The sequence below is a fragment of the Cylas formicarius genome, unplaced genomic scaffold (assembly GCF_029955315.1).
Source record: "Cylas formicarius isolate icCylForm1 unplaced genomic scaffold, icCylForm1.1 PGA_scaffold_10__41_contigs__length_53128322, whole genome shotgun sequence".
Classification (NCBI taxonomy): domain Eukaryota; kingdom Metazoa; phylum Arthropoda; class Insecta; order Coleoptera; family Brentidae; genus Cylas; species Cylas formicarius.
In genome coordinates this window covers 41978705-43065130 of record NW_026844214.1, presented here as the reverse complement: position 1 = coordinate 43065130, position 1086426 = coordinate 41978705, and the positions used below count along the sequence as shown (strand labels likewise).

The following is a 1086426-nucleotide window of genomic DNA, read 5'->3' as shown; positions in this document are numbered from 1 at the left end:
CTAAAATATCTAATTATGAAGGTCAGCCGGTGAATGTAGTCCTGCTGCTTTGCAAAAATTAATAGTCCTGGAAGAAGTATAGTATGCAACACGTTGATAAACATCTTCAGCCATTCGTTTATTAAACACTCGCTCCGCCAAGCTCTGCTTGTGCCAAAAAAAAAACTGCTCACTAAACTGGCTTTTATCAAACCTGCTGTATAATATACTATTTTAAATCGGAATGTTAAGAACAGTGCATTTTTTCTCAATTTTTCGATGTGCATTTGTTTATTTAGCCTGGGAGATTCTGGCCCCGATTCGACGAAACGTATGACAAATCTTGCAGGTGGGGCGTTAAATTATAACCATATTTCTAGGGTCCCAAATTGATTGTAATTATAATATAATTATAATATATCATTAGTGGATTTCTTCTTCTGATCTTACTTAAAAAACAAAATTTGCTCTAAGAAAAATTCTCACTGTGTGGCAAGTGCGCGTTTGAACAGTTTTTTTATTCATATAGAATTTATTTTAACAATCATTAAGTTTATCAAGGTTACTAACATTATCATGTTTAGAGTAAAAAGGGGTCACTATTTTTTTAATTTGTTTAATTTTTGTGGACTAAATAACTAACATTTTTTTGCGTTTTGAAGGTTTACTTTATTTTAAAGCTAAAATAAATGTGAACTCTTTGGGAACAACTGAGCGGACCATTTGAAAAAAATTATAGCAGTTTTATCTTTTTATCTTTCAGGGTGTCCAAAATATGGCACGAAATATGGTATTTAAGAAACGAAACATGGTGGCATAATTCTGTTTACGGCATATTCATGAAAAACTTACACAGGGTCATTTTACAGACTGGAGTAGAAAAAAAGGTTTTTTTCTATTCCCTGCTTTAGTTTTTCGTATCTGCTTGCGCGCTGGGTTATATATTTTTTCTACTCTCCTAATTATACACCGATCTAGTGTGCGGGAAGTGTCACTTTACCAGGTGAGTTTCTTGCCCCACGGATGCACGCCGCTTCGGCAATCGGATGTTTTCGGAGATTTTACCGCACGGCTTGAATTTTCACGTTTGGCAATTCTGAAGGTCATGTCATGAATGTATTCGTGTTGTTTTGTAAAAATGTATCCAAAAACTAAGGGTCGTAGAAAAAGTATAGTATGCAACACGTTTGGTAAACTTTTTAAATGCCGTTTACCGCACTTGTTGCATAATATACTATTAACACGACGTTTCGACTAGAAATTATCATTACCCGTTATCAAGTGAAAACTGGACATTGGACAATGGAAGTTCGAAGCGTAGAATGGACCAGAATCAATCCTTGTCTACCTTTAGAGAAACCAGTATGGGTGTGCCGACTCCGGGGTAGCTTGACGCAGTCTTAAGGGTAAGTTGGGATACACAGAGAAAAAGAAATATTTTAATTAATTATAGCACCAAAAATGAAAGCGTTTAAGGGCTTACTGGTTGATCAGAGTCTCTGAGATACAATTAGGACATAAAATGTGTCGTGGTTCAAGACCAGGAAAAAAGAGGAATCTGCACATCTATCTACAACTATACTGAGAAAAATATATATTTAAATAAATAGTTTGAAATTTGCCGGCCTGACGCCTGATGCAGCTCCAGTATCACGATAAAACTTTGTCTCCTTTTAAATATGCATCTTAATAGGCTGCGAAAAAAAAATTGAAGTCTTGCGTCGTATGATTTTTTATGGACAGCATTTTAAACAAGACATGTCCGAAAAAATGTCACACATAACGCAAATTGAGTATAGAACAGTCATAAAGTTTTTGACAAAAGAAGGGTTAGCACCTAAAATTATTAAAGAAAGGTTGGATAGTGTGTACGGCCAAAGTTCTCCTTCGTATTCTGTAGTGAAAGAATGGGCAAAACGTTTTCGAATGGGGCAGGACTCCCTTGAAGATGATTCAAGAACTGGTCGACCAGTGGAGGTCGTAACGGAAGATATTGTTGCGATTGTGGAAGAGGTTCAGAAATTACTAAGCTTTCTGATACAAGTGTTCGTCGAATACTGCATGATTATTTAGGTATGCATAAGGTTAGTGCAGGATGGGTCTTTTTTGGAACTCTGTAGGTCGGAACCGAAGCCTGTGATAGAAACTATTGTGACGGGAGATGAAAATATGGTTCTCTATTATGACCTTCTATCGAAAAAGAATCAATGGAGTGGCGTCGTAAGGGTGAAGCACCTCCAATAAAATTCAGAGTCTGCCAGTCAACAAAAAAGGTGATGGCCACGATCTTTTGGGATTTTGAAGGAGTTCTTTGATAGATTTTAAAGAAACTAATACCACTGTCAATGGTAAATATTACGCAACCATATTACATAAATTGCGATGCTGCATACGTGTAAAACGTCGAGGAAAACTGACCAGAGGCGTGCGTCTTTTGCACGATAATGCACCTGTCCATACTGCTGGTGTTGCACAAGCTGCCATTTTAGAGTGTGGGTTCCAACAGATCATCCTCCTTATAGTCCAGATATAGCCCCCAGCGACTATTATTTGTTTGGATATTTGAAAAAGGACTTACTTGGACGGCGGTTTAACGACGAAGTTAAGTTAAAACAGGCTTTTTTAGCTCATTTTGCAGACAAACCAAAAGATTTTTTTTTAAAGGGATTGAGTTGTTAATAAAGAGATGTAATAAGTGTATTGAAGTTTTATTCAAAAATAATAAAAAAATGTTACTCTGCTTTGTTTCTTTCGTATTCAGGCCTGGAAATTTTGGCTTCGCCCTCGTACGTAGCAAAAGGCTAACCAATTTAGACATGTGGCAAGGCGAGCCAGACACTGTTAATTTAGAATAAGCAGGAGATAATTTATTATAAAGTAATAAGGGATTAACAAAAGGGAAAGTGAAGGATGAGCGCAGAAAAATAAAGGTGAATTTTTTTAATAAGCTATTAGCTCATTTATGAGGTACTTTTTAAATTTTATGAAAAAGTCGTGTTCGATGTTGCGGTGAATTTTAAGAAGGATCAGATTGATATGAAGACGTTTTTTTCATGTGCCATGTTTTTTCAAATACAGTCTCTTTCGCTTTTATGGTTGCTGTTCCTCTTTTTAATTTTACTGCAGTTGTTATCGTTGGCGTTAAGGTACCCTCAAACCAACGCGAATTATTCGCAGCGGCAGCAATAGCGAAAATTCCGCGACGACAGTGGCAGAGAAAATCGCCTAGAACTTCACACCGCACAGAAGACAATGTACTCCTCATCTGATGAAGAAGAGGCACTTTTGTTACTTGCATTAGAAGCTAAAGAAAATGTGAAGTAGGTATATTTTTTGCTACACAGTATTTATTTATTAGTAAACGATTGGTGCTGATGTTTGTAGGTTCATAGTATAAACTTTAAACGAAACAAGTATGGAGAATTTCATACATTGATGCCAGAACTCCGAAAGGATAAAAAAGGCTTTTTTATATATTTCGGAATGACTAGTGACTATTACCTGATAAAAAATATCGTGAAACTATTTCAGCTGAAGAACGACTTGCCTTTACATTGAGATAAAAAAATACAAATTAAGGAAAATTAAGTTACCTATGTATTTTGAAACGAGGCAAGTGGGAATTTTTGTTGATACTTGTTATTGTTACTGAATGGATTAAAATAAATAACAAAGTTATTGATTCCTTGAGACTACTGAGACACATTTGTCAATGAAATATAGGTATTATTGTCCTGTGAAAATCTAGATGAAGAACTGGTATCTCCACTTTCAGGTTTCGGCACTGGTGCAACATTAGAGTTATGTAAAAATCCAGATAAAGTGCTGGAAAGAGAAGAGCAGTTCCTCATGATGCAAAAGTTCCTGCTCCATGATGACTTGAGCAATTTTCAACTTATTTATCCTTGAATAGTTGAATAGTATATAGTATGTAGGGAGGTATGTTAATAAAAAACAGTTTCAGTACTACCTACCATTTACATTCAAATTTTTGTCAATCTCATCTCATATTTTATCTTTCTTCCTAATGTTTTTGTAAACATCATGTTTTAAATATTGGGTATTTTTTTTCTTTTGCTTGCGAACCAAGAATCGTGCGATAAAAGCGCTGTTGACAGCAAAACTAAATTCGACACCAAAAAAACGCTGTACAATCGCAGTTACTAATTACACACCGATCAAGCGTGCGGGAAGCGTCACTTTACATGTCAGTTTCGTTTCCCACGGATTCGAGCCACTTCGGACATTTCCGGGATTTTACCGCACCGCTTTGGGAACAATCGGACGTTTTCAGAGACATTTCCCACACCTTGAATTTTGACGTTTGTCAATTCTGACAGCCAAGTCACTGAATATATTCGTGTTGTTTTGCAGAAATGTATTAATACACAGAAAAATGTTATGCAATATATCAGACAATTTAAATACTACGGACTATAAGCTACAATTAAAATCTAGTGGACTATTCTGTAAGTAAAGTGACATTAATAATTTAAGTTTCGCACAGAAATTTTACATACCTTTCGCATAAACTTTAGTTGTTTTTACAGTTTTTATATTAATATCTTTCCAAGACCAATTGTACCATTTTCAAATATCCATGTCTCATTAGTACAAACAAAAAAAAATTGAAGGTTAGGACTTGCTTATCCTTGCTTATAGGATTTTAAAAATATAATCCTCTAAAAAGCTCTCTCCTTTCATGATTTATCTTCCGATTACAGTCTTGTTCTTTAAATAATCTACTTAATGATCAAATGTAAAAGTTAAATAAACAACATAACAATGTAATCAACATAATCGGAACGATAAACGGATACGTTTAATAGAAAGTAGTAAATATTTTCTTTGAATGGTACGAAATTTAGTAATTCGATAATCTGTTATTATTTTTAATTTGTTAAATTGTGATTTTTGAATTTTATGACTTTTGAAATTGTGATTTGTGATTGTGAATTTTTCGTGATGGTCGTATAAAAAGTATAGTATGCAACGTTTGGTAAACTCTTTATCTCACTCGTTTATTTGGCACGAGCGGAGCGCAGCGGTGAGTCAAATGCCGTTTACCACACTTGTTGCATAATATACTATTTAGTTATTTCTAAACTGTGTTAACGTGCCTTGCGACAGTGTGCCAACTTGTTCTAGTGAAACAGGATTTACAATATAACCTACTTTTTATGAAAAACAAACAATGATATGCGTAACTTAGTGCCTAGCACACTATTTTAAATGGAAATCTAGCTACAAGTTGTGACCAAAAGGCAAATAAAGAAATTGAAATGAAAGAAAATATTCGCATATTTCTAAAGGAACTAAAAAATTGCTTACCGCGATACCGAAAACAAACGAACACAAGGGACACATGGAAAACATGTGAGGTGAGCTCAATTCGGCCCCGTATATTACAGACGTAGAAAATTTTTGAACCGCGACCCGTATCGCAATGCCGTGCATAATTTTTCGACGAGCTACTTTTAAAAAATCATTTTGCGTTGGCAGATTTCCCCCTCCCCTCGGTACGGATGGCAGTGTGTATATGCGGCATGTGGCCCCGCGTCAGCCCCCGGGGGATACCGAGCGAGTGCACTTCCATGTCGACATTATTCTTGATTTTCCGATGTCGACCTCCCCCGCCGCCCCTCCTGACGGGAGAGCGTTCAGGATTTTCGTTTCGCGATTTGGCGGCGCGTTCGACCGCGTAGGGGTTGGGGGGAGTGGTGCCGTCATCGGAAAACATGCCACCTCCCCTCCCACATCGCAAAAAAAAGCGTATAATTTTACTCGCGACAAAAGAGGAAATTATACAGGATACAGGGTGTCCCGAACTGGACGAAACTTGGTATTCGATCATATATCAGTGTGTCCAAGGTAAGGGTGTCTATCTTGGAGATATTGGAATCTAAAAGAGATACGGAGATAGTTAAATTAGAAAAAGATTGTAAAATTGAAATGTTAATATAGTGATGTGGGTCCGTATAGCTATAAGATAATAAAGTTGCCCTACTACGGTAAAAATAGATGCGCCGCAGGTGGCTATGATATTTTCGTTGAGAAGCTGTGGATCTTCTGCGCATGCGTCACTGACTGTGTTGCCACATAGTCGTAACTTTTCTGAAAAAAATGACTAATTTTTATAAGAAATCCGAATATAATTGACAACGCCGAGCTGCGTAGTTGCTATTGTCAGAGAATACAACAGTCTGTGCCGTTGTTGTTTTCATTTTTGGTCTTTGTGATTATCGTTTGTTAGTTTTGGTTAGTTTAGCATTGCATTGCATAACTTGTGGATGTATAAGAAAAATCCATAATCCCAATAGTTGAAATAAGAGAAATGAGGATGTTTGTTTGAAGTGCTGGATTAAATCAAATATATACTAATTATATTAATTTATTAATTCCCTAAATTATTAAATTATTATTGACTTGTTTTACACTAGTATTTAATTTTGTTTTTCAATACCTACAGTTTTTTAACCAAATTGTCCATAGGCACTTTTCATAATTACATATTTGGAAGGCAATTACTAGACTTCAGATGTAGGAATGAGCGTTCTGGCTTTAGGAGGTACTTGAACCTTTTTTCCTCTTAGACGTTTCCTGTGCGACATTTTAGTACCTCAAAGTTATATTTAGACTTTTAAGAGTGGCATTTCGTGATTTCGACTTTATTTACATTTTCAATGGAGGTTGAACATATAAATTTATAAAAACAAACAATTTTCAGGTACAAATTCGGGAAAAAATAGTTGGTTTCGTCTCTACAGGGCTTAAATAACAAAAACGCCAAATTACTTACAGAATTATACCAAGGACGGAGATCTGTGCGCAATACCGCATAACATTATTCCTGCACTTGTCGCTTGTTTTGCCTGAAAATTTAATGGTATTTCGACATATTTTCAGAAAATACTGCCGTAAAAATGCCGTAACCAAACATTCACCCGAAAGAGCAACCAAAATCAAAAAGGCAATATCCTCTCATGATGTCAAGCTTGTCAAGTACTCGCCGGAAAGAGCCCTTGCTTTTTTTATCGATGCAAGATTGACCAAAACTCACATATTTTAATAAAAAAGGGGCAAAATTCCGAAATGCTAACATTTATCTGAACTACAACATTCTCTTTAAGGCTAAGAGGGAATTATAAAAAAGGACGCATCTGCTGCTTGCAAGTTTGGAAACCAGACGCCTATAAACCATACCGCGCAAAGAATAGTAGATTTATAAGCAACAATTTAGCAATGAAGAAAATCATTCCAAAACCGATTTTTTAAAGTTTTCTATTTGCATCCTTCCACTTCAAATGACAGCAGAAAATGTTTACAGGCATCAGAGCTGGGACAAAATGATGAAAGTACGATTCAGCATGATGATGATCATCAATATATGTCTCTTATAAATGATATCATCACTATCGATATCCTATGTCACTGATAGTGATTAAATAATTTATTTTATTTTGTTAAACATTTTCAAGCTTATTTTAATTTGAATTACTAACGCAGTACATTTTCTGTAAACCTTCTGGACACTAATAAATTCACTTACAAGCAAGTACCGAACTACAGTTTTTGTTGGAGTTCGATATAATGAAATAGAAACGAAAAAAAATATTATCGCAAGTTTGCAGGGAGTACTTTTACAGTGCTCGTTATACAGGGTGGTATAAAAACTGGAGATTTGTCCTCAAAAAAAGAAAAAAAGAGTTCATATAAACGTAGGTACGGAAACGTAGTTTTGCTTAGTGGCTTTTTACCAATATATTAAATATTTTTACAATTTGTACAATGTTAAAGGGCTAAGTCCGATACTGTCTCGTACTTTCAATAAGGCACTAAAAGTGCAACTTTTTTATTTGTTATTGTATTTTTACTCGTTTCGAGTGAACAATAAAACTTATCAAACTCACAAAACGTCTTTTTATGAAAGTTTACGTCGAGGAAATTAACACTAAACAAAATGGTGAACACGATAACCATTAGCTTGCAGGTATGTAATATTTAATATTTAACAATCTGTATCTAGAAAACTAAGCATTCCCACAAGATTTTTTTTTCTACTTTTTTAAAAAAATTTGGGTGCCAAACTTCCAACTGAGCGTTAGTCCCTGTTTTTGGAAACATCCTGTATCGAAATAGAGAGTGTAACCAAAAACAAATAAGAGTTAATCTCAAGATATTGTCGAATAGGGTATCATTTTTTTTGTTGGTGCGTTTTTATCTATAAAGAATTGTCCGCCCTTATTTTTTTTTAAGTACAATAAATATAGATCAGCCATTTGTACGTTATTGCTATTGCTTTTTATAACTTGTTCCATATTGTTTAAAGATTGTTGAGTCCACATTAAATGTATTGATGTTGAATTTGTAGTATATTTTGGAAAACTTTATATTTGCGTTTTAATAACATTCACCAAAATCTAATTTCATTTTACTTATTTTAAATCAGCTCATCGCCTGCATTGATGATAGATTTTATCTCCTTTTTTCCTTGCTAACGTTCGGAACGCTAAAACTGCTTTTCGGATTCGATGTGGACTCGCAGAGTAATCGCAAATAGTATAGTTTGTGCTCTGGTCTTTGTGATACCTTTTGCTGTTCAATATGCATTATGCAATATTATGCAACAAGTGCGGTAAACGACATTTGACTCACAAGTTTATTTCACACGAGCGGACCGAATGTTTATTAAACGAGTGACTTAAAAAGTTTTTCTACTCCCGTCTGTAAAATACCTAATTACCACGTCAGATTCGTTTCCCATGATTCCCAGCCACTTCGGACATTTCCGGGATTTTACCGCACGGATTTGGGAGCAATCGGATGTTTTCGGAGATATTTCCCACGCTTTGAATTTTGACGTTTGTCAATTCTGAGGGGCATGTCAGTGAATGTATTCGTGTTGTTTTGCGAAAATGTACCCAACGGTCATAGAAAAAGTATAGTATGCAACACGTTTAGTAAACTTTTTAAGTCACTCGTTTATTAAACACTCGTGAGTCAAATGCCGTTTGCCGCACTTGTTGCATAATATACTATTACTGAACGTGTTGCATACTATACTTTTTCTAAGACCGTTAGTTTTTAGGTGCATTTTCGCAAAACAACACGAATACATTCACTGATATGACCGTCAGAATTGACAAATGTCAAAATTCAAAGCGTGGATAATATCTCCGAAAACATCTGATTGCTCCCAAATCCATGCGGTAAAATCCCGGAAATATCCGAAGTGGCTCGGATCCGTGGAAAACGAAACTGACGTGGTAAAGCGACCCTTCCCGCAGGCTAGATCGGTGTGTAATTAGGAGAGTAGAAAAAATATATAACCGAGCGCGCAAGCAGATACGAAAAACTCATGGTAAAGGGTTATAACTCTACCCTTTTATACACTCCATTGATCTACCCTTTTGAGAACAAAGACTGTAGTACTCTGCAAATTTGTTATCTTGCACCTAGCACTTGTTTTATTTGAAACTGCAAAAAAAATCTAATGAAATAATTAGGATTATTAAATTATTTTAAAAAAAATATTGGTATGATTTACCGCTTTCTTGGGAGGTGGGGGGGGAGGTTCCTTTTTAAAAATAATAATATCTAACTCGTTTCGATGCAAGTAAAACTGGACACCCTGTATACCGAAATCGAGCAAAACGTCCGTAAACTTTTCGGGGTGGCAAGGGGATGGGTGCCCGGCATATTCAGGGCTGCAGCCGCCGCCGCCGACGCTCGAGACCGGAGCGCGGGTTGCTAAGCGATGGCCTTCCGGGTATAGAGGTCTCCACTCTGGAGCACGCTCGTCATCAGCATCGTCGACATCGTCAAAGAGATATTTTCGACGAATTTTGCACAAAGGAATGCAGATAATATGAACCGGGGGTATATATACGCAGCCGGAGTCACTCCCCACCTTAATGGGGAAATATTTTACCGGCTTATACAATATTGCGTGCCTTTGTCAAGAAGCTACGCTTCATAGAGCGCGCCCGATGCGCCCGCCCATATACCGAAAGAAAGGGAACTGCTTTCAGACTTGCAGTAACTGAGATTCTCTATCTAGACCTACCAGATCTATGTAAATATTGGTAAATCTATAAATTGGAGATAGAGAAATAGATATATCCTTTATTGACCACTTTCTGCTGTAAAAATCATACAATGTGGCAAGTCATGTTTTACAGGAAAAATATATAAAATGTAAAATGTGGCTTACGTAATGGTAAAAAAAAAACAAAAAGCAAGACTAGTACACATTCAGGAAGAATTATATGCTAAATATCCCAGAATAAATCAAAAGGTACATGTCAGTAGATAGCATCCTCTTAAACTTAAAATGTCTTCTTGCCAGTCAATCAGTTTTTTGGGTACTATAATCATGATAAAATGAGTTCAGCGCGAGCGTGTCTTTGTCGTGATTTGCAATTTTTGAATGATAGGTTCACGATGCTCTAGATAATCTGCTGACGCTGTTACTACTACTACCTTCTTTTGCAGTTTAAAAGGCATATCAACTGCAACAAAGTTACCCCACCTTAATTAATGTTTCCTTAGTGATTATTTTTTAATTCACGGATTCATGTGCTTAGCCCAGCATAAACTATCATCCAGTTTAATCTCCAACAGTTTTACACTAGCACCCATCACTAAGCCATTATATGTCGAAAAAAAGGTGCTGTTTTATCGGGAATAAATGCAAGGGCGTTGTTAGAGAACCATAGCCATAACCAGTCGCATCTTCTACTTGTTTTATTTTCTTTAATAATTGACGTATTGTCTGCATAATCTCTGCATAAATCGTTAATGTATACAGTCAAAAGCTGCGGACTCGGAACAAAGCTCTGTGGCACGCCTATCCATGCTTCTTACTTCTGATATTTCATAATTATCCACCATACATGCGACTTAATAAGATACAATGAAAGTCTTCGTTCACTATATTTGTTCAATTTTTCAAGCAGGAAGACGTGATAAATGCAGTCGAAGTCCTTACTAAGGTTACAAAAAAAAGATTCACCCCGCTAAAAGCCCTCCACCATGTCTCCCACAACCCAATCGTAGTGCATTCTAGTCCAAATTCAAACTACACACTGCATATATAATTCTTGCTATATAAAAATCGTGATAATCGTGAAAAATTTAAATTTATGAGACCAAACCTCTTATAAATATCAGTTAAAGTCCGTTCATAGATATAAGAAAGTGACTAACTGATATGAATTAAGGAAAGACTCGGGCAATCTGTAAGAATGAAATATGGCCGAACAGGTCCGTACTTTGCTTAGAATCTAAATCTAAAATAAAATTACAAATTATTTTTACTTAAAATTATACACATAATATATCAATATCACTATCGCTATCATCGCCTATTCTAATTATTATTTGTTCTATATTATTTGCAATATGGATATACGATTGTTCTGCTTTTTCTATATGTTTAACAGAATTTGCCCAACTTTGTGGAGGGATGTTAAAAACTTCGGTTTCTATAAGTTTGAGGACATGGGAATTAACACGGGGAAAAACATTGTTACGACGAATGGCAGATTTCAGTTGGTGCCAAACATGTTCAATGGGATTAAATATACAGTGGTAAGGTAAATATACAGTGGTAGGCCTCAAAACTATATGGCCTAGATTTTTTACATAATTATCACAGACGTATTTACGTATTATTTAGACGTTTTAGTCAACTGTCTACTGCGATAACTTGCATTGTCCATTACAATTACGCTATTAGGAGGAATGTTTGGAGCTAGTTTGTTTTTAAACCAACTTTCAAATAAATCAGCGGTGGTGTCTTAATGGTAATCCAGAGAAGAATCTTTTTTTCGCAGACAGAGGAAGTCCATCTGGAATCCAACCATCTTTAGAGCCAGCATACAAAATAGTAATTCTTTTACCTCTTTTTGATGGCGCATTTGTTTTACACTTATCAGTTGAGTCAACCCAACCCTTTTCCGGGGTATCATAAGTGGCAAACAAGGTTTCATCCAAGTAAATAATTGGCCTTTGTTGTTCTCTGTAAATCCTAATTTTTTCTAGATATTCCAGTCGCCATTTCCGAATTCTATTAAAACTTGCCTTTTGTCAGTTTTTTTAAATCTAAAACCCATGTGATGAATACACTTCCATAAGGTAGTTCTGCCACATTTAACACCGGTTTCATCTTTTTCAAGCCTCCTAATTAAGATATCTAATGTAGGCACGCTTTGTTCCTCGTATAACTGGTAAATTTTACACCGTATTATATCTTGATCACTTTCATTTACACTCGAGAAAATGTCAGCATCGCTTCTTTTTTTCCTCGCTGAAATGGGATTATTCACAATTTTCCGTACATTTGATGTTGGAATTTTCGTCAATGTGGCCGTTTCTTTTAAAGATGCTTGCTTGCTAGCACCACGTTCAATAAGAGTCAAATAAACATTGTTTATAACTTCCTTAGTCGCAATAGAATAGTATTTTCTACATTTGTGCGGGAGCATCTCCTGAGATACACTAGAATCGCACATATTTTGCATAATTCGCACACGATTCAACACAAGCTGTATTACACACGAAATAAGAATGATTACTAATAAACTTAAACTAAGGAGTATACCAAACCAAAGAATATTAAACACAGGTAGGTATAAAATTATTTTCTATTACGGACCACAATTTTACCTGAATTTAAATTTCGAAACTTAAGCTAAATAATCTTGTTTCATTGCATGTTAATGACCACCCTGGGATAATCCCATTCAAAAGCAATTGGTCACTTTCTTATATCCATACATACCTAATAATAAAACCTTAAGCTGCGAAAAATTATCGGGACTGTGCCTATTAGATCCGCAGAGCCGTTTACAATCCTTCAGATTAGCCAAATACAAAGTACGATCGAGGCTAAGCTAGTCGCGCCATCTCGTGACAGGCGCTACGGGTACTGCCATATACCGGCGATGAGTACGCCGCACGGTGGGCCAGGGAGAGCTCAAACTATTGAAATGAACCCATAATACATTTCGTACAATGAACGTTTCTTTATCACATACTAGTTAAGTAAGCCATGAACCTTTACAAAACAAGCGATTTAAGTCGCCTTGTTACCATGGAAACCTCAACAATAATTTTGTAACGTGGGTTGTCAGTGTGATTTTGAGAATGTTTTATTTATACAATTTTCCGGGTGAAAAGTGGAGGGAATTTTTTTAAAGAAATAAGCTTTTGACAAACTTGAAAATGCAGTAAAGCCAGTAAGGCAAGTTTTGAGACTCATTTTATGCTTAGCTCTCCTTAAAAAATTCTAAATTGTTTTGATTCATATTAAAATAAGGGCCCAAAAAAGTATGTTTGTACTTTATTTAACAATATGTGACAATTTTAGCATAATTCGGGGATGGTGTTGATACTATGTATTAAAGTAACACGTTGTGGTGTTACGTGTAAGACACAATCTTGCTCCCACCTGCTCCATTTTATAAAAATAATTTTTAAAGAACTTACCGGGTGGGCAAAAAAACGGCGAAAAATGTTTTTCGTTATTAAGTTTTGACTTATGTTGCCAAATTTATTGGAAGAAATCGCACATATTTTTTGTCCTCCATCTTAAAATCCAAAATGGCAGTTAAATTCAAAGTTGATTTTTCATAGAGGTCCATTTATTTTTATATTTTGAGAAACTTTATAACATTTTTTTAATTACTATTAAAGCTTTATTTAAGCCACACCGCCCGTTTAAAAATATTAATTGTTAAGATGGCAGCCTAGCTCAGATCAAAATGAACGCTTTTACTTTATCTCATCTATCTATTAACAACAATTGAACTAAAATGTGCCTCTTTTTTAGAATTTAAAAATCACTCACTCTATAAAGTCTTTATATGAAGCTCGTCAAAATAAAGTATCAATAAAAGAAACTTTACTTGGGAGTATATGTCAAGATTATAGGAATCAAAACCAAAAACTTATAAAATCTTTGACAATTAGTTATTTTTTACAATTTCGAAGAAAATGGCAGGCGAGAGGGCAAACTGAAATAAAAATAGACTTTTGAAGATTTTTGCAGAATGGCTGGAAACAAATGTAACAATACCGTGCAATAAACCAAAAACTTCCACGGAAACAACTCCGAGAATGTGAAACCAATGAACAGTGCAAAAATGAGTTTAAGAGCTTCGGGTAAACCAGCAGCGGCAAATTTATTAGCTCAACTAGCAAACACATCCAACGAGTCAGTTCAACATTTAAAACTATCAAATAATAACAATAGATCAAGTCAACCCAAGATGTCTCCAGAAAAAGCACCGTCTCTAATAGTAGATACAAATCTTTCTAAGCGACAATATCAACTGTTACGAACCAATACCAGGGCAAACAATTTAAATTTATGTAAACCATATATGATATTCGAAACGATAAACAATCCTGTTACACCTCGGAAATCACTGTTACAGAATACTCCGTTTATGTTCCATTACAGTCATTGCTCGACCATACTGTATCCAGATTGTTTTCAGTTCTTGTTATATATATATATATATATATATATATATATATATATATATATATATATATATATATATATATATATATATATATATATATATATATATATATATATATATATATATATATATATATATATATATATATATATATAGTTTTATTTTGGCCAGTAAATGGGGATGTGATGGTAGTTCGGGGCAAAAAGAGTACAAACAAGGTTTTTATGAGGGTGATTTTTCTGATAGTAATTTGCTTATGACCTGTTTGTTTCCTTTAGAATTATACTCAAATAATATAAATAACGAAAAAACACTTATATGGCAAAATTCGCGTCCTTCTTCAACTGTTTATTGCAGGCCTATTGAAATGCAATTTTTAAAAGCAACCAGTGAACCATCTAAAAAAGAAAAGAGTGACATGGATAAAGGAATACAAAATCTTGCCACAACTCGGTTGTAGTAAGTAAGCATTTGACTATTTCCATACAACTCGAGTTAATAATGTCAATGATTGATGGCAAAATGGTTAGTGCCTTGACAAATACATAGTCACAGAAGTGTTACATATGTGGGGCCTTACCTTCGCAAATGACTAGCATAGATGAGGTACTAAAAAGACCAATAAGGGATGACTATTTAAATTTTGGAATGTCTACCTTACATACGTGGATTCGCTGTCTGGAATGCCTGCTTAAGAAAAGCTATCGTTTAAATTTCCAAAAATGGCGAGGTATTGGAGTGGACAAAATTGTAATTCAAAACGAAAAAAGAAAGTTTAGACATCGTTTAGACATGATAGTAATGGGTGTTTTTTTTCGATGTATAGAACTTTAAGTTGGTATTACTGTTCAAGATGGCGACCGATTTAACGGCTGTCAAGTGATTTATTCTCAGTTTGGTTTGGCAATTCATCATGGAACCATGGAACGTTTTCCCATCACGTTTACTCTTATTGATAACTCGCATCCCCAGAGACGCCGTACGGTGCGTACAGAAGAAGCTATTGCTGCTGTAGAGCGTAGCATTGAGGAAGACCCGAATGAGTCCATCCACCATCGAACACAGGAATAGATCTGTGCCCATCCATTTATGGAAGATTTTGCGGAAGGATCTTAGTTTGCGTGCTTACAAAATCCAACTCGTGCAAGAATTGAAGCCAAATGATCATCAAGTAAGGCGTAGATTCGTCGAATGGGCCCAAAACGAGAGTGCCGTTGTTCCCGATTTTCATAAGCGAATTTTGTTTAGCGATGAAGCACACTTCTGGTTGAATGGCTACGTCAACAAACAAAACTGCCGCATTTGCAGCGAAGCTAATCCTCAAGTGTATGTCGAAACACCGTTACATCCAGAAAAACTAACTGTTTGGTGCGCTTTATGGGCTGGTGGAATCATTGGTCCGTACTTCTTCAAAAACGATGATGGCCAGAATGTTACAGTCAATGATGATCGATATAGAGCTATGATTATTAACTCTTTCATTCCTGAATTGAATAACCATGATGTCCAGGAGATGTGGTTTCAACAAGACGGCGCAACATGTCACACAGCTCGTGCCACAATCGATTTATTGAAAGACACGTTTGGTGACCACCTAATTTCACGTTTTGGACCTGTGAATTGGCCTCCAAGATCTTGTGATTTAACACCGCTAGACTACTTTCTGTGGGGCTATGTAAAGTCATTGGTCTATGCGGATAAGCCACAAACGCTTGACCATTTGGAAGACAACATTCGAAGTGTTATTGCCGATATACGGCCACAAATGTTGGAAAAAGTCATCGAAAATTGGACGTCCAGATTGGACTACATCCTCGCCAGCCGTGGCGTCATATGCCAGAACTCATATTTAAAATGTAATGCCACTAGATTATCTTTCGGATAAATAAAATTCATGGCAATCAAATAATCCATCGTTGTTTTATTGCAACTTAAAGTTCTATACATCGAAAAAAAAACACCCCTTAGATCAAATAACCAAGGTGTTGGTACAAGTAATGATGGAAATACCGCAAGCAATTTTTTTAAAAATTTTATATTATCTGCTGAAATAACCGGTTGGGATCAAAATTTAATACAACTATTTTTTGTAATTTTACATGTGATTGCCAATCGACTTAGCATTGATATTAATAATTTAAATCATATTCTTTGGAAACAGCCAAACTAGTTGTATTTCTTTATCCCATGTACCTATCGGACAATTATCGGACGAAGCTTAAGAAGCTCGGAATAAAGAGTACAGACGATACGGGAACATCATTCAAGAGAAATGAGCAGAGTGAACAAGTTTAAGAAAATTTATTAAAATCATTTAATCGAAACCCTTCATCTTTTAGTCACAGTGATGATAGTAGTAGCAGTGAAACAGTGAAAAATAATTCGTCTTTAAACAGTTCGTTAATATGATGTTTTTTAAGTTAGTTAAAGTGTTTCTTATTTATTGTTGTTATATAATTAATATATGAATTTGTTTTCTTTTTTTTATACAGCGAGAGTGTTATTGTTTTGGGCATTTCAATAGTGAAAGGTATTATTATTTTGTAATTTCTTTTCATGATTTAATTAAAAACTGTTTGTAAATATAGATTTGTTTTGTGAACAACCTGTATAATAATTATATTGTATTAAAGTTTGAGGTTTGTAGTAATTTTTTCTTTTTATTGTTGTGTTTTTATTAATATTAAGTAAAATTTAGTGGCATTACAAAAAAAATCGACTGTCAAACTCCTAGGGTTTCCCTGGCCCACTGTGTGGCGTCCTTTTCGGCCGCGTTAAAAGCGACGTTTTTAACCCCGCTACATCTCGCGCCCCTTTCGACCGGTCGATAATAATTACCGGACCCGTCATTCATAATTAATGCCATACTACGCCGGGTCAAAAAAATATTTGATCGGCCGTTGTTCGCGAACAATACGTAAGCGTAACGGCTATACGCAATAAAGTCACATCGTCGCCTACTCCGGATCACCTGCATGCGATCAGGGGGAAACACCGGCACGTGACTGGCACGTGACCCCCCCTCCCGATCAATTTATTAATAAAAGTGCAAAAGCCTCTTCTATCTGTTGGACTATATACCTGGTCCGCCCCCGATGCGACGGTCTGACAGGCGGAATTGAAATTTTGTCGACTCATCTCGTCGTCGCGAAGGGGGCCGGGCGGGGCGCTTGGGCCCCGGGGGTGTTTATTGCCCGTTTTCGAACTTTGTTCTTTGCGAGACGCGGAGAGTATACAGGGTGTGTTTTAATAAGCGTCCGACATATTTTTGTAGGTTGGCAGGTAAGGAGAATTGGTAATATGTATTATACACACAATAGGGCATTCTAGAATAAATTTACTAACCCCACTAACAATTTTAGCAGCTCAAAGATTTATTATTAGATTGCGGATATTCTACGGGTTACATTAAGTTTTATAAAAGTTTTTACATTTTTGTAAGAAAACAGCAAGTTTTATAAGACCAATAAATACCAATAATCTTTAAATAATAAACAATTTGATATTTGATATGTTTCAGTTGCATTTTTTGGAGTGTTCATGGATAAAATTTTTTTCGAATATAGTATCTTCCCTTCGTTTGTTGAATTCAGCAAACTCAGTTGGTTGGTCAAGGTTATAAGTTATAACATGAGGTCATAAAAATGATGTTTTGTTTCTATTTGGCTTTAATTGTAATTTTTTAATTGACAGAAAATTAAGAATTTTTCGTTGAAATTTTTAACTAAATGTGTTAAAAATATTAGGTTGTGAAATATTATAGAAGTTATGACGATATTTTTTCGGACTTTTTGAAAAAAAGGTTTTTTACTTAAAACAGAATACAAAAAATTTCCACATAACCTAAAAAGTATTTTTCAAAATTGGTGAAATCTGGAAAATCATTTAGAAATGTGTGAAATCTTTGTAGAATCCGTAAAATTTGAAACAGGTGGAATCTTTATTAAATTCGTGAAATCTCTGAATTGTGTGGTCTGATGTAGCTGCCACTTTTGATTGATGTTGTCCCCTATTAAAAAAGTCTGCATACACTAAATATTTTTTCTCAGGAGGTCACAGCTTGCAATATTCGTGAGTCTTAAATAAAAACAAATGCTATATTTATTTCCAATAACTTGATCTTTAACATGTAAACAAACAACATGTCAAACTCCAATAAATACCAACACTTTAAGTTTTATAATATTGCATGCAAAACTTTTCCGTTACTTTATCTATGAAACATTTGGTGTCGCTTACTCAAGGTTTATTAAAATGGCGTTCTTAAAAACCTTATAAATTTTTTCTCTTAAGGTTTTATAACACACTGCCTGAACTATGTATAAATTTCGAAGCACCTAATAAATATTCTACAGCTACTATGAGACCTGAACTAATTTCTAGCACAATTTTAAAAAGCATATTTAATTTAATTTTATACTGTGAAGTAATGACTGCATAATCGACACTTGACATTTGCACTCTAATAGTTTTCAGTTGCTTTCTCCTTACTTTTAGTTTTATGACTGGCACGAAGGTTTTTAAAAATACCTTTTTGGTAACTCATAAAACTATAAGTATTCTAAAATTACCTTAGATTTTATTGCGAAAGAAGTAGTGGTACAAAACAACTAGTTAAGACGAAGCTTCTGAAACTTTTCAGTTAAGCTTTGAAAAAGAAAACAGAAGGATTGGCGAAACGTCAGCAAGTTTCAACAGGAGGAATCCAGAAGATTTGTAAATAGTAATTAAAAGTTTTTAATCTGACTTGAAGGCCAAACCTGGTGAACATGGCGTCCTTTTATGTGGCGGGTATTGTTATGTATTTTCGAATTGATATAAATACCTTGATATAAAGGAAGCGACAGCAACAAACTTGAAGATATATTTCTCCAAATATATATTCTTTAACATTGATCTGCATATTAATTGCAAAGAAAATTTCATGAGACATGGTAATCAACTTTCGGTTTTGATGGAATTTACTTTGTGCTTAAAACGAGAGACTTTCAGTTTTAGGAACTTTTCAGAGCTTCTGAATTAATTTTTTAAAGACATTTTCACAATAATCTCATATTAAAGAATTATTGCGGTCAACTTTACAGTACATGTAAAATACAATGGTAAGGACACGAAATAAAATACATTATAAACAAAGAAAAAGGTGAAACAAAATGGCTGCGCTTTTTGGTGTTTATAAACAATAGTGGTTACGAAAATTGTATTCCTTGCCATTATAAAACTTATTTATGGTTTATAAAGGTAACGACAACCTTTTAGTTATAAATAAATGGAGAGTAAAAGTAAAGAGTAAAAAATATGGGACTAAATGTTGGTAATTTTGGTTTTATAAGAGTAAAGAAAACGTTAACATTATAAAATATATATGTATGAATTTTTATTGGAATATAATATAGTAATATATAATATAATATAATAATGTAAACAAAAATCAACATCAAAATCCTAAAAGAATTATATATATATATATATATATATATATATATATATATATATATATATATATATATATATATATATATATATATATATATATATATATATATATATATATATATATATATATATATATATATATATATATATATATATATATATATATATATATATATATATATATGATGACACTATATTCCGGGATATCATCCGTTCGCTCGTTGAACTCCGACTGGAATCCTGCATCCGACTGGAATCCTGCAAATCTTGCATCCGACTGGAATCCTGCAGACGTTTCGCCAAAATCTCACTTGGCATCTTCAATGCTCGCGCTCCGAAAACACTTCGAACACAGTGTTCGAAGTGTTTTCGGAGCGCGAGCATTGAAGATGCCAAGTGAGATTTTGGCGAAACGTCTGCAGGATTCCAGTCGGATGCAAGATTTGCAGGATTCCAGTCGGATGCAGGATTCCAGTCGGAGTTCAACGAGCGAACGGATGATATCCCGGAATATAGTGTCATCACATTTTTCCATCCGTGAATCAATACGTGAGAATAATATATATATATATATATATATATATATATATATATATATATATATATATATATATATATATATATATATATATATATATATATATATATATATATATATATATATATATATATATATATATATATATATATCGCTACCATATATACCTGGATTATCAGAAAAACTCCAACCCATTTTCAAAGAACACAAAATTGAAATAGGACACAAAAGTTATAATTTACAAAGAACTTTTCTCTTCACTAAACTCAAAGCAAAAATTACAGTTGAAAAAAGAAGTAATATAGTGTATGAAATTCCATGCTCTAAATGCGACAGTGTATATATAGGACAAACAAGCCAATATTTAAAAAATAGAATCAACGGACATAAGTATGACAAAAAAAACAAAACAGCTCTTCATACCCATTGCGAGAACGCCAAACACATTTAATTTTCAAAAAGTCCTACTAACAGAACCTAACACCAAAAAAGAGAACTTTATGAAAGTATAGAAATCCAAAAGGACAAAAAATCAATTAATAACAAAATCGATTCTAAAAACCTTAACAAAATATATTATTGAATTTTAAACTAACAAAATTAAATTATCCAATATATTTACTAATAAAAAACATCCGTACCTGTTTTGCATGCCATTAAAATCTGTATAAAATATTCACTGACAAATTATTTTTATTTTGAATATATTAACACAATGTCAAATGTCATCAATTGTCAATATGTCATCTATACGAATATTTTGAAAAAGATCGAAATTACGATCGAAACGTTAATAAATATTTAGAAGAATCACATTAATTGAACGAATACCCAAGAGAAATTGAAGAATATATATATATATATATATATATATATATATATATATATATATATATATATATATATATATATATATATATATATATATATATATATATATATATATATATATATATATATATATATAAATGTAAGTTAATTTGATCTTTTTTTCCTTATATGAATTGTTTAACTCCTTTGTCTTTAAAACGAACGCATGGATTATTTCGAACCAAAATATTTCAAAAACTGATTCTCATATCGACCTCTAATACGATGACCTTATATAATAAAATATAATATGGGGCCGCAAAAAAAGTTACAAAAAAGAACCAATTAAAATTTTTCCTGTCAGAAAAGAAAAAAAAACATAAATATTAAATTGACAACCTCCAACTCGAAGACAAAGCTTTCTTTGTACTATAAAAATACTTGAGAAGTCGTACTGTGTAATATCAAAAACTTATTTAATAATACGATATACAGGGTGTTTTATAAATAAGCGATAGTTTCAGAGACAATTCTTCCGAGCGATTTTATACCCCAATATGTAAAAATGTAATTTTGGAAAAGAAGAGTTTTCAATATATGGGATGTCATTTGTAAAATAAAGGGTGGATACGAATGGCATGTCATTAATTACAGTTTACTTAATCAGTAAAAATGGACAATCTGCAAAAATTATAACTATCGTATTAAAAGTTGTGCACTCAGAAAGTCGTCACATAAATTAAGTTGCAAAATTGAAACTAATGAAAACATTAATTTTTTTAAACTTTTTGTTAACAGATTCTTGCTGTAGATAATAAAATAAATACTGTAAAACTCATCGATATCTAAATAGCTTACTTCTTGTCTCGCCCAATATTAAATGGGACCCGAATATACTTCTACAAAATATTGTCGAAATAAACATCCAAACTGAAAATTGCAGAATTGACGGACTATTGCCGATAACGTTTATAATTAAAAAAGAAATCGATCAAAGTTTTAAACCGTAATATTTTTTGGGCGCCATCTTAAAATCCAAGATGGCAGTTAAATTCAAAGTTGATTTTTCACAGAAATCCGTTTATTTTTATATTCTCAGAAATATTATAACCTTTTTTTAATTACACACAACGTCGTAGCAGTTGCAAAAATCGGATAAGCCCTTTTAAAAATATTAATTGTTAAGATGGCAGCCTAGCTCAGATCGAAATGAACGCTTTTACTTATTTCATATATCTATTCGGATTTTTCACAACAATTGAACTAAAATGTGGCTCTTTTTGAGAATTTCAGATTCACTTGATTTCTATAAAGTCTTTGTATGAAGACCGTCAACATAAAGAATCAATAAAAGAAACGTTACTTGGGAGTATATGTCAAGATTGTAGGAATTAAAACCAAAAACTTTAACTTTAACTGTGGGCCGACAAAAAATAAATTTTGACAGTTTAAGCTATGCAGGGAAATGTAAATGAACGAAACAACTCCGCTTCTTGATCTGGATAATAAAATAAATACTGTAACACTGATCGATATCTAAATAGCTTACTTCTTGTCTCGCTGGATATTAAATGGGATCCGAATATACTTTAACAATATATTGTCGAAATAATGACACATTGAAACTGAAAATTGGTGTTAACGTTAATAATTAAAAGCTGCGATATCCTATTGTGATACTTAAGTGATCGTTCGAATGGAATTTTAATATTGGTAGTGATATCTAGTATTGAACTGAGGTGGCTTTTACTTGATGAAAATCCATTTATCAAAATAAATAAGAACTAAAAGTTCAGATTTTCACGAAATTATATGACATGACAATTGTTTCGACAACACCCTGTCGACATTTGATAAAGACACGGTGATGTCGAAACAATTGTCATGTCATAATATATTTTCGTGAAAATCTGAACTCTTAGTTCTTATTTATTCTGATATCTAGTGTTAATAATTAATAACCTGTATGCACCTAATCTTGTTATTACATTGCAGTAATATAATACATATAGAAAATTTGCATTTTGTATCAGCATTTTAGGAATATCGAGACGGGGGGTTATATAGGACGCCCCCCGTTCGATGCACTTGTCGTCGAACGCGCGCGTTTTAATAACTTGTTGAATAATTGAATTCCTGGGTGGGCGTGAAAAGTCTGCGTCTGACATTTCTATTTAAACGTTTTAGTCGCACACTCGACACGCGCGCACCTGTCTTTACTCGTTCCGGTACAGAGACATATTTTTTTCGAGTTCGCGAACAGATTGTAGTTCCAAGCGAACACTTTGTTGTCGTTTATACCTTCTGGGTATTTTCGACAGCTTTGTCGTCTAAAGTATGGATCTGAGGAACTTTGAATCACCGCCATTTTCTAGTGATTTTCTTCCTATATGTACACAGTCACAGTGTACGTTTTAGAAAAACAGAAATTTGCTGAAAATTTGATCACTTAGATTTTTGACTGCTCTGTCGATATAAAATGTTTTCAGTATCGCAGTGTTGTCGCATCTATCGACAAGTAACGACAACTGTGTTTTTTAAAATAGGAGAGAATGTATATTTATTTGTTACATTACATTACAATTTACAGAGTAAACACAAGTATTATATTACTATTCCTACTAGATAATAATTAGAAGAGGGTTTACATAAAATAATAATAAACTAAATAACCAATCAAGAAAATACAAAAAAATCAGGACATCAAAGTATGACTAATTAATAATTCGTATGCTGGAGATGACCTAATCTTAGGACGACCAAATAATTAACTGAATATGGAATCATAAACATCAATATGGAGTAATAGGAAAACATCGATAAGTAGTTCTCTAGTCGAATTAAAGATTAGGTGAAATATGTCTATGTGACTAAAGTAGCGACTGTAGTTCTTTGGCATTTAAATGTATGGTTAGTTTAGTATGGTTCTTAAAAAGAGTCAATGTGAAATATATTTTTTGTTTAAAAATATTGGATTTTCCAAAATATTTATACTTTCTAATATTTGGAGACATGTAAGTTTATTAGAGAATAGTTTGTGAATCAATGAATGTGTGAAACCGATCTTGTGGAGTTCAGATTTATTAAATAAAGACGCCTAGGTATTTCTTCGCGGTAAAATAATTTAGGTTTGGATAGCGATAACCAAGATAACGTATAAACTTTTTTAGGATGTTTTCTATTTTGTCTATGTACTTAAAATATATTGGATTCCATACCAAAACACATAATAAATCCTAAGTTTAGGTAAAATTTATTAACTATTGTTTGAATATGTTGTTCAAACAATAAATTGCATTGCATTGCATTACCCTGAGATCATTGACCTTTTTTGAGCATAGAAAAGGTTATTTGAAAGCACTTATTGGTGTTAATCTTTACTTTCTTTTTTTCATCAGCTAAGCATGCAGACTTGGAGTATTGGAAACAATGCTTTACATCTTGTACGCACGAGTAAAAGAACATTGTTAAATTTTTCACCCCGCTACTACTTTTTGACTATTTTTGTATATCTCTAGCAGTTTTCCTGAGCACTCGTTTTCTGTAGAATAATGTCCTTGCGATGTATAAGGTGTTTAAAAAAATCACGATTTTACCGGTTCATACAAGATTCATTCATTCAGTTTTTGCATCTATCGACGTCAGTGATTTCTGTGGAAGTTTCTTTGAAAAAATCGCTTTGATTGATTTAATTGATGGGTAGATAGCTATGTAATATCATCTTCTTAAAAAACAAACCTTTGTTTAAAAATACGACATTTTGTTAATTATTTATTATTTATGAACATTGTGCCCAAATTAGAATAACAAATTTGTTGGAAATGATCACCATTGTTCTCCAAACATTTTAAAATTAAAGTGTTTACAAAATAAATTGTTGTCTTCGGGATTTAACTCGCCTATGCAGATAATTTCCGATATTGTATTGGGTGCCAAATTGTCAAAACTTAAATAATTATTTATACTATTTCAATAAGAAAAAGCATATCTCTATCATGATAAACATCCTAGTTATGTTTCCGTTAAAAAATGGTAGTGTTTTCAAATTCCGAAACAAAAATTATAAGTAATAAGTAAGTAGGTAAGTAATAAATTGGTTTTTAACGCCAACTAGATGCTTGGAGAAATATAAAATTACCCTTCTTGTGCAATATTTATAAAATTAGATTTGGGGTTATCGTCCCTTTTGATCAAATCCCTTTCAAAAATCGTAGTTATAAGTATGTACTTATTTTGTTTTAATACTCGTTTTGCATCCGCCAACAAGTCACCCGTCAGAATAAGCGAAATCAAGTAGGCACGGCGAATGACTGCTATAGCCAATTTCGCCCTGACATATACAATATATCCTACGCCCTCGGAATTTCAATGCCTACTTCCCACCGACGACGCCGGGCATCAACTAGATTATTCAATGTAATTGAGTGTTCATGTCGCTATCAATAAATCAAGTCGGCGAAACGTATAATCCGTGGTCACGTGTGTCGCATTAGGCGACCTGCCAATATAATAGTTTCTTCTTTGCCCCCTCGCTCTTTACTCTGTTTGTGCCACGGATAATAAAAGTTTGTAAACGCGCGCGCCTACCTGATTGATATACGACGGGAAGAGACTGACGCGGCGAGTTTATGAAAATAAGGGCGACATCGCGTCGGATTTTTTACAATATTTTTGACAAGCGTCTATAGATACACCCATATAGCCAATAGAGATATAAAACAGGAACTTATCAAGGAACAGTGGAAAAAGTTTTGAGAAGTTCCATTTGACATGCGCATGCGCGAGCTTTCATCCAATGACACTGCGGCATTTAACAACCAACGTGGTTGCTGACAGATCGTCAATAAGTTTGGATGCGGCATTTTTTTCGGCAATATTTTCTCAAAATATAATTCAATGTTATCGGAAAACAAATTTTTTGTCAAGATAGTATACAGATAGTTTACAGATACAGACCGATACAGATACAGATAGTATCTGTATCGGCCAGTGGTCGACAAAGGGAGCAATGAGCCATTATCCAACAGTTGTTTGTAAAACTGAATGTGTGAAGTTAAGGTAATTTGGCTACTGTAATTCAAAGTTCACGCAATAAAAACGAATAATGACAATATGTTATAGTACGTATTTATAATTAATTAGATTAGGGATTCAAGTCAACTCTTGTAACAAATATTTACATTATAGCATTAGTTTTACAGTCGCATAGACAGTCATAACAAAAGAAAACCTATAACAAGGACGGCTAATTTACAATATCTTAATGTCACGTTTAAAATTTGAGTAGGTTGGTAGATACGGTCTGAGGAGTAAATGATGCCGGAAATCTGATATACCAGCCCAGTGCAATCTGTGAAATCTGTTAAATCTCTATTATCCGTAAAATCTTGGTGAAGTGATAAATTATTTCTTTGAGTTTTTAGCAATCTCCCTAAGTTAAATCATCTTTAAATAATAAACAATTTGATATTTGATATGTTTCAGTTTCAGTTTCATTTTTTGTAGTGTTCATTGAACTAATGATCGATAGATGAACATTTTTTCGGGGATATTATGTTTCCTTCGTTCGTTGAATTCCCCACCTGACTTGGCATTTTCAAGGTCATAAAAATGCTTTTTTTTCTATTTGGCTTTAATTTAACTTTTTAATTGACAGAAAACTCAGAATTTTTAATCGAAATTGCTAACTAAATGTACATATCCTTTTCAATAACAAAAAGGTTAATTAATACTGAAGAAAAAAAATTAAGGAACAAAATTTTGAGAAAACATTGAAATTTTATGGAATTTATATTGACAATACTCTTTCGCATTTTTTGAAAAAAAGTTTTAAGTGTTTTTTATATAACATTTTTACCTAATACCTTTTTAATTAAAGCGGAATACAATTTCCACATAACATATAAAGTACTTTTCAAATTCGGTGAAATCTGGAAAATCATTTAGAATTGTGTGAAATCTTTGTAGAATACGTAAAACTTAAAACCTGTGAAATCTTTGTGAAACCCGTGAAATCTGGTGTACCTACCAATTTTGGTTGGTGATTTAAATATCAAAAAGTCTCCATACATTTTTTTTTCTCAGTAGATGACAGTTTGTAATATTCGTGAGTGAAAAATAAAAAAACAAATGCTATATTCATATCTAATAACTTAATCTTTAGCACATGAAAAAGCAATTTCTCGAACTGATGGTTTATTAACGAAAAAATATTTTATTAGTTGGTATTGGTATTAAAGAGTGGCGCCCTCGCGGGCGTCCAAGCACTTAGGCCACCAGATGGGCCCGTTGTGCCCCCAGGCCGCTCTAGAGGGCGTCCAGAATGCCGCCCCTCCTATAGAAGGTCAGCAACTCCTTTAGCCCAATACCGTGCACTGAGTCCGAATCGATCAGGGCCGTTCCGAAGACTCCCAATCTTGCCCATGTCAAGGCAGGGCACTCGGTGAGCAGATGATACGGGGTCTCCTCCCCTTCCATGCACCACCTACACTCCGGGTCGTCTCTAATGCCTAGCAAGCAAAGATGCCTCCTAAGCCTGCAATGTCCTGTGTAGGCCCCTGTTAGTGCTCTACACTCCCTTCTGGTCAGTCTAAGCAGCTCCCTGGTCCGAAGAAGGGCGGGCCCATCCATCATAAGCCTCGCCTGCCTCATTCCCGGAGCAACTCTCCAGCCCCCCGCGGCCCGGTCTCTCGCCCAGGGTTCGAGAGCTCCCCGCCTCACACACGGGGCGATCCCCAAGCGGGGCTCTAGCCCTATATGCCTATGCGAGGAGCCCTCCCTGGCTAAGGCGTCCGCTGCCTCATTGCCCCGGATACCGGTGTGATCCGGGACCCAGAGCAACGTGACCTTTCTCTCCTCAGCCACCCTCCTCAGTACCCCTTTGCACTCCTTTATCAACAAGGAGCGCGTACGCACTGACTTCAGCGCCATGAGTGCAGCCCTACTATCCGAGCAGAAGAAGACTCTCCTGCTTCCGCAGTTGAGCCGAAGCACCTCTCTGGCCGTCATCAATAAAGCGAAAATTCCCGCGTGAAACACAGTGCAGTACTGACCCAGAGGGACCGACAAGCTTGATCCCGTTGTCTCGCAGTACGCTCCAGCTCCGGCCAGATCTCCCATTCTGGACCCGTCCGTGTACCAGACAAGTCCATCTCAGGAGCCGACTCTGCCCTCTCTCCAATCTTCCCTTGATGGAAAGAGAAAGGTCGATTTATCAAAGAAGGTCATCTCGGGGATCATGACGTCACTCGGCATGCCCATGACCCCGCGATTTATTAGTTATTTATTGAACAAAATTGTATGAAAAGAATCTCCATACATTTAAATAAATATAACGAATAATTTGTGCTTCTATCTTCTTGTATGTGCTTATTTTTTAACAATTTAATATTTTGTGGTATAACTCCTTTATTATAGCTCTGAGCCTATGGCGTACTATGATTTTTCTTGTTACTTTGCTTGGGATATTAATCCATTCTTCTGTAACTCGGGCATTAAGAGCCTTTTTCCCCTGGGCTAATATCAAGTGACTGAGGGGGGATTTGCAGTTGTTGCCGAACATTATGATTGTATTAAGTATTCCTGTACCAGTTGAGCTGTATGCTTCGGATCATTATCCTGTTGAAACATGTAACGGCCCCCTAGTCCCCATTTTTGAATGCTAGGGTTGAATTGTTCTCACACTGTGTTGAGGTAAACATGCCCATCCATAGAAGCATCTATAAAAATAAAATTTCCTATACCAGATGCTGACATGCCTCCCCAAATTAGAACATTGCCGACACCATGCTTTATCGTCGGGCACATATGCTGAAGTGAATATCACATTTTCACAAAACTCTATAGACTTGTTAATAACTTATTTTGGAAAATCCAATCCTTTGCCTTTGTACCCAGCGCTGTGCAAACAGTTTCTCACAGTTTGTGGATTGACCACCTTTGAGAAGTCATTCTTCTAACTAAGGATGCTTCTTCAATAATTTAGGTTTTGGATATATTGGAGTTGCTAATAGGAAGTATTTATTTATTTAATTATTTATTTATTTATTTTATTTATTTATTTATTTATTACAAAGGTGCCCTAACATGAAGAACTAACTTCACAATTTACAAGGACCCACTAACAATTATACCATTATTTAATTAACAAAGTAAAACTTATAAGTAAGTACCTACCTATATCTACGATAAGCAGAAGATAAAAAAAAAATAATAACAATCAAACTTACCAAACTAAACCAAAACTAACACTGTATATTAAGTGCGTGAATTACAAAAAACAAATGTGAAAAAATAAGGAAAACAAATCAAAAATTAAAATAAATTAAAAATTAAAATAAATTTATAGAAAAACCCTAATTGCTTGATTTCGAAACGAATTAAGTGATAACGCAAAGATGTCAATGTGCGAAAAATAATTATTGTAATGTCTATGTAAAAGAGATATTGGGGAATTGTTACCTAAGTTTGTATTAAATCTAGGCACGTAAAATAATGAAGGAGTTCTTGTTATAACGACTCTGGCATTGAAGGATAGTTTTTCCAACAGTAAAGGACAGTCAATCCTACTATTAATAATATTATGCAAAAATATAGCACTGGAGATAATTCTTCTAACAGATAACTTCAGTATATGGTAGAAATTAAGACTAGCTTCATACGAATAAGTTAGTAAGTTACGGTTAAATCTAAAATTTAAATGGAAAACAAACTTTTTTTGTATTCTCTCGATTCTGTCTATATATTTATGATACTGAGGACTCCATATCACACCGCCATAGTCAAGGTGAGATCGAACGTAGGAATAGTATAGAATAATATAATATTTACAAAACTTCTGCATTCCTACTGCGTCAGTTGTTGTTGAGTCGAACTTGCTGACGTTTCGCCAATCATTCTGTGGGCTTCTTCAGAGCCAATTTCAGTCAAGCTCTGAAGAAGCCCACAGGATGATTGACGAAACGTCAGCAATTTCGACTCAGCAAAAACCGACGCAGGAGGAATCCAGAAGTTTTGCAAAAAGCTTTCATGTATATCAGAAAATATTTTGTTTATGGAGAATTTTTTTGATAGATTTTTTGAAGAAGATATTAATATTCCTTACAAGTAGTAATTGATATTTCTGGATCGTATATAGATTTCATTGTACTATTTGAGGCTAATCATTTAAAGTAGACAATTTTCAGGTTCGTTAGTAAAGGTGGATCAAAGTGACAATTTCATGTAACCAGACTTTAATGTTTAAGTGCAATTCCTATATAACATATTTTTTAGTTCTTTATAGCATATTTTATGTAGTTGTTCGTGTAATTATGGCTATAGGCATGGTTAATGCCTCGGCTCCAGAAAGGCCACAATCGAATTTACTTATATAATTTGAAATTTGAAAAAAAAAATAGCATTTTAAAATCACCTTGTACGTTTGAAGATATTTTGATATTGATTTCTTCATATTTTGGTTGTTTGTTATAAAACCAATGGTAAATAAGAAAACCTTAAAAAATATTAATATTGCATATACTTGAAACTAAAACATAGGACTTTCCACACTAATTATCGTACAATTTATAATGATGACCTCTTGGTTTTAAATCTATAGCATGTTTAAATTGCTATTTTAAACGTCTTAATAAATATTTTGTGATGCTTATTTTATTATTTGCGTCGTTATAATTTGAATGTTTTTCATTTTAATTCAAATGTAGAAAATACTTTTGTTTTAATAAGAAAAACTAATAAAAATTATCGTGCAAATGTTAATTTCAAAAAGATATGTTAGAACCCTATAGCGATTTATTCAAAAGCCTCAATGAAGCAAAGTTATAATTAGTTTTGATCAAGTCGTTTTTTTTAAATTTTAAAACGTCTTTCTTTTCTGAGTGTAGGAGGCTTTATAAGAAAATAACATTGTTTAATTGTTAAATTTAAAAACATATATGTGGTCACCACACCAATCAACGTCCGGCTGCATAGGTTTGTTAGGTGTAGTTTACATTGCATCAAGATGGAATTTTTTTGGGATAAGGACAACAACCGAGAGATGGGATCATTCCTACAAATAGAGCAGAGAAGAGAAGCATTATTATCTATAAACTTTTAAGTGGGTAAATAGCTGTCCCGAAATGCTGTAGGCACTGTGTATTTGTGTATATTTTAAATCAATTTTCATTGGTAAAATTATAAAACGAATTAAATGTTGGTGATATCTATGGGTTACGTACGGGTACGTTATAATCAGCTATAAAACTACCATTATTTTTGACGCAGTTTTGACCGGAAACAAGGTTGTTTTATATATACTGCTAACTTTTCCAGACACCTCGTACAAAAACAAAAATCAGGAAACTCGCAGCGCGTCGACATTCTCCCCACCCTCATATTTCATGCGCCCCTGGGCGGGTGGGGGAGGAAAAAACGCGCGCCGTCACGGTAGTCCGCGGTGCATGCTCCGCCCATCCGGTTCGGACCCCGCCCACCCAGGGGTCCGGTCCCTATTGGTTCGCCTCCCACTAATGTCTCTTCCTTGCATCAACAACATATTCACAATTCAGTATCAAATCAGTACTCATTAAATAAACAGTGCGGTGCGTCACACGGTTTCGAAGGTATTACAATACAGGCATACCGGGTAGAGGCATACGGCCGCCACACGCATACACATACGCGCGTCATGTTAAACAGCCTCGGCTCAGTCGGTAAGTGTTTATATGACGGTGGGGTGGGGTGGAACGCGAGATAGACACTAATTGACGTTAAAGTCTTTAGCGATTCAGCCATATTATATAACGATAGGCTAGTTAAATGGAGTAAATTGGACGGGCCTCGCCCTCATTAAGGCAATATTGTCCGACTACGCTGGTAGGCCACGCAATTAAGGGCCCCGCCGTGGGGGGGGAGGAGGGCGCCGTTTCGAGACCCGCGGGTTTTTAGTTGGGGTCGCGGCGACGGCGACGACGACCACGGCGCCTACGACGTCGACTGGGGTGCTTTTCTTGTTTTTTTACGGTTCACGCGGTATATATACGCGCCGGGCGGATCTATCGGATACGACACGCATGTCCGTTTCGCGCGGGAGTGAGGGGGGTATGCAAGGAATTAAAAAAAAATGAATTAAAAAAACGGGATATATACTTGAGGTAAGGTAGTGTTTTTATATTATGTTATAGTGTTTTTACTTCAAGCTTAAGTTTCATACTGGGCAAAATTTAGGTACCACGTTGTCCAAGTTCAGAAGGTCGCCTTTGCATAAGCCACACTAAGGTTTAAATCGCCCTGTATAAAATGCCCTGTTTTTCTCAGTGTACCAAGTTCATTTTATAATGCAATCTAGCCACTGCAGCTGGTACCTTATTTGAAGTAGTCGAGCACTATTGTGCTACTGGAGCTAAGAAAATTTTTAGCAAAGGGAATATTGATATCAGTCCTTTTTATAAGGTCATCTTGTAACTGCAGCTGATGCCTATACTGCTAGTACTACGAATGATTTGCTGCAGGTTTCTTTTAAAAGTGAATTCCACTGTTATCCACAGATGAAAGTGATTGACTGGCGACGTATACGATATAAATCCTATTTACCTAACTATTGGAAAGTTGCAAATGTACAGGGTGCTTCAAATTGGAACCTTTTTAAAGAAAACCTTCCCCTTCTTTCTATAAAAGATAGATGACAACTAATGTCAGCGTTGGGAGCTCAGTTTTCATGAAGCATCATCTAATTGTAAAAACCGCACATGTGTATCTAGTAGCGTTTCAGAGTTATAGCAAGGTTTTTGAAAATATAAATTTTTAAAAAATCGCGTAGCTTTTTTGTTATAGAAGATTTTGCGCTTCTATGAAAACATTTCCAAAGCACATTTTACGTAGAATTTAATGGTGTGAAGATAATATTTTTGTTCGAGAGTTGTAAACAAGCATGCTTTTGGCGGAGCTGCCATAATACTGAAAAGAACTGCGAGAATAATGCAGATACAGTAAGCAATTTGTATTACGAGCAATACTCTGAAGGAAAACACCTTCTTAAAGACACTTTCGGAAGATTGCGACGCAAATGAACTAGTTCCAATGAAATATCCAAAAACTATACATGCAGTTAAAAATAGTTTTCCAATGTGAACATAAAAGATAAAAACACCAAGAAGACTAGCAAGGACTAACGATAAATCAACTTAAAAGAAACACATACTTGCCACAAGGTACGCAGAATAGTGCAGGTGGTTCCCAGAAAAATGTACGCGAGTACGCGTTTCCCATTGATTCTTTGAAAACTAACCAAAATAATAAGTTGGCCACGTATTTGTCTTCTTTACTAAGGTGGCACTGTCCAAATCCTACTGGTTCAAACTTCTGTTTTTTCCACTACTATGCTACATTTTAGCAGAGGTAATTTTAAGATGTTTTCAATATCTGTGATATAAAAAAAAGTATTCGGTTGATAACTAGGAAAATATTAAAAACATTAAATTCTCCGTAAAAAAGTGCCCTGTAATTTTTTCATGGAAACACTAAGCTTTTCATAAGAAAAAAATTCTAGCCATTTTTTAAATGCACATTTTCGTGTGACGTTCTTACATTATATTTTTTATGAAAATTGAGCTATAAACACCTACATGTGTTTTCGTCTATTTTCTTTAACATTGGGAGTTTTTAAAAGTGACCAAAATTTATTCAAATGTAAATGATGTTATGGTTTATTCTGATCTTTTTTTTTATTATTGACAAATATGGGAGATTTTTTTTTAACGAAGAATTGTAATTTTTGGAAGAAATATTTCAGATTCTACGACTGTTGACGTTAGTATTATATGCCAGCTCTATACAGAGTGTAGCGGGTAATATTTTTGCAAGTCATATATTTGTTGGAAAAGAGCGAAATAGATTTAGTTAGAAATAATGGCAGAATCCAAATCTGAAAAAGTAATATATTTTTTTACGCATGTGTGTGACATCGTGCACCTCTTGCACATGTACCACTTTAGAATTTAATTTTTTTGGTCAGCAGTTTCCAACATTTGAAATTAATACACCAAACTGTAAGGCAAAATTTAAAATTATAACACGAAATTTGGAAAAAAAAAACAAATTTTTCAAGATTGAATTATTATTTTTGTTTTGTGTTCCTTCTACGCCAAAAGTTTTTACTCCATTTCTATGCCATCTGTTTCCAGGTATCAAAGAAATGTGCGGCGAGGACCTGAAACGTCATCAGGGCGAGCTAAAAGTGTTGGATCAGCCGCGTCTTGGCGGCCTCTGCGACGGCACTTTGGGCGGCAATTTGGGAGGCCCGCTGAGCAACAACGGGTCCAGTGATGGCGACAAGCCGTCGAAGCAGAAAAGGCACCGGACTCGATTCACTCCCGCTCAGCTCAACGAGCTGGAAAGGTGCTTCTCCAAAACCCACTATCCGGACATTTTCATGCGGGAGGAGATCGCCATGAGGATTGGATTAACCGAATCCAGAGTCCAAGTAAGATTTAATTACATAGTGGCTGGTTTTTCTAAGACGAGTGACCAACAAGCAATCTTAAGCTATTTTGTTGGCAGATAGTGGTGGTTTATGAGCAAAAAGCATACCACGATGAATATAAAATAGTCACTGCACTTTTGTATTCTTAATAATATGGAAAAAAACCAACATTTTACGAAAATTACGAAAATGAGCAAGCAGACCTAATTATAAAATTTGAACCAGGGATACTGAGTAGAGTTAATGATAGATAGAGATAGAAGAATATTGCTTTCGAAAAATCGTTGCTGGGCGGGGCGAGTTAATCGCAAGTAGCTCGAATCAGCATTTTATTTCAAAAAGAAGGCGCTTCGCGGTTTCTCCTAGAGGGACGCATTGTTTTCCTATCGTGCACCTGCGGACCACTATGGAATTTTCGCAAAGTAATTTTATTCTGAATACACCCTGTATAAAGTGTCCTTCGCATCTCGTCGAACTTAAAAGGCAAACTTCGGAAAATATTAAAATTTGTACGGGTAATTACAATTTAAAATGATATTTTTTCAAATATTTCGCGTCCCCTGCATTATTGACTAAACCTTAAACTCTCTCTCGACACAGTTTACGATACTGTTCATATCAAATTATCACATCTTTAAACGTTTTCACTTATCGCCAATAATTCACCCACAAAAGCGGAAATATATAGGATCTATTAGAATTTTTTTCCCACAAACGACTTACCCTGTATATAATTCCAACAATGTTCGAAATAGAGGATATAGCCTTGGATCTCCTTAGTTTCCTGGTATAGGAATTTTTCCAATTAAGTAAATAGTTTTCAAGAAACTACTTGTTTTCTGAAACCATGCAGTACGTGGTAATAGTAAATGACGTCATCGCGTCTAGATTGAGGGCGAGAAATGGTGATTTTCATTTAAATTCTTTCAAATATCTCGAACAGCATATGTGATAGACGAAAACCGTAAATCGAAAAATTGTAGCCCTTGACGGGGCCTATAACACTGTTTGAACGGATTAGCTATTTTTTGTACGAATTTTGATTTACGGATATTAATTTACTCTTTAAAAGAACAATTTTCAGGGTCTTTTAGATTTTTGTTCATAATATATATATAATGTATATAATCGAAAAAATGCTTGAAACAAAAGTTATAGTGCCGGGTCTCCCACGTATTACGGTTGCAAAATTTTTCCGATCGGATGAATGGTTTTGGAGCAAAAGATGTTTATCTGGATTCCAAAATAACCAAAAAAAAATCAAAAATTAAAAAAAATACTTCGCGTTATTTTATTGAGCCCAATTTAAAGAGCCTAAATGCGGGTCCAGACTTCTACTTTTGTCCCAAGCTTGAAGTCGGTAGCTGCAAATTTGGGGCACCTATTATGTTTTTTAATATTGCACGGAATATCGCGAACACCCTGTACAATACTTAAAACCCTTAAATACAAAAGTTTTAGCTGTCCATATGGGCTATATCATCATGTAAAAGAAACTGACATCTGAAACACATATTTTTAATTATTTGCAATTTTCAATAATACCCACTTTTCAGTTTTTTTGAATTTGCGGCGCACCCTGTATATTTTTGAAAAATTGTCAAGCATAAAAGTTTATGGGTCTTCTTCGTCTTCTGGTTCAAGAATTTTTTGGTCCCGTAAGCGGTTTTATTTTGTTTTTTGTAGACCCTTGCACACGCGATTTTTTATTTTTTTAGAATACTTCCCGACCCCCCAGCCCCCCCATTTCCAATAGGTTCTGTCACGGGGCGAAGCGGCATATATGTGCCAAATAAGAAGTCGATTGCTTTAAATTTCGGACACTTATCGTGTTTCATAGCTATGTCCAAAAAACAGTCGAAAATCGCGAAAATCGCGAAAAAAAAAATGGTTACCGGCGTCGGCTCAGGTCCATTTCTCATAAGCTTATGTGCGTCGTCTAGGGTTAAAAAGGAGGCAAATTTTAAATTTGTAGCTCCAACGGTTCGGAAGTTATTCAGGAAAAACCCAAAGACGAGAACGGAGAACGGACAGACAAAAAAAAAATGTTTTTTTTTACGGTGATCATTTCTATACCAACGACGATCCCATAGGACCTACCGTTATCGAGATATAAAATTTTTATACTAGCGTAGAACAAGGTAGAGTATAGCAACATTTTCAAATTAAAGTCTTTATTGCAGATTTTTCTGAAAATGGTAACTGTAACAGATGACGCAATAAGGAAGATAGTTAAGCACCTGAATTCTATTGTAATTGATTGACTTATGGAATAGAGCCTATCTATCTTTTTTTTAGAATATGAAAATCTTATCAAAGTGTCATATATGTAACTTTTATTGTGGCAATAGTAATCAGTAACAATCTAGCTGCTCATTAGATATTTCAAAACATAAATATTTTATAATTTCGCCAAAATATTAATGAAAAACGTGAAAATCAAATATATACAAATAGTCCCAATTTTCGGCGCGAATAGCACCAAAACTAACCAAAACTAAATTATTATTTTTTTACATTGTAAGCTTTAGAATCCACAAAAATACTTAATTAATGAATAGTGAAATCTATATTAATTACAGGCGCATGTATACGGGCCTTTATTCCCTTGATAGTGGATAAATCAATTTTTCTGAAATTATTCTAGGAGATTTTTATTATTCTTCTTGGTTTTCGTGTTTTTTTTGTCATCAGTCCTTTTCTTTTTTTTTCACAGCAAATGAATGTCTTGTAAAATGCATATAGTTATAGGAGAGACTGACTGATGAGAGAGTTTCAATTTTCTGTGGTTTGATTCATATTTTAAATTTAAAAATAATCTTACTTCCCAGCATCCTCAAAATAGTAAGAAAATCTCCAAAAACACAAGGGGGACTCACAACGCAGTCCGTTACTTTGAGCCCCAGCAAAATCAACCTTTCACTTATAAAATAAGGTTGTAGATCAATATTATTATAAAATGTAAATGTTACCTGTGTTTTTACGACGATATTACTGCTATTATTATTCACAAGAACGCTAGCGCCACTATCTCTTTCTAATGCCAATACGGTGTTCTTCATTTAAAATAAACGAATAACGTAAAAAGGTAACCAAGTCCTTAGGTTTTACGTTTGATATTAACTTGATGTTACCGTTGGAACATTACTTTTTTTGTGTTCTTTTTCTCGTTTCGGAAATTCAAAAAAGTACAAAAAAGTACTTCTTTCGGGCTCCATTATAATCGCGATACGAATTCCTTTCGGGAAATCTGTGAAATAAGGTCTATGCGCGTTCATCCGTCTGCGTATTCTGAAATTTGTTGCGTGATTGCCCCTTGAAGTTTTGTATTCACACCTTTACCGGATTAAGTTTCTCATCCGCTGGCATTAAGTTGTAATCCGCTTTAACAACTTAAGTTGGACGCGAATTGAATTTTGGCGAATAAATAAGATTCTTGGGAATGAAAATTTGAATGCGAAACACGGGTTAACAGCTTCCCCACAAGAACCGCCCCCGCTGCAGCCGTCGCGGATAAAGGGCAACGGCATTTTCTAATTTTCGAATTTGTTGATAATTGTTGAAAAAAAGTTTTCAATTTGTAAATGGTAATGTAGTTTATATAAGTATGTATTTCCGATTTTTATTGCTTTTTCTTCCTTACAACTCTGTTAAATCCTTGCTACTCAAGTTGGTTTAAACGAGACACTTACGATTTTGTTTTCCCATAATTGTTTTGTTTAAATGTTTTTTTACTTTAACTAACTTGCAACGCATCGAACATGCTATTCTCGAGTTCAGAAAAGATGGCCATTACGTTCTATCGCAAGCCATGGCTGTCGAGGGAATTTATAGAGGAAGATATATAGATATACAAAAGACTCGAATGTATTTACACGGTACAAAACCATAAAAAAATCTTCACGAGCAACAAATTAAAAATTCTAAGCAAATTTATTGCGCGAATTTGTTCTTCAGATCAAATAGATAACATAAAAAACAATTCTCATAGTTCACAACGCCACAAAAAGCAACCGGATTATTTTATCGATGAGAACGGGAACCGATCGATCAGGAAGTTGTTGAGAATTTTGATAGCTTTTTTATAGAATCTGCGAACAAAATCATAAATAAAAATAAATTATCAATAAAAACCAAGAAATATATAAAAACAATATAATAACAAATTTACTTTTTTTACGCGTGAGATATTCGAGGTTATTTTGTTTGTTAGTAAAAAGCATTCAGCTGGCGAGGATGGGATTACATGCTCTCTTATCAAGTTTGTTGCTGACACTCTGGTAGCACGCATGACGTATCTGTTTAACGTATCTTTCAGAGGAGCTTTAGAGGCAATTTCAAGCTAGGAAATTAAGTTTAAAAATTTTAATTTCTATAACATTTGCTATTAAGGAAACGAAGTACAAATATTTCTATAGTATTTACTATTAAGGAAACAATTTAGGTACAAATATTTTTATAGTATTTGTTATTAATAAAACAATTTAAGTACAAATATTTCTATAGTATTTACTATTAAGGAAATAATTTAAGTACAAATATTGCTATATATTGTATGTACTTACTATTATACAAAGTATTTTACATAATTTAATATTATATTTCCTAAAGTATTCCAATGTGTTAAATGTATTAAAAAATGTATGTAAAATCCAATATATTAAAAAAGACTATAATGTTTTTATATAATTTTCTTTTATCTCGTTTCGAAGAGAATAGTAAGTCTTTGTCTCTCTTTTTTGATTTTGGGAGAGCCTTTAATGTGATAGATATAGAATTAATGCTCGATAAATTCAATAACTGCGGGATGCGCGGAATTAGTTATTGTTAGATAAAATTCTCCGTCACGGGAAGAGAACAAAAAACCAATTTAAAAAATTATGATATCTCGGTTAGTTCATCGTATGCTCTAGTTTATCAGTGGAGTACCTCAAGGAAGCATCCTGGGACCGCTTTTATTTATAATTTTCTTTGATAACATTATTCAAGTATTTCCTAGTCATTACGTTGCTGCATACGCGGATGATGCGGTCGTCAAATGTTAGTTTTGATATTTTTTTCAAAATATCAACCTGCGTGGTAAGTAAAATGATAACTTTTTGCAATGAAAATGGACTTGCTTTAAATGAACCGAAATCAGAAATTATGCTTTTTAGCTTGACAGATTTAAATAAGAGTATTTTTGTTAAATAGAATAGTAAAACGGTTAAACAATCCAGAGTTGTGAAATATATGGAAGTTTTTATTGCAAACACTTTACATGGACTAATCAGGTTGATGCAGTACTTAAGAAATGTTCCCTTCTCTATATATTTTGCCTATGCCTATGATTATGCCTATAAAAAATAATATATCAGATAAAATAAATAAAAATAATAATAAATATATCAGATGACCAGAAACGGTCAATATGATTTTAGGGTCAATTTATACTTGATGTTGCCTAGACACAGACTAAGGTAGCAAATAACCCGATAATTCTACCAGGTAAACAATATAATAAAATTCCCACTGAGGTTAAAAAATACAAAAAAGTAGTGCCGTTAAAAATGCTTTTTATGCTGTGGATGAATATCTAAATCGCAACGCCTCCGAGCTTATACTTTAGCTATTAAATGCTACAATAATAAGTCGTTAGTATAGTAGCTCGGTATATATGAAACTTGAGAAAATTAGGGACTACTTGCAATCATTTAGAATAATTTGCAATTTGTTGCAATTTTTTGGATTTTTTTATATTTTTTTGTCTGGAAAAAAATTGGATAAAAAAGAATTAAAATGCGATTTTTTCTTTAGTTTTGCCTTGTTGAATCTATTATGACAAATAAAATTACGTAAGTGAAACCTTAACCTAAAAATTACTTCAGTTTTGAAGTTTTCAAGGGGAAAGGCGTGACAATATGTTTCTCTTCGATCAAGAAAGCAAAGAAAATATTCGCCAAGAGATTAAACAGTCGACACAAGCGTCAAAAAATTCCAGTACAATTTGCTGTTGGGTGTGCACGAGGAAACAATTTCCACTAAAATTCATTCGTTGCCATGGCGATCTTCCAAAAAACACGGTTTGATTGGTTAAACATTTCAGGTGTGGTATATTCAAACTAAAGACTTATTTAAAAAAAAAAAAGAAATAGATCAATTTTTTCTATTTTGGGAATAATTCCTATCTAAATGATAATATTTTAATATATTTAAGTACCTAATCGGTATTGTTATCACATCATTATTTTATTGTAATTTTTTTATTGACTAGTATTTTTATGTTTAGCGCAAATATTATTAGTATAGGTATGTCATATATTTAGTTGGCACAAATTTTTCATTCTAATTCAAAATTTTTAACAGTTAGCAGCTATTAAAAACATTATACGTGAATATCAATATCGCTCTCAGTTCTCTAAATTAGTTTAATTAGTTTGCGTAACCCTTTATATTTAATTTTAAATTTGAAAAGTTTTTTCTGTAGTTTTATCTCCATTTAGCAAAACAAAAAGTAGCAACAGTATGTTGGAATAATAACGGTCGACTAAAAAGTTGGTTTGTGAAAACCATAAAAACATCTATCAAACGTCTATCAAGTAATATCACAAGAGACTATTGATACATATACAGTGCAGCCTCAAAAATGGATTTAGCTTGAATTCGCTCTGTAACTTGTAAAATTGTTTAATAGTACCCAAGAATTAGAGATACTGCGAGGTCTGCAAAAAATTCGGAAATGTTTTTCAAAAACGTTTTCGGCAGGGTGTTTCACAACACCCAAGCTCGTTTTTCGTAGTAGAAATAAAGAAAAATATACGGACGTAGCGAATGGTATCCCTGTAAACGCCCGGCAAACCGTTAGTTATCACGATAAGTCCGGGCAAGAAGCTTCCGTCGGGCCTTTTAAAAGTTACGACCTTTGATTCTTTCCTCCGGACAATAAAGTGCCCCCCGCTCCCGGCCGTCGGGGGGGTGTTGCGCGCCTGGGGATGAGGGTGGAAGCCAGCGTGCTGTGCTCCCGGGATCATACATCAACCCCGAAGCCCCATTAGGGATTAATGATGCCAGCACGGCCGAAATTAACTTCCTGGCGGCTTACCGCGGCAATAACGTTAACATATTAACCATTTGTTAGAATAACAATATCGCACCCCGTCTTATATAAACGTATACCGTGCCCATGGTGTCTGTGCGTGTGCGTGGGTGCGTGCGTTTGGTCGCTGGATCGGACTTTAATAACGATCTGTTTTTTTTTTGGCCCGCTATGTGCGAATACTTCTTTACTCCTTTGCTTTTTTGCTGATTCGGGAGTTGAAAGTGACGCGAGTGATATAGGGCACTGAGTTTAAATATGTACAAAATAATTAGGTAAAGTCTGTTCATAGATATAAGAAAGTGACTAACTGATATGATTTAAGGAAAGAACCGGGCAAGCTGTAAGAATGAAATATGACCGAACAGGTCCGTACTTTGCTTAGAATTTAGTTATTTGGGGTTTTGTTAGGAAAGATACTAAACAATATTTATTTATTTATGTATGTATTTATGTTTAAATATAAAATAAAATTATGAATTATTTTAATTACCTCTACTTAAATTACTTAAAATTATTCACATAATATATCAGTATCACTATCGCTATTATCGCCTGTTCTAATTATTATTTGTTCTATATTATTTGCCATATGGATATACGATTGTTCTGCTTTTTCTATATGTTTAACAGAATTTGTCCAACTTTGAGGAGGGATGTTAAAAACTTCGGGTTCTATAAGTTTGAGGACATTGGAGTTAACACGGGGAAAAACATTGTGGTGCCAAACATGTTCAATGGGATTAAATATACAGTGGTAAGGTGGAAGCCTTAAAACTGTATGCTTTAGATTATTTGCATAATTATCACAGACGTATTCCTTTTGTAGGTTCAAGCTTTGTAGAACCTCAATTAATTGCTTTTTGGTATAATCTTCGTGAAAATAAATGTCGTTATTATACATGTAGTTTTGGGTTGTTGCTTTTGTGTCACATGAGGAATAGGTTTTAGTCAACTGTCTACTGTGATAGCTTGCATTATCCATTACAATTACGCTATTAAGATATGTTTGGAACTTTCAAATAAATCAGCGGTGGTGTCTTCATGGTAATCCAGAGAAGAATCTTTAATATTTTTCGCAGACAGAGAAAGTCCATTTTGAATCCAACCATCTTTAGATTCAGCATGCAAAATAGTTATTCTTTTACCTCTTGTTGATGGCGCGTTTGTTTTACACTTATCAGTTGAGTTAACCCAACCCTTTTCCGGGGTATCATAAGTATCGAACCAGGTTTCACCCAAGTAAATAATTGGCCTTTGTTGTTCTCTGTATATCCTAATTTTTTCTAGATATTCCAGTAGCCATTTCCGAATTCTAAAAGATTCCATTAAAACTTGCCTTTTGTCAATTTTTTTAAATCTAAAACCCATTTGTTGAATACACTTCCATAAGCTAGTTCTGCCACATTTAACACCGGTTTCATCTTTTTCAAGCCTCCAACGCAAACTAAGTAGTATACCAAACCAAAGAATACACAGATAGGTATAAAATTATTTTCTATTACGGACCACAATTTACCCTGAATTTAAATTCCGAAATTTTAGGTAATAATCTTGTTGCATTGTATGTTAATGACCAGCCTTGGATAATCCCATTCAAAAGCAATTGGTCACTTTCTTATATGGATGAACAGATCATATTTGTTTACATTGTTAATGGTGAAAATATTTTACCAACATTTTAAAAATTCGCCGCCCTACGACAAGTTCACAGAATAATATATAAGTGGCCTCACTGGAGGCCACGCGCGCTATTATCTATCTTCTTCCCCGCACCTCTCTTGCTGCTATTGAGAAGCGGGATCCGAACGCGGTGGCTTTTATTTTTCAATGGGTTAGTTTATACATACTGGTAACAGATTAGAGAATTAAATAAGAAACCTTTTTACGTCTTTTGAAAGGAAATAAAAGAAATTTTTTCACTATTTTTACACATAATGGGCCATGCTAATGTCGACATAGCTACACAATGAATGAATGCACAAGGTTGGCAGAATCAACGAGAAGTCCCTTTCTAATCTTTCAAAAACTAATGTAGGTATATGAAGCTCGATACTGTTTAAGGTACCTATAAAGTTGCTGATGACAAAATTTTAATGTTTGTTATCCGGATATTTTTAGCTTTGTGTGCATAAATAATAATTTTTAAACAATTTGCTAGAAGAAAAATGCTCTTTTTAAAAGTTAAAAAATATTGGTTTTCGAGTTATTTGAGTTTGAGAGTAATTTTCATGCGCCTTAGGATACTGGACAATGGTTGTTCCAGAAACAACTGGGAAGTAATTGCAATTTATTTAAAACTTAAAATTTCTCATTCTGATTCAATCAATGGCATTTGTGGTCTAAATTCCATTTACATGTAATTAATCAATTCATTTAATTAATTTATATTAAATTAAATTCCTTTTAGATATCTTAAACCGTTTTAAAAATATAAAAAAAAAACATTTTTTTCTACTCTAGAATATCCAATTATGGAATGAGCAAGTATCAGTTTAAGACCTTAGTTTTGTTACACACGGTCACGAGCTACTTCGGACATTTTGGGTACTTTAGCATGGCTTTCGGAGCCATCACGTGTTATTACATTTATATCTTATAGTAGGTGCTAAAAACATATTATATGAGGGCAGCGCCAAAATTTCCCGGCCTAAATATGAAAGAAACAAAGTAGAGTAACAATTTTTTATTATTTTTCAATATAATCCCCCTTAACTTCAATATACTTATTACATCTCTTTATTAACAACTCAATCCCTTTAAAAAAAATTCTTTTGGTTTGTCTGCAAAATGAGCTAAAACAGCCTCTTTTAACTCAACTTCGTCGTTAAACCGCCGTCCACGTAAGTCCTTTTTCAAATATCCAAACAAATAATAGTCGCTGGGGGCCATATCTGAACTATAGGGAGGATGATCTATCTGTTGGAACCCGCACTCTAAAATGGCAGCTTGTGCAACACCAGCAGTAAGGACAGGTGCATTATCGTGCAAAAGACGCATGCCTCTGGCCAGTTTTCCTCGATGTTTTACACGTATGCAGTCTCGCAATTTATGTAATATGGTTGCGTAATATTTATCATTGACAGTGGTATTAGTTTCTTTAAAATCTATCCAAAGAATTCCTTCACAATCCCAAAAGATCGTGGCCATCACCTTTTTTGTTGACTGGTAGACTCTGAATTTTCTTGGAGGTGCTCCACCATTACGACGCCACCCCATTGATTCTTTTTTCGATAGAGAGTCATAATAGAGAACCATAGTTTCATCTCCCGTCACAATAGTTTCTATCACAGGCTTGGGTTCCGACCCACAGAGTTCGAAAAAAGACCGCGCGCACTCGACACGGCGTTGTTTTTAGGAACCCATCTTGCACTAACCTTATGCATACCTAAATGATCATGCAGGATTCGACGAACACTTGTATCAGAAGGTTTAGTAATTTCTGAGATTTTCTTGACCTTTAAACGTCGATCACTCAATACCACCTCTTCCACAATCTTATGACCTCCACTGGTCGACCAGTTCTTAAATCATCTAGGGACTCTTGCCCCATTCGAAAACGTTTTGCTAATTCTTTCACTACAGAATACGAAGGAGAACTTTGGCCGTACACACCATCCAGCCTTTCTTTAATAATTTTAGGTGCTAAATCTTCTTTTGTCTAAAAATTTATGACTGCTTTATACTCAATTTGCGTTATGTGCAACATTTTTCCGGACACGTCTTGTTTAAAATGCTGTCAATAAAAAACTATTTGACGCAAGACTTCAATTTCGCAGCCTACTAAGATATGTATTTAAAAGAAGACAAAGTTTTATTTATTGTGATACTGGAGCTGCATCTATGTCACCTGGGAATTATTATTGATTGCAAACTAATGTTGGATAAGCATATTAATTGAGTATGCTCAGATACAGTTAAGTAATTTGGTTATGTTGCTGGAAAATGTGCAAAGTCACAAATGTATTATTTGTTCTTGGCAAGCTTTCATTTAGTAGCGTGGTTTGGAGCTCACAGTACAGCAACTACAGAGATCGCTAGGGTTTGAAATCAAATTGAATAAAATTGACTATAATCCTACTCGTGAAAACTTTAATATTATACCGTTAACTATATATAAATATAACGCTCCCACCATTTTGTAAAATATTTCATTAAGTGTCACTTTAATTAGTAAAATAATTCATATCCCCTGTAGGAGAACTAGTCTTGCTCAAAATTCTCAACTCTGTAGAATTGTGAGAATTGGAATTGTGATTCATAACAGCATATCTCAATACCGAAAAATACATTTAAAAAACTGGTAAGTACTGCTGTACCACACCTTCCTCATGATCTGTAGACATAGTTTATGTTATTCTTTGTTACTTAAATTAAGATTAAGATGTGTGACTGCTATACTAATTCTTATGTATCATCTAATTTTGTGGACACCGCAGAACGTTTTTTGAAACGCCCTATTTTGTCCATATCCGCAGAGAAAAAAAACCGCCAGCACGAAAACAAATCGAGAATAATTATTATTAAGAAAAACGGCCGCTGTGCGATGCTTTTTAAAATCGAAAAAATCCTCTTTTCGCGCTCAGGGGGAGGGGGAAGCCAAACTTTGAAATTAGCCCGTCACGCCTCATCAAATATTTAAATGGGCATTTGAATGTATAATGACGCGCGTGTAACTTTTGCGAACGCGAGGGGCGAAGGGGGGCATTGCCTTGTCTCGTCGCGCCGCTAATCCCAGGGGGGGCCTTGGGGGGAGGTTGATGAAAGCGGCTACGCCACCCCTGCACATAAATCAAACGCAACGAAGGCATAAGGCGCTAGAGGAGCGCCATTAATGCATTGATATCCCGTCGTACGGATGGGGTGCGGTCATGTTTGTGCTCTGATTTTATACGCCTGTTTTGCTACAAAAAGACGCTCGGTATGCGCCGCAAATTGGGCTTTAAAACGCGTCGGGGGGCACGCTGATCATCCAAAAAAGGGACATTTAATATTGAAGACTTTTGTATATTTGGATTTTCGTTAATAATGGTAATATTAATATGATAATAAGGACGATCAAATATCAGAAGCTAAAAACTACCGTCCAATTAATTGTTTGACAACCATGTACGAAAATCTTACAACTATAAGTAGCAGATTGTGTTCACCTAGAAACAAGTGGAATGTTTCCAAAAAGGATGTGCAAAAAAAAAGCTACGGGTGTAGGGAACATCTCATGTTGACTGAAATTATAACAGAAGAGGCGAACCGAAAGGCCTTTGATATTGTGCCACACTCGTGGATTCCAAAGGCTTTCCAGCTATATAAAACAAAACCCGATGGTTCTAAATATGCTCCAAATTGCAATTACAAAATGTAAAACACACCTAACAATCAACGCGAAGGAAAAAACAGTGAAGCATTATCACCTCTCACTTTCTGCAAGGCGCTTTTAACTCTCTCAAACAAAGCAAGAAAAAGCGCCTGGTTAACCCGGTTTTATGTTAACAAAGCATTTAGTGACGATATACGGATGCAAGGATCCAATTTGGTTTGGATAAGTGCGCCAAAGTAATAGTAGAACGAGGAAAAAGAGCAAAAACTCAAAATATGCACATCGATGAAGAACGCTAAATCGCAGATATGGAAGAAACACAAATGTACAGGTACCTCGGAATATTGGAAAACACTGGAGTAAAAGATCTAAAAATAAAAGATAAAGTATCCAAGAAATATTACAGCAGGGTTAAAAAAAATCATAAAAATTCAACTTACGTTGAAAAACAAATTCATGGCCATATGATTACGGCATTCTAAAGTGGAAAAAGGAGGAAATATACAATCAGAGAAAGCTTAGGAAGAGGACTTATCAGCAATGAGCACACTTACCATTTGTCAATTATAGAGATTGTAAACTAATTAAGGAAAAAAAAAGATGACGGGGTCGTGGAGTTAATAAATCAGAACGAAATAGAGAGAAAAGAAAAATATACACTGATAAATAAAGGCCAAAAACTAACAAAACAATATACAAACAAATCTATAAGTAAAATGAACGGAACCACGGCAACCCAAAAAGCGAAAAAACTCAAACAGCGATGCAAGAAGAAAATTAACGAGGAAACAGTACAAAGATAGAAAAGCAAAGAAATGCTCGGACAGTACACCATAGCAGTCGATAATGATGGTGTGGACACGAAACAAACATTCAGATGGCCAACTAGAGGAATATTGAAAGGAGAAACAAGATATTTGGTAGTCGCTGCCCAAGACCAGACCATTTTAACCAACTATATCAGGAAAAAGATATTCAAAGAAAAAGTAGACGCACGATGCAGACTAAGCAATATGATGAAACAATTAAGCACATCATCACAGGCTTCCCAGTTCTAGCAAGGAAAGAATACCTCGAACATCATAATGAGGTATGTAAGTACTAGGTACGTTATAGGGGTAGAGGATGCTTAGAATAAACACAAGCCAAAAAACGTTGAAGTCAGAGGGGAAATCGCAATAACGTGGAACGCACAAGTACAAACAGACGGGGCTGTGACCACATAAACCAAATATCATAATTAAAGACTTTAACAATAAGATATGCTTATTTATCGACGTTGCCTACCATCCGATTCCAAAATAAAAGAGAAGGAATCCGAAAAGATCATAAAATACCTTTAAATAGAAGTGCAGAGAATGTGGGGGATTAAAACAACTATTATCCCAGTCATAATCGGAGCGACAGGAACCATCCATAAAAACCTCGCGGAAACACTCAATAAAATACCAAGTAACACAACAAAAACACGATTGCGGTATTGCAAAAAACTACTCTCCTTAAGACAGCCCACATAATCCGACGTGCCCTAGAATAGGCAGATATCAACCATTGATTCTAGAAAAACGGAAGGCAATTGCCGAGAACACGGTTAGGAATAGCAATAAAAATAAGAATATTGATGATTGAATGAATCTGGCGCCCTGCGCCTGGAGGGCTTCGCACCAAAAACAAGTGCAAAAGAAGAGGCATAATGTTTTGTTACTTATCTAGCCGGCATTGACGCAATCGGTGTTCGACAGGAATTAAAATAATAATAATAATAATAATTATTATTATTATTATAGTAATATTAATAATAATAATGTACTTTATTGTCTAACAGATATAATATCCATTCACAAGATAAGCAATTCACTAAGCATATGTGGTCAACATAAGTAAATAACAAAATAACGAATGAACACCAATAAACAACATAGTAAAAACCAATCCGAACCAAAGCGTTATATTTAAAAAAATATAAAAAAACAAAACTCAAAACCACTTACTCGAAATAGTGCAGCGAAAACACCACTAAAATAATCGCCAAAAGTGTTTGTGCTTTTTCTTAAAGAATGAATACTGACAGTCGGCATCTTCGAGCTCGTTAGGTACTGACATAGAGGATTTAATTTTTTGTTAAATTAATGTTATTGTAATCTGTTGTTTTTTTTTATTAAATGGTGACTTGCAATTTATTTCTTGGATAAATTTTGCCTGTATTTGTTAAATCGTAGCCCTAGACGAATTATAATGTACTTTATGAAGGAAAGGAAGACGGTGCACACTTACCGCCTTTCTCTCGAGTCGAATGAAAATGTATCAAGAATTATGCTAAAAGTGTCAAAGTTTTATTCTGTTTTTGGATTCTGCGGTCAGTGTCAGTTTCATTAGGATTTATGATATCAAAACCTTAAGGTTTTTTTTTAATCATTCGAATTTTGTCAAAACGTAACGTAATTTTCATTTCTCGTGTGCTTAAAAAGCAATTAAGTTAAGTAAGCGGAATTTGCAAAAAGGCAGCGGAGATTTATTAGGGGTTTATAAGATACTTCAATTTTAATAGTTTTATAAGAAAACTATTGATGTTACAAGTTTTGTAAGCCGACCAATAAATACCAAAATATCTATAATTTTTATAATATTCCATCCAAATGGTTTGCTTTACTTTAAATAGAAAGCCTTGGGCGTTGCTTCAGGTTTTTTAAAATTACTCTAAAGCGATGTTAAAATCCTAATTATAACACTTTTACTGTTGGGGTTTTATAGCTTACTCCATAAACCTTTATAAATCTGATATTTCAGAGCTGCTATGAAACCTGGACGGTGCTGTTTTTTCAACTTCTTTCATTTGACGCAATTTTAAAAGGCATGTTTACTTTAATTCTAACACCTAATCTATATATTTATAGATCACCAAGCATACTTTTTTCAGTAACAAATAAACAACAACTGAAAAGTGAGGTTATGCTTATATAATTGAAATTTGACATTTGCGCACTAATCATTTTCAATCCGTTTTTCGCTTTTTTTTGGTTTTATAGCGGTTATATCTGTATCTAAGCATCTTATAAAACTGTATAAGTATTTCAAAATCACCTTAGATTTCATGGCAAGACGAATAGTCCTATAAGATACCTAGGTCAGTTATATAAAAATTTCTAAGGTGTTTAATATAACTTGAAAGTTCATATAAAACTAAATTTTTAAAAACCTTGTGAACATGGCGTCCTTTTAGATTGCGGCCAATGTTATAGTTTTCCGAATCGACAAAAAAGTTAGGAATATTTTAAGCAAAGCTGATGACAACTTTTTAGTTACAAATAAATGGGAAGTAAATATTTTATATTTTCTTTAAATGTTAAGTTTCGCGATCAATCAATAGGTTCTCAGATTTTAGAAAATAGGTAATCGAAACGTAACCGTTACGATTATAAATCAAAAAAATGTTAGGTGAACAATCAAACAGTTTACTTTAGTTTCACGTATTTATTTACTGTCATCTGACGTTACCGTCCAGGCAATTTTTCAAAAATACGTTAAAGAATAAAAGTCACGTTCGCTTTAACCCCTCTGCCGTCCCAAAATCGCGGCGGTTTTGCACTCCGTCGGCGGTAACCTCGCGGGTCTTACCGAGAAGACGGAAACTATGTCGCCTCCACCATATAGTTCCAATTTAATCACGGGCGGTTAACCGATAAACTGCGGGGGGTACTTTTCGACCTAGCCGACTAATTTGAGGACGTCCAAATTACCGTCCCTGCGGCAATCCTCGTTGACCGCCCCAAAACAGATGGACAGAATCACCTGGCCGCCGCTTGATCGAGACTTTCATCTGCCTCGCGTTTTAATAAATCGTGATTCACGGATTAGAAAAAGACTGCAAGTCACGTTGTAAGCGATGCGGCGTTAATAAAACGAACGCGGAATTAAGGGGGAAGGGGGGTCGAGCACGCACCCCCCTGTAGGTACCTAACGCAGTGGGATCGACACGTATAGGACTTACTTAAATTTATGTATAACGATTAAATTACGGTTCGCAAATATCGGTTCGTGTGCCGCTCGGGGATCAATAGGCCTTAAATTGGGGTGTTAAATGTTATTAGATGCGGCGGACGTGGGGCGGCGGCGGCGGCCGTGTTCTCCGCTGAGCGAATAATGGTTTATTTCGCAATATTTGCGATCGCCCTAGCTTATTAAATAAATGAAATAACAATTACTATTATTAATTATTATTCCTTTCCTATCGAAAATACTATACAGGGTGAGTCAACGATAGAGCAAAGTTCATTATCTCATTGGTTTCCATGGTAAATACAAAAGATGTAAAGATTAGATACATTAAAGATACATACCTAAACCTAATTGTTTTTCCAATGCCAAAGAAAAATGCGAGCCATTATTTTTGATATTAGCCTTATTTGAAGGTGATGTAAAGATATATGCAACGGCATTTGTATTAAATGCTTGGTGTTCAAAAAAGCGAATATATTTGGATAATTTCAAATTGAAAAATTTCGATTTTCTTAACTGGCGCACTATATATATTATTATTATTTCTGAAAGATCTTATATAACCTACACCTATTTTTAATACAATCTACCTTTATAGTATATAAATTATAGGCACTAGCGGAGTGTGTGTTTAATAAACGAGTGGCTTAAAACGTTTGCCAAACGTGTCGCATACTATACTTTTTCTACGACCGTTGATTTTTGGGTACATTTTTGCTAAACAATACGAATACATTCTTCATTTCATTTTACCGCATGGATTTGGAAGCAATCGGATGTTTTCGGAGATATTTCCCACGCTTTGAATTTTGACGTTTGTCAATTCTGACGGGCATGTCAGTGACAGTGTCAGTGTTGTTTTGCGAAAATGTACCCAGCGGTCATAGAAAAAGTATAGTATGTAACACGTTTGGTAAACTTTTTAAGTCACTCGTTTATTAAAAACTCGCTCTGCTCGTGTCAAATAAACTCGTGAGTCAAATGCCGTTTGTTGCATAATATACTACTAAAACGGTGCAGAAGTTTACCCTTTGTTCAAAATCACGGTCTGGAAGTTCTTGATGTAGTTCTATATGGAACGGATAATGTCTTGTTTTGGTCTGGGGATTATCTTGAATTTGGAATAAAATTTCCAATTCTTTTTTCTACTCCCGTCTGTAAAATACCTAATTGTTCACCGATCTAGCGTGCGGGAAGCGTCACTTTACCACGTCATTTTCTTTTCCCACGAATCCGAGCCACTTCGGACATATCCGGGATTTTACCGCACGGATTTGTTAGCAATCGAATGTTTTCGGAAATATTTACCACGCTTTGAATTTTTTTTTCGTAGAAAAACTTTTAAAAACTTTATAACTCACTCGTTTATTAAAAACTCGCTCCTCTACGCTCCGCTCGTGTCAAATAATCTCGTGAGTTAAATGCCGTTTACCGCATTTGTTGCATAATATACTATTTCCTCATTAGTAGCATTTCGGTTTACCACTTTCCGTTTTTCATATTCAATACTACCACTAGCATCAAACCGTCCCATTAAACACTGAAGAGGGTGTTGGTATACGTCTATTAGGGTACTTCGCGTTGTAAAGTCTTACTATCAACAAAGTATTTTCTTCTGCCTCACCCTGTATATCAATCATATCAATTAATTCAGCGTTAAAAAAATCCATACTTATTTTTTTTTAATTTACTGACACCACAATAAATTTTATGAATTTATTTACTCAGCTATTCGGAATATACAACATAATATAAAGTAGTATGAGTTTTTAATTATAAATTAGATAAGATTATATGTGGTAAAGTAGGTGGTTTCCCATTTGAAAAAAATGATTTTCGAAAGTTTAATTTCATTGTAATTGTTATTTTTTCAACATACTGTATTATTCATAATGGAAATTACTACCGAAATTTGTTTACGTCATTTTTGACAATTTTTTTTAAGTATCTCAGAAACGGCACAATTTAGGTATAGGAGTTGATATACGAACCTTAGTGTAATTCCAAATTTTCAACATATATGAACAAAATTAGAAAAATTCGGGAAAAACCCAAAAGATTTTTTTTTCATTAGATTCATGGATATACAAAAGAAAAGAAAAAAGTTCATATAAACTTAGGTCCGCATAAATACTTCGTGTCTAAAGGGTGTGTTTCTTTAAAAAAAAAAAACGGCTTGTGCGAAAATCATTACGTCATAAGCAATATGCCTGCAATTCAGCCGACGTTAATTCCTTAGAGCTAAGTTTATTGTGATTAAAGGCTAAATCAAATAAAGGTTCATAAAACTGCACCAAATTTCATGAATGACGTTCCTTGAATTCCGAACAATGCTAGAGGAATTTCAAGGAATTCCGAGAAGAATTCCTGGATATTATAAGGAAAAAAGAAATTACGATTTATACTCTTTGCTCTGTTTACCCATCGATTCTTTCCTGTCTCCTGAACATTTTTTCACTCGAATCCTGGTTAAATTGTAATTTTTGAATTCTTCGAGTTCTTTTGTTTTCTCTTTATAGAATATATCACTTGCAGCAGTTAGTATTTTTTGGACATCACATAAATTCCTATGATGTTTTTGTTAATGTAAAATTTTATTGTCTGATGAAAGTAAAATATGTCATAATCAACGTATTTGGGAATATTTCAGCTATTAGGTTTTTGTTTGAAAAATGTAAGAGGATAGTCACCCTAGGTAACTAAGTGGCTTTATAAAAAAATATATTTTTTAATATTTCTTTGTTTGGAAATTTATTTGAATATTCGTTCGAGAAATTACGGAAATAACAGTCTCAAATATTTGTTACTTGAAACAACGAATATTAATTACCTAGCCTGTCAGCTGATTTAATTTGATTAATTAAATATAAAAATTATTAAATTTTTAAAACAAAGCGGCAAAAATGCAAATTTGCAGTTTGTTTCAAAACTCATTTGTCAGCAAGAGCCAAAAGATGATTAAACGATTTCCAAAAATTTTCGATAGTAACTTACCATCTTAAAATTGTGTTTCTTATTTAAGTAATAATCCTCAGCAATATATGAGGACTTAATAAACGGCTTGGATGTACATCTGCCCCATTTTATTTTCACATGTTATCACCTGCAAGTTATTAGACGGGGTTTACTGCTTTATGTTTCAAAATTTATGTAGCTACATAAATAAATGTAAATTCTACTACTGAATGAATGTAAGTACCGCTTAGTCGTTTTATTGCCCTTTTTTCGAAGTCAGCAGAGTATAACTTTTTCTTTTCATTTCTTTCCATTTTCTTTTGCTTAAAGTATATCAAAAGCCGCTTAATGCAGGAAATTGAATTTACGGAAAAAATCACAAAAATATATTTTTATGAAGGTGAGGCGTGAAGGTCACTGTTTGAAGTTCCATTCAAATCTCTGCATGAATATTCAGATGTTTCTTAATTTAATGTTAATAATTGTGAGTGATATTTTTGTCTATTTTTGAAAGACAAAATCAAAACAGATATCTGCAACTGTGATGTGTTACAGATGTTACTAACAAATGAGACATTTTAATTAGTGTCTTATTGTTAAATTATTGTAAATAAGGAATACTAAGGAATATATTAAATATAATATCAATATATTAAATTTAAGTACAAGTTAAACACAAGACTATGAAGTCATAAATACACGATCAACAAATTTTATTGGATATTTATCGAATTTTAATACGTTAACAAAATCTGTGATATTATTTATATTATTGTCCCCTATTGACTTACCAAACTCAGCCAAAATAAGAATGATAGTTCCGAAACTTTTCAGCTAATTGAATAGTGATTTTATTGAAATATATAATTGCACTCACACTTTTTTCAAAAGCATGACGCTTAATTTTCTCGGAGTAGGTCTTTAACTTGGGCAGTGTGTTAGTAGGCATGGATATTAGTGTGAGCCATATAGCTACTAGAGTGCGCGTAATCTCAGAATGGGACATCACGTGACGATTGATATTCAATGAGTGTCTTCGTTTCCCAACAGTGATGGGTTTCTATTTTGTTCTCATTGGTGTATTTTTTGGAAGGCAAAGAAGCTGCTTTATAAATCAACCTGCACCCTCTTCACATCATCATATCTTAACCTCCAGAGGGTTTTAGTTCAGCGAAGATAAAACGACACTTTCATAGAGTTTTTTACGTCGAGTTTTAGTTCGATTTAGGCATATTATTATCCCTATATTTTGTCGCTGAAATTTTAGACTATTATAATCAAACTTTTCGAATATTATTACTTTGGTTTTGTTAGGGTTAACTGGGAATCGGTATATAGCGAATATGTTCACTTTTTTTGCCTTTATTTTACTTTACTGTTTTTTTTTTTACTGTAGAAGTCCACTTATATTGCAAACGAAAAAAGCATGCGTCAAGGACGCATTCGAAACGCCAAAGCTACGTAGGTATACGGACCTACCTGAGCGATCTCTGCGTGCCGTTTTCACATGTGTCCGTTAAAAATGACAAGTTTTTTTAACCCTCTCGGTCGATATACAAGACGTCCGGACTAGACGGGCAAACAACCGCGGAAAGGTTTTTATTTTTATGATGTTTAAACACATAAACCAGAAGGTAGGTTTCACGTAAAGCGTTTAAAAGCGCCCGGACTCGATTCATTGCGCTTTACTTTAACGGCAAACAAAACGGTTTGAAACGTTGAGATTCGACGGGACAAATGTGTTACGATTGCGACGGATTTTTTTAAATTTATAGTAGCGCGATGTTACCGTCGTCCATGTAAATTAGAAAATCCGTATAAGTACTTGTTAAATGTTAAAAATAGAATTAAACATTTTGTATACGAAAACATGTTTCAATTTTTGATCATTTAGAAAAATGAATTGAAAGAAAGAAATTTTCTAATTCCGATAAAAACATTAGAGCACCATGTGAGTCAACCCCGTCTATTGGTTTACATGTTCCCGTTAGATCCACACGCATCCAGACATTTCATGTTCCTTGTCAAACTGTGGAAACTATAGGGCTAGTACGTTTATATCACGTACTTCAGTCCGTGCTAATCCCTTGCATGCAAAAATAGTTATTTCGACAATTAAATATTGCAACGCTGGTTCATCCGCTTTCATTTCATTTCTTGAAGCTTATGCCTTCGTGATAGTTTGAGTATGAGGCTAACCCTCCTTTATTGAGTTTACCATAAGTACCTTAAAGTTGCTCATTTATATTTACTTTAGTGTGTTCAATAAATAAAAAAAAAACAATAAATGCAGTGGCGTGCCCGGATTTTTTCTGTAGGTCTCCACTTTGGGCACAAATGAATAGGCTAGGGTTTTAAAAAATGCGCGATGCTAATGTACGGTTTTTAGTATTTGGTCCTTAAATATGGAGGAGATCTATACTCTTTATCGATTTCTGTTGTACACAGTTTTGTGACTACACCTAAGCTTAGTGGTATATTTATGCAAGAAGCATGATAAACATCCTTACCAAAGATGGTACTACAAATACATAAATATATAGAAAAAGAGGTCTTTATTTTTCAGCAACAAATAATATGTTCTTATATAAAAAAAGACGATGAATCACGTGACCTCACAAGAACACCAACTTATGTTGTTTGCTGAGATAGAGCAATATCATTTTAAAGAAAATTTTTTTGGGGACACAGAACACTGTTTTGATAGCGAACGTTTCTTCAAAAGTTTTTTAATAAATTAATGTTATAGGCCTGAATTGCAGATTTTACAAAATTGATACGTAAAACAATGTTTAAAAAAATGAATTCTATGCATTGGTGTGATTATCTTGTTGACCGTTCTAAGATGTTATGGACATCTCTTTTCAAAGTTATTTTGCTATACAGGTAGGGAGTAGACTTATTAGTGACTGTTTTGTGCACTAAGCAGGATGCAAACAGATATCTCCTATAATTGATATCTATCCATAATAGGAGATATCTATAGTATCTACTATAGATATGTCAAGTCTAATTCCACAAATAAGTCGGAGACAGGCAGTTTGGATCACCTGAATTTTACGTTTGTCATTAGAGTCAATGCAAGGCCCATAAACAGAACGAGAGATTTACATAGAACTTCTTTAAGGGAAAACTCATAAAGTTTCGAATCCCGAAGATGGATTTGATGTGGATATAAGCCTCTCGAATGCAGTTCTTTAAATGTGTCTTAAAACGCAGGTTACAAGCATTTGTGATGAGCTGAAGATGACGGATGTATTACATCTTGATTTATACAGGTTGAAAAGTCTCGTTCATTTATTTTTGATCTATACTCTCTCTGGTACCCACAATAAGCAAAGCTGTGATCTTTGAATTAATATTAAGTACATGACTTCCGATCCACTCTGTAAGCCTTTTAAGGTCACTATTAATTTTATCAATGACTGATAAGGAATTGAAATACTTTGCAGTAGCCAAATAATTTTCTAGGTTCTAAACCGCTGTCTGAAACTGGGAGGCGAACGCTCTGTACGACACCTTATCTCAGTTCTTGTCTCACATTTCCAAAATAATATGTAAATATACCACCCAACTACTTAGTAATCCCAAAATTGACACTCGGTTCGCAACAATAATTTCCCTTTGTTTATTATTGACACGAGATACATATATTCGGTGACCGAATGCAAATGCATTAGCGCTCACAATATTTCTAACCGAACGATATATGCGAGTGCCGTAAAACACAAAGTAATAAGTCTAGACAAAAAACATATCAACTATACGCTTTTCGTACATAAATTTTAAAATGCAATAGCCACTGTGTATCATATATCAAAAATTGTTCAGATATGTAAGGTCAAAATCAGATTCTCTACTTCCCCAAAGATTTCCCAAGATCTAGGATCGGAGCAGGTGTGGGTGTGTGATTTTATGTTATTTTATCATTGTATGGAATAATTAATCCACATGAACGTATATTAAAATATATTTTCGTTATTGTTTTCAGTACGGATTTTTTTAGTTTCAATTTAGTATTTATCTCGCGGGAGAAACTAATAATAACTCGCTTCCAGTTTTTTTCCGCCCTTTCCTATTAAGTTACCCCCGGATGACCTCCAAACCTCCCTCGCCGCATTAATTGCTTTCGTCTCGTGCTCCCCAACTCTGCAACAATTTCCGTTGCCGAAAAAGAGAGAAAAAAAACATAAAAGTTCTCCCCGCTGCGTTGTAAAATGGAGCATATATAAAGCGAGCGACTCTATATATAGGTATAGGTATAGAGCGGACGTTCCTGCTGCTGCTGCTGCGGCTCATCGGGTATTTTGCCGCCGCAGTAGTAATATTTTACGACGTAACGTTCTGATCGGGCTTTAAAGGGGGGCCATAAAGGTAATCGAAAATCGTAAAGCTTAATCCTCTATAGAAATTCATGGCGGAGGCTTAGGAGCCGCCGCCGCCGGACTCCGACAAAGAGAAAAAATTGTAGTTGTGCGGGAAGGGGACATGCAAAATCGCGACTTTGAGAAATGCATGCGATTTTTTTTTTATCGGTAAAATGTATTTTTATTTATGTCTCAATGTATACCTAAATTAGCAAAAATAATGTTATTTAGTTATGAAAAATAAAAATTCACGTTAACAACATATTTTCTAAATAATATTAACAGTACCTACTCATATATTTTTATCTAATTTTCGTTTACAAAAAAAGACAAAATAATGGGTCTTCTATTCTCTAGAAATAATGGACCTTTGAAGGCCACCGAACTACTAATCATTAAATATTCTCAAGTTTTTCAAATTTTCATGTAAGAGTTTTAGTTAGAGATTTTATTTATTCTGATGTGAATTTATAATCTCCAATCCTAAAACGTTTAGATCTTTAAATTCTTAGAAGAATCAAATATTTTAATGTTAAATTTAAATTTAGAAAAAAATAAATTTTCTATTTGGAAATAGGTATATTAAAATTCTGAACTGAATTAGTTTAACGTTGATATTTTGAAGTTGGTATAGAAATTTTTTGAAGATATTGAAATTTAAAATTTTCTAATTTTTGTGTTTAAAATTACAAATAATGCTTGCTTATTTACTTAATATGTATTTCAAAAACGTTCAAATTTTTAAACTTTCAGATCTTCGAATATTGGAATTTCTTAATAAAAAAATAGCGAAAACGCTAAAAAAAGAGGAACAAAGCGTTCCGGCCTTGGCGCAAATTTTTACATTTTACTCCCCCGCCCCCTCACAGAGTGGGGAAGGTCCGGCTTCGTGACAGCGGCTACCCATCGCCGAAAATATATGGTCTGGTAAATAATCCGACACCATTAACGGCCCTCCGTGGAAGCAGACGGGACTTTATACGCGCCGGGATATACTTTATCCCGCGAGTCCGCAGAGATTTCCCTTTAGTCCCAATTCGGAACTGATGGTGCGTCACTCACGAAAAACACTTTCCCTGTCTTATTTTAATGGGTTCGTACGTTTGACACTATTTGTTCTCTTCCACTGTTGACGCTTATTAAACGAACTGGAACGGTTTTCGGGATACCTAACGTCCTAATATACGGGGTGTGCCGAAAATGAAGGCGACGTACCAGCGTACACATAGATTTCGAAAATATTATAGGCTAAGCGGGTAATATACACGAGGGTAGGACAATAGTTTCTGAAATAGGCAGAAAGTAAAAATTGAGAACGTGAATGTTACTTCCACTGAGATTTTGGAATTTTTTTCAATGAGCAAAGTTACCTCAGAAAATAACACTTATCTTAAACGAAACTGTTGGCCGCATGTTCAATACGATCTTAAAGATGCAAAAAAAATGGTGTTGAACAAAAATTTGTATTTAAAAAAATTCAAACGAAAACATCAGGAAATATAAATATATTTTTATATTTTTTATACAGCTCTCCAATTAAGCCGGAACCATTTGGAGAGCTTTTGTATTCCTAGATATATTTATGAAAAAAAGTTTTCCTTTATGGAAAATGCACTTGCTTTTATCTAGCTAGCTATCTGATTGGGTGCACAGGCCCGAAATTGCGACATATGTCCAGCCTATAATCATATTTTGGAGGCCAAAACTTAGTGTCGACCATCGAATATCATTGTTACTGAGACAACGGCCAAAGTCCCCCTGCATTATGTTTTTAACCACACCACACAACGAATTTTACTTATGCAAAAAGGGGGTTTTCTCAGTGTTTCTAGAAACCAGATATCAGCTACGTTAGTTGAGAGTTATGGTTTTGATGGAAGCTCAGGGCAGGCTCATTTCAAACAAAAAATGTCTTCTGGAGACATACAAGATGTGAGTATTTTCGCTACCACCATGATTCCCTTGAAGCTAACTAGCTGCGATGGCATTATCCTCTGGAATAATAAGGTTTTGCCGTTGAAACTGGAATATGTTAAAGAAACTAGGGATCATGTTATGAAAGAGAAAGAAAGTCTAGATAGTGAAATTAAAGAACTTCAAGAATACCAAACCTGGATTTACAATTTTTATGTTATAGTACATTTTGATTTACACTTGACTTTGATTGATGGAAAAATCTTAAGTATTCTCACCAACACTCTTTCAAGTCAGGCATGTCCAATTTGTGATGCAACGTCTGCAAAATTTTTTACCCCTAAAAATTTTTAAGACTATAACTCTGCAACAAAAGAAAATGCACTTCTTTATTGTCTAAGCCGCCTGCATTGCTGGATAAGATTTTGTGAGTGTATCGTGCACATTTCTTACAGAATTGAATTAAAAATCTGGCAAGTGGGGGGTTCAGAACAAGGCATCTTTCATGATGCAAAAAAAGCTCGTTCAAAATCTATTTTGGTCTCGTTTAGGCTTGCACGTCGATAAGCCAGAATCCAATGGTTATGGATCTACCAATGACGCAACACGGCCAGGAAAGCTTTTTCAAATGCTCAAGAATTTGCAGAGATAACAGGTGTTTCTTACAGTTTGATATATCGTTTCTGGATTATACTTATCGCATTCAATTGTCAGCTTCAAATAAACTTATCTAAGTTTGAGGCGTACCATTTCGAGACTGGTCACATTTTCATGAAAAAATATTCATGGGTTCCAGTGCCTGCCACAATTCACAAAATTATTGTACATGGTAAACAAATAATTGAAAACCATGTGTTGCCGATAGGTTTCTTTGGTGAAGAAGCTTCGGAGTCTAGAATTAAGATATACAAATAGGATAGGGAGTTTCATGCCAGAAAAAGCAATAGAATTAATAACTTGACCGATATATTTAATGGAGCAATGCATACCTTAGACCCCTTCATATCTTTGTTGTCCCTTAAAACAGTAAAATCAAAATTGAAAATAAAACAGCTGCCGCCTGAAGTTCAAGATTTACTGTATCCCTATGAATACAGTCTTGATGAGCATAAATTAAAAGATTTAAATGGGGAGTCGTCGAAAATAGACAATTTTTTGGATTCCTTAGAATTGGATAACTTAGAGTTGGACAGTGAACATTCCTGAAGTAGGTAAAATTGTAAGATATGTAGTTTTTCCTTCAAAGTTAGTGTTTTGTGCCTTAATGATTTATCAAATGCAAGCAAAGGCAATAAATAAAGCGGGTGTCAAAAGCCGCAATTTTATAAAAGTGTTAGACAATATTTTCTTATCAAATTTAGTCAAAGGGGAACGTGCACAAGTGATGATACATGTTGATGCATGTCCTACTAGATTCACAGTTTATTTTTTTAATCAAGTTCTGTCTCTTAGTCTCTTAACAGAGGTTTATTCAGAGGAGCACATGTACCATTCTGGGATACATGTGTTGATGCGCCTATAAAAAGTATCCAGTAACAGTAACAAGCAAAACACATTTCTGAAGTTGATTCACAATAAAACAAATTTAATAAGTAATTTTGGTCAAAATAAGTGTGCTGCAGACTACTGTGCCCTGGGAAACTATAAAATGATCGGCAGCTATAAATATAGGTTATATAAATAGATAGCGATTTTGTTGTTATTTTTGACTAAATAAATTTTAAGCTTTAATGCTATTACTATTCAAATGCAGTAGAACAGTATTACAGAATTTAAAGTCGTTGAAACTCTCGGGAATTACTAAAAAACAACGAAAGGTCCGGACCGGACTTAAGAAGTGTTTCCTAAGACCATACGTCGAATCAAGAGGATAAAACCCCAATTTTAGAGATCAAATACCGAATGTACGACTCTGTACGACTTTTCCCAATAGGCGAAACATTGAAATCTGGGATAGCAAAATATGTTTGGTTCCAGCAACATAATATAAACTAATCAGAGGCATACATCGTCCGTATTGGGAGGTGCTAAAATTTAAAGAAACCGTCTTTACAACAAATAGTAGACGCGCTAGTGTTGGCGTACATGTGGACAGTTTCAGGGTAATTTAGTTTAGGCGCAGTATCTTGATAACTAATGTGTAATTTTCCAATTTACATAATTGATTTATATCAAAAATTATTTAAAACCACCTTAAAACGTCACTCAATGTTCGCAATGTTTTGCAACAATATAGACAATAGTTGTCAATTATGATCGACATTTTTAAATACCAAGTCGATATTAAAAAAAACAAAGTTTGCTTAAAGATCAAACCTTGTGTACGGTTCAACAAATATCTCATGACAGACAATAATTTTTCTTCATAAAACTATTTATTAATTGGATGCAGAAATAATTTAACATATCACATACAATTTCAATTTCGGTTTGCAGTCTTTCCAAGCAGAACGTCAACCTTTGTCACGCATTGCTACATAATAAATGTATAATATAAAATAATAAATAATATAATCGTATAAATGGTAATAAATAATAAACACATATGCTTCCTGGCTACCCCATAATATAGTAAACTCTGGAGAATTTTTAACACACAAATTATAATTTTTTAATACCTAACGGTTTTTTATAATTTAAAATTGATTAAAAAAATTCTACTTATAAATTTTATTTTTATTTTGTCTGTAATATCCCATCTATAAGATTTTTTTTCTGTTTATTCTTTATCATATGAGACACTTGTGGCGACAGGAAACCCTCCCTGCCAATATAAACACTCCTGCACAAATTTGCAGCAAATTGTTACAAGGCGCAAAACGTGTCCCATCTGTAATACAGATTCAAAAAAAATTGCCGCTAAACTAATTAGTATTTAGTTAGTAATAATGAAAAGGCTCTTTTCAAAATTGGGGTACACAAAATTAAGTCTTTTTGAGCGATTTTACATTGTCTAAAAGAGGACAAATTGGCACGGGCAACGTTTCGGCTTGGTGGCCGCCCTCAGGCGCACGTTGGTATGCTATCCGACTTTTTCCTTTTTTTGTTCAAATCACGACCCGTTTTCTTACGTAAAGTCTGTTCATAGATATAAGAAAGCGACTAACTGATACGAATTAAGGAAAGACCCGGGCAAGCTGTAAGGCCGAACAGGTTCGTACTTTGCTTAGAATTTAATTATTTGGGGTTTTGTTAGGAAAGATACTAAACAATAATATATCAGTATCACTATCACTATCATCGCCTGTTCTGATTATTATTTGTTCTATATTATTTGCAATATGGATATACGATTGATCTGCTTTTTCTATATGTTTAACAGAATTTACTCAACTTTGTGGAGGGATGTTAAAAACTTCGGTTTCTATAATTTTGAGGACATTGGAGTTAACAAGGGGAAAAACATTGTTACGACCCTATGCCCTAGATTTTTTGCATAATTATCACACATCCTTTATCCACATTATCCTTTTGTAGGTTCAAGCTTTGTAGAACCTCAATTAATTGCTTTTTGGTGTAATCTTCGTGAAAATAAATGTCGTTATTATACATGTAGTTTTGGATTGTTGATTTTGTGTCACATGACGAAGGAGTTTTAGTCAAGGGTCTACTGTGATAACTTGCATTGTCCATTACAATGACGCTATCAGGAGGAATGTTTGGAACTAGTTTGTTTTTAAATCAACTTTCAAATAAATCAGCGGTAGTGTCTTAATGGTAATCCAGAGAAGAATCTTTAATATTTTTCGTAGACAGAGAAAGTCCATTTGGAATCCAACCATCTTCAGAGCCAGCATGCAAAATAGTTATTCTTTTACTTCTTTTGGATGGCGCGTTTCTTTTACACTTATCAGTTGAGTCAATCCAACCCTTTTCCGGGTTATCATAAGTGTCGAACCAGGTTTCATCCAAGTAAATAATTGGAATTTGTTGTTCTCTGCAAAATCTATTTTTTTCTAGATATTCCAGTCACCATTTCCGAATTCTAAAATATGCCATTAAAACTTGCCTTTTGTCAATTTTTTTAAATCTAAAACCCATGTGTTGAATACACTTCCAGAAGATAGTTCTGCCACATTTAACACCGGTTTCATCTTTTTCAAGCCTTCTAATTAAGATATCTAATGTAGGCACGCTTTGTTCTACGTATAAATGGTAAATTTTACGCCGTATTATATCTTGATCACTTTCATCTACACTCGAGAAAATGTCAGCATCGCTTCTTTTTTTCCTCGCTGAAATGGGATTATTCACAATTTTCCATACAGTTGATGTTGGAATTTTAGTCAATGTGGCCGTTTCTTCTAAAGATGCTTGCTTGCTGGCACCACGTTCAATGAGAGTCAAATAAGCATTGTTTATAACTTCCTTAGTCTCAATTCTGTTAAACATATAGAAAAAGCAGATCAATCGTATATCCATATTGCAAATAATATAGAACAAATAATAATTAGAACAGGCGATGATAGCGATAGTGATACTGATATATTATTGTTTAGTATCTTTCCTAACAAAACCCCAAATAATTAAATTCTAAGCAAAGTACGGACCTGTTCGGCCTTACAGCTTGCCCGGGTCTTTCCTTAATTCGTATCAGTTAGTCGCTTTCTTATATCTATGAACAGACCATATCCGGATAAACCCGAACAACGGGGTGTAGGAAGAGATAAAATTAAATACGAAACTCTCTGGTATTCGAAAAGTCCGCGATATTTTTTAATAAAAAAAAGGAAAAAATAACCGGTCGGAGTGGGGGGGCGTGCTCTGACCTGTTTATCGAGCGATTCTCCCTCTCTCGTTCCGTAGCAACCGCCGCCGCCGCCTGCGACCCGCCTCCCGTCACGCTCCTAGAATATTGTTCCGCGTCTCTTCCATTTTCCGACGCCGCCGCCGCGATCGACGACTCGGAAAACTTTTACGGCTTTCAGAATTCGACGACAGCTTGACTAGATTCACTTTACGTGTTTCCGATTGATTTAACATTTATATCCATTTAACATTTTATACTCCGTATACGGTTTCGGGTCGAAACGCGAGAGGCTTTATATATTTATACGGTATTTGTATGGAAAATTTATATTATGTGGCGGGTTAATCGTTGTTTGTGTACTCGTTTATATAGTGTGTTCTAGCGAAAAACGAAACAAAGCAATTTAAAGTCAAAAACGTAAAGTTTTTTCTTTAAAATCGTCGGTAATTCAAATAAAAAAAAAAGATAAAATGTAAAACAGGTATATAGTGAATAACCCTATACTTTCAAAGTATTTTTTTTTAATTTAAATAAATTTCCAATTCCATTCCAATAAAATCCATTCTTTGCTATTAATAAAAACTATTTCAAAAGTTATAAAAAATAGCTACAACTCAACAACTTAAATATCTCAATAAATTAACTATAATAACAAAATCCGCCATTTTGTTTTTTTTTGTTGTTGATTAAAATTTCTGGGGATTTGTTTTTCGAAAATATTAATATGTATAAATTTATCGTATTTAAATATTTTTGAAAAAAGATTTTCTATTAAGAAGGCAAATATTTTTTTAAACTTTTTCTTCTTCAGGGTTATTCATTATAATTTGACACTCACCTACACTGTTAATTTTGAAACATAGAAAAAAAGTGCAGATTTTTGCTCTATTACCTTATGCAAATGTCGTAAAAAATCAAACGACGATCGCAAGCTGTCAAAAGGACAGCTACATCTTTTTTTTTAATGGAATGCCCTATATATTATAAGCTTAAATCGTAGATCTTTTTTTCCTGCTTTCAAAAACATATAATTTATTTAGCCGTTTTTGAGATATTTCAATTTAAAAATAATTATCGTTTAATTTCTGGACAATAACCAGATTGTTTAAAAATTATCAAGTCTGCCTTGATAGCAACCATATTATCTATGTTTGCAATTGTTTTAACAATGTTCTAGTTTTGACAACTAATCAGAACTAAAGATATACAGCGTAAGTTAACTTAACTTAAAAAAGTCAAATAATAAAATTATATTATTCAAACAATAAAAATATCAATAATTGATGCTAAACATTTTCCACATAACCTCCATTATTTTCTATACATCGGACAATATTTTCTTTCAATTTCCTGTTAATACACGAGTTGTATAAAACCAGGGTTACCTCCGTTTAGATGTTGTAAAACGATATTAAGTCTTTCTCTTATCACCTGTAAACTTTCAGGCCTATTATAATAAATTCTGTTTTTTAAGTATCTCAACAAAAAAATGTCACAAGGATTCAGGTCCTATCCAAAGTCTATATTTATTATGTAGATAATGGGTAGCCGGTTGGACATTATGTGGAGGTGCGCCATTCCTAATTTGCACATTTTTCAACCTTCGTGTACAATTTGTCTGACCACCATATTGTTCAACATACCACACCATACATTAACTAACATCCATCCCTGGATTTTACTGCCTGCAGTAACCTAAAAATGACTTTTCTTTCTATTAAATACACCGGCTGTTGTGAACGAAGCCTCCCCCGTAAATATTATTTTGTTTAGAAAATTTTCATCTTTTTGAGATCTTTTATTTCCATTTACGTGCAAAATTCAAGTCTCTGCGTTTTATATTCACCGGTTAAATTTTGCACTGGACGCAACTTTTGATATTTTAGCTTCGTTGAATTTTACTCAAGGACTTTCCGGATAATTTTTTAACGTCAGATATGGAGTATTAAGGATTTTCTAAACAATATGAAATATAAAAATTAAGAAAGTAAAACTCAAAGTGATGATGTCAAGTGTCTTAATAGTATAATTTACCTTGAAAGTACAGTAATATATTGAGGTCTTCATGAAAATTTCTTTATATTGTGCGGGTCTTTAAATGTACTTATTGAAGGAACTCTTTTACTCGGGTATATTTGTCGATATTCTCTTTTAACCCCTTCAACATTATGTACGTTTGAATAATACAATTTTATTATTTGGTGTTTTTCTTCCTCAGTTAACCCATTTGAAATATCTTAAGTTATTTAACTTACGTCGCAGATCTTTACTTTTGAATAGTTGTCAAAAGTAGCACATTGTTAAAACAATTGCAAACACAGATAATATGGTTGCTAACAAGGCAAACTTGACCATTTTTAAACAATTTGGCTATGGTCCAAAAATCGAATAATAATTATTTTTAAACTGAAATGTCTCAAAAACGACTAAATGAAATGTCAATAATCTATATGTTTTTGAAATCAGGAAAAAAGATCTATGATTTAAGCTAATAATATATAGGACATTCCATTAAAAAAATGATTTTGCTGTCATTTTGACAGCTTGCGATTGTCGTTTGTTTTTTCTGACATAAGATAATAGAGTAAAAAATCTTCAAACTATTGTGTTTACACTTTTTTTTTATTTTTAAAACTAACTGTTGGGTTAACCCTAGTAAATTAGGGTTATTCTATAAAGATTTTTAGAATTTACTTACCACCACCAAAACAGGTCGCACCACTAACAAATGTCCAAATTGGACAGAAAATATTCAAAACTAGTGTTCATAGTCAGGTAACCAGGAAATTAATTTCTAATGCTGCTTTTTTGAAATTCTCGGGTTGGCATTTCTGATTTTTGACCGAAATTTCTCCAAAACTCGCGAGCGTGCGGTGGGTAAATGTGGAGTTATTAACGCCCCCGTTTCAATCGCTTTCCAAAACTGCAAAATAAATTATTAGATTTTTCAATTCCTAGCAGAATTCTCAACATTTATTATGGTTTTATGTTTAGACCTTGCCGTTTTGGAGATATTTAATATAATTATAATATTAAAAAATGGCCGAACGATATCCTACAATTTCAATTAAAAACTTTCATAATTATTAACCAATAAGGACCTTAACAAGATCTAACAGTTTCAAAATGTGCACAGATCGAGAAAAGTATGTCGAGGTCGCTGTTTAGAAATGAAAATTCGGACTGTGCAGGTTAATTTGTAATATTTAGACCAAACTCGTAGCATCTGTGACACAAAATTATTTTTTAATTCTAAATACGAGATTATTATAACAATAAATAGCTTCTATTTGACAAAAAAAAGATTTTCGCCGGTTTTCCCAATTTGACTTTAATTCTCTTTTTTTTTTCAAATTATATCAATTTATAAGATAAAGGGTTGTGTACAGCGTAAACGTGAAGAAAATAATAAAATATAAAATTTCAAGTCCAAAATTTTCAAATTTTTGGTAATTACATTTTTTCCGCGCAAGTCTGTTTAATCTTTACGATTCATCGATTCACGATTCATCTTACTCTATTCATGGCTGCCCTGCTCGTGAAGGAGGAACCAATTTATGATTTCTAGGCATAAACCGTTAGGCTAAAATTGTCGATAAAATTGCATTCTAAACATAGATTTTCAAAGGGTCGTTGTTTATTTCATTTTAATTTTTAATTATTATTTCTATTTCTTTGTTTTTTTGTGCGGTATGTGTAATACTCCACTGAAATGGTTTATACTGCCAATAATGTAATTGTGTTGGCCAAAATCGGGACACTAATATTATTGTTATTACTATGATTTCATTATTTTCTCATGTGCAGGTCTGGTTTCAAAACAGGAGGGCCAAGTGGAAGAAACGCAAGAAAACTACCAACGTCTTCCGTACCCCTGGAGCTCTTCTCCCTTCCCACGGGCTGCCGCCCTTCGGTGCGATGGGTGACAGTCTTTGCGGGTCTGGGATGTTCACCACCTCCGATTCTAGATGGGGTGTCGCCGGCATGGCCTCCAGTACGTGCTCAACTTGTGATTAATGTTTTTCATTTTCAAAAAAATCGTTTTTTTTAACTTTGCAAGGTCTGGGTCAACTTGGTCAAGGTTCGGTGACGATGGGAGGTTTCGCTCAATCTTTAGGACAATTAAATCAGGGTTCCGGTTTGAGTTCCGCGTTACCGATCAGCAGTACTGCCGGTACCGTTTACCAGCCGCATTACGGACTTAATTCGCTAGGTAAGACAGAACTCTGTGTTTTTTAAAAACTGTTGCGCTTACTTACAGAGAAAGGTCTGGTCGTTCTAAACCCGTAAGATTTTTTGTTGTTAAGCCATTAAATAATGTAGTTTCCCTACTTCGGTAAAAATTGATACGCAGCAGTGATTTTCGAGCATGCTGCGTATCAATTCATCAACATTTCATCTACTAACATGCACTTTGCGCCATTTTCCAAGCGATTTCTACACACTTAACTTGTTTTCCCCGAACATTTAACGAGATCTTGGCATATTTTGAGAAAATACTGCCCCAAAAATGGCGCAAATTTATTAACGATCTATTAGCGACAATATTGGTTGTTAAGGGATAAAGTGATAATAATTTTTTTTTAATTGTTCACGGACGCACACTGATCGGATTGAGCAAAAACTTGCCAAGAAACACTATGGACCGAGAAAGAAACTGTGCTACCTGTTCAGGACATCAGATGGCAGATTTTATCCCAAAAATTAGCAATTTTTGTAAGAATTAGATGGTATATAACTGAAGAGTTAAAATAAATAAGAACTAAAAGTTCAGATTTTCACGAAACTATATATTTTGAGATGACAACACCGTGTGTTTATCAAATGTTTGATTTGATAAAGACACGGTGTTGTCGAAACAATTGTCATGTCAAAATATATAATTTCGTGAAAATCTGAACTTTCAGTTCTTATTTATTTTGATAAATGGATTTTCATCAAGTAAAAGCCACCTCAGTTCAATAACTGAATAGTCGTTATTGTTTTGGAATATTTTTTATATTCTGAGTGTCCCAAGGATTCATCATCAAAATCCCCACTTACAGATCAGATTAGTTGCTGTAATATTTAGCTTTACCAGTACAAATCCGGGATAGCCCACAGTCTATCCTATATTATCTGGTATTTCATTCACAGAATCGGACTTTTCCCTTCCAAAATTTTATGGCAATATGTTTTCTTTAACCTGGGATCTTATTAAATATACAGGAATTTGTTTATTTTGCGTCATTTACGAGTGAACCACTTAACTTTGTGTAGGCTGATTTCCGTTCTTTGAAAGCTTTGGGATATTTTCATGGACTGGTAGTTATATACTTCTGGATTCTGGATTCATTAATGTTTTATAGTGCTCCATCATTCATTTACCGCAGCATGAATTTAACACCTGCGGACACTTATTTTGCAGTTGAATTGTTTGAAAGCGCTTTGCCCGCACACTGTAACCATTAAATTTACAGCTTCTGTTTGCAGCAGCAATAATTTTCTTTTGCTATTAGATATTGAGGAACAAAATTCAATTTTTATTTAAACTTTTTTTTTATTAAAAATTTATATTTCCTGCCGCAAATGGTATTCCATTTCTTCTTAAAACATGATTTAAAGTTTGCAATTCTGTATTTAAGACTAACTAGTAGCTATCTAATTGCATGTTTATAATAAAATATGATAGGATTTCCATTGACAATAAAAAGTTCGCGGTATGTTAAAACGGCGTCTTACATTGGTCTAAAAGTTTATCATCAGTAATCATTTTTCGTATTTAAATTGAATAATAATCATATTTTGATCGATTTTAAAAAAGAAATGACAAAATCTGAACAACTAAAAATTTAGAAGTAAAAGAAATGTTTTTTAAATATGCAAAAAATTAAATCCCTTAATCCCTGTTTTGCAAAATTAAAAAACTGTGACATATATGTATTGAAAGATTCGACTTCTTTTAAGAATATGTAACAATAATCCGAGTACAGAGCTAAATTAATCAAAACAAAATAAACTATAGAAAAGAAAATACCGTTGAGATCCATTCGCATTTCCCGGTACATAATTCCGCGTAGATAACAGATCTCAATTAATGAGCACATATTTAAATCACATATACATGACAAGAAAAATTTAAGGGTGACTTGAACATAATGTGCGCATTGACTCTTGGAATCCATACTTACGGAACTAATGCCACAGAGTCAATTTTGTTATGGATTAAGTGATGTAAAAATTTGCCAGACAAATATAGTTGGGACGATTTGTGATGGCTTAGCCGGCAGACACTCAGAAAAAAATAGATTGTTCATCTTGCTTCCACTTATACTTAAAACGTAAATGTTTGCCCTGATCAATGCAAGACAACCGTCATTAACAATCAAGATTGTATTACTCGGGAGTAAGAGGGACAAAATCTGTTATACTTGGCATTAACTAGTACCCCCACACTCAGAAATTGATTCATGTAATATTTATATAATAATAGAACAGGCGGTTCCTTAGATGAAAAAATTATGATAATTTATTATATGAAGTATTGTCCGAAAAGTCTGTCTATGCAATAAAAATTAAAACAATAGGAAAAAATTCCGAAAATTAATAGTATATTATGCAACAAGTGACTTAAAGAGTTTATCGAACGTGTTGCATAGTATACTGTTTCTACGATCGTTAGTTTTTGGGCAAATTTTCGCAAAACACGAATACATTCACTGACATAGCCGTCAGAACTGACAAACGCCAAACTTCAACCCGTACGGTAAAATCCCGGAAATGTCCGGATTTGTGGGAAACGAAACTGGCGTGGTAAAGTGACGCTTCCCGCACCCCAAATCGGTGTATAATTAGGTATTTTTTAGACGAAATTAGAAAAAAAATATCATACTGTATAAATTTTAAAGAGTCATAAGTAAATATACAAGTAAACCATATTTAGTTTATATTTAAGATTGAAACATCTTCATCATCAGAGCCAAAATTGGAAATGCTACTACCAGAAAATGATGCTTCATCTACATTAATAACTAGTGGTGGTACCGTTACATTAAGTGTATTCTCTTTTTCTCAGTTTTATTTTTTTATATTTTATGAATGTGTTATGCAATTGAACTTTTTTTTTGGTAACTGCCTGGAGAGCTGCCTGCCAAACAAATACTACTGCAATATCATCGTGCCTTGCCTCACTTACAATATTTTTATTAAAAAATATTTTGCACTGAGTCTACACCAATTCTATGGCGTTAGATATACAATGGTAAGGAATCTATCTTAAAGCTTGATGACTCATTTCGGCAATTGATGCGTTTGTAGCATACGGCATATTTGTTTTGTAATTTTTGACAATTTTTAACAACTCACATTTTGCCAATTGGTAAATTCTTCTTTTCTTGTTGATGCACTTATTACACTTTCACTAAATCTGGAATTAAAGACGACGACCTTTCGAGTTTCTGTAGCAATTTTCAGCAATGAGACCCGGTTTTGTAGTGGAAACGATTGTAATTATAATATTGTATAAACTCTGAAGAAGTCAACAGGAGGAATCCAAAAGTTTTGTAAAAAGCATTACAGTAGCCTGTAGAAGTTTCTTTGAAAAATTAGTTGGTTTGATGTTATTCCAAACCATTCCCTTAAGTTTTCTCCCTTGACTCCTTGTGCGCTAGATCTTTCCTTCCATCTCATATTTAGGTCCTCTGAACACCTGGCCAAAGTATTCCATTTTTCTTCTTTTTAGAGAGTTAATTATTTCCTCCTGTTTCTCTGTAGCAGTTTCAGATTGGAAACCCTGTCAGTCCATGAGATTATCAACATTCGCCGATAACACCATCCTTCAAAAGCCCCGATCTTTTCCATATCTGCCTTTTTCAGTTTCGATGCTTCTGATCCGTAAAGTAATGTTGAAAAAACGTAATATCGAAACATTCTTATTCTCAATCCGAAATTTATATCTCTGCTGCAAAGAAGCTTTTTGATCTTTACAAATGCACTTCCGGATGAGTTATACTCGTTTCAATTAAGATATTGTCAGCCATTTAAAAGTACTTTTTTGTTATTTTTAACCATTTTTCATTAAATTTAATTTATTTAAAAAAAGTGAACCAGCATGTGAAAAAGTTAGTCCCGTTCGTACCGTTCGGAAATATCGAACGTTGCGCACCCTGTAAATGAAACGACGCGGGTCGGTTAAGCAAAAAATGTCTACCAGCCTCGACATCACCACGGTGTACCGAAAACAAACAAAACGTCACGTTACTTTTGGCACCTCCGTTCGAAAGTAACAACTCGGTGCGGTATTCAGTGGCGCGGCGGGGGCGGCCACGCCGGGGCGGGTGGGGGACAGGCAACGCAATTAGCGGCGATTAGACGTGGGGCCAGGTCTCGTTACCCGCTACCGAAATACACCTTATTTAAGCCTATAATTGATACGGTAAACTCGGACTCTTGTTTGCGATAGTTCTATTCATACAGCTCGCGGCCATTATTGCTATATACACGCTCTCTCGAGTCCACATAGATATATAGAGAAAAATCACCTACTTAGAGGTCGTCATTGTTCGGTTCCGGATTTTAACACTTTTTCGTTTTCGTCATCGTCGTCGACTTCTGACTTTTCATACTCGGGTTGTTTTGTTACGAAACGTTGTTTGTTTAGGAATTAAATCGGGATAAACAGCGGAGGCCATTTTCGAGAAAAACTCTCCGCGAACGAATCGAAATTCACCAAACGATACCTTGAAACTAAAATAACTTCCGCCGTCTTTTACAAAAAGGATAACGATTTCACTATGATGCCGGAAAATGTTCAATTATCATATATTATTTACATTTTCTAGAGTTTAATTTTCCCTAAAATGTTTGGTAATTAGTGTTTAGATATGGTAGAATGTGCAAAAATATAACGCGAGTCGTAAGGCTATACTTTATGCAAACCTAAATCACATAATGATGTGCAAAATTGATAATCTTGTGTCTAATTAAGTCGGCATTCCTAAGACCTGTATCAATGTTTTATTACACTTGACTAAAATGTACATATCATAATATTTTATTCTACCTATGAAAAGATAAACATAATAACATAACCTAATACAAAAAGAAGCCGGGAGGCAGTTAAATTGTTAAAGTTATAAAAAGCATAACATCACGGAGGAGAGATTTTTCTTCAAGAGAATTAAACGAATTAATTTTTGGAGAGAGAACCGACGAGTTTAATGATAACATAAAAACAATAGCTTCAACAATAGTTCCATACTGGGAAGTATAAAGCGCAATTATTATTTTTTAAATACTAATCGTCAGGTACTGGATTAAGAAGGGGCAATCAGAGTGAGGTAGGGGAATATATTTTTCACTAAGCAGTAGTTTCTGTAATAGTCTTTTAAATCGTTGTATGTTTAGTTTTTTTAATGTTAGGGGAAGTCCATTGTACAGGCTATACACGTTTTATAAAGAAGCTTCCTCTAAATAATGTGTTAGAGTGTTGTGGTGGGGTTATCAGACCTCGAAATCTCAGATTTTGACTATGAATATCAGTTCGATATTTGATACGATTCGACAAATACGTAGGCGTTCCCGACAAATAACCTTAGGCATTTTCTGATGCTATAAACGAATCTCAAACAGGATTTTTGAACTTTCTTCTTTGTATTTCAAGTTTTCGTTTGCTTAGAACTTTTTATAAAGGTTTTTTCATAAAACCAAGAATCTAAAAGTTTCCTATATGGTGCCGACTTTATTCGATGCCATCGCTACGTATTTCAGAAGCTTTTTTAAATTGTATAATTTCTCTGGGCGATATTTTCAAAAATTTATACTTATTTTTCCTACATCGTTAAATAAACTCCAAAGTCTTTTAAATATTTGGATGTTTTTGTACTAATTTGATTTTTTGGTGGCCAATCTAACTCTCTTTTTGACCGCTTTCAATAAATTCGAGTTTATAAATCTATTCGGTGCCTCAAAAAATGTATATATATATATATATATATATATATATATATATATATATATATATATATATATATATATATATATAAAACACTTCGAAGTGTTCGAAGTGTTTTCGGAGCGCGAGCATTGAAGATGCCAAGTGAGATTTTGGCGAACCGTCTGCAGGATTCCAGTCGGATGCAAGATTTGCAGGATTCCAGTCGGATGCAGGATTCCAGTCGGAGTTCAACGAGCGAACGGATGATATCCCGGAATATAGTGTCATCACATTTTTCCATCCGTGAATCAATACGTGAGAATATATATATATATATATATATATATATATATATATATATATATATATATATATATATATATATATATATATATATATATATATATATATATATATATATATATATATATATATATATATATATATATATATATATATATATATATATATATATGATGACACTATATTCCGGGATATCATCCGTTCGCTCGTTGAACTCCGACTGGAATCCTGCATCCGACTGGAATCCTGCAAATCTTGCATCCGACTGGAATCCTGCAGACGTTTCGCCAAAATCTCACTTGGCATCTTCAATGCTCGCGCTCCGAAAACACTTCGAATACTCGGAGCGCGAGCATTGAAGATGCCAAGTGAGATTTTGGCGAAACGTCTGCAGGATTCCAGTCGGATGCAAGATTTGCAGGATTCCAGTCGGATGCAGGATTCCAGTCGGAGTTCAACGAGCGAACGGATGATATCCCGGAATATAGTGTCATCACATTTTTCCATCCGTGAATCAATACGTGAGAATATATATATATATATATATATATATATATATATATATATATATATATATATATATATATATATATATATATATGTATACATTCCATTTTTGTGGTGTCGTTTCTGGTTATTTTACTTAATAATTAATGACTAGTTGTCTAGACAGAAGTTTCCTTTGTTTTACTATTTTCTATCTGTGGCTAACATGTGGTGCTCTAGTTGTCCAAGGAGTATTGTGCCCCCTCTGCTGTTAGAGTTTAATTGTTTTTTCTTGTTTTTGTGATAGAGTGTTTATTCCTTGTGTTTTAAGCTTGACTTAACAATAAAAAGCCACTATTCAATGAGCATTTATATCTTTTATTGCTCCCTCTATATTAGTCAATATTGGGCGATCCTGTAGTTATTTTGTGCAAGAAGCTACCAGTAGCCCGTTACTGTCCTTATACTTTATATATACTTTATAACTATTTTTACAGATAATACATAGAATAATATATGGTAAATTGCGTAAACGTCAAGAGAAGCTCTGTTTGGTGTGCAGGTTGGTTCAGATGTGGGGACCTCTATTGGGATCAAAGTGCAGTAGTAAAAATTGTACCGTATCTGAGCGATGATATAAAGAGGGGGTTGCGTCAGGATTGCATTCTGTCACCTCTGTCGGTCTACTGATAAATTAAAAAACATCAGATACGCCGACGACAGATTACTAATTTAAAAAGTATATGATTATTTGCACAAATCTCTCTCACCTCAGAATGATGGCATTTATATGGAGCACCTCTCGAGCAAGTTGAGAAATAGCGGCACCGATAAATGGGACCCATGTAATGAAATTAAAATTAGAATTGAAACAGCACGAGCAGCCATCGTAAAAATGAAAAAAGTTTTCTGTTACGTGATTCCTGTGCTTCTTTATTGCATGTCATGGGTAGTCACTGACGCGCTGATCAAGCGTCTAGAAGCATTCGAAAAGTGGATGTACCGTCATCTACTGAAGATCCTCCCAGCTCGATAGAGTAAAAAACTCAGCATTGCTAGAGCGAACGAATAAACATTCGGAGATAATTCTAACCATCAAGCAGCGAAAGCTAGAATACTTTACTTTGGTCATAACACGCGTCACCCGCAAAAAGTAAGCGAGCAAGAGAGGCTCTGGAAGGAGAAGCACGTCTTGGTTAAAACATGTAAGACAGTCCTCGGTCGAACTGTTTCGTACAGCTGTCAATAAAGCAATAATTGTCAATGTGGTGGCCAGCCTCATACTTAACAATCGTTAAATGGTCGCGGCACTATAAGAAGAACTGCACTGTGCGCAATTTTCTTTCTAATCGGAGATCTTCGCACCTTAACTCGATTAAAATGCCACATCCTAGATTGGTTGAAAACGAGATTTCAAATGACCGCGCATGCGCATCGTCGCTTCAAGAATTCCCGTATTCCGCAGTATAAAAAATTTAGAATAGCTAGGTTTTCCAGACCTCTCCAGAAATTCTAAATGGACGATCGATCGGTAATCACTCTGTGCGCTAATCTCTTACAATTAGTAGAAAAGTAAATAAAATTGTACTGTCATATGTGAGATGTTAATCGCGTTGACAAATAACGAATAATTTTGTTTACAGCCTCTAATGATTTTGTTGTTACTTGTTTAAAATTACAAAAAGACTGGACTTCGGGGGAGGTATATAAAGGTTATATAATGTATGGCCCGTAACCGATAGCTCACATATCCAGTGGTGCGCGGAAACACCGCATAATCTCAAACATTGAATTTATTCGTAGAAATAGAAGATCGCCCGCATGAATTATTGATGAACGTATAAACGCAAACAGGTTTCAGTTAAATCAACATTTATCTGCCGTGTTTGTTTAAACGTTTTAACGCCCTCCCCCCCTTTCGCTTAGGCGTCGATGCTTTAGGTTCGCTGTTTCCGACGTCCGCATTTTCCCGGTCAGCGGCGTCCGTTATCAATATCGAATTCGACGATCGCATTTAAACGCGAGTGCTAAACGTGGCACAGCCCAATCGTTTATCGGTAATATACGATATAAAACTTAATTAGACATCTGAGACGGTGATAATGAATTATTATAGGCGCTAAATGATTCTTACTATTAATTAACGGTTGTTTAATTTATTCCCGGCTAAATGCCGATAATTAACCGGGGAGCACGCGAGCACACTCGTTTATAGTATTCGGCATTATTTCTTGCAGTGGCGTGCCGTGTCATCAGTATTCGTTGATTATCCAAAAAAAGATTTTTTTTGTTGAAATAGGTTTTAGTGTCAATGTATTAAAATTTCTTGGTTTCATCGGCCAAATAAAACAAAACTAGTAAATACATTGATTGCGGATTCCTTCTGGTATACGTATATTGAGAACTTCTAATCATACAAAAATTCCATTTGGGAAACTTTATTTCAACCACCTTTTTTTACGAATTCCTTCCAAATCCTGCATGGGGAGTCCCAAAAACCAAAAAGTCACCAAAAGACCAACCAACCTCCTAACCTTATATCATGAAAATCCCTAGTTGCCTTCTGTCTGGGGTTACAAAGTAAAATACACAAAAATAATGCAATAAAGATTTAAACTTGCGCGCGTTAGATGGCGCTATTTAACTTTAAAAATAAATTCAAAAATTAATACTACAACAATATTTTTTTATAAGACATCCGTTTCGGCTATAAGTAGCCATCTTCAGGTCTTCACCTTCACGGTATTAAATACCTTTATGAATATTGCGGAAACCAAATAAGAAGATGCCCACACATGATCTATTTACCGTTTATGAAATTCATAGAATTCATACTCTTAGAAGAATGAAATTTGATGGATATTTGTGAGAATGCGTTCCATCGGATGCTGTTTCTTGTATAATTATTAATTCGATCCAAAAATTCCTATTATGATATATAGGTGAGAGTTATTGAGACGGGCTTTTGATATATAAACATCAGCTCTGCTGCACCGCCAACAAGTTTGTAATTCCTCGCTTAAACATAACCGTCTAACCTTACATTTCGAGATTCCTTTTTTTCATTCCCTCAAACCCACCCGTGTTTTCGCACACCATTTTACAACGTCATCACGTCTACCTCCATAGGCATCCTGCTCTACCCCCCATCGGTGTTTGTTTACACGATTGATTTACGCGTTGCAGGTGATAGCATGATGACGTACTGTAACAATGGAGGAGGCGGAAACGGAGGAAACGGTGGCGGCGGCGGTGGCGGCGCGACGGGGGGCGGCACGGGCCCGTCCTCGCCGCCGCAGATCGCGTGTGCGGGCGGAGGCGGCACCCCTCCCGTGTCGTCGGGAACGTCCCCCAATGGGGCGGGTGGAGACCAGGACGACGACGTGTGGCGTGGCCACAGCATAGCCGCGTTGCGACGCCGGGCGTCGGAATTGAACGCCGCTATCCCATCTTATCTGCAAATCAACTACGACACACACAATAACGCATCCGTATACTGATTTAGCTGGCTAGCTGTTAGCTGGAGGTCGAACTCGTCTGCTGTAGATAAATTTGTAATTATTTTTGTGGTCGGTGATTTGCGAAACGGGAGTTCAGGGTTCCCCCTGTTTACCTGGGAAACCTGGAAAACTCGGAGAGTTTGGAAGCCGACTAGAAAAGATCAAGGAGCCTGCTTAAATTGACCAAAGTCAGGGAATTTAATGACATAACTTGGAAATTTTAGTAATTGAATACATTCGATTTTTCATTCAACTTTGATAACTGAAGTTTAGTTGGCTGATTTTTCTTCTATTTGTAGTAATGGGAGGCTACCAATTCTAAAATCTGTACAACCAAAGGCATTAAATCAAGTTTAATATCTTTGCGTATATAGATTTTAATAATTATTATCTACCATCATTGTGCAACTGTCCATAATATGCATTATTTAGTTCACGAACGAAATCAGATTTCGCTGAAAATATATCGCTTTGAGCGCCTCCAAAAAGTCGCAATGATCCGATGACAGTCCAATAAAAACTGTAAACACGCAAATGTATTTTAATTCAATTTTATTTGCAAAATGTTAATAAGCTGCTTGGGAAAAATGTTTTTCACATACGCCGACAATATGGAAAGCGCAATTGTTGCAAGTAGTACGTTTATATCTACGTTAGATGGCGTGTTGTTGCGGCCTCCTTCAATCCCATTATACAATAATCAAAAATATTGGCCATATTTTGTCCAATTTTTTCCAAAAATTTTTTTAAGTGACGAATGGAGATAGGAGTGTAAAATTCGTATTATTTGTTCTGTTTCTTTACCGTAAAATCTGGTAGCCGGCGAAACGTTGCAAATTTTTCTACTAGTCTATCGGTGTAATGTTTTGTTTTATATTTAGTTCGTTTTATGTTTATCCAAGCTTGTTAAAAATTACGTGGCGGCGAAAGCGAGTTTTCGCATGCCTCGTACAGATGGCGCTCCGTTGATTTGTAGTGAAAACTATTGGTCCGCGACAGAGACGCCATCATGACGAATTAGAAAACGAGACGCGAGTACATACTTGACGAGTATTAAACTTAGATAAGGGGTTGAGTGGTTCTGGTCTCGCGAAAAGTATACGATGTAATAATAAAATATCTGTACAAAGTGTCATTTATATAAATGGTGTAAAAATTTAGTGTATTTTATTATAAGCTTTAATTTAGATAAGTAAGAACACAAGGTGTCGTGTTTAATATGATATAATAATTATATTATAAATAATGTGTATACCAGAGGTTTCAGTAGTATACGTCGTTGTTAAATGAGAAATAAACAGGTATTATTTAAGTAATGTTTTTTTTTCTTCTTTTTGGCCTCTTTTTCTTCAAACTCTGCAACAATGACACAAAGTCACTATCGAAATGATCAGCTCACAAATAAACCTACCGGGCCAATTCTTATCTAAGCCTTGGTGCAATAGAGCGCCATCTCTCGGTGTGAGGCGTTAAATGTGGACCAAAATTCAACATGAATGCGCAATCTACGACCGGAATAAACGCTGTTTGACACAAATATTTATTACAACTTCCTCGGGTTTAACTATTTTTCGTGTGTTAATATTTTTCGAAAATACATTTGCATTTGTAAAATAATAAATTGTTATTAAGATATAGCGGTATCGTAGCAAACGCGTGGCGTAACCTTTGCCTATAAATAGGAACTAACGACGATGATTTGTTTCAAACAATCGATAGTAAAAAGTCCCCGCTATTTCAAAATAGACACTTGTAGTACGTGTCGCCATCTACACGCGAGAAACAAGACTGAAACCGTGCGCAGATTTACGAAACACTTCTGTAACTCCGGATTAAAGACCTTTGTACTAGATGGCGCTGTATCTATATAGTTTATAACAGTTGATTAGGTAGATTCTATATTTTAAAAATATAAACAATGGTTTTTCAGTCCCTAAAATTGTGACGTTTCCTGTGATGTGGTGGCATACTAAATTATGGTTAGACCGAAATATGGTTATTAACGTACCCTTCAACACTATTACTCAATGGTTGCAATTGCTGCCCTTATTAAATATTTAGACATCGTCTAGCATGATAAAAACCGAATGATTTCGGCTAAGTAATCGGCATTGGTAAATTTTTCACGGTGAACAATAATATGCATGTGTAGAAAAACCCGGTAAAAGCGTAACTTAGCCGATTCGACACGTTTTCTAATTTTAAGTAAACGGGTCTATGGAAGCAGACGTCATCTAAAGCTAGATCGCCTTTCATTAGATTACGTAAGACTTCCAAAATTTCGCGAAACCACATTAACGTTATCCCACAGAAACAAGAAGTAGGTATAGCTCCACAATGCGACAAGTTAATTTAAAACTTAAGTTGTCGATTACTAAGTTTAACCCATCTTTTTTTTGCTTCCTTTTTGTTTTATTTTAAGTCGTTTACTGGGAACTATTGATGTATACTTGAACTGTGAACTTTTTAATTAACTAAACCCTGAACTCTAAACTAAACGTAACTGCACTTTCATTATTAGTTTGAAATTGACTTCAAAAGGTACTTTTAGACCAAGTAACTTATAAGTTGCATATTTCTAAGATTGTGGTGCTATGGAAATCAGGTGGTGCTATGGAAATCAGAGTGTATTTTCGTTTGCCAAAGTTGAGGTTAGAAAATTTGTCAGCAAAGACAAAAAAACAGTTTTTTTTTTAAATATCTGGCTTTTTTCTTTAATCGTTTGGCGCCTCGAAAAAGTTTTGCAGCAGAAAATTGTTTTTGTTTCCCTTTTTCTACCTAATTTGTAAAACCCGGATTTTTTTATTTAAAAGCAGTATTCGACGGCACTGCGAAATTAATCTAATTCAATCACAATTTCAATTACGCAGTTTGTTAATTTTATTTAACCGCGGCTGACTATCGCAGTTATTTTCGAATGTCATTACGCCAATTGATGTTAAATAAATAAATACGATTTACCAACTGGATTGGTTGCCGGTTGTGGTTTTCGCGTATATTTTTGCTTTCAGTATTCCATATCGTTTAGTTCTATTTGGCCTGCTACCCGGCAATTGCACCTAATTTTTTTATTTGCTAGAAATATTCATTAGTAGCTTTAGAACATACCTGTCAAATATTTTTGAAACACACTAACTCATAATGCATCCGAAGTTTTTAAAAGTAAGAATAAAGAAAGAGTGGGCCTTCTAAAATCCTTCTTCAGTCATAATTGAAATTGTATTAAAATTGATTAAAATAATTAAATAAGTACACTCCAAACTCCAACGAAGTAAACAACCTGAATGCCACAACAATACCGTAGAATCCATAGATAAAGAGTTTAGATTAGTATAACAATTCTCACCGACTGACAACTTATTTCAAGGACTCTGGATGAACTTTAAGTCTCCAATTTTAATATAAATAATCTTGCTAAAAAAGGATTAATGATGTTTTCCCTCAAATTTCAAATTAATGCAAGGAGTCTATTCACGAGGTTTCAAATGTATGAACCGACAACCTTTTTGTGAAATCGGCTGTCGACGGAAATTGATCCTACGGCTTCCTGTAAATTGCAATAACAGGTCCAACATATATAAATTGATATTGATGAGCATATTTATTGCCCAAAAAGGAAACGGAAAAGTATCGAATTGTCTTATCAAGTTTCTGTACTCTCAGCATTAGGTATTAGATAGCTATACAGTATTCGAAAAATAGACGGAAATTTTTAATAGGTCGATTCCTTGTTAAAACATATCAAAAATTGTGTATAAACATGCAGTCGATATAAAGGAACGATTCAGATGCTAATTTAGCCCTAATGGATTTAAATTATTGAGTCCAGTCTAGTCCATAACATAAAGTAGACTACAACAAATATTGTAAATATCCACCACCCATTTCCGTACAGCTTCTCACTCGACGAATTTTTGAACGACGAACACTAAAATTCGAGATCTATTTCTCATCTCTTCCCAAGCATTTACGATTTTATTTCTTAACTATTCTATTCTATCTATGGGAGTAGAGTAAACCATCGTCTTAAGGTCTCCTTATAAATAAAAATTTATTGGATTTAAGTCAGGGGAGCGAGGTGATCAGTGAACTTTTCCAGCTCTTCCAATCAGATTTCCATACATTACATTACGAAAGGGCAATTTTTCATCATGAAAATCGAGACAGAACTCGGGATGACACTGGACTGGACAAATTTCAATAGAATCGAGTGAATATCTGGTTCAATATTAATTAAGAAGAAATGAAATTATTTTTTTTACTTAACACACTGTATCTTGAAAACTCTGCATTTCCGCTTGTACTTTTTTCTAGCAGTATACCTATCAAGGAGTATAGAAGTAGTGAATTATGCTGGAATGGAAACGGCGATGATTATACTAGAATCCTTTTTGGTTTCACCCTGTATCTGTAAGTGGAGGAGAGTAGCCTACACTACAGTACTCAGGTCTTAGTGGGTCTATTGTGCTTTTTCCTGGACAGAGAACTCTGCTCTACATCAAGCCCAGTGGCTCCACGTAGATCATCATTCAAAGTCATCTAGCTGATTACAACAATTATATACAACTGACTGACTTTCCCAGATGGAGTGAAGGCTCCGGTCCTATAAAGTTGAGTCCAGCAACCTTCTTAGCCGGGGATTGGCGAGCATTCCCTGTCTACTATCTATGTAGATGGAGTTTTACCAGTTCCTTTGAGCGTGGTGATTTCTCTTGTGGCTCGAGTAATGCCAGCGAACCCCGTCTCCAGCACACTGGGCATCTTACCCATAGCCATCAAAATGTTAAGTTTGAGGGCGGTTCTTGTGTTGCGTTGCTATTTTCTGCTTTATTAAAGTAAGTTGTACTGGATGGTTATGATCCCTACATTATTGACTATCTGTGGGCACAATGATATTACTTGATATTTGTTTTTTCAAAATGGTATAACCTAAAATAATGTCGGTGTATTTTTCGAACAAGCACAAACACCTGTTCAGCATAATATTGTTTTCAGATGCCTAGCAAACGCGAAAGAACAACAATCAAATGCTCGAGGTCGATTCACGGATTGCCAATTACTGCTCGTCGTTTCGCGGTACCCGTTACAACTCTCCAACAGTTAACAAGGGCCACTATTATGTATAAATGTAGAATGGGAACGCGTACAGTACTGAACAAGTAACGAGAAACAGAGTCTGCAGATCACTTATTGAACTTGGGTAAAATGTTTTATGGACTTACACTAAAACGAGCCGTTTTTGCCTATGCTGAAAAATTGTCGCTACCTCATAAATTTAATAAGGAGAAACGGGAGGCGGGAAAAATTGGATTTATGGATTTTTCAGGAGACATCCTAGACTCAGTTTAAGAAAACCGGAAGTCACCAGCATAAATCGTATTCAAATATATTGGGATATTTTTTGAACATGTAATGAGTTTGATTGAAAAACGTGTCTCCCAACACGTATATTTAATGTAGGTGCAACTGGTATAACAACGGACTGAAACAAATTGGGGCAGCAACAAGTGGGGAAAGAGGTAATAATATTACAGTGTACAGCCTTGCTAGAAAAAAAAATGATGCTCGTTCCCGAACGAGATTGACAGCAAGGTTCAATTTATGCATGTAACAAAAGTGGCTGGCTTATTTGGTTAAAACACTTGGAAAATGTAAATAATTACCAAAAATTAAATCTTTTTTATTAGTCTTAGACAACTACTCAAGCCACATATCACATACCACCTGCTTACGACCTTTGCAAGGAGAATGGAATAATTATGCTGTGAGTACCTCGCATTTTTTTTATCACTGAACAAATTGTACGATAATGAATTTGACTTATTTATAAAATCAAGGCCCTACGAAAAGATTATAATCACTGATGTTAACCATGATACAAACAAAGATATTACATTGCGCATGTAGGCGGAGCCAACGGGTCACGCCATTGACGTCACGCAGAGCTTGATTTGGCGGAATTGCTATTCTAACCAAATCTCATTGTTTGTATTGTGTTTTTTCGGTCTTCGTAGAATTTCAGTGCTTTTTTATCGTTTAAATTAAATTATTTTTATCAAAATGCGGTGTTCTGTGGCAGGCTGCAATACAGATAACGGGTTAAAACATTTTTCGAGTGATTTAATGCTGTTTTGGTTTCCTAATGACCAAAACATCAAAAGAGTTTGGGGGGGCGGGGAGGGGGTTTTGCAAACTGGCGGACCCAGTTAATGTAAAAACGAGTATTATTTATGCCAAATCTTGGTGATAATATTGGACATGTGTTTTTTAACTTAAGTCCTCTACTGCAATAAGTAGCTTCTAGGTTTAGATTTCTTATATTTCTCGTTTTAAGTAAAACTATTTTATTTTGAGGATTACTGAACACCACCATTTTAAAGTTTTAGAGAAAAATGTATTTCAAAAATAATATAAGTTAAATATATATGACACAAAACCTATTTCTGAGTTATGAAAAATTATTTTCCCTTATTAATATTTTGCAAATTTGAGAATGTTTTATTATTGCTTTGTTATGAGATTACTAATCTTCTTCTAGCGAGGTTTGGACAATGTGAGAAATACATTAGCATTAATCCAAATGCGATAAAAGTCGTTTGATAAGTCGTAATCATGATTCATGTTTGTTGTATATCATGGTATATTGCAAACAGCTGCCTTTCCTCAATAACTACTAAAATTCATTTAATCCCATAAACTCACTATACTAACAAAAAAAAATGTTTATTTTTAAAACTCTTGTTCATTATTCCCCTTTTATTCCTTTTTCAAACTGTACATTTACAATTAAATCTATAGAATATTACAGAAAAATACAGTGATTTACACCAAAATTGTTTTAAAAAGCAAATCTAAACAAAAACAAATTTTCTAAACATTCACAAATCATCTTAAGAGCACCTAGATTTTTTATTAATCGTTAATAAAATGATACGTAATCCTTTATTATAATATCAAAACTTGATTTTAAATACCTACTCCAAAAATCTTAGTTTGATAAGTGCACATGCCATTAATAAATTATAAATGTTATAATACATTTTATAAAGCAAAACGTATCGATTTTTACAAATATAATAGCAACTTGCTTTTAAACCTAAACAATTACAATTAACAAACTTTAACAATTGCACCATAAGCAAGTGTCATATCCTATAAGTACTTCCTGTTAAATTCATATTTTTAGCTCTGTGTGACGTCATGCACGCGCCGGACGAATTTAAAACGGCGATCTGTCATATCTTTGAACAAGCTATGAGACTTTTTGAAAAGGCTGCAATCTTTCTTATTAATCCAGGAGGATGATTTCTATCCATATCTATTGTTACAAATAACTGAAGAGACACCTTAAGTTAAGATGATTAAACAACTTCTGTATCTGCTATAATTGATCATGTACTGCGCAAAATAACACATGAACCTGTTCCACTTGTTCTGATCCTGTACGAGGCAGTTCTAAAGATCCCAATTGAAATGATAAACAAATGTCGACTAAGCGCAGAAAAAAAATATCGCAGATTCTTATACCTTTACCTTTTAAAGCTTTGTTGGAAGAAAATCAGAGAAAAAGAGTCACAAAAGAAGCGCCTTTACAAAAACGATGTCGAGAAAATCGTTATACTACCAGAAAAAGGCGTAGTGAAAAAAGTTTTTGTGCGTAATTTGTGCAACAATGATGAATTGGACGATGTGGATCCCCATTCCATCTTTGATGAGAATGAAGGAGAACTTTGCTTGGTTTGTAGAGAATGCGGCAAGAATTAAATTTGGTATCGCTGTATATCGTACGGGTCTAGAGGCCGTGTAGTGGAAAAAACGCAGCAAAAAATTTCATTTTGCGATGTATCGCGCTATTAGTAAGAAACCCAGTACTTATTCGTCATTACGCTCCCACCTTCGTGTAATACCGATTTTGAAGAGTTTTATTTTTGTTTGTTTTTTCATGTTATAAATAAATTATTGGCAAGATCAATATCGTCTCTCGTTCAATTTACCGCGAATAATTCACCGTACTTACAATAGTTCCAGACATATTAAATCTTTACTTTAAGTGTTCGCAATTACCCTTCGTTGCCCTACACTCCGCATCCCAATCCTTTTTCATACCTCAAACCACCGCAGTAGACGTTAATTACACCTCCCTCGTTGGTGCGTATATTACCTTTGGTGTTTGCCGTGTAGGGGTTGTCGAATATAAATAGCCCAATGAAATCCGTCCAATCCGTCGCATCCAAAGACGTGATTCAGCCATGCTGCACTGGACATGATACAAACGTGGAGGAGACGCACCGTAGTTATCAAAATCGCCTCTCCTATATATCGAGAGATGTTAGACACGGCATTGCTTCCAGAGCTTTGGTTGCTGTGGTTTTCATGGCCCCTGTCAGATCGGTTCTAATTTACGGCTCGCAGTTTTCTGTTATGCCTTGTAACCCCAGACAATCGCACCGTATGGTAGCATGGATCGTATGATGGTCCCATGCGACAAAGTCGCCTAGTGTCCTATTTCTTGCTAGCAGAACCATATCTATCTAACAATTTAAATGCTTTTAAAAGATTAATAAACGTATTATTAATATGTTGTGCTGCTCGTTAATTTATGGTTAATTAATGTATGCATTTACCTTGTAAATGTTATTGTTTTCCTTGCCACTTTTATGCAAAATAAATATGTAAAAATGTTGAACACTTTCCACTTAAAAAACAAGACAGTGGCAAGTCATGTTGTACAGGTAAAAACATATAATATGCTTCTGTAAGAGAGTGATAGTGACACAAGCAAAAGTAAAAAAGAACAAACAATAAGACTATTATAGACTACTATATATATATATATATATATATATATATATATATATATATATATATATATATATATATATATATATATATATATATATATATATATATATATATATATATATATATATATATATATATATATATATATATATATATATATATATATGATGACACTATATTCCGGGATATCATCCGTTCGCTTGTTGAACTCCAACTGGAATCACTTGGCATCTTCAATGCTCGCGCTCCGAAAACACTTCGAATAATGAGGTCTCAATAAACCGCACAATTTATCCAACAAATCGGTTATATTTAGCGAAGGATACTTATCGTCAATAATTTTCTCGATAAGTATGCGGTATATATGTTAACTTAAGAGGTGGCGTAAGGGTTTCGACCCTGAATAAAACTCTCCCTAAAAACCAAAGCACTGTTCTATTTGACCACCTCTTGCAACATTGATGCTTTCCGGTCTTCGGTGTACGTCGTCCTACCGTTTGTTCTTGCGTAGCTGGCACGACATGCCGCTCGTCCGTCCTGACTCAGCATACGCGACTTTTGACAACCATATAAAAGATATCGCTAACACACACACACACACACACACACACACGCACACGCACACGCACACGAAACCACTTCGAACACTTGGAGCGCGAGTGAAATTTTGGCGAAACGTCTGCAGGATTCCAGTCGGAGTTCAACAAGCGAACGGATGATATCCCGGAATATAGTGTCATCATATTTTTCCATCCGTGAATCAATACGTCAAAAAAAATATATATACAGGGTTTTTCACTTAAAACTCCGCACGCCAATAAGTCCAAAACGAAAAGAAATATTTAATTTATGTAAAAAGTAGTCAAAGTGTGGGGTCAAGTAGATATTTCCTAAAGTTTAAAAAATTCGACGCCTGCAAAGAGCTGGGCGTCGGGACGCGTCGAAAAATTATTCGATTGCAGAGACTTTGGAAATACGCGCATACAAAAGTACATATTATTTAAAAACTTTTTTGTTATTTACTCAAACTTATTTACTTTACCCGTTTCTAAGTTATACCGATTTATATTAAACATTTCTTGATTAATAAAAAATGTGATTAACGCTTATTTTTACAAGTATGCCATGAATGTTAGTTACTATGGCAACCATTGTTATCGCAGTTGTTTTAAGTGCAATTACAAACAATAGATTTCAACTATTTTAGTATGATTTTATTTATTATTTTTTATCGATTTAGTTCTGATAACATGATAAATAAATGAAAAAACAGTAAAATACCTACAAGTTAATAACCAAAATTATTATTGCAATTAACTACATAATAAGACATTTCAAAAATTTTGTTCAAAATTATGTCCATCTGCTCGAACTCAACTATCAAAAACTTTGGGTCACTTGTAGGAGAGTATATTACGCAACAAGTGCGGTAAACGGTATTTGACTCACGAGTTTATTTGACCCGAGCGGAGCGAGTGATCATTAAACGAGTGAGTTAAAAAGTTTACCGAACTTGTTGAATACTATACTTTTTGTACGACCGTTAGTTTTTGGGTACATTTTCACAAAACAACGCGAATATATTTACTGACATGACTGTCAGAATTGACAAAAGTCAAAATTCAAAGCGTGGGAAATATCTCCGAAAACATCCGATTCCTCCCAAACCCGTGCGGTAAAATCCCAGAAATATCCGAAGTGGCTCGGATTCGTGGGAAACGAAAATGACGTGGTAAAGTGACCCTTCCCGCACGCTAGATTCGTGCGTAATTAGGTATTTTACAGACGGGAGTAGAAAAAAATTGTAAAAGAAACTTTTCTTTACTTGTCTAATGGCAAATAGCATTTAATATAATGAACTATTATTTTTTAGGATACCCTAGTTTTTTCAAGTAGCACCCTAGTGGGAGCAAAAACTTTTTAAAACCGGTACTTTTTTTGCAATATTTTGCAAGATTTTCAAAATCCATAAAAAAAATAAGCTTATAGGAAGGAAAAAACCAGAAAACTAAATACATTTTTATAAAAACAAAATATTACTTAGGTGGCTTTGCTTCTATTTATTATTAATTGTCAAGACGCTAAGATTAAAAATGCAAAAGAAACTCTCGACAAACTCATGCAGTGGAAAGAAAAAAAGCAGAAGCTCAGAAGAAGAGAATAGAAATATTTTTTCTTTTCAAATCTGTCACTTTTCGGGATAATTCAATACCATATATTGAAAGTCTGTTAGAAAATAGATGTACAGACATGGAAGCGGCCCAAACTATCATCCAGCGTAATCCAAAAAATTTTTACACTAGCACCCATCTAAGAGCTATTATTTGTTGGAATAGCAAGGTGCTGTGTTTTATCTGGATTTAATGTAAAATGTAACAGAATGAGCTCTATCTTCAACTTGTTTTATTTTCTCTAATAAATCTTGCGTGTTTCGGCCATACCTAGCAATTGAAGCATCGTCGGTATACAAAATGCATTTATTTGGAGACCAGAAATAACATCCATTGTTAATGTACACAGAAAAAATCAGCGGGCCCAGGACAGAGCCCTGCGGCACGCCATCATTTCATGGTTATATAATATAGTTAATGATTATATCTATCAGTAAGTATGTGTTATTATTGTTAAAACAAACAATTGATCGCACGGATCCTTTAATTTTTTAAATTGCGTACGTTGGGATAGAAAAAAAAATCGATTTTTTTCGGTCAAATTTTCGAAACGTCCATCAAAAAAACGGTAGCGCGGACGTGCGAGGACTAACGCGAAGAATTTACGCTTCCTTGAATTAAATTCGGGTTTCGGCTTGAAGGTAAACGATCTTGCGAAATTTTTAATAACAAATCGAAGGCGACAAAACGGTTATCGCGCGTTTGTGATCCCGTGTCTGATCGATTTCGGACACCCGAAAATTTATCGACACGCTTGGAAAAAAACGCCCGGGTCTGCGTTGGTTCTGTTAGAATGCACATTTTTCGCGAGGTACCGGACCCCAGTGGCGCACGATTACAGCAAGAGAAAGCGGAGAGTAGAAACGTTAATACCACGTTATTTTGCGGTTGTATAGGTGTTCTTTTTTGATGTCGGGCGATGCTTTTGAACGATCGCTATAATGAAAATCAATATTTTTTTAAATTTGTTTTGATCATGGGAACGCGAAATTTCATTCATAACTGGTTTAGTTATCAGTATACAAATTACTTATTTCCAACAGAAAAAGAAACAAATTTTATTTAAAGTAAGACGGTCTGTGGATTGTTTTATTTGCAATACATGTGAATATTTATGTCAGTAACTGCAATAAGGGAGGGTTTATATTATTTTTCATATTTCGTATCGGAAATCCACATTTTGTAAAATTTAAATAAATGTCTACATTTCGTTATAACAGCACAGTGAATATGATTTCCTAAATATTCTGTAGTCAAATATTTACTATTCGTAGTGCCTTATATCAGGCTAAAAATGTACAGGCTGTAAAGATTGATGCTGAAATTGCAAATAAAATTCTACCTTACTGTTGCGACAATGACCGTTCCTGTATAGTTTTTTGGTTTATCTTTATTAAAACTAGGCGGTTGTGATATACTTTGACTATTTGTGACGGTGTTGATCTTGTGTATGTATAATAAATACTAATTAGTATAAATTATAATTTTTTAAGCGGTAAATTGTTGTGGTTGCAGTAATGCATGTCTACACGTCTTGCATATTACATGATCTTATTTTATTTTATGAATAAATACCATATCTCTAAAGCTAAGATACTAGGGAATGATTAACGTTATGGTTCAGCTCAATACGCCTCATACCAATGTCGCTGGTTTTGCATATACCGGGTGTTCGCAGTTTTAAACTTTTTGACATAACAATTAGGCATTTGGTACTTATTTTGACGTTGCTTCTAGAGAGCCCTAATTTCATAGTATTACTATCATATATCGAATCATATTATTTTATCAGTCGAGTGAAGGTTTAAAAATGCTTAAAATCTGAGACAATGTTCATTTTTTCATCGAAAAGGTTACCGTTGTTTAGGCCGTCTAGCTGTCGGTTTTTGACTTATTTGTATCTAAATACTTAATAGATGAAGAGGTATGGAGAGCAATAAAAATTAAATAATTAACGTATATATACGAATATCAATAACAATAACAGTTCTGGTAATAGTAATAAAATAAACTTCAAATCAAATATTGGAATTGTCCACCATCTACCTAAATACATTTTACCTTACTTTCACTCCCATAAATGTCTATTTTATGTGCAAGCAATTAACTTTTTCGGTGTATCCTAAATCGCTCAAGTATTGAAGAGCATATTGAGAAATCCAAAGAGTTGAAGCCTGGACTACTTGGTAGCCAACGAAATTTCATTGCCAGTCCACCTACCCACCGTTGGAAATAATATAGAGGTTTTATTTAATATTGAAAGCCATTAAGAGAAACGTAGTTCTGAATATCATTATGTAAATAAAGGATTTGTATATAACAATGAAAACTATTAATTTGACATTTGTATGACATGACATGATATGATGAGGTATATTTGTGAATATTATTTATAAAACAATATTAAATTAGAGTTTTGGTTATCCTTTATTTATTGAGTCACAAAAATTCAAAAAGAAAATCCAATTTTTTTCCTTTTTTTAAGAAATAAAAATTTGTTGTAAAATCTACGCATATCCGTAGACGGGTTAAATTAAGTTTTATTTGAAATAACACTACTGAGGTTATTTTAAGATGTCAGATTATTACAAATTTTATTTTTACGGAAAATATTGTCTTATTACCGTAAATAAATAGATGAGTAAAGTTATTGAACAACTCCTTTAGAAAGCATAGTTCCCCTTAAAAAGTGTCCAATTTGATTCCCCATACTGACACTTTAAGTTTGTTTCGGAAATTAGTTTTAGAAAAAATTGTTTGGGAACTATGTGCATAGAAACACAAAAAATTTCATAACGAACAATTTGGAACGGTTGTTCCTTTATATTATTTATTTAGTTGTTTGTGTAATTTATTTACCAACAGAATAATTTAAATCACAGACCAACAATATGGAATGAAAATATAAACAGTACCATTTATTGTTAGTATAAAAATATTGTAATTCTATAAATGTATCTAAATAGCATATTCTTAAATCTGAATCTAAGTAAGATAACTTATTACAGACATCTAAGACAACCATCATTAATATGTTTAACATAAAGTGTAAGTGTCATTCAAAATCTAAACACTCCGTGATGCTTCACACATCAAAATACTATTCAGACTCAGGTTGAAATATGTTGCAAGTTCCCACGCACATTGTCTCCGAATATGAGCCTTTGAAGTTCGTTTAATGTTGATGGGAAAAAAGAATTAAAAAAAAAATCTTATTTAGAAATGGGAGTTTGGCATTAAAATTTTTCAATTTTTGCTAAAAATTGTTATATTTTTAACTTTTTCTTCGAGCCTCTAGTTCATTTGCAGCAAAAAAAACCGCTTATCCGGCCGCCTTGTTTCGCCGCCCATGCCCGCGGCCGAAAAACCGTATCGAAGAAATTCGCAACGCGACTTTTACTTTCCTTGTGGGGCCCAAGGCGACTCCATTTGGAAGGGTTAAACGTAAGATCTTAAGCCCACAGCACACCATTATTATCAAATCACGCTCACGCGCGGGCGCGTCTGTACCACGAAAGCGACCATCAGACGCGAGTGCGCAACCACCATGGTCTGGGTACCGCCCGATTTGTCCGAAGCCTGTTCCGTCTACACCACGATAACCACCTGTCAGACTCAGACGTTTCTGTTCTTGCAACTCGTGGCCCATCTCTTTGGTTATTCGGTGGACGACAAGTTTTCTCAGAAGTTTGCGTTCTCGGGGGGCGGCGGCGGCGGGGGTGACGACTTTTTCCACCCCTCGAGCTTTTTCACAGATAAGGATGCCGGTCAGGAATACGACTTTATTGTGATCGGTGCAGGAAGTGCAGGATGCGTGGTGGCTAACAGGCTGAGCGAGGAGAAACACTGGAAGGTGAGTTTTAATGTTATACTCTTGAAGTCTGTTGATGTTTTTTAAGTATCCATCAAGGTAAACCTTTGAGTGATTTTAGAATAAGAAGTATATGAATATTTGCTTTTAATGAAACGTACTTTAAAAAAATATTTTTAACTAATATAATCTGCGCCACTGACAATTTTAATTTTTTTTAACTCAATGCATTTAAATATTTTTAGTATCAAGTATATCTGGCATAGTAAATTCAGTATTGTTTAAAAAAAATATATTAAAAAAGATCAACTTTAAACAACCTCAAAATTTATGAACGTGATAATAGCTTATCAGAGAAAAATACAAAAAACGATAAAAAAAGTAGGTCGGTATCTTTTTTTTTTTCAAAAAAATTGGGGCGCCTCTGGATTTAATCAATCTTCAACAATCAATATACAATTTACAACAAAATCGGCAGGGTGTTGTGTTTTTTTATGACATGATAGCATTGTTTTTGAATATTCTTTAATAATTACATTATTATTATTATTATTATTGTTTCTTTCTGCTTTTGCCTGCAATGTTATATCAATCATACGATCTTGGTATTGATTATGCATATATCTTGTATACGTATACGGTCATTAATTTTGTTAGAATAAAAATTTGCAACAAATCTTTGCCTTTTTTAATACATATTATTCTTGTTATTTTTCTTGTAAATTAAACCAGCGAGTTTTATTTAAGACTAACGCAGTGTGACATTGAAACGTGTCGTATTTATTGATACGTATTTAAATTAATTGACAGCAAAAAGGTACTTATTTGCCTAGGTACACCGGCAACTGAACGATTGTTGTTTTAATTTAAAAAAAGATTGATCTCATTTGCATAGAATGTTGACTTGAACGCAGAAAATGGCGCGAAAGCCTTTTTAATCAATCGTTTTCCCGACTTTAATTTTATTTCAATCATTTTAATGCCGCTATTCGAAAGAAATATTAAGTCGGTTAGTTGGTTTGGCAAGTTTGAGCTGTCAATGGTAATAAAAAATAGAAAATTGAAATATCTTTCAAACGAAGCATTCTAGTAAGATATCCTCTAATCCACTGGCAAATTCGAATTTACTTTGGTCGAGAGAGAACAAATGGATTAATAAGTATTATGATGAGCCAACGAAAGAGCAAAGTTCATTTTCTCATTGGATTCAAAAGTTATGAGCAAATGATTACTACAAGAGTTGTAAAGATTGTTAGGATGCACAATTCAAAATTATTTTAAAATATACAGGATGGCTAAAAAAACTTGAAGAATACAACAATTGTCTCTTCTATACTTTTTTTTATTAATAACACATACTTAAACTTATGGTTATTTTAATTTTTCTAAAAAAATACTAGTTTTCACTCTTGCAAAAAAATTAAGAAGCGCCAATATTTTTGAAGGTAAATCACTCATATTTGATATTAGTGTTATTTGAAGATGACGTAAAAGAGATATGCAACGGAATTGGAATTATATTCTATAGGTTGTTCAAAATAAACAGACATATTTGAATAATTTTAAATTTAAAAATCTCGATTTTCTTAAATGGCATACCATAAATTCTTTTTTTTTCTGAATTATCTTACAAAAACCTATAACTTTTATTAAGTATTTCGTATACCTATTTTTAATATTTTGCGATTTATTTAAGCTTTTTCAACATTTAGCCTTCTTTTTGCTACAATATTAGTTGGCAATGACAAAACTATTAGCCAAGAGAGTTCTGTTAATATTAAAAAATAAACTATACAAATAATTTTGTTCGAGCCGTAGATAAAAAATCAGTTATTATCAATTTTGGTGACAAAACCGGCCAAATTTTAAATTAATAGAAAGAGTAAGTCATATTAAGCATCTATTACTTCAAATTAACTTATCTTATTTTTAATTATTATTATGGCGAAATAAATGTTCAAAAATAGGCTCTGTTATATATTAGGATACAGATGTTTCATTTTTTTTTTTCGTATATATTTTTGCACGTTCCTTAACATTCTGCACGCATCCCGAATCCTATTCCGTTCCATTAAATACTGAAGAGATTGTCTATATCATTGATGTCATTTTGTCATGGGCAACTAATGTTATAGCAATAGTCCGATAGATCCGATACTAACCAAAGGTGCTTGAATATATTTTTGTTATTGAGACTATTTTTAAAAATTAGAATGATTTAATCGAAATAGTGCTATAAAATTACTGAGAATTACTGATAATAAGGAAAAATTCAACATGTGGAATTTCTTTTAATGAGAATACGTCAGTTGCGACCAAATAAATGTCCATGATTGAAGATAATCATTGTGTTTTATTGTTAAAAAATATGAAAAAAAGTTTTTATTAACATGGGTCAGGAAATGCAGTATTAAAAATACAGGGAGCTAAATTGAAAAAACATGTTTGTTAATATCTGCAAATATTCAGTCGATTCTCTTAAAATCTGGTGGTTTGTTTGCAGCCTTGGTTGCGGTTCAAGGTTCCGTATTTCTGGTGACATGACATAATGTGCCTATTATTTAAAATACATGGGAATATTGGAATCAGTTTTGAAAAATAATTTGGGCGAAAGACATGTATGATTTTTAGAGTTTACAAATACTCTTATTGATTTTGAAAATCAAATATTATATGGAGAGAATAAAAACGACATAAATAAGTTAAGCCATATTCCAGATCGCACCCTGTTTACCTTCAAATCAATATCAGGACTATGTAAAGTAGGCCTAAACACCACTAAATTGCCAGAATACTGTCGCATGGCCTATTGACCAATTACAAGGTCGATTGGACCGTATATCGCCAGGCTGTCGGTCACATCCGAGATCCGAAATGACCTTCGGAGTACGTTAACTTTCAAATTAGGCACGGCTTTTAAAGTTAAGAAGAAAGGGGTTTAATTTCACAAGAAAAAAATTTAGTGCGACGTTTTTCACTCGTTCATTTTTTATCGAAATGGAGCGTGTGCCTTTTAATCGATTGTTTAATTATTTATTCGAGTTTCATTTTTACCATTCCGGTCGCTCGGCCGACCGATTAACCGCAACCGTTGCGTCTATCTGGTTTATCGATTCGCTTCGACAACCTAAAAGGGATACGTCAGGATTTTTGGAGACCATTTCATAAATCGTTATAGGGAAAAGCATAGGACGATTCTCTTGTTAAAGGGACCATCACAATCAGCAACAGAAATAAAGCTACGAATAGTATTAGCGACATACTTCATGCGATGATGAAAAAAATTTATAAATTTTCTGTACGAAACGCTTCAAAGATTCATATATTTAATGATGAAGTCTTCCAATTCCCTGAATACATCGTCCCCTACATTTTCTGATTGGACATAAGAGGTTAATCCTCATTTTGAGCATAGTAGTTTCCTTCTGTTAAGCTTGAGACCACGGAGCTCTTAATTTATAAACCTTTCATTTGAATTCTATAATTAGCACCATTTACAATTACAACAGCTATCGAGGTTGTTACGTTATCTTCTTTCTTCTTCTTGTCAATGTGTTTCGTTTCTCGAGAAAGAACTCCCTCCAAATTCTTGAATGCGAATCGTCGTCGATGCAGATTAAGAGATTATTGAAGAGGACGCGAAAAGAAAGAAGTCACGTGCGTATCAAGATCACAAAACATTTAAAGACTACAATTAAAATAAATTTTATAATATATTAAATATTTAAGTTAAGTTTCAAAATATTTGACAAAAAAATGGGCGACAGCTCTTTAACATCAATAAGTTTTAATTATAATAATAAACGTTTTGTTTTCCGAAAAACTAATCGCTAGATACAAGTTTATTCACCTGGTTAAAAGATAACGCAGACTTGGGTGATTTAAGTTTGTCAAAATTATGGAAGGTCACTGAGTGTCATGTAATAATAAATGTTTATAATTTCAAGCATGGATCTCTCCATTTTAAGCTGCGTTATCTTTAGTTTTTTAGCAGAAGCGTTGGTAAGGGATAGTGTTTCGGCGCCGTAGGTCATGACCGGTGAAACACATTGATTAAATACTTTCCTTTGAAACGTCTACCAGTTCTACCGCGGAGTTTTCAATAATTAGGTTGTTGCTAGGGACGAGGTTTGTCATCATAAATTTTGTTTTTCCGATGTTCATTTTTATACCAGCTGTTGCACAGACCTCTTGAAGTTCCTGCAGCATTGTTCTGGTATCTTCCAAGTTGTCAGCCAGTAAAACAATGTCGTCTGCAAACCGTAAGTTTGATAGATTTTGGTCGTCTATGTTCAGACCTTTATTGTCCCAGTCTAGTTTTTTAAACATATATATTCTAGAACGGTGATAAACAGTTTTGGAGACATCGTATCTCCCTGTCGTACTCCTCTTCCAATTTTTATGGGATTCGTATTTTCATGTAATTTTACTATAACATGAGTTTAGTATATCGATAGTCAATGCGGCATGCTTCTAGGGACTTCAACACTGCGTCCCACTCCACAGTGTCGAAGGCTTTATGGAAGTCTACAAAAGCGAGAACCAGAGGTCTGTTGTATTCAATGGTTTTTTCAATCACTGTTTTGACGCTTTGAAGATGATCGTTGGTTCCAAACCCACTTCGGAAACCGGCTTGTTCTACGGACTGGAAAAAATCTAGCTCATTTTCAAGTCGCGTGGTAATTATTCCAGTGAATAGCTTGTAAAGGTGACTAAAAAGACTTATAGGCCTGCAGTTTTCTAGGTTAGAAATATCTCCTTTCTTGTCGATCAGTATTACGATGGCGTTGTACCACTTTTCAGGTATCGTACTATTGAAGAGACAAAGGTTGAAAAGGGATTTCATTTTTTGGAGCAAACAAGGACCACCAATCTTTATCGTATCGGAACCCACGTAGTCTTCACCCGGTGATTTTTGGTTTTTCATCTTTTTTAGGGCTAGTTTAATCTCATCTAAAGAAATTTCTAAAAGTAGTTTCGAGCCCCGGTTAACCACACCTTTTTTGCGGGTTAGTATGTCTGTTTCTGGGTGTAGATTTCTATCACGTTGAGTTTTATATAGCAATCCATAAAACTCTTCTACTATATTTAGAATATTTTTTCTGATAGTCGGTATGTATCCTTGTGCATTTTTTAGTTTTATTATTTGCCTTTTTCCATTATCGAGCTTTCTACGCAGAACTTTCATACCCTTGTTGTTCTCTATGGTTTCTTTGATTTGGTTGTGTCTAAAAGCTCTTAAGTCACGTCGCATGCCTTTTGAGATTTGTTTGCTCTGAAATAGTGTTTTAAAAAATGTTGAAAGAAAAATCTCTTGTAAAAAACGTGGAATTATAATTATAACGGAGAAATATAGCTACGATACTGGAAATTCAACTTGTGTACTTGGGTGCGGATCTTACTATTTTATGGAAGAGTGTAGCAGCGTGTAACTTGAGAAAAAAAATGCACGAAATAAGATGCTAAAGCGCCTTTATGTAAGTGGTTGGTATATGGCACAACAAATTGAGTTGAGTGAGTTGCAATCAGATTGCGGAAAATAAAAATCAAAATTTGATTTGATAAGACTGTGCGAAATTTTTCCGCGTCAAAGGTTTTCGCACGCTTCTGTTATAATTTCACGGTAAATTAAATACATACTGTTTGATACATTGTTTACGAAAGTTCATCGACCTCCTTTCTTTCCGAATTCCTCTTCAATATTGATCTTCCAGGTGATTTGCTTATATAAAATCAACGAGAATACCTAACTAATTATCTCACGGGCAAACACAACGAACGGGAATATGGTCAATCAAACCGGAAAAAAATGAATACGAAATGTATTAATGAACATAAAATAAACCTGTCATGAATAAAGAAATATTCTTTGTATCTGATGTATGAGGGAAGAACTGTTAAGAATCTCAAATTAAAACCAAAAAAGCTGCTAGAAAACAAGAAAAATAAGGCCGTTAAGGGAGTATTTTTTGGGGTTAAAATTGAAGAATTTCTAAAACATCGAGAAACAGCTAATTTAAATTTTCAACTTTAACATCGAAATAAACTCAACGCAAAAATACGATGTAATCACTTAACCTATGCTTTACGAGACACCTTGTATATAAAAAAACTTATTAGGAACGAAATTAATATATTTCAATCAACAAAAATGATCTAAATACCATTGCAAATTGGTATTTTACGCCATACACGGAACCAGTAGCATTCAGTTAATAGAATTTTTGTTGTCGTAAAAAAAGGAAAGTGAGCGGAAATGCTTGAAGAAAACCATTACTAGACAATAATTAATGTTTGGTTTAGATTTTCGTACCATTAAGGCCTTGATATACTTTGTTTAATTAAGGTGTGATATTGGGTTTTGACCGCCTAAAAATGATTAGGGTTCGGCCTTGGATTATAAAAAAATCGTCAATTGGTATCTCTGTGGGGGGTCTTCATACCCAAGTCGATATAGTTGTTAAAATTGGCGAATATATTATTCGAAGGTATAATAAAATACCGGGTGGTTTTATTTAACGAGTTTTCACCATTATTATTTCTGACAAACTGAACAAAAAAACTGCATCTTGCCACAGAATATATTTTTTTGGAAATACTGCAGGAATTATCTGTGGTTCAATTTTAACAAAACTTAATATGTAAAACTGCATAAGTACCAAGTGCTGCAGCTTATAGGCGTATATTCTAACGGGGTTTAAATGTTTTCTCCCAACGGTGGTGTACAACTCAAATTGGACGAATTGTTTTAGATCTTGCTCTACAAGATACTTAAGCGTTAATAATCTTGATTTAGTTTTTATATATATACTAATCCATTTAGATTTTTAAAGACCTATTTCCATGACGAATAATTCACACTAACATGACAGCAAACCACGTAGTAAACGTATTGAATCTCAAAATATTCATTTTCATATTTAAAAAATTTAGTAGTTTTTATGATAAATAATTCTATTTTGCAGTAATACCTTACATACAGGATATAACGCTTGATGGTTAATATTTTGCTGAAATATTTTTATGATGTATTTTATTCGATATTGGATCAATGATAAAGTCAAAAGTAACCTGTACTGTGTAATTAAAAGGTACATCAAAATCGCATATAAAAGTTTTATAAGGCACCCCGAAAATGATGTATATACAGACGCAGACAATTTTTGGACGTTAATTAAAGTAAATAAAAAACAATCGGACGCGCAAAGTTTTGATATAGATGGAGAGTCTGCAGGGGACGGCCACAGAGAATTGTGGATGCCTTTGCCTGATACTTTACTTCGCTTTATACTGCCTCCGGCAGCATTCCAAAGATTCACTTTTTGGGTGTAGATTCTTTGGTAATTAAATCCATAGCTGCTATTAAACAAGTGAAACCAAGGAAGAGTGTTGGAATACATGAAATACCTGCATATATAATAAAAGGCTGTCAGCGTTTTTTAATATATCTTCCTGTTATTATTTTTCATAAAATACTTTTACTCTGTTATGTGGAAAATGGCCGATATTTAAGAATGGAGCGAAGCTATAATGGAACAATATGAATGGTGTCCGTAGGTTCTAAGATTTTGGAAATATTAATTGTTATTATGTTAGTGTTATATGCAAATAAGATCAGCATATAAAAAAACTAATCAGCACGGTGCGTTCAACAACAACAAACATGTTAATACACGCTCAAGAAATGGCAAACGCCTTAAATCAAAATATCAAATCGATTTAGTATATGCTGACTTTGCAAACGTGTTGCCTCATTCATTGTTTCCATGCATACAAATATCTCGATTAATCCTGCGCCGGTTTCGTTAATTATCCTGTTGGTTTCTTCAGAGTTTAACTACAACTGGCCAGTTAAGCTCTGAGAAGCAAGTTCAACGACAACCGACGCAGGAAGAATCCTGAAGATTTGTAAATGATTTCATTAATGTTATCAAATCTTTTCTTACAGAAAGAAAACAACATATGCTTTATCAGGAGTTCTGCAGGGTGCTAATTTGAGCCCTTTACTTTTCCTGCCTTTAAAGGTGTATCCTTTGCGGATAGTTTTAAATTTTACATTAAGGTATACTCAATTGGGGATTGCAACAGGATATTAATAGCAAACTTAAATGGAGTGAAAAACGCATATCCTATGTTAATGTAAAAATATTTTAGAGAGGAAGGAGTTAATTAGGGACCAGAGGTTGCCCCTCGATTCGAAATTTACGTTCTCAGATCATTTGCAAAAACTAGCAAAGCGTTTAAAATGTTGGGTTTTCTGATCAGAAAATGCAAGTTACTGAGAAATACCAACGTAATAAAAATGTTATATAATTCCTATGTGATTGTAGGTAAACAATCATTGTCATTTTAATGAAGAAATTAAAAGAATTCAAGATAAATTTGAAATATATCTTCAATTTAGAATAAGTGGGATCCATCCAACTCTTTCGTTGTGTCTAGATTTAATTCCAATCCGTAATATACCACTCCGGCAAAGGTGGTTTGTTGATTTTAGATAATTGTGTTTTTGCTCGTCACCTTAACTAAATTTTAAATATAGTGAAATTAATGTCATAGTGATACTCTAGATACCATTATAAATACAATAACGAGTATTAAGTCGTAATCAAATTGAAATTGCTTTTCAAATCAACAGAAAAGGTCGATTTTTATTATTGTAATTCCGGAAAGCTAAGCGATATCGAATTCGTACTAAGCGAAGATAATTAATGGCTTGCGAGACACCCTGTACGTATAACGCACACGGGGTAACAAATGGACGATGTATGCGGACGTCCCGAAGCAGTTAATAATACCATGACTGTCGGGCGGCGGCGCCAACACCACATTTTATAATCCATTAGTAAAGCGCGCGAAATTAAAGGGACGCGGTGGCGGGGGCTGAGTGGGGGGGTGTCCGTGACAACATCGGTGTGATTAACGGCGGCAGGGGTACCACTGATGTCCGCCCGTTATCTCGCTTGCTAAATTATAGGACATTACGTCGGATACGGGGCCTCGATAACGTCGTGATCTGTGCCGGATTAACATCCCGCTAAGTGTTAACGTTCCAGAGGACAAAATGGCGGAGTTTCCGTTACATCTCGACTCAGAGAACTGCGCAAACGCGTTAGAGGCTCGTAGCGATAAGTTTGCCAAAGCTTCGAGAAGCGCATTTGCAACCGTGGATTTTTTGTCTACATAACGTTAACGTTGCGATAGAGTCAAATCGTCAAATCTTATTAAATATGTAGCCGATTTAGGGAAAGTTAACTCGCTAGTGCCTGTTGCCAAGTTGTAATGGCAAACGTTTTAAATTGCTGATAAACAATTCAATACGCAACTAAAAATAAGACGCAATGAAACTATTACAAACAATTTAGAAAGCAAACTAATATAACTATCAATGAGAAGAAAAGATATCTCGAACACTTCATTAATTCAAATAAAGTGAGAGACTTAAACATTGTAAACCAACATAACAAAATGGATATTCCTGACCTGATGGATAATACTGACGAAATTAATAAAAATTTCATTTAAGTTAAGTTTGCTGTACTGAATGTCCACCTAATAAGAATTTACTAAATTTTTGCAATCAAAATACAAAAAAAAAGAGTTTAATAGATTGCTTGGTTTTCCACAGCAACAGAAAACGAAGTTAACAGACATATTCTAGAAATTAAATTGAACTTGGAAATGATACTTGTGTGCCTTGGTAGAATACTTCCCTTTATCACGAATAGCTGCATTATCGAATCAGTATTTCCTAAGACTTGGACAATTTCTAAGGTCCTTGCATTACCTAAATCAAAGAGTATCACAACAATGGATAAAATTAAGCCCTATGAGCATTTTACCCGTATATGAAAAAATAATAAACCATCAAATTAAGGATTATTTAGATATTAACCAGTTTACTTCCCTCCTCGCAGTCAGGATTTCGAGAAGGTTACAGCTGCACATCAGTACTATTAAATATAACAGACGACATTCTTCGGGAGAGTGATAACAGCAAAACAACTGCGCTTATTTTGTTGGATTACTCAAAAGCTTGCGACGAAATTTCTATTTCCAACACTGCACTATTTAGGTTTCTCAGGTGCTATAGTCTCTGTAGTTACAGTGCTAACCGCTTTCAGTTTGTTGCATCATCTAAAGAAGAGTCAAGTAATGGTACTATTCCGTGTGGAGTACCCAAAGACCCAATATTAGGGCCTCTCCTTTTAAATACCTATACATGCAATTTCAGTAGTAGTAGAACTGCAAAATTGTTTCCTATACTGATGATGCCCAAATATATTTTTTATTTTTCCGGAAATTTTCCAGCACGCTATAGATGTCAACAGCGTTTTCTGACTCACTTCAACTCGAAATTAATGCTATCAAGTCTTATCTTATGTTATTTGGTCAATCCAAAGAGCTAATTAGACCCTACTTTCAAACACGTGATAAAGATCAACATTTCATTTGGGCTGAACTATCGCGAAATTTGGTACTAAAATTTGATAGTGATTTGGGCGCAAATCCAAAAGAAAATAAGTGCATTCAAAAAGCCCATATGGGTTTAAAAACATTTATCCCAGTCGTCACCTTTTAAAAACTAACCATACAATTAGATTAATATATTAGCTGGGATTTTCTCATTTTAATTATGCAGATGCGGTTTATGGTCCTTGTTTGGATCAAGAAGATGCAACCAGAATACAAACAGTGGAAAAGTCTTGTTTACGATTGATCTACGGTGTCTGGTGACGTGATCGCATATCGTATAAACTCTGTAAGGCAAATTGACTGTCAATGAAAAAACGTCGTCAATTTAATGCAGTCGTTTTTTACCAAAAATCCCGCGCTCCATATCTCAATGAAAAAATAAAATATGGAACTGATGTCAACACTTTGAATCTTCGATATAGGGGTCTTATTTCTGCTCCCCCGCATCATAAAGCATTGAAAGATCGTTTTCCTATTGTATCCACCAATTGTACAATGCTGTTCCCTACAACGTAAAGAAATTGATGCCCACGTCTTTTAGAAAAAATTAAAAAACTTTTCTTTATAATGAATCTATTAGTCAAAGATAATTAGCCGTTGTTGATTTCTATTAATAAGATACTGTACAGTTTTGTTTTTTTATTTTTTATGTGTTCATGTTAATGAATTGATACAATCGGTATGTACCATAATATGTAGCTATGAAATTAGGGACTGGGCTTTGATCTTTTTGAAAATTGTTTCGCAGTTCCTTTATTTGCGCTGTGCTGTTGGTTTACTGCTAATAGATAAATGTAAATACGAAGTGCAAAAAATAAACATATATTATTATTATTATTAGTAAACTTATGACTCAAATGCCGTTTACCACACTTAACACGCTGTTGGAGTTATCTAAAAAAAATGGTTAATTCTTGTAGATGTCATAATGTATTGTTGATTTTTTTACTAAGTTCAACAGCAACCACTGTTCTCTTAGAAAATATACTTGTATTATAATCTTCTCTTTGTGTTGCGGTTTATAATTATCTTCACAATATTTTTATTTTTATGAAAATATTTTAAAATCCTCCCTTCCTTGATACATATTGTATACGACATCGCGAATAGCAGCTCGATAGAGTCTTTTCTTAGCTGCTGTAATTATTGCACTGACGGTCGAAACGCTCAGATTCACAGCTGAAATAATACGCTACGGAAAAAAAAGCTCTTTTGATTAGGATTAGGACCCACTCCCTAAGAGCAAGTACGAGCAAGAGAGGTGAATTATTTGCGTGTTCAGACGTAAAATATCGGTTTAGCGAAGTTACAAGCTCCTTGTATCGACTATTTAATTGTTTCGGCAAATTATCGTGTTGGTGTTTGAAGGAAGCAGTTTAAATCAATACTTTTACGAGATTCATAGAAATGTTTAAAGGCAATACATGTAAAAATTCTAATCAACGCATAAAATCGTTATAGAATATTTAATTTAGTTATTTATTATTTAATTATATAAGTCAAATAAACTTTTTAAAAGGGGTATATTTGTTTAGTTACTGTGACTTGTGAGGTAGTCAATATTATATATCTCTGTGTGTCTAATGTACCCGTTACAATTATCCTATAATAATTTAAAACATGCATAAATATTATTAGGGAATACTTGCTAGAGCGATAAGGGGGGCCAATTTTTTTTTTGACGGGGATTTTGTTGCGCCCTTAAGAAATCGATAGGAAATTAGTAGTGCGTTTGGCAACGAATTCGGCCGCGTTTGTTTATGACGCAAGCGGGCGAATGACTTGCGATACTTTTGTCACGAAAATTTTACGGGACCACGGTACAACGGCCGCAAGAAGCAAGGTCGTCGCGCCATTGGGCCAACAACCTGGTCGAAAACCTTTAAGATTTAGCGAATCAACTAAATGGAATTTTAATATTGTGACCACGAAAAGTAAAAGAAAAGGAAGAAAAAGATTTTTATTTTGTTTGGGTTCATAAAAAAAATAAACGCAATATTATGGATGCGAAGGTGTATTAGTTTCAATTATTTTCTGACTTTTACAATGGGGGAGTGGGATAATCTCACCAATTTTTAGGAAATTTATATACATTTAAATTTGCGAATACATACTAAGCATTGACGTGATTATTACGTCATAATTGCAGTTATTAATGTGCACTAATTATTGCAGGCGTACTTTCAAGGTTACGATAAAAATTTCATTTAAACAACGCCGTTGGTTTTTGTTACAACTCGTCAATATGGTAATATTTTAAAATTGCCTTTCGTTTTGTAATCTCGCGTTGCTTAGTCAATTTCGTTATGATTTATTCTATGGTGCAAGGTGTCGACAAGTTTTGAGGCCGCATTTTACTTATAGGTTTACCTGAACACAAAAAAATGGTAAAGTAGTTTAAATAATGTATTAAAACAGTCAATGTAAATTTCTTTTTTTTCAGCCGCATGAATATTTTGAATAATAAAAGCGATACATATTTTAACTAATTTTTAATTAATATTAATTAAAACTGAAAGGTAAATATGTAATTAGTTATATCGAAGTCTTAATAATTCTTTCTTATGGTTCATTTAAAGACACCAAAGCAACCCTCAAGAAAGTAAAGCAAAGCACAAAAAGTTCCTCCTTGATGTATTGTGACTATAGTTTTATTTTATTTCGACTAAATGCAATGGCAGTTTCTGGCATAGCTTTCTGGTATAGGTGGCGATTTTTTTGAGTTTTTTTTTATTTACGCATTTTCTTAAATATTTTTATATTTATATGTATTTATTTATTTATTTACAAACCTAAAGACTATTCAAGAGGCAGGCAAGGTAGTCCATTTACAGGATAAGGCATATTACGAATATAAGACTATAGTCGAAGAAACTTAAGTATATATTTATTAAGCTAATAGACAGTATTAAAAGAATATTACAAAATTTTGTATATGCTTCTTTTAAAAAAATTTAGGCCTAAGTAGAATAACTCCGTATCTTCGCTATTCAGAAAAACTAGCTTTTAAACATACGAGCACATCCTATAAGAGCAGAGTTTTTGAAGTAGTTGGATCTGAATCTGTCTCTATAGAAAAAGTTTGTCTCGTTCGCACTTGATAAGCTTAATAAGCATTAAATAAAGCTTACTTGAGAATAAGATTGTTAACACTTTTATAAGAAAAATTACGTCAGAGCAATTTCTGCGTGTTTTATTTATTTTCTCTATATTTGTTTGCATACGAATGTTAGTCTCTAATATATTTAAAATTAAGTTTTCTTAAAAATGTTTTTTTTGGGCAATTTCTATCGATAGATAAGATTCCATGCAAGCTTTTCTTTACAATATATGATGTCTGACCCGAGTAACTTTTAGAAATTTTTGATTGTCTAATTTTAAGTCAATATTGATAAGTTCTTTTGTCTTGTACTCTGTAGGCAGGAAGTTGCGAAGAGATTTCATTTCTTATTTTTAAGTCATCTGCGAATAAAAGTGGTACTGAATGTTGAAAATAAATGGCAATATCAAATATAAAAATATTAAAAATCAATCAATCAATCAAAACTAACATTCGCATAAAGCGACTTTTCACTGTTCATACCCACAGGGTCCTCTCGGTTAGGTAACTTTGCAACAACCGGAGTAAGTTGCCGTGCACACCGAAGTTTCCAAACTTTTTTACTAGAGCGGGATGATGAACCTTGTCAAAACCCTTAGAAAAATCAATCTACACAGCACAGGTACTATTTAAGTTTTTATTTAATATTTTAAAAAAAGTTTAATAGGCTACTATAATTCTATTTAGAAATCTTCTGGGTTCCTCGTGTGACGGTTGATTTCATAATAAGCAATCTCTATTATCTGCTCATCTCTTATAATCATGTAGTAACGCCGTTTGTCGCATTACACATTTATTCACCAAACTGGTCCTTAGATTTAGAATGATTCGGGGTGTAGGTCTTAAAAACTAAAATACGAAATTTTTAAAAACTGTCATTGAAATTTATCTGAACTGTAGGATATAACCAAAAAGTTGTCCATCCTGTTTAATGATCCCTGAAATTGCAAATTTACATTTAATTATTCTCTGCAATTTAGAAACGAAATATACTGATAATTATTTTCTATCAAGGCCCATATTAATAAGACGAATGTCGTTTAACAACGAGTTTTTAGTGCAAATTATCAAAATATATAATAGTCTATTATCTTATAATGGTAAGTTTGGAACTGTTTAATTTAAAACAAGTTCCTTAATGTATGTAAAGTCGGTTCATAGATATAAGAAAGTGACTAACTGATACGAATTAAGGAAAGTCCCGGGCAAGCTGTAAGAATGAAATAATTATCTGGGGTTTTGTTAGGAAAGATACTAAACAATATTTATTTATTTATGGATGTATTTATGTTTAAATCTAAAGTAAAATTACAAATTATTTTCATTACCTACTTAAATTACTTAAAATTATTCACATAATATATCAGTATCCCTATCGCTATTATCGCCTGTTCTAATTATTATTTGTTCTATATTATTTGCAATATGGATATACGATTGTTCTGCTTTTTCTATACGTTTAACAGAATTTGCCCAACTTTGTGGAGGGATGTTAAAAACTTCGGTTTCTATAAGTTTGAGGACATTGGAGTTAATACGGGGAAAAACATTGTTACGATGAATGGTAGATTTCAGTTGGTGCCAAACATGTTCAATGGGATTAGACAGTGGTAAGGTGGAAGCCTTAAAACTGTATGACCTAGATTTTTTGCATAATTATGACAGACGTATTCCTTTTGTAGGTTCAAGCTTTGTAGAACCTCAATTAATTGATTTTTGGTTTAATCTTCTTAAAAATAAATGTCGTTATTATATTTTGGATTGTTGCTTTTGTGTCACATGAGGGCGGGGTTTTAGTTTTAGTCAACTAGTTTATTTCTAAACCAACTTTCAAATAAATCAGCGGTGGTGTCTTCATGGTAATCCAGAGAAGAATCTTTAATATTTTTCGCAGACAGAGAAAGTCCATTTGGAATCCAACCATTTTTAAAGCCAGGATGCAAAATAGTTATTCTTTTACCTCTTTTTGATGGCGCGTTTGTTTTACACTTATCAGTTGAGTCAACCCAACCCTTGTCCGGGGTATCATAAGTGTTGAACCAGGTTTCATCCAAGTAAATAATTGTCCTTTGTTCTCTGTAAATCCTAATTTTTTCTAGATATTCCAGTCGCCATTTCCGAATTCTAAAAGATTCCATTAAAACTTGCCTTTTGTCAATTTTTTTAAAATCTAAAACCCATGTGTTGAATACACTTCTATAAGGTAGTTCTGCCACATTTAACACCGGTTTCATCATTTTCAAGCCTCCTAATTAAGATATCTAATGCAAGCTCGCTTTGATCGTCGTATAATTGGTAAATTTGACGCTGTATTGTATCTTGATCACTTTCATCTACACTCGCGTCTTTTTTTCCTCGCTGAAATGGGATTATTCACAATTTTCCATACAGTTGATGTTGGAATTTTCGTCAATGTGGCCGTTTCTTCTAAAGATGATTGCTTGCTGGCACCACGTTCAATGACAGTGAAATAAACATTTTTTATAACTTATAGTCTCAATAGAATACTGTTTTCTACATTTGACATTTGGGCAGGAGCATCTCCTGATATACACTAGACTCGCACATGTTTTGCATAATTCGCACACCATTCAACACACGCTGTATTACACACGAAATAAGTATGATTACTAATAAACTTAAACTAAGTAGCATACCAAACCAAAGAATATTAAACACAAGTACGTATAAAATTAGTTTCTATTGCGGACCACAATTTTACCTGAATTTAAATTCCTAAACTTTAGGTAATAATCTTTTTGTATTGTATGTTAATGACCACCCTTGGATAACCCCATTCAAAAAATTGGTCACTTCCTTATATCTATAACTAGCCATAATTCGTTTCGAGTTATTGGAAAATTCAGTCATTTGCTTTGTCAAAACGATATTAAATAATGTCAGTGTCTCAATTTTGCCCAGCGGTCTGTGTCCGGAACAAATTCTCAGACTCGGCGATGATATTCCTTTCGCTTTTACCCGGTTATCGGTTCTACCGCAAAAACACCTCAATTGCTAGTAAAAAATGTTGACTAATGATCGAATTTCTGAAACCTACGTTTGCTAAATTCTTAGTTTTAAGCAGACGCAGAGGAATTGTAAACAACTTAATAGGTTTCAAATCCACGATCCTGATGTCAAGTCTAGCGACATAAGCAGCGCCCAAACGGAGAATCCAAATTCACGCCGCCTTTTACAAATATTCGAGAGTCGTGCATCGCTTTAACAAGGATGCCAACATGGAGCAATAAAACCTTCAGTTAATGCGGATACTTATTTCGTAATTTATCGTGTCAGTAATCCGCCAAACGGTTTAATTCCTAAATAAATGTAGTGTAATGCACGTGTAGGTAGGAGTTAACTGCTTCGGATAATCTGCCGAAAATCATGATTTACGTCCTCGCGGGTAGTAATTCAAACTCCGTTTCCCGCGGGACCTCATCTCCCCCCTAACTCCCGAGCCTCTCTTCCCGTTTGCGTCTTGTTTTCCGCCGTTTTTTGCGACTTCGATTTTATTGTTTGTCAAACAAAAAGGGTGTTGAAATTCGGATTTAAATTCAGAAAATAAATAAAACAGGTTGTTTTTATTTGAGATTTACTATTTATTTTGAGGTGTTACGGGAATTATGGAAAGTTGTATATCGTCAAAAATCGATTAGGAAAATTTAAGTTTTGTCAAGTAAGGGGAAATTCAAAACAACTTGTTGTTTGAGAGATTCGAGGTATGGTGTGTTACGACTTTTGAGGGCCTCTCCCTCGACCTTTATTCTTTTCATATGTTTCAAAAAAACGAGAATAAAAGAATACCGCCTACTTACAAAAACTCTAATACCCTCGATAAGGGACAGTGCTTAACAGAGAATTGACGGAAAGAAAAAAACGTGATTTCTCATGTCACGTTTTGGACGGCAGTAATCGAAATATGATATGAAAGAAATTTCCTTTATTAAAATCTTCTAGAGGATCAGATAAAAGGAGAATCTCTCACGAAGAGGTTTGGCGTAACTTCCATGGAATTGCCTTTGAGTGGGATTATGGAAGGGTGGTCATTAACATACAATGCAACGAGATTATTACCTAAAGTTTCGGAATTTAAATTCAGGTAAAATTGTGGTCCGCAATAGAAAATAATTTTATACCTACCTGTGTTTAATATTTTTTGGTTTGGTATGCTACTTAGTTTAAGTTAATCGTGTGCGAATTATGCAAAACATGTGCGAGTTTAGTGTATCTCAGGAGATGCTCCCGCCCAAATGTAGAAAACACTATTCTATTGAGACGAAGGAAGTTATAACCAATGTTTATTTGACTTTCATTGAATGTGGTGCTAGAAAGCAAGCATCTTTAGAAGAAACGGCCACATTGACGAAAATTCCGATATCAACTGTATGGAAAATTGTGAATAATCCCATTTCAGCGAGGAAAAAAAGAAGCGATGCTGCCATTTTCTCGAGTGTAGATGGAAGTGATCAAGATATAATACGGCGTAAAATTTACCAGTTATACGAGGAACAAAGCGTGCCTACATTAGATATCTTAATTAGGAGGCTTGAAAAAGATGAAACCGGTGTTAAATGTGGCAAAACTACCTTATGGAAGTGTATTCAACACATGGGTTTTAGATTTTAAAAAATTGACAAAAGGCAAGTTTTAATGGAATCTTTTAGAATTCGGAAATGGCGTCTGCAATATCTAGAAAAAATTGGGATTTACAGAGAACAACAAAGGCCAATTATTTACTGGGATGAAACCCGGTTCGACACTTACGATACCCCGGAAAAGGGTTGGGTTGACTCAACTGATAAGTGTAAAACAAACGCGCCATCAAAAAGAGGTAAAAGAATAACCATTTTGCATGCTGGCTCTACAGATGGTTGAATTCCAAATGGACTTTCTCTGTCTGCGAAAAATGTTAAAGATTCTTTTCTGGATTACCATGAACACACCACCGTTAATTTATTTGAAAGTTGGTTTAAAATAAACTAGTTGCGAAGATTCCTCCTAATAGCGTAATTGTAATGGACAATAAAAGTTATCACAGTAGACAGTTGACTAAAACCCCTTACGCATGTGACACAAAAGCAACAATCCAAAACTACATGTATAATAACGACATTTATTTTCACGAAGATTATATCAAAAAGCAATTAATTGAGGTTCTACAAAGCTTGAACCTACAAAAGGAATATGTCTGTGATAATTATGCAAAAAATCTAGGGCATACAGTTTTAAGGCTTCCACCTTACCACAATATTTTTCCCCGTGTTAACTCCAATGTCCTCAAACTTATAGAAACCGAAGTTTTTAACATCCCTCCACCAAGATTGGGCAAATTCTCTAAACATATAGAACAATCGTATATCCATATTGCAAATAATATAGAACAAATAATAATTAGAACAGGCGATGATAGCGATAGTGATACTGATATATTGTGGGAATAATTTTAAGTAATTTAAGTGGGTAATAAAAATAATTTGTAATTTTATTTTAGATTTAAACATAAATACATACATAAATAAATAGATATTGTTTAGTATCTTTCCTAACAAAACCCCAAATAATTAAATTATAAGCAAAGCACGGACCTGTTCGGCCATATTTCATACTTACAGCTTGCCCGGGTCTTTCCTTAATTCGTATCAGTTAGTCACTTTCTTATATCTATGAACCAGCATCCGGAACGGATAACGCCAAAGAAGAGAAGGGAGAGAAGGGGTATCCCACTGATGGGTTCATTCCAGTAAAAACTGTCAGACAAAAGCACCTCCAAATAAAGGACAACGCATCACCATAATTCACACTGGATCAGAATAGTTGTTCGTTGTTCAATTTTGATTATTCTAGTCTGGTCTACCAAGAAGATAGCAGAGCGAACATGTTAAATTCACATGCTATTAAAATACATTATGTGGTAGTTTAGTCGAACAAATGGGTCGTACTGTTATACATCGTCCTATATATCATTGTATATTCAACCCCATATAGCCAAGTTGGACACCAAGTAAAAGCAAATATGAGAGCAGACAATGTTAGTGTTACTTTAAATATGAGTATAATAGATTTAATTGAAAATGCAATTGATAATATAGATATAGAATATTTTTGAATTTGAATTTATTTGAATTTTTATATATAGTGTCATTCTACTTTGTATTAGTACTAATTGTGACTTTATTATTCATAAATAAACGTAATATAATATTTATTTTTTATATTGTTAAAACAAATCGACTTGGAAAAGTGGAGTGACATTTACTTTTTGTGATAATGTGATAAGTAGTAACTATTCGGCAAATGAAATTTTGAGGGTACCTATTTATAGTGATCCAGTAAAATTTGCAAAAAAGGACAAATCTAATTACAAACTTCTAACTTTCTCGGTAATAAAAACAGCATAAAGTGTTTCGAAAATCCAATTAAGAATAACAAAAGCAAGTACAATTTGCGTGATGTTCTCGGGCCGCTTACAACTTCTAAGTGAACCACACTGTGATCATAAACCAACCTTACTTTATTTTACAAGACAAAATAGGGAACTTGAACATATTTTTAAAATTTCTTTAATACATTTGTTTAGGAATGGAAATAAAGCATATCAAGACTCAAAACCAAATCAAATGTTTAAGTTGCAATAAATAATTAATGAATTAATGCATCATGACGTCATACCGCTACTTTTCGATCGATACGGCGAGATGTTATAGTGTTATTCTTAGGTAATAGGCCGAGAATTATATAATTTACGTTTATTTTTGGCTCGTGTAAAGTGTGTTTGTATTTAATCTATGACAGTTTGTATTTGTGCTTAGTGTGCTTTACATGATAACAATGGAAGCAACACAAAAACAATATTACAAATCGTGCCATCGTGTTTGAGTACCACCAGTAAAACGCCAGATAAAGTTTTTATTCGTCTACCAGAAATTAAAAGCAGTCGTTTTTTGTTAACATCTCTTAACTCTTCGAACTATTGCAGTCTCCATATGAATGGCTTCCAGATCTATATAAAATAAAGAATACTTTAGGGTATCAATGCCAATATGCTTTAAACTCAGTATTTAGGTTTCCACTAGTTTAAAAAAAATCCTTTTTGTTTTTTTTTGTCGAATGATTTATTTATTTGATATACCTTAGAATTTTAAAAACCAAAAACTTTAAGTTGATTTCAATATTATGTTGTTTTAAAACTAATGGCTACATTTTCTATGAACATACCTTTTAACTTTAATATCGCGAACCCCAGCAAAAGAAAACATTTTTGTTTTTTGTATGTAAGATGTCACCATAAATAAACACGTCCATTAAAGGTAGGCTATCAGATTGACCTTTTAAAAAATCGGCTTCGGTTATTTTCAAAACTTTTTGATTCTAAACACGAGATAACCAAAGCAAAGATCAAGACTAAAATTAAAATTAAAACCACCAAGACGCACGCGTTGTCGTTCTTGAAACGAATCTCTAAGCTACCGTCCGGCTGGCGCATAATCATACCAGCGAATTGACGTCACAACCGGTCACAGCCAATAACAGAGCGTTTCAAAGAGAATTTAAATTTTACAAAAAAAATATTGCTTATATTTTTTACATAGAACTACGAAATGATTTTTTTCGTGAACTGTTTTTTTTTTTAATAATATAAAATCACTTTTATAATTAATATTATACAAATTAAAATTTTGTTCCAGTCCCCTATTATTTGCCCGCCAAATTCGATACAAACCACAAAATATGCGGCTCGGTCGTAGGCCGTGACGAAATTGACGTTAGTAAACATAACGCGCGATTGTAAACGATAATGACATTCCGCATGCCGTGAAAGCAAACGATTAAAAGTAGAGCAAAAAACGACGGTTTTATACGGCCGAGTATGCGAGGCTGAAAAGAATGGGAAATCGCGAAAACGAACGCTGGAAATTTTATGAACCCTCGTTCGAGAGGCGAGAGACAATCTCTCGTCGATCCGTATAGAAATAACAGGGAAATAAATATCGCAATTGAGTAATCGTTTTACCGGTTAATTTCGTCGCAATCGCCACAGCTAAAAATCGAGTGTAGCCGCAGCAGTTGCTACCATGTCATCAAATCAATCAGTAACACTAATCTTCCGAGGTCACTTAGTCTTTAAAGTTATAATGAACAAATACTTTACTAAGATAGATTAGAAACTAACTTGCTAGACTCAATATCTTCAGCGCCTGACAACATCTCAATTTCCAGGTTCTTCTCCTAGAAGCAGGCGAAGAGGAACCCGAAGTAGCTGACGTACCAGCGTTCGCTCCCACCCTCCAACAGTCCAGCATCGACTGGGGCTATATGACTCAACCTTCTCCTCACAGCTGCCTGGCTCGAGCTAACGGCCAATGTTCCTGGGCCAGGGGCAAAGTTATGGGCGGATCTTCGACGATAAACTATCTTATCTACATCCGAGGACACCCGAAAGACTACGACGAATGGGAGGAGTTAGGCAACCACGGCTGGTCATACCAAGACGTTCTCCCGTACTTTATCAAAGCAGAGAAAAACAAAAACCCCGAGAAGATAGAAAAGTACTATCACGGTTTCGACGGGTACCAAGTAGTCGAGTATTTCCCTTACCAGGACAAAGTTACCTTGTCGCTCGTTGAGGCGTATCAAGAACTCGGACTAGAATACGTCGACCAAAACGCCGACAGGACCCTCGGTACGATGCTTCTCCAGCACACAACCAAAAACGGCGAGAGGATGAGCACCAACAAGGCCTATATAAGACCGATTAGGAAAGAGAGGGAGAATCTCACGGTTCAAACTAGAGCTCACGTGGTTCGTATCTTGATAGATCCGAAAACCAAGACCGCATACGGCGTGGAATATTCTTCGAAGAACAAATTATACCGCGCGTTGGCAAGAAAGGAAGTAATCTTGTCGGCGGGCTCGTTAAACTCGCCTATTATATTAATGTTGAGCGGTGTGGGACCTGGCGATCATCTGAAGCAGCACGGAATCGAAGTTATCAAAGATCTTGCGGTTGGATATAACCTTCACGATCATACGACCATAGATGGAGTGGTCATAGCGTTGAACAATCACAGCTCGACGTCCGCCACATTCGAGCAGCAGAAACAAGATATATTTTACTTCAAAGAGCACCAAAGGGGCCCATTGGCGTCTACCGGACCCTTGCAAGCGAACGCCTTCGTCCAAACCAAATACGAACATTCGTTTGAAAGACCTGATATCCAGTACTCTGTAGACTCCACCAACGTCGATGATTTCTTCACTGATCCCATTTTAACGGCTCAAACTAAAGTGACACCATTACCCTACTATAACGGTATCATGGTGAGGCCGATTCTAATGAACCCCGAGAGTAGAGGAGTGGTTAGATTAAACGACACCGATCCCATTTTCGGCACGCCTCTGATCCACCCTAACACTTTCTTCAAGGAAATAGATCTGCGTAGAATAGTCGAAGGGATCAAGCAGTGGTTGAATATGCTAAGTACCCACGCTATGCAGAAGGTGGGGGCGGCTTTGGTTTCCACCCCTTTGCCGGCTTGCGCTCATATCAAATTCGGTACCGACGAGTACTGGGCTTGTGTAGCGATGTCTTACACGACCACCATTTTCCATCCGGTGGGTACATGCAAAATGGGCCCCCACGAAGACCCTCACGCGGTAGTAGATCCGGAATTAAAGGTGCACGGTATCAAACATCTCAGGGTGATCGATGGGTCGATCATGCCTAAAATTGTGAGGGGCAATACTAATGCCCCGATAATTATGATCGGGGAGAAGGGTAGCGACATGATCAAGAAGACGTGGCTGAAGCACGCTCATTACGATTATGCCCCCGAAGAGACAGGGGGTGAGTTTTACGACGCAGAGTTCTTCAAGTTTTAGCGGTGACAGTTTTACCAGTCCAGGTGTAAATACTTTGTTTTCAAAGACGGCCAACCGCAGAGACATCTATCGGCTGACGTCAGGTTCTGCGGCGGTGCCAAATTTTCGTTTATTCCTTTAAAATCCTTTCACCATTAATATTTCGGTAGCGTTTGCGGAAAATCGCATTAAATTTGGAAAAATTATAAAATAAAATTTAGTTTTAAGAAATTTATATAAATGGTACGTGGTAACTTGTCGATTACCAGTGTAAGTTGGTGTTTCCGAAACAATAAATTTAACATTTCCTTTATTGGTTTGACGTGTTCGGTTATTTTTTTTTATTTAGTTTTTGTTTGGTGGTGTTTGATGTCGCTCTAGTCAGCTCAGGTTTGTGATGACGTGACAACAATATCCCAAAAATCAAATGTTTTTAATTCCTTCCTCATAAATTAAGTAGAGAATTTTTTTTAGGTACGCCATATTTCAGGAGCTATTTATTGTTATTTTTTTCAACCCGGTTACGTATTCAACTGTAGTACTCGCGTTAGACTTTATTTATACGAGCTGCCTGTTTTCTGTACGAAATTAATTATTTCATTATTACTTAATCTTTCCTTAAAACATGTTCCATATAAAGTAACAAATTTTTGTACAATATTTAAAATAAATGCTATTATTTTGTTACCCTAAATGATTTTACTAGTTGTTTCTCCCTCGTTTTTCCTAAAAACCTATTTTTGCACCCTACAAGTTTTGTTGTTATATATTTATTGTCAATAAATAAGTCGATAGGATTCGGAAATTATAAATAATTATTTTTTATAATAATCCCTTAGAGCAAAAAAAAACGCCCACTCAAAGACTGACCCCAATTTTAAAATTGGCTTCCTCGTGAAAAAGTTCATTTCATTTCGATGATTTTTATCCGGATTTGAATTTGAGCATATCGTGCAACAATGAGATGAAGTGTTTGTCCGAAATTTTGAATATCATGTAGAATGTAACAGTTCTTCTTGGATATACAAGGTTTCAAAGCACGTGCCTCGGATTAAGCTGTGAAAACCGTAATTTTAATTAGAAAACTTAAAAGAACAAGATTTAATAAATAAAAACGTTTTAAGGCTAAAGCTAATATCCAGCGAGTCCTTGTACCAAACTGACTCTTCATTAATATGCTTTATAACAAATTCTTGTGGAATGGCATCAAATTTTGACCGAAACACAATTCGTAGATCATGTAGGATGTCGGGTAGTATAGCAGATCGGCGACGAATGCATTATGAAGTTGGATAAGAGATACTCTATTGGCCACACCATTCGTTCAATAGAGATAATGTAGTGATTAAAAAACAAAACGTTCACAAAAGATTATGCTCCAATGTTGCATTCGGTAAAAATATTTTTTGCTTATTGTTTTACCCCGTATATTCTTAAATTCAAATCTGAATAAACAATTTTAATGAGGAATCAAGCGAACTTTGAAATTAGGTTTAGTTTTACTGGCATTTTGTTAGCGGTTGTATGACATCTCGTTTCGAACAAATTGGACCTGTCATTGCAAATCAACCAATAAGATCTAGCGACACTTCAGTGTTAAGTTTGATCTAGCATGTTCTCGGTAGTATTTTGCCAAAAGTTGTCCAGATCCTATTCAATTTTCAGTGGAAAAACAATTTAAGTGTGTGGATACTGCTGTTTAGAAAGAAAAAGTGTAGTGTATGTTTGAAATTTCTTTTCCGTACGAAAATAATAGCCGCAAGCACACCAATCAAGTATTTAAGAGCGAACCAAGAATAATTTACAATTGGCGGATGCGCAGGGGAACACGCAAGCAAGCAATTATTCGTTGCAATTTTTCCGGACTAAAGGGATATGTGACCCAAACACCTAAAACCACACGTCTAGTATTTGGAAATACACTTACCAACAAGGTTATTGATAAAATACTTTTTTTGGGTCAAAGCCAGGATGTAGTGTAGTTTATTGACATTTTCAAGTACAATAAGTTGGAACTTTTTGCAAAACTATAGTAAACAAGTAGTTGAATTAAAGGCCATGCGCATTCAAGAGAAAAACATGCAGGAGGGTGCCTGGATAAACTTTAAAGGACTGGAATCTGCATTGAAGAGCTGATAAAGGAAAACTTCGGAAACAATTTCTACAAAAAATTCATGAAAAGAAAAACTGTTGACTAGTTAGGACGCTATTAAAGCTATTCATACGAAGCAGCAGCCAAAAAATGCTTCACTCTGTCCAAGACAAAGCTACGCCTGGGCATAAGTCCTTTTATTTAATGTATTGCTTACTAACAAACGCCATTTCAGATTGGGTTTGAGCAGTACTCCCATATGTCAACAGGAAGACGAGACAGAAGAACATATTTTGTACAAATGTCTTAACCTCTCGTTTAGAGGTGAAAGCCGGACGAATCATATCCAGCCACTATGGTAATCAGGGATACGACTGCTGGAGTTGTTATCGCCTGCGTGGAGTCACTAAGCTTGATGTAAAGCTGAGTGCTTTGTCCGAGGGGTAGCACAAAGGGCTTGCTGAGGTCTAAGCGCTATGCTACAGGCCACCCTCCACTTATAGATACAGATACAGAACAGGTAGGTACCAATGTAGTTATTTTTCTATTCCATATCGATCTTAATAACTTTTGAGGATTAGTAGTCTGGAAGTGGGTCTATTTTTAAATAATTAATGTGGTTGTAAGAGTGGTATGTCATTTTGTAGTGTTAACTAACAAAGCAACAGGAAGAATTATCTCGCAGTGTGCCGTTTCTGAAAAAAAAAGAAAAACAATTACGCTGACATCACAAAAACGATAAATCTTGAGTCGAATACACACACATACACACACAGTATAAAACGTAAGGACGGTCCCAGGTGTTCTCTCGGTGGATAACCTAAATAATACCGTATCCTTTAAATCCCTATCACGTTTTTGTGACATTATTCTGGTGCGAACCATTAGAGGGTAATTTGTATCTTTGTCGGATTTCGGTGGATGTCCGTATTTTGTTCGCTGGGATTTTTCCGTGCTGTGAGACGATGTAAATTTCGTTCCAAACGGTTAAAGCATTTTGGTTACTATTTATGTTGTCCTTTTTCAAGCCTTACAATAATTAAGAGAAAACAAACATTAGTACAGAATAGGTTATACATACCAATATAGGGTTTCTATACATGTTAAATTCAAATGTTGAAAATGGCGGGTTTGCAAATTAATTTTATTTAAAATCAGTCTTTTGGTGCCATCTATAAATGAGAAGCATAACTAAACAGCCGATAACGAGTTATTCGGGGTTGTGTTGAGATTGGCAGCCCGTAACACATGTCTGAGCAAGGCATTTATTAGTATGCATGTAAATGATTCAAAAAAGGTAAATGTATATTCTCAAATTTTTTGGTTAGTTTTTATTGGTTAGTTGGTTTGGTTGGTTTTGCTTTAGACGGGCCTACCAAAGACATATGTTATTGATTACTGGTTAATGATTTTACTTTGGGAGCCCAATTCAGCAACTGGCTAGAGGTTAATGCGTTTTCCACTTATCGATACACATTTAGTCAAAACAAGTCTGGTATCATCTTTCTTTAAAGGTTTTTTGGTTTTTGTGCTTTTTACGGTGTCGTTTGAGCTGTAAGGTTTAAAAGTTACATTGTACTCAAAGAGCATAAGTTTTATTGTGTGACGTACTTAGGATTTCGTACAAATTGCTGCAACAAAACTCGAATTCTTGAATTCAGACGATTTTTGTTGACTTTGAAGAAAGTACATATGACATATCTACGATTTTTTTTTTGATAAATCACTTATAAATATATTTTAATGTGTTATCGCATGCGCAGATACATCCAAACTTGCTTCCACATACAGAATGTTATTAAAATGGCATCATAGAATTTAATGAGCGAATCTCGAATGAAAAAAAATATATTCGGGATCACCTCGTTGTAACCGAGTAAGTTATATGATGTCGTTTTGGTAACACGCTTTACTTTCCCGTATGTATAATTTAAATTCTATTTTGTCATCTCTGTTATTAATCGTTAACACGTCGTCGAAATCCGTTAATTAGGAACGACTTTGCTTTCTCAAAATCTGGAACGAGCGTATGTTTGGGAACGAAGTTTTATCCAAAGTCAACACCTATATATTCGATTCGGATATCCCGTTTCAATTGTCGGCACTGCAAACAAAGTGTGGTTGAACAAACATGATGAGCCGCGTTGACGATCAGTTTCTTTCGAACCGACCGCATAATTTCAAATCGAAGGTAAATAGAGTGGCCGTTGGACAGTTTCCATCGATTCGTTTGCTTTAATTTTGTATTTGTATTGTATGCATTTTCTGCCCATTATTAACTAACTTAAATAAATTTTAGTTTATTCCCTAAAGCGCAAAATACCATAATCATAATAAATACGTGGCCTAATTTTAGATCAAAATTTTCTTCAGCCTTTCAACGTCCACTGCTGGATATAGGCCTCCCTTCTTCTCCTCCACTCTTCTTTATCTGTGTCCTTCTTATACTATTCTCAGTCTGCCGTCTCTCTTATGTCGACCATCCAAGGGAGGTCTATCGATGCTTGTTTTATGCGCTCTTTGTCGATCGTGGATGGAATGGTAAGAAAAAAAATCACTATTTTGAGATTAAAAGAAAGGAAACATGCTAGCCCTAAGATCAAGGGATTAAAATTGTGTTAAAAAAGAATCTCAAACCAAAATCTATTTCCTCTTATAATTTGAGGTTAAACGTGAGCCCTAGAATGTCTTTCCATGCATGAAAACATGGTAATAGAAATAAAAATAATAATATTCAATATTCATTGATAAAATGGATACTATCGATTCCTGGGAATTAAAATTAATAAAAATAATAATAATAATAATAATAAAATTTTTCATTCGGAGCAAACAATCAAGGCAATTTTAGGATTATTTCTATAGATTATAATAATGCTCTCCATTCTTAATGACATTATTTAGAATCCTTGTAATTCTACATTGTATCTTTAAGGAGTCTTACCATGGATTAAAATGCCATCCTTAGAGATTGAAAATACCGTTTTTACTTTAAGTGTCTATAATTCACTTTGTAATTAATGTGTGAATTCCTATTCCGATAATGGTAAGCACATGTGGTATCCATCAGATTCTTTCCGCGAATTAAAATGATACTTTCAATTCCTAATGACTAAAATTGCTACCTTTAATTTGAATCCTTGTAATTCTACACTTTGTTTTGGATCTCTGAGAAGTTTTACCACGAATTAAAATGCCATCCTTAGAGATTGAAATTAGCGTTTTTACTTTATGTGTCTATAATTCACTTTTTAATTAATTCTTAAACTATTCCTATAATTCTAAATTTATTTTAAATCCTTGTAATTCTAGACTCAAAGTAAAGCAAGTCCTGTATCCCTGAGAGGTCTTACCACCGATTAAAATGATACGTGCTATCTCTTTAATGATTGAACTCCTATTCCTATAATTCTAGGTTCATAGTAAGCACATATATATAGACAAGAACTAAAATGACACTTTCCATTCCTAATGACTCTGGCTATTTTTATTCTGAATCTCTATAAAAGCAAACAAGTCTTGTATTCTTAAGAGATCTTACCACCGGATTAAAATGATACGTTCTATTTCTATTCCTATAATTTTAGATTAAAATAGTATCAAAATTTCTGCTTTTAATTTATACTTTGTTGATGTTGAAGTAACTAACCAGATAGCACACAATATGCCCAGTATATCCGGTCAATGTTCCATTTTAGTCGCACATCTCGGGACATGTGGAGTATATTCTTAGGATATAATATATACTAAGGATATACTGTAAATTACATCCCAGGGATAGCCTCTCAATGGATAGCTTGCGGATTTACTGTACACGATATACCAGAGACATCCTCCAAATAGATGGCCTGAGGATATCCCCTTGCGCCATAATGGGAACATTAGAATAGAAACCTGAAAAGTTAAATTTTGAACTGAGAGGGAAAATACTTAATTTTTTTAGGTTTGTGGTGTTTTGGGAGAAATTTTATTGGCAACGTTTTTGTGCACTTCTACATTGACGTCAGTGTTGGCAGGTCCTAAAAAAAACCAATCAATCCGTTAAAATCAACTTGTTTTTATTATTTTTATATCACAGAAAACACGGATTCATCTACTACTCCATCTACTCTCATGAAAGAGATCTTTCCGATGAGAGTTTAATAAGGTTTGCATTTAATGAAATGAAATACATAAATGTATACCTGCATCATCGTGGAGATTAGCATCTAAGATAACTTTCATGAGAGTACTATCAGCGTCAGATCAAGCCTTTACTTAAAAGGCGGATCTGTTTTGTAAACATATAAGATCCCAGTCTCGCTTTTTTTAATTTTTTTTTGTAAAGCACAAATATATAAAACCTGTCTTTCTGAAAACTAAAATATTTTCAGATGCGGATAAGAAGGCAAACGCATCACAAAATTCAAAAGATTGTGAGAATTCAATAGCTAATTGGCTGAAAAAAGCTACTTTCATCAAAGAATTACGAAAAACCTGTGAAATATTAGTTATTCTTTTGGAGTTATATTTAAGATACTTTAGGTTGGGTTGTATTTTTGTATTTCCCATAGGCTGTTGGACATAGCCTAATAATTAAGTAAGGTCCACTGGTATATTCTATACAAGATCCTATATCCTCACAGTCGGATATACTAACGACGTCTCAACTAGTATAACTGGATATCCTTAGTATGTCCTTACAAACATCCTACGGACATATTTGATATACTGTGGACGTTCCATTTAGTATACCGTACATCCTCGAGACGTCTTAAGGATGTCGCTTAGCTGAAACAGTATATCCTATGGATATACGCTATGTCCCGCCAGATATCCCGAGAATGTTTTATAGACGTCCTTGTGCTCTTTGGGTACACTTGAAAAGTAGGTCAGTATCTATATATAATGCCCCTATAGGAAGTCTTTTCATCTCTACTGACTAAAATTGTCACTCTTACTTTAAATCAACACAGTGCGAGATTAAAAGTAAGAAAGCGGCGGTGACTCCAAGAATGTCCTTGTTATCCACCACGCGCCCTCCAATCTCCAAATCGCAAACAAAAAATCGCGGCACCCTCGTGGCCACAACACCGACCCCCGGTCCCCCCGAAAAAAAAGGCGGTCGTCATATCGCCTGGCCATTCGAATCAATACGCGGAGATGGCCACGGTCGTCCGCGCTGGGGGAAGGGGATGATGGGGATGGCAGAAAAACACGTTCCAGGTGACATCTTTCATCAATATTGAATCTGTGTGTTATCAGCAATAACCGTATAATCATAATAGAACGCTGCGAGAGGAGACGGACGCAGGCGCCGCTCGAACGCAGAGATCCGGGGCGTCTCGACGCCAATCGGTCCACTCTTCTCGTTCAGGCAACCAGGCTGGTGGTTTTTCTTTTCCCACACGCGCGAGAGTTTTTCCCCGATTTCCCGGAGGTGATTTTTGGAGAACGCGACGACAATGACGACGTACTGGTGATTGGTGAAGAAGACCAAGAAAATGAGCGGGTAGCGTGACCGCGCGAACGAAACTTTATTTGACTGAAAACTGTTGCGAAATTCGAGATCGGAAAATGTCGCGGAATTATCGTTTTAGTGTTGTCGGAGACTTTTCAGGTTGATTATCGGTTATGGCCGGAGTAGCAGCCGCACGGATTTGCTTCCTGTCGCTGTTTTTTTCTTTGGGTAAGTTTTCGCAGTCTTTTCTTTGCGGTTAGAGGTGGAGTGGGGGGTTCGCGATATACAGGGTATTTCACGTTGAAGCTGAAGATTTTGAGGACTTAATAAAGAAGACTTTATTGAAACGTGATATTATATATTTTTTTAATATGAGACATCTTCAGAACATTACCCAGTCGTGTGTTTTTTTTTTAAATAAAATATATTATGCAGTCAATGTACATGGCGAATAAAAAAATTATCAATTAATGCGAACAATTTCTGGTATCTTAAATTTGTTTTGATATACCCTTTCATATGATTGTAGGACTAGGTAAAATTTACTTTTATAACAATGTAATAACTGTTAATATATACAATTTTAAATTATTTTTAATTTAATTTTTTTAATAAAAAATATTTTGTGTGTTACTTTATATGGAAGCGTTTTGGAATTTGATTTGTTATCATTATCTTAATAACTAAAAAGTGTGATGGCAAGTTACTAAAGCTATTTAATGTGACGTTTTAGAATCATATTCTTTTTTTTTTTGAGAAATTAAGATTTAAATAACAGCTCTAGATAATAATACTAAAATAATAATTAATGTAAAAACAACAGGATTTTCGTAATTTTTGCCTTTACCTACCATTTTGATACGCTTTTGATAATTGTAGAACTAGGTGCAATCCAAATAGTAATGTAATAACTTTTAAAGTTTATCATTGTATACGTATAATAAAAAACGTTTTTCAGTGTGCGATAGCTTTAAAGTACGTCATAGTCAGTTACCAAAGCAATTTAGTGCGATCAAAATATTTCCGGAGTAAAAAAAATTAACAGGGCGTTATCGTACAGTTTGTCAACATTTTTCTTGATTTTCTTCTTGAAAAAATAATGTTATTTAATCTATAAAATATATCCTGCAGGAAATTCGTGGTTTTGATATGGCTCAAAAAATTAATAATGTTACGCGGTGTCCAATTAAAATCATGGTATCATTTCCGCTATCTAATTTTTTTGAGACGCTACTTCGGATAACTCTTAAAATAGGTATAACAAACATACTTTTATAAAATATAAAAACCGTAAATATTTAATTTGATTTAAATAATTATAATTAAATAATTAAAAATTTATTTTTTATTCATTATTTTATTTTTTATTCATTAATAAATGAATTTGTGAAGAGAACGAGAATTGGTCACGTTTGAGACTGAGTCTTTGCGCACTCGTGTTTTTCGAAACTTGTTGGACGTAATCCCCTTTTGATATTTTGCAAACATAAAAATTTACTTTCAGAAGTAAATGTGCTTTCAGAAATATTTCAATTTTTTCAACATATACACAAAATTATTAAATTTTGTACATCATTACGGGTACTATTACTATTCTCACAATAATTTTGCAACACTTCTGAAGGTGTTTTATTAGTTGCGTGAGACACCATTTTAAAAAATTGTTCTTACGTGACGCACTCTGTTTATTTAATGCTTCATTATCAATTCTTTTTTTTTTTTTAATTTTTTGTTAGATATTTTTCCTGTAGGAAAATATCTGCTTTATAAGAAGAAAAAAGTAACTAGCAAACTAAACAGTTAATGTTTCAATCCCTTATCCGCACCCACCGAGGAAATTATCGGGCTTAACATGGGGGACAATTTAAAATAAACGAGAAATTACCAGACAAAGGACCTATCGAAAATAATATGGAAACAGGTCCCGTACCCGGATTAGTCCGGTGCCGCCTATCTATTACCATGTCGTTATCGGAAGGGCTTATTAACTCCGGGCAAACGACACGATGGGTCGTTTCAAATTTAATTCCCGTTATTAACTGGAAAATTCGCTTCGGAAGTGGCAGCGCGGCCATCTTAACATAAAGTATATTTTAAAGTGAGAAGTTGCGAAACGGCAACGTCGGCTTGGAATTTCGAATTGCAACGTTGTCGGATTAGGCAATTAAATTATAACGACTAGTTTATATTTCTAATGTTTTTCTTTTTGTTTTTAATGTCATTTTTCTATCAATGTTTGTTATATTGCCTCACAAAATTTTTTTCTTTGTGGAGTAGTTAATTTAGATACGCTCCCGTTTTTTTAATCTTTTATTTGCCTTCGTAAATTGTGCAGTTTTCTTTAATCTGGTTTTTGCGTAAATGTATGGGAATATAATGAAATATATTGTTTTTTATGAAAAACAGTTGCTGCGAAACTTTTACTCAAGGAAGACGTGAAACTGAGCGGCTCCTCTGGGAAATTTCTAAAAAATGGGGAACCATCTGCTTTCTTTTTACGTAATGGAGAACAACACGGTAAAAAATACAATGCTCGCTTTTACAGCATAAACATGGGAAATTTAAATGAAAATTTTGAAAATACCGATCAATATAGAAATATGGAGTTGATTAGGGTTAGTTAGTTAAAATTAATAATATTAAACAAAAGAACAACTAGTATCGACAAAGCAAAAAACATTACTATGAACGGTATAATTAAAATTTCATACACACCTTTTTTGTTATAAATATTGATTTTTTGTTGAGATTCATCCTTTTCACAGAAATACTTGGCTGATCTAAACTAAGTGTTCATCATTGATAACTTTGTTATGAGTAGAGATACAAAGTCGGTTAAATTAGCAAACTAGTAGCAATTTTTCCACTGATTAGGGTGGTAAAAATAGAAAAACAATTGAGTGTAGGGTTAAGGAGAAATGAGTAAAATATACCGTTTTTAAATAGAAGACCCTATATATTTTTTACTCTAACTCTTTTAGACTAGATGCCTATGGGTGATTGCGAAATAAAGCTCTATTTTCCTTTCATTGTTTTATTTGAGCCTAAAAAACAACAATAATAACACTAATGTCCACGTCTTTACTTATAATACAATTTTTTCGTCTCCTTTTAGCAAAAACCGTTTCATTATAATATATTATTCGATTATAATAATATAATTATTATATAATATTCGATAAAGGCGCAGAAAAAAATTGTTCAAAGCAGAATGTGGAAAATAATGACAGCCCCGCCAAATAGAAAACTAATGTTATTAGTTTTGTTATATCAATTGTTATCAATTATTTAAATTAATTTTGCTGGTTTAATGGTTTTTGCTCATGAAGAAAAGTGCGACATATTAGAATGCTATTTGACTTGCAGTAAATCATCTGTAAGGGCAACACAACGATACATAAACCTATATTCACTGCGCCTTGTACCACATGAAATTTTTTTTCCTCGTCTTTATCGAATATTTAGAAATAATGAAACCGTTTTTGCAAAATAGAGACGAAAAATTTTTATTTTAAGTTAAGAAGTGGAAATTGGTGTTCTTGGATATTCTGAAGCATAACGTGACAATTCTATTCGAGACATAGTCAAACACTTTAACCTATCCTCAAAAATTAAAAAAAAAAAACAAACACACAGGTGCTCTTCGCAAGGGATGCAGAGAGAGGACTTTTTTGTCATTGGTATGCTTTGCCGCCAAAATTTTCGGTTTATTTTGTGGACTGACGAACCACATTTCTCAAATTCTGGAACTATTTGTCAAGACAAAATTTATTGGTAGTACATCCAAGTTCGTTTCAGATTTAACGTTTGGTGCGGTATAATTGGTTCTCGCATTATCGGTGCAAATTTATACGATGGCACGCTGACCGGTGAACGGTATACTGCAATTATTACTGAAATTCTATACAGTTTTCTAGATGAGCTTGCCCTCATAAGTGGGGCACCAGCTCATAACTTCCGAGGCACATATCAATTTCTGACAACCATTTTCAACAATAAATGGATTGTTACAAATGGACCTATTCTTTGCCCTCCTAGGTCACCAGATATAACTTCACTTGATTTCTACTATTTAAAGGACGGAATTAACGAATAAAGATGTTGACGTTTTAAATGCTGCATAAGAGAAAAAATAAACCAGGCAAATGGTAGGACAATACTAAAGGTAATTCGCTAAATAGAAAGACATGCTCAAAATTTTATGAAAGTAAGAGGTGTTATTTTGAAAACCTCGTACTTTAGGTTTTTATTTTTTTTTAAATTTTGTTATTTCCATGTTTCTTACGCTTTTTCACCATCGTAATCAGTTGGAAAAAATGCTACTAGTCTGCTAAGTCAACCGATTTTGAATCTACTCATAACAAAGTTACCAATGATGAACACTTAATTTAGATCAGTCTGTATATATTAAGCGATATTATTGCTATTTACCTTAGACTTCATTCTCGTTAAATGCGAGATAGCAAGCCACATTGCTTTATTTAAAAGTTCTACTCTACTTTAGCGACTATTAATTCTTCACGAACAGTTAGATCGACAATGGTTATATTAAGAGTGTCCCCCTTCTCATACACCTGGAACTTTGACTCCGGACTCTATAATCACGAGAGCTCTACTTAGAGGCGTTGGCGCGTAAATCGTGGTGGAGGCTACGGAGAGAACGGGAGAGCGGGACTGGGGTAGGGGTACCTCCGCGCGATAAAACAATTTCTCGAGAGCGCTCTCTGATTATACGAAATATTCCCGTATTAAAGGTGAAAGGAAAGGCTGGAGGGGCGGCCGCCGCCGCCGCCGCCGCCCCAGCTTGCACCATTAAACGTCAATTTATCTAAAGCATTATGCTTAATCGAGTCGTCGGTGCCGACGCCCGAGCTAAATCGTCGGATGGGGGAGTTGAGGGGGCGAAACGTCCGCGTCCCCCCTTCTCTTTTCGGAAAAGGTCGCCCCGAAAAGATTTTTCGTATTTCCATATATGCGGTATTGAAATTTAATAGAGAAACGCGAAAAACATAAATCATTCGGGAGCGGCGGCGGTGACGTCAGGAGGCGGGCGATTTTTTTAACCCCCGCAAACGTTTCAGCTTAGAGACTTTAAATGGACATCGGAATCGAACGGAAAATTGATCTCTTCTAACTGAAGACATATCTAAAAAAGACTCGACAAGCCGGAATGTTTACAGGACGGCATATACAGAGTGGCCTAAAATATATTGTATCTATTAGTATTTTGAAAAAAAAAAGATTTTTCATTTCGGCGTTTCTAAATAGACGAAAAGTGATGTTGCTGTCTGGAGTTCAATTTTCATAGAACACAATGGTCAAACCTGCATCTTTTCAGAGTTATAGGATTTTATTCGAAAATGTGCATTTTCGCTATGGAAAGTTTTGTGTTTCAATATTTCCAAAGCTCCTTTTTACATGCAATTTAATGCTATAAGTATAATCCAGGTAGGTATATATAGCAATTTTTCAAATTAATATTTATTTCATTAATTTTTAACTTAAAACTTACCTTTAAATGTAGCATACGTTTTAGCATACAGTTGTTGCGATTTAAGCAAATAGGCTTTGAATGTGGTACTAATAGTTATTAAATTGGGATCTCGGCTGAGTTTTTGGTCTTTCAAATAAATGGAATGAGGTAGTTTGTTTTATTAAAGCGTGGAACCATGCAGGGAGAGAAATCAATTTGTACCACGAACAATCATCCTGAGAAAAAATAATCTTTTAATAATAATAATAATAATCTTTTGCAGTCGTTTTAGCCATGAGTTCGATTTGGCAACAGCGCATCACAGTGGAGCGAGGGCTTAATAAAGGAGTGTGAAGGAGTGAAGTTTACTAAACGTGTTGCATACTATGCTTTTCATACTACCATTAATTTTTGGGAATTTTATTTGAATTTATTTGAAATATTTAACGAAAATCTGGGATCTTCGCAATCAAAACTACAATTTGAAAGCTACCAGTATGCATTTGTTTCCCGTTTCGAAACCTATTTGTTCAAAATTCGAAACTTTTATTTTTTCTAAAAAGACTCGAGTATGGTGTATATTTGGAAAGGAAATTTACATTTACACGGTATAATTCTTGACTTATGAGAGTTGAGATTTGGCGTAATTTGTAGCATTGGGTGAAAGTGGCGTTCGTCGTGCATTTTTCTGCACTTATTGTTACCCCGGACGGGCGATAAACATTTGCGACATTCGAAAAAGCGACCATTTTTATTCGCGCATTCCGTCGGTATTTTAGTTCGATGAAAGATCTCGGGACGAGGACGTGAGCGTATTAAAGCCCCGGCAGCGTTTGACGCGACACCCCCCTATCGAAAATATCTCTCCATTAGATGATTTATGTGCCGCCCGGTCGAATTCTTCGACGTTGTTCGACTTTCGAATATCTTTAACAGGCGCCCGTGAGTTTTTGGAGCGAGAACAACTACAAAGTTGGTAAGCACTTCCTAATCTTCTTCCGGAGCGTACCTTATAGGGGAACATCGCAGTGGTCGTGATAATAAATTCGAATAATATTCTGCGGGTATTGTAGTACTTCTGGTCAGATAATCCGTGAAAACAATCCCTTCGCTATCCAAAAATGCAGCAAGCATTAATTTTCCAACGGACGTAACTGGGTGCGACTTAGGGGGTAACCATAAGAATACAATTTTAATTTTATAATGTATAATACACATATCTATTTATTTTTAATGAATAATTATTAAGCATTTTGGTCAAAACGAAAGGTGATCAGTCCGTCAGCGAAGTGACACTGTTCGCACCTGAAATTAAAAAAGTAACCTGGGTATCAAAGATTATTATAAATAATAAAAAACAAACTTAATATTACTTAATCTCTTAATTAGCTGAAAACACAGATAAGAGATATATCTTCCCATGGTATAAAATCTGGAACTGAGTTTAGGTTGGTACTCCGGGCAGAATACGCATCATACCTATTTTACTAGTGCTGATTAATCCGATCGTGCAGATACTAAGGGCAGAGACACACGAAGTATCCTGTCGCAAATAACCACACCAGCACTGAAGGGACTTTCATCGACAAAGTAACAACGTTTAAAATAGTTCAAAGAGAGAAAATTGTATAATTGAAACATTAAACAGTTCAATAAATCATTTGATACTTTGGTATTTTGGCCAATAAAACGAAACCATCATAACTTGTGAGACCATTCACCTTTAAGTCTTCGCAATTTGACGTAATGCAAACGATGGCCCACAACACTCGAATGCACGGTTAACCGAGAAATGTCGCAAAGATATTTCTTAAAATATTACTGTACCCCAAATCTATTGTTTATTATAAATGACATCCTTCTACTCATCGATATTTTCACAGAGCAAGGGGCGAGAAATGCGGTTTTAAGAAAACATCTGGCTCTCAAGTGGTTGCTATGGCTCTTAAGCAGTTGGTGGTATGGTCTGTTCATAGATATAAGAAAGTGACCAATTGCTTTTGAACGGGTTATCCAAGGGTGGTCATTAACATACAATGCAACAAGATTATTACCTAAAGTTTCGGAATTTAAATTCAGGTAAAATTGTGGTGCGTAATAGAAAATAATTTTATACCTACCTGTATTTAATATTCTTTGGTTTGATATACTACTTAGTTTAAGTTTATTAGTAATCATTCTTATTTCGTGTGTAATACAGCGTGTGTTGAATCGTGTGCGAATTATGCAAAATATGTGCGAGTCTAGTGTATCTGAGAAGATGCTCCTGCCCAAATGTAGAAAACACTATTCTATTGAGACTAAGGAAGTTATAAACAATGCTTATTTGACTCTCACTGAACGTGGAGCCAGCAAGCAAGCATTAGGAGGCTTGAAGAAGATGAAAGCGGTGTTAAATGTGGCAGAACTACCTTATCGAAATGTTCAACACATAGGTTTTAGATTTAAAAAAATTGACAAAAGGCAAGTTAGTTTTAATGGAATCTTTTCGAATTCGGAAATGGCGACTGGAATATCTAGACAAAATTAGGATTTACAGAGAACAACAAAGGCCAATTATTTACTTGGATGAAACCTGGTTCGACACTCACGATACCCCGGAAAAGGGTTGGGTTGATTCAACTGATAAGTGTAAAACAAACGCGCCATCAAAAAGAGGTAAAAGATGGTTGGATTTCAAATGAACTTTCTCCGTCTGCGAAAAATATTAAAGATTCTTCTCTGGATTACCATGAAGCCACCACCGCTGATTTATTTGAAAGTTGGTTTAAAAACAAACTAGTTCCAAACATTTGTCCTAATAGATTAAACCAAAAAGCAATTAATTGAGGTTCTACAAAGCTTGAACCTATAAAAGAAATACGTCTCTGATAATTATGCAAAAAATCTAGGGCATGCAGTTTTAAGCTTTCACCTTACCACTGTATATTTAATCCCATTGAACATGTTTGGCACCAACTGAAATCTGATATTCGTCGTAACAATGTTTTTCCTCGTGTTTATTCCAATGTCCTTAAACTTATAGAAACCGAAGTTTTTAACATCCCTCCACAAAGTTGGGCAAATTCTATTAAACATATAGAAAAAGCAGAACAATCGTATATCCATATTGCACATAATTAGAACAGGCGATGATAGCGATAATGATATTGATCTATTATGTGAATAATTTTAAGAAATTTAAGTAGGTAATAAAAATAATTTGAAATTTTATTTTTATTTAAACATAAATACATACATAAATAGATAAATATCGTTTAGTATCTTTCCCAACAAAACCCCAAATAATTAAATTCTAAGCAAAGTACGGACCTGCCATATTTCATTCTTACAGCTTGCCCGGGTCGTTCCTTAATTCGTTACTTATTCTGGCGGCGTACCACCGGTGGTACGTATTCGATTGTGCTATTATAAATAATGAAAATTTAACGTTTATTTATTCAAAATGTTTATTTTTATAAAAATTATAGTTAATAACGTGTCACATAAATAAGTTTTATTCAACAATTCCGTAAAAAAATTAAATAGTATTTTATTTATAACTTCATTATATAAAAGTATGTAATTTCTTGAAAAATTTCAAGCATAGTGTTGGCTGGCCGTTGCACTGGCCACAATACGTCTTAACTCTTGTAGTTTTGTTAGTGCCCTTTTTCTTGGACAATTTTTTATAGCATTCCTTGCAGCGCTTACGTTGCTCTCTTTCAGATCCCTCATATGGTTGAAAAACATGTATACCTGACGGTATAGGACAGTATATTTGTTCATCTGCCAAAAGGTGATCAATAATAACTTCCCTAAATTGTAGCATATTCATATCTTTAGATCCCCATCTTTTATGAATATACCAGGCATTCACGAAGGAAGTTCCGCATATTAATTGTATTATTACTTTAACGCGATTTAATAGTTATTCTTAAACAACTGTACTAACCCCATAGTTGATCTGATAAATCAACAACTTTTTTTGCATTATTATAATCAATCACAGTATCGGGTTTTACTTTGCCATTTGTTCCTTCCACAAATTTACACCGGTGATTCTTTGAGAGCAATCCATTTCAAAAATTTTACACCGCTACGTTTTTTTGGAAATGTTACATCCAACATTTTTATTTTTGTTTTGCCTGCGGTGGTAGATTTTTTTTGTTCATTTTTACAGCACCACAAATAAATGTATTATGCTGTAATAGTTCTTCACCCAAAGGAACACTCGAATGATAACTATCAGTAAATAAAATGCGGTCCTCAAATAATAAGCCATTTAGTAATCTCATAACTACATCATGAGAATGTGATTTTTCAATGATTGTGTTATTTTTCCCGGTGTAAATTTCGATATTATAAGTATAGCCATCAGGTGTAAACACAATTTGTATAATTTTACGCCGTACTTATGTTGCTTGCCTGGCATATATTGACGAAAGCGTAGACATCCTCTCCGTGGAACCATACTTTCGTCGATAACGATATTTTTGCCAGGTCTAATAGAATTTTTGAAGGTATCTGCAATTGCCAATAAAAGTATTCACTTCATCTTTTGTAACAGACTGCCAGGCCATTTGGTGCATTTTACTGCTAGATGCAGAATTATTTATACATTGTGCAGCATATTTATTTGTTTTTCAATTATCATCTCTAGTATGCAATCCGTGAAGAATAGTTTGTATAAAGCAAAAGGGTTATTACGGTCAGTGTCATATAAAAATTACTCTTCTTCCGAATATCCATTTATTACTGAAGTTATTTCTTTTACTGCCTGCCACTCTTTATCGCCATCCTCGTTCTCTGATATAGACACCACATCTTCTTCCTCCGGGGAACATTCGTTCAATTCACTGTTTTCAATAATAAAATCTTCGTCAGAAGACGAAGAAAGTATCTGTAATCTTGATGCCTTTCTCCTGCTCCTATTTATAGATTCATCAGAGTCACTTAATTTCATATCCATGTTATCTACTTTTTATTAAAATAAAAATTAAAAAAATAGTCTAATCAAACTTATACAATAATTACTGGCAGAATTCTATGGTCAGGATGAGAAAATGGCACGAGTTACACAACTTGCGCAATAAGCACTCAAAAAATATTAAGGTCGGAACCGGCGTGAACGTGTTAAAAAAACACTTCTTTCCACAAAATGTAACACCTAAATCAGACGAACACCTAAGTCATATTGAACAATATTGCACTAGGTAGTTGCACAAAACATGCGCAGACTTCTTTGGCGCCAATATTGCCTGTTTTGCATAATTTAGTTATTGGGCAATTTCTGGAACTTTGAAAACATCCCTCGTAAATACGACCAAATTTTCATAACGATCCTACGTATTATATGGTTTCCAATAAACGTCTAACCGTCCATTTAAAACTTTTATTAACGTTTCCTAGAACAACTGCGTCCTTGAGAATGCAAATGTCGCCGATTTCAGGCGGCTGCGCGTAAATCCCCGGATTTATCAATCGAATCGGAAATAAACGAAAACGCTGTTACCCGCGAAACCGTAGTCTCGCAATAATCTTATCCGGAGATTAGGACAACCGGGACCGCAACAAATGTAGACGTAATTAGTTGTTTAAACTCAGTTAAAATTGGCATTGTTTCAAAGTCCGGGCAACGCGAACCGCCTTAGTCCGGGGTTCGGAATTGAACGTCGGCCAATATCGATACGACGTATAGTCTAAAGAAACCTCCTCTCCGTCGCGATTCTGGGGCAAAGAACGTATTTATTCGGGACATAGATTTTGCGCCCGAGGACTTTTATGATGTACGGATCTGATTTAAATATCATGTATTATGGTTAAGGGATTTAAATGTGGCGTCGGTTCTGGCTCGGGGTCGGATTCAGATATCGAATAGTCTCGCAATTGATGATCAAAAGTATTATATTATACTGTGAAGTTCCACTAGACCAGAGATTTGAATAATTTTATTTTTCAAATTAATACCAGTCCACTGTGTAACTATTTTCAAACCTTCTAGATTCCCCCTGCGTCGGTTGATTATAAATCAAACTCGCTGACGTCTCGCCAATCATCCCGTTGACTTCTTTAGAGCTAAACTACGCGTTCTACTCTGTAAGAATTATTTGAGGGGGAGGGAGGGAGCTAAAGGATGGGCATGAACATTGTTTCGGATGAATAATTCCCAATATATCTTTACATTTCACCAATACACAGACAACCGACGAAGGAGGGACGCAGAACGTTTGTAAATAGTATTGCAGTGGCCTGTAGAAGTATCCTTGAACAATTATTCTACTGTGTTGTGTGGATAAATTTGGGGATCTCGATTTCACGTCCCATATTTACAAGACTCGAATCATGTTCGTAAGTTTTTTCACGATATAGATTTTCATTGTGCCTCACTTGGCGACACACTCAATTTGTCAAGCTTCTTCTGCAGAAGAAAACATAGACACTTCACACTTATCTACCTGTTTTCTTAAATAGCTTCAATTCAATTCAAAATTTTCGCCATCAATCTCATTAACCACTTTTGTATGACACTCATGCATTCCCTTGTGTTTGTGTAATTTTTAGGTTGTGTAATGAGCTAAGTCAGACGATTTTCTTTGGGCACTGTGGACCATCCGTGAGACCTGTGGCAGATATCTCTTAAGAGTAAAAACTGGACTATTTTTTCTCGAGATTACATTCTATAGCGTATGATCTTATTTTTATTTAAAATAATCTATTTTAATTTTTAAATGTACTGCATATTTCAATAAGTAAATAACTGGTTATAAAACACTCGTGACTAAAGCAGCGTTCGTCAAATTTGCTGCATAATATATTCTGCTGAAATTGTAAATGTTTACTTAGAAAACAGGCTTCAACACAAACATATTGTAATTTCTCGAATTATGAGGTAGCACAAGATTAGCGGGGCCAAGTCACACTATGCATATGCAGCGTCAAATATATCAAGCAAATATAAGATCCGACAAATATATAATGTAGCAGAGCAGTTACAATAAATCACAAAATTAAACGTACTTACATTCGAATGTTTATAAAAGTGTGATACATTTTGGCGCACTCAAGAGAGTATTGAAAAGTGTTCCAACCCAAAGCTGTTAAAATGCCAGCTGTCAAAATGTGACATTCTACACATACTTTTTTAATACGTGTAAGATAGAGTGATCACAGGTATCTATCGTCTTTTGTTTCGCCTTAACTTTCATTGTTCTTCATATTGGATTTTTCATTTTTTATAAAGAGCCTAAAATTCGCAATTTAGTGATATATCATAAGTGCACAAAAAACTTCATTAAGTTGGGTCTTAATGATTTTATAATTAGGCCATGAATTATTTAACATTAACATTAATAAGTAACATGCAAAAAACGCATAAACGCATTGAATTTGCAATAGAACATGAACAAGATGTTTTATGCAAATTACCTTGTGTGTGTTTCTTGCAAAGTCTTGGTTAATTTAATTCACACTTGAACAACCTAAGTGAATTTCCGTGTATCCAAACCTCTTGGTCTCAGGGTTTTTATAATCTCGGGAGGACCGAAAATTCACACATCCCATTGTTTGTGTGACCGCCGAGGAAAAAATCCAATGGCGAAAGATCGGGGGATCTAGGAGGCCAAAATATCGGACCATTTAATGAAAAACTCGAAATTTTACGCTGCTTCCAAAAATCGCAAAATCCAGTATTTCGACCATAAGAAAAATGGAAGTTAAGGCGGGTTGTGAGATAATATACGAAGATTGAGACATGTCATACACGCCAGCTCACTCATCTTGAAAAAGTGTCGGAATAATGTCACATTTTGGCAGCTGTCAACTGAACCTTCCTGGATTTACTGGCGAAAAACGATGTCGCCCATTTTCGACTTTTCGCCGATATTTCCCAAACCAGTTGACTGATCTTAAATCTGAAACCGATTATCAAATGTACTAAGGTTCCTCTAAAACTTTCGCAAAGGCGAAAGTTGATGATAATCTCTAATTTAACTTCTTTGGTGTTCCCAACATTTCAAAACCTTTAATTAGTTATTGTCCGTAAGACTTTTCTCTGTAAAATTCTATCGGCATAAAGCATATTACGAAGCTATTATTAAACTTATTTAAGTTGCCGTATATAAAAGAGACGGATCGACACAAACGAAACGTCACGGAAAACAAATCCGGGCGACTCTTCAATTTTGCATCGCGTCAACCGATGGCGAAACGTCACTGCTTCCGGCCTCATCGTCGTCGGTCTGAATGTGACAAGCGAATCATTTTATAAATCGAGTTTAATAATTCCGCTTTCGCCACGTCAACCGCCGCATCGACAATTCCATCCGACGAATTTTCCCCAATGCATTTTTAAATAGCCACGACGCGTGCGTGTACATACAGGGCGGATCGCACCAGATGTTTTTTGGTCGGGTAGTTCACCTTTATGCCTATAATTGCGGATTTCCTACATATGACAACGTCTTCCGCATCCCGGTCTCCATACTTCTCTATCTTGAACATCTTCATCTTGAAGATAATGATTATGGTGTTTCTATATTATTACGCCAGGGAGTGCAGGATCTTCCTGGTTTTCTTCTCCGTGACTCAGATCCATACCTTTTTTGACCATTTGTCAGAACCATTTCAATTGTGTCAGATTTTGCTATACACAAATTTTTCATTTTCGTATCTGTTAAACCCCACAACTCTGCACCATAAACGACAAGTGCCTCTGTAATACAGAACTTGTATATTAATCGCTTTACTCTTTGGAAAGCATTTGTTGTTCTCACACATTCTCCACATGTACAATTATCTTTATCTCTCACTTTGAGTATTCTTCGTGAATTTTTCGAAGCATTTAATGTGCATCCTCTTCAAGCAAATAAAGCTTTAATCAAGGCTGACGGTCTTTCGGTGAGTTTATCTAGGGACAGAGTGGCATAAACACAGGTTTAAGTGGCCTTTTCGCAACTGATACCAGGACTGAAGTGTAGAGAAAATGTGATAATTATTCCTTCCTTTGTTCAACCCAACCAAGCATGGATTTTATTAAACGTCCATATGTTTCTAATAGCTTTTCTTAAATAATTAGTAGAGACGTTCGAAAGTTGGGGATCCAATTTTTCTTTTAGCTATCATCTAAGGATTGTCTATTAGATTAATGTGTGAGCTACAATCTCATCATGTAAAACATCTACGTGGTTATCCTGTGGCTAGGAAGTGACATGATTATTATCATATTGCAAGTACTCATAAATTTTATTTCGAATATGAAGATGACGTTTTCCAGTATGTTACTGATCCATTTTACCCGTTAGTTAACTTTTTCCATCATAACCAAATTTGTTTAAGCAAGATGATGGATAGAAAATTCCAACGGCTTTTTCTGCCTATATGCTTGTTATATCAATTCATTCGAAATACGAACAGCAGGAAATCTTGTGGAATTGTATCATATGTCCACTATAGTGTATTTAATCGACCAATTTCAAATACACATGTTGGTTGTTTGTATTTGAAGTTGCCATTATACAACGAATCTCATAAGTATTTGACATCACCTAACTTTTTTTATTTTAAGCTGAACACCCAATTTTTGAGAAAACTACATGGTAGATTTGATAACGTTTTCATACACTTGATTACAAAATATATCGTTTTCGGATGGCAATAATCGACTGCAAGGTAAACGGAAATTGGGAAATGATTTATCACTTACATGGTTGGTTTTTTGAAATACGACGCCCTGTGTATTATTGCATGGTGTGATGCAAAACTTTATGCTACATCGACTGTCTGTGCCTTTTCCCATACCTATTTCTAACGGTTATCTTTTTATTTCATATTTTTCATCAAAACTCAAAGTTCTTTCAAGTTGGTTTTATTTACATCAAGAGAATTGATAACTCATTATTTCCAACACAGAGTCTTTCTATGATGGAATCATAGCACATAGTATCAACATAGCACATAGTATCAAAAGAGGAAAATAAAATTTAGAAGGTAATCGTAAAATGATACAAAAAATTTAAAAGAAACAATAAATACAAAATGATGGTAAAGGAAATTATTACAATAAATCTTTTGAATGTTTTATTGAAACCCTAAATAAACTGTAGTATTATTAAAACCAAAACTTTTTGAAGTAATTCAATTCAATTCAATTCTAACTAAAAAGAAATACAAAATAGCAGGAAAAGTGTTGAAAATAGGTTCAGGGAAAGGCATAGCCAATAGCCTTGCCATAAACTAATATACAGGGTGTCGTAAAAAAACTTTTGTAACTTTGAAAATTCCATAAGCGATTCGAAGTTTATTGGGCAAACAGAAAAATATATAACCATCAGTGCTTTTATCAACTGAAACAATATCTTCAATGCCCAATAAAGATACTTTAGGAAACAAATTGTACTTACGTTCCAAGAAAAAAGTTTTAGAAAACACTAAATCAGATATTTTGCAACAAATGAGTCATGATAGGAATCAAATATACAAAGAAATAGTTACATTAAAAAAATTTAAACTGCAAAATAAAAGAATAGGAACTTGCTCATTTTTTTATTTTACTAAAATGTGTGTTTATATATGAAAACACGTTAGGAGTATAACAACCATTTCAAGCATTTCTCATTGATGTCTTACGAAATTTGCGAAAAATTTAGATAAAATTTTAATTCTGGTACCGGAAGATAAGAAGCGACAAATAAAATGACTGAAAGCATACATAAAAGGTGTAGAGGATTATTCTGCAAAGAACACGAACATTCACGTTTGTGAAGATCATTTCAATGTAAGTATAAAACCAAAATATTAATAATTAGGGTTAGGTAAACTTACTTTACTTTACAATATATCTTCTGTTACATTCATAGTTATATGTAGATACTAATTTTAATTAGATATAGGCAACTAACTGTCTAGTAACAGTATTAGTTACTTATACTTAATAAATATTTGATTATGTATATATTTTTTTGTTTCAGATTGCGGAGGATATGGATATTTCTGTAAAGTTTAAATGAATGGATTGTATAAAAGTAATGAAACCTCATGTAGTTCCTCACATTTTTAGTTTAGTTTAGACAGCCATACAGAAAAAGAAGAATATTTTCATCTATTTTAACACCTGCTTCAAGAGCAGCAGCTGTTAAAAGGGCAAATAAAAGACTTGTCGACGAAGCAGTAGCTTCCTGTTCTACTAGAACATTATCAGAAATACTAAAAACTAGTGTCAATCCTCAAAGCGACCCTCGACCAATAACTGACATGGCAATGGAGGTAGAAAGTGGTAGAAAGGTAGAAAGCTACTTTGCCACAAACAAGTGTTTCGTTAAAAAAAGGATATTTCCAAACAAGCGCACCTGCCAGTAATGTTTAGAAGCAAAGCGGTGGAATGTAAGTTAAGTAATAACAAAATAAAATAATAGTAATATTTAAATACTTTAGATAATAAAAGCTGGACGTAAAGTTAAATTTGATTTAACCACAAAGTTAACTTTAAAATTAAATTAAATTTAAAATTAACTTTTTGCAAAAACGCCACCTTTAAATTTCAATTAGCGAACTTTTTAAGTTAAGTTAGATCTCTGTACCTGTAAGCTCACCTCATATCACTTGATAGTGTTTGCACAAATTTCAGCTTGAGAAAAATTGTCCGAATGTTTTATGTCGTAGATATATCTACTATGGATAAATTGTCTGATTGTCATTTTATAAAACCGGCATCAACCTTTTTCAGTCTTTAATAGAACCACCAAACACCAGATCAAGCAAAATTAAACACAACTTTCTCCGAAAATAACTAAATACCACGTTCTATCGACGAGTATGAGTGTTATTTCGTTGTCTGTAACTTGCACCTAGATCGAATAACAACGGTTTGACGTCACAACCAAAGGCAGCGTACTCGTATATATGTCATTTCGCGACTACACTGTACTCGGACTATTATTTTATCTACTTATCTATCTACTCAGATGTAGTACTATTTAAATACTTAAGCTGATAAAAGCTGGACATAAAGTTAAATTTAATTTATCCACAAAGTTAAAAAATCAATTAATTAAAAATAGGTGATATTTTTAAAAATATTTTACATATTATTACAATTATAACATGAAAAATAACTAAATAAAAAAACTTCAAAAACACTAAATAAAAAGTAACAGCTTACAAAAATTAAAAATCTTGAGGATAGAGGAACCCAAATAAAACCTATCGTAATCACTACCATTATCATTAAATTAATTTAGATACAATATAAAAAAATTACATCCTATAATGTTGTAGTGTATGGTTCGAAGTAGTCACCAATGTGTAGTCCAGGCTTACGGGTGCAATGTCACAAATTTACCTAGTTTCCCGCTTGCCGCCTTGTACTTTACCGATAAAATATAAGGCACGGTCTTTCTTCTTTCCATCACTTTGGAGTAAAATATGTAATTTAGCATTTAGCCGCCGTTCTGTATCTACAAATGATGCTCTGCTAGAAATTTTGAACCCCTGCCAAAAGGTTTTTGACATCTCGTCAACCAATTGTTTTGTTTTGGCCCCGTTGTGAAATTTTATATAATAAATATGCATTGACACTAGACATTTCGAGTTCCCAGAAAAATAACTTTGCCACTATTTCAACGACTTCCTCAGAAAACAGTATGACGCTGAATAAGAGTTTGCGCCGTGGACACCTCCCATAAATTTACTGTAATTGACAACTACATTTGACTTACTTACAACTTGTAAGTTACTTCCACGTACTCTTCTGTTGATAACATCGAATTATCTGATCTGCATGCAAATGTGTTATCTTCCAAAATGCTGTTTTTTTGATAGGTATCAATTTGCGGTTGATTAGAATAGTACCTGTCAAATGAATATTTAGTTTTAACAATTCTTCTGCAAGTGGCAAGATCGTATAGGCAAATAAGTACTGCAAAATTGAATAAACATATCCGGTGTTAACATCCGCCAACGCATAAATTTTTATCGCGCATTTCGCAGGCTGGTTAGGATTCTAAGTTTAAAAAACTAATTTTACATTTAAGTCCAACAACAGACTCGTCTACCGATATATGGTTGAACAAAATGTTCCATGAATAGCTTGTCCAAACTGTGCTTTAGAAGCGAGACACTGAGAAAGATTTGTTTTCAAATATCCGAACCCTTAACGTTTCTTATAAATAAATGTTTTGAGAGTGGATTTTTCTAGATTGTTTTAAAGTTGGCATTATTAAGCCATTATATAAAAATGACAACAGAGGAAAAGTTGAAAATTATCGTCCAATATCAATGCTTTCAATGTTTTCTAAAATGTTTGAACGGGTACTTAAAACGAGGATTGTTAAATTTCTTGATAAATTCCATACAATCTCAGAATTTGAATTTGGATTTCCAAAAAGGGAAGTCAACACGACTCATTAGATTCAAGTAACCCTTGCATAAGCGTTTTTTTAGATTTAAGCAAGGCTTTTGATACTGTTTGCCACAATAAGTTAGTTGATAAACTAAACCATTGTGGACTGAGAGGAAGAGTATTTGAGTTGCTGCGTAGTTATTTGTTCAATCGTAAACAGTGCGTAAGCATAGACGGTGTTTTGAGCGATATGAAGACAGTAACATGTGGCGTACCACAGGGTATAATTGTCGGACCGCTACTGTTTACGATATACGTAAATTGTACAGTTTTCAGTTTTGCCGATGACCCTGTAATTTTTGGATGGGCAAAAACATGGCAATTGTTAAAGTTACAAATTGAGCAGGACTTAAACACTCTCAAAAAATGGTATCAGTACAATAAACTTACATTGAATTTACAGAAGACCAAATACCTACCTTGCTTATCCTACAAAAATCAGCTCCCAAACATCGGAAACCTAATAGTTGAAATGACAGAAATTTCTCAGGTAACATGGTTTAATTATCTTGGTATTACTATTGACTGGCAGCTCAAGTGGAATCTGCAAATTAAATCTATAGTAGAAAAAATCAGATCACTTCTATCAAAATTTAATTACCTACGAGATTTTTTAAGCCGAAATCAATTGGAAAACCTATATTGTCATTAGTAGAAGCTCACCTCCCCTATGGCATCCTGGGTTGGGGCGGGGTCTCTGAAAATCACCTGAAAAATCTAAATGTGTTGCAAAAGTAGTTTCTAAAAATAATTTAAAGCAAACAAAAAACTTACCCATCGGACCTACTGTTTGAGGAGAATGAAATTCTCGATATACGTCAGTTATACTGCTTTAGTATATTAAAAGACATCCAAAAACGAAAAATTCTTGTTCTTAATGCTAATCACACTTATCATACCCGGAACAGACAAAACAAGGACGTCTATCCCACAGTTAGAACAAAAACCCACGAACAACGATCATATACGCATTTCTTACCTAGGTTATATAACATGCTACCAGCATATATAAGAGAACAAACCATCTTTACGAAATTTCAAAAAGATGTCAAAACATGGATGTTTCAGACGGGCAGACAACTTTTTGATGGCCTCATTAACTTAAAATATCAAACGTAAATAAGACTTGAATTATATTTAATCAAGCATAGTTTTTTTTTACCTGAATCCTATTTCACATGCCTAGTGAGTTAAAGTTTTTATCCTCGTTTTATGTTTATTTTTATTTTTGCTTACATGTATGAGTAGATATTATATTACTGTTAATGTAACAAGCAGATTCTTTGCCTCGTTGTTATTATTGTAATTATTATTTGTTTGCTTTAATATTGGTGTGCCACGCATAAGCATTTCGCAATGCTTCAGTGAAACAAAACATTTATTCCACTTAAATCAATTTTATAGAATAAATGTTATTATTATTATTATAAACAATCTAAATGATGACTGACTTTCTGAGTTCGAGCCCTAAGAGTTTGGTCATTTGGATCGTTTTCATGCAAGTGGAGCACATAAAAAAATTGTAAAAATCGTTTTCTTCTAAGTATGCTACTAACAAAAGTTGGATATTAGATAAGGTTATCGTACCCATATTTAGGACAATCCCAATAAATGAGGTAAACTCTTCTACTGTAGTATCTACCCACGTGTGCCATGTAGAACGTTTTGGTTAGTTTTGCGCTACTTTATGTCTAACGTAGTTATTTGTTTGTTTCACTATTTTTATAATTAGCTCATCGGTAAAAAGAGCATGAAAAAATCAATGGGTTTTGTACAAGTATCAGGAATTTGTGGTCCTATCATTTTATTCCCAGAAGTAAATAGAATCCTGTCTGGTACCTGGTCGTGGCATGTGACTTCCTGCCATGGACCAAAATTACCAGGTTGTGTTATATTCTCGTTTTCTTCAATGCTGCTTGAACTTGATGGTAAAGGTTTGGTTCTCTGGCTTTTAGTAACTGTAATATCGCCACCATTACTAGAGTCACTTCCATCACTAATATTATCACCATCCAATCTATCATTTTCAGGCGCGTCAATATCAAATTCATTGTTACTACTTTGCAATTCATTTTTAATTTAATCTTGTAAAAATTACACCGAACTTTACCAAATCGTGTTAGTTATAAAACTGAGTAATATTCAAAATGCAAAAATTGCGCACATGTGAACTGAAGTGGTTGAAGTATATACATCAACAGATATAAAATAAACAGTTTACGATGGAATGTATAAAATAAATACCATGTTATCTTTTAGTTTTACGTAAACACGTCCTCAACGAATTTTCAAGAAAGCAATTTAGAAATATTAGAAATGAGCTTTGGAAGCAGGTGAAATTATTCAAATTTGAAACCTTTATTTTTTAGGTAATTTAATTGTGATTTGAATTTTTCTTTTTGATAATTTCATATCTTACGATTTTAATTGTTTTTAAAGTATTTTATTTTTCGAGCAAGTCGTTACAGGCATGTGTGAAGCTTCGGCGCCGAAATTATGTGGGTATACGTGGGCGCTAGTAAGATTCCCATACACAAAACGGTTTTTTTACGATGCTCGCGGATAACCCGACGACGCCGACGATCGTATATCCCTTCGTTGGGATTTGAAATAAAATGCGGCGGGTCGAGAAGGGCGACCGAAAAAGAACAGATACCAAATAGAGTGCCGCGAGTCTTTACATTATCGATCGAGTCGGTATAACGCGGTCCGTATTTATTACTCTTCCGACTGCATAGATCTTCGGTCCAATGGAAACGGATTTTTCGCCTGCTTTACGACGCCAATTATTCTAAAGGCCGTCGTCGGTTCGAATTTTTGGGGTGCTAAGAATTTATATCACAGGGTGAAGGACTTAAGAAATAACTTAGGTTATAAAAAAAATCGCGAGGTCTTATTAATTAAAAGCTGGATTTAAGATAAAGCATTTTATTGGTACGAGCATTTATGTAGCAAACATGATGCAACAAAGTCATTTTACTTACTTTACTTATGGGATATGATACTTGTTTACATTGCAAGTTGGGATTATACAAACATATATAAGGATAACATTCTTGCTCGCGCTGCGGAGGAAAAATCTTACCTTAACTGTGCCTTTGGGCTGCTCAGTTGAATGCGAGAAGGGCGTGCTTCGGACTTTCCCGATTTTAATTTTGTTAGACGCCAGTTCTTTTACAACAATAATGGAAGTTGAAAAAAGGATAAGCCTACATTGTTTTAGCCGAGTTGACTAATTATGGCAAACTGGGAACGAGAAAAAAAACAAGAAAATTAATGTAACAATATTTAATAACAAATTTTTGATGTAACAATTTTGTTTCACAATGTGGCCATATAACTAAACCAAACGCAATTGCTCAAACCTAGGCAAAGCGCTGCTTAATTGTTCTCCGTTCTCTAAAAAACCGAATTATACGTAGATCGAGTGTGCGCAAAGTGTCATTTTACAACGTCAGTTTCGTTACCCACGAGCCACTTTGGACAATCGGATGTTTTCGGAAATATTACAAACGGCTTAAATTTTGTTTGTCAATTCTGACGGTCATGCCATGCCATACATTCGTGTTATTTGGAAAATTGTAATATAAAAAGTATAGTATGCAACACGTTTGGTAACCTTTACCACAGCGCATTCCACCACACGAATCATTACCTCATCTTCAGAAAAAATGAAACCGTTTTTGTTATTATAAGTGAAGCCGTGTAATTTGGTGTTCTTGGATACTTTGAAGCATATCGTTACAATTATATTTGAGGAATAATCAAATATTCTAACCTATCCTTTAACACTATCCAAAGGATTTGAAAAAACAAACATAAATTTTGCTCTTATAAATTCCGACCAGCTCAAGTGCTTTTGGCGTGGCATGCAGAGAGAAGACTTTTTCTTGTCATTTTTATGTTACGTTTTACCGCCAAAACATAAATAATTTTCCGTATATATTGCGGACTGATGACTCAAGATTTTCAAATCCTGGAATTTATATTCGAAGAAATCGTTATTATTGGTCCACAGAAAACTTATTGTTAGTACATCCCCGAGGTCCACAAGTCATTTTGCTGTATAATTGGCTCTCGCATTGTTTCGATGGTTCTGCAGATGAGCTTGACCTCATAAGTAGGCAGAATCTCCATTTACAACAAGATGCCGCACAGCTCATAACTTTTAATTTTGAAGGCACATATCAATTTTTGACACACATTTTCAACAACAAATGGTCACGTGATATAACTCCACTTGATTTTTACCTGTGGGGGTTATTTAAAGGACGAAATTTATAAGCAAAGATATTAACACGTTGACCGTTTAAAGCTGCAATAAGAGCGGAAATAAACCAGATAGATAGTAGAACAATACTAAAGGTAATTCGCTCGATAGAAAGACGTGCTCAAAAATGTATTTCAGTACGAGGTGCTGTTTTGACCGCCTCTTAAAACTAATTTTTATAATTTTTTAAGTTTTTTTTTCTATTTTCTTATTTTCATGTTTCTTACGTTTGAATAAAACAAATGGAAAATGGAATTTTATTCGCAACCACTCATAACCATCTAGTCTAAAAGAGAAATGTGCTGATAATTCGGTTATTTCCAATTTTGTTCTGTTTTGTTAGGAACGTTGGAGTAAAAAATGTACAGGGCGTTCCATTTAAAAAGAGTACATTTTCCTAATTTTTTTCTAAAGCCTTCATTAAATTGTTTTTCTCTTTTCACTATCGTAATCAGTGGAAAAATGCTATTCGTTTGCTAATTTATCCGACTTTGTATCTCTACTAAAACAAAGTTACCAATGATGGACACTTATTTTAGATCAGCATGTAGGCACGTTTTTCTACTCTCTTTTGTAAAATACCCAATTATTCACCGATCTACCAGAAGAAGAAGAGAATTTTTAATATTCCCCTTTTCCAAGAAAAATGTTGGTTATATAAATTCGGATAAGTACGTTCATATTTTACATGTTTTTGAAAAAATTCTCCAGGAAAAATGCTTACTGTAATTTGACCAGCAATTTTTTTAAAACGTTTGAATTTCTAAATACCTTAAATTGTGTGCGCTTTTTTCCAAGGGTTTTTAAGAAGTAAGTTAGATTGTTACAAATTTTATTTTACACAAATATTTGTAGAAAATATTATTGTGTAAACAAATAATGTATAAATATTTTTAGTAAAAAAAGCTTTACCAATCTGCCAAACCTTTACCATTCCAGCTTATGAGATCTATATCGGAGATATTCAGGTTAAATGTAAACAAACCGTATAACTGGACTCAGTTAGAACAGGGCTTCGCTATCGGTAATTTTAAATAGCTCGATTACAAGATGAATTTCTGACCGATCGTGCTAACGTTCCGATAGGTCGTTTCCTTGGCTTATTTGGAGCTATCGCAGTCCAACTCGGAGATCCAGAAACGTCAACAACCGTACTGAATCGGGAGAATTCGGTAGTCCGAAGCGTTTCGATGATGGCGGGAGCAGTGAGAAAACCGTTTGGAAACATAAATCCTCTCGCCGTTTTGAAATTATAGATAGAGGAGGATTATTTAGAATTCCGTTCGCGTCGGCAAATAAGTACAAGAAGTAAATCAATAACGCAATCCTCCGTCATTGGATATCTCGGGATATGCCGTTTTAATTTCTCCGGGATTCCACCTTTCCCGTCGCCTTCGTGGAAAAATTTAATGGAATTTATTGGAAATTTTTATTTAAGGGGGCCGGTAATACGCGACGGCAAAGCTCGGGCGATGTCTGCTTTGACGTGGCTTTTTTTTTCGTCTCTTTTTCCTCGACGATTGAATCGAACTGAAGAAAAGAAACGTTGCGGAGGTAGCAAAATACCCAAGAAAGGTCAAACAGGTTAAGAGTTGGCGTTTCACTTCCCGACTAAGATATTTATTAATTTATTTGTTATTATTAACCGTTACACCGCTTTACAAAGGAAAACAATTAGAAAAATAATTTTTCAAAGAAACTTCTACAGGCTACAGTACTATTTACAAATCTTGTGGATTCCTCCTGCGTTTGTTGTTGATAAATCTAACTTGCTGATATATTGTTTGAAGGGGACTGAGTCTAAGAAGTGGAATGAATATTGTTTCATACGACTGTTTCCCATACCGGTGAAAGGTAGAGAAATGAGTTGCCGTTAAGAAAACTTACGCACACAGACCGAAACCTTAATAAATTGTTTTATCTTGTTTACAGAGTCGTAAAACAACAAAGAATTAAAACACTTAACACCTGCTCTTCTTTCTCATAATTTCCACATTAGAGATATTAAGCATTCCATCACAAAATACACCACAACCTTCCTAAGAAAATGACTTCGAAAGCACCCTCACGCTGGCCACTGTGGCCCTTTCTTACATTTAAGATATCACTGACCATATATCAGAAGTTCTTAAGCAATATAGCGTTAAAAACACTTGTTCAAAAATCTCTCAACACCTTCGATCCGTGGTAAAGAATACATTCGAAAAACAGGACGAAGAATATCAATTAGGCTAAAAGAACATGAAAGTGCCTAAAGACTACGACAAATCAACTTATCATCAGTTGCCGAACACTAAAATTATTGCATGTAATCAATTCTTATACAAACGAAAAATCCGAGAATTTATGAAAATCTATAAGCAACTAAACAATCTTAACCGCGACTTAACCCTTTAAAGCAGGTACAGGTATGCTATGTTCATAGATATAAGAAAGTGACCAATTGCTTTTGAACGGATTATCCAAGGGTGGTCATTAACATACAATGCAACAAGATTAATACCTATAGATTCGGAATTTAAATTCAGGTAAAATTGTGGTGCGTAATAGAAAATAATTTTATACCTACCTGTGTTTAATATTCTTTGGTTTGATATACTACTTAGTTTAAGTTTATTAGTAATCATTCTTATTTCGTGTGTAATACAGCGTGTGTTGAATCGTGTGCCAATTATGCAAAATATGTGCGAGTCTAGTGTATCTCAGAAGATGCTCCCGCCCAAATGTAGAAAACACTATTCTATTGAGACTGAGGAAGTTATAAACAATGCTTATTTGACTCTCATTGAACGTGGTGCCAGCAAGCAAGCATCTTTAGAAGAAACGGCCACATTGACGAAAATTCCAACATCAACTGTATGGAAAATTGTGAATAATCCCATTTCAGCGAGGAAAAAAAGAAGCGATGCTGACATTTTCTCGAGTGTAGATGAAAGTGATTAAGATATAATACGGCGTAAAATTTACCAGTTATACGAGGAACAAAGCGTGCCTACATTAGATATCTCAACTAGGAGGCTTGAAAAATATGAAAACGATGTTAAATGTGGCAGAACTACCTTATGGAAGTGTATTCATCACATGGGTTTTAGATTTAAAACAATTGACAAAGGGCAAGTTTTAATGGAAACTTTTAGAATTCGGAAATGGCGACTGGAATATCTCGAAAAAATTAGTATTTACAGAGAACAACAAACGCCAATTATTTACTTGGATGAAACTGATAAGAATAAAACAAACGCGCCATCAAAAAGAGGTAAAAGAATAACTATTTTGCATGCTGGCAAGATGCAAGATGGTTGGAATCCAAATGGACATTCTCTGTCTGCTCTTCTTCTTCTCTGGATTACCCGGAAGACACCACCGCTGATTTATTTGAAAGTTGGTTTAAAAACAAACTAGTTCCAAATATTCCTCCTAATAGCGTCATTGTAATGGACAATGCAAGTTATCACAGTAGACAGTTGACTAAAACCCCTTACGCATGTGACACAAAAGCAATAATCCAAAATATAATAACGACATTTATTTTCACGAAGATTATACCAAAAAGCAATTAATTGAGGTTCTACACAGCTTGGACCTACAAAAGGAATACGTCTGTGATAATTATGTAAAAAATCTAGGGCATACAGTTTTAAGGCCACCTTACCACTGTACATTTAATCCCATTGAACATCTTTGGCACCAACTGAAATATGCCATTCGTCGTAACAATGTTTTCCCCGTGTTAACTCCAATGTTCTCAAACTTATAGAAACCGAAGTTTTTAACATCCCTCCACAGAGTTGGGCAAATTCTAATTAGAACAGGCGATGATAGCGATAGTGATACTCATTTATTATGTAAATAATTTTAAGTAATTTAAGTAGGTAATAAAAATAATTTGTAATTTTATTTCAAATTTAAACATAAATACATACATAAATAAATAAATATTGCTTAGTATCTTTCCTAACAAAACCCCAAATTATTAAATACTAAGCAAAGTACGGACGTGTTCGGCCATATTTCATTCTTACAGCTTGCCCGGGTCTTTTCTTAATTCATATCAATTAGTCGCTTTCTTACTTCTATGAACAGACATTTTCAATTAGGCTCTGAAGAAGTAAACATGATGATTAGCGAAACGTTAGCAAGTTTGATTTATCAGCAACCCACGCAGGAGAAATCCCAAAGATTTGTAAACTGAAAATAATTATTAATACTAACAAGAACTTAACTAACTAACTAATCATATTTTAGACTTGTTAAATTGGTTAGACTACCAGAAACTTTTAAATCATTGGTATTAAACTGTATTTGAAAACGAACCAATGAGCTCTTCAAGCCCTCACTAAACGGAACACAACAAATCCCTAGACAGGACCGGTCTAGGGATTAATCTTCCTTGTTATAAAAGGTGATTAAAGATTTAGTTTAGTCTAATAACAAATTTAAATGGCCGTAATTTGATTAATTTTAATGGAACGCTGCTTGCTTCTTTAACTTCTTAATTACCTCTCGAATGGTTTATGGGAGCTGCAACTGTTGCAAAATATGCTAAACTTGTTGTTTTTGATGTTATCTAAATAAATGTTTTTTGTTGTATCTAGGTGGTTTGCTGTAAATGAACTTACGTTAGATTAAAGCTGTTCTTGTTTGTCCCATGTATGGAAACTAAAAATTTTAAACGATATTACACAAGCTTAGAGATGGTAATTGGTTGAATATGAATATGAATATCATCGAATATTGTTTTATAAAAGTCTCGCATACTTGTATAATAAATTAAAATTAAATAAAAGCCTGGAAAGATTTTACTACAAATTCAAAGCGTTAAGAATGAGAAATAAATTTTAAATTTTTAGTTTCACGGTACTGTTTGTACAACAAAATGTCGGAAAACTACTCAGATGTAGTATTCAGATGACGTACTTTCAACATGATTCACTAGACGTTTCATAAATCTTAAGGTAGATGGGGCTCGAGTCATATAAATTCAAATTCAAAAATTCGTGAAATTTTAAAGACAAAAGTTATTGAATCGGAATTCAGTGTTTGATCATAGAAATAAGAATTTATGAGTTAATTAGTTTAAATTTTAGAAATGGTCGTGAGACACGATTCTGAAATTTAGCTGATACATTCCGGGTTCTCTCTGAATGACATCATATTATATGAAAAATATGATGAAATATGTTCATGATCATCTAATTAATACAAAAATCTCATTATTATATTGTTAATTAAGCACCAGGGAGAACAAAAACTACAAGACATAAAAAATCACAGTAAAAACAGAATCACCCATATAATTTTTTGTAGTACTTCTGTATCCTATTTTACAACAAAACGTATAAGGTTAAAGTAAAGATCCTATTATTATTATTATTATTATTATTATTATTATTGTTGCTATTTCAAATTTTGCTTTAAACCAATAACAGTTTTGTGTTGTTCCATAACCAACATATTTTGTTTTTAAGTAGCTTAACTTTATTGTTATTTCCAAATATCATTAAATGCGATTTTGATGGGTTTAGCTTTAAATTATGGGTACGAGAAAGTTTACTAACCCTGTAAAGATCTTGATTTATAAATACCTCTGCAACTTTGCAAAAATTTAGAGATTTTAAAATGTCAGAAGTGTAAATAAAAAAAAATAACGGCTCCAAAATGGAACCTTGCGGCACCACAGAGAAAATTTCAATTTCTTTCGAATATCTGCTATCACAGTATATTTACTGATACCGATTTGAAAAATACTATTTGATCAGCTCGCGTGAATTAGAGGAAAAACCATAGAAATTCAGCTTGGAAATCAATAGGTCATGGTTCACCGTATCGAATGAAAATCCAAAAGTACTCGCACTCATTAGTTTTTTGTCAGTGGGTCGGACAATATCATGAATGACACTTATAAGAGCATTCGCAGTACTTGACTTTCGTTTAAAACTGCACTGACTTTCTGGTACTATTCTACTATTATGAACTTTTTCGCATATTTTTGATTGTGCCGGTAATATACTGATTATTCTTACGTCATTGAAACTTGTCGGGCATTATTTTAAGCTAATGGTTTTTCAAGTGACATTTTCCACTTTATGGCATTTGTTTTAATTTCATGAATATATTTATGAATCCCTAGACAACTCAAATTTATATCACCCGAAAATGAAACAGGTTAGCAAGCAATTTTGGCATTTCTAGAGTCTTTAAATGCAGAAATTTTGTGTGTTTTATTAGCCCCTCGGTTTTATAAAAATGAGACCTAAAGGCTAATATAATTCATTACCACACGGACAAAAGTGCAATATGAAATCTTAAATGTGCACTGAAGAGTAAAGTTAATTAGGACCAACTAGTTTTTTTAAAAAGGTATTATTTTAAAGCTATTATTACATTAGATGAATCGACCTGCAATTTTGGGGCGGTTCACTCATTTTTTCCGTTTTAAGAAATGAATGAATTCATTTAAACAAAACAACCATTTTCAACTTAACGACTCTGAATCACCAAAGTGAAAGTCAACCATACACATGTAATTTTCCGGTTTTCCTGGCAAACCTGCAGGAAGACTTATTTAAACCAAAACCGCTTTTAGAATTCTTCCTCCGCAAATAATCACTGCACGCGTAATTCTAATACTGAGATTATGTTTTTAATTTTACTGGCACTTCTAGATTTTGGTTAGTTATCTATTTATCTCACTGATTTTCCTTTTTTTAAAGGCTCATTATTGTCTTATCAGAAACTTTTTATTCCGTATTACTTCAACAGAGTCCCGGCAGGATATTTCAAAAAGGTGTTGGTATATTTCGTAAGCAAACAAATACACTCGCTCGATGTTAGGTTAAACCTAGCATTACGTTGGTTGAAACAGATCGTACTCTAAAAAAATATTCTACCTCAAATAGCACTTGTGAAAAATGGACGTCAATTAAAACCTTTAAAGAGCGAATTCAAATGTTAACCGGCGGCATGAATACGGATAAAGCCGAATTGACCCGCATAAAATATTTTTTTCGCTATTGATTGAAATTGCTCCGAGCGTCATCGAAAATTTGGTAAACAACAAATGTCGAATCGTAAAAAATTTGGGTTTTTACCAACGGCAGTATTTACGGATCGCAGAGCAACATTGATCGTTTAAAACGTTATTTATGTACCTGGCTTTAATCAAAATATGAAAAAAAAAAGGCCGATTATTTACAGGGAGATTTGCGTTTGCAATGTGCCATGTTGGTGTGAGCTCACGAGAACCTCAACAGAGGGTACTCGGATAAGCATATATTTGCAGTGACAATCGAGCGGCTGTCGACTGTATCTCGAATCAGAACCTTACGTTGGAATAACAGAAAGCGTGCTGAATAAGTGGCTTGGGAGGCAGTTTGCTTTGAACTAGAAAGCTTTACCAGGACTGAGGCAGTTAGGAGCACTAAAAGCGGGACCATCTCCTAACCAGTTGCGCACCACCATCATGAACATATTAAACATACTAGGAGCTCAATTTATTGCTATCCACTCTCTCCATGACAGAGACAGTTTGCTTTGCACTAGAAGGCTTTACCGGGACTGAGGTAAATGAGAGCACTAAAAGTGAGACTCTCTAGGTATCAGGATCGCAAGTCGTCTCTCAGTCTCAGTCGCGCGCTACTTCGAACGCTGGTATGAATACCGACCGGACACTACCATCAAAGAACGCACCTCCATATCATAGGTGTGGGCAAAGACAGCACATGCAGGCTATGTTTAGAAGAGGAGGAAACTCCAATTCATCTCCTAACCAGTTGCGCACCACCCTCATGAACATATTAAAAATAATAGGAGCTCAATTTATTGAGCTCGAGGAGCTATCCACTCTCTTCACGAAAGAGGTACTGTACTTTCTGGAGAGTATAGAGCTCTTCCATGCGAGGGAGTGAAGACGTGCGGGCATAATGGATAGAAAGGTCTGAATGCAGCGCCATGGCCATAAAGGATCGGGACGCACCGTAGATAGAATTGAATAGAAAACGGAGAGACTTATTACTAAGACTGTAAAATTAATGCATTTTATTCCTAATTATCGATTTCCTCGCACTTAATGCGGCCATATTGATTATTGAACATCGCAACATTATACGTTTTGCTGTAAAATAGGATGCACTAAAAATTATATGGTACTATATGGTATTATATTATTTTTGTATTAATTAGATGATCATGAATACATTTCATCGGAGAACCTATAATAATCAGCAAAATTCCAGGATCCTATCACGACCATTTTTAAAATTTAAACTAATTAACTCATAAATTCTTATTTCTATGAAAAAACTGAAAAAACTTGACACTTTTTTGGTTAATGTTTTAAGATAACACTGAATTCCGGTTCAATAACTTTTGTCTTGAAAATTTGACGAATTTTTGAATTTCAATTTATATGACTCAAGCGCCATCTACCTTGAGATTTACGTCTAGTGAATCATGTTGTCAGTACGTAAGTCGCTCCTTGTTGATAAAGGAGTGCAAAAGGGTACTGAGGAGGCTGGCTAAGGAGAGAAAAGTCACGTTGGTCTGGGTTCCGGGTCACACCGGTCTCCGGGGCAATGAGGCAGCGAACGTCTTAGCCAGAGAGGGCTCCTCGCATAGGCATATAGGGCCAGAGCCCCGCTTGGGGATCGCCACGTGTGTGAGGCGGGGAGCTCTCGAACCCTGGGCGAGAGACCGGGCCGCGGGGGGCTGGAGAGTTGCTCCGGGAATGAGGCAGGCGAGGCTTATGATGGAAGGGCCTGCCCTTCTTCGGACCAGGGAGCTGCTTAGACTGACCAGAAGGGAGTGTAAAGCACTAACAGGGGCCTACACAGGACATTGCAGGCTTAGGAGGCATCCTTGCTTGCTAGGCATTGGAGACGACCTGGAGTGTAGGTGGTGCATGGAAGGGGAGGAGACCCCGTATCATCTGCACACCGAGTGCCCTGCCTCGACATGGGCAAGATTGGGAGTCTTCGGAACGGCCCTGATCGATCCGGACTCAGTGCACGGTATTGGGCTAAAGGAGTTGCTGACCTTCTGTAGGAGGGGCGGCATTCTGGACGCTCTCTAGAGCGGCTTGGGGGCACAACGGGCCCATCTGGTGGCCTAAGTGCTTGGACGCCCGCGAGGGCGTCCGCCTTTAATACCAATACCAATACCAATACCAAGTACGTAAGTACTGTTTGCAAACATGGAGTTGATAAAACAGTGACCAAATAGTGCAAAGAGTTTATATGAAGTTAGAACTCAAATTTATTTTATGTTAGTACCGTTTATAGATGAAAATTTGAAATTTGTTTCTCGTTCTTGACGCTTTCAAGTTGTAGTAAACTCTTTCCAGGCTTTTATTTAATTTTTTAATAAAAAAAAATAAAAAGTCTAGTTTTCAAATATTAGGAATTTTGAGTAAAAAGTAATATTTCGAACGAATAGTTCAACCCAAAATCAAAAATAAAAAATACAATAGTTTTGACATAGCATACGTAAATTATGTCAAACAGGTAGCACTAGTGATACAATAGTTATTGTTATTGAACAAAATGTTTAAAATTAACAGGAAGAGAGTTGTTTAATTTTGCAATATTGTATGTAAAACTTGTCAAAAAATGAAGATCTGTGGCAAGGTGTCGTTATTCTATTAACAAATAAATAATTGTTTTTCTCAAATAGTTTAGATAATAAGTGGTTCTACAATGGTAATAATTGATGGCCCGCAGGCGGCATTGATATTTTCGCAGAGAAGGTAATGATTTTCCGTATATGCCTCTACATTTCTTGCGCTAAGTTGCACTTTCTGCTATTTGCTTTTTAGAGCGATTTCCACAAACACTCGTTTTCTCAGAGCTGAGCATATTTTGAGAAAATACTGCTGTAAAAATGTAGCATCCAAACATTTTAAATCTGGCCCATTGGCATTTAGAATAAACGTTTTCGAATTTTTTTTCATACGGTGTTAATCTCTTATATATAAATTTTAAATTTCCAGATGTGAATTGGTTAAATAGAAAAAAAATCAATTTAGTTTGTGTTTATTATCGAATATACTGGATTCGATGATAAAATCAAAATCAAACTAAATTGATTTTTCTTCTATTTAACCAATTCGCATCTGAAAATTTGAAACTTATATCTAGTTCTTGACTCTTTGAAGTTGTAGTAAAACCTTTCCAGGCTTTTATTTAATTTTAATCGATAACCGAACAGCATGGTTTTGTCAGGGGAAGGTCAACTGTTTTGAACCTCCTGAGCTATGAGCGTTCGCTGTTGGGGGCCTTTGAGAATACATGGTTTACCATGGTATTCTGGTAGGGAAGCGATTGGAATCTTTGGAGACCTTCTAAATTGGTTTCGCAGTAATGTCACTAACCGAAAGCAATCAGTTAAAGTTAAAAATTACATTTCGTTAGAGACTGTTGTGACGTCTGGTGTTCCACAAGGGGGACATCTTTCCACATTCCTTTTCAATGTTTTCATTAATGACCTAAAAAATATTTTTCACTTTTGCCAATTTCTTGCATTTGTGGACGATTTAAACCTCTTTGAGGTTATAGCATCACTTCTTGACTGTCATCGATTACAGGAGGATCTCGCTAGGTTTTCTTTGAGGTGCAGACAGAACAATTTAACTCTTAATACAAACAAGTGCAAAATTGTAAACTTTGGCAGATCCAAAAATCCAGTAACTTTCACCTTTCATTTGAATTCTGGATCGCCCGTGAGACAGAACCTAGTTAAAGATCTTGACTTTGGATCGATTCGGAGCTCACAATTATATATCACATTGATTTTATGACTAACAGAGCTATTTTCTTGGGTTTGTTTTTCGGACTTTGAAGGGTTTTGAGAACATCTGTAGGTATAGGGAGCTGTACTGTGCGCTTGTGCGTTCAATTTGAGAGTATGCTAACTGTGTAATTCACAAAGACAGAATAGAGCGTGTGCAGCGTAAGTTACTTAGATTGATAGGTTCTAAAATCAATGTCATTTGAGGAAGTAAACTACGAGGAGATTATAAAGCTTTTGCTTAATAACTTGATGGATGCGCCAGATCTTCTGGCATCTGTTGGTTTTCATATTTCTCCTAGTAATGCAAGAAATAAGGCTCTTTTCAACATTGATTTTCATAGGACCAACTATGGCGTTAACTCGCCCACGAATCGAATGTGCAAGCTGACAAATATTTTACTCACAAATAACGAGCGTATTGATTTATTTTCTGACTCTCTCAGTAATTTTAATTGCAAAGTAAAGAAGAATGTTTTTAATAAACCGGCTGCCTTGTAAACTTAAGTGTGGTTTGTAAGTGTTGGTGGTACTATTTTTCTTAGGTTAAATTATACTGTAATGATAATGTAAATGCTAAATGCGTCAATAAAAATTTTAATTTAATTTCGATGATATTGTGTGATAATATCCTCTCAAATTTTTAGATTCCGTATATAAGACAAAGATAAGAATTTTGAAATTTCTGTATTTTGTTATTTTGTGCTGTCGTTGAACAAGTACCGCATACAACATCACCACGGTTGAATGTAGAGAGCACAAAGGAGTCACAAAAAAAAATTAAAAATTTTATTGAGAGAACTTGGCGACTATTGTATAACAGCTTCACTCTAACTGACTACCAACTACCTGGCTACCTAAGTAAATTATATCTGATTTCTGAATACCCTCGGCAACTAGATACAATAAAATGTTTATTTAGCTCCCTTCAAACCATTGGAGATGTAATTAAAAAGTACATTCCCTGGCAAGGTAAAAAATGTTGCTTTCCATTAAAATTAACCAAGTTATGGAGACTTAACCTTTTATAACATGGAAGGCTTTTAAAAATTGAGATGCAGAATATGCTCTAGAGTTACACCTTAAGTTTTGGTCAATACTTCTATTAATTCCACCACTAATGAAAGCAATTTTAAAGAGTTTCCATAACAGGACTTTAAGATCCCAAAAGTAAAACTCTCTGAAAACCTTATATTTTGCCAACATTATTTGGGACCGTACGGCGCGAATGATATGTTTATTAATGATAAAAATGATAAAAAAAATACGTTTTATCTTTCAAGTTGTTTTGCCACATCCCGTCCGTATGGAAAATATTGGAAAATCCCAAGCGATATTGGAATACCCCAAATGGAGACCGCGTTTTCGGGACGCGATGTTCTCGACGTTATTTCGGTCGTAGATCGGGCCTTTGATAAGCACCGCCGGAAAGCAATATCATTTATATGGACGGAGAAATTGAATCCGATAGCCTCGCAGTGATTAAGCAAACTTTCCACCGGGCCGAAACGTTGGCTGGATGGCGATATCTCGCCCAAGGGATGTTGCGCCCCCCGATTATCGACCCCCCGGAGGATGAATAGAAATCCCCAAACTTTCCGGTACAGTCCGACCGGATATCGGACGGCGTATTGTCAAGCAAATTTTCGTATTCTCGTCCATGTTAAACAGATTTCAAAGGTCGATTATCTCTCGGTAAACAGTAAAAATGGTGGGGTACTGGTGCTGATAGTAAGGGGTGTTTTTTTTCGATGTATAGAACTTTAAGTTGCAATAAAACAACGATGGATTATTTTTGGAATTTTATTTATCCGAAAGACAATCTTGTGGCATTACATTTTAAATATAATTTCTGGCATATGACCGCCACGGCTGGCGTGGATGTGGTCCAATCTGGACGTCCAATTTTCGATGACTTTTTCCAACATTTGTGGCCGTATATCGGCAATAACACGGCGAATGTTCCAAATGGTCAAGCGTTTGTGGCTTATCCGCATAGATCAATGACTACATAGCACAGAAAGTAGTCTAGCGGTGTTAAATCACAAGATCTTGGAGGCCAATTCACAGGTCCAAAACGCGAAATTAGGCGGTCACCAAACGTGTCTTTCAATAAATCGATTGTGGCACGAGCTGTGTGACATGTTGCGCCGTCTTGTTGAAACCACATCTCCTGGACATCATGGTTATTCAATTCAGGAATAAAAGAGTTAGTAATCATAGCTCTATACCGATCACCATTGACTGTAACGTTCTGACCATCATCGTTTTTGAAGAAGTACGGACCAATGATTCCACCAGCCCATAAAGCGCATCAAACAGTCAGTTTTCCTGGATGTAACGGTGTTTCGACATACACTTGAGGATTAGCTTCGCTCCAAATGCGGCAGTTTTGTTTGTTGACGTAGCCATTCAACGAGAAGTGCGCTTCATCGCTAAACAAAATTCGCTTATGAAAATCGGGAACAATGGCAATCTCGTTTTGGGCCCATTTGCAAGCGTTGTTCAGGCGTGAGTCTATTCATGATGAATTGCCAAACCAAACTGAGAATAAATCACTTGACAGTTGTTAAATCGGTCGCCATCTTGAACAGTAATGCCAACTTAAAGTTCTATACATCGAAAAAAAAACACCCATTTTAACGAGAAACACCCAAACCAATTCTTATTTTACAAAATAACGACCACTTTCTTCTCACAAGTGGATGGACTACTCTTGAGATCACTATCGTCTGCCAACATTTTCATGAACTGGTTTGGAGAGGGAACAAGATTGCTTTCGAAAAATTGTCTCTGGGCGGGGCAAGTTCGTCGCGCCTAGCGCGAAGCAGCTTTTTATTTTAAAAAGAAAGAGCGTCGCGGTTTCTAGTGGTAAAAGGACGCATCGTTTTTGTATCGTGCTACTGTGGTTCACTGTGGACCTTTCGCAAAATCGATGTAATTTTATTATGCATACGCAATGTATAAAACGTTTTATACTTATCGCCGAAGTTCAAAGACACAACAAATTTTGAAAAATATAAAAAATTGGACAAGTAATAACGATTTCCAATGATATTATTCCAAGTATCTCGCGCACCCTGTATGATAGACGAGACTGTTTAAACCAAATTATCCCATGTTTTATAGTTTTTCAGTTACGTCTAATAATTTATCCATGAAAATGCCAATTTTGTTTTTTTTATTTTTTTTATCCATAATCGACACAGTTCGACTCAACAAAACCCGACGCAGAAGGAATCCAGAAGTTTTGGTTACAAAAATTGTAGCTCTTGGTGCTGCCTATGTCACTGTTTGAACCCATTAGCCATATTTTTTACGATTTTTGATTTACGGTTAATAATTTACTCTGGAAAAGAACAATTTTCAAAGTCTTTTAGATTTTTGCCTATAATTTAAAAACGCTGTATATAATCGAAAAAGTGCTTGAAATGCTTGAAGTAAACATGTTTTTCTGGAAGCAAAAATTACCAAGAAAAAAAATTCAAAAATAAAAGAAAAGACTTTGCCGTAATTAGTTTTCTAATATTGCAGGGAATATCTAGAACACCCTGTACAATAGGAGAACACCTTAAAAAAAGTTTTAGCCGTGTATGCGGGCTATATCGCCATGAAGAACGAAGTGACATCCGAAGCATAGTCTTTCAGTTATAGCCAATTTTTAATAAGGGGACCCATTTTTTAGGTTTTTGAATTTGCGGGGCACCCTGTACATGTTTGAAAAATTTTCAGAAACAATATTTTATGAAGCCGAATCTTCTGCGTCTTCTTGTTTAAGAATTTCTATGGTCGCGAAAACCGTTTTCGAGAAATAATTTTTTTCTTAGACCTCTGCAAAAATTTTTTTAAAATACTTTCCGAACCCCAGCCCCCCCATATTCAATAGGTTCCGTCAGGGAACCAAGCTTCATATGTTTTCCCAAAATGAAGTCGATAGCTTCAACTTTCGAATATTTATCGTGTTTCATACGAATGTAAAAAAAAACAGTCGAGAATCGAAAAAAAAAGTTGGACGCCGAGGTCTGATCGCCGCCTTTTTTCACTGACTTGTGTGTTTCATGGGCTTATTAACAGGAGCCAAATTTGAACAAGCTGCTAGAAAGTTATGGCCAATTAATGCCGAGTCTACAGAGAAACGGAGAATGCGACGCTGATCATTTCTGTACTCCTAGGACCAACCGTTGCCAAGGGCGTAAAGAAAACCTAAGATCTGGCTTAGGTTCGTTGACTGAAACTGAAACCACGATGAAGAGCACATCAACGTTTTCCTGTCATATATCAATAATATTAGTTCACGAACAAGAAGTCAATAGACAATTGGCATTTTTAAACGTTCTGGTAAAATCACATCACGCTTCAAACCATTGCCAAATAACTAGACAAAGGGTAAATTTTGGTCCTTTCTATTTAAATGCATGAACTCATTTTTTTTAACTTAATTTATTTTTGTTTTTTTTTTAGAAACTCTTGTTTCCTGCAATTTTAACTTAATGTATTTTTGTTTTTTTTTTAAACTCTTGTTTCCTGCAATTTTTCCATAATGAAATAATGAAATCTAAAGCAATGCATATCAAGATCTATTGGAAAACAATTAACAAATTATTTTTCAAATGTAATTGCTTAGGAAATGATTGATACATTTCACTATAAAATACAACTTTTTGATAGCACTTAAATAAATTCTTTTTCAAAAGCAATTTTTTTTCGACAAGCAATGCTTTACATTTTTTTTTTTTTGGAAACCCTAAGTATAATTTAATGATCTCATCTATTTTAAAACATAAAAAATAAGACACAGAAAGTTTATTTTTATAATTATAATACTTCCTTAATATTTTATTGTTATATCTACTTTCGTTTTTAGGACAAAAAGGAGAAATATTATTTTTCCGCCATATTTGGAGCGTTTGATCCAACAATCTATTCTGTATTTTAAACAAGGAATAACCCCCTTAAGTTTTTCGCATTTGTTTTGAAACACCGCGTATAAAGATTCCATAAAAGAATTTTTGAAAAATCTCTTTATTGGAGAGTTTCAAAATTAAAATTCACATCAAGTAAATATATAATCGACACCCAAATTTTAATACAAAATTAATACAAATAATCTTAATTTATTCATCTGCAATTTTTATAATTTTTCACTTGCTCCGTATACATTTTGACTTGGAACAATTTTCGACAATAATTATATTTTTTTGGGGCAATTAATAACAAAAATCTAGCAGGGTTAAGTGACACACTCTATGGATAGAGCTTCAAAATAATCTATACGGAATTTTTCCAATTATTTTCATTTCAATAGGATTTTGGCATGTTAGGCTATTAAAACGTACAAATGAAATGTTCTGTAATGTCGTTTTGAATTCAACATTAGCCGAAGGCATATTTAAACCGATGAGTGCTACTAAGCGTTCTTGAAGAATACAGAAAATAGGCAATGTTTCGTCCACCGATGGTGACTGACTGTCTTCTTGCCTTTTAGTTAATGTTAATGCGGTTTGACCGACACCGCTATTGCTTTTATGAAAAGTTACTTGGGAGGTCGATTGCAGAGAGTCCATGGTCTGAAATTAAATGATTCCAACACCCAGGTTGTTCTTTTTGGTAATAATAAAGAAGAAATTATCCAGTAGAATGTTGTGAAACTTTCTTTGAATGGTACTTCGCTTGAATTTGTTGACAAATGTAAAAACTTGGGAGTTTTTCTTGATAGTAAGCTGCTTCTTGGTTCTCAATTGTCTTATTTACTGCAGAAATCCTACGGGAAACTAAAAGTACTTTACATGTATATAGACTACTTATCTACTGAGATTAGACTTAAATTATGTGACTCTCTTATACTGTGTCCATTGGGATATGCGGACGTTGTATACTGGGCGGCTCTAAGACGGATAAACCAATACAGATTACAAAAATTGCAAAATGCCTGCTTGTGATATAGCTATGGTTTGCGTAAATTTGATCATATCACGCCGACACTCAAGGATTCTCAGTTGTTAAATCTGTCTGAAATGTATTTTGTGCATCTGTCTATCTTAATGTATAAAATTACTAGGTAGCAAAAGTATCTCTATGATAGACTGGTCAGGCGTAGTGATATACATAATAGAGCGACTCGTCACCGTAACCTGTTCTATGTTCCCAAGTATAGTACGGCTGCGTTTCAGAGTTCATATAACACATATAACGTTATTAAAACTTACAATTCATTTCCACTGGATATTATTACTTGTTCGTCCACTTCTATATTTAAAAAGAAATTAAAAGAGCTGGTGAGGAACCGCTTAATTTTTTTTTATATGGTATTTCTTTTTTTTGCTTATTGTTTTTCTTTTTGTCGTTTTTGAATATTGCACTTGCTTTTTTCCAGCCTCTATTTTTTCTTTCTTTTTTTATCCCCCTTTGATTTTTTTAAAATTGTCAAATTGTGAATCTTGGGTGGATTTAAGGGACTTGTATTTGTTAGTTTTTTTCTTGTTAAATTCTCTATATTTTACTACATTGTATCGGTGGTTAGGTGTTTACTGCTAGACCTTGCCACCTGTTCAACTCCATTGTAGTCTATTCTTTTTGTAAGGCCATTTATTATAATAATTATTATTATTATATAATTACCATTTTAATTTTCTGTGGTATCAGCTTGGCCAGTTTCTTGCCTCAGCCATGTTTCGGCGCCCCATCCCATCTCCTGACAAAGAAAAGCGGACTTAACGAAAAATCGTGGAGGGTAGCTCCGGCGTAAATTAGGATCTATAATCTCGAACCAGAAAAGGTCTTTGGCGGCGCACAGTAGGTACGTATAGCTCGTATTTTCGGCTTTTTAATACGGGAGAAATTTCTCCGGGGTTCTCGGACTCCGGGGAATCGTAAAGCGACCCTTTGCGAAACTGCTTTTTACTGCCCCCCGACGTTAACGCTAAAACGTGTAATATATATATAGCGATTCCTTTTGATCACACGGCCAAGTTATTTTTATTCGATCGGCGAAACATTTTAATTTTTTATCTCCCCCTCCTCCTGGCAGGTCTTTTGAGCGTCTCCGCTTTCTTTTTCTCTTTGTTCTTCGATGCTGGAGGAATAAGTGTTGACTTGTGAGGATAATAATGGAAAAGAGGAGGGTTCGGGTAGCGGTTAATCTGAATTTAATGACTGAAGAAAAAACACCACAAGCGAGAGAAAAAAGTTCGAGAATAAATATAGGCAAAATATTTATTTGCATTGTGAAAGAAAGAGAGAAACAATCGTTGACGAAATTCATTAATATCTTCATAAATTTAATCACCAAATAGAATTTTTTGTTCAATTTTTGGGCCAATTCAGTAGGATGCCAGATAATGGAATATAATTGTGCTTTATTTAGCACTTGGCTAGTAAATGCAATATCCCCGGTTAGAATTTTACTTATAGAAAAATATACATAAACTATTAAGTACTTAAGTATTTATTTCTACTCCCGTCTGTAAAATGCCTAATTACGCACTGATCTAGTGTGCGGGAAGCGCCACTTTACTACGTCAGTTTCGTTTCCCACGGATCCGAGTCACTTCGGACATTTCGCAGATTTTACCGCACTGGTTTGGGAACAATGTTTTCGGAGATATTTCCCGCGCCTTGAATGTTGACATTTAATAATTCTGACGGTCAGGTCAGTGAATGAATTAATGTTGTTTTGTGAAAATGTACCCAAAAACTAACGGTCGTAGAAAAAGTATAGTATGCAACACGTTCGGTAAACTTTTTAAGTCACTCGTTTATTAAACACTTGCTCCGCTCGTGTCAAATAAACTCGTCAGTCAAGTGCCGTTTACCGCACTTGTTGCATAATATACTATTATGTTATGTTAAGTCTAAAAAATTAATAGATTTATCCTGTTCAATCTTACTATTACGAAAACACAAAGCAAATTAGATTTTTCTATTTACCATAAACCTTCACACACGGACACAGTCATACATAACAGCTCAAATCACCCTTATACAAACAAAATGGCTGCATTTCACTCTTTTATACACTTTTTAATACGCCACTCTCAAAAGAAAATTACAAGAAAGAACTTAATATCATTAAACAAATTGCATCAAATAACGGCTACAATCCGTCCATTATCGATAAAGATGATAGAGTAAACTCTATTTATCCGAAACCTAATACAGAACACGAACAATTTAACACAATTACATACATACGAGAACCCAGTGAAAAAGTTGCAAAACATTTGTCAAAATGTGGTTTAAAAATAGCTTTCAGAACTAACAACACAATAGGAAAAATCAGGTGTCTACAGGTTGAAATGCGGATCTTGTCCTAAAATTTATATCGGACAAACAGGTAGATCCTTCAAGAAACGCATTAACGAACATAAAAGAGCGTTTAAAAACAATAGTCTAGATTCTAATTATGCTACATACTTAAACACAGAAAAACACATTATTGTAGAAAATTAAATTTATTGGAAGCCATGGAGATTAACAAAATGAGACATTCAAATGTATTGCTTAACGTTCAATTAGGTTTAAATACCTCTCCTTTATTGAACTTAAATACTCACGACAACATTTATTAAGGTTTTATTGTCATTTTTCGGTATATATAGTAACAGGTAGTTTGTAAATATTACATTTGGTAAAGACACGTTGTTGTCGAAACAATTGCCATGTGAAAATATATAATTTCTTGAAAATCTGAACTTTTAATTCTTATTGATTTCGTTAAATGGATTTTCATCAAGTAAAAGCCACTCCAGTTCAATTTTCCAAGAATAAAGTTAATCCTAGTTCATAATATTTATTACAGTATATTCTTGCACCTATTACATATGCTATTATCATTAAGTTTTAATCTATTTGTGCATAACAATTCGTATTAGTTCTCAAGCTTACTGTTCGTTTTATCTGTAGGTTCGCGTAAAATCCTTTCCAGCAAACATATTAGTGTGTCGTTCGCGAACAGACTGACTGAAGAATCTTTCACACAAACCATTCTCATTAACAATAAATAGCAGAGGTCCCAGAACAATTCCGCGTTTGCGCTCAACCTTTCTAGATCACTACATCCTTTTTTAATTCTAGTATATCAACTGTCCAAATAATCACTTAACTATGCCAAAGCTTTACCACCAATACCGCCTCAAGTTTTGGATAAGTATTTTCCGATCAATAGATTAAAACGCTCACTGCAAGTCTACAAACACGCCAATATTAATGTTCCCAATGTTGATTGATATCTTCCCTCCATTTCGCGTACACTTAGCGCACAGCTGATTCGCAGGAGTCTTTATTCCTAAACAACGAATGACTAGCAACTAACACATCATTAGAATCCAGGTAATGCCTTAATCCGTAACACCCTGATATTTCTAATTTATCAAGTACTGGGAGTAAGTTAATTAATTTAACTGAATATGATGAGCATATAATATATTATATTATTATATTATAATGCCTACTGTTGAAATAAAGCGAAAACTAAGATTATGTTATTGCAATAAACGAATATAACCAATTTTAGAGTTACAAAACAAAACAAATTTCATTAATTTATAGAAAATCGTCCCTAAAATGTCATACAAACGTTTGGTATCAATAGGAAAATATTGTTGGCATAAATTTATCTTCTGCATTTATTGGATCTCAAGGATTTGTGATTATTTTCTCCATCTGGGCATTCCCACGACTCAGTATATTATCCAAACTTTCTTTTGACACCCATTAAAATGATTCGCAATGGTCAGGGTCCTTTTTTGGATATTACGTTTGCACTGCATTTTGAGAAGTGAAATAAATTTACGAAGCTCGTTTTTTCAGTGTCAAGTCAGTCAGTTTCGTCATGTTTCATGTTTCAATTACTTCGTGAATCTATTGAATTTTATTTTATTTTTTCATCCCTTGTCTCCCCCCTCCCCTTCCAATATTGAAAAAACATCGTCTGTTTTCGAAGAAACCGTTTTTATTTTTCTTCGGAAAAGATAAGCGCATTATCGGGCCTGACTGGAAATTAAATTTAGTTAACCGACGGCGATATTAACAAACTTTTCAAAGTCTTTAAAAGTTCGAGAGGTTCTCTACGCGTCATTTGCAGACAGGGACGCGAAAGGAGGTTCGCGAAAAATCCAGAACAATAGGAAAAAATTTAAAGGCCATGCTATTTCCAATAGTTAAGTTTTCCCGCAATAGAAATTAATTCAACTTTTATATATACAAGGTAACCTCTACCTTTACACACCTTATTAGGAGTCAGTCATTTTTTTAATAAACGTCAAATATATTGATTAAAGATTTCAAAATTTACCAAGAAAGGTCATATACCTACTGCCACTTTGATGTATTATTATTTAATATTTATGGGTGGTTCCTACTAACTTATACAAAAGTAGAGGTTACCTACCGAAAAAATATAAAATTCTGTGCTTCTGAGATATCTTTTTGCAATATCTCGAATATACATACATTTATTAACCTTTAATCCCATAAATTAAATTAATTGAATAATGTTATAAAATACGACGTTTTTGCACTAAACATGCAAAATGCCTTTTTTGTGAGCTACAATAAAATCTTAAATCAATTTTACTCGTTCCGTTGCACCTTCTGCATGAATAATACATAAATTCGTCGTGAAAAACTATTTTTTAAGAGGTTATGTTCCTGTTCTGCATTACCCTATGAAATTACTACCCACAATTAAATGAATTCCTGTTTAAGGAAAGTAATAAAATGTTAACTTAGTAAGATAAATCATTTTAAATAAGTTTGAAAATTGATATCCCTATAAAAATCGCAGGTTCTAACATAAATATTTTGTCACTCGATGACGTATACGTCACGTCTCAGCTGTTGGCGGATAGTATAGTATGCAACACGATTGGTAAACTTTTTGAGTCACTCATTTATTATTATTATTATCATTATTAATATTATGCCGTTTATCACGATTGTTGCATGCGATGCTGAAAGAAAAATTAGTTGCGCTGGTGAGTCACTTTCTTATGTAATTTGAATTGATTAAACTAATGGTCCACAATTGTACCAAAATTATTCATGAACATTTTGTCGTATTAGCAGACAAACTATTAAGACCGTCCAATCTGTTGTTTCATATTTATAGGTTTTAAACTAATCTTGGCGAAATTTTGTTAACATAAACAATGGGATTTATTTTTGGGATTTGAATGTATGCGTTCTTGCTAATGTATGGTGTTCTTGCTAAAATCCATTCAGAATTACGTTGTAGTGTTAGTAGACAAAATAATATTTTATTTTCATATTTGGATGGTACCGCAATCTTATAAACACTAATACTGGAAGAAATTATTGTTCTTTATAAAAATACGAGGTGAGCGCCAAAATTTCCCGGCCTGACATAGATGCAGCTCCAGTATCAAGATAAAACTTTGTCTTCTTTTAAATATGTATCTTAGTAGGCTGAGAAAAAAAAATGGAAGTATTGCTTCAAATAGTTTTTTATTGATAGCATTTTAAACAAGACGTATCCGAAAAAATGTCGCAAATAACGCAAATTGAGTATAGAGCAGTGATAAAGTTTTTGACAAAAGAAGGGTTAGCATCTGAAATTATTAAAGAAAGGCTGGATGGTGTGTACGGCCAAAGTTCTCCTTCGTATTCTGTAGTGAAGGAGAAGAAGGAGAAGAAGGAGAAGTGAAGGAAGGAAGTTGAGTTAAAAGAGGCTGTTTTAGCTCGTTTTGCAGACAAACCAAAAGAATATTTTTTTAAAGGGATTGAGTTGTTAATAAAGAGATGTAATAAGCGTATTGAAGTTAAGGGGGATTATATTGAAAAATAATGAAAAACTGTTACTCTACTTTGTTTCTTTCATATTCAGGACTGAAAATTTTGGCGCTGCTCTCGTATAATACCAGTACTGAAACAAATTAGTTTTTTGGGATGTCCGGGCTAAAAGTTTATTCGAAACTCGTGGTGTTAATAAGCAAAATAGCAATAAGTCCACCGAAAGAAAAAAAATCGGAAATACAATCATTCATCAGAGATGAACCCTGCTATATGAAGCCTCCCTCTCCGGCGAGAGTTTGAAACGCCTTCAATAGCCGAAAGTAGACATCTCCACCGCTGAAATGAAATAGAATTCTAGTGGCGTACATCTAGCACGGATATATTGAAAATTAGAAAAAAAAAGCGATACGTGACGGTATACAGCAGATTGGGGGCGTCGGGGCAGTGTATATGTACCCCCCTTGCCTATTTCCCCCCCACACTTATTGCCCCAATTAACGCCCTGTTTCCGGCTACATCGCCGCACGTAGCGGTTCGTTAGCCACGCATTGTTCGTCGATTTTGTTTGGGATTTTCCCGCCGAAATGAATAACGCGAACTGCAATGAAAGTTAATTTGAAGCGGAGAAACGCGAGCTCGCCCTTTTCACGATATTCGATTAGGGTTTATTAAATGAAATGTAAGTCAGCGTGAATGACTGGTTTAACTATCATTAGCATAAAATAAATATTATGATTCCGGGAGACATCGGCAACACCATAAATGATGATTAAAGTGCCCTTTTAATAAAAATTGCGAGCAAATTGCAACTATGCAGAAAAACTATTAAAATAATAAAATTTTTCACACGATATTTTCTAAACAAAGCGAATCGGAAACGCGCATGGGTATTGTTTTTCTTAAAATTATTTCAGGAGTTACCTTAATTGTTGATAAGGGGACGTGCTACAAGGAATACAGAAAGAAAAAGAATTTTCTATCACAATAAAAAAAATCAAACTCTTGACTGGAATCTTCGGCACTGCACTAACACACATTAACGCGTTTTACCTTAAAGCGAAACTCAATTTTACATACTCGACGCGCGTTTCGCCAACCAATTTGGCATCTTCAGGAGAAGATTAAAACTGTTATTAAAAAGTTTTAATCTTCTCCTAAAGATGCCAACTTGGTTGGCGAAACGCGCGTCGAGTACGTAAAACTGAGTTTCGGTTTGTGGTAAAACGCGTTATTGTGTGACAATAAAAAAAGAAATATAACTCACTGCAGTTAATTCTGGAGAGCAAAATTGAGGGCTTGAGATATTAGATAGTAAACCGGTCCAAAATCAATTGGAGAACTTATTCACGCTGCCAGTGATAAATATAAATTTGGAGATACTGTCGTTGAATAACATGGACAGACAGCCATTTAATTTTTGCCCAAGAACAGCCTCGAAAAGCTACGGAATAGGTCTCGGGCAGACACAGGTCTGGAATAGGTTCGGTCAGGTCTTGGTCAGGTTCTGTTGAAACCTGATGAACAGCTGTTTCTAACCTATTTCGGACCTGCTATCGGTGAACAGCGGGCGGAGAACTTAGGTTTTCCTACTACTTTCTTACTACATCCCGTATACTTCTTGAAACTTTCCAGTCGGGTTGAGAGCGATATTCCGTAGAAGGCCACCTTCCACCGGTCTCAAATTTACCTTTCGTATGCCGCCCCGCTCGAATCACCCTCTCCGTCGAGGGGCGGCATCGAATATTGTTTATACTTAATCCATCCTTCAAAAATTCAAAAGCCCATGTAATAATCGGAGAGGTTCGCCAACAACAACCCATCAATCTTGTCCATATTATATTTGGCGTATTATGAAAGGTACGGCCGGAGCTTTTCAGGAGTCACGGGACCAGACAACGGCCATTTGTCAACCTGGTTTATATTAAATTGGTCGTCCTTCCCGCGCCGCCCCGAAGAAGCCGAGAGAACGATCTCCCCGACATGAATTCATTTACGTTATCGCCTGAAAGAAGGGCGCTTTTTGGTAGGCCGCAACAATGTCGTCAGTGTGGCGGTAAAAATTTGCATTAGTTTTTCGTAATTTTTTAATAATATCAACCGGGAGCAACCCTTGGTTCAAGGTAGGAGACCTTAACCCCAACTTCTCCTTTTTTAATTTAGTTTTTTAGAATACCGTACTTTATTATTATCATTTAAATTAATTTTACCTTTAAGATGTTAATTTTTACTGCCTCTCCGAATATATCTAATTGTATATTATTTTGGCCACGTAAAGTTCACTATTATGAGGAAATGTAAGTTCTAAAAATTGGTGGGATGCATAATTTAATTATTTTTTAGTGTACAGGGTGGCTCAAGTAAGTATGACGTATAAAACATAACATTTTTTAAAATGAAACTTCCTGTTTTTAAAATTTGTTTTAAATTTCTTTAAATTTTTATTAATGATGATGCGTATCTAAACCTAATAGTTTTTCCAATAGTTTAATTTTTCAAAAAAAAAAAACTAGTTTCCACACTTACGATAGCGCTATAATTTTTAAAGGTCGATATCATATTTCATATTAGCGTTATTCAAAAATCACGTAAGGCATCAGCAACGGAATTTGAATTATGGCTCTTCAAAATAAACAATTATTTTTCCCGAAAATTTCGAATTTTTAAAATGGCACATCATATAAAGACCGTCCAGTATAAGATGATGTGCATGGGGATACTCAAAACTTTAAGAGATGCAGCGTCGCTTAAATGAAAGAAAAGAAGCGTATGTATATGCCAAAAATAATTTATCTTTGTTATATTTTAAATATATACTGTTACGTAGATACAGGGTGAAAAAAGAAATTATCCATTTTTTCAGGATATGGGTAAAAGGATACGGCGATGCTAAAAATTGCACAAAATAAATTTAGGCCTATCATGCTGCGTAAGGCCGAAGTCAACTTTTGCTTTTCTTTTGGGCGCTGCATTGAATTTCTACATTTTCAAAATCCTCTTTAAAAATGCTTTTCAACACATAAATTCGGAAAAATAACAAAAATAAAATTTCAGGATAGTAGGCTTTGATATTGCTGTTCAATTTAAATACACATTTAAATAATAAGTTGGCAAGAAAGGAGTCAATAGAATTGAAGAGAGAGGCTCGAGAAAATAAGTCAGTAAAATTTTCATACATGCTTTAACAGGTAATTCTTTAACACACAAAAAAACGAAACAAATACACAGAATTTTACAATAAAATTAGATTAATTGTTCGAATAATCCGCCGTGTTGCGCGCATATACAACATATATTATACATCTTCTCGACACTGCTTCGCAGGACCGTCGTGCTATTTGCTGAGTGGTGATACTTCTGTAATAGCTTCTCTTAATTCTCCTCTCTTAATTGTGGGGCGGTGCGGTATTGGAAAAAACATTTGTTGCAGAGTTACTCGTGGAAGGTTCATATGATCTTTTGTTACATTTGTTTGTACAAGGTTTAAATATCTCTTAGAATTTAAGTTACTCAAAATACAAAAGCAAATGTTAAATCCCCATCCCACTTGATGCCTTGCATCACGAGCTAGTCATAGATTTACATCTGCCAAAAATACAGTATTCGTTCGATTAAAGGCACCACAGTATTGCCATGCTGAAGTCTTTGGCACCGTCGTTCACGATAATGCTATTTGCTGTTGACCGAGTAATGCCTGTGGTTTCTTCAATCTGGCCTTAAGATGTGTCGCAAACCACGCTTAGCAATATAAAATTTTCTTTAATTTTATCTGGAGATTTGTTATAGGTGACAAGGTTACTCTTTCAGACGCCTAAACCTAGCTCTACCCGGTTAGCTACTTTCCGGATATTTATTTAAATACACTTCCTCGACTTTTGCTTCGTTTCTACGGCAGAGAATAAAACACTCCAACATATCATACTTATCAGTTTTTGAAAAGTAACTCATTTTTTCTACTTTCTTCTGTAAAATATAAAATTTGCAAAAACTAACGATTGTAGAAAAAGTGTAGTATGAAATCCGTTTGGTATACTTTTTAATAAACTTGTTGCATGATATACTATTATCGGGTAAAATGTGAAACCTAATTCTATCAGTTTTGAAACAGTGAATCTTAAATATGTATAATGGAAATATTCGACTTTATCATTGAAACTATTTGTGTATGCCTCGCGATATTATATACAGGCAGTGTTCATTGAAGTGATACAACTTGAACATTCTGCGAATGGTTTCCGAGATACAAAATACTATATCTGGCCGCCGCGTGCATGAACTGCTCCACAGTTTTACAACCTTCTTCACCCCTTTGCCTCTGTAACAAGTTGATATCTGAGGTAAATAATGTGCAGCTCGAAAATTTGTTATCGATTTAATCTCTCGACAAGGATCGGATAAAAACTGAATTTTAATACCTTACCCGGAACGCGTATTTAAATACGGAATTTTCTAATAACGATATACATAATGAAATATTTCGACGACCTTTTCGGAAAAGTTCGCGATAGATTCGCATTAATTCATCGTTCCCGAGCGTTTGAGTCTTAAAATTCGAGAAATTTTCACATTTTCGAATGCAATAAATCGTTAGAGCAGATGGCATTAAAAGCAGCTTTTCTAATGATGCATGACGTTATTATTTGAGGTGTATTTTTATTTTACGTATTTTTTTATATGTCCGGTACTATCAATAAAATAATAATGACCATGTAGGTAGACAAGCTACAGTAATATTTGCCTTTGCTTGGTTGCTATTATCCTGGTTATTCGTAAAGCCTAAAAACTTTTTGGTCCCTCTGGATATATCGTGAAAATTATGGTCGGCGAATTCCGAAATATCAAAATATTATAGTGACAATACTCTCTAAAGCCTATTTTAGAAATACAGAATGAATACTTAAGACAGTTTTATTGTTTAGCACTACGTTTATTGCATTTCTTCCCTTTTATCGAGTGCAGTTAGTACTATCTGGGTTTGGGTCAATTTATAAATTTTGTCTACTGTTTAACACTCTCCAACACCAAAAATGAGGCGGAAAAAAATCTATTTTAACAGAATAAAATGTATGCATTATGTATACCACAATTTGTAGCACTATCTTTCAAAAGTATGAGCAGCTGAGATTTTTGCAACACTGGGAATCTATGGCTTAAAAATATTTGTGGTGTTTAAGTTTGGAATCTTTTCTTTAAAGAAAAAAAAGAAAATTCATTAAAAGGGAATCAGGGCCAGGGTTCTATGGATCGAACTGTGCTTTTGGTGTAATTGATTGCATTCATGTGCCGACAATAAAACTTTCGCTACATGGTGACGCGTATATTAAAAAAATAGGCCGGTATGGTATAAATATACAAAGAAGTTGGAACGCAAAAGAAATTTTCACATCTGAGTGCAGCCGTATTTTAAAGTCGGATATCACATCTGATAGAATTCAGCAGAATTACGTAATTCTTTTAGGAGTAACCCCATGACTGTTAACACCACATAGAAACCCCACCACATGTCAAGAAATGGAATAACTTGCTAAGTTAGTGCCCTTGATTATAGAACTCTCTTTCGAAATATTAAGATTTATTGCATTTTTTCCTTTTATCGAGTGCAGTTAGTACTATCTGGGTTTGGGTCAATTTATAAATTTTGTCTACTGTTTAACACTCTCCAACACCAAAAATGGGGCGGAAAAAAATCTATTTTAACAGAATAAAATGTATGCATTATGTATACCACAATTTATAGCATTATCTTTCTACATGGTGACGCGTATATTAATAGAAAAGGAACACCACATAGAAACCCCACCACAAGTCAAGTGCCCTTGTTTATGGAACTTTCTTTCGAAATATTAAAACCCTGATTCCGTGTTTTGTAACATCCGATCCGATTGAACATTGACACAATTTCCTCAGCGATTTTAATAAATGCTAAAAAAACTATGATGAACTTTGAATAGTTTTTTACTTATATGCATATTTTTAAAATAACTTTATGTTAGATCTTAAAACCCTCTCTAAAATTACAAAATCCGAATTTAACAGCGTCCTTCTAATATTCGATGTAATTTCGTCGGCAACTCGTGTCACCCTAAAAGCACGATAAAATTATTATTTTTTTGGAATATTTAATTAATATTACAGTATAAAATTAACTTTAAAACATTTTTTATTTATTAGTTCCTAAAAAAACTTATGCGACGGTGCGATCAATCAAGGACTCAAGTTCAAGGTTTTCTTTTCTTTTATAATGATGTGAACAGCTGATGTTCCTTTGTAGACAATGTTAGACGCTAAAGGTGGATAAACTGTTCCACCGGTTGATGCACAAGGTTAAAGAAGGGGGAGGAGTCAGAAACATTATTTGTATGCTATATTTATTAGGGCTTCGACTATAATTCGTACCAAACCCGCCAAGTATAATCGGTATAACTCTAAAGAAACTTATAATAAATGCTTGGGCTGTAACTATTACAATGAAAATTTCATCATCTCTAATTGATGTCTAACTAACTAACTAACCAACTTATTGAAGGTCTTACGAGTCCTGATCATAATACTTGGATAAAATATAATGTACCAATATGTTCATGGTTAGTTGAGTATAATAATTTATTAGGTAATAAAAACATATTTTTTATTAAAATGTATGGTCCATAAAAAATAGGATTTTAAGTTGTAAACTTAAAGTAAATTGCTTATTTGCAGTTTTTATAAAATTCTATTAACTGCTTTAAAGGTTAACAGCTTTTTGAACCAAAATTTTTTGACCTTATAAGAATATTAGTAAGAATATTATTAGTCCAATTAAAGAAGTAATAGTCAAATAGATATGAATTTTGAAATTGTATGAAGTTTTTGTTGTAATATAGATTATTTCTTGGTAGGGCGATACAAATTTAAGTAAAAATTATAGTTATAGTTGATGAAAGTATCAATAAACTTAATATAAAAAAATATGTTATTAATTAAATTGTTAATAACGAGTGATTTAGGGAAGAAACCTAAGAATGGAGGTATTTCTCTGAGGGATAGAAGAAGGGTCTTTCATATTGTTTGCAGCACAATTATGTCATATTTTCTTGCTATATCTTCCACGATACATTTCATAAAACGGTATTTGGTATGTGTTCCATTTTATTAAAATAGTTTGATAAACATTCTTTGAAACATCATATAAGATGGTAAGTGGTGAAAAATGACAACAACGTCTATTTATTGGTTTAGGCTTTATAAAAGTGATTAAAAATAATTCAACCGCTCAAAGTTTACCTACGTTCATGCTGGACACGGACTTTGTCGAAATAGCCTCTAGCCTCTAATAACCTCTCACCGCCTGGCGCCTAATATTAAGATATAAGCCATTAAAGGGCGAATTTGTTTTCTCTGAACATTTGAACGGTAGAAAAAGAAAAAATCCCGCATAGAAAATCTTGCCAAACCCCAGTTCCGCGCAAATTTTCCATTTTTATCGGTATATTCGGTGCACGTCTCTTGGTAGACGGGCGTACGCCAAAACGTTTACAAGGGAAAACACGCGTACACACAAACGTACATATATCCCGGCAACACAACACAAAAAAAAGCCCGCTATCGCTCGAGTAAAATCCTGGATACGTTCCAGGAGGGTGAAGGCGGTGGTGGCGGCGGGGAACCCGGGAGGGGAGCGAAGCGGAAAGCGCACTCTGAGATTATTATGCCGGTGATATAGTCCGACCTAGGCCAGGATTCTGGAGCGTAACACGCAGCATTCTCGGGATTGATTGATGCCTCCCCCAACGTTTCTGAAGGGGGTAGTAGTTGAGGGAAGACGCGTCGCGAGGGTGCGATACGTCACGAAGTGCAACGCGTGTTCGATAGGTAATTAAGGGCAGATCATTGACGTATGATCTAGTAACCCACTTGGGCCTTTGGGGCACAGTTTACCAAACCATCAGCTGTCTAATACTTCCCCGTCGGGTTTCTTCGTTACGGCGTGTAGAGATAATTTAAGAAAGTAACAAAGGTTACGGCCCAAAAGTTTGACATTAATAAATCTTACAACAATTAGCGTTGCGACCAAGACAACTGTTGAGCAAATGAAACATTATGCAGAAATTAACAAATTGATATTGAATGAAAGTAAAACTAAAGTGGGATTTAAATAAGAGGTTATTATTACGCTTCAATGAAAGCGCAATCCAATACAAGGGTGTTGTAAAATTCCTAGGAGTTTATGTAGACTCGAGACTCTCCTGGTTCGAACAGGTGGACCACATAATTTTTTTTTGTCTGTTTCTCCGTTCTCCGTTCTCGTCTTTTGGTTTTTCCTGAATAACTTTCGAACTGTTGGAGCTACAAAATTGAAATTTGCCTCTTTTTTAACCCTCCATGAGGCACATATCCATCTTTTCTTCTCGATTTTCGACTGTTTATTTACCTTGCTATGAAACACGATAAGTGTCCAAAATTTGAAGCAATCCACTTCGTATTTGGCACATATATGCAGCTTTGCCCCGTGACGGAATCTATTGAAAATGGGTGGCTGGTGGGTCGGAAAGTATTCTAAAAAAAAATCGCGTGTGCAAGGGTCTATAAAATATCCTTTTTCAAAAACTGTTTACGAGACCAAAAAAATTCTTGAACCAGAAGACGCAGCAGATCCATTACATTTATTTCAGGCATTTTTTCGATTATATACAGGGTTTTCAAATTATAGGCAAAAATCTAAAAGACCTATAAAATTGTTCTTTTACATAGTAAATTATAATATAATTATATAAAACGGTGTCACAGGCCGCATCAAGAGCTACAATTTTTGTATTTGCGGTTTTCGTCTGATACATACCCTGCTCGGGATATTTGAAAAAATCCATATTGAAATTGTTATTTCGGGGCTGTCAAGACGCGATGACGTCATTGGTTATTACGTCGCACTGCATGGTTTCAGAAAAAAATTATTTTCTAGAAAACCATTTACTATTTTCAAAAAATTCTTGAACCAGGACGCGTGGAAAATCTAAGACTATAACTTCTACTTCGAACAATGATTGTATCATATACAGGGTGTGTCGAATAAGGGCAAAAAATCTAAAATAGCCTAAATATTTCCGTTTTTGTGGGTAAATTATTGGCGATAAATGAAAAACCGTTAAAGATGGGATAATTTTATCTAAACAGTATCGTAAACCGTGTCGTGAGAGAGTTTCAGGTTTCGTCAATTATACAGGGCGAGCGATATTTAAAAAAAAATCATTCGACAACGCTATTATTTGTGCAAATATTAATATTTTCCGATGTTTGCTGTAACGTTGAAGTTCGACGACATGTAAAGGACATTTTATACAGAGTACGATATAAAAACAATGCGTCCCTTTACCACACGAAACCGCGAAGGTCTTTCCTTTTATAATAAGAAGCTTCTTCGCGCTACGCGCTACGAACTTACCCCGGCCAGTGACGATTTTTCGAAAGCGATTTTGTTAAAAATGTACGATTTTTCCTATGTGTATTCCGGTCTCAACTACGCCTTGGTTTGTTGTGGAGGTTGCCCACTTGCAGAGCAAGTCTTCAGGATGCAGAAACGCATTTTACGGACTGTACTGTTTAAGCCGTGGAATTTTTCATGTCGAGACCCATTTCCACAACACTCCTTATTGACACTTCCTAGTATGTACATACTAAATTGTGCCACGTATGTAAAAAGTATATCAAATCTTTATATGTTCTCAAGAAACTCAACAGACTCATCAAACAGTATAATTTAAGACCGAGCCTTAACATAAAGTCCCTTTATTTTGACTGTAAGAATTTATAATAAACTGCACAATTTTACAAAGAAACTTCCACAGGTTACCGTAATACTTTTTTCAAAACTTGCTGACGTTTCGCCAATCATCCTGTTGGGTTCCTCAGAGCTTGAATGAAACTGACTTGCGTTTTACTCTGTACCTGCTTATATATTGTTTGAGGGGGGTGGAGCTAAATGACTAACTAAAACTAAACAAATTGGTGACAGGTAGAGACCTGAGTCGCGGTTAACATTGTTAAGTTGTTTATAGATTTCTATAGACTCTCGGATTTTTCGTTGGTAGAATCGAATAAAATTTTATATCCGAAAAATTTTATTGGATAAAACTAGCTTCCTTATTAAAACCCCTTACAGGGAAAACTGAACAAACGTCAGGAACAGCCATGGGTTCACCACTATCACACTATCACTATGGCGAATATATTTATGGAAGCCCTTGAGAAGGAAGCTCTCGACACCTTCTATCTAAAAACAAAATTATGGAAACGCTACGTCGATGATGCTTTTCTTATTTAGCCTTATGGTCAAGAAATCCTACTAGATTTTCTTAGACATTTAAACTCTATACACCCTAACATTCGTTTTACCATTGAGTTGGAAACTAATAATAACCTTCCATTCTTAGATATTCTTATCAATCAATCATTTGGTCATTGTGTTTACAGAAAACCTACGCATACAGACCGATACCTTTATGCATCGTCACATCACTATCCGACCCAAAAATCATCGCTTATCAACCTCTTGTTTACAGAGAAAAATATCAACTAGGCTCAAAGAACAGGAAAGAGTCTTACGACTAAGACAATTAAACTCATCAACTGTTGCCGAAGACAATCACGAAACCGAACATAAAAGTTTATTCGATAAAACTAAAATTCTTGCATGAACTCAATTCTTCTGCCAACGAAAAATCCTAGAGTCTATAGAAATCTATAAACAACCTAACAATCTTAACTACGACTCAGGCGTCTACCTACCCACCAACATGGAAATCAGTCACCCGAGAAGGTGTTTATGCCCCTCATTTAGCTCCGCCCCCGTCAAACCCTATATAAGCAGGTAAAGAGTAAAATGCGAGCCAGTTTCAATCAAGCTCTGAAGAAGCGAACAAAATGATTGGCGAAACGTCAGCAAGTTCGGCTAAGCAAAAACCGACGCAGGAGGAATCTAGAAGTTTTGTACAAAGTAATAAATAGTCTAACGAACTGAAGGAGATAGCTAGTGAAACAAAATTCAAATGCCTTCTTAAAGACTAATTGCTACGCCCCGCCTACTACAATATCATGGATTTGATACCTTTTAATACGTATTCGTTGTTTGTCATTGTTTATATATTTGTTATTTATCTAAAATTATTACTTATTATTATTAATTAGTTAATTATACTGACACTTGTAACTCAAGTCATATTTATCTTTAGCAATTTCCACGACCACATCCTAAGCATCCTGATATTGTTTTTGGGTTTCCTTTATGTAAGTTTAACGTCAATTTATAAGTAAATACGTTAAGGACATGGTAACCCAAGAAGAGATTGATAACCGAAGAGTCAAAATAAAATCGTTGTACTTTAGGCTTTCGGCGTACAAGAAAAAAAAAAGAAAAGGAAAGCTTGGAAGAAAGTTTTGAGGGCACACTGTAAAGGTGTCCTTTGAATTATCGGTTTCTGAAGTAAAATTGCTTGCACTTAGACCTCTACAAAACATTTAAACATCATAATCTAATTAAAATTACGTGGATTTAAACGTGAGATGCTGTTTCTGTGCCACTTTCCACAAAGAAAGAACCCTGGTTGTTGAAATAAACTAATTAAAATTGGATACATTTAGTGACTACGCCATTAATTGGATGCACGAACCCAGCTGATGCGACCACAATTACACATATTAATGTATTTTTTCATAGTTTTATGATTATTTGCAGTCAGTTAACACATTTTTGACACTGTGTGGTTATGTTTTATCACCTGAATCAACATTGATCCCAAAAGGTAGCTTTTGTTAGAAATATTTATTTTTGCCAAAGATATAAGGAATTTGTTTGAAAAGTTAATATCATACGGAAAACATTAATTATAAGGTATTACAGGTTATTTTGATTAGGTAATTATCGTTTGAGTGTCAAGAAACCCAAAAAAGTAAAAATATATTTCCAAATGTTTTTTGTTTTGTATATTATGCACCAAATGTGGTAAACGGCATTTGAATCACGATAAATGCGTGACTTATAGTATATTATGCAACAAGTGCGGTAAACGGCATTTAACTCACGAGTTAATTTAACACGAGCGGAGCGAGTGTTTAATAAACGAGTGGCTTAAAAAGTTTATCGAATGTATTGCATACTATATTTTTTCTACGACCGTTAGTTTTTGGGTACATTTTTACAAAATAACACGAACAGATTTACTGACATAATCATCAGACAAACATCAAAATTTTCGGAAACATCCAATTGTTCTCAAACCCGTGTGGTAATATCCAGAAATTATCCAGTGGCTCCGGCCGTATGAAACGAAGCTGACGTAGCAAAATGGTACAGGAAATAGTATATTATGTAAGAAGTAAACGGCATTTGAGTCACCATAAACGAGTGATTTAAAAAGTTCATCGCAACACAAATGCATTCACTGACATGACCATCAGGATTCACAAACGTCAAAATTCAAGGTAATATCTCGGAAAACATCCTATTGCTCCCAAACCAGTGCGGTAATATCCAGGAATGTCTGAAATGGCTCAGATCCATGAAAAACGAAACTGACGTGGTAAAATCACACTTCCACTGGGTATTTTAAAAAAGGGAGAAGAAAAAAGTAATTTTTAAGTCGGACGCAGTTCAAATTAGATTAAAGTTGCCAGATGACATAAAATTAGGTAATTAAGTATGACGATGTCAGTGCTACGCCAAAATTCTTGTTGGATTAACTCAATATGTTTTTGGCTATGACAGAAGCTGCCAAAATCTGCAGCATAAAGTATTATTAGAGGACTACCCCACGGCCTTCGTAAAGTATTATATTAATAAAAAAATATATTAGGGATTATAAGAAGCAGTTTTTGAATAAGTTCAAAACAAACAAAAAAGCAAATTTTGCACACAAGTTAAAGTATTATTATTATTATTATTATTATTATTATTAATCCGCATCGCACATTACAAAACAGCACAAACAAAATAGTAAACTAATAGGGATCTATCAGCATGTGATTATTTGTGTTTTATTTTTATTCATTTCTTAGAAACGCGCGGGTCTTTAATATATTTATAATAAGATAAGCAAGACGTTTTGACCCACGTGAGTCCAATGTTTTTAAAGCCGTAATAACTTTTTATTGGAAAACTCCGCGGTACGGAGAGCATTATATATTGTGCAAGTGAATAGAAGGTGGTAAATTGTTTCAAATTTTTTACAGTTACATACAGACCAAATCTGATCAGATTTAATGAAGTAAGCGCATCCTTGTTAGGACAATTTCAGAAAAATGTAATTACTCAATATTATTTGTGCGATAACTCTTAAAATGGTCATTGGCAATTGGTAATTTAAATTGCTGGGTGGTAGATCGGAGGGTGCAAACTCTGAGTAAAAATTCGTCTATTGTGAACCGGCTGCAATGTTGATATCTGCTTCAAAGAAGTTTTGTTTTATAGCATCTAAGATGTCTTTTGCCGTCTTCGATTGATATATGATGGACTACTCTATAACCCAATTCGCGGAATAGCTCTCTAATCTGACATGCTCAGTTGAATTTGATGTGTCTTTTGTTATCGATCAGAGATAGCTGGCGATTAAAACACTCGTCTAATCTTAACAGTTTCATAAGAAAGCTGAGGCAAGATTTAAAGGTTTGGTAAATTAAGTGTGTGAAACTTGCTTCAAAGCGAAACACATGAAGTTGATTTAAGAAGTAACAATAATCTTTTTAATATTTGGTCTGTATTCGCTGAAGTATAACGTGTGCCCCAAACTAGAAGATATCCGGAAAAAACATTTAGTATGGTTGTTTGGTATATTTTTTGATTCGCTTTGGAAGCTGTTGTGTCTGCCATTTCTCTAAACAAAGAGGAATAAGAGACGGCCACACCAAGGTTTTAACCACATCCAGCCATGAATCACCCAGGAAGAACTTTGATTGGGTTGACGAAGGGGAATTACTAAAGCACATAACTTTCGTTTTTTGAGCATTGATTGTAAGAAAATTTCTCTTGCGTACCTGGCCAGACAAGTCAACATTTTCTGTAAACGTGTCAATAGAGATGCCTTGAAAAGCCGTTGAAGCAAAGTAATCGTCAATATCTTCAAAAAGGGAAAAAAGTAAAGGGCTAAGCGATTTGCCCTGAAGGACACGCTCAGTGAATCCTTCCTTGACTTGACTAGAACGCCCGCCCGATGCAGTTTGTTCAAAAATATCGATCGAATCAAAGGCGCTTTTAAAATCAACGAAAGCTACAAAAAACTTTCTTTTTTTCCTTCTAGGTTGTGGTTGAATCCTCGAGGATAAATTATAAACGTTTATTCACGAATTAATTTTAATTCAATAACATTTGTGGTGCGGCCATGATCAAAAAGAACTTTCGACGAAGGATCGGCTGAAAAATAAACACGGCCAGTAGAGCTACGCGTAATGTCTCGTGACGATGTACGATTCGCTGTAACGATATAAAATAAACCTATGTATAACGTATTTCGGTTGAGATTCATTTATGCGATAATACAGTTGTCGATACGACCGCGTTCAGATCTAAAACCTGCCCAGTCCAAAAGCCTTTTTTGACAAAATTCTAGTAAATAGTTTTGGGGTGCAACTATCATGAAAGCTGCCTTTTTTGTAGATCGCGGAGATCGGCACTTGACAGCAAGATGAGATTGAAATAAACAATTATCTGGCAGATTTTTTAAAAATTTGTACGGTATTAGTTGTTTTAACATTCTTTTGAAGTCATCGACAGTTATACTAGAATCAAGTAAAGGACCTGTAAAAGTAAAAGCAGACGCCGGGTATATTTCACTTACCTAGTACCTATACGATACAAACCGTGGAAACTAAAATAGTCTATAAATACGTGACGTGCGGGCCCGCCACTAAAGATAACTAGAGATCTAATATCAATATCGCGATAATACTTCGACGGGAAACCATAGAAACCGCCCCCGGCTGCTGCCGCCCCCCACTCGCACCCGGATACTCCTTGCGGTCGGTTCCGAAATGCCAGAGGTCGTCGTAAATCCTGCGGGCAATGCCGAAGTGTTCGGGAGTTCCGGCGCACCGAACTATCCGAAAGTTGCCGAAACGTCGGGTAGCAAGAAATCGGAGTCGCAGGATCAGATAATAAAACGTACGGGCATGATGTTTGCGGGGTGTTATCGTCGCGCATACAAACAAAAGCACGCGGGCGGATAATTCCGGTTTAAAAGTGTTGACGTAGAACCGATTACAATGTTTTGACAGCGCTTAGGTGTTTTTGCAGAGGAGAGGAAACCGCGATTGAAGTCTGCACAGGCCTCAAAATTGTTCCAACGAATTAACGAAAATACAGGATGAATCAGTCGATCGTGCAAGTCCCAAAACAATTAAGACGTTTAGCAAAAATAACCAACCAAAGAAACTTTTACTTTTTACAAAACTCTGGATTCCTCCAGCGTCGGATTTTGCTGAGTCGAACTGACAAACGTTTCGCCAATCATTGTTCGCTTCTTTTTCTTATAACGATTAAAAACAAACGCCGGGAACAGCTATGGGTACTTCCAGTATCACCAGTCAACGCGAATATATTTATGGAAGCCTTTAGGAAGAAAGCTCTCAACACCTTACATCTAAAACCAAAATTATGGAAATGCTACGTCGATGATACTTTTGTTATTTGGCCTCATGGTCGGGAATCCCTAGTAGATTTTCTTAGACATTTAAACTCTATACATCCCAACATAACCTTCCATTCTTAAATATTCTTATCAATAGAAAATCAGACCTCACATTGGGTCATTGTGTTTAGAAAACCTATGCACACAGACCGATACCTTAATGCATGGTCACCATCCGGCCCAAAAATCCCACTCAATCAACTCTCTTGTTTACAGAGCAGTAAAACTATCTCAGCCCTAGTCACTGAACCCAGAATTAAAACACATTACCTCTGCTCTTCCCTCTAATAATTTCCACATTAAAGATATTAAGGGTCCCATCACAAAATACACTTCACCCCAACCTTCCAAAAGTAATGAGGCCGAAAGCAATCCTACACTTGCCACTGTGGTCCTTCCTTACATTTAAAACATCACTGACCACATATCAAAAGTTCTAAAGAAATATAACGTCAAAGCTATATTTACTACTTGTCCAAAAATCTCTCATTATTTTCGATCCGTCAAAGACAAAATTCGATTTGAGATGCCAGGAATTTCCAGCAATTCCTCGCATATCCGGCTACGAATACATTGGAAAGACCGGACGAAAAATATCAATTAGTCTCAAAGAACATGAAAGTGCCTTAAAACTAAGACAAATAAACTCATCAGCAGTTGCCGAACACAATCACGAAACCGGACATAACATTTTATTCGATAAAACTATAATTCTTGCATGTAATCAATTCTTCTACCAACGAAAAATCCGAGAGTCTATAGAAATCTATAAACAAACTAACGATCTTAACTGCGACTCGGATCTTTATCTGCCATCAATTTGACAATCAGTCACCCGAGACGGTGTTTATGCCCTTCATTTAGCTCAGCGCCTTCAAACAATACATTAGCATGTACAGAGTAAAATGCGAGTCAGTTTCAGTCAAGCTCTGAAGAAGTCAACAGCATGATTGGCGAAACGTTAGCAAGTTCGACTAAGTAAAAACCGACGCAGGAGAAATCCAGAAATTTTGTAAAAATTATTACAGTAAGTTGTGGCAGTCTCATTGAAAAATCAAAGCAATTTTAAATTTGAATGTTTAATTTGGTACAATTTGCAAGTATTCTATTACTAAATAGTAATTATAAAAAGGCTGACATGAAAATGCAATAAACTAATTAACAAAACACGAACAGAAAAAGAGCAAGAAATTACAGAATGATAAATTATTATGATTTGACACGCTTAAGTCATCATTTGTACTGAAAGTAATTTAGGTTTCTGTGGAATCTGAGCACAAGATAACGAATGGACTTTTGTTGAATGTTTCCTATTCTGGTTATGTATTTAAAATGTATTGGATTCTATACCAAATACGCCTATTCCAACTTTGATCTTACAAGTTTGTTACACACACAGATAGAGAGAGAGAGAGAGAGAGAGAGAGAGAGAGAGAGAGAGAAAGAGAGAGAGAGAGAGAGAGAGAGAGAGAGAGAGAGAGAGAGAGAGGGAGAAAGAGAGAGAGAGAGAGAGAGAGAGAGAGAGAGAGAGAGAGAGAGAGAGAGAGAGAGAGAGAGAAGAGAGAGAGAGAGAGAATATTGCCTTAATCGCTAAATATTGACGATCTGTCTGCAGTCAGTTGGTTGTTGAATGATTTAAATTAATTATTATTAACAAGTAGCAAAAATCTTAGATAGTTATTAGGTTGCGCGCTAAATAAGATATGCTGGTTTCCAAATTAATCTTTATAGCTGCACATTTTACTATATAATTTTATAATGTATCTATTCTAAAGACCGCTTGAAGATTTCGGTAATTTCGCACTTTATACCTATAACTAAAGAGCGGAAAAAAAGCAAGCAATGTCATTTTAAATAAAGATAGAACTATCCCTTTACACACATTTTTCGGAAATCCTATAATTTTTTACCTATACTACAGACCTATTTGAATAACTATAAATAAAACATAAAAAATCGTAATGCAAGTTTTTTTATTTATAGATACATAAAATATAAAGCATAAACATCTTACACTGACAAAATATTATTTGCGATTGTAAAAAAAGTTATAATACAATTAGTATAATTCAACATTACCATTAATAGTTCAGATAATAGCAACTTGCACAAAATACAATTCTTAAATTTAGACACTATTTTTTGCAGTTACAAAAACAATTGATAAATAAACGTTTCTCAAGATTTCCCAAAAGAAAATTGTGTCTTTTATCTGTAAACATATGTTTCAAAATAGAAAAACTTCGCTCAACATCTAAGTTGTTATCAACAGCATTTTATTTGTGGAATTAGGTGTGTTTCTAATTTATACAAATCCAGTTGGCTTTCGAAATTAGTGAACTTGCCTATAAAAACTTTTTTAATATTTTATAGCATTTTGCTTGTGCTATTCCCAATCACTGAAATATTTTTTTTTATAACCGCAAGTTTTTTGACGTCTCTCTAAATTAGATTTTTTAAAGCCACTAAATCGCTGGTTTTGTACAAATTAAATTTTCTTTCATTCATCATTGCGTTCATTGCTTTCTGCCTATGCCGATAACACAGGAACTTATGAAGCAAATATGAAAAAAAATTAAGAAGGTCTATTCAACATGCCCATGCGCGAGATTTGAAATATCTTTTTTAACCAATGACCTTGCGGGATTAAACAACCAATAGGGCCGTTTCATCAATAAGTTTGGATGCGGCATTTTTGCGGCAGCATTTTCTTAAAATATGCCTTGATCTCGTTTTAGGAAAATGAGTTGAGTGCGTGGAAATCGTAATCGGAAAATCATTACCTTTTCTACGAGAATATCAATGCCGCCTGCGGCGCATCAATTTAGGCTCATATATTATATATGCAATAGTGATACGGTTTCTCCTTAGACCCCAATCAATGCCTGTGCAATATGTCTCCCACATGAGCCAGCTGTTTTATCAACCACATAATAAAAATAATTTTAATCAACTTTTTTTTTAAATATCATTTACAATTTGCTTGTAAAATAAAAATATCAGTACTACATTTAGGTTGCGTTGACCGAGTCGACTCCATTGTAATGGAGGTCAGGGCCTTTATTCAAAGGAATGGGAGTTTTGTACAAAACAGGGGTATAAGGGTATGCGACCACATTAAATTACAAGAATAAGAAATAGCAAACATAAAATGCATTTTTTTGGACATTGACCTACACTTGACATTATTGCATGACTCTCGGGACAATCACTATTTTTGGATTTTCGGTTAGTTTAAATCTGTCTAGGGAATAGAAAAATATAATAAAAATACGTTTATATAAAAATATAAAATTTAATTGAGCATTATTGCGCATAAATAGGTTTAAAATAACATAGTCTAGCAATCTAGTTTTAAAACAGTTCTTTTGAGTAATTAAAAAATAACTCTTATAATTTTTTTCTATTCCCGTCTGTTAAATTCCTAATTACACACCGATCTAACGTGCGGGAAGTGTCACTTTATCACTTCAGTTTCGTTTCGGACATTTCCGGGATTTTCCCGCACGGGTTTAGGAGCAATCCGATGTGTTTGGAGATATTGCCACACCTTGAATTGTGACGTTTGTCAATTCTGACGGTCATGTCAGTAAATGTATGCGTGTTGTTTTGCAAAAATGTACCCAAAAACTGCATACAACACGTTCGGTAAACTTTTTAAGTCACTCGTTTATTAAACACTCGTTCCGTTCGTGCCAAATAAACTCGTGAGTCAAATGCCGTTTACCGCACTTATTGCCTAATAGACTAAATCAATGAAACAGAATTATTATTATTTATCATTGCGTAAAACGGCTCTCGAGCATCCTATACGTATTCAAATCGATTCAGGTCGGGTGACCTTGTTACCATGTAATTATATGAAATTGTGGTTCCAATAATTGGAGCAAAAGGGGTGAAACAGGGGTGAAATTGCGTCAAGGTACCGGCATATTCCACAACCTTGTAAATACGACTGTTTCACGTCACTTAACAAACCCGCTGGCAACACGCCCCCTCCCCCCCCCCCCCGCGCGTTAACGCTTAAAAAAAAATAACCCGAAACTAATTAATTACACGCACGGCGACAGACCGCTAAAAACACACTGGTTTTTCATTATAAATCAACGTTAATTGGAACGCCGGCCCGGACAAAACACAATAAGCACAAAGTCGGAAAATTGCACGCGGAAACGTCGACCGACTCGCGCGGAAAAAGTTTTTCAATTCGGAAATTACGAATTTTTCAAACGTTCGAGGTTTCGCCAGTGTGCACCGTAAACGATCGGTTTTAATCGCGCGATATTTGAAAAACCGATTTTCGTAAATTAGTTTAGCAAGTTTTTCTTATTCGTTTAAATCCTTAATCAACATTTCTTTTACCTAAAATATTAGAAATATAAATGCATTAAAAAAATGATTTTGCTTTTATCGTAATAATATTGTTTATTTCTAACAGATATAGAATACGCCACTGAAGCATCACTTGACCTAGAGGAATTAAACAGGAATAGGTTACAAACAATTAAAAGATATAACTTGATAGGCTAAGATTACACAACAAAATAGCAAAAGTGTATAAAAATTGAAAAAAAAAACAGCATTATTGAAAATACACATACCATTCAAATTGAAAATTAAAAGAGCAACATCAATTGTACAGGGTGAGTCAACGATAAAGTAAAGTTCATTATATCATTAGGTCCAAAAGTTATTAGAAAATAGTAAGTAAAAAAGAATGTTTTTTTTTTTCCGTAGCGTCACAACCCTTCGTGGGTCTTAGCTGCATCTACGACTCGTCTCCATCTGTCCCTGTCCAACACAACCTCCTTCCAGTTCCGTACTCCTAAGATTTTTACATCCTCTTCGATATTGTCCCTCCATCTGAGCCTTGGTCTTCCTAAGGGTCTCTTTCCTGCTGGGTTTTCTTCCCATATCCTCTTTACAAGACGTTCATTCGGCGATCTCTGCACGTGTCCAGCCCACCTGAGCGTTTGTGCTTTTATTTCGTTTACTAAACTCGGTCTTTTGTACATGTCGTTAAGCTCCGCATTCGTTCTTATTCGATATTGACCCGTTCTCTCATCTATTGTTGGTCCAAAGATTTTCCGCAACATCCTTCGTTCAAAGCGTCTTAACACTAGTTCGTTCTGCTTTGTCATTGTCCATGTTTCCGAGCCATACATTACGATTGGCTTGATTACTGCCGAATATATCCGTAGTTTTGAGTTCCTAGATATCAGTCGGGACTTAAACAGGTTCTGCAAGGCGAAAAAATATTTATTGCCCTTTTGTATTCTTGCTTTTATTTCGCTGGTGATATCGTTATCCGAAGTTATAACTGCTCCTAGGTACTGAAATTGGTTTACGCATTCAAAATTGTGGGTGTCCATGGTTATGTTCTGTCCTATTCTGCCCCTTCCTGCTCTCCGTCCGGCCCACATATATTTGGTCTTGTCCTCGTTGATCATGAGTCCTACCTTCTTGGTCTCCTTCTCTATGTTCATGAACATTTCTTTTGTTTTAATCGTACTGCTTCCTACCGTATAAATGTCATCGGCATATGCCAAAATCATTTCTGGGCCCTTATTTGTAAATATTTCCAAGCCAATATTCGCTTCTTTGATGGCCATGTCCAGCACTATGTTGAAAAGCAATGGTGAAAGTCCATCGCCCTGTTTTAGGCCATTGTTAATGGAGAATGCCTCGGTGTTGTTCTTTCCTACCCTAACTTTGGCTTTAGAGTTTTCTATGCATATCTTGGTTAGCCTTATGATCTTTTTTGGTACCCCTTATGATCTTTTTTGGTACCCCTATGCCTTCCAACGCTTGCCAGACACTTTCCCTGGTGATGCTATCATATGCTTGGCGGAAATCTACGAACAGTTGGTGAACCTCTCTGTTAAACTCCCAGCTTTTCTCTAGGAGCTGTCTTATGGTGAATATTTGATCTGTTGTTGATCTCTTGGGTCGAAACCCGCATTGGTAGTCCCCTAAGTTGTCTTCTGCGTATGGGGATATGCGTCCTCTTAGTACATTTGACAGAACCTTGTATGTTATATTTAGCAGGGTTATTCCTCTATAGTTTTTACAGGCCATCCGGTCTCCTTTCTTATGAATGGGGACGATGGTACCCTCATTCCACTCCTTTGGTAGGGCTTCTGTTTTCCATATGTTTTTCAACAGCTCTAGTATGGCAGTATCTAGATGTTCCCCTCCATATTTTATGCATTCCGCCGTAATGGAGTCCTCACCCGGGGCCTTGTTATTCTTTAATTGGTTTATTGCCCTTTTAATCTCCTCTAGCGTGGGTTCTGGCACATGCTCCTCCGCACTTTGGTATACCTTCTTCGTGTTCCCAGTTACTGTATCTATGTTTAACAGGTTTTCAAAGAATTGTTTCCATGCTTGCATTACTTCTTTTATATCCGTTATGAGCTCGTTGTTTTCATTTCTTAAAATGTTGGTCTTTGGTGTGTAACCTTTCCTTATACTTTTCACTTGATTGAAAAAGTTCCGGTTGTTTGTTAGCCCAGCTTCCTTTTCTACATTCTCTATTGTTTTGTTGTAAGCTTCTCTTTTTTTCCTTCTTATCTTTCTTTTTGCCTCCACTCTGAGGTCGTTGAATCTTTGGACGTTTCCGTCACTTGGACACTGCAACATTTGAATTCTGGCCTTGTTTTTGGTATCTAAGGCCTTCTGGCTTTCTTCATCATACCAGTCTTTTCTTCTTCTATTCTTTGTGTTCTCGCCTAAGGCTCTTTGTGCAGCGTTGATTACTGATGTTCTGATCTGTTTCCAGTGCTCCTCTACATCCGACGCCTCTTGGGTGACATTTTTCTGTAGTTGTGTTTCCAGCTCTTTTTGGTATTCGTGTCTGCATGTTTCATCCTGGTTTAGTTTATCTGTGTTCCACCTTTTTAGTCCTGATGTTTCTTGACTTGTTATGGTTTTTTTTAATCCTTGATCGAACCTTTACCCGCACCAGAAAGTGATCTGTTCCTGCATCCGCCCCTCTTTGGCTCTTCACATCTATGATGCTCCTAACGTGTCTCGCGTTTGCTATTACATGATCTATTTGGTTTCGCGTTTTCCGATCATTGGATATCCATGTCTCTTTGTGGATGTTCTTGTGTGGGAACATTGTCGAGGCAATCCTCAGGTTATTAGCCGCTGCTAAGTTGATCAGTCGTTGGCCGTTGTCGTTTGATAGCTCATGGAGACTATGTCTTCCAATATGTGGTCTAAACGCTTCTTCTCTTCCAACCTTGGCATTAAGGTCTCCCAGAATGATTAACATGTCCTGTTTAGGTACCGCACTTATGGTTTGCTCCAGTTGTTCGTAGTACTCGTCTTTGACTTCTTCATCCTTATCTTCGGTATAGTTATAATTTAAAATTTTGTTTTGTATTTTTTTTAATTCTCTAACTTTTATGTTAATTATAATACATACCTCAACCTAAAAGTTTTTCCAATGCACAGTTTAGTGTTTCTAAAAAAATACTAGTTTTCAGACGTGCTACTAAATTACGATAGGGCCATTATTTTTGAAGGTAGATCACTGATATTTAATATTAACGGTATTCGAAGAAGACGTCAAATTAGATGCTAGACGGTGTTCAAAATATACGAATATATATGGATCATTTTAAATTGAAAAATCTCGATTTTCTTAAATAGCACATGACATACATTATTATTTTTTCTGAAAGACTTTACAAAAAAGTATGGTATATACCTATTTTTAATACTATGTGATTTATTTTAACTTATCCTTCTTTCTGTCTTAGACGATTGCTATAATATTAGTTTGCCATGAAGTTTAAAAAGTGAGCAGAAGAAAGAACTTTGTTGGACCCATAGATAAAGCAAAAGAAGGTTATAAGCAATATTGATGAAAATAACGACCAAATTTTAAATTCACAGAAAAAGTAAATAATATTAAATAGCTATTATAATAAATTAACTATATCTTATTTTTAATTAGATACACATGTTTAGTCTTTTTCGTATATTTTCTTGGACGTCTCTTAGCATAAACTTCCCGACATAGGAACCCAAGACAATCAACGAATTTTCAACCAATTCATTTGAAGGTGGTTGCTGAGAATCATCTTCCAATTCCTCCTCCATCGTGTCACTTTCGCAGTCATTTTCGATGTTTAACTGTATCGGTTCGGATCTGCAGGACTAGATAATATCTTCATCAGTAGGAAACTCTGAAGTAACAATATCCTCATCCACATGTATAGAATCGTTGATGGTGCTACCTTCTGCTATACCTTTAATGTTTGTCCAAGCTTTAAACTCGATTTCTATTTGAATTTAGTCTTCACTCTTTTCTTTCAGGCGTTCACTTATCAAAATCAAGGGAATCTCATCTTCTTGACTGAATGTTTATTTTTCAAAATTGTAGACACTGTACTTGCCGAAATCCCATACTTCACAGCTACATCTTTATTTTTTGAGCCACTTTCCACTTCTTTTATAACCTTGAATTTTTGATCAACAGACAAAGCTTTTAAAGCACGTGTTGATGACATATCAACAAATGCAAAAATCCAGAAATGTCTTTAATATAATGTGTAAATTGAATAGGGACAGTATTTTTCACTTAGTATTAACTAGTAAGTCATTCAAGTGAATTTAGCAAGCACAGAAACTGAACTACTTGCACAGATACGTTAAAAAAACAGGTTAAGATCGGTCGTAATTAGGGGGTTCCCTAGTAGTAATAAGTTTGAATATTATTTGCCAATAACTGTCTGTTGTTCTGGTCATTTCTTAATGTTAACACAGCCCAGTTGGCTAGTAGTTTTGTCATGGCCAGCTAATATTATAGTAATAGTCTTAGAGAGAAAGAAGTGTAAATATTGAAAAATTTAAAATAAATCGCAAAGTATTAAAAATAGGTACATGACATATTTAATAAACTGTCGATTTTTGTAAGATTATACAGAAAAAAATCTTATATATATGGTATGCTATTTAAGAAAATCGACATTTTTCAATTTACAATTATTCAAATATATTCATTATCTCTTCCTGGTGACAGTCGTCACTGGCTTAGCTAAAAGTTAGAGTTGATATTAAAGAGACTTGGATTTTTCTTCAGGAACATAACCGACGACAGATAATATAGAGAAGGAAGATAATCAAAATACGGTTTGCAGGAAGTCCTGGGGAATGCACGTAACAATTGTTGTTTTGATGTTTGGAAGAACCCGACAACTGTATCTTATATGAAATCCGAAACTGGAAACAAGCAAAATAGATAGTTCTGATGCTCTCTATTAATAGCCGGCCTCTAAGCCTGCGAATCAGAGCACAAAACTCTATAGCCTTGAGCACAGAAAGTTTAAGTGATCCTCCCAACTAATCCTCCCATTAATTTGATTTATTTGTCGTTCAAGTTAACATATAGAGAGTAATCCCTATTAGCAGGCGAATTATTAAAAACTGTCTGTGTTCAACCTCAGTTAGTTTTGCTTGCACTACCGCACCGGCGTCAGACAGACCAACCAGGGACAAAGCGGACAGCACAACTGATGTATCGTCAGTATACTTGAGAGGATCCCCAAAGTGAAACCATTTGGACGCTCATAATATTAATCTTTCTGTAATGCTTTATTTAAGTGCGGAGCCAGAAAATTATTGAGTTCCAAATGCCCTGCGGCTTTACACAAAGAATACGAAACACTCCTACGTAGACCACTATTAAGCAGAACAAATTATTCTTACAAAACCTTTCAGCGAATAGTGATCAAAGTAAAAGCATAAAATTATTTACTGTAGAAGATCTCGCGATAGTTTGTATTTTTATTCGAATGAAGAAGTTTTGCATCGGCATTTAATTGATTCTTTATTTGAATGGAGTTATTATCTACAGTTGCAGATCTTATGTAAACTACTCAATAAATTTATTGGTTCTCCCGAAATACTGACTTGGATTTTTCTTCATCAAAATTAGGTATTAATTTTTTCTATAATGAATTTTAAAGTGATTTACAATTAGTTTTAAAAATTAAAATACTTGAAAATATCAATAATCTTATGTCACGAAACAGTTGACGAAAATAAAAATAACGGGGTTTAAAAAAAACATTGTTTTAAGGATTAGCTTTTGCAATTTAAATGGTTCGCCAGATCGTGATCAGGGCATACAAAATAATGTCAAACCTAAAATATCTATGGAAAACAAATTTATTAAAATAAATAAAAACTAAAAGTTCAGATTTTCACGAAATTATATATTATGACATGACAATTGTTTCGACAACACCGTGTCTTTATCAAATGTAATATTTACAAACTACCTGATACTATATATACCGAAAAATGACCATAAAACCTTAATTAATGTTCGTTAAGCGATACATTTGAATGTCTTATTTTGTTAATCTCCATGGCTTCCAATAAATTTAATTTTCTAGGTAATCATTACATAATCGTATAAAATTCACTATCGAGATTGAACAGGATAACTCTATTAATTTTTTAGACTTAACTATTACAAAAGCGCAAAACAAATTAGATTTTTCGATATATCATAAACCTTCACACACAGACACAGTCATATATAACAGCTCAAATCATCCTTATACACACAAAATGGCTGCATTTAACTCTTTTATACACAGACTTCTTAACACGCCACTCTCAACAGAAAATTACAACAAAGAACTTAATATCATTAAACAAATTGCACTGAACAACGGCTAAAATCCGTCCATTATAGATAAAATTATAAATAAAAAACAAATACAGACAACAGTAAGCTCTATTTATTCGAAACTCAATACAGAACTCGAACAATTTAAAACAATACATACATAGGAGAACCTAGTGAAAAAGTTTCAAAACATTTGTCAAGATGTGGTTTAAAAATAGCTTTCAGAACTAACAACACGATAGGAAAATATTTAAAGAACAATAAAACGAAATGTCCAAAATACCAAAAGTCAGGTGTCTACAGGTTGAAATGTGGATCTTGTCCTAAAATTTATATTGGACAAACAGGTAGATCCTTCAAGAAACGCATTAACGAACATAAAAGAGCGTTTAAAAACAATAGTCTAGATTCTAATTATGCTACACACTTAAACACAGAAAAACACATTTTTGACGACAATTTTGATATTTTACATGCAGCCGCAAAAAGTAGAAAATTAAATTTATTGGAAGCCATGGAGATTAACAAAATGAGACATTCAAATGTATCGCTTAACGAACATTAATTAAGGTTTTATGGTCATTTTTCGGTATATATAGTATCAGGTAGTTTGTAAATATTACATTTGATAAAGACACGGTGTTGTCGAAACAATTGTCATGTCAAAATATATAATTTCGTGAAAATCTGAACTTTTAGTTGTTATTTATTTTGATAAATGGATTTTCATCAAGTAAAAGCCACCTCAGTTCTAATTTATTAACCTCAGCAGCCAATAATTAGAAAGTTTTCGTAATGATCTGTGTGATTCGTCCAGGGCAGATGAGAATCAAAATAAATGAGAAATTTGACTACACTGCTTTGACAAAATGCACTTGATACAAATGTTAAGTCGTGGCAAAAATATTGAAATATTATTCTTACACTCCACTGCTTATTGTCAAGGACGACCTAAGTCTTAACTCCTGCAAACGGCGCGAAACCCATCGCGAAAGTACGTGCTAAGAATGGAAACGTTATTAAACGGAAATTAAGTTTGGTATGAAAAAGTTTCTTTGGTTGTCGTTTCTTTGAACATATTCGGGCCTTTTTAAGGTAGGTGATGGAGGGGGAACTATTACAATTTACTGTTGTTATTATTACATAGAATAATGTGCACATTGGTAGTGGTATGAAAATGTACTCTCTGTGCCAAATAAAACGATTTACGATACTATCTGGAAACCCATAGAAGATACGAAAAAAAGTTTGGTACAAAAGTTTATTGAACTCTCTTGAAGAATTAAAATATTATAATTTTGTTGATACAGGGTGTCCCCAATCAACTTTGTTACTTTAAACACCCTGTACATTTCTACAATTTTGGATTCCTTGGTAAAAATAAAGATCATTTTTTTAAGAAATTCCTATTCCAATTTTGCAAAGTTTAGGCAGAAGTTGAGGTTATGTGTTTTTTTTCACATTTTGATTGTCGCATAAAAAATTCTAGGACAAAAAATAAGGTAAGTTACTTACTTTTTAAGGAATTTACTTACTTTTTGAGATATTCGAGGTTTAAAATAACACCCGTATAAATTCTTGTTGAATTTAAAGCTGTCCACGTTAGGTCACGTGTTGGCAATATTAGGTATTTTTTAAATAACAAAGACGCCATACTAATTATTTTAAAGATATAATACGCCATATATAAGAATAAAACCTATTGTTGACAAAATACAGGGTGTCCATTATAAAGTTGACATTTTGGAAAAAATGGATTCTAAACTTTAACTTTAACAGATTTAATAAAATTTACTTCAGAATTCATATTTTTAAGAAACATGTAATAGTTCATTATCTTGCTTGATTGAAAATACCTAATTACAAAAGTTTATAGGCTAACTATACAAGGTAACAAATTTCAATAAATAAATCTATAAACCAAAAAAAAAACAAATAACTGAAAAAAAACTTAAATATGGTGATGCTGTAATAAATATATTTTCAATATATTGTCTTTCCTCTGCAATACACATTGTAACCGCATCACTTTTATTTAATGCAAGAACCTCTTGTCTAATTTTTTCCTTAAATGTTAATTATTTCGCGATTTATACACACGATACTTTAAAGTTTTTACCAATTATATTTTGGAAATTTACTTTTAAAAAATTTATCACTTGATGATGCTGAAATATAATTTTCTCCCGCAAGTTGTGGGGCAGGTTGTTTACTAATGGCATTATTGTATTTTGAAGCAAAATTAAAAAATTCTGTCATTTTAAATAGTTAAAAAAAATGGGGCCAACAATTCTATCCCGTATAATACCACACCACACTTTAACACTCCGATTGCACTGCTTATTTTTTTTTTCATTAAAAACTTATTCTCTGTTGAATAATGGTAGCATTTTTTTATTGTGCATGCCAGACGTCGTAAAAATCGCCTCATCGGTCCATTATGTTTTATTGAAAATATCCCTCTGAAAATATTCGTCCATCATGACCATGAAGAATTTTCGTCTGGCATCAAAATCATGGTGAAACAAAAATTGAATTGGTAGAAATTTATAAGGTTTTATTTTGAAGCCTGAAATAGTTAAGTCAAGATCCCTGATTGCATCTCCCAAAGAATTCGGGTAATTCAGTGCAGTATAATATTACCTTCAATTTAATTTCTTCCTATAAAATGGTGCTCGGTTTCTCTCTTGTTCTATATTTTAGACAGGTCCTGGTCTATTAAATATTGTTTTTATTGGTATTATAGCCCCCCGGAAACTTTCTTTGATACTCGCTTAATGCTAAGGCTGCACTTTTACCATTGGTCAGGTAGCATTCATACAATTTTAGCCATTCAAAAACTTTAACTTATTTAAAATACAACTAAGATATATACTAACAAAAAACTTGACAAGTATCAACTTTTTAAATAGAAATATATAAAAAAAACAACAAAAACAAACAGAAATGTCAAAGTTTGTTTATACCTTATTAAGTCAAAAAAAAAGATTGTGATGTCATAACTAACAAAATTTTTAAATATTTTGATATTTCTTTTTTGTTTTGATGCTAGATAAAACGAGCATTTTAAGAGGAACATTTTCAACCCAACTTTATGAACCGAGTTAACGAACTCTTTTTAGTTAACTTTTTGTTTTATAGATTTATGTATTCACAATTGTTACCTGGTTTAGTTAGCCTATAAATTTTAATTATTTATTTTTGTTATTATGTATTTTGAATCAAGTTAGATAATTAACTATTACATGTCTCTTTAAATATGAATTCTGAAGTTATATTAAATCTGTTAAAGTCTGTAGTATTGAGTTGATTTTTTTCAAAATTTCCGCGTAATAATGAGCACAATATATTGTTAGCAATACATCTTTAAAATAAATAGTATCATGTCTTTTCTATTTAAAAAATACCTAATATTGCGAACAAGTTATCTAATGTAGGCAGCTTTAAATTCAACAAGATACGGATGTTATCTTAAACCTGGAATATCTCAAAAAGTTTTAAGAACTTTCCTTACTTTTTGTATTTTTGTATTTATTGCAATTCTTTTTACGCGACGCTTACACACTGTCAATGGACTCAACCATATTTCCTGAGAAAAGTAGAAGATTGGGTGTACTGAAATTGTTCTTTTCTCACTTTAAATGAAGAGGCTCATGAAGTAAATCACACACGTAAGCTGTCATATTTGGATAAGAACTCTTCGAAGTCGATATTAATGATGAAAAATATTTTGAAGCGGTCTTCATAGAGCGTGTTTCTAAATTTCAGTGGCCAACGCATGGCAGTTCACTGCACTGGTCCCAGAATATCTCGATCACTTAAAAGCCTAGAAGCTCCATACTTGAATTGAGGACTGAGATTCTTAACAGTCCTTTTCAACAAAAATAAGGTGGAATTCGCTTCCTTGACATAAGTTATGAGAAAAACGTAGGTTCGAAACTTGTAAACGGAATTTGAATTAGATGCTATGGGATGTTTAAAATAAAACGAATATAAATCTAATTAACTAACCAAGACCCTATAACTATTTTTAATATTATATATGTTTTTGAAATCAGGACAAATAGATCTACGATTTAAGCTAATAATAGATAGGTCATTTTGACAGCTTGCGATCGTCGTTTGTTTTTTCTGACATTTGCATAAGATAATAGAGCAAAAATCTTTAAACTTTTGTATTTACACTTTACTTTCTATTTTTCAAAATTAACCCTGTAGGTGGATGTCAAAATGTAATGAATAACCTAGTATAAACCATCATCATAAATTATTAGTTTACTTATACTAGACACAAAATTTTCATTAATGTAATAGTAATTATTATTTCCAATGATTATTAATGTGTTAATGTGAATTATTGTCATGCATTCGTACTTCTTAAAGGATTTTAGAATAATTTTGAGTCTTCGGATTAAGCACTACGCACTGAAAAAAATTGGTTTAATAAAAATTGCGAGTTATTTTAAAAAATATTTGTTTTATAATGGTCACATATTTATTTGAAATTTTTGAAAAATGTATTTGAATTATTTGCAATAAAATTGTTTTTTTTTATGAAATAAATACATAGTCAACTAAATATTTACTCCCTTTTTAATGAATTTTCCAGGCCATAAGTTTGGGTTAAGTTTAAGTGAAATACGCGTTCAGTGTTTTAATGGCTTGTTTCTTTCTTAAGAATATACAATTTTTTTGATTCGATACAATAATGTATTAAAATTAACTAACCAAATTGTTCAGATAATGGAACAAACATTTGTGTTCAATTTGATGCAAGAGACTGCTGTTATTTGGATGAAACACATTTAGCTTACTTTCGTTTTTTTTCTATTTGCATCGAGGATTCCTTAATTTAATATAATTAAATGAATTGGTTGTTGTATATCTGAATTTGGTATTCAAATTTAAACTTTTTAAATTGAACTTTCAACTAACCAAAACTATAAACTATTAACGTTTTATTTTGAAAATAATTAATTATTATTATAGTAGGTACTCAAGGACGGCTCACTGTACCAATTTATTTTGTAATAATGATAAGATCGTCTTCGCTTATGGCGCGAAATAATATCAAAATAAAAATAACCGTGTTTTAAATGATTCTAAAAACATCCATTTGCATATTTTATTTGGAAATAAAACCAACGAAAGGGTAAAATAAATAAAAAATAATGTTTATTGTCGGTGAGCAAACAGGAGGGGGGGGGCAACATCATACTATGTCGATATATCTTCTGCTTCTCTCGTACCATGCTAATGGTGCTGGGATAACTAGGAGTTGTGAATGAATCGGGTGACAAAATGATGTTTGATTAAATACATGTTTTTAAAAGAAGTACCTATACCTATTAATTTAAGAAAATTAAGTATTTATTATTATGTTATATTAATTGAATCAAAATTATATACATACTAACTAACAGTTCAGCTAAGTGAATGTTTATTTAGTTGAAATAACCTGTCATTGTTTTTAAGCACTAAAAAGTTTAATCTGTGGAAACAGTAAATTGTTGAATAGTGCGCATAGGTAGGTAGAAATATGATCCACGCCACATTGAATCAAATATATTTCCATTGGCATAATAATTGTTACGGTTTTGTCTGCAAAAACCTAAAAAACTGAGGACCATCACACCATTAACAAACTCAAAAATGGCACAGGGGCCGCGTTGCGAAAAAGAAGCTACGTTAGTGCGGGGTCCTTGCCCTATAAATGAATGAGTTATTTGTATCTAAGCTCATTTTACTTGCTTTTAATAAGTATATTTACATCAAAGAAGGGATTGTTTGCAAATTTTATTATTTTTTATTTGGTTTAACTAAATTAGAATTTTCTATAAATTAATATCTAAAAAAAATTGAAAGAAATGATTTAAAATATTCAAATACATTCATTTATTTGAATCAAGGAATTTTGTTGAAAGGAAATAAAAAGTTCCAAGTAAATACTTATTAGGTTAGTTTTTCTGATTTTTTCAGTGTTATCGTTTCGACGGTTTATGACTACTATAAAAGTTTTGATCTGAAAAATCATTTAAGAAATGACTTAAAGAAATTTAAAAATAGTATTCATAGGAAAAATAAAATGGTGTCAGCATTTCACAGACGAAACATCTGACAAAATACGACCAGCGGATAGAGCAGAAAAAATTTCCGACGACGCGGCTCGTATTTGGGACATCACAAACATCTTACGACATTTACCGAAAAAAATGGAAAAGTTCGTCATTCTAACAGTCAGATTGGATTCTGAAACATGCAAATGGCGTATACTGATCAATACGAAACGGTCTCCCAGATGAGCGGCCTCCTACGAAGAATCGAAAATAATCCAAGAAAAGCCTCTCTCGTAATAATTCAGTCGTTCATATTCGTCTTAAAATTCCGAGAAAGCGCTCATCTTTTAGTTGTTCCTTATTTCGCATTTAGTGGCCCGTCTTCAAGCCCGTTTACTTTGCATAATTTTGGCCAAACAATTTTTTTTTTCGTAGAAAGCTTCTTAACAGCGTCGTTATGCCGGCTCTCAGCCTGAGGGGGAAAATATTTACGAATAATTTTCGAAAGGGAAACAAACAAACCCGTAAAGTCGGAACCAAATTAAAACTTTAGAGTCTAAACATTGCCGAGATCTACTTTTCTCATTTAAAAAAAGTTAATTGCTGCTAGTGTTTATTCATACTGTCCGTTCGTTACTCGCGGAATTTTCATTTAATTTAATTAATAATAAATAGGTGGCGGATTGCTTCATTTTTAATCAAAAACACTAAGCAGAGAGCGTAGCACAGATTCAATCGGAAACATTCAGGAAAATTCGATCTTCTTGGCAACACGGCACTTCGAACTATTAGGAGCCCATATTTATATATGTAGATTTATAAAGTTTTTCGAAGGTTATACTTTCACCTTGAATACTTTAGTCATTTGCTAGTATGGATAGTTACACAAGCAGAATAAGTAGAAATAACGTCTTCATATCTTTATCTTTATAATGAATCTCCCTCCACACACCAGGTGAGGTAATGGAAGTAGCCTTACAATTTAGTTTAGTCTGTACTGGTTTTTACCATTTTGTTCCTCTTTTATTTCTGTCCGATTATTTTTACAATGTATATTTGTACAATTATGTTCTGGTTATATAAGTACCTCTGTTATTTTCTCTTACAGATTGCGATATGTTTTCAACAATTACGTAGAGAGCAATTTCTGTCCTCCGCTTCTTGATCTGCTTGTGAGTAGTAGATCAACAAGCACAAGTGTATATTGGGCACCACCACACAAGGCCAGTATTTAAATTCTCAGTCCAGCAATTCTGAAACTTAAATACGCACCTACAATGGCCAAAACAGAGACGGAATTTTACGAAAAAATTCGGGAGATTCTGCAGTAACTGAACCCCGAAGATATTAATATGGTATTGGTGGAAGTGTAGAGGGGATAACAGGGGCTTTCGGATTGTGCAATTGGAAGGAACGTGGTAAATTGCTAATCCAGTTCTGGCTTGAGGAAGATCTTGTTATTAAGAACACATTTTATAAACTACACCCCAGAAAACTATAGACACGATGAACAGGGAAACATTGTACGGAATCAAATTGGAAGCAAACTTCGGCTCAGATCATAATCCTCTCATTGCAAACTTCTGTTTTACAGGTAAGATGCCTTCAAGAAACCGAGGGCATCAAAAATATGATATTCAGGCAGTATGACAGGCCGAAGTACAGGAAAACCTGAAAACTGAACTCGACAGGCTTTGTCAAGAAAACGACCCTAGTCAGGAAATTACAGCTAATGTTATCTAGAGTAAGCTGAAAAGAAACACAATCGCAGCCACCGAAACTGTTATTGGTCGACAGAAACAAGTAAGGCCAACTGATTAAATATAAAGTCTGATGGCCGATCGTCGAATTCTTAAAAACCAACAGCATAAATATAATGAAATGAATCGGAGTATCAAAATATTGAAAGTTAAAAAAAAAATGACAAAGGAAAAATGTGACGAGGCCGAAACACTCCATCAGTTACACGACTCCATTAATTTTCATAGAAAGATAAAAGAAATAACTGGAACAAATAAAAGAAATACATTAACGTCAATAAAAAAGAGACAAGGAGAACCAATTCTAGATATAAACGAACTGAAGGACACCTCAAAAAATTACGCGGAGGCACTGTTCAGGGATCAACGTGCCCATAAACCCGCAAACGACTGTAGAATTATAGAAGGCCCAGAAATCGTTCAATCTGAAGCCAGATCCTCAATAAATTGTTTTAAGAGCGGAAAAAGTCCAGGTGATTATAATATATACCCTAAAGCAAACGTTTATCGACATTTCAAAGAAAAAAATCCTAAAAACTGCCGGCACCATAGACTCATAAGCTTAAGAGTCACGCACTTAAAGCGTCCCTTCAAGTCATGCATTCCAGAATATACAGAAAGTGTAAAGAGATGAGTGGCGCCACACAGTTCGGCTTTGTCACGGCACGAGGGAAGCTCTCTTCTCCGTAAAACTACTTGAGCAAAAATGCTATGATCAAAGGCAAGATGTTTTCATCTGCTTTATTGACTATCAGAGGGCCTTTGATAACGTGAAACACGAACCGTTGATGGAGAGACTGCAGGAGATGCGTGGATGGCAAGTATATTAGAATAATATGATCGGACAACGCAGACTTCAGCGTACTAAAGGGAGTTCTGCAGGGATATGTACTATATATATGAAAAAATCTTTCATGTGGCTTTGGAAGGTGAGACACGAGGTGTCTACGGCATCCCAATACATAATAGCCGCAATGCAGATGACACCACAATTCGGGTTAACAACCTTGAAGATCTCCAGATTCCGCTAAATAAACTAAACGAGTGCGGTGAACAGTTTGGGCTCCATATCAACATTGTAAAAATGGTGCTGAGTAGATACCAGTACAACACCATCTTAACATCAATGGAGAGAATATCGAACGGGTCGCAAATTTTACTTATCTTGGCGCCTCTATCAATGGCGGGTGGGATTGCGGTGAAGAAGTTAAGAGAAGAATTGTCTGAGCAAAAACAACGTTCTTTAAACTTAAGAATTTACTCCTGCATAGAATTATATCACTACACACCAGGATGCGGGTAATTCAGTATTATGTATGGCCGGAGATGTTGTATTGCGCTCAGCCTTGATCACTTCTCAGATAGCACACAATATCCCCAGCATATCTGGTCCAATGTTCCATTTAAGTCGCATATTCCGCGACATGTCGATAATATCCTTAGAGTATACGTTAGCATATATACGAAGAATAAACTGTAAAATACATCCCAGGGATATCTTCTGAATGGATAGATTGCGGATTTACTGTATACGATATACCCCAGATATCCTCTAAATAGATGGCTTGAGGATATCCCCTTGCTCCATAATGGGAACATTAGAATAGAAATAAAAGAAACAAGTGAAAAACTGCAAAAAAAAGTTACATTTTGAAGAACTGAGAAGGAAAATACTTAGTTTTTTTAGATTTGTAGTGTTTTGGGAGACATTTTATTGGCAACGTTTTTGTGCACTTCTACATCAACGTCAGTGTTGGCAAGTCCTAAAAAAAACCGGAATCAATCCTTTAAAATCAACTTGTTTTTATTATTTTTGGACACGAAGGAGACAAACAACGCTATTTAAATAAAAATACCACAGAAAACACGGATTCATCTAAGTAAAAAAATTATAAAAACGTAAAAATAATATATTTGTTTAGAAGATCCAACTGCTCGCGGTCGTGCCGTGCCGGACTCGCCCTAGTCTCGTCGACTTCTCCTCCGTCTCGTCGTCCGCTATCTTTTTAGCCTTGTTTTTGTTGGCGGTATACTTACTGCTTTCAGTGCTTTCATTTTAGTTATTTTTTTGTGGAATTATTATTACTGAAGAACATATAATTCATGTAAGTAAAGCTTTATGGTAATATATGACATAAGATTTGATAAATTCTAACCTGAACGAATCATTGTTATGTAGTCTATCAACATCATGTCTTGTTTTATATTATTTTGCTAGGTCAATGGGATAGCAAGATCAGGCGGCGGCAAATGAACTTGTAATGAAATTTAATTGGTTGGGCATGAAGAAAAATGAGAAATTTTCCAAATTAAAATTGACCAAATTAATATTTGGTAAGGTAAATAGGACGTAAATGTAATATAAATAAAGTATAAAATATATCATTTAATAAAATATATATTATGGCGATTTTTAATTACTTTAAGGAGTGATTGCTGGACCGAGTTAAGATAAAACTGACTTTTTTGTAACCTATATACCTATATTAGGCGTTTAAGATTACATATCTTTTATGATTCTAGACTTCTTTTCGTATCTTATTGCTTTGTTTTTGATAACAAAAATAAAATCCACTTTCTCTTCGTGCTTTTTGAGAAATTAAATTTAGGCATACAAAACTAAACTAATTTTTTTATTTAAGTAAGCAATGTTATATATAGTATATTTAGTATATTTTTTCTTAAAATCACCCACCAAAAACAAAGTATTAATTTTTCACATTAAAATGGTTGTTGGGTGAATCGATGAAAACGTTTTTCCTATTTTTTAAGGCCTGTTTTTCTTGGTGATAGTAGCAAAAAAAAAATAGAAAATTTTTAGGATGACAAAAAATATGGTATGAAAATAAGCTTTTACCAACCGAAAAGTCATATTTGTTCTAGTTTTTTTTGCTCGCCATAGTATCTACTCTCATGAAAGAGATCTTACCGATGAGAGTTTAATGAGTTTTGTATTTAATGAAATGAAATACATAAATCTATATATACCTACATCATCGTGGAGATTAGCATCTAATATCAGTTTCATGAGAGTACTATCAGCGTCAAATCAAGCCTTTATGTAAAAGGCGGATGTAGAGATTTTTTAAATCTTTTTCTTAAATATATAATATACCAGTCTCGTTCTTTTTATTTATTTTTTTTTTTATAAAAACGTATATGAAACCTGTATTTCTTAAAACTAAAATATTTTCAGATGCGGATAAGAAGGCAAACACATCACAAACATCAAAGGAATGTGGGAATTCAATTGCTGCTTGGCTGAAAAAAGCTACTTTCACCAAAGAATTACAGAAAACCTGTCAAATGTTAGTTATTATTTGTGCGAAGTGTGCGTATGTGCTGTCTGTCGCCGTCCGACCTGCTTAATTTGTGTCCTCATAATTACACCAGTTTCCGTAGTTCTAACACATTTTAAATGCGCTAAAAACATACCAGCCACCTTTAGTTGTTCTTCGGCAGACGTGAAACAAATAATCGATCAAAAACAGTGCTCACACAATAGTATTTGTAGTGTTTTAGTTGCGTTCCGCGTGGTCGGGCTTAGTCGTGTTTATATTTTTTTTTCTAAGAGTGAGTTTGGCCGCGGACGGACTGCACGGATGGCGCCGAATATCAACAAGCAGCCAAGATGTTCACACTGTGAGAGATCAATAAAGGACAGTCAACCTTCAATATCATGTCGTGCCTGTCTGTCGTGGTTCCACAAGGGTTGTTCGGGTCTCACTAACCATGAGTTTAACAAGCAGGCAACTATGTGGAATAAAACCAAAGAAACCACTTGGGCATGCAATCCCTGCTTAGATATTGTACAGTCTCAGTCAGGAAGCAAGCAAACCTCGAATAGCAACCCTCCGCGCTCAATTGGACCGGGTGCTGCGTCGCTCCAAGATATCTCTGGTGGTGATGTCTCCAACCCAGCAATAACCCATAACCAAGTGTCTTTGAACGACATAATGGAGAAATTAATAGTCATCGAGGCTCAGTATGTCAACCTGCTGGCGAGATACGAAGATCAAATCAAAATTAATGCTGATCTTAGATCTGAAATTGCAGAGTTAAGGAATCAAATTGCTAATAACAATCGCAGTGACAGCACTACAGCCGCCCAACAAAGTCATGAAAACGGCATTCTGCAAGAAGTGCTGCAGAGACAGGCACGCATTAACAATTTGATGATTTTTAATCTTCGCCGAGACGAGAGCATTCCTGAATCACTTCAAATCTCTTCACTGTTCTCCAGCAGTGGGTCTACGCAGATTGAAGTCACCAACGTTGTTTCCGTCGGTAAACCAAACCGCGATGGCTACAAGCCAATTAAAGTGATGCTGTCTAAACTCAGCGACATGTCACTTGTGCTGAAGAGTAGGAGAACACTCGCTGAGAATCACCAAATTTACGTCGAGGCAGATCTTTCTCCGGCGCAACGTAAGCATGGTGAAAACAATCTGATTCTAAAATACATCCGTGGTGTTCCCACTATCGCGACAAAAAACCCAGCTCCGCCGCCACCCCAGCCAAAGAATTGACCTGTATGTACCAGAACGTTCGGGGTCTCAGAACTAGGACCCATGTCTTTTACAGTGGCGTTACTTCCTCAGGGTATGATATCGTTGCTGTTACTGAATCCTGGTTTCAACCAGATTTTCGGGACACTGAACTCTTTCCTGATTCTTATCTGGTCTACCGCTCAGACAGAAGGCAAGATCTAACCGGAGTCTCCAGGGGCGGTGGTGTCATGCTCGGTGTTCGTGACAGTTTTGAGTCCGCACGTCTGGATACCTCCGGCATCAGCAACAGTGCTCCAAGCATAGACTTTTTAGGCTGTAAGATCTCTTTAGATTACTTTGTATTTTATGCATTTTTAGTATACATTCTTCCCTCTGCTGCCAACTTCGAAGTTGAGAACTTTTTTGAATCTTTGTCGTCGCTGGACTTGTTGTTTGGTGGATCTGTCTTGCTATTGGGTGACTTCAATATTCCTTCTTTCACTGTTTCAGCTCCTGTCAATGTTCGACATAGATCCCTACTCAACCTCAGCGCCATATTGAATCTTAAACACCAAAACTCTGTAACTAACCTAAATCACCATTGCTTAGATCTCGTTTTTGCCAATTTCGACGTTGCGATAGTGAGAAACGCAGTAATACTTATCGACGAGGATCCACACCATCCCTCGTTAATAGTTTCTCTCCAAGTCGCTTTTCCACATGTCTCTAATTTTCCAATCAATAGGAATGATCAAACCGAATTTAACTTTAGGAAGGCCAACTATCCTAATATGTATGAACTGATGCAGCATGCAGACTGGAATAGTGTTATGTAGTGCTCGGATGTCGACATGGCTCTAACACTTTTTTACGACATGCTAAACAATGTTTTTGCCCTTTGCACGCCCACTAAAACACCGAGACGAAGGCGCTTTCCATCATGGTTCACTAAAGAAATGATAGCAACTATATTTGAGAAGGAGAAAGCTTTCCGCAATTTCAAGCAACACAAATCTGTTTATTATTTTGGCCGATATACCGCGCTACGCAAGTCAATCAAGTTCCAGTCACGCATTGCCTATACTGATTTTCTTCGTCGTGCTGAGTTAAGTATACATGATAGTCCTACCAATTTCTGGTCATTTATTCAGCGGAAGAAGGCAGATTCGCGAATCCCAGCCTCGATGTCCTATTCTAGTCAGATATGCCAAGGACCTAATATGGTTGTTGCAGCTTTTGCTAAGTACTTTGGTAGCGTTTACACCATATCCCAGCCAGATCCATGTTCATCTTCAAGCGTGTCCTCTAATCCGGAACTAGTGAACATACCTAAGCTTACTATAAAGGATGTCTTGTCAGCAAGCAAAGCACTCAAGAACAAAATTACCGCTGGTCCTGATGGCATACCAAGTTTTATCGTGAGAGACTGTTCCCACGCACTGTGTGCTCCTTTATGTCACGTTTTTAACCTGATACTTGAGACGGGTGTTTATCCAGAGCCTTGGAAATATGTCAAAGTTTATCCTATTCTCAAAAAAGGTGATCCCTCTGTTGTTGAAAACTACCGGCCTATTTCGATTTTGTGCAACTTTTCTAAAATATTCGAGATTATATTAAATAAATTTATTTTTGCTCAAATTAGAAATAAACTATGTATCATCATGTATCACTAACTTATGCTCCCTGTCTTCGTATGTCTGTGACTCTCTGAACAAACAAGGTCAAGTTGACGTTATATACACTGACTTCCATAAAGCATTTGACCAGATAGATCATCACTTACTGATTGAAAAAGCATCTCATAAATTTGGTTTCTCTGATTCGCTGATTACAGTGTTGAGGTCCTATTTGGTGAATCGTCGACAGTTTGTTGAGATTGAGGGGTTTAGATCAGTTCCTTTTGTTCCAACTTCTGGCGTGCCTCAAGGTTCTAACCTTGGACCTCTGCTTTTCAATATATTTATAGATGATCTCGCATCTTCGATCATCTGCAACAAGCTTGCCTATGCGGATGACCTAAAGCTATACGAGAGCATTGAAACTGGCATGGACTGCACGACCCTCCAGGACAACATCAATATTGTCAGTCAATGGTGTACCAGAAATAAATTGCATCTTAACATCAGCAAGTGTAATGTGGTTTCTTACCACCGCACAAAAACTCCTATAGTCTTTGATTACAATACGGATGATACCGTCCTGACTAGACTTGCTACTGTGAAGGATCTGGGGATTTTATTTGACCAGTCGTTCTCTTTTGTACCTCACATTACAAAAATGGTTTCCAGTGCAATGCAAATTTTAGGATTCGTAATAAGAAATTGCAGGCATTTTTGTAGCTCAGCTACTGATAAATTGTTATTTAACTGTTACGTTAGGTCCAAGCTTGACTATGGCTCACTGATATGGTCACCAATTTATAACTGCCACACTCAGTCCATTGAGAGTGTGCAGAGAAGGTTACTAAAGTATCTAACGTTCAGGGAGGACGGTTTCTATCCTGAGAGGGGAGTTGATCACGATCTTCTACTAAGAAGGTTCGCTATACTGCCCCTGAGCTTGCGCAGAGACTTGCAATCTGTTTCATTTCTCTATAAGTTAGTTCATTACGGAGTGGATTGACCGTTTCTTCTGGAACAATTACTTTTTCATGTGCCGCGGCTGGAACGGAGACATCAATCAACTTTCTTACCGCAGTTACCCAGGTCCAATATCCATTTTCAAAACCCTATTTACAATTTGTGTGCTACCTTCAACAAACTATCATCGTACTGCGATTTATATTATGATGGTCTCCAGGCCATACTTCAGCAACTTCGAATGGCGTCGGGTTATGCGTACCGTTAAGTTTTATTCTTTTCTTTCTCTTTCTCATTCTATCCTTCTTCATTTTTTTTTAGTTATAAGATTAGTAGATTTAAGATTAGTTTCTACGTCCCCTAGTATATATATTGGATGATTTATATTTAATATTTCCTGTAATTGGGTCATGTTACCTGTTGGAAATAAAGTGCTATTATTATTATTATTATTATTATTTTAAAGTTTAGTACAATATATAATATATTACTCTATATTTAAGATACTTTAGGTTAGGTTGTCCTATATTTTTCCTATATTATATACCTAGAATTTTTTCATATCTACAATAAAAAAAATGTGTATAAAATGTGTTTTATTAATGGTATCAATCATAAGTTTTTCACTTTTACCACCAAAAGCAAAATTAAAGATTAAATAATAATTGAAAGAAAAACTTGTGCATTTCAAATATAGCCTGCTGTTCCAGTCATGACTTCACCAACCACATGCGAGTACCAAATACTGGGTTTGAATCTTTGTAATCATACAACCAATTTACATTACATTACATTACCTTTCCAGTATTTCTCATAGGCTGTTGGAAATAACCTAATAAGTAGCGTCAACTGGTAAGATCCTATATACTCACAGGATATACTACAGAGGTCTCAACTAGTACAACTGGATATCCTTAGTATACGCTAACAAATATCCTACGGACATACGTATGTGATGTGGATGTCCCAATTAGTAACATTGTATATCCTTGAGACGTCTTAAGGATGTCCCTTAGCTGAAACAGTGTACCCCTAAGATATACGCTGTGACCCGAGGACGTTTTATGGATGTCCTTGTTGTATTTGGGTTAAGCTAAAAACTATAAACAGAATCGAGGCATTTGAAATGTGGACACTCCGCCGATTGCTGCGCATACCCTGGACGGATTATGCAACAAACGATGAAGTCCTAAGAAGAGCTAGAGTAGACAGGCAATTAATGGATACTCTATACTCTGGTTGATACTGCAAGGGAAAATCGACGGCCGACGAGGACCGGCGCAAAAACAACATTCTTGGAATCGCAACATAAGAAACTGGAGTGGTATAAGTGACGCAGTAAACATATTTTGACCAGCCAAGGAGGGCACCCTAGTCATCTTATAGCCATAACGATCGCCAATGTGCGACATAGCATATGACACCCGAAGAAGATGAAAGGAGTTAAATCATTATATAAGCGAGCATTGAATATGCGGTTATCAATGAATATTAAAACAAATTTGCTCCAGAATTGAATTATAAACAGTTTAAAAAACACTCAGTCGTACCCCAACCTGACACACAATAAGTTTTAAGGATTCCGTATATAGAAGGTACCTTAGAAAAGATCAGTTGAATAGCGAAAAAATCCAACAGGGCGGCTTTAAGAAATGCCCTCACCAACACCAGACTCAAAACATCTAATCTTGCATCTTGCAAGTACATACTTTTTGAAAATAAAAAACACGGAAAACACGGAACGAAGAACATTGGGAACTGAGATAGCGGAGTATATTTGGTCGAACCAACACATGCAAAAATCGCAAATTAAAGAAGCTTTCTTCGTAGCAATAATTAGCATTCCAAGCTACCGACCATTAATAAAGCGCACAAGTGCTGACAATCTTTAGAGGAACTCTTCTTGCTTGACTCACCCAACTAGGTCTCGAATCAGCTCAAACGGGAAGTTATATATTTATCGTAATATTGTCTAATCAAGTCGTTTAAAAATAATGGGAGTGCTTTTAATTTCAACACTGTCACATAGTCTCCCACATTCCGAAAAACTGTGTTTTTAGAACTTTATTTTGAACGATTTAGTGTAGGACTTATGTGTAGGAGAGTAACTTGCTACAATTGCACTTTTTACAAAAGTGGTCGAATAAACAACTCCAACTGAACCTTCCGCCGCCACTTCCGGTTATTAACGACAAGGCTCAAATGAAAATCCGGGACGACAAGCCCGAGAAAAAGACTGCCAGTTTACCGTCGTCGGGGTTCTTAAACCACCGTCCGTAAAAGATATCAGGCGTGTCGAGCTACGCAATATTTTCCATTTTGCGGGCGCCTTTCGTCCATAAAGATTTAGGAATCGGAGCAAGGAGCGGTCGACGAGTGACCGGTAGCAGAGGATATACGGCTCCGGCACAGGAAATTACACACCCTTCTGAGGGCGGGCAGATAAGGACCGACGAGAGCGCGGTCGCTCTTTATTTTGTTTCCAGCGCTCTTTGCTGTCACGGCTTTTATATCCCTGTATCGGAATTTAAAGGGTGTCTGCCCGTATTTTACAACAACTTGAGGGAAGATTCGATTCGGAAATTTCTGGACGCTGTCGCGCTTGGTTGATACACCAGTGGAAATTATTTTCATAATGCAACACATCAAATGGAAAGGAAATCTGATTGGAATGCTATACTAACACCTAGTTTGGTGTTACAAAGGTCAGCAACTGGTCATTGCAAGGATGGTGGCTTATTTTGTGCTGATGCTGTCGAGATTGTGGAGAACAAAATGCTATAAAGGTCATTCCTAAATACTTTCATTGCGACACTTTTGATGAGACAATGATCTGTGATTTTATTTATTTTGTCCTCCATTATAAAAACATCAATATTATTATTACAAAAGCTTAATCAATGTCAAAACTGCCGTGAAACTTTAACAAGACACTCTGTCGAACCTAAATCACTATGCAGTACAAATTATTATAAGGCCACTGTTGTGGTATAATCGACCGTTAGAAAGATATATGTAGAATATTAGGTTGACAAAAAATATTGCATGAAAATAAGCTTTTACTGTCAAACTGAAAAGTCATATTGTTCTAGTTTTTTTTGCTCGCGATAGTACCTACTCTCATGAAAGAGATTTTACCGATGAGAGTTTAATGAGTTTTGTATTTAATGAAATGAAATACATTAAAAGGGTTATTGCTTGAATTGATGAAAAGGTTCTTCCTATTTTTTAAGGCTTGTTTTCATGATGATAGTAGCAAAAAAAAAAAAGAAAAATTTTTAGGTTAACAAAAAATATTGCATGAAAATAAGCTTTTACCAAAATATTTGAACAGTATTTTTACAGTACAAATCTGTCTGTTAATTAGAATAATAATTAGAAATAAAGTTTCTTCTTCTAGAAGTGGTTTGCTGCTCAGCTTTTTAAAAGTTTTATTTATTCTTCGGTATAAACGAACCAGTCAAATTGGTTGATATTTAATGCAGCGAGTCTTTTGCATCTGGGACGGGTTTTCCTGCCGGGTTTCCGCTGCAGAATTCATTTTTCATCTTAACGGGCTCAAAAATTAACGGATTACTTTAAAAGGCGCCCGGTGTCTCGAATGGACCAATTAGAGAAGTCGTAAACTGATTTTTTTTTTACCAGCGACCCGGTTGCATTTCGACTTCGCTTACAGTGTAGCGGCAATTTAAAATACTTGAATCGCATAATCTTTGCGCGCACATGACAAAAGTAGCCCCCAAATCAAATCCGTTGCCCGTCTCAAGTTCTCCCTCTTAACTAAAGAATTTAAATTATATAATTGTATAGATTATTAGTGCAATGATTACTTTTTGTGTGTTTGCTTTGGTTATCTTTTGTGAGTTCGTTTTGTATCCAATCTTCTTCTAATTCACCAATGCAATTTATTCAGTCATGTAGGGAGAACTTAGTGGAACAGACGTGTATTTAGTAATCATCCTTCTCCTTCTAAGTGCTTTCTCTGTTGAGGTTGGCGACTGCAATGGCAAATTCTTCTCTGCTATACTTTTTACAAAACTTCTGGATTCCTCCTGCGTCGGTTTTTGCTGAGCCGAAATTGCTGGCCTTTCGCCGATCATCCTGTTGGTTTCTTCAGAGCTTGACTAAAACTATAAACTAAACTTACATATTATTTGAGGGGGGCGGAGCTAAATGAGGGGCATAAACATCGTCTCGAATGACTGATTCCCAAATTGGTGACAGGTACAGACCTGAGTGGCGGTTAAGATTGTTAGGTTGTTTATAGATTTCTATAGACTCTCGGATTTTTCGTTGCTAGATGAAATGCTGATAAGCTGATAAGTTTATTTGTTGTAGTCGTAAGGCTCTTTCGTGTTCTTTGAGCCTAGTTGATATTTTTCGTCCTGTCTCTCCAATGTATTTTTCTTATAACGGTCAAATTTTTGAACATACGTCGGGAACAGCTATGGGTTATCCACTATCATCGCGAATATATTCATGGAAGCCTTTAAGAAGAAAGCTCTCGACACCTTTCATCTAAAAGCAAAATTTTTATTTGGCGTGGTCAAGAAACCCTAGTAGATTTTCGTAGACATTTAAACTCTATACACCATAACATACCATTACCATTGAGTTGAAATAGAAAATCAGACCTAACATTGGGTCATTGTGTTTACAGAAAACCTATGCACACAGACCGATACCTTAATGGTCACATCACCATCCGGCCAAAAAATCATCGGTCATCAACTTTCTTGTTTATAGAGCTGTAAAACTGTCTCAGCCCGAGTCACTGAAAACAGAATTAAAACACCTTACCTCTGCTCTTCTCTCTAATAATTTCCACATTAAAGATATTAAGAGTTCCATCAAAAAATACACTTCAACACAACCTTCCAATAGCAATGAGGCCGAAAGCAATCCTATACTTGCCACTCTGGTCCTTCCTTACATTCAAAACATCACTGACCACATATCAAAAGTTCTAAAGAAGTATAACGTCAAAACCAGATTTACCACTTGTCCAAAATCTCTCCACATCTTCGCTCCGTCAAAGACAAAATTGCTTTTGAGATGCCAGGAGTTCCATGCATATGCGGCAAAGAATGCATTGGAGAGACGGGACGAAAACTATCAACTAGACTCAAAGAACACGAAAGAGCCTTACGACTAAGACAAATAAACTCATCAGCTGTTGCCGAACACACTCATGAAACCGGACATAAAATTTTATTCGATAAACCTAAAATTCTTGCATGTAATCAGTTGTTCTACCAACGCAAAATCTGAGAGTCTATAGAAATCTATAAACAACCTAACAATCTTAACCGCGACTCAGGTCTCTGCCTGTCATCAATTTGGGAATCAGTCATCCCAGACGGTGTTTATGGCCCTCATTTAGCTCCGCCCTCCTCAAACAATATATAAGCAGGTAGAGAGTAAAATACTAGCCAATTTCAAACTCAGCAAAAACCAACGCAGGAGAAATCCAGAAGTTTCGTAAAAAGTATTATAGTAGCCTGTGGAAGTGTCTATAAAAATCATTCTTCTCTGCTTTTAACCTTGTTCCCGGTGATGTGTGTCTAGTATCTTATATTCCTTAACCATGCCAATGCCACGTCTTCCATCTACATTATCATGGATTATGTGTCCGGGGTAGGTCGTCTTCCTAATTTTGATGGTTTGTGCCTAGTGTTCTTAACTATTAACATTTCAAATGCGTTTTTGAAATGATATTTCTCGTGGCAGGAAAGTTTGCACATATTAATGAATCATGTTCTGGTGATTTTGAACTCTTCTAAGTGGTCCAGCTAAGAATGGATTTGTCTGCCTATCTGCTGAGGGATAGCCCCGTTGATTAAAAAGCAGATAATCTGTTGGTCTTCTGGGTTTCGACTTATTAGTCTGGTAGTAAAAAAAACATTTTTACATTGAGTGTTCTCAAAATGAGAATCGAATCACCCAAAATTTATCCCAGATGACAGTTTATTTTGAGAATGTCAAATTGCGATCCCGGTTCTGAAAACGGATGCCAATTCGTTCCACCTCATCGGAAAAGCGGCAAATTAAAAGCTTTTCATTCCCAAACAGCCGCTTCTTATGATAACGTCTGCTAACCGCTCAAGCCGAAATATGTTATATTTATCCTTTATCGGGTGTCGAAATTTTCATCGAAAAACATGACGTCGTCGCTAAAATGTTTTCGTTTTCGGGTATGGGGGGCTTTGTGTGCGCTCGACGCAGCTCGAAAAGCGAAAGAAATCCTTTGAAACCCAATGCAGCGACCCCTGTAATTTGAAAGGACTGTTATTTTCCCTTCTCTCATCGATCCGGCTTCTTTATTTTTCCATCGGCGGCGGCAAAATCCGGGCACAAGTATTTATTGTCCAAAATTTAAACTATTATTTTTCTGGTCCGAAAGCTCTCACCATCAAACAGACATCCTTATTTTAATCTGTTATACACTATACCAATATTGCGCCCCTCTATCGAGATGCTCTCTTTTTATTCTAGGTCACTTCATATGTAAATGTTTTTGTTTCTCTTCATCGTGGACAATAATGGTCGGACTCAGCGGGCGTGTTTGTCATTTCAATTTACAAAGACGTAGTGGAAACATCCCGTGGCACATGCGCTACAAATCCAACATGTTGCAGACGCCGAGCGGTAGCGAAGCGACGGTATTGGCAAAATTTGGTCTTGAAAGTGGAATTTGGTTAGGGTGTATCGGACAGTGATGGTGACTACAAAATTTCATCAAAATAAATATATTTTATTTAAAATTTAGACTGAAAAATTTTTTTCAGAGTTCCAGCGGGAAAGTTTTCTCGAAAACATGAAATATTTATGCAATTTTAAGTTATTTGCAGAATGTATTTTCATTAAACCGAAGAAATATTGGACAGGAAATGGAGAAATCTGAGAAAAATCTGCACATGCAACAAAGACAATATAGGGAAAACTGGAAGTGGTAGAATTTACTAGGAACATCACCAGGTTGATGAAATACATAGGGACGACAAAACAGTTAATCTTCCTAACCTAATACCTCGACAGCGGTCCCTGTTATAAAGAAAAAAGCCCTTTGCCGAAAATAAGAAGCACCCACCTGCTATCCCAGTGACTTCGCAGACGGAAACCACTCCAATCAGAGCAACACCTGTATCCCCCCCCCCCGCAGGTTAGGTTTCAACAATTTTTTTATTGTATAATTAAAAAAATTAAAGGCTTATAACATGTTTGACTAGGGAGTCAAAGAGTGGAATGTTTTATCTACTAAGAAGGCTGACAAATATCGAGGAAGCTCGAGTACAAGAAATTAACCTCTTACAAAACGCCATTGAAAGAAGCAAGAAAATCCAGAAGGAAAGAAATAAAATTTTGCACTTATTATAAAAAAAAGAGCAATAATTCGAAAACATATTTTTATTTGTTATAAAAGCTTATTTGCTATTTGGTGCCTCTCCTCATTTCCACCCTCACATGAAATACTTACATCCAGGTGTGGTAGCTCCTCTTCTAGCATCTAAACATATCAAATGTCTCACTGCTCCAAAACGTGCTCTGTGGTAAATTTTAAAATAGACCTTTTTTAATAAGCTTACAAATGTAGGCCTCGAAAATATTCTAAGAATAAGTTCTCTTCATAACTCCTTACAGTCTTCGTCATACTTCTGATTTTTTGGTATTGGACGCCTATCACCTTCATTATCCTCAAATATTCGAATTGGTTCTGCTAATTCCAAAGCCATTTGACCAAATTATCCTCCGTCATTTCGTTTTGAATTAAAATGTCCATAATGTCCGTTTCTACTAACTTCTGTTCTAGTAGGTACTAAATTGCAAAAACATTTCCGCTTTATTAACACATATTAAATCAGCAGCACTACACACAAACACTGAATAAGTTATACCTTCAAAAAAATCTAAATCGCAAAATCAACAACACCCAAACAAAAATAAGACGCCATAACCTCTACATACATGTTGCCAGTCGCTACCGCTACATATCGGAAGCGCTTTGCTACGTCCGCTGAATGCGACCAATGTTAGTTAAATATGAACATTTTTCATCTGCACCCTGCATCTGACCCCATTGTCGATCAATCGGCATTAAATCGGCCAACAATAGTTTCGTCGACCAATCCAAAAACAAATCGAGAAGTTTATCCGTCTACCCGATCGTCACGTCCCTGATTCCTATAGAAGCGGCGACCACCGGACGACTTATGTAAACAGTCCAAAGTTTTGATCCCCCACCCGGAAACGGCGGGCTACCGCGCCCGACCCGGATTTTTAGCGGAAGCCATATTTTATAGCGTCCTTTGCCCGTACGACGCGACGCATACGAAATAGGGGAGCATTTTTTTAGTTTTTCTTTTCGCGTTAAATTAGTTGGGAATTTAAAATTCGCGAGGGCGCCGACGAGTTTGAAGGCGTGAATTTAAATGGCAGCCCGCGGTTTCTGTCGTGCGAAAACGAGTTGAATTTTTCGCGATTTTCTCCGAGTTTTGGGAGGCAGATTTATCGCCGCCGTTTTAACTTGTGCGACGATTAAATGCTTTAATTTTATAGACAAACATTAATACACATCATCCCCTACTAATATCAAGAGCACGTGTCGAAAAAATGTTGTAATTCAATGATTAGATAAGAAATAAATAAATTAATAAATAAAGGGTTTTTGGCTAACAGTATAAGGTCACAAGGAAATCATGCTAATATAAAAAAGGGTCAGAAAACAATGTAAAAAAAGGTCAAAGTTGGGTCCCAGTGAATCATATCATCCGTTTGTTGAACTTCGACTGGAATCCTGCATATATATATATATACATATATATATATATATATATATATATATATATATATATATATATATATATATATATATATATATATATATATATATATATATATATATATATATATATATATATATATATATATATATATATATATATATATATATATATATATATATATATATATATATGTATATATATCGTACGTGCCCGCACTTAAACTGTGTGCGGACACGTACGAGTGACATGGACGCGCAGCCTCTGAAGATGCCAAGTGATATTTTGGCGAAACGTCAGGCGAATGATCCTACTCCAGGGTCAAACAACGAACGGATGAACACCCGGATTACCACCAATACACATACTTCCATCCGTGAAGGACTAAAACAATATAAATATATATATATATATATATATATATATATATATATATATATATATATATATATATATATATATATATATATATATATATATATATATATATATATATATATATATATATATATATATATATATATATATATATATATATATATATATATATATATATATATATATATATATATATATATATATATATATATATATATATATATATTTATATATATATATATTACGTATATATAACGTATAAATATTGAAAGAAGACATTGTGTGAACACTCCAATAGAATGGCCCTCTAGAACAAGCTTTACACCTGGTAGGAAATATGTTTCGTGGGAACTCTAAGGACGAAAACTACGAAAGTGTTATTCAAAATATGTTACGACACTTTGATCGCCTAGGTTGTAATAAGAGTTTGAAAGTACATTTCCTGTTTTTACACTTGAACTATTTTCCTGAATGTCTTGGAGCAGTTAGCAAAGGAACGGTGATACCACGGCAGTTGGAGCATAACGATGATGGCTGTATGTTAAAACGGGATATGCCCTTAAAACTTGTCCGGACAACGCAGGTGCAGCTGTCTGGCAAAAATCCGAATATTTCACTCAATCAAGTGTGAGTGGAGTGTTTTTTTTTTACTATTTTGAAATATGGTCTTTTTCCTTCAATATTTGCAAAAAACCTTACGTGATACAGATAAATGCATTATATAAAATCAGTCACCAAAATAAAAACATCTGTCAAAAAGTTTAATTCTATAGATCTGTGTAATCGAATATTTGTATTCTAAAGGGGAAATCATTGAAAGTAATATCGAAACAACTCTGAATGCTGAAACTATACTAAAAAGTTAATATTGACAAACGTGCCTTCAGTTTACTTCGAAATGTATAGAAGGATTATGAAAAGTCGAGACGTTGTAGTATTTTATGCAACAAATATATCCGAAAACATCCGCTTGCTTGCAAACTCGTGCGGTAAAATTCCAGAAATGTCCGAAGTACCTCGGATTCGTGGGAAACGAAATTGACGTAGTAAAGTGACGCTTCTCGCACGCTAGATCGGTGTATTATTAGGTATTTTACTGACGGGAGTAGAAAAAATTATTTAAATAGTAGAAAACACAGTGCAGAACAGATAGTATAAAAATTTCCAATCTATAGGGATGGTAGGAACAGTCTTGAATTTAATATTACGTATGTGTACGTTAAGTAACTTTGTTCTTAAATGGCCAAATGATCCTAGCAGTCGTGGCCAACAGAAGTAAAAGAAGAAGAAGAACTTTGTTCTTTAGACATGAAGGCGTGTCATATTTAAGAATCTTGTAAAAGGAATTGATGGGACTGGTCAAAGATCAACCTCCGACACGAGTGTTGGAGCTTCTGTATACGTCTGTTATCCGATTTATCGCTGGAGTAAATTATATCCCTATTTTAAGACGAAGTGTTTGTCGTAAGGAAATCAAATCCGTTTCATCGGAAAATGCGATCAGTGTTTCAACACGGGTCGTTATAAACTTTCCCTTAATTTAAACGGCTTTAAAACAAAGCTAATTTGCTACCGAGTTAACTATCCCTTTGTTGCCCTCCCTTTCTGAACTAATTGCCCCCCTAACCTATTTATTTACTCTGGGCGAATTCCCCGAGCAGCTCACGCTTCACCGAGGTGTGAAATTGCTCACGTGTTTTCCTAATAGCCCCCACCCGGCCCATATAGACGGACGTCTATGGCGATAAATTTTTCATAATTTTCCGCCGTCCTCTTTCCTAATTCGATCGGGTATTTCGCTAATTCCTTCTCCGAGGCTAACGGGAAACATTTCTCTTAAACGATTGGCCACCCATTTTCCTGATACCAAGGGGAACGAGATGAAATTTACGACCGTCATTTTATTTTATTTACCTGCCCCTAAATGATTTTGATGGAATTTAATTCCGTTTTGTAAATTTCTGTGGAATTACGTAAAACCTTATCGCTTTGTTTGGGGAAAATATTTTGCTGAGGCAAGGGGTAGACGTTACGCGAAGAACAGAAAGTCTTCACAGATTTCTCGAAATAAGCGCAAAGGGAACGTTTCTTTTGAAACGAATCCAAGCAGAGGCGAACGTCATATCGCTTCGACACAGTGACAATGGCGTGAATGATTTCTGTCTAACGTAACAGCGGCGTACCAATAATTTGTCTACCTAATTGCTTCAGCCTGAAAATTTTTTACCGAAATTTTTCACATTTTACCGACCCGCGACACGCATTCAGAATTTCAGAAGTTGCCTCACTCGAGGTTACGCGGGCACTACCTACGTCCTTCTCCGCACCTCTATTGCTGCAGTTGAGAAGCGGAATCCGTACGAGGTAAATTTTATTTTTTGTCTATCGGTATGTATAAATAAATGTTGAGTGCGCGTGCTTCTCGGAGCGGTTTGATAAACTACATAGAGTGGGTTAGCGATTCTATTTCTGCATTTCTATATTACGAAATTATTTCTATTTGAATATTGATAACGAAGCTTTCTGGTGAAAGTTCTCATATGCTTAGTGCTGATCCCTAAAGCTGCAACTTTCATCAGATACCAAATCATACCACCTCGCAATTATTTTCAGTTTCCTCTTTGGTGAATTGTCAGTTTAAGTGTATTTGTTTGGCCACCACGGTGTCCAGATTTAAACCCTGTGAATTTCTCAATATGGGGATACTTGAACAATTTGGAAGTTTTGTTTAAGCGTTCGACATTGTTATAGTATATTGTAAAATGTATGGAGTTAGGTAGTGGACAATTGCAACAATGGATAAGAAGTTTTTTTAATTGTAATTACCAAAATGGTTATTGTTAAATATTGGTTTAATATTGCTCCGTGTACCTTTTTTCCAATTTGTAATTCACATGTCATTTTTTTTTATTATATTATTAAATCTTTCTCAATTAATTAAAAAAAATTTTTGAACTCCCCAAAACTCTCCAAAGTTAGCGACATTTGAATTTTGATAATTTTGGTGTCACCCTTTCGAAATTGCCTATATTTTATGAATCACATGTAAACTATTGCACATCTAGGGCCACAAAAACAGGCGGCGTTCGTTAAAGTGAGAACGGCAAAAGATTTATAGAGAGTGAGGTAATAGTTAGTAAATTTTGAGTTTTGTTGTTTGAAGATTAACTTACGTCGAAGAACAAGCCCTAAGTAAAAATCGCTTTTCGTTTGCCGGAAAAGGTGTTTGTATTTGTGTGAAACGCGGAGGATATCCGTGGCTCGACGAAGTCGCGAATAAATCTTGCAAAAGTCGAAATCTCAGAGGCGCCCGGAATGGAAAGGTCTCCGATCATTTCGCTTAAAGTTTTACTCCATGTTTGCGAGTTTGAAATTTCACGACCAGCAGGAATCGTAAATTGTGATGAACCCGAAAAATCATGAAATATCTTGATAAAATTAATGAAAGAATGAAGAAAATACAGAATAAAATTAATGTTTCGGCAAGCGTTTTGCGCACCATTAAAAGCGTACGATAAATAATTCACGACTGTCAAAGTTTACAGAATAAAATATTAGTTGACTCACTAAATCATTACTCGGAAACGCTTTTTTCTGTTTTATTTTGGCTTTAATACTTCCGTGGAAAAATGTTTGAACCCACCAGTGACACTTATAGTATTTATCTTTTTAAAATACTTCAAACCAATAGCATAATGGCAATCATTAATTTTAGTAAAGGCCATGTCTAATGATAATATAGGAATTTTTGAAGCTCCCAAAACAAGTTGGAAAAGGTACCTCAATATGCGCAGGTGTAAAGCAATAAGACTTTTTTTTTTAAAAAAACTTCCACAGGCTACTGTAATACTTTTTACAAAACTTCTGGATTCCTCCTGCATCGGTTTTGCTGAGTCGACCTTGCTGACGTTTCACCAATCATCCTGTTGGCCTCTTCAGAGCTCGACTGGAACTGCAGGTACAGAGTAAAATACGAGCCAGTTTTCAGTCAGTTACGACATCAACCTGGCCGCTGCCAGCATGGTCCGTAATGAATACTGTAAAAAAGCAATCCTAAACTCGTCAAAATAATTACATTAAGTCAAATATGTTCGCTCATCAACAATAAAAATATTTTGCAACGCAAAAAAGGATTCCGCATTAATATTTACAGAAATTTTAAAACGGAATAGTGGCAAGAAGTCATCAAAAGTCAAAAAGAAGTAATAAAAATAGCATTCAATAATTTTTGTATTTTTACTCGAATAATAGGAGCAAGTATTCTTCGAGACTAGCAAATTTTGAAATTAATGGATGTACTTTAAAATCAAGTTGAGATATCGGCTGGGATGATTTTAACTCATATTTTACTAGTATTTCAGATAATACAAGAGATAAAATTTTCTTTTTTTTTACAAAACTTCTGGATTCCTCCTGCGTTGGTTTTTGCTGAGTCCAACAACTAACGTTATATAGCTATATATTGTTTGAGGGGGGCGGAGCTAAATGCGGGACATAAACGTCGTCTCGGATGACTGATTTCCATATTGGTGACAGTTAAAGACCTGAGTGGCGGTTAAGATTGTCAGGTTGCTTATAGATTTCTATAGACTCTCGGATTTTTCGTTGGTAGAAGAATTCATTACATGCTAAAATTTCAGTTTTATCGAATAATTATAATATTGTTTGTCTTAGTCTAAAGGCTCTTTCATGTCCTTTGAGCCTAGTTGATATTTTTCTTCCGGTCTCTCCCATGTATTCTTTGCCGCATATGCATGGAATGCTGTAAACTCCTGGCATCTCAAATGCAATTTTGTTTTTGACGGATCGAAGTTGTTGAAAGATTTTGGACAGGTGGTAAATCTGTTTTAGACCATTATATTTCTTTAGAACTTTTGATATTTGGTCAGTGACGTTTTGCTTTCGACCTCATTGCTATTGGAAGGTTGTGTTGAACTATATTTTGCTGTATTTTGTGATGGAACGCTTAATATCTTTAATGTGAAAATTATTCGAGAGAAGAGCAGTGTTTTAATTCTGGGTGCCGATAGTCTTACGGCTCTGTAAACAAAAGAGTTGGTAACCGATGATTTTTGCTCCGGATGGTGATGTGACAATGCATTAAGGTATCGGTCTGTGTGCCTTGTCACATCACCTAGAATTAAAACACCTTACCTCTTTTCTTCTCTTTAATAATTTCTAATTAAGATAAATTTCCATTAAAGATATTAAGCGATCCATCACAAAATACACTTCAACACAACCTTCCAACAGCAATGAGGCCGAAAGCAATCGGACACTTGCCACAATTGTCGTTCCTTACATTCAAAACATTACTGACCACATATAAAAAATGCTCAAAAGAAGACCAGATTTACCAGTTGTCCAAAAATCTTTCAACAACTTCGATTTCCAGATGAATTTAAATATGCAGAAGTGGTTCCACTTTTCAAAAAAGGCAGTAAATATGATGTAAACAACTATCGTCCAATTTCAATATTGATTATTTTTGGCAATATTTATTATACTGAAAGAGTGCTGTTAGACTACTTGCGAAAAATTTTATTTTTTGCTAATGAAAAGTGGGATTTTTACCCGGAAAGTCAATTATAAAAGCGGTGCGTGCGATTGTGTATAACATAATGGAGAAATTGGAGGATGGACAGTATGTATTTCACTCTCTTTTTGATATATCCAAGGCCTTCGACTGTGTCAAAGTGCAAAATGCAAAAGTTGTCTACTATCGGTTTGTCAGAGTCCGTCATATATTTTTCCGAATCCTATTTTACGGATCGCCGTCAAAGAGTGGGCGTAGATGGCAGTACCTCTTCTTTTTCAGCCCAGCGTCACGGTGTCTCGCAAGGATTGGTTTTAGGCTCCTCTCCTTTTCCTCTATTATATAAATGATTTTGCACATTTTATTAAGTCCATCAAGTGTACACTATTTGCAGACGACATCACAATTATCTATGGAAGTTTGTCTCTAGACGAACTGAACAGTAGAAGTAATGACTTGCTTTTGAATAGAAATAAAACGCAAAATTCTTTTAATTTCCTCAAATGTTAATATTACGAAAGGCACGAGCGTTACTCTGCTCGGTATCACCATTGGCCATAGACCGAATTGGTCTGTCGATTCATTGTCATCCGCACTGCTTATTCTGCGAAAGCTTAAACAATCTCTTAATACTCAAGTTATGAGAAGTGTGTATTTCGCTTTACTTACTACCATATGGCATAGATCTAGTTATGCAGTGAAAGCGTTTCGTCTTCAAAAAAAATCTCTCCGAATTCTTCTTGGTTTGGGCTATAGAGTATCCTGCAGAATACATTTTCCCAGCATTCATATTATGACTTTACCATCTACTTTCATATCCAAAGCCTGAACGAGATTCACTCTCATAAATCTAATTTTTCTGTTCATTCTGACACTCACTCCTACGCAACGCGTAATTCACATCAGTTAACGATTGTAGTATAAAACGCCTTGGTGGCAATTATTAAAAGAGGACTGTCAAGAATCTATTAATAATAAACTGTTTTTACAGTACTAATGAGTACCTAAATTTCAAATTTTAAAACTGTGTAACCTGTCTACTTTTACAAATTTGTTTCATGTGTTTTGTACTTTAGTTGATACATTGTTTTATTATCCTTATATATTTTTTAATTTTGTTTTGAGTTGCTACACATCCGTTTTCTATACTGTGGTTAAATAAATAAACCTAAACCTAAACCATGAATGAGATACAGGGTGTTAAAATGTTCTCAAAATTGTTATGTCTCTACGGTTAAAGCAGTTTGTGAAATATCGGTATGAAAACATGAATTTGGGGGTGAGATCCCTAGCTTAACTCTATATTATGACAAAGGAATGATTTCTAGCAAAAAAACGTCTTTATTTCGATAGTACACACCATTTTTGAGATATTTTCATTTTAATACTTCTACAAAAAAATTGCCACTAAGAACTGGTCCCAATGCCAAAGTTGACCTCCTCATGAATTGTTAGTTTGATTTGGATGATTTTGTAAGTTGTAGAGTGATACTTTCGTAACAATCTATGCCTAAACTTCTATTAAGAATTTTATTTGGACAATAATGTATCTCAACGAGCGACATCTTATAAAAGCATATTTCATATCGAGCCAATATATAAAACGATATGTTTCATCGAAAAAAAAAATGTAGTATACAATTTTTCACCTAAAAACCCCGAAATCTAAGTGGCCATGTTGATATCTGAAAAATAGCTATTAGCGCTAGTGAAATAATTTCGAGACTAAACATTAACATTTTGTATTCTGTAATTATATTGGCTATAATTTATATTGGCACGATACATTGCCTTAGTAACAGTTGCAATCCGTATATGTCCAAATCAAATTGTGAATAAAAGTTTGTGAGGACGATTTTCGCCAAGGAATTTCACAAAAAATGATCAACAAAAGCAAACGAACAGCCAGCGAGGAAATAAATTTTAAATTTTTTTATAGTTTTAGTAGCCGATTTGGAGTGGTGGTGATTAGTAATCTATGATTGCTTTCTGACGCATTCATTACGGACTACTATATATTGAGTAAACTTTGTTTTTCTACTCCCTCCTATAAAATATCTAATTAGACGCTCATTTAGCGTGCGGGAGGCGTCACTTTACCACGTGAGTTTCTTGTCCCACGGGTCCGAGCCACTTCGGGCATTTCCGAGATATTACCGTACGGGTTTGGTAGCAATCGGATATTTTCGGAGATATTTCCCACGCTTTGACGTTTGTCAATTCTGACGGTCATGTCAGTGAATGTATTCGTGTTGTTTTGCAAAAATGTACCTAAAAATTAGTGGTCATAGAAAAATATAGTATGCAACACGTTTGGTAAACTTTTTAAGTCACTCGTTTATTAAACACATGTTCCGCTCGTTGCGAATAAACTTGTGACTCAAATGCCGTTTACCGCACTTGTTGTATAATGTACTATTATGCTATGTTAAGTCTAAAAAAAGAATAGAGTTATCCTGTTTAATCTTACTATTACGAAAACACAAAACAAATTAGATTTTTCCATTTCCCATGCATCATACACGGACACAGTCATACATAACAGCTCAAATCACCCTTATACTCACAAAATGGCTGCATTTCACTCTTTTATACACAGACTTCTTAACACGCCACTCTCAACAGAAAATTACAACAAAGAACTTAATATCATTAAACAAATTGCACTGAACAACGGCTACGCTCCGTCCATTATCGAAATCATATATATCATATATCGATGTTGCATAATATGATATTTTGATATGGTATTTTTATATAAAAGCAAAGCTAAAGTTTCTATTTAGTATAGCCGTTCTTGTCCGAAAATTGCTTACTCTACGCAATAGTTCCGCATACAATATATCTCCTACGGGCGAATAATAGCTTGCAAGCGATGCGCGATCGTATCAAAGGGTCAAGTTTTTGTTTAATTTGCAGAGGGATGACCCGGAAAAGCGTGCCGGCTGCAACCGAACAATTTCGAAAGTTTAATTAGTTAAGCAGTTTTAATTAGCTCTCTAATGTATGCGGGTCCTTCATCGGTTACGGCTTCCAGTCTTTGAAGCTAGTGTTTTTGTAACGTCGTCACAGAGTTCCCACTAAAAAGGGACTGCGCAAGTGAATTAAGCGGGTAATAAAGAGGCAAAGAGGCAAACCGCAATGGTGGCAAAATGGACAAGAAATTTGTCTTGTAACTGAGTTTTTTTAAATAGCTGTTAAAGGAAGCATTCTTCTATCCCAAAATTATAGTACGTAATTTGTGTTTCTTTTCGGTGTATAGAACTTTAAGTTGACATTACTGTTGAAGATGGCGACCGATTTAACAGCTGCCAAGTGATTTATTCTCAGTTTGGTTTGGCAATTCATCATGAATAGACTCACGCCTGAACAACGCTTGCAAATAGTGCAATTTTATTTCGAAAATAATGGTTCTGTGCGGAATACGCATCGCGCACTACGTCATTTTACCGTCGACAAAATCGTCCATCAGAGCAGTTAATTCGATTAACCATGGAACGTTTTCGCACCACGTTTCCTCTTATTGATAACTCGCATCCCTAGAGACGCCGTTCGGTGCGTACAGAAGAAGCTATTGCTGCTGTACAGCAGACCCGAATGAGTCAATCCGCCATCGAGCACAGGAATTGGATCTGTGTCCATCCACTTTATGGAAGATTTTGCGGAAAGATCTTGGTTTACGTGCTTATAAAATCCAACTCGTGCAAGAATTGATGCGATCATCAAGTAAGGCATAGACTTGTGGAATGGGCCCAAAACGAGATTGCCGTTTTTCCCGATTTTCATAAGCGAATTTTGTTTAGCGATGAAGCGCACTTCTGGTTGAATGCCTACGTCAACAAACAAAATTGCCGCATTTGAAGCGAAGCTAATCCGCAAGTGTATGTCGAAACACCGTTACATCCAGAAAAACTGACTGTTTGGTGCGCTTTTTGGTCTGGTGGAATCATTGGTCCGTACTTCTTCAAAAACGATTATGGCCAGAACGTTACAGTCAATGGTGATCTGTATAGAGCTATGATTACTAACTCTTTTATTCCTGAATTGAATAACCATGATGTCCAGGAGATGTGGTTTCAACAAGACGGCGCAACATGTCACACAGCTCATGCCACAATCGATTTATTGAAAGACACGTTTGGTGACCGCCTAATTTCACGTTTTGGACCTGTGAATTGACCTCCAAGATCTTGTGATTTAACACCGCTAGGCTACTTTCTGTTGGGCTATGTAAAGTCATTGGTCTATGCGGATAAGCCACAAACGTTTGACCATTTGGAAGACAACATTCGCCGTGTTATTGACGATATACGGCCACAAATATTGGAAAAAGTCATCGAAAATTGGACGTCCATATTGGACTACATCCTCACCAGCCGTGGCGGTCATATGCCAGAAATCATATTTAGAATGTAATTCCACAAGATTATCTTTCGGATAAATAAAATTCATGTCAATCAAATAATCCATCGTTGTTTTATTGCAACTTAAATTCTATACATCGAAAAAAAAACACCCCTTACAACTGCCAGAATTAACCAATATTAACTATATAACAGTTTGAAAAACAAAGCAATAATAATAATAATAATACATTAAATACAAAAATTCAATTTATTTGCACTAGGTACACACAGTGTTTGCAGAAGCCAAAATAAAAATCACGTACCCAATAAGTAATTAAGTTTCTTTTTCTTCTTTTTGAACTTTAACCATACATACAAGTAATCGAATGAAAAAAAAACAAAATAAAAAATAAATTATTTTTGTTTCTTTCTTTTTAGAATTATGTTGATAAAAGATAAGCTATTCGGTATAATCAGTAGTTAGAAATTATTTAAAAAAAAAATGGAAAATCTACAGTTGTTTATAAAAAGTACCTGAAATAAATTTACAATTCGAAACTTATAAAAATCCGGTAAGAGGTGCGAATTATAGTTTTACGTAATTATTTTTCTGCCTCTCTTGAAAAATAAAAACCAATCCTCTTAATTTTGAACAAAAAAAAACTGATTCGTTTATTTCTTTGTTGCATTCTTTCTTCGCTCACTTCTCAATAATTTTCTTCTTCAAACCAAACTTTGGGAACTAATAAAAGAGACAAGAATTTATAAAAAAAATTGTTAAATACTAAAAATAAACATGATATCATAAAACTTTGACACGCTGTATTTCGAAAACGAAGTGAATTGGGAAAAATGTTTACAGCAAAAAAGGCTTAACTGAGGTGGCTTTTACTTGATGAAAATCCATTTAACAAAATAAGTAAGAACTAATAGTTCACATTTTCACGAAATTATATATTTTCACCTGACAATTGTTTCGACAACACCGTGCCTTTATCTAATGTCATTGTGAAAATATATAATTTTGTGAAAATCTGAACTTTTAATTCTTATTTATTTTGGAAAAAGGCTTTGTTTTACATGAATAATCTATTGTGAACATTGATCCTGGGCCACTGGAAACACATATTTTTAACATTGGTTTTACATTTTGTACATATTGACGACAAAGCGGGAAAAATGTATATTATCCTCTTAATAGTGAACTTCACCCCGTTCTACGAATCACTGTACAATTGTACACTGCTATCCTTTTTTGTTTCGGATATGGCCCAGTCAAAATTAACCAAGCCTAAAGGTCGCGTCTGTCACGAGTGAAGCGCCGAAACAAACTACGTAAAAAGCCCGTTGCATTTCGACGCTAATGATGGCCGACATCTTTATTTCCGATAGTCAAACGGCTAAAAGCCCGAAACCCTATTTTAAAGCTTTTTACAAAGTAGGTCGGGGATGTCCAATAAAAATCCGATTTCGAACCGTAACAGACTCAAAGGAGTCCATAAAAAATTCAAAACCCCAAAGCTTTATGGCGGCTGGATGGAGTACGGTTGTCTGTGCGGGGACTTCGGAACTCCCTCGAATCTTATTTCGATAAATTGCATGGGTGCATCGGAAACGCGAAAAAATAAATACAAACAAGGTGAGCGTAGAAGGCATCTTTGGTCTTCACGTCTTATTGATAAATCTTTGCAAAATTCGCAATAACCTTGAACGATTCATAAAATTCGTGACATGGCACGATAATTTGGAAAATATGGACATTTTGACATTAAGCCTAGTTTACAAATCTCCCTCGCCAGCTGAACGTCACTTCTACTATATAAACATCAACAGGATCTAAGTTTCCCTAAGTCCTATATAAGTTATAATTTAATTATTTTTTTCATATAAATTTGGATTTCGTTGCAGCATTATAACATTAAAAACTTTTTAATGTACTTTTAGAACATTTGGTTAGCAGTGGAAAATGTATTTTCTAATAATTTATTCCCTTAATTCAGTAATGATTTAATTAATAATTTAACTGTTCATTAATTGAGTTATAATTCAGTATATATTCAGTGTACCCTATATTGAATTACAAAATAATTTATTGTAATTATTTGGCCACACAATTTAATTTAGTGGATTATTTTTAAAATGCGCCCCTCTAGAAACTACACCGGGAACAGGCAACGATTAATTAACGAGGTTTTTTATCGCATCCGTTTAAATAAGGAAGGGGGAAGCTGATCAGTAAATGTAGCAATAATTAATTATTAATTAGTGACGAAAAAATTAACGAGCATTCCTTTCACTTTCCCGAAGCCGTATCTTACTTTAACGAGGCAACTTTACTTTTTTTTCTTTTCAAACGTCAAATAAGTGTGCTCTCTATTCTTCTGTCTGTACACGAGGCGATTATAATTCTGAACGTAGGATGCGAAAAATAATTGAAACATTTTAAAACAAAAATCAGTTTCATCAAGATTAAATATTTATCAATTAGGACAAGCATGCGAGGAATACCATTTATTTAAGACTAAAAATATTGAAGCAGCAACAATTAATCATACTAAAGAGGCTACGACAAAATTGAACCCAGTGCTGTGGCCAACGAAATTCCTAAGAAGACAAAGAGAAGAATATATATTTCATTATAGGGCCGAAAAGGAAAAAAGAAGGATCACAAACGGTGTTACTGGCTAAAGAAACAGTCGAATATTAAGAACAGAACACATACTTATCAATAAAATCAACAATGAACAGTGATATGCACTCGGAAAGATAATGAACGGAGGAAAATAACGTAAGACATTTATGGAATGGTCAATAAACTAGAATCAAACGACCAACTTCGAATGAACGAAGTCTACATTGATATAAACGAGAAGACGGAGAGGCAGAGAGAGATTGGAGAGACAAGGAAGACTGAAAGAGTTCAACAGAGCTGACAGGAAGCTCGCAATGTACGAGATGTGTTCTATATATTTTTTTTATTATGTTGGTACACATGTCCCTAACATATGTTCACAGTTGCAGCCAGTTTGCACGTTTACTTATTTTGTGAGACAGAAGCGTTAGCGTTAGTGTTTTGTGTGCTCGGCGATTTTCTGTAGTAAAAAAAAAGTGGAACAAAGAATTTGCATAAAAATTTTTATAAAAAATGGTATACAGCGATGTAAAACACATGAAACGTTGACAACGGCATTTGGTGAATATACTTTCAGCAGAAAAATTTTTCTAAATGGTACAAGCTCTTCCAAAACCACCGAGAAGACGCCGATGACGAACCTCGCTCTGGATACCCAACATGTCCATAAGTGATGAAAGCGTTGAAGAAGTGGCATCTCTATTGACTCCTGGCATACAATATTTTCCGAAGTTTTGGGCATGAAACGTGTACTGTTTAATTTTGAACAAAAGGACCGTCAAAGGAGCATCATTCAAGAGCTGTTAAACGATTTCAATCATGATTCTCGATACACTGAAAAATGTGGTGGTGACGAATTATGAGAATGTGGTTATGAGGTATAAACCAAATGATGCCTAATGGAAGAACCCAGAATCGCCAAGACCGAAAAAAGCACTTACCACAAGGTCACACGGTCAGTATTACCTTACAGCTATGCGCCGTTTGCTAAAAGCAATATAAAGAAAACGTCCGTAATTGTGGGAAAACAATTCATAGATTTTGCATCACCTAAATGCCAAAAACAAAACCCCAATCATGCCTCGGCCACCATATTCACCGGATATGCCCCCCGCGGCTTTTTCCTGTTCGCCAAACTCAAGAAACCCAATAAAGGAAGGAGGTTTAGAACGATTGATTAGATAAAGCAAAAGTTGCTGGCAGAACTCAACGCTATACCAGAAAGTGATTACCAGAACTACTTCAAAGATTGGAAAAAACGTTGTCACAAGTGTATTATATCTGGGATGACTAAGTTGAAGGGGGACAACATTAATTTTGATAAATAAATACTTTTTGATAAAACTTACCCTTAGAAACCTTAATTTTAGTACACGCCTCGTACATATGCATATAAATTAAAACATTCGCTCCTGCGCTTATCGTGTAGTGGCGTCGTTTATATGTAGAGACGGGAGAGGGATTCCACCAACGACGAGTCATTATTTAACCAAACCCGATGACCGCCCAAAATTCGCCGCGTTGACCGAAACGTTTAATGAATTTCGCTAAATGTTAACTTCAGTCCAGGATCGATTAAAACCGAATGGGGGTCACCGGACAGACGAGAGCTCGAGTGTCGCGATGCAAATCACTTTTCAATTTTTGCCCCGAAACTAAAATTTAGTGCCCGTCGGATAAATTTCACCGAATATATGAATACGAATTATACTGGAAAAATATGAAAAATCCATAGAATTCTATAGAATCGCCTGGACGCGATAATATTTGCTTTTGCGATTTTTCGAAACCGGTGATTTTTAATATATATTCGAGAAATGGTCACCAGAAATGACCAGAGTTGTCAATACAAGTTAGAAAGAAACCTTAATTTTTCCCTTTGGTATACCCAAAGAGGTTTGTTCAAGAACCATGACATTGGATCATTTTATATCTGAATAATTTTCGAAATGAATTTGCCATACACATCTAATTATGTAAGCTAATTATTTGGGAAACAACGAAAACTTATACATTTAATCGGTCATATGGTACAATCGAATTGGCATGTGTTACTTCGTTTTATCATTCAAAGTTAGCTGGCTACACCAATAAAACTCTGGACTGGTAACTAGTAAAGGAAAGAACCTTGAGGAAAGGTTTTTTTCGTAATATAAAAATTAAGTAATTTATTGTTTATTTAGATAATTATAATCTTACATTTACTTTACATTTATAAAAAATGAGGACAGTAAATATATACAAAGCCGATTATATGGAGAGTGGCACGCCAATTTCATCATCGTGTAGCATTCTTTTCAGTTTATCCAAAGTAGGAACAAAATGGGTTTGATAGTAGAAACAACTTTGCGTTGATAAAGATAATTGTAGGTAGGTAGGGTAGGTTTCAAATCACTACATTTCCGTTCTTTTATTCAATTCGTTACCATTGTTATTTATTTATTTTTACGTAGACATATTTCCCTTATAAACTCTTATTTAACAGAGGCTCCACTGATTTTGTTTTGTATTTGTTCAAAAACTATTTTGATATAACCTTACAATGGCATTTGCAAAATGCTCAGTCGACAAAAACGTGATCTAGCCCTGTCATTCAAGTATGAATAAATAACTTATTGATGAGATTACCCAATAAGGATACGTAATAAAATTATTAAAGGTTTATTGGGGTAAAATACGTCAAAGGGCAACGCGATACACTTAAGACAGGCTATAACAAATGGTAAAGTCTGTTCATAGATATAAGAAAATGACTAACTGATGCGAATTAAGGAAAGACCCGGACCACCTGTAAGAGTGAAATATGACCGAATAGTTCCGTTCTTTGCTTAGAATTTAATTATTTGGTTTTTGTTTGGGAAGATACTAAACAATATTTATTTATTTATATATGTATTTATGTTTAAATATAAAATAAAATTACAAATTATTTTTATTACCTACTTAAATTACTTAAAATTATTCACATAATATATTCGTATCACTATCGCTTTCATCGCCTGTTCTAATTATTATTCGTTCTATATTACTTGCAATATGGATATACGATTGTTCTGCTTTTTCTATGTGTTTAACAGAATTTTGTGTTGCCTCGGCTAGCCAATCGGAAATAAACAACAACTGATGTCGTACTTTCTATTTTCCTTTTAAAACTGAATTACAAGCTTACACATTTGGTAATTTTACAAGAAAAATTAACAAAATAATCCTCGCAAAATTGGCGCGTAGCGTATCACGTTACCGTCTTGTCAGAGTTACTCATTTCGCCGTTCTCACTCGTCTTCTTCTTAACTTCTGACAATACACTTTACCACAAGCACAACTGGGACAAGGTATTGGGCGCACCACATTACCCCCCTATTAAATTGTACTTTCAAACGTAATGACTTAAACACTATAACTTAAAACTATTAACATAAATGCAGAATGGATAATTTAATACTCCTTCAAATAACATCATAATACCGGAAAATAAATTTAACTAAAACGCTACAATCATTTTTCAGAACAGGACAAATAGTAGCACAAAATGTAGCTATTTCAAAGAACGATAAGGTTTAAGGTTAATAACATTTTGTTTATTAATGAAGTCGCCATTTTCGTTAACTATATTATAAGAATTAGGGCCTGCAGAACTCAAAATATAATATGGTCCTTCAAACAGCAAAAAGAACTTACGAATTTCCGAATTTTCCGCAGAAGATAATGGGTGCTGTTTGACCAACACCGCGTCACCAACATTAAACTGTATTGGGACAACAGAGTTATCATGCTTCAATTTACGTTTTTCACTCTTCGTTACCATTTTTAAATTCCAAATTTGCTCTAAATTCGTTTCTTCAATATTTCCAGCGCGTGGATACTTGATTAATTTATGAATGTTATTTTCATTCTCCTTGCCAAAATGCAGAAGGTTTGGAGTAAAACCCGTACCTAAAATGTATAGTATTGTTAATACAATTTTCAAAAGTATCAAGAAGACATGCCCACTTTGTATGTTGATTAAAACAAAACGCTCTAAAGAGCCTTCCAATTTCCCTGTTCACTCTTTCGGTTAAGTTGCCTTGTGGAAAATAGACAGAAGTATGATTAACTTGAACTCCGTTTCCCTTCATATAATTTACCCACCTTTTAGAATGGAATTGAGTAGCATTATCACTCAAGATTCGTTCAGGAATTCCCATTTGCTTAAAATAGTCCTTTTCCAACCGATTAATTATAGCTGGTGCTATGGCACGCTTTAATGCATAAAGTTTAACATATCGCGAAAATGCATCCACTACCACGAGCAATTGCGTTACTCCTCCACGAGAAGTAGGTAAACGACCCATTAAATCTAGACAAGTTAACCTTCCTGGACAATCTAACACTAAAGAATTCAATGTTCCCACACTCTTTTTAGATACCTTTGACTTCTGACACAAATCACAAATTAAAACGATTTTGCGCACAGATTTCGATATTTGAGGCCAGTAAAATTCATGCTTCATATGTTCATAAGTTTTCTTATACCCCACATGACCCAAATCATTATGTTGCTGTTTAACTAAATACAAAACTTAATTTTCCGGAACACAGAGTTTATAACCAGGTGACTCTACAGTACCTTTTCGAAATAATATACCTTCATGCAGTTTGTACCACATTATTACCCTTTTTTCTTTGGCATTTATATTACTCAAGTCAGGCTTTTCCAAAATTTTATTTAACATTTCTATTTTTTCGAAAATCCAATTTTGATTTTGTTGGTCGTACTTAAGAGTTTTAATATGTTCTTTTAGCAATTTATATTCACTACTTAATTTTAGCATCGAAATATCAACCTTACTATAAGAATCACATTTGTCTAGCTTTCGATTAATGATAGGATGTCGAGATAAGCAATCTGCCATAATATTTTCTGTTCCTTTACAATAAGTAATACGAAAATCAAACTCTTGAATATATAACATCCATCGGGTTAAACGTGAATTGCCGAATTTAGCTGTCATTAGAAATGATAACGCCATGTGATCAGTTACTATTACTAAGTCTTTTCCCAAAATCATAGTACGCCACTGCCTCAACGCGTACACGAAAGCATAAGCTTCCTTGTCTGTAATATTGTAATTAAGTTGTGGGCCTCGTAAACTTTTACTAGCAAACGTTATAAAACATTTTTTTTTAGCAATTTTATCCAGTTGGTAAAGACATGCCCCAATTCCAAAACCAGAACTATCAGTTTGTAAGTAAAAAGTGTTATCTAAATCAGGATGTGACAAAACATTTGCATGCATAAAACTCTCTTTAATAGTTACTAGAGCTTTTGTTTCTACTTCACCCCATGACCCACGAATTCCTTTTTTAAGCAACCCTATCAATGGTTCACTTAATTCCGCAAAATTTGGACAAAAGCGTCGCTCAAAATTGATAAAACCTAAAAAACTTTTAAGTTCCTTTGTATTCCTTGGTGTTGGATAATCATAAATGGCTTGTATTCGATTAGGATTTATAGCTATATAATTGGGAGTCACTTGATGCCCCAAAAATTCAACTTCACTACGCGCAAAAACAGACTTTCTTAATTTAATAGTCAAATTACATTCCAGCAATTTTGTAAATAGCTTTTCAAGGTAAATCAAGTGGTCATACATAAATTAATACAAAATCATTGAATTCAGATCCCATTACCACATTTAAACAGCGTATAAAGCTCGCTACTGAAGTTGAAAGGCCAAACGGTAGTACCTTAAAACAGTAAATATTATGATCAAATTGAAAACCAGTATATTTCCTATTTTCTGGTCTAATTGGTACTTGGCCGTCATATCGAGGGTACTGAGAACTTGAAATTATTAAATTTAGCCAACAATTCCTGTTGGTGTGGAGGAGTGACTTGATCTTTTACCATTTTAGAATTTAGAAATCTTGCATCGAGACATATACGAACACTTTTATCTTTTTTAATTACAGTTGTTAAAGGGGATACATATTCAGTTTGATATTGTAGTATAATGTCCATGTCAATCATTTCCTGTATTTGTTTGCGAACGAGTTCTCGATAAGCAAATGGCACAGGATATGATCTTTTATAAAACGGTGACTTGTCACGCATTTCTATTTTATGTTCATATTTATCAGTTCTACCGGGACTTTGCGAAAAAATATTTTTAAAATGCCTTAGTAGATCTAATAGCCTTTTTTTCTCAGATTCGTCAAAATTATCTGCATTTTTTACCACTTCAATTAGTTCATTTTCGGTATATTCATAACGTTTAGCAGCACTAACGGTATCATCAATAAAATTTATGGTGATAGATTTTTCATTGGCACTTTCTAGTTCGAACCTACCTTTGAAATATTACCTTCATCTCGTATCAATAAGAATAAATTAGCAAAATCTATTAAAACCTTCTCATGTATCATCCAGTCAGCACCCAATATAATATTTTTGTTTAGTTTTGGAACAATAATACAAATAATACTGCCCATTTCAATAGGCAATAATATTTGTGCAGACACTTTTTGTTTCTTTGCACCTACAGCAACTGAAATTAAGGTATTGCTTATTGGTAATATAGGAAAGTTTATACCTTGACATTTTAATAAATTTGCAAATTCTACAGAAACTGCAGAAACTTGGCTACCCGTATCTAATAAAATTTCATATCTTTTTTCATAAATTTTACCCGAGATTACAGGTGAACAGAAATGTTCCACTGGCTCATCTCCTTCGCTATCTGATACCAAATCACCATACTCAAATTTAGTAATAACCCTCGTCGACCGATTATTATTACTGTTCTCGCCTCTGTTTCCGTAATTACGTGTCTGATTACTTTCCCTATTACTAGCACTAGCTCTCTTCTGTCTATCATCATTACTGTCCAAATTATGTTGTCTCCAGGGACCTCTGTCTCCGGTTCAGTTTCGTCAATTTTCTTTAAAAAATGCTCTAGTTCGTTGACTGTTTTGATTCCCGTTATAAACATTCCCCTCTGTATTTCGCAAGGAAAATGTTGTGCCAACCATTCAACTAAAACAGACTCACTAATTTTTTCAGTTAAATACATTGTTTTTCCAGCTAATTTTAACACATAATCAGCTCTGCTGCCCCTTCTATACTGACCATACTTGAGTTCATAGAACAACTCCCTTTCCTCAGTAACCCCCCACTCGAAAAGTCAACAAAAACTCATCTAAATTATTAAAATGTCCTTCTTTTGTTGCCACCCAATCTGCTGCTGAGCGACATAAACAATCTATTGCTAAATTTACTTGTCAAACGTCGCAGTTTCTTCTCAAAATATATGGGGTGCACAGGGCCGTCCGGTGAAAAGACTAAATGACACCCACCTCGATCCTTCCAAGACGGCAGATAAGAAGTTGATTCTTTTGCTTGGAAAAAATGCTCCTCATGCCCCATCTGCTTGTTGTGCGCCGCTACTTGATTCCTATCCGTTCCTTCACCTCCAACAGTAGCTAGCATTTCCTTATTTTTAGCCACTTCAGTTGTTAATTTGGCCACACTATCGGCCAATGACTCAACCAAATTCCTTAAACTCATACTGGGACTAATAATTCCATTCAAATCCTTATCCACACTAATACACTTTGTATTTGGCTTGGGCATTTTTAGACACGACAATATATAAACTCGTCGTATTTTCTACAGTTCGAGCCCTCGTTGATGCGCCAATTTATGTGTTGCCTCGGCTAGCCAATCGGAAATAAACAACAACTGATGTCGTACTTTCTATTTTCCTTTTAAAACTGAATTACACTCTTACACATTTAGTAATTTTACAAGAAAAATTAAGTTACTCATTTCGCCGTTCTCACTCGTCTTCTTCTTAATTTCTGACAATACACTTTACCACAAACACGACTGGGACAAGGTATTGGGCGCACCACAATTTGCCCAACTTTATGGAGGGATGTTACAAACTTCGGTTTCTATAAGTTTGAGGATATTGCAGTTAACACGGTGAAAAACATTGTTACGACGAATGGCAGATTTCAGTTGGTACCAAACATATTCAATGGCATTAAATATACAGTGGTAAAACTGTATGCCCTAGATTTTTTGTATAATTATGACAGACGTATTCCTTTTGTAGGTTCAAGCTTTGTAGAACCTCAATTATATGCTTTTTGGTATAATCTTCGTGAAAATAAATGTCGTTATTATACTTGTAGTTTTGGATTGTTGCTTTTGTGTCACTTGAGGAAGGGGTTTTAGTCAACTCTCTACTATGATAACTTGAATTGTCCATTATAATGACGCTATTAGGAGGAATGTTTGGAACTAGTTTGTTTTTAAACCAACTTTCAAATAAATCAGCGGTGATGTCTTTATGGTAATCCAGAGAAGAATCTTTAATATTGTTTGCAGACAGAGAAAGTCCATTTGGAATCCAACCATGTTTAGAGCCAGCGTGCAAAATAGTTATTCTTTTACCTCTTTTTGATGGCGCGTTTGTTTTACACTTACCAGTTGAGTCAACCCAACCCTTTTCCGGGGTATCATAAGTGTCGAACCAGGTTTTATCCAAGCAAATAATTGGCCTTTGTTGTTCTTTGTAAATCCTATTTTTTTCTAGATATTCCAGTCGCCATTTCCGAATTCTAAAAGATTCCATTACAACTTGCCTCGCTTTTTTTTTTCATCCCTGAAATGGGATTATTCACAATTTTCCATACAGTTGATGTTTGAATTTTCGTTTCTTCTAAAGATGCTTGCTTGTTGGCACCACGTTCAATGCGAGTCAAATAAACTTCCTTAGTCTCAATGGAATAGTATTTTCTACATTTTTGCGGGAGCATCCCCTGAGATACACTAGACTCATACACATATTTTGCATAATTCGCACACGATTCAACACACGCTGTATTACACACGAAATAAGGTAGGTATAAAATTATTTTCTATTACGGACCACAATTTTACCTGTATTTAAATTCCGAAACTTTAGGTAATAATCTTGTTGCATTGAATGTTAATGACGACCCTTGGATAATCCCATTCAAATACAATTGGGCACTTTCTTATATCTATGAACAGACCATACACCACGATGACATGCGAAGCACCAATTTACCCAGAACCCCGTTAGATATACTACTCGTGTAGTCGTTTGTAGTAGCTGTCGAGTTGTTGTTAACGATAATTATTATTGGGAAATTTTGCGTTGGACATTCTGCCAACGGGAATTTATCCAAAAATCCCTGCGTCAAATCCCGGTAATTATATTGTTGACAGTCCACGTTCATTTCACAAACCGACGCGGTTTTGCCGATCAATTCGCGTTGGTTGGAGCGGACGCGTTAGTTCCGGTTAACTAACCACTGTTTGTACCGCTAGAAATTCTATAAATAAAAATTGTAATACTTAACGAAGAGTTTATATTTGATTTTATAGCCTATTATTTAAAAGTTTGAATATTCTAAATGTTATTGAAAACAAATTTTGTTCGCGATATCTGTCGCATTTATTTGCAAGTTCAAAAATTATTTTGAACATAATCTTGACAACTGTGAAATAATATGCTACAAATGTGCTGTTTACCATCACTTTCAAAATTAGGAAAAAAAAATTGAATTATAATTTGACAAGCCGATTGGATCCGTTTCTATCTACGACAGTACTCAAAAGTTCTATACTCACCACGAAAAGACGCTGACTTATAGGAACGAATCACAGTTCGACAGCTTACTCTCCCGGATGATTTCGTGAAATTACAATAACGATGTGAGCGTGGAAAATAAATACCTCAACTATGTACAGAGTGGCCCGTTTATATACCTATACCTTATCTCGAAAAAAAAAAAGTAAATACAAATGTTGTTTCTATTAAAATGACCTTTATTTTTTTTATTTTCCTAATTGTTACTTTTTGTATAGAGGATGGTAAAACAAAGTTACATTTTTTTAAATAGAATTGCATTTTTGGATAGCAGTTTCAAAGACAAATTGAACGATATATATGACTATGGGCATGTGATGCACCGTTTCGAACTTATTAGCGATCATCTTCACAAATTTTACACGCAGTTCGGTATATTTTGTTCTATATTAAAAAATGTGGTAGGTATCCTAAATTTGAACCTATCGACCTCAGATTTGGCAGGCAAGTAGAAGTCCATACTCGCACTCAAACCTTCGAAGTGGGGCGCAATCAAACATCGCAAAGTATTTCTTAAAAAATGTTGAAAGAATTTTTTGGTTTATTTTGGCTCCCACAAAAATAATATTTTCTTCAAAACGATTAATCCGATCGGAAAAATTCTTGAATAGCGAGACGCGACACATATGCGACTAAACTTTTTATTTCAGGCATTTTTTCGATTATCTGGAGGGGTTTTGAATTATAGTCAAAAATCCAAAAGAATATGAAAATTGTTCTTTTTGCATTTAAATTATTTGCCGTAAATCAAAATTCGTCAAGAATAGAGCCAATTGGTTTAAACAGTGTTATAGTCCACATCGAGAACTACATTTTTTGTATCTATCACACACGCTGCTTGAGATATTTGACAAAATCCATGTGAAAGTCGCGCTCAATTTAGACGCGATGACGTCACTTACTATTACGACGTACGGTGTGCGGCATTGTTTCAAATAAATACTATACTCTCGAAAACTACTTGCTGTATTGGAAAACTTCATCTACCAGGAAATGTGGGAGATGCAGGGCTTTAATCTCTATTTCTGTAATTTTCTCGATTATGTACAGGGTGTATCGGTTAGGTTTAAACCGGCATTGTCGGGTTGCGTATTAACTTTTTAAACTTATAGTCCACATATTCATGCGATAATTAACAAACGAATAAAAATTAGATATATTACTGTTTTTTTTAATCTTTTTTTCTCATAAAATGTATTTTCAGTTTGTCAGTTCGGTTTCTAGTAAATTTGATAAGGAAAACATTTACAAATAATTTTCCAAGTATTTTTATCATAATAAGAGCTAAATCAATTTTTTTTCTAAAATATTATTGCGAATTTTACTCACGAAAGCGTGTCCCGGAAACGTCACCTCCATGTCAGGCGGTATCTGCTAAAGCCAGTGGGAATCGTAATCTTTCAAATTGCCGTCACGAATAGAAAAGAAAAAAAAAACAATCCTTTCTGCGCGGCGACATCCGAAACACGGGAAGGAAACAACCCTCTGCCCCCCCCCCCTTCCCAACCCCCGGCCACCACCCTTTCCAATTTTCCGCCTATTTTATCTCCCCCCCTCCGATCGCTCCATACAAAAGTTTAATTTCTATTTCGATCACGAGGCGAAAAATAAAAACGCAATAAGTCTTATATAGGAATCGGCTGCGGGAAAAGCGGCGGTTATTACGTAAATCTGTTGATTAAAAGTTGGTCAGGGGCGGCGCGGGCGGTAGCCTTTGCAGGGAGTTTAGACCGTCATTATCGGCTTTCGCCTTTCTCCGACCTATACGGATATTAAATGGCCAATATTGCTGCAGGTGACATCCAATTTTCCGACTCAATAAATCAGAGCCGGGGGCCTTCTATTTTATGTTACAGATTTCGGATAAATCCCCGATTTTTATCCGCCGCGCCAATAGAAAGTTTTTGTTTTTGACTGACCCGACGCCCGGACGCGACGTCGTATCGGCCGCGTCAGGATTAAACCGTTTAACGTGGCTTTTGATTTATTGAACGCGTCGCTACCTGATTGGATTTCCGATTGTTATTATCCACTGGACGAACATTGAACTATGACGCTGACGGTCAATTGTTTTTCGCCCGCGTTTTTTTCTCTCGTTATTTGAAATGCGAAAAAAACCAAAACTTGTAGGCGTATTATATGACATATCATGTAGCTCTCAAATATTTTGACTTCAAATCGTTGAAATGAGTCGCGAAGAGGCCTAGATTCTTGGCTGGTTAGTATAGTTAACTACTTAACTGATCTATTATATATATATATATATATATATATATATATATATATATATATATATATATATATATATATATATATATATATATATATATATATGTATATATATATATATATATATATATATATATATATATATATATATATATATATATATATATATATATATATATATATATATATATATATATATATATATATATATATATATATATATATATATATATATATATATATATATATATATATATATATATATATATATATATATATATATATATATATATATATATATATATATATATATATATATATATATATATATATATATATATATATATATATATATATATATATATATATATATATATATATATATATATATATATATATATATATATATATATATATATATATATATATATATATATATATATATATATATATATATATATATATATATATATATATATATATATATATATACAGATAAAACAAAAATAAGGTAATAAATTCTAATAACAATAATTAAAAAATATTAAAACTTATCAAATCTCGGCGGAACTAAAAATTCAGCATTTAATTGTTTATTAATATTATTATTAATTTCAACAGTGCTCTTTTATAGGCCTACTGATAAATGTTAATTATATCACGTAAAATGAGTAATTACCTAATAATCCTAATTTAATAAACAGAGTCTAACAATAGTCGTTCAATACTTTGACTAGTAGTTCAAAAAACCGTACATCATCATCATTCAAAGAGATTTGTAAAAACATTTCGTTAAATAGCTCTTTAGAAAATGCAGTCTTAACTGTAGAACAATCTGTTTGCATTATCCGGGAATACCAGTGATATATTACAAATAAAAAAAAACAATCTATCAGATTTTTTTTTCTTTTTTGATAAAATTGATCGTTCTACAAAATCAGAATTTATTTCTTTCGATAACCTAATTTCAATTTTTCATGTTGTTTCTTTTCGACGAAAAATGTAACTCCAATAGTATAATCAAAGTAAACGCAGGAATCTCAAGTTAACTCAGACGGTGTACATATATATGTATATATGTATACGTTCGTTTTAGCGGAGTTTGTCCCTGAGACTTCTCAGATAATAATACGTACATTAACATCCCTGCAACAAGACGCAAACTAACGCAAAGGACAATATTCCAACTTCGGGTCCAATTACTCGAGAAGCAAATGCATCATTAAGGACTCGACGCAAAAGCGGTCCGGACAAACGGCAAACTGCCATCCAATTATTCTACGTACCTTTAAAAGGTACCGTCTTCTGCGTCGCTTTTTGCTTTGCCTCAAATCTCAAGTACTGGTCCTAAAATAATAAGTTCTTTCCGTGAACTGCGTTCGACTCTCCCAAGAGGATGGCTCAAAGCGGATTTTTTTGACAACAGCGCCAACACAATTCAATGATACTCCCAGCGACAAGAAAATAATATAGAAGATAAGGAAAATAAATAATATATCTACTGTTTCTTTGTTAGTAGAGATAGTAGAGATATCCAGCTAGATATTTTTAAAATATCATTCGGCCCCTGAATGATAGAGCATAACCGTGATTACAAAAATTGTAGCTCTTAATGCGGTCTATACATTTTGAATACATTTGAAAGGGGCCAGATACCTGAAGGTTGTGATCCAATACAAAAAAAACTTTGGGATAAATGTCTCCATTTTCTTTGACCTAAAATTATATGAAATTGATCATGATTTTAAGGAAATTACCGTATTTTTTCAGCTGAAGTTACATGAATTTATAGCAAGGCCTTCACTTTTATCATAACTTCATAATTACTTTGGCTCATACTAGCAAATAGTTGTGTCAAAATCTATGCGCTCTTGGGGGCAAATTTTCTAAGAATTTTTCCTAAAATTATTTTGCGTTATATGAAATTTATTTAGAAAATAAAATTTAAATATACTTTCATGGAAGAAAATTTGGCACCTTAAATAAAAATTTTTTAAACAAAACATAGTTAGTATATTTAAAAAATAATACAGATTTCTTATCCAACACGAAATGGACTCTCAACACTATTGTAAAATAAATAGAATAGATGGTATTACCCACTACTATATTGATTTTTGGTTTTGGAGAATATAAAACTTTACATTTTACAATATACACCTTCAGATTTCAAAAATGTGTTGAGATAACTTTCCAAATGAATTTGTAAATATTTAGGAATATAAACTGAATTTGTTTTAGTTAATTATACAAACAAGAATACGACAAATGATGTGAGACTAACGTATATGGTATAATTATTTTTATAAGGGGTACTTATTTTATTTAACGTAAGCTAGGTTCTATCAGCTGTTCACTTTCAATTTTCTGTGTACAAAGTTCAAGGAGAGAGTGTGTTGTGAAGAGATAAGATTTTCTTTCTAAACCTTGGTAGTTTATGAATTTAGGTGCTTCATGATGAAGGAAAAGTCCGGAAAAATTAAAAAATAAATATCTGAATTATGATGGTATCGTATTGTTAGAAGCGGAAAAGAGATTTTGATTCTCGTTTACGATTATAATATGAATTAAAACCATACAAGTGATCCCACACTTTTACCCTTATCTGATATTGAGACTTTATCTGTAACCCAAAAGTACAATAATAAATAGATTTTTTCAATTGAGGAGATTTTCGTCGGGACCTGAGCACTAGCCCAGCAATCTTCGGGGGGAACCTCGATCATCGGTTGAACAATTCTGACGGTGAGTTCGTCGTTTCGATTGGACTGTCAATTTGGTATTTAAATGCGCAATACCAAGGTGAACTGCGTTCGACTCTCCCAAGAGGATGGCTCAAAGCGGATTTTTTTGACAACAGCGCCAACACAATTCAATGATACTCCCAGCGACAAGAAAATAATATAGAAGATAAGGAAAATAAATAATATATCTACTGTTTCTTTGTTAGTAGAGATAGTAGAGATATCCAGCTAGATATTTTTAAAATATCATTCGGCCCCTGAATGATAGAGCATAACCGTGATTACAAAAATTGTAGCTCTTAATGCGGTCTATACATTTTGAATACATTTGAAAGGGGCCAGATACCTGAAGGTTGTGATCCAATACAAAAAAAACTTTGGGATAAATGTCTCCATTTTCTTTGACCTAAAATTATATGAAATTGATCATGATTTTAAGGAAATTACCGTATTTTTTCAGCTGAAGTTACATGAATTTATAGCAAGGCCTTCACTTTTATCATAACTTCATAATTACTTTGGCTCATACTAGCAAATAGTTGTGTCAAAATCTATGCGCTCTTGGGGGCAAATTTTCTAAGAATTTTTCCTAAAATTATTTTGCGTTATATGAAATTTATTTAGAAAATAAAATTTAAATATACTTTCATGGAAGAAAATTTGGCACCTTAAATAAAAATTTTTTAAACAAAACATAGTTAGTATATTTAAAAAATAATACAGATTTCTTATCCAACACGAAATGGACTCTCAACACTATTGTAAAATAAATAGAATAGATGGTATTACCCACTACTATATTGATTTTTGGTTTTGGAGAATATAAAACTTTACATTTTACAATATACACCTTCAGATTTCAAAAATGTGTTGAGATAACTTTCCAAATGAATTTGTAAATATTTAGGAATATAAACTGAATTTGTTTTAGTTAATTATACAAACAAGAATACGACAAATGATGTGAGACTAACGTATATGGTATAATTATTTTTATAAGGGGTACTTATTTTATTTAACGTAAGCTAGGTTCTATCAGCTGTTCACTTTCAATTTTCTGTGTACAAAGTTCAAGGAGAGAGTGTGTTGTGAAGAGATAAGATTTTCTTTCTAAACCTTGGTAGTTTATGAATTTAGGTGCTTCATGATGAAGGAAAAGTCCGGAAAAATTAAAAAATAAATATCTGAATTATGATGGTATCGTATTGTTAGAAGCGGAAAAGAGATTTTGATTCTCGTTTACGATTATAATATGAATTAAAACCATACAAGTGATCCCACACTTTTACCCTTATCTGATATTGAGACTTTATCTGTAACCCAAAAGTACAATAATAAATAGATTTTTTCAATTGAGGAGATTTTCGTCGGGACCTGAGCACTAGCCCAGCAATCTTCGGGGGGAACCTCGATCATCGGTTGAACAATTCTGACGGTGAGTTCGTCGTTTCGATTGGACTGTCAATTTGGTATTTAAATGCGCAATACCAAGGTTTTTCTAGGAAAGAAAAAAAAGAATTGGTACGAAGGTCGTCGTTGATAATCAATTTAAATACCTAGGTTGTGATATTGCGTACAAGGAAGACAAATAAATATAATTAAACTAACAGGTATCAAAGGATATGGGGGACTATAAAAACAACACTTAAAGGGAAAACTAGGACAGAGAAATTTAGCTAAAATTTAATAACTAGTGACAATTCCCACACCACTATACTACTATAGAAAACTAGATTACAGACGAATCGAGATATCAGAAATGATTTTTCTGGATCTGAAAATGGTTGTACAGGATTAGACCATATAAGAAACGATGTCGTAAGACAAATTACAGATACAACCAACAATATGTAGAACGCATTTCGCCAGAAATAATTCCTAAGATAGCCCTAAGTTATAAAAATTTCCGAAAATATTTTGCGCCGACCCCAGTCAATATTTTCAACTCAAAAGTGACTTAGAACCAGCACCATTATACTACTTATTGCCGGAAATGATTCGTAAATGAAAAGCTGTATACGTGCTTATTTAAACTGCATAAATAGATATTGGATTAAAAAAGCGATCAAAGGACAGATGAAAAAAAAACGAGTTCGGCGGCCCTCGCAGCCGTTTAAACCCCCAAAAAGCCAGAACGGGGAATGAATGTGATATCAAAGAAATGTTTTATCTCTCTCGTTACATGCATGTTTTCATTTCGGGCTCATGGCGGGCACGGGCGGCGGGTTTGGACGCGAAATCGCGCCATAAATCCCGTTTCGCTCGCGGTGGCGGGGGCATAAAACGGGAACGACTGAAAAAAAAAAAACGCGATTCCGATCGGCGTCCCGTCCCCGGCGATACCGCCCTCGCCGCCATATATATTTTCGAAAATGAACGCCTGCCGGTTATTAATTGATTTTTAAATAGTTTTGTGTACGCGCGCGATGAACGATGATGGGGCCTTAAATAAAACGGGATCCCTTTTCGCTTTGGTGTATGTGTGTGTGTGCTTGTGTGTTCCGGCAAATCCGGGACCCCGGATTAACGTGACCCCCGCGCCGCCCGTGGCGCGCCGTTTTTGTGTATCAATAACCCGGATTAAAACGAATACCGTATTTCGTTCTTTGTTTAATCCCACGCCCGCCATAACTTCCTCCCCCCCCCCATTTATGTTTAAATTTCAACCGATAAACTACAGGCTTGTATGGAGTTAATTCGACCGAGGTGATTCGTTTTTAAATGCGACGTTGTCGGACTTGGGTTATATCCAGAAATTTCGCGCGGACCGGCAACGCTGCTTTAACGTATAGTGTGTACCAGCGAGACCGAACCAAGAAAGATTTGTTGAAGTTAAACCCCTCCCACGAAGAACTTGAACCTAGATATTTTAAAATATTCGCGTTTTATTTTCCCTTCGAAAACGAACGTGTTCGCCTATTTTTTGCTTTTTAGACAATATCGTATATAATTTCTAATGAAACGAAAGATTACGCAAATCGAATTTCCTTCATCCTGTTCGTTTTTGCCATTTTGAAAATGTTACGTTTTCTGTTTAATGATTTATTGATGCTAGTAGTTCGTTCGAAATAAGTACATGGTTTTATTGAATTAAACTAATTAAATTAAATAAAGCACCCTAGATATTATTTTTTAATTTTTATTCGTCAAATATATAGGCACACCGAATATTGTGGCCAAAATACAAGGTACTCAAAAACTTTCACTTGTCTTATATCCCAGTTATAAAAAAGTTTTGCATCTTATACGGGATGGCCAAAAATTTATCCTAAACTAATAATAAATTTAAGTGGCCATAACTATATTCATTTAAAGAAAACACCACATTTTCTAGTTATAGCTAATTCTTCGCGTCTTTGACATTACAAATTTATAGCATATGAAACAAAGGTATAATATACAGAGGGTTCCATTTAAAAAAATTTTTTGCTTTTAACAGTTTTGGCTAGACAACTTTATACTATGATAATTTTAGAATATTCCATGCCCTATAGCGTGAATAACCCTGTATAATTAAATTAGATATTTTTAGCAACGATTTAAAAAGAAGAAGCAAACTGTAGGTAATCGAATGAAAAAGGGGGTCGGAAAAACAAGGAGGAAAAATTCGGGATAATCCCGCGCGGTGTCTAAATCCCGCGCAATAATAGAAAAAGAGCGCTGACGGACGGTCCCGGAAGTTGGAGTTTTAATTGAAGCCGCAGATTTAACGAGAATAGATATTAAAGTTGTCGTAACCTGCCTCGCGGGAGTACGAGGACAACTCTTAATTCCCTTTTGTGTGTGTGTTCGTTTTTATTTCGTTTCCCGAGAAAAAGTCTGGCCAGGTCTCGCGGCGTATCCCGTCCGAGGGTTGATTTCCTCGCAGCTTCGGCCAACCGATATATACTACATATTGACAGAACTACAACACATAACACAATATTATTAAAAAAAAAAACAAATTCGCATATCGTATCGTAATCGTCTCTGTACATATACTACAACGCAACATACAGTTGTCTATTATATTGTATTCATTGTTGCCTATTGTTTGCAGAAAAGAAAAGTATCGAAAGTTTGCAAAGTAAAATGTAGCTAAAATAATTACCTATTTATAAAATATACACCGGAGGTCCCAGTCAGGGCAAAGAGATACTGTAAATTATTTTCGAGTTTCTGCATTGCCAACGGAAGACATCGTTCTCTTAAACTGTAAAAGTCGATTTTTAAAAAAGAATTCTAACATTAACCTTATTTCCGGAAAGTGTTAACGCTTTTCTTGGGCTATTAATAGTGCCGTGAGCGACGCGATTGCGATTACCTTTCTACCAGTTGGCGGTTTCTGACATCATGGCGAAGAAAGAATAAATGCAACGTCATGACTTTTTAATATAATCTTATATCTGTAAACAACGAAAATATCTTAATGCTCAAAAGAAGTTGTACTTTGATATTGCATTTGTATTTTGGAAGTTGTATTTCCACTTTACGCGTTGTTGTTAATGTCTAATTATATGATTCTAATTTATTATTCAGGACATTTTTAAATAAAAATAAAATGTAATATTTTTTTATAATACTTTTTTTACAATACTACTTTAGAGAAGCACCAAACTAGCTAACCTTTCTACGTTTTGACTTAAACGTTTTCAAATAGTTAGTTTTAATCACTATCTAAGTCAGTAGTCAATTGTTGGCGACTAACTAATTCTATTAAGTATTGAAGTAATAAAATGTGAAAAACCAATTCAAAAATGAATAAAACATCTCTTTGACAGTAATAGTTTATGTCTCATTATCAACATTGACACGAAAACAAATTTGGTTTTTATCCGATTGCTTGATTTCTATTGATTGCCTACCGTTATAATTTCTTTGCGTTTGTCAAGAATAATACTGATTATTTCAGTACACATATTACTGCTTAAATAATTTTCCACAATTTATAAGTTTTGGTTAGTTGATAATTAGTTATTTAATTGAAAACGGGCAAGGATATCAAAATGTAGTAATCTCTGCTACTGCGTAGTTTTGTGTGAACCAAGTGTATTGTAAAAAAATTATAAGATTTGGTAAATACTGGATACTTCGACATTAACTACAACCCGCAACATGGAAAATTTTACCAAAATCCAACTGTTTTTTGAGGGTTAAGTTCTTTTAATCACAATTTATTAAAATGCGTTAAGCCTTTTTGGAGATATATCCATTTATTTAAGAAATTGTTCGAACACTCCTCACCATTTTGTTTTGCAGAGATAGAGCCAACAGAATTAAACAAAAAAGATTTGAATTCGTCTCAGCATTAAGATAGTACTCAATTTAACAATGGTTAACCCTAGAAATTTGTGAGGAAGCCGAGTATTTAAATCCTAGATAAAAATTAAGCTCTGTGGTGGCCACTTCTAAAACGCGAAAATAAATTCCAGCACTTTCTTTAGGCCGATTTACTGAATAATTTTTCGTTTCCCTAATACCGAATTTCGTTGTCCTTACTGGGACACTCGGTATATCAACCGTATTAAGGTACAGTGAAAAAGTAAAATATTATTTATCTAATCTAAGATCTAAGCTCAGTGGGAAAATATCATCAGTATGACAAATGAACAAATATACAGCTTTGGTCTTGCGAGAACTTACACTTAATTATAACAAAATGTATATTCTTCAGGAAAATTTTACATAATATCTCGATTTAGCGACTTTGTCAAGAGATCGACTTATTCTTAGAAGTACCATCCGCGCTGTAAACATAAGGCATAGAAACAAACTAACCATACCACATCATCAGATTACGTTGCTTCAGAGATCTTTTACCTTCAACACAATTCGGTTACAATGTTACAGGTATTTCCTATAGTTTCAGTAATAAATTAATATACTTAGTATGCATATTTTAGTAAAGAGTGGGCAATTTATACCCTACGTTAAGAGTTCTATGTAGTGGTTCAGTAGAGTAGCTACTAAAAGCGAGTCTGTGCCACTATTGAGGTCTTGGCTAGTTTCGCTTGCTGTAAAAGGCTCTAATAGATGTTGTTCCTTTTTTTTTTAATTAACCTACGTATTATTATTATGAAACAGAAATATACATAATGGCAAATACGAATTGGGCAAAACAATATTTTTATAATATTCATCTCTGACCAGCAAGCAGATGAAATTTGAATCTTTTAAACTTATTTGAATATAAGTTTCTAAATCAATTTCTGGTGTCATTGACTGCAGTTGTTTTCAAGATATCAAATAGAACCAGAACATTTTGTCCATTTTTTAGATTTTTAAATGAGTTTGATCTTGAAATCAGCGGTACTGTCCTATCATTCAAGAGCTGCTTGGAAACTGTCAATCATTAATTTATTGTTTTCTTTTATGATTAATTTTATTACTAGAATATTTATATTTTTACGTAAATAAGAGCGGGAACTTTTTGATACGCTGAAATGATATATTTTTCAAATTTTGATTTGAGTAAATTAATAATGTTCAAATTTGGTGTCTAATAAAGCAACAAAATGTTCTAAGAATTTATGAAACAAATAGGGAAAACCGGGTAAGATGACGAAGCGACTAAGATGACTAATTTTCGTTATAAATTCTAAAATGTAATAATTCTTCATGAAACTTATACGGACATCTAGGAATAAGTTTCAGAACTAAATTTTATACTTGCCTTGGCACTGCAGTCTGCAAATCGACATTTATTTGACATTTGCCGTTTGAAAAGCTCAGGTAATAATTTTTGTGCTCTTAAAAATAGTGTTTTATGGTATCCGTAAGTATTGAATGGCGGGTAAGATGGCCCGGCTAAGATGACGAATTCGTCATCTTACCCACTTTTTCAGAATGCCTAAGAATAAGAACATATCGGATCGCCGATATTGGAGTGGCAGGGTTAATATAGAGGCAGCCATCAATGAGGTCTTAGAAGGTAAATCTGTCAAGAGTCTAGCGGAACGGTTTTCAACTCCTGAAGCGACGTTAAGAAGATACGTCAATAAGAAAAGGAATGGACAAGATTTACCTGTTCATGGCGGAAGACTCAGAGACTCCTTTCCGGAAGAACAATCGAGAGAACTTTATAATTACATAAAAATTGTAAATGAACGTGCCTTTGGACTTACATTTCTTCAACTGAGAGAAATAGCATTTGAATATGCGGGAAGAAACGAAATTCCCCATCGTTTTAAGACTGAAAAAGGGACGGCCGGAAAAGATTGGACTGCTGGATTTGCCAAAAAATGGAAATTAAGCTTGCGAAAACCAGAATCTACGTCGTTGGCAAGATTAATGAGATTTAATAAAGCATCAGTCGGCATGTCCTTCATTATCGTTAGCGAACTTTATACAAAATATCACTTCAAACCCGAAAGCATTTATAATGCAGATGAAACTGGCGTTTCTACGGTGTTCACCAAAATTCCCAAAGTCTTCACTCCACGTGGAAATAGAAGAGTGGCAAAAGTAATTTCAGCGGAAAGGGGCAAGAATACAACGTTGGTCTGCGCTGCCAATGCTGCTGGTAATTATGTTCCACCTTTTTTTGTTTTCGGCAGAGTCCGCATGAAAAACGAATTTCTTTATGAAGCACCTGTAGGGTCGTCAGAAAGCGCGCAGAAAAAGGGATGGATGGATTCGAAGATATTTCTAAAATACCTGAAACCCTTCAAGCATCATACCAAATGCTCTCCGGAGGAACCCATTTTACTTTTTGTGGCATCTGGCATTATAATAGTCGGATTTCCCCCACATACAACCCATCGACTACCACCTAGAGATGTGTCATTTTTTGGTCCCTTAAAAACCTATTTCAGTCAGGAGTGCCACTGTTTCATGATAAACCATCCAAGGCAAACAATTACTGACAATGATATTGCTGACTTATTTCGCCGCTCATACGATAAGGCTGCAACTATTGGTAATGCCATCAATGGATTCAGACCTAGGTGCATTTCCATTTGATCGGAATATATTTGATGATTCGGATTTTGCACCTGCTTTAACCACAGATAGAGAAATGCCAAATTTGAACTGTGAGAATAGACAAATAGAATATCCAGAAGTTAATATGTTAAACGATACTGACAGTGAGGCTGAGGACAATCAACAGTTGATTAAGTTTGTATCAAAGCAAATCAATCTGGATGAAAATCCAATACCGAATCCTGGTAAGTGTATGAACCGATCGAAAACAGATGCAGTAAAAAGAACCTTATTTGTTGATGATGGGAATTCGGAAAACAACGAAATGGATATGATGGATCAACCCGGTCCAAGCGGAATTAAAATGTTGAAAAAAAAAGTGGAAAATGTTAACCGTCAAAAATCTACAATAAGTGATCAGTGCCACGAAAAAAAAAAGAGAGTTTTATTGGAAGAAATAAAACCACTTCCAAGAGCTTTTTGAAACGAGGCCATTACTAAAAAGAAAAAGGTTACAGCGAGAATTATAACGTCTACACCGGTACAAAAAAGCTTCAAGAAAAAGAAAAATTTGCCATTGAAAAAGAAAAAAGAATAAACTAGAAAAAGAAACAGAGGGAGCTGAAAAACCAAAGGAAACTTAACGGAAAAATAAAACCCGGAAAAAACATGACGGAAGAAAGAGTGAATGTGAAGTTATATTGTGTCCGGGATGTGAAGAGACCTACCAAGATCTACCAACGGAGGAGTAGATTCAATGCTCGTCCTCCCAGCTGTGGTGGCATGAGGCGTGCAGTAATTTTGATGGAATAAATTACTTTGTCTGTGAGTTAATTCGTCATCTCATCCTCATCCATTCGCCAACTTATCCGATATGTTGGGTAAGATGACGAATTTACATTTTTTTTTAATGAACTAAAATATTTTGAGCTTACTGGATGTAACGATACTGTTTATTTTTGATAAGGAAGTTCCTAAGATTTTGATATGAGAAAGTTGTGTTAGAATTTATAATAAATAACCAATAATATACACGTTTTTTCTTAACCTCGTCATGTTACCCGGTGTCCGTAGTCGGCTTTAATCGGTTCGGTGTTTTTAAAGCAAATTCGACAAACCTCTAGCATCGTGACAAATATTACATCTTTTCAACGCCGCACGCTTTGCTGTTTTCGTCACGCACATTTAATTTGTTTATTAATAGTTAATTTGGGAACATAAACGGGTGCGCGCACGTTTGGGGGACGCCGAATTGCGAAATTAATTTCGGATTGATTTCCCTACGTAGCGAATTTAATTTCCGATATTTGTAAACAGGATTTGAAATTATAACTGCATAAATATCGTCGCAGATTGTTTTTCAAAATACCTACCGATATTTCGACGAGAGAATTAATTATATTTCGTGCTCACCCGGTTAACGTTTATGCTATCCACTGGCGTGCGGTGAAAGCCTTAATTATATGTATATCAATTTCTTTTCTTAAAATTATCGGCTAAAATTCGATAGCGTTGTTAAACGACGTTTTAACTTATTTTACTGTTTTGGTTTTTAAAAATATCAAGGAAATAAAAAAAAGTTTTTCCTTTAATGCCATGTAAAACAAAACACTATTTTTCTGAGATCTCCGCCTGTTTGATATTTTTTAAAGTGGAACACCCTGTATATTGGATCGGTATCTAACAGAACACGTTATTCTGATTACAACTATATTAAAAATTTTCTTTTTTATTATTTTGGAGATAATGTCAATAATATGAAATTTTCATATAGTTACGTGATTGCCAATTAAACTCATCCTTATATTTGACATATTGTTAAGTAATGTTGATTAATACTAATAAGTTGTTAACACAGTTACTGTTGTGGTTAAAATTGTGTTTGGCCAATTTAGCATCAAGTATACCATCAGATTTGCAAGGAGATATGAAAAACCCGGTAACTTATTAATTATGAAGAAAATAAAACAAATAATTAAGGTTCCTTTATCGAGGTATATGGGCCATTGGAAGTTCGTTCACCACAAGGAAAAGCAGCACCAGACAAAATATGCGAAACTGGTCTATCAGCAATACATGAACTAAAAACCCATGGGTAGCACTGGGCTAATATTTTGTTGTGGTGTTTTATATACACATCTTTTTGGTCCGCTGGTGGAAGGTCCAAAATTACCTGAAGATCATTATTTGCATGGTAGTCAAATACACCAATATGTTGTTGCAAATATAAAAATAACTCTCGTTACCTTTCATTTGTAAACTGTTATAATAAAATAAAAATCACTTATTTTTGTGCTATTTTTACCAATATGTCGAATGTGATCTTGATCCTACATCAGGCGCGTCAATTGCAAAAAGCGATGTAGATCGAGCAATAAAAGTCGTAAAAAATGGAAAATCAACTGGACCACATCAAGTGAGCACGGTAATTTTAAAGCTACCACGCAATATAGAAAAAAGAGCCCCAATAAAATTGTTTAATTCTGTCTAGGTTATCGACATTTTACCGTCCGATAGGCCAAATTTCAGAATTAGTTTATTGAGCCAAGTGTTACAAAGATTTCTGAGCGTAATTAATTCCAGGATATATAAAAATCTAGAACAAAGAGTCGGGAACAGTCCATTCGGTTCTAGGAAAGACTTCGGAAGTAGGGACGCACTATTTGGTCTTAAAGTACTCCAATCCTAATCAATCAATCTTGAAAAAACGTTGAACCAAAAATACGACTAAAATAGATGTCAAAAATATATTCGAATGACAGCAGACAGCTGAAACTTGAGTGACCACTAATTATCGGATGAAGTCAATATTAGAAGAGGAGGCCGCCATGCGTTTCAACCTATATTCTCTTGACGGTACCAGTGAAGGAATTAGGACAAATGGAATCAATATTAATAACTACTTGCAACGAATAATGTAGATATTATAAGTTATATAAGAAGATAATTTGGCTTAAAAATTAATGTCAACAAAACAAAATATATGGTCATCAGAAAAGCGCATGATATTAGAGGTAATGGTATCAAGATCGATAGCGCACATCTGGAAAGGGTGCAAAAATTGGTGTATTTGGTCAGCTTTATCGACGATCAATGGAACCCCGAGCATCAAGATCAAAACCAGAATTGAGAAAGCCAGAACTTCCTTTATAAAAATCAGGAAAGTGCACGACCGAACTTTAAAGTTAAAAATCAAAATGGTATACTGCTATGTGTTTCCAGTTCTCTTGTATGACACCGAAGCCTGGACACTCCAGGACGTAATGCGTAAACGCCTCGAATCATTTAAAATGAAGGGGTAGCGGCGATTACTAAGGATCAGTTGGGTGAATAAAGTCAGCAAAATATAAAATTTTCGATCACACAGAAAAAGATCGAGAAGCGGTCGAAACGGTCAAACGAAGAAAACTCGAGTATGGAGGGAAAAGTATCAGACAGGCGGGGTCCAGGGAGAAAGAGAACATCGTGGCTGAAGAATTTAAGGCAAAGTTATGGCAAGTGTACAGTTCAACTTTTCGGGTCCCAAAAAACAAATTTCTTCACCATGGTAGCCAACATAATAAACTACGATCGTTGAACGGTCATGGTGCCATTTAGAAAAAAACTTGACTGGTAACTCTAATTCGTATTTTTTAAATTTAATTTGATATGTTTAAAAACAAAGAAGTTAGAGCCTATCAAAATCAAGGCAAATTGAGTGGACGGTACGTTTAAAATATAAGGCATTGCTTTTTAGGTTAGATTTTGTTTCCGTTCTCGGTTCGTGCGTTTGACAAACAGTTAAACATTTGATAAGTTTTGGTGAATAGTCTAACTGCAATTGTTTACTCTGCTTTATTAAAGTTTTTCGAAAATTTATGCGATTTACATGGAATTATCAGCGATTTCACGAATTTTACGGGGAATCTTTTTTGGTCATTTACAACGATTTAGCGACTACTCAAACCCTTAACGGTAAGCCACGTCCTGACTTCGCAACGACATATTTACACGGCAAAAATTTGTGGAGATTTATAAGATATTATTCATCGAAATTGAGATCGTGTACGCATTGGATAGATTTTTCATCGTCCGTCTTATCTGCGTGAAAGTTTTCCGCCACCGGGAACCACGCCACAGATCACGTTGACAAAGTGCGGAAGGGCAAAGTGCTGAAAGGAATCATAAGCCGCCTCGTTTATGTAAGAAATTTAATTAAACCGAACCGTAAATTTAACGCGTTAACGATAAAGGTGTTGTAATGCACGGCGAGCGGATTAATCCAGATAGGTTCTTGTGTAAGGGCCGTTAAAGGAAACATTCATTATTCTTATCTCTATTAACTTTATAATTAGCTAACTTCCACTCCGAACTTCCCGGAGAGTTTTTCGCGGCCGGTTAAGCCCCTTTTTAGTTCTTTGTGCGGTTTGAAACGCGTCGCGTGTTACTTCGATAAATAAACGAAGATAAATATTCGACAATGTATGCCGAGCAGTTTTCTCAATGACTTTAGACCGTAGAAAAGACTAGCAGCAAGTCATCGTATGCGAATCCATCATAAACTTTCAGGAAAAGTTATATCGAGACATTCGGAAACATCAACGCTACTAAATTTACAAGAGTTTTCTGTTTGTCAATATAGCAGTCGAGAGGGGGCCGACCACAAGCTGCGTTATGGGTTGCTTGGGATGTTCGACGAACAAATCTGTTAGAACAAAAGTTCACTGAATTGTGTAGCTATATCATTGGACTTTACACCCCTATTTATCAAAATATGGGTGCTTAATAAACATTTTCATCAACACCAAGAAAAAAATATGTATTATCATGTCATATCATATAGCTATTTGACATACAGAGGTCCTGCCTATGCTAATTGTACAGGAACGCGTGAAGCAACTATGTCACAAAATTTTGAGAAGGTTTGTTACAAAAACGCATGCGCGAGATTTGAAATTTTGTTTTTAACCAATGGCAGCTCTAGTACAAATTCTAACGTTCGACCCATAAGGCCTTGCGGCTCCCAACAACCACCATGGCCGCTGCCAGGTCAATGCTTGGATGCTGCATTTTTACGCCAGTATTTTCTCAAAATATGTCGAAATCCCATTAAATTTTCAGACAAAAAAGGAATTAAGGTGTAGAAAGTGTTGTTAACAAAATTAGCGACAAGTGCCGAGTTAATATTATGCTGAATTACAGCAGACGGATCGACGTCCTTAGTATAATTCTGTAAGCATTTGAGGGTTTTGATTTTTTAAGCGCTATTTGCACAATTTGCTTTTATTAAACTTATTGGTTTAACCTTTATCGAAAATGTAAATAAAGTCGAATTCACGAAATGTGACTCTAAATGTGTAAATATAACTTTGAGGTACCAGATGTCGCACTGGAAACATCTAAGTGGAAAAAATTTTCAACAAGTACCTCATATAGACTCATTCCTTCATCGCAAGTCTAGTAATTGCAGAAAGTTTCACCTCCCGAATATATTATTTTGAAAAGTACCAATGGACAATTTCGTTAAAAAACTGTAGCTATTGGAAAATGTAACCAAGAAATTTAAAAACTAGTATAAAACAAGTCAATAAACAATTAGCTCTAAGTGTAACAGAATTAACATTGTCAAATGCTAAAGAGTGTCGTTTATTGCCTCAAAATTTAAAAACATTTTGCTAGAAAAAATTGCATGCTAAAAGTACATGGAGAAATTGCATTGTGACTACCGGGCTTTAAATACTAGTATCAATTCACACAATAATTTACCTATATTTTATTGGATTGGTTGGATTGGATTCAAATGTAAATAACCAAAAATTGCTTTTCCAGAAACGCTCGGAACTTTTTAAAAGTGCAAGCTCACATGAAACATTCTGAAAGTAAAATTGAATTATTAAGAAATATTTTTTTTCCAGATGCATACTCTAGTCCTGTTTTGTAGACAAGATTGTGGTTTATTCCAAAAGTACGACTTACCTTTAATTATAAGAGTATTTTATATAGTGTTTTATTAACTCGTTTTGAAGTCACAGAAGATATAGGTGGAGAATGAACACGATGTAAAAATATAAATGAATAAGTACATGAATTATTTAATAAGGCTTTTATTGAAAAGAATAAAGTACAATGTTGCTTATAAACATAATAAGAAATTAAATAAAAATAAATGCTGCATTTTTTACTAGCATAATAATATTTATTTTTTATCTGCACAATGGCGTTCGACATAAGATGCTTCAGTGTTACTCTTTTCAAGAAAATTTTTTATTACTTGATTTGAGAGGATCGCCACCTTTAAAAATTGCAAAAAAAATTATGGAAGCAATAAAAAAAGGTTCATTTATAATACATTAAACTATTGTTAATTATTAGTAGAATAACAAAAACAAAAATTTCATTAAGTATAAATTCGAAACAAAATTTAAATCAGAAGCACTTTACTTGTTGACAATATGTTACTGCGTCCTAAGTTCGTTTTAAAAAGTGATGACGGCTGGTTATTCTGTGCCAGGCTTCTCTATAACTTGTAATGTTGTTTTCACTACCACTGAAGATTAAAGATATGCTGGTGTCTGCTCTAGGAAAGAAATTATTATTTCGACTTGTTGGAAATAAACCCCAAAAACGTCCATATATGCAACATATATACAAGTCTACAAAAAAAATGGGATAGAGAACATGGATCAGTCTCATAACTTGTTCAAAAACTTGTACTGAGCTAAGCAAGGGTTGGGAAAATCAAGATCTCTTCTTCCCAAGTTGTGCGTATAATATTTTGCCTACTCAAGTCGTCCCGAATCCAACAAGCAGATTTACAAAATCAGTATTTATTGATAGAACTATTCTAACCATTTAATCAGTGTGAAATCGTGTGTGTATGTACTGCAGTTTTCACTTACCTCCCTAAGGAGGAATGTGACCTACAAATAAAGTACCCCAAAATTTTAAATAGTTGCCTAGAATTCCTGGTAATTCTCAAAAATTTCATGTAATGCCCTCAGACTTCCCAAAAATATCCAGCAGATTTATCGTTAAATTCTTCCTGTTGCAGTTGCAGCTGAACTGATTCTGGTAATTCCCCCCTTTCTGCGCTAATAATTTCTGTAATTTTTGATCAATAGAAAGGTAATTTTATTTTCACTAAGCGTGATGACAAACGAAAACTTTCCCACAGTGAAATTTACAAGGATTGTCAAGGAGCATTTCTTGTAATTGTTCTAGTGAAACCTGCAGTTTAACTGTTTTGTTATATTGTAATTCTTGTACACTAAAACATATTACCCAAACATCTTTCCTGCGTAGCTATTGAAGGGTACCTTGTACTTTGTTAAATCACTCGATTTTGTCTAAGATCTTATTAAGTCCTTATAAGGGGTGTTTTTTTTCGATGTATAGAACTTTAAGTTGCAATAAAACAACGACGGATTATTCGATTGACGTGAATTTTATTTATCCGAAAGATAATCTTGTGGCATTACATTCTAAATATGATGGCGCTACGCTCTACAGCAGCAATAGCTTCTTCTGTACGCACCGTACGGCCTCTCTCGGGATGCGAGTTATTCAATAAGAGTAAACGTGGTGCGAAAACGTTCCATGGTTAATCGAATTAACTGCTTTGATGGACGATTTTGTCGACGATAAAATGGACGTAGTGCGCGATGCGTATTCCGCACAGAACCATTATTTTCGAAATAAAATTGCACTATTTGCAAGCGTTGTTCAGGCGTGAGTCTATTCATGATGAATTGCCAAACCAAACTGAGAATAAATCACTCAATAGCTGTTAAATCAGTCGCCATCTTGAACAGTAATGCCAACTTAAAGTTCTATACATCGAAAAAAAAACACCCATTACTTGCCACACTTGTTGTAATTTCGTGAAGAAGCAAGTATTGAAAGCACAAATTATACAAGTTTGTGAGTGGGAGTCCTATAGAAAGCACTTTTAAATCTTTTAAATTAAGTTGTACGTAAGGCGACCATTACCTCTATACAGGCACGTTCTTTTCCTTACATACAAACACAAGTTTTTCTCAAAAACACGAAGAAGGTACGGGGAGAATCATAACCACCACAAATGTAAACAACAATGGCACAGACTGTTAGTATTCTCTGGTAATAGCAATTCCTAGTTCGGCGTTGCCAATTATATTCCGATTTCAGAGACTAATTTTGCGTTCTTATGAATATTAGTTTATTTTTTCAGAAAAATTATGGCAACTTGGCAACTCGGTTATTGGGGGTGACGCATGCGCAAAAGATCCACACCTTCTCTACGAGAATATCATAGGCATCTGCGGCGCATCACTTTTTACCGTAGTAGTCGGTGGGATACTAAACTGATTTTAGAGAAGGGAGCAGAAAACTATATTTTTCTACTACCTAATTATCCACCGATCTAGCGTACGGGAAGTGTCACCACATACCACGGATCCGAGCCAATTCGGATCTTTCCGGGATTTTACCGCACTTGTTTGGTAGCATTCGGATGTTTTCGGAGATTTTACCGCACGGTTTGAATTTTGACGTTTCTCAATTCTGACTGTGATGTCAGTGAATGTATTCGTGTTGTTTTGCGAAAATGTACCCAAAAACTGACGGTCGTAGAAAAATTGTAGTATGCAACACGTTCTGTAAACTTTTTAATCATTCGTCAAAGTCAAGTCAAATGCCGTTTACCGCACTTGTTGCATAATATATTATTTTCTACTCCCTTCTGTAAATTACCGAATTTTACACCGATCTAGCTTGCGGAAAGAGACGCTTTACTGCGTGAGTGTCATGTCCCACAGACCCGAGCCACTTCGGACATTTCCAGGATATTACCGCACAGGTCTGGGAGCAAGATATTTTCGGAGATATTACTGCACGGCTTGAATTTTGACGTTTATCAATACCGACGGTCACGTCAGTCAATGTGTTCATGTTGTTTTGCAAAACTCTACCCAAAAACTAACGGTCGTAGAAAAGGTATAGTATACAACACGTTTAGTAAACTTTTTAAGTCACTCGTTTATTAAACACTCGCTCCGCTGGGATCCGTTCGTGCCAAATTAATTCGTGACTCAAACGCAGCTTACCACATTTGTTGCATAATATACTATTTTTTCTACTCTCTCCATACCACGTAAGTTTCGTTTCCCATAGGTTCAAACCACTTCGGACATTTCCGGGATATTTCCGCAAGGGCAATCGGATGTTTTCGGAGATTTTATCACACGGTTTAAATTTTGACGTTTGCAAATTCGGACGTTCATGTCAGTCACGTATTCTAATTGTTTGTCATGGAAAATGTATGCAACACGTTTGGTAGACTTTTTAAATGTGCTCGTGTTTTTTTGCTAAAATGTACCCAAAACTCGCTGCGCTCGGGCCAATGAAACGCATGACTCAAATGTTGTTTACCCCACTTAATATACTTAATATACATACACAGAATTGAATGGGTGATTGGAAGAAGGATAACATTCCAGTGAAGCCTGTTTCTGCGAAATCGAAGAAAACAGTTTATCTGCGAAACCGTTAATTTCACAAAGATGGCTATCATTGACCAATTGCACACATTGACAAAGTACATTTGATGCCAAAGTTTGAACGATTTACACCTATTTGGTAATTATACAGTGTGTCCAAGATAAGGATGCACAGCATGGGGATCTCGGAAACTATAAGAGATACAGTGTCGGTTAAATTAGACAAAAGTTGCGCATTTTGATACCGAACAAGATCCCGTTTTACAAATTTGAAAATTCCAAGCCGTTCCGGAAATATCCGAGAAAAACCGAAATATTGCGATTTCGTTTTTATTATTTTTTAAAGCTATTTGAAAAGATATGAAAAAACGGAAAACACTTTTCCATTGGCACTTTTTAATCTCTCCAAATTGACGTTAACAAATTTTCATTACAGCGTTTCGATTCCATGAAACCACCATCAACTTTGATTTTTCTTATGGGACGGAAAAAAAGTACACACAGTATTAGGTTGTGCTTTTCATTGCGAATTCAACGATGTACGATACAATACGGTTACTTATGTTTTTATCCAGAAAAATGGTTTTTTAATACATTTCTAGTATTTTATTGTAGTAGGCCATGAGATCCGAACGATGAAAGACAAAAGAAAATGGTTGACAAGTTCGAGTTAATGTGTTTATTTATTTACTAACTCTAACTGTTCATTTAACATAACAACTAAATCCAACAAGTTAATGAAAAACAAATTCTATAACAAATGTTCGAATAAATGACCTCCATTTTCTAGGCATAAGTACGCCCGTCTCACGGTAGACTCCAAAACACGACTTAACATTTCAGGAGTAATTTTATTAAACGCTGCTCGTACTGATTGACGTAATTGTTCCTCGTTGTCAAAACATTCTTTGAATACCTCATTTTTTATGTAGCCCCATAAGAAAAAGTCCAAGGGAGTTAAGTCCGGGGACCTTGGAGGCCAAGGTGTTTCACTGTAAGTCCCAATGTATTTTCCATCAAACCGTTCAGTTAAATATTGGCGAACTTCTCTGGAGTTATGGGCTGGGGCACCATCTTGTTGGAACCAGCAGCCTTGCACAGCGCCTAGCGGTAAATCATCTAAGGCATCTTCTAAATCGTGCCTCAAGATGTCAAGGTACCGCTCGGAAGTTAAGGAATTATTATAGAAAATAGGGCCTATAATCTTGCTACCAAAAATCCCACACCAAATATTAAACCCAAAGCGAACTTGATGTCTGGATAGTCTATTAACACGTGGATTTTGTTGCGACCAATAGTGTGTATTGCGCCTGTTATAAATACCGTTATTGGTCACCATACTTTCATCAGACCAAATCACTTTATATGGAAAATTAAAACTCTCATCACACATCCTGGTATACCACTCACAAAAATGTCTACGTCGTTCGTCGTCACCCGGTTTTAATCCTTGACATATTCTGAATTTGTAAGGCTTAAATTCATTTTTCCTTAAAATAAACTGAGCTGTAGATTTAGCTACCCCATTCTGGTCTTCAATTTCTCTGGTAGAAGTTTGTGGATTTTCGATAACAGATTGTAGAACAATGTATTGGTTTTCTTCATTGGAAGGTTTTTGTCGGGATAATGCAGGCTTCTTAAATGATCCATATTCTTTCAGATTAAATAACAAACGCCGAAAAATACTCTTGTCAGGTTGTCTCCGCTCTGGGTATTTGTTAGAATACATACGCTCGGCTTCCACACAATTTCTTTGGCATCAGATGTAGCAAGACAGCATATCACATTTTTCTTCGTTTGTAAAATTACCTCCCTCCATTGTAGAACAAAATAAATTAGAAAAAGACAACAACAATAAAAATACAAAAACAATAACTAAAGGAATAAACATATGATCGACTGATAACAAAGACAAATAACATTAATGTGTCATTGAAATTGACTGGATGTCATTTTGTCATGTCCTAATCCATTTAAATGCTGAAATGTATTAAAAATCCATTTTTCTGGATAAAAACATAAGTAACCATATTGTATCGTACATCGTTGAATTCGCAATGAAAAGCACAACCTAATACTGTGTGTACTTTTTTTCCGTCCCATAAGAAAAATCAAAGTTGATGGTGGTTCCATAGAATCGAAACGCTGTAATGAAAATTTGTTAACGTCAATTTGGAGAGATTAAAAAGTGCCAATGGAAAAGTGTTTTCCGTTTTTTCATATCTTTTCAAATAGCTTTAAAAAATAATAAAAACGAAATCGCAATATTTCGGTTTTTCTCGGATATTTCCGGAACGGCTTGGAATTTTCAAATTTGTAAAACGGGATCTTGTTCGGTATCAAAATGCGCAACTTTTGTCTAACTTAACCGACACTGTATCTCTTATAGTTTCCGAGATCCCCATGCTGTGCATCCTTATCTTGGACACACTGTATATTGGCATTTCAATGTACAAAAATTTTATCTTTTTTCCACTCAAATTGCAAAAAGGTAGTTAAAAAAAAACAAATGAGGGCGTTAATGAAGAACTCTGATTTATTTAAGCAACCAACATTGTAAGAAATATTATTTATAAGCTTCTTAGTCTTCTGGGTCACTGGTTTCTCTATTTGTAGTGGGATTGGCCAGAATTTCATTATATAAGGTACTGTAGTCTTCCGGTGTGTAATGAACTATTTTGAAATATCTTCCAGCTTCTTATAGTTAATAGGAACTTTCCCATTGTATGCTTTTGAAATGAGAAGATCCACATTGTCTTGAATTCACATTCATTCACATTCATTGCTTGCGTATATATTAAATGCCTCTATTTGCTTATGGTGTTTTTTTCGCAACATGTTTCGCAGTCTCTTTAAAGTATTGAGGCCACCATCCTTTGAAATCAAGTATGTCGGTATTTGTTAGCCGTTTTACTTGAAACTTGGGATTTTTCTTCTTGGAAGACGTAATGATATCTTTGTATTGTTCTGGAGAGTAAATTCGGTCAAACTTTCTTAAAGAGCGCTTGATAACAGAAAAATTTCTATCGCAATGCAAAAAACTATGACCTCGAATGGGAGAATATTGAAATCTGCCATTCATGGTCAGGGCACTAAACAACCTGGTTAGATTATGGTTGCGGTTTTGCCCAGCGCACGCATCACTAAAAACATGAAGGGTTCTGACTTCTTCAGGAATATGTTGGGTGATAAAGTCCAAAATGGACGTACTGACTTTATTTGGGCCTCGCTGAGCATCTTCCTCTGTATGAGTATGGAAGACCGATACGTCGTTGCCAAGGCTGTGAACGTTAAAAACATTATTATTATTATTATCGTATGGCAATAACACAGTCTAGTTTTAAATGTTAATGTTTACAAAGGTTAAATCTTAATATCTAGATTTTCAATCCAAACAACAGCCGATGGAGTGGCCCCCAAGAAGTCTGGTGTCGTACACTGGCTCTGTCTTTTTTCGCACCCGTATGCTAGGTGGCGGATGCTTTGTCGCCTTCCACAGTCGCAGCAGTTGGTTTCTGATTTGCCCCATTTGTGCAGAGAGTCCGCACAAACACCGCATTCTGTACGGATCCGATTTAGGGAGCACCAGGTTCCTCTCGGTAGTGTAGAACCTGGAACAGTTTGGTTAACGTGGAAAACGCTGCAGATATCTGGAGGAACGCTATTTTGCCACATCTGAGCCCATTCGTCTTGTAGGTGGAAGTTATTGGACATAAGCGCTGCCGCTGTTTGAATTGGAGGTTTTCTGGAGCGGAGCCTGCGCCCTAGTTGAGCGATATCTTCATGGATTTGGAATTGGGGATTGTTTTGTATTTTTCTAAATTCTCTGCAGAGAGCTTCCGATCGCCGGAGATGGGCTGGTGGAATGTTGCACAGCGCGGGGAGCCAATACGTGGGTGTGGATTTGATGGTTCCACTGATCATTCTAAGTGAGTTGTGGATTTGGACATCCACTAGTTTTGAGTGGGGGCTATTCGTCCAGACAGGAGCGCAGTATTCGGCCGAGGAGTAAACAAGGCCAAGAACGGAACATCGGAGTGTTTCGGCTGAGGCACCCCAGCTGGTGCCACACAGTTTGGATATTATGTTGTTTCTTGTCTTAAGTTTGGCGGCTACGTTGCTTAAATGTTTTTTAAAGGAGAGTGTACGGTCTAAGGTGACGCCCAGGTATTTCGGGTGCTTGTTATGTTTTAGTCGGGTTCCGTTAAATTCGACGTTCAGTTCTGTGTTCGCCAACTTGTTGTTAAGGTGGAAGCAAGTCTCAGTTTTGGTCACACTCGGTTTCAATCTCCATTTCGCAAAGAAATCATTCATGGCCATCAGATCTTCGCACAGTACATCTTCTGCAACGTGGAGGTTTTTATGTCTGAAGTCAAGAGCCATGTCGTCGGCATAGTTAAATTTTTTAGAGCGAGTTTCAGGTAGGTCTGACACATAAAGGTTAAATAGCAGAGGGGCAAGGACGGACCCCTGCGGTAAACCATTATTTAGTACTCTCTTTTACTTGATTGATCATTCAAATGCACTTGGAATGAGCGATTGCTAAGCATGTTGTCGATAAGGCTTGTAGTTGCTTTGCATCTGGTGATGTTCAGAAGTTTGTATACAAGACCCTGGCGCCAGACCGTATCATAAGCCGCGGTTAAATCTATGAAAACGAATGCCGATTTCTCCTGATTTTGGAAACCAGCTTCTATGAAGGTTGTAAGGCTGAGGACTTGATCGCAGCAGCTTCGGGTTTTTCTGAATCCCGCCCGCTCTATTGGGATATGCAGCATGATTATGTCAGATATGCGGTTGTATATAAGTTTTTCCAGTAGTTTATAGCAGGAGCTGAGTAATGCGATGGGTCTATAGCTCTCGGGTCTGTCTTTATCTTTACCAGGCTTGAGCAATGAGATTATTTTTGAGTTTTTTAGTTTTGGTGGTTGGTTAAAAACATAATACCAAAGTTTTCGCAGATAGAACATTTCCTGAACTAGCATTAATGGAAGGGGAAGATTTTGCATATAATCAAACACTATGTTTCCAACGTCATTCCTCTCTTTACAGGTCTCCTTGATTTCTTGAAGTTTTTTGTAAAATATGGATGCTCGTCTTTTATGAACCATAAGCTCTGCAACTGCGCACCTCTTTGCTGTTTTATTAAGAGTAGTCGACTTTATTTTTGCATTCAAGTCTTCACAAGTCGAGTAAACGTCGATTTGAGGCCTACCAAACCGGTATCCGTAGTTTTCGGAATGTCTCAAATAATATTCATACTTGGCGTGAGTTCTCAAATCAGGATTTTCATTAGTGAAGAACTTATACATCTTAGTGATGTTCAAACTTGCGTCTAAGTAGGTAATTAACGTAGAAGAATAATGAGACTCTTTTTTTGGAAATGATTTGATATGGTCATCAATTTTGGCAACAATTGCGCCATCGAGTTTATTTGCACGATTTGCATGCCTTCCTCTCATGTCAAATGGTGAAGTTTTAGTTCCACGGAGCTTGGTTAAACGTTGTACGACTTTATTCGAGAGATATGAGAGATATGTATCTTTTTCATTTTTTGGCCATTATAAACAATTTCAATTACTGAACGTTTTTTTTCAATAGTCTGCCATACATTTTTACGGCACGTGAAATCCGGCCCGGTTATCTTAGCATTAACTGGTTTACCTTTATGTGTAACAAACTGTGCTCCTCGTTTTCTAGCTAATTTTTCGCTTTCTTTTATCTGACATTTTTTGTTCAACTTTCGCCTTTTCCCTTCACGTTCTCCCTCTGAATCCGATGAATCTGACATTTGTACAATACAGAAATACAACTTTAATATTTCTATTTAACCATCACTAAATAGGCACTCACCTTCTATTCACTAAACTCTCAAACTTCAAATTACAGATAATCAAAACTTCACTAGCTATTAGAACACCTGTTGTCTGAACGAAAACGCAAAACTATGTGAAATAATCGGCTCAAGACGCTAACGGTTGTCAACAGGGCGCGTAAATCATATTGCGCCGAAGACCGAACCGACCGACATTCCAGGAATATTATCTTTTATCTTTATCTATATTATCTTTTTTCCGCTCAACAACAAAATAATTATATGAAGAGAATACAAATTTTAATATATTGGCTATCTCACTTTAATTCGCAATATTTTTGGAATGTCACCCTTTTTCCAATTACTCGTTCAATTGAGTGAATTGGCACTATTAAAATCTAACCCAAAGCTTGACAAACCGAAAGTTTCACATCTCCATAGCTCCTGCCTGTAGCGTTCCTTTTTTTCTGATTTGCTGGTTAATGAGATCGGTATTGCACGCATATATGGTGTGTTTAATGTTTAAATCAATTCCCGGCCAATGAATCGTACGCCATAAGTAGTATTCGTCACTGATACTGGCTAAATAAAACTATATTCATTTGCAGTTTTTGATTGAGACGTTACTGCGGAATACAATCTGCGTGACTCCTTAATACATGATTACAAAGAGTTATAAGACTTTCCAGAAATAAATCTTTTGTAAGGGGTGTTTTTTTTTCGATGCATAGAACTTTAAGTTGCAATAAAACAACGATGGATTATTCAATTGACATGAATTTTATTTATCCGAAAGATAACCTTGTGGCATTACATTTTAAATATGATTTCTGGCATATAACCGCCACGGCTGGCGCGGATGTAGTCCAATCTGGACGTCCAATTTTCGATGACTTTTTCCAACATTTGTGGCCGTATATCGGCAATAACACGGTGAATGTTGTCTTCCAAATGGCCAAGCGTTTGTGGCTTATCCGCATAGACCAATGACTTTACATAGCCCCGCAGAAAGTAGTCTAGCGGTGTTAAATCACAACATCTTGGAGGCCAATTGTGGCAAGAGCTGTGTGACAAGTTGAAAAATTGAATTGAAACCACATTTCCTGGACATCATGGTTATTCAATTCAGGAATGAAAGAGTTAGTAATCATAGTTCTATACCTATCACCATTGACTGTAACCTTCTGGCCATTATCGTTTTTGAAGAAGTACGGACCAATGATCCAACCAGCCCATAAAGCACACCAAACAGTCAGTTTTTATGGATGTAACAGTGTTTCGACATACACTCGAGGATGGCTCCAAATGCGACAATTTTGTTTGTTGACGTAGCTATTCAACCAGAAATGCGCTTCATCGCTAGACAAAATTCGCTTATGAAAATTGGGAACAACGGCAATCTCGTTTTGGGCCCATTCGACGAATCTACGCCTTACTTGATGATCGTTTGGCTTCAATTCTTGCACGAGTTGGATTTTGTGAGCACGTAAACCAAGATCCTTCCGCAAAATCTTCCATAAAGTGGATGGACACAGATCCAATTCCTGTGCTCGATGGCGGATGGACTCATTCGGGTCTTGCTCAATGCTACGCTCTATAGCAGCAGTAGCTTCTTCTGTACGCACGGTACGGCGTCTCTGGGGATGCGAGTTATCAATAAGAGTAAACGTGGTGCGAAAACGATGGACGATTTTGTCGACAATAAAATGGACGTAATGCGCGATACGTATTCCGCACAGAACCATTATTTTCGAAATAAAATTGCACTATTTGCAAGCGTTGTTCAGGCGTGAGTCGATTCATGATGAATTGCAAAACTAAACTGAGAATAAATCATTCGACAGCTGTTAAATCGGTCGCCATCTAGAACAGTAATGTCAACTTAAAGTTCTATACATCGAAAAAAAAGACTCTGCATTTTGCCTTGCTGTAAATTATCATCAATCCCAAAAATAGTTCCAAGAAGTTGGTGGTCATTAAGTGCACAATAAGGAGATTGTTCAAGAATAAGCATATTGATCAGTTATAGTGTAACCACGTGAACCTTGGTGCCTCCCTTCCATGCTCTTCCTATTTGACTCCCAGTATCATGGTGCTGAATTTATAAGAGGTAATGAATAATGAACGAACTATGGAATTAGGAACGGCAAGGACTTTCTCGAACACCCTGTGTACGATGAAGGCAACAGCACGTAGACAATTCAATACCACGCTCCACCTAATGAAAATTTCTCTGACGTAACGCACGTGCATCGGCGGGAAGGTGGGGGATATCTCTGGCACGTTGCTCGCTTGCAGATTCTCCGACCCTTGCAATCATAATCGTCTGTCTGAAAATTGCAGTCGCGTCGCATCGTCGCCGACTGCGTCACGTATCGCGTGTCGTCGTTGGTAATTGCCTTCTTGATTAAAGCGTCGCAAATGAAAACCAATCGGGTTTCGCATCGCACGGCTGTGCCGACTCTGATTGATCAGTGGCACTTCGGATCGTTACACGACAATGAATTCGTCAATTGAATTTCACGCAATCGACGATACCTATACCGGTTGAGGTTTTTCAAATGGCAACTTCGAACGTTGCCCAATGATTATTAATAACACAGGCCTATAGTGATTTTTATGTTTGAAAACTGTCTGCTTATTTGTATATTTGTGGGGTTCCTTTCTCGAACCAACGCCATATTTTTGCTCTATCACGTCATTTTTTTTATAACGCTCTATATCTTAAAAATGTTATTTTATTATATTTGTTCCATGTTAGGCAAAAATTTTTGAAATCAATTGATTTTTATGAAATTACATGTGATTTGGCAAAGCTGGAAAATATTAGATTTCTCTGCAAAGCAACAGAGTAGGCGCAGAAGCGTCGATATAGCGTTGTAACCTGCTTATGCGCAGTTTGGTTGTATTGGTCGTAGTGCTACTGTGTTCGCGACTGTTGTCTTAGTTCTTGCGCATTGTGTGAATAATCCAAATAACTTTTGTTATATCTGTGGTCGTTATGTCGTAGTACAGTAAATACGAACTATAACTTCTTTTGTGAAAAATGTATACCATGCTTATTTTCGTGGAAAAATTGGCCACCAAGACAAGTCCTGAGCTCCTCATACTGTTTGTTCACTTTGCGTTGAACCATTGCGTTGAAACTGACAAAAAGTAGGAAGAAATGTTTGAGCTTTGGGGTTCCTATGGTACGGAGAGAGAGTGATGATTGTTATTTTTGTTTGTGTAATGTTCAAGGATTAAACAGAAAAATAAGAAATAAATACGAACAGTTCCTCATGGACCAGATGTATCGATACTTATCACCCCAAAGGAACTAGAAAAACTAGAGAACTAGAGAAATCTAATTTCGATGACTCAGATTTCACACCAGATTCCATTTAATTGCAGATTTGCACCTTCCAAAGGATGCATCCGAATTGTTGACGGCCGGACTTCGTGACAAGCGTTTACTGGCACTTTGCGTCACGTCAAGGTGTTACTAGGATCGCGAAAAAGAGTTATGTCAATATTTTACTCAGAAAGGAACGCCAGCGTATTGCAACAATATTTCTGACTTAGTTTCAAAATGAGAAAATGTGCCGTACATAAAAAAGCAACAAGGGGGTTATACAAATAAAATGTCACTGTAGTCCAAGCATTATACCTGGTAGCAAAAGGGTTTATCTGCCTCCTCTTCATATCAGTGTTTCAAATATTTGTGCAAGAAATTTCCAGCCACATCTGATGCCCAGATAAAAGAACGAATTTTTGTTGGGCCGCAGATAGGAACATGTGCAGAGACAAAGATTTTCAAAATACAATGTCGAGAGAAACGCCTGGGTTTCATTTAAAAAAGTAGTTGATAAGTTTCTTGGGAACTCTCATCGCGAAAACTACGAAAGCTACAGCTACAAACATACTACAGCGCTAACGACACTTTATCTAGACCTGGTGCTCTCCCATTCTTCATTTGTTGGATGGCTGAAAAAACTTCGTATGGGAGGATTTCTTGTCCTGAATCGATTTCAATAATAAGTTCTTGCCTTGCTCCGATGTCGTGGAATAGTTCTTTCAAGTATTGCTCCCATACCTTTTCTGTTGATCTTTGCTCCTTAATTGATGATTTTTTATTTATTTTTTAAAATTTAATTTTCATTGTCGATGTATGTCATATATTTTTTACAGTTAAAAAGATTTTTCATTTGTTTTTTCTCGTTTGACCTACAACAGCACTTTGTATGATTTTTTACTAATAAACTATCTATACCTGTGGACTTTCCAACTTAATTAAATAAAAAAACAGTAGAACACACTCCTAACTTTTCGTTTAGGCGTGAAGCGATGCTTGACGAATCATATTCATCCCCTAGGGTCTAGGGTAATCAGGGAGAATGCTCTGGGAGCTGCCATCGCCTACGCGGAGACACTGGGCTTCATGTAAAGTGAAGTACTCTTCCATGATGAAGCACTACAGATACAGAAAGATACTTTTAATCGCCGTGGTTTTAAATTGTCTCCAACAATTTTTTTGCATCGCCTGTTGCTGAATATTATTACTATAATTATTATACACCATGTTGTAAGATTCATGGGGTATGTGTCTAAATCTGTAGAACAAGTCTTGCCAAAATCAGCGATGGTAATGTTTAATTTAAAGAAGTAATTGTTAAGTTTCTTGGGAACTCTAAGGTCGAAAACTACGAAAGTGTAGTTAAAAAAATGTTACAACACTTTCATATTCTAGATTTTAATATGAGTTTGAAAGCTCATTTCCCGTGTTCGCACTTGAACTATCTTCCTGAAAATCTTGGAGCAGTTAGCGAAGAACACTAAGTGGGTAGCCGATACCAAAACAGATGGAGCATAACGATGATGGTGGACTACTGCTGGATGTTAAAACGGGATATGCCCTTAAAAACACACATAGAATTTTTGAAAACAGCCTACCAATATTATATAAAATCACTTTTGGGCCACGTCTATTTATCCCGTTTATTTATAATATATCAGAGATAATTAACGATATGATTATTATAATGATGATTACTTAAAATTGTTCTTATAGTCAGCGACGATAAAATTTCAAGAAACTTTAATAAACCGAAATTGAATTTTTGTGCCGGGTTTTAAATTTTAGTAAACGCGAGATCTTTTATCGTTTAGAACAGGTAGAGATTTTATAACGAAAAAAGCATTCATCATGTACGGGTTCGTAAGGGACTGTGAAGGCTTTAAACACTACGCTGTATAAAACATCGATTTAGAGCATATGTCAAAAGATTTTTAGAGTATGCCAGCATAATATGGAGTCCATGCTATGACATACATAAGTAGGCCGTTAAAAGAGTAGAGAATAACTTTTATAGATATCTCAATTATAGAGAAACTAGAGCGTACGAGTGTATCATAACCAAAGCAGAATTAATGCCAATTTTGACAACAGCAAGTAATATTTCATCAATAATGTGTTTCTAGAAAATAGTTCACGAGAGAATTGATTATATAAATTTTATAGTCCTAAAAGATCGTTTTGATTTACCAAAATAATTCTTGAGATAAGTAATGTGACGTTTGTCAGTGTGATGGTCATGTCATCAAATATATGCGTGCCGTTTCGCAACAATGAACCCAAAAAATAATGGTCATAGAAAAAGTATAGTATGTAACAGGTTTACGAATTCAGACCTTCGTTTCAAACTCTTGAATGCGCAAAATTTTAGAAAATATTCTAATATTGTATTAATATGGACTCTGGCGCTGACGTATTTTTCGGAATCAGACACCGGACAGTTTTGAGCAAATTTATTGCCTCTCTAACACTTTGCACGTTTCACCATGACACCAGCAAACCGAAAGACAGCATAACAGCGTTCCTCTTTCTTTTATATAATACCCAGCGCATGTGGGTATAGCCAATATGGAATGACCAACGCTTACAACTATGTGGGAGGCACAACATAAGCAAACTAACCAAACAACTACTTAGTAAATTAGTTATGTTTTATTTTTATCTGTTCTGTATTCGTTAGCAAAGAAAATGTGTATTATCTCTGGACCTGGAACTCTCTTCAGTCCTTGTGTGTACATTATGGAGCGTTTGTTGTACACTACACAAAGCATAAAGCTGTACAAAACTAATGAAGATTTAACTACTCAACAGGGAAGAATAATCACCTTGTACCAGCCCTTGGCCGACTTCTGGTTATGATAATTTTGTTGGTTGCAATCCAGAACAGTTGTGTGGAAGACTTGCCAAATCATGCTAGAAGATTGGCCAGTTAAGAGAGTCTTCTGCCTCCTGGCGCTCTTCTTCCTGAAATTTCTCCCTGAAGGATATAATGGAGTAATTCATATCTTCATTTGTTCCTCATGATGTGACTTGAATACTCGGGTGTTAAAGTTTGCGGTATTTGACGATGTTGACTATTTCCATCTTTCATTCTCCGTAACACTTCTTCATTAGTAACCTTCTGGCTGTATGATATCTTCAAGATTCTCCAGCATTCAAAGGCTTGGAGTTTGGACATGTTTTCTTGTTTTAAGGTCCATGATTCCACACTGTACAGAAGAACTGAATATACGTAACAATTTAGGAGTCTTTCTTTCTTTCCAGTGATATGTTGCGACTTTTGAATACTTAGCTAATAAAACACTTTTAGCCTTTCAAATTCTGCACCGGATCTCTTGAGGATTGTCCCACAATTCAATAATTATAGTACTTAGGCAATTATATTGTGAGACTCCTTGGACTTTTGCAAGTCTTCAATTGTATGCGCGAATACTATTGTATTATCTTCGTATCGCAGGTTGTTAAGTTTGAAACCTTCATCTAAATTTTTTAGTGCTTCTCTAAATATACGCTCAGAATATAGATTGAAAATCCCTGTCTAGCACCCCGCAAATCTCGATCTGGTCAGTATGCTCACCATCTACCCGAAGCCTGCGGACTGGTTTCATCTCTGATTTTCAGATCTTTTCCGTCCATACTGGTTTCTTTCATGACATCTATCATCAGGTCATGTCTAACACACCCAAACAAACACCTTTTTATAGTCTATTAGACAGACAAAAACATCACCGCTCACGTCCCTACATTTTCGAAATAAAACTTGCACACCGAATTAGGCCTCTCTTGTGCCCACGGCATTGACAAAACCAAACTTATTTGGCACTATTTGTACTTCACATATTCGATAGATCCTATTAGAAATGACACCGAATTAGGCCTCTCTTGTGCCCACGGCATTGACAAAACCAAACTTATTTGGCACTATTTGTACTTCACATATTCGATAGATCCTATTAGAAATGACTTTTAGAAATAGTTTCAACAAATGACTCATCAAGTTAATAGTACGGTAGTCGCCATAGATATTCGCGCCGGGCTTCTTTGAGAGAGTTATAAATTTAGATTTTAGCGATTCCGCCGGTATTACTCCTGTTGAATAAATAGAGTTGTAAATTTTTTTAACTGCTAAACCGGTTGCTTGCCCGTTCTTCATTTGTTGGATGGCTGAAAAAACTTCGTATGGGAGGATTTCTTGTCCTGAATCGATTTCAATAATAAGTTCTTGCCTTGCTCCCATGTCGTGGAATAGTTCTTTCAAGTATTGCTCCCTTATCTTTTTCTGTTGATCTTTACTCCCTAATTGTTTTTTTTTTAAATTTAATTTTCATTGTCAATGAATGTCATATATTTTTTACAGTTAAAAAGCATTTTCATTTGTTTTTTCTCGTTTGACCTACAACAGTAATATGTATGATATTTTACTAATAAACTATCTATACCTGTGTACCTTCTAATTTAATTAAATAAAAAAGCAGTGGAACACACTCCTAACTTTTCGTTTAGGCGTGAAGCGATGCTTGGCGAATCATATCCATCCCCTAGGGTCTAGGGTAATCAGGGAGAAGACTCTGGGAGCTGCCACCGCCTGCGCGGAGACACTGGGCTTCATGTAAAGTGAAGTACTCTTCCATGATGAAGCACTACAGATACAGAAAGATACTTTTAATCGCTGTTGTTTTAAATTATCTGCAACGATTTTTTTGCATCGCCTGTTGCTGAATATTATTACTATAACTATTATACACCATGTTGTCTAAACCTGTAGAACAAGTCTTTTTAAAAAAAAAATTAAAATTTTATCCAAAAGTAACGTGTACGAAAAGAAAGCTGAATCCCGGGAAAGAAATTTACGACATAAAACTCGCTCAAACCTACAAGAGGAATGATGATGACCCGCCGCTGTTTTAAAAAAGTGCACCCTCGTTAACATCTACGGCAAGGTGGGGGACGGACAAATTATTGGCCAAGTGATTTACAGTGCCTCGCGGTACGGAATTTCTATTTTTCATTTCGATCGTTAGTCCGATGGAGGGGGTAAACCGGCGCGGAATAATTCATACGTTTCGCTATTAGTTTTCTTTTAATTGGAGGTTTCTTGGAAACTGGCGTGGGACCAAAAGAATCGCAAATTTTATCATCGGGACAACAAGACCCGAACATAAATCCGGAAAATGGCCACGTTGCGCTGCTTTATCACGAAGTAGATCAGGGTGATCGTATAACGATAAGGAATGGCTAATTATTTACCAACGTAAATCGAAAAGGAGACCCGTTCACCATAAAGTTAAAAATCACTCTGACGCTGAGACTTTGGGTTTTAATTTGTAACGCAATTTTGCTTCAAAACTGACTGACTACTAGATATCACAAATTCAAATCCGGCAAAGGTTCAGAAATGTAATACATAATGGTTACTTACAGAAACCTCTGTGGCCTCAATTTTATGCTACAACAAAATAGATGAAATCGCTAGAAATGCCCAAATATTTGTCAACAGGAATTGAAAAGAAGAAAGAAAGAAGAAAGAAAAGAAGACAATTTTATCTGATAGTACTCAAATGCATATGCATATCTGAAGGGGAAGGGTGGGGTGGGGTGGGGGGTGGATTTATTTTTGACTAACTTTAACTAACTTTTTCCAAATTTTGGCGAAGCTTCTGACCTTTGCGCCCCATTCCCCCCTAATTACAATATTATATATAATCATTATAATTATCTATTAAAAATTATTTTATAAAAAACGTTACTGAATAGTAACTATTTTTCTATCTATTAAAAAAATTGTTATTGTTATTTATAAGATTTTCGAAAGCTCTAGCTTTAGGTTAAATCTATAGAATTATCCAAAAAATAACACTTAATAAATTATCATTCGCATATAATAATATGGAATAGCTTTTTTTAGAAATTTTTAAAAGGTCCTTTTTACCTCTGGTATTACGCAAAGGGCTAAAAATGTACAAATAACCACAATTTATAATTGTTAGAAGAAAAAAAAAGATTATTTTTCCTTCTTCCTTTTCTTCCTTTCCTTCCTTGCCCCACCCACCCCTATTTTTAAATTTAATAGAATTTTGCATTTTCTGGGTGGGTACTACACACAGCAATGATAAACCTATATTACTAAAAACCAAGAAAAATCTGGATCTCTTACTATATCAAAGCCTGAGTAATCACCAAAACAATCGCATGTGTTTTGAAACAAACTGTTAAAAAGATTCCTTGATTTACTTTCGCTCTTTTCTTGCGCACAATTCCGCGAGATCTGTGCATTATTCTGATTACGCTGGAGTAAATCTTGCTATAATTGCCAGATTGCTAGCGTATTTTGAAGAGCACCAATGTTCTCAGATTACGCGATAATATTTTTAATTCTGGCAACCTTGCATTGATACACTGTTTTTGCTATATTCAAAAACCTAAAAAACACTGAGATGTTAAGAACTTTTTTTATTACCAGTGGTACGTTCCTGCTTTGGTAGTTTCAGAGATATTTGAGCTTTTCGGCCTAGAGGTATGGAAGCCCTTCCTATGCCGATAGAACTTGAAAAAAAAAATATGCGCATACGCGAGATTTAATAGATAGATATGGTCTGTTCATAGATATTAGAAAGTAACCAATTGCTTTTGAATGGGATTATCCAAGGGTGGTCATTAACATACAATGCAACAAGATTATTACCTAAAATTTCGGAATTTAAAGTCAGGTAAAATTGTGGTACGTAATAGAAAATAATACCTGTGTTTAATATTCTTTGGTTTGGTATACTACTTAGTTTAAGTTTCTTAGTAATCATTATTATTACGTGTGTAATACAGCGTGTGTTGAATCGTGTGCGAATTATGCAAAATATGTGCCAGTTAGTGTATCTTAGGTAGAAAACACTATTCTATTGAGACTAAGGAAGTTGTAAACAATGCTTATTTGACTCTCTTTGAATATGGTGAATCTTTAGAAGAAACGGCCACATTGACGAAAATTCCAATATCAACTGTATGCAAAATTGTGAGTGTAGATGAAAGTGATCAAGATATAATACGACGTAAAATTTACCAGTTATATGAGGAACCGTTGTTAAATGTGGCAGAACTACTTTATGGAAGGGTATTCAATATTTTAGTTTTAGATTTAAAAAAATTGACAAAAGGCAAGTTTTAATGGAATCTTTTAGAATTCGGGAATGGCGACTGGAATATCTAGAAAAAATTAGGATTTACAGAGAACAACAAAGGAAAATTATTTACTTGCATGAAACCTGGTTCGACACTTATGATACCCCGGAAAAGGGTTGGGTTGGCTCAACTGATAGGTATAAAACAAACGCGCCATGAAAAAAGAGGTAAAAGAATAACTATTTTGCATGCTGGCTCTAAAGACGGCTGGATTCCAAATGGACTTTGTCTGTCTGCGAAAAATATTCTTCTCTGGATTACCATGAAGACACCACCGCTGATTTATTTGAAAGTTGGTTTAAATACAAAAGCAACAATCCAAAACTACATGTATAATAACGACATTTATTTTCACGAAGATTATACCAAAAAGCAATTAATTGAGGTTCTACAAAGCTTGAACCTACAAAAGGAATACGTCTGTGATAATAATGCAAAAAATCTAGGGTATACACTTTTAATGCTTTCACCTTACCACTGTATATTTAATCCCATTGAACATGTTTGCCACCAACTGAAATCTGCCATTCGTCGTAACTATGTTTTTTCCCTTGTTAACTCCAATGTCCTCAAACTTATAGAAACCGAAGTTTTTAACATCCCTCCACAAAGTTGTGTAAATTCTATTAAACATATAGAAATAGCGGAACAATCAATCGTATATCCATATTGCATATAATATAGAACAAATAATAATTAGAACAGGCGATGATAGCGATAATGATACTGATACATTAGGTGAATTATTTTAAGTAATTTAAGTAGGTAATAAAAATAATTTGTAATTTTATTATAGATTTAAACATAAATACATACATAAATAAATAAATATTGTTTAGTATCTTTCCTAAAAAAAAACCCAAATAATTAAATTCTAAGCAAAATACGGACCTGTTCAGCCATATTTAATTCTTACATCTTGCCCTTGTCTTTCCTTAATTCGTATCAGTTAGTCACTTTCTTATATCTATGAACAGACTTTACATAGATAGGTAGTCAATAAATTTATGCCTAGATCTCGTTAAAGGTTCTGGAAATACAAGTTAGGTATTTGGAAACCGCTGTTTCGAAAGAAAATGGCGCAAAGTGCAGATTAGTGGATGAAATGTAAGAGCATGCGGGGAAAATCATTACCCTGTCTACGAAAATATCAATGCCGCTTGGGGCGCATCAATTTTTGTCGTAGTAGGGCCACTGTATTACCTAATAGCTATATAATTTATTCGCATAATTTCAGTAAAATCGTATTTTTTGATATTTAATGGCTATAGATTTTGTTCATTATAAGTACGCCTACAAATTCCTATTCGACCGCGGTGTTTATCTGCGACGAATGATGGCTTGTTTTTGTTTATTTGTAGATTCGATTGGAATATCCCGAAACCTCTTTTTCTGTGAATTAACAAACATTTTTCGTCTTTATACTTAATCTAAAGCATTTTTTTAAAGAAACTTCCAGAGGTTGTAAAACTATTAACAAATTTCGTCCCGTTTCTCTGCATGAAATGCTGTATACTACTCGTATCTCAAACGGAATTTTGTCTTTTACAGATTGGAGATATTGAAAGATTTTTGGAGAAGTGGTGAAAATGGAAAATGGAAAAGAAGGAATTACAGCACTCCAATTTTATCATTGTCTTTACGTGTTGATTTATAAATAAAATAATTAACAATAAATTTTGAGATGGATAAGTAGTATAAAGTGATTTAAACGAAAGGTACGTGAAAATTATATATTAACAAATTTTTTTTCTGTAATTAAAACGTGTAACAAACAAATAATAATTGTTTTTTTATTGACAGCATAACCTGAAAATATGGTATCGGTAATATTGCAGACCGGGTTTGAAAATATCTCCCATTCAATAATTTTCACTGCAGGTACGCTAGAAAAAGGAAAAAAATTGGCTTTTTGTCATATTAAACACATTGAAGAATACGTTGGTGGCAATATTAACAATAAGTTAATTGCTAAATGCATTCGGCAAACGTCCGTCACTGAAACACCATATAATTTACAGATTACAGAAAAAAAATGGTCAAACTTTAAAAGTGGCTTTTTTACTTGATTCTTTATTTTTTTTAGCTGAATAGTAAAAGGGAGGTGGTACATGCTCAATGTACTTGCATTGCCAAAGAAACTGGCGAATGCAAACATATTGCGGCATTTATCCACCAAATAAACAATGACCGGAGTGTGTCTAAAACGAGTGTTCAGCAAGAGTGGGGATTTCCATCAATTAATCATTTAGCAAAAGAAAAATATTCTCGAGGAGCTACGGTAAATGATCTTTTTCCTCAAAAAGTGCTTGAAAATCCTCCTCAGCCACTGCACTTGACTTTGGAAGACTTTGACGATATCGAATGCCCAATTAAAAAAAGGTTAAAAGTCGATCATATTAGTGAGGAAGAACAAGTCTGTACGGTGGTCATGAATATATGTCTCGAAGAACGACAGGTAGAACTAATATCAGAGTGTACGAAAAAGGTGATTGCTTGTCTTTTAAAGAGTGCTGGTCAGTGTATCACCATAGGAAAAGACAAGTTGGCTCTGTCATCTGAGATAGCACAGTTTTACAGAGACCGGATACTATTAGACAATGAAGAAGTTTTCACATTGTGTTTACAAACCACACAACAACGCGAGACGGTAAAATGGTTTGAAGCAAGACGTGTATGCATAACGGCCAGCGCAAAAACTCATAAGATAAAAACAATAACTCGCACTTCAGCTGAATCTTTACTACAGGATTTTCTGCATCCGAAAAGTTTAAATTATGGAATACAAAATGAGGTAAAAGCTCGCGAAAATAACAAATTACTGCATGATGTTCACATATTTCAAATTGGATTATTATTAAATGGAATAGTAGTCAGTGACGGCATGGTAACTAAAATAGTCGAAAGAAAATGTCCAATATCATGCAAATCGAAACCAATATGGGATAAAGAAACGAAAAAAATTAATGTCGGCTATATTGAAACTGTAGCTACGGAAAAAGTCCAATTAAAAAAGAACCATATTTATTATGTTATATATTATGTTATTTACGAAGGTTGAATTCATTTCTTCATGAAAATCAATCTGTACAGCAACATCTTTAAACTGCGGTTGCAGTGAGTCAATGATAACTTCACTACATTGCTGTATATCCATATGATCATTCAGGTTATCGGTATCCTTATTGTCGTTGAGGTCATCGTTACATGTTCTTATATTAACAAGCTTAGTGTTGTCCATTTCGGAACCATTTGAATTTTGACTTCTCCGCATTGCTCTCGCGAATCTGTAATCGAGAAATCCTATATTTTTTAGTAAAATGAACATCTACGATTCAATTAATTTTTCATATCATCCTCTGTACAAACGTGGGTCTTTTACGTCCAGCCGTTTTATATCTACTGATCTCGGTCCAAAAATTATGTACAAAATTACTGTTAACGTTACTAATTGTCAGTCCGATATATCGATTATAATTTTACGAAACCAATAGAGAAACTTCTTGAAATGTACGTGGTTTACTCAATAAATATTACATTAAGGACAAATGAAAAATTTTACAACCAACTAAACGGCAAATGTAAAGCAAAAAATATAGTTTTTCGTGGAAATTTTTTTTTTTCTTTTTTTAATGTTAATTACATGGCCGGGGCGAAACATACCCACGTTTATAAATCAAGATTTAATAAATAGAAAAATTACCTGCTTTGTGCTTGTACTTGCTCTGATTTATTTATTCTTGGTTTTCCGTAATATTTTTCAGGAAATATTGTTGGGAGATATGCAGGGCTATTAGGATGCTCCGACTTTTTACCTCCTACAAAATGTTGACTGCAAATACATGATCTTAAACTAGGTTCCCAAGAACTCCGTCACGACTACAGAAAATTGAATAATCATTTTTACAATTTTATAACAATAAATTCTGAATCAGTTATTAGGATAATCATGGTCTTACTTACTTGATTCTTTTCACAGCTTTAACACACTTTACTCTCTTTTCGAGGTTATAGCCTTGCGTGGGGAATTTATAAAATTTTATGTTGTTTAAGTCTTCATGAACACAGCAGCCAGGAACACAACAAGTATTTCCTGATCGCCTCGTTCTAACCATTTTTTATTTATAATTAAAAACCGTTTAAAATTATTTATATTTTCACTTTTAATCACACTACTCATTAGAGTGTACGAAAATTTGGAGTGCAAAGATTCGACTGACGCTCACGAGGATCACTGGCATCCAATTTTTCCTTGACCACGCCCCCCCCACACAGATCCTTGAACAAAAGCGCGTCTAACTTTCCCGTTGAATGGAATAAACAATTTATTTATTTTTTCAGACCGAAAATCGAATCGTAAACATTCGACTACGCGAAACGTATAATGTTGTCTGTGGCGGTTGTGTGCGACCGATTGCCCTGGTAAACGATGTTGTTATTTTTTCGGTTGCATGCATTCGGTTTATATACCAAGAGCTTCGGGTGCAAAGGAAAATATGGAAAAATATTCACAGGGCATTTCATTCTATTTAGGATAAACAACAATCTATAATCATTAGATACCAAAAAATACGATTTTACTGAAATTATGCGAATAAATTATATAGCTATTATTATTATATTAATTATATAGCTGCACTTTGCGCCATTTTCTTTCCAAACAGCGATTTCCAAATATCTAGCTTGTATTTCCAGAACCTTTAACGAGATCTAGGTATAATTGACGTAAAAATTACAAATTTATTGACTACCTATCTATATAAAGTCTGTTCATAGATATAAGAAAGTGACTAACTGATACGAATTAATTAAAGACCTGGGCAAGCTGTAAGAATGAAATATGGCCGAACAGGTCCGTACTTTGCTTAGAATTTAATCATTTGGGGTTTTGTTAGGAAAGATACTAAACAATATTTATTTATGTATGTATGTATTTATGTTTAATTCTATAATAAAATTACAAATTATTTTTATTACCTACTTAAATTACTTAAAATAATTCACCTAATGTATCAGTATCACTATCGCTATCATCGCCTGTTCTAATTATTCTCTTTTATATGCAATATGGATATACCATTGTTCTGCTTTTTCTATATGTTTAATAGAATTTACACAACTGTGTGGAGGGATGTTAAAAACTTCGGTTTCTATAAGTTTGGGGGCATTGAAGTTAACACGGGGAAAAACATTGTTACGACGAAGGGCAGATTTCAGTTGGTGCCAAACATGTTCAATGGGATTAAATATACAGTGGTAAGGTTAAAACTGCATACCCTAGATTTTTTGCATAATTATCATAGACGTAATAATTGCTTTTTGGTATAATCTTCGTGAAAATAAATGTCGTTATTATACATGTAGTTTTGGATTGTTGCTTTTGTTTTTAAACCAAGTTTCAAACAAATCAGCGGTGGTGTCTTCATGGTAATCCAGAGAAGAATCTTTAATATTTTTCGCAGACAGACAAAGTCCATTTGGAATCGAACCATCTTTAGAGCCAGCATGCAAAATAGTTATTCTTTTACCTCTTTTTGATGGCACGTTTGTTTTATACTTATCAGTTGAGTCAACCAAAGTAAATAATTAGTCTTTGTTGTTTTCTGTAAATCCCAATTTTTTCTAGATATTCCAGTCGCCATTGCTTTGTCAATTTTTTTAAATCTAAAACCCATGTGTTGAATACACTTCCATTATGTAGTTCTGCCACATTGAACACCGGTTTCATCTTTTTCAAGCCTCCTAATTAAGATATTTAATGTAGGCACGCTTTGTTCCTCGTATAACTGGTAAATTTTACGCCGTATTATATTTTGATCACTTTCATCTACACTCACAATTTTCCATACAGTTGATGTTGGAATTTTCGTCAATGTGGCCGTTTCTTCTAAAGATGCTTGCTTGCTGGCACCATGTTCAAAGAGAGTCAAATAAACATTGTTTATAACTTTCTTAGTATCAATCGAATAGTGTTTTTTCCATTTGGGCATAATTCGCATAATTCGCACACGATTCAACACACGCTGAATTACTCACGAAATAAGAATGATTACTAATAAACTTAAACTAAGTAGTATACCAAAACAAAAAATATTAAACACAGGTAGGAAAAAAATTATTTTCTATTACGGACCACAATTTTACCTGAATTTAAATTCCGAAACATTAGGTAATAATCTTGTTGCATTGAATGTTAATAATCCCATTCAATAATCCTATTTAAAAGCAATTGGTCACTTTCTTATATCTATGAACAGACCATACCTACGTAATACTCGTAACGTTTTTAAATGGAACACTCTGTGTATTATCATATTTTTCGATTCTATAGTAACTATAACTATAACTAATCCGACTCAAAACAGTGATACTACTTCTAATGGCGAATAGTGAATCTTCGTAATCATGTGTTAAATAATATCAATCTATTTAATGGCGATCGGTGAATACGGTATTAAAATGTATGTAACTAGATTTATTGTAATTAATTTAGTCATATACAGTGTTATCCACGGTGAGTGTCCTATTAGACGATTATGGAGAATGGCTTACGGTAAAAATATGAAGCAAATATGAGCTACCTACGAAAAATATTTTTGGCCTTGCGGTGTTGCCATATATACTCGTAATGTATATTAACTGTCATTTTTTAAATGGGACTCCCTGTGTATTATCATATTTTTGGATGCTGCGAAACATTCTGGAACTTTTTTATGTAACATGTACCATACCTATCTTGAACATTTTCGGAAATAAAAAATACTTTTCCAAAAATTTTGCACCCAATAACAAAAACAAAAATATTTTCAACATATTTTTCGCAACCCGTACATCTAAACCCTAGGAATTTTTTGTTGCAGTTCCCTATAAAATTGTTTTATCATAATATAGTATGAGAATAAACTTATCACGAACAGGGAGGGCATTCATAAGGTAAGGCCTAAGATATAAAAATCCATATTACGTGGAAATTTTAACTAGAAGATCCCATATTTTATAATGGCACGTAAATGAGCAATTAATTTTCCATCTAAAAGTATCAAACTATGGTATATCTATTTTCACTGGTTTTCAAGTTATAAGCAAAATATTGCAATTAAAACATAAACGTCTAATAGGACACTCACCGTGAATAACCCTGTATAAGTAAAGATGATATCATGAAAATATTTGAATACGCGTATTTCTTATTATTAAAAAACTAACACTAACTCGGTAACGGCAATTAATTACACCCTGTATCATACCCCCCTGCTTAAATTTTGAGCATCGGGGCGAAGTACCCGTCGATAGATAGGGACGGGCTAATTAAGTATCCATGTTGTATGAGAAATTTCGCAAGCCTATGTGCCCCACGCGCGGGTATCTCGTTCCGCATTATACCTATAGGGTACAACACAAGTTTAAGTTGTTAGTTGGCAATAGTTTGCCGTCTTATGCATAATGAAGCGGAACAAATGCCGGAGAGAAAACTTTGGATGCCGGCAAATTGCCTATTATGGCGTGGCATAATTTAAAACGTAAGCAGTTCTTCGTCGCACGCGAATCATCCGAGCGGTTACTATAACTAGCCGGGGAAAAAAACAAAGAGCCCGTCACGAAAATCGTTTGAGAGCATCAACAAGTTCCTATCCCGATCTATATTAGAGTCGTAATCCGGGTTTAAAAGGATCCCGTTCGTTATCCCGTTCGCCGAACAAACAGCAACGTGCAGAGTTAATTTTGTACTGGAATCGAGAATATTTGCATCGTTAAAATATGCACGAACAAGCCATTAAAGGAGCCCACGGATGTCGAAACAATTCACAGTCGCAACAATGTCTGTTGCGAAAATTGTTTTGAATAAAATGAACGACACACGACATGCCTTATCTCGTCTATTTTTCCAATGCGTAAAGCTTAACAGTAAATTATTTCTTCTGATAGATATGAGTACGCGTTTTTAGTATTAAGTGACCTTCTTACATAGTTATTGGTAACTTTTTCGTTTATGTCGCGTCAATATCACTTGTCATTAGATGCAAAACAAATTGTAACAAATGTGTGTGAATGATTAAAGTAGAGGATACATTAAACAAGATGGCTTTCGAAAAATCGTCGCTGGGCAGGGCATGTGGTTTGCAAAGAGCGCGAATCAGCTTGTCCTATAGGAACGCATTGTTTTTCTATCGTGCTCCTGCGGACCACTATTTTATTGTGAATACACCCTGTATAACGTGTCCTTCACATCTCGTCGAACCTCAAAGTTACTGCAAACTTCGATAAATATTAAAATTTGTACTGGTAATTGCAATTTAAAATTATATTTTCTCACATATCTCGCGTCCCCTGTATTATAGACGAAACCTTAAACTATCTCTCGACACAGTTTAGGATACTGTTCATATCAAATTATCACATCTTTAAATGTTTATCATTTATCACCAATAATTCACCCACAAAAGCGGAAATTACTAGGATCTATTAGAATTTTTGTCGAAAAGATGTTCGAAATAGAGGTTATAGCCCTGGATCTCCTTAGTATCCTGGTATCCGAATTTTTCCAATGGAGTAAATGATTTTCAAAAACCCTACTTGTTGTCTGAAACCATGCAGTACGTTTTAAGAGTAAATTACGTCATCACGTCTAGATTGAGTGCGAGAAATGGTGATTTTCAGTTGGATTTTTTCAAATATCTCGAACAGCGTATGTGATAGACGAAAACCGTAAACTCAAAAATTGTAGCCCTTGATGACTTCCTAGTGAATTACTAGTGCTATCAATTTGCTTTGTGACTTTGTGTGCATCTTGAGTTCTTACTAATTTTTTTTATCGAACGAAAAGTAAGCGAAAATGATGTCTGGTGGAAAAAAACGAAATATGCACTGAAGAATTCTTTCTACCTTGTACAATGGCAAGCCTATTTATTCACTGTGTAATGATTCCATTTTAGTGATGAAGATGGCCATGGCATTACTCTACTAACCGTGCTATGCTGCACTCACCGACAGGACAAATAAGAAAAGACAAAATCCAGAACTATTGTGATTGACCATATGGTTTTGAATCATTAGACGAGAGCATCGATTTGTCCGAAACAGCTCAATTGGCATTGGCAGGTATTGATAAAGAGTTCACTGTTACTGAGAAGTTGCTTGCTTTAAAGCTGCTAAAAGGAACCACTACACAAGAGGACATTAGTTCTATGGTCGGCTTACTTAAAGGTTTAATTCGACTTCAGGATGTTATGAATGTGGTGGTAAAAACCATCAATTTTATTTCGAGGGCCTAACCATCGTCAGTTCAAGGCATTTTTGGATGAAATATCGGCCGAATATGACGGCGTAATATATTATTGTGAAGTCAGATGGCTAAGCAAAAGGAAAACCGGCTGAACCGGTTTTACGAGCAATTTTTTTCAAATAAAAAATTACTATCCGAATCACTATCCGAATTAAGTGAATGAAAATGAATATGTCGCTTACCTTTTGTGGGCGACCAGTTGGTAAATGATTTTAAAGCGTTTCAGATCAAAATCCGATTGTGGGAGGCATAGATGCTGTCTACTAACAGTTACCATTCCACCACGCTCTCTGCGTATGAATATATGAATATTGCTTACGCTAAACATTCTGAAGAACTCGAGTTACTGTCCGAACAATTTTCGAATAGATTTAGCGATATCAAAAATATGCTGTTTCAATTTATTTGTCACTTCGACAAAAACTAATGTACAAAATGCCCGAATACACTTGCAAATGGAGTTAATCGAGATTTAAGAAAACTCACTCCTAAAATCTAAATTGGAAGATGTGGAGTTGTGCGATTTCTACACAAAATAACTCGAAGAAGACCATTTGTCGCAGCTTAGAAAATTTGCAATGCATTTGGCAGTACTTATAAATGCAAACAGTTCGTTCCATTGGTGAAAGTTAATTAATCAAAACATCGTACATCCTTTATGTCTTTGTATCACTGAAATTAATTTAAAAATCGATGGATTAGTTTCATAACTTCAAGCTAGTGGTTAGTAATTATTCCCAATTTTGGGATTTAATTATAATATTGTACCTAGTTTTTTTTTCATTTTGTTATTTTAATAAATTGTACTATAATAAGAATGTATTATTTCAAGTCTGATATCTATTGAACTGAGGTGGCTTTTACTTGATGAAAATCCATTTATCAAAATAAATAAGAACTAAAAGTTCAGATTTTCACGAAATTATATTTTATGACATGAAAATTGTTTTTTCTTCATCCATTTCGTCTGGCCTTGGATCTGGGCTTTCTTTACAGCGGGACTTCTGTTGTCGGTTTTCAATTTTATGTATTTGGGAAAAACCTTTTGAACATTTGATAAAGACACGTTGTTGTCGAAACAATTGTCATGTCATAATATATAATTTCGTGAAAATCTGAACTTTTAGTTCTTATTTATTCTGATATCTATCATTCAAAAACACCCATATCCACGATAAAGGATATTGTTAACAGCGAATTATTGAAGGAAAGAAAAAAAAGTAATTATTTTCAATTTCCCCGTCCGGGCAGTAGTGAACAAGATGTGATAAGTAAGGAACCGTATTGTTCTTACTTCGGATAAACTGAAAAGGAAGCTAAAAGAACCAACCAATATTGGCCGTGCCACCCTCCATAGAATTGCTTGTATATAGGCAATAAATAATTGATAATGGAATCGCACAGATTACACACTGAGAAATTTAATTACATTCAGGAAATTAAAAAGCACAAATCCGAAAAGAAATGAACAATTTACCTAGATTAAACCTGATTAATTGAATTTTAAATAAGAAGGTACTTATTTAGGTAATTTTTATTAATTTGTATATATTTCGTATTATCGTACTTTCTACTAGAGCTGATGTGATTTTATTATATCTAAAAAAATAATATTATATTTTTAAAACGCCTTAAATATCCGTCCCTGAAGCTTTACAATACAATACAATATCGGCTGGTCAAGTGTTTTATTCCCGTCTTCGGTCGGTTATTTCGATAATTGCCGATATATCCTGCGACAAAGTATACGAAAAAATAAGGTTGCCCAATTTATTCCTATTTTAAAACCCCACCTGGTATCAAGAACAGTCATCGCATTCGCCTTACTCATAGCACGGTTTGTAACCTCGAAAAAACCCTGACAGTTTGTTAAAATGCCTTGAGCCCTTTTGCAATCAACTGCAATTATTTCGGAAAAAGTTCGAACACACCCCACTAATTTCCCTTGAGAGATAGAGCAGATTTGAATTTTTTGAAGCTTTGAAGTCGTACTCGCTCTAGCTATGGTTAATTTACAGAAGTTTTGCAAAAATTGTGTTATAAAAATCAAGATGATGGTATATTGATGGCCATTTGAGAAAATAATTTTGTCTTGGACGATTTACTTTTCTCTCTAATTTATAAAACCATCCGTTTCTCTAATTTTGTACCTCGCTGCTCTTAATGGTTGTGATCCAGTTATAAAGTATGACTTGTCAAATGTACTGAAAGGCTCTAAGCTTTTTATGGATTGTCATGACGTGTCCAAAGTTCCGGCTCGGCAGGTCCGTTTTAAAAATTTAGATTTCCAATTTTAAAAAAATTTGTGAGTCGGGACGTCCCTTAATCAACCTACCGCGAAATTACACGCTAATCTAGTTTAAATTAAATTTTATTTGCATTAAGACCGAACCCGCAGACCTTTTCGAAAATCGAAGGTTTCTTGTTTGTTAAATATTCCGGACCAGCAAGGAATACACTTCAACCACTATATGCGTTATTTGTATAGGAAGATAATGTAGTTTAGTTTTTTTATACTTTTATTTTGACTTTCAATATATTTTGTAAATCCGAAATTAGGTCCATTTTAACAGTATTAGAATTGATAAGGAACAACTTCAGCATTCGGTTCAACAAAGATTTGTTTTTACATCGAGTTATATGCAAATAGTATGGCCGAGGACAAGGTTAATTCTTTCCTCGTGAAATAGAAAAATAAAGAAAAATACATGTCTATTAGTAAACAACAAAGTTATTATATAAAACAGTTAACTAAATGTAGGCTTAATTTTAAGATTACAGATTGTGTTCTAAATGACCACCCTCATCATTTATGCACGAAACCTTCAGACTGTTCTTGTAATTTTTTGAATATTTTGAATTTTGTCACATGCAATATTCACTCTTATGTCTTCAAATCTATCTAAAGCTAAAAATCTAATACATTAAAATCGGGACTTTCCTCCGCATCCTATCAATCTGTTTCAAAACAATTTATAAACTATAATTCGCACAAAATTTATGTGAATAATTTTATTCGAAATAAAAACGGCCCTATATTGCAATTTGTAAACAATCTGAAAGTTTTTCATGATAAAAAGTTTTTTAAATTCGATTTGTACGTCGCATGTTATTAGGCAAGCTATTAAAAGCAAGGTCCCTCTACATTTCGATTAGAACGGAAATCCAATTTCGATTTGAACACATTTGTGCGGAGATTAGAACTACTTCTGATGTTTGTATGTTTTACTTTAATCTTCCTCGTCGTCTTCGTTCTTATAATGACAATTTTACTACTTGTAGTAGTATATTGTCATCCATTCTACGTTCTTTATGTTTTATCTCCTCTATACTTGTGGTGTTTGCCTTCACTACTTCTATCACGCGTTCGTTTGTTATATGTTTCAATCTTGATATTCTCCCGAAGTTTCGCAGTATTTTCTTTTTATTCCTTTAGGTCAAAGTCCATGTTTCGGAGTTATATCATTGTGAGGTATGTTTTTCATTCTTTCCCTAGTTATGCCTTTAGTCCACAAGACTCCATTCACTCCATTCTTCCTTTCTGCACTATATTTACCATCAGCGCTAAACGTAATGCACTCTTCTATTCTTGTTCCATCTTTCAGTTTTAGATCTCCGTTATTCTTGCCAATCCACATATATTTAGTTTTTTTGATATTAGCTGTTAGTCCTCATAGTTGATATTCCTTCAATAGCTTCCTAGTCATGTATTCTAGTCTTGGACTTGGAGATTTGCCATTTTTAAGCTGCTTTGCCTTTCTCCTAATTTCTTATGTGGTTACAGTTATGGGTCGACTTTCGAAATTAATATTTGTTCTGTTGTTTTCTTCCAAGAGGTAACTGTCTTCTGCAAACAGTTTAGAATAATACTCCTTCCATCGAGTGACGCGTATTGTAGTAATTGTGATATTGCATGTGCTTGGATGTGTGATTTTTTTTAGGTACATCTACGATTTCCAATATAGGTGTTTGATCCCATCTTTAATTGTTTTCTTTAATCACGGTTTTCCGAGTTTCGCGTGGTTTTTTTTCCATAGTTCACCTTGTCTCCTGGTGATTTTGTTAAAAATCATCAGCACACAGAAAAAACCGAATTCTTAATTGTAGATTAGATATATCTTCAATATTTTCTACTCGATTACCAGTTTAAATTAAGAATTTCAATAAACATGAGAAATGAATATGATCCTTTTAAGATTGATTTTTCATTGTCTTGTTTTAAAATGGTCAAAATTTTAATTTTTAAATTGCAAATTCTACTTGGAGTTGACTCCTTAGAATGATGATACATAATTTAAGAAGGAGAAACAATATACCTTTTTTGAAAATGTTACTACTTTCTCTTTTAAACGATCTAATGTTCAAATGAAAAGGACAAAACGTAACATGCTTTCGATTTGAGAATATCGTTATGCAGTATTCTCGATGTTAGAAAATGTAAATGTATAAAATAATTGTCTTAAAATTATGATATCCTTAATGGAATCAATTTGATAACGTCAATTTGAAAATGCTTTGAAAATATACTCTCCATTATAGTATATATACGTACAGTACGGTTTGGTTTGGGTTGATTACATATCGTGGCTGCACGAAGCTCATACGAACTTTCAGTGCAGTTCAGTTTTTAGCGGTGTAAGGTGTAAGGGTTGTGTAACAATAAATACAGAAGCCTCATTGAAAATTTGGGAACTTTCAAAAAAAGGATTGAAAGGTATTTAAGTATGTTAACGATATCTATTGTATGGCCGCCAAATAATGTAATAGGTGTTCAAATAGAAAAGTGTTTTGGTTTTTAGGGAGGGTTTTATCCAGGGTTGACGCCCTTAAGCCACCCTTAAATTAGCCAGGGTGTTATAGGAAGTAGGGATTTTTCCAAAATACATCTGAATTTAGCTATCTGTTTAAAAATATTCGGGGCCATATCCAATTTTTGAGAAATTTGGGCCGACTAGTGCCAAGTTCTTGTGCAGGCTATAAGCCCTGGAGCTGATGAATAATAATGAAAATTATTTGTATGTAATACATATGTTTTTCGAAAAAGTACCAAAATTTGGTGTGTGGGTATATGGATTCTTCCATTTTGACACCAAAAAATATTAAACTAGTTGCTATTCTTTATACTTTTAATATATTTAAGGCTAGGAGGGAACATGTGTCATAGTTTTGTTGAAATTGTAGTTCCTTATTTTAGTTACCAGCAGTTTACGGTTTATACACTTCTAATGCTGAAATTTTTTTTCAAGAATTTTGCATTAATTGCTGATAAAAAAGGGTTAAACTTCATTCTCTTTTTTTGTGAAATAACCAAACACTAACAGAGAATTTACAATCAGAAAAATTGCCTATACAAATTACACGGTGGTAATAGTATATTATGCAACAAGTGCGGTAAACGACATTTGACTCGCGAGTTTATTTGACATGAGCAGAGCGCAGCGGACCGCGTTTTTAATAAACGAACATGTTGCATACTATACTTTTTCCATGACCGTTGGTTTTTGGGTACATTTTCGGAAATCAACAGAAATACATTGACTGACATGACCGTCGAAATTGACAAACGTCAAAATTCAAAGCGTGGGAAATATCTCCGAAAACATCCGATTGCTCCCAAACCCGTGCGGTTAGATGCTGGAAATGTCCGAAGTGGCTCGGATCTGTGGGAAACGAAACTGACGTGGTACAGTGACGCTTGCCGCACGCTAGATCGGTGTATAATTAGGTATTTATTTGGCACGAACGGAGCGAGTTTAATAAACCAGTGACTTACAAAGTTTACCGAACTTGTTGCATCTATACTTTTTCCACGACCGTTAGTTTTTGGGTCCATTTTGCCATAACAACACGAATATATTCACTGACATGACCGTCAGAATTGACAAACGTCAAAATTTGTGTGTTCGTGGGAAACGAAACTGACAAGTAGAGTGACCTTTGCCGCACGCTGGATCGGTCTGTAATTAGGTATTTTACAGATGGGAGTAGAAAAAAATCTGTTCTAAAGCCCTCCCCCCTTCAATTTTCGAGATTAAAATCAAAAGTTGGTAATGATTTTTTTTCTTCGTCTAGAGTAATTTTAAAGTAACTATTTATATATTAGATTAAATCTGCATTCTGTATCACAAAAATTCGCTGTATATAATAATAGAAATACTAGTTTGTGATAGATAAAATTAGTGCGAATAATGTAAATTTCTGTGACGGGTTACCTTCTTAATAGAATGTGTTGTTTGTCACTGGTCATCAACAATGGTAGAAATTTAACAGTATTTTTAACTACCTTTATTTGTTAAAAATTATGAAAAATCATTCTTCCATAAATAAAAAGATAAGTCCCTAAAACTATTTATATTTTTTGTATATACTTTGCTATCTCCCAAAATAAAAATTGTGCAAAAATTTACTGAAAAAATATCTCCATTTTTACAATAAAATTACAACACTCTCGACATAAAATAGAATTCGATCAAACAAAACAGGTATTACTTGTTGGATGGAATTGACATAATGCTTGATTTAAAGCAACTAAATGAATATTTTTAAGTGCATATGTAACCAATTTAAAACTAGCAAAAATTCACAATAAAATTGTGCTCATTTAAATAGAGTAACTTCATGTTTTTAAAACGAATCGGTATATGCTCAATTCAAGTTGCCACATAAATATCTAAAATTTATAAATGAAGCTGTGAATATTTAATTCAAATTACGTACGTTTTTGTCTAAAAAACTTGAAATATTCAAATCAAGCATTTCATTTTGTTAAAAGAAACTTAAGATATTGAGAAATTGCCATTTTTATTTTAAGCGGACGTAGTCTTAAACATATGCAAAGCTTACTTATGCTCAAATTCAGCTTAACCAACTTGAAGCAAGTATTTTGCTTTTGCAGTGCACCTCGCAGTATACTCTTACGTCCCTTAATATTGTAATTGTAATTGTAATTCTTAGTGTATTGTGGTAACAGATATCAATTGTTTGTTAATTATCATCCAGAACATCTCCGTAACGGCCAACTACGATGTTTTTTGTTTTTATTTGTACATTACTTGATGCAAGCCATTCATTTATCACAATTTATAAAAACAAACAAACCGATTTCATAGAAACAATAGACTGCACAGTCGAATTATCATTTTTTTTAAATAATCATTACAGCATGAGTATTTGGTTATCCAGGACGAGAACATGTACACCTTTTTTGAGCAACCTAACCAAAACATCTGTAGCGAGGGTCTACCATCAGGAGAAATATCGTAGCCTTGCAGAAACATTCGCAAAATGAACCTGAATCAGCTGTTCGACTTTTACAACTAATTGAGAAAGGTCTTTCTCTCTCTTAACTATAAAGGGTACTATTTGCCGAACAACGCAGAACTGGACAAGCTATGATTAAAAGTTTATTTGATCCAAACTGTAACTATCCTAGTTTACTGTTATTGCTTATCGTCCAAGTTTCGACCAACTTCTGCTTGACAGGGCCGGGCTGCCCACAACCACCACAAAATATTTTATCACCGGCCGAATAGAGGGATATCGATTAAAACACAAGGAGCAGTAAATATCCACTCGTCAAGATAAGCCCGACCAGATTATACCGTATTATTCCCCATAAAACAAAGCGGACATTTTTATTACTTTTAGTTGGTGTTGTCTTGCTCGGCAGATGATTTATCGTCAAAGTTTAAAATGTAAATAGAGCACGCGGTGGTCGGTACGAGACATCTTTCGCCGTCACAAAATTATGGCGGCCGCTTATTGTTGTGTACGTTTTAATTTGTAACGCAGAAATAAACTTTTGACAGATTAAGCGGTCCGCCTAAACACGCGCGGACCTGTTTCTGTTTTGCAACAAGTGCGTTTCATTTTGAATCGAACCAGTTTGCTAGTAATTTTGCAAAGAAAACTAGACCTGGTATGTGGTATCGTCAACTTGACCTCGATTATTCCGAAGAAATTCTTTTTTTTCAATTTTCATGATTTGTCAATAAAAAAACCAACAACAAATGGCTTTAATTATGACTATTGTTTTCGAGAACCCAATAAGTTAAGAAATTGGCCGTTGGCACACGTCACCTTTTAGCTTATGTTAGACCCAAACCATATATTGTGACTCCCCCATAGTTGCAGACTCAACGGCTTCAATAGCGACATCTTCATGTATCTCGTTCCTCCTGGTTCGGTAGAAGCAAAAATTTTAAAAGGTATAAGTCAGTGTAATAACGTTGTTATTAATGTAGTGATTTTTAAAGCTCACAATAGTATAATGGAAATAGGAAACTGGTTTCCGAAAATGATTCAGTACAATTGTTCATCCCACTGTACATTGCATTTATTCATTTCGAAATTTCCTTTGATAGCATTGAAAATTGGAGTTTGAATAACTCCATAATTAACATCAGAATCGACTCCAGTTACACCAAACCTCTTAAGCAACATATATAGAGAAGTCACAACAATTCATGAGAAAACCAACACAGACATGGAGACTCAATAACGCCTAAATTGTTTAACCAGACTTTAAAAGATGTTTCCAAAAAACTAGGCTGAAAAGAAAAAGGTATAAAAATGTGTGGACAGTACTGAACAGATATCGTGTGATAAAAAAGAACACATGAAGATCTAACGTAACCCCGTAAATTGAAAACAATATTGCCTACAACTCGTAGTTTTGAATATTCATCGGTTAAAACCACGCGAATCACATGCACACCATTTTTATAATATTTACTTATTAATAAACTTTTTCTACTCCCGTCTGTAAAATGCCTAATTACACTCCGACCTAGCGTACGGGAAGCGTCACTTTACCATGTCAGTTTCGGACCTGAGCCACTTCGGACATTTCCGGAATTTTACCGCACTGGTTTGGGAGAATTCGGATGTTTTTTTGGAGATATTTCTCACGAGTTGAATTGTGACATTTGTCAATTCTGACGGCCATGTCAGCGAAAGCATTCTTGTTGTTTGGCCAAAATGTACCCAAAAACTAACGGTCGTAGAAAAAGTATAGTATGCAAATCGTTCGGTAAACTTTTTAAAGTTTAAAGTTAAAGTTCGATAGAAGCAAAATTTTAAAAATTATAAGTCAGCGTAATAACGCTGTTCTTAATATAACGATTTTTAAAGCTCACAATAGTACAATGTAAAAAGGGAACTGGTTTCCGAAAGTGAATCAGTACAATTGTCCATCCCACTGTACAATGCATTTATTCATTTCTAAATTTCCTTTGATAGCATTGAAAATTGCAGTTTGAAAAACTCCATAATTAACACCAGAATCGACTCCAGTTACACCAAACCTCTTAAGCAACATATATAGAGAAGTCACAACAATTCATGAGAAAACCAACACAGACAGGGAGACTCAATATCGCCTAAACTGTTTAACCAGACTTTAAAACATGTTTTTAAAAAACTAGGCTGAAAAGAAAAAGGTATAAAAATGTGTGGACAGTACTGAACAGCTTAAGATATCGGGTGATAAAAAAGAAGAACTGTCGGAAATGTTGAAAGATCTGGACCCAGTGGCTAAAAATATAGGCGTCAACATGAGCTACACCAAAAGTAAAATCATAACCAACACGGGCGAAATTATTAGCATATAGATCAAAGATTAGGGAAACAAGTTAATCTGGCATCATTTAAGAAACTTAATAAAGAAAACAAACAGCACAAATTAAGAGGCGAATAGGTTGCTATACCTAAATGTGCTTCAAATAAAAAATTGGAGATACCGCCTTACTACCTGAAACTCAAAGTACTCAACGTAGCGAAAGCACAAAGGACCCATGGAAAGACAAAGTGCAAAATTGTTAGAGAGTAAAAGAAACGAGTGGATAAGAAATAAAACGAAAGTAAGAGACTTTAGAGAGAAGGTAGCAAAGATAACATTACATAAAAGAGTATTATAAGCTGCAGAAATTGGGAAAATAAAAGAAATAGAGAAAGAGCTCAAATGTGATGGGTGGATGGCCACAAAAAGCATGCGGGTTCCAGATGGAGGGACAGTGCTACAGACACAGAGGAGTGGGGAAGGCTTATCTCCAAAGATGAACTGAAGTGGGCTAAATAAATAAGTAGATAGAAGTCTATACTAATATCATCCTTGATAATATCATTATTTATTCTCATGCATCCTATACGAGGAAAGTAAGAATGATAATGAGGCATAAGGAAAGTAGTTAACTTATTTACTACTTAATCTTAATCCGATTCGCATATTTATGGTACATTGTACTATTAACTGACATACTGTCTCTATCTGTGCTCTTATCATGCTTATTTAAACAAGATTGATTCTTAAAGCAAGTAATGAGCACGAGCAAGTTGTAACCAACTTACAATTTACCAATTTATTGTTGTTTGCAAACAAGTAATTTTTTCCAGATGCAAATTGTCATGACAAAATTAAAATTGCAAATTTGTCAGCCATTTTCCCAAAATAATGATAATGGACATCGGTACTATGATAAAATTGTCCTTTATACAGAGTGTGCCATACTCCGCCATAGAGCAACAGGTGATACTATTAATCAAGGTTTAATTAATGTCGTGGAAAATGTTAGTAGTTAAAAATTGAAAGTAAAACTGAATTTTCGAAATATTTGAATAAAAAATGGGTATGTCTTAAAATCTTTGACCAACTAGATTCATAAATTCGTGAATAACTTGAACTCGATATTGACTAAGTACGCTTTTACACAAAAGGATGATCAAAATCTAAATAATCTCGATTTTACATAGTAAAATAAATTATAGAATATCATTCATCATTAAATTCGGATTTCTGCAATTATTCCAATTTTTCGGAAATTAACTCCTATTTTTATTTTCATTTATTATAGGGTTATATATAGGATTACTTATAGGACGCCCTCTATGTAATGCAACCAAATTTGGTTTGTTTTTCTCTATATCAAAAATTATTGTTTCCAGACCCTTCAAAGTTACGGTAAATATTGAAATAAAAAAAAGAATTAAAAAATAAAAGCAAATCTCATTTATCATCCAGACTTTATCCTATTCTGAACGAGATGGAGCCTCGTCACTTCTAAAAATGACAGTTTAAACGAGTTTCGTCGTCGTCGCGTCAAATCACGCAGTTGCCGCTACGAAATCTCGCGACGTTGGCAAAACACTCGGAAAGTTTATCAAAGCCATAGACCACAAACCAACGAGCATTTACCGTTGTCGTTGTCGTCGCGCATTCAGAGCAAATAATTTGTTCGCGACAATTTCGATGGGATCACGGGGACGCCATTAATAACGAAACCGGCGAGCAATGGCGGAATTTGTACAATGCCGAACGAAATTCGCGGATATCTGAGTGCATAATAATATAATAAGCAGACGACAATGCTTGCCGCATAGCTTCAAAGACACAAATCAAGAAATACAATGGACGCGGCGATACGGACGGCGGATATAATAGCGATCGCGTGCGATATCGATATCGTTTTCGTGCGGGAATGGTTTTTTTGACGTGTCGATATCAATCATGGCGTGCACCATAAAAAATTCGTAAGTCGTTGTTTCGGAAACGTCCCGATCCGTTGCTTAATTTATTACGCAGGCGAGCCCGTGATTTGAGGCCGGGGCTGAGACTTTATAGAAATTTTATACCCTTAACTTGGATATGGCATTAGTTTGCTTTTAGGAGCCCATTTTTTAAAGATATTTCAAGCAAATAAAACTTACAAAATTTACAAAAGTTGATGGTGACTTTAAGTAGTTTTTTTCATTATTTTTGTGCCCTCCACTCCTGGGGAAAATCTTGCGGTGTCAAACTTATAGATTAAAAAGTAATGCCGATTACTGCTAACATCTGTTATCACAAAAGATTACCTTACGCGCCCCTCACCCCAGTCCCGGCACGTAAGGTGACGTCACTCGGCGACCCAGTTTCCAAAGCGCATATCAACGCCCTATTTTCAACGCCTTTTTAATGCGCATAGAGCTATTCTTTTCTTGTTCACATAGAAGTAATTTTAATATACTTGTTAAGGGTTGAATAACATTTTTCGGTAACTTCATAATTTTTTTCCTTTGAGTTGACCTTTTATTTTCGCGCTGTGTATAAAACACCCCACCATCTTCTTTTTCCAGCGCCTTCTCCCTTTCATTGGAGATTGGCGACCACTACTCCAAACGCTTCTCTATCCCTCGCAACATGAAACAATTCCCCCATATTCAACCCTGTCCAGTCCCTGACATTTCTTAGCCAGGATTTCTTTTTTCTTCCGATACCCCTTCCTTCATCTAGTCTTCCCTGCATAATAGTTTGTAGTAGACGGTATTTATCATTTCTTAAGATGTGCCCCAGATATGCGGTTTTGCGTCTTTTTATTAAAGTTATTAATTTTCTACCGCGGCCAGTTCTTCGTAAGACCTCTTCGTTTGAGATTCTATCCGTCCAGGGAATTTTTAGTATCCTTCTATACAGCCACATCTCGAAGGCTTCCAGTTTTTTGATGATCTGTGCTTTTAGTGTCCAGGTTTTTACCCCATATAATAATTGTGACCATATATAGCATTCGACGAACCTCAATCGCAAACTGAGACACAAGTTTTTATTACAGAGTATCTTCCTGTAACCAAGAAATGATTGTCTTGCTATGTCGATTCTGACCTTTATTTCTTGATCTTGATCTAGGCCAGAGGTGATGTACGCTCCCAAATATTTGTATTTTTCGACTTGTTCAACAGCTCGTCCTTCTATGTATAACTGATGTTGCCTGGCCGGGTTCTTTGAGACAACCATAAATTTAGTTTTTCCTATGTTAATTGTGAGCCCCATTGCATGACTTTCGTTGTAAACTCTATCCACCAGCAATTGTAGGTCTTCGAGAGACTGAGCCAGGACTACCGTATCGTCCGCAAATCGTATATTGTTGATAATTTCTCCTCCAATCCTAACTCCCTCTTCTCTGTCCGAAAGAGCCTTTTGAAAGACTACCTGAGAGTATTAATTAATACCATACCATACCAACCATACCAACACCATACCCTTGGTTAAGCCGCGCAAAAAGACAGACTTGTGTGAGCGTCCGTATTGTGATACACGGAAAAACAAGCTCTCTTCTGTGACCGGTTCGCGAGAACCCCGCGCTGTGTTGTGGTCCTTACCACCCCCAACCCTCCAGAAAATACCCCTAAGAAGATCCGGCCGGGCAGACGACGACGCGGGAAACCATCAAGGTGGGTGATTATAACCGTTTCGGGTGTTGTATGTCCTACCGTTTTCTTGCCACTCTTTCCCGTTTAAGTTTTGAGGGTGATTTACAACCACCTTCCCCCAACCCTTTACAATATTTTTTAATTAGATATATTAATGAATTAATCTTTAAGAAAACATTTGTACAGACCTAATATTGTTGTCAGTTTTTATAATGTCTAACGTCTATTTAACATAATACTAAATACTAAAGTTCATGGTGTAAAATATTTAGAATATAAAATAATACGAAGAACCTATGGTTTTTTAACCCCAAATATGGTATTGACTTTGCCCGTGTACTTTCAGATACAAAATACGAGTTTAGACTGACGAAGAAACACAGATCTTATTGAATACCCTCTATTCTCCAAACAACCTTTTTCTTTATAATGTCCTGTTAAGCCTTTGTTAAAATTAGCTTTCATGAAGTTTCTGCTGCTGCCTCGTATCCGAATATGAAGTGGAATCGATGTCCTAATTAAAATCTCGGTATCGATAAAACGATATTTTTCAAAGATATATTAGATATATTAAAATTTGAGAATCTGGAATCAGACTTTCTCATATTCTTCTTCATTATCACCAGTCATCGCGATTATATTTGTGGAAGCCTTTGAGAAAACCAAACCAAAATTATGAAAACATTTATCATACTTCTGTTATTTGGCCACATGGGCAAAGATTCCTCCGAGATATTCTTAGCCATTTAAACCCTATACACAATAACATACGTTTTGAATTAAAAACTAATAATAACCTCCCATTCTTAGATATTCTTATCCAATAAAAATTCAGACCTAACATTAGATAATTCTGTTTCCAGAAAACCTACTCCCACAGACCGAAATTAAAACACCTAATATCCGCTTTCCTCTATAATAATTTCGACATTAGAGGAATTAACCGTTTCATAACAAAATACACTTCACCACAACCTTCCAAATACAATCCGAAAGATACCCCACACTTGTCGCTGTTGTCCTACCTTGCAAGCAAGCATTGACCACACATCAAAATTTCTTAAGAAATGGAACGTCAAAACCAGATTTACCACTTGTCCAAAAATCTCTCAACATCTTCGATCCGTCGAAGACAAAATTTCTTTTGAGATATCAGGAATTTACAACATTCCATGCATATGCAGCAAAGAATACATTGGAGAGACCGGAGGAAAAATATCAACTAGGCTCAAAGAACATAAAATTTTATTGCAAAAACTAAAATTTTGCATGTGATCAACTAATTCTTCGACCAATGAAACCTCCGAGAATCTATAGAAACAATCTCGAATCAGATTTTTACCTTTCACCAATATGGAAATGAGTCATCTGAGACAATGTTCCTGCCCTTCCTTTATCTCCGCTCCCCTCCAACAATATGTAAGCAGGTACAGAGTACAATGCGAGCCAGTTTCAGTTTAGCTCTGAAGAAGGCAACAGGATGATTGGCGAAACGTCACCGAGTTTTATTTATACACAACCAAAGCAGGAGGAATTCACAAGATTTGTAAATATAATAAAATGATATTTTCTTTCCAGTTATTGCATACACTCACTGTACATAGTATTCCGCCTTTTCGACTAATCCTCTAAGAATTATTAATTGAAAAAGAAATGTTCACCTTAAAACGGTTTTTTATGTAAGGCGTCGATACCTCTGCCCGCACCTCAAGTGTTCGATTATTATTATTTGATTAGTTAGTAATCAGTAATTCCTTAACCTGTGCTGCCTCCTGGAGAAGTGGTTAGGAATCGGTAATCGGTTAGTAATAGGTAAAAACATTTTCCCCAAATGACAGAAAGAAGAAGAAACGAATTAATTAGTTTTCAGCGGCATTTTTGAACGTACTTTGGAACAGAAATAATCGTTGTTTATTCTGACCGTCAAATATTGCCACTTTACTTTTTTCTATACTCAAATCTTTCGTTTGTGTATGCAACGTATGCTCCATTTATGCCAATGGATGGAAAACTCTTTAAATTTTCCTGATTGCTAGAAATGTAATACTGATAGAGAAAAACTGGTTTTTCTATCCATATTTCATTTTGCTCTGAAATATATTCCCTTTTCGTTATTTTAAGGTAAATAATTTAAAAAAATTTGCTCCACAACATCTGCTTTCTTATTTACGGCTTCACACGTTGTAGATCGCTCGTCATTAACTTCTCCGTCGGGAAAAATCGTAGCATTGCCGTTATCCGAACGCGCGAAGATTAACGACTCGTGCCTCTTCGGTTAACTCCGTAATACTTCCGCGTAATCACTTCGACGCGAATTCCGATTCGAAGATTAACTTGCCGTCTGTAAAAAATTTTAAAAGCACCGGCTTTAGACAAATGATCGGCCGTCCGAGACGAGAAGAAACGAATGGCGAGACACAAGTAGCTATTTGAAATTTCGTAGGTTAGAAATAGTCCCGTCCCACACTTTTTCAATCGCTTTATCTCGGTGCATTTTTAAAAGTACGCCAGTTAAAAATAATTGTTTCCGCTCAAATACGTCGGCAATGTCGCTTTGAAAGGTTGGCTAACGCGCTGGAAACTTCTTGGACAGCTATATCGCGTAGAAAGGCTTTGTCGTTTTCTGAATATCTGTTGCAGATGTATCTGGCAAATGTGTTCTGCAGTAGGCATTATAAGTTATTTTTTCTACTCCTTAGAACCGTTTGACACGCGACCTAAATTAAGTGCTGAAAAGTATTTTGGGGAAATATTTTATAAAATATTGTACACAAAAGATATATCACAATGCATGATTTAAAATAGTACATTTAGTACAAGTACATGCTCAGATCGCATCTTGAAAAGGACGATGGATGTTAAAAAATGTTTTATTGTCGTTGCGATTAATTAAAATTGTTGTTATTATTGGCAAGTGCAGTTAGTGTTCATTCGTTAATACTAACTCTAAAAAAGAGGAATCGGAATCGTGGAAATAATAATATAAACAGAAAAATGTTAAATGAAGAGTTGCTCCATGAAGATCCTTCATCATACAAAAACTTTTTAAGAATGAATAAAACATCATTTGAGAAGTTGCTGAATTTGGTGAAGCGTCATATAAAAAAACAAGATACGTTTATGCGTGACTGTGTACCTGCTAGAAGCAAGTAGGTACACAATATATGTATATACATTTCATTAGTTATCATTGATTGAAGCAACACTGCACTTTCTAGCAACTGGCGAATCTTATAGATCTTTGATGTACAGCATACGTATTCACGAATCAACCATATCCAGATTTGTACCAGAAGTGTGTCATACAGAATATTTAAGTGTTAGTACCAATATACAGGGTGTTTCCACATTTAGTACCTACCAACATTTTATATGCGTATTTTTTAAAATTTATATACGTTTTCTGTTTTTGTAGGCACCAGATCGAAAGGACTGGTTGCATATAGCCGAAGAATTTGACGGATTATGGCCGTTTCCTAATTGCATTGGGGCTTTAGATGAACGATACATAAAGTTTAGAGCATCTAATTCGGCAGCATCGTATTACTATAACTATAAGGGTGATCACTCCATTCTTCTTTTGGCTATGACAGATGCCAAATGCAGAATAATTTACTGTAACGTAGGAGTAAATGGAAGTACCAGTGATGGTGGAGTTTTTAGAGAAAGTGGTTTATTTAAAGCCATGTCTACAGGATATTTAATTTTTTCACAAAATAGACCACTGCCTGGACGAGTGTTGGAAGTTCCATATGTGATTGTAGCGGACGATGCTTTCCCACATTCCACGAGAATTATGAAACCTTTTCCATGTCGAGGGTTACCATATCAACAAAAATTTTTTAACTATAGACTTTCTAAAGCTACTCGAATTATCGAAAGTACATTTGGAATTTTAAACCCTATTAATTTAAATGCAGAAAAAGTTGAAATACTTCCTTAAAATTCTTCCTTTAACGTTCTTCATAATTACCTGGCTACAGAGAACTGGAAAAATTACACAGAGGTATCTCGAGATGAAATTTTAGCAAATCCATTAGAAATGCTTCCAGTAAGAATTGTCATATCTGCACAATTGGTACGGGAGGAATTGGAAAATTATTTTAATAGTTCAAGGAGTGTGGAATGGCAGGATAGTATGATTCGGAAACATAATATATAAACGTTTCTATTCAATAAATGTTTTGCTTATATAAATTACAATTTTTATTATGTATTCCTTTTTGCAATAATTTGTTTCCCAGCATCATGTAAAACATTGTTAATAATGTGTTGAGTATCTAAAAAGAGTTTCTCGTCCTCCTCAAGTGCTATTAATTGCTTGATAACATATTCACCAAATATTTCACTTTCTGAGCGGATTTTAAGTTTGTTCTGATGGGTGGCAGTTGCAAGTGCTGCAATAGCTGTACTTATCTCTTTGAAGAGTTTATTGGCGCTTTTATTAGTCTCATCTTCAGTATTGTCACATCTTTTCCTTTTAGACTTTTAACTGGAGTTAACTTGATAGTAACTGCTGTATATGTTGGTTTTCCAGGCTGAGGAATGTTATCAACTCTAATAATATTAATTTTTTGGGCAGACTGCTCCTCTTGAATATCTGTTGCCTCAGTCATAAACTGAAATTGCTAAAATGTGAGCACAATATTTAGTTATACATGTCACAATGATGTAAGTACAGTACTTCTCCAATTAGGATACCAGCTTCTGAATTATAGACAATTTCTTCAGATTGAGAGTTTGAAAGTAAATCTCTAGAGTTCTCACAAGACTCGGTTATTGCAGGACTTGTTGGAGATGATAGCGGTATCATAATGCTGTCTACAGATTGGCGTGGAATACTACGAATAGAATAAATTGCATCTGCTCATAATACCATATGTTGGGTTTGTAAATCTGTACTCAAATAAATCGTGACTGTTCATATATATACACCACTAAATTTAGTATTACCTTACCTCATCAGTTCTCATTTTCCGTGTTCAGATAAAAAGTTAGTACGTATGTTGTTAAACTTTGATTTGATGTGTGTTATTGATACAGATGGCCGGATGTGCTTCAGTTCTGAATGAATTTGGTCAAGTGCACTATTTTTAGCATGTTTACTTTTGTATTCTGTATTTTGCACTGCATATAAACAAGGGTGTCTGCAAGAATTTAGGACGTGTTCTATTTTATTGTATGCAACTTGACTAAAAATGCGTGCGCAACCAATTGTATACAATTTAGGTTAAAATATTGTCCCGTGTCAAACGGTTCTTACTCTAAAATAATCAATTATGCAACTATGAAGCTAAGCTCGCGAGCCCATTCGGGCATTTCTGGTACATGATTCACGGATTTAGGGATGATTTTAGCCACGGATGGTTTTTTTGTCGTGTATCAGTTCTGCTTGTCATGTTACTTAGTGAATGTATCCGGCCTGCAAAAATCTAGAAAAATCTAATTCTAATCTGCATTGTCATATTGTATTGTATTGTTTTACCCATGTTAAACATTCCTAAACGCCTTCAATAAGTACGAAACAGCTGTTGTAGGTTTGTGAATGACTTAAGAAAATGTGACCATCTGTCCCGAAAATTAAATTGTTTCAGTGGTTGAGAATAGACAATTTATTTGAATACCTATTCGCTGTGTTAATTTACAAGATCTTAAACGCTTCTAGCCCTGCCTATTTAAAAGGTAAGCTAGTTCGCTGGAAACCCACGATGTAAATATTAGGGAGAATACTCTAGCTCTGAACACATATCTGCTCTTTACGAGCGGGGTTTACCTATAATGCGGGACTAACTTACCGTAGCATAGACATTTCTTTGCCATATCATCTTTAAAACTGTTTCGAAAGAACATTAATGGCTTGTTATTAGATAAATAAAGTGCTTATTGAGTTTTTCGTGTTTTACTTAATCACAGAATTATTTCTGTAATTACTTCCTTTCTTTATATTTTATTTGTATTTACTACGGGTTCTCTTGTTATAAATTATATTGTCAAAAAGGTATTTAATGTAAAATACTAATCATAATACTTCATCATATAAAAATAATCTATATATATTTTTTATAAGTAAGTTTATAAGTACAAACGATTTTTTAAAATTTTGATTTTAACAACATTTTTTTTTATACTGAAAATTTTAAGCACTTTAAAATTTATGAAATTTCTACACTTTAAGAATATATTAACGGGTTAAAATTGTTTGGTAATTTTCGTATTGTTAACTAACTTTTATGTTAACAAATGAAAATTTAACTGATTTCTTGGTAAAAAAAATCATGATTTTTTATCGGTCGCATGCTTTACACAATAAATAAGAACTAAAAGTTCAGATTTTCACGAAATTATATATTATGACATGACAATTGTTTCGACAACACCGTATCTTTATCAAATGACATTTGATAAAGACACGGTGTTGTCGAAACAATTGTCATGTCAAAATATACAGTTTCGTGAAAATCTGAACTTTTAGTTCTTATTTATCTTGATAAATGGATTTTCATCAAGTAAAAGCCACCTCAGTTCAATGTTTTACACATTTAAGTTTAAGATTTCGGAAGAAAATTTCACTGCTGGTCATTAGTTTAAACAAAATGAATTTATTTATATATTATTATTATAAAACAAATTTTATTATTATTTATGTTATTTTATTATAATTATTATTAATAAAATTTTATTTTTCTTATCAATATTAACAATCATAAGATACAGAATAGAACAAACAAGCTTAAATATTTAAATTGTAAATTTGTCGTCCGTTATTTTTATTTAAGGAAAAACAAAAACTTATTTTTTTTTAAATAAATACTTTTTCATCCTATGAAACGAGCCAGCATTCTAGTGAAAAATTTTCCAATTTCTTTGTAATAATGAAATTGGAATTGGAATTGAAAAAATTTTATTTTTTTTATCAATATTAACAATCATAAGATACAGAATAGAACAAACAAGCTTAAATAATTAAATTGTAAATTTCTCGTCAGTTATTTTTATTTAAGGAAAAACAAAAACTTATTTTTTTTTTAAATAAATACTTTTTCATCCTATGAAACGAGCCAGCATTCTAGTGGAAAATTTTCCAATTTCTTTGTAATAATGAAATTGGCGAGTATTTTTTATTGTAGTTAAGCGTTAGAATCGTGGTTGGTATTTTTTTTTAAAGAACTTTGGACCTACTGAAAAAAGGAAGTGGGCTTGTTATGTGGTTGTTTTTATCACGTTGGAGACTAGCACGATAAGCTTGTCTTTTTACACTCCCTGCTAAGCCATCACACGCTCCTTTGGCATGAGATGTAGCGAAAAAGTCCAATCAGCATCAACACCAAAATCATTTTTATGATTAACTAAATTGGAAAAATTATATTTAAATAATAATTAAAACTAATTTTTTAATCACATAATTTCATAATTCACTCGGCCCATTTTAAATCACAGAAAATATATTATTACAATTAAAAATTATAATACTAAAATATTAACTAAAAAAACACAACTCAACAACACTTCAGCTTTTATTTTTAATAATTATTTCATGCTTTGCGTGTAAACTTATGTCACGAATAGACAGGAAAGATGGAGTGTTGGCTAGTAAATTTAAAAATAATAATTTACTAAATTACCTAGAAAAAATAAATATACACCATAACAGTTTTACAAATTTAAAGTTGATTATTTTTTTCTAAATTTACGCTGTTTGGTAAAAATAATTAAAAAAATTGATAGTATTTTTTATAACATTTTTTTAAAAAAATAAATTTTATTAATAATAACTATTTTGTTTAAACTAATGCCGAGCAGCAAAATTTTCTTCCGGAATCTTAAACTTAAGTGGATAAAGGATGTGAGCGATAAAAAAGACATAATTTTTTTTACCAAGAAATCGTTAATATATTCTGAAAGTATATACATTTGACCATGGATGCTGAAAAGTGCTTAAAATTTTCATTATAAAAAAAAGTTGTTAAAATAAAAATTCTAAAAAATCGTTTGGGGGATCAATTTTCCATCATAAGTACTTATAATATATATATATATATATATATATATATATATATATATATATATATATATATATATATATATATATATATATATATATATATATATATATATATATATATATATATATATATAGATTAAATTCTTATGATCAAGTGGTAAATGGGGGGTCCACTCGACGTGATCTTACTCATATGTTACCGGCAAACTCCGTTATGCAGTCATACCTAGGTTTGCCGGGCCGCTTTAGGCTAAAATCCGAAATTATTAGATATTTCGGACATTGTCTACACTGTGGTACGACAATCTTAGGTTTGCCAAATGTGTAGTAGGCAACCTCCGAAATAACCTGCCGCATTAGTGTCATACAGGAGTTCACAAAATGCACAAAATATATATTAAACAATAAGCGACTTCTCCTGCTGTTTTCGTTTTTAGTGGCCCTAAAAGTAGATACTTTGATAGATGATCCTGGTAATTAAGGACATATTTAAAATCACCATCAGGGCAAGTTTGCATGCCTATAAGGTCGACTTGTCCTCTCGAATTTATTTCTCGAAATAGCAACGGTTTTACTATTATTCCTTTTTTTGGATGCTTTTTCTTCTTGTGACAGGCTCCACATAGCCCTAAGTAAAGTGTAAGGCATTCTCGAGTTACGTTAGCATATTTTATGCTTAGTGCTTTAATCATAATATATCTTCCAGCATGACCACATTCCTCGTGAGCATCATCTAGCGCTTCAAACAATTCTTCATTGGCACAAAGTATTTCACCTCAGTAACTTGCTCAGACAATTGCAAAATTAACATTTTAATACTCCCAACAAGTAACACATCGCAACGTTTAGTGAAGAGTTGTTTTTTTCGCAGCTTTCTTGGCTTTTTGCAATATTTTAACTTGCCTTGTGGTTTTTTTATTATTTATATAGCATGTTATTAACTACGGATATTATCATCCGTGGTAGTCAAAACATGGCGAAAATGAAATTTCAATTGAACTAACATATCTTGAACAATATAAATTATTCCAAAAAGAATTAGATATTTTTTTGAAATTCTCTAACAACTAATCACTCTGATGGCGGTCCTGAAAAACGAATCCAAATTTTAATTACGTCACTTCATTTCTGTTAAAACGTTGCTGTCACAAAGTGTTAATCAAAATATCTTTCTTATTAGAGAGAATACGGCAGCTCAGAAACTACAGGTTCTATTAAAACTCTGACTATACCGATTTTTAAAATTTGAAGATTTAAACCAGCAAACAGTAATGTGCAAACACCAAACCAAGGCTTGTAATAGACGTTACCGTAAGAAATTTCAACTGCCATGTTCTTATACAAAAATTTCTTTAAAATTATAAATATTTCGTTGAAAGTTTCAGGGATAGGGCCTTTAGTAAACAGGAATTGTGTGTCGAAACTAACCAGAATATACTGTGGATCTTGTTGGGGTTGCTGACGAAGGACCACCCTGTTTCCAGGGACGAGATTGACGACAATTCGAGTGGATTGTAATTACTGTTTTATTTTTAAGAAACACTTAGAAACGAAGAAGACTTAATAACCAAATTCTGTGACGGCTCGCTTTGCTCTTCCCTCTCGCCCTCGTTCCGTCTCGCTTCTTTCTTCCGACCGTCTTAGTCGACGTTTCGCAAAGCTCTTTTGGCTCTCGTCGTGCCGCCCGGCCTTCGCGCTAGCTTCGCACTGTCAGCCTTGTTGCCGAGTCTTTCACAAAGTCCAACAGATCTAATGTAATTCATTTTAATTGTTTAATGAATCGAAAGAAATTAAGCACGAAACCATCAGTTTTCCTTGCATTCAATATTAAAACCCTTTACTAAAGTCCATATTCCTGAAAATCTCAACATTATTTTGAGAATCTGTAATGAAATCTTCTCATATTAGTTGAAAAACGATTGTCTGGAACATATTTTTCTTATAACGGTCAAATTTTTAGAACAAACGTCGGGAACAGCTATGGGTGTTTCATTATCAGCAGTCGTCGCTAATATATTTATGGAGAAAGCTCTCGAAACCTTTTATCTAAAACTTATATATACTTTTGTTATTTAGTCTCATGGTCAAGAATCCCTAGTAGATTTTCTTAGACATTTAAACTCTATACACCCTCACATACGGTTTACCATTGAATTACACTCTAATAATAATCTTCCATTCTTAGAAAAAGAAATCTCACGCACACAGACCGATACCTTAATATATTGTCACCATCCGGCCCAAAAATTATTGTTTATCAACTTTTTTGTTTGCAGAGCCGTAAAATTGTCTCAGCACGAGTCACTAAACCCGGAATGAAAACACCATACATCTGCTCTTCACTCTAAAAATTTCCACATTATAGATATTGAGCGTTCCATCACAAAATACACTTCACCACAACCTTCCAAAGAAAATGAATCCGAGAGCAACCCCACACTTGTCACTTTTGTCCTTCCTTATATTCAAAACAGCACTGACCACATATAACAAGTTCTTAATTTCTCAACATCCCGATCCGTCAAAGCCAAAATTCCATTTGAGATATCAGGAGTTAGCATTCCACGCATATGCGGCAAAGAATACACCGGAAAGACTGGACGAAAAATATCAACTAGGCTCAAAGAACATGAAAGAGCCTCGAGACTAAGAAAAATAAACCCATCAGTAGTTGCCGAACACAATCACTAAACCGGACATAAAATTTTATGCAATAAAACTAAAATTCTTGCATGTAATCAATTCATATAGAAATCTATTAGCAACCAAATAATCTTAAACGCGACCCAGGTCTTTACCTGTGACCAATATAGGAATCAGTCATCCGAGACTATGTTTATGCCCCTCATTTAGCTCCGCCCCTCAAACAATTAATAAGCAGGTACAGATTAGAATACGAGCCAGTTTCAATTTGGCTCTGAAGAAGTCAACAGGATGATTGGCGAAACGTCAGCAAGTTCGACTCAACAACAACTGACGCAGTAGGAATGCAGAAGTTTTGTAAATATTATAAATACTTCCTATTAGCAACTCCGATATATCCAAAACCTAAAACTTTTAGACGTCATGTATCTTAAAAAAATTAAACGATCTCTCTCGAATATTAAATAAATATTAGTTTTCCAAAAAGGCAACAACGTAGTAATAAAAAAATGAATGGAAAAAATAATACACACATTTCTGGATAGCTGGAATAAAGGAGTTTAAAAAAGTTGCAAGTTAACGAGAGAGCATTTCCTCGTTACCTAACTGAGTTTTATTGTTGCCAAATCAGAAACTAAAACCGTAAGGTTCAAGTTTACAAAGCTTTATGGAACAAAAAAGCAAAATACAAGGTAGTTTTCCTTTGAAGTTACCTACGTGATACGTAACGGTCAAAGCATATTGTGTACAGCCATCGAGTGCAACTTCTAAAGCAAAACATTTTAGGAGACTCTGCCAAGCAGAAAAGAATAGATTCGTCTAGATGCAATGCTCTTTTTTGTAACTTGCTCCTCTCACGACACGTGTATTCATGCAGGAGTCAATAATAATGGCAAGTTTTAAGATGCGTGAACATAGACCGACTCTCTGGCAAAATAATTTTGGCAAAAATCTTGCTTAGCTTAATATATTTATTAGTTAGTTATTTAGTTGTTTAGGATACGCATGTCTAGCGATTCTTGCGCTTTTGCTCATTTGAATGTAAGATCAGTTTGTTCTAACTTTGATCATTTTTCCCAATTTATTTTGGATTCTGGACTTGACTTTGTGGGTCTTTCGGAAACTTGACTTTCAACTCTGGTACTGAATGATGGTCTAAATATTGATGTTATGATATTGTAAGGCGTGACCGCGAAACACGTGGTGGAGGAGTAGCTTTTTATTATCGCAGTCATTTTAAAGTTGGAGCTATAGATATATCGGAATATATTAATAATGATAGTTTAGAACAATTATGGTTGTTTATTACGATTCAAGAACTGAAAGATGCTTCCCAAGCTGTAGGCCTCAAAATTAACCTCCAAAAAACTAAACTTCTGAGCCCTGACAATATAAAGGTTCCCATTGAAAATCACGAGCTAGAAAATGTCAAGGGATATATATATATATATATATATATATATATATATATATATATATATATATATATATATATATATATATATATATATATATATATATATATATATATATATATATATATATATATATATATATATATTATATATATATATATATATGTGTTTTCGGAACGCGAGCATTGAAGATGCCAAGTGAGATTTTGGCGAAACGTCTGCAGGATTCCAGTCGGATGCAAGATTTGCAGGATTCCAGTCGGATGCAGGATTCCAGTCGGAGTTCAACGAGCGAACGGATGATATCCCGGAATATAGTGTCATCATATATATATATATATATATATATATATATATATATATATATATATATATATATATATATATATATATATATATATATATATATATATATATATATATATATATATATATAGGATACAATCAAGAATCAATCTCACCTAGATAGCATTCGGGAAACTTAGCTATATCTTCCCAACCCGACTACACCAGTGAATTTCAAAAAGAAGGTCTACAATATGTGCATCCTCCCAGTAACAACATACGGACTCGAGACTGTGACACTTACAGTGGGCAGTGCAAATGGACTCCGAGTCTGTCAAAGAGCAATAGAGAGAACAATGCTGGGTGTAAGCCTAAGAGAGAGGATCAGAAACGAAGAGATAAGGAGAAGAATAAAGGTCCGTGACGTTGTAGAGCGGATAGTGAGTCTCAGGTGGCGTTGGGCAGGACACGTTGCTAGAAACAATTTGAAATGGACCAAAACACTAATGCAATGGGCTCCAAGGAGAACGAAAAGAAGTGTGGGGCGTCCTCAAGCGAGATGGATAGATGACATTCAACGACATGCTGGGGAAAACTGGGCGCAAACCGCACAACAAAGGTTGGCATGGAAATCACTGGAAGAGGCCTATGTCCAGGAGTGGATATCTAGAGGCTGAAGAAGAAGAAGATTAAGATCGAAGGGAAAACGTTGTGTCTGGGAACAGTTTATAGACCTCCAACATTTAACTTACTTGAATGTCTTGACTCTCTGGAAAACGTCCTTACCGCACTTATTCCTCAATTTGATTTTTTTATGTTTGTTTATGAATAGTCTTAGAGCAATTAACTGGGATCTTTTAAACTCTTTTGATGATATAAACGTACAAGTTAACTTTCTTACGAATAACATGAATTATTTATTTGATATTCATGCTCCATTAAAAACAGTTAGAATTAAGAAACCCCCAGCCCCTTGGCTTACCGAAAACCTTAAACTTTTAATAAAAGTTAGAAATAGATCACGTTTAGAATACAAACGTCTTAAGTCAGATACTGGTTTAAACAAGTATAGAGAATTACGAAATTTTGTGAACTCCTGTGTGAGAGCCGAGAAAAGGGCATATTTGGCAAGTATATTTAAAGCTGATCCTAAAAATTTTTGGCGTACTTTGAGGAGACTTCGAGTGCACAGTAATCCTAGTTTAATGATTGAAAACAATTTTGGCCAACCTAATAGTTTTAATGTTGCTGTTACTTCTTTTGTAGCTGTTGGCGGTATTGATTGATTGTGTCGGCAAATTATATTCATAAACAATTTGGTTCTAATTCATTCCCTTTTGCTAAAGTTTACCCTAAGGAAGTTAATAAAACTTTAATTAGTATTAAAACTAACGCTCATGCCTCAGACAATATTTATATAAAAATGATTCTTTTGACTACTCCACATTTAGTCGATCATATCACTTTCCTTGTTAACAAGTGTTTGCTGACCGGGGTTTTTCCGGACCCACGGAAATAGGCTGAAGTTATACTCGTGCCATTGCTTTGGAGAAGGGTGTTCCCCAGGGGAGTATTCTGGGACCCATTTTGTTTTGTTGAGTTTATACAGCTGACTTCTCTAATTGATTTAGATTTGAAAATAATTGCGGAAGTATCTGCTGCTCACAACCTCTTATTGAATACTAACAAAACGCAAAAACTGAATTCCAATAAGACCCCATCGTACTTGTTTGATAAACTTTGCAGAGGAAATGATATTCATAATCGACACACCCGTCATTGTATAAGATATTGCGTTCCTAGACACGCTTCGGTAACTTTCCAGAGATCTTTTAGCTATAACGCAATTAAATTATTTAATGAAATTCCTTAGGTTATAACGTCCCTCCCCACAATAAAGTCAAAAAAGCATTAATATTGTTTATTAGATCCGCCGGTAACTAGCGAAAGCGTATGAGTTTATGATGTTCGTCTGTTTCTTCTGTTTACGATGTATATACGGGTGTGTATTTTGTTGACTATTTTGCTGTTGGTGCTGTTGTTCTTGTGGTTACATGGAAGAGTGCAAATTGCGAATATCGCGACTCTTGTATTGTTACTTAAATTGTAATATTTTGATTATCAATAAAGACAGTTTATTATTATTATTATTATTATTATATAGGGTAATAAAATGGTGAACTCGAATCAACTAAAATATCGAAATATAAAATTTTTACTGTTAAAATCTGGAATTAGGCGTAGATAGAAAATTACATAAAATAATTTTAATATTAATCTGTACTGTCTACAGCAATATTAGTAAAATGGTGAGTATGTCATCGAAATTAATTCCAATGAAGCTGTAGTAATTCACCCTTATCTGTGAACGAAAAAGTCATTATGTTAATTTCATGATATAATAATCATAGTTTGTTGGAAAGCGTTGAAAAATACTGCAGAATGACTGGTAACTGGAAAGACTATTTAAATTATAGCAGGAAAGAACGGCAGCAGGTCAAGTGAAAGCTCCCAAAACCAATCCACGACAATCGACAAAATTGATGAATTTCGCATGGGTATAACCGCAAATGCCCTTTACTTGAGAGCGTTCGATTTGTTTATTGGTCAAGAAAATGCTTGTTTTTACAACATAATCCATTATTTAACTTTGGTAAAAATTTATGAAGGTCTTCTGAATAAATAGGTACTTCGTGAATACAAATACTGAAAGCTGACGGATTTGTGTAGAGTTTTATAGGTGAGATTCTTCGATTCAATGAAGAATCCATTCTTACTTTAAAATGTTTATTATAAATATAAATGAAGGAGTAAATTTAGCTATAAAACAATGTTAGAATATTTATAAAAAATAAGTTATTCTACATCAAAATAATCGCTATCGTCACTGGATTCGTGCCCCACATTAATAATTGATTCTGGCACTAGTCGACTTCTGTAAACATTTTCTTCTTTGATGACATGGTCTACATATTTTTTCCAATTAGAAGTAGATGTTTTTTCTAAATTTCGTCCAGGTATTGTTAAAAACCAATTATTTTAGCAACAGTCAATGTTCAAAACACTACGCAACTCTTCATGTAAAGTTTTAATTGTTACAACATCATCATGTATCATGTATCAACCGTCTCACTATTCCGGCATGCTGCATTTTTTTGACACCATTCACAACTATGTCACGTACTGTGGCATATGGTGTTTTAGTCATCTCGGACCTTAATTTCATGGCACCACTTTCGCCAGATATCGATTTCAGAATCAGAACCAGATTAAAAATTATAATTTTGGCAGCAATGTGTCCGAGACTTTGACCCATTTGAATATGGCGGATGTTCATCATCAACGATTATTTCGTCATCGACCACATTCTCAACTTTTGGACATCGCAAGTGACTAACAAAATTGAATACTGTGAGTATTTGGAAAGAAATAAATTGTAACAAAATGTATATGGTACATCAAAAAAATGGCCCACTGAGTCTTGAAAAACAATTGAATAACAGTAAGTTGGTAATTAGGGGAAAACCGGATAAGATGACGAGGTTAAGAAAAAACGTATATATTATTGATTATTTATTATAAATTCTCACAAAACTTTCTCATAACAAAATCTTAGAAACTTCATCAAAAATAAACAGTATCGTTACATCCAGTAAGCTCAAAATATTTTAGATCAGTTTAAAAAAAAAATGCAAATTCGTCATCTTACCCAACATGTCGGATAAGTTGGCGAATGGATGAGGATAAGATGACGAATTAACTCACAGACAAAGTAATTTATTCCATCAAAATTACTGCACTCCTCATGCCACCACAGCTGGCAGGACGAGCATTGAACCTACTCCTCCGTTGGTGGATCTTAGTAGGTCTCTTCACATCCCGGACACAATATAACTTCACATTCTCTCTTTGTTTCTTTTTCTCGTTTATTCTTTTTTCTTTTTCAATGGCAAGATTTTCTTTTTCTTGAAGCTCTTTTTTTACCGGTGTAGACGTTACAATTCTTGCGTTGGATTTTCATCCAGATTGTTATGCTTTGATACAAACTTAACGGTTGATTGTCCTCAGCCTCACTGTCAGTATCGTTTAACACATTAACTTCTGGATATTCTATTTGTCTATTCTCACAGTTCAAATTTGGCATTTCTATATCTGTGGTTAAAGCTGGTGCAAAATTCGAATCATCAAATATATTCCGATCAAATTGACAAATGCCACTGCGTCTGAATCCATTGATAGCATTACCAATAGTTGCAGCCTTTTCGTATGAGCGGCGAAATAAGTCAGCAATATCTTTGTCAGTAATTGTTTGCCTTGGATGGTTTATCATGAAACAGTCGCACTCCTGACTAAAATAGGTTTTTAAGGGACCAAAAAATGACACATCCATAGGTTGTAGTCGATGGGTTGTATGTGGGGGAAATCCGACCATTGTAATTCCAGATTCCCTTGCAAAATCGATGGATTGAAGAGTAACGTGGCTACGACGATTGTCCACAAAAAGTAAAATGGGTTCCTCCGGAGAGCATTTCGTGCGTCGCTTGAAGTGTTTCAGGTATTTTAGAAATATATCCGAATCCATCCATCCCTTTTTCTGCGCGCTTGCTGATGACCCTACAGGTGCTCCAAGAAGAAGTTCATAATTACCAGCAGCATTGGCAGCGCAGACCACCGTTCTATTCTTGCTCCTTTAAGCTGAAACTACTTTTGCCACTCTTCTATTTCCACGTGGACTGAAGACCAGTTTCATCTGCATTATAAATGCTTTTGGGTTTGAAGTGATATTTTGTATAAAGTTAGCTAACGATATCAAAGAAGATGCCGACTGATGCTTTATTAAATCTCATTAATCTTGCCAATGACGTAGATTCTGGTTTTCGCAAGCTTAATTTCCATTTTTTGGCAAATCCAGCAGTCCAATCTTTTCCGGCCGTCCCTTTTTTAGTCTTAAAACGATGAGGAATTTCGTTTCCTTCTGCATATTCATATGCTATTTCTCTCAGTTGAAGAAATGTAAGTCCAAAGGGACGGTCATTTACAATTTTTATATAATTATAAAGTTCTCTCGATTGTTCTTCCGAAAGGGTGTCTCTGAATCTTCCACCATGAACAGGAAAATCTTGTCCATTTCTTTTCTTATTGACGTATCTTCTTAACGTCGCTTCAGGAATTGAAAACCATTCCGCTACACTGGTGACAGATTTGCCTTCTAACACCTCATTGAAGGCTGCCTCTATACTAACCCTGCCACTCCAAGATCGGCGATCCGATATGTTCTTGTTCTTAGGCATTCTGAAAAAGTGGGTAATTTGACGAATTCGTTATCTTAGCCGCACCATCTTACCCACCACCATCACCATCACAACAAGACAGTATTTTGCCTTAAACTTTATTTTCGGTTATGGTACGCGTGCTAAAAAGAATGGTCCCTTGTGCTTTACAACAGGCAGGTGTTAAACCCATTCCGAAGTCAAAACCATAAAAAGTTGTAAAAACTGGCGAACTCCACCAAAAATATTACTACTGCTAATGGGGCTTACTCTGTTATTTTATTAACTTAATTTAACAAGGTCTCGCGTTTCGGAATAATTCTTATATATATATATATATATATATATATATATATATATATATATATATATATATATATATATATATATATATATATATATATATATATATATGACACTATATTCCGGGATATCATCCGTTCGCTCGTTGAACTCCGACTGGAATCCTGCATCCGACTGGAATCCTGCAAATCTTGCATCCGACTGGAATCCTGCAGACGTTTCGCCAAAATCTCACTTGGCATCTTCAATGCTCGCGCTCCGAAAACACTTCGAACACTGGTGGCTGTAAAGATCTCCTTCCCGTAAAGGTGTATGATATTCTCACGTATTGATTCACGGATGGAAAAATGTGATGACACTATATTCCGGGATATCATCCGTTCGCTCGTTGAACTCCGACTGGAATCCTGCATCCGACTGGAATCCTGCAAATCTTGCATCCGACTGGAATCCTGCAGACGTTTCGCCAAAATCTCACTTGGCATCTTCAATGCTCGCGCTCCGAAAACACTTCGAACACTGTGTTCGAAGTGTTTTCGGAGCGCGAGCATTGAAGATGCCAAGTGAGATTTTGGCGAAACGTCTGCAGGATTCCAGTCGGATGCAAGATTTGCAGGATTCCAGTCGGATGCAGGATTCCAGTCGGAGTTCAACGAGCGAACGGATGATATCCCGGAATATAGTGTCATCACATTTTTCCATCCGTGAATCAATACGTGAGAATATATATATATATATATATATATATATATATATATATATATATATATATATATATATATATATATATACATATTTTAAAAATGCATTTCTAGGGTTGTAATCTGTAATGAAATAGATACACAGTAGGAATCGATATTAATATTAACAGTATTGGATTGCCTTGGTAGACAATGTAGCCGATTTACAACAGATATTAAAGTTGGTCGCAGTCTTTTTGTCAAACAAAATCACCCAAGATCTGAAATTAGGTCAATCATTTGGCAAAGCAAAAAGGTCTCTAACAATTCAAGAAGTGTTATATATTTTTGATTTTACCTAATGGTACGTAATTTGAGACACTTGATCCAACCATAAGGAAAATCCACGCTTCTCAAATGAAAAAGTCTGCGCATATCACAAGATAACAAGGATAACTACTACCGAAGTACTTAGACCCATGCACAGAACAAAATAATTGAAGGGCTTTATTAAACAACGATAAATCCGATATATACTAGGTGAAGGAAAATTATAATATACTATAATAAAAATATTAGACGGAAAAGATCTTTGGGTAGGAGACAGAATTCATGTCTTAAAGACCTGGAGGATTAAGAAGATGAACAAACTAACAAAAATGGACCTAAAATCGGGTATTTATTTGATAAAAAAGAGAAAATATATTTTTAATTAAATTATTCTTTTGTCTAAGTAAAGGAAAGAGATAGGCATAGGGAAACTTGGCAAAACTTACTAAGAATTTCGCATAAAAATCAGATTTTAATTGGCGACCCTGCAGGCGCCTAATTATTTTAAAAATATATATGGCGCATTATGGCCATATACTAAATTTGAAAAAAAAATACAAACTTACCAAAACTTCAAACTTGTAGCCTAATAACCATTTTCTATGAGGACAAACATTTTATGAAATGTGTAACCCAGAAGTGCAAAACCACGGAAAATTTTACACACACGTATACGAACGAAACCGATTTTGCATTTACGTTAGAGTTTTTAATCGAATTCCACGGTCGACGCGATTTGAAAAAGCGATACGATTTTTCGTCACGGTCGGACTGGAAAGAACGTTTTAAATTTTGTTTACAGCTTATTGGGCTTCCACGACGAAATTCGCGCTTCAAGATAATTTAATATTTTTCGCGAGCATGTACGTCTGGAATACGAAATTTATATTTCTCCGGCAAACGTTGACGTCATGGCATACACAGCAAACTTGAAAATAGTTTGATAATTAATTCTTTTGTGGATCTACCAGCCTTTGATTATCATTTCATATCTTATCCCGACGTCGTACGCTTTCCTAAATAATTATTTTCTTCGTAATTAATTGAACATAAATTAAAATTTTATCGAATTAAGTGTTAGTTAACAACAAAGTAATTAAAAATTCAATAAATATTCCAAAGTTAATAAAAAGTTCTTTTTATATAATTTTTCAGTAATTAGTTAAGTAATTAATTTTCTCGGACTTAGTTTTCGAATTAATTATTAGCTAATTATGTAAACACGTAAATAAACATTAATTATTCTCCAAATTATTCATTAATTTTAATTTAATAATTTAATGAGCAAATTCACATATTTTTCGTTAATTATTTTAGAATTTATTAACTCTTGCTAAAACACTGAAAAAAAAACTTTTGGCCGCTATAGTTATAATTTATCAACAGCTTTTAAGATTGAAGATATTTTAGATAACAAATTAGTGTGTTCCTTAGTACCTATAAATTTAAAAAGTCAAAAAACGAAAAAATTATTTTTCTACTCCCTTCTGTAAAATACCCAATTATATATGGATCTGCGTGAAGTTATCGCACGGGTTTGACAGGTAATCAGATGTTTTGAGAGATATTTCCCACGGCCTGAAATTTGACGTTTGTCAATTATGACGGTCATGTCAGTGAATATGTGTTCGTGTTGTTTGCAAAAATGTACCCAAAAAATGACAGTAGAAAAAGTATAGTATGCAAGACGTTTGGTAAACTTTTTAAGTATACTGCATGCAGGCGTTTCCGGTACTCTAGCCACGACGAGTTTGGAGGTGATCGGATCTTTTCGGCACATTTTACCACTGACGGAACTTTGATGTTTGTCAGTTTTAGATGTCACACATCATTCAGTGAATGCTTTTTTGCAAAAATGTCCCCAAAAACTGGTGATCGCAGAAAAAGTGTAGTATGCACCCGCTGCACTCGTACCAAATCAAGCTCGTGACTAAATTACTCTATATACATTTTTTTGTATAATATACTATTAAACAAACAAACTACCATTCTACATAAATACAAGTTTCGAGGGTTAGGGTGGCAGAGAATTAAAAAGTTATTGAGTGATTCGATAGGACGACTTTGATGAAAGGAAAATTGTGCAAAGAGAACTAAGGTCATTATTTATTACATTTACTCTATCCCGGTCTTTCCATCTTTGTAATGTCAGTCATTTTTTCACAGTGTTTCGAGTTGGCTTTAAAATTAAAATTAACGAATATTTAAAAATAACAACAATAAAAAGTCTGCGGCATCAAAGGTCTGGGCCGTATCTTTTATGGTTGCATGCAAGCAACACGTAACAGTATTCCTGCCATCTTTGTGGGGCCCGCTCTCGGAATTACTTCGACGCAGTTGATTTGATTTGTTTCGGGATCCTACGTCGAGATGGGCCTTTTTAAAATTGAGCGGAGCATCTTTGAAAGCGGGAGACATTTTTTTACTGTTTCTTCCGAATATAGAACCTGGCGTTCTTTGATCCTGTATTCAGTATAAAACCATATAGTATGTGTTGGCAAATTGAAATTAAATGGAGAGGCAATTTTTGAAAGAAGTCCAAAAAGGCATGGATGTTCTTCATCTGTTTTCATTAAATTTTAACGTTTTGTTAATTATTGTATTAATTTAGTTTGCTGTAAGTACAGTAATCGGGATCAACATGTTAGACCAATAATTCGTATGCTGCGTTGTTTTGTATTTTTTACCCTCTTGTATGGTGTAGAGGCTTGAAACCTTAAACAAAATAACAAAGACCATCGAAGCCTACGAGATGTGGTGCTGGCAACGGGTCCTGAGAATATCCTTGATGGAGAAGGTTGATGTTCTCCAAGGATAAACAAAGTAATAACCAGAATCAAAAGACGAAAAGTTCAGTATTTGGGTTACAACAGACGAGGCGAGAAAGATATGTTGAATTATATTAAAAATGGTTTACTGTGCGCCATCTAGCGAAACAATCGCGGGCGTAATAAATTACATTGGCATGTAAGTTGGGTCTATCAATGTCCATTATTGCATCAGCAACATCATCAAGTTTTACTATTCAAACGTGCTTTTCCAAGAAGATAAGGGGTGTGACTGCAATTCCAGTGAATTATTTATAGACAAGTAGCCAACAGAAGGAGATTAGATACGATGATCTAGAATCTCCGCTATGAGTGATGAAAAAGAAGAAGAAAAAAATTTAATAACTATACAATTTCAGTTAAGCTTTGAAGAAAGCAACCGGAAACGCGACTGAGTGTGATAATCAATAACCGACGCAGGATAAATCCAGAAGAGTTGTATAGAATATTAAATATACGAGTCAATTATATATTTCAAAAATATCATCACCTAATTCTTCGTTGGTGCCAGTCGCGTCCAGTAGTTTTTTGTTGATGCATTAAATCCCAAACGAAAGTCTACAACAAAAAACTAACTAAAACTAATCAATAGCCCGTATACTTAACTGACACCCTTCATTTTCCTTTTTACAATTTATCTGTTTGGCATATGACTTTCCTTTGTGTATATATTATTAATTTTAAATACGAGAATATTCATTACTACGTGGTGACCACTTTGACGCTAACAACAACTTTAATTTTATAAGAAGTACAACGTTCAGATGCGTATTGTATAGTAATCACCGCGGACATATTCAAGACGTCACCACGACGTTATCTCGACTATAAATCGACGGATATTTGAACTGCTTGCACTCCCGAAGTTTGTATTTGTATTTGTATTGTATTCTGAATTATTCTTAATAATGTTCTTTTCGTTCCAGGTGAGTAAAAATATACGAATCAAAACCTCGCATCGATCTCTAGGTGAGTTTTATTCGAATTAATTTCGTACGCTCAGTATATTTTTGAGGATCGGCGAATAACGTAACGATCGAAAACACTTCTACCATCTGAATACGGAAGGATTATAATCCGCTGGTGCCGTTACAAAAGGTGGAACACGATATACGGAGTTGGTGTATAGTTCGGATGCATCGTCTCATCCGAAAACAGAGCCCCGAGCACCTAATAGAAAACTTGTTTCGGCCTTTTTGCCGGTAGGATTAACTACTCTCCGTGCTTTATATTTTATCCCTATTCCGCAGCGATGGAGGGGATTAGGGTTGCAGTTTAACCGCGGATTGGGGGGGTGGGGGGTTGAAGAAGACTATAAGGGACAATATTTCACTCGATAACAGTTTATGTATAGGTTTTTTCTTATTTATTTAGGGCAATGATTTTTGGGTTTATTTTATAAAATTTATAAGGTTTCATTACAACAACAAAAAAGACAGAGGTTAGAACTTGGCAAGGTTTAATAGTTGAGTTTTACAAAATAGAGAAACTCTCAAACCGACATTGATGGCTAATAAAGTTATCGTCAGAATTTAATTAAAAAAAAAAACAAAGAAGAAGAATAATTCATACAAGTAAAAGTGTTTCTCCATTATGTTGACTGAGATGGCCCAGTCCTAATCTGGTTCTTGTATTGTAAGAGTCTGTCTGGATCTCTATCTTTTAAACGGCGACTGTTTCTCGTATGAATTATTTTTCTTTTGATTTTTAGTTAAACCTCGAATGATAACTTTAGTATTATCGAAAAATTAAGACCTTGCTCTGTTTTTTAAAACTCATCTAGTTTTAAATCTCCTACAGAAAGGCCCTTTTCTCTCTTTGTTATTATTATTTAATTACTACAAAACACACCATGACGAACTGAATTATAATTAATAATAATAATAATATTCATAAAATGAAGGGATAAATCAATATGAAGAGCACCGAAGCAATATCAATACTACTGCGTGATATACAACTTCATTACCACACTGCACACTACATTACAGAAACAGAACTGGCGTAATATACCTACTGCGCGATTATTTTATTTTCTTTTTTTTTTGCGAAACTAAATAATTTGTCTATGATCTAATAGTATCGAAAAGATAAATCTTTAAATTCAACATGGCATGAAAATATGAAAAGTCAGATTGAGTTTTGAATTTTTCAGCTCAATAGATATTTAATCAACCTCTTATATTACTTCGCAAACGTGCCTGTTTGTATTTATTATACGCGATTTCAGTTTGTTTTTAAATCTGTTACTTCGTTAAGTACCTTTTACTAACTTTGCCGATGTCTAAAATATGGTTAAGAAGATTATTCAGAAAAGTAAATGGTCATCCTGTTTTAGTTTAAAATTAATAATTTTGATTGAATTGATAGAAATTTTTTTGTAATCACTCACTGTTTTGTTAGAAATGACTCACAATATTCTTGACATATCATCTGGTCAGGAGTGATAGAAAATTAAAGCAAATTTTACAATACTACCCTACAAAATCAGTATCGAACCATTCCATTCGATTTCATTCTCTATTAAACTGGCGAAAATAATAATATTGAAGTAATTATATTCTAATATTTTATTTCAAGTCACTGACTCAAGATTTAGTAGGCTATAAATTAGAAATGAACACACTCACAACGACATTAGCGTTAATATTTATTAATTAAAAAAATATATTTTAAACTTTATTTTAAATAGAGATAGAGAGCGACTCATTGTTCCATTCCGTATAAGCCCAAATCAAAATCTGTATAAAAGCTGCTAATAAAAGAAGATACAAGATCGCTTTCGAAAAATCGTCACTGGTCAGGGCAAGTTCGTTGCAACTATCGCGCAGCAGCTTTTTATTTCCAAAAGAAGACGCTTCGCGGTTTCTTGCCTTAGAGGAACGCATTGTTTTTATATCGTGCTCCTGCGGCCTACTATGGAACTTTCGCAAAATCAATGTGATTTTATTGTTTATACACCATGTATGAAGTGAAAGTTACTGCAAACTTTGGTAAATTCAAAAATTTTTAGAATTAACAGCGATTCCCAATTATATTTTTCTCTCTCTCTTTCGACACTGTTTAAACCAAATTATCCCATGTTTTATAATTTTTCTTTTGAGACTAATAATTTACCCACTTCATTTACAAATAATCAACACATCCTGTACATAATCCAAAAAATGTCGCTAGTAAAAATTATAGCCCAAGATCTCCCACGTTTCCCGGTATATGAATACGTGACATATGAAAATCGTAAATACAAAAATTGTAGCCCTTGATGCGGTCTATAACACTAGTTGAATGGTCTAGCTATTTTTTGTACGAATTTTGATTTATGGTTAATAATTTACTCCCTAAAAGAACAATTTTCAGGGTCTTTTAGATTTTTGTCCATAACTAAAACACCTTGTATATAATCGAAAAAATGAGTGAAACAAAAGTTATACAGCCGGATCTCTCACGTATTACGGTTGTAAAATTTTTTCGATCGGATGAATGGTTTTTGAGGAAAACATGTTTTTCTGGAAGCCAAAATAACCAAAAAAAAAAATCAAAAATTTTAAAGTTATTTTATTTGGTTATTTTATTCCTCCCAATTTAAGAAGTATAAATGTGGGTCTAGCCTTCTACTTCTCTGCCAAGCCTGAAGTCGGTAGCTGCAACTTTGGGGCACTTATTACGTTTTTTAATATTGCACGGAATATCGCGAACATCCTGTACAATAGTTAAAAACCTTAAATACAAAAGTTCTAACTGTCTATACGGGCTATACCGTCATGTAAAAAAACTGACATCTAAAACACACATTTTAAATTATTGCCAATTTTCAATAATATTTGAAAAACTGTCAAAAATAAAAGCTTATGGAGCGTTTTCTGGTTGAAGAATTTTTTCGGTTTTTGAAAAATGGTCTTTTTTGTAGACCCTTGCACACGTGATTTTTAATTTTTTTAAAATATTTCCTAACCTCCAGAACTCCCATTTTCAATAGGTTCCGTCACAGGACAAAGCTGCATATATGTCTCAAATATGAAATCGATTGCTTCAAATTGTGTTTCATGTCCAAAAAACAGTCGAAAGATGGATGCCGGCGTCGGATAGAGGCCATTTTCTATAAGCTTGTTTCGGGTGGAGGGTTAAAAACGAGTCAAATTTCAATTTTGTAGCTTCAACGGTTCGAAAGTTATTCAGGAAAAACCAAACGACGAGAACGGAGAACGAAGAACGCACAGAAAAGATTTTTTTTTCTTGACGCTGATCCACAAATGGCGATCCCATGGACATACTGCTACCGAGATATCAAATTTTTATACGAAAGTAGATACTTTCGAAAAATTCTATTTTTCGACAGTAATAATATAGTCATGGAAAAACGACTTCCAGAACCTGCCATGTCACACAGCTGATTTGTTCTAGCATAGCTTGTTGAAGCATTCATTACGGACCATCCAGTACAGCATCAAACGGTCATTGGCGTGTCGGGAGACATCGCGTTACGCGATAACCTAGCAACCAGCACGGACGACGATAATGTTCGAGGGCGGCTGTGGGGGTGAGAGGTTAAACCGCCTCCGAACATTAGTCGCGACATATAATTACCCGCCGTTTAAGATCGGAATGGGTTAATTCTAATGTCTAGCGGGAAAACGAGCAGCTGACAAAATTCCACGGAGATTTCGCTCGCGATTATCACTGCCTCGTTCCACGCGTCACAAATCGGAATAACATTTCGCGCTAAAGTGTTTCAAATTAGCGCACCACCTGTCACTAAGGTGAACTTCCATTATGTGCGGTGGTAGAGTGAGGTCGCGTGATGTAATTTTTTCTACTCCCTATTAAATAATCCAATTAAGTGCATAGTGTCAGCTTTATAGAACATGGTCAGATGTTTTCGGAAAATTCAAATCCTGGTTGTATTTTGATATTTGTTAGTTCTGATTGTCACACGTATTACAGTCAATATCTTAAATACAAATTTTTGTAAAGCCATTGTGCAAATCTTTTAAGTATATTTATGCATTTTAATTATGTAGAAATAGGCACGTATTTGGTTAGTTCTAGTTAGTTTATGTTATTCTCTCATTCGTTGAGTGGATAGGGAAGAGAGGAGAGAGGAATATTATTTAAAAATATGTACATGGACAGCAGTCAAACATTTAACGCCTTCTCCAAATTAGTATTGCACTCTGTCAAATTTAAAAAATAGATTTTAGATTTTGTGACATTCAGAAAATCGAAAGTCGAATACAAAAATAATGTAACCATTGAAATAGACCAGTGGCTTACTATTATATTTCGAAAAAATTTACCATCATACCTTGTATCTCCGCCGGTGCAAAATCAAAATTTCAGGGAACGGCTTAAAGCGCGGAGAAGGTTTGTGTAAATCTATGTCTCCAATCCAATATGCAGATCGAATTTCAATGTGTTATTTCCGTTTGGAGCTTGAAAGGGGCTATCGCATTATGTCGCAACTGAAATTTAAAATATTGTGACCGCAAAAAAAAGATGTGGCGATAATACAACACCCTTCTTTTCACCCACCTGGAGTGTCGGTTGCCGCAGAGTTCTTCGGTTGGGTCTTCTTCTATTTGCTCGGGATCCGAAGTGGCGTGGGCGCCACTGATAACCTTGGAAAAGGGAGCGGGCGTTGAAACCTTATAGCTACTAGAGATATAGAGGCCCTGCCTATGATGATAATACAGGAACTTATGAAGCAACTATAATTTTTTTTTTGACAAATTGAAAATCTTGCTTTAAACCAATGAATTTGCCGCATTCAACAAACAACATGGCCGTTGACAGATCGTCAATAAGTTTGGAGACGGCATTTTTCTCAAAATATGCCTAGATATCGTTAAAAGTTCTAGGAAAATGAGATAGTGTGTGGAAATCGTTGTTTGTAAAGAAAATGGCCCAAAGTGCAGATTAGTGTGTGAAACGTAGAGGCAATAGAATAATAAAATAAAAAAATGAGCAATTAATTAACTCAAAAAGTAGCATATGTTTCGTTTCATATATCGATTATTAAATTACATTCTTTAATAATATCATTAAGCGTAATGGATTAATAAATAAATAATGGCGATCCGATCCAATTTATATTCATTAATTATTAATTCCCTTTTCCGGCTTATTGATTGGACTTTTTACAGAAACTATTTTTTTTGTCACTTGTCTAAATCAAATTCTCAACTACCACATGTTTAAGCATCTGAACAGCCTTAGATTCCTTTACATTCCAGACATTTCGGTGGCAGAATTTCCGATAGATATCGGCTTTATTGAGGTTAATGTTAGCGAAATAACTTCGACAAAACTTTTCCAAAATTATTTCCCATTCAATTAATAATCGGGCGAGCGCCAGCGGCATTAATTCCTTCCCCTCTACACTTTCGTATACTTAAATAAGGAATGTCTCCCAAACACAGTTTTGTTCCGGGGTAATATTAGGGAAATATTAAGAGTCCCATTCGGCTGACGCGAAACGTTGAGAAATGAGTGTTCAACCACCCCTCTCCTTCAGACCAATGTATTTATCAACGTCCCGGATTCCTGAATAGGAAAGGTACACCTAATATGTAAATTTCGGGACAATAAATTGCTCGGGAAACTCGACTGGCGTTCCGGACGTTTCGAACTTTCCCGAGAAACGATTAATTTTTTTTGCTGAATCGGGAGCGTAAATATGCGAAAAAAATTGACTAATAATAAATATACATTGTGTCGTGTGATTAGCAAATCAAACTCCTATGCCTATTGATGCTTCTTTTTCTTCTTCTGTTGGTTTCGTCTTCCAGGTTCTCTATCTATTGTTCGCACTTCACTTCACTTCAATGAACACAGCCTGTTTTTATTGCTAATTGACAAGTTGTATAGAAATAGTTTTATATTTTACTTCTGTAAAATAACTAATTATCTAGCGTGAGGAAAGCGTCGTTTTACCACGTGAGTTTCTTGCGTTGCGCTCCGCTCATGCTAAATAAACTTGTGACTCAAATGCCGTTTACCACACTTGTTGCAAAAGGATTCTAGTTCAGCCCGCAAACTAAGCTCTATTGTGTTATATATAATCCGACCGATTCTGTTTCTACATTGTTATGACTGCCATTTAATAACAATATGGATACATAAAATTGTTTTTTTTCTTTATATTATCTGTTTTTAACATGTTTTAAATTTTCATGAAATAAGGCTGAACCAACATTGTAAGGATTTCGTTTCGTAATAACATCAACAGCGGCTAGGAGGAAGAGATAGATAAGCTCTCGCATGAGCTTTACGTCGCAACTTATATATTATTCTGTAGACTTGACTTCAGTTATTCATGATTGTCAATGTATTGTCTCTGACTTAAGTAGCAGACTAAAAACCTCTCAGAAAATGTTAAGGCAAATAAATACACCGTTTTGAACTATTTATTTATCCACAAAATTAGGTGATCAGCCTCGCGATGTCCCGTCAAAGTTTTTGTCTCCCGTCTTCTACTTTACGCGTACGCTTGTTGAAATACCCTGTATAGAGAAACATTTATTAGAGCAACACTTGCTCGCGCTCGCCTAACCGGAGGTTCCTCGAGCGCGCCCGGTGTTTTTGATTTACCGTCGACGTAAACTTAGTTAACAGCAGATGCACACTTCTCCGTAAAACACACACAAGTTGCGTGGGTGGCAGCAGGGGGAACGCGCCCCCTTCCTACCCCTTTCTATCTCGGGGGACATTCGTTAGCGTCGGGCCCGCGCGCCGCGCCAATTAAATCTCGTTTTACCCGGAGTTATACACTCGTTAGGAAATTGAATGCGCCTCGATTATGTCGCACGAAACGAACGCCGTTTTCTTAAGTGTCTTAACATTTAAAGGCGGGCGTGTCTGAGCCGCCCCCCTTCCAACTCTCCGGGGGGCCGCGGAGCACTCGGAGCTGTTGAATCGCACTTAATAGGGCGACAGACGCCACGCGTTTGTGAATACGCGTATTGTTTACTTACTTTGGCGACCAGTGGTGGTGCCGCTTTCGGCAAAAATAACCAAAATTATGCACGTACGCCTTACGATATACCGTTGTTACATCCTTTGTACTACAACCGTGTGCTACAAGCCAGGATCGTATTTAAGATTTAAGCCGACAAGAACTGTGGCGTGCTGACTGTTGTTGTATTTTAAGAGTAGGGAAATTTTATTTCTTTCATTTTAGTGTGTTTTTACGAATATTCCTAAAACAGCCCATTCTTGAAGTAGCTCGATTTCAAGTTGAAATGTTTCATTAGATTGGTTAGTATTAAAGACACATTAGAAAGCTTAAACTGATTTCCAATTTGAGGATTAAATAATGATCGTAAAATGTTTTCCTAGGAAAGCAATACAAAATCTTTTATTTATAATGGATGTTTTCCCAGTTTGCTATTGGTTGATTTGTGGGGGTTGGTGAAATCGGAGTATGCTGTCAGTTTCATGAAACAATTTTTTATTAGCTGTCAAAGCTTTGAAGTAATTTCTATTTCGTCTTGTGTTTGTAATTAGTAATTAGCAATTGTTTTTAATGACTCAGTGTACCATTTTTATTGAGGTACCATTGCAATGTATTTCTTACCGAATACTGACATTATTGTTATTGAAGTTGAGATTGTGGTCGGCGATGTAATAATCGTTGATGATGAACATCCGTCAAATTCAAAATGAGTCAAAGTCTCGGACACATTGCTGCCTAAATAATAATTTTAAATGTGTTTCTGTTTTGGAAATCGACTTCTGGGAAAAGTGGAGATATAAAATTAACGTCCGAGATTACTAAAACACCGTATGCCATAGTATATTACATAGTTGTAAATGGTGTCCAAGAAAGAAAAACGGGGTCCCAAAAAGTCTGATTGACAGGCACCATGCCTGAATAGTGACATGGTTGATATACGATGCGGATCAGACGAATATTGTTTCAACAATTAAAACATTACATAAAGAGTTGCGCGCGTTCCTACGAAGAATTCGTTTTTATTACAAAACCATCAATAAGAAGGATATCAGAGTGGAGGTGAAGATATTTGAGAGAAATACAAGAAATTCGTTGCCAAAACGTTCTCAAGAAAGGATAGACTGATGGTAACTGCAGGAAATGTTCGTTGGATGTACCAGTTTCGAGAGGCATACGAATTATCATACTATAACGCTTGGCTGATTTCTGCAAAAGACGTCAAAGAAGTAATGATATGGGGACAGCCGAAATTCAGTTTAAGAAGGAACAGCACCTCGCCGAAATTTAGTTCTGAGGCAATAGAATTAATTAGGAAGAAGAAAATGTTTACAGAGGTCGACTAATACCAGAATTAATTATTAATGTGTTTGTTTTATAGCTAAATTTACTCCTTCATTTATATTCATAATAAACATTTTAAAGTAACAATGGATTTTTCAGTCCTTGGACTAATAATAATCCAAGAATCTCAGCGATGATATTCTATACCAATCCATCAGCTTTAAGCAAATTTCATGCACGAAGTACCGAAGTTAGGTTGGGAAACGTTATTGTGAAATTGCGATTTTATTTACTAAGGGTTACAAAGAGAGGCCCAAGCGAGGTAAGCCTGCGGTTAGACCTTAATAAAAATTAACCAAATTTAAATGCCGGATTATATCGTAAAAACGGCATGTCATTGTTGAACTAGACTACATGTGTAAGACATGTATTTTTTAGCATACCCTACAAGATATTATTCTGTAATTGTAAGTGAACTATAGTTTTATCTGGTCAAAAAAAAGTTATATATTACACAATAATCGGGTGGCTGTAATCGACTTACCCAGGGTTTTGTTCATCTCGCCTAATGTTGCAACACTCCTCCTTATTTGTAGTGGTGGCGAACTCACCGAAAAATCTCAAAGTGAGTTTATGAAAAACATTCAATATCAAAAAAGAAAACACGTATGCGAATAACTAACGGCTTCGTTAAGATATAGGCCACTTAAAATCCCGAATACCAAAAAAATAAGGGGTGTTTTTTTTTCGATGTATAGAACTTTAAGTTGCAATAAAACAACGATGGATTATTCGATTGACATGAATTTTATTTATCCGAAAGATAATCTTGGGGCATTACCTTTTAAATATGATTTCTGGCATATGACCGCCATGGCTGGCGCGGATGTAGTCCAATCTGGACGTCCAATTTTCGATGAATTTTTCCAACATTTGTGGCCGTATATCGGCAATAACACGGCGAATGTTGTCTTCCAAATGGTCAAGCTTTTGTGGCTTATCCGCATAGACCAATGACTTTACCTAGCTCCACAGAAAGTAGTCTAGCGGTGGTAAATCACAAGATCTTGGAGGCCAATTCACAGGTCCAAAACGTGAAATTAGGCGGTCCCCAAATAAATAAATAAATCTATTGGGGCACGAGCTGTATGACATGTTGCGCCATATTGTGGAAACCACATCTCCTGAACATCATGGTTATTCAATTCAGGAATGAAAGAGTTAGTAATCACAGCTCTATATACCGATCACCATTGACTGTAACGTTCTGGCCATCATCGTTTTTGAAGAAGTGTTTCGACATACACTTGAAGATTAGCTTCGCTGCAAATGCGGGAGTTTTGTTTGTTGACGTAGCCATTTAACCAGAAGTGAGCTTCATCGCTAAACAAAATTCGCTTATGAAAACCAGGATCAACGGCAATCTCGTTGTGGGCCCATTTGGCGAATCGACGCCTTACTTGATGAATTCATGATGAATTGGCAAACCAAACTGAGAATAAATCACTTGACAGCTGTTAAATCGGTCGCCATCTTGAACAGTAATGCCAACATATAGTTCTATACATCGAAAAAAAACACCCATTATATATTGCAGCGATTGTACTGTTTGCGATGTTGTTTATTACTAATATTATTTTATACAGATATAAGGCTGCCCAAGATTGAATATTCCGTGCGCCATAAAGTACCTACAGGAGTACTTTGTTCAATCTCCACATTTGGGAGGGGACAAAGTTTGTTCACCAATGCAACGCGAACAACTCCGTCCGGACCTTTGAAAACCTTAGTAATTATGTCCAGTTTCCATTTCATAGGATGAGTCAAATTGTCCACAAAGACTACAATAGTTCCTACAGAAGCAGAACTGCTATCATTCTCTGACCACTTATTTCTTTGCATCAATGTTTGCAAATATTTCCGATGCCATCTCTTCCGGAGGTCTTGGCGAAGACGTTGATATTTGGATAAACGTTGCATATTTGGAGTAGTCGGAGGACTACAGCTTCATTCTATGCGCTGCTCTTGAACAACATGTTCCACCAGATATTTGTTGGCACCAACGAAATTAGTGCCGCAGTCACTCAGTGGTTAAATCACAGGCAGGCGCCAAATCAACTGCCTCAGTAGCAAAACAAGCATAAATGAAGAGATAAACCTTTGAAGAATCATGTCCACAATGTTTACCTGACGTTATGTAAAATGCACTACCAAAATCAATTCCCACCTATGAAAATGGTCGCAGCTAACGGGGACGGGTAAATTGTCCATCGAAGGCTGAAATGGCTTAGGGTTTTGGCAAAACAATGTAAATAAATTTCTGGAACTATGTATCGAGAAATTTTGGCGAATCAAATGTTTGCAAACCTGGGTGGTTGATAAATTGATTAGTGAAGACGGCTATTTCTAGGGAGAAGTAAAGTCTCTCTCCCATACTCAGACTCCCTAAATATTTTGACCCTCAAGCTTTTTCGAGAGAGCTTCCAAGACAAAGTTGAGCAGAGTAAATAAAAGGTGGCTACTACACACTTCCAATCTTCGCAGACAATTTTTTTTAAAGAAGCTACCTTCGTCTTTGTACAAATCAAAGAACGTTTATATATGCCATCCGAAGATAGACAAATCAGATCAGATAAATAACAGCTAAACCATCTTTTGGTAGTTCTTTTTGAATTTGAATTTATATGACTCGAACGCCATTATGAGATTATGAGATTTATGAAACGTCTAGTGAATCAGGTTGACGGTACGTCATCTGAGTACTGTTGCCGTGGGTTGATGAAATAGTTCAAAGAGTTTATATGATTTTAGAAATCAAATTTATTTTATAAATAAATAAATCCTTTTCGGGTTTTGTTGATTACAGTGAAATGAATGAGTAATATGCATAATTCTGGACTTTATGCTATAACAAGATATCTGTTATCTGTCTTTCCTGGTGAAACTAAGTTATTTTTGGTTTGTTATATTTTTGGTAATCTCTTGGTACTCAGGTTACTTTTCCTTTAGTTTGAGATGCACACCGCGTGTCGCTGACAATTTAATATCATACAACTTATGTCCAACTTTAAATTACACTTTGTTATCTTATTACCGTAATTAGTACTGTATAGGTCAATTGTGACATAACGACTTTAACAGTTTCCTTCTTAAAACCCGAGTCACAGGAAATATATCAACCAACAGCTTTAAGACCATAAATCGATATTATAACGTAAACACACAATAATAGCACGCAGTCACAAACATTCTAAATATTACACTCGGGCTTCCTGAGATCTGGTTTGGGCCCAGAACATCTTGAACAAATCGTAATGTCTACAATGTTAAGAACGTGCTAAAATCCCATCGAGTTTAAGAAAAAGAAGACGAAGATTTGTTACTATAACAAAACGATGTTCATGTACTCGGTGTAGTTTTAAGGTCGAGAATGAAAAGCAGTTTGTAAGATGTTTTTCCAATTAATATTTTCTTTTTCTAATATACGTTTGTTATGAATCCACTATGCATTATTTCGTAATAGCAAAAGGATACGTGCCCAGGATATAGCTCCAGGAATTGAAAATTCTATGGAGCCGAAGTTACGGACCAAAAACGGGAGCAAATGTGAAACAAAGATAAGACGATGTCTTGAAAAAGAAAATTTGATATACTGAAAATGTTATTCCATTTATCAAACAAAAATTCGATTGGATGGCGCAACCAGGAAGGTTTCATGCTATAGAAACACTCAATGGAAAAATAGGAACAACTGTTTTAATTGGAAGTTTAGAATGGAAACGATCATTTCAGAAAATGGGGTTGTGTTAAGGACAGCCAGTTAGAAAGTTTAAGGGACAAGGAACGGCTTACGAAATGTGACAAACCTTAAAAAACTTGTATGAGAAGAAGGGTTTACCTGGACAATTATATTTAAAGAAAAAGCTATTGAGTGAAAATCGACGACAATTTGCAGAAATTGTTAGACAGTTAAAGGCATCAGGTGTACAAATCAGTGACGATGATTTAATATGTAACATCTTACCAAATTTACCGAAATCGTTCCTAACTATTAGTACCGTGATTGAAAACACACACACACACACACACACACCTGCAATGACTTGGGAAATGGTCAAAAAACGAATGATATCAGAATATGAGAAGAACTTTTTAAGTGAGGAGAAGGCACATTGTTCTAAGGAAGACACATATGCGTTCTAGTCTGAACAAAGGGGCCATATTATAGTGTGGTAAAAGTGATAATGAATAGAGACTTGATGAATATCTAAAGGTTGAACAAAAATCAGATGCCGAGAATGAGATTTTGAATGGTGAATGGAAAAAGAAATAAACGGGATGTAAAGTTCCCGTCCAAGTATAACGATTTTGAAGTATAAATTCGATGCTTGTCGAAAATGTACCGAAAAATTTTGATTAATTAAAGATAAGATCTGATGGACCATATTGGTTATAAACAGTACAAAATGATTTAAACTCTATGGAGATCAATGAGACATGGCACAATGGTAAGGAAACCAGCAAAATGTAAAATTTGAAATACAAAGTGGGTTTTTTCGTATAAATCATTAGACGAAAGAGAAATGGATAGATACAAAGTTGGATTGGTTGTTCGTGGGTTTCCGCAAATAAAAAAATTCATCATATTTATTCAAGTGTCTCGAAATAAACCAGTATCAGAGCTTTATTAATTATTGGAAATCAGTTTAGATATCTAAACAAAATAACAAACAAGCCTTTTCGAGAATTGGTAGGTTGTTTAATGTATTTGATGTTAGGCGGTAGTTCTGATATTTGCTTTCAGTTAATTTTTCCAGCCGATCTAATATCGTAGAAATAATGATTTTTCTTTCTGTTATTATGTTGATGCCGATTGGGCTAATGACAAAATAGATCGGAAATCCGTTATTGGATATTTATTTAAAGTTTTTGGAAACACATTGATTTGCTCAAGGAAAAAGCGAAGATGGGTGCCATTATCCACAACGGAGGCAAAATTAGTTGCACTTTGTTCTTCAATTTGTGACCGAATGTGGTTAAAAAAATTGTTTATTGATTGGAATATGGAATTTAAGTTAACCAGGCATGTATTGCTTTAATATGAAATCCAATCAATAATAAGAGAGTTAAACCTATTGATTTAAAATAATTTAAATTTGTTTGTGAATCGGTGTGTAGAAATTGTTGATATAGAAAGGTGTAATCAACTGGCAGACATTTTAACGAAGAGTTTATCAAAACCAACATTTTTAAAATTTAGAGAGGCTGGAACTTGAAAGATTTTAGCGAAGGGGGGTGTTAAAAATGACCTAAAATCCCCTAGAGTTTAACAAGAAGAGGAAGCTTTGTTACTATGACAAAATGATGTTCCATATCCTCGATGCAGTTTTAAGGTTGGGAATGAAAAGCACGTTGTAAGATGTTTTCTTTTTCTAATATCGTAGCTTATTCTTCACCTTAGATGTCTTGCAATGAACGTCGGCGACGAACAACATTTTCCGCTTTGTATTTCTATGACCAGAGCTCGATGGCATGCAGTTTCCCTTAAAATATACTGGAATATTTACCAAGGCCAATCTTTTTTATTTTCCATAGACGCTCCCTTATCCCCCACACTTCATGGTGTTAGAAACACCTGTCGCAGTCCCAGTAGATAAGTTTTTGTTCCGAGCTCACTATATATGATACTATGTTGTAGTGAATTTCTTACATTGAATAAATTGGTTCTCCTTGTGTCGTTGGTAATGTCAAATAAACGGATGTTCGTCTTGATTAAAATGACATTTGACAAATGACGAATAAACATAATTTCGAACCCCCTTTATAGAACGTGGAAGTCGTCAAGTAGTAAGCACCAAAATTTCAACTCGATTTCCCCAACGGTCAAACAAATAAATTTGGGGGGGGGGGGGTTCTTTATTACTCGCATTACATGCAGGATTGAAAAGGTTAAAGGAAATGCGGGCAAATCTTTCACTACGACAATTTTCCGCCGGTTGACACGTTTCTTTCATAGCAATCGAAACAACGCGTTGTTGAAAAATTCACGACCATAAAAATGAGTTACTACAACGATCGGAATGGGATAATAAAAATCTCATTTTAAGGAAACGGTTCGGGGTTTAGACGTCGCCGAGGTGCGAAAATGATGATTTGATGGCGTCCGTTAGATTCTGCCCGGATCGAATACGAACTATTCTTCATTTACGACGGATTGTGAATAACGAAATTTTTTATCAATAGCATTTGCTTCGTATGCGCGCCAGGGTAGAAGATTGGAAACGATAAATAGGACAGAGTTGTTAGTCTTGATAAATATACTGTTTTGCTGTCAATTAAATCCATCCTTCCATTTCAGAGACCTCAAAATAAAATGTAACTTTACCTATTATGATCTAGATACGTCACACAACATGGTTTGGAGTTTTGTCAGTACCAATTGGTGGCCTGCTAAGTGAACAAATTAAAGAGCACTTTGCCATATTTTTCAGAATATTTCAAACTGTGACCAGTAGGTTTACTACTATAATAATCATAAATACAACAATCACTTAAACTTCTCCCTTAGGAGGGGCGAAGTGTCTGATACAAATCAAATTTTAAATTCAAGAAACCCGGGGTCAACGAACTTTCACCATGAATGTTTAAATATTGCAGTCCTTTCATATGTAAATATATAACAAATATTATAAACCTGCGATTTCAAAAATATTTGAGAAAATTTCGTATTTCGACTGTATAGTGCGGCTTCAGGAAACATTTTGGTGCTTCGGTTGCATTAACTATTATTGTTGACGATATAAACAGTACATGTGACAAAAATATTTTCAGCACATTGGTACTTTTAGATTTTTCAAAAGCATTTGATGATATTAATTTCAGTTTGCTCATAAGTAAATTAAAGTTTTATAGTTTCGCATCTGCATCGGGTAGTTAAATTAGATCATATCTATCAATCAGGTTTCAAAGAATATTCCCTAATAATACAGATTTGCTCTCCCGAGTCCCACAACATCAAAGTTAATGACGCTAAATTAAAATTTGTAACTACTGCAAAGAATCTAGGGCTTGTATTGGATATTCCGCTTCGGTTTAAGGAACATTTAAAATCTACTTTCAAAAAACCTTCTGCTCACTAAGGATGCTTTATAATAACAGGCATGTACTAGACAAAAGTTTGAGAAGAAATGTATGTGAGTCTTCTGATTTTGTCTATGCTTTTTGCCTGGATCGAACCTCATTACCAAGACTTCAAAACTCATTTTTGTCTATGGGATGCGAAAGTTCTTTTCATCTTTATAGCAATATCAATTGGCTGAGAATGGATGTTTTTTAATTAAAATTATTAACGAACCCCTTGCTCCCACCTCTATTCGTGAGCGATTAATATTTCGTAATCACGTACATAATTTAAATATTAGAAGAAATATTAAACGTTCAAAATTAAAAATCTTACATTTTTATTTTTATAAATTGCTCGAATACATAATGTCTAAAATTAAATGTCTTGGTTAAAAATGTCAACGTCCAGTTCAGTAAAGTAGCTTTTAAGCTAGACTGCGCCGGAGTTGTCGTGATAAATTTATTGTAATATACTCTTGTTGATGATTCATTACACAGTAAAAGGCATTTATTATGATTATTATTATTATAAAAACTAATAAAAACCACGTTAACACTAATACAAATGAGAAACGCAGTTACAGGGGAAGAACTGTTGGCAGTAACAATTTTTCAAAGAAAAGGTAGGCAAAACTTCTGGACGGTTTCGATATCAACTAAATTATTTGCGTAACTAATGCAAAGCATAATGGAAAATGAGTATATTTGTTGAAGGAAATGTGAAATGTGGAACAGGCTTTACAGGAGTTTACTGGTTGGTGAAATCAGTAGGAATGCGAGTTGTTTAAGTGTTAGATTATATATTCCTAAAGTATCCAAAATCCTGCCATTGTTTTTACATAACATATACAACGAAGATCTAACGTAACCCCGTAAATTGAGCCACTTCGGACATTTCCGGAATTTTACCGCACGAGGTTGGCAGCATTCGGATGTTTTCGGAGATATTTGATAATTAATTTGAGAATTGTGACATTTGTCAATTCTGACGGTCATGTCAGCGAATGCATTCTTGTTGTTCGGCCAAATGTACCCAAAAACTAACGGTCGTAGAAATAGTATAGTATGCAACACGTTCGGTAAACTTTTTAAGTCATTCGTTTATTAAACACTCGCTCCGCTCGTGTCAAACGAACTCGTGAATCAAATGCCGTTTAGCGCACTTATTGCATAATATACTATTAATTACGTTACAAAAAACTCACCAAAGACTTCAAAATCACGAAATAGTATATTATGCAACAAGTACGGTAAACGGCATTTGACTCACGAGTTTATTTGACGCGAGCGGAGCGAATGTTTAATAAACGAGTTACTTAAAAAGTTTACCGAATGTGTTGCATACTATACTTTTTGTTGACAAACGTCAAAATTCAAGGCATGGGAAATATCTCCGAAAACATCCGATTGCTCCCAAACCAGTGCGGTAAAATCCAGGAAATCTCCGCAATGGCTCTGATCCGTGGGAAACGAAACTGACGTGATAAAGTGTCGCTTCCCACACGCGAGATCGGTGTGTAATTAGGTATTTTACAGACGGGAGCAGAAAAAACCTTTAGTAAGGTCTAGCGATGCCGCTGTGAAATACCACGTTTCTAAAAAAAATTAGATAGGTAGATGATGTGGACGTTTTCCTGCTCCATGTTATGCATGTTTAGATTGGTTGAATCTATCTTTTTAATACCATATCTATGAGCCGTCAAAAAAGAGTGGTTATTGTTGACATAAAAAGCTGCGTAATAATATTGCAACAGCAAACTAAAAGCGACAGAGGAGCGGTTCAAATTTGACGTAAGCGTAATGCGCAACATGAAAGCCCCGCGGCCGCAACGCACAATAAATTATAAATTAATGACTAATGCGATGTGCGTTAAATGTAAAAGATTAAAATTAAATAATACGACCGCGCCGACAGTGAAATATCGCCAAAATTGATATTTGTCGGGGAGCTTTTTGCCCATGTCCCATTCGGCAGTATTATTTTTGTAAATTAACGGGAGTGCCAAAATGCGTCGTTCATTTTCGAACGGAACGTGACGTGACAAATGATGACAAGGCGATTTTCAATTCTATTGCCGGACGTCATAGTCAATTAATTGACACAACTAAAACGTGAAGGTATACAGGGTAATTCGGTAGGGCTCGCATCCCTTAGAATTCTTCGAGAAATTTACGTTTTAGCTTTGTGTCGGCCATGACCATGGCTGAACTACCTGGAGATAAATTTAAACTTTTTTAATATAAAGTCTTTATTTGCTTAGATTTAATTAATACTGAATTAAATTTTTCTTAATGAATTTGAATTCCATACAATAAAATTTATCCTTATCTTAAGAGGTCAGCGAAGCTTCAGTTTTGGGCGAATGTGCAAAATTTTTCTCCAAACACTTATTTTATTTTTGAATTATTCTAACAATTCTGTTTAATATCTATAAAGTTTCCCATCCTTAAGTGTAGTGTCTTGCCCAACACCACACGACTATCAGAAGAAAAAACCTCAAGAGACGCGTAATGTAGAGTATAGGAGCTTTAAGTAACACAAATAACGGACATGGAATATGATACAGATATAAATAAAATCAGATTTAAAAAGGGAAAAATTGTGTTCAGGATTAAGTAGGATTGATGGTCCCTTGAGTTTCTATATGTTTTAAGTTAATTATTATCGACGTCTAATGAATCTTAAAACCTGCACAAACTTAAAATAAATCAAATAAATCACATCCGACGAGAATTCTGTATTGAATCAGCTTACTTAAAATATTCAAGAAATTGAAGAAATAATTTAATAATAATAATAGTAACAGTAATAAAGTTCATTATCCCAAACTAGAAATTATACATTCCAGAGTAAATACAATAACATGCAAAAGGAATAATGGCCTTACGCAGCGTCCTATCAATGGAAGTTGCTATTGAAGTTATCAACGCCCAGAAAATTAACATTAATGGGTCCGCAGAAGGGACACATGAATTAGAAATATGGAGAAAAGATAAAACGAGAAGTGCTAAGAATGGAATATCTGAGAAATATGTTTTGTTGAAATCAATAGTAAACAGTAGTGAACGACCATAAATTTAAGCTTCTTTGATTTTTAAAAGAGCTAGTGTACACAATAAAATCATCATTTTTAAATTTAACATTTTCATCGATAATAAGACCTAATTTGTACAATAGTTTTTATATGAGACCATGCTATTCCCCACTTTAGTTATAGTTTTATACGTTCGGTTAGCTGATATGACAGCCGATTTGGATAGATTTATTTGAAGAAAATGCTCGTCACAAATTTTTAGGTTATCTGAATCAGAATTCAATAATTTTGGACATCGTCAGCGTATTTGCAATAGTGAAGTTATTTCAAGAAATTATATATTCTATAAAAAAGAGGCTGAAAGTGCTACCCTGAGGGACGTTCACCTTAATCTCATCTATATCTGACGAACCGTTACCGTAAACCAATTTCTTATATCTGCCGGTGAAAAACAACGATGCTACTGAGAAGTATAACTAGAACCTTAGCAGTATTCTCATCCCGTATAACAACTTCATCTATAATATCAGTCGGAGCTGTCGCACAACTGTAACACGACGGTTATAGGAAATTATCTGATTTAGAGATACAAATAGTTTTAGAACGTCGAGTGACGTTGTCCGATGCCCTCCTTTCATTGCCTTCTATCTTCCCATTGGCCTTTTCTCAGGTCTCTGTTGTTCAGTGCCTTTCTGACTTTTTCTGCCTAGATCTTCATTTCTTCAATCTATATGATGGCGTCCATTTTTATAAACATCGCTGGAAGTCTTGTCTTGTCCATTCGTTTGACGTGTCCATACCAAATGATATCAAGTCAGTTTTATATCAATTTCATTTGCCCGAGGTTAGTGTTTCCCCACTCTTTCTTGTATTTCTTCGTTTGTTTTTCTTTCTAATCGAGATATTCTTTATGGCCTCCTAAACACGTCCATTTCCACCACATTTACTCTTCTTTTATTACTTTCCATAAATCGCCATCCTTCTGACCCAATTAACCGGTCGCTCTTCACCAGCGCCTTGCTTAATGGTATTGTGATTTCTTTGTTGTCGATTCCATTTTGATCAAAGGTCACTCCCAAATAATTATATTCTTGCCATGAGCTTATAACATTATTATCTTCTATTTCTATGTCAGATGGTTCTGCTCCTATCGGTAGATATTTGGTTAGATGTTTATATAGAACTAGTCCCCATTTTTGGTACTCGGATTGTAGTTTTTTAGTCATATTATATACCGTTATTATCGTTGGCTATCAAGGCCTGATCATTCGCGAACTGAAGTGTGTATAAAGTGGTGTTGGTTACTTCTATCCAAATAGTCTTACATTTCCTTTTCCAAGAGCACAAAGCCTTTACTACTTTTTCAAAGAAACTTCCACAGGCCACTGTAATGCTTTTTACAAAAATTCTGGATTCCTTCTGGGTCGTTTTTTGTTTAGTCGAAATTGCTGACGTTTCGCCAATCATCCTGGCCAGTTTCAGTCAAGCTCTGAAGAAGCCAACAGGATGATTGGCGAAACGTTAGCAATTTCGACTAAGCAAAAACCGACGCAGGAGGAATCCAGAAGTTTTGTAAAAAACAGCCTCTACTACGTTTGCGAGATGCAGCTTCTCTGACGTAACCCCTTTGTGACTTTAAATTCTCTCTATACGTTTTTCCAGATTTTTATTCTGGATGTTGATTGGTGGTACATATTTTTTACTGCTTTAGTAAGGGCGTGATTTATATTTGTATGTTTTAATGACTGCCAGAACATGAACATTGATAGTCGGGAAGTCAGAATCATAGCGGATCTTTAGTGGACCCAAACAGCAAGAATCAGAACAATTTAAAATCAGCATGTAGATGAAGTGGAGATTCTGCGAGGCGTCCGTCAAGGCTGTATTCTTTCTCCGCTACTCTTTATAGTGAAGAATATTTCAGCGAAGATATGGATTAACGACAGAAGGGTGTTACCATAAACGGACAGATTTTAAACAACTTACGTTATGCGGACGACACCATTATAGTTACAGACAAGCTTGAAGATTTGAAACCGCTGCTGCAGAGGCTAAATGATACATGTGAAAGATATGGACTAAACATGAACCTTAAGAAAACTAAATCCATGATTATTACAATGAAAAAAATGTTACTATAGACAACACAACGGTAGAAAGAGTAAGAAAATACAAATACTTAGGAACATGGCTATACGAAACAATGGAGCAGTTTCATGAAATCACAAGTAGCATAGAGGTAGAAGTGCATTTATAAAGATCAAAAAGTTTTTTTGCAGTAGAGATATAAGTTTCGGATTAAGAATAAGAATGCTTCGATGCTACTTTTTTTCAACATTATTTTACGGGTCAGAAGCATGGACACTGAAAAAGGCAGATATGGACAAGATCGGAATTTTTGAAAGATGGTGTTATCGGCGAATGTTGAAAGTCTCATGGACTGACAGGTTTTCCAATCTGGAACTGCTACAGAGAACTCAGAAACAGGAGGACTTAACCCTCTAAAAAGAAGAAAATTGGAATACTTTGGCCACATAATCAGAGGACCTAAATATGCGATGCTACAGAACATTATGAAAGCAAAGATCAAGGGCAGAAGGAGTGTTGGCTCAAAAACATAAGAGAATTCTTCGGAATGACATGAAACCAACTATTCAGAGCAGCTGTTTACAAGATTAGGATAGAAATTATAATATCCAACCTCCGTTAGGAGAAGGAACGAGAAGAGGAAGAATGACTGCCATAGTCTGTAACTGGCAAGTTATCATACGCCTTTTGGAAATCAATGAAAATTAAGTGAATTCCTTATTAGTGCCGAGATATTCATCGATTACTTGCTTTAGGTAGAATACATTATCGATACAAGATCTCCCTGCGCAAAAACGAGATTGTTCTTCCCTACTGTGTCTCCACTCTGCTTCTATCCCGCCTCTGATGACTCTTAGATGGTCTACTAAATGTGCTCTTTAGAGATATGCCTCTATAGTTCCTGTTTCTTACCTTTTTTGTTCCATTCATAGGGAACGAGGTGCCCATTAATAAACATGTTAAAGTTTCGTTAATTGATTTCTCTATTTGGCCCTGATCAATACTATTTTCTGCCCCTCTATTACTATAACCGGATATTGGTCCATATATTCTTGCCTGTCCTCCATCGACAGCTTTTTCTAATAGTCTACCCAGTCTTGCGTTGGAATAATTTCAAATAGAAGACTTAACTTTCTGCTAGCTATCAATTTCTTTACATTTACACACAATGTCCTTTTTTCCGCCGATATTACCCTACTGGTTTCTCTTTTGTGTTCTAAATACCAGTGGTGGTCGTTTTAGTCATTGAAATAAAATAGTCGGTTGTTTAATTATAAATTCCTTAGTCCTTCCGGGGCCCAAAACATTGGCAATAAACGGATTTTTTCTATAAAGTGTTTTATAATTCGGTTATTTATAATTTTAAGAATTTGAAACTTATAAATAATATACATTAGTATTTTTTCTATTTAATGATACCAAAAAGTTTTACACAAGTTGTATGGTTTGTTAATTATTATTTACAATTAAATGATGAGAGCTGGGGAGGACTTTATAACTTTTATGGATAGACCTCATTGACCTTCATCTTCAGAAAAAATTTCAGTCTTTTCGAAGCAACGTAGGTATTTTAAAAAAATGAAAACGAGAACTTTTGAGGAACATCATGATATCCATAAAAATTATAAATTGAGAATATTAACTAATGATGGAGGGTGCTGCAGGTGGATTTTATGGTATTTGCGAAGAGAGCTCATTGACCTCTAACTTCGATAAAAATTTAGTTCTTCTCGAAAAAAATTTTTTTAGGAGAAACATGACGACGGTCGTTGGTTTTGTTGCTAGCCATTTCTTGTACAGCTTCTTCCGGTAATATTGAAATGATAAACTCAATTCAAATTTGTAAATCTTTTGTTGTAAATTCGAAACATATTTAACTAGATAAGTTTATAAAATCCAGTACCAGGTATACGAAACCACATCATTTTTTCGCAAGTGTGTATAGCAGTGAGTAGCTTAATATACCATCAAAGAGAAAACACAACAAAATTTATTCCATATTTAAAGAAAATAGATAAACAACGTTATTGAGTTTTACAGATATCGCTGTGGAATGGACGCAGATAAAAATGACTGAGATAGTGAATAAATCGAATGTTAAAAAAAATCACCAGAAGTGAACTACGTCCTGCTGTCCATCTGTTAAGCTGTTATAGCCACATATTGCTTATCGTCTGAAAAACTAGCGATCAGCGTCTTTCGTAAATAATTTATTGGTATGACCGTTCGATGGAACAATAAAGACGAAAAAGCGGAGTAAAGCGTTCGCAACGCGACGTCAAGGCGAATCGCAATATCCGCGACCGGGAGCACTTATTTACCTGCCATTTTGAAAGCCGGTATTAAGGTAATCGCGTTCGTAACTACGCCGGGCATTGTTATTGGACCGTAATTTTTGTTTATGGTTCGGAGCGCGTGGACACCGGCTGCAAAGGCCGTTCGGAATAAGCTACTAGAGGGCGCAAGGGTTTCGGTATTACGGCAAGGATTCGTGTGGGGTCGTGCGAGAACGAGTTTATATATTTAATCGTAAGCGAGATTCGTGATGGTGGAGCGCTTACGAAAGCTTTCCGGTAATATATGTTGGTTATCCGGAGGTGGTTGTTATGGCTTCGCTTTTATAGTTGTTTGCTTTAAAGCTAGTCGCGTCCAGTAAACGTACGGAAATAACTACCTCGCCAAGTGCTACACGTGGTTAAGGTAAAGGGTAAAGAACATTTATACCTTAGTAAGCTTTGATCTTCTATGATTTTTTTCAACATTTGGTTGTCGCTTGACGACAAAAACCGAAAAAGGGACAATAATACGCTAGGCAGGGTTTCCAGATCTCAATATCGAGGGCTCTATATTGAAGTATCTTTTTAATTGCGCCATTTCTATTAGTCACAGAAAGCATTTAGAATTTTTAAAACGTCTTGTTAAACAGTAATAAAAGAAAATTCAAGATTTTATCCATTAGGTTTTAAAGTATTAGCAGCAAGTCAAAGTTAATAATACTTAGAAATGCAAACAGAAAGGAAGAAGGCTCAAATCTAGATTGAAAACCAAGAACCATAAAATAATAAATAGTAGGTATTTATTTTACCTGCTGGCAATGAGCTCTGTGTTTTACATTGTAATGAAAGTAGAAATAAGAATATATAGCATGGTGGAATAGTGTGGCATTATCTCTCCTTTATTTATTATTGTTTTGAAATAATGTTTTAATAGATGTTGCATAAAATCACAATATATACATCTGTAAACATTTTCCGTCATACATCAAACATCTCATATACAATACGAAGAACAATTTACATGATACCGGGATTGTTTGTGAATTTAAATGTAGAACATTTTTTAAATATTGTCTCCCAATTTTAAGGAGCACTTATTAAAACATTTCTATTGATAAATAAGCAACATATTGTACATTGCGCTTCCCTGTATTTGACGATGTTCAATTAATTGACTTGGCTTTTCACGGACTCTCCCCAAAAGTAATGAATACCTATTGTTGCTGGGTAAATCCAACAACCAGTAATTTATTCATAAGTAATGGTAGAGGCTAGTTAGATAAATGTCTACCACGTGTCGGCTGATATCAGTGGCAGTATTGAATGATGCATTTTAAACGAAACCTGCTTACTTCTGAAAGCGTATCCTCAATAAAAAACATCATAATCCATAACACTATCGAGATACAGAGTATCCACCCTCCAAAATGTATTATCTCAAAATCACCTACTAAATCTCAAACTTTTTGAAATACTCGAATATTAAATTACCACACCATGTGACACAAAGAAATGGGAACTACTAAACATTTCGAGATAGCTATTTGAGATTTAGGAGGTTCTTATAAGTTGAATGCAGGAAAGAAGTTTCTCTTTTGGTTTGTCCGGAAATGACTGTAACTTTAATAGTATATTATGCAACAAGTGCGGTAAGCGGCATTTGACTCACGAGTTTATTTGACACAAGCGGAGCGAGTGTTTAATAAACGAGCGAGTCAAAAAGTTTACCGAACGTGTTGCATACTATTCTTTTTCTACGACCGTTAGTTTTTTTGTATATTTTCGCAAAACACGAATACATTCACTGACATGACTGTCAGAATTGGCAAACGTCAAAATTCAAAGCTTGGGAAATATCTCCGAAGACATCCGATTGCTCCCAAACCCGTGCGGTAAAATCCCGGAAATGTCCGAAGTGGCTCGGATTCGTGGAAAACGAAACCGACGTGGTAAAGCGATGCTTCCCGCATGCTAGATCGGTGCTTAATTAGGTATTTTACAGACAGGAGTAGAAAAAAGTATGAATGGCGCTGATGAATATTGTTCACAATGAAATATTGAACCGTCTGATAAATATATGGTAAAAAGGAAAATACATTCTCGTTATCACAACATGATTGTTACTACTTCGGATAAACGCTAACTTCTTGAGAGTTGGAAAAATGCAGTACAGCACATTTTAAAAATTGAAGATACAAAATAACATATTGTCTATTATAATTAATATTAATGATTACTCTAGATAAAAGCATACATATCCAGCTAATGATTGCTAATTTTTAAATACAGGGTGTTTTCTAATCGAATATCAATAACTAAGGGGGCTATTTTTGGGTCCATTTAAAAAATAAAACTTCATATGAGGAAATGTCCTAAACCTCTTAACTTTTGCGATACAAAGTGGTAAATTTTTCAAAAATAAAATACATATTTTTTTTAATATCCGTAATACCACTTTAGATATTTTAATGAAATTTAGTACACAAGTATTATGTATCAAGAGAAATGATTTAGTGTACCACAACTATTTTAGAATACACCAGGCGTACAGGATTTCAATTGTTTATTTTGACTAAAAAACTATATATTTTGTTTTATATAGATATTTTATGTTTCACAAAAAAAGCTGTCCATTTAACCAATGCGGTGGCGACCCAATTAACCAAAAATTATTTGTTCATACACAGTCAGTGGCACGCCACTGATTCCGTGAAAAAAAAATGACATTTGCATTCATTTATGAGCAGATTTGATCTCTTAATTTTTTTTTATTCCACCACACGGTTTTCATTTTTAACGATAACTAACCATGACGGAGGTTTTATTTTTTTAGCGAAAACCGTAGATTGGATTGAAAAAAATCATGAAATTAAATTTCTTTAGTAATGATTGGAGATTGTAAGAATAATTTTTATTTTAACAGAAATTATGAGCGTACCATCAATGTCAGCCAAAATAGACAGTAATGCCTCTTGATTTCATTAAAATGTAGTAATTTAGTATGACACATAAAAAAATATATATTATTTTTGAAAATTTACACTGTATATCAAAAGTTAAGATGTTTAGAACATTTATTCAGATGAAGTTTTCTTCTTAAAATCGCTTCCTTAATTATTGACATTCAATTAACACCTTGTATTATTATACCTAAATAAGCATATGTAATTGTTAGATTTTTAAAGCTCTGCCCTACAATACCGACTAGTCAGGTGTTTTATTGGCATCGGCAGGTAATTTCGATAATTGTCATAAGCCAAGACGATATACTCTGAGACACACCATACGCGATTCAACTCGAACCACCACCAATTCAACGACTTCGCGACGTTGCCGATTTTCAGCTAAATGTGAAACATGATACGTGTTTGGCAGGCAAAGGAATCCGCAAAGAGCGGACGCGTCAAAGAAATAACCCGCCGCTATCGAATTATTCGTGCTCCCCGCAGTGTTCTCCAACCCCCCATTAGCGACTCTTAATGGCGTGCTCCGTGCCCGTTCGCAGCGCCGGTGATTAATACACCGTGTCCATGAAAGAAACAAGAAAAAAACACGTCATAAAACCCGAGTATACAAAAAGTTGGAAACCGACATCCCACACCCCTCGACCGGTCGGGATGAGATATGCGTTTAATGATAATCCCGTGGGACGGGTCAGTCGGTGAATAGCACAGTAAATTAATTTCACATCCATGGTACGAGTGTCCGGCTACTCGGTGACAAATGCGTCGCTAACGGAAATGGCGACGAGGGACGAGTACGCTTCCGTAAGGGAAAAAGGGAACAAGGGGGTTAGTTACATCAAAAGGTGGCGGTGGGGTTAATTGAGCATACTTGTAGCTTTGAACGACAGAGAGGGTCGAATCTAATGGACGTAGCAACCAGACTTACTTGGTTACTCGTATTTCCAAAGAACTGAACGAGGCCGAATTAAACGAAAATTATTATTTGTCGTAAAAAATATGAAAATTGGTGCACCACTGCTGTTTTTGGAGCTTAGTGCTGTCGCAAAACAAAATAGCGCTATCCAACAAACCAATTAAAATTGCTTTGTTGGAATCTTGCTTTGAGGCGCTGCGCTATTTTCAGTTAGATGCTGCATCATAATTCAGAGGGTTATGATCAGCAGTTTATAATCATGTCGAGATGACTTGCTTTGACCCTTGGTAAAGCGATTCAGGAGATTCGACATTTCTATTGGAAATACGTTGTAATAAGTTAACTTATAATCGCAAAATCTAATTCGTGATGATAACACCATCGTATTGGTTGGTCTACTAAGTTCATGACCTTGTTGTAGTGCTCAACATTAAATCGGCATGCAGCTAGATATTTTAACCTCATTCGGCAGCAGAGACAGTATTATAAGGAGCAAGGGTATTTGATCTTTTGACTCTAAAACAGTATGCATAATCTAATTGTCGATGGTAACACCAGATGGATGGTATTGGTCAATATCAACAGCGAATATTTGCAATTTTTTTGAAGTTTGATTTTAGTCAAAAGAAAAATGTCACAAAATTATAGATAAGTTAGTATTTGCACTACCGCAAGCTTCTTTTTATCAACACTTGTTGAGTAATGTCTGTGTTAATTGCGGTTTTAACTGTAGCTGAACTACTTTAGCAACGCTTGGCCTTTATCAACCGTTAAGTGACTCTAAACTGGTCAATTTCAATTGCGTCGTACTTTCGTACACAAAACACACAGAATTAAGTTGTAAATAAATTACACGCGACGTCGACGTTAAATTCTATAACCGCCGCGACGCGACAGTGCTTTGGCAGGATCCTGGCGAATTATTTACTCTGGTTTGAGTGGTGTGTAAACCTGGGGACGTAATCGATTTCCTTTCGCAAAGAGTTTATGCAAACGGATCTAATTGCGGCACGATTGAAAACAGCTCCGTCTGGCAAACACGCCACGTCAGTTGGGTGGCTGCTCGGTTCTTTTCGTCGGTGACACACGACGGCATTTGGTAGGCAATAATTATAGAATCGTCTTTTATACACCGATCACCAAAGCGTTTGTCGCGTATAGATCGCCATCTGCTGACTCGATGCACTTTTAAAAATATGTTTTTGAGATAGAATAGCGATTCAATAGAGAAGTTCATTTAGCTCGTCGATATGAGTTTTAAGAAACTTCGTTCATTCATGCCCTTTACCTAACAACTCTTCATATCCAACACCAAGCACACATAATTAGGAGCATGAAAGTAATGAGAAAAAACGTTGGACAAAGGGAGAGAGAAACATTTAAATTACAAAATTAAACAGGACAGATAATACTTTTTACAAAACTTCTGGATTCCTATTTCAGTTTCAGTCAATCTCTGAAGAAGCCAACAGGATGATTGGCGAAACGTCATTAGCAGCAACATTATCTAGTTCGGGGGGGAGTTTTGTTGAGCAGAATTATGACACTATTGAACTTGTGGCTTCTAAATCAGAATATCCCCACAAAATGAAATAACGCATCACGATTCCACTTTTTAGAAAAGAGGACATCACTAATCTCGAAAACTACAGGCCAATAAACCTTGTTAACCACCTATATAAACTGTGTATACGTATATTAACAACGGATACAGAACAAGCGATCATTTAAAGTGTTTAAAAATGTTAATTGAAACGAATATAACAAACCACTGGTTCTTGTTTTTGTGGAATTTCAATTTCAATCAAGAGGGGTGGAAGACAAGGCGGCACCTTGTCTCTGAAATTATCTAATAAAATACGCTTTTGAAAAGATGAAGAAAGAACCTGCATGGAAACGATATAAATATTGACCATGAATGATCTCTATTGTGCAGACGACCCTTAGCGAAAAATTTCGCAGACATAACGGACATGGTTCGAGAACGACGAGCCATATCACAAATCGGGTTACATATAAATGGTTCTTAGTCAAAAAATCGAGGCGAAAGGGAAAAAAATACAACTAATAGGCAAATATACGTACTTGGTCCATGAAGTGAAATTGAGTAGAGATAACCAAATAGCGACGCTCACTAGGGGATGGGATGGGTGACATATTAAAAACTGAAAGATATATTCCCTTAAAAGAAAAGCTTTAGTCAGTCATCTTACCCGTCCTCGCCTATGGAGTGAAAGCGCTAATAACACTCACGGAAATTGTCAAGAATTAAACTGCGAAGAACCCATCGGAGAGAGAAAGGATTGGAAACTAGTAAATTCGTAGTAGAACAAAATGGAAAATATATATCACAAGAGCAAAGTGGAGATGTGCGGGACACATTTTGAGGCTACAGGACGATACATGGGTAAAGGATATACCAGAGTGGAGGTCTGTTATGGATAAAGGAAATATTGGGAGACCCTCTAAGAGATGGATCGATGATCGTAAGAGAATAAGTACAAATTAGATGCAGGCCGAACAGAATTGAGAAACTGGAAAAGACTGGAAGAGATCCACCTTCAACAATAGATAAGAGAGATACGTTTCTCAACCACTATTTCTTTTTTCTGCCTATATCCCGTCTTCCTTCAATCTTCCCTTGCAGTATTAGTTGTAGCTGTTCATATTCTATGCGTCGCATTATATGAACGAGATAGGTTGTTTTTCTGATTTTTGTTGTGTGTGTTGCGGGGTGGGGTATCCATTCTAGCTAGTACTTCTGCGTTTTAGTAGTCCAGCTTATGTGTAGCATTCGTCTATATTGCCACATTTCAAACGTTTCCAGCCTCCTGAGATCCTCCAGCTTTAAAGCCCATATAAGAGCAACGGCCACACATAGCACCTGAGTATTCTCATTCTTACTCAGATTGACAGACGTGGGTTACAGCGAGCTACGCATCTTTATGAAACCGGCCCTAGCTATTTCAATGCGTCTCCTGATTTTTCTCGGATGGTCGAGCTGATTATTGATTTCTCTGCCCAAGTATATGTCGCTCTCTACATTTTGAAAGGTGGTGTTATTAATTACAATATTTACTTGTTGTTCCGATGGAGTCCGACTAAACACTAAGGTCTTGGTCTTTGAGGTATTAATGTCCAATCCCATTCTGGTATTGTGTTCCGTTAATATATTCACCAACGTTTGCTGCTGTTCTTCCGATTCCTCTATGACTACTGTATCCTTCGGAGAGGTCCTCTAATGATTGTTTGATTATATATTCGGAATTCACATTGAATAGTAACGGGGAGAGGAGACATCCCTGGCGAACACCGCTTTCGATCTTTATATAGGAAGTGTTACCGTCTGCTTTTCGAACGCATCCCTTTTAGTTCCAGTACATGTTGCGTATCATAATTATTATTAGATCGTGAATTTCCAACCCGATCTTGTGCTGGATTTCTATTAGTTTTTGATGTTGTATGCGATCAAAAGCTATCTTATAATCCACAAAAAAGACATTCGGCCATTAAGGTTAGACAGAGGGTGGCCTCTCCTGTTACTATACATCTTCTGAACTCGTACTGAAATCGGGCTAGGTAGTCGTCGAATTTGGGGCGGATTCGGTTGAAAATTATTCTCATCAGAATCTTTGCTGCATGGCTCACCAGGCAGATTGTTCTGTGATCCTCGCACTGCCTCGCTTTGTGTTTTTTAGGCAGAGGTATATATGTGGATGTTAGCCAGTCCTGGGGTATATGTCTGCTTTCATAAATTGCATTGAGTATGTGAGTCAGTCTATTTATAGCGTCCTCGCTCGCGAATCTTGTGGATTCTTTAATTTTCTCAGTTCACTATATTTATATTGTTCCTGCAACTCTTCGACTCCTCTGCATGATGTCGTCAACCACTATTCCTTCGCAATCTTGATTTCTTCTTGGATTACACGATTTATTCTGCGATAATCCTGTTTGTTTTTGTTCTTTAGCCCTCGTCTCATGTCCATCAGCCTTAATATCTCATCAGTGATCTATTGACTTTTCTTCTTGCGATCTTCCCTTCCTATTATTTATTGTTCAGTCTCAAACTTGTCCATGTGCTTTCAATATCCTCCTGCTTAAGACTCTAACTGCCCATTCTCATAGTTCCGTTCAGTTTTCTCCTCTACCTCCTTCAAGTAATGTGTTTTTTGATTGAAGGCTATTTCGGAAACTGGCGTTAATAGTAAAGAAGTCGATTTGGTATCTTACAATATTGCCATCTCGATCTTGGGGAGACTACTAGTTTACTTTCTTGGCAAAATTGGACAAATCAACTGCCTCTGTCGTTTCTCTCGTCTAGACCGTAAGGATCTACGACGCCTTCTACTGTTTCAGCAGCCACCTTGGCGTTCAAGTCACCCATGAAGATGTTTATGTCATCAGACTTTATACACTTCTTCTCTAGCTCAATGCCGGAATAAAATTCCTCCAATTTATCATCAGAGCCATCGGCTCTGGGGGCATATAGTTTGATAAGCATTACTCTGTCGCTAGCCGGTAGGAAGCCTTTGACGCACTGCGATATACAGGACGATATCAGAATACAGACACCATGTAGAATAGTAAAATTTATTTTTTGTTTCTGTCCATGTGGTTCACTCATGCCGTTGATCCTGTGTTTACGGTTCATCCGCCTTTGTGGTATTTCTGCCTCTGGACAATAGGGTGCCCCTTTTCCACCCGCTCCTAACATGGAGATCCGACGCTGTTCGCCATATCTAGCTATCCTCACTTAGTTTAGCCCGCAAGTGGATACGGTTGACAGGGTGTGGGACGTGGAGACATAAATGAGAATTGGGTGCCAGTAATCGCCAACCACCATAGAGTATATCGTTGGGTGACCACCTTAAGTAACTACCAAAAAAATTAAAGTAATCTAAGGCAAAGCTGAGTATAAACAAATTAAGACAACAAGACTATCCGAATGCAACATACACAAATCTGAAAAATGTACAATATTTTTGCACTTGGATACTGCAACTGCAACACGAGACTCTCCAGCCAAGAGACAGGATTTTCTTTTATATTACTATGATTTTTTAGGTTTTTTTTCTTTTTTAAAATTTTTACTTTTCCCTTTTTTTGATACTTAATTTAATTTAATGATTAAGTTTGAGTTTTTGTTTAATTTTGGGTGCTTTTGTCTATACCGCCGTTATTTTTATGACATTGTGAAGATGACATTTTCATAGCCCTTTTATTTTTTTAAATGTAGTGCATTTTTGACGATATTGTATTTTGGGATCCTCCCCATTTCTTCGTTGCTTATAGAAAAGGTAAAATATATTCTTAGAGATTCTTTTCAAATTCCAATTTTCAAATATACCTTTACACTAAATTTGTAACTGTTTTGTAACACAAAGTAACAATATACGAAACCCAAAAAATAGCCTTATTAATAAAAACATTTTTTAATTACGATGTTCATTCGACCATTGTCTCTAATGCAACATTGGTGCAACTTTGTAATTCTTTGAACAGCATTAAAAAGAACCATAGGATTCTATCTATAAAAATAACAGACTACTCAAAATGACGTATTGTTTTATTCCACTTTATGTCAAGGTCACAGTCTCTTGGTGTACTCCAAACTAGACTTTGCTTTCTAAATTTGGGGCGGCTCCAAACAGTCTCCAACGATACCGTATCAGAAAGCGTAGGTGTCCCCCACCTCACAAACTTATACCCCGACGATTCCGATCATTGCTCCGCGAAAATAAAACCCCATTCACGTTCAATGGTTCCACTTAATCATCCAACTACGAAGGGTGGGGGGCGAACGAGCCGTGATAACAATCCGTGTAAGCAATCGTGACAGATCGTGAATCTTATGATTTTAATTCGAACTTTTCATGTTAACGGGGCCGACGCGACGCCTGAGGGGCGAGAAGGGGGAATATCGACGTCGAGACGTGTACGGCTGCCCAATTTATTGTTGGAAACATTAGTTTCATTAAAGGTAACAAATCGGGCGATTTCCGGAAATTATATCTTTCCGGGCGTTTTCTATACTCGAACTCCGGGAAGCCAGATTAATAGGCCAGTTGAACTATATATATATGTACGTGCGGCGTCGACGTCCGACGCCGACAACGAATTTTAAGAGGAAAAACTAAAAATCCAACCGGACGAGATTTTTATCCCCATTTTGTACGTAATACGGGTTTATACTGCCGTCAGATATATGACGTGGTCTACTTAGTAAAAGATGGATTAAGTTTGTCATCTGAGGGATGGTTTCGGCATGCGTGATGGGTTGTATCCATTCTGGGGATACCATCAGCCATTCTTGAGGGCCGGGACATGATGCTCCTCCAAGACTCCAAGAAACTGCCAATAAGGACTATGTGTGACATAATAAGATAACAAAGCAAGAGGTAAGTCATTAAAAAGAGCAAAATTTGCCTATTTAATCACACGAAAAAAAAGAGCGTTCCGTTAAATTTTATAACTCAAAACACGTTAAAACAAATTTATGCATGCCAAAAATACATAAAAATATGGCGAAATCGCTCTGTTTTTTCAATATTATTGGAAGACCACCCGAGTTAAAAATGTGTAATTGTATATTCACGAAGTGCATACTAATTATTTAAGTTTACGCTAAAATTGAACCCTACTTTAAATTAATATAATATAATAAAATTTAAATTAAATGTGATCTTTCAATGAACCTAGTACATTTTACCAATTACATTAACGATGACACATGATCACTGGTCGCAAAACCGACCCATGCACTCAATATTTTTTCCATTGTTTTTTAAGGTGGTTATGATGTTCGTGTTCTCTCTGCTGATTTTTGTTGAACAAGTAAAATTATATTATATTAGAATTTTTTTAAATCTATAAGCGGTCATGTAAGGCTGTTGTTTCGCGCGGTTTATCGTGTCATATTGAAAAACGTATGGAAAATCATGTGGATGAATGAGTACCGCACAATGATAGAACGGGAAGGGATTTTAGAGGCACGAAATAATTTCTTTCACATTTCTCCGATTAATCTGCACTTTGCGCAATTTTCGCGCCACAGCGATTTCCACACACTTAGCTCGTTTTCCCAGAACATTTAACAAGATCTAGTTCTATTTTGAAAAAAAGTACTGCGGTAAAAATACCGCGTCCGAACTCATTGAGCTGTCAGCGGCCATGATGGTTGTCGAATGACGCAAGGGCGTTCGTTAAAAAAGAGATTTCAAATCTCGCATGAGCGCATGTTGAATTTACCTGTCATTTTCATAGATGCTTCATAACTTTCTGGATTATCGCCAATAACATTTTTGTTATGTTTAGAAACTTTTGTGTTCTGTATTTTTTATATAAAACTTAACGTTGGCAAATACAAAAACAAATCAACAATGCATAACGAGATAGAAAAGAATTATTGGATCAAAAAATCCAGTTAGCTGCTGTCACTTCTTAAAGCATTTCCTATTACTGCTTTATTTGATATTGACCAGTTAGTTTGAATACAAAATACAGTTGTGTAACATCAGTCAACTAAACTGTTTTCCAAATATTTTTTTTCGCCGTGAAATGCTTTAGATGTTTTTTTTATTCGGAGACTATAAGTTTTATGAGAAAATAGCGGGAAATAAAAATGTTTCTAATAAACTCGTCTATCGAAATTTATTTCTTTCCATGTCATTGCGTAAGTTTTCCTTAAATTTAATTAAGAAGAATGATAGCGGTAGTTTAATTAAATCCCCCCACACATTAAAAAAAATGTGCAGGCAGTATGTTTTCATAACAGTAATATTTTCGTAATATTTGATTACACTATTTCCGTTTTTAAGATATAGATATTTGTCGCCTGATATTTCCCTAATAAGAAATCACCACGTTATGTCTTGTTTGTGATTTTCTCAATTTTTTTCACAAGATAATGAAACTTTTTTGACGCGAAAGAGATGCTTTTTTTTGTAGACAAACTTTTTGAAAAGCGGTCACGAACCCATAATCATTATTAAGACATGATTAGAAACTCAACATTGCTTTGACGTACTCATATGTTACATAGAGAACGCTATAGGAACAACATACGTAATAGTATATTATGCAACAAGTGCGGCAAACGGCATTTGACTCATGAGTTTATTTGACACGAGCCGAGCGCAGCGGAGCGAGTGTTTAATAAACGAGTGAATTAAAAAGTTTACCGAACGTGTTGCATACTATACTTTTTCTACGACTTGAGTTTTTGAGTACATTTTCGCAAAACACGATTACATTCACTGACATGACCGTCAGAATTGACAAACGTCAAAATTCAAAGCGTGGGAAATAGCTCCGAAAACTTCCGATTGCTCCCAAGCCCGTGCGGTAAAATCCCGGAAATGTCCGAAGTAGCTCGGATTCGTGGGAAACGAAACTGACGTGGTACAGTGACTCTTCCCGCACGCTAGATCGGTGGGTAATTAGGTATTTTACAGACGGGAGTAGAAAAAATTCTTATTTAAATTGTTTTCATGTAAACTATATATAAGTTATTTTTGCTGTCGCTACTATGTTTGCTTTCCAGCACAAGAAGCGGTAGAATACCAAAAGTATCCTATGTATATTGAATTAGGTAAAAGTACTCCATACAACTTGGTAAATACACAAAAATCGAGTTTGATTTGATGGTGAATATATACAATACATACAATTTATATTTACAGTTATAATTTCGTATAATGATTCACTTGACTGAAATGTCAGGCAAGATGTAATTTTGCACATACTTTTATGCCATAAAAGTGGCACACACAGGTGGCCCCAATGATCTAGTGCACAATTTTACACTTTTGTGTGTATTCTATGGTGGACAACGAATTTGGAATGCACTGTACAGGTTTCATTCGCCGTATACTCTCAAAAGGCAATGCGATGTTGCCGGTTGAAATAAAATTTCCGAAAACACTTGTTGAATATAGCGCTCGGATTAATATCTTCCAACCGAACAAAGACGTGATAAAAATAAATTCTGCCACTTCCAGCAACAAATCTTTACGGGAAAAGAAAACCCAAGGGGGAACATCTCGGTCCATTACTGACTACCACCACTACCAACTTATCTAGATTATTATAAGGCGTCTCAAGAAGCCGCCTCTGCGTGCTCCCAAATCCGTCTTACATGCCCCCCCCTTACGATCCCGAACCCCCCCCCCCACGCTCCATAAATCTTCGAATTTACATCCCGTACCGTGCGCGAGAGAAAAAAAGCGACCTCCTTCTCTACGCCAGCCCCCCTAATGTTCCCCCGATCGCCTACAAAATTCGCCATTTTTATCATTCCGATCGGCCATTACGGCTTGCCTACGTGTATGCATTTTATTACTTATTGCTCGGGTCCCCGATAAATCCGAGAACGGGGGTTGGGGGAAAGGGGGGCCACCTTTTTTCTCCGTAAACTTTTAAACCGCCATAAATCGCGGCGGTGGTGCCTCGATCGCCTTTTTTTGCGCGACCCCACCTCTTCCCGCCTCCCCCACTTGCCCCCGCCATTTAATTTAGTTAAATTTCGAGATCGGAGGGGGTGACCGAAAAGAGAAATTTAATTTTCTGGCCGAGTCGGCGTTTTGAGTATCCTATTGCGCGTTTGATTCTTTTTAATTGGAGTACATATACCGGGTGACTGACACTAAGGTTGGGTGGGTAGAGGTTTGCGTCGCGTAACAGGGAATAGTATTTGCAAAAATATTTTTGATATTGCTCACAGCTACATAGGCTGTTTTATTGATAGAAACATTGTTAGCTTTGACGGAGAAGATATCAATACTTAAAGTGTAGCTGGTTACCACTGGTATATTTGTGATAAAATGTCCACCGAATTAACATGTATTTTGAAAATAATTTATTAATATGTAATGTTTATGGTACAATATATAAAATACTATATGACTGAATTTTAAAGTTTATCATACGTGTTTATTATATTGCACTCAAACATGTTCATGTTTGGTATGGACTAAAAGTTTAAATTAAGTTTAAGATATACCAAACAGCAACGTTTTTTATATTGGTTTAATATTTAGTAGTTGACATAATATATTAATAAAAAGATTGTACCCTACACCTTTAATTATTGTTTTATATTATACCTTATACAAGATGTTAATGGATACGATCTGAAATTTTTTCATGTAAAAAAAGTGAAAATTTCAATTAGAAAATCTTATATTATACGAGATTTGATCACAAGTAAAATTCATTTTGTTTAATAGTTACATCTTCATTTATTGTCATCAGAAGGTAGAGGGCCAGTATTTATATATTTGAGGGATAATCGTTGTTTAATGGAATTTTACTATCGAAAATTGTGGATTTGCCATGAGTTAAACTAGAAGAGGAAACATATCCTTCAGCATTTGTATTATTATTAGTCGTTTGAAAAGAGTTGTCTTTTTTTCGACGAAGATATGGCTTTACAATGAGTTTCGGCATTTTTTTTATATTTTCAATTTTCATATTCATACCGTAGCATTTTACTTTGTTAATGCTATGCTGATTTGGCTAAAATATATTAATTTAAATGCACAAAAAAAGACAGAAACAACATTGTGAATTCGATTCCATGAATTTTACTTTTTATAAAACTTCTAAATTCCTCCAAAGTCAGTGGTTGTTGATTTGTTATCTTGCCTCTTCGGTGATGAAAATACTAAGGTATGTTAATTTTTCAAAGAAACTTCCACAGGCTACTGTAATACTTTTTGCAAAACTTCTGGATTCCTGCTGCTTCGGTTTTTGCTGAGTCGAACTTGCTGACATTTCGCGAATCATCCTGTTGGCTTCTTCAGAGCTTGACTAAAACTTGTTCGCATTTTACTCTGTACCTGCTTTTATATTGTTTGAGGGAGACGGAACTAAATGAGGGTCATAAACACCGTCTCGGATGACTGATTCCCATATTGGTGACCGGTGACAGATTGTTAGGTTGCTTATAAATTTCTATAGACGGATTTTTCGTTGGAAATTATTAAAGGTTCTAAAGGAATATAACGTCAAAACCAGATTTATCACTTGTCCAAAAATCTCTCAACATCTTCGATCCGTCAAAGACAAAATTCCATTTGAGATTCCAGAAGTTTACAGCATTCCATGCATATGCCGTAAAGAATACATTGGAGAGACCGGACGGACTAGGCTCAAATAACATAAAAGAGCCTTAAGACTAAGACAAATAAACTCATCAGCAGTTGTCGAACACAATCACGAAACCGGTCTTAAAATTTTATTCGATAAAACTAAAATTCATGCATGTAATTAATTCTTCTACCAATGAAAAATCCGAGCCAACCTATCAATCTTAACCGCGACTCAGGTCTCTACCTGTCACCAATATAGGAATCATCCGAGGCTGTGTTTATGCCCCTCATTTAGCTCAAACAATATAAAAGCAGGTACAGAGTAAAATCCGCAAGAAGAATCCAGAAGTTTTATAAAAAGTATTACAGTAGCATGTGGAAGTTTCTTTGAAATATATTCGGTTTGTTAGTCACATCTGCGTCGCCGCGCGGCCATGACTAATCTACGCACAAAAAAATGTTTTGTCTAGTCGATAACGGTGCCTTTAAGGAGTTGATGTTTCCTTTAGGATATTGTTGTATCAAAAGAAAGTGTTTGTTTGCCTTTTAAAAATGTTAATTCAGATTAACTTGTACAGCTTTTTCCTAAAGAGTTGTGCTACAGTTTCTCATTTCCCCAGAATATCCTATATACTATATACAATAGCAAAACTGTTCGATTCTTATATATGTGGGAGAATGCAACAAATTGTCCCGTGTTACGAATCGCTCAGCAAAAAATATTAGACGTGAGAACAATATAGAATATAGCGGGTACCGGGTGTTTCAAGGCTAAAAAACCCTCCATATCAAATGAAATGTCAAGCTTCAAAAAGAAAATACCCCAGTCAAGTAGAAAAAACTGTTCTTGCACCGAGGATAATTTGGTCAGTCCCACGGAGTCTGGGGGAGAGGGACAGAAAATTGACATATGGAAACTTCCACAGACATGAGAAGTAAACGACAAGAACAATTATTAACGTGAGAACATGCCCACCAACGATAAAATTATAGAATCAGAAGAACTAAAAAAAGTAAAAAAACAATTATAATATTCCACCTCAACTCAGTAATGTAGGTATTATTAATTATCACTTTGTTAACTTTATTCCAAAGCTCGTGAAACTCATGAGTTCTATGAAAATAATGTAATACTAGATATTATGGAAAATCGTTTCAAATTTCAACGTGTAAATTCAAATACTTGAAATTATTAATAATATTAATATTAATATTAATATTAAGAACCCTAACTCTGCTACACTTGAAAACCTTTGGCCTATACGTATTCTACCAATATTTGCAAAGGTCTTAAAGAAAATTATTAAATAACAACTGGTTAGCTACTTAAACAAATATAATCTCACCCGTTGCTTTTATCTGTCTTAAACTATATTGGTTTGAGTGTATCTGCACGAGAACTTATTAAAAATTCTTTTCAGCCGTGAGCAGGCGGTGCTTTACGGTTGCAAAATATTCAAAAATATCTTCTGGAGTTCACTAAGGGTTCTATTTTGGGACCTCTGTTATTCTCTGTTTATAAAGGGTGTTTTTTTTTCGATGCATAGAACTTTAAGTTGCAATAAAACAACGATGGATTATTTGATTGACATGAATTTTATTTATCCGAAAGATAATCTTGTGACATTAAATTTGAAATATAATTTCTGGCATATGACCGCCACGGCTGGCGCGGATGTAGTCCAATCTGGACGTCCAATTTTCGATGACTTTTTTCAACATTTGTGGCCGTATATCGGCAATAACACGGCGAATGTTGTCTTCGAAATAGTCAAGCGTTTCTGGCTTATCCGCATAGACCAATGACTTTACATAGCCCCACAGAAAGTAGTCTAGCAGTGTTAAATCACAAGATCTTAGAGGCCAATTCACAGGTCCAAAACGTGAAATTAGGCGATCCCCAAACGTATCTTTCAATAAAGCGATTGTGGCACGAGTTGTGTGACATGTTGCGCCATCTTGTTGAAACAACATCTCCTCCACATCATGGTTATTCAATTCAGGAATGAAAATGTTAGTAATCATAACTCTATACCGATCACCATTGACTGTAACGTTCTGGCCATCATCTTTTTTGAAGAAGTACTTACCAATGATTCCACCAGCCCATAAAGCGCACCAAACAGTCAATTTTTCTGGATGTAACGGTGTTTCGACATACACTTGAGGATTAGCTTCGCTCCAAATGCGGCAGTTTTGTTTGTTGACGTAGCCATTCAACCAGAAGTGCGCTTCATCGCTAAACAAAATTCGCTTATGAAAATCGGGAACAACGGCAATCTCGTTTTGGGCCCATTCGACGAATCTACGCTTTACTTGATGATCCTTTGGTTTCAATTCTTGCACGAGTTGGATTTTGTAAGCACGTAAACCAAGATCCTTCCGCAAAATCTTCCATAAAGTGGATGGACACAGATCTAGTTCCTGTGCTGGATGGCGGATGGACTCATTCGGGTCTTCCTCAATGCTACGCTCTATAGCAGAAATAACTTCTTGTGTAAGCACCGTACGGTATCTCTGGGGATGCGAGTTATCAATAAGAGTAAACGTGGTGCGAAAACGTTCCATGGTTAATCGAATTAAATGCTCTGATGGACGATTTTTTCGACGATAAAATGGACGTAGTGCGCGATACGTATTTCGCAGAGAACCATTATTTTCGAAATAAAATTGCACTATTTGCAAGCGTTGTTCAGGCGTGAGTCTATTCATGATGAATTGCGAAACCAAACTGAGAATAATTCACTTGACAGCTGTTAAATCGGCCGCCATCTTGAACAGTAATGCCAACTTAAAGTTCTATACATCGAAAAAAAAACACCCAATATATCAGAATTCGCAAAAATCTTTTTGTCGTATCTGCATCACTTCCCTGCAGATGATACTCAGATGTATCTCTCATTTCTGATCGATGAAGCAAACCAGGCTGTTTTTGTGTTAAACCTCAACCTTTATAAGCACACAATATCTTCTAAAAATCATTGTCTCAAGGTCAATGCTGAAAACAGTTCTGCAATAGTTTTTGGTAGAAAAACAGACTGAATTAAATTTTTGCGAACCCACAGTGATCTATTATATATAAGAGGTAAACCAAAACACTTTAAAAATCGAATAAAAAACTTAGGGTTGTGCGTACATGAATTTAAAATTAATTTTTCAACATAGATATATTTTCTGTAAACTCCTCACATCGTCACTTTGAGATTCATTAAGCTTATTTCAAATGACATATTATGATGTTGTCTACGGTCCCTACTTAACAGCTCATAAAAAGTAGTGAAATATGCAAAATAGGTGTCTTTTATATTCTGCAACTATCTTTTTTAATACAATTGCCCTTAAGACGCCACAGTATCTATATAACAGCTTTCGGACTGATGTACATAATATCAATATTAGGTTAAATTTCCAAACGCGCCTATTCTTATTGCGTGAGAATGCTCTTTAATAGTGTACCAAATAAATTAAAAATATAAAAGACTAAATATGCTTGCAAGAGGCAGCTTTACAGATTTCTATTATGACAATAATTCTCTCATTTTAGCTTTTGGTATTCAACTTAATATGTAATATCTGTCCATAGGCTCATATCTCTTGTATGAAATGTCGTTGATTTTCTATTATTTTTTTACATTTTTTTTAGCAAATTCTGCAAATGTTGTATGTGTTAATTCAATAGAGACCTTTATTGTTATTGTTATTATCATTATTATTTTATAAACCGTCCATTGAAAAGTACTGAAAAGTGTTTTTAACTTAATCTTAATCGGCTATTAACATTAAATGTCAGTATTTGTATAATAGTTGTATAATAGTTGTCGGTTGTCGAACTTTGTCAAGTTTTCGAATCGGTATGGGGCGCACACGTGACTTCACGTGAATTTTACCGTATTACAAAATTGATTTAAGTAAAATATAATATTTAATTTAGAAAATGTACCAAATATGACTGTCGTTTTTTATTTCCAGTTTACAAAAGTTGGATCTATTAAGAAAACGGCAAAAGAATCAATTAAAACGCGAGTACTATACTATAATTGGCATGCTTTTGTCTATTGCGATACAAAGAAAGCTTCAACGGTAGAAAACACAGGAAACAAAATGGTCTACCATAAACGTGTAATACATAACTAAAATATATCTACTGTATACGTTTATTTAATCTTCCAAAATCGGAGACTAATGGTGGAATTCACGGTTATTTATTGTAAATTGTTATTCGAGTGTTGCTGGGGATATCAACCACGACGGGACGTGTCTAGCTTCATGCCGGCGCTTTACTTCTAAAGAGGATTTGTTCTAGAAATTGGAGGTAAAAAAAATAAAATGGCGTCGCCCCCTCTTCTAGGTCTGGGCCGGGAGCGACGCGAGATTAGATATCGGTCGAGCTTGGTTAAAATTTACAATCTTCACATAGAAGTTCGGTGGAGTCGCAGGAGAGGCGAATGCGCCCGGGAATTTTATTTAACTCTCCGAACTTACAATCGTTACACAAGACTTGACTTATTCTGAATAGGTTACGGAACTTTAGTTCGGGAGTTTGCCGTTAGGGTTATCCGAGTGAAAGCCCGTAACTTTTCCCTTAAAGGATTGTACCATTTATACGTAACGTTGCTGCTCCGTTGCCTTCATTGAATGATGGGACGGAATGGAAGGCAGGGGGGTAAAAAAATCGGGAAATTTACTTTCTAGTTTCTTGTGGATTTTACAAGCAGAAACTTATGTCGGAGATCGTAGCTGTCGATGTTTGAGTTACGGATTAGTATTCGTTTGTTTTACGAGAAGGTCGCGGAATATTTATACGTCAACGGGGCTTATTTTTGACTTTAATCGTAATTTTAAAAAAATGAAAATCGACGTATGGTGGTTCTGAACCAAAAAGATTTTCGCGTCTAGTCAAAGTGAATTTTTATAGCGATTTTAGTTAAAATATGATTTTGTGTATTACACTAACATTTTTAATGTTTAATAATTGTAAATTGTAATATAACAAAATAATTCGTTTTAATCCTGTCTTAACAATTACAACCACTACACGACCAAACAATATACAAAACATATATATTGTTTTATATGTAAAAACCCAACTTCCATAACAATAACTTTCCCTTGGGCAAAGTTGTTCTTAAGTAACCATTTCACAAAGAGATAAATTAATTGTTGTCATTACTGTAAAATTTGAATTATATGCAATTCAAGCAGTGCAACGGCTTCATATTTTGTCTCTATTTGATATGAATAAACTAACACATACTATTAATGATTTCAAAACAATCAAGTTTACAAAGCATAGTTAATAAAATAAACGATACGATATCTGTATGTGCATTATCAGTCATAACTTACCCATAATCTCTCAATAATATTAATATTAGAAAAAACTAATACTAATAATTTTTTTGAGAAATGCAGTTAATATTATTTCTCTGTTCCCTTCTCTGGAATAACCATTCATGCATTGATCAGGAATGTCTTAAGTGACACTTTTAAACGTCATTAAACACGCCCCTTTGTTTTCGGTGCTATAGTCAGGAGTTGGGAGCCGTCGAATGTTTTCGGAAATACGTTTAAAACTTCTTCAGACACTCATATAATAAAGAAACTTGTTACTAAAGTGTTGTTTATAAAGCTTGTTGCATAATATACTACTAAAATATTATTGTTTAGTATGGATTTTCCAAAAAAAAAAGAATAAAAGAAGGCAATAATAATTTTTAAAAAGAAAATTTTATGTTGGACAATATTTGGTGACTTGGTGAAGTCTCATTAAAAGCAAGCAATGCCATCACCTTGAAGTCGCTTTGAAATCACTGCTTAAGTGATATTCGCACGCCCGACACCCAGCATTCCCTTGTATATGCAAATCTAATGTACAAAATGGCACCATCTACGTCACAATTAGTTAATTCGATGGTCGAATCAGCCGAAGCGTCTATTATTTAGGACCGATCGGCCGTAACAGGGGGATTCAGATTCGGATACCGGAGAGCTTTGGACTTATTAGTAGCCTTACGTGTTCTGTGTCTGTTTGCCCGCACGTACGGATGGGATTTACATCTTCGACAAAGCCGACAGCTCGAAGTTTCGCGGTTATTACGTCTGATTTGGCACGCGGGGTGGCGACACATCCGCGTTGCATCGTGAATTTCCACTTGATTTGTTTTTCCACATCCGCGTTATCTTTCACAATAAATTCGAATCATGATTTCGAGATTCCGTTTCGTTCGACTTCCGAACGTTTATTTTTTGTCACATCCTTACGGACTGCAATGGAACTTTTGCAATTGAATAATATTATTTTTTGCGTACAAAGTGCATTTTGAAATAGTTAGAAGCCCCCAAACGCGATCTCTCTGTAGCGTGTTTTCAGTTACTAAAATCGTCAATTTTTATCGTACGACTTAAATCGCAGAGGAGCAAAATTGGGTACTCGGATCTAGGTACCACATAAATTGTGTTTACAAGATAAGAAAACTCTATTTCATCTCCTAACTAGCTGTACCCCCCCTAAGAGTACTAGCCTTATTCTCCACGAACTTCCTGGAGAGTACAGAACTCTCCTAGAGGAGTAGTGAATACGAATAGGACAAAAGGCAAGTTCTAATGGAATCTTTTTGAATTCGGAAATGGTGACTGGAATATCTAGAAAAAATTAGGAATTGCAGAGAACAACAAAGACCAATTATTTACTTGGATGAAACCTGGTTCGACACTTATGATACCCCGGAAAAGGGTTGGGTTGACTCAATTGATAAGTGTAAAACAAACGCGCCATCAAAAAAAAGGTAAAAGAATAACTATTTTGCATGCTGGCTATAAAGATGTTTGGATTCCAAATGGACTTTCTCTGTCTGCCAAAAATATTAAAGATTCTTCTCTAGATTACCATGAAGACACTACCGCTGATTTATTTGAAAGTTGGTTTAAAAACAAACTAGTTCCAAACATTCCTCCTAATAGCGTCATTGTAATGTAATGTAATTTATCACAGTAGACAGTTGACTAAAACCCCTTCCTCATGTAACACAAAAGAAACAATTCAAAATTACATGTATAATAATACTTATTTTCACGAAGATTACACCAAAAAGCAATTAATTGAGGTTCTACAAAGCTTGAACCTACAAAAGCAATACGTCTGTGATAATTATGCAAAAAATCTAGGGCATACAGTTTTAAGGCTTCCACCTTACCACTGTATATTTAATCCCATTGAACATGTTTGGCACCAACTGTTAACGTGTTAACTCCAATGTCTTCAAACTTATAGAAACCGAAATTTTTAACATCCCTCCACAAAGTTGGGCAAATTCTGTTAAACATATAGAAATATTATTTTCTGCGTGCATCATGTACAAAGTGCATTTTGAAATAGTTAAAAGCCCTCCAAACGCAATCTCTCTGTAGCGTGTTTTCAGTTACTGAAATAGTCAATTTTTATCGTACGTGTTAAATCGCACAGCAGCAAAATTGTGTACTCGGATCTAGCTATTATTTTCATTCAAGATTTTTGCCGATTACGAGAACAATTTTCCAGCAAAGTTTGTCTATTTGCATCCCTAATCTGCTGGAGAGCAGCCCAAAGAATGCAGATCCGGGAAAACTGAAAGTCAAGGACAGAGGAATACCAACAACTGCCATCTGTGTAGAAATACTATCAGGACATTGTCATTTAAGAAGGTGCCCTTATATTATACATCAATTGGGTTTACAAGATGAGAAAACTCTATTTCATCTCCTAACCAGCTGCACCCCCCCCCCCCCAACCCAAAGAGTACTGGCCTTATTCTCTATGAACTTCCTGGAGAGTACAGAACTCTCCTAGAGGAGCAGTGAATAGGAATAGGAACACCAAAAAATACGAAATTTTAGAAATACTTGTCAATCCTTCATCGTCTAGGTTCGATAATCCTGTGAATCAAACTCTACTTCCTTACTTAACTTAAAATTTTGGACACGGTTTCCATTAAACTTTTACAAATCGCCACCATTATCATTGGACTTTTCTTCACGCAGCTTAAAAAAGGAACAAAATTTGACTCGATTACTTTGAATATTTGCAAGGTTATGGCGGTTCAAAATATCCCAACGGAATGATACAGACAAGCAGAAATGAGGACAAAATATTTAAGGATGATTCGTTCTGTACCGATGATAGGCGATCCCGTAGGACGAACCGAATATACTTCAGAAAAAGCACGATGGAAATCGAGCAATATTTCCATCGATTACATTTAAATAGCGACGTCAGCGGTTGCTGTTTCGCCGTGACCGTCATCATCGAATTATTCGGCCTGTTTACTAAACCAAGAATTAACCCGATATACGACGGAATATCGCCAACCAAATTTACTGTTTAATAAACTTTAAATTGGACGGCCGGAGAAACGACGTTAAATTATAATCAGTCGGCATAATCGAGTCCTCGTCCTGGTGGAAGTGCCGAATAATTCATCGTGTCAGCTCGATTATGTTGTCGCATCCTGTCGACCCGACATGATATCGAATTGACGGCTCTTTGTTTTCGCGGCTAAAATTCTACGGCGTCGACGGGCGACATTTTCGGACTCATCGGCGGCGAAAAATTACAATTATTAAAAAAAACTAAGCTATGGAAACCAAATTCGACTGCTAAAGCAATCTTTACCTCAACTATTGACGCTTCAAATGATCCTAATGTTTAATCAGTAATTCCATATCAGATTTTAACCAAGAATGAAATCGAGTGACTGCACGACGTAGCATGTGCTATGCTAGGTGGGGTCTCATTATGATATTGGATATGCCGTAAGGTCCATGTCAGGCAGCCGCACAGTCAGTGAAGCATTACGGAGATAACTGCGGTGCGAGTACAATGAACTATTTTTTCATTTCAGTAAATTGAGATATGGTCTGTTCATAAATATAAGAAAGTGACCAATTGCTTGCTTTTGAATGGGATTATCCAATCAAGCACAATGCAACAAGATTATTACCTAAAGTTTCGGAATTTAAATTCAGGTAAAATTATGGTTCGTAATAGAAAATAATTTTCTACATACCTGTGTTTAATATTCTTTGGTTTGGTATACTACTTAGTTTAAGTTTATTAGTAATCATTCTTATTTCGTGTGTAATAGAGCGTGTGTTGAATCGTGTGCGAATTATGCCAAATATGTGAGAGTCTAGTGTATCTCAGCAGATGCTCTCGTCCAAATGTAGAAAACACTATTCTATTGAGACTAAGGGGAAGCATCTTTAGAAGAAACGGCCACATTGACGAAAATTCCAATATCAACTGTACGGAAAATTGTGAATAATCCCATTTCAGTGAGGAAAAAAAAAGCGATGCTGACATTTTCTCGAGTGTAGATGAAAGTGATCAAGATATAATACGGCGTAAAATTTACCAGTTATACGAGGAACAAAGCATGCCAACATTAGATATCTTAATTAGGAGGCTTGAAAAAAATGAAACCGGTATTAAATGTGGCAGAACTACCTTATGGAACTGTATTCAACACATGGGTTTTAGACTTAAAAAAATTGACCAAAGTCAAGTTTTAATGGAATCTTTTAGAATTCGGAAATGGCGACTGGAATATCTAGAAAAAATTTGGATTTACAGAGAACAACAAAGGCCAATTATTTACTTGGATGATGATGCTCCCGCCCAAATGTAGAAAACACTATTGAGACTAAGGAAGTCAGAAACAATGTTTATTTGACTCTCATTGAACGTGGTCCCAGCAAGCAAGCAAAATAAGTGCGAGTCTAGTGTATCTCAGCAGATGCTCTCGTCCAAATGTAGAAAACACTATTCTATTGAGACTAAGGGGAAGCATCTTTAGAAGAAACGGCCACATTGACGAAAATTCCAACATCAACTGTATGGAAGATTCAGCGAGGAAAAAAAGAAGCGATGCTGACATTTTCTCGAGTGTAGATGAAAGTGATCAAGATATAATACGGGTATCTTTTAGAATTCGGAAATGGCGACTGAAATATCAAATTATTAAATTCTAAGCAAAGTACGGACCTGTTCGGCCATATTTCATTCTTACAGCTTGCCCGGGTCTTTCCTTAATTCGTATCAGTTAGTCACTTTCTTATATCTATGAACAGACTTTACCTCCATTTCATACAAAAATGGTCGGCCTGGGTTTTGTTTTTTGAAATCGCCTCCCGAACAAAGCACTTAATTAACAATTGCGAAATATCAACCCTCGCGTTTTCCGAATCGGGTAATTAATAATTGTTCCAGAGAAAGATCAAAAGGCGCATAATGGCCGGATGTTATTTATTCTTTGATGCCCGAGGGTGGCAGAAATGAGATGACGAAAAAAGCAAACAAAAGTAAACAAGATATACCTACGAAAAATATATTAAATAGTCAATCTAATGATTTAATGACTTAATACTTAAATCAGAAAATCAGTCAAAATCTGGTAACATGTTTCGCCCTTTTGGGGCATCATCATCAAATTATGTCATAAATTTGAAAATTTTTGAAGTTACCGTTTCCAAATCATCTTTTGCGGACCACTTATTAACATATACTTGTGATTAGGTGAGCATAACGGATTTACTGGAAAATATAGAGATCGAGGAAGGCGCTAAATAATGTAAGTTTTCACTATTACTCACCAGCCCCAAGTTTTGCTTTCTCTGTTTCTTCTTTTTTGTTTTTCCTTTTTAGTTGTCACCTTAAATTTACGTTTTCAAATTATAGCATTTCAGCCTTGCTCGTATTGTCTTATATTTAAGATAAACCGACCTTTTTATTTATTTATTTAGTTCAATGAGTATTTCTTGGAGAGGTTGGAATAGGTCTTATTTATCTTAACTGATAGTTTTGAATCAAGGCATGTGGAAACTAACGAAGAAGTTGCGCATTCATTTGATGTTTAGAAGGTCCATTGAATTTTACTTGTGGAGTGATGTGAACATTTAAAAAGAAATGTATTCGCGACACAGATTCACATGAATTAAGAGGACGCTATCGCAACAGTGCAGTGCAGTGCAAAGTACACTTGTCTAATCTGAGTTTAGGACCAGTACGTGGTAAAACTTAGTCGCAGTATGATCGTAATCAAAATCGACACGGAGTAAATGGTCTTTTCTTTCGTTAAACTTTTTGCAACTTGGACGTATAGATTTCGCCCTCATGGAAAGTTTCCGACTTTTTTCCGTCCTTCGCACTCTCCGTCGTTTCAAGCGCAAACGATTAATTTTTCGATCACGATCGACAGGCTACGCCTAATAGATACTTCTTCGTGCCTGATTTAATAGAGTTCGTTACAAATCGCGTTTCCAGTAAAGCTGAAGCGAAAGAAATAAAGCACAGAGCTGGAGGTTAAAAAATGGCTGTCCTAGTGCAGCACTCGATAACAATATACATATACAGGGCTTAACGTAGTTGGCCGTCACTGAAAATTCAAAATTTTGATTTTTCAGTTTAACGTGGATATATTTTTTTTTTCGTACAATAAACAACCAAATAGAATCGACGCAAATGTAATTTAATTAAATTAAAATTTTCAGGTATTAACGGCAACGTCGCGATTTCCACACAGCGACGGGAAACTAAACATTTTACGAATATCCGAGGCTAATTTTAATATCAGACGAGAGCAAATATTTTTGAGTAATAACTCCGTGTTTCGACAACTTTGCGTAAAATAAACGAAATAGAGCTGGCGCAGGCTGTGGGAGAAAGGGGCACCTCTAAATAACTTAATGAGTATTTGGATTAAAATACGCCAAAGGCAAACTTTAACTTACCAACGGGAGTCTGTATTCAAAAGTAGTTTTAATGAAAAAAAGAGTGTCATAGCTTCTCACGTTGTGAAATGTTTAAGTACGATTTTCGCCACAACCTTTTAATTAAAATTATTAAAAATTTTCCACACAGCGACGGGAAACTAAATATTTTACGAATATCCGAGGCTAATTTTAATATCAGACGGGAGCAAATATTTTTGAGTAATAACTCCGTGTTTCGACAACTGTGCGTAAAATAAACGAAATAGAGCTGGCGCAGGCTGTGGGAGAAAGGGGCACCTCTAAATAACTTAATGAGTATTTGGATTAAAATACGCCAAAGGCAAACTTTAACTTACTAACGGGAGTCTGTATTCAAAAGTAGTTTTAATGAAAAAAAGAGTGTCATAGCTTCTCACGTTGTGAAATGTTTAAGTACGATTTTCGCCACAACCTTTTAATTAAAATTATTAAAAATTTTATGCGCCTCTCAAATTTTAAGTATATACGAACTTTTCAAAAACATTTTTTATCGAATTATAAATTTGTCAAAGTGTTTATGAATGTCATGTAAAAGTTGTACACATAAAAAGCATGTAATGCTAAAAATACAAAAAATATAAAACATCTTTCTTTAAATTTCGCTTAAAGTTCTTTAGTATAGTCTAACTCCACCAATTTTGCATCTTTTGACTTCTTGAAGGTAACGCTTTATTCGACGTAACTTAACTAATTGTAGCGTCAGTGTCATAAACTCGTCTGCGTTCTATACGACATGCAACTAAATCGGAGTTTAAATTGAAATTTCAAACTGCGGCGAAAATTTTATGAATTTTAATACGATTGAACTGCGGTGCATCGCTCGTCGCCATAAAAGTCATCCGAGATTCATCTAGACAAGACCTTAGTCTGCTCACTAGGCAACAAGGCGTCCAACTTGGAACTCAAGTGTGCAGAACTTATGATACTTATGAAATATGGCAAAAAAATACTCAAAACTCAAACAAATTGTGAAGAATTTTAATTTATAATTAAAAACACATTTTCGCAGTGCTGTGAGAAGAAGGGGAGTATATCCAGAACCACTCAGGGTGTACATAAAAGCTAAGTCCTTTTAAAGAGTTGACGACAATATACGTTGAACAAAAAAATAACAAAAACTTGCAAGTTGTTATCACGTTTGCTAGCTCGATGATACAATCCTTTCCAAATTCCTAAAAGCTCCTAAACTGCGACACAGTCCAACTTCGATAGAATGAGAGGGTCTGACAAAAAAACATGTTTACATATTTAAATACCACCTGCAGCGCATATCATGAGCTAAGTCTGAAAATGTAGTCAGATGAATCCCTGGAAGAAAATAAATGTTATCTATTGAACCCCAAATCTACAAATAATTCAATCACAGTACATCGGTTGTTAACAGAGATATCGATTGGTATATTGAAAAACCAAAAATAGTGATAGGAATTAGTAGGCACGGAACCGATCTTGATAGTTGAATCAATGAATCACACTTCAACAGAAAACCCTTTTAGTTGTTTGTGGGTGTTGTCTGTGTGTCTTTCTGTGTCGTGTTGTGTGTTGTCTTTGGCTAACAGTGGAACCAAGGACACCACAATTCTAATACCCATAGGAGTTTGCTCTGAAAAGCTGGACCAAGCAGCAGACCATGATTGTGCCAGTTCTAATTTATTAAAATGTGTGTCTTCATCAGGTGTGGAAGGGCTCCATTGTTTCTACAATAATATCCAGTACACGAGCCTTTGGCCTTAGGACTCGTAGGAAGCAGATAGCGCCAGAGCAGGTAGGGTTTTTTAACACTAGACACTATTAATTAACGATTTATTGTTAAATAACTTAACACATATTCAATCGGATGAATTCAATCCACAAAAAGGAGTACGCCAGTATTATTCTATTATTTACCATACATTCAGAATTCAAAATGCGATTGGTTTTGGATGGTTGGGAGGAAGGAGTAATTCTGAATTATGTCAAAATATCTGACTTACGTTTCAAAGATAACACAACACTTTTGGCTTCTTCTCCAGGTAAAATTGATCTCATGGTAAACTACCTCGAAATTAAGATCATAGTCATAGATCAACGGCCGCAATTTCCCGATACCCCATAATATAGCAGACAGCTGGTATCTTCAGTCCTATATCTGGGAGCCTAAAATTTGTCCACTCATATAACCTGCAAGTGGGACAATTATCCAACACAGGCGTCTGGCTGGGAACGCAACCCTGGTCTTTTCTATTTTGCAATATTCGTGTGAGTTGTTTAGATAGTTGTTTAAATACGAAACCAATGTGAGTGTAAATCCCCTAGGTCATTAATGGAATCACACCATCTGCCAGGCAAATCATCAGGTAAGCATAAAAATGGTGTACAGTCAGGCGAATACCTGGAATAAAATAACCACAAACAATTCAATCAAATTGCTTCGATGGTTAACAGAGAGATCGTTTAATACATTGAAAACGCAAAAATGTGCGAAGGAGTCCGACAGTCGAAAATAATTATACGGAACCGATCTAACGAACCCAATTTTTTCGCCCCAAAACCAAAACAACCTCCACCTTCGCAGTCGAAATTCGAAACGCCAACGCACAACAACATCAAATCGTGAAAGTTCGCTTCAATAACGAGAACTCTTAATGAAAACCACACAAATCGGGCTAATGATATCCGAACCCACGTGCGCCCCGGTCTCTGAAAATCCGCTTGGGATTTCGAGCTTCATTTTTGGCGTTGGTATTTTTTGTCGAATTTGTTAAATATAACTCCTTTACATGTGGCTGAAGCTAGATTTGGATTTGGATTTGCGAATATTACAGTGTACCAGTTCGTTATTTACCTTAATTTTAAAAACATATTCCTGTGGAAATAAATAAATACAACGAATTTTGGGGCATTTCATGACTAGGGGTAGTTTTATATCTTACTGACGGTTTCAACACATCATTTTGAAGCTCTCCCTAGTAATTAAATTAATTTATTTTTTGGGGTAATGCAAAGGGAAAAGGAGTTAGGAGTAACATTCGATATGGTTTTTGGAAGTTCCCTTACAATATTTCCGTGCCTACTTGCTCGGAATTTCTACAGAAATACGTTTTTTTGATTAAGGTAATTAACGAACTGGTCAAATGTAATATTCGCAAATCCCAATCCAAATACAAATCTCCCCCTACCCATTGAAATAGCGCGTGGAGAAAAATCGCATGGACTTGGTTGTAAGGAGCACTCAGACTGATGGGAATTTTAATATTTTGAGGTATAACATAGTCAAGGGATAATATTTTACCACTATTTAGCTTTATTATAATTGGACATGGGTACGAAAATACAAATTCACTTTGTAAAACCGAATGAATTTCGCTGTTTGCTACCATTTTTTCAAATAAACTCCTATTCCCTATACAACACTATTAGAGCCAAATCAATTTGGCGAAGTGACTTTATGATAAGTGTGGTTATTATGCCATAGAATACATTTACATGACATGAAGAATGTAAGAAAAACCCTCGATCACTCCCAACCCGTGATTAAAGTAATTCGAACGCTCAAATTAACTCGCGTCAGCGTTTAATGGAGCTGACGTTCTAAAATCGGACGCTAATTGTAATAATTGTGATAATGGTAAGAAACTAAACATTTTTGTTAAAATTGCTCTTAAAAATGATTGAAACACTGCTTACGGACCTAGTAACCAAGCTGGTAAAACTTTCATATACATTTACAAAATTATTTTATAGCAGTGATCGCAGAAATCGACTAAACAATAAAATTACTTCATAAACCTGTACTCAATATTTATTTATTTACAAAATAAAGCAAATAAGGCAGACAAGCAAAACAAACCAGAAAATCACAATTTCAGTTTGAATTATTTCCGGCTACCATAAAAGAGGAATAAATTTTTGTCTAAAACTTATAAATTTAAAATTTTCATCCAAGACTATGTAATTTTTCCTACTGTTAATTTTTATTTTATGTTCATTAATTGTTTTATGGTCGAAAAATGCTGACAACTAAATATTTTAACAAGTGGTTTTAAACAAATTAAAATAAAAATTAAAAAGGCGTCAGGTTGCCCTAAGCTCGAATATCATTTTGTTTCAATGTACCAACTAGGCTTTCAAATAATTCAGTTGTGAAACTGCCCCATACTTCTTTCAATTTATCAAATACTTGTGGTAAAGTATGCTGATGATCATTTTTTAGGCATTGTTTCATTTTTTTCATTTGCTAGATGGATGTGAGAAAACCTTAATGTCATCTTCTCCCACCTATTTTTGGTTAATTTAGGCGTATGAAGCTCCACTCTTCTGAAAAATAAAATGTCCGAATGCATTTAACTTTGCTGAACTTGGTAAAAGACATCTCAATATTTGGATGAGTATACTGCGCCCCTAATTGAGTGTAAAGTTCCCAACTCTTTGGTAGACTTGCAACCCCATGCCATGATTCCCTTGTGAACACATTTAGGTCTTTTGAGGCAATCCTCGCAGAATGTTTCTGTCTTTTCTTTTTAAATCTGCTTTCGTCGCAGGACAAAGCAGATATGTATCGTCCAGTAAGTTTTGACTTGGCCCAAATGTAAAGATTCCTTTTTTGAGTTTCCGTCAACAATTACTTTCCATTACTCGTTTAAGTAAAAAAATAGAATATTTGAACGGCATAAAGAAAGGTACCTATGAATCATGCCTTATAAAAATTAATACCACTCCTGTGGATATATTTTCATTCCCTGGAAACACCTTGCAGTTATTTCTGTTAACGCATGTCTTTATTAATTAGCTACCTTACAGTCCTTTGAGAAGCAGCTTTTGGACTGACTGACATTTACGACAAACATTACTACTTTACAATAGTTACAATTATTTATATTAAGCACAGTAGTGGTTGCTATAATTAATTCACTGCAAATTTCAAGAAGAGTTTTTCCTTTATTATATTTGGCAGTAAGTTCGCCATATTATCGTATTTTACCCGTACTGCAACTTATTTTTTTTAATCATTAATACTCAAATGACACCTGACAATTCTTGTTGTTTACGCACTACTTACTCATATATTTAATTTCAAAGTCGGCTTCACATCAGACTGATAAAATTATATAAACTATTAAAGATTTAGTTGTCAGCATTTTTCGATTATCGAAAAATTAATTAACACTAATTAATAATATAAAATATACAATTAAAGCGTAAAAATAATTCCATAGATCATAAAAAACGTTAATTTCATATTTACAATTCAAAAAAAATTCGGTATACTGACAAATATGACAAGGTCTTTTTTTACTCCCTTCTGTAAAGTACCCAATTACACACTAATCTAGCGTGCGGAGAGTGTCATTTTACCCAGGTCACTTTCATTTCCTAGGTCACTTCAGAAAATATTACCCACGGCTTGAATTTTGATGTTTGTTAATTCTGACAGGCATGTCAGTGAATGTATTCGTGTTGTTTTGCGAAAATGTACCCAAAAACTAACTGTCGCAAAAAAAAATAGTATTCTGGCAAACTTTGTATGTCACTCGTTTATAAAGTCGTGACTCAAACGCCGTTTACAACACTTGTTGCATAATATACTATTGAAGAGTTCAGACCGCACTGTTTAGGCTATAGTTAAAATAGTTTTTTTATGAGAAGTTTAATTAATCAAATCAAATAACAATTTACAAATTACAAACCATAATAATTTAGCTGACAATCTTAAAAGTAATACATACCTAGGTGCATTTGCATAGACTTTCACAAAATTACAAAAGACAGAAGTAATAGTGTTTTTTTCTACAGAAAAACAAGGTTCTGTTCTAGGTCCACAACAACATAGTCTAAAACTTTTTTAAATTTTGATATTTATTAATTGCACAGGAAGACAATTATACAATTTTGGTGCTAAATAAATTAAATAACTTTGATTAATGTTACTTTTACTATAAAGAACATTTAGCAATAAACTGTTTTGACTTCTATTACCGTATGGATTTTCAATTTTAATTTTGATAGTTTTGTGAGGAAACAGTCTATACCATTATATAAAGCATTTTAATAATAAATAAATCCTTAGAGTAAAGCCAGGTCCTTGAATACATTCTAGGTTTTCTAAAAGTCACGCGAAGGATACTAATTTGAATCACGAGGGACGCCAAGGCTGTCAACTGTCAATCCGTATTTGAAAATCTGCTCAGTTAACGATTTGTAAATAATAACTAATTTTTTTTATTCTCTCATTTAATTGCATAAATATGAAACATGATTTTCTCAATTTAAATGATTACTTGGTAGATTGAACTTCTTTGAAAGCAATTAATTTGTTTGGTATTAAAATCAGGTCCAAGACATCCCAATAAATAAAAACACAGTGTCCTCTGAGCACGTAATTGCACTGTATATTAAATTGTAAGGAAGAAATAATGTATACATTAAACAATATGAACACTCGACGCCATGATTCAAACTTTCAGCAATTTTAATAACAAATTCAAACATCGTAAATGAACTGATAACGTTATTTTCGAGAAAATTTGTTAATTTTTTTTTCAAAAACTTTAACCAAATTGGAAATCACTCATCGACCGACAATTATTAGCTGCATTTTTACTGCCTGACTTCTGAGTTGGAGTTATAATTGATGTTTTAAATTTACTCGGGACTGTTTTAAAAATGCAATTTATAACGTTAAAGGGGTTGAGAAATTCTATGGTTTGCGAGGAAAAATTTTATCATACGCAGAGGCACCTCTATTTTTTAGACCCTTAATGTGTTTGATTACTTCATTCTGTGTAATCGGTTTTAGATTTTAGAATTTATATCAATTTCACTAAAGAATTATTCGGAAGGTTTATAGCTACATTAGTAAAATAATTATTAATTGAATCTGCAATGCCTTTTGGGTTTTTTAATACTTCGCTATTATCAGATATTACTTGTAAAGATGTATTATTTTTAGATTCATTTGTGGCACCTGATATGATTACGTATTTTATTCTTATTAAACTCGAATTTTCATTTATTTTATTATATATTAATAAGATTTTGTTTGATTTATTAATTTATTTAGCGAGTTTCTCTATTTTTTATATTCATTAATATTTTGGATACTAAAATTATATCCTGTTTTTTAATTGAAGTATAATTGCATTGGTAATCCATGGCTTTAATTTTCTATAATAGAAAGTTAGTTCCAAATCAGTTTTCGATTGACCAATTGACTTTAGTAGGCACTGTTGGTTGTGTTTTTTAGTGTAGGACACGACATTGCATTTTGGTGTATCGCATAGGAATTTCTAAAACTCTTATCCGAAAAATAATGTTTAATAGGAAATGTCCTGTAAGTATTCCCAAAGATTTTATAGAATATCAAATTGTTAGTAAGAATAATCGCAAATCGTTCCGTTCGACCGCGGCAAACGGTTTTAATTTGGTTTGCCGAACGAATGGTTTTAAACTGGAATCGCATTTTTTGGACGATCGATATTGAGTTTGGAGTTTTGCTCAAAGTTTGAGACGTGGAAAAAATTACGATAGACCCGACGACGAGACGGCGAATCGCCGATGGTAATTTTTATTCGACGAAGTGAGAGAAAATTCCGAATCGTTACGTTTGCAAATTTCGTTTAAGATTTTCGTAAGAAAGTTTCGGGCGGCGGAAAACTAGTTTACCGCGAATCTACGTATTTAGAAACGCGAGTGTGAAATCGTAGAAATGTTAAATTGATGAGATTAAACTGCAAAATGGAAAAAATAGTTAGCGCCAATATCCCGTACTGCCGTTTTAGGGCGTAATTTAAAGTGATTTTTCCCTAAAATTCAAGTAGTACAGCTTCCAGAAGTATATATGTATATATAGTTTTGAAGTTAAGCTTTATTTGAATGATTTTGGTTTATCACTTTTTGATGTATATGTTAAATTTAAAATGTATGTATATAAATGTATATGTTAAATTTTTCAAAAGTAGCTTGGCAACGAAACTCGTACCTCGGCAACGGAGGTCCACGTTCGAAAAAAAATATATTTTTTTCAATATCCGTCCGTTCTCCGTTTCTCTGTCTCTCTGTTTCTCTTAAGTCGTCATAACTTTCGAACGATTTTGTGGCTCCTTTTAAGCAGTCCAGGGAACACATAAGCCAGTTTTTATGGACTGTTATTTTGACATTGCTATAAAACAGGATAACTGTGGGAGGGGGGAGACGGGGGGGGGGGTCAGAAAGTATTTTAAAAAATTTAAGAAACGCGTTTGCAGGTGTCCAAGAAAAAAATCATTTTTCGAAAACAGTTGACGCAACCAAAAAAACGAAAAAAGAATTTTATTCCAAACAATTTTCAAAAATGTACAGAGTGCGCCACATATACAAGAAACTGAAGAATGAGTTCAGCTATTAATGGAAATTGGCTGTAACTAAAATACTATATTTCAAATTTCAGTTCCTGCTTCATGGCGATCTAGCACGCATAACTATCTAAAACTTTGATGTTTAAGGTTTCTACCTATTGTACAGGGTGTTCGTGATAGATAGTCCGTGCAATAATGAAAGACGTAACAAACATTTTAGAAATTTCTTTTTGAGTTTTTTAGGTTTCCACAAAAAAAATATTTTCTCCAAAGTTCTTAACCGGATCGGCAAAATTATTTTTCTACTCCCATCCGTAAAATACCTAATTACCCACCGATCTATCGTGTGGGAAGCGTCACTTTACCTCGTCAGTTTCGTTTCCCACGAATCCGAGCCACTTCGGACATTTCCGGGATTTTACCGCACGAGTTTGGATGGAAGGATGTTTTCGGAGATATTTCCCACGCTTTGAATTTTGACGTTTGTCAATTCTGATGGTCATGTCAGGGAATGTATTCGTGTTGTTTTGAGAAAATGTACCCAAAAACTAATGGTCGTAGAAAAAGTATAGTATGCAACGCGTTCGGTAAACTTTTTAACTCACTCGTTTATTAAAAACTCGCTCCGCTTGTGTCAAATAAACTCGTGAGTCAAATGTCGTTTACTGCAGTTGTTGCATAATATACTATTAACCAATAGACGCGGAAGATCCAGTACTATAACTTTAATTTGAGGCGTTTATTCGATTATATACACGGTTTTTCTATTATGCACAAAAATCTAAAAGACCCTGAAAATTGCCCTTTTCCAGAGTAAATTATTAGCGGTAAAACGAAATTCGTAAAATATATATACCTAATTGGCTTAAACAGTATTATAGCCCACGTCAAGAGTACAATCTTTGTATTTACGATTTTTGTGTATCACATACGCTGGTCGAGATATTTGAAAAAATTCATATGAAAAGCGCCGTTTCTCGCACTCAATCTAGACGTGATGACGTCATTTACTATTACGACGTACTGTATAGTTTCAGAAAAGAATTATTTTCCTGAAATCCGTTTACTTAATTTACAGTTTTCGTCGTGGAAAACGAATTTGATTTTTTAAAAAACTTTATTCAAGCGAGATGACAAAAAAGCTGGCGATGTGGTTCGCACCGTGGTTTTATATAGACAAATTGCTGACACTTTGAGAAACAAGTAATATAATATGTATGGGAACCTTTACTCAGCAGTTCACAGTATCAAAGCGTTTATAACTTTACACAGTGCAATCACCTCTATTTCGAGTGTGTCGTTAATGGACAAAAAATCTAAAAAAACCTAAAAATTTCCGAGTTTGTGGGTAAATTATTGGCATTTTTGGATGATTTTATTTGAAGAGTATCGCAAATCGAGAGAGTTTCAGGTTTCGTCTATTATACATTGTACTCGACATATTTGAAAAGATATCATTCTAAATCCATCCCAATTACTAGTACAAATTCTTATGTTTACCAAAGTTTACCGTAATTTTGGAGTTCGGCTAGATGCGAAAACACCTTATATAGGGTGCATGTACATAAAATTACATCGATTATGCCAAAGTTCCATAGCGGACAGCAGGAGCACGATAGAAAAAAATGCATCCCGCAAATAAAAAATAGAAAATACAAAGCAAAGTGTAGACTTCGTAGCGCATAGTACCCAGTTGGTGAGGAAGGTAAGTGAAACGTAAGCAAGGTTAGAGATATTTTGGCGCCACCTGTTTTTTAGAGGACATAACCACTCGAATAGTGAAAAACTCAAGAAAGAAAGAATATTAGCTACAAAAAATATCTGGACCTTAAGTTAACAGCAATCATCTATTGTTATTAAACAAAATCTCCAAAAAAGGGCGAAATGAAGAGAACAAGTTTTGTGTTATATAAAGCATAAGCTTCAAAAGAAACGGTTATAAATAATCCTTTGAGCTATACCAAAATAAAAACAAATAACAAATTTTAGTGCTATTACTTTCTGTTTTTCTTTGGTGGATGTCTATAATAGACGGTTCAAAATATCAAGGGTTGCCGCACATGCCCTTCACCTTTCACATTGGGCGCCCTTCTTGGAGGTATTGACAAAACAAAATGCAAGTCGCTGTGCTAGTGCTTGTTATTTTTATATTCTGCTATTCTGATAGGACTATTTATGATTCCCGGAAATAAATGGCCTAACAGGAAGCAGAATCACCCTAAGTAAAGTCTGTTCATAGATATAAGAAAGTGACTAACTGATACGAATTAAGGAAAGACCCGGGCAAGCTGTAGGAATGAAATATGGCCGAACAGTACAGTACTTTGTGTAGAATTAAATTATTTGGGGTTTTGTTAGGAAAGATACTAAACAATATTTATTTATTTATGCATGCATTTATGTTTAAATCTAAAATAAAATTCCAATTTATTTTTATTACCTAATTAAATTACTTAAAATTATTCACATAATATATCAATATCACTATCGCTATTATCGCTTGTTCTAATTATTATTTGTTCTATATTAATTGCAATCTGGATATACGATTGTTCTGCTTTTTCTATATGTTTAACAGAATTTGCCCAACTTTGTGGAAGGATGTTAAAAACTTCGGTTTCTATAAGTTTGAGGACATTGGAGTTAACACGGGGAAAAACATTGTTACGACGAATGTATGCCGTAGATTTTTTGCATAATTATCACAAACGTATTCCTTTTGTAGGTTCAAGCTTTGTAGAACCTCAATTAATTGCTTTTTGGTATAATCTTCGTTAAAATAAATGCCGATATTATGCATGTAGTTTTGGATTGTTGCTTTTGTGTCACATGAGGAAGGAGTTTTAGTCAACTGTCTACTGTGATAACGCTATGAGGAGGAATGTTTGTTTTTAAACCAACTTTCAAATAAATCAGCGGTGGTGTCTTCATGCTAATCCAGAGAAGATTCTTTAATATTTTTCACAGACAGAGAAAGTCCATTTGGAATCCAACATTCTCTAGAGCCAGCATGCAAAATAGTTATTCTTTTACTTCTTTTTGATGGTGCGTTTGTTTTACACTTATCAGTTGAGTCAACCCAACCCTTTTCCGGGGTATCACAAGTGTCGAACCAGGTTTCATCCAAGCAAATAATTGGTGCTTGTTGTTCTTTGTAAATCCTAATTTTTTCTAGATATTCCAGTCGCCATTTCCGAATTCTAAAAGATTCCATTAAAACTTGCCTTTTGCCAATTTTTTTAAATCTAAAACCTATGTGTTGAATACACTTCCATAAGGTAGTTCTGCAGATTTCATCTTTTTCAAGCCTCCTAATTAAGATAATCTAATGTAGGCACACTTTGTTCCTCGTATAACTGGTAAATTTTAGGCCGTATTATATCTTGACCACTCTCCACTGGGGAAAATGTCAGCATCTCTTCTTGTTTTCATCGCTGACATGGGATTATTCACAATTTTCCATATAGTTGATGTTGGAATTTTCGTCAATGTGGCCGTTTCTTCTAAAGATGCTTGCTTGCTGGCACCACGTTCAATGAGAGTCAAATAGACATTAATTATAACTTCCTTAGTCTCAATAGAATAGTGTTTTCTACATTTGGGCGAGAGCATCTCCTGAGATACACTAGACTCGCACATATTTTACATAATTCGCACACCATTCAACACACGCTGTATTACACACGAAATAAGAATGATTACTAATAAACTTAAACTAAGTAGTATACCAAACTAAAGAATATTAAATGCAGGTAGGTATAAAATTATTTTCTATTACGGACCACAATTTTACCTGAATTTTAATTCCGAAACTTTAGGTAATAATCTTGTTGCATTGTATGTTAATGATCACCCTTGGATAATCCCATTCAAAAGCAATTGGTCACTTTCTTATATCTATGAACAGACCATACTCACGCCAGAAGAGGCCACGTGATGGTGAAAAAAGTGAAATTAGAAGGTAGTAATTGGTATAACTAGCTTACCAGGTTTTTAGTGGCCTTCGTCGCTAGTTACTGGAGTTATTTAAATTCGCTTTACCCCATTTATTCAAATTCACAAAACATGATATCAATTGAATCAACGTTAAAATATGGGTGCAAAACTCCGACGGGTTATATCTGCGTTAGTGTTTTAAATCAATATCGAAAAATACCAAAAAAAACACAAAAAGATTTCATTGGTGGAGGAAAACCCATCGAACCGATTTGACATTCCCTGACGCCGACACGCGGTTGCAACGGTCAATTCAACAGGAAGATCAAAATATTTTCATGTATGAAAGATTGATTTTTATTGGGGGAAGATGCAAAATCATCATGATAAAATAGGTAAGTTGCTTACCTTTACTTTACGCGAGTGCTTTGACATTGAAAGTTCCAACCTTAATTGCGTTTATTTACAACATGGCTAAGATAAGTTGGAATTAAATTGGGATTGCGTTCGCTACCCCCCCTATATAAATTTAAGGTAAATCTCTGCAAAAATTTTAAAATAATTGATAAAATTGATTTTGTAAATATGCTTTCTGTTTTTTTTTAGTGTTGAACTGGCGCAAGCATCATTTGTCCCCTGAAAGACGGGAAGTAAGGACGGGGAGTGGGCACATATTGCTAGAGGAGCTGAATCTAATGATTATCCTTTCATATCTGTGTGTATGCCGATTATTTGATAGATGTTAAAATTATGGTATTTAACTAACTTAAGCAACCTAAATATTTATGTCTAATTATGGATGAGAATTTAAAAATTGGCAATTATACCAAAAATAAGGTATTAATTAGATTCATATCTATGTAATACCTGTAACAATTAATATTGTGCATTAAACTTAAGTATTTAACTAACTTAAATAACTTTAATATTTAGGTCTAATTGTGTAGTCTAATTGTATGTCTAGTATTTAAAAATTGGCATTATACCAAAAATATGGTATTAAATAAATTGAGTCCTATAATTCCGATTAGAACAAAGAAACTAACTAGTACGTATCTCATTTTTTTTATCATACATAGGATAACTAATATAAATTTGTAGACATACTACTTTCACTGGGATGCAAATTACGCAAAATAATTCAAAAAAAACGATTTCATCTATGATTGATTATCTTACACACAGCGACATTTTAATTCAGGAACTAAACGTAACTAAATTAGAAACTATATTACTGTTTTAACAACAGAGACTTAGAAAAAATAAATAGAAACATTCAATCGATAGAAATTGAAGAACGTATGCAAGTCAGTGGTGAGAACATAGGTTTAAATAATCCTGTTCGTCAAGACTCCAAAGATTTTAATAGTTTAAGTGATGATATGATGCGTGCTCATTAGAGAGTGTTTTAGTCCGAACGAACCAAACGAATCGAGCGCGCAAAACGGAATTCAAAAGTTAAGAAGTTTAGTGCGTGGATGCAGGTGCATAACATCATGTGCTTTTGGAGAAACAAAGAAAAAAAATGTTCTAGTGTGCTTCAGAAAAGAGAAGCCAACAAGAAAAAAATCTATCGGAACTATAAAAGGTATCATACAATAACGCGTTTTACCACAAACCGAAACTTGTAAGGTGGGGGTTTGCGGGTACACGAAATTAAGCAATTTATGTGTCACTACAACTATGTAATTCCGAACTCAAGTAAAATACTATGGGTAGACAACGAAATATTCGAAATTAAACGCGTTTTCCGAGAGTCGCTTCATAACCCTTTACGGTCGGGGTTCTACTACTTCTCCGCGGTTCGTCTGATGCACGGTAGCGCGGAGGGTCGCGGCGACGGGTACGTCTGGGACGTGCGGCGCCACACATGGGCGTGCGCTTTTAAAATGTTCGTTACAAACTCAATTTTACGTACTCGACGGGCGTTTCGCCAACCAAGTTGGCATCTTCGGGAGAAGATTAAAACTCAGCCAACTTGATTGGCGAAAGGCACGTCGAGTACGTAAAAATGAGTTTCGGTTTGTGGTAAAACGCGTTATTGTGTGTTAGTGCAGTGCCGAAGGTTCTAGTCAAGAGCTTTATAAAAGGTACATTTTACACAACCCTCATACCAAATATCAGATACCACTTACTATATAGTAATCTCAAGAGACTTCGGGTCAACACACATTTTCCAATCAGAACACTTTATTACCCATGCAAGGGACTAATACTAATGATATGAGCTCTCTGTGCCTAAGAATCGTAATGTAGTAGCCATTTTGGACAGGTTCCACCAATTCTAGATCCCATAAGGCATACCAGCTTTTTAAATTTTTCTTCCGAGATTCTGTTGCAATTTTTCAAATGCATACTGTTGCTATCTACCAGTAGCCTTTTATTTTGACGCCGTAAAATTCACGAGGCAGAGGTTCAAAACGCGAATAAATAAATAATACTTAACGTGGGAACACAGCGAATGCAACAAGCCGATCTTTCCCTTGTTCTATTCACTCGAACCAAAGTGTCTAAAAGTACGCATCTTTAGATTTACGAGTTCTTATCCAGAAAGAAGAAAATGCAAAATCTCTCGAATATCCCTTTAGAAACTGTTATAAAAGAAATTTTTGTCGAATAAAGTTGTTTCAAAAAAATAACCTTTGATTTAATTGGTTATAATAAATCCACCGCTCATGCATTTACTGACCTCACAATCTGATCTAAGATAGTTCAATGAGTAAGTTGGTTTGACCCAATTTAGTAATCTATCAACTCACTCATTACCGTTCCTTATTTTCCAAAAAAACTTATTACACTAACATTATTGTGTACACAAGCCCTATTCTCTGCTTTCGAACTGACACAATTATAATTATTAATTTCTGTTTTCTGAGTTGCTGAGAACGGATTCAACATTCGCATGGTGGGAAAGTCGTCGTTCATACTTCTTGGCGAATTTAATAATGATCTAGTTAACAGTGTCTATTTTAAGGTCTCTATGGAGGTCACTGTTTTCGAAGTATTAAGGAGCATCGAGAATGCACGACAATCCTTTGTTTTGAAACCGTTGGATTATTTCTATTATGTTCTTTTTGCGACCTCCCCCAACTAGATGCCGTATGTCGATACTGACTTCATAATTTGTTTTTACAGAAGTATTATTTTATTTTTGAGTCCACCAGCCAGTACCTCTTTCTAAGTTTGATATTTGGCAGATTTAGCTTCATTCACCTTGATTCACAATGGCTCAATCCAATTGTTAATTTTGGTAATGGAGTTTTACAGCTTCGTCGCGATTTTTGCCTACAGCCATTACAGCAGTGTCGTCGGCGAAGGTAGCTATCATGCTTTGTTCTAACTCATAAATATCATTGATGTATAACAAAAGGCTGGCCCTAATGCACTACCTTGTGGTATTCCCGCCTTACCTCTTCTATCTCACAGTAACTATTTTTCTGCTTAAACCTAAAAGCTCTTTCTGAGAAATATTACTTCAATGGATGTGCAAACTGTTTAGGAAAGCATTTATTATAGTTAAGTCCGTCATGACATACCATCAATAAAGAGTTCCTTTTTTTCTAATGCCTTTCAAGTTAGGTCCGTGATTCTATGGACTTGTTCTGTTGAGTGGTTCTTCTTGGAGCCAAACTAATAATCTGCAATTATGCTTTTGTCTTGAATCATTGGTTGTTGTTTTAAGAAGTAGCTTTTGGAACAGGGAGCGGCAAAATGACAGGTACTATTTGGGATGTTAATAAAAACCAAACTATGTAAAGCAAACATTTTTTAAAAATTATTTTTGAAATGTACATTTTATGCCATTTAGGAACGTTATTTTTTAAAAATGATGTCTTTTAAATGACCGCCATTATTGTGGATGCACTCTTGTAGGTTCTCGCGGAAGCGCATCATTACCCGATGGATCATTTCTTGGCGACTTGAGGCAATTTCTTATTTTATGACTGCCTTTAATTCTTCCAAAGTCAGCGGATGATGTGTGAAAACTCTCGCTTTCAGGTAACCCCAAAGAAAAAAGTCGCAAGGCGACAAATCAGGCAAACGTGGCGGCCAGCCAAGATCATCCTGTAAAGACACTACTTTGTTTAGGAACGTTTCTTGAAGAAGATTTCGTGAACGACGCGTTGTGTGCGATGTAACACTTTTGGACGCAGGAAATTGTTAAGCATATCAAAATATCGATCTCCGTTAACTGTTACCGTTATTCCATCTTCTTCGAAAAAGTAAGGACCCCACACGCCGAACTCCGAGATTGTACACCAGACGGTCAATTTTGGACTGTGCCGCTCATGAAGTTCCTGTGGACTATTTGCCGACCAATAACAGAAATTTTGCTTATTTACGGTACCCGAGAGGTGAAAGTGAGATTCATCACTAGACATGAATACAGCGCCTCTGGGAATGTTTTGAAGAGTATCCCGGCATAAATTTGTACGGTTTTCAAAATCTCTTGCGCTTAATTCCTGCACTACCATCATTTTGTACGGATGTATTTGGAGTGATTTGTGTAAAATTCTTCGAACTCTTCTATCGGGAATTCCCAAATGGGCTGCATGATTACGAGCTGAACGCCTTGGAGACTGTTGTACGGAAACTCTTCCTGCATTCACATTTTCCGGTGTTCTTACTGCCCTTGGTCGGCCAGTAGATTTTTGGTTAAGCGCAGAACCTGATTCCCTGAAGTGTAAAACCCACCGACGAATTGTTCTTCTATCCGGAACCGCGCCATGCCGACCAACATCAAAGTGATTACGAAAGGCGCGCTGCGTCGCTTTTACAGATTCCCCATTTCTAATAAACTCCTCGACAAAGAAAGCACGATACACTCCGCTCCAAGTCATGTCGATAAATAAAAATTGCATACTTTTGTATGCCTAACGCGAGTGCGTACACAGTGTTGCCGGTTTTACAAACCGAATAACTACTATTTGAAATCCTGCCTAACTTTTTGCCGCACCCTGTATATTGGCCTGTAAAATGAAACTTCATTGGGTAGTTTTTTTCGTTTAGGATTCGTTATCATTTCTGCCACTTTCCATATGCTAGGCTTATAATTTAATCTAAACGATGGGTTAATTATATTGGTATATTTTACTACTGTTCTCAGGGGCACCTGAAATACCATTCTGTCAGCGATACGCGTGTTGGCCGAGCACAAATGCGCGAAACCAATTTCCGAATTTAAAGCGGGAAATTTTAGAGCAGAGCCAAGGAAACGTGTCCAATCACGGAAGTACAAGTCACAACAAAAATCTCGTTTACTTCGGGGTCTCTCTCAATTCGCCCTTAGGGAGTATTAAAATTCCGGAACGGTCGCGTTCCAGTAGATACGTTCGAAGACCCGCTTTTTGATAATTCATGCTGCCACCGTTTAGTTTAAAGGGGAATCAATTGGACCTCCGCGTTTATTCGGACGGGGTTGATTTCGGGACCTGTTTATAGAGTGGATTCGATTCGCAATTCGCGATATCGTCGTTTAAGGGGAACAAATTGACAATATGGCGTTCGAAGACTCTAAGAACAACGGCAGCAGACTATTGCCTTGATTAATGATTGGAATAGGTTGCCTTAAGTTCCATATTGGATCGCAGCTATTTGTTGAGACAAGAGACCGTGTACTAAAAAGCACACTGAAAAAGAACTTTGGAAATAGGTCTTTCTACATTTTCAAAGTCTGAAGTCTAGAGACTGAAGGAATTCAAGTTCCGAATTGGGGAATTCTACCAGTGATAGGTACACTCTCATCTAAGATAGCACATGTAGTTAGAAGAGGAGCAAACTGCAATTCATCTCCCGCTGAGCTGTGCAATTGAATATAAGTAATAGGAGCTCAATTTAAAGTGCTTGTATTGTACTTCTTCGAAAGTACGGGACTTCTCTAAGAAGGAAACAAATATATGCGGGTACAATGGACGAGGTTAGAATGCAGCGTCCTGGTCACCAAGGACAGCGGCGCATTGCAGAGAGAAAATGCATTTGCTAACGAAGTTTCGACACTCTGAAGGCAAAGCGGAGTTTGTTGAGTACCGCTCCAAATTAGTGCTGCATCTAGCTTGACATATATTATAAGTTCTGGCAGAATCTGACTCCGACCTCTGATGTTTTCCTATTCTTCTGATATCTTGAGCATCCATAACCCGGTCAGGATATTCGGTACATTATTCTCTAATACAAGATCGCAAAAGCGGCCAACTTTTCCATGTCATGTAATTCTTAAAACCAAAGTGTTAGCTATTATGGTTTCAAGAGATTAAAATAGTATATTATGCAAAAAGTGAGGTAAACGGCATTTGACTCACGAGTGATTTATAGTATATTATACAACAAGTGCGGTAAACGGCATTTGACTCACAAGTTTATTTGACACGAGCGGAGCGAGTTTTAATAAACGAGTGAGTTAAAAATTTTACCGAACATGTCGCATACTATACCTTTTCTACGACCGTTAGTTTTTGGGTAAATTTTCGCAAAACAACACGAATACATTCATTGACATGACCGTCATAATTGACAAACCCTCCGAAAACATCCGTACGGTAAAATCCCGGAAATATCCGAAGTGGCTCGGATCCGTGGGTAACGGAACTGGCGTGATAAAGTGACGCTTCCCGCACGCTAGATTCGTGCGTAATCGATGTGTAATTAGGTATTTTACAGACGGGAGTATTAGTATCCATAGCTTTGATAATAATTTGAATTGTCGGCTATTACCCCAGCAGACTGAGCTGAATGTCTATGAGGTATATCAAATTAGAGAGATCTACCACCATGTCCACTACGCCTTCATAAAATAATTTAATATGTATATATATACAAATCTGGCAAATTTCACAAAGCTTGGATATATTTCATAACTATTGGTATATACGTAATTTTCAATTGAATTGAATTTTGAATAATAGTTCTAAAAATTAAAAAGAGACAGGTCCGCATTTAAAAACAGCGAATGTGATGTAGCCGACACAAAGATAAAATGTCTCATGATGTAATATCAGGAAAAAACAAACAATGGTGTGACTTTCCAGATATCCCCGGTACAGGATAGTTTTGGTTAGTCATGTCAAGCTATATGGCAAACTGGTCAATTGTCAAAGGACTGGTCTACCTCAGTCATCACACCTCTTCATAAGAAAGGCAGTACAAGAATATATAACAACCCATAGGCTACAACAGTACAATATAAGAAATATTAAATATTCGCACACTTATTGAAAAGGCTACCTGTATACCTCTAGATAACGTTCTTTTGAGTATCTGTAATTGAATAAAGGTGTAAGACAGGGCTGTTTACTATCTCTACTGCATTATAATATATATCTGAACATCTGATGAAGTCGGTTTTTGACAACTGGAGGGAAGGATTTAAAATTAACAGTCAAGAAAAAACTTATACGCCTATGATGCTCTACTATTAGCGAATTCCAGAGAACAAATTGAGAAATTCTAACAAAGACTAAAAATGGTGTGCATAGAATATGAACTAAATATTAAATATAGCAATCGACAGAGTAAACTGACGACCGTTGTTGGAAACTGAGCAGTAGTAAGGGACTTCATGTACCTGGTATTTGTTGCTGCAACGTAATGGAAGCAGTGCAATGTAGATTAGATGTCTCGTGCAATTCAGGAATACAGCGATGAGCCAACTAACTAAAATCTGGAATGATAGCAATATACCTCTAAAAACAAAAATACGACTAAAAACAAAAACTCGCTAATGTTCTCTATATATATGTACACATCGGAGGCTTTTGAAATATGGTGTTGGCGCAGAATTTTAAGAATGCCATGGAACGCAAAGCGCACCAATGTGTCCGCTCTAGATTGGATTAAACCCACCCATTGTCTCTCAGGCATCTCTAATATCCTAAAACTCTTTCTATCAGCACACGACGGTATTTTTGTTTTAGTAGTATCAACATCTTAGAAATTTTAATAGTATATTATGCAACAAGTGCGGTAAACGGCGTTTAACTCACGAATTGACACGAGGAGTGCGCAGCAGAGCGAGTGTTTAATAAAGTTTACCAAACGTGTTGCATACTATACCTTTTTGTACCAGCTTTAGTTCTTGGGTACAACAAGAATACATCCACTGACTTGACTGTAAGAATTGACAAACGTCAAAATTCAAGAAGTGCAGTATAATCTCCGGAACCATCCGATTGCTCCCAAACTCGTGCGGTAATATCCTGTAAATCCCCGATAGACAAGAAAAGTGACGCTCTCCGCACGCTAGGTGGGTGTATAATTAGGTATTTCACAGAAGGGAGTAAGTACTACTAATGTTTTTATTTTTATTATAGCACAATTGCACATACCGTTTCTATGTATTTAAATTAAAAGAAACTGTTTCAAAAAACATCAGTCAGCGTTTGCTTTAACATTCCTAAAACCTTAATGTAGCAAATAAATAAATCTGCTAATAATTTATGTTTTAATTCAAAATTTGCTTGCAGGTCTTCTAGGAAGCTTCCATTGGGAGTACAATGATACCAGCATAATAATTCACTATAAAGGAAGGAGCGATGTAACACAGGCACAATGAAAGTGTTTAAGAATGGTGATATAGAGAGCAAGAAAGAGTATACGATGTATGCGAATATTTGACTTATTGCAATTGCAACAGAATTTAAAAGAAAATTGGCAATTTACTGGGAGTCATGAAACATTGCGCCGATTTCTGCAGAAAATGGGATTTTGATTTCAAAATATTGATAAGCGTAGTTAAAGAGGCTCATTGATTGTGGAATGGAGACAAAAATATTTTACTTAAATTTATCAATTTCGAAATATATATTATTTGGACTAGACGTGGTTCGACGCCCATAAAGAACGGATGGCAAAATTCTTCATCGAACTGCATTTTGAATATACCTGCATCTAGAGGAAGAAGAATATCCATCTTGGGCTGTGATTCGATAGAAGGTTGGATGCTAAACGCTTTGCTACTTTAAGCAAAAAAAAAATTAAAGGCTGCTCATTAGACTACCATCAGGACATCACAAGTGAACTTTTTGAATATTGATTTAAAAATTTCTTTCAAATATCCCACTAGGCAGCGTAATAGTTTATGATAATGCTAGTTATCACAGTGCTGAAAAAGATACCAATGATTAGCAGCAAAAAAGATATATTGCAAGAGCTCCTTAGTCAGGATGACTTTTATTTGGAAGATGTTTATAAAAAAAACTATTTGAAGTTTTACGAACCAAATCGTATGAGAAAACTTATTTCGTAAACGAGGTTATAAAAAATTCAGTAATATATACCTGAACACTGCGATTTGAATCCTATAGAAATGATAAAAACCGAAATACAAAGTCAGACACAATAATGTAACCGCAAAAATGTCCTTCCATGTATTTCATGTAATTAAGGCCAGATAGCAGTTAGAGAGAATCGTGTTCTTGAAGTTGAAAATAACTTGGGACAACGTGAAACCATTAATTATATCCCTGGATGATAGTAATACTACAGATTAAAACTATTCTGATGACTAATTTTATTTAATATGTATTGGGTTGTTCGGAAAGTCATTTCGTTTTTTTTGGGGAACATGAAAAACAGTTTTCGTATAATGAATAAATATTTTATTAAATTATATATTGGCCATTCTGGTCCAACACCTTTTGCCATCTTTCTGGCAGTAACATAATTCCCCTCTCATAAAAGTTTTGGTCCTTGCTGGCAAAAAACTGGTTCAGGTGGTTTTTGACATCTTCACTTGAGGTAAAGGTTTTGCCATCCAAAATATTTTGCAGGGACCGGAACAAACAGTAGTCGGAAGGCGCCAGATCTGGAGAATATGGTGGATGTTGCAGTACGTCCCATTCAAGCTGTAAAAGTTTTTGGCGAGTGACCAAACTTGTGTGAGGTCTCGCATTATCCTGGTGGAACACTACACCCTTCCTGTTGATTAATTCGGGCCTCTTCTCTTTAAGTGATGACAATAGACTTCTGAATTAATCGTTGTATTGTCCGGCAAAAGCTCAAAAAAAAAAACGGTTCCTTTGACATCCCACCAAACGGAGAGCATCACCTTTTTTTGGTGAATGTTGGCTTTTGACACGCTTTGAGCCGGTTCATCTTTTCTGCTCCATGACCTCTTGCGTTTAACATTGTTGTATACAACCCATTTTTCGTCCCCAGTAATAATCCGCTTCAAAAATGGATCATCCTCTTGACGTTTGAGGAGCGAATCACACACGTCAACGCGACGACACAAATTTCGCTCCGTAAGGACATGGGGCACCCACACATCGAGCTTCGAGGTTAAGCCCATGCCTTTCAAATGGCCATAAACAGTCGAATTCGACAAATTTAATTTCTCACCGATCTCTCGTGTGGTTATTCGCCGATTTGCATCAACTAATGCCTTTATCGCATCTTTGTCAGTTCTGGCACTGGCGTACTGTTAACACGCCTTCTCCATACACATCCGTCAATTTTTTTCTCGCTTGGACAGCATTTTTACCTTTTCTGAAGTAAAAAAGGAAAATATGACGAAAATGCTGCTTATTGCTCTCCATATTTAAAAGGGCACCAACCAAAAACTACTGCGTAGAATTAATAAAACTTTTTCACGTACAAGCCTTGCAATATCAGCTCTCAAGACATATAATGGTTATGCGGCTTAAGTGTGAAGTTGGTTTCGAAAAAACGTAATTAAGTCCTCTGACGGGAAAAAACGAAATGACTTTCCGAACAACCTTATATTTATTCATAAAATTAAAATTATACTGTGCTCAATGCACCGAATTTATTCATTCTTTTTTTATGTTTCAATTTCTTCAGTACTACCCTGGCGGTTTTTTTATTGACCTAAAAAAGCATAGGAGCAGATAAAAGCCACGTCACTCACAGGATCTGGTGTGAAAATAGCAACACAAGAAGCCAAAAATCGCGATAAATAGCGTCTCACTATCCCACCCGTTATAAGGCGTCTAGATCAAGGAAATGACATATCTTCATCACTACACGCCGTTAACGACGTTGGATTTTGATCATGCGCAATTAAAAAAGCTAAGGCCTGGTGCGAATCTATTTATTAAGTGAATATTAAATTGAAAACATACAACTTACAAACAAGACACTCAGCTAACTGCTTGTTGACTCTCAAGTCGAGACGAAGTTGTTGTGATCACGAGACTGTATGGAGTGTCTAATGTTCCATAGCTTAGCTTAAAATTGATGCGCCTCAGAGAGCTATCTTTGTAAAGAAGGGAATTGTATCTTGCGCATAACCCTAAATTTTACACAATAGCCTGCCTTTTGCTCAATTTTCTTTCTAAACAGCGATTGCCATACAATTAACTCTTTTTTTCTGAAAATCTAGTGGGGTCTGGACATATTGATAAAAACTGTGTCTACTATGTACAATGATCTTTCTCATAGCAGCTTCAAACTTTCCTGTATTATGAGCACATATAGGGCTTCTGTGTTTATATCTAGTAGCTGTATGGTTGAAACCATGCAAAACCTCGGCTTAACATTTAAAACGGTAATGAACGCGCGTCATGGCCTTGTCGCAAAAATCGCACTACCCGCGATCGCAGCCGCCTACGGTTTTTTTGTCCGTCGGGAAAGCGCGAACGCGGCCTACTCGTCGCGTAAAAACTCGTTAAACGTAATTTAACATGCATTCTCCAGAGAGCCGAAACAACCCGATTATTTGCCAGTGACGAAATCAAATTAGTGCGGAGCGCTCAGAGAGAGAGCTTGCTCGACGCGGCCGTATTACGTATAGGACCTACAAAATGTCCGCGGCGGCGGCGGGTCCGCTGCTTTTACTCGCTCGCTAATTACTTGTACAATCTTATTTGCTTCCCCTGTCCCGCGGGTAATTTCCGACGTAATAGTCTTGCTCGGAACGTCCCACCGTCGCTACGAAACCCTTTTATTGGAATTTATTGGGTTAACGGTCGTTTCCGACGCTGTTCACTTTTTTCTCCGCATCTCGGGACACCTTACACCGATGAAAAAAATCTATTGCAGGAATATTTTGATAAATAATATTATTTTGTTAACCATATCTCGATATTGCATGCACCAGGAGTCCCATTTTGGTTACTCTTACCGGATTATTTTTCAAGATGAAAAATGGCTGCTATTTACAAATCTTCTGGATTATTTCTACGTCAGTCAATCAAACTTACTGATGTCTCGCCAGTCATCCTGTTGGCTTCTCCAGAGCTTAATTGAAACTGAAATATTTCGCTCTGTACCTGCATATATATTGTTTAAGGGGAACGGGGCTAAAGGATGGGCATTATTATTGTCTGACCTGAGTCGCGGTTAAGATTGTTTTGTTGCTGATAGATTTTGTACGGATCCTCAGATTTTTAAATAAATAAATAGGTCTTTATTTCCAAGCACAATGCAACAAAATACTATGCAAAAAAGAACAAGAACTAAAGGGTGATTGAATAAGGGTTTCCACATTAAAATAATAATAAAAAACTCGGAAGAATATAAAAATATACAAACAATTTTATTTACCATTTTAGATTAGTGTATTACAATTAGGTCTGAAAGATGATGTCATTCAAATGACCCCCGCGACTCATGTGGTATGACGTAATTCGTTTATTGAAATTTCCTATCACTTTGTGACACAATTCAGGCTTTATGCCGGCTATTTCGCGTCTAATCTCCTGTTTCAGCTCTGGAATAGTGTTTGGTTTATTTCTATACACTCTGCTTTTTAGATAGATAGATATAGATAGGTGTAAGATCACATGATCGCGGCGGCCAATTGATATCGCCGTTACGTGAGATAATCGGACCAGGAATCTTGCCCCTCAGCAATTGCATCGTTTCTCTGGATGTGTGACAATTGGCTCCATCCTGTTGGAACCACAAATCTTCAATATCCATACCTTCCAACTGCTCCCAGAAAAATTCAGATATTATGTTTCGATAGCGAACACCATTAACCGTAACAGCGTTCTCCGTATCATCCTCGAAAAAAAAAGAGCCAATTATTTCTCCGCACCAAAATGCGCACCAAACAATCACTTTTTGAGGATGCATTGCTTTTTGAACAATCTCTCTTGGATTTTCTAATCCCCAAATACGAGCATTGTGTTTGTTTACAAAACCACCAACGTGAAAATGTGCCTCATCGCTAAAGACGATTTTCGTTCAAAAATCAACCCCTTGTTCTCGTATCCATTCTGCAAACACGCGGCGCTGTTGATGATCTCGAGGTTTCAACTCCTGAGTTATTTGGACTTTATATGGTTGTAGATGCAAGTCTTTTGTTAAAATTCGCTGTGTGGTTGAATACGTAAGACCCACTGGCTGCGATCGATGACGAATCGATGTGTTTGGATCTTCACCTACACTTTCGCGAACAATGGCAATATTTTCATCTGACCGACCTGCACGAGCACGTTGAGGGACTTTGAGGTGAATTACAGATCCAGTTTGCTCAATTTTTTGAACCACATTCCAAATTGTCTTCTCAGAAGGTGGATTTTGCGCGTCGAAAAATTCACGTAGAGCCCGAAATGCATTTTTTCTTGATCGACCATTTTCATAATAGGCTTGCACCATTTTTACACGTTGTTCAGTCGTATATTGCTCCATGACTAATTTTGTTTATGTTTTGAGGTTAGAAATCTCATATGATAATAAACAAATACAGTGGCATTTCAAAAATATTTCAGATTGTAATGTGGAAACTCTTATTGAATGCCCAAAAAACGCCTAAGATCCGTAAAACAGGTTCTGTTTTTCATCTTAAGCGGAGAAAATGTAAACTATTCATTGAAATTCTCTCCAATAACTAACAGACTATATAAATAAAAAAAATATAATAATTATGAATTAAGCAAGCAGGTTTTAATTATGGACTTTTATTGATTTTTAAAGCATTCAAATTTCATTTTCGATACTACCGATAAGAGAGAGACTTTTTAGAAATTCTGTACGTATCAAGGTATCTTTTTGGTTAATACGATTTTATGTAACTTACACGCTGCACAGAGCATTCTTCTCCGTTTCATATTCAACCACGTGATTATACTGACACACAATTTACGAGAAATATGTTGTCTTCGTCTGATACAACGAATGAGTCTTAGACATGAATTTTGCACTAGCTGTATATCTCCGTATGTCTGAATAATCTAACCCGGGACTATAAATAAACAATACTAAAGATTTGCAGATAATTACTTACATTTTTTGGGTTAAATATTGCCATACCTGATATATTTGCTTCAAATTTATGTATGTTTTAACCCAATTGTTTATGTGTGGTTTAAATCTCAAAGAGCTGTCAAATGTCACTCCAAGGTTTCTAGATTGTGGGATGGAACGTATAATTTCGTTATCAAATTTTATGAAAAAGTCTTGTTAGCGGAGTTTTCTTTTGTAGACAACTGCCGATGAGTATATTTGTCGTAGTCTTAAGACTCTTTAATGTTCTTTGAGCATAGTCTCTTTCGTCCTATCCATCCAAAGTTGCATATGCATAGAACGCTGTAAACTCTTAAACGGAATTTTGTCTTTGATGTATCGAAAATGATGGTAGATTTTTGGACAAGTGGTAAATTTTTAATTAAGATAAGAACTTTCCAGATTTTCGGATTTTAATATATCTGACATAATTCTACATGTTCTACGTCGAAATTAACCAGAACGTCGTTTGAATCTAAACAAAATGAAAATTTTGAAAATGGACATATTTTTCTTTTGGAGAGACAGGACGAAACCAAGTAAGAACCTTAATATTACCACAAATAAACATATCAGCAGTTGCAGAACACAATAATGAAACCGGACATCAAAACTTATTCGATAAAACTAAAATTCTTGCATATAATTAATTCTTCTAATAAAAGAAAAATCATAGAATCTATAGAAATATATAAACAACCAAACAATTTTAACCGCGACTTAGGTCTTTACCAATATGGGACACAGTCCATTAGCTCCCGTTTTACTCGTAAAATAGTCAACTTATCTTCGGCTTTTTTTGGGCACTCCATTTTTTCACCTAGTTAGAAAGTTTGTCCTTTTTTGCATAGTATTTTGTTGCATTGTGCTTCAAAATAAAAACCTAATTATTTATTTAAAAATCCGAGAATCCATAAAAATTTATCAGCAACCAAACAATCTTAACCGCGACTCAGGTCAGACAATAATAATGCCCATCCTTTAGCTCCGTCCCCCTTAAACAATATATATGCAGGTACAGAGCGAAATATTTCAGTTTCAGTTAAGCTCTGAAGAAGTCAACAGGATTATTGGCGAAACGTCAGCAAGTTATAAACAACAGGAGAAGTCCAGAGATTTGTAAATAGTATTGCAGTAGCACGGTGCAAGGGGTCAATACTTCACATTGATCCAAATGTCAACCTCATCTGCCCGAATGGTGACTTAGGTCAGCCGGTGCACCCTGCAAGATAACTAACGAGGCTCTGGCGACCGAGACGCAACGGTATAACTGCATGACTTAGATTAAGGAAGTGTAATTCTAAACTGAATGTTAGCCGGTAAAAGCGAATCCTTCTACATTGCCAACAGCCTCATTACTGGGGGTGGAAGAGCTTGCAGAAATGGGGGCGGTCTCTTTTCCAGGAGTAGAGAAATCGGCCCCGAAGGCGGAAGATCCAGCAAAGGACAACGACACAGAACATTCCAAGAAAAGACATCATGGCAAGCTCAACTACATTTAAAGAACCTAGCCCCCGGCACACCATAGATGGTTTCATGCTAGGAACCACCCGAAAGTGGAGATATACAAGAAAAAAAATTAAAAGGCTCTAAAAATTGGTGTATGGAATGCCAAATCACTTTACGCAGCAGGAAAAACACACAACATCGTTGCACAGATGAAAAGAATGGGTGTTAACATCCATGGAGTTAGCGAGGTCAGATCGCCCGAATCTAGACAGATAAACATACAAGAATATACAATGTACTACAGTGAAAATAGATAACAAGAATGACAACTCTGTGAAATCATTTGTACCACTATCAGATAGATATGCACTGTTACAACTAAAAGCGCATCCTAGAGATATTAATATTATCTAGGTAGACACCCCCACATCAGAAAACCATGAATATGAGGTACACAGATTTTACTCCTTAGTTAGTTACTCATATAGTTGCTGAAGCTGCCAAAAAAGAACGAGGTTAATATTATTATGGGGGACCTGAATGCCAGGGACAGTCGGTAACATAATTGTAAATTGGGGTCTGGGTGAAAGAAATGAATCAGGTGATCATCTGGTAGAATTCTGCCAAGGAGGAAATCTTGTAGTGCAAATATGTGGTTTAAGTTGCCGAAGCAAAGGCTATACACATTAATTGACGCTGATATTGGGTCTGATCATAACCCTGTCATAGTACTGAGGGAAATCAAACACCATATGCAACGAACACCTAATTTTAAAAAACTGAAGATACAGAAGTCTGCAGTGAAATAACTTAACTAAATATAGCAGTTAAGCATACAACATGGAAACAAGAATAATCGATCTAAGAAGAATGGAATTCCTTGCAGCACACAATCAACCAAATAAAAACAGAAGACTTTAGCAAAAATCCAACAACAGAAAACAAACCATGGATGAACAATGAAATTCTAGATATAATAAAGCTCGAAGGAAATATAAGAACATAAACCTCGACAAACACAAAGAAACCCAAAAATTGATCAGACACGCAAAAGAAGAATGGATGAATGACCGTTCCGAGGAACTAGAAGAACTACTTGATCAGTTTAATAAAAATAAAAAAATACGAGAATCACAGGGACAAGAAAAAAAGTACAGCACACCCAATTGCTCAAAACATAAATAATGAGATAATTACAGACCAGGAAGATGTAAAAGAGGAATGGGCAAAACAGATTCGAGAAATGTTTGATGATGAAAGGACGGAACCTGAAATAAGAAGTAAATGCTGCCATAAAAACAGCTAAGAGTGGGTGTTGGACCAGACAGTATGAATAAAATCTCCAGCAACTCACTAAGTCCTTTAAAAAAATCTACAGCGCAGGAACTTTCCCCCTTAATTGGCTCAAGATAGTGTTCACACCAATTCCCAAAAAAAAATGCAGCAAGAAAAGAAGTGCTTCGATTTCAGATTAATTAGCTTAATGAGCCATAATGCTAACAAAATCTAAGTCTCAAAAATTTTTAATTCAGATTAGGCTTTGGGACTAGGGAAGCACTTTTTCGATTCTCATTATTACTTAAAGAATGTAGAGATCATTGACTATGCAAAAGCCTTTGATCGCCATTTGATTCAACACTGTTACATCTACTCCAAAAACAGGGACTAGACTACGAAGAATGGACTGGCTTCGTACGGTTTGGTGACACCGTATAATCAGAAACATCAATAAGAATAGGAATGCGACAGGGCTGTATTCTTTCACCTCTTTTATTTAGTATTTACTCCGAGTATATATTTCAACAAGTATTAGAGAACAACGAAATAGGCATAAAGGTGATCTTTGCAGACACTTCAGAAAGCTTACAAGAACTGATAGACAACATTATACCATCAGTTTATCAACATGGCCCGACAATAAAAATATTAAAAACAAAGGCGATGATCATTAGCGAAATTAAAACTTACGAGCCAATATACGACGGAAGAGGTGAGAGAGTTTAAGTATCTCGGGTGCTGGATTACTCAAAACCTTGATCCGTGAGAATGAAGACATTTCTAACAAATACTATCCTGTCACTGGATACCATTTTGTGAAAACATACATTTATTCTAGTCTCTGGCAAAGAGAATAATGCAACGAGTGGAAGCATTTGAAATGTGGGTCTTCCTCAGACTTTTGAAGATTCTATTTACAAAACGAATGACAAATGAGAATGTTATAAGAATGATGGGAACAGACAGAGAACTCCTGCAGCATGTGAAACGGCGCAAAATCACCTATTTAGGACATGTATACAGAGGAGAAAAATATCAACTTCTGAGACTTATCATGGATGTAAAGATAGAAGGCCGAAGGGGCCCCAGAAGATGAAAATGTTCATGGCTTAAAAACATAAGAGAGTGGACAAGATTAAACACAGACACGGCAAGGAAGAGAGAAGAGTTTGCTGGCATTGTCACCAACCTTCAGTAATGAAGAAGGCACCTAAAGAAGATAGAATGTGGAAGTTTTTTAGAAAATTGTGAAAAATAGCTAGCTGGATTTTTCGTATTTCTGGTATTTCACTTTTTTTAACGGATTGTAAGGGTATAAAGACATCTTAGAGATTTTGTTACAGAATTCAATGACGTGTAATATTTCATACCATACTTTCCCTATTTGGAGTTATAAGGCTCGCTGATGCTTTTTAAAAAGCACTTAAATTGTATATATAACTTTTTAAAAAACACGCAAGGTTCGGAGAGGTATAACACAGCCTAAATTCAATAATCCAAGAAAAAGCGGACAACACGCCAGTTACTTCCGAAAATCGAAGAAATCGAATTTTTCGAATGTATCTACGCTCACATAAAAATTTTATATCTTGGTAACTTTGGTCCTAGGGGATGTTCTCCATTCTCCGTTTCCATTCACGTCTTTTGGTTTTTCCGGAATAACTTTGTAACTGTTTGGGCTACGATACTTACTTGGAACCTCCCATGAGTTTTTTGGACATTTCTATGAAACACGATAAGTATCCGAAATTTGAAGCAATCGACTTCATATTCGGCACATATATGAACCTATTGAAATTGGGGGGCTAGGGGGTCGGACAGTATTTTTAAAAAAGTAAAAACCGTCTTTGCAAGGGTCTAAGAACATTTCTCGAAAACCGTTTACGCGACCGAAAAAATTATTAAACGAGAAGACGCAGAAGATTCGGCTCCATAAAATCTTATTCCTGAAATTTTTTTAAAAATGTACAAGGCGCAGTGAAAAATGTGTCCCCCTATTATTGAAAATTGGCTATATCTGAAAGATAACTGGAGGTCAGTTCATTTAACATGGCGATATAGCCCGAATAAACTGCTGAAACTTTTGTAATTAATGTTTTCACCTGTTGCAGGGTGTTCAAGATATTTAAAAATTACAGGTATCTCAAATTTGCAACTATCGACTTCAGAGTTGGCAGAAGGGTAGAAATCCACACCCGAATTTCATCTGTTGAAAAATGGCTTACTCAGATGACTGAGGAATCATAATGCCGTTATGCAATTTCTGAACTTCATTATATCTAGAACTATTAGACCTATCGAACCCGTGAAATACAAAAATTGAAAAATATAGCGGGTATGTAAAATAAGAAAGATGAGCTCACTTCCGGTACCATCTCTAAATTTCAAATTATTCAATTATTTTTTGTCAGAGTTGTCGCTTGGCTTGCAAAGTATTTTTTTTAAGTTTGAAAATTTTTTTGGTGTATTTTTACTTCCAGAAAAAAAATATTTTCTCGAAAAGTATTAGCCCGATCGGCAAAATTTGTGAACCAGAAAATGCGGGAGATCCGGGACCATACCTTTTTTTCCATTATATAAAGGGTTTTTCAATTAAAGACAAAAATCTAAAAGACCCTGAAAATCGTTCTTTTAAATTCTTAGCCGTAAATCAATATTCGTTAACAATATGGCCAATTGGTTAAAACAGTGTTATAGGCCACATTGAGAGCTACAATTGTTGTATTTACGGTTTTCTTCTATCACATACGCTGCTCGAGATATTTGACAAAATCCATGTGAAAATCGCGCTCAATTTAGACGCGATGACGTCATTTACAATTACCACGTACTGCATAGTTTCAGAAATCAAGTGCTTTCTGGAAAACCATTTACTCTATTGGAAAAATTCATATACCAAGAAACGAAGGAGATCCAGGGCTATAACCTCCATTTGGAACAATGTTTGAATTATATACAGGTTGTGTCGTTTATGAGCAAAAAATTCTAAAACATCCCAAAAATTTCCGTTTTTATGGGTAAATTATTACAGATAAATGGAAAACTGCTAAAGATGCGATAATTTGATTTGAACAGGATCGCAAAGTAAAGTTCGGCAAAACTTGAGACACTTTATACCAGGTGTACGCACAATAAAATTACATCGATTTTTGCGAAAGTTCCATAGTGGTCCTCAAGAGCATGTCTCCCTCTAGGACAAGAAACTGCGAAGCGGTTAAAAAAGTAAAAAGCTGCTTCGTGCTACGCGCTACGAACTTGCCCCGCCCAACGTCAATTTTCCGAAAGCAATCTTCAAGAGGGTTGCTATAACTGTAGCTTCAAACGTCTTGCGGAGGGAACTTGGGGACCACCAACACTAATTGGAGAGTTTAACCCAAACAGGTTGTATAAATGTTAAGTTTGCTTTAACACTACAGGGAACCATGCCAGAACCGGTAATTATGAGTTGCCCAAACATTTTTTGACACATCGAAGGTTTGTTGGAACAAACTTACCACTAAACTCAACGCACAAATAAGTGCCAATTTTCTAAAACTAACTGCATAATTAAATAACATGATTGACAATAACTACACATCCAATTTCTATCGCCGGCGCACTGTCTTTATGTTTAAAAATAACACAAAAGCTCTCAACATTGGACACCAGCTGCAAGTTAAATCGAAAAGCAATTTTTCACAAGAAACATTCGGCGCAGGGATGGGGCTCCCTTTTACTTGTTCTTAAATAACCACCACACATCTGTTCATGATATTTTCGTTTTCGGTTAAGGTCGATTACTTTATTTTTAGAGCAGATACCATTTTTGAAAAAGAAATATTACAATTTTTACAGTTGACTTTAAAATTATTTTCATTTTGTAGCTCGGCTATGCGAAAAAGTTAAAACGGGTCTAGACAGGTTTTTACGTAGGTTGCCCTGTAACAAATGTTGATATATAAACAAAATTTGTGTAGTCGGTCTTGGCCTACTCATACATATTCTTTTGGATTCAAAATAGCTCTTGTTTTACATCTTTTTGAAAACATAATAGCCAAGCCCCATAAAATTATCTATTTAAGAAGACAAGAGAATAGTTTATAAATTTGTGAATTTTAGAAGAAAATTCGGCCACCGGACAGTACGTAATAACTTTTTCAATAAGGGCAAATTTTACAAAATCACTGTTTCTAAAAATCGAAGATCGCCATGACATTTCTAAGAGTACCACCAAAAAGTAAGAATAACGAGATGTACGCCGTAATGCCATCAAAAATAGGACACAGTGTTACACTCTGTAAGATTTCATGCATCTCAGGCTACGAAATATATTTTTTAACTCATCGTAAAAAGTATTTGACATAGTAAACGATTTACCCAATTATTGGTTAACTAAGCTTTAAAAAAAACATGAAATCAAGTGTGGATGTAGACATAATGGCATGTATATTGTATAATGTATAATTTTAGATTTATATGTATGATATCATACGGGTGTCAATGAAATTACTATAAAACAATTCAGTAGTGTTTCATGTTTTACCGGATGTGAAATCAACCTTCTTATTTTAAATGGGACACCCTGTATATTTTTGCATTTCTGTATTCAATTTAAATAAGAAAAGAACCTATTTTATTTTATATTATTGGTATTTATTGTTCGCTAGTATGTAGTACGTGTTTAAATTAATTATTTCGTCAAAAAACATATTAAACATATGACGGTTGATTGTGTTTATTTTACTAAAATTGTTAAGTACCGACAAGGGTATAATTGGAAATTGTTTTTATTTTATTATTTGTTACTGCCTTTATTTTTTATTCGGAAACAATACGCACTGTTATTTTCACTGGCGCGTTTTAAATATGTATTTTCCACTCGATGTCCCACGGTTTGAATTTACTTTGACTTTGAAATTTAAATCGCAAATACCTCACAAAATATTGGAGATACATTTAAACCCTTTATCATGAAAGTCGTTCTAAATTGAACACAAACTTTCATGGAAGTTTCCAATGGGAGTTTTATCTGAAAACTACTCGAAAATAAAATTTTCAGTGTACTTCCGGTAAAAGCGACAGTATATTTTTTTACTTTCATCAAATGGTTTGCTATAAAAAATATGTTTTTCCTTTAGATGACTGAGGAATCATAATGCCGTTATGCAATTTCTGAACTTCATTATATCTAGAACTATTAGACCTATCGAACCCGTGAAATACAAAAATTGAAAAATATAGCGGGTATGTAAAATAAGAAAGATGAGCTCACTTCCGGTACCATCTCTAAATTTCAAATTATTCAATTATTTTTTGTCAGAGTTGTCGCTTGGCTTGCAATTTCTTTGACACCCGCTATATGTGTAATTTTACTTGCGTAGACCCTTTCCAGATATTTTAAAAAATACTATAATGTTAATATAAATATACCGGGTGACACAAGGAAGTGGGAACACTCTGTAGCTTTTAAACCGCTTGAGATAGCGATTTGAAATTTGGAAAGGTTAATACAGGCTGAATGTCCAATTTTTCAATATCGGTCAATGATGAAGTAGTCAATGATTGCACTTCCGGTTTGAGCAGAAACCACAGAAACTTTCGAATTTTAAAAGGCACAAGCTATATTTTTTGAATTTTTGGATTCAGCAGATCATTCTACATAGGATAGGATGGTAATAATAAATTATATAATAAAATAAAATAAAATAATAAATTGAAATTGAATCTGCAATAAAATAGAGGGCGTTCAGTTTGGAATTCCAACGTTGCCATCGGTTTCGAACAGATCTGGCAACGCTACATTTACCAAAATGCTTCTAAATTATGAGCTATTGTGAACGTATGCAGACTGAATCAAATGCCGACAAATTCAAAATTTTCATTTTCTTGACTAAACTATGCCCGGCGTCCGTAAACGCCCTGTACAAAAATTCCGTCCGGTCATCCGGGGGGGAGGCTAATAAACTCCCATCAATAACTGAATTAGGACGCGCGCGCCCATGCAATTGTCAATTAGCGGCGATATTGTAATCTATTCAATAATTCCATTAGGCAATTAATTATCAAGCCAAGATATGCGACCGCGGTTATAACTTTGGATTAATTTGATGCGCACAAACTTGGATTGTTGTGACCCCGCTGAGGGAGTCACAGAATTTACGATTGTTTTCGGTGTGGGAGTCTAGTGGGCCGTTATCTCGAACGCGCTCTGAAGATGGACGCCCTAAGTCGAGAAAAAAAACTGCATCCTCAACGGATTTGATCGAGAATTATTTTTTTTTGTTCTTTTATGAACAGATCCTCACTTACAGGGCCTTCCTGTATTCAAATTCAGATAGATTGTAGATTGAACTACTTTATTTTCCATTTATTTAAAAAAATATATATATTATTATCGCCCCCTCCTTATTTGCAATATCGGTGATAGAAATGTCTGGAAGGTTACGTCACTTTAATCATGACTTTCATTTTGTACAAGCGGAGTACAATTTTATCGATATATTTCAAGGGTATTAGGGTGTTGCACCGATAATAACTCTACACCGAGTTTAATAGAATGGAGTTTAAAAAATGGACTGGCACTTAACATTTTACACGTTGCACCGTGGTTTATATTTTGAGGTTTAATTTTAAAAAAATATTTTTAAAAACTATCCCTTTTCCGGATTATTTCTGCGTCTACTAATGCAAGTTTAACTTCAAAAAGGCAGTGATCAGTTAATTTTACAAATTATTAATTAAATACAAGTCTCTTGACTGATGTAAGTTCCAAGGAAAAAGAAGAAACATGGAAAAAATATTTAAACAAATTTAATAGTTTTTGGGGGCTTCTTGCCCTAGAAACCTCCAATATTTAACAGTGAGAATGGAAAGAAATGATATTCATCGATAGTCTGAAAGCAATCTTTTCGTTGATGCATCTTGAAAAACCATTTTCTATCACCACCAACATCAGTGTCAAAGATCATAGACAAATATTCTCCATTATTATTATTAGGTTCACGGTTGATGATACATCAGACGTTTACGTCGAACGGCCCATTATATTGTTCTGAAAATTTTACTAGTTTCATAAGCTTTTTAACGCAGCGACGTTGCCGCTTCTTTGAAAAAGTAGCATCCAAATTAAAATTTTAAATAGGACACCATGTATATTATTACATTTTCCGATCAGCTAATACTTTGTGATTGTTTTTTTAATAATATATTCCTATACCTAGCTTCAGCGACTTTCGAGCAAATGATTATTATTTTCAATTTTCCAAAACATACCTTCTATTAAATTTGTAATACTAAGACACTGGAACCAGTAGTTAAAATTGTGAATCTAGCTTAGGAAGAACAAAATTTTCTTAATATCTAAATTAGTTCTACATTACACGGAGTTGATCAAAACTAAATTAAAATAATAATCATATACAACAATAGTGAACAATTTTTTAAATGTAAATTGCCAAATATTCTAAAAGAAAATTAAAATAAAAAAATAATAATAAAAGCAAGTTTCTCTGAGAACTGGATTACTTTGGCATGATTCATCCTTTAGTTGGCCGAGAAAGTATAATTTTCAGGGAAGAGAGTATTTTTAGGCTCTCTTGCTACAAAAGAAATCAAATGGATCTATCAAAATCCTGCAACTTCTAAAGAGAATGCTCAGCCTGCCAAAAAACGGAAGAAATACAACCTGTATAAAGAAAAAAAGTTAACAGATGAGGAAATTCGTCAAATTTTGGTAAACCCATCAGGTGATGAGGAAGTTCCGGAAAGTAACTCAGAATTAGATGTAGATGATCCATTTCCAAATGACAGTGAAGACGATCCCGAGTATATACCGTCCAGCGCTGATGAGTCCATTGATGAAGAAGATGACCTTCACGATCGGACCCTCCAGCTATGTCAGCTGTAGGTATTCCTGATTATCCTACTTTGCATCTTATTGACACCCCTTGTCGTTCAAAAGAGGATCTAAATCCAGCTTCCATTTACAGCTGAATCCGCTATTCTTGTCGATATAGAAGGAACAGAGCCAATTCATTAATTTGAATGGTTAGCCACAAAAGAGTTATGCGCATGCTGTCGAGCTGCTTGCCAGAAGCGAAGGAGAGCAATCAAGGATTAGCCTTTGCAAGGATATAACTCTTGACGATATAAAAGTATTCCTTGAGATTTTAATTCATATGGGAATAATTCTGATGAATAGGATTAACGACTACTGGAGAAAAGTCTGTTTGTTTAATATTCCAACATTTTCAGCATTTATGAGTCGTAATCGGTTTTTACTGACTTTGAGAGCATTACATTTTGAAGAAATCAATACTTAAACACCTCGTACACAGATGGGTAAAATACTTCCACTTGTCAATTTTATCCACAACAGGATGCAGGTGATTTATTATTCGGATAGAGAATTATCAATAGACTAGTCTATCGTCTTGGGAGATTAAAATTTTGCCAGTACATTAAGGGAAAGCGTCACAAGTTCGGGATAAAGTTATATGTCGTGTGAACCAAAGGGCATGTCTCTCAAAATAATTGCATACTCAGGAGCCGCTGATTGCCAGTTATCTGGATCCCTGCATACCGAAAAAGTCGTACTGTCTGCTAGAAAAGTACCTGGGAGTTGGATATTCAGTCTTTATGGACAACTTTTACAATATCGTGAAGTTAAAGACTTAGGGGAAAAGAAAACTTATGTCACCGGAACTCTCAGAGCAAACAGAAAAGGGAACCCTCCCGAAGTTCTGACCAAAAAGTTTAAAAAAGGTGAGCTAGTGATGCAGTTTGATACCAATGGGATATGTGTTGTTAAATGGAAAGATCGCAGAGAAATTTTACCCATTTCCAGCGAATTTAGCGGTCAGATGGAAAAGGTTCGCACACAACGCGGTCAAATGCTGATGAAACCACAGATAATTAACGAATACAACAAATTTATGGCAGGTGTTGATCATTTTGATCAAATGTTATTACTCATGTGAACACAAAACTCTCATCTGGTACGAGAAAGTAGCCATCTATATATTTCAAATAATGTTGCTAAATTCACACCACTTATATAAAAAACACACTGGAGGTAGTAAAAACTTCTATGACCTTAGGTTGGAGGTTATTAAAAAACTGCTTGGACCCAAACCTAAAGATCCAGTGCTTAAGATAATCCTCCAGCACCTCCCAGGGTACTGTCCAAAAGGAGAGAATGGAAAGGCAAAAAGAAGAAGATGCTGGGGAGGCAATGGCCCCAACAAACACAGCATCTACTGTCTACTATTGTTCTCAATGCCCGGGCGGCCCAGGTCTTTGACTAATTCCATGTTCTAGATTATTTCACAGTACAAAATAATATATTCTTTTTGTTCTGTTTTATATTATACTTTTGTAACAAAAATATACAACTTTTGTAAAAAAATCGTTTATTTTATTTATAATGCCATCAAAACGCGCCTGGCGCGGTCATGGGCACCGGCTATAGCTTCAAGCTTGCTGGGTGCCCATAAAGCGCGACGCGCATTTTTATTTTTTTCTTTAAAAAAATATAAAAAAAAACTTTGGTTGGATATATTTGTAATATATTTTTTTTCATAATACACTTCTTGCACAAGAAAAACTAAAGGGGCACCAGACGCAAAATTCTTCGTGTGGCGGGCAGTGAATGTGTTAAAGTAAGTTCTTTAATTTATGATAAACCATTGAATGCAGCAAAATACCTTCGAATGTTAAGAACATTGCCAAATGATTTTCTCGAGAAGCCTTCAGGATCTTCGAACCTCTTGGTATCAACTAGATGGGGCACCTGCACAAAAATTATACGAATTATTGGTTTCGACTTTTGGTGCGTGGGATGTAAAAATTGGATTGTGTGCAATTTTGATTTTGTGTTTATTTTATTCATTTATTCATTTATTTTGTTAGTGTAAATAAATTTTAAAATTGTTTTCGTAAAATTGTTTGTAAAGCTTTTCTTAATTCTGGCAAATTTACTCTTGTTCTGTATTATGTTGTAAATCGAGATTTGTTTGATTCAATTTTCCAGATATTCTGGCTATAATAAAACAACATTAGAATGCTGGTTTCCTTCCATCTTGAACCGATTTTATAGACAAAATTTGCACGGCGATCAATAATGACTAAATTTTTACTGAACTGTCAAACGGAAAATGAATTATTTAACATAAGGATATTTCATGGCCATCTAAAAGATGAATTATGCCAAATGTTAGCATTACCAGTCAACACTCGCGCTCCTGGCTGTTTACATAATGGGGAGCGCGAGTCTGGGCCGTAGTTCGGCAAGTGACCAGCGACGATCGGTGAGAGGGTGCCACCACGCACAACGCCGGCTGAAGCATGTCAGCTGCCGGGCATTCACTTGCCCCGCATGTTCCTGGAATAAGCAGTTGTTTTGTATTTTGTTCTCGATTTACGTCAAATAACCCTTTTTTACTATTTCATTTTTGTGCAATCATTAATTTTAACGCCTTAGAGATTTATTATCTATCACCAAAGGAATCCAGTTTTCAGAAAAACTTGCTTTTATTTCAGAAACCATACGATTTAGGTATAGGGACATAGGGATTTAATTTGCTCATAGAACATGTGCTGATATATAATATGTTCCTTTTTAAAAAATGCACTTTTCAGCATTTCTGCATCTCGTAGGTAAATCATTAGTTTTGACCTGCCCTGTATGATGTAACAGAATTAACAGTCCTCTCCTTAGCTACGTCCAAACTTTCTACAAGCTCCAGTGTCGTGGTAATAAAAAATTAACTGAAGGTATGTTTTGATTAGTTTTGGTCGGCAAAAAAATATTTTCTCAAAAACCGCTGAAGATAGGCATATGAATGTGTTGTTCACAAAGAATTACAAAGTATTAGCGGATCAGAAAATGCAATAATATGCATGGTATCTCATTAAAAATTTCAATGCTGATGCTACATCTTCAAACATGCGGCAACGTCGCAGTGTTAAAAATATTTTAGATAGACCCATAGTTGCTTATGGAACTAACCAAATTTTCAGAACAAACTAAACTAAAGTACCGTTCGCCGTAAAAGTCTAAACACGCTATATAAATTCATTAATTTTGTCCAATAATTGGTGCAACACAACCTGGGTTCTCCATTGAACGTAGATTAAATTGTGTTGGTGGTGCAACACCAGAACGGACCAATATTAAAATCTACTAAAATCTACCGATCACTCCTAATCCCGCGACTGCCACAAGGAATAACGAAGTTTCACTTTGTACACTCCTGAAAAGTGATGGGTATTTTAGAATAGGGAAAAATCTTTCCATTTTTTGCTTGGTTACTTAATTTCAGATATATTTTTTATCACCAACTTTCTTCAGTTAGTTAATTTCATGAATAACTTTACTTAACTTTAATGTAATGTAAAAAATTAAAAAGTATGATTCAAAGCATTTTTGTGTAAGCAAAAATACCGTAAAATTAAAAATTCAATTCAAATTATTTTGCGACTAAAATAAAAAATAAATCAATCTCAACTATTTAATATAAACATATTTAATTGTAAATAATTAATAAATTTAGAATTCTATTTTTTGCGTTTTAATTTACGCACCCGGGCTGAACATTTTTTTACATTAAAAAATGTTGAAACACACATTTGAATTAAACTTGAAAACAGATAATTTCAGTTTTTTCGCCAATTTCGTAGGTTATGATAAAAACTAAAATGCAAAAATGTTTACTATTGGACATTTTGTACCACTCAAGAGTACCTGTGCTAGTTTCGCAAAAACCGGAGCGTCCGGCAACGCCGCTTTCGATGTCGCGAATTTGGACCGAGAGCGCCGTTAGATGGAGCTCTTATATTTCATACATCGTCACGAATTTAAACGGACAAAGCCTCTTTCGGTAATCCGATTTCCGCGTCGCAAATTCCCGTTCAATTGCAGTACTTCATGATGCGATGGAGAAAATATCCGATCGAGAGAAGAGACGGATTCGTCGCAGACTACGGGGGGGACTCCCGTGGGCCTCGAAGTGTCCCCCAGGTCTCTGAATAATTTAGTCTAGTATCGCTAGATCGCCGTATCGATTTGTTTAAAGTCTCCGAATTTTACAAAATATTCGTCCATTCGTTTGAATTTGCTTCGTTACAACGCTGACGGCCTGATGCGTTATACAATAATATACGAGGTCAAGAATTACGTTGTCGCCATTTGCCCTTTGTGTGTTTGCCGTTTTCGGGAAAAAAATCGAACATGATTTCCATACAAAATATATTTTTCTTCCAAAATTTCCAGAATAATTGGGTAAAAGAGTTCCTACCTTCATACTGCTGCGCATCTTTTTGATTATGAAAAATTGAAACTATCAATTTCGTATAAAGCTCCTAAATTAACAAACGACAACAAATTACCATAAACAACTTATAATTACTTGATAACATAGGAAATTTAATAGTGTGGTGAACGGCATTTGCCTAGTTGGAGCGAGTGCTTAATAAACCAGTAACTTAAAAAGTTTACTAAACGCGTTGCATACTGTTTCTACGATCGTTAGTTTTTGGGGACATTTTTGCAAAACAACAAGATTCATTCGATGATATGACCGCCAGAATTGGCAAACGTCAAAATTCAAGCCGTGCGGTAATATCTTCGAAAACATCCGATTGCTCCCAAACTCATGCGATAATATCCCGAAAGTGTTCGCAGCGACTTTAATCCGTGGAAAACGAAACTGACATTGTAAAATGACATTTGGTATTTGACATATTTTGAATTTCTAAGTACATCAATTTGTATGCCCCATTTGGAAGGTTTTTTTAAGAGTTTAGATTATTATAAATTATGTTTCATACAAACATTTAAGTAAAATAATAATGTGTAAATAATTTTAGCAAATAAAGTAATCAAACAAGGACAACACCCCACTCTCCAAAAAGAGCAAGAGAATGACAAAAACCATTACTAGGTCTAATTTATCCTAAAATTTCTATAATTTTTCTATCGCGCCTTTGCCATTCTAGTGTAGATAGAGTTGAGTAACTTAACTCGACGATTGTGCTGTTTCGGCTATGATCAAAAAAATACGGTGGAACTTTGAACCCGACTCAAGTTGAGAGATAAATTGGAACAATCCTCAAAAACCTCAAAAGTTAAATTGTCCTCTTCGGTTGAAACGACAGTTCTCGACGAATAAAAATGGCGAAATAATCACGAGCCTTGAAAGTCGTCAAGGTCGAAAGTTATCGGAAACTTCTTTATCTGATCAGGACTCCCAGAATCCGCCCCTATATTTTGCCATCGGAATGCTGTCGGGTTAAACCAAGTGCGAAGGGCTCTCGGCCAATATATATTCAAATTTTGCCCTCGCGAAAACGAAATATAATAGGCAATATGTGCGACGCGGCTTGGACAAACAAAAAAAAGGATACCCGATCGACTTTAGAAAAAAAATGGTTACCCAGACCCGATCCCGACAATGTTTGTTAAATCGCCGCGGTCGAGGATTCAGTTTCCAAGCGCGTGTGCCAAGTTTACAGCCGTTCCCGCCAAAAATTTTGTAGTGTGAATACGGAGCTGGGATTTTTTGAATCTGATTTCGAATTTTTGACACTATATTATACAAAGCGTTCCTTTTATAGTTTAGCAGAGAAAGGTATAATTTTACTTTTCTCAACGGTCCTGTGAAGTGCAAACTATGGAGGCGTTGTAAATATATGTTTTAAAATGCCTAAATTTAGCTAACGTTGTGAACAAACAGGAATTTAGACATAAAAAAAGCATGGACATTACAACTAAGTTGCAATTACAGCTTTTTTTAAGTTAAAGTGTCTCAACAACGTCTTCATTATTTTTCTTTTTTAATTTTTGCTGGCTTATGACTGAATCGCCAAATGATAATGATCGCATTACTCCATATTTGGCCGTATAGTACAATAGTACAATTATGCAACGGGTGCGGTAAACGGCATTTGACTCACGAGTTTATTTGACACGAGCGGAGCGAGTGTTTGATAAACGAATGACTGAAAAAGTTTACCGAACGTGTTGCATACTATACTTTTTCTACGACCGTTAGTTTAGTCACTGACAGGACTGTTAGAATTGACAAACGTCAAAATTCAAGGCGTGGGAAATATCTCGGAAAACATCCGATTGCTCCCAAACCCGTGCGATAAAATCCCGGAACTAACAAATAAAACAAAACTGACGTGGTAAAGTGACGCTTCCCACACGCTACGTCGGTGTGTAATTGGGTATTTTACAGACGGGAGTAGAAAATATTATTAATAATTGTTTGTTATTAATAATGTTTATTATTATTATATTAAATACTTATTTATTTATTTATTTGGATACTTATCAGCATCTTCAAAAAACCCACTCAGGATTTCGGAAAGGATACAACTGTAGAGTTCTCCAACCGAAATACCGTTTTTACGACATAATCCGGTATTTAACTTTCATAAAGTTTTATGAAGGTCTAACTTAACTTAAAAGGTTGTAAAAACGGTATATCGTTAAAAAAATCTACAATTACCCTATTGGACATTACGGATAAGCATCCAACAAGACGAACCACGACATCGATCTACCAATTGGGCTTACCAGAACCTACAATTGCAAAGCACTATTTACGTTGAATCTGAAAAAGGTGTATCTATCAAAGAACTCGCTCAGGGCGACGTTCTTCAAGGTTCAATATTCAGTCAAATCTTGTATAGTATTTACAACATCATCTTTATCATAATACATAGAGTTTCGGCTCGTTTTTATGAGGACGATACACACTTATTTCACTACTATATCTATTTGAATATGTTGTTTCCTGTAACAGACATTCTCCTTATAAGTCATTTTCCCTGTCGTGAACAGAATCCAAAGAATTCAGAAAGCCGAAAAATGAACTGATCGCTGACATAGTAATTTATTAATATGGGTACACTAATTTTCTAGATCCAGCACTTTACAGAGTCAGAACTACCATCTTTTTTAAAATTGTTTTCTGATGCAGTTTGCAAAATGTTTAATACGTTGTATGCAAAATAAATGCTTATTTATTTACCTACTTATTTACTTATTCACATTGTTATGGAATGCTTTTACCTTTAAGAGTATTAAGACTATTAGTAAGTATGTCACAAAAATGATCAATTACTATAAATGAAAAGTACCATCGGAACAGTGAACGTTATCATTGATTTTGTTTAAGAAATTTGTAGAAATTTCTTTCCATACATATGGTTTTTCCCAATATTTCCACTGAAATATTTACTAGCATTACTCTACGACAAAAAGTACCTAATGCATCGTTCTCATAACTGGTGTAATTGGAAACCATGACCTAAAATGAAAACTCGAAAGAAACAAAGTCACTTTAAAAATGCAGGTCTTAAAGATACGAGGAATGACCTATATACCACCGACGCAACTTTGGTCGCTCCCTTTTATTTTATTTTTTAATTAACTAAGAGTTGATTCAAAAAATTTTCCGGCAACAATCAAAAATGCAGTGAGTTAATTTTGATAGCATAAGGAAAACCTACAACCCCTAACGTTATGCATTGTATTCTAGACTATTATTGATGTAGAACCCTTCAGAACAAAAAAAAAGATGATACCGGTAAGAATCACTCAACTTGTCTCACTGAGCGCGTGACTTTGTGTCGACCGACTTTGCCAAGGCGGCGCTGCACCAGCTCTGATGGATGATGGGAAATTAGAGAGATTTCTTTGTTTTTCTCCCGGCATTGCAGATCCTTAGAATTGAAAATTGCCAGCGTTATATATACGTGCTTTGTTATTATATTTCTCGGAAAGGCTTACGAACGATATAATTACATGTTTTCTTTATTTTTCTGTTTCAATTGAAAATCCCAGCGAAACGTAGTAAAGTAGGCCGGAGGTCCCCAGATTTTCTCCGAGGTGGATGTTACGCGGCGGCCACTACAAATTTTCCGATATAGGAGTGGAGGCTGTCAAACGCGCAGCCAATATTATCCGGTTTCGGTTTATCTAACGATATTCCAAACGCGTGGCTTTTAAACCGATGTAATTTATCCACTTCATTTGACGATGTATGAGCCCGACTCAATCATGAAGCATCCGCATGAGTAATTTTCTCGATTAGATGGAAAAACGCCGCAGTTTGTGGCATCAATTTCACCCGGCCTATTCGAGTATAGTTTGTTTCAAATTAGTCAAAATATGAGCAATATAATTTGGAAACAATCTGTACCACCTGGGTAACTGGATAATTAAATGATATATAATTAGGCGATATGATTTAGGAGTAGTTTTTTCATAATCTGTGATCCTAAAATTTTACCAATATATAATTGCAGATTCCAAAAACTGTAAGTTGATCATAATCTAGTGCCTACACTGGGCAAAAAGATTTTTTAAATAAAACATCCAATATTTTCAATTATTAATGAAACAAACTCTATACTTTCGTACTAAAAGCGATGTTAGTTTTCTTTGCGAGTGCACGGGACTTCTACAGGGATATCCTCAAGCAAAAGGTGCAACTTCATCTGCAGAAGACGATAACTAGCGTTAAATTCAAGTTCATTCTGGCTGCATTGTCAAATAAGTGTCAAATTTAACTAGAGAACATTGGGAAGTTTCGTTAAGTGTACTCCATAACTCGATATTCTTGCAATCATCTATTTCCGATGGGACAGCAAATTTGTACAGTTCAAACATGGTGCCAAGTCGCCTGATTCACCCTTTCCCTGAAGCATATGATTGATCAGCATACAAGCCGTACTTATAAATGACTTGTTGGGCCGTTGCTACGTCCTAATCTCTTCGGGTTTACACGATTTTATACAACGTTCAGATAAGAGGAAATTTTTGCGGAAGCAGCTTAAGTGATGAATGACACGGCACCACCGTACAGCGTATCCGTTCCAAATTATAGACGACGAATTTCACCGTCTGTCGCTGTCGTTTCAATCAGTCTTCTGCTGAAATTGAATTAAAGGCTAGGAACGACTCGTAGATAAAACTACCGGATAATTGATCGAGTAGTAATGTAGTTCCGAAACGACACTGGCATAATGAGATCGCGCCCGAGGGAGATCGCGCAACGTCCCGTAGAAATACACTGAAAATGTTTTTAAAAACATAAATGATCGCCAACGTTTTTACGACAGCCGTAGACAACACTATTAAATGGTATTTTTGTTATAATTACAAATTTACGATTTGTTTTCCTAACCTCATGGCGTTTCTTCTTTTGATCAGTAATGGAAGAAGAAGAAGAAGAGGAAATGAGGTTTGAAAAACAAATTGTAAATTTCTGTGGATCGGGAGTAAGTAAAATATTTTTAAAGTAGATTTTGTTTTTAAAAAGGTTTTTAATATTCAATGAGAAACTTATTTATCAATCATTTTATTTATTTTTCTACTCCCGTCTGTAAAATACCTAATTACGCACCGATTACATCGTCAGTTTCTTTTCCCACTGATTCGAGCCGCTTCGGACATTTCCGGGATAAGACCCCACGGGCTTGGGAGCAATCGGATGTTTTTTGAGATTTTTCCCGCGCCTTGAATTTTGACGTTTGTCAATTCTAACAGTATAAATAAGAACTAAAAGTTCAGATTTTCACGAAATTATATATTTTCACATGACAATGGCTTCGACAACACCGTGCCTTTATCAAATGTAATATTTACAAACTACCTGCTAATATATATACTGAAAAAGGACAATAAAACCTTAATTAATGTTGTTGTGACAATTTAAGTTCAATAAAGGAGAGGTATTTAAATCTAATTGAAATTTGAATGTCTCATTCCATGGCTTCCAATAAATTTAATTTTCTACTTTTTGTGGCTACTTGTTTTTCTGTGTTTAAGTGTGTTGCATAATTAGAATTTAGACTATTGTTTTTAAACGCTCTTGTATGTTCGTTAATGCGTTTCTTTAAGGATCTAACTATTTGTTCAATATAAATTTTAGGACAAGGCATTTCAACCTGCAGACACCTGATTTTTGAGATTTTGGACATTTCGTTTTATTGTGTTTTAAAAATTTTCCTATTGTGTTGTTAGTTCTGAAAGTCATTTTTAAGACACATTTTAACAAATGTTTTGAAACTTTTTCATTGGGTTCTACTATGTATGTAATTGTTTTAAATTGTTCGTGTTCTCTATTAGGTTTCGGATAAATAGAGTTTACTGTTATCTGGATTTGTTTTTCATTTATAATTTTATCTATAATGGACGGATTGTAGCCGTTTTTCTGTACAATTTGTTTAATGATATTCTTTGTTGTAATTTTCTGTTGCGGGATTGTGTGTATAAAAGAGTAAAATGCAGCCATTTTGTGTGTGATTTGAGCTGTTATGTATGACTGTGTCCGTGTGTGAAGGTTTATGATAAATGGAAAAATCTGATTTGTTTTGCGTTTCCGTAATAGTTAGGTCTAAAAAATTATAAGAGTTTAATCTCGAAAGTGAATTTTATACGATTATATACATGTACATAATCGTATAAAATTCACGAGAATGATTTTTCCATTTATCATAAACCTTCCCACAAGGACACAGTCATACATAACAGCTCAAATCACCCTTATACCTACAAAATGGCTGCATTTCACTCTTTTATACACAGACTTCTTAACACTCCACTCCCAACAGAAAATTGTAACAAAGAACTTAATATCATTAAACAAATTGCACTGAACAACTACTACAATCAGTCCATTATAGGTAAAATTACAAATAAAAAACAAATCCAGACAACAGTAAACCCTATTTATCCGAACAATTTAAAACAATATTCTATATTCTAATTATGCTACACACTTAAACAGAAAAAACAAATTTTTGGTGACAATTTTGATATTTTACATACAGCCACAAAAAGTAGAAAAATAAATTTATTGGAAGCCATGGAGATTAACAAAATGAAACATTAAAATATATTGCTTAACTATCAATTATATTTAAATACCTATCCTTTAATGAACTTAAATTCTCACAACAACATTAATTAAGGTTTTATTGTCATTTTTCAGTATATATAGTAGCAGGTAGTTTGTAAATATTACATTTGATAAAGATATGGTGTTGTCAAAACAATTGTCATGTGAAAATATATAAAAATAATTAAGAACTAAAAGCTCAGATTTTCACGAAATTATATATTATGACATGACAATTGTTTCGACAACACCGTGTCTTTATCAAATGTAATATTTACAAACTACCTGCTACTATATATACCGAAAAATGACCATAAAACCTTAATAAATGTTATTGCGAGAATTCAAGTTCAATAAAGAAGAGGTATTTAAATCTAATTGATCGTTAAGCAATACATTTGAATGTCTCAGTTCAATTTTTGAAAATATATAGTTTCGTGAAAATCTGAACTTTTAGTTCTTATTTATTTTTTTAAATGGATTTTCATCAACTAAAAGCCACTTCAGTTCAATTGTAACGGTTGTGTCAGTGAATGTATTCGTATTGATTTGCAGAATTGTAAACAAAAACTAATCCACAGAAAAATGGTATGCAATATATCAGTCAATTTAAATACTACGTACTATCTACTTTTCCACAGAAATTTTACAGACTGTTCGCATAAACTTTAGTGGGTTTTATAAACCAAGTCCATGTCCATGTCTCATCATTACAAAAAAAAAACAAAATTGAAGGTGAGGAACTGTTTTTCTTGCTTATATGATTAAAAGCTCTACCCTTGGATGATTTTTCTTACAATTACAGTCTCTTTCTTTAAACAAACTAGTTAATGATCAATTATAAGAGTTAAAAAAACAACATCACGTTTTAGAATTGTTTATTTCGTTGTTTATATGACATATTCAATAATACATCTCTCTTTGTCTAACGTACACAGTTAAAAAGAGACAACAATAGCAGAACCAATCGGAACCATAAACGAATAGGTTTAATGGCAACTAGTAAAAATTTTGTTTAAAAGGTACGAAATTTAAAAATCCGATAATCTGTTATTATTTTTAATTTGCTAAATTGTAATTTTTTGTGACGGTCGTAGAAAAAGTATAGCATGCAACACGTGTTTGTAAACTCTTTATCTCACTCGTTTATGAAGCAATCGCTCCGCTAGTGCCAAATAAACTCGTGAGTCAAATGCCTTTTGCCGCACTCGTTCCATAATATACTATTTGCTCGCCTAGATTGTACGGGTAATACTGCGCCATTATCTACTCCCGCTGTCGAGCCGTAATTTGCTTTTATAGGTCGGCAGCGCCATCTCGCGATAAGTTTAGAATGTTTCACTTCTTTGTCGAAAGGTGCGCTCCACACGCGAGTTTTCGGCCACAGACAGTAATCGGGACGCGAGTTATATGTTGGTAAGGTATAATTTCGCCACAGTCAGTGTGCGTAATTTTTCATCTTTTCAGAAGCAGTTGCTTCTTAACTTCGGAGCGCTCACGTCGATTGTCGGTTTAAAAAATAATACTTTTCAAAAAAGAAAACTTGTTAAAAACCGTTTCCGCCGAATTCATCACGAAACTGGCGCAGTCGGTAGGATAATTGTTTTGAGGCGGCGCCCAGTTACTTTGAATTTTTGGAAATTGTGTCACAAACGGTGCACGAAAATTAGTTACAGAAAATTTAATTGGTCGAATATTAGTATTATCCCTTTGGAAAATTGAAATTATACGAGTCTCTGGTTTATATGCAAACAATATTAAATTCATGTTTTGACCCATTCTAAGGTACAAGAAATTTTCCTCTTCTCTAACAAATGCTTTAACTTGTTCTAAAGTATAACGATCCCATAATCTTACTGCATGTAATAAAGCTAACCAAAACTAACCCAATTATAAATGTTCTTAGAGCGAACTGGTCACAATGATTTTATTTTATTAATTTTTCCTTTGCATCCTGTATTTCAGAATTTTGTTTGGCACGTCTGGTATCCTCATACCAAGTTGTATTGGTGGCTCATTTTTAAAAGGTTTCAAAGAAAGCAAATCACGAATCAAACAATCAGTTGTCCTTTGATCACTAAAGTCGTTCATAACCTGTTTTACTTGTGCCCATCTTAATAATTCACTTCTGCAGTATATTAAATTGGCAGTACGATCTTGCAATTTACTCAAAATTGTATGGAAAATGCAACTATTTATAACATCATTAGGTACCGCTACATTTTGGAAAACCCTCACAAAATTATCGCAAGAATTGATTCATCGAGATAGTAATTTAGGATCTCCCTCAAACATGAGAACGATATTTGCCATGTTTTGATTTCTTTCTTCAGGTTGAGACATAAATTTTTAGTTTCAAAAATAGAAAATTGAAATTGTTTTTTTTTACAGGAAAACTTTCTTAACCAACAAGAAAAATGGAAAAAGGAATTAAAAGAGCACTGAACTAATACGAGTTACACGTCTTCTCTTAATTGCTACTTCCTAGAGATAAGAACGATTTAGGGTTATACCCAGGACTTCCTATCCTAAACATCGTCTAGGTCCCTTGAAAAGAGGGTTCGAAGAACCTCAGGGGTTCCCGCAGAGTTCTTGTTGGTTCCCAATTATTCACTACGGAAAAAGTGTCACCGACTATTCCTAATAGATTCGCCAATCAACCGATGAAACGAGATGTGATGAAATCGGCCAAAACAGTTCTAAAAAAATATTCTTTATTTTTAAATTACATGATCGCTCTAAAGTTAAGAGGCAACTGCTTTGGAAAAGATGAAAAATGACGCACACTTCCTTACACTTCGTGCACTATCAGCAATGGATTCGGCGAAATTGTATTATGATTATTAACCGACGCCTTTTTTACCTCATGAAGCGACACATACACGCCTAGGTTGACTGCATTCCGCTCCCCGTTAAAAATGATGCCACTTTGCAATTTGCATTTGTTCCAGATTGGTGGTCGCAAGAAGAGGTGCACGCCAGTGTTTCGCAACTTTAACGTTCCAAATTTGCGGTGGCTATAATTCCAAATTAATTCAGTTTGATTTTGCTGAAGATTTTGAATGTATTTGCACAATCCATGTTCATTATGATGACAAAGAAGGACAACCACAAAATTTTTCTGAAAAAGTCGTAGGAGAATTTGGAGATGCTACCTCAACTAACTGGATTGTTCGAATTTCATGTCCAAACCTTCAACTTTTTTCAAAACTATACATTAAAAAAAATAAAACTGTTTTTTTATACGCCACAAGCATTTCGTTATTCAAAATCACAATTAAATTATGACTAATTATCTCGTTCATCTTCATTATATAATAAATTATACATTATAAAGTTTTCAAAAAATTAAATTATAATTAATACAACTTACATACAATAAAACTCCGCTGTACCAGTCCCAAGCCTGAGGCCTTGCCACGCAAGAGGCAAGGAAGGAGGAGGGGTCGAGGAGTAACACCTCGCTAAAAAACCTGGGTTCAGCTGGCTCCGGCTGATAGTACCCTGTAAGGGCCCCTTGTTCAGGGTTACGAATGAAGACCACACCGGCGGTGAAGGCGTAAAAATGAGTTCCGATACGGCGAATCCGGCGTAAGTGGCAGCCCTGCTTTTAGGGTTAATATAAAAGCACAACGGCAACGTCTGTTCCCAGATTGGGCGGTTGCAAACGGCGTCTGACCCAGAATGGGCGGCCGATTTCCAAGCCAAGACTGGCATAAAGGAAGGCAACGGGATACCACCTTTATTATTTTTCCCTAGACAATAACATGAGTACATTTGACTCAAAATTTTCCGGAGGTTTAAATAGTTCCCCAGTCGGATCTCCGGGGGGAACGGTTTTGAATGTACTAAACACAAGAGCAAACCTAAGAAAACCATTAAAGATTGGAACGTGGAATGTGAGAAGCCTATTTGATGCTGGAAAACTAGCAAATCTTACGCGAGAAATGAATAGACTCGGGCTAGATGTTCTAGGAGTGGCTGAGACCTGGTGGCCTAATGCGGGGGAGTGCAGTGTGGAAAACGGAGTATTCTTCTACTCTGCCAATGAGGATCCTAAACACAGGAAAGGTGTGGGAATCGTCATAACAAAAGAACTAATGAAATCTGTTGTGGGCTTTGTTCCGTACTCGGACCGCACCGCTTTACTGAAACTCAGAGCTAAGCCAAACGATATTAACATAATACAAGTATATGCACCAATTGCGGATTCACCGGACCACGATGTAGAAAAATTCTATAATGAAGTCAAAGAACTTCTTAAACTGACCAAAAAACATGACATCAACATTATTATGGGTGACTTCAATGCTAAGGTAGGAGTGGGTGAGTTTGAGGGTGTGGTCGGACCATATGGTCTTGGAGAAAGGAACGAGAGAGGTGATCGACTCTTGCAATTCTGCCAGGAAGAAAGCATGAAAATCACAAATACATTCTTTCAGCTTCATCCTCGCCGCCTTTATACTTGGAGGTCCCCGGCGGACCGCCTGCAAAATGTAGTGCGGAATCAAATAGATTTCATCCTCATCAACCGGAGATTCAACTCAACCGTCAGAAGAGCCAGCACGTATCCTGGGGCAGATGTGCCCTCTGACCATGTACTATTGGTAGCCGTCATAAAGATTGCTTTGTCGAATCAAAGAAAGTCGGCCGTACATCGACGAATAGCACTAGAAAAAATTAAGGATCCAATAATAAAGGCTGAAATGTGCGACGAAATAAACACACAAATCCAGACAATAACAACAAACATTGGGGAAGAGCCTACGCAATCTTGGACAGGGATGATGGACATTGTAAGAAACTCAATGCAAAACAGATTAGGTTATAAAGCAAAGAACAAAAAACAAAGATGGATGACCGATGAAATTTTGTTGTTAATGGATGAACGTCGAAAACCTAAAAACGAAACAGACGGCAGCACGTACAAAGATATTCAAAGACTTATAAGATCAAAGATTAGAATAGCAAAAAACGAATGGCTCAAACAGGAATGCCTTGAGATAGAACAACTACAAAATCAGCACGACGATTTCAATCTGCACAAAAAGCTGAAGGAGACTGCTGGCATATATAAAAAAATGAGACCAAATATAACAGTTGATAATAATAACCATATAGCCCTCGATACCAATGAGAAAATCAATGTTTGGGAAAAGTATATAGAAGAACTTTTTGACGATGAAAGACCCCCAGTTAGTATTGATAACACCCTAACTGGTCTATCGATTACTAAAGACGAGATTGAAAAAGCTATACGTAACTCAAAAAACAACAAAGCGGCTGGCCCAGACGAAATTCCTTCAGAGATGCTTAAACTACTCGATGAAAGAGGCATCACAGGACTACATAAAATATTTAACACTATCTATGAGACAGGTCATTATCCTGTCCTCTACTTTTATCCCCCTGCCTAAGAAGACCAATGCAAAAAAATGTGAAGATTACAGGCTTATTAGCCTGATGAGCCATACCTTAAAAATATTTCTTAAAATCATACATCAAAGAATATACAAGAAATGTGAGAGAGACATGAGCGACTCACAATTTGGGTTCAGGCAGGGGCTAGGTACAAGAGAGGCGATAGTCGCAACACAAGTACTTGTCCAGAACTGCTACGACCAGAGAAAGGATGTCTGTCTATGTTTCATAGATTATGAAAAAGCTTTTGATCGCGTAAAACACTACAAGTTAGTCCAACTTCTTAAAGGGCTTGATATAGACCAAAAAGACATCCGTTGCATAGAGAACTTGTACTGGAACCAAACGGCACAAATAAAACTGGACAATACTATGTCGAACACCATACAGATTAGGAGGGGAGTGCGACAGGGATGTGTGCTGTCTCCACTCTTGTTCAATTTATATTCGGAGGCGATTTTCCAGGAGGCTTTAGAAGACGTAGAAATGGGAATCAAGGTTAATGGGGTTTGGATTAATAATATTCGTTATGCGGACGACACGGTCCTAATCGCTGACAATATACACGACCTACAACAACTGGTCAATAAGGTAGGAGAACAGAGCAAATCAATGGGCTTAAATATTAATACCAAAAAAACAAAATTCATGATCATATCCAGGAATCTAAACACGTTTCAAAACTCCACCATAACATTTAACGCTAGACCCATAGAAAGAGTGGGCAAATTCAAGTACTTGGGTACCTGGCTTTTCGAAGACTGGACATCGGACAACGAAATAAAATACCGTATAGAACAGGCCCGACAAGCTTTCTTGAGGTTCAGAAGAGTGCTAACCTGCTCCGATTTTGACCTTGACCTAAGAATGAGATTCGTGAAATGTTACGTTTGGTCGGTGCTCCTTTACGGCATGGAGGGGTGGACACTGAAGACAGCTACAATAAACAAATTAGAGGCCTTTGAGATGTGGCTACACCGCAGAACTCTCAAGATACCCTGGACGGCTAGATTGACCAACGATGAAATTCTAAGACGTTTTAACAAACCACGTGAACTTTTTGAATCAATTAAGAAGAACCAAACGGCATATCTGGGGCATATCATGCGAAACAAAAAATATCAATTTTTACAACTGTTGATTGAAGGCAAGATCGAAGGCAGGAGGGGGATCGGAAGAAAAAAAATGTCGTGGCTTCGAAACATCAGACAGTGGACTGGCCTGCATGATGTACAGACGTTGATACATATCGCAAGAAACAGAGAAGCAATGGAAAATGTTATCGCAAACATCCATTAATGGATACGCATTGGAAGAAGAAGAAGAAGACATACAATAAACATACATTTAATAAATAACATAATATTATTATCAATTAAAGTTAGTAACATACCCACGTATGACGTTTTAAATTCTAAATTTGTAGAAATACGCAACTATTACTATTCGACGACATTTACGGACCTCTTTTCATGGTTTTCCACTCTCGTGTTCCCCGTCCTTTCAACAAAATTCACGAGCCGGCCGTGTGTGTTAGCCGAACCCACGAAACACACCCGCAAACTTTTCTCGCGGCGGTTTCCCCGGCCCACCCCCGGGGGCGGCAGCATAAACGCAAACACTCTCACGAAATCGACATAATAGAAATACACCTGGCGGACTATCGAATTATTCAAAAGCGCTTTTGAGCTCGAGTTACATGAATAATACATTAACGACAAGCACCCCCCCCCCCCCCGGGTAGGGTAAAAATTATTCAAATACCCGCGTACGTATAAACGGGCAATAATATCGAATATAAAATAGACATTTTTCGGATACATTCCGGGTGTCGATGTTCAATCCGAATGGAATTCCGTTACGGACGGACGGACGGTCGTGTTTGAATAGCGCTTGAATATTGTATGAAAAAATTATCGATAAAACCCGATGCTTGGCAATGAAGAAATTTTGTTTTTTGAGCTCTTCACGTCAAAATAAAGAATCCTAACGAATTTTGGCAGTTCATACATTCCTTCGACGGCAGTGCTTTTTCTCATTCATCGGGACAATCTAATTTCTTCCTCCTGCCCGGTGTTTACGTCACCGCCGTCCGATAAAACGAGAGCATCCGCCGACACCGACCCCCCCCACACTCCCTAAATGTATTTACGGGATAGAGTCTCGGCGCTAAGGGCGTAGATTGCAAATTTCCCTTCGATTGAAAGGCGCCCAAATAAATATAAATGACTGCGGAACAGAGTGGAATCGAGACGAAAATACCAGCCGATTCCAATGGATCCGCAGAGTCTGAGTGCGCAGCAAGCACACTGTATCCCGCGGGAACGTCTGGACCGAACTGCGATGAATAATGTATTACGAACCCATCCACATCCCGTATATTTCGATCACTGCCCGATCTTTTAAATATGGAAATCCTTTCGGAGGTTACCAACACTCCCTCAGGATAACCGTGTCGCTTTTCCGGAGTAGTTCGGGTTAATGAGAGGTCGAGTTGTAGTTACTTAACCGTTTGGCGTACGCCCCTGGAGACACCGACTGGGAAGCCGATGTAAACACGGAAGCGATGCAAGTTGTTCAATGCAGTGATTTATAAATCAAAACGAAATCTCATCGATCGTTTCTAAATTTGTCGTATAGTTTGATGTTTGTTTACTATCGTATGACCTCATCGCTGCTTTAGCAAACAAACTTTGGTTGAATATTCAATTTTAGCAGAGAACCAGTGTAAATTTTTTTTTAACGGTATAAATAAGAACTAAAAGTTCAGATTTTCACGAAATTATATATTTTCACATGACAATTGTTTCAACAACACCGTGTCTTCATCAAATGTAATATTTGCAAACTACCTACCTAAAACTTTAATTAATGTTGTCATGAGAATTTAAGTGTAATAATGGAGAGGTATTTAAATCTAATTTATCGTTAAGCAATACATTTGAATGTCTCATTTCGTTAATCTCCATGGCTTCCAATAAATTTAATTTTATACTTTTTGTGGCTGTATGTAAAATATCAAAATTGTCGTCAAAAATTTTTTCTGTTTAAGTGTGTAGCATAATTAGAATATAGACTATTGTGACGCTCTTTTATGTTCGTTAATGTGTTTCTTGAAGGATCTGCCTGTTTGTCCTATATAAATTTTAGGACAAGATCCGCATTTCAACCTGTAGACACCTAATTTTTGACATTTTCGACATTTCGTTTTATTGTTTTTTAAAAAAATTCGTAGTGTGTTAGTTCTGAAAGCTATTCTTAAACCACATTTTGACAAATGGTTTGAAACTTTTTCACTGGGTTCTCCTATGTATGTAATTGTTTTACTGTTGTCTGGATTTGTTTTTTTTTTGTAATTTTACCTATAATGGACTGATTGTAGCCGTTGTTCAGTGCAATTTGTTTAATGATATTAAGTTCTTTGTTACAATTTTCTGTTGGGAGTGGCGTGTTAAGAAGTCTGTGTATAAAAGAGTGAAATGCAGCCATTTTGTAGGTATAAGGGTGATTTGAGCTGTTATGTATGACTGTGTCCTTGTGTAAAGGTTTATGATAAATGGAAAAATCAATCTCGTGAATTTTATATGATTATGTACATGTATATAATCGTATAAAATTCACTTTCGAGATTGAACTCTAATAATTTTTTAGACTTAACTATTACGAAAACGCAAAACAAATTAGATTTTTCCATTTATCATAAACCTTCACACACGGACACACATACATAACAGCTCAAATCACCCTTACACACAACACGCAACAGAAAATTACAACAAAGAACTTAATATCATTAAACAAATTGTACTGAAAAACGGCAACAATCCGTCCATTATAGATAAAATTATAAATGAAAAACAAATCCAGACAACAGTAAACTCTATTTATTAGAAACCTAATACAGAACACGAACAATTTAAAACAATAACATACATAGGAGAACCCAGTGAAAAAGTTTCAAAACATTTGTTAAAATGTGTCTTAAAAATGGCTTTCAGAACTTACAACACAATAGGAAAATTTTTAAAATACAATAAAACGAAATGTCCAAAATCTCAAAAATCAGGTGTCTACAGGTTGAAATGTGGATCTTGTCCTAAAATTTATATTGGACAAACAGGCAGATCCTTCAAGAAATACATTAACGAACATAAAAGAGCGTTTAGAAACAATAGTCTAAATTCTAATTATGCTACACACTTAAACACAGAAAAACACGTTTTTGACGACAATTTTGATATTTTGCATGCAGCCACAAAAAGTAGAACATTAAATTTATTGGAAGCCATGGAATGAGACATTCAAATTTAAATTAGATTTAAATACCTCTCCTTTATAGAACTTAAATTCTCACAACAACACTAATTAAGGTTTTATTTCGGTATATGTAAATATTACATTTGATAAAGGCACAGTGTTGTCGAAGCCATTGTCATGTGAAACTATATAATTTAGTTAAAATCTGAACTTTTAGTTCTTATTTATACCGTTAGAATTGACAAACGTCAAAATTCAAGGCGTGGGAAAAATCTCCGAAAACATCCGATTGCTCCCAAACCCGTGGGAAATGTTAAACGCTCTTTTATGTTCGTTAATGCGTTTCTTGAAGGATCTACCTCTTTGATCAATATAAATTTTAGGACAAGATCCGCATTTCAACCTGTAGATACCTGATTATTGTGATTTTGGACATTTCGTTTTATTGTTTTTTAAAAAAATTCCTATTGTGTAGTTAGTTCTGAAAGCTATTTTTAAACTATGTATGTAATAGTTTTAAATTGTTCGTGTTCTGTATTAGGTTTCTGATAAATAGTGTTTACTGTTGTCTGGATTTGTTTTTTATTTATGATTTTATCGATAATGGACCGATTGTAGCCGTAGTTCAGTGCAATTTGATTAATGATATTAAGTCCTTCGTTCTAATTTCCTGTCGAGAGTGGCGTATTAAGAAGTTTGTGTATAAAAGAGTGAATTGCAGCCATTTTGTGTGTATAGGGTGATTTGAGCTGTTATGTATGATTGTATCCGTGTGTGAAGGTTTAGGGTAAATGGAAAAATCTAATTTGTTTTGCGTTTCAGTAATAGTCAACTCTAAAAAATAAATAGAGTCATCTTGTTCAATTTCGATAGTGAAGTTTATACGATTATATAATGAGTTAATGTAATTTAAAAAAGAATTCAATTGCCTGTCCATTTCAATAAAATACATTTACACAAAGCTCGAAATTAAGAATTTTCTTTTTTTTTTTCTATTTTGTACGAATTTTACTCTACATTCCGATGGGCAAGATATAAAATTATTTAATCTAATTAACAATTTGAATTTCAATATTTTTTTCCTGTTTAGACCGCTCAAAATATGAATTAATTAGCTCCACAAAAATATGTTGAAAATTTTGTTTGCTTATGTTAACTGCAGACATTCCACATGTCTCATAAAATTTCTTTATCCCAAACTAACCAAAATCGCAATTGCTATGGAAAAACTCAACTATGTACAAGAAGGTGTAATACATAAATTGGTTGGTTACTCTATAATTTGACTCCCACACTGCGATTTCTCAAACGATGTGCTGAAAACGTCAGATTATTGCCATGTCGAGTAATGAAATTATGGAAGGCGCCCAAAGGCGTCAAAGTTTGAGTTTACATGCAGTTATGCAATATTTTAAATATATAGGGATGAGTGGCAAAGTCAATAGAGATAACGATTTAAAAAACTTTCTATTACTTGCTATAACATTGTTCACAGCATCTTTTTATAATTTGTAAACTATAATTTGAGATAAGGTGTGAGTAGTAATAATAATTTTTATCGTCTAACAAATTCATTTAGAAGACTGCCGGTCTATAAACTATAATCAGTATTCAACTATATTTAGTAAAATAATAGTTAAAGAACATAAATCCACTATGTCCAGTATAATTAAAATGTATGTTTAATTAATATTGTAAACTATAACAGCATACTATACAACAAGTGTGGTATTGTATATTATAAAACAAGTGTGGTAAACGGCATTTAAGTCACGAGTGACCTACTAAGTTTACCAAACGTGTTCCCTACTATACTGTTTCTACGACCGCTAGTTTTGTTTAGTTTCCGAGAAAACTAGATTCGACCCGATTAAACTGCTTGAATTTTGATCATTCTCAATTCTGACCCAAAGAAAGAAGGTAGAAAAGATATGTTTGATACTAGTATGTTATGTAAGTGTGGTAAATGGTATACTATTCTTTTTCTACTACAATTTCTCCCAAATCCGTGCGGTAATGTCCCGGAAATGTCCAAAGTGGCTTGGATCCGTAAGGAACGAAACTGGCGTGGTAAAATGATACTTCTCGTAAGCTAGTGTAATTAGGTAGGTAAATAAAAAGTTTTTCTACTCCCCTCTATAAAATACCGCTTCAGTTTCAGGATATTACCGCGCGGGTTGGGGAGCAATCGGATATTTTTGACTTAACCCTTGAATCTTAACGTTTGTCAATTATTCTGACGGTCATATCAGTGAATGCATTGGTGTTATTTTCTAAAAATGTACCCAAAATCTAACGGCCGTAGAAAACGCATAATATACCATTTACCACTTGCTGCATGATATACTATTATCAAAAGTGCCTTTTCTACGATCATTAGTATTTGCCTTAGTATGTGGGTACATTTTTGCACTGTAAAACGAATACGTCCACTGAGTGACATAACCGTCAGAATTGAGAAAGCTCAAAATTCAAGCCATTGGTAATGTCTAACAAAATATTGTTGTTTTGTTTCAAGTTTTCCTTCAAACAATTGTGACAGTTTTTTTATACATGTTTATATTTTTTCGTGATTTAATAATAAGCAAAAAGAATATTCCAATTTGTAAAAAGTCTTAGCTTGTTGTCAAAACGAACACCATTTATAGACAAAACCCTACGAAATGCGGCAATTAACGTGAAGAGAACTTTTTTAAAAAAGAGAACGACATCGCGGACGAATATCGACCGCGAAGCCGGTCGTCGCGATGATCTCTCGTCGAGAGAAGAAAGACCGGGCCCACCCGAACGAGACAATATTTATTATCTCAATTCGGGGGCGAGGGCGATTCAATTAAATTGGGGTTTTGTAACGGAAACAACGGGCTGTTTTGTGGTTTCTAACACTCCGTCGCGAAGGAGCGGCACCCGCTTTTGTTCATTGTTAATTGAATTAAAATTTCGAATTTTAGGGCTTCGCCTTTTGTGGCACTTAAAAAACGACAACAACTTAACGTCGTCGTGATAAGTCGCTATCGATTTTTTTATGTTCTGAGATACGGCAAAAGCGTCCAGCAATTTGATTACTAGACGCGGAACAAAGTAAACTTAATGCCGAATTATGCAAATTCGAATACGCGATCGACCAGACCAATACGTAATGAAATTCCATTAGGCGTCGAACAAAATCCGACTCGCTCGAAAGCCTGCAGATCGTTCGTTCGTTTTGACGATTTTCCGGATGCGCTTTCCAGACCGACAATTACCGATACGTAATCAGATTCCGTTGCGAATTTCACTTCAACCAGTTGGGCGAAGGCGGGAGAATTAGGGCTGCTATAGTCTGTTCATAGATATAAGAAAGTGACCAATTGCTTTCGAATGGGATTATCCAAGGGTGGTCATTAACATACAATGCAACAAGATTGTTACCTAAAGTTTCGAAATTTAAATTCAGCCAAAATTGTAGTCCGTAATAGAAAATAATTTTATCGCTACTTGTGTTTAATATTCTTTGGTTTGGTATATCACTTAGTTTAAGTTTATTAGTAATCATCCTTATTTCGTGTGTAATACAGCGTGTGTTGAATCGTGTGCGAATTATACAATATATGTGTGAGTATGTTTATTTGACTCTCATTGAACGTGGTTCCAGCAAGCAAGCATCTTTAGAAGAAACGGCCACATTGACGAAAATTCCAACATCAACTGTATGGAAGATGAAATTTTCTCGAGTGTAGATGAAAGTGATCAAGATATAATACGGCGTATCTTTTAGAATTCGGAAATGGCGACTGAAATATCCCGAAAAAATTAGGGTATTCAGAGAACAATAAAGGCCAATTATTTACTTGGATGAAACCTGGTTCGACACTTATGATACCCTGGAAAAGGGTTGGATTGACTCAACTGATAAATGTAAAACAAACGCTCCACCAAAAAAGAGGTAAAAGAATAAATGATTTGCATGCTGGCTCTAAAGATGCTTGGATTTCCAATGGACTTTCTCTGTCTGTGAAAAATATTAAACATTCTTCTCTGGATTACCATGAAGACAACACCGCTAATTTATTTTAAAGTTGGTTTAAAAACAAACTAGTTCCAAACATTCCTCCTAATAGCGTCATTGTAATGGACAATGCAAGTTATCACAGTAGACGGTTGACTAAAACCCCTTCCTCATGTGACACAAAAGCAATTAATTGAGGTTCTACAAAGCTTGAACCTGTATGTTTAATACCATTGAACATGTCTGGCACCAACTGAAATCTGCCATTCGTCGTAATAATGTTTTTCCCCGTCAAACTCAAACTTATAGAAACCGAAGTTTTTAACATCCCTCCACAAAGTTGGGCAAATTCTGTTAAACATATAGAAAGAGCAGAACAATCCATATTTGCAAATAATATAGAACAAATAATAATTAGAACAGGCGATGATAGCGGTAGTGATATTGATATAGTATGTGAATAATTTTAAGTAATTTAAGTAGGTAATAAACATTTGTAATTTTATTTTAGATTTAAACATAAATACATACATAAATAAATAAATATTGTTTAGTATCTTTCCTAACAAAATCCCAAATAATTAAATTCTAAGCAAAGTACGAACCTGTTCGGCCATATTTCATTCTTACAGCTTGCCCGGGTCTTTCCTTAATTCATATCAAATTAATAACTATGCAAGTTGTTTTTCAATTATGTCGTCAGACTTTAGTAGATAATCCATGATTTAAAAGCAAAATATCCATACACGGGGTGATTCATTATTACCAACTGAATAAAGTTGGCTGTATAGTTCCAAACAGGGTTTATAATTATATTTGTTGTAATATATTTCAAACGAGCTTATCTAAAATAACTAACTCGAAAGGTGAGTGAGTACTCTCTGGGCTGATCTGTCTAAGGGCTTGTCCTAGGACGTTCATCTCTCTAAATCCTGTATAATTTACCTTTGGGTCCCTAACTGCTACCCTGAAGATAAAGCCATACATACTCGGCTCGTTCTGGTGACCCCTGAGAGTATTGCTATCGGGTAGTCAATAAAGTTATTTTTTTTAAGTTGTTTTTTTTTATTGAGAGTTCTACCTGTGAAAATTACGCACATGGCTTTAGAAACAAAGAAGAAAAAAAAAGAAAGAAAAAGAAATAAAAAGATTTAACGTCTTCCACTTACATAAAAAAGGACTTCTTATTCATTTACATTGAACAATTTATAAATTATTTTTGCTCCGTACTTTAACATTTTGACCTATTCTTGTCAAGTATTCCTTATGAAATATTACCCATACAATCACAAATATTTTTTTAACAATAGTGATATGGACTGAAAAAGACGATAGCAAAAATGCCGCATAATTGTGAAGTTTCCGAAAAACTTGGCAGTTTGAATTCCTAAGTTTCAATTCATGCGTATATAAACAGGAATCTATCAAGAAACAAATTTTATTGAATTTTTTAAAGAAGTCAGCAGCATGTTTGATGCGACAAAGTCAACACCCGACGCAGGAGAAATTCAGAAAATGTGTTTCTGCAAACACTGTATTCAAATTAATTGGGGCAAATTTAAGTATTTTGAGCTCAGGATTCGATAGTTCAAATATTTCCAATAATTAGTTGATTAATTAATCTTATAAACATCGGATAGTCAAAAACGCGTATTTTTGAAAAAGTGTGCAAATTTTTTCGGCATGTTCTGAAAAAACATGAAACGATGTGCTTGATAAGAATTATTTAATTGTTTTTTTTTAACTAGATTTTCCTTGGCAATTTCAGAAAAATTGAATTTTGCCATTTGACGATAAAAAATAAATCTAAAAACTAGTTATTTTAAAAAAATTCCATCTAGACTTTTCATACATGTGTTGCTCACACAGTATAAAGAATGCAATTTTCATAGTAAAGACTAAAATTAAAAAAGGGACCCATTCCTCACCGCCTAACTTTACTGATCGTAAATTTCTGCGATCCCAATGGGGTTCAAAGACTTCAGAGACCCATGGTAATCTCTGAACATATTCTTATAAGTGAAAAAAAAAATCGAAATAAAGGAACTATTCATAATTAGATTCAAATTTCAATGAAGTTTGATTTCTTTTTTTTTATTTTTAACTAATCTCATATAACCACTCGATAAAATCTTAAAAACATACCCTAAATCTCTCCCTTCACATTTTATGTAAAAAGTGGGGATGTCTGGATTCAAATGGACTCTCCTAAAATATTGTGTCAATCCTATAAAATTATTCATAATTGATTGGTTAAATGATTTGCCGGCCATCAAATCTGTCAAAAATAAACTTCAAAATTATAGACTTGGAGGACTTCTCCTACAATCAGAGCGTCTTCTGGACTTTATATAAGACATTTTATGCAACAATCAGGTTTTAGACGACCCGAAATGAGGCGCTGACCAAATGTATCGATCGCGATGATATTTGCTCAATTATTCATTAAAACCGAAAATCTTATCTTCTACAGGTGTAGCGGAAGCTTTCGTGGAGAGCAACAGCATCGTTGGCGGCGGCTTCCCGTACTTCGAATTCAACGTGCCACGGAATGTGACAACGGCAGTAGGTCAGACGGCGTTCCTGCATTGCAGAGTGGAACAGCTCGGAGACAAGGCGGTAAGTTTAAGAATAAACAGAGAGAAGTGGAGGAGGAGGAGGAAGAGGAGACCAGGGAAGTTGCGGTTATTATCGCGACGATTCGCCCCCCGCAACGAAATCCCGATAATAAATTTAACGGAGAGACGTCGCGTAAACACCGCTGCTCCGGAGAAAATCGGTATTCGCCTAAAGGCTTAGAAAAACGCTTCGTAAGACTTAATGCGCATTACGGTATAAACGCGAACTCGCTCGAACGAGGCACGCGTTCTGTTTATCTTCGGATGCCGTAGGGGGTCTTCCTTGTAAACCCGCGAGTGGGCTATTTTTTCTTCATTGCTCTCCGGTTTTATTTGTTTTTAGCGTTTAGTATACGTGGTGACCAATATAACGTAACCCTACATACCTTATCTCAAAATATACAGGCTGTACGAAAAAATCTGGTTTGAAACGAAGTTTTATTTTATTATATTTTTGCATACACAGAGCACTTAGTGTTGCCCGGGTAAACACAACTTCATGTTTTTTAAATGGAACATCCTGTGTATTATCACATTTTTGGATTCTACTCAAGTTTCTAGAAAAATTTCATATATAATGTTCTATACCTATGTCTAATGGTGTTTGACATATTTAAGTTTTTATCTCAAATATGTCATTTGCAGGCCTTAAGAAAAAACCAATTTTTCCTAAAAGGAAATCTTCATTTTTTATTTTGGGTTTAATACCTTGTTGACAAGATGCCACTTAAACAGAATTTTTACAATATTTTGATAACTAATAATACAGGGTGTTCAGAAAATAAGATGAAATAGTAAATTAGGAAATCTTCCAAAAATCTTTTTTTTTTTTAATGGAAACCCCCAAATTTCATAATTGTATCTTATTTACCATTAAAAATAAAGGTAAGTTTGTATAAGATTGTCTATGCTAAAAATGTTTAGTTTTCGAAAGATTGACAATACAAATTAATATTCTTATATTCGGTAAAATGTAATTTCATTACTTTTTTTTATTACTGTCCAAAATATGGCTCATACACTGTTGAAGAGCGCTTACAGAGTGCTTTACTCGCAATAATAAAAGTCCAGCTTTGACGCTTCGGGAGTACCGGCAGTTATATCCAGCAAGCAGATTACCCACTAAACAGATTTTTAGTAGAATAGTGCGTGACCTACAAAATGGTTCAGTATTAAAAAACACCAGGAAGAAACTAAAAACTGTCCTTACTGCAGATATTCTGCTGTATTTTGAGGAGAACGAAGAAAGTTCCCAAAGGCAAGCAAGCCTCGTGTGACTTCCAGAAGTGAGTCGAAATAGCATTCAAAACGCTTTGAAAGTAAATAATTATTTTCCATTTAAATTAAACATAGTGCTCCGTATCATACGTCAGACTTTTATTAATTGGATGAAAAACCGATTTCCAACTTGGATAGGTCGACACGACCTTGGCCGGCTCGTAGCCCTTATTTGACCCCACTAGATTTCTTTCTATGAGGAAACCTCAAAAATGAAGTTCATCAAAATCGGACTGAAAATAGGGAGAATCCAAAAGAGTAAATAAGGCAAGAAATACTTGATATCAACGGATCTAACGTGTAAAGTGATGCTTTAAATAAAATGGAAACTATATATACGACGTGCGTGGCGGTTCATGGAGGAAAATTTATTATAATACCTATTGTTTCCATTCAAATCCAACTTAGTTGTTCTTTAAGTGTAATTATTATTAGTTGTTAATAAAAAAATTTGCCTAACCTTGATATATTATAATTTTTTAACCAAAAATATGGCTTATTTTATTAAATTTAGGGCAGAAAATTATTGATAATTTTGCAATAATAACTGCCAGCCTCATACATTTCTTTGGAATGTGATTGATTTTAAACGCTGTCATTGCCAACTAAGAATAGATTAACAACTTGAAACCCGCAGCAAAATCATCATATAAGAATATTAATTTGTCAATCTTTCGCAAACCAAACATTTTCAGCACAGACAGTGTTATACAAATTTACCTTTATTTTTAACGGTTAATAAGATAAAATTATTAAATTTGAGGGTTTACTTTAAAAAAAAAAGATTTTTGGTAGTTTTTTTAATTTAGTATTTAATATTTCTTTTTGAACACCCTATATTATTAGTTCTGGTCAACAAGGTATTAAACCCAAATGAAAAAATAAAGATTTCCTTTTAGGAAAAATTACTACGTTTCTTAGGGCCTACAAATGACATATTTGAGATAAAAACTTAAATATGTCAAAAACCATTAGACATAGATATAGAACATTATATATGAAATTTTCCTAAAAACTTAAGTAAAATTCAAAAATGTAATAATATATAGGATGTTCCATTAGAAAAAAAAAAGTTGTGTTTACCCAGAAAACAATGAGTGACCTGTATATGCAAAAATATAATAAAATAAAACTTCGTTTCAAACCAGATGACATTTGTATTTAAGATTTTCTCTTACACATTGTATATCCTGAGATAAGGTATATAAAGTTACGTTATATTGGCCACACTGTACTTGTAAGTCCCTTTTTCTCCCAAGAGTAATTAATTTGACTAAGAACCAGGGCATTACACAAGTTTAGCTTTCGATCGACTTTGAGTATATGGCGGGTGGTATCTATACTCAATGCAAAATAGCCAAGAAACCAATTTCAGCTTCTTTCAAAAATTGAACTGAGGTGGCTTTTACTTGATGAAAATCCATTTATCAAAATAAATAAGAACTAAAAGTTCAGATTTTCACGAAATTATATATTATGACATGACAATTGTTTCGACAACACCGTGTCTTTATCAAATGTTGATCATAATATATAATTTCGTGAAAATCTAAACTTTTATTGATTTGATAAAGACACGGTGTTGTCGAAATAATTGTCATGTCATAATATATAATTTCGTGAAAATCTGAACTTTTATTTCTTATTTATTTTGATAAATGGATTTTCATCAAGTAAAAGCCACCTCAGTTCAATTTTTATACTCAATGCCTATCTAAAAGTAAAATGGTGTGATGCCCTGGTTTTTAGCAACATTAGTTATCTCTTCAAGCAATGAATTCGTTTTGGTAGAAAAAGGTGGCATATGCGGATCTAAAAGCAAATTTGAGTAATGCCCTGGTACGCAGTAACTTTAATTATCGCTATTCACTGTTTGATCCCTGTCTAACGCAAAGTGATTCAATCTCAAGGTGTATTGAAACCATGTCTCCGGTACATAATCTATGGTATTAAATCTTATATCCTTACCTTGAATCTGAGATTTGGGGGTCGCATTTTTATAAAATGTCTGCTAAACCTGTAATAATATTCAAAAATGTTCCCTTATAAGTAATTTTAAAGGTATAAGTACCAACATTTTTTTTCTAATCAAGATTTATTTAATGCTCGTTTCTTGTTATTATGTGGTAGATACTTCGAGAAAAGGCTAAGCAATAGCCGATAGGTCTCTAAAAATCCAGCGTATTAACATCTTAAGTCTTAATATTGAATGCAAAAAATAGTGAGGCGTGTGAAACTACACGGAATACGATGAACCGATCTCACATAACGACTCGATAAAATCTTAAAAGCAAACTCTAAATCTCTCGCTTCACATATATTTACATATATATTTGAATATTTGCGAAATTCATTACCAATACGCAACAAGTAAAGTTAAAAAACTGTCGTGCAATTAATGCTTCTTGGTGCACAGAATACACACACGAAAAATATGTGTTGCATACTATACTTTTTCTACGACCGTTAGTTTTTGGGTCCATTTTCGCAAAACAACACGAATACATTCACTGACATGACCGTCAGAATTGACAAACGTCAAAATTAAAAGCGTGGGAAATATCTCCGAAAACATCCGAATGCTTCCAAATCCGTGCGGTAAAATCCCGGAAATGTCCGAAGTGGCTCGGATCCGTGGGAAACGAAACTGACGTGGTCAAGTGACGCTTCCCGCACGCTGGATCGGTGTGTAATTAGGTATTTTACAGACGGGAGTAGAAAAAAAACGACTCTTGTTGCTGTTGTTCTCTGCGTGTTCGACCCCTGTAATGTCGTATATGGGCCTTATTTGGCAGCTAATTCTTCACGACGCATTGACGAAATCAAAAATGTTGCCTAAATTTTATTTACTCGACTCATCACGAACAACCCACCAGCAGCAAACTGAAGAATGCGAGTTGGGCGAATATGGAGACGCCGCGCTGCTGTCCCCTAGAAAAAATACCTTTTAGGACAGAAGGGAACAACTTAAATCTAAGATATAAATGGTTCATTATAATATAATAATAGAAGACAATAATTTCCAAATCAACTAAAAAAACCTGTCCACTTTCAGGGATGTAAAGAAATAAAGAAAATTCGAAGAAAGCAGGAAGAATCATGTCACTGTTAGAATCATAGTTTCTTGTACCTGTATACTCATAACGCATAGATATAAGTTTAGTTTTTTTTTATTTATAAGTAGGTACTTAACCAAAATGTAAATCTTATTTTAAACCATTATGTAATATGTCTTTTGTTATTTGTAAGGATAAGTGTAGCATTCAAAAAAAAAATATAGTGGACCTTGCGAAAAAACGTATGGAACCTTTTAGTAATGTTTATCGGGTTAAGGTTTGAAGTATCCATAGTTTTTTTTCCATAAATCAAGAGAGGCCACTGATATACCTTTTGATCATGTTTAACAAATATTTGTTTTTTTTTTGCGGTAAGGATTTGTGGTGTAAATTATTTATTTATTTTTCTACAGTACCAAGCCACCGTTACTTTTCATCTAATTTTAGATAAATTAAAATTAACATGATAATATTAGCGATCAAGGCAATTAATTGCGAAGTCTTTAAATATTTCTAAAAGTGCTGTAACAAAAAATATTACGAAAATAAGAAAATCGTGGTGATGTGACAAATTCGTCTAGGTTAGGAAGATCTTGTAAAACTACTTGCAAGATTACTATTTACGAACCTTCTGGATTCCTCCTGCGTCCTGTTGTTGAGTCGAACTTGCTAACGTTTCGCCAGTCTTCCTGTTGGCTTCTTCAGAGCTTAACTGAAACTGGCTCGCATTTTACTCTATACCTGCTTATATATTGTTTGAGGAAAGCAGAGCTAAAGAAGGGGCATAAACATCGTCTTGGAGGACTGATTCCCATTTTGGTGAAAGATAAAAACCTGAGTCGCATTTAAGATGACATAGTTGCTTATAGATATCACAGTAGACTAGGGAAGTTTCTTTGAAAAATCTACTTTCAGGATTGACAAAACCATTTTAAAATATCGAAGCTTGGCCCCGAAAATCACAAGACAAATTAAAAATGAGAGTTTTGACCATTTTGGCACTGAATAAACCATTCTGTTAAAACTTCTTCTATCTATCTGTTTGGATGGGACGCCAGATAATATGTAATAAGACCGAGTGACGCAAGATTTAGTTATTTATTTATTTACGGGATATCCCGATTATCTATACAAGATTTACAATACTTAAACTGCATTAGCATTGACATTAATAATACCAAAAATACAGTAATTACAGAAGAAAAATTTTTTCCACATTCCAAATTCAATAATTAAAATTATTTTAAATAAAAAAAATAGTTCTTACCTACTAAGATTACTAGCTCCTAGGTTACTCTCAAACCGACTTAGTGTTACATTAAATATATCGTTGTCTAATTCATTAATCATGGACATCTATCTAAGATTCAAACATGGAGTAACGAACATATTGGTCTAACGATCATTTTCTCGATCTGGGACATGGCCAATCATCAAATCATCAAATATTGACTGATTTGGATACAAAGAGATATTGGAAAAAACAATACTCCAGTTTGATACCGAAACGGCCATTTCAAGAGGACAGTGGTTCGAAACACGAATCCAAATTAGTATAAAGAATGCTTTTGATAGAAAAATATAACTAGTTGAATAGCCATCCCAATCGCCAGATCGAAAAATACTTTTCCATAGAGTAATAAAAAATTCCATACTTATTTCCACATTTGAATTTGAATCTGAACAAAAATAATTCTCTGTAATATGACGAAATACGGTTTTAAAGAACATGACGATTAAGGAAACAATAAAATAAATTACAGAAACAGATTTACACATGATATTAAAAGCTTTCCATCCTTTTTCCACCATTGGACATCTCGGAATTACTCTTTTGCCTTTTCTTGTAATCTTATTTTTATCCTGTATAAGCACAGTGGTCAGAAAATGTCGGGTACTTCGATCATTTATTTAGTTGCGCACCTAAAAACCAGAGGGCTCAACAGTATCTATTATGATCCAAATTATTTTAGAAGATACATAATATCTTGGGAAGTTATTAACGAAAGACACCTGGTAAACGAGAAAGAAGAATTTTTTGAAGCACTAAATGACGAGATATTAAAAGTTAAGAAAACCAGGGAACTTATAATACTAGTGGATGTGAATAGTAGAACAGGAAAGCAAGTAATAGATTAATAAACCTCTGTAACAAAACAAATTACGAATAATTAATGGATTTTTTCCACATCGCTGGATTCACATACATTGATCAACACCAAAGCCATTCAAAAAAAGTATAACAAGAACGAAGCAATAGTGAATGTAAGGAAGATATTTCTAAAGCATTCCCCGTAAATAATGGACTGAGGCAAGGGTGTAGTATTTCTCCAACATTATTTAAAATATATTTGGAACAAGCCCTGAAAAGGTGGAAGAAAAAATGTAATAATACGGAAATACTATAGGGTGATGATTACCTTTTCACCCTGTGTAAGCTTGGCCCAAGAATATGATGACATAGAGTACATTACACGAACGATCATTGAAGAATACTATGAATGGGGGCTGGAAGGAAACTTCAATAAAACAGAATACATGTGTATAAGAGGCACATAGCAAGACCTTATTCTTGAAACAGGACAACGTATTATACAGAGTAAAGGATATAAGTATTTGGGTTTAAAAGTAGCAGGAGACGGAAACATGGGTAAAGCAATCGAGGATAAATAGATAGATAGATAGATAGATATTTATTTCGCTTTTCGATACTACATATAACACATATATGGGTATATTAAGCACGTCAAATCACATTAAAATACAGTGTTTAAAAAATACATTTAAAAAAATCATCTACTGAGTAGAGGCACCTATCAGTTAAAAAGATCTTAATTCTTTTCTTAAACACAGATAAACTATCAGTTTCCTCGAAGCATTTATAGAAATTTACAGCTCTGTTATATACTTTCAAACCAAAATTCCTTGGGTTTTGTTGCCCGATATGCAGTCTAGAGAATGGAACGTGCAAGTAATCTCTTTGCCGTGTGTCATGTTCGTGCAAGTCACATCTCCTATGCCATCTTATCATGTTACTTTTGACGTAAATCAAAACGGAATAAATATATAATGATGGAAGTGTCATGATCTGAAGTTCCTTAAATAAATCTCTACATGAATGTTTACTAGTTACACGCATCATGTAACGAATAGCACGTTTTTGTGCTAAGAAGAACCGGGGTGCACCAGTGGCTAGACCCCAATAGATTATACCGTAGCCTATCACTGATTGGAACAGCCCATAGTACACCTGCTTTAAAACGTCAATGGATACCGTATCTCGAATATTTTGGATTAAGTATGAGCAGGAGCTTAATTTGGGCAATATGTTGTCGATGTGATGATTCCATGTAAGTTTGTTGTCAATGTGCAGACCGAGAAACTTAGTAGCCTCCACGTTTTCTATTGAACGTTCCTCTAATTGGAGAAGAATACTGGAATCAACGCGAGTATTTTTTGTGACTATTTCTATAGCTATTGACTTAGATTTATTTAATTGTAGTCCGTTATCGCGACACCATTCATTCACCCTCATGACCCGTGGTTCTGCGGCCCCTTTTAAATTAGATCTGCTTTTATCTGTAACTAAAATGCTTGTGTCATCTGCATACAGTACAAATAATGTATCTATATTATCCTGAGGAAGATCGTTAATAAAACAATTAAAGAGGAGCGGTGATAGACAGGATCCTTGCGGGTACATATGCCTACATATTGAGGGCTAGATTTTGAACCGCCGATCACAACCTGCTGTACTCTCTCGGAGAGGTAAGATTTAACCCATGAGTTTGCTGGACCTCTAATGCCCATATTTTCCAGTTTTTTTAAGAGCAGGCTGTGATCGACAGTGTCGAAAGCGCGGCTCAAATCAAAAAATAAGCCTAATGTGGCTGTTTTGTTATTAAGGCTATTGTAGATATGCTCCAGAGCACGGTCCAGAGCTGTACCTGTGGCGCGGTTGGCTCTGAATCCGTTCTGAGTATCAGAAATCAAAGAGTATTTTTCAAGGAACCTCTGCAGTCTGTCATTATAACAGTACTCAAAAATTTTTGCCACTTTTTTGACATTGAAGAGCTACGGGACGGTAGTTCTCTATGTTGGTTTTATTGCCTTTGTTTTTAAAAATAGGTACGATTTTTGACTTTTTTAAGGCCTGTGGATACTTGCCCCGGAGGAAGCTCAAATTGACTAAATATGATAGAATAAAAGTTATAATATCTTTAATAGAGATTAACAAAGTGCCCGGTATTTCATCGATTCCAGATGACGGCATACTTTTCCAATTACTTGTGTTATCTCTACTGTTGTAGTAGGGTAGAGAAACATCGAGCTTGAGTGTATTTTAATATAAGGCGTTAGATTTTGAGGCTGCTTGCTATTGTTAGCAAGATCAGCAAAATATTTGTCTCGTAGTGTTTCACCACTAACGGTTATGTTGGTTATAGAAGAGGATTTACTTTTATGGTTGCTATTTTCGCTGACTATTGCCCAACTTTCTCTACTTATGTTATCAGATTTCATTAACCTTAAATTGTGGTGAGTTTTCTTTGCGTGTTTAAGTTTTTTGTTGTAATGGGATTTAAGTCCTTTGTATTTTTTATTATATAGATCATTTTTTATTCTTTTGTTTATTTGATGCATCTCTTGTACCGCACGATGTATCCAAGGTAGGAAGGCTATCTCATCACTAAACAGTATACTATGGGATCAGAGTATCTCAAAACAAAACAAACAAAAAATTTCGATTGTCAAGAGCATTGTAACATATAGCAGAGAAATTTCACAGCTAAAAGAAAGGAATGAGAGAATAGGGACTGAGATGGACTTCTGGAGAAGGGCTACTGGAAAGTCTAAAAGGAATAAAATCAGAAACGAAAGAATACGGGAAATAATCAACAACATCATATGTTGAATTGAGGTGGCTTTTACTTGATGAAAATCCATTCAACGAAATAAATAACTAAAAGTTCAGATTTTCACGAAATTATATATTTTGACATGACAATTGTTTCGACAACAAGGTGTCTTTATCAAATGTGATTCGATAAAGACACGGTGTTGTCGAAACAATTGCCATGTCAAAATATATAATTTCGTGAAAATCTGCACTTCTAGTTCTTATTTATTTTAACATCTTATATGATATAAAACCGAAATAACTCAAGCAATACAAAGAATGGGTTATAAAAGACCAGCCAAACAAATTTTAAGATGGACTCCTCACGGCAGAAGGAAGAGAGGAAGACCCGGGCGAAGCTGGATAGTAGGAAAAAAATCAGAGATGACAAAAAAAGAACTGGACGATGATTTATGGAACCATAGGGAAAAATGGCCATTGGGTATCGGAAGACGGCGGATGAAACCGATATGTAATTATATCCTGTATACTTAAAGTGACCATACGTCCCGTTTTGAACGGTACTGTCCCTTTTATAGGTCACCTGTCCTGTTGTCCCCAAACAAAGCTCCGGGACTCAAAATTGTCCCGTTTTGTGAAACAGCGCGAAAATTTAAATCATGTAGCTCACGATACATGCGCGGGCGGGGATTCACAGACGATTCGCATCACTGTCGATCGGTGATTCCCCCCGCCCGCCCGCGCACGATGTTCGTTACTGTTTATTGTTTATTAGGCTATTCACGAGCACGCACTCAGACTTCTCGTTATTGTTTTGTTTTTACGTAACGTTTGTGAAGTAGTTTAGTGATAAACTGCTATATAATTATTTTTTTATATTGTTTTGGATTTTTGCCTATAGTTATGTCGAAACGCAAGTGTTCATTTAATGTCAACTTACAAGCAAAATACCCTTTTATTAAGCAAACTAATACTCCTTCAGATGTCAGATGCGAAAAGTGTCGCACAGAGTTTAGTGTTTCCCATAGTGGTGCTGGTGATATTGAACAGCATTTGAAGTCAGAAAAACATAAAAATGCCGATCGTGCCGCTGCTTCCAGTTCTTCAATGTTAAACTTTTTCAAGAACCCAAACACATCATACAAGAAAACCACAGTTTTCGTGCCAATGATTGTGCGTCGAAATTAATTCAAACATGTTTTGATCCGAAATTCACATGCGCGCGTACAAAAACCGAAGCTATTGTGGTAAATGTTTTAGGGCGTTCAGCGATCGACAGTTTAAAAGATGATCTTAATAAGTCCAATTGTAAAACAATTTTAAACGACGCTTCAAACCACGGTAACAAAAAAAATTATCCTTTCGCAGTGCACCTTTTTCAACCTTATGAAGATGTGCATCAAGTATTAATAGATAATAATTTGACAAAAAAAGTCGTGGCATTTTGTGGTGACAATGCTACTGTCAATTTTGGAGGTGTAGCTAGGCTTAAATTTTTTTGTCCCCTTTTTAATTAAAAAATAAATGGTCACTTTATGTATACTGCATCTGAATAAATATATTATTTTATTATCTTAGTATATTTTAAGAATTACGCTTACAGGTCGTTGAATGAAAACTGTAAACTTTTCATATACCTAATTATAGGATATAATCGCCCGAAGAATTACATTTACTGCAGCGGAGAAACATAAACGAAAACTGTCTGAGAAAATAAATCCCTAGCCAGCATTGTCGTCGCAGCCTTTCGAATCTAATATCCGGGAATGTCTTAATTCGACGTTATTGTTTCCCTGAAGCGGACGGTCAAAGAAACCGAAACGACAGCAATAACCAGTCTGCGTCGTCCGCCTAGAAAATTAGTGTTTTTCGTTATTTAACCGGCGGGGTCCACTTAGCTATTCCTGCGAGTAAAGTCGAGACTTTAACCTTTAATATGGCGCGCGAAACGATTACTCCGCGAGGGGGACCGGAATTGAAAGCGACATTTTAATGAAACCCCGTAAAATGGCCCGACAACTTCTTTTATTATACGGAAACTCCCCCTCTGCTCTTTCAGTCCCCACCTTGTTATACGGGAGGACGACTAACCAGGGTACTATTTGGCGAGGACCAAAAAACTGAAAGTTCTCCCTTTAATACCGAAACCGGGATTGTTTATTTTAATATTTTTATTAACTAAAAAAAATTCGTTTAAAAAATAATTTACTTTTCAAAATACGTTAGCATATAGAATAACTCAACTGAAACTCCTTCCAGATTTCTCCTGCGTCGGGTATTGACGCTATCTAAAACTGAAGGCCGATTGTGCATACACCTTAAATACCCCCCAAGGCAAAGAGAGTGGGGCTAGGGATTTAATTACTTCACAGATGACCGAATCCCCAATATCGCAGTTGATGTTTATTAGGATGTTTTTTAATAATTTCGTAGTATCCGTACTCCTATCGAATAAAATGCTATGTCCTCTTTCGTGATGATGGTCGGAAACTTCGGATGTGTTGAAGCGTGACTGATCTTTGGTGCTCTTTAAGTCTGGTGGATATTTTTCGGCCCTTTTTTATCTTTAACGCATCGTAGACGTTGGGAGATATTGGAACAAGTAACGAATAGAGCAAGTTGACGTTTTTAAATATCTGGGAGTACAACTAAGTAGCAACGGGTGTCACCAAACAGAATTAAATACGAGAATCGAGAGTGCCTCGAGACTATTTCACACTTTAAAATCAAGCTTCATAGGAAAGAGGGCAATATCAACTAAAACCAAAATAACAATATACAAAACAATATTCATCCCAATTTTAACATTTGGATGTGAAAGCTGGGTACTGACCCAAAAGGCAAAAAATAGGATTAAAAGCATGAAGATGAGGTACCTACGAAAGGTCCTAGGTATCTCAATTAGAGACAGAATCCGAAATGACTCGATTAGAGAGAGATTGAAAGTACAACCAGTTCTCAAACATATCGATAAATGCCAACTACGATGGTACGGACACCTAAAAAGAATGGACACAACAACCAACAAAACTGATTTGGGGAGCGAGAAGATTCAGAAGAAGAAATAGAATAAGACCGCAATTAACATGGGATCAGAACATAGCGAACAGACTAAGAGAAAGAGGACTAGGGATAATGGAAGCAACTAAAATCGCACTAGATAAGAAAGGATGGAGGAAATTCGTATACGAGTTGTAAACCTTATTCAACCTTACACCTTAGGGTAGATAGGTTTAGGATTATATATATAATGAATCTAGTTTTGATGTTAAGTTTTCTCAGAATATGTGCTATTTGGTCGGTGACATTTTGAATATACGTGCCTAATGCCCAATAATAATAATAATAATGATAATAATAATACCAGAACTTTATTTTCACATTGTATCACAAATACATTACATTAAAATAACATACCAAACACAAAGGAAATTGGCGTTAAAAAAGGAAAGGATAATAGATTCTGTATTGTATTGTATTAATTAAACAGTAATTAAGGACTACAGAAAAAAGTCTTCTAGAGAGTATGGTTCTAAATCTGATACTTTTTAGATTTGCAATTGCTTTTACATTTTTTGGTGGACTACTTTCAATTAAGATTAAACGGTGAATTGGGTAATTTACATTTACAAGATTCTGGTATTATATATGTGAAATATCTGCAGTTTGCCCGTACCTCATACGTGATTGAAAGTGTGCAAACAAACTGGATTTAATCTATTTTGCCTATAACTAATATGTTCAGACGAATCAAGAAATTCGTTAATTTGTAAACCTAAGAATTTAGCTCTCTTTACAATATTCATATTTCCTTTACCTATCCTTATGCCTGGTGGTATTTCACCTATTCTATCCATCTAGTTTTTAAAAAAATATTTTTTTTGTTTAATATTTACTAGAAACCCCTAGCAAAAATGTCGTTTAGGTAAGATTATTTCCACCTACAAACAGGTTGGTATCATCCGCAGGGCTGGTTTGTCAAAACGTAAGCACTTTAAAGTAACATTAAAACTAATTTAAAACTCAAATCAAAACAGAATATATTAATGCCAAAAACTAAAATGTTTACACCATTCTACCGTGTTCTACAAAATTCTTGTGCGTTAATAGGGGCTGTATTTCTGGTTCTGAGAATACCGATAAACCTTGCACGAGAAAAAGTTTTAAAAATTATGCTATCGCTACAAACACGTGCTAACAAGATCCTAGCAAAGACTGACAAAGACATACGCAAACATTTTGAGAATTACTTTGTTTCTAAAGAAGGTGAGGTGGCTTGACAGTATAAATTTGAATAATTCTGTTTGTTCGTATACATACTGTTAATAAATTACCAATATATTCAAGTTAACTAGTTTCGTTTGTTATTTACCGTGTCATCAAAATTGCTGATGCTATCCGTACTCTTTTGCAGTTCACATATAAATTGCAAATGGTCGAAGAACTCCCAATTATTTTACGCATTATTTTTCTTTTTTCGTATTTCACTGTACATTTGACCTCTTAAATTATGCCATTTCCTTTCAACTTCTTGGTCGGTAATTTCTAGAGAACTCGCTTTCTTATCTCTTCTCAATATTATAATTATTTCTATATATTTATGAATATTCTTTTAAGACGCAATTCGACATTTCGAGACACATTTCATATTGTTCAATTTTTGGCTTGTGTCGTTTCTTTTACGTCTATTTACCACACTTGCTGACGTTTCGCCAATCGTCCTGTTGGCTTCTTCAGAGCTTAACTGAAACTGGCTCGCATTTTACTCTGTACCTGCCTATAGGGGCCTGCTTTGAGGGGGCGGAGCTAAATGAGGGGCATAAACGCCGTCTCGGATGACTGATTCCCATATTGGTGACAGGTAGAGACCTGAGTCGCGGTTAAGATTGTTAGGTTGTTTATAGATTTCTATAGACTCTCGGATTTTTTCATTGGTAGAAGAATTGACTACATGCAAGAATTTTAGTTTTATCGAATAAAATTTTATGTCCGGTTTCGTGATTGTGTTCGGCAACAGCTGATGAGTTTATTTGTCTTAGTCGTAGGGCTCTTTCGTGTTCTTTGAGCCTAGTTGATATTTTTCGTCCGGTTTCTCCAATGTATTCTTTGCCGTATATGCATGGAATGCTGTAAACTCCTGGCATCTCAAATCGAATTTTATCTTTGACGGACCGAAGATGTTGAGAGATTTTTGGACAAGTGGTAAATCTGGTTTTGACGTTACACTTTTTTAGAACTTTTGATATGTCGTCAGTGATATTTTGAATGTAAGGAAGGACCACAGTGGCAAGTGTAGGATTGCTATCGGCCTCATTGCTATTGGAAGGTTGTGGTGAAGTGTATTTTTTGATCAAAACGCTTGATATCTTTAATGTGTAAATTATTAGAGAGTACAGCAGAGGTAAGGTATTTTATTCTGGGTTCGGTGACTCGGGCTGAGATAGTTTTACGGCTTTGTATACAACAGAGTTGATAACCGATGATTTTTGGTCCGGATGGTGATGTGACCATGCATTAAGGTATTAAGGTATCAGTCTGTGTACGTAGGTTTTCTGTAAATACAATGACCCAATGGCTGAGGAGGATCCAGAAGTTACTTTCTCAATTTCTTCTCTCGCGACTGTAATTAATGTAAGTGTTTGTTGACGTTCGTCTACCATATATTGCATTTTCTTCATGTTCATTTTCACTCCTTACCAGGCTCCATATCAAACTTGCTGTGTAATATACTATTTCATTCGAATCAAAAATTTTTACAAATAAAAAAGTTATCGACCCCTTTCAAAATGCCCGAGAATTGATAGTGGTGAAGAGGTGGTGCTGTTTTTTACCTAGTTTAGAAACGGGTTTTAACTCTCCAATTATTATCCCGCGATACATTAAGCCCTCACCCTGTTAGTTTTAATTATCGATATATAATTTTAACTTCCCGTCATCCTATTTCTACAAAAAAAATTACAAAGCGTTGAATTCTGATTCTGTCAGCTCCGAGTTTTAATTTCGATGATTGAGAGTGCAGGCGTAAAAGGCCGGCGGGCACACGGGCCTGCCCCGAAACCGAAATATTAATCCTCGGAATAAAATAAATTTTTCCAAAAATGTATGTATATAAAACGCACGCAGATTCGTCGAGCGCGGCGGAGATTTCGCTCGATTTAATTTGTAAATTAAAAATCGAACGCCAGGCCCGGGGAATATTTTATTACGGCTTTTTAATGAACGGCCGGTATTATAACGCGGGGGAAATTAATAATTTCAACACATTTCATAAATTTAAACCGGGCGCGAGATTTCTATTGGTTTACGCGGGCATCGTTCGCAAATAATATGAAAACGATCGCGTTTATTTCGGACGTACGGTTCGCGCGAAGCGCCATTATTATTATATTACCGCGGCGGAATGGATAAATTAACGAAATAATAAACTGAAATGACACGCGGACGGAGTTGATTGGGTCAGGTGCATTTCTCCGCCGCCAATCGATAATACGTTTCGAACGTTTCTACTGCGAGGGCGTTTGATATTATTTTATACTTATATTTACCTTGTTATGGATAGAATATAATAAATATAATATATGCCTATTCATTCTTCTTCTTCTCCAAGTGCCCTCTTCGTTGCGAAGGTTAGCAATAATCAAGGCAATGCGTATTTGCGGCACCGCGCAGTCACCTAAATTTCTCTCATTTCCATGAAATCTCCCTTGCAGTATCAATTGTAGTACATAGCATTGCTCTCCCCTCACGACATGTCCTAGGTATGGCAGTTTGCGTTTTTTTATTGTAATAACAACTTCTTTCTCTTTTCTTATTCTTCTCATGATTTCCTTGTTCGTCACTCAGTCGATACATTTTACCCTTAGCATTCTGCGGTATACCCACACCTCGAATGCCATTCGTTTTCTCGTGTCCAATTTCTTCAGAGCCGATGCTTCCGCTCCTAAATACAGTGCCGAGAACACGTAGCATCTCACCGTCCTCATTTTTAAATCCAAGCTGAGGTCGCTACAACAAAACATTCTTTTCATTTTCATAAACGTTGTTCTCGGCAGTCCTATTCTGGTTTTGATTTCTACAGAACAATCATTATTGCTATTTATAATTGTACCTAAGTATTTACAACTGTCAACTTCTTCTATGTATTGATTGCTTATAAGAATTTGGTGGTTGTTTTGTGCTGTTTTTAAGGACAATCTGAACTCTTCACTCTATATATTCACTTAATTTAGCAGTACCTGTAGATCGTTTGAATTGTTAGCCAACAGTACAGTATCATCTACATATATTATGTTGATGATGGGCACTCCGTTGATTACAATACCCGTCGTCTCATCTTCTAATGCTCGTTTCATTGTTTCCTCTGAACAAAGGTTAAACAGCATCGGAGATAGCACTACCTTCCACTTTCACCATCTCTCTAGGATTGAAATTTACATATGTGATGATTTTTATATCTAATAATAATAATAATAATGATAATATGTCTTTATTCATGTGGACAGAATATTTACAAAAACTTATAAAGTAGGTGGCGGTATTCAACAGAGTTGCTCATACAACCACCAGATTAACCAAATAACATATAAAATATCCAAAACACAGACTAAGAGAATAACAAGATAACCAAAGTATATCATTATAGCGAGAGTAATGTACGATTGTCACAGATTACTGTACTATAAGATTACTCATGTTTAATAGAACGGTAGAAAGTAAATAACCTTTCATTTAAAATTGAGATCGTGGGGGCACATTTGACACTGGAAGGTAATTTATTAAAACATTTTGAGGCCTGGTACGTAAAAGAACATTGAAATAAGGTTGTACGATGCTTAGATTCCCTAAGGAGTTCACGACTACGAGTTAGCCTGTTATGGGTATGGACACCTCTAACCAACTTTTCATATAAATAGATAGGTTGGCGATGGAGTAGAATTTTATATAAAAAACGACAAACGTTAATTTCAAACCTTTCTTGCATAGTAAACCATCCCGAGTTAATGAAACTTTGACTGATATGGTCTCTGGTATCTAAATTATTTTCTTTAAGAATTATTGTCAGTTGTTCGTGTCAGACACTGTCGAAAGCTTTGTTGTAATCAATGAAGCACATATAGAGTTCTTGATTCAGGTCCATGGACCGTTGGGCAATAACATTCAGGGCAAAGAGTGCTTCTGTTCTTCTTAAGCCATCGAGAAATCCGATTTAAGTCTGGCTGATATCTTGTTCTAATATTTTGTTATGTATCAGCTTGACACGTGAGACTGATTATTCGAAAGTCATTACATTAAATTCTTTTGGAATAGGGATGAACATTGATTTCAACCATTCTCTGGGAATAATACCTGTCTTATTCATTGGACAACTATAAATATATTTAAAAAAATAATACATCACATTCCACAAAAACGAACGACTGAAAATTCTCACATTCCAAAAGTTACCACATATTTGCACAAAGTAACTAATGCTCATAAATGTTTACAGAAATTTCTACTTAATTTAGATAAAATACAAACATTAATCTAGATAATATAATAATTTTAAAGCAAACAAAAATTGCTTTAAATTTGACATTGACAACAAAAAAATCTAACATTTAAATCTAAGACCCTACTTTAGGCATTATCTATCTTTTTTTGTTATTTTCGCTGATATAAAGAGTTTTTTCTAATATTTCGTTTACTTTTTGCTCTTTATGCATCTATATTTATTAAGTTATTTAACATTATGAATTTCTGCCTTAAATCTTGATCTGTAAAAATGTGTAAGATCTTTCGCCTACTTGTTTTTTTAAACTTATTTGTTATAACATTTTCCTTTTCTCTATTGTTTATATTTTAACAATGATTTATATTTTGTAGTTCGGTTTAGGGTTTCGGAGTTTTGAAAATATTTAAAATCTTTGTTTTAAAAATAAATTGTTTTTGAAAGACTATTTTTATAAAACATTTTTGCATAATTTCCAATTTGTCTAGATAATAAAGTATTAACATTTGATGTTTATTCAGAATATTTCTAAAATAATTGCAAATCAGTGACCTTGGGTTGTTTACTACCGTTTGTAAGTGTTGCACTTTAATTGTGTATCCATTGTTATTCCTTTCTATTTTATTTTATCTGTAGACTTTAGTAAATAATGTTCATTCTCTATATTTTGTATATTTAAAATGTTAAAATGATTACTGAAGTCATTTTCCACTTATTTTTGTAAAGAATGAAAAATGTTGTTCCCAAAACGGATCTCTGGATGACACATAATTATGAACAATTTTTGTTTTAATTTTTCTTTCCTTTTTTAAATACTCTTAGATAGTTTTCAAGGTATTCCGAGAACGCCAGGATCATCTAGGGCGTCCAACATCAGTTTATGATCAACTCCTTGTTTTATTGTTTTCCAGTGAGCAGTAAATTTGTGAAGTAAAAGAGGCAATTGTGTATCAAGTGAAATTCGCCCATAGTTTCTAGTTTCGCCTTTTTTAAATAGCGGTTTTACAAAAGAGATTTTAAATTCTTTAGGGCAGTCTCCTGTTCTAAACTTTTCTCTACTAAGTAAGATAACGGTTTCCTAATTTTGTTTGCAAGCAGCCGTAGTTATTAGAGCAGGGTATTAAAAAAGTACATTATATTCTAACTCGAGAGAGTACTAAATTATTATTGAACTGTAAAACTTAGTCGTCTCAGCCGTATTCTATGGGCCAAGCATTCTACCTCTGACGAGAGTCAAGAGTTTCAAGAGTGACAGGTAGACGGCCAGGTAGTTGACCACCTGCGCCTTAGTCTTTAAAATTAGAATTTTAATTAGTTTCCGGCAGCTGTTGGTAAAGTTCGTTTCTGCTGGTAATTCTGGATTGGTTGCTTACAAACACCTACTTGTGCCATCGGAAGAAGAATACACTCGATAAACTTAGAACAAGAAATACCTACTTTGGACAACATAATGTCGAAAGGGATTATTATATTCCACCCATTATTAAGAAGAAATTATTGAAACCTTTGAAGAAAATGAATTTTCGTTACGAAAACACATAAAATTTATTTTAACAAAGAAAAGCGTAATTATCTGATGAAACTTTGGCAAATGGAGGATATACCGTTGGTAAAACATGGCAAGATTAAATAATAGTATATTATGCAACAAGTGCGGTAAACGGCATTTGACTCACGAGTTTATTTGGCAGGAGCAGAGCGCAGCGGAGCGAAAGTTTAATAAACGAGTGACTTAAACAGTTTATCGAACCTATTGCGTACTGACTTGTTGCAGAATTCACAAACGTCAGAATTCAAGGCGTTCCCAAACCCGTGCGGTAAAATCCCGGAATTGTCCGAAGTGGCTCAGATCCATGGGAAACAAAACTGACCTAGTAAAGTTACGCTTCCTGCATGCTAGATCGGTGTGTAATTAATTATGCAACAAGTGCGGTAAACGGCATTTGACTCACGAGTTTTTAATAAACGAGTGAGTTAAAAAGTTTACCGAACGTGTTGCATACTATACTTTTTCTACGACCGTTAGTTTTTGGGTACATTTTCGCAAAACACGAATACATTCACTGACATGACCGTCAGAATTGACAAACGTCAAAATTCAAAGCGTGGAAAATAATATAAAATAATAATAAAAAATAATTACTTACATTGGTAGAAAACTCGAGACCATCGCGAAGACATAAAGACTGATGTTTTTGAAGATTACTTCCGGAAAATACTAGGATCTTATTCCCTGCGTCTCCTATAGTTATGGATGATGCCAATTACAACTCAAGAAAAATCGTCTTAATGAAAACAAAAATGACATCATTTATTGGCTTACTTTAAATAAGAAGCAATTTTAGAAAAATATGCTAAAAAAGGAGTTCACTGTGAGTTAAACCCCACCGAATCAGTAGGAGTGCACATAAAAGGGTTTGTAGCAAGGTATGACACTACTTTCAAAATGAGGAACGTTAAAACACCCTTCCAAGAGGGGATAAAGAGAACGAATTGTGAAAAATGAAGTCAGACCGTTGAATATAAGATTGAAATAGAAGAATGTGTATAAGTTTTTATTTACTTGATCCTAGAATATTTTTTAGAGAAACTTCGACAGGCTACTGTAATACTTTTTACAAAACTTTTGTTGCCTTCCTCAGAGCTTGACTGAAACTGGCTCGTCTTTTACTCTGTACCTGCTTTATATATTGTTTCAGTGGGGGCGGAGCTAACTGAAGAGCATAAAAGACGAGCCAGTTTCAGTCAAGCTCTGAAGAAGCCAACAGGATGATCGGCGAAACGTCAGCAAGTTCGACTTGATCCTAGAATAATTAATATTTCAATTATCTTCCCATCTCAATAATTATATTTATGTATAATTATTATTATATTTATTATTATATTTATTATTCAAATAAACGCCGCTCTCTAATACTTTCATTCACTAAACTCAACTTTCTATTGTATACAAACTAGTTTGATCCTAATTTAGGAACAATTCGAGGTGTGTAGGTCTACAAAATAGAAATACGGAATTTTTAAAAACTGTCATTGCAATTTATCTGAACTTTATTTTATTGCTCTCTCGCATTATTGCTAACTTTTATTATTATAGTAGTAACATGTCAGTGATAAAGACTTTAATACGATATTTTCAAAACATCGATATTTCAAGGATTTAATTTTCGTTCAGTTTCGTCTTCGATATTTCAATATTTTCGAATTTTACCACCATTTTAAAGCACTTTTTTCTCTTGAATTAATACATTTTCTCGCTAACGTCTTGTCGCAATTGATTGAACGTAACTTCATTTATTAAGGCTTGTCCTAGTCCTCTATTGTAATGCAAACGATGGTGCTGTTTGTGATGCATATTTCTGTTCTATTGCAACGTTATACATATTTTTACAGGGCTAGAGATGGCACTGAAGTGTAAAATTATGCTAATTAAGATTGGAGAAAGAGGCATAACGATTTTGTTGAATATATTTTCGGACATTTTTTAAAACACATTTTGTAGCCTTTAAAACTGTTCTGCCATCGATGGCATGATTCCCCTAATGCTATTTTGACGTTCAGCCAGGCAATTCATGGAAAAATCTCTCCAATAATATTCGTGAAAATTGTTGAACAAATATTCGGTCCCTTGTTGACGTCAATATATCTGCTACACCCAAACAATAATACTGAATGGCATATGCAGATTTCACGGACGAGCAATAAATAAATTTTAAACCACCCTCGTTTGAAAAAGTCGCTTTATCATTCTATTAATTATATTTTTAGAGGTGGTGGGTTTGATACAAGTTACTAACCATTGGCAAAATATTTAGTATCACCAGGTATTATGTTTGAACTGGTCGCCAACTTAAATTTCATTAAAATAAAAAGTTCAAAGTTCAGATTTTCACGAAATTATATATTATGACCTGACAATTGTTTCGACAACACCGTGTCTTTATCAAATGTGATAAAACAAAAAACACATTTGATAAAGACACGGTGTTGTCGAAACAATTGTCATGTCAAAATATACAATTTCGTGAAAATCTGAACTTTTAGTTCTTATTTATTTTGATAAATGGATTTTCACCAAATAAAAGCGACCTTAGTACCAATTTTTAAATTTCATTCTTTTCTTTACTAAATTAATATAAAATATTCTTGTTCACTGTTCCTCACTGAACCTCTAGTCGGACTATTTTTGTACGCTTCAAAATATGGCAGCAAATTTTTGTAACAGTCGTAACTTTTCCTTTCAAAAACGTTTTCGTCACTTCACATTGTTTCACCGTTGTCTGAATCAGCATTGCTTATTTAAGTGACGTCGGATCTCTTAAAAAAGTTGACTACAGTTTTGGTTAGTTAGTTAGTTTTATTATTAATATAGTTATTATAGTTACTTAGCGATGAGTACCTTCCATTGAACTTATTACAATTATGTGTTGTGCTAAGAAATGCACCATCAAAAAAGCTTACGATAGTGTAAAAACAATCATGTTTCGTCGTATGTAAATAAAAGATTAAGCCATTATCCAAAACTAGTGGAAAACGCACTACGACTACCCCCTAGATCAGGGTTGAAATAGATGCTTCACACCGGGTTCTATCCCAACTACCGTGGAAAAAAATAACAATTAACGGAGCAGACAAAATTTTTTTTAAGATATTTTTTGGGAACTGAACTCGTCTTACTGAATATTAAAATCTAAACAGTGCTGAAATTGCTGCCGTTCACCGCTAGTGAAAACTGCCCAAAATATTTGCTTCATTGTTTCATTTTCAAATTCAAGGATTTTTAATATCGCAGCATATTTTTTGCTTTATGACAGGTGTCCGAATCAGCAATACTAAAATTTCTCCGATATTTGTTTTTTTAACAAGGTTATTCGGCAGGTGGCTTTTTGGAATGTTTTTCCAATGATTTTTTATCAGTTACTCCTGGTGAGCGTCAAATATGAAAATCCGGCATATCTATTAATTTAATGAGGTGAAAAAAACAGTGACCGCTCACACTTCATGTCTATTTAATAAGCACTCCAATGAACACCCAAAATGGCTTCCCACACCCATAGGCACGCGCAACTTGGAACTAGGTTAACCGACTAATCCGGTAAATTAATTTTTAATTGAAATTAAGTCGGTAACGGCGCACAATAATCGAATACCGATTAATTCGGCAATTAAAAAGCTCATAGGGCGTCGGCCATAGTTTGAAATCCACGCGACGCCATGTTTTCCGTTGCGAACGCTTTCAGCGATCATTTAATATTTCAAGCAAACTAATTGGACGGCAGTTAGTAGTAGTGGAGTGAACGAGGTTCCGCGACCCAATTGAAAAAAAAACGTCATTTTACGATCGGCCTGGCCTATTAGGCGCAGTCGATATCAATGCAACAAAGAGTCGTAAAAACGATGGAAGAATATCCGAGTGTTTGGATTTTCATTGAACCCTACCCTATCACTATTTCCTCGAGCACATTCATAAACACGTATCATCATTTAAAAAAAATGAAAGGATCCCCCACTATTTAATAGAACTCCATGCGCCAAACCATAAAATTTAATTTATAAGTATATAGTGTGTACCAGCGAAAATTAAAAAAAAAACTGCTTAAAGCGTTTTCATAGAAGCATAAAAACGCTCAAACAACATTATAGCAATATTAAAAATGTCACGGTTACATTATAAATAGTTAAATTAAATTAAATTTGACAAACTTCTAGAGACAATGTAAACCAGATCCGATGTATTTGAGTGTTCTTTGGAAATCTACAATAGATAATAGTAAGCACAAATACACAAAAAAAGGAAAAAAGTACACTCACTTATGAAACACGTCTTCGTTCATTGAAAGCTGCTATGAGGCTTTGTAACAACATTGTCGGAAAACACATTTTCATTTAAAAAAAGTCACTTTCCCAATGAATATATTTTCGTAAATGTTTATTAGTTGTAAAGTTTCCACGTTAAAAAAAAAGACGATATTTTCTAATTCTAATTCTTTTCTAATTCACCCATGCTTTTGAATATATAAAAAATATGATTCTGTGAATGGCATATCAGTAAAAAGCCCCGGCGATTTCGAGCACTGGCAACATTGACTCAGTCCGTCAAGGTATTTTCATCTCTCACGGACCCTTAGAATATTAATTAGTCGAGTCAAGTTGTTATTAAAGCCTGCTTTTAAAACTGTATCAAGAAGAACAAAAATTCTTCTTTATGATTACTTCAAAATTACAAAGAATTCAAAGCTGCCCTTCCAATGAAAAAAAGCCATTTTTTTCCAGATTTTGTTAAAAATTGCCACTTTTAAGTAGATGTTATTAAATACCCATTTTACTACTTCTCTTTTTAATGAGGTGTTTTTAAACGCAAGTTTGTGGGAAGTGTTCAATAAAATTCTAGTTCTGTTGTTTTATTTATTTCTTGGTTTTCTTTTGTTATCTTTTTGTGTAGTTTTTGCGTGTCTCGGGGCGATACAATACACAAGTCCCTTCTTATAAATGACTTTCAGATCCCACGCTGTAGATAGAATGTTGCACAAAATCAGTGAATTCGTACTACGAATTTTAGAAATAACTTAACTAATAGTATATTATGCAACAAGTCACGAGTGGTTTTTCGCTCTGAATAACTAAGTAAAAAGTGATTAAAACCAGTAGGCGCAGTTTTATTAAATATTAAGCAAGGGTTCCTCAGGCCGATAATTAAAATTAAGATCATTAAAATTAAGATAATTAATATATAAAAAAGATATAAAATAATTAAAATTAAGATCATTCATCGTTAGTACAAAACATAATTTAAACAAATGAAAAATTTAATTAATTCAATGATTAGTTATAATAATTAAATATGAATTATTAATGAATGAAAAACCTTATTTGTTATGGAAACATTGGTTTCACCAAACAATAGCCAGCCACTGTAATTTTGGTTACAATCAAGTTCAGTGAAAGCGAACCTCGCTAGGGGGCGTTCAGAATGCCGCCCTTCCTACAGAACGTCAGCAACTCCTTTAGCCCAATCCCGTGCACTGAGTCCGGATTGATCAGGGCCGTTCCGAAGACCCCAAATCTTAGCCGAGTTACTGCTTCAGTCATCATAGAGCGGAAGGAGTTAGGCCCTGACCTAGCCACTTCTTATTTGTATATAAGAGCCCCAAATATTTATATTACATTTTTTCGAAAATAGCGGCGCCGAACAGTTGAATGAGAGCCTGAGAATAGCCTTCGAAAATAGCGCTACCATCATTCACATAAGAAGACTCAGGCGACCTCCTCTTCAACATGAATTATTGATATACTCCAAAATAACTATAAATTTTTCTCATCGCCTTTGGTTTAAATTTTAGGTTACATATTTTTAGGAACCACTTGGATCATGCATATTTTTGGTACTATATGACATGCATGTTTTTTTTTTAAGTTCATCTAACGTTAGTTCTTACTAGTCTCGTTGTCTTTAACTTTCGTGTTGACGTTTTACGATTATTTTTAAAGGCTCCTAAAACTACTATTTCTTGTCAATCGTAGCGAGTTAATGTGTTATTTTTTCGTTTCTTCGCAATAAGAGATTGTTTTCTCTCAGGTCAGGTTTTCTCCTGGTCGTAGTACAAATACACATACTAACTACAATATCCAATTTATTTGAAAGACTAAAAATTCAAGGTCAGTTTACTAATAACCCAATTCACAACTTGACAATCACTAGTGTGCATTTGTTTTCGGTATTACGGCCGCTCCTTCCAAAGTTTATGGATTCACAGCATATAGCTACCACATAATATCCTACTATGGTAAACATTGATGCAGTGCAGACGGCGTTGATATTTTCGTAGTGAATTTCAACCACTAATCTACGCTTCGTGCCATTTTCTACAACGATTTCCACACACTTCACTCGTTTCCCCAGAACATTTATTATTTGGAGGAAATATTGCCTTAAAAATGCATCTAAACTTGTTGACGATCTGTCAGCATTAATGGTGGTTGCCGAATGCTGCAAGATCATTGATTTTTTTTAATCTCGCGCATGCGCATGTAGAATGAACTTTCTCCTTTTTCATATGTTATTGTCATAGGTAAAGTCTCTACATCTCTAGCAGCTATAGTCAAGTGGTAATAACTCTGTTTTGAATAAAATTCTAGCAAAAAATCAAGTGTGTATTTTTTGAAAGGTAATTTTAAGTTCTTTTCAATTAATAATAATAATAATAATAATAATAACAAAAACTTTGAGAAAAATACAATACTCTAAACTCTAAAACGATAGAAGGTATTTTTTGCCTTTAAAAGTGTCCAATTTAGCGGGCATTTGACATTCCAACAATTAATCGTTACTAGATGAAAGCTCTAAAAGAGTGCTAAATGCTCAAATTTTTATTTGAATATTTCAAAAACTGCCAGACACAAAACAAAAAAATCTTGATACCTTACAATTTACAGGATTTTTTTTAATATGTACTAAAATTTTCTTATTCACTTTTAAGATATTATATAACCACACTCTCCGTTGTGGTAATGATATTTTGGATTCCCTTACCATGTAGTAGTTGTTTATTGCCGTTTGCTACTAATCACAATTATCTCTGTAATTCCAATGACGAAAAAAATATTAATTGTGCCAATTTAACATATCATCATATGTATATCATATGATCATTTTATCTTGTTACTCGATGCTCCATTAACATCTCATATCTGTCGATTCTCCTATTTTTTAAAAGATGTCCCGCCAATCCTCGACGCGTAAACAATTTCCTCCGGCGACGCCGCCTAGGTCCGAGCGTCGCGATTCCGGCATACCCGGAATCCCGGATTATTGGATTTTCCGAATAACCTTCAGGTATAATATAGAGACTTTGCATCCGCGTGGATCGTAAAAACTTTAATTCCCCCTTTAACGACCGCAGAAAACTTCCTCCGACGACAATCCCGGGATAGCATTATGGCTACGAGTCGAGGTTGCACACGGCACAGCAAATTATTATAACTCCTCTCCTTCGTCCTTTTTTGCGTCGTCGGGATAAAGAATTTAAATAGATATGGTCGTATGTAACCGCCGGGGGCAAGCAATTGATTGCGTGGATTATGAATTACTCTGTGCTTAATTAAAGCACTTTGGATTCACCGAACGATCTCTTTCTTTATTCCAGTCCTGTTTACATAGTACGCACGCAGCAGTTTGTTGGAGCTGATAGCGGTATATATATATATATATATATATATATATATATATATATATATATATATATATATATATATATATATATATATATATATATATATATATATATATATATATATATATTGTTCTTTTTACTTGTTTCCTACGACCCCTGAAGAAGTTTTTTCAACAATAATGAACTTAAAGAATTCATCAGCGCTTGATGCATTTGACTTGAATAGCAGAATACTCAAGGAGACCGCGGATATTTTGGTTTGATAAATCGTTGTTTTACTGAAGGAATATTCCCAAGTATTTTTAAAATTTCTAATATAACGCAATTATTTACAAACGGAGACCCTCAGATGGTCGATAATTATTGTCCTATCTCTATCATTGTTGTTTCCTCTAAAGTTTTTAAAATTTTGTGTGTCGATAATTATCGTCCTATCTCTATCATTGTTGTTTCCTCTAAAGTTTTTGAAATTCTGTTAAAAGAGAGTCTATATAAATTTGTCGAAGTAAATCAATTACTTGACTCTGCCCAGTTTGGTTTCAGAAGCAACTTCTCCACAACTAGAGCTTTGATGAGGGTGGTAGAGGACATAGTCGGGGGCCTGGAAAGGGGAGAACACTTAATGATTTCACAGTGGGACCTCTCAAAGGCTTTCGACTGTGTTTCTCATCAGATTCTCTTGAATTTTATGGAGTGCGTGGTGTTCCACTCAAACTTTTTAAGCCCTATTTAACAGATAGACAATAATTTTTGAGCTTAAAGAACAATAAGTCTGATTTGACTTGCGTTGAGTTTGGAGTACCACAGGGACCCCTCCTTTTTATTATATACATAAATGATATTTGCCAGTACATGATGCCTGATACTGAGATTATGCTGTTTGCTGACGACACAAGCATGGTTTTCAGCAAACAATCTACAACTTAATGAAGCTAAAACGAAGAATTTATTAGTGTAGTAGTGTAGTAGTGTAGGTTGATATGTGGCAAGGGGTGCAAGATTCTGGGCGTTACCTTGGATGACACTCTAATTCGCAAAACACATTGGCGAGCTAAGTAAAAATCTTTCAAATATTCATTTTCTTTTGCGTCAACTTCGCAGAATGGTGAGTTTTGATGTATTGAAGTCAACTTACTTTGGTTTATTTCACTCGCGTATAAACTTATGCCATTAAAATATTTAGGATGCAAAAAAAGGCACTACGGAACCATTGTTTATTAATCATAAAATAATGACGGTTCCATGTATATTTATATTTCAAAGTGTACTTGAGATACGCCTGGGGTTCTCATAGATGTGACACCCGGAGTGCAAATAATCTCGTGCTTCCGAGATACAGGTTGCAGAAATCAAAACAAAACTCTCCTTATGTAAAGCTTTATAACGCATTGCCAAAATCTTTTAAACTTTTAAACGAAAAACATTTTAAATATAAAATTAAAAGTTTTCTTCTAAGTAAGGGCTATTATAGCGTTGGTGAATTTTTTGAAAAAAACATCGGTAATGACGTGTTGCGTGGCGTTGTGCATTGATTGTAATAATCCTGTTATTGTGAAGTTATATTGTATATCTGTATAGTATATTATGACGTTATATACAATTTTATGTTATCATATACTTACATAATTTAATTTTTGTTTCCTTTGTATGACTTGCTACAAACAATAATGATATTGTAAAGTAGTCAATAAACCATCTATCTATCTATCTATCTATCAGATTCGGGTAAACTTATTTTAAGAATGCCACAGGGTTCAATTCTTGCACTTCCATTGTATCTCCTAACTCGAATTTTCTCAATTACACTCTTATTCTGATGACACCCACTCAATTAATTACGAAAACGACGAAACCAATTGTAATTTGGGTCCTGAAAGCCTTTCTCCTCCTGGAAGCTACTTTTGTGTGATATTATTAGAATTCATTTAGAAAATTAATATCCTAAATTCATAAATGAAGCAAAATATTTAGGTGTGCCAGTGGATGGTCAATAATTATGCAATTTTATGGTAAACAAGTGTTCTTTTCATATTTAAGCTTTGCAAGAAATCTATATTACAATAAATACAGAACAGCTTTACCCGATTCGTTTATGATTTGCGAAACTCTGATCGTTTATAAAAAAAATGTTTACTTTAAATAACCATTTCACGCATAATTCATGTAGCATACCCTAAACTTAGTTCTTACTTTTTAGGAGCAAAATAATAAAAAACAGAAATTTAATTTTGAAATGTGGTAGCCAGTACCGGTGGTCAATTGATCGGTAATTGACGACTTCTTAATTGACTGGACAAATTCGATCAAAATGTTTTAAATAACATCTTACTGTAATACTTTTGACAAAACTTCTGAAGTTTTGTTAAAACATGTATCATTATTTAATTTAATAATAATTTATTATGCGTTCATGATGTCCAATTTAACTATAAGGAATACCCGAATACGATACTTGCCAATTTGGTGAATCCAAATAAAAATACCGATTCCATTTAGTTCTCAGAACGAAGCGACGGCGTGGGAATAAATAGTACCTTTAAAATTTAAAGTATTATTTTTAAGCTAAATTTTGTTTCATTTTATGCTTGTACAGGGTGTTTTACGAAATAGATTATGATTTTTATTTTCATTTTATTAAATAGTTCGTAACTTTTTTGTAAGTGAATTTTTTAGTATCCAGAAGGTTAACAGAAGATGTACTACATTAGTAATTGAAAGTAAAAATTGGCTTAAACCATGAAAAAAAAAACAATGTAAATCTTTTAATAAATATAAATAAAATGATAATAGAGAAATTTATGTAACAATAATACTCCTATTTAATCACTTTCGTTATCCTAATAACAGACTTATATTGATGTCCATCATTAACCTGAATAATATTTTCATTATTTTGTCCTAGCTCTAACACCTCTAAAGTAGGCTCATGAATTAAATTCCTCTCTGATATGTAATAATTGACTGTGCTTCCATATATTAAGACAAAGATGAAATATAAGGCTCAGCCGATATTAATAGTCTCTAGAGTACATGTTTCATTGATTCTTCCCGTGAAAACCTCCTTTTTTTTTCATTTGTATAACATTTTTGCCTCTGTTAAGGGTTGAATAACATTTTTCGGTAACTTTATAATTTTTTTCCTTTGAGTTGACCTTTTATTTTGGCGATGTGTATACAACACCCCCACCATAACCAACCTTTGGTTAAGCTGCAAGAAAAGTCAGACTTGCGTGAGCGTCCGTAGTGCGATCCACGAAAAACCAAGCTCTCTTATGTGGCCGGTTCGCGAGAACCCCGCACTGTGTTGTGGTCCGTACCACCCCCAACCCTCCAGACAATACCCTTAAGAAGACCCGGCCGGGCCGACGACGACGCGGGAAACCATCAAGGTGGGTGATTAACCGTTTCGGGTGGTATGTCCTACCGTTTTCTTGCCGCTCATTCCCGTTTAAGTTTTGAGGGTGATTTACAACCACCGTCCCCCAACCTTCTACAGACTCTTTTTGCACTAAAATATGTAAGTTTTTGGTCAATCGCGTATCGATAAAAAAAGCAAGAGCTTCTCCCAGAGAGTACTTGAGATGCTTGACAGAAGGATATTGCCTTTTTGATTTTGGTTGCTTTTTCAGAAACTTCTTTAAGAATTGTTGATGCATTTCTATGACCGGAAACTTCGAGACTTTTTCTAGCAGCAAATGTTAATCTCTACAGTGGAATATGTTTTTAACAATGACAATATTGATTTCAAAGATAGCTGAAAGGCTTCAAAGGTCTAGTTTTGCATGTTCCGGGCTCTTATTTGTGTTGAACTGAACCGGAAAATTCAACCCATTTAACCACACATGATGTATTTTTTCAAAAACTGAACGGCTACGTTTATACTGCTGCCCCATTTTAGCAACACAAAATTTAAAATTGTTAACAATTTTCACTATTTAATTAATTAATAATAATCACAAAACAGACGAATGTTTTTCCTTTAAAGAATTACCTTCACAACAAGCAGAAAACAAGAGAAATATTTTTATTGACATGGTTCCTTATTCTCTTGGCAAATTTTGGCAACTAAATTTAGGATAAATTATTCGATAAAAGGATTGTGAATTAAAAAAAATGTTTTTTGAAATAAATCTGTATAAATCTACATATAAACCTTTTCAAATAGAAGGTTATAAAAAAAAATATTTTTTTCCTATTATTAAAACATTATATCTTTTCGCCAAGTCGCACAGTTACACGGATATATTTTTTTTAGTAATAAATCTTACCTGTTACACTATAACACAACACTTCTTTTAAAACTCATTTTCTATTCGTAATACCAAAATCGAAACTCTAAACTTTATGAACTAATAAGAGTAATTTTACAACGCGAAATAAATGATACATGGCATTTTCATTCTCGCCATGGCCACCTCTGTTAATATTAAAATACAATATCGCAGAAATAATATCTATTGGACCCTAGCTCCAAGATGAAATATAAAAGAGTATTTTTTCCGACATTCAATTTATTTATTTATTAATTCCTAAAATAAATAAAATGATCTATGTGCGTCGGCGTAACTCACAACATAAATAAATGTTGTATTTTAAAAATTATTTCGATCAATTGACACAAAAAAAACATTAACCGATCAATTCCACAACCCTAGTCACGATTACATTTCAGTCAGAAAAGGAAGTGAATATGGCGCATCTAAATGAAACTTGAGAATTGAAATTTTGATTTTTATTGGATATAGAGACGAGAATGAGATGTTTGTCATTTGCTTAATCCAAAATATCGAAAAACATCCAGTACAAGATCCACAGTGAGTAAAATTGGGAGAAAATTTACAGAAACAGGGAATGCCAAGGAAATTATTTTATTAGGTATTAAAAATGTGTTGGAACGTCTTAACAATATATCCTAACCAGTTTAAAACATTACTCGTGATATTTTCATTAATCGTATCTAATTCTAAATTGTGTGGTTTTTCCTGATACAGTTTAGATTTTAAATGTTCTAACACTTTTTTTGAAATCCAATGCCCGATTTTTAAATTAATTTGTTCCATATTTTATCCTTTCGCTGTTTATTATAGTTATTAGTTATTATAGTTATTTCAAATAAATATATTTTCTAAAATACGATCAAAGTTTCTCAAATCATGTTTATTATGTGTTTAGAAAAAAATATTAAGGTCCAATTGTTGGAATTGAAAATGGTTAATATTGAGTAGCTGAGATCAAGATATTAGCAGTAAGTAATTTTGTCAAATTTCATACAAAAATTTTATAATTATTATTACTATCAAATTGGATTATTAAATTGCATTATTAAATATACAAAATAATAGCTAATCGAGAAACCTATTTTTTCAACACCCGTACGAGAAGAACAAATTTGCACTTCGAGAAGAAAACGCAAAGTTGCACTCTTCTGTGGAGCAAGCGTTAAGTCGCTTAGTTACCGTGTCTGCGATATTTGATGTAAGCATTGAGGATTATTATTTATTCATTATTTCTTATAAAAACGCGGGTTGTACAAAAAATCCTGTCTGTAATTCGAGCGCAAAATTTACCATTTTGCGCTCTTAGTACGCAAATAACTACTGGAGGTAGTTCTTTTTATTCTGTTTTTCTGTTACATGTTAATGATATACAACAAGTGCGGTAAACGGCATTCGACTCGCGAGTTTAGTTGACACGAGCGGAGCGAGTGTTTAATAAACGAGTGACTTAAAAAGTTTACCGAACGTGTTGCATACTATACTTTTTCTACGGCCGTTAGTTTTGGGTATATTTTTACAAAACAGCACGAATACATTCACTGACATGACCGTCAGAATTGACAAGCGTCAAAAATTGCGTGGGAAATGTCTCCGAAAACATCCGATTGCTCCCACACCCGTGCGGTAAAATTCCGGAAATATCCGAAGTGGTTCGTATCCGTGGGAAACGAACCTAACGTTGTAAAGTGACGTTTCCCGCACGACTGATCGATGCGTAATTAGATATTTTACAGAAGGGAGTAGAAAAATATCATTTATTAGGGGCGAATGACAATTTAAATCGTTAGCAATAACCGTCGTTCCATATTCCGTAAAGACAACATATGGCCCTTTGTCAGTCCGAGCTCCGTGTTGCAACTTGTATCCATGAAGAGGTCACTTCTCCGACAACCTAATGCAACCTAAATCAATTAATTAGTTGCTGCTTGGTAAATTCTCCACTATGGTTTGTCGGGTTATTTACTGTTTACCGACTGCCTGTTGTGCGGTCGCTATCGCCCAAGGCCCACGTTTAACTCGTATTATTGATTGCGTCTCGAAATGTGCCGTCCGTACGCCGACACTGCCCTTACATCTTGCTATTAGAGCGCCGCAATTGACACTATTTAGGCCAAATTAAATGAGTTAAACCTAACAAGAAAACAATTTGAACATTTTTTCTACTCTCTACTCTTGAGCAAAGTCTGAGGGTGGGACTGTGTAATTCGGTTTATATGAAGAAGCAGAGATTATCCAGATCGCTTAGAAGTTTGTTTTGAACGTCGATTATGTTAGTGGCTTGTTCGAATTATGTCAAAGTTAAGAAAGGCACAACTGAAGAGGCTGGAGTCAAAATGTTTTGTGTTATGTAAAATGTTAAATCAGTTCCTGCAATATTGTTGTTTTATTTTCCGTGTTAATATTTGTGTTTTATAAATAGTTTCCTTGTGATATGTTTTTTTGTGGACCATTAAAAAATAATAATAAAAATGCTACAACGTATGAATTCAGATTGTTTTATTGTCTAATATATATATTAACAATTTCTAACCATAAAACCACAGATGCATAAATAATTCTGCCAACTTCTCAGGAATATAACATAGTTTGCGCTCCCCATTATGCATCTAAATCGAGTTTTAAAAACGCTTAATGCATCTTTCCACAGTACTTTGGGTTTGTCACAAATCATGACCCAAGGTTGTAATGCATATCCTGCATCTAAAACAACTAACTAACTACACAAAACAACAGAAAAAACTAACAACAAATATATTCCTTTGACCTCGAATGAAGGACACAAATGTAATTAAAATTTACCTCGAAATACATAGGTTGGCATAAAAATAAAGTAAGTGCTGAAGAGTGCAATTTTTTTATCATATTCATTCAAAGAAAATGATTGATATATCACATACTATAGATAGTGAAGAACAGAAAATAAAAACATGTAGATCTTTCCTGCAGCATATTGTGTTTCCATTCACCAAAGCACCATATAAATGGGTCAGTTATTAATCCGTCACGTCCACTTATTATGTGCATCATCACACCGCATTTTCATGCAACCAATAATTCCTCGGAATCCACCTTTTTCCATAAAAGTTGAGCATTACCTTTTTTAGTTTTGGGAAAACAGATCCAATGATTAGACAGTTGTTGAACTTTTTATACACCGACTGAGAGTCTGTTGACTGGCTGCACGCAAGTACTCCTCGCCCACATTCCATTGGTAGAACCCAATTGAGAATTAGCTCCTTATTTAGCCGAAACAATTCAATGAATCTCCTCGCTTGCAGAGTAAATTGATCACTTCTATCTCTCATTCCATTGTTAGATTTGAGATCCGTCGTCGATTCTCCTCCTTGTGCAACAAATGACTCAAAACAGAATACATCTGTAATTTGAGTTGGGGATTATTAACAAAAAATTTGATGCCCTAAGAGGTTTCAGGATCGAACACGAACATAACAAACAAATACCTACCTACCTACCGGTTATTTTGTTCTATATTTTATGCTTATTTTAATTAAATTAAATTAAATGTGTAAAAACGAAATAACAAACATTAGTCAAGCAAAATAAAAAACGATTTTTGGTTAGGTTGGGATTTTTTTATCATTGTTTCTATGTCTTTCACAAGTGGAGTATAATTATCCGTGCCCGACCGACGAAACGAATCTTGGCGAATGATAGCCGAGAAGTCAAAAGAAATGCTTACGGAGTAACCTCGGTATGTAACGACGGTTTCCCTTGGCGTCCGCATCTCTTTCGCTTAGGAATATGACAAGTTACAGAGTCTCAGTCCAGCTTCGTTACAGTCGCCAGCCGCTTCGGTATTTTAGTCACGGGTTTGGGAGCTATCGGATGTTTTCGGAATTTTGAGGTTTTTCAATTCGTAAGCGTTTTCGTGGTGTTTAGCGAAAATGTGCCCAAAAGCTAGTGGTACAGTCACATGTTTATTAAAATCAAATCAAATCAAATTCGTGACTAAAATGTGCGAATGCATTTGTCTATAATTAAACTTACACAACAACAACAATTTATAACAGTTATGTTTACTTTTTTAGGATTTATTTAATTGAAATAATTCATACAGCAACATAGTGACGAAACAATATTTTATAAAAAATATTTAAGAATAGCAAAACTCTACAAACATATAGATCCTTTATAGTCTCATAGAAAAATTCATGCGGAATTTTCTTTTCTTGTTCTTAAAAACCTTCGTATTTCGATATTTTTGTAGCTGTAGTATTTCTTCGGTGCCAGTCACTTATTTATTGTTACCAGTCATCATTAAAGTTTGTTAGTGTACTTAAAAGCACACAAGTTTTCAATGGTTGCATCTCCGACTCTTACTCCTGGGCGAATTGAATTTAAAAAGGACCAAAAAGAATATTTCAGTGCTTGTCTTCTGTCCGATTCGCACGTTGATAGATCCGCTCAATAGTGAAGTGAATGGTCGCATTCAACGGACATAACAAAGCGCTCCTGATACATAGCGGTAGTGATTGTGATTGGGAACGTGTTAGACGTTCGCTGTCAAGTCATTTGCCGTTTCCGCTTTTGACATATGTAGGGGTTATTGTTAAGGAATGAATGTACATTTAAATTATGTTTATGTCTTTTTTTTTTCTTTCTCTTTATTGGTGACAACGGGGGGTTACAATATGCAAACTTTTTTTTCTTCGGGTAATTGCAGTACTTTGTTAATTTTTAAACATAAGTAGCGTACACAACTGATCGCAGGGATCCCGCGCTAATGTCACGCCGACGCGGAAGTACGGAACGGCGTACCGAGCCAGTGGTCCGGGTTTTATCTCGTGGGGAAACGAGTTTTCCAGCCGTTTTCTTCCGTTTAACGTGCGCGAGACAAAAAGGCGACGAAGCTGCGAAGGCGAATTGAGTAACCTTCCAAACGGCACAAGCCAGATCGATCCGCCGGCGGAACGACGGAACCGCGTGGTCTGCAGGTAGGATCCACTGCGTTTTAATGTTTCCTGTACGTTTTTCTGAATAGCTAAATTTATGATTACACTTTGCTTCGAAGGTCTATAAGAATTTAATTGGGATATAATTCTCCCTACAACATATTTCATAGTTTCTGCGTTTACAGATATATATTTCTTATTTTTGTTTGGGTGTTGTTGAAGGTATATCTTATTCAGTGTTTGTGTAGTGCTGCTGACTTAACAAGATTGCTTTCGAAAAATCGTCACTTGGCGGGGCAATGTCGTAGCGCGAAGCAGCTTTTTATTTTAAAAAGAAAGCGCTTCGCGGATTCTTGTCCTAGAGGGACGCATTGTTTTTCTATCATGCTCCTGCGGACCGCTATGGAACTCTCGCAAAATCGATGTAATTTAATTGTGCTTGCAGCCTGTATAAAATGTCCTTAACATCTCGTCGAACTTCAAAGTTTACAGCAAACATCGGTAAATATCAAAATTTGCACAAATAATAGCGATTTCGAATGATATTTTTTCAAATATCTCGCGCCCTGTATAATTGACGAAATCTGAAACTCTCACGACACGGTTTACGATACTGTTCAAATAAAATTATCCCATCTTTAACGGTTTCTTATTTATCGCCAATATGTTTGGCACAAAAACGGAAATTTTTAGGATATTTTAGATTTTTTGCCCAAAAAATGACACACCCAGTATATGATTCAAACAATGTTGGAAGTAGGGGTTATCGCCTTGGATCTTCCACGTTTCTTGGTCCAAGAATTTTTTGAAAATAGTAAATGGTAAGTTTTGTCTGAAACCATGCACTGCGCCGTTATAATTAATGACGTCATCGCGTCTTGACAGCCTCCGAAATAACGATTTCAATATGGATTTTTTCAAATATCCCGAACAGCGTACGTGATAGACGAAAACCGCAAATACAAAAATTGTAGCTCTTGATGCGGCCTGTGACACCCTTTGAACCAATTAACCATATTTTTTACGATTTTTAATTTGCGGCTAATAATTTACTCTGTAAAAGAACAATTTTCTAGTACTTTTTGATTTTTGCCTATAATTTGAAAACCCTATATATAATCCAAAAAATGGACTTTTCCTTCTCTGCAAAATTTGAAGTTGATATCTGCAAATCTAGGACACTTAGCACATTTCTCATTTTGCACGGAATATCGCGAACAGCCTGTACAATAGGCGAAAACCTTAAACACAAAAGTTTTTGCTGTCTATATCTTCTATATCGTCTATATCGCAATATAAAAGAAAATGAGATCTGAATCATAGTCTGTCAGTTATAACCAATGTTCAATAATACGGGGACCCATTTTTCGGCGCACCCTGTATATTTTTGAAAAATTAAGAGCAGTATATTCTGTTTCTTGTGGTTCAAGTATTTTTTTGGTCTCGCAAGTTTTTGAAAAATGATGTTTTTTGTAGACCCTTACACGCTCAATTTTTTATTTTTTTAAAATACTTCCCGACCCCCAGCCCCCATTTTCAATAGGTTCGGTCACGGGGCAAAGCTGCCAAACTGCCAATATGTGCCAAATATGAAGTCGATCGCTTCAAATTTCGGACACTTATCGTGTTTCATAGCAAGGTCCAAAAAAACAGTCGGAAATCGCGAAAGAAAGATGGATACCGGCGTCGGATCAGGGCCATTTCTTATAAACTTATGTGCCTCGTGGAGGGTTAAAAAGGATACTTTCGAAAAATTCAAGTAACAAGTGTTAATAAACTGGAAACTTCTTTGTGCTCTAGTATCTACTATATCAGAGATTAATAGAAACGGACGTTATCGGTATTTTAGTTCAAAACGAAGTGACGGAGGACAATATAAATGTGGTTGCTCAAATGGTTTTCGAATTAGCAGAACCAATTCGAATATTTGAGGATAATGAAGGTGGTAGGTGTCCAATACCAAAAAATTAGAAGTATTACGAAAAGACTATAAGGAGTTATGAAGGGAACTTATTCTTAGAATATTTTCGAGGCCTACATTTGTAAACTTATTATAAAAGGTCACTTTTAGGATTTACCACAAAATCTAGCACCTTTCGGAGCAGCGAGTCATTCGATCATATGTTTAGGAGAGGAGCTACCACACCTGGAAGGGATAGTGCAAATGATAAAAGAAGCCAAATAGCAAATATGCTGTTATAACACATAAAATATATTTTTGAATTATTGCTGTTTTTTTTGTAACTCGCATAATTAATGCAGAAATTAATTTCTTTCCTCCTGGATGTCGTTGCCTCTTGCACTGGTGTTCCGTAAGGGTTTAATTTCTTGTACTCGAGCTTCCTCGATATTTGCCGGCCTTCTTCGTAAATAAAACATTCCACTCTTTGACTCTCTAGTTTTGGAACTTCCAAAATAATTTAATTTAATTATACCAATAAAGAAATTGTTGAAACTTAACATACGGGGTGGATACAGGTGTTTGTCTGATTGGAGTTGTTTCTGCGGAATCATTGGAATAGCGGATGGATCCTTTTTATTTTCGGCAAGGGGCTCTAATGTTTTTTCCTTATAACAGGAACTGCTGTCTTCGTTATTAGTTTAGGGAGGTTAACTGTTTTGTGCTCCCTATATATTTCATCAAGCTGGTGATAATATTTTCAGTAAATTCTACCCCTTCCAATTTTCCGTACATTATCTTTGATGCCTATGTCTTTTTTTTTCAGGTTTCTCCATTTCCCATCCAATATTTCTTCCGTTTAGTGTGAAAGTACATTCTGCAGATTACTTAAAATTGCATATCTATTTCATATTAGTGTAATTGCGATTAAAAAAGTTACCGTTTGTTTGATAAATCACATACCTTGAAACGATCTTCTAAAATTCGATGGGTTTTCGAGAAATATTTCGCGGCGAGACCCTGAAAAATGTATTTTTTTTTGTAAATACTAATAATAAAAATAATAACAAATAAAATACATTTACTATGCTGAAAACTCATACTTACCATCACTGTCCAATACACCGTGATCAAATTCACCACTTTCAAAACCAAATTTTGCCATTACAGATGCCTTTGCTACCGCTACCTAGCACAAAATAAACCCGCTTCCAAAAATGGCGTCAACCCCAAAACGCGTTGAGTTTGTGCCGCATGTCACCGGACGTTGCCGCTACGGTTTTGTAAGTCTAACCCTCCCACCCTTTCCCCATCGCAGTCGCTACCGCTACGAGTCAAGAGCGCTTCACTACGTACTCTGAATGCGGCCAATATTGTGCACTTCAACGCATTGCCTTAGATAATTAAAGCAATGCGTTGGTAAATCAATTAAATATCTTATTTTAGTAAAACCTCTTCTGTCGAAAAATAGCTGCAAAAATACCTCACATGTCAAATTAGTGCCGTAACTTGACATTCGCTAATAAAATCAAATAAACTATAAGTAACTATAAGGGACTCAATTTATTATTTTATATTAACTAATAGCAGAATATAAACTATTGATTTAATTGCAAATGTAAAAATAAATAAATAAGTAGGAACTTATGTTAACCTGTATGTTTATTCACATTTTCTCTAGGCTAAACTTCATCCCAAAATGCAAATAAGAAACATAGAGGATCTATATCGCATATTCTTGACTCTGCAAAAAATAAGTTTGTATTCACATTGCTCAACTGGCTTCCTTAGACTATGAATGAGCTCTGTGGGAACTTGAAGTAACAGTCAAGTCATAATACAGCATTTTTAGCAGAATTTATTAATATTTATATGCAACTTGGCAAGTAAAGAGAAAGTCACACTCAAATAGGTATGAGAAGAATAAAGAGTAAAAAAATATTATTGTTTTATAAATGTTATCAATGTTATTGTTTTATAATGTTATCAAAAATAAAATTAACAATTCACGCAGCGAAAAGAACTGAAAAAAATGAGAAAATCAAAGCGATTAGGTGAAGGCTCTGAGGACATTTAGGTACCTTCATTGTGGTGTTTCAATTCGTTAAGGTGTACGACAGATCAAGAAGAAACTAAAATTGTAATTTTTCGAATTTATTTTAAACGTAGATATGGGTTTTATGAAAATATTTTAAATAGGGTAACCGATCGAGTGACCTTTTTGTATTTAAAAAAATAAGCCATGATAGTGATCCTAAAACTAAAAAATAATGATTATAAATCTCATGGTTTTCTTTAGCTTCGTGATAGACCTCAAACCATCAATCGTCATTCCATTGCGCCAGTCGCATTTAACGATGTCACCAGTATCTAAAATTTCAAAATACATGTAGTTTTAGTTGGTTTCTACCTGTTTGACTACTATTTTGACAATTTCTTGTTTTTCAATATTTTTCGTTTTGTTTGTTGTTTTGTTGTTAAAATTCAATTATTAGTAATATCATATTATGCAACAAGTGCGGCAAACGGCATTTGAGTCACGAGTTTATTTGGTACGAGCGGATCGCACGACAAAGTTTACCAAACGTATTGCATACTATAATTTTTCTACGACCGTTAGTTTTTGGCTACATTTTTGCAAAACAACACGTATATATTCTCTGACATGACTGCCAGAATTGACAAACGTCAAAATTCAATCCGTGCGTTAAAATCTCCGAAAACATCTGATTGCTCCCAAGCCCGTGCGGTAATATCCCGGAAATGTCCCAAGGGGCTCGAATCCGTGGGAAACGAAACTCACGTGGTAAAATGACGCTTTCCGCTCGTTAGATCGGTGTATAATTAGGTATTTTACCGAAGGGAGTAGAAAAAATTATTGTATTTAGTATTACTCATGTTTGTACTTACTCTTAAATACATATAAATGCATGCTTGCTGGAATTATGTTTTCTATTGCAAATCTTCGAAACTTCGCGTGTTACTATTAATCGTTCTTCGGCTGTTCTTCTTCTTCTTCTTTTTTTGCCAGCGCTATTTGGAACTGCCCCAGATAATCGAGAATGTTCTCCTGAGGAAGTTTTCTTTTCAGACTTCAGTTTCTATTTAAGAGGCATCTAAAGCTGCTAAGGTTCAGTTAATAGGCAGGTTCAGAGCTCACAAAAAACACAGACAAACAGGCAAGACTGTCACATCTATAAACAAAAAAGGACAAACAAATTCCAGCACTATAGAACTTGGGACGGGCGTTCCTGACCTAGGATGGACCATGGGACCCGGTTCGTCAGATCGGAGACAAAACAACAGAATCAAATACATACAATTTAAAATTCTCTAATATCGTTACTAGGGAGAGGCTGTCCGACCTCGAGTCCTAACTTAAATTTTTATCCTATTATAATCTAAAAAGCATATGTCCATTTGTATGATCTCCGCACTCGGGATGCTTAACATATTTTCAACACAAAGTGGTAAGTTAAGTCCTAAATTTCTAAAGTTGACGTATAAATCCACACCCGGGAACTTTGTTATAGGGCACTCGAAAAATATAGCCCCTATCCGGGCCAGGTGTTCTCCCACCGCGCAGTGTCCAGTTCTCATTCTAATTATAGTAGTTATATGGCTTCTGTCTATGTAGGCAAGCCCAGAATACCATCTTCTATTAGGAAAATTACGTTGTATTAACTTTCTATATCTTTTACCTTTGTCTTGTATTGGGTTTTTCCACCGTTCTCGAAAACCATTAGTAATATCTCTAAGACTTGTATTCTTCACGTCACATATGTCCAGTTTGATATTCAAGGCGATGTTTAGGTCTTTTCCTATTTTAGCCAGAGTATCCACTTTTTCATTTCCTTCAATATCCGAGTGCTCCGGTATCCAGGTCATCCTATCATCTACTCCCATACTTTTAGCCCTCATCATCATCTCTCGGACCTGTAGCGTTATGTAGTTCAATTTAGTGTCGGAGTTTCCATTTGAAATTTTAGAAATCCCGCTTAGAGAATCTGATAAAATAACAACTTCTGTAAGGGCTCTTTATAGAGCAACTCTTAGTCCCTCCCTTATTGCTATCATCTCTGCTGTGAAGTTTTGCCGAAAATTTATAATTAATTTTTGGTATATAAACACCAAATCCAACCCTCTCACCCTGTTTAGAGGCATCAGTAAAAACCAGATAATGTGTTTGGATATATTTCTCTCTTTTCTTTCTAAAATGGGCTTCCGCAATTTCTCTATTTATATTTAGCTTAAGTGGTTCGATCGGGGCAATAGAGTTGAAAAAAGTCTACGTTAAAGGACGGGAAAGTCGCACTCGAGTAAAGTCCGCTACGATAAGGCAAATACATATTAAATGCCTGGACCAGGTAGGGGGCACACTCTATTCTATCATCATCTCTATCTAAATCACGTCCGTACCTACCAAAGTAATTTCGGAGATTCTCTATGAGGTCTATTAAAGGGTGGTCCGCAATGGCTAGGACTCCAGCCAGAAAGGACACTTCCAGTTTTCTCCTCCTTGTATCCAGGTTCAGTTCCGATGCTTCCGCCAGCAAAACATTAGTTGGGATTGACCTTATACATCCCAACGCAATTCTCAAACCATCAAAATGAATCACGTTAAGTTTGTTAAGTGCAGTCTTGTTATTGGGGTTCAAGAAAATAGAACCATAATCTAGGTGGGTCCTAATCAGAGTATGAAGTAAGGTCATTAAGATTTGCGGGTCTGCACCCCATGAAACTCTACTTAAGCATTTCATTATATTAATTAATAATTAAATATTAATTTATCACAGCTATATTCCACGTGCATATTCCACTTCAAATGTTTTCCTAGCACCACTCCTAAATATTTTACATGGTTCTATTTTTATATTTACCGACGGTGCTCTTCTGCTACCTTTTATAAAACAGACTGCTTCACATTTGTCACCCACTAAACAGGGAGAGGTTGTTGTTGTCTAAAAAGTTCTGTAATGTTTTTAGAGCTCTATTAAGTTTGCTTACCAGTAACTCTATGTCTTTCCCTTCACAGAACATGACCCAATCATCCGCGTAACCCACTATCTTCACTTTCCCTTGAAAGAGTTTATATAATTCTTCTTCTTCTTCGGCTGTTATTGTTTTTCTCCTTTTAGTATTTTTCTTTATTCTGTGGCATCCATTTTTAGAGTCATCTGTTATGTCACACTAGGGATATTCCGATACTATTAAATACGAGTAAGTACTCGATACTTTTGAATCGATACCAAGTATTTATAGCATCGAATCAATCTTGCGATACTTACTCGGTATCGAAACAAAAGTACTTGGTATCAAATCGAATCAGCCTCACCATTTAAAAAAAAACGAACGCATCAGGCAAACATAATCTCTATCTGATCTATGGTGACGCGTTGTCTCGCGCCAGCCAAACCGACTTCACTCGACCGAGTCCGAGCCAAAAGCGAGAAAGATGTCTGCCTTTCATTTTTATACATTGTCAACCAACATAAATTGTCAAACATACAAGACATTGCTTACGAATAATTTTATTGTATTATTGTAATCATCGGCTTATTATTCCAATGTTTCCATGGAGTTTTTTGTTTAAAGTACGTGCTAAACGTGACGCAAAACTTTATAATAAAAGTTTTCTTTTCCTTCTTAATTTTGTTTTAAATATTGTCCTTCAACGTTCATTGTTAGTTTCCTTAAAGTAAATAAAAAAATAATAAAGTGCTAAAAGTATCGATATGAGTAAGTATCGATACTTTACGAGTATTTATTTGAGTAGTATCGAAAAAAGATTTGAGTACTATCGAAATGAGTAGGTATCGATACTTTAATGGTATCGGAACATTCCTATGTCACACTCACTGCCAGTTTATATATCGGCAGTTAAAATTTGTCCATACACACACTAGCTCTTAATTTTTACACCTGTATCACACTGTAACAGTCAGTTTACCCAAAAAGGGTTTTTGTCTTTGTTATCGGCTCTTGCAATAAAACAGGACAAAAAGTGGGGCTAGTTTTTTTTTTCTCAATTAACACCGACAAACTGTATCGCGAAAACAAAAAGTGACAGTCTTAAAACTGAGGTCGTATCGTTTCACAAAACTAAATGGTGTATGGCGTGAGAAACTTCATATCTTAAGTTAGGTCTTAGAACTGCAGGCATTTAAAAATGTGAACGGGCACCATTGCACACATCAATCAACTTTTATTAACCCTTTCCATTTTTTGAGAAAACTAATTTAGGAAAAAAATCCTTCATAATTTCAATATTGCCAAACTGGAAGCGTCGCGAAAACGAAATTTGGGCAAACAAACGGCGAGACAGATAACGAGCGACTCATCACTCAGACTGTATCGTTAATTAAACATTAAAATACAATCAATCTTATTTCTGCCATCTCCGTACCGTCGACGTAATCCGATAACGTCCATTTAAATTTGCCCGTTTTCCAGGTGATTATTTTTTTGTCCGTAACGCGTTGCCGCCCTTGCGTTACAAGTTTGACGTCTCTATGGGATTATGTTCAATAATTTACGTAGTTCGGGATAAAATACGAGCTGGCTGTGCGGCCCACGTTTACTCTACCTCCGTTTTCGTTTTTGCCCTGCCACTTATATTTAATTTCATTACGTGCCGCGTCGAAGGAATTTTTATGACATTTTTGCTTTCGAAGTCGTATTAAAAAGAAATAGTTTGGTGCGCTCGGGATTGTTTCGAGTTATCGATTGGGATACGGCGAGTGGTTCCGAATGAACTCGAAATAGCTTTTTCTTTTTCGTTCGTTATCGCGGGAATAGTAGCTTACGTAACAATTTTCAGTATTTTTTTACAAATCCTAAATTAGTATAGCATGACCAGAAATATTGTGTTTTTACAACCGACCCCGTGCCTACTGGTTATTATTCCAAAACCGCACCATTCCAGGACCGTCTTAGGTATTTATCTACATACACTAACAAACGGGGGATAAGTATGTTTTCAATCATTTTCGCCGAGCAATTCTTGAAACATATACATAAAAAAATTATTACAAGGTAACAATTTATTACGTCCTATTTCATTACATTTCCAAATAGTATCATGATTAATATACAAAATATTAAATATAATAATAATAATAAAGTATCAATCACTTAAAAAATCGTCACTATCGCCACTGTTATCACCCAGTTCACTGATCAAATCCGCCACTAATCGTTCCCGATGAATATTTTCTTCTTTTATTACTCGTTTTTCATAGCTTTGTACTAATATTTTAGCTACCTATTGCGGAATTATGTTTATGGTACTAAATTTTGGTGTAGTGTTATTTCTCCTTATTTGTGCTTTCAGCTCAGACCAAATCATCTCAATAGGGTTAAATACACAATGATACAGGAGTAATCACAAGATTTCATGTCCGTTTTATTGTGCTAACGAACCGGGAACATAATCTATATTCTTAAAAAAGACAAATCGAAAAACTATGTAGAAGACACAAAAATTCAAGAAGAAGAATGTTGTTGATCGACAGGCGTACAAGATAAAAACTTACCTGTAAGATAAATATAGTACAGGTACTTGCCCTTACCCTTTGAACTATGCAATGAAAACAGCCTCCCAAGGTCAAACCTTGAAAATCATAAATAAATACGTACTTACTGGAAGGATGCGTAATATATACCAGCATACTATTTATAAAACGTATGGATTCCTCCTGCGTCAGTTTTTGTTGAGTCGAACTTACTAACGTTTCGCCAATCATCATGTTGGTTTCACTGAAACTGGCTCGCATTTTTCTCTGTATCTGCTTATATATTGTTTGAGGGGGGCGGAGCTAAATGAGGAACATAAACACCGTCTCTGTATAAAAGCACGTACAGTTTCAATCAAGCTCTGAAGAAGCGAACAGGAGGAATCCAGAAGTTTTATAAAAAGTATTACAGTAGCCTATGGAAGTTTCTTTGAAAAATATATACGAACATATTGCAATTCAGATTAAACTCTTCAAAAACGATACATATCACCTGATGTTAAAATAAACGCTTCTACTTATTCGAAAATACCCCGCACCATCCATGCTTAATCAAATTCGAAACGGTCCATTTAGATTTCAAATAAAAATTTAATATTGAATAAACATCTTTTGGGATGGGTTTTACCACGGTCCTGCCAAGGTCTGCGGTTAAGATACTGTAAAATACTTAAAACGTCAACGCAATAAATGCACAATATTTTTGGTCGTACAATAACAGTAGTAGAAGTAAACAAAATATTTCGAAATTATTTTTGATATGAGTTTTTTAAACTGCTTAAATGTGAATTATATGAATTTAGTACCTTCTTTTTAAGGTGTCACTATCCAAAAATTTGAATGAATGACATGCATAACATAACTGTTAAGTACCTACTTAACAGTGAGTACCTAGTTCAATTTTGGTATGAATGAAGTTAAGACGTATTAGCAAGAAGAATTCAAGGTTTAAGTTTAAGTGAGTGAATCGAAATACACAACTAGCATTAGACATGAAAACTTTATTACATTTCTCATTTCACATGTTTCGGCAATTTTTTTATAAAACTTTATAGTGCCCTTTTGCCAAGTTTGAAGGACCGCCAAAAAAATGTTGTTTGGCTCTAGCTTTAGGAAAAAATGGCTGCTACCATTCGATATGGTTATTTTTAACAAATTTTAAATTTTGTATCTAGACTATTCCTTTTAAGGAACGAGGAAATTTTCACCGCTTTTTCGAATGGGAGTAGCCAATTTTCCCCAAAGCTGGGCCCAGAAGAAAAATGTTTTAAAAACAAATCAAAGTTTTATTTAAAAAATCATAAAAACACGTGAAATGAGAAATGTAATGAAGTTTTTAAATTGATTTCTGAATGTCTTATTAACAGACAAAATATTTGGTGTTTTTATAAATATTTTGGTAGAAACTACGTTTTTATTCCAAATTTATTTCAATGGAATATTTACTACCTATATCAAACATTAGATTAACTTTTTGGATATAAATTCATAAGAATTGGAAATAGTTGTTCCGAAAAGTTACCTACTGCTGCATCTGTCACATCTTTTTCAATATTAGAGTTGGAAAGCCCCGTGTCCTGCTATTAGAATAAATTATTTGACAGCTGTTTAAAATGTTTATAAGTTACTACACTTTTACAAGCTGTAAAAAATTATGGCACCCACTGTGATCAAAAACACGTAATAAAAAAGCTAAATTTAGTTTCCATGTGAGAAGTTTATTCATGCCACACGTAAGTATGTGCTTAATTCCTTAGCATCTACTCCGATTTTCTCATTAAGTCGAACGTCGCTTCAATTACTTCCTCAACGATTTCACTGCGTAAAGTTTCAATTTCCGTTAATTTGTATTCTTCAAACTCCATTTGAGAAACCAATTTATAGCCCTGTTTAGGTATAGATCTAGATTAGCGAACTTTGACAATTTTAAGTTCAACTTAAACCTACTTTTTTGTATTTAGTTATTTAGTTTTTGAGTAAATTGTGTATTCAACAGTTACGGTAATCAACTGGATTCATATCGACGAACCTGCATCTCAAATAAATGTCCGCTGGCTTGATCTAAAAGGTAGTCCATTAAATTAAATCCCCTAAATATAGTGAAAAACATGCATATGTTAAATGCGCAATATGTTTTAATAACGGCAGTGTTGTAAAATATGCTCTACGTAAATAAACCTAATGGGGACTTGAATAGTTGAGGTCGCCGTATCCTATCACAGCTAACGGTGACGATAAACTAAAAACGATTGAACCAAGATTACAGACGTCACTGCGTACCTTAATTACAAAGTACCACAGCGAATGACAAACGTTTGCAATCAATAATTCAAGATACAACAGCGATGATGACGACAATTTTTTGACAGCTCTTCAAAAGATATTGGTTTCACTGTATCTATTGGCCGGTACTTCTACGCAAATATACGCGGATCCGTATAAATCGTTCGAACACATAGATTTTCAACTCGAATTTTCTAAACGAAAAAGCAGGAAAACCACTTAAGTGGAATAATCGTAAGCAAATTGCTCTCGAAAGAAAAGATATGAATTTATATCGAGATGTAAATATACAATTTTATATAATAAGGCCTTTGTTTAGAATAATTGTTTTATGTATTTTTTGAGTTTAATTTATTCTCTGACTGACTGCGAAACGATTAGTTCAATACGAAGCTGCAATGCACCTCGGTATAAAACGATTCATTCTCCATAATGAATGACGAGGGCGGCGATTTTTTGGCGATATCTCATTGGGGGACTGCAGTTACTATTAAATATAAGTAAGGTTGCGATAGGCAAGCCTAGCCGACGCCACTGTCTTTGCATTTATATCGAGGAGGGGAGAATATTATAAATAATACATGTATTATTACTATTAGGAAATTTTCTGGATACCGTTGATGAATTGAACTTGCTTAAGGGGTTAAGATATCTTAAATGTGAAAATTATTAGAGTGAAGAGCAGATATACGGTGTTTTAATTTTGGGCTCAGTGACTCGGGCGCAGGTAATTTTTCGGCACTGTAAACAAGAGAGTTGATCCCCGATGATTTTTGGGCCAGACAGTATTGTCACAATCCATTAAGTATCAGTCTCTGTGCGTAGGTTTGCTGTAAACAGAATGACCCAATATTAGGTTTGATTTTATATTGATAAAAATATATAAGAATGGGAGATTATTATTAATGTCCAATTCAATGGTAAAACGTGTGTTATGAAGTATAGACTTTACATGGCTAAGAAAATCACTTATAGATTCCCTTTACAGGGACAACTCGTACTTCATTTCATTGAACAAGCAAAAACAATTATATTAGATCCACAAGATATTTTTGTTAGTTGGGACGCATAATCCATCCTTGCTATAGCCTGTATTGGAAAAAATACTAATAATATATGTATATTGAAAAAGTGTGTGTGGGTTTTATTAAATTTGATTCTCCGCTCCGCGTTATGAACGCAAAGACAGCGGCGCCGGCTAGGCTCACCTGTCGTTACCTAAGTTGAATAGCCGAAACGATGCGCATACCCAAAAGTCCACCGTTTTCCTCTCTCTAATTTAATTATGTAACGACCCTTTCTGACCCACGTGGTTCCAAAAAAAAAGCAATGGCACAAAAGAGAGAAGCAAAAAAAATAGTTCTATAGGTCCCTATTTATTTACCTAAAAGATGACTAATAACCCCATCTTGCAACCAAAATGTGAACTCTTAAGGCGCTGACATCTGTCGTGCCCCAGTCAGGCAAAAAAGAAATTTGAAGTTTAAATCTGGAGATATCAGGTCTCCACCGACGAGCGGCGGATGAAGAAGTAACCAAAGGACACTACTCCTCTCCTCAAGCTATTTATATGTCAAATGATCTAAGTTTATTTATTTAGTTAAAGTCTGTTCATAGATATAAGAAAGTGACTAACTAATACGAATTAAGGAAAGACTCAGGCAAGCTGTAAGAATGGCCGAACAGATCCGTACTTTGCTTAGAATTTAATTATTTGGGGTTTTGTTAGCAAAGATACTAAACAATCTAAATCTAAAATAAAATTAAAAATTATTTTTATTACCTAATTAAATTACTTAAAATTATTCACATAATATATCAATATCACTATCGCTATCATCGCCTGTTCTAATTATTATTTGTTCTATATTAATTGTAATACGATACGATTGTTCTGCTTTTTCTATATGTTTAACAGAATTTGCCCAACTTTGTGGAGGGATGTTAAAAACTTCGCTTTTTATAAGTTTGAGGACATTGGAGTTAACACGGGGAAAAACATTGTTACGACGAATGACAGATTTCAGTTCGTGCCAAACATGCTCAATGGGATTAAATATACAGTGGTAAGGGGAAGCCTTGAAACTGTATGTCCTAGATTTTTTGCATAATTATCACAGACGTATTCCTTTTTGGTATAATCCTCGTGAAAATAAATGTCACATGAGGAAGGGGTTTTAGTCAACTTGCATTGTCCATTACAATGACGCTATTAGGAGGAATGTTTGGAACTAGTTTGTTTTTAAGCCAACTTTCAAATAAATCAGCGGTGGTGTCTTCATGGTAATCCAGAGAAGAATCTTTAATATTTTTCGCAGACAGAGAAAGTCCATTTGGAAGTAAATAATTGGCATTTGTTGTTCTCTGTAAACCCTAATTTTTTCTAGATATTCCAGTCGCCATTTCCGAATTCTAAAAGATTCCATTAAAACTTGCCTTTTGTCAATTTTTTTAAATCTAAAACCCATGTGTTGAATACACTTCCATAAGGTAGTTCTGCCACATTTAACACCGGTTTCATCTTTTTTAAGCCTCCTAATTAAGATATCTAATGTAGGCACGCTTTGTTCCTAGTATAACTGCTAAATTTTACGCCGATTATATCTTGATCACTTTCATCTACAATCGAGAAAATCGCTTCGCTTCTTTTTTTCCTCGCTGAAATGGGATTATTCACAATTTTCCATACAGTTGATGTTGCAATTTTTGTTTCTTCTAAAGATGCTTGCTTGCTGGTACAATGTTCAATGAGAGTCAAATAAACATTGCTTTTTACAAAACTTCTGGATTCCTCCTGCGTCGTTTTTTGCTTAGTCGAAATTGTTGACATTTCGCCAATCATCCTGTTGTGTTCTTCAAAGCTTGACTGAAACTGACTCGTATTTTACTCTATACCTGCTTGTATATTGCTGAGGGGGTAGGGGGAGGGGTAATGAGGGGTATAAACATCGTCTCGGATGACTGATTCCCAAATTGGTGACAGATAGAGACCTGAGTCGCGATTAAGATTGTTAGGTTGATTGTTAGTCTAAATAGAATAGTGCTTTGTACATTTGGGCGGGAGCATCTGCTGAGATACACTAGATTCGCACATGTTTTGCACACGAAATAAGAATGATTACTAATAAACTTAAACTAAGTAGTATACCAAACCAAAGAATATTAAACACAGGTATTTGTATATGTTATTTTCGTATAATAGAAAAAATGATAGGGTTTCGTTTATTTTTCGTTTTATAAGCTGTTCGAAACTGTTTCAAATCTTATTATCTGAAGTTGTCTCAAGACTTTGAACCCTCCGTGCAAAATTAATCAATTTGTTACCGTAGTTATTTCATTTAGTATTCGATTTAAGCGTGCCATCTCAAGAAAACTTCGGAACGACGAGATATTGCCGCGGGTTCGAGTTGAAATTTCTCTTAAACATTTCCTCGTCGGCATTGTTCGAAATCGTCGTAAGAAATTATTTCGGATTACTTTAGTCAAAGAAACGAGACCGTGCACGCGTCTCACGGTATACGTCCCATTATATTAATTCTCGTTTTGTCTCGACACGCAGCCGCCTCACGAATTAACTTCAACCGTCCCTTTAGTTTGCACAGAAACCGTACACAACCGGTTCGAAATTAAAACCGTAAGGAAACGAAATATTTAATAAGACGGGAAACGTTGAAAACTGTTTTCCCCTTACGACGAAAACAAAACCCTCCTCTCTTCGGATTGTGTTACGACAAAATTGCGTCTTCGAGGAGTATAGGAGGACGAGCGCCATTCGTGTTACATTTACGCTGGGGATACCATCGTCGTCGCACAGTCGCGGGAAACTAATTCACTTAGCCGTAGATTATAATGGAATAACGTAATTAATTCGGAACGGAAGCTCCCCGAGTCCCCGAAACAATAAGAACCGTGAAAGTAGCCCCAAGCAGGAAGCAGTGCGTGTTGACGACGATATTTACGATGTGGTAATTATTTAGCGAACAAAAAAGACGTCGTGCCAACACGTGTCGGCAAAAGTGATGAGCATTACTTATGTGGCCTACAGATAAAAGATCTAAGGGAGAAATAGATCGGCAACTCTGGCACATATACGACAACTGGAACCGCCGCGCCTAGTTCCGATTAAAGGGGGCATTTTATATTTGTAAGGCGCATATTTTTTTTTAAGCTGCCCTATAAAATTTTTGTATGGACGACGCAATAAGCAACCACTTGAGAGCCAAATATTTTCTTCTCCTCGCTCTGTCAAAATATCGATTAGTAGAAGGGCGTCATTTTATAATAAACATAGTTTTGGGGTGCCATAACATTTTAAGAAATATCTTTCCGACATTTCTCGGTTAACCGTACATTCGAGTGATGCGGGCTATTGTTTGCATCACGTGAAATTGCGATGGTTTTGTTTTATTGGCCAAAATAACCAAAGTACCAAATGATTTATTGATCTGCTTAATTTTCAATTTATAACTATTTTAAACGTTGTTACTTTGTCGATGAAAGTTGGGGCTACTGTCGCGTGTCTCTGCCCTTCAGTGCCGGTGTGGTTATTTGCGACAAGATACTTCGTGCCCTTAGTATAAATTGCACGATCGAAATAATCAGCACTAGTCATTGAAATAGGTACTATGTGTTTTCTGCCCTTAGTACCAATATACTGATGTGTGTCTGCCCTTCGGTATATTATAACGTGTTGTTTATTGCACTGTCACGCGTTACTGCCCTTCAGCGCCTGTGTGGTTATTTACGACAAGATACTTCGTGTGTCTCTGCTCTTAGTATAAATTGCACGATCGGAATCAGCACCAGTGATTGAAATAGGGACTGTGTTTTCTGCCCTTAGTACCAATATACTGATGTGTGTCTCTGCCCTTCGATATATTATAACCTTTTGTTTATTGCACTGTCGCGTGTTGCTGCTCTTCAGTGCCGGTGTGGTTATTTGCGACGGGATAGTTCGCCTTTAGTATCTATTGCACGATCTGGGAAATAAAATTAATGACAACCTAAGGTTAATGGCCAAAAATAAGGATGACGATGAATGCACACTATGGGACAACATGAAAGGAATTTTACAACAAACAACAAACAATATCCTTGGCCAAAACTAACAAACAAAAAGGAAAGAATGGATGACCAATGATATCCTGTGCTTAATGGAACAAAGACGGCAAAATAAAAATAATAAATCAGAGAAGCAAAAAATATCTGGGCAAACCAAAAATGTCAGGAAATTGAAGACCTGGAGAAAAACCACGATAGCTTTCATCTAGATAAAAAAATCAAGGAGTTTACCAACACTGGAAATAAACGTAATCAAACGGTACTAGTAAATGAGTCAAACAAAATTATAGTAGATCAGCAAGAACAACTTGAAGGATGGTGCAAATACATTAAAAAAGTGTTCGATGACAACCACACAGACCCTCAGGATGCGGAGGAACTGGAAGGCCCAGAAATTATCATGTCAGAACTTAAAAATGCACTATGTCTGACCAAAAACGGAAAAGCTACTAGTCCAGATGGTTTCCACGTAGAATTGATAAAACTTCTTGATGATGAACATCTTACATTATTGCTCAGAATCTTTAACAAAATATACGAGACAGGTAACATTCTCGAAGAATGGCTTGTTTCGACTTTTATCACCCTACCCAAGAAGACAAATGCAAAGCGATGTAACGAATACCGCCTTATAAGTCTTATGTGTCACGTGTTAAAGGTATTTTTGAGAATCATACACACCCGAATTTTGAGAAGATTGGATGCTAACATTGGCGAAACTCAGTTTGGATTTAGGAACGGCTTCGGGACACGTGAGGCCTTTTTTGCAGTACAAGTCTTAACACAGAAATGTCTAGATCGATAGACAACCGTAATAGCTTGCTTCATAGATTACGAAAAAGCTTTTGACAATGTGAAACATGATATCCTAATTAACTTATTAATCAAACTGGGACTCGATAGTAGAGACATCAATATAATTAAACAGATGTATGGGAATCAAGTGGCCCAGATAAAGTGTGATAACCATCTCTCAGATAAAATCAAAATTATGAAGTGTGCATTCTTTTCCCGCTTCTGTTTAACATATATTCAGAGGCAATTTTCCAGGAATTAATTAATGGGAAAATCCTAAACAATATTCGGTATGCAGATGACACTATAATACTAGCCCACACCATTCAAGACATTCAACAGGTATTAAACAGAGTAAATACTCTCAGTGAAAATTACGGACTTAAAATAAACTACAGTAAAACAAAATTCATGCTAATGTCTAAAACTGGTATTAACAATGCGTCACTGTCAATTAATAACCAACCGATAGAAAGAGTACACCGCTTTAAGTACTTGGGAAGCTGGCTAAATGACGAGTGGGACCCAGATGAAGAAATTAAGACAAGAATAGAGATAGCCAGGAGCACGTTTTTTAAATTAAAGTCGCTTCTCACAAATAATGATCTTAACCTGAAAACGCGCTACTTTATGGTGCTGAGAGCTGGACTTTGAAGGTCTCCAGCATGCGAAGGGTGGAAGCTTTTGAAATGCGGCTCTTTAGACGGATCCTTAAAATACCATGGACGGATCATGTGACCAACGAAGATGTGCTAAGACGAATAAACAGAGAACGAGAATTACTAACCAATGTCAAGAGAAGAAAAGCCTCCTATTTTGGCCACATTTTTAGAAATCAAAAATATGCCTTATTACAGCTGATCATGGAAGGAAAGATAAAAGGCAGGCGCGGCCTGGGTAGAAAAAGATTTTCATGGTTGAAAAACCTTCGAGATTGGTTCCATGTACGTGATGCCGTCAATCTAATATGCATGACTGAAGATCGCGAGCAATTCCAGAGGATGATTGCCAACCTTCACTAGAATGAAGCAGGCAATGAACGAAGGAGAAGCACGATCCGAATAATCAGCACTGGTGATTGAAATAGGTACTATGTGTGTTTTGCCCTTACTACCAACATAAACTCAGTCCCAGATTTTATGTCACGCCTGTTATCTGTGCTTTCTTTGGTACTCAGGATATTTTTTTTAGTTTTAAATACGAACCGTATCCCCTCGCTAACGGACTCATCACCTTTCGTTTTGACCAAAATACGTAATTATTACTCATTAAAAATAAATAATTAAATATACATTACACATTTTCAAATTAAAATTTAATTGTCATGTTTCCCTCTCTTACATATTACATAAATAAATAAATAAATAAAATAAATATCGATATAAAACATGTTCCAGATGCGCTTCTCCATACAAATATCTCCGCCCCTGTTATACCTACAGCAAAGTTTAAATGGGGAAAGTTTTAGAGGAAACTTAGTACATTTGATAACCGGCTTCAGATTTACGGTTGGTCAATTGGTTTGGGAAATATAGGCGACAAACCGAAAATGTCTCGCTCGTCTTTAGTTATCTCGCAATCCACCGTGACTTTCTATTTGTTTATGGTCGCCATATTGGATTTTTCGATTTTTCAAAAATCTTTCAATATATGTGAACTTTCAACTATTTAATACACGTCAATATTCTGGTTTGAATACGGGAATTGATGTTGCTCAAAGCTGATTAATATTCAACATATATTTTTAGTCATGTAACTCTTCAATTCAAATTAATAAAGGATGATAAATTGACTTCTTCTGACTTCTAAATGCTCCAAGACAGTGTTGCTTGCCTTCAATTCTTATTTAGTTGTTTAATATGTCTTATCTTGCTCCAAATCTGCAAAACTCAAAGTTAAGGAGGAAACAGCATCTTTTTGATAGTGATACTTTCAAGTGCCAACGTCCTTATGAAGTCAACCACTGGTTCCAAACATGGAAAATACAAAACATATACTTATTATAATTTAAGTAACAAATCTAATGTTTAGATTTCACTCAATCTCAAGATATATAAGTCGCATTATAGTTTAATACACTCATAAGATGCTTTCCATTCAATGCCTTAAAATTCTTTTATTGTTAAACAAAACAACATCAATCAGTTACCTTAGAATTATTTACAATTGACACAGTCTATTATACATGACACATTCGCACACAAGCTTTGGACTACAAATGAACCTAATGGTTGACGATTAACTCTATACTTATCAAAGATAGAACTTAAAATACACAGAATAGTAGTAGTAGTAGAACTGGACATAGGCGCGTAATGTTTTTGAACACCAATAGTTAAAAACAGGTCATCTCCAATTTTTCTGGATAGAAACAGACAGAAGTCTCAATCCCGCAATAATAACGTGTTGCAACTTGTCGCGTTGTCCTATCTTCAGCAATTTTTCAGAAAGACTTTCAGTTTTTAAGTTATTAGATTTAGATTTATTGTCTATTGAACAAATAATTCATGAATAACAAAGTAAACGTCGAGAGATGGCTGGTAGGTAACGAATTACACTCGAGAGCTCTAAATATTGATTTTTTGAGGTATTTCAATTGAAACTTACAAAAAAAAACTTTGACACCTCTAGTCAAGTATAATATGTGAAAGGCACCCGGTATATCTGTTTTTTTTTTTTTTGAGCAACCTATAATGACCGAAATATTTCTGGCCGTACACGTATACATAGGGTGAAATTTGACACTTTTAAAAGGAAGGGAATGTTGCAGTATTTGAATGTTGCAGTGTTTTTCAAAAATGTGCATATTTAAAAAATCGCTGTAGCTCTCTTGTTATGGAAATTTTTGTGATACATAGAATTTAATGGTGCGAATTTTGTAAATGTAAAATGTAAAATTTAATGGTATAAATATAATTTTTAAAACTAATGATCTTGGATTATTGAAAAGAACAGAAAATTACCTTTGTAAAAATATAGCACACTTGATATTTGGCTTTAGTCTAGTAGTAGAACTTTTGAACTTTGAACAATAATAATACAGAATAGATTCCTTATTTGACTGTATAATTGTACTTCCAAGTACAAAGAAATGTGCACGATTAGATCAAATACGCAATAAATAGGTATAAAAAGGTAATACATAATATACAAATCAAATTGGCTTAAAATGAACAAAAAAAAATTGCATCGATTACAATCAAATAGAAAATTCAGACAATATACTTTATTACTTGTTTGTACTCCTCTACAAAATAAAAACAATATTCCATAAAAAATGGTTTTATTTTGGCTTTAAAATTTTATATATACATATTTGAGGGTTGAGTGATTATGATTATCTGAGTGGAGTGATAACCGATTGTTCAACTTATGAATTTCTAAACTTGTGTGATAGATGTATATCGATGGCAGTGGCATAATCCTGAAACAGAAACTGACGATGGTCTCTATATCCCGCGTTGGATATAATTCTAATCGCCTACAGAATACCAGCATATACTAAAATTGAATAAAAAAGAACTTAGTAGCTCGAGACTAGACAACCTTTTCTAATTAAATTTTTTCTTCGTCAGAGCAAAAGATTGACACTTGAGAGAGACTTTCCTAAATAAGCAATATAGTCCTTCCGAGAGAGCTTACCACACCCTATTTAGGATTTACAAAACTGTCGGTATTACTAACCAATTTTAAATGAAAAATATTTTTCAGGTCTTTGGGTGTCTAATTGACTGCACGTAACCTCACGGAATCTGGGTGTCAAGCATGTCATCATGGCTTCCGTAGTCAATGTCGGACAAATATTAAATATATGGAAAACGATCATTTGATCGTTGGTTAGCCGCTGCTAGTAAACCGGGTGTATTATTCTCTCCTGTGCTAATAGGCTTGTATTTGCGACCGCGCGGGATTTGACAATCACCCATCTGTTTAATATCGACTGAGCCCAATTGAATAATTTCGTTGAATTTTTGCATTTTTTGTGAGGTATCGCCTTCGTGAATCGATACAGCGATTGATTGATTTTTCGAAATTCTAGGAATCGTCCTTTGCTGGTTTACTGCAGTAGGAGTAGGAGATTTTTTATTATGGATTAATTTTTCCAGTAAACTATCATGCCTTTTTAAGGAATCAATCTCAGGGATAAGTTTATTTAAGTAAATTACTTCTAGTTTCGAGTTTTGCGTAACGTCCCAGCTTTCCTGTTCCACTGGTACAACAGTAAGGTTATGTGAAACTTCTTCACAATGATGTCATTGAGTAAACTTTAATCCGCTCAGATCTTTCACATATCTCTTCTAGTAACCATTGTTAACTGTGATAAGTAACGGATTTGTTTTAAATTTATTAACATCGCACAGCGCCATATTTAGTCACGAGTGTGTGTCATGTATGTGTAAAGTGACCATATGTCCCGTTTTGAACGGGACTGTCCCTTTTATAGGTCACCTGTCCCGTTGTTCCCAAACAAAGCTCCGGGACGCACAATTGTCCCGTTTTTTGAAACAGCTCGAAAATTTAAATCATGTAGCTCACGAAACACGCGCGGGCGGGAATCACAGACGATTCGCAACACTGTCGATGGGTGATTCCCTCCGCCCGACCGCGCACGCTGTTCGTTACTGTTTATTGTTTATTAGGCTATTCACGCGCACGTACTCAGACTCCTCGTTATTGTTTTGTTTTTACGTAACTTTTGTCAAGTAGTTTAGTGATAAACTGCTATATAATTATTTTTTTATTTTGTTTTGGATTTTTGCCTATAGTTATGCCGAAACGCAAGTGTTCATTTAATGTCTACTTACAAGCAAAATACCCTTTTATTAAGCACACTAATACTCCTTCAGATGTCAGATGCTAAAAGTGTCGCACAGAGTTTAGTGTTTCGCATAGTTTGTGCTGGTGATATTGAACAGCATTTGAAGTCAGAAAAACATAAAAATGCCGATCGTGCCGCTGCTTCCAGTTCTTCAATATTAAATTTTTTCAAAAACCCAAACGCCCCAATTTCAAAGGATTTGGATATTGCTGCAGCAGAAGGCGTCTGGGCTTATCACACCATACAAGTAAACCACAGTTTTCGTTCCAATGACTGTGAGTCGAAATTAATTCAAACATGTTTTGATCCGAAATTCACATGCGCGCGTACAAAAACCGAAGCTATTGTGGTAAATGTTTTAGGGCGTTCAGTGATCGACAGTTTAAAAGATGATCTTAATAAGTCCAATTGTATAACAATTTTAAACGACGCTTCAAACCACGGTAACAAAAAAATTTATCCTTTCGTAGTGCGCTTTTTTCAACCTTATGAAGGTGTGCAAGTAAAAATTTTAGACATCCAAGAGCAACCAGGTGAAACTTCTGACATCATTGTAGATTATTTACATCAAGTATTAATAGATAATAATTTGACAAAAAAAAGTCGTGATGACAATGCTAATGTCAATTTTGAAGGTGTAGCTAGGCGAGGAACTAATAATGTATTAGCCAAGTTAAAATCATCTCTGAAAAAACCGTTGATAGGTATTGGATGTGGAGCCCATATAATTCACAATGCAATAAAATCCACTGCAGATGATCTACCTTTAGACAACGAAATGATTGTCAAAATATATTCATTTTTTTATATTTACACTGTTCGAGTGGAAGCTCTCTAGGAGTTTTGCGCTGAAGCTGAAATAGAACATCACCAAATGCTTGGCTACAGCAAAACCAGGTGGCTTGCGCTTATGCTTGCTTTGGAGAGAGTTTTAAAAATGTTCCAACCGTTAAAAAACTATTTTTTGAGCATTGAAAAATGTCCCCAATTTTTGAAAAACTTTTTTGAAGATCCCACGTCAGAATTATGGATTAATTTTTTACACGCTCAGTCAGCAAGTTTTCATCAAGCTGTATTGAAGGTCGAGGGTCAGACTGTATCGGCAATTGAACAGATCAACCAGTTTCTTCCATTTACTGTTCGCAGTTTAATTGTGAAACTAAAAGATAATGGCACTAATATTAATGAAGACTTGGTGAAAAATACGGCAACAGAATTCTATAAAACTAGCCGTGAATACTTGGAACAGTAGATTTGCTTTCTTACTAAAGAAATAGAGATGTTTAATTGGGCAGATTTAACAAAAGTACTCGCATGGGAAAATATTCAAAACGCAGTGGATATATTGATTGAAAAGGGATATATTCGCTGTAATAAAGATACAGAAGTATTTGACGCATTCACATTAAATTCAAACTACGTCACTACCCAAAAAATTACCGAATGGGGCAATTTAAAAGTCTCAACAGAAACTCGTTGAGTGGAAGTATTCAAACACTTTCGTTCTAACAATCTTTAACATGAAAATTTTTGTATTTTATTTGAATGCATTTTATGTTTACCTGGAACAAATGCTCCAGTAGAAAGAATCTTTTCTCTCATGAACAAACTGTGGACATCCGAAAAAAATCATTTACAGGTTGCAGTGTTGAAAGCGATGTTGATAACTAAGGTTAATGTAAAAAAAACGTGCCAAGAATTTTATTCTTATTTAAAGTCATCGCAAACTTTATTAAACCAAATTTGTTCCTCTAAAAAGTATAAAAACAATTTAAAAAAAATGTGTTGCATAGATTTTAATAATTATTGACAGATCAAAGTTCCTTGATTAGTAAAGCTGGTGATTCATTTTAATTTTTCACTACTTATTATTTTTTTAATTACTTAATTAATATGAAAATAATTATAGTGTATAATTCCATTAAGTAACACTTATTCTAAATAAAGAAAATTAAAAAGTTGTGTTTATTTTCTTTGTTAGCCTGAATGCTAAATGTAAAGGTCTGGCGGGAAATTTAAATTTTAAACAGTTTTTAAATATCGATTTAGAGAAACGTAGATAAATATTTTTTATTGTCGCGAAATCGAAAACCCTATCTAAGTTTTGCCTAATTTGGCTACAATTAAAAAAAATACTGTTTAAAATTTGAATTTCCCGCCAGACGTTTAACCTGAAGCTTAAATTTTTTTGTCCCGTTTTGAGTTAAAAAATAAATGGTCACTTTATGTATGTGTTTTATTTTAAGTTCATCTAACATTAGTTCTTGCTAGTCTTGTTGGTATCTTTAACTATCGTGTTGACCTTGTGTGATTATTTTTAACACACTTAATTGGCTGTGTTCTAATCTTCCAAAAATATTTTTTCTGTTTAAATATTGGTCATAGTTCAAATTACTTGGTATATCTGCATTCTTCTCGGCTTTAATAATGCAAGCAAATAAAGAAAAACAAAAATTTCCTTAAAAAAAGAGTTGCAGAGATTAAAAAAAAAACGCATTTTCCAAAACTAAATCTAAATCAGAAACAATATTAATTTTCGTTTTTTACATTATGGTTTTTTGCAATAATTAGACCTCCAGGCACTAACATTAGTTTTTAGGTTTTCTATTTGGTCCACCCTGTACAATGATAAAACCGAAATGTTTACTAAATAAACAATGCCTCGGGTCAAAAATAAATTTTCAAGAGCTTCGCAACCGCGTCGAAGCGGAACGATAATAATTCGATACGCCCGTCGAAATTTGAGACCTCCATCAGCTTCTTAAAACCTCAGCCGGTTCAACACAAAAGCAATCTCCGTCGAGTGATATTTTCCTGCCGTCTCTTTGGGAAGTCGAAACCGCGCGAAACGGGCCACAAAAAAAACGCACGTCAGTGTTGCCGACGCGTACAATAAACTCCCAAAACGAAAGTTCAAAATAATCGTAACGCCAGGCGCGGCGACGGCGGGGAGCACGTTAAAAGTTTGCAGAATTCAATTTATAAAGTAGGGCCGGGGCGCGGGGAACACAAAGAGACCCGGAAAGATGAATACGACTTCGGGGCGAACAGAGAAAGTTTACGATAATAAACTTATACCGAGTGTTTTATATGCCAAAGTGAAGATTCCGTCGAAAGGAGCTTAATTCCAACCTAATTCTAAACAACAACCTTGTAACCAAACATATTCTGCTAGGAGATAAGAGTTTTGAAACCTTCAGGATTGTGATTAAAAAAAACTTCTTGTGTGTCTTATATCTTTGTACAATTATCCAAATAACCTTCCGACGGCCCTAAAACATCTGGCCAGTCGGTATTGTAGGATATTGGAAGGTCTTTTAATAATAGCACTTCATTTCAATTATTGAATATAAATCATATGATGTATTAATTACAGGAGGGGTAAAATCTAAGCTTAAATCTACTAATTATATGTTACACCTTTTCTATGAAATCAATATACGTAATCCCTCTTCCAGTCGTTAGGTGGCACCACTGCTTTAAAGCAGAGTCACAAAACTGTGGAATAACTTACCATACATGGTATACTCGCCATCACATCGCCGGCACATGTTCATTTTTATTCGGTGTCGGTTTGATTGTTCCAGAGAAAACGGACAATCAGTTCCGTAATGAACTAACTTGTGAAGAAATGATACAGATTGCAAGTATCTGCCTAAACTCAGAGGCAGTACAGCGAATCTAAGTAGAAAATCATAATCAACTCCCCTCTTACGATATGAACCCTCCTTGCTCAACATTGGACACTTCAGTTACCTGCCTTGCCTAGTCTCAATCGACTAAGCTTAGTAGTTATATATTGGTAACCATACCACCGAGCCATAGTCAAGTTTGGACCTAATGTAACAGTAAAAAGTTAATGTCTACAATTTCTTATTACGAATCCAAAAATTTGCAGTGCACTACAAACTATTTTAGTAATGGGATGCACAAGAAAGAACGTCTGGTCTGTAGGCGTTTATCTTGGGAATGTCTTACTTACAATATGAATACAATTAGAGTTGACATATATATTAAAAGAGAGAATACGGAAGTTACAAAAATGGGATGAAGTCAATAATTACAGTAGGCGATTACAACAGAATAAAATATACGGTACGAAGAGATAAACAAACAAATGCTTGCGAGTCAAAATTCAAACGACAATTACTTTGTCCCTTCTAAGGGTAAAAACACTTTCCCAGCAAAAATGATCTAAACACTAATAAATCTCAACTAATGGGTAAGAAATAAAAGCGACTCGTCATTCCCACCACTCGAGCGATAGCGAGAAGAACCAGGCATCACGGCCCAGAAAACCACTTAAGTATACATTCCTCGAAATTCAGATATTTTATACCGAATAGCCTCTACAGTGGCAAGTCTAGTCATACTAGACTATAGGAACTTTTGTGCGGTGGTAAGAAACCACATTAGACTGGCTGATGTTAGCCCGTTTTGTCCCAGTGGTGCGTTAATGCATCACCTAGCTATTCTATGATTTTTTTGGCACGTCCAGGAAATATTTTTGCACATCCATTTAGAAATTTTATTATTATCACTACTAAAGGACATAAAACCGTAGAAATCGCTAATTTATGTGTAAAGGAAAGATCTTAGATATGACTTCAAAAAAGTAAACAAAAGCGGTACATAAATTTGTATCACATTTTCAAGTAAATCCAAAATAATAAAAAAATATATTTTGGATTTGTATTGCCATTTTTGTTGTCTATAGCATGTAGATACATACAATGGAAATACTATATTGATTATGCTTTATTTTTTGAAAATATTTACTGGTGCGTGAATGCACCACTGGTTCTATCTGTGAAACAAAACTTTGTTATTGCAAGTCTAGACAAGCCAGCGCATGTAGAATAAACATCCAACAATTAGCGTGTTCTTTAGTATTAGTTTGTGCTTCGTGCAGTGAACGTTACAGTTCGTAAAATATGACATTTCCGAGGTATTTGACTCAAAAGTAATTAGAGGCGGCTATGGAGGAGATCGTGATGGATGAGGACAAGAACAATGAAAGTCGTAAGTATCATTTGGATTTACGTATTCTTATGTATTGTAAATTTATGCTAAAAATAACGTGAAAAAACATTTACAGAACATATTGACGCGGTCTATATTCCATCCGACGTGGATACCTCGACTGACGAAGAAGATATGAACGATAACATAAATCTACAAAAGGTTGGGGAACCAACTGATATAGTTGGAACTTTCGAGTTACATACACCGAATGATGCAGCTGTCCTTCAGCAGTCCTTTAATTCATCAACTACTGAACCTGGAATTCAAAAGAAGACGTATGCTTTCTGCAAACGACAGGCTTGCTTCTACTGTCAAATGAAAGAAAGGTCAGATCGAGTACACTCACACACCTATATCCGATGAATTTAGATCATGTGAGGAACTAAAAAATAGGCTTTCTGTTATGTTATGTGTGACGAAGTCATTGATTTGATTTTAAATCTGACATTGCTTTGCGACTTTTAAAAACTGATAAAACAATTACTCAAACAAATGTTGCACCTGCCATAGATGAAGTGCGTTATGATAATCAAGGTCACCTCAGATTGTTCATGCTAATAAAGCCCGAAAGAGATGTAGAATCTGCCACAGCCACACAATTTACGTTTGTAATAAGTGTAACGTGCATTTATATACTCCATGCTTTTTTAAAATATCACCAAAAATGAAACCGGGTGTTACCAGTGGTGCGCTCACGCACCATATAATATTATGCGTTTTTTTGTATCAAATCAGGTTCTATTTGGAAAACAATCTACTTTTAGTTGTTTTCTGTCGATTTTGAACTTTCTTTTGTATATTTATGTATAAATTATATGTTAAAGCTTTTGTGCCCCAAAACATTATTTAATGTTTTTTCCTAGTGGTTTTTAACACATGCAATGTACTCTCAAGTGCAACAAAATAAATAATTTCAGAGCAAAAAAGTATTTTTTTATTTTTTTATGCTTGGGATAATATGTGTTAAGATACAATTTATTTTTAGTACACCACTGCAGTCCGTACCGACTTTGATGCAGTGATGTTTTAAGTCATCTGCATAGGCAAGCTTGTCGTAGATGATCAAAGATTTGAGACCATCTATACATATATTGAACAGAAGTGGTCCAAAATTAGAACCGTGAGGCACACCAGAAGTTGGAGTAAAAGGTGCTGATCTAAAGCACTGAATCTCAACAAACTATCGACGTAACTTTCACAATTTTCCAAGGTTTTGGATAAACACCCGTACCAAGTAACAGTAAAACTCAATGCACTCTCTCACGATAAAACTTGGTAATGCGTGAGTCCTTTGCTTGCTGACATGACATCCTGGATGGCAAAGTTAGGGGATGGAATATCGTTCAAATGTTATGACAACGAACCTAAGGATATGGTATACCTGATTAGAATAGGACATCGTAGCTGGGATCCGCGAATCTGCATTCCTGCTCTGAATAAATTACCAGAAATTGGTAGAACTATCATCAACTCAGCACGACGAATAGTGCTGTAAATATAAGATGATTTGTGTGTTGAATTGCGGAAAACTTTCTTCTTCTACAATACATTTACGATTATTTCTTTGGTGAAACAAGTGTTACAGCCCTGTCGACATTCGATAATTCCATAACACTTTTCCGGTCTGCATGCCGCATGAGCTCATACATATGAGGAGAGTGGGCCTTCCTGAAGTTAAATTGGGTTTAATCGTTACTATTGATTCGAAAAACATGTAGAACAGCGGTTCAGAAGGCAACTATTAACGAGGGGTGTGTCGATCCTCGTCGATGAGTGGAACTGCTTTTCTCACTATCTGAACAAGGTATTTAAAAAAAAAAACGATTAAGTATTTTATCATGTTTATTTAAAATCTCAGCACTACTAGAAAATGGAGGACAAGAACGACGACAGAAAAATGCCGAAAAAGAAGAAATCACCAAGCCGAAATTGTAAAATTCACTTGTGTTCCCGATTGCTACTTACGGGGCAAAAACCTGGACACTGGAAAAGAGCGGTACCACGATAATAGATGTTTTCAAAATGCAGGCAGATAGACGGCTGCTAGCCATTCTCTGGACTGCCCATCCTACAAATGAGTCTGTTCTTTAAAAATTGAAAGGCGCAACTAAACCTGTCCAAACGGGTAAAACGAAGCTTTCTAAAATACATCGGTCATATGGCAAGGAGAACAAACTCACTGCATTTACTAATAGTAAAAGTAATGGAGAAAGCATCCACGCGGAAGATCACCGCCGAGATGGGTCGATCGAATCAAAGATCTGATCGACGAGGGCCTTTATCAAACTATAAATATCGCCCAGGATAGAACAGAGTGGCACAATACTGTTGATTCTGCTACAAGAGCATCAAAGTCACTAATTTAAAGATAATTTTGAAACAGCGGCATGATTTATAGTGATGCGTTTTTGGAGGTGCTTTTTCTGGCAGTTTGTAGTGAAACTTGTTTTATATATTTTGCGGTAATTAAATACCATTTTACAAATAACACGATGATAATTATATTGATTGCATTTTATCCTAGATTTGAGTTTACCTAAAGCAGAAACAATGTGGTTTTGATAAAGCTACTTATCATATCTTGTTCACTATTGTCCAACAGTATGGAAACTCGGTACGTTTTTTTGTGAGTGAAGAAAAGAAAGTTTTACGCGCGACGTTGACTGATAAAAAACTAGTCTTCCTCAATTTCTTAAAGGAGAATATTAATACTTTTGGTTGGAGAAAGGTTGAAATCTGCCAAGGTTTTTAAGGTGTTAGATAAAGAGATGGTAAGAGGTATTCTGCAAAGGGTTGCGCTAAAAATTGAAAAGTAAATAAAAAATGGTTTCATTTTATGAGCACAATATGTATGTTCTTTTCTTACGCATCCAATAAATAGCAACCAAATTTGTGTTATGAAAAACTCAATACCTACACAACAGATATGTAGCACTATTTGCCAATGTATATATCCATTAATTCGTTCCATTTCTTTAAATAATTATTTTTAAAGTTAGGAAAATTATCGTATGAGTTAAATGTCACAAACGGAACTTTAAATTCTTAGGCAATTCCATATTTTCGCAGAAACGAATTAGCATGCATAATCTGGATTAAGACTTAAATCTAGACTGTTTATTTCTGGATTTAAATAATCCCATATAAAGTGCAATTATCTATATGGACACTTATTCCGACTTATTCCGCCCGTTGTTCGCAGTAGTCTGGACCTCACGATGGTTATTATTAGTCATAAATACTGGATGGAGGATAATTTGAACAAATCAATATACGAGTTATGTGTGCGTTGGATATTTACTAAGGGCAACGAACCACTAACTGGAAGTTTCCCCATTCGATATGATGATTTTTTCGCGTTTTATTTTTTTCTTTTTGTTTGGGAGAAGTGTTACTACTCTTTTTTATAAGATACCTATCCGATATTTATTACAACCCTACTTCTTCAAGATTAATTCGTTTTAATAACTTTAAATAAAAGTAAAGTATAATGATAGAATAATTTATTCACATGTACTTTCCATATACATACAGGGGATGTTTAGTTGCTAAAGCAATATCTTCAAGTGGAAGAACGGTATTATACTAAGCATCTTTACAGATTCTAAACAAATATATTGTAAACATTGAACAAACATCCTAACGGATTTCGTAAAGGATATCAAAATTATGAAGTAAATAAAAAATTGTATAGTTTATGTATTTTCTTTAACAAAAATAATTTAAGTGGGTATAAAAAATCAAAAATAAAATATGATTTGAGGTTAAACACGGCTATTAGAGAAAAAGTTTAGCCTACCAATTTCTCACGCAGATTTTACCATCACCATCATCAAAAAAATTATTCAGCCAATAAAAGTAATGAACAATTTTTGAGAAAAGTTAGAAGCTTTAATTCCAACACAATTCCACCTTGCTGGAAATCGTTGAAACAAAAAATTCTACGAACAATATACGTGAATGCCATGTGGCTCAACGCTACTGATCCGTGCTGTGCTCAGCTGCAACCCTAAAATTGTGGATGGTATTTAGATGACCAATTATTAAAACCAATAGAGTTCCTTGGAGATCCGACGCTCTTGCAAGTTGATGACATTTTGCTGGCTACAATTGAAGAAAATGACGACGATAATTCTGAATTCGATTTCAATATTGCAAGTTCTGATGAATCAGATAATGAATAATTTTTTGTATTATAGTAATTAATCATAATTTAAGGATAAAAATACTTTTATAACGTTTTATAACAATAAAAAATATTTTTTCAACAATTAACTACTTAAATTATTTACGCTTTCATTTCTTTAATATTGAATCTAATAACATATTTTATTTTTTAATATTTAATATTTCTATTTTTGATTATTTAATTGGTTTAACAAGTATGATATAAGAAATTTTAAAAAGTAATGTAATATAAAGTAAAACTTGTTAATACACGTTAAAAAAATATATTCCTAAATTGCAATAAATTTTAAATCATTTTACAAATTTTTGAAGCTAATAATGCCATAACGTGGTAAGGCTCCAAAATAATTTTAAGTGGGGGAATATATTTATCTTTGTCTTATACACAGAGAACTGAACACACGCCTTTCTCTTTCTGGCAAGTCTTATGCGCAACAGTTATTGTACATCCTTCTCTGCCGTACGTGAAAAAAGATATAGCGCTCGCAGTCACACTTTATTTTTACATGAAATTATTGAAACTTTAGATCGTGTCAATCATTAGCTTTGCCACGATTTGGAAAGTCAATCATATATCGTTGGGTTCGTAATAAAATTCTGTATATTTACATAGTTAATTTTTAAAGAAAAAGAATGAGGGTAAATTACTACATCCGATTACCTGTTTACACCTGGTTGACACGTATTGTTGCCTAAAAAAAGGTAGTCAAACATTGTATGGCATTTTCTATATACTTTTTTCTTTGATTGAGCCTAAATTTATAAAGAAAAATACTGACGGATATAGACTGTCAATCATTTCTCATTTGATTAATCAATAAATTTTATTATAAAAAAAATTATTTTATCACGGAAAAGAATGAGGGGTGTTGTTCTTAAACCGGATCCTCTATTAAGCATCTTTACAGGTTCTAAACAAATATATGGCAATCATTGAACAAACATCCTAACGAATTTCGTAAAGGATTTAGCCCATATTCAACCATTACAATAGTTACTGATGTATTATTGAAGTCCATGATTGCGGTCTAAAGTGAGTCGCTTGATTACTCCAAGGCATTCGATACGATTGACCGCCGTCTCTTATTAGCCAAACTTAAGTATTATATTGATGGTGTTCTTTCAGAGTCCAGTGATGAACATTTGATAAAGTCACGGTGTTGTCGAAACGATTGTCATGTAAAAATATATAATTTCGTGAAAATCTGAACTTTTATTTCTTATTTATTTTGATAAATAGATTTTCATCAAGTAAAAGCCACCTCAGTTCAAGTCCATTAGTTCCCATATAAAACTATTAAAGGATCTTTCTGAGCAACACGCGCCCCCAAATCCAAATAACTGCTAAGAAGACAAATATAGATTTCTTAATGTCAAATTTGTAAATCAGTATTGAGGGCCACAACGTAATATTCAATGAGACTTTACTATCTACCGAACATATAAAAATTCTGAAGCTTTTGTAGTCTTATTTTAATTATGCAAGCTTTATGTACGGTTCCCGTCTTCGACAGTAGGAACAAGATCGCATTCAAAAGTTGCAGAATGGTGGCTGTTCAATCTAAGAAAATCAGATCATAACAAGTCTTAAAAATAAAGTCAAAAAGTTAATCTGTATTCCGAAATGCATAACAGAGATAGCACAGCAGCATATAAAAAAGTTTAACTTATAACAGCATTCTTTGCCACATAATTTAATAAATCATTATGTTTTAAAAATTGAAAGCTCTTTTCGAAATTCATTTTTTTTAACAAGCAAGTAGAGTCTGATGGCTTTATGCGTGAATACTACTAACTCAAGAGGCATATATAAGTTTTTTTTTAATTTATTAATTAGTTCCTGGAAACAATAAATAATGATATATTTACTTTCTTTTTGGCAGATAATTTACCTTGATTGATGTATTTATATTTATAAGTTTACGCGCCTTTTTTTAATAAACTATCTAATGCTACCACTACACAAGAACTGCAACAATTATAGAGGAATATCACTGCTATGTACACCATTGAAACTGTTTAAGAAAATAGTTGAAAAGAGACTATGATCAAAAGTAGAACTCTAACAGAAACGCAAAGTGGTTTCCTGGAAGGCAGGAATACCCAGGATCGCACGATCACTTTAAAAGAAATAATTTCGAGAAAATTAGCAAGATCTAAAGCAGTATATGTGGCATTCTTAGATATGGAAAAAGCGTTTGATAAAGTACCCCGAATAAAAATCCGGAAAAGGCTACAAGCCAGAAAGCTTGCCAGTAAACTAATAAGAGTTATCAAATGTTTATACAACGAAACAAGAAATTGCGTAATAAGTAAGAATATGAAATCAAAGGCACTTATAACACAAGAAGGTGTGAGAGAGGGGGGGTAGTTTGAGACCTTTACTATTCATAACTTATATGGACGACCTAGTTAGATTAGCAGAATAGCGATCAAAAAACCTTTACGTTGGATATCGGCAACTAGAACTTATCAACATATGCTTTCGCCGATCATATGACGATCATAGCAGGAACCTCGAAGGATCTGGAGGAAAATCTTAATAATTAGTTTCAGATACTAACAAAAAACGGAATGAAAATGAACATAAATAAAACCAAAGTGATGGCAGTGTCAAACGAAAAAGAGAAATTAGAGGTCAGAATACGTGGGACACTAATAGAACAAGTTAGTAGCTTCCAGTACTTGCCAATTATGTTCAAAGAAACAGGAGGATACAGAATGAAATAATAGAATAGAAAAGGTAAATAAGGTATACTAGGCATTGAGTAAGGGACTCATAAATAAAAAGGAAATTTCCAAAGGAAACTAAAATGAAAGTTTACAAAACAATTTACAGAGTCTTGGATATTTTCAGGTAGAGACAAAAGCAAAATTGGAGCAGCAGAGATAAAACACTTGAGGACGGTGAAAGAGATAACCCGAAATGCACATATAGGAGAAGAGTTAAAGTTGGAATTCATAGAAGAATTCGTAGAGAGGAAACAATTTTGCTGGTGGGACATTTACAGAGATTGGCCAGCACTGTACCGGTTAAAAGAGTTTCAGAGTAAAATGCAGAGAAAATATATATATATATATATATATATATATATATATATATATATATATATATATATATATATATATATATATATATATATATATATATATATATATATATATATATATATATATATATATATATATATATATATATATATATATATATATATATATATATATATATATATATATATATATATATATATATATATATATATATATATATATATATATATATATATATATATGTATATATATATATATATATATATATATATATATATATATATATATATATATATATATATATATATATATATATATATTATATGATGACACTATATTCCGGGATATTATCCGTTAGCTCGTTGAACTCCGACTGGAATCCTGCATCCGACTGGAATCCGAAAACACTTCGAACACTGTGTTCGAAGTGTTTTCGGAGCGCGAGCATTGAAGATGCCAAGTGAGATTTTGGCGAAACGTCTGCAGGATTCCAGTCGGATGCAAGATTTGCAGGATTCCAGTCGGAGTTCAACGAGCGAACGGATGATATCCCGGAATATAGTGTCATCACATTTTTCCATCCGTGAATCAATACGTGAGAATATATATATATATATATATATATATATATATATATATATATATATATATATATATATATATATATATATATATATATATATATATATATATATATGAAAATCCCGGAATATCATCCGTTCGTTTGTTGAGCAGACGTTTCGCCAAAATCTCACTTGGCATGTTCAATGCTCGCGCTCCGAGTGTTCGAAGTATTTTCGTACTTTTATGCTTAGTATGAACAAAGTCGATTATTATTATTATTTTATTATTAAGTTGGAAGATGAATTGTGATTTTTACTATTTATTATTATTTGCCCCTAAATGTTTCGGAGCAAAATGAAGCCACGACTCCCTTCAGGAGGCAAGGTGAAGTAATAATACATACCATAAATAAATCCGAAGCACGAGCACTAACCAATGCGAGTCTCAACTTAAACAAAAATGCTAAGAACAAAAATACATAAAACTTATTATTAAAACTCGAACCAACAGGTTCAGGATGAAAAATCGATTATGGTGAATGGGAGGGATTTAAACCCCACAACAGAAATTGGCTGTTTCAAATATACTTAGGCAGTCCATTCTTATCTAAGCTTTTGTCCCATCTCTCGGTTTGGGGAGAGTTAAATGTTGACCAAAGTTCTCAATATATAATAATTAATTAATATAATCATAAAAATTTGATTTGTGAATAAAACGCTCTCGTCTAGCATCGAAGTCGTATATCGCTAGAGGCAAAACGCCTCTAAGAATTTATTAGAAAATATTAATCTGGTTATTAGTAGAGCATCGGAAACTTCCCAAATAACAATTTGCATCAGAGACGGAGCCGCCCGCCGCGGGCGGCGTTATTAAAAACTTTGAAGGCGGCCTGGTAAAATTTAATTCGGCACGATTAATTATTTAGGTAGGTACACGAGATCGAGAACGAAGAAAGTTCATGAATAAGCAAACAATTTCGTCACCCTCGCGGCGTTGTAGTTTCTTGCCGTGACCTCCCGACTTTCATTGGCGTACCTACCTGCCCTTTCGGGAACATACCGAATCATATCATCCAGATATTCTATAAAATTACCTAGGTGTGGTCAATAAAGAGTACTACAAATATTTCGAAGCAGTTCACACAAAAAAAAAGTATTTTTTAAATCTAAAATGGTATAGATCACATTACATCGACAGAGAATGTTTAGGATGGTCTTGCATTGGGCACTATGATTAAAAGAAAAACATCCGCACCACACCTTAGCTGCTAAATTAAAAAATGTGTAAATAATGTTTCAGTGAAGGACTGTACAGGGCTGATGTATCCAAACTAATGCAACAAGTTTAATAAACGCCTTTAGCGGCCAGCGGAGAGACTCTTTAATAAACAAACATAATTTAAAATTTAAAAAAGTATACTGGGGAAGTTGCCAACTTTTCTTTGAATATTTTATTTTTTCTCAAAAATACTAATTTTCACACTCGCAAAAAAATTACGATAGCCATATTTTTGAAAGTAGATTCACTCATATATTAGAGTTAATCGAAGATGACGTAAAAAATATATGAAACAGAGTTTGAATTAGATGCTACAGGGTGTTCAAAATAAACGAATATATTTTGATAATTTTAAATTAAAAAAAGATTTTACAAAAACCTACAACTTTTATGAAATATGTCATATACCTATTATTAATACTTCGCGATTTATTTTAACTTTTTCCAATATTTACCCTTCTTTCTGCCTAAAAGTAGACTATTAATTGTCCATGACAAAACTAATAGCCAACGGAGTTCTGTTATAATTAAAAAATGAACCTTAGAAAAAACTTCGTTTGATCCGTAGATAAACCAACAGAATGTTATTATGAATTTTGATGAAAATAACTGCCAAATTTTAAATTCACAGAAATCTATATATAAGAAAATCAAATGCTGTTCGTTATCTTGGTCTTAAAATATTCGTATAGGTCTACGGAAGGTTTAAAAGTTGAGAAAAACTATAATAATTGCCAGGAAAACCCTAAAAACAGTCCTTTTCTTTTTCCCATATAATCCAAAAGATTTGTGGCCCATAAGAGGTCACTGGAGGCTCTGGACAGAACTTTGAAAGATCTTCGTAACAACCAAAATAGTTTTGGTGGGGCCATGATTCTCTTGTCAGGTGATTTTCGTTTTCAGTTATTCCCCGATCGAACTGTTGCTGATGAACTAAATGCATGCCTAAAATCATAAAATTTGTTTCAGTATGTAAAAAATTTTTGCAACAAGATGAAACTGCGTGTTTGCGAAGCAGTTAGTTGTTAGACATTGGAAATAATAAAGTTGCAGTAGACACCTCGACCGGATTCATCGCATTACCCACAGATTTCTGTAACATCACAGACCCAAAAGAGGAGCTTATTCAACGTGTTTTCCCAGATATAGCGCAAAAGTTCAACAACCATAATTGACTGGGTGAACGGGCAATATTGGCCGCGAAAAATAAAGATGTCGAGGATCTCAATACGACCATTCAGAATTTACTTTCAGGACAGTTGGTTTCCTTCAAATCAGTCGACACAGTTATGAACCAAGATGACGTGGTCAACTATCACAAGGAGTTTTTAAAATCACTGGAATTGTCTGAATTACCACCTCACAATTTGCAGTTAGAAGTAGAATCAGTAATCACCCTCAACTGTGCAATAGAACAAGACTGGCTGTAAAAAAGCTGATGAATAACGTCATTGAGGCAACAATCATAAAAGGAAAATACAAAGGAGAGGATATCTTGATCCCTCGAATACCGATGATTCCAATTCCATTCGATTTTAAACGCTTACCACACTTTAAATGACCAACGGTTTTGATTTTGTATTTCCCGTACCCATTAACTGTTCCATTATAATGCGTGTTATAACAAATCAATGCACCATTATCGTGAAAACATTATTTTAGACAAAAAATTTGGATGCCAACAAAGCCAAACAAAGCCTCACCTAGTATGTAAATCATATCAATTAATTCAGTAAAAAGGGGTAAATAATGGAAAATTTAAATAAATAGCAAAGTATTAAAAATAGGTATATGACATACCCAATAAAAGTTGTAGGTATTTGTAAGAACTTTCAGTAAAAATGATATATTTGGTGTGCCATTTAAGAAAATCGAGATTTTTCAATTTAAAATGATCCGAATATATTAGTTTATTTTGAACACCCCGTAGCATCTAATTCAAATTCGGTTACATATATGTTTTACTTCATCTTATAAATTCAAAACAAAATTTACAGATAGGGTGTTCCGTATAATTTAACATAATTTCAAAGTATGCATCCTGACAATTTTTATAACTTTTGTATTTCCTACTTTCACATAACTGTCGAAACCAATGAGATAATAAACTCTATCGTTGACTCACTCTGTACAGCTGTCTCGGGAGTAGAATTGCTTTGATTAGTCATTAATATTTGATGATAAGGCAATAATTGTTTTAAACAACAGTTTGAAATATTTTCAAAACCGAACTACATAGTATTGTTACAATACAAAAAATATAGAAAATGGAAGGGTTAGAAGACATATGTGTAAAAAACAAATACGTCAAAGATCTTACACATTTTTATAATTTCCTAGATGAAGATAATGTTAACATTCAAAAAAGTATTCTTTCTATGAGTCTCGAAGCAGTAAGCTATATATAATAATAATTGGAGTCTAAAAATTCATTATTGGCAAAATATCAATTTGACCTTAACCTTTTTCCTAAATACTAAATACTGAGCTGGATTCAAAATATTTAATATAATTATTACTGTACTACCGCTACAGCAGCATTCAAATTTACATATCCAGAATGTTTGTCGTCCTTAGAGGGGCATTGAGAATTTCATACCGAAATACTACACAATATTTCAGGAACGTTGGTAAATAATATTTCATGACCTTAAATAGAAGAATTGCCGGTAAAAATTGAAACAGATTTAATTTTGAGTCAATTGACCATCTGCACTCCTAAGTTTTTTGCTTCATTTGTGAATTTACGATCTTCATTATCCAATTTAATTTTAATATGATCACGCAAAAATTTATAGTTTCCAGGAGGAGCAAATGGCATAATTTGTGTTTTTTTAGAATTTAGCTTAAGATTGCCTTTTTTACTATACTGAGAAAGACTTTTAAGATCCAAACTAAGATTAACTTCAACGTTATCATACTTAGCAGAGTTAAATCTGTGTAACAGCTGGGTTCATCACTTTACGAATGAATTGGAGCAAATTTGACTTCCTTAGACATATCAAATGTGTACGAGAGATACAACAGAAGTCCAAGAATTAAACCCTGTGGTTCTCCCGAAGAAACGTTACCCAAATCTGATATTCCGATATTAGATCTAACGAACTGCTGCGTATTATTTAAATACGACTGGACAGAAGACACAGATCGATCCGTAAAACCAAAGTGCTTTAGTTTAGCGCATAAAAACTCATGATCCACCCATTAGAATGCTTTTGAAAATCTAAGTAAGACCAGTACCGTTGAAATATTTATATTCATTTTTTTAAATTATTAGATCTTTGATAGGCAGTAAAGCAGTAAGCATGCTACGGTTTTGACTAGCTGAATACAAAAGTACTTGCCGATGAACAACCTTCTCCAACACCTTGCTAAGCATAGGTAATAGGCTGATAGGTCAAAGATCATTGACGCCAGATGAAGAAGCAACCTTCGAGTACCCACTCTCTAAACAAACATTTATGATATGAATAATGCGATTTAGTATGACCGGGAGGCACAGTCCAACCATAATAAGCATAAGTAAAGCAACATTGTTAGCATTTAATTCAATCTGTTTCATGATTCTGCTAATGCCTTCTTGAGAAGATTCCACAAAATCAAAAACAGAATTACTTACCCTATTGGATTTATAAAATTCAATCAACCCAGTAGCCGCGATGGCATTGGAAAAAGTGGATAAGAAATATTGGTTAATAATTTGTGGATCTTGCATTTTTGGTGGTAATGCTGCCTTAGTTCTTAACATGATTTTAATTTCCTTTAAACGTTTTCAGATCGTAGCAGCATCTTACAAATTGTAAATGTGCAGCTTTTTCACGTCTGAGGGATAACAAAGCAAAGCTTCGTAGAGTTTTGTATCTATTTAGTTTTCGACAGTTTTGTTCTTCTTATCTCTCTTCTTATCTGCTGTACTGCATCCGTAAGCCATGGCGCAAAGAGTTTACTCAGCCTAACAGTCTTAACTGTGGCATGAATACAAAAAATGGCTACAATATTGCCGCTTAAAAACTTAATCTTTTCCTTAATGTTATTAATACAGAGTGCGGCAAAATGACAGGTACTATTTGGAATGTTAATAAAAACCAACTTACATAAAGCAAACGTTTTTTTTAAATTATTTTTGAAATGTACATTTTATGCCATTTGGGAACGTTATTTTTTTAAAATGATGTCTTTTAAATGCACATTATTGTCGATGCACTCTTGTAGGTTCTCGCGGAAGCGCATCAGTACCCGATGCATCATTTCTTGGGTAATTGAGGCAGTTTCTTGTCTTATGGCTGCCTTTAATTCTTCCAAAGTCCGCGGACGATGTGTAAAAACTCTCGCTTTCAGGTAACCCCAAAGAAAAAAGTCGCTAGGCGATAAATCAGGCGAACGTGGCGGCCAGCCAAGATCACCCCGTAAAGACACCACTTTGTTTGGGAACATTTCTTGAAGAAGATTTAGTGAACGACGCGTTGTGTACGATGTAGTACCATCCTGCTGGAACCAAAGATGTTCTCTTTGATCGTTGTTCAACTCGTTCACTTTTGAACGCAGGAAATCGTTAAGCATATCAAAATATCGATCTCCGTTGACTGTTACCGTTGTTCAATCTTCTTCGAAAAAGTAAGGACCCCACACGCCGAACTCCGAGATTGCACCCAGGTGACTTTTGGACTGTGAAGAGGTCGCTCATGAAGTTCCTGTGGACTATTTGCTGACCAATAACGGAAATGTTGCTTATTTACGGTACCCGAGAGGTGAAAGTGAGATTCATCACTAGACATGAATACAGCGCCTCAGGGAATGTTTTGAAGAATATCCCGGCATAAATTTGTACGGGTTTCAAAATCTCTTGCGCTTAATTCCTGCACTACCATCATTTTGTACTGATGCATTTGGAGTGAGTTGTGTAAAATTCTTCGAACATTTCTATCGGGAACTCCCAAAGCAGCTGCCTGCTTACGAGCTGAACGCCTTGGAGACTGTTGTACGGAAACTCTTCCTGCATTCACATTTTTCGGTGTTCTTACTGTCCTTGGTCGGCCAGTAGATTTTCAGTTAAGCGCAGAACCTGTTTCCCTGAAGTGTAAAAGCCGCCGACGAATTGTTCCCCCCTGCGGAACCGCGCCATGCCGACCAACATGAAACTGATTACGAAAGGCGCGCTGCGTCGCTATTACAGATTCCCCGTTTCTAATAAACTCCTCGACAACGAAAGCAAGATACACTCCGCTCCAAGCCATGTCGATAACTGAAAATTGCATACTTTTGTCTGCCTAACGCGAGTGCGTACACAGTGTTGCCGGTTTTACAAACCGAACAACCACTATTTGAAATCCTGCCTACTTTTTGCCGCACCCTGTATAACAAATACGCCAATATAATAAATACGAAACAGAATTTAAAAATTGGGTGGCCGCTGCATTCTTTGAAAGAATTTTAAATTGTGCATCCAAACAATCTTTGTAACTTTTTTATTTACCATTTTCTTAGCACTTTTGAAACAAATGAGATAATGAGCTTTACTCTATCGTTGACTCACTCTGTAGAAGTTTTCCTTGTTACGGGAGTTTTCCTGGTAAGGGTGCAATTTAAATGTTATTGCAGGCGATAAATCAATAAAAACCCCTAAAACGGACTTTACTCAAGTCCTGACGGTAACGACAGAAGCATTAAACGAGCAAATGCACGGCGGGTACGGACAAATTAAGCGAGGAAAGAGGAATAAGCCGACCCGCTTAAAATTTTAACGTGTACTCCGAAGCGAGCCTGCGGGGAGAAATCAACGTCGTCGGGGATGCCGGGCTAACCCTTTTAAACGATAAATCCACCTACTTACAGTTACCGCGGCGTCCCGGGCAAATTAATCCCTTAAACAATATAAAAGTGTTTTGATTTGGAGTGGGTAGAAGTCGGAAAGTCGAACTGCGGGGCCCATACATATCAACTGGAAGCTGTAGTAGATAATCACCCCCGTGAGCACTCGATTCGAATTCTCTCGGGATCGGCCCCGAGCCTGAAGTATAGAATATTAGAAAGTTTGGCCCCATCCGTCTTCATTTATCTTATTGCTGCGCGTTCTCCAACAATTTCGTTTAAAGTGTGCCGTTGCGGTTTTCTTCCGAAAGGTACGGGGGCACAGGCCGTCGCTGCGGTTCTACTGGAAATGTTGCGGAAAGGGCCGGGGGCGGAGGTTTACTTTATGACACTTTTCGGAATTGGAAAGGAAAACTCGAAGGCGGCTCTTCGGATGCGGAAACGGTTTTTGTCGGCACCATCCGGAGGGCTAGAAAAAGGTGACTTAAGGGTTATTCTGATTTTAGCTCATAAGAACGCTTAATTGCGTTACAGTTGAAGACCCATAGAACATGGCGTCTCTAACGGCAATTTTGAAATGTTCAATTGCAAGATGAACTGATGACCCATTGGTTCCCGTATGCATTTTTTAAGCAGGAAATATCATGTGTAATACACACACACACACACACACACACACACACACACACACACACACACACACACACACACACACACACAGTGGTCCAAAGTACTATATCTCCCCTATTTAACATTTTTTTGAATTTACGAATTTACGAATTTTGAATACCCTATATTATTTTCCAATTACTATTCCTTCAAAAAACATTTATATATTAAATTTAAAAAAAAATAATAAAATTAAAATTTAAAACGTGTTTTCTATGATTTCTTTATAACTCATATGTTTGAGCTAGTATAATCTATATCACTCTTAAATGTGCTTAATAAAATAGCTACCTATAACCTCCTATAACTTTTGTTTTGCTATGTTTAGAATTTTCAACGTGGACGTTAATACAGCCAAGTCGTTTATTAATTGTTTTTCAATGAAACTTCCTCACGCTACTAAAATACTTTTCGGAAATTTTCTGTGCCTGTTTATACATTGTTAGGGAGTGGCGGGGCTAAATGAGGGAAAGGTAAAGACCTGAGTCGCAGTTAAGATTGTTCTGGGATTATTCTTTGGTAGAAAAAGTAGAAAAAGTAGAAAGTTTTATTGAATAAAATTTGATGTCCGGTTTCGTATTGGGCTCTGCAACTGCTGGTGAGTTTATTTGTCGTAGACTTAAAGCTCTTTCATGTTCTTGTAGACTAGTTGATGATACAAATACTACGTTATTTGTTAAAATTAAAAAGTAAACATTTGCAAAGCAACAGAATGTCGTTAGGAATTTTGAAGAAAATAACTGCCAAATATTAAATTCACAGAAATAGAAAATAAAATAAAATGCCTAGTACTACAATTTCATTTAAATTATTTTTTATTATTGTTATCGCTTTCAAAAATAAGCCCTTCTACTTGAGACACATGTTCAGTCTTTTTCATATATTTCCTTGGACGTTCCTTAGTATAAACGGTGCTACTACCCTGCACTCCGGTCCTATTTTCTATATCTTCTAGTGTTCTAAGGGGATTCACGTAAACACGATCCTTAACATAACCCCACGAAAAGAAATCTAGTGGTGACTTAAGGGTTATTCAGATGTGAGCTCTTAAGAAAGCTTAATTTCGTTTCCGTTAGAGACCCATAGAGCAGTGGTGCGCAACCTATCTTCATTTGCGACCCCCATTTTTTTGAAACAATTTGTCGCGACCCCTGAGTAGATAGTAGAGGTTTTTTTTTAATGGTCAACGTAGTTAAAATGAAACTATTTCTGAAATTTCCTTTTATTAGAGGTTTTTACACAACACATAATTTCGTGAAACAATGGTTTTGTTGATGCACATGAGAACAAATATTTATTTAATAAAAGAAATACATTTAAACATTTACTCATAACAATCCAATGTGAGGTTTGCGCTTGCAAAGAACTCATGATCGCTTCCATGTTCGGAACTGTATGGGAAATCGCAATCCGTAAGTCATCCTCTGGATCTAATCGAGATCGATATTTTGTTTCAATGGCAACTAATTTGAAAAGCCGGATTCACATGAGTAGATAATGATTGCTCTTTTTTTCAAATCGGCATATTTGTTTTCAGCTGATAACCAAAAAATTTTAGCAAGTGAGAGGCCTAAATTGACTACGCAGAGTTTTGTCACTTGAAATATCAAATAATTGTTCTTTTTCTTTCAACATGTTTGTGTTGTTTTTGTTTAATTCTTCTTGGCAAAGTATCAGCTTATTCTTAAAAGCTTCGATTTTACTGCTCAGTATTAAAATGTTTGTACTCTCACCCTGCGAACTCAAATTTAAATCGTTAAGTTTTTCGAAAATGTCAACCATGTAACTTTCCCGAGCCAATCTTCATTAATGAATGAATGTTCCAATATATGTTTCTTGTCCACCAAAATACGTTGCAATATTTTGCCGCGAGATATCCATCTGACTTCAGTATATAGTAATAACGTCTCATACTCAGAACCTATATCATGCAGAGTAATGAAAAGAGACGACTGTTTAGGCTGTTGCCTTTAATGTATCTTAATGTCTTTTGCAACTAGAGCTTGTCTATGTATCATGCAATGGTTGAATACTACATGAGGAGCAATTAAATCGTTAAGTCCTTACAGACAAGATTATTTTCCTCAAAATATCTGTTAATAACTTCAAATATTTTCTCTCCAGTTGTTCTTCTTTATAACCTTTTACAACATAAAAAAATCTTCTGATATGTCTTCTTCAAAAACGTATCTCAAATAAACAATTAATTGAGATATTTTAGTAATGTCTGTAGCTTCGTCAAGTTGTAGAGCAAACACAGGAGAGTTTTGTATTCGATTTAACAGAACTGATCCTATATTACGTGATACGGCTGAAATTCACCCAAAAACGGTATCTCTTGATATGGGATATTGGGATATTGGCTGTGTATTTTTAATATATCATCTTATTAAAATATTTCTTTTAAAAATGTTCTTATGGAATATTCTTTCATTTTTTTCCTTTTATCTTTAAATAAATAACAAACAACGCAAAGTTAGGTTCGATTAGCTAAGCTTCAACTTCCGCTTTTCTTATTTTATATTACTAGAAAGTAGTTAATCCGTTCGTAAAATCCCTCATTACACACCGATCTAGCGTGCGGGAAGCCACAACAGTTTCGTTTCCCACGAATCCGAGCCACGCACTGGTTTGGGAGCAATCGGATGTTTTCGGAGATATTTCCCACGCTTTGAATTTTGACGTTTGTCAATTCTGACGGTCATGTCAGTGATGTATTCGTGCTGTTTTGCGAAAATGTAACCAAAAACTAACGGTGTAGAAAAAGTCTAGTATGCAACACGTTCGGTAAACTTTTTAAGTCACTCGATTATTAAACACTCGCTCCGCTCGTGTCAAATAAACCCGTGGGTCAAATGCCGTTTACCGCACTCGTTGCATAATATACTATTTCGTGTTTCAGCTTTTTGAAAGGTTCTGTCGCACGATTTGTTGAGTTATGCATGCTAGACCCTCTGATGTCATGACGAAAGTGATCAATCAAAGAATTTCAGTACATTTAAGTTGGCTGGCTGTATTTTATTACATTTTCATTACTTTTAATTACTTAATGGCGATTGCGATTGTGTGGAATACAAAGAAAGAAAACCTATGATTGAACCGTCATCTTTATTTGATGAAATTGTGGTTTAATTTTAACTCGACATGAAGAAGATCAACATTCCGTTTCACCTAAAAACGAGGGCTTGTGCATTTCCTTTTAAGGTCGTTTTCCCGTATCTCATTAGCAGATTACGGTCCTGCAAAACAGATTAGCATCGAAATAATAAACCAATCAACGACCAAACCGAATTACAAGCCGTAACGAATCGTATCATCCGCACGTTCGTTGGCCGTCCGCCGTATTTGTTTGTTATCCTCACGTTAACAACGTTAAAACGTCCAGCCAAATAAATTTATAATTTGTCCGTTTTGCGGGACAACTACGTGTGACATTTGCCATCTATAGATTAAATTTCGGCTACCGTCCAGATAATGGCCCGCGTTATGCTAATATTATTTCGGTTAACTATTTCCCCTTCCGTTATTGTTATACGTCGTCCGGTTTTGATACAAACATTTTATTAATTAAATTTGGGATTACGGCAGCGATATTGACGTCGCGGTTAATTATTGCAAACACGGAATTTGCTCTCTTTGACGAGTCCACTCTCGCGAGGAATTTGGTCCTCTCCGCGGTCGAAAATAACTTCGACGTTAGAGTTGACTTTGCACTACAAATTTACGCACCTATCATAATCGGTATCCGCAACGTATCGTTATTGGTTACAAAAGACTTAAAAAGCAAATTAATAAATGTTGCGTATCGAATATAGGCAACCAACTTTACATGAAGCAGCTGATTCGCTGAAACGTTTTTATTCGCGATTTATTAAGTTATGGATGCTATTCTAGATCCTCTGTTGTTTTACGAGGAGACGAGCTAGCAGCCAGCCAAAAATGAAAACGAAGCATCAGACCAAAAGTATCGTTATGATACGTTAAATGTGTTAAGCTGTTCTAGGCGCTCAAGCATCTTATCGTATCGGTACTGGTATTGGTATTGGTGGTATTGTTTTCATTTGAACGTAATGAAAATATCTTAACGGATTGAGTTTTTTTTACTGATACACCAAGAAATATTTTTATGTATTTAAATGCATAGGCAAATAGAAATTTAACTCAATATATATTAACATTTCTTGTTAATATTAATAATATATATTTTTTAATGCTACAAGGAATAAACGTTTACTTCAGTTAAGAGAGATAACCTCTATTTCTCGTATGTCTTGCACTACATGTGCTTTTGCTTATTTTTTAGGTAAAACTGACTTTTTGAAAAGTGTTGAAGTGAAGTGAAGTGAAGTGTTGTTGTGTTTGAAGGTGTTTTTGATATTACTATTACAAAAACTGTGTAAAGTGTAAACAAATAGACGGCTATACTTTTTTTCTTGTTTTGTGTCTATTGCAAATTTCCAATTAACGCTCATATGCATTGCATGTGTCAACTGTGTCAAATTTGTTTAATTTAAGTATTTATGATATAATTATGAAAATCTTTTTATTGTTACATTATAATCATTCATATTTCACTCACTCGCCTCTTGCCAACATGCATTGCATGACAACAACCACGGTTTCTCAGCGTCTTAACAACCGCAAACGATTGTTTATTACCAAACTTTTTTTTGTGGTTCTGTTTTGGATAAATGAATCTGATAATCTATCTTTTTTGTGGGGATGATGACTTTCGATCTGACTAATTAGATGACAGGGTGGAGTAATCGTAGAGAAGCACTTCTGGGCAACTGAGCGGCCCCGTAGGGGGTTTTGATCTCAATATCTTAAATAATTCTCAGTGCTTATTTTTATTTATCTTTAAAAAAGAACATTTACTAACCTGTCCATACGTAATCACGTTGTTTTAATAACATTCATTTAGTTTGTTCGTTCTCTGATTATGGTTATAATAATTTTATCCTATTTAGTTGGATTTTGTTAAGATGCTCTTAAATTTTGTTTACAGTATACGGCGCTAGTATTACTTTGCGTCATATACTAAATAAAAATTTCTTTGTAATTCTTGAGGACTTCTCACAACCCCCTTAACCCCTTTTAATACATTAGACATTGTCATTAATAAAGCAAACCCAAACACTCAAACATACAAATTTTAACAGGCTTAACTACTATTGAGGTATGGTCTGTTCATAGACAAGATAGTGACCAATTGCTTTTGAATGGAATTATCCAAGGGTGGTCATTAACATACAATGCAACAAGATTATTATCTAAAGCTTCAGAATTTAAATTCAGGTAAAATTGTGGTTCGTAATAGAAATTATTTTATACCTACCTGCGTTTAATATTCTTTGGTTTGGTATACTACTTAGTTTAAGTTTATTAATAATCATTCCTATTTCTTGTGTAATACAGCGTGTGTTGAATCGTGTGCGAATTATGCAAAATATGTGCGAGTCTAGTGTATCTCAGGAGATGCTCTCGCCCAAATGTAGAAAACACTATTGTATTGAGACTAAGGAAGTTATAAACAATGTTTATTTGACTCTCATTTTGAAGCAAGCATCTTTAGAAGAAACGGCCACATTGACGAAAATTCCAACATCAACTGTATGGAAAATTGTGAATAATCCCATTTCAGCGAGGAAACAAAGAAGACATTTCCTCGAGTGTAGATGAAAGTGATCAAGATATAATATGGCGTAAAATTAACCAGTTATACGAGGAACAAAGCGTGCCTACATTAGATATCTTAATTAGGAGGCTTAAAAAAGATGAAACCGCTGTTAAATGTGGCAGAACTACCTTATGGAAGCGTATTCAACACATGGACTTTATATTTTAAAAAATTGACAAAAGGCAATTTTAATGGAATCTTTTAGAATTTGGAAATGGCGACTGAAATATCTAGAAAAAATTTAAACAAAATTGTGGTATGGTCTGTTCATAGATATAAGGAAGTGACCAATTGCTTTTGAACGAATTATCCAAGCGTGGTCATTAACATACAATGCAACAAGAATATTACCTTAATTAATAATTAATAGTTAATTGATTAATAATTACCTTAATTAATAATAATATTCTTGTTGCATTGTATGTTAATGACCACCCTTGGATAATCCATTCAAAAGCAATTGGTCACTTTCTTATATCTATGAACAGACCATACACTAAATAATGCCTCTTAATCCATAGTATATGTGTGTCAAATTTCATTAAAATATTCAGTGGATACTTAAAAAATTTTTATTTATTTTTGAAAACCTTATCGCCCTGTATCTCAAAAGTTAAGATGTTTAGGAAATATGTTCATATGAAGTTTCCTTTTTGAAATGGTCAATTATAAAACACCCTGTATATACAACTACAGTCGTTTAAGTCCACAAAAATAATAAGAGGCCCTACAGTGTTTTCTAGCATTTTATCAACTTCCCACGTCCTTTCATCTATTTCAACCGACACACTTACGACATTTTTTGCAATCCACGGTGTTTGTTCCCTGTTAGAAGAGAGTAGAGTAATCAATCTCAATGTATATAAAAAATCATAATCTTTTAGTTTAGTTTTCGCCAACACGGTATTTATTTGTTTCTATTCCTACATACAATTATAGAAGGCAATGTTTACATTATATCTTTTAAAGGACGCGAGACGAAATTAAAAGGGGCCACATGGAGGTCGAAGGGTTAAAAATAGTCACGACACTTGACCACAAGCATTAGACGAAAAAGACATAAAAGACGTGGGGATGGTCTGTTCGTAGATATAAGAAAGTGACCAATTGCTTTTGAATGGGATTGTCCAATGGTGGTCATTAACATACAATGCAACAAGATTACCTGTGTTTAATATTCTTTGGTTTGGTATACTACTTAGTTTAAGTTGATTAGTAATCATTCTTATTTCGTGTGTTGAATCGTATGCGAATTATGCAAAATATGAGCGAGTCTAGTGTATCTCAGGAGATGCTCCCACCCAAATATAGAAAACACTATTCTATTCAGACTAAGGAAGTTATAAACAATGTTTATTTAACTCTCATTGAACGTGGTGCCAGCAAGCAAGCATCTTTAGAAGAAACGGCCACATTGACGAAAATTCCAACATCGACTGTATGAAAAATTGTGTATAATCCCATTTTAGCGAAGAAAAAAAGAAGCAATGCTGACATTTCCTCGAGTGTAGATGAAAGTGATCAAGATATAAAACGGCGTAAAATTTACCAGTTATACGAGGAACAAAGCGTGCCTACATTAGATATCTTAATTAGGAGGCTTGAAAAAGATGGAACCGGTGTTAAATGTGGCAGAACTACCTTATGGAAGTGTATTCAACACATGGGTTTTAGATTTAAAAAATTGACGAAAGGCAAGTTTTAATGGAATCTTTTAGAATTTGGAAATGGCGACTGAAATATCTAGAAAAAATTGGGATTTACAGAGAACAACAAAGGCCAATTATTTACTTGGATGAAACTTGGTTCGAAACTTATGATGCCTCGGAAAAGGGTTGGGTTGACTCAACTGATAAGTGCAAAACAAACGCGCCATCAAAAAGAGGTAAAAGAATAACTGTTTTGCATGCTGGCTCTAAATATGGTTGGATTCCAAATGGACTTTCTGTCTGCGAAAAATATTAAAGATTCTTCTTTGGATTACCATGAAGACACCACCGCTGATTTATTTGAAAGTTGGTTTAAAAACAAAGTAGTTCCAAGCATCCCCCCTAATAGCGTAATTGTAATGGACAATGCAAGTTATCACAGTAGACAGTTGACTGAAAACTCCTTCGTCATGTGACACAAAAGCAACAATCCAAAACTGCATGTATAATAACGACATTTACTTTCACGAAGATTATACCAAAAAGCAATTAATTGAGATTCTACAAAGCTTGAACCTTGAACTTATAGGAACCGAAGTTTTTAACATCCCTCCACAAAGTTGGGCAAATGCTGTTAAACATACAGAAAAAGCAGAACAATCGTATATTCATATTGCAAATAATATAGAACACATAATAATTAGCACAGGCGATGATACCGATAGCGATACTAATATATTATGTGAATAATTTTAAGTAATTTAAGTAGGTAATAAAAATAATTTGTAATTTTATTTTAAATTTAAACATAAATACATACATAAATAAATATTGTTTAGTATCTTTCCTAACAAAGCCCCAAATAATTAAATTCTAAGCAAAGTACGGACCTGTCCGGCCATATTTCATTCTTAGAGCTTGCCCGGGACTTTCCATAATTCGTATCAGTTAGTCACTTTCTTATATCTCTGAACAGACTTTACCTTTCCTTATTGGAAAGAACAACCAATAAAAAAAATGCGCCATACTTAAATCGCTACGTCGGAAATCAACGCGAATAAGTATACATATTCATAACCTTATATAATTGGTAATGACTTGAAATAAATGTATATACTTATTTGCCATGTGAATTCAGGCGTTTACGCCGAAATGTGTCACAAACTGCGCGGCGGTTCACAACCGACGTCATATTTTCAACAGAAATTATTTCTTAATCATGAGCCGCTTTTTCCCAGGAGATAAGGATTTTATAAGACGTTTTTTAAATTGCGTTGTTTCTGTCTTCGTGCGTCGAGGGGACCGCTATCGTCGTCATCTCAAATATCTAACTAAAGTAGGCACAATATAAGCGATATTTAATGTTCACAAAATAAGGTAGATAATATTACCATAGAATTAAAATGAAAATTTCATTGCATTACCTACTTGATACATTACTACTTTATGAATTTTACATACTTATATTTCAGAGTTAGTCTACAATTGTCAAGAATTCTTGAGAATAAATTTATTACTTGGAGGATTATTTAATTAATAATATTACTACTGCGATTCTCACATATAATTTTAATTTTTCTGTTTGCATATAAAGCTATTTATATAAATAAGTGCTGGCTGTCAGTATATGCATTGTTCTGCTACTAATAAAACTAGCACAATATATGTACTAAAAGTGCTATTATCTAAAACTTGTCTTTTGTTTTCTCAAACTTCATTGCGTTAAGGTTAAACAATTATATTTATTTATTTGTTTATCAACGAGCCAACCGCCTAATATAAAATAGGATTCACATAAACAAAATAGTAAACAACGAAACAGAATAAAATAAAACAAAATTAAAACAGAACGAAATAGACAGATGAAGACCTTACCCTAATATGACAAACATTGGTTTTCCAAAATATTGGTAGAGTTAGTCGACACGACAGTAAGGACACTTATAAGAGTAGCGAGGCACCAACACAATGGTATACAATACTATTGCAAGGAAAATCGGAATAGTTTTACCGACAGTCTTTAAGTTCTTTTCGTAAATATTCTTGCACTCTCGAAGCATTCAAGTTGGTCAGAAAAGCGATTCGCTAGTGCAACTGGCCTAGTAAGAAAAGAACTCTGCCCATAGTTAGTACGATGGAACTCCACATAACAGCTCAGCTCCATGGGAATTTGAATGCAGTAGATTATACAAAATGCTGAGATCCCTCTGCATGCGACTAATCTGAAGAGTTGTTAGTTGGAGCGAGTTTTCCAATTCAGAGTAATCAATGTCCTCCTCAAGTCCTTGGTCCTCCTTAAATGCTATATACCTCAGGAACATATGCTGCACTCTTTCTATGGCCTGTATGTGGACGTTATACGAAGGTGACCACACACAGGAACAATAATCCAGGTGTGAACGCACTAGGGAGCAGAACAGTAATCTGAGAGACGGAACACTCTGGAAGTCCACTGTATAACGCTTAACGCTTAATAAAGGTCATTTTCCCTAGACTATAATTTATTTCACGATATAGTTAACGACAGTTTTAGGAGCGACACCTTAAATTATTTATTGGAGTCAACTAATGTAATAAACTTATTATGGTTAGACTATCAAATTGGAATTATTATACACAGGACATGTATATACTCAGTTGAACTTATTAACTGGCACCGATCGTGGAAAATAGTTTTGTATAGTGTATTTAACAATTTCTTCTTAGCAAACTTGCAACCCTGCGCTTGACTACACTCATACCGGTGGCCGGTCTACCTGACTGATAGAACTCAGATTGTACGAGTGCATGATTTTTTGTCTCATAAAAAATATGTTCTATCAGGAGTACCTCATGGGCCCCACATTGCACCACTTACACCACATAATGTTGTCGAACTTCCATTGTCTTTATTATTTGTTTAAACAACATTTCGGACCATTATCAAATGCATACTAATTTTAATTCTAAGGCTACGAGGCTTATATACTAGACTTGATGGGGTCAGGTGCAGGTGAGATTGGTCCGCTAGGACACCAACATTGGCGCGATTGGTGGCCAGATTTTTAATGAATACAGGTTGCTTGCGGCTCCTCGAGTCCAACCCGAGCATGTGTTATTTGGTTCATACATGTTCTGTGATACCTGCTTTATATATGACTCTCCACGTTCATAGGGTACTTGGTAGATACAGCCCTTTCCTTGATTCGATGTTTCTGGTTTTGTTCTTGTAAGTATACTTCTTAACAGACTTAACTTTGTATCTTAATCTTTTCTGAGATTCCCTTCAAGTATGGGATCGTTAAGTGAGAGAGAGTATCTACCTCACATCGTTGTGTTTCTTTCCTTTACAATTGGATATTATTTTGTCAATAGATTACGAAGCAAATCTCTTTTAATACTGCTGCAAAAAAGGAATCTAGCTGTCTATGAGTTCAATTCCAGATGATGCAGAGATCCTCGGCCAAAGGATGGGCTTAACAACTGCCGCATCTACAGAGTAAGCATGCCACGTATGTATTCCCTACTATTGGAGAGAGAAGGGAACCCATCTGTAGGCCATCACCTATTGCGAAAAACTTACCTTTGTCTAACAACAATGTCTAACGATCTCTAGAAGCGCACATTGGTGCCCGGAGTTCTTTACAAATCAAGGAGTTTTTCCTACAAGAGGCTGAACGATTTGAAGGATAAATCTACTTAAGTTATTGCGAGCCAAATATCTCGAACTGGTACACATTGACACAGACCGTGTTTCACATCAATCGAATTGAGCAAGTATTCACTTTAACTTTAAGTTTTTTAACAATGATCCGTTTGATTATGATGCCCTATCCATTCACCTCTTGCATTGACTAACAGTTCGATTTATGATCTCATAGATTGGTTTCCATGCTGCTGATAGTTTTGGTTAGTTCTTTGTCACCGTAGTACGTTTCCATCACGTACATTAGCCATTGCTAATCAGTTAAGTAATCTGGAGTTTTTTGCACCGAAAAAGAGTTCGTGCAAGAGCTTAATCAAATATTGCAAATCTGTTAATTTCATTTCAGTTCATTTACCTTGATTTGCTTATGCCCCCGTGTTAGTATTAGTGTTAGTCTAACCTTGCTTCTTCTTATAGATTATTTAGTTTAGCATGAGAATCTTGTAGTTACCCATTTGTATTTACTTTAGTGTGTACAATAATGGACACTAATAACTTTTTTTTTATTTTTTTCCTTTCTTTTAATTTTTTTTTTAAGAAACTTCTACAGGCTACTGTAATACTTTTTACAAAACTTCTGGATTCCTCCTGCTTCGGTTCTGAGTCGAACCTGAAAACGTTTCGCCAATCATCTTGTTGGCTTCTTCAGAGCTTGACTGAAACTAGCCTCTGTACCTGCTTATATATTATTTGAGGGGGGCGGAGCTAAATGAGGGGCATAAACACCGTCTCGGATGACTGATTCCCATATTGGTGACAGGTAGAGACCTGAGTCGCGGTTAAGATTGTTAGGTTGTTTATAGATTTCTATAGACTTTCGGATTTTTCGTTGGTAGAAGAACTGATTGCATGCAAGAATTTTAGTTTTATCGAATAAAATTTTATGTCCGGTTTCATGAGTGTGTTCGGCAACAGCTGATGAGATATTTGTGTTAGTCGTAAGGCTCTTTCGTGTTGTTTGAGTCTAGTTAATATTTTTCGTCCAGTCTCTCCAATGTATTCTTTGCCGCATATGCATGGAATGCTGTAAACTCCTGGCATCTCAAATGGAATTTTGCCTTCGACTGAGCGAAGATGTTGAGAAATTTTTGAACAAGTGGTAAATCTGGTTTTGACGTTATACTTCTGTAGAACTTTTGATATGTGGTCAGTTATGTTTTGAATGTAAGGTGGTGAAGTGTATTTTTTGATGGAACGCTTTATATCTTTAATGTGGAAATTATTAGAGAGAAGAGCAGACTCGGGCTGAGATAGTTTTTGCGGCTCTGTAAACAAGAGGGCTGATAACCGATGATTTTTGAGCCGGATGGTGATACGACCATGCATTCCTTTCTTTTACTTTATGTTAATATCAGTTTCTACTGTTAAAGGTACTAGCCATTACAAATGGTAAGACATTACGAAAAAGTTCTGACAACGCGGAGTTATCACAACTATGGCAATAGTTTATCAAATTCCAAGCATAATACTTCCTAATAAGTCCCTTAATATAAACAATCCAGCGGTAGGTTATTAAGAATCCTTAGCAATGGTGAACAGGTAGTAACACTTTATTACAAGCGGCAAAGTGGGGTTATTCTTTAACCATGTGTGATATTCGTGCCGTGATCAAAAAATTCTTGGATAAACAGGGCAAAATAGTCTGTGAATCAAATACAAAAAGAAACAAAATCTTTGAACACGAATCGGAACCAGAGAACATAAAGGAAGCATTAGGTGATATTGATATAAAACTTATACAATTACGACGAAATTAATATTGCAGATGATCCTGGTGCGAAGAACATTATTGTTCCCAGAAACTTTCGTAGAGTAGAACGTGTACAAAACTATTCTCGGTCCTGCGTCAGCATAATGCTCTCTGGTAATGCTGCTGAAGATCTCCTGCCCCTATAGTAGTGTAACAAAACTCTAATTTATATGAAAACTGGTGTACTGGAGGACCCCCTGGCATATCTTCTGGATCGTTCGACATGAACTTTGTGAGCAATGCTTTTTTAAATATCTTTAATTAACTTGGCTAGCCATTTTTCACCACAACTAACGCCACACATTTTTTGTACCCTTTAAAAGGATGATTGGCGAAACGTTAGCAAGTTCGACTCAGCAAAAACCGACGCATGAGTAAAGTGACCATACGTCCCGTTTTGAACGAGACTGTCCATTTTATAGGTCACCTGTCCCGTTGTCCCCAAACAAAGCTCCGGGACGCAAAATTGTCCCGTTTTGTGAAACAGCGCGAAAATTTAAATCATGTAGCTCACGAAACACGCGCGGGCGGGGATTCACAGACGATTCACATCAGTGTTTAATTGTTTATTAGGCTATTCGCGTGCACGCACTCAGACTTCTCGTTATTGTTTTGTTTTTACGTAACGTTTGTGAAGTAGTTTAGTGATAAACTGCTATATAATTTTTTTTTTATATTGTTTTGGATTTTTGTCTATAGTTATGCCGAAACGCAAGTGTTCATTTAATGTCAACTTACAAGCAAAATACCATTTTATTAAGCAAACTAATACTAATTCAGATGTCAGGTGCGAAAAGAGTCGCACAGAGTTTAGTGTTTCCCATAGTGGTGCTGGTGATACTGAACAGCATTTGAAGTCAGAAAAACATAAAAATGCCAATCGTGCCGCTGCTTCCAGTTCTTCAATGTTAAACTTTTTCAAAAACCCAAACGCGCCAACTTCAAAGGATTTGGATATTGCTACTGCAGAAGGCGTCTGAGCTTATCACACCATACAAGAAAACCACAGGCTTCGTTCCAATGATTGTGCGTCGAAATTAATTCAAATATGTTTTGATACGAAATTCACATGCGCGCGTACAACAACCGAAGCTATTGTGGTAAATGTTTTAGGGCGTTCAGCGATCGACAGTTTAAAAGATGATCTTAATAAGTCCAATTGTAAAACAATTTTAAACGATGCTTCAAACCACGGTAACAAAAACATTTATCATTTCGTAGTGCGCTTTTTTCAACCTTATGAAGGTGTGCAAGTAAAAATTTTAGACATCCAAGAGCAACCAGATGAAACTTCTGACATCATTGTAGATTATTTACATCAAGTATTAATAGATAATAATTTGGCAAAAAAAGTCGTGGCATTTTTGGAGGTGTAGCTAGGCGAGGAACTAATAATGTATTAGCCAAGTTACAATCATCTCTGAAAAAACCGTTGATAGGTATTGGATGTGGAGCCCATATAATTCACAATGCAATAAAATCCACTGCAGATAATCTACCTTTAGACTACGAAAGCATTATTGTCAAAATATATTCATTTTTTTATATTTACACGGTTCGAGTGCAAGCTCTCAAGGAGTTTTGCGCTGAAGCTGAAATAGCACATCACCAAATGCTTGGCTACAGCAAAACCAGGTGGTTTGCGCTTATGCTTGCTTTGGAGAGAGTTTTAAAAATGTTCCAACCGTTAAAGGACTATTTTTTGAGCAGTGGAAAATGTCCCAAATTGTTGAAAAACTTTTTTGAAGATCCCACGTCAGAATTATGGCTTAATTTTTTACACGCTCAGCCAGTAAGTTTTCGTCAAGCTGTATTGAAGGTCCGAGGGTCAGACTGTATCGGCAATTGATGCGGCAAAAGAAATCAATCATCTCAAAGACAATTTGGCACAGAAACAGATCAAATAGTTTCTTCCATTTACTGTTCGTAGTTTAATTGTGAAACTAAAAGATAATGGCACTAATATTAATGAAGTCTTGGTGAAAAATACGGCAACAGAATTCTATAAAACTAGCCGTGAATACTTGGAACAGTAGACTTGCTTTCTTACTAAAGAAATAGAGATATTTAATTGGACAGATTTAACAAAAGTACTCGCATGGGAAGATATTCAAAACGCAGTGGATATATTGATTGAAAAGGGATATATTCACTATAATAAAGATACAGAAGTATTTGACGAATTCACATTAAATTCAAACTACGTCACTACCAAAAAAATTACCGAATGGGGTAATTTAAAAGTCTCAACAGAAACTCGTTGGGTGGAAGTATTCAAACACTTTCGCATTCTAATTGAATACATTACATTTTAATTGAATACATTTTATGTCTACCTGGAACAAATGTTCCAGTAGAAAGAGTCTTTCCTCTCATGAACAAACTGTGGACATCCGAAAAAAATCATTTACAGGTTCCAGTGTTGAAAGCGATGTTGATAACTAAGGTTAATGTAAAAAAAACGTGCCAAGAATTTTATTCCTATTTAAAGTCATCGCAAACTTTATTAAAGCAAATTTGTTCCTCTGAAAAGTATAAAAACAATTTAAAAAAATTATTATTTTTTTAATTACGTAATTAATATGAAAATAAATATAGTGTATAATTCCATTAAGTAACACTTATTCTAAATAAAGAAAATTAAAAAGTTGTGTTTATTTTCTTTGTTAGCCTGAAGGCTAAATGTAAAGGTGTGGCGGGAAATTTAAATTTTAAACAGTTTTTAAATATCGATTTAGAGTAACGTAAATAAATATTTTTTATTGTCGCAAAATCGAAAACCCTATCTAAGTTTTGCCTAATTTGGCTACAATTAAAAAAAATACTGTTAAAAATTTGAATTTCCGGCCAGACCTTTAACCTAAAGCTTAAATTTTTTTGTCTCGTCTTGAGTTTAAAAATAAATGGTCACTTTACGCATGAGGGATTCAGAAGTTTTGTAAAAAGTAAAGTTTCAAAGACTGTAGAGAGAAATTGAAAATCAGGATTGTACCCAATGATGGAGTCCTAAGGAGGATGGCCTGAAAAGTTAGAAGAAACCGATCTAGTTCTTGGTTCATCATTGACAGAGTTTTAAAAAAAATGCGAAGACGATAAAAAAGAAAAAGGGAAAAGAAGTTTGAAGCTGGAAAACAGATGACTATTGAAGACCAAGCGATTCCCAGTTAGCAAATCCAAAATGAAGTAGAATCTCAAACCCGGACAAACCCAAGCCTGGATTTGCGGACTTTGTAATTCAGAAAGCACTGATCCATTTTATGTGTGCCCAGTTTGCGAAGACTCAGATGATAACCGAAGAAACTATATACCTATATCAGCGTTGAGGATAGAACCTTTAACGCTGAAACTGACACCGAAAAGAATGGAAATTAAAGAAAGTTTAAATTTAAGTTTAATTTTTTTTTGTTTATACCAAAAGTTTATTTATTTTTTATGTTAAGAAATGTTTTCTTAGTTTTGTGTATGTTAACCATTTAATTCCTATACATACCAAACAATTTTTTTGTTACTGTTTTTGACGTATCTTTGTTTCATTTTTATTGGCATGTAAAACGTAGATTAGGATGTTTTCTTGACTTTCGTGTTTTATTTTAAACCTGTAAGATAATTAAAACGTTTTATTATATATAATAATCACTATTAATAATAATAATCACTATTTTTCTTGACCTACAATAAAAAACAAAAAAAATTTAATGAATGGTTTTTAATTCCATTATCCGGGCTTCATTGATCCCGCAACGCTTTAAAATGCGTTTTATATCGAAATTAACATTTATATCGAAATAGCCCCGGTAACTTTGACATACCCATTTTTATATTTTTTTTCTATTGTTTTTATAGCAATTTGAAGTGCAGCAACCGATTCAGCGATTATTTAACAACCTTATGTCAATAAATAACGACGTTATATTGAAACATGTCATAAAATCGTGTCAAACAATTTCAGTTTGACGGTAAATAAATAAGTGGAGAACATTACCTGTTATTCTGGTCGTGATTCAGATTCCAATTGTAATTCAACAAACGAACGGATGATATTCAAGAATCATTTTAAATACATTCTTATGTTTTTTGTCTCCAAAATGGACCCAGTCTAAAAAAATGCAAAAAAAATAAAGCTTGTTACTTTCGAAACATATCTCGGCAACAGTAGGTCCTAGGGGACCGCCATTGGTACAAACATGATCAGCGTCGAAAAAAAAACTTTCTTTTTTCTGTTCTCCGTTCTCCGTTATCCGTTCCGTTCCATTTCTCTGTAGACCTGGCATTAATTGGCTATATCTTTTGATCAGTTTACAACATGGTCTTCTAATTTGACTCCTTTAAGCCGTGCATGAGCTACACAAACCAGTAAAAAATTAATATGATCAAATTAAGGCGTCCATCTTTTTTTTTTAGATTTTCGACTGTTGTTGACTGTGAATTTGAAGCCATCCGCTTGAAATTTGACGGATGTATAGAGCTTAGCTCCGTAACGAAGCTCATTGAAACTGGGGGAGCTGGGGGGTCGGGAAGTATTTTTAAAAATTTAAAAACCGCACTTGCAGGGTACCGAGAAAAAAATCATTTCTCCAAGATGGGATATGCGATCGAAAAAATTCTTTAACCAAATAACGTGCAAGATCCGGGCCAAAAACCTTTATTCTTGATACTTTTTTAAAATGTACAGGGTGTGTCGATAATTTGCAAAAAACTGAAAATTGAGCTCCCTTTATATTGATAATTGGCCATAACTAGAAAAGTGTGATTTCGTTATCAGTTTCTTTCACATTTCTATATAGCCCATATGGACAGCTAAAACTTTTGAATTTAAGGTATTCATATATTGAACAGGGTGTTCGGAATATTCTGTGCTATATTCTAAAACGTCATAGGTGTCTCAAATATGTAGTCATCAAATTCGGCGTAGTGAAATGTCACCAAATATTTTTTTAAAAAATTTGAAAAATTTTCTTTGCTTAATTTGTCTTCCAGAAAAACATGATTTTCTCAAAAACTATTCAACCGATCGGCAAAATTTTAGAGAAAGAAAATGTGGGAGATCCGGGACTATGACTTTTATTTCAGGCATGTTTTTGATTACATACAGGGTTTTACAATTGTGGAAAAAAATCTAAAAGACCGTGAAAGTTGTACTTTTTTGGAATGAATTATTAACCGCAAATCAAAATTCGTAAAACATCCATATGAAAATCGCTGATTCTCGCCCCCTCGCGATGACGTCATTTACACACAAGTATTTTCTTGAAAACCACTTACTCCATTGAAAAAAATCAAATACCAGGAAACGTGGGAGATCCAGCGCTATAACCTCTATTTCGAACATTGTTTGAATCATATACAGGGTGTGTGGTTTATGGTCAAAAACATCCTAAAAATTTCCGTTTTTTTTTTTGGTAAATTACTAGGGATAATTGAATGACTGCTAAAAGTCCGTTAATTTAATTTGAACAGTATCGTAAACTGTGTCGAGAGAGAGTTTCAAGTTTCGTCAATTATACAGGGCGCGCGAGATATTTGAAAACATATCATTCGCCATTATTTATACAAATTTGAATATTTAACAAAGTTTGCTGAAACTGCTGAAGTTCAGCGAGGCGTGAAGCACACCTTATACAGCGTGTATATACAATAAAATTACATCGATTTTGAGAAAGTTCCTTAGTGGTCCGCACAAACATTGCGTCCTTTTACCACAAGAAGCCGCGAAGCTTTTCCTTTTTAAAATAAAAGACTGCTTCGTGCGCTACAAACTTGCCCCGCCCAGCGACGATTCGAAATTCGAAAATTAATTTTAATAAAAACATTCTTAAGGTTTGGTAGTAGGTATTACTTTTATAACCTCATGTATATGGAAGGATATGAACATCAATTTAAAACATATTATTAAAACGTGTTTATTATTTTAAAATATAAAACGGCCATTTGTCGTCGTTAATTTCAATTTTTATCCGCGTCTGGCCCCCCGCGTACCGTAATAAGTTTTTTATCGACGCCGCAGCAACACGATCTTCTCTCACGCCCTATTAAAATTATATTTGAAACATTTTAACGAGAAAATTGATTAAGTTCAAAGTTGGCGCCCGGAGTTTGGGGGGACAAAAACGCCTTATTTAAAGTCTCCAAGGCGGAGCTGTTAAAGTGTATATTCGAAGTTAATATCAGGGGGGCCGTCGACGACGACGCTTTAAGATTATCGGCAACTTTTTTAATTAAAAACGAAACGTGCGTCGGGATACGGAATCGGACTATCGGGAAACTCGGACGGATTAAGTGAGGGGGTGAGGTGGGTGCTAGCAGACCTTTTCGTAGGCGGGAATTTAAATGAGCGGCGGATACGTCTGAGAACTGATAGAATTTTCCATTTGGCGCGCAATGTGAATTATGATCGTGACGTGTGACTGCGAGTTCGAATTTAGACGGTCGAGTAGGTTATACGGCCTTTGGTGTTAGTAATAGTATTTATCATGTCTGCTGGAACATAAAAATCTCATTTTTTGCGCTTTTCTAGACGCTTATATACCGAACAACTCATTTTCTCTAAAATACCTCTTCTATTTTTTTTATATTTAATATAATGGTTTGTGGTAATGCTGCTGAAGATGTCCTGCCCTTTTAGTAGTGTATAAAAGCGCCAATGTTTATGAAAACTGGTGTACTGGAAGACCCCCTGGTACTGTTTACGGAAACAGCTCTTTTTAGAAAAGAAAAAAAAAGAAATAATTATGACAAGAAAGAGGAAAAAAGGTAAAAAAAATAGCACTATTTAACCTTAGGGCGCCATTAAGTAGCAGAACTTGGAGTCTCGCAGATATTAACGACGGGATATATTATTAAATTTAAATTGGCGATAAAAGTTAGTCGTGAAAATTAAGGGGAGTATAAAAAAAATAAAAGATGAAAATTGGTCTACGTTATTTAATATGTGGCGAAAATAAAAAATACGAATCCGCGACGTACCGACCTGAACTTAGCGAAATTTAATCTCTTTCCTCATAACAAGTTGCCTGTTTAATACAAAATTTTCAAAATAATAGAAATAAACCCAAAAAAATTCAAATTCCCTTAGGTGACCACCACAGGCTAACAAGGGGAATATAAATAATTATTAATGACTCGACAACGATCGTACTCGATATTACAAGTACGTCAACTTCCCGCAAATAATTAACTACATGATTATTGAATCTCCATTTCGATATAGCAAAATCCCGCTATTAAATGAAGCGTAACAAAAAGGAAAATGAAAAAAAAAATTGGACGTCACCTCGTTTGTTCCCGAGCAGTGCAGCCTACAAGGGGTCTGGCTTCGTGCAGATCTATTAAGTGAGCTGGTGGTGAGGCAATCATTCAAATGTGCTCCAATATCCCGATAACACAGGAACTTCGACGTTTGATTCATCTCAGAGTACACCGATACGGGTGCATCCAAAACACGGGCCCTCTTAAAGGGGGTACGGTGCTCCAAGAAGAGTATGGATACCCCAAAAAGAGGACGGATGCTCCAAGGAGAGTACCGGTGCTCCAAGGAGAGTACGGGTGCTCGAAGGAGAGTACGAATGCTCGAAGGAGAGTACGAATGCTCCAAGAACCCTATAAAATTTCCGCGTATAAGCCGACAGCGGCAAAATTCCGAATACATCCCGAGAAATTTATTGACACTTTAAAGAATGAATAGAATAATAAATATAGCAACAGCTAAATAATTAAAGACTTTACCTCGGTGGATGATCTTGAGGTTGAAAGCTTGGTGGGCAGCAGGTAGTTATCTAATCTTCTTACAGAGTACCAAGTAGTAGGCTACCAAAAATATGAAGAGCTGACCACATATCTAAGTGAATTGAATCCTATATCCGAAAAGCGATGGCTGAAGAAAAAGCCGGCAGGTTAATCAGCAATGAGTGAGAAAAATAAATAGAGTACTTCCTCAGATATTCGAGAGAGATGACGGAACGGAGAGAAATCACGGAACTTGGTGCATACAGCCATACGCCCAATGATACTAGGGGCACGAATTTATTTCGCGAACGCATTATTTATTTTAAAATAAATATGTACATATTTATTCCGCTTTCGGATTGAATTAATTCCTTATTGATGAAAGGGTATATTTTTAATGAGACCCTTTCTTATGAAGTGAGTATATGAAACATTAGTAATAAGAACTAAATAAAGCGAATTAAATTACGACTTTTCTTAGCTTGTCAGCATTGTCATAGACGTCAGAACAAATCAGGTGTGCAGCCCCTAGATGTATTTTCGCCCTTTAAGAGGAAGAACACTTTCCTGCTTTACTTTCACTTCTGTGGAACAAAGTTTCAGAGACTGTATGGACAAATTTAACATCAGGATTTAAAACTACCGAGCTAACTTAAGCAAGATTGCTGGAGGATTGCCTGAAAACTTGGAAGATCGAGTTCTTGATTTCAAAATGAAAACTTCATATGAATTAGATTTAAAATTTGGATATAGCGAACGGTGTATAGTTTAAAATTGCAAAAAGTCAACATAAAATAATGTTTTCAAGTATGTAGTCCCAATAAATCAACACCACATATATCTATTTCCATCAAACATATAGGATCGAGCTTATTCTCAGTAAACAATGAACACTCATAATATTTACATGTTACCTTTGAACCTTATACCAGCTCATTTCATGCCTCTGGAAGCTGGGATGGAAAATTTCGCGAGAACATCGTAAGATGAAATCAGTTTTTATCGTAATTAAAGTATAACGTGGACAACGAAGTTTTGTGGAAGTCTAAGTATTATTAAATGAAAAACATAAAATTTAAAAGTAGTACAGCGTACCAAAAATAGAAACACTCGTCATGAAATTAAGGGTAAATTAAATGTAAAAGGGCAAGTATCCGAAAATCAAGATGATTGCAATTTTAAAGCTGGTTTGTTGTCGAGTTAAAGATATATTCCTAACGCCTGTTAGGTAGTTATAAAGAATAAAAGTTTTGTTTTTTAATAATGCTTGAGTGACATCCATCAACAGAACAATTTTTTTTGTTTGGATTTGAAACCGAATTAAAGTTTGTTGTTGAACACTCGAATGTATCGCAACCGATATCATTTTTTGAGCAAAATCAACCTGAACCATATAACGCAAAACATGAAACATGTTTTCGTGAAAGTGCCATTCCAAATTTTACCCCCGAAGTAGTCCATTAAATTGTAAAATCATCAATATATAAATTACCTCACTCTTTCTAAATCTATCATTTCATAAACATCGCCTGTTTTATTTTTATATTATATATTGATGAAATAATCAAGAGGAAAACTTTCCAAAGAAACTGTGTAATTGTTTTAATAAAATATGCTAAAGGTACATGCTTCCCAAGTATACTAGAATAGAAAAAAGGAAACAGTGACATATACGGACATTAGGGTTTTCATAGTGGTTCTAAAAGTCTTCAAAAAACGATAAAACACTATATCAAACAAACCGATCTACGTAACGCACTCAATTTAATTTGTTCATTCGCTTCTTAACGGCACCGACAGCGGTGCGGGGAAGGGGGTACCTAGTCGCGGGCACGAGATCGAGTGAGGAAACTTATATACAGCGCGTCCTGCTTAAGAACTGTACTCCCTTGTAAAATCTTTTTTTATCGATGGATTTTGATTTTTTTTTGTTGCTTCAACTTAAAGTCACAGCGAGGGATTTTTAAAAAAATAAATTGGCAACAAATTAGTACTTGTAGTGAGTACTTAGAACCCACCCATACAAATTTCTATAATGTTTCAATACCAGGTATTTAAAATATCGTTTACGCCCCGTACATCGTTGTAAAATCGTTGATTATGGTTTGATTTTGATAATTTTTTTTGTTGGATAGATCTCTCAAAAACGCACTAAAACCATATGTTTCTTTTTACATCAATCTAAAGTCATGGCCAACTGGTACTAATTTTTGATGTCAAATATCGAGAAGGGCTGTTAGGGATTTCTTCAAGAATAAAGTGCCAACGAATTTTTATTCAGGACTACATAAAACTTAACTATAATATTTTCCATGAAGTTCTCTTAAGCATTACTGCTGTAGAATGTTTGTTTATGGCTCAATTTTGATAATAAGGAGAAATGAAACTGTTTTTTCTTATAGCATCGACTAAAATCATGGTTAACTGACACAGTTTTTTGAAGCGAAAAATCAAAAAGTACTTTTAGATATTTATTCAAATTGAAAATGACAATAGATTCGTGTTCAAGTAACTAGACCAATGACCAAAGTTTTTAATGTTTTAAAAAAATAAATATTGTAAATAACGCTTATTTTGTATGTGATTTTAAGATATTACAAATTTGATTTATAGAAATTTCAAAAATAATTATAAAAAAGACTTTGAATTATATTAATATTAGTATTCAAAAAGTATAATGTTAACAAACTTAAAATGTTAATTAGCGAGTGAATTTGACAGTCGCTCCTTTCTGGCAAATTTGGTATTACAAATGAAACAGTATGCCGACGCCAATTTTGATATGTCTGTTATTTTCTTTTATTGGATGAGAATTAAAAATCTTTATCAATTAAAAAAAAATGCGTTGTAAAGTTTGTTTGGTTCATATCTGATCCTCTCTAATCATACATAATTTTAAGAAAATCGTCTAATAGCCCTTGTCGATATTTGACATCAAAAATTACTCCTAGTTAGCCATGACTTCAGGTTAATGTAATAAAAAACATAAGGCTTTAGTGTATTTTTGAGAGATCTATTCAATAAAAAAATTATCAAAATGTACAGCCTTAAGCCGGCCGTAAACGATGCATTAAAATATTATAAAAATTGCTACAGTTGGGTTCTAATTACCCCTGGATAAGAATTCGTTGTCATTTTTTTTAAATCTCTAATAGTACTTCTCCTGTCTTTCTCTCTTTTTAAGTTGAAGCAATAGGCGAAACAAGGTTTTAGTGCATTTTTCAGAGACCTATCCAACAAAAAAAAAATCAAAATCGAACCATAAAAGATTTTCTTAATTAACATGTTCGCTGCCTATGGCGCATATGTAGTCAGTACTTTGCCGGCTTTCGAGAGGAGCTTTTTTTTAGGCAGTTTTGGCGCGTTTGAGCACGTATTTTTCCATTATCGGTTTAACTGCTGACATTGGCTAACGCTTCAGAAAGTGATGAGGAACCGTTTATGGATAGTGAAAGTGAGTATGAGCCTCTATCAAGTGACGAAAGCGCAGAGTCGGACCAGGAAAAGGTAATTAACTTGTCGAATATTGGATGGACTGACGGAATAAACTTGAAACAAATCCCATTCTCAGATAATCCTGGATTACTAGTAGATGTATCAGACCAGTCACCTTATGGATTTTTTAAATTATTAATCACAGACGAGTTGTTAATACATATTGTTGAAGAGACGAATCGATATGCACAAGAAGTTTTTCTTAACGAGACTTGGAAACCACTTACACTTCCCGAAATGAAAGTAAAGAGATCCCAGGATTATTGGAAGACAGACGAACTTTACAACTTGGGCTTTTTTTCGCAACATATGAGTAGAAAGCGATTTCTACTCATTATGCGTTTCTTGCATTTTTCAAAAAACGCAAAGAGAGGAGAACCTGGGTTCGGAGATCGATTCCATAAAATAAGATTCATTCAAGATTATAAAAATAGGAAAATGGATGACAATTATTATCCCGGAAAAAATCGGCCCCTTGGTTTTATGGTTAGGCGATTATTTTTTCGTATTAAAAATAAGAAGCAAACGTTTGGTGTAAAATTGTATATCGTTTGTGGACCCTCCGGTTTAGTTTTAAAAGTAAGAATTTACGCTGGTACTGAAGATGATATGTCCGGCAATAGTTTTTCCTTTGCCAAAGAGCTTCTCCTAAGAAACACCTTTGTCACTGGTGGTCTATGAAAAGGCAGAGAAGAAAATCCAAACGAAGTTGTTTAGGTAAAGCTCAAGACGGGGGAAATTCTCAGAAAACATAATGATTGGATAATGAAAAGATAACAGAGAAATTATATTTATTCCTACTGAGTTTGAAACGGTACTTTGAAACAACAAGAGAGAGAAGAACAAGAGACGAAAAGACAAGCCAAAGGCGATAGCCGAATATAATAAGAATATGTCAGTAATAGATCGTCAAGACCAAATGCTTTTTTATTATTCCTCTGAAAAAACTCTAAGATACAAGAAGCTGTTTGTGTAATTTTTGTCCTTTGCAGCATTAAATAGTTTCCTATTATTTAATAAATATTCTTTCAAGGAAAAACTCGATTACCACAGTTTTCGGCATACTCTTATAAAAGAACTGCTTTCTGAAGCAAACAAAACAAATGCACAAACAGGCCCAACTACTTCAAATATAACCACCAAGCATATTTCCTTGAAGGAAGGAAAGCAAATGAGAAAAAGATGCACAGTGTACTACAGCCAGAAACTGCGGAAAGAGACCGTGTTTTTCTGTCCCTCCTGTCCACAAAAACAGGGAATTCGCCTAGGAGAGTGCTTCAAAAAATTTCACTCACGCAAACTTTTAAGCTTTAAAATTTTGATATTCTTTGGTATTAGTTTTTCAGTCAGGTTTTATTTTTTTGTTTTAATTCTACCACTTTTTACCTTTTAGTTTATACCAACATATATGTATGTATCTCTGTGATTAGAAATAAATAATCAAATGTTATTGTTAGCACTTCGACTGGCTAACAAAAAAAAACTTGAAAGAAAAAGCTAAAAGATAACGGGGAGGTAGACTCTTATTGAAGTATTAAATTGAGGGTGGTCAGACTATAATTGTACTTGGTGATTCACTACTCGAAAGTTGTTTAAAGTTGAGGAGTTCGTCCTATTTCTGCCCTGGCCACCCAGTTGGTGAGGGGGTGGGTAAAACGTAAGCAAAATAAGAGAGAGAGATAGAAGTCTCCAAAAGAAAAAAGGGAAAAACCAAAAGTACGAGTGTGGTGTTATATAAAGCATAAGCTTCCAAAGTTATAAATAATCATTTGAGCTTTACGGTCTTGAGTGCTCAATCCTTACATAAGCCGGCCGCATAACAGGCATGTAATCTACAAAAGCTCAAAATCAATCAATCAATCCGCTTTATAAGAGTGTAAATTACTCACAAATACCAAATTTTAGTGCTATTGCAATATTTTCCTCTGGTGGATGTTAATCAGCATGACTGTCTAGAATATTCTGGAATGGACGGTCCTCAGCTTCAAAGGTCGTCGAGAAACGAACTTCGCCTTTCACCTTGGGCGACCTTCTTGGAGGTATTGACAAAAGAAAATGCCTGCCGCTGGATGTCCGAACAAACTAGTGCTTATCATTTTGATAGGGCCATTTATAGTGCCCGGAAATAAAAGGCCTAAAAGGAAGCAGGACCACCCTAAGTACCCAGTTACATCATGCCGCGCCAGAAGAGACCATGTGATAGGGAACAAAAAGTGAAATTTCAAGATAATAGCTGGTATAACATGCTTACCAGGTTGTTAGTGGCCTTCGCTAGTTACTGGAGTTGTTTAAATTCGCGTTACCCAATATATTCAAATCCACAAAACGTGATATCAACTGAATCAACCTTAAAATATGGGTGCGAAACTCCGATGGGTTATATCCGCGTTAGTGTTCTACATCAAAAACAGCCCGATACGAGCTTGTTTCTTTTAATATTGAAAACAACAAAAAAACACAAAAAGATTTCATTGGTTGAGGAAAAGCATTCAATCGATTCGATATTCCCTGACGATGACAAACGATCGCAACTCTAGTCACTTCCGGACGAATTGAACGTTATTGATTGACATTTGGCTTGCGATCGATTAAAATGTTTTCGTGAATGAAAGATGATTTTTATTGGGGAAAAATGCCAAATCAAGTGCATCAATCCAACGCAGCAAGGCAACATAGGTAAGTTGCTTTCCTTTACTTTACGCGAGAGTGCTTCGACTTTGAAAGTTCTAACCTTAATTGCGTTTGTTTACATTGTAGCCGAGATAAGTAAAAATTTAATTGGGATTTCGTTCGCTACCCCATTTTGAAAGTACGACCAGTGATTCCGGGACAACGTATCGCAAGTAGTAATTTAAATTTGCTTCCAAGCGTAAGGTTAAATATGTTTGCAATTTGGATTGGAAACCTCGATGTCGCAGGTGAAATTTGACACAACCAATTATTATGAACACCTGACTGAATTTGAGGTAAGTGCAAGGTGCAAAAATTGTACACTAGTTGAGTACCGATAGTATGCCTAAAACTGACTTATAAACATGCTTTTCTTTTTTTTTTTAGTGTTTTACTCGCGCATGCACCATTTGTGTTTAGATGGAGGAGAAGTAAAGACGAGACGTGAGCTGGAATATAGAGGAGATGAAACTAATTACTATCCCTTTTATAGTTGTATATATGCCTATTATTTGTACCTATTAAAATTATGATAATTAATACTGCTGGATTAAACTTAGATATTTAACTAAAAGCAATTTTCTGATTTGCGGTAAATCTAGCCTGTAACATTATCACAGAAGTTTGGAAAAAAATAGTATTTCTGCTCCCGTCTGTAAAATACCTAATTACACGCCGATCTAGCGTGCACCTAACGTCAGTTTCGTTTCCCACGGATCCGAGCCACTTCGGACATTTCCAGGATTTTACCGCACGGGTTTGGGAGCAATCGGATGTTTCCGGAGATTTTTCCTACGCCTTGAATTTTGCCGTTTGTCAATTTTGACGATCATGTCGGTGAGTGTATTCGTGTTGTTTTGCGAAAATGTACCCAAAAACTAACGGTCATAGAAAAAGTATAGTATACTTGTTAAGTCACTCGTGATTCAAATGCCGTTTACCACACTTGTTGCATAATATACTATTCTGTGTGATTGGCAGTGGCGCATGTTTTGCGCCAGGCCGATGACTCAACCCCTGTGTCATGTCAAAATGTCATTGAAATCTGTCAAGCTAACATCTGGAAATATAAAGAATAGTATATTATGCAACAAGTACGAGTTTTTAATAAACGAGTGAGTTAAAAAGTTTACCGAACTTGTTGCATACTATACTTTTTCTACGACCATTAGTTTTTTGGTACATTTTCGCAAAACAACACAAATACATTCATTGACATGACCGTCAGAATTAAAAAAACGTTAAAATTCAAAAAGTGGGAAATATCTCTGAAAACAAATCCGTGCGGTAAAATCCCGGAAGTGTCCGAAATGGCTCGGATTCGTGGAAAACGAAATTTTACAGAGGGGAGTAGAAAAATATTTTTAAAGGGTCTTTCTGAATCTTTTATCACAAAGAAGCGTGTTAAGTTCTATAAACTCTGTTTTTTGTCTTTAAACTCCGGCTTGACGGTCATCCGTATTTTTTTTTGCCACATAAGAGAATAACTCGCATATCTCATCTAGCAAACTCAAGGTTACGATTATTTCGCAAAAATGACTCGCTTTGGACTCTTCCACGATAAAAAAAATGCGCGGTTGCCAGCTCGCGCGAGTTTCCCGATTACGCCGGCCCATTAACTCGCAACAAATGCGCTCTCGCTCCTTCGCGTTAGAAAAATATAAAGCCGTGAGACCCTCAGACCGAGATCTCCCCATAAGCAATACAAATCGCGCCGAAAATTCTCCGAGAGATATAAAACACGGTTTATTTCGTCCAATTTGCCGGCGATACGACGCCGACGCCCTCCCCCACCAGCGACAGGTAATTCGCGCCACTTTACGTCAGGGCAATAAAACACATTTTCTAATCTTATTCGCCGGAAAAGGGGTGCCCGGCAACAAAAAGGGGCCTATCTCGTAATAATTATCTCTCGCGCTTTTGTGCTCCGCAGCGGACAGCGGGATGCGTGTTTTTTTGACGCCGCCGCCGCTGCCATTGTCCCCCGCCCTTAATTTATGCAATCGGAACGAGCGGCTCCGGGAAATTAAATTTCCCCGTTTCGCGGAACAGTTTTATTATTGCCCAAACTTGGCGAAATTCGATGAATTACGCGCGTAATTACGTAATAATTTAGTTGGATGGTTTTCGCGGGAAGGGGCCTCGGTTATGGGGGAAGTGATTTTTTTTCGTCGTCGATTTCCGAAGACTTACCGTGAGTTACGGTGATTTATAGCGATTTTTCGTTGATTTATGATCATTTACAGAGGATTTAGAGAAGATTTAGCGGTATTCCAAAAACACTTGGCTCTGGATCAGCTTAACATTGGCGGAGGATGCGCGCCTAGCATCTTCTGGTGCTGAATTAAAACTAAGGTTACAGTATAAGAAGAAACAGAAAAAATTCGTGAACAGCAATTATCGATCGACGAGGAATAAAAAACCCTTCACAACGGCACCAATAGCGGTGCGGGAAAAGAGGGAAGTAGTCGCCGACGTGACGTCGTTATCCGAATGGAGAACCGTTATCGGAATTTTGTCAGCCGAGACAATGTTCATGTCCCTCCTTTAGATCCGCCCTCCTGAAACAGTATATAAGCAGGTTCAGAGTAGAATGCGAGCTAGTTTCAAACTCAGGATGGTTGGTGAAACGTCAGCAATTTTGATTTATCAACAACGGACACAGGAGGGATCCAGAGGATTTGTAAATTTGTAAAATAGCTGCAAGTGTTGATTGATTTGTATACTATCCAGCCCTTTTGCAAACATTTACTGCCAAAGTCCAGCCTACAAGGAAAGTATAAAAATTAACCATGGTTTCTAGCTTGGTTACAAACTAGCCACAGTATTTGGATAACGTGCCAAGTGAATATTTCTAGTAATCTAACTCGTCGATTTCCGCAGATTTACGATCATTTTCAGATATTTTAGAGATGATTTAGCGCTATAAATTCTTGCCTCTAGATCAACAAAACCAAACATACGTGCGTGACCTCAAAAATATATACTATTCAATGCAATTTTGATAATTATTTTGTGGTTTTATGGTATTATGAATGGGAATAACTAGAGTGGAGATAATTTCTTGGGGGATTTGTAATTGTCCAACCTACCAGAGATATTCCAAAAAAATAACACACTAAAACCCCTGCAAAAACATAAAGAACAAAACACAAAATGTCGTTTTACTATAACGCGGCGATAACACCTCTAGCGTGTACTAAGATATGCCAAATGCAGTGGCGGCTCCCTATATACAGCATTAAATTCGTACGCAAAAGATCTCTTGCAAGTCCGAAGCATATTTATAGAAGTATTTTCAAAATACTTAGATTCAGACGTAACACCGTATTAAACATAAACAAGGGTCTGTAGCCGGTATGTACTCTGAGATTTTATCATCATCCATAAAAACACAATTTTTCTCATATTTGAGAGAAAAAGGTCGTTGCAGTTTGCTTATTGGATCCGAAAATATAGTTAATAAGCAAATTTCGACCTGTAATGAAACTACTACATCCCTCCATGCGACTTAAGGTCCAAAATCTTATGTGGTTTTATTTCAGATTTATGATGGTTATACAGAATATAGGAATATAGAAGAGCTTGGCTTCACTGAAGCTCCTATGATTGATTGATTTACGATAATTTATCGCATATTTGCCAAGAAATTTTTTTGTTGTCGTCGCAACCTCGAAGAGAATCTATCAATTAATAACATCAGAAATGAAAAATTCTGTAATAGCTGCTGTTCCACATCCGCTTAACAATTTTGGGGTTAGGTTTTTTATTTGACAAATTTTCCAAAACGGTATCGCTAACAACTGCAATATGCATCTTTTCGTTATTTTCTGTTTATTATAAACTCGTCCGCCCCTACAACGATTGTCTCGAAAAAGCCGATCTGTAACAAACAACAACCATCTGTAATGGAACCATTTTAGTTCACAAATCTTTCCGTGACACTTAAGGACTGAAAAGTCTCAAATAAGGTATATTCAGTCGTATGACCAAATAAGATATGATCTGATCGCTCTTAGACTGATCACGTCACTTTTTAAACAATTATGTTAGACCCAGAACTCGCACTTGAGCCAACGCCAACTATATTGAGCCTCAACGATTACTCTGATAAGTTTTTCGTATAAGGCATAAAGTGCAACGATTTAGCGAAATGATAATAATAATAATTATGATATTTATTTTCCTAAAGACAACTACAACTACATTTACTCAAAAAAAATCATCTAGTCTATAAAATGTTTTGGATAACAAAAATATTTTTAATCGTTTTTAAATGGTGGTCTCTTAACTCCGATGACAGATTGTTAAAAATACGAACCCCTAAATAATCAGGTGACCACTAAATCGTCGAGAGCCTACAGTAGGGAACATGCAGCTTACCGCTCTGTCTTGTATGCTTAGAATGTACATCACCAACTAACTTAAAATTCGATAAATAGTTAAAGACAATTATAAAATCAATAAACTCGTCAGTGTGAGTATTCTGTACTGAATAAATAAACCCCTACCAGTTGTAAACTTGGAAATGTGCGCAATACTCCTTAATATAGGAGGGCAGCGCCAAAATTTCCAGGCCTGAATATGAAAGAAACAAAGTAGAGTAACATTCTTTTATTATTTTTCAATATAATCCCTCTTAACTTCAATACACCTATTACATATCTTTAATAACAACTCAATCCCTTTAAAAAAATATTCTTTTGGTTTATCTGCAAAATAAGCTAAAACAGCCTCTTTTAACTCAACTTCGTCGTTAAACCGCCATCCACTTAAGTCCTTTTTCAAATATACAAACAATTAATAGTCGCTGGGGGCCATATCTGGACTATAGGGAGGATGATCTATCTGTTGGAACCCACACTCCAAAAGGGCAACTTGTGCAATACCAGCAGTATGGACAAGTGCATTATCGTGGAAAAGACGCACGCCTCTGGTCAGTTTTCCTCGACGTTTTACACGTATGCAGCATCGTAATTTATGTAATAATGTTGCGTAATATTTACCATTGATAGTGGAATTAGTTTCTTTAAAATCTATCAAAAGAATTCCTTCACAATCCCAAAAGATCGTGGCCATCACCTTTTTTGTTGACTGGCAGACTCTGAATTTTCTTGGAGGTGCTTCATCCTTACGCCGCCACTCCATTGATTCTTTTTTCGATAGAGGGTCATAATAGAGAACCATAATTTCATCTCCCGTCACAATAGTTTTTATCACAGGCTTGGGTTCCGACCCACAGAATTCCAAAAAAGACCGCACACACTCGACACGGCGGTGTTTTTGAATAGCCGGAAGGCTTTTAGGAACCCATCTTGCACTAACCTTATGCATACCTAAATGATCATGCAGGATTCGACGAACACTTGTATCAGAAACTTTAGTAGTTTGAGATTTCTTTGACCTTTAAACGTCGATCACTCAATACCACCTCTTCCACAATCGCAACAATCCGTTATGACCTCCACTGGTCGACCAGTTCTTAAATCATCTTCAAGGGACTCCTGCCCCATTCGAAAACGTTTTGCCCATTCATTCACTACAGTATTCGAAGGAGAACTTTGGCCGTACACACCATGCAGCCTTTCTTTAATAATTTTAGGTGGTAACCCTTCTTTTGTCAAAAACTTTATGACTGCTCTATACTCAATTTGCGTTATTTGCGACATTTTTCGGACGCGTCTTGTTTAAAATGCTGTCAATAAAAAACTGTTTGACGCAAGACTTCAATTCTTTTTTTCGTAGCCTACTAAGATATATATTTAAGGGAAGACAAAGTTTTATCATGATACTGGAGACCGGGAAACTTTAGCGCTAACCTCGTATGCCTAGTTAAAATCGCACGAAAATTTATAAAAACTCTATTTAGAGTTAAAATAAGAGGTATCACAAAGAGACTTCCAGTTTAAACATTTATCCAAACTCAATCTTAGAAACCTCACATTATTCCCCACTTGCGATAGTGATTCCGATAATTATGAAATCTTATAGTTTGGGTGTTACTTGCGTTGAAATATAGATTAATTTTTCCAAATCATGTCATCAATCTATCGCGTACTCCACGGCACTTCTCTAACAAGTCATCGTCACTTCGACACAACACTATCAGGAAAAATTTTCAATATACAATTTACATATAATATGAAGGGCCTACAACTGACTCTTGAGGGACACGCACCTCTATGCGTTGACTAGCTGAGGTGCACAAATTGAGAACGATCTTCTAAAAAACTATTGATTCAGTCTAGTCTTAAAATCAACACAGTCAAAAGCCCGACTTAGGTCGCAAAAAAGTCCACCATCCTTGATAAAGAAAATTATCCTACGGAACTTATGATATTAATCTACAAAATGCATTAATCTCTCTAAGAAAATATACTCCAATACTTTAGAAAAACTATTTGAAATTGTTGCCGGACGATAGTCCTTTTTAAAAACTGGCACAACTCTATTTCTTTTTAGACACGATAGGAATGTGCCACTTAGAAGAGATAGATTTGCCAAGAATGTTAGCGGACCTATTAGCAAACCCAGTACTCTTTTTAATAAAAACTTTGGTATGCCATCGGATCCAAAACACTTTTTGTTTTTTAATTTACTCTGATCATTTACATCCCTAATAATACTCTGATCAATCTTTTTGTTATCCAACTGAATGGAACTAACAATATTTTTGGGAGCATCTATTAAATACCCACGCCACAATATTAGGCTCATTCTCGATTTTATGAGTCTGCTTATTCATTAAATTAAAATTCTCAACGCTGCACCGACAATCATTCGACAACTCCGAAATCATCCTCCAAGCAGCACTATAAGGACCGACAGAATCCGAAATTTGTCTCTGACAGAAAGCTTTTTTAGTTTCAGAAACTAATTTCTTATGTTTCTTCCGGGCCTCTGCATATACCCCGTTCAAACAGATTTTTTGAATTAGCACTAGACGCCTTCATTTCATTATTCATCCATTTTTTATTTTTGAATAATCAAATAAAACAACGTAATGGAAGCAGAATCGAATTTAGTCCTCTCGGTTCGACAACTACGCCTTAACTAAACTTATCGTAAACCCAAAAAACTTCGCATAATAAGACCCTAATTATATCTCCTTACCCCAAATTGCCCTTTCTATCTGTTTTGCCTGAGACGCCGATACATTTTACAAGTGGCAAAAGAATAAAGCGGCGCCTCTTTGTAAAGGGGTCTTGTCGGATATGACGTAATACTATAAATATTCTAACACTCGGCCATCCTGAGTATTGGTCTGTCCTCAGACCTGATGGTAAAATCTAAACGTAACTTCAGTCTTACAAAATTACAATAATTTGACCATTCTAGCCTGGTTTATAGCCTTAATCATTACGCAATAAAAAAAACATAATCAATAGTAGGTACTAGAGTATTTTAAACATAAGCGACATTCTCTTATAAAGAATAAAATAAACAACGTTTGCTAAAACACAAGCGACGTTCGCTTGTAGGCACGGTTTGCCAAAACATAAAACACAAGCGACGTTCGCTTATAGGCAACGTTTGCAAAAAAAAACACAAGCGAAGTTCACTTATAGGCAACGTTTGCCAAAATGCAAAATACAAGCGACTCTCGCAATGTTTGCAAAAAAAACACAAGCGACGTTCGCTTATAGGCAACGTTTGCTAAAACAAAACACAAATGACGTTGGCTTATAGGACACGTTTGCCAAAAAAAAACACAAGCCACGTTCGCTTATAGGCAACATTTGAAAAAATACAAAATAGAAAGGACTTTCGCTTATAAGCAACGTTTGCCAAAACACAAAACTCAAGCGACGTTCGCTTATAGACGACGTTTGCCAAAACACTAGCGACGTTCGCTCATAAGCAACGTTTGCCAAAAATAAAAAACACAAACGACCTTCGCTTATAGGCAACGTTTGCCAAAACACAAAACACAGACGACGTTCGCTTATAGGCAACGTTTGCCAAAACATAAAACACAAGCGACGTTCGCTTGTAGGCACGGTTTGCCAAAACATAAAACACAAGCGACGTTCGCTTATAGGCAACGTTTGCAAAAAAAAAACACAAGCGAAGTTCACTTATAGGCAACGTTTGCCAAAATGCAAAATACAAGCGACTCTCGCAATGTTTGCAAAAAAAACACAAGCGACGTTCGCTTATAGGCAACGTTTGCTAAAACAAAACACAAATGACGTTGGCTTATAGGACACGTTTGCCAAAAAAAAACACAAGCCACGTTCGCTTATAGGCAACATTTGAAAAAATACAAAATAGAAAGGACTTTCGCTTATAAGCAACGTTTGCCAAAACACAAAACTCAAGCGACGTTCGCTTATAGACGACGTTTGCCAAAACACTAGCGACGTTCGCTCATAAGCAACGTTTGCCAAAAATAAAAAACACAAACGACCTTCGCTTATAGGCAACGTTTGCCAAAACACAAAACACAGACGACGTTCGCTTATAGGCAACGTTTGCCAAAACATAAAACACAAGCGACGTTCGCTTATAGGCAACGTTTGCCAAAACACAAAATACAAGCGATGTTCGCTTATAGGCAACGTTTGGCACTAATCCTCTTCGTTTTGTATGCTAATCCACAGTTCTACATTTCAAGTCCTCTCGTAAATCTTCAACTTCGTATCTGTCATTAAATAGTACTTTTGTGATGCGAAAAGGGCCTTTGTATTTATGATGAAGCTTATGACTGTCACCCGTAGTAGGGATACTCGTTATTAATACTCTAACTAGGTCACCGTCGTCGTACCTGGTAACATCTCATCGTGTTTTATCATGGCGTTCTTTTTGTTTTTGTGGTCCCTCGATATGTGATCCGAAATTTTATATCTAAGCTCTTCCAGGTCTAGTCTATCTATTTCGTCTTGTCATTCTATGTCATTCAGAGTTTTTGCCTTTGCCGCATGTTTTGAATTATAGCCAATAAGCGCCTTCATGGGGGTCGAATTAATACCCTTATTAAAACTTGTTTTATATATTTGTCCCAATCTCTTTCCTCTTTGCCTGCAGCTATTGTTGATAGTGCACCCACAATGGCTTTGTTGTATCGTTCACATTGGCCATTACTTCTGGGCGAAGCAACGGTATTTAAAATGTGCTTGACCCCATACGTATTACACAATGTTCTAAAAGTTCGAGATGTAAAAGCTGTCCAGTAAATGCGTCAACAATTACAACAATATACTTATTCTTCTTTTTGGTTGTCATAAACGGCCCAACATGATCTACATGTAATGTATGAATAGGGTTCAATTTACATTCTCGTTTAGAAAACGACTGTTTGTAATACATACAACTTAGACATGCGTTAACATATTTCATTACAAATTTCCCCAGTTTTGCGAACCAATAGTTTTCACGAATTCTTTGTACCACTTTTTCTACACCAAGATATCCAGAATCATCGTGACACAAACGACAAATTTTCATACGTACTGCTCGTGGACCAACCCATGCTTTGGCTCCATTTCCTAATGTTCTGTATAATTTGTTATTCTTTAACTCATACTGCTCAAAATATAACTTTGTATCGCAATTTTTTATTTTATCGGCTAAAATATTTCGGATTCTACAAATCGGTTCATCTTACATTTGTGCTGCGGTAATCCAGTCAGCTTCTGTCAAGTCTATTTGAAAAACTTGAACTTTAAAATCAATGAACATACGTCATCTTTTTGGCGGCCCTGTTCTTCTTACCTGGCCTCACTCCTGCACCGATACGCACTTACTGATTTTTAAAGTAAGGTTATGTTCGCGAAGTTGGATTTTAAGCCTTCTATTCCCTCCGCGACCGATGAAGAAATTATAATGTCATCTTTATACGGGAATGCAGATTCATCTTTTAACGGTCCCAGAACCTTGTTTATTAATGATTCAAAAACTGAAGAAGCATTTGCTAACCCAGAAGGCATCCTTAAAAATTCGTAATGGCCATCGGGGGTTACAAATGCAGTCTTTTCAATGGAATTAGCGGCCATCCGATAAACTCTATGCTAAATCTAAACTGGTGAAATACTTTTACAGTGAATTTAGTAAATGCGTCAACAATTACAAAAATATACTTATTCTTTCCTTTGGTTGTCATAAACGGCCCAACATGATCTACATGCAATGTATAAATAGAATTCAATTTACGTTCTCGTTTAGAAAACGACTGTTTGTAATACATACAACTTAGACATGCGTTAACATATTACATTACGAATTTCCCCATTTTTGCGAACCAATAGTTTTCACGAATTCTTTGTACCACTTTTTCTACACCAAGATATCCAAAATCATCGTGACACAAACGACAAATTTGCATACGTACTGCTCGTGGACCAACCCATGCTTTGGCTCCATTTCCTAATGTTCTGTATAATTTGTTATTCTTTAACTCATACTGCTCAAAGTATAACTTTGTATCGCTATTTTTTATTTTATCGGCCAAAAATATTTCGAATTCTACAAATCGGTTCATCTTGCATTTGTGCGGCGGGAATGCGGCGTTAGTCAGCTTCTGTCAAGTCTATTTGAAAAACTTCAACTTTAAAATTAGTGTTTGATATGGGGTTTCTGCTAAGCGCGTCAACATAGGTCTTCTTTTTGCCGGCCCTGTTCTTCTTACCTGGTCTCACTCCTTCTGCACTGATTTCTCTCCTAAGATATTCTATAGTAGTTGCAAGAAATACACACTTACTGACTTTTAAAATAAGGTTATGTGCGCGAAGTTGGATTAACATCTTTTTTAAGCATTCTAGACCCTACGCGACCGTCGATGAAGGAATTATAATGTCATCTTTATACGCAGAACCTTGTTTATTAATGATTCAAAAACTGAAGCAGCATTTGCTAACCCAGAAGGCATCCTTAAAAATTCGTAATGGCCATCGGGGGTTACAAATGCCGTCTTTTCAATGGAATTAGGAGCCATCCTAACTTGATAAAAACTCGATGCTAAATCTAAACTGGTGAAATTCTTAAATCCTCCTAATTTGTTAACTTGGTCCTCGATATGTGGCAATACACCACGGTATCCATAGTGTCATAAACCTCAACCAAACCCAGGGAAACACTTCTAATTACAGTTAACTGAAATGTGACCCTAGAAAATTCCTTATTTTTCGAATTTCCTCGAGTGAAATCAGGGTCAGACAGACGGTGGAATTTAGCTTTATTTTCACGAAAATATGAATTTCGGTAGGCAGGTATTTAGATACGCATAAAGTGCATTGGAATTCTCATGTAAAGTGCCCCTAATTTAGACATTTTTTTAAAACAATAATCCCCTAGGTTTTATCCCGGGTTAGTCTCGAAATTAGAATAACTTGGAAAATGGAACAGACTTACGGAACTACAGGCTCATTGATGTTTTAATTTCAATCCAGCTTGAGTAATACTCCAAGTTGAGCCTTTTTAAATCGTTTAATTCTTTTCTCAAACGCTATAACTCGAATTCGAACGCGGATGAACATTCTTTCCGTTTTTTACCCTTTTCACTTGTAACAACTATTCTCGATTTAAATTTTCCAATGACGTACAATAATTTTAACTTGTCCAAAAAAAAAACGATTTTGATAATATCCCGCACAACGTATTGAAGCAGAATCGAATTTAATCCTCTCGGTTCGACAACTACGTCGTAACTAAACTTATTGTAAACCCAACGCATAATAAGACCCTAATTATATCTCCTCACCCCAAATTGCCTCTCTGTCTTTTTTGCCTGAGACGCCGATACATTTTACAATCGACAAAAGAACAAAGCGGCGCCTCTATGTAAAGGGGTCTTGTCAGATATAACGTACTACTATAAATATTCTAACATGTAAACTAAAATAGTACAAAAAAACATCGTAAAAACATGAAACATGAAACCAATCCTCCAAACGAAGAGATTTCACAAAATTCTGAATTTTGGGGTCATTGAAGTTTCTACCAATTCGAGACGTTAAACAAACATTCGATTTGGTGACGTCATTTCTAAATACTTCAAATTCTAAGAAAACTGATCTGGGATCAGACACATAACTGTCAAAATACTACATAAAGAATCCTTACTAAAATTTACAAATGCGTAGTCAATCACTGTGCTTGTAAAAGTTGTCACTCTAGTAGGCCATTTTACAAGGGAATCAAAATCAAAACAGGATATCAGAGAACACATTTTTTTCAAAATAGGAGTTTTCAAATAAATCGAAATCAAAATCACCACATATCAAAATATTACTGTTAGGCTTCTTTCTATTTCATCATCAATCCCGCCCCTGATTGCATGGGATTTTTTGTTTATTTGTTATTTGAATTTGAATTTGAAATTTGAATATAGGCCGTCTAAACATCGGAAATGGCGATCTGCGAGATCAAAGGCGTACCGATCGGGTGGGTCAAAAATATTTACCGCACGTGGCAACCGGCTGAACGGAAAGGCAGGGTTCAAAACAACAATAAGTCCGTTTTCGATCGCCCCGTGCGCCGCATAAACGCTACCCGACATCAAACATTTTTTTCCAAACGAAAACTTAACAAATTTCAATATCCCCCGTTTGCCTTTGTCGCTGTTTGTTTTATTATCGTTCGTTCCGCGCGGGCTATTTTTTTTATTACGCTTTTTATTATTGCGTAAGCGCATCGAAATTTCAAATTTATATGTATTAAACCCTGAGGTGGGCGAGGACGAATTCCCATCAAAAAACCGCGTTATTCCTAGTGCACACACGTCTGCACAATTAGGGAGACGGTTTAGTATCCCGCCCGGCCGTGACGTTGATTTAATTGTAATCGTTCCGCGGCAAAAGGGGTTTGTGGATTTTATTAATTCAAATTTTATTAGACAAAACCGGAGGTAGTTACGAGGGCTTATCGCGCAAAGTTCGCGAGGACGCGTCGCGTTATAAAACCCGTTTTTGAATTGGGTTATTTTCAATAGAGACTGGCCTTTCCACGAAGAGCAATAAAACACAAAGCAATATTGTTGAAGAGAAAAAATTGGATTAGTTGTAATATGGTCTGCTTTTATATTTTAAGTTATTTTTAATAAGAGGTAACTGTACAAATTGTGATATAACAGTAACCTCTAGTAGTTTTACTGGTATAATACGACCAAAAATATAATACAGTGCATTTATTGCTTTGACGTTTTAAGTATTTAACAGTACCTTAACTGTGCTAAAACCCATTCCAAGAGATGTTTATTCTGCATTAAGTAGGTCTTGCCTGAGATGGACCGTAACAAATATTTGTTGAAACTTGAAACTTGAAATATATTACGTATTTATGTAACCTGATTCTCGAGCTTTGACCCTGCGATGCTGTTTTCACTGGATAATTCAAAGGGTAGGGGTAAGTACCTGTACTCTATTTATCTTACAAGTAAGTTTGAAAGTAATCATTTTTGTTTTGTTTGCCTGTCGATTAACAACATTCCTCTTCTTCTATTTTTCGGTGTTCTACATAGTTCTTCCATTTGTAAACAACAACAGTCTTTTTTAAGACTATAGATCATATTCGCGGTAAATTAAGGTACGTCTTAAGAATACAGATAAATATTTATTAGAATCTTACAATTAAACATTTTTTAAAGGTTTTTTAACACTGAATGTGGACACCGTAGAATGAAGCAGATGTTTCCCTATTAAAAGAAGACATGGAAAACAACGCAAAATTTGCAGACGAAGTGGAGATGGTAGCCGAACCTAATGACAATTTAGAAGACGAACTATGACAGCAAATAAAAAACGGATCCATTTGTCTTCGGACGCTAAACAAATTGTTTTGAATGTTGGTAATTTTATAGGAAACTAGGAAGGAGAAGCAATAAAAACAAGATTGCTTTCGAAAAATCATCAATGGGCGGGGCAAGTTTATTATAAAAGGAAAGACCTTCGCGATTTCGTGTGGTAAAGGGATGCTCCTGCGGACTACTATGGAACTTTCGAAAAATCGATGTAATAATCAATGTCATCGCGTCTTGACAGCCCCCGAAATAACGATTTCAATATGGATTTTTTCAAATATCCCGAGCAGCGTATGTGATATGACGATATTTCATCGATTTTCGATAGTGATCGGACTTCACAGATGTTTTTCTCTGGGGAGACTTTAATTTAACCAAACTATCATGGTCCAACAGTGAAACTGCAGCTACGTCTTGCGGGAATCTCTCAAGTGATGCAATTGTTGTTTCCGATTGTGTGGCCTATTTGGGGTTATTTGAAAACATACAAATCCCAAATAAGTATGGCAATTGTCTGGATTTGTTGTTCTCTAGTCAGTCCGATATCTGTGTTACGATCTGTGATACAACTTCAATTTGGCCATTACCTCACCCAGGAATATCGCATGTGATTATTTTTATTATAATTATAAGTGTGCTAATTACAAAGAAATTAATCTGTTTTTGTCAAATGTCAACTGGCATTATATTTTTAAGTGTACGGATGTGAACTTGATCGTCTCGCAGTTCTATGATGTTCTCTTTTGTGCTATTGAATTATTTACTCCTATCGTTCGCTATACAAGTAAAAAAATTCCCAAGTGGATGAATGGCAACGTTAAATCTTTAATTCTAGAGAAGAAGAAAGCTCATAAAATCTTTGAAATGCGCTAATTCTTTAGAGGACTATTGTGTTTTTTCTCGACTGAGGGATCAGTGTAGAAATTTATCTGTCTCTTCTCATACAGACTACATCGGAATGCTCGAAAACCAGTTAACTGATAAAAAGTCCTTTTGGCGATATGTGAATTCAAAGAAGAAAAACCTTGAGTATCCAAAATGCATGTCGCTTGATGATGAAAGTACCAGCGACACTCAGAGAATAGCGGATATGTTTAACCAACATTTCACCTCAATCTATTCAAAATATGCAGAATGCCATACATCATTTTCTTGTGATAAATCGGTTAGTCTAGGATTTTTAAAATTAAATGTTGTCGATGTTTTCAATAGAATAAGTATTTTAAAGCAAACCTTAGGACCGGAACCCGACGGTATACCTGTGATACTGGTGCAGAATTGTAAATTCGTTCTACCCGAAATTTTATGTAAAATTTTTAATTTTTCACTAAGCTGCGGCGTTTTTCCTTCATATTCGAAAAAAATTTGTGTTACACCCATTTGCAAAGATGGTGACAGGGCTAACATAAAAAACTATCGCCCAATCTCTAAAATCTGCTTGTTTTCGAAAATATTTGAGGGTATAGTTGCCGATTATGTCACCCCTCATTTTAAAAGCGTTATTATAACCGAACAGCATGGTTTTGTCAAGGGAAGGTCAACTGTTTCGAACCTCCTGAGTTATGAGCGTTCGCTATTGGGGGCCTTTGAGAATAAGTATCAAGCAGATGCTATATATGCTGACTTCTCCAAGGCCTTCGACAAGGTTGACCACGGCATTCTGGTAAGGAAGCTCTCAGGGATGGGAATCTTTGGAGACCTTCTAAATTGGTTTCGCAGTAATATCACTAACCGGAAGCAATCAGTTAAAGTTAAAAATTACATTTCGTTAGAGACTGTTGTGACGTCGGGTGTACCACAAGGGGGACACATTTCATATTCCTTTTTAATGTCTTCATTAATGACCTAAAAAATATTTTTCGGTTTTGCCAATTTCTTGCATTTGCGGATGATCTAAAGCTTTTTAAGGTTATAGCATCACCTCTTGACTGTCATCGATTACAGGAGGATCTTGATAGGTTTTCTTTGTGGTGCAGACAGAACAATTTAACTCTTAATACAAACAAGTGCAAAATTGTAAGCTTTGGCAGATCGAAAAATCCAGTAACCTTCACCTATCATTTGAACTCTGGATCGATGAAACCAATTTAGAAGGTCTCTAAAGATTCCCATCTCTGAGAGCTTTCTTACCAGAATGCCATGGTCAAGAGAGAGAACCTAGTTAAAAATCTTGGAGTTTGGCTCGATTCGGAGCTCACATTTACATATCACATTGATTTTATGACTAACAGAGCTATTCGATTGCTTGGGTTTGTTTTTCGGACTTTGAAGGGTTTTGAGAACATCTTTACGTATAGGGAGCTGTACTGTGCGCTTGTGCGTTCAATTTTAGAGTATGATAGCTGTGTCTGGAAACCATACTATGCAATTCACAAGGAAAGAATAGAGCGTGTGCAGCGTAAGTTCCTTAGAGAGATAGGTTTTAAATGGGAAATGTCATCTGAGGATATATACTACGAGGAGATTATGAAACTTTTGAATCTGACATCTTTGGAGAGTAGGCGCATATTTTTTGACATTGTTACATTATACAAAATCCTTAATAATTTGATGGATTCACCAGATGTTCTGGCATCTGTTGGTTTTCATATTTCTCCTATTAATGCAAGAAATAATGCTCTTTTTAATATTGATTCTCATAGGACCAACTATGGCATTAACCCGCCTATGAATCGAATGTGCAAGCTGACAAATATTTTACTCGCAAATAACGAGCATATTGATTTATTTTCTGACTCTCTCAGTAGTTTTAATCGCAAAGCAAAGATATCTGTTTATAATCAAAACTTGGTAATTTAGCAACTGTAAGTGTTGGTGTTACTATTTTTATTAGGTTATACTATATTGTAATAATAATGTAAATGCTATATGCGAAAAAAAAAAAGGATGGTGTGATAACAATAACAAGTGTGTACTAGAAGTGCCACCTTTACATGGAAAAATCGTAATAATTCTTCGTGCTGGGTCCAAAAATGGTTGGGTGGCCAAAAATTCAAGTGTTGCCAAAACTATCGCCAAATACTGTTATTGTGTCGGATAATGCCTAAATTAGAAAAATTCCAAATACTTCTTCAAGTAAACAAGAAACTAAAGAATTTCTGAACGAATACGATTTCTATTTTGAAGAGAGCTACACGAAAAAACAACTCCTGGAATTATTAAAAATAAAACATTTTAATAAAGACTACAAAATCGAGTCGATAGCACAACAAAACGGACATGAAATCTTGAGATTATTGTATATTTAACCCGTTTGAGATGATCTGGTCTGAGTTGAAAACACATATAAGAAGAAATAATACTACACCAAAATTTAGTGATGGTACCATAAACGTAATTCGGCAAGAGGTAGCTAAAATATCGGTACAAAGCTCGTCTAACTGCGAAAAACGAGCAATAAAAGAAGAAAATATTTATCGAGAATGATTAATGTTAGAGCTGATCATTGAACTAGGTGATGACAGTGCCAATAGTGAAGATTTTTTAAGTGACTGATACTTCATTATTATTATATTTAACATTTTGTATATTAGTAATGATGCTATGTAGAAATTTAATGAAATAGAACGTAATAAATTGTTACTTGGTACTAATTTCTGATGTACATGTTTGAAGAATTTCTCGGCGAAAACATTCCTAGAAAGAAACAATACTTTATATGTTCAAATTCAAATCTGAGGAAGACAATTTTGCAATGGGTGTTATTTTTTAGTCGTCTAGCCAATATCTATAGGTACTGAACCTTATGACCTCCACTAAGAGTGACTTCACACAAATCAAAATATACATCTAAATATTTATTCAAATAAAATATTAATTAAGTAGAAAACAACTTACTCTACAAATAATTGTATCCTATTAATTTGGTTCTACAATTAGCGAGATTGCAAGGAAAGAAAAAAGTTCAGCTATAAGGGCCTTGTGATCTAATCCGTTTTGGCAATAAGCGGGTTTTTAGACTAAATGCAAATTTGAACAGTTATTTGTTTCATAATACTCGTAATTAAAAAGTGGGCGGATATCATTGTTAAATTTAAATAAATTTTACAGATTTTTTGACACATTACCGTTGTCGCAAACGATACAATGCCAAAAATGACCCAAGTTACAACTATTTTGTATCTGTTGGATCTCCGTACTTCTGTGGCGGTTTAAGGCAGCATCCATAAAGAAAATAGACATAGTTAATATTAGATAAACTTAATATATGCTTATTTTACTATTAGCACGATCAATAAATTTAAACTCAGAATCCAGTAGGACACCAAAATTTAAAATCTTAATGTTTCTCTGCTTGTATTTTCCTCAAAAAATAATGGTTTTGTACATCTACATAGACTTGTTAAAATTTACATTTAGCGAGTCTTCTGCCAGGTTTTGATTAATACACTGGCAATTATTTATTTAAAATTTTGCGTCATCAGCGTAGCGTGTAATATTTTGTAGATATAAGCAAATCCGATGTAAATATAATAGAAAATAACCTACTTAAAATAGATCTCACTAAGTTCTCTATAACCTATCATAAAAGTAAATTTTAAGAAAAAGAAGAAGAATAAGTGCTAACTATTTCAGGATATTTGGAGCCCTCAAACGCAAAGCGGGATTTTACGAATTGTTTATGTACGAATTTTCCAAATAAACATCCCTTTGAAAAATAATTATTATGCCCACATTAATATAATTGTGGATTAATTAGCCTATCTTGCTTTGGCGTTATCAAATAAAATAAGTTAAAGACTTTCCCTTTACTGTTTTGTCGAAATTTTTAATATTGCCTGCAATCTCCTAGATAAAATGGAATTAAACATAGGCACAGTATTAATTCAACTCCCATATTGTTGGATTTATATCAAAATTGCGGTCTGAACTTTAACTATTATTCGTGTCTTGTCTTTGTTTGAGTCAAATAATAGTATATTATGGAACAACTGCGGTAAACGGCATTTGACTCACGAGTTTATTTGACACGAGCGGAGCGAGTTTTTAATAAACGAGTGAGTTAAATAGTTTACCGAACATGTTGCATCCTATACTTTTTCTACGACCGTTAGTTTTTGGGGTACATTTTCGCAAAACAACACGAATACATTCACTGACATGACCGTCAGAATTGACAAATGTCAAAATTCAAAGCGTGGGAAATATCTCCGAAAACATCCGAAGTGGTCCGCATTCATGGGAAACGCAACTGACGTGGTAAAGTGACGCTTCCCGCACGTTAGATCGGTGGGTAATTAGGTATTTTACAGACGGGAGTAGAAAAACTATGTTTCTACTCTGCAAAAGACCTTACATCTAAGCCAATCAAAACAGCAACCAATAAATTTGAAGTTTTTAAAAAATCCCCTTACCACTGTATATTTCACCTATCACATTCACAGAGTTTTTAATCTATAATAGTCAAAACCATAATATTTGAGTTTATTCAAAAAAAAGCTATGGTCTGTCGTATCCATACTCTATGACCGCACGAAATCCTGACACGGTGCCCACAAGAAAACTAAACGTCAGAAAAAAACTGTCAGCGCCACCCTGACAGCTGCCCGAAATGTCACACACTTCGAATCATTCCTGGATCGCATCGAGAAATTCAGATCCGAAACTCGAAAATTCCAACCACGTCCACAACAACGACGCACCGGTGAAGATAGCAAATTCTGTATCGTGCAGGATATGCCAGACCAGCACCGCCAGCGAACGCTTAATCTCACCCTGTAGATGTCGCGGTACTTTGGCTAACGTCCACCTGTCTTGCCTAGAACGTTGGCTCAACCAATCTAGCAGGAATTACTGCGAACTCTGCAAGTTCAGGTACAACGCGGTCGAAACTCAGAGGTACCGCCTGCTACAAAGTCTGAGACTGTGGCTGCGACATCCTCAGAACCGGACTCGAGTTCGGTCCGACTGCCTGATCGGGATGCTATTGACCGGCGTAACCACCGGGTTGTTGGCGATTTGCGTATGCGGTATGGATTACTTTGTAGATGAGGCCGTCAAAATGGGAGTCAAGCGGGTCTGGATACAAGTTGGCGTCATCGCTTTTTTGTGTGTGATCGTCGCCGGATACGTGCTGACTGCTTATTTACTGCTCAGGGACCATTTCGTACCTTGGTATGGCTGGTGGCGCAGAGCTGTAAACATCCGGTTAGAGCTTCCTCCGGAATCGATACCGGCATCCGGCGGGAAAATTTGTCAGTGACTGGAGACAGTAGCGCATTGGTTTTTCCGAAATCACAAAAAAAAACGATGATGTTATAGTGGACAAAAATAAAACGCCTTAAGTATTTATGTTGTACTATATCGATTGCGATATGAGTGGAGTTCGTTTCGTATTTCAAATTTAGGTAGTTAGAAGTAAAATACAAAAGCCCATTTCATAGGAAAGGTCAAATTTCTTAATACTAACCGAGCCAATAAAAAAAACAAAGAAAATGTTTCAACGTAACTTGGAAGCTGGCCTTACATGTTGTAAGCATATTTCCATATATTACCGGTTGCAGCTTGTTAATGCGGATCCGCAACTAATGGAAAAATATGGGCAAATTCGTGTGATCTGAAACGTCTTGTAGGTACATCTTTAAATAATAATAATATATACAAAACGTCTGGATTCCTCCTGTGTCGGTTTTTGGTTAGTCGAGTCGAAGTTGCTAACGTTTCGCCAATCATCCTGTTGGCTTCTTCAGAGCTTGACCGAAACTGGCTCGTATTTTACTCTGTAAAGTCTGTTCATAGATATAAGGAAGTGACTAACTGATACGGACCCGGGCAAGCTGTAAGAATGAAATATGGCCGAACAGGTCCGTACTTTCCTTAGAATTTAATTATTTGGGGTTTTGTTAGGAAAGATACTAAGCAATATTTATTTATTTATGTTTAAATCTAAAATAAAATTACAAATTATTTTTATTACCTATTTAAATTACTTAAAATTATTCCCATAATATATTAATATCACTATCGCTATCATCGCCTGTTCTAATTATTTGCAATATGGATATACGATTGTTCTAATTTTTCTATATGTTTAACAGAATTTTCCCATCTTGTTAAAAACTTTGGTTTCTATAGGTTTGAGGACATTGGAGTTGGAGTTGGGGACGTTGGGGAAAAACATTGTTATGACAAATGGCAGATTTCAGTTGGCGCCAAACATGTTCAATGGGATTAAATATACAGTGGTAAGGTGGAAGCCTTAAAACTGTATGCCCTGGATTTTTTGCATGATTATCACAGACGTGTTTCTTTTGTAGGTTCAAGCTTTGTAGAACCTCAATAATTGCTTTTTGGTATAATCTTCATGAAAATAATTACTATTATACATGTAGTTTTGGATTGTTGCTTTTGTGCCACATGAGGAAAGAGTTTTAGTCAAATGTCTACTGTGATAACTTGCATTGTCTATTACAATGATGCTATTAGGAGGAATGTTTGAAACTAGTTTGTTTTTAAACCAACTTTCAAATAAATCAGCGTTGGTGTCTTCATGGTAATTCAGAGAAGAATCTTTAATATTTTTTGCAGACAGAGAAAGTCCATTTGGAATCCAACCATCTGTAGAACCAGCATGCAAAATAGTTCTTCATTTACCTCTTCTTGATGGCACGTTTGTTTTACACTTATCAGTTGAGTCTACCCAATCCTTTTCCGAGGTATCATAAGTATCGAACCAGGTTTCATCCAAGTAAATAATTGGCCTTTCTTGTTCTCTGTAAATCCTATTTTTTTCTAGATATTCCAGTCGCCGTTTCCGAATTCTAAAAGATTCCATTAAAAGTTGCCTTTTGTCAATTTTTTAAAATCTAAAACCCGTATATTGAATGCCCTTCCATAAGATAGTTCCGGTTTCATCTTTTTCAAGCCTCCTAATTAAGATATCCAATGTATCTTGATTACTTTCATCTGTACTCGAGAAAATATTAACATCGCTTCTTTTTTTCTTCGCTGAAATGGAATTATTCACAATTTCCCATACAGTTGATATTGGAATTTTCGTCAAAGTGACAATTTCTTCTAAAGATGCTTGCTTGCAGGCACCACGTTCAATGTGAGTCAAATAAACATTGTTTATAACTTCCTTAATCTCAATAAAATAGTGTTTTCTACATTTGGGCGAGAGCATCTCCCGAGATACACTAGACTCGCACATATTTTGCATAATTCGCACACGATTCAACACACGCTGTATTACACACGAAATAAGAATTATTACTAATAAACTTAAACTAAATAGTATACCGTACCAAAGAATATTAAACACAATTAGGTATAAAATTATTTTCTATTACGGACCACAATTTTACCTGAATTTGAATTCCGAAACTTTAGGTAATAATCTTATTGCCTTGAATGTTAATGACGAACCTTGGATAATCCCATTCAAAAGCAATTGGTCACTTTCTTATATCTATGAACAGACATTACCTGCTTATATATTGTTTGAGGAAGGCGCTAAACGCCGTCTCGGATGACTGATTCCCATATTGGTGACAGGTAGAGACCTGAGTCGCGGTTAAGATTGTTAGGTTGTTTATAGATTTCTGTAGACTCTCGGATTTTTCGTTGGTAGAAGAACTACAAGAATTTAAGTTTTATCGAATAAAATTTTTTGTCCGGTTTCGTGATTGTGTTCGGCAACAGCTGATGAGTTTATTTGTCTTAGTCGTAAGGCACTTTCGTGTTCTTTGAGCCTAGTTGATATTTTTCGTCCGGTCTCTCCAAAGTATTCTTTGCCGCATATGCATGGAATGCTGTAAACTCCTGGCATCTCAAGTGGAATTTTGTTTTTGATGGACCGAAGAGATTGAGAGATTCTTGGGCAAGTGGTAAATCTGGTTTTGACGTTATACTTCTTTAGAACTTTTGATATGTGGTCAGTGATGTTTTGAATGTAAGGAAGGCCCACAGTGGACAGGGTAAGATTTTCGGCCTCATTGCTATTGGAAGGTTGTGGTGAAGTGTATTTTTTGATGGAACGCTTAATATATTTAATGTGGAAATTATTAGAGAGACTTGGGCTGAGATAGTTTAACGGCTCTGTAAACAAGAGAGTTGATAACCGATAATTTTTGGGCCAGATGGTGATGTGACCATGCATTAAGGTATCGGTCTGTGTGTATGGTAATGGTAAAACATATGTTAGGGTGTATCGAGTTTAAATGTCTAAGAAAATCTACTAGGGTTTCTTGATCAGGAGTCCAAATAACAAAAGTATCATCGACGTAGCGTTTCCATAATTTTGGTTTTAGATGAAAGGTGTCGAGAGCTTTCTTCTCAAAGGCCTCCATAAATATATTCGCGATGACTGGTGATAGTGGAGAACCCATAGCTGTTTCCGGCGTTTGTTCAAAAATTTGACCGTTATAAGAAATATATGTTCCCGAAAAGCATTTTCCAATTAAGGTGAGAAGGTTTGGTTCCAAATTCTCGGATTTTAATATATCTGAAATGATGTCGAGAGTTTCAGGAACAGAAACTTTGGTAAAGAGGGATTCTATGTCGAATCTAACTAGAATATCTTGTGTATCTAATGTAATGCTTTTTAATTGTTCAATGAAGTGAAAGGAATTAAGTACGAAACTGTCAGTTTTCCCTGTAAGGGGTTTTAATAAAGAAGCTAGATATTTTGCTAGAGAATATGTTGGAGAACCAATGGTGCTGGCAATACGTCGAAGGGGTAATCCTGGTTTGTGAATCTTTGGAAGTCCGTAGAGACGAGGAATTTTAGAGTCGTGAGGGGTGACAGATTTTTTCACGGAGTCTGATAGAGAAGCAGCCTTAATACCGGATTTTTTAGGTTGACGATATGATCCGTCTGTAAGAATATCTTGAATCTTTTCCTGATATTCATTTGTATCCATGACTACCGAAGCATTTCCTTTATCTGCTTTTAGGATTACGATGTCTGGATTGGATTTTAGAGATTTTAGGGCGATGCGTTCAGGCTTTGCAGTATTGGATTTAGGAGGTTTTGATTTTTCAAGGATTTTTGCGATTTCAAATCGAATTTCATTAGCTGTGTGAGATGGCAGTTTGTTTAGGATAGACTCGACATTTGAATTGATTTCCTCTTTTGGGATAATACGTGGCGCAAGGACGACGTTCGAACCTTTTGAAAAATATATACAGGGTGTTCGGAAATTGAGTTCGGAAACTTGAAGGAAGTAGCAGACTTTTTCAAATTTCAGCCCTGTTAAGTAAAATCACATTTACATGTAAAATTCGAGCCGAGAATAAAATATCGATTTGTGGCTAAACGATAACACTTATGGACTTAAAACAAGAGTAGCAATTTTTGAGTATTTGTGATTCTGCTTAAGGCTATGTTGTATTTTGCAATATCAGTCTAAAAAAATAAAATACAGTAAAAATAAAAAAAATGTTCTAAGTAAAGTGCCCTCTAGTGACAGATATCTGAAACGCTTTTATTGTATAACGATGACTTTTACTAAATCAGGGCTGTATGTGTGTTCCGTTAAGAAATAAGCCTACTGCGTTAAAAATAAAATTAAAAAAAAAATAATTTTGACAAGCTATAAGTTGGAAAATATTACGATTTTTTACTATCATTATTTTACCACGTTGAATCTTTCCTCCAAGTTTCCGAACTCAATTTCCGAATACCCTGTATACTACAGCTCCACAAACTTATGGAATAATTATAGATATGGTACGAATAGTCAAATAGTTCATGTCTTGTTTTGATATATATAGAGCTAATGCAGTTAATGAATACTCGAAATTAATTAAAATCCTTGCTGTAAAATTCGAGAACTGGCATTGTGTAAACAAATTTGCAGCTGCAATTACAGTATCCCCCATGGTTAGGCTACTGAATGTTGTAGTCAATTTATTTGCCTTAATATTATTGCACGCTACAAAAACGCACTAAACTAATTTGTGCGACTGAAGAGGTAGTGTGAACCTGCTTTAAATACTTTAAGGATTCACATGTCTTCGTACTATTTTGTTTTGAGTAAAGTTACAACGTACCTCTAGTATTTAAAGTGTGTGTATCATAGTTTTCATTTTTTTTTCATATTTATCGCGATTTTGTAATATGGTGTCCATGACACATCACTTGTAACTTAACGTAAAATCACTATAAACGTTTTGAACAACTGAAAAAATAAAAGAAATCAAACGAACGTATGAACTAAACGAGAGTTTCTGACAAAATTCGTATCTTTAGAATTGAAAAGAAAAAAACCGAAAAGAAAACCGGCTCGACGGGTCACTTTAAAACTTAAACGAAACAGCAACCGCCTATTTAGTGTCAGCCCGCCCCCACTCCGAAAACATTTACAATCAGGAATTACGTCCCCAGACGTTGCCGCTTCCTTCGAAGAGCCTTGAATAATGAACCCGGGTTGACTGCCGGACTTCCTCTTTAATTCCCCTAATTCAATTCTAGCGAACCAAAATAAACGAGGCACTTTTCGAATACTTTAATACTGCTTTGCTGGTGTATATGACTCGTCTTGGATATTATGACTAATAATTACATTTATACAGGGTATTATTGAATTGACATCGTTTGATTTAATGATTTAATCTAGTCCGCTAGTGGACTCACTAATGTCTAATGTCCCCATAATAAAATAGCAGTGCAATATGCAGTGTTAATAAGCGAAACAACACTACCGCTTAGTTTTTTTTTCATATTTAGAAACGGTGCCTCCATTTCAAAACTTATTGCTGTAATTCCCATTCTCTCCAGTGACACGACAAGCCATTTACCGGAAAATGGGCCCTTTAGATGACTTAATGGAATGTGGTTTATGCATGCACCGGCACATTTTAGCATCCGAGCGAGAGTTTTTGGAATCAAAATTTTAATCATAGTTGGATAGGTAGGGTCTGACCTCAGCCGGCTTTCTAGGATAGCAGATTTTAATACATTGGATTATCACTGACGACATCTAAAAGCCTTTGTTTACCAAAGTTATCATTGCACGTGCTTTTAAGAAGCAAAACAATTTTGTAAAATAACATTTTTTAATCAATATTAATTATTTTTCAAAGACATTAAATTGACGAATACTACGTATTCAGCCTTTACCTGGGCTACTTTAAATCATCGTACAAGAGTCTATTATTTAAGACCTTAGTTCTTCCCCGTTATGTAAAAAAAAACAACTTGAACACCCTGTATATCGAAAACGGAGTATTTTAGACAACAATTTTTTAATGACTTTTTACCAGTATTCTTCAAGACAACAGTTTATTAACATCTTCCGATTCCATAGTAACATGTGTTATCAATACATTACTAAATCAGAGAAGCGCGTTTATTACTTTAGGACCATGTACTATGCCACGAACTGTAACTAACGAAAGGCTTGTTTTACAGGTATCATGGATCAGGAAGCGAGATCTTCACATATTAACCGCCGGCATTTTGACATACACATCAGATCAGCGATTTCAGGTGAGTGGTTAAGTTCATAGACAACTTTAATTTAAACTTAATATGTAATCCAAATTAACGCAAATATAAACCGGACAGACGAGCAGATCTGCACGTCGAGAAGCCCAGCAGTAGCGGTAGCGATGAAGTCATGAGAGGGTCCTGTCCTCCCTCAATAACAGTCGCCACATCGACATAAATAGTTTCAGTATTTGCATTTTAGTAAAGTTAAGCATACATTCCGCATACCGCATCCCAGGGTGCAAAGTTTAAATTAATAAATTTAAAAAATTATAAGTATCAGTCACATATCAATACAAGCATCAGTACTAAACATCAAAAAATATTGCGACGACATATCGACAGAGTATTTTGCGCAGAATTGAAATAGAGTGAGAGAAAAAAAAATGCAATGGCGGCTTAACATCCACCACAGAATCTGCGCAGAATAGCCTAACTAAAGAATAGTCGTCATTTCCTGGTTCTGTTGGCCAGGTTAACAAGAATCATTCGACCAGGCATATAATATGGACTTGTCACAGTTTTGAATACGATGATATAATTTTACGAAAACGACCGATCGAACAATGGAACACGAGTGCCCGTAACGCATCGGCTTCCCATCATCCGTCATTTAGCTGACAATCGAAACGTCACAAACATGGCCTACTTGGCGAGGAGTACAGCGATCGCTTGAAGTGTACGAAACAAAAACCGCTTACCCAGAAATATACAGGGTGTTCCGTGTCGATTGTTCTAAATATTGGCAACGTTGTATTTCCAAATATCACAACTACTGCTTTTCGAAAAAAAAAAACATGTAGTAATAATATCATTCTTTTCGGTGATGTTAAATAAATCAAATCTAGGGCGTTTCTTTTCTTATTTGTTTTCGACAGATCTGGCAACTCCGAATTTGCAGAAATATTTCCAAAAAAAAAACACGAATCCAATATGACGCGCGTGTTAATTCTAAGTAAATTAATTTCGATATTCCGATATTTAATTAGATCCGTAGCAACATGGCGCCCGTTCCAAATTTAATATTTGCCGTGGGGCTTGCTGAAAACACAACGTTTCTGTTATTCATTTTCGCATTCCAGTTAATATACATAAACGGCAAATGAGATTTGGGAGGGGGGGCTATACCAATGTCGAATGGCGCAATGGTGAAAATTATCCCCACGCAACCCGAAAGTTTTGCATTAATGAAAGAGATGTGCATCTTTCGTCTGACACGAATACGTGCCTACATATATTGCGACATTACTTTGTCCTTTAATGATTTGGCTGATCCGATAAGACATCATTATTATTGAAATTAAATTTATTTTTGAACTTTTGGCATAGTATATCAAAGAACATTTTAACGCCGTCTTTTTACAGCCAACATTCAAAAGTTATTAAAAACTGGACAGCTGGTTGCTTAACAGCGCTTGTAAATGGACACCGAACATGAGCCAATAATAATTATTGTAACTGGCTTCCAAAACGTGAGTTTTTTCGTAATGGCCAAAAGTTTCCACCTACGATCTTGTTTGTAACTCTGTAACCACGCTGTGTATTTGAACAAAATTTTGATGTGATGTGTTGCAGGTAAAAGTGCATGCTTTCCTCTGTTGTGTTGTCGAAACAATTGTCATGTCATAATATATAATTTCGTGAAAATCTGAACTTTTAGTTCTTATTTATTTTGGTACAGGGCATCCCAATAACTTACATTTCTGAAAAAAACTTTATATTTTTAAATGCAATGCAAATGATTTTTAAAACGAGGAATAATTTTTATTCACTCAAATTTAAGAAACGGCTACCGATGGGTACGGAGTATATATAGAGATCTTGTGGATAAAGTCTTGAAGTTCTGGATGGTAATGTCAAATATGGGGTTGTACTTAAAAAATATGAGCTTTTACTGTTACAATTTTTTTTGTATGTTTTTTCACACATCCTGTATGACCATCAAAGTCAGGTCACTGAACAAAGTCGGGTCACTCAAAGAATAGTATATCATGCAACAAGTGCGGTAAACGGCATTTGACTCACGAGCTTATTTGACACGAGCGGAGCGAGTGTTTAATAAATGAGTGACTTAAAGAGTTTACCGAACGTGCTGCATACTATACTTTTTCTACGACCGTTAGTTTTCGGGTACATTTTCGCAAAGCATCGCGAATACATTCACTGACATAACCGTCAGAATTGATAAACGTCAAATTTTAAAGCGTGAGAGATATCTCCGTAAACATCCGATTGCTCCCAAACCCGTGCGGTAAAATCCCGGAAATGTCCGAAGTGGCTCGCAAAGGTATTAACTAACCCCTGTAAAATTTTGCAAAAAGATATTTAGCTTTTATAAACTGGTATTTATCTGCAAACAAAAAATGTTCTTTTTTCCGGAATAAGGGAAAGAGGTAGGTATGTATGTAAACAAAAGTTACCTAAAATTTTGCATAAAAAACAGAAAACACAGTGTTCCATTTCAAATGACAATATTGAGTTGAATTAAAAATTGAAAAAAAACTGTTTAGTTTTCCAAAACTTGTAATAGGACGTGGATGACTCTTTATACGTTTCCCTTTGTGCATATGGCGTATACAACACTACGGAAAGTAAAACTAAAACTGTCATTAAGTATGAAAACGTTTTAAAACTAAGAAAATATGTAAACAAATCAGATGACACCGACTTCTAGCAGTGTATTTATTCGATTGCTGAACATTCCGCCGCATTCGGCAAAATGTCGAGCCGCGACGCAAATCGTCTCAGTCGAAATAATGTACGAAAGGACAATAATGACGAAACGCGACCCAATTAGAAAACATCCGGCTCGTTGCTCGGTCGGGCAGACGAACAATTTCTGGATGCGAAACGAACGACGAGAAAAGGGAAACCTTCGCCGGTAAACATTCTATTGTTTACGGTACGATATTAAATTGTAATAAATAAGGTAATTTCGTACAGAGCGCAGAGACAGCGGCACTGTTAATTTAATTGCTAGTTTTGATTTAATTAAGTTACGGGCAAATATTCGGTATATTTGTTGAAGATATCAACATTAAATAAAAACTCCAGTGCTTGTGTACGTATGGTCTGTTAATAGATATAAGAAAGTGACCAATTGCTTTTGAATGAGATTAGCCAAGGGTGGTCATTAACATACAATGCAACAAGATTATTAACTAAAGTTTCGGAATTTAAATTCAGGTAAAATTGTGGTCCGTAATAGAAAATAATTTTATACCTACCGGTGTTTAATATGCTTTGTTTTGGTATACTACTTAGTTTAAGTTTATTAGTAATCATTCTTATTTCGTGTGTAATACAGCGTGTGTTGAATCGTGTGCGAATTATGGAAAATATGTGCGAGTCTAGTGTATTCTATTCTATTCTATTGAGACTAAGGAAGTTATAAACAATGTTTTTTTGACTCTCATTGATCGTGGTGCAAGCATCTTTAGAAGAAACGGCCACATTGACGAAAATTCTAACATTAACTGTATGGAAAATTGTGAATAATCCCATTTCAGCCAAGAAAAAAAGAAGCGATGCTGACATTTTGTCGAGTGTAGATGGAAGTGATCAAGATATAATACGGCGCAAAATTTACCAGTTGTCCGAGGAACAAAGCGTGCCTACATTAGATATCTTAATTAGGAGGCTCGAAAAAGATGAAACCGGTGTTAAATGTGGCAGAACTACCTTATGGAAGTGTATTCGACTTTAGATTTTAAAAAAATGACAACAGGCAAGTTTTAATGGAATATTTTAGAATTCGGAAATGGCGACTGAAATATCTAGAAAAAAATAGGATTTACAGAGAACAACAAGCCCAATTATTTACTTGGATGAAACCTAGTTCGACACTTATGATACTCCGGAAAAGGGTTGTGTTGACTCAACTGATAAGTGAAAAACAAACGCGCCATCAAAAAGAGGTAAAAGAATAACTATTTTGCAGGCTGGCTCTAAAGATGCTTGGATTCCAAATGAACTTTCTCTGTCTGCGAAAAATATTAAAGATTCTTCTCTGGATTACCATGAAGACACCACCGCTGATTTATTTGAAAGTTGGTTTAAAAACAAACTAGTTCCAAACATTCCTCCTAATAGAACCATTGTAATAGACAATGCAAGTTATCACAGTAGACAGTTGAATAAAACCCCTCATGTGACACAAAAGCAACAATTCAAAACTACATGTATAATAACGACATTTATTTTCACGAAGATTATACCAAAAAGCAATTAATTGAGTTTCTACAAAGCTTGAAACTACAAAAGGAATATGTCTATCATATTTATTCAAAAAATCTAGGGAATACAGTTTTAAGGCCTCCACCACCACTGTATATTTAATGCCATTGAACATGTTTGCCTCCAACTGAAATCTGCGATCCGTCGTAACAATGTTTTCCCCCGTGTTAACTCCAATGTCCTCAAACTTATAGAAACCGAAGTTTTTAACATTCCTAAATTCTGTTAAACATATAGAAAAAGCAGAACAATCGTATATCCATATTGCAAATAATATAGAACAAATAATAATTAGAACAGGCGATGATAGCGATAGTGATATTATGCGAATAATTTTAAGTAATTTTAGTAGGTAATAAAAATAATTGGTAATTTTATTTTAGATTTAAAGATAATACATACATAAATAAATAAATATTGTTTAGTATCTTTCATAACAAAACCCCAAATAATTCTAAGCAAAGTATGGACCTGTTCGGCCATATTTCTTTCTTACAGCTTGCCCGGGTCTTTCCTTAATTCGTATCAGTTAGTCACTTTCTTATATCTATGAACAGACTTTACCTGTAACATTAACCAAAACGATCATCTTGAAAAAAATTCAAAGCAAGACCCAGCAAGTCTGTCCTTTGTCTCATAGGTCTGGGATAACTTGGTATAGTTATGGGGCAAAAAGTTGAGGTCAACTTTTGGAGGTTTTTTTCAATTTCAATCTCAATCAATTTCACCTACTAGCATCCGGACCTCTCTAGGATTTTTTTGGTCTTATAATTAACCCTTCCAAATACGACAACATAGGCAGATCTTGCCCCGTGTGACATTTTTTTTTGTTTCTTTTTTTTTCGAAAGTTAGGTTGGCGTCTTCGAATCAAAATCCCGCAGCTGCTATCAGATAAATGCCAGATACTCAGCAACAACGGAGGAAAACTCGAACAGTTTTTGCGATAACACAACACAGTCTTTTTTGGCTTTACATTTTTTTAAAACATGAAATTTTAGTCCTTCTAGTCCAGGAAGCATATTGTTAAATATTAAAATTGAACTTAAGAACCAAAAAAAAGGATTAAAAACTTCTTCTCTGTTGGCGATTTTACCATTCAATGAGACTTTTTATCGGAAAAAATGTTAAACAACTTTGGCGGTAAAATTTGAGATGAAGGCATTGTTGTCATATGTGTTTCGCGATTAAGGCGGATGGTTTATGTTGATATTACTAAAAAAATTAGTTCGTTTGATATCGTTCGCGATTAATTGATTAATCAGATTGTTCACCATTAAAGGAAAATATTCCCCGTTTTAAACCCAAATATTAAACAAATTGCTTGCTTAAGAAACATTAAATAAAAATTATCCCAATAATAGTTTTTGGTATAAAAATTGTATTCTTTAAACCTACCTAACATACTTTAGCAACATATTTGGATTTGTCCTTGACCCTTAATTTCATAGGGAGTGTTTTTAATTTGGATAGTTTGAAGACACATTGCACAAATATCCTTTAGGTTACCAGTGCCTGCAGGAAACCCGATTAAAAATATATGTTTTGTATGCTTCGCCTTGTGGTAAACAGCATTTTTGACTTAAAAAGTTTACCATGAATTTACAAACGTCAAAATTCAATCCGTGCGGTAAAATCTCCGAAAATATCCGATTGCTCCCAAACCCGTACGGTAATATCCGAAGTGGCTCGGATCCGTGGGACAAGAAACTCACGTGGTAAAGAGACGCTTTCCGCATGCTAGACCGGTGTATAATCAGGTATTTTTTCTACTTCCGTCTGTAGAACACCTAATTACACACCGATCTAGCGGGCGGGAAACTTCACTTTACCACGTCAGTTTCGTTTGCCATGGATCCGAGCCAATTCTGGGCTGAGACATTTCTGGGATTTTACCGCACGAATTTGGGAGCAATCGGATGTTTACGGCCTTGAATTTTGACGTTTGCCAATTCTGACGGTCATGTCAGTGATTGTATTCATATTGTTTTGCGAAAATGTACCCAAAAATTAACGGTCGTAGAAAAAGTATAGTATGCAACACGTTCGGTAAACTTTTTAAGTCACTCGTTTATTAAACTTTCGCTCCGCTCGTGTCAAATATACTCGTGAGTCAAATGCCGTTTACCGCACTTGTTGCATAATATACTATTACACAAGGGAGTAGAAAAACATTATGAAATACTTTCAAAGAGCCACATTTGTTTACTGTTAGCATCATCATCTACCAAAATAAATTCGCAAATTTACGTGAAATCAGTGAAATTTTCTATACTACAAATTAAAAAAAAAACATGAAATGTTGTTTTCAAATGTTCTTTTGTAATACAGATTTCGAATGTGTAGTTCCTATTATTGATTTAAGTGTTTATGTAGGATTAATGTTGAATTAAAGTTAATGTTCTCGTGCATATGGCGGACCTTTTAATCGTATTTCCGACCGAGTGCCTTCGCTGACCGCTCGCTCGCAGCCCATTAGTCCGATGAAAGTTCTATTTGTTCGGATTATAGTAGTGCGATTGCGTCGCAGATTACCTTGATAGAGATGCGAAAGTGCGCTTATAAAAGCCGTAGAGTTTCTGGAGACCCGGGCCTCGCGTTTATTATGTATGCAGGATGTTATTAAAATGACCTCAAATAATCTGAGGAGGCAGTCTTAGAATCGAAGCACAAATGGCAAAAATTCTCCTTTGCAAACGATTGCCGAATAGTATTCGAGAAAAATGGACTCAAGGACTAAATGCTCGTTACCGATATGTGGCAAACAATTCCGAGAAGAAATTCTAGCCCACGTTGATGGGCAGAAGGGTATTTTCAACAAGACGTTCATGTTCATACAACTCATATGACAATTTGCAGCTTGTATGACGTTTAATTGATGACCACATTCTGTCTTTAAATAGCGATTTTGAATATCTCCCAGTTTGGTCTTCAAAAATTAAAGGAAAACGCCAAAAAAATAATGAAAATAAATGAAAACAAAGACAGAGCTTAGTATTGACGATGTCTTTTATTTGTGAAACACAATCTTAACATTAGTTTTCACTATCTGAGTTTGGAACCACTGACATTCAAAATTATAACAAGCGGAAGTGATATATTATATTCCTATGTAGATAGTAAAGCGGCGGCGCGGGAGGGGAGAGCCCCGTACCTACCTAAAATGGAAATCGCGTGGGACTCAAACAAATTCGTAACTTGATAAACCCGTCGCGATTAATTCGGTTTTAATTTATTTTTTCAGGTGATCAGGCCGGACAAATCGGACAACTGGACGCTGCAAATTAAATTCCCGCAACAGCGGGATTCGGGGATTTACGAGTGTCAAGTAAACACAGAACCAAAAATGTCGCTTCCATTTAGATTAAATGTAATCGGTAAGTCGCTTACGAGTCTATTATGAGGGTGGGGGAGCAATCGCGCAGTGCCGGATCGTCCGCTTTCGCTGCACTGGGCAAGTAGACAGGCTTGGCTGGTTCTGCCACAGCCGGACTTTAAAATTTCATAAAATTGAACCATTTTAAATGGTTCGGCCATTTTGATCACTGTAACAGAACAGAAAGAAAATTGCAAACATAAAATAAAATATAAATTTGACAGCTTAATTAAAAGTTATAATTTGTATAACCTCTATAATAATGAATTTCATATATTTAGCTTAATCTTTCTGCAATAGAGCAATGGAAATGGCGCTAATGCAGGCACACCACATAGCTGGTAGATGTATAGAGATCATGCCTTCAATAGACCTGTTTTTTCATCAAATCTTGACAATTCAGAATATGCCAAGATCTTAGTATCTGCAGGTCGCTTCTTAGAAACCAAATAGCACACAGTTCAGATTAGCGTGCGCGGTAGATTTCCTTCTGTTCCTTTTATCTAATATTTGAAGTCAACTAAATATTCGTCCTCTTCCTTTCTTTGAACTGTGCAAATAAAAATTATTCCAAGTGGATATCCTACAAACAGAAATCCCTTAAGTTACCGGCAATTAGCGTGACCAAATAGAGCGTGCTCAAAACTATTAGGGCAAAACGGCTTATTCAAAGGAAAAGCCGAACCGCCTACCTCACCATCATTAAATTCATTAATACCCTTGACGGTGTATACGAAAATAAAGGCCAGCGCGCGGAGAACAAGTGGCCGAACGGCGCAACGGCTAACGAAAACGACGAAAGACTACTCAAAACGGCTTCGCAATCGCTTCAAGTAGATTAACGTTAATTATTAAGTGCCGCGTCAGCCCCGACTAGGTCTAATTAAAAATTTACGTCAACTTTGAATTCGACTTCATCAAATTGCCGAAGAAGTTTGCCGGCTTACTTTCCGAGTCCCTAAAGTAAACGCTCGTTTGTTTTCGGCAAGTCGCCATATTCGAGACTCCACCTGCGTCCCATCGTCGAACGTTAAAACGTACAACGCAAACGTTACGGCCTAATAGCGCTCCGCGTGCTAGACCTACGCATGTTGACGCTTTAATTATTTACACACGGCGTCGGTGTACCTTCCCGAAGGGATGGGTCCGGGGTGGGGAGTCGACAGGTAGGGTGGGAAGTGAGCTCTCTCTGGAACGTTAATTCCGCCAACATATTAACTGGATTCGAGTGTTTGTTTTCAGAGCCCAGGGCTCGTATAGTAGGACCAACGGATCTCCATGTCAAAGCGGGCAGCTCGGTTACCCTGACGTGCATAATTAATCAAGGACCACACGCTTTGGGTAACGTCTTTTGGTACAAAGACGCTGCTATATTGGACCCGATGATGACGGACAGTGTCGCGGACAGGAGAGTTTCGATAGAGGTGGGTGGTGTCGGCAATTTTAGGGGTAACCGTAGAGCGTTGGTGACCTTGAGACGTTAGGCTCGTGGTATCGTTAAGGCCAACTTATACAGTACCATCTAGTGCGTTAAAATAACTGTGCCCCATTACATCACATCATGAGAATAATATTTGTACCTTTAGAATGTGGACAACACAAAATTAATGCGATTTTGACCTGCTTCAATTATTTAATGCTGTATACATATAGATGTGGTTGATTCCGTTTCAACTATGATTTGTCGTATTATTTGTTCTCCTGATTAATTAATAATATAGTGACATTTTTGTATTAATTAGATGACCATGAACATATTCCATCATATTTTTTATATAATATAATTTGCCATTCAGAGAGAACCTACAATATATCAGCTAAATAGCAATACCGTATCATGTCCATTTATAAAATTTATGTATCAATCCTTTTTTTTGCACTATAAACGATTGAAACTAATTTTAATTTTTTATTTCTATGATTAAACTAAAAACATTGACACTTTTTGGTTAATGTTTTAAGTTAACAATGAATTCAATTCAATAACTTTTGTCTTTAGGAGGGATTGAGGAATATTAGAATTTCAATTTATATGACTCGAGTGTCATCTATCTACCTTGAGATTTATGAAACGTTTAGTAAATCATGAGATAGTTTTACAGCTCTCAGCCCAAGTCACTGAAAACAGAATTAAAACGCCTTACCTCTGCTCTTCTCTCTCATAATTTCCACATTAAAGATATTAAGCATTCCATCAAAAACTACATTTCACCACAACCTTCCAATAGCAATGAGGCCGAAAGCAATCCCACACTTGCCACTGTGGTCCTTCCTTAGATTCAAAACATCACTGACCACATATCAAAAGTTCTAAAGAAGTATAACGTCAAAACCAGATTTACCACTTGTCCAAAAGTCTCTCAACATCTTCGGTCCGTCAAAGATAAAATTCCTATTTGAGATGCCAGGAGTTTTTTATTTTATGCATATGCGGCAAAGAATACATTGGAGAGACCGGACGAAAAATATCAACTAGGCTCAAAGAACACGAAAGAGCCTTGCGAGTAAGACAAATAAACTTTTTTTTTCAAAAAAACTTCCACAGGCTACTGTAATGCTTTTTACAAAACTTCTGGATTCCTCCTGCGTCGGATATTGCTTAGTCGAAATTGCTGACGTTTCGTCAATCATCCTGTTGGGTTCTTCAGAGCATGACTTTATTTTAATTCTGGGTGATATCCCCATCTTATATGGTTAACTTAGATCATAGGTTAACATTAAAAGTGGTAGAACATGTAAATTAAATAGTTTCAAAGTGTTTAGACCACTAGGCCAAGCACATGTAGTAAGTCTGTTTATAAAAAAAACTGCAAAATTTATTAAAAAATATTTTATGTAACTCTTAGGTAAAAAATGATAACTACCTAGTATATTTCCAATACTTTCATTGCCAAATAATTGCGATAGATTATCATCAGACTCATTCCTTTCAATACACTCCTTATTTTAAATTCTTCTGACTTCGGAATGATCTTGCATCTGAAGCATCAATAGACCCAGAAAACCCACTTCTGTGCTAATGACATGATTTGTGACAATTAGTGTGTTAAAATTTTATCTTTGTAAAATACAATCGCCCAGATCTGATATTTTCCAATACTGACCAAACTACGACCGCAAGTAATTTTTGAGTTGCCGGTAGTTCTTTTAACATCGTCGTTTGCACGGTTGCAGAACCAGTGGACGGAGGGATTGACGTCGCGTCTGCGCGTAACCAGCGTCCTACTGTCGGATTCCGGTAATTACTCGTGCGTGCCAACGGTCGCAGCCCCCGCAAGCGTAAACGTTCACATTATTAACGGTAAGTCCTATATCGCTGTAAACAACGCGACGCTGTCTAAACGATTTGGACCTTCGTCAACGTGGTCCTATAGTTCGTTTGTTTCGTATACCCTCCTTCCGTCATCTACTCTAACAAAACAGGATTTCTTAAGTGTATTGCTATATACATATAGCTACTAGAGATATAGAGGCCCTGCAATTGCCAATAATACAGCAATTTATGAAGGACCTATGAAAAAAATTTGGAAAAATCTCGTTTTTAACCAATTTAGATTTAAAATTTTCAATACTTAGCATTATATTAAAAAGCTGCATTATAAGAAAACGAACGCTGGAATATAGCACATATAGCATCGAAAATTTATTCCAAGCAAGTTCGGCTCAACAGAAGCTCATTTGAACATTATGAACATTATGACGAAACCCCAATTTTTTAGTGTGCTTAATAAACTAGTAACTTAGAAAAGTTTACCAAACGTGTTGCATACTATACTTTTTCTACGACCGTTAGTTTTTGGGTACATTTTTGCAAAGCAACACGAGTACCATCACTGAGGTGACCGTCAAAATTGACAAATGTCAAAATTCAAGGCATGGGAAATCTCTCTGAAAATGTCGGAAGTGGCTCGAATCCGTAGGAAACGAAACTGACGTGGTGAAATGACACTTTCCACATATTAAGTCGGTGTATAATTGGGCATTTTAGAGAAGGGAGTAGAAAATTATTATATTATGCAACAAGTTAGTTTTTGGGTACATTTTTGCTTCACTGATATGACCGCCAGAATTGAAAAACATCAAAATACAAGCGGTGCGGCAATATCCCGAAAATGTCCGAAGTGGCTCGCATCCATGGAAAACGAAACTCATGTAGTAAATAGTTAGGTATTTTACAGAAGGGAGTAGAAAATAATACATTATGTAACAAGTTTGCTAAACGACAATTGAGTCACGAGCGGTGCGCAGCGGAGTGACTTAAAAAGTTTACGAAACGTGTTGCATACTATACTTTTTCTACGATCGTTTAATAAAACAACAAGAATACTTTCACTGGCATGACCCTCAGAATTGACAAAAATCAAAATTCAAGCCGTGCGGTAATATCTCCGAAAATATCCCAAGTGGCTCGGATTATGTATTTCACAGAAGTTAGTCAAGGTGGCGAACCACTCCAAACTTTTCGGGAACTTTAATCACTAATCACCAACACTAATGTGACTCTCTAGCAATATACAGAAAATACATAGTGTTATAGATATGGAGTTGGTTATACATTTTAAGTTCGTTTCAGCAGCACAGCCCTGAACTAATTTTGAATTGTATTGGGTATTACCATTAGCAAATTAATGTTCCAACAAAATTTATTTCGAGTTTCGAAACGGTTGCGAAGTTTGCTCCTCCAACAGTATTATACAGTTCTATAACTGTGACAATAATTCAAATTTAAAATATTTTTCAAATTTGTCATTAAGTGATTATGACTAAATAATTTTCGTTAAATATTTGTAAAACATAATTATCATTTTTTAATTTTAACTTCTCAAAAACTAATAAGGTTATAGAAATTTATATACTCAGGAATTCAAAATATTTCAATATTTTTTACATTTGTACATTTAAACAAATTTTGGTATTCCTTGAAATAGGAAAAAAAACAACCAAATCAAGAGGTGAAGATTACTAAGACACTAATTTTTATTTCTAAACAATATGTGCTATCATATATAAATATAAAATATTTATATAAAATCAAATTAACTCTTTTCGTTATTACATAAAAATGCTATATAATTATATTTATATAACAACTCCTCAAGTTTAACTTCATTCATACATACGAAATCGATTACTACAACCACATACAACACAAAAATTTATAATTAAAAAAATGTTGACCAATTATCACCAGGATGAAATTATGATTATATGTTTTACGTAGTAATGTAAAATGATTTCACAATGTACCCTTTAGCAAACGATTTACCATCATAAACAGTTAAAAAAATGAATAAATAATATAAAACAATCGCCTTTACACTTATTAGTGTTAATGTGTATGACAAAGACAAGGATGCCCGTTATTTACTACCTGTCTCCGTATAAACAAAATTTGCTTAATCGTTAATTTGCGGATTAATTTGGAACTAGTTGACAACCGACGCATGCTCTATCCTAAACCCAAGTTCAAAAACCGTTAGGGATTCTTCCATTTTGCACTTCCGATGGGCATCATAGATGAAAGATCGGTTAGTTATCCAGTCCTTAGGCTTTCCGCGTTACGTCTTAAGCAGACTCGATTGCTTTTCGAGTTGGGATTTAATTAAAATGCGTTCCGGATTAATAATGCCGTGGCAATTTTTCAGGCGAACATCCTGCAGCGATGCAACACGGCAACAAGAACACGGCCTCGTTAACGCTGTCGCTCCACTGCTACGCCGTTGTATATAGCATTTCGGTACTCGTAATTAAGAACACCAGATGATTCTCCCCGTTCCCGGTGTCACATTAATCTGAAAACGTCGTCCGATATCCCCGGGACGAACGGATTCGTATCCCCCGCACACCACGTGTCACGTGGACGAACTAACTAGTGGTCGACGGCTGTGACGTCACGCGCGAAATATTGAAAGCCCCGCCGGGCGTTGATTAATTTGGTACGGACGGGGAGGGCAATATTTGACGGGATTGCGACACAAAGAAAGTCCTCTGGAAATTTTTAAGGCGATTTTTTCTTATTGTCGCCGACGTTTTGTCCCGAAGCTTATTTTGTGCTCCCCTCCTCCTCTATGAGCGAGATAAAATTTCAAACGTACCAATTTTTTAATTTGGGACCGAACCTTTTTGAACTTGCTTTTTTAACCTTCGATTTGGTAGCCCGTCACGTCTGCAAGCGGGAAGAGGCGAAAGTAATGGTCTTTTAACTCGGGGTTCGGCGTTTCCATTAAGGTTTTTTTGCATTTTCGCGTTTTGAATGCGCGATTCTTCTTCTTTTATTAAACAAAACCCACTACCAAATAATTTACTTACTATTTTTTAATAAATTGGAAAAATCCAGTGTTTTTGTTTAATGTCGAAGCTTTGTTGTTTAAGCTATTCAGTTTCATTAAGGAGTTGTTAGAGTAAAATAAACTATTTTAAGATCTGTGTCGGTTTTAATCCAGTTGCAATACTTAGGACCAACTTAAATTCTTAAATAAATTTCAAAACAAGTTCCAAATTTTTCCAGGTTATGTGCCATTTGCCTTATTTTGCCCTCTAATTTATTTCACCTACTGATCAGTGCAAAAAATTAACACGCGAATGTTCTCGATGCGAGCCTATACATTTATTAATGGTCGACCACGTAATTCGTTCGTAGCACTGTGTGCGTGTTTAAAGTCCAGTCAATATATGAAATAATGTCATTCACCTTTTTGTACTTTATTAGGTTTAGAGAAAGCTGTCGAGCTATTATCGTTTTTGTGTCTGTAGCAAAATCTCCACGACTTCAATATATTGACTGAACTGCTCAGCTCCAGGGGAAGTAAAACGCGGTTTCACAGCAATGCCAAAAATTTCGGTTAGTCTAGGAACGTGGCCTGACGTAAATCTGCACAGCCGACCACGTTTGCTACCCCGGCGACAACCACGGGAAATCCTCTCACTGTAAATGCATGAAAAATGCTCGAAAATGTTTAATGAAATGTTAGATAAACAATTTGTAAATAGCTATAAGTATCTACCAATTTATGAAATTTCGTTGTCAACAACCTGTAAATATTGTATTACCCTTTGTTATTCATCATCTTGTCGTTTTACCGAATAAAATGACCCTCAACTCCCGCTGTAGTTTTCTTATTTCCAGAATACGTGAAAATATGAAATCCTAACCTCACTCAAGTTATCCAACAAAACCAAACGCCTAGTCTTTTAATTTTGTATCCTCTAAAATTTAACTGGTAGATTTAATCACAGCCACATCCAATAGAAGAAATATTTTTAATGCAAGTTTTTAAATAGATATCAACCATTTTCGTCACAAAGTGAGTGCAGCGCATCAATCTGGGCTAGTGTCTCTAGAAAAAGTTGCACCACCGTACTGTCAGAAGTAGGCCGAATGATCCTGGTTATCTTGGCTATGGAAGAAAAGCCAAAGAAGAAGAGATAGTTGATAGCCTAAGGAGGTGCAATTAGAATTTACAATTTAAAAGGAATGAATTCGATTAAAAAGGTACATTATTTGAGTTTGCGTTTTAAAAAATGTTCCCGATTTGACCTGAAAAGTGAGTATTCGCACGCCAAGTTTGTCCATTATGCAGTAGGATTTATTTTAAGGATATTTAAACACCAGTTGTGAACAAAACCAGAGAAGGCAATGCGATCTCTTTACGCAGGAACAAAACCGGCAGAAGGAAGCGGTGGGGCGTATAGAGAAAATAGAAGTGTCTTATGAGGGTCAGCCAGAGAATAGCATTCTGATTATGAATAAGAACGTTTCCACGCCCCATGATTGTGCTAAGCGTTAGTTCCTCAACCCCCTGTAATTTGAGCTTGTTTGAATCACTCGATTTTTAGATATTGGAGACAAAATCGTTGAAAGGTCAGTTGTCGCTTTGGTTGATAAAAAAACTTTGTGGCACATGCATAAACCTATACCAGAGTCATGTACTTTAGAGCTTCTGCATTACCACATGCCAAATCCAAGTGCTGTCAACAAAATCTTTTGGAGAACATGCAGTTTTCTTTTGGGGGCTGTAGCAAGCGACTCATTCAAATCTGGTATCGAATTTCATTTGCACAGCTTCCCCAGTCCAAGTGGTGAGACTTTGGTGTTGACTTAAATTGGCTGCAACGTGTTTGTTTGCAGTTAGATCCGGTAGTTTCATATACGACATTCAGTTGGGGCTCACTGATTGGAAACCATCACAATCAGAACTAAAAGTGCTTTCAATAGATTTCATCAAGTTTTGCCAGAACAACTACCCAATTGAATATTTGGATGTCTCCAAAGAGTTCGCTTTAGAAATGTTCCAAATTAATCCCCACAAATCTCAACAGATTCCCAACATTGCGGCTCATAATGGAGATAAAGTTACACTCTTCAGAGCAGGTCCTCACATTGACATTTCTCGAGGCCCTATGTTGCCCAATACTGGGCATCTTGGTCGAATTACTGTCACAAATGTGATTAAATTGGATACAGATATTCCAGGAAGCCCCATTTATAGATTTCAGGGTGTAGCTTTACCGAAAGCTATTATTTTAAACCATTTTGCCTATGGGTTGATTGAAAATCGAGGCAGGACTCTAGTAAGTTGCATTCAGACTCACAAAATCGTTGAAACTATCAATTTCCATTTTAGAATTCTGGAAGGATACCCAGCTCACAAGATGTGTTGACAGAAGAAAATAGTTTTGTAGCACATGTAGCTCAATAAAATTATTGAAACTTTGTGTTGGATTTAAAATTATACCAAACCTGTTTGATTGAATTTGTCAAAAGCTCACACCCATTTCTTACCTGTTATAACCCTTACAAAGATTTGCCTTTATTCATCTAAATGGGGGAAAATTGAAATTATACATTTTTTAAATATTTGTGATGGAATAATACAAATATTTTGCTCCGTGTGGCTGGTTCACTAGGGACATTCGCCCATTACTGGGACATTGGCAAATGTAAAAGATATAAATTATACAAATGTCAGATCAAATACATCTGTCATATCCGCCCCCACTGTTTTGAGAGGCGAATGTTAGGTTAGAAACCAGAAAATAAATTGATTCGTTTGTTATTTGGTACCGCAAAGGAAAGTAATTCGCTTACACAGAATTTATTTCGAGTTGGCGCTCACCGAAAAAAGCAAGCGAATAAATTTTGTAGGGCGGGCTTCGTTTAAAATGTAGCAAAAAAAAAATAAAAGGCTTTGTTTTCGAAACCGTCGTTCAATATGATGCCAATAGTTAATAATCACGATATTGCCTGCTTTTTCGTCACAAAGCATCACATATGGAAAGGAAAGTAAGTAAAGACGAGTGCGAATTTTCTGCTGACGAAGCAATTTGCGTGTTTATTGTCTGATTGTAGATATAAGAGAATATTTTCTATCGGCTCCAAGGGTGTGACAACCTACAATCCTACAAGTTTAGAGGTGACTAACAGGTGGTCTTACAACGATTTTGTATCGATTCAACCCCTCAAAGGCACACCAAATGAGTTCCAGATAAGTGTCAAGAAAGAGAAAAAGATCCTAAAAATGACATTTTCAACGGAGCACCGCTCTCACCTCATAACCGAAGCTCTCAGGTTTAGACAGAATTTTATGGAAAAACCCAAGGATGTATATGTAAAGTAGCAACCATCTGCTGTCAGGAATGAAATAAATTTAACTGTTATTGTAGAGGTACCAAGCTTATAAACACCATTGGTCGGACATAAGACTGCCAGTTCTCTTAGAAGTCACTCCATATTCGTTAGATCAATTGGATCCTACCACCAGTTCTGTGCTTGCCAGTTATCATTTTAAGGATTTTGAAGGAATATGCACCATCTCTGACTATCCAGGTATGTTGTACGATACCTTGTTGAAAGTGTACATTTGAACTACTCTTTCATCAGTTGGTTATTCATCTAGCTTGATAATATTTCAGGTGGATTTGTGATTGTGTGTGGCGGATTTGGCCGGTTACACTTGTTCCAAGCGGCCGATTTTGAACAAATCAAAATTAAAATTATGGAATTTGCTGCATCATTCTTGGCGGTAAATATCAAAGTCCTAGGTCAGCCAATCAATTTAGAGGACTTTCAGAGACAAAGGTTTGGTAAATACAGGTAAATAACTCCATCCTGGGTGATCTCCTTAAGTAATGGAATGACGTTGCAGCGACGACAATTACCTGACATCAGTTTCTGAATTTTCTGTGTACAAAATCCAAAAACCGAGGCACTCTGAGCCAGTCAGACGCATACTGTGCTTGTCGGAAGTGTGCCTGCTCGAGCGTGATCCTCAAACTTACAGTATTTGTACTTTGCAACCTCTATGTGATATTTTCGCTTTAATTCGTGATAACAAAAACCCGCAGTTGTTCAGTGTGGCATATGTCAATGGGCAAATTAGAACTTACACCACTACCGATAGGTGAGGTGCTACAGTCTGCCGTTGGGATTAAGTACTCCTTTGAATTGTAATTTTCGCTACCATTAGGGATGCATTATTAGCATCACTTCTTGATGGTGTTAGAGCCTCGGGCAACAAAGATATTCACGTAACAATGATCCAAACGCAGAGGGGTCTTAGATTGGGGCCGTTGCATTTGCCCGTTGAAGAGGAAGCGGAAAGTTTACACTTGAAGTTCCTGCAGAATCCGCCCGTCACAGAGAACTTCTTCAGATGTGTGCAGAGGTTCAACGCTAATGCTCCTTACAGCGGGCTGTTGTACAGTGTGAGCCAAGAGGTGAGTATTGTAATTGTATAATGGTTTTACAAAAAGCCTAAAGCCTAAAGGTCTGTCTTATCAAAATAAAGAAGAAAAATGTAAACTTTTCAGGATGCTTGAAAAAGCGAAATTGTTATAAAAAATGTGTATATTTTTCTATATATTCCTACAAACTCTTCTCGCCCTTCATTTTATTTCTCTTGTTTGTCTGTATGATATAACCAGTGTGTGGCAAAGGTATCATTTTACTTCACTCTGGCAGAGATGATTGTACAATGATGGAACAAATGCTGCTTACTTTTTTTTGAAAGGGTATTTATTGATATTAATAGGTATTAATAAATACCATGTTTCTTTTTTTATTTTATTATTTTATTTTATTGATTTATCAACAGGCCAACCGCCCAATATAAAATAGGATTCACATAATCAAAATAGTAAACAACAAAATAAAATAAAATAAGACAAAATTAAAATTAAAACATAATGAAATAGACAGATGAAGACCTTCCCCTAACATGACAAACATTGGTGGACACGACAGTAAGGCCACTTATAAGAGTAGCGAGGCACCAACACAATGGTATACAATACTATTGAAAGGAAAAGCGGAATAGTTTTACCGACGGTCTTTAAGTTCTTTCTTAGATATTGTTGCACTCTCGAAGCAGTCAAGTTGGTCAGAAAAGCGATTCGCTAGTGCAACTGACCTAGTAAGAAAAGAACTCTGCCCATAGTTAGTGCGATGGAACTCCACCTGTAAGCAGTTGTTTATTCTAGTATGGCGGGGGGCACGCGAATCCCAATCTTACATAACAGCTCAGGTCCATGGGAATTTGAATGCAGTAGATTGTAAAAAATGGCGAGATCCCTCTGCATGCGACGATTCTGAAGAGTTGTTAGTTGGCGCGAATTTTCCAATTCAGAGTAATCAATGTCCTCAAGTCCTTGGTGCTCCTTAAATGCTATATACCGCATATATGTTGACGTTATACGAAGGTGACCACACACAGGATTAATAATCCAGGTGTGGACGCACTAGGGATCAGAACAGTAATCTGAGAGACGGGATACTCTGGAAGTCCACTGTACAACGCTTAATAAAGCCCAAAATCTGAAGTCATTTAGACACCATAAATGAAACATGTTGTGTAAGTCAACTTAATATCGAGTAACACTCGCAAAATCCCTTATTACGGAGGGCTGCAATAATCGTGACCCTTTTATGTTATATGTAAAATGTATGGAGTTTCTGCTCCGGTAGAAGTTCATTTGTTGGCATTTATTAATATTTAGTTCCATTTGGAACTAAATATTAATAAATCGGACTGGAGTTTAATACAGTCATCGGCATTATGGACTCTCATAGAATTTTAAGTCGTCACCAAATAATAGGACACATGAGTGATGAAAACATGAGGCAATATCATTCACATAGACATTGAAGAGCAGGGGTCCCAGGTACGATCCTTGTGGAATACCAGAAACTACTCTAATTTCGGTGGATTACAAGCTCTGGACGCGCACTATCTGCACTCTTTCAGTAAGGTACAATGTTAACCATTCTACAAGTTTTTCCTGGATTCCAATTTTCGCAATTTTTTAATTAAGATTTGACGATTTACTCGATCAAAAGTAAATGGCATGAACGTGAGACCCCACCTCCAATGATTCCAGCAGAAAATCTGTGAACATGAGCAACTTTAGCTCGGTGGAGCGATGGGAGAGAAATCCAAATTGTTGGTCGATGAAGCAACCTTTAAGGCCAGCAGATAAATAGTCGCAAACTAAACTTTCGAACACTTTAGGAATGCAACTCAGGATATTGATGGGCCTATAATTGTTCTCTTGCGAGTTATCGCCGGATTTTAAGATAGGTGTAATGAAGCTTGATTTCCAGTAATTTGGCAAAGTTCCCGTTTTTAAAGAATGGTTAAAGATTATATAAAGTGTTCTGGAAAGTATGAAGCTGCATTGCTTAATAAAATATGGTGGGAGGCCATCAGGACCGGATCCTTTGTTTTTGTCTAGAGTCGACAGTTTCTCGTAAATACATGAAATCGAAATGTTTGACATGAAAAGGTTGACATCTCCAGAAGGTAGTACATCTTCAGAGACACATTGACAATATCGTCACCCACAGAACAGGTCACGTCGCCAAAGTGCACAACCGATGGAATAAAGTTTCATTCCTTTTTTCTGTTGACGAACCTCCAAAAATTCTTAACGTTCTCTCTTAAGGACGATTCAGTCAGAGATATATATTCCTGGTAACACTGCACTTTTAAAAATTTGCATTTAGCTCTAAAGTCTGAAAATCGCTTATAGTCTGCATATAACCCGATCCCAAGATATTGTTTGTGTGATTTCTTCTTCTCAATTATTGTATCTTTAAGCTCTGAGGAAAACCAGACTGGAAACTTCTTAGCCGAAAACTTCTTTAAGGGAACGTAAACATCGATGGCTAATTTTTAAAAAAAGCTCAAAAAATCTAAGGATCTACAGAAACTAAATTATCTTAACTTTGGTTCACAAATTGGTAATTATTGTGGATTTCAATCTCACCCAAAATTAATGTAAAACAAAAAAAAAGCCCGCAAAATTCAACTATTCACGGGCGGGTCTCTCTCTCCCCAATCCTTGCTCGATTCCGAGCGTCGTGACTTATTCATGGTGTAAGCCTTCTCCACGTCTCTCTATCCTTTACGGTCCTCATAACTTCCGCTGCTGACATGTTTGTAAGGTCCTTGATCTGGTCTATAAATCTAACTGTTGATCTTCTCGTTCTTTTGCGTCCCCTTTCCCTTGGATCACAATCTTCTCTATACCATCCTACCATATCACTTGACCAAAGTATTTTAGTATACCCTTCTGGATTATTGGCAACAGTCTTTCATGATCCCGAATATTTAGTTGACTGCGTATGGAAATGTTTGTTCTGTGCACCGCCCAAGGGATCTTTAACGTCCTGCGGTAGCATATCATTTCAAACGCTTCTATTCTCCTGCGGCATGCTAATATCCAAAATTCCGATCCATAAGTTGCGATGGAGAATATTAGCGCTTTGAAAAGTCTCATCTTGGTCATTTTCTGAATGTTGTGGTCTTTCCAGATTTTAGTCAGTCTACCCAAAGGTTCTTTTGCCATCTCAATTTTTCTCTTGATTTCTTTCTCGGAGCCTCCTTTGCTAGTTATTTTTGCCCCAAGATAGATGACAGTGGTTTCTATATCATGAATGCGTTGAAGTGGTATTGGGATTGTCTGAGGTCTGATTTCGTGTATCGTGTCATCGGCATATCGTAAGTTTGACACTATCTTCCCGCCAATAGGGACTCCGCCACCCCAGTTTTCTAGAGCCCTTCTAATGATCCATTCTCCATAGATATTAAAGAGAAGTGAAGAGCCTTTTCCCACGTTGAATCCTGTTACCCTTCTACTTGTATGTGTGTTCTGTTCTTGTCATAGAGGACTTTTATGAAATATACGAGATCTTTCGGTACCCCCATCTCGCTCAAAATGTTTCACAGTCGTCTCTACTGTGCTGTGTCAAATGCATTGGTGAAGTGGAGGAAGCAGAACATTGAATTCGTATACTTTTTCTATTATTTGTCGTACGCTCACGCCACGCGTTCCACGACCTGGCGCAAACCCTGTTTGTTCTGGGGGGATCTGCGGTAGAAGGTAATTCTTCAATCGTCCCTGTATGATTTGAAAGAGAACTTTACTGGTGGTCGGGTAGTCTTTTTTTTTATTGGATTGAAAAATTTGCAGGGTATTTTCTCTGAAAACAAGGAGAAACTGATCATGGCGGCGCTACAGTCGCTCGTCGCGAAAGAGGGCGATCAGAAAACCATATCAGCAGAGGAGCTTGAGGCACAGTTCCAAGCGTTGAGGCGGCTCCTGGCCAGCAAAGTCGGTTACGCCTCCTTCACCAAATTGGCGGGGTAAGACCGCGCTCCCGTCCACCAAAGAAAGCTCCGCCTCTCAACGTTGTCTACGCAGGTTTCGCGAAGCGATCGGCATGAAGGTGGTGACCGCGTTGAAACGTAACGACTTTGCTGTCACACACGCCGCCGTAGACATGATCGGAGCCCTGATGCATCCGATGCATGATGACTACGACCTGAGACAGGAGCAACTGAACAAGTCATCTCTGCTGCAAACGAAATCGTTCTTGGAGAGTTTGCTCGGCATGTGGGCGACGCATATAGTGAGTCACACCTTCGGAAGGCTTCACCGCTCTTTGTTTACTGCGAGATCTACAAATCGAAATACAAATGTCGTGATTTATCCCTCGTGCTTCTTTGAATAGATAGCAAACTCGGTAGTAGTGGTTATTCATGACTTAGACACCCCCCTCCCCATACCTTAATGATATATCTGAATTTGCAGTTGATTTTTAGGTTTGGAGTGGAAGTCTAGGTTTGTTTAGGCTACGGTTTCGTCCTTTCCCAACATGTTTTTCAGGTCCAAGGCACCGGCGCCCTGATAGTCACTGCCATGTTGGATTTTTTGACGTTTGCCTTATGCGTGCCGTACAGCGAGACCACTGACGGCAAACATTTCGACAACTTGCTGGAAATGGTCGCTGATCGGGGTAGGATCCTGTTCAAGTTATTTCAGGTATGATCAAGGGGGATAAGCAGATTGTGTATAATAAAACCGTTTGCACATAACTTTGAACCTACACCCTCTTGCCGTTATGTTACCAACTTGAATATAGTTTATTATCTTCTGCGATACTGACGTATTTTTTTAATTATGTTAGCATCCTTCGATGGCTGTAGTGAAGGGAGCGGGATTAGTCATGCGCGCCCTCATTGAGGAGGGCGACTCGGAAGTGGCGGCTAAAATGCAGAACCTCGCTCTCGCAGAAGGCGCGTTGCCCCGTCACTTGCTCGCTGCCCTCTACACCCAGGGTTCTGACGGCAGAATGCTGACGCATCGGCAACTGTCGAGACATCTGATCGGATTATGGATCAGCGGCAACCCCATCGCCATGGGTCTCCTCAAAAGGATTATGGTAATGTTTAAATGATGTCACGATTCTCGTAAAGCATTGCCTATTTTTCTTTCGCGCAGCCCGTAGGATTGATCGCCTTCCTCGACTCGAGGGACGCTCTTCCTGACTCGGCCAAGGAACGCGAAATGCTTAATCATCGGGACAACCTGAAGATCGCGCAGGACCACGCGTCGAGGATGAAGAAAAATCCGAACTGGGCAGCTATGGAACGTCAACTGAAGAACGTCGAGAAACAGGTAGAGCATTACACAAACCTGGCGCTGCAACACTGGGGTGCGCGAGTTGGGATCAATCTTAAGAGGGAGGAGAAGACGAAGGAGAGACCGGTGGTGTTGAGGAGGCGGAGGGAGAGGATCAAGGCGGAAAGCAACTGGCCTTTGTTTTATTGGAATTTTAGTCAGGATCACGCGTTGCCCAATTTGATATGGAACCACAAGGTGAGTCCGTTCTTCGCTCATTGGTCGCTCGAAGCCGCCTGTAGATTGCCTTAATATTCGGGCCGGCAAATCGATCATATTTTCGTATTCTCGTGGGAAGTTAGGTCAGAGGTTTTTTTGATATTTCGAATTTGGTCGCCGAATTCGCTTGTTTGCTGATGATGATTTTGCGATCTTTTTGTTTCTAAATATCAATTAAACAGTTACTTAAAATTGTTGTGCGCTGTTTAGTGCGTGGAATAAGTTGTTACGAAAATCCTAACTTCAGTTTTCATAGGTAAGGTACACATATCAAGTGCTGCTCGACCGCTTCCGACTTAAAACTTGTCTACTGTCCAATTAATACTTTTTTTTTCCTTTTTATTTTGCTTATTTCCGTAGTTCTTTGCAGCACCTCCATTCTATTGAAGTGACTAACTATAAAAATGTATGTAACTATATAAATGTTTTTTTTATAAACTCTCTTTCACAGTGATACAATGAAGTTAATGTAGATTAATTCATAAAATCTCTTCACTCAGGGCGGTTAGGTGGGTAGCTTTGCTAGATCTCACCACCCTCCTATCTTATACTGTTTCTTATTGTTTATAGATATATAAATATAGACCTGTTGTCATTATTATTATTATTATTGTCAAAACATGATGACATCGCACAACCTTGATATTTGATGGAGAATTGGTTCTTTCGCCACAAACATAAGATCGAAACCATTGATAAATGTTTGTTTATATTGATTTACGTCGGTTTATACACATTTTATGAATGAATTGTCGTGTCTCATTTTTATATAATGTCTTTGGTTTGTACTTTAAAAATTTGTCTCTGGTGAGTGAATTGGACTTAATTCGCGGGTCAAAATGGCGGAATTACGGCCACTATTTCTCCTGCCAACTGTCATGCCAATAGACACTGGTTTTTATTGAACATTTGAACTACCGCTCGATATTTTGCCACTAGACCCGGGAAGAGCTGCGCTGTGCATTAGAAAATGAGATCCGCATGTTTGCCAACGACAGAGACCTCGCGGGTAACGCCCTCGTTGCGTGGAACCACCAGGAGTTTGAGCTGGACTACCAGTGCCTGGCCGACGAAGTGAAAATAGGGGATTACTACTTGCGTCTTCTGCTAGAAATGGACGAGAATAACGACGACTCGCCCATCAGAAGATCGTATGAGTTCTTCAACGACCTCTACCACCGATTTCTCCTGACCAATAAGGTCGAAATGAAGTGTATGTGCCTGCAAGCGATGTCTATCGTATACGGTCGGTACTACGAAGACATCGGGCCCTTTAGCGACACAAAATACATCGTGGTGATGCTTGAACGGGTAATATTACACTCTGCGACACGTTCATCTCAATTACCCTCCACCTGTTACTCAGTGTACAGACAAAATGGAGAGAGACCGTCTAATTACGTTCATCAACAAATTGATATTGCACCGACGCAACGTCAGAGATCTGATGGATATGGGCGGGGTCAAGATACTCGTCGACCTGGTCACTTTGGCTCATCTGCACACCTCCCGAGCCATGGTACCGACTCAGACGAATGTCATAGAGGCGGGGCCAGGCATGAGCGTCGAGCAGAAACGCGAGTGGCACTATAATACAGAAGAGGGCAGCAAAGGGCCAGTTACTTTTGATGAGGTACATGTGTGATCTTTTTAAAAAAATTACGCTGATGAACAAGCACAACAAGATATGTTTTAAATCCGTTAACATTTGAACTACTTCTTTTAAGGTTGCTTTGTTTTTTTTTTTATCTTAGATTGAACCATTTTTCTAATTAAATGATTGTTTAGATAATTATCCCGAGACGTACAAAGTATTCACTAAGGGAATGAATATGCTCAAACTCCCGGCGCTGTGAAACAATGTATATTTCTTAGTAAAGTCCCTGGGCAGAAATTTATCCAGCATCTAAACTATTGCGAGATTGCCCCATTATTCGCGTTATTTCTTTTGATCGTATATCCTTCAACCCAGTTTGTACATTCAAACTTAAAATTGTGGCAACGCGTCTTACAATCAGTCGAGTCTCTTAGGTCAAGGAGCTGTTTCAAAAAGGCGTCATCAATCACAAAACCCGCTGCTGGGCAATGGGCTTGGACGGTTGGCGCGCTTTCTCTCAGTTACCTCAACTCAAATGGTGCCTGCTGGCCAAAGGCACCCCCGTATTAAACGAAAGCGAACTCGCTACTTACATACTGAACACGCTGATCAGGATATGCGAGTATTTCCCTAGCCGAGACTCTGACGACGCGGTCATCAGACCCTTGCCGAAGATCAAGAGGCTGCTGTCAGAACAGACGACCCTATCGCACGTGGTGCAGTTGCTGCTGACGTTCGATCCGATCTTGGTCGAGAAGGTAGCTACCCTGCTACATGACGTGATGAAAGACAACCCTGAAATGCCCAAAGTATACCTCACCGGCGTGTTTTACTTTATCCTGATGTACACCGGCAGCAACGTGTTGCCCATAGCCAAATTTCTGAAGTTGACACACATCAAGCAAGCGTTCAAAGCGGACGAAGTAAGCTATCTACTCTCTTGCTCCATGTCAACGACGGTAATGCTTATAACGTGTTGTAGAACACCACGTCAGACATAATGCAGAAGAGCATACTGGGCAAACTGTTGCCCGAGGCTATGGTTAACTATTTGGAGAACCACGGCGCAGAAAAGTTCGCGCAGATATTTTTAGGCGAGTTCGACACTCCCGAAGCCATATGGAACGCTCAGATGAGGTAAGCATTTAACTATTAATCTGAAGCTTTGCACTACTGGTGCCAGAAATACACCCGCCTTGAATTGATATCAACCATTTTCGGCAGGCGTCTGTTAATCGAAAAGATCGCCGCTCACATAGCGGACTTTACGCCCCGCCTCAGAAGCCATAACATGGCCAGGTACCTATACATAGCCATACCTACGGTGCGATACCCTCAGCTGGAACGCGAGCTCTTCTGTAACATATTTTACTTGCGCCACCTGTGCGACACCATTAAGTTTCCGGACTGGCCAATACCCGACCCGGTAAGCTGTACGTGCAGACAGCCTATGGGAGATTATTTATTTGTTTTGTTTCAGATCGGACTACTGAAAGACGTCTTGGATGCGTGGCGAACAGAAGTTGAGAAGAAACCGCCCCTCATGACCATCGAGGAGGCGTACGCGAAGTTGGGTCTGGATGGTATCAATCACGACGAAGCGAAGATCCGAAAGTCGTACTACAAGCTCGCCCAGCAGTACCATCCGGATAAAAATCCAGACGGCAGGGTAGGCGTCTGTCGTTTAATACGCACCTGCTTAACTATGGTTTTAGGAAAGGTTCGAGGAGGTGAACCAGGCCTACGAGTTCCTCTGCAGCCGTATCATCTGGAACACTGACGGTCCAAACCCCAATAATATAGTCCTGATCCTCCGCACTCAGAGCATCTTGTTTTGCAGGTATTCTGAAGGTAAACTGGGTTTGATTAGGCTTTCGGTTACATTAAGGTAACACTGTTTCTCACTATTGCCAGTGTTGCACCCGTACAAGTATGCCGGGTATCCCCAGCTAATCAAAACCATTGGGATAGAGACCGCCGATGAGCAACTCTTCTCGAAAACTGACCCTTTGCTCTCTGCTGCCACTGAACTCGCTTACAGGACGGTTCAGTGCTCGTCTCTCAACGCCGAGGAGCTCCGGAGGGAAAATGGACTGGAAGTATGTGTGTTTAAATCACTTGTGTGTAAGAAATTGGCACCCAGTAGAAATGCCTATTGTTACATTGGATCTACCAAAGTAATTCTATTCTCAGACCTTGCTGGAAGCTTACTCCAGGTGCGTGAACGTTCTGAGCAACTCCTCAAAGCCAAATGACACTGCTGTCCAGGTGTGCCTGAACATTACCCAGTGCTTCAGTGTTGCCGCCCAGTTCCAAGCCTGCAGGGAATGTATGATAAATCTGACGCAGCTGGTCAAGGACCTCTGCCGTATATTGTACTTCAAGGTAAGGAGTCCAACTGGGTTATAGCATAGCCCACGTAGAGATCGTTTTAGCACTTGACGAAACTGTGTTCCGCGGCCACGGAATGCGTCCAAGCGCTGGCCGTTGATCCGATCTTGCAGCTCGAACTGCTCAAGGCCGGAGCTCTTTGGCACCTTTTACTATTCGTCTTCAAGTACGACTACACCCTGGACGAGGGCGGAGTCGAGAAAAGCGAGGACTCAAACGAGCAGGAGCTGAGCAACCGGCTGGCCAAAGAGTCGGTCAAGGCATGCGCGGCGCTCGCTCGCTTTAAGGGCGACCCTCAGACCGGTACCCGCGAGAATTTAATCATGGGCATTCTCGAAGGTTTGATTACTCCTTATGTGGCCCGACAATTAATGAGCGATCAACCGGAAGAGGTAACTCGTCGTCAAATGTTAAGGTGAGACTCATGATGCGTTGCAGGTATTGAAGACGCTGAACAGCAATAGCGAGACGCCATATTTGATTTGGGACAACGGGACACGTGCCGAGCTCGTCGATTTCCTGGAAAGCCAGCTCGCGGTGAGAGACGACTTCGATTTGAACATTGGCAGCGATTTTAAGTATTCCGCACACAAAGAGGAACTGAAGATAGGCGGAATATTCATACGTATCTATAACGAGCAGCCCATGTTCCAGATCAAGGTAAAGTGATCATTTCTCTTTCCGCTCGTATGGCGTTTAAATTTATCTTCATTCTATTTTTATTGACCAATTACAAGGCAGCAGGGTCCCTAAGAGTTTATAATTTCAATTCTGCAACTTGAGACCTTCACTAGTTATTCTGAATCAGAGGTTCATATTTATTTTACTTCTTTTATTTTTATTAGCTTTCTTGAAAATTAACTGAAAATTGACCAGCGCTCAGGATAATTTACCATGTTGTCCTCCTAATTTTGCGCTCCCATTTTGCTACTGCAGTATTGTGCAGTGGCTGCTTCATTGCGTTCTTTATAACATTGAAAACGTGCTTTTATGGGTCCTTATCGCGCCTTACAGGAACCGAAAAACCTGGTAGTTGACATTCTCGCTTACCTGAACGATCAGTCGTCTTACCTTTTCAACCTGGTCAACATTGCGTATTCGGTGACGATCGAAAAACGACTCGAACATTCGACTATGGCCCTCGCGGCATTGACCAACGTCGTCAGAAATAACACGGGGGTGGAGATGCAGTGCATCGGTCACTTCAGATTAGTGTTCTCCCTGCTTAACGTCAGCCACGCCCCCATCGCGTTTGGCGCGCTGAACCTAATTGGCGTCGTCGCTAGAAACAACGAGTGCATAAACGACATAGCGGCAAGCGGAGTCCTAGGCCATCTTTTGCTGGTGCTCTTTCTCATGCCTGAAGCCCAAGAACAGGTAAGAGGCAGTGGTATTGCTGATAGCGTGATGTTAATTTGACGTCGATGATGATGATTTATGATTTTCAGATGTCGATAAACTAATTAGCCAGATTAATTTACAAAAAAAATAACGCTCCTCAATTGAAAAGCGTTGTCGCCCATTTTTTAATTAGGAATGCGCGACGAAACTCTGGTTAGTTTAGTTAGTATATTTTGCATCAATTATCGGCGTCTGCATGGCGAAAAAATGACGTTTCATTGACGTCGACAATAGATCTTCGTTTGATAATCACCTTTTATCTAATTCTTTATGACACGATCCTAACATCTATGAATGAACTATAGGTGCTGGACATCTTGCGGGCGCTCATGACAAATACGAAAATCGTCAAGGAGTCGTTAAATAAAGGTGCGGTGATATACATGCTCGATCTGTTCTGCAACTCGAACGACGTCCGGGTGCGACAATCGTCCGCCGAGCTCTTGGCCAAAATGAGCCTCGACAAGTTGGTCGGACCGAAGGTGAGACTGGCGATCGAAACTTTTTTGCCGCCGATATTTTCCGACGCCATGCGAGACAGTCCCGAGACTTCGGTGACGATGTTTGAGTCGGAACATGAACATCCCGAACTCATATGGAATCAGGACGCGAAAGACAGGGTGTGTTCAATCGTGGCCACGTTAAAGAGCGAGTAAGTATATGTTTTCGTCTGTGACGTTCGACCGACACCCGCGACTTTTAGACATTACCAAGCGCAGTCCGCGAACCGGTCAGCCATGTGGAAGAAACCGGACACCAACGGTCTAGCGAACGTCGCGATGCCAAACGAAGTCATCGTGGGCGGGGTCTACTTGAGGATATTCGTCGCGAACCCGGCGTGGACGCTGCGCAGACCTAAAGAGTTTCTCTGCGAACTGCTCGACGCCTGCCTAAACCACATGAGCAAGGACAAGGTGGACGTAAGTGTTCAATTAGTGTCGATGCCTCTGTCGGCCTTGCGGGTGTCGCGTAATAAAGTCTTATTCATACGTCACACTGCCCTGTTTCTGTTGGCCCATCAAAAATGAATTAAAATTTTTAGCAATTGCACAATTCTTCTTTAAATGCCAATCCATTCACTGGATGTTAGCGACCACATGTTGGAATCTGTCTTTGTCTCTTGCGGTGTTTATAAGCTCTCCTATAGTCCATTGTCTGATGTTTCTCGCCTATGACAACTGTTTTCTCTACCCATTCCCCTCTTGCCTTCTATCTTCCCTTCGAGTATGAGCTGTATGTTATATTGTTCATTTCGAATTGTATCCCTTTTTTTAATGGCAGTATCTTTTTTCTAAGGCTTCTACTCAATTTATGCTGCTGGCTTTCATGGTCCACGCTTCTATGCCATAGAGCAAGACAGACCACACATAGGATATGGCCTAGCGCAAATGTAGTTGCAGTTGCATATCTCTACAGCTCAATATGTTTCCAAACGTAATAAATGTTGCACATGCTTTCTCTATTCTTGTTCTAATTTCCCTTTCAGGGTTCCAGTCTGCATGCAGCCAACAGCCAAGATATTGATATTTTTCGAACCGTTCTATGAGTTGGTTTTCTATGTTGAGTGTTGTGTTAGCATATATTTGTTTGTCTCGGCTAATGATCATGAATTTAGTTTTCTTGGAATTGATGTTTAGGCCATATCACTTGCCGGTTTCATTCAGTCGGGTCCACATGTCGTGTAGCTCATTCATGTTGTTTGCAAGTAGTACGGAGTCATCCGCGTATCTCAGTTCGATATTGCGATTCCATTAACCTTTATTCCTTGTTTGGAGTTCTCAGACGTTTTATTAAAAATCTCTTCTCAGTAAATATCGCGAAGTCTGTCTCACGTCTCTATGTATATGGATGTCTTCAGTTCTGATGTTTTGCGTTTTTAGATGTGCTCTTTGATACTAATATAAGTTTTTTATACATCTGATATCTTTTTCATCCAAGTCTGTTTCTCATAATATCCTAATGATATCTATGTATAATCTATATATCTATCGATAATATCTATGTTGTACTCTGTTAAAGGCCTTTTCCTTTTCGCAATCAATGCGTGTCCATTGCAGCTTTAAACCCGAAATGATTTGCACTTATATAACGCTCCCATTTCTTATACATTCTGCTATGTAATATTTTTAGGAATATCTTAAGAATGTGATTGACTAGACTTATTAGCCTATAGTCATTACAGTGGCGTGCATTGCTTTTCTTTGGAAGGGGGATGAAGATTGAACTGAGTCAGCTTTCAGGAATTTGTCCTGTGTCATAGATATAATTGAATACTCTTTGTAGAAGTAAAATGCTTTCATCGTCCAATAACTTCCATATTTCCGTTGCTATGCCATCTGGTCCTGGAGCCTTGTTGCTCTTAGCTGTTGTGATTCTTTATTTCCTTAGTAGTTATTGATGGATCAGATAGTGTTGAGTCTGTTGGATAATTTGTTAGTTCTTCTCGTGAATCAATATAAATTAAATAGTCCGCAATTGCTTTTTGACTTCCTCATTCTTTCTCTCAATTTCTCTCTGTACCCACTTGTGGATGTGGCGTAATCAAGTTTTATTCATGCGTCACATTATCCAAAATTGCCCTATTTCTGTTGGCCTGTCATAAATGAATTAAAAATTTGATCAATTGCACAATTTTTAAATGTTAAGCTTCTTCCGTTAGGCCACTCCTTTTTGCTCATGAGACATTCCCTATGTCCCGTTGAGCTACGGTAAGCTGTGTTTGGTTGGAATTATTTTTTCCTATATTTTTCTTTTCGGCAACCGCAAAGCACACTCGAATTTATTTTGCGTTGTGGTTCCGAGCATAGGACGCAACTTATTGGAAGCAAGGTTTGGGCGGTAAGCGTATTTTTATCTTTTTTAGGTTGAACTGTTGGACCTGACAACAAACGCGTTATGCTCCTTACTACAGGCGCAGCCGGCATTACTCGATCTAATCCCGTCGATGGGCCACATACCGCGCCTTTGCAAGCAATTAGGGTCTAGCGCTAAAGATGGGGTCGTACCAAAATCGGCCATACTTATATTCAACAGCCTGACAATAAGCAATGTGAGTCGTTCTTAGATTAACAAATAACGTAAAGAACTGCCCTTAAATGCTCAACTGCCTTAAGGTTGTCATTTGGTTCCGGCGATAACTTACGTTAGACCGTTTTTTTGACAAAAATTTGGCAGGTGTGCATCCATTCCATCTCCCAAACAGACTGCATGTTTCCGCTAAAACGGGCGATGCAGATAAGAGCCGATATGGTTGCGGTGGCTTGCGAAGCGCTTAACCGGATGTTCTCGAGTAACCAAGAGCCCCTAGTTAAACAGGCACTGGACGCGGACTTTGTGCAGTTCCTGCTGGGTCTGCTCGAGGGTCGGCTCGAGCTGCTCGACAATCCATCAGCGACCAAGGCGCAAATAGTAAAGGCCTTAAAGTCTATGGGCAGGAGTCTCCTGTATGGTGACCGGATCAACGCCATATTAGAACGGAGCGGCGTGTGGGCGGAGTATAAGGATCAGAAACATGATCTGTTCATTTCAAACACTAACATATCAGGATATCTTACGGGTAAGTCCGTCGTCACTTGCAGAAAACATTTCAACTAGCACTAGAATGTTTATTTGAACTGAATTTTTACAATTCAGTTTTTAAACGGGACACAGGAAGTACCGATTTTTAACTAGCTTATGGCGGGACTACTCCATCGCCCGTTTTCTTTATTTGTTGCAGCCGGAACGCCTTCAACTGCCGGTTACTTGACGCAAGGGCCCAGCAGCAAAGTACACATGGCGCCGCCGCCGGTAGACAAGGACGATCAACACCGTCCCATCCCCGACGGATTTTAGTCGTCGACAGTTATTGTGATACGGCGCGGACAGAGGGCGCTGTCGCCGGTCTTCGATTTTTCTCTATCGTTTCCTACACTCGTGACAGACCCGAGCATTCCCTCGATCGAGCAGTACGGTTGATTCCGTCGCGTTAAGTTTACTATATATTAGAAATTGTATAAAATTGTAAAGAAAAAGCAACATTGTACTCTAAGCGTCGCCATGATGTTATGCGTGTAGCGAAATATATATATTTTTTATCATTATATACCGCAGTTGCGTTTCTTTTCGCAGGTCGTTTCAGATTTGGTATGGATGTCAAAAACAAAACGTTTTTCGTTAAAAAATTTATTCGAAACCGCCTAGTTTGGTAATTGGGGCGGAGCCAAGCTCTGATAGAGCTTCGACACGGCCGTCTGAACGATCTGCTGGAACGTTTCGTCTGTGGCGCACTTTACGTCCTAAAAGTGAAAAAATAAAGAAACGCGCACACACGTGGATTGATTTGCGGTTTTGGTTACCAAGTTTGATAAATCGATGTCGGCCCTATTGTCGTTCACCGTTACGTAAAGTTTCTCGCCCTTGAAAATTTTCGGCACGCAGTCTTCTCCGAACATGTCTTGCAACATTTCAATCAGACATTCCTTTAAAAAAAAAAAGAAACAATCAACCACCACACGCGAAGCCAGCCTGTTGGAGTGCCTCAGGACTCCCTACTGGTAGTAGTTTTATTTCTTTAAATCATAGCCGCCTATTTTTAGAAATCTGCTGACAATAATCGAGGTTTTGATCGATTGATTACCTTGAAGTGCATCCGGTCAACTTTGACGCTGGTCGACATGTTTTTGGGCGGATTGTCCAACAAGTCCGCCTGCAAAATGGCGGCTACGATCGCGTCCGCGTACATGTCGTTGATCGGGTTAGCGAGCCACTCCAATATCACCATTTTCGGTTCGATGGTGATTTCGACCGCTTGGAACGCTCGCATCTTTTTATCACCTTCCAGAGTCTCCATCAGACCGCACACCTGAGACAAAAGGTGACGTAGCACACCGGGATGGCCGGAATAGTGCAGGCTCTGTCTCTGAGTGATCTCGCTTAGGCTGAGATCCGTATACTCTGAGAAAACAAACACCCGATCATAGTGTCATAGTATAGTAGTGGTAGTATAGGTTTGTTTAGTCGACGGGAAAGGTGAAACGAAACCTACTTGGCAAATCCTCAGTGGATAAAATATGATAGTTGAAGTTGCGTTTGACCAGCACTCCGTCTATGATTTTGCCCGGTTTTGGTTCCTCGACGGCCAACGACCCCATCACTTTAGCGGTCTTCTCTCCTCGAAAGTACAGCTCGACGGTGTGGGTATTTCGAGGGTTGTGCAGCTGGATGTTCATGTTGGGGTCCTCTTCGAACTCACGCTGTAGCGCGGCCTTCAGGCGAGACATTTCATTTTGCTCACCATGCACTAGAACCTAATGGGAGGCGCGCTTCAAACGGACATCGAACATACTCATAGTGTAAGTCTAAAGATTATAACGTCCCGTCCTTTTAAATGGTTTTTTTTTGCAAGTTTTTATAACTTTATAAAATATAAAATTATTCAAAAAAACAGCTCCATCTAAATTCCAAATTGCTTAGATAATAATTGAGCATATCCAGTACAGCTACATGGGACATTTGAACTACCGTTTTTTGAAAACGGAAAATTCATGCGTTTAGAGAGTAAGAATTTCAAAAGACGAGTTTTTGGGTCTGCCTTACGCCGCATTTCAAAACGACTTACCACATGCGGTGGCTTGAGTATTTTGATGAACTCACTGGTCTGTTGATAGTCGGTATGGGCCGAGAACGAGATGTAGTCCACGGACATCTTCAGCGGCAACTTTTGACCCGTCATCGAAGTTATCTCTTCAGGTTCGGACAATATGGTTTTCGCGAGGGTCCCTTCGACGCAGTACCCCGCGATAATCACACCGTTTTTCGAGTCCGAACACCAGGACTCGAACAACTCGCGTGACAGACCGCTTTGAAGCATACCGGGCGAAGCCATGATAACGCACGGGCCAACGTCTTCAAAGTGATCGATGCCCTAATATATATGACCCATTGTTAAACTTTTAAAGACATAAATTTGAGTGTCACCTTTAAATTGGATATATGTTTGAATACGAAAGGATTGTTTATCGCAATCTGCCGTCGAATTTTGTCGTTCATCGCGTTTATGTAGGTCTGGTAGACGGCCATACATTTTTTGGCCAACGATGACGCGTAATAAATGGGAATATCGTGGAGCTCTGGATGCTGACTCCAGTATTCATCTGCAACAAAAACCTAATTGGTATTTTCTATAAAGTATCTCGCAGTAAGAGTTTCAGGAAGTGATTTTTGGGAGATTTGATGGTAAAATTAGTAAAAACGTTCTCAGGATACAAGGTGTCAAACTTTTTTTAAATAACTATTTAAACACAAGCTGGCAACAAAGCCTTTTAACCGACCAAGCAAAACCATATAATAATGAGGTCATATATCTTAATCAACCTTTCACATATTCCCCTTTTATAGATACTATTAAGAACTCTTTTGGCAAAATGTTATTTTGTAAATTCCGTAGTCCTCTTTCATCTTTGTCTTTATTTCCAGCTATTGTATTTATTTGGTTGCAATTTTATTTTTTCTTATATTTGCATATTATTATTGTTCCTGTTACAAATAAAGAACTTTGAATTTGAACATATTAATTTTACTCGCTTCAGAAAAAATGGGATTGCGTAATTTAGACCCCACAAAATTGATATTTATTACTTGAAATGATATACCGAAAAAAAAATCCATACATGCAATTTTTTTATTTTCGTTTTTTATTTAAGAAACTAAAAATGCAAGATTTTTGTGACTTGATTTTTTTCCTTTCAAACGCTTTTACCATTAAATGTTATTTTTAAGCAAAAAATAGTCAAATGAATTTTGAAAATTAATTTTTACCATTAAGCTTTATTTTTATCTGAAAAACTTCGCAAGATGAAAAAATTGATTATTCAAAAAAAAAATTAAATACTCTCTCGCATAAATTTTTTGCAAATTTTTTATGTGACACCCCAGCCTGTTCACATTCACTAACCTAAAATTAGCAACAACTCTTGTGCTCTGCCCAATGCGAAAACTGGAATGAGACATCTACCACCCCTATTGACTATATCATGAACGAGACTCGTAAACCTAGTCTCTCTTTCTTCTCGGTTTTCATGGATATGCGTCCCGTACGTCGATTCCTAGTAAATTGAGAACACTTCATTACTGAACAAAACAAAACACTAGGATACACCAACAAAATTACCGTGATTAACACGTCAGGTCGAACTGTAGGAATTTCAGCAGCCATCAAGTGCCGATCTTCTTGTCTTGAAAAGTCGCCAGTATACAAAACCTGAAATTTTTCATAATTAATCAATTTAGTAATAGCAACTGGTAGGTTTAACCTTGACCCCCGCAATTTCGATCATGAACATAGCGGCACCCAAAACATGACCAGCATTGTAAGCCCAAAATTTGACCCCCATGATTTCTTTTTCTTCATGAAAATTTATAGTCTCAATTTTGTCCATGCTCGCCTCCAAGTCCGCTTCTGTGTATAACATCTGTTCGGTGGCGATGTTGCTAAAAAAGCAATAAAAGTCGCTGCCATCGACAGAAAGTAGGTAGACTAACCTCACTTTAATATAATCAGAGAGTAGCCACTTGTAGATCGCTTTGGTGGCGTGTGTCATAAAACATCGCCCCTTAAAGCTAGTCTTTAGAAGAAACCAAGGCAATGCCCCTACATGGTCCAAATGAAAACTAAAAGGGCATAATTTGTACATTATATTAACAGATTTTAATGAAACTACACACTGAGTAATCAAAAGCAAATCGATTTCATCAGCCTCTATCAAATCTACAAAGGGTAGAGCGTCCATGCCTGTCAATCCAGGGTGAATACCACAATCAAGCTGAAAAATCAAATGAGGGAAAAAGGTTCGAATCTCAGGGAATAATTTCAATTTACCATTATCTTTTTGCCTTTAAACTCTAGCATAATACAGGATCTGCCAACTTCTTGGCCGGCGCCTCTGGAAATTAGAACATTACAACTGAATTAAGATATTGAGAGCACTTACAGGGGTCTTATGACTAACTGGTCGCTTTCTTCTGCTGGAAGAGGTGCATCTGTCCTTTTTCTTACGGACATGATTGTGTTTAGAAAAAAATTAACATTACTAACACATAACCTCAAAAAACGAGAGTCTGTACCACAGACCACAAAAAAAATATAATTACCTCTACTTCGTAGTAGTGTGGAGTCAATCGTCATTTTAGGATGACCGAATCAAATAGTGGCTGATTTCGAAAAGGACCAATCATTTCAATCAATCGTTTATTTCAATACTTTTTGTTGCCAACATAAGCGGCATTAGTCACTGAATCTGAACAGTCCGAACGACCGATTCAGATTCATTTGAATTTAAATTATTTTTATGTCTATATGTTCTGTTTGCTGTTTTAGTTAGTATAATATTTTGCTGTGTTCTGCCTTTTATTATATCATGCTTTTATGTGTTACGTATTGGGATGTCCCAATAATACATTGAGTTTTTTAAATAAATAACTGTGTATAGATATTTCATTCAATATTCAATTCAACACATAAGCAGATATACCCATCGATGTCGCAACCAAATACTTTAGAATAATTATAACAATACTCCCATTTCTTTTTCGTGGCCTGTCTTAGTCATGCATTTAAATCTTAAACCATTCAAATGAATCGTATTCCGCAAGGCGAATTCGACCTTGTTTTGATACGATCGGTCGTCCTGTATTCGGTCACTTCAGACCGGTATGTAGGGCGGCAGCGTGAGCGAAAAAGGCGATCGAATCGTTACGAACAAGCGGGATTCAGTCGTTCGATCCTATAAAGTGATTGATTCAAAGTGACCGAATCAATCGCGATTGGCACAACTGGTACTTCGTAGCTTTTTAATCGATTTTGACGATTTTATTGCATGTATTCAATGCAATGCAAGAAGAACAAGTGGCCCCTAACCTCAATTATTTAAACTTCTGTGCGTTAAATAACACTTTGGTTAAGCAGCTTTATCCGTTTTACCGCTCTATTCTTATCCAATGTAAATTTGTGTCACTGTGCCAACAAAAATGTCCCAAATTACTGAAGTAGTAACTGATGTCAAACGTCCAATATTCGGTAAGGTAATTGATACGTTTAAGCTTAAATTGGCTTAAATTAATCTCTTGCAGTGGAGTTCCAAAACGAATTTGAACTAGATCTCAATGCGAACATAAAGTCTCGTATTCTTAAAGATAAAATATCAAGAAAAAGAATTTTCGGTTTGGCGACTGAGAATATGGTGTACTGTGGCGAAATTAAAGACCAGGACGAACTGTACAACAATTTCCTGTTGGTTCATGATCCCACTGCTCGCGAAGTACTGTCGGCCACGCGTTACATTTGCTTTAAAGTCAGTTTGATTTGTTTTCAGATAAAATTATTACAAGTTGACAATTGTTCAATGGCACCTCTGTTGATAAGTTCAACCGTCAATACAAAATCACCCATCACTGAGCGATCATCTGCACATTTGAAGAAGGAGTTCGGTTCAAAACGCTCCAAACGTATGACTGAACAACAAGAGAGGTTACAGATGAACCTTGAGAATGTTAAAGAGCATTTGGAATCGACAGTCGCTGGTAAATTACTTCTGAAGAAAATATTACAAAACTCAGTACCAAAAAATTTATTTTAGATGTTGAGGTTACTCAGGTAGATTCGACCATGCCTGATGAAACCCATAGTGAATACATACCCAAAATCAACCGGAATGCGCCAGTGAGGGAGGAAGTTTACAAATTAGAGGACCTTGTTGATGGCAATGTACTCAATTCATTAAATGAAAAGGCTTCAGAAGTGCTTGATGGTGATAATCTGAAAAGCTTTGAGTAAGTTACTTCTGTTTGCACTGTTGGCATGTTTTTATTATTTTCAAAGAATAAGGTATAAGGATTCAATTAAACTTTGAAGTCGACGTCTCAAAAATTATAATTTGTGTTCTGTGTGTGTTTGGGTTGACGTCTTTGTATGTCTGATGATGCCTGTGTGGGCGCAACACGTTTAACATTTTACAAATAGGACTTTTTGAGACATCGACTTCAAATTTTAATTGAACCCTTATAGTTTTGCGAAGACAGGTCTCTTTGAGAATAAGGTGTTTTTGTACCTCTTATTTTTTGGGGTTATTTTACTTTATAACGTTTTCCCTTGTTAATTGATAAAGGGGAATGCTAGGTACTGTGTAATAAGCCTCCTGTTACTAAAATCTAAACTAATACCAAAAATATCAGATATTGTGGGTTATGAATTAAAAATATAATGGTTTTTATTTCATTGTACTTGAACCGTTACCTTTTAAATATTTTTCTTTGACTAGGTTTTTTCTTGTTTATTCTAAAAAACATCTAATGCATCTAATTTCGTTATACTAAAGTCATTTATATGGTAATAACATATTTGGTTTGAAGGAAAATGTGTGGCAGAGACGTTTAGAGTTTTGGTTAATTGGTTAGATTCAATTTTTCAAAAATGCAAAACACTGGAAAGTGCAGTTTGACGATATTGACGACATAGTGCTGTTGCGTGAAGTCTAAATCCTTTTTTAAATCCTAATATGTGGGATATAATTCAGAAACATGGTAGGTCAATAAAATTATTTATAAATTAAACGGTCTGTCTGAAACCTCATGTGGGGGTTGAAAAATATCGCTGAAAATAATATTTCTTATAAGGTTGTAAGTGTGATTCACGCCAAGTGCTCTTCTTAACCTCATCAAACACACTTCTCAATCCATAGACACAATTTTTTGTTTTAAATGACAAAAAAATCCATCCCAGATTTGATCTAACTTTTTGATAAAGTCATATCAGGTTTAAAATTCATTCAAGAGGTACAAGAAGTCCCTGTTAACCTACACTTTGTGAGTTTATCTTCTTTTACTATGGGATTCTCTTTTTGTTTTATTAGGTTAGTTTTACCAATCAAATATATAGCTGCTTATTTCAGATTGATACCGTTCGTTTCTGCTGCGATAACAATTTTGAAATTATCACCATTTACGGATACAAAGAAACATGAAAGGTGCAAAATTCTACTCTACATTAATTATTTGGCAAAATATGCGATCACTCCAGTGAAAAACATGACGAAAAAATTTATTATCTGTAACTGGTCCCATTTGGTGGACACTCACATCAAGCAAAATTTTTCTGTCAACGGGTAAGATGCCTACTTGATAAATTATGCACAGACAATAACTAATAAATTTCAGTCAACGACCTCTTAGCATGAAAGACAAGTGCCTCAGCTATATCCTTGTGTTGTACTTGCTGGCTAAAGACTACGAAGCGGATTTGGAAATACTGGCCAGAGATTTAAAGGTGGGAGTAAAGAAGCTGATCGAGATCTCCAGAGTTTTAGCTTTCAGTCAGTTGGCCAGTAAAAAGACTACTGTGACTTTAAAAGTACCGTTACCTCCTCCGGTAACACCCTTCATCAAGAAAAGAAAACCTTAACTCATTTATTTTTTTACGAGATGTAAGTCCTGGTATAGACAATACAATTTATACATGTATATTTAGTAGATATAAATTTTTAACCGGTAATTTCATGCAATTTTTTCTTGGAATATGGGCTTGTTTTGGTGCAATTTGGTTTGAAAGGTTGTTTTTAAAATTTTGATACTATAATAGTGGGGTTGTTAGTTTTAAATCGCTAAATTTTATTCAAAAATGTGTTTACCACGCACCACCACAAATTCTTTATTGACTTGTTTTTATTATAATTTATAATTTTATTGATTATATTGATTATATATTGCTAGTTTTTTAAAATTTTTGCTTGCAAGTACTCGACTTGCAATGAGTAGGTTTTACAGTTGCTTGTTGAACATATTTAGAATTTAAGAGTCATCTTTCGTTGATTTCGACTTAATTTACATTTTTCAAGTTTATGAAAACAAACGCTTTGCGCCCATTTACACGCAAAAATTTGAGAAAAAATAGCCGATAATTTTATCTGCCAAATTTTTTGGAATTTGGTAGTAGACACCTTGCAATATTTGCATGAAAAAATTCATGTGAAAATTGTATCGTGTCTACCGGGCTTAAGTTATGTTTGTGATTTACTATATATAAATGTATATTTTCTTTTATAATAAAATGACACATGACTGCAGAGATGAAGTTTAATGATCCTACCCTACGTTTATCGATACAACATCGAACTGACAACTTTGTTTCTGTTTTTAAGCCACGATGAGCACAAATTAGAACGTAAGTGTCCTTTATGTATGACGTCATTAGGTGTGATTGTGCGGAAACGCGAATGTCATCGCGACGTGTATGTAACGGGTTCAAAACAAACAACGTGAAGTTGTGGAACACATTTATTTTCCTTAAAATAATCGATAATCAAAAAATAACGATCCAAGAAACTTAACTACTGCAGTAAAGATGTTTTATGAAACGCGAGTTCTCATCATATTACTTCATTTTTTTTTTCAAAATCTACGAAAAGAATACGTCCACTTTGGACTACTTTCTCCTTTGTATAGATTCAAATACACAAAAAATACTTAGTTCTCTGGCACCCCGATTGAACCAAGACAAGCTTAATTCGACCGGACTGCCTAAACCTAGAATGGAAAACGCTAATAACTGAAACGGGTCCATACATTTATATTTTCACTTCATATGTAAATATACCAAAAAAAAATTACAGAAAGAAAATAGTGTGACAGTAATAAAAAAAAACTTGACTAGAAAAAAAACTAAACCGTAGTGACTCGATATACTAACAAACATTAAATACTTACAAATCTATTTATTTAATTTTATACACAACAGACTTTACCGCATTTTGATTCAACGAGCGGCGACGCGTAGGCGCGCGACATCTATTTACGGCAACCATCGCATCCAAGTCGGGCAGAAGTAAAAAAAAAACTATTAAAAAGCATGAGTACCCTACTCAAAGTAACAATAGGACGCTCTACGTTCGACCACCGATCACAAATTTGACTGTAAAATTTTATTTTCACTCGACCCGAGCACCCATGATGCGCATCATGTTGCAACGAACGGAATTTTGAGGTTATTTTTAATGTTTACTGGTGGACTTCCTTTCCGGAAAACATGTGCGCCACCCGTAGTAAACGCCCACTTAAAACGTTTTAATTGACGATAAAAGTGCGAGTGCCGAAACGCGCGTGCGCGTCGTCCTCGTTGCAGGTAATAAAAACACGATTATATACCACATGTATACGCTAACTTTTTGTTTTATTTTCTCTCAGTTAACTAGAAACGGATGATTGCATCTGGTTTACACGACTGAAGTGTATCTTGACGCGGGCGCCTGTTTGTAACCGGACGCCCTGAAGCAACGCCCGCCGTCAGGGCGCCCGATACCGAAATGGAGATTAAACCGAAAACGCAAAAAATCTCGTCAGGAATGTCTCGCTGAAAATGCACATTTTCCTCACGAACGCTACACCCTAATTAAATGGTACTGAAGCTACGTTTCATATTTAAATATTACTGTAAAGCGCCATATATTATTATATGTACACGTTAAAATGGATAAGTTCAATATATATATTATTCTCTTCAACGTTTCCCGTTCACTCTACAACCTTAGGTTGATCTACGCGACGCGGCGACCGCGCCAGGCCGCCCCGACAGAAAAAGAAGAACGAGCCGTCCGCCTCCCTCACAGTTAAGACGAGGCGACCGGTCGCGGCCCACTCGGATCGAAACAGGTGGCGAATCTACTTGAGCGAGACGACTTTGTTGCTTTTGGGTCCACAAATACCTTATACATCGTTCAGAACGGACAACTAAAAACCCTAATATTGTATATGTATGTATATATGTATGTATATATATATATATATATATATATATATATATATATATATATATATATATATATATATATATATATATATATATATATATATATATATATATATATATATATACTTTGTTCTTAATAAAAATTATATATAAATATAAATAACATTTCTTTCTGTTTTTTTCGACTAACACATTCTAAATTAAACAGACATATATATACAGCGCGGACATCGGGCTGGAGGAGAGGATCCGATGCCTTGTACGAACGAAACCAATAGGAATTTGTCAACTAAACGACGTTACGGGTACACCCTGTATAGCTAAGTCGGGAATAAAAAACCTTAAAACGAGAATAAATGCGATTTTTTTTTCATAATGGCACAACATTGTATTTTGTACGAGAAAGTGTGTGTCTGTGTGTGTGTGTTTGTGTGCAATGCAATAACGTCTTGAGTGAGATACGTTTGGGTTTAAAGAAATGGAAATGTCATTACTCCACGAGAATGGTCCTGATAGTCTTGGTTCATAGAAGGATAAGAAGCGGAAAATTTGTGAGCCTTCAGGTTCACTACAGAGAGCGAAAGAGGAAGAGAGCTAATGATAAAGAGAAAAATAAACATTGAAATAATGCGAAAATTTTGCATAACTCTAACGCCACAATTATACTGTGATTAAGAGCCAACACCCAAACCAAGTAATGCGTTCTTCTTCTTTACTTATATCCGAAAAAACGGGGCCGAATAATCCGCGAAGTGTGGCCATAAGAAATAAAAAAACATCTTTAGGAAACATATCGCTCACTGGGTGCACCATAAAACTCACACATTTGTATTTTAACAATGAACAATACCAGCATATAGTTATCTTACTTCAGTTCCGCTAGAGAGAGTTAGTGCCACTTTTGAATTTCCCGCGGTTTTTAATTATCTTAGGCGCACAACCGGCACTGCCTGTGATCGCCGCAGTGTACCCTAATGTTGGTAAAACACGCGAAGAAGACAGGAACTCCTTATAAAGTCGTGAGTTACAATATATTTTTTTTTATTTTAAAAAGCTAGTAACTCAAACTTCTATTTGGGACAGTTCAGGCGATATTGTCAAAAAAAACATCTTTTAATGAAACTGACAGAAGCATAAGCATTACGCAAATAAAAATGCGAGCAGGCGCGACTTTTACATCTTTTGAAAATGTGAATCTAGACCGTGCTTTTCGAGATCTTATACCAATTGCAACGAAAAAGTTTAATGACTTAATGGATATCCTAAAAAGTAATGCTATTAAAAAGAAATCACAATCACTTTAATAATAGCTTGAAAAGCGGCAAAGACTGAAATGTCACGGGTTTTTTTAGTTACTTTTAAAAATAGGACTTTTTGTTTATTTTCCAAAAACCAAGTCAGTTGGTTATCAGCTTTTGTTTAGATGCCATGATAATTCTTGTTTAGGTGAGTTTAGGTGCCAAAGTGTATAATGCACATTTTTAGTGTTTTATTAATTTCCAGTTTGTTTTTAAGTTACTACGTATTACATTTTTATACGTATTTTTATAATAAAATGATGTTATAACTTTGATCTACTGATTTATTAAGAATTTTTTTCTCAAAATATTGCAATTTAATTTGCTTGAACTTGATGTGCGCAAAAAAAAACAATAAACGCACAAAATTTAAAAACATTTTAAAGGAAACCTCAAAAAATATTTTTTGTTTTAAAAAGAGAATAATACTACATATACATAATATATAATATATAACTACATATAAAAACATATCACTAGAAATTTTGTAATAAGTAGGAGGGTTGATATGAGTTATCTCAATATTTCAAGTTTTATTATCCTAAATCGTTGATTTTCTAGGAACTATGGCACCCAGTGAGCGATATATAAGATATGCTGCAATCAAAAAACGATGAAATTACTGATGAACTTGATGATGCCGCGACAAATTCATGTACCGTTTCAATACGACGTCGCGAGTATGGCAGACGCTGTGTAATATACGCGATAACATGATAACATTACCCAAAGGCAATAACGTGCGCGTTTGCGCACATAGCGACTAGCCTGAAACTCTCTAACCTCACAAAAGACGTTAAGGCGTCGCCTTCGCGTGTAACGGCGGGTGATAATTCGGACGAGTTGTGCAATATGGCAAACCGACTTGGTAAAACGGCAATGTGCGTGTTGCAATATTCGAGAGGTGAATCAAGAAACGGTGCGGTCGAAAACGGGGGGAGGAGATTGGTTGAAAAGGAAAAAACGCCGCGACATTTCTGAACGAAACATAACCCCACTTTCGACTCGTCGGCCGACGGTTAGGTGAATGCGGGGAGGCGGCGGGCACAGTTACCCTCCGAACACCGAGAAAAACGTCCTTGGCCGTCAAGGTTATGTTCTCGTTCTTAATAGAGGCCACAGTTACGCAGGTTGTTCGCGATGATGACGTCGGTAACGGCGTCGAACACGAACTGAATGTTGTGGGTGTCGGTCGCGCATGTCATGTGGCAGTAGATCTCTTTGGTGGTTGATTTATTTTTGGCCTCGAACTGGGCCTGGATGTAGGCGGCCGCCTCGCCGTACTCTTGGGCGCCTGCAATGGGCCAAGTACAAAACTATACGCGCACGCTCTATTGCGTCAAATTTTATTTTATTTGAATTACGAACAAGTTGATAGATCCTAGCCTATATTCTGTTTCTTAACGCGCGGGCTCGTAAAATTTGGTGGTCTTAGTCGTATTTCATAGGGGTAGTATTGTACCTATAATGATTGTCAAGGGTTCAGGGAGCGGCAGGTAGATGGCCTATTGATAGGTTGGCAATGCTAGTCGGTAGTTTGAAACCCTATAATAAATTGATAACCTCGTATAAATGGTAACATTGACAAGCTACAAAGCTTTATTTTTCTTCTCTCTGAAATTAAAGTAAAGTAGTGAAATCAAATGACTATAAATCTCTGTGGCTTGGTGCTTAAAATTAGATTTATAATTACTTTCCGGCAGTTGTTGACAAAGTTAGTGTTTTTGAATGTGTTGCTGAAAAACGGCTTAATAAAATAGTTGAAATGTGTTGCAGTTATACCGGATTGTCCCCGGCCCGATCGGGTCACCAAAGAGAAGTACAGGAAGAATAAATAATAATAAATGAGGATGAAATAATTGCCGTCAGAAGAAAAATACACTCGTTTTACTTAACAAAAAAAAAATACTTGCCTTGGACAAAATAACGCCCGAACGGAAAAAAGAGAATTTTATTCCATCTACGCGCAGGAAGAAATTGAGGAAAACTTTAAGATAATAAATTTCTGTTAAAAAAAAACTCGAAACTGAAAATCACTTTTAAAAAAGAACGATGAAATTATCTGCTGGCGACGACGATATTTGAGAGCTGTTAGACAGTTTTCTATTGCAGGTAAATGAGTGTGTCCCTAATTTTGGAACCATTAAAAACTGAACTACGGAAAACTCTTATTGCGATTTATCTGAACTTGACAATATAACCTTTAAGTTGTCAACACTCTTTAATGATCCCTGGTAATTGTAAATTTACATGTTTTTCCTCTCTCGCATTAAGAAACTTGGTATAAACCACTATCAACTTCGTATTTTACGTTAAAAATTGTGTATTACTTCATTTTTGGGAGCTAAAAAATTTTTTTTCTTCTATTCATATACTTTCAAATAACGGAAAAAAAGAACAACGATCGCCTTATAATAGGTGACATACCTGTGTATTCCGGAAAACATATGGTTAGCGGCGATTTCCTGATTTTCTCCTCGAAGAGATCCTTTTTGTTCAGAAAGAGGATGATAGAGGTATCGGTGAACCACTTGTTGTTGCAGATCGAGTCGAACAGCTTCAAGCTCTCCTGCATCCGATTCTGCGAGAAGAGAATGTTTTTTATCGTTAAAGAACACGAAAAAAAAACTGTACCATCAGTGACCTCGCTTTAAAACCTGCTACGGTTGATGTACTTAATATTTAAATTTTATTATTAAAAAACGGTGACAAATCAAAAAGTTTTTTATATTCCTTTTCGTTCTCTCGATTGACAATGCTGATACTATTTAAGAAACTTCTGGATTCCTTCTGGATCGGTTGCTATTGAGTCGAACGTTTCCGTTAACTGAAACTCAGTTTTAGTTAAGCTCTGAAGAAGCCAAAAGAATGATTGGCGAAATGTTAGCAAGTTCGACCCAACAACAACAACGCAGGCGGAATACAAAAGTTTTGTAAATAGTATTACAGTAGCCTGTGGAAGTTTCTTTGAAAAATTGACAATGTTGATAGTTATATGTAGTGTAATCCCAACCTCTGTCCGCTATATAATGACTGACTGACGGTGGCTGTAAAAAACCTAAACTACATTGGTCCGCCCACTGCTGTTTGGTGAAACCAGTGAATTCAAAACAAACAACATTTTTTATTTAGATACCAAATTAAAAGTAGTATTTGTGGAAATACTTACCTTTTCTAATTCTCTAGATTTGGTCCTATCTATTATAACTTAAGTGTTTTATTGAAAATATTCACTAATTAATAATTATTATTCCAGGAATCCCTTTAAATATTTGTTATAATAACCATCAATGAAAAGCCATGTTCATTCGCTGTTAACTACCTTTTGATTAGTCTTTATATTTAATGCAAATGCGTCTTCTAATTTTAATTATTTCTTATGGAGTATTCAGAGTGGAATGATGTGGAATGCCCAAGATGAAAAGAGATACCACTCGTTTCATCTTTGTGTGATATTTAATATAAGATCCTGTCTATCCTTCTTTTATTAATGTAGATTGCTTGCGAACCACTTTACCATGATGAAAAAGCTTTATTACTTACCGGTCTTTGACTTTAAATTCACATCAAAACATTTATCTGAATATTTATTTAGATACAAGAAAATGAAAAAAAGAAACAAATCTTGCTATGATGCAAAGTTAAATATTCTTTTATGCAAATATTTATAAGCAAATGAAATCGTGTTCGCTCAATCTAAAAGAAACGCAACAAAAAATGGCCGCCTTTTAAAAATAAAAATGACAAATCTATATCAATTATTATAGTTTATCTTTCCTCTACAAGTTTAAAATTGTATTTTATTTATTACATACTCGAAGTAACCCAGTTTCACCAAACTATAAAGATTCATTCGGTCGGTTCGAGTAGTGTTTTTCTTACATTTGGTTAATCGATTGAAAATAGAAAAAAAATGGGAAAGAAAATTGGAAACGCCGCTGCGTCGATAATAAAACATAAATTTTAACGAAAAAAGTCTCACCGTCGTCTCGTCCTCGTGCAGAACTTGATCGTACTCGCTCATGGCGACGCAGAATATGATCGCGGTGACGTCTTCGAAGCAATGAATCCATTTTTTTCTTTCGGACCTCTGACCTCCTACGTCGAACAATCTGAAATTATTTTCAACGAAATTTTAGTTCGCAACTCCGAATGAAAGAACCTCAATGAATCATACTTTACTGCTCTGACGTAGAATATATCCTAAAAAATATTGGACACCTAAGAGTATCTACATCAATAAGTGGGCAACAAACAATAGCAGAAAAATGAGGGAGGGAATTCATTGCAGATAATAGAGGTAATTAGTGGAAGTTTAAGGAAAAATGATAATTAATGGCAATTAACGAAATATAGTGAAATTATAGTGGTATTTAGGTATCGAAATATATGCAGAATTTAGTTTTTTTAGAAAAAAAAAGATGAGGAATGATATATATATATATATATATATATATATATATATATATAAACAAAAACTATTTGTGAAATAATATTTAAAAAGGTTTTTTTTACTTACATTATTCATTTAATAAAAAATCAATGCAATGGCAACGGCTGTTGGGGCAGTGGAAATTGGGGTAATTTAAGTATTATTTTGTAATTAGTATACACAGATTCCCTACTGAAATCCTCCTCGATAAATGTTGATAAACAAAATATAAAATAAATAAAATAAATTGGATTAATAAAATCATGGATCGTAATTTTACATTAAACAACCAAATAAATACGTTTGTTAAGCAGTTAAGTCGATGCGTGTTAGAATAACTCCCTACCAAATTTATAAATCAAACAAATATGTAGATAAATACATATGACACAAGACAGGACGAAATTCTGTGACGCATCCAGCCTACGCCGCTGACGTCCTTTGGTAGAACTCCCGGAATTAAGGTGAACAATATTAACCTTTATCTGATAGGTTGTCATGTTATGTCATGAGGTCTTTCCGGCGATAACAAAAAAATGTTTCAAATTAACCTCACTCACTTGAAGTTGAGATTTTTAAAGGAAAAATGGACCTCAACGATGCCGGTAGTTTTGACGCGCGTTCTCAATATATCCTGTTCAGTGGGCTGGTAGTCCTTTGCCCCTAACCGGTCTAAGCCGTCGAGGAAGCTGAAAACAAAAAGATCGTTAAGCCGTGCGACGAACCACCTCTGACTCCGCTCACTATTTGGCCGAGTCGTTAAGCTGGTATTCGTTGGATCTTCCGAAACATTCCTGCACACCCGCGTCGGCCCATAACCGTTTCATGGCGGCCAACAGCTCCTCCGAGAACGGTTCCGTGTCTTCCATCCGTTGGATGACGTCGAAAACCATTTTGCCGTCCAACTGTAAAACAACATACCGCCACGCATCGCAGATATTCCTATTCGAAATTTTTCGATAGACATTTCCGAGTTTCCATGACGTCATTGTCTATGCCGCTGACATGTGTTCATTTTTTCGGTTTAAATCTGCAGCTTCGAACCAAAGAGCTCGACCTCTGGACGGAAAACTAGTTCCGAAGGGAAAATAAGTAAAAAAAATCAAATTTCTTTGAGGTCAAAAATATATATTTATAAAGTTTTTACTAGGAATAGACCTAAGTACGCAATGACGTCATGAAAACTGGAAGATATCCTGTGTATTTAGTTATAAAGGGTAAATTCCTACTCGTGCTTTTGTTATTTAATTGCGAAGCACGACAAAAAATTTCAAATTCTAACCTCTCGCTCGTTGTTGCCATAGCTAATTCCGAGGTTTGGCATCGCTCGTAGGATGGCAACCAGCGACTGTATAGTGTTGCTGTACACCACCGGACGATATTGCTTGAAATCTTCGGGAGTGAACCCGCTTTCGTGGATAATTCTGGAAGAGACACAAAATTGCGGTCAGAGGAACGTAAATTTCCACTAACATATTTTTTAACTAAAATGCCTCCCCATAAGAAAAGACCTGGAGGGAATCATGCGTCGAAAAATTCTATATTAAATGTTTATTATTTAAAATTTATTGTCTCTATTTTCTATTGGTGCTGAACGGATTTCCAAACATGTCACGCGAAACTGCGTTGGTGCGGCCGACTGCGAACAATCTTCATGTCCAGCGGTTAATCTGTGGTCCCCGTCAACGCCCACTGCCGCACAAAAGAAATGAATGAAGATATGAATGCACAATCTGATGCAGACGATCTCCGATTTCACCGGAAAAGTGTGGGTCGTGTCCATTACACATATCGCGCCAATTTATTATTGATTTCAATTTCCTGTAACGCGCCGCAAAACAATCCGTTGGGTGTCGACGACTAGGGGAATATTAATTTCTGGCGCGCAGCACCGGACTCAGCCCACGTTGGCGTACTAGATAGCGAAATTGGTCGCGATGGACCGCTTCTGGACTGGTTTTGTCAGAGGCCAGGTTGAAAGTAAAAAGTTCTTAACTTCATAAATGTTAATATGCTACATAACAAATTATTTAGTTATGATATTAGTGAGAATGGATTTAAATGGTTCAAATCTTTTTTAAATAACTCAGGTAGTAAAGCTCAGGGACTGAACCAATAGTTACATCTCAGAATCTAGGGCGATTTTCTATCACTTTTTGCTGAAAGTTACCTGTTGTCTTGTCCTTTCCAAATAAAAAAAAACTTTTAGTCGGACTTAGCAATAAGCAATAAGGTAAGGGTAGTGTAGTTCAACTTCTAGATGTTTATTTTGATATCCACCTAACTTGGAAAATTGGTTTCCATAGAACTCTCACGTTTATATTATTTTGCAAAAGTCCATCTATGACTCAACAATAGCATTATGCATGTTGTGCTCCGTTGGAGTATTTAAATTACAAAAGTGAATCCTTAGAACAATATTTTCTGAACCTCGTTATTTTTCTTGTCATCGACTGTTTCGTGAAATGAGAATATGAGACTTTTATTTTTAACTATATATAGTTCGAATGTTAAAACTAAGCCAAATACGTATAAGTCAGTCCAAAATTTCGACATTTGTAAACAATTAAAAACTTGTTTTTTAGTCAGACAGTTTCACCGATAAAACCTTATATTCATTTACCTACTTCAAAAGAGTTGCACTGCAAATAAATTTAGATATCTGGTAAAAGGGCATCATGCTCATCATCATGATAATAGTTTATTACAATAAGTTTTGTTTTAGTCCATATTGGTATATGTATTTAATCTGTTTTGTTTAAATCTTTATAATATCCGACACTGGTCAACACAAGTCTAAATGAGAATAAATGGTTTTTGAATTTGAATTACTGAACAGATCAAAGGACAGATCCGGGCTAGGCAAATTTGCATCGCTAATTAATTGATGTTCGATTCTCATTATATGTTACACCTCTTCTATGAAATCAATATGCGTAGTCCCCCTTCTAGTCGCTAGGTGGCACCACAGCTTTAAATCAGAGCCAAAAAACTGTGGAATAACTTACCATGCACGGTATATTCGCCATCTATGGTCTTAACCTCATTCCTCTTTTTGTGCTTTGGTGGCACATGTTCATTTTCATTCGGTGTCGGTGTTTTCAGCTTTTTTCAGCGTCTTTGGAAGTTAAATGGAGAAGTACAAGCGAGATTTACGTTATTCCTTATCGGATGAAGAAAGAATCTACCTACGGCGAAAGATTAAATCTTTCCGTCCGCGATTACATAATCGCTAGTGGCGTGGTTCCCATCAACGAGATTTTCTCACAATTGGGAGACGATTACTTCATCGTCCGGCTTCCGATCGGAATCCCCAAAACTCGAAAGACCCCCCATCTTTCCCACTTATACGACAACAGTCGTATGTAAGTGTTTCACAATTGGAAGCAATCCTTTTGTGAGGGGGTCGGACATACATATGGTTTTATATTTTTTTGACATCGAAAAAATAGAGTTGTCTGGCTCGTCCGGCTATGGATGAGGCGCCTGGGATACTGGGACATAATGAACAATTTTTTATGGCTGTTGGAATGCACTTACACCAACGTAAGTATATTTTTTAGGCCCTTCAATTAATTCTGATGTCATTGTTGAGCCCCTTGAGAAGGATTTAGAGCAAAATGGCCTTTAAGCTCGATAGTCCCAACACAAAGTTTGACGTGTCATGACATTTTGGCAAGGCAGATTAATACCTTTTTGAAATCCGGTGTGTCCGAAGATTGTCTCAGTGACCTTTTGCGTTAATATCCTGTGCCGAACTCTCCTAAATTGAATGTGCAGATGAAATCTGCCATCAACAAAGGTGGAAAGAAAAGGGATGAGAGACTGGCTACAACAAGGGCTGCTTTGATGGTGGTTGCTAGGGCGCTCTCGACCTTGCTTTTGAAGTCGGTTAAGGATGAGTAGTACTTACTTCTCATCGAAACGTTAAGTAATGCAATATTTGTTTTAAGCAAAATACACCATTTAGGTTCAGTATATAGAAGTTCAGCCGCGTTAAGCCTTTCGCTGGTCTCAAATGAAATACAGCCTTGCATGAAGGAAGTGCTTGTTGATGCTTCGTTGCACTCTTGTTTATTTGGAGAAGATTTGGCTGATAGGCTCAAATCAATCAGATTAGCTGCAAATTAGTGGCCGAGTTGAAGTCAGGTGCATCCAGAACAAGGCTTTTATAGCATACGAATTTAAACTCGACCGTCCCACTTCGTTCCCGGAAGTTCCAAGGCTGAAGTGGGTGAAAGTCATTGTACCCTCAAAAGAGGAAATACAGGAAGGTTCGAGAGGAAAGGGGAGGAGTTGTGTCCCCAGGAAAAAATAGTAAGTACTTTTGTTGAAAGATTGCACGAGTTCCGGGACATTTGGAACTCTATAACTCAAGATGAACAGATCCTACCTTTGTTAGATGGATATAAAATTAAATTTGCGAGGCCAGTTATACAGGACAGAAGAAAAAGAATCAATTTGTAATGTGGTCAAACACCTGGTAGAGATAGGTGCAATTGCAGTTTGCGAATCTTGTAACAATCAATTTATTTCACAGGTCTTTACAGAATTAATGAAATCAGTGGTTTCTTATTTCCCTGCCAAGGCTTTTCCCTCAATAGTTTATTTAGATAACTTTACTATTTGGTGATAGTTAGCTATCCTTAAAAAATGTTCAACACACTGATTAGGTTGGGTTTTGTTATTAATTATGAGAAGAATGTTTTACGTCCTTGGAAATCCCGTAAATTTTTAGGTTTTGTTTTTTTTGAATCCCATCACTTGTTTTTATCTGATGAGTAAGTAAGTTTTGCAATTTGAACCATTGTAAAATAAGAGTCTTTGCCGAGCTTTGTGGTGTGCTAGTTTTCAGTTTGCCCAGCAGTTTCTTACAGTTGGGTATATACTAAGAATTTTTGAGAGAATCAAATATCTAGCCCTTCAAGACTCTGTCGATAATTATGATACTTGGATGATAATTCCTTGTATAAGGGATTTTATGTGGTGGCTAAAAAGTTTACAGAATCCTGAATGCCCTGTAAGGCAGCAATGTTACAAACTTGAGATTTTCTCACATGGTACTCCTTTGGGTTGGGGAATTGTATGCCAAGGGAATTGTGCCAGAGGACTTTGGAGTCCTAGGGAAGCTCAGCTTCATATTAATGCACTAGAATTAACTGCGGCCTCATTTGGTCTCTAATGCTTCGCCTCCTATTTGACTAACTGCGAGACACTTTTGAGGATTGATAACACAATTGCTATTTTGTATGTAAATAAAATATTGTATGTAAATAGAAATTTCGAGGCGCCTTGGGGTTGGTGTGAAGAAAGGAGGTTATGGGTTAAAGCATCTTAAATTCGATCTTCCGATAATTTTGAAGCGGATAAGGAATCCACGAATTTGAATTTTGATGGTGAATGGTACCTTTCGGACAATGCTTTTGCTAAAATAACAAGTAAATTGGGATTCCCATAAATCGAACTGTTTGCTTCTCCCTGGGCTGTATTATATTTCCTTACTATTCATTTTAGACAAGGCAAGTCCTATGGCTCATTGAGTTCTTTCAGAGCAGCACAGCCTTATTTTTGGTTCAGAATTATTTAACAATGCAAATCTAACTAGGTTTTTTAAGGTATTTATAATCTAAGGCCAAGTAAACCAAGATATGACAGGCCCTAGTTATGTCCCTGACTTTGTAAAAGGGTTACGTTCTAATGACTTGTCATTAAAGCAATTAACTGTCATTAAAACAATTAAATTAGTTTTCTTACTGAAGTTAACAATTGTACATAGAGTCCAAACGCTCTCTCTTATCGAATTGGTCAACAAAAATCATTTCCAGATGGATTAGAAATTAGAATAACGAATCAAATTAAGATTTCAGCTATAAATAAGACTCGACCTGTTTTTAATTTTGCATAAATATGAAGATGTAAATCTTTGTGTGGTTTCAAATATTCTGTTTTTTATTGAGAGGACCAGTGCTTTAAGAGGCAGTGAATCTCGTTTACTCATTACATTTAAAAAGTCTTGTAGGGCAGCAACTATACCCAACAAAAGCAGATGAATAAAGATAACTTTAGAAGATAGTGGCGTCTACACTTCTATTTTTACTGCTCACAACACTCGACATGCCTCAACATCGTCTGCGTTTTGTAAAGGTGTTTCAATTGATATGATTGGAAAAACGACAGATTGGTGAGAATGCTCTAAATGTTTTGCCCTTTTTTATAATAGATCTATTTGTACAGCAGGTGCAGGCTTTTTTGTTAATGCCACATTTGGGACATATAATTTTTCAGAAGGTTTGTTTTCTCGGACAGCCATTTATTTTGTATTTGTACTCGAGGCTTTCATAAACTTCATAAGGTTTGGATTTCCTTATATAGCCGAATAAAATCGTTTTATAACAAATTTGCTGAGTTGCCTTTGAAAGTCTCCGTATATTGATTTCATAGAAGAGGTGTAAAATATAATTCGATGATCAAACGAACTTACCTGGTAAGTGAAGTTCGATCGTAATTATATGTTACACCTCTTCGTAGAAATCACCCATTCCCGCCCAATGTTCTGTTCTGAACAGTACTAAAATGCCCTTTGGCAAATTTATTATAAACGGGCTTTAAAATAGAATGAGGTTAAGACCATAGATGGCGAATATACCGTGCATGGTAAGCTATTCCACAGTTTTTTGGCTCTGCTTTAAAGCTGTGGTGCCACCTAGCGACTAGAAGGGGGACTACGTATATTGATTTCTACGAAGAGGTGTAATTACGATCGAACTTCACTTACCAGGTAAGTTCGTTTGATCATCGAAATATTTTGGCAAACAATAAGTTATCTGACAAACGACAAAATGCATTTTAATTTCAAGATTCCAAACAAATGACCGGAGACTAAGATTTGGTTAATAGAAACACTATTCGATTCGCAACATTGCCGTTATGTTCCTGTACCTAGAAAGGGAAACAAAATAAAGTTAAGTTCTCCTAGCCTGTCCCCACAATATAGATGTCCCCTGGTTATTCCAACTTTAGGCATAGAAGGAACACTCCTATCCAAGAGAGGGAAACCATTCATACAGAATAGAAAAAAGGGATGGGGGTTTGGGTGATATGCGTCTGCGCGTAACAGTAAGTCCAAATAATAATAAGTTACCAAATAAAAGAAAAATCTCATTTTATGAACATTTTAAATACATAAGCACAGTATATTAAAGCAACAAAGTAAATGTTGACATCGGAAATAATATTTATAGTGAGTTAATTTTTTGGTTGACAGTTCTGACGTTACTATTTATATTTATTAACTACCCGTCCATAACATCTTATTATGATGCACAGGTAAGTTTGATAGTTATGCATAATAATTTCTTAACCCCAAAGTTTCTTTCTACCACATGGATGTTCTGTCTTTCTTTCTACGTGAGTAAATAGGTTTTTATACCCTAGGAGTATTAATTCTATAGGCAGGATGGTGGGGTTGACCGATACTACTTTAAATACGGAGAAATAGAGACGCGGCAACACTGCCAGGCGCGAAAGTAATATAGAGCAACCGCGGGCGGTGACGTCACCGTGTGACACCGCCCAAACCTTTCCAGGTGGTCGCCGTGCTGTGTGCTGCTTCGAACATCTCGGGATTGAATGGCGAGTAAACAACAACTTGTGGATCGGGATTTTTGGATCGACGCTGTTTAAAAATAGATACTTTCTACTCTGACAATTCGCCGCCGTCTGGTTCGATAACAATCGTCGCGTAATTTTCGGTACGCGTTTCACGTGTCCGTAGGGGCAACGGGCGACACCATAACCTCCAAAAATGCGCACCTCTGAATCAACTAACAGCGGTTTGTTTTTGACAGGGAACAAATTTTATTTTCTACCAAAAATAATTTCATAAACTTGAAGAAAGGGTTCTAAAAATAATTGAAAAAGCAGTGAGCAATTTGCATTAAAAGGCTTTTCAGCAATTTGAGAAATTTAGAATTCTCTGACTTTTTACAAGTTTTCCCAGACAACATTTCAAGTTAAGCCAATTTGGAAAAAAAAGTTCTGAGAATTTTTAAGCTCGTTAAGATGTTATAGACATAATCTATGTCTGATTACGGAAATTTGTAAAATTGAAAATTTGCGCTTCCTTTGACTTTTCCAGGTTTTCTAGGTAGTGGATAAAAAAATATGACCGTTTTAAACAATATCTGTAAAAAAATAATTTTTTATATTCTCTATGGATAGTTTATGGATTAAAGGAAAGAACGCAAATTTGTTTCTGTTCTTTTGTTCGCACTAGTGGTTGAAAAAGTGTAAAATATGCATTTGAAAAAGTTCAAAACCTTCAAATAGAAAGCGAGATAAGGAAAGTCCTATTATTTTAACCTAAAGGCTAAGTAGTTAATGGATTGACCTACAGATATTATGAAATATAGACTTATGTATTTAAAAAAATTCCCAACCTGTATATCAAAAATGAAGAATGGACCCAAAAATCACCTTTAATATTGTATATAAATATACTGTATATATTCCCCATTTCTATTTGCAAATTATTGACCCCCCCCCCCTTATCGTAAACTAGGATATCGGCTATTTTCGGCGATTTTGTTCGAACAAAAAACACGCGTAATCGAAATGATTCATCCGGCATTTTCGCGAAAATATTTTTCTCGAAAAAAAATTAAAATCGAATTTATTGATGCGTATTGTAAGCGCGCATCGGTTCCCGGAATGATAAATATTTTAATAAATCGGAAACTAAAAATAAAATTCGTAAAGTGTATAGCAGACGCTTTTTCGTTAAACTGTCAAGCGACGAAATGCTCTGCGAAATGGCAGGTTTCGATTGAAAAAAAAAATTAAAAATTTCCTTTCACTTAACCGTCCATTGACATTGAAATGACGAAAAATTCTACCGTAATGTTTCTCGTGGACAATTTTTTTCATTAAATTCTCAATCAAATGCAAACAAGAAAAACTGCCACGCAACAGCCAACAAAAAATCACATATGTCAAATTCACTTTGACATAAAATGAACGAAAAATTAGCTTTCGTTAAAGTTTCAGTGATATGTCAGCTTGATTTTGACGACGAAAAAGCTGGCCGTAATTATTAAATAGATACCATGAGGTTGGTTTTTTTCTTTAAATATAGATAAAATTGTCATGGAAATTTCAAGTTAATTTTGACAAAAAAAAGCGTATTTTATTCACCGGCGTTTTCTTCGTTAAAATTACAGACAACCAAATTCTCTATGAAATATCATCTTTACTTTCCTTAAATTGTAAAGCAACTTTCAGTTCAGTCTACTTTGACTACGGAAAAGCGTGTAATAATAATTAGTGTGATGTATGTATACTTACTTCATTTGTTTTACTATCGTGCTTTTTCCAGACTCGCCGGCACCTGAAAAAGAAAAACGGGTCTTAAAAAAAATTCTTACAAAGCAAGTAACATTCTTTTAACCAAAAAATTTTTTTTTATTCAATATTTAAAGACATTTTTGGACACTGATTATGACACACTGGAAGTTTTTTATCTAAAAACTTATATTACCGGCAAACGGGAAGCAGCCCAGAAACCCATCTCACTGGGATACTTCCTTGCCGGACATATTACTTCGCGAGTTCTGCCCCGCTATCAAAATGCTCGTCTTTTGTTAAAAAAAAAGGGAAAAAATTTGTTGAACTTTATGAGGAAATCGCAGCCTCGCTAGCCTTAATTTTCCAAAACGGAGGCCGGATGTGTGTGGTTAAAACGCGGGACGTATCACGTACGAGGCTGTTATTTTATTCGCTTTAATTGAAAAGAGTGCAACTCAATTCTATTTAAGCGAACCCACGCGATACGGCGAGGGATTCCGCGTCTACCGAAAATTTGGCAATTCCCGATTACTGCAAAATTCTCTGTAAAAGGCCCCCGTCATGTTTTTGGAACGAAATATTGGGTATGGTCTGTTCATAGATATAAGAAAGTGACAAATTGCTTCTGAATTGTGGTCCGTAATAGAAAATAATTTTATACCTACCTGTGTTTAGTATTCTTAGTTTCAGTTTATTAGTAATCATTCTTATTTCGTGTGTAATACAGCGTGTGTTGAATCGTGTGCGAATTATGCAAAATATGTTCCAGTCTAGTGTTCTCAGGACATGCTGCCGCCCAAACGTAGAAAACACTAATCTCTTGAGACTAAGGGAGTTATAAACAATGTTTATTTGACTCCCATTGCACGTGGTGCCAGTAAGCAAGCATCTTTAAAAGAAACGACCACATTGACGAAAATTCCAACATCAACTGTATGGAAAATTGTGAATAAGATGTAATACGGCGTAAAATTTACCAGTTATACGAGGAACAAAGCGTGCATACATTAGATATCTTAATTAGGAGGCTTGAAAAAGATGAAACCGGTGTTAAATGTGGCAGAACCACCTTATGGAAGTGTATTCAACACATGGGTTTTAGATTTAAAAAAATTGACAAAAGTTTTAATGGAATCTTTTAGAATTCGGAAATGGCGACCGGAATATCTAGAAAAAATTAAGATTTACTCAACTGATAAGTGTAAAACAAACGCGCCATCAAAAAGAGGTAAAAGAATAACTATTTGCATGCTGGCTCTAAAGATGGTTGGATTCCAAATGGCCTTTGTCTGCCACCACCACCACCGCTGATTTATTTGAAGGTTGGTTTAAAAACAAACTAGTTCCAAAGATTCCTCCTAATAGCGTCATTGTAATGGACAATGCAAGTTATCACAGTAGACAGTTGACTAAAACTCCTTCCTCATGTGACACAAAAGCAACAATCCAAAACTACATGTTTAACGACATTTATTTTCACGAAGATTATACCGAAAAGCAATTAATTGAGGTTCTACAAAGCTTGAACCTACAAAAAAATACGTCTGTGATAATTATGCAAAAAGTCTAGGGCATACAGTTTTAAGGTTTCCACCTTACCACTGTATATTTAATCCCATTGACCATGTTTGGCCCCAACGGAAATCTGCCATTCGTCGTAACAATGTTTTTCCTCGTGTTAACTCCAATGTCCTCAAACTTATAGAAACCGAAGTTTTTAACATCCTTCCACAAAGTTGGCAAATTCTGTTGAACATAAATAATATAAAACAAATAATTATTAGAACAGGCGATAATAGTGATAGTGATACTGATATATTATGTGAATATTTTTAAGTAATTTAAGTAGGTAATAAAAATAATTTGTAATTTTATTTTAGATTTAAACATAAATACATACATAAATAAATAAGTATTGTTTAGTATCTTTCCTAACAAAACCCCAAATAATTATTTCATTCTTACAGCTTGCCCGGGTCTTTCCTTAATTCGTATCAGTTAGTCACTTTCTTATATCTACGCACAGACTATAAAAACTTTTTACCTGCAATACTAACGAACGGCATTTCAACTTCGAAAAATCAAGAAATAATATTGCGCCATACCGACAATACGTTGACCTAAATAACTACTCAAAATATATGATGAACTCTGCAAGCCGACGGGAACGTGGACCCTTTAAAAGGGAAAATTTTTCCAGCAGGGGGTGTTTTCTAATTAAATTATTTGGGATTTTATCACCTAAACCGTTTCCTATGCTAGCTAAGTCAAAATGGATCTTGGGATCAGCCAATTTTTGAAGCGACTGTTCATCTCAAACCAGATGGGGATATTTAGCGGGGGCAATTATTGGATCTAAAAAGTGAAAGAATGTTACAATATTTTCTAGGTATTATAGACCCGATCGCAAAGAAAACATTATATAAAAATTACCATCATCATCACCGGATTAAATTAAAAGGCTAGGTCGTATTTTAGAGCCTACTGTCATTTGATATTTTTATGGGTTCTTTAGTCTACCTCTGCAATAATAAAAAAGACATTTATGTAGCAGTATAACAAAGAGGTTTCTTAACCGGTGGAATCCAGCTCACTATTATTCTATTTATTAACATGTTTGGCATCAACTGAAATCTGCCATTAGTCGTAACAATGTTTTTCCCCGTGTTAACTCTAATGTCCTCAAGCTTATAGAAACCGAAGTTTTTAACATCCCTCCACAAAGTTGGGCAAATTCTGTTAAACATATAGAAAAAGCAGAACAATCGTATATCCATATTGCAAATAATATAGAACAAATAATAATAACAACAGGCGATGAGCGCGATAGTGATACTGATATATTATGTGAATAATTTTAAGTAAGTTAAGTTGGTAATAAAAATAATTTGCAATTTTATTTTAGATTTAAACATAAATACATACATAAATAAATAAATATTGTTTAGTATCTTTCCTAACAAAACCCCAAATAATTTAATTGTAAGCAAAGTACGGACCTGTTCGGCCATATTTCATTCTTACAGCTTGCCCGGTTCTTTCCTTAATTCGTATCAGTTAGTCATTTTCTTATATCTATGAATAGACTTTAAAATATATTTCCTGGATTACTGCTACTACTTTATCAACTGCTATTTGCTAAGCTAAGCTTTGAGGTACATAATGTTAATTTGACATTGGCGTTTTAAACAAGTTTATTTTTATGGTACTTGAATGCTTGACTTGATGGTGTATTTATTTTACGAGTATTATAGTATGCATTTAACGTGACCATCTAGGTTTGAAAAAACCTCTATGTGTCATACCATTTGATACAATTCCATTTAGCTGAAATTGATTACTTAAACTTAGAGAGTAACCAATTCTAACGAATACAATAACAATACAGTACAATAACAAAAAAAATCTAAATGTCGATCTAAAAAAGAAATAGTATATTATTATTATATATGTTTATCTTTTGCATTTCGTATTTACATTTATCTAATGGTAGTAAACCAAAAGCACAGAGCAAAAAAATGAACACTGGAAAATAATTTGGGCCAGTCCTAAATTTCATATATCAAATGTCTAATATTATGATACATACATCCATACAATTGTAGACATAGTAGAAAAACGATCTTTCAAACAATGCTTTGTGATGTGGAGGAGGAGAAATAAGACTTCTACATCGAAGATTCAAAGTGTGAATATCAGTTCGGTATTTTATTTTTTTAAGGAGATATGGAGGGCGGGAATTAAAAATTATGTTACGGAAAAAAATGTCTACATGAAACTGTCGACGTTTTTTCGTTGTTTGATAGTTTGATAGTTTATACGATATGCGATCACGTCGCCTGACACCGTAGATTAATTATAACCACGCCATTTACACTTACGTTACTTTACATCGCAAGAGATTTACTGTAGAAAAAAAAGCAATGTATTGAATTCTTTTTTGTATTTTAATTGTAAATTCTTATTAGATGGACATCCAGTACCGCAGTTTTGGATGAAATTTTATTAATTTCGTCACGATTATCTAAAAAGTTAGGAATTTTGTTACGTTTGTTCACAATTTTTAAAAGATGGCTATATTAGTTTCGTTTGTCATCTGTATGTAATCCCATTATATTCTACTTTAGTTATCGTGAATTTTTTAATAGTTTTTTTTTTAAATTTAATCATCAGCTTTATGATATCTGTCAACCATATGATGGTTCGATTTTGATTTTTTTATTGTTGGATAGGTCTCTGAAGAATGCACTAAAACCTTGTTTTGCTTATTGCTTCAACATAAAATCATGGCCAACTGGGATTATTTAACAAACGAGGGAGAAGAGAGAAGTAATATTAGGGATTTTTTTAAAAATAAATTGGCAACGAATTCTTATCCAGAAGTAATTAGAACCCAACTATAATCATATCGTTTGAGTCCCACTTAAGGCTGTACATAGTTGTAAAATCTTTAATAACGGTTTGATTTTGATAATCTTTTTGCACTAAAACCTTATGTTTTCTATTACCACCTGAAGTCATGGCTAACTGGGACTAATTTTTGATGTCAAATATCGACAAGGGCTATTAGGGATTTCTTTCAGGATAAAGTGTCAGGACTAGATAAAACCTAACTATACGAATTTCCATGAAGTTCGAATTTAGAGAGATCGAAATATCGCGGACGCCTCGCTTAGCATTGCTCCTGTAGAATGTGTGTTTATTACTTAATTTTGATAATTCTTTTTTGTTGGATAGATTCCACTGAAAGACACTAACAATGTTCTTAAAATAAAATATGATTAGAGAGGATTACATATGAACTAAACAGACTTTACAATGCTGTATTTTTTTAATTAAAAAGGATGTTTAATTATCGCCTATTAATGAAAACAACAGAAATATCAAAATTGATTGAGGTCTGCATACTTTTTCCTTCGTAAAACCAAGTTCGCCATGGAAAAACGAACATTCGACAGTCAAATTCACTCTCCAATTTATATTTTAATTTCGTTTACATCTTTCGAATACTTAGATTTATTAATGCTGTTTTAAGATGATATTAAAAAATAAACGTCTCTTAAAAAGTTTTTTCAGTCATTATTTTTAAAATTTTTATAATTAAAATTTGTAAAATCGATACAAAATAATAGTTATTTATAATGTTTACAGTATTTATTTTTTTTTACAATAAAAATTTGGGTCATTGGTCTAATTACTTTGAGTCCTGGACACGAATCTGTTGTCATTTTCAATTTGAAACAATATCTAAAAGTATTTCTCGATTTTTCACTTTAGAAAAATTTATCATTTACCTATGACTTTAGTCGATGCTATCCGAAAAAACCGTTTTATTTTTCTTTAGTATCTAGTCTATAAACCCGTTTGTAAGATAGCAAACAAATTTCCCTGTGTAACGGGTATACACCTGAAATGAAGTGATAGTAACAAAAACAAGATCACGAAAAATGGACGTTCCACTTTCAATGGTGCCGACGCTTACTGTCGCCTCTTTTTAGATTGGAGCTCTCCGTCCCAGCTTCGTCAAAGCATAGTTAGGACACCGTTCCCGGGGGATTTTCTGTAAACCAAACACGTAAAGCTTTCATTCGTCGAATGGTTGCAAAAAATTAGGAAACATTTTGACAAAATTCACATTATTTATAGATCTTTTTTTTTTGCATTTACCACCCCGTATCTTGGCTACTCTAAAAAATGCTTTCGCTGATTTCTCATCCGCACACGAAGCGGATTATAAATTTTTTTAACAAAATAAACTTCTGTGGACTGATTAATATTTTAAAATATTTATTGACTTTTAGATATAATTACATTTCTATCAAAATTGGACTTGGCATTGAAGTTAAGATGTAACTGTTTTTATAACGCTCTAACATCGAACCTAAGACACCTCGCAGATCGCGGAATTAAAAAAAAAAACGAGCGCTAAAAGAAAACGCCTAGAAATTTTATTGTAAACGCAAATAGATTTACGACGACCTTGTCCGACTAATAAGTGCGTGTACGGGCGACTTTTATGTTTTTTGTATTGTTGTTAACATGCGCGCAAATGGATGAGATATGCGGGTTAATTAATATACAGGGCGATCGCGCCATTCGCGTTAAATCCTGAGAGATTTGCTTCCGATGATCCGGATCAATGACATTAATAGCCGACGAGGACACGACAACAAGTCATTGATAAGGTGCCTGGAAATCTGCAGCCAATATAAACATTTATGAATTAAACATTTATCGCCTTTCAATATCCCGAGAACGACAATCCAATAACTAATCATTATTAATGTCAGTTTCCCCATAAGACTTTAACAGGCTGTCATTGATTTTTTACTGATCTGCGGAATAATGATTATTATTACTCTGCCTAAGAATAATCATTTTAAGGAAATACCCAAAAAACGCACAAGTTGATAATAATAATAATAATAATAATAATGATAATAAACTGTCCTTAATGGTAAAAATGACTAAAAGGGTTAATTAGTTTAGCTTCTTAATTTGAAATAAATACCGAGGTACTCTTCTTGTCTTCTGCAGATAATAATAATAATTACCATAGGTGAGTGACTAAGTATATTTCATAAATGATATTTTCTTCGTTCTCATGCCGAACTATGGCGTCGTTTGACGGATTTTTCTTTTATGATATATCGGATAGACAAAACAGGCCTTGTATTTTAAGCAGTGGTAGTCACGAATTACTTCAGTGGAAAATTTACAAGTTAGGACAACTTCCTAAGTTGAAACTAAACACCGAATATCGACAGTACTCCAGTCAGTGATGACATTCCGTTATCTGTTTTGGCACGAAGGACTGTCGCCGATATTGACGGAAATATAGCAGGTAAAGTCTGTTCATAGATATAAGAAAGTGACTAACTGATACGAATTAAGGAAAGACCCGGACAAGCTGTAAGAATGAAATATGGCCAAACAGGTCCGTACTTTACTATGAATTTAATTATTTGGGATTTTGTTAGGAAATATACTAAACAATATTTATTTATGTATGTATTAATGTTTAAATCTAAAATAAAATTACAAATTATTTTTATTACCTACTTGAATTACTCAAAATTATTCACATAATATATCAGTATCACTATCGCTATCATCGCCTGTTCTAATTACTATTTGTTCTATATTATTTGCAATATGGATATACGATTGTTCTGCTTTTTCTATATGTTTAACAGAATTTGCAACTTTGTGGAGGGACTTATAGAAACGTCGGTTTCTATAAGTATATGCCTTTTGTCAATTTTTTTAAATCTAAAACCCATGTGTTGAATACACTTCCATTAGGTAGTTCTGCCATATTGAACACCGGTTTCATCCTTTTCAAGCCTCCTAATTAAGATATTTAATGGAAGCACGCTTTGTTCTTCGTATAACTGGTAAATTTTAAGCCGTATTATATTCATCTACACTTGGGGAAAAGGTCAGCATGGTTTCTTTTTTTCCTCGCTGAAATGGGATTATTCACAATTTTCCATACAGTTGATGTTGGAATTTTCGTCAATGTGGCCGTTTCTTCTAAAGATGCTTGCTACTGGCACCACGTTCAATGAGAGTCAAATAAACACTGTTTATAACTTCCTTAGTCTCAATAGAATAGTGTTTTCTACATTTGGGCGAGAGCATCTCCTGAAATACACTAGACTCTCACATATTTTGCATAATTCGCACACGATTCAACACCCGCTGTTTAACACACGAAATACGAATGATTACTAATAAACTAACCAAACCAAAGAATATTAAACACAGGTAGGTATAAAATTATTTTCTATTACGGACCACAATTTTACCTGAATTTAAATTCCGAAACTTTAGGTAATAATCTGGTTGCATTGTATGTTAATGACCACCCTTGGATAATGCCATTCAAAATCAATTGGTCACTTTCTTATATATATGAACAGACCATAAATACCTATGCCAAGTAGTTTTTTTCACTTTGTTTAAGTTTCGGAAAACCACTTGCATATAATAGGGTTAATTTTTTCCACACACATTGCCCATATTCATTAAGCAAATGGCAGTAATTTATGATTCCGTCTTTTTTTTGACCTTAGGGGAGAGTAACCTTTACTCGATAAACAGTTTATGGTAGCAAAATATTTCTTTTGCCTCACCTTACACTGCTAATAGTAGCAGTTACCATGGATAAAAGCAGTCGTTTATGATTCTGTCCTTTTTCGACTCTTTTTGATGGCAGCAAAGGTTACCTGCCTCTGAAAGTTTTTACTTATGGTAGCCTATACGAGGGCAAATGTCCAGTGATGCGATGAATAAAATAAAAATTTAAAGAAAAAAAATCTACTTACAGGATACGTAAATAGTATGATAGTGAGCTGGATTCCACCGGTTAAGAAACCTCTTTGTTATACTGCTACATAAATGTCTTTTTTATTATTGCAGAGGTAGACTAAAGAACCCATAAAAATATCAAATGACAGTAGGCTCTAAAATACGACCTAGCCTTTTAATTTAATCCGGTGATGATGATGGTAATTTTTATATAATGTTTTCTTTGCGATCGGGTCTATAATACCTAGAAAATATTGTAACATTCTTTCACTTTTTAGATCCAATAATTGCCCCCGCTAAATATCCCCATCTGGTTGGGAGATGAACAGTCGCTTCAAAAATTGGCTGATCCCAAGATCCATTCTGACTTAGCTAGCATAGGAAACGGTTTAGGTGATAAAATCCCAAATAATTTAATTAGAAAACACCCTCTGCTGGAAAAATTTTCCCTTTTAAAGGGTCCACGTTCCCGTCGGCTTGCAGAGTTCATCATATATTTTGAGTAGTTATTTAGGTCAACGTATCAAAGCTTGCACGGACATTAAGAAGGCGGCTTTGGATCTTATGTACCCCGATTCTCCCAAAAAACCTTTACCCGTCTCCTATCATACGTCAATAAATTTGGGTCGTCCACTTCTCTGAACATCTACGGGATTTAGTATCTGTAAAGGCAGGACTTTGGTTGGAAGACTCAAACATTTTTTGTCGGTATGGCGCAATATTATTTCTTGATTTTTCGAAGTTGAAATGCCGTTCATTAGTATTGCAGGTAAAAAGTTATTATAGTCTGTGCATAGATATAAGAAAGTGACTAACTGATACGAATTAAGGAAAGACCCGGGCAAGCTGTAAGAATGAAATAATTATTTGGGGTTTTGTTAGGAAAGATACTAAACAATACTTATTTATTTATGTATGTATTTATGTTTAAATCTAAAATAAAATTACAAATTATTTTTATTACCTACTTAAATTACTTAAAAATATTCACATAATATATCAGTATCACTATCACTATTATCGCCTGTTCTAATAATTATTTGTTTTATATTATTTATGTTCAACAGAATTTGCCCAACTTTGTGGAAGGATGTTAAAAACTTCGGTTTCTATAACTTTGAGGACATTGGAGTTAACACGGGGAAAAACATTGTTACGACTAATGGCAGATTTCAGTTGGTGCCAAACATGTTCAATGGGATTAAATATACAGTGGTAAGGTGGAAGCCTTAAAACTGTATGCCCTAGATTTTTTGCATAATTATCACAGACGTATTCCTTTTGTAGGTTCAAGCTTTGTAGAACCTCAATTAATTGCTGTTTGGTATAATCTTCGTGAAAATAAATGTCGTTATTATACATGTAGTTTTGGATTGTTGCTTTTCTGTCACATGAGGAAGGGGGTTTTAGTCAACAGTCTACTGTGATAACTTGTATTGTCCATTACAATGACGCTATTAGGAGGAATGTTTGGAACTAGTGTGTTTTTAAACCAACTTTCAAATAAATCAGCGGTGGTGTCTTCATGGTAATCCAGAGAAGAATCTTTAATATTTTTCGCAGACAGAGACATTTGGAATCCAACCATCTTTAGAGCCAGCATGCAAAATAGTTATTCTTTTACCTCCTTTTTAAGGGCGCGTTTATTTTACACTTATCAGTTGAGTCAACTCAACCCTTTTCCGGGGTATAATAAGCTACTGAAGTAGTTAACTTTGGGAATGGTAACGCTTTCTGCAAATCGAATGAAAAGTCAAAATAACTAACCAAAAGTTACTTGATACTCGCCCTTGATCTTGTTTTAACGTATTTCTAGCAGATTCTGCTAGCTTCAAATGAATATCATGTTCTTCCATAAGTGTTTTCTGTTCTTCGTGGTTTTCTGATGCTTTGACATTAATGTTTGATAGATCACATCTTTGACACGTGTCTTCTGCGTGTTTGGTGGAAATGTAGATAAAAATCCTTTTTGAATATTTTTCTATAAGTCCATTTATTAACTGCTTTTAAATTATTTTCTTCATAGTGAAGCTCATAAAAATTAAACAGTTTTTTTATAGTCAGTTCAGAATGAAGATATTTTCTGTCGGGCTTATGGCCCGTAGTATAATGGGATTCAAATTTCGGGAAACTGTTAATATGGTTTTGAACAATCATATTTGCTTCATCGCATATTTTTCTCGACAATCCAGGCAAACGCCCACGTAAATCGTTGCCAACGTTTTTAGATTTTAATACGCCTTTCAATCGTCCGTCGTATATTTGAAAAGTATCTAAAAAGATTTTTTTTTTACAAACAGCAACATTGCCTGTTTTAGAATTTAACGAGTCAAACTCTCATTTATACATGAACCTTTTTCGTTTCTCTGGCGTCTTCTTTTTACAACACTGCGGCCGGTCGTTTCGTATAGTGATATTTTGCTTATTTAAGTCTCCTAAGTTCCAAAACATTTCGAAAATACGTTTTCTTTCTGTTTCATTTAAATTTTTTAAGCAGTCTTTTCGGCATTGGCAATCTTCATTTTGAAAAACTTTGGCAGGAATAATTTTTCCCGATTGTGTGTCGTACCTTTTCCCTGAATTCCGTTTAATTTTACGAATTTTCTGAATAAGTAGCACTTCTGTGTTCTCTGAATCCTTCTTTGATGGAGCTGTTTTGTAAATTCTCATTCTCAATTACTTCCTCTTCCTTAATTTTGAAAGTGACCTAAATTTTCAGTAGTTATATTATTTTGAAAATGTACGTGATATAAAATTTTCAAATGTACTAAGTATATTTCAATACCGATTTATTTTTTTGACAGTTCAGCATAAATTATAAATGTCACAAGTGTCAACTTGATAAAAGATGAAAATAGACTTAAGCCACTTTCGAAATAAACTTACCTGTAATGAAGTTCGATCGCCCTTCCCTTTGGTTTTATAGGTTATCCCCTTTTGCTGCAAAATTTTTCAGCAAGATCTTTTTTACTTCGACGAAGACTTCATATAATTATGATCGAACTTCGTTACAGGTAAGTTCGTTTTATCTAGCAATGATTTATACAAAGATAAACACAAATCGATATCGAGTTAATCGATTACCTGCACCCAGTTTTTCATAAAATAAATAAGATTGTATTTAAAATTATTAAGTTTTCACAGCCCAAGAAGAACCGTTTTTCAAACATTGCAGTTTTGCAAAAATAAATCGACAGCATGTATTGCGAACTCTTTGTATGTTTTAATATTTTTTATCATTTTTTGTAGCAGTATGAAACATTATGTGGGATAATTTCTCAAACATGTTTCTTTCTGAACTGTTTCTATGTTTTAATATTTAGTAAAAGAAAAAACTCTTTTTTTCAACTTAGTATATTTTTTATCATTTTTTGTAGCAAGCATGTTGGTGTTTGGCGCATGCCATTAAAGGCATTATTTCGCTTTAAAGAAAGAAATGAACTTGTGCCTATGCTTGCCGTCCCGTTGTGTTGCCTCGGCTAGCCAATCGGAAATAAACAACTGATGTCGTACTTCCTATTTTCCTTTCAAAACTGAATTACACGCTTACACATTAGGTAATTTAACAAGACAAATTAACAAAAATAATACTCGCCAAATTGGCGCGTAGCGTATCCCGTTACCGTCTTCTTACCCCCACAGTTACTCATTTCGCCGTTCTCACTCGTCTTCTTCTTAACTTCTGACAATACATTTTACCACAAATACAACTGGGACAAGGTATTGGGCGCACCACACCGTCTATACAAACAAAACGCTTAGGCAGAGAGCTTCAACCTAACCAGAGACAACGCTAGTGGACAACCCAAATTCAGATCACTCAGAGAGTTTCTTAGTTTTTTATTGTGATCTTTTATTACAATTACGGTGGGAACTTCGTGTGCTTATCGCGGGTCTCATTTTCAGACCGGCACGGCATGTCTATTTTTTCTGCCCCTAAAGTAAGAAAGTAAATATTTTTTTTAATGTTTTTTTTATTAAATTTAATGAAGAATATCATGTATTTAAAATATCTACATATTCTGGGGAAAACCGATGATTATTGGCATTAATTTAAGCAAGTAACTGTTATCCTCTAGAAGAGAGAGGAAATAATAGACAAACAAAATCATTATTTTAGTTATGTATGTAAGATTTATTAGTGTTTTACGGGTTTATGTAAAAATTTGTAAATCGACACTTACGTAATAATTCCATTACCTTTTTTTATGTAAATATTTTTATTGATGATAATAATGAAAAGGACAACCCTTTGTCTTCGATGATCTTTTTATCCACACCTTGATTGACAATATTCTAAATAAAAACTATACCGCACTTTCTTTTGGAAAATCAATTTCGTCACATTAAAATGAAATAAAGTAATAACACAAAAGCGTAGGTGCTTTGTTTAAAAAAAATTTTCCTAGTAAAACAGCTAATTTATGTTTTCAAACAAATTTCCCTCAGTCTGTAACGGGTAAAAATGATAAATGGACCTCTCGTCTTAGGTCCTTCCAAGTAAAGTTGGACAGCGTTCACAGGAGGTTATTCTATAAATGTATTATGTGTTACGTTTTACAACAACGTATTGAAAGCAAATGCCAATGAGGAAGAACAATAGGTGCGTATGGTGGTTATGTTAGCTATATTTTTCGCCATCGGTATCGCAATCGTACCCCTGATGATAAGGTCAAAATAAATTAAAATTAGTAAATATTTAAATATGTTCAAAAAAACATTAATATCTCAAGAACTTCTAAGAATATATCAAAAATCGCTAGAATCAGTTTTTAATTTTGTCCACATGGACAAATTTCATATAATTTGTAGAACATTATTTTTTAACTTATTTTAACACGAGCATTAAAAAGTTCTGCAACATAAAGTTCAAAAACGTACAGTATTTTGGCCACAATATTCGGTGTCGTAGAACGGCGTGGATATCCCTGATATAGACGTGGGCGCATTGTATATTTACGTTAGCGGCTCGGTTTTACGTCATACCCGTACGATTATTTGCTCGAAAGAGCCGGGCTGGAAGATCCCAGAGGCGAATATCGACACAGATTGAAGAACGATCCGTCAACTCCTGGACATCTGGTTTACGTTCGATCGCGGCGACTCATTCTAAGATGTCTCCGGATTTTTCTTAGACTGTTTTTTTTTATCCAGCCGGATTCCGTCAATAAGAAAAATATTAAATTTCGCGCTAAATGACCTATTTCGCAATACTTAACGACAATAAGAAACATAACGAACTAGATCACTTTCACAAAATAATGACACTGTGCGTCGCATTTTATTTCAAATGACTTCTCTCTCTCCATTACTTCTATTGGCCACGACTGCTATGATCACTCGGCCACTTACGATTTTGCTTATTAAAAGTGACTGGACGGATCCATCACCCTCCGAGGGGAAGGAAAACAACAATTGGAAACAATTGACCGATAGCAAAAAAACTCCCCCGCTTCCCCCGCTGACTCTACCGGCCACTATACCAGCTTGAACAGGAAAAAACGACGAGGCCGACAACGATTATAACTTTAAAACTTTCACTAAACACTAAAAACACTAAATCCACTAAATGGAAACCGATTTAAAAATTCTGCGGACGATTACAAGGGATTCTGTCGGATTCGAACGGAGGTTAAACCGACATGTGCAATGCTCACGACAGAATCCTTCAAATGAGTTGCTTCCCAGTTTTTTTATCGTATATCAGCGGACCACTATGTAACTTTCGCGCAAAATCAATGGATTTTAATGGTATAAACTGCCTTTTAAATATGCATTCAACCTAACACCAAGGTCATGTCAAACTGAAGTGACAGGCGATTTCCAACTATATTTTTCCAAATATCTCGCCCACCCTGTGTGATAAGAAAATTGTTGCTCTCGATGTGGCCTGCGTCTTTTCATTTGAGGCTAACAAATTACCTCGTAAAAGATAATTTTCAGAAACTTTTTAGCTTTTTGCCAGAAGATAACCGAAAAGGTGGTCGAAATAAAAAGTACAGTACCAGATTGCCATAGTTTCCTGGTCCAAAAATTTTCTGGTCGACTAAATGGTTTTCGAGAGAAAAAAATCTTTAACCGAAAATAATCCAGTCCACCTTTTAAACTTAGTACACGTTCATCAACTTTTTTTTTAAGTAACTAGCCGTGGATTTTCAAATAAAAAAGGCACTTCAAAAACGGTGTTTAAAAATTATTGAATACTCCCCGCCGTTTTCCTGTCAAAGATAGATCCAATGACCTTTAACAAAAATGGTTTGAATTTTTCTCAGCATTAAAACAGTACTCACTACTGACTAATATAATTTTCTTTTGGAAAAACGGTGATTTAAAAATCAAAAATCCTAGCTGAAATTCGAAAATTATTTCCAGTATCTTGACGATTAATTTATTTTTTTTTTGTTATTTCTAAAACCGCCCTTTTTTCTGTATATATTCGATATACATTAGCTTCATGCTTTAAGATACATTTTACGGCCAATTACGAGCGAATCGTGTAGGTTTCTTAAACGCCAAATTTTTTAATGACAGAGGTCAAAGATTAATTGCACGTAATCTGAACGGTCGTCTATTTAATTTGGTATAGTTGACCAGAGTAAATTATTGACGATTGAGCGTAGGTATATAACCTGAACCAATAACATAAAATACAATGGATAGCCGTCAATGCGTTCGGGAAGAATCAAATTGTCAATAAAACCAACGATAAATGGGAAAATGAAAAAATATTGATATTTCTCACCAGTTATTTTAACATAAATGGAAATCGGCATTTTAATCAAAAAAATTGTTATCTATTACAATTTCGCTATAACTAACACATGAGAATATCAAAATAAATAAGAACTAAAAGTTCAGATTTTCACGAAATTATATATTTTGACATGACAATTGTTTCGACAACACCGTGTCTTTATCAAACGTAATATTTACAAACTACCTGCTACTATATATACCGAAAAATGAGCATAAAACTTTAATTAATGTTGTTGCGAGAATTTAAGTTCAATAAAGTAGAGGTATTTAAATCTAATTGATCGTTAAGCAATACATTTGAATGTCTCATTTTGTTAATCTCCATGGCTTCCAATAAATTTAATTTTCTACTTTTTGTAGCCGTATGTAATATATCAAAATTGTCATCAAAAATGTGTTTTTCTGTGTTTAAGTGTGTAGCATAATTAGAATCTAGACTATTGTTTTTAAACGCTCTTATATGTTCGTTAATGCGTTTCTTGAAGGATCTACCTGTTTGTCCAATATAAATTTTAGGACGACATCCACAGTTTAACTTATAGACACCTGATTTTTGGGATTTTGGACATTTCGATTTATTGTTTTTTAAATATTTTCCTATTGTGTTGTTAGTTAGTTCTAAAAGCTATTTTTAAACCACATTTTGACAAATGTTTTGAAACTTTTTCACTAGGTTCTCCTATGTATGTAATTGTTTTAAATTATTCGTGTTCTGTATTAGGTTTCGGATAAATAGAGTTTACTGTTGTCTGTATTTGTTTTTTATTTATAATTTTATCTATAATGGACGGATTGTAGCCGTTGTTCAGTGCAATTTGTTTAATGGTATTAATTTCTTTGTTGTAATTTTCTGTTGAGAGTGGCGTATTAAGAAGTCTGTGTATAAGAGAGTTAAATGCAGCCATTTTGTGTGTATAAGGGTGATTGGAGCTGTTATGTATGGACTGTGTCCGTGTGTGAAGGTTTATGATATATTGAAAAATCCAATTTGTTTTGCACTTTTGAAATAGTTAAGTCTAAAACATCCCTGACAATTGAATTATTTTTTAAATTACATTAACTAATTATATAATCGTATAAAATTCACTATCGAGATTGAACAGGATAACTCTATTAATGTTTTAGACTTAACTATTACGAAAGCGCAAAACAAATTAGATTTTTCAATATATCATAAACCTTCACACACGGACACAGTCATACATAACAGCTCAAATCACCCTTATACACACAAAATGGCTGCATTTAACTCTCTTATACACAGACTTCTTAATACGCCACTCTCAACAGAAAATTACAACAAAGAAATTAATACCATTAAACAAATTGCACTGAACAACGGCTACAATCCGTCCATTATAGATAAAATTATAAATAAAAAACAAATACAGACAACAGTAAACTCTATTTATCCGTAACCTAATACAGAACACGAACGATTTAAAACAATTACATACATAGGAGAACCTAGTGAAAAAGTTTCAAAACATTTTCAAAATGTGGTTTAAAAATAGCTTTTAGAACTAACAACACAGGAAAATATTTAAAAAATAATAGATCGAAATGTCCAAAATCCCAAAAATCAGGTGTCTACATGTTGAAATGTGGATCTTGTCCTAAAATTAATATTGGACAAACAGGTAGATCCTTCAAGAAATACATTAAGGAACATATAAGAGCGTTTAAAAACAATAGTCTAGATTCTAATTATGCTACACACTTAAACACAGAAAAACACATTTTTGACGACAATTTTGATATATTACATACAGCCACAAAAAGTAGAAAATTAAATTTATTGGAAGCCATGGAGATTAACAAAATGAGACATTCAAATGTTTTGCTTAACAATCAATTAGATTTAAGTACCTCTCTTTTATTGAACTTAAATTCTCGCAACAACAGTAATTAAGGTCTTATGGTCATTTTTCGGTATATATAGTAGCAGGTAGTTTGTAAATATTACATTTGATAAAGACACGGTGTTGTCGAAACAATTGTCATGTCAAAATATATAATTTCGGGAAAATCTGAACTTTTAGTTCTTATTTATTTTGATAAATGGATTTTAATCAAGTAAAAGCCTCCTCAATTCAATACATGAGAATATGCTTAAAAGGGAAAGCAGTTAGGCAACTTGGTGAGTATTTGTGTCATCGTGCAGTGTTGCGTAAAAAAAGAATGTGGTTGAATAATTAATTTTCATTGAACTTTGAATAATTTAATACCGTTTACTGACTTTTCCAAGCATTTTAGAGAAAATTTAACGTAGACGCAATCATGCTTTAGATGTGTTGTGTATGATAGTCTTGTTACCATGGAAACATCAACAACAATAATTTTGTAACGTTTGTTGTCAGTGTCATTTTGAGAATGTTTTATTTATACAATTTTCCATGCGAAAAGTGGAGGGGATTTTTTTTAAAGAAATTAGCTTTTGACAAAATTCAAAAGGCAGGAATCCAGTAAAGGTAAGTTTTGAGAATAATTTTATGCTAAGTAAATTACTCTAAAAGGCAATTATTCTTAAATAAGTTCTACATTCTTTTGAGTCATATTCAAAAAATAGCCTAAAAAAGTATGTTTGTAATTTATTAAGCAATATGTTACAATTTTAGCATAACTTTGGGGATGCTGTTAATATTATGTATTAAAGTAACATGTTGTGGTATTACGTGTAAGATACAATCTTGCTCCCACCTGCTCCATTTAATAAAAATAATTTTATTTTTATTAAAATTTATATTTTACCGGGTCGGCAAAAAAACGGAGAAAAATGTTTTTCCTTATTGTTGACCTATTAATATAAAAAATTGTTTTCTTTTTTTTATAGAGCGATGGTGTAACTTAAGTTTGATTCATGTAAGACATTGTTATTATTTTTGGCATTTCAATAGTGAAAGGCATTTTCATAACTTTTGTTTACTATGGGTTGTCATGCTCTATTGACACTAAGACTAACTATATATCAAAACCTTAAAAGAACAATGGTTTAACCTTTTTAGAGCTATGACTAATGCAAAAATTGTAATAAAAACAGAGCCAAATGTTTAACTGAATGGTAGTTTAGATGTGTGAAAACCCTGTTATGGTTTTATTTCGTTTCTTTGAAACAAACAAACTTAATATTTTAAAAAATCCGATAACGGTATTTTGTTTTAATCTATATTAAATAAATAACTTTTTTTGAAAAAATTGTTACTTTTGGTACACTCAGTAATATTTTCTTTTTATCTACTCAAATATAATTATTTTGAAATGTTTCTACATTTTGTGTAGTGTTATTAAACCGTTTTCATGATTTAATTAAAAACTGAGTTTTTTTGTAAACACCCTGTATAATAATTATATTGTATTAAAGTTTGATGTTCGTAATATTTTTCCTTTATATTGATGTGTTTTATTAATATTAAGTAAAATTTCTTGGCATTACAAAAAAATTGTATTAGTCAAACAAATAGGGTTTCCCTGGCCCACTATGTGCCGCCTCCTAAAAACCTAGTGTTCTGTATAATCTCTACTATATTTTCTTTTTTTAGGTAAGAAGGAGACGCAAATAAATCCCGAGAAAAGAACACCTTGCTTAAGCAGCATCAACCGCCCTTCCCCTCGCAGCCCCAAATCCCGCACCGAACTCAGCATCGGCAGTTCTATTTTCGACACGATTCGACTGTGCGTACACGGCAAGAGTAAAAACGGCAACTTGTTGATGGGGTGTTGGGTCGGGGGGAGCACGAAACGATGCCGCGGCGCGGGAGGGTGGGGGTCGATCAAGGATGGTGGGGGTTTGGATCTCTCCCCCCGCCCTCGCTGGATCGATACAGCTCGCACACGGTCACAGCTCGGCCGTTCCCTCCTTTGTTTTATTTTCCTTTCGGCGTTCAATTTTCCACGAATTAGCCGTCTCTTTGCGGACGACGGCGGCGACGCCGCGACGTCCGAGAGAAATTACACTGCAGAGGGTGACACCTTTGCTGCTTTTAGTTTTAGAACTGGTGGAATTCAAACCTCTAACAGGCTACTAAACACAGAACCGAAGGAGGGGAAGTTTGACAGTCGTATTTCCGAAAACCCCGGAGATTTTATAACCTGAAAATCCGTCAAAAGCAAAACACACGTTCAGAAGATTCAATTATCCTATTTGGAACCAATTTTAGATTTGTATGTGTCATCACTGTATTTTATGATTAGTTCTTAGTTTCAGTTTTGGATTTTTAATATTTTGACATATTTATTTTTTGATACTACTGAACGTTACGCTAAATAAAAATAAAATCTTAAATCGGATTAAATACTCCTCATATCGGAGTCCGGCTTATCGCCTTTGTCCGACTCTGTCAGATATAGACACAAGTTATTTTTCATTTCAAAAGGATAAAAAAGGTTCATTTAGTGTATCAATACGTCAGTGTTTTTAAAAAAGGTACATTTAGTGTATCAGTACTTCAGTGTTTTTCAATAACAAAATTAAAAATGTATACTAAACATTTGTCTGACAAAGCCTTTCCTACAATTTATATCATCTAGTACCAGAAGAAAAAATATGTAAATAAAATAAGTATCAGGTATCAGGTGACGCTCTATTACAAAAATGCTCTGGACAGTGCTGAAGAGCACTGGTATCAATAACAATAACAAATTAACGGCTCATCCATGGTAAAAACTATAACTATAATAATTTTAGTCGCATTACAAATCTTTCACAGTTTCTAATATTTTTGACATTATCAGGAAGTTGATTATATGTGTTGGAAGCTTGATAGAGTAAAATAAGCCCTTGTTACTTTTGGTGATGTTACGACGTATATAATTTTCTATCCTGGTGTTGCGTGAATGTATATTTCTGGATATTTTTAAGTTTGTTTTATGAGTTTTATTTAAAATTATATATATAAGTTTATATAATTCCAAACGTCATACTTTATCCAGTTTCTAAATCCCTAAATTCCTACATAGACCCTTCGTGTGAGTTATTCCGTAATGATTATAGTAAATTTTTAATATTTTATTCTAGAACCCTTGCATCGAATTTACGTTTACAAACCCACAGGTGCCCCCAGCCAGGAATAAAATACCTGAAGTGCTTTAAAAAGAAGTATTAATCTTAGCATTAAAAGATGGGTGGCCTCTATACAACCTCTGTACAGTACAGTACACGAATCATTGGTGTAATTTTACCAGAAATATGTCCAATGTGTTCAGTCCAACTGAGCTTACTATCTAGGTATTTTATCTTTGTTACATGCTCAATACGATTATGGTTTCGTTTTATATTCAGTATTTGTGCAGTTTTGTTTTTCTGTTTAAATAACATAAATTTGGTTTTGCTAACATTGATTTTTACATTACCAAAACTGTAAACAAGCACTGCGAAGTCAGCAAATGTATAATATCTTGGGCCTTGTGGTACCCAAAATTACAACCTTCCGTACGACTGATATTTGTACCTAATCTTAAATACTCTTGTATATCAGACAAATAGGATTGCATAATGTTATACATGTCACCTCTGAACCCCATATAATATAATTTTTTCAATAAAGCATCAATACTGCTATTTATTATTTACAAGATCGACCACGGCGCTTTAAGTACCACTGGCTTTAATACAGCCATACTGAAATTCATCGAGATCTATGTACTTACTGATAAAAGACATCATTCTTTTCGTAATTACAATCTCAACACCTCTTACAAACACTAGTAACACTAATTATCCATACATTTTCTACAACCAGGCTTAGATATAGACTTATTCAATTAATTTTTAATTAATGTGGAAAAACCCCACTGACCAGGATCCCGTTAACTAGCTTAACTAAAATGACTACAAGATCATCTCTGACATTGAGTACAGCTTGAACCTTTACCTGATCATGACCAAGGGCCGACGCCAATTTTACAACGGACCTACTAAGCTACAATAGAAAAGCCGTAAGAATGATGGTAGGTCTGCTGACAGGCACTGCAGGCTTAACAGGCATTTAAGCCTGATGGAAGTGGAAGAAAACACAGAATGTAGATTCTGTCAGGAAGAGGAAGAAACGGCCGCACACGTACTGTGGAACTGCGAAGGCCTGCGAGAGCTATACGAGGGAGCCATTATCGAAGTTGTGGAGTCTGGTTAGAGAGACGACCCCGGATAAAGCTCTATAGCTATGGAGAGGGTCACAATAGATCCTCTGGGCCGCAGTGACGGATAGACTGACTGCCAGCTCTCCCAACTGTTAATCTAATCTAATCTAAGGGTCGACGCTTCTAATCCTAATAATATATTCTTGTTCATTACACAGATCCAAAAATATTGAATTATTAGAATAAATTTCATTAAATTGTTTGTAAAAGGTTATCATCTATTTGATTGTCTTTTTCTTGTACTATGTTTTTACCTACGTTAGAGAAGTTGACGTTCATTAGCTATATTAATTTCACCACCAATTTTCCTATTGTTCACAATTATAGATTTTTTATTATCAACGTTATTTTTATTTTTCAGGAAATCATTAATAAATCGCAACTGTCTTTTGGAATCATTGCCACAGCCACACCATTTTTTTTTAATTGTGATGTTTTAAAATTTGAATATTAAATATTACCTTTTTTTTGAAGTCTTGTATTCCCCACCACGTATGTGATTGTCAGGGTGTTTTCATGGCATCGGCTACCTTATTGTGGTCTACGCTTTTAACTTCATACACTAGTTTTGGTTTATATGTGCGATGATAAATACTAATTTGTTATGATCAGACAAAGTATTATCTTCAATCACAATGGGCGAATAACATTTGAAGCCTGCTTGGTATACTATTACGTAATCTAGAATAGTCCTGGAGTTGGGAGGTTACTAGAGTAGCATGATCAGGTTCAATAGTAATTTTAATAAAATAATTATGTAACAATAATGTATGTTTTAGGCGCATCACGTAACTTTGACTTTCTAATAAATTTGTATTGAAGTCACGAACTACGACGTGGTTTTTTGGAAACCTGGTAAACATATTCTCGAAAATCTCTATGAACTGGTTGTAGTTATATACAGTACTAATTGTTAAATTGTCTACATTGAAAAATATCCAGCTTAGTATATACTCAGCTTTGCATTCACAAGGCTCTTTAAATTTTATACCTTTTTTAATATAAATTAAAGCTCCTCCTTGTTTTACCCTGCATGAATGTGAAGCACGATATCCTTAAATTTCATAGACCCAAACTTCACCTTCCACCAAGCACATTTCAACTAGGATCCGAATATCACAATTATTATTTACTACTAAGAATCGCACTTCATCATTTTTTTTTTAATTTTTTGAATGTTCATAAAGGTAACAACCAATTGGTTTCACATTGAGTCATTGAGTTTCATTTAGCTTTTTAGAATGTCTTCATTGTCCATGAGTATGATTTTAATATTTTCGTTTTTTGAGAAAAATATCTCCAATTTTGATTTATTCGAGATATTTTGGCAAACTTAAATTTAAATTTCTTTTAACTTCTATTTTACATTTAGTTCTACATTGGCAGATGTTAAGAGTTTAAATATAATGTTTTCACTACACCGCCACTGTTATTCTTATTTGCTTTAGCATGCATTTTAAGTAAGTAGCCTTTCAAAATAATTTAACTCTCCTTGTACTAATATTTAAAAATGTACCACTTAACTAAGGTAAATTGAAATGTTATTTACTACCAATCTTTGTTGTTGTGTTTACCAATAGTTTTTTTGTGTATGTGCAGTAGATACTCGTAAGCCTTCTCAGTGTAATAACCGACAAATGTGTCAGTTCCCACATTCAGAAATTGGTGCGATCAAACGTGTCGACGCATTGTATCGCTTCTGTGTGGTTGTATTCTGTAACTCGACGTTCTCTATAGACTAAAGAAGAAAGAAGGAAAGAGCTGACAACGGTGTACGGAAAACTCGGATGGCAGCAGTTCGCGGGTAAGACATTCATCAACGTTGCCAACTTAATGCATACTTAATTAACTGGAACTTAATACATACTTGGGACAGCTGTGGAAGTAAGCAAATATTTAAAATTGCAAAAAATGTATGTGATAGTATGTAACAAACGTTGTTTAAATCTATTGTTTTTTTGACCAGCGTCGTCATTTTTGGGATAGACTTGCTCAAAGAGAAGGGGGTTAAAACCAATACCGGTTAAAATTGCAGGGTCGGTTCGATATTATATTCTTGCGTCATAACATTAAAATTTTGCTGCGATTACACAGCAAATTAATTCGTTAAATTAAAAAAAAACGATACAAAGCCAAGACAGGTACCAGCATATTTTCCATGGTTGGGTACCAGATAAGAATTGCATACTGCACCATAATTTAGTAATCAGTTCAAGTTGTCAACGTCGTTGTCAACCAGATTTGAGATTTAAATCACGTATTTTAGGTGAACGGTATCACTTGATTGCCTGAAACTTAAGCTTCATAGACACACGTCCTTTAGTCCTTCAAGGACTAGCAATTTAATAGAACGTACAAAATCCGCGAAGTATTGGGCTGAAATTCGATTCTGGTCAAAATAAAAATCACCCGGATTCGAATCCGGAGGATAAACCGACCAGAAACTGCGGAGCGACACGTACCGAGCAGAAGCAATTTGACGTCCCTCTTGGCCCTCTGGCCCTCCTCCTTGAGGGTCTGGTCGATTTGTTTGGTCCTGGCGATGGCAGCCCGTTCCTCGGCCGAAACGGTGCAGCCCATCGCGCAGTCTTCCAGGCACGACGTTTTGATATTTTTCCGCAACACTTCGGGAAAAAGATGGCGCGAACCGCCGCGAAGGAGTTTACCACTTTTTTGACTGCCCCCTCGGCGGAGTTTCGGTTTTCTCGCGCACTTCACTAGCAATCTGAACTTAATTGAATAATTTATTCTAATTAGGTGACAATCACGTCCAAATAACTTTAATTTATTTAAGTTTACAATTAAATGTTTCCACTGAGACAAAATATTTCATCTGCCAATTAATTACTTGCAACGAGGTAAAAAATAGAGATAATTACATTTTGTTATGCAAAAATTTTACCCAAAAACCTTTTATTTGAATAAATTCTCAATTAATTAATTGTCATAACAGAAACGTAAGATTAACTTTAATTGCGTACTCTTAATACTCTCAATAATTAATACGTATTTTTAGAAGCGGAATTGGGCTTCACATCCAACACACCATTGCAACATCGGTGCGTTGGACAATATCGAAATTTTAAAAATCTCATTCGAAATTACCCTAATTACCCCGAAATTAGACCCAAATTAAACTTGCAATTAATTACGCGCAACGAGATGATAAATCTTTTGCATTCTGAACCGCATATACTCGAGAAATAAAGGTTTAGCGAAAAAAAAAAGAAGAATATGGCTGGAAACTATCCCATAAAATGCTCAACTTTTTTGCTTCCAGAGGCTTGTGGAATGAAAATATTGGTCGGGTTTACGTCGTTACCGTAATCCCGCATGGCGAGAATCGATTTCGCGCAATTTCGTCGAGTTTCCGCACCAAAAACCGATCGAAACGGAGCGAAACAATTAACCGGAAACCGCCCCCGAGCCGCCGACAATTCCTGCGCCGTTAGCAATCGGTTAAACGCCACCATTAAGTGCCGATAACGGCCGGCGTAAACAGGACCATTAGCCGCGGCGGTTTTATATCTCGAGTACCCCGCCGTTTTATGAGTGCAAAATCTCGAACTCGAGTGGTATCTTAAGTAGAATTTAATGCAGACTTAAAAGTCAATTACCTATTTCGTGCGATTTAAAAACGGAAAAAAAAATCGAAGCGGTTACATTGAGGTTGGAGGGGAGCGGGGGATGTACGCCCTTCCTGATCGGTACAAAAGCCTTGCAGCGTTGCCAAACTGACGAGGGTTGTCTGCCCTGATTTTGATGGAGTTTAAACGGGATAAATCAATAGGAATAAGTAAGAAATTGTTATCCGTTTCGTGTGTTTCTTTATTCAATCATTTGATTAATTTCGCTTAATTTTTTCATGTTGTAGCTAAAATTTAAAAAAGCAAATGTTCCAATTTCCAAATTTCATCAAAAGTGAAAAAAAGCCTTTTTTATATTATACTCCTCTCAACACTATTGCAGAGAGCGAACAATTTTCAGACTCGATATTTTTCCATATTAGTAAAAATGAAAAAAAAAATCTCTTTTAACTTACTTACATAACACACCAACTCGTCAATTTTGCACTTTTATAAAACACTATTAGTTTAGTAGGTATATCAACGTAGGTATGGCAACGCTGTCAAGCTCCATGTCATATATGTAAGATGGTCCCTACATGACTCTCGCTATACAGGGACAGTGATCATTTGGGTGAAGATAACAATAAAAGTTCACATAAACAGAGTGCCCAAAATGGTTTTAAAATACAGGGTGTCAAAATTACACAAAAAATTAATTTATCTATACAAACAAAAATTGCGTTTTTACTAATTAATAAATGCAAGACAACTGAAATATTCTTGTTCTGTAATTATTCCGCGATCACTTTGTTCCATGGCCAAAAGGTTATTTAAGTTAAAAATAATATTAGATCTAAAATTTCGGCGTTTTATAGAAATTTTGAAAAAAGAAACCACTACCAATATTTTTACAAAAACCGCTTCTAAAAAAATTGTAGCAGGCCATAACTTTATTCTAATATAGCTACTAGATATTAATAGTCCTTGCATATTCTAGAGTCAAATGTAGTGCTCTAAGATGACGGAAAGTAAGGTTACTTATATTAATGAAGAAGAATTGGTGTAAGCGGTCTGTGATGGAGAGGAAGAATGTAGAGGTTAAAATATAAAATGTGGTATGCATTTGTGTTAAAGAGTTTTGTTTTTTCCAAGCTTATTTCAGCTATCAGTAGCATAAGTGCTACAACAAAATGTTTTATTTATATATTATAGTATGGCTGCTAACAGTTCGTTAATTCTACAGTTTTGAGTTTGGAGATGACTCTTTAGGAAGGTCATTGCCACCTGGCTGCATAAATTTTACCGAGTTTAAGGACTATATATTATCTAATAGTTATACAGACAGTTTTAATCGTGAGGTAAACCGTAGATATGAGTGTGTACACCATAGTTGCATTAATTACTTAAATTCCTTGGAAGTACAGTTCACCAAGATTTCTCTGCGGTTTACCTCTTACCTCTTAATACGCACATTAGATATAATATTAAAAAATGCATTTCATTACCGGGAGAGCTTGTATGAACATTTATCGTCATCTTGCTCCGAACAATCACCCCGTTACTGTCGGTACGTAGGTATAGAGATAAACCCGCTCTTTAGATAAACCGCAACGTATCTCCCACGGACACCCTGTATATATACGCGCGATGTATCGATCGTCCTTTATCGTTCCGCCAACAATTCCTATCTATATCGATGTCGATACCCGGTATCGGATTTATACCACCGACGATGGGGTACTCGGTAGGGGCAGATGAGCAAAGCGGTTCAACAACGGTACTATCCGCCTACACTATACGGTAGTTGATTTGTATAGTCGATCGGAACCCTCAACAAACACACGATCAGTACCGTGACAATCGTCGATGGTCCTATGGTGAGGCTAATAATTTCGCGTTAAACTAGCGTTAAAGTGGGACGCTTTCCGCCCGTGACGCAAGAACCGGGATCGTCAACACGCCCAAAATCACTTTTTCACCGAAGCCGCCGCGACATTTATCACAACGACTTCGACAGATGGTGTTTCTGTTTCGTCACGCGTAATACGTGGTTACCGCGGGCCGAGACATGAGGAGTTTGCCGGCGCTGCTGACTGCGGGGTGGGGCACACACAGAGAGAGAAGGAGACACGTACGGTACTCGGTTATTATACGAGGGATGCGCGTCAAGTAGTTCGGAGTCGAGAAGGTTAACGGTCAAATAATAGAGAACGAAATCAAATGAAAGGCACCTGCAGACAGACGTTTATGTCCGCGTTGATGGGTGTCCATACAAAAACGTTGGTTAATGTTTATGCAGAACGTAACATATTTGACTGCACAATTTCTTGTGTAAGACGCATATATTTTTTAAGCTACCCTATAAAATTTGTGTTTGTACTGGGTTATATTCATATATACATTTTTTATAATGGAATGCCTTAGCTGAAATCGTAGATCTTTTTTTCCTGATTTCAAAAACATATAGTTTATTGACATTTCATTTAGCAGTTTTTGACATACTTCAGTATAAAAATAATTATCATTCGAATTTTTTAAAGAGACTACCACAGGCTACTGTAATGCTTTTTACAAAACTTCTGGAGTTGAACTTGCTGACGGTTCGGCACACTACACTTGCCACTGTAGTCCTTCCTTACATTCAAATCACTGACCACATATCAAAAGTTCTAAAGATGTATAACGTCAAAACCGGATTTACCACTTGTCCAAAAAAGTCTCAACATCTTCGGTCTATCATAGACAAAATTCTATTTAAGATGCCAGGAGTTTACAGCATTCCATGCATATGCGGCAAAGAATACATTGGAGAGACCGGACGAAAAATATTAACTCGACTCAAAGAACACGAAAGAGCCTTACGACTCAGAGAAATAAACGAAAACAATCATGAAACCGGAAATAAAATTTTATTCGATAAAACTAATATTCTTGCATGTAATCAATTCTTCTACCAACGAAAAATCCGAGAGTCTATAGAAATCTAATGGGTGTTTTTTTTAGATGTATAGAACTTTAAGTTGACATTACTGTTCAAGATGGCGACCGATTTAACAGCTGTCAAGTGATTTATTCTCAGTTTGGCTTGGCAATTCATCATGAATAGACTTACGCCTGAACAACGCTTGCAAATAATGGTTTTGTGCGGAATACGTACCGCGCACTACATTCATTTTATCGTCGACAAAATCGTCCATCAGAGCAGTTAATTCGGTTAACCATTGAACGTTTTCGCACCACGTTTACTCTTATTGATAACTCGCATCTCCAGAGACGCCGCAAGGTGCGTACAGAAGAAGCTATTGCTGCTGTAGAGCGTAACATTGAGGAAGACCCGAATGAGTCCATCCACCGTCGAGCAGAGGAATTGGATCTGTGTCCATCCACTTTATGGAAGATTTTGCGAAAGGATCTTGGTTTACTTGCTTACAAAATTCAACTCGTGCAAGAATTGTAGCCAAACGATCATCAAGTAAGGCGTAGATTCGTCGAATGGGCCCAAAACGAGATTGCCGTTGTTCCCGATTTTCATAAGCGAATTTTGTTTAGCGATGAAGCGCACTTCTGGTTGAATATCTACGTCAACAAACAAAACTGCCGCATTTGGAGCGAAGCTAATCCTCAAGTGTAGTTCGAAACACCGTTACATCTAGAAAAACTGACTGTTTGGTGCGCTTTATGGGCTGGTAGCATAATTGGTCCGTACTTCTTCAAAAACGATGATGGCTAGAACGTTACAGTCAATGGTGATCGGTATAGAGCTATGATTACTAACTCTTTCATTCCTGAATTGAATAACCATGATGTCCAGGAGATGTCGTTTCAACAAGACGGCGAGACAAGTCACACAGCTCGTGCCACAATCGATTTATTGAAAGACACGTTTGGTGACCGCCTAATTTCACGTTTTGGACCTGTGCATTGGCCTCCAAGATCTTGTGATTTAACACCTCTAGACTACTTTCTGTGGGGCTATGTAAAAGTCATTGGTCTATACGGATAAGCCACAAACGCTTGACCATTTGGAAGACAACATTCGCCGTGTTATTGCCGATATACGGCCACAAATGTTGGAAAAAGTCATCGAAAATTGGACGTCCAAATTGGACCACATCCGCGCCAGCCGTGGCGGTCATATGCCAGAAATCATATTTAAAATGTAATGCCACAAGATTATCTTTCGGATAAATAAAATTCATGTCAATCGAATAATCCATCGTTGTTTTATTGCAACTTAAAGTTGCATCGAAAAAACACCCCTTATAAACAACCTAACAATCTTAACCGCGACTCAGGTCTCTATCTGTCACCAATATGGGAATCAGTCATCCGTCCCTCATTTAGCTCCGCCCCCCTCAAACAATATATAAGCAGGTGCAGAGTAAAATACGAGTCAGTTTCAGTCAGCGTAAGTTAAATGCCGGGTAGAAGAGTTCCTTCAATAAATATAATTAAACAATTTGAGGACCGAAATAATGTCACACGGAAGACCAGGACAATAGAAATAAAGTTTGATGAAGACCTCAATATATTACTTTACTTTCAAGGTAAGTTATATATTATTACAACACTTCACATCTTGACTTTGAGTGCTACTTTCTTAATTTTTACATTTCATATTTTTTAGAGAATCCTGAATATTTTATACCTGACGTTAAAAAATTATGCGGAAATTCCTATAGTAAAATTCAACGAAAGCTAAAGTATCATAAGTTTCACCGTTATAAGCTGTTTGCAGTGCAAAATTAAACCGATGAACATAAAAGGCAGCTGCTCGACTTTTGCACTGATATGTAGAGAAGATCTCAAGAACACGGAAATTTTCTAAACAAAATAATATTTGCGGATGAGGTTTCGTTCACAACAACAGGTGTTTTTAATAGGAAAATTAAACATTTTTGGTACACCAATAATCCACACAAAATGCAGGCAGTCAAGGACAGACGTCAGTTAATGTATGGTGTAGTATGTTGAACAATATGGTGGTCGAACCAATATATAGGACCTTTGAATGGCGAACGATATTTAAATTTCCTTGCGACATCCTTGGATATCAAGATGGCGCACCTCCACATAATATCCAAGCGGTTACCGATTATCTAAATAATAAATATGGACTTTGGACTTTTGGACTTTGGCAAGAAACTATCGAATGGCCTGCAAACAGCCCCGATCTGAATGCTTATGATATATTTTTGGCAGGTATTTAAAAAATATTTTTTTTTATAATAGGCATGAAAGTTTACAAGGGATAAGAGAAAGGCTGAAAAACCTGATTTTAGCACCCCGTGTATTAATAGGAAAATGAAAGGAAATATTGTCCGATGTGTATAAAATATAGAATAGAAATTATGTAGAAAATGTTGAGCAGTAATTATTGATATTTTTATGGTTTGAATAATAAATTTTATTATTTGGCGTTTTTCTTCCTCAGTATAACTCATTTGAAACATCTTAAGTTATTTAACTTACGCTGCAGATCTTTGGTTTTGATTAGTTGTCAAAAGTAGAACATCATTAAAACAATTACAAAAATAGGTAATAGGGTTGCTATCAAGGCAGACTTGACCATTTTTAAACAATATGGCTATTGTCCAGAAATCGAACGATAATTATTTTTAAACTGAAATATCTCAAAAACGGCTACATGAAATGTCAATAAACTATATGTTTTTGAAATCAGGAAAAAAAAAGATCTACGATTTAAGCTACTAATATATAGGGCATTCCATTTTTAAAAAATGGTGTGGCTGTCATTTTGACAGCTTCCGATAGTCGTTTGTTTTTCCTGACATTTGCATTTGCACTTATTTTCTACCGTTCAAAATTAATGCTGTAGGTGAGTGTCAAAATATAATGAATAACAACGCAATACACAACCACTTCCGAGCCAGATGTTTTTCTTAAAACCGCATTTTTCGCCCCTCGCACTGCCAGAATATCGATCAGTAGACGTCATTTATAATAACCATAGTTTTAGGGTGCAGTAAGATTTTAAGAAATACCTTTTCGGCATTTCTCGGTTAATCCTGCATCCGAGTGTTCTCACAAGTGCAGTAGTTGGATTTCATGATGATTTCGTTTTATTGGCCAAAATACCAAAGCACCAAATGACTTATTGATATGTTTCATTTTTAATTTGTAAAAAAAAAGGAATTTAGTTAAACATTAATTAATTAAACTATTTTATGTTTTGTTGGTTGAACGTAGGGGCTACTGTCACGTGTTGCTGCCCTTCAGTGTCGGTGTGGTTATTTGCGACAGGATACTTCGTGTGTCTCTGCCCTTAGTATCCATTGCAAGATCGAAATAATCAGCACTAGTTTTTGAAATAGCTACTATGTGTTTCTGCCTTTGCTACCAATGTAAACTCAGCTCCGGATTTGTTGTCTGTGTTTTCTGGTAATATTAAGTAATATTAAGTTTATTTTATTATTTTTAATAATCTTTTGGTATTTAGGTTAGGGGAGGGTGGGGCAAGACTATCAATGTTCATGTTCTGTATTTTTTCTATAAATTTTTGGTGTTGAACTTTATCAAACACCTCTTTAAAATCAAGAAAGCAAGCGTAGACATCTTGGTTCATGTCGAGACATCATTGCGCTAACATGTTTATACCGAACAGAGCCTCTAATTGGCTATCGCTGCCAACTTAGCGAATATTCTATTACGAATAATTCTGAAAAACACCTTCAAAGTGTGACTCATAAGGGCTATTGTTCGATGTTCGAAATAATAAATAATAATAATAACTCCGGGTGAGTACATGATATTAAAGAGATTTACGAGGATCATAATTGTGTCTTCATCTATAATTTTAAGAAGCTCGATCGGTATCTCGTCAGGGCCATTTGCTCTTCGTCCTTTCGTCTGTTGAATGGCATGCGCAGGTCTTTAATATATTCAGTCCAGCGAATCAGCTGTCGGTTGACATCCGAAATAATACTCCCATCGGAACTTCTCATTAGAGTAGACTGGCTATATTTCTTCATTCCGGTCATCTCATTCACCTTCCTATGCCGATTGAAGCTGTTATATCTTCGCTCGTATTCTTCCAGTTCATCACACTCCCTCATTATCCAGCCTTATTTGGCAGATTTAGTTTTTCTTTGAACGCTGTTGTTTACGTCTTTCGTCCATAAAGCACAATATTTCTTCTGTCATCCAAGTTTGTCTTGCTTTTCGTTCTGAAGTCAGCACTTCTTGACCTACTGTTAACAAAGCGTTTTGTATGCCATACCATGTCTCGCTTATGTTAGAAGTGTCTTGAAATTTGGTAAACGCTTTAAGTTGTTATTGACATTTAGTGTCGTTCCCTGAAGTACGCCGGGCTCCTTAAGTCTTCTCTTACATCGATTCTACATTTATTTACTGCTCGGTTCAATATTTTCAGTTTAACTTTAATACTGGAGACTACGGGGTTGTGATCAGACTTGAGGTCGGCTCCTGGCTATATTCCTCTGTGGTTGAGCAATCCATGAGGCGCGTCCCCCGGGTGGCGGATGGGGCAGCCCAGGCCCTCACGGACCTGGGTGGCTGAGAATAAGGAGGCATGAGGAGGTAAAAATCCAATAGGGCTGACAAATAACCAGTCGTGGACCAGCTCACCCTGCCCAGCTGTCGTGTCGTGGCCTGCACAGGGTATAACGGTGCCAACTGGCTTGTAGTCGGTTGATAAACCAGGCGTCGGGGCCGGCTCGACGAGTGGGCACGCGACGCGGGGGGTCTAAACTTCTCCTTTTGGACCAAAGGGAGTAAACTCAATAAAAATCCTAAATCCTACGGTGGGGGGTCGGGCCTAGGGGATGCATGGCTGAATAGAAGATCAGTCTCTACCGATCCCAACCCCGAGGCACCGGGCGCACCTTGGGGAAGGAAGCCTTACCTCTGCATGCGGGGCTCTGCAGAGGTGGACCGTTATGTTTCCCTAGCTACTCGTGGGACCTTTATGGAACCAAAAATGAAATGCGAAGAAATGAAGAAGGAGGAGGGGCCCCAGGGGGGCTCCAGCAAGCAGGGGCGTCCTCAGGAAGGCCCCCTCCAAAGGCGATCCGAACAGGATCCCCAGGTCGCCAGCGGGGTGGAGGGCTCGGTACAAACCGGGAACACCACCTCGATGACACACCGCCCCAGACATAGGAGTGGGGCGGAAAAAAGGAGGGCGATGAAGAAGAGACTCGCGGTGACGGTTTCGGAACCGCAGACGGGCTCTCTTCCGGCGCCCAGGAATCCTGCCACGCCGTCAACGGAGGGCTCCATAGGGGGCACACCGGAAACGGCAGGCGGGAAGCGGAAAAGAAAAATGGGAGAGACCACCCAGGTTGAGGCACCTGCCGGGGGTCGGCGGCCGACATGCGGCCCGGCGAAAGCTAGGCCCGGGAAAGGCGGGCTGTCCCGGGGGGGCTCTGAGAGGGGGGCTCGGTCCTATGCACAAACGGGGGCGGGGGGGCCTGAACTGGTGGTGGGCCTCAGAGGACAGGAAACTGACCTGTCTTCCGAGGACCTGCTAGGGTCTCTTAACCTCCGCATAAGCATGTATATCATGCAGGGGGGGCAATACACCCCTCTCCGGACACGCTCGGTTAGGCTGTGGAGGAGCCACATCCTGATCGAGATGATGGATGAAGAAAGCAGGGAGTGGGTTCGCAGGGAGCTGATTAACGTCAGGCCCTGGGGGCTAGCAAACCTGGTGGAGGTCGATCCGGAAGGATTGAGACTGAGAAGGGTGGCGATATGGATTCCGGGCCTGGGGGCGGGTGTCTCGAATGAGGCACTAGTCCGCTGCCTAGCAGCTCAGAATGGCCTAGATTGCCGTGCCTGGAGGGTCTGGCAGAGGACGGAGGATGCAAGGGGCACAATGGTGGTGGGCGTGGACGAGAAATCGGCAAGCGCCATCACGGCTAAGGGCTCACTTCTCTTCTGCCTGACGACACAGGTGAAAGTGAACCTGGCGGCGCCGAGGCCGCAGGGGGATGAGGTGGCCGCGGGGGGCTCACACGAGGAGGGCTCGTCCATGGAGGTTGGCGGGCCTGTCGGAGAGGCGGCATCCACGGCTTCTGTGGAGGAGACCTCCGGAGGGCCCTCCGAGGAAGCGAGAACCGAGGAGGTATCTCGGATGGAGGTTGACCGGGGAATCCCATCAGGGTCCACCAGTCAGGAAGCGGAAGCGGAGGGAGGTGCTACCTCGGGCTCGGATTCGGGCTGAGGCTAGCATCGTGACCCGCAGGTGGTATTCCCGCAATAACATCTTCATGGGGATATTACAGATTAATCTGCAACACAGCAGGGCTGCAACGGCCCACTTATGCAGGAAAATTTCGGAGGGCGGTACATCTATTGTACTGATCCAAGAGCCCTGGATTGTAAAATCAAGGGTTAGGGGCTTATCTCTGGGAGGATCGATGCTGCATAGTGTCGACTCCTTAGAGGGCGGTCCCAGGGCCTGTATTTTAACCATGGGGCTGGAGGCCTTTTCCCTAAGGGACAAGGCGTCCACGGACCTGGTTCCAATTCTGGTCAGATCCCCCACTCGGGACGGCGTGAGGGAGGTAGTGGTCGCCTCTGCGTACTTTCCAGGCGACCGCAGCTGTCCTCCGCAGGAGATCAGTGACTTGGTCTCCTACTGCGAGGAGGCGAATCTTCCTCTTTTGATTGGCTGTGACAGCAATGCTCACCACGTTTTGTGGGGCAGCGCGGCAACGAATAGAAGGGGGGGAGACCTCGTGGAGTTCATGGCCTCTGCAGGGCTGCAGGTGGCCAACAGAGGGGTAGAACCCACGTTTTTCACGACGGGTCGGAGCTCGGTCATAGATTTAACACTTTGTACCAGGGCTCTGCTCCCGGAAATAACTGGGTGGTGTGTCTGTGGGGAGGACTCTATGTCGGACCATATATACATCACCTTTGGGTTGGAGATGGGTGTTCAGGAACACGTTAGATCTAGGAACCTCCGGGCAACAAACTGGGAACTCTATAGAGAGGAACTCGCTTGGCGCCTAGGGAGCTTACCAAGAAAACACCGTACAATGGAGGAGATTGACGAGGCCGCCGACCGAGTCAGCTCCGCTATGATGCGGGCGTTCGAGAATAGTTGCCCTGAGACAGAGGAGCATAGGGCGGGAAGGACTCCTTGGTGGAGTCCTTCAATGGAGCGTCTCAGAAGGAAAGTGCGGAGGCTGTTCAATACAGCGAGGAGCAGCAGCCAAGGTGCGGACTGGGATCTCTATAGGGAGGTCCGCAGACAGTACAAAAAAGAACTACGGGCATCACAGAGGAGGGCCTGGAGGGGCTACTGCGACGGAGTAATGAATACCCCGGACGCGGCTAGGTTCCTTAGGGTACTCAGAAGTGACCCTGCGGGAAGACTGGGGGTGGTCCGCAGGACCGGCGGTGGCTACACAGCGGGACCAGCGGACACACTACAACAGTTGCTGAACACGCACTTCCCAGGGTCCGCTGATCCGGACACAGGGGGGAATATTGAAGCCGGGGGTCGTCTTGGATGCGACTACGCCACGGCAAGGAGGGTGGTTACCAATAGTAGGCTGAGGTGGGCTATTGACAGCTTTGGCCCCTTCAAGTCGGCGGGCGGGGATGGAGTATTTCCGGCTCTACTGCAAAGGGACGGAGGTCTCCTGACCAGCCCCCTGATAGACCTGTTCAGGGAATCCATTGCGAGGGGGTACGTGCCCGAGCTGTGGAGACAAAGCAGGGTAGTGTTCATTCCCAAGGTAGGGAAGAGTGACTACACGGACCCGAAGTCGTACCGGCCCGTTTGCCTCACCAGCTTCATTATGAAGACTCTGGAGAGACTGGTGGACCAGTATCTGAGGGACTGGGTGGAGCTGGAGGCCCCTTTAGAGCCAGCTCAGCATGCGTACCGAAGTGGCGGGTCTGTGGGCTCAGCTCTTCACCATCTGACTTCCAGGTTGGAGGAGGGTATGGGCTCGGGACGGCTGTCGGTGTGCGTGTTCGCTGACATCGAAGGGGCTTTCAATAACACGGCCCTGTACTCGATCTGCAGGGCGGTGGAGAGTACTGTCGAGGCAAGATTGGGTGGGGAGCAGGACTCCATCGGTTCATCACGGGGTTGTCCACAGGGCGGGGTCTTGTCCCCGTTCCTGTGGTGCCTAGTGGTGAACGAGATATTGCATATTCTGAGGGAAGAACACGGGGTCTATGCTCAGGCTTATGCAGACGACCTTGTGATAATGACGCAGGGGACGGACGTGAGGAGGATGCAGGGGATCCTGAACGGGGCATTGGCAAGATTCTCACAATGGTGCCTGGACAGCAAGTTGGCTGTCAATCCTGGCAAGGTGGAGATGGTCATCTTCACTAGGAAAAGGAAGATACAGTGCAACCTCAACATTTCGATGGATGGGGTGCCTCTTTCTGCAAGCGGAAGTGTCAAGTACTTGGGCGTATGGTTGGACTCTAAGTTGACCTTCCAGGAACATATAAGATCAAGGACCAGGTCGGCCTTTGGAGCTCTGTGGGCGTGCCAGAGAGCGGTAGGGGGCACTAGGGGCCTGGGGCCGAAGATCATGCAGTGGATCTACGGTACCATGGTGGTGCCTATGCTCACGCTTGGGGCAGTGGCATGGTGGCCGGGAACCAAAAGAGCGGGAGCAAGGCTAGTTCTTGACAGACTGCAGAGATTGGCTTGCCTCTGCATAACGGGCGCCATGAGAACGGCGCCCACGAGGGCCCTGGAGGCTCTGGTGGGGCTGCTCTCTCTGGCGGATCGGGTGCAGATGGAGGCGGCCAGGACAGCTGTGAGGCTGGCGAGCTGCGGGCTCTGGAGGGAGGGAACCTTCAATCGGGGTCCGTACGACATTTTAGAGGGCTGTCGCGGGGATCGCGGGGTCATGGGCATGCCGAGTGACGTCATGATCCCCGAGATGACCTTCTTTGATAAATTGACCTTTCTCTTTCCATCAAGGGAAGATTGGAGAGAGGGCAGAGTCGGCTCCTGGGATGGACTTGTCTGGTACACGGATGGGTCCAGAATGGGAGATCTGGCCGGAGCTGGAGCGTACTGCGAGACAACGGGATCAAGCTTGTCGGTCCCTCTGGGTCAGTACTGCACTGTGTTTCAGGCGGAAATTTTCGCTTTATTGATGGCGGCCAGAGAGGTGCTTCGGCTCAACTACGGAAGCAGGAGAGTCTTCTTCTGCTCGGATAGTAGGGCTGCACTCATGGAGCTGAAGTCAGTGCGTACGCGCTCCTTGTTGATAAAGGAGTGCAAAGGGGTACTGAGGAGGGTGGCTGAGGAGAGAAAGGTCACGTTGGTCACACCGGTATCCGGGGCAATGAGGCAGCGGACGCCTTAGCTAGGGAGGGCTCCTCGCATAGGCATATAGGACCAGAGCCCCGCTTGGGGATCGCCCCGTGTGTGAGGCGGGAAGCTCTCGAAGCCTGGGCGAGAGACCGGGCCGCGGGGGGCTGGAGAGTTGGCAGGCGAGGCTTATGATGGATGGGCCCGCCCTTCCTCGGACCAGGGAGCTGCTTAGACTAGAGCGGTCTGGGGGCACAATGGGCCCATCTGGTGGCCTAAGTGCTTGGACGCCCGCGAGGGCTCCCCCCTTTAATACCAATACCAATACCTGGCTATATTTTGTCAAATTTAAGTTCTTATGTCCGTCTCTTATCAAAATAAAATCAATCTGGTTACGCATTATGGCATTTGTGCTGTCTGGCAGAGATTTCCAAGTCCATAATCTGCGCTTTGCTCAATTACCATCACAACCAGTAATAACTTACGGGGGAACTTGGTTATCTGCTGCTATATTTTATGTCAATACCTTGTACCTATAACACTCACGAAATTGGAGGATTATAGATTAAAAAAAGTTTCAGGTACTGTTGAGGTTGCGGTTATAAAAAAAATATGTCAAGCTTCAAAATCCTAATAAAATATTTCACAAGTTTTTATAGACAATTTCACTAATTTCGAAACAGAACGGCATTTATATAAATTAGAAATACACTTAATTGCAAAACTAAAATACTGTCCAATAACTTCTGTAGAAGTTCAGCGAAGTTTTTCAATTTTTAAACACGTTTACAGGTAAAAGACACTTTTATAGCTGCAAAAGATAGTTTGTAAATTTAGGAATTGTGCAAGTTGCTATTATCTGAATGTATGAATAGTATAAATAACATTTAGTTACTGTAAGGTTCTTATGTTTTAGATTTTATGTTTGGAATTTCCCATGTAAGTGTCAACCTATAAATACAAAAGCTTTTATTTCGATGATTTTTGTTTCATTTATATTTATTCAAATAGTTTTTTTCCTATCTGTAAAATACCTAATTACACTTTCCGCAATTTTACCGCACGGATTTGGGAGCAATCGGATGTTTTCGGAGATATTTCCCAAGCTTTGAATTTTGACGTTTGTCAATTCTGACGGGCATGTCAGTGAATGTATTCATGTTGTTTTGACAAACGTCAAAATTTGCGAAAATGTACCCAATGGTCGTAGAAAAAGTACAGTATGCAACACGTTCGGTAATAGTATATTATGCAAGTGCGGTAAACGGCATTTGACTCATGAGTTTATTTGACACGAGCGGAGCGGAGCCGAGCGGAGCGCAGTGGAGCGAGTGTTTAATAAATGAGTGAGTTAAAAAGTTTACCGAACGTGTTGCAAACTATACTTTTTCTTCGACCGTTAGTTTTTGGGTCTATTTTTTTTGCAAAACAACACGAATAAATTCACTGACATGACCGCCAGAATTGACAAACGTCAAAATTCAAAGCGTGGAAAATATTTCCGAAAAACATTCGATTGCTCCCAAATCCGTGCGGTAAAAACCCGAAAATGTCCGAAGTGGCTCGGATTCATGGGAAACGAAACTGACGTGGTAAAGTGACGCTTCCCACACGCTAGATCGGTGGGTAAATAGGTATTTTACGGACGGGAGTAGAAAAACTTTTTAACTCATTGGTTTATTAAAAACTCGTGAGTCAAATGCCGTTTACCGCACTTGTTGCATAATCTACTTTTGTAGTATAGGTAAAAAATTATAGGATTTCTGAGAAACGGGTGTAATTATAAAGCATGTGCATAATTTTTCACATAATAAAAAGGCATATTTGTATTTTTTGTTCATTTCGATGCACATAACCTGAACATTTTATTTAAATACGTATATACTGGGGTTGTTCGCTTGCATTTATTTCGCTCCATAGTGATATGTATTTCAACACGGATAGTGTGTACGCTAGAATAAGGAACACATTATTGTTATTGTTACTTCTAGATAGTAGTCAAATACCTGTTATTATTAGTCCTATAATTGGTGTTAACACTGTTGGGAATAAATTTAAATTTATTTATTTATTTATTATTCTAACAAACGCCGCTGTCATATTACTGTGATTCATTATTGCATGAAAATTAAGATGACCCAAATTTAGGAACGATTCGAGGTGTGTAGGTCTGAAATGCGGAAAACTGTGATTGCAATTTTTCTGCACTTTACGATAGAACCATTAAGTTGTATACCCTGTTTAATGATCCCTATTGTCCTTGCAAATTTATATTTTATTACTCTGTCGCATCATAAGACGTTGTGTTACTAGTTATGGTTTAAATCTAATACCTGCAAAGAAAAAATCTTGACTTAAAAAAATGCAAAAATCCTGAAAAAGTAGCAGTCGACAATAACTAAATCGCCCCTGTATATCAGCGCTCTCGGCGAACATATAAAACTACTGAAACCGAGCGGGGTGGGGAAGCAAGCAGCCGACATCAAAAGCATCGATCGAACCGTCCAAGAACAGCCGTAAAAACAATATTCCCGGAATAAATCGCCGATATCGCATTAAAAGATTTTTATGAGTGGCAGTGCGCCCATGATTTACGATCGGACAATACGCGCATTGAAGACTGTTTACACTCCCCTGTATATCTTATATGTATCTATACAACCGCGTGCGCGTCGAGGGCCCCCTTAAGTGCGACGACTAAAAATAGCAGAATTCTAGTGGATCTTGTGGTTCGCGTACGGGGTCAGCGCGAGGGTCAGGAAAGTCACACGGAAATAGTTTTCAGAGGCTAAAAGCTCACTTTTTTAAAGTTTTCTTTTCAACTTTTTTTTTTCGATTTTTGTCGTATCAATAATATGCTGTGCTTGACTTCGGTTTTGCCATTTTTACAAAAATAGTCATGAATATCAGCATCCTTTGAAATTATTTCGTCACCCATCGAATTGATTTTCGGTGGGGATAGACATAATGAATTTTTCAAACGAAATATAAAAAGATAATACCGGATGACACAAGAAAGCGGGAACACTCGATAATTTTTAAACGGCTTGCGATAGCGATTTGAAATTTGGAAGGGTCCATTTTTTTGACAATATGTAATCAACGGTTGCACTTCCGCTTTGAGCGGAAACGACAGTAACTTTCGAATTTTAAATGGCACAATCTATACATTTTTGCATTTTTGGATTCAGGAGATAATTCTACGTAGAATAGGACGGCTTTTCTCTTTTTTTATTTTTTTTATTTTTATTAAATTTTTTTAAATTGTGTCTAGGAGGCTGTGACCATCATAAATACTATGTACCGGGTCCCCTGACGGGAAAAATTGTAAATGAAACTTTTCTTTACTTGCCTAAAGGCAAATAGCATTTAATGTAATGAACTATAAATTTTTTAGGATAACCTAGTTTCTTCAAACAGCACTCTAGTGGAAACAAAAGCTTTTTAAAACCGGTACTTTTTTGACACCAAAATTTTCAAAATCCGTTAAAAAATAAGCTCGCAGGAAGGATAAATCCAGATAAGTAATTTAAAACAAAATATTACTTAGGTGACTTTGTTTCTATTCATCATCAAGTCGGCATGATTGAAAATTCTGACAATTCCGATTTGGATTATCATGGAAAACAATAATCAATCTACAAATGGAGAAAAAGATGATATTTGATATGTTTCTGATATACAGGGAATGCAGAAAAAACTCTCGACAGGCCCGTGCATTGTATGCAGCCCGATATCCGGGACCTCGCCTTCCATTCTTTCTTTAGAATGCTGGAATTGAAAATGAGAAATCCACAAAATAATCGACATGATGTGATGTTTTGTGTCAATGTGAAACTTGTGTTACAGTAACACACGTTGATATACCACTTTCAAATCGATTCTACCGACATTATTGAGGTTTTATTTTCTAACACATTTTCAAAATATTATGTTGAATTATCCCAAAAAGTGACAGATTTGGAAAAAAAAATCCATTCTCTTGTTCTTCTGAGTTTCCGGTAAAAAGTGCTTTTAGCTTATGACGTACGTATACAAATAATACTTACGTTAGTTTTTCACTGTATCCCCGTATTCCAAAAGCATATCAACTTTTCACCATAATAAAACACTTTCAACAAAAAATTCTAATCGTTGAATCTCAAAAGAAACTCTCCCTTGAATTTCTTTTTTTTTTAATACTAATCTGTTGTTTTTCCACTGCATGAGTTTGTCGAGAATTTGTCCTGCATTTTTAATTTTACCGATTTGACAATTAATAATGAATAGAGGCAAAGCCACCTAAGTAATATTGTGTTTTTATAAAAATGTATTTATTTATATGGTTTTTTTTCCTTCCTGTGAGCTTATTTTTTAACGGATTTTGAAAATTTTGATGTAAAAATGTTGCGAAAAAAAGGACCGATTTGAAAAACTTTTTGTTCCCATTAGAGTGTTACTTGAAAAAACTAGATAAGTAAAGAAAAGTTTCATTTACAATTTTTCCCATGATCAGGTGACCCGGTAAATAGTATTTATGATGGTCATGGCCTCCTAGACACCATTTTCAAAAATTAAATAAGAATTTAAAAACAAAAAAGAGAGAAAAACCGTACTATAGAATGATCTCCTGAATCCAAAAATGCAAAAAATATAAGTTGAGTCATTTAATCCTATATTAACCCTTTCAAATTTCAAATCGCTACCTCAAGCCGTTTAAAAGTTATAGAGTGGTCCCACTTTCTTGTGTCACGGTATAAAAGAATATCTGATTTTCCATGCCACACGTTGGGATAAAAAATAATGAACTTGAGGGAAATATTATTTAAAAAAAAAATAACTGTAAGAAGAAATGCTATGTGCTTTTCTAAAACTTCCAGTTTACGAGATAACAAAGAGCTTTGAGCGCGAAAATTAAATTTTTACAAATAAAAAAATTATGGGTTCCCTCCTAAAACGAAAACTTTCGAAAATCCCCTCGTAGCTCAAAAACTACACCGCGTATCAAGATGAGGTTTTCATATTTGACCTTGTCTCGAAAATCATGCTCGGGGACGCGTCCGCTACCTCCAAAAGCCATCGATTTTAGCGCATCCTGCACAGGGTGAGTCAAACTGGACACTTTTAATGTAATGAAGATGACCGGGGCTTGATTTTCATAAAAAACCTAATGTGTTTTTCAAAAATGTGTATTTTAGAAAAATCGCTGTGACTTTTTTGGTATAGGGTTTTGCGTTTCTATGAAAACATTTATAAAGCATTGTTTTACGCAAAATGTAATGTCTTAAATATATTATTTTTAATACTAACATTTTATTATCAACTGAAAAATCGAGTTTTTAAATGGGACAACTTTCGAACATTGAAAATATCTTAAAATTTTAAAAACAGAATTTTTGAATATTGAACAAGTTGGGTTTCTACAGTGCCATCGTAATACAGAAGCCAAATGCGGGGCCAAATTCTGATTTTGGATGTAGAGACACTAGGTTTTAATTTCACCTTGTTGTAGAACAGAGTGTGGATGCGACGTATCTGCAAAGCAGTCATGTCCGGCTGAATTTCTACCTCACCACAACCAATGTCTCCACCAATGTCTGGATATAGATGTTATAGGCGGGGATGGAACAATGTTTTCATCGAAACACTAGGAACAAAGTCTCTACATCATTTAATAAAACCTATCATCTGAAAACCTTTAGACACCGATAGAACTACCAAGATCTCAACCAACCACTCAGATGGTATCCCGACAGCAGCAGGCCAAACTTTAAACCTCACCAGCGCTATTTTTTCGTTCGCAACCACATCAGCCTATGTAGCAAGTTCAAGTGTCCAAGTTATCAGAACCTCCAAACCCAACCTAATGGAAATTTTGGAAAAAAAAGTATGCCATTATGTTATTTAGATTTCTCTGGATGGCTCAGTCTTGAAGGAAAATTAAACGACGTTTTCCATCGATCCCGATTCGGCGGTGCTATGGCTCCCGCTTCCCCGCCCCCGTAGCTCCACAATCGCGCATTTTCCGAAGCCAAGTCAGCGTACCTATAAGACGCCCGCTCATGAATATTTACGACGAGGCGATTAAATTTAACGCCGCTGAGGAGGCGCGTTATTCATGAGACGTCGGATCAACAGGGCGTGATGCGGTTTGCCGAAACTTTCTTTTTCGAAACTTTAAAGCGGGTTTTCTGCACTTTGTCAAAACAAAGTTATTCTTAGCAAAACAAAACAAAATTGCAAAAACCTGACTACGCTCTACCGAGTAGATGAACTGTAAATTAGATAGTGACACAATGTTTTTAGGCATTACTGGAAAAGGGCTTTTGTGGTAGAATAGATTCAGAAAACCAAGAGGAAATCCAATTACATGTGCGTGAAAATTTTCAAATTTTTTCTGAAGGCTAACTTGAAGTTGAAGTTCCCTGACTGGTAGAGATATAAGGATTTTCTTATCTCAAAATCTGTAAACGCTATCAAAAAGTTGTTTGAATCTACTTATACTTTTATTATTATTATTATAACCATATATGTATATCCTATACCTAACTCATACTGTTTCTGACATATGTTTTGCAATTTATGTCAAAAATTAAGTTTGCAGATCTAAATATATCTGTTGTTGTATTTAGTATTTAAAAAACGGGTGACACTGTATGAAGTTACCTATTTGAAAAAGTTCTAGCTTTCGAAATATTAGCAATAACAAGTTTTCGTGTTGTACAAATGATATGCGGAGATTAAAATGGCATTTACTGTCGTTTGACATTTTTTTTATAAATATTATAAATCACATCCGGTAATTATGTTGTTATCACAAAAGTCATTTAAATATGTTTAATTTGTAAGAAAACCTTCATCGAAGACATTTTGACATTTACTGAAATAATTTTAATTGAATAAAAAAGAAATAAAATTTTGAACGGTTAAGGTTTTATAAAATAAACTCATTTTTATATATTTTTTTATGTTTGTTTTATTTGCTATTAGTATTTTCTCTATTCAGTATTTTTTGGGGAACGGTTTATAGTCATTTACAGACTTTTTGCGTTAAAATTACAATGACAATAAAAAATGACCATGTCACTTATGGCATAAAATTGTGAAACGCTTATTTCCAAACTCACAGTAAGCCATAATATCAACGTTTCCGTGGAGCCCGATTGCTTTGAGTCGCCATCTTTCGCCGTCATTGCAATTTTAAAATGCAAATCCGTTTTATTGTTTATTGTATTTCAAAAAATACAACTTTTTCAAATTGACAACTTTATAATAGTCACCCCTTGTTGAAATCCCAAATACGATAAAATTATAAAAATTGGGTACTTTCATTTAAAACAAACAAGATTTTTAACGATTTTTGCAATTAAATTAAAATAAAATGTTAGTATTTTATAGCACACACACATCACTAAACCAGATCCCCTTCTATAACAAAATCAACAACAACTATATAACATAGACTTTCAGTGGGAGAAATCAATAGATAAACTTAGACCAAGAAACGTCACTTTTAACTCAATCATTGAGTTAATTGAGTTGAATTACATTTCTTCACTTTTTGAATTAGATATTGTTTAAATGACAATAAATAGAAATAATGTGTAGATGAGCTAATAAAGATTGAGTTATATTCATAGATTTTTTAAATAGGTCACTTACTGTAAACTGTTCTTTATACTAACCCCATGTCATTTTATATATATACTTTTATGTGTTACACTTTGAAAGAAGGGATTTTATTATTGCCACGTTAATTAATACCCCCAACTTTCTACAGTCAAAAAATACCAAGAGAATCTACTAAATACAGGAATTTAAAAAGTTTTTAATGTTTTCGTATGTGAAAAATCAAAGCGTACTCGCTTTGTTTTGTTTTAGAGCCCGACCGACATTAGCAAACACAATAATTAAGAGATAAAAATTACTCATTACGCTCGTATTTGATTAGACGCCCGACCGATGACGATGACTCAGCGGCGTGTCTCGTCGGGTCTCGAGCGTGGTCACGCCCCAGCGCTCGTTCAAGGCAAAAAAAAGTAAAAATGACACTTAGACCCTTTTACTACCCTTATGTCACGGATGAAACGGCTTGTCGATCAAAAAGCGCATTGTTTAAATATTTTGCACACAGCCGGACCGTACAAAAGAACGACAATGGATCGCTGTCATTGTCCAGAAGAAGAAAACAAAATTCGCGACACCGTATGGCGCAAAGGGTGATTTTTTGTAAATCAAAAATAAACAGACGGCGACAGATTTTTGATGTCGGGGATGTGTCGCGAAAATTTTTTTTCGACACACGGATTGCATACCTTACAATTAGTTAATCCATACAGTGTTGTCAGGTATAGGAAAAAATCTGGAACGTTCAAGATAACAAGATAATTATCAAATGTTAAGAGGCAGCGGCATTTCCGTAGTATGTTATTGGCCATTAAGCGTTGTCGGTCAATATTAAAATTGAAGAACAGTCTGGACCACATTCGCATAACAAATATACAATATTTGCATATCTGTGCAAGTTTTGTATTCATCGTTTACTGGTATCTCGTATAATTTCAATATAGACGGCCACCCGGGTACCTTTTTCGACACTTTTACTGTGCAATACTCTTTTTATTTTGTAAAACTAAAGATAGTGCTTATAGAACTGAATAATAATAAATTCTCTTTATTCGGTAAACAATATGATAGCACTCGACTTTAGGATTAACGGCTTAGGACGTGAGAACTCAGAGGTTTGGAGCAAAGCAGCCATTTTGGGTCCTTCTGTGGAATATCTTTAGGGCTAAAAAGTTTCTTGACAGTGTGATACTTTTCCATAAAACCAAACAACTAAAAACTAAAATAACATTGTTATAGGTTTTTTTCGTTGATAGTGGTATAGATCATTACAAACCAAACATTTCAGGAACACCCTGTAGTTTATAAATAACTACATTTTTTTACTTTTTCAAAAAACAGTATGCTCTTTTTCTCATGCAATATGCAAGTAGATAACAATTTTCAAAAATTAAAGGCGTAATAATTTAATAATATATCTAATCGGTTTTTGGATCGCCTTTTGATTTATAAAAGAGTTTATTTTCCTTGTTTTGGTAATTTTATTTAATTTATAGTCATCAATTTCTTCGAATAATGACGGAAATTCGAGAGAAGCTATTATAAGTTTTTGCTTGGCAACCGATTTTGAAATATTTGCTGCTTTTAACATTAAAGATGACAGAGAAAGGAAACAGATGGATTTTTTTTGTGGTATACACGTATAAAAATTGAGAAAGAAATTGATACGTCAAAATCTGAAGCCAAGAATCATTAAAAAAAAACATAAGTTTTGTTTTTAACTCAAAAATAGTAAACACATACATCAGAAAGCTATTTTATTTTTTCGATAAGTTTCAGGATAAAGAATATACGAGAGTGACCAAAATGCCATGTAGCGTAAAAACTAAAAATAAACTTATCCTTACGATAAGGAGCAGCTGACACATGGCTAATGTTATTCGTAAGGATTTAAGTAGTTTGGCTCAAAGGTTGTCTAGATTTGAAGGCATCACTTCAACTCCTGATCTTGTGCGATACCGTGACACATTTACGTAATCCCTATACCTTTTCGTTTTCGAATTGCAAAGTTAAAAAAATGACCACCCTGAGTTAAAAGTGGGAATGAAACAAATTGATTTACCTTTTTCCATTAAAAAAGCGTTTCGAGAAAATTACAATTTTTTTAAACTTATTTTTTCATTAAGTCGATACGAAAAACATATATAATCGATTTTCTGATTTGCGCCGGAAACCAGACCGAAATTTTTAATGGGACGTTAATGACGTCCAAACCATCAGCGAGTGTAAACTTGTTGCACGCCCAACGCCAACTTCATCTACATGACCTACGAGATTGAATTTCGATTTCGTATAACATTACACCAGGGTCCCACCATCATGTCCGTGTTAAAATCAACGCTCCAATGAATTTCGTTAGTTTTAGTTAGTATTCAAATTTTCTAAATTTTCATAAAAACCGCCCTCGTCGCGTATGCGGACGTAAAAACGACGGCATAGTCGGATCGCTTCGACATCAATACGAGCGAGCATATCACACACCCTTTCCACGATGCCGATACGAATTTCTGTGTGCCGAAAAGAACGTTCGCATCAAATCGCAGCGAAATGGCGGGAATCATTTTAACGTTTAAGGCTCTTTTTACCGAGCGTTCGCTACGAATATTGACACGAATGAGATTTCTTAAATATGCGCGGCCTCAGGCGACTAGATGCGAAAATATTCGCAAACGCGGAAACGACGACGTTTGGCAACACGGGGCCGACGACGTATCGAACCTCACCCCCGCGCGCCCTAACGCAGCAACTCACCCAAGAGGAGCAGCTTGATGTCCTTGGCCGCCTGGATACCGTCCTCTTTCAGGTTCTTCTCGATCTGCTTGCTCCTGGCCAACGCGGCCCTCTCTTCGGCCGACGAGGTGCACCCCATTTTACACGTAGCCTCCCCACAAAACAACGTCGCGCCGGTTTTCTGCTGACCTGCCCGACCGGGGGAAACAAAAACACTGACGCGCCGCGCGCTGTCTCGCCAGCGGGACGTTCAACAATGGAACGGATAGATCGCGGCGGCCATGTCGATAATAATTATGTCGTCGTCGGAAAACGCACCCGCTCGTTTATTTTTTTTTCTCTTCTCTCTCGCCGTGTGTGGCCTTTGTCGGACTCTCTCTCCGCGATCGGTTTTAAAAACGGCGACCCGGCCCACGACTCTCGCACAACGACACGGTTGCTGTGCGCGATACGCACCGGTTCGATCGTGGGAGAAGCGGCGCGCCTGCGTCGCCCAAAGGAAGCGCGCGTCACGGCGCCGTCAGCCAGCGGCGCTCGGCGGGGTGGGTTCGCGATTCAATCGCATGAAGCGCGGACGAAAATCACCAATAATGCAAATTTAGTTGTCGAGGAGACGGTACGATGGCGCTGCGCTGAAAAACTCGTGTCTCTGTAATTTGAAGATTACGTATGCCCAATCGTAATAGTTTTAATAACGTCCCTATTGAATAATTTCTTAATGCCGTGGAGAAACGAAAAAATCAACGAAAATGAAGCTTTTTTTATCATCACAGTCTAACATTTATCATAAACATAAACGTTGGTGGTCTGTGGCATTCGATCATTTGCGAAACTGTGGATGAATTGCAGTTCTCGTTTTCGGTTTTTGTTAGGATTTTGGTTAGATGTAGATGATTTTAAAATTAATGTACTTGTCAAGTTATTTTGCGGTTATGAATTCAAAAGTTGAGTTTGGAATAACAGACAATTCGATTTTAACGAAACTAATGAAAAGTTAAAGGTGTTAATGGTAAACTGAATTTACTAAAGAAGAAATTTAACTTTTTACTATAAATTTTAAATGGGTGTTAATGCTAATGAATGGTTGCGTGAATCTACCACTATTCTTGAACGTAAATGGTTTTAGGGTTGTGCAATTGACCGGCCATTTTTTTTTGAGTCAATTGACTGAAATAATTTGAAAAATACCATGATATCTATATTTATGTTATGTGTTTCATCGCCGTCGTTCTGGGAACCAAATGGGGTCGATATTATTATTGGGATTCTCCGAATTGCTAAGTATCGTATTCGTAACCCTTTAAGAGGGTTATAGGTAAATTGGACATCACAAACACAATAATTTATTATAAAATACATCTTTTTATTAAAAACTGATATTTGCCGGATGTTATTTCATACATTTTTTCACTAGTCAGTTGACCAGTCCCAACACTAAATGATTTACTTGAGTTGTTGAATTTGCTAAAAAAGTCATTTAACCTTTGACTTCAATTTTTAAATTAATGATAGTGTTACGTGAATCTGCGATAACAATCCTGCTTCAATAAAACCAAATTTCCATTATTATTTTTTTTATTATCGATAAATTATAACATTTTATAATTTATGTACAATTTGCGTCTCTAAAAAAACGGTATATGTCTACATTAAAAATAAAAACACCTTACACAATAACTCTTTAATAATTTGTTAAAAAACGCCCAAAAACGAAAACGGAAATCAAAACGAAACCTGGACAAATAATAATATAACTCTCTGTTTTATAATTTTCTTGTCGTCCGCGCTTACGCGTTTTCTTATGTACAAACATAAAAAAATTATCTCCTATTTACACGTGTTTATTGAAGTCGCAATGAATTATTAAAAAAAAAAAACAATAAACAATCAAAATTAAAGCCGAACAAGAAATGACCCCCGTGTTTCTACTTAAGATTTTATCACATTATTGACAGCATTTTCCTTTTACACGAGACCAGCCAAGGTCGACGACTTACCCTCACACCCAAACGTCCCACCCCGAACTCTCCATATATTTGTTACTCCTCACCATCAAAGGTCTCCACTGGCGTCCAAGAAAATTTTAATAGAAATAACAAAACAAATCAAAAAAAAAATGTTTAGTTTGTAAATAGCGTGGATATGTATTTGTGCTAATTCTTTGCATTTTCGAACTATAAAACAATTAGTTAAGGGCAAAACATTTGTTTGATTCCGTCTACGAACACGAATTATAAACCGAATCGAAAATTATTCAATCCTTTCATTATTATTATTTTTCGATTAGCCATAAAAAGCAGAGTGGGCTTTTTTACATAATCTATTTTAAAAATTCGAAGTTCACGAAAACACACAGCTCGACGGACGACACACCTACCACAAAAGCGATACTTACCGAACCCACGAATTCTGCGAAACACCAGAAAAATTATTATAAAAAAAATTCTTTTTGGAGGTTCCCGGTATAATTTGGGTGTAAGCTGCGTCGATGGCATTCTCAACGTGCTATACCACTACATCACCAAGGACGCCCGCGACCGCGCCAACCGACCGGAATACCACCTGCTGGGACGCGACCGCTATCCTACCGGGCTGTGCCCGGTTTAACGGGGACTACGTATCGTGTAAAATGGCAGTCGAGAGCGAATTCATCGGAGGGGCGGATCGCGCCGCGGTGCACGCGGGGGTCACTGCTGCTGCTGTTGCGCCTGCGCCTGATGGTGTTCGAGTACGTCCGAAACGGACGCGAAGGCGCACGAACCCAAGCCCGACGTCGACATCAGGCGGACGAGTTCGTGGGCGTGGGCCATCGCGACCTCTAGCGGCGGCTTTCGTGGTTTATGGTTCGATTCTGCCGGCAGAGAACATAGATAGTACTAACGGTTTTGCGGCTACGGTAAACGAAGTGGCGCTTGATTTTTGGACGAAGACGACAATATTGCACTTTTTTTTAAATAATGACACGCATGTAGCGATTTATGGGAGAAGAATTTCGCAAGCGCGGAATCTAAAGTTTCGTATTGTTTTTACTACTCTTTGATAAAAATTTGCTTCTCGAATATCCGTTTTTCCAATATTTCTGTTGTTTACTAGCACTTACACCAACTTGTCGTGCATAGTGAAATGTCATTAACCAATGAAAGTCCTTCTGTTATAGCCGATATATTTACTATAGCACAAGTTCACATGACCAAACACAAAGTCTGGAAACAAAAGTGCGAAAAATTTGTTTTCCAAAAGCAACTGATATGAAGCAACTGGGCGACCTGTTTATTTATGCGCATTCTAACCGTTATCAGTAACCTCCGGGCAGCCCTTTCAACTTTTTCAGGATTATTTGCTCGCAAACAGTATTTATTCTAATGAAAACTAAGAAGTGTCGATTTTATCGTCACAGAGTAGAATTTTTTTAGGCTGAGAAAAAAATTCGTCCTCGAATCCAGAAATCAAGCGCATTAGATCCGGATAAAACAAAATGGAGCCTCTCCGTCCGAACGATCGATGTCCTATATATTTGAAAATAAAAAGCAGAACGAAAAAAAAAAACACAAAACGCGCTCAACGAAAACTCGAAATTCGAAGGCGGGATATTTGAATATATTATTGTTAACAGATGGTAGTTAGCAAATCGGTTGGGGACACGAAAGCGCACGTGCCGAGGCCCCACGTCGACATCAGGCGGGTTAGTTCGTACGCGTGGCCTGTCGCCATTTCCAGCGACGATTTCGGCAGTTTACTGTACAGTTCTGCGGCAAAAAAAAAGAACGATTTTGCACAATTTTCGTAGGAAACCAACCAAATGATTAGTTACGAAATTGCGAAATAAAATTAACCTAAAAAAAATCAGTTGTGATAAAATAATATGGTACATGTTGCTTCAGTGTTCCAATGAAAAATTATGGTAAACTAAAGACGGAAATTTTTCCAAATGTGGCGCTACAATAGATGGCAATTTAAATTTTCCCAATATTTTTACAGTTGCAGCGACACTGCACGTCCTGCTGGATGGAAACAAACTTCATATTATTTGGTTTAGAGAAACTTCTAAACAGGAATCAAGGTGCCTCCTACCGCCCCACTCACCTAAAATGGCCGAATTTAAGGACGCACACACGGCCTCCCGCTGCGACGGCTCCAATTGCCAACCGACGGGACTCGCCCAAGGATTCGAGTAGGCTAATAAACTAAATGCATCCTGAAACAAAAAACAGCACAATTTTTTATTAAAATTCGAGGGAAAAAATTATCCCAAATTAAAGTATTTCGTCTTTGTTTTTTTACCATTTGAAACTTGACTTTTAAATTAATACAGGAAACATTGCTGTAAGAAATATTGACTTTCTTGATTTTCACTCCTCCCCATACTAAAAAAAAAAACACTTCTTTTTTCTTTCTAAAGTTTTCTTAATAGTTAACTAATACGCTCAATCATTCAAATTAGTCGACTCTGCCATAAAATATACCAAAAGGAGAGTAAAAGTGACTAAAATAAAATGTCAAAAGCAATTTTTCAATTGTAAAATTATTATAACAAAGAACCTAAGAATTTCAAACCACTAAAATCAAAAATTGAGTACTTTGCTTATCTTATTACGACAATCTACGACACCAAATAACATATGGAAGCTTTCAATAGTTCAAACGAATTTAAAGATTGTGGAGCTCGTAAATGGGGAAGGGTATAACAATAATTGAGAACGTAAAATGGCGCAATGAAATGTCAAATCTTTTCGGTTTAAGGCTACTTTCCTTAGAAAGCATATTCAAATTTTTAAATTACTGGACGGCATCAAATAAAAACTCACATTACATTATCCCTAATCCTACTACTCCCACAGTTAATCAAAAACAAGAACTAAACATTTTAATTGATATAAAATTCAGCAACCAATAACTAGAAATGATTACCTATTGGATCGTGGAACTAAAGGTTAGGGTGCATTAAGCGAACAGTCGGACTGATCAGTGTAAGTGAACTGGTTACTTAAAAATTTGGTCATTTTCTTTTAGTGAGAAAAGTCAACTGCTAACAGAAGTCGACAAATAAGATATAATTTATTACTGTTTGCTTCAACCACATAGACCTAACAACCGTATTATAAAGCCAATGCTTAAGCAAAAGCAAAAGCAAAAAACTAAATAAGTAGAATATTTTGTAAAAAAAAAAAACAAAAAACGATTTATCCTATTTGTCGATAAGTACAGGGGTCAATGTCATTAGTCCGACTTTTAATATTTTTTCTATTCCCTATTCTAAAATATACAATTATGCACTAATCACTTATAAATGAGTGTGTCTGAAAAAGTTAACAAATGTGTTGCATACTATACTTTTTACATTTACATTTGTGCAAAACGAGTGACGCAAGTGCAAGTGACGTCAAAATTCCATCAGATTTTCTTAAATCTACCGAAAACGAAGGCATCTAACCCGAGAATAACTAAAATCTAGAGAGTTTGTTATTAAAAAACGACAAAAAAATATTTAACGCAATCTTGATATTTACGTAAAGAAAAAAAAACGGCCTGGCATACTCAAAGGTGTGTTTAATTCTCTTCTACAATCTACAAAGTACAATATATTTTTTTGCAGAATCAAATTTTTCTCTCACATTGACTAAGCCCTAGCGACCAGGCAACAAAACTGAAGAATATCTTTGGCACTCAGGAAAATTTAAAAAATAAGCGAATTTCGCAATCATGAGAATGTAGCTTTACTTTCGATGTTTTAAAGGATATTGGTACAAAACATCGTACTTATCTATTCATCATATTAGGAACCTAGTCAATTTTCATCAAAATTAGGCAAGTAACAATACAACATTTGATACTTGGCCCCTTTTTTTTCTGTATTGTACTTGGCATATTTATACATTTTAGAACAAAACACTACTTTCTGTTTAAATGTTTATAGCGGTGTAAATATGAATATTTTGCGCTCAAATTTTTTTATCGTTTTCGTTTCATAACATTGACCCGTGTATTTGACGAATAGGATAATTTTTTTGTGCGCCATCTAGCGAGAATCCAAGAGAAAACTTTGACCAAAACCTGACGCTCTTGTGACATAAAATGTGAATCCATTAGAAAAATGGGCGTTTCTATTTAAAAATTTAATGTTGCTGCCTCTACCCACAACCAGAGGGTTAGAGGAGGGGGTGGGGGTCATGTTTGCTGTTATATGAACAGTTTTTTTTTCATTCAAAATTTAAAATCATTCTTTTGGTTTTTGATCATTTGTGTTATTCTCGAGATACTTGGCCATTTGGATACTTTCTGGATATTATTAGTCCCGCATGACGGCCTTACCTCCAACATTTGTCGATTCGTCTCTTTCGTACTTTTGTCCGCGGGCAGTCTCTGGCTCATACTGTAGAGTTCCCTGCCAAACTCCAGTATTCGTTCCACCGCCGGTTTAACGCACGATGACTTGTGGCAAGCCATGTCAACGTCTGCAACAAACGGGTCAGCTTAGAGTCGCCGATAGTCGAAAAAAGAGCCCCGCCCCCTCGTACCCATCTCGTCATCGCAGGCACCGACACCCACGTCGTCGTATTCGTTGTCGTCGCGACGGTTACCGTTCCGATACCCGTTCAGCGACGACTCTTTACCGTTGGCGCATGCGCCATGGTGACCGTTTTGTACTTCCTCTGACGTGTCCATTTCGATGTCGCTGTCGTCGCCGCCGATAATGGCGGGCGCGCGGTTACCGTTTCGAGCCGCGTTCGTCATATTCATCTGTTCGACCTGTTCGAAAAACGGACAATTGCAAAACCCATTCGCCGATAAATCGAAATATAAGGAGCGTTTCGCAAATCAGGGCAAGAAATAAATAAGGTAATGCAGGAGGGCATTTCAAGTCAAATTCGTATAAGAAATAAGGATCAAAGCTCGGAGAGTATTAATATTATTTATTTATTCATTTATAATTGCATGTTCTTTTAATAGTTTCATTACTTTAATTTAGTCATTTTTCTATTATTTTGACATTTTTAAATTATTTTAATTTCGCGGTACGTTTTGAGGCCTATACGCAAATACAAAGTGCAAGTTCGCTCATGATTTTCGCTCTTCACTGTGGCGGTCGTTTCGATAGACTTTATTTTAGTGACTATAATTAACAATTATCTGTTAGTGGCAATTTAGATTGTTCCAAACGCCTCAGCCGGCCGGCTCCCCACATAATCCGGGACTATAAGTGCAATCAAACACACAGTAAGGTAAGGCCTCAATTCGACGTTTTCCTATAAATTATATAGTCCACTTTTCGCCTATTGTTGAGTTCGTCATTTAACACAGGCCATTCAATAGGCAGACGCAACTACCCAATTACAGAATGGCACAATAAAGATAGAGATACCATTTAACAAAATCGGAAAATTCAGCAATAAATTTCTTATCTCTACAATGAAAGGAAAGGTCAGATTTTAATTAAAATATAACTACGAGCTAAAGAATTTTATATACGTTTGTTTTAAATAAACTTAAATTAAACATATCGATATCTATTCCGTTTAGACAAAACACAATTATTATAAGTCCGAGCACATCTTATTATAGTAGAGTTAGAAAAGTAATTTGACCCTAAAGCGCTCAATACAAAACGTCAGCCTCGTTCGCACCTGACATGGATTAGCGTTAAGGCTCCAGTTATTTATACAAAAAGAAGCATCCACAAGGTTATTTACAACTTTGTCAAGAAAAGCAATATCAAAACAGTTTCTTCGAGTTTCAAGCGACTTCAAATTGCAAAATTTTAAGTTTTCTTCGTAAGAGCGAAAGTGCCGATCTCTGTGGTATCTAAAAGTTTAAGATGTTAAAAAGTTTTTTTTTTGGTATGCTTTCTGATGATATATTTACTATAAATAGGATTCCAAACTGTCTACTTGTACATACCTTATCAAGCTATTATACATGATTATTATTGACTGATGCTTGTTGAATCCTTTGGTAGTTCTCAAAATGAAGCCTAGATTTCTCACACATTTTTGACAATAGTTTCGATATGGGCCTTAAAGTTTAACTGTGAGTCAAGAACAATTCCCAAGTCTCTTACTCGCTTAATTCTTTTCACTATTATTATACAAAAGTAGAACGATTGCAAGATGCTCGCTAACTGCTAAAATTAAAGCAAACATTTCTTTTTTTTATTGTTTTAAACGCTGCACTATTCACCATTCACTAGATAAGTATTTTTTTCTAGTTCCAGGATGCCCGTTTATCGTTTATTTATATTTACTTTCTTTTTTCAGTTTTCTTTAAAAATTTAATGGTGCAAAATATTATTCATCCTGGTAAATTGCAATGTTGTTTTTTTTTCGGTTATTTTTAAAAAAGCGGTTAGAAAAAGATAAATTCCAGTAAGAACAGCTGTGCACGTCAAGTATAGTGACTTATGTCTTAGGCTAATATAATTCCTATGTCAATTTACGATATCCAGTAATGAACTAGATAAATATGTGCTGCTATGACCATCACTGCTCTGACTGGACTTTATGAGGTTTGCACTGTGCTATAATACTTTTAAAGGATGTATCGCTCTGTTCATTGGCGGAATACATTTTTTAATTTAAAATTTCAAATTCGCGCAAAACTTATATTTTGACAAATTAATGACACCACTTATATGAAAACGTCAGTCTATTGGCGATTTTACAATTCAATGAGACACCTGGCGAAAAAAATGTTAAACTACTTCGAACGTAAAATTTGAAAAACAAGCGTTGTTTTCGTATGAGCTTTATGTTCGAGTTGTATGATGCGCTGTTTTGAAAGTTTTTGTGATATTGTTCGCGATTTAATCTTTTTATGGATTCTAGGAGTTTTCAACATTAAAGGAAAATCGACTTCAAATCCAAACACGAAACAAGTTGCTTTGGTTAGTTTTGGATTCCACGTTGCAATTTAAATACGACAAAACGGGTTTACATCGTTTACATTTAAAAACATTTAAACATTATGAATACTTTCAATTGGGCATGTTTGTTAGTAACGCCAGCATCGAAGAATAAATTCGCGATGTGGAAGTCGTAACCAAAATCTTAGTTTTTTAGATAGATTGATTCTGAAACCGTGATAATGTACGAGCATTGGGTTAAAAGAATGAAATTGGCATCTGGTATTATGTGAATCTAGTGTCACCGATCTTTTAAAAATAGAGTTAGTTCTTTTTTTTCTCCATTATACATAATACATACAGAGTCTGATTATTTAGTATAGAGTACAGTGACGTAAGCGGCGCAGTGAACCGATTTCGACCCAGGCCTAATTACGTGGCTTCAAGCACAGCCATTTTCTCCCGTTCAGTGCCGACTCGAATTTCTAATTGTGAACTGCATAAAAGTGTTGATATTGTGATAGCGTTTTTAAAAGCTTGTTTTTATTTTATAAAAATACATGACGACTTCGCAATTTTTAAAAGAAATATTATGTTAAATTTTATTTGTCTTATTCTAGTCACTGAAGATACATTTTTATCTGAAGCATTCATTTACCTAAGATGTCCCCTAAAAAAATAGGCAAGAAAGAATTAATAAATCATAGTAAAAGACGACAAATAGTTAACAATGTCTAGCAAATTAACGAAAAAGGAAGCTGAGGAAGGAATAACTATTTCACTCAAAGAGAACAGGTAATTATAATTATACCGCTGCAACAAATTTTTAGGCAATCGAACTGGTTTTTTATATGGCTAGAACTCTGACTGAATTAAATATCAGTTTCAAAATAAAACTACATCCGATTTTTTTTGTCCTGTAACGACTTGGTGAAAAAATATCTTTTATTTGCATTATTTATTATTGTATTACTTACTAAACAAATGAATAAAAACTTAAACAAAAAAAATAATTACTACTGCCTATAATAATAAATTTATTAATTTGGGACTTGTGTTTTATATTTGTATTTAACTCCTTTAATAATATACCTTTTTTAATAGCAAGAATTTATTTATATACATGTAAAATTAAAAAATATTAATAATTAGTTTATCTTATTAACGTCTTAATGTATTCTCTTACGCCTCACGTCGGAAGAGCCACTTACCAATGCTTGAGACACACTTTTCTTTCGGTATAAGTTCGATAAAAGTAGATTCTCTCACTTACGGTCGGTTTGCTGGTCGTCTTGTGACAGAACGCCTTCGTGGACTGAATGACCGATGTCTGGACGGGACTGGCTGCGCGGGGCGAGGCGGCGCTCAGGGGCGGCGTCAGGACGCCACCGCCGCCGCCCCCTGCCAAACCGCATTTCCGGTAGCAGACGTCGATGTCGGACCCGTTGACCATTTCGACGAATTGCCGACACTTGAGCATAAACAAGAGGTTCTGGTTGTTCTCGAGGAGGCCCGGATAGAGTCGGCTGGTTCGTTCGATGGCCTCGCCCATACGGCCGGAGAGGATCAGCTTTAGAATTTCTGCGACGATTCAATTCATTTTCAATCTCGCTTATTTTGTGAGAAACAACCACAACTATTTATGATGTTACAGAAAAAAAAATTATGAAAAAAATTATCCCCTACCCTTGGCACGAAGGTCTGAAAGAGGCTTGGCCGGGAAACCCAGATGACAATAGGGAGCAAATCGAATAGATGGGATATTCTGCACGATAAGGGTACAGAGCTTTATCGACAAAACAATGATTTGATTGATTTGGATCAAGACCATAGAACACAAACAGGGTCAGAGGGGTCACTCTAACCCCACCCGAAACTGTGTACCTCGCTGACAAGAAAATGTTGAATAATTTTTGAAATTTGCTTCAATATCAAAATATGTTCTAAAAAATATCTTTGTATTTATCTTAAAATTGTGACCATGTGATGAAATGTAGTATTTTTTTCGATTTTAGCAAATAGAAGTAAAAACTTTTTTGTCCACTGAATTATTATTGTCTTGTGCTGCGTTTTCACGTAAAAAGTTGCTATAACAGGAATAACATAGAAATAGAGAAATTATTTTCATAAAAAATATTTCAAAAAAATAATTTTATGATAGAGGTTAGTAAACACAATAATACAACTGCATATTTAAAAGCTAACATTAAATATTATACATTATATTAAACGTTATTTTTTAACTTTACATTGACCACACGCATTGTAAAAATTTTGCATGTTTATTTTTGCAGCAACTCGGAAGTCATGCAGGAAATAAAGTCATTCCTATTTTTGCAAGTAAAACATTTGCCGCAATGTGTTTTTTCTCCTTAATGGAATAATAATTTAGAAAGTGAACACCCCTGTGCCCTGTTTAATGTGTTTGTTTTGCATATGTAATATGTTATAATAAAATTGATTAAAAATAAATATAAAATATGTATAAAAATATAAAGTGGGTTCATGCAAAGTAACTTCCAAAACTGATGTTAACATCCAACAATAATCAAACAGCAATGTTGTTAGATTTCGCGATCATATTTACAACTCTGGTAACACTGATACGCTTCTAAAATGTATAATGCTCAAAAAACTTCAAAATTCCATTTAAAACAGATAAATTTGACAACACAGCTGTTAGCATTTTTGAATTCTGCATATTTAAAGAATTTTATTGTTCCAGCTTTGCCAGTTTTGGAGATATTTAAGCGTTCCGCTACTTTTTACTAACCCATATAATAAAACCTGTGACCTACGCAAAATATTTGTATATTTTTCGTCGCCTTGTTTATTTTTACTCAGAAATAATTTTTGAATTATTTTTTCCGCATATACTTACTTTGACGATTTTTAATTGAAAGCATGTCTTCGTTAAATGGCTGGTCAGTGATATGGGCAAACGCCTCGGCAGTGTTGCAATACCCGTGATGAACCAAATACGTCGAGACCATTCTGGAAAAAAAACAACCGGGCTCTCCATCTTGTTCCTCTCAAATTAAGATAAAACTAAGGCAAGGTAGATAATCATTGAATTTCAACAGTATTTTGATTTTCTTTTTAAGTAGCGATTGACTCATAAATTTGTTATTGCATGAAAAATATTTTTTCTATAGTTTCATCTATTATTTGTAAAATTTTTAATTTCTTCAAAGTTTGCTAACCAATAAGCTGTTGCCTAAAAACATATTTAGCATAGCGTTCTTGTAATCTTTATTTAGGACAATTGCTTTGCAATTAAATAAAAAATAACCGAAACATCCATTATGTACTGTGCATTCACTGTGTCTTGATTACATTTTAATTGACTGTAACTTTTTTGTTTTTATAGATATCAAGTTAAACAAAAAAAACACTACCAATTTTCTGACATATAAACATAGGTCATATATTTTTTAATGAATCACTCTGTTTATTATATATGTGTTTAATAGAATATCTTATTCCGATTACAATGATGTAACACACTTTATACTATAGTACAGTCGTTATTGATAAATCGGTAAAAATAGTAAATTTTTATACAATTTCAAAGAGTGCCCTGACTGTTTGACACATTAGCTCATCGTATAGTTAGTATATTACACTTTATCCAGAGCGCCGAGCTCCTTCAAAACAGATATTTCCAAGGCTGCCAATGAAATTTGCTAAAAAAGGTAACGGTAATGCTAAAAAGGTATGCCGGTATCCTAATGTTTTAAATGAAGAAAAGGCAAACATATTAGGATTCTATGAAGCACATCCAGTTTTCTCTATTACTAGAGTATATGTAGAGACAAGTATTTCTCGGGGATCAATCCATCCACTCTGTTTTGAAAGAATATAAATATATTGCATTTAAATTTTGTAAAACCCAAAAACTAACTGCCCAACAATATCAGAGGATGCAATTTTGTTTGAATTTTTTAAATAGACATAATGACAATAATATTTTTTGAAAACCATTTTATGGACTCATGAAAGTTCGTTCACTACAAGAAAGGGTTGTAATAGATAAAATACGCGATATTGGTCTTTAAATAATCCTACACAAATACAAGAAATAAAAACCCAGGGGTACCAATCAATTAATGTGGTCTCATAGATCTGCATATTTTAGGTTCGATATTTATAGATCAAAAGTTAACTGGAGATCATTATTTTCAACTCTTAGAGCACCAAATAGAACAATACAGATTTACCCCTAAATATATCAGCGCTGATTATATGGCCGCAAGACGGTGTCCTTCCCCACAATGTTGTGCAAGTTAAAAAACATGGAATATCCCAATGGTTGGATAGGGAATGGTGGAACTATGGATTGGCCAGCCAACAGTCCCGTCGAAAGTTGTAGAGTGTATGAGAAATGTGTGCAGGAAAATGGTGGTATTTAAATGTATGTAAATAATTATTGTTGTTGCACACAGTCATGGCATTTATAAACTTATAAAAACTTTCTATTTTTGCCAATTTGTCAAAAACGAGTGGATTAAAATAAAAAAATATAAAAAAATAAAATTGATAGTGTTTTGCTACTTTGCTACTAACTCTACATTTTGTTTTTGTGTTTACCTTGATATCTCTAAAAACAAAAAAAAATACAGCCAATTAAAATGTTATCGAGATAAATTGAACGCTGAATTACAAACGCTCTAACTTGTTCAGGATGGCCTGCCACTCGCCCTGAGTGCCCGGCACTGGGAAATCGCAAATTTCCGCTTTGGTGCGGGCACGCAGCTCCCTCATCATGTCCTCAATGTCGAACACGAAGGGATCCTGGCCGAAATTAGCGTCCACAACTTCGCCGGGAGTCTGTAGGCCTACCGTCGGATATAAATCGGGCTGAAAGAAAATCGTCGGATGTTATTTCCATTCCAATGACCTCAACACTTTTTGCACTTTGCCATTGGCATTGGTACATAGATAAGAAGAACATTTTTTGAGCCCTAATTACAAATTAAGCCGGAATTTGAAAATTGCATCGAATAATGTTCTTTTGTTACACACAGCCATTGCATGCATTGCATTATTAATTAATATTATCATTTCTTAATTAATTAATACATTATTTTCTACAATTTTGTTTTTTAATAAATTTTACAATTAATCATTTCTTTTAAAATTGAATTATAATAATCGAATAATGTTCTTTTATTACACACAGCCATTGCATGCATTGCATTATTAATTAATATTATCATTTCTTAATTAATTAATATATTATTTTCTACAATTTTGTTTTTTAATAAATTTTACAATTAATCATTTCTTTTAAAATTGAATTAAATTATTATATTAAATAATTACTTAAAAATTTATTACTCTTCATTAATTTTGATAATTAAATTTATTATATATTAATGAAGTATATAATTAAAGTTAAATTAAATTAACGTTAAATACAATACAATTTGAAAGGTAATATGTGTTAATCCGAACGTTATATCCAGTGGCGTGGTCAGATATTTAAAAAAAGATTGAGAGTTTTCGCAGTGAAAAATATTTTGTAATTTGTCATTTTGTAATATTTACACCAATTGTGATTGCCAGGGAAAATAAAGTTTTTGGAAAAAGAAAATTAAATTTATAAAAATTCAAAAAGAATTGCTAATGGATCACACTTTTCAAGTTTCATTTATATACAATGCAAATCGGAAGACATACTTAATGAAATTTTAAAGTTCACTGATATCGGCAGGTTTTGCAGTTTTTTTCCTAGAAAGAGAAGAATTTTCTTAAATATGAAGAGGTGGAGATTGGATTGATAATTAAATAGGTTCAGATTTTATTTTAAACAGCGAAAAACAACGAACAACAAAACGTTGCCCACCTCTTCATCGTGTTAAAACGTTTCGAGGGTATTTGGGTTATTTCTGGCCATCAGGCAATTAAAGTCTACTTTTAAAAAAATGGACACGCGGCTGGCTATAAACCTAATTTAAATGTGCAACATTACTTGATTGGCAAAGTCCGATTTGTTTATAAACAAGCCTCCACGGCGCACCTTTTAATATTCGTGCGCGACATTGAACGGAATGTTATAAAAATTAATATCCCACTTCGCATGACCATTGTTTATATTTTAACGCGGTCATTTGCATAAATCGTAGACGATTCGGGACCTACATACTTATCTGAAAAGATAACAGCCATATTCTAGATTTTTTATCTAGGTGCGAATATCAAAGATGTGTAACAATTCGCTTGGCCCGGTATTTATTTATAGACTCGAAAAATATTCTCAAAAGTGGAGCGCCATTTTTCATCGCGTCCCACGTGTCACCGTTTTTTAACCTTGAGACAACCTTGGCGGCAATTCCGGAGATGCGGACGCCACTGCAGACTGTAATGTCTTCCGTAGTGTAAAGAAGGGGGTAGATTTATAAACAACTACCCTCGTTTGCCTGGTATACATAGTAACAATGTGAACACAGGTGGCTGGCTGCATCTGTCGTCAGTTTATACAGTTCCTCAAGTGTGTTTAAAATATTTTAAAAATGTAAATCTAAAATTAATTTAATCTGACGTTGAGGATTAAGGCCCCCTAAAAACCTTCACAACATCCAAAAGTATAAATAAATATTTCATTTATACTCGATCCGATCACAAGGACATGAAGTCATCACGGACGCAGACAAAGACGACCGGTTAATGTTTATTTATACATGTATATGGACTTCTGAGAGTTTTGGGCTAAAAATCTACTGTTTTGTGAAGTGACACTGAAATTCCTATTTTGACCAACTTTGAGGATGCGTAAACCCCAACGCTCTGTATAGTTGTTGATCAATTTTCGGCTGATGCATTATATTACAAATAGAGATGTCAAAAAGAAGTTTATCTGCATTGAAGCTACAGGAAACAATTTCCAATGCAACATGGAACAAAAAAAAATCTTCAAAGGTAAAAATATAGACACTCCGTAGATCCGCACTTGTAAACACTTACAGGTAGATCGCTGAAGGCGGTGCCGAGATGATGGCCGTTCTTCGTGTAGAAGCAAGTGTTATCGATGAGGTTTACACCGCAACCTATGACGTCACCGGTGGTGAATGTCGGACCATAGGGTTTGCCGGTACCCGACGAGCAGAACGAGTGACCGTCGTCACCGTGGTACCCGTACGAGTCCTTGTCCCAGCCTGAAGTAAAAGTGACGTTCGATCGCTTCGCCGCTTGAACGTGATGGTGGGCGGGGGCTCACTTACCCGGCAAGCGGTTTAGATTGACCCCGCGCTTGGACAAACCTATGCCCATATAACCGTCGCGACCCTTGCTGACGATTTTCACTTCGAAATAATACAGGCCGCAGGCGGCCGGTATGGGATGGGGCGCCTGGATACTGGCCGCGTCCCGATGCGAGTTGCCGTGCCCTGAAAACGAACGCAAACGGCGATGACGACGCTACGAAAATTTACTTTATTTTCTTCTTCTTCTTCCTTTCAAATCATTGACACATCCATATAGCTAGTAGATAATATAGTGGCCCTACTACGGTAAAAAATGACGCGCCGATATTGCCGCAGAGATGGAAATGATCTTCCAAGCATGCCTTCACCCATTAACCTGCACCTGCACCCACACACTTAACTGTCGAATTGACGAACTGTCAGCGACCATGTTGACTGTTGGACGCCGTTACGTCTAGCTGAAAACGAGATGTCAAATGGCGGCGCATGCGCATATTAAATTAATTATAGTCATCGCTTCAAAAATTTCCGTTTAGGCAAGGCCTCTATATATCTAGTAGCTATATTGATTAATCGTTAAAAACCACTGTAATTTTCAAATAGAGAACAAGATGAAACAGTTGATCCGTTTCCACTCCAAATTATAAATTTTACATAACTTTAGTTTAGGTAAACTAATTTTTCAATATATTTTTTTACTGCCTTAGTAAGTATAATTTAACTTTAAAATAGGCAAAGGTTTTACATGTTTCGTTCGACATATCCTGATCTGAATCTCCAAGAATTTCTATCTTTCCAATCATTATCTGTAACGCCTCTTTCTTTCATGCATTTTGCACATCCCGTTCCCATGAGTGTCCGACTCTTTCTCTTTTCCTTCGGTCTGTAGGATAATAAGTGTCTCCATTGCAATTGTCTCCGAATATCCTAATTATTTCTGTATCTGTATTGATATCTTCCTCTCTGATGCTGATATTTTCTTGAGATTAATGTTTAGACCCCATTTTTGTACTCCTCTGAACATTTATGAAATCTCGTCTGCGTCATTGGCAATAATCACCTGTTTATCAACAAAATGTAAGTGAAAGAGGTAATAGCCATGCCATATCACATTCTATAGATTCTTACAGCTTCCTTGGCATAGAATTTAACTTTAATTTCCATATCTACATATCAAATCCCACAAATTGATCCTTTCCGGTATTCCCTTGAAGTAACATTTCCTCAAGAACTTTTTTGTCTCTCATAAAAAGTACTCCTATATAAGAAAATGGAGTGCCCACCGGAAAAGACGATGAAGTCGATATGTGCACCGATTTGCTAGCGAGTTTGATGGTTGAAGATAAACCACGCTCGCGTTCATTTGCCCTGCTCTATACCGGTGAATCCTGGCTAATTATCTAATAATTTTTCTTTTAGTACGTACCAAGGCCAAGCTCTCCCAAAAATCTTCAGTAGCTGCCCAAAATTATATACATACTCTTACTGCAATAAACACAAGAATTTCCTTATAAATCACCATTGACTTTTGTCAATATAAATAAAATAATGAACAGATATTTAAACCTCGCAGTGTCTTCTGACCTGATAAACCATAGAAGAAATGTATTTCATTATTTCCCAATCCTTATCTTTACCGTAAATAACTTTTGCCAAGTACAAATTTAACTGTTTGAAATCAAAATATACAAGTCGCTGGACCCTAAAAGCCTCTCCCGCTCAGCCGATCTTTGATTTTGATCCCTACACCACTGGGTTATTTATTGGGCTCGGGTTAAAGGCACCGACGGCGATGAACCGCCACGAGGGGCGGGGAGACGACGAGATACGATCCTCATGCGGATCACAGACGGTCGAAGAACCTACGCTTTTGCGACACACGACGGGGATCGAACAGTGGCGGCGGGTCGTCCACCCTTCAGGTTTTTTTTTTCGTCTGCTCAAGCAGCCTCCTCGCCATGTTCTCTCCCCTTGGATACCGAGTTAATGGAATCATAGAGTTGTAATAGAAGTTACTAACTGAACTAGCGAGTGCCTCTAGTCCTTATCGGGGACCCTTTAGGTGTCAATTTTGACACGAAACCGCCATAACGTTTTTAGGTTAAGTTTAAAGCGTTAAAAATAAATGTAATACACAAAAATAACTTTAAACTCGCTGTTTTTAAGTTGAGGGTTTTAAATCTAAAAAGAAGATAGGGAATATGTTCAAAATAACTGTCGCTAACTTTCAAATATCCGTGCGGCAATTTATAATCCCCTGTTTATTTATTATCACGACCCACGCACATATGTAGGTTACAACTCTAAAAATAACGCCAAAGTACCAAAAGGCTCGAGCTGCAGTTTCAAATTATGTTCTTGGATCCACGTGTTCTAATACTTCTCACGCCAAATTAACAAAACTATATTATCCTGCACAAGCAATGCACGAAATTTCTTTCGAATGCTGGCATCAGCAAGCTACCGAGCTAACCGCGAAAATAAATCGCGGATGTAGCTATCCTAATTAGTTCACTTACTGTCGACCACACTTGGCTTTCAACTCATTGACGTTTCTTCTTTCAAATTTGTTACTCAACGTGAATCATCCTGTATACACCGGCGCAACAGTAAAAACTACCCAATCTTCCACGTCCCAGTGGGTATAGAGAAACAATTATATCCACGAGCAAGGTGAAAGTGGAATCGCATCGCGATAATTAACGTTGCGTTATCGAATTGTTATTAACCATAAAGCTGGCGACGGGTTTTATTAATTAATCGCGAAATGCGACAAAGCGAAAGGCAAAGAAGACATGTATTGGGGATGCGTACTCGAAACGAAAAGCAGGGGGATGGCTCTTTGAATGTCAGGCGATCGGCCACAAAAGTTTTGTTTAAAAACGGAGGCATAACTTGTTCGACCCACACGTGACCGGAACCCTCCACGGGTCCATAAAATATTTACCCTAAAATAACTCGCTCCGGAGTTTTGGTGCCCCGAGAAAACGGCACAGCATGCACCTTTTTTTCGAGACGCTTCTACTGTTTCACCTCTCTGATTTTTAACCTCAAAAGTAATGGAATGGCAAATTATCAACAATTCGATTCAATCTACAACAAATAACAGGGCGTGCATCCTAGATGCGACAAGATAATTTCATTTATTGTAAAATGTATTAAAAAAAGATTTTTTATAACATTTTAAAAATTGTTTCAAGAACGCAATGACATAAAATCAACTCGGGTATTCTGCAAAGTCGGCAAAACACTTATCTTCGTTATCGAAAAGGAAGTAAACAAAATAGAGCACCTCTCGCTACGTCACAGAAGTAACCAACTGATTAGCGGAATTTCAATTTTCTTTTCTTCGAAGGACCCAAATCAATAGGCTTAACAATCCTATGGGTAAAATTAAAATTAGAATATACCATTTACCCCTTTCGGACATTGAAATAAATGTGAAAACGAACGACCATGTTGATGTCGTCCAGCTGATTCTGACAAAGTAAATCCAGATCAAGTGATTGTCCCTAACGAGAACTAAAATAATTCCGTCCTCCTAATAAAAACCCCATAAAAATTAAGCACGACGCATGAAAACCGAACGCGTTTGTTCCGTGGTGGACTTTTACGTCGCGGAAAACAAGAATACGCACGACGAAATCGAGCTCATTATCATAACAGTACATATCCGCGCACGTACCTTATTTTATCGAAGATTACTATTTTTCCAAAACGACGGCAGAGCCAGAAGTCAAATCGGGATTATGCGACCTATCGCTTGTGCGCAGAGAATTCAACGAGGCTCGTCGTATTTTTCACACTCACCCGATATCTGCCATACGACCCAACTCACCCCGTGTCATGATCAGCTGATTTCTTTGTTTGATATTGAGAACGGGCTTTTTGCCAGCAAGACACTCGATGACACCCCACAAAAACGGTACCGTCGCGAACCCCGTGCTCGAAATGACCGATCCAGAAACGCAACAAAGATAATGCGCGACGGAATTCGTCCAAACGGACCTTGAAAGCATTTCTTACCTTTATAGTGGACACGTAAATTGCCCTGCGAGAGTCCAATGTAGCCGTATTTTTCTTTGGGACTCCAAGCCCGCGGCAACGGAGTCTTGCTCTCGTTGACTGCCGGATAAAGTCTTTTTAAACGGTCCATCGTGCCATTTTGCGTTTCCTTTTGCTGATCCATCGCACTCCGACCACTGCTCACCGCCGCCATTGCTAAACTCACTCGAATCGGCGATCAGCTTGTCCGACGTTGCCGGATCGCGGCGAATTTTTATTATCGGGAAATATTGATCGGTCAAATCCGAACGATATTTTCTGTCCGTTCTTGTTTTTACATGAAACGGCTTCGAAAAAATGCAAATTATCCAAAGGAGCAGTTGAAATTATCTAATTTTCTTGGACGCACCACCGTGCCCGTTTTTGAACGAGCTGGCAACAGCGTTGTCGGATGATAATTTGGTTCCCCAGAAATGAAATCTACAGATGAGATTTGTCGTTTGCGCCCTCATTTGAAAGATGTCGAATCGCGTTTCGTTTTCAATGGCGCGATATAAACTTAATGATTGTTTTCTGACTTTTTTGGTAACTAATTTGACTAAGAAACGTAGCATAAAAATCGTCTAAAAAGTAACCAAAACTGACCTCTTATTTACGTCAAATTCAAACTCAAGAGTGACCGTTTGATTGGAATTCCAGAATTTTTTTAATAGCACAAAATTTAAATTGTTGCAGCAATGAATAATTTACAAATTAAGAATAAAAAAACAATTATCGACATATTTTATTATTAGAATCAATCCAAATAGTAATAAATAAAACCCATATTTACAAAAACAGCTACTATTAGATAAAATAAATTACAATGAATGACCAACAGACATTCCACTGCATTGTTTTTTTTTTATTTCCAGCCTTACTGTGAAGTTAAGTTTTAATTTCTACCTCATATTTTAAGGCAAAGTATGTAGTTATCCCCTACTTTTTTGAACAGATTTAAACATGTTTATTAGATTATTATATATTATATAATATGGTAAAGAGTGCATAAAACCCCTTTTTTTTATATTTGATGACCTCCAAATAACAAATCTTAATTGATTATTCATACCAAGTAAAAAATACAATATTTCTTTATAAAAATAGACATGTTTTATATTATAAAAAAGGTAATTTGATGTCCAATTGAAATATTTACTAAAAATTAGAGGTTTCCATAAGAAGTAAACATAAAAAACTAACCTACTACCAATTGAAAATTATTGCATAGAAAATTTGTGGTCATTCGTGGCATTTTAACAAGAATTTCAAGTAGTTTTTGGATATCTTAACACTGCATTAAAAAATCAAATCTACATGTTTAAAGTGGTAGAAAAAAGTAGGTAGGTACAGTCCAAAAACAATGACAATTTTCACCATGCTAAGATGGTTCAAATTCTGGGCTTTTTCGGTAGAGACCCAAATGCCGAGATAACAGTACTTTTTGTGCCTGTCGCAGCAGTAGTCAAAGTTGGTGGAGCCACCAATGTTGGAGGCTTAATTGTACTTGCTCCCAAAGCTGGCATGTCCCATTTGCTTTTCCGCTTATTCTTGGCATCCTCTTCATGTTTCTTTGTGCCAGATATAAACTCCACCTTGCCTTTCCTTTCCTTTTCTCTCCTATCCATCTCAGCCTTTTGAACTTTTGCCAGATCCTCATAGAATGACTCTTTGCTCCACTTTAGCGGATCATATATAGAAGGGGGATAATTTGTTCCTAGAAAGAACTATGTATGATAGATTCAAATATTACCAAAATAAATACCAACCAAGCTCATTTAAGTCGCAATATTGAATAAGCTTCTCATATATGCTGGGGTTTCTAAAATCCTTACGCTTTTGTATGACTGCATTCATGTCCATCTGCTGCGATTGCATTTTCTCATACAGCTTGGTGATTTTATCTTGTAATTCTGCTGAACATTGCCCTGCAGGTTCTGGTGGGATTGTAACCCCCTCTTCGATCAATAGCTCTTCATCGGAGTGTTTATCATTGTCATTTACAAATATCACCTTGAACAAACAAATTTGGATATGGATTTCGGCACAACCCATTGGCCCTCACCTGTTGAGGAATATCATCATCAGCTTCTCCCTCATCTGAAGCTATGGTATCATCATGATAAGAAACCAAAGTGGCTATTTTTGTAGTTACAGTTATGGAAGTCACAGTTATGGAGGGGCTAATTGGACGCGATGATGTACCTGATTTATTGTCTGAATTGTCACCTGATGATGATTTCGCATTATCTCCATTACTTTCGTCGTGTTCCTCCTCCTCACCTTCCGAATCTGTGTAAGTAGCAGTTAGAGACGCCAAAGCTGATGTAGACATTCTCGTACACCTCCAATTAGCTTTAGCGAGCTAAACTAATTTCAAAAGAAATCCGAATCTTCCTATATTATCAGTTCAAATCATAGATAAGATGTTTTGGTAATACGAATATGGAAAAATTGTGCCATTAATACAGAACATAACCTCAATTCCTTTTCTAGTTTCTATAGTAAAACTTATTATGCAAATGTGTATAAAATTACATTTATCAAATGTGTTCTAAATACCATCTGCTGAGTGAAAGAGAAAATACCTCTTTCACTAAGTATTGACATCGAAGGATTGAAGCACGTATCAAAGTTAACTCAACTATTACTTGACAATCACTGGATGAATGAATATAAAATACAACCAAATAATTTTTTTCGGATTCTGTGCGTCAATGAAGTATTAAAAAAAAATTGTGCTGGGCGCATGATCTTAGTTATGTTGCCCAGAACGTTGAGTATTTCCAACCGAAACTTATATTGGTAGCTTTTAGAATTTGAAATTCGAGGCCGTTACAGTTATAAAAAATTAAAGGTTAGTTAATTTCATCTAATGTTTTTTAGTATTTTTATTTGGATCGGATTCTGCTAATTTTCGGTTAGTTTTGGACACTTAGTAAATTGCAGTTATTTTGTAGAGCGTGTAAATAGAAAAGTCAATAAACAGAAGCCCCAAGTTTAAATTAATTCTATTTCCCTACAATAACATGTATATAAAGTCGATTGTGATGGAAGGATTTAAATCCTATGGCGAAAGGACAGAAATTACCGGGTTCGATCCGATGTTTAATGCTATTACCGGATTGAATGGTAGTGGAAAATCAAATATCTTGGACGCGATTTGCTTCATATTGGGCATTACAAATCTAAGTCATGTAAATTAATTCTTAATGATCCTATATAATGCAACCTAAACTGCATATTTTTCAGGTTAGAGCAAATAGTCTACAAGACTTAATTTACAAAAGTGGTCACGCTGGCATTAACAAAGCCACCGTGACTATTACATTTGATAATAGCAACCCTACCCAATGCCCCGTAGGTTTCGAAGGTGTTCAGGAAATTATTGTTACGAGGCAAATTGCTCTTGGTGGCAAAAATAAATATTTGATTAATGGCACAAATGTTCCTAACAAGAAAGTATCCGATTTATTCTGTTCAGTTCAATTAAATGTAAATAACCCTCACTTTTTAATTATGCAAGGGAAAATTACCAAAGTATTGAATATGAAACCTCCAGAGGTAAGAAAATATATTTGTGATATATTTTTTGAAAAAAATGTTTTATAGATATTGTCTATGGTTGAGGAAGCGGCGGGAACGCGAATTTATGAAACAAAGAGACATGCAACTCAAAAATTAATAGAAAAAAAAGATTCCAAACTGCTTGAATTTCGTACTGTGAGTAGTCCAGATGGGTTATTGAAACAATATTTCTTATTATTATTATCTATTGCGTTTTAGGTTATCAAAGAAGAACTATCTCCAAAACTGGAGAAACTGAGGGCAGAACGAGAGCAGTATTTAGAGTACCAGCGGACTGAAAGGGAACTAGAGCACATGATGGGTTTATATCAAGTTTGGCAGTATTTTGAAGTAAAACGCAAACTTCTCAATGCCCAAAAGGCTTTAGAGGGCAGTGAGAATGAAGAAATTGTCCTTAAAGAAGAAATCAATAAGAACCTGGAGGTGGTCAAATCTTTGGATTTTGAAATTGAGGAGATTACTAAAAGCAATGAATCAGTAAGTGTGGGGTTTTCCTACTTGCTTTAGGTAAATGGTGTTTATTAGGAATCAGATAACGAGCTGAAAATAGTTGAAGTGCAGCTAAAAGAAGAAGAAAGGAATGAAGCAAAAGTTGATGCTTCTTCAAAATCAATTAAAGATAACATAATGACCGAGGAAAAAAAAAAGAAGCAGCTGGAGAAAAACTTGACTAACAATGAAAAGGCACTAAAACTGAAGGAAGGGGAGTTGAGCCAAGTGAGAGAATATGTATAACATATTGGAGACCATTTATGAATTTTAAATTTTAGGTTCAAGACTTGTTTGAGAATTTAAAAGAGAATGATAGAAAGGATCGTGAGGCCTTTGCCTTGTCTGAGAAGAAATATGAAGCCTTGTGTGCCGGAATGGAAGTGAATGATGAAGGTGAGGCAGAAACATTGGCAGAACAATTAATCAAAGCGAGAGAAGATGCTTCTAGGTGAGAGAAAATGCATATTTTTTAAATCCCTACTAAAACGGGTTGCTTTTTTGAATAATCAAAGTTTTGTCAAAATGGATGTACCACAAGTACCAATTATAGGGCCTTCTTTTATTTAAATTCTACATCAGTGAATTGGAAAATTGAGACATAGGAGGAAGGGTAATTTCTCCTGTGGACAACAATGTTCTTGGCTTTGATAAGACATCTAGGAAGGATGCAGATGTTAAAATGAAAAAGTTTTTAGATTTTTAAATTATCCCTTAATATAAATAAGTCTTTTAAGAAATACTAATTGATACTGGTAGTGGTACTAATTAAAGAAGGAAATGTATTTGACAGTGAAGTTTTACAAAAACCTGAAATTTATTGCTCTATAAAATCCATACATACATCCATCCATACATCCATATATCTTCCTGGTGATGCAGGGGATGTGAAAATTGCAAAATTTTCTGAAAAATTAAATGGAATAATATCACTTTTCTTTCACTCAATATATTATTCCTAGCCTAAAATATGGAGCAAAGAAGTTTTGTTTTCATAAAATTTTTGAAAAATGCTATTAGACCGTATTTGTTATTCTTCTTTAGTCTTTATTCAAGATTTAGATATATAAATATTGCCGGGCATAACAATGAATATAGACAGAATATGCGTAGTGGAAAAACAAATGATTAAAATCAACTTTTTAGTATATATAAAAGACAAATAAATAAATAAAAAATACCAATGAAATTTTTGCTCTGTGTTATCGGGCGTTTTTGTTGTGCTATAAATATTTAAACTTATATGTTTATTTCTTTATAAATTTTATTTTGCGAGAATAGTATATTATGCAACAAGTGCGGTAAACGGCATTTGACTAACTATAATTCATTATAAAAAATGGAACGAAACCGTAAGAACTATGTTTGCATTGTTTTTGTTGCTGACATCTATGGTTAATGATTTTGTTTGTCGATTTTTAAGAATGTTTTCAAATATCAGCAATTCTAATGGCGTTTTTATTTCATCGTAAACGTAATTAGAATATCCCCGCAACTGTGTTTTGATTGAAAACGAATTACCAAAAAAATGTCGAATGTTTGTTGGTTAGGGCGAGCACTGAAAGCAAACAGGCCGCAATGCAGCTGAACTTTTGTCAGAACCGGCTGAGAGACAAAGAGAAAGAGGCAGGGGGCACTTCGTCTGACCACCATAGGGACGAGGTCAATTTAAAAAGGGTTGAGCAGGAAATAACCAACTTGGAGGTACTCATTCGCCTCGCTTCTCCGCCACTCTTCCAAATACTGATCCGACCGATGTTATTTTCAGTCGGCGCTTTCCAAAATCGGCTTCTCGGAAGAGCATATGGCGCAGCTGCAAGAAAAGAGGCGGGTTCTCGGTCAGGAGGTGCGCGGTTTGCGCGACAGCGTCGACAACTTCGATGCGCAACGGCCCTACGCGTCATTCAAGTACCGCGATCCCGAGACTAACTTCGACCGGGCCTGCGTTAAGGGTGTGGTAGGACGGTTAATCACCTGTAAGGACATCATGTACGCTACCGCTTTGGAAACGGCCGCTGGAGGTAGGCTTTACAACGTCATCATAGACACGGAGGTGACCGGGAAAAAACTACTGCAGAGGGGAGACCTGCAGACTAGAACGACCTTCATACCGCTGAACAAGGTCACCTCGCACAAAATGGACCCTGGCACGATCCGTCTGGCCCAGAACTTAGTGAGTGACAACGAAAAAAAATCCAATGTTCCAATTAATTAATTGATTATTAATATTTAATTAATACATCAATGTAAAATTATTTAGTATTATGTTTCTTGAAAGCAACAATTAGTTTTAGTTCCTCATACCTCAGGTGTCTTATTTTACCCCTTATTACGATTTTAATACGATTTTAGTACGATTTTAATTTTTAATTTACATTTATTACCTACTTACCCTTATCAACAGAAGTTTTTTTTAACTTATTAGGGGTGGCGGTGTTCTTTCAAGAAAGCAGTTGTTTTCAATTTCATAAACCTTAAGTTTATTAATTAATTAAAAAATTAATGAATAATTTAAATAATGAATTTGCTAATTAATATGTAATTAGTAATAATTTTTGTATATAAACGTCGGCCGAATTCGTTCAGGTGGGCAAAGAAAATTGCCAACCGGCACTGCAGCTGATAAACTATGACCAGCAACTGGAGCCCGCGATGAACCTCGTCTTCGGTAATGTGTTCGTGTGCAAAAACCTCGATGTCGCTAAGCAGGTGGCGTTCCACAAACATATCATGAGGCGGTGCGTGACTCTGGACGGAGACTCAGTAGATCCTTCCGGTACGCTCAGTGGCGGCGCCAGGCAAAAGGGCGAGCCAATGCTCAAGCAGTTGCAGAACGTTCTGGAATATGAAGTGAGCTTTCTATAGCTGTTTTATTTGGTGTAGTTAAAATAGCCAGAAGTGGTAGCGCTGGAAGCTTAATTTTTGATTTAAAATGTCGCAAAAATTATATCAAATTAATGACGACACCAAGTTCACTCTACTAATTTAGCTAGTTTTATTGGTCGGTTTTTTTTGTTGGTCTCGCATTTGAAATTAGACGTAACTCGAAATTAATGGTGCTATAATTTTTTTACACGAGTTTTTAACCGATTCTAACAAAAGAAAAAATAATGTCCACGACAATCAGTTTATACTATTATTCATACCCCGTATCATTGTTTGAACTACCGCTGTTTGCATTTAAGAATCAACTGAAACTTAAAGAAAGTGAACTGCGCACGATAGAGAACAAAATCAGACAACTGACCGGTGTCCAAGAGCAGTACAATGGTATCAAACAGAAGCTCGAGTTGTCCAGACACGAGCATAACCTAATCAAGCAGCGGTTACTAAACACGAGTTTCCATAGGAGTCAGGAAGAGGTGGCTGGTTTGAAAGCGCAAATAGGTGGGTTGACCGGCTTATAGGCAACCTTGGAATTGACGTAATGGTGAAAAAAAATTCCGCAGATGAACTCCAGGCACGAGTCCAATCCTCTAAAGCGATTGAACAACGTTGCGTCCAGAAAGCGAGAGATCTCGAGGTTAAAATGAAAGACTCTACGGGCTACAGGGAGAAAAAGCTTAAAGAGGCAGAAGCGGAAATGAAGCAGCTCAAGCGACAGGCTGACAAGAGCAAGGAGGAGTGGCGTCAACGCGAACAGGAATACGAGACATTGACCTTGGAAATCGCAGAGCTGAAGAAGAGCATCGAAAACGTCAGGCAAGACCTGCTTGCCTCAGAGGCGGTCCTTGAAAAGCTCCAGGAAGAGTTTGAGGAAGTGACTGCCAGGTCTAAGGAGGTCAAGGTGCGTTTGTTTTTTATTTTCTTCATTTTCATTTTCATTTCACCCTTAAATATTTCATTTGAACATTATATTACATTAATGTTCTAGTTTTTATGGAATTTAATTTTTTATGGTTCTTTTGTTTAAACTTATTACAACTCTAGCGAATTTATTATAGCAATTGTAATTAGTTAATGTCTTAGTTTTTTATTTTTATTTTTTTTTATATTTACTTTAAATTTTAATTAAAATTAAATTAATTGAAATGTGTCTGCAATCATTATCATTTGTTTTTTATATTTCTCACACTTTTTAAAATTTAACCTGCCAGATATTCTCCATTTTTTACATGAGTCTTTTCACATTTTTTGTGTCATAATACTTCTTTTTTCTTGGTATAATTTTTCAACTGGAAAATGTTGACAAGATTGTACGCCTGAATCGTCCTCTTATAGGACAAGGTCAAGGCACTACAAACGGAGGTCAGCAAATTGAAAGCCTCCATTACCGCGAGGAACAGTGAGGCCCAGCAAAAAGTGAAAAAGAGGGACCGCCTATTAGCCAGGAACAACGAGATTGAGCTGGCGATCAAAAAGCATAAGCACAAAATTAATGAACTCAAGAACTCATACCAAAGCACCAAACACAAGGTAAACAGCAGTCGGCGTGAGAAGGCGTCCTTGACTTGCCCACTCCTCTCCCTTTCAGGAACAGGAATATTCGAAGAGAATCGCCAAATATGCGAACTACATGGAGAAGGGCGAGGCATTGTCATCCCAGGAGGGCCACGACCTGGAACGCCGCATTAAGGTAGCGCAGGAAAAAAAACACAAGCTGGGCAGGGTCGTCAATGCACAGGCGCAGACGATGTTCGAGGAAGAATTGAAAGCGGTAAGCGCGATGCGCTTCGGTGAGGTGGCAGAGGTTGACCTATATGTTGCAGTTCAACGAAATGGTGAAGAAACAGGGCATTGTCGAAGTGGATAAGCAGAAGCTGATTAAGATGATCAGCGAGCTCGATCAGAAGAAGAAGAATGCGCTAGAGCTAGCGCACGAACAGGTGTCGAAGGATTTCGGCTCGATTTTCGCTACCTTGCTGCCCGGCGCCAACGCGAAGCTCGTCGCGCCATTCGGCAAAAATATCCTGCAAGGTCTAGAGGTATGTCCCACACAGTAAAGTTAGGTGTGATGTACATTATATCAATGTTGTCGATATATATCTATTTAATATACAGTAGACATACAATACATTTAAAAAGAGCATTCAGTGTATATGACGTTTATCTCGGGCTAAGAAGTACCATGTACCAGATGGTCAATTATAATGCCATCAACGCTGCCCTAAGCAAATTAATTATGATGGCTTCTATCGCCGCTAGAAGGCGTTTTGCGACGTTACAACAAAGAAATTTTTTTTCTCAAAAAAATTAAATGCAACAATATCACGTTTATTGCAACAAGCCACACTAGTGAGAACCGCATTTTGATATCTCTTTAATAACCTATAATATCAGTTAAAGAAATGAAAACAAAATAATGTTGCCATTTTCGGGAATACCTATTTTCAGGATACCTGCGCGTTATTAAATGCTAACATAGTTCTTTTAGGAAGAGTAAAAAAAAATAATATTCTTAAAAATATTATAATTTTTGAAAATTCTAGGTACACCTCTACTGCTTTAATTCCACTCGACCCTTATTCTGCAAAAGAAAAAAAAAACATACTTGGTTATTAAGGTTAAAAATAAATGAAATGAAGTCCTGAATGGAATACAAAAATGAAGCAAAGTACTAGTCCACAAATAATTATTTTATTTTTATGATTTCGTCATGTGCCAGTTTTGACGTTTTTCTCTTCACTGCTTCTGAAAAACAAAGCTGTTTCTATTACAAAAAAACTAACAGAAAGACATTATAATATCGCCAAAGCAATTGTTACAATAACTCTTAATAAATAACTATTTTTCTGTAACAATAATATCATAATTTACAGTATTCGCTTCACATTTACCAGAACTTTTAATGAAATATGTTTATCCACTACATGGTATAAAGCAACCATAAATAATTCCATCCATATAATTAAAGATAAAATTAATGGATCTTTATAACGGCGAGAATTAAGATTACTCATTCTGTGTTACCAAATAATTTACCGTGAATAAACTTAATAATCTACCAAAACACATTAAAAAGCTTCATAAAATGGCAAGGAGTTCTGTTTGGTCCCTTGGTTCTTCGTTCTGAAAATTGTTTATAATATGTTGATGTCTGCATAAAGATGTAGATGGAATATTAAAATGTTAATATTGTGTAGTTATGTTTATCCATAAGATATACCCAATTAGATAATATATATGTCAGAGATCGAAAAAATAAAAATAGAAATATGGAAGAGTATAGACCACCTAATGATAAGGGCGCTTACATATTGTCATATAATATCATATTTATATTTCATGTATTCACAAAGTCCTGTGTAGGGTATTTGTAGTATTTGCTAACGAAGGCACTAAAAGCATGAGACTGCGGGAATTACAAAATTTGCTTTTGTTTACCATTCATGAGGACACTTATACTTAATATAATTTTAACTTCTGCGTAGTCGACATAAGTTAGAAAAGGAAAAGAAATTATCAACAGATTGGTCAGTTTTTAAGAAAGTTTTTTGTTCATGCCTTGGAATATTTTGCGGGAGCTGTAAATAATATTGATACCAAATAATTAGCACTATGTCTTAAAAAGTCCATTTTTATATATTATTTGACACCAGTGTCCTATAATATGTAATAATCACCAGTGCGCCTAAATTTGTTGATATTTTCTTTAACATATTTCAAAAGTATATAATTAAATTAAATGCTACGGAAACATCCCTACGATCAGAATTCTATTGACGTCGAAGATGTCATATCATATTTCCCACGGTGAACGGGAGACATTTATGTAATTCTCCTAACTACCAAAACCAACTCTTTGTTAGAGTTGTTGGCTGTTCCGACGAGTTCCAGCAAAATGTTGATTCCTTTTTGTTATTACTATAAAAATTCTCTCCACACTTTTAAGGTCTTTGATATTTTACCTTAACGGAAAACGGGGGTATCAAACACTCCCACAAGTCAACTCTCTAAAAAAATTATTATATTAAAGTAATACTAATAATTTTTATGTGTTTCACTTATGGGTGAGAAACCAGGTTTCATTATTAAAACTCGATAGTTCTGACATTGTCGTCAAGTCTTATTTTCATAGCCAACTAGTTCGGGATGCAAAGTGGGACGTTTCAGATAAAAGTGTCGTTGGGTAACGTGTGGAAGGACAGTTTGACAGAGCTGAGCGGTGGTCAAAGGTCGCTCGCTGCGTTGTCGCTTGTTCTGGCAATGTTGTTGTTCAAGCCGGCGCCACTGTACATATTGGACGAGGTGGACGCCGCTTTGGACCTCTCCCACACGCAGAACATAGGCAGTATGCTAAGATCTCATTTTAAGAAGTCTCAGGTATTCATATATTTAGGTTTCGGTAAGGAAGGGATAAAGGGAGAGGTGTATCAGTTTGTCATAGTGTCGCTGAAGGACGGTATGTTTAACAACGCGAACGTGCTCTTCAGGACGAAATTCGTGGACGGCGTATCCACAGTTCAACGGACAGAGAATACCAGGAAAGGTTAGGTATTAAATTTTTTTGGAATGTATATAATTTTTAATAAAGCGTGTTTATATTTACCAATCCGTCTTTGGAGCCTTGTTTTTTTTAAATTCTTTACCCGATGCAAGCAAATGAAAAAATAAAAAAAACGGATTTAAATAAAGCGTAAAGTCATCATTGCGTATTAGGTAGGTAACTTGTAAACGGTAAGTGTTTGAAACAGGAATTTTAGGTTAGTTTTGGATAGCATCAGTCATAATCTGTAAGATTTTTCGGGCTGTTAGCCCGTGGTCCATTGGTTTTGCTACCAAAGCTTTCAGCTGCTACTGCGACAGCCATCTTCAGTGGAACGTAGATTGTAGCGCGACAACTGTATCGGTACCGTTGCCGGTTGTCGAAGTCGTACCTGTTGCGAACCGTTCGGACGGACGGCGGACTAAACCGTCGTTTGAGCGTCCGGGCCCCTCTCCGTGTTGTTTGTGCTTTTTGCAGGACGTTATGCCATATTTTGTTTACTTATAACCCCTCTTCACGTTTGTTGAAATTGTTTTTATGTTTGTGTATTTCAATTGCTTCTCGATGTAGTCTTGCGTGGTAATGTTTCTCTGTAGACAGAACTTCGATGTTGTTGAATTTGAAGTTGTGATTGCCATTAGTAAACACGTGTTCTGCCATCGCCGATTTTTCTATTTATCCCAAGCGACAGGATATTTTGTGTTAAGTCAAGCGCGTAGATATGATGCGTTTTGTTGTTCCAATATACACGTGTCCGCATGAACATGGGATTCTGTATACCCCGGCCGAAGACAGCGGTTTTCGGGGATCTTTGGACGATCTTAAGTATTGTTGTATTTGTCCGGTGGGTTTAAAAAAAAAGTAATATAAATAAAGTAAATATTTTGCACTTCTATATTTAAATTGCACGCCAAAGCAAGAACGTTATCTGTTTTTGCAATGATGTATGTTTTGTGGTTAAAGTGAAATGCGCTTTTCCACAAACAGTGCTAATAATAGACATTTAAAAAAAAATAATTTGTGAGTATGGCTTAATATATGTTCATTTTTTTTTGTAATATTTTACTATTTAAATTCGTATATGTCTACTGTTTAAGATACCTAGCCTTACACGAGTTATCTCACTAGCGAAGATCCAAGAATGCTGACCCAGCAGAGTCCTATTTCTACATATAAAAACGTAGTTTAACGGTGTCGACGCAGAGTTCTGTCTAGACATCTTATTGTAACAGACCTTTTTAAAACGGTTGTAAATTTAAATAAAGTTTTTAAAAAAGGCAACGGTCGTCCCGAGTAGTTAATTGGCGTAGTCGTAGTAGGATTTCCAGAAATTGACTAGCGCACCGTGTCGCGACGTCGATTTTTCGTATCATCGATTAATTGGAAATCGGACCTATTGGTGATTAGTGTTTGGCAGAGTGGATTTCTGAAAATTGAAAACCCCAGTTTATCGAAGACCTGTACGGAACACGATCATCGGAAATAAGAAATCATATCGTCTAGTTTCGCAAGGACAAGAATTTTGTGAAGACCAATATCGCCGATTGAAGTCTTGTTCTTATAGAAGGGATGACCAGAACCGCCCCCTACCTAGTACTGTAAGTTGCAATTATTTGTTAATGTCTGAACTTGATGAAATAATTGATAATATTGAAACGTTAGCTATCGATTTAAGTAATAATGCACCTTCAACCAGCTCAGGTCAGAAAAATTATTTCGCAACAAATTTGGAAACTATTTTTGATAAACATAATTTAGAATCAGACAGTCAATTTAGTTAATCTCTTATAAGTATGGTTACTTTTAAATCTGAATATCTCAACTGCGTCCCAGAATTCGATGGGAACCCAAACGATTTATCTAGATACCTAACTATTTGTCAAACTTTTATTGATAAATTTTATAATGTTAGAGAACCTAACTCTTTCGAAAATATTTACTTGTTGAATTGTCTAATTAGTAAATTGAAAGGAAATGCAAAAGTCGTGATCAATCTTCAAACATCCAGTACTTGGAATGATTTAAAAAATATTTTGTATAGAAATTTCGCGGACCAAAGAGACGACTCATGTCTTAACAGAGATTTAGTGATGCTCCGCCAACAGCCAAATGAAAAACCGACTCAATTTTACGATCGAGTTTTGCATATCCTAAATTTGATTTGTTCATTTATTGATACGCATGAAACGACTAATGAAGCAAAACAAGTAAAACGTAAACTCTATAACGACCTTGCTTTGAAAACATTTTTGTCCGGCTTAAAAGAACCTGTTAGTACAACCATTAGATGTATGCAACCTGATAGCCTGTCGAAAGCCTTAACATTTGTAATGCGAGAAAGTAACGCGCAATATTTTCAAAATATGACCAAAGTAGTTCAAAATCAGCCACCTCAGAATTTAAAACATAATAACCAGCATGTCCAAAATTTTCTTTCCAAAGAAAATATGCAATTTAATGGGCATAACCCATTTTAGACATCAGCAACAAGCATTTCCCACCGGTCCAATTGATATTAGGCCAGTTTATAGACCCCCGCAAAAATACTATACAAATTCACAAGTTTTTGGCAGACCCCAGAATGTCTTTAGACCCAACCAAATTAAAAATCTACCTCCACCTATGCCTATGTCTGTGTCTACACGCAACAGTGGCAGACCAAATTTCAATAACCAAAATAATTTTAAAAATAATCCCATTTCAAGCACATCTCAAAAACCGCAAAAAATGTAAGTCGAGGAGATGTACAACACGGAACTCGATCAATTCGATCAATCTAATCAATTTGATCAATGTTATTATGACCCATATTACCCTGACTATTATTCATATTGTAACAGTCATTATCAGCAAAATAATCCAGAGTATTTTGTACCTTTGGAACAACCCACAATTCAGTCTGGTAAGTTGCACACTGAATGTTTTCAGTCGGTACAAACTACGTCATTATCTGAAAATGATAACGAGTTAAGTGCAAATGTAAATTTTACGGAAGCTCCGCAATTAGACAAGAAAACCTGATTTAGCACAGAAATTCTATCCAAGTTGCATTCGCTATGACCCATTTATTGTTTCTACATGTTACCAAAAATCCGCCCACAAATATAGTTCTTTGTTACCTCCATCAAAAATATTTAATTTACCAAACCCAATGAAATTAAAATTTTATCTCTTCAATTTTCATAATTATTTCAACGGTTTGATCGGAACCGATAATTTAAAATTACTGCAAGCCAGTCTAAACTTTGAAAAATCTTATCTGATCACTCCATATACAGAAATAAAATTATCTTTTCACCAAACAAGACAAAACAATTTAAATTTTATAACTATTGCCCCTCGCTGTGAACAAATTATTAATATAAAAACTACAATTAAGATTGGAGAAGTAATTATTCCACACCAAAAAATTAATAACTGTGAGATTCCTGAATGCTTGACTATAGCGCGAAATCGAAAGGCCCTTACCTCCATTTTAAATAATACGAGCGATCCCGTTACTTTAGATTTTTCTGAACAATCATAGTTGAAAAATTTTGCAAAAAAGAAATTCAAAATATTAATTTAAATCATTTCGATGATAGCCCCCAAAAAATTGATGTGTCGTAAATAAGATCTAATCACTTAAATGCAGAAGGAAAATCTGAAATTTTTAACTCTGTTCTAAATTTTCCGATATTTTTTATCAAGAAGGAACGCCTCTTACTTTCACCAGCAAAATCAAACACCACATTCGCGCAACCGATGAGGTGCCGGTTTATACAAAAACCTACCGTTACCCCTTCATTCATAAAAAGGAAGTAGAATCGCAAATAAATAAGATGTCTCAAAATATAATTCGACCTATTAACTCGCCATGGTCATCTCCTATATGGGTGGTACCCAAAAAGATCGATGCTTCTGGCAAACAGAAGTGGAGGGTAGTCATCGATTATAGGAAATTAAACGAAAAAAGTTTGAATGATAAATACTTTCTCCCCAACATTACGGACTTACTAGACAAACTTGGAAAATGCCAGTATTTTACGACACTCGATTCGGCAAGTGGTTTTCACCAAATAGAGGTAAAAGAACCTGACATACCAAAAACTGCCTTCAGCACAGAAAACGGTCACTATGAGTTCTTACGCATGCCGTTTGGACTAAAAAATAGCCCCGCGACATTCCAACGCGTTATGGACAATATTCTACGAGGAATAACAACCGAAAAATGTGAAGTCTATCTGGACGATATAATAATTTTCTCTAGTTCTCTTCAAGAACACATTGCTAAATTAAGCGATGTATTTACTCGTCTAAGGGAAGCCAACTTTAAAATACAGCTCGATAAGTCGGAATTTCTTAGGAAAGAGGTTGTCTCTCTCGGCAAAATCAAAAATCACCACTCTTTTTGAAAAGAAAAGACGATTTTTAGTACAGCTTTCCGCAAACAATTTCGAAAATGATGTAATTAATTTTGTCAAAGAGTTTGTAGTCCCCGAAAAGCTTTACTATCTCTATTTCGAGAACCTGCAACTTTATGAACCGTTTTGTGAAGTGATAAGAAAAACTTTTATGTATCCATCTTTTCCTTTTAAGAGATGTACCATTAAATTACTAGATGTAACAAATAAAAACGGCATTCCTGAAATAATAAAAAATTATCACGAGAGCAAAACTAATCATCGCGGTATAGACGAAACTGAAATAAAAATCAAAGCACGATATTATTGGCCAAATCTCAAAAAATCATTACAAACCTATATCAATGAATGCGAAATTTGCTAAAGAACCAAATATGAAAGGCACCCAGTAAACATCAAAATGAATATAACGCCGACCGCATCTCGTCCTTTTGAAATCATATTTTTAGATACATACGCTTTAGAACAAACTAAATTCTTAACTATATGTGATAGTTTTTCAAAATAGGCGCAAGCCTATTGTTTAAAATCTGCCGCAGCTACCGAGATAGCTGATAACTTAATAAACTTTTTCTCTCACCACGGAATACCAAAACAAATAATTGTTGATAATGGTACCGAGTTTAAAAATACAGTTATTACAGAGTTACTAAGCTTCCATAAAATAAAGATTCATTTTTGCTCGCCCCACCATCCGCAATCAAACGGCAATGTCTAGCGACTTCATTCTACTTTAGCCGAGCACATTCGATTATTAAATAGTCAAGGCTTTCAAAAGTCCCCAATATATTGTAAAATGATATATACTATATTAGCCTATAATCATTCTGTCCATTCCGTCATCAAATTAAAACCCATTGACATAATAAATTGTCATATAACTTCTGATGACCCCTTTGATCAAAAACTGGACCAGTTACTATTAAGTAATTACGTAAGTGAACATAAAGAAAAATCAAAATTACTATATTCAAAAATCAATCAAGATCTAATCGAAAATAAAACAAAAATAATTGAAAAACGAAACGAAACCCGTGAGAGTCCGGACCTGTTTCAAGCCAACCAACAGGTGTATATACGAAAACATGAACGCAAAAAACTTGGGAGATATTCTCAAAATCCACTGAAATTATATCCGCGAACCCAGAGCGACGTACGGTAGCAACAGATACGCAAGCAAAATTACATATGGACAATCTAAAAAAACCGCTTAGAAACACGTACAGTTTTGATTAAATTCCGTTAACACTAGGTTTTTCATTTCAGGCTTGTCGGCTTCACTTGTGGCCTTTATGATGAAATAACTTTAAGAAAATTGGACAACAACCCCGGAATTATGCCAGTAAAATTGGGAAATGCAGAATCAATCGAATACACTTACACTTTAATCCATTATTTTGATTTAAATCTAATAATATTGGAAATTAATAAATTATATCTAAAAAAGGAAAATGTCTCAAAAATAATATCCAGCCACCCGGGATATTACAATGATAGTCAAAATTATATTAAACTTCTAAACATTTTGGAATCTAGGATTGAAAATAAAATTATAGAAATCCTTCCGCATCAAAAAAGATCTAAGAGAGGGCTAATAAATGCACTCGGATCTGTTTTTAAGGCTATTACAGGAAATATTGACGCATCTGACTGCGAGGATTATGAACAGCTTATTAAAAACTTGCAGCGCAACCAAAATGAGTTAGCCGAAGGCATTCTAAAACCAAATTCTTTATCCCTTAACATTCTTATAAAATTTAACCAGACTTTGCAGAAAATGTCTCAATGTCTCAAAATGACAAATACTTGAGAGTCAAAGATCAATCAAATAGCTCTTATTGTTCAAAAGTCAGCCTATAGGGAGAACGCACTAATTATTAAAGATATTTTGGTACAAATGATCAACACCTATGAAGTAATTTTATCAATTTTACAAGACTTAGAAAATTCAATAATTTTATCAAAATTGAAAATTATTCACCCAAGTATAATTAAGGTTAACGACTTATTTAGAGAACTTCTTATTTTGCAAACCAAAGTTGGAAAAAACCAAATGATTATACCTGTAACGTTAGAAAACACTTTTAGTTTTGAGAAATTAATTACTATTGACTGTTTTATTTTGAATAATAAAATCAATTACCTTTTGAGAATACCAATGACTAATCCAATAATTTTCGATTACTTTCATCTCTACTCAATCCCCATAAGACACGAGAGTTGGTTTAGGGTTGTTTTACCGCGTGCAAAATATTTAATAAAAAGTGAATTGCAACATGCATACTATAATGGGCCCTGCAAGGAGGCTACTAAAGGTCTATTCGTCCGCACCCAACAAGGAATCAAGAATAACGGCAACAGCAGTCCTTGCGAAATAGCCTTGTTCAGCATAAATCCAATAATCACAAATTGCCACAAAACACAACTCAAAATCACCCAGCTAATAGTTAATCAACTAGAAAATTCCAATCAATGGATTTTAGTAGTTCCAGATGTACAGAGCGTTAAACTTAAATGCAACGCTCAGGATGAGATTCAGAATCTCCATGGGACATACCAAGTCAAAATTCCAAGAGGATGCCTCGTCAAAATTGATCATCATACAATAATTAGTGATGTCAGATCAATCAACCTTAGTACTCGGCCAATATTATTTCCTGATCTGCCAGATATTCCAACACAACAAAGCCAGATGGATTTAACTGTCAAATTAAATGAAGTTAAGTTAGGTGAACTAAACCTTTTAAGGAATGAAATTCAGTTAAATTACCCACTTCTGAAGTTCTCGGAGTTTTACAAATATCCGAGCATATGGACCCTCCTTGTATACATGGTCATAATCAGTTTGTGTCTATTTATTTGCTATAGAGATTGTTACAGCCAAGATGCACCAAATCCAGCAAGAAGTGGAAGAACCTAAAGATCCAAAATGTGTTCAACTACCCCTCTTGACGGTATAGTTGAAGCTTACGGGGGAGGAGTTATCTCACTAGCGAAGATCCAAGAATGCTGACCCAGCAGAGTCCCTATTTCTACATATAAAAACGTAGTTTAACGGTGACGAAAAAAGTTCTGTCTAGATATGTTATTGTAACAGACCATTTTAAAACGGTTGTAAATTTAAATAAAGTTTTTAAAAAAGGCAACGGTCGTCCCGAGTAGTTAATTCACGTTTTATTATTTGATAGCGAACAGTGTTTTAAAATTATTCGTGTGTTTTGTTAACTGTGGAAAAAACCCTAGGAAACAACCTGTAAAAAATACATACATATATACATATATATATATATATATATATATATATATATATATATATATATATATATATATATATATATATATATACATTTATTTGTGACGTTTTTCGGTAATAGGCGAGTGACCTTAGTTGATCTGCCTAACGTTGATAAAAAGTGGAAGTATTCTGTGTGGGAAAAACTGCATACACACGGGAAATAATAAAATAATAAATTTTATTACATTATGGAACAAATTAAATGCAATTCAATAAAAATGAAATTTATCTAAAGCTCTGCGTTAGACTCTCTTCGAATATACTGATCACAATCTTATCAACTTTCGTCTTCCAAATCGATCTGTGAGTCCCCAAAATATGTTTCAAGGGTTGTTCAAGGCGAATGACGTCTTTGTCCAGCAACCTGACCACGCTAAACAAAAGCTTGCCAAAAGACTTATCCCTCGAATAGTCTGTAGCCGCGTTGGACATAAACTCAATTGACTTGTTGAGTAAATCATATTCTGTATGGGTGGTCAATAATGTTTCAATAACAGGAATATAGTTTGGATGGAGCTTGTCACAATTAAAAATAAATTCCCTAAAACAATTTAATCAATTATTTTTCATCAGGCTAGATAACAACCCGGGATACCTAAATAAATCGGTTTTAAAATTGTTGCTCATGTGAGATATATATTGCAACAGAATTCTAGCCTGGTCAAGTTTTTGAGATTTTAATTCCTGTAACTCATTTACCAATTGCTTTTTCAAAATTGCATAATGTTTTACACCAAGCCTTGAAAATATGTTTTGAGTCTCTTCAGAATATTCCAATTTTACCTAGAGATAATATATAAAGTGTACTTGATTTTCCTAAATTATCACAAACCTTTGTCAGAAGTAAAAGATTTAAACAGACGCGCACGACCCTATCCTCAATGCCTGTATAATCCAGAAGCGACAGCCACAAATAGCGCACCTCTTCCATGTTCAGTATATCGGCAAGGGCTTTAAAAACTTTTTCTAAGACCCCACAATTTGCTTTGCTTAAATTTTGCAACACGCCATTGGGAAGGGTCCCTTTCATCACAAGATTTTCTTTTATGGCATAAACAACATCCTCAGTTGACACATTTGGTTGGGACAATAATACTTCCTCGATTGTGTTTGCCACTTGGGAATTTGAGGTTTTGCTATGTGTTTCTGTGACATTGTTATAGCCGTCTTCATCGCTCAGGCATATGTCAATACAAGTTTTATTGTTGTGGACATAAGATTTTAGGTGTGATTTTGTGTCACAATCCTAAAAAGCCTTTAATAAATTATGAGTGTTGGTAGACAGAGACTAAAAAACATGGACCATTACCAATGTAAACAAATTTTTCAAGCGCTCGTATTCTTTCAAATCACAATTTGCATTATCAGTTTTCATTTCAATAGCCAAACTTAGAAATTCCAATAAATCGATTCTGGACTCTTGACTAAACTTATGTCTCCAAATATCCATTTCAACACATTTTACTGAAACTAACGATATTCACTACTTTTTAATAATGGGAGAAATTACACCTCGTATGTATCAAAACTCAATTGTATCTTCCATTTAAATAAAAACTAATCTTTCGTTTTGAATACAGAAAACGCCTTCTACGCCTTCTTCTTTTGACATTTTTACGTCAAGTTGGAAAACTTGCTACGGACACACGCCCATTTCTAACTTCGTTCGAGAAATCGTTCATAATTTCAAAAAAACGGTTACACCAAACCCGTTTTGGCACGCAGTGCTTTAATACATACGAATTTTCATGATAATATAACCCAACATTGTTTCACAGAAAAAGCGCACAGGACTTCTGATTAAAAATTACACAACATACTGCTAAATATATTTTATTAAAATTTTAAATATTTCAATATACAAACTAAGTTTACTTTTGTTTACCAAAATTTCTAAATGAATTATCAATCAATGAAATAGAGGCATTTAGATACCTACTCCTTAAAAAGCTTTTCAATACCTAGATCTCAATAAATCCAACAAAATATGTACAGTATTTCATATTGTGGAGCTGCTTAAGCACCAGAAATCTCCAAAAATGTATTCAATTTTTTATGAGTAATAATTTGAATCCTTACAAAATTGATGTACTTAATCTGTTAAATTAGAATCTTTAAAAATCATGCGATACTGCAACTACTGGTACAGCTTTTCGCCACTTACGAAGCCCATGCTTCCAATTCTTTCATATCATCATCATCTTCAAGTTTTTCTGCAAAAAAAAAATTACGGCAACTGAAATAATGAAAACAAGGAAAACTTACTGGCTGGCTTCTTAACTTTAACCTTATCCTCCTCTTCAACATCTGTGGGTATTGCTGGTAATTTTGTGGGACCTGGAACATCAATAAGACCTTTTTCAAGTTCTTCAGTTTCCAACTCTTCCAACTCCTTGTTAAGCTCATCCTCATCTAGGTCGTCCGTAAATCCAACTGGATTACTAATTGCATTCGATATTTCATTGGCTATGTCGTGTTGTTCAGCTATATCGTCCATAATGTCATGAACATTATCTATATCCCTGTAGAAAAACATTAAAATTTAGAGATAATATCAATCACCTCTACCAAACTTACAAATTTTTATGAGCATTTTTAAGAGCGTCCGCTGCATTTTTCATTGTAGTTAACACCGCTGTATTTGTATTAGCTCCTTCTAATGCTTCCCTCTGCAATTCTATAGTGGTCAGTGTTCCATCGATTTGTTGCAAGTTTTTTTCTAATCTTTTCTTTTTTTTCAAAGCTTGTAGGGCCACTAAAATAACAAAATAACAGTTCCGCATTACTGGTAGACCTTAGCGTCACCTCTCTTGTTTTTAGAAGCGTTTTTCCTAGCTACACTCATGTACTCGTCTATTTTTTTCTCAAGAAAATCCTGTTTCTTTAGCAGCATTTCTTCAGTTTCCCTGAGTTTTTGGATGGCTTCTCCCGTCGTTGGTGCTTCATCTTTTTTGCCGCCGAACAGTTTGCCGAAGAACGACATTTTCGGACTTCTTCACTTTACTACAATATTTATTGTTAATAAAAAATAGGAATTAGTCACTCAGTCAAAAAACAGCGTAAATTCCGATGACAGATGTCACCCTGAGATTTTGGTTTGGTAAACCAAACAGTAAATTTGTTTTTTCGGTTGTGCGCTGCATGCCATCCGATGGGAGTCGGTACATCAAAGCAAAATATGTTTGCATTTAGTTGTTTCATTTGTCTCGGAGCGCGGCCGAATAGATAATTTTCATGTCCCATGGTAATTCAAGATGAACTGGGATTATGAAAGAACTTTAAGCTTCATCAAAGAATATGAAAAACGTCCAATTTTGTGAAGAAAATCAGAGAAGTTTTATTATAACAGTGTAAAGAAAGAGGACGCTTGGACGGAGTTAAGTGACAAATTTGAGGAAATTAGAATTTTGGAAAAAAAATGGATAGTTTACGAAGTTCTCGACGCAGAGAAAACGTATGATTCAAAGCAAAGGGACAGGTAAAGGTAAATATTCGTTATAATTTTTTCGGTTATAATTATTTATGTTCTTATCTGAGAATAAACTTTTTTTGAATATTTTGCAAAGTCCTTATTTTTATTTAGTCATTTTTAACTTTTACACAATTTAGAAAACATTTCTACATTTTTAACATGCTTAGAAATAGTAGAATACCGCCCTAATCTGTAGAGGACATTCTAGTGAAATTGTAAAAATGAGTATTCTCTTCCTCCTCCAGCATACTATTTAGGAACAACTGTCCGTAAAAGGATGTTGTCCAACAACGTTTCCTTTTTTTTGTGGTTTTTTTTGCAAACCCCGCTATAACAATATACGCCGCACTAGCCACTAAACGATTCATGTCCTCCATTCTGAGAATTTTATTAAAGCGCCTACGTACGTTCCGCACAGCCGGATCGATGCCTCGTTTGTTGCCTCGGCAAGCTCGCCTTTGGACAAAATTTTTACCCGAACGAGGCATGCGTTCGGCATCGGCTTGCCTCGTTCGCATTCGTGCTCAAGTGAATACGCGCCTTTGGTCATTTGTTATTTGTAATTTTGCAAAACAAAACTAAGAAAGATTTGAACTTCAAAATCCTTTTTGGCATAGTCATTTTACGTATATACTAGATAGTGTAGATAACAGACTTGTCAATACCGCATCCATAGTTTTTACAGCAATTTTTCGTCGTTGCCAAATATTCAATTATCATTTCTATCATAATTGTTCATTTCTGTTATATTTGAAGCTTTTTGTACCTATTCTACCATTATTTACGGCTCTCGGGCTGGTCATGATTAATATTGTTGCTTTAACTCGATTTCGGGTGAAAAAGAGGATTTGATTTTTTATTCTAGTTGGAAATTATTTCAATATAGTATTTTCGATACTTAAGTTTTTACAGATTTCTGTGTTTACTAAAAAACGGTGGAAACAAGCATACTTTGATAAAGTGGTGAGACTTGGACCTGAAAAGGTTCATTTAAGACAGTTTCTGGTTATACTGGAGTAGGGAGTGTCCCCAAAACATAGCAGTGCACGAGGCATTCTTAGGTTTTGACTGTACTCATACTTTTGTGGCTCTGATTTCTCTTTTTGGCACTACATTTGTGAAGATAAGAAAATAAACAAATAAATAAATTGAAGAGGGCGTATGTGACTATGGGGTAGTGGCCATCAGTGGTGATCATCAAATTGTAGATCTGGAGTGTATTAGCAATATACAGGATTAACGTTGAACATGGTGGTTGAGGAGGAAACAAAGCATCAGATTAAATTTAGTGCCTCACATAGTTTTATACATAATCTTGCATTATGTTGTAAAAAATAAACCACTTTTAAATTACTAGTACCCGCTTTTTCGTCCTTTTTTACATTCATCTTAGTTATTTATACTGCAAAAAATATGTTTGGAAATGTGAAACTTTCTAAACAAACTCGGTTTAATCTAATTAGATTTTAAATTGCATTATGGAAACAGTTAATATAAAATAACCACATTTTTGCAGTATTCCATAATTTCCTGGCTAATAGATGACTCCATTTTTTTTTACGTAATTTATTTATTTTTTATCCAGGGTCAGATATTTCAATTCTTTTATCTATAACTAATTATCAAAACACTCGACTTATTTTTTTATTTGTGGCATTTACGTCTCTACACAAAGGTGGTAAAATAAATGTTCACCACAACAAGGGTGTAATAATTTTATTTTGCTAAATATTTTTCAAATTGCACTAAAACATCTTGCATGTCCTTATATCCTACACAATCACAAGCTTCCTTCAAAGGAAGCCATTTGTAAGCCTGATGCTCATGCGATAATTTGACATCCGCATTGGGATTTATCAACTCCGCTAGCCAATAATGTACAGTTTTTGGTTTATTATTGACATTGTAATGTAAAATTTTAGCGCAGTCTTGAAAGATTTTTAAATCTGTCTTCTCAAGGCCAGCTTCCTCCCAAGTTTCTCGAAACGCAGTGACAAGCTCCGTCTCACCTGGATCAACATGCCCTAAAAAGACCACCAAATTATACAGATACAAACACTAAAATTTCTACCTTTAGGTGGTGTCCAGTGATGAATCCCATATGAAGTTTGCAAAAGTAGATACTCAACTGCCGCGGCTTTCCTTCGGAATATAACAAAGCCAGCTGCGACTTTCCCAACCATGCTTAATTTGTCTCTTTAATTAAATTAAACCTTATAGCAAACACAGAATACAGAGTTGCCAATATATTCAAAATGTGTTGAAACCTTTATGAAGGGCTTTTGCTTCCGCCAATGATAAGGGCTTCAAAGTGAAACCTTCCAATCGTGGTTCATGCTCCAAATCACGAAGATTATGTACTTTGTCCTTTATTTCTTGATGCAGGTTTCTGAGGTCATCTTCTGCTTTGCCGACTTCTAGAAACAACCTTTCAAAATCTCTGAAAATAGAAACAGCCACTTATCTATTACCGCGCCTCAAAATATTTTTACATTCGGCAGTTGTTCTTTGCACGTAAACGGAACCCAGCTGTATCCAACTGTTTCTGTCCTCCGCACCTTCCAGAGCTCTAAGGGCTTCTCTAAATTTGTTTTGGGCGTTAGCTACTTCTATCTTCTGCTCTTTCAACGTCAAAATATCTTGGCCCAAAGTTTCCACTTCTCTTAGATAAGTGAAGGATTTTTGCTGCTCTATATCAGAGAAGGCAGCCATATAACATCGGTAGTATCGGTACTCCCAACGACAATTCAATTCAGAATTGGAATTATAGAAATTATGTGGTTAGTGTTTTTATTCCCTCCGAGGAAATGAACTTTTTTGTTCTCTGAGTTGTCTAATTGACCTTCTAAATGTTGGTCAGTTTGGTTATGTGATAAAACGGAGAGTTCTGATTTAATCTTGTTGGTTGGCCGAACAATCTTGCAAAATTGGCCATAGAATTAAAAAAAATTGTTTGTCGTTTTTTAAATTTTTATCCTAGATTTAACTGGTTTATCAGATTCTGTCGGTGGCATTGCACTTGGCGGTTTAATCTCCGTTCGCTCCCGATAGAATCCGGTGTAATCGTCTTCAAATTTTTGATATCGGTTCCAAAAGTGTGGGTTTTTTTTTGAATGTTTTAAAGTTATAATCGTTGTTGGCCCAGCTGTTTTTTCTCGTCCACGCTGGTATGGTATTGGTGCCGGATGGTCCGTGGGGGAATCGGGGGAGGCTGTTTTTTGTCATCGGTTCAAGATTTTTGAATAACGTTTAATTGTTGTTCCCGTACCCCTTGGAGGGTGATGGATCCGTCCAGTCCCTTTTAACTAACTCACCCTCCAGGGCTATAAAGTGTCGAACTATAATTGTAAGTGGGCCAGTGATCCTAGTAGTCTTGGCCAAGAGAAGTAATGTAGAGAGAGTATCTGCTCTAAATCCTCGACGGAAGTGGGCAATGAGCGAGTGATCCTGGTAGACTTGCCCAACAGTTTTTTGTGAAAAGCATCGTTGAATTGATTTAGTATCTGCTCTATAATTCTTAGCCGTTTCTGTGTTTTTAAAGTTAATTTATCTAGAGTTTAAAAAAATCTTAATGGCCGCAGTTTCGGCACAGCATCTTGCCGATATAGCGAAATTTCTTCAAACTCCGCTGGGGAAAATCTCCACCAAAGAGGAAGTAATGTTCAATTGTATAGCTTAATTAAGTAATTTCTAGGGCGGGTTTTTTTAGCTAATATCGCGATCTCATGGCGACAAAACAGTGTCGGGCGTTTTTAATATAATATTTTCGCTTTTGAGCGAATCCAAATCCTCGCTGGGACCCAAGAATATCTTGGAAGAAGCGCAGGTACGGCAATGGCTGGAATATGCTATTGTCTACGTTTTAAATGCTTCTAGCGACCAAAATATACAAACGCTCTTAAAGGTATTTTATAGCACATAGCACAAAACGAAAATGTTTCTAGTGATTTACCAACTTTTTGTTCTGTTGAAAATAGGATTTCAATGGAATTTTACGCACCAAGACATTTTTAGTAGAAGATCGTATCACTATCGCTGATGTCTTTCTATATTACACAATTTCTTATATAATGGTAAGTTTAAGTTTATATATTGACGAGTTTCGATCGGCCTCTATTGCAGGAGAATCTTGCGAATGCAGACAAAGAGAAATACTTGAATGTATCCAGGTGGTTTGATAATTTACAACAAAATGTGTCGCTTAGGCAATCGCGCAAGTTGGTAGATTTTAACATCAATTTTTTGTACTTAACGAATCCTTCCCGACACTAAATGTAATTTATATTTTAATAAAGTGTTTCAAAATTTGAAGAAATTCTTTTAGGGTCTTATTTGCTGCTCATTTGAAATAAGTAAAGCAAAACATTAAATCAGGCAATTAAAAAAGAGACGTGCAGGTGTATATAAAATATTTCATTAAAAAATTTAGTAAAATTCAACACTAGGGTATATATCAGTCACCACCGCGAATTCATATGAGTTCAAATCTTCAGTCCTTTGTTCCTTAATAAAAAAAAAAATTACATCAGTACCAAATAACGTAATACACATTAAATAATGTAAGTGTAATATGCAGCGACCCATGCTGTCAAATCTGCCCATTCAGGAAATTGACTAAGAAAAGTTTTAAACTCTGGGGTTCTATTCATTGTGTCTTCGTGCACGTAGCGACAGGTCACCGCTATATCCATAGCTGTCCCATTCCAATTTCCCGGAACCTCCACATCGAGGGTGAAAGAAAAGTTATTGCCCCCCTTGCCACGTTGGTATAAAACAAAATATACCGGCCTGTGTTTGAAAGTCGCCGCCGAAGGCTTTACTTCATCGACGAGACTCAAATTTGTCACCGTGACACTTTCTTTGGGCGCTAAGTACAAAGTAAACCGATCTGGACCGGAAATTGTGAGGTTATAACGTATTTTCGTTGAGGTTAGGATCTCTTTCTCGAAACTAAACTCCATGGGAACGGCTAAATTAGGTTGTGCCGAAGGAATCCAAGTGCTGTACTGCCTAAAACGAAATAGTGTTTCATCCGCGGGCATAGGGTCCTCAGTCCAACTTACATGATCTCCATCATTTTTGCGTGGCCCAGAGGCAAACCGCACATTATATATTGGTCGCACCTCTTGGCAACGGACTGAGCTTCGCTTAGTTCTTTAACGTAATTTGTGAGGACGCCAGGAGAATTTCTATCCAAGTTTAGGAAAAAATATCCGGCATCGCTATCGACAATGTCGCCGGATTCATTATGAAAGCGACGCGAAGTATGCTAAAAAAATAAAGTTACTTCAGGGAACTTACGAAAAATCCTTTTCTATTTGGCTATTCTTAGTGAATACTCAGAAGTAACACCTATATAACGACCGTAAAACCAGTTGCCTATCTATTTTGTGCCATGAGTTCGAACTAAACTCACAAGTATCCAATGTCTCTGCGGTCTGGGCCAATCGCTATCTCCGCTGTAAGGAAATCCTAGAGGCGTGAAGACGACAATAAAAAATATGGCGAAAGTCGCTGCCAAGATGATAAAATAATATTTTGCGTGTCGCAGCGAGTTCGTCAATATCGTCTAAAACGCAATAATTAATAAGTACCAACAAATATAAAAGAAGTGATTCAGGTCGAGTCCCCTATTAAAAACTAATAAGTAATCTAAATACTGTAGGGAAGTAAAATGGTCTATTCGAAAGTAATGATAAAATGCAATACTTTGTGAAAAACAAATGTTTATCTTTATCATTTGTGGGATTCTTTGTAAGGTATATTACTGTTATAACGGGTAGATCTTTACATACATATATGCATTGACGTGACCCAAGAAGAAAAGAAAAGAAACTCCACTGAGAATTTTGTACAGGACCAGGATCTGTAATAAAATATTGCCATTACTATTTACAAAACTTCTGGATTTCTCCTGTCCCCAATCATCCTGTCGGCTTCTTCAGAGGTTAACTGAACCTGGCCAGTATTCTACTCTGCACCTGCTTATATATTGTTTGAGGGGACGGAGCTAAAGGAGGGGCATGAATATTGTCTGGAATGACTGATTCCCATATTGGTGAAAGGTAAAGACGTGGTTCACGACTAAGATTGTTTGGTTGCTTATAGATTTCTATAGATTCTCCGATTGATTGTTGCAAGAATTTTAGTCTTATCGAATAAAATTTTATGTCCGGTTTCGTGAATGTACGAGGCCGATGAGTTTATTTGTCTCAGTCTTAAGGCTCTTCCATGTTCCTTGAGTCTAGTTGATATTTTGGTATCTCAAACGTTATTTTGTCTTTGACAGTTCAAACAGATTGGGAAATTTTTGGACAAGTGGTCAATCTGGTTTTGCAAAACTCTTGATATGTGGTTAGTGATGTTGTTTTGAATGTAAGAGAGGGCAACAGTGGCAAGTGTGGGGTTGCTTTCGGACTCTTTGGCTTTGGAAGGTTGTGGTGAAGTGTATTTTGTCATTGAATGCTTAATATCTCTAATGTGGAAATTATTAGAGAGAACAGGGGATGTAAGGTGTTTTAATTCTGGTTTCAGTGACTCGAGCTTAGATAGTTTTAAGAGAGTTGAGAATCGTGGATTTTTGGACGGGATGGTAATGTGACCATGCATTAATGTATCGGTGGTATGTGTGCGTAGATTTTATATTGATAAGCATATCTAAAAATGGGATATTATTATTAGTTTCTAACGTATATTAGGGTATATAGAGTTTAAATGGCTAAGAAAATCTAGTAGGGATTCTTAACAATGAGGCCAAATAAAAACGTATCGTTTCAATAATTATGGTTTTAGATGGAAGGGTTTTTTTCTCAAAAGCTTATATAAATATTTTCGACTGGTGTTAATATCTGTTCCCAACGTTCGCTATAAGCATTTTTCAATTAAGATGAGAAAGTTTGGTTCCAGATTCTCGGATTTTAATCTGAAATAATGTTGAGAGTTTCAGGAATAGGGACTTTAGTAAAGAGGGATTCTGCGTCAAAACAGATTAGAATGCGAGGCAGCTTCAGTTAAGCTCTGAAGAAGCCAATAGGCAAAATATCAGCAAGTTGGATTTATCAACAACCAACGCTGGAGGAATCCAGAAGTTTTGTAAATAGTATTACCGTGGCCACTGTTGGGCAACGCAGCATTTATTTGTTTGTCTTAAGGTTCTCTTGTTTCCAATTTTCCAGAACTTTTTAATAGGATCCTCGGTGCAAATCACCATATACATATATGTAAATAAAATCACCAAGGGGCTAGCTATCGCGAGCGTGAAGAACATTGTCGCAAAACCAACTATCAATTCTGGGTTCCTGTTGCTGCCCATTCTGCCAGTGATTGGTATAAAAAGTGCAAGGGTGGTGGACGCTTGATACATGAGCAACATGGTTGGTACTAGCAGGCTCACCAAGTATGCCAAGCGCCATTTTGTAACTGGAAAATCAGCAAGGTAAATGCCGAATAGGTTCTGCATTGCGCATGCGCACCGGTGTACTGCCACCGGCAGCAGTAGATCACGACAAAGCCGAGCGAGTTGAACAAAACAGGCACCATAAGGGCGTATGCCGAACGCACGTTGAAACACACCATGGAAAATAAAATAACGGTCCATATCAGTCTTACCGCGTGAGCCTGAATTTGGCACCTTATATTTAAAGATAGGTTCTGAAAAAAAAAGCAGTTTTGTTTTGTGTTCTGATAGGCAATTCGAATGTACCGCACCTCGTGGTTCGTAAAGAACAGTAAACATCCGGATAGGGCGAGCGTCGGGACCACGTACAGGCCGAATATTAACCACGGGTTCCCGTACCAACTCATGGTTTTTGCAGCGAGGTCTAGAACTAGAGCTATAATCAAAACGGATGTGCCTGCGACCAGCCAGCTTAGAATCGTAGCGCCTAACACCAGTCCTATGTATTTACACGTAGATTTTGTCAAGCCTGCAATTTAAATTCGTGGGTGTGACTGACATTACAACGCGTAAAAACAGCCTACCGAAGTGAATACTACGTATACTGTAGACGAACACGCCCACTGACAGCACTACTATCGCCACGTTGATAATTACCCCAGCGCTATTGGTGTACGAAACTAGAAACCAGGTGAAGATATCGAAATAGACGGCCTTTCCCGGCGCAGATTGCGACAACTCTGGGGCATCGGCCAAGTTTTTGACCAGAGACAGAGCATTGGCGCCCACGTGTTGATACGAACCGTGAGGTATATGGGAGAAATCGTCGTATTTGGTATGGTAACGGTAACCGTTTTTGAAAAACGCCATATCCAAACCTAGAATTAAATGGTTCTTGCACCAGCGCCCTCTACAGTAAGTTCGAAATTTCGCGCATAGATGGAGCCGAGCAATAGTGGCGTCACAAGTGCTTTTGTTATCATAATAGTGGGCCAAAGATACCCAGCAACTCACCTACAAGACCGCCAAAGTCCCTAAAAATTCGAAAATCCGTATCGCTCGGTATTATGCCGCTTTGAAAAATCTCCTCGCCGGCAACCTGGCCGTATGGGTAGGGTACCATGGCGTAATATTTTGTGAGCCACGGTGTCTCGGGTCCCGTCTGGAACAAGATAATTTTGCCGCCGGCGCCGGCGGCTTCCAGGTTGATTACCGCTTTGCAACTGGAATAAAACTTTGTGAATTTTAATACCGTCGGGAATCAGGAACATTACTGTTTTGCCCATTTGTGCTGGGTAATGAAGCCGTGGGCGGCTTGAAGAGGCGTCTCCTCGGCTCCATTGAACAGAAAGATTACGTTGTTCGACGGCTTCGAGGAAGAGGTTGACAGTACCCTAAGAATTTCTAGCATCGCTGCTACGTTGATGCCGTCATCGCTGCCGCCTAAAATAATTACCTAATTTCTTAGCAACTAGATAGCTAACCTATTTGGGCGGCCGCTAACTAAAAGGGAGCTCATCATGAAGAATAAGAAGAACTTGATTGCTTCTTTCGATTATATAAATAAAAAGTTGTTTGGAGTATTCCTGCAGGTTCCTATATAAAATTTGTGGGATGGAATCATAGTTTAAGGAAGTCATTTAGTCACACCGATAGTATTTTGACTTCTTTATGAGTTTTACAGAACGCTGGAGATGACTGCTGTGATCAACCATCACATTGGGAAATACATATTTTATTGGTTTGTTCCATCCAACTTCCTACTATTTAGATATTTGGGTTGTAGTTTGATAACTTGTTTTTTGTAGAGACAATCTAAATTACTTTAAAGATTGTTTTAAAACCTGCGAGTTTTTCCAGAGGTTTTTTCCTATCTAATTCAAAATTGCCGCCAAAACAGGAAAACATTATGCCTTTCTAAACTTATATTAGAGTATGATAATGCTGTGAGCAGCGCTATCACTTGGTGACCACACTTTGTGATTCCCTTCTAAAGCAAATAGGAAACCTCATAATTAACCCAAATTAATCTAAAAATGGGGGGATTGGCAAGCCCCAAGGATTCATACCAAACCCAATTAAAATATTCCACTAGTCATTAAAATTTTTAGTCAGACCGAAAGCATAAATTAACCTTACCAGGGCTAGTGGGCACTGAATCAAAATGGGAGTTGACCAAAATGCTGTGTTGTGTTACATCTCGCCCATGCAATTTTACAATGACATTCTGCACATCATGATACGAATTTATTGCCCCAGAGGCATGAGCATCTAAATAGTAAGCGCCGCTAACTAACTGAACATCCAGCTTCAACATTTGGGACTCATTAGCTTGTTCAATAATCAAATTTATTTGACTCTTGAGATATTCTACAGCTAAATATTCGTTTATGTGGCTCCCAGTGATACGCGGGCCCATGTCAGTCAAGTTTTTCAGGGTCCAAATCGCACGTTCGGCGATGAAAGCACCAGGGTTTGAACGCTGCAGTTTTTTCCTCGTTAATTAAGATTTTTATTTAAGCAAATGACTAAACTTACCTCATCGTTGACCATTAAGGGGGTGGGTAGCGCATCATCTATCAAATACACGAACCCATAAAGCGAGCATAATGCCAGAATTGCACAAATTCCACAATAAAAAGGAACGCTGTGAATGCTTGCACGAGCAATCATTGGTGGATCCATATCGAAATGGTATGTGGTTCTTAAATTTCTACCCATCCTTTATTAAAGCTCGGGCGGACACTTATAATAATAATTATTAATTAACCTTGATTTTAAGTTTAAGAAATTTCAGGGGTAATTATCGTTGTTTGCGTTAACGCTTGATAAAAAGCCGTTGCACTCATATAAATATAAACCGGTAATTTCTAAACAACATATTGTAAATAAAAAGCAACATAACCTAACTCTTCGAAATATCTGGTGATTATTTGCGTCATCTGTTTGAAAAGATTTAAATTAAAGTGGCCTCCGGCGTTTTATAATTATTTTGGAATATCGTGAATAAATTTTTGGATACTTCGCCATACTAATAATTTCGACTAAAACACAAGCGATCCTAACCTTTCGGCGTGTTGAGTTTGTTTAAATAAGCCGCAATTATTGTTATTGCCCAAAAATTGCGGACAATCTAATTTGCAATTGCTATGAAGTCATCGCCTGCAATAATAACAGCGCGAAGAAAGTTTTACATGTGAAAGTAAAATTAATACGGGCTGTTATTTCTCGGACATTTCATACCGCCGACAGGACCGGATTGCCGGTACTTTATAATAAAGCAAGAATTAAACATTAAAAGGCGCGCCTCTTAGAAACTTTTATTTTCAATTTAAAGTAACAGAATTATATCTACAGCTGTCTCTTCTATTTGACGGACAATAATTCAAAATTCGAACTTATGGACAATGACTGATGCATTTCTCGCCTATGGGTGGTTCTGCGAACTCCAGATGCTTAAACTCTTGAGCAAAGGATATGAAATACGACACCTAAGTAGTACAAAATATAGTTTAGAAATTGAATAATGAATAAAAAGAGACCACTTTTATTTATGTGATGCACTTCTGTAAACTAATGAGAAATAAAAAGCAGCAGAAACGCAATATTTCCCAAATGATCTCATAAGGCAGTAAGTAAATATCAAATGTATAGAGATGGTCTATTCTACCTATCTATCTCTTACTCTTTTTAAAGGATAAATGAACTTTCAGTGATTTACATGGTATAAATTTGTTAAAAAATGCAAAAATTTTGATTTTTTGTCGCGTGTTCCTCTTGTCAACTAACCGCCAAAATAGACGTGATCCACTCGGCCACGGCTGCCACTAGATGCGACGCGTATTCGCTGCTGTATTTGCTCCAGTGTCGCCAATCTATCAACCCAAAATTCAAATATGTCATCAAGGAGTACGTCAGGGCAAGGATGAACGTGATACTGCATAGGAAAGCTATCCCGAACCTCACCGGTATCATTCGCTTCGACCCTACTGCCGGATATACGTGCAACGAGACTACACTATCACTCCACTGGTACACCAGGAGGCAAATTATGGCGCCTAGTGTGCCCATAGCTTGTGCCACAGGCATATAGATCTTCTGGAAGTTGCTGTAAATCAGGAGAAATGCAACGGCAAGGAAACCAGCTACCACGGATATCTTGCTCATCTTCACCGTCGTGGGCTTTTCTTCGAATGTTGCGCGATCGCACACGAACCTCACGAGCCTGTATCTGATGTAAACGATGACGCCGACGAGTAACGTCATCATGTTGCACATTAGCGAAAATAGGCAACTTTCCGGTGGATGGGCACCAATGTCGCTAATATAAGGGAACCCAGGACCAACGTGCGCGTAGGACTTTGACCACGCGAAGCAAACTATTAGCGTGAGAAACCACAAAGCACCGAGCAAGGTGGGCAACGCGATCCAGGATTTCCACTTTATTTTCACGAGCCACGATCGACGTGATTCTGCCGGTAGCATTGCACGTGTCAGGTCTATTCTTTTCCGCTGGCTACAGAATCCTCTGTATTGAGTGTTCAAGATATGTTTACGTTCGAACTGTTGTGTCAGTCAATACTGTCTATATAGTATACTTCTAGTGTCTAAGTGTCGCGTAGTTTCATCATTTTTTCTATACAGTGGAATGCGCTCGGGAGTCGACGTGGAAGAGGGAGCAGTCGTTTTTTTTTAGTATTATTTTAAAATTTGCTTTATCCACATATGATAGTACATGAGTCGGTCGGTGACTGGCAGGAACGAGGCAACTATCATTAGACCATAAGAATCTGTCGGCGATTGGCCGAAGCTAATCGATTCTCTTGGTGGATGCCGGTTAATGGGTACGTGACTTTAGCACCCGGGTCCAGTTGCGTGAAGAGTGGTTTGTTTCATATTCTATGGTATTCTGTGATGATTCTGTGGTGGAGCATTGCACGCGGCGGTTTAACCAACGTTCGCTTCCGACAGAATCCCTTGTATTCGTCCCCAAAAGTTTGATATCGGTCTCCACTGGGTGGATCTAGTGTAGTGGAAGCGGGGGATGTCGTTTTTTTTTGGGTATCGGTCAAAATTGTTTTTTGCTAGTTGAGCAAATATTGGTTATATTTCTTCTTTGTACGTGTTGGTATATGACCAAAAGCGAAGATCCTCGACGGAAGTCGGCAATGGGCAAATCATCCTAGTAGTCGAGCCCAACAGTTATTGTGAAACGCATAATTGATATTCTGTGATGTTGGTATAATAAACTAGTGACCTATAATTTAATGCAAAAGGCGATTTATATAGTGTTTTGGAGAATTTTGGTTGAGTTCTTTCACGAAAAGCGATCCCTTAGAAACAAGAAGACAGTTTTTGTGGCGGTTTTGGCGGATTTTGTCATGAGCATTGTACATGCCAGTGATCAACCGAAGGAAAGAATCCATTGTATTCGGTATAAATGTTTTGGTATCGGTCTGAATTGTGTAGTGTCAATTTATTGCGATTATAGTAACCGTTGTTTTCGCTAGTCACGTCAGTATACAAGCTTTATCCGTCATTATTAACGTGCAGGCGACGTACACTAAAATTTTCAAAACAGTATTCTATAAATTAAAAAAGTGAAATAATGGCATACGTCAATGCATTTAAGTAATATAAATACATTTAACATTTTCGAAAATAAAAAATTATGAATAATAATCGGTATACAACGTTAATTACAATTCATTTTCACAATGTCTACCGTTCGTGTCTAAACATTTTCTTATACAAATGCTGTCAAACTCGAAAAAATAAGTCTAACCTATTTCTTCTGATTTCGCAACCTTTATTATTTTTTGTCGTGGATCATTGATATCTGTTACAGCTGTTTCATACATTAAAGACTTTAAGTGCCCCCGAAAAAAGAAGTCCATCGGATTAAAGTCTGGTGAGCGAGGCGGCCAAGCTAGAGATCCGCTCCGACCTATCCATCTATGTTCAAATGTCGATTTAAACACTTTCGTACAGCCAATGTAAAATGGGGTGGAGCGCCATCTTGCATTAACCACATATTTTGTCTCCACTTCGAGCAAAGGTAGTTGTTCCTCTTATAGAAATTACCTCCAAAACTTGCCAAACTGTAGGGCAAGTAATTCTTTCCTGAGCAGCAAGTTTTCTCGTATTCGTTGACGTTGAAGTATTCTTTCTTCCGTTGCAGCGGTCCTTTTATACCTTGGTCTCCCTTTATTCATATTATCAGGTTTGAATGATCCTCATTGATCAAGTCTTCTGTGTATGTTGATGAATGTCTTAGCTATTGGGATAAGCGTCGATATAAAGCCGTCGTGCTTGATCTGCATTTGCTCCTCCGTAGCAAAAATGCATATCGCGATATTCAGTGTTTGAATATTCCTGACGGGTCATTACAGTAGAAGTTGAATAATAAGATCTTTTAATAGAAACTAATTTTTAAGAGATTGTAACAATGATTTTTTAAAATTTTATTAAGTCCTGTTAGGTAAAATTACATTTGTGATTTATGGCTAAATGATAACACTTAAAGCAAGAGTAACAATTTTCGAGGATTTGTGATTCTGTTTAAGGCAATCTGTTCTATGTTGCAATATCAGTCTAAATAAATAGAATACACGGAAAATAAAAAAAATGTTCTACGTAAGGTAACGATGACTTTTACTAAATCAGAGCTGTGTGTAAAATAACAGGTTATTTCGTTGATAATTATTTTATCACGTTGAATCTTTCCTCCAAATTTCCGAACTCAATTTCAGAACACCTAGTCAATATTAATCATTGATTCGTTGAGGCAGTTAATATTCACCATTAATAAATTTATAATAATTCAAAGTAATAAAAGTTGTTCTATGGTATTGATAAATATTTTATATTTTGTGGGAGGTCCTAAATTTAAACATATCCTAGATTTAAATCTTCCTTCGCAACAAAAGGAGGAAGGAAGGTATTTCGACAGCGCAGTAGACGTCCTGGGTAAACCCGATTTCGTTTGTCAAACGCCAACAATAGACACAGCGGCTCAATCGATGAGGAAAATCGGACCGTTTTAAATAGTTGACTTTTTCTGCGGTTCACGCGTGTCTGAACTCGGAGGACTTAATTGTTCCAAAAAAAAAAAAGTGGAAACAATAGACAAACGGAGTAGAATGTTTTTCGGGTCAAACATTAGTCCACTTCATGGTTCCTGGCGATGAAGATCGCACAAGAGCAGAGACAACAGGAAGGGGCTGACATATCCTACAAAAACTTGGAAGTCATGGACCTATATCGCTATTAGATAATATAATAGTGACCCTACTACGATAAATATTGATGCATCGCAGGCGGAATTGATGTTTTCGTAAAGAAGATTATGATTTTCTTCGCATGCCTCTAGATTTCACCCACTAATCTGCATTGTGCGCCATTTTCTTTCTATACAGTGATTTCCACATACGTAACACGTTTTCCCAGAACATTTAACGAGATCTAGACATATTTTGAGAAAATACAGCAGTAAAAATGCCTTATCCAAACTTATTGGCGATCTGTCAGCGGCCATGTTGGTTGTTGAATGTCGCAAGTTTCTTGAGTAGACTAACCAAATTCTAAATTTCGCGCATGCACATGTTCATTGTACCTTCTCAATTTTTTTTTCATTGCTGCTTCATAAGTTCCTGTATTATCGACATAGGTGGGGCGTCTATACGTCTAGTAGCTATATGCAAGAGGTGTATGCACAGTCATTTCAAATCTCGACTTAAACCAATCCTTTCATTCCAAATACAAACTAGCAGCATTCAACAACCAACATGGCAGTTCGACATTTCGGTTTCACTTTAGATATAGCATTTTACGGCAATATTTTCTCAAAATGTGATCAGATCACCTTAAATGTGAAAAACGAATGTAGTGGAGATCGTTGTTGTTTGTGCAGGTTAGGTGAATCAATTTTTACCATCCTTAGGCTATCTAATAGCTATGTGAGCTTTCTTTACGTTTTCCATCTATACAATTAAGATGGGTACGTAATACTCGTGTTACGCTGATTGTTTGCTTCGGCCAAAGGAAACGTGGCGCTTTCTAACAAGTTACAGAAATGAAGTAACAACGATGAGGATCAAAGTCGTCGAATACGCTGATGGTTGGTATTCTTGCAGCACGCGTATTACGAAAAAGCGACAAGGACGGCGATCGCAACCGACATCACAGAAAGTAACAATAAATAACTTTCTTTTAATATTCATTTCGGTTACGCTTCCGCAACTTTGTATACCTACAATCCGACCTCAGTTTGTGTCGATGGGCGTTTCGACATTGTTTTATTCTTAAAAAAATACATTAAATATATATGCGCTTAAATATTAAAATTGATCCGTATTTTTGCGGCTCGGCTCTACAGGATCGTGCACACGCAGACGCACTCACGTCCAGGGCCGCAACAAGGCAGACATGCAGGGCAGCAGCAGTCTTCCGGATGGCAATGATGGCAGTGACAACAGTCTGAATCTTCGCAATCGCATTCAATCCCGCAACAGTGACAGTGACCCATATTTGTTTAGATTCTGCAAAAGAAAAATCGATTGGAGCTTTGATTTGCCTGCAAGAGATATTTTAAATTCAAAGTTCTGTCCATGTAACTGCTCTATCTCTATTTGCATATTTCTAAAATGTAAAAATGTCAAAGCAACACATCGTGTACACGTATAAATTAAATGCAAATTTTATTATCGTAGCGACTTCCACGTAGCTATTAGAGAATATAGCGCCCCTACTTAAAATTTTTGCCTAAAGATTTTTATCTAGATGTATTTTGAGAAAATAATACGTCAAAAATGCCATGTACAAAATTATTGACATCTGTTAGTGGCCATATTGGTTGAGTTCATTGATTAAAAACAAGATTTTAATTCTCGCGCATGCGCATGTTGAATAGGTCTTCTCGAAGCATTTTTCATAGTTGCTTCATAAGTTCAGCATACAGCATAGGCAAGGCCTTTATATCTCTATTAGCTGTATGGAACAGAACCCAACCATAAAATACAAGTAGCAGTGTACAGTGTACCGATTAACCAATTATAAATTATTTATCTGCTACCGTATATTTTTTTATAGCCTGTTTTGCGACTGTCGAACACAATGTATCAGCTTTCTGGCTAACTTTTATATCTGCGAAGTATCATTTAGAGTAAAATTAATGCTTACCTTTAATGCTTTCAAATGCACACTACCGTTAGCGAATTCGTCAACTGTTCTCCGAGTTACAGAGTGATCTGTATTTACGTTGATGTATTGAATATAATCTTATCAGAAACTTTCGATATGTTTGACTACATGTTTGTGAATTCGGAAAACGCATATATTTGTAAACCTTGAGTCACCCAGAATTGTTTCAGATTTTTTTTTAAGGTAAAACCCATCTAATTTGAACAAAGACGTCACACTATCAGCAGCAGGAATACGAGGGCAATACTAAAACTATGTATTTTCCATTGGACGGTTTTCATTGTACGGGAACTTTTCTGTTGGTTTCATTTGAATTTGTAATAATTTACAAGGTTGCTCTAAATAGCAACTCTACATGGATTTTGGATTTTTGGGAGGACATGGTGATGATTATGGAAAATAAATAAATTATTCTGATAGGTTGTTTTATTCATTATACCCTTCATAAAAAAAAATGCGGTAATTCCCAGTTAATCCAAAGAAACTTATTCCTACCCGACCGTTACTTTATATTAGTAACGGGGCAAAAATTTTATAAAAGTACATTTTTTTAATAGCGGATAAGGTCCTACATAAAATTAAATCTCGGGTTTTAAAGGATAGTGCAGCACACCACCCCCCTGGGCGGTCCTCCGTGATGGTGCGGTGGTCCGTGGTGCGGAGGTCCGTGGTGTGGAGGTCCGTGATGTGGTCCCCCGCCGTGTGGTCCGTGATGTAAAACGGGGGGTGCAATGTCAAAAGCTGCCATTCTTTACGCCTATGGAACCAGATAAATTATAAACAAAATTTCTCTGGAAATCAAACATAACAAAACACGCTATAGAACACGTAGGTGGATTTTTTCTTTAAAAATTATCTTTCAAAAGTCTTATTTCCTAAACAACTTGTCCTAACACTTTAAATATTAATTCCTACTTTGCTTGCTTTGCTTTTGATTTAATTTAAAAACTTTTCTTACCTACGATAGAGTTCCCGCGAAATTGCCTTGTTAACTAAGAGACTTGCTTTGAATCCGTGTATTATTGACTGGGGACAAAAATATTGTAGCGGGTGTAAAGTTGGTGTGGAATGAAAATCCTAGAATCTTATCTTATCTCCCTGCGCCGATATTATCAAAATCATTAGCAATTTCGTGTTTGCAACGATTGTCCTTAATGTGTACATCTAAATTCAATCCAATTAATCAAGGACAAAGCGTATCTGTCCAACAGACACTTTAGGAAGACTTTGGGAAGTAACTTCGACCATATCTAGATTCTGGCGATCTGGAGGCTTATTGATGGTCAATCAGAAGAGCAGCACTAGTTCGTACTGATCGCCGAGAGATGATCATACCTTCGATAGTTTTGAAAATTAAATGCCAACCTATTCCCTGATTTGATATAATTAACAATATGTCCTTTAAAATTGTTAGCTTTATCAAAATTTAGTTGTTCGATTGTATAATGCCGAGGTTAAATAATGACAAAAGTTGTACAGCGTGGGTTCACTTAGAAAATGCTAGAATGAATGTTAAAAGCGCATAAAAGAAAAAGAAATAGTTTAGCTTTTTATTTAATAATCTATTCTCTTCCAAAATGTATGACACAGCCATAAAAAATCAACAAAACACGTAAGCCAACATCCGAAACCTTACAAAATGGTGCAACATATTACAGATCTTCGTCGATGCCCATGGATATGGGGTGGCGGTAGAAAAGGCGGGGGACCGCTGTGGTGGTGATGGGGAGGGCCAAAATGACTTGGACCGTGGTGAGAAGGGCCAAAATGACCTGGACCGTGGTGCGAAGGGCCGAAATGACCTCCACCGTGGTGATGAGGTCCTCCCCCGTGAGGTCCATGGTGCAGACCATTTGATAGGCGTCCTTCGTTGTAGATCGCCATTCGCGTTCGATTTTTCTATTATAAAAGGAGGGGAAAAGATTTTTCAGGGAAATGTTTGTTATATGTTACACACACTACTTCAAGTAAAATTAATAAATGTTTTCAATGAGATGAATATAATGAGCGAAATATAAATATTATTGGGTACATCAAAATGAAATTTTTTGGGTTCATGTTAAAACTATTGAATCAGGCCCTTTCCTTCCAAGGTCTTAATTGAGAAGTACCATTTAAATATTGGTATTTTTTGGAAACTTTGTTTCAAGTCCTCTTTTTCGATCAAATATATAGGAGAGGGTGGGGCAAGGCGGCATTCTTAAGCTTTTTATTATCTTTTGTTTTTTTTTTGACTAACTTTAACTACATTTACCCAAATTTTGGAGAAGCGTCTGGCAGTCGTGCCCCACTCTCCCCTATTCATAATGTTATACATAATAATTATATTTATTTATTAAAAAGTATTTAATAAAAAAAAGCGTAATTGATTAGTAACGATTTTTCTATAAATTAAAAAAATTGTGATTGGTATTTATAATATTTTCGAAAGCTCCGGCTTTAGGCTAAATCCATAGAATTATCCAAAAAATAACACTTTCAATAAATTAATTATGATTCGGTTATAATAACATGGAATAGCATTTTTTTAGAATTTTTATGCGGTCCATTTTACCCCTGGTGTTACGCAAAGTGCTAAAAATGTCCAAATAACGAGAATTTATAACTATAACAAGAAAAAAAATTGGTTAATTTTTGAGGTTTGTCTCTTTGCCCCAGGGGGGTAGGGGCGCCTAGCTCCACCCACACCTAGATTTATAACGCATTTTGTTATCCGTAATATTAAAATAATACTTTCCGCGAAACACAGGGCTACAAAAAGAAATACCATCGATACTGTTGAAATACTCTTCGAAAGATGAGAACAGCTATTTGTTTTTTTTTCAATGTTCTCATGTTTTTCTTCTTTTTGCTCTGTGGCATGTAAGAAGGACTAATTTCTAAAGCAAAATCAATGGCACAGCAGTAACCATGATGCAGTCAACAAGAAAGTCACGTTGTAATTTTTTATTGGTACCATAGTATAAAGTTTTTTAAAATATTATTTCATATTGCAACGAATTCAGATCAATGATGAATTCGGCTGTGGCATACTAAATAAGCAAAAATATTTACCTTGGTACCGATGTACAATTTACACACTTATCACCAAACGTATGGCGGTACGACAGTTGCGATACATTTTTATCAGACCGCCGCGGGGAGATATCATCTAGTCATCTCTGGTTATCGATGTTGACAAAATTTTCACGAACCGACTGAGTCATCGTCGTGCAAATGTGTACGTCGATCCTTTACCCAGAATCGCAATTGTTTACCCAAACGAAACACAAATTTTCTGCGCAGAAAAAGGGACGCTATAAATTTCAATTTTCATTTTTTTTATTTTTCCAATAATGTGTCGATTTATCATTATACGGCCGCTTTAAAATATCAAAAATTGAACCACTTCGACGGTCTACAGGATCGTGCAGAGGCAGCAACAGCCGTTGTCGTCTGGAGGCGGTCCTTGGTGATGATGGGGCGGCGGAGGGTGATGATGTGGTGGATCGTGGTGCTGCGGGGGATGCGAATGGACTTCTTGATGGTGGTGTTCCACCCTGCGTTCCTGGTGGTGGTGCATTTCAACGTGGGCGTGTTGATGTGACGACATTTCTGGAGACAGGGTCCAAAGACATTTATTTATCTTTATCTGATCGTCTTGAGTACAAAAATAAAGAAAACTGCTTCTAAAATTGAATTTTCAAAAGATTATATCAAAAATGATCTCACCTTATTCTTTTGGTTTAGTTTAGAAAAATAAAGGTTTGGCTAAACAAATAGTAATTTCAAAGAGTGGATTTAAGCAACTAAAAAAAATAGCGTTAGTCATAGCGCAAAAATACGCCGACCAAGCCGAAAAATACAGGCATACTCGAAGAATTTTATTCCATCTGCTTTGCTTCACGTAAAATGAAAACAATAGACAACGGCCGTTGGTACTAAACGTGTTTAAATAGCGTGTCCATGCACGCAATTTGTTTGTTTAATTTTCCTTTTTGCCCAAATCATGACTTATTGAACGCTTTTTTGGTTTCTCCTTCAGTCCAAGTTCTATTTCGCTATTTGCTGGTGAGAACCATTGAAGACATATATAGATATTTGAAACTTTGATTGGATTACTTTTTTTATGGAAATTAGAGCGCGATTTTCAAACAAATGTTTTTTTGAGATCATCTAAGCTGTAGGTCGTTAGACTTTTATGAAGATAATATCTGATCTGAATTATAAAGGAGAAACTGTAACGGCGTATTCAGCGGATAAAAATAAATAAAAAAGTTCATATCATCCTAGACCATTTCATTGACATATTCTGAAAAAATCTTTATTTCATTTTGGCATGAATAAACTTGTTTTTATTTAACCAGGGGAGTTCGTCAAAAGGGGTAGGCCAATTAGGTGCACATGCAAACAAAATTTGGTTTCTTGAAAGCGGTTCGAGACCATTTTGTCTAGAATCTATTAACTAAACTGCTATAAACACATTTCCAATTATTGAAATTAATCGGAACGGTTTCACGAACGCCTCTGGTTAAATAAAAACAAGGTTATCTATTCGATATTTTTTTTAAGTGGCAATAATTATTACTAAATTTGAAAGAGAAATCTAGAAATTTTTTTAATATTAAGAAAAAAGAAGCATTTTAGGATATCATTTTTTTTAGTTATGTTTATCTGATAAATACCTTGTTAAAGTTTCCCCATTTTAATTCAGACCTTTTTATAACTGAATCGCGCTATATATTTTCTGCAAATGTTTCTCTAAAATGCAAAAACCCTGAGGTACAAAGTTATAGTTTGAGTTGCCCCATGAATCTATGTGAAGATACATAGTAGTCAGCGGTAACGAATTTGGGATACATTGTAGAGATTTAATCAATAGCCCGCACCAAATCGATGTACTAACTATATTTAAATACTCACTGAGTTTTTGCTTAACAGTTGTTGCTGCGGATAATTTACAAAATCGATTACCGAACTCCAACCGTCAAAAGTTAAATCACATTTTTATAAATAGGTTTGATTGGCATTGTTTTTATCTAATCAGCAGCAATGCGTTGTCGTTGATTGATTTATCTAATCCTATTATATGACTTTCCTAGCAGTACGCATCAAAGACCTTGGATCCGAAAAAGACAGAACGTTTTACTAGAGCCACAAGCACAAAACTTCCTAGTAGAATTTCGGCACTATGTTTTTGTTAGCAAACTAAATTGTCTTTATAGAATCGCGCAGATCCAGATGCATCTGGTTTCCGGTCCTGGAGGTCCGCAGCATCCGCTTGGTCCACAGCCGCAGCATCCGCCGTAAGGTCCACCACAGTTGCAGCACGTGTCGTCCTGTGGGGGCGGTGGCGGCGGCGGCGCGTGAGGCACCGGTCGCGGGGGTGGTCCCCAATGAAGGCCGCCAGCAGGGGGTCCGTCGGTGGAGTGTATAAATACACCCATGGGTACCCTGACGCTTGGTCTTGAGTTAGCTGACGGTGGTGGGATAGAATCACTAACGTCTCTGAGGTTGTTATTTCATCGACTGAAAGAGGCGATGGCGGCACGTAAACCGATGGATGATCGGATTAAGTCTTTATTACCAGTTTATCTTATCTGGGCTTAGAGGTCCGAGAAACTAATAATGCTTACTTCCAATTACGATCGATTTCCTTTAATTTTTTTAATGCTTTTCAATCCGTTCCTCTACTGTTTAGATAGGTGCATTTCTTAACCTAAAAAAATGCAGTTTTAGACTATCGTACGCATGTAAACTGTATTGACGCAGTGATTTGCTAACAAAAAGTAATATTTAATAGGTTAACAAAAGCGACTAGTTCTACTATTTTTTCTTCTAAATTTCATCTATGATATACCAAATCTTAACGTGAATCACCCTGTATAACAGGCACGCACCTCGGCCGTTTCGACCACTCGAAATATTTCCTGCCTCAAATCCCCTCTCCTCCTCCTTCGATAAAAAAAAACAAACGAAGAAATCCTCGCAAAACAAATCCCCTTTGTTTATCATCAAATTTTTCGATACTCCACCGCCGCGAAGAGAGGTGAAAGTGGCGTTGCGGGCGCAGCGTGAAAGTCTGTATCTTTCTTCAAACTCGCGATAAACCGCCATCTTCAGTCGACTGCGGTCGCCCCGTTTGTTTCCATCGCTGTTGCTGAGGCCGACAGCGCGCGCGCGTTCTTTTGTTTTCGCCGGCCCGATTGAAGAAACGAGTCGCATGAAGATGACAACGGACTGATTCTAAAAGAAGAAAAACGACTGGCAAATTTCAGAAACAAACATCGGCGTCGGAACGATGCACTATTGAGAACTTCCAAAGGGGACGCCGAGACTCACTCAAAGTAAAGAAAACGCCACCAGAATCCCCAACTTCATAGGTCGAGATAGCAGTAGTCACTAAATGGGATTTGGCCAGCATGAACAAAATTCATTCTACCGTCCTGACTTCGGTGTTGAGCGTTTTGCTGATCCAAGCTGCCGATCCTCCTTACGAGAAATTCCCTGCTTCATTGATTCAGCTCTTGCCAACTTCTGAGCAAGTTAGACCGAATATAACTACGGATAAAGGTAAAAACAAAACCATCACCAAACGGTTGTACGAAGAATCGTCTCCGCAGCCGAACGATTACGATAAACTCCTCGAGCACAACTTTGCCAGGTCGCTGCTCAATCTTTACCAAAAGGAAATACATGACGATACAGCGTATGAGTCAGGTCAGATCCCTTACAGGATATCCAAGGAGGATTACGTGGACAGTTTTAAAATTTTGAGCAAGGACGAGCTAGATCTGTTGATCGAAGGTGGTGACAAATACCAAGAAGGTAGTTTCGAAGGATACAGCTACGATCCCCCGCCTGGGAGTGACGGTGCCACTAGTTTCGTATCCCTAGGTGGTGAAGGGACCTACGGACCTCCCTCGTATGGTGACAGTTATGGCGATTCGCCCCCTTTGCCTTCGAATGGAGGCGCTGAAGGTTACAGAGAACGACCTCCACCGCTCATCAACTCGGCGTATTCACCACCCAACGATGGAAATGGGCCTGCCTTGAGTGTTGACGGTAATGGTTATCCGGAGACTTTCGGTGGAACTATAGCCAGTGGTGAGATCTTGGTGGGTGGTTCCGAGTTTCTGGACAACGAACATTTGAATGGAGGCCACCAGCCAATAGGCAATGGTAATTTTCAAGAAGAAAAAAGAATAAATGGTGGATATCAAGAAATACCTCAACGTTCAAACGGAGAATATCAGCCAGATAACAAACAAACAGGTGGTGCCGGAATTAACGGTAACTCGGCGTCCAAGGATCAGTACTCCCAGCAGGAAGAGCAAAAACGTTCGAAGGAGAACTCTGCTCATCCCAACGTACAGTCTGGATTAGCGACCAACGATGCAGATAGTTTGAAAGGTTATAAAATATATCCGGTCGAAACTGCGCAAATTATAGAAGCTGATGGTGCCCAATCGTCTCCAAAGGGCTCTTCTCCCGCTAACGGAAAAATCTCTCCACAAAATGAAAATCGTTACGAAGGTATTGAGACGCCTCCTGGTATCGACAGCATACCACTGGAGGCTGAGGACGAATTCCAGGGCACCACGGATTCCTACGGAAAGGCGAGAGGTGCGAGAGATCACCGCACCAAGACTGCACTGGTGAAACGTACTGACATTTCCAATAGGAGAGACGATGTTTCGGTTGAGGATTCCGCCAAAGAACATATAGGGGAAATACTCCCAGCAAATTATAAACCGCAAGTGTCCAACGCCCTGGTTCTGGGGAGATACCCAGACCGAAGAATGAGGAAGTCGTACCAGTACGACGAGAGTTTCAAGCCATTGTCTCCTCCAGCACCGATAGTGCGCAAGCCGATCACTTTTCCTGGCGAAGGTTTCGACGGAACCAAAGCCAGACACGAGTTGAACGCCTATCGGTACCCCAGAAGGTTGAGGGGTCCTTATGATAGCTTCCAACCGTACTACGATCCTTCCGCGAGGTACCAGACTTTTCCCGGGTCGTCTAGGCGACCGAGGGTCATATTTCCTAGCGATCTAGTGCAGTTCAGGGAACCTGCCACCAGCGGGAACCATCAGGAGGAGGTAGATTGGTTGGCGGGTGATAACAGTCTGCAAGACTTGCAAGAGCAAGATACCAGGGATAGAGGTAGGTCGGTTCATTCGTTATTACTTTTATTTACGCTCAACACGGGTGGAATTAATAAGTACTTAGAATCCATAATAATAACAGTAAAAACAATATGACCATGTTAATATTAAAGTTAGCAACTTCACTGGCGAGTGAATGTTCCTATAAAAAATATTTGGAAAGGAGGCGTAATAGTAAGCGCAGCTGTTACGACTTATCACGTTAACACAAGATAATAGTTACTGGGCAGGAAATAGTGTAGACCAATGTGAAGATTTTTTATTTTAATATTATTTCTACCTAACTATATATTTTTCGACCATAGATCATAGACCATAGACATAGAACTAAGAAACCCAAGAAAAATTATTAGACCAATGTAATGTACTGCCAAATTATGTTTTACGAGTGGGAGGACCACGAAAACAAACCGTCGAAAATTGGTCGCAATTAAAAATTGAAAGTATCGCGATAATGATGATGATGTCCCGTGATGATGTCGACATTACGTCGAAATTTACTTTCACCCGGAGGAACCGGAACCGGTCCGGTGCCACCGTCATCTTGGTCGACGAGTGGCGCCAAGAGTTCCGAAACGCGGATGTAAAGCGTTGACTTTCAGTAAAAAAGTGCGCTCCGTAAATAGTACACTATTTAAGCGCAGGAAGAAAAGGAAGGAACAGACGTTTTCCTAACCCTTTATTTTAACAACGATTGCCATACAAATAAAAAAATAAAAAATAAAAAAAATATTATGATCGTTGTTATTATTGATTTTAAAATTATTCACATTTTTACAGGGGTAATTTATTTTTAAATTATCATTAATACTACAATTGCACCTAAATTTTGTTTTAAATAGTTTTGACAAGTAGAATAATCTGCGTTGTTGTAAATTTGTCTTTAATTTACATGAATCTTACTAAAATTGTGTTTGTTTTTGTAACAAAATTTCCAGATTTATAATTGCAGTATAATTACATTTAAAGAAAGGGAAACATGGATCCTTATTTGTATTTCACTTTACATTTATTTTCACCAGGCTGCCTTGATAATGAACGTTAAACTACAAAAATTTGTACCCGATTACGAAAGCGCTGAAAGACCACCAAAATTAAATATAGGTTTTAATTTAATTAGGAAAATTTTTGAGGAATGGGTCAGAATTTCTAAGGAATAAGTAAGAATTTCTGACATAAGTGTCGGCGAATCGAAACAGATACAGAGTGTAATTTTCAAGAAGGCAATCTCTAAACTGGAGGTAGCAAACATCAAAATATTATGAAATTCCAACATTTGTTTTGAAGTTTCTTCATTACTACTACTAAAATTGTAATTGTTAAATATTAGTTTGTGCTTGTTCCTCATACCTTTTTTAAGTGTTTATGAAAAAAGTCTGAAAAAATACGTTATAATTGTTAAAGGCAAATAAGTCTTCAGAGTTCCACCACGTTTTAAGCAGAACTCGACAGACAAACAAAAATATGATATGAAATAAATTTCAAGTTGGTAATTGTCATGTTAAAAAACCTAAAGCTGTATAAAATCTTTCTAAATTATTGAAAAAAATTAGAATAAAATCAAAATATTCAACGTCCTATATTTCCAAAACATTTGTATAAGGCAACTAGAGCCTAATCATAACATTTTTGTTTAGTGCCTCCACTTTAGACATTGCCCATTTTTTTGGAATTACAATGTATTTCTGATTTTTTGATTCGGAATGTCATTCACGACAGACTTATTTCAGAAATCCTGACTTCTCAGAAATTCTGACTTCTTTCTCCGAAATTCTCTCATGTTTTTCAGAAATAATGACTTTTTCTTCAGAAAGTTGTCTCTTCGTAGTCTTTGAGATTCATATAATATAGAAAACTACTAACCAACTAAATAAAGAGTAAACGTTCACTCTCTATTTAAATAAAAAATCGGCACTTCTTCGGGAAATTTTCAAGGTGGAATAACGCCAGAATGTGAACTTGGGCCTATAGGCCCAAAAGTTTTCTAGTTTTCATTTTTATTTTAAAAATACTCGCTATTTTCTGATCCTCTCAAATACCACTATGTCGCATTCAACCGTCAAACCGTAAATCGGTCACTGAAAATTGCGGATACTTCGAGAATCCCTAAAATTGGAGAAAAACACATGAAAAATCAGGGTTGGCTTGGTCGGTTCGGGATGTTATTTCGTTGACTAAAGCCAAAGGCTGAAAGTTTTCCTTTAGTTGAAACGGTATTCGAGTTAGAGTATCTTTTCTACTCTGAATCAAACTGTACCAATTGTGGTCCCATACGGCCTATGCTTATCGAGAACACGAATTAAGAGATAGGAGCTATTATAATATTATAATAACAATTTAAAAATAAACAAATAAAGTCACCGCTTGAAACTGTTAAAATTCGCACGCAGGTGACGTAAAATTATGCCCCCAAGGGGCTACTTGCGAATTCTTCCTCACGTGTTGGTTCTCTGGCGGGCTCGTCGACACCCCCTGCGACGGCATCTTGAGGGGCTGCTGCTTCAGGGGAGTGGCGAAGACTAGTTTGTTGAACACCGCCCAGGCTATAGGGACGATTGACGCTCCCCCCGAGTCCCCAAAAAGTAGACAAGTCGGATCGTTCGAGAATATTCGTAAGTCGTTTTCGTAGAGAACGAGGGGAGGCGGCCACGCCGAGCGTTTAACCTCGAACAGTCGCCCCGACGGGCGGGTTTGTAAACAGGAAAACGGCGTTACCACCCTATTTTAAAAAACTTTCGATGTCACCCTCGTACGTCGGTAATTGTAATTTTCAGCAAAGGTCGCCTGAATTTCCATCACGGGATTTACAAAACCGCCCAGTTTTTCGAGGCTATTAACCCCCTTGTAGCATGCTTTTCTCTTTTCGGTGTTCCCGTGGACGTTTCGTCAGAGGTAAGGGGCAGAGGAGTCAGGGAACTGAGTAGTTGTGTACATAAATGTAATATTTCACCGTTTTACTAACACTGTCGCTGTCGCCGACTTTGTTGCGCATGCTCGAGCGACAAGGTTGGATTGTACTAAAAAGAGAAAACATGCTCTACTAAGACGACTTACACGATGGTTTGTGGTGAGGAGTTTGAAAAGTGACCAATCTGTCCAGAAAATGGGTTTTAAAAAGGTTTCATCAAATAGAACCACCTTTCAGCTTCTATGTCGACGTATCCTAAGGACACCAAAAAAATAAAAAAATAAAAATAAATAAATTGCAAAAATTATGATAAACATAAAGTTGGTGGTTGAAATAAAATAAAATAAATAGAGCACGGACATGAACAAATAGGTTAACAACACATATCAAAATCATTAAATAAATTTATATAAATGCGTGTACTTTTAATTAATGATTTTAATGATTGTAATAAGTCACGTTAAACTGTATGTGTTTTTATATTCAAAATAAAATGTATAATTTCAAAATGTATCAACTGTATGGTCTGTTCATAGATATAAGAAAGTGACCAATTGCTTTTGAATGGGTTTATCCAAGGGTGGTCATTAACATATATTGCAACAAGATTATTACCTAAAGTTTCGGAATTTAAATTCAGGTAAAATTGTGGTCCGTAATAGAAAATAATTTTATACCTACCTGTGTTTAATATTCTTTGGTTTGGTATACTACTTAGTTTAAGTTCATTAGTAATCATTCTTATTGCGTGTGTAATAGAGCGTGTGTTGAATCGTGTGCGAATTAAGCAAAATATGTGCGAGTCTAGTGTATCTCAGGAGATGCTCCCGTCCAAATGTAGAAAACACTATTCCATTGAATGTATATTTGACTCTCATTGAACGTGGTGCTAGCAAGCAAGCATCTTTAGAAGAAACGGCCACATTGACGAAAATTCCAACATCAGCTGTATGGAAAATTGTGAATAATCTCATTTCAGCGAGGAAAAAAAGAAGCGATGCTGATATTTTCTCGAGTGTAGATGAAAGTGTTCAAGATATAATACGATGTAAAATTTACCAGTTATACGAGGAACAAAGCGTGCCTGTATTAGATATCTTAATTAGGACCCTTGAAAAAGATGAAACCGGTGTTTAGATTTATAAAAATTGACAAAAGGCAAGTTTTAATGGAATCTTTTAGAATTCGGAAATGGCGACTGGAATATCTAGAAAAAATTAGGATTTACAGAGAACAACAAAGGCCAATTATTTACTTGGATGATACCTGGTTCGACACTTATGATACCCCGGAAAAGGGTTGGGTTGACTCAATAAGTGTAAAACAAACGCGCCATCAAAAAGAGGTAAAAAAATAACTATTTTGCATGCTGGCTCTAAAGATGGTTGGATTCCAAATGGATTTTCTCTGTCTGCGAAAAATATTAAAGATTCTTCTCTGGATTACCATGAAGACAGCACCGCTGATTTATTTGAAAGTTGGTTTAAAAACAAACTAGTTCCAAACATTCCTCCTAATAGCGTAATTGATATGATATGATGATAGCGATAGTGATACTGATATATTATGTGAATAATTTTAAGTAATTTAAGTAGGTAATAAAAATAATTAAATAATAATAGATTTAAACATAAACATATACATAAATAAATAAATATTTTTTAGTATCTTTCCTAACAAAACCCCAAATAATTAAATTCTAGGCGAAGTAAGGCCATATTTCATTCTTACAGCTTGCCCGGGTCTTTCCTTAATTCGTATCAGTTAGTCGCTTTCTTATATCTATGAACAGACTTTACCTGCCTTTAGTGTTCTGATCATGGCCACATAAATGGAACAAACGTCGGCATAGCACTGAACGGATTTCAGTATTTGTATTACCTATAATCATTTTATTAATAAAATGTACCGTTATCAAATTTGGAAAAATTGCAGCCGTTGCAAAAATGAAGATATGGAAATGAATCAAAAAACAGTAATATAAAAACTGAAACGGCTTGACAATTAAAGGACAAAAAAATTATAAGGTCTAGTGTAGTATAACCAAGACCTGCGTAGGTGAAAATTTTTGTTAAAAAAGAATCAGTATTTTTAAATAATTAAAAATATGATGAGAACATTTAGACGGCGTTGAACACTTTACCTCTGTAGCTTTTCTAAATTTATACAAAGTTTAGAAAAATATTTTATTGTGCTATTTTTCCAAAGACAAAATTGTTAGGAAAGCGTTGGTTGATGCAGCTTTGGATGGTGTTTGTTTCCATTACTTGTGTCGCGCTCTGTAATTGAATTAACAAAACATTATTGTTTTTTGTTTTAATGGGTGGGATTATTTCCAATAAGTTGATCCACAATATGTGAGTTTTCCAGAGCGGCTGCAAATTTCTGAATTTTTAAAAGCGGTAATTGTAATTGTAATCCCGTTCAGACTTCAGGAATAGTGCGTCTCGAATTTGCAACAGCCTAAATATTTAAAAAGACAAATGGGTATTAAAAAATGCATCGCGTCACGCGGTGCCGAGAGCTAATTGCAAATACGCCGATTAATAGAAAACACGGAGATCGACGACCCCGCGGGCAATGGCAATGAACTTGACTTTCAATTTTTTTTTATAAATATACCAGCACGAATCCATCCGTTCCGGTCGGTCGAACTTATTTTAGAAGGTTCGACTGGTACTTGGTTATACGCAAGACCAGAAACTTCCGGATTTCTACAACCATTGTTACAAAAAAAAAAGATTTTATTATATTTTTTCACAGTTTTTATTGAACATAAACCATAAAAAAATAACCTGAACTTAATTTTAGTAGTAGCAAGCAAATCTTAATATTGCACATGCACCAACTTAAGCAATTTTTTTTTACATACATATTTTTTAAATTGGACTTTGCTAAAAACAGTATAGTAATCTATAACTATATAATTTTAAAACTAAACGGTATTCGGCATAAAATATCCTTCTACCTAAACAAAGTCAGTAACTAAAATTTTGTGAAATGCAAACGTGATGCCACATTTCTTTTTTAACGATCCAATGCTATTAGTCAACAAGATAGGAGAACACAGCAAATCAATGGGCCAAGTACCAAAAAAACAAAGTATATGATTATCTCTAGAAACCTAAAAATGTTTGAAAACTCCACCATAACATTTAATGCAAAGCCCATGGAAGTTTAAGTACCATTTGGCTTTGCGAAGAATCAGACATCAGACAAGGAAATAAAAAGTCGCATTGAACCGGCTCGATGGGCATTCTGGAGGTTTCTGGAGCCTACCTGTTCCGATTTTGACCTTAACCTCAGACTTATTTACGATTTAGAAGGTTGGACACTAAAGGCGAACACAATTAATAAAATGGAAGCCTTCGAGATGTTGCTGCACCGCTGCTGCATCCTAAAAATACGTCGGACAGCTAAGCGAATAGGAGCCCTAATTTCAACTAATTGTTCGGACGATGTACGAAATAATAAGAAAACAATTTTAAATTGATCTTTTTTGCCTTTTCGATTGAAAAATGAAATCACGCACTTATTTTCATACCAAAAAGTGCTATCGTAATGAATTATTTTTTTATTTCACATAAATTATATAAGAAAATATCAAAAACATACCGAATTTGCTGACAAATGAATATTCGGACGCATTTAAATCTTTTACTTTAAATCGAACATTAATAAGAAGTAACATCACCTTTCGCGGCAATAACAGCTTTTATGCGTTTTGGCATGGAATCTACCAAAGTCTTGCAATATTCGGGGGTGAAAGTGTTCGAAATTTCGGTGATTTTTGCCTTTAATGCTAGAACTGCACGCTGAGGATTGTTAGGCAAAGTCTTTTTCATCCGATGCCATAAAGTTTCAATAATATTCAAGTCGGGGCTGCTTGATGGCCACGATAAAACTTTCATATTATGGTCCCCAAACCACTTTTTTGTTGTTTTCTCAGTATGGCACCGTCTTGTTGAAATATAAAATTTTCATTTCCAAAAGTTCGTTCTATTGATGGAATCAAATTTCTTGATAAAATTTGTTGGTATTTTTCTACATTTACAGTACCATCAATGAACTCGTAGTTGCCAACCCCTTTACCACTCATACACCCCCATATCATAACACCCTGGGGAAATTTTACCGTGCGCTTTAGACAATCTTTGTGAAAGCTACGAATCACCCTTTTTCGAAAATTGCCTACACACACATCAAATTTTGATTCGTCGCTGAAGATAACGTTACTCCACGTTTCCGTTGTCCAGGATATTTTAGATTTTGCCCAATCTAAACGTTTTTTCTTCTGAATAGACGTTAATAATGGTTTTTCCTTTGCGTTTAACAAAAGTAGATCATAGAATAGTAACAATTTTTATATTGAAACAGGAAAAATTGTAAACTTACCCTATAAAAACTCAAACCAGACTTATGCATCCATTGTCTACAATATTCCCTGGAGACATTTAAGTTTGCCTCGTGATTCCATTGGGCTTGAATTTGTCCTAAGACGCTTCGTCTTCTAGTTTTACAAATCTTGACCAGAATACGACGATCTCTTTCAGTGATTTTAAGGGATCGGCCTGAACTTTTACCACGAACGCTAACACTAGCTGTCTCTCCATACTTTTTTTATAATATCCCCGACTGTTGATTTTCCAATACTCAAGTCATTTGAAATTTTTTGCATTGATTTACCTCTGTAATACTGAGATATGATAATTTCTCGCACTTTTTTGTTTGCTGCAACACCACTCGTCATTTTCTTATCAACTATTATACAAACTTGAAAGATACAACCCGAACTGACATCTCATTTATCTAAGCACACTACATTTTACCATCAATGCATGGGTAGCATTGATTTCTTGGTCAATAAACATTCGCGTCCAAATATTTATTTGTTCGCAAATTTGGTATGGTTCCGTTATCTTGCTATGTAATTCGTGCGAAATGAAAAATAACATTACGATAGCACTTTCTGTGCTATCGTAATGTGCGTAAATTGATCGACAAAGCAAAAAAAAATTAAATAGATATAAAAATGTCTTTTTATCATTTTTTGCATCGTCCGAACATTTAGTTGTTAGGGCTCATAGATCCTAAGACATGCCAATAAACAACGTGAACTGCTTGAATTGGCATTAAGAAGCGTAAAACGGTGTATCTGTGATAAATAATACACGAAATACCAATTCTTGCATCTGCTAATCGAAGGCAAGTTCTAAAGCCGGAGAGGGATCGCAAGGAAATAAATGTTAGACAGTGGACAGGGCTACACGATGTACTGTCGTTAGTACACACCGCAAGGAATGGAGAAGCAATGGAAAATGTTATTGCAAACATCGATTAGTCGATATGCACTAGAAGAAGAAGAATGCCAGTAATTAAATTACAGAAATCATAATCCAATAATTAAAAAATTAGTCAACCATGAACCGATTAAATGAATTCTATACCGGATACACTAATAAATGCATTTACTTGGTTATGTAAGCTCTAACATTTCTAAATTGTATGTTCCTATTAGTTTTTAGTAGTCAATTTAATATGGCTGGAAGGGAAACAACAGATTTTTGAGCATGTTACGTCGCTAATACGCTATGTGTGCCTAGATAACTAGTATGGTAATTTGTCAGTGTGGCTAAAGTTAAACTGCTACAAATAGCAGTTAAGTCTTGTCGCGGCTACACTAAAATTGCAGTTTGGCCCGCATGGTATGTACGATTCAGGAAATTCAAAGAGATGCAAGAAAGCTAAATTTTGGTTGGACGATTTCAGAAATTTGTAAGTCTAATTAGGCTGACTTTGTATTAAAAAAAATGTATGAAACGATTTACAAGATATTGGTAAAATATAGGCACATATTTTTGTTCTAACAATATGATAACATCAATAAATAAAAGCCGTTCTCTATCAATAAAATATATTGTAAAATATTGAAAAGAAAACTTCATAGGCAGGATATAAATAAATTAGTTTATTTTTTCTGAGTGATAATACTTTAACGATATTGTTTGACAAAACAAAGTTAAAAAATAAAACAAATTTGGGCTATCCAAGAATAATCGAAATTGACTTAAAACTAACAAAAACTTAAAAATAAATTGCGGAATATGTCGATATTTTTCTTAAATAAATTAGAATGAATAAAAACAACGCTCTTAATATTTTTTTTTCACAATAGGGGAGTTCAACAACTTAAATGAAGGACTCATCGCACTCGCCAAAACAATAAAAATTATTTTTTTGTTAAATGGTATAAAGAAACCGATTTACTTTCTATACCCGGAGACGTGCCTATTATTTGGCACTATAAAATGGAATGGAACATAATGAAAACAGAACCAATTGCGTATTTTTCGTCATTTGTGCAAAAGTTTTCTTCATTTGAGTCGAAAAAAGTCGTTTTGGCAATAGCTTTGAGTTGTTCACTTATCGATTTCATTAACAATTGTAAAAAAAATGTTTTCTTTTACTATAATGCCAACAGCCCAGGGCTGGGAAAACTAATTCTTACTTTAACTTAAACTAAAATAGAAATCACAACGAACGTTATTGGTTTCAGGTTGCGGCATACCAAACAGGCAGCAGGCACAGAGGCGTATCGTAGGAGGAGAAGAGGCTGGGTTTGGAACCTTTCCTTGGCAAGCTTATATCCGAATTGGTTCTTCAAGGTAATACTACTATTATTACTACTAATATAGAGTCTCGTATCGTACAAATTTAAAAATGGTCAAAACGTATCTATTTGACTATTAACGAATCCAACTAATTATAAAAATAATTACTAATAAATACAAAAAATAATATTGAATATTTAAAAATTAATTTATATATGAAATATTAATTTTTCAGTTCGGCGTAACGAACTGATTAAAACTTTCAACTTCAAGCGTACTTTTGGTCGGCAAACAAAAAAGCACCACCGACTCGAACCTAACCCACTTTCCATCTGGACGTCAGATTTTGATTTTCACGTGTCACGTACACTAGATTAAGTTAGCGATGATATCTTGGCCGGCATAGGACGACATTTCACCAGCCATTAGGCCAAGAACTGGGTTAAACTTTTTAGCCGAACCTCACGAAATTCACAACAATACGTATTGTTCCAAACAATTTGACTTAATTACGACGTTCAGTTCCCAAGTGATACGTTCGAGGTGCGCTTTTCTAATAACTAAATAAATGTTTAATTATCGGGTCTTAACTAAGGTGGAGGATTTCAAAATTCGCGCGGAACCGTGAGAATGACGTTGGGGTACCATTTGGTGCAGTGACTTCGAAACTTGCATTTTGAGGGCGTTAAAGCAGAGAAAGAACGAATCGATTGCTTTTAATAATCACAGTTTTACGAGGTTAGGTACGAAACGAATAAAAAAGTTACAATAACTAAAACAAATAAATAAAAAACATTAGCACAAAATATTTTATGTCTACTTACATGCATCCTTTTCAAAGGTGTTTTGGTTAGGAGTTAGAAAAAAATTTAAAACGATTTCCTCTCCCGCTTGTCTGACCAATTTATAGCGAAAATGTATTGGCAATTTCGAATTATATTTTCATATTGTTGACAGTACGACAATAATGTGTTAAAGTAAATAAATGTCATTGACAAGAAATAATAACAACCACACCAAAACAAAAGAGAAATGTAAGTCTCAGCTAATAAGATGATGCAAAATGCGAGTGTAGACAAAACATAGCATTGATTATCAGTGTCAAGGCAAATTATACCAGCGATTAGCAAGATAAATTGTAACCAATCAGGCATCTTTATTTATGGCGTATTGCTAGTCAAAGGTACATTCTGTCTAAATGCCGACATGTAAACATTCGAAACGTCTTTTACATCTGTGATATATTTGTCAAATGTTGGTAAAGTGGTAAAATGATGTCTTCCATCTTTATTTTATTGTTTTTTGCTTTCGTTTTGTTGTTCTGTTTTGAAAAATAATTTAAAAAATATGACACAAGTTCAATATCGAAAGATAAAGACACGGTGTTGTCGAAATAATTGTCATGTAAAAATATATAATTTTGTGAAAATCTGAACTTTTAGTTCTTATTTATTTTGATCGAAAGATAAGCCTGTATATTTATTCAATTTAATAAATATTAATATGGTACTTAACAATTACTTTTTGGTATTTGTGGAAATGGATTTAAATGGTCGGAATTTTTCATGAGTAATATACAGGTTAACCACCTAACTTTAAGTTAGTGGTGTTTTCTTGTATGGACTTAAATAATAGCATTTTAGTGAGACTGGAAAAAGTTGCTCGTAGTTAAATTACTAGTCATTTCTTTTTAATCTCACCTATCTCGAACCAATAAAATTAGATGATCAAAATAGCAGATTGTGGTGGTGGTTTGTGATTTAAGTTATATAAATCTAGGAGAATGTGAAAAATTGAATCGACTGCTACATTCTGAATCAAGAATCCAAGTTTGTCGATTTTTGTTTTGCCAAGCAAACATCACACCGCATAACAAAAAAATGATATACGCACTGATGATTACCGATTTTTATCTTCGGATTCGGATCGAGGGAAATTACGTCAGATGTACAAAATTACAGAATCGGATCTAATATATTATTCCATTGCGTTGATAACGGTAATTTTCCGATTTTAACGTCACGCCACGATAACCTGGCGGGCCTTCTCGGGTCCGGTTACGAAACACTCATTAGTGGTTATTACCGAAGAGGAGGAGTAGAAGAAAGAAGAAGGACGCGGGGCGGGCGGGTTGCGTTAATAAGAACGCCGAAACGCTCCGTAGCAGTTGCTTCGTTTGTTGTTCAATCGCCCAGCGGAAAAGAACAAGACCGAATACTTGAGGTTTTTTCCAAAAAGGATCTTCGGAAGTCGCATGCGTCAAATGCTGACGTCATATCGAGTGATTGAAAACAGATTCAGGAAGAGTGAGCCAAACCTGCCTGTATACGCAATTGTTCCAGTTGCCGGATATATAACGCTGAAAAATGCTTACAAATGAAAACTACCGGAAAGGTTTTCTAAAACAATAGGATGAAAAAAAGACTGTTGGATAGCTAGGAAGCTATTGAGCTATCCAAATAAAACAGCAGACTGACTATGTCATGTGCACGATGTATGAACAGAAAGACGAGACAGCAGAACACATCTCTCGCCTACGGTCATCAGGGAGATCACTCTGGGAGCTGTCATTAAGCTTGTGTAAAGCGGAGTACTCTGCCCAAGAGGAAGCTCGATGGACTTGCTGAGGCTGTGTAGGCTACCCTCTGCCACTTATACATATGAAGAAGTATTTCAATTCCGTCCTTTAAAATAATTCTGATATTAACAAGGGTTCCGGATCTGTTGGGGTTCCTGCATTATTATGGTTGCTTTAATCTATTAAGATGCTCGCACCTTATCTGTAACATGGAAGTCCTCGTTTTGAGGCTCAATTAATTAATAAACAGTTTCATTTTAGGGCGGGTAAGTTTAATGAATTAAATCTTTTAACGCATACTGATTTTGTTTCGGAGGTCTTGGAAAGTGGAAGACAGGTGAATTCCATTTATACTGACTTCTTCGAAGTCTTGCACAGAGTCTTTCATCACAGGCATGAGCTTAAACTAATCGTAAACTATGAACCTTTGATTTTATGGTTAGATACGCATTTATTTGATCGTAAATATATTTGTAAATTGGGTCGTTTTTTGCCAAAACCGGTAGACGTTATCTCTGTGGTGCCACGAGGTTCGCACTTCTGTTTAATGAGTTTCACGAATGTTTCATTCTTTTTTTAATTTTTACTGTTGACCTTAAAATAAGTCTTGGTGTTACTGAAATGGCAAAGGAATGCAGTCCTTTCTTTCTATAAAACTATAAAATTGGTCAACATAGTCTAGATTATGTTTCGAGTGTCAAAGATCTAGGAGTTACACTCGAATCATATAGATAATGCCGTTAATTTACCTTTCCAGATGCTTGGTTTCATTAGCCGTACCCAAGACTTCACTAGCATAAATGCTTTAAAAAAATTGTGTTCGACGACCAAAATTTTTTAAAACCAATTAGTCTACAAAGTAAACATTTTTAACACTTTTTATTCTGAATATGACTTTTATATCGGTGCGTTAAGGACAGACCGTTATATAATAAACTAGAAAAGCGCATAGTTTTCACTATCCAATTCATGGCATAGATTATGACATTAATGGTTTCATTTCTAAAACAGCTAGAATAGACAAGCAACACGGTCTTTTTTTCACAAGTCAATTATTTAAATCAGAAAATACTATGTTTCATGTAGTCTTGAGTTTCATTGAATATATTTAAATAACTTAGTAGTTTTATTATACTCTTTTAATGCCCCCAATCTAAGATTTTTTGTTTAATTTTATAAAGTATTATGAATTCATTTATTTATCTTAATTATTCTCTATTGGTTATGTTGAGGTCGGGAGTTTAACGTATATTGTTAATGAAAAAGTAAATAAGTAGAAATATAAACAGTTCAAAATTACGACAGTGATACAAATACGTCTTTAAAAAATAAGTTTTTGATTATAACTAGCAGCTATGGGATTTTGGATTTTTCCCGTTTCTCTGGGCACATTTGCCTAGATTCACAGTATTATCTTTTTATTACCGACTTAAATTACTATGTTTTTTCGCAGATGCGGCGGTTCTTTAATCAGCAGGAGACACGTGGTCACGGCGGGCCACTGCGTCGCACGTGCCACCCCCAGGCAGGTACACGTGACATTGGGTGACTACGTCATCAATTCGGCAGTGGAACCATTGCCAGCGTACACCTTCGGAGTGTCCAATATTCAGGTCTGCACCGTCTTTCCTTGTTCACAAATTTTTAGTTCTTTACAGTTGGTACCAAAAATTTTCCACCAAATAATCATCATATCTAAGAAGAGGTTATTAAGTGTAGATATTTATTTTTTGTTAAAATAGGCTATAAATGAAAGTATGTGTGTATGTATGGCAGAATCCTTCACGAGATTTATAATGTGTTACATAGAAATGGTAAATATATTTTATTAATATTTGGGAAGCAGTTGAGATACATGTTACAAGTTTTCTCCACGTCTTCGATGGATTCTGGAACGATAATCGAGATCAACTCCTAATTTCAGTGTTTTAGACATTAATCCAGACGTAGCTATATCTGGTGGTCAATAAGATCGAATTCATCGATAAATCGATCTCACGGATATCAGTCGATCCGAAGCTACCATTTACTAATATCCGATTGAACTGCTTGCTAAAACGGCACTAAGAGCCTTTTATGCGATTATTAATTCTTCTTAGAACCCCTGTGCCTCTATGTAATGCGTTGCGACAATGTACAGACCTCTGCCGACGCCCAACGTCGCATCACTATTGTAGGATTTCGAAAAATCCTGTTTCCAACTCCCCGAAATTTCTCGTACACCTACTACCATCTTACCTTGTTGACGACTTAAATGTTCTCGTTGAAGGAAAGCGGGCGTGCTAAAGGCTTTGAAAACTCACCTGTCCAAAAAGTTTCGAACTTTTTCCGAAACTTTCGAAAAATACAAGTATTTTGTTCACAGCTACCGCACTTAGAAATCCGTTCCGACCACTTGTCGAAAAGCGTTTTTAAAAAAAATTATTTTTACAGAAAACTGAAAGAAAAGTTTGGGTAATTGGATAAATAAGCAATTGTGCGGTTTGTCGACCATAAATAAAGAAAAACTTTGTTTTTGGTGAAATTTAATAAATGTCTGGCAAGTTAAACACATATGCGTGTTGTAGTTTCATCGTAACCAGTTAACGCGAGATTTTTAATTCGATTAGTAGCGACAGATACGCTAGTTTAAGCTCCGAACCGTCGACCAAAGGTCAAGGTATTAAACAGTGAATTTCTTTAGAGAGAGATTCGTTCTGGGTTCACCTTTACCTTCCTCAAGAAGAAGCCGAAATCGAAAGTGGAGAGCGCCATTGCCTGGTGCGGGCTCGAAGACCACTTTCTTTTTGTAACGTTACGACTGATTCGGAATATAAATAACTTTCACTCGCCTCACGTATATAACACTATTATCGAAGAAATTGGTAAACGTATTGCGCGTAAGTGCCGAAGAAAGACAATGAAGTAACAGCAGCGGCGCGCGGCGCTATATTAAATATATTAAATTCTGGTTTGAATTTTCGTACCCCATTTTTCTCTAGGTGCAACGCATTTTATTTTTTTAAAATGTATATTTCTGATAAATTATTCTTTTAAATGGCCGTTGAACGCCCGATTGTATATTTAAGTTTTATTCTTAAGTTTAAGTTTAATAAAAAAAAAATGCTAGCAAGCTTTAACGTACCTCCAATTCAACGTTTTATTTCGGTAAAATATTTGTTTTATTACTTTTTAAGAAACAAATTTAATGATGAAAGTGCATAGAGAGAGAAGAAAAAATATTTTAAGTCGGTTTTCTCATTTTACTTGACCCCTAAAAAAAAAATCTTAAAACGTAAAAAACGATTAGTGAATGGCGACCAAGTAGACGACGGTACCTTTTACCAAATCTGCAAAAAAATTAAAATTTGAAATGAAAAAGTTAATATTTAACTTACTTTTTATAAAATACGTCATTAAACAACCGCGGGCCAATTCAAGCATTTTCCGAACTTTATTTTATCAGACGTTGTTTTTAGTTATTTAAAGCAGTGTTTTTATCGTGCAAATTAGAAAAAAAATCTAAAACCATTTGTTGCGTACAAAATAAAATCTTAAAATTCTTTACCTTATAATTTTATTTCCTTGGTTTCCTCATTTTGATCGCCGTTCTATTGTAGGAATCAGGGTAGTTTTTTACCCGATATTTTTCCATATGTCCCCTTTTTTAATCGTGCGCTCATATCAACCCAAGTTCCATCCTTACTCGTCTAATATAAACGGACTTTCTCTTTCATTCAAAAATAAATTAGCCAGGAAACAACATACACTTTTTGTAAATTAATAGAAATTATCGGGCATAGAAAAAATCGGACTTATCCAGTTGTTTCATGTCGTCGGTTAACTTTTATTTTGTTTCGATTGCTTGTCTGTTTCCCCATATTTTTTAGCCGATTTCCTGCTCGGTATTGTTATCGCGACAACCAGAGCGTAAATCGAATCGCCTTGGCACGTAAACTATCTACAATTAATGCTTTCGGTATCGTCGAAGAAGAAAAAATTAATTAAAAATATAAATAGCTTCAGTTTAAACACATTTTGTGGTACGGCACGACGACTTTTATTACCTTTTGCGTTTCAAATTGTAACGAGAAAAAACCATTGACATAAATTTTTCTCTATAAAAATATTGTCATTTTTATTTTTCTTTGAGAATATTACCGGATTTAGATTTATTTTATATGGGACATTATGGAACCTTGTTTACACAGTGAAATAGTATCCTTAGCTTTAGAATATCATTAAAAAAGATAATAATGAAACTATATTTAGGTGCTTTATTTATTGCTGTGGTCAGAAGAAAATAAAAAAAAATATTAATCCAGGAAAAAAAAAAGGTTTAATCAATAATATTTAGCAGTACATAAAATATAGAATAACTTTTTTTTCAAAATATATTTTCATAACAAAACGCATAAAAACAGTTTAGATCTTCTAAAAAGTGGTGGTTGAACCACTGCCATCGAAGGAAGTTTTTGTCGCTTACAAAAAAAGAAAACCCGTAAAAAATATAAGACAATATGCAATAAATTGATATTCAATGAAATAATAACAATTTCTGTATCAGCACGAAAATTTTATGTAACATTTTTAAATAACATCCACCTGTAACTTCGTATTGTGCCCACTAACTTGGGGTTGTGGAATTGACCGGTCAATTTTTTAATTAGTCAATTGACCAGTCCTAACACCAATTGAACCTAAACAAACTTTGACAAATTTATTCGGCCATACTATACTGCCATTCTATTATCTAATTATCTATTAAATGATTAATTATGAGCAAGGTGCTTTGGACACCCCGTATGAATTCCTATTCGGTTTTAGGTGCACCCCTTCTTTAAGTTCACACCCCAAGCGGATCGCTTTGACGTCGCCGTCCTCAGATTGGACCGGGCCGCTCACAATCTTCCCCACGTTATTCCCATATGCCTGCCCGCGAAGGGGGAAAGTTTTCTCGGGGATGTGGGTCACGCCGCCGGGTGGGGTGCCCTTAGTCCGGGCTCCAGACTCCGGCCACAAACTTTGCAGACGGTTCAGGTGCCGGTGATTGATAACAGGCAATGCGAAAGATGGCACAGGTTAGAAAACACATTTTTGCCCCAAGGAATTCTTGACCGATGGCGGATGCACAACCAATGTTTTTAACACGTAAAATAAGGTTTTCTACATTTTGTTTAAATCACTGCTTGTGATTTCGTGTAATTATAGTCATAAACGTATTGCAAGCTGAACGTGACGTTGCCAAATTACGAAATTTTACTTTCCCAGATCCAAAGGTATCCAGGTGACTATCTACGACGAGATGATGTGCGCGGGGTACAAGACAGGCGGAAGGGACAGTTGCCAAGGCGATTCCGGGGGCCCCCTAATGCTTCAGAAAGCGGGCAGGTGGTTCCTGATAGGGATAGTGTCGGCTGGATATTCTTGCGCCCAGCCAGGCCAGCCGGGAATCTATCACCGCGTAAGGACGCCCTATTTTTTAACAACCGCGGTGTTGCCACATAATCTTCATTTTCTATAGGTCGCGCATACCGTCGATTGGATAACGAGAGCTGTGGCGGCGAGATGAGAGACCCACGCGGACGGCCGAAACGTCGCGACACGCACAATTTTATTCAGCGCGATCGTACGAATAGTCCGGGACGGGAGAGGGGGTAACTGTGTGGACGTTCTTGAACGCGCGCTAGATGCTATATAATATATAGTTTCATACAGAAGACTTGCGGATAATTAATTTAAAAAGCTATAGGAGGGAACGAAAAGAGTGGGGCGGCTAGTATAGTGACTACCGGCCAAGTATTTAACGACTAACCGTTTTAAAAATTAAAAAAAAACTGTATATTTTGTACATTTTCGTAGTCGTAGATATTTAAAAGCTTAATTAAATACGATATATTTGTAAGCACGTTTTTACCAAAACCAATAAATAAGTTATTAATTTGCTTTTTTTTCGTTACGGATTCTGACAAATGTATTCCAATTTGGTTAATGGGAATGTTCTAAGTCTAGAGGACAGGACAGTTAAAAATGTCAAAAAGGCAATTCGGGCACTGTTCGCCAAAAATATATTTTTCCCACACCCGTCTGTAAAATACCTAATTACACACCGATCTAGCGTGCGGGAAGTGTCACTTTACCACATCAGTTTCATTTCCCATTAGTCCGATCAATTTCGGACATTTCCGGGATTTTACCGCACGAATTTGGGAGCAATCGGGTGTTTTCGGAGAAAAAGTATAGTATGCAACACGTTCGCTAAACTTTTTAACTCTCTGGTTTATTAAAAACTCGCTCCGCACGTGTCAAATAAACTTGTGAGTCAAATGCCGTTTACTGCACTTGTTGCATAATATACTATTTTTCTATTCCCTACTCTAAAATACCCAATTATGCGCCTAGGAGGCTTTGTTAAACATCGTCGACTTCGAGTTTTTCCGGTTAGGAGCATATGACTGCGCAATCATTTCAAATCCCGTTTACAACCAACGACAGGTTTCAGTTTCGATGGGGCATTTTTTCAAAATATGCCCAAATCTCGTTAATTGGTGTTTAGAAATAAAATGGAGCAAAGTGCAGGTTTGTGTATAAAATATAGAGGCATGCGCGTAAAATCATTCTCTTCTCTACGAAAATATCAACATCGCCCGAGGCCCATCAATTTTTACCGTCCTTGGGACACTATATTATCTAGTAGCTATATGGCTTTGAGCGATCGGATGTTTTTGGTAGACATTGACTGGACGTTTGTTAGTTCTGATGGTTCTACATCTGTGTTGTACTCATCACATCACTCGGTGAATGCCGCGCCGGTTGTATAAAAGTCATAGTAGGCAACATATTTAGAAATATCTGCAGACATTCATTTATTAAACACTTGACCTGCGCGTGCCTAAAGAAACTAGTGACTGATTTATTATTATCCTTCGAGCAAGACAATACTGAACTGTGAACTGTGGGATCTAAATCAATCAAGGAAACTGTGCATCGATCGAGTGCAAATTACAATGACAGAGTGCATCCTAACGTTCTAGCAAACCAGTTAAATAGGCGCGATGTCAATGAAATACGTAGGCAGAGAGTGTTGCCATCGGACATAATTACAGAAATCAGATAAGTATAGCCTTTAGATCACATAGGCAAACAAACTTTAGCTGTAAGATTTGGATTAATTTTTAATGGAGATCATTCACAGGAGTGATACTCTACGTGTCTTTATTCCTTCTATTCGAAACAAATGCTCGTTGCCCATAGGTCGGATTGCAGACTCTACTAGAAGTTATAAAAAAAGAGTTTCATTTATTTAACTCGTTGAGTAATATACCATTAAGAACTGAAAATCATTTTGTAGTGATGAATAAAACTGCATTGAAATTTGTTTTTTTTGTAATTTTTGTTAGGTTTATTTTTTCTTTTTTGGAATTCCCGATTAGACAATCATTATTATTTCTAACTTCCTATATCGTTGCACTTCCGCGCTATACCTTTGTTATGGGTATAGACCACGTAGCCTACCAAAACATTTAAAATAACTATTACTCGCTGTCAGCTATAAAATATAGCGTATTAATAAATCTTCCACATTCTAAGCAATTGATCCAAGTAACATGGCAACGAGGCTGGTTTTATCATTGTTAGTGGTGCTCATCGTAAGCGAGGTAATCTGGATAAATGTTGTTAACCCGTGTATTTGTGTGTATGCGTATTTCACTACTTCTGTACATGCCATGTGCAAAAACACCGCGAGTGTCGTATCTGGTTGTAAAGATTCATTTCATTTTGTCTTTGTCCTCCAAAATTTTGTATAGCTCTGTAAATTTCGCTTATTAATTGTTATAATTATTAATATTAAGTGAACTATATTATGTTTCCTTATATTGGCATATTGATTTGTCATTTTAAAACAAAATCAAATTTTGTTAAAATCAGTGGAAAGTCTAAGAAAAAATTCAAAATGTAGATGAATTTCATATCTTCTAGCGATCCAGAAATATCAAAAATCGAAAAGTCAGCAGGATATTTCTAAATTCAGGCAATCGTGATGCTCTATGTAGTAACCTTTATCTAATTATTTATTTGTGAATTTTTTCAGGCATCTTGCGGTTACTTGCGGTACCCGCCGACGTGCCCGAACCTGCCGCCTCCGCCACCACCGGCCTGCGCCCCCTTGCCCAAATTTATATCTGAAAGCGCGGTGAACGTGCCTCTCCCCGTACCTCAGGTCATCCCACTGGGCAGGTTCTGCAACTGTCAAACCATTGCTTTACGTCCGTCGTTGGTCGCACCGCCAGCTTGCGTGACGACGACCCCCGCCCCCGCGCCGACGCCAGTTCCTTGCGCTCCCGCGCCTCCCAGCATAGCATTACCCCCCCAAGTTCTCCAAGCGTTGTTATCGAACTTGTACCCAAACCCTTGCCCCCCCACTCCCCCGCAGTGTAGTTATTAAAACCGATCGTGAATAAAATTGAACAAAAATTTTGCTAAAAGTTGGAGTTTTATTGCTGCTGCTGCTTCTGCGCATGATATTTATTTTTTAATAAGATCTGAGCTGATATATATATTACAAATTGGTAAATTGACGTTCTAATAAGAACATGGAAATTTGGAAATTAAATCGAATTTAATTATTTATCGTAACGTCTCAACTAATTCTGATTTGCTTTACAACCATCGTTGGTACTGAAGACAATTATCAGCTTCTGCCCTAAGATGTACTAATGATCAATTTTTAAATCAATTTTATTGGTAGAAGAGTTGATAATGCTTGTTGCTTGGCCGTAAAATGCTAAAGTATGAGTCATCCCATTAAGGTTGCATGGCGTTTATTTATAATATTAAAAATATGCGAAACTGGATAAAAAAAAACACAATTTAAAAGCTCTATATTATTTTAATGTTTAAAAGTACAAATATGTAGAATAGATGAACATGGTCTAGAAATTCATATAAAAGTGGTGTAACTAAATTCGGGCTTGCTTAGATAAATGAATAACTAACCTGCCCTGCAAGTGTTCACCATAAATCTGGAAAAAAAAGATAGTAACACTGGAAACACAAGGCACTATTTTTATTAAATACACAGTCTCTAGTTCGAATAATTATGCCACGCACATAAACAATTATGTAAAAAAATAATAAAAATATTATAATCTTTCACACTAATTCTGAGGTTGGTACCAACAGCTATACTAAGAACCCAAACGTCTTCGCGAATCCTATTTCTTTTAGTTACCTCAATTAAAACGTATAGACCAATATACCCTACAGCGATCGACATTTATTTTCCCATTCGTGATGACTCATTGATTGTTTGCACTCTTCAACACCTTGTCGCAGAATACATGTTGGCCCAACGGGTTTGGTCTAACCAAACACACGCGTGTATTGCTGGTTGCGGGCCACTACGCCAGTAGTTTGTATTTCAACGGGTTTTTGTGTGAAAAGTAGGACGTCATCTTCGACGATCGTCCCGTTACCTTTCTGACCGGTTGTTGTTTACCGTTGGTCCGCCGAAAACAACGCGTTAATTCTGGCGCCATTTTAGTTTTCGTCGCAAAGAAAAAAATATGAGTTGGGCCGTCGAAATCTAGTCATCTTGCGGGAAATTTTTCGAAAATGCGCGAGAAATGCGCCTCGTGTACTGGGTGTTTCTGTGTCATTGGCACGTGGCTATGGCATTCTGGGTTGACTGGAAGTGGTTCGGCGGTGCTATCGACGGCAATGACGGTATAGGAGGTACCGGTAACAGAACACAGACCACAAAATAAAAGCGCCATTTTTGTCCCAATTGTCATTCTAATACAACTTTGAATTTCTAAGCAAGAAATTTTTGATTTTTAGTTTGGTTATATTAATCATTTTTTTAAAATGGGAAACGCCTTATGATTTTCGTGTGTCGTTATTAAATAATTCTGCATACGGTTTTCATAGTCGGATATTTTTTTATTGAATATCCGATTTTCATTTCCACTAATTTGCGTTCCACGAAATTGAGTTACAAATACAACCAAAACTAAGCAAATAACGACTTTTTGGTTATTTCTTCTTTGTTGGTTTAGTTGAAGTTGATCGCGAAACATTTAATTCTACCTTACACAAGTTGATGTAGTTTGGCTATTAGGATAAAAATGACAGATGTTCGCTATTTTTTTTATGCGCACTGGACTGAAAAGCATTATTTACCTTCCTCTTCTTTTCCTCCTTATTTACTATTGACTAAGACTACTAGAATCGTTTTCCCAAATTTTCCTCATATTGACGTCTTCTGTTTCAGGGAGGGTTTTTGTTACGATGTTCGGCTATCCGGCAAAATGCGAACGGCAAGGGTTGTCACACCCGTGCACGTTGTCATTGGCGTGCTGGTTTGTCGGAGGATCGAGCCAGGAAGGTTGCGGCGCATCCGCTTGGCTGGTAGCGTGCTGCGTTACGTCTCGGAATGTCCATCATCAGGATTACGCCGCTAAAATTATCGAGCAGGACGCAAATACCATAGAGTACGGTAACGAGTGAGCGGTTTAAAAATTTGTATTGGCGAATACTTTTTTAGAACTAGGGAATCACCTGGTGTTGCGATACAAAGAAGACGTGACATCATTGAGGTCGACGACTTTTGCGGCTTATCGTCAGACAGGACGTTGAGGAAGCGGATTGTGGGTGGGAGTGAGGCCGATTTCGCACAGTTTCCCTGGCAGGCCTACATTAAAATTCGGGCATTCCAGTGTGGAGGCGTTTTGGGTGAGGAGAGGGGGGGAAGCAGGATAAAATTTTACCTTCTCTTGTAATCAAAGCCAATAACGCCACTTGGAAAAATAAAAAAATGTTGTTTAATTTTTTTCTTCTTTTTGCATTTTTATCGAGATAAAAAATAAGAATTTCTTGATTCAAAGGAATTATATGTTGAAAATGATATTCTTAGACACCTATAATTATATCACGTCCAGTCTCCAGAAATTTCGTCGCCACCGCAGCCCATTGCGTCCTATCCGCCAGAATGACGGACATTTTGGTCTATTTGGGTGAACTCGACACTCAGGACACCGGCAAAGTGGAAGAATTAGCACCGTCCGAATTGCACAGGGTAGGATTTTTTTCTACACAGTTTTCCAATCGCCGAGGTAGCAAAATTGTGATCTAAAGTTTCTTCCAAGGTGCGGAGGGTAATTTTCCATCCGAAATTTCGATACAAGGCGACGCAACCCGATAGGTATGACTTGGCCTTGTTGGAATTGATAACGGAAGCGGGCTACAACTTTCACATCTCTCCCATTTGCCTGCCCGACGAGGACCTCAGCCTCGCAGGAAGGGTAGCCGTGGTGGCGGGTTGGGGTAAAATCAACCCCGCGAACCACTTGGTTGGAACAAACTTGTTGAGAAGCGTTGCGGTACCCATTTTAGGTGAATATTTGCAATTGCTGTATTTATATACTAACCGAATTTCTAAAAAAAGTGTTTGATAGGAAAAATTGACAAATGATCGGCAAACGTTACTTTTGACAGAATACATTAAATATCTCATAACGTTAATATAACTATAATAGTATATTATGCAATAAGTGCGGTAAACGGCATTTGACTCACGAGTTTTTAGTAAACTAGTGAGTTAAAAAATTTACCGAATGTGTTGCATACTATATTTTTTCTACGACCGTTAGTTTTTGGGTACATTTTCTCAAAACAACACGAATACATTCCCTGATATGACCGTCACAATTGACAAACGTCAAAATTCAAAGCGTGGGAAATATCTCCGAAAATATCCGATTGCTCCCAAATCCGTGGGAAACGAAACTGACGTGGTAAAGTGACGCTTCCCACACGCTAGATCGATGGGTAATTGGGTATTTTACAGACGGGAGTAAAAAATAAAATTATTGTTATATTTTTGTCAATAGTAAGAAAACCATACAGAGTCAGCATTTATTTGTCACTGCATATTTCCGAATTTTATTTTTCATACCATTGGAGATATCGGTAGGGTTTGCGGAATAAGCAGAGCGGTTACGGAAGTTGGGTTAAAAACAGAACCGGAGTTGATTTGTGGTAGTCTTTTGTCACGAATCCAGACTTTTTATGAAGAATGTCAAACAAAAGTACAGAAATTTTTCAAAGAAAGTTCCACAGGCTACTGTAATACTTTTTACAAAACTTCTGGATTCCTGCTGCGTCGGTTTTTGGTGAGAAGAAGTTGCTAACGTTTCGCCAATCATCCTGTTGACTTCTTCAGAGCTTGACTGAAACTGGATCGCATTTTACTCTGTACCTGCTTATATATTATATATATTATATGGTATATACATACTGTCTCCAAATAACGGATTCCCATATTGATGACAGGTAAGGACCGCGGTTAAGATTGTTAGTTTGGAATGCTGTAATCACCTGGCATGTCAAATGGAATTTTGTCTTTGACGGATCGAAGATGAGAGATTTTTGGACAAGTGGAAAATCTGGTTTTGACGTTATATTTCTTTAGGATTTTTGATATGTGGTCAGTGTTTTAATTCTGGGTTCAGTGACTCGGGCAGAGATAGTTTTACGCCTCTGTAAACAAGAGAGTTGATTACCAATGATTTTTGGGCTGGATGGTGGTGTCACCATGCATTAAAGGTTCGGTCTGTGTGCGTAAGTTTTCTGTAAACACAATGACCCAATGTTAGGTCTGAGTTTCTATTAATAAGAATTCCTAAAAATGGGAGGTTGTTATTAGTTGCCAACTCAATGGTAAGACGTATGTTGAGGTGTATAGAGTTTAAATATCTAAGAAAATCTACAAGTGACTCTTGACCATGGGGCCAAATAACAAAAGTATCATCGACGTAGCGTTTCCATAATTTTGGTTTTAGATGAAAGGTATCGAGAGCTTTCTTCTCAAAGGCTTCCATAAATATATAAAATTCTTCGAAAATCTAGTTCCTCTTTACTTCGAGAAAGAATTCATAAGGCTCTTCTGTCTCTATACCTTTAAATTGCTTGCCTTGAACATGGTTCATGACAAAGCTTTAAATCTTCATTTATCTACTACCCAAAATGACCTTCAGAAATTTTAAAAACTAACGTCTATACTAGGAAAACCATCAAACTCTTCTCAACCTCCAAACACCATAATACATGTATCATCGCACTAACTTTCAGAAACGGAAAAATTAGGTCTTTCAAAAGGTTCCAACTTCGTCATTGCCCCACGTATTATCCCAAAAGAGGAAATTATTTCAAATGTCGAGTCTATCCTAAACAAACAGCCATCTCAAACAGCTAATGAAATTCGATTTGAAATCGCAAAAATTCTGAAAAATTCAAAACCTCCTAAATCTAATATTGGTGCGCTGGTACATATATTACAGTGTTTGGAAGTTGAGAAGAGTTCGAAGGTTTTCCTAGTATAGACTTCAACTTCAACTTCAAGGTGTTGAGACAGAAGAGCCTTATTGATTCGGGCATGACGAATTCTTTCTCGAAGTAAAAAGAAACTATAGAGAGAGAGAGAGAGCAAGTGTTTTCTCGATTTTGTCGCCGTATTCCTCTACATCCCTGATGACTTTGAGGTTGACTTTGTCGGCTGGAAAATCTTGATGTCCACATCCTTTTGTAAGTCTTTAATGGCTGCTTGTTCGGCCGTAATGGTCGTCCTTTTTCTTCTCTTCTCCAAAACAGTTCAAACTTTCCATCGAAACCAGTTTGACGATAATGACGATCTAATGCTGCCGCGCAGTCATAAATAATAATATTTATATAATATTAGATAAAATTCTGGAACATGTTATTATCTCTAAATTGAATGAAAAAATAGCTTAGGGGAGGATGGGGCAAGGCGGCGTACTTAAGCTTTTATTATTTTTTGTGGCTTTTAAACATTGTAGCGAAACAGATTATCGCGGGTAGCGGTTTCTATATTTCTATTTGCTGCTGCAAGTTGAATTATAATTTAATAGATGGTGCCCCCACGATTAAATGATTATCGTATCGAGCTCCAGGCGATAAAGCCGGACACAATAGTTCTTATTTTTCTAGATCTTGTGTAATGTGAGATATTTTTCATATCGAGAGAACCAGTGGCCTGTTATATCCCCGTATTGTGTCAATACCCTTTACAGGACGTTTGCCTGGTCTTTTGTTAAGGTAGATCGGATATTTTTGTGTTTAATAAAAAACAGACGTTACTGATTAGGAACTATTTTTCTATCGATTAAAAAAATTGTTATTTGTATTTATTTTATAAAATTTTCGAAAGCTCTGGCTTTAGGCTAAATCCCTAAAATTATCCAAAAAATAACACTTTCAATAAATTAGTTATGATTCGGTTATAATAATATGGAATAGCATTTTTTAGAATGTTTAAGCGGTCTATTTTACCCCTGGTATTTCGCAAAGGGCTAAAAATGTACAAATAAACAGAATTTATAATTATTATAAGAAAAAATGAGAAAAAAAATTCCACCCCTATAATCCGTTAATGACCAATAAAGTAACATAAGGATGAATTTTCAAGGGACCAAAAAACTGGAACAATCCGAGCGCTCTGAGCGTCAATTCATACCCAGAAATCTGATACACAAACACTACATCTGTATACAACAACTAATATTTTGGCACGTCCACGTTATCACCACTTTGATTTTTAGAACATTAATTCTCTTGAAACTGGAAAATATAAAACATATCGGCGCCAACTACACATCTACTACAAATCTTACGCTAATCGCGAATTCTTCTTCTTTTAGTACTAGGGATGCTTTCCTCCGCACATCTACTTTTTAACGGGTGGGCGGGGTGCCCAGGGTGCTTTATTGTTAACGTTTATACCGAGTGTTTCAGACATCAAGGAGTGTATGGCATGGCATAAGATCCGACAAATTACGGTGGAGCTCCACGACGAGATGATGTGTGCGGGGCATAAACTGGGAAAACACGACGCGTGCCTGGGGGACTCGGGGGGACCGCTGATCCTTTTGAGCAAAGGTGAGAATGACAAATAATATTTTAAACATTGAAAAAGAGAATAATCACTTCATTCTTTTTCAAGTGTATTTTCAAAATTGCGAAATTGACATTTGAAAATCAGCTTTAATTTAATAACACATTGATAGAATTAACTCGGTGTATCTATTATCCAAAAAACAACCGGATGTAAGGACGGCTCTGATGTTGGAAACATTTGGGCGTTGCACCGTGAATAATGCGGTTTTTATTTCAGGGAGGTGGACTCTGGTGGGGATAACTAGCGCGGGATTTGGCTGTGGGGAGCCCCACCAACCCGGCATCTACCACAAGGTCTCGGTCACCGCCACTTGGATTAGGAACGTCATCCAGGGTCGCCGATGATTTTATTTAATTTAGTCCATGCGTTTACTTGCTGTTATTGTAAATAATACAAACATTTCATTGGCATTTTGCAAAATTTGTTTGGTTTGCAACAATTACTTCGCCCTTAAGCCCTATTATCAATCAAATTGAAAATCAAATTAAAAATAGATATAGCGTGACTGCTATTAGAAACTGGTGAGACAATAAGTAGTTCACATTAACACTTTTTTTTTTCTAAAGAATTTAGCTTAAATTTATTTTGTTGCACTTTATGTAAATGTTTTCTACGCTCCCGGTATAATCACGGGCATTGTGTAAACATCGACTCTATTTTTTTGGTTTTTCCATCACCTAAAATGTATCAGTTTATCAAATAACAGGCGGATGCGCAAGGCGAGATTTTTCAGAGATATTTTTTTAATTCAGTTGGGAGGAAATAGCCAAAATTGGTTGTGTTTCCTTAAAATATCAAATTGCAGTATTCTTTTTTTTCTTCTATTCCATTCTATTAATAAAAAAAAATTACTCTCCCTTTTATTCGATTGGTCATGAAAAATCGAAATGTGGGAAAAAGACAATATCATAACCTACAAATTAGTTTTTTGCTACTAAACTAATATTTATTAAAAAATAATAATAATGGAGGACGTTAACCAACTTGCGTAGTGGTATATTAGAATATGCCGACCATGGAGGATGGTATAAAAGATTTTTTTTATTTAGATTGAGAAATCCTCTTGTTCAGTTTGTTGTGTTCGAAATCATATTTTTTTGTTCGGTGCTGATCTATCTGTTTATTGGTGGAAATGCTGTTGAATACAGATTTTTGCTTTCCAGAGAAATTTTTGGGTAATAGATATTTTAAAATCTCCCAGGGGGTTGAAATTTTTTCTTTTTTCAAACAATTGTGGCAGCGACACCCTAAAAACAGTTAAAATGGAACTGAGGTTTGAATCAATAATCGAATTTTCTTTGAGCCACGCGTGTTCATTTGTGCTCGACTTAATCGAGCAATCTATTTCAACCTTCGAATCGTGTTGAAGCGAGAAAAAAATAGGCTTCCTGTAGCAACCTTACATGGTAATTAAGCGATTTTCAGTCGTAATTTTCAACTCATTAGCGCAAAGCCACCACCGCTTGTTTTCTATACAGGCCGGCCGCTCAACCAAAGACGTTCTCGATTTGCTGAAAGAAGTGAATGTTGAAAAAAATATATTGAAAATATTTCAATATATAATACATAATAACTAAATATGCTAAATGTGATTTTTCGAAAAAAAATTATTTAAAAATTAAACGGTCAGATATAAAATTTGTTGAACCAAAAAATTTTGTCAATTGTTTTAAAGGAAAATTGATCGTAATAATTGATAATTATTCTCAAACATACAATATTATATTATATATTGTAAATTACAGGTCAGTTCTGTAACGATTGTTCTATTGCATTTGGGTAGTTAATGTATACATAAATATCGAAATATTTTATTTTGCTAAATAAAAATATAAAGAAATTAAGTTTATACGTAATAACCAATATTCTTAACAACATTAAAATGAAAACTATTGTAATTTACGCATGACATCTTAATAGAGCTGCCCTTTTTTGTATTTTATAAATTTATAAATAGATTATATAGCGAAATATCCCTTTTGCTAGGCGTTGTTAGATCGATAATATTGGATATCTATGAATTTAATTGATTAATGATTTATAATAACAAAATTCAGATTTTTCGACACAGTTTGAATAGGGTTCAACAAATTTCATTTATTCATGTATTTCAAGGTTTAGCAGAACTTTCTATAAAGAATAACTTTTTTCAAAAGACCAAGAATAACAAAGTCTGGAATATGGTGCCCATTTAATTAGACAAATTCCAGTAAGAGAGAGAGAAAGAATAAAAAAAAACTAACCAAACCAATTAAATATCTAAAACTAGTTAGATTTTAGATTTTAATAAAACTTAATATTATTCTAGGCAAATAGGTAATAACCAGATGACTCATAAAATCCATAGCTTATGACGATATTAACAAATAAATAATTTTTCATTGTGGCGAATGGATATGTTATAGAGTGAATTAGGACGTCCTGTATAGTACTGCGGTTGTCGACAGATTGTGCGGTGGTGCTTTCTCCGGTACTACGCCGACATTCCAAACCGTTGACTGAGACCTTTCTCGGGGAAAGTGTGTCATTACTTCGCTGACCTTAACCTGCTGTCATTACGTAGGAATATGTTTCTGTTGGTTACTTTGGCGGTATGGTATACGTCAGTTTGGTTGTACCCTGCACGTCTGTTACGTTTCTAAAAAATAAAAAAAAACGGAAATATCCAGAAATTAAATAAGGCCATTCTTTAATGGTATGCCAATATTAAAGGTGATAATTCTTAAGAAAAAAAACTTTATATGATCCTATGAGATTTGGGTTAGTATCATTTCCGCGTATAATCACTACATTGACAAGAAAATGTAGAAAAGTATAAAAAAATTAAATTAACTCAACGATGTGATGTGAGATTGACAGTTATAAACTGTAATTTAATGAAAAATTGTTTTCTTCAAAAATATGTGACACAAATCGCGAACAGGTGGGAATAAAAAAAAGTGTTGTGCACCTAACCATTCTTTTTCTACAAAATACATTTACCAATATCTAGATATCTAGAATCGTTTCTTAATTAACGGTTTTTTCTAAAAACTTTATTAACTCAATCAAGATTAAGATACGTTGATATGTTTTCTTAAAATGAATGCTTTTTTATTATTGAGAACTACCCTATATGAGTATGGTAAATTTTGATGATGGTGGCCATTATGTATCTGTTATCATAGGCACCATATTTTTGTTTCAAAATACAAAAATACTTTCTAGAAGTCCTCTTTGTCTTTTTTTTTGCTCTTTAAAATGTTGCTGTTGCCATATTTTTGCTTTATTATTATTATTATTATTATTATTATTATTATATTATTATTCGAAACTTAATTTACATATTTTGGCAAGAAGATGGTTCTGCTGATAAGATAGAGAATTCGGGATAGGATAACAATTTTTCGGACTAAGTGGGACGCCAACGTTTAAATCCGCCTGCAGTAGTTATTGTTGGTTTACTAATCCACGAAATTGTCCTACCGCTTTCACTTTTTTTTGTTTTTATTTTTGGACAGTCTATTATTGTTCGCGCGATGAAAGTTCTTCAAATTACGGGCCGATCACTTTCTCCCCGGCGTCAAGAGCATTTCATCGCCTCCGCACATTTTAATGGTTTAATTGTCCCACTTACACGCGGCATGTGACGCAAAAAGAACGAGAAAATCCCAAAAGAAAAGAAGGAAGAAAAGAAGAAGAGTTGTGCAATAGGTTCGCTGTCGCTTTAAGAAAGACGACGTCGGAAAAAAGGAGTATAAGTTATCCCGTACAAAAAGACGAAAATATCGTCTAAGTCCAAGAAAGAAAATAAGGAAAGGTTATCGCCTCATAAGGACCAATATCGAGAAGAAAAATTACGCAATCATTGAGAAAAAATAACAAAAAGAAAATTAAGGCGAAAAAAAATCTGTTTAAAAAAATGATAGTGCGATTCACAAGGGAAATTTAAATATTTAAACATTTTTGATTCGTTGGTTTGATTGTTTTTGGTTTTAATATTGTCATTTTTTGTAAGTTTAACTACTGGCGACTTTTTGTGTTTTGTTTTTCTCTATGTTTATCTTGTTACTTAATCAATTATTTATTTTTGCGATATCATCAGTTATAAATTCCAAAATAATCCATTTTTTTAAAAATAACAATAGCATTTTAAAATTGCAATATAACTAATAAACAAAAAATGAAGCATTAGATATCGACTCAGGTCACTGGCCTATTTTGAAATAGACTCACCATATCCACCAAATTAAAAAAAAACTAAACTAACCAAAACAAACCTGCAGTTTTTGTTATTTTCTTTCTAAACAGCGATCTCCACTTCACTTAATTCCTATATAATAAATATACGCTGAGCGATGTGTTCATGTTGTTATGTCAACTTTTATAATTTTATTGTTTGGAATCTTGAAATTTTGGTAGCAGGCAAACATTCTTTGCTGATCATGCTTGATTACTGATTCGTAAATTATCAACGGTTTGGTTATTAATATGTTGAGGTCTAAAAATCAGCTACTCGGACTTGCAAACTGTAAGCAAAAGCGCAGTGACATTTGTTTTTAAAATTGAAAAAATGTTTCAAACTAGTGACTATTATAACAAGTTTCCGTGATGTTACAGACATGTTTGATTAACTACACTCCCCTCCATTATCTTTTTATAAATACAAAAACAGCACTTGAACATTTATTATAAGAAATCGTTGGCATTTTCTGTTATTTAGAATTCAACTTGACCAGTTCCTTTTTCAAGAAAACCTGACGCCGCTCATACACGCTCTGATTACATGAACTGTCTAACCTTCCAACAAGAATTTCACAACTTGTTTCTGATAAATCATTTAGAAACTGCACAGTACAACTGGTTGCGAGTGAGTCGGGGACTGATAATTGACTTTTTTGTAGCAACAAGTCTAAGGATACCGAACCATTAGAAACAAAAATACATTTACCAAAGGTTAGGTCACTGAGCTATTCTACTTTGTAGCTAAAATGTTGTTCCAGCTAAGCATTAAATTTCAGATTAATTTTGAAGTAGTTTTTAATGCTCATGCTCATGCTCAATTTGGTCAAAATCTGTTGCAGGTATGCTGTGTTGGGCCAAACTTCTTATGTGTCAACCGGGTCATCGATTCGTTTCCCAGTCCGTTTTGCCTCCGTCCAAACTGTGGCTTACTGTTGCGCAAATTACAAAATTCAGACACGTCTATTCAATCGCATTTATTCCGTTATTTCAAACGTCGATTCGTGCGAACTCGGATATTTTTTTTTTCTGAGAGCCAATTAAGCACAAAACTGTGCCATCTTTCAGACGGCAAGCGTCTATTAATGGAAAACTAATTATCTCCTTATTTATGCCCACCCGTTGGGAATTTCATTTGTCGATTCTCTCACACTCTACTTACCCGGTCGCTCTGTCAGTTCTTCTTGCTCGAACGCTCACGCATTCGAACCAACTTGATTGGTAAAAGATGTAACGGGTCTGTGTTTTCGGCATGTCTATTTTTGTCCCAAAGGAATGTTTTTGTTTTGTACCGCGAAAAACGTGCTGCCAGGTTAGGTGACTAGAGTAGCGTAGTCCGGTTTGTAAAGTTGGCTATCCTTGAACAGTTCTTGGATTGTCCTCTGGCTGCACAGAACTAGGTGCCCTTTGACCTGATATCGGGGAACTTTTTTCGAACTGTCAGCGGATTAGTAAACCCCTGGGGTGCGTTCAGAGTAGGACATCCGTTCGATAATCTGAACAATGCGAATCTGTGGTAGTTGAGTTGCAGGTTTTTCATATTAGTTTAAAAAGCAATTTGATAATGGATGAGCCAGTGATATGTATAATAATTTGCTGTTGGACAATGATGAAAATGATGTCACTCAATATTGTTTATGCTTAATTTTATATATTACGTGTACTTGATTTTTTCTACCATACCAAAAGGGAAGATTGCCGAAACATGAAATTGAGCAATCACACCACTATTAATGCTCCAAGAATGTAATCACCATTGTGAAGTGAAACCATATAATGAGTCGAACATGGCTGCTACAGGTAGTGAGTGTAGGAAAATAATAGCAAGGAATTTAGCAAGATTATAATAATTAAACATGTGATTTTGATTTTAAATTATGTAGGTGTTAAGAATCCGAATGAAAAGAGTTAAACCATATTTTTCCTGATTTTAATTTAAAAAGACTTCAAAAATTATTTTAAATTTTTAAAATTTCCCTTCATTGTTGAAAAGTCTTATGTTTCGGAAATACCTGATATCTTCCAAGAGTAGCCATAAGCGACAATTTTGTATTAGGAAACTAGATTAAGAACAATACAGTTTAAAATCTAAAACGGCGAAAAATGTTTCCACGAATATTTTTTTGAAACAGCTGAAAAAGGAAAAGTATGTGTATCTAGTCAACTTTAAAAAAAACCTTGGCAAAAATATTTGGTCAAAATATAAACTATTTTTCACTAGATTTGTCTATTATCTTTTGTAATTCAGATTGCTAAATATTTTTTAGATAATTTTATGCTCTCTTGTTTTTTCTTGATGCCCGCGTTCTTTATTCGCCTCTTTTTTTCATTAGATTTGAAAGATCTTTTTATAGTTTTGTAAGCAACATTTGCTTGCCTTTTGGAGCAGGGATTGTGGTCTTGTCAGTAATTGGCACCAGCTGGGATCTTTTCCAGTTATTTTCGTTGTAATCCAGTATTTTTGTCTCTAACTTTCATGTACTTTGAGTTCAAATGTTTATTTTTGCATTGCTCAGAAGTGTATTTGGTTCAGCTCTTTCAGCTCTATCATTTTTTATTGCTGTGTTTTGAAATAAATTTTGATTTTCTTTAAATAAATTAATGAGCTTTAGAATATTTTCTCAACCCCCTTATGCTGCCGTGTTTTCAAACTTTCGTCATAAACTATTATCACAGATAACTGAAACGGGAACGGGTATCAAAACGTAGTAATAATGTCTGTTCTTGGGCATTGTAAAAAAAGTATTAAAGATATATAAATAAATAACAATTTTAGTTCGATCTAGAATATTTATTTATTTATTATTATTAATTTGTTAACAAAAACTGTTAATGTCGAAATGCTTCCCAAAATCCTTTTTTCTGAGTTTAGAAATCTTTTATGCATATTTTAGGCTAGGATTTAATCATATTCAATGGGTTGTTGGGTCCCTTATTTCACTACTTAATGACTTAAAAAAGTTGTCACAATGTCATATAAACAAACAGTTATAATAAAACGTTTCAAAAGATGTTCGCAAAACTATCTTAAAGTAAAAAAAATATTCCAAAAACCGAAGTTAGATTCTGTGAGTAATAGCAGGAGTTTCTATTTAACAAATTTTAGTTTGGATGGTTTTAGTTAATGAAATAAGTTTAGTTGATCTCAATAATGTAATAGTATATTATACCATTACTATTTTGACTTTTGACAGGAACAATCCGATAGCTTCCAACCAGTGACTAAAGTAAAGGAAATTTTCAATGTGGCTCCAGATAAGATTTAATAAAGATAAGATTTTCAAAGGACATTTCATCAGTGGATAATTGAGTATTTTAAATTAGGGAAAGGAAAACGATATTTTCTTTAGTCTTTCAGTTCCGACAAATTGGAAATTTCGTACGGAAAGGTGACTTTTCGATCCTAATAGTCAGTTAGAACATCGTCAAAAATATTGAGAAACAGACTCACCTTCCCCACCCGCACGTTCCGTTCGATTGTCACGGCGGCGTGCCGCTGTCTCTCCTCCGTTTCAGGTGAAAGAGAAATGGACGAAAAAAGGAAATGATCCGCGACCGACGGTCAATTTTGAGACTTCGATTCAAATTTCTCCTGCAGTCGGTTTTACTCTCGATTGTGCTTCACGATAGGCCGCCATGGGGTACTTGCCGGGGTCGTCTCGCGTGTGAAGCGGGCTTTAGGTGTATTTCGGGGAAATCGCGTTTATCGCGACGGAAATGCCTTTAATTAGGTCCGCGACGCATCTGAGGTCATTTACGGTGTTTATGGTCTGTGGTTACGTAGCGATACGGGCGATTGGCAGCGTCGAAAGCACGGATAACGAAATCAAGGGTGAGACCGGCGTCCCCAAGCGTCATTTCAAAGCAACGGGGTGCGCTTTTTCTAAAATTTCCACCGATGATTTAGGAAAACGTGTACTTGGGAATTCCGTCGATAAACAGGACGTCCCTAGATACATTTTCGATTTTCAGGTCATCTCCGACATTTTATCCACTGCAAAAAGTGTAAATATTTATATTTATGTTTATAGAAAAAAAGTAAAATATAATTTCCAGCGGCGTAGCAAACACTCCCATGTTTCTGTTTACTAAGATACGGCTTCTCTTGAAGTCGTTCAAAATATTTAAGAATATACATCGCCATCTAAGTTTTAATGTATCCCGAAGAATTTAAAAAATATATTTTTCTAAAGTGTATTTTTTTCTGTTTTAGTGTATTAAAAATCATTAATATAATTAGCACGTTTTAATTTAGATCACAGTTTTCTCTGTAAATTATGGAATTTTAGATATTTTTATTCCTGGTGTGAACTTAACTGTGAATCCAGTGGCGTAGTCAAATTAGGAAAAAAATCTAATCTGGCTTTGTTTTTTTTCAGAAGAAAAAAAATTGAAATTTCGGAAATTTGTCACAGACCAAAGCTAAATGTAACAAAAAACTGTTATTAAATTCTTTAAGAACATTATTTTTTATTTGAAAATTTAATATAAGCTCTAAGTATCAGTCTCCCGTACATAAAGTCGTGGTTGACGCGTTGCGAAACCGCATATTATTTAAATGAAACAAAAGATTGACAAATTATTTTTCGCACTCACAAGATTCGCTCCGATTCTTGTCGATTTTACTTTAACGTATATGTGCTTCAATTTCAAACAATAACGTAATAACTGAACTTTAACGTTATTTTCACTTTTTTCGCGTTTTATTGTTACGAAATGTTGTTAATTTGAAAGCCGCGATGAACCGCCGGACCGGAAAATTAAGAAAATTGCAAAGTTAACCAAAAAAATTCCGTGAAGTTTTCAAAAATGTATATATGAAACTTCCGGTCCTATTATGGTTATGGTTATTATGATATTTGATAAAAAAGTTTCATCAACATCAAAGGATAGCGGTTGCGTAACATAAAAGCTCCTCCAAAATATTTAAAATTTACTCAATATATTTTTTTGTTTTAGATGAGGCCCCCGGAGACGGGAAATTATATTACCCCCCGCCGAAGAAGAGGTTCTTCGATGACCTTGGATGTAAGTGACCTCCGTTATGATTCCGGCTAATCATGCTCTTGTTCGATCAACAAAGAAATTGTTTTTCTGCGTGGTTCAAATTTCAAAATAAGATTTTTGTTCTTTTTCGTACACGGTAGTACGAAATGAAATAAGAGATGGTTTTTATTGTTTCTCAATTTTTCTTTTTTTTTTGGTAAATAGTTTAGTAATGATTTAACGGAAATTATTTCAATCGTTTAATCCGTCATTGAATAATTAAATTCAATTTTTTATGGTATATGTGGAATACTATAAACACTATAAACATTTTTTTTAATGGTAAATTGTTGCATTCATTATGGTTGGAGTATTTATATAAAATATAACCAGCAAAAGAAAGTTTCTTTTCTTGAGTAACACGATGCGACGTTGTTGCTAAATATTCCCGAAATTAGTGACCCAAAATAAGGATCAAAATTCATATAAACTAGGGCCCAAAACGTCTTAGTTTTTAACATACAGCGTTTAGTAAATATTTTTGAAACACCTGAATATTTTTAAATAAAATTTGGTACAGTTTCTAAATATTTTGGGCTCTATTTAACGAACTAAAACTTAGTTTTGGATTGTCTTCAGTGGTGGGTAACATAGGGCAGGCGTGGGAAAAATTTGCGCCAAATTTTTTGTTTGTCGAATTTTCGTAATTTGGACTGCAGATTTTGAAAATCTGAAGTTCTCTAGGTAAATAACCATTGTCGCACCTCGCTAGAACACACCGTTTTCGAGAAAGATGCCTTTGAAAATTTAATTACAATTTTTTTATTTTATTTTCTTTTCAATCAAGATGCAGATAATCATTAGGAAGCCTTGGAAGTTAATGGCGCGTTTCATTTGCTTGTGTTGCTGGGTAAATAAAAAATAAATGTTAATTATTCGTCAGCTTTCAATTTTGATCATTGTTTGTAAAAAATAGTTTTTACTTGGATTGTTCTTATAAATCTTTTTATTAACGGAAGACGAATCAAAGTATCAACTGTGAAGCTAATTATTCTAATAAAAATTATAAACTTAAAAGGAGGTGCTCGAAACGGTTGTACCGGTACCAAATTTTATTTAAAAATGTTAACGTGTTTCGAAAATATTTACAAAAAATCGATCTTCAAATTTTACAGACTGCATGTTAAAATCTAAGACGTTTTGGACCCTAGTTTATATGAACTTATAACAAGTAAAGTATAATCAAACAACAAGAGCACCCCCCATTTATATGAATGAGCGAGAGAAAGACCACTTTGTATATCCAGACATTTTTTCTAAAGTAAAATTTGCTGCACTTACTAAAACCAGTTAACAATTCTTGTATCGAGACAAGAATAATTCACCAACCGATTCTTTTGTATGTCCCATATTTCCCTAAATGTATATATTACTGACGCTTAAACTGTCTTTCAATTTAGGTGTTCATTTTCATTCGGAAGTCAGTCGCGAGTCATATGCAAATACGAAGGAGATATGACAGCGATATTTTGCCAGTGAAAGTCGACGCGACATATTGCGTTTCTCTTTCGCCTTTTAGTGTTTCCAAAAATGCAAATGCCTTAATGACGAGCAGAACCCGTAAAGTTGCCACGCGTCTGTTCCAATTATTATATTATAGTATATATTTTTATTATGCTGCATCAAAGTCATACACGAAGAATATCGTGTAGATGTGCATAACGATGATTATTGTTAAAAAAACAAACATTTAACATTGACAGGAACAAGTTTTTTTTTCAACCCCAAAATAATAAGCAAAAATGATGAGGAATTTGAAATTACAATGACTAAGAAGTTTAATCACTCAATCATTTGCTAACCACGATTGTTTATTTTTGTTAGTTGCTAAAATAGACGTCGTAACTTTTACAAAAAAAGCAGCTAAAGTAATGCAGTTACAGAGTGCAGATTATAGCTTCGGACCTTTCATCCGTCCGTCCTTGCAACATACTCAAATGATTTATTGCGAATTGCGGGAGCTTTATCTAGGTTCGTCTTCTGCTTAGCCAAAATTTCAATAAAAGCAATTGTCATGCTTTAATTTTAACGCTCGTATATATGTCCTTTCGCGAATACACTGTACTCGGACTATTATTTTCCCTACTTATTTGTCTACTCGCATTTTTTTTTATTTTTGTTTTTTTTAGTTAAAAAAAATCGCTTTATAAAAACTATGGGATTTTGTTTAAAAAAATTAATACACAATATACACAATACACAAATAAATTCATACACAATATAAAATAAATACAACCTATAATGTTGTAGTGTATGGTACAGTTGGAAGCAGTCGCCAATGTGTACGGGTGCAAGTGTCACAAATATTCCTAGTTTCCCGCCTGGTGGTTTGTACTTTACGGTTAGAACATACCGCTCAGTCTTTTTTATTTCCATCATTTTGGCATAAAATATGTAATTTACCATTTGGTCGCTCTTCTCTTCCCGAACAATGTGTCATTGGTTTTTTGTTTTGACCTCGTTGCGAAATTTTATATAATAAATATGTATTGACACTAAACATTTCGAGTCCCCAGAAAAATAACTTTCGCCACTATTTTAAAGATTTCCTCAGGAAAAAGTATGACGGTGAATAAGGGTCTATGCGGTCGACACTTCTATTAAATTTATTGTAATTGACAGCTACATTTGGCTTATTTACAACTTGTAAGTTACCTTCACATACTCTTATGTTGATTGGTTGTGTTCCTGAAATATGCCAATAACATCAAATTACCTGATCTGCATGCAAATGTGTTATCTTCCGCAAATGTTGGTTTTTTGATAGAATCATTTATAAATTTGCAGTTGATTTGAATAGTACCTGTCAAATGAACATTTAGTTTTAACAATTCTTCTGCAAGTGGCAAGTTCGTATAGTATCTATCGGAGTAAAAATGATATCCTCTTCATCCTGGGTTATTGTCTAATAATTTTTGACACACATGTAACAGTATCCTTGTGCTTACAGGTAAATCAGGTCTCACTAAATCTTCCGATGTCAAGCTTCCTTAGTACGGCAAAATTTAATAAATATATCCGGTGTTGGCATCCGCCATTACCTACATAAATTCGTTTCTCCCATTTCGTAAGCTTGTTAGGATTGTAAGTTAAAAAACTAATTTTACTCTTAAATGCAACAACAGATTCGTCTACCGATATCTCTCTTGATGGAACAAAATGTTCTTTGAATTGTTCGTCCAAATAATCTAAATAGTGAGTGACTTTCTGAGTTCGAGCCCTAAGAGAGATGGTTTTCAAGTGGAGCATTCTCTAAATATGCTACTAAAAAAAGGTATTTTGGCGTTAAAATATTGTGACCAAAACTCTTAGATAAGATTATCGTACCCGTATTTAGGATAACCCCAATAAATGTGGTAAACTTTTCTACTGTAGTATATACCCACGTTTTGACAACCTCTTGCTCTTTTACGTCTATCGTAGTTATTTGTTTGTTCCACTATCTTTGTTATTAGCTCATCGGTAAAAAAGAGTTTGAAAAAATCTATGGGTTTTGTACGAGTATCACGAATTTGTGGTCCTACCATTTTATTCCCAGAAGCAAATAGAATCCTGTCTGGTACCTGATCGTGGCATGCCACGTCCTGCTATGGACCAAAATTACCTGGACGTGTTATATTCTCATTTTCTTCACGGCTGCTAGAACTCGATGGTAAAGGTACGGTTCCCTGTCTTTTTGTAACTATAATATCACTACCACTACTAGGCGCGTCAATATGAAATTCATGTTCACTACTTTGCAATTGATTTTCGATTCCATTTTGTAAAAATTTCTTGGGCATTTGAAATATTTTTTTTTTGAAATATACACAGAAAAAGTACACCATACGTTACTCAATCGTGTTAGTTATAAACCTGAGTAATATTCAAAATGCAAAAATGGTGCACATGTGAACTGAAGTGATTGAAATAAATACATTAACAGATATAAAATAAACAGCTTAGGATGGCATGTATGCATCTTTTATTTTTACGTAAACATGTACTCATCGAAGGTTCAAGGAAGCAATTTAGAAATATTAGAAATGAGCTTAGGGGATGACAGACCGGCCAACCTGCTGTAATGATAAGACATGTGCCGGATATACGGCAACATACGAGTGCAAAAGGTGCAAAAGTCAGTAAGGTGTGTGAAGGACAGCTGGTACTAATAAGTTTTATATTTTAAATAGTGTTTGCAGAAAAAAAAATTTATCCGTTATTGCAAACGAAGAAAACTCTGCTGGAAGTAAGAAAAGAAAATTCTCGTTGCTTCGCTCTTTCACGCCCCATATCCCACAGGCAGGATATATTCCGCGCCCAAATGAACCCATATATCCCGCGCAGATCTCTATCTCGGCGCTTTGTGTTTCCTTTTCGTTGTGTGTGTGTGTGTGTGTGTGTGTGAGTGTTAGAAGCCTGGCGATAAAATCAGAATCTAGAAAAGTCGCACAGGAATACCGCCCATCCGTCACACACACATTGGCAGCAATTAATGGAATGCCTAATTTATACGTTTCGGGTTTCTTTTAGTACGGGACTGAATGTCACGTGTACGTAAAAAAATATAAAATATTTAAAATGATTATAGCCAGTTCACAACTGCAAAATTCATGATGTTACCCCGGGAACATTGGAATTTATTCATGGTCATTTTAAAATAAGTAAAAAAAAACATGCATTTTTAGAAAAAATTGTTTTAAAAAGGTGATGCTTTGCCACATTACAAGAGGAGCTAAACCAGATAGAGCCTATCATGAACTTGATTTTTCAGAAAAACTGATTTGTTAAACATAAAACCATTATTAAGACAATTTTTTTTAATCAAATGCAGTGGCGTATCTCAGTTTTTTTCTATAGTTCTTGCTTTCCTCAAAAATGAATATAATTTTTGTATTACATATATCGTTTTGGGCTATGGTCTTAAAAAGGTCTGTATTGATCCCTTTTCAATCGTGTATGGTTGTTGGTATTTATCATAAAAAACGGCTGTGGCTACTTTATTGCCTAGGTTAAATTTTAATACTTTGTATTCGTGTTTCGTATATATTACTTTAAAATAAATCCATTTTTGCAAGTACTTCTCGAAAAATATACGGGATGTGTCTTGGTTATTCTAAAATATTTTTTGGATTTCGTGTTTTTTTTTTTATTTGACTTTATTGACTTTATACATAAATAAAAATGACTCAACACGAACATTTTTTCAAGATCATAGCCGACTACCCATAACTAAAATATATAATAAGAAAGTTGTATCATTTGTAGGAAAACCAAAAATACTAGTATAAATTTGAGTGCATACATTTTTGTATTTTTGTTTTTAAAAGCTCCACACTTTTGATTACTTTTAAATATGCGTGTTGTCGTGTGTTACTTTATTTCATCGAACACGAAACACGCTTGAATAAAATAACAATAATGATTGATTGATGCCCAGCCCAGAATATTGTGTGTGTGTGAACACATCGTAATTATGACCAGCCACATATAGACTAAGATATTTTCATATGTAAATAAATAGAGTTTGGGAGACCCTGTGTAGATGCGGCGGTGATGTCTGAAAATGTGGTTAATTTGGGGCATTTCATGGACGATAATGTCATTTGAACCAAACTAGACCTATGCGTTTAACTCATTTGCCGATAATTAACATTCGACCACGTACTACCAGGCAGGGAATACAAAATTCTCCGCTTTCACTTGCCGCATAGACCGCGAGCGGTAAACCGTAAACAAACGACCGTCGGGTCTCTTCCAAGACCCTCTCTTCATTTGTTTTGGGTTTCCTCGTGCACACCACTCTCGGTGGAAACTTTCCCCGGGCGTTGCGAAGGTAGTCCGGACCGCGACAGGCCACGCGACACTCCCGATCCGACGTCCAGCGACCTTTTCCAAATATGACGAAGGCCTTTCGTTTGAATTGACGGTGCGGGTGCGGGAATCCTCGACATGTTAAACACTATCGGTGCGGTGGTGGTGGTGGCCGTTGTGTTCCTTGGGGGTGCGAGGACGTTGCCCAACGAGAAACAGGCGCAGGAACTGATTTTGTTGGATAGTCTGGGGAAGAGAGGCGGAGTCGTCGCTAGCGATCAGGACACTTTGGTCGATATGCTCGGCAGAAGTAGGTTCCTCCTTATTTACTTTTTGGACATTTGGGGGCTCGATTTTGGAAGCTAGGGAACGATGTTATGCTGGGGACGGATGTTCTGTCTTTCCAACTCTTATTTATTTTATCAATAAACTTAACAGGGACAGAACAATCGTTTTTATGCGAAAGTATGTATGTAGACTTACTTTAATAATTAATTATTCAATCGCAATCACTTAGGTACTAGGTCCTAGGTCCGCGAGCTTAGGACTGCTGAAGCGTTATATAGTTTAATTTAAAAAAGGAAAGTTTTAGACTACTCTAACGAAATAAGATATATAAATATAAATAAAGTACCCCTCCCTAAATATGTAAAGAGGTTTGCGAATTGTTAAGCATCTAAATTTCATCTTCAAAATTTGCACCTGGAGATCTAGTGTAAGATATTAGGAAAGTAGGTACTTCAAAATAAATATCAGTCACTCGCGCCACCTCGTGGTAAGTTTTTTGACTATATTTCATTTTAAAATTAATACTTAGACATCTGGTGTAACAAAATAGGACATATAGATACTTAAAAATAAAACCCACCTAATTAAATATGTAAATTTTTTAGAGTCTGTGGGGTTCATTTTAAGCAATTGGTATTGGCAATATGGTATTTACATATTTAGATAACTACATGCTATGCATTTCAAAATGAAACATAGAATGCTACTTTAGTTTAACGTAAAACACCGTTCTTAAATATGTAATTTTTTATAGTCTGTGGGGCTTGCGAATGGGAAAGCGTTAATGAGAAAGTAAATTAAGTTAAAGAACCTAGGGCCAAAAGAAAATCTCAGTCACTTAGAGGTATCGATCTCGCGGCACTTAAATCTCATCTGGTATTTAGATATTTGATTTACAGGGGAGAAAGTCTTAGACTATTAGATTTCATTTTAAAACTGATACTTACGCATAAGAAAATTTGAGATATAGACACCTGAAAATGAAACACATCTCCTTAAATATGGGATTTGTGGAGTTTGAGGAAGTCTTAGACATCTAAATTTCATCCAACTAATTGCAATAGATAAACAACTATTCTATATTCCTTATTATTAATATTATTCGTAAATGTGCAAAGTGCAAAGCAGCAGTATTGGCTATTCAATTCCCTCCACCTCCCGAAACAGATTCTGTCACCCGATTTTAGATGCTGGACATAGCAAATTTCTCAGTTGGAGTACACGGAATTGCTCATAGAAAAAAATTATTAAGCTTAGACCGTTCGGTGAAAATCACCAGCTAAAGCCACCGGTCCGCGATAATAATAAACAAAAGCGACATAACTTTTCTTACATCAATTTTATTGTTCGATGCGCCTCGTGTTGTAAACATTGCCGCCATATTGCCCAAACAATCGCCGTTAACGCAACGAATTGTTTAGACTTATATTCTCCGAAAAATGCCGAAATTATTGTTAATTACGTTTGGCAACTTTAGCAGGGGTTGTGTTTATTTCGAGAACGGTTTCAGGGAAAAGTCAATATTGAATAGAGCAAAGGCTTATTCGAGCTCGCATTGTTTGTTCTGTGGTCTCGGCAACAGAATGAGGAGTCGTATGTGTAGTAGGAAACTCATGTTATTACAGTTTGGTTTAAATTTTATAGTTTGCATTAATGTATAGCTTTTACCTTCAGTTAGCTGCCTACGTCATTAAAATTGCGGGCTGTTAGGACGGAACAGAGACAGATTGTTAAAAGTTTGTTAATAATATGTAATACTAATAATTAAAAGTATTCAACACGCATTATGAAAAAACGATAACACATATTTACAAAATTTTAAGAAAATTAATAACTATATTATTTATATACAATTACATTTTTATTCTAAGCATAAAAATGTAATTCCATTTCACTATTCGTGAGTCGTTATTGGGATGGCTAAACATTTTTTATGAAACTGTTCACATCTGTCAGACGCCGGTTTTTTGTAAAATTGAGATAAATTCTTAAGATTTTAGCCCCTTAATCATGAAAGAAATGTTCTTATGATAAAACTTGAAATAATTGCAAAGATGGAAAATATCTGCTGCAGCACAAGACTCAAGTTCTACTCAAGAATCAAATTTAAATTTTGAAAATATTTAAAACGAATGACTTCGGTGATTTTGGTGAATGTAGCTTAGGCCATTCTAAAAAACTTCTGTTGGTCACTTCTTCACTGAGTGATTAAGGTCGCAAGTTGTCCTAAAGCAAACCGTTCTCTCAAGATTGGATTCACCTTGTATTGTCTTTTATTTGCTGTTTTCTTTTGTTTTTTTTTTTTAATAATGCATCCCAACAAAAGCTTCATCGACATCCCATGAAAAAATGGATTGGATATCCGACATAGTGGGAACGAGACATAAAAGTCATCAAGCAATTTTAGTAACTACTAGTAGGAGTTACATTGTGTGCTCTAATTTTTGATTTTACTTGGTTTTACAAATGATCCATAGGGCTAAACCATGTAGCTATTAGATAATATAGTGGCCAGCAGGCGGCATTGATATTTTCGTAGAAAAGGTAATGATTTTCCCCGCCTGCACTTTGCGCCATTTACTTTATAAACAGCGCTTTGCACACACGTAACTCGTTTTTCATTTAACGAGATCTAAGCAAACTTATTGACGATCTGTTAGCGGCCATGCAGGTCGTTCAATAGCGGAAGGTCATTGATTAAAAAGGAGAGTTTCAATCTTGCGCATGCGCAGGTTGAATGGACCTTCTCAAAAGATTTTTCATGGTTGCTTCATAAGTTCCGGTATAATGGACATAGGCAGGACCTCTATACCTCTAGCACTACTCGAGGGTTAAAAAAACCATAGTACGAAGTAAGACTGAAAACAATGTTTTTTTTCGCGTATATATTTGATGCATGATTTATTTATTTGTCAATCTCCACAATAATTTGAACCAAACTGTACTGAAAAAATCCACAATAAAATATTGCGTTATAACAAAAAATGAAACCTAGAAAGTTAATATGCAATACACTGGTAAACTTCTTCAATCATTTGTTTAACAAACACTGCATCTACTGCTGCATAATATTCTATTTGAGATCGTGTACCTATTTGAAAGATGGCCTGCTTTTTTGTGATGATCATTTTAGCACTTTTCACGCTGTTTTTCGCTTAAACCTTGGATATCGACAGTAACTATATTATCTCAGTTAATATTTGGAAAAAAACCATAACTATTCTCGCTGAAGACGTAGCAAATTGGGATTTAAATTTTAATATGAATCTTTTGGTGATTTTGATTCTCATTTTCATTTCTAGTGATTCCCCAATCTTGCCGCTACAGGGGCGTCAAATACGAATGCGGACTGAGCATCAGCTGCGTTCTCGGGGGCGGCAAGCCGCTCGATTTATGCTCGGGGGGCATGATATGGGCGTGCTGCGTTGACAGGGACGTCTCCTCGTCCTCATCGAACTCGCTTGGGCATCAGTCGGACGTTGGCATACTTAGCAACGCCAGTAAGTTTCTTTTTGCGAATCGCCATATGATGACATTATTAAAATGCCTATAAATCTTTAACCATCACCCAAATTTTGACATAACGGACGTTTTATAGCTCGAACTTTTCAAGGTTAGGGCGCGAGTGTTGTAAGCGAAATTGAAGTGGTCGATTCTGTATAATCGTCAGTTTAAATAACTCTTAAAAATGTGTGTGCATCTACAATGCCTATGAAGATTTCTGTCTACTTGATTTAAAGGAATAACGTCTAACTTACGAGATGTGTTCAAAATGTAGGTGAGTTTTAAGTTTTATCAAAAAGTATTTAATTATTTACTAAAATTAATGTTGTCCTCATCAACGTTATCCCCCCCCCCCAGATATAATACTCTTTCTTTTTTTTATCTCCTTTATCTCCTCAGTGGTTCCAAAATTCCTTACTTTCATGGGCTTCTTGAGAACAGGAAAAAGTCGCAGGAAGCCATATCCGGAGGCATGACTGTGGTTTTTGTTTTTAGCCAAAAAGTTAGACACAAACAACGATGAGTGAGTGAGCATTATCGTGATGTAAAATCCATGAATTATTTTCTCACAATTCCGTACGTTTTCTTCGTTTTTTTTTTTTGACAAACGGCGCATAACTTCAACTCTTCATTGATTGTACGAGCTTGTGGTAACAGCTCTTGATGTGCTATGCCACAATAATCAAGGAAAAGAGAAGCAAAACCATGACATTTTTTGGGACGACTGGGCTTTGGTTTCGACGTCAGAACCATTTACCCATAATTCGTCACCAATTGTGACTTTTTTGAGTATATCACGATTATCATAGACCTTGTTTGACAGATCTTGAGCGATACTCCTTCGACGCTCCTTTTGTTCAAAATTAATCAGTTTTAGAACAAATTTAGCTGTTACACGTTTCTTACCCAAAACTTCGGAAAAAATTGCATAGCACGAGCCACCACGAGATGCCGGCACTTTCAGCTCTTTCTCTAATAGTGATTCGACGATTTTTCAATCCCATTTGTTTCACTTCTTCAACGCTTTCATCAGTTATTGACGTGCTACGGCGTCCAGAGCGAGTTTCGCCATCGGTCTCTTCTCGGCCATCTTGGAACAACTAGTACCACTTATAAAGAATTTTTTTGCTCAAAGTAGATTCACCATATGCCGTTGTAACATTTTAAGTGTTTTGCAGCACACAAATCACTTCTAACGCTTTTGTCTCATAAAACAAAAATAAACGTGCAAACTGGCTGAAACTGGGAACATATATCTGTACAACATGTGTACCAACATAACAAAAAAAAACGAATGTACTTAGCCCGCCCAATTACAAAAGTTGCCCTACTTTCTGAACATACCTCGTATAAGCAGTTATGGTAATGCTTTAATTTAAATTTGACGCACCAAACAGTTTCTATACATTGAATTGTTGGGATTTGGCGGGGAAGTCATAGTGCTAATTTGACCGAGTAAGAAGATATTTATAATGTATAATAATTACGCCGGAGGACGACTTTCGCACGCGAAATAAAACGCAATTACTATCCGCTCATCATTCAGCGCAACATCTATCTGCATCGACATTAATGGCCGCATCTCTCTATGGCTTCCGCGTTCTGAATTTGAATTGCGCCAGAATAACAATCGCCTCGTTATAAATTGCAAGAGGAACAAACCGTACATCACATGTAATTTATACAAAAAGCTTTTTTAATTCGCTCGTGGGGATTTGGTGGCAGTTTAACGAAAAATTTCGCTATTGTTTTTATTTTTGTAGAATTTTAGGATTTAGGAAGGTGGTTTTATGTGGACTTGAATCTGTTATGAGTTTTGATTTATAGAGGGAGACACAAGAAAGTGGGAACACTTCATAACTTTTAAACGGCTTGAGATAGCGATTTGAAATTTGAAAGGGTTAATATGGGCCGAATGCGCTAAAATCGATGTCTTTTGGAGGTAGCGGACGCGTCCCCGAGCATGATTTTCGAGACAAGGTCAAATATGAAAACCTCATCTTGATACGCGGTGTCGTTTTTGAGCTACGAGGGGATTTTCGAAAGTTTTCGTTTTAGGAGGGAACCCATAATTTTTTTATTTGTAAAAATTTAATTTTCGCGTTCAAAGGTTTTTGTTTTCTCGTAAACTGGTAAACGACAGTAAATTTTGAATTTTAAGTGGCACCACCTATATTTTTTGCATTTTTGGATTCATTAGATCATTCTACGTAGGAAGGGACGGTTTTTATCTTTTTTTTTTTAGTTTTTAAATGGTGTCTAGGACGCTGTAACCACCAAAAATACTCTTTACTGATCATGCATCTTTATTTCTCAAATGGCAAATAATTTAAACTAGTTTTTTTCAAATATCACCCTAGTGGGAACAAAAGCTTTTTAAAACCGGTACTTCTTTCGCGACATTTTGATACCAAAATTTTCAAAATCCGTTAAAAAGTAAGCTCACAGGAAGGAAAAAACTGGATAAGTAAATACATTTTTATAAAAACAAAATATTACTTCGGTGGCTTTGCTTCTATTCATCATCAAGTCGGCATGATTGAAAATTCTGACAGTTTGCACATTTTTATTTGACTATCGATTTTGTCATTTGGATTATCATGGAAAACAATAATCAATTTATAAATAGAGAAAAAGTTGATATGTTTCTGTTATACTGGGAATGTAGAAAAACTGTCGCTATCCGGGACGTCGCCTTTTTGCATATTCTTTGTTTCGAAAGCTGGAATTGAAAATAAGAAATCCATAAAATAATCGACATGATAATTTTATTATAAGCTAAGAAATGGAAATCAATGTTGTGGGATATGTGAACGTAAATCCAACTGCTTAACTCAGAGAAGTGGCATTAGAATTAGACATCTCAAGAGAATCAGTGAGGAGAATTAAAAAAAAAGACTGCTATCATTCTTTCATCACCATCTTTATGAAGCTGACTTTGTAAGTAGATTTCGATATTGTAATTGGCTGTTAGATAAACATGACGAGAATAATAATTTTTGTGTTAAAATGTTGCAAAAAAAGTACCGGTTTTAACAAGTTTTTGTTCCCAGTAAGGTGTTAATTGAAAAAACTAAAAATTTAATAGTTTATTATATTAAATGCTATTTGCCAAGTAAAAAAAAGTTTTATTTACCATTTTTCCCATAATTAGATGAACCGGTAAATAGTATTTATGATGGTCACAATGGTCCTAAACAGAATTTTCAAAAATTAAATAAAAATTTAAAAAGACAAAAAAAAGCTCCTATCCTACGTATGCAAAAAAATATAGTTGCGCCATTTAAAATTCGGAAGTTACTGTCGTTTCCGCTCAAACTGGAAGTGCAACCATATTTTCAAAAAATTGGACATTCAGTTCATATTAACCCTTCCAAGTTTCAAATCGCTATCTCAAGCCGTTTAAAAGTTATAGAGTGTTACCACTTTCTTATGTCACCCGGTATATGTTATTTAATTTCGTGTGAATAACACAATCAAGTTTGTGGTCATTTAATATTAAATAAAGATTCAACATCTGTATTTGATTTTATAATTTTATTATTTTTTATTTTTTTGTCTACACGATGTTACCAACATATTAAAAGAGACTGAAACTAAATAATGAGCAAAGTGAAAAGCAAAGAAGACAACAATTTAATATGACCCCTAACCGAGCAAACAAAAATGAAACACGTTCATAATTGACTAGTTTAAATTCTCGCGGAAAATATAAAAAAAATCCTGTGTACAAAGTCTTTCTCATAAACCGCGACTGACCCCTTTAACCATCCAGACACTGATATCTACCACCTGGCCGGCGTTTTCCCCCCGGACTCTCCAGAAGACAGTCGCCCGGAAGCGAACCACGTGGACCGACCACCCTTCGTAACTTACCACCAGGCCACAAACAACAAGCGACCTCACGGAAATCACAATCATAGACCACCGGAAGGTCAACGTCCCTCCTTAGCTAACCCGGAAACGCCTAGACCTGGAACCCAGTACCACCACAACGAAGATGACGTCGACTACGGCTATAACCACAGACCTGGTGGATATGAGAATTACGAACCACCCAACTACAGTGGTAACTAACACCGCCCTTTTGTCGTGCACTAACTATTCTTCGTCTCTTCTGTGGTGGTAGTCGCTTTGGTTAGTGTGTCGGTCCGGTGCTGGTAATTTTGTAAACGCCACATGTCGTCGGTGATCCATATGGCCACTGCAATTACCTCGAGTTTAATTGGTTATTAAGGGGACGAAAACTTCTTTAATCCCATTCGAGTTTAATATTTGGCGTTCTAACGGGCAGGAGTTGGATCGTTAGAAGTGCAATTTCCACGCTCACTTCATGCGCACCAGCACTCAAAAACATCATCCGCGGTGGGACCAAGTGATGCATACAATTCGACGGTTTTCTACATTCTTCTGCCGATAATGTATATCAAAAATTAAAATTTGATTTCTACTAATTTAACGTACTTTAATAGGCGTCGACAATTAATTGTAACTTCTATTCTCGGTACGACACAATAAAAAACCAATTGGTTTGAGGATGGGGAAGATGTTGCGATTGCTTGTTTCTCAATACTCAGCAACCATTGTTTATTGTTATTCGCAAATAATCTGGTCGTAATTCTCCTAAAAAGTAACATTGTGCTCAACAGTAGAGGGAAAATTTATATGATAATGATACCTATCGTTAAGATGTTGTTTTTTTTTTTCAAAAAAAAAAATATTTTGGAAGCATTTTATTTCGCAAACTAAATTTATATACTTAAGCGATGAAGACAGAAATCTAAAGGACATCCACCATTAAGTCAACATATTTCAGTAAATCAATAAACATTTTATTAGTCAATTTATTTTATTATGCTTTCGTAACGTAGACACTTTATGAACGTGGAAAATTTTAATTAATTTTATTAAATTTAATTTTAATTATATTGAATAAGGAAGTATTCACGTAAATTTAAGAATTTCTTTTTAAGGAGTTTTGATTGATTTAAACATGTCTTGATTTATTGAAGAAAGAAAGAAAAGGATAATAACCGAATTAACATTTGATTTTTAGTCTGAAAGGATCATAAATCCATTTTTTTTACATTCTTAGATTTTGCTCTTGAATCAATAATATTTTTTGCATTTTTTTGGGTTATGGTGCTATTGCACACTTATGAAAAATGAAACATTTTTTTTTGTTTAGTGTTCAGGCTAAAAAACATTTTTTAGGATCCTATTTTAAAGAGGTTCTTGTCAGTGTCGATGCTATTTGTTTCCAGGCAGACATTTCCAGACTATGTAATTTCCGATTTAATCGGGATCCCCACTCCTGCACTTCCTCCTTTGATTGCGCTACCGTCCAGGGCATTCGTCCTTGTAAACGCGCGTGTTTTAACGATTACAGGCTGCGGAGAACTGCACACCCGCAGCAACAGGATCGTGGGAGGACACTCGACAGGATTCGGGTCGCATCCTTGGCAGGTGGCCCTGATCAAGACGGGTTTCCTAACAAAAAAACTCGCTTGCGGCGGAGCCCTGCTCGACGATAGGTGGATTGTTACCGCCGCACATTGCGTCGCGACGTGAGTAGTGGCGTTGGGTTTTCCTCGCAATTTAATTATATTTAAAGCGATAGAAAAATCTTTGAAAAACGCGTTAACAATTTTAATTTATAAATCTTTCTTTCTTTTTTTAAGACCGCATTTTTAGTAATAATTAAATCGCTTCGCCACTTAAAGAAAATGCAATTTTCCACACAAAATATTATTAAATTAAAATGGTTGTTAATTTTAAGCCATAACTTATTTTTAAGCAATTTAAATGAGATTATACTAAAACACAATTTTTAAAATAGTTTTTACTCTGCTAGTTTAGAGACAATTTGTTTATTATGCAGAATATCTAACGTGCGTGCCTAATTATTTTTTTTAAATCTATAATTTAACTTAACTGGAAAACAGGTATGGTCTGCTCATAGATATAAGAAAGTGATCAGTTGCTTTTGAATGGAATTATCCAAGGGTGGTCATTAACATACAATGCAATAAGATTATTATCTAAAGTTTCGGAATTTAAATTCAGGTAAAATTGTGGTCCGTAATAGAAAATAATTTTGTACCTACCTGTGTTTAATATTCTTTGGTTTGACTACTTAGTTTAAGTTTATTAGTAATCATTCTTATTTCGTGTGTACGACAGCGTGTGTTGAATCGTGTGCGAATTATGAAAAATATGTGCGAGTATCTCAGGAGATGCTCCCGCCCAAACAATGTTTATTTGACTCTCATTGAACGTGGTGCCAGCAAGCAAGCATCTTTAGAAGAAACGGCCACATTGACGAAAATTCCAACATCAACTGTATCGAAAATTGTGAATAATCCCATTTCAGCGAGGAAAAAAAGAAGCGATGCTGTCATTTTCTCGAGTGTACGGCGTAAAATTTACCAGTTATACGAGGAACAAAGCGTGCTTACGTTAGATATCTTAATTAGGAGGCTTGAAAAAGATGAAACCGGTGTTGAATGTGTCAGAACTACCTTATGAAGTGTATTTAACACATGGGTTTTAGATTTAAAAAAATTGATAAAAGGCAAGTTTTAATGGAATCTTTTAGAATTCGGATATGGCGACTGGAATATCTAGAAAAAATTTGGATTTACAGAGAATAACAAAGGCCAATTATTTACTTGGATGAAACCTGGTTCGACACTTATGATACGCCGGAAAAGGGTTGGGTTGACTCAACTGATAAGTGTAAAACCATCAAAAAGAGGTAAAAGAATAACTATTTTGCATGCTGGCTCTAAAGATGGTTGGATTACAAATGGACTTTGTCTGTTTGCGAAAATGTGTAAAGATTCTTCTCTGGATTACCATGAAGACACCACAGCTGATTTATTTGAAAGTTGGTTTAAAAACAAACTAGTTCCAATCATTCCTCATAATAGCGTCATTGTAATGGACAATGCAAGTTATCACAGTAGACAGTTGACTGAAACCCCTTCCTCATGTGACACAAAAGCAACAATTTAAAACTACATGTATAATAACGACATTTTTTTTCACGAAGATTATACCAAAAAGCAATTAATTGAGGTGCTACAAAGCTTGAACCTACAAAGGGAATACGTCTGTGATAATTATGCAAAAAATCTAGGGCATACAGTTTTAAGGCTTCCACTGTATATTTAATTAATTTAATTAATTAATTAATTTAATATATTTAATCCCATTGAACATGTTTGGCACCAACTGAAATCTGCCATTCGTCGTAACAATGTTTTTCCCCGTGTTTACTCCAATGTCCTCAAGCCTATAGAAACCGAAGTTTTTAACATCCCTCCACAAAGTTGGGCAAATTCTGTTAAATATATAGAAAAAGCAGAACAATCGTATATCCATATTACAAATAATATAGAACAAATTATAATATCTATTATAATAGCTATGATAGCGATGATAAGGATATAGTATGTGTATAATTTTAATTAATTTAAGAAGGTAATAAAATAATTTATAATTTTATTTTAGATTTAAACAAAAATACATACATAAATAAATAAACACTGTTTAGTATCTTTCCTAACAAAACCCCAAATAAATAAATTCTAGGCAAAGTACGGACCTGTTCGGCCATATTTCATTCTTACAGCTTGCCCGGGTCTTTCCTTGATTCGTATCAGTTAGTCACTTTCTTAAATCTATGAACAAACTTTAATATTGACGTTACAAATCGAAAACGGTCTATTTATTAAACTTATGTGACCTATTTATTGGTGTCAGGTGTGGGGCTAAACTTTAGTAAAAATAATAAAGTGCATTTTAAAAACTTTTCTACATTCTGTGTATCGAAATGATCAATCGACAGTGTTCACGGAATTATTTGAATTCAAACATAAGGAACTTGGTCCCGAAATATTTTATGGGGTGTTATTTTTCATACAATACCATTTTAGTTGACGGGGTATAAAAAAATATTATAAACGTTTTGCCTGGTATTTTCTTAAACAAACATTATACATTATCACGGAAAGACGTCTTTCCTTTTATGTGATTAAAATTCATCATTAATTATTTCATGCACAGAAATGAATATGTTCAAGATTTCTGATTAAATTTATCGTAAACGGTATTCACAAGACACTTTGCAATTTTTCCTATTTGCAGGACAGCAAACGGGAACATCAGGATCCGGTTGGGCGAGTGGGACGTCCGCGACCAAAACGAAAAATTATCCTACGAGGAATACACGATCGAACGGAAAGAAGTCCACCCGGCATATTCGCCAACTGATTTTAAGAACGACGTCGCTCTTGTCAAACTTGATAGGAAGGTCAGATTCAAACAGCACATCTTACCGGTTTGCCTGCCCCCCACTGCTGTAAGCAATTTTGTGATATTCGAAATTTAATTAGTTAAGGAAATATAGCATAGCGATTTGCCCGTTGAATTAATTAATTAAAACTTTAATAAAACATAATATTAGTCACGAGCTTGATTTGAAGAAATTTATCAATGTGTTGCATACTATACTTATTTTACTACATGGGTAGATTATTGCAAAGTACCACGAACACAAGCAAAGTGTGTCGTAAACATCAGATCTGAAAAACGTCAAAAACCAAGACTGAACCGAAAACATCCGATCGCTCACACACCAGTGAACACTGACATTCTTAAAATTCTGCAGCTAGCTAGAGTACCGTGACTTACCGCTCAGGAATATGGATCACTAAACAACTTTTTTTTAGCGAAGAAGACCAAATATTCCTGTAAATAATGCTATGAGTAAAGGAGATATTGAGGCTACTGTATTGAACTTGAAGTAACCATTCATGCACCTAAAAATTATTAATTTTCTGCGTATGCAAGACTTTCGTTACTTAATTTTCAAATTTTTCGTCGGAGACAGTTAAAATAATACGTATCATTATGCTAAATTAAACACGAGACGAGAGAAAGTGATCGGAGCATGCAGGCGGAAAAAATCGCCCTGTTGTTGTCGGAGACGATCGAAGAACAAAAGATGTCAGGTGGAGTGAGGCACAACACAGCGCACGAGGAAGTGAAAAATGGAATAAACGAAAGCAAAGAGCTCACATCGACAATGCGCTGTTCCTATTACGCTTTTACTATTACCTCAACGCAGAATGCCTCAAATGCAATAGTCTGATATATCGAGCCCAAATATGTCTGATTAAAATATTCACTGATATACAGTTAAAATTTAGTTCTCGCGAAACCGTTCTATAGAATCATAATTGAATACACGCAAGGTCGAGTATGCTATAAGGTTGTCTGGATGCTTGTAAATCGGAATTATTCGTTTTATATTCGCATTAGATTTAAACTCAACCCCTTAAAAGTTTCGTTACCGTCTCTGCAAAATGTACACATTATACAGGGTGTTCCTTAATGCTGCGACGATGCTGAAAGATTAAATTTAACTTAGTATGAACGTATGCCGTTAACATCTTAACGCCAGCCTGCGCCTTTTCCGCAAAAAGCAAAATGAACTCAACGGAAACCCAGCGTGCAGTAATAGTTAAAAATTATAAGTCCGTGTAGCGAAATATAACACTGTGTAGTAGTTCCGTAAACAAATGTTTGGTGCCTTGGGTGTGGTCTATCGAATATTGATTTTATATACTTGTGGACAAAATAAGCGGTTCCTTTTCAATTCCGTGTTGATCCCGCTAATACGATGAAGGTAAGATACTTGACAAAATTTTAAACTAAAATAAATTCCTAAAAAGAGTGACGAATTTTTTGGAAAATAATTCCAGCAACACTAAATTTAACTATTTTAATTAAGAACGCTGTGTTTGAGTTTTGGTTACTTTCACGCGAGTTACGTCATAGCATGACATCTTTCGCTAGTTCGTTACTGGATGTCGTAAATTGACACACGAATTTTGTTTGTCAGTTTTCAAATCCCTGTCAAAAACCGAGTCAATATCAAAATTGTTTAGCTAAGACATACGTGACTGCGCGACTGCCTTGACTGGGCGTTACCAGGTTTTTCTTCACAAATGTGCGATATAAATCTAGGACGGACGCCACTGGTAGAAATAAAAAAGTATCGTGCATCTGAAAATGCCATTTATCAAATCTCAGGAAGATATCAATGTTAGGACATTTAGGTTAAAGCTTGGTATAAAGATTCTTTCTTAGAATGAATCCACAAATGATGCGCTTGATATTAGACCACAGACTTATTTTGTGTCTCTGTGCCATCATAAAGGTAACATCTGTCCATTGCAGATTAAATTGCCTGGCAAAATGGCAACAGTGGCAGGCTGGGGTAGGACCAGACACGGGCAAGCGACCGTGCCGTCGGTTCTCCAGGAGGTTGACGTGGAGGTCATCTCCAACGATCGGTGCCAGAAATGGTTCCGAGCGGCTGGTAGACGCGAGATCATCCATGACGTCTTCCTCTGCGCAGGATACAAAGAAGTATGACGCTACTAATTTTTAATTTTATTTGATAACAAGACTATCTTCGGTTTTAGGGAGGGAGAGATTCCTGCCAAGGAGATTCCGGTGGTCCGTTGACGATGACGGTCGATGGCAGGAAAACGCTTATCGGTTTGGTGTCGTGGGGCATCGGGTGCGGTAGGGAACACCTACCGGGCGTCTATACGAACATTCAGAAATTCGTGCCTTGGATAGGAAAGGTCATGCAGCCTTAGTGTCGCTAAACACTAATAATTTATTTAATTTAAAAGATTGATACCAAAAACTATCACTCCGTGTATTGTTACTTAAGAAGTTGTTGTTAAAAAGCGTGCCAAGGGAAAACGAAAGCAATAATTGGCTGAGGTGGTACAATGAGTCTTCTTATTTCTTCTTTTCATTTCTATGGTCTGGTACGTCCCAGACAACGTTGACGACTGCACCATCTAGTACTAAAGCTACTATAACACTAGGCACAGAAATAATGACACGCACGACATCATCGTGGTCCCCTTTTTAGTTTCTCTGTAATTTATGCCATGGATGACCAATTGCATCAGCGTGGTCATCAGTTGAAAAAAAAACGCGCTGTAGGAGCACGTCCTAACCTCATTTTTTTTAACCAAGAATATGTTTTTGTTGGTTGACTTTTGCTGCTTATGTTATTCTCCAAATCAATGAGTTTGTAGTTAAATAAATATGTGGATCGAAAGCAATCGCGGTGGAGAGAGAATACAATGCAGCGCGCGTAGCGCGTTTTCAGCAATATCGAAAAATAAGTTTGGTGATGCGGTTACCATTCAACACGGTCTCACGTGGTTGTCGTATTTACACAACCATGGGGTTGCGGCATTTTGGGTAGAGAAATTCCGTAAATGTTTGAATTTTGACACGTTTCGTTGTTTAAATTAAGTGCTTCATAAATTAATGACACTCACTTGTATATGCGTAACACAAATTTTACTGATCGCTAGCTGAATTTAATTATATTTAACGTTAATTTTTAAATTTTAAAATTCTTAAATTTGTAAATCTGTATCAGATACTCGCGTATTATTTGATTTACTTTTCCGTTTGTTATTTATAAACGAACATTGTTTATATTTGAAATTGTTTTCACCGGAGTAGAATAACCAATATTAAATCTGGTAAATACATTTGTGCCTTTTATTTTGCTTCCCTTTTTAATTAATTACATTTTAAACAACGAGTGGGATGTTTGAACAAAGAAAAATCTGAACCAATCACTCGCATATAAAAAAATAGGTAATTCGATGTTAAAAGGTCATTAAAGGTACGTTAAAGTTCAGTAATCTGATAAATTACCATTATCTTATTAGTATTTAGGCGTTATCGTTCAAAATGATGACGCATAACAACATCAACTGAGGTAAAGTCTGTTCATAGATATAAGAAAGTGACTAACTGATACGAATTAAGGAAAGACCCGGGCAAGCAAATTATTTTCTATTAGGGACCACAATTTTACCTGAATTTAAATTCCGAAACTTTAGGTAATAATCTTGTTGCATTGTATATTAATGACCACCCTTGGATAATCCGACTCAAAAGCAATTGGTCACTTTCTTATATCTATGAACAGACCATACCCGGAGACAGAAAGGAATATTTTTTTAAATGGATTTTGTCTATTAGGTTATATTGTGCGTGTTGGCAAATACCTTGAAATCTGAAAATGTTGTCATTTCTTTCATGTTGATTTGACTTTTAATAAGCAACAAAATTTATTGCGAGTATTTCCGGGATATTACCGCACGGTTTTTCGGAGATTTTACTTTAGTGAATGTATTGTTATTGTTTTGCAAAAATGTACCCAAAAACTGACGGTCGTAGAAAATAGTATACTTTGCAACAAGTACGGTAAACGGCATTTGACTCACAAATTTATATGACATGAGCGGAGCGAGTGTTTAATAAACGAGTGACTTAAAAAGTTTACTAAACGTGTTGTATAATATACTTTTTCTACGACCGCTAGTTTTTGAGTACATTTTCGCAAAACAACACGAATACATTCACTGACATGACCGTCAGAATTGACAAACGTCAAAATTCAAGGCGTGGGAAATATCTCCGAAAACATTCATTGCTCCCAAACGCGTGCGGTAAAATCCCGGAAATGTCCGAAGTGCCTCGGATTCGTGGGAAATGAAACTAATGTGCTTCCCGCACGCTAGATCGGTGTGTAATTAGGCAGTTTCCAGATGGGAGTAGAAAAAGTATAGTATGCAACATGTTTGGTAAGTTTTTTAAGTAACTCGTTTATAAAAAACTCGCTTCGCTTGTGCCAAATAAACTAAAGGCTCAAATACCGTTGTTGCATAAAACAATGTTTAATGTGGTTAAGAATAATAATAAAAGGTGGTCAAATGTAATTGAAAGCACTGTTTGTGTAATTTTAAAACACTGCTAAAACTGCTTTTTTGCTTGAATTTGAAGATCCGGTTTTTCAGTAGATAATAATATTTGATATTGATTTGATTTGATATTTGATATTGATATTTGGTATTATGGTAAAAATTGAGGCGAGTCAGGTGGCTAGGATATTTTTGTAGCGATGCAAATGACCTTCGCTTCTTTTACTTTTCACACTTGCACTTTGCGCCACTTTCTTATAAAACAGGGATCTCGACACACTTTTTACCTGAAAATTTAATGGGATCTGCATATATTTTGAAAAAAATACTGCCTCAAAAATGCCGCTAGGTCTTATTGATTAAAAATGAGGTTTTAAATCTCGAGTATGGGTATGTTGAAAAAAAAAATTCATAGTTGCTTATTAAGTTCCTGTGTAAGCGCATGCGCTGTCATGTGAAATCTTATCTCCAACCAATAAGACCTAAAGGCATTTAACAACCCACATGGCCGCTAACAGTTCGCGAATTCGATAGGTTTCAAGTTAGATGTAGCATTTTTACGACAGTATTTTCTCAAAATATGCCCAGATCTCGTTAAATATTCTGGAAAAAGTGTTATGGAGATCGCTGTTTAAAGACAAAATTTCTCCAAGTGCAGGTTGATGGGTGATATTTAGATGCATGCGCATCTCTACGAATATATCATACCCTCCCGAGCCAATTTTTACGTTACTAGGCTCACTATATTCTCTAAAATAGTTATACAATAGATAATATAGTGAGCGACCAATAAGAGCTTGCGTCGTTTAACAACGAACGTGACGGCTGACAGTTCGTCAATTCTACAGTTTCCAGTTTGGATGTGGATGTGGATGTGGCAACCATCCCCTTCTCTACGAAAATCTCTAGTCGCCTGAGAAGCATCAATATTCTGGTATCTACGGCGTCTATTATTAAAACCTACTAGCTATATGGTTTTAGTGGTGTATAGTAAAAGAAAATTAATGACAATATTCTATGCGACGCGGGTGCATGGTTCTCCAAAAGACGTGAGCAGGCGGCAACGCCGTACTGGGAGGTCTTTTTTCGTATTCTGCGCTCCGGTACAAGCGTTAAGACAGAGGCGTGCTCGCGGCGGTTCATTAGTGGCGACAAGTGTATCGCGAAGTGACTCGAAATAGGTCTAACGGTACCCTCAGGGGTCCCCACCTCCTGGTGTAGCGCTAGTACCGCGACGGCGACGAGGTCCATGACCCTTTGCCGGCTAGAAGGCCTTCTTCGTGGGCCCGAAGAGGAAGATAGTGCGGTCCCGGTACGGTTACGGGTTGGAGTGGAGAAATTGTGCTATAGTCGACGTGCTGTACGATAGTAGTTTGACGGTCGTTCCGAGGTCGGACATTGGGTTACCGGAATTAGCGGGAATATTTTTTGGCATTTTGTGCGGAAATTTTCGAAATGCGTCTTTCGCCCTCTAGAAGGAAATTCGGGGCCGAACTTGAAGACACGATGCAGTGACTTTAAACTCGCGCGATCTTGGCGTTTTCATTAGAATACACTTTTTTTTATAATATTGTTTTCGGAGCGCGAAACCCACCGAGGTAAGTCCAAGAGTTGTAAAATATTTCTATTTTCTAGATTTTTTTTGTAATCAGCGAGTTCCTGTAATGATCCTGGTCTCAGTCTAAAGCCAGTGATAAACTACAGTTGCTTTTATTAAACTTAATTTACAAACATCCTCAATTTTCGAGATTATAATTAAAACCAATTCATCATACATTAAGTCGATCGTTACACTTCTATATTGATAACTTTGGACAACAAAACTAATGTACACATAAAACGGTTAGAAGTTGACTTGAATAATAAATTTACGGAATGCGTTAACTTTTAACGGACTCGAGGGAAGATCGTATGAGAATAAGGTGAATTATTTAAAACAACATTTAATTATTAAATACATTTATATATCTTCTTTGTTCGTAATATGTTTGTATTAATTTTGATGATTATTCAAAGACATCAAGAATAATGCTAAATATACTTCTTTTATACCTATAAGATCTGCGCTCAAACGATAGCAAAATTGATGATAAATAAAGAAAAGATTTTTGGAACTTGCTTGGACAGAATCCCAAGACACAGAAAACAATATTAAAATAAAATTTGTTTATTTTTCTACTCACCATTTCAAAATACCCAAGTAGGTGGTAAGTGTCACTTTAATACGTCAGATATCTACGGTAGCCAGTCACTTCAGACATTTCCGGTACTTTAGTAACGGGTCTGAGAGCGAAAGAATGTTAGCTTTGTTATTTTGACATTTGTTAGTTCTCACGGTGACGTCTCACGTCATTTAGTATTCGTGCTGTTTTGCGAAAATGTACCCAAAAATTTATATTATATTAGTTTTGATGCTTTTTCAAAGACATCACGAACAATGCCAAATATACTTATTTTATGCCTATAAGATCTGCGCTCAAACGATAGCAAGACTAAAAAATAGGTGAGAAATTGATGATAAATAACGAAAAGATTTTTGTAACTTATTTGGACAAAATCCCAAGACACAGAGAATAATTTTTGTTTATAACGTTGTTAGTCGTATAAAGGTATTATATATTTTTAAAGTCGTGATTTTTGATCACTTTCAAAAATGTAAGTACTGTTTGGGGATGTATCAAATTTTTGTATGATTTGTATGAATTTTTTTATAATTGTAATTTTGAAGGAATCAAAATATCACTAATATCGCATTGTGAATGAAAAAGCTCCAGCTGTCTTTAAATTTGCATTTTCAGAGCTCTGGGGCTCCCAAGATACAGTTTGCCCTTTATAACAAAAAATATATGCTGTAGAATTTTCGAAGGCATATGGTGCAAAATGTGACTATAAAAGGAAAACTATAAAATATCAATAAATATTACAGGCACTAACATAAATATTCTTATTAAATATTTGAGCTCCCCACCCTTGGTCACTTTCATCTATAAAAAAACACGCGTAAACCATATTACTCCTTCAATAAACAAGTTTCATATTTTGATTTACTAAGAAGGTAATCTCGACCGTTATCGCACAAATTCAATATTATTCAACCACTTCGGGACAAACATTTTGACGGCAAAATATTTTCTCTTCCACTTGGCCGAGAATTTCGTCTAATCGATTTGATTCGAACCAAATTTTAACTGATTTCAGGTCTCTTTTTTGGAATACGAAAAATTGACAAAAGTGAAGCTTATTATTTACAAAGGACATTAATTTAAACGGCATCATATAGTTCCCCTGAACTCAGATTTGTCGAGCGTAGTTCACATTCACATTCGGTGAAATATTATTTATATCTAATAAAATATTTTTTTAAATGAGAAAAATGTTAAATTTTTCTCAAAAATATCTGTAACTATTATTTCACTGTTTTCCTATTTTTATCTCTTTGTGAAAAATTAAATAATAACGACGCTGATTCGACAGCAGATGATAACTTTAATACCGCATTAAATCGATTGAAATATTTTATCATGTGTGCGTTAGGTACTGTCGAGTTTCTGTAGAAGAGTAAAATAGGCTATGAAAAGATTGATAATCATCCACAGGCTCTTGGTCCTTGCTCTATTGTATTCTAAAGGAGAATCAATATTTGGCCTATATGGAGCCGAGTGACCCAGTTCTCGAGTATTGGACATTTTCAGATTTTTTCCCGACTGGCAGTTTTCATATTCAGAATTCGATAACTAAAATATACACATAAATCAATTTCTGTTTACGTATTAGCTTGCACAAAGTGCAAAAAATAAATTTTAGAAAATAACGAGAATTCCTTGTAATTATGGAAGCCATGAGTCGTTTCGGAATTATTGCTATATTAAAAGTTATTGTCATTATGCTGACCGCTTTCGCATCCCAAGTTAATCTGTGCCCAGTATTTTGGAGACTAGACAACCAAATTAAAACCTGTACTGTGCTCATCATCGCGTGTGGCATTAACATGCAGTGAAGGGAGGAAACTGAGTTTTTGATCTACATTTTCCCGCTGTTCGTCAGGTTCTCACGGAATGAATTCCAAACGACTGCAATCATCCAAAAAAAGTCCATCGTTACGCATCGGCGAGTTTGCGATTATTATCGCCGTAGTTAAGTCCGTTGGTCGATTTACTTTTACGATATACAAAGCGCGGGTGAAACAGTTACCATGTTTCCTTCTTGTTCAACACAAGTCGGCCATCGAGGATACCCTCGTAAAAATTACCGGAAAATACTAACGACGGGATTATTCGAACAATAAATTAACGATAATTCGATTCAACTATAATAATTCATATTATGAAATAATGATTAAGCTCATAGATAACAGAAAAGAAATCCAACACTATTTGAGTAGCATAGTATCTGTTTTAAGTGAATTTCAATTTTATTTTGGTTATATTTTATTGAACAAACTTTATCAATTAATTAATTTATTTATTAATGCCTTACCAGCAAACCCAACCACCTCCCCCTTAACTTTCTGTGATAAAATTTTGTGTAGTTTTAAAATTTAATACGAAAGTATCGCCTTCCTGCCGTGACCGATAAGTATTAAAATGGACGCATTGAAAAGAAATGTCGGTTACGCCACAACAAAATTCGGCTGCTGGTAATAAGTAGGTCATTCGCGGGAGATGGTACTGTTTTTAAGGAGGCGTGGTCCGGCTTCAGAGGCTGCTGCGGTACCTTCGAATACTACTTAAACGAAGCGGGCGTTACACGTACAAATTTCGGTAGATTAACAACAATCATAATACTAAAATAGAGAAAAAATAACAACTGTGCAGAGGAAAATACTACTACTACTTACCACTTGCAGCATTATGGAAAAGTTCAGTTTAGTTTAGCAATTTTACGAAATAAGCCCTTAATGCAAGGCATAATATTTCCGGCTCTGAGAAATCTTTGTCAGTAGTAAAAAGGCTACTGTGTAAAAGACAATTACTGTAGTTTGAGAGTGCATACTAAAGTTTGCGAAAGTGCTTTTTTTGTTTTTGATCTAACGTATGGCTGTTAACAGCGGAAGTACAAATTTCATCTATGTTAAATGTAATAGATTTCCTTTTGCTGATGTGATACATAAAAATAAAATAAGTACTATTTTAATTAATAATAAATACTTAAAAGTTACGGTTTTCATTATGCCATAAAAAATTCAGAAATGAAAATAAATCGCGATTAGCAAACCAAACTAGTGCTGCGTTGTTACCTCGTTCGGTACGGAAAGAAACAAGATAGAAAAAAAAGAATAAATTAAAAACGATTTACTGATTTTTAACCATCGTGGATAAAGGGGGAGATGTGTGGGCCCAGAAATGTCGCTGACCGCTAAAACTGGTTTACGAAATATTACGCACGGTTCGCTATAACAATGATTCATTATTCATAATATAAACAATTTCTCCACGCGAATCGTCATCCAAGGAGCGACCAAAAATTTGGCACATCCGTTAACCGATCGATAACAATCGAAGAGAAAGTGGCGCGATTCAAGATGGCATCGGAAAAAATTCCGATGACGAACAGCAAAAGTATATAAAAAAAGCACATACAAGTCCATCTAACTAAATACATTAACCAAACAAACTATCATCAATCAAGTTTTCAAATGTTAGCATTTTTGGATTTTCATTTTTCTACTCACCATTTTAAAATACCCAAGTATGTGGTGAGTGTCACTTTAATACGTCAATTAGCGAACGGATGTTAGCTTTGTTATCTTGACATTTGTCAGTTCTTACGGTCACGTCTCAAGTCACTCAGTATTCGTGCTGTTTTGCGAAAACGTACCCAAAAACTTTATATAATATACTATTAGGTATTTTTCTGAACTCAAAAAAAAACAAAAATATCTGATTTTGCATATTTATTATTTATTTTTGACATATTTATTTATTGACATGTTGCATACAGAGTAATAATAAAGTATCCCCGATGTAACAAAAAAAAAGCGTAATTTAGATTTACAATTAATTAAAAAAGAAAGCAAACTCAAACGATCGTTACTCAACAACAAACAAAAGAGAACTATAGCTCAATACGTACAAAGCTATACCCAATTTAGATTTGCTTAGTTTTGGTGAGTTTTGCTTAGTTAGGGTTGGTAAATATATTTTTCTACTCCCGTTTCTAAAATACCTAATTACCCACCGATCTAGCTTGCGGGAAGCGTCACTTTACCACGTCACTTTCGTTTCCCATGAATCCGAGCCACTTCGGACATTTCCGGGATTTTTCCGCACGAATTTGGGAGCAATCGGATGTTTTCGGAGATATTTCCCACGCTTTGAATTTTGACGTTTGTCAATTCTGACGGTCATGTCAGTGAATGTATTCGTGTTGTTTTGCGAAAATGCACCCAAAAACTAACGGTCGTAGAAAAAGTATAGTATGCAACACGTTCGGTAAACTTTTTAACTCACTCGTTTATTAAAAACTCGCTCCGCTCGTGTCAAATAAACTCGTGAGTTAAATGACGTTTACCGCACTTGTTGCATAGTATACTATTTTCTACTCCCGTCTGTAAAATACCTAATTACCCACCGATCTAGCGTGCGGGAAGCGCCGTTTTACCACGTCAGTTTCCTTTCCCACGAATCCGGGCCACTTCGGACATTTCCGGGATTTTACCGCACGGGTTTGGGAGCAATCGGATGTTTTCGGGGATAATTCCTACGCTTTAAATTTTGACGTTCGTCAATTCTGACCGTCATGTCAGTGAATGTATTCGCGTTGTTTTACGAAAAGGTACCCAAAAACTAACGGTCGTAGAAAAAGTATAGTATGCAACACGTTCGGTAGACTTTGTCAAATGCCGTTTACCGCACTTGTTGCATAATATTCTATTTTGAAGTTTCTAGTACAAAGTTGAAAATTAAACACACTTCGTAGTTTACTTTGTAGGTTACTTCGATAGTATTTATTATTAAAAAGGCATGCGTTTTTCATTTGTAGGTTAATTTTTGATAAAAAATAAGAGTCAATCCGAATATAGAATCCTGTATATCATTAACTGATCTGCCAGTCACTTCTTGTTCTGAAGAGTTGAAATTCTGAATTTTGAACGAATACTGCTATAATTCTGATTCTCCATATTTATATTTGTTTTGCACCCGTGATGGACGGTATAACTTTGCTGAAAGAACCCAAGGATTTTTGTTGAATTCCTTATTATGAAGCCGTTCTTTTGCCTCAAAAATGATTTACTCCATGTGAGCTTTAAATATCCACGTTTCGTCTAGTGTAATTCCCAAATCCCCAATCTCCACCAATTGATTTAATTATTAATTATCGAAATAGTATAGTGAATTTATTTTACTTACATTTTGCATTGCATTTACACTTGAACGATTCAAGAACAGGTGGTTATTTTGAAACATTTTTAAATTGTAATTTAATTAATAATAAATGATTAATAAAAAACTGGAACGACTATATATATACTTAGAACTCGAGCTTCTGATGTACACTGCAATTTTAATTGCTAAAATCGGTCATCCGCAGGGCATTAAAAAGTAGGTTGGTAATACATAAAAAATAGGTACGCAATTTGGGTTAACACAAAATACACAATTATGTAAAAAAATATACCACTGACGCTAATGTTAAATTCGTGAACATTTTAGGAACTGATTTAGTAACAGTAAAAAGAACACCAAGCTGATAATAGTTAAGGAATTAAAAGAATATTAAAAGAACAAAATAAAACAGACAACTATATAATACTGCACTGCGAATAACTCAACATTAATACCGGAGCATTTATTCGAGAAATTCTCCGTAATCGACGTTCAAAACGCATTTTTTGTGCTAATTACCCCCATAACAATCCAGATCTCGAGATCCTTGTCCGGGTAATTGCGGTGTCGAAGATTTTATTTGCATCCGGTGTATCGCAAAAGCGGTTTCACTTTTTTGAAAAGATGCGGGTTGTCGCGTTAATTTTCTACATTAAAATTACACGTGTATAAGTGTAGAATCAGTCGAACAAGCCCCGCAGTTCCGCCGATATTCGTTTTTATGCCAGCTAGTTTGCTTGGGACACCGATACTTACAAATTACAAATCTTCTGGATTCCTCCGGTGTCGGTTGTTGATGAATCGACTTCGAGTCGATTAAATTCAATTCATGTAAATGGTGTTACAATAGCCTGTGGAAGATTCTTGGAAAAATTACACCGATACTTGTCAGGGGTGTCAGAATTAATAAAAACTAAAAATATATAATATATCAAAATGCGCTCAAAGTGAAAAATTACACTTTAATTGCATTAATTAATTTGCTATTTTTCGATTCCCAACTTAAAAATTAAAGAAATAGTACGATTTTAAAACTAAAAATTTATTCAATACCAAGATGTTAAACAAAAACAGGAAATCTTGAACTCTAAAATTATTTCTTGCGTAGAATGCAGTAGTCTGTGGTTAGCCTCTGAGAGTAAGTGACTATGCATTCGTAGTGAAACCCTGTATAGTTTTCATTCTTTATTTTTATGAGATTTTGCCATATTTGGCCGTACGTTGTTGCTACCCCGAAAGTCTGTCATTTATTGATGAGCAACAGAACCGCCGTTTTTTAATTATTATAATATGCCATTAAAGTGACCTGTTTTGGCTGAGAAATCGTCGCCAACCGGTAATTAAGTGCGAACTGCTTAAACGCCTCGCCGATTGACCGGATTCAAACGGTACATTCCGGTTATTTTTCCGTTTCGCTTATTTTTTCCGGGTTTCGCGATTTTATGGGAACCGCGGAGGCCACAGCGGCGCACATTTGATAACAATAAGCACTTTTCGGAAGAAAAATCTGCAATCATCCAAGGAAGCTCAAGTTGTCATTGACTTTTAATGATATATTTAAATACAGAAGTTTCTTTACAAATTTGTTTGCCTTAAATTCGGTGTTCTGTTAAAAATAAGAAACACCCTGTATATATACCAATATATTATTTGAAAAGTATAAGCGAATCCGAATAACTTTTGTCTTTAAGTTTTTTTTTTTAATTAAAAGGTTGCGTTTGATCGTATTTCCTCCGTTTTTAAAGTACGATTTAAATTTGACTTTGTCATGTCTTATTAATACCGAATATAAAAGTCAAAAGTAACAAAATGAGATGTCTAAAAAGCTAGAAAGAAAAAAGTTTGTTTATTTTGGTTAGTTGAAAACTAAGTCAACGACACAAACATATACTTTAAAAATTATATAGAAAAAAAAAGATTTTACACAACAGAACTTACAATTACAGTTAATAAGTTTATTCGAATAAAACCTGTATTTGAAAAATATTTAGTAATATTTAATAAAAAAGTTCGAGAAAAAGTCTAATAATAGAAACGGCAGGTATGTTTCGAATTTTAATAATAATAATAATAATAATATAATAAACAACTTGTATTTCAGATAATAGCATAACAAATATTCAATGGCGCAGTCTGTCTTAGAATTAGCTACTCTACTGAACCGGCGCGTGGCCTAATAGTACACAACAAAATTATAAAATGAAATTGATGATGTCGTCATATCCCAGCTACGACTTTCTAGTGCATGGCTATAAAAAATGCATGAGAAAAACTTGAAGAAAGAATAAGAAGAAGAAATTCTGTAAATGCAGTTATTCTTTCTATCAATTTTTAATTTAAATTTACCAGTTTATTAGGTATTGAATATGTTTTATGCCCTTATATGAAAAACTCCTCCGAAACGTGGCCCTCCCATGATGAGACATTGTTAAAAAATGTCCTTACCATAACATTCCTTTTATTTATCTTGCGCCTAAACACTATCGGGATCGTTTATAATCTTCTACGAGACTCCATCCTAAACCAATCGGTTTATAAAAATTAGAAATTTGATGATATTTTCTTAAGCCATACATTGGTTTTGATTTTTTTGAGTTCCACACTCACTTTTATTATCTAAACAAAAACCATATCTATAATAATAATAATTATTATTATATACCTTATTCAGATTATTTTGACAAGGAAAATTACAAGAAAAGGCAAGAGTGCAGCGCCCAGGCGTATCTGCTTGCTAATTTCTATCCTTATCCTTATACATAACGTCACACCATGGTTTTAAATAATGTTTGCGTTAAATACCCACTTAATTATATAACAGAAGGAAAAACCTAAGCCTACCTGTGTAAATAAAAACACTATTAGCTAAAGTCGAGGCTAAAGTACTGTAAGTACTACAAATTTTTAAAGAATTCTAGCAGTGCACATTGGTTAGATTCTTCCTGTGCTCTGTAACTTCTCAATATATTTTTTTTTTATTTTTTTTTCTCTTTAAATTCTAGAACATAACCACGTTTTTAGTTTATTTGCAAAAGAATTTATTGTCGCATTCTGAATGGAATGGGGCAGGTCATTATATAGTTTAACCAAGTCGTAACTGAAGGATCTTTCAAATATACCAGATCGGCGACGAGGAACTATGACCCCTTTAGATTTAAGTTATTCACGTCTGTTCTAAAAGGTATTTTTTCGGAGAGGTATTCTCGATATTTTGTCTTAATTATTTTGAAATAAAGACAACAGCGATGGATCAAGCGCCGCGTCTTCATATTCGTCCAACCCGCTTCCTTCAGCTTGTAGCTGATAGGTCTTCCGCGGCATTTTTAAATTTTTTCAATACATTGTGACGAATTAGCTGTCAAACAAGGCCCATATACATCACAGTGATTAAACACGGAGAGAACCAGAGCATCCCATAAGGTTTTTTTAAGATTTCGAGTATGCCTTGAGCTATCAACTCTTTTAAACGGCCAATAGCCCTTTGCGTACAAGTCGAGATATGCTTTTCAGAGCGAAGTTTTGTAACTAAAAGTAACCCCAATTTTTTTGCCTCGTTTTGAAATGGAAGAGTAATATTGTTTATTTTTATGATTACTTCAGAAGCAAGACGCTTAACATCCACCTGCTGACTAAAAAACATTACAGAAGAATTTTTTTGGGTTTAAAAGCAAACCGTGATCTGTGGAAATTCTGTCAATTCGTTCAAGGTCACTGTTGATATTTTGGCACTCAAGCTGCAACCTAGAAGGGTCAAAAACATGATAAAGCTTCTTGTCACGTTTGAGAAAATCTAGGAATTTTGTTGTGAAAATAATAAACAGAACGGGAGCTAAAATTGAGCCTTGAGGAACTCCACTTCTTATGTCTAAGCAAGCAGACTAGACCCCGTTCAGGACCACATTTTGCTTTCTCTCTGTTAAGTAGTTTTTAATTAAATTTAAATTTTTATTTATTTATTTATATATTCTATTACTGTATAATATTTTTAATGCCGAAACAAAGCAGATGTTGTTTGTTTTTTTCTTATGGCTAAACGATGTTCCTCGAGCCTGGCTGAAATCCTTTTGTTGGTCTGTCCCATATACGTCAGGCTGCACGATCCGCATGTTCCAGAGTAATTTTTTGTTTTGGGTTTCTTAGTATTGCTCCGATGGTATGATCAGGTTTGTATGCCGTTGATATGTTGTGTTTCCGTAATATTCCGGCGATTGCACTCTCTGCTGCAGCTGTTGTTGTTTACTGATTGCCTTGCTAATGATGCGCCTTTGGTAACCGTTTTGTCGAAGACAGGTACTAATTTTCTTCAGTTTGTGAGCCTGAAGGACCGGGCAATTAATGTATTTGCCACTGTCTGTATCTGTGATGGGTGGTGATGAGATTTAACGTTCAGATATATATTAGTGTGTGTTGGTTTTCTATAGACAGTGTGTTCCAACTGTCCATCTTCGGTCCTTGTGATGTGCACATCTAAAAAGGGCAGACTGTTATCCTCTTCATGTTCTATTGTAAATTGAATCCTTGACTGACTTCAGCGCCATGAGTGCAGCCCTACTATCCGAGTAGAAGAAGACTCTCCTGCTTCCGTAGTTGAGCCGAAGCACCTCTCTGGCCGCCATCAATAAAGCGAAAATTTCCTTAGGCTTAGGCTTAGGTTTTTCCTTCTGTTATATAATTAAGTAGGTACTTAACGCAAACATTATTTAAAACCATGGTGTGATGTTATGTGTAAGGATAAGGATAGAAATTGGCAAGCAGATACGCCTGGGCGCTGCACACTTGCCTTTTCTTGTAATTGTCCTTGTCAAAATTATCTGAATAAGGTATATAATTATTACTATTATTATTATAGATATGGTTTTTGTTTAGATAATAAAAGTGAGTGTAGAACTCAAAAAAATCAAAACCAATGTGTGGCGGTTTGTGTATGGCTAAAGAAAATATCATCAAATTTCTAATTTTTATAAACCGATTGGTTTAGCATGGAGTCTCGTAGAAGATTACATATCGGTACTTTTTTAATAAAGACTATAAACGATCCCGATAGGGTTTAGGCGCAAGATAAATAAAAGGAATATTATGGTAAGGACATTTTTTAACAATGTCTCATCATGTCTCGGAGCGTGAGCATTGAAGATGCCAAGTGAGATTTTGGCGAAACGTCTGCAGGATTCCAGTCGGAGTTCAACAAGCGAACGGATGATATCCCGGAATACAGTGTCATCACATTTTTCCATCCGTGAATCAATACGTGAAAAAAAAAGAAAAAAAAAATATATATATATATATATATATATATATATATATATATATATATATATATATATATATATATATATATATATATATATATATATATATATATATATATATATATATATATATATATATATATATATATATATATATATATATATATATATATATTATCATACTTAACGGCGTAGTCGGTAAAATTTCGTTTTTGGTTTTACATTTCAAAAAGTATAAAGTTATCCTAATTTCTTAAGCGCTTCGTGCGAGTAAACCGTAACCGTAACCCTCGGACAAACTTTTTTTTCCGCAGGGCTTACTGACATGTTACCGACTTGATTATTAATTATATCCCCGGTCTTTGTACGCTGAAACAAAGCACAAAATGGTTGACGAAAAAAAAAATTCGAGGAAAAATTAGCATAAGCAGACACCTGACCTTGTTCGTCCGTCTATCTTTTTCAAAGTAAAGCACGAAGACTGAGGCTGATAAACGAGGCGTATAATTTAAATTGCCTGTGCCTGGTATACTCAAGAAGACGCGTAATAAGATCGATACGTTCGGTATAGAAAAAAGAAAAATACCGCCCACGACTTTTTTTTAAAGCTTTGCCGTTCTTAACGTACGAATGTACAATGACGCATGTTGCAAGTACAGTGTGCGAAATTGATTGTCATTGCGTTATAACTCGGTAGTGAGTAAAACTAGAGGCTTGCGGTTTGCGGGTCATGATTTTGCATGAGTTATCTCATTAGCGAAGATCCAAGGATGCTGACCCAGCAGACAGACCATTTTAAACGATTGTAAATTTAAATAAAGTTTGTAAAAAAGGCAACGGTCGTCCCGAGTAGTTAATTGGCTCAGTCGGTAGGATTTCCAGAAATTGACTAGCGCACCGCGTCGCGACGTCGATTTTTTTCGTATCATCGATTAATTGAAAATCGGACCTATTGGTGATTAGTGTTTGGCAGAGTGGATTTCTGAAAATCGAAAACCCCAGTTTATCGAAGACCTGTACGAAACACGATCATCGGAAACTAGAAACCATATCGCCTAGCTTCGCAAGGACAAGAATTTTTGTGAAGACCAATATCGCCGATCGAAGTCTTGTTCTTATAGAAGGGATGACCAGAACCGCCCCCTACGTAGTACTGTTTGTCGGCTTCACCTGTGGCCTTTATGACGAAATAACTTTAAGAAAATTGGACAACAACCCCGGAATTATCAAAATCAAAATCAGTCGAATACACTTACACTTTAATCCATTATTTTGATTTAAATCCAATAATATTGGAAATAAATTATTTTTAGAAAAGAAAATGTCTCAAAAATAATATCCAGCCACCCAGGATATTACAGTGATAGTCAAAATTATATTAAAAACTTCTAAACATTTTGGAATCTAGGATTGAAAATAAAATTATAGAAATCCTTCCGCATCAAAAAAGATCTAAGAGAGGGCTAATAAATGTACTCGGATCTGTTTTTAAGGCTATTACAGGAAATCTTGACGCATCTGACGGCGAACATTATGAACTGCTTATTAAAATCTTGCGGCGCAACCAAAATGAGTTAGCCGAAGGCATTCTAAAACAAAAATCTTTATCCCTTAACATTCTTATAAAATTTAACCATACTTTGCAGAAAATATGTCAAAATGACAAATACTTACAGTCAAAGATCATTCAAATAGCTCTTATTGTTCCAAAGTCAGCCTATAGAGAGAACGTACTAATTATTAAAAATATTTGGGTACAAATTATCAACACCTATGAAGTAATTTTATCAATTTTACAAGACTTAATTAAGATTAACGACTTATTTAAAGAACTTCTTATTTTGCAAACCAAAGTTGGAAAAGACCAAATAATTATACCTGTAACGTTAGAAAACACTTTTATTTTTGAGAAATTAATTACTATTGACTGTTTTATTTTGAATAATAAAATCAATTACCTTTTGAGAATACCAATGACTAATCGAATAATTTTCGATTACTTTCATCTCTACTCAATCCCCGTAAGACACGAGAGTTGGTTTAGGGTTGTTTTACCGCGTGCAAAATATTTAATAAAAAGTGAATTGCAACATGCATACTATAATGGGCCCTGCAAGGAGGCTACTAAAGGTCTATTCGTCTGCACCCAACAAGAAATCAAGAATAACGATAACAGCAGTCCTTGCGAAATAGCCTTGAGGATGCCTCGTCAAAATTGATCATCAAACATAAATTAGTGATGTCAGATTAATCAACCTTAGTACTCACAACAAAGCCAGATGGATTTAACTATCAAATTAAATGAAGTTAAGTTAGATGAACTAAACCTTTTAAGGGATGAAATTCAGTTAAATTACCCACTTCTGAAGTTCTCGGAATTTTACAAATATCCGAGCATATGGACCATCCTTGTATATATGGTCATAATCAGTTTGTGTCTATTTATTTGCTATAGAAGATTGTTAGAGCCAAGATGCACCAAATCCAGCAAGAAACAGCAGCAAGAAGTCGAAGAACCTAAAGATCCAAAATGTGTTCAACTACCCCTCTTGACGGTATAGTTGAAGCTTACGGGGGAGCAGTTATCTCACTAGCGAAGATCCAAGAATGCTGACCTAGCAGAGTCCTATTTCTACATATAAAAACGTAGTTTAACGGTGTCGACGCAGAGTTCTGTCTAGACATGTTATTGTAACAGACCATTTTAAATGGTTGTAAATTTAAATAAATTTTTTTAAAAAGACAACGGTCGTCCTGAGTAGTTAATTTATGTTTAAAATTCTAATATAAGCTTCATCCGAATAATTTTCCTATAAAAACTCCTATCTGTGTCCATTGGTAAATACCAATGACAAAATTCTAGTCTTCTTTGTTCGCCCGCGGGATGCAGATTAACTAACTTAAAAATATAAAATGTCTGGAAGTACATAAAAATTACTTCCATTCTAAAGAGGGGAAAAGCATCTGATATATCCAATTACAGACCTTTGCTAGGGCTTTTGAGAAGTCGCTCCATGAGCGTATTTTCAACCAAATGAACTTGGTAACCCAGAAACGACATGTTTTTTTTAGAGTTCGAAGCACAATCAGTAATTTGGCGACGGGAGGTGGGTGGATGTGCTATACACGGACTTCTCAAAAGCCTTTGATCGGGTGGACCACGCTGTACTGCTCTCTAAACTGAGGATGCTTGGATTTTGTGGCATTCATAAAGCCATATCTGCATAGCACTCAACGCTTAGGTTCACGGCCAGTAGCGGCGATCCCAAGGGTAGCCATTTAGCGCCATTGATATTCTTGCTTTTCATTAATGATATAGTAGCTAACGTTGATAGTGAAATTTTGCTCTTTGCTGATGATGTAAAATTGTTTAGAATAATTGAGAGAGTGGTCGACTGTGTGTCTCTGCTGGATGATTTAGAGATTATTGGTTCTTGGTGTGCTTTTAATAACCTACCTCTGAATACAGATAAATGTTTCGCAATGACATTTTCATACAAAACTGATAAAATAACTTTTAATTACGATCTGGATAACATATTATTCAGAAAATATTACAAGTTTAAATACGTTTGACACAAAAATCTCCTACAGAAATCATTTCGATGAAGCCTGTAGAGGTGTACTCAAAAGGCTGGGATTCATAGTGAGAAATTCTAGGGCTTTTGCGAGGGTACATACTTTAAAACTCTTATACTACAGTTATGTGCGCCGCAAAATAGGGTACGGTTCAACGGTGTGGCAACCAATATTTGGTATTAATTTCTGAAATTTCTTCACTTTCATGTAAATGGTTTCTACAAGGCTACGGGACTGCCACAGAGTAATTTATTACTAATGTTTATTGTTCGCTCACTAATGAACCGTAGGAGGTACCTTTCATTTCTGTTTTTATATAAACTTTGCAATTTATTAATAGATTGCCCTGAGTCGCTGAGCCAGCTGAACTTTCATGTTCCTTCAAGGACTGTAAGGGTATCACCTGTATTTCAACTAGTAACTCCAAGAACCAATTTTTTGATTAATGTTTCTCTCTATCAGTTGATGAAATCGTTGAATGAAGTCTGTAATGATATTGATGTTTTTTGTCGCTCACAGTTCACCACACTAATTAAACGTAAATTTTAAATACTATAATGGAGTCACTATTAATTTGATGGAGTGAATATAGTTGACTACCTATTATAGTTATAGTTATAGTTCTTAAGATGAAATTGCCTTCTAAACAATAAATATTATTATTATTGTTATTGTTACTATTATTTTTCATTCATGAATGCTTTCGGACTTAAAGTAGGAGTAACATTTTCTACTCCCACGTGGTGCCACAACTGTTCTATTGGGTTAAATGAATATACATGGGTTCAGCTAAACTATGGCATACATATAATTTTTTAAAGCTACACTTCCAAAAGTTGCCTCTAGCTGGATACAAAATGCATATTGTTTTGTAACAAATATTCCTTAATTTCAGCTTTTGTACTTGATGAATTTGGTGCTTTTTGCAGCAGGCGGCCGTGATAGCTTGCCTTATACATCACAATGACACCGTTATTCGAAATATTTTTTAAAAGATAATTGTGAATTCAGTTTACAAAAAGTTATGCAATTGTATCTTCATGCATATTTTAAGCTCGAGTCTTATTCTAATGTTAAATTAAAAATATTGGCATAGCCTGTTACTATAACCGACTTTTACATCACTAGTTAAGATATAAATCCCAGTAAGGTTAAACCATGAAAAAGTTTAGGTCATGTAAACAAAAATTATTCTTCGACAATGGCTGTCAATCATTATGCGGCTTGGGTCGGTCGCTGGCAAAATAAAAGATGATTTTTTGGGCGTGTGTGTCCGTAGAAAACAAAAAGTAATCCACCTAAAACTCTTCGCAGACACCAGCAGGCACGAATAAATCTCTCTTTTGGTCCAGCGTGAATTATGGTATGCTTTTGCTTTTGTCTGACAGTTTTTACTGGAATCAACCAATTCTTTGGATACTGCATAGTGTGTATAGAACCAAGTTTCATCTAGTTAAATTATACATCTGTTTTCGCTTCGACGTTTTTTAATTTGCTGAAAATAATTAAATCTCTAGGTGCGCAATCTGTGCGATTCCGATACCTTGTTTCGTTCAATAATTCCCTGTTAACAATATCCTTTATCTAGGATACTAGCGATTTTATAAATACGCAGGTTCATTTTAAAGCTTTTTCTTTAATAAATCGTCGACTTATTAAACATTCAAACGCATTTTTTACAATTCGATTCGCATCTAATGATAATTAATTTCGACGAGACATAACGGAAAAAATTCTGGTGAGAAGACTTTTCAACACGCATCGAAAAACGGGTTATTCACGCTGCCACTGTCGATCAAATGCCAAGACGATAGATATACTTTGAGACATAGTGTAAAATGCATTTTCTTTAAGATCTTGGAACTACAAGCATAACCTTCGCCTCTGCCTGGCTCATTTAAATCAAGCAAGAAGGATTTCGATAGCAGATATAAATAAGCGGCTTTAATTTCGCTATTTCCCCGAACCAGCGACGTTAATAAACGTACTACATTTCGTTTGCCGCAAAAGCAAGACGTTTTGCATATATCCCGCGAATCGTAATAAATTTCAGCGTGATTAAGCGATTATAATTATTTTTTCCCCCATTTTCACTCTAGTTGTATAACGTGTTGCCTTAATCGCTGGAAAATCTAAATCCACACGTAGCACTTCGTTTAATTTGATTTCAACGACAAAACATCGGTAGGCTTCTTGTAGAACGTACGGTGTGGTATTCTCCCGAGGTGTGTCGTTTATTTATATGATATACAAGGCGTTTAATGTCCTCACCGGAAAGGTTTCCATCGTTTTCTATGGATTTTGTTGTGTTTTTTTTTTATAGAGAAATGGGCTCAACGTTTAACCGCATATTTCAGTGAGTAAAGTTGCCACAAGAGAGAAATTAAAACGGATTAAGAGAACCTGTTTATAATCATTTTTTTAATTTTACGTTTTAAATTAATATATTATTTACAACTCTTTTCTTGACCTCACTGCAAATTTAAATCGGTCTGTTTTATGAGACTCGTCAGCATGTCGATATATTTTTACTCTCTAAAAACTCCGGGGCCAGTATAACTTAAAATACCATTTTAATGGGAATTTCAAGTCTCGGCGAGTCCCTTTCATAAATTTCTTTTATTTACTAAGCGCAATAAATTTTAAATGGCACCCGTAAGCCGTAAAGTCTTCACATAAGATAGCTACCTGAAAAAATGTGGTTGCTTAGACGGGACATCATTTAAACCATACTGGCAGGATCATAAAATTATGTTTGAATTATGATGGAAGAAATGACGCCTGCTTTTTAAATGGGATGTGTATTTTTTATACGAATTTTGAAAACTATTATGTTATACAGTTTAGGCACGAGTAGAACGAGTGTTTAATATGCGAGTGACTTGAATAAGTTTATAAACGATGCAAAACATGACGTGGCCAACAAAACTGACACATATCAAAATATAATCACTTACTAAATTCTACCGACAACTGTCGTAAAAAAGCATAGTATACAACATCTTTAAAAACTTCTTCACTAATTTATTTAGACACGAGCATAGCGTGTTCATAAAATTTGTATACTATATACTTAGGTTTTCGTTAATTTTACGATAACTCTGTTCCACTCGATATAAAATAGGTAAAAAGGGTAGTCGAAGCCGTAAAAACTCGATATGGCATACATTCTAGAGTTAAAAAATTTGAGATCGATCAAAAGAATATCAATTCGATTATTCAAAAGGATCCGAGTGACTTTGTTTCTCAAAAATCATTAAATTTGTTCAAAATTTTTGACCTACCATACGATTTCCTTGATGTTGACATTGCATTGTGGGCTCAAGATGAGAGTTATAAGAAAAATGAAGAGAATCTCAAACAAATGAAATGTAACTAAATGTAACACGCAGCAGAGCGTGGAGCAGTGTTAGTCTCTTTGACGAAAAAAGAAGAACATTTTCAATACTTGCTGCAAGTTGTCAAGGAACATCGAGGACTATTCGATGCCTGTAATAAAAATCGATTTGTATAACTAAATCTAAAAATGCATATTTTTCTATTAACTTTTGAATTAAGGTATAATATTTCCTATGGTGGAACAGAATTCTTTTTCTATTAATGCATTTAGTGATATTTCTTGAATAAAGAACTTTTTCTTCTCAAATAGATAATAACTAATCTCAAAATTTACTAATTTAATGAATAAATTGATAATATTTATTAAAAACTATGAATCTAAGTACCCATTGGGATTCCAATGTAAATAAATATATTTAAAATGGTAGAGTAATAGATCAACGATAATAGTTGAAAACATTTCGAGATAATTATTTTTCAATCAAATGACATTCAAAACAAAAATTTATTTTTCTAAAAATTATAAAAGCATAAGAGACCATTTTTGTAGAGCTTCCAATTTCCTATAAATTCTTTTGATAAAATTGGCTTAATGATCTATTGGTGATAAGATATGATTATTTATATATGAGACTAAATCGAAAATGCTAAACTGTAACGTAAAATGTAATCTTTCCATTAATATTAGGAGCTCATACGTGGTCAGTACTTTCTAGAGTTGACTAGCAACTACCTTTTGTGTGTCAGATCAAGAAATGACCATTGCATTTAAAAAAAAAATAAAAAATTCCAAAAGTGCCTGCGCATTCAGGATTTTTGATTTTGATTATGATTTCTGTGGTTTTATGAATTGCAGATGTTTCCGGCGTCTTTGGTGACTTTGGCGACGTTCCTTCTGGACCTGTCCAGTTCTTCCGCCGTGTACAGCATGCAGCCGGCTTTCATAACCGCCAACATAGGTAAGTCTGTCGTTGGTTTGTTATCGCTCTGCAAAAAAAAGTGGGAAATAAAACGCGGGACCGCCGATTGACACACATTCAGAGGCGATCGTAACACCGTTGACCCCGATTCGTGCGGCACTTGTTTCGTGTGACGTCACCGCGACCCGAATACGCCCACAGTTTTTGCACGTCCCACAATGCAACACGATCTGACGGACCAACGCCTGTGCCTTGCGGAATACGAACATTAGGTTATAAGTAGGAATAATGCAAAAAAATAATGAAAAAAAAAACTGCCAATGCCAATTTCAAGACATTTTTAATGCAACATATATTTTTCTTATACTATGAACTCATTTAGAACTACATACATTAACAGGGTCGCAAAAGGTCATGACTAACCATACAGCTACTGAAGGTATAGAGAAACTTTTAAAGCAACTAAGAATTTGTTAAGAAGGTCCATTCAATATGCGCATGAGCGAGATTTAAAATCTCGTGTTCAACCAATGAGCTTGCGACTTTCAACAACCAACATGGCCGCTGACAGATGGCCAAGCGTCGTATTTTACGGTAGTATGTCTATGAAAATATCAAGGCCGCCTGCGGCTCGTCATTTTTTCCCGTCGTAGGGTCATTATATTATCTAATATGTGAATAACAATAAATCATGGAGGATTCTGTGGTGGAGTATTGGGCACGCGGCGGTTTAACCTCCGTTCGCTCCCGACAGAATCCCTTGTATTCGTCCCCAAAAGTTTCATATCGGTTTCCACTGTGTGAATTTAGTGATTTGAGTGTTCAGTGTATGTTTTAAAGTGATAATCGTCGTCGGCCCCATCGCTTTTCCCTGTTCACGCCGGTATGGAGGCCGGATGGGCCCGGATGGTCTTCGGTGGAAGCGGGGGGAAACCGATTTTTTTTGGTATCGGTCAAAATCGGTTTTTTGCTAGCCGAGCAAATTTTGGTTATATTTCTTATTCGTACGTGTTGGTCATTAACCAAAAGCGAAAATCCTCGACGGAAGTCGGTAATGGGCGAATGGCCATAGTAGTCTTGCCCAACTGTTTGTAAAGAGCAAAGGATATATATATATATATATATATGATGACACTATATTCCGGGATATCATCCGTTCGCTCGTTGAACTCCGACTGGAATCCTGCATCCGACTGGAATCCTGCAAATCTTGCATCCGACTGGAATCCTGCAGACGTTTCGCCAAAATCTCACTTGGCATCTTCAATGCTCGCGTTCCGAAAACACTTCGAACACTGTGTTCGAAGTGTTTTCGGAACGCGAGCATTGAAGATGCCAAGTGAGATTTTGGCGAAACGTCTGCAGGATTCCAGTCGGATGCAAGATTTGCAGGATTCCAGTCGGATGCAGGATTCCAGTCGGAGTTCAACGAGCGAACGGATGATATCCCGGAATATAGTGTCATCACATTTTTCCATCCGTGAATCAATACGTGAGAATATATATATATATATATATATATATATATATATATATATATATATATATATATATATATATATACCCTTTTTTTTATTGCATAACTAAAACTCACAGGATTTTTGTGTTCTAATTAGCATTTGCTTCCTAAATTAGAATATCATGCAACAAGTTTGATAAATGCCATTTAAGTCACGAGCGGTGAATGTTTTCTCAAAAAACGAAAATTCTTACTTCATGCCATTTAATCTAAAAGAAAAAAATAGTTTTTTGAGTGACGGAAAAAGTGTATCAACGGTCGCATACTATACTTTTTACTACGACTTTGAGTTTTTGGGTACAATCGCACAAAACACGAATTCACTGAGCTTCGTGTGACGTCACCTTCAGTATTAACAAACGTCAAAATGCAATGGCTTCTGAACCCGTGATTGAAATACCGGAAAAGTCCGAAGTCGCTCGCGACCTTGAGCTTTCCGTATGCTTTATCCGTGCATAATTATAGTAACTGTATAGAGTTGAAGGTTATTCTGTCATTATGTCATTATTACTTTGTCAAAACCTAATTAACTATACTAGATTTAGAGAATAGGACGGCCTAGTTTGTGTTCATAGTACAGACACTTTTGAGGCCCATATCAAAAGATGCTGAGAAAGAATATTGAGCGCGCATGTGTAAATAATTTCAAAACCCGCTTTCAACCAAGACATGTGACTTTCAACGCGGAAAAAAACGAGTTAATTGCATGGAGTTCGCTATTTATGAATAAAATAACATAAAAATGAATAAATAAATAAAGTATATAAAATACCATAGCTACGCCCGAAATGTTTTGGTCAGCTTCAGTTAGTTTAAAGAGAAATTTGTTGGTAAAATTCATTTTCTGGAATTTCTATTATAATACTCACCAAAAATCACCGTTTATAGAAAGCAAATTACAAATATTAACACATTTAATCACAGGATGCCGCATAATAACAGGGTCAATTTTGCGTAAACTGAAGCTGGAATAAGGGGACCAGCCGAATTCGGACGAGAATTTGCATCCATAATGCCAAAAATTATTTATTTAACACCAGCGGATCAATAATAGATTATTAATTATTTATTGGCAACACACGTCCGAATTTAAATTAATTTTGCGATTAAACGTCAAATTTTCTTCATTTTCCATGTTTACGGGGTGGTTATTTCCATTTCCATTCCGCGACACAAATTCACTTCAATTTAAGCTGAATTAAAAACAAATTCCACGAAAATGAACCAAACAGGTAATTATTCGGTGACAATATTGAACGTGCTCATAAAATAAAATCATTTAAAAATAGTTAAAATCGTAAGATATTATCAACAGGAAGTTCATCATAATAAAAGTAAAGGTTTAAAAGTTTAATAAATTTGTCTGCTCTTAAAACGTTCTGGCATCTGTATTTCGATTTAGACGCACGTATACAGACATCGAAATAACAAATACAACAACTATATAATAAATAAACAAATAAATAATCAATGCTCATTGATTGAACGCGGGTTATATAAAAGAACAATCAGACAATTTACCCAAAGTTGATATATTTATGACTCCATCATACATTAAAAATTAGGAGGATTTTCCTTAAGTTCGTGGTGAAAAACTAGCATCAAAGTATAACTCCAATAACAAGTCTTATTTAAAATAAATATATTAAATATTAAATGTTTAGAATGCACCTTATAAACACCAGTGCTGATTTATTAATATTTATACGCACACAGGTACAAATTCCTTTTGTGTATTTAATAATAAATCAATAAGCAAGAAAGGAGATTAGAAAATCATTACCTAATTATTTGCACATTTTATTACCTAATTATTTACTATTTATTTATTTCATTTTAGATCTGGAAGAGATTCCTTTGGAGAATCTGCGGTAGGGTGGGTTCAAGTCCAAAGAATCCAAAGTATTTGCACGGTCAAAGCTAAAATAATAGCAGAGCATATTTTGAAATAAAAAAGCATCATGGAATAGTTTCCATAAAAAATACAAAAACTGCAAATATGGTAAGAAATCAATGAGAAATGGTTGAATTGGCTGTTATACTCGTAATATTCAGTGTACTTTCCTGCGGTGTGACATCACACCGGCTGCCGCGCATTTTGCTTCTGTTTGAATATGCCCGGCGGCGATTCCAATATTAATTATTATTGTGAAATAAGTATTGCCATTTAAGGGTTCATATTTGGTATAATGTAAGTAATGTAGTAATGTAATGTATTTTTACACACATATTTTAATAACATATAAAAATGGGCAAGTTTCCTATTGAACGCTTTGACATACCTCGGTCAAGGTTCCATTCGATTTTTAAAAAATTGGCCAGCTCTAGTCATAATTGAGGGGATCAGCTAACGGGTATAAGCTATAAAACTCAAAATTATTGGAATTTTGTTTTGATAATTTTTGCACATTTTTCATTGTCAAAAAATCTTTTACGGAAAATAAAATAAAATACCAAAATTTATCGCATATATATATATATATATATATATATATATATGTATGTATATGTATAGACCGAGGTATGTCAAAGCGTTCAATAGGAAACTTGCCCATTGTTATATATATATATATATATATATATATATATATATATATATATATATATATATATATATATATATATATATATATATATATATATATATATATATATATATATATATATATATATATATATATATATATATATATATATATATATATATATATATATATATATATATATATATATATATATATATATATATAACTTAACTTTATAATCTGCTGCAACGGAAAGTTTGAAATTCTTAGAAGCAAATAGTAAACATAAGAGTTTTCGCAAATTTGGTAATTTTTAAAAATATTTTTGATTAGGATTTTGAAAACATTTGTACTAAGCATAAATCTAAGCATCTATTCCATATAGCTTGGTACTGCAATGACGTATTAATTGAGATTGAAACCTTTTTTGCATAAATCATATCCTTCTTTGAACTAAAGACATTGAAGTTAACTGGAAAGGAAAACCTCAGGAAAGTATGTAGATTAATTATTAACGGACAATACAATACAATTAAGTAAAATATTTCTCTATTTGACTAGCACATTATCGATATATTGTTCAATTTTCTAACATTTGATTATGTCTAGGTGCTATTAAAATTTATTGAAATATTGGCTCGTTATTTTGACTTCGAATTCTTATACAGGATGTTCCTAAATTGGACTTAAATAGTTTGGAACAAATCAAAACTAGATAGAAACGAGTTACAAGACGCTTTTTGCATTGAATAAGATTTGTTAGAATTACTAATTTTTTGACCATAGATATTAATATAAGGTAGATATTTTTCCGAAATTTAACACCCTGTATTTTAACAATTATTAACAAATTAACAATTAACAAATATAAAAAAAATAAGTCACGTGATTCAAAGCACTACTCGCCATTACAGTCAGCTCACGTTATAGAAAGAACCGGTAAATAGCAAACAGGCTAGCTTCTCGTGTCAAACATCGCCGTGGTCGTTGCAGATTCTCCCGCGTTGTCAAATATTCGAAATTTGACAATACGACCTTTTTTTTTAACTGTCGTCCAAAAGAACACCAGGATGGACGGTCAAGGACCGCATCGGCATCTTTACGTTCGCGCAAAGTGAATCCGGCGTCAGCGCCGACCGCGACCTTTCCAGTTCAATATCACGAGCAAGGCCTGCTGCTGTCCGCGCGCGTTGCATTCGCGTATCCCTCGCGCGATGTTGCCGTATCGACGTGTAAATCTCAGCGTCCTTATTAAACGAAGTAGCGCCTCGCATTACGAAGTGTCACTTTAAGCCGTCATTCGATTAATGTATCCGTGACCAAAAACAGTCTTTTTCGTTTTTATTTTATTGGTCATGATGTAAAAGTTTTCAATTTTTGGGACAACATTCTTAATTAAATTCAATGTAAATGAGAATTTACTGGAACTACAATAATGGCAGACGTCTTACTATGCAATGATCAAAATGATCTTTTCTGACTAAACTACGTCAAATTAGAGAAATTGTAATTTATTAGAAAATGATGTTATTCGCTTGACAATTAGTGTATATGTAAATTTAAGAAACGTAAATAAAGCTAATGTTAATTAGAAATAATAATACCAGGATACAATTGAATACAAATTAGAAGTGAATTGCTTTGGTTGCATGTCTGATCGAAATTTGAAATGTTCAGAGCAGGTCGTACCATATACTATGGTGGCCCTACCACGGTAAAAATTGATGCGGCAGAGAGCACTAACATTTCGCGCCATTTTTTTCCTGAATACCGATTTCCACGCACTTAACTCGTTTTCCGAAAACATTTCACGAGATCTAGGCATATTTTACAAAATAGGACTTTAAGAACCATGGCTGTAATCAGTATACCAGCAGGATTGATATGTTGCGAATGACTGATCTTTTGAGTATCAAATAAGCTGAAACTCTATTTTGCTTATATTTAAAATGGCGAACTAGTTAGTTCCTCTCCATTTACTAAGGAAGTATAGGTTTTTTGGCTGGGCTAGTTTTGTTCAAAACAATTTCTTTTTTAGGGAACTTAAGCAATATAATAACCTTAATTATAATATAATATAATAATAATAATTAATAATAATATAATAACCTTAATTAATAATATTATAGAAGATACTATATAAAACACATTGTACTTTAATAATGTATATATCTATAATGTACTGTTTTACTGTAATAGTTTTCTTAGGTTTGTTGTATAGCAGTACTTAAAAAAAGTAAAAATATATGTGTAAATAAAATTATTAATATTATTAAAATGAGGAATTAAAAAATCTAGAAAAATATGTTGCAACAACCTCTCTGTATCCTCCGCATACTAGACAAACGCCGGGCGGATATTGGACTCTGTTGAACGCACGCAAATCAAAAACGAAGAAAGGATCGACCTAAGCCATCGGAAAGAGAAAGATGAAATCGGGACAGATGGTAGGCAGGACTGGGACAAGGTAACGGGTTCGTGATGTCACGACCGCAGATATTATTCCGACGACGCAACGTTAATACAAATGTCAATAAATTTTGTTGGCGGTTGTTATTTGCGATTCGCAATGGGGTCGCCTCTTTGTTCTTTCGGTAGTGACATCTCCTCGTTTTCAATCAGCGAAATGAATTACATCGAAAAGAGAACCGACAAACTCTTCATGTTTACGAAGGCAACTGACACGCATATTCTAAACGTGCACCGCCAGTGCTAAGATCATATTTCGTTAACAACCTGCTGCTCTGTAGTGCTCTGAGAGGGGACCCATAAATGTATTAATTAATTAATTACACACATCTGAAGAGAATAGTTCCCCCGTATTTTGGCAACAGTATTTGACATCGCCATATGAATTTCTCGAGATTCAAGGAAAAGCAAACTAAATGTTTGAAGTTATGTCCTGGTATTGACCACAAATTTTTGAGTTACATCCTTCAAGAATTACTTATACAAGCCACAAAGTATATGAAAATTCATAGAGACAATAAACATTTTAGAGTAATTTAAAAAAAAACGTCATGGAAATTATAATAAGAAATTTGAACATTTTTATTATTTCTTTAATACATTTGCTTACGTATATAAATAACGCATACCAAATATTAAACCTCAAAACCCAAATAATTCAGGTTGTGACACCCAGCTATTCCTTTTAAAAAACACAAAACGCACGGGAATGATCGTGAATTATTTTTGACTTGTGTAAAGCGTATTTGTATTTAATCTACGCCAGTTTGTATTTGTGCTTAATGTGCTTTACATGATTATTTCGCATTTTATTCTGTCCCTGCTTATATATTGTTTGAGGGAGCGGAGCTAAATAAGGGGCATAAACACCGTTTCGGATGACTGATTCCCATATTGGTGACGTCGCGAATAAGACCCGACGCAAGAGAAATCCAAAAATTTTATAAAAAGTATTACAGTACCCTGTGGAACTTTCTTTCAAAAATTATGTTCAGGTGTCACTTTAGCCCTAGCCGAGCAAATATTGTTAACTCTTCGAACTTGCACCCACCCTACTGCAGTCCCCATAAGAATGCCTTCTTGATATATATAATATAAAGAACATTATATGTTATCAATGCTAATATACTTTAAAATCAGGATTTAGGTTTCCACTATTTTAAAAAAATCCTTTTTGTTGAATAATTTACATTTTAGTTGGTAATCATTTGAATTTTAAAAATTAAAAAACTTTAAGCTGATTACAAAATTATATTCGTGGTTAAATTTTCGGAACATACATTTTAGCTTCAACATCGCGAACCTCAGCAAAAGAAAAACTTTCGGTATTTTGTATGTAAGATGTCACGATAAACATATCCACTAAAGGTAAATTATCAGATTGACCTTTTACTAATCGGTTTCGGTCATTTTGATATTAAACACAAGATAAACGCAAGCGAGATGGTCAAGAATAAAATTAAAATTAAAACCACCAAGACGAACACGTTGTCGTTCTCTAACGGCTTCTCTATGTTACCGTCTGGCTGGCGTGTGACGAGCAAATTGACGTCAGAACTGGTCACAACCAATGACAGTGCGTTTCAACGAGGATTTAAATTTTACAATTTTTAATTGCTTGTATTTGTTATATTGAACTACGAAATTATTTTTTTTGTGAACTGTGGCTCTTTTAATAGTATAAACTTACTTTCATAAGCAACCTTTTTCAAACTAAAATTCTGTTCAAGTTCCCTATTGTAAAGACGCGATATTTTATATTTTATTTTAATAACATTTTATAAAATAATATATACTTACTAATATTGAACTAAAGTTGAATTCGCTTTATTGCTGTCAATTTTTTGAGTCCATGTACCTATTGATTTAAAAAAATATTAAAATTAAATACGCAGTATAACGGGTTATTGGATTTTTTGATTTTTAATTGAAAAAAATAATTATGTTAGGTGTTTAACAACTGTTATAACAACTATTGATGATATTTATAGGTACACATAATCTGCTATGTACGTCTTTATATACAATGAAACTTACATAAATTTACAGGTTGTCCTATCTGAAAATTTCTCGATCTGTGATGGGGCCCATCCGGCTAAAATATTTTTAAGATAGCCCATTATACCGGAAACGGATGTTAACTTGCTTATTTTAAACATGAAAAGTCATTTTTTCGAATCGTCAGAAAATTCTAATCACATTTTATGAATAATCTCCTAAACGTTGCCATTTTTGAAATCTGTAGTATTTTGGGTCCAAAAATGACACGGACTTGAAGAATAAATTGCTATAATTTATTGGAAAATTTCACTAATAGACTTGTTAGTATTTCCTTTTGTACATATTTCAGTTCATGCGTTTTGTTTTTAATCTCTTGTAATACCTGGCAAATACAAATTGTAACTATCGTCTATAGTATGTTGATAACTCTTAAAGTTGACAACAAAATAACCGTTGCATATAAAGCGGTTCAAAATAAAAATTTCTTCGTCAGTAATTGTGTTACGTAACAAACTGTGTCAAAAGTTGGCGGTGTAAAACCCGCTTTACTCTTCCGATAAGTTTACTTTCCCCCAGCGGACGCCCATGGCACCGAGGAATGCGTTACATAACACGTATTCGGATTTAGTGGGTCAAGATGGTCCGGCAGTGCCGTTAGCTGACACGGAAACATCGCCGTAAAAAGACCATCCGCGGCGACGAATCTGATAGCCGATCAGGCGATTAGTTATGCGCAACGCGCCATCTATCGGCCGAATTTAATAACTCGGTCGCATTTGACGGTTTTGATTTAAAAAAATAACATGAAAATTGTCCGCACCATTGGTTCTCCGACAAAATATCTAACTTCCTTATTAAAACACTTTATAGGGAAAACGAACAGTTTCGTACTTAATTCCTTTCACTTCATTGAACAAATAAAAAACATTACATTAAATACACAAGATATTCTGGTTAGTTTCGACATAGAATCCCTCTTTCCTAAACTTCCTATTCCTGGAACTATCACCATCATTCAATATATACTAAAAACCGAGAATCTGGAACCAAACCTTCTCACCTTAATTGAAAAATGCTTGTCTGGTCCATATTATTCCTATAAAGGTCACATTTTTGAACAAACGTCAGGAACAGCTGTGGGTTCTCCACTATCACCAGTCATCGCGAATGTATTCTTTCATCTGGAACCCAAATTATGGAAACGATGATACGATACGATGATGATTTAGTCTCATGGTTAAGAATCTCTACTAGATTTTCTTAGACATTTAAACTCTATACGCCCTAACATACGTTTTACCATTGAAATAGAAACTAATAACTACCTCCCATTCTTATCAATAGAAAATGAAACCTAACATTGGGTCATTGTGATTACAGAAAACCTATGCATAAAGACCGATGCCTTCATGCAGTGTCACATCACCATCCGGCCCAAAAATAATCGGTTATCAACTCCTTGTTTACAGAATTAACCAACTTTTCTCTTCTCTTTAATAATTTCCGCATTAAAGATATTAAGCGTTACATCACAAAATACACTTCGCCACAACCTTCCAATAGCAATGAAGCAGAAAGCATTTCCACACAACAGTGGCAGTTGTTCTTCCTTACATTCAAAACATCACTCACCACATATCAAATGTTCTAAAGAAATATAACGTCAAAACCAGATTTATCACTTCTTAACATCTTTGATCCGTCAAGGACAAAATTCCCTTTGAGATGCCAGGAGTTTAAAGCATTCCATGCATATGCGGCAAAGAATATATTGGAGAAAAAACATGAAGAACGTGAAAGAGCCTTAAGAATAAGACAAATAAACTTGCCGAACATAATCACGAAACGGGACATAAAATTTAAGCATCCCAAGAATCGTAACCGCGACTCAGGTCTCTACATGTCACCAATAACAGGCTGATTGGCGAAACGTTAGCTAGTTTGACTCAATAAAAACCCACGCAGGAGGAATTCAGAAGTTTTATAAAAAGTATGAAAATTCCCATTCGACATAATAATTCTTTCTAGCCGCCCATGCCAAGGAAGTCAATATTTTTACGTATTATTTAAGTTTAACTGGAGTGTCAATTTGCACTAAAGACTAAGAAAATTGCCTTTTAAAGACATCCTGTATCTTTTCCATTTCTAGGTTCCTCGAATGGCAGGAACATCAGGAACCTGCCGTGCGTGTCAAGGAAAAACAACGCGCTGACCGGCGTGTGCATGTTCGCAATCGACTGCCTGAAAGCCAACGGCACCCATCTAGGTACCTGCATCGACAGGTTTTATTTCGGTTCCTGTTGCCACGTGGAGCCTCACCACGACATCGTGGACAACAGTATCGACACCGAGATCATAGACGTGAGGGAGCCACCAGAACGGCTTCACAACACCACACTTGCGCTTCTGGGTAACTCCAGTACCACCTCCAACGAATCTACCTCTACGCAAATACCTTTTGAAACGAAAAAACCCACATTCACCGTCAGTAACGGCATCATTACGAGAATAAATTCTACAGTAGCGACACCCGGTTCTGGTACCACTACACCGACACCAGACAAACTCCAGACCTTCCAAATGGTCAATGGTGAAGCGACCACCTTGAAAATTCCATCAACTACCACCGTAAAAATTAGCAAACCTCCAAAAACCACGGCCGTTCCCTCCAAACCGTCAACAGCGAGCCGGCCTAAACCTACCACTGCCAAACCTAGTCCGACATCGCCCTCTAAACCGACCAAGACAACCAAACCCACACCGAAGCCTACAAAACCCAGTAAAACTTCAACGACAACAAAGAAGCCCTACACTACAACTTCTAGGAGTACTACCAGTAAAAAACCGACCACAACGAAACCGACGAAGAAATACACCCGACCCAGTACGATCACGACAGGTAATTTTATGCTCTAACTATTTTTTTACGCAACGCAGTTTACATTGCAGTGTTTACCACCAAAACGCCCTTGAACACCACCAGGAAGCCTACCACGCCTACCAAAACCACGAGCATACCCTTCTCCACGGTATCAGGTCAAAGCAGTACCGCAGCGATTCCAAACGTTACGCAACCGCCATTAACCCAGCAGAACGTTTCTGTAGTGACCAATTTGACATCAGGGGTGGTAGTCGAAACTGCTGGTATTCTGACGGTGACCAACGCAAACTCCACAGTATCGACAACCACTTTTAAGCCTGCGTTGGTTACTTGGACGCTTGAAGACAGCAAGAACGAAACTGTACAGGCAGCCAACGGTACTCAAAATAACGTTACTCAGGGTAGAAATTATTTTTATAATATTTAGTACCGCTTAGACACTTAATATGAATGCAGGTTGGATACCACTCACTACTCCCGACGGTTGGGTACTCCTGCCCAGCGTTACGCCTCTCACGCCTGCATCGGGCAATGAAAGTCTAACTTCAAACGTTAACCAATCGTATTCCACGACGACCGCCATATCATCAACCGTTTCACCAGAAACTACTTCAGCTTCTGGGGTAAGCACATTTCCTTGGCCGACGCTGACACCGTCACAAGAAGGTGCCACGGAAGCAATGGAAACTACTACCGATAAGGAAAAAACGACCACTTCAATTCCTGCAGTCGGTGGGTCGACTGACGGTGGGACTACGATGATGACCACCAGCGGAGCTGCAGCCAACGTATCCACTGAAGAACCGCTGCCCAAGCCTGTCAACATGAGCGATTTTACTGACGGTAAGGAATGCCACAATTTGGATAAAGCTTTTATTATTAAATTGGTCAGAAATAATGAGTTTTTACTAAGTAATGCGTTTATTTTACATTTTCGTTATTGTTACTATTAAAGTAATTAAACTGAGCCCGGCAAAACTTTTCCAATTTCATAGAATGACGCGACAGCAACTACGCGGAAGGAAAACTTTTCCTATTGCTTTTCATAATACCGTTTACGGCGGCAAAGACGGCATTTTAAGGGCTTCCGCCGCGAACACATTTATTTTTCTATAAGCGAGACCAAATCGGTTTGACGTCCAAGGCAGACTTTGTTTTGAATGACGGACCCAATTTTCGTGTCAGATTCCAAACGAGTCATCCACAGAAGGCATCATCCCGTATCTGTTCTCCTTTCTTTACGCTCGCCGGTTAGGAAATTACCTAGGCTAATCAGCCGGCTACTAGAAATACTTAAGGGTTATGACAAGGCAGGGTCGGTTTAAGGTTCTAAATGATGCCGGGTCGAAATGATAACAATAAAATTTTGGCTCTCAATTCTGCGTAATTGGTGCTTTCCTTTGCCTTCAAGACCAGGCGGGGCCAGTTTAAAATTCGGTATTCGATTTAAGCACCGCACTAAAAGGGTGATAAGATTTAAAAAAATTATTTTACAGATTTTGATTTGGAAAATTCTTTTCTTTGAATTCAAATTTTAAATTTGCCTTTGCCTTCCGAACGAGTGTAGCATTGTTTGCCATAAAATATCAACAAAACCTCGCGGTTTGAAATCCGTTCCTGTTGCTGGGTAGTTCTTCGAACCTTCAAGGTAATTCAAAACCGGGCGAACGTCCACACGGAAAAAACAAAGCAATAACGACGCGTAACGAGATCGAAACGCATCAAGTCGGGCCGGCATACTCTCCCGAGTTAACTGCCCTTTATTTCCAGCTTCTAGAACCCATTAAGCGTTTTTGCGTTGTCCACCTCCTTCGAATTAATTTAAGACCGCTTTTAGACAGTCCGTACCGAACGATAATGAGATAACAAAAAATTTAAAATGGAAAATTTATAATTTTTTGCCGTTTAGTTTTTTGAGTTATATTTAGCAAAACTTAAAATTATTACATCTACCAGAAGCGTCCAAGTAAGTTACTCTTTTCTTTTTAAACCCCCCTTTTTTAGAGATAATTCAGAAAATTCACTGATGAATTAACCGGAAGTGCCTAAAACCAAAATGGTATTCTAGCAGACCAAAAGAAAACTATGCACGGATGCCTTGCTTGGAGCGATTGCCTGGGCTTTTATTAATCTTGAGACCGGATCTATTCATCATTATTGATTGCAAATCACATTCTTATTAAAATTTACAAAATGGAATACACGCACGCGCCTTCCTATAAATTGAATCCACATATTCAGTTTCTGGAACCTCAGAACGTTTTTTTTTTTTTAAACATCCACGGTTTGGGCACCTGCATCTATCTTAATTTACATCTAATGTGGAATTGACTTTACTTATACGCACTGGATAATTACGTTTTCGTAACCGAATATTCATTGACAGATTAATTGTTCAAATAAGATCAAACAACAAGTTTCACCTACAAGTATAATACTCTTAAAATAAATTCTCAAAAAAAAGATTAATACTTTTGACTATATATTTTTATTATACCTCCTACATGCTTGTGTCCAACTTTCAAATCCCACTTTTGGCAACAGTTTAGAGAGTTTTTGTGGAATGAGTAATAGAAAGTTGAAAGCGTTAATCTTCTTTCCTTTTTTCATTGATTTTGGATATTGGTTCTTTTTGCATTTGCAGCTCACCAGCCGCTTTTATTTAATTTAATTCTATATTAAAACTGTTGTATTATAATTGCAGACCCCTTTTATAAATAAAAGACTAAATAAAAAGACGAAACAGTTAAAAAAAAAGTTGCCCAGGGAGGACAATACTTTGCACATAAACTTCATTCTCTCTTTCTTTTATTTTGTCCTCTACGAAAGGTACACCCTACATATCAGACATTATCCATAAATATAAACTATGGCAATAATGTTTACAACAAATAATAAAATGACCGAAATGAAAATTAGGGAGCTTCTTATTAGAAATTATGAGGATTCGTTTATTACGGAAAATTTTTGAATGAGCACCGTATAATTTGTAGTTATACTTTATGTTGATAAATAAAAACTCTTTCGTTTGATCTTCGTCTAGCCAATTACATCAAAATTTCCAGTCAGTTATTTTCGATTCAGGGAAAATATTCGCAAGCAATGTTGTTTTGACCGATTTGACTTTGACATTTCGTCCTAGTTCGCCAAGCTCATATATTCTTACGGAGCGTAGGCAAACTTTTTCTGCTTCCTATTTAAGCGTCGAAAAATTTTACCCCTGAGAAACTTCCGCAGGGACGACGGACGGAATTTGAATACAAAACGTGGACCAATTGCCCCCCTGCATCCGCAAAACTGCAGCTTTCCGCCGTTCGACTATAATCATTTTATTGAACGAACGCGACGTTGCCGTCGTACGTATTTTAACAATCTGTCAAACGTTTAACAGTGTGCGGGCGCCGGATGTATCCCGAAGCGAGGATAGTGGGCGGGGAAAAGTCGACCTTCGGCAGGTGGCCCTGGCAGATATCCCTGCGGCAGTGGAGGACTTCGACGTACCTTCACAAGTGCGGGGCGGCGTTGCTTAACGAGAACTGGGCGATCACGGCTGCCCATTGCGTCGATAAGTAAGCGCCAACCATCTTTTTATTTGGTATATTCCAGCTGTGATAATTAGGTATAAATAAATAAAGTGTAAAAATTGGCTATTTAAAAGATTTGCCTAATATTCCGTTTTTCATCGAGCCTTTAAAATATGAATACAATGAAGTTTTGTTTTTTTTTTCTAGGGCGTCATCTCAAATACAAAGCCAATATTTTTCAATTTAAAATTTAATTGGCCAAAAACATTATCTTTGAGATATTTTTTCTAGTATTCTAATAATAAAATTATCCTTCGGAAATTTTAAACCTACGGCCGTCATATTGAAAGGCTAAATTGGTGTACGTGTAATAGTAGTTGTACAAATCAAGTTAAAGTTAAGTTTTATGAGGTTCTGTAAAACTATATAAACTAGAAAATGATAATTTTTCATAATATATTAATATAAAAATGAATAAAGCATAACATGGCTGCATTATCAAAAAGCAAAAAAATATAAAAATACATTTGACAGTTAAAATAAAACGAAATAAAACTGAAATTGAACCATCATTTAAAACTAACATAAATTGTAAAAAAATATATAGAGTCCGTATTTAAGATTCACACTCCAATGACGATCCTGAAAAAATTAAATTTCAAACAAATGTTAAAAATTTGCAATGAAAAACTGTTTTCAAAGTCAAAAAAATTAAGATCTTACAGAAACTACAGGTTATATCGAAAAATATTTTTCTCAAACGCGAGGATTATTACTACGCCAAGAAATTTTTTTTATCGTTAATAATAACAGAGTTTTACCGTATAATACCCAGTATAATAACGAAAAAATGTGAAGTAAAGGATGTGACACGAATCTCATTGGGAATTTTTTACTACATAAAAAAAATTTCAATGATTTATTTAATTTATTTATTTATGTTTTTCGGCCACTTATAAGAATTTCTTATCCGAATCGATTAGAACATATATCAGACACTGTGGGGTCATGGTCAATTTTTCAAGCATCTGCTAAAGAGGAAATAAGTTTCCTGAGTTTTAGCGGTTACAAATTTGTTACAGAGTATAACACGACCAAAAATATAGTGCATTTATTGCTTTGACGTTTTAAGTGTTTTACAGTGCCTTAACCGCAAACCTTCGCAGGACCGTGGTAAAACCCATCCCACCAGATGTTTATTCTGCATTAAGTCAGTCTTGCCTGAGATGCACCGTAACGAATATTTGTAGAAACTTGAAATTTCTATTTGAAACGTTTTAAATTTGCTGGTATTTGCCTGGTATTTTCGAATAAGTAGAAGCGTTTATTTTAACATCAGGTGATTTGTATCGTTCTATTCATATTTCTATTTATATATAACATTACAATGCTATTGTGGTATTTCAAATACGAATCATGACTTAACTTAATTTTGACTAACCAAATAATTTTTGCATTTGAATTTAAACTGTGTATGGGTTTAGACAAGTCTTTTTAACTTTTTCAACTCTTGCGATATCTTCTTTGCCTAAACATGAGCCATGGATTGCATGAGTGAGTCAGCGACCAATTAGTTTTATTTTCTAAGATACAAATTGTTAATTATTGTCTAAATTTAGTCCTAAATTGTTGAAATATTTAAAATTTTTGCTTTTTATTTTTATTTCAGTTTTATTTCAGCTTTATTATTTATTAAGTTCAGTTTTATCTTGGTTACTGCCAAGAATTGCATTTATTTCTATCGTGGCGATATTTTTTTGAGTACAAACCATAAGAGTATTAATTCTTATTCGCAAACAAATTTGCTGAATGACTCTACCTACGCGTTTTACCTACAGCGTACCGCCGAGCGACCTTCTGCTACGCTTAGGGGAATACGACCTATCGACGGAGGGGGAACCGTACCTCCACCAGGAACGTCGCGTTCAAATAGTCGCTTCGCATCCTCAATTCGATCCCAGTACTTTCGAGTACGACCTCGCCCTGCTGAGGTTCTACGAACCGGTACACTTCCAACCGAACATTCTGCCGGTGTGCGTACCTAAAAGCGATGAAAATTTCGTCGGCAGAACCGCCCACGTCACGGGATGGGGGAGACTCTACGAGGGTGAGTTACGAAGGGCACTGACAAAATATACTTAAAGAGATTTCACATTTTCAGAAAGGCGAAAAAAAAACCTTGGGGCATAGCGAAATAAAATTAAGGCAAAAGTTTGTAATTTTGTCAACTAACTTTCAATTAAGCGCTTTTGCTATAAAAGTGGAAAATGTTTGTCAATATGTTTCTTATACACCATCGAAGAATAGTAGAGAAAAAATGTTTATATAAATAATAATATTATTTATATTAAATATTTATAAACTAAGCTAATATGTGCCGCACTTCGGTCAGTACGAAATATTACTACTCTCAAAGTATATTCGGCACGCATATGATAATTTGTTTAAAAAAGTTCTAGAGCTTCTAGTCCATTTATTCAGATCTTATACTAGGAACTAAAACATTGCAGATATTTTCAAATCTTAAGTTTGTTAAGTTATAGTATTGACCAAATAAAATGTACTGTATTTCGGTGGTTAAAAATTCACTTTAGACTTTAGAAATTGATAGCCAATAAAGGAATTTACTCCACGGCTGTAGGTTTTTAAAAATTTTGAAGAAATTCACCCAAAAGAAAGTTTTTATAATAACAGAGATGATCAGACGGGCACAAAATGTAGCCAAAATAGTTTCTCGATGGTGTGTTAAGTTATTCGAAGTCATTCATAGAGATACGGAACAAGGCACTAGATTAAATAACTTATAGGTGTAATAATAGGTAAAGTCTGTTCATAGATATAAGAAAGTGATACGAATTAAGGAAAGACCCGGGCAAGCTGTAAGAATGAAATATGGCCGAACAGGTCCGTACTTTGCTTAGAAGTTAATTATTTGGGTTTTTGTTAGGAAAGATACTAAACAATATATATTTATTTATGTATGTATTTATGTTTAAATCTAAAATAAAATTACTAATTATTTTTAATACCTACTTCAATTATTTAAAATTATTCACATAATACATTAGTATCACTATCGCTATCATCGCCTATTCTAATTATTATTTGTTCTATATTATTTGCAATATGGATATACGAACTTTGTGGAGGGATGTTAAAAACTTCGGTTTGATGCCTTAAAACTGTATGCCCCAGATTTTTTGCATAATTATCACAGACGTATTCCTTTTGCAGGTTCAAGCTTTGTAGAACCTCAATCAATTGCTTTTTGGTATAATCATCGTGAAAATAAATGTTGTTATTATACATGTAATTTTGGATTGTTGCTTTTGTGTCACCTTTTGTTCCTCGTATAACTGGTAAATTTTACGCCGTATTATATCTTTCATCTACACTCAAAATGTCGCTTCTTTTTTTCCTCGCTGAAATGGGATTATTCACAATTTTCCATACAGTTGATGTTGGAATTTCTTCTAAAGATGCTTGCTTGCTGGCACCACGTTCAATGAGAGTCAAATAAACATTGTTTATAACTTCCTTAGTCTCAATAGAATAGTGTTTTCTACATTTGGGCGGGAGCATCTCCTGAGATAAATTAGACTCGCACATATTTTGCATAATTCGCACACGATTGAACACACGCTGTATTACACACGAAATAAGAATGATTACTAATAAACTAAGTAGTATACCAAACCAGAGAATATTAAACGCAGGTAGGTATAAAATTATTTTCTATTACGGACCACAATTTTACCTGAATTTAAATTCCGAAACTTTAGTTAATAATCTTGTTGCATTGTATGTTAATGACCACCCTTGGATAATCCCATTCCAAAGCAAATGGTCATTTTCTTATATCTATGAACATACCATAGCCATGTTAAAATATTTTCTTCGTGATGGCTCAAACGCCACGTTTCAAGAACATTCGTCATTCGTCCAACTAATTCGTAAACTCATACGTATTAAGGAATAATAAAAATAGCATAATCTTACGTTAAAAAAATGATTGAAAATGGGAGTGGCCACTACATTGAGGAATTGCAAAGTAAGCTAAAGCAAAGTTCGCAAATATACAAGTTGTTGTTTGTAGACGGACCGTTGCCGAGCGTTCTCCAAGAGGTGTCTGTACCCATCATCAACAATTCGGTTTGCGAGTCGATGTACAGGTCGGCGGGTTATATCGAACACATCCCCCACATATTCATCTGCGCGGGGTGGCGCAGGGGTGGTTTCGATTCCTGCGAGGGCGATTCAGGCGGTCCTATGGTTATCCAGCGCGACGACAAGAGGTATAGTGATTTCAGCAAATTTTTGAACCCACCGCTATAATTGAACAAAATTTGGGCGACTTACATAGGGGATAAAAACCAAGTTATGTTAAAAAGGATGGAGCGCTTACATTTTTTAAATTATAATATTGTTAATAGCAGAACTCTATTGACCAAAAGTTACGAGCAAAATTTAGTAAAATTTTTAGATAATTCATACTAACTAGCCATTAAGGAGATGTTTGCATAGGATTAAACAATAATAATTATCGTAATTCTAAATAAATAGGTATCACACAGCTTTATTAATCTATATTTCGTTATATGATGCGAGAGAGTAATTCAATCCAGATGTGCAATGACATGTGTCATTAAACATGGTGGACAACTTATGTCCTAAAGTTCAGATAAATGGCAATTATAGTTTCCGATAAATTCTGTATTTCAGTTTGTAACATCTCGAATCGTTCCTAAATTATTGTCACGCTAATTTGCATACAATAGAAAGACGAGTTTCGTGAATGGAACTAATTTATTAATATTATAAATATAATAACATATTATAAACATAATAACATTAATATAATATATGAAAATAAATAAAATGTAATAAATATCTTTTTTTAAAACTAATATTTACAATATTTGTAAATTTCATTCATTATGTTCCGAATAATCAGCCGAACGACAGTTCGCCGAATTTCAAAGAAATAATAAGGATCTCTACAATGTTTTCTAGCTTGTTATTAGTTTCCTACATTCTTTCTTCCATTTCAATCGCATATTTGACGCACGTACTCAATTTTTTATAATTCACTGTGTTTATTCTCCCTTGAAAGTTGGTTTCAACGTCCCTTGTTTTGAAAGATATGTCTCCACTCTTTCTCTATTACAAGTGATTTTCTATTTTGAGTTTTTTCGACAAATTCTTCTCACCCGTGGGTGGAATAATAATAATAATATAAACTGTGAGGGCGGCATCCAACATAGTTGCTCTCATGCAACCCCCTGAACGAAGTCATCCTTTCATTTCAGACATTATTTTGTCCAAGGTAGATAACTTTTTTTAAGTTGTTATTTATTTAAAATGACACCGATAATAAAATAAGCATCACAAAATATTATTTTAAATGTTTAAAATAGCAATATATTTAAAAAGGACATTTTAAATAAGGAAAATCTTTTTTCATTTAACGCTATCCTTAGACTAAAAAGTCCTATGTTTTAGTTTCAGGCACATTAAATGTTAATGTAACAGTTTTTCTTATTTATAACGCAGTTCTATAATCGGTTTTATAATAAATTTCTTATAAAATATAATGTTTTCATTTGAATTAATTTTTTTAAATTTTTTGAGTTAATATATTAATAATTAATATATTTACTTCGAGTGTTCGAAGGGTCTTCGAAGCGCGAGCATTGAAGTTGCCAAGTGAAATCTTGACGAAACGTCTGCAGGATTCCAGTCGGAGTTCAACGAACGAACGGATGATATCCCGGAATATAGTGTCATCATGCATATATATATATATATATATATATATATATATATATATATATATATATATATATATATATATATATACCGTCATACAAACTACTCTTACAAACAAGAAAACTGTTACAAAAACTTGTGGGTACTGAAAATGCAAACGACAAATGTTAGGAAATATTTTAGAAGGCTGCTCTTAAAATATAAATGATCCAGTTTGATTAACAGTCATATTATTATTATAACAGAACGGAAAAACGCTCTTTTGTAATAAGTGGGTAATAATTTGTTTTAAACATAATTCCGTTTAAAGCAAATAAGCAACACATTAAATATAAAAAAGATGTTTTAAAGTAATTAAACTAATAATTTATAAAGAAATCAATATTAAAATATTTACAAAAAAGAGTTTATTTATTTCAAGCTGATTTTTTGCGCATTTTAAATCGATTTCTTTTGTGAGTGTGCTTACTTAACGTGGCCGAACAACACTTTGAACATTTTGGTCTTATCTACCACAGCCTTCCATCTCGTTCTATTTCTCGCTACTTGTTCTCAGTTCTCTATGTCCGTCATCTCTAGATCTGTCTCTATTTTTTCTTTCCATCTTTGGTCGTTCTGTGAGCCTTTTTTCGCTGAGCATGCCTTTATATACGCTTCCGATATCTGTTCTCCGCTCTAATTACAAGTCCTAGCCAGGCGAGCCTTCTGGCTCTTATTGTGCTTGTAATCAAGATTTGGTTGGTCATCTCTTTCTTATCTCATCGCATCTTCATTTTCTCCGCTGCGGTGTTTTTCTTTTTTTTTCACATAAATACCTGAGTGTAATACTTTGGTAAATATCAAATGTGTACAAAAAATAGCAAAAATTACGAACTTTGAAGTTTTTAAAGTATGTTGTGAGTTCATGAAGGCCAATGTCATCACAATTAAGAAATTTTCGCAGATGTTTTTTATAATTTTAATATTAAATTATACTTATTAAGAAAAAATAACGCTTTTCTGGTTGACTCTCTTTAAGGTTTCAACTGGCCGGTATCATTTCCTGGGGGATAGGATGCGCAGAACCCAACCAACCGGGGGTTTACACCAGAATCAGCGAATTCAAGGACTGGATCAACCAAATACTGCAATTCTGATCGGCCAAAAGGAAGAAGAGCGAAAATACTCACTAGAGGAGGAACGATGATATATACGACCACGTCGCACCCAACCACCTCTCCGCCGCACGGCGAAGATTGTGATATTAATGTGTCGATCTACCCAAAAAAAGGCTCAAAATGATCGCGAGAAGTCTAGAAACTCGTTATCCGAGAACCGAAAGACTCGCCCATGTAAAATATACATAATAGATAAGTAATTTATTATTTAGAGCGAGATAGTTATGTTTAAATTAATAATTAGGCTACCCTCTATGCCCGTCCGAACTTATTGTTGTACTTAACAATCTTTGTTTGTAAATACCGGTGCCTGTGACTTAATTTTTTTTTGTATAGACCCAATAAAGATTGTTTATTTATGACAATTTGGTTTTAGTTATGGGATCCAATGCCCATTTTTCATTTTTGCTTTTTTCTGTATAGTTTGTCTAGACGCTAGCCATTATTCTGACAATGTTTAAAGTTGTTTTTGACGAAATATTTTATCGTTTCTCTTCTTTTCCTTTAAAAAAATTCTTGATTAAGACACAAGAAGAAAAATTAAATCTGTTGTTTCCAAATCGAACAAGGTCTCGTGGTCGAAAAAATAATAAAAATCTGTTTAAAAATATGTTTTTAAATGTGCCAAGAAATTGTCTGATTCAAGTCGATCGTTTCATTGCTTATGCGTTTGATTCAATTGTAGTTAAATTTAAATTACGAACATTGGAAAGATCCTTGCAGTACATGGCAATCGACTAAGAAAAAACTAGAAATATAAAAGAAAATAAATAAATAAAAACATTTTTTCTTTTAATTGAGAACCGTTAGGTGATTTTTTTAACTGTTTAAGTCTGAATATATTTCCTTATATCCTCGATAAACATTTCCTTCATAGATTAACACACCAATAAAACATAAAAAATATTTACCTTAGATTATATTGTTTGCCCTTTTTAAGTTCCAAATTTTACTTCTGCATCCAAATTTACTTTAAAAAGTCTTTGGTTTTGTTACTCAGAATTGAACCAGTCTAAAAAGTATAACCTGCCACTGAAAAGTAGATCTCTGAACACTCACGCTGCCACCAAAGCGTCAACAAAACTGCACCAGAAATGGAGAAATGGAGCGAAAATTATGAACTATGCTCAAAGAACACAAAAGTGCCTTACGACTAAGACAAACTCATCAGCTGTTGCCGAATACAATAAAACTAAAATTCTTGCATATAATCAATTCTTCTACCAACGAAAAATGCGAGAGGCTATAGAAATCCATAAACAACCTAACAATCTTAACCGCGACTCAGGTCTCTACCTGTCACCAATATAGGAGTCAGTCACCCGAGACGCTATTTATGGCCCTCATTTTGCTTAGCCCCCCTCAAACAATATATATGCAGGTACAGAGTAAAATGCGAGCCAGTTTCAGTCAAGCTCTGAAGAAGCCAACAGGATGTTTGGCGAAACGTCAGCAAGTTCGAATCAGCAAAAACCGACGCAGGAGGAATCCAGAAGTTTTATAAAAAGTACACTGTCAAAAAATACGAAAACTGGGAAACGAAGTACAAAAAAGTAAAAACAATAACAACAATAGCAAGCCTTCTTTAGATATTAATGATAGGCTACGAGTTTTAAAATATCAATTTCGTATTTAGTCGACGTTCCGGCAAATTTATTGACTTGTTCAGGATTGTGAGCAACACTTCCTATACTTCTGCAACGTTGCTTGACTTCTGCGTCATATGTATTGTCCATAATTTTGCTGTAAATTCTAAGACTAAATAAGCAATTGATTTTCTTTAAACCTCAAGACCAAAACCACCACTTAAAATATGAAGAAACTGCTTATATTTTAATTAGAAAAATGAACTGACATAATTAAAAGTTAATGATTTAATCATAACAAATACGTTGGTGCGGATAACACGAGCCGTACTTGCCAAGGTCACTGAATGCCGATCGCTTTTAACAGTCCATCTTTCGCATCTACGTCAGGGTAATCTCGGACCATCGTTCCGCCGCGTCCATCAAACCAGACCGCGAAATACTGTCGTTACTGGGCCGGTACGGCTCGTGAGACGAAAGCGTCGAACAAAAGGGCAAGTAATCCCTGCGACGATAGAAATCGTGCGTGACAGGTGCATCGAGAACGCGTCGCATTAGGTGGTACCATTTGCCGCTGCCGGTCGTACCGCCGTCGTCGCGGAAGACCCGCTAACGTGCCCCACTGACCCAGAAATGTGGCACTGCTGACCAACAATGCCCGTATCAGTGGATGTTCTTTAGTCTGCCCGCGGTACCACCCGTGACACACGCGGTAGTACCGACGACCGAAATATACGCGAAACTCTCGCCGCTTTCTTCTTGATGCTGACATCGTCGCCGAGACAGTACCCAGAAATTGACGACAGTTCGGGCAGTACCATACCGGTATATCGATACGTTATCGCGAGCCTAGGATGCAATTTAACGGAAAAGGGTCGTGAAGCACAGTGTTTAATTTTCGAGTTTTTACCGGACGACGATGAAGTGGCAATACTGTTTCTTGGGCCTTGCTTGTCTGGTATTGGCGGACAGTACCGCGATCCGTCAGGCAAAAGGGGTTAGTAGTAGGGGTGAGTATCGAAAGCGATCGAAGTTTCCGGGACGCTCGGTTCTCTTCAGAAAAGGTATTTTTGATGGGTTACCGGTATAGCAGTATCGAAAGTAGTTCGGAAACTATTCATGAATAAACGGAAAAGAATCTTTTCCAAAGTTTACTGCTAAAAAACGCAAAATCTAACTACTTACCAGACCAGAAATGTTGTTTAAAATCTCAAATCTCAGTCCATGAAGTCATTTCACGTACTTTAACTACTTCCTGTAGCCAGTACTGAAACGAATATAGGTTTTAGAATTTTATTTTGAATTTCCCTCAGACGATGAAGTATGTTTAAGGATAAATGAAGATAAGAGGCTGTTTAGTAAGCGGAATAAACAAAAATTTCGGCCTGAACCACTTTTATCCCCACCTCTCAAAGCGAAACAAATTATCTCGCCGAAAGAGTGGAAAGACTTGTGTATTTCGATTCATATTTATTCATCAATTATCCGATCTCTTTCGGATAAAATGTTATCTCGGTCGTTTTCCTCCTCGGTTGGTGAATTCCGATTATCGTCTGCCGATCAAGAAGGATGCGACGACATCACGATATTCGCGACGTTCCAGTTAAAAACGGGTCTATCACGGCGTCGTGCGTTATAAGATGGGCAAACACACACACATCCACACAATGTAAATATCGGGGTCAGTATACCTGCTATATGACGTTTAGACAGGAATGTGTAACACGACGACGTAGGTATTATTATTTAACCGTAAATTTACTCCAAAAGTGATGTTAATAGACCGCCTCGGTAGCCATTAACCTGCCTAATAAAACAACGGACGATCGTTAATTGTCGGTATTAGGAGCGGAATACCTTGAAAATGATCTCTGATTAGACGCGTTCGGTCAGCAGTAGCATCGAATACTGTTCGGCGCGTTAGACAGGGTGCTCAGCGAAGACCGAGACCGCAATGACGACGAATTCCTAAGAGTCAAGTGTAAGTGTAAAGTGACGTCACAAGTCATACGGAAATTTTTTTAATATATATTACTGCTTGACGAAAACGCCAGGTCTTTGCTCATATTTTTTGTATAAAGCTTTTGCTATGTAACATAAAACGCAAATTAATAGCGGTTTGTTTTATAACTTTTTTAAATTTTATAAATAAATGTAATAAACCATACCAAAAAAATAGATTTCATAAATAATTTTGTGGTTGCAGTCTCTACAATTTAATCAATATATTTATGTTTAGGGTGGTCTATATAGAACCCACAATTAAGTCATAGTCCATAAAAAAATATTTATTCGTAAAATCCTAAAATCTCTTAAAAAAAAGCGTAATTTAGTCGATGACCACAGACCATATGAATCCAATTTCAAATCTGATATGTCAAAATTGAGACTTTCTTCTTTCTCACTGGGATAATATTGGTTTGTTGAGACATACTTTAGAATAAGTGACATTAAAAAATTGAGCTACTGCCTAATTTCTGGGTTTTCATTGTAATATGTTTAATAAATAATTATAATAGTGTTGTATTTTAAGCCTGTTAAATCATATCTATTTTTGCGTATTTTTGTTGTTGTTTATTTTTACGTTATTTTTATAACTTTTAACTTTTTCATTTGATGACTTAGATACCTATAAGATGTTTCCATATTGGCACCTATTATTTGGTAGCTTCAGAGTGATAAACTAAACCAACCTGAAGTGTGATAAACACCATCTTAGTAACGAGTTTCGTTTGACACACGCGGAGGCACTCCTTAATGAACAAGCGACTGAAGAAGTTTATCAAACTGTTGCATACTATACTTTTTCTACAACCATTAGTTTTTGGGTACATTTTTGCACAACAGCACAAACGTATTTATTGACCGAGACCGTCTGAATAGGCAAACATCAAAACACCATGGTTAAAATCTACCTGTAGTTCCCAAAGCCATTACCAAAATACCGGAAACAGCCGAAGTCGCTCGTCGTTAACGAAGCCGACGTTTTAAAGTGACATGTTGCGCACGCTGGATCCATGCATAATTGGATATTTTAAATTAGGAAGTAGAAAAAAATTATGGATTTACATAGTTTTTAAATTATTAACATTTTTGATTTGTTCGTTAAGTTATTGTGCCAACTCTTGTCTTGAATAACAATACAAACTTGAATAAATGTTTTAAATAGCAAAATCGAAAATATGATTAAAAAATATTGGAAATTTTTTTAAATTATGCTTTTTTACATTAAATAAGTAATAGGTTCCTGTTCGTATTTAATGATATTTTTATATTTTGGACACGGCGAGAAAGAAAATATTTAAAAAATTGGTTAGTTTTGGTTAGTTATTGTCGAATCAAGAAAGCTGTTCCATTTACTGGATTTATTGGAAATTACATACACGTTCAACGCTAAACATAAATATTCCGACATTTTGCATACTTAACCAACCTATAATTCTCATTAAGTGATACGCCATGGACAAACTAAAGCACCGATCTGTCATTTATTATGGCGTCTAAAAGCACGATCAATTTAAACGGACGAAGAACCAATCAGAAGAATTTTAAATTGTACTCGTCATAAAAAAAAAATGATATACGTTAGTCGATAACGACTTCCTTTCGTAACGCCCGACCATTTTAATGTGTTTATTTGTATTTTCTATGTTAGTAGGTGATTGCGTTTTGAAATTTTGTTTCGCGTTCTCCATTTCTCGTACATAACAATATTTGACGAAAATTGCGTGCAATTTGGGTTAGCCATATTAATTTGGTGAAAACTTAAATTGTACTAGCAATTTAAAAAATACAAAACAATCGTAGCGGTCGCAGTCAATTTTATCCAGATTTTTGTTACCAATATTGTTTTCCCGTATGACCATTCGGTACATATTTAGCAATGATGGTCATATTAAGGGAAAACCTCTTCTATTTTATGAGACATTGACACTAGAAACAAAACATAAATTCTTTAGCCTGTGTGAGAGACGAACAAAATATAACTATTCGACTAAATTGCTCCCACCAAGTGGCTCGGATCCGTGGGGAATAAAGCCGACGTGGTAAAGTGACGCTTCCCGTACTCTAGATCGGTGTGTAATTAGGTATTTTACCGAAGGAAGTAGACAAAGTCAGTTTCGTATCCGAGCCACATCGGATATTTCCGCTCAGCTGTGCTCCGCTCGTACCAAATAAACTGGTGACTCAAATGCCGTTTATCGCACTTGTTGCATAATATAGTATTAATAATTTAAACGTGACTGCTTGCAAATGTCAAAAATTCCAAGGCATGATCACTCGCCTATGGAACATATGAATAAAATTTCAAATCTGATACATTTTTCCGTGTCGTAGTAAACCAAATGTTAATCGTGTGCGTTTAGAATACGATCTATAGTTGAACACGTCACAAATCGCTTTTCCTTTGTGCACAGCGTCTTTGCTCCGAACTGAAAACGTTATACCTAGCAATATCAGTTCGCTATGATTAGCTCGTCGAAGCCGGAATGCCTTGGCAAACAGGAAGTCAAAAGAACGGGAGACTTACAAGACAACATACCAAAACAAGGATTAGAAGATGGCTTTTAATGGGCCTGCCGGTAATTTTCATTAAGCTCTCGCTTGTCGCTTTGAACTTTGTTAGGAATGAAAACAATTCGATTAATTATTCCGTTCGACGGAATGATGAATTCGATGTCGTTTTTAGATGAAGCGCCCACGTTCCGATCCGCTGGGAATTGACGCAATTCCGTCCCATTTATCGTAATTGCGGAAAATTAAGTTTTTGTAGGAAATTTACGGAAAATACGTAAATACGTTTTCGGTTTAAAATGATACAAAGTTTTTTATCTCATCGTTCTTTCGTCCAAATAAGAGAAAATATGCGCCTTCAGTAGCCGCAACAAATTCAATAGGTTTGTGTTGGTTTAAAAATTAAAATCGGTATAATAATCGAATTGCGTTAAACTGCATGCGCGTGAAAAGTAGTTGCCCATCCGTCGACTGCCAGGATTTATCTCTTTTTGCTGTGAATATGGAATAACACAACGCGTTGTACTTTTGAAATTAAAAAAAAATACCATCTATTTGTTCGTAAAGTTTAAAGCGAATTTATGTGTGTTAGTTATAAATTAAATAAGGAGTTTGTTACCAATTGTAGACATACAAGCCTTAATACAACATTGGGTCAAGTGAACTTAAAAATAACGAACCATAAATATTTTTTATTATACAATAAAGGAAGGTAAAATTAAAATAAATAAGTCAGAGAATACTAAAATTAATATATTAACCTAAAATTGGAGCATTTCAATTAAAACCAACTGGCCATGTGCGATCTGATTCCAAAACATGTACCTAGCGTGGTGGAATTGACCGGTCAACTTTATTTATGTCGATTGACCTAAATAATTTCAAAGTATCGCATAAACACATAATAATTTATTATAAAATACAGATTATTATTAAATCATGATAGATAACACTCTCACAAATAAGAAGTGGTCAATTGATCAACCCCAACACTACGCATGTGCAAATCGTCTCAGAACGGTTTCAAAATGAATCCACTACAATGTTAATTTTATTGCGATCGAAAAGCCGTCCCCAAAATATTTGTTTACGCTGTAATTGAAATAAAAATTAAAAATTACGCTCGCAATCAAAAGCTATGAGATGCCGCTCTGACACAAAAAATACTAAACAATAGAAAAAATGCTCTATTAATTGGGAAATAAGTACAATTACACATCGGAAATTAAATTACGTCAAATTCAAATACACAGATAAGAACTCGAATAAAAATAACGAAAATTACATTTGGTAATAACGTCGAACTTTCACGGCAAAATAATAATAAAATAATCAAGTTAAATAAAGAAACTTTTAAAATTTAGAAAATAATTTAAAAAAAGGACTATTTAAAAACTTTCGCCGTCGCTGTCGTTAAAGAAACATCTGCAATTAAGCAAATCTAGATTGCAAAATGATGGGGTCGTTTGCAATGCCGAATACATGTTGCTCGATCTGGAGCAAATGTGTATGTTAATCGCTATTTTGTTGTCGTGACTTTCTCTCTCTACCTCTCCCTCTCTCTCTCGGGAACGAATTAGCTTAATTTCTGGACAATTTGCTCGGCCCCACTTTTTAAGTTATTACACGGTCGGCTAATAGAACATGTACTTCCGATCAGAGATCATTATTGGACAAGCATGTCGCGAAAGAGTCGACGGACGTACCTACTTAGCAAACGATGTTTCTCGGATAAATAGCTTTAGTCACTGTCAGACCACAAACTGGCGCAGTCTACCATCGACTAAGCGGACAGGAAAGAGAGACACCCTTCTCTAAAATACCAAAAAGCAGACGTAACATAATACATGAGCAAGACAGTTTGTCAACGTATATTGAGTTAAATTTATAATTTACCTACGCCCTTTTGAATATCTAGGACAGCACTGAAAGCATTGTTTCAACCCGTTTCACGTCAAAATAGAAACAGCGCTACCTTCCTTGTTTATACATCTATGTAATTAGAATAATAGATTATATATAAATAAAAAGATAAAAAAATAAATAATGGCTTTATTCAAACCTGTTCCAACAGTTTAGGTGATACAGTTATTTAAAACAAAACAAAACAATAAAAAGTTGTTAAATCTAAAGTGTAAACAAGAGAAAATGGGAGAAAAGAAAATGTAAAATAATTAAATCTTCATACAAAAAATAATTAAAAACCCATACATTAAAACTTTCTGATTTCTCACATCAAGGTTGTCGTATTTCCCAGATTTTTTATGTTGGATGGGATTTTGTTATAAGATACGCCATTGTAGCAAAAGGCCTTTGAAACAGAGTTGTTTAACCACCCTGTCGGGTCAAATACGAAGAAGCTTTATTTTTTGTAAGTTTATTAAAAAAAAGGTTCATAGTCATGTTATATAGTTACGTTAAGTTTAGTAACCCAGAATTCTTCAGACTTACCGATACTGGGTCAAACTTGCGCAGTCCATAGTAACAACGTATGGTATAAGTTTTGAAGCCTTTGAAGGATCTCTTTAATTAGTTATAGCTGGCCAGTTAATGATTCCACAATGAGCGACTTTTGATAGTATAAGACTGTCACCAAAGTGAAGATATACAGTTTTACTTAAAATATATATTTACTCAAATTTAAGCCTTTTTGTTTATAATACAATTTTTGAAACATGAACCTCCAAATCGATAAGCAAGTCCAAAATTTTACGAGACTGTAAACTCAATATCTTTTACTCACTGAAAATAAATATGTCAAAGTTATCATAACTAACAATAATTACATTGTTGCTTTTAAAAACCACAATTTCTGTTTTAGAAATTTTAGAAAAACTCCCTTATCCGAGATTTTGCCATTCTATATTTTAATTTCATCAATGGAATTGAATAAATATTACTTTATATACCAATTATATAAATAATTATTAAATTATATATTATACCAAAATTATATATTATACCAAATTTTAATAGGCTGTTTATTACTTGAACAGAAATAATTTTCTGATGCAGCTTTTGGGCTTTACTGATATCTTAAACCCCAACCGGAAGAACCGGGTAATTTTTAATTTAGATAATGATAAAGAATATAAACGTTGAGGTCTGGAGATGAATACGGAAAAATCAAAACCTCTTCCAATAGGAATCGAACAGACGTTCAGCTGGATGATAACAAAATAATTTCATCTTGTAATTGTGGTATGAACTTCGCCATAACAAGGCAAATAGTTAAAAAAATCAGAAAGAGGATAACACAATCTAGAAGAACGATTTGATGCCTAAATAGTATATCATAGAATAGGAAAAAAGAATAAATCTATTAGTCTCTTATCAAAAGTAGGTTACTGTATGGGACTGACATAAAATAGAACTTTGAGAGCGTTGATTTTATTCAATTGATATATTTCAACAATATTTTAACAATGATAATTATAAAAAAATGTGTGTATCTAGTATACAGAAGCGGACAATGTTAGTTGCAACTGCACGAAATAAAAAAAATCTTGTCTCTCCTTTAATGTTTAACCTATCATAGACTATCAGTCACGCGATATAAACATATCTTAAATTTACCCCGTAACCCGATTGTCGATGGCAGTCGAATTGACGGAATAAATTAATACCGATTTGACCTCCAACAGGTCTTCACAGTTATCTTCCTTTCTACACAGTCGCGATCCGTAACTTTATTTGAAATTTAAATACGCCATCGGTATTGTTTACGACAATTATCATACACAACACAGCCGATGATTAACAATTTTACAGCGTACAGTTACCTGCGTTTCGATTCTCATCGTTCGGGCGAACTGATGTTCTACTAATAAGAAATCGATTTGAACTTCATAACGAACGTTCGGAGTGTACAAGTAAAAAAATTTAGTTACCAAGAACTTTTATATTAGGTATAGCGTAACTTTCACATACACAGATTGCTCATTTTTTCATGGACGAGGGCATTTTGGCACATGGATTCTTGATGGGTCTTTATTCATAACACTATTAGTTGATTTTACTATTTATTTAACTATGTACTTAGTTGTTATTCCACCAATATTATAAAAATATGTATTAAAATGTTTTGTCAAACTTAAATTAGAGAGCGACTAATTCGAAATTAAGAAGATATAATTTTGATTTCGACTACAATCATTGGAGTGAATTATTTTCCGAGATAATTTGACAGAGAAATAACTATAAGAAATCTATCAGACCTTATTTTTTGTGACAAATGCATATCCAATATAGAGTAAAACTGATGATCCTGAATACATGAAAGAATAGTACAAAAGACAGTTTAAAAATACAAATTTTAATAGATAAACAAAAAAACTGCAGTAAAAAACAATATTAAACTCACTACTGTTATTAATTATTAATTAGACTTAAGTTCAGAATTATTTATAATGTTCGAAGCTGATATCCAATTATTAATTCACATGTAGACCACGTCGCAGCAACTCGAACGGCGTTATAAACATGGCGTTCCCATACTCAATAAAATGTTTCTTAGTTCGTCGATATCGTTGCTGGTGCTCTTGCATCAAACGTCTTTTTAAGCTGCCTTAGCGCTTGGACACTTTGGAAAATGCAAGGCCACGGCATAAACAATGCATAATTCGAATTTATGTTGCTTGTTTCAGATTCAAGTCATAAAAACGAATTGCAGCATGTTCTTCTTCTTAAGGTGCCTGTTCGTTTCGAATGCTGGCTATTAACTTGGCTATTCTACTCTTGTCGACTGCTGAAAAGTCCTATGGTTGTAAGAGAGAAACATTTTCTCAGATTGTGGAGCTCCGAGATTCTCCTCCGACCTAGGCCTCTTTTTCCAAAGACCTTACCCTGCAGAATAAGCTGCTGTTCGTTGCGCATAATGTGGCTTAAATACTCCAGTTGTTTATGATTTCGCATCCCTTGTCCATTCTGCGAAGAACCTTATCATTGGTGGTTTTATCAACCAAGGAAATTTTTAGGATACATCTATAGCACCACATCTCAAAAGCCTCTAGTTTCTTCATATCCTCTGTCTCTGTAAACACGTAGCATCGGAGCAGACAGATTTTAGTTTTTAGTTGTAGAGAGTGACTTTTAAAAATGTTGTTCAGTTTGGTAAATGCTGATCTAGCCTTTTCTATCATTTGTCTGATTTCAACCGACTGATCTCAACTGTCATTCCAAGGTAAACGTAGCTTGAGACGGGAATTATTGGTTGTTGATTAACCAGTAGTTGTCTCGGTGGTATATTATTTTTGCTGATAACCATACATTTCGTTTTTTTTATGTTAAAGTCAAGGCCACACTCTTTGCTGGAGTCTGCGATACGTGTAATTAGCGCCTGCAGACCATCCAAGCTATCCGCGAAAACGATAGTATCATCTGCGTACCTGATGTTATTCAACCGCTCACAGTTTATGAATATTGCCTCATCAACGTCATCCAAAGACATATTCATAACGTATTCTGAATAGAGGTTAAAAAGTAAAGGGGTTAGCACACATCCCAGTCGAACCAATCTCTCTATCTTTATTTCCCCTGTTAACTGGTCTTCGATTCTGACAGCTGCTCTTTGATTATAATATTATGATTATTCTGAGGTCTTTTTCATCTAGTCCGACCAACTCTAAAATCGACATCAGTTTGTCATGTTTTATTCTGTCAAAAGCATTCTGGTAGTCGATGAAGCAGACATGTATCTTGAAATCCCTGCAGCGTTGGAAGAGAACTTGAACCGCGAAGAGTGCCTCACGTGTGCCTAATGCGTCTCGAAAGGCGAACTGTATGAGAGTTATGCGTTCCTCACATTTCTTCCAGACTCTCTTATGGATTATTTTTAGGAAAGTTTTAAAAAGGTGACTCATTAAACTAATAATTCCATAATCCTCGCACTTTCTAGAGTTTGGTTTTTTCGGCAGAGCGATAGAGGTTGACTTTAACCAGCTTCGAGGGACTTTTTCTTAGTTGTAGATATTATTAAATATTGTTGTTCGCCATTTTATTTATTCCTCGTCCATTAGTTTCAGGAACTCCGATTAAAAATTGTCGGAACCGGCTGTTTTACCATCCTTTGTACATTTAATGACCGTCTTTACTTCTTCGTACATGATCGGGGGCCCTGTTCTGTATTCAGCATTGGGTGGAACCCTGTTACTGTCACCTTTAAAAGTATTCTCTACGTCGTGTTTCCAATGCGACTTTAGTTGTTGTCCATTATTGTAGTAGCGGGGTGTTTTCGGTTTATATATACCAGCAGCTTCCTTGACTTTTTGTGCAGAGTAAACGAGTCATACTTATTCTCTAGAGCTTCAATTTCACTGCAGCATTCCTCTAGCCATCTACCTTTAGGTTTTCTAATAGACTTTTTTATCTCTCTGTCGATTTGATTATATTTGGTGGTATCCCTAATGTATGTAATGTATACATGGATTTTTCTTTACCTTTTTTGGTTGCAGAAATCCATCAACTACCTCCTGACTGATTTCTTCGAGCTTCTTGATGTTGCCTGGTATATTGGACTCCATTTCCGTATAGGTAGTTCTACTCTTTATGTGTTGTTTTACGTTGTTCTTTGTGTCCTCGTTTCTCAGCTGCCGCAGGTCAGGCCTTAACTTTTTTCTGTTTTATCCTCTTTAATTTAAGTTTCAATGCGGCAACAAGGGATACGTTTTTACTGAGGTCAATGAGTTCCTAAATCTTTTGTTAATCAGGATATAATCGATATGATTTCATACCAGGTAATCCGAGGAGTGATGTGGCGATCTTCAAGTGTACAGTTGCCTTAAAGGTAATTAAAAGAATGTATTGGTGTTTTTTTTCCAAAGAAACTTCCACAGTCTACTGTAATGCTTTTCACAAAACTTCTGGATTCTTCAGAGCTTGACTGAAACTGTTTCAGTCAAGCTCTGAAGAAGCCACCAGGATGATTGGCGAAACATCAGCAATTTCGACTAAGCAAAAACCGATGCAGGAGGAATCCAGAAGTTTTGTAAAAAGCAATGTATTAGTGACTCAACGTTCGTTTCGCTCTTCTAGTCCATAGAATCCTATAACTTCTCCACACTTTCCCTGCCCAATTTTGCCGTTGAAGTCTCCAATGATTAGGGTCATATCTTCTCTGGAGAAACTCTTCATTGTCTTGTTTACATCATCATAAAGCAATTCAATTATTTCGTATGATTTGTCTGCTGTTGGCGCGTAAACTTGTATTTTGTTTGTTTTGACAGGGAAAGAATTGATTTGAATGACTATTATTCTCCCCGATATTGGGGTGAAATTTGTAGCATGTTTAGTGATGTTTTTATTGAGTACAATCCCCACCTAGGATACCAGCCGGTGAAATCGTATACCTGATTGCCTCCTCGAATTTTTTGGAGTTGAATCTTCCGTAAAGTCCTTCTTAGCCTCAGTCCAGTAATGACACAGCTGATGTCATGCTAGTTTTGGTCCGCCGCGGGTATTTTATTTCCCCGGTACCCATAATATCTGCTGAGGGTTCCCCTAACGGCCACCTGGGGAGGAGTCCAATGGGGGACTAGCGATCCCACAGGGATGCAGCTTGTTATCCTACTTAAAAGGAAGCAAGCATTTTTTTAAATAGTTACTGTATTGGTTTCTGATATTTATTTTTGTTAACTTACTTTTGTATTAAAGAAAATGATAAGAAAAAAGTTCTATGCCGCGACGTCTTTTTTTAGTGACATTTCTGAATGTTGGCCAACTGAAAATGACTAGGAAATTGTATCTGCAGGTGTGATTTAACTTCGCATTATTCTTGTGGATCGACTTTAATAAAGAAATCTAATCAAAATCCTCAAATTCAAGCCAAATCATAAGTGGAGTCGAAAATGAAATTATCGCTTGCACGAAACAATTCAATTAAAAAAGAAAAAAATCAATTAGCTGATTGAAACATGGTCTCAAGTGAATTCAATCTACAGAACTGAAATGGTTAGTTTTGGTTACTTTAGATGTTCTGTTTTTAGGATCATAATGTTATTGTGTGCCAATTTTAGGGTTAGAATGCATGCATGCATTTGCATCATTATCTATATGTGAATGTAAAAGATATTTAAATAGATATAGACACTCCGGGTAGTTTCATGTTATTTTTGCATAGCAAGTTTGCTTCTATAAGTATTTTCATCTACTTCCGATGTTTTCGCGCCGTGGCTAGACAAACCGTCAGGATATTTTAAGTATTATGAGATGGAAACCAGAACATCGAATCAGAGTTTTCGCACTATGGCTAGATCGAGGATCATAATGTTTTAACTCAAGATGCAGGGCGATGGCTTGGACTCTGGGCTATGATATTGTGATCAGTTCGTGCAAATATATATTTCGTTATTGGCAATCCGTTAAAGTTATTTTTCAAATTTAATTACATCCTTTATTTTCGGCGCTCGGGTACAAGGAAATCAAAATATCTACCATCTGGTACGAGACCCAGCGGCGGCGACGGAGAACGGTGAAAGTTCCCCCGGTTGACGGATTCAGTAAGAGTTTGCGCGCGATCATCGTTCGCCACATTTTTCTTACCAATAACCTACTAAGTCGGACACTTTTTCGAGGTTTTTGTGCGGCTCGTATATTTACTCATCGGTCGATAAGAAACCTTAGTGAAAGTTCGCTGCGACCGCCATTTGTTTTACGTGATTCGCATTGATACTTTATTGACCGAACGTTTTCTTTTTTTTTTTGGGCCGCATATGTTTGCCGACGACGAAACCCGAATCCGGAAACTCCTCAAAAACCTTCCAAAATAGGTGAAAACCTGAATGAACAATTTTTGATACTATGGGAGGAACTCAAATCCGTTCAAAAATCCCCAAAACCCGCTTGAAAAAATAAATTAAGTCTTTTTTCTCTATAAAATAGTTTGAAAATTATCACAGATAACTTTAAAAATTACTGTTACTCTCGCTGATACCTTAATAATCAATGAACGCAGTGAAATTATTTTTAAATTTTCAAAAAACAGTAAAAAAATATTAATAGTATATTATACCACAAGTGCGGTAAACGCCATTTGAGGCAGTTTTGAGTTAACTTGGTACTAGCGGAGCCAGTGTGAAAGTGACTTAAAAAGTTTACCGAACATGTTGCATACTATCCTTTTTCTAGGATCGCTAGTTTTTGGATACATTTTTGCAAAACAACACGAATCCATCCATCGACATGAGCGTCAGAATTGACAAACATCATCAAAATTCACGAAAATCTGCGAAAACATCCGATCGCTCTCATACGCGTGCGGTATTATCTCGGAAATGCCCGAAGGGGCTCAGATCGGTGGGACAAGAAACTCACTTGGTAAAGTGACGCTTTCCGCACGCTAGATCGGTGCATAATTAACGGCATTTGACTCACGAGTTTATTTTGCCAGGGGCTGAGCGAGTGCTTAATAAACGAGTGAGATAAAGAGTTTACCAAACGTATTGTATACTATACTCAGTGAATATATTCGTACTATTTTGCAAAAATGTACCCAAAAACCCGGAGTCATAGAAAAAGTATAGTATGCCGTTTCTTAAACAGGTGTTCCGCTAGTACCAAATCAAACTTACAAGCAAAAAAAACAAACAAAATATCAAACACATCAAAATAAAATTAACCAAAACTAACCAAATCAAATTGGCGCGTGAAGTGACGTTCATCAAATTTATTGCATAATACACTATTTGCTCTTTTACGCTGTAAATGTAAATAAATTAATGATTTCCTTTTTCTACACCCTTATTCCTCAATTTTTATTCATGCCTCGAGTGCTTTTTTATGACATTAAAATTACTTAATTTTAAGTTTAGGAAAAAATGTCACATAAAAAAACCATAAGAAAGCAGCTCTCGGATATCGAGGCCCCCTTCAAATGCGTGCTATGAATGGAAAAATGGAGGGACATCAATCATGTCCCGACAAAACTGAAAAATACCTGCGGACGCAATCGTCATAAATCTACCCTTAACTGAGGGACATCTCCATCCACCCAGGGTCGACATCGGTTGTAGACGTTATTGGACCCAAAAAGTCATTTAAAAATGCGACTTTATTTTGTAGATAGATGAATAACTCTTTTTTATTGGTTTGACGTTAAATGGTAAATTCTCTCATAAGTCGTACGATTTATTTTTTTTTAGTTTTTGATGCAATCTGTGTAGCACGCGGCCCAATTCGATTCATTATAAATACTCACAAAAGTTGATTAGATAAGGGCGGTTGCATAGATTTCCATCATCAGTACCGTTTTTTACGCAATGTGCCAACTGGTCATATAGGTATCTCAAATCATCTTCGGATTATACCCATTTGGATAGAGAAACAAGGAAACGTCGTGCAGGCTCAGTAACTACTCTGTTTCAGTTTACAACCTTGTACTATGGTCTGTATTATATAATACGACCAAAAATATAGTGCATGTAGTGCTGTGACGTTTTAAGTATTTTACAGTACCTTAACCGCGAACCTTCGCAGGATCGTGGTAAAACCCATCCCAATAGATGTTTATTCTGTATTGAGTAGATCTTGCCTGAGATGGACCTTAACGAATATTTGTAGAAACTTGAAATTTTTATTTGAAACGTAAATGGACCGTTTTAAATTTGATTCAACATTGATACTGCGGGATGTTTTCCAATAAGTAGAAGCGTTTACTTTAATAGCAGGTGATATGTATCGTTCTTAAAAGTTTAATCTAAGTTGCAATATGTTGGTATATACTACGGAGGTATTTGACTGTGATCCTACCAGTAAGCACGTATTTATGCACCTGATTCTCGAGCTTTGACCCTGCGATGCTGTTTCACTAGATAGTTCCAATGGTAAGGGTAAGTGCCTGTACTCTATTTATCTTACAGGTGAATTGGAAAACAATGATTATTGTCCTGTGTGCCTGTCGATTAACAACATTCTTCTTCTTGAATTTTTGTATCTTCTACATAGTTCTTCGATTTGTAAACAACAACAGTCTTTTTTAAGGCTATAGATTATATTCGCTATAGATAAAAGTACGTCATAAGAATACAGAAAAATATTTATTAGAATCTTACAATTAAAGATGTTTTGAAGGTGCTTGTTTTTTTAACACTTTAAAATGTGGAGACCTTAGTCAAGAGTCAAAACCAGAAGAACTGCATTAGTTGTGCCAAAGAATCATTGCGCACTATTTTGAAGAAAATGGATTTTCACTTCCAATCAATTAATGAACAAGTGCTAATGGAATTTCAAAGAATTTCGCAATGGAGGATGGATTATGAAATAGACCAATAGTGATTTAGACAAGTGTATACTAGACGTGGGCCTTCACATGGAAAACGCATAAGAATTATTCGTGCTGGGTCCAAAAATGGTTGGGTGAAAGATGCCTTATTTTAGTCTGAAAAAAACGTTAAAGATTCAAGTGTGGATTACCATGAAAACATGATCGCGAGAATATTTGAGGACTGGTTTGAAAATAAACTGTTGCCAAAACTATCGCCAAATACTGTTATTGTGTTGGATAATGCCTCATATCATTCAGCCCAAATTAGAAAATTCTAAATACTTCTTCAAATGAACAAGAAGATTTTCTATACGAAAATGATTTATATTTTGAAGAGAGCTACACGAAAAAACAACTTCTGAAATTATTAAAAATAAAATACTCTAATAAAACTACAAAATCGATTCGATCGCACAACAAAACGGACATGCAATTTTGAGATTACCCTCTTATCATTGCATATTTCACCTCATTGAAATGATTTGGTCTGAGTTGAAAGCGCATATAAGAAGAAATAACACTGCACCAAAATTTAGTGGTAGTACCATTCACGTAATTCGGCGAGAAGTAGTGAAAATATCAGTACAAAGCTGGTCTAACTGTGAAAAACGAGTAATAAAAAAAGAAAATATTTTGGATATTATGTATTATGTATTATGTAGAATTATAATGAAGTAGAACGTCATAAATTGTTGCTTTTTACTATTTCTTTATATACATGTTTCAAGAATTGCTCCACAAAAAAGATTGAAAACATACTTATATCCCGCTTGTTAGTGTAGGTAGTAAATTCCTAGGACGGTCCTGGAATGGTTACGGGCAAGGGTGCTCGGCAGGATGTTTTATAAGGAGCTGCCGTTTTGGAGTATTAAGCAGCAGGCAAAGTTAATCACGGGGTCGGTTGTAAACACACTATATTTCTGGTTGAAGTATACGATCATGAACTCATCGGCTAGCGATTTATTAATTTCGAATTGCTTTAAATTTTGGCATAAGAAAAAAATACAGGTTTGCAAGAGCGACACAGCGAACATAAAATGTTTCGTTTTGCCTTTGTCGCGTGGCTGTTTCAACTGGTTCACTGGAACTCGATTATTTCCGATATTCAAATTAAGAACGTAAATGCGCGATAGGAGAAAGCACGACGAATTACTGACGACATTGAGTACCTCGTCGTGCTTACGAAATTGATTGAAAGATAGCGGCGATTGTTTTATTTACACCGCGCCGGACATTTCGTCCGAAAGCGAACAGAATAAACCTAATTTCTTTGGTAATGAAACAAATCTAAAAACTTGTACGTAAAATAATTAAAATTTCGACCTCTTGAACAGCTGAAAAATCATATATCCTCAGGCTCGTCGGATGGTGTGAGATGGATCTTACTATTAAAATCACCTTTCAGTACCATTCAATTTTATACGGCAATGACTTTTCTTCTGTCAAATTTAGCAAGGTTGAAAGGTACAGAGTTATTGTGTGGTATCTCAGTGATTATTGGATATAGAGCGATGCGGTTTTCCTAATGATAAGCTTGATTTTCGTCAAGATGCTCTATTTGAAACAGTCCCTACAGGAAGAAACAAAAAATTTGGCCATTTCAGTTTCATCGCGACCGCCTCCGATCAACAGATCACGAAAAGACATCGTGTTTTTATAAACACCGTGTATCGTAATGAGATGGTGAAAACAGAATCTTAGAGATCATTTTGGGTACTTCGATTTTTTGAAAAAGATGTAGTTTTTAAGATACAAGCTGAAGTTATGCTTGTTAAAAAGGAACACAATATGTACCCTTTTCATACAACTTTCAAAAATATCGAAGTGCCTAAATACGTTTATATAAACCACAATGACATTTAAAAAGATATGCTAATTTTGCATCTTCATTCTATTTCAATTAACGGATTACTATTATTGGTAATAATATTATTATTATTTCTTTAAAATACGAGTAGAATTAAAAAATGGTAAATTTAAATAAAAATGTTCAACCTACTTTGCAAAATATAGGAATTATTCATTGCGCATTGTTATATAGTGCAAATTTTATACAAAAGATACCTATAACAAGCGAGAACGAGATTTAATGTTTTTAACAAATAACCCCACAGCATTCAACACAAACATGGCCGCTGACAGATCGTCAATAAGTTTGGATAGACCTCATTAAATGTTCTATTAAAACGAGTTAAGAGTGTGGAAGTCGCTGTTTAGGAAGAAAATGGCACAAAGTGCAAGTTGATGGGTTCAATTTATACAATAACCATCAAAAAATGTTTTGTAATTTTTGTAATTTGGATTTTTTTAATAATAAAATAAAATTATAATATGGTAGAAGTATAGTTTCTAAAATATAACTGGACAATAATTATAGATTTTTGAAATGCGTATAAAAAAAGCATTAAACACACATTAAAAAACACAACGTTAGCTTTTGTCTTACAAATTATATATTCTCCAAAAACTGTGATACTCCAATGGGTTCTACGGAAAAAGCGTAACTGAAAAGTTTTTTCTGTTTCTCCCTGTATCTCAGAAACAAAGCCAGCATAGTAGTTCGAAAACCGCATCACTCTATCTGGGTTTCCCCACGATAACAACGAAAGATGGACACACCGTACCGGGTGTCTAATTTTTGATAGTTTTACTGGGTACCTCGCTTATTAGTAAAGAGAGAGGGATGCGGCTTTCTCGACACTGTGCTATTTTTTCGATGTCACAAACAAAATTTTCATAGCCCTTTTGATTTTTGATATACGAGATGTTTCAAGAAACTTTGCATTTTGGGACACCCCACGTATCTTGGTTCTTCTAAAACATGTCAGAAGCAGAAATAAATGGCATACTCAGATTTCTTCTATCTGCAACTATATAAACCAAAATTATATATTTTTAAATAGGTCACTTTGTGTATTTTTGAATAATACATTGGGAGTTTGTCAAGAGCATCTCAAAAATATATGAAACTCTACGGTGGCTTTTTAGTATTAGTATTAATTATTTAAGTTTAGAAAAAAAATCGTTTTCGATAGCCATGACATGACTTAAAAATTTATCAATTTAATTTAAAACAGACCAATTTTGGTAATTTAACCTAAAAGAAATACACATTTTTATACTCTTAATATAATAATAATAGAAAACAATGAAACAATGAACTGAATTAATTATTAAAAAAAAACTTATATTGATGGTTTATGGAATTACATCGCAACTGTTGTCTTATTGCATTTAAAATATTAAATGACCGTGTGTTTGTACCTCTCTAACGCTATTTCAGTGACATCGCTCAATTCTGCCGTTGATTGGTACTGGACGGTATAAATTTTATTTTGTAGATATCCCCGCAAGAAGAAATCCAAAACCAATAAATAGAGTGACCTAGGTGGCCATCTTATCGATCCTTTTGTGCCAATCCAGTGGCCGAGTAAAGCAGTGTTAAGATATGCACTTATAATTCGGGCAATGTGAGCAGGGGCTCCGTCTCATTGCAAATATAAATTGTTACGTTTCTCCGAGAGCGCATCGCCATGCCTTCAAAGATATTATACACATTGTTTTTCTCAGTTTTCATGGAATATTAAAACCAAACCGTTCCGGTGGAAATGTTACATTCTGATTTTCTTGACATCAAAATCTTGAATTTTGCCAATTCAATATACCAGCATCCGTGAAATGAGCGTCGTTGGACGGAATTTTTAAAATTATTTTCAGAATTTACTTTATGTAAATACCAATTGCAGAACTTCCTTGGGCGCTGTGCGTCGCCAAAATGTAAATTTTGCACCAGATGAAATTTATATGACTTGAATTTATGTTTTTTAAAGATCATTTAAACCCATAATTTAATAATTCCGACAGAATCTTGCACATTGCTGCAAGAACTACTTGAATTGGATTGGAGCAAATAGATTAATTTCATCAATCTCCTTAATGCTTTCTCAAAATCGATAACGGTAGGTAGCTGACCCCCATTGAAGATAATTTCCGAACGGTTTAAGCTAGACGGTCCAAATTTTGCCCCTTTCAAACAATCTACGGAATGCCCAAGATATGTGGAAGTGGCCACTGTCATACCTCGGCGGCCACCCTTTTTTTCAATTTTCGACTGTTTTTTGGACATCGCTATGGAACACGCTGTGTCCGAAATTTGAAGCAATTGACTTCAAATTTGGCACATATATGCAGCTATGCAGCCTAGCGTCGTGACGGAAGCTATACAAACTGGGGGTAGGGGTAGCGTGGTTGGGAAGTATTTTAAAAAAATTGAAAATCGCGTTTACAAGGGTCCAAGGAAAAAGTCATTTCTCGAAAACCGTTTATGCAATCAAAAAATTTCTTTAACCAAGAGATCCACCTATTGTACAGGGTGTTCAATTTATTCCGTGCTGTATTAGTAATTTATCTACTTCAAATTTAGCAAAGAGGTAGAAGTTCACACTGACATTTAAACTGTTGAAACTCGGCGCTATCAAATATCGGGAAGTTTTTTTTTTTGGTTATTTTGTCTGGGAGAAAAAAAATATTTTCCTGAAAACCATTAACCCGGTCGGCAAAATTCTTGAACCCAAAAGACGCTGGAGATGCGGTACTATAAGCATTTTTTTCGATTATATACAGCGTTTTCCAATAATAGAGAGACCTTGAAAATTGTTCTTTTCCAGAGTAAATTATTTACCGTAAATCTAAATTTGTAGAAAATAGGGCTACAATTTTTAAATTTACGATTTTGGTCTGTCACATACGTTGCTCGAGATATTTGAAAAAATCCAAATGAAATTCGCTTTTTCTCGCACTCAATCTCGACGCGATGACGTCATTCACTATTACGACGTACTGCAATTTCAGAAAAGAATTATTTTCTCGAAAAACATTTACTCTATTGGAAAAATTCATGAACCAGGAAACGCGGAAGATGCAGGGATATAACCTCTACTTCGAATATTTTTTAAATTACACACAGGGTGTTTCGTTTTGGAGCAAAAATTCTAAAAAATCCTTAAAGATAAGATAAGATAATTTAGGCAGTATCGCAAATTGTGTTGCGAGCTACAATTTTCTACTTACGGTTTTTGGTCCATCAAATAGGGTCCGCCAGATATTTGGAAAAAAAATTATTTACCAAAGTACCAAAGCATTAACTTTAAAGTTGGGCGAGACATGAAAGCCCTTTATAGAAGGTGCATGCAGAATAAGATTACATCGATTTTGCGAAAGTTCCATAGTCATCCGGAGCAGCACAATAGAAAAACAATGCGTCTTTCTTGAAATAGAAATAAAAGCCGCATAGCGACTTTGTAGGCTGCGTAGCGTCTAGCGCAGAGCACTCGCCTCGCACAACGGCGAGCTTGCGAAAACAATCTTTTTTTCTTTGGACTGGGGTTGACAAAATGTTCCATGTTAAATTAAATTTGATTGTAATGTTTAAAGAATTCTTTTTTGCGGCTTATTTTCTTTGTGCATATCTAGAAGTAACAGATAATGACGATAAACGGGAAACAGTTTTCACGAGAAAAAAAAACAATAATGCAAACCTGTTTAGATAGACTTCTTCCGCATTTTCGCTAAACTGAATAGAACAAACTAGCTTATTTTACTTATTTTTCATAGTTCTCAAATTTGTTACTGGCTGGGATAGCTGATTTTGACCTTTTAATTTACAAATTAAAAAAAAAATCCCAGGGTTCTGACAGAAACTCAAGAATATCTGTATATGACAGGTAGTATTATTTTGTTTTTAAATAACTTGTCATGTCAAACTAACCAACAACTTAAGTATTAGGCTGAATATTAAAAACAACCATAGATTTTTATATGTTTTTGAGATGCTCAATATACAAATTGACCAAATTAAAAAATAAAAATTTGGCTTATTTCTCGCAAATAATTGAAGATAGAAAAAATTTAAGTAATTCATTGAAGTCTGCTTAGAAAATGGCAACAAAGCAACTTTTTACTTCTTTAATAATCTTTAGAACATCCGAGATCCCGTGTCCCAAAATGCAAAGCTTCCAAAAACATCTCGTATCTCAAACATCAAAAAGACCATGACAAATTCTGTTTGACGCATCTTTTGTTTCTCGAAAAAGTAGCACAGTGTTGCGAAAACCGCATCCCTCTATCTACCTGGTACAATAAAGCGATCACTATACAAATAAATTACAACTTTTGAAAATCCGCGTCTTTTGCCCGCAATCTATCGTCACACGCATCACCTGCGATGTTGCCAAGTGTAAAATTCCCACACGCGTGTGCGTGCGAATTGGGCCATGGTCTTAAAAACTATCGTTAATTTTATCCGTGCTCTGTTAATCCCGCGATTATCAACGCAGTTCGGGCGCCTTTTAACGTGAAAGTAAATAAAAATATTTCGCGGTTTTTCGGGTTAAGCGCGATCTCGCTTTCGTTGTCAATTTCGAGCCGGCAAGAAGAGCCACATGAAAGCGTCGCAAATTTTGGCCACTTTCTACCGGATATTTTAGATTTTAGATATTTTAGACTTAAAGGAGATCCGGCAATCATGAAGTTCTGAAAAGCATCGCTATAACTTCGTCTAAGTAAAACTTATTACTGTAAAATAGCATTTTTAAAAGGAAAGTGCTTTGAAATAAAGTTTGTAGAAATTTAAAGCAATAATAGCCAAAATAACAGCATGCTATGCTCCCATCCAATTAATGCATGAAACTTGTTTCGAGTGGGCCAGGTGACGTCACTACCGCAGCACGCGCTTGCACGAAACCGGCGGTAATAAATCGTTAATGTGTTTAATTACTGTTGCGGAAGTTTCCCATCCAAACAACTTTGGACAAAAACAAAAACGCAAGCCACTGCCTGACCGCGACTACCACCTCAACAGGTCGCGGAACGACATCGTTTATTTATAAACCCAGACGCGCCTCCCATAAATATTTAAAGGGGAGATTAAAAGGACCTGACAATGAAGATTAGGATATCGACCAGCGAGTTAGTCGGTCCGCATTGGCAGTTTGATAATTCGCCAGCGATCACGGTGGGCTGATCGTCTAATCCGTTTAGGGACGACGGGTTTTCAATTTACACGCAGCTTTCCGAAAGCGTATCCAATCGGGTAAGGTAAACAAAATTTCTCCGTTAAATACGCGCGCAGTCACTAGACCAGTCGGCGATCAAACGGAATGCGACTTCAATGGAGCGACACCGCAGCAACATTAATTCGATCGGTTTCAAGAACATTAATAATGTTACAATTAAATCATAATAATGTAGCAAAATATAAACCGCAGAGTTAAGAAAAAATGAATTAGAGAGAAGCTTGAAGCATTTCGAGCTAGCGAAACCTATACAAAATTTTCAAATAAAAAATACAATTAATCATCGACATTATAAAAACAAGAGAAAATGTTGTCGTGTGCAAAGACACATGTCGTCTAAGGTATCGGTGTCTATTATGGGTTTTGTATTTCGATATCTTGCTAAAATACAGAACAAAATGTAACGACGTTTTTAAAGCCGCTGCTGCAACACCGCAAGTAAACAATTTTTTTGTACGGTCGTGTGTTCTATGCTTGACTTTGTTTTTGTAAATATTCATTTTGCTCTATTCTACTCCACAACTGCTGGTTCATTTTGTAATATCGAATAAACTTTTTTAATCTATCTCATCTGAATCTGTAATTTCAGGTCCACGAAAACTATTCGGCGGATACCGGATAACCCCTAAGTACTGCGCAGCTACCCTTACTCATCGAAACTCCACAGGCGGTCCGACCGTGTGTATGTTCAACCACGAATGCCTCCAAAGAGACGGTCTAGTGGTGGGGGCCTGTATGGATGGCTTCCTCTTCGGCGCTTGTTGCCAATTACCGCTAGGTGACGATTTACCCTCTCCTTAAAACGCATAAAAAGCAAAGCCCTTTCCAGATTCATCGGTCGGAGACCTAGTGGAATACGATCGCATTTCCATACCGTCCCTAGAGAACGAGCTCTCCTCCAAAGTATCTCCGACCACTCACAGGTCGACCCCAGGGCTGACGGATATCACATCAAGTGGCGTGTCGCAGATTACCGCCGCTTTACTAGGTGGGGGCAGTCTCATGCCGACTGCCCAAGATAACACTGTGATCGAGATTAACGGACAGGACCACTGGACGAATACGGGGGTAACTCATCCCCAAGCTGCCGATACTATTGTCGATAATGCGGACAACGAAATCAGCGCCACCTACTTCAGGTAAACAAAACTGAAAAAAATAGCAAGCAAATTAGCCGTCATTTTTTATGTAATTTTTTTCGAAACCAGTGAAAATATTTTTAAAGGTCTTTTTGGGATAAAAAAATAAATCAAATCAAATTCTGAGAACCTTTAAAAGAAAATTCAGAACACTGCCTTTCCTTCAGGCCCACCTATCAGCCGCAGAACACGATCTACACGACTTCCAAAATGGAAGCGTCCACTACCAGATACGCCGACACTTACCCCCCGATCCTTCAGATATCAGTGTCGAACGCACCTATAGGCTACACACCATTACCCACTTTCGAGAAACCAGCGTTCAGACCCAAACCTCCCAAACCTACGGACGAAAACTACGTGCTTGTGCCGACCATCGCTCACGAAATCCAGAACAAGACGCCACCGATAGACTCCATAATCAACATTTTGGGCCAGCTGAATCGGACAACTACTGGAAAACCAATATCGACTTTGTAAGCGCCTGACATTTCATGTTACGTCACTTCTGATTAATTAAATCCGTTGCAGTTCCTACGCCAGCTCGAGTTATATAACAAGACAACCGTCTCAGACAACCAAGAAACTACCTTCAACTTCTTACGTGTTCAGTACGACCATTCCGCCGAGAAGAACGACCGAAACGACCGCACCAACTCCCGCGAAATACACTATCAACAAAGAGGACACCTACCCCACCACCAATACCGGTCTTTCAACATCCTTTGTCTACTTATCGACATTCAAGCCCACGAAAACGCCTAAACCACCATCGACGAGTTACGTGTACGACCCAAGCTTCAAGCCCACTAGGACACCCAAACCACCATCTACTTCCTATGTGTATAACCCCAGCTTCAAACCGACCAAAACTCCCAAACCCGCAGCTCATTCGACCTTCGCCAATTCTCCTGATGCCTTCCCGGGCTCTTCCACACCCTCCTACGTGTACGGCACCACCCCTAGTGTGGTTACCTCTAACATTGCAGGTCCTGGATTCACTGTGACGTCACAACCCGGTCAGTATTCTCCTTTTCCTAGTCCAGCTCCCACTGTGATTGTCCTCGGCCCAGTTTCCGGCGAAGGCGGTACCGTTTTTTCGTCCACGCAACCCCAGCTCGTCCCAGTGCCCACCAGGTTCCAGAGTACCACCACGACGAGACCGCAGTTGGGCGCTCTCCCTCAAAGAAAACCGGTGAACCAGGTTACCATTAATAATCATGTCACGCAGAATATCTACAGCACGCAACGGCCGCAGACAAGCAGTACCAGCCAGGACCTGCCTTCTCCGACGGTACTGATCACGCCCAAGCCGACGATTTCCTCGTCCTTGGCTCCGTTGACTGCGGAAGATTCCGAAGTCATCGAGGTGACCGCTCAGGATGAAATGATCAATTTCCCGCCGGATAGGCACCCGAACTTGAACATCTCGGTACCGCTTTATAGCGAGGATGACATCACAACACCCAGCTTCGTCGAGAGTGACGAGATGAATGACAAAGTGGAATCTTTCGTCAACGAGATCTTAATCGGCCTCCAAGAACCTTTCAACGACCTCAAAAACATAGTGTACAGCAACAGCACGCCGTCCTCTAGCGCTACTACGAAGAAACCAGTCAAGAAGCAGGGCACCACCACCAAAAAACCTGCTACCAAGCCGAGCAGCATAAAAACTACCACCAAGAGACCGGTTACTACTAAACCGGTCACCACCAGAAGACCTACCACGACGGTACCTACTAGAAAGCAGACCACGACTACTAGGAAACCCACTACGACGAAAAAAAGTCCAACTACTACTCAGAATTTGATCGAGTCCACTCTTGCAGCCCAGGATTACAGAGACTGTAAGTAGAGGAGAGTTCTGGAAATGAATAAGAATAACGACTCAGATTCCTTCTTCTAGCATGTGGCGTTAGACCTCTAGTCAAAACCGGGCGAATCGTGGGTGGCAAAGGAGCCGTCTTCGGTGAATTCCCGTGGCAAGTGCTAGTTAGGGAGTCCACATGGCTCGGCCTCTTCACTAAGAACAAGTGCGGAGGTGTATTGATAAGCGACAAGTACGTGATGACCGCGGCTCATTGTCAGCCGGGTTTCCTCGCCTCTTTGGTCGCCGTCTTCGGCGAATTCGACATCTCCGGAGACCTAGAGAGTCGAAAACCGGTCAGCAGGAACGTGAAACGGGTAATAGTTCACCGCAAGTACGACCCGGCGACGTTCGAGAATGACCTCGCTCTCCTGGAGCTGGATTCCCCCGTCAAATTTGACGCGCACATTAGTAAGTGGTATTCAGAAGGGTAAAGAGGGGAATTGAAAACGTTGCACTTGTAGTACCAATCTGTTTGCCGAGAGACGGCGAAGATTTTACTGGCCGGGTGGCCACCGTGACTGGTTGGGGTAGATTGAAGTACGGCGGAGGAGTACCGTCGGTACTGCAAGAAGTGCAGGTGCCGATAATGGAGAACCACGTGTGTCAGGAGATGTTCAGGACGGCGGGCCACACAAAGGTCATAATGGAGTCGTTCTTGTGCGCGGGTTACGCCAACGGACAGAAAGATTCTTGCGAGGTGAGTGGCAGGATGGAGAAGTTAATTATGTGCTTCAGGCTTCTAGAAAAGTGATTATTATGTGATGTTGTTAGACCAAGAAGATCTATGACATAGCGTCGCTTATTTGGTTACCATAATTAATAACTCATCGTTACTCATTTCCCGAGATGACGCAAAAACTATTAGTATTGCTGCACTGAATCACATAATCAGCCTAAGGCCACCTATTCGTGTTCTAGGGCGATTCTGGTGGCCCTTTGGTACTACAACGTCCTGACGGGAGGTACCAGCTGGCCGGTACCGTGTCCCACGGGATCAAGTGCGCGGCGCCATATTTGCCGGGGGTGTACATGAGGACGACGTACTTCAAGCCTTGGATAACATCGATAACGGGAATCGAGTGAAGTGTTTTCGAACGACCTTTAATTGATGACAAAAAGTTTTGGCGCGTTTCGAACTTTAGCGGACGCCGTCAGGAGTTGCGATGTTACGGACGTTTGGGCAAAGTTCAGATTAATTAGCTTCGACGCGGACAGATACTCCTGGGAGATGTTAAACGCATAGGAGAGACCTCGGTGCTAAGTTCTTATCATGAACATTAAAATTATATAATTTAAAGAATAAAACACGTGGTATAACCTAACTTTCTTCCAGAAGCAAAGCCTAATTTTAAGACGAAATTATAGTAAAGTTCGCTGCACATATATTTCTTAGTAAAATTATGATTCGCATAGAGTCGCATTTACTAATATTCTATTGGGCCTCTCCTGTGGTTTGATGTTCGGTCAGCCATCTCGCCGAAGTTGACATACTTCTGACATTACCATAGAATGTAACTTATATATGGTTAGCACCCGTAGCTGACCAAAAATGAATCTTGGAAACCAATATCTTGATTTCGCGGTAAACAGACAACCTTTTTGATATAACTTATTACAGATTTTATTTATTTAAATTATTGACGTTATTTATAAGCTGACTGTAATATATTTTATCAATAATAAACTGGAGATTACTTTTTTAAACCAAATTAGATCCTATTTTTTTGTACAATACTAATTTTTTTTGGTTATTATTAATTATACAAAAATACACTGAAATGATATTTTTCTTTTTGAAAAAAATTGACGATATAATTTGCAAACTTGACGGAAAATCGAGAATTTGTAGATTTTTAATAATTAGCTCATATATTTGAGCTTTACATTACAGTCCAACTTAGAAGCGAAAAATCGCTTTCATGTGTATATGTTTCTCACCTTTTAATAGTATATTATGCAACAAGTGCGATAACCGACATTTGACTCACGAGTTTATTTGACACGAGCGGAGCGAGTGTTTAATAAACGAGTGAGTTAAAGAGTTTAGCGAAGGTGTTGCACACTATACTTTTTCTACGACCGTTAGTTTTTGGGTACATTTTCGCAAAACAACACGAATACATTGACTGACATGACTGTCAGAATTGACAAACGTCAAAATTCAAAGCATGGGAAATATGCCCGAAAACATCCGATTGCTCCCAAACCCGTGCGGTAAAATTCCGGAAATGTTCGAAGTGGCTCGAATTCGTGGGAAACGACTTGGTAAAGTGACGCTTCCCGCATGCTAGATCGATGCGTAATTAGGTATTTTATAGACGGGAGTAGAAAAAATATATTTCCTCATCTATAGAGAATGGAGGGAAATTATGCAAAATTTCATTGTTGAGACAAGACTTAGGAAGAATAATTTCTCAACATGGGAAATGGAATAAAGAATAAAGAAAAAATTTGTTTGATTTTTTAATTCAGTGGTTGAAGAAACACATAGATATAGTCTGTCTCGAAGTATATGGGCTTGGTTTTTGATGGACCCTGCCTTAAAAAGTAATTACTACCTTAATAGTTATTGTTACTGGGTAAACCAAACAACCAATAATTTATTTATAGGTAAAGGGGACGACAGGGGCGACCCATACATAATAATTAGCCATTTTTCCGTGTGTTTCGATAAAGCTTGTTTTTCTTCTTTTTTCGTTATGTAATCGTATTTTCTGTTAGTATTATTGTGATTTTATCGTACCTAAACAATCATAATACAATATTAGATCTTAATATTTTTAAAGCACTGCTGGCTTATTGCGATCGGCAGGTTATTGCGATAATTTCCGTCAAAAACGAAGAAGATATGCTTTAAAACAAATGGTATTGTATATAGGAATGTTTTAACCCCATAGTTAAAGCAAAGGTATTTTTTCCAAAGTATTTTTGCTACAACTAAACACTTCCTGTGGGTCGCGATTCCAAATATTCAAATGCTTATAAGCGTATGCAATTCCGAAATTTGGCTTTTCCAATCGATCAGCAACATATTTTCCCTGTCAACATTCGTACCAAGAGCCCCTCACCAATAATGACGACAAATTAGTCCGGTTCCGACCCTGTACAAAGTCAGGCGCGTCACGGAATGCATACGACAACGACTCCCACGCGCCCGAGGACGACCGACCAAAGCCGAACCGGCTCTATATAACCGAAGGCGCTCTATAGATCCGCACAAAACTGCAGTGGAGATTTAAGACCTGTCCAACTGCTATCCCGTTGGAGACAGAGCTTGGAAACAGTGTTGTGTTCGTACTGACGGTGTTTTGCATAGCTGTACGTAGTTCTGGGCGAGTGCAGTTCAGCGGAAAACAAAAGGTGAGAGTGACATTTTCGATTTTTATAAAATAAATATAGAAAATGAATACTTTGTGAACCTTTAAGGCTTTCATTGTCTGAAGGGAAACGCACCTTTTTTGTTTCCGGGTTTCACGAACAATACCTGTCACTTTTGAAAACTATTCGTCTCGTGAAAATGTTATCGAATCCGTTCCGAGCGATCTAACTACGCTAGAGCCACATTACATTTCGATTCGCTGGTTATTTATAGCACCACAGTAGCCGACCTAGATGCGACAGAACAAACTCAGAAACTAGTAGCGCATATCAGGACAATAGAGGGAAAAGTTGAAAATATGAGATTTTGGATAGTTAACTGAATCAAACCAAATAAACGTGTAGATATGCATTTTATTATCAGTAATTGTGAATTTCTAAAAGCCATCGAAATGTGTGTTAAACTTCTTAGATCCACTGAAAGAAAAATTGCTCCTTAATGGGTAATAATTTCAATAAAAATGAACAAGACGAGAAGGTAGCGTAGAATAATTTTAACATTATTGAGTGAAAAAAAGGCGAAGTAAATAAAATATTTTGCAAGAAAAGTTTTTAAATAGAAACGTTTTAAGGATATTCCTTCCAACACTAAACAATAAACCACTGAATATTATAATAAAAAGTTCTAGTAGACTTGTGTAATAGCAATTTGATACCAAAAATATCAATTCTTCATGTCGTTAAATGGAGCTTCTATAACGGCTCTTTCAGAAGATTTTTAATAAATGTCCCTGATTACAATTGATTTATTTTTTATTAGTTAGTTGTTAGTAATTTCTAGTTATGTTTATTTTTTTTTTTAATAAAAAATTAGTTTATGTGTAAAAACTACAAATTTAATAAATAAGTTAAATTAAAGACAATTAAGTTTCTGATTCAACATTTACAGCAAAAAAACATTGACGAAAAAAAATAACATTAAAGACCTAATAAAAGACTTATCCATTATTAAAATATTTTTAAATTTGGTTTTCTCAGATCTTGAAATTGGCACTTGTCTGATTTATGCATATCATTATACTATTGTAGTGTGTTTATATTTTTGATATCGAAAAGAATTTTGTTTTTTTTAAATCCATTGCTATACCATTCTAGAAAATGCCTCCCAGGTTTCGATTATATAGGAGTATTTTAAAATCCTGGAAAATCCTTCGCAAAAATAAGAAGTTGGGGTGTAAGTTTAGATCGAGAAAAATGTCGTAATTTCTGTAAATGACGAGAGGGAAGCATGTAAAGAGATCCAGGCCGCGGATAAAGAAGATCCGCTTTAACTTAGGGGTTTTATTTAGATTAAATGTCTTTTTGTTTTATTTCTTGCCGCTTGTTCGACTCCCATACACATTCGCCCATTCCGTCCGACATGGCTGACGTAAAAGTAGAAGAAAGATTGATAATTAATTTAATTTTGCATATGCAAGTAGACACTTGTTTAAAAAGAATTGATCCATGCCGTAAGTAATTTATTTTATTTCGAATGTTTTTAATAACGTTTTCGTATTGCTCAGTATATTGAAAATATGATCCACATTAAAAATGTTTTAATAACAGTTTGTTTTGTTTTGTTTTAATGTTTGTTTTGTTTAATGTTAATGTGGTAATAACAGTAATGACATATTTTATTTTGTTAAATTAAATCTTTGTGCAGTTTAACGAATTTCTTTCAAAATAAAAATTTTAATTTAAATTCCCTAATGTTCGCAAGCGTATTTTTTCAAGGTAAGACAGCAAACATCGTTCTCTCCGGATCCCGAAACGAGGAAAATTAATTTTGCATAGGATGAGCAAAAAACAACATTGCCGTTCGTCCAGGGGCAGTAATTAATAAAGTTTCGGGGTACCGGCAGACGGAGAAAGAGGCGGGTTGCCTCGCTTAGACAAAGAAAATTTGCCTAATTGATCATTTCTGGTTCCCGCCATTTGCGGATAGTAAATTTAGTGGCGGTAATGGGGTTTTCATTTCAACCATAATGATGTTGAACCTTGCCTCTGCTCAAAAAGAAAGATGAAGAATGAAAGCATTTAGGTGTTGGCATACCACGAAATAAATATCAATTACAATAATAAAATAAATAATAAAAAAAATGAAAATAATAAAGTTGATACTTTGGTAAAAAGTCACATACATCCTCTACTGAATACGGTGAACTCCATATGTCGAAATGGAATGGTTCGGGCAATGCAGCCAAATGTGGGCAAATATTATTTAGAGTTAGTAATAATGTGAATTCTTCCCTTTGCCATACCCAGTATTACTAATGACGGATAACTATAATAAGAGATATTATTGCTCAACATTCCATCCTTTTTGGAATTTTTTGGGGGTAAATCGTCATCACGGATACTTTGTGAAATCATTTCAATAGTTTTGGTTAGTGAACTAAGTGGTTGTGATATATTTTGACTATTTTTGACTGTGACAATCTTGTGGATATAGAATACCTACTAATAATTTTTTGCTGGTATTAATTATTAAACAATTAACCTACGGTTGCAGTAATTCGCAAAAGAATGTTTCGTTTTTGGGGTAAGTGAAGTATTTGGAAATATTGCATGATAAAATATTGTTACAAATAAATCTTAGTTATCATATAAATAAAATATGTAAAAGTGAAAATAAAAATAAAGCATTTCCATATGTTTGTATAACATAACAATGCATATATGTGCGTTTAATTTATAAATAAAAAATAAAACTGTATTTTGGTATTTTACCCATTGATTCAGTAGCCACAAAAATTTTGAATGTTTCCATTTTCAATATTGGTTAAATGTAAATACATATTTTGATAAATGCGTATCATTAATATTTTAAAGACTTTAATATTTTCAATTTCTAATTATATCAATTTGTATACGCTTTTTTTAGAATGCATTTTTAGATTATTAATAATTTTATTTTAAACAAATATTTTTAAAAATATTGTTTCATCAGACCATGAGTAGTCTTTTTTTTCTAATGTAAAATTTGCCTCACTTTTCTTTCAAACATTCGAAATAGAAAACCCGAAATAGCTCGCCGATCATCTGCCGTGGATTTTAATCAAATTTAAACTACTACAAGGAGTTATTTATACAAGCCGCGCTATTAATTAACGGGAGATACGTCCACCAACCTCATATACTCCAAATTAAGCTACACGCCCACAATAGACACCCACATAGGTTTTTTTTTGCTGACAATTTTCCACTCCAGCGAGCGCGAAATGACGCTGCGATTTTCAATAAACTTTAACCTTTCGGCATCCGGCCTGAACTCACACGGATCATTTAGCTCACGTTGCTTTACGCCCTTTTCTCTTAAATCGGTTGCGAGGTTTTTTTTTCGTATTCTCTCATAGGAAAACCGAAAATTGTGGAGAAATAGAAAAAAAAAAGCACAACCGCAGATTCTCGGAGAAATCACTATAAAAATCAGTAATCAAAATATTTTACAAGCTATAAAAGCACACCAATAATTGCACTAGCCAAACAATACCATCACAATAAATAACAAGATTCTCAAGCAAGATCCAAAACCATAGTAGTATTTAATTTCGATCTAAAGTTTGTCACTGTGATAACAATGGCAACGCTGTAACGTAACTTTCTTTCCCTTTTGATAATCAAACCGTGGGGCCCGATTCTAATACTCATTTTCCTTACGCACAGACTGTACAAAATGCGGTCAGTCATCGTACTGCTCACATACTTCTTGATCAACCGCGACGTAGATGCATGGGGGGGCTTGTTCAACCGATTCTCCCCAGAAATGCTGGCCAACATGGGCTATGGTGGACACGGAGGAGGGTCGTTCTTGGTAAGTCACGCCCATTAGGTCCCATCATGCGCAGGGATAAAATTGCACGCGTGTTCCAGAGAGACGGAGATGAGAACATGATAGAGGAGTACGTCAACGTTGGGGAGGACGAACCTTGTTACGGGAGAAGGTGCACTTCCAACGAGTACTGCTGCCCGGGCACTATTTGCGTGGATATGGACGGAAGTAGGGCCATAGCTATGCAGGGTTTCAACTATTTATAATAACCTTAAAACTCATTGGGTGCCATAATGTTGCTAGAAAAAATCAAGAATTAATCATATTTAGTGGCGTATAGGAACAACCCAAAATACTTTTTACATAAACTCATGGTCTAGTTGGAGTGGATAAAAGTTAAAAGCTCCAAACTAATGGAACATGGGTCTTCACTATTACACTGTGCAACACTTACTATGTTATACCATGCATATGACGGTAGAGCCAAGCTCTATCCCTTCGCCGCCATATAACGTAAAATCTAGTCATAGGATTAGCTTCGGTCCATGGGAACTTTTACTTCTTTACCGCCCTCTTTTTCAAAACTTTGATTTGTTACTTATAAAAGCCGCCGTCGTTATTATTTACATTTTTGGTAAATCGCAGGGATTTATTTTTTTGCCCTTTTTAAAAGTGCTTTTGCCAAATAAAAAAAGCAAATTAGTAATTCATATGGATGTATGTACGCTCACTATAACTTTAACGCACCCTGAATATTCATACTTCATCGCGTATTTAATATTCACCCCGCTGGTTCCGCGCCATCTCAAAGTGGCAAACACCGTTATTTTGTAATTTATGAGGATAATATCACGTAGTTAAGCCGCAACTCGTATATCTTGATTGGGGCAACTGCCATTACGCCCTGTCGCCCACTAAAAGCCGTATATTACACAGTACGATGTATCCAACCGATGCGCAAAAAATTTTTAAGAACCATAGGTCGGTTTTAAATTCAGTTCATTTATAAACTGAACTTAATTAAATTCAATTAAATTAAATACCAGTTCAAAAAAAAAACTCTAGATAGCAGTTGGTTGAGATGTTCTTGTAAGAACTACAAAAAATGTCAACTTTAATAATATATTTTCCATAATTTAATATTAATTTTATAAATTAGATACTAGAAGCTAGCTACAAATGCCAATAATCATTTTCAATATTTACTTGATAAGAAATTAATAAGTTTTGATTTTGATTAAACCTAAAAATTAGGAATAAGAACGATTAAAATCCACATATGGGGAGTTACTGATAACAAATATTATCTAAACTTTTAAATACATACGTGGCGTTCTAATTGAAATTCCAATATTGCCGTTAGTTTAAGGTAGATTCGACAACGTCCCATTGGAGAAAATATTTAAAGTTCATTACATCTTTGAACAGGACGCTCAATGTGTCTCATAATTAATGCAGTATTTCACCCCTGTTATCCCAAATGGGCGTTTGGTCACCAACACTTTTTCCAGTAGTTGGAACATGTCTGTTGATGTACGGAAGACGCGTCGGGGAGCTCTGCAGAAAAGACAGCGACTGTGAATCGGGTCTGGTATGCGCAGAGTCCGATTCTGGACCGAACGCAAGAGTTTGTCGTCCTCCGGTGCACCAAGATAAGCAGTACTCCGAGCCCTGTCACATGTCGAGCGAGTGCGACATCTCCAGAGGCCTGTGTTGCCAATTGCAGCGGCGCCATAGGCAAGCACCGAGGAAGGTAAGCACCCATTGCGCCAACACGCAACTGTCTTCTTCGTGGTAGACCGTATAACGATAGTTGGTTTGATACTGCTGCACTAAATCGAGTGTATGAGCGGAGTCGTTGTGAGAAAACGAGCCACTTTACTCCAAAGTCAAAAAATAACTTAATAGTGATGGGAAACCTGATGACGTGTTTTTCAAGAACTGAATAAACTATAGGCCGCAAGTAACCATTTGGATTTAAAATAAGTGCACCACTGCACCATTAATGCAACTCTTGCTATTAAGTCGAAGTCAGTAGGCGTAACCATAACCTTTAAAGTTATGAATCATTAACTACGCGTTGTTTGGTTTATTATTAACCGTTTACAATAATATTTTATATCAATGTAACAAACGAAAACTGGACATATGCAAAAGCGGTAAAGTTTGAAATGGGTCTATAGGAAACGAATCACAGACTACGGATAAAACAGATAAGTATAGTTTATATGCAATTGGCATAAAGAACGATGTCTCTACATTTACGCACAATTAAAATTCCTTTTTTTATATTTTTCAGTGAAAATTTAACCCATCACTTCCCATTTTCAAATAATTCTGATTATTAGCTTATACGTGACACGGATATCTTGCGGACGATTACGAATTCTACTTCGTCTCATCACCTACACCAATGGACTTCATCTTGTGACTGTGCTGTGGCCTTATTATTCTTTTCTTTTAATTTGTGTATAGGACTATGTATTTAACTGTACGATAATAAATTTTATTTATTTGTTGCCCCTTTGTTTTCTGTAAACTTTCGTAATAAAAATTTCAACGCACGCATCTTCATTTCCTGTTTTCCTGTTTGTATTTAAACTGGTACACGTCGGGTACCACAAATGATATTAACGAGTGTTTAATAAATAACTAGCTGAAGAAGTTTATCCACCTTTTGCACACTACTGACGCATCCCGATGAATGTCAGAACTGAGAAGCGTCAAAATACCATCAGTGTTTAAAATCTAGTGTTCAGTTCAGAAAACGTCCGAAATGACTCGCGAAAGTGTTTGAAGAAGCTGACTTCTTACAGTGGCACTTTGCGCGCGCGTAATCAATACATAATTGGATATCTTAGGGTAGCGAATAGAGAAAAATAGTTTTTAGATTTAAAACACCGATGGTATTTTAACCACTGTTAATGTTCAAAGTCACATTACTCGCCACTGAGTGAATGTATTCGTGCTGCTAAGCAAAAATATACAGAAAAGCTAAAGATCGTAGAAAAAATATAATATGCAACACGTTCATAAACTTCGCAAAACCTATTGCATAATATAGTATAGCTTTACATTCAAACTAGCTTAAAGTCTTTAAGCTTTAAGCTAAGTCTTTTCAAGTATTAATTTTCAAACGTGGTGAATAGAATAGAGAACAAATCACTCTTAGGACCTAGGACCTGTTGCTATACTTTAATCATTAAAAATCCTTAGTATCCTTAATCAGGACTTACTTGTTACTTTCAAAAATCGATAAAATCGAATTTTTCGAAAGTATCTACGATCGTATACAAATTTTATATCTCAGTGACGGTACGTTCTAGGGGACTGTCGTTGGTACAGAAATAATCCGCGTGAAAAAAAATTTTTTTTGTCTATCCGTTCTCCGTTCTCGTCTTTTGGGTTTTCCGGAATAACTTTGTAACCGCTTGAGCTACGAAATTGAAATTCACCTCGTTTTTAACCCTCCACGAGATACATCAGGCTATAAGAAATGGCCTCCACCTGAGGCCGTCATCCAACTTTTTTTCGCGATTTTCGACAGTTTTTTTTATATTGGTATGAAACACGATAAGTGTCCGAAATTTGAAGCGATCGACTTCATATTTGGCACATATATGCAGCTTTGCGCCGTGACGTAACCTATTAAAAATGGGGGAGCTCGGGAGTCGGGAAATATTCTAAAAAAATAAAAAGTCCCGTGTGCAAAGGTCCACAAAAAATCATTTTTCAAAAACCGTTTACTATACCAAAAAACAAAATTCTAAAACCAGAAGACGCAGAAGATACAGCTTCATAAACCTTTATTCTTGACAATTTTTCAAAAAAAAACAGGGTGCACCACAAATTCAAAAAAACAGTGTCATACGCCGCATCAAGAGCTATAATTTTTGTATTTGCGGTTTTCGTCTATCACACACGCTGCTCGGGATATTTGGAAATATCCATATGAAAATCACTATTTCGGGGGCTCAGTCAAGACGCGATGACGTCATTGATTATTACGGCGCACTGAATGGTTCCAGAAAAAACTTATTTTCTGGAAAACCATTTTCTATTGTGGAAAAATTCTTGAACCAGGAAACGTGGAAGATCCAGGGCTATAAACTCCATTTGTGGATTTTTTTCAGTTATGTACAGGGTGTGTCAATTAGAGGTAAAAAAAAATTAAAATACCCTGAAAATTGCCGTTTTCGTGGATAGCCGTAAATGAAAAAATGTAAAACATGGAGTAATTTGGTTTAAACAATGTCGTAAACTGTATCGAGAGAGTTTCAGGCTTCATCTACTATACAGGGTGCGCGAGATACTTGGAAAAATTTCATTGGAAATCATTATTACTTGTACAATTTTTTATATTTATCAAAGTTTGTTATGACTTTGGAATTCGGTGATACGTGAAAGACACTTTATACTTTATACTCTTGTTACATTGTGTCATTAGGCATACGAGAAATAGATTTATATCTGCCTTTAACTTTGATAAAGTCTAGAGCTGAAGCAGTTCCGGTTGCGGCAAAATCAAACAAAAAAAAACTTTTGCAGGTCTGTTCGTACTTCAAGGATCCTCTGGTGTGCATAGGACCGGTAGCGACCGATCAAATCAAGAATGCGGTCGAACACACTGCGGGTGAGAAGAGAATTACGGGCCTGGCGAGCTTCAAGAGGCCCATGATGCACTAAACCAACCAACCAATCCTCTCGGACAAATTAACGTTTTTAAATAAATTCATTCCGTTGTCTCTCACAAAATGTAGCAACCGTTTTTTCGGGTGACGGCGAAATCAGTCGAGATCCGGCGGCGCGATGAAATACTGCGCAGAACCTAGTTTCAAGGTCACATCTCCGTTTTCACATAAGAACGCTCGAATTTCGACCGATGACGCTTTCGCCCGCTTTAGGGTTAATCAGTTAAATTTTCGAAAAATATCCTCGATAAAGTCACCGGTAAATTAATCGATAAGCGGGATATTTTGATATATTGTTTTCATTTTAAATCCGATTTTGCCGATTGACGTCCATATTTGAGAATTTAACGGAGTCGAAAACGTGTCACTAATGACAGGAGCGTAATACTCGAACCGCAATTTGAAACACTCATTGTTGTGATGAGGGTCTTAAACATTTTCATTTTGTCTTGAAATATCAAACCACTTTTCCTGACATTTTCGTTTTCTCGATACCTTTATTGTTGTTTATTACAAGACCAAGAAGGCTATGGAATTTAGAGTTGACAGCTGCGACTTGTAATAGTTGTAAAGTTAATGTTGTGTTCGTGACTGGTTACTAAAACTTACTTCTAAAAATCGTACGGAACCTTATAGAGGGTACGTACTTATTTAGAAGAGGAAAAGGTCTTCCAACGATTATTTTTATTATGACCCTGAGCACAATACAAAATTACGTTTAATTACAAGACGCATTACAAAAAAAATGCCCTATATAGTCTATAAATCATCCTTTCATTCCATGTCTTCCTTCGTTTGTCTTTCCCTTTTGTCCTGTTTTCTTCTTTTTTCCTTCATTTTCAACTAAATTCTTGACGTCATGTGATATCGAAAATCTCAAAAACGAAAATGTCTAGCAAAGACACGAATTAAAAATTAACGGATATCAATATAATAAAATTAAAATCGAATATAAAATAAAAAAAATATTTCCGATTAAAAATTTTTCAAAGTATTAGGCCGTCGATTTTGCCAGGTGACAGTAGTTAGACAATTTAATTGTACGATGGTTTTTCGAAAGCTCTTGCTGTCCCGTACGCGTTGGACTTCTTTCGATGTTTGTGTCCTCTCTAGAACGATAACGTCTAATCTATTAATGTGCAACAAAAAACAAAATGGCTGAGGTATTTATGTAACACACACATAACACTCACACATTACTTTAGGATACCGAGAACGAACTTGGCCTAGATTTTAAACTTATGGCGGACACGCTGGTGTAACGTTTAGAGTTTTCCGTCTGTCAATAAGAGCACGGGTGTGGCGCATGCCGTTCAGCGCGCCACCTAGCGGTCGCGACTCGGTTGTGCGTCGCGCCTTTTAGTTAATTTCATATTCGTCTAACTGTGATGTCTTAAAGATTTAAACGAAGGCACGCCCTCAGAGACGCAGGCAGAAAAATAAAAGATATTTTCGCCAGTGGCTTCGTATTTCCATTTGGGTATAAGAGATTTTAACAAAGATACATATCATGTTATACATATCATACATAGGTAATTAATTATAACGATATACTGTACTTAACTTTATTGATGTTATTGTGATTGTAAACAATTATAAACAATAAATGTCTACAGCAAGTAATATCATAAAGTGTTGTGAGCATTTTTTGTTGTATGGTGCAGTGGTGCTCGTGGGAAACATTTTAAACCTTTTTGCAATTCTTGCAAAAACCTCATCTTAACCAAAAACGGAACATCATTAATTTCCTCGATTATTTCTTTAATTTTTTTTTAACAACTATAACGGTTTCCACGGCGTCAAACTCGAAGTCAGACACTAAGGGGAGCTCACACTTCGAATTTTGGCACATCAATCATTCTGCTCAACACCATCAGCACCATCACAAGGACAAAATTAACAATTTATTTTATCTGGTTTACGGAATGAATGAACGAATGAATGAAATGAACAGAAGCACAAATGTTGCGCTTTTGTCCAGGAGTTGGTATTATCAACAGATCATTCTGAATTTATCTGGAAGTGCCCCTAATTATCGAAAATTTTTTTAGTAGAGCTCACTTAGTGTTGTATCTAATTCTGCTGCAAAATTAATTAAGTTCAAGAAATATTTCCGGATTCTCGCCAATGTCGTTCTCATCATGTCCCCATTCTTTAACACATTTTCATTAATGTTCTGTATATTTAGTTAGTTGAGCTGCACATTTCGTACACTTTCGTACGCTTTTAGAATTTTCATGCCTTTTTATTTTTAAACTCAAATGATTCTAGATCGGTGGCTTCTATTTCCGTCCAAGTTTTAACCCCACCAAAAAGTAAGCAGGAAAAACAATATATTATTGTTCATTGTCATTACTTCATGTTAATTAAATTGAAGACTACCCCCATAACTCACAGTGAATATAAATGGGTACTCTATTATTACTGTTTTTACGTTTAACACGCTGCTTCGTAAACCAGTAAGTATCAACCATTTTCGCCGTTGCGCTAGGCTAACTGTAGCAAACTCTACCTATTTAAATCGGAGCTTTTGTTTAGACCATCGCATGGGTTGAGATGTGCTGCGCAGATATTTAAAAGGTGGCTGAGAGCACTTTCATGTGATCCAGCTAAAAAACAACTTCCTTTCCCTATGCGTTCGGTGGCATTTCCATTCCAGTTTTTTATCATTATGAGGATGCGAATGCGAAATATTATGAATTTGCTTGTTAATAAAAGAAAATGTTTTAGTTATACTATGTTACTATGATTTTTTCCTGTAAGTTCTTAATTTTTTGTGAGCTCTGTAGTACTGCAGCGCACATGCACCAGCCGCCCCTGGTGTGGTGACTGAGAGATAGGGGTTAATTAAAACGGGGCTTTAAACAAAGGAACATTAACTAGAATAAAAATGGGAAGGAAGGAAGAAGACATTTGCATCATTTTGGGTTCAATAAAAAAAGTTGCGCAAAACTAATGTGGGAACGTCTACGAAAAGGTCAACCACATTTTTTATTGAAGCGTTAAGCGTATCGAGAAAAAAATTTTTAAACAATAGAAATGGGGTGCAATCATATTTTACCAAGTATTTTTTCAAAATTTTTGAAATTTTTTTTTGATAATTTTGGCTTCCAGAAAAATATGTTCTCCTTCATAACCGTTCACCCGATCGGCAAAATTCTTTAACCAGCAGGCGCGGAAGATCCAGTGCAATAACATTTATTTCAGGCATTTTTTCGATTATATACAGGGTTTTCAAATTATAGGTAAAAATCTAAAAGACCTAAAAATTGTTCTTTTACAGAGTAAATTATTAACCGCAAACCATAAATCGTAAAAAATGTGGCCAATCGGGTCAAACAATGTCATGCGCCGCATCAAGAGCTACAACTTTTCATTCATTAAAAAAAGTTGCACAAAATTAATGTGGGAAAGTCTACGAAAAGGTCAACCACATTTTTTATTAAAGCGTATCGAGAAAAAAATAAATTTTTGCATGAAAGGGGTTTTTATGTCTCTTGTTTATTTAGTTTGAAAGGCACTATGTAAACTCGCCAAAATACCCAAAACTAGCCAATCCAGATATGGGAATATGATCCGTTACTAACACAGAAGTATCCGCCGACCTAGCCAGTGCAGTCGGGGTGGTCATATAGTGCGCTACAGTTTTTAATTGGTCGGCAAGTGTTTTATCACTCACACACATTTCTCTTTAAGTAAGATGCTAAGATTAAAAAAAAAACACCAAAACTCTAGACCGGAACTGGAAATTATGGGGTTCAGTTAACGTGTAATGCAATAATGTAGATAATATTACACAACTGGAGCGCCTTTACAACATTTGACACCATTTCTGAAAAATTGCGCAATAAAATAAAATAAATAAATAAAATAAAAAGAGCCACGAATGGCCAATAATATTCACCTAAATCTAGATCGTATCTCAACTATTGAAATTGAAATTACATCAGTACAGAAATTACATCAGAAACAATATAAGTACGATGTTTATAGATTCTAATATATAATAGCGAACCATCCAAAAGAAATGTGCATAATAAGTATACGAAAGATTCGTAAACTGTCCTTTTATTCCCTAAGGAGTACTTATCCTTGTCCAATCGGTTGGTAGCGCGTGGCTGATGACTCTGCAAATCCTGCAAACTAAAGCTACAGGCTTGCTGAGGCGATTTGTGGCGAACCGCAACGAACCGGGTTTTGTAGGACGTTGGCGATGACAGTGAGCAAAGCAAGATCTAGGTCGGAGTACTCTCGTAAAGAGGGAGACGAAAAAAAACGCCTTAAAGGTAACAAGACTACTGCCGGGTCGAAATGGGAATGGGAGGAATTTATTGTTGTCTGTGTGATCAGCTAAGATACGGAGACGTTTGTTTCGACACACACCGTGTCTTTATCATATCTCATTTGATAAAGACACGGTGTTGTCGAAGCAATTGTCATGTCAAAATATATAATTTCGTGAAAATCTGAACTTTTAAATGGATTTTCATCAAGTAAAAGGCACCTCAGTTCAAATGCGTCAAAATTTCCACCGTGCTACCTAGATTCGCCATCCCAATCGCAGGTAATCCGCAAACCTAACTAAACTTTTTTTATAATGAAAAAAAAAGAGACAACGCGATAAAATCGTTCTTTAAGTAGGGTAAGAAAATTAATTATTCGCTCCGATGTTCAATCGTAATATGGAGAATTCGTTTCAATCTATTGGACTCTTAGATAATATAGTGACCCTAGCACTGGCGGCTATAATATTTTCGTAAAGATTGGGATGATTTCTCGAGCAAACCTCTAAATTTCACTAAAAAACATGCTATTTGCTCTCTTTGTCGAATTAACGAACTGTCAGCGGCCATGTTGGTTGTTGAACGCCGCTATGTCATCTTCGCTTCAAAAATTATGCCCGTTCAGCTTTATGTCCGTAACAAACTCAGGCTTATTTCTCACAAGACCTTAATACAATTTGTAATATTGAAAGAACTTCCTCAGTGGCTTACCAATATCATTAATGATCTGAAACGGGGTTATTGCTAGAAAATTTGTTCTTCCACCAGAATGTCAACAATAACTGAGGCAATATCGGAAAGAACTGCAAATTACAAAAAATTAAATTTCAAAAAGGATGGTCCCTCATAAATAAAACAATTGAAAAAAAATAATTTCATGTTGTTATTGCTATTCTATTAGCTTTTAACAGTATATCCGGATAGGGAATTTCAGTTTAAAAAATCATAGGAATTGAGGCAATCCGCTAATCATATTGGCTTTGCTAAGGAATTTTAACTACTCCAAACTGAAAAATGCAAGTTTATTAGATAATTTCAGCTCGCCTGCGAAGTTTCTAGTTCATTCTCGATGCATCCCCGGAAAATCCCACAGTAAACCAACTAACAAAAACTAACAAAGGATATTTTTCTTACGACTTTTAAACACAGAAACCCTTGAAATCTTGATGAATTCTTGTATTGCCGATACAACCGCATAAAATCATGTAAAGCAAATTTTCATAAATCCTTTTATGCCTTCGACATAAATCCGAAGGCAATTCCACTGCTGGAAAATTAATTCAAACGCAATCAAAAAATAAATTAAAATTTAAATTTAAAATATGCGTAATACGCGTCTTGCGAATAAAATCCACCACCACGGTCGCCTTTAAAACGTGATCGAAACAATAACGTTTCTCGTAACTTTAAAATTTTTCAAATCCGAATAATTTATTTCCTGCAATTACGTCCTCGCAGCGATTCGAGGTTAAGGCCAAGCGAAAGTGCCCACACAACAAATGTCCATTTAGTACCAACGCGGATATACTACCACTCCACCTTCTTATTTGTAGCTCATTCTATTGCCATCAGGTAGCTAGAAAATTACAGCAACGCGTGTACTTGACCATAGCTGTATAAAAATAGCTAACACTAGCCAAAATTTATACTTACGCACAATAAAATTATCAAATTCAAATCTAGTTCTTGGACGAGTTAGAGCAGACTACTATATATAATATAATCTGATATAAATATCTCGGAATCCAGCAGACTTAGGGAAATAAAAACAACAACTTGCAGTATCTTTATCACTGCCATCTGCGCGAAAATCATAAAGGAAATTATTTGATTTTAAAAAGTTGAAATTCATCTAAAATTTTATTTCTATTTAGATTTCGTATATGGGGATGTAGAAGTTCTTGGTTAAAAATTTAAAGTTTTGACATAATTCCAACTCGAACTCGAGTCACTTAGTGACTTTGAAATTCTTAGTTTGACTGACTTTGATGAAAATTTACGTGTGGAGTTTTGCTAAAAGTCTCGATTAACATTACGTTGTCGGATTTATTTTATTTGTTTTTCCACACACACACACACACACACACACACACACACACACACACATGACACGGCGAAATTACTCTCGGTTTTACAACAACTGCTCAGTTAGGGAACTAAAAACTTACCGCACTGGTTTTTAAAAACATTCCTTCATCATTAAAAAAATAAAAAATAATGAAACCAAAACAAACTGAACATTTGTAATACTTTTTACAAAACTTCTGGATTCCTGCTGCTGAGTCGAACTTGCTGACGTTTCGCCAATCATCCTGTCGGCTTCTTCAGAGCTTGACTGAAACAGTTTCAGTCAAGCTCTGAAGTAAAAAGTATTACAGTAGCTTGTAGAAGTTTCTTTGAAAAAAAAAACATTTTTAATTGGCTTTCGATATTGTATTTTGTACTGTACATTTAATAAAATTTTGTTCACTTTTTGCAGCTAATATTTCAAAGAAACAAATATTTTCGTCAACAGTTTTCCAATAGTAGATCGAAGTACTTCCCGATTTCTAGCTTTAAAATGAAACCACAAAATCGATTATTTTACCATTTTATTTCTTATAAACATCGTCGGATCACTCACACGCACGCGTTGAAATTTCAATTAGGATTATTAATTTTTTTGAGCGCATTATCACCACACGTCAGTTGCAGACTTCTCGGTTACAGATTACGAAATTAAACTATAGCACCAACACGTCGTCAGCCGGCTCCGCGCTCAGTGACATATCGGGTAGTTTGGACAGTTGGTCACTCCGGCGGGAAGCTGAGCGGGTTGTCCCACTCCTGCCGGCAACTGATGCGCCCATCCGCCCTGATTCCATTGACCTTTCGCAGGAGACAACAAGTGTTATCTTTATATGTCTTTCGAAACCCATGTTAGTATTCATTAGAAATAGTGATATATTATTGAATCGATTGATTAAAATTCGTAGCAAACGTTAACTGTCCTAATAGAATATTAATGTCAAATGATTAATTGATAACTTTAGATGCGAATTTCAAATTTCAACTATCAATGACGCCAGCGCACACAATGGAATAACTCATGCGCGAAAGTAAAAAACCGTTGGTTAATTGGTTGATTAGTTAGGTCATTTTGACGTCAGAATTGACAATATAAACTCGCTTTTAAATAAAACTGCATTTAGTTAACCGTTAGTACGGAAATAGCACACGCGTTAGTAATCTGAACTAACGACGGATCGCCAAAATGGCGGTGTTCGCAACCGTCAACAGTAAATTCGAAACTGTTAGCTTAAAGGTGACGAAAATGAAAATGACAAACGTGACATATGATTTTGGTGTATATACGTTTATTGATCAGTACTGTAGATGGCGAGGTGCGGATGTCGGTCTACCTACCCTGGTTGCCCTGGTTCCATCCGCCGCCCCCACGGTTTTCGTATCCTGGGGCGAGTGCCTCGTACAGTCCTTCTCCGTGGTAGTCACCGTCGCCTACATATTCGCCCCTGTCGAGGGGAGTCTGGCTAGCGGGATCCCAGTTTCCTGCAAAAATGATTACTGTAGATTCTTTGGAAAAGTTTGGGGGTTGACAACATTGACAAAGTATTGGCAAAATGTTTGCAGAATTCGATGCACGGTGTGGAAGGATCACAAAAGGCGAGAACTCCATTGGATGATTGGGGAAAAGTCCAAACGAGCAGATATTGAAATATTTAGATATTATGTAAATGACAATTTTATGTAAAAAAATTGAAAGAAATAAAAAACGTAAAAACTTTAAACACTGGAAAAAAATTACCTGCTTGGGGCACGGCGGGAGCCTGGTTCCAGTTGTTCTGGGCCCATTGCTGACCGCCGTTCCACTGTTGCTGTTGTCCCCACTGCGGTTGAGGAGATCCCCAATTGTTGTTAAGAGGAGTATTAGGATCGGCAGAGACAGCGGGGTTGCTGCAGTGCGGGAAGTTGGGGCATGCCTGGGGGCTAACTCCCGCGGGGTAGAGGTCGGCCGGTCGGCCCCCCGCTAGGGGTCCGTTGTAGACAGCCGCCACGGCGGCCAAGCAACAGGTCAATACGGCCTGAAACAGTGAAAAATACGTCACAGTCGCACCGCACTGCACTGGCGAAGTAATCCATGTGATTGCACTCCACTGCTTATACCGACCGTCCTCAGAACGCGGGGGTTCGAAACGTCGCGCCCGGGGAGCTACTTACCAGTTTTGCGAACATGTTGTCTACAGCACTGCACAACTGTGGCGCAACAGGCGGAAAAACGAACTATTTATAGGTAAGACCACACCCCGTCGATGGAAATGACGGTGTGGATTTTTAGTACCGTGCCCAACACGTACGCAACTATGAGAAATGGGGCACCGAGGGGAAGAGGGTCGCGGGGTGGGTACTCGCACGTATGTTTAGTATCCTTGTCGGGTGTTTTTTTAATCTTTTTTTTAGCAGTTACATTGTTAAAATTGTTAAACGGCCTTTAATTTAATTTTTATATATGCCATATACGATATTTTAATGAGTATTTTCTTTCTTTTTATTGTAATTATAATATTATTATAATTCCTTTTTGAATATAATATTAGATCCATTTTTGGGGTTTTTGACGGAGGCAATTTATATCCCTTTTTTATTAACCTCTACTTATGTATCATATTATTGATTATATATTTTTAAAAGATTTTCATCATAATATGTTCGAAAACATATTTTCCAAATAATAGTGATGAAATGGGAAATTGGTAAATTTCTTAAAATTATTTAAAAATAATTAAAAATAAAGGATGTGTGGAAACTGATATATTATTTAAAAATTCTTTAAATGCAAGCTAAATATTGCAACAAAAGTTTTATAAAAATATGTTATCAAAATTCAATTTTAAGAATGTGTGGGTGGTGTCGTTTATTCTAAACTGCGATAAGTACCTCCATATTTCATTTCTTGTTATAGTTTAAGCTAAATTATTAAAATTGGTAAAAAGCATTTTATTTATTTTTTATATGTCATTTACGAGTCATTTTTGGTGTTTTTGACCGAGTGAAGCTATTTATATGTTTTTTTATTAACTTATACTTATGTATTATTTTATTAATTATATATTTTTTAAGGATTTTCATTGTAATATGTTCGAACCTAAATTTTCAAAATAATAGCTTCGAAATGAGAAATTGGAAAATTCCGCAAAATTATAAAAAAATAATAATAATAAAGGGTGAGCAGAAACTGACATTATTTAAAACATTAAAACAAACATAAAAATTGCAACAAAAGTAAAAAAGAATGTTATCAAAATACAATTTAATAAATGTGTGGATGGTGTCTTTCATTCTAAACTGCGATAGGCACCTCCTTATTTCATATATTGTTATAATTTAAGTGTAGAAGAGGAGTAGATATAGAAAAATGTTATTTAAGAAAATAAGAATACCACTTCCTTCTTCTCACATATTGTCAAAATAATAAATTGCAATTATTATCATTATTAAATATAGTACAATAAAAAATTAAAGTGTTTATTTTCATAAAAGACAAAAACACAGTATATATTTGAATTTAACCCTTTGATATTAAATGTGTAGATCTCTACATTACCGGTGATGCAATAATTAAAAAACGTAGTCAATAATCATTAAATTTGCAAACTGACCTTGTCTGCCCCACGACACGCAATAATTTCACCGCTTTCAGCAGTTTGCAATTGAAATCATTTCGACGCAAATATGGCCGACATGAATATTCATATCGTTATAGTATATGAGCGAGTTTTTTTTTCTCTCCGTTGCGACCGATGAAAACCCTTTCTCCAAATTGTTTTAGACCAATCCACATCCGCAACATAACAAACTAACCCATTTATCCTGCAAGATTTCCAGATTTAACCACCCCGTATACTCGTTAAAGTAACGCGTGCGTACAGAAGGTCAGGCAACTCCTTCCAACAAGGATTAGAAATGATAAAGGAATATCGAAAGCCTCACCCAGCGCTGGTATTTTAATATTTTTTACCGGCGGTGGCGCTTTTTTCTTTCTGCCACGCGACCTTGGACGCTGTTAATGTGTTCCAGTGCGTGTTTATGGCCATTACGGAAGTCCAAGTGCGCTTGAAATCGCAGCGATATGAGTTTACGAGCGAGAATTGCTTCTTTGCGTAACATATTTCTATCTAGGTACATCACCAAAAAGGATGAATCCAGTCAAGTGCCTCAAAACTGGAGGTATAGCTCACTCCAAACCACGTATTACGTAAATTATTTAAAAATTGTGCTGCAATGATAGATACATATGCAAAATACATTTAAGAATGGTCAAATTGGTTGAAACTAAGAGTTTTTAGCAGACAAAAGTGTGGAGAATGGAGAATATATGGAGCATATATCTGTTACCTCTACACTTTCATCTGTACCAGCTTAACAGCAGTGAAAGAGAGGTATCTGTACAATTGGAATGTGTTCACTACAGTGCAGTATTATTTCACTGGTTTCCACCAATGCACTGTTAAATAATTTTTAGTCTTTTTCATTTTTTTTCTATTACTTACTTAATTTACTATTACTTATTCGTCCTCTAATAGACATATTTTCTCAGCCTTTTAGTATTAAAAAGAATACATCCTCTAATAGACACCTTTTTTACTGAAGGGATGAATAAATTATTCAATTTGTATTTATTTGTTTATTATGGGCTGGGATCTGTGACAGATCCGATAAAAATGGGAACGAATCTGAAACAATTACGTCATGAGCCCGACTCGCAGCAGTTTCCGGCTCTCGTGAGATAACTACTACCCAAAATCAACTACAAAATTTATTGCGCAATATCACATTCAAGACTGAAGACAAAAGGGATAATTAGGACACGCCCTAGGGTCAACCCCAGCGGGTATTTGAGCGGGGTGAACCACCGCTTGATTGGCATCGAAAACGGTAGCCCCGAAGTTCGACCTAGCCTGCACAGCATCGTAGTGAGCTTGAACAGGAGGCGCCGAATCATATTGCGACGACTGAACAGAACTGTATTGCGGGGCGGTACTGTATTGCGCAGGTTGTGCGGATCTGTAGTCAGGTACTGGGCTGTATTGTGCAGGTGACGCGCTGTAAGCTGGAGTGGGACCAGGGCTAAACAGTTGAGACTGACTGTACTGAGCTCCGACAGGTACTGGGCTGTACTGGCTAGCCAGAGGTTGCTGCTGTTGTTGTTGGTACTCGGTAACTGGGGCAGGCGATTGTGTGTAACGAGGAGCAGCAGCGGCCGGTACTGTCAAAAAAGGTACGTCGGTTTCACAGATTTCAATTCAACGTAGAGCTTATGGACATTTTTAAGAAACTGACGTCATAATATTTAAGCATATGTAATAATTCTCAAGAAATCACTATATTTTACCCAATGCTCTTAACATCTTTTTTTAGTCATTTTTGGACCCAACTGGAGTGCTCAATGCAACTATTAATCCTTTGATAATTATATTATTTTTGTTGTAGTTTTTCGTATTAAGGATTTCTTTGAACGCTATAATCAAGTAATACTAATCAATGGTAACACAAACTCTTGTTTTATTTAAACGTCCTTCGTGTTCATTCCAAAAAAATCAATATTTGCTCATTTTTAATATTACTTATGGTCTGTTCATAGATATAAGAAAGTGACCAATTGCTTTTGAATGGGATTATCCAAGGGTGGTCATTAACAATGCAACAAGATTATTACCTAAAATTTCGGAATTTAAATTCAGGTAAAATTGTTTTCCGTAACAGAAAATACTTGTGTTTAATATTCTTTGGTTTGGTATACTACTTAGATTAAGTTTATTAGTAATCATTCTTATTTCGTGTGTAATACAGCGTGTGTTAAATCGTGTGCGAATTATGCAAAATATGTGCGAGTCTTGTGTATCTCAGGAGATGTTCCCACCCAAACGTAGAAAACACTATTCTATTGAGACAACGGAAGTTATAAACAATGTTTATTTGACTCTCATTGAACGTGGTGCCAGCAAGCAAGCATCTTTAGAAAAAACGGCCACATTGACGAAAATTCCAACATCAACTGTATGGAAAATTGTGAATAATCCCATTTCAGCGAGGAAAAAAAGAAGCGACGCTGACATTCTCTCGAGTGTAGATGAAAGCGATCAAGATGTAATACTGCGTAAAATTTACCAGTTAGACGAGAAACAAATCTTGCCTACATTAGGAGGGTTGAAAAAGATGAAACCGGTGTTAAATGTGGCAGAACTACCTTATGGAAGTATATTCAACACATGGGTTTTAGATTTAAAAAAATTGACAAAAAGCAAGTTTTAATGTAATCTTTTTGAATTCGTTAATGGCGACTGGAATATCTAGAAAAAATCAGGATTTACAGAGAACAACAAAGGCCAATTATTTACTTGGATGAAACCTAGTTCGACACTTATGATACCCCATAGGGTTGGGTTGACTCAACTGATAAATGTAAAACAAACGCGCCATCAAAAAGAGGTACAAAAATAACTATTTTGCATGCTGGCTCTAAAGATGATTGGATTCCAAATGGACTTTCTCTGGATTACCATGAAGACACCACCGCTGATTTATTTGAAAATTGGTTTAAAAACAAACTAGTTCCAAACATTCCTCCTAATAGCGTCATTGTAATGGACAATGCAAGTTATCACAGTAGACAGTTGACTAAAGCCTCTTCCTCATGTGACACAAAAGCAACAATCCAAAACTACATGTATAATAACGACATTTATTTTCACGAAGATTATACCGAAAATCAATTACTTGAAGTTCTACAAAGCTTGAACCTCTGAAAAGGAATACGTCTCTGATAATTATGCAAAAAATCTATCCAATTCAATTCCAACTTAAATCTGCCATTCGTCGTAACAATATTTTTCACCGTGTTAACTCCCATGTCCTCAAACTTATAGAAACCGAAGTTTTTAACATCCCTCCACAAAGTTGGGCAAATTTTGTTAAACATATAGAAAAAGCAGAACAATCGTATATCCATATTGCAAATAATATAGAACAAATAATAATTAGAACAGGCGATGATAGCGATAGTGATACTGATATATTATGTGAATTAATTAATTTAAGTAGGTAATAAAAATAATTTGTAATTTTATTTTAGATTTAAACATAAATACATACATAAATAAATAAATATTGTTTAGTATCTTTCCTAACAAAACCACAAATAATTAAATTCTACGTAAGGTACGGACCTGTTCGGCCATATTTCATTCTTACAGCTTGCTCGGGTCTTTCCTTAATTCGTATCAGTTAGTCACTTTCTTGTATCTATGAACAGACTTTACCTGTGTTAGCTAGCGACTCGGTCAATCCCTCTCCGTGGTAATCCCCATCGCCGATGTATTCGCCTCGATCAAGGGCAGCCTGCAGCTCGGGACTATACCGTGGCTGTTCCTGTGGCTGAGGCGCGTATTGTGCTTGCTGGTACTGCGGCTGGTACTGTACTTGCTGCAGCTGCTGCGGCTGAGGTTGATACTGAGGCTGGTACTGCTGAGGTTGTTGTAAGAGCTGGGGTTTGTATTGTGGAGCGTTCGCTTGTACTGCCACCAAGGGGTTGCTACAGTCAGGGTAGTTCGGGCAAGATTTGGGGTCGACTCCTGCTGGGTATTGGGCGGGAAGTTGACCCGTGAATTGGTACTGGGCCAATCCGATCTCTAGGATAGCACCGATGATTATCTACGAGCGATAAAGTTCTTAGTGACAGTAGTTAAAAGATTATTCTGACTGTTGTTTGAATTGTAATATTAATAAAGATCTATCCGTCTAAAAAGTTTTGGTTCTACAGGGTTAGAAGTTTTTAAGTATATTCAATTAAAATTCAATTCAATTCAATTTAAAGATTGTGGCTAAAACATTTGAAATTTAATTTGGATATTTGAAACTTCTTCTTATTTTACCTATTGATAACTGAGAAGCAAAGGTTGAAATCCTTTTTAAATTCAAACTTGATTCGATGGTGCGAAATTTTACATTACGATGGCATGACTAAGTTGGTCATTTATTAGCCGCGCCTTGTGATTTTGTGATATTTTTCTAAGAGACGGACGGTTAGTTAAGAAAATAAATCAGGGCCGTATGAATGAACAAACACCTATAATTCAAAGTTGCAAAATGCATTATGGTTATCCGCCTTGCGTGACGATTGTTTTGGTAAAAGAAACAAATCGGTTTTAGCCTTTTAAACTAACAACGAAGGTCTTTCGCCATCAGGACCTTTAACCTTTTGTAGGCGTGGGAGCGTCGAAATGTGGATCGATAGGCCTGTAGAATCCAAAATCGGCCAAGGAGTTTTCAAAATAATAAGAAAGTGTATTTCATGATTTTTTTGTCCGTACTTTTTCATTGTTACTATAAGTTAGCGACATGCGTTACGATAATAATTATTTATTTAGCTGCTTTGCTTTTTCGAAACATAAGGTCGAAAATTTGAGTCTATTAAATATTTTTTTTTTATAAAAATCATTTCAGGCAATCATGAGAAAAGTGTATTATTATTAATAATATTACAATACCTATTGAGCAATAAGTATAAATTTGTCAAAGAAAATTGCACAGGCTACTGCAACACTGTTTACAAAACTTCTGGATTCCTCCTGCCTCGGTTTTTGCTGAGTCGAAATTGCTGACGTTTCGCCAATCATCCTCTTGGCTTCTTCAGAGCTTGACTGAAACAGTTTCAGCCAAGCTCTGAAGAAGCCAAGAGGATTATTGACGAAACGTCAGCAATTTCGACTCAGCAAAAAACGACGCAGGAAGAATCCAGAAGTTATGTAAGAGGTATAAATTTATTTTCAAAACTCGCCCTAACAAAACTTCTAGATTTAATAATTACCAAGAGTTTAATTTTTCCCAGCTTGATATAGGTACATTGTTGCTCCATCCTTGCTGTTTTAATTGAATCTCATAATGAAAACAGATCTCTCAATATTTGTGTTACAAAACTGAAACAATGGAATGCTTATTTGACAAAAATAATGAATTTTGATATCTCAATGGCTATTTGATAATTTATTATTTCTTGGTATCTGTATTGATTTATATACGTAGTCTACACACAAATTGACATTCATGTGATATATATTGCACCAACTACATAAAATTAAAACCAAAACAACGCAGAAACAGTACAAGGTGGCAGAAGACATTACTTAGCTTCTCTTCCTGATAATAAATCTCTAGGATTCAGATACAACACAAAACTAATATGACCAGTTGCTCTATTTTTTCTTGCTACGACACGAGCCAATAAAAGGCGCTACTGATTCTCCTTAATAACTTTTAAAATACTTCACATAATTTAATAAAAATGTAATATTGACGACCAAAGAAAAGAGTATTCTTAAAACATACTTAATTTGTTTAGTTTTTCAGAGTTGGACCAAGTGCTACATCTAAACGCATAATTTTAAAAGAATTGTGTATGTTAAAGACCTAAAACGAATATTTTGGAGTAGCTTGCACCTTTTCTTTTAAAAAAATGCAATTCAATGAACCCTGTTGAAATAAAAAAAAGAACTTTTTTTTTTCAATTAAAAAAAACAATTTTTAGGAGATTCCTTTAGAGAAAATCATAGAAACTCGTCATGGTTCTTTTTTATATTCTATTTAAATCCCATAAATTTTTTACATTTTTCTACATTTTTCATTTTTCATTAATTCATTAATTTTTTATATAACGCACTTACTGGGTTGAAGCTCATAGGAAACTCCTGTTTGTATAATTTTGTTTAGTTTGTACGCAATACATAGCTTATACACGGCATGCAAGAAAAAGACTACCCCTGCCCCCCGTCGAAATGTCAACGTTGTACGAAAATCGTGACCGTTATTATTTTAAACGTTAAAGTCAACCCGGGCGGTATCCCACCAAAGATCGCGTACGGTTTTGCGCACAAATCACGTCTTCACCTTTGCGATCCTAGATCCCGGCCATGTGCGCAAAACTTACCAATTTCGCAAGCATGGTTTCTTACTGACCGCACCAAGAGCGCACGACCACTGAATGATGTGCGCACCGAAAACGCAAATCCATATATACCGAGCGTTCTTTAACCATGAACTTAGCAAATAATAAAAGATGAAAAATTCGAGCCGTGTTCTTTTATTTTCAGTGAAATTCAGAGAAACGCTCGCTTCCAGGATCGGACTCGTCGCAGGTTTAGCGTTGGATACTTATTTAACGTTCGGAGCTTTGTTTACTCAAAATTGGTAAGTTTAAAGTCTTGTTTGAATTTACATATAAAATGCCTCTGGTCGAGCGTACAAAAAGTGTCACTTTAATAATACTTCGATACTTCCGTATCGGTACTCTCGGTATCGATACTTTTCTAGCACTATCGGTATTGAAGATAACATTATAACATGTTTTACATTGTTTTCTTTTTGCCTTAAGCATATTTCGAGCTACAAGCTACCAGAGTCATCTTAATTCCGAAGTCAATCATTTCCGAGAATTACAAAATGCAACATTGCCACGCAAATGTATCTCATAAACTAACCTAATAAATAGTATATAATAAGTAATTCAAAATAATATGTAGAATTTGCTTTTTGTTGTAAGGCTTTCTATAGGTAATGTACTACAACAAACTTATTTTATAGACTAGGTGCGTCATAAAATAAGCTTGATTTAAAACATGCGGTCTTATATTTTGGTTAGCAAATGAGAGAATCTGAGATTTCTGTGTACAAATGCCAAAAAATGAATCCTGTAGGCAAACATTCTTGACCCGAATATTAAGAGAGAACAAGCATTCCGCAATTTTTGAATGCTGTTAACTAACCAAAACTAACAAAATCAAAATTCAAATCTGTTTTAATTACATAAAAAAATATTTTGAAAAAAACAATTTTTCAATACGTTTTTACGAAAATTACGACTTGATTAGTACTGGCTATCTTTTAGAACTCTAGAAATTATATGTGACAGGCTAAGTACGGGCCTGACATCAAAATTGTATCGATGAACTTCGATGGCGAGCGTCGATCAGGCGATGACTGAATTTTGTCATTTAAAATCAAGTAGGAGCGACTAGAGACGCCCGGAACGGATGTCTTACGCTACACTGTAGGAATATCCGAATCCTTAACGCCAGTTCCGGGAGCTATGAAGGTTGACCTAACGATGCGATTGACAGTGCCCGCATTAAATCGTTTTTAGCGGTTTGCAGATGACGTTATCGATTTTGTGTGGGCGGCAAAACTTTTACTGGCGTCGGCTTTTTTAGTTTTTGCCCGGAATAATTGTTTAGAGATTATTGACACCAGATTAGGTAAGGCAATTTTGTAGGGCTTTTGTTTTTCATTTTTTAACCATTTGCTACTAGTACTTGGCAGTTTCGTGACTAACCAGAACTGATGTTTTCCTTGACGCCAAGCTTGTGGTGAAGCGTTTTGGCTCAGTCCTCGGATGCAGCGTCTATTAAAAAAATATGAAAAAGAAAAATAGGGAAATGTCTTGAAGGTTCGAGCCGAGCCGACAACGTAGCGAGATTGATTGTTTACGTCCTGAGATTCGTTAGAGAATAATCAAATTTAGCGCAAAATAATTGTGAAAAGTGGTGATGAGTGGTTTATTATTGTTTTTTTCTGACAGTCTCTAAGAAAAAATATAACATTACTGAATAATAAAGCACAAAAAACACGTGCCCTGTGTCGAATGTGTCGGGAATTGTTTACCCATATCTATGGTTTTTTGCGGTTAGGCAGGTCAGCATTGCCACGTATTTGCACCAAAATTTTAACAGATAATGGTGAGGCTCTATGATGTGATAACTTCGATGGGTGGTTACACAGAAAATGTTTAAATATTAACAAAATAGCCTACAAGAAACTAGATAGATTAAATACACAATGGAGTTGTGATAAATGCAAATTAAAAACAAAACCAACAAAAAATCAATATTATTATTTCACGATAATAAAGGCATTGTCCAATCTTGTGAAAATGGAAACCAAATATAACGAATATGAAAAATATGAAGAACAAAAATCATCGTTAATCAGAATATGCAAATAGAACAAAAAATACAGCGGCAATTAAAGAATAGTGAACAACATGCTTTATAATATAATTGTACAGGGTGTGCCTATTATATAATATAATTATACAGGTTGTGTCTAATAAGGAGAAAGAAAATGTTCAAAAAATTGTAGAAAAAAATGGCTTTCAAAAAGTAACTAGATTAGGGTCAAAAAAGGAAAATCACATCACTTTTAGTAATAAGATAAGAGAAACCGAATGATAGCTAAAAAATACATAAATCTTACAACTTATGTAATACTGTAAAATAATAGCACTCCGGAACCTATATAGATAAAATATGAGTTAACCAAAGAAATTACTGAGCTTTTTAAAAAGGCAAAATAGTTTAAGGACGCAAATTTCTTTAATTATCTAGGGGTAAATAGTGGAAAAATTTTACTACTTAAAAATGAGACGACCAAAATACACCAAATTGATACTGAAGAGGATTTAAAAAATTCAATGAAATAAAGAACAACTCTATAAATATTGAATATATGGATATTCAAATCCTAAGAAATAAAGTGATGAACTTTCTTCCAATCTTCAAAGTGATATTTGAGTGCTTCTAGAAATATGGCTGTATGCTGATGAGACTCCGTTCTACAACATCGAAGGATACTCACCGGTGTACTCTTGTAGGAACACTAGGAGGAGGTGCTGCAGTGTACATCAAACAATGTATAAATTACAAATTATTAGAAAGTAATTCAGACACCTTAGTGAATTGGCTCTTGGAAAAAATAATGTGAAATTAAGTATAGGTTATAGACCGCCTACTTTTCCTATTCAGCACTTTTTTAAAGATTTAGAGTCTCTAATTAGAAAATATCCAACAAATCATATTATTGTAGGTGATTTCAATATTAATTTACTGTCAAATAATTCCTATGCAACCAAAGAGTTAGTTCTTTTGAATGGATATACAATTGTAAACCAGGTTAATGTCCAGAATGCAACCAGAGTGTCCGAAAATTCGTCAACACCAGATCATGTACTATGTAAAATCTATCATTTAAAATAAAGTCTAAAATATCGGATCATAAAGAAAAAAAAACATGGAAATGTTAAATAATTAATCATAAATATTAAATATTAATAAAATCATACAAAATTTTAAAAGTCAATTAAGCGGCGAATTAAAATCATTTAAACAGTTAATTGATATAATCAGTAAGGCAAAACATGAATCAAAATCAATAAAAAAAATTAAGTGTCACCAAAATAACAGCTGGGTTACACCAGATCTAAAACAAAGAGATAATGCATATAAACACTGGAAAAACAATCCAAATAATAACTATTTACAAATAAAATTCAAGAATTTAAAAATAACATAAAAAAAAAACGACACTTTCAAAGTAAATGGCAAAAACCGGAAAATGATTCTATTCTTTTATTAGGAGCAAATCAACCAAACAATGTATAAAAAAGTCAGAAACGGACAGTAACAAAATAACACAAAATAATAACAAAATAAATAAATAAATACTTTACAGATATAGGGTTAGGTATTGTTAATGAGATTGAGGATGAGAAAAAGTCTCTAAGCACCGTGTTAACGTTTAACGAATGTTATAAAAAACCTTAAAAAGTCGCTCCAGGACACGATGGTGTAACATATCAGGATCTTTTCAACCTGCATATCTTAGTATTATCAATAAATAATTTATAGAATTACCGGAGGAACTAAAAATTGTTAAAGTATGACCAATATATAAATTGGGGTCGAAGACGCCGAAAAGCAACTATAGGTCAATAACACTCATGAGTACTTGTTATGTTAAAAAGTTAAAAAATGTTCTTTTATTTGCCAGGATTTATTTGATTAGTTTTGGTTCGTTTCTGTTATGCTTATACTATATATGCTTTCTCCTTCAAACACAACAACAGAATAACAGAAACTAACCAGAACTAAGCAAATAATTATAACAAATAGAGCAAACAGAAAAAATGCGAAATCGGCATAGAGACTATTGAGATAAACTTCAAGCAGAATTCACCAATGAAACCTAACGGATATAAAAATTAAAAAGGAAACAAAACAGTGGCTAACCAATATCGATGGTTTTTTTTACTTAATTTTGGTGTGGTAGCTACGAAAAATAAAACAACAAACAAATAGAAAGCTATAGAATAAGTGAATATAAATTGAAAATAGGAAGAAAACCTATTTTATGCCTTATTCCGTCTAAGCTGGACTTTGTACAATGCATAAATAAATGGAAAACTCCACACAACCATTTTTTTTGCAAATGCGAATGCGAATGAAAATGGTGTTAAATATTATGGTAATTTTGTATAAGGTTGTCCCTTCCGGATATTTTTATTTTTAGTTTTCGAAATGCATTTTTAGAACAATAGTGTCGTCTTGTATGTTATTTCAAAATTAATTTTAACATTAAAATTAGTGCGTAACTAAAGTAGAATGGAAGCTAATTAATTAGCTATTAAATTTGTGCACATATGGAGCGATTGAAACTTTACGCTCTGTACATATACCGTGCATATTTGTACGACCTTTACCGATGTAGAAATAAGTCATTAAAAAATCTAACGATCTGCACAAAACCGCAGCAAAGACTCTGACCTTTTGAACCGAGCTTTACCATTCTCTTTTGGTGTTGACGTCTTTTCTTTTTGAATCTGCGTTTCTGCTTTTGAAAAGCCTTTTTCACATAGAATATTTAGTATATAGCATTCATCGTTAGGTATTTAAATAGAATATTTTAAAAAATAATCCAGGAATACAATGAAAACATTTTATATTATTTTTTAGAAAAGAAAGCCAGAAACCAAGGCCCGCCATATTTTTTTTTCTAAACGCAAAAAAGAGTTAGCCACCAAATATTTTTATTTTGACACCCGACACTGATAAATTTTATTACTGCTTGATTTAGTACAGAAATCTATATACGTATGTCTGTTATTTTTAAATCATTTTTATTACGTATCACTTGTAACCTTGCCATACCCTTTTTTAATTATTTAATTGGAATATTTTAATACCTGATCTATATTGCAAGAACATATAATCATTTATTCACAATGTTAGTACAATGACCAAAAATATTTAAAACAAAAAATTTTCTTTAAAAATAAAATCATAGCACTTTCTTTTTTTTTTATTCTAAAGCTATAGTTCAATCAATTGTATTACGTTTCGCTTGAAAGTTTCATCTTGGAAAACAGGTTAAAAATTTATTTGAAAATCCTTTACAATTCCATAAAATTCTTAATGTTTTTGGTAACAGATGGCAAAACAACAAATGTTCGCTGGCATTGGCCTTTGAACGATTTAGCTACCGTATTACCTTGTGGTTGCTCGATATTGCAGCTCTATAATTAGCGCCTATTTACGATACGATTTGTTTCGCATTATCAAAAATTTATGCTGCGAATGAGATTATCGTTAATAAATAGCTTTTTTTTTCGTGGGTGTTAGGCAGGCCGAATTAAGAGAACTTGTTGATCCTAATTAGTATCTGTCAATGAATGTGATTTGTACATGAGTTAGGCTGGTATGTTGCAGCTTAATTATAGACAACATCTACCGGAATCTGGTATACAATTTGGGAGTGTTATTTTCAATAACATATTAATCACACACACTTGCAACTGAGTAAGAAAAGAACAAAACAAAAATTATTTTTATCATTGGTATTTTCATATTAAAAAATCTTCAATGTGCTTGTTTGCTATGCTCAGTTTTTTTACAAATTGGAAGAGCCAATTTTTTTTGCTAAACTAAAGTTAACACTGTTGCAAAAACAACAAAAAAACTTTCAACAATATACATTAACCATCCCCCGTTAATAGTTTCCTTTCGAGCCACTTTTCCACACGATTCTAATTTTACAATACCCATTAAAACACCGGGACGAAGACGATTTCCATTATGGTTCACCAAAGAAATGAGCGTGTGCTCCTTTATGTCACATTTTTAACTTGGTACTTGGAACGAGCGTTTATCCAAAATCTTGGAAACTTGCCAACATTTATCCTATTCTCAAAAAAATTAACGACCTATTTCGATCTTATGCAATTTTTTGGAAATATTGGAGAATATATTACTTAAATTTATCTTTGCTCAAATAAGAAATAAACCTTCTTCGCAATAACATAGTTTTTATGCTAAAAGATCGTGTATCACCAATTTAAGTTCTCTGTCTTCTTATGTCTGTGACTCCCTGAACAAGCAAGGTCAAGTTGACGTTATATACATTGACTTCCACAAAGCATTTGACCAGATAGATACTGATTGAAAACACGTCTCAAAAATTTGATTTCCCCAAATCGCTGATTTCACTGTTGGGGTCTTACCTGGTGAACCGTCGACAATTGCGTTGAGACTGAAGACTTTAGATGAGTTCCTTTTGTGTTTCAAGTTCTAGTGTGTCTCAAGGCACCTTGAACATTTCTGTTCAATATATTTAGAGACGATCTCAAATCTTTCATCATATGCGACAAGCTTTCCTAAGCGGATGACCTAAAACTATATCACTGCATTAAAACAGGCAGGGGTGTACTAAAAATAAATTGCATCTTAGCATCAACAAGTGTAATGTGGTTTCTTACCACCGCACAAAAACTCCTATAGTCTTTAATTACACTATGGATGGTACCATCCTGACTAGACTTGCCACTGTTATCAGGGGATTTTATTTGGCCACACGTTTCCTTTTGTACCTCACATTACTCAAATGGTTTCTAGTGCAATGCAAATTTTAGGATTGGTTATAAGAAATTGCAGGCATTTTTTTAACTCAGCTACTATTAAATTGTTATTTAACTGTTACGTTAGGTCCAAGCTTGCCTATGGCACAGTGGTATGGCCACCAACATATAACTGCCACACTCAGTCGATTATGAGTGTGCAGAGAAGTGTCTATTGTTCCTATTCTCAGAGGGGAGTTGATGGTGATCTTCTACTGAGAAGGTTCGCCGCACTGGCTCTGAGCTTACGCAGAGACTTGCAATATGTACCATTTCTCCACAAGTTAGGCCATTACGAAATCGATTCTCCGTTTCTTTTAGAACAAATACGTTTTCATGTGCCGCAGCTAGAAGGGAGACATCAATCAGCTTTCTTACCGCAGTTACCCAGATCCTCAGTGATTTATATTACGATGGTCTTCTGGCGATACTTAGGCATTTTAATTCAAATTTAATAGCCCATCAATTGGTTCAACAATACCTACCCCCTGTATGTAATAAATTTAAAGAAGACGAGTTTTTTTATGGTTTTTGTAGTGAAAAGTTACAACAATTATACGCTTTTAGAAAGTTGGAAGAACACTTAATACTTTTAGTCACTATATAACTGGAGGTTCGCTTACGTCCAGCGATTGTGGATTTCTATCTAGTATCCATCTTTATTGGTCTAGCTTTTCCAATCTTGTCTTTGCATCTACTTTGCAAACTAGAAGCTACCAGAGCCATTAACAGCAAAATCTCATAACCAATACCTTGTTTTGCATTTGCATCTCCACTTCCTGGTTGCGCAGTTTGAATTTCTTCCTCTATTTTTATTTGTCTTAGAAAGAATTTATAGGACCGCCATTATCACTTTTATCCTCCATTTCGAGGTTTGCTCACTTCCAGTCGCTAAATAAATGACCTATATTGATTAAAAATTAAATTTCTATTAACCGTCTTTATTGTTATGTTAAAAACAAATTATTTAGGTATAATAAAATCACATTGTTACTAATAGAAAATACGATGATACGAAATATATAGAAGTTATCAATAATAACCTAAATAATAAAGTTTTCATTCAAATTCTAATTATGTTTCACTCTCAAATTGATTATAATGGGCTTCATGTTATTTTGTTGTTGTTATTGAATATACATGGAGGAAGATGTAAAACCGATCCATCTAAGTAAATTATAGATCTGTTTTCGGATATATACTTTTTAATTTCTTATCGATAACTTGCATTGTCCATTACAATGACGCTATTAGGGAGAATGTTTGGAAATACTTTGTTGTTACATCAACTTTCAAATAAATCAGTGGTGGTGTCTTCATGGTAATCCAGAGAAGAATCTTTCATATTTTTCGCAGACAGAGAAAGTCCATTTGGAATCCAACCATCTTTAGAGCCAGCATGCAAAATAGTTATTTTTTACCTCTTTTTGATGGCGCGTTTGTTTTACACTCATCAGTTGAGTCAACCCAACCCGGGGTATCATAAGTATCGAACCAGGTTTTATCCAAGTAAATAATTGGCCTTTGTTGTTCTCAATTTTTTTAAATCTGAAACCCATGTGTTGAATACATAAGGAGTTCTGCCACATTTAACACCGGTTTCATCCTTTTCAAGCCTCCCAATTAAGATATCTAATGTAGGCACGCTTTGTTCTCGTAGAACTGGTAAATTTTATGCCGTATATCTTGATCACTTTTATCCACAATCGAGAAAATGTCAGCATCACTTCTTTTTTTCCTCGCTGAAATGGGATTATTCACAATTCTCCATACAGTTGATGTTGGAATTTTCGTCAATGTGGCGTTTTCTTCTAAAGATGCTTGCTTGCTGGCACCACGTTCAATGAGAGTTAAATAAACATTATTTATAACTTCCTTAGCCTCAATAGAATAGTGTTTTCTACATTTGGGCGGGAGCATCTCCTGAGATATACATATATTGCATAATTCGCACACGATTCAACACACGCTGTATTACTGTATTACACACGAAATAAGAATAATTACTAATAAACTGAAACTGAGTAGTATACCAAACCAAAGAATATTAAACACAAGTAGGTATAAAATTATTTTCTATTACGGACCACAATTTTACCTGAATTTAAATTCCGAAACTTTAGGTAATAATCTTGTTGCATTGTATGTTAATGACCACCCTTGGATAATCCCATTCAAAAGCAATTGGTCACTTTCTCATATCTATGAACAGACCATACATTTTTGCGAAACAATTGCTCCCAAACTAGTGCGGTAATATCCCTGAAATGCCCGAAGACAAGAAACTCACTTGGTGAAGTGACGCTTCCCGCATGTCAAGTGTAGAATTAGGTATTTTACAGAGGTTAGTAGAAAAAAGGCTTTTTGCCATATTTTTTGAGATGTACCAATTGGCCCGCCCTAATATCGGAACCAATAAACAAGCGAATTAAAAACAAAAATTTTAAGCAATTTTCTACAAGTCGAGGTAACCGGAGCGGTTTCTCGAGCATTTTAATTGCAATCGTTTACCTTATGAATAATTTATTACGTCGGAGCGTTAAGTATGATGTTCGTATAAGTGTTTATACAATTTTGCGTTTTATATATAGGTCAATATAATCGTCGCGGCGATCTGCACGAATATAAAAGGAATTTTACCAAGAAGCCGGGCAGGCATTCCGCAATAACGCGCTTTTATTGCACGTCAATTTGGCTGATAAAAAACCCGTAAATACGGAACATTTGCGCTTTGTTTGTTCGCAAAGTGGGCGTAACCTTAATAAAAATGGTACGGCTTTTTTAGACGCGACCGCGCTCGAAGGTAACCTTGCGGCGTTGCTTTGCAGCAGAGAAAGAGTTCCAAACGTTGCCGAAATGCTTTTGCGACACTTGTAAAGGAATTTATTTAAATAATGTATGGGATAATTTTTTAATTATAGTGTAATAGTATAATGTGGGAACATTTTTTATCAATGAATTTTAGCAAACTTAGATTCTGGGGATAGCTTGCGTATCAAAAATAATAAATAAAACAGTTTACAATATTTTTTTAACATTTGCCTTTACCGGTCAAAGTATGACATGTTTTGTGAAAAAATTAGAAAATATATAAAAATTTTATTGCAAAAAATTGTTACTTTTTCAGTTTTATACAAATGTACCTATTTTTTCACGTGAATTTTTTTTTATGCATCCAAGGCAATGGGAATCAGACTAGATAGACTAGACTGTATATTTTTATAAAGTGTTTATCTTTAAATTTATCTTTAACACTCGATTTCAAAAAAAGTATTCAAATGCACATATAGAAATCGTCAAAGCTTATGCAAAATTAATATAGTTTAAACATTTTGAAACCCAATAAAATTTAGCGATTTAATTACAATTCAAAGAGGAAACGTAATTCATTCTTTTATTGTATTTTTTAAGTCAACCAAGCCAAGTCAATCGACTTCTAAAAGTACAATTTTGACCGATTTTTTAGTTAGTTTCTTTGGTTAGTTAATTAGAGCTGCATAGGTATATGTCCCATTTTCAAGCGTGATCTATAGGTATCGATTCAAACACCGAAATACTCCGTATAAAATTTTATTTACAAAATGTCAATACCGAAAAAATGGCTTCCTCGCGCATAAATAAGTACAAAATTATATGCGTAAAAACAATTTACACGACTATACACAATAATATATTACATTAAACGAGGTTTCGCAAAAATATCCCTTAAACGGTAAATGCTTTGGAACAACATGCTGTCAGCTGGCAGTCTGTCTCGCTAATATCAGTTCGACTGTGAGGGGGGCTGGGCGGATGCTCGAGAAGGGGATACCGCTTACGAGCAGTAGGGGTAGTTGGGGCAAGCCTGGGGACTGACTCCGGCAGGGATTTGAGCTGGGGTCGCGTGTTGTTGGGGGGCTGCGTATGCCGCTGGGTTGTATTGCTGTTGGGGGGCCTGATAGGACGGCGCGGCGTTGTACTGAGGAGCGGCTTGTTCTAAGGGGTCACGGAATTATTATTTATTTTGTTTTTTCTTTATTCAATTTGAAAAACGGAAAAAATTAATTAAAATAAATAAACACAGATTACATTAATAAGCAATAATTAAAATGAATACATAATTAGTACGCTCTTATTTGTTACCGAAACCAGTCGATTGTTGCAAAGATGAAATATACAATGTGATTTTAAGACACAAACGTATATGTCAGAGTTAAGTTTAAAAAAAGGGGTTTCAATAAATGTTTTACTTAGCCAATTTTAACTAAGGTCTCGCACTGGTACCACCAATTAGACTAAAATGATCAATTGCAGAGGCGCACTTAACGATACCGACACTACCCAAAAGTAACCAAAATTTTTGTTAAAAAAAAATCCGCCACTGATTTTTTTTTCTTATTAACCAGCAAAAAATGTAACCTTTTAATTTTTTTATTGCGGATTTGTTTAAATGTTGAACCTTTACTTAACCTAACAGTTGTTTTCAATAATCCAAGTAAAGTAATTAGACTTATTTCTGGCCACTATTGCCAACTTACGTGCGTATCCGGGGGCGAGGGCTTCAGCCAACCCTTCTCCCCTGTAATCCCCATCGCCAATGTATTCGCCCCTGTCCAACCTTTGCTGGATTTCAGGCGAATACTGCTGCTGCTGCTGGTTGGGTGCGTACTGCTGGGGCTGATACTGCTGGGGCTGAGGTTGGTATTGGGGCTGTGATTGGTATTGCTGCTGGGGCTGCTGGTACTGTTGGTACTGTTGGGGAGCGTTTTGGGCGTACTGTTGGGGAGCGCTCTGGCCGATCGCGACCAACGGGTTGGAGCAGTGAGGGAAGTTGGGGCAAAGTTGTGGATCGACGCCCGCGGGGTAAAGGGAAGCGGGTTGACCGCCGGCCAGTGGCCCCCGGTATTGTTGGGCAAAGGTGGCGCTGAGCGCGCAAGCGAAGACGGCCTGAAACATTAGTTGTTAAATCGTTATTGATTTTTTACTTATTTTTGTGAATACAAAAAAAGGACATTAAGTTCAACTCTATAAGGAAATTGGAAATTCCATACCAAAATGTCATAATTTCCAATGGCGTACAACAAAAATTTATACAGCAAGATGACGCAATTTAAGAAATATATTAAAAATGAGCAATCCCTTTTTTTCGTTTAGGAACAAAGGTAATAACATTAATTAATTTTGAAGCACTTGCTATTCACAAATATATTCACAGCTATATTCCAGTAGCGGCCAAACTTTTGAACTGTGCATGTTTGGTTTGATCCTGTTTAAATTGGTTGAGTTGTTTTACAAAATACTGAACAGAGTATATTAAGCAAATCTTAAGTAAAGTAAATAGATGCAAATAAATAGTAAAATTACAAACATTTTTTGTGACAATCTGATAAATGAAACTTCTACTGGCTTACGAACAGCGGAAAAAAGCAAAAACTTAATTAAATCAGCACAAGCAGTATAACGGAGAATAATGAAATTGTGACATCCGTTATTTACTTTTAATTTTCTAATAAATCCTAAAATATAAATTATTCAAAGGCGACGTGAATATTTTGTCACAGAAAGTCACTACTAGTTCATATTATTCCCTCTATCTCTTTACAAAAAAATCAAAAGCGTCGGATATTCCATTAAGTTTTTACGGAAAGGATTCAACTTTTCGGAAACACTCTGTAGATATTCCGCCGCGAAAATTAAAACAATGTTTTTTTGTTGAAAATTTGGAAATGAACGAATTTGGTGACTTCTTCCGTTTTCAAAATCAACTGTTTACATAGGATCCAATAAAAATTCGTCGGAGAAACAAGAAAAAAGGGCACTCACCAGTTTTACGAACATGTTGCTGTGATCGGGCGGGTTAAAGGCGATCGGAAGGATCTGATGGCCGATGAATGAATGTCCACTCAAAATTTCGCGTCGCTTATTTATACCGCGACCGCGCCCGATTTCGGAAAAAATTTCAACCGTGAACCCTGAATATTCAATGGTAGGCCCGGCCGTCGTCGCCGTCGTCCATTCTTCTTATTTTGCCCGTCGACCGAACAACGAAACAATAGCGTCCGCAAGAACTGGTCCACCTTAAGTACACGGTTTCATTTCCTTCCTAGTGGATATTATTATCGGAATAATAAGCTGACGGCGTTTGGGCAATTGTTACCGGGTGCGTTCGAGTCGAAGACCGTCGAAATTCCCGATCCGGAACGACCTACGATGTACAACTGCGAAGCATTTTCTGTGCTATACACAGCCCTGGCCAAGTAGCGATGATTGTGCTAGAATGGTGATCCCACATCCCTAGAGATGAACGTTGCTATGCCATTTGGTCAAAGCTGCGCACCATTTTCTTCCAAACTGAACATTTTGCACATTTTGCGATGTCATTCTACGCCAATATTCAAAATACCCTACGCACTGAGTAACTGGCGAGCGATACAGGAGAAGGCACGTGGATTGGCCACAGCGGCTTATACTTTGGCTGTTGGCCGCCATTGGGTTGATAGAATAGAAGCAGTTCTAGGGTGGAACTCTTAGTGGAATAGCAGAAACGATATGTATCTATGGCAAAAATAGTTTCATCATCATTTTATCCAATCTCTAAAGCTAAGGATCTTGAACAAATGTGTATGCACGCAGCATCATTTTAAGAACAAAAATTATACTTTATTAGAGCAAATTTTCACAACAGCTTAAAAAGACAATGTTACTGATAAAAAGAAAATGGTTCTTTGGAGTCTCAATGTATTTTGGGAATATTTGTGCATCTTTGTGAGTCTAAAATTTGTTCTTTGCTGTATTTATTATTTTATACTTCTATTGTTCCAATATTTTATAAATTAGACATGTATATATAGGAAGTGGATTTTGGTTAAAGAAGGTTTGTAACTATTATGAACTGGTATTTTTCATATCACGAGCAAAGTGAATATCACATTTAGAATTCAAAAACGTTAGCCTTTCAAGGCGTGGGAAACATCTCCGAAAACATCCGACTGCTCCCAAACCCGTGCGGAAAATCGGGGAAATATCCGAAGTGGCTCGGATCCGTGGGAAACGAAACTGACGTGGTAGTGACGATTTCCGCACGCTAGATCGGTGTGTAATTAGGTATTTTACAAACGGAACTAGAAAAAAGTATAGTATGCAACACATTCGCTAAACTTTTTAGGTCACTCGTTTAGTAAGCACTCGCTCCGCTCGTGTCAAATAAGCTCGTGAGTTTAAAATGCCGTTTACCGTACTTGTTGCATAATATGCTATTATGGATGTTCTACGCAGAGTTCTTATTTTAGTTTGAAAGTCAAATAGAAAGCCACATGTCAACTATCACTGACAGCGTCGCAATTGTACAGAAAAAAGGAAATCCAGACGTTCGAGGGAGAAGAAAAAGAAAATAGAAGCGAACTCGTTAAAATCTGGTGCAGAGACCACTCTGTACGCAACACATTTTTCTTTTTCCTCCAACGGTGTGTTTTACTCGGCGTTTCTCAGATTACCCTATAGAGTTGCGTTTTGGCCTACAAAAAAACTGAAAGTAAACGTAACGATATATATCTACAAAGCGAACCTTTTGGAATAAATCTCTCGATTTTTCCGTCGTCATGGACCGTTTCTTTATCTTCTGCAAGCAGTGGAATAACACCGGCGTGAAGGTTATCCGTAATCGAAGTCGACACATACATCAGACCAGTGAACTCCATCTATCGATCTGCCATGGTTCCGGTAAAATGCAATCAATACGGATTTTCGGAGGCAGAATTTATTTAGAGGAAGACAGGTAGTAATGGGGATTATGTTTCTTGTCATACTAATGGCATATAAGTAAATGTTTATATGTATTTCTCAATTTTTCCAACTTTTTATTTTTTAAGTTTGTGAAATCATATGATTCAGTTTCTTTTTCTTTGAACTAAGTGGCTGTGATATATTTTGACTATTGTTGACGGTGACAAATCTTCTATATGAATGCTAATAATTTCACTTGGCCAAAACGTTTTCCTTTTTGGGTAAGTGAAGCATTTAGACTAATTGCATTATTATATGATCTGATTTCGCATTATAAAATTCATCGAGAGACTATATTAAAAGACATAGAAATATGATTTTATAAATAATTGTATATTGTATCTTGTAATGTATATTAATTCGTTTTATTTAGTAATAAAAAATAAAACAGTATTTTCATATCTTTTATTTATTGATTGCCAATTTGTGTCCGTCTGCGTTTGAGTTGACTAAACCCGTGTAACGTTTTAAAAATAATTATTTTTGAGACCTTGACTCGCGAGTGTGTGCGAATCCTTGATTTTATTGAGTTATTTGGAACCAAAATTGAAACACAAAAATTAGAACCTTCGCTTTTTCCAGAAATAGAACATATTGGCTAAATGTACAGTTTTATCGTCAAATAATGATGTAAAAATAATTCCAGTAAGAACATATCCATAAAGTAATCAAACAGCGAGAACATTCCATTCTCCGTTTTATATAAATGAGTAAGAGGAAGAAAACAATACCCATTAATAGCAGTCTTTTTGTATTGTAAAATTTGCTTCACTTTATGTTACGCCGCACAGTAAAACGACCTTATGGGAACAGATCTCCACACGAACTGACGTAACTAACATTGAGTAAATTTTACTGCAGAGGCCAAAAACAAAAATTCACGATATTTCGGTTGCCGTAACATAGAAATAATGAAAATGTCGGTTTTGATTTTTTTATATCATGCTTATTACTAATGAACGTATATTTATTCACTAACCATATCATGTGAAAATATCAATTTTTTTTATAAAAGAAATAAAATATGTAGATACGTCACTTTGTGTGAAACAAAATTAGAGTGCTTGTAAGATAAGCCTGGTTCAACTTGCTATTACAAAAACAAAAGAGCGTATTTCTTACACAGTTTTCCCTGCAAATAATAATAGGGTTTTTAATGAAAAAAATATAAATTCTTGGAACTCAAAGAATAAGCATTACTTAATTTATACCTTATTAAGAATAACAAGATTAAACTTAATAGAACATAAAGATTTTCTCAGACTATCTGGTGATAATATAACTAAAATGGACACTATTTAATTTATAAAAAACCGTAAATCTGACAAAAGGAAAATCTGACGAAAGAGAATTTTCCTCAAAATAAAGTTACAAATCTCTGTACGACTATCAGTAAAAAAAATCATACAAAAATTCTTTAACCTTAACAAACTAACATTATGTTTTTAACTTGTACCTTATAATTTATACATTCTAGTCTTGCTCAAGATAGGGTAGATTCATAAAAAATTGTTGATACTCTTTTAATCTTACCACAGGAGTTTCTCCTTGACAAAGTGACACTAAGTCCTTGTACTTTTTTTTAGTTATTTTTGGAACTTCTTTGTTTAATTGAAAAAGTTGTAGTTCCAACACATTAGGTTTTAGACGTTTCAAAACTATAGAGTCGTAATTAAAATCTAAATGACTGCTCTTAAAATATAGGGTATAAGGTGAATTTCGCTTGACCATAAATTCCATTACATTGGTCCAATTTATGGTCAGGCCGTTTTCGGTGGTTCTAACACTCAAGATCTTTGGACAATAACCTAAAGTCTTTAAAATCATTGAACGCCATAGGAATCACCGTATAAGGCTGCTTTCTGCGTGCCAGTCGTATTATGGGATAAAGTTAGGAAGGGACAAATACATTTCCAGCAGTAGTAACAGCTCTGTCAATGGCGCTATGAGCTGAATCTCCCTCGCTCTGCCCGTGATTTGTTTCAAAAAAGAGCAACGATATTTCCTCAATGTTGGAGAATTTGTTTAATGAATGGAGTAACATTGATGCCATAATTGAGTTTTTATTTTGCCCGAAGCAACCATCCGCGAATAAATAAAAATTACTTACTGCCTTTTTGGTATAGTGTTCCAAGACTTGCGATATGCAGGTTGCTATCTGGGAGGAACCGCGTTTGCTCACTGACTCATTCCACACGAAACAAAAGCATTCCTTTGTTGCTATGTTATAAAACGTAAAATTGTAGGTGGCTAAACGCCTGCTGCAAATCGAAGACACCGCAGAGACTAGACGAATTTTCTTTGGCTTTTTCTTTACATTCCGACTTCAAAACACGAACTTTGGTCTTCTCAGCAATATGGATGTCATAGCGGGATCGCAGTTTCTCTTTCGTGAATTTTTTGGAAAGAAGGCGCTTTCAATTTTATTATAAAAAAATATTTTTTTATAAAACAGTAAAAAACTAGACAGGGTGTTCAACAAAAATGAGTCTTTGATAATTGCTCTTTACTCACATATTTTTGTAGGATTTTCATAATTATAGTCATTTTTGAAAAAGCCAGTAGGTATTTTAACATTAAAAAATTGTCACCTAAGACATTTCATAAACAATTAAGAAGCCTGACAAATTTAGCTATTAGGCTATTAAAAAAAATTGTTTAAATTTATTTTTGAACTTAGGCAGCTAAAAATACACATCTGATTTGCTCACCATTTTCAAAATAAATTACAGAGGCAAATAAACATTAAAAAATCAAAAAAATATTTGGGTAACCACAAAAATAAAACATTACATAGTGTTCTGCAGTCTGAAATATCTAATTTAGAAATTTTTCAATATTAATTTGGTACCCTGAAGATATTGTTTGAAGAATAACATACATTCTTTTTACAAGATCAATATCTAGACCCGGTATTTCAGACTTCACGAGCCGAAACAATTCGTTTTTGTTATGTTTTAATATGACACGCCTAAAATAATAAGTCCTTATACAATACAATACAATAAAATGCAATTTTAAATCTCGGGCACGCGCATGTTGAATAAACCTTCTTAAAAAAGTTCATAATTGCTTCACAAAATCCTGTGTTATCGGTATAGTCAGGGTCTCTATATCTCGAGTAGGTATATGCGAGCAACTATTGCGATTTTATTTTTTAAATCAGACAAAGCCTCTTTTTTGCATTCTATAAAATGCCCAAATCTCAAAGTTCATAATTCAATCTCTCTCGATAAAATTTCCAGCAAGTTAAAAAAAATCATTTTATTTTTATTCCAGTAGTTTAATATGTGACGTAAGTTGGCAATATTACTATCTAGTATTGTATAAATCTGGATGCCGCATTTTTAGGACAGTTTTTTCTCAAAATATGCGAAAATCGCTGTTGGAAAGAAGATGGTGTAAGTTGCAGGTGGGTAGAAGGGCTACTGTATTATGTAGTAGCTACATGGCTGCTCCTTATATTTTGGAAAGTTCGAAAAACCTTTCGAAAACAGGTCGTGGGCCATAAAAGGAATAAAATCAACAAAATGGATTGCGGGGAAGGGTTCGATGCGTTTAAATTTTTGGGAGGTGCTCGACAAACGGAAAAAATAAAATCCCGGGCCCTTTCGTTGGCATTTGAATTGGTTACAGGCGCCCCTTCACTTCGCTACATACATCGATTATGTATGAGAAAACGGCGCGCCGCAGTTAAAAAAAATACGATATTTCTGTAAAAAAAAATCGACGGGAACATATTTATTAACGTTAAAAATTTCAAATCATGCCTTGCGAGCATTATCGCCCTGAGACTGTTTTTGTATGTGTAACCAGCGACGTACGTTCCAAGACGACGTTTTTTAGTGTCCGATTTTTTTTTTAATGGTTATGTTAGCCGTGTTGTAAAAATATTTAATTTTTTATATACTTGGTGTCAAAGTGTTCTCCTCGCGCAACTTTCGAAATAATGTTATGTATAACGTTTAGGTAAAATGAGTCTGTCCATTTCTATTAGTTTTCGTTAAAATTATTTATCAGTTGTTGTTGACGAGTAAAGACTGTTTTCTATAGCACTAAATCGACAACTGATTTTTTTTTGATAATTTCATTTAAGTGGCCGCCACTGGCACTATAGTTGGGCACCGACTACGTAACTGCACCAACATGCCGAGTACAGAACTAAGTCATGGTCCCCTGACCTTGATATTTCAATCGCACCATAAGAATGTGACAATATTGTGCTCAGTAGATTGCGGTGAACCTCCCGTATATTACTCTAACAATGGGTGCACAGTGCACTACCCACAGTCTGGTCCGCCCATTTTTTTTCTGCGCCGTGTGCGCAAAAAATATCACACTTTCGAACGGTATAAGGTTTATTATTAGATTTCATCCGATAGAGTATTATATTGCATATGTCCGTCTAGATTTATACCATAAATATATACTTGCCTATAGAACGTTTTGTATAAATACTATATACATACTATAAATACTAAATAATACTATATACCCTTGTGCACATCTTTATATATTCCACTGTACAAAAGATTGACAAGTTAAATGGGATTGATTAGGCCGGTCGGCCTTTGGATACGTTATCGTCCGAATTACATTCGCCACAAGTCAGACAAAAAATTTCATCATATTTCGAATAGACGGTCATAGTCTACTGGACAAGTTATCGCATTGAAGCCACCTAGTAGAGTGATATCGAGTTGTATCTTTAAGAAAATAATTATTTTATAGAGGATTGCTAAAAAGAAAAACGTGCTATAATATATTTTAGCAAACCTAAACCATTAGAAGAATGACTTTTTACTACGTTAAGAAAAACATTGAAAACCTATTTTTAAAACCAAGAATTGAATATATTATTTGCAGTTGATAATATTTCGTTACGGCATAAACTATTGTATGTTATGTTTTCCTACAAAATTATGCACCGACCCTTAACACACATTTGAACAATTTTGGTCATATCACACGTAGGATTTTTGACGAATCCGTTTCGGACGAAAAACACATCCAAAGGACGTCCAGCCGTAACGTATGCAAAATATACATTTTCGCTCGATAAAGCACAGTCCGCGGTCGTCTAAAGTCCCCTCCAGTTTTAAATAGTTTTTCCGTATGCACCCAACTCATTCAACGCGTGTTCCTTCCTCTTTATGCATCTTAACAACGACCGCAGATAAAAGCAGAACCACTACAATTTTGGCGCGTAGGCACAAATTTATTTAAAATTCTTCTTCGTCTGGATATTATGGCTACCCGCATCAACCTGTTCTTTTTTAAATCAAGTATACGTAAAAACGCCCACATTAAAGGTTGCCGTAAATTGCAAGCTGTAAAACCAAAAGCAAACAACACTATCATCAACGAGAAGAAAGCGATACTCATGTTTTGTATCCTTGCACGTCCATTAAAAGCGGGTGTGGTGAGAACCGAGTTCTTCGATAAAATTATTGCGATACATTTAAACGATAAAAAACGCGAACCGAAGGTGAAGTTATTTACATTCTCCTTTATACACAATAATACTCCTCCCTTGCTTGGGAAATTAAGATTGTGGTAACATTTTGTCGAATTGTGGTCTGTGATTATACTTTACATAAAGCAATATCCACACTGCTAGGCATACTACGTCGTAAAACAAAATCATATTTATCTTATCTTATCAGTCTCTGACGTCTTTTGTTAACGTATTTTTTTTAAATGTGATTTCTTAGATTTAGTACGAATCCCTCTTCGTCTTACGAGCAGAGTACGAAAGAGACGGAAAGAGTGATTTTCATTTGCGACGAGCGGCCTTGAACCGCGCATGTCCGGCCGCGTGACGTCTTACTAAGTTCCTGAAAACTTTTGACAGCTGTCCGTAGAAAGAAAAGATAACCGAAGAAAATGGTGAGTAAACTGTATGGTACGCGATTATTTTAATGTTAACCAGTGCGAGACGTTTCGGTGTAGTGTAATTATGCGTTTTCTCTTTGCAGGCGAACTACACCGAGGATCAGATGGCCGGTAAGCGAAAAAATCTAGGCTATGTTGCCCCGCCTAACGTGATTCATTTCAAATCTTTTTGTACTGCGGGATATTTTCGTGTCTGATTTAATCAGTTTCGAACGTTTTAAAAACAAAATTTTCATAAGTCGCCTCTAGACAAGTTTCAATACGGTTAAGATTTACAACCGAATGCAAACAGAGCCAATACGTTTACATTGTTTATTTTGGGTACAAAGAGATTCCGGATGGGTGGCGTCATAAAAAAATCAAGTCTGCGAATCATTGGTATTTAATACCAAATTTGGTATGAGTTTTGAAACCTGCAATCTCTTTTAACGATGTTGTGCTTAACTTAGAGCCATTTGTCGCTCGCACATTACCGAAAGATGTATTTATACGACGTACCATCAAAATTAACTCTGACGTCTGTAGAAGGTGCTTTTTAGGATTAAATTGATATCCCGTATACTTTTGACGCCTTTTTATAGAATTCCAGGAAGCGTTCCAACTTTTTGACAACAGAGGAGATGGAAAAATACATGTGGCTCAGATAGGAGACGCTCTGAGAGCTTTGGGTCAAAATCCCACCGAGTCAGATGTAAAGAAATACACTCATCAGTACAAGCCAGATGAGAGAGTGTCGTTCGAAGTTTTTCTGCCGATTTACCAGCAAATCTCGAAAACCCGCAGTGCAGACACAGCCGACGATTTCATCGAAGGTTTGCGTCATTTCGACAAAGATGGTAACGGTTATATAAGCTCTGCAGAATTGCGCCACTTATTAACAACGTTAGGTGAAAAATTGACTGACGACGAGGTGAGGTTCGCTTGAGCTTTAAAGACGAAGTGATTCAAAAGGGGTTGATTTTTAGGTGGAGCAACTATTACAGGGTCAGGAAGACTCTCAGGGAAATGTGAATTACGAAGAATTTGTTAAGTTGGTGATGTCCGGTTAGGTTAAAAGGGCCTAAACACCACACGATTGGGCATAAAGATACCATCATGTATTTATTTATATTGTATATTTGACAATTGTCGTTTCCTTTTTATATTTTCTAATTATAGTGCCTTCATTCCAGTTTTTATACTTATAACTTAATTGGTAATTACACTATTAGAAACTTGGCAAAGTACTTTTTTTTATCTTCCCGTGATATCAGCTAGACAAAAAGATTTGATTTTCTAATACTCAATAGGATTTTCTGACTGAGTTTAGCAATATTAATTTTTAACCTAAAGCTTGGGATATTTAATTTCTTACTGTGGTCTTGATAAACAAAACCAGAGGAATTTGCGTCTTTCTAAAAGAGGTATTATTTATTAATTCTTGTATTTCATCCATTCATGTTTTATTAACATAAATCTTGCGTTGAATTCATCCTACAAAAAAAATGATTGGTGGCTCAGAATATACAGGTCTAGTAACTAACCTTAGCCAAGTGGTCTGTGGCTTGAGATAAAACAAGAAATATCGATATCGAATATTTCTCTTATCCAAATCGAGACAACAAAGATTGTCGATATAATTAACTCAGTTTTTTTTCTTGATGAGTTGTGGGTTAACCTCTTAACCCCAAATATTTATGCCCGCAAAAAGAATACCTATGTGCTCCACATTATTATCTGTTTAAAAACATTTTGTAACACGAAAACAAAGTATAGAAATCGTATCATGAGATAAATTACGAAAGAGACGATAAAATAAGAAGTGGTATTCGTACAGATACGATCTGACAGTCTAAACTCTAAAGGTGCGGTGCATTCTTCGAAAAATGGGCAAAAACAAACCAGAAAACGGCACGGGCAACAATCAAAAGCCGAAACAATTCAAACAAAACGGGGTACCGGTTTTTCATTCGCCTTTGAACGATTGCATTGCGCCTCCCGATAAGAAATCAAATTGCACGTGGTCCCGAAATAAAGAACAAGCGAACCCCCACACCACACAAGATTGGTAAGTGACTGAATTAAATGATTATGCACCCGCTGCACTTTTATTTCGGATACGAGTTATCTATGATTAGGTTTTATGACGGAGATAACCACGTTTGTTAGTCTAATTGACACGGATGTTTAGGAGACGCACAGAGAAAATCTTGCCAGACGCTTTGCACGCAATTGGGAACACTCCTTTAATTAAATTAGGCAAAATCCCACAAGCCGAAGGCCTCAAATGCAACTTATGTATGTATTACTTTCGGATATGGTACAAAACTTTAAAATTTGAGGTGTTTTTAGATGTAAAGTGCGAGTTTTTCAACCCGGGAGGTTCCATTAAAGATCGTATCGCCTATAGGATCGTCGAAGATGCGGAGAAACAGGGTCTGCTTAAACCTGGTTCTACCATTATCGAACCGTCCTCAGGAAATACAGGCATCGGGTTGGCCCTGGCCGCCGCGGTTAAAGGTACCTGTTTCTAATTTTTTATTGAAAAATTTTAATGAATATTTAATTAATGTTACTCACTGTCTTTGTTGTCTTTTTTTTTCTGTGATTATATTCTATTCATATAGCTATTAGATAATATAGTGTCCCTACTATGGTAAAAATTGATGCGCCTCAGATGGCTATGATATTTTGGTAAAAGGTAAGAGTGATCTTCTGCGCATCCCTCTAAATTTCACTTCACTTCGTCATTAGTTAAGTAGATTATAAATCTCATGCATGTTGAATGGGACTTCTGCAATTGAAGGGTATATGGGAACAATCAAATTTCATACGTAAATATGTTCTTCACATTAATCTAGCTATTAAACAAAATATATAAGCAAATTGTCTCTAGACTTAGTTGACTTTCCCCCTGTACCCTTAATTTGTTTTTCATAGTTGTTTCATAAGTTCCTGTATTAGCAGTATAGGCAGGGCGTCTATATCTCCACTAGCTATATGAAAATGTTCTATTACGCGGTATAACCTAAGCGAAACAACCCCAGGCTATCGCTGCGTTATCGTTATGTCCGAAAAAATGTCCAACGAAAAAGTGTCGGTGCTGAAAGCCCTCGGCGCTGAGATCATCAGGACGCCTGTCGATGCCGACTCGACGTCTCCTGATGGTATGTTCGGGATGACCTATAAATTAAAACGCGAAATTCCAAACTCGGTGATTCTAGATCAGGTCCGTAACGTCTCGAATATGTACTTGCGTCAAGAAGCTTCATTTTTTTTTTTGTAGTATTCGAATCCGGGCAACCCTCTGGCCCACTACGACACCACGGCTGAGGAAATTTACGAACAGTGCGACAAAAAAGTCGATATGATTGTAAGTGGGCAAGCGTAACTAAAGCGCGTCAATTTTTTATGCCGTGATTTCCGATTTTGAGGTGGTTGGTGCTGGAACGGGCGGGACGATATGCGGTATCGGTAGAAAAATTAAAGAAATCTCACCGGAAACCAGGGTCGTGGGGGTCGACCCGGAAGGGTCGATTTTAGCAGTGCCCGACACTTTAAACCAGACTGATGTGTCATTTTACGAAGTGGAAGGGATAGGTTACGATTTTATCCCTACTGTTTTGGATCGATCTGTGGTTGACTTATGGATCAAAACCGTGGATCAAGATTCGTTGCCGATGGCGCGCAGGTTGATCAGGGAAGAGGGCTTGCTGTGCGGTAAGAAAAATATAAAAAATTAAATATTTTTATAAAAAACTTAAACAACCAATCAAATCGTGTGCGCCGAATTTTCTAATTTTCTGGTGGTTATATCCAACCCAATAAAGAAAGAGTGGGAATACCTATGGTTTTTAGACATATTGAATTACAATATAATCTTTCAAGGCTCGAGCAGTGGAGCAGCCGTGTGGGCCGCCGTACAGGCTGCCAAAGACTTGAAAGAAGGCACCAACGTCGTTGTAATACTGCCGGACAGTATCCGCAACTACATCACCAAGTTCGTGTCCGACCAGTGGATGGAGGCAAGAGGTTTCCTGCCTTGTGTCAACACCGAAAACCACTGGTGAGTGTTGTAAATTATCAAGGGTCTGGATATTGACCTCGGGAAACCCATCAGGTGGTGGAACTTGGGCGTCGACAAGCTGAGCCTGCAACCGTTGGACCCGGCGCTCCCAAACATGGTGTGCTTCCGGGCGATGCAGTTCATGAAGAAGTTCGGAGGCGACCAATTGCCCGTGGTCGATGATAAAGGGTGAGTGGGGAACAGATTTGGGAATGTCTAGTGAGGTCATTGATGAGGGGTTCCAGGGGTATCGTGGGTGTGGTTACGATGCAGCGGCTGCTGGCTGCTTTCAATTCCAAAACTGTGGACGAGAACGATCCTATCGAGAAGATCATGGCTAGGGTCTACCCTAGGCTTTATAAGGGGGCAAGTTTGGGTTTGATTTCAAGGGTTTTGGAGACGGAGCAATATGTTTTGCTAATTGAGGAGGGGCAGGGTATAGACCAGTGATGATTAGATGTGAATTGTAGACACTCAGCGGTGAGTGTTTCAGGTTCCGTAGCTGAGAAACCTGTGGGCATAGTGACTGCAGTCGATCTCTTGCAGTTCACGTTGAAACCACCCGCAAAGTGAAGGTTTTTGTCTATTGGATTTAATACATCAAGCCAATACATCGCGCAAGTACCCATTTTGGCAATTAAAACCATTTCCCGTTTAAAGTAATGTGATTTTTATTTTCCGAACCGTCGTTCCAACTCATGGTATAGTTAAACTACGTTTTTCCTCTATAAATAGTTTAGTTGGTGGGATTGGAAATTGAACTTCACTGACTAAAATATTTGATAAGATCTATAAAAAGGATTTAAACTGTTTTTCCACCATTAAAAATAATTTTTGCCCTAAAATGATTTTTTGACGAGTAAAAATAATATTTTTCTCTTTTATTAAATTTACAAACCGCACTTTTTTGGCGTTAAAACTGTTTTTTTCCACCATTAATACCTGTTCGAAAATTGGTCAAATTATGTTTTCAATTAGAGCAATTTTTTTGCTTTCTAAAAGCGACAAAATAAAATTCCTGTTCTTAAAAAATTGAATATTTTAGACCAATAATGGTTAGAACTAATTTTCATGACTAAAAATTTAATTGTTAAATGGTAATGGTAAAAAAATCCGAACCAAATAATATTTTTAAAAATATTTCATAATAGTTACAATTTTATATCTAAAATTATTTTCGTACCACAACATTTCTTGCGGTTAATCTTACTACATTGTTATTTTTTCATTAATGCCTTTTAGTTTTATTTTAAACCGTGTTTCGCGAATATAGCATAAAACAGGGTGTGCAAAGTGAGGTAGATTAAGATGAAGTAGCTTATTAAAAAACAAACTGCTCTAGCGGGCTGCTTGACGACTTTGATAGCATAAACGATCGAATGGCCTATCCTGGCGAGGACAAAGAGGTAGTAGAGCAGGTGGACTATCCACTTAGGAGTCGAGGTGAACAAGTAGTAGAGGCTGACGAACATGAACGCCGGAATTGTTTCCAGATCGTTGGCGAACGCTCTAAAAACAAAAAGAATTACGTCTAAGCTTTAACGTTTTGTCGGCTAAGCATTTCATTTTAGCACGAACATATTAAATTCAAAGGAAAGTTAATGGAAATAGAAATAAAATAAAATCTTTTTAAGAGGCCACGCTGCAAACTAAAGAGGCCAGTTACGTCAACGATTTATTTCCGCCATCCCAACGTGAGTCGCTGACGTGACGTCAGCTGACCCTTGCGAAAAGGAGATTTTTTATTTTGACTAAAATGCAATAAAATTTGTACAAATTAACCGTTGAAATCTTATTTCGATATAGCGCGAGGCGGGGGTTGATGCAAAAACTCCTGTCATGTAATACAATTGAACTACTATAAAAGATATACATCGTAAAATATGCGCCAACGCTAGCCCGAACATTCGTCATTCAAAAAAGAAAAAAAACATCGCTCCGGGAATAGAGTTTGCAAGATACCGGGTGTTAAATATTAATTACCAATATGTATAATATGTTTTGCCAATTTTTTAAAAAGTTAGCAACTTCATTTAACAAATAGGATTGCGAAACATATGCACGCTACTGACTTTTTCGTAATTTTTCTTATTTACTTTAGATAGGCCATTAACAGTAAAGTTGTTTTTGAATGTTGCATCGTTTTCGAATGAAAAAATAAAATTAATGAAAATTGCCAAAATTTATTTTTATGAACATTTATTTTTTGGACCTTTTCCTACATAAACTTAGTACTCTAAAAAAATTGTGAAAACGACCGCCACCAGCAGACATTTAATCTATGACGTAAGAATTTTCGCTCTTTGATACATAACCCGAAACTAAGCATTTCCGAACCTATATTGAACGGACTTTTTTTTTGATGACAAATCTTCAGCCGAACATTGGTATAAAGTTTTTGAAACACCCTGTACTATGGTCTCAACTATACAGAGAGGCGGCGGTTCAAATTTCATTTCATCCTTTGAACTATCTTATGGTCGAATTTAACCATATTATATATATTAGATAATATAGTGATCATAAGAAAGGAATAATCATCCATGCAGGCACCTACATTTTTCGCACTAACCTGTAATTTGAGCCATTTTCTTTCTAAACAGCGATCTCCTCACACTCGACTCGTTTTTCCCTGAGCATGACTGAATACATTTTAAGAAAATACTACCCGAAAAATGCGGCATCCAAACTGAAAATTGTCGAATTGACGAACTGTCAGCGGCCATGTTGGTTTTTGAACGCTGAGAAGTCTTATTGGTTGAAAGTGAGATTTTTAATGACTGAGCTTATTGGTTAAAAACAAGCATAAGTTTGGCATTTCTACATATCAAGTAGCTATATAAATTTAACTGGCAAAGTACCTTCTCACTCGGTCCACGTCTGGATGCGAACCAACGGTACCGCCCACGCCCATCTTCGTGTCTTCCTCACTTATAAACACCTTTTAAAGAAAGCGACAAGTTGCAGTTGGCTGCGAATTGACGCATAACCTCACCTTATGTTTCATCCGGTGGCGCACGGTCAGCGCGATGAGCCCAAGCATCTTGAGCACCAAAAGACAGTTACATATGAGGTATGTGCGGAAAGCGGAATTTCCTAAATCGAGTACCTCGCAGTTTTTCGCGAGCGTTACGTTTTCGACGTGCATTTTGGTTAGAAAAGACTCCCCGTCAGGGGATGCTTCATCGGCGACGTGTCGTTGGTCATTGATTTCATTGTATTAAGTCGTTGTGTAATGAAATATTTACCCGGCTTTATGACCGGTTATAGTTTTGTCGCGCGTGATCGATTTTCGATTACGGAGATCCGTTGGCTCTCATCAAATTTTCATATATTGCCGCATCGCGCTTAACCTGCTATGGGACAGAAAGCAGAAACGGCAAAGTTTAAGGTTTCACGGTTTTTGATCTTAGGTGTTCTGAGCTAACATAGAGCACGAGCACCAAAAATGATTTTCTTCAAAAAAAGCGTCGAGAACACCATCTTTTTTGGTGATATCATAATGCAATTAAAAAATGTAAAACCTATTACCAATTTGGTATAAGTAAACTTGTTTGTTATTCCTTTTGGGATTTACTCATAGATAAGAGATAAAAGTGGATTTACCAGACAATAATGGTTGTTGGAAAAATATTTGCGTATATTTCAAAAGAACCGAAAAATCGATAGAAACTTCGGCAGTGTTGTTAATCGCGTTTTGGATGGATCTTCAACCACCAATTACGAATTAGTTCAAAATATACATTAATACCTATTTCATTATTCAGATATTTAGAATTCAATTTTGTTTTGTTAATTAAAAATATACTTATTAAAATATTAAAATAACCTTAACTTAAAAATCTTTACTTCAATTTAAAAAATCGATGTCTTTTTTAACAGAAATTTAATAAAATATAATCTCAAAAATATAGAAGATAACTCACGAGTTTATTTGACACGAGCGGAGTGAGTGCTTAATAAACGAGTGAGTTAAAAAGTTTACCGAAGTGTTGCATACTATACTTTTTCTACGACCGTTAGTTTTTGGGTACATTTTCGTAAAACAACACGAATACATTCACTGACATGACCGTCGGAATTGACAAACGTCAATATTCATAGGGTGGGAAATATCTCCGAAAACAGCCGATCGCTCCCAAATCGGTGCGGTAAAATCCCGGAAATGTCCGAAGTGGCTCGGATTCGTGGGAAAGGATACTGACGTGGTAAAGTGACGCTTCCCGCACGCTAGATCGGTGGGTAATTAGGTATTTTACAGACGGGAGTAGAAAAAAAAAAAAAGAAATAAACCGCTTATCTGTAATCTTTTTTTATGGGACCGCATAAATAAAAATACTGAACGCGTCTTTGGAATAGTTCATTTCACCACGTGAAGGGAGCCCGTTCCCTTAGTATCCTAACCCCGTACTTTTCCCACTCAGAGGACTCTATCCAAAGTTCTTGGGCAGTTTCAAGACAGGACATGATGCACGCCCCCTTCCAAGCCACCATCGCCGAGTCCATGTCTCTCGGATTGGTAATTATATCGAGCTGTTCGGCCCTGTACAAGTACGGAATCTGCAGCGAAATCCGGTTCTGGAGCCAAGTAGCTAAAATGCAATACACAAGGTACAAGATATAAATAATATGTTTGTATTAAATTAAAATAACATTATGAAAAGTCGACAATCAAACTTAAGGGGAAGACCACTTGTTCATGATTAAAAAATTATTGTAGGACTTGTATTCTCACTACAATGGAATATTACCTTCATCAAAAAAAATAATCTAGATTCTTAATATTAGTAAAGATATGAGAAAAAGTTTGCTTTTTCTTGAAAAGGCTTACATTTCTATTTCGTCTGAAAAGAAAAATTACATTAAAGGTTTAAAATACACCCCCAGCCTGAAAGTATCTTCTAAATTGAAGATTCATCATGCGGGATGTGGAGCCTTAGTCCACCTCTGGTAAACTAAATAGAAGGGAGATGCGGTTCTAAATTTTTAATACATTAATGTTTAATTTTTTTTCAAGGAGTTATAGGATGATTAAAAGACCATATTTTTCATAGATATCTTAATCGATTTAACTGTAGATAAAAATTCCGGTGGCGTGTCATAGGTTTAGTAATAGGATATAATGCATAATAAGAAAAAGTGCCATACCGATGCCGCTGAATTTCATGCCGCCGCCGACCACCAAGATGCATCCGTACATTTTCCTTTTCAAGTCCTCGTTCGGGCAACGGTCAATGCTTTGCAGGACTGCCTGATCCAGACCCAGAATCTGTCCCGGATTGGTAACAAATTCCCTAACAGACGCTGGCGCAACCGAGTCCATTGCGTCGACGACTATGTCGTCATCATTCACTGCAGATTGCTGACTTTCTATATAACTTTCACTCAGCAGTTCCGCCACTGACGACTCTTCTTTCATTCCTGGTGACAGCAATAACACAAATCAATATATGAGGACAGTCGGATGGGCTGAACACAGAAGGTGTTATTGAAATCAGGTCTGATAGTTTAAATAGTTTAAAATTCTATTGCTCTCTCCTAATACCAGGATAACCATATCTCCACTAACCTCTTTTCCTGATATCTCTGAGGTAAATCTCATCATGGGGATCTTCCGGGTCCCCCGTCGAGATCTTTTGCGTGTGTATTTGCTTGGGCCCAGTAATTCCAAACAGCTCCGGATTGAACATACTTAACGGGGCTATGATACACTCATCACCGACTTGAATAGTGTAATGGGATATTGGCTTGCCTGGCTGTTTGAGCACAAAAGACTTCTCTTGCGACCCACACACGTTCAAATTCACGTGACAAAAGTCTTCTTTGAGTTTCCGCAAGAGCATTGTGTCCAACTTGTTGGCATCGCTGCACTCTTTATAGGGAAATGCACACTTCTGCAACAACCAGAAGAATATCTGGGTTATATCCCCGCTGCCGTATTCCAAACGCACGCGCGTATTCGGATGACATATGCCGTCTTCAACGCACGAAACTGAAGTTTTCTGATCGCCCACATCGACCACACAAGCATAACTCAAGCCCGATCCGAAAGTAGCAGCCACATGGTCCTGCACAAGGAAACAACTGCCAAAACCGATCCTTGCGAGTAACAAATACATAAGTTCGCGCAAATATGTCCTGTTGTACACGTCCGGCACTATAAGCACCGCCTTGTAGCTTTTGAGGTCTGATAAGCTGATAGACAAGTTATTTTCGATAATATGCGTCCAGATCGCCTCCAAATGGGCTAGCACTCCGGTAACGGAACCTCCCGGACCTTGGTGAACGTTAAAGTCACCCCGTTTATAAGGAAAGTGGATATTGAAATCCTCTCTAGGGTCTAAACGAAATATATCATTCCCCACGACTACATCTCCCTCTGGTTTAATCCATTCTCCTCCGCTATCGCCCACAATTTCAGGAACCACCCTCCGATTGAATGCGGCTATCTGTTGGGGTGGCGTCGCGTACCGCCTCCGACCGTCCGACTGGAGACACGATTGCAAAGTATGGGACACTGTCAGGCGGGCTTCCTCGAACTCTTTGGTTTGACTTAGGTCGATTCGGTCGGGTAGGAATGAATCGGAGTACTCCACTCCACCGGGTTTTCTCCTTCTGGCGACCGCGTGAAGTATCGTTAAAGGATTGAGGTCCGAGGCTCTGCCGATTCGCAAATAGAGAGAACCCGGATGTATGACGATGATGCTTTTCGATTGAATTTGTTCAGGCGGCGGATCGACCGCCTGATTGTTCAACGTCATTGCTGAGTTGAATTTTCAAATGTTAATGTATTTTTCGTGATGAAGATTTAAACTTAAGCATAGATAACAAATTGGTTTTTTAACCAGTATTAGCACAGATTACCCTTCTTCTTTTCTCCAAAAAAAAATTTAAAAACGCGCATGAGCGACGCCAACGCGGTTTATTCTATCGATTTTTGAACGATAAATAAAACCTGTCCGCCTCGGAAAAGGGCACCACTTATATTGCGATGAAAAGACAAAATGTGAGAACCTTGTCGCTTGTGGTGACAACGTTTACGTATTTATTAGTCGGCGCTGCAGTGTTCGACGCGCTTGAGTCGAAAGAAGAGGAAAAACGCGATGCTCTACTGAAAGGTAATCTCACATTGTCGTAAAAACGATAACGCATGGAAAACAATTACAGTATCGACAAACTCCTTAAAGCGAAAGTATAACATAACTGAGGAGGACTATCGCGTGATAGAGCTCATGATAATCGAATATAAACCCCACAAAGCGGGCCCGCAATGGAAATTCGCAGGCTCGTTTTATTTCGCCACCGTAGTGCTGGCCATGATAGGTTACGGGCATTCCACCCCAGTGACAGCAGGTGGCAAAGCTTTCTGTATGGGTTACGCGATGGTAAACTAAGTTTCGCGCAATATGGGACCCCCAACCGGATGTTATTTTAGATAGGAATTCCTTTGGGCCTAATCATGTTTCAAAGCATCGGTGAACGGCTGAACAAATTCGCCTCCATAATCATTAAACGTATTAAAATGTACCTCAAGTGTCACAAAGTGGAGGCGACTGAAATGAACCTTATGTTTGCCACGGGAATGCTGTCTACGATTATTATCACAACGGGAGCCGCCGTGTTTTCTAGGTACGAAGGATGGACCTACTTTGACAGTTTTTATTATTGTTTTGTCACGCTGACCACTATAGGTTTTGGTGATTACGTTGCCTTGCAGGTAAGTTTAAGGTCAAATAAGGAAATAAGTCAATCTCTGCTATCTGTGGTTTATTATAAAGAATGGATAACAGTTTTGGTTATTTACTCATTCACAGACCATTAAAGACAGGGGTTAACGACACTTCAGATTTGATTTCATGGTACATATTTACGTTTTTGCAGAACGATAACGCATTAATAAATAAACCGGGTTACGTCACTCTAAGCCTAGTCTTTATCCTCTTTGGATTGGCGGTAGTAGCGGCCAGCATCAACTTGTTGGTCCTTAAATTTATGACCATGTAAGTTAATAGCCGTCCCCTAACCGGCGGAAATATTGTTCTGTGTATTATTAGTGATGCAGAAGAGAGTCGTAAAGACGAACACGATCTTCAATCTTCCTCCCATCACGTGTTCGCACTAGAAGGAGAAATGATGGCCGTCAACGGCAAGCTCCTCGCCGGGCACACTTTTAACGAGGACGACATCGACCAGATGTCAGTCTGCTCGTGTAATTGTTTGGGTCTTAATCACGCGGACAACCAGAGACTTTTGCTCGACACTTGTTACCATCCTTCAAATGCGGTAACGAATTCCACACTTTCCACAAAACGTGCGTCCGTGTGACGTAGTTTCGCTGACAGAGTGTTTTCCCATAGAGATTTTATGTTGTTAGCTGTTGGGTCGTATTATACATTTTTTGTCTGGTCTGCGGCGAAGGCTAGCGAATAAAGGCCTAATCAGTGATTAAAAATACACACCAAGGGTTTACAGTTTTTTTTTTATCCCTGCGACTGATTTCCCTATGATTAGATTAAATGCAAGTTCTAACCTGAGGTTGGACACAAAGACAGAAAAAGTGTCTTAAAAAGTTTCTTTTTCTACTCCCGTCTGATTACACACCGATCTACCAGTCAGGAAGGGCCACTTTACGACGTTAATTTCGTTTCCGACGGATCCGAGCCACTTCGGACATTTCCGGGACTTTACCGCACGAGTTTAGGAGCAATCGGATGTTTTCGGAGATATTTTCCACGCCTTGAATTTTAACGTTTATCAATTCTTACGGTCATGTCAGTGAATATATTCGTGTTGTTTTGCGAAAAATATATTCAAAAACTAACGCTCGTAGAAAAAGTATAATATGCAACATTTTCGCTAAACCTTTTAAGTCACTCGTTTATTGAACACTCGCTCCGCTCGTGTCAAATAAACTCGTGAGTCCAATGCCGTTTAACGCACTTCCGATATCGGATATTATTATTTTCAAAGGTTCTTATTGATTTTTTTCATGTCAGCTTGTCTCGACTATTCACAAGCCTGTCACGTTTTGATGTTTTCTCTTACATTTAATTTAAAGCTATTCTTGTGCCACCCTGCACGTTTTCGACCGATTTTTTATAATACGTATATTAATTAATAACTGTCAAATTTAAAGCAGCCAGCCTACAGATCTAAATTTCCCGCTCCAACAATATACGACGGCAACGTTGCGGTGCTCCATTATTCTTTAGCCGCTCCTCCAGTAACCTATAAATATTCTGTTAAAGTTTGATAACACCGTAAATTTAAAGCAAAAAAAGAAAACGTCATTACATAATACATTTTCTATAAACTCACTAAAGAAAAAAATTGTGATTAAAAAAGCAGCTATTAGATACAGGGATTTTTGTTTGTAATTACCAACTGTACAACCTTTGTTCTGTGAATTTGTTCTTATGTCGAATCTCAGCTGATGTGGCAACAACAAATTGATTTCTATCTATGGACTAAATTAGGAGATAAGTTTTATTTTGAGCATGGCAATATTTTACTGTTTAAGTCGGTGAACCGTGTTGACGCCTGCGAATACCACAAAACCAATTACCATAAAAACAAGGGGTCGCCTCCATATACAAAGTGTTTTTGACTGCTGTATTAAACTTTTAAATTAGCCTGTACCGATGATTTCGACGATACGAACCGCTACCCAAAGGGTCGTGGCGAGGGTCTTTTCAAATGTGGCGGCAACGCAGAACAAAATGGACCCTCAGCAAGAGGCAATGTTGAAAGAAAAGTGTTTCTTAGTTGATCAGAATGATAAAGTGATTGGGCAGGCAAGCAAACGCGACTGTCATCTCGTGCATGATGACGGAGATATCCTGCTGCACCGGGCGTTCAGTGTGTTCCTTTTTAATAAAAAAGGAGACTTGCTCCTCCAGAAAAGAGCATCGGAGAAAGTAAGTTTGGGTTTTGTGGTCATCACTTCTGTACTTTTGCCTTTTAAAGATAACCTATCCCGATTGTTACACAAACTCTTGCTGCAGTCACCCAATAGTAAATTATGTGGGCGAGGAGGATGAAAATGATGCCCTTGGAATCAGGAAAGCAGCTCAGAGAAGGTTAAATTATGAGTTAGGAATTCCTATAGATAATATTCCCATTGAAAATATAAATTACATTACAAGGGTATATTATAAAGATGAAGGTATGACTTCAAATTTGATCATCAAAACAATTTGTTGAAACTCTGCTCTATAGGTAATGGAAAATATGGAGAGCATGAAATCGATTATGTTCTGTTTTTGAAACAGGACGTTAAAGTCAAGCCCAACCCTAATGAAGTGTCTGAAATTAGTTTCATACCCAGAGCGGAATTTGACGATTTTTTACCCACACTTACAGGTCGACTAACACCCTGGTTCCAGCTTATTCTGAAGCACCGATTAAAGTACTGGTGGGAGAACTTGGACAATTTAGATGAAATTAGAGATCACAAAAAAATATTACATCTCAAGCCATAGAATAAATGTCTTGCTTTAATATTTTACTCTGCGTATTTTGAACATTGTTATTATATTATGATTACTATTATGGTTGTTTGAAATTATATATCCAATTTCCAAATGTAAAAATATAAACAAAATACAGAAAAAAGTACGCGGTTACAATTGTTTTTAGATGTTTTGGTGTCAAGGGAACTAAACCAAACTAGACAAATTCTCTATCCATTTTAAATTTGCGTTACACTTGTCCAGCCTCCGCCAAGACTTCTTCGATTATTCACGTTTATACAGTTAAAGAATGTCATAGTTCTTCACGTTTATACAGTTAAAGAATGTCATAGAAGATAACTTTTCGTCATTGAATTAACATGCAAATAGAAAATCTACTATAATCCTTATCAACACGGTTCAGTGATCACAATGAATTTTTTGAGCACAAGAAATAACTAAACGAAGCAGAGCTCATTCATAAACTAGCTTTATGAGTTGGTCCAATGATTCTGACAAAATTTGCCAATAGCAGTGAAAAGCAAAAAAAAAATTTAAAGGAGGTTAGGGTCAGAAATTTAAAATAAGTTAAATTTTTAAAGTAGCATAGTTTTTACAAATGCGGGTTTCCCAAGTTTTGGCCAGCCAACATATAGGATGGCACTTCCAGCAATTTTGGCGCACCCAAGGAAAGAGAAAAATCGTCGACACTGGCGCCGCAAAAATACTAGAAAAAAGGGGTATACTAGTGAGGGATCCTCATAAAGAGCTGAAGGAAAAGTACACATATGAGAAGTACGCAACCACTTGTCGCTTTCGGACCGATTAACGCGACGTATTTTAGGATAGAAGTAGTAGGTTACATAGACAAGCCCCAAGCATTTGACAATACCCACCCCAATTGGCACAGTAGGCCTCTGTTGACTTACAACGATAACAATGTGTTATTGGAAGGTCTTGCTCAAGCGAAGATCCTCACAAATAGTGTTGAAGTTAAACAGGGATTGCCTGATGCAATGGAACTACCCAAGATAACTAAGGACTTTAACCGAAAAGTTAAGGATATTATACTCAGCACAGTTTTGTTTGATGCTGAACAGAAAAAATTGCCTAAAATTAAAGATTCCGAACGGCCAGCATGGAACTTTCCCAGAACCTATGGTATTACACAACCTAGAGTGCAGTAAGTCTTTTGTCTAAAGAAGTGATTGAGACTAGGTTGATATTTTCCAATTTCCATTTTAGTAAACTTCTAATTACAAAGCTGTTGAGTCTAATAGAAAAGACGTCCAGCCAAGACTTGGTCAAGAACAAATATGTCTCTGATGATTTATACTTTTCATTTCCCTTCGAAAGATTTGGTGAGAATATACAGTTCCAATTGCTGGGTGATATAGTTCTAACATCATCAGAGCCTTTGAGTGTAGTTTCAAGTGATTCTACAAGCGAGTTTGAGCTGCCTGATTTAGCACCTATTAAACCAACTATCAGTCTCACCCCAGAGAATATTTATGTAATGAAAGATGTTTATTGTAAGGTTTTTACTGAAAATATCAAACAGTGTATAATATTCAGCTTTCAGCTATTGAAAGGGTGGCCATTAAGAGGCACCCGCACACATTGTTTGTTAATTTCAATAAAGAGACTGTCAAGAACCTTTACGAAGAGGAAGTGACTGCAGAACAAATCTATGGTAGGTCTCTACTCAAAACGTTTACCGCAGCGGCCGCATACGCGAAACAAACATATGGGGTGAGTTGACTTTAGGCCTATTGCAAAGAAGATATTTTAGCAAAGTATAACGTGCTTTTCAATATTTTGGATTGTGTAACCAAAATAGTCATTCAAAATTTCAAAATCTTTTTTTTAGACCAATGTTAAGGAGTTGCCTACACCAGTCGTGTTGCAATGCATTCAATCTGACGGACGACTTTTTTATTTCGGTTTATTGCAACTTAACACATTGGATTTGGAGAGTATTAATATCAAAAATGTATGGTTCCAAACGCCAGGCTTGCCTCTCTACGAAAAATGTGTTTATGAAGTTGGCAGGCCTGTTCTGCATGGTTATAATGATGAGGTTGTTAGACATTTTGTAGCATTTTATAGTAATACATAAGTTTTAATAAATAATTATGTGTGTATGTTGATAATATCTTGTAGATTGAAAATATTTTTTATTTTTAACTTTTTCCATGCAGTGTTGTATTGTTTCAATTGCGCGCAATTGGTCAAGAGAAATTATTTCTATTTACCTGTTCACGTGTTTCGTTACCAAATAAATTATTTATCCAAGATTGCAATAATTTTTATCAGAAAACAGTTTGCCTATTGCTGAACAGATGGCGATACGTTCAACGCAGAAATTGACAGCCCGTCGAGTTGGAAAAAACATGACAGGAGGAAAATGTGAAACGTTCGGCAGCGATTTGTTTTAAATTACCAATAAACTGTGTGGTTAGCTGTTTTTTTTTATCGACGATAAACCAATTAGTGTACGGTTCATCGGATATGGCGTAGTCTTGGTGTTTCTTTTAGGTGACCACCATTCGAAAATAGGTGGGTAAAAACGCGAGTTTGCATTATTAATTATTGTAATATAACAAAAGGGCACGATATTGGCCATCCGCGACCTCGGTTCGTGCATTTTCAAATTTTGGGCGGTGCACGGAAGTAATTAGCGTTTACTTACGGCCAAAGCACGGGACCAATGTTGAAATTTTTATAAAAATTGTGCCAACGAAATTCCATCGTAAATATTTAATTTTCATAATGATTCTAAAGTTGATCCTTGAACCTGACTGCCTTAAAGTTTGCGACATGTTACGTCGGTTTAATTGCAAGCTTAATTACTCGAAGGTGTAAAGGCTAGTTGTTTTGGTTTGTAGTTTAGGCAATAATATTTGCTCAAGTCTTGTTTCAGAATCAAGATGAGGAAGTTCTGCGGCCACCTCGATGATTCTGTTACCGATCCTACTCAAATCGATACGATTTTAAAGCTTATAGCCGTAAGTATCCAATATTATTCTTCTTTACTTTGTGATGAGATAATGGTGATAAGAGTGGATGACCAAGGGCTGAGTGGGTTCCAGTATTTTTTATGATTTATCGCGAAATCGTCTAAATTATTAGTTAATCCGATTTTGTTCCGCTTTTTGTGGATAAACTATAGGTTCCTAGCTGATAATTTCTTGGACTAGGAATATGATTGCTTTTGGTGCATCTTCTGGAAGTAGTGGGCTAGTTGGTTAGCTGCGAAAATACACGTTCATGGAGCATTTTTTTGTATTCATATGAATACTCTCCCCGAAAAATGAAAACCTAACTAGTTAACCTCAAATATTGCGATTTCGTTTTTTTTGGGTGGTGACATGTTTTTTTAACATAACCCTTGGTTCAGGGGCTCAACTTCCTATTCTATTCATTTCTATTCTAACTAAAATATTCTAGTTATCGCTGTGTCTAAATTATTTTTGTATGTCTTTAAATATGTCCTCTAAGTCCTTTGTAGTATCCATTGGATGTTCTTTAAGTAATTCTGAACATCAATCTCTATATCTATTTTGCCGGGTTTGCAGTTGTTTTTCAAAAACAAAAGGCGTTACTGATTTTTCTGACGTTTTCTCAAAAACGAAACGAGATAAAAAAACGATATATTAGAAAGTTCTATTTTTAATTGGTTAATATTGAAAAAAAACTAGTTACGGTTTTAAAACACTGTTCAGTGTCAACAAAATATGTTTAGTAGAAATATAAAAAAAAGGATTTGACTAAATGGAAATGTTAATCTAATTCTAAAATAACCTTTTTTAGATGTTTTGAAGTTAAAATCTCAACAGCGTTTATTTGGGAGCAAATCTGTGGTTCGTGGTTTGTCTATTATAGAAATGCCAATGTTTTTGCAAAATCTATTAAAAAATGAATGTATACCTAAACATGGTGCTTCAAAATTACATTTCGGTTTTTGGTAATTTTTTTTTTAAGGTGGGGAGTTAGTACCAGAGCTAAAACCAAATTTTTAGAAAATAACCGTTTAATTGTGGCCGCGCAAAACGAAGCATATTGTACTTATTCTCCCAAAATGTGTTTCGTTGCCCCCTTTCAAAACGGTCCCTTAAAATTACCCCTCTTACGTTACAGCCCGACGCAAAATGTACGGATTGCAACTGTGCAGGGCCCAATCTGTGGCTCTGCCTCTACAGGACCTGTTTTCACACCGGCTGCAGCGAGAAATCCAACGATCACAGCACCCTGCACAATACCGTATGTAGCAACCAAGAACGGTAAACCAAAGGGTCGGCAAAAGCGTGACGTACTAGGGTCCACTCATTCTAATTAGATTGCTCTGGTTTAGAAATTTCGAGTGTTGGGTTTTTTCCATATTTTTTTGGTTTTTAGAAGCGCTAGTTTTTCAAACTCTTTTTCGGCAGGGTAAAAGTCTTTTGTAACTGATATTTAAACTTTTGCAGAGGTTTAGATTAACTGGGAGTATTTGTGCCATATATAAATAGATGAATGATGTACAAGGTCTAACGTTCGAAGTTTATTGTATTAAAAACGAAAGTAATGGCAACAAAATGCTAAGCCATATGCCCCTCCGGTTTACCGTCTTTGCGCGACAATGTCAGTTTTCCCTTCGAACTACATATTTTTTCTCATCGTGACATTCAGAAAGATCCGAACCATTGTATCCACATGAACCTGTCGACGCGGCGTGTGTGGTGCTACAAGTGCAAGAGGGAGGTCTTCCTCGATAGTTACCGCGACGACGAAAGCTGCGGCGTCTCGTTAAACGAAGATTCCGGTCGTGGTAGCACCAGCACCCTCAGGGCGGGTGGCGGTAGCAGCCCGGTCGCCGCAAAAATATTTGAAAACAACAGCGTCGGTCTGAACGTGGGCGTGGCCGCTGAGGGAGACGCATCCGACTCGAGCGAGGTGGGCGATTACGGTGACTACGCTCACGTGAGGCCGGCGGGGTTGGTCGGTATGCAGAATATAGGTAAATTTGGGTCGGTTTTTCCCCTTCCCAGTATCGCGGCATAGGGTTTTTGCGCAGGAAACACGTGTTACATGAACGCTGCGCTCCAGGCGTTGAGCAATACTGAGCCCCTCACTCGGTACTTTTTGGACTGCGCCCAAATTGTGCAGATACTGTCGGAAGGTAAGAAGCCGGGTCTGAGTCGGACGTACCAGGCCCTGGTCAGGGACATATGGCTGCGGAAAACCAATCAGACTTACGTCACTCCGTCAGGTGCGCCACTGATTTTAGTTCGGCGAATAATTTGTGATAAACGCGGTGCCGTAGGTATTTTGTATGGTATCAGGAACGTCCACGCGATGTTCCGAGGGTATCATCAGCACGATACACAGGAGTTCCTCAGGAACTTCATGGATCAACTGCACGAGGACCTTAAGCAGCCAGCACCGCCCGAGGTGACGTCAGGCGGCGACGCCGACTCATTCAGGTACTCTTTTTTAATACTCTGGTTGAATGGCGTGGATTATTTGAACAACACAGACTCGTATATTAAATATTTGATGTACTTTTAATAGATTTTTGTATATATGGCATTTCACAGGTAAATCCTGAATTTTTAAAGTACTTCAACTCTCGGTATCCTGTTATAAAAAATGATTTTTAATTTGCTCAACTTTTGATTTTGTTAAAGTTTAAAGCTTCTTTGCTGCATTTTTATGAACAACGTTTTCGTGTTTGATTTCTGGCTATCCATGATTTATTTGAACTACCAAACGCTGTTCTTTACTCCTACTAATTTATCAATAGTATATTACTGGTCTATATTATATTATTTAACTGTATGATTTTCTAAAGAAAATATATTTCTATAATTGGCAGAGTTGGTGCAAGACTGGAAAACGTGGAAAATTTGAAAAATGTCACTGAATGTTTTCGGTACCAGGAAGATTTTCAGTATTTTTAAAATATATGTTGTGTTTATTAATTATTTCAAAAAACATCGGCGAACTATTATGTTTGAACTGCTTTTTATCGTTCATGCAAAACAAGGTAATTCTACAATTCCTCCCAATTTTTGCCCCTGTCGCCAATTTATTTGAACCACTACGGTTCTCGCATGAATCATGCTCGTTCAATTAGTTTTGGCTTAGTTGCCGTTCGTTATACCTGTCGGGCCTTGCCGTATTGAAAGAAAAGAGGAACGATTTCAGTCTTGCCGTGGACGAGCCGCTGAGTCCGACTTCGAACTATGACTCGAGCGAGGGGGAATACGAGACCTGCGACTCGGGAGTCAGCGAGCGATCGAGCCTCAGTGACGACTCGGAGATTCCGCAGATCGCTATCAGTACGGCCAAGCGACGTCTGAGCAGATGCGGCAGTCCCAGCAGGAGGCAGAGGCAGAGAGTACAAAACTGTTCGGTCATAGGTAAGACAAACAGTGAATTTTTAAACACTCCGTGCAGTAGTATGATGCATTAAAGATTTCCTTTTAACTTTGGATGGGAGGGTAATCTACAAAAAAAAAACACTGCAACCACATAATACAAAAATAATTTCTATTACTTACCTATTATAAGGTATTGTTTTCATTTAGGTGTTTTTTTTTTACGAATTGCAATAGTTTTGGTCAGTTTGGTCTATTTGTTTTTTTTTACGAATGCAATAGTTTTTATTTTTTGTCTTATAATTAAAATATAAAAATGGGAAAACTACATAAGAAACTTGCACCCCTATTTATTGAAGAATATTTCTTTCATGCATTTTATACTATGTGTAGGTAGGTGTAGGACTTTCTTCCGCAGTCTACATTTTTTGGTTCTGTGGGCGTTACTGTAGACGATTTTTCCAAATTTAGATAATTGTGTGTATAATAAAAGTTAGATACATATTTTGTTTAAAAAATGCATAAACAGATTATTTTGCTTTATTAGCAACACAATATCGTATTATATTTATTTGATTAAAAGAAACTGGTAAAATCTTCAATTAAATATTTTTTTGCAGTAAGCGGCGTTATAAAATTTAATTTATATTAAAATTCCACACAAAATGGAAATTCATAGCAATTAACAAAATTGTTTTTCGTGTAAATCTCTTTTTAACATAATTCTGGATTGATGTATTTAGCAAGTTTGCTGTTATATATGTTATATTCTTGGACCATTTTAAATGCCAAGATTCTCAACCGACAACGAGTTTATCGTCGGCCGACAAAAGCAAGAAACAGGCCAAGTACCGATCAATCATATCAGACATATTCGACGGCAAACTGCTCTCGTCGGTACAGTGTTTGACCTGCGATCGGATATCCAGCAGGATTGAAACATTCCAAGACTTGTCTTTGCCCATTCCGTCTAGGGATCATCTGGTTTTGTTGCACGGTACGCTTAACCCGAAACCGGTGCATACCCGAGTGAATAGTTACGTCGGTTATTTATTTCCGTCAGTTTAGAGCAGTGACGTCACCTGGTTCAGCTGGCGTTGTTTCATATTATTTGCCTTTTGGTGCAGGAATTTTTAACTTTAATACAGTAAATATTGACAGATTTCATAATCAATCAATTAATGGAACAACATATGTCATGAATTTTGTTCAATAAGCAATGGTCAACGCTATGGGTCCTACAGGACTCAAGTACTTAAAAAACTTCTACTAATTAAAAAGTCAAAAAAAAGTATATATACAGCCGAAAAGTAACTATTCCCTCTTGGTATACCGCTACGTACTTGGGCTACATTTAAACCACCTCGCGGAAGGCAGGCAGAAACACAGCCGCGCCAAATGCCACCTGCTCCGACGTGGTGGTACCCGCCCAGGACGGTTGGATATCATGGTTCTTCGCTTGGCTGAAGTCGTGGTTCTACGGGCCGACGGTGACGCTTCACGACTGTCTAGCCGCTTTCTTCAGCACCGACGAGCTCAAAGGCGACAACATGTACAGCTGCGAGAAGTGCAATAAGCTGCGCAACGGCATCAAGTTCAGCAAGGTGCTTCAACTGCCCGAGGTCCTGTGCATCCACCTTAAACGGTTCAGGCACGAGCTGATGTACAGCAGCAAGATCTCGTCCGCGGTCAGTTTCCCGCTGCGCGGTCTCGACATGTGGCCCTACCTTCATGCCAACATAACATCGAAGGTTGGTACCCTTTTTTTTAACAGTTATTTTTTCGAAAATACTTTATCATCCGTGAAGGTGTCTACCTACGACCTGTTTTCTGTGATCTGCCACCACGGTACCGCCGGAGGCGGGCACTACACTTGTTACGCCCTGAACGGCAGCCAGTGGTACGAGTTTGACGATCAGTACGTCACCAAAGTGCCCGCGGAACGGGTGCAGAACTGCGAGGCGTACGTGCTGTTCTACAGGAAGACCCAGTCGGCGGCGGAGCCGGTGCGTGCCAAGGCAACCAAAATGGCCGAGGAGATCATCGAGAAGGGTGGCGAGATCAGGAAGGCATACATATCCAGGCAGTGGCTCGCCAGGTGAGCGAAATGTTTCCTCATACCGTCGTCAAATTATTTGACTTGACAATATTACTGTAAAGTCTTTTTTATAGGTTCCTTATGAATAACCTTTGTCGGTTGCTAGTTCCAATTCCTCAGTCATTTCTTAACAATGACTTCTTCAAAATTGCTGTCCAATAATTTGCTTTTTTCTCCCACTCAAATGAAGGTTGTATGGGCAATCCTCGTATTGGACATGTTCTGTAAAATGTTTAGAACAAATACAACAGCTTTCTCCATCCCATTTACCATCATTTCTCCTACGTTTCTGAATCCATATTGATATTTCAAACAATCGATACAATATTTCTTTCCCAGGTTTTAATGCCTTCATTCAGTTGTTGTTGCCAACAGGCACCGTACGTCGCGTTCCAAGCATATCTAAAAGTTAGAAATTTCTAAAGTACATAGATACCGTGTTTCTAGTATTTCTCTAAGAATTATTATTATGTGAGTAAATTTGCCAATGGTCCATATGCCATTGTAAACCGCCAGCTGCACAAGATTAATTTATCATTCCTGATCTCATCATCTATGCTGACATTTTGACATTTAGGTTTTACAATTGCGTGGAGCCTGGTCCGATCGACAACACAGACTTTCTCTGTCATCACGGGGCATTCAACCCGGACCGAGAGCACATCGTCGAGCATCTGGAGTGCGAGGTACCCTACGAAGTCTACGACTACCTCCACAAGCGATTCGGCGGCTGTCCGCCTGTCACTAGTCGCGCTACGTGTCCCGCATGTACCGCCCTCCAACACCGACTCCTCAACGAGATGAAGGCGTTCCTCGAGGTATGTGTCGTCGCACACGTGGCTACATAAGATGCAGGCATAATGGGGAAGGTCGCTTTATAGATTAGTCGCGAAGCGCAGCTCGAGAACAGGCCTCACACTCATTATCTGTCAACGTCGTGGTACAAGCTGTGGCACAATTTCGTAGAGCGAAACGCCCACGAGCCACCTGGACCCATAGACAACACCCGGATCGATCTGGAACGCGTCGACCACGACGAAGCCGCGGAAGTGCCGGAGTGCGTCTGGGATTTTTTCCACAAGATATACGGGGGCGGGCCCGTGCTCAAGGTCGAGCCGGATGTGAACGAGTTAGCTGGCGTAGAGTGCGCGAGCAACGAGGACGACGACGCAGACGCGACGCTGGTCATCGGATGGGAGGCGCGTAATGGGGATGCTGAAGGCCGAGGTGAGTGTTGATTCATTAGTTTCTTTTGCCAGGTTTTTGTGATATTTTTCGAAACGACCACTTTTTCAATAGTTTTCGAAAAACAGTGAAAATCCACTATTTCAATGAAATTCCAGTCAAAATTAATTTTTTCAGGCTCGTTAAAACCAACCCTTCATCAAACTGGTAGGTATCAACGTAAAACCTCAATTTTTGGGCTGAACGGTAGCTCCAAGGCATAGTGTAGACCTTGTACCAAATAAAACGATCCACTATACGATCTGGAAACCCATAGGAGAAACGAAAAAAAGTCTCCTAAAAAATTTAAAAACATTACAATTTTGTTGATACAGGGTATCCCAAAAGTGTCCCCCCCCCCCACAGCAACTTCGTTATTTTAAATGGAACACATATTTCGACATTTTTTGAATCCTTAGTTAAAATAAAGGTCACTTTCTTAAAAAATTCCTATCCAAATTTTGCAGTTTTATGTAGAAATTGGGGTTATGTGTTTTAGTTCATATTTTGATTGCCCCATATAAAATCGTGTTTTGATGCTACTGATCCAGGTATTGCAACGCAAAATTTAACCACAGGGTAAGGAGATGATGCCCTACTTAAAGGGTTTGACAGATGCGCCTCAGCTTATACAGAGTGTCCCAAATAGGAGGTGCGGTTTTGGCGAATTCATTTAACAAAATCTCAAGATTTTTAAATGGAACACCCTATATTTTTATTCAGACACAAAAAATAAGGTAAGTTTGTAATTTATCTTATATTTAAATTTTACTTACTTTTTAAGATATTCGAGGTTTAACATAACACCTGCATAAATTCTTATTGAATTTAAGGGGTTAATCTGGGTAAGTCACTTGTTGACAATATTATTTATTTTTTGAATAGCAAAGACATGATAGTACTTCATTTGAAGATATAATACTCCAGATATACGAAACAAACCTATTGCTAATAATACCGATTTAATAAAACTTCGGAATTCATATTTAAAGAAACATTTAATAGTTAATTATCTAGCTTGAATGAAAATACCTAATAACACAAATAAATAATTAAAGTTTATAGAATAACTAACCAAGCTAACAAATTTGGAAAATTAAATTATAAAAAAAGTTTACTAAAAAGGAATCGTTAATTCGGTCCACAAAGCTCCTCTTAAAATGCTCGTTTCATCTAGCATCAAAACAACAAAGAAATATCAAAATATCTTTTTTTTTTACGCATTGAGGTATAAACAAACTTTGACATTTCTGTTGTTTGCGTTTTTTTTTTCTTATTTCAATATAAAAAGTTCATAGTTGTCAAGTTTTTTGTTAGTATAAATTTTCTTTGTATTTTAATGTTATAGTTTTTTGGCTAGTTTAAATTGTCAACTTTAATTATTTATTTTTATTGTTAGGTTCAATGTTAATTGTCAATCAAGCTTGATAATTAAGTTTTATTCAATCTGTTAAAGTGTGCAGTATAGAATCATTTTTTTTCAAAATTTCGACGTATTAATCGACATTGTTAGCAATATGTTTTATCCGTATATCTGGAGTATTATATTTTTAAAAGAAGTATCATGTCTTTGCTATTTAAAAAATACCTAATATTGCCAATAAGTGACCTAATATGGGCAGCTTTAAATTCAACAAGAACTTATACTGATACTGACTGTTTTCTTAAATCTCGAATATCTCAAAAAGTAAGTAAAATTTAAATATAAGATAAATTAAAAACTTATTTTTTGTCCTAGAATTGTTATCTGAATAAAAAATGTATTTGGGACACCCTGTATAAGCTGAGGCGCATCCGTCAAACCCATTAAGTAGTGCGTCATCTCCTTAGTCTATGATTAAATTGGATCAGTAGCGTCACAATTTTATATGGGACAATCAAAATATGAAAAAACACAAAACCTCAATTTCTGCCTAAACTATGCAAAATTCGAATAGGAATTCCTTAGGAAAGGGTCCCTTTTTTTAACCAAGGATTTAAAAAATGTCGAAATATACAAGGTGTTCCATTTAAAATAACAAATATGATGTTGGGGTGACACTTTTAGGGCACGCTGTATCAACAAAATTATAATATTTTCAATCTTCGGGACAGTACAAGAAACTTTGGTACAAATTTTTTTTTCGTATCTCCTATGGGTTTGCAGATCATATAGTGCATCGTTTTATTTGGCACACGGTGTACACGAACATGTGGTGTTTGAACTACTGATCTTCTCGATTCACATCGTATCGTCAATATGTCCACCAGCGGTTTTAGAAAAAAAAGCGAACCTAGGAAAGGAAAGGCTAAAGGGATATTCCTTTTTAAACAGGTTGCGACACGATGGAAGGGGAGACCTTGGAAAAGGACGACGATAAGGAGGCGTGTCGCGGGTCGGAAGAGGAGTCGTCGAAGGTCGAGACGACGACCAAAACGAGACGAGAAGGAGGAGGTGCTAGACGGGCGAGCCGTTACCGGCGTCGGAACATCCATTGAAAGTGGGGGGCGTGGTTCGTTGCGTACTTTAGGAAAATTGTTTGACGCGGGGTGGGCTGGGACGGTGTTTGTTTCTTTTTGTCCTGTGCGCGCGATCTCGCGTCGTGCCCTGAGTTTAGTTGAAAAAAATAAAGTAAAACCAAAGGCGAAGGACTAAAATTTTTTCAGTAACCGCGAAAACTTCGACTGTCAACGTGTGACTTAATAACCTTTCCTATCGTGTCCGATCGTCGACGGTGTGCGGCGTTTTTTCGTTTCTCTGTGAAGTTTATGGAGGAGGGCTAAAAAGAGGGACGCCAATCGCAATGTTGACAAAACGGGTCTGTTGTAATTGAGTTCTCTCAAATTTCAGTCATTATTCTACTGTTTCGGCTGTGTTTTTTTATCAACATGGTGTACCCGAAATACACACATCTAATTGAGAAAAATCGGGGATAGCAGAAAATTAGTAAAATATTATTTTTCCACTCCTTCCTGATACTGCTCCGACGCGTCCAATTTGATTATTGATAAATTTAAAATTTAATAGTATTTTAACGTTTGACAATTTTGATAGTCATTCAGTGAATATATTCATGCTGTTTTGCAAAAATGTACCCAAAAACTAATGGTCACAGAAAATGAAGAGTATGTCCTAGTTAAAAACTTTTCCAGACACTAGTTAATCAGCACTCACTTCGCTGAAGGGAGTCAATATAGAACTTATATTTCCACCTAGCGATAACTCTAAAAAAATACGCGTTTTTTTCTTCTATAAGAACCAGAGAATTTTGTTCTTATTTAGGACCGTTATATTCAATGCATTTATATTAAAGAAAAAAAAACATCAATCATATTAGTTAAAATGTACAGGGATGCAAGTGCTCATACATCCCATTGCTTCCAAACAACTTAAAGATTTGGCGATGTACTTTCTTTACTTTGGTAAAAATGTTAAAGACTTATTTACCCTCCTAAGAAAACAGTCCAGCATTACGTTTTATCTCCTTTTTAGCTCTCTGTAATTTCACCAGTAAAAAAAATCATTTACACATCGGTGTATATTGTGTTCATATCCTAATAAGCTTTATATACAGGGTAAAGTCGAAGAAAAATTTTCTTGGTCTGCGAAGAAACAATACTTTCATATTTTACTATACACAGGGTGGGGTAGGACAAGTTTAACGTTCGTAAACATGTATAACGCGATGAGTCAGGCCATTAATCCGGCCGACGACTTCTCAAAGATATTAAAATGGATAAGATGTCTTGTACCGAGTTAATTAAGCGGCAGTGTTTTTTTTATTCTGCGATGTCCCATTTCCGCATTTTGTTGTTTAACGAGGAAACTTCACAGCGGTTGTCAAGTCAAAGCAATAATTTGTTAATCGTTGGATACTTCTCCTTGTCGCGGGTTTAATGCTGGGTGTTATTGATCGTTGAACGCTATTTTTTCCAACATTATATATTTATTAAAAAATAAAAAACACGAGAAAGAATAAACGATATATTTACTAAGGCGGGCGTGTTTTGTTCGACTTCCCCCAAAGGTTGCAACAACAGTCTCGTTTGAACACAATTGGGTAAGTCATTATTTTTGTGGTTTGTTGGAGAAAAACTGCCCAATAAGAATCAAATGCGAATCCAAAGAACATGCAACTATGGTTCTGCAGAACAAAGGCAATCTTACAGATAATGTTATATTTTTAAGATATCACGTCGCAAATGTATCTTACAGAAGTACAAGATTCTAGAAGAAGAAAGACTGATCCTTTACTTACTATAAAATATATTGGTGGCATCCCAAAGGTAATCAAGTCGAATCCACCGTTAAAAAACTGAATGCAAACTTTTATTCCTCCATTTCTCAGATCTTTGCTGTGCTTTAGTAAAATTTGATCAACTCCTTGTTGAAATACATCACAAACAATCAGAAGTTGTATTTCCCACTCTCAGGCAAGTTTTACCAATACATTAACAACTCATTAGAATTTAAAGTAAGTTAATTTTGCCTTGCTTGACAGCTCTGGTGAGTTAGAAACTGAATCAATTAGGATCTCACAACCATGTGCTGAACAACTCGACAGTGTTTATGTCCAAGAGGACCTAACCAAATGTCCTGCGCTAACCTTAGAAATTCTTACCCAGGCATCGATTTCAGAAATAAAATGCACCGAAGAAAAAGTTCTAGCCCAGTTTAAGTTTCATGCTAGTCCTGATCCTGATAATGTGTCCCCAGTTTTTCTAAAAAACTATTCATCGACAATAAGCAAAACTGATGTCTCGAATGATGAATGAATCCACAGACGAAATGAAGCTATCCCCAGTTCGAAAAAGACAATTATTATTCCTATGCCCAAGAAAGGCAATAAATATTAGGCAAACAACTACCAACCAATCAGAGTCTAACTTCTATTCCCAGCAAAGTTATGGAAAAGATAATTGCTTGGGAACTCACTGAATTTCTAATGACCAATCAACAGGACCTCCTTGATAACCAGCATAGTTTTCTACCTCAAAGATCTGTTAATTCAAATCTAATTGCCAATTTGGAACTGTGGACCCAGGCCCATAAGGGATATCCAGTAGATATGGTTTTGACACAGTCTCCCTGGCAAGACGTGTTTACAAACTACAGCACTATGGTACAAGAGGTAAACTGGTGGGATGGATCAAAATGTTGAACTTCCAGATGGCTCTTCAGATTTTGAGGTTTTGAGTGAAATACGTCTCGGAGATCAGTGCTGGTACCCTTTTATTCATAATATATGTCTCTGGCCTTGCTAAGCACATGTAGTGCAACATTAGCTAAAGCACACAAATGTACAACGCTACGTATAGGTTATAAAAATCCTAAATTTGACTATGGTATAAAAGATCCGTAAATGAACAGACAGTGTTTTTATATCTTAAACCACCCTAAAATGGGAGAGCCAGATTACAAAGGTAGTAAAACATGCCATCATCTGAATCTATGTGATACGACATGCTTTCAAGGAGATGTCGTAAGTATCTTTTCTTCAAGCCTACAAAAGCTTCAACTGACCAGTCCTGGAAGGACATAAATCTTAAACGGGTTCAGAGGCGAGCAACAAAAATCCCATCATCTGTAAGCAACCTCCCATATAAAGATCAATTAAAATGTCTTCGCCTAACCACCTTAGACGAAAGGAGAAGAAAGGGAGGACTTAATGGAATGCTACAAAATCCTGCATGGCCACTACTCATGTCACTTGTTTCATCCAAATGAAAATAACCTAAGGGGTCGTTGACTAAAATTGTGTACTGAACTCACAGACTTTCACGCCAAAAAATAGAAACTGTGTTGTAAATGAGTGGAACAGTTGTATCAGTTGTGACTGCACCTACCCTGAATAGCTTTGAGAATAGACTTGATTATTTTGTAAATACAGTGAAGTCATGATTTAGTGACCTACCCCGTAGAGTGAAGACACAAATGGTATCATTGTGCTTCGCGATACAGTGAACAGCGGTAAACTCCGATACAATGAACTGCGACGCACATCGATTCCCCTCGCGACTCGGGGATTTTGCGTGTTTCACTTTGTCGATTATTATTATATGCAGTTTCAAATTTAGCTTTGGCCTGGAATATGTTAAAACCAATTCTTATAGAGAAATGTTTTAATAATCAACTTGGACGGTGAAGAGGATAATGTCCCCTTAAATGTTTTATGAGTACGATTACTCAAAGGTGAAGCACACAATGCTAACCAGAGTGTTATAAACCTCTTACAAAATATTAATCCAAATGTAAGTAAAATGACAAAAACGAAGTCAAACCTCTATAACTTGAACTTTAAGGGACTGTGAAAAATGCATAAGTACTTTAAGTATGATATTTATTATATTTCAAAAAAAAAAATGTAAACAACCCAACAATACTAATTATCAAACATTTTCCAGCCTGTCATGTCATGTGGTTGACAATTTTTTTTTCTTGGATACCATTCCCGACTCTTTTAAAATCTACGTTTTTTCATCAATTATTGTTAATGTTTTAAGTTTGCGCTACGAAGACCCCTAAAATAGGTCAGGATACAGAGAGATTCGAGTTATGGAGGTTCCATGTTTACGTTAATTTTGAATTTTGTATATTACAGCTTGAATGTGAAATAAACAACATTCACGAATGGAATAAAGATGAATCAGCAAACTTAAATCAGTTGGAGGACGAAACACCAATTGATTCTGATTCAGAAAAATATGACAACGACAATACTGTCAAATACAGAAGACAAGCTTATTTCAACAAGCCAAGCTAGGCGATCTATTAATGACCTTATCCAATGGGCTGAAATGGGCTGATTTAAGACGAAAAGTCGTAGAAATCAACGTAAAGAAAAAGTTTAAACAGCCTAAACTAACCTAATTTTTCACGCATGTTACATACATATTTTAAATATTTTTTCCATAAGCCTTGGTATGCATTTAAGTCTAACAGTACATTTTGCTGTTTGTTAACTTTTGCAGAAAAATTAAAATGGACTGTCCCGCCCACCAAAAATTATTAAAGTCTTTTGCTACAAAATTCCTTTTTCATAGGAAATCCAGGGATTTACGTTATATCCCGTATAGTTTGTTGGTTTTATTGGACAAAGAATACCCTGTATATTAACTTTGCTTATGCCGCAGTGCCACGCCCCCTCACACAAACTCTGCGGAATACGCGGTCTTGGTGACTGCTCGGGGAGCCGGCACTACACCTCTGAGCAGGGCCGAATACTCGTCCCTCAATTTGCCTAGAGAGGCGCATTCGTAGCCGACAGCCTTCTTGTACCTACTCTGTGCCAAGTCAAGCAAAGGGCCTAACAGGAAACTAACATTCTTCAGGATGAACCTTCTCTGCTCGGGCTGCAGCTCATTGCAGAGCGCTTGCTCATTATGTTTAACCTGCGCGTCGTACACCCTATACAGCGTGTCATCAATGCTATGCAGCAGTTCACACGTCCTCAATTTGAGACAATCGTTCAGCAGTGCGACGAACGTCTTGGTGAAGGCGAGGTTGCTTGACGCCAATTGCAACCACACATCACCCGTGACGTACGCGTCCAGTCGAAGGCCGAACTGCTCATACTCGTGCAGGCATCGTGCTAGCGCGCTCCTGGGGTTGAAAGGTTTCAAATTATTAACGTTAAAATCGCCTCCTATCTCACTTACTTGGTAACAAGATTCAATGGGATCCACTTGTCCTCGATCGCCCTCAGCTTAACCGAATCGATCAGCTTGTCGCGCGCGTCCCGCAGAGACTTTGCCAGAGGGGCCCTCAGGGCTCCATCCAATTGGTACCTAAAGTCCATCCCGTACGCCCACAGACGCTCGCACTGTTCCCTCACCAACACCACGCAGTCGGCTATTGTTGACAAACTCGTCTGCGGCATAAAAGCTTGCTTAATAAAATGACTGATGAAAACCGACACCTCTTGGCTGGACCACACGACGTATGACGATGTGCAGCTCGGCGAATCGGAAAACGCTCTCGCGAACTCTTCTGACATGTGACACATGTTTGTGAACACGACGCTCGACAAGTGCCTGACGTATGTCGTAGTCGAACTCTCACGTCTCACTCGCTTGCACTGGATCTTCAATATGCTGCTGCACAGTTTTAGGAACAATGCGCAGGATTGCGCCGACCTGCCTAGCTGGTTAAGTAACCTGACGGCACGGCGGGCGGCCCTTAATCCGCCCTGTAAAGACTTGTTGGGGTTAACCTCGAGCTCTTTCATCAACACTTCGATCAAGTGATTGCGTTTGACGTCGGCCTTGCGTTGAACCTCGGAGGCGTGGTCCGCTTGGGGAAGGGTTTGAACATACCGCGTCGCTTTTTCCAGCAGATTGACGGCCTCCTCGAAGTGTCGCTGAGCTATGCACACGTCGAGCTCGTCGACGACGTTCAGGAACCAGTCCGGGTGCGTCGTGATTGCAGTTTCTGCTGGTTCCATGGTGGTGGAATTGGCGAGAGGTGATCCCACCGAGATCATGGACCTCGAAGGTGATTTTTCGATGGAGGACTCGCGTTTCTGCTGATCCGACGCTAAACGCGCTTTTTTCACCTGCACAAAACAGAACCCAGATGTGTTTGCTATGATTAAAGCTCGGATGACGATTGTTTAAAATAAATCCCACTATAACTAGTTCATTCGCTGATCTGTAATCGCGTCAAATTAATGGTTTTAGTTTTAGGTTGGAAAATTCGTTGATAAGAGAAACCATGATGGGAATCTTTTTCTTTTCCATCCCTTAAAATCACTTTTTTTACTTTTCACTCCCTTAAATAGTGTTGTTAACAGAAACATCAGCTCTTTTTTCTATAAACTTTAAACTGTATTTTTCACTTAAATTAACATTTCATACAACCTACCTGATCAATTTTATCCAACCACTCTTTTTTGCTGGAGTTCGAGGAGCATTGGAATACACGCGTGTCTGGAAATATGAGCAGTTTGAAAGCGTGCTTCACGTTTCCCAGGTCTCTTACATTCACCACTGCCAAACTGGCAAGTTCGTAAAAACTTTCAAAAGCAAACTTCATCAATCCGCGTCCGCGCGTATTGCGAGTGGTTACCATCAAACCGTCGTTAAACAAGTACACGTGCACGAATTTCAACGCAGTGTTCTCCGTTGGATCGATTTCCAACAAATCGCCCTCAAATAAGTAAGTCCGTGCTGGAACGTCCAAGATTTCTTTACAACCCTCAACATTTTCAAATATAACCGTCATCTTTTGCTTGTTTTCCTCCTCCAATTCGTTCCTGTCCAGTCTGTTGTCCCTCTCGATATTGACGTGCGTCCGGTCTTCCAAAATTGAAGTGCTTGATAAGGCAGTCAGTAAGGACTTTTGCTCTGAAAGCAAGTGAGACAACTGATACATTTCACTTTCAAGGTGAGATATTTCCTTAGCTGCGTCGATAAACTGCACGTAGTTATGGTAGACGTTGCGTTTTAAGTTGCCGCTTGTTTCTTCGGACAGAGATTGTATCTTTTTACGCAAGTTTTTTAATTCGAGACCGCCCACGTAGTTATGTGACAATTCCTTTACATATTTCTCCGGCGAGAAGTCTTTGGCTGTCAGCAGATCCAAATTCGGTTCTCTTGCGATATCCATTTCGGAAAAATATTTATTTACAGTGCGTTTTTAAAACTTTACGGGTGGTTTCTGGATTTATTTGGCCTACTAAACTGAGATTTTTCTTCTTCTTGTCTCTAATTCTAATGGCCAACAACTAAAGATCATTCGACCATCTTACAAACACATAAAATAATCCAAAATTCCTAATGGTGCCGTGGTAAAGAAAGGGTCTGGACTAATCCATTATCCCATAGGTATGTTAAGATATACAGTGGAATCAACATCTATATATTAGTCATAAAATTAAGACCGATTCACAAAACGGTTCCAACAATTCTTGAATTTTAGAAAACAAAGTTTAGGTCAAAAACTAGTGAATGATGCCATGAATATTTTAATCTTTTGTTATGTGGGAAATCAGCAGATTGGTTAGGCGTTAAACTTACATAGATACATTACTAATTTGACCACTATTCTCCGTTGCAATAGCATACACGTTTTCTTGGACAGTTGGTTGGAGAAATTTTGGTTGAATAGAAATCTTTAAAACTTCCTGGAGGTAAAACTTTTCCAGTCTCCTTTTCCTTAGGTGACCAAAACTGCAAGAATCATACGACCACTTACATCTGGACTATTAGAAACTTCTTCTTTTTGACTTCTCGTGGCCAATGATGTCAGTATTCCCTCGGTGTTTCATCAAAAACAAATCTAACAAGACAAACAAATCCGTTCGCTCCCTAGAGAATCCTTTGTAATTGTCCAAAAAATTTTTGAAATCGGTCTCCACTAGGTGGATTTAGTGTTTTCAGACTTTAGTGAACGTTTTAAAGTGATAATCCTCGCCGATCCCTACGCTTTTCCCCGTTCACGCCGGTATGGAGGCCCGATGGGCCCGAATGGTCCGGGGTAGAAGCGGGGGGGTGTCGGTTTTTTTGGTATGGGTCAAAATTGTTTTTTGCTAGTTGAGCAAATATTGGTTATATGTCTTCTTTGTACGTGTACGCATAATTGAATTGAATTGAAATCTATGAAAGAGCTATTTCCCCAGAGAATATTAAAGTTAAGGTATTTACCGCGGTCAATCGCGGAAGAAATGAAACAAAAACATTTTTAAATATAATTTATATTTCAGGTTATTTTATCTAAAAGCTTTAAAATTTTGTGATAAACTTTTATGAACCTCGACGCTCCAAAAATAAAGTCGCTGTGGTTTAACCCTTCAGCGGTTAGTCTTCCATATACTTTGGTACTATTCGGTAATGTTTTGTAAAGCCGTTCGATGCCCTAAATAAAAAAGTTGAGTTATAATTACGCGAACAATTGGTTTTTGTGTGTACCTCTTTGGAAACCATGGAATCCTCTGTACCATCAATTAGATAAAAAGGAACGCTTATATTTTGCAACGGGTATTCAAACGGGCGATTCGAATTGTAGTATAGAAGATTCTTTTTTAGCCCGTAGTCGTATGCTTGAAATTTGTCAGTCTCCACAAGCTGGCCGTAGTGAAATAAATTTTTCAGTGAAGTAGGCTGCGGCCCAAACGTCAACAACGACGGTATAATGTCCTAATGTCAACCGCGTACGTTTTTTTGGTAAGTTCGCACTTTGTCCTACCACTTACCGGCTCGATTTCGGTGGGAGACCATCCTATGATCCATGATACCAATAACGAGATCGGATATTCGACCGGCAGTAACTTATTAACTAATTTGGGAAATATGACGAGTAAGAATCTCCCATAATTCAACCAATCTGCCAGCGCCTAAAACACAGAATCGACGGAAACTCTTCGTTAAAATAGCGTTTTAACGACATCGACCTGAAAACGTGGCATCAGAGGTAGCAAATATCGTAGCGGTGTGGCAACGCCGCCCATGAAAACGTTGGAACACAACGTAATGAAGATTTTAACGGCCCCTTTGGCATCCTTGGATTTCATGGAAGCATAAATAAAGGCAGCGGTTGATCCTAACGAATGTCCGATGTAAATCAAAGCTGAATTGCCAGTTTTGTTTTTAACGTACGACACAGTGGCGGATAAATCGTACAAACCGAGTTCGTGGAAACTGCAAGAGAAAAATTACCGATTTAGTGATTGATGCGCCTGGGTTAGCAAACAAATACCTAAAATTCCAATAATCTTTGTGCGTTTTGGATGGATCTATGTGATTTTCGGATAAGATTGTCCCTCTAAAGTGCGGCAGCCATAGTTCGTAGCCTGCGTTATGTAGAGTTAAAGCTACGGACGAAAAAAAGTTGTCGCGCAGACTTGACGTGCGCAGTCCGAAAGCACGGATCGGTTACGACGAACGTAAAAAGTTATTACCCACAGACTGATGATAGCCGAGAAACCAAACGCTAGAATCGAAGAATAGGCAATGCTGCAAAATGATGACTCCTTTCGGGTTTTCCCGCGGCATCCGGATGAGTGTTAAAATGTAGCCATCTTCGGTGATTACCGTGTGATTTTCGTAAGGTATTCGCCTTTCGTTTAAGATTTGCGGCTGCGAAAGATCTTACGTTTTACTTACTGTGGCACGAATTCAATGTGGTAAAAAAGCAATGAAGAAGCCTTACTGTGGTCATGTCTATTTCCGGGTTGTGGTAACAACTCGCGCCGTTGGCATAAGGAAATAAGTAATCCACGTACCTTTTGCATGAATTTTTGTCTGTGAGGGCCCTGATCAACGCCAAAATTGAAAAGTAACCCAGGAATATTTTATAAAGTTTCACCATTTCATACAAATGTTAGGGACAACGTTTTACATTAAAAACTAATTAAACAATTAACCGTCTTTCGGCCTGTGCGCCTTCGACTGACCGGCCATTATCAAGATACGACGGAAAAGTGATTGATAACGGCAAAAGGTCATTGTTAACGGTCAATTATGAAATATACACCGAGTGCGTAGGAAACCTCAGACCCAGGCCCACTTTCAGGTTTAACGGAAAAGCAATCAAGGGCCGCGAGGAATTTGGGAAAGCGCAGCAGTGTAATAAACGAATCGTCAAAAAAAAGTTGAACATTTTTATTAAGAACAAAAAAACGCGATAACAATAATTACTATTGCCCCACAAACTTGACGCAACTGTTCTTATTTCGCTCACAAAAAAGCACCTTAACACAAAATTAACATATTTAACATTTATTTTTCAGCATTTGTAACATTGCTACAGAAAACCGGTATGTAGTTGTCAAAAAAAAATAACAGGGCGTCGCATAAGTGACGCATTTGGAGGCGCCATCTGTGACTAGTCATATTTTGTATAATCTATAGGCAGAGGCACAGTTTAACGAAATTTGCCGCTATGGAACGGAAACTGTTAAAATTGCTTGCATAAAAAAATCTGGCGGAGGATAAATAGATTTGGCCGCTCTGTACCACCTAAAAAAGTTATCGAGACGCCACGGGTATTGTAATCACTTGGTGAGCAAATGATTTGGATTTGATTTATTTTGACTACAACCCAAAACCACGAAAGCCATGCTCCACGTGTCTTTAGATTTATCTATTTCTTTCGGAAAGTCACGCAGAAAACAATGCGGAGTGTCATCAGAAACCCGGATTCATTAAATGGTGTTACAAGTATGTAGAATTTCGTTTTTTCGAGGTGGAATTATCAAAATGTATGAAAGTCTGACTCCAATTTTTAAAATATGCCGATTTTTTTATACAGACGCTTCCACCAAACAGGGTCTTGAAATGATATATGTAAATAAAGCATAAAATAATATATGCTATATACATACATATATATATATATATATATATATATATATATATATATATATATATATATGATGACACTATATTCCGGGATATCATCCGTTCGCTCGTTGAACTCCGACTGGAATCCTGCATCCGACTGGAATCCTGCAAATCTTGCATCCGACTGGAATCCTGCAGACGTTTCGCCAAAATCTCACTTGGCATCTTCAATGCTCGCGCTCCGAAAACACTTCGTGTTCGAAGTGTTTTCGGAGCGCGAGCATTGAAGATGCCAAGTGAGATTTTGGCGAAACGTCTGCAGGATTCCAGTCGGATGCAAGATTTGCAGGATTCCAGTCGGATGCAGGATTCCAGTCGGAGTTCAACGAGCGAACGGATGATATCCCGGAATATAGTGTCATCACATTTTTCCATCCGTGAATCAATACGTGAGAATATATATATATATATATATATATATATATATATATATATATATATATATATATATATATATATATATATATATATATATATATATATATATATATATATATATATATATATATATATATTCTAAAGATTTGAAGAAGACACATATATTATGCAAAGTCGTGTTTACAGAGTGGAGATAACCGACTAATCTTTGCTCTACAATTCTACGATTGTCCCGTGTCCTTGTTTTCGGTTTCCATCCTGTATATCCGTTTTTTAAAGCTCATTAAATCGCGTTCATTAAATGTCCCCGCACAAACAGCAATTGCTAATAATAAAATCTAACAGTAATGACGGGTGCTTCTACATTTTTTGAATCGAACACACTACGTCACCCTCGTGTACCGTCTAAAAGCGTCGCACGTTGAAATGACGAAAACTAACCGATCGGTGGTAATTGACGATTTATTATAATGAAATATAAAGGAGGCGCATTTTCGCATTTTCAATTCCAAATTCCAAACCAAAACTACCTTCCCTTTTTTCGTTGTGCTTCAAATATGTCGCGCATTGCAATTGAATTTATAATAACGACGAATATCATTGCAAACCCCTTGGGTTAAACTGGTCGAAATTGTTCAAATTCGAATTCGAAGACTTTTGGACCACCTAAATCGTTCCAAAATGACAAATTTAGTAGGTAAATTTCTCTTTAAGAAGCGGGGCTAAAAGAAATAGCGCTAACTACTTTGTTAATATTAGAGATTGGCATACACAAAAAGCTCGAGACTAAATATTTTTTCGTCTAACTTCTTGCCTTTTAACATAATTTATGTTAACTGTGTTAAGTGATCCAAAAATTTATTAATGCAGGTCTACGCTTATATTTCTGTTCCTGTTTATTCTCCTTAAAAAAAACAATCCAAGCTAGCGGCGGTGTTATTACTTCGACATCTACAAAGAGTAAACTTTTGACCAAAAACCAAAACGTTGTCTGTATGGCCAAGAGCTCCCTCTATCGGACCCGTTACAATTCAAATTTTCGAATGTAAATACTGTTCGTTGTGGCGTACTTTATAAACTTCTCTACTGGTGTTCCTTTTTTTGAAGGCATTTAGTTAAAAAGTTTGTAGAAATATAATATATCTTGTCGTTAAGTTGTACGTCATTTTTGATTGGAAGCGACGTAAAAAAGTGAGGGAAGGGAGAACTAGTTTTGGGGCGAGCATTCATCGTCCACCTCCTCAATGATTGAGTCCTGCTCGAATCGTTGCCGTTGCAGGACCAGCTCCTGCCGTCTCTGGTGATACGAAAAACACAAAAATTATTCTAGACGTATGTAAATAATACCGAATAGAACACAAAATTATATCAACTTTGACAACTTTTTCAAACTTTGGATGTAAAGGGGGGAACGAAATGCAGTGACCTGAATAAAGAAGTGTTCTATGATATAAGGCCTAACCTTTATTTCATTTCAATTGCAACAATTCAAAAAAACTTTCGATAGTGTCACAAAATACGCATAATGTCCCGTTTGATATTATTTGCTAAATATCACAGAGATTTAAAGTAACTTTTTCAAAGGGAATATTAATACGTCATGAAATAATTAAAGTAAAAGTTTAACAAATTAGTGCCATGGCACGGAAAAGACACACAAGATAGATTTGATATATTCTGACATCATAGACAGAACAAACAGATCATGTTTAAAAAAGTTGTCGCTTATGACCAATCGAAACGAAATGCAAACACGAAATCACAAGGCAACAACTTTATTTTATTAACACAACGAGCGAAAATAAAAAAAAAAAGCGCAAGTGCTGCGAAAACAAATTCTACACACAGAACGACGGTTCGGGAAAAGTTACCTCCTCGCTGTTGATCGTCACTATTCTGTGGTCGATTTTTGGTATCAGCTGACACGACTCTTGTTCGAGGTCGTCAAGAGACGCGCGCCGCGTCAGTTTCGTCGAGTGGTGGGGCGCATGCTGACTAGACGTCTCGATCGTACTCGCCCTCCTCAAAGGCGGCGGGCCGTCTAGCTCGCTGCCATCGAGCATTTTCACCAGGCTGTGTCTGAAAAGGTGGCAGAATGCAATAACGGTGTATCGAAGAGGATAGTTACATCGGCGATTCATTCCGGTCAGCTTATCGCGAGCGTCCGCTGCTACAGTGACGTTACCTGGCCCACTCGAAACAAATTTACTAGCACAGTCTTTTGGTGCTGTTTTCTCTAGATTGTTATTGATTTTCATGTAATATTTATTATTACGAGTGAAACAGTCCCTTGCTGTCAATTTTGTTCACATAAACTGATGCTTTTAACGCTCCGTAAAGGTAGATTTCTGTAACAGAGCAACGTAACTATTGCTAAATCTTTGAATTGAGTGGACCGCAGTGGGTCACACACTCGGTCATTGACATTGCGCCGCGCTTACGAGAAGTAACTATCCCTTTTTGGTTTGCACCAGACACAATAGACATTTTTGGTGGCCATAAACACAAAAATATCTTTTCCACGAGGGCCGCGACCTCACCTCCTCGACAATGTGACCAGAGACTGTCTGTGTTTCGACTGTTTCTTAGTTTTGCCGAGGCGCATGTTGATTGCCTGGAAATGGTTCTGGATGGCCAAGCCGAGCTCGGGGCATTCGCCTTCATTAACCTATATTGCGGTAAGTAAAATTTAATGTTAGAAACTTATTAAAGCACCGTATAAAAATTGGTAGGTAGTTGCATCCGCATCGGTTTGAGCTATCCCGGAAACACAGAAAATGGTCCCAGACAACGTATTTGTATAATCCTAAGTTGTTTCAACGCAAATTATTTCTCTCGCAGAAAAAACAAAATTACCCTATGTATATGAACCGATTTTACATAAAACACTGTTCGGTTCTCGTAAAGACGCCAGATTCGCAAACGATCGAGGCTCAACCCATCCTGAAAAGTTGAAGTACTACAAAACATTTAACCATTAACCATTTTCTTTTGATAACGCAACTTTCCTTTAAATAACCTTTTACATTATTAATTAATCATAGCGGTCTCGGAAAATGGTTCACCCTTTCCATTTGAAAGATCCAGCTGCTTTCTAACTAAATTCTTAACTATGGTAATGTTTTTTTTTGCGCTATTAGATAATATAGTGACTTTACCACGGTAAAAATGTTTGCACCACAGGCGGCATTGACATTTTCGTAAAAAAGGTAATGATATTCCGCGCATGCCTCCACATTTCACCCACTAATCTGCACTTTCCGCTATTTTCTTTCTAAACAGCGATTTCCACACATAACTCGTTTTCCTACAACCTTTCCCTTCATCTTACTGTCATGTAGGCATGTAGTATACTGGCCTGCCCTCTTCAACAAAGATCAGATAAGATTACAGAGGCAGCAAAACAGTTGTCTAAGGTTTTGTTATAATATCAGGAAATTTGATCACATTTTACTTTTTACATTACTTACTTACTTACTTACATTACATTTTACTTTTTAATTAGACCAAAGATTCTTTCTCACACTCTTTTTGAAAAACTTGTCAAGGAATCCGTCATAATTCTCTGTACACTCCCGCGGTACCGTACTGCCCTCTATCAGTGTGCTTTCAGTTATAACTAAATATTTACACTCCAATCCAGATATCAAGTGCTGCTTGACCACTTCCGACTTTAGAAAGCGTCTTAATTTAATCTACTGTCCAATTAATACGATTTTTTTCCATTTATTTTTCTTATTTCTGTAGTTCCTTGCAGCACCTCCGCTTCATTGCAGTAACTAACTATAAAAATGTATTTATGTGTTTTTTTTTTTTAATGTGTATAAGTGTATTTTTCTACTCCCGTCTGTAAAATACCTAATTACGCACCGATCTAGTGTGCGGGAAGCGTCGCTTTACCACGTCAGTTTATTTTCCCACGAATCCGAGCCACTTTGGACATTTCCGGGATTTTACCGCACGGATTTGGGAGCAATCGGATGTTCTCGGAGATATTTCCCACGCTTTAAATTTTGACGTTTGTCAATTCTGACAGTCATGTATGTGAATGTATTCGTGTTTTGCAAAAATGTACGCAAAAACTAACGGTCGTAGAAAAAGTATAGTATGCAACACGTTCGGTAAACTTTTTAACTCACTCGTGAGTCAAATGCCGTTTACCGCACTCAGGGTGGTTATGCGAGTAACTTTGATATATCTTGCCACCTTCCTATCTTATACTGTTTTATTTCTTATTGTTTATAGATATATTATTATTATTATTAGATCTATTATTATTATCTAAATCTAAGGAATATTTAAAAAAATACTGCCGTAAAAATGTCACATTCAAACTTATTAACGATATGTCAGGGGCCATGTTGGTTGTGGAATGCCTCAAGGTCATTGGTTAGTTTTTTTTTATCAGTTCGTTCTCGGTTTTTGACTTTACTGTCGATAACTTTTAACAATTTGATATAAACGGATCAAATTTTGCTCTTTTTAAACAGTACACTCAAAACCCGTAAAAACGGCGGCGATCGAACTTCAGCGGCCATTTTTTGTTTCAATTTTCGGCTCCTTTTTGAAGATCACTATGAAACACGATGTGCCCGAAATTTGAAGCTATCGCCTTCATATTTGGCAAATGTAAAGCGTTTAGCCATGGGAGATCCGGTACTATAACTTTTGTTTCAAGCATTTTTTTGATTATATACAGGGTTTTTCAATTATGGACAGAAATCTAAAAGACCTTGAAAATTGTCCTTTTCCAGAGTAAAGTAGGCATAAATCAAAATTCGTGAAAAATATCAGTACATACAGTGTTATAGACTACATCAAGGGCTACAATTTTTGTATTTACGTTTTTCGTCTAACACACGTTGCTCGAGATATTTGAAAAAATCCATATGAAAATCGCTGTTTCTCGCGTCCAGTTTAGACGCGATGGCGTGATTAACTATTTTGGTGTACTGCATAGTTTCAGAAAAGAATTATTTGCTCGAAAACCATTTGCTCTATTGGAAAAATTCTTGGACCAGGAAACGTGGGATAATCCTGTATATAACCTCTACTTTCGGTATTTCTTCAATTTTGTACAGGATGTGTCGATTATGGCCAAAAAATCAAAAGGCTCCCGTTTTCGTGGGTAAATTAATAGCCGGCAATGAAAAACTATAAAAATTTTGGTTTAAATAGTGTTGTAAACTATATCGAGAGAGTTTCAGGTTTCGTCTATCATAGAGGATGAGCGAGATATTTGAAAAAATATCATTGGAAATCGTTATTATTTGTAAAAATCTTTATATTTATCAAAGTTTGCCCTGACTCTGATGTTCGGCGACGCGTAAAAGACGCTTTATACAGGGTATATGCACAATAAAATTACGATTTTGCGAAAATTCCATAACCGTCTGCAGGAACGGAGGTCCTCTAGGATAAGAAACCGCGAAGTGGCTTCTTTTTAAAATACAAAGCTACTTCGCGCTACGCGCTACGAACTCGCCCCTCCCACAAGATTGCTTTCGATTTTTCAAAAGCAATCTTGTTAGCCTTTATCAATTTCAATGTTCAACTAACCAAAACTATAGCATTGTTTCAGAAAATCGCTAGAAGATCTGTTAAACCAAACGAATCGTCCTTTTTAAACGAACCCACTTTTTTAAGGACCAAACACTCACCAAAATCGGCGCGTCTTTGAGCATCGAGTAGCCGTCGCAGCCCGAATGAAGATAGTTCTTCGTCGCCAACCTATAATACTGATCTAGTTTGAGGTACTCGTCGCCGACTCGCACGAAATTCGGCTCCACCCTCTGGCCCGGTGGTTTCGTCGGGTTAAACGCGAAGCTAACTCCCGCCACCTGCGGAAACCGCCCCTCCAACTTCGGGTACATCGAAACCCCGTTCTCTAACGCTTCGAGAATCTGCTGACCTGCAAGTTGACGTTTTAAGACGGGGCGTGGTCGATTAAGGCCCCGCCTCTTCAGGCCTACCCGTGACCTTCAAGACGACAAGGTGGTCCCTCATCGGTATAATGTTGGTGAGGTCGCGCATGGTAAAGTCGCCCGCAGGATGAACCTGGTCAGATCGGAAGGTGCCGGAGTTGAGGATCACGAGATCTGCTCCGGTGGCAGCCAACACCACGTCGCAAATCTAAAAGACAGAATCGTCATGTCTTCTCACTACGGCGCCCGCGGGTGCGCCCAAACTCACCCAGTTTCCCAGGTTGGATTCGGCCGTCCTTATAGAAGTGAACCTGCCATCCAAAGGGACAGCGAAACAACCTAACACGTCGTCCATTTTCGACTCTATGAGACCTGAAAAATACTGCGACATAGCCTACTTTGGTCAGGGACGCTTAAACGTTTTGCAGTGAGTGAAAACTGTTTTTTTTTAAGTCTTTTGAACATAAAAAATGTTGAGATGAGTTATTGAATATGCGCAGGACATATCAACTTACATTTAGGTTTCAACCAATAATGCTTTACGCCGTTCAACAATCCACATAGCCGCCGACACTTCTTGAAGTCTACAGTTTTCAATTTAGATGTGGTATTTTTTTTTTTGGCAAAGTTTTAACTAAGTTAATTAATTTGCCAGCTCGGCACCGCGTGTTACTAACCGGTAAATTTTGCTAATTTCTCCTTGAGTTTCGGGTCCTCGTGGTACTGCGAGGTGACATCAATCGCTTCTACCGTCACCTCGGGCCTTCCCTTCGCGCAATCTGCAAAGTTGACCGTGATTTTGCTGAACTGCCTGAAATCAGTACCGCTCTTGATCACATATTTCCCGTTCACATGATGTATTTCGTAGACATGATCGTGGCCTCCCAAAATCAGGTCGATTTCGTCACAGTGCTCGGCGAGCTTGAGGTCGTTCGGCGTGCGCATGTGCGTCAGTGCGATGACGTAATCGCAACCCTGCAATGCCAAGCTCTCTAATGTCGCTCTCTTCTGATCACGAGGGGATTTATATTTCGGAAATTCCTTTTAGAAAATAATCTTCGGCAAAAAAAAGTTTGATTCTGATACGCCAACATGATCAGAAAATATTTTACATTTGATAACTCCTACCTCTTGCTTGAGCTGGGCAGCCAACTTTTGTCCCGCCTCCACGAAATCAAGGAACGTCACTTCATCGGGATTGACTGTTGCTAGTGTGTCGAGCCACTCCTTTTCAACCAATCCGACAAGACCTATCCTGTGCCCCGCCCAGTGCATGACCTGCGTAATCCGCCCCTCTCCTAGCGGCCGCCCTGTCTCGTTGTCGAGTACATTGGACATTAGCCACGGGAACTCTGTCTGCCCCACCCACTGTGACAACACCTCGAGACCGTGATCTGAAAATAGTTCCCTCGTGGATGCAATGGAACCTCGAGATTTATTGATATATTGGTTGAAACCCACCGAAATCGTGATTCCCGAGAACCGCGCAATGTGTTCCGATCTCGTTCAACACCGGCACCATCTGCTCGCCTTTCGTGAAGGTGCTGACTGCGCAACAGAGAGGAAATCTTATTCCAGTGCAAGACGTGACGTCATCGGGACTTACGCATGCTCGGAGAGAAGGCATCACCACTAAACAGGACCAGTGGGTTGAGAGAGTGGAAGCTTTTGACAGCGGTACAAAATCGAGCGGCCCCGCCCACCGGTTCGGGTCCCGTCCTCGATTCTACGTTGTACACGTCGTTGAAATGCAAGATGACGACGTTCTCGGACATCATACCGCCCGCAAGGGTATTAACCGCGCGCCTACCCGCAGCCCTCACTTCAAGCGAGGCCTGCAACGTCACGCACCTTTTTCAAATCTTATTCGAAATTTGCGAAAGTGAATTTTAATTAACTACAGCCTTTTACGCAGTGCGTTTTCAGCAGCATGGTCGTAAATACGACGGTAAGGAACCACACGAACCGACCATTCCCTGCTCTCCGTGGTCTGTGTTCAACCAAGGTTCTTTGACTAAATCAAGGGGCAAAGAAAAAGTGGTTGTCGATTTTAGCGAACTAATAATTTTGTAGACATAGTAGTCAACAAAATAACCTTAATGTTATGTGGTAATTAATGTGCTATTAAATTGAGCGTATAGTCTACGAATCAAAAATAAACTGGCGCTCTTAGGAGTGATTTATCCGTCACAGTTCGCCAATTCGTATAATTTTCACAACCGGCCAACCATTTGATATAGGACGAGTCTCCAGTAAGGTCAAAAACAGGTTGGTTCGCTAAAAAAGCATGAACCACAACATTGCGACAGCTAAAGCCTTTAAGGGGAGCCGCCAAATTTTACAAACCGCCCACGTACATTGAGAATTAATCTAATCTATAAAAATAAAGTACTCCTGTGCCTGTACAGGGTGATAATGATAACAATTATGGAGTGGATTTTCAATTCAAAATCAAATTTTACCTCATAACCTACTGAGACAGTGACTTATATATGAGATTCTACTTTCTCAAAATTATAGATGTTATATTTTAAAAAAATAATGCACACTTAACTCACCTTAGAAAAACAATTAAAAGTGCAAAAAATAAATAAAAAAATCTAGCCAAAAAACATTTCTAACACATCCTAGACGTGCCGCCATGCCAACTACAATTAAACCAAAAGCTCATCAGCCTAAGAAGGTACATGTCGGTACAGCCTAAAATGGAAATTCGGGACGGTAACCTGTTTAAGCCAACCCACGACGCTCGTTACTTTGCTGGACACCTCGGGGGGCACCTCTATCGAATGTTCCTCTACCAGGGAGCTCCATTTAGCTCTCAAAGCCGCTTGCGTCGCGAAACTCGCCATATTCTAGTCTTAAGGAGGTCGGGGGGGGTTAGTATGGATAAAAGCATACGACGACACTGTGATCGCCGGTTATTAAAACGCTACCGGCATCTTGTTTCGTATTAATATGCGCCGGGAAACGTTTAATTAAGTTCAGACAAAGTGTGGGCCAGCGCTTATTAATTATTTATGATTTGCCAGATTGATCGAACACGGTAAAAGGTAACACTTACGCAGGATTAAATTGTGAGCCGTGAACGATCGAAATGGATGTGCAAAAAGCGTCCTAAAACAATGTAGGTTTGAAAATATACGCACGAAATAGTGTATCGATCATATCGTGTTTCAAACCCTCGACTCGGTTTTCGAACGCGAGAGTTCAGACTTTGGATGCGCGCGTATACCGCGGAAATAGGGAACGTAACGACTAATTTAATTTTGAAGGATAATTTATTTATATTTCGATGTGAAAGGGCACGATTGGTGACCGTCACGGCTTGTACTTCTCTTCTTTGAACGAATGGTCGATCACAGAACAAGCGAAAGTAGGTTTTGGTGAGTTTGTTGCGTGGGCGGTGAATTCGGTCACGGATAACGTTGACACTAGACTCGTTCACTTCCAGAATTTTGTTTTATTACGTGAACCTGGTGTTTTCAATGTAAATTCGGATGAAATAAATGTATATTTCTTCTGAATATGTGCAATTGTATTTTATTCGTTTCCGTTTTTTGTTTGGAAAAGATCAGTTTCTATTATGAAATGTGTAGAAGAATAGGAAGATGAAAATGCAATATATTCGAGCTTCCATTCATAACGAATATAATAAAAGTTTAGAATCGCAATTCGTTTTTGTTTGTAATATGTTAGTTTCAACAACTGACCCTTTCGCTTACCGAGATTGAAGACGTACCAAACCATCTTAGTGCTTGTTAAAAATGAACAAGTGTAAAGTGTCATTTAAAATCATTTCATCTCAAAATAATTGACGAATATGGGTCGCAAATGTCGCGTGGAAAGCTGTAGTTCTGACTCGAACCGTGCTGAAGATACGGGTGTGACATTTCACAAGATGCCTCTTCATAACGACCTGCGCCCCAAATGGATCTCGCTTTGTCGCATTCCCGAGGACAAGAAAAGCGTAAAAGTCATCTATGTTTGCTCCCGACATTTCTTGCGAGCTGACTTTTGCAACTTCAAAGGCAAAAGGTACATGCTTAAGCACGGTGTGTTACCAAGTGTGTTTCCTTGGGATAAGTCAAAATTGGAAGCCATAAAAGCCAAAGCGGTCATCAAAAAGGAAACGAACTTGAACATTGAGAGACCGAGGAAAGGGAAAAACGCAATGGGATTCAGAGTTGAAGAAAGTAACATTAAAATTGACACTAAATTGAATGAGAAGGCAGAATGGAGCGATTTTGTAGTAAAACAGGAAGAAACAGAGGAAAATGAAGAAGTAAACGACTTTGAAGAGCGGCTGAAGATAGCCCAGACTTCAGCTGCTAAAACAGATGAAGCAAGTGTAGGAAGCTCCAGTCACATAAATTTCACTATTAATTCTCGGTTAGAGGTGTTAGACAATAATAGCTTTTGGTATCGCACTAAAATACCCAAAGTTGACTATGAGCAGAATGAAATTGTGATTAATTATGAGAAGTTCTCCAACAAGTATAACGAGTGGATACCAATGCCGTGAACGATCGAAATGGATGTGCAAAAAGCGTCCTAAAATATTGTAGGTTTGAAAATATACCCAGGAAACAGTGTATCTCTCATATCGTGTTTCAAACCCTTGAGTCGGATTTCGAACGCGAGAACTCCGACTTTTGATGTGCCTGTATACCCCGCGAATAAGGAACGTAACGACTGATTTAATTTTGAAGGAAAATTTATTTATATTTAGATGTGAAAGAGCACGATTGGTGACCGACACAGCTACTTCTGTTCATTAAAGGATTGGACGATCACAGAACAAGCGAAAGCAGGTTTTGGTGGGGCCGTCGCGTGGTCGGCACACTCAATTACGGTTAAAGTTGACGTAAGACTTGTTCATTTCAAAAAATTCTGTTTTATTACGTAAACATGGTGTTTTTAACCTATATTCCAATGAAATAAATGTATATTTCTTCTGATATGCGCAATTGTCTTTTATTCGTTTTCGTTTTTTTTTCTGGGAATGATTAGTTTCTATTATGAAATGTGTAGAAAAATAGGAAGATGAATATGTTCTTTTTTCGCAACTAACCCTTTTGCTTACTGAGATTGCGGATCTACCAAACCATCGTAGTGCTTGTTAAAAATAAACAAACAAGTTGAAAGTGTCATTTAAAACCATTTCATATCAAAATAATTGCCGAATATGGGTCGTAAATGTAGCGTGGAAAGCTGTAGTTCTGACTCGAACCGTGCTGAAGATACGGGCGTGACATTTCACAAGGTGCCTCTTCATAACGACCTGCGCCCCAAATGGATTTCGCTTTGTCGCATTCCCGAGGACAAGAAAAGCGTAAAAGTCATCTACGTTTGCTCCCGACACTTCTTGCGAGCTGACTTTTGCCACTTCAAAGGCAAAAAGTACATGCTTAAGCACGGTGTATTACCAAGTGTGTTCCCTTGGGATAAGTCAAAATTGGAAGCCCTAAAGGCCGAAGCTGCCGTCAAAAAGGAAACAAACGTGGATAAAAAGAAACCGAAGAAAGGGAAAAACAGTCACTCAAAGGGACAAAAAGTTGAAAGTAATATTGAAATTGAGACAAAATTGAATGAGAAGGTAGACGGGAGCGACTTTGTAGTAAAAGAAGAAGCAACAGAGGAAAGTGAAGAAGTAAAGGACTTTGATGAGCAGCTGAAGATAGCCCAGACTTCTGCTGCTAAAACAGAGGAAGCAAATATAGGAAGTTCCAGTCACATAAATTTTACTATTAATTCTCGAATAGAGGTATTAGACAATAATAGCTTTTGGTATCCCGCTAAGATAACTGAAGTTGACTACGAGGAGAATGAAGTTTTGATTCATTTTGAGAAGTTCTCCAGCAAGTATGACGAGTGGATACCAATGAACAGTGCTCGACTCAGACCAGTTCAAGCCAAACCTATACAGAAATATGAAATTGGGGAAAGGTGTATGGCTTCGTGGAGTGATTCGCGTAAATTTCCGGCCACAATTACCAAGACGCTAATGGAGGATACTTACGAGGTGCTATTTGATGATGGATTTGTGAAAATTTTAAAGCAGCATCGCCTGTCCAAGATGCAAGCGGGAAAACCGAGCCAGGCATCTCCACTCTTTGACCCAATCAAAAGCACCAAACAAGAGAGACGAGACAGAAAAAGGAAACTTAATGTGGCCGCTTTGTTTCGGAAAAGACCACGGCTCTCCTTAAATGAGGATAAAAAGGTCAAGGATGTCAAAGGTTGGTTGATATTATCACCTATCATATAAAAAATGGCATTTGTGGTGCACCTAACCTCACTTTTTTTAATCCTAAACATTGGGTTCCTTCTAGGCTGGAATGAAAATGGTCTGATAGTAAAATGAGATGCATTTTACTATAGGTAATTGGAGATTTTAGATTTTTTTCTTGCTCATTTATATAAATCAGAGTAAGAGTCTTCTTCTTGATGTTGATTGTATTTAGGGATATATTCTTACTGAAATTATTTACATATTATTATTAGGCATCAGATAGTATTTTCTTTAGATTTTTGTATTCAAAATGATGTGAAAATGACGATAGCACTGTTAATAATATAATAAACACGCTTTTTTCTTATGATTTAGAACGACTAAAGCAACATTTAAAATTAATTATTAAATATATAAACAAAACTAATCCCCGGGCAAGGATCTCGCATGTGCAAACTCACAATAATGTCATGCCTTGCTCGCTCCAATGGAAGGTCCTAAAACATTTATCAATATCTTCAAGGCGCTAGATAGTAAAAATACAGCTCAATATTTTTTTGTCTTCAAAAAGGAAACAATTTTTTTTTAATTTTTTGTGATAAGAAATCAGGTAGATATTCCAAATAAAATTTGCTTCACAAAATCCATAATAACTGCATTAAGTACCCGTACCAATCTAGTTCAATAAGTGGGGTTCACTGACTTTAAATCGACCAATTAAAATGGGTGGATAGCGTTGAAAAACCAAGTGGGAAACTACAATTGTTCTTAATCTGGTGTCAAAATGAAAATATATTCCTTGCAAATGAAATGTCACAAAAATATATCGGCGTTTTTTACAAATAACGTATTAAAATATTTACATATTTTTGTTAACGCATTACATTATTTCTGTTATTATGGTAATTCACTTTTTGATTTTATTATCGTTATTCTTTGCTTATTCATTTATTATTATCCTTATGATTTAATTACCCTTGCTATTATTTATTTATTTCTTCGCCTGTTTATTTTATTCTTTATATATATATGCAAGGATTCTACAACCGTAGCCTTGCTTGCTCCTTGCTTTAATCGGGCCCTCCATTGGCTCTTCTATATCATCTCGCCATGATCTCCTTGGCCGCCCTTTCTTTCTTTTTCCAATCGTACTCTATTCCATCACTTTGTCGATCCATGTGTTTCAAGCTCTTCTGACATATTCATACCATAGGAGTCTTTTAGTTTCTATGTGATGTGTTACATCGTTTTGCATGCCCATTCTTCTTCAGATTTCTTCATTTGTAATTTGGTCTCCTCTAGTGATTCCACAGCATCTTCTCCAATACATCATTTCTCTAGCTAGGATTTTCCTTTTGTTTTAATGTATTACTCTTTACAATTGTATCGTATATTAACGTTTTCTTTTTTTTCTTGAGGTTCTATAACTGAATGGAGTTGTATATATGATCGTGTCTGCCCAAGCCTATTCTTTATTTCTTCTTTTGTAGTAGCATTTTTGGACAGTGCAAATCCCAAGTATCTAAAGTTGTTTGTTCCTTTTATTTCAAAGATGTCTTCATTTGGTACATTGACTGCATTCTCTTCCGTCGTTGTCCATTGTATTCTTCAAGTTTATTTCCAATCCTACCTTTTGATATTCTTCCTTTAACGTCCTGACCATGTAACTGAGTTCTTGAAAAGTGTTGGTGAAGTTGGGCATCCTTGTCAGTCCCTTTGACGTTGTGAAACTACCGACTATGCTGTTGCCTAATTTTATGTGTAACATATACCAATTTTTCATCGCCTTTATCAATGTTGTTGGTATATCTAATTTTCCTTCTATAGCCTTGGACAGTTCTATCGTGGGCACCGTGTCATAGGTCTTTTTCCAGTCAATGTGAATGCTAAGTATATTGGTTTGTGCTTTGCCTTTTTCTTCTCCATTAACTATTGAATTGTATATATATGACCTACGCATGGTCAAACCTGCTTGTTGTTCTTGGATTTTTCGTCTATGCTCTGTTCCAATTTGTTCCTTAGTATTCTGTCGTGCAACCTTCTCATAATTGACACTAATGGCTCGATAATTTTCACAGTCCCTTCGATCCCCTTTTTTAAACAATGAAGTTAGTTGAGCTTTCTTCCACTCGTCTGGTATTTTTCTCCATTTATTGCTTTCTCAAACATAAGCTGTATAATTCTTAGTAGCCTTTCCGTTCCATATATTTTGAGTTCCGGCACTACGTCTCCTCGACCTCCTGCTTTGTTGTTCTTCATGGTTTTGATTGCCGCCCTTATGTCTCCCAATGGAATCGTTATATTGGGTGTTTTCTATGTAAGGTATATATATATATATATATATATATATATATATATATATATATATATATATATATATATATATATATATATATATATATATATATATATTATTTATCATATAATAAATTTATATAATATTATTTAAAGTAGTTTTTTTTTTAATATTTATAATTATATAAAAAGTATATTTATTAATATTAGAAAAATAATTTAAAAATGGATAAGTAAATATTATTATATATTAATATATACGAAATATAAAATAAATAATAATCATTATTGAATTATTTCTGCTAGTACATATCTATTTCCTCTATATCAATAGAACTCTATCATATTGACTAATAAGAATTAGAAGACAAATCACTAATAAGGTACTAACGATCATATTGTTTTTATGTTTCTTTATTTTATTTTTTTTTTTGTGAATTTTTTTATTAATCTGATCATAAGAAATTAATAAATATAAAAATTTCAATAAATTCAATATGGAATCGTTATATTGGGTGTTTTCTATGTAAGGTATATATATATATATATATATATATATATATATATATATATATATATATATATATATATATATATATATATATATATATATATATATATATATATATATAATATTCATTTCTATTTGATCTTGGTGATTTTATCACTCTCCATGCTTCTAAACTTCTACTACCACCGATAAACATTTTGGCAGGTTTTTTCCCAATTTTCGTTCTTTTTTCTTCGTTTTTTCTGTAATCCTCTTTGTTGTTGCTACTAAGCTATTTGTTGTATAGTTGTTTTTTTTCTTTTATTTCGTTTTTCTTGTTATCACCGAGGTTATTGACATTTTCTTTCTTTTCCTTCTTCTTCTAAAGGTGCTTTACATTTCTTTGTTTTATATGACAAAATTTTTATTGCGTTTTGTTTAGTTTATTTGTTACTGTTGCTTTAGAACCGCCGGCGGAAGAATCACCTGCCGCCGCCGCCCCCTCCGACGCAGTTTCTTCTCCGCCATCTTCGCCCGCCGAAGACCCAACCAACTGGCACCCAAAGTGGCTGAATGGCAAGCCGGTCGGTACCGAGTCCACGATCGAAACCATCGACGGTGTACGCAAGTCCATAATAGTGCCGGATCCTCGTCTGCCCGCCGGTTGGTTCAAGCACCTGTGTCAGAGGCAGCATGGCTCGTCGGCGGGCAAATGGGACACGATCATAAAATCGCCGGACAACCGGCGATTCCGTTCGCGTACAGAAATCCGGAACTATCTGACCGCCCACCCAGATATCGACGTGGACTTTGACCTGTTCGACTTTAGCATTTACCGGAACAGCCGTCGGAGGGCGTCCAAGCCCAAAGACGCTGAAGTCTTGTCTGCTGCCGAACCGCCTCTGCCTCCTCCATGTCAGCCCGAGACCGAGGAGGAGGAGGAGGCGATTCCAGACGAGCCCGCCCTAAAAATCGCGTTCGAGGACGATGCATACAAGTGCCCAATCGAAGGGTGCGGTAAGAATTTCAGGCGTGAAAATTTAGCGCTGATGCACGTCAAGCATTACCATCCGGAGTACTCCAAGTATCTCGAGTCGACGCCGAACGTCGCGGATCTGGCGTACGCGCGCACTGTAGGAGAGAGTTTGGACTCGTCCCCAGGGCCAGTCAAGGTAGCAGTCGCCGTGAAGCCGCAGGTCCAAGACAAGGCGCCGGGAACTCCGAGGCCCGAGCACAAGCCTGCAAAGGACGCGGAATTGATCAAAATCCTGAACCAGGCCTTGGGTGACGACAAGAGGTTAGTATCAAGGTTCTGATTTTAAATAACAATTTAAACGTAAGTGATAAAATTAGTAATTTTATGGATGTCTTGGAATCTGTTTATTTTCGATCATTTCCAGAGAAAATGTATGTTGCGCGTTAATGACAATTGGCGGGCTATTCACTACTTTCCGAATTGTTTAGGCAATACAGCAGTAATATTGTTTTTAAACGTCAATACAAAGAATATAAAAAGCTTTATCGAGCTACAATAAGTAAAGCTAAAATCGAAGCCAATGATAATTCGATACATTCATCAACACGAAATGCATGTGGGATGTCATCAGATATCATAACCGCTGCTGAATTCAACACTTAGCTCAGTCTCTTGTAAGTAAGGGTACTGCGTCCAATATAGATTCCATTTCATATTTGGATAAAATTGAACTATCATCTCATTTAACGCTTGCTGAAATTAGTTTTAATGAAGTTAGGGAAATCATAAATAGTCTCAAAAATAAAAATAGTCGAGACGTATTTGACATAAGCATGCGGTTAATAAAGTTTGTCAAGAATGAAATAATACTGCCTCTCACAAAACTTATAAATTGAAGTATTCAAACCAACACTTTTCCAGAGATTTTAAAAAAAGCTATAGTAATAAAAAGGTAACCCTGATGTTGAAAATTATCGACCTATGTCTCTACTTCCAATTGTTTCAAAAATTGTAGAGAAATGTATAGCTAAACAATTAGTTCAATATTTTGAAATTAATGGCATTTTTAATAATAATCAGTTTGGTTTTAGAAGAAATAAAAACACTGTTTCAGGCATTCTTAATTTACCTTCAGACATTACAGATTCGCTGTATTATTTTGTGATTTCACTAAAGCCTTCGACTGTGTCGATCATGGAATTCTTCTGCTCAAGTTAAAGGCTTATAACTTTTCAAATTGCAGTCTTAGTTTGATGCAATCTTACCTTAACAATAAATGCCAGGTGGCTCGAGTGACGTCAGCAAAGAGCGAGGTAAACATTGGAGTGCCCTAAGGCTCAATTTTGGGCCCCATATGATTTTTAATAAATATAAATGACCTTCCCCTTGTGGTTCCTACATCTATTTACACAATTTTTGCTGATGACACCACTGTTGTCTGTTTCTGGGGATTCATTAGAAGACACGTTGGAGAGTTTCAGGATGGCACAGAAAAAGGCTGAACACTGGTTTAGTGCAAATAAATTAGTTTATAATAATGACACAACAGAGAGTGTTTTTTTCCATGCAAAATTTAAGTAGTTAATTTTAATAAAATAAATACCAGATTTCTTGGCATCTATATTGACCCAAAAGTTCAGTGGGACTCCCATATAGATTTTGCTGCTCAGAAACTGACTAAAAATTTGTGTTTGCTTCGACCCTTGACCGAAAATGTCTCTCCTGGTGAGTTAAGGACTGCATATTTGGCACTTTTTCATTCACACCTCCTATATGCGATCTTAATATGGGGTCATGCTGCTGGCAGGCACCGTTTGTTCAGATTGCAACGAAAAGCAATTCGAATTAATAGTGGACTTGGTTATCGGGAGGACTGCAAAAAAAAAGATTTGGAAATTCTTACATTGCCCTTTATCTTAGTTTATCTTAGAAAATCTATTATTTATAAAGAAAAATCCGCATTTAATTACCACTCTATAAGGGATTGCATGACCATCAAAAAGAGGTGTCAAACTGGTCCAATTTATTGCGCTTCCAAATGCTGTTCGTAATTTACTATTTGAAATAAATAAATAAGAACGAAAAGTTCAGATTTTCACGAAATTATATATTTTTAGATGACAATTGTTTTGACAACATCGTGTCTTTATCAAATGTAATATTTACGAAAACGCAAAACAAATTAGATTTTTCCATTTATCATAAACCTTCACATGCGGACACAGTCATACATAACAGCTCAAATCACCCTTATACACACAAAATGGCTAGATTTCACTCTTTTATACACAGACTTCTTAATACGTCACTCTCAACAGAAAATTACAACAAAGAACTTAACGTCATTAAACAAATTGCACTCAACAACTGCTACAATTTTGCCATTAGAGATAAAATTATAAATAAAAAACAAATCCAGACAACAGTAAACTCTATTTATCCGAAACCTAATACAGAACACGAACAATTTAAAGCAATTACATACATAGGAGAACCCAGTGAAAAAGTTTCAAAACATTTGTCAAAATGTGGTTTAAAAATAGCTTTCAAAACAATAGGAAAATTTTTAAAAAACAATAAGACGAAATAGTCTAGATTATAATTATGCTACACACTTAAATACAGAAAAACACATTTTTGACGACAAGTTTGATATTTTACATACAGCCAAAAGTAGAAAATTAAATTTATTGGAAGCCATGGAGATTAACAAACATTTGATAAAAACACGGTGTTGTCGAAACAATTGTCATGTAAAAATATGTAATTTCGTAAAACTCTGAACTTTTAGTTCTTATTTATTTTGATAAATGGATTTTCATCAAGTAAAAGCCACCTCAGTTCGATTTTTAATTAATCAGTATTTTTATTCTTTTGATGAACATTTGTATTTCAATTATAACGTACCAGGTGCATTTTAAGTATAAATTATTTTATTGTTTGATGTATGTAAATCATCTGTGATAGTAACATTAGTAAAGTGTGTGTAAACTTGCAGTGCCCTCTGGTAGTTGGTAACCAGAGATCTTCCAAGCCAATATTCCCCTTCATTTTTCCTCCATCCTGTACAAGAGCTCTGTACTTTTGAGGAAGTACACGGGAAGTTTGGATAGTTCCATAGACTCAATTGATTTAAAACTAGCTGGTTTCCTTCTCTTCTTAACACAGCCTATAAATGCTTTTGTTGACAACTCCCATAATATTCTTATTGGTGTTCATAATTGTTGAAACTAATCTGAATCTATTTTTTGGTACTTCAGCTGGAATGCCTTTAGGCCCTCCCAGTATAGACCAAATCGTCTGCATAATCAATTTTTCGCTTCCGGTAGCCATATATATATAAAGTTGAGGAAAAGTTTGGTAGTTTTTCTATTTTGATCCACTACGAGCTATGTAAGGGTGGTCGTTGAAAGGTTTCCAGGTGGGTGTGGCGATGCGGCGCAACACAATTTGGCGCAATATTTAGATAATTTTTCTAATGTTCGTTTGATTAAAATATGATTACGAGACGAAATTAACCACGTTGCCAATTCTTTTGATCTTTTTCCACACCGTCTAAAAATCTATTGCGAGACTTACCTCTAGGTCACTTATCATTCTATAAGAATTGTTATGGATCGATTCTGTCTGATTCTTTGAATGTGCACTGATTCCGGTCCCATCTTTTTATAGAAAAAATATTTTCTTTTCCATAACGTGAACAGAAGTGAAAAGACACAAAGAAACTTGTTTCTTGCAGTTCCGATATCAAACCGAAAGACCTGGCTGACCAACTAGCACCGGGTAGCCCATATCCGGACATTAAGCTGAAGGATCTGCTCGAAGACACAATAGTCCCCAAGAGGGACGAGGTTCCTCCTCCTCCGCCGCCCAAGTCCACGATAAAGACGCTGCTACCTAAGTTACCGCCCGCACCTTCGGCTGACCTGCCGTTGGTCGACCACGCATCGCCAGACCAACTCCCACTTACGGAACCCGCTTCACCTCCCCAGCAGGACGACGAGCAGCACCAGTCCTTCGACGGCATCATCATCGAGGGCGGCAAAATCATCAAGCTCGAGCGCATGAAACAGGAGGAGATCATCAACTGCACATGCGGCTTCGCTGAGGAGGACGGCTTGATGATACAGTGCGAGCTGTGCTTATGCTGGCAGCACGCGTACTGCAACAATATCCAGCGCGAAACCGAGGTACCAGAGAAGTATGTGTGTCGCATCTGTCAGAACCCTTGGAGGGAGCGAGGGTCGATGCGATGGCTCCATGACCAAGAGTGGCTCAAGCAAGGTACTTTGCCCACCTCGTCATTTCACGCCAAGGACTCGGAAGTGGCGCACGCGCGTTTCGACAAGCTGAAACGCAGTCACGACGTTACCGGCGGGCTGCTCGAACTGAAGGAGTATCTCCACGCCTTGTCGCTGAAGCTGATGATCGCCGAAGCGAAGAACCACCCCAAGTTGTACCTGTGGTCAAAGCCGTGGGACAAGCCAAGGTTGCCAGAGAAATCAGATGGTAGGTTTGGAAGGGGACTGGAGGGAGTTTGTCGGGTGGGCGTTAATGTAAAATGGAAAAGTCCAAGGTTTAAGGTGATTGCAGAGAAGTTATTCAGAATGACTCATAAAGGGAAAGGCGAAAAAGTGACATAGAGTTGTAAGTAAGAAATATAGTAGCAGAGGTTTCAAATTCAAAAAAATAAATTCGCTCTACTTTCACCTTTATCTACTCCAAGAGTTTAATTTTATTGCAAAGAGATTATTGAGAATTTCTGTTAAAGGGAAAGACGAAAATGTGACAAAGTTGTAGGTAACGATTATTTCAAAATTAAAAAATTAAAATCGCTGTAGTTAAACCTTTATCTAGGTTACAGTGGAAAATTTTCTGTTTTTTAGAGGAAGGGCGCAAGAAGTAAAAGACTTGTTGAAAATGGCAAAATGTTTTATTTATTTAAAAAACAAATGAACCTTTATTTTAAATTTTGCGACGAGCGAGCGATATGGTCTGGGCTCGGCCCTGTCGCGTCATCAGAAACTCTGGTACGCGACAATAGAGAGGTTGTCTAATCGATTGGGTTGGGATTCCCGCCTACCTCAGTCTCTTGGAATACAGACAGGGTATTAAACTTTTAAAAGAATTATCAATTTTTATTTGCATTTCGGCAACGTTGGTAGATTTCAAACCAAAACTAAGCAAATACTGTTGTTCAATACTTATTTATTTACAAAATAAAAAAATATACTGACCAAAAATTCGAAAAATTTAAGGTACTCTGACAGGCCCCGTTGATACAAGACTGGACTAAGTTCACAATAAGATTTAAATGTTTATGTTTATTTGCTTACTTGGGTACTTTTATTTCGTCTCCAATAAAACCTAATTAAGCATGGCAAAAAATAAAGTTAATAGAAAGAAAAAATATCACATCTAAGAACGCTCAAAATATCGTAGAGTTAATTTATTACTTAGGAAATGCAAGAATTTTTATCCATGATCAAGGTTTTAAATTTTTGCGACTTTTCACTAAAGCCCGTTTTATATTTATAATTTTATAGTTTTGAAATCAAAAATTAACACTCTGACATTTGGCCCAGTTTTTATTTTTACTTATGAAAACTTCAGCGAATAATGGGATAAAATGTCGGAGCGTTTACTACAATTGATTGTTTATTTTTTTCCGCTAAATCTACCTCACAATGGACTATCGTTTTGCGCAGCCATCTTGCAATCGGCATCTGCGACGAAACCGAAGCTGGAAAACGGCGACCACCAGTACATAAAGAACGAACTGGGTGTGGAAAAACCGGACCTATCGAACGAATCCATGCTGATGATGATACTCAAAGCGGGCAAAGAAGATATCGCATTGCCCAATGTGCAGCAGAACTCCGCACCTATCATACCTCGACCAGAAGCAGCCATAAACTTAGACGACTGTCGCCTAAACTTACTGGATCACATATCGCATTCGAGTTCACTGATAGAAGAAAGGCTCGACCATTTCGAGAAACAAATCGTCGAGCTTGAAGCCGGAACGGAAGGGGATCCGGACGAAGAATGCGCGAAGACTAGGCAGACGATCCAGATGCTGCTCAGAGATTTGGACAAACTGAAAGCGTTCAGCCAAGTCCCAATGGGTTGAGGCCCTTTGATTGTTTCTTTTGCCATGGTTTTTTAGTTTTTTTAAGTTTGTTTGATTTTGTGTGTTTAATTATTGTTGTTTGTATTTTATAAATAAAGAGGTTTACTTTAAATTTATCGTAAAAGTCGTCCATACTGTTTTGAAAATTTCAACTCACAATTGCTTTTGAAGGCATAATAATCCTTATCAACCTTTAAACTGGAAGTAATTTTGGTTGTGCTGTTGAACGTAGAATAGGCAACAAGTAATAAAAAAGTGTTTGTTGGCTTTTGAAAAACACGAATATGCTAAAAAATTGACACTGAAATTTAAAATAATTTGCTAGCAAAACTTTTACGTCAAAATGAGTAATCGTGCAGGAATTATTCCAAAAAGTATTAAAACTAATACCTACTGAATACTTTGAACGCTTAACGAAGATTTTTCCCATTTTTAGCAAAGCGAAAAAAAATGCCTTTGCCAATTTGAGGAAAAACGTTTCCTAGAAAATATGAAAATTCCTACAAGACCAATTAATAGTCCGTGGTACCGTGATATCCCGTACTGTTTGCCCAAGTTCAATTAAATTAGGATGTTCAACGGAAATATAAGCCGCAAATTAATTTTCACCGAAGATTCGTTACAAGAAGACGTGAAATGCGCGATGCACCACGACGGCGATAAGTCTGCCGGTGACGTTCAAGAAATGCACTTAAATCGAATAGCTTGGCTTCGGAAGGAATTACTGGATTACATTAAAGAAACTGAATGGAAATATGCGCCGATTGAGAAATATATTGGTCAGAGTGCTCAACCAAACTGAGAAATTGATTGCCTTTGTTTGCTACGATATATAAATAAAATGTTTTTCAAAAACTCCTGTTTGAATTTAGAGGTTAGGTAACACATCACAGAATATTATATACACAGAGCAGAGTGTCAAAGAAAACGATTGTTAGTAACTAACGGCTCAGGATTGTTTATGTGGAATGTATTTAAAACAGATTGAAACAATAAGATTTTAGAGTTGCCTTAAGTTGAAATAATTATTTTGCTTCTTCATAATGTCCCAACACTTCTCCATGGTTAATCTTGTTGTGTTCTGTCATTGGAACTAACAGAAACAAACGGCAATGCCGCAAACAGCTGGCACGACAAACCAAGTGTAAAAATAAAATCAAAATATTACGATGTGAAAAACATAATTAACAGCTATGAACACTTTAAGTAATACTGATACCATAAGTAATTTCGTTCCGGCATGTCTTTAGAAATAATAGACTTATCGACGGGAGTCGATAACGTCTCAACAAGTAAGAATCCGGAAGACCTGAGTGCCCAAATAAACAAACTGAAGGAGACTTTCTCTGTAAACACCGACCTTTCAGCGCTGACCGACTTGTGCGTAAAACAATCTGAATATTATAACGACTGCAAGCCAGATCTGCAGCGTAGTTTTGGTGAAAAGAACTCCTTACTATACACCGTGAAGTTTTCCACTTATAACACCGAGTTTTGTTTGAAACTTCTAACGTTCCAGTATGAAAATTCTTACGAGATTCTCAAAGTGGACATTGAACCGGAAAACGAGCGTTACAGAAAAGAATTGGAGTACTGTTGCAATTCCTTGAAACGTAGACGTAACCTCAATTTGCTGTTCAAGACCCTGATAGAGTTTTCAAAGGCTTTGGAGTCGCGCAGACTCATCGTTGAGATAATTTTAGCCAGGTCTCGGTACGTAAACATGGAAGAGAATGTGGACGGAGGTGTGATAATTATGTACCGAGATTTGAAACTAAATATCCGTCTGGGTATATTTTGGAGTGTGGTCTGCCACTCCGACTTCGAAATAAACGACGTAATCGAAGTATATTACAACAATATAGGTGAGCAATAAGCCAGTAAATACAGAATGGCCAACATTCAGTGGTCCATTTTACAAAAACGTCAAATCAGCACCGTAACCTTTTTCTAAGCACAAAGAGCCTTCTTAAATTGCGTGTTATTCATTTTGGGTGGTGTTGACCATGGATAGATAACAAAAAGTTGGAAAATGTAGTGGAAATGGTTGTTGAATTAATAGCAGCAAGGAGGGGATGCTTTAGGTGGCAATCTTACTTCCACAACACACTTGTATAAAGTGACTTGACAGAATTATGTCTGATGTCACAAACTAATGTAAAGATAAAGGATAAGACAAGGGTCGCTACAATTTTCTCATTTTCATATTATTTAAATATTATTTATTTATACTATAAGAATGACAAAAATCTTAAAATTTCTCATAGTTTTAACCTACCTAATGTACTAAACCTTATTGCGTTGCTCAATTAGAAAAAGCCCATGGACTTACTTTAGCCTATTTATATATCAGAAATCGCTTTTTGACTTTTATGTCTCAAAATGGTAGCGTTTCCATCTGTCATCGAACTTTGATTTATGTGGCGCAAACTTTCCAGAATTGCCCAATTTGGAGGACATTAAAAAAACTCTGGTCAGCCTGACTCATCCTCAGCTTAACTTTCGTGAAAAGTATCACACTTGGAAGTACCTACTGAGCCAGGTATGCAGCAATACAAAAGAACCGATCAAAACGGTAAGTAAACCACTGATCTTAAACGGTTTGGTGAGGGTCAAAGCAGCTCAGTGGGCGCTATATGTATCATACCCTAGTTTTCATTCCCAGTTCCAAAACTCCACTGATCCCGGTCCTTTTTCAATTACCGCAGGCTCAACTTTGCCTCATGGGTGTTGGTTAAAAGTCCTTTCTCGAATTTTCGGAACCCCATTTACAATGTTGCCGGACTTCCATTCAACAGAATGCAATTATTCCATGTGCCGCAGGCCCGAAGTCATCGCAGTAGAAACAAACCGGAGAAATCTGCCCATGTTTCCGATAGCGATGTTGAAATAGTCGAAGTAGTTGCCGGAAGTTCCCATATCGTTGTGCAAGATAAGACTTTGGAAAGGGAAAAATGTGACGTAGAATACCCGAGGATTTCTATTTCGGCCCGAAGCAGCGATAGGTCCATTAGGACGATTTCCTTAATTGACGAGACTGAAAATGAGACTAATATCGAAAGTGATAATTTAATTTCCAAATCTCTGAGCGGCAGTGAAGCTTTGGGGAAGATCGGGAGATCATCGAAGCCTGTCGTGATAAATGGGGTTGTAAAGTCTTCAAGTGCCGGAAGGACACACGAATCTCCTCCAGTTGAGATTTTGGATGTCAAGAGCAAAAATACTTCGAAAGTGGAACGCGAAGGTTGTTCATCAGAAGCAGATTGCGTGTTGGTGGTTTCAGACGAAGACTGTTACGACAAAACCCGCAGTTCAATCAAACGGCAGAGGCTCAATAACGAGGTTTACCTCGTTTCTGACTGATTTGTGTTTTTTACGGAAAACGAGTAAAATAACGGCGAAATAAATATATGTCTACATAAGAGAAGCAATTGTTTTATTTCCGTCTGACTTAATTTTTATTTTTGTCCCTCAAGATGGGGAGTTTGTTACTGTTCAATTATTACATGAACAGTTACGTAAGGCAAAGCGTAGTGGTCGTGACGTCACTCGCCACTTTCTGCGTTCGCGCTAACCACAGCATACGCTTTGTGGTCCATGGCGCGCACTAAAACGCCTGTCCCCCGCCATCGATTAGACCGTCGGACCGCGCTGACGTCAGAAGCATGCTTGAGGGCCGACCACCGTGCGGATGTATTTATTTTCGTTCGCTTGGAAATAAATACGAGGTTTGGCGTCCACGGCGTCGCGACGGTTCCAGTTAAACGCACGCCGGGCGTTCGCGCGGTTATCGGGCGCCTTTATGTCAGGAAACGAACGTTACGAGAATTTGCCGCAATGCCACCCTTAAAAACGCCCTCGGACGCATAGAGGCCCGTCGTCGTGGTAGAAGATGCCGGTGTGGTGAAAGAAACGCTAGTGACGCGCGTGTTTTTTTATCGGGTGGGTTTGTCAAAGAATATGTGACTGATTTAGCGGGGTAGAACGCATAAGTGGACGCGTAGGGGTAATTCGACGCCATGGGGAATTCATGTAGCAGTGGGCAAGGCCACAAGGATAAGGATAACATGTCGCAGAGATCGGAAGAGTGAGTATTAATTCCACAAGTGGCGAAAAATGGTTTAAATTAAGTGTCCGAGGATAATTGGCGAGTTGGAAGTGATTTTTTAAAATTTAGAAAAAATTATATAAGCATGCGTGCGACCAGTGCGTCTGTTTGGCTCGGAAGTCTGCAATCTACGGCGTTACGGCGTTAGTGGATCGATAAAGATCGATAGAGGTTAATGCCAGGCAACTAACCACAACTGGTCTGCGTGGCCGTATTCGCTACCGACGCGTTGCTGGTTCAGTGCTCAATTTTGACAGTTTCCTTGCAACAATTATCCAATTTTTGGGACTTCTAAATTTTTTACAGACGGAGCGCAAAATAGATTTTGTTTTTTGAGATGCAATGATATCGTTTCGTTTGCGGATGCGTCGCAAGCGCCATCCATTTGGCGGAGGTTGATTTATTTGTGGTTCCATTCAGTTTTATCCCTACATAAGTACAGTTAAAAAAACATTCCGTGTATTTTTCTTTAATTTTTCATATATTCGTGTGTTGGCAGACATCGACTACAACAGAGTATTGTAATTTATCTAATAATCCTGGAGTTAGATATAATTTTGACGGTACGTGTATCATAACGAGATAAGTATTGAATTAGCAACGACAAAATCAAACATAATGCCTGGGGGGTCGGGGGGTGGGGATATTTATTTGATTAAATCGCTCGAAGCGGATTGCGTGTTTGCGTATGCCTCGCGAGAGCTGTTTTTTGTTTACACTGGCTGCCGCTGGATAATAAGGTATCAAGTGGATGACGTCAAAGGAGAATCCTTTGACTCGCTGGTAAATATACCCGGGCCATTTGTTTGTAAGGCAACATTCGCAAGCAGAACGGTTGAACGGAATGACTTGATTTTATAAAAGAAATAAAGTATTGTCAATTTAACTGAGATATGACAAATGAGGCAAGTTAAGCTTGCAGAGAGGTATATACACGGATTTACGTTATTTACAGATCTCAAAAGCCACATTCTTTGCAGAATATTAACCCATTTACTTAAGATCATATATCTATTAGATAATAAAGGGATTATATGGATTATACAGGCGGGTCTTCTGCGCAAATTTCACACACTAACCTACACTTTGCGTGATTTTCTTCTAAACAACCATCTTCACATATTTAACTCGTCTTCCCCTGATAATTTAATAGGATCATAGGATAATGTTTCGTGTTGGTTTAAAAGGTATTATCAAGGCCATAAAGCTAGCTATATACTATGCCTGCCTGTGCTTATAATACAGGAACTTATGAAGCAACTATGAAAATAATTTGGAGAATCAACAACTAACGTGGCCGCTGACAGTTGGGATTCTGCATTTTTAAGGCAGTATTTTCTCTAAATATGTCTAGATCCCATTCAATCTTCAGGCATAAAAGATTTAAGAATGGACCTTTCCATTTTTTTTTCTTAGTTGCTTCATAAGTTCCTGTATAATCAGCATTAGGCAGTGCCTTTATATTTCTAGCTGCTTTATGCTTGAGATAGATATATGTATAACATATTTGGGATATTATTAGAGATCTTCGGAAAGTATAGTATCTGTAGTTGGATATATGGTTTATAAGCAAGCGTATTTCTTGTTGTATTTGTTAAAATTGGAAAGAAATACAAGTTAAATTTTTCCTGATATTCCATAAACTACTTAAATTGAAGAAATTATATTTTAATTTATTCAAAAAAAAAAATTCTTCGCAAAATACGGTTTTGGTTGCTAAAATTTTTCTAGGATGTTTTTTTTTCTGGGGGGTTGCCCTTGTCCCGTTTTATCCCCCAAGGACGACGCGCCGCGAAGAACCGGGCGACCCCTTAACCCTTCGGCCCGCCGAAACTGGGTCAGCCTCCCTTGCTATGCGGCTGCGAGGGGATGCAAGCGACGTCATCGCTCGTGACGTAGTATCCTCCGTTTTAAGGGCGTCTCGCTTGTCGAATCTTTCCCTCAGAGACTTCGATTATTTTTATTTACGGTGCCCCCCTATTCCCCTCTAAAACATTACCGGGCCGGTTGGTGGAAGGTCGACCGGGTGCCTGACATCTCGCGACGAGTGACCTATGGACTGATATTTGGCATTTTGCGCAGTAGCTTGTTTATTGACAATAATAAAAAATTGAGAATTATATTACAGGATTAGGAGCTATACGTCCAGAATATTAAACCAGAGAGAACGAGTTGCCGGCATTCTGCCCTAAATAAATCTAGGTCAAATTATTAAAATACACACAAGCTAAGGCGACACAGACCTAAAAAATGTATTAAATAACAGCAATCGACAGAATATCCCTGCTTAACTATTAAATTCTTATTTGAATCTAGCCGACGTGACAGTTTAAAATTTGGTAGTGGCAAATAGTAGACAAATTATTTCAGATCATTGCACTATGGTCGAGTATTATAGTTAACTATCGCTAGGTCATCAAAAGACATAGTTTGACACTTCTACTGAAAATGTTAATTTCTTCCAGGTCCGCCAGTTACCAGGTGCGAACGAGCTTGCCTTCAGAGAAACAACAGACGTTGCTGAACCACATTACGCCGCATAGCGGGGTGATTTTGGAACCTGCGACCGCCGGTCAGCAAGCGCTTCAGCAACATCAGCAAGCTGCGGCTCCGATGACCACGGCATCCCATCCTTTGGAAATAAAAAACCCCAATCTATCGAAGATTTTGAAAGGGGCATCCGGTATACAATATATAATTTATGTATAATGTTTACTTTTGTATATTTTAGACTTTTAGTTTTTTTTCTAGTTCTGTTGTTTTTCGTTTTTATTTTTGATTTTGTAATTTTTAATATTTTTTGAAAAAAAAAGGCCGAAATGACACGTTCGTTTTTTCTTGACCTCAAAGTTTGTTGAAAAAACCGTTTACAATTCCAACGAATTGTAAGTTCGTGTTGACAGGGACGCCGGGTAATTTTTTTATTTAAATTTTGGTTGCGAAGGAATATCCTGATTTGACACAACTCCAAGGGCTACTTTAGTTGCGAGGTTTTGAAATTTTCATTTTTACCAAGCCGGGTAAAAAGGTTTTTGATCTAATTTCGCAGATTCGCTATCCCTGTCGTCGCCGATTAGCCCTAAAGGTTTCGACAAACTGACGGAGGACGATGTGCCCAAAGAAGTGTCCAGCTTGTCCGAGCCGCTCCAGAATCTCGTCATGGGACGCGTGACGTACGCGAAAACGTCACTTAAGTGTCGCAAGATCGTTATCTACGTGTGCGCGGCCGATTCTCAAGGTAAGATTGTCGCGAGCGTCGACCGCCCGATCTTCCCGATTTATTTACCGGTTATTCGTCCGGAATTTCGTGAAAATCGAGATTGAAAAAAAAACCGCGTCGCCATGCCAAATGTATTTTTATTTATAAATGGCGTGAGTCACGAGAAGCTGTCGAAAAATCCAGATTTACTATAACATTCGACGCGTAAACGTGAGTCTCTTGTTTATTTTTTTTTTCTAGTTGGCTCGCGTTCTTCCTTATTGCTCGCAATTGAAAAAGCAAAACAAGCGAAAAACAAACTGACCAAAAATATTATATGACATCCCAAGTTTAGTTGTATATCCATTATATGATCATAATCCGAAGAATGTAATCGAATATGTAGATAAATTTTAAAGGAGAGCGATGCTAAAATAAGATTATTGTTAAAGCTAAATTAAGTGTGTTTTCACATCCATAGACATCAGCAAAATAAAAATGAGAAAAGATATGCTTATCTCATGGAAACTAACCGATTTTCAAGCTTTTGTCAAAACTGCTTTGAGCTTTAGCTTTAAAGAATCCGATATGGAATTGTAAATTTTTGATACTTGAAAGTTCTATTTTAAATTAAAATATTAAATTCCGAAAACAATACAAAGAAAAAACTGAGAAATGATTGAAATTCAAAAAATGAGTCAAATAAAAATGCTATGAATGCCAAGACAGACACCAACAATCTTAGTAAATTCTTAAATAATCAATTTTCTCGTCTAACGCAGTACATCTAAACAATTTCTAAAAATTCTTGGTATGTGACCAACAATTTTTGATACTTAGTAGTAGTACTGTAGTATAATGCTCCCTCACTTTAACTCAAACTCTCTAGGTAAGATTTATCTTATATTGTATGACTGGTTTCTTGTTGAAAGTTTTATTCTGAGCAAGGTAACACAGGACCGTAACGTCAAAATTAAAAAATGTAGTATTTTAATTTGGGCAGTTTCAAAACCAGACCCTACTAAACTTAAGCTAGTTTATACGTGGACCACGCTGTTTGTGTAATAGCAGGCGTCAAGGCTTAACACTCTAAACTCGGAAAATAACTTTAATTATTTTTGCATCTCGAGACTAAGGACCATACACTTTCGCAGACAAACTTATGTAACCCGAATCTAATCGAAATTTGTTTAAGAAAGTAATGCAAATGCATATTCGAAGTACGAGCCCGATTTAAAGTTTTGAGATCATCATTGGTTGAGAACTGTTATCGATCAATTTTAAGTGGTTCGGTTCAAATAAAAGAGGGTTTGTTCTTTTCACCATCGTACCACATTAGCAGAAGCGCTGTTGATATATGTAGGTTATTATCGAATCTTAGTATTATCACAATATAAAATCGATTTGCAAAATTAAAAAATCTCATGCGTCCTATGAGTGTAAATATATAATATATAAAAGCGATCCTATTATTGAGTTGTGCGGGACATCATCATTAAGGCCTTTAGCAGATTAACCTTTTGAGTTCCATGCGCGCTTTTGTAAAACACACAAGATTATTTCTAGTTAGTCTTAAATGCACAGAACGGTAATTCGAACAAAATTAAACAATCTTTGGCCTACGAATTTGTAGGATGTTATTAAATTTTAGTTTCTAGACTGCTGTGACTTTACAAATTTTTCAGTTTTGTTATAAACATTCACTCATGGTTCCTTTTTCTATATAACAATCTGTTAGACTGTATCGTCGAAAAGGGTGCCCTCCATAACGTGGTCTACCCCGCGCTGAGAGCACACTGCAGGACCCGCGGCTACGAGCTCCACATAGTGGACCTCCATTGGAAAACGCTGCTGGAAAAGCAGCAGGATCACGAGTTCCCAGAACTTTGCATTGGAGAATTGACGAGTAAGAACCAAATCCTCGTTTGACGCATTCCCATCAACCTAATCCATAGGGCAAATGGAGGTAGCCTACGTCATACCCGTGCTGTTCCTAAACAACTCTCTCGGGACCCAACTGTTACCAATCACGATAGAGAGCGCCGACTTCAAGATGGCGCTCGAGAGTACCGGAAATCAGTCCGCCCAGGGACTCCTGAAGAAATGGTGAGCAAACCTCAAAAGGAAACGTTTTTTTTTCGCCCCGGAACCATTTATTATAAAACTAAGTTTTTCTGCTTTACATTTAGGTTTTGTTCACTCGAGGACATCGCGGATTTCATTGTTTGTGTAGTTTCGTCGCTTCTAGATGCTTTGGAGCCTTTGGTGACCATTTTAATATGTAAATTTCTCTCGGGTACCATGCACCTCAAAGATTCGATCAACAGTTCAATCGTCTGCCTCAGTTCGTCCGCTTTCTTGAATACCATCTCCCTTTTGTCTTTCAGATCGTCTTTTATGGATTTTCCTGGTGCCGATATCGTCTCTTCACTCATAGTTAGACTCTTCTTGCTTAGGCAAGACTTTGGTTGCTCGTAAGTAGGTTCTCGTTCAGACTTCTTCGCGATCGACGATGCTAGCGCTATAGTTTCGTCCAGCTTGAGTCTAGTTTCGTCGAACTGTTTCTTGAGCTGGTCAAAGTGGATCGGCGCTACGTCTTCGAACGAGCTAGTGCGCGACGGCTTGAAATCTCGATAGTCTGAATATCGTGGAAGGCATTTAGAACATGATAGCTTCCCATCCAGCATCAACGAACATGAACTTGGTTCGCAGATAACGTTTCGCAAGGTCGTTTGTTGAACGGACGTTTGCGATTCCTCATTAGAACTTTGGCTGGGACGAGTCGCTATTTTGATCCTCCTCGTTTTACTTACGGATATGCTCTCCTCTTTCTTGGCCACCACGTACGGCTGATCGTTTAACGCATAAGGTATTTCTATAATGGTGTCCTCATCGGCATCAATCGAACCTCTGGGCACTAAAATTTGTTGTGTTTTTCTCTTGGACATGGCGGCGCACCCGACATGGCCGTCACTCTGACATCTTCCTTTTCTTCTTCTTGTCCAGGTACACGTTGGATAGTGACGCTCAGCCTCCCTGCTACAGGCTTCGGCCTATCTCGTGTCACATACCCGGGTTCAAGGAGAGCTCACTTGAGGACAGGGAGAAAGCTTTTGAGGAATGGGCCCACGAGATCGATAAAATGCTCGGCGTCCTCATCAACGTGTTCTCGACCGAGCTGAGGGACACTTACCTGACCACCGTCGTCGAGCAGGTAGGTGTCGCGACGTCTGGAAACGTTGTGGTGTATCGTTTTCTCTGTCTAGGAGGTGCACAACACCGTATTCATGAGCCAAGAGATGGCGAAGCGATGTATCTGGTTGAACAGGGTGTACACGCCAACACCCAAAACACCAGACAACCTTAGTCCAGGCGAGGCAGAAGCTCAACGCAGATTGAACATGCTGCAGAAAGATCTAAGGGAGCAGTTGACCGAGAAGCACATAGTTCGGATCCAGGTGAGGTATTCAGACGATGGGTTGGACATGGACCTTCCCGAGCACGAGCAGTACGTGTCGACGGTAACGACCCACTTGAGGAAACACCTCTACGAGACCATCGACTCTATCATCGAAGAGCACCAAAGCAAAACTATGTCCAAGGCCAGTTACGGCGTGGAGGCTGCTTTGTTTGACGAACTGAATGTGCAGATCGGTTTTTGTCAGAGAGCAGCTCAATGTAGCATCAATCGCGAGAAAACGATCGAGGAGATCAAGGGGTGAGTCGATACCGAACTCGTACGTTGCTTGAAGCTTTTGAGTCGCGGGATAGAGAGTGTGATGTAGGTGAGCGGTTCGTAAGTCTTAAGTTTTATTTTCAATGGTTTCCTGTGTTAGATACGTCGCTGGCGAAAACAACCTGCCGCTGATAGTCCACGGACCTAGCGGCTGCGGCAAAACCACCCTGCTGGCAAAAATAGCCCAGTGCTGCCAGCAGACCTTGCCTGAAGCCTTCCTCGTTCTTAGGTTCGTGGGTATCAGCGAGCAATCCGACACCATCGAGCAATTGCTCAGCTCGATCAGCAACCAATGGTCACTGCTAGCTTACGGACACAAGTGCTATTTCAACCACGTAAGTCCCGCTGCGTAGCGATCAATGGCAGATGTAATTAGTTCATTCCCAGAGCGTAGAAGTGTACAAGAAGATGGTACCGTCTCTGTTGAAAGCGAGTAGCTTGCAACGACCCATGGTTGTGATCTTGGACGGGTTGGATCAGGCGAGGGACTACAGTGCGAAGGAGGTGGATTGGGTCCCGGCCAAATTGCCCGATAATATTAAACTGATTATTTCTGTATCAGAAGGTAAGGTAAGGGGAAGTTTTCGCGTCGGTATGGGCCAACGCACGATCTCGTTGCTTGGTAGATAGTCAAACGTACAAGGACCTGAAGAAAAGACTGAGCGAGAGCAACTTCGTGAAGATGCCACTGTTAGGTGAAACGGAAGCGAAAAACATCTTCATGTCGAGCGTAATGCAGTACAACCATAGCGTCAATTCAAAGATTCACGAATGCGTGGTGAAGTCGGTGAAGGAATGCACTGTACCACTCTACGCCAAGGTGAGCAGAGTCCCCCCCATCAAGATCTTCCTGGTTAGATCTCCCCTGAGGTGTTTGTCAGCTCTAATTTCCCATCTTATAAGTTCTTTGTTGACTTGACTTTTCTTGCAAAGACAATCCCAACGATTTAGTAAGCTAGTATGGGTTCACCACGAGGCTATCTATGGACATTTTAGATTGTGGCGTGGCAAAGTTCTTGGTGGACGGATAAGGACCATCAGTTGAAACTCAGAAGTGAGCTCACCGCTCAGATGGACCTGATGCTCGAGGAATTGGAGAGCATCCTGGGCGGAACGCAGGTCCAGCACGCGCTCGCCATCATCACGTGGACGAAACACGGCGTGACGGATTCCGAAATGGTGGATTTGCTCGCGTTCGACGACTCATTCCACAGTAGTACCACCTACGGTGGGTTTTGGTGTATCGGCGATGAAAATGTTGCCTGAAGCGGGCGTTTTTCTTTTAGTTCCGTGGGCCCCAGCTTGTTTGGCGTGGTCCAGATTAATAAAACATCTGGCTCCGTTCTTCGGTTGGTCGTTGACCGGCGGTGTGCTAGGTATCCGGTGGAAGGATGAGCTTTTGAGAAAGGCGGTCGCGAAAAGGTACAGCGGCGTTGAAAGATGGGCGCATCGGGTGCTTTTCGATTATTTTAACGTAAGTTTGGACGCGATCGCGCAGGTTGAAGGGCTGCAGTAGAAATGTGTGTTGCGTTGCAGGGCAAGTGGTGGGAGGAGAGGGCGGGGTCGTTGCAAGCGAGACTCGTAACTCAGGATATCCGTCTCGGAAAATGGTACGCAAAACTGTGTTGATGTGGAAACTGCCCGCCTTTTTTTATTATTTTGTACATACCTTTTTTTTCTGTTATTTTTTGCATGTGTATTTTTTTAATAAACGCTTTTGACTCGCCATTTTCGTTTCGTTTTCTTTTTCGTTTTGGAGGTAAGTATGAGCGCAAGATTAAGGATTTTTTTTTGGTAAATGGGAATGAAAATTTAACGTTGGTAGTTATTTTTTTACCGACATGAAAGAAAAAGACATATCGGAGCGATAAGAAAAGGAAGTAAAGGTCCCATGTATAGGTAAGTTATTTGAAAATAAATGAAATGGACAAATGATGCAAAGAAGATTTGGTGGAAAAAATTAAAACATTGACAAAAGTGAGAAGAAGAATTCGGTCTGGAACTAAACGATCGTATTACCAAAAAAAAAGATTATTAATTAACTAACCAAAAGAGAGATATTAAAGAAAAATTGGATGATTAGAACAAGTTATAAAATTGATATTAATAATTTTTAGTTAATTAGTTGTTAGAAAACCAACAAAAGATAGCCTATTAAAACAAAAACGAGTATCGAAAAACATCTGAAAGTAATTAACTTAAATTCTCGCAACAACATTAATTAAGGTTTTATGGTCATTTTTCGGTATATATAGTCGCAGGTAGTTTGTAAATATTACATTTGATAAAGACACGGTGTTGTCGAAACAATTGTCAGGTCATAATATTTAATTTCGTGAAAATCTGAACTTTTAGTTCTTATTTATTTTGATAAATGGATTTTCATCAAGTAAAAGCCACCTCAGTTCAAAATTTCTTGTAGCTCGACTTGTTACGTTCCTACAAATTTTTGATCACTACATTCCAAAATATTTAAATTTATATGCCAAAAAGTTGGGGTCAAAGTATATTCTTTATATATATATATATATATATATATATATATATATATATATATATATATATATATATATATATATATATATATATATATATATATATATATATATATATATATATATATATATATTTATTTATTTAATAATGTAAATATGCCTTTTTTTATTATTAAGAATATACTTTGACCCCACCTTTCTGGCATATAAATTTAAATATTTTGGAATGTAGTATATTACATAATGATAATAATATATAAATAGATATAAATAGAGTTCGTCAAATTTTGCTTGTTCTAACAAAAATAAATTCCAATTCAACTACATCTATAAGAGAGAAAGGATATTATCAAGCCTATTAAGGCCACCGAACGCATTACCACTCAAAACCTCTTCTTTCACTAGTTACAATCGCAGAAAACTTGACGAGCTGCCTTTCCACTATCACCACCTCAACAACGACTTTGAGGACTCGCCTTTTATCTCCGACCTCTCGTGGATCTTCGAGAAAGTCTGCGGTTCTGATGTGTTCCAAGTCCTTGAGGATATTAATCTGTTGCCCAAGATCAAAAACAACCTGACAATCGTCATCAAAGACTTCTTAGAGCGTCACGCTTCCGCCCTCAACTATGACGGCCGTCAGTTTTACTCGCACCTTTACATGTACCTGAAAGAGAGACTGAAAAGCCAAAGTCAGAACGCCAAGATGAAAGAGATGTTCAGGCATTGCGAGTTGCCTCCGGTAACTTCGCTGATACCTCTCAATTGTGAAGACACTGGAGAGGTTAGGAAATGCGGATCAACGATATTGCGGCACTTAATTAAGTTTCTTTCAGATCGAGGACGACTGCAAGTACAACCGTACCTGCGCGTTCGACCTCTTGGTGAAGCTTCCCAACACCCACCGTTTCTTGGTGACGATCTCTACAGACAAGGAGCAAATTTGCGTCTGGGATATCGTGAAGTAAGCTTTGCGTTTTCCTTTAGACCTGCGTTAAAAAGTGTGTTGCAGATGCGAACCTATTAGGATACTAAAGGGCGTACCTCATCCCACTAACTTGATACCCATAGACGAGTACCGCTGCATCGTGCTATGCAGGAGGGAGCTGAGGATATACGATCTAAACACAGGCAGTTTCGTCACCAAACTCAAGGGTGTAATGAACCAGAAGATGCCGTACTACGGGCTCCACGACCAAAGTCATTTAGTAGCTTTAAGCAGAAATAGGATGTACATAAATCTAATGAATTTGGAAACTGGTAGGTGCCTGCGATAAGTAGCAATAAAAGAGATGATTGTATCGAGTGGTTGCAGGCGATTGCGTCACCACGTTCAAGGCTGGCGAAGACAGATTCCTAAATTCCCTGTTGGTTTCAGGGGATGGAAGGTAAGTGGTTGTCTGGAAGCGTTCTGGGGTGTTCAATGGAGAGATTGTGTTGTCTTAGGGTTCTGGTCTGTGGCGATGAGACTCAAAAGCCTTTCCCTTTGCTTGTGTGGAACTTAAAGTCCAAAAAGTTGCTCTACGACCTTCGAATACCGCATCATGATTTTATTACCAGCTTGTCGGCAATCACGTACGAAGGTGAGGTCTCTAACAAGGGTATCTATTAATTAAATTATAATAAAGGGCTCTAACAATTGTTATACTTATTCGTGTCTGACCACTGCGCAATAGGCAATTACGTCTGTTGTGTGTGCCACGAAATTGACGAGCCCAGCCCAAATTTTATCGTGGTTTACGATCTGCAAAGCGGCACTCTGTTCAAAAAGTGGAAGCCGTCTTGCAACACCGTCTCCTTAGAGATCAGTTCGCCTGGAGGTTGCGTGATTTCCGGCCTCGAAGACGCAAGGATATTAGTCTGGGATCTTATCACCGGTAAGACCTTTTTCTGCTGCTCCGTGAAATGTATTTGGAAAGTACCAAAAGTCTCCCGAATTGCTCTCCAGAAAAAAATTACACTCAGTGGGGCCCCTTCATATTTTTCAAAGCCCGTACTCAAGGTTTACTTAAGCAATGGTCATTGCCTCAGAACAAAAGGACCCATATAGGTAAGACCATAACTTAAAAAATACTCTTCTCGATAGGAAAAAAAATACCACCCGAGATTTCCGCATACATGCCACTCATTAAACACTCACAAGTCACCTTAAGGAGTACTATTTTATCTTAAGAAGGATCTAAAACAAGAACCTACGATCCACCATATGCGATTTAGAAGTAGAAGTTTTCGATAGTATTTTCTTTCTATCTTGTCCCCATATTTAGAATCACTCATTCCAATCAATCATTTTGTTGAGTGCTGTCGTCAAAACATCAGCTCACGACACACCTTGGTTTCCAGGCAACTGTCGATTTTCTTTGAGCGGTCACACGGCTCCGGTGTCCTGCCTAAAATTGGACTCTTCCGGTGGAATATGTCTTTCCTCTGATTCCGACTGCAGGGATAGGTCCATTAGGCTGTGGGACATCAACAAAGGTACAAAACCCAGTATATCAACGAGCCACACTTTCAGTGATCCTGTTTCAGGCAATCTGGTGTCGGTGTACACTCCTGGTACGAAGATCAGCGCCTGCGAGGTGACCGAAGGAGGTCGTCACGTCGTCCTCGCCCTAGGTGGCCACAAGGACCTGGTGACGTTGCAACTCAGGGGACCTGACGTCCTGGACGCCCTTTCCGCCGAAGAGACGTACGGCGACCAAGATAACAGAGGCAAAACTTTTGATTTTGGTGATGAGAAGTGCTGATAAGCTGTTCCGGCTGTTCGTGTTTTGCTAGTTGGTTCCGGGTTCACTTATATAGCGGTGGGTACTGCGCTGGTAGCGGTACCGTCGCGTATGTGTTTCGGATTCGTTTAGCATTAAGAGTATCGGTTAGAGTCTCTTCATCAGAGAGTTGGAGTTTTAGAAACACGGAATGTATAACAACTCGAAGATTTGTGATTCCCCACTCCCTCAGAGCTCCGCCCCTTATCGGCCTTTATTCTGTGTTAAAACTGTTCACGGCGGCCCTTGCCTTCGCCAGTATCGTTATACAGTGTTACCGATTTGAACACGATCTCTTACTGTTACTTAATTTTATGTTTATGGCACCTTATCTAAAATAATTGTCAAAAAAAATGCAACGTTTTACTACTAATTGTTCAAATCGGCCGCACCATCTACATATGCCGCAAAAATTACGTGTCAATCCTTGTGGGGATCGACTATAGTGTATAATATCACTACCACAATTATAAGAGACAGAATTAATGCTATTATGTGATGCCCATCTGGTATGTGGATCAATATTGACATCATTATATTTGTATGTTGTGGTTCTCGTGTAAAAAAGTACTACAGTTAAGCAAAAATAAAGATATTGTAAAGTTGCGTTTATTTTTCGCCAGTAGTTGACGCCCGTGACTCGCCCCACTGGTACTCAACGGTTTTTAAATTTGACGTTCCTTTGCAAAGAACAGGATCTTGTTATCATTCGTATAAGCTTGGCTATGACGAAAACTAGTATAACTACAAATCCCAACATAGCTGCAATGATGTCCAGCAAGAGGTATTTGTGCCACTCGATGTCGACAGTCGGACTGCGCAGGTGTTTCGTTCCTCGATGTCGGATAACGTATTCTGACCACCATACGGCTCTTTCCAGGCCCGTCATTGGTTGGTCCTGGAGCAGGAAGCGCAGCCTCTTAATGTTTTGGCGGTAACTACATTAATAAAAAGCGATAATGCTAACGACGTTATTTGGTGTAGTTCATTCGTCTAGTTTTTGGTTAGTTCACAGTCAGCGCAATAGTTAGCAACTCACATGGGGTTCTCGGCGACTTCGATAATACTGTTCTTAATTTCCTCCTTGTTGGTAGTTTCGTAGTCGATCCAGACTGCCACACCTTGCTCTACGAGTCTCTTGGCGTCCATCTCTTGGTCGGCTATGAACGGGATGGCTACCATGGGCTTCTCCCTGTCGATGGCTTCTTCGGTAGACTGAAGACCGCATTGCGTCACGAATACCTTGACATTGGGGTGCGCTAGAGATGGCAAATATTAATGAAAACATTCATGGTGTCTGGAAAAATGTCTCTAATTTTGCGAATTTAGATAGAGTTCCTATGGTAAAAACCTAAAAAATATTTCTGTGTAGTTTAAACTTCGAACGCAATTATTCGGAAAAAATGGATCCCTTAATAAAAACGAAAATATTTACCGAGAATATCTTGCTGGGGCAGCCATTTTCTTATCACCACGTTCTCGGGCTTGCCAGGTAGTTCTTCGCCTTCGAATTTCCAGATGATCTTGTAGGGAAGCTCCGCAAAGGTGTTCATCAACAAATCTCTCACCCTCTGGGGAATATTCACACTCTTGACGTTTGAACCCAAACTAAAGTAAACGACGCCGTTCTTGGCCGACTCGATTTCATCCTGGATGTCCTTCTCGAACAAAGCATCGTTGTAGGGTTTTACGAAACCTTATCCAAAAATGGCGATCTATCAACGTTACCTGCGGCAGGGGCTTGGCAGGTCTGACGTGCATGAACCCCAGAGGTACGACGGTCGGTACCATAGGTCGCACGGTGTACAGGATTGGATTTATATTCAGAAATAACGCGCTGACGTTTCTCTCGATGTCAGCCAAGTAAGGAAGATCGGGCCCAAGGTACTTCCTTGCGATAGCGTCGCATCTGGGCATCGCCACCCAGTAGATGTACCATCGGCTCCAGACGTAATAGAGGGTGCTTTTTATTCGCTCGTAGAACCTAGTGAGAGAGGTTTAAAACTTGACCAGCGTAGAGTAGTGATTTTACTTTAATTAGTTAGAAATGTCATGATTATAGCTGATGTCATATTCAGGACATTTTAGTTGATTTTAATTGATTTTGACCATATTTCAGAAAATGTAATTATTCGATCCGATTATAGTAAATAGAAATACGTTCACAATGGGATATGTTTCATTTCAATTTTATGGCCCATAAGAAACCAAGGAATATTTCCGAAACGGAGTATCAATTGCTCACGTGAGCTCGCCGTTGTAGTGGAGGAACATCTCCGAGTAGATTGAGGGAGGGTTATGGTTGCCGATGGCAACATGCGTGCCAGTCCACCCTCCCATCGATGAAACGCCTATGATGGGCGAATTCAGTTTGTGCGACAATGCAAACATCGTCGGGCTGATGTAGATTTGAGCTATGATAAGGTCGAACTTCTGGTTCGGGTCCGTGTAGATTCGTCGAAAATGTTCGTTGCTGAATATCGCTTCTGCGAACTCTTCGTACATGGCGAAGATTTTAGCGATCTTGCTTTGAACCGTGAGCTAAAAAAAACATCCAAGTCACGAAATGGGCAAAATTAATTTATAAATTTGGTCCTGTCTTACGCGTGGATAATATGGACAATACCGACAATGAAGTGTTTTAAAACTTATTTATGAGCTATACAATCGAGCGCATGATAATGTAGCATATCATCTGTTACGAAAAATGGCGGAGATATAATATTTACATATTTTTTTATGCATAAGCTGGCAATGTCCATTAAATTATTGAATTTTGTATTTTCTCACACATAGTTTTAGAACCCAAACCTAAGTTTAAAATTCATTTAGCAGTTCAAAATTTTAAATCGGGGTTTGGTTGCATTTTTATAGGGTTCTGCCTAAAATTGGAGTTGTTGCACAAACATTAAATTTCGGCATGTAAAACCTCATTTTCTCCCATTTCGATACATCTTTGGAAATCTTTTTTATTTAAATTGTTTCAAACTGCATTGTTTCCAAAATTTCAACCAGAGGAAAGAGAGAAAAAGGAAAGTTTGGTCACATTCTAGCTTATACCCGCCAGAGAGACCACCGTTTGGAATACACGAGTTTTGGAAATTATGGTTAGTTTAGTGCATTTGTGTAGCGTTATCTAATATTTCAAATTGGTTCCTAAGAGGTCCCCAGTGAAATAAATTTCACGTGGGGCAATAAAAAAGGTAAGTCTTGCTGAACATTTGCAGGTATTTCAACCAGTTGATTTAACGACAAAGAAAAAAATAAGAAACATGTGTAAAAATCATAGTTTCTTAAATTGGACCAGCACCTGGTTGCCCAAAATGGACTGGTCCAAATTAGGCGACCATTGACGATTATGTTGTTAGTTTCATATGTGTCGTTTGGCACTGTTAAATTAAATCAAACTAAAACTATTATTTGAATTTTCTAGAATTTTCTACGCAGAAAATGCTGGTGGTACAATTTGAGGTATTTTCTTTTTTGCAGAATGAAAAGAAAAAGAAGTATGGCCAGTGGAGTCAGGCTGATATGGTTGGAAGCCTATGTAGGCAATAATAATTCTGCATAAACGAATTTAGTCGGATGTATAGCATACCGAAAGCAACTTTTAAAAGGCACTTACAACATACGAGGTTAGCGCCAAAATTTCCCGACCTAACATAGATGCAGCTCCAGTATCACGATAAAACTTTGGCTTCTTTTAAATATATTAGCACCTAAAATTATTAACTAAAGACTGGATGGTGTGTACGGCCAAAGTTCTCTTTCGCATTCTGTAATGAAAGAATGGGCAAAACGTTTTCGAATGGGGCAGGAGTCCCTTGAAGATGATTCAAGAACTGGTCGACCAGTGGAGGTCATAACGGAAGATATTGTTGCGATTGTGGAAGAGGTGGTATTGAGTAATCGACGTTTAAAGGTCAAGGAAATCTCAGAAAGTACCAAGCTTTCTGATACAAGTGTTCTTTGAATCCTGCATGATCATTTAGGTATGCATAAGGTTAGTGCAAGATGGGTTCCTAAAAGCCTTCCGGCTATTCAAAAACAATGCCGTGTCGAGTGTGCGCGGCCTTTTTTGGAACACTGTGGGTCGGAACCGAAGCCTGTGATTGAAACTATTGTGACGGGAGATGAAACTATGGTTCTCTATTATGACCCTCTATTGAAAAAAGAATCAATGGAGTGGCGTCGTAATTGTGAAGCACCTCCAAGAAAATCCAGATGGCCACGATCTTTTGGGATTGTGAAGGATTTTTGATAGATTTTAAAGAAAGTAATACCACTGTCAATGGTAAATATTACGCAACATTATTACATAAATTGCGAGACTGCATACGTGTAAAACGTCGAGGAAAACTGACCAGAGGCGTGCGTGTTTTGCGCGATAATGCACCTGTCCATACTGCTGGTGTTGCACAAGCTGCCATTTTAGAGTGTGGGTTCCAACAGATAGTCCAGATATGGCCCCCAGCGACTATTATTTGTTTGGATATTTGAAAAAGGATTTACGTGGACAGCGGTTTAACGACGAAGTTGAGTTAAAAGAGGCTGTTTTAGCTCATTTTGCAGGCAAACCAAAAGAATATTTTTTTAAAGAGATTGAGTTGTTAAACAAGAGATGTAATAAGTATATTGAAGTTAAGGGAGATTATATTGAAAAATAATAAAAAATTGTTACTCTGCTTTGTTTCTTTCATATTCAGGCCGGGAAATTTTGGCGCTGCCTTCGTATAAACTGGCTAATGGCAATCAGAAAAATTTTGGACGAGCTGCGGTTTTCTCTCCCGAATTTGAGGAGAAATTAGCTAAATATATTCTTTATCTTGAAACGGTGTTTTTTGGTGTGACGATAAAAGAAATTCATTCGCTGTCATTGAGATGACTGATAAAAACTAGATTCAATACAACAAATGGTTTTACGGTTTTATGCGCAGGTATCCAAGCCTCAAACTAACCAGATGCAACGGTTTTCTTTGATCTTATTGAAAAAATAATTGATGACAATAATTTTGACTCAACAAAAATATTTTTCTATTCCCTTCTGTAAAATAGTTTTACACACCGTTCTAATTTGCGGAAAGCCTCACTTTACCACGTGAGTTTCTTGTCCCACGGATTTGAGCCTCTTCGGACATTTCCGGGATATTCCCGCACGGGTTTGGGAGCAATCGGATGTTTTCGGACATTTTACCTTACGGATTGTATTTTGACGTTCGTCAATTCTGACGGTTATGTCAGTGAAGGTATTCGTATTGTTTTGCAAAAATGTACCCAGAAACTAGCGGTCATAGAAAAAGTATAGTATACAACTTTGCCGTTTACCACACAATATACTATTCACGGTGGTAAAAAAATGTCAGAAGGAGGGGGGTTACGTCAAGTGGGGTCCAGCCCTAGTGGAGAACGGGATGTCAATACGACTATGGTTGATTGTGCGAGTGCGGCGAGCGCAAAAAAATGAATCCTGACTTCGGCTTCACCCGGATGTTGAATAGAAATATTCGATAGAGAATACATTGATCCCAAGGTCTTTGTGAAGTGGTTGTAAACATGTATTCAAGCTGTGAAACCTACCAAAGAAAACAAAGTATTGTTAGTTTCAAAAAATATTCATCGATCGAACTGGCAAGTAATAACAGGGAATATCTACAACCCACAGACTACAACCTGTAGATGTTGCAGTTTTTAAGCCACTAGTGCGTTACCACAACGAAGCAAATGAGAAATGGCTTAGAACTAATCCTGGTCTTACCGTGTCTCAATATCAAGTAGCTAAATTACGGAAAAAGCACAATATGGCCCAGTCGGTAGAAATGTATTCAGAGATGTTTTTTTATTTATTTGTCAGAGTCTGAAAACGACAATAACAATATTCCGTTAAGCAAATTACTTAAGAACAAGACTAAAAAAAAAAGAAATTAGAACCAAAACCATCAACATCATCAACGCCGAACTCTGGATTAGGACTCCAGTCATCCTCACACAATATAAGTTAGGTTGCCATTCACCTCAAAAAGCAGTTTCAGAAACAGAAACGTCAAAATATGTCAAACGTCAAAATATGCGTCCCACTCATTTTCAGAGGTAGTTTCTCTCAATAGTATTGAAGCAATTCTAGGTTCCCCACAAGTTAATCAGCACAAAATTAAACAGACTCTTGCTCAAAATCCTACTCTATATAAATAGGAAAAAAAAGTGCACTCCAGGAAGTGGTATTGCAAGTTATGTTCTCTAATAAAATAGGTTTTTAAAATGTCTACCGGATGTAGTATTTTTATTCATTATTTGCTTATTTTTGAGAGGTTCAATATACGAATGCGGTGGTTCAATTTAAGATAGCGGTTCCCTATATTCTACCAGTTGCAAGGGTTTCAAATTTTTATTGGCAGCTAAAATTACCCAGTCAGCGAAAAGTGTATAAATCGAAAACTTTCCCCTAATTTTAACTGTTTTTGACCTTAAACGTCAGTAAAAATTAGCTCATATTGTCATAAATTGTAAATAAATGAATTCTTGTTAGCAAAACTTGCGTTGGATTAGTGTGGTAAAAGGAAACAATTGGAATTTTACAAAATTTTTCTTGCGAGCATATATTCATATGTTTTCCACCTTTTTTTATATTCGAGGTGTTCAATAACTAACTAAAAAAATTATAGAAATTTAAATAAAAACACAATTTTTTTAAATATTACCAATACAATGTGTTTCCATTGAAAAATTCTAATCCGTTATGTTTTGCTGACTTTCTGTAAGTTTTGAAATTAATAAATACTTCACGGTGTTGTGCAATTTAACTTAGTCATTTTTTATTATTATTTTCGTTTCCATTCAAAAATAAAAATAAATAAATAATAATGGAAAAAAAAATGGAATGGTAGTAAATAAAACAAATTTTTAATGATAGACTACAGGGTACTATCAAAAATGCATTTAGCTAAAGTGTGGAAACCGCCAAATCTGAACTACCCAAATTAGGAGTGTGTATCTTTATGGTTATGCATATACTTGAACAAGACAACGACAAAGAGAATAAAGGATTTGGGATGCAATGTAAATTAGAGACCACCCAATTTTTTTTTTCTGTCAAATTAATTTCTATAATGTAGTTTCCGCGATCTACTTCTTTAATTTCGAGACCGCCTCCTACTCCAACTTGATTTCAAAATTGGAACATCTTGAATTTCTAATAAAATAAAATTGTTTGTCTTAATTTTGAACATTGTATATATAAACATTTCAAGGCGCTCTGTTTAGTGCTTACGGTTAAATAACTCGTACGTATTGTTACATTTACTCATTGATTACTCATTAAACTCATCGAAGAACTATTCAAAAATTTGTACCGCGTTTTCATTGATTAACACAATTATGACGTCAACCGTCCCCAATAATGTTTGACATATTGCCGGCAGTGATTTTGCGTTAATCCGCAGTGATTTCTAAGATTGCACAATGATTTCGCATGATTGCGACCGATTTGTGACAATATTGTGCTCAGTGAATAACCCGTTGAAAATTATGAAACTTATTAGAAGTGGACAATTTATTATTTAGATTAAATTTTATATATTTTTTGCTTAACTTCTACGGTTAGTTGTGAATAGAGAATATAAAAAAATCTATCTCTACATTTGATTTGTAAAATTTTCAAAATTATCGAAAATTGAATGTGAAGATATCGAAATGCATTTTACTACGAATTACAATTGCGTCCACCCTGTACATGCTTATAATACATTACCCTGGTAGTCTGCTAGTTTAGAAAAAATTAACCATAACATCTAAAGGATTTACTCGTCTTGACAGATTTTAAAAACAACCTGGATAGTTTTGGTTATTTTGGTATTTAGAACATTATAACTAAAAAGGTAATTAAAAAGTGATTGTGAAATTAAGGTCATAGCTGGGCAAGAAGGGGGACAAAGAGACGTATAAGGGTTATCCGCAACGAATGCGTCAAAGAACAAATATGCGTTAATAGAAATTCGCTCGTTACTGAAATACAGGGCGTTCAGTTTAGTTCTTCAAATCGTTATTTATTGGACGCGATAGATACAAAACACAATATTTTTCTTTGTCTTTCAGGTCTGCAATCTTAGAAAAAACCGTTTTTGCTTGAAAAGTTTGCGCCATCTAGCGTTCACATTGAAAGGCTAGACTGCTTTTTTTTACCTCTTTTGACATGAAAAACTCGAATCCGTGCTTGTGGATGATTTCGTAGATGTAGCTCGTGTCAATCTCGGTGAGGTTCACCAAACTGGGGTCTTTTATGGGGCGAGGGGTGACCGCTATCACCTCGTGACCCCTCAACGACAGTTCCCTCGAAATAGGCTGCAAGCTGGCCTGATGACTGACCGCGGGCATTTGGAAAACGCACAGGATTCTCGCGCAATCCGCTCGAAACGAAAACAATGCGAAAAGCACCCATAATATTTTCATTTTCACTAGCGGAGATGGTACCGACAGACCTTTCAATGCCGCAGTGCCGGTTTGTTAATAAGCGTGTCGCATCGTTATCTCTCGGTGATTGTTTGATCTATTAACGGCGAAAGTCGAGCGTCAACAAGGTCAGAAGTCGTTTCACTTTGAGAGTTGGACTTGACGGACGATTCCGATTTGTCGAATGCGATTATTTAGAAATACCGAAGTAACCTTATTCACTAAAATTAAGAAAAATCGAAGTAAAAAAATGTCCGAGGTTTTTATCCTCGGCCTTGATTGTTATTGTTAAAGCAGCTGACAGCAACAGAGTGTAGAATAGAACGACATTGCACCCAAAAAAGAGTTGCCAAGACGTAATGTATATGCAGTCAACAACAAAATAATAGTAACAACCAGTCTTTATTCAGTTACTTGTAATGAGTTAAACAGAATGTTATTAGTTGGGGACGAGATCAAAAATGGTTGCTCTTAAGCAAACCAGTAATCGGTTACAGGCTTGGTTATAAATTACATTTATTATTATTTATTAATAGGTATGCCAAAAAAACACATACACAAGAACAAAGAAAAAAGTGAAAAGATAGTTAAATGGATAGAATTACAAAGAAAAATTTCAATCAGAGCGATGGGACACTATTTTTAGTAGATTGTCGGTCTTTGTTATCAATAGAGTGTTGCCGAAGTCTTTGTTAATGCACACAAATTATGTTATACACACATATATACGAAATGGTTTATTTCCTTGAAGCAAGCAAAATTATGACAACTCTATAAAAGTTTTCTATTCATGACAATTTTTTGAAATATATTCCACTGGAACGGGAAAGGGCCACGAAACAGTGCGCTATATGCGAATTTGTATTTAAAATATTATTTAAGGTCGGTTCACATTTCCCAACCTCAATGTTGTTTTGTTTTGTGTGATGAGACATGAAAATTTGAAAATCGTACAATTGGTCTTGGCAAGATATTAATGTAAAAACTGTGAAAACCACACTCACAAGTTCATGTTAACGGTATGTAAAATTTCTGGGGGAAACTTAAATCATAAATGTCACTTTACTTACCGACTAGTCCACTAGATTTTTATTGTAGCTTATAGCACTTAGTATTTAAAGTGTCTTGATATATTGCATAACATTTTTCTGTGTATTAGTTTTTGGGTATTTTACATTTTTGCAAAACAACGCGAATACATTCACTGAGGTGACGTCAAAATTCAAACTGTACTGTAAAATATCCGAAAACATCCCGTGCGGAAATGTCCGAAGTGGCTCGGATCCGTGGGAAACGAAGCTAACGTGGTAAAATGAAGCTTCCCGCACGCTACATCGGTGTGTAATTAGGTGTTTTACAGACTGGAGTAGGAAAACTCTTTTTTTCATGAACATGTGAGTGTGCTTTTTACAGTTTTTATATTAATGTCTTTAATAATAATTGTACGGTTTTCAAATATCCATGTCTCATCACACAAAACAAAACAGCATTGAGGTTGGGACCTGCTTTTTCATGCTAATACGATCTTAAAAATTTAGTCCTCTTAAGAGCTCTATGCTGGGATGATTTTTCTTCCAATTTCAGTCTTTTTCTTTAAATAAACTACTTAACGATCAATTGTAAAGGTTAAATAAACAACATAACGTTTTAAAATTGTGTTAATTCGGTTGTTTATATGACATGTCCAATAATACATCTCTCTCCGATCGGAAAGATAAACGAATAGGTTTATTGGCAACTAGTAACGATGTTGTGTGAATGGTTAGTGATACGATAATCTGTTATTATTTTTAATTTGTGAAGTTGTGATTTATACAACACGTTTGCAAAACTCTTCATTTCACTCGTGAGTCAAATGCCGTTTACCGCACGTGTTGCATAATGTACTAATTTTCTATTCCCTAATTACACACCGATCTAGTGTGCGGGAAGCATCACTTTACCACGTCACTTTCGTTTCCCACGAATCTGAGCCACTTCGGACATTTCTGATGTTTCGGATGTTTTCGGAGATATTTCCCACGCTGTGAATTTTGACATTTGTCAGTTCTGACGGTCATGTCAGGGAATGTATTTGTGTTGTTTTTCGAAAATGTACCCAAAAACTAACGGTCGTAGAAAAAGTATTGTATGCAACACGTTCGGTAAACTTGTTTATTAAACACTTACTCCGCTCGTGTCAAATAAACTCGTGAGTCAAATGCCATTTACCGCACTTGTTGTATAATATACTATTCTGGCCTTTTCTTACCTAGAATTCTCATTTGCGCTACGTCTCGCTTGACTTCAAGCGACTTGGTTCGCCCAATTGTCGGTGGGCTTTTTCCACGTGAATGAAGTGCAGCGGCGCTCGAACGAGTAGCAATGTGAGTCCAAAATACGTGTGTAGAGTGTAGTGCTATGTGACACTTTTAATGCGTACTAGACTCGTTAAACGTGCGGAACTAGCCACAAAAACAATTGTCCAGATGGACGACAGGAAAGTCAACTACAATTAATATTATTAGTTAGGGAAAATGAAGAAGTATGACATGAGCAACAAACATAGTAATCCGTTGGGAGGCACAACAACTGATAAGTTTCGCATAAACTGTAGCCCTGACGATCCGATTTGAAGCTTATATATGAATTCATCTTGGTAAATTAACTTTTTGTCCAGAAGCCAAAGCGTAGGGGAGTACAACGAAGCGTATATGTGAAAATCGTTTTGGGCCAATTTTTACTAGCTGCACACTTGCATGATGCGCTTTTTGCTCAGGCGTTAAACACAATCAATGGAAATCTACGGCGTTGACGAAACGATCGCGCAAAAGTGTATCGCTTAACCTGTGGCGCGATTAATCTCGCAGCTCGTTCAAGACAAATCAGGTATTTGGGATTACGCATGCGTAGATTTTGAATGTATGTGGCTAACATTTCGTCAAACATGCTGCAGGCTTTTTCAGAGTACTCTTTGCACTAGTTTCTTGAAGTACGAAGGATATTATTAAGTTACAGATTAAAACGAACTCCGCCTGGGTCATCTGAGGGATGGATTGAGTAGCTCTTTGGATGGCACTGCCGGTCCCAAGCCCGAATAAAGGAGGAGGGTTCCTAGGTGACGGTAGCTGCCTACCTGGGGTAAAAAGAACCAATTAGCTCACAGAACTGAAGATACAGCCTCGGAAACTGGACGGAACTATCAGATGACGACATGCTCTAAATCTAAACCTAAACGATATCATACCAGGTATGAGGATCAACAACACGTACTTCCCACAAAAAGACCAACACAAATACACTTTCAATAACAGTCGACACCAGCGATTGATGATAGACTTCATACTCACAAATCGAGTAATAACACCCGTACAAGTACTCGACGTCAGAGTCGTAATCGGTTGAGGACCGATCACAACCTTGTTCTTGGCAAAATACTACTAAAACGTCTACAATAAAAGAGAAAAGCCCCACAGTACATCGAAAAGTACAATTTAGATTCCCTAACAACGGAGAGCACAAAGCTCCTCTACAAGAGCAGGATTACTAACAAATTAAAACAGAAAAATTTGACACCAGAATGGGGAGCAGAAGAGAGCTGGCAAAGTCTTGCGAAATGAATCAAATAAGCAGCAGAGGAAGCGATTGGAAAGCGTAGAATTAATGTAAACGCGGCAAACCACACCAAACCGTGGTTTTGTCAAGAGGTAAAATAACTCTCTGAATCAAAAAGGAAATGTTACTTAACATACAAAAGTGCACCATCGGAACAAACTCACGCAGAATATGTCCAAGTAAGAAATAGAGTAAACGCAAGAATAAGATCAATCAAAAGAGAACATTGGGCCAATTTTAATGGCGACATGGACCACGCCCAAAGGAAAGTGAGGAAGATGCTGCCGAACAAGAAAAAACAAGTTAACGAGCTCGTTCAGACCAAAGGAGGACCAATAGACACATGGCAACAGCATTATAGAGAGATTTACGATGTTGGGGAAATGCAGAATATAAACGAATACGAAACAGATATAAGTGGTACAATCACTGTTGAAGAGGTGGAAGCAAAACTAAAGAAATTGAAAAACAGAAAATCACCCTTACCGGACGGCATCCCCAACGAGCTTCTAAAATATGGAGGCCCCGAACTCGCAAGGAGACTAACGCAACTATTTGATAAAATCTTAAACAAAACGGAAACACCAGACGAATGGCATCACAGGAAAAGATGCAGAGGCAGCTTCAGAACTAACAGATCGACAGATCTCCAAGAAGTAGAAGAAGAAGAAGAAGAAGATTAAAACGAATACTAGAAAGCATTCCAAACATTGAACGTAATCCATGGCTGCCAAGTTGCACCTTCACCTGTCTCCTAATATTCTATCAAATCAAGTAGGCGGCTTGTGGCTGCCATGTTCTTATGGCGGCATTTGTTGAGCTGTTTATTTATTATTTAGTTACTGGTGCCAAATCACTATGACAAGTTGCACGATTGAACAGCATGTACAAATGATTAAAATTTATTATCGGAATGAGTGTTAGTAAAAACTTGGTGCGCGTTGCGCCCATTTTACGGTCGTAGCGGTGGACCTTCATAGTCGCCTCTGCAACGCTTCGTGATCAAATTTGAGCCGACCGGTCCGGTTAATAATCATTCGACACCTCTACGTCAAAGAAACGCCAGATCAGCTGTACATCACATGATGGCAGTGATGACGCAACCGATGGACCAAATAAAATAAAAATTTAGTTAATATCTCAAATACAGCTAGTTGTATTCCATTTAACAATCGACTAGTCTTTATTGAAAAACCCTTTATTTATTTATTTCAACATAAAGTATTTGGTTAGTTTCTGTTATTCTCTTGTGAAGTTTCTGTTGATAGAATGATAGGAGACAACTTGGAGGTACAACTTGGCAACAATGGATCCCAGTCAAACAATATGAACAGTATACCACATTTTTGTATGATTTTTTATTTTTGTATAAATATTTCATTAAAAGTTACACATAAAAAAACTATTTTATAAATTTTAAAATTAAGAATTGAAAAATTTATTAAATAGGGATTATAGAGTGATAACAAATATTGACCACTTTTTGATCCTAGGTATGAATACTATATTAACGTTTCATATAAGTTTTAAGGACTTTCATACTTCTGTAAAATTTACTCAATTTAATTATTTTATTATTTTACATTAGTGTCATTTTTGTGGCTAAATTTGGAAAATATCTTTATCTCAGGTAACTAAAAAACATCGTTTGGAAACAAATAAAGTGGTTATAGTTTTGGCCTCGTGACTACGCACGTTTGCAAAAATGCGGCGGCAACAGTGTCTCTGCTGGTCGGGAGATGGTTTAAATCTAAATAACGCTATCTGCATTATCAAAAGTAGCTTAATTAGAGTAAACTTTGGAATTTAATTTTACCCTTGGGGAATTTTTTACTCAAGATTATACTGAAATATTCAGGACCGGCTTATCAATATCGAGCGTATTTTTTAAACTATTAATGAAGTTGCTCCAAAGCGACAAGGAGAAGAACTGCGTAGCAATTTGGCAAAATTTTTAAGCCACCAGAAGTCGCGCTTCCAGCAACATTTATAAATACTACTCAAAAAACTATATTTTCTTTTTTACGGCATGTTCAAGCATTCACATTACCAATATTCTGCGTTGTGTACGTATGTCAATATTATCGGTGTTCCTTTCTGTGAGTATTGTTTGTTTTAAGTAATATTTGACTCTTACAGTTGGCTTTCTTATTGTCGCTTTAGTTTAACCTTTGATTTTTAAAATATTTTACTTGTAAATTTATTTTCCCCTTCTTCGAAAAAACTTCGAAAATATAAGAAATTGTTTTGCATGCTTCATTCACGTATCCTCGCCATACTCCGTAGAAACTGAGGGTGCAGTACACTTTCCTAAATACTCGTTACTACCCGACAGAGGCCCGACAGGCCTAGCTCAGTAAGAACTAATATTTGATGTAAATATTTCCAATTATTAATTAAACACAATTTATTTTATTTACAAAATCAATTCAGGTGCGTCCCTGGTATTCTGATCCAGATCCCACGCGATCGTATTTTACTGGCAATTTTTTTTCGCAGTAGTACGCGATTCTTGCAATATGTTGCTGGTCAAACTTTCCCTCCTCTCGTATCTTTTCACCTGCTCGTACGCCGCGAGGATCCTCGCCGTCGTCTTCATACCATCGCTGAGCCATAACCTCGTCTTCAGACCTATTTACCGTGAGCTATCGCTTCGCGGTCATCAAGTAGTGGCTGTGGCCCCAAACCCTCTAAATGACTCGACTCTCACCAACCTAACGGAAATAGACGTGTCCTATGTCTATGAACGCAACAAGAACATGCAATCTGCGTTAAATTTCGATTCCTACACCGAATTCTGGACCAACACGTTCCAATGGATGATGTTACCCGCCGAAGATATCCTCAAAGACTCCAGAGTGCAACGACTTTGCGAAGGTGGCGAAAAATTCGACCTTGTGCTTTTGGAGGCTCTTCTGCCGGTGTTCTATGCGTTTGGAACCAAGTGCGACGCCCCCACAGTAGGAATGATAAGTATGGACGGGTTATTGTCTACCCATAGCATTCAGGGTAGCGTAATCCATCCAATTTTGTTCGACGACATGTTGTTGCCGTACCAGAAACCGTTGGGCTTGGTAGAGAAAATATTGTACGTGTACTCCTTTCTTTGGTACAAGTGGTACTATAACTATCGAGTGGTGCCGCAGTGCGATTCGATGATGCGGAAATATTTGGGTCAACATCTTCCTCCTCTGGATGAGATTGAAGTTAATTCGAGCATGGCGTTCATCAATACCAACGTGGTTATGAATCCTATAAGGCCGTTGTCGCCCACTGTGGTGCCAATGGGTTTCGTTCAAATCAGAGCTCCGAATGCGCTTTCTCAGGTAAGTTTGGTTAGAATTTGTTTTTGTCACAGTTTTTCGCCTGATGCGTCTGCTTTAGGACCTTCAGAGTGTCTTAGATAATGCCAAGGAGGGGGCGGTGTACTTTAGTTTCGGATCCAACACGAAAAGTTCTCATTTGTCACCCCTGATGAGGAGCGTCATCATTAAAACGTTCGAAGAGCTGCCGTACACTGTACTGTGCAAGTGGGAAACTGATGGAGTACCATCCAGCAAGCGAAACCTTGTGGTTAAGAAGTGGTTCCCCCAAGCGGATATACTAGGTAAGTCGGACTCATAAAAAAGGGGCGGTTGGAGATAAGTCGCTGTCCTTGATCTTTGATGTTATAGTATCTCATAACTTAAGGGTTTAATATTTAATTAATAATTTCATCCTTTATATAGATTAAATTTAGTGCAATGGGTCGATAGAACAATCGATGTTCATTGTTCAAACGGACGGTAATATTATTTTCGAACTTCCTAACACCAAAGTGTTTATCAGTGTTTTAAATTCGCAAACAGGGATCACAGGCCCTTTAATGTATCCCATAACATAACAAACCAAGATTTTGGATTTCAAAGTGTCAGTCGACATGTTATATTAGCAATCCCTTTAAGCTGTCAGTAATATTATTTCAGCACATCCTAACGTCAAGGTGTTCATTACGCACGCGGGTCTGCAGTCCATAGAAGAGTCCATAGTGAGGGGAGTGCCCATGGTCGCAGTGCCGCTGTTCGGCGACCAAAAAATGAACGCCGAGAAATCGGCCAAACTTGAGATCGCCATCCAGCTGGACAAAGACACCCTTTCGCGGGACAGTTTCAAGTCAGCCATCATCGAGGTGGCGGAAAACAAACGGTAAGGCCCATCTTTTGTCGATGAGTACCAACATTTTTGTATTGCAAACGTAAAAAAAAATGTTGCAAAGCTTAATGTTGCCCTTCCGTTCAATGGCATTATCTTATATATAAATAAATATATACGCGCTCGAGAGCTTAATGTTGTGCCTCACTCAATATAATAATATTTCACTTCTCAGAGCACAAACTCATCATTTAGGCAAGGCACACATCACGATAGTAACATTACTTCATTCTTAGGTATCGCGATAGAGTGCGCGAACTGAAGAGCATAGTAGAAGACCAGCCTATGACGGGGCTGGAAAGAGCAGTGTGGTGGTCAGAATACGTCATCAGACATAGGGGCGCCCGTCACCTGAGGAGCGCGGTTGCTGACGTTTCACTAGCAGAGTACCTGTTGTTGGATGTACTGGCGGCGGTGTTGTCGGTTTTATTAATCGCTGGGATCGTTTCGTACAAATTGGCGAGGTTGGTTGGAAAATTGACTCTCTGCGGCTGGCGTCGAAACAAGGCGAAAGAGTCTTGAAAGTTTCGTGAAAAAGTTCACGCGAGACAAGTTGTTATTAATAAATCACTTAAAAATTATTAAATTCATTTTTTTTCTATATCTTATTGTGGTTAGTTTTTAAATATTTTCGTAAAATAATAATAATAATTTAATAAACAAATTACTTTACTGACATTTCTATAATTCTTTAAATATAATTTCATTATTTGCATTTTTCGGGAAAAAAAAATATCCCACAATTTCACTTTCCGCCAGTGGCGTGAGAGATAAGATGTCACCACGATCATTTGGAATGAATAAAAATGGCCGCGTTAAAAGTTTATGTGGGTAATTTAATAATATAACAGCAATATTAATTATTATAACGGTCATACATAGTTTTCATCCGTTGCGCTGCGAGTATACTAACGTTAGTTTTCGGACAGCTAAACGGTGCTGACATATTTTCCCAAAAGTTTACGACAGAGAAACGTTTTACATCTTTGCGAGAGAGTTTATAACGAAGACAGTTTATAGAAGGGTTTGTTGATAAATATTCTAAATATGGTTTTCGTTTTATTTGGTACCGGTCCTAAATTGCAATATTGCTTAAATCTTAAATTCTTCCATCTGCAGATGGTTAGAAATTTAAAATTCCTTGACCGGTGGATGAGCGGCATAAGCGTTTATTCGCGTGCTTTTTTATACCAAAAATATTATTCGATGTATGTATGTATGTAGAAAATTTCGAGGATATTCAACGCTAGCAAAATTGTCTCAGTCTGTCAGCATATTTGCATAACGTTAATATGGACACAATGTTATCTCCCTTGATTATACATCTAAGGCGTCGTCGTCGTTTCCGTCTAGGCAGTGTTTTTAACTATTCAAATATCGTGAGAATCGCACCGGTATTTTTAACTGAGGATTGGTATAATATTATTAATTAGTACTCTTCAGTTTTACTTACCAACGATATACTAATAAGAGTTAATTTCTGCTGCCGTTCGTGAACTATTTTCATATAAATTTTTATTTTTTTACAACTTCAGCTACTGACCATACAAGGTGTCCGATATTTTCCATGACGATTTCTCAAGTAGTTCTGAGCTAAGCGTGTAGTCTAAAATGCTTCGTCTGCGCGTGCTAACGTTTTATTTTTGTCTTTTCGGTCTATTTTCCTAAAATAACGGCGATGTCTGAGCAAAAAATGGTGCCTGGGGGTTTTCTTTCACAAGAAGTTTGAATTCGTCATTGATTTAGTTCTTACTTGTACGATGCGCTGCAAACTGCCTATATTTTTTTGGTTTCAAATGACTTCTTCTCTGGCCGCGTATTTTTGGTAAAATGATAATTTTTCAATAAATTTTACTTGAAAAAAATCATCTTTCCAGAAGTCAAAATATTTATTTGATAATCTAAATAATTCTAATGAGGAAAAAAGATGGCGTATTAAATATCTTGGCCTCCTAGATACCCTGACCTTTGGCCCTTGGATTTCTTCCTTTGGGGTCACTCCTTCACACAATTTGATCCTCCCGAGATTACAGAAACTCTAAGACAAAGAGTTTTTGACATATTTAAAAAAGAAAAACCAATTGCCAAAAATGTGTCACTGCAAATGGACGTAATTTTCTACATCTGTAAATTAGCAACATATTTAGATTTTACTTTCGGTCAAGAATTTCTTTTTAAATCTGTGGGACATCACTTAACTGAAAACTTTACGCTCTTTCCAAAAATCGAAAAATCCAATATGGCGGCCATAAGAAAAATGAAAGTTAAGGCAAGTTGTGACACCACAAATGATGACTTACAAAGTATCTGAATAATGCCACATTTTGACAATGATAATTTTACCGCTTTGGATTTACTTGCGAAAAACAGAATTTGCCATTTTCGGTTTTGCGCAGATAACCTAAATCTGAATCTGAATCTGAAGCCGGTTATCAAATGCACCAAGTTTCGTCTAGAACTTGTCCGATTTAGACTTTGCTGTAAATGTATTAAGGACGGAGATCCCTGTATAAAGAAGCGAACCCGGGACACATTCTATAATTAAATTTTGGCGTATAGTTGAACAAGAATTTCACTAGAAACTAACTAAAGACCTCACATTTCTAATAACATTTGACCTCAAAAGTGATTGAAAATCACCTTGCCAATAACGCCCTGTATATCGACAAACCTAAAAAAGGTAGTTATCTGTTCAACAATGAGCAAAGGTCACGTGGTTTACACGAAGCGACGTTCACGTGCCACCAGAAGTCGTCTTGTGTGCCGCACCTTTCTTAAATTTGACTAACTTCAACACCCCGCATGTACGTAAAAAGAAAACGGGAAAATCAACTTTAGTTTGCTCTTATTTTTAGAAAATTATTTAATAAATATTTAAGGTTGTTGACTTTCAAAACAGGATGTAGCACATAGCATATCGCGGTTTAACGTTTATCACTGATTTACACACGAGAGAATTCGAAGATGGGGTGAGCAATTTTTTCTACGGTATACATAGGTATGGTGATGGTGGAATAGTGTGGTAAAGTACTACACCTCCCTTAGTAATGACAATTTTGAAAAAAAACTTATATATTTGAACAAGGGTATTCATTTGATACCCTTCTTATTTAAAAGACTTTATTAAATATCCAAATTTGAACGTTTTAGTCACGAGTTTGGCGACTGTTTATCAAACTGTGGGGCACGGTATGCCTTTTTCGCGACCATTAGTTTTTGGGTACATTTTTGCAAAATAGCTGTTTTAAAGTGACAGTCACGCTGACAATAGTGTCGCTACTAATGGGGCGATAGCTTAAATCCAGATAACGCTCTCTAACGATGATGTGCATTATCAATAGTAGACTCATTAAATAAATTCCGCAATTTAATTTTCTTCTACTCCAGACGTTGTAATCGAGATTCGATTGAAACAAACAGGACCGGCCTATCACGGTCGATAGCATTTGTTATACTACTAATGAAGCGGCTTCCCATCGAAGCAAAAAAATTCTCAGCATATAAAAACAGCGCCTCGGTAGAATTTATAAATAGTTTTCAAAAAATGTCGATATTTTCTTTTTTATTTACAAGAAATGCGGTTTCTTTAAGCATTCACATTACCGGTGTTCCTACGTTGTGTATGTATGTCAATATCATCCTTTTTGTGAGTATTGTTTGTTTTAAGTCACATTTAAACTCTTATAGTTGACTTTATTATTGTCTCTTTAGTTTTGATTTACATTTAATAGAAGTCAAACTATATTACGTTAAATACACAATTTCAAAGCAACGCACTACTTTGGTTCAACGCAGTTTATTAATTTTTTGAGTTGATTTACTTATATTTACTTATATTTTAGATAAAGTTAAAATGTTGATTTTAAAACTGATTTGTTCGTTTGGCAAATTAACTTAAAATATTTTCATTTTCTCATTTCTCATTAGAGGCGTACGACATGAGTAAATGACTAGTTTAGTAAGAACCAACTTTTCATGTGAATATTTCTAATTATTAATCAAACACCTTGCTTTTTGTTTTAAAAAATCAGTTTAATTAATTTGAAAATTTGGTAGGTTAAATTTTCAATAGTGCGTCCCTGGTACTACGACTTTGATCCCACGCGACCGTATAGTGCTGGGAAATTGTTTTCGCAGTAGCCAGCGATATGTTGCCGGTCAAACTTTTGCTCCTTTTGTGTTTCTCCACCTGCTCGTACGCCGCGAGGATCCTCGCCGTCGTCTTCATACCATCGCTGAGCCATAACCTCGTCTTCAGACCTATTTACCGTGAGCTATCGCTTCGCGGTCACCAGGTAGTAGCTGTGGCCCCAAACCCTCTAAATGACTCGAGTCTTACCAACCTAACGGAAATAGACGTGTCCTACGTCTACGAACGTAACAAAAATATCCAATCTACTCTAAATTTCGACTCCTACACCGACTTCTGGGACAACACGTTCCAATGGATGATGTTGTCCGCCGAAGACATTCTCAAAGACTCCAGAGTGCAGCAACTTTGCGAAGGTGGCGATAAATTCGACCTGGTGCTTTTGGAGGCACTTCTGCCGGTGTTCTACGCATTTGGAACCAAATGCGACGCACCCACAGTAGGGATGATCAGTATGGACGGGATGTTGTCCACTCATACGGTTCAGGGTAATCCAATCCATCCTATTTTGTTTGGCGACATGTTACTGTCGTATCACAAGCCGTTGAGCTTGATGGAGAAGACATGGTATGTGTACTACTTCATTTGGTACAAGTGGTACTATAACTATCGGGTGGTGCCGCAATGCGATTCGATGGTACGGAAGTACTTGGGTCAACAGCTTCCTCCATTGGAGGAGATCGAAGCTAATTCGAGCATGGCGTTTATTAATACCAACGTGGTAATGAATTCTATAAGGCCGATGTCGCCCACTGTAGTGCCAATGGGTTTCGTTCAAATCAGACCTCCGAATCCGCTGTCCCAGGTAAAAGGTTGCTTTTCCACCTGGAGCTGCGAAGACTTTACCACCACGCGGGCACATTCGATTAATTTTTTCCTGTTTTAGGACCTCCAGAGCGTTCTAGATGATGCGAAACAGGGAGCAGTGTACTTCAGTTTCGGATCGAACACGCAAAGTTCCCATTGTCGTCCGTTTTTATTGCTAATTTAAAAAAAAAACCATCTGTTGCAATTCTAATTAGGACTTTTCATCATCGTCCTTAGGTATCACGATAGGGTGTGCGAACTCAAGAGTATAGTCGAAGATCAGCCTATGACGGGACTGGAACGAGCCGTGTGGTGGTCAGAATACGTCATCAGACACAGGGGCGCCCGTCACCTGAGGAGCGCGGTTGCTGACGTTTCACTAGCAGAGTACCTGTTGTTGGATGTACTGGCGGCGGCGTTGTCGGTTTTATTAATCGCTGGGATCGTTTCGTACAAACTGGCAAGGTTGGTTGGAAAACTGACGTTCTGCGGCTGCCGCCGAAATAAACAGAAAGAGTCTTGAAAGTTTCACTAAAGAGTACGCGCGAGACAAGTATTTTTTTAATAAATCAATTTAAATAAAATGTTATCAAAATATTAATTTATTGTTAATACTGAAATTACTCATGACTATATCTCTACGACTTGTATAATAAATGACTAGGTTTTATAAAAAAAACTCGTTAGATGTGGTGTTTTGTGAAATAGTGAAAATAATTTAATACATAATTTCACTGACGTTTCTACAATTGTTGTCTTTGTCTCCTTATTTTCGGAGGTATGAAATACTTTTCGAAATACCAAGTTAAAAATAACTTGGAATGATTCTTTGATACCCTTCAAAATCCGCTTTTTATTCGTTATAGAGAAAGTTTTATATTTCTTTTTTACAACAACAAACTTTTGAGAGAAAAAAAGATTTCGATAATTACAATTTTTACCAATTTGAATATGATTTATCTATTTCACTAGTTTTTGAATAAAAATTTTGTAAGTGTATGGAGATATTAATAAATTGTTTCAGAAACATGTCCATTTTTTTTTCACTTACGGCGAGTGAAGTCCTAAGATGCACGTGATGATTTCGAATTAAAAAAATGTGACCGTATTATAAAAGTATATAGGGATAAAGGTGAAAGGGGTTGGTAAACGGTTATTATAATCGAGAGTAGGTTATATTTGTCAAAATTGATTTGTGGTGTAATTTATGAAATTATGTTGTCTTTTTTAGACAAATAAAGAATATATTATTATTATTATTACTAATACTAAAATTAGAAAGGTATCGACGCGCTGTTGCCAAGCCATCCACATCTTAGCAAAAGGTTACGAAGTAAACTTACCGAATCTCTCCTAGGAACATTTTTTTGAAACGACTATGACTACTCATGCTGAGAAACGTTTTAAATGTTTGCGATACGCTTATCGTGGGCTTGCTTAAAGTGCCACACTTCCACACACTACAAGCGTCGACGATTATGAGGGCGCCGATCGTGCTCGTGGTTTTTTTGGTTGCCGTTCGGACGAACGACGCCCAGCATAACTTCTCCGACCTGGTTGCTATGATAAGTGGCAACATCAGCGCCGCCAGGGCTTACACTTTACCCCTGGATAACGAAAAACTGACGTACGTAAACGATACCACATTAAACAGTAAGTACATATTGGTGATAGCCGTCTTCATATAAAATGGTTTAATTAGTAAAATAAATGCACGGAGAAGTAATGAAAATTCTTTTTGTAATGAAAACTTCGTCAAAGTAACACATATCAACTTAAATCCTCATTTTTTGGGTGAGACAGTAGCTTCAAGGATGATTTTTGCTGAAATACAAAAGAAATGAGTGAGGCTTCACTCATTCTAGAAAATTTCTTTGAAATTTCATCCAAAATCAGCTTTTTTCACACTTATTGCAGCGCAAACTTTATCAAATCTACAGATATCAAGCTAGCACCTCATTTTTTGGTTGAACAATAGCTCCCAAAGGTAAGAAAAAAGCGAGACTTCTCTCTTTCCAGTAAATTTCGATGAAATTTTAGCCAATATCAGCTTTTTAACCATTTATTGTATGTTATGTTGTGTTTATGCTTCTTCAAGAAAAATTCAAATTTTAGATATGTCGATTTTTATCACAAGAAATACGAAAACGATAAAAATCTTAACGCATAAATCTACAAATATTTTAATATATTTTAAGGCTGAAACCTATCGAAATATTAACAAAATAGAAGTTATTTAATTTCACTTTTCATTACATGAAAGCGTTGGTGCAGTAAAAAGTTATTTACTTTTTTTATTATTACAAAATAAACACACCTCTTCATTGCGATTTATACGGACAGCAAAGTCTGTTTTGTTAGTTATGATTGCCAGTTTTTTTTTTTTTTTTGAAAATTTCCGCTAATATAACCAAGTTACATTGATCCACGGGTTTTGCAGGTGCACGTTAGGCAGGTTTCTTTCTTTAAGAGGCAGATGAACATTTTCGTTATCCCCTTTTGAGTGCCCTGTTTCAGCGTTCCGGAAAAATTCATTTAGTTCGTCATAACCTCAGCTGTACTGTACTGTATTTATACTGGGGTCGAAAATCCTATCATTACTGCGAAATTTCACATGTCTATTTGATTTTTTTTCTCGAAGATTTCGGAACTTTCGACTTCATCGTGGTAGGATCGGGCTCGGCCGGTTCCGTCGTGGCTAACAGATTGACGGAAATAGCCGAATGGACGGTATTACTCCTCGAAGCCGGCGGTTCCGACGACGATTTTACTGACATCTTGGGCTTTGCATCGTTTTCCTACTTTTCTGAGAAGAACTGGGGCTACAACACTACTCCGCAAGCGGATTCGTGTCTGGGCATGGTCAATAACCAGTGTCTCTACCCCAGAGGAAAAGTAAGGGGAGGTTGCAGCACCATCAATGGTGGCGTCTACGCAAGAGGTCATCCGGATGACTTTGATGAGTGGGCGGAGCTTGGAAACAGCGGCTGGTCGTACAACGAAGTGTTGCCTTACTTTATCAAGTCTGAAAGGGCGGTGTTTCCAGATAGGGAGGAAGATTTTCACGGAGATGACGGCTACATGTACGTCGATAATACATCGGAGACCCCTGGGCTGGTATTTATCATTTTTATCTCAATATCATAAAATAGTTTGGAGGTTTCAGGAACCGGTCATATTCGCAGCTTTCGAAGAGCTGAACCAAACCCGTGTGGATTACAACGGCCGGAATCAATTGGGCGTGGCGAAGCGTCAGTTTAACCTGAAAGGCAACAAGCGTTCTAGCTCTTCGAGAGCATTTCTCGACGATTTCCAGAACAGGACCAATTTAAATGTAAGCCTGGGCAGCTTCGTGACCCAGATATTGATAGACTCTTCTTGCGGGGCAGCCTATGGTGTCGAATTCATCAAACACGGAAAACGATACGTTGCCTACGCCTCCAAGGAAGTAATATTGTCCGCTGGCGTGATAAACTCCCCTCAGCTCCTTATGCTGTCGGGTATCGGTCCAAGTAACGGCCTGCAGGACTTGGGTATTGAAGTGATTCGAGATTTACCTGTCGGTCAGAACTTAGAGGATCACGTGGGCTATATAGGTTTGTTTTTCAGGTAACGTGGATCGATGGGTTTGAAGCATAATGATACAAGTTTTGAATTTATCACAGAACTAATCAGACGTTCTACAACATAACGCTGGTGGAACAGCTTCAGCTTTACGTGCAGAATCTGAGGCCGGTGACTGGCGGTTCTTCCGAACTGGTTAATTTCGTTAATCTCGACGGTACTCGAGATAGGCCTGACGCTGAGATCGTAATAGGCGTGCCGGCACCGTCTGCCGCTGGCGTTCAATTCGTCTTCAAGTAAGTTGGTTTATTTTTGTTTTACTAAACTAGTGACTAGCTCGACGTAGTAAAGATCTGGGGGCTTTTACTTCCAACATGACATGAATTCATGTTGCTCATAGGTTGAAAGACGAGGTAGCAGAAGTATTCGACACATCTCCACTCCACGATATCTCCGTGTCGATACTGCTGTTGCACCCTAAGTCAAGAGGTACCGTCAAATTATTATCTAACAACCCCAGAGATTTTCCATTAATCGACCCTAGAGGTTTCTCCGATGAGGCGGACCTAGAAACCTTCTACAAGGCCGTCCAGTACGTGCTGCAGTTGAATGAGAGCGTAGCTCTGAAAGGATTCGACGCCAGTATCCACCATCCCGGGGTGCCTTCCTGCGATAGCCTGTATAATAGGTTCACCAAGGATTGGTGGTTGTGTTCTGCTAAGGTGTTGAGCATCTCGGTAGCTATATAGTGTTCTTTATCTTCATAGAGATTGCGAGTATGTATTTGTAGGCATGGCATGCAACTGGTACTACTCGTATGGGTCCTTCGCCTGTGGATTCGGTGGTGGACCCGAGACTCGTTGTTCACGGGTTGAAGTATTTGAGGGTTGTCGACGCGGGGGTGATTCCTTCGGCCGTTTCGGGTCACCCTCACGCGGCCACGGTGATGTTGGCGGAAAAAGCGTCTGATATAATCAAGGAAGATTATGGTCTGTGACCTGCGCTGCCAATGTTATGAAATTGGATCAATTTTGTATTAATAAATGTTTACTGCTTCAATATTTCATTATTTTTTTTTTTAATAACAAATAACAAAAAATTTAACAAATTTAACATCGACATTGGATAAAAATGGTCAGAGTAACTAAAAAGAGAAGCAAGTCCATATTTGAAAAAATGAACATAAGCCAGGAAACAATAAAAAATGGTAAAATAGTAAAAAATAATAATAACATTTTGGAGGGAAATAAGTTTACCTACCAGACATGTGTGTAGTAACGATACGTTTATTATTTATTATTTGGATAAACTAAGCAAACTTAGTTTTAAACTCAAAGCGAGTGATTTTTTCAGTGAAGTGATGCAAGAGTCTGTAAATGATTTTTTTAGTCCCTTCTGTAGAATACCTAATTATACGCCGATCTAGTTTTAGGAAAGCGTCACTTTACCACGCGAGTTTCGTGTACACGAATCCGAGCCACACATTTCCGGGATATTGCCGCAATTTCGGGAATTTTACCGTATGGCTTGAAATTTGATGTTTGTGATTTCTGACGGTCATATCAGTGAATGCAAAAATATACCGGTTACCCCGTTAAAGATTGTAAGTTAGTACAATGTATTGTCATGAAAAAAAAATCTGAACCTCCGGCATATTGGCTAGTAATACATTCTGTCCAACCTTTTATATAGTACACTTAAGGTTTTGAGCTTCATCATTCGTAATTTTATTATTTTGACTTTTAACTAAGTTTGCTCGTATATTTTCAAAATTTATAAACAAATTCTTTCTTGTGCGAAACACTCAAAACATTGTATCTAAGTGCTTTCGTGTGTGCGATAGCGTGTTAATATAAATGTATGCATAATTTAGAGAATAAACGTTTGGGAATTATTTCCTAAACAATCGCCGTCGAACACTTACGTGGTTTATCGTCATCTTGTTGCATTTAGCGGGTCAAAATGCGGTCCAAGAAAATCTGGAAGAACTGACCGTGTTGGTCAATGACACGATCGCAGCTGCTAGATCCTCGGTACTGCCAAAGAGTAACGGGAAACTGTACAATTTAACAGATGATAGGGTCAACTGTAAGAAATCATAGCCTAGAATGAAAAGTGGGATCTTCTAAAACAAACTAAATAAGTCAAATATTCAGTTCTCCTACAGTGAATTATGAAATTGTGAAAACAAGGAAAAAGAAAACTGTATACGAAGAAAATATCTTCACAAACACAACATCGAAAATCTTCTTCTACTTTGAGTTTTTTTTTATTTTCTTTACCATTTGGATGACAGCGACAAACAATGCCTTATGTATAACAAATATTATTTTTTGCTGCGGGTTCCTCTCATTTGCCTTTTCAAGGGCAATTGAAAGACACATTTTTCAAACTAAATCGAGTTCATTTGGTCACTTTTTATCCGAGATTGTATTTTCGTTTTGACGATAACAAAAGCAAACAATTATATCGTCTGAAGTTTGATTGTATATACTTGAATTCTATTCTGCACTTAAGAATCAAGTTACACGGCAACAACGTTTTCTCTAGCAAAAAAAAACGAAACATCAAAAAAATGATCGAACGATATGCAATTAAATTGGAAGCTAACAAATTTTACATTCTTCCCAAAGGGTACTTCTTTTTGAATATAAATATTAAGTTTTTTTTTAATATTATAAGAAATCAAGTTGATAGATAGAATTTTAGTAAGAAAAGTCGGGAATTTGTATATTTCGATTGCGTAAATTAAAGAAGTGTGCAACATAAAAAGTTAAATAACCCTATTAATTGTGGTATTACGTCGTTGATTTATCTTTAAATATAATATATCGCTCTTAATATGCGCTTAATAAATAACTTTTTCGATATTTTTTCATCTAACCCCATTTTTAGGTCGACATTTTCTAATATACCGCCATGACATTCGAACATTATGAGATACGCTATAAATATTTTAAAAATATTCTGAATTGCAACTGTTTTGAATTGTTTCTCTCTGAAATATATTTCAGCTTTTAAAATCATACTTGCGCCTTGCGACTTAATTACTTCAAACCAAACACAACGCCTCTTTCAGATTTCGGAGAATATGATTTCATCATAGTGGCTGCTGGAGCCTCAGGGACGGTTCTCGCCAAAAGACTATCCTAAGTGAGCACCTGGAAAATACTGGTAATAGAAGCAGGAAACACTGATAATTACTTCAAAGACATCATTGGACTGAGCACGTTTACCTACAATTCAGACTTGAACTGGGCTTACAACACCACTCCTCAGACCAACGTATGCCAAGGGTGGTCAGCGTTTCAAAAACCGCTCCTACTAAATCGGCTTTGTCGCATCAGGTATGGTGAACAAGCAATGCTTGTATCCAAGCGGTAAAGTCAAAGGTGGTACCACAACTATAGGGCTGCCTTATTTTAAATTGTCAGAGAGTGCGGTTTTTGCGGATAGAGACGAGCAGTACCGTGGCAACGAAGGTCTCATTTTCGTCAACGAAACGTCCGAAACTCCCGGATTGGTAAGTTGAACATTTGGTGTCATGGATTTAATGTTTAACCTCACCGTAGGAATCAATAGTTTTCCAAGCGTTCGAAGAGCTAGGCCAGCAGCGCGTCTTAGACTACAATGGAGCCGAGCAGATAAGCATAGCTCGTCGCCAGTACCACCTGAAGCGCAACCAGAGATCTAGCGCATCGAGAGCGTACCTGAACACTATCGACAGGCCCAACTTGGAATTTATTTACAAAAGTTATGCCACCAAGATCGTCATCGACGGCGATACCCAGACAGCTAAGGGTGTGGAATTTGCTAGAGGAAGGAGCGCGAGGAATGAGATTATTTGCGCTGCCGGTGCCATCAACACCCCGCAGCTCTTGATGCGGTCGGAAATTGGTCCTCGTGGCCACTTGGAGTAGTTGGATATCCCCTTCCTGCGGGAATTACCTGTCAGGGAAGGTCTGCAGTATCAGGTCGGCTATTTCGGAATTTTCTTCAGAACTAGTCGAACGTTCTACAACGTTACTTTGGAGGATCAGCTAAGGCTCTCGATAACCTAAGATCTTTAACTGGTTGTGCTTCGGAACTTGTCAGCTTCCAAAACATCGCTAACCAGAAAGATGATCGACGTGACGTTGAGTTTATTGTGTCTGTACCGGCACCAACTGGAGCTGGATTGCAATTTGTTTATAAGTAAGCGAAGAGGTGTCTAGGGATTGCTCTGAACGCGACTGCTCGCAGGTTGGACAACGAATCAGTTTCAGGATTCTCCACAGACCCACTGCACGACATACTGATCAACCTGAGTCTGTTACGTGCAAAATCCAACGTGCAACGTGCGTTTGAAGTCCAAGACCCCCGTGATTAACCCCAATTCCTTTTCGGACCCAGCGGATATCGAAACTCTATACCAAGCAGCTCAATATATCATTGATCTAGAGAATACCGACGGCTTCCGATCCATGGAAGCTCGATTCATTCATCCCGCAGTACCGCAATGCGACCCACAGTACGATAGGTTCATCAAGGATTGGTACTGTTCCTTGAAGACGCGTCGGAATTGATCAAAGCTCGTCATAGCCGGCGATGAAGATTTTGGTGTTGTTTTTTTGTAGTTATTTTATTTAAATTTGTTTTTTTTTTGGGCCAATTTTCTAGTATTTTTTAAATTACGATTTGACTGTTTTTTTTGTGAGTCGTTAGATGAGCCGCTAGATGTAGTATTCTACCGTTATTTAACGAGCATAAACATAAAAAATCACGAAAAAAATGATTTTCAATGAATTAGATGAATATAAATTACAGCAAATAGACGCGTTATGGTTGACTTTCTTATTTTCTTCTTCTTTCTTCTAATCAATAAGTTGAAATTTTTTATCAAAAGCAAGGACCAACACTTTGCTATTTTCCAATGTCCATATTCATATTTTGAATAAATTTAATAAAAATAATTTAAAAATACTCACCTAAAATTATAAAAATTAGTTTTTGTGACAGTTAAGGAAAGGAACAAAAACTTCGATGGTTTCTTGCAAAAAAAGAAAAATTTAAATTTTCAATAGATAGTAAAACTACAAAGGTTGTGGTAATATAAATTTAATTTACTGTACACAACAAAATTATAACAACGGATATAATAAAGGAAACAAAAGATAGAAAAAGCACTATAAACGGTATTTTCCAATAAATTAAAAAAATGACGATAACGCGCCGATCCCTCAAGGGCCGCAATTTTTAACACTAAACACTATTTTTGGATAAATAATTCATTAACTGTTTCGTATAAATAGCAGTACGTTTGGACCTCCCTTGCCTAAGGGAGAGGCAGAAAACACCCTTAAAAAAAACAAAAACGAAACTCTCAACGGAATGTCTCATCGTAAACGCTATACCGAACGAGTCTATCTGAGGATGACGTTTTCGAAAAAATCCTTGCCCTCCCTAGAAGCCGAATGGTGCCTCCTGAAAGGGTTCCAGTTGGATCTTTTGCTGTTGATGTTGTTGGTGTTGTGCTGGGCCATGGAACCCGAAGGACTTGACATCCCGCTCGATACGCCGCTGGAACTGCTGTGAGTCGATACGGAACCCTTGCTTTGGTTCGACTTGGTACCCTGAAATAAGTCACAAAAAATGCATATCACTTTATATAGAGCATCTCTATTTTTTACTGGTCTGCCTTGAATTAAACCAATTATTAATTAACCAAAATGTATGTTGTTTTCACAGATTTTTAAAAAATAAAATGGGAAAAATTAAAAATACTCGAGGTCTGTTGTAAGAACTTTTTAGTAGGAAATATCATACTCTGTTACTTCCCAAACTGAAAAGAAGTAACAACCTAAAAATTGTGAAAATCTTTCCGCCACTCACCTTCAAATAATTTCTATCCATTGGCGTTACAAGTTTCAAGCTCAGCGAATCAGCCGCTGATTTAATCAGCACGACTGCTTCGTCGTGGGAGGCCCACTTCACGTCCTTGTCCCCTATGCTGACTATAAAATCGCCTTCCTTCACTCCCCCGAACTAAAAACAATCGCACATCAGCACGTCATAGGCCAAATGGCTAAAACTCCTCATAAACAAACCCTCTCCCCTTCCGATGCCGTGAAACTTACAAGGTTCTAACTAATATACATATCTGTTCAGACCACGAATGAAACAGCTTAGGATGTTAATAATCCTCCACCTACCTCTGCCAGCGACCCGGACTCGACTATGGCGATGATTACCGGAGCGTCTCCCCTCACCGAAAAGCCAAACCCGTCGTTGCCCCGCCCCCTGTGCAGCTGAATCAGTCGGGGGGCAGTCCAGTGACGTTTGGCCGAAAATATGGCGATCGGGCCTAGGCTGCGAAACAAATCGACCACCCTGTACTGAGCAAAGTCCGGCGGCGTCAGCGATAGTTGGAACTTAGTGGCGGCTGAAACAGATTACAAATTATGGCACCATACCCTTTTAACCCAAACTCTAACCTACGTTGAACTCTGGGCGGGTCCAGCATGTCGCTAAAGTCGTCCTCGGTCTCGGTTGCAGTGTAGGCCTGCAGCGTCCTCTTGTGGGCGTTCCGCAGAACAGCCGCGAGGGCGTGCTTGCTCTTAAGCTCGCGGCACATCCTGTGCTGCCTCTGGCACTCCTCTTGGAGCACGAGAGCTTCCCTTAGGTGAGCTCTCCCTGAACGAAAACATTAATATCATGTTTCCTACAAATTAACACCTTATTCACCTAGAAGCCTGCGTTCGGTTTCGTCCTTGGGACTCCTGATGTCCAGTTGGGTGGACTCGCTCTGTACGTGGAGAAATTGCAACGTTTCCTTCGTGGCCGAAGACATTCGGGCCGCTTCTTTGTGCAGCACACCAGCAGCGACCAGACAGTGACCCAGAGCCGTGTAGTACTCCCTTTTGACCTGGGTCAGAGACACCCAGCTGTAGGGTACGTAGTCATGAACGCACTCGTGAGAAATCATTTCGTGGACGTGGGCATAACATTCGGCAAGTTCGGCCGCTTCCTGGGCAAGGTCGAGGCAGATGTCTACCGGACGTTTGTCCTCCGATTGGAGTTGGAGCTTCTCCAGGAGGCATTCCCTAGCTTGGGCCTGTATGGAAGTAGGATAGAATCAACAACATTGGCACCTAACGGTGACAGTATGTACCAGCATGAGCTGTACGAACATCTCGAGCATCTCCGGACCCAAATCCATAGACGGGGCATTGGTGAAATTCTCGTGGATGTACCTGAAAGTACCGGCCGCCCTTAGGAAGTTGTCGACGGCGGCGTCCAAACCTTTGGCTGTGGACCTGTCCTGTTTGGCGCCGATTTGGGTGTAGATCGCACCCATATTAAACAGCACGCAGGCCTTTTCAAACGCCACGGTCCTTTGACAAGACGGGACACCCGTCAGCGAGTCGAACCACTCGAAGTATATTCCCAAAGATCTGTCGGGCGGAAAGAACCGCCTCTCAACGAAATAGAGCTGGTTGTAGTACCTAAAGAGCAGACCTAAAAGTGGCGTTATAGCGGAAGTTTAAAGCTGTAGAGCGATTATGGTACCTATGCCGGTCTGGTCTCTTAATGGGGTACGAATCGCTTGTCTCGTGTCCATGAAGTCAGCGATGGCGTCTTCATACTTGGCCGCATCCTCGCTGTAGTGCTCAAGGATGAAATCCTTGAACGGATCCCTGAAATCGATCTCTTTGGTCTCTTTGAGACCAAGTGGGATCATAGGCATCACGGCGTTGGCACTGTAACAAAATTTCGTATGCATTAACTTTTAATCTTCATTTTCTATCGCTTATTTTCTCATCATAGTTTACTTTAAATATGGTTTAGGAAAAAGCACAGTTCACTTCTTTTGTTATAGTTATATTCGAGGTTATATTAATAATATTAAATCAAAATTATATAAAACCTATAATGAAACACTATAATAATAACGATTAAATGGCGCTTAGCAAAACCACGGGTTACTGCTATAAAAGCAGACCAGGCAGTGGGGGGCAAGAGTTGTAAATTGTCCTCGACGATTATTTCAGCTTTCTCGCCTAAAACCGTGTTTAAACGTAAACAAAATAAAATCGCTAACCGGTAAAGCTTGTCGGCGCGTTAAAATATGAAAATTAATGTTGATGATATCGTGTGAGCAGAGAACGATCGAAGTATATCGAGAAATACCGCAAGCCCGCGGTCCAATGTGGGTCAGGTTGGTCGTCGCCGGGGGCTTAATGCGCGAGATATAATCGTCATATAATTGCCAGTTCTGAACGAACAGAGGTGTTCCGGCCGTCGAGAATATTCGAGGCCGCAAACTCTATGACGTCAGAAGTCAACGAAGTTTACTTAACAATCGTTTTTTTGAGATAAACGATGATAAAGAGATAATGTTATAAATATTGGTGAGCTGCTTTTTAAGCAATGAGACAATATTTATCAATAGCAACAAGCAAAAATTTTCTTAAAGGTTAAAAAGATCAGATCTTAATTTATTAAGTCGTTCTTAATTTAATGTTTGGTTCTTGATACATAACGAACTAAAATAATATGTCAAAAATAGATATTTCATTTGAGATAAGATATTTGACTGAAGAAATCTAACATGTCCTAAGGATGTTGTTGTTGGATGATTGTAAAACAAAAAATTAAATGAATTCTTTTTCGCACATAGGTTCATTTTCAGAGTATATCAATTAATGTCGACGGGGACGATAGTCTTTAATTTAATAACAAGTAACGTTTTTTTGTATTTTTGGTTTTATCAAACAAAAATTTGTTCTCTATAAACTGGCCCAAAAACTTGAAACAACACCATCAAATATAAAATTTATTAAGGGGTAACCAAGGTTTGACGAAAAATCTGAATTTTACGAAAGAGTATAGTAACCACAAATATCTACAATTCGTACTCATAATAAAGTATTTTCAGACATCCAATATTATTACTAGGTTCTGTGACAATTGAATAGTTGAAGCATATATATTGTAATATTTTATTTTGCAAATGAAAAGTTAAACAATTTAATTAATAATGACTTGTATTTTGTTTCAATTAACTAAAGCTTCAATATATCCACAACCTCTTTCTAAGCGTTTTACGGATCTTTAGTAAAAATCCCGCATTACTAATTACTCATTTTCAATGAGTTCAAAGTCATGCTTATGTTCTGTTCAAATGATCAATATTCTGACAAGGCCGATGTAAATTCTCAATTCTAATGCAAATAAATTTATAAAAATATCAGATGGATAATATGGGATATTTCAATTAAGAACCAATTTTGTTAATAACAATTGTAGATATTTTCAGAAATAAAGCACTCTTAAAATTCATATTTTTCGACAAACCTTGTATACGGGTCAACGAATTTTATATCTAATTGTTGGATTTCCATATTTAAAGCATGTATAAACAAATCGTATTTACAAATCCAGATTCATTACGAAAAGTTTCTCAAAACAAGCAATGGTGCAAGCTCAATAATTAAGACACATATTCATATTCAACTAGAGGTTGGTCTACAAACTTAGATATGGAACCTGTTTCATTAGTCTTAATAGGTTCGTTTGTCTCAATATTTATGGCCATCAGATGATCGGCGAACCATATCCATTGAATATATTCACCTTAATGACATTTGACAGTGTATATCTCGGTTTTAACCCTTCTTCCTCATTGTGGTCTTCCGGCCTCCGAATGTTCTAGGCGGCCCGCATCTGGCCGATCGCGTCGTCTCGTTTTCCGATAATTCTAGGAACTGTTTTTAACGCCTCGGCTGTCGTGAGACTGGCACCGGAATCCAAGGTTCTTTTTACTACGTTTACCGGTTTTTTTACTACGAAAACAAACATGCCACAGGGCGATTCCCCCCGACCGGTATCGTTACCTTAATAATAATTCGAGCTTTTTAGATCGCGTCGTGAATATTTCCGTCGAAGCTGTCACGCCGGACGTTCACTGAAACTTGTCGCTACTTCTTTCTACTTTAGTTTTAAAAAAGGTATACTTGATAACAGTTAAGTTTTGTAACCGTTTATGAACTCTCTTCCTATAAATTTTTAATCTCTCTTACTCAAACTTAAGTCAGGGATGGTGCATGGTGTTGTTTAAGTATCCAGAGTAATTTCTTAAGCACTTTAAAGTATCCGAGATACGCAGAGCCTAATTTTCTATATAAATTTCTCAACGGCGTACCTGAAAGTTTTTTTAACATGAGAACTTTGAATTAGTTCTTAATGTAGTTAGCTCTTAATTGTAAATTAGAATTATTTCAGACAAGATATTTCAGAAACGACTTCTATAAGACCTTTTTTACATAAAAAAGAGTGCAGAGTTCTTTTTTTCTGTGGTACAAAGAGTTTCTAGCATTTCAGAGTAAGAAAGGACAGGTAGAAAACTAAACTAAGAACAATTGGATACTTCTCTGACGACAATGCTCAGGTACCATTATTTTCGCTCAGAAATCAGTATTATTTAGATTACAAAAAACAAAAAAAAAATAGAAATAAAACTTTGGAAACTCGTATCTCGTATTTTAGATCCACACGGTTATAATGACTTTTTCCAATTCCCGTCTGTAAAATACCTAATTACGCACCGATCTATCGTGCGGGAAGCGTCACTTTACCATATCAGTTTCGTTTTCCACGAATCCGAGCCACTTCGGACATTTCCGGCATTTTGCCGCACGGGTTTGGGAGCAATCGGATGTTTTCGGAGTATTTCCCACGCTTTGAATTTTAACGTTTGTCAATTCTGACAGTCATGTCAGTGATTTACTCGTGTTTTGCGGAAATGTAAGCAAAAACTAAAAGTCGTAGAAAAAGTATAGTATGCAACACGCTCCGCTCGTGTCAAATAAACTCGTGAGTCAAATACCGTTTACCGCAATTGTTGCATAATATATTATCAACTTAAAAACTAAACAGAGTGTGTAGAAAGCATAATGAACTGTTACAGAATGTTGAAATTTTTAATAACACATTACTCTATACTTGCCATATATATGGTGGTATAACCAACAACACTTTGGCAGAAAAAACAAAAGCATTAATTTTGAAAAAATATAGGTCATTTGAATTCTCTAAAATATTTTTCAAATTCTTTCAGCCTGTAGAAAGCATTGTCCGACAGAAGCCTGTTGAAGTGTTTTTTAAATTGCTTTGTTGATACATTTTTTAGGCTTTGAGAAAGCAAATTGGGGACCATTTATAAAACATATGATTGAATTTTAGTTTTAATGACTGTTTTCTATTACGGGTATAGTAACTGTGGACATCAGTGTGTTTTTTATGTGAATCTTTATTGTCTCAGAAGGAGTTTAAAAATAAAATTAGACACTTATCAAGTAACACAATGGTACAGGTACAGTTAGGTGCCCGACGCTGTGCAAAGATCACGTGGTTCACAACGAAGCGAGGCGGGCGTTGCTAAGCGACAGCGTAAACAATACTACCTCTCTTAACGTAGCGCATACCTGTCGTTTTGATACAATTCCACCGATGAATTGAGCTCGGCGAGCTGCTCTTTAAGCAGCTGTAAGTTCGAGTTGACGAAGCTCAGTTCAACGGCAACGGTTTCCCTTAACTTGCGGTTGGTCGTGGCTTTGAACAAATTCTCAGCGCCCGCTCTCAGTCTCAGCTCCTTGTTGATCTCCTGGTTCAGTTTCGAACGTCTGTTCTGCAATTTCCCCCTGCATGTCGCCACTCTCGGATCGGAACCCTGCAACAACAAAGTTTTATTTGTTAAAAATTAGTCATGGCCTCTTGCAATTAATTCTTAACAATTTGCGGGCATTTTCTGCATTTTTAATTAATTTGCTAAGTGTTTACATTCCCACCACACCATTTTTACAGTGAACCAGCTGAAAGAGTTTAGTATATTTATTGAGGCTAGTTGCCTATAGACGTGGGTTGGTATAGTTAGTTAGTGCATTTATTTATTTTGTTGAGTTTTTTTGTCTATTTTGCTTCATAAATGGATTCCGTAAATAAAGAAATCAAAAAATGTGCGGCAATTTTCGAGAACTTGGGGATAAGCGAAAACACATCCGAGTGTTAAACCGTCAATGTTTTATTACTCCGTTATAATTGCGGGGCGACTATAACGCCTCTTGGAACGACAAGAAATTAAAGCCTCCAGGAAATCGCAACCGTATCCATCAACGTAGTGCGACGAGTCGTAACTTTAATAGAGATATCGGCGCAGAACGCAAAACAGGATGTAACACATAGCGTATCGCGGTTTTACGTTTACCACTGGATTATACACGAGAACGCAAGAATTCGAAATGCCAATTGGCTTATAAAACGACGAAACGAACTCCGCGCCATATGCTAAACGAGCTGGCACGTTAAGTGTCTGAAGCTATGAGGAATGCCTGACGTGCCTCGCCAACGTTCAGGGTGAGCCATTTTCTCCGCAGTAAACGGTGTCTCGAATATACAGGGTGGCGCAATGTAGAAAAGTATTACATATATCTTTTTTAGTTGTTGCAATTAAAAAAATGTTTTAATGAGTGTTGAATATTGAGCCCAAAATATAAAATACCTTGCTTACATAAATATACGTTTTTGGAAATTAGAAATTTGATAAATTCGCACTTTTGTTAAAAATAATACGTTCAAAAACACCTTTTGTCAATTATTCGAAATCATGTTAAGATACTTGAAATAATAAATAAAGATAAAATGATTACTCAAAAAATACGACCAAGTAAAAAGTTGTTCAATAATCCTGCTAATATCTTTTTAAAGAGTTTTTAACACTTCTCTCAAAATCATAACTTAAATTGCACACATTTTAATTCTTATTTGTTCCTTTGTTATAGGTTAACTTAATTTGATTTCATATTTGCTCTTTATTGATTGATGGCAAATACCTAACATACACACATTTTTTAATTTGCAATAACAATAACGTATTTTTGAGAAAACAGCCTGTTAAATAGATAATTTAAATTTTAAAAGTATAAATGTACTGTTATTGCAGACTTTCGAGAACATTATGTATGAAATAAGTACTTTACTTTCCTTTACTAAACTATTAGTAATTCATTTGACTGTATTAAGCGCCTTTTTTATCTTTGGCGCTTAACTCGTTATTTCAGAATTAGTATAGTCAAGTCGTTTTCTTTTTATTCCCTAAGTACTTCTCCACTGCCATACCATACACTGCGTGTGCGCAGTGTCAGCATATAAGACTTCAGCTTCGTCGCAAGTCACTTTGGGCGGTATTTTTAGATTTTAAATACTGGTGTTTTGGCGTTCGTCAGTTCTGGTGCGCACGCCAATCAGTATTCATGCTGTTTTGAAAAAATATCACCAAAAACTAATGATGGTAGAAAGAGTATAGTACGCAACGTTTATAAGCTTCTTCAAACACTCATTTATTCAATAGTCGCTGCGCTAATGTCAAAACAAACAAATATGTGTCGTTTATCAAACTTGTTGCATAATATAGCATTTGCAACTCCTGCTCTAGCAAACTAAAATCATTTAATTGAAACCTGATAAAAATGGTCGGAACAATTAAAAAAGAAACATTTTCAAAATGTTTTCAAAATTCTATCCCCCTCCCCCCTACCTCAATTCTGGCCACGACCCCGTCCCGTTTGCTCGGCACCAAAAAACCCTGTCTCTGCACCCACTTGAGCATCGCACCACATGTTAAACGGTTCGCGTCCCATATCACTATCGGTACGACGCGCGTCGCATCACCCACGGAATACCCGTGACGACACCACCAAAATCAGCAACCGGCTCTTCGGTTCGACCTTCGAGTCACCAACGTACGATCGGACTACCGTCGTTGCAACCGGCTTCCGGCAAGCAGCCTCGTTCTTCGTACGGTATATTCGATTTAAACAGATGGATTATGATTATTTTATTGTAAAACGGTCGAGAAAATGATTGTTATTAGGCGACGAAACCGGCGCGAGTTTAAATCGAGAGAAACGGGCGCGGTAACTGTAAAACCGCGGACGCATGTCGCAACTAGGTGCATAGACGCGTCGTACCGGGTCCGATCGCTAAAAACGGATTGCTTCAAAAAATAATTGTTCCAAAAATGGTGTATGTGTGATATAACATATTTTTTAGATACTTTTACTAAATAGTACAATAATTACATTCTAAAAAGATTATTTATTTAATTAATATACTTAGTTGTAAATTGATACACAAAGTTTAAAATATATTTATAAATTCTTTATTCTTTCTTCTTTCTTTATAAATATGGTCTAATGCAGGTCCGAAACGTCTGCATAGAACCTTAACAAATTCCAAATTGTGCCATTATAAAATTATTATTAAATTAAATTATTAATTTAAATTTTTCGTTGTCAATAATAAAATTAATTATCAAATAAAATTAAAAAAAAAAACAAGATTCAGGTAGTTCAAATTACGTTCCAGTTTTGAATCTCTGTTAATAATAATATTGAAATTCTTAACATAAAATGTAATATAATATTAAAAATAAATAAAATTATGACAAATATTTGCACACCGCTTTTTCGTTGAGTACATGGAATTTAGAATTATTGGTTAGAATAGAATGGATTTCAAATTCAAAATTTCAGTGAGAATGAAAAAATGCAATGCATATAAACGCTAGTTGTAAACTTCAAATTTAATAGTTATGGATTTGATTAACTGAGATGTAAGATTGTTGCATAGTAGGAGCATATTTTAATTCAATAAATCGCATTTAAGCTCAGAAGCTTTAGATTCCTAATTGAGTAAAACTTACTGTTCAATTCATTTTAATAAATAATTTTAGAGCCAGATAAGCTAAGTAATCCATAATTGTTTAATATGGGTATGTTAATTACTTTTTATGGCGGTTATTATTTGCCAAATTTGTACCTAAATAAAATCCAATCATAGAGATGATTAGAGTATGCGCTAACGCAGGTGCGGGCCACTTTAACTGTACTCAATAATTACAAAGCAGTCCGGACACGAACCCAAATTATGCTTAATAGTTGACCTAAATTAGATCGGACCCGGTAGCACCTAGAGTGTTTTATTTATTTTTGCTGACGACCGCAAAATAAAATACGCGGCGGAGGCGATTTTTATTACGAAACGACACCACTGCTACAGACCGGAATTTTCTTTTCGTTTGTATCGGGAACAATAAACTCACGCGGAAACGATCGGGAAAAAAGTAAAATTCGGATTTGCCGGAAGAAACGACTGGCCGCCATTAAATTACTTTTACAGTTTGGCCGACACGGAGAATAATGTGAATTTGAATTTTAATCGGATCTCCGTTCGGAACGACGAACAAAGGCGTATTAAAATTTATAAAGGCCGGTATAACGAGGCGCAGAGAACGGTAACTCAGATCGGCTCGCTGAAAACTTCCTCTATTCGAAGGCGATACACTCGACTTTTTACGCGGTGCGTGGCTCTAGGATAGAGTCTAGAACCACTGATAATCATATCGATATTTTTCATAAATTCGTGGTCCGATAGTCCGATAGTCCGACTCTCCAGCCAATTTGCTTAAAGAAGAGGAATTTTTCCTCCCGTTGCATTAACCTCGATTTGTCTATATGTTCAGCAGAAGTATACGCAGTTGGTCAAGCTCTGTAGCAAGCAGAACATTGATATTCTCCGACTCGAAGAGTGCCTTAGTTAGGCATAAATCCTAAATCCAACAGACAGCGTCCAATAGTTTTTAACTACAGCCTGGAAACTACTCCAATTACCAGATGCACCTCTTTCAAAGACCTTTGCATTTTATACGACACTAAACTGTCCTTTGCCTCTCATATTGAAACCATTTGCAAAGATGCAACAAGATAGATGGACTTTATATTTCGTAACGCTAAAGAGTTTCGGAACGTTCAGACTCTCAAAGCATTGTTTTTTAGCTATGTCAGATCCAAGCTTGAGTACTGTGCGACAATCTGGTTGCCCATTCACGCTAAATATATAGACCAATTGGAGGGTATACACAGAAAGTTCGTTAAATTCTTGGCATTTAAAACTGACGGAGTGTTTCCGGCGCGGGGTACTGAACAGTCATTACTTTTGGAAAGATTTGAACTCCCGTTTTTAAAACGGCGAAGAAACTATCTAGCGGTTATCTTCCTCTGCAAAATTGTTCTATCCAGGATTGACTGCTCGGAGCTCTTAATGCAATTACCTCTCCATGTTCCTCAAAGATCGGTCCGCAGTTCGCCGATTTTCCACCTGCCTACCCCATCTACAAATTTACTTATAAAAACCCCCTAATACAATGCTATGTATCTTTTCAATGACCGTTGTAGTGATATTGAAATTTTCAACCTCTCCTATAATCAGCTATCAAACATTCTCAAAACAAAATTTTTTGTTTAGGCAATTGATATTATGTCACGCACAGGCACTAAGGTGCGAGTACAAGTGTGAGCTCTTTAAATTGTTTATACATTTTGCTACATTGTATTTAAATGATGTATCATATGCTTGTCAGATTGTCTTGTAAATGGATGTAGAACCTGTTAGACAATAAATGATTATTATTAAATGATTATTATATCTTCCTGGATAGCAAGAAGAAACTCTTTACTTAATTAAAATACAAAACAAGGATGTACAAGTATGCTGGATTCCAAGTCATACAGGCATCAGATAACATGTCAAGGCAGATCAAGAAGTAGGATGGAACCAGCATTAAACATAAAACTAAGTTTTAGCGAATTCTTCCCGAAACTCAAGAATAAATTTGGAAGACTTGGGGTAACGCCTGGAAGACTACTGGTAGATACAAAGGAGTAAATTACTGCTCACATTATGCAGTTCCTCCAACCGAGAGTTGGTTTCACAAATTAGACTTGAAGAGGAAGGAAATTAAAACATTGTATCTACCATCGCTGCTCACCAGCCCACTAGGGTCGCATTAATGTTAGACTCTCTCTAGAATACGACTGCGGGGAGTTTGGAGTCCTAACTCATATGCTCTTTGCCTGTGCTCGCCATTTTAGACATTCACAACTGCTTTATGAATTATTTGCAAATGCTAACTTTCCCTTACCACTTCATATTAATGATATTATATTTCATCCTGTGGCTTAAATTTGTAACTTCCAAGGTAATTTTACTGGAAATCATTTCTTGGATCGTTTACCGAGTCGGGTGATGGTTGCATCCAGACCCTCTTCACAGAGGCATCCTTCCGGGAACTTTTCACCACTCACCCAGAAGCTGGCCAAATTGCTTGTGTTGCAGGGCCAAAAAAACAAGTAAAAAAAAACCTCACTTCTGTAATAACGAAAATTGGAATCCTAAAGGAAACGCAAAAGCGTAAAAATTTGCGTAGTTTTTGTAAGCGTTGTTGTTTTTTTATTTTTCGCTGCTCTAAAAGCCAATTTAGTAGTACCTATTTTGTTGCGACTGTATGTATTTTGTTATAGCATCATTGTACTTTCATTGTTTAACAATGGTAAAGGCTAAGCAAATAACAAGCAAACAATTTCTAGAAGTATTTTTATCGGCTCAAAAGTACTGCCACAAATGAATATATTTTTTACTGGTACGAAATTTTTCCATATAGCTGCCAGATGGCCTACAGGAGAGCTTTCAACCAATACGACCCGTTAATTCAAATCTCAAAATATGCCTAGATTCAGTTAAATGCTTAAGGGAAACGAGTTTAGAGCGTGCAGAGCGCTGTTTAGAAATATATTTCGGTGTTTTTTTTTTAAAGGTCGGTTTTCACCTTTGTGCCCTACAAAATCGAATATAATAGTTACATTAATTTTTGTGTTTTCAAGAACCAAATTTTAGGCAATTCGAGGACAAATTGGTTCATTGACATTTTTTATAATATTTGGAAGACGACTATCCGGAATTACGTATTTCTTGACTTACAGAATAAAAATACTTAAATTTGCTGGTTGATAATATAAAAAAAGACAGCTGAATCCAAGGAATTATTTTGGTTCAAAAACACGTTATACGCCCTATTGATTATGGGACACCCTGTATAATACGTATCGGAGTTGCGCCTCGCTCGAACGTGTCGGATGTCAAATCAAGCGCAAAGCGGAACGTACCGTTTCGAAGAGAAATTATAAAATCGATATTCCTGGAAATCAATTTCGCAAAATTTTGTCCGCCACAGATTATGCAACGGCCTCGTTTTCCCTTATCGGTTACGAGAGGGAAAATTACGAGTCCGACCCTGGCGCGGTTCCAGAGACTTTTAACGGTCAGTACGCGAGAGAGTAATCTTGTAATTTTGATCCTTCCGCGCGCATCGATTATACTGAAATTACCGATTCCAGCGACGCGAGTTTCCGTAGTCATTACTGTGCCCGCAGTATCATTTTCCGCGATACGTTCCCCTCTCTGCGCGCGCTCGCCTTTCCGGTTAAGCAAAACGACATGAAAACAATAGACTCGATCCGAACTGGAATAGTTCCGCTGCAACCAATATCGATTTTGTGAGGCAAATTTTATTTAGAGGAGACGGATAATTATGGTTATCGGATACTTTTGTTGTCTTGTCATTAATTTTGATAAGAGATTGGGGGTAAATCATTACCTAAAGTGTACAATCTTGTGTATAGAAAGTACTATTCAATAATTTAAAAAAAAATTGCAAAAAAAATAAATACGTAAATTAGGGAATTTGCCACATAAACAAACTCATACAATTATTGTCAGCTTAAGCAGCCCTAAGTATTATAAGCTCTATACAATGAATTCTTTAACAAAAATTAGTCTTCTTCATCTTGTATCAGCTTCTCCTTTGGAGGTTGCTGGTCATCATGGCTACCTTCACTTTTGATCTAAATAATTCAATTGATGATAAAGCAAACCATTCTGGAAGAATGCGCAACCAAGAGATTCTTCGGCGCCCTACACTTCGTCGACCTACATTTTTTTCCTCCATGATGAGTTTCACCAGCTCATATCTTATACCGCGTGATATATATCCCAGGAACTCAAGTTTGCATTTTTGATAGTAAAGAGTATTTCGAGTTCTTTGTCCATTCTTCCAAACACTTCCTCGCTTGTAGTTCTACTCATCCACGAGACTCTCAGCATTCATCTATAAGTCCACATTTCAAAAGCTTCCAACCTCCTTGTGGTTTCTCTATTCAGGTCTGTTCAATGCTTGCCAGGATTTCCTGTTTATGTTGAACGTCTTCATTAATTATGGAGTCAAGGTAGTGTCTTACTTGTTCAATTGCTTTCCTGTCTACAATGAGCTGACCTGTTGCTTGCTTCCTTTTTGTTGTCACCGTCATTTTAGTCTTGTTGATGTACATGTTGAGACCGTAATCTTTGCTAGCTTTCTACTTTGTTTAATAGTCTCTGTAAATCCTCGAGAGAGCCCGCACACAAAACAGTGTCGTCAGCGTGCCTAATATTATTAAGGATTTTCCCATTTGTTACTATCCCAGCGGATTCGAGTTCCAATGCTGTCTGACACCATCTTCGGAGAGAGCGTTATCTATTCTGTCCTTTGCGGCTTGACTTCAATACAGCTTTGATATGATCTGCATGTATGTTCTTCAGTTTTTGTAGGATTTCCATTACTTTTTCATGCCTGACATTATCAAACGCTTTACTATAATCGACAAAGCACACATAGAGATCCTGATTGACGTCTAGGCATCTCTGGACAACAACGTTAAAGGCGAAAATGACTTCTCGAGTTCCAAGCCCATTGCGGAATCCAAATTGCGTGTCAGAGGTTTCAGTTTCGCATATGTTGTGTATTCTGGCGTGCACGATTCTTAGGAGTATTTTCAGAACATGGCTCATTAGACTTATGAGTCGGTGGGCATCACATTTAGATGGTCGAGATTTTTTTGGGATTGGGACAAAAGTAGACAGAAGCCAATCATGGGGAATATTACCAGTCTTGCGTACGTCGTTGAACAGATCTAAGAGTGCCTGCATCGAATGTTCGTCAAGCAATTTCAAAAGCTCACAATGCACATCGTCTGGCCTCACGGCTTTGCAAAAGTTTGCTATCGTTATAGCGTGATCAATTTTATCTCTTGTTATTAGAACTGGGTTCTCGGTTGTTGTTAGCTCGTAGTCAGTTGCTCGTTGGTCACTGAAAAGCTGCTTTATATAAGTTCTCCAGGTCTCCAGCTTATTCTCGATGTTCAAAATTATTGAATTTTGTTCGTTTCTTAAAATACTTGAGTCTCTTTTCGATCCAATACCAACTATCTTTATCTGTTTATGCATGGTAAAGCTCTCGTATTTGCGTTCCAGGTCCTCTATTTCACTGCACCTTTCCTTCATCCAGTTCTACTTCGCTTCGCGGATTTTGTTACGAATAGTGTTTTTAATGGACTTATATTCTTCTTCATTTTTGTTTTTATGTTTTCTTCTCTCTTCCATTAGTGATAAAATGTCTGGTGTCATCCACTTCTGTTTTGGTTAGTTCTGTCTTTTTGTGTTGTTACTACAGTATCCTTAATTTTTTCCCTTTTTGTGTTCTTCATGTAGCCTATGGAATTTTTCATTTAAAAAGTTGGTGGTAGCTTTTCTTATAGTTGGCTCTTTTAACCTATGAATATGTATACGTTCTGTTTTGCTATTTTGTTTGACTCTTTTTAGTTTTATGTTCATGTCCTTAGCTATAGGGTTGTGGTCGGATCTGACATCTGGGCCTGGGTAAGCTTTTACCTCTTTTATTTCATTTTTAAATTTTTTATTCACCAAAGTGTTGTCTGTCTGGTTACGGTCTTTTTTTATATATTAAATGGTCTTTGTTGTCTCCGGGTGCTTTCCAGGTGTACAGCCTGCTTTTGGGAAGTTTGAATAGTGTGTTGCTTACCACCAAGTCTTCTTCTACGTAGCACTGCAGCATGCGATCTCCCCGCTCATTTCTCTCTCCTAAACCGTATGCACCAACATAGTCTTCACATCTGGCATTGTAGTCACCCATAACAGTTAAGTCACGTTCTTTTCTCAATTTTAAAATATCTCTGAGTTGTTCATAGACTTCTTCAATTGCCTGGTCACTTTTATCTGCTGCAGAGGCGTATACTTGTATAAGGTTTAATTTACCAATGTTCGTTTGGATCTGAATCGTAATGATCCTATCGGGGTAGGGTAAGAAATTGATCACTGATTTCGCTATGTCTTCGTTACCATAATTCCGACTCCATTATAGTGGTGATTTCCATCGTTGTCCGAGTAGTACAGTCGTGGACTCACCAGAATCCGGCCATCGCACCTCACTCACACCCAACACAACAATTCTCAACCTTGCTATTTCTGCAAGAACGTTGTGCATCTTTCCTGCTTGATATAAGCTACGTACATTCCACATTGCGATTCTGATGTCATTTTTATGCATTTTAAAACACTTTTCTTGATAATTGGCTAACGAGGAGGTTCTTAGCACAGTCTCTCCACTGAAAGAGTGTCCCGGACTAACGGTCGTCGACTCTAGGTTTTCAGCCATGTGAGTTATCTCGGGAAAATAATCAGTGGGGTGGTTTCCCGTTGCCTTCTCCTGTATCTAATTCATCATCATCATTCATCCATCAAGACCTTACCAGCAAGGGTGGTCCTACCAGTAGCTACGCTACCGCCCTCATCGTTCCCTTGATATTGAAAGTTACTGAGCCCTCTCACCAGCGACAAGGTGGAAGTCCCCGAGAAAATTAGTAATTCATTAAAAAAATGGCATTGATCTTATTATTTTGAGATAATGTCAATATAAATAATGATGGCGATTAATGATGATTCTTGTGAGTGCATAGATACATTTTCTTATTGCTAGTTACCCGTTCTAGCACTACGCACTAATACTATGTTCTATATATATACTGCACTGAAGAGATATGGATATTTGAAAATGGTACAACTGGTCTTGAGAAGATATTAATATAAAAACTATAAAAACCACTAAAGTTCATGCGACCAGTGTTCTTAACTGAAACTTAAATTATAAATGTCTCCTTATTTACCGTCTAGTCCACTAGATTTTAATTTTAGCTATATAGCACGTAGTATTTAAATTATCTGATATATTGCATAACATTTTTCTGTGTATTAGTTTTTGGGTACATTTTTGTAATGCAACACGAATATATTCGCTGACATGACCGTCAGAATTGACAAACGTCGAAATTCAAACCGTGGCGTAAAATCTCCGAAAACATCCGGTTGCTTCCAAACCCGTGCCGTAAACTCCCGGAAATGTCCGAAGTGGCTCACATCTGTGGGAAACGAAACTGACATGGTAAAATGACGCTTCCCGCACACTAGATCGGTGTGTAATTATGTATCTTACAGATCGGAATATAAAAAGTTTACCGAACGTGTTGCATACTATACTTTTTCTATGACCGTTAGTTTTTGGTTACATTTTGGCAAAACAGTACACGAATACATTCCCTGACATGACCGTCAGAATTGACAAACGTCAAAATTCTAAGCATGGGAAATATCTCCGAAAACATCAGATTGGGGGAAACGGGAGTAGAAAAATATATCCCCGAGTGTAAAACACCTAATTACCTACCGATCTAGCGTGCGGGAAGCGTCACTTTACCACGTCAGTTTCGTTTCCCACGGATTCGAGCCACTTCGGACATTTCCGGTATTTTACCGCACGGGTTTGGGAGCAATCGGATGTTTTCGGAGGTATTTCCCACGCCTTGAATTCGACGTTTATCAATTCTGACCGCCATGTCAGTAAAAGTATTCGTGTTGTTTAGCTAAAATGTACCCAAAAACTAACGGTCGTAGAAAAAGTATAGTATGCAACACGTTTGGTAAACTTTTTAAGTCACTCGTTTATTAAATACTCGCTCCGCTCGTGTCAAATAAATTCGTGAGTCAAATGCCGTTTACCGCACTTGTTGTATAATATACTATTAAATATATATTATATATATAGGTATAATATACTATTAAAGTCTCCTTTGTATTGGTTTCCATGGTAACCAAATAAATAGGCTGATGTATTTTGATATTTTATAGCTGAAGTTTGAATACCACAAGTTTTATGAACGACACTTTAGATAGAAGCGCAGCGCAGCCGAGCGCGATGAATGCAGAACACTTGAAAAGCCATCAGAACTCGCAGTCCTCAAAATACCATAGATTTTTAAATATCTATTGGAAATATCGCTCAACTCGTGACTAAAGCACTGGAATGTTCGAGCTGGCTCGCGACAATATTTAATGAAGCTGACTTTCTAAAGTGACACTTTCCGCACGCTTGATCAGTGCATAATTGGATGTTGGATATATGTAATTGGATATATTGTACTCGCAGACCTACGACAATAAATTATTTTACTAGCTTATACATATGTATATAATTATTATTATTAACAAATAAATTTGATTATACCTTTAAGCGTTAAAATAACTACGTTAAAATGTGGTAATTGTATCTACTGGAGTGTGCTTAAAAAGATCAAATTATATAGACGCTTGATACATAACAACCCAATTACAAATAAATTGAATTTCACTGAAATTATTGACGTTGCTTAGTGATTTATAAATATGTACATACATTAATGAGTAGTAGAGTGATAAAAATACTAAAAATTATAAAATCAATATTTTAATTAGGGTATCATGGATATCGGGGTCAATTATGTGTTAATCGCTTAATTTTTTATTCGCTTGAAATTCCCTCCTAACTCAAAATTTTAAAATTAAATTTAATATTATCCAAATTAAAATTACTTATCGATGTTAGATGAATAAAAGTTGACTTTTTCATATTAAATATGAATGAATGTATTTTGCATAAACTTACGTAATAAGGTTATGGTTCAAGGAATGCGGTAAACGATACTTACACGTCATTAGCAAGTTGTCCTTTTAAATATAGACCAAGGTCTGACGTACGTAGATATTAGATTTTGGTTTATCTGATGTTAATTTAATAAGGCCGATAAACTAATGCAACCCATACATTTTTTGAGACTCTGAAGTCCTTTGCAAAAAAAACAACGTGTTGGCGTATTAGGGGTGATGGGACGTTAGACAAAAAATCCTCTATAGACTGGACGTATGTATACTTAGATGTTTGGTATCGATTAGTTTTGAAAAATTGTCTGCACCCCGAAGCCTCCTCTCTTATTTGAAGGCGAAGAATAAAGAATGAAGATCTGCCCATAAAACGATATCGATCGGATATCGAAGCCGGTTTTGAATAACGGTCGGCATTTCCGATATTGGAAAGCGACAGAAATACCAACATAAATTTCACGCGCAATTTGTCGTCTTAATACACCTCCCGACGTGAAAGTGGTTCTCGGAAGAAATCCGTATGACGTCTTCATTCTTAAGGCCCAGCCACCAAACCCATGGGGCTAGTTCTTAAATTTTGCAACTAAGGGCAAATATAACCTTATAGAGCTACTAAGATATACACATAGAGATCCTGTCTATTCTGATTATACAGGAACTTTTGAAGCGACGATAAGAAAAATGTTGAGATGAGACATCCAGAATCCGCTTTGTTAAACCCGTTAGATATCATAGCCAAAACACTTTAACCTCCTGTAATGTTAAATCGACTTGTTGATAAATGATAAATCTCTTTGTATGTTTTAAATATTGTATAAGTCTTGCAGGTATGACGATTTATAAATCATTTGTTATCTAGACTAAGACTAAGTCTAGGCTCCCTACTAAAAAGGACTTCGACAAAGTGGCACATCGGGTGACATCGGGGTCCATCATCATTGGTCTATTTTGAGTTGCCAACGTAATTTTATAATAAATTGGTATTTCCTAAATGACGGACAGTTCGCAGATAGATAGGTAAAGTTCACCGAAAGATATACCGTTTTTACAACGTTTTAAGGTTCAAAACCCTAAAAGAAGTTGTCCCCGAAGATCATGAGATCCGGTATCAGATGGATGATAGTCCAGCCCATAATTCCCCAGGTCACCTTGTTTCTGTGGGATCACTTGAAAAGTGTAATTTTTAAAAATGTTAAATTTGAAAATAACCAGTTATAAAGCGCTATTTCCTTAGAATGTGACAGGATTTCAGAATATCAACTAAGCAAAGTTAGAAATGAATGAAAAAATAATGTTTATTTTAAATAATGTTTCTTTCTCGGCAATGTTTATTATTATTATTTTTATTATAATTATTATTTATTTTTAATAAAAAACTTGAGGGTCTAATTTATAGTAGTTTTTTAAAGCTTCCATGTTGCTTAAACATTCTAAGAACGCTTTAAGGGATGAGAAGGTCCTAAGGACCGAGTTTGATCCTAGGAAAGACATAAGGATATACCTACATATCTAGTTTATTTTGAATATGCGAAACCAAATATGCATGTCTTTATTGTAAATCAACCTTTTTTTATTATATCACCGTCCAGCTTGCTGTCGTCAAGTTTTGGAAATAGCTTCATGGACAATATTTGCTGGTGTTTGTTGTATCGACCTTTTGCAATTTTGCCATCATATTTAATTCAATAACTGAAGATTGACTTATTAAAATTTATTCAAACACGGCACATGAGTTAATCATATCGGCCCCTTAAAAAAGTTATATTACAACTTTCCTATAAAATGCACAGGGGAGCTAATCTGTGGGCACCTAAAACTTTGCATATAGGGTTCACAATAGCTGCTCGATCATTTCAATCAATAGTACCCATCTAACCAATAAACCGAGTTAAGGGTGTGAAAATCGCTGTTTAGAAAGAACAAAATTACAAAAATATGCATGTTCAAAGTTGGTTAAATCGGAGGTGAAAATTTCTTTCAAGATGAAATATTTCAAAAAAAAAAGTACACTTGGCACTTAACTTCACCCCAAAAATAGAAAGACTTTTCGAAATTACGTCTCAATAAACTTTTAATTAAAGTGTTGGGTGAAAAACCCTGTGTATTCTTTAAAACCAGTTTCTGTGCAACTCCCTTACATTTATTTCTAATTTGGGTTACCTATATTAAAATAAAGTTTTGTTTTAAATCGAATTGTTTATTGGCTTGCTTTATAATAGTTTTTATTTACACTATTAAGTCATTATTTTCATTTTTTATAGGGCTTAGCTTAGATTCTCGAGCAAAATTTCGGGATAGAACTGATAGATTCATCTGCCAACTTTTTGCAATTTTGTAGAAATTACGTCGTGTCTACCGGGCTTTACAGCAAACCGTGCTGACACCATGGTTTACCGCAGCATTAGTAACTCCGTATTTATTATGCTTCTCTATGGTTCATATGCGGATATCGATATAAGTATCACCCGTGACATCGATGTTATTTTTTTTCCTACGGCTTCGAGTTTCCCGCTTTAACTCCCAATTAAACCTAACTCGCATTAAAACGTTAATTGAATCAGTCAGTTATTTCTCGTACACGGCAATCGCGGCGTACAAAAAAAAAAACAGAACCGATAATTAGGCAAATTTCTCAAACGTCCGTCGAGGAATTTTTTCGCTTTCCCTTTTTTTCCCGCCGGCGGAGATAAAACCCGATTTATGTAATTTGCGGTTGTTACGCCGGGGTGGACTCTGGGTGGGGCACGGGAGGAAGGGGGGAACCAAATCGATCGGCCGCGGTAGACGAGCACAAATAGAATTTCGTTACAATTGGCGTGAAATTTGCTGAGCCGCGTCGGCCCGATTCGGGAACTGTGCGTTTAACGTTATTGGTCACAGATCACCCCGATATGCAGATGCGACATCACACGCTGACCTAAATAATACGTAACGTTAACATAATGCGCAATAAAAAAAAAATTAAGTCGATAAATGGAATCACTTTCCGTTTATACCTATTCTGCTTTAGTTTATACCAAAGAGAAAAGTAATCAAAACTTGAACAAATTGAGTTCCTTATGTAGGCTTGAATCAGATCAGAAGGTCTAATAGAAGTTTCGCTGTTGGATTTGACGATATATTTTATGAATTTTTATTTTGCTTTTTGCTGCATTTTATATTTTAAAAACAAACCGATATTAATTAGGAAGCATAGCAATGTTATTACTGTTCTTTAAAATTTTTTAGATAACTTGCCCCACTCAAATTTTTCGCCACGTAGCAGCAGAAAATTACAGTCAATGATGGGGTAAGACTTTTTTATTGTAGGATTTATACCACTTTTACATCTTACAGTTTTCTTAATGTTGTGTGATTGATCTTTGGTGTTTCTTAATGTCTGGATCGTCAAATATTGTAGTCAAATATTTAATCAGATAATAGTCCCGGAACCAGAGAAAATATTTCTTCGGTCAAACAGCAAAAATAAACACGGTGCGTATTGGCAAATATTTGTCCGTTTAGAGCTTTGAGGCGAACTTCCTTCTCTCTAAAGCGGCTAACGCGTATGGTCAATAGTCTTTTGAATTACAGGGAGTGATCAGCATCGATAACAATGAACACATTTTTCATGCCCTTTTTTTCATACATCCTCGAAAGCTAAGCATTTGTTGACTTGAATTTATATAAACTGTTTTTGTTGATTTAAAAAGTAATATAGACAGGTAAAAGTTCCGTCACAACAGACTGATAGTACCTGTGTTGTTTTTTTTTTAATCCTTGGTTGCTTTTCATATTAGGCCTATGTAAACGTTGTAAATAAAAACCTTCTAGGCGTTTTTAAAGCTTCCCAAACAGTTAGTGGTAATTGGACGTAAGCCTCGCAAAACTGGTGGTTATAAAATGGAACCAATTAGAACGTTAAATTGAAGACGTCGACGCGACTTGCTCATGTATATTTATGACCTTTACAACGTTTTTATAGATGGTGGCATAAGGCAAGAAAAGTTGTTAACTTTTTTAACTTTCTTTTTGCTATACATCTAGTGAATGCCAAAGAATCGTACTAAATTGATAAAAATCTTTCCTAATTTTTAAGTCAGTGAAAGAGTTCTTTATTGATACCTCGAATATAAGGGGTGATTCAATAAAAGTTTCCACACTACAATCAGAAATATTTTTGAAACGCCACTGTATTTGTTTATTATCATGAGATTTCTAACCTCAAAACATAAACAAAATTAGTCATGGAGCAATATATGACTGAACAACGTGTAAAAATTGTGCAAGCCTATTATGACAATGGTCGATCAAGAAAAAATGCATTTCTGGCCCTACGTGAATTTTCCGGCGCGCAAAATCGACCTTCTGAGAGGACAATTTGGAATATGGTTCAAAAATTTGAGCAAACTGGATCTGTAATTCACCTCCTCAACGTGCTCGTGCAGGTCGGTCAGATGAAAATATTGTCATTGTTCGCGAAAGTGTAGCCGAAGTTCCAACCACATCCATTCGTCATCGATCGCAGCAAGTGGGCTTTACGTATTCAACCACACAGCGAATGTTAACAAAAGACCTGCATCTATACCCATATAAAGTCCAAATAACTCAGGAGTTGAAACCTCGAGATCGTCAACAGCGCCGCGTATTTGCAGAATGGATACGAGAACAAGGGGTTCCTTTTCACGTTGGTGGTTTGTAAACAAACACAATGCTCGTATTTGGGGATTAGAAAATCAAAGAGAGAGTGTTCAAAAAGCAATGCATCCTCAAAAAGTGACTGTTTGGTGCGCATTTTGGTGCGGAAGAATAATTGGCCTTTTTTTTTTCGAGGATAATGCGGAGAACGCTGTTACGGTTAATGGTGTTCGCTATCGAAACATGATATCTGATTTGTTCTGGGAGCAGTCGGAAGATATGGAAATTGAATATTTGTGGTTCCAACAGGAACCACTTGTCACAAATCCAGAGAAACGATGCAATTGCTGCGGGGCAAGTTTCCTAGTCGGATTATCTCACGTAACGGGGATATCAATTGGCCGCCGCGATCATGTGATGTTACTCCCCTAGATTTTTTTTTGGAGGTATCTAAAAAGCAGAGTGTATAGAAACAAACCAAACACTATTCCGGAGCTGAAACAGGAGATTAGACGCGAAATAGCCGGCATAGAACCTGAATTGTGTCAAAAAGTGATAGGAAATTTCAATAAACGAATTACGTCATGCCACATCTTTCATACCTAATTGTAATACACTAATCTAAAATGGCAAATAATTTTTTTTGTATATTTTTATATTCTTCCGAGTTTTTTTTATTATTTTAATGTGGAAACCCTTATCGAATCACCCTTTGCAATACGTTGCACAATGTTAAAATTATCAACATACATATTTTTGTATCACACCTGCAGGAACAAAGCAAAAAGTGTAAATGCGCAAGTTTCAAATTTTTTTGTAGAGCTTACAAATTTTTTAACAAAAATGTCAAATTCTTTTAGCAAGTGTCAAATTTGGACAGCTCGAAGTTTTCTTAAATTTTATACGAAATTTCTTTATCTTTTTTAAAAATTTGAGACTCAAATATTTACGAAAATAATGGATGAAATGTTGCGTTATCCTTAAAATCATTTACTTGTGTTGTTCGTCAACCAGCAAATACAAAGTTTTAATATTTTTGACAAAAGTTTTGCAATGTGAATAAAAATAAACCTTTTACGTTTTACATCCTGTATAGGGTAAGGAAGTATACGGGAAAACCCCGTACATCGTTCGCCATAGCGAACGATCGGATTTTTTTTCTCTCATATAATCGTCGCGTTCGATCGAAACAGTTAAAAGTCGCACAACTTTCAGCGGAAGCGATAAATAGTCATCGATGGTACCGTAGATGGTACCAGATCTGGTCGCATATAAATCGACTCTTAAAGATGCCATTTTACAAGCTATCGGGCAGTCTTCATCAGCGACGGCACGCCACACGTAATAACCAGCCGCCGTCACTGCAGTTTTATTTATTTTTGTGATTGTACGTAGGGTACCAAATAAGCAGCGAATCCGCAAGTTAAAATTAAATTCCACAAAAAAATAAAAAAAATCTTCATAAAAAAAAACAAAAGGAGCCTACCAAACATGCACGCGTTCTGCTTGAAAAAAAAAGAAATTGATGTCGGTCGTATGAAACGCCCGGTACGTACTATTTACTATTGATATTTCTACCCAATTTGGCAACGCTGCTATCTTCACCGGTACATCTTTGGCTTCCGCCGAAAGTCGACCTGACGTTTTTCACGCTAGACCAGTTAACGGGAATCTGAATGTTGTGTATATTATTGTTCGTTTGAAATTCCAACCGACACAATTTGCTTTATTTTCCGATGAAATTCGGCGTTTCGACAACGATTTGAATCATCTTCGACATTAGAACAGCCTGTCAATTGGACTCGAAACCCCTGCATCGACTTAAAAAATAAAGATATCGTCATGGAGTAGTTGTTAGACCAGTTGCTGTGGATGACGGTTGGTTAAACAGCACATGGGACAGCCGGAGGAATGCGGGCCTGTACTATTTTTTTTCTCTCTCTTCTAAACGAACAGAGTGTAACTAAAATGAACGAAAACAGAAACGTACAGCAAAGTTATGTAATTCTCAATTAGACTCTAGGTTATTATCAAATTGGGAAAACTGACATTTGACAACGCAGTCAGTAGAGTCAGATCAAATTGTCAAAAAAAGTCTTTTACGGGCGTGATCACCCAGCGAAAATGACAATAATTGAGATTTTGTTGAGTTTAGACGTAGCCTGCATGGGGAGTGAAACGAACATTGCTGGCAACTATACTATTAAGTTTGACACAATAAATTACTTATAGAAAAGTAAATATGGCAATAATGAGGTTGTAAAACAAAAACGAAAATGAATATAGAGTTTGAGAAGTTTGTCTGAACTTTCAATATCAGTGGAAACTTATGCTTCTACGAAAGAAAACTACCGTAAATTTAAAAGCCAGATGCGAACAACACGGAACACAAGCAGTAAGCAAGAGGAAGAAAGCAGAAGGTGACGGAAAATTGATGCCTTCCAAAATACGTAACAGTTATATAAAATTTCGTGAATAAACGGCAACGTCGCATCTCTTAAAATATGTCATATAATGTGTTTGGGGTAAAACTTTACACCCTTTGACAACATTATTTTAACGCAATTAATTTTGTTCGTCATTTCGTCATCGACGACGCGCGTACCATTCCCTATTCCGAGTCATTAATTTCTGTGATAGTACCCATCCGCTGTACGGTACCACGAATTGTAATTTCTCACCTGCGGAATGGTTATCTCCGGCAGCAATACCATCTCGGACTGATACCCAGTGAACAACTTCTCCGTTTTGCCAAAAGTACAAAACTTGTTCATGTTCGATTCGGCGACACTTATTTACATAGTACTACCCGGTCGGCACTTCGTACGTGGGGCGATACCGCCCTTAACCGCGTCGACTTTATCGTTGCGATAATCGTTGCACCTGCTGCCCGTCGTCGAAAACGTATCTCGCGCAGTACCACGTAACCAAACGGTACTCCTCGATCGGAGATCGGGAGAAATGAGGTTGGGTACGACGAAGAAATCGCTGGCGCCTCGAGCGCGGAAAGGTTCTGCTCCGGCGATCCGGCGGGAGGGCGGGGTGGGAGGTACTACCTTTTTGTCCGCTCGGAAGAAGGTACTACCGTAGGTTAATTAAATGAGAGTACGTGTTCGGTAATTAAGGAGCGATTTTAGCCGGAATAATTGATATGTATAGTACTCCGGCGGTACCGCGGTACCCGCGGGTAATTAATTGCAATTTTGCCCGGTCGTTTTCCTGCATCCAGCCTGATTAATTGGAGTCGTTCTGCTCGAAGAGTACCGGAGTACTACGTAGTGGCGCGGCTTTGAGCAATGACAATAAAGAGTGAATTTTGTTCGGAAAAGCTACCGAGGTTACCGAGGTATGGTATACAAACGATATACGCCACTTTAGTCACGAGTTACGATAGTTAAGTTTCTACATTTTTGCACGAATAGAATCAAAGTACCGGAAACTGCCGAAGTGGCTCGCATCTGTGGTTAACGAAGCACTTTGCATATGCTTGCAGAGTAGGGATAATCGACTAATGCAAGATGGCATCGTTTAATGATACGGAAGAACGTCAAAACAAACAACGAAACAACAAACAACAACAACAAATCTTTTGAAAAAGCAGAATCAAAAGGAAGGAAATTTTAGGAAAAAAAGAAATAGAATATGTATTTCAAACGCCAAGAGTGAGCGAAACGTACCCTCGCACCGTTTGAAAAAAGAAATAGATACCGATTGGATGAAACACCCGATGCGCAGATTTGGCAACATCTAATTATCATTCTCCTTTTACAAGATCTTTAGGCCTACCAAGGAGTAGGTGCAAAGGCGCCTTCATAGAATATCTGAAGACGACTGGAATAAGACAATGATAAACAGAAACTCATGCAGCCATAAACAAATAAATAAAAACATGTTTAATTACAATTTTTCCAAAAATTACATTATATAAATAAGCATAACATTACATTAATGTGGCTCAGTCTAGCTGAAAAGCAATTCTACTTAAAACTTGAGGCGAGATAAAAAAATTAAACGGAATCGAAAATAAGAGGCCACCCATCATGATGATTTATACGCGGAAATACGTATAAATTACTACTAATCGAAGGAAGCTTTCGTTACGAATGAAAAAATGGGCGAGTTATTGATTTTTGAAAAAGAAAAACGCTGTCTTCCCGGTTTTTCCGGTTTCTAATTACTAAGTCGTACCGCAGCTCATTTTGCGATTGCCCACAATTAATGAGGTTGCGTTTACAGTTTTCATTTTATATTTGTTACGGCTAGAGTGTTAATTCGGATAACTTAGAGATTAGCTGGATAATATACGAGTTATCCAAATATATCGTTATTTTGATAGGAAACATTTTTTTGAACTAAAATAGTAACGAGTATTGTTTGGTACATTACCCGGAGAATTTGCAAGTCATACAACATTTGCCGCCAAAGTACCAACCACGGGAAAAGTATACAACTAACCAGTGTTTTAGCTTGTTTACCAAACTAGCCACGGTATTTGGATAACGTGCTAAGTGAATATTTCTAGTAATCCATAACTAACTTGTTGGTCGGTATGTGAACCAACTAATCTTTTTTAGTTAATTTAGTTCAGGATAGCAAAATAATTCTGAATCAAAAATAGAGTTTATTTATAGATATCACATGACACTGCATTACTTTCCTGGTGGGCAGCCGTAATGGCTTTATACAGCGTTTCCAAATAGTGTGTCAATATATGTCATTTATTATTTGTTTTAGAGAAGTGTTAAGTACAAAAGTTATAAATAAGACTGAAAGAACCAATATTAAATTATTTTCGAATATACAGGCTGATTCATAAATATGCAGGAAACCAAAGTTATATATTTTTTAATGGAATACCCTGCATATTATTGCATTAGTAGATACTCCCGTTTATACTCAATCGCCCAATGTTGTTATGGTCTATAGTGAGTGTTTTCGTTTTAAGTCAAATGTTTCCTCTCTTTCCATTAATTTAGAACTTAATGTAAGTGTAATGTAAATTTGCCATGCAAATGTAGGTTGCCCATACAAATGTAAGTTACAAATAAATAACTATTTAAAACCTGTCAATTGTGCATTGGTTTTCTCAATTAATTTGTTGTTAGTTGCTTAATTTACAACTCAATCACGAATTTTTCGACGGAAGAAATGGTCTGCATGATTTTTGTATTGGGATGTAGCGAGAAGAATGCATTATTAACTACGAGAATTTACAAGCAACAAACAGTATTCCGATAGAAGGCAGCTCTCTAAAAGGATTGTTGAGAATTTGATGAATCGTTTTACTCAAACTCGAAGTGTTGCTTATGAAAAAAACGAAATTAGTGAACGAAGAAAATGAATTTCAAGTATTACTTAGTGTCACAGATAATGTCTAAGAGTTCTGAGAATAATATTTTGCGAAAAAATAAGATGCATCTTTATCATGTACAACTTCTTCAAGAACACAATGAAAACCATTATCAAATTAGATCAACATTTTTTCGAATATGTGTTATTTACGGATGAATCGAAATTTCCATAAAAACGGTTGCGTTAACACAGTTCAGATAAAATGGTCTTTAATTGTTTGAGGTGGTATAATAGGAAATAACGTTGTAGGGACCCATTTTTTTGAAAATCCAGTGAATGGGCAAGTTTACTTAGACTTTTTAGAGCCGATATTGCAAAATATGTTAAGACCTATTCCCAACGAAGTGAGCCAGAAAATGTGGTTCCTTCATGATGGAGCTCTTAAATAATTTAATTTCTCAACGGTCGATAGGAAGAAGTGGTCCGATTAGATGGCTACCTAGATGTCCTGATCTAACAAAGATGGACTATTTTCTGTGGGGATATGTTAAAGACCGGATGTATCAAACTGCTAAAATATATTACTGTCATTCATTTATTTTCAATTTTGCGACTTTTCCACGTAAACTTCCAACAGTAATCTTCATAATTGTTGCTGCTGATGCATTTTTGAATGACCAGATGCGAAAAAGACACGAAAGTAATAACAATACATAACACTAAATATAATCGTGCTTTTCTATGTTTGTATGTTCCCAGGCAGCACAGGGTCGTCAAAATGACCTCATTAACTGGTCACCAAATGACGAATATGACGTTATATATATGACGTCAGCAGCACATACTAATATCTCAGACGTATGAAGTCATTTAAATGACGTCTTTTTTACGTCAACTTGAATCGTTAACTTTTGTCATTTAAGTGACGTCTTCTTTATATCAACTTACAGTCAGATTCTGATCATTACTGATCGAAAGTAAATCACACTGAAACCACAGCAAAAATCATATAGAATGTCTTTTGAGAAAATGGAGAATTACAGGAAATGAAATATTAGTCCTTTTAAAAAAATTATTGATGGAAGTATAATATACAGGATCTTCCATCGGATTTTTTCACGAAAATTAATATTTTTCATTTTGACTCGCCCTCTATAAGCTGCTCGAACCAACTTTAAGACAAGCATAGGATACAACTTTATAAAATTGTTGGTTTAATAAAATTACAGCTGTCGGAAACGGCGTCAAAATATAGAGTATTAAACACATGGCATTTTTGACGCAAAAATGACAATAAATCCGAAAGTACTCAGTATAGACAACGCCACAATGGGTGATTGAGTATAAAAGGGAGTATCTATTAATGCCATAATATACAGCCTGTTCCATTTAAAAAATATAAGTTTGATTTATGAATCACCCAGTATATATGAAACAATTTGTAATTGCTTCTTTTTCTTTCATTTCGACCTTTTGTATTTAACATTTTCTCTAAAATAATTAATAAACGCGGTATATTACTTTGGCACACTATTTGGACTGCCTCTAGATATTATTATACTCTCCTACGTCATGGTTTTTAATACAAGAATTTGATAATGGTTTAAATTAATTATTAAGTTTAAGGTTCATATCTGGAACTAATTAAGTTATTTTAAGACGATATTCTCAGATGATTTACATAAAACATCCATTTTTATGCCAATTTGGATAGTTTTTAAACTAACCAAAAGAGCCGGTTAATTTGTATACTTTTCTTGTGGCTTAGAAATTGCCTTTAATTTTCTGTAGTTTGTAAACCAGCTGGATAGTACACAAACCAATCACTATTTGATTACGCTAACTGTGGTCCAATATTGCTGTCGCTTTTCTGCATTTTAATTGCGTAGAAATAAGCAAGAATTTGGTTAATTTTGGTTAGTTTCTGTTATTCTATTGTTACGTTGAAAGATAAAAGAAGAATCAAACATTTGACGTCTTCTTCAATTCGTAGCTATTTTCTTAGAAATATTTGATTTTCCATCAAAATAACATCTGTGTAGTTTGTGTATTATCCATATGGTTGATGGACTCGCGAAGTTATAACTTTAACCGTACCATATATAAGAAAAAAACGATTTTCCGAACATTTTTTTTCCGTCTCGGTAATAATAATAATAATAATACTTTATTGATGTTTATTGATGTTACACGAGTCAGCAAAAATATTGAGAAAAATCTAGATATATGGCACCGCGACATAGTAATAGACCCCATCCAGCAGAAGTGATTTGACCTTAATAGAAAATTGTCTCTCCAGCAGCTCTCTGGCGCTTAGAGGCAATAGATTAAAGAATTTAGGTCCGTAATAGTTCTTATAATTTCTAGTCTTTGCAATTCTTGAGTAGTTAATCAACATATCATTTCTGTTTCTAGTGAGATGGTGGCAAACATTAATATGAAGGGGATATTGGTCCTGGTTGCTTTTAGTATATTTTAATGCCGAATAGATATAATAACATGGAACAGTTAATATTTCGAGATTCTTAAACTTTGCTCTTACGTCATCCCTATAATTCAACTGCGTCATCGCCCTGATGCCTCGTCTCTCTCTCTGTATAGAAACTTTTGGTGGCGCGCTCAGCGGCGTGCGGTCCGCGCACCCGACCGTATAATTTATTCCACTATGAAACGCGCGATTTGGTATTCAGGAAAGGCAGGCGCGGACGCACAAGTGCACGGAAAAAAATGGACGCAAGCAGCGTGCACAAAAGCGGACTCGTAGAAAAGGAAATGATGAGACGCCACGTAGGTAGAAATCGATCGGGATGCGCGACGGATCGCAGACTTTCCGTTGTTTTCTATTATTTTTTGTCTTTTTTCTCGTGCGTCGACGTCGCGCACGATAGCCTTCCTGCGCCTTCCGTGCACGCAGAACGACCGAAAAGGTTTATAGTTTTATAGTTTTTAACAGAACTAAGTTGATGGTGGTGCGTCACAGAAAAAACGTAAAATTACAAAAATTCCCATACCATACAGGGTGAGCCGAAAGGGTGGAACAAACGGGAATGAAAGATTGTTCTTGTGAAAATTTTATTAAGACTTTTGTTTATATAATACAGAGCATTAAACTTAAATTAAAAACACCACTTTTATTATTAATTTAATGAATTAAATTAAAATTTATTTTTTTTTAATTAAACGTGAAATATGCATTATAAATAACACATTTTTTTAAATTTCAATTGGCAATAACAAAAAATTCTTAGGAATAAAAATTCGGCCTACTTCCATGAAAATCTAAACCAGAAGCAGGACTTAAAATATCTGTAATGAATGAGGTACAAGTTTTAATAAAATATACGAAAAATTCCGACATTTATAAATAAAAATGTTTAATGTCCTATTTTAACACAAAGAACCATCATGCTTATTTGGACTAACTAGAAACAATCTCAAAGATAATTTGGCCTACTTTCATTAATTTCTAAATTAGAACAAAAATAACTTAAAATATCTACACTTGCTGCACTTTTCTTTACCTTTTTATTCAAAAATATTCATAATCACTATGAAAGTTTCATCCCAAAAAGGCATCTGATATTGTTTTAAAAAAGATTAACGGTAAACACACAAATTTATTTTGTCTTTTAAATGTTTATAGTTGCAAAACCTTTGCAACTATTAAAAAATAATAAATAAATAAATAAATAAAACTAAGATTAATAATAATGACCTTTAATCATTAATATTAACACAAGAAACAAGAAAATTGTTACCGTACCCAAAAGTTTTAACAAAATATGTGAAAAACTGCGAGATTCCTAAATGAAAGTGTTTTTTTTTTCTCCCTTCTCTAAAGTACCCAATAATACACCCATCGAGCGAGCGGAAAGTGTCATATAACGTCAGTTCCGTTTCCTACGGCTGCGAGCCACTTCGGACATTTCCGGGATATTACCGCACGGGTTTGTGAGCGATTGGATGTTTTCGTAAATATTACCCAGAGCTTGAATTTGACGTCACTTAGTAAATATATTCGTTGTGTTTTGCAAAAATGCACCCAAAGACTAATGGTCTAATGGTTGAATTCAGAATTAATCTAAAATTAAACCATTAAACGATACTGAAAATATTTAATTTTTACTTATTTTTTGTGTCTGAGACAGTTTGTTTTTGTGGGATAAATGAATACATTTGTCGAAATTATTTTTATCCCTTCCATGTCGGGAAAAACATTCTATTCGGTTAGGGAGTTGGGGGCGATTCATTCATACATTCCTTCATATCTATATATATACATACCATATTCCAAACGCATATGATCTGTCACCAGATTTTGGAATTTCATTCACATGTCCTGCAAAACAGTCCACTCTGCTTTGTGACGATACGTCGGGATTTTTGACATTTCGTTTTCAAAATCAAAAATTTTCTTGGGCTATTACCGTTTTAAGCGAATTCCAAGATCGAAAACGTGGCATGTTTCTAAACATTTTTATATTAAAGTTGAGTGATCGATCAAAACATCGTTTGCGCGATGACTAAGTGAGTATAAACGAACGACACAAAGGAATCCCGTTTAATAAGGAACGAATTAACGTAATCGTAATTTGTATGGCGTGCGCGTTCTTTCGTCTTCTTCCTGCTTTTGGACGGGATGAATGGGTTGCGAGCTCGTAGTACCCGCGAGCCATGAACAATGGACAATGGCCGGTCGTTTGCTACTCGCGCGAGAGAGTCATTGTCTTCGAATTTCAGGTTGTTCACACGTGTCTTTGAGCATTGTCCTCAACATCTCGCGCAGACGATGCATCGGGCCGTTAGATTGTAAGCACGTCGATGGTAGGATAGGAGAACGTTACGATCAAATGTTAACGGTGTCGACAGAACAAATATTCAGTTCGCCAGACAAAAAGTGCGGTTTTCCGGTGAACATTTTAAATAAAATTTTCTCTCCTTTATTCGAGAAACTATGTGCCGTTAAAGAAATGATTAACTAATTCCGAAAAATGTTTTATTTTGTTTGAAAAAAAGTTCATATGCATCGTTCTCAGCGAACTACACAACCTGGAAAAATAAATCGATCCTTTTCGGATTTGTAATGTAATGATCTGGATGATGATGATGATTTAGCACAATTAGGATTTTTGATTCACTTTGAGTGGTGACTGTTTGGCCCTTAAAGTGTGGAGGGTCTGAGACACACCATTATCACTCTATTATCCCGATAGATAATAGATAACGGCAAAAAACCATTTATCACATGTTTTCAAAAAGAGTGAAATATTTCTAGCAACAAATTTAAGTTGAGTTGAAGGGTACGAGGGCTACCTTTTAAATTTCCGGATTTGTAATAAAAAACTATAAGCTGAAAAGAAATATGACTTTATTGTTTCCCAAAATATTCACCCTGATGAAAAATTCACTTTTGCATTCGATAAAACAAATCAATCAAAGCACTTGTCCCACATCGAGTCGGGAACCTCCAAGACATACTTTTCAAACGCATCAATCGCGTCTTCTGATGTCAAAGATCGTTGCCCATGTAATTTATTCTTAATGTATGGGAATAGAAAGAAGTCATTAGGTGCTCAATCAGGACTATATGGTGGATAGCTTATCAAATCAGCGTTTTAAATGCTCAAAAAGTTTCTGTTTGCACTGGTCGTCTTCGGCGGTTGGTTTTTCTTCTTCGAAGACTTTCGGCGAACAAATGGTTGTGTATCATTCAGAATTGACTGTTTTTCCTTTCACATGGCTGCCTTTAATTCTTCCAAAGTCCGCGGACGATGTGTGAAGACTCTCGCTTTCAGGTAACCCCAAAGAAAAAAGTCGCAAGGCAAGACAAATCAGGCGAACGTGGCGGTCAGCCAAGATCACCCCGTAAAGACACCACTTTGTTTAGGAACATTTCTTGAAGAAGATTTAGTGAACAACGCGTTGTGTGTGATGTAGCACCATCCTGCTGGAACCAAAGATGTTCTCTTTGATCGTTGTTCAACTCGTTCACTTTTGGACGCAGGAAATTGTTAAGCATATCAAAATATCGATCTCCATTGATTGTTACCGTTATTCCATCTTCTTCGAAAAAGTAAGGACACCACATGCCGAACTCCGAGATTGCACATCAGACGGTGACTTTTGGACTGTGAGGAGGTCGCTCATGCTTAAGTCACAGTATTCACCACAATCATAATTCCAGGTAGGCTTAAGACCTACACGATCTAGGTAGACGAGATATAATCATTACTAGCAGCCATGGTGACTTCTTAGGCAGCACAAAGGAGTGCCTTTTCCGTATTCAGATGTAACTTATGAAACCAAGGCTCAGTAGCAGCCCACACCCTTTTAAATATTACTTTTGAGTTGGGGGAACAACTATCGAAAACAATTTAAGATTTATCAACGGTTTCAACCGACCAGAATTAGTTTTCCCAAATAATAAATTAAACAAATAAAATGCTGACTTCGTTTTTAAACAGAGGGTTTTTTAACTAGTTTTTTTAATAGCCAGATAGACGTCCTCAAACTTTCAACACGCTTAAAATTTTTCACAACTTAATGAATTCTATCATCTTGTGTCTCGAAAATGCCCATTTGTGAGTTGATTACATTTTTACATTTTGCGAGCATCAAAAAAACTGAACTGGTCGAACAAAGGCATAAACCTCAATGGCAAACACCTCAATACTTCGCCGACAAAATAATAAATAGCTAATAACGTAAGGAAATTGCAAAAAATGCTAACAAAGTTGCATCCCAAGTCCGACAAGGTTGGTTTGAAGATGAACGTTGAAAAAACCAAGGTAATGTACACGGAAGAAAATGTCACAAAGATAGACAACAAGGAAATAGAAACAGTAAGCGAAAATATATACCTGGATATCCAAACGGCAGAAATAAAAAGAGAGCGAACACTAGCTAAGGACTAAAGTTTTTGAGGCATGCATACTGTCAACACTTACATACGCAATACAAAAATGGACTATCAACTATCACAAAGAAGAACAGGAACATTCTAAGAGTCATGCAACATGCAATGGAAATGGCAATCCTGGGAATATCTCTTAAAAATAAGACAACAAATGCATGGATAAGACAAAGAACAAGATAAATAAGAACTAAAAGTTCAGATTTTCACGAAATTATATATTATGACATGACAATTGTTTCGACAACACCGTGTCTTTATCAAATGTAATATTTACAAACTACCTGCTACTATATATATATATATATATATATATATATATATATATATATATATATATATATATATATATATATATATATATATATATATATATATATATACCGAAAAATGACCATTAAACCTTAATTAAAGTTGTTGCGAGAATTTAAGTTCAATAAAGCAGAGGTATTTAAATCTAATTGATAGTTAAGCAATACATTTGAATGTCTCATTTTGTCTTATTTATTTTGATAAATGGATTTTCATCAAGTAAAAGCCACCTCAGTTCAAAAAAGAACAAGGAAACCGACGTAGTGCACAAAGCCCTAAGAGGAAGAGCACCAATGAGATGGACGGGTGATTTATAACTAATCGCCGGCCGAAACTGGATATAAACAGCCTATTGCAGAAGGGAGTTTAAGAAGGAAGGAAAAAGAAGAAGAAATAAGTTAAATCAACAAGACGAGATTCAGTTCATGATACACGAAATCGGTTTTGTTACGGTTAGTTTAATAACTGATAAAAAATTGTAGTATAACTGGGTCCTTCATAAACGAATGCCAACGAAATTTTATCCAAAACAACGTCCTCAACATCTTAGCATTGAAGATACTGGTGAAGCTTTGTGTTAGAGAAAACGCCCTGTCTAAGATACCGTGCTATAGCCAAGAACATGGTTCTAATGTAAATAGATGTCTAATAAACTATCAACATTTGCGGAAAAGTGTAAATTTTGTGTCCTAATTAGACCTAGACTAATAATTAAACACGGGTTAATTTTTTAGTCTCGATATTGAGATTAACTAATTAGTTCAGGTATGTAAGGACAAATTACGATTCTCGTTACATATGTTAATACCGCTTCGTTTTATAACTCAATTAACAGGCTTACTAAATTCGTTAAAACAAAATACTTAATGAACTTCCGTTACGTTACCGTATGTAAATTTTCTAGTCGTATAATTATAGTATATCTTTGTACGCCATTTACCCACACGTCCAGGGTTGTCACAGCAGATTTGCGAAACAGGTTTCGTATCACATGAATAATTTTTTTTTGTATTTTCGTAGTCGTTATTTTTAAGATTAAAAGGATAACAACGTATATAAGATGCAATTCAATGAAAATGTACATTTGTATGAGGTGTTCTTCTATTAAATCCAAAACTACAACGACCTACTGATGAGAATGTTGTGCATTTACCAATAAACTCTAGCACAAAATGCATTTCAGAGACAGAGCACAATAAAAATGTACAAGTAATAAATAAGCGATAATCTGTACTAGAATGAAGAAACAAAAAGCAATCTTATCCAAATCGGCATATGGGTGGATGTTTTCCGAAAAATACCATATAATAATCAAAGAAGCGAAGAGCTTCTTGGTCACTCACCAATGGTACTTGATACCTAGCAACTACTCACAGCGAAGGTATTGACTTGGAACTTACGACTTATTTTAGGCTTTATTATGTTCGACGGTATGACAAATAAATCCAGAAGAACTCAATCTACGTTTGCGCTACTTTTTGGAATAAAGTGTCGTCGCGAAATTTTCACCGAAATGAACCGATTTAAATTCGGTAAATGTCCGAAATGGAAAGAAAAAACTGGCCGCTGCGAGACCTGCATTTTTGATGCAACGGAACTTTTTCAAAAAATCGAAAGTACGACGTTTAATCCGAAAGTAGGTGAGAAAAGAGCAACGATCGATTCGGAACGCCCGAAGAATACCGCGAATTGGATATTTGTGTGGGTTAAGGTTTCTTGCCCGCCACTGATGGGAATTTAAAATCTGTGTAATTATACCACGCGCATGTGATATTTCAGTCGAAAGGTTTAAGATTGATACAATACAATACATTTATTTCTTTAAGAAACCATAATAGTAATAATAATAAAAACAATAATAATAATAATGATAATAATTACAAGAAAAATAAGAATACTTTGGTTTATCCTCTCCCTAAATCCGTTGTCAACACTGCTTAACTCAGAACCGAGCGGCTATCAACCTAATCTTCGAAGGGGACTCCGAGTCTCGCACTTAATGTTTATGGACGACATTAAGTTGTAAACCGAAAACCCATACCATCTGCAGGCGCTTATAAAAACAACGAAAACTTTTAGGTGTGATATTGGGATGCCGTTAGGTCTAGATAAATGCGGTATGGTCTGTTCATAGATATAAGAAAGTAACCAATTGCTTTTGAATGGGGTTATAAAAGGGTGGTCATTAACATACAATGCAACAAGATTATTACCTAAAATTTCGGAATTTAAATTCAGGTAATATTGTGGTCCGTAATAGAAAATAAGTTTATACCTACCTGTGTTTAATATCCTTTGGTTTGATATATTACTTAGTTTCAGTTTATTAGTAATCATTCTTATTTCTTGTGTAATAGAGTGTGTGTTGAATCGTGTGCGAATTTTGCAAAATATGTGCGAGTCTAGTGCATTTCAGGAGATGCTCCCGCCCAAATGGAGAAAACACTATTCTATTAAGACTAAGGAAGTTATAAACAATGTTTATTTGACTCTTATTGAACGTGGTGCCAGCAAGCAAGCATCTTTAGAAGAAACGGCCACATTGACGAAAATTCCAACATCAACAGTATGGAAAATTGTGAATAATCCCATTTCAGCGAGGAAAAAAAGAAGCGATGCTGACATTTTCTCGAGTGTAGATGAAAGTGATCGAGATATAATACGGCGTAAAATTAACCAGTTATACGAGGAACAAAGCGTGCCTACATTAGATATCTTAATTAGGAGGCTTGAAAAAGATGAAACCGGTGTTAAATGTGGCAGAACTACCTTATGGAAGTGTGTTCAACACATGGGTTTTAGATTTTAAAAAATTAACAAAAGGCAAGTTTTAATGGAATCTTTTAGAATTCGGAAATGGCGACTGGAATATCTAGAAAAAAGTAGGATTCACAGAGAACAACAAAGGCCAATTATTTACTTATGATACCCCAGAAAAGGGTTGGGTTGACTAAACTGATAAGTGTAAAATAAACGCGGCATCAACAAGAGGTAAAAGAAAAACTATTTTGCATGCTGGCTCTAAAGATGGTTGGATTCCAAATGGACTTTCTCTGTCTGCGAAAAAGATTAGAGATTACCATGAAGACACCAGCGCTGATTTATTTGAAAGTTGGTTTAAAAACAAACTAGTTCCAAACGTTCCTCCTAGTAGCGTAATTGTAGACAGTTGACTAAACCCCTTTCTCATGTGACACAAATGCAATAATCCAAAACTACATGTATAATAACGACATTGATTTTCACGAAGCTTGAAGCTACAAAAGGAATACGTCTGTGATAATTATGCAAAAAAAATCTAGGGCATACAGTTTTAAGGTTTCCACCTTACCACTGTATATTTAATCCCATTGAACATGTTTGGCACCAACTGAAACCTGCCATTCGTCGTAACAATGTTTTTCCCCGTGTTAACTCCAATGTCCTCAAACTTATAGAAACCGAAGTTTTTAACATCCCTCCACAAAGTTGGGCAAATTCTGTTAAACCTATACAAAAAGCAGAACAATGGTATATCCATATTGCAAATAATATATAACAAATAATAATTAGAACAGGCGATGATAGCGATAGTGATACTGATCTATTATGTGAATAATTTTAAGTAATTTAAGTAGGTAATAAAAATAATTTGTAATTTTATTTTAGATTTAAACATAAATACATACATAGATAAATAAATATTTTTCCTAACAAAACCCCAAATAATTAAATTCTAAGCAAAGTACGGACCTGTTCGGCCATATTTCATTCTTACAACTTGCCCGGGTCTTTCTTAGATCTATGAACAGACTTTACAATACAAATCGTGAAGGGTAGAGTTCAGCAAGGTCGAGAGGTAGAGGAAATTCAATCTTTGAACGAAGAAGCGGTGTACAAATACCTCAGCATCGCACAGAATCGGTCAATCGATCACACCGTCCTTAAAAACGAATTTAACACATTTTTAAATTCGGGGAACCTAGCAACCGCTGTATATGGGCAATACCGGTTCTTACATACTCCTTTGGAAGGGGAGGAGACCCCGTATCATCTGCTGACCGAGTGCCCTGCCTTGACATGGGCAAGATTGGGAGTCTTCGGAACGGCTCTGATCGATCTGGACAATGTCTGGAAACTCAAAAAAGTAGAGATAGTCCCCATAATAATTTCAGCAAACGATTGTACGAAATCATGCAAAAATGCGTAATTCTTCAGACATGTCATATAACGCAAGTTTCTGAATGGGGCAGAACTATGAAAAGAAATAAAAAGAGGATCTAGTGGAAAAGAATGAAATTTCTCTCCACCAGCCCAAGCCTAGCCCAAACATGAAAAAAAAAACACCAAATAAGTTATTGGGCAGGTGAAAGTTGAGGAAAAGGGCCCTAGCAGCCGATGCTGTAGATTGAGGATGTTTTAGTGAATAAAACTTTGCACAACACACCAGGGAGTCCAACACCCCCCCCCCGCGCTTGTCACGCAGGGCGTCCGTAAATGATTTCCCCTCCAATTCCCGCAAAATAAATAAATAAATAATAATAACATAGATGATATCAAGCCCTTCTAGGCAACTGAGAAAGGTATAAAAACTGCCCTGTGTCAAACAATTTTCCAGTGACATCAGGATGAAATTTGGCATAAACAAATGTAAGGTCAACTGAATGCACGAAGTTGGGGACTTTCCTCTGACTGTGGCATCGGGATCTGGAACTGTTACTAGTATGGAAAGAGGAGAAACGTAAAAATATATGGGCTTTATTCAGGCCCGAAGTATACAGCAGAAGCAGGTAAAATGTCAACTGAAAATCACGCTACAGGAGAGAGTTCGAGACATTCTCAGAACAAAACTTTCAGGCCACAACATAGTAGCTGCTATTAACGAGTACACCGTACCTCTAGTTTTGGTGTGATTCAGTGGTTTCCCACAGATATGGAAGAGTTGAACCCTATGGTACGGGTTGGCTTTACTAAACACCGCAAACACCACCCTAAAGTCTATATAGAGAGATTCCACCTTCCGAGGTCGATGGGTGAAAGAGGAGTGGCAGATATGCGACTTCGGCATAAGGCACAGATTGAACTTCAACGAGAATACTTTTTCCGCAACGCAGCGTCGTCACCAATCCACAGCGCAGTGTTTCGTCAGGACACCAACTTTACGCCATTAAAGCTAAACAATCCAGGATATAAATGCGATGTAGATTATAATATTCCTGCTCTTGGAGATGGAAACGAAAAGAGCATCACGGCAGATACATCAACCTGTTGAATAACGACCAGATAGGCAAAACTGCATCTTTGGCTCATAGATAGCAACATCTTCTATGAGACCGAGGGCTTTGTCTGCGCCAAGTTGTAGCAACCAAATCCCATTAGAAATATATTGTTAGGATGACAGAGTGACAAATACACAGTTCCGCATATGTGGCGGAGCACACGCGAATATCGAACACATTCTTAATGAATGCAGGACTCTGAAGCCCCGGAAATATACAACCAGACATAACAACGTTTCAAAGATTATCCACTGTGAAATCTGCCGTAGAATTGGATTGATCGAAAAAAAAGGTACCATATTACCTATATGCTCCTGACTCAGTTCTGAAGAATGATAGCTTTATGATGAACCAATACATCATAACATACCCGACATCGTAATGTACGACAAGAAGAAGAAAGAAGTTCCTTTTATTGACGCTGGTGTTCCACCACCTGCAAACCTGCAACAAAAAAAATACAGAGAAAAAATTGAAAAATACTTACCTCCGGCAGAGGACGTCAAAAACACCTAGAGCTGGAAAAAATGAATTTACCGGCTTGCCTGTTCCATCAGCTGCAGAAGGCTGTGATTCTGTCTTCATGCAACATCATGAGAAAGGTTTTAAACGACCAATCCACTTTAAGGGCCTTGCAGGCGATCATGTGCCGGTTTTTAAGTAGCAACCCGCAACAACCGTGATTAAAAATAATAATAATAATAATAATAAGAATAATAGCTTTATTGCTCAACAGAAGACAATCCATTTATAGAGCAATATATAGTAATATTAAAACAAAAATAATGTTTAGTAGATATCAAACATGTTTTTATCAATCCTTTCGGCATAGAGTTAAATATATCACATGCATTTGAAAAATTATAATAATTATAAACACGTTACATTTATAGGAGAACTTTTAAGCAGGTTTGTTATACACCTAACACGTTAAAGTGTGTTTAGTGCGAAAATTTATCCTAACAAATTCGGACAGTTCATAACGCTATAATGTAACAATTTATAAATGAAGATAATTGGACACGCATTTGCTCCTCCATTCAAGACTATTTATAATAAATTTCGGTGAATATGCACCATCAGCTTTGTACACTATGTATTGCAAACAAAAATCTGTACACCATCAACCTCCCAGCTATGACAAAAGTAGATTGTACTCAAGTTTAGCGTTAGTAAAGGGTTTTCAAAGAAAGGATATTTAAAAGATTTACAATTACGCACAATAAAACCAAACGTAAGTTTTTAATATGGATATAGATATGGAAGAGTTGAACCCTATGGTACGGGTTGGCTTTACTAAACACCGCAAACACCACCCTAAAGTCTATATAGAGAGATTCCACCTTCCGAGGTCGATGGGTGAAAGAGGAGTGGCAGATATGCGACTTCGGCATAAGGCACAGATTGAACTTCAACGAGAATACTTTTTCCGCAACGCAGCGTCGTCACCAATCCACAGCGCAGTGTTTCGTCAGGACACCAACTTTACGCCATTAAAGCTAAACAATCCAGGATATAAATGCGATGTAGATTATAATATTCCTGCTCTTGGAGATGGAAACGAAAAGAGCATCACGGCAGATACATCAACCTGTTGAATAACGACCAGATAGGCAAAACTGCATCTTTGGCTCATAGATAGCAACATCTTCTATGAGACCGAGGGCTTTGTCTGCGCCAAGTTGTAGCAACCAAATCCCATTAGAAATATATTGTTAGGATGACAGAGTGACAAATACACAGTTCCGCATATGTGGCGGAGCACACGCGAATATCGAACACATTCTTAATGAATGCAGGACTCTGAAGCCCCGGAAATATACAACCAGACATAACAACGTTTCAAAGATTATCCACTGTGAAATCTGCCGTAGAATTGGATTGATCGAAAAAAAGGTACCATATTACCTATATGCTCCTGACTCAGTTCTGAAGAATGATAGCTTTATGATGAACCAATACATCATAACATACCCGACATCGTAATGTACGACAAGAAGAAGAAAGAAGTTCCTTTTATTGACGCTGGTGTTCCACCACCTGCAAACCTGCAACAAAAAAAATACAGAGAAAAAATTGAAAAATACTTACCTCCGGCAGAGGACGTCAAAAACACCTAGAGCTGGAAAAAATGAATTTACCGGCTTGCCTGTTCCATCAGCTGCAGAAGGCTGTGATTCTGTCTTCATGCAACATCATGAGAAAGGTTTTAAACGACCAATCCACTTTAAGGGCCTTGCAGGCGATCATGTGCCGGTTTTTAAGTAGCAACCCGCAACAACCGTGATTAAAAATAATAATAATAATAATAATAAGAATAATAGCTTTATTGCTCAACAGAAGACAATCCATTTATAGAGCAATATATAGTAATATTAAAACAAAAATAATGTTTAGTAGATATCAAACATGTTTTTATCAATCCTTTCGGTATAGAGTTAAATATATCACATGCATTTGAAAAATTATAATAATTATAAACACGTTACATTTATAGGAGAACTTTTAAGCAGGTTTGTTATACACCTAACACGTTAAAGTGTGTTTAGTGCGAAAATTTATCCTAACAAATTCGGACAGTTCATAACGCTATAATGTAACAATTTATAAATGAAGATAATTGGACACGCATTTGCTCCTCCATTCAAGACTATTTATAATAAATTTCGGTGAATATGCACCATCAGCTTTGTACACTATGTATTGCAAACAAAAATCTGTACACCATCAACCTCCCAGCTATGACAAAAGTAGATTGTACTCAAGTTTAGCGTTAGTAAAGGGTTTTCAAAGAAAGGATATTTAAAAGATTTACAATTACGCACAATAAAACCAAACGTAAGTTTTTAATCGAAATGCACGCCCAAATCTCGTTTTTTTTGTATTTTTTGTGAATGTTTGCTTTCTGCTTTATATTTTTTAAACTCGGTCGTGTACCACGCATGATATTTGCGGTTGTGATTTTTGAATAGACGAACATTTTGATCAAATATCTCATACAATTTCTAATTGAACCTCGGCAACGCTACATCAACATTGTGGATTTGATCAAAAAATTCCCAGCATATAATGTAACGCAATTTGCTGGGTTGAGGGACGCGAATAGCTAATGCAATGATACCACTAAATCACATTTTTTCTGTCATAGTACAGAATTGTATTGTTTCAAAGTTTTCATCATTTTCGATATGGTTAACATATTCCCCAGCGTTAATTTCATCCAAGACTATTGCTGAAGTTGAATTGCTTCTAAAAATGATAGTAATCCATGGCTACGGAACGTGGCATGTACAATACCGCTATGATTAATGAATTATATTGCAGTGTGCACTTAAAAATTAGAATAGAATTCGGAAAATGCAGATCAAAGCAAGCAGTTTCGATGACGTCAATTTCAATATCATTTCTCACCAAAAGAGCCATTCCGATGGAACTAGTTCGTTAGTCATATTACAATAGGTGTTCACAAAAACAGTAAATTATCAAAAAATAATATGCTCTGAATAATAAAACATCTTTAATGCGAGCGCTTTAGTTAAAAAAAAAACGAAAAGAAATTACTTTTACGATATACATATATTAATTTAATTATTTTACTTTTCGACAAGCAAATATTATTTTTGGTATTTGTACAAATTTTAGACAAAATGCAGGTATTTTATTTGCGTTCCATAGTCTCCCGAATTTTCTTATTTTTAATTTGCAGTTATGTTGGTTACTCATTACTTTCAATAATGTGTCATAAGACCTGAAAAATAGTGGAACTTTCTATCAGAAATAAATAAAATTAATGTATTAGCGTTGTTTTGCAAAAATGTTAACTTCTTCAGACACTCGTTTATTAAACCCTCGCCCCGCTCGGAACTAAAGTGTCGTTTATAAAACTTGTTGCATAATATACTATTTCAATATTTAACAGTAATTTCAACATCAAATCGCTCCCAACAGTGTTTGAAGCTGACGTTTTAAAGTAAAATCTTGACCAACCCTGATTAGTGGATAATTGAGTATTATGGAATTTAAATGCAGAACTGATGGACCAAACGTTGAAAAAAATGTTTTTGTGGCATATTCAAAATTTTAAATCTTAGGTACTTAAATGAGTATTTTCTGAAAACGATACATACCTAATTATTTGCTTGACAAAAAGTCATTGCTTTTCCCGGAAATGATGATTTTCGTGTAGGAACACTTAATTCGCTTATCAGGTCGAAATACTGCGTACCTGCTGGTCTGAATTTTGGTGTAATAAAAATTCAAGGTCCGCTGATAATAATGCAAAAATCGCAGTGTGTCATTTATTTAAACGAAAAAAAAAGCACTCAGTTTTTTGAAGGTCGAGGTTGGGCGATTTTTATAACCTCGTCACATTCCCTACCTCTACTTCAAAACTTAACGAAGACAAAAGGAAAAAAATTAAATTAAACAACTGATAACCCCCCGACTTTTATTAATTTTATTCTATTCAACATCACTCGAAGTAAGTTATTGTTTACCGTATCATTAAACGCAAGCGGTTTTAATGAGAACGCGAGTGAAAAAACACGCCGTACGTACAGTGCCTAATATACATACAAATCTCCTACCTATTTGAATAATCTGTTTCATAAATGCATGCATTAATGCATGAAGGGAGGTGGACTTCAATCTAATAACGAGAGAGTAGTTGACGTCCAATAAGTTGTTTTTGTGTTAGAATTACGATACAAAAACTTGCACCTTATTACATATTTTAAGAGATTTGTTTGTTGAAACATTGATTTAGGTAGCTAATGAAAGAATTACCTGAATTACCTGATCCAATATATCAACAATAAAAACAAACCAAAACAGAACAAAACTGTTAACAATAGAAATTTTCACTGATCAAAAATTCATGCCAATTCATAAGTCTAGTGTAAAGTCAAATCACGCCACTCGTTATTGACACACGGAGAATGTTAGCTTCGGTTAAGTACCTTTAGTTTCAGGTTCTACAAAAATCAATGATTAATTAAACTGTTTGGATATTTACAAACAAAACAAAATACAAATAACAAACAAGGGTAAAAATAATCAGCCATGGTGCTCTTACGATGCTATGAAGTTTATGTTATTCGAAAAGAGTATATCAAACAATAAAAATTCTGTTCAAAATAACAAAGCAAACAATATTAAGATTCTAACATCAGAAAGCGATTAACACAAACTAAATAACGAATTGATATCCTTTGGAAACACCTTATATTTAAAATATTAATTTAGCCATATATACAACATTTTTCACTGTTTCCTCTTCATTGCTTTTTATAACGGTACGACTTTTTATCTAAACATCTGGATATATCTATTTCCTACCTGCATTTTAATTCCGACAACTATAACAGCAACATCGCGGATTATTTTGTTCGTTATGTACAGGTTATTTTTTTATATAAGAGTACTCACCTACAGGGGTTAACGGAAGTCATCGAGAAAAACTTTGAATACCAAAATTGTATAATTTTTGCAGTATTATCTTTTAGACTTGTAAAAGAAAACAAATGCATATCGTAAAGTTGAGAAACAGTAGCAAGGTTTTTATTTTTAAATGGAAGACCATATTTACTGTTATGATGGAAGATCTTTTTCTCCTGACAAGAATTGAACAAGAAATATTCATGCTCAATAGAAATCATCCAGTGTTTATTTTGAATGCGATAAAATGGGAGATAATATTAGAAAATGTTTGGGAAATCATGGTGGATATATTGCAAACAGGTAAAAATTTAATTCACGTTACATATTCATTATTGTTCGTTTAATTATCGTTTGTTGTTGTTGATATTATGTTCTTTAGAATATTTAGTGTTATTGGTCGATTAATAGTTATTGAAATTAAATATACGAACTACTTGAAGCTTTTCTTACTCTGAGTAATCCATTTTTTTTAACTGAACGCCCGGCCAACTTGATTAACATCTATTTGGTTAATTGAACATTTAAACTTAAATAATTCAAGAATAGCATATCCAAATATCAACGACCCATATATTTTTGTAATCGGAAGTGAAAAATCTTTCATCATAACAGTAAATAGATAGGGTGTTCCAGATAAAAATAAACAACTTGCTATTGTTTCATTAAAAGTTTTTCTCGGTGACTTCCGTTAACCTGTTTGGTGGGTACGCAAACATAAAATGTAACCCTGTACATGCCAAACAAAATAATCCGCGATGTTGCTGTTATAATCATCAAAATTAAAATGGAAGGAAAAAAAGGAAACAGGTATATCGAGATATTTATAATATAATATTGTATTCCAATGTAATCAGTGCCCTTCAATGACAGATGTGACACACACCACGCCTACGCTCTACGATGCATGCCTAATAAGGGGTGTTTTTTTTCGATGTATAGAACTTTAAGTTGCAATAAGACAATGATGGATTATTCGATTGACATGAATTTTATTTATCCGAAAGATAATCTTGTGGCGTTACATTTTAAATATGGTTTCTGGCATATGACCGCCACGGCTGGCGCGGATGTAGTCCAATCTGGACGTCCAATTTTCGATGACTTTTTCCAATATTTGTGGCCGTATATCGGCAATAACACGGCGAATGTTGTCTTCCAAATGGTCAAGCGTTTGTGGCTTATCCGTATATACCAATGACTTTACATAGCCCCACAGAAAGTAGTCTAGCGGCGTTAAATCACAAGATCTTGGAGGCCAATTCACAAGTCCAAAAGGTGAAATTAGGCGGTCACCAAACGTGCCTTTCAATAAATCGATTGTGGCACGAGCTGTGTGACATGTTGCGCCGTCTTGTTGAAACCACATCTCCTGGACATCATGGTTATTCAATTCAGGAATGAAAGAGTTAGTAATCATAGCTCTATACCGATCACCATTGACTGTAACGTTCTGGATGTAACGGTGTTTGGACATACATTTGAGGATTAACTTCGCTCCAAATGCGGCAGTTTTGTTTGTTGACGTAGCCATTCAACCAGAAGTGCGCTTAATCGCTAAACAAAATTCGCTTATGAAAATCGGGAACAACAGCAATCTCGTTTTGGGCTCATTTGACGAATGTACGCCTTACTTGATGATCGTTTGGCTACAGTTCTTGCACGAGTTGGATTTTGTAAGCACGTAAACCAAGATCCTTCCGCAAAATCTTCCATGAAGTGAATGGACAGCAGTGGGTACAGCAGCAATAGCTTCTTCTGTACGGCGTAAAGGTGGTGCAAAAAACGTTCCATGGTTAGTCGAATTAACTGCTCTGATGGACGATTTTGTCGACGATAAAATGGACGTAGTGCGCGATACGTATCCCGCAGAGAACCATTATTTTCGAAATAAAATTACATTATTTGCAAGCGTTGTTCAGGCGTGAGTCTATTCCTGATGAATTGCCAAACCAAACTGAGAATAAATCACTTGACCGCTGTTACATCGGTCGCCATCTTGAGCAGTAATGCCAACTTAAAGTTCTATACATAAAAAAAACACCCATTACTAGAACACTGTAAAATCACGCTCCATAAAATCCGTATTAAGTCGCAAAGTTTTCACTAAAAGTTTTGGCAGAAGCAGTCGAAGGAGATTTTTGATAAATATAATTTTAGTAACCGATCAATTATTTTTCCTAACCGATTCGTTTCCATTACGTCGCTATCGCTCACTGGAATTAGCTGGCCGTTATGATGTGCGGTTAAACCGCGATAAATAAAAACATACGTTGCGTAGGGTTTCAAGCAAGACCAATAAGAGTTCCGGTTTTGTATCATTAACGGAAGCAGGGAATTGTTATTAACCGAAGACATCCATCTGATAGTTGCCTTAATAATAATCGATTCAAAGGCTATGGGAAAACTTCTTGTCTACTTCCTACATACGTGGCTACGTGTTTAATCCGGTTCGGAACATTTTTATTTTTATCTATGTAATGAACGTGGTAGAATCGTTATATAGTGTGTCTCAAAGTATATCGTCTTGTTTTTTGACGGACCCCCACCCCAAAAAAAAAGTAATTTCGATTTTCGTTCCTACAGTTATTGGATAAACCCAATAACCAATAATTTATTCATTGGTAAGGGACGAGACAGGAGCGAGTCAGGTAGATCCGATTCGAAAAAGCTTCTTATGAGTATATCACTAATTTTTCCGTTATGTCGCTTCAAAAACACTTCTCATTAGGTGCAAACCAAATTTTGAAAAATGTGTGTGGATGTTTAATAAGTAGAGGGTTCGATGAACAAGAAGTTTTTATACTTTGAGACAGACCATACCACGTCTCGTTTCTATGAATCGATACAAAAACATTTTGTATCTGAAGGATGTATTTGTTTCGCTATTCATTCGGGCTTCTTAGGGTCTTCTAAATAACACTAACATTGTATATTTTGTTACTTATTTAACATGTTTTTTTAAACTGTTAAAAGAAGCGAGTGTTTTTATTCAATATCTTTGCTTCGTTTATGGAAGGGTTTCAACGAATAGGTAAGTTGGACTTTTTTTTTTGTTAACTGAAAGCGATTGATGTTGTTCTTAAAAAAAACGATAAAAAAAATTGAGCCCAAAATATTCATATTTACGTCCGCTATATCCTCTACCTAAATCAGGGTAAAGTCTGTTCATAGATATAAGAAAGTGACTAACTGATACGAATTAACGAAAGACCCGGGCAAGCTGTAAGAATGAAATATGGCCGAACAGGTCCGTACCTTGCTTACAATTTAATTATTTGGGATTTTGTTATGTATGTATTTATGTTTAAATCTAAAATAAAATTACAAATTATTTTTATTACCTACTTAAATTATTTGCAATATGGATAAAAGATTGTTCCGCTTTTTCTATATGTTTAACAGAATTTGCCCAACTTTGTGGAGGTATGTTAAAAACTACGGTTTCTATAAGTTTGAGGACATTGGAGTTAACACGGGGAAAAACATTGTTACGACGAATGGCAGGTTTCAGTTGGTGCCAAACATGTTCAATGGGATTAAATATACAGTGGTAAGGTGGAAACCTTAAAACTGTATGCCCTAGATTTTTTTTGCATAATTATCACAGACGTATTCCTTTTGTAGCTTCAAGCTTCGTGAAAATCAATGTCGTTATTATACATGTAGTTTTGGATTATTGCATTTGTGTCACATGAGAAAGGGGTTTAGTCAACTGTCTACAATTACGCTACTAGGAGGAACGTTTGGAACTAGTTTGTTTTTAAACCAACTTTCAAATAAATCAGCGCTGGTGTCTTCATGGTAATCTCTAATCTTTTTCACAGACAGAGAAAGTCCATTTGGAATCCAACCATCTTTAGAGCCAGCATGCAAAATAGTTTTTCTTTTACCTCTTGTTGATGCCGCGTTTATTTTACACTTATCAGTTTAGTCAACCCAACCCTTTTCTGGGGTATCATAAGTAAATAATTGGCCTTTGTTGTTCTCTGTGAATCCTACTTTTTTCTAGATATTCCAGTCGCCATTTCCGAATTCTAAAAGATTCCATTAAAACTTGCCTTTTGTTAATTTTTTAAAATCTAAAACCCATGTGTTGAACACACTTCCATAAGGTAGTTCTGCCACATTTAACACCGGTTTCATCTTTTTCAAGCCTCCTAATTAAGATATCTAATGTAGGCACGCTTTGTTCCTCGTATAACTGGTTAATTTTACGCCGTATTATATCTCGATCACTTTCATCTACACTCGAGAAAATGTCAGCATCGCTTCTTTTTTTCCTCGCTGAAATGGGATTATTCACAATTTTCCATACTGTTGATGTTGGAATTTTCGTCAATGTGGCCGTTTCTTCTAAAGATGCTTGCTTGCTGGCACCACGTTCAATAAGAGTCAAATAAACATTGTTTATAACTTCCTTAGTCTTAATAGAATAGTGTTTTCTCCATTTGGGCGGGAGCATCTCCTGAAATGCACTAGACTCGCACATATTTTGCAAAATTCGCACACGATTCAACACACACTCTATTACACAAGAAATAAGAATGATTACTAATAAACTGAAACTAAGCAGTATATCAAACCAAAGAATATTAAACACAGGTAGGTTTAAAATTATTTTCTATTACGGACCACAATTTTACCTGAATTTAAATTCCAAAACTTTAGTTAATAATCTTGTTGCATTGTATGTTAATGACCACCCTTGGATAATCCCATTCAAAAGCAATTTGTCACTTTCTTATATCTATGAGCAGACCATAGCTACTCCACACTCGAATGCCTATAAGAAATATTGAGAGAACTAAGACATATATTATTATCAAATTGTCATTGCGGTCTTAGCATACTGCTTACATTTTAAAAATATACTGTCGCAGCGTTGCAAGGTTTACAGTGATAACAACGTTGAAATTGTAAAAGCACCCTGGCTGCACTTTAGTCTATACCGATCTATCCGGCCTTATCAGTTACAGTTGTGTGTACTTATATGTTCGTCGACGTTTTGATCTCTACTTTTGTTACCCTCGGAATGGTAGAACAAAGACCGCCATTTAAATGCTCGACAACGTACCAACGAAAACGACACTACGCCACAGTTGAGAGGCGAGAAAGTACGCCCAACCTTCAGATTCATGCAGCCGGTTAAATAGATAATGACACGGCGGGTTTGAGAAACCTCGTTTAACTTATTCTTTTGTCCGCACTTATCAAAACAATAACAATGGTAACAGTCTTCTGACGGAACGTTGTTCGAGTTCAAAGTCGTTAAAGTGAGCGAGTCATCCGAGAAACTAAGGGTTAAATCACACCTCTGTATAACCAAACGGCAGTTCCAAATACTGATCTCGAAACAAATGCCCGGTTCGTTTGGCACAGGTTTAAAAGCTATTAAAATTTACGTTACATTGACGTCAGAAATGCGGAAACAAGTACAGTTGTTTTTTATTTAACGATTACGGTATAAGAAAATTTAATTTTGCCTCTCATTTATGTAACAAATTGCTTTTCGAATTGACTTACAAATATGCAGAGAAATTCGTTAACACGATACCCAAACCAAAATCAATTAAGGAAAAGTTGACATTCCTAACTAAATAAATATTTGCCGGAAGGTCAATTATTTTTCAAATAATAATTACTTTATAAAATAATCATACACTTTTTCAATAAAAAATAGTCTCTTAACCTTCCTCCTATCTGTTTATTTATTTATTCATGGGTTAAGGCCATATAAAATTACCCTAGAATAATTAAGAAACGCAACCATTAACAAAGATATTCAAAATCTAAAAGTGTTTAGTTGCCATATAATAAATTTAAGTAAAAAAGGTAAAAAAAAACTATTGTTTCAAATTAAGCACAAGATTAAACAAAAATAATTTCACAGAGAGATCATCTAAATGGCTTTATGGCATGAATACTAGACGATATAGTATCTCTAGGACGGTAAGAATTGATGCGTCTTGAACGCCTATGATATTTTTGTAGAGATTGAAATAATCTTCCGGGCATGCCTCTAATTTTCACCACTAAACCTGAACTTCGTGCCGTTTTCTTTCTAAACATTTAACGCGATCGGGGCCTATTTTGAGAAAATACGGCCATAAAAATCCTACGTCTATACTTCAACCTGTACAATAGACCCTCGCATGCGCATATTAAATGTCAAATCTCAATGTTTTTACAACGTCGCTTCAAAAATTCCGACATTCTTAGCTAAGACAGAGTCTATATATATGTAGTAGCTATATGGACTTAGCTCATTAGACAGCTTAAAGGTGCGTGAAATAAATGAAAGGAATGATTACTTAGTTCTCTGAAAATGCTGATATTGATTTTGTATTTTCCATAATTTGATATTATCCTTCTATACTGTGATTATTGAAATAACACCAAAGAACTTTTTTTTCTTGTTCTTTTTCCTTATCTCTTTGGCCATGTACGCCACCATTTCCTTTCACTTAATTAGCTATGTAAGCAAAAGAGGCATAAAACTGAAAGTTTTTCTAGATGTACGCCGTCGGAAATCTATAAATTATTGAGCGAGCGGAATTCCAGGAAAATTGTCGATAAAAATTCCAGCAGGTTATCTATCGGATGACGCATAGCTCGACGATGAAAACCACAGCTACGCTCATCGCGGCCGGTCGGTCGCGATTATCGACCGAGAATGCGATGACGTAACGGATTCGTATCGCTCACGATAAAAGTCCCAACATACCTGCCGTATTCGGCAACGTTTAGGCTGGACAAACATTAGGGGATGATTCATCATGCCTCATAAAAAAATTATAAGAAGAGAATAATCGGGGCTTCATTTATACTGTGTCAGTGGCGCATCTGAGACGGCCCAAATTTAAACAAATCGAGTTACAATTTAGGTACGTATTCGTACACAAGTTGGGGTAGAAGACGCAGATGGAACGTTTTATATTAATTAATCAGAATTTGAACGTTATTTTTATATTGTATACTGTGAGTTTTATATGTAACTAACCAAAAAAAGTTAGCTTGATTATGTGTGCTAGATCTATATAATTTACAATGGAAAATATACGCAGCTAGCTCACGAGAGCGCCTGCAAATAAAAGTTCCGATATTTACTGCCGGATCGGCAAATCTCTTTTTTATGGTGTGCCCTAAGGTTAAGCCTTATTACAAACTCTCTTATTTTTTTAACGCTGATCCTGGTAGTCGTCGACATAAAAGCAAACAAGAAAAAAAATCCTGAAGGATGCCACCCTTCAGGGTGGCTTCCTTGATATATTTTGCAGGGATGACAGCAAAAGTCATTCTCATTCTTTCATTAGGCATCCGGCCTTGGCTATCGACGTGACTCACAAAAGAGGTGACACCAGGGACTTCTTCTTATTAAAATCGACTCCCGGAATCCCCGTACGCGACATCAGGTCTCGTTCGCCCTTGATTCCGGAGTGAATGAGGGCACTTAACACAAATGCGTAGACATACACAAAATCCTCCAAGAAAAAAATTATATTGCAAACACTACACTAGCAGATATTAATTTAAAGATAAATTTTGAACCAATATTTTCACAAATTGAGATTATAACGAACCAAAAAGGGTTTTTTATAACCATTGCAAAAGCAACAAGATTAGCCTTGTATAATAAAGGAGAAGAAGTGAGGAAAACCCATTTCTTGATAACCACAATCGCGGAAGGTATTTGACACGAGCGGAGCGCCGCGGAGTGACTTAAAAAGTTTACCGAACGTGTTGCATACTATCCTTTTTCTACGACCGCTAGTTTTTGGGTACATTTTTGCAAAACAACACGAATACATTCACTGAGATGACTGTCAGAATTGACAAACGTCAAAATTCAAGCCGTGGGAAATAACTTCGAAAACATCCGTTTGCTCCCAAACCTGTGCGGTAAAATCCCGGAAATGGCCGAAGTGGCTCGGATCCGTGGGAAACGAAACTGAAGTGGTAAAGTGGCGCTTCCCGCACTCTACATAGGTGAGTAATTAGGCATTTTACAGACGGGAGTAGAAAATAGTATAATATGCAACAAGTACGGTAAACGGCATTTGACCCACGAGTTTATATGACACGAGCGGAGCGAGTTTTTAATAAGCGAGTGAGTTAAAAAGTTTACCGAACGTGTTGCTTACTATACTTTTTCTACGACCGTTAGTTTTTGGATACATTTTCGCAAAACAACACGAAAACATACTCCGAATACATCCGATTGCTCCCAAATCCGTGTGGTAAAATCCTGGAAATGTCCGAAGTGGCTCGCATTCATAGACAATGAAACTGACGTGGTAAAGTGACGCTTCCCGCACGCTAGATGGGTGTGTAATTAGGTATTTTACAGGCGGGAGTAGAAAAAAGATTTTACTAATGAGAGCTGACCGAATTGCCTAGGCTGTAGGGATATATAAGAGCAAATAATATGGTACAAAAATTCTTGGGTACGGTTAGTAGGGCGTAACTAGTCAGTAGGCAAATATTAACGTTTGTAAAAATTAGATAATGGAGAAAAATTGTCAGCTGGCTGATTTGCCGAATGTTGCGGTTCTTTTTTGGGGAGGTCAAACAACTTTAATTTTATTAACTGAGACTTGGTTACCACTTTATTTAGATAAAATTTTTTAGTCGTATCACTACTATTATCAGCACCACAATTTTCTCAAATTTTCCGCTTTTATTTTTTGAATAGAACAACATTTTTTACGTACGTAGTTTCATTCAAATTATAACGTCTCCTGTGCCACAAATATTCGACCGTCTCATTAAAGTCCGTCGCCTATACCTCACTACAAATTTACCTTTAATATAATTCTGTTCCTTTAAGCTCTTCTAATCCCTCGTGGTATAAGGTATAGCCTAGCCCGAAGACCGACAAGTTCGGATTTAGTTTCCGATCACAAGGTCACTCGTATTGTGTGGCGGTTTCCTTTCTTTTCTGCCTTATATAATCGATAATTTATCCGCTTTTGCATTCGACCATAACCGAATTATACCTATTGTATCCCCGTACCCTTAAAAACGGGACCCCTGAAACGGTTTTTTTCCATCGCGTGTATTACTACTCGAAGATAAATCTATAGGGATTCCTTGGGCTACACGTCAGCCATCAGCGTAGCGGCAACAACAACTTCATCATTGTTTAAACAAACGTGTGTAGTTAAATGAAGTAGGGCAATAAACAAGTCTAACCCAGTTGAAAAGCAAACAAACTCGACGAGAGGCAAATATTTGCGGAGAGCAAACAGTGAGTTTTTCTTGAACGTTATCCGATAATCTGGCACTTCGTTACAGGCCATTGTTGTTAAAAATAGACAAGGATCGTCTCGTACGTTTGGTGATGGGATTTTAATGCGACGTCCTTACCTAAAAGCTCTGAAGATGGCTTATAGTATTAAGACAAAATTGTTTTTGCGCGTTTTCTGACTAGATAAAGATCTAAATGGATCTGAGTAGTTGCACGTGCATTTATCCAAAAAATGTCAAGGATTAAAAAAAAGTCACAAAAACCAATGAAAACCACAAGAACCCGGATCAATTAGAAACAAAATTACGTTGCCGAAGTAATGCAATACGTCTTTGACAAAAAAATAGGTCTAAAAAGTGAAGACAATACGAATAAATCCACTACTGCAAAAAATGTGAAAAGAAAACTAAGAAACAACCAAATGGATATGTGTAGCTAGCGCGTAGATTTGTACAAGATTTCAAGGATTCAAATCAAGTTGTGAAAAGAAAAACCAAAACGTAAAAACATCAAACGAATGAAAACTAAGCAGAATTAGGAAGAATTAAAATCCAAAATCGCATAAATTGCAAACAATATTACAGTTCCGAAGTAAACTAAATGGTTGCGTTTTTGGGGAAAAAATACAAAAATGTGGGAAAAAGTAAGTCGTCGCGAAAAATATGAAAGGAAAACTAAATGACGAACAAAATGCAAAACCCGTAAACGGCAATTAAAAAAAATAATAAACTCCAAAAAGAAAAATGCAATTTTTCCAAAAACCAATAACAAAAATTAAGAAAAAAACTATTATAAACCTAAATATACCAAAAGAAACGTTAAAACGTAAAACATTATGAATAAAACTTAAGCTAAATAATAAACACAAAAAAACAATTAACACTAAAAACGATAAAAGATAAAAAACCGAAAAATAAAAAAAATAAATAAAAATGTCACCTAATAACAAGGAATACGCTAAAACAAAAAAGAAACATGCTTCAAATATTGATATAAAATTTAAGTAAAATTTTATAAACAACGAAAATTGAAAGGAAATGCAAAAAATATATTCATCAAGTTAAAACAAAATAAATAACAAAATAACCACTAATTTTTTCGGAGAGTGGAAGGAGAGTCAGTACCAATACATATGATCCCTATCAACCTCGCCGGGTTCCGCGGTTTGATTTTTTACGGCAAAACGATCGGGTATCGCAGCGATACCGGCCGCAAAGTCTACATTCCAGGCATCAGTTTACCCTGCAGCAGCACACTTTCACCTCTCTCGATCTCGTCGGTTACGCAAGCCCCATCCGGTCTTAACCGCAGCCGCTACGTCTTACGTTTAACGCAAAGTACACCGTCATCGACCACCAAACTCACCCTTATAAACGGTTTCCGAGGCAACTCGACAAGGTCGCCTTCGCAGTTTCCCTCCTCGACCCGTTCGCGTTCAGCGTCAACCATTTTGACACATTTTAACAGCCGAAAAGAGTACGCGTAGTACCTCGCGATATGCGACACGCAGTCTTCACCCGAAGCGGATAGACGTCGGCTTCGATATCGAAACAAGAAGACCCAAGTGGGCTCTGCCGGTTGACATTTGAGCCGATCGCGCACAAACAAAAGTCAATCGACGGTCGCGGGCGCACGCTAGACGCTAGACTATAGAACCTGAAACGCGAGACACCCACGATGCGTTGTTTGTTGTTGCGATAGGAGGGCTCACGTGCGTGCTGCCGCGTTTATTGTGTTTGTGCGACGTCGCGTATACTTTTGTTTTTTTACGCCGGCGACTGAACGACAACGCGCGAGCGCGACCTCGAATATTTTGAAAATGGTTTTTGGGGAGTTTCGGGTACTTCTTAGGGAGACAAGAAAAATCTAAAGCTCAAATTTCAAGTCAAGTTTTTTTCGCGTAAACCACATGATATATCAACTCGTCCTTAACCTGCGGGGCTTTTTTAAAAGTGGGGCAAATTCCATAGACACTTTTTTCCATAGATATTTTCGAGCCGAATCAGAGCTGCC

At 35.9% G+C, this 1086426-nt stretch overlaps 48 protein-coding genes and 3 long non-coding RNA genes across 83 annotated transcripts; 29 read left to right on the top strand and 22 right to left on the bottom strand.

The window, feature by feature from the left end:
* Window positions 1-31832: 31832 nt before the first annotated feature.
* Window positions 31833-80584, top strand: LOC132702506 (homeobox protein orthopedia-like). 2 transcript variants are annotated; one of them, XM_060671174.1, is made up of 5 exons: window positions 31833-31949; window positions 34419-34717; window positions 68899-69085; window positions 69152-69304; window positions 78980-80584. In XM_060671174.1, the coding sequence occupies exons 1-5, from the start codon at window positions 31925-31927 to the stop codon at window positions 79291-79293; spliced, it is 978 nt and encodes a 325-aa protein (XP_060527157.1). In that variant the 5' UTR covers window positions 31833-31924; the 3' UTR covers window positions 79294-80584. The 2 variants fall into 2 exon arrangements, with proteins under 2 accessions (XP_060527157.1, XP_060527164.1); XM_060671181.1 differs by lacking the exon at window positions 31833-31949 and adding an exon at window positions 32307-32390.
* Window positions 80585-93771: 13187 nt separating this feature from the next.
* On the top strand, window positions 93772-118208 carry LOC132699342 (glucose dehydrogenase [FAD, quinone]-like). Of its 2 annotated transcripts, none has more exons than XM_060666003.1 (2): window positions 93772-94119; window positions 115874-118208. In XM_060666003.1, exons 1-2 carry the CDS (start codon window positions 93814-93816, stop codon window positions 117533-117535), a joined length of 1968 nt encoding a protein of 655 aa, XP_060521986.1. In that variant the 5' UTR covers window positions 93772-93813; the 3' UTR covers window positions 117536-118208. The 2 variants fall into 2 exon arrangements, with proteins under 2 accessions (XP_060521986.1, XP_060521993.1); XM_060666010.1 differs by lacking the exon at window positions 93772-94119 and adding an exon at window positions 106833-106940.
* Window positions 118209-124937: 6729 nt separating this feature from the next.
* Window positions 124938-587460, top strand: LOC132698129 (zwei Ig domain protein zig-8-like). The gene is made up of 7 exons (XM_060664030.1): window positions 124938-125274; window positions 440791-440936; window positions 572675-572752; window positions 580231-580363; window positions 581605-581786; window positions 583537-583663; window positions 586008-587460. Exons 1-7 carry the CDS (start codon window positions 125220-125222, stop codon window positions 586124-586126), a joined length of 840 nt encoding a protein of 279 aa, XP_060520013.1. The 5' UTR covers window positions 124938-125219; the 3' UTR covers window positions 586127-587460.
* On the bottom strand, window positions 284932-285974 carry LOC132708345 (uncharacterized). The gene is made up of 3 exons (XR_009619899.1): window positions 285833-285974; window positions 285573-285687; window positions 284932-285156 (listed from the first exon to the last, which is right to left on the bottom strand). It is a non-coding gene; the product is annotated as an uncharacterized LOC132708345 (long non-coding RNA).
* LOC132706577 (E3 ubiquitin-protein ligase MARCHF3-like) lies at window positions 565832-566593 on the top strand. The gene has a single exon (XM_060677973.1). The coding sequence runs from the start codon at window positions 565871-565873 to the stop codon at window positions 566519-566521; it is 651 nt and encodes a 216-aa protein (XP_060533956.1). The 5' UTR covers window positions 565832-565870; the 3' UTR covers window positions 566522-566593.
* A 318-nt stretch (window positions 587461-587778) lies between the features above and the next one.
* LOC132703949 (large ribosomal subunit protein mL39) lies at window positions 587779-589075 on the top strand. The gene is made up of 5 exons (XM_060673529.1): window positions 587779-587906; window positions 587959-588144; window positions 588199-588441; window positions 588491-588933; window positions 588987-589075. The coding sequence occupies exons 1-5, from the start codon at window positions 587837-587839 to the stop codon at window positions 589059-589061; spliced, it is 1017 nt and encodes a 338-aa protein (XP_060529512.1). The 5' UTR covers window positions 587779-587836; the 3' UTR covers window positions 589062-589075.
* Window positions 589076-589364: 289 nt separating this feature from the next.
* Window positions 589365-605786, top strand: LOC132695531 (dnaJ homolog subfamily C member 13). The gene is made up of 28 exons (XM_060659834.1): window positions 589365-589645; window positions 589712-589970; window positions 590026-590188; window positions 590275-590455; window positions 590508-590762; window positions 590829-591078; window positions 594832-595004; window positions 595063-595270; window positions 595528-595683; window positions 595829-596083; window positions 596143-596520; window positions 597481-597852; window positions 597908-598174; window positions 598573-599061; window positions 599121-599275; window positions 599363-599564; window positions 599619-599807; window positions 599854-599989; window positions 600053-600237; window positions 600332-600523; window positions 600574-600921; window positions 600968-601189; window positions 601544-601906; window positions 602236-602582; window positions 602634-602850; window positions 604794-604979; window positions 605105-605486; window positions 605649-605786. The coding sequence occupies exons 1-28, from the start codon at window positions 589575-589577 to the stop codon at window positions 605762-605764; spliced, it is 6717 nt and encodes a 2238-aa protein (XP_060515817.1). The 5' UTR covers window positions 589365-589574; the 3' UTR covers window positions 605765-605786.
* A 269-nt stretch (window positions 605787-606055) lies between these two features.
* LOC132695538 (cleavage and polyadenylation specificity factor 73) lies at window positions 606056-610119 on the bottom strand. 2 transcript variants are annotated; one of them, XM_060659855.1, is made up of 14 exons: window positions 610061-610119; window positions 609901-609960; window positions 609789-609852; window positions 609635-609732; window positions 609452-609580; window positions 609223-609400; window positions 609081-609170; window positions 608865-609015; window positions 607889-608064; window positions 607530-607835; window positions 606957-607218; window positions 606549-606865; window positions 606268-606390; window positions 606056-606207 (listed from the first exon to the last, which is right to left on the bottom strand). In XM_060659855.1, the coding sequence occupies exons 3-14, from the start codon at window positions 609816-609818 to the stop codon at window positions 606109-606111; spliced, it is 1959 nt and encodes a 652-aa protein (XP_060515838.1). In that variant the 5' UTR covers window positions 609819-609852; window positions 609901-609960; window positions 610061-610119; the 3' UTR covers window positions 606056-606108. The 2 variants fall into 2 exon arrangements, with proteins under 2 accessions (XP_060515838.1, XP_060515829.1); XM_060659846.1 differs by lacking the exon at window positions 610061-610119 and having other exon boundaries at window positions 609901-610027.
* Window positions 610120-610834: 715 nt separating this feature from the next.
* LOC132702714 (DNA-directed RNA polymerase I subunit RPA49-like) lies at window positions 610835-614019 on the top strand. Its single transcript, XM_060671458.1, has 6 exons — window positions 610835-610985; window positions 611039-611226; window positions 611281-611488; window positions 611545-611737; window positions 612856-613068; window positions 613121-614019. The coding sequence occupies exons 1-6, from the start codon at window positions 610937-610939 to the stop codon at window positions 613362-613364; spliced, it is 1095 nt and encodes a 364-aa protein (XP_060527441.1). The 5' UTR covers window positions 610835-610936; the 3' UTR covers window positions 613365-614019.
* Window positions 614020-614221: 202 nt separating this feature from the next.
* LOC132696185 (guanine nucleotide-binding protein G(o) subunit alpha) lies at window positions 614222-678606 on the bottom strand. Of its 5 annotated transcripts, none has more exons than XM_060660896.1 (9): window positions 657402-657522; window positions 654443-654794; window positions 630777-630819; window positions 622717-622858; window positions 622179-622339; window positions 621995-622123; window positions 620985-621114; window positions 619430-619583; window positions 614222-618296 (listed from the first exon to the last, which is right to left on the bottom strand). In XM_060660896.1, exons 2-9 carry the CDS (start codon window positions 654558-654560, stop codon window positions 618109-618111), a joined length of 1065 nt encoding a protein of 354 aa, XP_060516879.1. In that variant the 5' UTR covers window positions 654561-654794; window positions 657402-657522; the 3' UTR covers window positions 614222-618108. The 5 variants fall into 5 exon arrangements, with proteins under 5 accessions (XP_060516879.1, XP_060516888.1, XP_060516897.1 ...); XM_060660905.1 differs by having other exon boundaries at window positions 654443-654705; XM_060660914.1 differs by having other exon boundaries at window positions 654443-654710; window positions 657402-657515.
* A 1115-nt stretch (window positions 678607-679721) lies between these two features.
* Window positions 679722-698430, bottom strand: LOC132698415 (ran-binding protein 9). Of its 2 annotated transcripts, none has more exons than XM_060664458.1 (10): window positions 698232-698430; window positions 694224-694388; window positions 693967-694157; window positions 691676-691860; window positions 689882-689994; window positions 688274-688581; window positions 684680-684911; window positions 684474-684616; window positions 682248-682359; window positions 679722-681015 (listed from the first exon to the last, which is right to left on the bottom strand). In XM_060664458.1, exons 1-10 carry the CDS (start codon window positions 698422-698424, stop codon window positions 680852-680854), a joined length of 1806 nt encoding a protein of 601 aa, XP_060520441.1. In that variant the 5' UTR covers window positions 698425-698430; the 3' UTR covers window positions 679722-680851. The 2 variants fall into 2 exon arrangements, with proteins under 2 accessions (XP_060520441.1, XP_060520448.1); XM_060664465.1 differs by having other exon boundaries at window positions 680874-681910.
* A 557-nt stretch (window positions 698431-698987) lies between these two features.
* Window positions 698988-700901, bottom strand: LOC132700923 (SAP30-binding protein). Of its 2 annotated transcripts, XM_060668528.1 has the most exons (4): window positions 700838-700890; window positions 700315-700541; window positions 700019-700262; window positions 698988-699966 (listed from the first exon to the last, which is right to left on the bottom strand). In XM_060668528.1, exons 1-4 carry the CDS (start codon window positions 700857-700859, stop codon window positions 699641-699643), a joined length of 819 nt encoding a protein of 272 aa, XP_060524511.1. In that variant the 5' UTR covers window positions 700860-700890; the 3' UTR covers window positions 698988-699640. The 2 variants fall into 2 exon arrangements, with proteins under 2 accessions (XP_060524511.1, XP_060524503.1); XM_060668520.1 differs by having other exon boundaries at window positions 700315-700901.
* A 77-nt stretch (window positions 700902-700978) lies between these two features.
* LOC132700905 (structural maintenance of chromosomes protein 2) lies at window positions 700979-709919 on the top strand. Of its 2 annotated transcripts, XM_060668498.1 has the most exons (17): window positions 700979-701106; window positions 701210-701446; window positions 701502-701813; window positions 701862-701972; window positions 702036-702314; window positions 702363-702554; window positions 702608-702777; window positions 703877-704030; window positions 704095-704499; window positions 704913-705176; window positions 705512-705713; window positions 705776-706113; window positions 706548-706742; window positions 706801-706983; window positions 707036-707251; window positions 709380-709589; window positions 709644-709919. In XM_060668498.1, the coding sequence occupies exons 2-17, from the start codon at window positions 701279-701281 to the stop codon at window positions 709758-709760; spliced, it is 3516 nt and encodes a 1171-aa protein (XP_060524481.1). In that variant the 5' UTR covers window positions 700979-701106; window positions 701210-701278; the 3' UTR covers window positions 709761-709919. The 2 variants fall into 2 exon arrangements, with proteins under 2 accessions (XP_060524481.1, XP_060524474.1); XM_060668491.1 differs by lacking the exon at window positions 700979-701106 and having other exon boundaries at window positions 701117-701446.
* Window positions 709920-717625: 7706 nt separating this feature from the next.
* Window positions 717626-719036, bottom strand: LOC132700916 (uncharacterized). Its single transcript, XM_060668509.1, has 4 exons — window positions 718760-719036; window positions 718283-718696; window positions 718046-718233; window positions 717626-717991 (listed from the first exon to the last, which is right to left on the bottom strand). The coding sequence occupies exons 1-4, from the start codon at window positions 718898-718900 to the stop codon at window positions 717676-717678; spliced, it is 1059 nt and encodes a 352-aa protein (XP_060524492.1). The 5' UTR covers window positions 718901-719036; the 3' UTR covers window positions 717626-717675.
* A 231-nt stretch (window positions 719037-719267) lies between these two features.
* On the bottom strand, window positions 719268-720553 carry LOC132699126 (charged multivesicular body protein 4c). The gene is made up of 4 exons (XM_060665649.1): window positions 720256-720553; window positions 720028-720205; window positions 719716-719972; window positions 719268-719663 (listed from the first exon to the last, which is right to left on the bottom strand). Exons 1-4 carry the CDS (start codon window positions 720431-720433, stop codon window positions 719611-719613), a joined length of 666 nt encoding a protein of 221 aa, XP_060521632.1. The 5' UTR covers window positions 720434-720553; the 3' UTR covers window positions 719268-719610.
* A 2070-nt stretch (window positions 720554-722623) lies between these two features.
* LOC132701827 (bis(5'-nucleosyl)-tetraphosphatase [asymmetrical]) lies at window positions 722624-723112 on the bottom strand. Its single transcript, XM_060670051.1, has 2 exons — window positions 722994-723112; window positions 722624-722946 (listed from the first exon to the last, which is right to left on the bottom strand). Exons 1-2 carry the CDS (start codon window positions 723103-723105, stop codon window positions 722639-722641), a joined length of 420 nt encoding a protein of 139 aa, XP_060526034.1. The 5' UTR covers window positions 723106-723112; the 3' UTR covers window positions 722624-722638.
* On the bottom strand, window positions 722993-723745 carry LOC132701832 (uncharacterized). Of its 2 annotated transcripts, XM_060670074.1 has the most exons (3): window positions 723394-723745; window positions 723190-723339; window positions 722993-723118 (listed from the first exon to the last, which is right to left on the bottom strand). In XM_060670074.1, the coding sequence occupies exons 1-3, from the start codon at window positions 723632-723634 to the stop codon at window positions 723108-723110; spliced, it is 402 nt and encodes a 133-aa protein (XP_060526057.1). In that variant the 5' UTR covers window positions 723635-723745; the 3' UTR covers window positions 722993-723107. The 2 variants fall into 2 exon arrangements, with proteins under 2 accessions (XP_060526057.1, XP_060526047.1); XM_060670064.1 differs by lacking the exon at window positions 722993-723118 and having other exon boundaries at window positions 723173-723339; window positions 723394-723744.
* A 624-nt stretch (window positions 723746-724369) lies between these two features.
* On the top strand, window positions 724370-725237 carry LOC132703167 (eukaryotic translation elongation factor 1 epsilon-1). 2 transcript variants are annotated; one of them, XM_060672301.1, is made up of 4 exons: window positions 724370-724577; window positions 724632-724748; window positions 724900-724995; window positions 725045-725237. In XM_060672301.1, exons 1-4 carry the CDS (start codon window positions 724494-724496, stop codon window positions 725192-725194), a joined length of 447 nt encoding a protein of 148 aa, XP_060528284.1. In that variant the 5' UTR covers window positions 724370-724493; the 3' UTR covers window positions 725195-725237. The 2 variants fall into 2 exon arrangements, with proteins under 2 accessions (XP_060528284.1, XP_060528281.1); XM_060672298.1 differs by having other exon boundaries at window positions 724378-724577; window positions 724632-724826.
* Window positions 725238-725333: 96 nt separating this feature from the next.
* On the bottom strand, window positions 725334-731548 carry LOC132703147 (endoplasmic reticulum metallopeptidase 1-like). Of its 4 annotated transcripts, XM_060672269.1 has the most exons (12): window positions 731385-731548; window positions 730857-731063; window positions 730458-730800; window positions 729593-729761; window positions 729333-729541; window positions 728903-729196; window positions 728630-728847; window positions 728395-728572; window positions 728157-728341; window positions 726339-726491; window positions 725986-726191; window positions 725334-725932 (listed from the first exon to the last, which is right to left on the bottom strand). In XM_060672269.1, the coding sequence occupies exons 2-12, from the start codon at window positions 731037-731039 to the stop codon at window positions 725473-725475; spliced, it is 2598 nt and encodes an 865-aa protein (XP_060528252.1). In that variant the 5' UTR covers window positions 731040-731063; window positions 731385-731548; the 3' UTR covers window positions 725334-725472. The 4 variants fall into 4 exon arrangements, with proteins under 4 accessions (XP_060528252.1, XP_060528261.1, XP_060528269.1 ...); XM_060672278.1 differs by having other exon boundaries at window positions 728205-728341; window positions 730857-731548; XM_060672286.1 differs by having other exon boundaries at window positions 728316-728341; window positions 730857-731548.
* A 168-nt stretch (window positions 731549-731716) lies between these two features.
* LOC132701875 (DNA damage-regulated autophagy modulator protein 2-like) lies at window positions 731717-732803 on the bottom strand. The gene is made up of 2 exons (XM_060670172.1): window positions 732108-732803; window positions 731717-731809 (listed from the first exon to the last, which is right to left on the bottom strand). The coding sequence occupies exons 1-2, from the start codon at window positions 732801-732803 to the stop codon at window positions 731717-731719; spliced, it is 789 nt and encodes a 262-aa protein (XP_060526155.1).
* Window positions 732804-735715: 2912 nt separating this feature from the next.
* LOC132706708 (uncharacterized) lies at window positions 735716-737909 on the bottom strand. The gene is made up of 3 exons (XR_009619633.1): window positions 737499-737909; window positions 736132-736858; window positions 735716-735819 (listed from the first exon to the last, which is right to left on the bottom strand). It is a non-coding gene; the product is annotated as an uncharacterized LOC132706708 (long non-coding RNA).
* A 12-nt stretch (window positions 737910-737921) lies between these two features.
* Window positions 737922-743184, bottom strand: LOC132706703 (uncharacterized). Its single transcript, XR_009619631.1, has 5 exons — window positions 743086-743184; window positions 742422-743027; window positions 740574-741113; window positions 738478-739418; window positions 737922-738276 (listed from the first exon to the last, which is right to left on the bottom strand). It is a non-coding gene; the product is annotated as an uncharacterized LOC132706703 (long non-coding RNA).
* Window positions 743185-743641: 457 nt separating this feature from the next.
* On the top strand, window positions 743642-763660 carry LOC132705970 (uncharacterized). Of its 2 annotated transcripts, XM_060676970.1 has the most exons (7): window positions 743642-745664; window positions 748057-748278; window positions 755131-755239; window positions 759217-759376; window positions 762570-762823; window positions 763014-763206; window positions 763267-763660. In XM_060676970.1, exons 1-7 carry the CDS (start codon window positions 743921-743923, stop codon window positions 763312-763314), a joined length of 2730 nt encoding a protein of 909 aa, XP_060532953.1. In that variant the 5' UTR covers window positions 743642-743920; the 3' UTR covers window positions 763315-763660. The 2 variants fall into 2 exon arrangements, with proteins under 2 accessions (XP_060532953.1, XP_060532960.1); XM_060676977.1 differs by lacking the exon at window positions 748057-748278.
* Window positions 763661-765348: 1688 nt separating this feature from the next.
* Window positions 765349-766188, top strand: LOC132701798 (uncharacterized). The gene is made up of 2 exons (XM_060670042.1): window positions 765349-765400; window positions 765835-766188. Exons 1-2 carry the CDS (start codon window positions 765350-765352, stop codon window positions 766186-766188), a joined length of 405 nt encoding a protein of 134 aa, XP_060526025.1. The 5' UTR covers window position 765349.
* A 1010-nt stretch (window positions 766189-767198) lies between these two features.
* Window positions 767199-773113, top strand: LOC132705988 (trypsin-7). 2 transcript variants are annotated; one of them, XM_060677024.1, is made up of 7 exons: window positions 767199-767477; window positions 768016-768235; window positions 768289-768476; window positions 768683-768819; window positions 768890-769136; window positions 772554-772697; window positions 772933-773113. In XM_060677024.1, the coding sequence occupies exons 1-7, from the start codon at window positions 767369-767371 to the stop codon at window positions 773058-773060; spliced, it is 1173 nt and encodes a 390-aa protein (XP_060533007.1). In that variant the 5' UTR covers window positions 767199-767368; the 3' UTR covers window positions 773061-773113. The 2 variants fall into 2 exon arrangements, with proteins under 2 accessions (XP_060533007.1, XP_060532999.1); XM_060677016.1 differs by having other exon boundaries at window positions 767199-767483.
* Window positions 773114-787843: 14730 nt separating this feature from the next.
* LOC132706003 (serine proteinase stubble) lies at window positions 787844-803053 on the top strand. The gene is made up of 6 exons (XM_060677035.1): window positions 787844-788086; window positions 791367-791564; window positions 796958-797135; window positions 799720-799933; window positions 801817-802008; window positions 802065-803053. Exons 1-6 carry the CDS (start codon window positions 787915-787917, stop codon window positions 802242-802244), a joined length of 1134 nt encoding a protein of 377 aa, XP_060533018.1. The 5' UTR covers window positions 787844-787914; the 3' UTR covers window positions 802245-803053.
* A 2812-nt stretch (window positions 803054-805865) lies between these two features.
* LOC132705981 (serine proteinase stubble) lies at window positions 805866-846978 on the top strand. 2 transcript variants are annotated; one of them, XM_060677001.1, is made up of 9 exons: window positions 805866-805984; window positions 824735-824837; window positions 835462-836211; window positions 836262-836594; window positions 836650-837036; window positions 839585-839762; window positions 841556-841824; window positions 843814-844012; window positions 846505-846978. In XM_060677001.1, exons 2-9 carry the CDS (start codon window positions 824735-824737, stop codon window positions 846620-846622), a joined length of 2337 nt encoding a protein of 778 aa, XP_060532984.1. In that variant the 5' UTR covers window positions 805866-805984; the 3' UTR covers window positions 846623-846978. The 2 variants fall into 2 exon arrangements, with proteins under 2 accessions (XP_060532984.1, XP_060532974.1); XM_060676991.1 differs by having other exon boundaries at window positions 836250-836594.
* Window positions 846979-848670: 1692 nt separating this feature from the next.
* Window positions 848671-875736, top strand: LOC132705961 (serine protease filzig). Its single transcript, XM_060676958.1, has 8 exons — window positions 848671-849239; window positions 871664-871852; window positions 871904-872213; window positions 872381-872689; window positions 872745-874060; window positions 874120-874491; window positions 874545-874780; window positions 875002-875736. Exons 1-8 carry the CDS (start codon window positions 849149-849151, stop codon window positions 875164-875166), a joined length of 2988 nt encoding a protein of 995 aa, XP_060532941.1. The 5' UTR covers window positions 848671-849148; the 3' UTR covers window positions 875167-875736.
* Window positions 875737-877288: 1552 nt separating this feature from the next.
* Window positions 877289-887538, top strand: LOC132706012 (ITG-like peptide). 2 transcript variants are annotated; one of them, XM_060677057.1, is made up of 5 exons: window positions 877289-877443; window positions 881110-881257; window positions 881317-881443; window positions 882730-882968; window positions 885764-887538. In XM_060677057.1, the coding sequence occupies exons 2-5, from the start codon at window positions 881120-881122 to the stop codon at window positions 885899-885901; spliced, it is 642 nt and encodes a 213-aa protein (XP_060533040.1). In that variant the 5' UTR covers window positions 877289-877443; window positions 881110-881119; the 3' UTR covers window positions 885902-887538. The 2 variants fall into 2 exon arrangements, with proteins under 2 accessions (XP_060533040.1, XP_060533031.1); XM_060677048.1 differs by having other exon boundaries at window positions 882727-882968.
* Window positions 887539-892763: 5225 nt separating this feature from the next.
* On the bottom strand, window positions 892764-894514 carry LOC132700284 (uncharacterized). The gene is made up of 4 exons (XM_060667462.1): window positions 894408-894514; window positions 893995-894271; window positions 893595-893738; window positions 892764-893057 (listed from the first exon to the last, which is right to left on the bottom strand). Exons 1-4 carry the CDS (start codon window positions 894420-894422, stop codon window positions 892948-892950), a joined length of 546 nt encoding a protein of 181 aa, XP_060523445.1. The 5' UTR covers window positions 894423-894514; the 3' UTR covers window positions 892764-892947.
* Window positions 894515-896884: 2370 nt separating this feature from the next.
* Window positions 896885-916641, bottom strand: LOC132701727 (calcium-binding protein P-like). The gene is made up of 8 exons (XM_060669918.1): window positions 916505-916641; window positions 915098-916454; window positions 914764-915043; window positions 913479-913887; window positions 912780-912936; window positions 907560-907584; window positions 899507-899897; window positions 896885-897453 (listed from the first exon to the last, which is right to left on the bottom strand). The coding sequence occupies exons 3-8, from the start codon at window positions 914776-914778 to the stop codon at window positions 897023-897025; spliced, it is 1428 nt and encodes a 475-aa protein (XP_060525901.1). The 5' UTR covers window positions 914779-915043; window positions 915098-916454; window positions 916505-916641; the 3' UTR covers window positions 896885-897022.
* A 5842-nt stretch (window positions 916642-922483) lies between these two features.
* Window positions 922484-923840, top strand: LOC132703754 (myosin-2 essential light chain). Of its 2 annotated transcripts, XM_060673317.1 has the most exons (4): window positions 922484-922611; window positions 922701-922728; window positions 923199-923527; window positions 923583-923840. In XM_060673317.1, the coding sequence occupies exons 1-4, from the start codon at window positions 922609-922611 to the stop codon at window positions 923664-923666; spliced, it is 444 nt and encodes a 147-aa protein (XP_060529300.1). In that variant the 5' UTR covers window positions 922484-922608; the 3' UTR covers window positions 923667-923840. The 2 variants fall into 2 exon arrangements, with proteins under 2 accessions (XP_060529300.1, XP_060529223.1); XM_060673240.1 differs by lacking the exons at window positions 922484-922611; window positions 922701-922728 and adding an exon at window positions 922758-923145.
* Window positions 923841-924179: 339 nt separating this feature from the next.
* Window positions 924180-927321, top strand: LOC132703341 (cystathionine beta-synthase). 2 transcript variants are annotated; one of them, XM_060672570.1, is made up of 10 exons: window positions 924180-924664; window positions 924788-924894; window positions 924949-925116; window positions 925644-925825; window positions 925883-925969; window positions 926031-926316; window positions 926485-926662; window positions 926717-926851; window positions 926899-927098; window positions 927156-927321. In XM_060672570.1, the coding sequence occupies exons 1-10, from the start codon at window positions 924483-924485 to the stop codon at window positions 927233-927235; spliced, it is 1605 nt and encodes a 534-aa protein (XP_060528553.1). In that variant the 5' UTR covers window positions 924180-924482; the 3' UTR covers window positions 927236-927321. The 2 variants fall into 2 exon arrangements, with proteins under 2 accessions (XP_060528553.1, XP_060528636.1); XM_060672653.1 differs by having other exon boundaries at window positions 924185-924664; window positions 926908-927098.
* LOC132703678 (prostaglandin E synthase-like) lies at window positions 927316-929943 on the bottom strand. Its single transcript, XM_060673117.1, has 3 exons — window positions 929658-929943; window positions 929524-929603; window positions 927316-928171 (listed from the first exon to the last, which is right to left on the bottom strand). Exons 1-3 carry the CDS (start codon window positions 929808-929810, stop codon window positions 927907-927909), a joined length of 498 nt encoding a protein of 165 aa, XP_060529100.1. The 5' UTR covers window positions 929811-929943; the 3' UTR covers window positions 927316-927906.
* A 150-nt stretch (window positions 929944-930093) lies between these two features.
* On the bottom strand, window positions 930094-933527 carry LOC132703259 (actin-related protein 8). The gene is made up of 3 exons (XM_060672448.1): window positions 932232-933527; window positions 931811-932083; window positions 930094-931254 (listed from the first exon to the last, which is right to left on the bottom strand). The coding sequence occupies exons 1-3, from the start codon at window positions 933421-933423 to the stop codon at window positions 931028-931030; spliced, it is 1692 nt and encodes a 563-aa protein (XP_060528431.1). The 5' UTR covers window positions 933424-933527; the 3' UTR covers window positions 930094-931027.
* A 24-nt stretch (window positions 933528-933551) lies between these two features.
* LOC132703527 (two pore potassium channel protein sup-9) lies at window positions 933552-935822 on the top strand. Its single transcript, XM_060672884.1, has 5 exons — window positions 933552-933780; window positions 933830-934047; window positions 934098-934379; window positions 934544-934662; window positions 934717-935822. The coding sequence occupies exons 1-5, from the start codon at window positions 933654-933656 to the stop codon at window positions 934985-934987; spliced, it is 1017 nt and encodes a 338-aa protein (XP_060528867.1). The 5' UTR covers window positions 933552-933653; the 3' UTR covers window positions 934988-935822.
* A 109-nt stretch (window positions 935823-935931) lies between these two features.
* LOC132703609 (isopentenyl-diphosphate Delta-isomerase 1) lies at window positions 935932-937283 on the top strand. The gene is made up of 3 exons (XM_060673008.1): window positions 935932-936579; window positions 936629-936827; window positions 936881-937283. Exons 1-3 carry the CDS (start codon window positions 936304-936306, stop codon window positions 937141-937143), a joined length of 738 nt encoding a protein of 245 aa, XP_060528991.1. The 5' UTR covers window positions 935932-936303; the 3' UTR covers window positions 937144-937283.
* A 333-nt stretch (window positions 937284-937616) lies between these two features.
* On the top strand, window positions 937617-939419 carry LOC132703463 (large ribosomal subunit protein mL37). Its single transcript, XM_060672767.1, has 5 exons — window positions 937617-937908; window positions 937958-938296; window positions 938359-938645; window positions 938696-938865; window positions 938984-939419. The coding sequence occupies exons 1-5, from the start codon at window positions 937733-937735 to the stop codon at window positions 939230-939232; spliced, it is 1221 nt and encodes a 406-aa protein (XP_060528750.1). The 5' UTR covers window positions 937617-937732; the 3' UTR covers window positions 939233-939419.
* A 60-nt stretch (window positions 939420-939479) lies between these two features.
* LOC132703024 (ubiquitin carboxyl-terminal hydrolase 20) lies at window positions 939480-950764 on the top strand. 3 transcript variants are annotated; one of them, XM_060672158.1, is made up of 13 exons: window positions 939480-939672; window positions 940026-940121; window positions 941254-941376; window positions 941785-942112; window positions 942170-942364; window positions 942419-942578; window positions 943303-943517; window positions 944269-944472; window positions 944853-945226; window positions 945284-945573; window positions 946151-946391; window positions 946455-946800; window positions 949112-950764. In XM_060672158.1, exons 2-13 carry the CDS (start codon window positions 940044-940046, stop codon window positions 949273-949275), a joined length of 2718 nt encoding a protein of 905 aa, XP_060528141.1. In that variant the 5' UTR covers window positions 939480-939672; window positions 940026-940043; the 3' UTR covers window positions 949276-950764. The 3 variants fall into 3 exon arrangements, with proteins under 3 accessions (XP_060528141.1, XP_060528063.1, XP_060528224.1); XM_060672080.1 differs by having other exon boundaries at window positions 940037-940121; window positions 949112-950763; XM_060672241.1 differs by lacking the exon at window positions 939480-939672 and adding an exon at window positions 939755-939980 and having other exon boundaries at window positions 940037-940121.
* A 177-nt stretch (window positions 950765-950941) lies between these two features.
* LOC132703182 (exocyst complex component 8) lies at window positions 950942-956864 on the bottom strand. Its single transcript, XM_060672337.1, has 3 exons — window positions 955640-956864; window positions 954436-955331; window positions 950942-954379 (listed from the first exon to the last, which is right to left on the bottom strand). The coding sequence occupies exons 1-3, from the start codon at window positions 956381-956383 to the stop codon at window positions 953923-953925; spliced, it is 2097 nt and encodes a 698-aa protein (XP_060528320.1). The 5' UTR covers window positions 956384-956864; the 3' UTR covers window positions 950942-953922.
* Window positions 956865-957475: 611 nt separating this feature from the next.
* Window positions 957476-959176, bottom strand: LOC132701658 (lysosomal acid lipase/cholesteryl ester hydrolase-like). The gene is made up of 7 exons (XM_060669790.1): window positions 958925-959176; window positions 958674-958851; window positions 958472-958586; window positions 958167-958413; window positions 957969-958109; window positions 957685-957912; window positions 957476-957631 (listed from the first exon to the last, which is right to left on the bottom strand). Exons 1-7 carry the CDS (start codon window positions 959081-959083, stop codon window positions 957476-957478), a joined length of 1224 nt encoding a protein of 407 aa, XP_060525773.1. The 5' UTR covers window positions 959084-959176.
* A 1461-nt stretch (window positions 959177-960637) lies between these two features.
* On the bottom strand, window positions 960638-971334 carry LOC132696610 (trifunctional nucleotide phosphoesterase protein YfkN). Of its 5 annotated transcripts, none has more exons than XM_060661549.1 (12): window positions 970145-970166; window positions 969146-969279; window positions 968026-968254; window positions 967881-967967; window positions 967548-967813; window positions 967097-967394; window positions 966688-966791; window positions 966468-966627; window positions 966156-966406; window positions 963036-963163; window positions 962367-962574; window positions 960638-961792 (listed from the first exon to the last, which is right to left on the bottom strand). In XM_060661549.1, exons 2-12 carry the CDS (start codon window positions 969269-969271, stop codon window positions 961703-961705), a joined length of 1947 nt encoding a protein of 648 aa, XP_060517532.1. In that variant the 5' UTR covers window positions 969272-969279; window positions 970145-970166; the 3' UTR covers window positions 960638-961702. The 5 variants fall into 5 exon arrangements, with proteins under 5 accessions (XP_060517532.1, XP_060517523.1, XP_060517557.1 ...); XM_060661540.1 differs by lacking the exon at window positions 970145-970166 and adding an exon at window positions 969484-970066; XM_060661574.1 differs by lacking the exons at window positions 969146-969279; window positions 970145-970166 and adding an exon at window positions 971002-971334.
* Window positions 970150-971041, top strand: LOC132696637 (uncharacterized). The gene has a single exon (XM_060661588.1). The coding sequence runs from the start codon at window positions 970243-970245 to the stop codon at window positions 970942-970944; it is 702 nt and encodes a 233-aa protein (XP_060517571.1). The 5' UTR covers window positions 970150-970242; the 3' UTR covers window positions 970945-971041.
* A 145-nt stretch (window positions 971335-971479) lies between the features above and the next one.
* On the top strand, window positions 971480-982655 carry LOC132696603 (PHD finger protein 20). Its single transcript, XM_060661528.1, has 4 exons — window positions 971480-972661; window positions 975905-976736; window positions 980155-980924; window positions 982124-982655. The coding sequence occupies exons 1-4, from the start codon at window positions 971608-971610 to the stop codon at window positions 982546-982548; spliced, it is 3081 nt and encodes a 1026-aa protein (XP_060517511.1). The 5' UTR covers window positions 971480-971607; the 3' UTR covers window positions 982549-982655.
* Window positions 982656-983470: 815 nt separating this feature from the next.
* Window positions 983471-985975, top strand: LOC132700666 (uncharacterized). Its single transcript, XM_060668150.1, has 3 exons — window positions 983471-984413; window positions 984987-985123; window positions 985372-985975. Exons 1-3 carry the CDS (start codon window positions 983789-983791, stop codon window positions 985909-985911), a joined length of 1302 nt encoding a protein of 433 aa, XP_060524133.1. The 5' UTR covers window positions 983471-983788; the 3' UTR covers window positions 985912-985975.
* Window positions 985976-986178: 203 nt separating this feature from the next.
* LOC132707968 (NACHT and WD repeat domain-containing protein 2) lies at window positions 986179-998847 on the top strand. Its single transcript, XM_060680008.1, has 21 exons — window positions 986179-986635; window positions 989122-989339; window positions 989706-989894; window positions 991594-991761; window positions 991811-991961; window positions 992862-993069; window positions 993122-993573; window positions 993692-993926; window positions 993979-994156; window positions 994218-994411; window positions 994588-994819; window positions 994878-995065; window positions 995128-995201; window positions 996492-996870; window positions 996923-997050; window positions 997099-997346; window positions 997402-997474; window positions 997533-997669; window positions 997763-997963; window positions 998430-998564; window positions 998616-998847. The coding sequence occupies exons 1-21, from the start codon at window positions 986568-986570 to the stop codon at window positions 998831-998833; spliced, it is 4074 nt and encodes a 1357-aa protein (XP_060535991.1). The 5' UTR covers window positions 986179-986567; the 3' UTR covers window positions 998834-998847.
* Window positions 998848-999463: 616 nt separating this feature from the next.
* Window positions 999464-1007497, bottom strand: LOC132707971 (UDP-glycosyltransferase UGT5-like). The gene is made up of 6 exons (XM_060680014.1): window positions 1007027-1007497; window positions 1001097-1001392; window positions 1000580-1000835; window positions 1000287-1000509; window positions 999891-1000110; window positions 999464-999789 (listed from the first exon to the last, which is right to left on the bottom strand). Exons 1-6 carry the CDS (start codon window positions 1007291-1007293, stop codon window positions 999507-999509), a joined length of 1545 nt encoding a protein of 514 aa, XP_060535997.1. The 5' UTR covers window positions 1007294-1007497; the 3' UTR covers window positions 999464-999506.
* LOC132707972 (UDP-glycosyltransferase UGT5-like) lies at window positions 1007344-1015726 on the top strand. Of its 4 annotated transcripts, none has more exons than XM_060680017.1 (5): window positions 1007344-1007421; window positions 1013390-1014213; window positions 1014272-1014494; window positions 1014853-1015072; window positions 1015315-1015726. In XM_060680017.1, exons 2-5 carry the CDS (start codon window positions 1013407-1013409, stop codon window positions 1015598-1015600), a joined length of 1536 nt encoding a protein of 511 aa, XP_060536000.1. In that variant the 5' UTR covers window positions 1007344-1007421; window positions 1013390-1013406; the 3' UTR covers window positions 1015601-1015726. The 4 variants fall into 4 exon arrangements, with proteins under 4 accessions (XP_060536000.1, XP_060535999.1, XP_060535998.1 ...); XM_060680016.1 differs by having other exon boundaries at window positions 1007345-1007421; window positions 1013387-1014213; XM_060680015.1 differs by lacking the exon at window positions 1007344-1007421 and adding an exon at window positions 1007539-1007654 and having other exon boundaries at window positions 1013387-1014213.
* A 2908-nt stretch (window positions 1015727-1018634) lies between these two features.
* Window positions 1018635-1021053, top strand: LOC132701579 (UDP-glucosyltransferase 2-like). Its single transcript, XM_060669687.1, has 4 exons — window positions 1018635-1018724; window positions 1019135-1020033; window positions 1020115-1020196; window positions 1020251-1021053. Exons 2-4 carry the CDS (start codon window positions 1019227-1019229, stop codon window positions 1020556-1020558), a joined length of 1197 nt encoding a protein of 398 aa, XP_060525670.1. The 5' UTR covers window positions 1018635-1018724; window positions 1019135-1019226; the 3' UTR covers window positions 1020559-1021053.
* Window positions 1021054-1021249: 196 nt separating this feature from the next.
* LOC132707970 (glucose dehydrogenase [FAD, quinone]-like) lies at window positions 1021250-1024658 on the top strand. The gene is made up of 6 exons (XM_060680013.1): window positions 1021250-1021688; window positions 1022677-1023152; window positions 1023202-1023644; window positions 1023701-1023895; window positions 1024000-1024336; window positions 1024390-1024658. Exons 1-6 carry the CDS (start codon window positions 1021424-1021426, stop codon window positions 1024594-1024596), a joined length of 1923 nt encoding a protein of 640 aa, XP_060535996.1. The 5' UTR covers window positions 1021250-1021423; the 3' UTR covers window positions 1024597-1024658.
* A 4030-nt stretch (window positions 1024659-1028688) lies between these two features.
* On the bottom strand, window positions 1028689-1086133 carry LOC132707969 (rhophilin-2). 3 transcript variants are annotated; one of them, XM_060680010.1, is made up of 10 exons: window positions 1054634-1054879; window positions 1035065-1035309; window positions 1031148-1031338; window positions 1030750-1031096; window positions 1030323-1030692; window positions 1030077-1030271; window positions 1029791-1030020; window positions 1029471-1029623; window positions 1028993-1029211; window positions 1028689-1028936 (listed from the first exon to the last, which is right to left on the bottom strand). In XM_060680010.1, exons 1-9 carry the CDS (start codon window positions 1054724-1054726, stop codon window positions 1029002-1029004), a joined length of 2034 nt encoding a protein of 677 aa, XP_060535993.1. In that variant the 5' UTR covers window positions 1054727-1054879; the 3' UTR covers window positions 1028689-1028936; window positions 1028993-1029001. The 3 variants fall into 3 exon arrangements, with proteins under 3 accessions (XP_060535993.1, XP_060535994.1, XP_060535995.1); XM_060680011.1 differs by lacking the exon at window positions 1054634-1054879 and adding an exon at window positions 1085779-1086133 and having other exon boundaries at window positions 1028689-1029211; XM_060680012.1 differs by lacking the exon at window positions 1054634-1054879 and adding an exon at window positions 1037173-1037344 and having other exon boundaries at window positions 1028689-1029211.
* Between the last annotated feature and the right edge of the window lie 293 nt (window positions 1086134-1086426).

Excerpts from the sequence above, each read along its gene's own strand:
- LOC132702506 (XM_060671174.1), top strand. The coding sequence starts at position 31,925 with ATGTTAAACAGCCTCGGCTCAGTCG. Across the intron at positions 31,950-34,418 it reads AAACAGCCTCGGCTCAGTCG|GTATCAAAGAAATGTGCGGC; the intron begins GTAAGTGTTTAT and ends ATCTGTTTCCAG. Across the intron at positions 69,086-69,151 it reads TGTCGCCGGCATGGCCTCCA|GTCTGGGTCAACTTGGTCAA; the intron begins GTACGTGCTCAA and ends TAACTTTGCAAG.
- LOC132699342 (XM_060666003.1), top strand. The coding sequence starts at position 93,814 with ATGGTCTGGGTACCGCCCGATTTGTCCGAAGCCTGTTCCGTCTACACC. Across the intron at positions 94,120-115,873 it reads GCGAGGAGAAACACTGGAAG|GTTCTTCTCCTAGAAGCAGG; the intron begins GTGAGTTTTAAT and ends CTCAATTTCCAG.
- LOC132698129 (XM_060664030.1), top strand. The coding sequence starts at position 125,220 with ATGGCCGGAGTAGCAGCCGCACGGATTTGCTTCCTGTCGCTGTTTTTT. Across the intron at positions 440,937-572,674 it reads AACAGCTCGGAGACAAGGCG|GTATCATGGATCAGGAAGCG; the intron begins GTAAGTTTAAGA and ends CTTGTTTTACAG. Across the intron at positions 581,787-583,536 it reads ACAGGAGAGTTTCGATAGAG|AACCAGTGGACGGAGGGATT; the intron begins GTGGGTGGTGTC and ends GCACGGTTGCAG.
- LOC132706577 (XM_060677973.1), top strand. The coding sequence starts at position 565,871 with ATGTCACACACTTCGAATCATTCCTGGATCGCATCGAGAAATTCAGAT.
- LOC132703949 (XM_060673529.1), top strand. The coding sequence starts at position 587,837 with ATGAATTCGATTAAAAAGGTACATTATTTGAGTTTGCGTTTTAAAAAA. Across the intron at positions 588,442-588,490 it reads CAGCTTCCCCAGTCCAAGTG|TTAGATCCGGTAGTTTCATA; the intron begins GTGAGACTTTGG and ends GTTTGTTTGCAG. Across the intron at positions 588,934-588,986 it reads AAAATCGAGGCAGGACTCTA|AATTCTGGAAGGATACCCAG; the intron begins GTAAGTTGCATT and ends TTTCCATTTTAG.
- LOC132695531 (XM_060659834.1), top strand. The coding sequence starts at position 589,575 with ATGATGCCAATAGTTAATAATCACGATATTGCCTGCTTTTTCGTCACA. Across the intron at positions 590,763-590,828 it reads ACTTACACCACTACCGATAG|GGATGCATTATTAGCATCAC; the intron begins GTGAGGTGCTAC and ends CGCTACCATTAG. Across the intron at positions 595,684-595,828 it reads TCCTGTTCAAGTTATTTCAG|CATCCTTCGATGGCTGTAGT; the intron begins GTATGATCAAGG and ends TAATTATGTTAG.
- LOC132695538 (XM_060659846.1), bottom strand. The coding sequence starts at position 609,971 with ATGTCCGTAAGAAAAAGGACAGATGCACCTCTTCCAGCAGAAGAAAGC. Across the intron at positions 607,836-607,888 it reads AACATATATCCAATTTAAAG|GGCATCGATCACTTTGAAGA; the intron begins GTGACACTCAAA and ends CATATATATTAG. Across the intron at positions 606,866-606,956 it reads ATCCACTGAGGATTTGCCAA|AGTATACGGATCTCAGCCTA; the intron begins GTAGGTTTCGTT and ends TTGTTTTCTCAG.
- LOC132702714 (XM_060671458.1), top strand. The coding sequence starts at position 610,937 with ATGTCCCAAATTACTGAAGTAGTAACTGATGTCAAACGTCCAATATTC. Across the intron at positions 611,227-611,280 it reads ATGATCCCACTGCTCGCGAA|ATAAAATTATTACAAGTTGA; the intron begins GTACTGTCGGCC and ends ATTTGTTTTCAG. Across the intron at positions 611,738-612,855 it reads GATAATCTGAAAAGCTTTGA|ATTGATACCGTTCGTTTCTG; the intron begins GTAAGTTACTTC and ends TGCTTATTTCAG.
- LOC132696185 (XM_060660879.1), bottom strand. The coding sequence starts at position 678,303 with ATGGGGTGCACCTCGTCGGCCGAAGAGAGGGCCGCGTTGGCCAGGAGC. Across the intron at positions 622,859-630,776 it reads ACGATAGTAAAACAAATGAA|AATTATCCACGAAAGCGGGT; the intron begins GTAAGTATACAT and ends TGTCTCTTCCAG. Across the intron at positions 619,584-620,984 it reads TGCACGAGGACGAGACGACG|AATCGGATGCAGGAGAGCTT; the intron begins GTGAGACTTTTT and ends CTCTTCTCGCAG.
- LOC132698415 (XM_060664458.1), bottom strand. The coding sequence starts at position 698,424 with ATGGCGGCGGTGAGCAGTGGTCGGAGTGCGATGGATCAGCAAAAGGAA. Across the intron at positions 694,158-694,223 it reads CAATCTAAACCGCTTGCCGG|GCTGGGACAAGGACTCGTAC; the intron begins GTAAGTGAGCCC and ends CTTTTACTTCAG. Across the intron at positions 691,861-693,966 it reads CCGCCTTCAGCGATCTACCT|CCCGATTTATATCCGACGGT; the intron begins GTAAGTGTTTAC and ends ATTTTCTTTCAG.
- LOC132700923 (XM_060668520.1), bottom strand. The coding sequence starts at position 700,584 with ATGTCTACATCAGCTTTGGCGTCTCTAACTGCTACTTACACAGATTCG. Across the intron at positions 700,263-700,314 it reads ATGATGATATTCCTCAACAG|GTGATATTTGTAAATGACAA; the intron begins GTGAGGGCCAAT and ends TGTTTGTTCAAG. Across the intron at positions 699,967-700,018 it reads TTGCGACTTAAATGAGCTTG|GAACAAATTATCCCCCTTCT; the intron begins GTTGGTATTTAT and ends AGTTCTTTCTAG.
- LOC132700905 (XM_060668498.1), top strand. The coding sequence starts at position 701,279 with ATGTATATAAAGTCGATTGTGATGGAAGGATTTAAATCCTATGGCGAA. Across the intron at positions 701,814-701,861 it reads TGAATATGAAACCTCCAGAG|ATATTGTCTATGGTTGAGGA; the intron begins GTAAGAAAATAT and ends AATGTTTTATAG. Across the intron at positions 706,114-706,547 it reads CCAGGTCTAAGGAGGTCAAG|GACAAGGTCAAGGCACTACA; the intron begins GTGCGTTTGTTT and ends GTCCTCTTATAG.
- LOC132700916 (XM_060668509.1), bottom strand. The coding sequence starts at position 718,900 with ATGGATATTTGGAGACATAAGTTTAGTCAAGAGTCCAGAATCGATTTA. Across the intron at positions 718,697-718,759 it reads TGAAAAATTTGTTTACATTG|GATTGTGACACAAAATCACA; the intron begins GTAATGGTCCAT and ends AAGGCTTTTTAG. Across the intron at positions 718,234-718,282 it reads ATCTTTTACTTCTGACAAAG|GTAAAATTGGAATATTCTGA; the intron begins GTTTGTGATAAT and ends TATTATCTCTAG.
- LOC132699126 (XM_060665649.1), bottom strand. The coding sequence starts at position 720,433 with ATGTCGTTCTTCGGCAAACTGTTCGGCGGCAAAAAAGATGAAGCACCA. Across the intron at positions 720,206-720,255 it reads CGCTTCTAAAAACAAGAGAG|TGGCCCTACAAGCTTTGAAA; the intron begins GTGACGCTAAGG and ends TTGTTATTTTAG. Across the intron at positions 719,973-720,027 it reads AAAAATGCTCATAAAAATTT|GGATATAGATAATGTTCATG; the intron begins GTAAGTTTGGTA and ends GTTTTTCTACAG.
- LOC132701827 (XM_060670051.1), bottom strand. The coding sequence starts at position 723,105 with ATGGTTGGGAAAGTCGCAGCTGGCTTTGTTATATTCCGAAGGAAAGCC. Across the intron at positions 722,947-722,993 it reads TCACTGGACACCACCTAAAG|GGCATGTTGATCCAGGTGAG; the intron begins GTAGAAATTTTA and ends TGGTCTTTTTAG.
- LOC132701832 (XM_060670064.1), bottom strand. The coding sequence starts at position 723,634 with ATGGCTGCCTTCTCTGATATAGAGCAGCAAAAATCCTTCACTTATCTA. Across the intron at positions 723,340-723,393 it reads TAAAAATATTTTGAGGCGCG|AAGTCGGCAAAGCAGAAGAT; the intron begins GTAATAGATAAG and ends GGTTGTTTCTAG.
- LOC132703167 (XM_060672298.1), top strand. The coding sequence starts at position 724,494 with ATGGCCGCAGTTTCGGCACAGCATCTTGCCGATATAGCGAAATTTCTT. Across the intron at positions 724,578-724,631 it reads AAATCTCCACCAAAGAGGAA|CTAATATCGCGATCTCATGG; the intron begins GTAATGTTCAAT and ends GGGTTTTTTTAG. Across the intron at positions 724,996-725,044 it reads ACACAATTTCTTATATAATG|GAGAATCTTGCGAATGCAGA; the intron begins GTAAGTTTAAGT and ends CCTCTATTGCAG.
- LOC132703147 (XM_060672269.1), bottom strand. The coding sequence starts at position 731,039 with ATGGGTAGAAATTTAAGAACCACATACCATTTCGATATGGATCCACCA. Across the intron at positions 730,801-730,856 it reads CCTTAATGGTCAACGATGAG|CGTTCAAACCCTGGTGCTTT; the intron begins GTAAGTTTAGTC and ends AAAAAACTGCAG. Across the intron at positions 726,492-728,156 it reads TCGCGATAGCTAGCCCCTTG|ACGATATTGACGAACTCGCT; the intron begins GTGATTTTATTT and ends ATTGCGTTTTAG.
- LOC132701875 (XM_060670172.1), bottom strand. The coding sequence starts at position 732,803 with ATGCTACCGGCAGAATCACGTCGATCGTGGCTCGTGAAAATAAAGTGG. Across the intron at positions 731,810-732,107 it reads GGATCACGTCTATTTTGGCG|GTGTCGTATTTCATATCCTT; the intron begins GTTAGTTGACAA and ends TGTACTACTTAG.
- LOC132705970 (XM_060676970.1), top strand. The coding sequence starts at position 743,921 with ATGAACAAAATTCATTCTACCGTCCTGACTTCGGTGTTGAGCGTTTTG. Across the intron at positions 755,240-759,216 it reads ATCCGAATTGGTTCTTCAAG|ATGCGGCGGTTCTTTAATCA; the intron begins GTAATACTACTA and ends GTTTTTTCGCAG. Across the intron at positions 762,824-763,013 it reads CAATGCGAAAGATGGCACAG|ATCCAAAGGTATCCAGGTGA; the intron begins GTTAGAAAACAC and ends TTACTTTCCCAG.
- LOC132701798 (XM_060670042.1), top strand. The coding sequence starts at position 765,350 with ATGGCAACGAGGCTGGTTTTATCATTGTTAGTGGTGCTCATCGTAAGC. Across the intron at positions 765,401-765,834 it reads TGGTGCTCATCGTAAGCGAG|GCATCTTGCGGTTACTTGCG; the intron begins GTAATCTGGATA and ends GAATTTTTTCAG.
- LOC132705988 (XM_060677016.1), top strand. The coding sequence starts at position 767,369 with ATGCGCCTCGTGTACTGGGTGTTTCTGTGTCATTGGCACGTGGCTATG. Across the intron at positions 768,820-768,889 it reads CACCGTCCGAATTGCACAGG|GTGCGGAGGGTAATTTTCCA; the intron begins GTAGGATTTTTT and ends GTTTCTTCCAAG. Across the intron at positions 769,137-772,553 it reads CGTTGCGGTACCCATTTTAG|ACATCAAGGAGTGTATGGCA; the intron begins GTGAATATTTGC and ends CGAGTGTTTCAG.
- LOC132706003 (XM_060677035.1), top strand. The coding sequence starts at position 787,915 with ATGTTAAACACTATCGGTGCGGTGGTGGTGGTGGCCGTTGTGTTCCTT. Across the intron at positions 791,565-796,957 it reads TGGCATACTTAGCAACGCCA|GCTGCGGAGAACTGCACACC; the intron begins GTAAGTTTCTTT and ends TAACGATTACAG. Across the intron at positions 799,934-801,816 it reads TTTGCCTGCCCCCCACTGCT|ATTAAATTGCCTGGCAAAAT; the intron begins GTAAGCAATTTT and ends TGTCCATTGCAG.
- LOC132705981 (XM_060676991.1), top strand. The coding sequence starts at position 824,735 with ATGTTTCCGGCGTCTTTGGTGACTTTGGCGACGTTCCTTCTGGACCTG. Across the intron at positions 836,212-836,249 it reads ACCCAGTACGATCACGACAG|TTTACATTGCAGTGTTTACC; the intron begins GTAATTTTATGC and ends TACGCAACGCAG. Across the intron at positions 839,763-841,555 it reads GCTGCCCATTGCGTCGATAA|CGTACCGCCGAGCGACCTTC; the intron begins GTAAGCGCCAAC and ends TTTTACCTACAG.
- LOC132705961 (XM_060676958.1), top strand. The coding sequence starts at position 849,149 with ATGAAGTGGCAATACTGTTTCTTGGGCCTTGCTTGTCTGGTATTGGCG. Across the intron at positions 871,853-871,903 it reads TTGTTGCCAATTACCGCTAG|ATTCATCGGTCGGAGACCTA; the intron begins GTGACGATTTAC and ends AGCCCTTTCCAG. Across the intron at positions 872,214-872,380 it reads ATCAGCGCCACCTACTTCAG|GCCCACCTATCAGCCGCAGA; the intron begins GTAAACAAAACT and ends CCTTTCCTTCAG.
- LOC132706012 (XM_060677048.1), top strand. The coding sequence starts at position 881,120 with ATGCGGTCAGTCATCGTACTGCTCACATACTTCTTGATCAACCGCGAC. Across the intron at positions 881,258-881,316 it reads ACGGAGGAGGGTCGTTCTTG|AGAGACGGAGATGAGAACAT; the intron begins GTAAGTCACGCC and ends CGCGTGTTCCAG. Across the intron at positions 881,444-882,726 it reads TTGCGTGGATATGGACGGAA|TAGTTGGAACATGTCTGTTG; the intron begins GTAGGGCCATAG and ends CACTTTTTCCAG.
- LOC132700284 (XM_060667462.1), bottom strand. Across the intron at positions 893,739-893,994 it reads TCCCGCCGTGCCCCAAGCAG|GAAACTGGGATCCCGCTAGC; the intron begins GTAATTTTTTTC and ends TCATTTTTGCAG. Across the intron at positions 893,058-893,594 it reads ATGGAACCAGGGCAACCAGG|GTCAATGGAATCAGGGCGGA; the intron begins GTAGGTAGACCG and ends CTCCTGCGAAAG.
- LOC132701727 (XM_060669918.1), bottom strand. Across the intron at positions 907,585-912,779 it reads CCCAACTACCCCTACTGCTC|AGCTGCAATATCGAGCAACC; the intron begins GTAAGCGGTATC and ends CGCTAATTATAG. Across the intron at positions 899,898-907,559 it reads CAATATCGAGCAACCACAAG|ATAATCATCGGTGCTATCCT; the intron begins GTAATACGGTAG and ends TATCGCTCGTAG.
- LOC132703754 (XM_060673240.1), top strand. The coding sequence starts at position 923,097 with ATGTATTTATACGACGTACCATCAAAATTAACTCTGACGTCTGTAGAA. Across the intron at positions 923,146-923,198 it reads AACTCTGACGTCTGTAGAAG|AATTCCAGGAAGCGTTCCAA; the intron begins GTGCTTTTTAGG and ends GCCTTTTTATAG. Across the intron at positions 923,528-923,582 it reads AAAAATTGACTGACGACGAG|GTGGAGCAACTATTACAGGG; the intron begins GTGAGGTTCGCT and ends GTTGATTTTTAG.
- LOC132703341 (XM_060672570.1), top strand. The coding sequence starts at position 924,483 with ATGGGCAAAAACAAACCAGAAAACGGCACGGGCAACAATCAAAAGCCG. Across the intron at positions 925,970-926,030 it reads ACAAAAAAGTCGATATGATT|GTGGTTGGTGCTGGAACGGG; the intron begins GTAAGTGGGCAA and ends TCCGATTTTGAG. Across the intron at positions 926,663-926,716 it reads GTCAACACCGAAAACCACTG|GTGGTGGAACTTGGGCGTCG; the intron begins GTGAGTGTTGTA and ends GAAACCCATCAG.
- LOC132703678 (XM_060673117.1), bottom strand. The coding sequence starts at position 929,810 with ATGCACGTCGAAAACGTAACGCTCGCGAAAAACTGCGAGGTACTCGAT. Across the intron at positions 929,604-929,657 it reads GCCACCGGATGAAACATAAG|GTGTTTATAAGTGAGGAAGA; the intron begins GTGAGGTTATGC and ends TTTCTTTAAAAG. Across the intron at positions 928,172-929,523 it reads GACGTGGACCGAGTGAGAAG|AGCGTTCGCCAACGATCTGG; the intron begins GTACTTTGCCAG and ends TTTTGTTTTTAG.
- LOC132703259 (XM_060672448.1), bottom strand. The coding sequence starts at position 933,423 with ATGACGTTGAACAATCAGGCGGTCGATCCGCCGCCTGAACAAATTCAA. Across the intron at positions 932,084-932,231 it reads CAGAGATATCAGGAAAAGAG|GAATGAAAGAAGAGTCGTCA; the intron begins GTTAGTGGAGAT and ends TGCTGTCACCAG. Across the intron at positions 931,255-931,810 it reads CATGAAATTCAGCGGCATCG|CTACTTGGCTCCAGAACCGG; the intron begins GTATGGCACTTT and ends ATTGCATTTTAG.
- LOC132703527 (XM_060672884.1), top strand. The coding sequence starts at position 933,654 with ATGAAAAGACAAAATGTGAGAACCTTGTCGCTTGTGGTGACAACGTTT. Across the intron at positions 933,781-933,829 it reads ACGCGATGCTCTACTGAAAG|TATCGACAAACTCCTTAAAG; the intron begins GTAATCTCACAT and ends AAACAATTACAG. Across the intron at positions 934,380-934,543 it reads GTGATTACGTTGCCTTGCAG|AACGATAACGCATTAATAAA; the intron begins GTAAGTTTAAGG and ends ACGTTTTTGCAG.
- LOC132703609 (XM_060673008.1), top strand. The coding sequence starts at position 936,304 with ATGATTTCGACGATACGAACCGCTACCCAAAGGGTCGTGGCGAGGGTC. Across the intron at positions 936,580-936,628 it reads AGAAAAGAGCATCGGAGAAA|ATAACCTATCCCGATTGTTA; the intron begins GTAAGTTTGGGT and ends TGCCTTTTAAAG. Across the intron at positions 936,828-936,880 it reads GGTATATTATAAAGATGAAG|GTAATGGAAAATATGGAGAG; the intron begins GTATGACTTCAA and ends TCTGCTCTATAG.
- LOC132703463 (XM_060672767.1), top strand. The coding sequence starts at position 937,733 with ATGCGGGTTTCCCAAGTTTTGGCCAGCCAACATATAGGATGGCACTTC. Across the intron at positions 937,909-937,957 it reads GAAAAGTACACATATGAGAA|GATAGAAGTAGTAGGTTACA; the intron begins GTACGCAACCAC and ends GACGTATTTTAG. Across the intron at positions 938,646-938,695 it reads TGTAATGAAAGATGTTTATT|CTATTGAAAGGGTGGCCATT; the intron begins GTAAGGTTTTTA and ends TTCAGCTTTCAG.
- LOC132703024 (XM_060672158.1), top strand. The coding sequence starts at position 940,044 with ATGAGGAAGTTCTGCGGCCACCTCGATGATTCTGTTACCGATCCTACT. Across the intron at positions 942,113-942,169 it reads GGTCGGTATGCAGAATATAG|GAAACACGTGTTACATGAAC; the intron begins GTAAATTTGGGT and ends GTTTTTGCGCAG. Across the intron at positions 943,518-944,268 it reads ACAAAACTGTTCGGTCATAG|ATTCTCAACCGACAACGAGT; the intron begins GTAAGACAAACA and ends TTAAATGCCAAG.
- LOC132703182 (XM_060672337.1), bottom strand. The coding sequence starts at position 956,383 with ATGGATATCGCAAGAGAACCGAATTTGGATCTGCTGACAGCCAAAGAC. Across the intron at positions 955,332-955,639 it reads GGTTGGATAAAATTGATCAG|GTGAAAAAAGCGCGTTTAGC; the intron begins GTAGGTTGTATG and ends TGTTTTGTGCAG. Across the intron at positions 954,380-954,435 it reads CCATTGAATCTTGTTACCAA|GAGCGCGCTAGCACGATGCC; the intron begins GTAAGTGAGATA and ends TTTCAACCCCAG.
- LOC132701658 (XM_060669790.1), bottom strand. The coding sequence starts at position 959,083 with ATGGTGAAACTTTATAAAATATTCCTGGGTTACTTTTCAATTTTGGCG. Across the intron at positions 958,587-958,673 it reads CGGCTATCATCAGTCTGTGG|CTTTAACTCTACATAACGCA; the intron begins GTAATAACTTTT and ends TTTCGTCCGTAG. Across the intron at positions 957,632-957,684 it reads ATTCCATGGTTTCCAAAGAG|GGCATCGAACGGCTTTACAA; the intron begins GTACACACAAAA and ends TTTTTTATTTAG.
- LOC132696610 (XM_060661549.1), bottom strand. The coding sequence starts at position 969,271 with ATGGCGAGTTTCGCGACGCAAGCGGCTTTGAGAGCTAAATGGAGCTCC. Across the intron at positions 967,814-967,880 it reads TCTCGGGAATCACGATTTCG|ATCACGGTCTCGAGGTGTTG; the intron begins GTGGGTTTCAAC and ends AACTATTTTCAG. Across the intron at positions 966,628-966,687 it reads AATCCAACCTGGGAAACTGG|ATTTGCGACGTGGTGTTGGC; the intron begins GTGAGTTTGGGC and ends TCTGTCTTTTAG.
- LOC132696637 (XM_060661588.1), top strand. The coding sequence starts at position 970,243 with ATGGGTCGCAAATGTCGCGTGGAAAGCTGTAGTTCTGACTCGAACCGT.
- LOC132696603 (XM_060661528.1), top strand. The coding sequence starts at position 971,608 with ATGGGTCGTAAATGTAGCGTGGAAAGCTGTAGTTCTGACTCGAACCGT. Across the intron at positions 972,662-975,904 it reads AAAGGTCAAGGATGTCAAAG|AACCGCCGGCGGAAGAATCA; the intron begins GTTGGTTGATAT and ends CTGTTGCTTTAG. Across the intron at positions 980,925-982,123 it reads GTTGCCAGAGAAATCAGATG|CCATCTTGCAATCGGCATCT; the intron begins GTAGGTTTGGAA and ends CGTTTTGCGCAG.
- LOC132700666 (XM_060668150.1), top strand. The coding sequence starts at position 983,789 with ATGTCTTTAGAAATAATAGACTTATCGACGGGAGTCGATAACGTCTCA. Across the intron at positions 984,414-984,986 it reads AGTATATTACAACAATATAG|AATTGCCCAATTTGGAGGAC; the intron begins GTGAGCAATAAG and ends CAAACTTTCCAG. Across the intron at positions 985,124-985,371 it reads CAAAAGAACCGATCAAAACG|GCCCGAAGTCATCGCAGTAG; the intron begins GTAAGTAAACCA and ends CATGTGCCGCAG.
- LOC132707968 (XM_060680008.1), top strand. The coding sequence starts at position 986,568 with ATGGGGAATTCATGTAGCAGTGGGCAAGGCCACAAGGATAAGGATAAC. Across the intron at positions 993,070-993,121 it reads TGACCACCGTCGTCGAGCAG|GAGGTGCACAACACCGTATT; the intron begins GTAGGTGTCGCG and ends TTCTCTGTCTAG. Across the intron at positions 993,574-993,691 it reads ACGATCGAGGAGATCAAGGG|ATACGTCGCTGGCGAAAACA; the intron begins GTGAGTCGATAC and ends TTCCTGTGTTAG.
- LOC132707971 (XM_060680014.1), bottom strand. The coding sequence starts at position 1,007,293 with ATGAAAATATTATGGGTGCTTTTCGCATTGTTTTCGTTTCGAGCGGAT. Across the intron at positions 1,001,393-1,007,026 it reads AGTTTTTCATGTCAAAAGAG|CTCACGGTTCAAAGCAAGAT; the intron begins GTAAAAAAAAGC and ends TGTTTTTTTTAG. Across the intron at positions 1,000,111-1,000,286 it reads GCCCCAGCAAGATATTCTCG|CGCACCCCAATGTCAAGGTA; the intron begins GTAAATATTTTC and ends TGCCATCTCTAG.
- LOC132707972 (XM_060680017.1), top strand. The coding sequence starts at position 1,013,407 with ATGTTGCTGGTCAAACTTTCCCTCCTCTCGTATCTTTTCACCTGCTCG. Across the intron at positions 1,014,495-1,014,852 it reads CCCCCAAGCGGATATACTAG|CACATCCTAACGTCAAGGTG; the intron begins GTAAGTCGGACT and ends ATATTATTTCAG. Across the intron at positions 1,015,073-1,015,314 it reads GAGGTGGCGGAAAACAAACG|GTATCGCGATAGAGTGCGCG; the intron begins GTAAGGCCCATC and ends CTTCATTCTTAG.
- LOC132701579 (XM_060669687.1), top strand. The coding sequence starts at position 1,019,227 with ATGTTGCCGGTCAAACTTTTGCTCCTTTTGTGTTTCTCCACCTGCTCG. Across the intron at positions 1,020,034-1,020,114 it reads CTCCGAATCCGCTGTCCCAG|GACCTCCAGAGCGTTCTAGA; the intron begins GTAAAAGGTTGC and ends TTCCTGTTTTAG. Across the intron at positions 1,020,197-1,020,250 it reads CACGCAAAGTTCCCATTGTC|GACTTTTCATCATCGTCCTT; the intron begins GTCCGTTTTTAT and ends AATTCTAATTAG.
- LOC132707970 (XM_060680013.1), top strand. The coding sequence starts at position 1,021,424 with ATGCTGAGAAACGTTTTAAATGTTTGCGATACGCTTATCGTGGGCTTG. Across the intron at positions 1,023,153-1,023,201 it reads CATCGGAGACCCCTGGGCTG|GAACCGGTCATATTCGCAGC; the intron begins GTATTTATCATT and ends TGGAGGTTTCAG. Across the intron at positions 1,024,337-1,024,389 it reads CTAAGGTGTTGAGCATCTCG|GCATGGCATGCAACTGGTAC; the intron begins GTAGCTATATAG and ends ATGTATTTGTAG.
- LOC132707969 (XM_060680010.1), bottom strand. The coding sequence starts at position 1,054,726 with ATGAACAAGTTTTGTACTTTTGGCAAAACGGAGAAGTTGTTCACTGGG. Across the intron at positions 1,035,310-1,054,633 it reads CGGAGATAACCATTCCGCAG|GGTTCCGATCCGAGAGTGGC; the intron begins GTGAGAAATTAC and ends TTGTTGTTGCAG. Across the intron at positions 1,030,693-1,030,749 it reads TGTTCGTACAGCTCATGCTG|GCCCAAGCTAGGGAATGCCT; the intron begins GTACATACTGTC and ends ACTTCCATACAG.